The 1,136,222-nt window shown below is 49.8% G+C and overlaps 7 protein-coding genes, 6 long non-coding RNA genes, 2 other non-coding genes and 1 pseudogene across 26 annotated transcripts; 10 read left to right on the plus strand and 6 right to left on the minus strand.

The window, feature by feature from the left end:
• Positions 1 to 138,757: 138,757 nt before the first annotated feature.
• Positions 138,758 to 142,445, minus strand: LOC115522347. The gene is made up of 3 exons (XR_004343942.1): positions 142,237 to 142,445; positions 141,362 to 141,487; positions 138,758 to 139,835 (listed from the first exon to the last, which is right to left on the minus strand). It is a non-coding gene; the product is annotated as an uncharacterized LOC115522347 (long non-coding RNA).
• Positions 142,446 to 179,269: 36,824 nt separating this feature from the next.
• LOC115522343 (calmodulin-binding transcription activator 1) lies at positions 179,270 to 743,208 on the plus strand. 8 transcript variants are annotated; one of them, XM_030328136.1, is made up of 21 exons: positions 179,270 to 179,326; positions 314,349 to 314,484; positions 495,223 to 495,294; positions 635,807 to 635,960; positions 650,851 to 650,991; positions 652,501 to 654,347; positions 658,671 to 658,797; positions 664,157 to 664,291; positions 712,380 to 712,531; positions 714,870 to 715,066; positions 715,445 to 715,523; positions 715,706 to 716,021; positions 716,461 to 716,984; positions 721,964 to 722,151; positions 722,624 to 722,870; positions 723,701 to 723,772; positions 725,547 to 725,567; positions 727,042 to 727,235; positions 728,022 to 728,096; positions 730,668 to 730,698; positions 739,913 to 743,208. In XM_030328136.1, exons 2-21 carry the CDS (start codon positions 314,365 to 314,367, stop codon positions 739,943 to 739,945), a joined length of 4,725 nt encoding a protein of 1,574 aa, XP_030183996.1. In that variant the 5' UTR covers positions 179,270 to 179,326; positions 314,349 to 314,364; the 3' UTR covers positions 739,946 to 743,208. The 8 variants fall into 8 exon arrangements, with proteins under 8 accessions (XP_030183996.1, XP_030184002.1, XP_030183998.1 ...); XM_030328142.1 differs by having other exon boundaries at positions 716,800 to 716,984; XM_030328138.1 differs by lacking the exon at positions 725,547 to 725,567.
• Positions 307,969 to 308,075, plus strand: LOC115522515. Its single transcript, XR_003971421.1, has one exon. It is a non-coding gene; the product is annotated as a U6 spliceosomal RNA (small nuclear RNA).
• Positions 743,209 to 744,888: 1,680 nt separating the features above from the next.
• On the plus strand, positions 744,889 to 754,075 carry VAMP3 (vesicle associated membrane protein 3). 2 transcript variants are annotated; one of them, XR_003971350.1, is made up of 6 exons: positions 744,889 to 744,978; positions 747,167 to 747,248; positions 750,189 to 750,347; positions 751,134 to 751,185; positions 751,804 to 751,911; positions 752,241 to 754,075. XR_003971350.1 is itself a non-coding variant. In XM_030328146.1 (5 exons), coding segments are annotated over exons 1-5 (315 nt in total). In that variant the 5' UTR covers positions 744,892 to 744,976; the 3' UTR covers positions 752,261 to 754,075. The 2 variants fall into 2 exon arrangements, 1 of the variants encoding a protein (XP_030184006.1); XM_030328146.1 differs by lacking the exon at positions 751,804 to 751,911 and having other exon boundaries at positions 744,892 to 744,978.
• A 5,641-nt stretch (positions 754,076 to 759,716) lies between these two features.
• PER3 (period circadian regulator 3) lies at positions 759,717 to 819,253 on the plus strand. Its single transcript, XM_032594562.1, is given in 26 exon segments — positions 759,717 to 759,892; positions 760,099 to 760,188; positions 760,348 to 760,509; positions 760,934 to 760,988; positions 761,180 to 761,270; positions 762,855 to 762,970; positions 764,150 to 764,351; positions 769,889 to 769,937; positions 773,777 to 773,919; positions 775,721 to 775,799; positions 777,387 to 777,493; positions 777,747 to 777,903; positions 782,140 to 782,245; positions 783,435 to 783,608; positions 783,665 to 783,760; positions 784,002 to 784,128; positions 795,532 to 795,664; positions 796,117 to 796,236; positions 796,296 to 796,300; positions 796,408 to 796,620; positions 802,084 to 802,323; positions 802,735 to 803,390; positions 815,841 to 816,061; positions 816,848 to 816,979; positions 816,981 to 816,996; positions 818,379 to 819,253. Coding segments are annotated over 26 exon segments (3,750 nt in total). The 3' UTR covers positions 818,463 to 819,253.
• A 3,327-nt stretch (positions 819,254 to 822,580) lies between these two features.
• On the minus strand, positions 822,581 to 827,900 carry UTS2 (urotensin 2). Its single transcript, XM_030326030.1, has 4 exons — positions 827,788 to 827,900; positions 824,842 to 824,949; positions 823,582 to 823,625; positions 822,581 to 822,700 (listed from the first exon to the last, which is right to left on the minus strand). The coding sequence occupies exons 1-4, from the start codon at positions 827,885 to 827,887 to the stop codon at positions 822,581 to 822,583; spliced, it is 372 nt and encodes a 123-aa protein (XP_030181890.1). The 5' UTR covers positions 827,888 to 827,900.
• A 40,871-nt stretch (positions 827,901 to 868,771) lies between these two features.
• TNFRSF9 (TNF receptor superfamily member 9) lies at positions 868,772 to 892,240 on the minus strand. 3 transcript variants are annotated; one of them, XM_030326827.1, is made up of 8 exons: positions 891,564 to 892,240; positions 880,690 to 880,873; positions 879,846 to 879,953; positions 878,704 to 878,841; positions 878,172 to 878,238; positions 875,346 to 875,476; positions 874,677 to 874,811; positions 868,772 to 870,043 (listed from the first exon to the last, which is right to left on the minus strand). In XM_030326827.1, exons 2-8 carry the CDS (start codon positions 880,802 to 880,804, stop codon positions 869,946 to 869,948), a joined length of 792 nt encoding a protein of 263 aa, XP_030182687.1. In that variant the 5' UTR covers positions 880,805 to 880,873; positions 891,564 to 892,240; the 3' UTR covers positions 868,772 to 869,945. The 3 variants fall into 3 exon arrangements, with proteins under 3 accessions (XP_030182687.1, XP_032450081.1, XP_030182689.1); XM_032594190.1 differs by lacking the exon at positions 891,564 to 892,240 and adding an exon at positions 882,044 to 882,629; XM_030326829.1 differs by lacking the exon at positions 891,564 to 892,240 and adding an exon at positions 881,626 to 881,770.
• Positions 892,241 to 898,026: 5,786 nt separating this feature from the next.
• Positions 898,027 to 915,400, plus strand: PARK7 (Parkinsonism associated deglycase). Of its 2 annotated transcripts, none has more exons than XM_030325047.1 (7): positions 898,027 to 898,155; positions 899,062 to 899,174; positions 900,777 to 900,878; positions 902,979 to 903,038; positions 903,935 to 904,004; positions 907,490 to 907,576; positions 914,788 to 915,400. In XM_030325047.1, exons 2-7 carry the CDS (start codon positions 899,085 to 899,087, stop codon positions 914,946 to 914,948), a joined length of 570 nt encoding a protein of 189 aa, XP_030180907.1. In that variant the 5' UTR covers positions 898,027 to 898,155; positions 899,062 to 899,084; the 3' UTR covers positions 914,949 to 915,400. The 2 variants fall into 2 exon arrangements, with proteins under 2 accessions (XP_030180907.1, XP_030180908.1); XM_030325048.1 differs by having other exon boundaries at positions 898,027 to 898,149.
• A 6,848-nt stretch (positions 915,401 to 922,248) lies between these two features.
• Positions 922,249 to 922,347, plus strand: LOC115522586 (annotated as a pseudogene).
• A 17,309-nt stretch (positions 922,348 to 939,656) lies between these two features.
• ERRFI1 (ERBB receptor feedback inhibitor 1) lies at positions 939,657 to 951,898 on the minus strand. Its single transcript, XM_030325305.1, is given in 4 exon segments — positions 939,657 to 941,305; positions 942,196 to 942,249; positions 942,252 to 942,271; positions 942,386 to 951,898. Coding segments are annotated over 4 exon segments (1,380 nt in total). The 5' UTR covers positions 942,508 to 951,898; the 3' UTR covers positions 939,657 to 940,121.
• A 1,038-nt stretch (positions 951,899 to 952,936) lies between these two features.
• Positions 952,937 to 959,086, plus strand: LOC115521420. The gene is made up of 3 exons (XR_004343920.1): positions 952,937 to 953,336; positions 954,292 to 954,422; positions 959,034 to 959,086. It is a non-coding gene; the product is annotated as an uncharacterized LOC115521420 (long non-coding RNA).
• Positions 959,087 to 981,364: 22,278 nt separating this feature from the next.
• LOC116738244 lies at positions 981,365 to 983,763 on the plus strand. Its single transcript, XR_004343944.1, has 3 exons — positions 981,365 to 981,506; positions 982,858 to 982,970; positions 983,054 to 983,763. It is a non-coding gene; the product is annotated as an uncharacterized LOC116738244 (long non-coding RNA).
• Positions 983,764 to 1,050,277: 66,514 nt separating this feature from the next.
• TRNAL-UAA lies at positions 1,050,278 to 1,050,362 on the minus strand. Its single transcript has one exon. It is a non-coding gene; the product is annotated as a tRNA-Leu (tRNA).
• Positions 1,050,363 to 1,069,758: 19,396 nt separating this feature from the next.
• On the plus strand, positions 1,069,759 to 1,072,130 carry LOC115521811. The gene is made up of 2 exons (XR_003971183.1): positions 1,069,759 to 1,069,957; positions 1,071,853 to 1,072,130. It is a non-coding gene; the product is annotated as an uncharacterized LOC115521811 (long non-coding RNA).
• A 7,718-nt stretch (positions 1,072,131 to 1,079,848) lies between these two features.
• LOC115521810 lies at positions 1,079,849 to 1,080,636 on the minus strand. Its single transcript, XR_003971182.1, has 2 exons — positions 1,080,575 to 1,080,636; positions 1,079,849 to 1,079,981 (listed from the first exon to the last, which is right to left on the minus strand). It is a non-coding gene; the product is annotated as an uncharacterized LOC115521810 (long non-coding RNA).
• A 31,101-nt stretch (positions 1,080,637 to 1,111,737) lies between these two features.
• On the plus strand, positions 1,111,738 to 1,116,368 carry LOC115521484. The gene is made up of 3 exons (XR_003971079.1): positions 1,111,738 to 1,113,411; positions 1,115,909 to 1,116,083; positions 1,116,338 to 1,116,368. It is a non-coding gene; the product is annotated as an uncharacterized LOC115521484 (long non-coding RNA).
• Positions 1,116,369 to 1,136,222: the final 19,854 nt, after the last annotated feature.

A 1,136,222-nucleotide genomic window follows, 5' to 3' on the forward strand; every position in this document is an offset into this window, starting at 1 on the left:
GTTTCCTAGTTACTGGAACTCATAAGCCTGTCTTTACTGGGAGCCATTTTCCTCCAGAACAGACCCTGTGAGAGGCTACCGCGTACCCCTGAATTGTATCACTTTTCTGATTGGGCCCTTTTGGTCGATTGCTTTTGAAGTTAAGGTGCTGGCTTAGTCAGCTGAATATTCTAAACATACTCCCATACATCTCTGGCTGCTAGTGGCCAATGTTGCTGGTAAGTATTTGAAGAGTGATGACTTTCCCACGTGGATTATTAGAAATCTGTGTGTGCAGCCACATGACAGTGTGCGTGACACCCACTCGGTGTAGATGGTGGTCGTTATTTAATTGTTTGGGAATGAAACAGGGTGCCCCGGTCCAGCCCCGGGAAGCGAGGTTGCCCCTCTGGAAGGGCATCCTGGCTGTGCTTTACTGGCACCGCGTGTCAGCAAGGGAAAAGCACCCATTTACTATCGCTCCTGTCTCCTTTCCCAGCCTTAAGAAAGCAAGAAGGGCTTCCTGCCCACAAACTGCTTGGTTTTCTTTTTCTGGTCTTTCTTTCACGGCCAAGGTATTTGTAGAAACTTCTGGCCAACCGGCTGTCCATAACTTCCCTCTGCATTGCAGACCATCGCTAGTGGTACCTGAAGAGCCCCACAGATCCAGTTGTTGCCCTGGGAAAGTTGAGATTCCAGTGGTTCACCCGCTGAAGCGCAGTTTTAAATTCCTTGTCTGATGGTGTTGGACTCATCCAGTGTTTCGAGTTGGTTGAGAAACTTAAATATTTGTTAAATTTCATTGTGTCCTGACTTAGAGAAAACTAATTACTATGTATACTTTATAAGATTCACGTTTTTGCCCATTCTTTGGGTTGTAGTGATGGCAGGAGAGGCTTATACATTATGTCCTTTAGCAGACAAGTTAAAGCTTGTAGATGGTGAGAGAAGGCGCTAGGAGTTGGGAGTGGTCCCCCCCTGGGTGGCACTGGGCTTGCGAGCCAGCCTCTCAGGATGGTACCCACAGTCTCCAGGGAAGAGTGTGGGAAAGACACTGGAAAGGGATTTTCCTCACTCTCGTCTCAAGTGGAATCTCCTTTTTTGCTTCAGCTGGCCAAGCTTAGCTGGCTCAGCCGGCTTGATTCCCAGAAGGACTTCTAAGCCTCTCGTCACATAGCGGACCTCCAAACAGGCACCTGGTTGACATGGATCCCCTGGTTTGTTTGAACTGTCTCTTTATAACGGAGAAGCGGTTGACCTGGACCGGGCACCAAGGTTCTGCTGCCTTCCATCCCCTTCCTGTGCCTAGGTGCCCACAGTTTGCCCTCACCTGGATATGTAGGGCCAACCGGGTAGTCCTATAGGGCCTGAGAGGTCATCGGCACTGTGGGTGCTTCTCCAGGGTCGGGGAGCGTTTGATGTCACCACGGAAGGGTGCCCAGCGTGCATATCCGTCTGCGATGCACCCCGGATGATGAATAATAATCACAGCAATATGATGGCTGAGAGGCAGACTCCAGCCAGCCTGTGCTGGGTTCTAGTGTTTTCCTGATGGATGGAGCCTATTCTGGGAAGCAGCTTATTGTCTCACGTGAACAGGCTTTCGAAAATAAATGACTGCTTTCTTAATATTTTGAATCATTTTCTTCAGCACATGTTTTGTAGCTGTGGTTTGAAAGCTTGCCAAATATATGCCTTCGCACAACTCCCTGTAGGGCTGGATATACAACCAGACCAAACAGTGTGATTTAAGGTTGAACATAATTGGGAACTCAGCAATCACTTGCCTTGCATTTGATAGAATGGCAGCAGAGTGCTCTGGAGTTATTTCTCTGTTAAAAAATTATATATATAACACACACACACACACACACACACACACACACACACACACTCATATGTGGTTTCACCACCTCCTAATAAAGAAGTCGTGTCGGAAACCACTGGCCGGAAACAGTAGTGTGAAAATTATTACTTGGCTTTTGTGATGGAGGCAGGAACAAGCTTCAAACTGATCCTAGCAGTCGATCCCACAGATGTGCCTGCGGACCTTAGTCAAATTACAGAAAGTTACGGGACGGAGAAAAATCAGATGGTGGCAGAAGTACATTTTATTTTTTTATTTTTTATTTAAAAAAAATTTTTTTTTAACGTTTATTTATTTTTGAGACGGAGAGAGACAGAGCATGAACGGGGTGGGGGGGGGGGTCAGAGAGAGAGAGAGGGAGACACAGAATCTGAAACAGGCTCCAGGCTCTGAGCTGTCAGCACAGATCCCGACGCGGGGCTCGAACTCACGGACCGCGAGATCATGACCTGAGCCAAAGTCAGATGCTTAACCGACTGAGCCACTCAGGTGCTCCCAGAAGTACATTTTAAACGCAAGCCCCTGTCAAGACTTTCATCAGGTGATCTGTTCCTTGTTTCTGTGTACTTCAGTAATTGAGCCATGAACTTGGAGAACTTGGTGCTGCCTCCCCGTTAAACCAGGGGCTTTGGGTGTTGCATTGCAGGCCCTGTTTCGTGTTTGGTATTGTCAGACTGTCGGTGTCCTGCAATTGAGACCTTTTCGTGTGCCTCTTGTGCGCTGGGAAAAATGCTATTTGCAGCCCCACTTCCCGGAGCTCTTTCAAAGACGGAATCGAGTACCCTTTGAAAAGTCACAGGTGGAACCCCAAGTCTGCTTACCAGGCCGGGAGAGAGCGTACTGGCAGCGGGCTGCGGGGACTCTCCGGATGACAGAGGGCGGAGACGCACGGGAAGGCCACTTCCCTCCCTGGCCCACTGGCTCCTTCGGGCGAGCCGTCAGCCCTGGCGCCGCGCAGGAGGAGGTGTGTGGGGAGGGGAGCTGTGTCTGTCACCGCCACTGTGGTCCCCTGATGGGGACTCCGTCACCCCTTGTAAGAGGGTATGAGGTAAAATTGCTGTCCTCTGAACTTGTGCAGTTAAAGGGGATTTCTTGCAGGTTCCCCCCGACCCCCCCGAAAGTTTGGGCACTTTCTAATCATTGAAAGGTACCTATCTTCTAGAGTCTCAGTCAGGTTAACCTAACTCCAGAAGTTAACTTTCATTTGTAAACAGTATGATTATGAAAAAGATCCACCTATAAGAATATGTGAATTCAACAAGATACAAGATACAGAGTCAACTGTATTTCTGTATAGGAGCAAAAGGTGACATTAAAAAATTAGTATCATCGGCAGTAGCTTTAGAAACACCCAGTACAAAACACCAAGAATGCGTGTCCGACTTCTGCCCTGAAAGCCGGCACATGGGGCTGAGGGAAGCGAGAGATGCCCTGAGTGGATGGAGGCCGTCCTGTGGCTTGAAAGACTCGATATTGTTCAGATGCCTGCCTGTTTTCCCTAAGCTGAAGTAGGGATTCGGTGCCATCATAGTCAAAATGTAGACAAGGTGATTGTAAGGTTTACGTGGAAATGCAGAGGACCTAGAATAAGCCAAATCGGTGTTAAAAAAGAAAAATACTACAAGATTTCATTGTCTGGTTTTCTTGAAAGTCAGAAAAGCTTCTTATAAAGCTACAAGAATCAGTCCGTGGGGTATTGCAAAGAGATAGACACACAGAGCATGGGGCAGAAGAGAGAGGCCAGAAATAGACCCACACGTACAGGGGCAGTTGATTTTTGACAAGGGCACAAGGCAATTCATTGGAGAAAGGATGGTCTTTTAAACAAATGGCAATCGGAACCAACTGGACATCTATGTAAACAACATGAACCTTGGCCCGTACCTGGTCCCATGTACAAAAATTCACTCAAAATGGATGATAGATCTAAGTTTAGAGTCTAACACATTTATAAAACTTCTAGAAGAAAACACAGGAGAAAGTTTTTGTGATCCTGGAATAAGCAGAGATTACTTACATACTAAAAGCACAATCTATGAGAGAAAACATATTTTCGTACTTCATCAAAATTTTAAATGTTCTGTTCTTCTGGGGTGCCTGGGTGGCTCAGTCAGTTGAGCGTCCAACTTTGGCTCAGGTCATGATCTCTCGGCTGGTGAGTTTGAGCCCTGCGTCGGACTCTGTGCTGACAGCCTGGAGCCTGCTTCAGATTCTGTTTCTCCCTCTCTGTCTGCCCCTCCCCTGCTCATGTGCACTCTCTCTCCCTCAAATATAAATAAACATTAAAAAAAATATAAAAAACACACAAAAGTTCAGTTCTTCCAAAGACACTGATAAGAGAATGATACTGCAGGCCACAGACGGGGAGGATGTGTATGCATGGCATATGTCTAATAAAGAACTCGCATCCTGAATGTATGGAGAACATTTAAAACTCAGTACCGTGAGTCCTTAAAATGGCCAACCTAAAAACCTGCAAGAGATTTGAGTAGACACGTTAAGATACACAGATGGTAGCTGAGCATGTGAAATACATTTGGGGTCACAGCTACCAGGGAAATGAAGGTAAAAGCTGCGGTGAGATACTAGTCTACACCTATTAGAATGTTTTCCAAACAACAAAAACCTTGGTAATTCCAGCCCTCCTGCCTTGCCGGTGGGAGTGCAGAATGATGCAGACATTTTGGAAAGAAATTTGGTAGTTTTCTCTAAATCTGCACTTAGAAGTCTTCAATCCGTACTTCCAGTCTGACCCAGAAGTTTCACTTGGAGGCATTTACCTAAGAGAATGAGAGGCTATGTCCACACACAACCTTGTGTGTGAGCAGCGGCCTTATTCATGACATCCCAGAGTGGGAAACCCAGCGCCGCTCCACGGTCACAGTGCTCCGTGAGCTCGGAGCACTGCTCAGCAGCGGGAAGAAGCAAACTGATACAGGGTGGATGAATCCCGCTCGCCTAATGCTTAGTGGAAAGAAAGCGACTCCGAAGGCTGCATACCGCCTGATGCCGTTTATAGGACATTCTGGAAGAGGTACAAGTACGTGGAAAGAGAACCGTTCAGTGGTTGCTGGGGTCGGAAGTGGGGCTGAGTTGACTACGGACGGGCAAAGGGAACTTTCCTGTGTCTCGATGACGTGGTCGTGGTTGCACAACTGTACATGTTTGTCAGAATATATAGACCGGGACACTTAGAACGGGTCCTTCACGAGAGAAGGTCTGTGAATGGCCGGTTAACATGTGGAGAGGTGCTCAACACCCCCGCCCTCGGAAGGGAGGCACAAATTCACACCATTAGGTGCCACGTCGTACGTTGCTGGTGGGTGCATGACACGGCACAGCTTCTTTGGACACCCGTGTGGCATTTAGTATGAAATTGAACATCTGTGTTGTGAACTGGCAGTTCCGCCCTTGAGTATTTTTACCTTAGAGAAATGAAAATGCAGTAATCCTCCCTTACTCGAGGATTGCTTTCTGCAGTTTCAGTTACTGGGAACACATGACCCTCGTCATCTGACGCTTACATCGGAGGGTCAGTAGTAGCCTAACATGTTGTCCCCTGCCCACGCCATTCACCTCCTTCATCTCCCATCATCCCAGGAAGAAGGGGGAGTACAGTGAGAGGGAGACCACAGTCCCCTAACTTTTATTACAGTATATTGTTACAATCGTTCTATTTTCTTAGTTGTTGTTGTCAGTCTCTTACTGTGCCTGATGTACACACTTTATCACAGGTATGTATTTATAGGAAAAAACATAGTGTATGTCAGGTTCAGTACTGTCCATGGTTTCAGGCATCCACCGGGGATCTTGAATCTCCCGTGGATAAGAGGGTGCTTCCGGATATGTTCACAAAAGGACTTGTACAAGAATGTTTACATAAAGCCCCAAACTGGAAAGAGCCCCAGCGCCCGTCTTCTGAAAAACAGATGAACACATTGTTATCACGGTGGAGTACTCCTGAACAGTAAAAAGAGTGAAGTGCTGATAACAACCGTATGGTTGGATCTCGAGAACAAAAGAAGTACGTACTTTATGAAACCAATCTGTGGTGATGGACAGTGGTTCTTGAGCGCACAGCGTGGGGGAGGGAACTGGAGAGAAAGCAAGGAAACTTTGTAGGGTGACGGAAGAACCCTAACCCCCAACGTAGGGTGTGATTGTGTGGGCACATGTAATCGTTAAGACGTTAAACAGATTCAGATCCGTACATTTTATTGGATGTTAATTCTACTGAATAAAATTCTCTAAACTCTGTTTTATAGACATGTTATTGAATCCTTTTTTTTTTACACTACTGTTTCCGTTTGGTCGTCATTGCGTGCATTTTGCATAGCACACGTTTCTATGTGGTCCGTGTTATTGACACGATGCGGTATCCCGCTGGTGTGGGGGGAAAGGTTCAGCTTCCGACTGCATGGTTTGACAGGCTCAGAGCTTCAGAATGTCAAAGAGACAGGTAAGTAACCCCATGTTTTTTGGCTCTGTGTCCTGCAGGGTCTGCTTTTATTTACCAGCTCACCATTTATCGGCCCTCAGTGTGGAGGAGAACTTGAAGACTTCCCACGTGCCTTCCTCATAAGGAGCCCCATCTGGAAGCTAATGTGGCTGGAATCACAGCCCCGTGGGCTGAGCTGGATGCGTGGAACTAGGTGTTGGAAAAGAGCTCTAGCTCGCTTCAGACATCGGGGCTCTTGCTTTGGTCTTTGTTCTCTTGTTCCACTCTCCGTGGGCAGTGTCGTCTGTGGGCATGGTTTCTGCCATCTCCAGTCTGTTGATAATTCCAAGATGATCTGTGGCTTGTGCTCTTCTTCCGGGTCAGAAGTATCTGAATATCCCTTCTGTGTTCTCCTCTCTGCTCATAAATGTGCCGTTACTCACATTTTGTATAAAGTTTCTCTCAAGCCTTTCCTGCAACTCTTTCTGCGTTTCCCCTCCCACCTCTTGTCAACCACAGAAGTTGGGCACCCCCACCCCCATCCCGTTCAGTAGACTCTCATGTTGGGGTTCACGGAGGATGCTTATTACTAACTCCTGTGGCCAGGTTTCCATCCTCATCCTTCCTAGGATCAACATTCGTTGAAGTTGACTTTGTTTTTCTTCTTGGAAAAAAAGAAGCCTTTCTCTCCCTTGGCTGCGGACACATTTCTCTCCTGCTTTGCTGCCCAGCCCTTGCTGTCCTCCTGGCCATCTTTTGAGATTTCAGTGCTGCAGATTTGTGTCCTTGGCCCTCTTTTCCTCTGTAAAAGAACTCTGGCCTGTGTTGTGTTCCGATGGCTTAGATGTCCACTTCTACACCCATGGCAGGCACCACATCTGGGTCGTCAGGCCCTACCCCTCTCTTGAGTTTCATGTCGCATACCGAACACTTCAAAGTCCCTGCATCCCAAGCCAGATCTATCATTTTACCCCTACTGATCCTTTGTTTTGGGGTGTCCCCTGAGACCACTGGCTCAGGCTCATGGCTCTGGCATCTTCCTCGATGCCCGCTGGTGCTCCCTGGAATCTGAATGGCAGGTTCTGTCTGTCTTTTCTGTCTCTCCCAACCAACTACTGCCCCACGAGGTCGTGGCCCTCATAACCCCTGGACTATTCCTGGGTCTCCCTGCCTTGATCTCCCTTTCCCTGCAAACCACTTGTGCCTTCATCCGAAGGCAGTTACTGCTATTCTTCAGGATAAAGCCTCAGCTCCTTAGGATGACGTCCTTCCTGCACCGGGGCAGTGGGAACATCCATAAGTTAAATTATCCCTCCTCTCTGTATTGTCCCCGTACCTCAGCAGAATGACTCGTTCCCTCTTCTGGGTTTGTGTGGCGCCTCGCATATTTCTTTCTTAGTTTGTGAATGTGTCTGTCTCTCCACATTTTGGGGATCCTACCTGGATCTCTCACGTGTGTGCTCTGGTGCCAGACAGCCTTTCTATCCCTGCCCTGGACCTGTGCGCCCACACACTCTCCCTGCTCCTCCAGGTGCCCCAGGGGAGGCGGGGCTGAATGCCGACGCTCTGGCCACAGGAGCCCGTTCCCTGCTTGGGAGTGTGGGCCGAAATGGCCCACGGTTTCTTCAGACCAGCCAGGAGGGACCACTCTGTGATCTGGAAGCTGTCCAGTGCTGTGCCAAGAAGAGGGATTTCCTCTTCCATGTCCTGTCCAAATGGTTCTGGTGATCTGGCTCTCCCAGGGCTCTCCTGTTCCTGGGGAGGGGTGGGAGGAAGGGGGGGAGAAGCCTACGGCCTAGGGTCTTTCTACAGGAGACGGAGCTGCCAGGCGCCTAGTGGAGGACCGTGTCTGCCGTGCGGGATACGCGCGCTGTGTCTGGGCTGCTGGTGCTGATTGTAGATGCAAAAAGGCCGGTCCAGCCTCCTCACTCCCAGCAGGGCTGTGGGTGGGCGGCGATCCCTCTGCTGACCTTAAATCAAGTGGCATGTGGACCCAGAGCAGAGGCTTTATTCTGGACCGGCTCTACCCCACTGACACAGAAAAAAAGGGTGGCGGCAGGTGCCGCAGGCGGGGCGGGAGGCGTGCCAGGGACGGCGGCCATGGGGACGGCAGAGTTGGGCATCTTTAATTGATGCCTTTAATAATTACTGTTTAAGCAACAGAAGGCAAAGTGAGATTGCTTCAAAGGCAAATCACAGCAGCACGAGTTTTGGGAAGTTGGCTCAGAAATCCATGCATCCCATCGCTGCTCTGTGGCTGTTATTTAAATATATTTTTTATTTAATTTTCCCTCCCCCTCACTTTTGAGTGCAGCAGTCCTTTTCCCTAAAGGGAGTGAGAGAGGAAGGTGCTGTATGAAATACTCTCCTGCAGTTGTTATTTGCCTGGGGCCAGTGCAAGTTTCTTCGGCAAATCAAAATACTCTTTTTAGCGAAGTTGCAAACCTTGCTGCCTCAGCCGCTGCGGGCAGCTGAGGACCCACCTGGGAGGCAGTTGCTGGTGCCGTCTGTGCCTGTGACACGGCCTCGCTGTTGTCCAGCAGGGTCCCTTGGGTCTGAAGAGGAAATGGAGATCCAGGGTCAAGATAGACTTCAGTTTCGGGCCTCGATATTTAAATATTTGTGATTTGTCTGTTCTAATTGCTTTTCAGTTTGTTTGCTTTTTAAAAATCCGGTGTGTGGTTTCCACTGTGTCCTTGAATTGGTGAGACAGTAAGAGTTCTAGGGTGTCCTGGAGCTCGAGCAGCATCGTCAACAGTCACTATTTGCTGAGTCGCCAGACATCTGGGCTCTGGGACAGATACAGGGACGTGGTCCCTGGCCTGCAGGGACTCTTGCTGTCAGGGCACACGACGGGCTGGCCCTGCAGGCTCGGCGGCCCCCTCGTACCTTCCCACATCCCCATGTTTACGGGAGGGGTGCAGAGATTTCAAAGGACAAGAGTCCATCTGGGCAGCGTGGTTAAGGAGCTCTTCCTGAGCAAGGCGGGGCCGCAGAAGGGAACTGAGGGGGTCCTGGCTTCCTTCCAAAGAGCCGCGCCAGGACCCTCACGCCAGGGCACCTCCCAGGGCTCACGCCTCCTGCTGTACAGCGAGCTTGCACTGTCCCTGGGTTTGACAGTCCCTTCCTGGTGAGACACCGAAGGGTCTGTGAGGCCAGCCCAACAGGGCGGTGTGGGTGGCCACCCCAGGGGCTGGAGCCGTCCTTTTGTCTGGGCAGAGGGAGGTGGGCACGTGGGTCCTGGCTTGTCAGAGCTCTCCTGGGGACCGGCTGAGCGGCCAGCCCCTCTGCTCAGACCCCGTCACGCTTCCAGTAAAGTCCAGAGACCGCCGGTAACCTCCAGGCCTCAGGCGGTCTGGCTCACAGCTCCCCCGTACCCCGTACCTGTGTACTTCGTGTTCCTTCTCCCTGGAACCCCAGACTGTTCTCACCCGTTTCTCCCCTCAGCTGTGCTCAGATGCACCGTTCGCGTGGCTTCTGCCCCCACCCTCTCTGACGAGCACCCTCACTCTCCCTGCTGTTGCCGCCGTGTACCCTCTGTCTCCCCTGTGGCAGGAAGGAGGGGCTTTTGCCGTCTCCATTACTGTGGCCCCTGGCCCTCCAAGCCCGGTGCAGAGTGGGCACCCGTGCCCGCCGACGATGCCCCGCCACCCTGGTTGGCCTGCAGACCAATGGCCAGGCCTCTGTCTTACACTCCCCAGCCAGGCCTTCTACCCACAGCTTATCTGTTTCCTGGCACAGGAGACGCTGTTCACTGCTCATTGCAGATGCTAAGCTAGAATATTCAAGAAGCATATTTAAAGTAAAAGTTTAGGGGCGCCTGGGTGGCACAGTCGGTTAAGCGTCCGACTTCAGCCAGGTCACCATCTCACGGTCCGTGAGTTCGAGCCCCGCGTCGGGCTCTGGGCTGATGGCTCAGAGCCTGGAGCCTGTTTCCGATTCTGTCTCCCTTTCTCTCTGCCCCTCCCCCGTTCATGCTCTGTCTCTCTCTGTCCCAAAAATAAATAAACGTTGAAAAAAAAAATTAAAGTAAAAGTTTAGTGTGTTTTTCCCAAGAAAAGGTTTCTGTGTCAGCAATTTGGCAACTGGCTCACCTCCTGATTCTCCTCCGTAAATCCAGGCCTCTCAGGACAGTGGCCCTGTCCCCCTGCTCCAGATTTGGCATGGGGTTCATAATTGTGAACCATAGTCCTCAGTCATTTTATTTTCTTGGGGTGGAGAATCAGAAGGTGGACCTAAAATTTAAAAAAATACACTGATTCAACGTTGCCAAAATCCTGTTTATGAGGCGCTGGGGGTCCGGTATTGTGAGCGCAAACTGCACAGCTGGCTGGGGCCTGTGTGCCAAGGTGTCCCTTGCTTTGCAAGCCCCCCCCCCCACCCCCGCACTGCTCAGTGGGACAGTCTTCGCCCGGTTCCCGAGTGTGCAGTTTTTCACAGGAGTCGTTATTGACAGGTAAGTGTGCGATAGTAATTTAGCCAGATTCCGTCATTTTCAGAATCGCACATGAGCATTGAGAAATCATTACTGAAACTGCTCAATCAATTTAAATTTAATTAAAAGGCGTTGAATCAAAAAATAACATGGTAAAGTACAATCATAACCACAAGCATCCTGGTCATTTTAGATCATAATCCTTTTCCCATTTTTTCAATGGAGGCAGGTAGGATTAAGCAGGCTGACTCACCACATTCTTTTTTACTCTTCAGGAAAACAAAGATTGCCTTGCCTTAGGAGAAAACTCAATTTATTTGTCTGCTTTGGTCATCTGAAATGTTAGATGCAGACTGGAGAATTCTTGGGACTTTTAATAATTTAGAGGAAAGGGCACACGAAGTAAAGTCACCTAATATTCTGTATTTGGATAGAGTATTTCTGAATTAATTCAAAAAACACGTGAAAGGTCAGTTTCGCCTCCTGTTCTGGCTGCGTTTGGAAAAAAACCCTAGAGCTGTTCTTTCTAAGCAAAATCATAGTTGTTTCATTCCGGGGCACTCCCCAAAAAACAACACACAAGGAAATGCTCCTGGCCCCTTAGGGTGGGTTGGGAATAGGCATCATCTGGAAATTCGTAGCCAGAAAAAGGCCCATCTCCGGACCGCTGGGTCTCAAGGGATCTCCAGCGGCGGGGTGTGTGGGGGGCGGGTTGTCACGTGAATGGGGTCCCCACCCTGAGGTGAGCCCCAGAGCAGACCCTGGGGCTGGTTGACATGTCTAAGGGGTTGGGCTCTATGTGGCAGAGGCGTACATGTGTGGGAGAGGGAGAGAGCCCGTGGGGTGGAGAAGGTTCTAGTCTAAAAAGCTGGTGAGGCTGGAGTGATCTCTGAGTATGAGCAGGTAAGCTTAATCCGTGTGCACAAAAAGACTTGTGAAAACCACCCCTCAGTGAACTTTCCAGGTCCTATTTTCAGGCTCAGCTCTTGAGAGGATGGCACTAACCTAGCACCTTTCTCGTGCCAGCGGCCTAGACCAACCCCCAACCCATGGCCTCTCTCAGTGCGCCATGGTGGATTCTGCAGCGGTCCCATTTTGGCCTTTGGCCTTACCTGCACATTGATGAGATCGTGGGGTCCACAGGCCCTTGCCGCACACGTGGCTTGTGTTACCTGTTGGAGGGCCCAGGTGGTTGTGTAGTGGCTGAAGGGGTCACTTTGTTTATCTTCCCTATGTGGGGTCATAAGTAAGTTTACAGCCCAGATGGTTCCAAAGCTGCCAAGGCTTTCCAGAGGTGACCTCTGGGTAGGAAAGAAGAGCTTCGATCTCAGGACTCCAGGATGGCAACTTTCCCCCCCTGGCTGCCTTCCAGCTTCTGCATGGGTCATCGCCTGGGTGGCCCAAAGCCTGTGTGTGTCTCTCTTGAGCCAGGCCAGAGCATCACTCTGCAGGGTTAACCCTCTCTGCGAAATGTTTCTGCAACATGCGAGGTTTGCAAGAAAAAGCAAGCTTTTTTTTTTTTTTTTTTTTACAATGCTGGGCTTGTTTTTTTGAAGGGAAAATGCTAATATGACTTGATGTGTGCTTGAGCTGTTGAAAACAGCTCTCTGCATGCCTTGTGTGCCTCCGACATGTCCCGATTTGGGAAGGTCATCACGTCCTCACAGCCCATCTTGTGCCTTCTGTGTTTACAGAGCGCAGCAAACAGGGTCAGGAACCCCTGCTGAATGTCGAATGAGGAGATACTTAAAAGAGGGAGGTGGGTTCTCCTGTCACCTGCTAGGTCTCTGTGTGGGAAACTGTGGTTGCCGAATCTGAGGTGCTCCGGGCCTGGCCCCTGGGCTGCCGGCCTTTCCAGCGCTGGCTTCCGGCCGCTCGGAACCTTCTGCTGGGAGCACTTTGTAATTGCCCAACAGTGAGGAAATTGAAGTGGCGGGCGAGGCACGGACCTGAAGGGAGCTGTGTGTCCCCATTGCTGTCCTCCAGGATGTCATGCTAAATTGCTGTACATCTGCTAATGAGGAGACAAGGCGTTACCTTCCGTTTGGAGCAGCTGCATTAATTACATCCTCGCAGACATCCCCTGTGCCTACCACTCCTGGCCAGCTTCCTGTGCTTTAAATTAATAGACCAAATTAGAGGGAATTGGGGAGGGTGTCCCTGGAGGCCAGATGCCCTCTGCTCCCTGGATGTGGATGATGACTCCTGCTCAGGACCAGGACCTGCGGTCCAGCTCTGTGAGGCGGTCCTAGGAGGGAGTTGAGGAGCCCAGGAGGCCACTTTGTATGAAGGTGCCCCATTTGAGCTGGAGAGGACACTGCCTGTTGTCATTTCCTTTGACTTTTCATGCCAGTCGTCCTGCCCGTTGGCAATTCTTGTCCATCCGGAGAAGGAGACATGAGTAACAAGTCTAGAAGCCAGAGAACAAAGGCCCTCTGCTCGGTGTCTTCACAGGTGCCCTGTTGTCTCCGGGTACCACAGGGGCGGCCAGGCCCCTCCCTTTGCCGTGCCTGCCTCCAGCGGCCTGGAGAGGCAGGTGAGTCCGTGGTCCTGAGCTGCTGAAGGCAGTTAACTTCCCTGAGTGTTTTCGTCTGGAAAGTGGGCACAGTGGCCCTGCCTCTTGGGTCTGTCGTGAACATAAATTCACGGCTTCATTATTTCCCTCCCCTTCCTTGTTTGAGGTCTGCATGCTCCCTGCCCTGAGCCGGGCGTCGGGCTCGTTCCTGGCACACACTGGGAGCCTGGTACATATTTGTTGAGCAAATGAATGAGGCAACGATTTGCACAGTGATAGCTAAGGACATCCCATCCCCCCGTCTTCCTCATTTCCTGCCCCCCACCGCCGATGGCCCAGATTTCAGAATGCCCGGGTTGGTGGGGGGCTGCTGTACTGTGCCAGGCCTGGAGAGCCGAGCCGTATGAGCCTTGCTTAAGAAGAGTAAGGAGGGTTTTGCCTCCTTCAGCTCAACAGGTTGGCTCTCGATCCCAGATTAGCAGGTTTCGTAGGAGGCACCCAGAAGTCTTGCACTCTTGAGTTCATTGTGTCGGGTGGCGATAGCCCTGAAGGTCAAGTCCTTTCTGACTGGCTGCCTCAGGATACTTAGCAGGCCGGCAGGGTAAGCAGCAGTTGTGTCCCCGTTTGTTTCTGAATGAGACATGATTCCCAAGAAGTCACCAAGTGTGAAAACGTGTGTTGTCTTGCTAATGGGACACTAATGAAATATTAAAGCGTGTCTCTCTTCCTGTCTCCTGGGGGCCACTCTGGCCTCTTGACTTTAGTTATCTTTACATAAAGAGCCCCCGGGAATTAACATTTCTTAGTACTTTTCAGAATAACCTTGGTATTTCTGCTGTCATAGGAGAGAAACTTATAATGTACCTTCGATGAGTGGCTGCGCTGAGGCTCTCTCCCTCTGCATGGCGTGGGGGCTCGGGGGCGGGGAGTGCGGGGGGATATACCTGGGGAGGGTTCTTCTGGTGGTTCTACCCGGGGCTTGTCTCCCCCCACCCAGGCTGACCCCTTCTTTCACCTTCCATATATCCCACCTCTGCCTCCTTTCCTTTCCTTTCTTTTCTTTTTTCTTTTCTTTTCCTTTCTTTTCTTTTCTCTTTTCTTTTTCTTTTCTTTTCTTTTCTTTTCTTTTCTTTTCTTTTCTTTTCTTTTCTTTTCTTTTCTTTTCGTTTATTTGTTTATTTTGAGAGAGTGAGAGTGGGAGAGGGGCAGAGAGACAGAGAATGGGATTCTGCTTGGGAGTGCAGAGCCCAACGTGGGGCTTGAACTCAGGAGCCGAGGGATCATGACCTGAGCTGAGATCAAGAGTCTCTTAACTGACTGAGCCACCCAGGTGCTCCCTGCCTCCTTTTCAATAGAAGACTCAACCCCAGTTCACGGGGGATACTCTGTCCTAGCTGCTCTGGACTGAACCGGGCCCACTGCTGGTCATCACGCGTGTGTCACAGAATCCTCCCAACTACCCAGTTGGGCAGCTGGGGAGGTGTTTCTGTTCCCACTTTGCAGGGGAGGAAGTTTGGGTTCAGTGGGGTTGTGTGGTCTGTCTGTGGCACGGCCCTGGTAAATCACAGAGGCGGGATCTGAACCCAGCCCAAGTGCCATGAGTGCCGATGCCTGGGCTCAGAGCCACCTCCTGTCCCCAGCCACAGACCCGACCTCCCCGGGTGGCCATCAGTGCTGTGGCCTTGAGTGAGTCACCTTCAGATGCCCTCTATGAAGGGACCCAGGTGCGGTCCTTCCTCTCATGTATGTGAACACTCCTGAGGACAAAGCGCACTGAGGAAAAGGACTAGTTTCAGGGACTAGTTTCTCCCGTCGTGCTCTAGATCTGTGCCGTCATCTTTGCCGCGGCTGCCATTGCTTGGCCCCGCTCCCCCACCTACCCTGCCCCCGGCCTGGGTGCCGGGAGGGTCGAATTAGCCACCCCGTGTGGCTGCGAGCTCCCCTCTCACACCCGTACTCCTGTGACTTCCACATGCCGGTCACCGGCTCCGTCAGGTTGTTCAGTGCTCTGCTGAGGGGCCTGTGGAGTCCTGCTTCTATGGTTGCCCATCCCTCCAGCTGCATTGGGGTGCCCTCCCCAGAAGAGCACTGTCATAGCACGGGAGTCATCCTGCCCGGCCCCCGAGAGCTCTTGGCCAGGCCCTGACCCCTGCTTCGTGTACCTCGCTTCCCTCCCTCCCCCGACCTCAGCTTCCTCCACCCGAGACGCAGATGGGCTTCTTCCTGGAAGCTTTCTGGCAATCAGCTGGGTTTTTTTGCACCGAAGTTTGCACTCTTCTCTTCCTGAGTGTTTGTGCATGGCTGAGCATTTCTGTGCCGGGCCAGGCTGTGCACTCAGTGCCCGGGCCAGCAGAGGAGAGAGGTGGTGGGGAGAGGACCAGGGGGAGCTCACAAAGGAGCTGGTGTGGAGCCGGGCTCCAAAGGCGGAGTGGGCTGCTTGAGAGAGAGGGATGAGGGCCTCCCTGGTGGGAGAGGCAGTGCAAATGTGGGCATGGGAGCAGGCAAGGATGGATACGGAGGCACATGAATAGTCCCTTTTGCCCGAGGCATGGGGCTCGTCAGCATTCTGAGAAGGAGGCAGAGAGGCTGTAGGAGGGCGAGGGTCTCTGCTCACATGGTCTCATACTGCTTTGGGGTGCTAAGCATAATAACATTTCTGAGGGGTTCAGAACTGCCTCCCCCAGTTGAATGTAGGTTGCACAAAGGGTCCATGTCTGACCTTCTCACTGACCTTCTCTCTGATGTTAAGACAGCGCCTGATATATATGCAGGTGCTGCATGAAAGCTCGTGGATGAGTGGGTATGCGCGCGAGTGAAGGTGAAGTCGCACACAGAGCTACACAACGCCCCAGCTGGTGGCTGCCCATGGCCATTGTGGCCCCTGAGCGGTGGGCAGGCTGTCTGGCCACTGTCTACCCTTTCTCAGGTTCTGGTCCCAGACAGGCCCGTGGGGGGCGCTGGCACACGGGTGCCGTTGGGTCACGGACCTTTCCCTCTTTGAGACGCAGCCAGCTTAGACTCGGCTGGAAGAGTTGGGGCTTTTAGCTCATCAGGTCTGAGGAAATGGGGAGCCCGTGGTGTCAGCGGCCACAAAGTCTGGGGCACGGTTCCGCCCTCTCTCCTCTCCCCAGGAACACATTCTTGTCTCCATCTCACCAGCTTTTTATCTTAATTTACGAGCCTGCTGTAGCACCAATGAAGACATACTGTACTGCTGAAAAAAACACAGTGGAATTCTAATTCTGTACGATGCAGAAGCATGCCTTTGGCTGGCCCTGCTTCAGAAATAAGAGAAGCAGGAGACACGGCCTTGCTCCCACTTTCTGGGCTTGTCAGGGGCTTCATCCTGGCGGCCTCTCATTGGCCTGGGGCTTAATTAAGCCTTCTGATTTCGTTTTCAATTCATTATTTTTTGAAAAAAGAAAAGCTGCTTTAATGGAAGCTTTTAAAATCCCAGAGCTTTGGATTTCTCTACTTTGTCAGGCAAAAGTGGATTCATTTAAGTAGTTTTGTAAAAAAAAAAAAAAAAAAGAAAGAAAATGCATATATTTATGAAGATTTCAAAAATTAGATGTTTTACTCCTTTCACTCCAGGAACCTTAAAATCAAACTTGGAAAATAATTTTTGCAATGGGGTATGTGCATTCACTCAGCCAAGAAATACAGCAATTTTATAAGATCTCTGAATTTCTGTGTTTCATCATTCGGCCTGTCCAGTCCTCGTGGGGACTTGGCCTTGAACTCCTTCCCCACCCGGCCTCCTGACTGGGGCTCCCGTTTGAGAAGTTTCACAGAGAGGTGGAGAAGAACAACCCAGTGGGAAGAGTTTTGGTAGAGCCAAATAAACCTTAATTTTCCAGATGGGAGAGACCAGTGCAGCCTGCAAAGAAAGGGAGGGGTCGGTCAGAGAAGTGGTCTAAAAGGAGAGGCTTGCTGGAGGAGGGTCTGCAGGGTGGAGCAGGGCCAGGGTCAGGGTCAGGAGGAGGCGCCCAGGAGGTCCACATGGTGAATCACGAGAGAAGCAGCAGCTGGCCTCTGGCCACCAGCTTCAGCGGCCATGGCGACCTGGCATGGTTGGAGCCACGGGTTTGAGAAGGAAGATGGAGTCAGTGATGTTCACGGTCGCTAAGAGAGGGGGCATCCAGCCCTGCTGCTGACCAAGCCTGGGGTCTGGAGGCATGGATGGCCCCTGGCTACTCCCAGACCCTCTGCCCTACAACCGAAGGTCTGATCCCACCATCGGGCTGGCTCCAGACGCCGGCACCGGACCGGTCGCTGGTCTGTGCGTTCCGACTCTTCGGGTGTGGGTCCTTCACGCTGGACGTGGGCAGTGGAGCCCCGGGGTCTCCAGGGCACGCCCCGTGAACACCTCCTCTCCCCAGATCCAGATGCCTCGGAGAGGTCAGGAGGGGAGCCAGGGCACACAATGTCTGTGTTCTTCCTCCGAGCTTCTCCCTGCCCCGGGGGGAATCCTCCTGGCTGGACCGCATCCGGTTCCCCCAGCTGTCAGCACAGAGCCTGGGCCTTCCCCAGACCTCACAGAGCAAAGAGCCCATCCATTTTCCAAGCAAGGACGCTAAGAGAGGTGGCCAAATTGAGTTAGGAGTGCCAGGAATCCAGATCTGCGAGCAGCGCCGAGTTCCTGTAAGGCCCGCCCTGCCCCTGAATTACAGCTGCTTCGGAGCGTCTGCAGGGAAGCCGGGCAGCTCTCACCCTGCCTTTCACAATGGCTTGATTTACAGGCCTGCATGTTGGCTGCACACTTCACGTCAATTCTCTCTCCTTCTTTAAACTTTTAAGCCTTTGCCTTATGAACGAGGCCACTGGTTTTCTGGGTTCCCTGTGCTTTTATGAGGCTGTTTCCTTTCTTCTCTCCTAGTTTCTCCATAAACCTGTTCTGAACAGGTCTTGCTCTGCGCGAGACCATGGCAGGCTCCCCAGGGGTGCAGAGATAAAGTCGGGGAGGTTGTATTCTCAGGAGGGACGGGAAGAAGCCCAGTGGGCAGATACGTTCTCTGCTCGGTGCAGCCGCCGAGAAGCTGTGTGACAGAATCTTACTCTATGCCGACGCCGTGGGAGGTGCCGGGGCCGCCGTGGGGACCGAGGCCGGCGTGGACCCTGAGCTCACCCTGGGGGGAAGGGAGAGGTGTGTCAAGACGTAGGAGGGCAGAGTCACAGACTGCTCCCAGAGCCCACAGCAGAGAACCACAGGTGTGGTTCGGGTTGGGTGCATCAGGGAAGTTTCTCTGAGCGAGTGATATTTAGGCTGACACTTGGGGGACAGGTTAGCCAGCTGAAGGGGGCTGAGAGAGGGAAGATTGTTCGAGGCAGGGGGAGCTGCCCCGTGAAGCTGTGTCCAGGGAGCACGGCGTGTCCAACAACTGCAGGAAGGCCGGCGAGTGTGCGGCTTGGGGAGCGAGGGCGACGTCTGCCCGGGACGGGGCTGTGGCTGTCTGTAGGTGCCCGGTGGTGCGGAGCCCGGTCAGCTGTGGAGGAGCGTTTACGTGACACGCCTAGGAAAGCCCTGGAGGGCCCAGGGGCGGCTGACAAGAGCTCTCGGAGGGGAAGGCCAGGCTGGACGCGTGGAGAGCTGTTTAGAGACTGTGAACTTGCTGTGATCAGGTGACCGTTGGGCCGAAATGGGGCAGTAGAGCTGGAGTGACAGGTCCGGAGGTTGTTAAGGAAAGGAATCTGTGGGAGCTGGTCATCGATTGGAAATGGTGGATGAGGCCAGAGAGGAGTCAGTGGTGGCTCCAGGGCTTCTGTGCTGGCCAGCTGGGCCAGGGGAGACCAGATTGGGCCGTGCGGGGCCCAGGGGAGTACGGAAGACTGCATTCGGAGGCCCCCAGGAGACACCCGTGAACAGTGGGGTCTAAGAGCGTGAAGCTCAGATGGGTCTGGAGAACACGGGTTTGGGAGTCCTCAGCGGCTGAAGCCCTGGAGATGGATGGAAACCCCAAGGGGGAAATGGAGCGAGAGGGAAGACAGCCTTGCAGAGCCCCAGAAGGCACAGCACTTAAAGGCAGTTCAGAGGCAGGGCCACAAAGTAGGATCAGGCAGGTCTTCATCAAGGAGACATTTGCACCCCTTTGTGGTGTTGAACGGTGGCGGTTCCTAGCGGGTGGAGACCATGGGCGGCTGAAGCCTCTGTCTGCCTGGGACCTGGGCTACGTGGGGCCCCACGTGCCGAGGCCTTGGGCCTTGCTCTCTTGGCTCTAACTTCCCTGCCGTGGCTCCCAGTGCCGAAGGCCTTCTTGGCTTCTGTTTGCTAAGTTAGGTGATGATTCTCAGCAGCCCTGACGCTGAAGAGCAAAAACACGTTGAAGAAGGAGAAAGCTTTCACCCAATCCCGAGCTGCTACTGGAGAGTACTGCGGAAGAATAATATTTTTTTAATCTAAGAGAACTTTACATTTATGCCTGACTGAAGCTCAGACCACATTTGTCCTGGGAGCCAATGGGAAGGCCGGGTTTGGGTAATCTATGCAAAGGCCCCTCAGCTGCCCTGCATCCATCATCCCAAGTGACAGAATTTACATCATTAATCATCGGCGGTAATAGAAAAGTCATTGGAATAGAATGTTGTCACAGGATAAATGTCTCCCAATTGCATAGAAATGTCTGGGCTTTACTGTACTGTTTGTGCTCAAGAAATACTGTGGCTTCACAACGGTATTTATCTGGCATCGGGAAACGATCAGCGCTCACCGGCCGTGCCCCGCAGCCTCTGCCGGGGAGGCCCAGGGGCATTGCACACACCCCTGTGCCCACACGGGCTGGGCGGAGGGCGGGGGCCGGGCTCTTGGGTGCCCTTTGGCGGACAGTGGGGGAAGCCAGATAGGCTCAGGTTCAGGGACCCCCACCGTGTTACCCCACGAGGTTTCCCTGAGCTGCAGAGATCTGCACCCTCCTCCTCCGTGGCCTCGGACCGCTTGCTGCAGAGGAGACAAGGCCGAGACCGTGGCCCAGCCTCGCCCCGGAGCTGTGGTGGCTCCAGAAGACCGCAGGCCGCAGGGAGGCCAGGTGAGACCCCGCGAGCCAGAAGCCAATGAACGAAACATTTCAGGCCGCTTCACCATTTTAGAAATGAAGTCCACAGCATTTTTTGGCTGGCGTCTTTCTGTTCCGTGACCTGAAAACACTCCGTTTTTGGAAAGTGCAGATCTGCTGACACCTTTTTCCGGAGGTTTGTTGTGTTTCTGTGGCGAGCTGCCCTGCCTCGGACGGGCCAGATGCTGCTGGAAGAGGCACTCGGCTCATGAAGCCAGGCGCTCTGTGCTGGGGTCTGGAGGGGTTGTTTCTGCCCGAGCCTCAAGCTCTCCACCTGCTCGGTGGCCCCGGGGCCTGGTGGGGCCCAGCAGGAGGAGTGGGTGCCGGAAGTGGAAGCCGGGGCAGGCCGGCCGGAGGCTGGTGCCTTCGGGGGACTGGTTTGCGGCAGCCTGTGAAGGACCTGTCACATGACCCACGAGCTGGGTGAAAGCAGAGCCAGGTGTCTGAGCTGATAAGCCCTGGCAGGGCTTTGTAGAGTGTCTGGTGTGAGAAGAGGTAGCTCCCTCTTCCCTGTAGGGAATTTCATAAATCACGGCCTATCAGATGCGGAAGTGATCTGAGGCCGGCTAGCCAGGTGGGTTCCCTGACGTTGGCCGTCCCAGACTGGTTCATATTTTAAAAACCTATAATTCGACCAGTGAGGCCATGAAAAGCCAATCACCAGCGACTCGATCTTCATTTCGTAGAAGGAAGAATATTTTAACACCACTAACAGAAGAAGGATGTGATTTCAGGATAAAGAATATTTCTTTGGATGGGATGAATTTTTACCTTTAGGAAGAATTTGTTCCACTGTACTTGTTCTTGGTTTTTTCTTCTTTTTTCTCTCTTTCTTTTAAAGGCTGACAAAAATCGGTTCCTGGTCCCCAGTTCCCTCACTTCCGACGAGTAAGGCCCCACAGCCAGCGAGGTCTGTGTATTGTCCCAGCAGTCTGGTTTCATACCAGATCACAGATGAGGCAGAACCATCTCTTGGTATCACTTCCGCCGGTTGTGCAGGCTGGCTGGGCGTCACCAGGTGGCTCTCGTTTGGGGTCTCGTGCCATAGTGTCGTTGCAGCCAGAGGGCAGCCAGGCGCCTCATCCCGGGTCTGGGAAGATGCAAATTGCTAGGCACACTGGTGGGGGCTCCTTGGGCTCCCCTCCCCAACCATGGTCTCCATGGCAACTTCTAGACAATCAGATCACACGTGGGCACCGGAGGTGCGTGTCCTGAGAGAACTAGGTGGACCCTTGCAAGAGCCATTATTTCAAGCAGAGGGGACTTACACTCCTGATGGGAGGGATCCAGCGGCTTTGCAGACATGTTTTGAAAGCAGTGCATGGCTCCCCATCTCCCTGGAAAGCTGGGTTTTAATCTGGGGCCCTGGGATCTTGGGAGACCCCCTCCCCTTCTTAACGTGTTTCCGGAACAAGTCAGGTGGAGGATAAAGCAGGTGGCTCTCTGGTGATGGGTGAGCGAGCTCTGCCTGCTGGTCCCTTCTTGTCCTTCCCTGGAGTAATAAATTCCATAGGTAAGGTAGATGCCATCAAATGAGTATCAATTAAGCTCTTTTATGATCATAACCAAGATGATGAATTAAAGTCAATCTAGAGAAATAACCGGTAAAGGAGACTTCAGGAATCAGGCGTGACCCCAAGCACACACTCACTCTAAGAAGGCAGGCTTCAGCGCTGGTTGAGCACCTGCTGTGGGCAAAACACTGGACTAGTATGTGGGGGTCCAGTGGTGTGCCCAGGCGGGGCAAGTACAGTCCATGGTCAGATTGGGAATGTCCCTGCGTCACCCCATCAGCACCAGAGTGCAGGAGGGGCTCTGCTTGGTGTGGCTAGTGGGCTAGCTGGCTCACTCAGAGGTGCTCTGGAGTTTCCCCCTATTTCAGGAGGTTTAATGTAAGGGTCCTGAGAAGGGGAGGAGGGATAACAGGCCATCCCCACCAGCCACATGCCCCCGTGGGATGGCCCATGGCCCGGTCCTCAGCATGGCGCTGGGAGCCCTCACTGGTCTCTGTTACAAGGCCCGGACTGTTCAAGGTCGAAGGTGTGAAATGGGGCAGGGAAATAGGTTTCAACCAGCCTGGGAAGGGTCTCGTATGCCAGAAGTGGGCGACTACACGGTTGCTTCCTGTGGTGATGAGCTGGCCCCCTGGGGTGTGTGTAGGGTCAGCTGGGGCCGGAAGAAGAGTGGGAGCACATGCCAGTCATTGGCTTCCTGGTGACCGGAAACCAGGGGCCTCCCCGTGGGTCTGGCCCAGCATCCTGCCCCCATGGTGGTCCAGGCTTCCCTGCTGCCAGCTACCTTCTCTCCTCTCTGGCCGCCCAGCTTCTGTGTGAAGCCTCCTTGAGTGTCCCTCACCTCCGCCCCACTGGCTGTGTCTGCCCCACATGCCTCCCTCCCTGTGTGGCAGAACCCTGGAGACTTTGATGCTTTGAAATGTCTGAGGGAAACTTCTGGTTCCCGCAGGGTGACAAGCCCCATCCCTGCGGGGCCTCCAGAGCTGGCCCTTCTCTGTATTTCCTGTGGTTCTTTGGGAAAATCGAGCAGGGAGGCTTTGCATTTCTGCCTTGCCCACAGCCCCTCTGAGAACATTCTTCTGGAGCAGTGGGTCGGCTACAGACCCCCAGGACTCCCTGGCCAGACACCCACCAGTGGCTCTGCTGCGGGTGCCCATTCGTGGATAGTGATGGAGCACCTGTCATGTGCCAGGCACTCTTCTCTGTCCTAGGGACAGAGCAGTGGACAGCCACTCTTCCCTTCCCCATAGGACTGCCCAGAAGGACTGTTCCTTCTCTGAGTTGGCCAGATCTGCCGGGTTTGGTGGGTAATTGTTTTATGCCACAGCTGCTGCCAAAAGGAAGGGGGAAAATGAGTTCCCTAAAGTATAGAATTCATCAGAAACAGGGACTCCCTCCATTGTGACCAGACAGACTGGCCTGCAGCCTCTCAAATGAAGGGGTGACCTGCCCACCTGTAATCGGTAACAGTGCTTCGAACACAGGCTAAGTCAGGCCTGGCCACACAGGCACAAACCTGTGCATCTGATCAATGTTGATTTATCATGTGCCAGGCCCCGTTCTGGGGATTGGGTGTGAGTAGTGGGCCCAGAGGGAGCTTTGCTTCCAGCTGGGGAGCTGGGGAGATGTGTGAAAAAGCCAGCTGCTGGGGAGGGGAGTGGGTCGGGGAGAGCTAAGTGACACTTAGCTAGAGAGCCTGGAGTCGGGGCCTGTCCCCCTCCAGAGCTGGGACACAGGCTCGACGGCGGTCACCTGCCTGCCACCCTGGCCCTCTGAAGTGTGGGAAGGTAGCTGGGGACCGCCCCTCCCGGGCTGGCTTCTCCCTCCTTCAGCACCTGGGTGTCGACTCTGTTTTTCTGATGTGGGTGCCTGTGAGAAGGGGATATATATTTAGGCTCTTCTGTACTTTCCGTGGTAACAGGCGCTTTATTCCTGGTGAAGAATGAGGAAAATAGGTCGGCTGTATTTACTAAGAAGCGCGTTCCAGCTTCTTTTCCGAGGCTATTTATAAACTTTAAAAAATGTGAGCTAAGTTTTTACATCTTATTGGAAGCCAGAGCGCCTATGAATACCCTTTCTATTACTATACTGGGGAGTCTAGCCCTTCGGAACTGAAATGATTCGAGCAGGGCAGATAGAAATCTTGCAAATAGTGATTCTGATGAACTCTGGCAGCCTGGGTTTGCCTCTTAGTCCAACTTCTCTGGGTGTTTTCTTCATGTAACACAGTCTAGCGTGCTTGGGTGTGGTGGGGGCCCTGCACGGCACTGCAAATATCAGACCCAGGCCATGCTGGGCCCTTGGTGGCCACAGCCGGAGGGCAGGGTGGGCTCCCGAAGCCTGAGGACTTGGGGAAGCCATTTCGGAACCTGCTTCTTGTGTTCCTCTGTGGAACGGGGCCACTGGGCTGCTCCGAGGCAGGTCCTGCTGGCTCAGCCCACCGCTCCCTTTCTCCCTCATCCTTCACCTCTGATGCCTTGCCCGGTATGTCATGGGGTCACATGGTCACTCACATGTGCCTCTGTGCAGAGAACAGGTAGTTCTTTCTAAGTGGCCTGAGCTACCTTGTGAGAGAGGAGGGTAGGGTCCTGGATTTGGGGTTCACTCTGGTGAGTTTACTCAAATGGCTTGCCGCAGCCCCTTGCGTTACTGTCTCTGCCTGGCTGTGTTGGGTCCACGTTCATTCTTTCTGAGTGTCTCTCAGAGGCTCCCTCTGTACCCTGGGGTATGGGGAGCGGTGTGTCCTTGGTACCTGGTAGGAGCTGAGGGCGAAGGTCCCTTCTGCAGGGAGCTGCACTGTTGCGCCCCAGGAGCACTGACTTTGGAGGAGGACTCCTCATAGGTCTTAATCTTCTCCAAAGGGGCCTTTCCATCCTGACCATCAGAGGCCTCAGCCTTTCTGCATCCTCTCAACAAGGCATTCAGCTGCCCTTAGCCGATCTGTCCCCTCGGGGACGGTGCGTGGGGGAAGGGGCAGGCTGTGGACACTGCTCCCCTCACCAGCTGTATAGCCGTGGGGACCTTCCTTCCCCTCTGTGCCCCGCCTCCAACAGATGTCATGTTGACAATAAAAGTCATAAGAATATAATTGTGATGACAGTCGCCTCTGACTGACCACTCATTCTGTGGCAGGCCGTGGTCTGCACTTCTGCAGCCAGCCAGTCACTTAGTACAACACCTGATGTGTTCGGTGGCAATGACTACTCATTATTGTCCATCCACCTGCTCTGTGTTGGGCCAAGTCACTCCCCCCACTCCCCGGAGCAGAAGTTCCCAAACTTTCTTGGTTCTTGGCCCCCCAAGTGCCTCAGTGTTTCCCTGGGCCGCAAGAAATAGCTCACAGTTCTGCTTATTAAGTAGTTAGATCCAAAAACCGTAATAAATATTTGTGTCCTTAACAACTTAATAGCTGCTTGAAAATATAGTACTCATAATTTTTTTATTTCATTCTTAAATAACCATATTAGTTACTAATGGAGTACGTGCCCATCGGGTGCTGGACAACTTCAAATCCTCGAATTGGACTGGGTGCCACCACCCTTGTTCTATACGGATTTTGTGAGGCACTTGCCTCTTTTTTTTTTTTTTTTTTTTAAATTCATGCTAGTTAACATATAGGATAGTCTTGGCTTCAGGAGCAGGACCCAGTGATTTACCTCTTACATATGACACCCAGTGCTCATCCCAACAAGTGCCCTCCTTAATGCCCAGCACCCATTTAGCCCATCCCCCCACCACCTCCCCTCCAGCAACCCTCAGTTTGTTCTCTGTATTTAAGATTCTCTTATGGTTTGCCTCCCTCTCTGTTTTTATTGTATTTTTCCTTCCCTTCCCCTATGTTCATGTGTTGTGTTTCTTAAATTCCACATATGAGTGAAATCATATATTTGTCTTTCTCTGACTTATTTCGCTTAGCATAATACCCTCCAGTTCCATCCACATGGTTGCAAATGGCAAGGTTTCATTCTTCTTGATTGCCAAGTAGTCCATTATATCCATTGTGTATAAACCACAATTTCTTTATCCTTTCATCAGTCAGTGGACATCTGGGCTCTTTCCATACTTTGGCTATTGCTGATAGCATTGCTATAAACATTGGGGTGCATGTGCCCCTTCCAATCAGCATTTCTGTATCCTTTGGATATATACCTAGCAGAGCAATTGCTGGGTCGTAGGGTAGCTCTATTTTTAATTTTTTGAGGAACGTCCATACTGTTTTCCAGAGTGGCTGCCCCGGTTTGCATTCCCACCAGGCTGTTGTCTCTGCAAGCACTGGAAACCCAGGTCTGCAATGAAATCACTTGCTCAAAAGGGATGTAGGGTGATCTGTGGGGGAAAGTGGAAACCACCCCAAGCTATAGTTCCAACAGTTTCTGCCAGATACTTAGTATTGCCCAGTACCTGGAGATATCCTGTTGGCCTTCTGGGAGTTTACTGAGGCTCCCCAGGGTGCCTCGGTGCACACTTTGGGAACCACATTTCTAGAACCTGTGACTTTCTTCAGATCATTAGCCCTCAGGCTCTCAGAGTCCTACATACCTCTCTGGGGGTGGTGTGGAGAGAGGCTGAGGATGTCACGTCCCACCTTCTTCCTCTGCCTCTCCCCCCCCCGCCCCCCACCCCTCAGGACAGGCAGGGGTGGGTCCCACACTCTTGCTCCCTCTGCTCCTGTTCTCCTGCCTTGGGCAGCAGCTGTGGGGGGTAGGGGGGCATGGAAAGGCATCTTCTCCAAGCTCATGGAAGGACCTGATGATCTGCATCCTCCAGGATATGAATTCAGAAAACCCTCCCTCTCAACAAAATGCTTTCCAGTCTGTGGCCATGGTGCTGATACTAACAAAAACTACCCTTGCCATTCAGAGCCGACACTAGTTTTGGTGGGTACATGGTCTCGGCCTGAAATACTGAAATCTGTTGCTTCAGTGGGCAGGGAGCCCCCCAAACTGCTAGATTTACAAACAGGGAGTCTGAAAAGGTTTTTAAGTTGCTGTGCCCACTATACTAGTATCAGACCGGGAACCAGAGGTTATTCAGCAGGCACCTGTGTCTTAGGTACAGACCGATTATAAACCCAGGTGGGCAGGGCCATGTTGTGTTAAACAGGTGCTTCACCCGAAGGCCTTTGTTTCTTCTCTTCTGGTCCTCACACAGCCTTCTTTTCTACCTTTGCTCCCCTCTGAACCCTCCTGAGGGAAGAGTTCATTACCTCTGTCTGCCCTGGGAAGATGCCTCTGGCTGTCTTGTACCCAGACAGGCCTTTACCTGCGGTTCCAGCCGCGTGCCACTGCGCTGTCTCTTCCTCACTGGCCCTCTGTCTGTCTGGTCTAAGATCTTACCCCAGGACCTTTGCACTTGCCACCCCCCCTCCTCTCCCCACCCCTACCTGGGACCCTCTGTCTTTTGCCATTCCCATGGCTGGCCCCAGCTTATCTTCCAGGTCTCATTTCACACGTCACTTTTCAAAAAGGCCGTCCGTGAGGACCTTGTCTCAAGAAGACCCCCAGGCCAACTGTTTACTCCTACCAGCCTTTTGAACACGAGCTCTATGCAGGCATAGGCTCTGTCGGCACCTGTGTCTGTATTGTTCACTGTTGTTTTGTCCACACCACCTCTCGGGCCTGGCCCATCAGGGGCACCGAGCAGGCACATCTTGCTGAGTGAATGTTTTCACGTAGCCGTGTATTTGTTTTTTTTTAATGGGAGGGACTTACAGGATCACCCACTTTTAATTTTGCCAAGGAGGACCTAGAAAAAGTCTAGTGTGTATCATTAACATTTCCTGAAAGAAAAGTTGGAAGGATATATAGTCTCACAATAACGGACAGTTCTTTAACTGGAGTAAATTTAGCTTTTATTGACAGGGTGCTGCATTGTCCTTTTTCTCATCCCGTGGAGGATGGAATGAAAACCCTCATGAAAGATGGAAGTCCATCAGTGAGCACCTGGGGGATGCCACGTCCACCCCTTGTGGACCTCAGCGACCACTCCCACGCCCCTTTCATCTAGCTCTCATGGCGTGTGTATCTCCTTCACCAAGTTGTAAACTCCCTGCTGGGTGACACCACTTTTAGACTTAAGCTGACTTTGCACTTGCCTCAAATGCCCTCGTCGACCCCTGGAGACTTCCAGATTCTGCCCAGATGCTCTCTCCAGAAGCTTTGTGGGACAGGCCTCACTTTCTCTCGCTCCAGATATCCTGTGACATTGTCCTCCTCTGTCTGCACACCTGTCTCCTGGGTGGGGGGCGAGCTCCCCAGGACAAGGTGCAGGTCTCCCTCCTTCTTGTAGCTGGGGCCTGGTGGGCTGTGTTCCTCGCTGTGTGTGCACTGATTCAGTACGTGGAAGGAGGAACTGGCGGTGACCACGTACAAGTGTGTAGCAGGGACTGACCTCAGGCCACAGTCCAGGGGTCCGTGACACAGAGCTTTCTCCCTCTCCCTCTCCCTCCCCCCACCCTCTCTAACTGAATTTAATTGCTATTTCAATCCTTCATTCCACCAGGCCACAGGAACATAATCTCACTTAGTTCTGGGGGTTCTAAGTCAATTTAAAGCTTCCCTTAATCCATTACTGGGTCTGTCGGTATGAGAGGAGGGCATGCAGGCCACAGGGTCCTCAGTTGCCTCGGGTCCCTGGCTGGCACCCCACACGGATCGCTGCTGTGCCTCTGACCCCATGCAAGGCCTCTTTGGGGCCAGGTCCTTTTCAGCTTCTTCTGCACCCCTTTTGGGTGGGTGAGGAACCCTTGCCTGCCCTGTGCCTCCAGCAGCCATCTCTGTTCTTTGGGGCGCAGGGTGAATGCTGTCAGCTCCCCTTGAGGGAAGAGGCCCCTGCAGGGAGCGTGGGCCTCTGTGAGATTCTTGCTTCACCCCTCACCAGGGCGGGGAGGAGGTGGGATCTGTGCCCCACACGTCCAGCCCTCACTGTCCCTCCAGCTTGGCTTTGGGCAGGAAGAGATCCCCGCAGTGGGGGGGGGGGGGGGGGGGGGTACCCTGCCCCTCTTATGCATATGTCTAGGCCTTGGCTTCTGAAACCCAGAAGTTGTGGCTTTGATTCTTTGACTCTCCGTTCCACATAGCAGCCCTTTCCCCGGGCGTAGATGCCCTCAGTCTGGTCAGAGTAAAAGGCTGCAAGAAATGGGGATGAAGAGAAGCCTGTAGTCCCACCTCCGACTGCTGCAGGTGAAGGTTCTGATCTGGGCTCTTGCATGTGTGTGGGAAGGGCTTCTAGGAGGCCTGAGGAAGGGGAGAGGGTGGGGGCTCAGAACCCACGGGGAGCTTGCCATTAAAGCGTGCCCCAGTAAATACGGCTTTCCAGCTTACTTGTTCATTTGTGTATTTGTATTTACTCAAAACTTTCAGTTTTAGAGGGAATACAGGAGCAGTGAGGAAAAGTAAGGAAATAGAGAAAAGCAGATAGAGTCCGAGTCATTTATCTCAGCCCCCGGAGACCTCTTTATATCTTGGTGTATGTCTCTACAGATAGTGTAGTGATACAAGTAGAGATAATTCTAGCATGAAATGTGGCTCACGCTGACTGAGTGCTTACAATGTGCCAGGCAGCCTTCTAAGAATCGAAGAAGATGTAATTTTGTTAAATCATAACAACTCCTTGAAGTGGATGATACTATTATCCTTCTGTTACAGGTGAGGAAACCGAGGCACAGAGCACTCGTGTAATTTGCTCAGTCAGCTCAGTCAGCTGGGAGCCTGGCTGTGTGCTCACCTTGCACACCTGCACGGGTCTAGCTTATGGCTACGATAGAGAACAGCCAGTGTTCCCATCCTAATTTCCTTCAGGAGAGTAACCCTATCTCTCTGTGTGTCCTCAGGGCTCGGGACACCCGTTTACTGAATGAGTGAGTGAACGAATGAACGAATGAACGAATGAGACAGGATGTTTTGAATTCTAACGCAAGCTCTTTCACTAGTCAAGGGCAAATCACTGTTCCTTCTGTGGATGTGTTTTCTTTTCTCTCCTGGGCTCGTGGCACCTGCACATCCTGGGCCTCCTTGCACAGCCGCGGGGGCACCGTTCACATGCCAGTCTCTGTCTACAAGCAGTGTCATTGAGCCGTAATTGACATAGGCTACACTGTACATATTGAGGATGTTCAACTTGGTGGGTTTTGGCATCACCATCGCTAATTCAAGAGAGTCAGCGTGTCCGGCCCCGACTCTAGAAGTGTCTTCGAGCTCCTTCGTAATCCCTCCCTCTGGGCCCGCCCTGCCTCCCGCCCCCAGGCAGCCGCTGTTCTGCTTTCTGTCACTAGCGTTAGTTTGCATTTTCTGGAGTTTTACATAATTGGAATCGTACAGTCTGTACTCTTTTTTTGGTCTGCCTTCTTTCACTCTGCACGATTATTTTGTGACTCATCCGTGTTGCGTGTGTCAGTTCATTTCTTTTTATTGCTGAGTAGTGTTCCACTGTGTGGATATGACAAAATTCGTCCATTCACCTGTTGATGGACTTTTGGGTTGTTTCCAGATTTTGACTGTTAAAAAGCTGCTATGAACATTTGTGTACAGATCTTTGTAAGGACATATGCTTTCTTTTCTCTTGAGTGAATACCTAGGAGTGGAATGGCCAGATCCTATGAAAGCTGCTAACCTGCTTTTCAAAGTGGTTGCCCCATTTTACATTCCCGCCATCAGGGTCTGAGAGTTCCAGGTCCTCTGCGCTCTCCCCGGCCTTTTGCGTGGTCATTCATTTTAATTTTAGCCATTCTACTAGGTATGAGGTTGCACCTGGTTGTGGTTTCAATGTACATTTCCCTAATAACTAATGACCTCCATATACTTACTGGCCTCCTTTGTATCATCCTGGTGAAATGTCTGTTCAAACCCTTTGTCCATTTCAAAAAAAAAATTGGGTTATTTGTGTTCTGATTATTGAGTTTTGAGAGTGCTTTATATATGTTCCGGGTAGTCCTTTAGCAGACAAATGTTTCACAAAGATTTTCTTCCAGCCTGTGGCTTCTCTGCTCCTTCTCTTAGCACTACCTTTTGAAGACCCGGAGTGAATTTTGATGAAGTGCAATTTGTATATACTTTTGTTTTGAAAGATGGTACTTTTGGTGTCATGTCTTTGCCTAATAGAGGGCCGTAAGTATTTTCCCTTATGTTTTCTTCCAAAGTGTTACAGGCTTTACACTTGGGTCTTTACCCCATTTTTTGTATATGGTGTGAGGTAGGAGGTAAGGCCCACTTTAATTTTTGTTGCCTGTAGATGGCTAGTCATTCCAGCACTATTTGTTGAAAAGCCTCCCCCTTTCTTCACTGAATTGCCTTTTGCTGCTTCATAAAAATCATTTGTCCGTATACATGAGGGTCTGTTTCTGGACTCTGTTCTGTTTTGTGGTTCCGGTTGTCTATGTCTACGCCAGCACTGTGCTGTCTTGACTACTATAGCTTTATAACAAGTCTCGAAACCCTTTGAATCAAAGCAGAATCAGCTCTCCGACTTCATTCTTCTCTTTCAGATTGTTTTGGATACTCTGGGTCCTTGGCGTTCCCATATGGGTTTTAGAATTGGCTCTCCGATTTCTGAAACAAAGCCTGCTGGGATTGAGATTGGGATCCAGCCTCAGATTGTGTTCTCTGTGGGTCCTCTGTTCTGGAGTTGTCACCTGGCAGCACCCCACACCAGGCAGCTGCGGGGTCGAACGGGTGACTGGATGAGAAGGCGCTCGTAGTCAGTAAAAGGAGAGGATATTTGTATTTATAATTGGAGGCCCTTTGCATTGACCTTAGGGTGTTGGGATTTGGGTGGTTTTTTTTTGTTTGTTTTTTGTTTTTTTTGGCTGAGCCCAGGTCCCTGCTGAGGAAGGCAGAGCTGACAAATTCAAACATGCTTGTGGAAGTTTCCATTGCTCATGATCCTGGGTCAAGGCTTGGCAAGGAAGCTGCCCTTCCTTCAGGAAAGTGTGAGTGGAGCTCTTTTTCTTTATTCTACCCGAGTCATCTGCCTTTGGCCTTAGGGCTTGAGGTTCTATAGGTGTGAACGCATGTTGACCCTGTGTGGAGCCTCAGGTGACCCTGATAGTGGCCACTGGGCAACGCTTTCCTTTCCAGAACATTCCTTGGAGAAGGAAAGAGAAGAAGACTTGGCTACTTGTGGCCCTGCCTGGGCTGGTCATGTGTCTGTGTGTGCTCCTGACCGTTAATGTGTGCCGTGGAGTCCCTCACCTCCTTCCAGGGGTGCTTTGTGGCTGGCGGGAGCCGTCTGAGGCCCCACGGCAGGTGCCCTGGCTTCGCCCAGACCTGCTTTTCAGTGAAGGTATTTTGCAAGAGATATGTTGTCGGAGAGGAAGGAAAGGCTCTGAAGAAACTCTGATGTGCCTTTTCAGTGGGCTTTTCTGAGGACCGCTCACTGGAGGCCACCCCTGGGGAGAAGGGGCTGTTAAATTGTCAAAATAAAAAGTCAACCAAACTCCTTAGGCCAATTGAAAGCACTTAACTCAGACGATAGGCAACAAAGACTCCAGATTTCCCTTCAGTGGGTTACAGGGGTGGGGTGGGGTGAGGGGAGAAGGCTATTGAGGAATTTAAGGAACGGAGGAAAAGTTTTTAAAATATGGGAATATACCTAGTCAATAATACATTAAATTTGGGATTCATAAAAAGAAATAGTGGTGAAAATCTCCCCAAATAAGTTTTTATTCTAGAATTTGATGACAAATCTCCTGGAGCACTGGTTATCCCGTAGGTGTGGTATTCTGAAATACAACCCGAAGCATATATATTGTCAAATAATAAAGTATTATGAAACCAATCAGCTGTGAGCTCCCCACTTGGCAGTTTGGAAGTAAAACCCTTTCTCCTTTACAAGGCCAAGTGACTCTTAATTCCTCCCGGGAGATTTCACGTTCAAATGTGTTCACTGCCAGCTGACAAAAGAGGCGAGTCCAGATTTATTACCCTGGCACCTGCAGCAAAAAAATGACGGATGATGAAAATATATTTAATTATCATTCCATGCCACATCTCTGCCTGCTCCAGTCGCGGGGCTGCAGCTGTTGGCACACACTTTATTTTAAAGTCAATGTGCTTATCTGGAGCGAAGGCTGCTCTCCCTGAGTAAATTGACTTGTGGGAGGAAGGGAATGGCGATCTCCTCTAGACCCAGCTGAACAAATGCAGATTTGTATTCCGCGTGCCTGCTTTAATTGTCTAATCCGCCCCACATCATATTAGCTTTGGGATTTGGCTTTTGTAAAGAAAACATTTGCAAGAAGTAAACTTTTCCGTGGCCTTTCTGAGCTGAAATGAATAATTTTCCTTCCTGGATTGTGAAATGCCACCTGACGGTGGATGCTCACGTTTCTGCCGTGGCCGTGGAAATCACCGTTGGTTGCATCTCAGAGGGGAAGGGCCCTAGATAGCCCCTCGCTGGGCCTTCTCTGTCACCAGGTGGGGACCCCGCAGACCCTAGAGGGCGGGCTCGGGGCCTCAGCGGGTAGGAGGCCTGGTGTGGAAGCCGCTGTGTTTTTGTGACCTGGGGCTCTGGGCCTTCTGGCCGCTCGGGGTGATGACCGTCAGCCTGGAGGATGACCCCACAAAACTGCCCTCCTAGTTGTCTTGCATTAAAACCTTCCGGAAAGCAAAACCCTGGACAGAGCAGCGGCGCTCTGACTCGGCAGAGTGCATTGGATTTCGTGGAGTGAAGGCCGTGGGGAGTCTGCCCTGGCCGCTAGGAGTCTGTGCCGTTAGCTCGCGCCTAAGATGATGCAGTTTTCAACAAAAATAGCCCAGATAATAGGCAGTATCTAATGTGGCAATTTTCCTGCTGTATCTCTTCTTATCAGTAGAAGCCACTCGATGTTTTGTATACGGTGGGATTTAGTACAAAGTGATGGAATTTCCACTGCAAGTAAAATACAATAACCGGCTTAGCAGTTGGGATCCAGGGAGTGATGATGCTGAGTGTTTCTGAAGGTGCCGGGTGCTGCCGGTGGCCGGAGGCGGATGCCTGTGGATGGGGCGGAGGGGATGAGGTTTCTGTGAATGTGAGCTGGCACGGGGAGGGGCTCATTTCCTCTGACCTTCCCTTTGATGAATAAGGATGCACGATCGCATCTGCTGAGGCTGCAGGACCTGGGGCTTGGGGAAGGAAGGAGAGCTCTGGCTTACGGGTTGGGGCGGTGAGCAGAGCTCGCTGCAAGGTGTTGCCTGCAACCCAGAGAGAGGGGTCTGCCTCCATCACGGCCACCAGTGTCTCCGCGATGGCATCGCCACATTCGTCATCACACCGAGCCCTTGGCTGAGTCCGCTGAAGTCATCCTCTCCTTTAACCACCCCCTGCCCCGCCCTCCCCACGCCCGGGTAGATATTATTCTGTCTGTTTCGCAGATGAGGAGACCCGAGTTCAGCGAGTGGCGGAGCTGGGCCCCGGAGCTCGCCCTCTCAGTCACACCTAATACGTGTACACATACATTTAATTTTGTAGGGGTAAAGGAAGGAGCGAGAAAGCCAACTCTGTTCTTACCCAGGAAACAGTTTGAGGATGTCAGCAGTCTCGAGTTTGAAGACTAGTACTCAGGGATTCCTCTTCTCAAGTGGCTGACACCGTCTCAGCATCGGGGACCAGGGCCCCTGAGACGACCGAGAGCTTCGAGGGGTCCCAGACGATTTGCTGCGGGGTCCCGGCCGCGGGACCAGGGCAGAGTTGCAGCTGGCTGCGGGGTGCCTCCGGGGACGTGTGGCCTCTGCTCCGTCCTGGCAGCACTGGGGCCACTGCCACTGGGGTAGGATGGGGACGGGGCCTCGTAGGCTTCGCTGGCAGGCCTTGGGCACAGACACTCAGCCATGCCATCCTCCCAGGTCTCCTGAGAGGTCCCCCGCCACCCCTCACAAGCAGTGTGGTCCTGACCTTTGTATTTCTGGTCTTTCGTGCCCTCCTCTGGCACCCAGCGGCCCACTGGGGCCCTAGCTTTGATGCCTGACTGTGGTGCCGGCTGGCCAGGGTTGCATGCAGCCACACCCACTCCCCGCTCTGCCGCCACCGCCCCATACTCACGGCAGGATCTCGGGGCTTCCCCTGGCTCCCCGCGACCCCTGGGCCTGCCTGCTCTGAGTCTCTCAGTGCAGAGCTTTCAGCAAACAGTAACAAACAGAGTCTGCTGCATGCCAGGGAGCTGTGGTGGCGGCCGCCGTGTGCACGCGTGTCATTACCAGACCCGGGGGCCATCAGGACTTGAGGTCACTGCCAGAGGAGCAGGTGTCTCCCACGTGGGTCATATCAAAGGTCGAGGTGATGAGCCACGTCACCACTAGCTTATCAGGGAAACTATGGGCAAAGAAATTAATACCGATTTTATTTCCAAGTGAGGCTGATGACTCTCTTTCCGCATTAATTTTTATTAAGCGTTTTACGTATTATTCCAAAGCCACAGAGTGTGCACAGACAGTTTAGAACACATTATGGGCTGTGCGTTTTGTAATTATCATATGGCCTTAGTCCAGAATGTAGAAGAGAAAATAAACACGATTGTTTCCCGATGGAAGGGAATCACCATGGTGATGTATGTGTGGGTGTCGGAGCCAACAGCGCCGCCCGCAGGCTGGGCTCAGGACCCAGTGCCACCCCCCGCAGGGAATGTGGAGCTACCCCCCTCCTGGGGCAGTGCCTGCCCCCTCCCAGCCCCCCGCCCCCGCCCCCGCGGGAAGGCCCTCCCGCCTGGCCCTCTGCTGTCCACGACTCTGATTCTCTGTCACTGGACACACTGTACTGGCCGCTCAGGCCTCCCCTCAGGGAAGCCTTCCTACCTGCCCAAAGCAGGGTAATCCCGCTCACTCTGGATCACTTCACCAGGTTTCGTTTTCAAACCTTGGCCCTCACGTACTCTCCGAGGGTTTTTCTTCGTACTTGTCTCCTCACTCGCACGTGGGCTCCAGGGGATCACGAAGCTTACCTGCTCCTCCCAGGGTCTCTGACGAACAGTGTGCAGCGTGCAGCAGGCGTGCAACGAATATTTGTTGAGTGTGTGGGTGGATGGAGGAGTAAGTGTCTCCTCCCCTGAACCGTGAGCTCCTCAAGGGCAGGGAGCAGCCCCACATCGGCCATGTGGCCAGTGCCAACCATCCCGGTGGCTTCACCTACGTCTGTGTGGGGCCTTCGACATTCCAACCGGAAGGTGGGACGGAGGCCTGTTCGGGGCCTGTGCTGGCCTAGGGGCTGTGGTTGCTGAGTATAAAGAAGGGATGGGCTTTCTGGGGAGCCAAGGGTCCAGAACGAGTAACAATCCAAGGTCTCCAGAGGCAGTGGAAATCAGGGGTTTGGCAGTGGGCTGTGGATCATGGCAGGGAGGACAGAGAAGGCCACAGCAGGTGTCCACTCTGCAAGTGTCACTATCGGTTTTGTCTCCCTCGTCAGTCACCGTCATCACTCTTGCCTGCCAGGGGCATCTGTGGGACATCCTGACAAGTGGGAGTGGTTTGTCTCACTCTCCTGCTGTGGGGCCTACTGGGCCAGTGAGTGCAGGGCGGGGAGAATTCCAGAGCCTTCTCCTGCATCCGTCCCCTGCTGCCTCTCTGGGTGCATCCTTCCAGGGGGTGTCTCACAACTGTATGGGGGCTCCCAGGAGCCCCTCCCAAGCCGGCATACGTTGGTGTCCGTGGCCACTGGGCGCTGATGTGTGTGAAGCCACAGGATGCCTTTGGGAGACGGTGGTGTCCCCACGAGAAAGATGCCTGCCAGCCCCTAGGCCCTCCCGGATTGTACTCGTGCCCAGCTCTCCAGCAGCTCTTCCCTGACCCCCGTCCCTCAGGGATCAGATGCTGGTGTCTATTCCATACCTGGAGAGAGTACAGGGACTTGGTGCCTTCATGTGGCTCCCCTCGAAGCTGACCCTGAGGCACAGATTTGGTGCTTTTTGGAAGGTAAGCAGGTATCATTGAGCTCAGAGATGGTGGGAGTACAGCACAGAGCAGCTCCAGTGGGGGGATGACAAAGCCAGGGCATTGGTCCACCAGCTCATGTCTCTCCTAGGCTGAGAGTCACTCCTAGGGCGTTAGTGGCTCGGCACTTCGGGCAGGCCTGCAGGCTGACTGAGTCCAGTCTGAGAGTGGTGATCGGAGGCTCAGAGTGGTCTGTGGGTGACCCCCTGATGGGTGGAGGCAATCCTGGTGGGCCACATGGCTCTGTAACCTTGCCCAGCCAGGAGATGCCTGGGATGGGCCAGAAGCCAGGCGTGGCCATTCTGTACGTGGCCAGGGCTCTCTCCTGAGACTCCAGACGGAGAGCAGGGAGGCTAGCATCATGGTAAATTCATGCCACTAGAGAGCCTGAAGCGGCGGGAGGCATGTGAATGAGCGAGGGCAGAAGCCAGCCTCACGGCCACAGGGTGCAGATGGGGCCGTGCTGCCCTACTGGGGGCCTTATCCACGCGGTTCAGCGTGTGAATCCATGGCTGCACGAAAGTCTGCCTCTGTGCTCTGATTCTCTGTTCACCTGTGTATGTGTGTGTGTGTGTGTGTGTGTGTGTGTGTGTTTTAAAGAAATCTCATTTTACAAATGGTCTTCTGCATATTACAGTGCTGCTCACAGTGCTTACACCCTGTTTCATAATTGGCCCATACAATACACCCTGTTCAGAATTTTTAATCAATTCTGGCAAGTTGCCCCGGCAATTTAAATAAAAAGTATATAAATGAATTTAGTATTTTAATATTACAGTGACATTAGCCTTATATATGTACTTAGCAATTTCATGCAGTATTACAATTTTATAAAATATTCCTCCTCATTTGGCTGGTGGATAAACCTCAGAGTTAAAACCAGGGGCTCTTTGTGCAACCAGCAGAGAAGGGAGTGAGCTCAGAAGGCAGAGTGCAGTCTGTAGGCTGTACCGTCCCCAGAGGCCCAACCGCTGCCCCTTTCCCAGTGATGCCAGCCTGCCCACCTGGCGTGGGGCCGCAGGGGGCAGGTGCTGCGTGTGCTGGTAGGTGGACGACAACTGGGTGGTCTCGGGCCCATCCTGCCTCAGAGTCACGCCGACGGCCAGACTCCACCAGGGACGCTGCCAGGAAGCACGCAAGCGGCCTGCTCCGCGCCGGCCGGGCCCGAGATGCGCCCCGCGGCAGACCGAGAACGTTAATGCAGGGGGCCCAGCCCTCCCACCTTCCGGTAATTTCCGCGGAGGCCCTCCGTGTGCTGGGCAATGTGCTGACCACTCTGCAGGTGTTAGTCCTTGTCAAGGTCACGGCGACCTGTCCGTGGCCGATGCAGTGGCTCGTCCTCGTGTCACTTGACCCGCCAGAGCACTTGACACAGCTGATTCCTCCCTCCCCGCCGGAGCAGCAGCGGCCCTGCCTGGCCAGCAGGTTTCCTCTCGCCTTGCTGGCGGCCACTCCCTGGTCTCCTCTGGGGGCCTCGGGGCTCAGCTCTGGCCCCCTTCTCTCCCTGACTCCCTCTGGGCCGCCACACACTGAAACGTGGCTGCTCCCAAGGTGGAGGGGAAGAGGCCAGGGGACATCGAACGCAGGTGACACCTACCCGCGGAGGGCACCTCTTCAGACTCAGCCCGGCAGCCAGAGTGACTCTTTTGTTAACGTTGTGTTTAATTGTGGAAAAATACGTGTCATGTAAAAGTTACCATTTTAAGTGTGCAGCTCGGTGGCGTTGAGTACTTTCGCCTTGTTCTGCGGCCACCCCCGCCATCCGTCTTCAGAACTTTCCGTCTTGCAAAACCGGGGGGCTGCCGCCGTGGAACACTAAGTCCCCTCCCCTCCCCCAGCCTCCACACCCACTGTTCCACTTTCCGCCTCTGAATTTGACTCCTCTCTGTTCGTCATGTAAGTAGGATCTTTCGGTATTTGTCTTCTTGTGACTGGTTTATATCCCTGAGCGTAATGGTGTCCTCACTGTTCATCCATTTGTAGCAGGTGTCAGAACTTCCTCCCCTTTAAGGCCAAGGTCACAGCCCATTGCATGGATCTGCCACATCTGGCTTCTCTATCAACGGACGCTTGGGTTGTTTCCACCACTTGGCTGTTGTGAATAATGTTCTGTGAACACGGGTGTACAGATATGGAGTGATTCTTTTAAGACACGTCAGACCATTGGGGCGCCTGGGTGGCTCAGTTGGTTAAGCTTTGGACTCTTGGTTTCAGCTCAGGCCAGGATCTCACGGTGTCGTGAGTTTGAGCCCTGTGTCCGGCTCTGCACTGGCAGGGCGGAGCCTGCCTGGGATTCTCCGTCTCCCTCTCTTGGCCCCGCTTCTGCTCATACTATCTCTGTCTCTTTCAAAATAAATAAACTTAAAAAAAAACACACAACAAAACAAGTCAGACCGTGACAGTCCTCTGCTCAACTGTGGCCTTCTAATTCTTGCTGAGGAGCCCATGCCCCCATATATGAGGGCACGTGAGGACCCATCTGGCCTGCCTCTCTTACCCCATCCTCAGTCCACGGTGGCCTGCAGCCACAATGAGCTCTCCTTTCTTCCTGAAACACACGGGCTCACTCCTGCCTTGTGGCCCAGGCACGGGCTGTTCTCTCTGTGCCCTCTGCCTGGGGCACTCTTCCCTGAGAGCTTCTTGGCTTCCTCGGGCATCTCCCTCAAGTCTTTGTTCCAATGACACACGCGCCCTGATCACCCTGCTTCATGTTGTGTCATACACCCCTCCTCTGCACTTCAGATCCTCCTGGCCCACATAAAATAGCATTTATCACCTTCTACCGTACCACATGATTTACTTTATTATGTTAATTTTCTGTCTCCTACTCTCCGGGGAGAGGGATCTTTTCTGTTTTGTTCGCTGATGTTTCCTGAGCACCTAGAACAGTGCTTCGGACATCATAGGTACTCAATAAATACTTGTCGAATGAATACGTGCTTCCTTTTTTGGAAACAGCTTTATCGTGATAGAATTCATATAGCACATGGCTCACTCATTAGTCATGGTTCAGTAGGTTTAGCATAGTCACACAGTGGTGTAACCACCAGCACTGCCGGTGTTTGGACACTTCCATCCAAAAGAAACCTCCAAAGAAACCCTTTAGCTGTCGCTCCCCAATCTCCCTGGCCCCGTGTTCTACCTGTATAGATTATGCTATCCCGGACATGTCACAGAAATGGAGTCATGTAACGCATGGTCTTCTGTGACGGGCTTCTTTCCCTTAGCATACTGTTCTCAAGGCTCATCCTTGTTGTATTGTAGCCTGTTTCAATGCTTCATTCCTTCCTGTTGCTGGATATATCATATTTTGTTTATCATTCATCAGTTGTGGACGTTTGGGTTGTTTCCACTTTTTGACTATTATCAATAATGCTGCTGTGAGCATTCATGCAAATCTTGGTTTGTGTGGACATATGTTTTCATTTCTCTTGGGTATATAGCTAGGGGTGGAATTGCTGGTCATGGGCAACTCTATGTTTAACCATTTGAGGAGGTGCCAGATTGCTTTACGTTCCTGCCAGCTGTGTAAGAGAATTCCAGTTTCTCTACATCCTCACCAATGTTGTCTTTCTTTGTGATTATAGTCATCCTGTTGGGTGTGCGGTTTTGATTTACATTTCTCTGATGACTAATGATTTTGAACATCTTCCATTTGCATATTTGTATGTCTTACATTCGATTATCTTTTTTTTTAAAGAACCGGCTATTCAGATCCTTTGCTCATTTTTAAAAAATCCATTTATTTTGAGAGACAGAGAAAGAGAGAGAACACGAGCATGAGTGGGGGAGGGGCAGAGAGAGAGGGAGAGAGGGGATCCTAAACAGGCTCTGTGCTGTTAGCGTGGAGCCCAGCATGGGGCCAGAACTCACAAACCATGAGATCATGACCCGAGCTCAACTCAAGAGTTGGACACTTAACCGAGTGAGCCACCCAAGTGCCCCTCCTTTGCTCATTTTTAATTTTAAATTTTCATTAAAATTTTAAATTTTAAATTAACTTATTTGTCTTGTATTACATTTAGGCCTTTGATCCATTTTGAGTTATTTTTGTATATGGTGTGAGGTAGGAGTCCAACTTCATTCTTTTGTGGATATCTGGTTGCCCTAGCACTATTTGTTGAAAAGACTATTCTTTCCCCATTGAATGATCTTGGCACCCGTGTTGAAAGTCAATTGACCATAAATGGGAGGGTTTGTTTCTGCACTCTCTGTTCTATTCCATTGATCTATCGATCTGTCTTTCCACCAGTACCACACTGTCGTGCTTACTATAGCTTTGTAGTAAATTTCCAAATTGGAAAGTATGATACTTCCAACTTCGTTCTTCTTTTTCAAGATTGTCTTGGCTATTCTGAATTCCTCTATTTCCATATGAATTTTAGAATCAGGTTGTTAATTTCTGCAAAGAAGCCACTTGGTATTTTGATACAAATTGTGTTGAATTTGTAGATCAGTTTGGGGGAATATTGTCATCTTAACACTGTTGAGTCTTCTGCACCATGAGCATGGATGTCTGTTTATTTATATCTTTAATGCCTTTCAACAGTGTTCTGTAGTTTTCAGAGTATACATTTTGTACTACTTTTGTTGAATTTATTCGTAAGTATTTTATCCTTTTGATGCTATCACAAATGGAACTGTGTTTTTAATTTCATTTTTGGACTTGTTCATTGCAAGTGTATAGAAATGCAATTGATTTTTGTATGTTGATCTTGTATCCTGCAACCTTGCTGAACTTGTTTATTAGTTCTAATAGTTTTGTTTTTTTTTTCCTGTATGTTGATTCCTTAGGATTTCCTATATCTAAGAGCATCTCATCTGCAAATAGAGATAGTTTTACTTCTCACTTTCCAATCTGGATATCTTTTATTTTATTTTCTAGCCTAATTTCCCTGGCTAGAACCTCAAGTAAAACATTGAATGGAAGGAATAAATGAATATTAATTAATGCTCACATCACTCCAGTATAGTAATGATAATGCTTATTCCTATTTGACAGATAGGCAAACTGAGGCTTTAGAGAGATTAAGAAAATAGAGGTTACACAGCTGACAAGTGATAGAGCTGTGGGACTGGCCCAGAATTGCTCCCTATAGTTCACTTGTTAGAGTCCTTTCTCATCCAGTTGTGTCATCCCTGTATATGGTGGCCACTTGGAGACAGACCAGGGCCAACCTGGCTGATGACATTCAGATGATTCAATAACAAGCTTCCCTCACTAAGCTCCTCTCCTAAGTACCTAAGTGCTGGGTACTCCCCACAGGTACCGGTATAGGCCAGACAGCAAAATGGAAACTGTAATATTTATACATTCTACTGAAGGCTTCCTCTTCTAGTATCTCACTTCAGTTTCTAGCAGCCCTGGTGGATAGCAGGGATGAGTCTCAGTGTTCCCGTTTTACTGATGAGACCTGGTACACAGAAAGCTCGGGCGACTTGCCTGGGCCCTGGGAAATGTTGGTATGGTAGGGGTGGGGTGGGATGTCCTGTGGATCGAACATCTTCCATGTGCCAGACACTGTGCTGAACGCTTTACATACAATGTTCTATTTAATCCTCGCTCAATATCACTACTTGCTATTGCTCAGAAAATTGATGGTTACAGGGGCTAAGTGGCTCCGCGCACGCCTCTCATAAATAGCAGGATCTCCCCTCAAACCCAGGCGTTTGACCCCGGAAATTGTACCTGCTGTTTCTGCACCAGAAGACCTGAAATGATTAAGGAAATTCATTAAAGGGAAACAAACACGGAAAAAGCAGGATCCCCAGAAGGCCAGCCTTGCCAGGTTTCATCACTTCTGGAGACGCGGCCCCTTGCTGTGGCACCTTGTCTCCCCTCCCCCCTTTGGCCTAGCTGCCGTCAAGAGAGGCTGGATAATCTTGCAGGGAAAAGCAGAGACCTGTTCACACAAACTCCGGCCTTTTCTGAGAGAAGTCTGACTAATCCAGTCCCTGTGACTAATCCACTCCCCGACTTTATCTTTAGAACTGATGATTAACCGAAATGGGTTAAGTCCTTCCCGTTTCAGCCCCGCACCTGGGTGTTTCCTGCAGGGGGCGGGTCGGGGTGCGGTGGGGATCTGTGACCCGTTGGGGTCCCAACGGTTCCGGCGGGCAGGGCTGGGGCCGGGTCCCATGTGGCACCACAGCCTCTTCTGCTGGCGTCGCGGGTGACCCCTTCTGGATGCTCGGGGCAGTGCCAGCTACCATGGGGACAGGTGTATGGAGGGTGGTCCCCTCTGTAGAGACCTCGTGGATGGTGCTGTGGGTGGGAGTTCTGGGGAGAGGAGGCTGCCTCTTCGTGACTTCCCTTTCCCACTTTATTCCAAGAGGCAACCTTTTGCTCCCAGATCATAGAACTCCCTGAAGGCAGGGACAGAGTTGCCGAAGCCGGTAAGTGCTGTAGCGCAGTGAGGTGCCGCTGGCGGCCTATCCAGCCCGCCCTGCAGACCCTGCTGTCTGCAGCCCTAGATCGGGGCGGGCAGAGCCTGGATGTTGGAGTCCGAGCCCTGACAGCCTGCTCTCTGTATGACCTCTAGCACATGACTTAGTATTTTCCATCCACAATTTTCTCATTTTAGAGCTCACTTAGTCCAAGCTCATTTTTCAAAAGAGGGCACTGAATTTTGGAATTATCCCCGAGGCCACACAGAGGGAAGGGCAGCGACGCGTGCCGGTCGCATGTACATCAGGCGTCTGGTTCTCACCACCAGCCTCCGAAAGGCTGGTGCGACCCTTTTCCGCTTGACGGGCACAGTTCCTCTGCTGAGACCACACGGCAGAAACGTGGCAGAGCCGGACCGGAACCCATGTGTGCCTGACTCCAGGCCCCACAAAGCCAAAAAATGGATGAGTCCGTGGACCTTTCTGCCGGCTGGCTCTCAGCTTAGCCACGGGCCATTGCCTCTTGAATGCTGAGCCGGGGCCTCATCTGCGCAGGGGTGGAGGGACAGCGTAGGCTGTGGGAGCCTAGGGAGGAGGAAGTAAGGAAGGGGATGACCTTCTGCTCCCAGACTACCAGACTCCCTTTGCATATAAGCCTAATTGCTAAGAGGATTCTGGGGCCCGTGGAGGCTGTCAGCTCCTGTGACATCTTGGCAGCCTCCTATCTTGATGGGGTCTTATGTATTATATATTTAAGTTACAGGTAGCGGGGTATTTCCTTGGATTCCGAGGCTGAGAGCTTTGGGACTTTGAACAGTGAAAAAGGAACCCAGTGCCTCTCGAGCCAGGCTTTCTCCAAACTGCATATTGGAATAGACTGTGGGGACAGCGGCCCCCAAGTCTCAGTGACTTGAAACAGCAGCAGGTGACTTGGCACTTTTGCCTCCGGCTCGCTGCAGGTGGGCAGGGGCTGGGCTCATCGGGGCCACTCAGGGGGTGCCGGCTGATGGAGCATTCCCTCTCTCAAGCATGTTGGTCACTATGCGGGAGGGAAAGCAAGAGCCTTGGGGTCTTAACCTGGGTATTAAATGTTTCGGCCAGAAGTGATGTGCTACCTCGAAGCTCACTGGCCACACAGAACCAGTCCCAGGGCCTGCGCTGCCCCCCCCCCTCCCCCACCAGGGTAGAACAGAGGGGCAGTCCTGCCACATGCTGCCAGGGGGGAGAGTGGGTCCCAGCAGTGGTCACAGTGGAGGAGGGGAAGGTGGGGTCAGAGCTCTTCAAGGTGGAGGGAGGGGTTTCCTGCCGTGGGGTTGTCCAGCAAGCAGGGGCGTCTAGCGGTGCCCCCGAGGCCCGTGCTGACTCCTGCAGGCTCTGCACTGCCTCCGCCGGGGGAGGGCCTACAAACAGGGACCTGGCCTTTATCCTGGAGCAGAAGGAAGAGGCTACAGAGCCATCTTCATCTTGTTTTGCCTTATGGCTGTGGGCTGGGAGTTGCAGACACTTTTTCTGGAGCTGGTTTGGGGTCAGGAGTCCTGATAGGGCCCAAGGACAAGGCCCCAGAGGAGGGAGGTGTGTTTGTTCCCATGTTTCTGTGGGGCCAAACAGGCGACGGGCTTGGGAGTCAGAATGTAAACAGGAGTGTGACAGCTGCCTGTAGCGGAGGCTGCAGGGCCCGGACCTGGGTCAGATGGGCCCATCCGTCTGTCAGTCCATCCATCCATTACTGAATGTTAACTTTGCATCTTACTAACTGTGTGCCTTTAGGTCAGTCACTTAACCTCTCTGAGCCTTGGCTTTCTCATCTCTACATTCTGGGACCTATTCCCTACCTTGGAGGGGGATTGTGAGGATTCAGTGCGATATGCACAGCAATCCCCGATATAGACCTGGCACACACTGGATGCAGTGGATTCCAGTTGAAGGAACAAATATCAGTTTTCTGGCCTGTGAAATGGGTGTCATAAGAGGCATCTTTACCTCACGGGACTGTTAGGAAGACCGAAAGAGACAATCTCTGCAAAGCCCCAGCCTGGTGTAGGCACTTGGGGGACCTTAATCTCCTCCAGAGCCCTCGCTGGGCCTTCCTGGGCCCGTCCTTCCATACTGTGGCCCCGGCAGAGAGTCTAGCCCCGTCCTGGGAACCGCCTCTTCCCCTGTTGTGAGCCTGGGAGGGTCCAGGGTGAGGGTGTCTTGCAAACCGCGGAGTGCCAGTGGCGGTGGAGCGATGTCATTGCCCGTGTCCGGGCTGGCTTCTCCCCGCCACCCCCCTGCCCCTGTAGCACTCTGCTGCTCTCCTGAACCACCTGTCCAGCCTCTTTCCAGCGGACCCCCACTGCTGTGCGCACCCTCTGGTGCCTTCTGTCTGTGGGGACAGCTGTACAGAAAAGGAAAACCTGGGGCATCGGAGTGGAGTGGCTCACTCAGTTAAATGTCTGACTCCTGAGCTCAGCTCAGGTCTTAATCTCAGGGTCATGAGTTCAAGCCCAGCACCGGGCTCCACGCTGGGAGTGAAGCCTACTTAAAAAAAGAAAAAGAAAAGGAAAACGTAACATGGGGCTGTTTAGGTGTCTCTGGCATCAAATGGGATAAAATGGTGAGTTTTCTTTGGGAAGGAATATCATTTAAATATTTATTTTACCATAATCAAGCCCTATTAGAAAAATAATTATTCATGGCAGAGAATTTAGAAAATACAGAAAAGAATTTGGAGGAAAATGGGGGTCACCCCCAGATCTCCCCTCCCAGAGGCCACAACTGTTGACCTTAGGGTGTTTCCCTCTAGCCCCCTCCTGTCTAGACGTGCATTTATTTCATCTCATAAAACTGGGGTCACATTTTTGGTAGCTTACTTTTTAAAAAATTTTTTTTTTTCAACGTTTATTTATTTTTGGGACAGAGAGAGACAGAGCATGAACGGGGGAGGGGCAGAGAGAGAGGGAGACACAGAATCGGAAACAGGCTCCAGGCTCTGAGCCGTCAGCCCAGAGCCTGACGCGGGGCTCGAACTCACGGACCGCGAGATCGTGACCTGGCTGAAGTCGGACGCTTAACCGACTGCGCCACCCAGGCGCCCCGGTGGCTTACTTTTTAATTGAACAACCTATTGCGAGCTTGTCCCCTAGTCATTAAATGTTCTTTGCAAACACGACTTTTAATGTTTGCCTAATAGCCCATCCTGCGGCCGCCCCATTGTTTTCTCTCTACATCGCTGTTCTAGCTTCTAGGAATTCAGCATACGTTCCCTATTTGGAGTTGCGCCTGTCTGAGAGGGAGAAGGATTCTAGAAACTGTCAAGAATGGTCTCCCTTTGCCATGCTTGTGGCTGGCCCTTAGGGGCTGTGCAGAGACCCGGAGAATGTGGAGGGGCCGGGGTCCAGCCTTGGGAATTTGGTCAAGACCTCAGCGGTCCATGTCACGTGTCCTCAGTCCCTGGCCCTGCACAGCAGCCTCTTCCTCAGGCAAGCCACTCTCTGCCCTGGCAGGGGCACCGTCACCATCACACCCGGAGGCTGTGGCTTCACAGACCACATGCCTGGAGAACCAGATCCCTCCCAGCGACAAGTCCTTCCTGGCTCAGGGCCCACTGCCTCATGGGGGAGAGGCTCAGGACCTAAGCCTGTGCCCAACGGTGCCCACAGGGAGCCAGCTTGCTCTGGAATTTCCCATCTCCCTGACCTTGGAATCCACTTTTCTTACCTCCTTGTCACCTCCTTATGCCCAGAGTCTGCTTTGATTGAGGAACTCTCTAATACAAGATGGAAAAAACCCAAGGGTATGAAAGTCACTGCACTTTATAGCCTTTTAAGGGCCTTTTAAAAACAATGTTCATTCAATTTTTTTCTTTTTTTTTTTTTTATGAGCTTTTTGGTACACACAGTGCATAATCCCACATAAAATGGCTGAGCATTATACTGGCATAAAAACCCAGCGCTGATGTGAAAGTCCGTGAAGATACGGGCTGGCTTCTGAGGGAGAAGCTCCAGTCCTCCGGTTCTGAGGATGTTCTGGATTTCAGGGCCGAGGCTTGCCCTCACTGACCTCGGCGGTTGGGGCCTTGGGGTGGGAGGCCCAGGCCCTTTCCTGGGGAATGACGCCGATGCGGCTTGAACCCTGACCTGCAGAGTCAGCCACACACACTGTATTTATCGTACTTGTCTATTTTCTCATCATTTCGTGGAAAGTCAGCTAGCCAGGGAGAGCCAGTCTCATGTTGCAGCTTTTTGAATGTCAATTTGACGGCTGACCAGCGCATAGGCCGGAAAGGGGTGATGTCTGTCTGTAGAGGTGCTGGGTGCCATGTGGGTAGATGAGTACCGGCTTGGTTCCGGGCCCCAGATGGTCGTGGGGTTGGAGGGCATTTACTTGGTGCCCAGTGCAGGGGAGAAGGGGTCTCCCACTCATGTCCAAGGTGGGATGTGGGTGGGGGGAGCCCCAGTGTTATTTGTCCTCAGACCCCTGACTCTCTATGTATTCTCATAAACCACAGCTCTGTCTTACCTGTGCCAACATTTCGTTACCCAAAGTGGATCCCCCACATCACCTCTCGAACCCCCCAGTGAGTATTTTGTGACAGGTATGTTGTTGGATTCTGAGGTCTGAGTTTTGCTTTGCAGAATAGGAACGGGAGTTCTGTTCATGGCAGGGCCGCTGTGTGCCCGGCCTGTATCTGATACAGAGCAGCAGCCCGGCGGTGGGTACTCTACCAATGAGTCTGTGAGAAACAGAGACATTATGTCACTCGTCCAATGCCACACAGGTGACAGGCTCTGAGCTCGGCAGCCGAGCCCCTAAGGAACATGAGCCTCTTTCAAAGTCCAGCGGGGCCCCCAGGCAGCTGGGAGTTGGAATAGCACCAGCGGGCACCTGTTTCTGAGCACATGGGGCTGGGACTGTGCCACCTTCTGTCTCTTTGCCTGGAGCAGGGTGGTTCCTGGCTGGGGTGGGCTTCAGGGAGCAGGCTCCTGGGCTCCGACCCTGCCCTTTCTCCGTCTGCACCTGCTTTCCTGGTCGCTGTTTCGATGCCTCTTCACTTCATGGTCTTTATTTTCCTCCGCTACAAGGGCTTTGTGTTTATTGATTGTTGTCTCCAGACCTTCAATTTTTCTCTGCGGCTCCGGCAATCTGGAAATGAGTCTTCCAGCCTCGTTAGCCACCGGATTCTGCAGAGCATCCGACCTTTCCCTAATCAGCTCCCACTAATCATGGCCAGTGGCTTTGAGTGAGCTGGGGTGGGGGGGGCAGGGTGGACAGTGCCCACGGGACCTCCCCAGGGGGTAGATGACACCAGGCACCAGGTACTGCGCATCTTTCCACCTCTTCTGTCATCTCCATGCCTCCTCTGACCTGGGGTCCAAAGGCACCTGTGCCTTCACATGTTAGGGGGGGCTGCCCTGGTTCAGAGTCAGACACGGGGGTGGGGAGAGAAGCTGTCGCTCATTGGCAGCCCCGGGCCAGGTCCAGATGGCACACGGGATGGGGCCAGGGCTTCGGGGCCAGCTAGATCTGGGTGGGGGCCTGGCCTTGTGGCCCCAGATGAGCCACTTAGTTTCTCTAGACCCTGGGGAGAGTCAGAGCTCCCGGGGCTGCTGCTGCTGTGGGGGTGGCCTTCAGGATTACATTCTTGTCACTGTGGTCATGCAGTGGGAACTGGCTTCTCCAAGGGCCCTGCCTGGACCACGTGTGTGCCTCCAACCCTTGTTCCACGTCGGGATCGTGCTTCACTGAGCCCTTCCATGCTCTGATCGGGGCCTGAGGCTTCCTGTTTGGCTGCTTGTGGGGCAGAAGTGGTTTGGGCTGGGCGGAGCTTGGCTGCCAGGACTGTGGGCTCTCACCTCGGTGGCCAGTGGGAGAAGACCAGAGCACTCCGAGAGGTTTGCTCCGGGGGGGTCTTTCTGTGCAAATAATCTTGCGGGCAACATCCAGGAGGGAAGCCACGCATCAGAGGAAGGAAGGTTCAGTGCTGCTTCTGTCGTTTTCCCCCCCCCTCCCTGTGCAGCAGCATCTTCTGGTATTTTCTGTTTGAGAAGGTGCTGCAGCGGGGTCTCATTTGGGGACCCACAGCGCGTTGTGGCTTGAGCACCCACTCCGTTCCAGGCACTCTACCTGGAGCTCCCCACCCCCCAAGTCCAGAACCATTCAGGGTCTTGCCGAGTTCTGGCTCTCGCAGGCCTGCCAGCGCCCCAGACCTGGCAGGAATTTGGGAGGCAGGCGGGACTCCACCCCTCACCTCTGCCAGGTGCTCACTCAGGTGCACACCGCGGTCAACCTGAGGGCCTGCCGGGTCAGCGTGGGCTCTCCGGGGTCCCAGGTGACGTTCCTCCCTCTGCCTTGCCCGGTCCACAGTGTTTTAGCGCTCCCTTTGGCTGGCCCTCCTCCTGCTCTGTTTACCGTTCGCTGTTAACAGCAGTAATTACAGTACAGTTGTGAGATGAAAACATGACTAAATTATGACACTGCTTGTGTAACAATCTCTTAAAACTGACTCAGAAGGCAACAGCTGCACAATCAGGCCATAAATTCTCCTAAATGAACTTGTCGGTGGCAACGGTACCTGTGTGGCAGTGCTGTGCGCGAGATAACTAGGCTGTAATGGGCTTGGAGAGGGAGCACCCAGGATGGCCTCGTAAAGAAGGAAACTTTGTTCTTTGTCATGAACCACTTGTTCTCTTATAAAAACGAAGGGCCCAGTGTTGGCCCATTAACTCCCTCTGTCGTCGGGGACCTGACGGCAGAGCATCCGTGTGACAGGCTGACGTCAGGGATCCTGTCCTGCCCGAGGCGTGGCCTTCTATGAGTCCAGGCGGAGGCAGTGCGCCAGGGGTGGGGTGGGGATTAAGTCATTAGTAAGTAGCGTCCAGTGAGGGTGGCCTTGGAGGGGCCCAGGGGTCCTTCTGCCGTCCTCCAGGGCGGGCCAGCACGGTCTGCCACTCTTCAGCTCAACGCACGCAAAGACGAAATCCGAGGCAGGACGCGGTGGATGCGGGCCTGGGAAGCCTCGAAGCCACACGTGGCTGGGTGGAGTTGACGGAGGCTTGCTTCCAGCTCGCTCTCTGGAAGAAAACCAGAAGTGTACCAGAAGTCCCAGAAGAAGGACAGAGACTGGTAGGTAGGTTGTTAAATGTGTTTGCCACCTGCCCCGCTGTTGGCAGCCTGACGGGGTGACGCTTTCTCCGGGGGGCCCTGATGCCCATCTGCAGACCAGCACTCAGCACTGTACTTCCTGCCTGTTGCTGCCAAAACAGATGACCACAGACTTGCGGCTTAAAACAACACGGATGTATTATCTTACAGCTCCCAAGTCAGAAGTCTGACACCGGTCTCAGTGGGCTAACATCAAGGTGTGGGCAGGGCGGCTTCTAGGAAGGGCGTGGATTCCTTGCCTGCGGGCCCTTCTCCATGTTCAAGGCCAGCAATGGCGGGTGGAGTCCTTCTCACGTCACGTCACGGCTCTCTGACCCACTCTTCTGCCTTCTTTCTCTTCCATTCTTGAGGACTTGTGTGGATGACACTGGGCACATCCGGGTAGTCTTCCCGTCTCAGGATCAGCTGATCAGCAACCTTCGCTGCATCTGTAGTCTCGCTTCCCTTTTGCCACGTGACATGACACATTCGCAGGTTCTGAGGATTGGGACGTGGGCATCTTCAGATCTTCAGGGGTCGTTACTTGCCTGACCAGAGGCAGGTGAGGAGCAGGGTGGTGGGCAGGCCTGACCTTTGTCACCTCTGAGCGAGGCACAGGCGGGGCTCAGACTTGAGGAGGGATTGTTGAGCTGGTCCTACAGGAAGCGAGAAAGAGAAGGAGGCCTGGCTGGATCGATAGCACGGCCTGTCCGGGCAGGTGACAAGCCCTACCCCGATGATGGGGCTTGTGGTTTCTAGGAACTCCAGATCAGAGACAGTGTGGACTTGTGGGAACAGAACCCGGGAGCAGACTGTTGGAATCTTCCCGAACGCAAATCACAGATGGGGGTTGTCAGCGCTAACCTGTCCCTCCTAGACCACCTCCCCAGAGGAGGTGCAAATCAGGAAGCTAGCCTTAAAAGGCGAAGTTCAGTGCTAACAGTTTTCAAAGTAAATGAACAACACGCAAAACCCAGACATCGCACAGACCCTTAGGCAGGGGGCGCGATAACGTTCTCCATTTGGGGACTGCAAAGCCTTTCGCCCATAGCCCGGACCAACCGGCCGCCTCCACCCTTTGCCACTGCGGCCTGGATAGGAGGCAGCTGGAGTCCCTCTTCGACAGCTTTTTCGTGATGATTTGCAGGCATCTCCCTGGACCTGTCCGCACAACGGATTTCTGGAGCGCGTCCTCAGGGACCTCCAGCTCCAGGCCTATTACTGAAGTCCGTCACCCAGAAAATCTGTTGACGGAACCGTTCTCTCTGAACTGCAAGCAAATTGGGAAATTTGAATGTGATGCAATAAGCCTGCAATAAAACAGAGCCTCCAAGAAGTGCACGGAGTGTGTCCCCTCCCAGCCCCAGTCCACCGCGCCTCTGCCTCTTCCTGAGCTGTCATCCTCGAGGGTGGCCACATACAGTATTTATTTTTTTTAATTAAGCCGTGTTGCTGTGTGGCTCACCCTCCACAGATGCCTTATAAGTTGCTGGGAGTTTTTATTTTTTTTAAGCAGATAGTAAAATTAAGCAGTTATTAGTATTCACGAAAAATGCTCGTGGCAGGCTTTGCACACGTAATGAGAAGCCACCTGCAGTTCAAAGCAGTACTTGATAATGCTGTAATTAGATTTGAGATGCAAAAAAGCTCATTAAAATTAAATAACATATTTGTCACTGTTTTAAGAGGTACAGATTGCCTAGGACCATGCTGGTCTCTTGACCTTGAGTATTTTGGTGGAGTCCTTGCTGCCAACAATGGGAAAATAACATCAGCAATTCTGCAGAGAGTCCTGAAAACATGTTCATCCTCGGTTCGGTTTGTGCTGGAAAAAATTATATAGATATCCAGGGGAAATTACAGATTTGTACACAGTGTGTTCTGGGAGAAAAGGGTGACCAGAATCCCCTTCAAACAGGCATTTGAAGTAACGCTGAGGAGAGACGAGTGTGTGGGGCGGGTGGGGGGTCCCCACAGGACGTGGGGACGTTGTGACGGGGTCTGCAGGCAGTGGGGGGGGAAGGGGGGGGGCCATCGGGCACTGCTGCTCACCTGTCGGGCCCCCCAGGGCTCTGAGAGCCAGACTCTTGGCAGTACGTACCAGTGAGATGTGCCCTAGACTTCCAGCAGGTCACAGTCTGGTCTGGGAGACAAGGCGCAGAAAAGTCAGGTGCCAGGAAAGGGAGCATAGGTCATAAAAGAAGCTAATGCTTACCGAGAGCGTCTCGCATACCAGGTATGAAGTGCGGGTTGTGCATTATCTTAGTAATCCTCTCCATTGGGCCCACTGTCGCCTAGATGCTGTGGTGAAAACCTCACGTCTCTGGGTCATTTCATCCCCACAGCAACTCTGTCGTTCCATTTTATGGATGTGGCAACTGAGGCCTGAGAAATTAAATAACCAGCCCCAGGTCACCAGGTAGTTTGTGGCGGAGCTGGGATGAAGCTGTGGCCTTGACAGATACTCTGTGTTCCTTCTCTCTTGAAACCTGTAACGCACGCTACAAAAGTAGGATGTGATTTAAAAGCAATCGTGATTAATTTCGTTCTCGGAGGAAGGAATTGCAAGTTGCATTCAAGACGTGGCGACTGGGGGAGTTCGCCTGGACAGAGCTCTTCCCTGGAGGTGAGCGGACACCTGGACGTGGGAAAAGACGGCAGTTTATACACAGAGGCCTGGCCCCGCATCCAGGGAGAGTCTGGGCTCTCACAGCCTGGGGGAGCTGAGGCCCTGTCTGTCCTTGTCCTGGGGGCAGGGAGCCTGTGGGAAGTCAGCCTGTGGCCGACTGCCCTTCCCCCGGTGGCTGGATTGATTTCCGAGGCCGACTCTCTTGGCACCCGGTCCAGATTTAGTTCTGTGGAGAGCTCGTCTTTCAAAGTCCAGCTCAAATGTCACCTCCTCTGCAAAGACTCCCCCAGCCCCTGAAGCAAAATTAATCACCCCTCCTCTGTGTTCCCACAGCACTGTGTTGATACCTCCAGAATAGTCTTATCACATCGGACTCGGATTTATGTGTTTATGGGTCTCTCTCCCCAGCTGACAGGGACTTCTCGAGGGCAGGTTCCCTGCCTCTCTGCCTTCGTGTCCTTGCACCTGGGGCAACGGGTGCATGCAGTGGGTGCTCGATAAATGATGAATGAGTAAATGACGGACTGTTAGGGGATTGCGTTTGATTTAATTCAGCAGACACTTACAGAGCACTTATGACATGGAGGTCTTCCCTGGAGCCCTTCACATACCTAGATGAACTTACTTAGTCTCCGTGACGGCCCTCTGAGATCTGTTATTGCCTCCATTTTACAGGTGAGGAAACTGAGGCCCAGAGAAGTTTTGTAATTTCTCCATCTCATGCAGCTAGCAAGTGGTAGAGCCCGGATTTTAAATCCCGGGTAGTCAAGGGTGGACACAGCTGCTGAACGCAGCCTTACAGATAAGTCCATTCTGATTGTGAGTAGTGATTCTTACTAGGGGAATCTCTGGCATTAATTCTCTTTTCACTTTTTTTTTTTTTTAACTTGTCTGAGTTTAGGAAGGTTTGGAAAAAGTGTTTGGGCTGTGATGCAGTGAAGTTTCCTTCGTTGTAAGCCCCAGAACCCAACTCTAGCTACATGAAGCAAAAGTGGATTGTACTGTGGACCCACTGGCCGGAAGAGCTTTGGGGAGCGGGGACCCAGGCAGCAGGAGCCGAAGGGCGGGCTTGCCGGTGCGCCTACCCATCTTTAGTCTTCCTGTCACCCCACCCCCACCCCAGGTTCCTTGGCCCCGTGATCCATTGCCATCCTGACTGTGCAGTGAACAGGGCGAAGACCCACACAAAACCGGGGGGGGGGGCTGAGACTGTGACTGAGGGTGGGTGCTGGTGGGCAAGAAGGTCTTCCAGACTTTGCCAGAAGCTGCCCGTTTGCTTGCTGGGAGTCGCTGCTCTTCAGGCACTTTCGGTCGCCTGGCCACCTACCCTTCCTCCCCCCCACGGTGCCCACTCCCTATGGTCATGGCGGCTGAGGAGCACGAGGGCTCCAGGCTCACAGGCATGTGTCCTTGAGACCTATTTCTGGAGTTAGGGGTGGGGTGAGCAGGATGATTCTTCCTGAAAGGAATATTCACTGGCAGTGACCTTTCTCAGGTTTTTAACATTTTGAGGGGATTGATTGAATTGATCCAAGCCCATTCATCCTGGGCCTCCAAGGGACAGGAGTACCACAGGCCAGCCCAGCTTGGAGGTTTGGACACAGGCATGAACTGGGGTTAAGACTGTCCCTCTCACTGGGATGGCACCAGACTCTAGAACAGGGACGTGGGGGCTGGCTGGGTGTCCCCGGAGAGAGGGGCAGGCAGAGAGGACCTTTCTCAAGGTCATTGCGGGTTGTTGCCCTGGTACAAGGCAGGGTGGGGGCCCTTCTTACTTGGCGGGGGGTGGGAGAGCAGGTGGCTGGGCATGGCTCCCCAACAGCCAGTCCAGCGTCTTCCGGGATGGGAACCATCTTGCCTTTTTTTTTTGTTTTGTTTTGTTTTGTCAGATCCAAGCCCTCAGCCTCAGTTGGCCCTCTCCATTGTCCCACTGAGGCACCTCCCTCGGCCTGCCATGGGTCCCGGGGTGTTTCTCTGCGGTGTCTGCTATACTGAGCGTCCGCTATACGGAGCATCAGCGTCTCCTGGTCTGATGGCCTCCACGCCTCTCCCAGGCACTCTTATGTATTCAGTACACAAATACGCTCACACAGGCGTTTGTCTGCTCGGTGTTGGGCACACAGCACAGTGGGAACAGGGCACACAGGGTCTCTGCTGGGACACAGACGGGTGCCACCTTCTCCCCCATTGTCTGCCTGCCAGCCCCTCCCCAAACCCTCTTCTGAGGCCGCCTCACTTCGCTCGGCCAAGGTCAGCTCTCCCTGGCTGGTAGGTGGGCCTGGATGTGAGCGTCTTAGGTCCCAGGCCCAGGAGCCGGTACAGGGGCGCCTGCCCCTCCCCCCCGTGCGGTCCGCGCTTCTCCTCCCCTTCTGCCAGGTCCGTCCGGGCCCGGCCCCTCCCTCCCTCCCTCTTTGCCCCGCCCCTTCCGTGGGGTCCTGCCCTCCCCACCCTGCCCGGCCCCTCCCTCTCTCCGGCGCCGCTCCTCCCGCCCCCTCCCCTCCGCCGGCGCCCCCATCACGCCCGCAGGAGGCGGCGTGATTTATAAGGCAGCCTGAGCGGTGACCTATAAACCCTTTTCTTCAGAGGGTGCCTGTTCTCGGATTAAATGCCTCTGACAGAAGCCTCTGCCTCAGAAGTGTCATGTAGAATGTTTCCGCTGACGGAGAACATGACCTTTAAAACCCCCAGTAAAGGAATCAGAGCTGCCAGGAGGAGAAGAATGGGGCAAGGGGGCGCTGTACTGGGCTCCACCTGCCCGCGGGGTTGAGGAGCCCCCGACCGGGTTGGGCGGGGGGCCGCGGACCCCGGCCGGGTGTAGGGGCCGCGGGGCGCTGGCGGGCCCTTTGGGGATGGGACGCAGCGACTTGTACCCTGACGGTCACCAGTCCCGGGTGGGGGTGGGGGAATCGAGCGAGCGGAAACGTGCCCACCGCGATCTGGGCCCCTGATGGCTTTAGTAGGGAGAGAGGGTCGCCTGGGGGACGGGGCGATGCTTGCAAAGGCGTGGTGCGGGAGACTGCCCCGGGTAGGGCGCGATGTCCCGATTCCCCGGGCGGGGGCACTGCATCTGCCTGTGCGGTGTGTTCCTCCCGCACGTCGCGGAGCCTGGAGCATCACTGTACCCACGTTTCATCAGAGACTTCAGGTCTGTGTTGCTTGGGCAGAAAACGTGGTGGTCCTGACCGCTTTTCCTCCCCTGTTGGCATCCCTGTACTCTTGGCAGTGGCCGCTCGTGGGTCCACAAAGGCAGTTTACACTAAGGAGGCTGCATTTTCTCATCTTGCTGCTCCCATTGGCAAAAGGTCATAAATAGGAAGGTGACTGATTCGCCCACTCCTTTCTACATATTTGTAAGACACCGTTTTGCTTTAGTCCCTGTGCAGTGCATGGAGGGGTGGCTGGATTCTTCTCTCCAAGGGACCCCTTGGTGGAAGCAGCCAGTGTGTCTTGCTTGTGGGATGCCACCAGGAATTCTCTGGAAGGAGGATTAGAAGGCTTCTGCAGAGATAAGTCCATTGTAGGACTGCAGGCCTTTGTGGCTGAAAGCAGGGGACGGCCTTCCATCATGTCATCTTGTGTCAGGGCTCTGGGCGGGGAGGCCGGGTCAGCTGGGGGAAGGAGTTGTCTCCTATTGGAGAGGTTTGAGGCCTCTTCCAAGGATCTCAGAGTGGCAGGTGGAGATTTATTTGTGTTCTCACACAGGGAGAGTTTTGGAGACCTGCCCACTCCTCTCTGACCTGGGTGCACGGTGCTGGGCTGGAAGAGAGGCAGGCTTCATTCACCACCAAGGCACAGAAAGGCAGGGTCTAGCTGGGAGGGCCTGGCTGTGCCCTTTCCTGTGGGATGAATGTGACATTTGGTGCTTTGGGAAAAGCAGCGTGATGTGTGTGTGGTGTGTGTGTGTGTGTGTGTGTGTGTGTGTGTGTCTGTGTGCATGCATGCCTACGTGTGTTCGAGTGCCCTTGCGTGCGTGCCCCTGTGTACTTGTGTGTGTGTGTGTGTGTTCATATGTCCTTGCATGAGAGTGTGTGTGTGTGCGTGTGTGTATGGCACGGAGCCACGTCTAACCCGGGGAACAGAGGTGTTCTGTTGTTATAAATAAGGCTGATTTTTATATTCCCACTTGAGCAGGGAGTGCAACCAGCAGACCAAAGGTAATGCATTTCAGCAGCCCGTTGGGGAAGGTAAATGTGGTTTATAAGCCCCTTTAGCTCAGAGGGGGCTGGGCAGCGGAGGCAGCTGAAGCAAGGCGCGCTCCAGATGGAGGGAGGGGACAGGTTGGCGATTGTGTGCCCTGGTTTCTCTAAAGGAAAAAAAATGACGTGCCGCCTGTTAGCTAATCAACAGTGAGGAGAAAGTCCTGACAACAAGTAAAGAAAACTTAGCTGGCAGTAAAATAAGGGACTTTTTATGGTGGTTTTTATGGGAACATTTTCACTTTGGGAGTTATTAGAGTTAGTGCCGGTTGTGACAAAAGCCGCATTTGCATATCGCCCGTGATGGAGGCTGGATGGAGCCTGAATGCGGCATTAACTGCATATCAGAGACCCTTTCAGAAGCCAAACAGGATGACATTTATTGCAAGCTCGATGCCGCGTGTCTGGCATTAGTTACTGCTTGTTGTGTCCTGTGGAATGTAGATTTTCCGTCTTGGGATCTTCCTGGGACTTGTCGCGGCAGCTTCCTGTGTCAAGAGCAAGCTAGAACTTTTGGAGTTGGGGAGGGTCGGGGCGGGGAGTGGGGCAGCCCCCAGAGAGGCTCTGCGGGGTCACCCTCTGCCTAGGCGCCTGTTGGAAGCTGACCTGGGGAACACTGCCATTCCAAGATTCAGGCCCCATTCCAGGAGAAACAGGAATTTCTCCCAAATGCTTTTTTTTTTTTTTTTTTTTTAATTGAGATTTAATTCACATACCATACGATTCACTCCTTTAAAATGCACAACTCAAGGAGCACCTGGGTGGTTCAGTTGGTTGAGCCTCTGACTTCGGCTCAGGTCATGATTTCACAGTTTGTGGATTTGAGCCCCACGTGGGGCTCTGTGTTGACAGCTCAGGGCCTGGACCCTGCTTGAGTTCTGTGTCTCCCTCTCTCTCTGCCCCTCCCCTGCTCACACTCTGTCTCTATCTCTCAAAAATTAATAAACTTAAAAAAAAATTTTAAAAAAGCACAACCCAATGGTTTTTAGTGTATTCACAAAATTGTGCTGCCATCACCACAGTTAATTGTGGAAGGTTTTCATCATCCCCCAAAGAAACCCTTCATTCCTTGGCCATCACCCCAAACCCCTGACCCCTTCCAGCCCTAAAAGACTGCTAACCCACCTTCTGTCTCTATGGATTTGCCTACTCTGGACATTTCGTATCTATGGAGTCATACGCATGGCCTTTGTGTCTCGTTTCTGTCACTCGGCATCGTGTTCTCAAGGTGCATCCACACTGTAGCATGGCCGTGCATCTGTCACTCCTTCTTATGGCCAAGTAATATTCCACTGTATGGGTGGAGCACATTTTGTTGGTTTTCATTAGTAGATTTCCCCCACGTTTAAAATCTCTTTTGGATCTCTATTGGAACAACCTCTTGAGTTTTCCTGATGGAAAATGGAGTTCTAGATGGAGGAAGAAGTGGAGGTTGTGAGGAGACCCTGGGTGGCAGGTCCTGTTGAAAAGACAGAGGTGATCCTTTGCCTTCTGGCCTGTTGAGGGGCTCACTCAGCGCGAGGTCAGTTGCCTCTGACCGGAATTGATGTTGGGTCCCGGGGGCACTTTGCTGGTCTTCTTTCTGTATCCAAGGGGACCCTCGGCCTCTCGGAGGATTTTCTGAGGACCGTCAGTGTGGCGAGGGCTCTGGAGCAGCCTGGATTGGGGGCGTGGAATGATTATGTGTTCCTGCCTCCTCTCCACAGAGTCTAGCCATGCCGCACTGGGTAACCATCAAATGAAGGTCTAGGCTGAGTCTGCTAAGAAGAGGCAGCGATTATGCACTTCAGAGATGGTCTGTCTTCGGCTGATGGCAGAGGGTGATTCCAGGGGAGGCACAGTGGGCTTCTGCTGGCCCAGAGTTAGTGGGGTGTCTCCCCCCACTAATCTTACAGAGACGCAGCGTGTAAGGGGTGGGGTCTTTGGGCAGGGTGTAAAGACAGAACGTCCTATTTTTTCCTCTCCCAGAAAGTCAGTAGGATCCCTCCGTGACTCAGCTCTGAGTCTTAATTATGCTGCTATGTAAATATTTCTGAGGTCTCTTGGTTTTCTCAGTTGGCATTATATCACCGTTAATAACTAGAGGGCACATTATAAATATGCAAACTCATAATAATGCATTAACTCGAAGAACATCGACGAATTGCCAAACTGAGCCTGAAGCATTGGGCAGCTTTCTGTCTTCACTGCTGAGACCACCCCCATCGCCTGAATCATGGAGTCCAAGAATTCCCTTGGCTCACCCTGCCCCAGATGGCACCTTTAGGAGCGGCCCATTGCCTGCTTTGTGTGCTGAGCAAACTGCTTTCAGCCTGGCCCTGGACGTGTTCCCCCGGATCCCAAAGTCTCCTGAGAGTGTCCTGGCTTACACCCTGCTTCCGTCTGTGCTGGGACAAGATCAGCTGAGGGACTGCCCTTGCCCTTCTCCGAGACATCCTTGGCTAGGTTGGAAAGATCAAAGCCACTGCTTTGGTTCCCATCCCAGCTCCCCACTGGTGAACGTGGCCTTGGGAAGTCATGTCAGCTCCTTTGTCTGAAATTCATTAATTTGACAAGTATTTACTGCATGCCTACTTCATGCCAGATGATGTGCTGGGCAGTGCAGATGGTCCTTGCCGTCCTGCAGCTGATGGTCTGCTGGGGTAGAGAGACAGGCAAGGAGGCAGTGATAGGAATACGATCGACGTGTGGATTAGAAGCATAGGGGGTGACTACAGCACCTGTTTAGGATGTTCAATCTAGTCCTGGTGGGTCAGGGAAAAGCCTCATGTGAAGGGCTAAGTCGAGACCTGAGGATGAGTTGTGGAGACACCCTGGCAAGGGGAGGTGGTGGATAGAGAGTAGAGATGGAGAGTGGGGTACAGGGAAGAGTGTGCGAGGCAGAGGGAACAGAATGTGAAGTGGCTTCGAGGAGAGAATGCAGGGTGTGAGTGTGGCCGCAGGATGGAGCAGGTGGCAGAGAGGTGTGGGAAGGTGGGCTATAGAGGCAAGCCAAGGTCAGCCTTCAAGGGCCTTGTCCATCTGCCCAGGTTGGGGGTGGGGGGATACATAAAGGATTTATCCCGAATGAGAGAGGAGCCACTGCGGAGGGCCGCCCTCTTGCCTTAGAGAAGCTCCTGGCTGTGTGTCGGTGAGTGGGTCAAAGGGGACAAGAATGGGAGCTGAGATACGTGGGGGTGGGGACAGGGGTCCTTGCTTGACCACCCTGAGCATTCGCAGCGAGGGCTAAGCTAGTGGCTTCATCCACTGCCAAGTGCACCGTTCCCATTAACCTGCGCCACGCTAAATTAGGCAGCTTATGGACAGGATGCAGGTTACGGGCCGGAACTTGGAGTCTGGGCAGGAAGCAGGTGGTGTGTGTGGTCTTTGGAGGCAGCAGCCAGACGCATGTGACCTCGGGCTCGGCGCTGCAGAGGTGAGGTGGCCCGGTGGGGGGTGCGTCGGGCCTGGCAGGCAGAGTTCTGGATTCCGGGTGCTGTGTCGTGACTCCCCCCACCGCCTGGCTGGGCTCCTCACCTGAAAACAAGGGTAATCACACCTGCTTTGTGACTGTGCTGGGGGGCCACGTGATGTGCTGGGCAGAAGCGGCCCCCGCCTGGGACAAGCTTTGGAGGGCCGACTGCGGACAGATGGGCTTGTTCTAGCTCTGGGCGCCCGTTCCGCCTCAGCGTGCTCAGCCATCACACGGCCACTTGCCTTCTGCGTTTCTTCGGGGGCCGACGCAGCAGGAGAGTGTGCGCTCTTTTGGTCTTCCTGTTTATGAGGCAAAGGTGGGACGGGTGTTTATTGGCCTTAAAAACCACCCTAGGCCCACGGTTTCGGCTTCATCTGCATTTTTCCGCATTAGATGTGGACCATAGTTAGAGCTATTTTAAACTTTCTATTTTGAAATCATTATAAAATCACAGGAAGTTTTCAAGATGGCACAGAGAGGCCCCGTGTGCCTTTGGCCCAGCTGCCCCGGTGGCTGATGTCAGCCAGCTGTACCGCCAGGTCACAACGGTGGTACCGTGTGGGTATGTGGTCACTTTGTGGCGCGTGTATGGATCCGTGTGACCCCCACTGAAGTCAGGATCTGGACCTGGCTCCCCAACACAAAGCTCTCCCACCACCCTGCTCTGTCACTGCGCTCCCTCTCGTCTCCAACCCCAGGTGACCACTGGTTTGTGCTGCATCTCTGGAAGATTATTGTTATTATTTTTAAAAGTTTTTTCATTTATTTTGAGAGAGAGAGAGACAGAGAGAGAATTCCAAGCAGGGTCCAAGCTGTCAGCACAGAGCCCAATGTGGGGCTTGAACTCATGAACCATGAGATCATGACTTGAACTGAGATCAACAGTCGGATGCTTAACCGATGAGCCACTCAGGTGCCCCTAAGATCATTTTATTTTTTTTTTTTAAATTTTTTTTTTTCAATGTTTATTTATTTTTGGGACAGAGAGAGACAGAGCATGAACGGGGGAGGGGCAGAGTGAGAGGGAGACACAGAATCGGAAACAGGCTCCAGACTCCGAGCCATCAGCCCGGAGCCTGACGCGGGGCTCGAACTCACGGACCGCGAGATCGTGACCTGGCTGAAGTCGGACGCTTAACCGACTGCGCCACCCAGGCGCCCCAAGATCATTTTAAATTAAGTTATGAATTTATTTATTTGTGTTCTAGTGATATATAATAATCTTCCAGAAATTTAGGAACATGAACAGAAAAATAGTCCCATTATTCTGCCGTGCTCAGACAGCCACCATCTTCATTTCACTGTACGTCCTCTGTGCCTTTTTTCAAACATACACAAATATTTAATATGTTTGTAATCCTTTTCTGAAAGTTTATTTACTTATTTTGAGAGACAGAGAGAGAGAGAGAGAGCGCACATGTGCTGAAGCAGGGGAGGGGCAGAGAGAGAGAGAGAGAGAGAGAGGGAGAAGGAGAGAGAGAATCCCAAGCAGGCTGCGCACTGTCAGCTCAGAGCCCCATGAGGACCTTGAACCCATCCATGCGCTGTGAGATCATGACCTGAGCTGAGATCAAGAGTTGGACGCTTAACTGACTGAAGCACCCGGGGGCCCCGACATATGTAGGATCCTAACATACGTGGGGTTCCATACCCTGCTTTTCTGCCTGACCTACCACGCACGCCCTCCATACGCATTGGACGGAGTGAGGTTGAGCCATATCCCAGGGAGTGGAATGGGGCAAGGCTGGGCAGGGAACCGGGCGTCAGTGACGAGGCTGTGGGGGCCTCCGCAGCCCTCCCTGCTGTCCTCGTGAGGGCCACAAAGCCCCTTTGCTTTCTAGGGCAGTCCAGCTGCCCGTCATCCGGGGGCTGACTCGCCTGTTCTAGGACTGTCACCGAACATAGAGCAGAAACGGAGAAAACCTTGAAAGTCATTAACAGAGCGGGCACATGAAGTTCCCGAAGAAGAAAAGCATGTAATGGGTCCTCTGTCTTTCCTCATCCTCCTGACTCTGTGAGTAATTCCGTGTGGGTGTCTGGGGTGGGAGGATTTATAGCAACGCCTCTTTTGCCGGAGTGTTGCGATTCCTCCTTTGTGGCATCGTGCTTATGAAAAGGTAATCAAATAGCAGAATGTGCGATCGTATCCACATCCACTTCGTATCTTTCTGCTGCAACTTTAATTAGGATTGCAAGTAAACAGAAAACACAAAACTCGAAATCGTAACATCCCGAAGAGTTTGTACGCGTGTCGGCGGTGGGTGGGTGGCGGTTCTCTTCCTTCCACTCTTACTACAGATTTTACGCTGTTGTCTGCTACGCTGCACGGCGGCAGGAGCACCTTCTGGGTAGATCTGTAACTGAGGAAGAGATCCACAGGCAGGCCTGTTCTTAAAAAGGTGTTTGATAACTTTTACATCTTTGCTGCATTAGAGCTGATTTGGTGCGGGATAATGGTGTTTGTGGCCAGGATAAAAACACCCATGACCATCCTCTGTCATTATGAGGTGAATGAGGGGCACTGATCTCCTGCTCTCTGAAGAAGAAAGGAAGAAAGGAGAGGACAGGACAGGGCTGCCTTGGAGAAGCAGGTGGGCTTGTCCGCGCGGGCTCCAGGGTGTCCTGATGGCACCATCGCTGCCACCCAGGCGTGACTCAGCATGCTCTGCCATTAGTGCCGACTTGCCACCTGCTGCCCCCAGCTTCCTGGTGGAGCTGCTGGCTGCTCTTTCCAGGGGACACTTTTATATGTCCAGGATAGGCTGAGGGCAAGAGGCGGGTCCTCCTGGCGACGGGTGCAGAAGGGCAGGGCTCTGCAGAGACAGCTCTGATGCTGCCCCATTCCTGGCCTTGTGAAGAGGGAGAAAAGCAGGAGGAGCCCAGTGAGGGCTCCAGGATGTGTGCAGTGAGGACTCCACGAGGAGCATAGTGGGGGCTCCATGAGGAGTACAGTGAGGGCTCCAGGAGGAGTAGTCTGAGGGCTCCAGGAGATGCACAGTGAAGGCTCCAGGAGGAGCACAGTGGGGGCTCCGGGATGTGTGCAGTGAGGACACCACGAAGAGCATAGTGAGGGCTCCATGAGGAGTACAGTGAGGGCTCCAGGAGGGACACAGTGAGGGCTCCAGGAGGAACATAGTGAGGGCTTCCAGAGGAGCACAGTGAGGGCCTTAGGAGGTGCACAGTGAGGGCTCCAGGAGATGTGCAGTGAGGGTTCCAGGAGGAGCACAGTGAGGGCCTTAGGAAGAACATAGTGAGAGCTCCAGGAGGAGCACTGTGAGGGCTCCAGGAGGGGCACAGTGAGGGCTCCAGGAGGGGCACAGGGAGGGCTCCACAGGGCTCAAGGAAGAGCAGAGGGAGGGCTTCAGGAGGAGCACAGTGAGGGCTCCAGGAGGAGCGGGGTGAGGACTCAAGGAGGAACATGGTGAGGACTCCAGGAGATGCACGGTGAGGGCTCCAGGAGAAGCATAGTGAGGGCTACAGGAGGTGCACAGTGAGGGCTCCAGGAGGGGCACAGTGAGGGCTCCAGGAGGGGCACAGGGAGGGCTCCACAGGGCTCAAGGAAGAGCGGAGGGAGGGCTCCAGGAGGAGCACAGTGAGGGCTCCAGGAGGAGCGGGGTGAGGACTCAAGGAGGAACATGGTGAGGACTCCAGGAGATGCACGGTGAGGGCTCCAGGAGAAGCATAGTGAGGGCTCCATGAGGAGTACAGTGGGGGCTCCAGGAGGAGCAGAGTGAGGGCTCCAGGAGGAGCAGAGTGAGGGCTACAGGAGGTGCACAGTGAGGGCTCCAGGAGGGGCACAGTGAGGGCTCCAGGAGGTGTGCAGTGAGGGCTCCAGGAAGGGCAGAGTGAGGTCTCCAGGAGGGGTGCAGTGAAGGCTCCAGGAGGGGCACAGTGAGGGCTCCAGGAAGAGCAGGGTGAGGGCTCCATGAGGAGCGGGGTGAGGGCTCCAGGAGGAGCCGGGTCAGAGCTCCAGGAGGAACATGGTGAGGACTCCAGGAGATGCACGGTGAGGGCTCCAGGAGAAGCATAGTGAGGGCTCCATGAGGAGTACAGTGGGGGCTCCAGGAGGAGCAGAGTGAGGGCTCCAGGAGGAGCAGAGTGAGGGCTACAGGAGGTGCACAGTGAGGGCTCCAGGAGGGGCACAGTGAGGGCTCCAGGAGGGGCACAGTGAGGGCTTCAGGAGGGACTCAGTGAGGGCTCCAGGAGGGATGCAGTGAGGGCTTCAGGAGGGACGCAGTGAGGGCTTCAGGAGGGACTCAGTGAGGGCTCCAGGAGGAGCACAGTGAGGGCTTCAGGAGGTGCACAGTGAGGGCTACAGGAGGTGCACAGTGAGGGCTCCAGGAGGGGCACAGTGAGGGCTCCAGGAGGGGCACAGTGAGGGCTTCAGGAGGGACTCAGTGAGGGCTCCAGGAGGGATGCAGTGAGGGCTTCAGGAGGGACGCAGTGAGGGCTTCAGGAGGGACTCAGTGAGGGCTCCAGGAGGAGCACAGTGAGGGCTTCAGGAGGTGCACAGTGAGGGTCCAGGAGATGCACAGTGAGGGCTCTAATAGGTGTGCAGTGAGGGCTCCAGGAGGAGCAGAGTGAGGGCTCCAGGAGGAGCAGAGTGAGGGCTCCAGGAGGAGCATTTCGCTGGATATCTCCTGTGCCTCCTCCGTACCTCTCGACAAGGACCATCTGTGGGGGAGGACGTTTGCTAAGGTGGGGTCCTGTGCAGAGAAGGAGGTGACCGCTCCAGTGCTCTGATTTCTAGAATGTCTAAAGAGTGTAGGCTTCCATAGATTGCAGGGAAGAATAATAAGCAACTTGAAAGAAAATCCTACGTGCACTCTTAGTGACACACGTGGTCATTTGTCTTTAATAAGGATAAAAAAGCCTTGTTTAAGACATTTACTCATGCCCTTGAGTAAATTAATATTGATTTGACGTTCGACAAGGGTTTGAATTTTTACTTTTCCTGCATTTGGAGCAAGGATCCATGGTTAGTAAGCACTTTCTTGTGCCAGCGTCTGCAACGAGCCTTTATTCATCCCATCTGATTCCTCTGGGTGCCCGCTGTGTGCCTGACTGCTCTTGTTGGAATTAGGGTGGCTAACCAGGTGGCCCTGCCTTCATCAAGCTGATATTCTGAGGCAAATGCTGTCAGGGAGAAGAGGGGAGTCCTGCCCAGTTGTCTCATGGGCTGGCGATTGGCCAGCAAAATTTTGATTAAAGGGCCCGCCTTAGTGCATTTGGGTTACTATAACAAAGTACCGTTGACTGAGTGGCTTGTAAACAACAGATGTTTATTTCTCACTATTCTAAAAGCTGGGAAGTTGCTCTCTGGGGTCCCTTTATAAGGGCACTCATCCTGTTCATGAGGGCACTGCCCTCATGACCTAATCACTCCCAAAGCTCCCCCGCCCCCCCTGCAATACAGTCACACCAGGGGTTAGGATTTCAACATGTGAATTTTGGGGGGACACAAACATTCAGACTATCACAGGGGCTGAAATTGGAGGGCAGAAGCGGGCAGGCTAGACTTCAATCTCTGTATCCTCACACAATCTTGACATTGGGCACATTTCTTAGCCTGTCTGGTCTCCTCCCCTGCCGGACCACACCTAGCTTACAGCGTTGTGTTCTCAAATACTCAGTCACGTCTGGACCGTGGCAGTCACTTACGAGTGACGGCTGTTCCTGTGGCCGTTGGAGTGAATGAGGATTCACTTCCTTTTACTTCTCCTGTGGCCGGTGGGAAACCTGAGCGGGACATTCTGCCTGCCACACCTGGGACATCTGGCTGGGGAAGGAACTTCCCCTTTTCCAAAGCTCAGAGCCAAAATGAACTCCCCAGGTCTCGCTTGAAATCCGGTGATCCCCAAATCCAGCTTGCAGCTGTGGTTGCTTTTTGTGGGGTTCACATTATTAAAACCTGGCCTAGAAATGGCATTCTGGTCCGAAGAAAGAAGCTGGAGCTAATGGGGTCCCCAGCATAGTACACAGAGCGACTCAGGACCCTGCGGCTTGGTTTGGGCCCTTCTGATGGGGAGCTCGTCTGTAATATATATTGTTCTTCATGCCAGGAGCTGCAAGCATCTCAGGTGGGGGACCAGGAGAAGAGGGGTCGGGTAACAGGAGGGGAACACAGGAGCCAAGAATCCAATTTTTCATATGGTAACAAAACAATACAGTTGTGTATTCCCATAATATCCCTTCAGTTTCTTGGGGTCTGAGTTGCATCTATTTTTAAAAACCCTTGGACCAATAATTCTGCTTTATGCAGACCAACTGGAGGGTCTCTGGCTTGGAGATTTAACGTAAAATAAACCCTAAATGGGGTGGTACACAGCACAGCGGCCAGCAGTTGTAGGCAAGTAATTTTTTTTAAAACAAGCTGAGAGCACGATGGAAATAGTCGCCGTGTTGGGTTTTGTCCCAGAGCGAAGGCTTTCTGGGAGCTGGGAGTTGGTCGGTGGCTGGGGAGATGGAAAGGGGAAACTTGTCTGATGTCCTCCTGTCTGCACTCCGTGCCAGCAGACGTCTTGCTGGGTCTCTGGAAGGCAGGCGGCTCCCAGCGGGAAGACTTTGAGGAAGCTGGACTCCTTTCACGTGGCTGGATGTCTTGGAGAATACTCTAGGCATCAGAACTGTGGTTTCTTGGCACTTTGGAACTGGCCACAGAAGGCTGAAGTTTGGCAAAGAAGTGCTGTGTTTTGCAGATTTGTCTGAAGCAGGACTGGGGCTGATTGTGGAGCCACATCAGATTGGAATATTTTTCTGTGTCAATCTCTCATGAGTTTAGAGCCCCACATTTTGCTGTCCACAACCTATATGGTTCTGGAAAAGCTGCTTTCACGGAGATCCATAGCCATCTGCCTAAACCCTGGCAACTGAAATGATGTGTCCCTGGGACCCCTGCCTACAGGGCTCCCAGCCATAGTCTGTCCTCAGGATCGTCTTAATCTTCTAAGAGTTCAGTGTCATTAATCAGCAAGTCATTAGTGAGCGCCTTACCTTTTGTTCCAATAGCTCTGTTGAGAGTAGCAAGAATCTTGCTCATTCATTGATAATAGGGTATCCACTCTCTTCTGTTCCCAGCCTTTTTTCTTGAACATTCTATTAGAAGTTGGTCCCAAATCTGGAGTTCTCAGGGCTCCCCACTCTGGGGTGGTATGAGAGTCCAGAAGAGCCCCCTGTGCCTGGCTGCCATGGCTTGCCTAGGTCTGCCAAGGCCAGCAGAGGCCCCTGGGCGTTGGGTGGCCCCACACTTGGCCAAGACACGAGCCTTGTTTAGGCGTCTGGTCTTCACAGATATCTCCCCTCCGTCTGAAGTCCTGCTACCTCAGAGTTGCTGTGTCCCGTCAAGCTCAGGTCCCTGCACCCTGAGACCCTCCACCTGTGTCCTCTTCAGACCACGGAAGAGCCAATGTCCCCGGGGCCAGGCCTGCTCTGAACAGCCTCCAGCTCTCTCCCATCTCAGGAGTCAGCTTAGAGACTTTAGAAATACAAAGCTCTCTGTCCCGGGATATTCCTTCAGGGCAACTTCTCCAGCCAACTTCTCCCAGACCTGAAACATAAGAGAGTTATTAACTTCCCTGTGGGGGTAAGTAATAATTAAAAAAAAAAAATCATCCATCCATCCAACAAATACCGAGTATGTGTTGGAATAAATAAAAGGCTTACCATCTTCTTGGGAGAAGGGGAAAATACCTTTCTTTCACTTCTGAGGAGTCTACAAGATACAAGTTGATTTTTCAACAGATTATCCTGATATTAAATTCTCAATAAATCAGCCTGCTGCACACGGCTCTCCTTGTGAAGGAGGCGCCATCACTGTTTTCCAGGGGACACTGTGGGACAGAGGTGAAGTGTCACACGGTCAATGGAGCCGGAAGTGGTCCCGGGTCTTCCCAAGCCAACTCCAGCACTCACTGCACCCACCACCCATCGTGTGACCTTTGGAGAAGTACAGAACATTGTCCCTGCCCTTGGGGGGCTTGGGGTCTTCTCAAGAGGAGCAAGGCTAACACCCGAAGAGTTTAGTAAGAAAATTAAGGAGCAAGAGAGTGGTATGGTTTGCATCACTACACTGTGATCGTCCTTTTGCTTGCTTTTCTGTTTGTTTGTTTTTCATTAGACTGCGGGGGCCTCGGGAGCAGGGACTGTATCTTGTTTGCTCCCGGATGCCCGGTAGTGCAAAGTCGTTTGTTGGATACTTGCACGAATGAATGAATGCTGTAGGAATTTGAGGAGCTGGACCTTGAGGGTGGGTATTCGTAGTTAGGCTGAAGGGAGTGACGAACACTGGCTCAGGTTGGTGGGCAGTATGGTGGGTGAGAAGGGAGGGGTCCTGATTGAGCGTAAAAACAGCTTTATTGAGATAGAATTCATACACGATGTAGTTCACCCGTTTAGGGGGTACAACTCAGTGGTTTTCAATGTAGTCACAGAGTTGTGCAGTCTTCACTACCTTCAACCTTAGAACATATTCATCCCCCAAGAAGAAACCTACACACCTCACCTGTCATTCCAAAGCCCCCCATTTTCCCGCAGCCCCTGGCAATATGGAACATTTCACGTAAGCGGAATCCTACAACATGTGACCTTTCGTGCCTGGCTTCTTCCACTTAGCACAATGTTTCCAAGGTTGGTCCATGTTGTAGCGTGCATCAGGGTTTCCTAACTCTTGCTGAATGACACTCCCTGACGTGGATACAGACTGGAGCATCTGGAACGCAGCTCGCGTTAGGCTCCGGGATGTCTAAACTGAAGCTATTGGAGCAGGAGTTTGACCTAATCAAATGGGAGTTTTGAGAAGCTCAGTCGGACAGCAGAATCAGATGATACGGGGGTGTCTGGAGGCACAGATGAGCACGGAGCTTTTCTTGGGTTTCTTGGTAGGAGGTGAGGACAGTCAGGACCAGGGAACGAGAAAGAGAAGCATGTGTGGAAGGGACCTAGGAGGGAGATGTGCATTTTTGGCTGGGATGCTGGGGCCTGGGGCATGAACTGTGTGGTGTTGGATGAGAAAGGGAGAGGTGAGTCTCTACTTACACCCCACCTTTTGCAGGTGGCATGGTGTAGGGTTCAGTTAGCTGGAGGGCTGTGGGAGGACCTGAGAGACAAAGGCTCCTCTTTTAAGGAAAAGACCTTTGAGAGGACAGATGTGCCTGAAAGTCAGGTCCTTTGGCACAGGTAGCACATGTGCGAATCAGGAGCCAAGCTCTCCCCGCGGGATGGATGGATGAGCTGTATACAGGCAGAGAAGAAAGAATGGAATATCCAGATCCAAGCAGGCAAGTAGCAGGACAGGGGCACCGGATGGGAGAAAGGTAGTGCGGGTCTGGCCCTAGGTTGGCATCAGCAACCCGCAGAGAACATCGGAGAACAAGCCAGGCAGGCAGGTATCAACATGACAGAGGAGTACAGCCTATTCTATGCACCAAGCACTGGGCTGACTTTTTTATGTTACTCTTTACGACAACCCACAGACAGGTTTTATTCTTATTGCTACTTTACTAACATTTAGAAAAAATAAGAGTTTACCCTCAATCACACATCTGAAAAAGTTTTCATCTGGGCGGAAACAGAAGGAAGTAACAATTACAACATGTTTTAGACTGGACAGACGTATCGTAGCACTCGACTTACTTCTAGAAATGAGATTTCAGGTCAACAAACACTAATGGAGAGCTGGCTGTTTGGGATACAAAGTCACGTAGGACACACCCCTGACCCCAGGAGTGTCCCTGACAAGCAGAGCACGGACACACTTACACACGCATGTCTGCCCGTGTCTCTCCGTGGCTCCGTCTTTCTGGAGCCGCTCGTTGAACTGGTGTATTCAGTGCACTAGCAGGAGTTGACCTGGGACACACGTTCCCTCTCCCAGCTGGTGGGGTGGGTGTCTGAAAGCGTGGAGCGAGGCCCGGGACCCGGTGGTCCGGAGCGACTGGAGGAGGGTGTGCGGTAGGCAGGGTGGGGACAAGCAAGAAAAGAGCTAGAGTGTGATGGACTCACAACGTGGTAGGGCAGCATCTGTCTCCTCTGAGGAGGTTTCTGGAAAACTCCCTGTCTCCCCCCACCCCCGAGCCCCCAAAATGCTCCAGGCCACCTCCCCAGCTCCCAGCCTGCTTCTAGAGGGCAGGGCCATTCAATTCTGCGTAGAGGCGCTAAATGGGTTTCCAACAGCTCCAGAGAAAGAGATCCATTTAAACTGCGGGTCCTGGGGAGGAGGCTCAGGAAGAGGAGCCCTCATGGAGTTCCTGCATTTTGCAGCCTTCTGGAACAAGAGCAGCTTTTAGAATTTCAAGCCACAATTTGTATTCAAATGAAGGTCATTTGAAAGGTGTAACATAGTAAACAGCCATTATTTCATTTTGATGGTGGCACTAAAATTATAGTGTTGGTTGAATTATTTTAGTGTAGGACCATTACCATCTTCCTAAAACACTTAGAGGGGTTCTTAGAACGCTGCTCCAATCCTAAAATTAGAAGAAAATTAAAAATCACAAAGCTGTGGTGGTGGTGGTATAATTTGGGGGAGAGGACCCCTGGGGTGTGGGACACTTTCTCTGTCCTGCTCACACACCCACTGTGCGCTCCTGGCACAGCACAGCTGTGGGAAGGGTCCTCTAAGTGCCTGTGAAGAAGGGGGTGTTGTAGTGCTTTGAATTGTGGGCCATAAAGGAGCAGCCCTCCCCCCCCCCCCCCCCCAGTCACTCAAGTCCTCAAAATCCCACTCCTGGGACTTTACTCCCTTGGGCTTTTCTTCCAGAGGAACACCCTTGATGGGAGCCCCTTGGAGAGGCAGCTTTTGAACCCCTTCTGCTGTCTTTCTGCCAGGAGCACTCGCTGGAGAAGGGCAGTCCCTTGGCTCACCTGCAGTGGTGCTGAGGGCTTGCCCATCAGGTGCCTGCAAGTTCAGGGTGGGATGCAGGGCGGCCGCTCTCCTCTCCGCTGATGGGCAGTCGCCATAGGCTGAAGAGAGGGGTCCCCTTTTGGAACTCGTTGCAGTGGCACCAGAAATCGGGGGTGTGTAGAAAGGCCGACCCAGGAGAGGGCTCGGGGCTTCCTACTTCATGGAGCACATCTAGAAACAGAGGCCCCAGAGTGATGTGACTCCCCTAAGACCCTCAGCCTGGAATCTTGGGCTTCCTCTGCTGTCACTGGCTGTGTGTTCCGGATTTCCGCTCCTCTATGCGAAACCCTTCAAGTCACTCGTTTGCAGAAATCAGGATCCTTTGGGTTCCGGGTGAATAATACCGTGCATATGGGGTGCCACCTCAGTGGCTTTGGGACAGCACCTTTCAAACAAACACAGGGATAGTTCTGCAGCACAACATACGAATGTTCACGCTAAGTGGGGTGAATAAGGACTAGAAGCTGTGTCAGCTCAGGTTAAGTCTTGCCACTACATGGTGCCGAATTTAAGAAAAACCCTTGGGATTTCCTAAGTCTTTTGGATTTGAGGAATTTCCAAGAAAAGACAGGGCCACGTCTCCTAGCAATGCGTGCTCCTCGAGAAGAAGTGGAAAGGTTCAAAATAGGACCCGTAGAAGGAGATGGCGATTGCTCCCAATTTTACTGATTTGTAGACTTAAAAGAAGTTTATTTTATTAAGATAGAATTGATATGTAACATTATATTAGCTTCAGGTGTACAACATAATGATTCGATACTTGCATGTACTGCAAAATGATCACCACAGCTAAGTCTGGTTAACATCTGTCACTAGACAGAGTTGCAAAGCTTTTTTTCTTGTGATGAGGACTTTTAAGATCTCTTAGCAACTTTCAGGGCACCTGGGTGGCTCAGTCGCTTAAGTGTTTAACTCTTGACTTGGGCTCAGATCATGATCTCGTTGTTTGTGGGTGTGAGCCCCGCGTCGGGCTCTGCGTTGACAATGCGGAGACTGCTTGGGATTTCCTCTCTCTTCCTCTCTCCCTGCCTTTCTCTCTCTCTCTCCTTAAATCAATCAATCAATCAATCAATCAATCAATAAACGAGCTTTAAAAAATAAGATCTCTTGGGGTGCCTGGGTGGCTCAGTCGGTTAAGTGACTTTGGCTCAGGTCATGATCTCACAGCTCGTGAGTCTGAGCCCTACGTCGGTCAGCTGTCAGCTCAGAGCCCGGAGCCTGCTTCGGATTCTGTGTCTCCCTGTCTCTCTGCCCCTGCCCACTCATGCTCTGTCTATCTCTGTCCATCTCTGTCTGTCTCTGTCTTTCAAAAATAAATAAACATTTAAAAAATTTTTAAAAAGATCTCTTAGCAACTTTCAAATATGCACTACGGTATCATTAACTGGAGTCACCATACTGTACATGACATCCCTGTGACATTTATTTCATAGCTGGAAGTTTGTGCCCCGCGACCCCCCCCCCCCCTTTTGCCCCCCCCCCCCCCCCCCCCGTCAGGAACCAACCAGTCTGCTTTCTGTCTCTGTGAGCTTGGTTGGCTGGTTGTTTGTTTTTTTTAGATTCCACATGGAACCAAATTCTAGACTTTTGCCTGTGTATTTTCACATAGCTGGATTCTTCCTCTGTACAATTTAGTACTTTACTTTTCTCACTTCATGTTACATAAGAAACACTTTTCTATGTTTCTGAACACTGAAGCCTTTTTGATGGTTACACAGTTGCTAGAAGCCCGTGTCTCAACTCTCAGCCTGGCACTTTTCTCCCACCAGCACACACTGCCTCTCCACCAGTCAGACTGTAAGCCACCCCCAGGGCCCCCCAGCACCCGGGAGCCCCTGGGAATGGCTCCCGCCGAGACCTCCAGGAGCCTTGTGGGGCAGGGGGAGCAGTCTTCTGGGTAGAGCTGAGGGGCTGTTTCCAGGATGTTTCCTGTTCTGTGCGGGCCACAGGTCTCGGAGAGGTGGCTCTGCGTTTGTCCACACTGTGGAGGGCGGGAGGAGAGGCAGAGTGGGTGTCTGCATCAGAGTCCCCACGCGGGTGGGAGGCACAGCCCTTGAAGCAAGTATTTCCTGCCTGCACTTGACACTCAAGAGCCCCTTCTTTTGCTCCCTTAGTGTCCCGAGCTCCCATGACCCAGGGTCCCTGCTCAGAATTGCCACCAACATCACCCTGGCACCAGCTCCTTGTCCCCAGGAAGGTGGCAGAGAGTGGCCCAGGCTCTAGGTCCTTGAGGAGACCTCTGGCCACTCACCTTCACCCAAGGGACCTCCTTCAACTCTCTGGGCAGTGGCCCTGGGGCATGTGCTAGCCCTGGGATTGCCTGGGGTGGGGAGAGACAGGGGCGGCCCCTGCCTCAGTGGTGCTCTGCCTCCCTCTCCTGCACAGATTTGCCTTCTGACTCGGGGCTTGGTGGGAAGCAGGCCATTGGAGATGACCGATCCTGCTTTCAGGTTTCCTGTCACACTCCCACGAGATGGGGGCATGGGGTAGAGGTAGTGATTTTGGACTATGTGACCTTGAAGTCCTTTCTGGGTTGGGGGGCCTCTGAGCTGCCCTGTTTATACTTTTCTAGATGGCTCTTGGGGTTTGGGAACAGCCACTAGGGCTTACCGAATGTACTGGGTGTGGGTCCTGTTTGCTGTCTTTATCCCATGTTACTGTCCCCGAGGAAGGTTGTGCAAGTGTGAGTTCCAGGAAGAAACCCAGAGTGTGTGTGGGGAACCTGCATTCCCAGAAACTCTTCCCATTGATGCTGTGTTCTTAGAACAATAATTGTTATCATAAAGGGCTAGGTTTTGGGGCCTGTGTAACCCCTCAGCCTTGTCCCACCCTTCCCTCCACCACATTCCAGCTATGCCGGCTGCCTTTCAGTTCCAAGGCCTCGGGTACACACTTCCTCTGTTTTCCCTGCGTCACCTGCTTGCTAACTCTTGCTAAGTCTCAGCTTAAGTCCCAACCCTCCAAACCTACCAGGCACCTCTGTCACTATCTGTCATCACACTCATGCTTTTCCTTTGGAATATTTATCACAACTTGTCTTTATAGATTTATTTTAGTGTTTTGTTTTATTTCATATTTATTTTCTCTACAAAGCTTCATGGAGACAAGTTCCACAACTAATTTGTTCAGTACTATAGCCAAGTGCCTGGCATATGGTAGGCAGTCAATACATAGATCTGTTGGATGGGTGGATGAATGAATGGATGGGTGGATGGATGGATGAATAGGTGAATAGATGGGTGGAAGTGTGGATGGATGGATGGATGGATGGATGGATGGATGGATGGATGGGTAGATGGATGGATGAATAGGCGAATAGATGGGTGGAAGGGTGGATGGATGGATGGCTGGATATGGTTGGATTGATGGTATGTGATGATGATGTATAGCTGTATTGGTAGCTGGATGGCTGCCTAGGCGCCTCGCTTGGTGTCCGGGTGGCTGCCTGGCTGGCTGGTGTGGCTGGCTGGCTGGCTCGCTCGCTCGCTCGCTCGCTCGCTGGCTGGGTCGGTGGCTGGCTGGGTAGATGGGTGGTTGGGTGAATGGATGTGTAGATGGGCGAGTAGTTGGATGAGTAGTGGGGTGGGGGGAACTACTTTTGGGGCGTTCCATGAAAATTAAGCTAAGAATCTCAAAATGTCCCTAGGCTCACACTATATTAGCCAACTATATTCTGACTCTTTTGTCACAAGTATGGAAAAATTCAAGCCAGCTTGAGAAACGAGGGAAATTATTGTGAGGGTATAGGAATGTCTCATGGGGAAAACCAAGCTCAGGTAGCAACTGGAGCAGGGAATGGGAAGGCCATCCAGACTCTTTGTCCAGCTTGTGCCTCTCTGCCCATCGCACTGTTTTCTCTTGGCAGACTGGCTTGGTTCTGTCCTCCGTCGTGTGGTGGAACACTGGTGGCCTCAGTCCTGAGTTTACATGTTATCGGGTCAGCCACATGAAGAGGTGACTGGCAGGCCCTTCAATCCAATCCCAGGTTCCTAGGGAAGAGAGTCCGGAGTCATTACTCCTGGGGGGACCAGGGTCACACATTTGGACTGCTTGGGCATACCCTGGTGACGTGTAGGTGTCAGTTCCCAGAGGAAGGGATCGTGGTACCTAACACTCTGGTTTTACGTAGCCTATCCCGTGCATCTTGTTTCCAGTTTTGGCTAAAGGTCTCTTCCATCCATTTGACCGGCACCTGGTCCTATGCGTTAGGTCCTGGGCCTAGAATCCTGCACTGATTATAAGGCTCTCCCCTCAGCTGCCAGCTCAGGAAACTTGCCCATGTGGAGCTCTGAGCACAGGGGAGTGGGGCTCACCTGCAGAGCTGAGATCAGCTCTGCCAGGCCTTCCTGGTTTTGGGGAGAGGATGGTCGCCATAGCTGTAGTGGCCCCCCAGTACAAGTGTCATGGGTTTTCCCAAGTGAGATGCTCCTGGGGTCCATCAGACACCCACCACGAAACAGGAAGGAGCCAGCGTCTGAGCTCTTCAGATGAGTCCTGCTCTTCTCCCGCACTCCAGTTCTACAACAGGCAGCGTGCTGCCATTTCAGACTAGAAATTTTCTCCGTGAAAAGAAGGAAACCTCTTTATGCGCTTTTGCGATGCAGAGTCTAATTTAGGTTTCAATAAGGGAAGGGACCATTATATCACCCTACTTCAGTGCTTCTTGTCATTACGTTATATTTTTAAAAATACTTTCATCGGGGGCCCTATATACACTTACAATCTCTCTGCATTTATTTTCCTTTAAGAACACATATAATAAAACTCAAAGTTAATAGCATGAAAATAATTTCTACAATAACAGTTGTAGCAAATCTTAGAATTGCCAGGGTGAAGGTGGCTAGACAGAGTGAGGCAATTACGTCTATTATTAGCAGTGCACGGGAAGGATTGATGTACAGTGGGCTGCGTGTAAGCAGAAGCCTCCAGACGTGAACTACATTTTAATAGTGAAATTCTCATAGATTATAACTCCCTTCATTAACATTTTCACACATCGCTGACTAACAAATGAGGAGAGAGGCCTTCTGCATGCCCAGATTTATCACGCTCCGGATGCTGTCTGCACCTCTGTGTATGGGCAGGAGCTTCATCTTCTAACCTCTGACTACTGGAGGATTAACTCTTCCCGGGCTGACCTGTTTCCTTCAGGAATGGGAGAACATTCTGGAAACACAGGTTCTGCACTTTCGGACTTTGAAGAGGCTGGGCGTGGGTCCAGGCTTGCTGGGACTTTCTCTGCATCCCCTGGCAGCACCTGCAGGTGGCTGCTCGAGGGTGGAGGGTCTGAGGGGAACGGGCATCCTGCCGCGGACCACCTCTTAATAAACCAGCGCTGCTCAGGTTCTCGAGTCACCCCCCCTGGGGTGGGGTGTGCTCTCCGCATGAGGGAACGGCCGGTGGGGAGAGTCTAGATCTCCTCTTAGCAAGAGGGGTAAAGTGGCCTTCTGTCCCAGCCGAGGCGGAGCATGCAGTCCGAGATGTGACAGAGGGAGTTGAGGAGGGCTCACTGGGCAGAGCGGGTCCCAGAGAGGAAAGCGGACCCTTTGGGCACGGTCAGGGTGGACAGGCTGCCCGTGTGCACAGCCTTGCCCCGGGAGAGGCCGAATGTTTACAAAGGACTTGGACGCCACAGTGCCTCCTGATCTGAGAGAGACAATATGGAGGAAGGGACAGTGTTCTTGGGTTGCTCACCAACAGCCCTCCGCAGATGCGTACAAACCGAGGTGAGGGCTGGGGCATGCAGAGAAAGGCTGTGTGTGGTCACCCCGTGAACCGGGAGGCTTCCTGGAAGGGTCCGCAGGTACAGGGATCCCAGGAAGGTGGTCCCCTGCCTGGCACCAGGTAGGTTGGAAGAATGCCAAGGATGCAACTTCATGCACAGAGAACAGCTCCCCGCCGGCAGAGCAGTGGGGGTGAGTTTTCAGCCCAACTTCCGGTGGAAGTACCCCTGCCGCTTTCTTTTGGGACATGAGCTCTTGGTGTCTCTGGTGCCAATATTTATAAACTGGCTCTTGGGCCGATTTTGTGATTTGACTTGGCCCATAATGGCATCTGAGAGCCCTGGGGTCAGTTTGCTCCCGGTGTTCTTTTGTGTGTCTCTTGGGGTGAGTGTTTTGATGAACTTTTCAAAGATGATCTGACCCAGGCGTTCTTGGCCCTGTCTGCACATCGTCCTCACCTAGGGGAACTTTGGAAAACTACTGGTGCCAGGGCCCATCCTCAGAGACTTTATTTTAAACGATCTGGGGAGGGGCTCAGTCTCCCTAAATGATTCTAAGATGCATCCCAGATTGAGGACCCAGAGACCATTCAGGCAGGTCTCGAGACCTGGCCTCAGGTGATTTAGCTGGAAGAACACAGGTCCGATCAGAACAAACAAGTAAGCTGTGGACAAAAGGCCATCTGCCTGTAAAGGCCCTCACTCTTCCTTTCTCTCCTTTGACAACCTGCAGATATTCATGGCCGCTGACGCAGTGCGGGGTGCGCGGGACCAATTCCTCTAGGTCATTATGAAAAAGGCCCACCTGGCCCTTGGTGCCGGGAATCCAGGTTCCCCTCTTCCCGTCACTCCTTCCTTCCCGCTTGCGTTCTCAGCCTGTGCCACGTGGTGCCCACCCCAGCCTCACGGTCCCTGGACGAGCGCCCTGGGCAGCAGGAGCTGGCTTCTGTGAGCTTTGATCTCCCCCCTGCAACTGTGGGGCTCAGCCGCCCTGCTTGAGTCCAGTGCTGCACCATCAGCAGGGGCTGCTCTGTCTCCCATCCCTCCTCTCTGGGAACATTATCCCTTAACTGAAATCAATAGGCCCAGGACATGCTTGGAATCTGGAAGCTAATCGCTCACAAGCTCCATTTTCCTGTCAGGGTGCTCCTAGCGGCCATCCTGGGCGGGGTGGTGGGGGCTCGGAGACCCTGCTGGGACAAGGGCCGGGGTGCTCTGAAGGCCGGTGCTGGGCTTCCTTCCCTGAACAGGGCTCCATCCTGCATCCTGGCTCCCCATCAAGTGTTAAGGAGCACAGGAGCCAAACCTAATGAAAACCCAGCCTCATTTTGCATAATCAGGCGCTACTGAAATGATCCTTTCAGTGCTGCATGTTGCAAATTAACAATCTGACTTATATACAATAAAAACCCGAGTATTGTACCAAGCGATACTTCTTAGGTGGTGGAGACACAGATGGAAATTCATTTAATGAACTACAAGTCCCCAAATGGATCCTAAACTTCTTGTAATTACCCTGGAAAAAACCCCAGTAGAAACCGAAAAAAGCTTTTTGTGTTCCTCCACGCATGCTTCATGGCAGCCAGCATCCTCCAACTTTAAGGTGGCCTTGTAGGACACGAGTATCTTCGCGTGAAGAGTTCTCCGGGGCCTGGCCAGCAGTAGGGCTGGGCCGATGCGAGTTAGCCGATTCCATGCACCCCCCCCCCCCCCCCCCCTCCAGATTCTGAAAATAGCATGATTTTCGAAGACTGTGGCGCGGAGCAAAATGTGACTCAAATGGTATTGTGAAAAGTTTCACCCACAACCCTCACGTCAGCCCCCGAACGGTCTGGCTGGCTGCCCGTACGATCCGGGAGATCTGGTCTTTGAGGCAATGAGCTGAGAGGATCTGGCCATCCTAGGCGGGCGACCCAAACCTCGTGCTGGTAGTTTTCCTTGAAAGATGTTGTCTCAGCGTGGGAGGCCGTCAGGAGCTTTCACTAGGCCACCAGTTGAGCCGGGAGGGGCAGGGGGACAGAGGGTTGGAGCCAAGGACCAGCCCTGCGGTGAGCCCTCCCCCACCTCCTGCCGGCAGGGGCTTGGTGCAGGGGGAGCCACGCAGGATGAGGGGCTTCTTCTGGGGGGGGGGGGCGGAGGGGGGGGCTGGGAGCGGATGTGGCACCCACCAGGAGTGCCACACTCCATGAGTATCAGAACCTGTTCCATATTTATTATGGGCAATAATTTGACTAACGGAGAATTTAGATTAATAACATTCAGGCCGGAGAAGTAATTTCCTTTGAGAAAGCGATTTACATGCACTCTGCCAGAAAGAGCCGTCACTGCTCTCTTGTCGTGTCAGCTCAAATAATGAAGTTGAAAATAACACGGGAGGTTAATAGGTCCAGCTTATCTCCTTAGAACTGAAAAGGAAGATTTACAGTGTGGAGGCTGTTTTGCATATTTCCACTGGGAATTGAAAGGTTTTCTCCCCAAACAAGATTTATGAGAACCCGTGGTTCAAGGTATCTGCACTGTTACTGCTCCTAAGTGAGGCAGTAAACCTCTTCATTTCGGTGGGTGCCCTCCGGCTTTAAAAAGAGCATCACGCTGGCCGGGGCCCCGCGTGGCGAGCGGGTGCCGCTGCGGGGTTTACTCCGAAAGCAGAGCCATCTGCCTTGGACTCTGGACTGCCGCGTCATGTGTTTGCCAGGAGGTGGAAGCGTTGAAAAATGTATTTTGTCATCGTTTGGTGGCCTGCCCTGGTCTGGAAGAACATAGGGGCACAGAGCGACGCAGGGGCGAAGCAGAGCGCGGGAGTCAGAGCGCAGTAGGGCTGCAGGATTCAGGCAGGAAGTGAATGGAGGAGGGCCGGCCAGCTCTGTGCCAGCTTCCCAACTGGCTTTGCCGGGAGGCCCACCTGGCCGCTCCTGGTGACGTCTCTTTGGCCACCTCGCTCTGCAGGGAGCGAGCGCTGGAAGGGGCCATCTTTCACCCAGTACTTCCTTGCCCCTGGTAAAAACCCAGCCGTGCTGCTTAGGGAGAAAGGGAGAAGGGGTATGGGTCTGCCACCGTCAGTGTTTGGCACAAATGCTTGGTGCGTTTATTTTGAGTGCTTCGCGTGTTCATCGGTCCATCTTAGGTTTTGGTGACTTTCATGGCAAATTGCAGAGAAGAGTGTGTTACCTTAAATAGTGCAGACTGCATATTGCGAACTGTTTATTTACTTTTAAGGGAAAATTTATATATAGTGAAATGCATAATTTTAAGAGTACCACGTAATAAGTTTTGACAAATGTGTACACTTAATGTAATTCCTATTAAGTGTAATTCCTATTAAGATACATTTTTTTATTAAACATTTTTTCTTTAATGTTTATTTATTTTTGAGAGAGAGGGAGAGACAGAGCACAAGCAGGGGGAGGGCCAGAGAGAGAGGGGGACACAGAGTCCCCAGCAGACTCCAGGCTCTGAGCTGTCAACACAGAGCCCGATGTGGGACTTGAACCCATGAACTGTGAGATATGACCCGAGCCAAAGCTGGGCACTTAACTGACTGAGCCAGCCAGGCACCCCTAAGATACAGACATTTTAATCACCCCAGAAGGTTCCTTTTTGCCTCCTCCTCGTCAATGCACCCCTCCCACCGACCACCCTTGTTGGGATTTTTCTCACCATACATTATTTCTGCTGGTTCTAGAACTGCACATAAATGAATCCATATATAATGTGTACTCTTTTGGGCAAGGCTTCCTCCAGTTGGCATGTTTTTGAGATTCATCTGTTGTTGCAAGTATCAGTAGTTCCCCCCCCGCCCTTTCTATTGATGAGTAGTATTCTATTGTATGAATGTACCAGAATTTGTTTATGCATTTGTTAATGGACATCTGGTGTGTTTCCAGTTTTTGGCTGTTATGAATAAAATTCCTGTGAATATTTTGTACAAGTCTTTTTTGGGGAAGTGTGTTTTTATATCTCTGGAATAAATGCCTAGGAGAGGATTGTTGGGTGCTATTTTTGTCTTTTAAGGGAAACCGACAGATTTTTTTCCTAAAGCGATCACACTATTTCACATTTCTGCCAACAATGTATGATGATTCTAGCTGCTTCACATACTCACCAACATTTAACATTGTCAGTCTTCCTAATTTTAGCCATCCTAGTGGGCGTGTAGTGAATCTCCCTGTGGTTTTAATTTACATTTCCCTGATGACTAATGGTTTTTTTTCATGTGCTTATTGGCCATTCATGTATCTTCCTTGATGAAATGTCTGTTCCAGTCTTTTTCCCATTAAAAAATTTGGGTTTCCTTTGTATCATTGGCTTGTAGAAGTACTTCGTGTAGTCTGGATACAAGTCCTTTCTCAGCCATATGTTTTGAAAATATCTTCTCCTAGTTTGTGGCCTGGTTATTCATTTTTATAATGGCATCTTTTGGGGAGCAGAAGTTTTAAATTTTGCTGAAGTTTAATTTATCACTTTCCCTCCCCCCCCCCCCTCACACTTTTATGGCTATTGCTGTCCTCTCTAAAAAACCTTTGCTTATTACTACCTTGTTGTGAAGATATTCTCCCGTTTCCTTTTGGCAGCTATTTTATAATTTTAGCTTTTAAATGGTCTGCTTTCCGTATTGAATTAATTTTGTGTATGGTGTAAGGCAGGAGACAATACTTCTGAATGTCTACATTGCTGTCCGGTTGTGTCAGCACTGTTGAAAAGACTTTCCTTTCCTCATTGGATTGTTTTGGTACCTTTGCCCAACCAATATCGGTTGAGTCCGTAAGAGTGGGTCTAATCTGTCTCTACGTTAGCACCTCGCTGTCTTGACTGCTGTAGCTTTATAGTGAATCTTAAAGGCAGTCGTCCAGCTGAATTGTTCTTCACAGTAGCTTTGACTCTTCTGTTTTCTTTGCATCTCCCACTTGAACTGTACAATCAGCTTGTCAATCTCTACAAAAAAAATTCTGCAGGTATTTTCAATGGAAGAGTGTTAAAGATATAGATCAATTTGGAGACAATTGCCATCTTTAAAATATTGACTCTTCCGATCTATAAATATGGAATATCTCTTCATTTAGGTCTTTAATTTTTCCCTCAGCAATGTTTTATAGTTTTTAGCGCAGAGGTTTTGCACATCATTTGTTAACGTGTTCCTAGGTATTTTATGGTTTTTGGACGCTATTGTTAAAATCTCCAATTCAGGTAATAGCTTGCTTGCTTGCTTGCTTTCTTTCTTTCTTTCTTTCTTTCTTTCTTTCTTTCTTTTCTTCCTTTCTTTCAGTTTTTCTTCTTATTTTTAAAGTCCTGTTATCGAGCATATTCTTATTTATTTATTTATTCATTTATTTATTTATTATTTTATTTTTAGAGAGAAAGAGTGTGAGCAGGGAGGGGCAGAGGAAGAGAGAGAGAGAGAGAGAGAGAGAATTTTAAATAGGTCCCATGCTCAGTGCAGAGACTGACTCAGGGCTCAATCTCATGACCCTGGGATCATGACCTGAGCCGAAAATCAAGAGTTGGACGTTGAACCGGCTGTTCCCCCCGGGCTCCCCAGCATATTCCTATTTACGATTGTAATGTCTCCCAGATTAATTACCCCACTTATCATTATGGAATGTTCCAGTTTTGGTAACACTCTTTATCTTGAAGACAACTTTATATACCCACTTCAGCTTTTTTATGCTGAGAGTTTGCATGATATTTCTTTTCTCACGTATTACTTTCTTTGACTTTATATTTGAAGTATGCTTCACGTAGATAGCATATACGACTGTTTTATAGACAGTTAGGTCTTGGTTTTTTAAACTATTCTGACAACATCTGCTTTTTTTTTTTTTTCAACGTTTTTTATTTATTTTTGGGACAGAGAGAGACAGAGCATGAACGGGGGAGGGGCAGAGAGAGAGGGAGACACAGAATCGGAAACAGGCTCCAGGCTCTGAGCCATCAGCCCAGAGCCCGACGCGGGGCTCGAACTCACAGACCGCGAGATCGTGACCTGGCTGAAGTCGGACGCTTAACCGACTGCGCCACCCAGGCGCCCCCAACATCTGCTTTTTAATTGGAGTCTTTATTCTATTTACATTTAATGTAATTATGGATATGGTTGGATTTAGGTCTACCATGTTGATATTTGATTTCTGTTTTTTCATTTTTTTTTATTGCTCTTTGGGTTAATTAACTATTTTAAAAGAATTTCAATTTAATTTCCCTATTGGCTTTTTAGCTTTGCTCTTTGCATGTTTTGCATTTTTTGGTGGTTGCACTAGGGAATATAATACATATTTTGAACTTTTTATAGTCTACTTATAGTTAGTATTTGTACCACTTCATGTGAATTATAAAAATCTTACAGCTATGTACCTTCACTTCTTCATGCTATACTTGTTATATGTATTATATCTGTGTATGCTGCAAGCCCCATAATACTTTTTTTTTTTTTTTTTTTTTTTTTTGCTTTAAGCAGTCACATGTTACTTTGGAAAATGAGAGAATAAAATGATATCTTTTATAGTCATCCACATTCCTGAGGATCTTCATTCCTTTCTGAAATCAGAGTTCCCATTTATATCACTTCCCTTCAGCCTGAAGAATTTAATTTTTTTCATAGGGAATACTTTTCCGCTGGTGAGTTTTCTTATATTTTATTTTATGTTTTTAGAGTGAGAGAGAGCACAAGTGGGGGAGGAGGCAGGGAGAGAGAGAGAGAGAGAATGAATCTTAAGCAGGCCCCACACTCAGCATGGAGTCCCATGCAGGGCTCGATCCTATGACCCTGGATCATGACCTGAGCCGAACTCAAGAGTCAGATGCCCAACCCAGATGAGCCACCCTGGCACCCTGTATTTTATTTTTCTCAATGTGGCTTTATTTGCCTTCAGTATTGGTGGATCTTTTCATTGTGTATAGAATTCTTGGTTGACAGTATTTCTTTTTAGCACATGAAAGTTGATGTTTTCTCTTCTGGTTGATTGTTTCAATAAGAAGTTATTCAGCATTTATTATTTATCTACTTTATGTAATGTGTTGTTTGTATCTGGCTGTCTTCAGGATTTTCTCTTAATCTTTGGTGTTATTCACTTTGACCATGACGTGCCTAGGTAGTTTTGACTGTGTTTTGTTTATCTTGTTTGGTGTTTGCTGAACTTCTTGAATCCGAAAATCTATGCCTTTCAACATACTTGGGAAAATGTTGTCCGTTATTCCTTCAAATATTTTTTCTGCCCTATTTTTATTCTCTTCTTCTGGGGCTCCAATTATATGTATATTTGACCTTGCATTATTTTCCCACTTTTTGAAACCATTTTTGTTTTTCAGATAGAACAGGATTATCAATCTTGGCATGATTGACATTTGGGGCCAGATCGTTATTTGTTGCCTGTGGGAAAGGTTTCCTGTGCATGCAGGACATTAGCAGAGTATCCTTCACCTCTACCACTAGATGCCAGTGGCATAGCCTCCAATTTGTGACAATCCAAAGTGTCTGCAGACATTTCTAAATGTCCCTTGGGGGGATGAAATCACCTCCAGTTGAAAATTAGGGAGATAAATCAGCAGAAATTGTCCAGTCTTCGGGTTCACTAACTCTTTCTTCTGTTATCTCCAATTTAGTGAATATATTTTGATATTTTGTTTTTCAGTTATAGAAATTTCATTTGGCTCTTTTTTTGTGGTTTTACCTTTCTACTGAGATGACCCATCTGTTTATTCATTACAGAGGCATTTTCCTTTCCTCACTTGAGCACAGCTATAATAGCCCCTTTAAAATCTCTGTCTTCTAATTTCAACAGTGTCTTAAAATGTAGGCCTTACTATTATTCAGGTATGGTGAGACCAACAGGTTGGAAAATGGTAGCCATTGAAAATGTAATTTGTTACTCATAGTTCTCAAGAACATGGGGTACAGCATGTCAGAGTGGGCCAAACAGGGAGGCACAGTGCTGTTTTGGAGGCAGAAGGAATGAGGGGAAAATGTGGACAAGAGCCTTTACTGTGGTTTTTCAGGGAAGGACAAGGGAAGGCAGGGTAAGCAGGGATAAGATTGGCTAGTTTGGATAATTTCTGTGGGCTCTAGGGTGTAGGGACTGTCCCCAGGTGTCTGGTAGCTGGCCCTGGGGTGACTGGGGCATGGGGATCATAGTCTGTTTGTAAGAGGCTTGTGAGAGCCCAACAAAAGAGATGATTGGGGCTTGGGCTTCAGGTTGGTTGGCTTGAATATGAAAGGTGCACTCCTTGTTGAAGCTGTTGTCTCCATCTAGGAATGAGGTGTGTGTGTGTGTGGGGGGGGGGGCACAGTTTCTTCCAGTGTCACAAGGCCTCAAGATGTCAGAGCATCAGAATAAAAAGACTTGCTTTTTGTTTATCCAACATTTGTGTCATCTGAGAGTTAGTCCACACTGATTGCCTTTTCTCTTGAGTCTGGGCCCCATTTTCCTGCTCATATATTTTGTAATTTGGGATTGTATTCTGGATCTTGTGGATGATATGTTGGAGGGACTGGGATTCTGTTATGTTTTTCTTTTCTTTTTAAAAAATTTTTAAATCTTTATTTATTTTGGAGAGAGAGAGAGAGAGAGAGAGAGCGAGAGAGAGAGAGAGAGAGAGAGTGCGAGCAGGGGAGGAACAGAGAGAGAGGGAGACATAGAATCCAAGGCAGGCTCCAGGCTCAGAGCTGTCAGCACAGAGCCTGACGCGGGGCTCAAACTCACGAACCACGAGATCATGACCTGAGCCGAAGGCAGACGCCCAACCGACTGAACCACACAGGCGCCCCATGTTATGTTTTTCTAAACAACATTGAGCCTTTGTTTAGTACACTTTGCTGAATTCAAACTCCAAGCTGTCTCTGCTGTGTTGGGCAGCAGAGATCTCTGTCCAGGTCTTGCAGCATTAGTGGGGCTGCTGGGAATCAGCTCCGTGCACATGAAATTCAGGGGTCCGCTGGAGATTTGGGCAGAATTTATACACAGAATTTGGAATGCTTGCTTTGTAGTTCTCTCCTTTTTGGGATTTCCTCTTTCATTTTCTAGCTACTGTGGTCACCTGCACTCTGTCCTCTGATTCTCCAACCAATGAGACTGCAAGCTTCTCTCTGAATATTAGCTGCTCTATGACAGGGGTCTGCCTCAAGCAAAAAGCTATAAAAAACAGAAATGCTCAGAAACTCACCCAGTGGCATCATCTTCTTCCAGGTGCCCAAACTTCTCCACTTTCTGCCTGCTTTTTGTCTCTGTCCGGTGTCTTCAGATTAAAAATATATAGAGTTTAAACGTGGAGGGTTGATCCAACGTGAGCTACTCCACCATTACTGGAAGTGGAATTTCTTGTATCCCGTAAAATTTGACATATTGTGATTTTACTCAGTGTTCCAAGTATTTTAAATTTCGCCTACAATTTTTCCTTTAACAAGGAGCAACAGAATGTTTTTTTACTTCCCAGGTGTTTGGCTTTGCAATCAATCCTTTTATTAATAGTGGCGCAGTCGGTGAAGCGTCCGACTTCAGCCAGGTCACGATCTCGCGGTCCGTGAGTTCGAGCCCCGCGTCGGGCTCCGGGCTGATGGCTCGGAGCCTGGAGTCTGTTTCCGATTCTGTGTCTCCCTCTCTCTCTGCCCCTCCCCCGTTCATGCTCTGTCTCTCTCTGTCCCAAAAATAAATAAACATTGAAAAAAAAAATTAAAAAAAAAAAAATTTTTATTATGTTATGGTCTCAAACATAGTATGTATAACATCGATTGTTTGGCCCTTCCTGAATCTTCCTTTCCAGACTAGTGCCTGTTTAACTTTCCGGAAGGATTTTTGTGTGCTCAGGAAGGATGTGTATTCTCTGCTGGGTGAGTTCTGAGTACATTTATTAGTTCAACTTTAATAAATCTCTTTATTTTTGTATATTGCTTTCCGTGTGTCTGGGCCATCAATTTCCGAGAGGGGTGTGTTAAAGTCGCCAACCAAATCTCTTGCTTTATTTATTTCCCTTTGTAGCTCTGGTAGCTGTTACTCTGCATTTTTTTTTTGAGGCCACATTCTTAGGTGTGTATCTTCTCACGATCATTATATCATCTTGAGTTATTGTTCCTTTCCGAAGCAGCTACTATTCCTCTCTCTCTCTTATCTGTCCTTTGGCACTCTGCGCATGCTTCTAGTGTGAGGTGTTTACGTCTCTCTTTAATTCAGGGAGGTTCTTGGTTATTAGTTCTTCGTTAGTTTCCCCCCTCCGTTTATGTCTCTGCTCTTCTGGGGCTTTTACAATGTGGATGTTGGCAGGTCTGCTTCTGCTCCCCATGTTGCCTATCGCTTATCTACTCAAAAAATATTTACCGGGGCACCTGGGTGGCTCAGTCGGTTGAACATCCGACTCCTGATTTTGGCTCCGATCATGATCCCGGGGTCATGGGATTGAGCCCTGCATCGGGCTCTGTGCTGACAGCTCAGAGCCTGCTTGGGATTCTCTCTCTCTGCCCCTCTCCCCTGCGCTCTCTCTCTCTCAAGTAATAATAATAAAAATGTAGAACTGTCTTTATATAAAAAAACCATATTTCCCATTTTTTAATCTGTTTTTGGTGCTTTCCAGGGAAGTTTCCTGATGTGATCTTCCAGCTCACAAAGTGATTCTTTAGCTATTTGTTGAATGTTTTATTTTGGGAATAAATTACGGCAAGCCTGACACTCTGACCACTTTCAGCCCCTCATTTGGGTCCAGAGGTAGGGGTGGGGCTTTGAGTACTCTTGGCCCCACCCCCCGCTCACCTGTGCCCTGGCCACCACTCTCCACCCTTTGTCGTCAGTCGACATGAGGAGCCTGGACTCCCAGGGCCCCTTCCCACCTTCCCAGTGTCCTCACCATCTTGTTTGGGGTCCACTCCCATCCTCTTCCCCTGTCACCACTTACTAGAAACTGCATTTTATTTCTTTATCTAATTTTGTGTCTCCCCAGAGACACAGAACGTAAGGGCCAGGCAGGTAGTGCCTCCTGTTTGTTTTGTGCTCTTGTATTTCCCCAGCATCCAGCACAGTGTCTGACATGTAGTAGATGTTCAATAAACATTTGCTAAGTGAACCAATGATTACGCTGTATTCTTATTTCGCCTATTATTGGTATTGTCGTTACTTTGTAAGAGCTCCCTTTTATTGGACATCTTCTTTGTTCCAGAAACCGTGCTAGGATCTTTACATTCATGGTATTATTTAAATTCATTTATTTCTGTATGTTTTTATGGTGGTAAAATATACTTAATATAAAAGTTATTGTTTCAACCCCTCTAAAGTGGACAGTTCATTGACACAAAATACTTGCAGGTTACTGTGCAGCCATTCCTAACCTCCATCTCCAGACCTTTTTCATCTTCCCGAGAGGAAACTCTGTCCCCATTAAACTAAAGTTTTATGTGTTTCATACCCAGTGTTTCCAGTTGGTTCTTCTTTACAATTGCCTGTTCCTACTTTATATTCCCAATTATCTTCCCTTATCTCCTTGAAGATATTTTTTTGCTTAGTTTGGATTCTTGTTGTGTTTTATCTATTAATTCTGCTTTATGGACAGATATAGGGTGTCTGTTGTCTTTCTTCAGCAGGGTGGCTGCTCTCCTGAGAAGTCTTGCTATTTTTCCCTGGGAGCCACAGCTATTTTGACACTTGGGAGAAAGGTCATACCCAGACCCACACTTGGGCTCTTCCTGGGGAGTTTTGGAGAATGGGCAGGGGCAGGGGTGCTTACAGGGTAGACAACTTGGATGTTAGTCTGGGCTTGATCATATCCTGATTTTAGGTGCCCCTGGCTTCCCCACTGGCCAGCCTGACTCTGACAGCTCTTTTCTGAGAGCTGTTAGCCTTTGCTGCAACCCCCTTGCCCATGGGGTGGAGTGCTTGGGGGCCCCCCGTGGCCCGTTCCCATTGTCACAGACTTCCCACCTTCTCCAGGTCCTACCATCAAAGCTGGTACTGGGCGAGGGGCTGGTGCTTCTGCTCTTTGGCGGTTCTTACTCTAGTGACGGGGTGGGAAGGGACCATCCAGGGCAAGATGGGGTAGAGACACGGGCCACTGGAAAGTTCCCTTGCAGCCCTGCTTATTTTGGAGCTGGCTCCTCTCCCACTGCCCAGTCCTGCAGATCCCTGCGTGGGGCTCTGCGTCTCTCTTTTCCTAAGAACTTCGCAGTGTCTGCCTCTTGCTCAGGGACGTCTCCAAAGCATGGAGAGCCAGTACCTGTGTCAGCTCCCCTCTTATGAGCTTCCTGTCTCTGCAGGTGCTTTGCTCTGACAGTTGCTGGGCAGGAATGTTGGCTTCAAGTGGCTGTGCTTGGGGGGCAGTTGCAGAGGAGGGACAGCGATGAATTGAGGAGCACGTTTTGTGGGGGAGGGACCCAGAGCAGGCCGGGCCTAAGGGGTTCAGTCCTGCCAGAGAGCAGAGGGCTGGGCAGGTGCCTGGAGGCCCTTCCCTTGGGGCCTCTGCCCATGGGGACTTGAGGTTCTGGGTTATGTGGCTTCTCTTGGCTGTGACCTTGGGTGTGTCCGACCTGTTGACCACATGAGTTTACTTTCAAATTGGTTTCTTTTCTTTCGCACCCTTATCTGTTAACCTCCCCCATTCCTGCTCCTTCTGTTGCCTCGTGGGCTGCCAAAGACCCTGGTTCTCTGCTCGTGTTGTAAAGTGGTGAGGCTTGTTTCAGAAAGAGAGTGTGTGGGAAGCCACAGACATGTTTTTATAGAATTCCAGTGTCTTTGGGCAGGAAGGGACTTTGGAAGTGACGGGTCTCATTGATTTCAGATGACCTTACATTTGACTCACTAATGACCCATTTAAGGGACCCAGATCCCATGCCCATAGAAACCCCCACGCCCCCACTTTCTTTTAGCTGCACACTTAAATATTTAGTTATTTGTTGTTATATTTGTAGTTTCTTTTCGTTTTTTAACGTTAATTTATTTTTGAGAGAGAGAGAGTGTGAGCTGGGGAGGGGCGGAGAGAAAGGAGGACAGAGGATCTGAAGCAGGCTCTGCGTTGACAGCCGAGAGCCTAACGCAGGGCTGGAAGTCATGAACTGCAAGAATGTAACCTGAGTTGAAGTCGGATGCTTAACCGACTGAGCCACTGGGCACCCCACATTTGTAGTTTCTTTAAGTTAAGAAAATTTTTTTAATGTGTATTTAATTTTGAGAGAGAGAGAGAGAGAGAGAGAGAGAGAGAGACAGAGGGCAAGTGGGGGAGGGGCAGAGAGAGAGAGAGGGAGACACAGAATCTGAAGCAGGCTTTAGGCTCTGAACTGTCAGCACAGAGCCTGACGCGGGGCTTGAACACACGAACTGTGAGATCATGACCTGCGCCTAAGTTGGATGCTTAACCAACTGAGCCACCCAGGTGCCCCAGTTTCTTTAAGTTTTAAGGACCTGAATATCGGAGGAATAGTGCAGGCAAAAAATTTGGCTGGAAGTCCTTAGGTGTGAAAGCCTCGTGTCTCTGCGGCACTGCCCGCTGTCCCCTAATCGTGGACTCTCAACCCCACAAGTACGGGATTTTGTCTTTTGTTCACCGCTAGCTCCCCCAGCTCCTGGGACGGTGTTCTCGGTACGTATTTGCTGACTGAACAAATGACATAGTTAGTAACCCTACTCTGGACCCCTCCTCTGGGCTCCAACCTGAGCTTGAACACATTTGGAGCTGGAGAGCTCACCTCCGGGCAAGGTGACCTGCCTGCCATTTCTGAGCGGGATGCGTACTTAGGAAGTTCTTGTGTCTGTTGAGCTTAGATTATTCCCCCTGAATATACGTTCTTCTTGCTTCTGTCCTCTAGAGCCACAGCGAATACCATGCATTCCTCTTGTCCATGACAGTCCCTCTTCTGCCGTTGAAGACCGTCACGGTGGGCACCCTGGGGCGCCTCTCACAAGTGTTCCCTGTTCTTCCCATCTTCTTCATAGGGCTTGACGTCGATACTCTTCTCCATCTTAATTGTCCTCCACTGAGGGAGATCTTGTTTTCACGACTGCTTGTAAATGCGGTAGCCAGACCAGCACTAAACCACGAGTGGGGCGGCTGATCAGAGCAGAGTAATGGTGCTGCTGCCTTCCTTGCAAGAGTGAGGCCAAATTAATACCTTTAAGGTTTGCTTAACTAAACCCCTTTTCCAACGGACTCTCTCCCTGGTTCTGGACTCTCGCCAGGAGAGGCTTTGAACCTAAGTGCAGGCTCAACCCCTCAGCAAGGTAGGGCATAGAAAGGAGCTGGGCTGGGACTCAGGGGACCCGCCCACACTACGGACTGGCGATCCAATGGTCACGATCCAATGAAACAGCCCAGTGTGAAAGTGCTTTAAAAACCATAAAGATGTCTAAGGCCCCCTGTTATTGTGCTGTAGCTGGCTTATTCTATTGAAAACCCATTGAAGTCTGTTTGAATTGTGCTCAGCCCTCCGGAATATCAGCATCCTTCTCTAAGTTGTTATTCACAGGATGTCCTAGGACCTTTCTAAGACTTTGTGAAGCCATTGATAGAAATGTCGCACATGATAGGACTGAGGGCAAAGCCCGTCGCAAACCACCGGAGGCCTCTACCCACTGGATGGTAGTAGCACTCACCTTCAGCTGTGACGACCAAAAAATGTTTCTAGACATTGCCAAATGCTCCTTGGGTGGGTGGCCAGGGGGAGTGCTCTGCTGAAAAACCATTGGTCTGACTAAAGGAGAGAAGGGCAGAAATACCTAGAACAGTGATACCTACCATCACCACCGCCACCAGATTTTCTGAATTTAGCTTCAGTATGTGTTTGCTGTTCTGTTTGTATTTTGCAAAGATTTGTACTAGAATGAGTCCATATGCTTTGATTTTGCTCTGTCAGCATAGAGCGATGTGGTCTAAAAGCGTGTCTGGTGCCGGAGTGCGAGCAGGGGCTGGGGGGAAAGCAGGTTGGGAATAATCCCTGGGGCTTAGATAGCTGGTGAGGGGTGGTCCGTAACAGAACGTGCGGAATTAGACGTGTGTCCTGGGGAAGACGTCGATGGACTCCCAGAGCTAGTCCATGCGTGCCTGGAGCAGAGGTGCCTTGGGGCTTTATTACTGTGGTTGGGGCAGCAAAACCAAATAGAGGGGGTTTTCTAAGTTTCTTTGGTATTAAGTAACCACTCATACAGGTAGGTTGGCGGTCAGATGAGGCCACACAGGTACTTTGCTCAGAAGTTATTATTTCCATTTGAAAGGGTAATGATTTTCACACAGCAGTCAGAACAAACTCATGTTGCCACAGGTTGAGGAGAATAATGGAGAGCCTCTAGTTTTACCAGAGAACCTGGTTTATGCCCTGGGAGGTAATAGCAGTTGAGAGCAGTTGAGAGAGGTGAGTCAGAGCCCATCGTTTCCTGTCAAGCAAGAGATTATTCATCATTATTATTTTTATTTTGGAAATTAACTCCCCAAAGGGGCCAGGCTGTGCTATGCTTCTCTAAGGGATACTCCCACTTTAAAAGGTAAGCTGTTTTGAGATGATCAGAGCACGAGAACGCATCCGGTCACAGAGAATGATTTCCCTAGCTTTTCCTGAAATAAAAAATAGCCCAACGTGCTTAGGAAATGGGAATTATGGTGGACACTACATTATTTTCTAGATGGATCACCTTATAAACTAAAGCCCCGTCATCCAGTTAATGGTGACAAATTGTCTATTTGAAGAGAATAATTGCCAAAGAGCAGAGAGGCCGAGTCTGATCTCTTCTTCAACAAGAGGGGTCTGACATCAATTGTATTTGGACTCTGTATGAGGCAGCGGGACCTCAGCTGGAGAGCTCGGGTGGGGAATCCAAAACTGGGCTGGGAAGGAGAGGCAGCCGCCTTGCACGGACTTCTGGAATCGGACCTGAGGGCTTGGCCAGTCAGCTGGACAGAGCTCAGGTGGTCCCATCTTACGGCTAGGATGTGCTCATGAGCCTTCAGAGATGTTATTTGTGGGGCGCCTGAGTGGTTCGGTTGGTTAAGCGTCCGTCTCTTGATTTCGGCTCAGGTCACGATCTCACGGTTCATGAGTTTGAGCCCTGCGTCAGGCTCTGTGCTGACAGGGTGGAGCCTGCTTGGGATTCTGTCTCTCTTGCTCTCTGCTCCTCCCCCGCTTGCTCTCTCTCTCTCTCTCTCTCTCAAAATAAATAAAAATAGACTTAAGAAAAAAAAAGAAATGTTGTTTGCTTTAAAAACTTTTTTTTTATTAAATACAATTTATTGTCAAATTGGTTTCCATACAACATCCAGTGCTCATCCCAACAGGTGCCCTCTGCTTTTAAAAAATTTTTAAGTCTTTCTATTGTGATATGAAGCGCATCTACAAAAAAGTGACCTAAACAAAACATTGCAGGTCAGTGAAAGTGTGAAAGCCGTCTGTTTCAGGAATATAACGCGCCAACGCCCCAGAAGCCCATTCCTCCACCGTCCCATCCTCAAAGACAATCACTATCGTGACTTCCAGCACTGTAACTTAGCTTTGCCTGTTTTCTCAGTTTTTGACTTCGAGAAGTTTAAACCTATATAGAAATTGCAAGAAGAGTCGTGGTCACCTGTCCACCCTTCACCTACACGGACCGGTTGTGACCATTTTACCACGTCTCCCTTTTCTTACCTGAGAAATTGTTAGATAGCAACCTCAGAGCCAGGCTTTTGGGTCAGATTCAGACCGGTTTATATTCAGGCCAGTTTTCCAGATTACTCTATTACAGGTACCGCATTTGTCAAAACCTGACCAATGCGAAGTGCCCATTGGAAGGCTCCTGGCCGAAGGAAGAGGGTGGCGTCTCTTTGGAGCCTCTGGGGGGCCAGGTTCAGTTATCTGGGAAAATGACCAATCAAGCCATCCATGAGTTAATTCGTTAAACTCTTCCTCTCTTTCTTTTTCTCCTTTCTTCTCCCTTTGAACAAATATTTTCTGAACGCTATGATCATCTGTGCTAGGTGCTGGGGTACACTGATTGGCAAATGGGTCTCTGGTCTTTGCCTTCATGGATCGTATCTGCTGGGTGTGAGGGAAAGCCTGGTCGATACACAGATAATGACAAAAAGTGGTGTGTAGGAGGGACAGGATGGAGGGGAGGGCACAAACCCTGTCTCCGGGGGCCAGGGAAGCTTCCTACAGGCAGGGACCTCAAAACAGAAGGAGGAGACCCTGATGTGGACTGAATGGTGTCCCCCCAGTTCAGCGTTGAAGCTCTAATTGCCAGTATATCAGGGGGTGGGGCCTTTGGGAGGTGACCAGGGTTAGGTGGGGTCCTGAGGGTGGAGTCCTCACGAGGAGGACTTCTAAGAAGGGCAAGAGGGTGGAGTTTCCTCTTCTGCCACGTGAGGACACAGCGAGAGGGCAGCTGTCTGCAAGTCAGGAAGAGAGCTTCACCAGACCCTGAAACCTGCCGAACCTTGAGCTTGAATCTTCCAGTCTCCAGAACCGTGAGCAGTTTCTCTTGTTTGAGCTACTCAGTCTATGGTGTTTTGTTACAGCAGCCTGAGCAGTCTAAGCCTGACAGCATCATGCAGGAAAGAAAGGGGGGAAAGATGTTTCCAGCGAGGGCTACCAAGAGTCCTATGTACACAGGGTCCTGTTAGCCCACCGGGTGGGTTAAGCACACAACCATTCACAGAATCCATGCAACAGAGCACGGGGTCTGGAGGGGCGCAGCCCGGTGAGCAGCGGATGGTGCGGGACAGAGGGGGGCAGGGTGTGTGCTGCAGGAAGAGCTCAGGGGGACCCGGGGGACTGAGGGGGAACAGTGGCTGGTTGGCCGGCAGCATTTGGAAGGATGGGGAGTGGGGGTCATGCCCGGGCTGTGTTCTGGGCTTAGCTAGACTTGGAGAAGAACTGGGGACCGTTTCTTAGTCCAGGCCACGGTATTTGGGCTTGGAAACTCCCCAGATTTAAATCTAGTCTTGCCTCAGGCAGCGGGAGGTCTTCTGATTCTCCTGACTCTGTTCTTAAAACCTTGCATGGTGAGATCCAGTGAGCAAAGAGATCATTAAGAACAGGGTTTACTTTTTCTGGTTATAGGCTAACATATGCTTATTACAGAAAAGTCCAAGAGTTACAGAAAAGTAGAAAGGAGAAAGAAAATAAATGATGGTATTTTACCAGAGTGTAGTATTGGTTTTAGAAATTCTGTTGAATGGAAGGTGGCAGGCTTTATTACTTTTATTGTTTATCTGGTGAACTCAACAACAAAACCCTTTACTCCTTTCAGAATTATCCTGAGGTCCAGGCATAGAAAATTAGTTTAGTACATACCAGGAAAATGATGATGCAGCAGCTCACCCAACCCTGAGGCAAACTTGAGAACGTAGTCGAGGGGGATGAGAGAGTGGTGACCTTCTCCAAAGCTGGATGAGGCGTCCCTTGAGCCACCACTGGTGCTGGGCAGCTGCCCATCACCTGTCACAGAGAGGGTCTGCACCTGACACGTCCGGGCTCACCTCCACAGCCGAGGGCAGGACTCGGTCTCCATCTGGGTCACAAGACCTCTCTTTCCTTCGTCACCTGCACGCACATTCCGTAATTTCTCATTTAACCTCTTCGTGAAGTCAAACTGGAAACACTGTATAATTTTTAGGTTGTTTTCTTTTTCCTGGTTGGAGGACTTATCTATTTACAGATGGTCCCTGACTTCTGGTGGTTCCACTTTATGATGGTGTGAAAGTGATACGCATCCCCTAGAAACTGTACTTGGAAGTTTGAATCTTGAGCTTTTCCGGGGCTGGCGATACGCCTTACGATCCTCTCTCGTCATGCTGCCGGGTGGCAGCAGCGGGCTCCCAGTCAGCTGCACGGTCTGGAGGGTGAGCGGCCGATACACTGACAACCACCGCTTGTCAGTTTCAGTAGTGTGTCCGGTAAGTTACATGAGCGAGCCAACTCTGTATTATCAAATAGGCTTCGTGGTAGGTGATCTTGCCCGACTGTAGGCTGATGTAAGTGTTCGGAGCACCGTTGAGGGAGGCGAGGCTGAGCCCTGGTGTTCGCGAAGTTAGGTGTATTAAGTGCATTCTCAACTTACAGTATTTTCAACTTATGATGGGTTTATTAGGATGTAACCCCGTTGTAAGTCAAAGATCTGTACTTTGGTTTACACCCTGTTTGCTTCCGGGAAGGATTTGTGATGGCTTATAGTAAAATTCACTTTTGCGACCAGGCTGCCAGATAGAAGTAAGAAATTAAAAAAAAAAAAAAACCCTCATATTCATAACATTATTAAAATAGGCTTTATACATTTAGCTACAAGAGCCTGGTAGTCAGGGGCAGGACGGCAAGTGGCTGTTGGGGTGCATAAGTATTTGTTTGGAAGGAAAAGACCAACTCTGAGATGAGGACCACTCTTTCGCTAAATCCTTCAAGGAGCTAATCGCATAGGATCTTACTTGGACATGGGTTAGAGAAAGGGCCTCATTGTCCCATTGGCCTCGGGCCCCCGTACGTAGGGCAAGTGACAGCAGTTAAAAGGCTTAGACATGTGAGTGCTTCCGCTCTTAATCCAATCTGAGGCCCGACAGAAGAGGACTCGAGAAGTGAGGGTCTGACGTGGGGTCCCTGCTAGGGACACCAGTCTACTGAGTGGTCCGTGGCCAGTGGCCAAGCTGACGCAGCTTCCTGTCTAGTCGGGGAGATGGAACATCACTCGTGGCTCCTTTCCTTGCCTCAACCCTCCCAAGGCTATTCCCACTTCCCACAGGAAATAGTTGAAACTCCTTAGGACTCCTTTCACGGTCCTAAAGATCTGGTCTCAGTTTACCTTCCTGCATTTAGCTCCAACCCACCTCCTCCCGCCCCACCCTTTACAGCTTCCTTCAGGCCACCTGCTGCTTCCCGAATTCCTGCTGCCCCGGGATGCCTGGCTCTGCCTGGCGACAGGTGCTGCCTCTTCCGGGAAGGCCCCTTGGGGCTCCCAGCATCCTGCCTCTTAGAGCACTGATCTCACCTGCCTACAGTTCTCTGAGATCATCTGCGGACCCTCCTTACAGGGTAACCAGCTCTGTGAAGGGAGAGAGACCAGTGGCTCATTTCACGTGCACCCCACCCTCCAAGGCCTTTGCGCATAAGTACTTCATGCTTGTTGATTCAAGGAGCTTACAAAACACCTAGCGTTTGTAAGACCTGGCCAACAGCATCCTGCACGGTCAGTATACGTGGTCCTGCGTGCGGAAGGGCACCTGGAGCAGCAGAAGGCGGGCCCGGGGTGAGCACGCTTCCTCACTCGGGAGCAGGACAGGACAGCCGTGCAGGGAACGTGTGCAGCTTTGCCTCCATCTTGGCAGTGGATTCGGAGCGCAGGGGTGGTTGGGGGCTGACCTTGTGGTCACTGCTGCCTGGGGCACTCTGCCGGGCAGAGAGGGATGTGGAAAGGGAGCCAACGTCTGAAGAAACCTTAATTCCTGTCTGGGGCCTCAGATTTCTTCTGGCGAGATGCTCCTAGAACCACACCTGGGGGTACAAGTGTGGGGTAAGTGACTCAGAGGAACCGTATGTGGCTAGTGAGACAAGGCAGAGAACTCTGGGCAGCGGCTGTCAGCGGAGGTGTGAGTGGGCCCTGATGGTGGCAGGAGTGTGATGGGGACAGAGGCAGTCACGGCGCCCTGCACACGGCATGTGCCGCATCAAAGCCGCGTGGCTTGCTGGTTTCTTGGTCTCATCGACATGAACAGGCTACCAGGTGGGAGAATCCGGGAGAATCTGGACAGGCCAGCCGTGAGTTTGGCTTTGCCAGAAGCTTCCTGGAGAAGGGAGGAGTTGGGTCTGGGCAGCTAGTGAGCCCAGGTGGCTGGGCCTCCAGCACCTTCTGCAGAGGGCTCTTCCTGGGACCAGGGGAGCACTTCTCACCCCATGTCTATGCCAGATTGGTAGAACTTTTGCAAGTTGATGGCTTCATCTCGATCGTTAAATTTCATGAGACACCGGGACCCCTCACAAGCGGCTCTAAAGGAATTAGATTGCTAATAAATGCAAACTGTAAAATATTCATTTAAGATGATTATTTCATATCATTAGGTAGAATTAACTTTCTGCTCTCTTATGGTAGAATCCATAACTATCTGAGCTACTTAGTGAATGAAATATTTAACCTGATCTGTATGCTTTAAGTGACCTAAGGATAAATGTTATGTTTTTAGTGCTGGAGACAAAAACCAAGGGAAACAGATGCTTTAGGCCTCCTGCCAGCCTTCCTGGGTGAGGAGCCCTTGGGAGGCTCCGGCACTTTCCGCCCCTCCCCGTTGGGTCAGCAGGGGCTCTCATCCACTGGTCCTTGGCAAGGGAGCCCAGGGGCATGTCTCCTTCCTGTGTTTCTGCCTTTTCCCCAGTGGCAGCAGCTCCCGGGTGGCAGAGAATCGAGGGAGCCGGAAGGTTGCTTTTGAGCTGTGTGACCTTGCTTGAGGTCACATTCCTGACCAGGTCTCAGCCTCCCCATCCACAGTGGGGCCGTGGAGATCGCTGGGTACGGTGTAGCCTGTGGAGTGCAGCACAGGAGGGGCAGCCCTTGGAATTCTCTGCCCCAGGACAGGGTCACAGGGGCCATTCCCGCGGAATTCAGAGCTCCCTGGACTCTCTGGGCGGCTCAGTTTCTCCTGCCTTTTTCTGGGCTGGCTTCGCTCTTTCCCCTTCTTTTCCCCTTTTCTTCCTTCCGCCTGCCCCATCCCCTTCTGTCCCAGCTCTGCACCCAGCCCAAGGGAGGGGGCTTGGCCAGGACTGGCTGAGGGAACTCTCCTGTGTCCCCTCCTCACCCCTGAGCCCTCAGAACCCAGACAGCTCTGGGATAGAGCCAGGTTGGTGTCCCCAGGGCCTGGTGGGAAGGAAGCTGTGTGGGGGGGGGGGGGCTGGGGGACTGGCCATGAGGAGCAAGGAAGCTCTGTGGCCTTTTTGGGGCAGGCTGCTCTGTCTGCAGGGACAGGCCAGAGCTTTGGCATGTGCATGTGCACGTGCAGGGAGGGAGAGGGTGAGGGAGAAAGGAAATGAGAGAAGCAAGCTTGCAGGTGACAAACTGGTCAACGGAACCCACCCTTCCCTTTCCCTGGGGTCCGTGAGCTCCGCCTTTCCGGCCGTGGTACCAGCTGATTGTAGCAGAGTTACCTAGGTGGCTTGATGAAGCGGATTTGGGGGCCTTGCCCCTGGGGTTTGGATGCACAGCTCTAGTCGTAGGGCCTGGAGTTAGCACTGGCCCCAGCCCTCTGCCCCCAGGGGCTGGGGAGGGCACCTCTGTTTGCCTCTCAGTGTGCTGCAGGCTCGTACCGGGACCCCTGGGCTCGTTCAGCCTCAGTGTTCGGGCTGGGAGGTGTCTCCTTCGGGTCCGAGGGGCAGCAGTTAGGATGGCTGCCTTTCCTCGCCCGCTTCCCTCCTGTATGGACAGGTAGGAAACTTGGGACCCAAGTCCTCTTGGGGGCTATTTGGTTCCAAGACCGGGGTCCAGCCCGTGGCCTGAGGAAAGCCCCTGCCTGTCCCTTTCTGTGCTTCTGTGTCCCTGGCTGAGGGGCTCACTGACTGCTTCCCGCCTCTGCGTTTCGTTTTCTACACCGTCCGCATTGTCCAGGCTGCCAGGCACATTTTGCTGCCGGGCACCTGTCCCTGGAGGTGGCCGGCCGCAGCCTCAGGAAGGAGCAAGTTTCGCGCTGTGCTTGAGGCTCTGGACCCGCCCCTCCAGGAAGCTGGGGGTGAGCCTGTCGGCTACACCTGCCCCCCGCCGCGCTGCACGGAGCCGGGACCCCTGATCTGGGCTGAGCTCACCCACGAGCTTGCCTCGAGGCCAAGACAGGGGCCACCACTCAGCTGGTTGGCGCAGACCCTCTGAGCCACCTCTGACTGACGGGTCTGCCTTTCACCCAGGGCTGAAGGTGTAGGTGCTGGGTGAGCTCTGGGACTTCTGCTTTCTCTGGGTCTGTCCCGGGGCAGACGTCCTCGGGTATAACCGTGAACCGCTGGCCTGCCCCTGGGAGGCTCTCAGGATCTTGGGAAAGCTGAGGTGCAGGTAATGGAGAGGATCTGGCTGCAGAGGCCACCAGGGAGTGTGGGAATTAGGGCCCGCCTCTGGCTCCCTGGTGCGCAGGTCTTGCGTCCGAGCTCAGGCCCGTCAGCTCTTGCCTGCAGGTTGCCTGAGCTCCACTCTGCTTGGCAGATGTGGGCCCCGGGCACCACCTCCTCCAGGAGCCCCCTGGACACTCCCAGGCTGGGTGAGCCCTGAGGGTGCCAGGAGACCCTTTCTGGAAACAGCCTGCCTGCCTCCTGATTTTGTTAGCTTAGCTGTTTGACAAGTGGACCCTGGAGCGGGAAAGACCCAAGTTCAGATCTCGTCTCGCCTGCTTGCTACTGGGTGGCGTGAGTCCCTGTTCCGTTGTCTCTAAAATGGAAAGTGATACTGGGCCCAAGAGTCCACGAGACAGCGCATGGAAGGCACAGATGATCTGTGGGTGTTCCCGGACCCCATGCCCACCAGCCTCCTTTCTACACCTTTCTGAGTCGTTAGAATTGTTGCTAACGGCGTCTTGCACTTGGCCTCCCAATCAGCTTCTCTTCCATTTCAGCCAAACCCTCTGGGTGGAGTGAGCAGTGGACAGAGCTCAGGGGCACCTGTGACATGGTCAGTGGCTGGGCTTGGTCGTCATGTGGACGTCTGGGTCCAGGTGTAGGTGTTGTCCGATTCTGATTGTTGGGGCAAAAATTCTAACCCCAAACATCCCAACCGCTGTCCGTTTGGACACCTCCTGGTTTGGTACCACTGTCGTGCGTGGGAGCTCCTTCCTGATTTCTGCCTTGGCCCCGTCGCTTCAGAAGGAAGCCACCACAGACTTGGCGGCTGGTCTTACTAACGGTGTGGTTGCCTCGGGATTACATGTTCCAGTTTGGATTGGTTAGTTTGCCGTGAACTCTTCAGATGCCGCCATTATCTGTAGAAGAAGCTTCTGGAGCTCCCCTCATGGCCTGCAGACCCCTTCCCGCCTTCCCAGCATCATCGCTGACCACTCCCATTGCTCTCTGTTCTGCAGGTACCTGGGCCTTCTCTCAGTACCGTGCGCGTGCCTGGTCCCTTCCCATCACTCAGGTCTCCTCCTCAGGAGGTGACCCGGGCACTCACTTTTTTTTTTTTTAAGTAGGCTTTGTGCCGGCACGGAGCCCAATGCGGAACTCGAACTCACGACCCTGAGATCAAGACCGGGGCCAAGATCTACAGGCGGGCGCTTAACTGAGCCGCCCCAGCACCTCTACGCTCTTTACGGAAGCCCCTCCCCCAGCTCGGAGCTGGCTTCCGTCCTTTATGACATTTATTGCAATTCGTAGCTCTTTTATTTTTTTTGTTCCTTTCCTATCTGGTCCACGTCCCCCACTGGACTGTAAGCTCTTTGAGGTCCTGTCCCTCGGCGGCTGGCAGGTGGAGACACTCATTAATACACGTTGTCTGTGACTTTGTCCTCACCGGTAGCGACACACCTCCGAGCTCCCTGGTGGCCCTGGGACTGCAGACCACTGATGCCCAGGGGCCTGTTCCCGTCCTCGTCCTTCCTCGCTCCCTCCCTCCTGGACTGAGTGTCACCAGTCCCTCTCCCGACCCAGGCCCCATTCTCACTTCATCGCACTCCCTTGGTGAAATTGCAACCCCGGTTAAGTCAGCTCTCGGCTGTGGGGAGCTGCCGTGGGGCTGGAGAGGGAGCCGCCAGCGCCTGGGGCTCCACGGCCACGGTTCTGTGACCCCGCCCCACGGCCCCTGTGGTCCCCCGTCCGCTCTTCTCCCTCCTCGAGCCCCCAGCGCCGCCTGCCCTCCTCCCTTGGCTGACGACCTTGCTAGGCAGAGATCGTTAACAGAGAACTTCTCAGGCTCCTTCTGCCAAACGGTCCAGCCCCTGCACCTGTGCCCGTGAACGACCTTCTTTGCGGTTACCGGGAGGCCTTGGCTCTGTCCTCCGCGGCTGTTCCTGATCCCGGTCCCCCGCCTCCCCAGGCGTCTATTTCTCTCCCTTTCCCGGATCTTCCCGGCAGCATTCAGACACACCATCACTTCTTCCACCTTAAAAATATCCCTCTCGGTGTGGGGAATCGGAGCCCTCGTGCACCGTTGGTGGGGATGTAAAATGGTACAGCTGCTGTGGAAAACAGTGTGACTGCTCCTCGACAAATTAAAAATAGAATGACCATATGATCCCTCAGTTCCACTCCTGGGTTCACACCCGAGAGAGCTGAAAGCAACGTCTTGAAGAGATACTTGCACACGCGTGTTCACAGCGGCGCTGTTCACAATCGCCGGAGTCACTTGGGATGAACGGATAAGCCAAATATGGCCCAACCACACAGTGGAATATCATTCCACCTTAAAAAGGAAGGAGATCCCAACCCGGACGAGCCTGGAGGACGTTATGCTAAGTGAGATAAGCCAGTCACAGAAAGACAAGAGCTGCCTGGGTTGCAGAGGAGTCAAAATCATAGGGCAGAAAGTAGAACGGATGTTGTGGGGGCTGCCCAGGGGAAGGAGAGGGCATTAGTGTTTCTCGGGGACAGAGTTTCCGTTGGGGGACGATGCGAAAGTCCCGGAGACGGGTGGCGGCGATGGTCGCACAGCGTTGTGAACGTCCTTCGTGCCACTCAAAGGGTGAAGATGGTAGGTTGTGTTGTGCGTATTTTGCCACAATAAAAAAACGTGAAAAGTAGTATCCAGAAACTCGGGAAGTTTAGAATGGTGTGAAGGAGAAGTAAGAGCCACCCCTCCGGCCACCCGCCGGGAGAGCTGCCGAGACCGTCACCGTGCGCCCGGACGGTCACCCCGGCACCGGCCACCCACCGTCAGTCCTGACCTCCTGCCCCACCCGGGCGCCCGGCTCCCCCTCCCTGCCGCGCCGGCCCCGGCTTCCCTCCGCTACTGTTCTCGCGGTTTCCGCTGCCGGCTCTGCTCGCCCCCTGCTCCGAGTTTCATGGCCCCAGCTCTGTCCGTGGATTCCCTGTTTGCCACTCACGCTTCTAAATGGAACCCCTGCCTAGGGGCCCGTGGCCCGGGCTTCCCTCCAGAGCCCCAGACTCGCCTTTCCAGCCACTCCTCTGATGCCTGCACGGGTCAGCGGCCCAGAGCCGGCCAGCTGCTCTTGCCTCTCCCCAGACCCCAGCTTCTGACCCGCTTTCCTGCCACCTTCATCCTCCCGGCGTCTCAGGCCGGAAGCCTCGCGAGGATCTTTGAGCCGCCGCACTTCCGTCTCCACGTAGCCCGTCCGTGCACACACCCTGTCCGCTCTCCCTTCGAAACATGGGCATCCCGCTGCCTCTAACGTGCCCGCCTCCCCAGCGCCCTCACGCACCTGCCCCTGCGCCGCTGCCCTGGCCTTCACGCTTTCCCCACGCCTGCAGCCGGGGCGCTCCCGCCAAGATGAGGGCCACCCCGTGCTCAGACCCTCTGTGGCTCCCGCGGCACCAAGAGGGAGAGGACACCCCCTTCCAGGAACCGCCCGCTGCCTCTCTGGGCCTGCGGCCCTGTTGCTCTCCTCCCCGCCCTCTGCTCCACCGAGGCTGCCGAGCCCCCTCTTCCTGCATGGGGGCACCCCCACACCCAGCGTGGCTATTTGCTTCGGCCACCCTTCCTTTTCTGGCTTCTGGAAATGCTCTTCCCCAACTCTCGCTTTGCCAGCTCCCACTTTCCTTTAGTGGCTTAACAGGAGACCGTGTTTCGTTATCTGCAGGATGAGAAAATACAGTCCGGTTCCACGAGACGGCACGTGGAAAACTCATAGGACAGGACCTGACTGAGACTCGATGCTCTTCCCACGTGAGCTGGTCTCGATTGTTCCTCCCCATTGTCACCTCTTCAGGGAGCCGCCAGTGAGGGTTCCAGCCCCTCCCCTCACACACCTCCCATCCCCATCCCGCGTTCTCGGCACCATCACTGGGCACTGTCACTAAGAGACCACAGGTGGCAGGTGCTCACTTACCCCGCGTTATTTTCTTCCTCCCCATTAGAACGGAAGTTCCACGAGCACGGGGATCCTTGTCTTTTCTCGTCAGTGTGTGCCAGCACCTAGAACACTGGCTTCCATGCACCGGGAGCTTGATGAACACTCGAACGTATTTACTGGGCTGTGAGCATCTGAGCACAGGCATGGAAATAATATACAGTGTGGTTTAGGATCCAGCTGACGTTTTGGTGGTTCCTGGAGGGCCCAGTTTTGAGGGGGAGACTAGAAATGCCGCCTTCAATCAGGTTGTCTTTAAGTTCTATTGTTAAAAAAAATATTTTTAAAATTTATTTTGAAAGAGAGAGGGGGAGAGAGAGCGCGTGGAGGAGGGGCAGAGAGAGAGACAGAGAATCCCAAGCAGGCTCCGCACTGTCAGCACAGAGCCCGATGCGGAGCGCGGTCTCACGAACCCTGAGATCATGACCTGAGCCGAAATCAAGAGTCGGACCCTTAACCGACTGAGCCACCCAGGCGCCCCTTTTGTAAAAAAAAGTTGTGGTAAAATGTACATAACATTAGATCGCCCATCTTAACCATTTTAAAGTATACAGGTGGGTGGGATTAAGTACAGTCACCACCATCCTTCCTCAGAACTTTATTACCCCAAACTGAAACTCTGTCCACACTAAGCGCTACTTGCCAAGCCCCCCGCCCCCCCACTGCCAGGCCCCAGTAATCGCTATTCTGCTTTCTGTGTCTATGAATTTGTCTATTCTAGGTACCTTTATGAATGGAATCATAGAATAGTCGCCTTTTTTTTTGTCTGGTCTAGCCCGTTTCACTAAGTACAATGTCTTCAAGGTTCACCCACATTGTGGCTCGCGTCAGAATTTCCTTCCTTTTTAAGGCCCAATAACATTTCATCGTATGGATATGTCACTTTTTGTTTATCCATTTACATTCGTCTGTCCGTGGACCATTTGGGTTTTTCCACCTTTTGTCTGTTGTGAATAATGCTTCTCTGAACGTTGCCTACAGACGTCTGCTTGGGTCCCTGCTTTCAGTTCTCTTGGGTTTATACCCAGAAGTAGGATTGCTGGGTCCTACGGTAGTTCTGTTTAGTTTCTCAGGGAAGAGTTGTACTGTTTTCCAGAGTGGCTGCACCATTTTACGTTCCTTCAGGCAACGTGCAAGGGTTCCCATTGTTCCGCATCCTCACCAACACTTGTTATTTTCTGGGTTTTTTTGTTTGCTTATTTGTTTTGATAATAACCACCCTAATGCATGTGAAGTGGTGTCTCACCGTGGTCTTGATTTGCATTTCCCTAATGCCTAGTGATGCTGAGCGTCTTTTCCTGTGCTTGCTGGCCATCTGTATCACACTGTGGAAATGACGATTCAAGTCCTTTGCCCAGTTTTGAATGGAGTTGTTTGTTTCATCGTTGCTGAGTTGGAGGAAGTTTCGAATGAGCCTGGTCTGCCTGTGAGGCTAAGGAGCCGTGTTGTCTCCTGGGGAGCACGGAGAGATGTGGAAGGCTTCTGAGCAAGTGGGGCTTCTCGGGGTGGTAACATGGGGACGGAGTGGGCCAGGGAGAGACTCGAGGGAGAGACGGTGTTGGATGGTGGGCAGGAGGGCCTGGCTGAGGGCGACGATGAAGGGAGCACCCCAGCTAGGGCGGCATCCCAGACAGCTCCGCCAGCCCGGGTGTGGCGTGGAGGAGGAGGCCAAGGGGAGGGCTTCCTGGAGCCCCCGGGGTCTTCCCCACCATCCGATGATCCTCAGGGCATCCTGAGATGATAACAGAACTGCCTGCCCTCGAGTGAGTCGGTGTGGCCCAGAGGTGTTCCGCACCTGGCTGCAGATAACCCAGGTGCTCAGAGTTGGACTCTGGGCTCCCCGACTTGCCACCTCCTCTGCGTGGACAGGGCCTTTCACATTTTGCTAGTTCTTTGTACGTTCTTGGCGGGAAGGGAGAGGATGCCTTTGCAATTCTCGGCTTCCAAGACCTGGTAGAACTTTTGCCTCTACTCCTCCAGGCCCCAACCACCTCCTGATGCTGCTGTCCTCCTCCCTGAGACTCCTCTTATTTAAAGCCCAAACCGCAAACAGCCGGCTGAAAGCGACCTCCAAAGTCAGGCACAGGAGGCCTGGCAGGACGGCTGCTGCCGCCAGAGTCGAGGCCGTGACCTTGGAACATAGAAACCCAGCGCATTTGCTTGTCCTAAAAATACAGCTCTTAAAATAGACCCGTCCGCGTGGGAGCCGGGAGCCTGCCCAACATGCAGGTTCTGTGGGGCCGCCCTGCCCAGGGTACAGGGCCTGCCGGGCAGCTGCGCCCTCAGAAGGCTCCCGGGGCTGGCACCCTCGGCCCCGTCCCCACGGCGAGGCAGGCCCAGGTTTGGCTCCCAGATGCGCAAGTTCGGAGGTGCCCCCTCCGGCCCTTGTTCTTGAAACCCCAGCTGCTACCTGCTCTTAGGCGGCACAAGGAAATCTGAGTTGAAGTGGAGCCCGGGGCCGGGCCTGGGAAGAGCTGCAAACAACAGTTTGTGTTTTGGGTGTGAGGCTATAAATAGCCCAGGAGGCCTGAGGGGGTTGGAGATTGAGTCAACTGTGAACGAGCTGGAGACAGGCTCCTTTTCCCGGGAATCCCAACGCCCTCTAGAAATGTGAGCTCATCTTTGCTCCCTGCACCAGCTAGCCCCGCAGTGACAGAGCTGGTGGCTGTAGGGACCCGCCCTGCGGTAACTAAAGCCCGACAATGGCACCTAGAGATATCCCAGCTGCCCTTTTACTTATATCTATTTATTTATGTTTAATGTTTATTTATTTTTGAGAGAGACGGAGCGTGAGCGGAGGAGGGGTAGAGAGAGGGAGACACGGCATCCGAAGTGGGCTCCAGGCCCCGAGCTGTCAGCACAGAGCCCGATGCGGGGCTCGAACTTACGAACGGCGAGATCACGACCTGAGCCGAAGTCAGATGCTTAACCCCCAGGCACCCCCAGCTGCCATTTTAATGCAGCAAGACAGTGTGTGAGCTCTGTTCCTTGTCCCCCGGCCTTGAATTACTTCTAGTCACTCAACATTTGACTCAGTTCTCAAAAGGAACCATGTTCTGTTTGATGCCATTTCCAGGATCCTTGGAATAGGTGGGACCGGGCCAGGTTGGGTGGGCTGGAGGTCACACATTCTGTGTGAGACTCACGACCTGGGGAAGCCCGGGCCTTCGTGGTCGTGTCTGAGGATCTTCACTTGGCACTTGTGGACAGTCTGAGGGCCCGGTGTGCCCAGGGTGGGTGTCAGGGAGTTTAGGGATGTCTGACAATCATTTGCATGATTAGGTCTCTTTGTCTTCCGGAGAAAGCATATGGATGGAGCTTTCCCTCAGATTCTTGAAGGCTCCCTGACCGAGCAACTGCACACTAAATGTACATTTTGTTCCCATCTCTGACCGCCTCTGATCCTGTTATTCCAAGTGAAGACACTGTAAAAGTTACAGGATAGAATTCTGTCTCAGCACAGATGCCAGGAATTTGGAAGTTTCCATTCCTAGTGCCGCACTGGGTTTTGCTAGGTGGACCGGCACCTTGGAATGTGCAAGCCCGCAAAGAGGCTCTCATCTCCTATCCCTGTGAATGCGTTGTCCTCACGGCACGATAACTGTTTCTCTGGACGGAGTGGAGGTGGTCAGACTCCAGGCACTGGCTGGGTTTCTCACTGCATCTCCCCTGTCCCTCCCGCCACATTCCTCACCGCCCGCAGAACCAGCCCCTTCCCGTTGGTCTGCGACACAGCCCCACCCGGCACCTTTGCCTGGCTGGTTCTCTGCCTGAAAGGTTCCACTGGCCCCCCGGCCCCCGCCCCAATCCTGGCAGCCTTCAGGGTCTGATGAGATGTCCTCCCAGGGACCTGCAGCCTCTTGTCTGATGCACACGGTGTTCCTTGTTTTCAATTTAAAACATTTTTATATTATTTTTATTTTTTATTTGAGAGAGAGTGAGTAGGGGAAAGGGGCAGGGAGAGAGAGAATCGCCAGCAGTCTCCATGCTTAGCAGAGCCCGACGCCGGGCTCGATCTCAGAAACCGTGAGATCGTGACCTGAGCTGAAATAGATGTGCAACCGACTGAGCCACCCAGACAACACAAAACATTTTAGTTTTTTAAACGTTCATACCGTAAAATTGTGGGGGTTTTTTGGGGGGTATGCATTTCTATGAACTTTAGCAGATACATTAGGTACAGAACAGCTCCATCACCCAAAATACTCCCTGGTGTTGCCCCTTGGGCCCCTTCCTGCTCTCGCCTGACCCACACAGTCACTGAGCTGCTCTCCGACACTGTGATCTGTCCTTCTCGAGAATGTTCCTTGAGCCTGGCTTCTTCACTCTGCCTAGTGCCTCTGACACTCATCCAAGTTGTGCACATCAGTAGCTGGTTCCTTCTGTTGCTGGTATGGATCCATTCCCACAGCGCTTTCTTTGCGTCCTGTCTCGGTGAACTTTACCTTCTTTTGTCCTATGTCACTGGAGCAGGATGGCAGGGTCAGTGCCTGGTTTGTTTTTATAACCTTCCGAGCGTGATGCAAACAGTAGGCATTCGGCCGTCCAGTGGTGGAATGAGCTGCAGGGAGTGACATGAATGTGAAATTGATTCTACAGAACTTTGGCATTTCCTCTGTCCTAAATAAATCTCTACTAAACGTAACCGTCAGGTTCCTGAATTAAAGCAATTGATCCCCCCTGCTTCCTGTTAGTAGGGAGATGGGGGAAAAGAAATCAGGGTAACCTGTGACCGGGATTTCCTCCTAGCTGTGCACCCACTTTCCTATCTCTCCTCGATACATACCCCCTAGGCTGTGACCAGGGTCCCCGCGCATCCCTTAGCAGTTCACACGTCGAGGGAAAATGCTGTACTCTCGGAAGGTCCCGAACAGGCCTGAGACCCCGTGGTTGGCCCTCTGACCCTCCCCGGGGCAGGTAGGCACAGCGACGGAATGAAGTGGGCTCAGCCCGGAAACGGGGATGATGCGCTATGGTCTCACCCTGCCATTCCCAGCTCTGTGACCTCACGGAGGTTGCCCCCACCTCTGGTCTTTAGTTTCTTCGTTCTGAACGCATCTGCTAAATGATGAAGCTGAAACACATGTTTCAGCTCTTCAACAATGTGACTTTGTGACCGGGTGATCTCGGTGCCCACGTTTCTGTGGATATACCAACACAAGCAAGGGGGCTTTCGTTTACTGTAAAATAGAAGTTCCCTGCTTATTAAAGTGCATAGGCTCCCCTAGCAAGTATTTATTAGGTGCCCCCATGTGTCACTTTGAACTTGAGAGTTTTAATGTTTGCAAGATTTGAAAACACTGTCTGATGTCTTCGTGTTTGTTCTTTAAATGAAGAGAGGGCAGGAAACAGTAGGTCTGTGTTGTCGTGACCCCGTCTAATTTCTATGGGTCATTCTTTTTTCTTCTGCCTCCTTTTCTGGGGTCACCAGATTCAGGCTGGTGTCCTACAGATGAATGTCCAAGTGCCCCAGAAACGTGGGCTAGCGTGGATGGCGCCCGGGGCCACCCCTGCCCGCCCTCCGCGCACTGTTCACTTTGCCCCCCAGCAGAAGGGCTGAGGGAGGAATTGCTTTCCTCCAGAAGGGATCTGGTGCAGAAGTGGATGCAGCGAGGTCCCTCCTGGGAACCACTGGGCTTGCTCCTCCCGGCCTTGATCGCTGAGGCAGTCTCGGGACCACCCTCTGTTGAGGATTCCTACAATAGCCCCTCTTTGTTGCTCTGCCCTCAATGGTTCCTGAAGCCCCGCATTCATCACTCTCTGGTCCTCCTGCCCCCCTGAGGCCCTGTCAGCTCACACAGGTGGTGGGTGGAGCTGGGCTGTTCGCAGCCAACTCCCTGCTCCTAGATCAGAAAGCGCCTCCATTGAGCAAACTTTTTTAAGGCCTCAAGTGGGGTTAGCACAAACGACATCATGGAGGCAACGAATAAGACCCAACCGAAGCCAACAAGAGAGGCGTGGACCTGCCTCTGGTTAACGGTGCTTGTGGCATGGAGAGTACAGGCGTTTTTCTGTCCCCAGTGGGCTTGCCCTGAGGAGGGACAGCATTTTACCATTATCTTTATCCCAGAAAGAACAGGTAGGGATGAGATTCATGTAGGACTCTCTTTTCCCCATCTGGAAAACTCCATGGCAATTTTACAAACGTTCTCTATCCTTCTAACCCTCCCCTCCCCACCCAAATTTATACTGCCAATTATACGAGACTAGCAAAAGGAAACTCTCTGCGGAAAATGCTGGTTTTATAGATATCTTCTCAATAGCTAACATATGGTCTCAATAACAAACAGTAGACCCCACCCCCCTTCCAGCCCCAGAACCGTGGTCATCACAGAGCATGCACATGCGAGGGAAGATTTATTTCCTGTCTTTGGGGTCAATACCATTTTTGGAGCCGTTTCTTATTTTTAATGCCCATCCTTTTCCTGCCCAGTTCTTAAAGCTTCTAGTCTCTTCTGGCATCATTTTACCCTGAGAGAAGCCGGCTCTCTGTCTTGACCCCGTGCTCTGGCTCTGTTGTCTGTGCTCAGCATCAGAGAGGCAGTCTGGGGACCCAGAAGAGAGGGCACTGGGGACGCGGAAAGACTGTCCCTCCTGGGACCAGAGCGTCTGTTCCAATTCTGGCTCTGTGGGCCGCCGCCCTGGCATGAAGGCTGTGGCGGGCTGAGCGGATGCTGGCATGCCTCTGGTGCCCTGGCCGTGAGGTGGGCCTGGTCCGGGAGCGGTCCGGTAACGCTTCAGAGCCGCTGACGTCTCATGTGACTTCAGCGCAGTCCTGCTCCTGAGCCAGGGCCCAGTTGGGTTCTCAGGAGTCAGCCTGCCTCGAGACAGAGACAGGTTGGACAAACCTCCTGAAGGGTCTTTCTGGTCCAAGCCTTTGCTGTCAACTTGGACAGTTTCTGTAAAGCCAGCTGGTGACATTTGGGAACAGTTCCCTCTGAACAACGGCCTGCTTGTTGGCTAGCAAGGCCTTCCAAAGGAGTGAATTCGGCCTGGGGGTGGGATTAGGCTTTGTGTGTAAATTGTACAAGGTACCCTGTGTGTGAGGGGAGAGTGGGCCAGGGCAGCCAGGCGGGGCAGGGTGGGGGACAAAGCCCCAAACTGAGGAGTGAAGTTTAGAGGGGAGCCCCTCTTAGAAGAACTCTGGATCCGCACCAGAAGCCCCCTCAGCTCCCCAGAGGGGATACTGTCTCACGGTCAGGGATGCCGTAGGGCCCTCGGGGTACGAGACATCAGCCCCGTACATGGTAGACGGTAAGCCAGAGTCAGCTTGTTCTGCTACTATGTAAGCTCAGTAAAAATTTCCATCGAGATAGAACACGAGGGTGCAGAAGACTGTGGACCCTTTGCCTTCGGCCCTGAAACCAAGCTCTGTCTTGGAGAAACCCACTGATGTGTCCTTGCCCCTGCGGCCAGCCCCTTCTCTGCTGGCTCTGCTCCCCGGGACCCTCCCTACCTCCACTGTTTTGCAACAGTCTGAAAATCAACGGCTCCCTTTCCTCCGCTTTCCCAAGCATGGGGCTTGTGATTCCAGAAACAAATTAGGCCCAAACCCCAGAGTGGTGGGCGTTGATGGCTTCTCGTTCAGGGGACTCTTTGGGGGTTGGCGTGACTGGCTGCCAGCTATTTGAGGAGAGCCGTGATGGCAGGATCAGCTGCTGAATGACTTTCCGTCTTTCAGAGGAGGCAGTTCTGTTCTGAGTTCTGAAGGAGAGCGAGTTGGAGCCTGTTAGGGCTGGGAGTATATTCCAAAATGTATACGGGCAAAAACTAAGTAGATGAAGAAAAAATTTTCTATCACCGGTGCCCAAGGCTTAGGGGTTAGGGCCCTCTAAGGGCACTGGGGTGTGCGCCCTGCATCTGTCGCAGTGCTGGGGCTTGGTCTTGAGGGGTGTCCTGAGGCAGCATGACGGTCAGGGCCAGACGCGGTGCCGTCGACAGGTGGGGCCGACCCAAGCAGCGGGCAGTGGCGGGGGCGTCCTCCCCTGTCGGGGCCTGAGCTTGGAGCTTGCTTTCACAGGCTGTCACACAGAGCTGGGTGGATCTCCTCCTTTATGCCCAGCCCTCCCCTGTCCCTGCACCAGCTTCTTGGATTCTGGGCTCAGGCCATGGGTGTTGCATCCTGAGGAGGTGTGGGACGCCCGGGGCCTGGCCACCGTCCGCTCTTACCCCTTCCCTGTGCCTAGGGCTCAAGAGCAAGCCCACGGACCGCCCAGATGCCAGCCGTCTTGGCCGACGCAGACCAGACGGTGTCGGCAATCAAGCCCTTGCCAGGTGGAATCACTCCGTGTTTACGGGGGTAGTTTCCGAACGTGGCCGTGATGAATTGTGCTGTAGCAGGGCCTTGACAATGAAAAATGGGGCCACGCGATGGGGCGCGACGGCGCGGGGTCCCCGCTGAGCTGCAGCCCCGCACCTGAGTGGGGCATCTTGAGCCACTGGGGGCAGTGGGTGCCTCCCCCGGCTCCCAGAGAGGAAGTGGACAGATGTGCACTCCTGTCCTCAGCTCCTCTCTTGTCTCTGTTCCTTGCACACACACACGCTTTTTCTCGGTTTTTCCCTCTGTCTCTCCAGGCCATAACGTGGCCATCAAACACCTGCTCTCCTGCTCTCTTGCTTTCCCTGTGTGTGTGTGCTCTCTCCCCCTTCCTTTCCATTTCTCTTTCTGCTCCTTTCTTATTAGATTTTTGTGTTGTAATCCAACCCTACCCGTGGGACAGAGTGAGCAGGGACACGAGGGACCTTTTGGGGATGACGGATATGTTCTCTGTCTCGATTTGGTGACGGTTCCACAGGTGTAGACGTGCGTCAGAACTGATCAGTCGTGTATGCAGTTTACTGTATGTCAGTTCTACGTCAGTAAAGCTGTTTTTGAAAACCTCACTCATTTGCAGTGGGAGGGCAGTGAGGGTATGTTTTTGAATATTTGGCTTTTAGAAAAGCCTGTATTCTGTTTCCCTGTAAACTAGAAGGAAGCTAAAACCCAGCCTGGGGCAATTTATTTCTGCGGTTTGGGTGCTCTAACATCATTATTAGCAGCATCAACAACTGCTGTGTTTGGCAAATGGTTTAATTCTGCGTGACAAGGCTGAGAAATAGCTCTTGTGTTTGTCCCCAGAGACTCAGGGGAAGTGAAGTGACCCGCCCGGGGCCACAAGGTCAATCGCAAGGGCCTGCATCACGCCAGGTCTCCGGAGTGTGACCTCTCCTTCACCACCAGTCATGGGATGGGACAAAAGTGCAACTTAGAACAATTACCAGAGGGTGTTGGAAATTGCCTGGCACCTACCCTTGAGATTTTTTTAAATTATTTAAATTCAGGTTAGTTAACATACAGTGTAGTTAGTTTCAGGAGTGATTCATCCTTACCTATGACACCCAGTGCTCATCCCAACCAGTGCCCTCCTTAATGCCCATCACCCGTCTAGCCCCTCCCCCCACAACACCCCACCAGCAACCCTCAGTTCATTCTCTGTATTTAAGAGTCTCTTATGGTTTGCCTCCCTCTCTGTTTTTATCTAATTTTTCCTTCCCTTCCCCTAGGTTCATGTGTTGTGTTTCTTAAAGTCCTCATATGAGTGAAGTCATATATTTGTCTTTCTCTGACTAATTTCGCTTAGCATAATACCCTCCAGTTCCATCCACATGGTTGCAAATGGCAAGGTTTCATTCTTTTTCATCGCTGAATAGTATTCCATTGTGTGTGTGTGTGTGTGTGTGTGTGTGTGTGTGTGTGTATACATATATATATACACACCACATCTTCTTTATCCATTCATCAGTCGATGGACATTTGGGCTCTTTCCATACTTTGGCTATTGCTGATAGTGTTGCTATAAACATTGGGGTGCATGTGCCCCTTCGAATCAGCATTTTTGTATCCTTTGGGTAAATACCTAGCGGTGCAATTGCTGAGTTGTAGGGTAGTTCTATTTTTAATTTTTGAGGAACTTCCATACCATTTTCCAAACTGGCTGCACCAGTTTGCATTCCCACCAGCAGTGAAAGAGGGTTCCCCTTTCTCCACACCCTCGCCAACATCTGTCGTTGCCTGAGTTGTTAATGTGAGCCATTCTGACAGGTGTGAGGTGGTATCTCATTGTGGTTTTGATTTGTATTTCCCTGATGAGGAGTGACGTTGAGCATCTTTTCATGTGTTGGTTGGCCATCTGGATGTCTTCTTTGGAGAAGTGTCTATTCATGTCTTATGCCCATTTCTTCACTGGATTATTGGTTTTTTGGGTGTTGAGTTTGATAACTTCTTTATAGATTTTGGACACTAACCCTTGATCTGATGTCACCTACTCTTGAGATTTGGTTTGAGTTTAAAGAGAAGATGGTCCCCTTCTCTTGCTCGCAGGTATCACCTGTTTGCCTCTCCCTGCCACGTCCCCATTCCTATCAACGTGCCATCTGTGCTAGGGGGCAGACTCCTTATTATCCTTTCTGTCCACTGACTGGCTGGCTGTTGGGAGAGGCCTACAGAGAGGGCCTAGAATGGCCCTGACAAGCACTGGGGAGCCCCACTGTGTGGCTGGTTGTGGAACAAGGGGAGTGGGCCTCTTATCTTGATTTCACCTCCCTAATCTAGGTCTAGGGTGACACAAAACAGCCTCTCTTTAAAAAAGTCAGATCTGGTCAGATCTTGGTTTCCAGGTTTTTGGAACATCCAGGCAAAATTGTCTTGGCAGCTTCTGAAGTCCTAGGAATGTAAGTTGGCCCCAAATGCTGGGTGGCATTTTTTTTTTTTTTTTTTTTTTTTTTTGCCATTCTCTCTATCGGATTGGATGATACTTACTGGCCACATGCCTGAGGCATTTGAAGGAGGGCTAGCTAGGGTCTATGGTTTGGCATGTTCTTGGTGAATATTAGGCAAGAGTCTAGTCCCTCAGGGTGGGGGGGATGCAGGTGACTTACAGTCAAGACAGACTGCCTCTGTGGGACTCGCCCCTCCAACTCTGTTCTCAGATAAAGGTTGGGTTAGATACCATTATAGCACAACAGCCTAATTCCAAGGAGAGATGGGGCAGTTTGTGGGTGCCAGCGATGAAGAGGAGATTTGGGCTTGGAGCTGAGTTTTCGGGGTTCTCACAGGTCCCAGGAAGATGGGACTCCACCTCCTGCATGAAACTGGGAGCAAGAAGGGGCCGTCCTTTCTGTCAGTGAAAACTGGAAAGATTCTGCCCATAGGCCCAGGGGCATAGTGTGCCCCCACCCCCAAGCTACAGGTATTACCAGAGTCTCCTGCGAGATAGAGGGATACCAAGCCTACAGTGTATATAGATGTGAGAACAAATCGTGCACTGTCCGTGCAGGGCAGAAACGCTGAGCTGAGAACCTAACATAACGTTTGGTCCGGACCTAGTGAGACCCTTGGGCTTTGTCAGGTGTGAATGTAAAACTGCCCTGTGGGGATTATTCCTCAGCATAGGGCAGGCATGAGACTCCCATGGAAGGAAGAATGGTGAGCTCCCAGTGTAGATAAGCTCTTAGACAAGGGTTGTAAGGCAAAGAAGAAAATCTGCCGCCACAAGAGATAATCCACAGATGCCATGAAAGGAAAAGTCATGCGTCAGGAACCACAGATCACAGAGCAGTCCGAGAAGGATGTTAGACCACATATGTTTAAAATGTTTGAAGAAATGGAGTAAGAAATAAAATCCACAAGAACTTGAATATGAGATAACAGGGCAATTTTCAAAAAAGAATCAATTAGATGTTCTAGAAATAAAAATATCTAGACTGAAAAAAAAAAGCCCTCCCCCAAAGAAACCAATTCCTGATAGGTAGGGCGAACAGATAGACACATGGCTAAAGAGAGAGCAAAGCATATTGTCACATCCTGAGGAGGTCATCCAGACGCTGGCTCAGGAAGGTTCAGATAGTGGCTGTGGATGACAAGGTCCAGCTTGTATCTAATGGGGTCTCAGAAGGAGAAGACAGAATGAGAGGGAGGTGTGCTTGGGAGAAATATAGCTGGAGGAATAAAGAAAGACACAAACCCTCCTATTGAAAATGAACACGGGGTCCCCAGCGGAATAAATAAAAGCACAGATTCACATGTGGACAGATCATGGTGGAACGAGTGAACACCAGAGGTTAAGGAGGCATTTCAACCCCCCCCCCCCCAGGAAAACAGCCACAGTAAAATCTCACTAATTTGGATAAATATAAAACAGGGAAACCGGAGGACAGGGGCTGCTTTCTACATTTTAGTGTGTCTTACTAGGGAAATTACAGGGAAAAACGTGCTTCAGTCAGTCTTCACTAGCAATGCTGGCCTTTGGAAGCAGAAGGGTCCTCGTGTGTCTGCGCCTGGTGCTCTGTGAGGTATTGTTTTCCTGACGTGTTGCTGGTGTGGTGTCTGCCCCGTGAATACCTTTCGGGGAGAAACCTTCAAATATGGGCTGTGGGCCTGGGATCCCCTTGACAGGTGCTGCCGAGAACGAAAATGTGATCATTCCAGGGTGCTTACCTCCTATTAATAAAGGAAAAAAAAGCAAACTGAATTAATCTTGGGAAGTAAAGTGCCATATGAATCAGCTTTCCTCACTCTGAAAATAACTTGCAAAGAATTTATAGATCCCCTAAGTTCTGCTGATTTTTTATATTGTTTACTTTCCTCTCCAAAATATCAAATAACTCACAGGTGGTAGGTATGGTGGCTGCATGGATAATTTGCAATGAGAAATGGACAGCAAGAGAAATTTCCTTCTAGGGGGTCAGTGCTAGGGTGACTCCCTAAGACTAATGGCGTTGGATTAATAACCCGGGTCTGCTTCAATATTCATAGCCTGTTCCCTCTGAAGGCCGGGATATTTCCCACTTTTATGTCCTGCACAAAACTGTAAAGCAAAGATGGTTTCATTGCAGCTCTGTGCGTAATGAGATGCGCGAGAGCCGCTCCTGGCCATTAATCAGCGTTTGGGGGAGGCTTCTGGAAGCCTGACCTATTGCCGCGGCAGCTGATCTGAATGCAATGACTTTCCCCTGTGGGAGTCGATGCCGCAGGACCCGAGAGCTGGCTCCCGAGGCCCGGGGGTCCTGGCCGTGCTGTTGTGCTGACGTTCCAACCTTTAGCTGGCCCAGGCGAATAGCGGGGGTCTCTTAAACCGAGGGACCACGGGGTGTTGTGCTGATGTGCAGTTTGCGGTATAGCCGCCTGCTTCTGGGGTCACCTCGTCAGCCCCTCTGGCCGCGGTGGGGTGGGGGTGTTCGAGGAGGAGGGGCACAGCTGCGTTTGTCAGGAATTGTGCGGGGCTCTGGGCTAGGTGCTGGGGGGACACGTAAAGAATTAAGACATTGCCTCTGCCTTCAAGGTGCTCCCAGGGGAGTGGGAAGAGCAGACACCCAGACAGATGATTTCAGTGGAGCAGACTGGTGAAGTGATAGGGATCTGATCAAGGCCCAGATGACCACTGCTGACCCGCTGTGAAACTCGGGGGTGGCAGAGGGGGACTGGCTTTGGGAAGGCTTCCTGGAGAAGTAGCATTGGAGCCAAATGGAAGGAGTAAGTGGGATTTGACCGGGGACGGGTGAGGGGGGGACCACGGGGGCGAAGGCCCAGAAGGGAGACATGCCGTCACAGCAAGCACTTGGTTGGTGGGGGCATATTCGTGCTACTCTCGTGTTTAGGTAGGCGTGTGTGGCACCACCAATGCGTGATTCCGGGGAATGGATCTTGGGGGACAGGAAACTGGATGGAGCGGGGACAGCAGTTCCAGGTTTCTTGCTGCCCTGAGGCTCCTCTTGCCAGAGTTCGGGTATAAGCGAGAACCAGTTAATTAGTTTTGAAAGGTTTTAGGGACCTTCACGGGTGGTTTCCAATAACGGGGGAGGAGGGCATCTCTCCAACTTGTGACCCAGCCATTAAGGTTTGCTCGGGGTCCACCTTCTCTGCCACAGACCTTTCCCGGCCACCTCGATAGGTCTTATCCCTGTGCCGGTGGCTTTCTCTGAGAGCTGGCAGAACTGAGTTTGGGGTGGATCCTTGGTCTTGGGATTCCTTTGAGCTGCGGCTGGTGAAGGTTGGTGCTTTAGGAAGTTTCCAACTTCTGAAGCCTAGAAAAGGGGGTGGGGGGAAAACAGCCCAAGGGCAATGCTGCAGCATTTTCTTTCCCAGCGCTTGGGGATAAAGTAAAAATCAAACAAAACCCCCCCACCTCTCCTGTTTGTATGTGGACACACACACCTCACTCACTAGCTGCTGGGAGTCATGATAACATCGTGAATATCAGCATTAAGAGGCTGCTTTGAGGATCAATGGCAATACTCGTGCTGCATTTAAACACCAGCAATTAAGGCTGAAGACGGAAAGCACCACCCCAGGGAGCCCCACTGGACCTGGGGGAGGGGACGAGTTGAGCCTTTGTCATATATTTCAGTGGCCTGCAGATCCATATATGCCAGGTTACATTTTCTTGTCTGTGCTTTAAATCTCGGTGCCCGCATGGGCCCATGTTTTCAGTGCACTCAGTCAGCCTGGTGTTTTTGGTGGCAGATGTGGTGACTCTGTGGCTTTTCATTTGTTCCCTTTGGTGGTAAGGCCTGGATGTACATTTCCCGTCGACCAGAGATACTCTTTAGCCTTTCTCTTCCTGACACTTTTCTGGGTCCAGGTTTATGGCAGAAACGAAGCTGGAGAGAAGTGTGTAATGTGGGCCAGCAGCCAGGGACACGGCTGTCAGGCATTGCGGGGTCTTCCTTCTGGAATTGCCAGGATTGGTGCCCGCGGCGAGGTGGAGATGGGGGGTCCGGGTGGTGGGGCTGGTGGTCACAGCGAATCTTCGGCCGGAAATCGCGGCATGAGCCAGTGAGAGCCGCCAACCACACTGAGCCCTTTGCTCTTCCAACCTGAGACGCTGTCTGAGACACAACTGTCCCCTCCAGCCACGTCCCACCCCTCTTCATTCCGGCTCCTGTCCAGGAATCTGAGTCCCACTCTTCAGGCCGTCCTTCCTTCCAGCGTTTCTGTGGTCATCCTAACCCTTGGCCGTCATGCCTGGCTCCGGACAGCCTGGAGCACTTGTCCGTAGACATCCCCACGGGGCTCCAAGAGGCACTCAGGTACAGACATTCCTTGCTTTGTGTCCCCACCCATCCCCCCGCCCCCGGCTTGGAGGTCCATGGTCTTCTTCCCCTTTTGCGTCCAGGGCATCGCGCGCTAACTTTTGTGTGCTGAGTGAGTGTTTGGGCTGTTGGGGGTGAAGAAACGTGCACTAATGTTCCTTCTGGCTTGGCCCTCAAAGTCCTGAAGGTAGGAGTTTTAATAGCTTTAAAGAACCCCGAACAAATTAAAAGACTGAATGCCTAGCCCCCAATCTCTCCCCCTCCTAGGTCCGGCTGACAACGCACACTCCACCCACGTTTCCCCAAAACTTAAAGGCCTCTGTCCTAAGATCTGGGGACTGAACACTAGCTCAAAGCCAGGGGACTTCTCCTGGAGCCTCAAGACTTGGAGGAAACAGCTATCTGGAGCTTGATCTCTCCTTGCATAAAATGGCAGGGGGCAGGGGGCACATCCCTGCCCTTATCCACTGTATGCACACCTCAAGCCCCATAGAACTCTTTTATGTAAAAATTGATGAGGGTGACAACAATGTCAGGGTAACCGGAGCACTAAGCACCGTGGATTACAGGGTGGGTTATTACCACGGTCATTCATTCTTTCACCCATTCGGCAAATACTTACTGGCCGTCTGCCATGATGTCCCAAGGTCTGCTCTAGATTTTGGGGTATGGGAGGACAGACCTAAACCTCACAATCTAATGGGGCAGAAAGAGACAATACATGAATGCTATGAGCCGTGTTCTTAGGCAAGTGTGGAGAAGGACAGTAGAACAGAGGAAAAGGACAGCAGCAGATCATGGCCGTTTTCAGAGAAATTTGAATGTGGGAGGTGTTATTGGTTTGGAATCAGATCTAGATAAAAACCTGACTCCATCTTCTAGAGCAACTAATTTAACCCCCTGAAACCTCAGTCCCTGTGTCCATCACATGTGAAGGGTATTCATTTTCCAAGGCTGTTGTGTACCAAGAATTTCATTTTGAGGCAACGGCCCGCATGCAGTAGGACTTAATACACGGGAGCCTTCGTTGCTACTTTGATCATCATTACTGTTACTCTAAAATCAAGAGCTCTATTAGTTGTCTGTGTTGAACAGTCTGTGGCTTAGCTTAGACTCTCCTAGTGATTTTGCAAACATTTAGAAACATCTTTTTTTTCATAGCCCACGACTGAGCAATCAACTTCTCTAGAGCAATGGCTCTTGAACTTTTTGTTTTAGGAGCTCTTCACACTCTTAAAATATTACTGAGGACCTCCAAAGTTATCTTTTGTTCATGGATGAAATCTATAATATTTAATGCATTAGAAAGAAAAACAAGTTATTAAAATCTGTATTCATTAAAACAACAATAATAAACTCATTTCATGTTCACATAAATAGCATGTTATTTAATGAAAAGTAACTATATTTTCCAACACCAACAAAATTTAGTGAGAGGAATAACATTATTTTATAGTTTTGCAAATTTATTCCAGCTTCATGAAAGACTATTGAATTCTTATATCTTTTTCTGCGTTCAATCTGTTACATTTGAAATGTATGATGAGATTTAGCCTTATATAGATACGTAATTTAAAAGAGGAAGAAGTTTTTTAACTGCCTTTTCAGAGAATTGTGAATATTCTTCTTTGATACTATACCAAAACTTGACAAGTGGTACTTTTTAGATGTTAATTGCAGAGTGGAATCTGAAACTCTATCACTGAATGATTTTTGTACTCTGCTACATTAAAATCCATTGGCCTATACTTTTTCTGAGGGGGGCTATCTTTTAATTTTTTAAAAATGTTTATTTATTTTTTTGAGAGAGAGAGAGAGTGTGAACGAATGGGGGAGGGGCAGAGAGAGAGAGACACACACGCACAGAACCGGAAGCAGGCTCCAGGCTCTGAGCTGTCAGCACAGAACCCAATGCTGGGCTGGAACTCACAAACTGTAGATCATGACCTGAACTGAAGTCGGACGCTTAACCAGCTGAGCCACCCAGGCAGAGGTGGGCTATCTTTTAACATGGGTCTTTGAAAAGATCGACCCAGGCATGGTTTTGTAAAATTACAGTGGTCATTTTGAAAATATTGGTTCACTGAGCTATGCAGATCTTCCAGAAGTTGGCGTAATTCATTATACAGTACACAAAAGTTTACCTTTGTTGATATCATTACTGATGGGGGTCATTAGCAAAGTCTTTGTTTTGCAAGCTGTCAAGTTCACAGTGGTTCTTGAAAATTCCAGTTTTGTCTTTGGCAGCATATATAGTGAGTAGAAGTGAGTCTTACTATGTTCATTTAAAAAAGTATGTCAAATGCTTGTTTGTTGTTAATTTCTAATTTTTTCCCAATATGGTCAGAGAACATACTTGTAGGACTTAATTCCTTAAATACTTTTGAATTTATCGAGACCTGTTGCATGGCTCAGAATATGATCTACCCTGGTATGTTCTGTGTGCGCTTGAAAGCAATGTGCATCCTGCTGTTGTTAGTGGGGATGTTCCACAAATGTGAACTGAGTCAGGCTGGTTGATAGTGTTGTGCAAGTCTTCTACATACTTACTGTTTTTATGTCTACTTGTTTTCCCAACTAAGGGAGGAGTATAGAAATCCCCAACTAAAATTGTGGATTTGTCCATTTCTCCTTTCATTTCTATTAGTTTTTGCTTCATAGATATGTGTTAAATCTCTCTTGTTTGGTGCCTAAACTTTATTCATTTATTTATTTACTTATTTATTTATTTATTTATTGGCTACTGGATGTTTTAATTTTATTTATTTAAAAATTTTTATTTGAGTATAGTTGACACACAATGTTAGAAGATATTTGCAAATGATCTGTCTCATCGGGGTTAATATCCAAAATATATAAAGAACTTATACAACAACACCAAAAAAAACAAAACCGAAACAACTCAATTAAAAAATGGGTTAAGGACCCGAATAGACATTTTTCCAAAGAAGGCAGATAGATGCCCCTCAGACCCATGAAAAGGTGCCTAAACATTTATGACTATAATGTCCTTTTGATTAAATGATGCATTTATTATTGTGAAATGAGCCTTTATACCCCTGGTGGTATTTTTTGCTGTTGTTGTTCTGAAATACTTTGTGCGATAGTCAAACCAGATTTCTTTTGATTAGTGTTGGCGTGGTATGGCTCCTTCCATTCATTTGTTTTTAGTCTACTTTTCATCTTTATGTTTAAAGTGGGCACCTTGTAGACAGTACATAGTTGAATCTTGCTTTGAGACCCCAATCTTAAAATCTCTGTCTTTTATTGGAAGTATTTATACTATTTATATTTAATGTGATTATCACTATGTTTGGGTTTCCACTTGATTTCTATTTTTTCCATCTGCTGTTTGTTTCCCTTTTCTTTTTTTCCTACCTTCTGTTGAATTAACTGAGAGTGTTTTTTCATTATTGCATCTCATTTGCTTTGTTGGCTTGTTAGCTATAACTCTTTGTTATTTTGGTGGTTGTTTTAGTGTTCTTAGTACACATCTTTCACTTACCACAGTGCACTAAGCATGGCATATATAGTGTAAGGAGCATATGATAGTATAGTTCCATTTCTCCCTTCAATCCTTTTCCCATTCTTCTCATACATTTTCTTTAAATATCTTATAAACCTCCAAATTCATTGTTATTATTTTTGCTTTAAATAGTTGATTGTCTTTTAAAGAGATTTAAGCAATATAAAGGCATTTATATTTATCCACATATTTACTGTTTCTGGTGTTCTCATTTCCTTCTGTAGATATGGGTTTCTGTCTGGTATCATTTTCCTTCTGCCTGAATGACTGCCCTCAACATTTCATGTTTGTGCATGTCTGCCGGTCGTGGGTTCATTCAGCTTTTATAGCTCTGAAAAAAGTCTTTATTTTTTATTTAAAAAAAAAAAATTTTTTTTTTCAACGTTTATTTTTGGGACAGAGAGAGACAGAGCATGAACGGGGGAGGGGCAGAGAGAGAGGGAGACACAGAATCAGAAACAGGCTCCAGGCTCTGAGCCATCAGCCCAGAGCCTGACGCGGGGCTCGAACTCACCGACCGCGAGATCGTGACCTGGCTGAAGTCGGACGCTTAACCGACTGCGCCACCCAGGTGCCCCAAAAGTCTTTATTTTTGAACGACATTTTCATTGGGGGAAGAATTCTAGGTTGATAGTTTTTCCTTTCAGAACTTTACAGTGGGTGCTCTATGCCTTCTGGCTCATTTGCCTTGTTTCTGGTGAAAGATCTGCAGGTCCCCACGTCTTTGTTTCTCCGTGTACAATGTGTCCTTTTTCTGTGGCTGTTTTTAAGATTTTATCTTTGTCACTAGTTTTAAGCAAGTTGATTATAATGTGCCTTGGTGTAGTTTTCTTCTTTGGTGTGCGCGTGTGCTTGGGCTCATCAAGCTTCTTGGGTCTGTGGATTTATAATTTTTAGTAAATTTCGATATTTTTGGCCATTTTTTTTTCAAAATTCCTTCTGTCCCTTCTCCTTTGTGAACCTTATGCGTATTAAACTGCTTGGAGTTGTCACTGATGCTCTGTTCATTTTTTCTTCTCTCTCTCATTTTGGATAATTTTTATTGTCACATCTTTAAGTTCACTAATAACTTCTTTGGAGATGTCTAATTTTCTGTGAATCCTGTCCAGTGCATTTTTCATCTCATATTGCATCTTAGGTTTTCACTGTAGTTTTCTTCCTTAGAAGTTTTACTTGGGTCTGTTTAAAATCTCCATGCCTCTCCCTAATGTGTTCAATCTAATCTAATTTTTTCATTGTATAATTTTTGGTTTTGTTGTGGTTGATTTTTCTTTTCATTATGAGTAATGTTTTCTTGCTTCTTTACATGGTTGGAAAATTTCTGTTTGCTCCCAGACATATGAATTTCACCTTGTTGGGTAGTGCATACATTTTCATTTCTATAAATATTCTTGAGCTTTGCCTGGGAGCTTTGTTAGGCGATCCACAACAGCCTTGAGTCTAGGGCTAATTTTTCCCCATGCCTGAGGTAAAATTCTACTAAAGACTCTACTCCGTGCCCTAGATATTATGTTTTTCACTCTTGTTGGTGCGAATAGGCCTTTATCTAGGCCCAAGTGTGGATGATGGCAACTGTTATAATTCTTTTGGGTGCTTCATTACATGACCTCAGATAGTTTCCTCACATGTATGCACTGATCTATATTTATCTGAATACTTGGGGGGGGGGGCGTGGCGAGCCTCTGTATAATTCTGGAGTTCTCTGTGTGGCTTCCTCTGGTACTCTGTCCCGTGACCTTCTCCTGCCTTGGCCTCCTTGGATTCCTAGTCCTTCTCTCCAACTCAGGGAAGTTGCCGGGCTCTGCCTGGGTCCCCTTCACGTGCTATGGCCTGTCGACTTTCTAGTAAGCAGCGTGAGCAGCCATGGGTCTCCGTTTGCTTACTTCCCTTCTCTCAGGGATCGTTGTCCTTCATTGCCTGATGTCCAATGTCTAGAAAACTGGTGTCTCCTATATGTTGCCCAGCTTTGTCCCCGCAGGAGGGTATAGCCAACCCCTGCTATTCCATCTTGGCCAGAAGAAGTCTTGCCAAATACGCAAGTTTGAATAACCGTGGTTTGTCAGTCATTCCTTCAAGTAAAAATGGAGTTCCATGGGACAAGTAGCTAGTTTAGCTCAACAATCACACATATCTTTTCTCCAAGACAGTCATCTTACATACTGTAGTTGGCAGCAGAAATGCTTTAGGTATACTTCCATTTTGTCACACAGAATACTTAAAAGACATAAAACCAAAGACCGAGGTTTTGGAAGTAACCCAAGTGATTTTGGAAGTAACCCAAGTGCTCATCAGTAGATGAATAAAGAAGATATTTCATATACATATATACATATATATATATATATAAGATATATATATGAGATATATATATGAGATATATATATATATATATATCTCATATATATATGATGGAATACTACTCAGCAATAAAAAAGAGTGAGATCTTGTTATGGACAACAATATGGATGGATCTAGAGGGTATTAGGCTAAGTGAAGTAAGACAGACAGAGAAAGATAAATATCATACATATACCATATTCCACTCATGTGGAATTTAACAAACAAAACAAATGAACAAGCAAAGAAAAAAGAGGCATACAAAAAACGAGATTTTCAAATACAGAAAATAAACTGGCGGTTACCAGAGGGGAGGTGGGTAGGGGGATGAGTGAGATAGATAAAGGGAATTGAGAGGTACAAACTTCTAGTTACAAAATAAATAAGTCACAGACATGGAAAGCCCAGCATAGGGAATATAGTCAATAAGATGGTAATAACATTAGTTGGTGACAGATACTTATCGTGGTGAGCACTGAGTAATGTATAGAAGTGTCGAATTGTTATGTTGTACACCTGAAACTAATATAACACTGTATGTTAATTATACTTCAATAAAAAAAGAAAAAAGAAAGCCCATCATTTTTTACTGTTTCATTAAGGAATCCTTAAGTAAAGCTGGGGTGTGTTTCAGCAAGTGCACGCTGATGAGGAATAGGACTGCTGGTATAGTTCGTTGCTACTGCCTTTATCTGTACTGAGGCCCCAACAGTTTCACCCATTACTTTTGCAGATGTCAACACAGTGAAAAAAGGCAAGTAAAGTTCTTAGTATTTGACCTCACAGTCCCCTAGAAGGGTCTTGGGGGTGTCCCAAGGGTCCACAGACCGTACTTGGAGAACTGTTACCTCTGCAGACAGTCTTGTACCTGTGTATGGAGATATACGTACAAGAATGTTCTTTGTAGCCTTGTTGACACTAATACAAATTTGAAAACAGTTAAGTGGTCATGGGCGGTAGAATGGATAAATGGATTGTAGTATATTTACATCATGAAAACTATGTAGCAATTAGCATGAATAAACTGAATCTATATGTATCTATGTGTATAAAGATCAAAACAACTGAGTAGGAAAAGAAGACAGATTGCAGAAAGAGATGTCCTATGTGATACCATTTATATAAACTTAAAATGTAATGTGTTCAGGGATACCTACATATGGTTTATAGGAAATAAAAACGAAGTGGAAACTCGTGGCTGCCTCTTGGAGGGAGGAGAACAAGATGCGCTAGGTGGCCGGAACCCTAGTTATATCTCTAATTCTTAGTTTTCATTGCTAAGAAATATATCTGATGTCAGACAGAGGACATCAGCAGGGCAGGAAAACTTGAAAGCGTGGTTGGTTGGCAGGGAGGTTTTTGTGATATTCTCTAGTTTGGGGAAAGTTTGAAATTCTTCAGTCATCATCGTCATCCTCCTCATGGAGAAACACACAAACAGAAGATGTGTCAACACATCTTGTTCCGTGGGAACAAGGCCCAGTGAGCGCTAGCTGGCAAAGTCACCATGGGGTTATCTTGGTGCCAGCAGCTGTCATTCACCAGGGGCTGCAGGACCCGACCAAGCGTCACGTTCAGCTTCACGATCACCTATGAAATGGGATTATCGTCCTAATTCTGCAGCTGAGACCAGTGGCATTCTGAAATATGCAACTCACCCAAGGTCACGCAATTGGTCTGTTGTGAAGTCACGGTGGGAATCCAAGGTCTTCTGGGTTCCAGGTCTATGCTTTGCCCCGTCTACAGATGGCTGAGGGCATTGGCACTTCACGTGAAGTTATTCTGTTTCTATTTCCCCTTAGGCTCTTCTTCTTCCAACCCCCTCCCCCCACCCCACACACATTTTTTTTTTTTTTTTTTGTAGTTTGTTATGTTTCTACTAAGTGAACCAGCTCGATCAATTACATTGTGTTTGTTGCTATAGCAACAATAATGCGGCAGTGTTATTGGGTATTATTACTGTTTGGTTGCGTTGGGAGATTCAGCCGGCTGGTGCCCTGCTATTTGCAGAGGGCTCTTTCCAGTGGCTGCAGCTTTCTTGTCTTTGAAGCTGACTGCATCACAGCTGTGCTTTGCTTGGTGATGAGGCCTTGGAAGTTTGGGGCTGGTACTGCTGCTGCCTGCTCTAGAAGCTCGATCAGTTTTGTGATGGGATCATTTGTAGTGTTTTCGGTGACAAAACAAAAGAAACTTTGGAGGTTGTTGACAGTAATATCCCACCGACACATCAAGCGTTGTCTAAAGATTTATTTGAGTTAATTGAGTCGATGATGGAAAGAGATGATATACATACTCGTGTACTTTCTTCCACTTGCGGCTGTCTGATAAAGAAAAACGGAGGCAGTATCCTTGAGATTACGTTAATGCATCTGGGAAGACGGGTTGAGGATTTACAGAGTTTAAAAATACAAGTTTGAGAGTTTTGGAGGTGTGTTTACCTGCCAGCGTTTCTGCAGAAGCCGGAGAGGGTCTGTGCTGCAGAGAGGCGGTTACATTGGCGCGGAGAGAACCCCGCGTGGAGGCTCCGCGTGAAGGTGGATCGTTACACCTTCCCCGGTGCCGCTGCGCTAATTAACGAGGCATTCATTCCCTGCCGAAGCCATTGTGCTGCTTTCTCTGCGTGCTGGGTCTTCGCATCTGTCTTCATGTATCTGGAAATATGGACAGCGTTTTCTTTACGTTTTAGATGAATTTGAAAACAACAACACGGTGGCTCTCAAACACCGTTGGTGGGGATATATATTGGTTTGATCTTTTTGGCTATCACCTGTAAGCATGGTGGTGAAAAGTACCGGCTCTGGAATCAGACTGCCACTTTCTGGCTGTAGGTCCTTGGGCAAGTCATTTAATCTCTCTGTGCCTCAGTTTCCTCAACTGTAAAGTGAGGCTACATAATTGGTGATTAAGTACCTACTTAATTAGGTCGTCGGGAGTTGGAGAGACGGTGCATGGCAAGTGCTCACAAGGGTGTCTGCAGAGAAACCTGCAGAGGTGTTAGCTCTCGTTGTCACATGGCAGAAGTGAAAACGTGTGTTCTCTCTGACACAGCAAGTCCACGTTTAGGAATCTATCCTATGGAAAAGCTGTCATGAGCATTCAGAGACATATTTACATGGACGTTCTCTACAGCAGTGTCAGGTAACCTAAGTGTCCATCAGTGAGGGATCGGTTAGCCATAACGTGGACTCTCATGTAGCTGTTAAAAGGGATAAAGAGATTTGAAGGTATTTGCGTGGAAAGAGATTGAGGCCATCTTATTAAATTAAATTTCTTTTTGCCGCTTCAGTGTGAAAATCTTAAACATCCAATAAAGTTGAAAGAACTTTGCAGTGAAAGCCGTATCCTTACCAGCTAGCTTCCACCGCGAACGTTGTATCCTGCTTGGTCCATCACGTATCCACTCCCCCAGTCAGCCAGCCTGCTTGACATTTCGATTCAGAGAAAGTTGCAGACGTCAGGACACTGCCCTCCAAATACTTCAGCATGCATGTATTGATTAGAGTCCGTTATTTGTTTACAGTTCTTTTGAAAAATTAGTTTTGTAACGATGCAGGTAGTATATGAATGCGTTTATGCAGTCAACAAAGATGTTTCTATATGTGGGTCTACGTGGACTTAGCAAAGCACTTTTGGACTTAGCAAAGCACTTTTGCTGGTCATCTGTTAGCAGCAGCATTACTGAGCCGCGTACTCTGACTTACAGAGTTTGAACTCTACCATTTCACATAGCGCTGGAGCATGGCATTGTGGTTCCTCCTCCTCCTCCTCCTTCCTCCTCTGCTCCCCGCCCCCCATCATCATCCTCCTCATCAAACATAGTTATAGAAAGCTTCTCTTGTAAAGGTACAACATACTCAGGCAACCCCCGCATTTCCTGCAACACAAGGAACAAAAAGGGGAGACTTTCCTCATTGCAGACACTTGTGTTGTCCTTAATGAAGTCTGGGGTCCTTTCTGGTACCTTCGTATGAGGACCCCGAATCAAAACTCGTCGCACTTCTGTAAACATCTGCACTGTCATGTAAGAGCCTGATTTTAATGGAATATTGAAACACAAATGGAGATTTGTGGAAGATGTGTGGGTATGTGGGGTGATTTATCTCAAGGGGCGTTTTCTTCTGTGAAAGGCATGAAGCTAATTGGCATGTGTCACCTTGGCTAATGGGACTCGCTTTAAAGTCTGAAACCAAAGTTCTAAAAGGCAGAAAGATGAGGCTCTTAGTTAGATTTGTTGCAATTAGGTATCCAAGTGCTTAAACCCACTTGATAATTTTCTCTTCATGTCTGTGGGCTGTGGAGTGTGGGAGGAAAAATGGGGAACCATAGGGGAGTGGGGGGTGTGAATGCAGACCTATATATAATTTACTTTCCTGGAAAGATACATACATAGTCAAGTCATTTCAATCGCTTTTTTTCTGGGGGCGTGTATCCTAAAGATCCTGCTTGGATTTGGGTGGCGTCCATTAGAAGTGGCAAAAACATTTTTTTTTTTTTTTTTTGTGGAGGAATTCAGGAATTTTTAGAGCTTTGCACTGCATGTTTTTCAATATGTTAAGTGCTATCAGAGGGTTTGGATACTTCAATCTTCTTTAAATAAATGGATTTTACAATTGCAAAGTGGTGACTTACTCTTTTTTTGGGTTGCAACTCCCAATAGCTCTACCTTTTAAGTGAAATTTTAGACACGGTGGGTTCCAAAATGCTAACTGTGAATTTTTTTTTGGCTTTTAGCATTTTGGAATAGAGTTTAAAGTTTCAGAAGCAGCCAGCATATTTCAATTTAATCTACTGCTGCTGTATTGTCTCTTGTTGATAGCATAATGCCAGGGCCACAGAGATGTTTTCACGATGTAAATAATTTGTGTATTATAAGTTGTCTAAACACGGCGTGTGTGTGATAGGCTGCCATAAAATTGACTGGATATGGTTTTACATGACGGACTGTAATCGTTGCTTTAGACTCATTAGAGCCCGGTATGTAAATAATCTGCATTTAAAATTGTCTTCAATGTGCTTAGACAATGGATGTGACTCCCTCCTCCAGATTCGTTAATTCCATCACGAATTCACAGTTTACAGCTGCCGAAGCCGTCAGCCTGGTATGTCTCACACTGGTCTTCAGCAGTCCGCTTTGCCCATCTCGCAGATGTGTTTGTGAATAGGTATCGGGGTTCGCCCTGTTGGGTCGGGAACACAGCCAGGTAGAGCGCAGATTAAAATCTGGACCCTGTGACTTTCTGCCTCTCCCTTCCATCTCTCTCCGTGTTTTATAAAGACAGGGACAAGTGGGAGCAGGGACATGGAGGTCCCTAATGTGGCACCCCAGGGTTTGGAGGAGATGAGAGGAAGCTGAAAAAAGTATTCCTTACTTAAGAAGTTGCCCCTGACGCCTGGGTGGCTCAGTCGGTTACGCGCCGACTTCGGCTCAGGTCATGATCTCACGGTCCGTGAGTTCGAGCCCCGCGTCGGGCTCTGTGCTGACAGCTCGGAACCTGGAGCCTGCTTCGGATTCTGTGTCTCCCTCTCTCTCTCTGCCTCTCCCCCACTCATGCTCTGTCTCTGTCTCTCTCTCAAAAATAAATAAACATGAAAAAAAAAAAAAAAGAAAAGAGGTTGCCTCTGAGCCAGCACGGGCAATAGCATCTCAGATACTCTGCTCATTTTATGCACACACCCTGGCTGGATTGGGAGTTAGCTCTCTGACCACAGGCCGGCCTGTCTGCCTTCTTCTCTGCTTCCTTTCTGGATGAGTAGAGACTGTCTGGTTAGACTTGTGGAGGCCCCGGGGTGTGGGGGCTACCAGTCCGTGCCCATCTATTGTTTAGGAGGGCCGGTTGAGCTCTCTCTTTGCAACACACACACAACATAACATAAATCAGAGCCAGGATCTTTTAACATTTACAGTTTTAAATGAAATTCCTGTTGAGAGTCTCTTAAGCTAGATTTATATCTGATTTTGCATTGAACTGTGTCGTTATGCGGGGCTGAGAAACTCTTACGAAATTAAGCATAATGCGAAAACATGCTGAAAAGACAGTTCTGTAGAAATGTGAAGCATTATTATGTTATAGAATATTGGAGTGAAGAAATATGCATAAAGGCCCGATTACCATGGACATTTTCCTTTTAATGATCCTTGTACAATCCTTGGCAGAAAGGTTTGCTGACGTCTTCTTGCAGATAGAGGAAAATTGAGATAATATTGATATCCTACATCCCTTTTGAGTTCCAGAGAATACCAGGATAGCAGACCAGTCTGTTTTCGTGTTCCGAACAGAGGCCCAGCCTGTCCAAACTGATGCATGCAGGGAACTTGGGAGAATCTGTTGATTTGTGTTTGGGGATTTGGCTGAAACCTACACGCCATGGATGGACCAGGAGGTTGAAACAACATATGGCAAGGTGAACTTTTGGATGCTCTGACCTGGAAGCTTCTAGAGGCTACTAGATTGGATGACTCGGAGGTCGTTTGGTCCTCTTCTCTGAAGAGTTTTTAGGATTGCAAAGCGTCTGTCTGGGGTGGTTATGGGTGGTTAATAAGAGACTCTTAGCTTGGGCTAAGGTTCCCTGCTCTCTAGCCAGGGGCAGGGCTGTCTGTATTCCACATACCCACCATACTCCACCCACAGGGCGCCCTATTCAGCTTTGGTTCCGATGGAAGATTCCACCTGCCTCATCTCACCCCTCACCTGGGCTACCTTGGCCCCTTGGCAGAAGCCCAGTTCCCCATCTTTTTCCTGGCAGACCTTCTTTTGGCCGGTGACTCTGGTGGGGAAAGAGAGCACTGTTTCCCTTCCTCCCGGACCTAGTCCCCAGTCTCCGTCTGCTGGTAAGAGGCCCAGAGCAGCCGGAGCAGGGCTGGCTGGTGGCACTGAGGTCACAAGCCTTCTAGAAACCCTCCCTCCCTGTGGACCTGCTAGCAGGTCCCCTGGCAGGGTTGCAACTTTTCCAAAAATCCTTCCTGAGCCTGTGCCCTCTAAGCCTGGCGTTGAGATGCCACCTGCTGTGGGGGAGGGGAACAGAGGCTGAGCCGCGCCCGGGCTGGAGCTCAGGCGCCTCTCGCATTTGTGCTGGGTTAGACTCAGGTGACAGCTCACATCTTCGGCGGGGCTGGCGGCAGCTCTCAACCCTCACTCCTCTTTCTCCCGCTCTTCTTGGAAGCTCTGAAAGCACCTCAAGGCGTTTGTTACTTGAAATTAAGCAATTGAATTCTAATTTGGGCCTGCAATGCCCCATTCTTGGCCACCAGAGGTCACTGTAATAAGGTGGAAAGCAGGTGTTTTAGAGAGTCTTAAGTTAGTAGTTGGCTCAAAAAAAGAAAATGAGACCAAACCAAACAAAATCCCCCCAGTTTTCTAACTGGCCCGGGCGTGCAGTGTGCTCTGGGGTGTGGACCTACAGCCCTGCTTTCTTCTCACCTGGTCCGCCCCCCTGCGAAGCCTGGCAGGACCAGGGCAGGCGGCTGCTTGGGGCGTGCTCGGCTCTCCTCCCGCCCCATCCACCACACGTCCTGAGGTTCATCCTCCGAGTCCATTTCTTGCCGCAGTCTTGGGGTTAGGCTCCCTGAGGAGTGCGCGTGCGTGCACCTGCGCGTGTGCTTCCCCCTCTGTAACCTGGAGTCGGGAACAGCACTTCCTCCTAGGCTTGTTTGGCATCAAAAAGAGACGATGCAGAAAACTCAGCGCTCGGCTCACAGCTAGTGCTTGAAAAACGTCAGCCATAATAACACTCTTGTCGGGGCGGGGGACCACCCGTGGGAGCGTCTACACCCCAAAGCGCGGCTTCAACGGTTTGCCGGGGGGTCGTGGTTCTCCCCTCCCTGCCCTCTCTGGCCATCCTCTCTAGATGTTGATGTTGTCGGGCGAAAGTCAGAATCGCCTGCCTTTGTTGGCGGCAGGGTCTGAGTGTGCGTTCCAGGGTAGGTGTTTCGTGTCTGGTGGGCGGCTGGCAGGAGAACCTCAGAGCTTTCGGTGGGAGGTTGGGGGGCCCGCATTTGGCAGACACTTGGGTCCTCTGGCTGCAGGCTTTGTGAGGTTTCTCCTGCACTCATTGCTTTTCCAGCTCCGAATGCCCGAGTTGCCCGAACACAGTGAAATTAGAGATGCGTTGGATCCCTGCAAGTAGCGAGGCAGCACGGGGGGAGGGCGGTTTTGGATGCAGGTGCTCACATTCCTCACTGGGAACATTTGGAGGATATATGGGTCTTGGGGAAGGTGAATGCATTACCTGGGTCCTCTGGAGGGCCGTTTGGGCTGCCAGTGGAGGAGGTCAGGAGCAGTGATCTACAGGACATGCTGCTGCCATCCGCCTTCAGCAGTAATTTCCCCTGGATGTCTCTGCGGAGGTGCCACACGCACACACACACACACGCACACACACACACACCCACGGAAAATCACTAGGGCTGCAGAGCCTGCAAGCTGGCAGCACGGACTGTGGGGCTGCAGCTGCTGGGCCTGTGATCCCAAGCCCACGGACTGGCCACAGGGCCTTACCCTGCCTGGCCAGGAAGGCGGGGAGACCCAGAGAGACAGAGCAGTGCTGTTGGGGGACCCTGCTGTTGCAGCGTGTGCCTTCTGGTGTGACGGGTGGCACGAGCGTCGTGGGCTTCAGCCGGCCCAGAGAGATCTGAAGCTGGAAAGGCACAGGCGTGATTAGCCAGTGGTGATGGGCCTCCCGTGCACAGGTGCTGCAGCGGGTTCTGAGAGAGGAGGGCGCTCGCCGACCTAGAAGACGTGCCATTTAGAGCCCGAGAGAGCTGGAGGCGGGCAGTTCTTGGCCCTCCCTCGGCTCCCTGGGTGACCTTCTAACGCATCAGCCCTTTGCTCGCTTTGGGGAGGGCGCTTGACCCTGGGTGTCGTCCTCTTACATCCCGCCTGGTGCGTCTTTCCTCCCAGTTGCTCCTCGTCTCTTCCCCCCCTCGCCCTCCCCTCCTGTCCCCTGCATCTTCTTTCCTCTTCCTGTCTGCCAGCCATATCTCCTGTCCCTGTGTCATCCTGCCATTTGGACTTAACAACAAAAGCCTCAGGGGCACCCGGGTGGCCCAGTTGGTTAAGTGTCCGACTCTTGGTTTCAGCTCAGGTCGTGGTCTCATGGTTCGTGGATGTCAGCTCTGCTCAGGTCACCATCTCGCGGTTGGCGAGTTGGAGCCCCGCATTGGGCTCTGCACTGATGGCAGAGCCTGCTTGGGGTTCTCTGTCTGTCCCTCTCTCTCTGCCCCCCCCACCCCCTCTCAAAATGAATAAAAAGGCAAAGCAAAGCAAAGCAAAAGCCCCCAAACCATACATGTGAGGACTGCCTACACAGGTTCTGGAGCTTTCTGGAAGCAGCCCTCTTTGTAAGCCCAGTGAATAAATCTCTTCAATTGGTGATAACTCCTGCATGAGGAGACCTTGCAAAGTATAGCTCATGCCCCAAAACTCTGCACAGATGAGTCTATCCTGTTTTTAACTCTGTGCCAGACGCCGAGCAAATGTTTTATATGCTTATCTCTTTAATCCTCCTAAAACCCCAAGAAGCCAGTACTAATGCCATCCCCATTCTGTAGATGCAAAACAGAAGTTCAGAGCGTTTAAAAGATAACTTGTCTGAGGTCACCCAGCTGGAAGGTGGCTGAACAGCGAAGCCTGTGCTCTCCACCCACTCGGACACGTTACCTCTGGGGACAGTGGCCAGCCTCTCCTGGGAAGGTCCGCGGCTGTCACCAGCCACACCTGCCTGTCTGACTCCCGTCTGCTGTAGTTGGAAATGTCTTTCCCGCTCCTGCTGCCCTCTGCTGAAACAGAAACAGCTGGTCTCCATCTTGCATGAAATCCCTTTCCTGTATGTCTGACTAGTCATCACGTTACCTCCCCCTACCCACCCCCCCAGGCCAGCCTAGAACTCGTTAAACTTTTAAATGTATATCTACATCTGAAAGACTGTTTTTATTCCATTAGAACCACTCCATGCTTACTCCAGATGCCCTTGAGGGAAGAGGGTTTCTGGAAAGGGAACTAGAATGTGACTGTTATTACTGAGTCCTGGTTCTTTCAATCCGAGGTATGAAATTGGCTTTTTGAGCACACGGTGCCCGTGGAGCTGAATAAAACGACGTGAGCGGATTCCAGGAGTCTCCTCTTTCAAGATGTCCTCTAAGATCTGCTCTTGGATTGTGTGGCTGATAAGGGCTGGGGGTTACCACGGCCCTACCTACTACTAGTAATCTCTTTCCATCAGAACATGTACATCCAGAGGCCTCAAATATGCCTGACTGAGACTTTTCCATACAGAAGACAGTGTTAATCAGGGCGTGTGGCAGTGATATGCTGCTTTTAAACCTGAATAAGAGAAAAGACAAGATTAAATGAATGGCTTAGATGCTTCTGTTCCTTCCTAAACTGCCTTTCCAGGTGCTCAGAACCCAGCTTCTCTGAAAGGCCTGGGTTCTTCCAGTGGGGCGCCTTGTTGGGGAGGAGACCCCTCGGTGAGGATCTCTGACCTCTGACCTCTCTTGGCAGAAGTACACAGAAAGTCCAATTTCAGATATGCTTCTGCATGTAAATAGCAGTATTACTTTTAAATTGAAAATTTCATTTTTCCTGCCTTGTGTGTAAGCAAATAATTGAAACCTAATTTACTTTATTTAATAAGCCAGCAGCCAATGTGGAAAAGCCCACACTGATAAAATCTTGGGGGCATTGTTTACAGCCTCCCAGATTTTTCTGGCTGGCTTGGTAGGGTCTGGGCATGTCCTGTAGCGACAGGAGGCCAGGCCAGGAGAGCCCCCCTGCCCCCGCCCCCACCCAAGTCCCCTGAGAACTCCCAGGTGGCCTCCCAGGTGCACGAGGCATCACTTACAAGGTCAGTGACCACCACACGGGAACTGGCCTCGCGTGGTTCTCAGCGTGGGAGCTGGTGGGGCTCCAGGAGATCACGGGGAAGGGCCACAGAGTCCTGGAGCCGTATGGCTTTGCTCACGTGTCCCTGGCACGGAACTGTTGTCCTCATTCTGCAGACATTCTTGAGTGCCTACCTCTCTGCTGGCCAGATGGAGACGCACTGTTTTCTCCTTGAAGAGCTCATGGTCAAGTGGGAGAGACACTGGGAGACAGGAGAGAGTGACTGATTCCCTTTGAGAAGGAGTGTGGGATGGGGCAGGGCTGTGCATCTCGGACTCAAACAGGACTGGTTTTGGAACACTGCTCTTTTCACTTAGTAGACCTGTGTCACCTTGGTAAATAACTTCTTGGAGCCTTGGTCTCCTCATCTGTGAAGAATGCACATAGCGATGCTTTTCTCCCCGGGGTTGGCATATGGAGCGTCTGAAAAAGCAAACGCACAACCACCATGGGACGTTGCCCATCACAGCCCCTGGCCCGGGGTGGGAGTGCATGTCCCTCTCCCCTTTGAAGTTACGGGTGGCCTGGTTTTGGCGGGTGCCGGATGAGCAGAAGTGGCTTGTGTCTCTTCTGGGCAGAAGCTTTAAGAGCTAGTATGTGGTTTGCTACGTCCCCTTCCCCCTACTTGGCAACAAGTTCACGTAAGGAAGTCCACGTAAGGTGGCACCTCTGTCTGCCTGGGTCCCTGAGTGGCCACAAGGCACAGAGCACCCCCGCCCCCCGCCGCCCTCCCCCCGCTGTGCTTTGGATGTGTGATGTGAGTGAGAAGCAGATCCTGTGTTTCAAGCCACTGAAATTTTAAGGTTGATCATCACTGCAGGGTAACTTGGCACGGCCTGACTAAACGTTCGAGACGATCCATTTTCTCCCTTCAGTGAGAAGGTAAAGGTTACACTCAAGCCCGCTCTCTGGTCAGGACCCAGCACTTTCCAGGGGCACGAGGAGGAAAGGGAACTGCCCGTGGGGGACTCAGAACACCTGCAGGGTGGCGCCCCTGGCTCTGGAGAGCAGATGCCCATCTCCTCTGCATGTCCCTCCTCTTCTCTCTTCCTTTCTTTCCCCTCTCTCGTTCTCTGCGCTCCACCCCTGTCTCCTCCCCTCCAGCATCTGCCTCCATTCTCTTCTCTTGCCAGGTGTCCCGGGGCTCAGTGACCCTGGGTCCCCAGCACGGTTGCCTGCCTTGGGACGTTGCAGGCTCACCTCTCCTGTGCCCCGAGCCTCTCACCACCGCCCCTCTCTCAGAGGTGACCAGGCTTAGAGAGGGAAGCACGGTCTGTGTGGGGATGGCAGGGAGGTGGCAGCCCGCTGGGCAGGAGGCATGTTTGAGGGGTGTCCCCTCCGGGAACTGAGCTCTTGTGACCTGGGTAGATGCCGTATACACCCTGGAATTTGCACTCCTGGGTGACTTTTGGTGGTTTTCGGTGAAGAGGTTTTAGGCTCTCCCTCACCCCTGCCGTCCAGTTCGTCCCTGGCTAGCAAGTTGGGGAATCCCGGGCTACGGGAAGTGGGGAAGGTGGCCGGTCACGGCGGTACAGCTTGTCCGGGTCCGGGGACAGAGAGGGTTTTTGGGGAGGGAGGGAGTCTTCCCGGCCTAGTGAGGATAAAGACTTTGGCTGGATGGCACGCAGAGCTGTGCTTTATTAAGATAGTAATACGATCACTGTAGGAGCGGAGCCTATTAATTATCATGACAAGGAGAAATTTTTGAGTGTGGGGAAAAGGGAAGAGAGAGAGTCACTCCAAGGTAAAATAACACTGCACTTGGAAAGTCCAGGTAATTACGCGAGTGAGGCCAGCGCTAACTAGATAGTCACAGCGGGAGTCATTTGAAAAACAAAATACAATTAAAAGTTTAATATTTGATGGAATTAGTAAACTAAGACTTGCAGGAATGGGTCTTCTTGGGGGAGGGGAGAGTCTTCTGTGTGCTTCGGTGCAGCCTCGTGGCCAGGGCGTGGTGAGCCCTGCTCCTGCGTGGAGGGGCTCTTTCCAGGCCACCGGTGGGTTCTCACAGGCTTCGAGCTCTGTGAGGAAAGCAGTGATTCCCGCCCCCCACCCCCACCCCCCGGGCTCTCTGAGTGGCCCCCCAGCAAGTTCTTGCCTTCCTCTTGCCCTCTCAGCTGCTCCCGAGTCACAAGGCGGCCGGTTCGCTTGTCGCTGGGACGCTGGCTTGCCTCACACACGGGCATATGTCCCGTGGGTGCGTGCACTTGCCGTCCTCGAACGGGCCTGTGTCTTCCTAGGGGGTTTGGCCAGTTGAAGCTGAGCTTTGCGATAAGGCCTTCCCCAAATGCATTTGAAAGTGTTCACAGGACTTTTGAGACTTTGCGATGATCCATCAGCCTGTGTTGCAAATCTCCTCCAGCTTTAGGAATTAGCTTAAAATTAAAGTTACGGAGAGGCCAAATCTCCCTAGACCCGAGCTGACTCAGGAACGTGCAACGCGTGGCTTCATTTTAACCAGCGGCTCCCTGACATCGTACGCGAGGAGACTGTCCTCGAATGTCAGTTGGCTAATTTGACACCCCAAATCAGCCATCCCCCCGACTAGCAAGCACAGCACATTTGGAGTGTGTGTGGGGGGGGGGTGGGGGGGAGGGCGGTCACACGTGCCCTGAGTGTTGGTTTTAAGCTGAAGATCCAGACGGGCTCAACGTCAACAGTCCAGAGGAAGGCTGTCTGGTCAGAAGGGCCAGTGTGCCATGAACCTGATGCTGAGGAGGCTGATTTAGGAAGGCCCGGCCCTCTGCTGGGCGCCCCCCAGCACCTCCACACGGGTCTCCGGTTCTGGGCAGTGTGATGACGCATCCCACAGTCACCCTTACACTCCATCTTTATTTCGTGTCCCTGGTTTTCAAAGAAACAATTAACAGCCAATAAGATGCGATTGGCTTTTCAAAGTGTTTACTTATCTCATGAATGTTTATTAAGCACTTAGTGTGGGCCAGGTGCTGTCCTGGGTGCTGGGACACAGCCGTTAAAACAGTCACAGACCTTTGCCTTCCTGGAGTTTATATTCTAGCACGAGGAGGGGTTCAGGCAGTCGACAGGATGAGTAGGTGAGCTTGGGGATGTCTCAGAGGGTGGCCTGTGCCCTGAGAGGAGGTGAAGGGGTCGGGGGTACAGAGCATAGGAGAAGGGCAGCCGGGAAGGCTACATACTGTTTGGGGGGAGTCCCAGGAAGGGAGGGAGTGAGCCGGGCAGACATCTGGGGACTGACGGAGTAGCAGGTGCAGTGTCCCCGAGGGGGTCGTGCCTGGCAGCTTCGGAAGGGCAGCAGGGATTGGGAGGCTGGAGCTGGGTGAATGGGAGAGGGGAATGTGGAGGGACAACTGTGAGATCATAGAAGGAACAGGACGGGCCGTGTGGGACTCTGGCTCCCTGGCGGTGGAGGAATGGGGTAGGACCAGAGCCTCCCTGTCTCATCTTACAGGGGAGATAGGACAGGACTCTGTCCCCTGGATCCTGATTTGGAAGCACAACCCCACAGAGTTTGTCTTCAACTCAAAGGCATAGTGGCCATGCTGCCCATGATTTGGGGGCATGATTTGGTTCCCTGTGCTCAAGGGACCGGCCCTCAAGTCAACTCTTTCTGTTTTGGTTGGTGAGGTGCTGGCACGAGGTGCCCAGAGACACGGAGAACAATGCCAGCATCCAGTGTGGGGATGGGACGGTTGGGTGGGAGGCCGATACTGCACCTTGGCTCCAAAAGTTTTCCCTGGTTGCCTATGAGCGGAAAATCTCAGAACTCAGAAGGGCGACTCCCCGTTCGTTCCGAACGCCGTGGGCTGGCGGGGAGTAGGCCAGGTGCTCTTGGTGATGGCACTGATGCAGGCTCGAAGGTGACCCGGTGAACCTCCAGCCCCAGAGAGAAGGGAGATCGCCCACCGTCCCTCCTGTCTCAGGGGACGCTTCCAAACCGGTCCTTCTGCTCAATCCTGTCTGTGTGGGGCTGAAGGGCAGAGCTGGGGTTTGGCCCTCCTGCCCCGGGTCACTCCAAGCTGCAGGCTCACTTCAGGTGCCCAGCCTGGGGGTTCAAGGTGGTTGGTGATGAGCTTGGGGACTCAGTTGGTGTTTGCTCTTTGAGGGAATGTCCTTTCTGAGGACGACTCGCCTTGCCAGGACGGACTCAGAACATTCCTGAAACAGAGGCTGCTCCCTTTGGGTCCCTGTTCATTCTAATAGGTGGCCCCTTGGAGCTCCCAAATTGCCCTCTGTCCCCAGACTCTGATCCCCACACAGCTCGGTGCACCCCCTTTTCTGACCGCAAGTCCCCACTCCCGCACCTCCTGGAACTTTCTGCTGCGCTCTCGGGAACTTGCGAGCTCCCCACTGCTGGCGCCCCCTTCCCCCCTGTGGGGGCCTCTAGCTCTCTCTCGTCCTGCAGCAGCTGCACCTCCGTCCTCCATGCCTCTTCCGCATCACTGCCCCTCCCCCACTCCGTCCTCAGATGGTCCTGTTCCCCAGCACGCCTGGGGGTCATCCGGGGTCACTCTACCCCCCACTCGGCAGTGCCAGGCCTCTCCCGCCGTCGTGTGGTGTTTTCACGTCTACCGGTGATGATGTCCTCCCTCCCCAGGGCTGCTCCTCCTCCTCCCTGACTCACTCCCTGCGCGGGCATCTAGCATCCCTGACCGCCACCATCATGACCGCCATGTTCCGCACGCCCGTTCTCCTCGCCCCCACCGTGCTCTGCCACGCCAGCTCTCCCCACCCAGGGGTCCTGGTCACCCCTGTCATGGCCTCACACTCCTCCCGACTCTGCTCAGATGCCCCTCCATCTGGTCCCTCAGCCTGTCCCACTCCTCTGCCCCTAAGGGAACCTCAGGGCCTTTAGTTCCTCACCACCAACCTCAAGTGCATTCATGCTGTGGCCACCTCCTACGTGCTCCCCTCCCCCCTTCCTCCCCTCCCTTGCCCTTCCCACTCCTGCTCCCCCTCCCCTCCCCTCCCTTCCTCTTCCCACTCCTGCTCCCCCTCCCCTCCCTCCTCCTCTCCTCTCCTCCCCTCCCCTCTCCTCCAGCCTCCCTCCCTCCTGCCTGCCCCCTCACCAGGAAGGGAGGCATTCCTGGGTGGGGAACACTACCCACCCAGCTGCTCCCACTCCCAGAACTGAGGTGGTGGGGGTGTGGGGGGCAGTTAGGGGCAGAGGGGTAGGGTGGGCCCAGAGCAGGAGGGGATTAGGTGTAAGGAGGCCCGGACCTTGGCCAAGCATGTCTGATGAGGTGACAGGCCGAGGGACTGGATGGGGACGGCACAGAGTGATTTGCTGGGGCAGTTGGAAGGATGGGCTGGTCATGCTTTTCTCTGAGGACACCTTCACTGAACTCCATCCTGTTGTTCTGCCCTCGTCCTTCCTCCCTCCCACATGGCCGTGTCCTCTCCTGCCTTTCTTTTCCTTGCTTCCCCCTTCCCTGGTTCTTTGCCATCAGCACCCACATATGCTCCCGTCATTAAAAAACACCCTCTAGACTCGTTTCCGCCTCCAGCTCTGACTCCATTTGTGCTGTCCCCTTTACATCAAACCTTCCGAGGGACAAGTTCTATACTCACCGCCTCCAATTCTGCCGCCTCCTTGTGTTTACACACGAGAGCACGTGTCAGCAGCCTCCCACCAGCCTTTCTGTTGTGCGTCCGCCTGCTTGACCTCTGCTTTCCTCTAGTATGTTCTCAACACAGCTGTGCGAGGGATCTTGTTAGAACACATCCTTGCTCACAGCCTTCCCGTGGTCCCCTTCTCACTCGAGATGGCCCGGAGTCTACTACAACCAAGGCCTGATGGGACCTTCCCACACATGTCCCTCTGAGCTCACCGCTCCCCTCTCCACCTTGCTCACTCCACCTCAGAGATGCAGGCCTCTTTGCCACTTCTCACTGCGGGGCCTTTGCACGGGCTGTTCTTGCCTGCAATGGTCTCCCCCCCAACAATTATCTCTGTATAGCTCCCTCTCACTCCCGCAGAGAGGGATTTCTATCTGTTTTGCTGTATCCCCAGCACCTACAATAGGGCCTGACAGGTGGTTGGTGCTCAGTGCATATTTGTGGAATGAATGAATGAATGAATGAATGAATACTGCTGGCTCCTGATGGGATGGCTCTCAGCAATGCAGCATCTGGCACAGTCCGCTCCTGTGGGCCCTGCTAGCCTCTGTCCTCCCTGGCCTTGGAGATGTCTTCCCTGCTGGCCATGTGTTCCCACCGCCTTGGCTGTGTGGAGTCCCTGGGGGGTCCCTGTGCTTGCTGTGTCGCCAGCTGTCCACCCTCCCCACTGAGTGAGTGACTGCTGGTGCACGACCTGCTTCCTTTCCTGCTCTTCTCACCCCAAGCTTATGCGGTGAGCCGGGGGCTCTCCTGCCGATTCATGGATGGTGCCCACATGAGTCCTGTCCACCCCTCCGGGCAGAAGGGCGGGAGGGGAGGCCACTGACCTGCATCCCTTGGTTCCTACGGCAAAGAGTGCTCCTCCCCGGGTTTCTCTGAGTTTGAGGTCCATTGGCAAGACCGGTGGGCGATCTCGGGGCCAGATGACGTCACGTGCACATTCGTCTTCTACTTCTTCCTTTCCCCTGATTCGTCAGAAGCAACCAATGGGGCCACGTGGCGGCTTCTCTCCACTTGAAGACGGGCTGAGCTGGACCTGCGGTGGGGGGAGGGAGGGGTGGTGCCAGGCCTCTTGGAGAGCCCACCCCAGGCCCAGGCCCAGCTCCTGCGTGGGCCCCAGGTCAGGCCAACGTAGACTGCAGTCCCTACGCTACCGGTTCCTAGTTCTGTGAGGCGGGAAAAGGCAGCCTCTCTGGCCTCCGTGTTCTCATCTGTCGAATGGGGTAGTGACAGCACCTAGCCTGTTGGGTGGTGTGAGAGTGGATGGGAATGTGTGACTACATTACCTGGTAGCTCTTCTTACTTTAGGCAAAGCCCTAGACTTGAGAACCAGACACTTCCCCTTACAACGGCGTTAGAAACCTCAAAGCCCTGGGACGGTTCTGCTCTGCCCTTTCAGTGGCTCCGGCGGGACTCAGTGTCCCTGAACACCCCCTTCCTCGGGGATGAAATGAGACACGGATGAGAGAACAATCGAGAAGGGGCTCTGAACTCTAACACACCACACACACATTAGGCACTGTTGGTATCTATCATTACCTACCTGCACAGCACACATTCATCGCGCCCTTGTTTCGGATGCCGTGGGAGGTGGCGGCCACCCCACGTGGACACCTGCTGCGTGGTGGCCCACCGCCCCGTGACACCTGTATCCGGATGGCTCCCTCTTTGTCCAGGGGCTGCGGCGGCTTCACGGGGGAGGCCAGTGTCCCCCATTGGCAGACCCCAGGCCGCTCGCTTAGTCTGTTCCACCCTGGGCTTCACCTGCCTGGACCCGCTCAGGCACTCAGAGGCTGTGTGCTTTGGTCTCTGCCATCAGTCCTGATTGGAAGGATGTCGGGGCTCAACAACCCCAGTGGGGATCAACTTCTGGTCTGAGGTGCCTTCCTGGGGAGCCCTCCAACTCCGGTCATGTCCCTCCTCCTCACTCCGTATAAAGGGGATCGTTTTCCTTTGCCCCCATGGTTCCTGTCCCTCCGGCCAATGTCTGCATGATCCCACGTGGGTTCTGCACCTCCTACAAAGCTTCGGTGAGCGTCTGAGGTGAGTATTAACACACAAAGATGCAGAGCTGGTCCCTGGGGCCCAGAGGCTGCCCAGGGGTGTCAGCTCAGGGGCCTTTGGGTCACATATCTTCAGGATCATTCTTCACCTGGGGACAGCCAGGAAATGGCATTTCACAGACATGCAGGGTTTGGTGACCTCTTTTGATGTTACGGAGGTGCTTTTGAATATCTACATTTATGGTTTCGGTAATTTATTTCTAACCGCTCGAGTAACTGAACCTGCAATTAGAACGCACTGCCGCCAGGGGGGGAAGGGGAGTGTGATCTGACCTATTTGCTTGAGCTGTGTATGATTATCTGAAAGGCGTTGTGCAGGAATGTCTTTTCCAGCTTTTTTAATTTTTTAAAATAAAAAAAGTACTCTGTGAAAACAGCCAGCCACACACACGAAATACTGCAGAACACCAGACGTAAGCTCTCATGGGCGGCCGGACTGGGCCCACGTTTACTGAACGCCTTTCAAATGCAGGCCCTTCATCGGTGCTGGGGATGAAGCTGTGGGGTGGTGTGGCCTCTTTGCTGAGGGAGGAGCTCAGAGTCTGTGGACGGGGAGGCAGATCTCCGAGGAGCACCTGACAGGTGCTGGAAAGGAGGTGGGAGCAGGGGAGGGGCTTGGAGAAGGGCCTGCGGTGCCAGGAGAGGCCTGGGGAACCGGAGCCCTGTGATCTTTAGGGGAGTGGACCCCAGCAGGTGTGTGTCCTTCCCTCCCAAAGCTATAGGACCAGGAGAGCAAATCCTGCCCTTCTCGGAGGTTCCACGGCCGGGGGGTGGTGGGAGTCTCAGTGTCTCTGCTTTTGCCCACCAGGCCGGAGACAGGCTCTGCGCTCTGGGCTCCTGGCCCTCTTCTGCTGTTTGCAGTTCAAGGTCCTTCTGGAAGTTCGCCTGTTGGGAAGACGAAGGCAATCCCCATTTTCGCCCTTGAGTTTCTCGGCTGGGAAATGGAAATGTGTGCCCGGGGCTCCCTGCCCCAGTTCCCTAGCATCCTGCACTGCGTGTAAACCCTCTCACACACTGGCCGCTTTAGCAGGAGTGGTCCTGGGGATCGATCTTTGAAAGAGCTTATATCTCTGCCAGAACAAAGTGTTTAGAAAGGCCAACTTGACAGGTATTTAAACACAGATTTCAAGTGGATTTTACGATACCTCTATGCGGCAGGCTCGGCAGATCTCGGGTTGGCGGGATGGCTCTGGCTGCAGTCAGGCTGTGCTCTGCTTAGGCCACGTCTCCCCTCCTCCAGGAAACGGGGCCAGGAGTCCAGGGGCCGCCTTAGGTGCTTGGGAAGGTGTCCAGCTGCCACTGGACTAATCTGACCCGGGAGGGTGAAATCCCGTCCGGGTCAAGGGCAGGGCTGTGGTTTTGTTGACACTTGCATGAGGCTCTTCTTGAAGCCGTCTTGGCAGATTGTTTTGGTAACATCCCGACTGAAATACAGATGAGGGTTTAGTGTAGTGGGTCCCCCGACTCTGGTATAGTCACACTTGTCATTAGTCCTGCATTGAGGCCTCTACTCTGACCATAAAGCCTTCCCCTCTGAGCTGGAGCAGACCCAGTGACCTCTCAGAGCCGGGACTAGGTGGAGGGTTTCCTGCGGGAAGATATGCCTTCACTGGACCCCGGAGCCCGGAAGCCCAGCGAGGGCAGGCCGTTTGGTCGTGGCAGAAGTGGGAGGAACAAGGGCGGCTCTCCACTCCAGAGGCAGGGAGGGGACACTTCCAGCAAGATCAGGCTTTCTTGGAGGTGACCCCCTGCTGAGGTCGGCATCGTCCAGGGTATGATTCCACGAGCTTGGCTGATATTCCCTGTGGGGTGTCCCTGCAGGGGAGTGTCCCCCACCCCTTCCCCTCACACCGGGTGGAAACAGCCCTGCAGTCACCCAGCTCTGCCTGCCTGGGCCGCTTCCTCTGGGATTGCCCCGTGTTGTGATCCCTCTGGAGTGGCCCAGAAGAGATGTCCCCCGACCCCGATCTGCAGCCCCCTGCCCTCTTGTCTCTGCGGCTGGGAGAGAGAGTTTCTGGCCTTGCTGATTTACTTCACACTCAGCCTGTGCTCCTTGGCCAGGGGAGGCCGGGGTTTTCTCGTTTCTGTCCCAGGCCTGATCTTTTGCCGGGAAAAGGGGAGGAAGACACCCAGGCGTGGGCCCCTGGCCTGCCTGGACAGCCCCCCACCCGGAAGGCTTGCTTCTGGGCGGGCAGAAGCTAAACTTCATCGCCACAGAGATGGCCCTACTGCCTGGAGCGAGCTTGGAGATCACGTGATCATGCGGTCCTTCTGCTAGTGGTGATGCCCGGCAGAGGTTTGTGGAGTAAATGAATAAACGGAGGAGGAGTGAGCGATGTTGAGCGAGTAGAGAGGTGACAGGTGCATCTGTGGTTGTTGGGGTGCTGCCAGTGACGGGACCCCTGGAGCTGGGCTCTCCTTTTCAGATGTGACGTCTGGACAGATAGAATCACCCAAGTTCTAAGGGTCTGAATGTAGAGGCTAGGGCTTATGAAAATCCCCTCTTTTCCTTAACCTAGTGTAATTCAGATGTCATCGTGGCTCCCTGGAAGGCTAAGAAGTATTTCCGATAAATCAGACAGTTTCTAATGGCTAAAGCTGTTGTAGAGAATGGCACGTGCTCTCCACCTCTTTCCTGTTGGGTGCTCCAGGCCATGTCTGGAGGCTCTGTAAGCTGTGTTCTTCTAGACTCAGGGCATGAGTTCACGGGCCGGGGAGTTACACGCCTGGGTCCCCCCGGGCCTCCCTGGGCGTCCAGCATCGCCGCTCGGTTCCTGTGCTCTCGTCGTCAGCGCCTGGACCTCCCCGGGTGCCCCCAGCATCCTCTCTGTCTCACCTGTCCCACCCCTGGAGGTGGCTCTCTCTAGACAGACTTGGGAGGGGCCCCGGTGAGCTCCTTGCTTCCTTACTGACCCCAGAGACTCGAGTGTGGTTCTGTTTAAGATGCCATCAAGTAGGTGGTGGGGTGGAAGGGGCGATGTTGGCAGACCCGGAAGAATTTAAGAAATCTTCTGGGTTGGTTGGCACCCTGGCGCCCTGTGTTCACTCTTCCTCAAATGGCAGCTCGTTTCTTCCTGTTTTATTCTCAGGGGAACTTCTTCCCGGTCCTTATGCCCGATGCGATCCGAGTGGAATCGTGTGTGTTGAGGAGGACTGAAAACAGAATATAATGAGAGGACTTTATTGAGCTTTCCGTTGTTCTGGGCACTTATGCTTAGTGCTTTCAAAATGCGATTGGATCTAAATCTCTCAAAGACACTAAGAAGCAGATGCTATTATTACCCCTTTTAGACCAGCCGCCTGAGGCCCAGGTGACAGCAAATATGCTGAAGAACCAGGGTTTGAATCTGAGTCACGGGCCCTCAGCCTGCAGCTGCCCCCAGCCCAGGCTCCAGGGCCCCCCGGACTGTTCGCATACCTCCCATGGGCATAGTCTGTGGTGCCCGCGCATTTTCAGTGGAAAATTTGTGAGCCGGGAACCTTAAGATTGTGGATTCCCTTTCTAGGGGGCTGTGCTCGTCTGCTTGGACAGCCATAGCAAAGTACCCCAGACTGTGCGGCTTAACCCACAGAAGTTTATTTTCTGATAGACCCGGAGCCTGGAAAGCTAAGGTCAGGTGGGGGCAGGTTGGGTCTCTCCTGAGGCCTCTCTCCTTGGCTCGCAGATGGCCGCTACTTGCTGGGTCGTCACGTGGTCTTTCCTCCCCCCACACACCCCTGGTGTCTCTCTCGCCTGAGGACACCGGCCCAGTTGGATTAGGGCCCACGGATATGACCTTGTTTTACCTTAACCACCTGTTTGAAGGCCCCATCTCCAAACGCAGTTACACGCTGAGGTTCTGGGGGTCAAGACTTCAACACGTGAGTTTTGGGAGGACAGGGGCCTTCTGCTTCACATTGGCGGGGTCTCCTTGGGGCGCCCACCTTTCTACCTGGGGTGCCCACCTTTCTACCTGGGGTGCCCACCTTTCTACCTGGGGTGCGCGTGTCTCCAGACGCCAGGGGAAACCAGCGGGCTGCAGGCCATGGGCACGCTGGAGGTGGTTACGGCCCCAAGCCCTCACGCCCCTCGATTTTATGTTCCATCCAAAACAGCATACATGTGCTCCAGACTGTGGAAAGTTTTGTGGCCTCTTGTATAATACAAGACAAGCCTTCTGCATTGAAATTGTTCGAGAATTGGGTTCCAATTTCCCAGGAGCACGCAAAGTGTTGCCAGAAAAGCAGAATTGTTGGAGATTTATGTCGGTTTTTCTGACATAAGGAAGATTTCCTTTTGTTTCTTGGAACTGACTGGAGTATGCTTGCCAAAAGAGCGGCCTCACAAGGAGCAGATCATTTTCTCTTGTTCTTCCTTCTTCTTTTTTTATTCCCTCTCAATTTATTTTCAGGTCAGAGCTTCATGAGGTCGCTGAGGCTGTGAAATCTGACAGACTCGCCATCTGAGCAAACAGACTGTCCAGGAACAGGTTTTATTTGGCTCACCGAGGCGATGTGACAGTCTGGGAAAATCCCCAGTCTTTCCATTTTGTCTTTGCCTGGAAGAGTTTGGTTCAGTTCAGCAAATATTAATTGAGTGACTCCTTTGTGCCAGGTATGATGTCAGGTGCCAAGGCTGTAAAACTGGGTAAAATCCAGTCCTGTCCTGAGCAGGGCAGACGTGTAAACACTCACATATTCTCAAGGTGCCTCCCACACGGCCCAGAATGTACTTTTGGCTCACAGGCTAGGAACCTATCGAAACAATTTTGTAACTATCGATAAAGAAGGTGCCACTCGAGCTCCCTGAGGGCCCCTGCTGCCCTGGCCGGTGTCCGTTCTGAGTAGTGGTGTCTGTGCCAGACCATTTGGTAAATATTTTGAATGTCACCCTGTGGAGGGCACGTGGATAGGAGGGGTTGAGTGGAGTGCTAGGTGCTGGGAAAAGTGTTTTGGAGGAGGTGAAGGCTAGGTCAGATCTTGAGTAGAAGTGGAAAAGATAGGTTGGGGAGGGCAGGAGGAAGGCCATTCTAAGCAGGTGACACAGGCTGTGCAAAGGCTCTGAGGCAGTAAGTGGCATGGCGGGCTTTGCGCGGTGCTGACTGAGCAGGGGCGGGGCAGAGACAGAAGCACCGGTCTGGAGTGTGGGGATGGGGTGGGTGCAGCGCCGGGGCAGGGGGTGATAGTTGGGTAGAGGATAGCGCTGGGAGAAGGACCTGGAAAGGAGAGCCCCATCCAGATAACACAGGGGTTTGAATGTCATGCCACAGCACCAGGGGCCATGAGGATGAGTGAGGAAAGGGTTTATTGTGACGATTTATATGGTCCCATTATGTTTTCAGAAGTTTTTTTGTTTTTCTTTATGTTTACTTATTTTGGGGGGGGTGCAGAGAGAGGGAGACACAGAATTTGAAGCAGGTTCCAGGTTCTGAGCTGTCAGCGTCAGAGCCCGACGCGGGGCTCGAACCCACGAGTCGTGAGATCATGACCTGAGCTGAAGTTGACGCTTAACCGACTGAGCCACCCAGGTGCCCGTTGCATTTTTAAAATGGATATATTTTAATATTCCACCTTGTTCCAGAAAGGATTTAGGTTCCTGACACCTAGCTAATGTTCAATAAATAGTTGTGTAACAGATTATATATCTAAGGTAAATGACAAAGAAACGCATAATACAGTCAGTCAGTTAAACACTTTTGGTGCAGAAAGTGAGGAAAGGAAGAGAAGAGGCAGGACTAAATCGTGGAGTGCATGACACGGAACCGTCTATCAGATGCACTGATAAGGTCTGCACATCCAGGGACAGGGGAGATGCCATGGTTGAGAGTCAAGTGAGGGTGTGTGGAAAGGACCAGGGAAGGCCGCAGGAGGAGGCTCATGCCCAGGCTGTGTGGTGGGAGGCGTGTGGGCCCAGGTGTGAAGGGCAGGCTCTGGAAAGCCCGGCACCTGTGCCCTGAGGCTGGCAGGTGTGTGAGTTTCTCATGGCTGCTCTAACCAATCCCATAAGCTGGGCAGCTTAAAGCAACAGACGTTCGTTCCCTCACACTTCCAGAGGCCGGGGTCCACAAGCAAGGTGCCCGCAGGGCCAGCACATGGAGACTTGCTTCTTCCTCCTCCTCACTCTCGGGGAAGGCGGCCGATGCTTAGCGTTCCCTCCCTGCAGCTGCGTCCCTCCGGTCTCTGCCTCCGCGGCCTCCTCCCCGTGCATCTGTCTTTACATGGCCGGACGTGTTGGGACAGCTGTCCCATCTGGAGGGCCCACCTCACCCCATTACGACCTTGCCTTAACTTGATTACATCTGCAAAGACCCTGTTTCCAAATATGCTCATATTCGCAGGTACCAGGGCAGGACCTGAGCATATCTTTGGGGGGACATGATTCAAACCTCAACAGATCTGGTCTGGAAGTGCCGGCAGAAAGAAAGTTAAAAGGATATCTGTACAGCAAGGCCTCTCAGACACGTCCATGTGCTGAGGCACAGCCTCCCCAGGGGGGTATTATCTGGAGCATTTCACTAACTTGCTTGACCACAAGCACCTTTCCACCTGCCCGCACCCCCGCCCCATCCCCATCGCTCTCCCGTTATTTTGGGAGAACATCTGTGGAGAGAATGTTCTGGGGCGCGTACCTTAGAAGACTCTGGTTTAGCGCACGGCAGACCGGAGGCAGGGGCAGACAGAACCTTCCCACTCTTGCAGTGAAAGACTTCCTCTGAAGAAACATCGCTGCATGACCCCCTCCTCCCTTTTTGTGGCTTTGAAGCTATTTTGGATCTGAAATGCATCCTGGCTCTAATTTGCATTTGCGTTTGGATTTAAAGCAGTAGACGTTTTCTTCTCATAAAGGACAGCAAGTTGTAGACGCAAACTGGGAGCCAGTGCAGCAGTCAAAGCTTTTGGGCTCCCGTGGTGTGTCCGGCCTCCTGCTACCGAGGGGCAGCAAACACAATGGTGGATCCGCCGGAGACATTTTCTGCCTCTTGCGGTTGGTATTGTAGTGACGGAGGGAGGAAAGTAAACCCGCGCATCAATTAGCTCGGCTGCTGTAACAAATACCGTGAAACAGGCAGCTTAGACGAGACGTGTATTTCTCCCAGTTCTCAAGGCCGGGAAGCCCAGGTTCAAGGTGCCGGCCAGTTTGGGGTTTGACGAGAGCCTGTGTGCTGGCCTGCCTGCCTTCCCACTGTGTCCTCCCACGGCAGGGAGAGCTCTTATCAAGCCACGGATCCCATCATGAGGGAGACGCCTCAAGAGCTCACCTGACCCTCGTCACTTCCCAAACACCGTCACAGGGGGAGCTGGGACTTCAACATGAACTTGTCGGGGATGCAATTCAGCCCATAGCCATCAGTGAATAGAGAGAGTTAAGACCCTGTCATGGGAAAGGGCTCTTTGTGGTCCGGGGCCTAGGGAGGGCTGGCTTCTGGAACCCTGAGATCCCAGAGGGGAAGGCGGTGCCACCAGGGGCGGGGTGGGAGGGGGGGAGTAGCGGGGATCGCTGAGACGTGGCAGGATGTGCTCAGGGGCAAGCAGGTGTTGAGCAGATGAGACCAGAGGGGCCTGGCAGTGGCCATGAGGGGCAGGGCACAGCTCTGAGACACCCCTTAGAGCGAGAACCAAAGAATTTGTGGGCTTTCAACTTGAGTGACCAGGCGATGAGCAGTGCAGTGTGTCAAGAGGGTGAAGCAGAGGAGAAACAGGTTTAAGGAGGCAAAACAATTTTCGACGTGTGAAAAGTGAGATGTTTATTATACGTCCAAGGAGGCAGTTGGATACAGGAATCCAGAGCTCAGAAAGTAAGCTTCTCCATCAACAAGTAGCTGGCGTTCCCAGCCATGAGCCCGGCGAGGCTGCCCCGGGAGGGTGTGGGCATGGGAGCGAGGAGGGCAGGCAGTGTCCTGCAGGGCTCATCCCCCGGGTCAGGAGATGGGAGGAGATGGGGACAGCAGGGGTGAGGGGAAGGGCCGGCGGGCATGGGAACTTGGGTCAGCTCCGTGCAAGGCCACTGGGAAGCTGACATGGGAAAGAGGCCGCACTGGGTTTGGTGGTCTGCAGGTTGACCGTGGAGAAGTTTCGTGGTAATACGGAGGAGACAGAAGCAGTGGGAGTGGAATAAACCAGCCAAGAGGGTCGGAGGGAGGAGGGGAGGGGAATTTGGATTGATGGATGGTGCAGAAGGAAGAAAACTTGAGAATGTGAGAGGAGATGAGGTGCGGGGCAGACTTGGGGGCCCGACGTGCTTCGGGCACGGTGCTTCCCCGCGGCAACAAGAGGGAGGGCATCAGCTCATTGGGAGGGATCCAGGAGAGAGAGTGGGCTGGTGGTCACGTGGAAGTCCTAAGTCTGAATGTGGAAGGGACCAAGCAGGAAAATCTCTTCTCTTCCAACCTGGCGATGGCTTTTCCTCCTTTCAGAGAGCAGGTGGCCTCAGTCAGGCATGTTTATGTGGCCACCCCCTGCTACACTGGAAAGTGTGGCAGTACTGAGACTGAGTAAGAAGTAGAGAGGAACGTAGGATTTGCTTGACCTCGTCGAGGGTGTCTGCCCTGGCTGGAGCGACTCGGCGTCACGTGTCTTGGAGGAAGAAAGGAAGCCTGTGGCGCCCGTCACAGGACAGGCTGGCGTTTGTGGGAGAGGCCGAGGCCACTGACCTTGACTTCACTCTGGTTCGGGTTGTAACTGCTGGCTTCCTGTCCAGCCTGGGGTCCTCTCTCTCTCTCTGGCCTTTTGCTGCGCCCCAAATGCATCCTTCTTCCCAGCTGGTCCCTCTTCATCAACGTTGTCCTTGGCTCCACCCCCCGCGTCTTGTCTTGGGAGGGCTTCTGTGAGCCTCCCCGCGTGCTCCTGAACGTGGAAGGCAGATCCGTCTGTGTGTGCACACTCACTTTTTATTGAAAAACAGGGCATGTTACTGGAAATAGTTGGGACAGACTTTTCTGGTCTCTCAGCAACACTTTGACTCAGTTGCCTGTAGACCCGACCTTACTGCTTTCAAGGTAAACATGCGTACTTTTGGTACACGGCTCCAGTAACCTCTACAAATGCTTCCCACCGTCTGGTTGGTTGGGGTAGAATTAGCTTCAGACTGCATGTGCAGGAAGTTGACCCTAAAGTCCTAGTTTAAAAAAAAAAAAAAAAGAGCAAACGAGTTAAAGGTCCGTTTGTCCACTTGAATAAACGGTTGCGTTCTTTGGAAATCTTGATGCTGACGACATCTGGGGCCACATGGCAGTCACCTTCCCAAATGGCCACGTTAGCCCGGCGAGGTCTCCGGGTGAACATCCGGGACTGGGATGCGCCTGAATAATTGGTGAAATTAAGAGAAAGCAAGTTTTATCTCCTTGCTGGACTAAATTGTCATCTGGGAAGTGACATGGGTTCACAGTTTAGGGGGACACATCAGTGTCCTTTACCTTCGTGATCGTATTTGCTGCCTTGATTCCCTGAGACCTGACTGGGGGTTTGAGTGTTCTCTATTCTATTTCCAGACAGTACCTCGATTACTTCCAGCATTCTTTCATTCCTTTATCAAATATTTGAGTGTCTGCTGCATGCCGGGCCCTGTGCAACTCACAAAGGAAACGGGAAGAACAACGTGGACAAAGTCCCCTGCTTATGTGTGCATATATTTTAGCCGCTTAATGCCAAACGTCAATTTCACCAGGAGGGGCCACTTTTGATTGTTTGCTCACCAGCAGCCCCCTCTTCTTTCTTGCCAACAGGTGTCCGTGGCCAGATTCTTCCGGAGAGGCCAGGTCGGGAGTAAAACTGGGTCAGTCTAACCCATCAGGCCAAGTGGTTGGGTTAGGGGCATCGTGTGACTTAGTCATTGCCAGTGGGGTGTATAGGAGTGCCCGCAGAAATTTCCGACTCTTTCAGGGGGGAGTGAGAGTTCTCTCTTCTGGGGCACCTGGGTGTCTCAGTTGGTTGAGCGTCTGACTCTTGGTTTTGGCTCTGGTCATGATGTTACAGTTTGTGAGTTCTAGCCCCACATCAGACTCTATGCTGACAGCACAGAATCTGTTGGGATTTTCTCTCTCCCTCTCTCTTTGCCCCTCCCTTTCTCTCCCTCTCTCTCAAAAATTAATGAACAAACATCAAAAAAAAAAAATTCTCTCTTCTGGGTGTTGGGGATATCAGGATTGGAGAGAGCTGCTGTGACCCCGAGGTCAGGGTGTCCGAGCCAAAAGAACAAACACCGGGTCCTGACGATGTCGTTGATGTCACCTGTCCCTCTAACCTCTTGGGATGTGAGATAATACATTTTCCTTCTTGTTTAAGGCTTAGGTTCGATTTTCTGTAATCTTGCAGCCAGAAGTATCCTTGTTGATTCAGACCCTTCACTCCTCTCTCCACACACTGTCAACGTCAGCCGCGTTGTAACCCTTTCCAAGGTTCCCTGTGTGGTACTCAGTTTTGCGCACAAGCACTTTCTTCCCTAAACTGCCAGATGCTCGGGGAAATCTCTGCTTCTGTCTTCCATTTATTTGCTCTCTCCGGCATAGCACCCGCCTCGCCTAGTGTTCTGCACGGAGTAGGTTATCAGTAAGTGCTTATAGGGTTGAGTTGGAGGTTTGACGACAGGACTTTAAATTTAGTGAGTGCCCATGGGCTTCTGAGAAATGACGGAAAGCTGATCAGTGGCCTGAGGGGAGGATGGGCTGATCAAGGCAGGTACGACTGGGCCAGGCTGGTGGCAGTGGGGATGAAAGGGCCTCGAGGGACGTGCCGGCGAAAATCCATCATGCGTCCTCAGCTCTGTTTTTTATTGGAAAATCCATTTATAAATAATCTGGACAAATAAAGTAAAAGGCACTTTATTGGGATTCAGAGAAATTCATGGGTACGGAACATCGGCCCAGGGTGGCTCCCCAGCTCCTCTCCACCACAGGGGACCCTCCTGGCCGCCCCAGGCACTGCCCCGAGATGGAGTCTCTTATTTCGTAGCATGCTGGGCGTGACTGTCTTCTTCTTTTTACATACCTAGCATGTGTGGGGTGTTTTGGCTGAGTGGAATTATCGCCCTGTTTTCATGGAGATAACTCACGGCAAGGGAGGACAGACCCTCTGTGTTGTCCCTCATCGTTTTCTTGCCAGAGAACCCCTGGAGGTGTGGGCCTGGCCCCTGTACAGCTGTGAAGCAGGAAAGGTGGGTTTCAGACCCCCATGTCCTCCCGGGGCCCTGCTAGGCCCCCAGCGTCCTATGGGTATCTTCCCATTTCATGTAACGTCTTTATTTTATGAGTGTTCCCTTGACCCAAAGGCACCTGGGGAAGGCTGTCAACATGAGCCCCGAAGGAGTGGTCGTCGTTTGCCAAGCGCCTGCTCTGTGCCACGCGCCGTGCAGAGGGCCTCCACGCTTCGTCTCCCCTCGGCCTCACGGAGACCCTCTGAGGACAGGAAGGAGACTCTGCGATGTTCAGGGGCTGCCCAGGGTCACCTAGCTTGGGAGCCGTGGGGCCGGCATCAGAATCTGTGGTTTTCTTTTTTGGAGCCTCACTTCCTTCCACGGGGATCGCAGGGACCATATTTTCCCAACCAAAAATTGGATGCAGACTGCCTGGCACAGAGTAAGGGGGCAATAAATAGTTGTCGAAGGCGCAAACAAATGAACCGGCTCACGGGCCAGCCAGGAGGATGGATCGTGCACCGGTGGCCGGGGGGAGCAGCCAAGGAGAGCCTGGCCAGCAGTGTTGCTGGGGACGCGGGGAAAGGGGCTGGCGGCCAGGCACTCGCGCGCGGCTGCCGGACCAGGTGGATTTGCCAGGCCAGCCACGTCTGGAGCTGAGTGAGACTCCAGACTTACTCTGGGCCCAGCTTGGGAAGATATCACACGGTACAAAATAAAATTAAACAGTATTAACCACAGGCCCAAATTGCACCTATATTTTAAAAAGCATCGTGCAGCTGAGACTTATAAAGCCTCGCGCCAGCGTGAGGCCGTCTTGCTTAATGAGAGCCTCTGCCGCTTCCTGCTCGCTTCCCCGGCCTCCCCCGGTCTTGCTCGTTCATCCTCTTGTGACGCTCTTGCTCCTTGGGGCCGGAGCGCGGCTCCCTGGGAGGATGTGCCTTTTGCTGTCTGGAGGAAGAGGGCTGTGCTGCAGGCGGGGCCTGGAAGCGCCTGGAAGCGTCTGGAACCTCCAGCTCCGGGGTGTGACAGCTTCAGGGGCTGCAGGCGCACTGCTTCCTGTGTCAACAAAAAGGAAGAGCAGAATCAGTGCGGCTCACACGGGGGGATTCTCACGAAGGCTCCGCGGGCTCTCTGATGTCACGGCCAGGAAGCTTCTGGAAGGGAGATGTGTGTGTTGCGCCAGATTTTCTAGACTTTCGTGAAAGAGCACGGATATTAAGTAGCTACTCCTGGCCTTATTTCAGCTTCCTCTTTAAACCATGTTGGGTTCTGAAGTAAATAATTTTCATTCAGTGACGTGGTTTCCCTCACTTGAGACATGGGTGTGAGTCCGGTCACTGCTGGCTCCCTGTTGCTCTAGAGGGAGCCTCTGGGGTCCTTCATTTCCCTTTCCTTGGGCTTTGCACAGCAGATGCCTTTTGAGAACCTGGCTTTATCTCTGATGTTCAGATCACACCTAGTGAGCGCCAGGGGTGGCCACAAAAGCAGTGGTCAGCACAGACCCAGGCCTGGACCCAGACCCCTGTCTCTACGCTGGCCCCAGCGCATCCATCACTGGGCAGTGGCACTCTCTGTTGGTGGCAGGAGGGGGACAAGGAGAAGTGTCTTCCCCCCGTCGCCTCCACCCTCATGCCATTTTGTACCCCAAACACAGAAATCGTCTGTGTCTGTGTGTGTTTTAATTCCAGAAAAATCACTCAGGCACGGTAAAGACTTGGTAAGTAACTTGCTTTGGTGCAAGAGAATGGGGAGCAGATGTGCTTTCTTTGGCTCTGAGCACCCAGGTGAGACGCACCTCAGAAGGGGAGGACTGCCTGGTGTGTGTGTTTCTGGACAAGAGGAGGTTTAGAGAGGGACAGTCCGAGCTCCAGGCTCTGGCCAGAGTGACTCGTGCTCCCACACAGAGGCACCTGGGCTGGCTGAGCACGAGAAGGGAGGGCACGTCAGTCAGAGCCCACAGGCCCATGGCTCGTGCAGGAGTGTGGGGTGGGATGGTGCCCCCCTTCCTTTCCCCTCTTCGAGCAAGGTCACCAATGACAGATGAACAGGAGTTGGTGAAGGTGGATTGGGTAGGATTTGGACGTGTCTCTGCTGACCTTGATGGGGCCGTGTCCCTCCTATTTGTAATCTTGGGCTAGAACAACTGACAAATGGTCTGATAGGAAACAAAGCAAACAATAGACTCACTTGAAAGATACAGTGAATAGAATTTAATTGAATTTTTTTTTTTTTTTTGGTACAGACATTGATTTGACCCTGTAAGATGTAGAGAGTAAATCATTAGGAGAATTAGTATACATTAAAATGTGGTTTATTATCATGGAACTTTTATTGTGCTTGTAGTCGTGTTTTTAATTATTATTTTAATGACTTTCTGTATTTCAAATCGTGATGAATCTATTTTATTTTTTAAAAATAAACGGACTATAGTTTTACAAGGTGATGTGTAGTGTAGAGCTGTTGATGAGTCTTCCTCCTCCATTAATGAGAACGAACATATTACAAAGACTGAAAATGGACCGATTTACACACTTAAAAAAAAGCCAATTAATATGTAACCACTAAACACAAATGCTGTAGATTGGTCTCACTATCTTATCTGTTCTCTGGGCTCCTATTGGATTATGCAGAGATTGACTTTTTAAGCCCAATAAGTGACAGAAGCTCTAAAAGTGGAAGTGCCTAGGACCAATTAAAGCAAAGGATTTGGGACGTAATGTGGTGCAAATACCCTATACGTATCATCCTGCCTGGGGTCGTCATTAAATGAGCAGTGAGGTTGGAGGTGACGGTCAATGCAGTCTCTGGGGGATGAAACTGAGGCTTGTGGATCTGTTGGTAGGATCAGGGTTTTGGGCTGTTTCTCTGGTGGTAAAGATGGACTTGTGCTGGCCCATCTGCCTTGCACCTTCTGAGCTTTCTCGAGGTCGAGGGTAAATCCTTGTTACATACTTGCCGGGGCTTTGTATGCAGTCTGGTCTACCCGGGGATCAGCTCCCTGACCACTCTGTCAACACTGAACTCATCCACACTGCATTACACGTTGCACGGTATGAATGTCATGATCACGTGTCCTAAATTTTCTAGTACAAATCTCTTATTTCAAGTATTTGGTCCTATTAGCCACATGGGGGCTCACACCGACTTTCTCCCTGGCTGCATCCTGGTTGTATGTTTCTGACTTTGCAAGGTTGTCAGGCAACATGTCTCGGCAACCAGGGGCAGGAGAATGTAGATGGGATGTGTGTGGGCTCTGGAGACACAAGGTCAAGGTCTGAAACCTGCCACCAGAATTTATTAGCCAGATGGCTTTGAACAGGCTTATTTGTTTGTTTGCTTGTTCATTCAATAAATATTTATTGAATCTGGGTCAAGCGTGTTCTAGGAGCTGTGATCAAAATGGAGAAAATCTCTGCATTTGAGTGGGGGTGGTATTAAGGATCAGAGAGGGACAATGAAAAAGACAGTATAGTAGCATGCATGGTATATTGCAGAAGATCAGTTGGGAATATATACCATGGGAAGAAGTCACATGGGTGAGGAGGACAAGGAGTGCATAATGGGATGTTGCTATTTTATATAGTGATTAGGGAAGGCCTTACTGATGAGGGGACATTTGGGTTGAGACCCAGAGGAAATGAGGAAATGAACCCAGTGGAATTCTGAGAGAAGGGTCTCCTCTAGGTTCAGGGAAATGCAAATGCAAAGGCCCTGGGGCAGGAGCATGCTGATCTGTCCAGGAAGTAGTGAGGGAGCAGCATGGCTGCAGCAGAGTGGTAGGGAATAGATCAGAGAGGGAGTGGGGCCAGATCATGCAGGGCTGGTTGACTGATGTCAGGACCTTGGCTTTGTCTCTGAGTGAAGTGGGAGCCATCTTAAAGGAAGCCCTTCATTGGTATAAACCAAGAGACCAGCTAAGAGGCTATTGTTGTCCTCCGGTGGGAGGTGCTGGCAGCTGGAACCAAGGAAGGTGAGAGAAGTGTTGGTTTTTTGACATGTTTTGACAGTAGAATGAACATTTGCACGTGGATTTGTGAGCAGAAGTGACAAGGAGGGCTCTCAGGTGTTTTTTCTGGAGCTGCTGGAAGAGATGGGGAAACTATGAGAGAAGGAAGTTTTTGTGTGGGTGGGGAGGGGCGTTCAAGAGTTCACGTGTGAGGCATGTGAAGTTTAATACACCTAACAGGTATTCAGGTGGAGTTATTTAATAGGCAGCTGGATATATGAGTCTGGAGTTCAGGGTAGAAGTCCAGACTGAAAGTATAAATTTTGGGATAGATAGTCAATGTGGAAATGATGTTTGGAGCTGAGTGACATCACCATCAGGTGACAGGGGCAGGGGGAGGGGGGAGATGGATGAGAGGTCCAGGGACTGAACTGTGGAGCATTTCAGCGTTTAGAGGGCAGGATGAGGAGGAATGGGTGAACAATATTGAGACTAAGAGCCAGAGAAGCAGAAGAAAGACCAAGAGAGAGAGAGAGAGAGATGTGGTCTGAGAGACTGAGTGAAGAGAGTGTTTCCACAAGGAAGGAGCTGATTGGGCAAGTGAGAAGGCTCAGAATTACCACTGGCTTGGGCAGGGTGGAAGCCATTGATGATGAGTGCTGTCTTGGTAGAATGGTGGGCAGAAGCCGTGATGGGAGCGGGCCTAAGAAAGGGTGAGAGGAGAGAAGTGGGAAGCAGCTAGTCTGGACACTCTTTAAAGAGAGTCTGCCCTGAAGGGAAGCATAGGATGAAATGGTAATGCTGCTTTTTAAAAATTTCAGCTTCCTTGTCTGTAAGAAGGGACAATTGTAATACCTGCATCATAGAGCTGTTGGGAAAGATTAAAGGAGGTGTTGTTGGACTCCCAGTGCTTGGCACGTGGTGGGGCTCCTGGATGTTTGCAAGTGCCATTACCAGGCCTCCGTGGCTGAGGTGTGGGCAGGGGGACTCTAGCTGGTGTGTCTGCATCCGAGATTGTTTCAGATAATCTCTGTTACTTTGCCCTCTTGGGGTTGGGCGGAAATCAAAAGTTCAGGTAAATTCCCCATTTTCAGCAGTTGTGAAGTGTCACAGGAAGATCATAAAGTCAGGAGCACCTTAGTCTTGCGAAGTGGTTGGCTTACCTGCGTGAAATGGAACGTGTTGCTTTGCTCACTCCTATATTCTGTTTTATCGCCTGCTTTGCAGAATGGCACATTTTAAGATGAAAGCCATTTGGACTCTGAGCTAGAGTCTCTGAAGTATAGGTTTTTCTTTTCTGATTATAAAAAACACATACTAATTGTAGAAAAAAATGGAAAGTTGAAGGAAATGTACAAAAGAGAATTTTATCTAAGACCTTACACCCAAATCCAACCGCTGTTAACATTTTAGTAATTTTTCTTCCAATATTTTTATGAACTCTTTTAAAACATAATTGAGATTGTTATAGTGCTTAATGTGTAAAACACATCTGAAATTGTATACCGTTACATAGCTTTGTTCCTTGGTTTTTCTCCTCAGTATTGTATTTTAGGTATTAAATTCTCATGCATGTTTTTAATGGCTGTGTAGTATGAAATCTTTGAGTTTACAACCTTAAACATATATCAAAGTAAGTGATAATAATAGTTAACCCTTATATTGGATTCCAGGCTTGGTTTTAAGTATTTGGCGTAAATTAACTCATTCAATCCTCATCGCCACCTTCTGACACAGGTACAGCCATTGTTCCCAGTTTACAGTAAAGCCTTTAGTGCTGAGCTAAAGCCTTTTGTTGAGTGTAAGGGCCACAGATGAGGGAGCTGACAGTGAAACAGCCAGTGTTGCTGTGTTCGCCATGCAGCTGCCTTCTTTTTGAAACCCCTGAAGTGTAGAGGTGGGAGACATGCCTTCTACTTCAGCAATCCCAGCAATTTGGGTAACTCGTGTGAAAACATCACAAGTCTTTCCCCTTCCTTTCCCTTCAAATCTCTTAGTACTTGTGGTCTTCTATTTCTTTCTTTCTCTTGATTTGCATCCTGTGTTCTTTTCTAACACTGCTTCTTAGTTGCAGCTTCCATCAGAATTCCTGGGGACAGGAGCTTCATGTTCAAGAATGGAAAGAAACAACTGTACCCTAGAGCAGTGATTTCCCAAGTTTGTCCTTGACATCCAGAAATACATTTCATGTCATGACCCAGAACACACACACACACACACACACACACACACACACACACACACACATTCATTTGTGATGAAATGTCTGAACAGAAGTTTTAAGGAACAAAGCTACCTGTGGTGTACTCTGATATTTTTCATTCCATTCCCCTCTACTCCACTCCATCCATTCCATTCTGCTGTACTCCATAGGATTCTATTCTACTTCACTCCACTCCACTTTACTCCATTCCATTCCATTTCACTCCATTCCATCCATTCCACTCTACTTCACTCCATTCCATTCCATCCATTCCATTCCATTCCACTCTACTTCACTCCATTCTACTCTACTTTATTCCATTCCATTCCATTCCATTCCATTCCATTCCATTCCATTCCATTCCATTCCATTCCAAAGAAATATTTGTTCTGACCGTAGATTGATCTAGAACTCACTAATGGGTTAATGTTTTATGACATGCAATAAGACATTGCTGTCCTGAAACACAAGGTTGGTTCAGAACCAAGGACAGCAGCCCTTTGCTCTCCTTTCCCTGCCATCCCATCTTGGTTTTTTATTCTGACTCCTCCAGCTTGTGTTGACTTGCCTCTTTCTGGACTTCCCATAGCCCACTTTGGATCTTAGTGGTCTCAGAGTCCCACGCCACTTTCTGTGTAGGTTTCTAGACTTTCAAGATCATAAGCTTTGTTTGTTTGTTTGTTTTTTTAATGTTTTATTTATTTTTGAGAGAGAGAGAGAGAGAGAGAGAGAGAGAGAACGAACAAGCAGGGGAGGGGCAGAGAGAGAGGGAAACACAGAATCCATGAATCCACAAAGCAGGCTCCAGGCTCTGAGCTGTCAGCACAGAGCCTGACGTGGGACTCGAACCCACGAACCACGAGATCATGACCTGAACTGAAGTAAGACACTTAACTGACTAAGGCACCCAGGTGCCCCAAGATCATAAGCTTTTTGAAGAGAGGGCCTAGGTCTTCTCCATGGCTTCTACCCCCCATAATGACTGACCCAGATTTCCAAGGAATTAATGGAGCTCAACAAATGAAGATTAAAATATTGCATCAAGGCTAATCCCTTGGGGGTGCATCTGGCTTCAGACCCACTGGGAATGACTTTGTAGACCATTATCACGTTGGACAGTGAAGGCCTCCCTTTACTGGAATCCTTTTCCTTTTCATGTGACCACAAAAAACGGCGATTTCAGTCCTTTTCCTGATATTGCCATATTATGACCCTTTGAAAAGTAAGCTCCCTTTTAATAAAACTTTGACATTGTGTGCATCATCACATCACAAGCTCCTCAGAAAGATATATTTGATTGACCGTGTTTTCTGCCCTACGGCTCATACTGCTCTTCAAATGACACAATATGATGCTTTTGGACTCCTTATCGTTCGTCTTACTGCTTGATATTATCAAGAAACAAGAGAAGGGGAAGATCTCTTTTTTGCTTCTAAAGCAATCTGAGGTTCTGAAGGTAGGGCCCACTTGGTCAAAGGGAAGCCTGATCCAGACTTGTCAATGGTCAGTTTTTGGATTCCACTTCCATTTGTAGTTTTAATTAAGGCCTTATGTGGACCTATGCTAGTGCCTTTGGGAATAAAGTCTGCATGATTGATTGGTAATATCTGCAGGTCGGAGCCTGGTCCTGCTCTGCTTTCCCAAAGGGATTCCTGCTGAAGCAGCGTAGCAGTGGGCCTTTTGGGTTGAGTGTCAGCCAGGGAGGCTATGTTCATGCATGTATTAACGTCTTCCGAGACCAGACTCAACTGCTCTTCAAAGCAGAGTAGAACAATTACCTCTAGAAAATTCATGAATTCTCCTCCTGTTTACTCTTCAATTCCAAAAGCTCAAAGCTGGGGTGCTTGTTTGCCATGTGGGATTCATGATCACAGGTGTTAGCAAATGGAGGTGGTGACTAAGCTTAACTTCTTTTATGAAGGCGGGTTATGAAATCCAAACACTATTGAAATCCAAACACCTTTCATCTATTAATGGCCACCAGTGGCCTATAATCAAGTCACACTCTGTTAGCTACACAATTAACTTGTTTGTTTGAAGTGTGAATTAAGGATTTGAGGCATTTGCTAATTAATCTTACTTGCTCCCTCCTTTAGCTGAAATCCCTGTATTTTCCAAATTCAGGCGATTCTGGAGTTTAAGGACAGATATTTGTTGACTCAATTTGCTTCCTACATGAAATGAGCTTGTTTTGCTTTTGCACAGATGGAAAGAAGTAGGCTCTCAAGCCTTCCCTCCCCACTGGACTCTTCCTTAATTTCCTTCTCAGTTCTGTAACTTATGGCAAGTGCCTCCTCCTTGCTGCAGTTCTAATGGCTCTCTCAGCTTGAGTGTCATACCCCTCCTATGGGAGCAGAGGCGAGCGCTGGAGTCTCCCCCTTTGCCTGCCTCCTTTGATTCTCTCTTTGTTTGTGGCTCTCTTCTGGAACGAGTTTCCTTTGTAGATAATGGGATTCCATTATGGGGTGTTAGGGCTGCTCTGGAACTGTCGGCTGTGAGGGAAGATAGGAGGTTTTGATCAATGGTTTCTGCTTGTATCTTGGATGTGTTAATTTTAAGATGGCTTGCTTCTGTTTTTATTAGTTTTATTGGATTTGGGGTGGGGGAGGGGTTAGGATGAGTGTTAGTGTTTGTTCTGCAAGGAAATTTAGTGGTTCAGAGTTAAGTGGCTCTGCTTTGCTTGGAGGCAGAAAGGGCCAAGAGCAAGTCAAAATGCTCACCTCTACTCTGTCCCTATAGGCACTGGAACCATTGTCTGCTACCTTCACATCCTTTTCTGACTCTTTTGAATGATTTAAGACCCATTTCCAAAGGGCTCTATTGGTTAATGTTGGAGCAGAGGTAGATATTTTAGTGCTGTGAGTAGGGTTATTTATTGGTAGGAAGAGAACACACACACACACACGCATGCATGCACATACACATACCCTGATATAAATTCCTGATTTTCATAGCTAGGGATTCAGAATTTATCTTAAAGAGAGGTGGCTACACAGAGACCAGCAGATGCAGGATATTTTTACATAGCTTGTCCCTTGTCCCTAGTTCTTAATGGGAGTTGGCAGTGTGTGGCTGTCAGTGACACTTTCTGTGCAGATAGAATCCTGCCAAGGTTGAAAAAGAAGCCAAATTCTTGCAACACTGCTTCTGTTTTATATTCAGGTTTATATCACTATTCTGGAAGGACTTATAACAACAATCTGTGCTCTTTTAGGCTCTTCTGATTCTTGAACTGAATCTGTCAGATCAGCAAGTCTATATCTTCATCCAAGGGTAGAAGTGTAGGGTGGGTGCTGTTAAAACAGAATCAGGATTCAGTTGTTCCTGGACATTATCTTTCCCTCCCACTTTTTGATATTGGAGAAATCCCGGGTCCCCATAGCCTTTAGGGTAATGTCTCTCTGAGGCAACAATGGTACCCTTGAAGTTTGAACCCTGTCTATGTCCTTTATTCAAAGATTGCTGCTATCTCAAAGAATAAAGTGAAAATCTAAAAATCTAAAAATTCATGGCAAGACTTTTGCTGCTGTCCATGATGGAGTAACTGGGAGCAGACTTGTCCTCTTGCCATAAACAATATAAAACTGGACAAAATATATGGAATCATATTTTCAGATGTTATGCAATAGTCAGGGTAGGACTTTGGTTCCCAAGAGGATATTATTAGTCCTACAACCGCTTGGTATTTCTGCTTGGAGGCATTTCAAATGTGATTTGAGGGAGGTTATCCAAAGCAGGGTATATGCATCTTGCTGAGTTGAGGAGACACATATCAGAGTTTGGGGAGATTGAGATGGCCAGATATCAGAAGGTAGAATGTCACAGAGGAGAAAAACCTTATGGAGAAAGTGCTTCAGAAATCTGCATGGGTCTTCTGGAAGTTTCTACTGGATATTGAACTGTTGGAATTCCACAAGGTTGAGCTAATAGCACCTAAGGCTATAAGATGAAAAATTCCCAGAGCTCACACAGGACTGGGAGGTGTTCAAATTCTGACCAGCCAAATTGAGCAAATGGGACATGTAGTACAGAAGGGAAAAAAATAATAGTGGGGCTAAGACATTTCTAGAGTAAGAGGTGCTGTAGACCCACCTAAGATTAAGAGTAAGTCTTCAGAGGATCAGGTTGATGTACAAGTAACTCAAATGCCTGTCAGAGCAAAGCCTAACACTCTTTATTTAAAGATGTAACGGCTGACAGTTTTCCAAATTTGATGAAAATTATAAACCCAGTGATCCAAGAAGCTCAACACACCCCAAACAAGATAAATACAAAGAAAACCGCAGCAAGGCACACTGTAATCAAATTGCTTCAAATCAGTGATAAAGAGGAAATCTTAAAGTCAACCAGAGGCTGGGGGAAGACCCATTACAGTAGACAAAAATAAGAATTTATGCAGATTTCTCATCAGAAACCATGCAAACCAGAAGACAGTGGAGTAAAATCTCTTATGTGCTGAAAGAGAAAAAGACCTGTCAACCTGGAATGCTATATTCAGTGAAATTATCCTTAAAAAAAGAAAGTGAACTAAAGATGCTTTCCAGTAGACACACACACACACACACACACACGGATGCACACACACACACAGACTCAGACAAATACACACAGACACACGCACATCAGAGAATTCATTGCTTGCAGACCTGTAAGAAATGTTAAAAGAAGGTCATGTGAGGAAGGATGACAGCAGGTGAGCACTTGGAGCTATACAAAACAACATGGAGTGCTAAAAATGGTAAACCGTGTAGGTAAATATAAGATATTTTTCTTCACTATTAATTTCTTTAAAAGGTAATCAATTGTTTAAATCACTGCATTGGGGGTCTAGAACATATCTGGGTTTATGACAGCGGACAATACCAAGAATGAAAGAAGGGGCAAAGTGGAAGTACACTGTTTAGGTTTGCAATTTACATGAGTATATCTAGTGTTATTTGAAGGTAGATTCTGTTAAGTTAAAGATGCATAACGTAAATCATAGAGCAACCACAAATGAAACAGAGGCAAACCTAATAAGACAATATGGAGATAAAATAGAATACTAAAAAAAAAAAAAAAATCAGTTAATCCAACAGAAGGCAAAAAAAAAAAAAAAAAAAAAAAAAGGAAAAAGGAACAAAGAACAAACGAAACAAACAGGAAGCACATAGCATGGCTGTAAATTTAGCCCCAACCACATTGATAATTACACTAAATACAGTCTAAACATTCCCAAAAGAAAGCAGACAAGTTGGAGTAGATGCAGATTTCTTAAAGTGAGCAAGAAAAGAAAAAAATGATAAATTGAACTACCCAAGTTAAAAACTTCTGCTCTTTGAAATGAAAAAGTAGACCAGAGATGGGAAGAAAACACTCATAGTGTACAAACCTTATTATGAAGGACTCCTATCCAAAATACAAAATGAACCATTATAATTCAGCAATAAAAAGGCACACAACGCTATTAAAAATTGGGCGAAAATTAAAACAGACTTTCCAAAAGAAAATATACACAGGGTCAATAAGCACATGAAAAAAAAATGTTACATATCATTATTTATTGGGCAAAAGCAAGTTGAAACTGCACTGAGATAGCCATATATGCTCTCCAGTGGCTAAAACTGGAAACATGGAAGGTGCCAAGTGTTGACACAGAGGTGCAGCAGCTTTAATTTGCACACATTCCTGATGGAAATATAAAATAGAGCAACCCCTTCAGGAACCAGGTTGGCAGTTTCATACTTACCATATGACCAAGCAATTCCATGCCCTAAGTTTTTACCAAAGAGAAATGGAGACACATGCCCACACAAAGACTTGCAAACGAATGTTAATTCCTTATGAATTTTTATTCATAACAGCTCACAAATGGGTACAACACAAATGTCCATCAACATTTGAATGAATAGGCAAATTATGACAAATCTATACAGAGGAATAATATTTTGCAATAAAAAGGAATGGATTACTACTGATACGCACAACAGGAATCAATCTCAGAAACATTATCTCAAATGAAGGAAGCCAGACACAAAAAGAATACATACCGTATGATTTCATTTACATAGAATTCTAGAGCAGGCAAAACTAATCTCTAATGACAGAAGGCAGATCAATGGTTGCTTTGAGGCTGGAGGTATGATGGAGATGGACTGAAAAGGGGTAGGAAAGAAATTTCATGGTGCCGGAAACATTTTCTATCTTAAATGTGGTGGGAGATACATAATATATTTGTTAGCATTTATTGAACCATACATTTAAAATGAATTGAAACGGTCTGATCATGAAATGGATGGAGGTCACCCAAATAGACATTTTTTTTCAAAGAAAACATACCCATGACCAACAGTCACACGAAAAGATGCTCAACATCACTCATCATCAGGGAAATGCAAATCAAAACTGAATCGAGATGTTACCTCACACCGGTCAGAATGGCTAATATCAAGAAGAAAAGAAATAACGAATGTTGGCGAGGATGTGGACAAGAGAGGATCCTCACGCACCATTGGTGGGAATGAAAATTGGTGCAGCCGCTGTGGAAAATGCTATGGAACTTCCTCAAAAAGTTAAAAACAGAAGTACCCTATTACCCAGTCATTCCACTTTCGGGTATTGACCTGAGGAAAACAGAAAGACTGATAAGAAAAGATATATGCACCCCTACGTTTATCACAGTACTATTTATAATAGCCAGGATATGGAAACAATCCAATAGCCAGGATATGTCCATCCATAGATGAAAGGATAAGGAAGAGATGGTGAATATATATAGTGGAATATTACTCAGCCATAAAAAGAATGAAATACCACCATTTACAACCACATGGATGGACCTAGAGGTTACTATACTAAGTGAAATAAGTCAGAGAAAGACAAATACCATATGATTACACTTGTATATGTGTACATATACAAAGAGAAATTTACCAAAGAGATTGTATATGGAATCTAAGATTGTATATGGAATCTAAGAAATGAGTGGCAAGTACCAAAGTACCAAAGAGATTGTATATGGAATCTAAGAAACGAAACCAATGAACAAACAAACAAACAAACAGATACATACTCAAATCCAGAGAATAAACTCGTGGTTGCCAGAGGGGAGAGGTGTGGGGAGGATGGGCAAAGTGGATGAACGGGATTAAGAAGTAAGGACTTCCAGTTATGAAATAAATAAGTCACAGGGATGAAACGTTACAACATAGGGAGTATAGTCAATAATATTGTAATAACTTTAGATGGTAGGTGGTAACTATATAAACTTATCATGGTGAGCACTGCATAATGTATATAAATGTCGAATCGCTATACTCCATACCTGAAATTAATATAACATTGTATGTCAACTAAACTTCAATTAAAAAAATATATTGCCGTAGAAAAACATCAGAAGGAATTTCTACCAAAATGAATGAATGAATGAATAAATAAGTTGCATTTTACTGTATGTAAATTATACCTCAGTGGAGCCGATTAAAGACATTTTAGACCAGTGATCTACTGTGTACTTAGAGTCTGCATATATTACACCATGAAATGCGGTTGTGTTGTCCCATAGTTCAGGTGAGGAAATGTCAAGTCACTTGACCCAAATCACAAAGTCAGAGGGAGATGGAGAGCGACTTTTTCCCAGTCTGCAAGAAACTCTTATCTTCCGCAAAAGGCGGATGAGCTATTTTCACAACTTAAGGGCACACATCATTCCATTGCCTTTCAAACTACCATGTGGCTGGAGTCTGGGAGACTAGGTACAGAGTTCTCACCGGGACTTGAATATTTCCCCCAACACATGCTTCTTCTCCTTTAGGTGTCTTTTCATTTCCCTATGCTTTTTAGTATGTCTTCTGTGATGACACAGCAGTGAGGTTATCAGTATCCTCAGGGAGGTGGGTGATTCTTTTGTCAGTCAGGGTCCAGTCAGGACATAGAAACCACATTAGTTATTCGAGCAGGGGACATTTAATAGAAAGAATTGTTAACTAGGAAAGGGTCGTTGACTACCAACAGGGATAAAGACAATTCTGAGGATTGTGGAAGTGCCAGGTGCTTCTGGGACAACTACCTGTGCGTTGAGGAAGAGTAGACCATAAAAAATCTAAGGACTAGAAGAGTTCCTTCCACCCCATAGGCTGAAATTCAGACCTCTTCAGAGCACCCGGCCGACGCAGGAACATGCTGGCTGCTAACGGTGTAGGCTGTAGCTGGTCTGCAGAGGTGGCTCGGTGTTGCTTGAGGGCTTTGGGAGGACCAGAGCGGCAGGCTGCCGGCGAGGGAAGGCACTGTGGGGTGTCGCTGGGGCTCCTGCGCGTGGCTCCTGGGCTCCTGCTGTGAATAATAGTGATGCTGACAATCATAGTGATAGAGGGCAGAGACCGGAAGGGAGACATCTTGCCACCGTCATCTTGCACGGTGACTTCATGCTCTCTATTGACGAAGCTGAACATTTCGCTAGGCTGGCCCAGGAGAAATGTTTACAGGGCCCATTGTCAGTGTCATAAAGCAGGACAAATAAGGGTGCAGTTGGAGCCAAAGGATAATCAATTGACAACTGGCACAATATTGAAATAGAAGGTGGGGCAATCTCGGGTCCAGATTAATCAGCAAATATTGTATTGAGGGGCAATGACTGCTCTAGCCAGCCTATCTCTCTCCTAAAATCTATCGCTCGAAATGTATTTCTTTCTGGATAACCTAGATGATTTATGTCTCACAATCCACTTCGTTTTCGATGCCAGAAACCTCCGAGCAGGAGGCCCAAAGTCATGTGCCCGCAAGGTCCGAGCAGATGTTGTGAGCGGAGAGAGCCAGCCAGGTGGAGAAGGCGGCCGTCTGAGAGCTCTCGCCCTTCCAGAGGGGCAGCCGCTCCTCAGCTCCGACCAGCGATGCTGCAGGAACGTGGCCCGGAGCAGCCAGGTCTTATTTTTCAAGAGAAGCTGGCAACGGCCACCTCCCCATCCTGGAGTGTCGGCAAACATACCGCACGGGAACAAATTCCGTGGGCATCCGCCCCGGCGCTTCTCTCGGGGCTTCCTGTCCTTTGGAGACGCCCGCCCTGGCTTGTTTGCTCCAGCCAATTGGCTTTCAAGCCCACTTACTTCACTTCTGAAAACACTCAACTTCGCTCCACTTTTCCACTCCCGCATTGTAGTTCAGGGTCCCAGCCTGTCCTCTCTGCCACTGCACCGTCCGAGTGCTCTCCTTGTGCCTCCCCTGCACACGAAGGCTCTCGACGGCTCCCCTGGCTCTCGTGGAGCAAACTCCGTTCACTGGTCATCTTCGTTCCCGCCCGGTCTGGTGCCTCCTTACCCTTCCAGCTTTGGCTTCTGTCACTCCCTGCGCCCTGCAGATTCTCCCTACTTCCCGTTAATCCAAGTTCCCCAAACACATGTGCTTCTCCCAGCTCCCTGCTCTCGCACTTGTGGTTTCCTTTCCCTCACGCCTTTACCATGTCCGCCTGGCAGCCCCCTACTCATTCTTCAAGACCCAGTTTACATGTTAGCTCCTTGGCGAAACCTCCATTTCTCTTCTCAGCATGGACACATGATCTGTGCTGCTCGTGTGGCCTCACCGTCTTGTCTCGTGGGCACACAGTAGCCCTGGATCCTGCAGCCCCGCCTGTCTTCCCAGCTGTATTTCTCAGGATCATTACTCCTACGTCTGTATCATTAGGGCCTTGCATGGTGCCTGGTGTATAGTAGGTGCTCAATGATTCACCAAATGATTGAACCAATGAGTGGACAATGAAACTAATCAAACACTCGGTGGATTGCTTCTGCACCGAATCTTTCTCTGAATATTTTTATAATGGCTCATTGTCTCTGCTCAGATTGGCACTTTTTAAAAATGTTTACTCATTTTTTGAGAGAGAGAGAGAGAGAGAGAAGAGAGAGAGAGAGAGAGAGGCAGGGAGGGAGACACAGAATCTGAAGCAGGCTCCAGGCTCCGAGCTGTCAGCATAGAGCCCAATGCGGGGCTCAAACCCATGGACTGTGAGATCATGACCTAAGCTGAAGTCGGACACTTAACTGACTGAGTCACCCAGGTGCCTCTTGCATTGGCACTTTGATGGCCATAACCGTGCTTTACCACATCTAAATAAGGCAGCCAACTGGTCCGGGCTTTATTGCAGAAGTCTGGGATGTTAGGAATTTATCCTGAATTGCTACTTACCATTTTGTGGAAAGTCCTCCAGATGTCTTTGGATCCCTGAGATCTTAATCACCACCTTTCTCATAAAGTGTCAGTGTAGGGCTATGCTACCACTCATACATAAAATATATATATATATATATATATATATATATATATATATATATATATATATACACCATTATTCTATATGCTAGTTGTTTATAAGACCTGGTCATTTTCAAAGCATGATTCAGGGTGGTATTTTTGATTTGTGGGTAGGGACCCAGAGCATCCTGTAGAGGGAGTTGGCTTGGCCAGCTGGGTGCTTGGGAAGTACATCAGTGGATGGGGACAGGGATGTATGGAGAAAGGGCATTGCACTGTTGGACCCAGGGTCAGAATATTTGTCATGGAGAAGGAGACCCACCAGCTTTATGCATGGGGTGCCCTGCAGGTGAGAGATGCCCCTAGGAGGGGGTTACGGAATGGTTATTTATTTAAATTAAGGCCAATTATTTTTTGTGAAGTGCAGTGAGCAGTGGGTTCTGGGAAAATGTGCCTCCACTGTAAACATGTTGGTTAGAAGTCATTAATATGACATTCACACATCCCTAATAAAGTACATAACACAGAGATCTGGCACCATTGAAATACCCAGAGGACATTAAGTATGAGTCTTAAAACCAAGAGTATTGGACACAAGATATTTTTACTTCTCGTTTGGGAGTAATATAATTGCATTTTGTGGCTCCAGCAGATGCTGGGGCCAGCTGCTAGGAGAGTCCTGGCTTCCCCTCCCCCCACCCCCCCCAGCTTTGGTCCCTTACAGATAAAACCCTTGTGCAGAACTCTCATAAAAAACAAACTTTAAAAATTATCCCTTGGTTGAAGATTCATTTTTTTTTTGGTGTGCAAAATATCTGAGATTATGTAGACCACAGATATTTTTATTGCTTGGATTCGGGAGTATAAAAAAACCCACATCTCGATACAGTTTGTTGTTTTTGTCTATTCAATTTGTCCCAAGAGGCACCGAAGGCCCCTTGAGACTGACCCTACTCTCTCCCAGACACTGTACCCGGGTCTTGAAGACAGATCGAGGGCGGACTGTCCCCGGGAGATCTGAGGGCAGCTTCACACGACATTGTTGAAGGGGAGGCTGGTTCCTCTGGGCTAGATGGTTCTGTGGGGTCTCTGCAGCAGGAGGCTCCTTCTGGAGAGGGAATGGAAGTAACAGCCAGCTTGGGCCGAGAGAAGGAGTGAATTCAGCCTCTCAGAGAATCCCGCGTCGTCTCCCCAGCAGATGCGGCTTCCCCGCACGCCAGAGGCAGGACGCGGCTCCTCACCTCTGGGGTGGGCCTGTGGGGCCGAGCCCTGCTTCAGGGGAAGTGTTTGCTGTGGCTGCCTCCGCATTCACGCCCGGGTTCCAGGTCTGGCTTTAGGAGGCATATTGTTTTTTGCAGATTCCTCTGATATCCGTATCCGGGGGCAGCATGTCCAGTGTGGCAGCCGCACGTGGCCGTCGAGCGCTTGAAAGATGGTCGCTCCAAACTGAGCTGGGCCGTGGTGGAAAACGCACACCAGAGCTTGAGAACTCAGTATGAGAAAGAGTGCCAAGTAGCTCGTGACTACTTTCTCGAAATTGGCGAGATCATAATCATTTGGAGCTCCTGGGTTAAAATGGACAACGTGTTGACAAAATATATGATTAAAATTAATTTCTCCCGTTTGTTTCTGCTTTTTTGAAAACGTAGCCTCTGGGAATTTTGAAGTCGCGCCCGTGGCTCGCTCGCCTTTGTGGCTCGCGTTCTGTTTCCAGCGGACAGGGCTGTTGGGGTGCTGGCGGCCTGGCCGGGGGCTGCCTCTCGGGCTGTGGTGCTCTGCGCTGAGCGGAACGTTTCTGTAGCGCCTCTGCACACAGGGCCCCCGAGCCTCCGTGGCACCTGTGCCTTTGTCCCTTCACCTCCACAACCTCCACGGCTCTGACGTGGGCTCTTTCTGTCTGCGTCCTTTAGAAGAGACTGGGCGTTCTTTCATCCCACCGCCGCCAGGTCTGCAGTTGGCTCTGGATACAGAATTGTTTGGGACCCTGAGGTGTGGTCGGAGCTGAGACTCAGACCCTCCCCAGATGCTGCAAAGCCGGGAAGAGAGAACCACCAGGGGCAGACATGCGAGCAGCAGCAGGGACTGTGTGTTGGGAGGCCAGGAGTGGTGAGCCATTACTGAGAAGGTCACGGAAGCTGGAGTTCATTGGAGTGAAGCAGCAGGGAGGACTCCCTGGAGGAGGTGGGCTGTGAACAGGGTCAGGCAGGTGGCACGGGGGCTGAGGTGGGAAGGGCCAGAAGAGCCAGTCTCAGGGAAGCCGCTGTGGGTGACCGCAGCCTGCTGGCCACCGAGAGGGGCTTTGCGGTCCTCCATCAGACCCCATCAGCCCCGGGGGGCGGGCAGGCCTGGCCTTGCCTGGTGATCGGACGGTGAGTGGTCAGCATGCCTTCGGTGGTGGAGATTCACGACCCCACGGCGGGGACGAGGCAGCGTCGCCAAGTGCGGGGCTCTGCCACTCCTGGGCCCCGCCCTCGCTGCCCCCCTGGAAGGGGCTGGGTCAGTGCTCACGGGAGGGGCCCGCCCACCTTCCTGGTCTGCAGGGACGGGACCTGGTGCCGGGCAGACGCAGGGGCCCGTGGGACTCAATGGCAGCCTGTTCCCCGAGCCCCTGCCACACACGGACGCCACACCTTGGCGGCAGCTTTTGTTTGAACGTCCAAAGGACAAAGTGAACATTTAAAACCTGCAAGCTGGACAGTCTTTGCTTTGGAGCCTGCAGTGAGCTCCCTCATCTTGACAGCCGGCTCATTCTTCTCAGCGATGCTGCAGCACCGAGGCTCCAAGAGGAAGGTGACACCAAGGGAGCCAGGAGGCTGGAGAAAGCCTGTGGGTGCAAGTTCACCGCAGTGGTGCTGGCACCTTCTGCATTCCAGTGCCACACCTCGCTGGATGTCTGCCCCTTCTTCTTGATCTTTTCTTTTTTTCAATTTTTTTAATGTTTATTTTTGAGAGAGAGAGAGAGAGAGAGAGAGAGAGAACATGAGTGGGGGAGAGGCAGAGAGCAAGAGGGAGTCACAGAACCCGAAACAGCTTCCAAGCTCTGAGTGGTCAGCAGAGCCCGACACAGGGCTCGAATTCACAAACCTCGAGATCATGATCTGGGCCGATGTCGGACCGACTGAGCCACCAGGCACCCCTTGTTCTTTTTTTTTTTTTTAGCCCCTAGTGGCACTTAGTACATTCACAGTTTGGGGTAACCTTCACCACCATTTAGTTCTGGGCGACTTTGTCCCCGCAAAAGGAAACTGCATACCCGGTAGCAGTCACCCCTCATTCTTCTCTTCGTCCAGCCCCTGGCAGCTGCCAATCCTATGGATCTGTCTGTCCTGAACATTTAATACCAATGGAACCCTACAGTATGTGGCCTTTGCCCCTGGCTTCTTTCCCTCGGCGAGTTTTCCAGGTTCATCCGTGTATCAGACCTTTATTCCTTTTTATGACTGAACAGCCTTCTGCGGTGTGGACGTCTCACATTTTGTTTATCCATCCATATTGTGATGGACGTTGGGGTGCTCCCACCTTTTGGTGATCGTGCATAATGCTGCTTTGAACATTCACGTATACAATTTCGTTTGAGCTCCTGTTTTCACTTCTCTGGGGCAAGCTCTCTTCTGGGTGAGTGCTCCGTGAATTTCCTGGGCCAGATTTGAGTTTGAGAGCCAACGAGACCATGCACGCACCGTGAGTGAGGAGCCCTGGTTCCCAGCTTGGCTCAGCCACAGACGTTGACCTTGGGGAAGTCGCTTCCCTTCTCTGTGCCTTAGTTTCCTGCTCTGTAAAAATGAGGTAGACCGTATCTGTTTCCACTTGCCTAGGTTGATGGAGCTTTGGGGAAAGAGGGAAAGGCCAGATAGTTGGGCTGAAGATCTTTTTTTTTTTTTAAACCTCTTTCCTCAGCTTCGAATGTCTCTCTTCTTGCCTGTTGGCTTTCTCTGCATTGTAAGATATTTTAAGTCAATAGTGTCTGAATATAAGGGATTCTCACTGTCAATGAAGTATAGATGGTCCCATGAATCATACAAGGGTTTTTGGGTGGAAATGAACCTGATCGTGCTGGAAGGAGAGAATCCCACTGATGGATGTTCAGCCTGGCTTCCCCTGGTCCTCCGAAGGGTGGTGGGGCTGTGAAGTGCCTTCAGGTCATTGGAGAGCAGGAGGCTGTAAACCATGTCGGAGAAAATGTGACTCTCCACATGCAGGCTTCCTTTTTTCCTGAGCACATCGTAAGAAATTCAGAACAGCAGTGGAGACTGTAGGCTCTGGAACCATTCCACATTGGTTTGGGTTCTCGTTCCACAGAGACTAGCCATGTGACCTCGGGCAAGCCACTTAACTGCTCGGTGCCTCAGTTTTCTGACCTATAAAATGGGTATGGTTCCTGCTTCATGGTTTGTTATGAAGGTTAAGTGAGGTTCTCCCCCACAAAGTCCTAGAGCAGTACCTGGCCTCAGACATCATTCTACTAACGTTAGCCATTGTGATGATAGTAACGATGCTGCTGACGAGAAGCCTCTGTTTCCCCCCCAAACCATCCCCTGCCCTGGCTGAGCTGACTTTCCTTACTCTGAATTTTGATGGTTCTTTCTTTGCTCTACACTCTTTAGCACCTACTATTCTGTGCACTTCTTTGGCATATGCACATCCATTTCCCCAAGATGTTCTTAGCTTTGGGACAGTGAGTCTGCCCCCATGGTCTTCCCATTTGGTGATGAGGTGGACCAAGACCTGGGCCAGGGAAATGGGCTGTGCCACTAGGCAGCATGGGACTGGGAGTAGACAGGTGACTCAGACACGCCCAGTCCAGCTGGAAGCCAGACAGCAACACGGTGACATTCGTTGGTGGCTGAGTTCAGCTCCAGTGCCTGGCCACTTGAGCACCACAGAGGCAAGTACCTGGGTCTAGGCATTCAGTTTCCTTTGCTTAGAAAGGCTAACCTTAAGTGGGACGAATGCTCCACCAAGGGGCTCTGTGTGGGAGGTACTGTTGTCTTGGGGGTGGAGGAAGCAGTGGCCTGTGCTCAAAGGTAGTTCATAAATCACTGTGACTTCCTATGGCTTGGCTTGCTTGCACAGCAGCTCAGTAGACCTGAGATGGTCTACACGGAGCCCCCACTGGGTCTGGCTACAGACTTAACTGGACAGGTGACTCTGTAATGGTGCTGATGCTGCCCCATCATGTTGACTTATCTCTGTCATCTACCTGACCATGAGTTCTTCAAGAGTAGGCTTCAGGGGGCTCCTGGGTGGCTCAGTCAGTTAAGCGTCCGACTGTTGATTTTGGCTCAGGTCGTGATCTCCTGGTTCATAGGATCAAGCCCCAAGTTGGGTTCTGTGCTGATACTGCAGAGCCTACTTGGGATTCTCTCTCTCCCTCTCTCTCTGCCCCTCCTCAACTTGTGCTCTCTCTCTTTCAAAATAAATAAATAAATAAATAAATAAATAAATAAATAAATAAATATTTTTTAAAGAGCAGGGTTCAGAGTGGTCTTGTTCACTGACTGGTGCACAACAGATGCTCAGTAAATATTTGTAGAGTAAATGTTGAAGGCAATAAGTGGTCCAAGGAGTTTATTTCTTTGAAGGACAGTAGCAGTAGGGGCAGCTCTGCCGGATTGGGGTGAGTGTTGGCCAAGAGATGTTCACGAAGGTCTTCTTTGGGTGTCTGTGTCTGTGGAATAGTGTGGTAAGTCTCCAGGTGGTTGGGATGCACCGTGCCCCCATCCCTTCTGGGCCAGTAGGGGGCACTTAGCTCTCAGCATGATCCTGGGTAGGGGCTTGGATCCCAGGGGTATTCCAGTTGGCACAGGCTAGTTTTCTGGATGCCAAGTTTTCTGAAATTCAGGTAGTTGGGCTGATGCTCATAAGCGGTTCAATTTATCCATTCATTGACTCCGGCCACTGTCTGCTCTCCGTGTTTTGTGAAACCAAGTGGACACCCATAGATAAATGGAGGGGTCAGCTCCAACTAACGCTCAACAGTCCCTGTGATGCTATCATTCCTGCGGGCATAGGGGGTGGAGAAGGATGGAGGGTGTACATCGATGAAGGTAAGTCCAGCAGTGCTGGCAGCTTCCAAGCTGGACCATTTTGGTACCTGCTACCTCATCAGGGGCCTCTAGGTGGGCAGCTCACATCATGTCGATCTTATGATGATAATAATGGTAGCTGTGGTTCTCGGCATTGCTATATGCTAGTCAGCGTATTAAGAATTGTTGCTTCATGACGTGGTATTACCTCAGTTTCATAGAAAACTGCTTCTACAGGGTAAGCAACGTTCTCAAGATCAGACAGCTAACAAGTGTCAGAGCCAGCACCCAAAGCCAGGTCTGTGTGCTTCCGTAGCTTAACTACAGCACACCTTCCTCCTGTGGCTTGCAGCTAATTAAAGCCAGGTAAAGGTTCACTTAGGAACTGCTGCGTTTTGCTGTTTTTAAGCTATCGCTTCACCTAGTAATAAACCCATACAGACACACAACACACTCAGAAGTTGTGCACACAGACACACGTCCTCACTTCTACATGCACGTTTATTTCCATCATGCCCCCCCTCCTTCTTCCTTCCCTCCCATCTCCCCACCCGTCCATCCATCTGCCTAATAAACGTTTGTCAGGACACTGTTAGGTCCTGGGGATACATCAGTGATGACATATTCCTTGCCCTTGAGGAGCTCATGATCCAGTGGGGGATGCTATTCAAGTAAACAAGTAATTAGGATGCCAAGCGATAAATCATATGCAATGGAGGATGGTGTGGTGCCATGGGAGAGCACGGGATGGGCAACCGACCCTGCCATGAATAGTTAGGAGGGCCAAAGGGAGTGGTGTTTGCTCTGGTGAGGCCTCATAGGTGTTTTCTAAGGAGAGGAAATGGAGCATGGAACAGAGCAGGCTCAGAGATGAGAGAGAAGCACGTGCTGGTTGGTCAGCGTCTTTAGCTGCCCTCAATGACAGGAACACGGGCAATGAGGCAGCTCTCTTTTGTCCACGGGTTTCCACTTCCCAGGTGCTTGGTGAAAGGTCCAGTGTTCCAGAGCGAGGTGGTGTGGACTCTGGGTTACCAGTCACTGGCCACCTGGTGGTAGTGGCTGATGTCCATGATCTATGAGACCCTGATCTCCACCTGAGTCTGTGGCCTTCAAACCGCATGCCGTGGGTGGCGTTTTCTACTTTAACCTGCTCTGCTAACAGTTTTGTTGAGTCTTTTCTTTTTCTTCAAGGGTGGGTTTAGCATCTCTGGTCACAGGTGTCAGCCCCATTATATCCAGGCCCAGAGGAGGCTAACTACAGAGGAAGGGTGCGAGCCTCTGGCTGGCTGGGCTGTTGCATCATCACGAGCCCTCTGGGAACCCTGGCTGCAGAGAAATTCGAGATGAAGTCTCCCTCTCTGCATGTTTTCATTGTCGAGGGCCGCAGCTCCGTGCTGTCTCATCACCAAGATCAAGGGAAATGTGTACTAGTCCAGCCTTAATTTAACTTCCAATCCCTGCCAATTTCATGTTAGCAGATCTGTTTGGAGCTGGAAGTAATGGGCCATATCATGCCCCAGAGCCAGAGCAATGACTTATGTTGATGTCACCCACTGGCTTTTTATGGAAATTATTAATAAATCAGTAATTCTATCTGCAGTGATGTTGTTGTGTTTATAAATATTTAATTTACCTTTAGGTGCCCACATTTTCTCCATCTTTGCCTTAAACTCTGCTGACATAGCTCTTCTCTCTGAAGCGCCGCTCAATAGATTAAGTTATCAGTAGAGGGAAAGGTTAACCTCTCTCTCTCTTTCTCTGGCATATGGCTTTATCTTTTCTTTTTAATCTTTGTGTGATTTGGCTCGGGGCTGGGGGTGGGGGTGGGAATCAAGCTGAGAGAACCTGACGTCTCTCGTGACAATGATGAAAGATTAGTACGGCTTCGGAAGGAGGCAGACGAAACTTTCCAATGATGACCTTGTATGAGTGCAGACCTGTTGTTGGGCATGTGTTTGTCCCTCCTTCAAATTAATGACATTCAGTATCTGAAATGGTGTCTGATGTTTCGCTCCCACAGAGAAATATCTTTGTCCTTGTCACCGACTCATCTTTTGAAACCCAGTGCTTTGATTATTATTGTATGGCAGGTTGAATGGAAAGGGCTTAACGAAATCAAAATAGAAGCACCATCCAAGTCAAGTGTTTTCCAGCAGAGATGGTGGGGGGGGGGCAGCCTCACCAGGGAGGCAGCAGCTGGGAAGCAACAAGAACTTTCTTACCTCTCAGGAGCGGATGTGAGCTAATTGTTGTTATTATTTTTTTATTCTTCTGTTGCAGGAAATTGCAGCTTATTTAATAACATTTGAGAAACACGAAGAATGGCTAACCACATCCCCTAAGACAAGGTAACGTCCCAGATCTTGCAGTTTTTCGACTGTGTACAGTGAGTGGATTGATTTTCATTGATTGCCTGGTTTGGCCAGTCAGTTCATGGGCAAGTTGAACATACCCCGTTGCCTTTGGTAGCTTGTGACACCGAGGTCTCGTTAATTGACCTAAGATCGTGGCAGTGGACGCAATCCGCTAAAAGCACGGCTGCCGTCAGACAGAGTTGGAACTTTTAACCTGATGGCTGAACGCCGTGTCCCCCCAGCCGGCGGCTTTGAAGGCCTCGGCAGGCGGGAACATCAGGGGAAGTTTATTTTGGGAAAGTGCCCACCTGCCACCAGTGTTCTCTAGAAACTCGCTCTCTAAAAGGGAAACTACCTTAACTGTCCACTCTCATCTCAACGTGTCTTACAAACTGAGAGTCGAGCTATTCTTGGCGGTGGTAAGAAGACCTCCCAGATCAGAAGCAATGACTAGGTTTGCAGTGTGTTGCGTAGTAAATGTGCTTGAACCTACCGACTGCCACAGACGCCGAACTTCCTCGCCACTTGGGGACGGGGAATTGGTGGAGACTCAGCTGCTCTGTGTTCTGCAGCACAGGTGATAACTGCTTTGTGGAGAACAGTGAAGTTGGGGCGCCGGGTCTGTTTAAAAGGCAGGCTCTACTTTCCTGCTCTCTCAGTTTTTCTTTTTGGTACGTTACAGTGTAGAGCTTTGGGAATATGTGGCCACCAGCTGCCACCCCTGTTCCATCAGCGGTGACGGGGCCAGGCGTTTGTCAGAGTGATGAGTGTTAGCCAGAGTGTGGCTCACACGGTGGCTGGGCTCTGGGTTCGGCTGAAGAGGCAGAAGGCTCAGTCTGTTTCACTTTGGGCAGAAGCACCAGATTCTGCAGGAAAGTTAACAGACCAGGGAAAGGGGCAGAGGTGTGTCCTCTGTCCCCTCGGCCGGTTCCTTGATATTCTTGCTTCTGAGCCGTGGAGGAAAGAGGGTCTTATCCTCTAGAACGTTTACTCATTCTAGAAGGTACTTTAAGCTATTACTTTATTAGGATTAGGTTTTACCGCTTAGCATCATTTAGATGAGGACAAAAATGTCCATTTCGGAGGAGGTCAGAGGATGCAGAGGGGAGAGGTTAGTTCTGAGATTCGTGTCTCCACAGGTGGGGCTAGAAGTTGGCTCTGATTTTTTTTTTTTCTCACCTTTCAGCCTGAATCCCCCTGCAGGATGTCCTCAACTGCTCAGCTTTCTGGGGCTGTGATTTCCTTTGCTATAAAATTAAATGGTTTGCATCAGTCAGCTTTTGCTGGGATCATGCTATCTGAGAAATAATCTCCAAATTTAGTGACTTGGAACAACAGACTGTTTTTTTTTTTTTTTCCTGCTTATGGGTCTGTGGGTTGGCTGTGGCTTTGGTTGGGTTTAGGACAGCTCCATGTGTCCTTCTGTTCCAGGCCCCGGGCTGAGGAAGCATCCGCAGTCTGGGACGTATGGTCATGGGGTGTGGCAGAGCCTTGAAAGCCTAAGGCAATCCATGCGGGCAGACTGACGTTCTCTGTTGGGTGTGGTATCATACGTCACGGATCCCTGAGCCAAGGCCATTCCCATGGCCAGGCCCGATAAGAACAGGGCCAGGGAGGACATCCTTGCATGGAGCGTGGGTGGGGGCAGAGAGGAGACTGAACGGGGCACAGTCTACTGTTTGGTGAGCGTAGCCGTGTCCCCAGCTGTGGAAAGCTGGGAACGCTCATCTATCCTTTCTTCTGGGGGCATCTTTTGGGCAGACATTCCCAAACTTGAGAGGGCACCAGAATCAGCCAGAGAGCTTGCTAAAATCCATGCGCTAGGACCCAATCCCCAGAGTTTCTGACTCCATAGCCCTGGTGTGGGGCCTGGGGACCCGTTACTTGTAGCAGGCTGCCAGGTGATGGGATGCAGCCAGTCTGGGGCCCCACTTTGAGAAGCACTGCCCTAGTTTCTTTGGGGGGGAAGGAAGCCTGTCCGGTTTCTGTCTCTGCACCGTTTCCTGACCCCAGACAGTGCCCTCATCTCAAGCAGCCTGCAGCTTCCCTGCGCGCCCTTCATCCCTCAGCGAAACCCTCCTTGAACGTAAGTGGAAGGAAAGAAAGAGCTTCTCTTTAGCCAGAGAGTGAGATCCTCTGGAACGCGTCCCGGGCCAGACATCTGATTTCAGATCCGCAGACACGTGCTGTGCTTCAGAACACCCTGTGACGGCAGATCAGTAGAACATTTCAAGCAGGGAGTTTGCCTCGTGCTTCAGCCTTCGGAGTTTGGGTTTCAGTTGAGAAGTGACTGTCACTCACGGTCGTGCCTGACTCACTTGACTTTCTGGAGTATAAATAGAGCCAGGAGACTTCCCATCCCCAGGCACACGGGGCGTGCGTGCAGCAGGGAGGGAATGTGGGTTTCAAATATTGACAAATTTGGCTTTGAGTTCTGGCCCTGTCACTCAGTCAGTTGGTGACTTTTAGAAAGTCATTTTAGCCCCTCATTAAAAGCTCCACTTTCCTTCTTCATGTGCGAAATGGAGTCGATGGTGGTCCTGTCGTCACTGGGCCATCACGAGGATCTCATGGGCTCATGTTTGTGATCCCGCCTGCCGTGAGCCTCAGTGTCGATGCACAGGGACATCACTGTCCCTCTTGTCTGCGAGGGGCGCTCCCCGGGCCTGCTGGAGGCCACAACTTCAGGAGACATCTGCCAGCATTTCTCCGGGCTTTGGAAAGATGAATTTATTTCCTAAAGGCAGAGGGTGCAGACAGAACGTTTCCTATTAGTATTATAATCTCCACTCCGTGTTTACACTTGAAAGCTTCTCGTCCCAGGAGGAGGAAGAGTTGCTGTGGTTGTTCGAGGACTTTCCTAAATTAGTTGTTGAGTTGAGTTTGGATCCCCCCCTCCCATCTCCAGTATTGAAATTAATTGGTGCAGTTAACTGCTGAGTTCATACAAACCGGCCTCCTGGTACTGAGGAATTAATGACACCAATACTCCGCTGAATGAGAAGGCAATGCAACTTCTGTTTGCCACCGCGGCCGCCACTGCTAATTTCATTTTAGAAAATTAATAAAAATGAATTGCACCACTGACATTTATAGAGTTTCCTAATAAAATGATACATTGTTTGTGTGGAGGAATCCCTATTAAATTAATTGTTGTAATCAGTTCACATATAGATGTTGGTATAGGAGCTGCACGGGGACCCGCTCCCTGTCTCCGTGGCTTGCCGACGGCTGGGGGTTATAAATATAGCCCTTGCTTCGATCCTGCCCTAATTACAGAGAAGGTCCCAGGAGCCCCGCTCACCTGTTTCGTAATGAGGTGTGCTACAAGGAGGCTCCCAGGGTTGGGGGTCTCGGGGGTGGCAGCGGCACGACGACAGGGTTGAGCGTTGCATGTTTAAACAGCCCATATTGTATTATCAGCAACTGGGACCTTCTGGAAATGGCAGTTTGAAAAATCACCCTTCAGGACGTCTTTATTTGGCACTTGCTGTGTGCTCAGCACTATAATAATACCATTTGGAGGCCCCGGGGAACGCCGCACTCCCCACCCCACGAGGTGAATTCGGAGTCTTGGAGTTAAGAGCCTCCTCCCTCGGTCTAGAATGTTCTTCCAGCTCCTCCTTCTGGCCTTGATTTGGTGTCATTTTCTCTGTGAGGTCTCCCCTGAACACACTATTTAAAATCACACCCCTCCCATTCAGCCAGACCTCCTTTCCTTTCTTCTTGTTTTATGTCTCTCTAGAGCACTTACCACCATCTGACACACGATGTGTCTCACCTAGTTATTTGTTTAATTCATTTATCCACGAACTGACCTCCTCTCGCCCAAAATGAAAATACCGCGATGTGCTGGTGTGTTCATGGGGTAGCCCCAGGGCCTGGAACAGCGCCAGACACACGGCAGGAGCTCAGCGAACATTTGTGGCGTGAACGAGAGAGGCAGAAGACGCATCTGAGCGTGTGAAGGAAGAGATCTGGGTGTTCTCTGTTCTATTTTTGTCTTCTGTGTCTCCCCAGGACCAGCTAATTGACCTAGTGCTGTGCTTTTAAATCCTTTCGCAGCTCCGCCAGGCAGCGAGATGCAGAGAGGGTACGTGAGCTGTCCAAGATGGCACAGCAAATGTTAGACCTGGAACTTGAGCCCAGGGTTATCGTACTGCAAAGCTCGTGATCTTGGCTTCTCTGCAGTACCGCCGTGTGGGTGTGGGGTTTGAAGAAGGCCCAGTAAATAGCTGTGCTACATCCTCCCACCTCCCATCTCCAAGAATCCTGAGCCACCTGGGAGAACCGGGCACCGGGGCAAAGCCTTCTTTTGTTGGCGAGTGTGGCTAAGGTGGTTCAGCCAGGTGTGTTTCTGTATCGCCCTCCTGAGTCAGATTTTGACTCCCCCCCCCCCCCCGCATAGTGCAGAATGCAGAGTCGAGCAGGGCACAGGGAGGCAGGCTGCAAAATTTAGCAATCCCAAGAATTTATTGCTTTTCCCCCGGGAAGCATGCACCTTCCCTGGAAGCCGGGGACATGCAGATCTCAAGATGGAATTGGAAGAATTCCCTCCCAGGAATCCAGTGTACCCGGTTAGAAGGAGGCTGGAAGATGCTATTAATTACCTAATTAATTAATTAGATTTATATAGATAGCACCTAACACTGAGGCACTAAAGGTCTAGTAATAGAATTTTCCTATAATGAGCACTAAATGCCTCTTGGTCAATAAGCAGTAAAACAGCCAAGTACGGAGGGCGTCTGGAAGGAAAGGGGAAGAAAAGCGAGACCTGAGTTTCGAGAGCACCCAAGTGACTCCAAGTGAGTCACCCCCACCCTCCCTCTCTGTTCTCTCTGGACCCTGCCTGTCCGGTGCTTCTAGTGCTCCTGGTGAAGGCTGGGCAGGAGGGGGACACCAGGTCCTCGGGGCTCTGTTCTTTCTCACCGCGTCCTACCTCCCAGGGCTCTTGTTCCCCGGATGGAATTAGCCAGTGACTCTGCCAGGGTCCCAGACTGTAATCCGCATCCTCATTCGCCCACGTTCAGCCCTCACCTCACCCCCGGTGTCACGCTTGGATTAGGGAGCCACCCTCACTGCTCTTCCCTCTCTGGCTGGACCCCTTTCTCTGCACCAGCTGCCCTACAGTCACCTTTGTTGCATCACTGTGCCCCTCAAACGCCTCAGAGACTTCCTCTGAGGTGAGTCCCTCTCCAGTGTCCCATTTAAGGTCGTTCTTATACCTCAGCCCTTCTTCCTCAGTATTTCCCTTTGACTCCCACCTCGAAGAACCTACTACTGTTAGGGGGCTGCTTCCTGCTCTCCAAACACATCTTCCGTGTCCTCCTACTTTTGCCTTCAGTTCTCGAACCCTCCATATCCCGCCCAGTCTGCCTGTCCTTCGTGTGTTACCTTTTTCCAGGAGCCCTCCCCAAACACACCAGCCTGTGGTGAGCCCTCTTTGCCATCAGCCTCTGCGGCCCACATTCACTGTATCGTTGACTGTTGGACCATTTAACTGTCTCGCCTCTCCAGTGAGATGTGGGCTCCCCTGCCCTCGGGTCAGGCTGTCTTTTGTCTCTGAATGGCTGGTGTACCCAGGAGCTTCGGTGGGGTGCAGAGCGGTATGCAGACTCGGGGCAGAGCAGCCGGTTTGCACCGGCATAGGCCGGTAGAGCGGGGGCCCGTGTGGGCACAGGGTCCCCCCGGAAAGCCCACCTGATCAGGTCGCAGGCTGGTGCCTGTAAGTGGCACATGGGGGTGACCTGTTGGCCACAGGCAGGGCCTCTGCTCGCTGGGACAGCCCCTGTTCCTGGGGAGGCTGCTTGAGAGACCAGAATGGGATTGCAAAAATCACACGGCGATCCAGTTCAGGTCATTAAAAGATTCCCAGAACCAAAATGCAGTTCTGACAGATGCGGCAACGTGGCTGACGCTTGAGGACACCTGCTCGCTGGAAAGCGCCAGTCATAGGAGGACAATACGGTGGGGTCCACGCTGCGGGGTCCCCCGGGGAGTCAGACTCAGACACAGAGAGAAGCCCCCACCGGGGGCTGGGGGCCGGGGGGTGGGGACTTCGTGTTTCAGGGGGACAGAGTTTCAGTTTGGGAGGATGAACAAGTTCCTGAGATGACGGTGGTGATGGCTGCACGACACGGCGAGCGTACTTAATGCTACTGCACCGCACCCTTAAAAGTGGTAAAAACGGTAAACTTTGTGTTACTTGTATTTGACAACGATCAAACAAAAGATTCTCACGGCTACTTCTATAGCTCTTTCTGTGCCCAGTTGGGCAGAGCGGGGGTCAGGGATTGGCTCTGTGTGTGTGTGTGTGTGTGTGTGTGTGTGTAGGGAGTTCCACTGGAGGATGGAGTCTGAGAGGGCGGCCCTTCTACCAGCATCATTTCAAGGACTGTTCTCTGCAGCTGCAAAGAAAAAAATAAACCGGGTCAGCAGTCATTTCGATGTGGTGACCTTTGCATTCTGCTGAATTGGGGACCTGAAAGCAAATTAACATAATGATGTGTCATGTTACATCCATCGCAGTATTTGCCTAACGTATTGAGCAAATCCTTGACGAAGTGCAAACTCCCATCATTAACCAAAGAGCAAGTGTAGTGTGAGCGGGTTCGCAGGTGTGGCGTCTGCTGGCTGAGGACTGGTGAGCGGCCGCATCGCCCATGGACCTTCCCCGGAAGGCATCTGCCTCAGGGTCCTGTAGCGCTGACACCTTTCCCTACGAGGCAGGGAATTAGCCGTGACCTGGATCCCGACAAAGTGTCTGGTGTCTCGACGGTGGTGGGGAAATCCCTAGCCTCCGTGTCGAGGCGGGTCTGCCCCAGATTCCAGTTCATTATCAAGGATCACAGACGGCAGAGGAGACGGTGCAGGAGGGCCAGCCGACGCCACCTCTCTGGACCCGCCGTGTGTGTCCCCGTGCCCTCCCCTGGGAGCTTTCCAGCGCTGCCCTCTCTGGGGCCGGGCTGTGGGGGGGGGGGGGGCGTGTGTCCTCATCTGTGCTTAGCAGCTTGTTGAAATGGCACCAGCAGCCAAGCCGGCTTGCATCAAGTCTCTCCTCACTTCAGGAACCAGGGGAGCAAGTCCTGGGCCTCCTCCTGGAGGAGCCGAGAGAGGGAGTGGACGTTTATGTCTCCCCGTCTTCCTGGGCCGTGCAGCTGCCAGCTCCTGGTTCCCGCCTCCACTTTCTTTCCCTAGTTTTATTTTTATCAAAAATACCCGTGCGCATAGTTTAAGAAGTCAAACGGTCCTGAAGGGCTTGTGCGAAGGAACAGCAGACCTCCGCCCTGCAGCTCAATCCTGCGTCCCCGGAGTGACCACTTGAGATTCTTTCAGTTCTGAAATTTACCTCTGGACTTCCTGATGTGTTATTCTGCTGTTTCTTGCCTTGTCAGGTTTCGATGGTTATCTTTTGACTTCCTCGTATGCTCAACGAGGATTTAGTTCTCTCTCTGACGCTCTTGTTTTCCTTACCTGGAGGAAGGGCTTGGGCTGTGGGATTCTGAGACTCAGCGTCTCTGGATGCCGACGTCTGGAGGTAACAGCCGGGTTCTCCCGGATGCTGCCTGGTGGTCTGAGCTGGCCTGGCTGCCAGTGATCTGGGAACCAGGCAGGGAAGGGGCTTGGAATGTCACTGTTAATTAGTTAATTCTCCTGGCTTACATCTTGTTTCCTGCCTTTCCTCTGCAGCCTTCAAGTGTGGAGTCTTTCAGGGTCTCTTTCTCCAGAGAATAAATGTGTCTCCACTAGGGGCAGAGGCCAGGTGGTTGCCTGGTCACTCGGGGTAGACGGCGGGTCCTGAGAGGGGCTGACTGCTCCCTGCACAGACCTCTCCTTGCCTCCCACCTCATTTCAAACCTCTGTCATGTCTGGCACCTAATTCTTACAATGTACCAGTCTTTCTGGGCTCTGCAGACAAGTGGACTTGTTCCCAGGGTCCCTCTGGGGCACGTGGCTTCTACTCTGCTGGAACGCGTTGACATCTCTGTTCACTCCCATCTCTGCTCCTGTCACCCTGTCCTTGCGGGTCTGCCCCTGTTTGCCTTCCCCGCCGGTTGGCCCTGCATATCTACTGGCCCCATTTCTGCTGCTCTCGCTCACGCTGTCTTACGTGCTGTTTTTCTCTTTATCTCGTTTACAGGCAGAAAAGCCTTGCAATGCAGTTTTGAGGTTTCTAAACGCACAACCTGCTCAGGGCCCAGGAAATCCCATTGCCAAGATGCACACACCCCTTGTGTGCGAGGTTGCACCCCAAAGGCGTGCTGACACCACACCTCCAAGATTCACCTCCTCACCTTCTTCAACGTACCACCCTTGGTTTAGAGCCTTTCCTGGGCACAAGGGGTGTGGCATGGCCTCTCCCTGGGCAGAGTTTCGAGGGCTTCGGGGACTGCTGGGGGGCCATCTGGTATGCCGTGCATGTCACCTGGCCGTGTGTCTCAGTGCCTTCTACCTCTACATGGTTATGAAGGTGTCTTCCTTGGCTTGTGCAGAAGTCTTACATGGCAGGTGCTGTCATCAGGGCCCCCGCGGTGCAAGCTGAGGTGCCGGGCCACCTGTGGGGACTGCCAGGAGGCTCCTGCCGGCGTGTCTAGGCAGGACGGCCGGGCAGCGATGACGGTTTCAGTCTTGCTGGCATTGTGCTCACGCACACCGATGGCATCTCCGCTCCGTGCCAGTGCCCAGTCCCTGCGATCTTGTTTCGTTCCTGCTCCCGCCAGTTCTTTCTCACTGTCTTCATTCCCTTCCTGGATTTGGAAAATGAGGACTGTCTGGTATTTCTGTAATGGGCCCGGGCTGGTGTCTGTGGTATTTCCTCCAGATCAATTCTGATCTAATAAATCGTTGCTGGCTGCAGGGAAAGGGAGCTGCCCGCGCGCCTAGCGGCACTGCAAGGTGGGAAGGTATGTTCTCGGGAGAGGCCATTCTTTGCAATTCATGGTCTTTTGCACGATGAGTAATTCCCGAATTAGCCGGGTATTCTGGGCTGGAGATCCTTCCACTGTTCTCAGTCTGGTTAGGAGCTATTACTGTCTTTGCTGTTCTTAGATTCCCCACAGTCCTTTATTATGGGCTTAAAAAAAATTGAAAATAACCAAAAACAAAGGAAGAAAAGTTTCCCTGGTTCTCCAGCTCTACTGAACGTCCCACGTTCCATGTGAGCTTTTGCTTTGTGTGATGTGTGTGCTTATAGGCATGCACACGTGTACACGCACAGACATGGTACACACACGCACACCTGTAGGCACACGCACACGTATGCACATTCACAGGTGCAGGTACACACGCACGTACACACAATATACACATCTGTGGACATACATATACACAGACACACACAGACATGTGTATGTACAGACACACACGTTTACACGTGCACACCTACAGAAACACACACACGTACTTATGCGTGCAACATATACAAATACACAACCCCCACCTACACGCAGGTACGTGTACAGACACACACACGCACCCTGTCCTTCTCATTGTTCTCTTTTGTAAGAACAGTATTTCTGGGGAAAATTTCCTTCTTTTCATTCGATGATTTAATAAGATGGGACGAAATAAATAAAATTTCTCCTAAAAGAAGAAATAAATTTTTCTGTGGTGGCTGTCCTGACCTCGCCTGGTAGGGAACTTACCATTGATTGAGCTGCTCAGTTTCAGGGGACACCGGGTGTGAAAGGGACGCAGGCCCAGGGTGGGGGCAGTGGACAAGAGGTGGGGGCGGGGGTCCTGACTGAGCCGAGGGGGCGGCCCTCACCGCTTCCAGGCCATGTTGTGATTCCCATCAGCGGCCTAACGAGGTCTGCAGGAATTTGGGAGTAGGTGTTGGTGGGAATCCTTCAGGCACAGGAAACGTTTTGCCTGTGGCAGATCCGTGAGGATGGGTGTGTGTGTAAAAGGGCACGTGGCGCCTGGCTAGGGTGGAGGGAAGTCAGACCACTGCCAGGTTTTAGGGGAACGTTGTGGAGAAAGGCAGTGAAATTAGGGAAAAAACAAAACTATGTGCAGTGACGTAGGAGAGAAACCAAATGAGGCACGTCCGCTTCTGTCCAGGAGCGCAGCCCAGCCTGCCTGGAAATGTGCATTTCCATGTATTTCTCCACAGGCAGACCCGTGGCCCCCCTGCCCCCTTGTCACCGGCTCACTGTAATCAGTCCCGTCCACCAACTTTGGGGGGTGCTGCCCCCCGATCTGGGGCTTGAAGGGGCTCCACCGGAAGACACATGGTCTCCCGTGGAGCTACGAGTGAGCCCTTTTGCTCCTGAACCACACCACACCACACTACGTTGCCACCCCATGTCATTGTCGGTCTGCTTCTGTTCGTGTGTTTATTCGGTGAATACTTTTGGATCGCCCTCGGTGTGCCGGGCACTGGGCTGGGCTCTGGGGATGTGGCAGTGGATAAGACAGATAACGTGAAAGGGTGGCAGTTTGGAGGAGCTACGAGGGACGAGTGTGGTGAAGGCTGTCCCCCTACTGGGGGGTGGAGAGGTGATGGGTGGGCTGCCTTCTGGAAAGGCCAAACTTTGGGCAGAGACCGGACGGATGAGTGTGTGTGTGTGTGTGTGTGTGTGTGTGTGCATGTGCGCATGTGAGTGCACGTGTGTCAGTGTGTGCACGTGTGTGGGTGCATGTGTCCATATGAGTATCTGTATGCATGTGTGTGAGCACATGTGTGTGAGCATCTGTGCATGTGAGTGAGCGTGCAGGAGTGCCCATGAGTGTGCATGTGTGTGAGCGCATGCGTATGTGTGAGTGTCCATGTGCATGTGTGTGAATGAGTGTGTGTGCATGTTGGGGGTGGTGTTATGGGAGTGTGAGCCTGGACAGAAAGTCCTTGCCCCGGAGGTAGTGAGGGTGGGGAGAGCGGAGAGCCCAGTGGTGGTGCTGGAGGGGCAGGTGGGGCTGAGGTTGGGGAGGGCTGTGGAGACCAGGCAAAGATTTGGGGATAATGCGGGACCCTGCGGGAACTCTTGGGGGAGGGTTTTGAGCAGGGCAGGTAAATGAGCAGATACCATTAACAGCCTCACCCTGGTTGCCCTGGAAGTGGAGAATGAACGGGAAAGACAAGAAAGGAAGTGCAGAGAAACCCGGCAGCTCTCACTTGCCTCTGAAGGAACCCATTTTAGTGATGGAAAGACCGTCTATCGGAAGGTGCCAGATCCTGTTAGCCATATCCACTTGGAAAGAGCAGTATGATCTGGTCTGGCGAGTTTAGAGAGTCAGAAGGACCCTCAGCTGCTCTGAGTGAATTGGGGGCTCAGTAGCTCAGAGCCCAAAGCTTTGCTTCCCTTACAATGTCTGTAGCTCAGCACCGGCTGCTGTCACAAACCCCCTTGTCCCTCGGTCCCCCTGCCTTCTGCGTTCCTCCTTACCTTCCTCCCTCCTCTTCAGATTGGGGTCCTGACTGAGGCTCCAGGGGAGGCCATGGGCTCCAGGGGCTTTGCTGGGTGTGATAGCTTCACGTTAGAAAAATATTGATGACAACGTGATAGTGACGGATGACAGAGGGAGCACAGCCAAACTTGGAGCTCTTTTTTGGCTGTGGTAGAGAATTCCAAGCTGAGAAGAAGATCCACCCTTCAACTTTATGTGTAAGTGGTTTGGTTCTGCTCATTGTAGAAAACTTGCAGCCTTAACTCCTCTATCCTATTAGCTTATGTCTGGAATCATCCACAGTTCCCCCATTTCTCCAGTGCCACAGGGTCTGCAAGGGAACGTCAGAGTTTTGCAGTTTATTAATTTTGCATTAAATAATTAATAGTAAAGTTAATTGATGAATTATTCAATTTTCAGGTAAAATGGGATGATAAATATTCATAACTTATTTTATTAAGGGAATTTCCATTTCATATGCCATTAAATCTAGATTAACGAAGGCTGATTTCAAACAAAGATTGAAAACAATTGTGCTTTGGAATTAATTTACTAAGTTAAGGTCATTGCTTAGTGAGTTTACCCCCTGCCAGAAAGTTAGGGCTTCATCACCTGGATAAGTGTCCGAATTCACAGAAGTAACATTGCCATTAGTTTAGGAACATTCCGCGGGTCCGCTGGGGATTTCTCCTACAGCATTACCAGTTTCTGATGGGCACAGAGAGGAGCGCAGTGAAGTGTGGGTGCAGAGAGAGCAGATCTGAGGTCCCTTCCAGGCAGCATCTGGCTGTTGCTGTGAGCTGTTTGTTGTTTGTTCAGGAACTACAGCACAGTTTAATATGAGCCCAAAGCAAATGTGATGAAGGGTGTACATTCTGGTAAATGACTGGTAAATGCATGCATCTCGAAGTCGATTTTAGGAGAACTGGGTTTTCCCGTGGAGTCTTCAGAGGTTTGTGCTGTGACTTCTTATCTATTGATGCTCTCAACCAACGGTTGACTGCAGCTTCAGTTTTTATTTGTGTTTTCTAGAGATCTGATTTCTTGTAGACCTGGTTTGGGCCCACGCATGAAACTGCTTCGAGCATCGATTCACAGACCAGCACTGAAGGCTTCTCAGTACCTCATAGGCTCTCATAACTTCAAATTGGGGACCTCAAGCCTTGCGACAGCCCTGCAAAGTGGGGAGTGCCTGCAGGGTACAGATGGACAGAGCGAGGGAGAGAGGGACAGAAAAACAGAGAGAAAGGGAAGGAGGGAGTGGGAAAGAGAGAGCACAAGTCCTTCTCTCTTTTGCCTTGTCACCTCCCCTCTGCTCAAGGTTGAGGAAACAGAGTCTTAGTGATTGTGGTACCTGCCCGGGGTCACTCGGCGTAAAGGCGCAGATGTGGAGACCATGGCCCAGGTCCTTCTGACTCAGATTTGAGTGCTTTTTTTCAACCTCAGCACCTTAGTACTGTAAAGTAATTTTTTTAACCACCCTGAGTAGTGGAGCACTTGGGAGTATTTTTAACCCGATGGAACAGTTTTCTCTGCATCACCAAGTGTTCATTATAATTTTCCAGCAAAACTTGTTTGCTCTGAAGAAGTTGATCCTACAGTAAGCCTTCATTTCAGAGGAGAGCATTTGATGTTACATCTCATGAACCTGCTCTCCTAAAAATTATCCCTAATTGGCTTGGAAAGTGGCTTCCAACAGGCAGATGGCTTAATATCTCGACTTTCTGGTTGTGGCCCTGGGAGGCTCCAGGGTTCTTTCTGGTTCGGGATAGTGGTCTTGTTAACTTGGTGGGTAAGATCCTATCACTAACGTGCGGGTTGAAGTCCTGCCTCAGGGAGATGGTGTGGAAACCGCCAGGGGCAGCCTGTCTCATCAGGGATGTTGGATGGCAGGTGGAGCAGGGCAGGGGTTGTTGAAATGCAATTCTACAATGTCTAGCATTCATCAACAAGCCTTTATTGAGTGCCCGCTGTGTGCATAGGTTTGTACTGGGCACTGTGTGGTTACAAAGGCAGTGGAAAACATGGCCTCTAATCCAATTGGAGAGATAAGTCATGCATATCTGAGATAACTGGAGAGTAATTCCCAGACGGCACACACAGGAGAGCCTCGTGTACGTGTGTGCGCGTACGCATGCGCTCATGCACCCACAGAACTGTAGGAGGAATGCAAAATGGGGCCAAGATCAATTGGATTCAATTGATTTAATTGGGAAAAACAGCACAGCAACATTTGTAAGGGTGAATTTCAAGCAGAAAACCGTGAACTTTGGTGTGTGTGTGGGGGGGGGGGGATGGTGCACCCTGATGGCGGACAGGAGGACAGCACTTGGACTTTGCTCATCCTGAAACCACGGAGAGAGCAGATTAATTGGTGGCTTTGGCATAAGTGATTGGAAGGCTCTAGAGGCCATGGAACGCACTCCGATGGAAGGAAAGCCCTGGAAGAATAGCTTCATGGAGGGAAGGGATGCTACTGGGATGTCTTCATTTGTGTTCAGTCTGTGGGAAGCTTGGTGGAGGCCGAATATGGAGGTGACGCTGCCCACAAAACTGAGGAGTTGCTCTGGAGGACACAGCCACGCCCCCTTGATGGAGCATCTGTGTGGGCACCGGGAGGTTAGAAGGCCTTCCCAAGCTGGGATTCACACCCATCTAAGTCAGAAGCCTCTGTTTTTTCCCTCCGCTCCCGCACAACCCACAGGACTGTGAGCTGAACCATTTGCAAGGTGACCCTGGTGGGCCACCGGGATCCCACCGGCTTCTTCATATACTTGAGTGCCGTTCTTATCAACTGGGGATGGTTTTGGCGTTCCTATTCCCCTTCCCCCTGGGAGTTTTGACAATACCTGGAGGTGTAAATATGTTACATATCGGTGGGCACAACGGGAGGAGACTTTCTACTGGCATCTCCTGGTAGAGGCTGCTGACGCTGGTGGACATCCTGTAGTGTGCAGGGCAGCGCCTGCCAGCAGAGAATTATGTAGCCTCCACGTCAGCAGTGCTGAGGTTGAGAAACCCCGACATCAGTGAGGAGAAGGCATGCTGAAGCGCGTGGTGGTCATGAGGCAGACTGGATCTGGATCTCAGTTCTGCCGCTTATTAGCGGCAGGTCACCTACCCCCATGCCTCGGTTTTCTCATCCGTATGATGGGAATTATGACAGTACCTACTGTTGTGGGGAGTAACTGAGTGAAGCATGTAGGACACAGTGTTGGTGTCTTTAGTATGATTACCTTGCCAGGAATCTATTCACAACACAGTCCCATATGGCCCTGGGCTCTGTACACACACAGGCAAGTTGTTCCCTGCTTCTGTTTTTGTGCATGCACGGAATGATTGCCTGAAGACTCCTGTCCTTCTCAACTACCAATAACGATCCTTGGGATAGACAAGTTTCTGAGAGGAGAGAGTATTACTGGAGTTCATGTCACAACATTCAACAGAGAAGGGCATTTTAAATGGGAGGTGGTTGCCAGGAGAGTCAGAGTTACACAGGAGGCCAAACTCAGAGCCCCAAACTCATTGATTATCTGTGCAAAAGGTGTTTATTGAGCACTAAGGTAGTTACCTATTGCTGTGTAACAAATTACCTCAAACTTGGTGGCTGAAAATAATAAATATTTATCATTTCTGTGGGTCAGCAATGCAGGACAGCTTAGCTGTATGCCTCTGCCTCAGGGCCTCTCACAGGGCTGCAGCCGGGGTGTCAGTGGGGGCTGCAGACTCATCTGAAGACTCGAGTGTGGCAGGATTCACTTCCAAGCTCAGGCATATAGTTTTTGGAGGATTTGGTTTTTCATTGGCTTTGGGCCAAAGGCTCAGCTCCTCCTCGGCTGTCAGCCAAAGCCACCTGGTCCCTTGCGACATGGGCCTTTCCAAAATGGCAGCGTGCTTCATCAAGTAGAGCGGGTGAGCAAGACCAAAGCCAGAGTCTCTTTGGAATCTGATCTCATAAATGACATCCCATCACTTATGTTGAACTCTGCTTCTTAGAAGTGAGCTACTAGGTCCATTTCACTTGGGGGAAGGCATCACACAAGGGAACGAATTCCAGGAGGCAGGGATCACCAGGGACTAACTGAGACGCTGCCTACCACAATCACGTATCACATGGAGACCAATAAGAAAGGCGTAGTGTGACTAGGGAGCTAATCATGACCTTAACACTCAATTTCTGCGTGACCTTGGGAAAAGTGCTTTTGCCTCTCTGGGACCCAGTTTCCTTCTTCTTAAAATGGCTGAATTGGGTTCAGGGATGGCTAATATGTGTGATCCATCCTTGAATCTGATTCAGCTGTTTGAAGGAGCAGGGCGGGCGTTACTAATCATGACTCCATATTCTTGAGAGCTAGAGTTAGCCTCAGAAGCCTTCTTACCATGACCCTCGTTTCGGCAGGCCACTACTAGTGATGGTGACGTCCATTGCCATCACCCAGTGATACAAAAAGGATACTCTGTGGTAATGGCACTGCAGACCGCCCGTCAAGATGTCGCAGTATTTTAAGCAGGGAAGTGGGCTTTCCTCCCATTAGCCAGAGTGAGGATGCTGACTGCTTAGTGTTTGGGAACAATGGGAGGCCCGGCCCCTCTGCTGCCCGGTCCTCCCTTCTCATCTGACACCCGGACTCCAGGTAAGGGATGCGGAGAGGACACCAGCTGAGGTGCCTTGGGGTCTGAGACCCAGTGTGGGGTTGGCTGGGCCCAGCCTTTTCATTGGTGTGGTGGGCGTCTGTGGCTGCTCGTGGGGGCAGATCTGGCCTCAGTGACTTTCATGCCTATGGCAGCCTGGAAAGGGAGCACAGGTCATTCTGGAAATGAGCTCGAGGTGGCCTGCGGTGTTTCTCCATTCAATTTATCTGACTTCCAAGTGATTCATTCTGTTCCTTCCTGGAACATGCTCCTGGGCTCCAGGTGTTGGCTTTATTTCTCTCTGAGATCTTGCTACCACCCATTCATTGCTTCGGGCAGCTGCTGGGGCATTCTGTTAACAAGGAGCAGAGCACATTTTCTGGGCCATGTAACCCTTTATCCCAACCCATTAGAATTTTCAGCCCCCCCCCCCCCTTATTTTAAAGTTTCTTTTCCTGAAGGGCTGGAATGTTCAGAGGCGGTTTAATAGACATCGATTTGCAATGATTTTTAGGCACTGTGCTTCAGGAGAGCCGAGAAGCCAATAATTAATCCTTTCAACAGCTCATCCCTTTTGTTTTAAAATGACCTAATGGCGGCATTGCTTGAGCAGAGGCCGGGCCAGCCTGACCCAGTTCAGATCCGTGCCTTCTGCACCATTCAAATCAGCCCGCTATGAATTATTCAGCCCTTCTGCAGGGGCATGTGGGTCCTCTTGTTGTAATATTTAATCAGCAACCTGGAGACCAGTGCCGTTTTTACAGACAGCTGCTGCTCACTTGTAGCAGATGAATGGGTGTTCTTAGAAGGGCCGGATCCCCGCCTTTTCAAGGAGGTTGGTTTGTCCTCTGATCCCAGAGGGACAGTGCTGATGATCCTTGGGGCCTCTCTGTGCTCCCACTGGGGTGGTCTTCCTTCCGCGCCAGCATGCAGCGACTCTGGGCCCCTCCCAACCTAGGGACTCTTCGGTGACCGCTGTCCCCACGCACATCCCTTCTGTAGTAGTGACCTATCGCCTCCAGAACAAACCACCACGATCTTGTGGCTTAAAACAACACATTCATCATCCCACAGTTCTGTAGGTCAGATGTGCAACACGGTCTCCCTGGGCTAAAACCCAGGTGTCAGCAAGGCTGTGCTCCTTCTGGAGGCCGCCCCGAGGGGAGCCTGTTCCCCCGCTTGCCCCGGCTGCTGGAGGCATCTGTGGGTATCTGCCAGCGGCCCTTTCCTCCATCTTAAGAGCCAGCCTTGTGGCAGCGCTCCGACCCTGTCTCTGCTCTCCTCTCTGCCTCCCTCTTCCAGTTTTAAGGATCCCTGTGATTGCGTACGGTCCACCCAGATGATCCAGGCAACTCACCCCCATCAAGGTCAGCAGACCAAGGTCAGGTTCCACCTGCAACCTTAACTCCCCCTTGCCACATAGCCCCATGCACTGACAGGTTTCTGGGATGGGGACATGGTCGTCTTTGAGGAACAGTGTTCTGCCCCCCACACCTACGTTGCCCTGACTCTATTGTTCCTGGCTTGCAGGAAATTTCTATTGTGAAGAAAGCCTCGAAGAGCTCCCCTGAGTAGGCAGGCTAGTGTGATTTCAAGAGTGGGGGCTTGGGAGACAGAGCTGGGGCCCATTTTAACTTTCCCATCTGTGAGCTAGAGAACGGTGTTGGACACGCGATAGCTAATGACCAGTGGACAAGCTGCTTCAGCTCTCTGAGCCCAGTTGTTTGTCCTGTAAAATGGGTTTATTTATGAAGACCCATCTGCAGGGTTATTGCAAAGGCTGAATGAGATAATATGAAAGGTGATCCGGAGATGGGGCCATTGCTGCCATCATCACAGCTCTCTGTCTGTAGTCTGAGTGTGTGGGCACCTCTCTGCTGGGAGGTTTGTATCTTGTTAACGGCAGCCTGGACCCTGCATGGGGACGGCTGTGCGGGGTTGCTTGGGGGCGTCTGTATGACTCAGAGCGGGTGCGTCTACCGCGCAGAACTGCCGGTTGCTAGTTGCCTTTGTCTGGCTCTCGAGTCTGGCTTCTTTCAGACCTTGTCTTACTTTTAGGATCTGGGGCCGTGTGTCCCTCAGGGCACTGATAGACTGGCCTTTTCTTTGTCTCTCTCAAGGTACCTGTCGATCATCTCGACAATGGCCACCTTTGCGTTTAGTTCTGCCACATGCCTCATGGGCCTCTTGGTTGGTGCACTGACTTGGTCCCTCCTGCTTTTTCCACCGGACTCCCAGCTCACCCCAGGAAGGTGTAGCGTCAGCAAGAGAAGCCGCAACTTTCTGAAATGCAATGTGTGCAAATAAATTATTCAGTGAGCCTCAGTCTAACTTTATTAAGGCCGAGCCATCCTTTTCTGTCAGAAGCCACGGATGGGGGCAGGAGCCACGGGAGGCCCTGGGACTTGATGGCTCGGGGTGCCAGGGGGATGGCGCTGGCTGTGGGCTGAGCACCCGCGAGTGGGCTCCAGCTGGGGGTTCCTGGGGGGCCTCGTGCTCAAACGCTCCCCCGTGGCCCCTTTAACAAGCTGGGGCTGCCTGGGGGAGAGAGGAGCCGGACGAAGAGCAGTCCTGACCCGAACCCCTGGGTCTGGAGAAGAGAGGATCCGGGGCAGGGACGGCTTCAGGTCAGAGCATCAGGAGGACGGAGAGAGGAGGAGGGTTGCAGGCAGACGTCCAGCCCGGAGAGCACGGCAGCACTTGTGTGTTCGTGGTGTTTCGCGTCGTAATAAAGTTAGGGCGTCTGTGGCATTTTAAATGCTCTCCAGATTAATTCATATTCTAACATGGTAATGAGGAAGCAGCTTTTGTCCAAGAGGTGAGATATGCAAAAATAACCTTTAAGTTTCTCATAATTAACCTTTAATGATATTCTCTCTCTTTAGCAATATATTTTATGCTACAAAAATGTAATAGACAGAAAGAAGTGAGTGCTTCTTGCATCCAGATGCCTGGCAGAAGTGAAGTCACGTAGATGTAGGAGTTTCTACTTCTCAGTACTTTTGCTCACGCTAGCTGAGAGGGTGAAATGGTGACATAAACAGAGGAGCCCTTTGCCTTGTGGCCAGATGGGCCTGTCTTTTGCCCAGTCCACGACACTGCTTCCGCTCTTCGCTGCTGGTTCTTGCTCCTTACAGCCTCTCTCACCGTGGCCGTAACCAACCAACATGCCCAGTGCAGGGACCTTTCCTCCGTCCTCATTCGCCTTGACTTATGCAGTATTTGACCCCATGGACTGATTGACCGTCTGTCAAAATCCTCTCTAGTTAATTCTGGGGAGCATCTAACGCATGCCAAGTGCTATGAATAAGGCCCTTATCAACCCTCGGATCTCAGATCTAGCGGGGGCGGCACACCCCCAGACCACAGTGACTGAGGGGCAGGACAGTGTGGTGATGGAGGTGAGCGGGAGGTGGGTGGGGAGAGTCCCAGAGGGGGTGGTCACAGAAGGCTCCTCTGCTCAGTGCCAGTTGTTGTCTGTATCAGTCAGGGCTCTCCAGAGACACAGCCAGTAGGGTGTGTGTGTGTGTGTGTGTGTGTGTGTGTGTGTGTAAAGAGATTTATTATAAGGAATTGGCTCATGTAACTATGGAGGCTGACAAGTTCCAAGACCCGCAGTCGGTGAGCTGGGGAGAGCAATGTGTTTTACTCAGTCTGCTGTTTCAAATGTTAATTTCAGCCAAACACGTCCTTGCGGACACGCTCAAAATATTGTGTGGACAGCCATCTGGGAGTGCCATGGCGCAGGCAAGTTTCATGTGCAGTTAACCTCTGTAGACCCTCCTCTCAGAGCACTCTTTCCCATTACATTTGCTGCCCCTTCCCTCTGTATTTTGTTCCTTGTCTTCTGCTCCCACATCTTCAACCATCGTCTCTGGCGAGTGACTTCCAGGGCTTGGCTCCTGACCCAGCTGGGTTGAGTCATTAATCAGCTAATTCATAAAAATTACTTAAAGGGAGGTATTGACTTACCAATCTTTTGACTTGGGGTCAAGGTGTTTTTGGCTTTCCCTAGTGAGGAGCCTGCTGTTTGTGGGTGAGTTCAATCATCTTTGACAGATCACCTGCGATTTCCAGTTTAGATTTCTTCAGAGTGGAGGGGAGACTGAAGGACACATGTGAAGCAGTCTGGGTACAAAATCCTTCTAGAGTTTTCTGACCACCCCACCAATATCTTATAGCTGAATCGGTCCCCTCTAACTTGGCAGATTCTTCAAACAACTTACTTCTACTGAATCTTTCTAAGTTGACTTACTTTTCACAGAAAAAACCATCTTTCTTTTTATTCTCGTGTTTCGTTATTCTGCACGTGATGAAAAGTATAGTCAGCACGAACGGGCTTGGAAATAAACGTCGCTGACTCTCGGTACACATGCAGGGTCAACTGATGGGTCAGGAAATGCATGGCACCCCAGAGCATAGTTCCTTCCTGTGGGAAACGAGCCGACAGATGATCCGCGATTGGGGGCGGCGTGGGGTGGGGGGGTTGCTACCTTGTGACATCTGCCGATTTCCATTGGCGTAAACACTCCCACCATGCTGGTCTCAGTGTGCAGGTGGTTTCACCTGCTAGATCAGAGCCCCCTGAAAGGTAGCGACTGGCTCTCCTGAGTGGGCACAAAATGACTTCACACACCGTCCACTGCCCTTCAGTCCTGGGCAGGCGATGGGCTTTAGGCATCAGGCCAATCAAGGGAGCTTTCACTGTGCCTAAAAATCAGCATATCTCAGCCCTTATCATCTTCACTCAGTCACCAGCCCCCCCCTCATGTTTATGACCCCCGGTTGCCCCCTTCTTCATGGTGGGGTCTCCTCTAGGCTCTTTGTGCCGCTGTTCTGTTTTCCATCACCCCTACTGGGCCCGCCCTCCTCAGATGGCCCTTCGTGCTTTCCTGCCTCTTTACTCTTCTGACAAAACTCCTCTGTTCTGTGTCCCAGCCCCTGAGGGTCCTAGTAGGCAGTTGGCTGATTAATTTAACAGCATTTTCGGCCAAGGCGTTGGCTTAAAAAAGCTTGATGTACTTTCGGGCCTGGATGGCCGGCTGACTCACATAGGTGAGTCAGGCCCTGGGGCATCACTCAAATCTCCCTGTGCCAGCAAGTGTCTCCACTGATGGATACATCCATCTCTGATTGCTTGGAACCCATTTTCGGAATCTTTCCACTCTGCCTCCAGTCACCTGGAAGGTCCTAGGGCTTCCTAGTTCAGGAACAGGATAGAGTCAGAATTAGACCTCAAATTCTTGACATCCCACTTAGGGCTCTGACGCTTTTGATTCTAATCAAAAGGTGGTTTTTGGAATCAGAAATGTTGATGCCTGTGTATTCACACATTGTTTGACATTTTTCCTTGTGGGAAAAAATGCATGTTGCCATGTGTTAGGTAAATGGCCCTTTACTCGCTTTTGCAAACGTGCACTAAACATCAGAAGTGGGGGCTTTGGTTTGGTCGCACCAGAACCATCTGTATGTCAGGGACGGAGGCGGCGGGAGACCTTGACTGAAGAGCTAACGTGAGGGAGAACCTGCTATTCAGGCTTGCTGAATACAGGCCCATTTGTATAACAAGCTGTATTTGTTAGATGAGCTGACTTCAGAAGCTGATTTTTATGCTGAAGAGCAGAGAGTGGCATGTGTAATGAACAGAGTTTATCTTTGTGTGGAATGAGAAATAATTTGCTAAGCCAGTAACTTCTGTATTTCCCAGATACCCATGCAGTTCACACACAGCCTGGGGTCTGAAGTGCAGGAGATCACCTTACCTGACAGAGCTCTTAAAGGATCCCTGATGTCACTTCAAATTTCAGAAATTAAAGGGTTAAGTGCTTTCTGTTTTCTCTATGTCCCCCCACCCCCAAATCAGTCAAGAGCTGCCATGGCACTTCCCAGACCCCACCTTTAGGTCCAGCTGTTGTGTGGGACCCCAAGCTAGGACCCCGAGGAAGACCAGTGCGGTGGGTATTGGAGGTGCCGTTCAGAGACAAACATGTACAGACCCACAGCATTAAATATGAGAGACAAACCACCAGAGCTCTGACCTCTCCACTCCTGCTCTCCTTTCCAGACCTAATCCTTGGAAAAGCATGGCAATTGACGGAGGCACCATTATTTATGTCCTGCCATGTTTGGGTCCTGGAAAGTTAACATGGTGAACCCCTGAGCGCAAAACATAGGAGAACATGCTTGCTATTGGCAAGAAATGTTGCTGTCATTACATCACCCTGAGGTCTGTCTTCTGGACTAATCAGTGGCTACGGTAGACAGTGGTTTCTGCAGCAGGAAGAAGGGGGCTCCGGAGAGGCCCCTTGATTGCCAGAGCTGACATTGTGAAGCTCCACCTTTGGAGAATGAGGGCATCCGATGTCATACACAACAGTAATGAAAGATAAAGCTGCTGTTCACTGGGTCCTGGCAGCCTTTCTTACCCGGGGTTCCATGAGAGGCTTGAGCCATACAGAAAATGATGTGTGCGGCTTTTTCTCAATTCTTTCAAGGACTGTACTAGTTAGTACCATTCTGATGCACAGGGGGGAAGTAAATTTCTTATGCTCTGCAGGTGCCTGTGGGCACCAAGGCTTGACCCTTCAGGGAACCCTCATTGAGAATAGCTGACTTAAAGAATGCTAACCCCTTTTTATGCTCTGTCTCATTTCATCTTTATCGTCACCCGTTGAGATAGGTATGATTTTCATTACCATTTTACAGGTGAAAAACTGAGGCTTGGTGACAGAGAGTAATGTACTTATCTGAGATCACAGATAGTAAATGGCAGACCAGGAGTCAGAACCCAGATCTGTCTGACTCCGTGTTAGTTATCTGCTGCTGCGTCACGCATGACCACACACGTCGCGGCTCACCAAAGCACACGCTAGTTTCTGTGAGCAACTGGAGAAAGGCACTGCTTAGCTGAGTCCTCTGCGCTGGCGTCTCTTGTGGGGCCACAGTCTCATATGGTGGCTCAGCCGGGGCCGGTGTGCTTCCAAGCTCGTGCCGTCGTCAGGATTCAATTCCTCACAGGCTTGTGGGCAGACGCCCTCAGTTGCTTGACACTGGGCCACTCTGGGAGGGCTGCTGGCTTTGTCAGAGCATGACGGTTAGGAAAGAAAGACTCTTCTGGCAAGACAGGGGCTACGGCTTTAGGTGAGTGAACCATCACCCTTGCTGTGTTAGGAGTTAGAGGCGAAGCACACCTCCTCACACTCAAGGGGAGGGGGTCACACGAGGGTGACCCCCCCACGAGGCAGGGGTAACTGGGGACATTGGAGAGTCTGTCCACCACAGAGTCTAGAACCGTGCCCAGGCCCTGCCACCCGCTTTGTGGAGTGGAGAAGACCCGGCTGGAGATAGTTTGGAGATGCCCCATCTGGGTCCAGAGATTTAATTGAACTGTCTGCTCTCAGGTGATATGGTTTCCATTGTTTTCTATCAGGAACAGAATTAAAATCTCAGAGCCACGCTTTTGATTAATGTATGAGATGCAATATTGCACATTTCATAAAATTATCTTTCAAAGAAAGTGAATCTGCTTCCAGGAGAGATGTCAAGGGCATGGGTTGTTTTGCAGACACCCTCTTGCTTTTGGCAGCTGAGGAAAGCTGGCGATTCTGCCAGAAGTGTCAAGTTCCAGACGGCTCCTAAGGACCTCGTGTCCACAATTGGAGGGAAAAATCCTTCAAGAGAAGCCACATCCATCACAGTGCCCGGAGAATCGGGTGCAGCGGAAGCAAAGGTCTGTGTGCATTTCTGTGCCACTGAGTCACTCTGGCTTTGTTCCTGGGGCTGGCCCAGGCCTGAGTTTAAGCGGAAAAGAGCAGGCTGAGCTACGTTTGTAAAGAGACCCACTGGGGACTCAGTAGGACATCCTGGCAGATACTGTAGAGAGACATGAAAAATAAGCAATGATTTCCCACACGCAGTTGGTGAATAAGGTGGGTTAAATAAAGTTCCAGCAATGTTAGAAATTAGATGTTCCCATTAATGGAATATTCCAGTTACTAGAGATCAACCTTTTCCCCACAGAAACGGTCAGTGTTGAATGAATTCGAAAACTCTTAGAGTCACGAGCATATTTCATGGGAGAAAATGTGCATGAGGGCCAGGATAATCGACCATTAATTCACTTCTTTCTGATGATTCACTGGCACTGGTGGGTATGTCCTTATTGCTGGATGATTTTGGAGTCTCCCAAAGTACTCTGCTGGGTTACTGGATTGTTAGGTCCAGTAGGTCCTGCAGGGGCCACAAGATTGAAGAACAAGACACAATCCTTCTCTTCCACTCTGCTGGCTGGGGTGGGTCAGTGTTGACAAAGCACCGCAGCTGAGCAGCTGACACGATGGGAATTCATTGTCTCACAGTTTGGAGGCCAGAAGTCTGGCTCCCTCCAAGGCTTTAAGAGGAATCCATTCCCTGCTCCTCTCCTGGCCACTGGTGCCCTCAGGCATTCCTTGGCTTCTATCCATCCATCCATCCACCCATCCATCCATCCATTTTTCCATCTGATGCTGATTGAGCCTCTCTCTGTGTTCTAGATGCCCAGAATGGACAGGATCTGTCCCTGTGACAGGAAAGGTCAGAGTGATTGAGCGTCAGCCAGATGGGGTGGGTTTCCCAGTGGAGATGGGAGGGCTGGTGTGTTCATTCTGGAAGCCCTTCTCAGGCAGACTTCCTGTATCTGGTTGTTGGTCCTCAAACTTGGCGAACAATCCACAGTGGAGGGCGGGGTGGGTGTCAGCTCACTCTTTGGGAGTCACTCTGTGTCCCTGAGTCTTGGGGAGATTTGATGGGGTGAGAGGCTCCATCTAGGAGGTGCTGCATTTGTCCTTGGTATCCTGCATGATGTCCGCCTTCTCCTTGGGGACAAGGCTTGTCCTCTAGCTTGTCAGGCACTCACCTCGCTCCTCAGGATGGGTCTGGGGAAGGACCTGTGGGAATGCCAGCTGGCGGAGCAGGAAGCTGTGGGAGACCATTTCAGGAAAGGCTATGGAGAGCGTTCTCGTCTCCAGGGTGGCCAAGGGGGTGTGGAAGGGAGGGCCTTTCTCTTTCTTCCTCTCCACCTAGCTCTCCTTATGGAGACGTCCCTCCCTTCCCCATGAAGGGCGTAGAAAGTTCCTTCTTGTTTCTGTCCAAGACAGGTTTCAGGAGGATGTCCAAAGTGAACGGCTGGTAGAAGGTTTGGTTTCTTCTCTCAGAGGCTTTTGTTTGAGAATATCATTTAGAGCTTGATGCTGAAAAGAAGACCACCCAGGTTGCCCCTTCTTCAGCCCCACCACCTTCCCCTTTGTGAAGCCAGAGCTTGGCACCATTTGGAGTGCCCTCTCCACCCTCCATCACTCCTGCCTCAACCCTCGTCCCAGCTGGTCTCCCTTCCCCGCCCCCCCGCCCCATGCCAGCCACTGTCCCCAAGATGCCAGGGCGATTCTGTAAAAGTGCAAGTCTGACCATTGCACTTTTTTGTCAAGACCCAGTGTGGCTGCCAGCTCTTCCCAGAGCGGAACATGAGACCCCAGCAAGTCCCATACAGCTCAGTCCTAGCCTGTTCCCCACCCCCGGCACCGTGTGATGGTTAGAGGCTGTGTTAGTTTCGTAGGGCAGTGTTGACAAAGCACCGCAACTGAGCAGCTGACACGATGGGAATTCATTGTCTCACAGTTTGGAGGCCAGAAGTCTGGCTCCCTCCAAGGCTTTAAGAGGAATCCATTCCCTGCTCCTCTCCTGGCCACTGGTGCCCTCAGGCATTCCTTGGCTTCTATCCATCCATCCATCCATCCATCCATCCATCCATTTTTCCATCTGATGCTGATTGAGCCTCTCTCTGTGTTCTAGATGCCCAGAATGGACAGGATCTGTCCCTGTGACAGGAAAGGTCAGAGTGATTGAGCGTCAGCCAGATGGATACTGTATTCAAGGTTAGCATAGAGTCCCATGGTGGCACATATGGTGGCCACTTGCCCATCCCAGATGCCTTCCTAGAGCCGGTGACATCTAAGCTGAGATCCCAAGGAGGGGCAGGGAGTTGTCCAGGCTAGTGGGAAGGGGAGGAGGGTGAGGGGCATTTCAGGTGGGAAGTTGCATTGAAAGGTATAGGGGCTCGAGAGCCAGCCTGAGGTGACTGGGGGGCACGGGGTTCAGTAGGACCAGAAGATAGGGTTAGAGGGGGTAGAGGTTGAGAGAACAGGCCCTGGAAGGCCTCATATGTCACCCAAGCTAAGGAATTTCAGCTTCAGCCCAGAGCCAGGTCACGTGGGAGAAGTTCCAGGCAACCCTGCTCCCCTCCCTCCCTCCCAAATCCCGGCCAATCCACAGACGCTGGACAAATGCCTTCCTGTCTTGTGGCCAGCTGGTCTTGAGGCCAACTCAGCCTGGGAGCCCGGCACAGGTTTCCCCACCCGCTCCTCCAGACCCCCTCCCCAAGTTGATCTGCTATGGGCCTCTGTTCAGGCAGCTAATGACACAGAGTGGTGTTTAATTCTGAACTCTGCAAACTTAAAAGATTAAATAATGGATTTTGTGATCCGCTGAGCTCTTTCCCGGATAGAATGATAAGATGTCAATTGGAGAAATTTAAATATTGATGGGATTTAACTTTGTATTGATTGGGCAGTGACATATTTTGAATAATGATTCGCATTAAAAATACAAGGATTCATATTGATCATGCAGTATCTGGCTATATTAAAATAATTGAGTAATCCTTAGAACTTGGTATGCTTTAAAAAATTTGTTTCTTCTAATAGCTAAAGACCCAACCAATGCATAACTTTGCAACGAATATTTGAAATCCCCACCTCTCTCTTCTGTTGCCCTGTAGGGTTGCTATTTTCAAGGCTCTGGGCAGTCTGTGCTCTTGGAGGGCCCCATATGCAGGAATGTAGGAGCCAGTAGATGTGGGAACCCCAGGGGAATTCTCAGACTGGTCAGCTTTTCCTAGGCGTCTGCATCTCTGGGGGTGAAGGAAAGGCCAGAGGGAGTTTGGGGTTATTCTGTTTTTCTTTTTTGTTGAGCTTGAATCTGTTCCCTTGGGGTCTGAGATGGGTCTTCAACCGCTGGGCCCAGGGGCTTTGCTCATATTCCTTGAAATCACTCTCACCCTTCTTGTTGTGACTTTGGCCATGGCGTCTTAAAATTCCCGGCCTGTCTTTTGTCTTTGCTCGTGGCCCCTGATCCCCGCCCCCCCCCCCATGTTCAAAACATTGAACACATTATTTACACAAATAGTTTACGCATGACTCAATCAGTTTGAGAGGCTGTGAAGGAAACAGGCACAGAGACTCAGCCTAGTGTGGGGTGGTGCGCAGGAAAGAGCTAGCCTAGTGAGCCCGCTGGGCACCCTCAGACAGGCTTGCTTGCGGCGTTGGTTCTTGGCTGGTGTCTGGGAAGTGGATTGGGAAACAGTTCTCTACTCGGGCATAAACATTACCTTAAATGGCAAGAGGGGCTCACTGTGCCTGAACCGTTCGTACAAACAGTGTGGTTCATGCTGAGCACCTGGTTTCCTTCCTGGGTCTGGGATTTTGATGTGTGTGAGGCAGAGGACCGGCCTCCAATGAAGCCTGGGTGCTGAGACTGCGATGAGCTTCCCTGGAGGACGACACTTTGATGTGTGGTTACAACCTGCCGCTGGAGGAGCTAAGTGTGTCCTGAGTGTGGAATTGAGTGTGGGCTCCACTGGGAGCGCACCCTTGGAAGCTTGTCCCTAGTTTTCCCCAGACTTCACCCCCACACACCTTTCCCTTTGCTGGTTTTTCTTTGCATCTTTTTGTTGAAAGGAAGCTTAGCTACGAATATGTTGGATCCTCTGAGTCCACAACTCGGAGTGGTCTTAGAATCCCTGAACAGAGGGAGTCAGGGAAGGCCTCCTGAAGAGGTGACACTTAGCAAAGATCTTGAGGAACAGTAGGGGTGAGACGGTGTGTTGGAAAGCACCGTGGGCAAACTCGAGGGCTTGCGCAAAGGCCCTGAGGTAGGAACTGACACAGGTTAGTGTGGATACAGGTGTTCCCTGGAGGATACAATGCGACACGGGCCCAGAGACGGAGGTATAAAATCCTAGGTTATGGTGGGCCTTTTAGCCACATTACAGAATTTGGACTTTACCCTATTTCTGATTCTACAGCAACCCTACAGAATAGAAAAGATTAGCCCCATTTTTAAAAGTTTATTTATTTATTTTGAGAGAGAGAGACCAGGGGAGGTGCAGGGAAAGAGAATCCTTGGGGGCTCAATCCCACGACCATGAGATCATGACCTAGGCTGAAATCAAGAGTCAGAGGCTTAACTGACTGAGCCGCCCAGGCTCAGTCCCATTTTATTTATTTTATATTTATTTATTTATTTATTTATTTATTTATTTATTTATTTAGTTAGTTAGTTTATTGTCAAATTGGTTTCTATACAACACCCAGTGCTCATCCCAACAGGTGCCCTCTTCAATGCCCATCACCCTCTTTCCCCTCTCCCCCACCCCCCATCAACCCTCAGTTTGTTCACAGTATTTAAGAGTCTCTTATGGTTTGCCTCCCTCCCTCTCTGTAACTCCCCCCCCCTCCCCCATGGTCTTCTATTAAGTTTCTCGGGATCCACATATGAGTGAAAACATACGGTATCTGTCTTTCTCTGCCTGACTTATTTCACTTAGCATAATAAGTTCCATCCACATTGCTACAAAGGGCCAGATTTCATTCTTTCTCGTTGCCAAGTAGTATTCCATTGTATGTATAAACCACATCTTCTTTATCCATTCGTCAGTTGATGGACATTTAGGCTCTTTCCATAATTTGGCTATTGTTGAGAGTGCTGCTATAAACATTGGGGTACAAGTGCCCCTATGCGTCAGCACTCCTGTATCCCCTGGGTCAATTCCTAGCAGTGCTATTGCTGGGTCATAGGGTAGGTCTATTTTTAATTTTTTGAGGAACCTCCACACTGTTTTCCAGAGCGGCTGCACCAGTTTGCATTCCCACCAACAGTGCAAGAGGGTTCCCGTTTCTCCACATCCTCTCCAGCATCTATAGTCTCCTGATTTGTTCCTTTTAGCCACTCTGACCGGTGTGAGGTGGCATCTCAGTGTGGTTTTGATTTGTATTTCCCTGATGAGGAGTGACGTTGAGCATCTTTTCATGTGCCCGTTGGCCATCTGGATGTCTTCTTTGGAAAAGTGTCTATTCATGTATTTTGCCCATTTCTTCACTGGATTATTTGTTTTTCGGGTGTGGAGTTTGGTGAGTTCTTTATAGATTTTGGATACTAGCCCTTTATCCGATATGTCATTTGCAAATAACTTTTCCCATTCCACAGTCCCATTTTATAAAGATAAAGAAGATAAGATCACTTGCCTGGCCTCCCACAGCCAGTATATGACAGAGCATGCCATGAATTTAGGTCTGTCTGGCTTCTAGAAAGCTTGGGTTCTCTCTGTCTGATCTTGGTACAGACAAGGGCAGGCCTTGAGTCTTTCTGGGGAAAGTTACTGAGAACAGTTAAGCCAGATTTCTGTTTTCCCTCCTTTCCCTCTGGATCTACGGTATCTCTAGGGCTCGTTGCTTTGGAAGAGTACTGTGCAAAGTCACCTTTGGGGTGGGGAAGAGATTTGTGACCAAGAAAGTCCTGTCCCTGATGTGATAGGGTGTCTGTGCTGGAATGCCAACTGGGTAAGGCTTCTGCTTCATGTGATGTTCTTAATACCTTTGTGCCTCAGTTTCTGTATCTGCAAAATGGGGATAATAATAGTGCCTAATCAATAGGCTTGTTCATTTACAGTTCCACTGAAGTGTAATAGATGAACAATAAACTGTACATGTTTCAAGTACACAGTTGGATAAGTTTTGACATACGTATATACCATGTGAACATTACCACAGTCAATATAATGAAAATATCCACCACTCAGAAGGTTTCCTTGTGCCCTTTTATAATCAGTCTTTCCTGTCCCTTTCCTATCTCCAGACAAACATTTATATGTGTCACTAGATTAGTTTACATTTTCTAGAACTTTATATAAATTGTACTTTTTTAGATCTGGCTCCTTATGCTCAACAAAGTCGTTATTTTGGTATTCATTCATGTTGTTGCACGTATCAACATGCAGTATCATCGTTTCTATGCTGCACACCTGAAGCTAATATATTAACGCTGTATGTTAACTATACTGGAATTAAGATGAAAACTTAATAAAAAAGTTATTGAGCTGTATCCCGTTTTATAGATGTACCACAATATTCTTCCTATCTCTTCACCTGTTGCTGTGCAGGTTTGTTTCTAACTTTTGTCTATTACAAATAAAATTGCTATGAACATTCATGCACAGGTTTTTGTGTGGACATACACTTTTGTTTCTTTTGGGTAAATACCTAGAAGTGGGGTGGTTGGATGGCATAGTAGACATGTGTTTAATGTCATAAGAAACCACCAAACTGTTTTCCAAAGTAGTTGTATCATTTCACATTCCCACCAGCAGTGTGTGAGTTCCACTTGGTCTGCATCCTTGCCAACCCTTGGTATGGTCAGCTTATTTATTTACTTAAACTTTTTTTTTTCTTTTTATCTCTTCTACTGGTTGTGTCGTCGCATCCCTAATGATGATGTTGATCCTCTTTTCACGCGCCTAGTTGTCACCCAGACACTTTCTGTGTATATTCAGACGTTTTGCCCATTTACAATTAGATCATGCTCCTATTATTGTGTTGCTGGAGTTCTTTATATGTTGTAGATAACAAGTTATTTGTTGGATATACGTTTTTCAAATATTTTTCTCTTAGCCTGTGACTTGCCTTTTTATTTTCATCACAGGATCATTTGAAGATACGAAGTTTTAAATTTAGATGAAGTCAAATTTGTTGACCATTTTGTGGCTCTTGCTTTTGTGTTATATTTAAGAAATCTTCGTCAAATCCACGATCATTAAGATTTTCCTCTGTTTTCTTCTAGAAGTTTTATAGTTTACATCTTATGTTTATTTAGGTCTATCATCTTTTCCAGGTACTTTCGTATGTGGTGTGAGATGAGGGTAAACGTTCTTTTCTTTTTCCCCACTGTGGCCACCTGATTGTTTCAACACTACTTGTTGAAATGGTCATCCTTTTCTCTTTGAACTATGTTGGTCCCTTTGCTGAAAATCAGTTGACCATGTAGGGTCTTTTCCTAAACTTTCTATTCTGTTCCATTTTTTTCATATGTCTGTATTTGTGTCAATACCATACTTTATTAATACAGCTCTACATGTATCTTCAAATCAGGTGGTATGAGTATTCCAATTTTGTTTATTTCCTAAGTTATTCTGGCTTTTCTGAGTAATTTTCATTTCCATGTACATTTTAGAATAAGTTTATCAAATTCTACAGAGAGCCTGCTAGGATTTTGATTAGAATTGCACTGAATGCGTAAATTTAGAGAGAATCAGCGACTTAATAATACCCCGTTTTCCTTTCCGTGAACATATCTCTCTGTTTATGTTTTATTTGAGCAGTGTTTTATAGTTTTCACTGTACAGGTTTTGCACGTATTTTGGTCATATTTATCCCTGTATTTAATATTTGTTGATGCTATTGTAAATGGAATTAAAAAAATTTAACTTTCTGTTGTTGATGCTAGTATATAGGCATACAACTGATTTTTGCGCACTGCCCTTGTATCCTGAAAACTTACTAGCCTTGTCTTTTAGCTCTGTTCGTTCTATTTTTTAATTGATTCCATAGTATTTTCTCCCTAAACAATCATTGTCTTCAGGGAGTTAAAACAAGTTTTATTTTTTCTTAATCCAATCTGTATGCCCTCAATTCTTTCTCTTGCCTTATTGCAATGGCTAGAAAATAAATATTGAAGCAGAAATCCCTGTGTCATTCTCCATACTGGCCAGGAAATCATGCAGTCTTTTATTATCACGTATATGAACGTCAGGTTGAGGCAGTTCCCTTCTATTTTAGTTTTCTGAGAGTATTTTGGGAGAGTAGATTGACTTATAATTTTGTTTCCCCTGCTTCTCACTTTCGTTCCCAGACCACTGTCATCCTGTCTTCCTTGCAAACTCTCCTTCCGTGCTTCCAAGATCCTACCATCCCATATCCTTCCTTCTTGGCAATCTGTACAGATCCCCTGAGTTGCTCTCTCTCTCATTCCTTGGAGATTCTGAAGCACATGGCTCACTGTCTCTTTCCAACACCACAGGCATGATAATTCTTGGTGATTTTAATATCCATGTAGAGATCCTTTCAAAACCCAGGAGTATTAGCTATGGTAAGAAATGCTCTCTGCTCTTACAAACAAACCTCAACATCTCAGCGGCGTAATTTACCGGAAGACAATTTCTTGCTTATGCCACATCCTGCACACCTCCCTGATACCCACCTTGTAAATCCAGCTTTGTGCCTTCTGGAGGCTTGTATCTAAGCAGCCCAGCGTGGCTGGAGAAGAACACACACCAGGGCTAACTGGTTTCATTTTGTATCTACGGTCCCTCCCCAGGCCTTAGTGCTCCCCGGAGGTTCTGTACGTGACTCTGTTCGTACCTGTGCCCGACTGTGTCAGCTTCCTCCCCTCTCTCTCAGCACCTCTGCTTTCTCTTCAGTCTTTCCTCCTACTTCCCTGGAGAACAGAATGAATCAGACGTGCCCATCAGCCCATCCACCTGTGTCTGTGTCCAGCCTCCCTCCGGTCCCCTCGGACAACCCGTCTGTGCTCCTCCGGGGCGGGCTGGATCCCATTCCTTCCCCCTGCTCAAGGGCGCTGTTCCTGTACTTGTTCCCTCTCTGTTGTTCAACCTGAGTGTTTTCCTCTGTCAGATCATTCCTATCACCCTAAAACTGTCTGTAGTATCTCTTAACTATTTTCCCTTTTTTGTTTAAAGTTTATTTATTTATTTAAAGGGGGAGGGACAGAGAGAGAGGGAGAGAGGGAATCCCAAGCAAGGCTCCGCACTGTCAGCGCAGAGCCCGACGCGGGGCTCGAACCCACGGACCATGAGATCATGACCTGAGCTGAAACGAAGAGTCCAATGCTTAACCTAGAGCCCCATATAGTATCTTTTGTTAGAACACGTGCCTCCTTGCAGCCACTGTCTCTGGGCTCCCCCTGCAGCAGACGGCTTGCACTGCCTTCTCATTCGTTCCTTCCAGCTCCTCCCCTCTGCTTTCTTGTAAGCTCAGCCCGGCTTTTGTCTACTTGGCTCCACCCGAAAACCCCTTGTTAAGGACCCCATATCCAGGGGCACCTGGGGAACTCAGTCCATTGAGCATCCGACTTCAGCTCAGGTCAGGATGTCACGGTTCTTGAGTTCGAGCCCCGCATCGGGCTCTGTGCTGATGCCTCGGAGCCTGGAACCTACTTCGGATTCTGTGTCTCTCTCTCTCTCTCTCTGCCCCTCCCCCACTCACGCTCTCTCCCTGTCTCTCAAAAATAACAAATGTTACAAAAAAATTTGAAGAAAAGGACACATCCAGCGGCCATCCTCACCTTGCCGGCCTCTCAGTGGCACTGGATGTACCTGCTCAGCTCTTCCTCCAGAAACCACTGGCTCCGGGTGCCCCTGCGGCTCCTTTCCCATCTCCCTTGAGCGTCTCCGTGTCTCCCCAACCCCTGATGCCGGGGTGCCCAGTGCTCAGTTACCATATTCCCCGTTCCCTGCCCAAACGCTCCCCGGCGAGCCCCTCCAGGCCCTCAGCTTTACGTGCCATCCTCGTGCTGGTGACCCCAAATTTATCATTCCGGCCCCGACTCCACTCGTCACCTCCTAAAATGTTCACACCCTGAGACTTCCCACCTCCGGAAACGGCAACTCCAGCGTGCCTGGTGCGTGCGAGTCGCCCCGGACCCCTTTCTCTTCCTTTTCCCTCATCTAACCCATCAGCAGTCCTGCTGGCTCTGGATCCGAGCCCAAGACCTCTTCAGAGCCGTGACCCCTTTCCCTGTCGTCCACACCACCCTCACCTTCCTCCGGCACTACCACCGGAGCCCGCTTCCAGGGCATCCGCTGCTGCTCTGAAGCCCCCCGCCGCGCCGCTGCTACTCAAGGGTCGCCCAGTCCCGGCTGTCGCGGCCTCTGCGAACTCCTCTCCTTCGTGTCCTCTCTGCTGCCGCCTCGCTGCGTAAATGCCCCACGCGTGCCCCTGCCCCGGGGCTGCTGCTCGCTGTTTTCCCGGCTCGGGATGCTTTCCCCCCAGACGTCCTGGTAGCCCCCTCCCTCCCTTCCTCCACGTGTCTCCCCAGCATCACCTTCTCAGGGCAGTTGTCCTTGACCACGCTACCTAAAATAGCACCCTCGTCCCTCCTCTCCTCTTCCTTCCCCGCCTACCGCCTGGCTCTGGATTTGCGGTACCCCCTCCGCCCCTCGGAGAATCCCGGGGCAGGCGTTCTGACTCCTTGTTCAGTGCTCTGCCTCCTGGTGCCTCGAGAAGGGCCCACGCTGCCGTCGGGACCCCGCAGATCATTTCTAGAATGAATAAATTTCAACCCGTGTCCTCGATTAATAAACAAAAATTCCACGTCCTCCTTTAATATTAATTTAAATTTTGGAAATTAAATGCAATGACTGAAAGGGAATAAAATCACTCAAAATTTGAATCTGCATTTTTATCATTAATAACGATTATAAAAAATTTATGCAAATTTTAAAGATTCAAACTGTACAGAAATGCATAATAAAAAGTGAAAGAGGATCCCTTCCACGTTTTCTCCCATTACTGTTTCTTCCCATAACACCTTCCCCAGTTCTACGCCTCTGTCGACAGTTTTGTGTACATCGTGTGTCTGTGTGGATCACACGCACACACACACACACAAACTTTTTTTTGACGGTATCTTGTCCTTACCATATAGCTTTTTTTTTTTTCCCACCTAAAAATGTACCAAAGATATTTTCCTTTGCTGATACCTCTAGACCTTCTGTGACTGTCTGACGCCCAGGGCTCTGTTTTTCCCCTTCCCTCCCTCCGGGGGCATGAACCACTTGTTAAGATCTCTGCTTACTCTTTCTGATTGCCAGGTAGTATTCCGTTGCATATATAAACCACATCTTCTTTATGAAATCCTGCCATCTGCAGCAACGTGGATGGAGCTGGAGGGTATTATGCAAAATGAAATAAGTCGGTCAGAGCAAGACAGATATCGTATGTTTTCACTCATGTGTGGAACTTGAGAAACTTAACAGAAGACCGTGGGGGAGGGGAAGGAGAAAAAAATAGTTACAAACAGAGAGGGAGGGAGGGAGGCAAACCATAAGAGACTCTTAAATACAGAGAACGAACTGAGGGTTGAGTGGGTGGGGGTGTGGGGGGGGGAGGGAAAATGGGGGATGGGCATTGAGGAGGGCACCTGTTGGGATGAGCTCTGGGCGTTGTACGTAAGTGATGAATCATGGGAATCTACCCCCCAAACCAAGAGCACACTGTATACACTATATGTTAGCTAACTTGACAATAAACTATATTTAAAAAAAAAAATCACTGTTGAAAAGTCCCTCCCTGGAAAGCCTGGAATCTCTGAATCGAGTGTGACATTTCCCACTTCAGGACCTTCCTGGCACTTTTCCCCATTGGTCTTCTGCCTATAGCGTGGCTACTTACTTCCCTGAGTCATTAGAGTACAAGTTCCCCGGGGACCAGGCAGCGGGTATTTTCTGTATTTTTGTATCTTCTGTAGCTATGGGCTCAGTAGACCATTGGATGGATGAATGGGTGGGGAAGTGGAAAATGAAAAAAGTAGCTTCTCTTCCATTTTTTTTTTCCTGACTAAAATACACCTTGAAACGTTTCATAACACAAACCTTGCAGGTTTGCTGGCTGGGCCATGAGCTTCCTTACTTTAGTCCATCAGGCTGAGACTGCTGGCATGCTCAGCCATGTGTGTGTAGCATTTTTAGAAACATACAGCAGTAACAATAACGGTAACAATTACTTTTACCACTTAATCGCATGCTTACTCTGTATGAGCACTGCGCTTAAATACTTTATGCACATTGTCATCTTTAATTTTCCACAGTCTCTATGAATTAGATACCGTTATTATTTCCATTTTGTAGAATAGGCTCAGAAAGGTGAAGGCACCAGCTCAAGAATGCACAGCTCCCTGGTGACAGAGGCAGGATTCGAACCAGGGCTGTCTGAGCCACAGCCCAACCTTGCACCTCTCCGATGGAGAACCAGGTTTGCGTGGAATTGTTTCTTCCTGTTAGAGTGGATGGCCTCTCTGATTGCAGAGAACAACCCACCTGCGATTTCTAGGTTACTCTGGCCACTTTTTTCCCTGAGAAAGTAGTTCTTTGATGTGCACATAAAACTAATAGTGAAAAGGCTCCCCAGAAAAACCAACTCTACCCCTGCCTCCAAGAAAAAAATTCCCAGCGTGGCTCTAACAGTGTCAGCCTCAGCTCCCTGGCTACTTGATTTCCATGGCCACCTTTCTGCCTTAGCAAAGAGAAGATGAGCTGAGGAGTTAGACCCAGGAGAATAAACACTTAGGTCCCAAGTGGTTTGTTCTCTGAGCAGTAAACACTTTGGACAGCATCATCAACTGTTTGTCAAACTCTGGGTTCTACAAAACTGAGTTTAAAAGGAAAAAAAAAAAAGCTATCTGCAGAGATTTTGTTAAAGTTCCACTTGGTTAGCATGCTTGCAATTCACACTGTAACAAAGCTTTAATATAATTAAATTTTAAATTCCATGTAGAATCTAGTGGGTAGGCAGATGTACCGGTATGTTAAACTTTATGTCGCTTGAAAATGGTTTTCAAGTACATCAGAGGGAGACCATCCAGCTGTAAAATTATCTGCTTTATGATGCCACATCACAGCTCTGATCTTTTTCTTTTAATTAAAAATGCACCTTAAAGTTGAACCACCCCCACTCTCTGCTACCTTCTTGCCTCTTTCTTAAAATATAGCAACAGATGATGAAGTGGCATGAGCGTTCCGTGAACCTTTGGGGATGTTTCTGCAGGAAATCACTTTTCCATTAAATATTAATTTTGTGGCTCTTGAGCTGGGCTCGGGCCCTCTCCGGGCCAGAGGGTAGCCTTCAGGTACCTGCTGTTGTCCAGCTGTGAGGCCTTTGGCTGATCACGCCTTCCAACCTCTGGTAGCAGTTCCACGAATGGAGAGAGTAATAGACCTTCCCGAAGGTCCTGAGCTTGCCAACGTGTGGACAGCCTTAGAAGGCGTCTACCCTCAGAGTGGCCTGTCAGGGTCCCTCATAGGACCCTTTGCTCGTGCTCCGCCCCCACGCCCCCACCCCCCCAAAAAAAAGCCTTTCTGTGACTTTCTGATGTCTGATTTTTTTTCTGCGAAAAGTTATCCCTTTAATTTCAGAGATGTTAATTACATAGATGTTTCATTCTCTGTTAAAATACAGACCACCTACAGACAAGTGGTTGGTCATCAGCCATTGACCCCATGATATGGCTAAAGCTCCCAGATCCTTCACAGAAGACCATAAAGACGGTGGACATTGGTACGTAGGTAATGGCCTTTGCAGGGAGAAAAGGACACAGAAGGGCAGACTGGGGGCCGGAATCCTCCCCAAGCCTGGTTCTGGTGGTAGCTAATTAACAGCTGTAAATACACTCAGTGTTACTTTTTAAATGAGATCAGTCTGATAACACACCTATGATAGAGCCTTGTACACAGCAAGCCCTGAATAAATATTGGCTATTATTGAGATTATGAATATTTTATTCTTCTAATTATAATCAGATCCTGGTAGGCCCTCTTAAGGATCCTTCTGGAACCTACCAACAGGCAGAAAGAAAGGAAACAAGCAATGCCTTGCATGGCCCGGGAGAGCTGTCAGCCATCAGACAGGGCTGGTAACAGAGGGGTCATCTCGTTTCACATCCCAGGTTATCAGGACAGAGCACGGGGTCTCCTAGCCGAGAAGGCCCTCACGTAGATGCACAGTGAGCGGAGGTGGAGATGGTTTCCTGGACCCTCCACCCCGTTCTCTCTGATAGCCTGGCTGCTTCCCTTCATCCCAGCTCGCTCTGTGTCAGCAAGGGCCCGGCTAAGCCTCAGGAGGTGGCTGTTCCTTGCAGCCCCTGTTGATTGCTGGGGTGGCTGCCCCGGTGCCCTTGCTGTCTTAGCCCTGCTGACCGCCCTCCCAGACTGTAGGCAGAATGGCTGACCACACAGGGTCTCCTTGGATGTTAAAGAACCTTCTGGTTTGCAGGGGCCTCTCTGCTTTCTCACACCCCTACCGGGCATCTGTACCGTCCACACCCTGTTGCAAGATGTGTGCTTCCTTCCCTTGCGCTGGGATGTGGCTGTGACGATGCTCTCGGAGAGCAGTGGTCTGGGCGCCGCAGCCCTCTAGGCACGGGGGGTTTGTGGGAGGTTTGCTAAGAGGGGGTCGGACTTGGAAGAAAGGGATTCTGCTCAGAGCTCCGTGTGGAATGGCTTCCTCTGGGGGCACAGGAGAAGCCAGCTTCCCCTTCCTCCTGGGACTTTCAGTTGACTGGCCTGGGAAACAGCCCACATGCATATGAATCCGGGGTAGGTGGTGGGGGCATCATCCACAGCTTGGGCCAGACTGTCACAGATGCTTCCAGACGCAGCCAGGCTTCCGAGGAACCCGAGACTGGGGAGGAGGAGGCTGGTGAGGTCCAGGTGGGGAGCCTCGCTGACTCAGTGTTGTGGGCCAGCCTCATGCACGGTGCTGAGTTTGGGGCTGGGGCGGCCACCGCTGGAGGAGAGAGTCGACACAAGGCCAGCTGACGTTGGTGACAGGCTCGTGTCTCCCTTTGACTGACAATGGACAGGATGGGACGTGGTGACCAGGCTGCCTTGTAGCTCTTCTCACGCTTGCTGCCGTCTTGACCGAGGTGTCGTGCGGCTGCCCTTGTGAGGAGGTGGGTGACTTCAGGGTATAGTGACAGGAAGAGGGCCTGGCCCAGCGTGGCCTGCAGCTCTCTGATCACAGGCAAGTGACACCCCCTCCCTGGGCTTCAGGTTCCTTCCCTGGAAAATAAAGGGCTCAGACAGCTGTTTTCAAGGTCCCATCAGGCCACACATTGTGGATTCTGATTTTGGTGTTTTCATTTCTGCACCAGACTCGGTTTCCCTGGTGTAAGATCCACATGGGAGGTGTGGGTCTAGATCCCTCTCTCTCAGGTGGCCGGAAAAGAAGATCCCTCTCTCTCAGGTGGCCGGAAAAGAAGGCTGCTCATCTGACAGTGTGTTGGCCCCTCCAGGGGCTGTGGGGAAGAGCGCCAGGCCAGAGCTCGTGGAACCTCGGAGCTTCCCTGCAGAGAAGGGCCTGGGTGTGGGCTCTGAGGCCCACAGCCCCCCAGAAGGGGGTGTCAGTGGCAAGGTGATAGGGGCCGTGACCCAGATGCGTTCCAGGGAGGGATGCTGTTGAGAGCCACGCCCTTGGACTGTTGAGTAAGAGATGTCGGTCTCCACTCTAATCGTTATTACATAGTTTGAGTATCAGTCTCATCCTCGAGTGTTAGTCTCCACGAGAAGCAGAAACCTTCCTTGAGATGCTGCCAGATATTCCGCAGTTAGCATCGTTCGGAGCCCCTTCAGATGTGCGAAAGCAGAATCAATTACGCTCCGCTCACCTCATCCAGCTCCTGAGGGTCAACAGTTGGCTTCCTCCGACTGCTTCTCTGGACGGAACTGGCTTTTCTGGTCTGATTATTTCGTTGGTGTGGGATTTCCTCTTGGCTCCTTGGGGGGACCCTTTCCTGCGGCCACCTGTCAGCTCCCTTCCACCGCCACAGCCCCCATCGCCAGGCAACGGTGAGACTCTTTTTTTTTTTTTAAATTTTTTTTTTTCAACGTTTATTTATTTTTGGGACAGAGAGAGACAGAGCATGAACGGGGGAGGGGCAGAGAGAGAGGGAGACACAGAATCGGAAACAGGCTCCAGGCTCTGAGCCGTCAGCCCAGAGCCTGACGCGGGGCTCGAACTCACGGACCGCGAGATGGTGACCTGGCTGAAGTCGGACGCTTAACCGACTGCGCCACCCAGGCACCCCGAGACTCTTTTCCTAAAGGAAGCAAGATGCCCTGGGTGTCAACTCGCCCAGTGTCGTCACCCTCTCCCGAGAAGTCCCCACAGAGCAATGACTGCACAGGCCCGAAGAGGGGTAGCCCCAGCTGCGAGGCAGACACCCCCTTTCCCAAAGATAGGACAAAAGGGTGTTTTTGGTCACCCTGAAATACTGACTCTTAGAGATTTAGATAAAGCAACTCAGATGTTGACGTACGTTACTTCCACTAATTTAGTTGTGTGAATATGTAGAAAATTATACATATATGAACTAAGTTCTTTGTGGAAACGTGGCATTTCCGTTCTTCAGTTGTGCGAAATGGTTTTTATTCACACTCTGCATGTGCATGTTGCCTGATCTCCCTGAATGTGAGCCTTCTCATCTACACGGCAGATAGGACACGCTTCTGCTGTTTGAGGCACCCCATGTTTTGAATCTAGGCACGGTGCTATCCTGGACACGTTATCCCACCTGTCTGTGTCAGCTCAAGGCCATCACAACGTACCTCGGCCTGGGCATTGCCAACCACAGACACTTATTCCCTCACAGATCTGGGGGCTGGAAGTCCAAGATCAGGATGCTGGCAGGGTCAGGTGCCTCTCTTCCTGGCTTATAGATGGCTGCCTTCTTGCAACGTCCTTGGGAGAGAGATCTTGTGAGGCCACAGCCCCATTGGATTAGGACCCTACCCTGATGACCTCCCTTAACCTTACTTACCCCCTAAAAGCCCTACCTCCAAACACGGTCACGCTGGGGGCTTGGAGACTTTGACATGTGAATTTAGGGGGGGACACAGTTTAGTCCACAGCGCCAGGCCGTGAGGCCTGATAGATACAACATGAGGCGGGATTCTTACATTTGCCTTGTGGTTGCTGTGGTCTCCGTATTGTAAGGACTCACTCTTGTTGCAAGAGCTGTTCACAAGGCTCGTTTGTACAGACATTAGAGCTTGTAATTGTGAAGTCACATCACTCAGAGTAATTCCTAAAACTGTGATGCATTTGTTTGTTACCTTTTCCAGTTTCTACCAGTTCCATCTGATGACCTCTGTGAGCATCCCAAACTAGTATCGACTGAGGCCGTAGCAAACGTGTCTCCTCCAAATAGTACTTTCTTACTCAAAGCAGAGCAACCATGAATGTCCCCTGTCATTTGAACAACTGGAAGTTGTCAGCTAGAAGTTGGTCACTTGTACCTCATGACAAACCACGAGGTGACCCCTCGCTTATTTGTCCCATTTCACAAATGTAGAGTGAGACGTGGGACGGCTGGGCCCCTGGTTACAGCTGTGCGGCTAGACTTGAACCTGGATGGATTCTCTTTCTGCCAGAGCCGTGTCCTTTTTGTCACATCCCTGGGCTCTCGGGGGCAAGTGATGGGAGGAGAGAGGGGGGTCCATGACACGGCTGAGACCTTCCAGGGGCTGAGTTTCAAAGACAGCCCTTTGTCAGGGCCCTTCTTGCCAAATCTCCTAAGAATCCACGTTCGCCCCCAGAGGCAAGGATGCGTCCTCCCCGCTGGGGCCAGCCCTGGACCAGCCCTGGGCCCCCTGCCTTTCCCTTCCTGGGCTCCGGGCAGGGAGCGCCCCTTTCTCTGCTCCTCCGTGGCTTATGTGGGGCTCTAGGTCCTCCATCTTGCCTTAAGTAAGAATTTTAGTGGGCCGCCAGCTTTTTCCTCCACTGTGTTTATGGAAACCACTAAAAACTTCAAAAAAAGGTTTCATTCAATGTGAGGTTCTGTCTTTGAAGAAATTTGTTTAATAGCGCAGGGAAAATTGGGTTCTCAATACGGGAGGAGCAGGTTTTCCCTGTGACTCAGACAGGCAGCGCAGCTGGAGAAGGGAGTGCTGGTGAAGCTGGCGAGGTCGCAAGGAGGGTGATGGACACAGGGTGGGGCCAGGCCCAAGCGAGGGGCTCCCCAGGGAAGGCAGGGTGACAGGAAAGGACCGGCTCAGTGTCCGCTGAGCGTGGGGAGGAGGCCGGAGCCAGAGGCTGGGCCGCCAGGATGGGGTGGTAGTGATCCACGAGTTTGTGACCCCCAAGGGGTCAGGGATCTCAGTCACTGGGGCACCTGCAAGCCCTACACCTGCATGCGGCCAGCCATCTGACGGTGGCTTCCTGGCTGGGTGTGTGACGTGTCTGATTAAGTAGAAGGAGACGCGGCTGTTAGGGGAAACTGGCGTGTGGTCTGGTGCTTTGTGGTGTGGAGGAAAGAGCTCTGGATTAGCACAGTCCTGGGTTCAAATTCCCCTCTGCTGCTTCGGAGCTGTATGGCCTGTGCCAGTTGCCTGATTATCCTGACTGCCAGCCTCTGTCACGCAGCGGAGACAGTACCTACCCCTGGACTGATGCGTGCAGGGGTGTCGCTTCCATTTCCCGAGCTCATAGTGTGCGCGTGGCACGGCGCCATGTGCCTGAATCGGCTCCTTTTCTTTACATGAGATGTTTCTAAAGACCCTGCTGCTCAGTGAGGGCAGCCCCTTCTCCACCCCCAGGAGAACTGGCCGGCAGGTTATTCCAGAAGCAGCCCACGGGCCCGCCTCCCTCGTGGCTGCGCGGATCGCCCGGGGCCTGGGAATATTAGATGTTCACTTTCACAGCCGTGGCAGGGGAAGGCTCACGTGCAAAAGGCGTGGACAGATAAGGACGAGTGGGAGGGTTATCTTTCAATTAAGAAGGGCGGTAATTCTTCCCGCCAGGAGTCTCGTCCGGGAATATCCGTTTCACTGGTTTGGTGAGAAGCCGTGTGGACGCTGCCTGGCAGGTTGCTGGCCTCCATGGCCTTCCTTTCCCTCCAGGCTGGGCGCCCACAGCATTCTGAAGGTTCCTCCTGGAGCGAGCCCCAAGCAGGGCCCCGGGCATCTGTCCCTGGGTTCAGAGACCTGTCCTGCGTCGTGGGGCTGGATCCCCCCTGGACTGCTAGAAGGAGGGGTGGCTGAGGTGTCAGGTGCTGGGGGAAGGGTGGGCATCCCCTCTGCAACCCCAGCAGGGACCCAGGGGGCTTCTTTTTCTCCAGATGTCAGTCCTACTTCTTTTCCTTCCTTTTTAAAAATTAAAACTTTACTTCTTTAAAGCAGTTTTAGGTTCACAGTAAAAGTGAGGGAAGGTACAGGGAGTTTCCATATTCCGCCGCCCACCATACACAGCCTCCTGGGTTACCAACATCCCCACCAGAATGGGACTTTCCTTACAGCTGATGAACTTGTGTTGACACGGGGGCCACGCTTGGTGTTGGACCTCCTGTGGCTTTGGGCGAATGTACAATTGGCAGGGACCCATCACTGTCGTGTCATGCAGAGTATTTGCACTGCCTGGAAGTTCCTCTGTGCTTGGCCCGTTCATTCCTCTCCCCCTCCCCCAAACTCCTGGCAACCACTGATCCTTTTACTGTCTCCATAGTTGTGCTTTTTCCAGAATGTCACACGGTTGGAATCCTATACACTATGTGGCCTTTTCAGAGTGGCTCTTTTCACTTAGTAGTGAGCATATATGAGTTTCTTCCATGTCTTTTCATGGCTTGGTGGCTCATTTCTTGTTGGCCCTGGATCATATTCCATTGTCTGGATGGACCACCGTTTATCTGTCACCTGCCGAAGCACATCTTGGTTGCTTCCAAGTTGGGAGATTATGAATGAAGCTGCCATCAACATCCATGTGCCAGTTTTTGTGCGGACCCAGGGTTTCAACTCCTCGGAGTAAATACCAAGGAGTGTGATTGCCGGGTCGTATGGTAAGAGCATGTTTAGGCCTGAAAGAAACCACCTGTCTCCCACAGTGGCCGCACCATGGCGCATCCCACCAGCCATGAGTGAGGGTTCCTGCTGTTCTGCATCGTCCCAGTGTTTGCCGTTGTCGGTGTTCTGGGTTTCGGCCGTTCTAATAGGTGCGTAGTGCTGTCTCGTTGTTGTTTTAATTTGCATTTTCCTGATGACACGTGACATGGAGCGTTTTCTGATATGCTTACTTGCCATCTGCGTGTCTTCTTTGATGAGGCACGTTCCCCGCCTCTTCCGCTCACCCCCTGTAGGCCTGGCATCTGCACTCACTACCAGGCATCCTGGCCTGTCAGAGGCTGGAGTGGGTCTGATCCCAGCTCTGCCACCTTCCGGGTGTGCAGCCAGCCCACCTGTTCAGTCCTGGGACACCCAGAAGTCCAGCATGTCACCTGGTCACCAGGTTCTAGCTCCTACCCCTAGGCCTCTGAGTGTGGCTGTCCCTGAGGTGGTCCCTACATAGCACAGACCTGCAGACATGGCCGTACTTCTCTCTTGTCCAGCCCACTGTTGGGACATCTGGTCACTTGCTTCATTGCCCAGCTTGACAGTGGGTCCCCAAGGTCAGAGCCTGGCTTGCTGTGCCCAGGTCCCAGTGTCTGCTCAGGGCCAAGCACAGACAGGGACACAGAATTGTTTGTTGCCTTGTCCACAGATGTCAGAGGACATGTGTGCCCTGTGTGCACATCTCTGAGGAACAGGAGGGACGGAAGTGGCCGGTGCTCTTAAGCACTTCTCCTGATGGCCTGGTACCTCCACATGTCACCAGCCCTGCCAGCTGACCAGAGATTGGGATGGGGCAGGGGCTCCTCTGGGGACTTGGGGTGGGGCAAGGTGATGCATGGGTCCCTCCTTGCTGGTCCCCAGCCAAGCCACAGTTGGGCTGAGAGGGTCAGCTTTCCCTACAGGAAACTGGAGTCCCTGGTGCCTCTGGTCTGGGCTTGGAAGGGGCAGGGCCTCCTGGGGGAGGGAGTGTTTGCGTCTGAACACATTGGCCTTTGTTTCTGAGCAGCAGAAGGGCTCCCTGGCAGAGAGGACAGTGGCCAACAAGCTGGAACCTAGAAGCGTCTGACCCTGAAAACAGGCTCCTGGGGCAACATGGTCAGGGCCGGACACCTCCCACCGAGTGAATCTGTTCATTCTCTGCCTCCCTATTGCGATGAAATGTAGCAGGAGAAATGCTTTCCCCTCTGTAGCCCTTAGCTGTAGAAATACTTCAGCCCAGGGTGATAGTTTGGTCACTTCACCTCTGTGTGGTCTAGGGCCAGCTGCTTAACCTCTCTGGGCCTGGGATCATAACAGCTATCTCCTAGGTCTGTTTGGAATATCAAATGAGTTAATGTCCATGAAGGCAGAGTGTCAGTAACATGGGTTATTTCTTGTTTGGGTCTGAACCCCAGGCTAGATTTCCCAGCTGGTCTCAGACCCAGTGGGTGCTTAGTTCTCAAGGGATGGCTGTTCCTGAGCTTTGGGGGGAAGGGACGCATCCAGGCTAATTCCCAGAATAACTTGTGCCTGGGCAGGTGGCCAGCAGGTCACAGCCAGGCCAGAGGTGCTGACGGTGCCCATGTGAGAGGAGGCGGGGAGACGGAGACGGATAGCAGGCAGCCCTTCTGGGGCTAGAAATCTTGACAACAGTTCACCGGATAATGGTAGATCCTTCATTCCTTGGCTCTTCTCCAGGGCTTGTGATGCCAGGTGAGCTTCCGTATCGTTCATTTCGTTGTTGGGAGAGGGATCGCCCATGAGTCAAACGGGGAAACCGAGACTCGAGACATTCACTTGAACCAGGAGACGGTGGTGCCAGACTCTGGCAGCCAGACGGTTCTTACCCAGCAGTGCGGCAGCCTCTCCAGAGAAGTCCTCCTTTGATGCTGTCAGGCGGGGGAGGGGGCGACCGTGAACTCCGAGCGCTGTCCAAGGTCCGTGAGGAGGAAGGCAGATGTAGGCTGAGCGCTGGGGCCTCCCCCAGACCCCGGAAGCAGCCTGCCTCCCGCCTCCTTCACGGCTGACCGCAGTCTTGCCTGGGAGGCCCTGGCTGGCTTTGCAGGTTGGCCCAGACAGACAGATGGACACGGCGCCCATGGGGACTGGCTGGAAGTGGTTCACTGGGCAGGAACAGAGAGGCTTATCCAAGTGGAGGATGGCAGAGGGGAAGTCATGTAGCCATAGCGCATAACGAAGGAACGAACATCCCTGCTTCCTCCATTGTAGGGGACCGCGTCAGATCAGGCAGCGGAGATGTGTTCCTCGAGGGCATGAAAACCCTGCACCTGAGCTCCTCGACCTTGGTGCCATGGATGTCCTGGGTGGATAAGTCTTTGCGGTGGGGGCTTCCCTGTGCCCTGCAGGTATCTAGCAGCATCCTTGGTCCCTTCCCGCTAGATGCCAGTAGCACCCACCCTCATGCCTAGCTGGGACCCCCAAAAGTGTCCCAGACATTGCCCACTATCCCCTGCGGGGTGGGGGGAGGGGAGAAACACTGCCCTACACAGTGCAAAGATCCAGATTCCTAGCATTTGGGGCACTGAATATTGGCATGTGCAAAAGTGTCGGATGTGGAGCCCAGATGCTGGGGTCGGGGTCATTCCTTCTGGATGATCCGAGGGAAATGGCCTGGCTTGGGTCTTGGTGGGATGTGCAAGGGGGGAGTTTGTTTTCTTTCCGATATTGTCGCTGCTATCTGGTGCTGCAGACAGGCTTGGAAAGGGCTCTTTCGTTTCGCCCGAGCAAAGCAAGCAGGCATTGTGTGCTGTTCATATATTGATTGACTCATCAAATGATCTGCCTCAGCTGCCTGCATTTGTTTATAGGGTGAAAATTAATGCCACAGATGTTTACTGTATAATAGGATTTGAAATCTGTTGTGGGGAGCAACCGTTGAAACCATTGGGCCAAGAATGAGAAAAACGCTCCAGCATAAAGGAGGATTTGGTTCACTAAGTAACACACGGTTCTTGCTGTCAGATGCTAACGAGAAACACAGGCCTCCTCTCTCCCTTTTTGGCCAGCATTGGCTGCCACGTCAGTCTCCTTGGCTTTCTTCTGCACCGCGCTTTGATGTGGCCCCTTCTAACGTGTTTCCATTATTGAGAGAGCTTCTCCCACAAGGGAGCACCCCAGCCTCATCATTCATCGTTAGCACGGGTACAGGCCTGGGCCCACCTGTTCTCTTTCTGTTCCTCTCTTTCCAGTGGGTGGCGAGCAGCTCTTACTGCCTGACAGGGCTGTCTGGACCTTGGGTGTGTGGGGATCCCCCTGGTGATGCCCCCTCTGGGCTCCGGCCACATCCCTGCTCTCTGTTGTTTGAACCCAGATCTCTGGATATTACTGTCCTCTAAGACGTGAGCTCCTCTGTCTTACCAGAGCATCTAAACCGCAAAACAGAGAGAGCTATGGAGTTGCAGCCGATTTCAAGGGCTTTTGTCATGGATCAGGGCAGATGGGGACCCCAGTGCTTTCTTAGTGGACTTTCCCCCCTTCCTCCTCTGGCTTTGGGGAGAGTCTCCCAGCCCGGAACGTCGTGGGTCGCTGGTGCTGTGCGGGTGACCACTGGAGAAAGGGAACCTCCTTTCTGGAAAGGCTTCTTCACATGGGCTCAGGAGCACACACTTCATTTGTATTTTCCCTTATGTTTTTTCTCTTCAACTGGCTCTGATTGGATTCACTACAGATTAACATTTTCCATTATACGTTATAATGTGTTTTTTTAAAACCAAATCTCCCTGCACAGATTGCTGTCTTTATAATATAGGAATTATTTCTCAGTCACTTTAAAAGTCCTGCTTCATTAGCTTGGTGACTGTTTGGTAATTTGCAAAGTCACTTTCACAAGTTTTAATACTGCCCGGTTGAGAATCACAGTCATAAATGTATTAGATCTTAATAGTGTTATGATTCTGTCTGAAGTGAAAAAAAATTAGAATCAGTAATTAGCTCTGACCTCCACACGAGCCTATGCTGTGCAGGAGATGATGTCCATTATGCCATCAAAGCGGCCAGAATCTTCCGGTGAGGCCTTGGAGCCCTTGGTCTGGGCTCTTTGCAGCAACACAAATGTGCATCTCCCCCTTCCTCCTTCGAGTGGCTCAGAGCCCTTCCTTCCATGTAAAGCATCTTCTAGACTCAGCCCTCCAGGGGAGTACGCAGGGGAAGTGTGGCTTCTAGCCCCTGGCCAACAGTCACGTTGAAGCCCCCAAACTCAGGGTCCCGCTCCAGCTTTCATTTTTGACAGGTGGTGCTACCCACCGGGAGGATGGGTCCAGAGGCTTCCGTTTGGAATTTTGCTTTTGGTGTTGACACTTTTCTCCATCTTTCCATGTCGAGGCCACGCCTGAGTGGTGCCGAGAGAGGGGACAGTTGACGAGGGCGGTGATGTGGGTCCCTGCTCTGAGTTTCTGAGCCCCGGGCAGGGAGGCGGGGCGGGGTGCTCCGCGCCTGGGCAGGTCTTCTCTCTTCTTCGAGGTCAGCAGTGCCTCTGCCTACCTGGAGGTCTCTCGGGTCCCGGCTGGCTGCAAAGCCCGAGACCAGCTCCCGCTCAGGAGACAGGCTGGGTGGGTTGGGAGGAACTGAAGCCTCATGCTGCTTTGTCATGTTTCGTTTGCCCTGATTAATTTCTGTGCGAGCCAGAGGGAGTGGTGCTCACCCCCAGCCTCTCACAGATGTTGCAGGCCAAGGTTTTCTGGCCAAATCGATTTTGACATTTTGATAAGAACCCATTCGCCGCATTCTGTATTTTGAATCTTTGACTCTAAGCTGTTCTGAAAACCAGCTGTGAACCTAAATCTTGTTTGTAAAATCTGCATACTGCATCAGCAGCAGAAACTGCAAGAACCCCGAGGTCATTTCATAGACACTTGAAGCGAGTTAGGCAGGATGGGTGATATTGGATCGCGGTAGTTTATCAGACTTCTGCCGCGGGAGGCACCGCGAGAGATGCATAATGAATGTCTCGAACCCACTTGTGTCTCTTGCGGTGTTTGGAATGCAAAAAAAAAAAAAAAAAAAGAAGAAAAAGAAAAAAAAAGTAGAGCTTTAATGGAAATATTTTGTATTCATGAAAAAGACAAAGTCCCTGCTCTTAGGAAACTTGGTTGCAGAGTAAAACTGAACCTTTCTCGCCTGGTTGAAGGAATAAAATGAAAAATGGGATTAGAAGCATGTTAGGCCACTGTTTGAAAGGCACACACCTTCCGTCCAGCTTGAGCTTCTCCTTCACAAGCGATATTTGAGCGAGCGAGAGAGAGGAGTGATTGGATGCCATCCCTATCAGGGAGTGAGGCTCTGTCTCTCACTCCATCCTGGGTGACCCTTGGAGGAAATCACGTGACCTAAAGGAGGGAAGCAGTGTGCAAGGAGAAAGTCTTGGGCCGGGGTGGGGGGGCAGAGGTGATGATGGACCAGCGCTCCTGTCTTCTCTCCCTTCTGGTAGACATTCCACGTGATGCATTTGATGGGTGGGAGGGAGTGAAGCCCCCCAGCCTCTATCCCCAGCCGGCCTCTTGCACAAGGGCACTGCTACTTCTTGGTCTTGGGCTCTATGACTCTATGACCATCTTCCTCTTCTCTTGGTTTGAGGTCCGCCCGTGTGAGAGGGAAGGATTCTGGGTCTGAGGTGCATTTCATGATTGACAATGCATGTGCCACAGAAGGCTGGAGTTACATGAAGCACCCAAGAAAGTGGTGTTGTGACATGTGACATGGAACTGGGAGCCACTGGGCCTGAGCTTCTGTAATGGCCCCGCCACTGGCTTCCTATATGGCCCTGAGCACAACAGATCCCTCCTGGGGGCATCACATGTCCCAGATGTGCCTGGAGGTGTTGGGCTAGAAGATTAGCAAGGGCGCTGCAGATGGCATTCGCGAGCGAGTGAGCCCTTGCTTTCCCGCCACACGGACGGGCGTCGTCTTTATGTGGAGTGAGGTTGGGCTCATGGGAAGTCCTTTAAACCTCCTGTAGGAGAGAGCAGTGCAAAATGCAGGGACTGCAGGCATCCAGATCCACTTATGTAGTTTAGGGGCACCCTTTCCCGGAGTCAGAAGATGAACAGACCAAAGCCAGGAGTAACCCCCCACCTGGAACTCCTGTTGGCGGGTGTGGCGGTTCCACAGCCTGGCGCTGCCCAGCTCCAGGCTGCACGTCTCCCTGGTCCAGTTTCCATTCATTTCTCCATTCATTCAGTTCCACAGGCATTAAGCACCTCTTGTAGGTCTAGCTCTGTGCCAAAAAGGAGATGCAAAGATGAATAAGAGATTGTCTCTGTCTTTAAGGAGCTCGCGGTCGAGAGGAGGAGGCAGATGCATCACTGGTTCTTTGTAAGGTATTGTGGGAAGGAAGAAATATGTATGTGGGGATGGAGAGAAAGGTGCCCAGCTGGCTTGGGGCCAGCAAGGGCTTGTCCATAAGAAGGTGACAGCTGAGCCGAATTCCCTTTAGCCTGAGCATCCTTTGACCCACACTGAGCAGTAGCTGAACCACAGATAGCACAAGGCACCGGCCTTGTTTGTGAGAGGCCGAACCAGGCCCCACAGTGAATACAAAATAGCGTAAGCTGTTTTTCACAAGTTGCCCACAGCTTAGCCGAGCCCGATTGGGCTTTCTCGTCCCAAGACCAAGGCGATCCCAAAGTATCTGCACCAAACATAACTGCTGCCCTTTGGGTGGTTTTATGGCCAGTGTCTACTTTCATGGCAAGGGGAACATTCACAATCTTCAGATCATCTGGACCAAGTCATATTTTCAACGCCGTGAAGACAGCACTGCCTCTATTGTTTGCATTATTCTTTCTTGGTGAGACCATGACTGCCATTCACTAGTTTCTCTTACTATTGCCATTGGCTTATGAACCTGCAGGAACCATGAGAGAGGAGAGAGGCGTTTAAAGCAAAAATTCTCAATCATCTCCTTCGTTTTTGAGAGAACCATGAGTCAGAAAGAATTCCTACACAGCAAAAAAGTATTTGATAAAAATTAACACAAATTAATGATAAAAACTTTAAGCAAGTTAGAGGTAGAAAAGTCCCTTTCTCAGTGAGATGAAAGGTAAGTATAACTGTCAGAAATTTATAGTCCAGGGAATGCAAATGAAAACCACAGGTATACAATGCACCAACCACCTGGTTAGCCTTAAAGAAAAATGAAGTTATCAAAGCTTGGCGAGTTTGGGGAATAATAGGAAGGGTCATACATTGTTGGTGGGTATACAAAGTGGAATGGCCAACTCTAGAAGAAAATTGGCATGTTCTTACTAGCTAAACGAAATACATGTCTACCCTATAACTCAGCAACTCCTCTCTTGGATATTTACCAAAAGAAGTGAAGATATATGTTCACAAAAACACTTGCATAAGAATGTGCTTGGCAGTTTTGTTCATAATAACTCAAAACAGAAAGCAACTCAGGTGTCTACCAACACGTGAATGGATAAAGACAGGTGTATTCACACAGTGGAATGATACTTGGCAATAAAAAAGGACAAGTTACTGATATATAGCACATCATGGATGAATCTCAAAAACATCATGCTGAGTGAAAGAAGACAGACACAAAAGAGTGTGTATTTATGTGTCATTTACATGAAGGTGTAGATTGGGCAAAACTAACCTATGGTGAAAAAAAATTCACAGCAGTGGTTGCTTCTGTTGTGTGTGATGGTGTCTGCAGTTTTACTGGGAAGGGACATGAGAGAACTTTCTTGGGTTGTAATAGTGTCCTATACCTTGACAGATGTTTGGGTTACAAAGATATGTGCATTTGTCAAAATTCATCCTGTGATGCAATGGCGATCTGTGCATTTATTTTACTCTGTAAATGTTCCCTAAAACAAAAACACAAAGAACACCTGCAAACAAATATTGAACTCTAGTTAATGGCATACCTGAAGAAGGAGAGTAATGTCTGTAGTTTACTTTGAAATGCATCAGAAAATAAAATAGATCGGGGTATGCATAGAAGGATGGCCTGATGGACATAGTTAGAAGGTGGAAAAACTATAGGAAAATGTTCATTGTAGGAGACAAGTGGTGAGAAAGAGGGTTTTCTTTGTGAAATTCTTTCAGCTTTTCTGTATGACAGTTTTCATACTAAAATGGCAGAAGGAAACTAAGCAAAGTATTTTTCATGGATTCATACATATCTGGTTAAATCAGATAAAAAATGAAGGGAGTTTTAAGCACAAACATCGGGATAGTGGTTGCCTTTCTGGTTGGGCTTTTGAGAATGGGCTGAAGGAAAGGGCCACCATGGCTTTGTGTGGAATGTTCTAGTTTTTAAGTTGGGGGTAAGGTGGGGGTGGGTTAATGGGTCTTTTACTTAAGCTTTGTAATTTACACATACATAACATATCCTTTTATGTGTTAAGGATTACATAACAAAATTTTTAAAAAAATTTGTAAGGCTCTGAAAAAAGTTTTTTTTTTTTTAAGGAAATAGTGAAATCTTAGAGGCAGGTGAGTTCAGTTTTAAATTGGTTTTAAATAGTTTGGGTCCAAGAAGGGCTGCATTCACTTCCAGGGTGAGCGGGAGTTCAGGGGAAGGAAGTGTTTTATGACTATATAGCAGGAATCCCACATGGGGTACAAGGTGATGTTTCCACAATTTTAGAAAGTGGCTTTCAAATTTTGACTTTATTTGGTTGCAAAAATTCAAAGTGATGGGTATATTCAGTATGCTTATTATTTTTTAAAAATTTGAATCCTATGTTTGAATCCTATATTTGAATTCCTATGTTTAGTTAACATATAGTGTAATAATGATTTCAGGAATAGAAACCAGTGATTCATCATTTACTTATAACACCCAGTGCTCATCCCAACAAGTGTCCTCTTTAATACCCCTTGCCCGTTTAGCCCATCCCCCCCCACCTCCCCTCCACCAACCCTCAGTTTGATCTCTGTATTTAAGAGTCTCTTATTATTTGCCTCCCTCTCTGTTTTTATCTTATTTTTGCTTCCCTTCCCCTATGTTCATCTGTTTTGTTTCTTAAATTCCACATATGACTGAAATCATATGATATTTGTCTTTATCTGACTGACTTATTTTGCTTAGCATAATACACTCCAGTTCTATTCACGTTATTGCAAATGGCGAGATTTCACTTCTTTTGATTGCCAAGTAGTTTTCCATTGTGTATATATGTATATATATACACACATATGTATATATACATGTATACACACACCACATCTTCTTTATTCATTCATCAGTTGATGGAAATTTGGGCTCTTTCCATATTTTGGCTATTGTTGATAGTGTTTCTATAAACATTGGGGTGCCTGTGTCCTTTGAATCAGCACTCCTGTATCCTTTGGGTAAATACCTAGTAGTGCAATTGCTGGGTCGTAGCAATTTTTTGAGAAACCTCCATACTGTTTTACAGAGTGACTGCACCAGTTTGCATTCCCACCAACAGTGCAAGAGGGTTCCCATTTCTCTTCATCCTTGGCAACATCTATTGTTTCTGGAGTTGTTAATTTTAGTCATTCTGACAGGTGTGAGGTGGTATCTCATTGTGGTTTCATTTGTATTTCCCTGATGATGAGTAATGTTGAGCATCTTATCATGTGTCTGTTGGCCATCTGGATGTCTTCTTTGGAGAAGTGTCTATTCATGTCTTTTGCCTGTTTCTTCACTGGATTATTTGTTCTATGGGTGTTAAGTTTGATAAGTTCTTTTTAGATTTTGCGTACTAACCCTTTATCTGATAGGTCATATACAAATATCTTCTCCCATTCCATCGGTTGCCTTTTAGTTTTGCTGATTGTTTCCTTTGCTGTGCAGAAGATTTTTATCTTGATGAGGTCCCAGTAGTTCATTTTTGCTTTTGTTTCCCTTGCCTCTGGAGACATGTCAAGTAAGAAGTTGCTGTGGCTGAGGTCAAAGAGGTTGTTGCCTGCTCTCTCCTCTAGGATTTTGATGGCTTCTTGTCTTATATTTAGGTCTTTCATCCATTTGGAGTTTATTTTATGGATGGTGGAAGAAAGTGGTCCAGGTTCATTCTTCTGCATGTCGCTGTCCGGTTTTCCCAACACCATTTGCTGAAGAGGTTGTCTTTTTACCATTGGCTATTCTTTTCCTGCTTTGTCAAAGATTAGTTGGCCATATGTTTGTGGATCCATTTCTGGGTTCTCTATTCTGTTCCATTGATCTATGTGTCTGTTTTTGTTTCAGTACCATACTGTCTTGATGATTACAGTTTTGTAATACAGCTTGAAATCCAGGATTGTGATGCCTCCAAATTTGTTATTCTTTTTCAACATTACTTTGGCTATCTGAGGTCTTTTCTGGTTCCATACAAAGTTTAGAATTGTTTGTTCTAGCTCTGTGAAGAATGCTGGTGTTATTTTGAGAGGGATTGCAGTATGCTTATTTTTAAATGTTAGTGGAAAAATCTAGAAACCGATATAGCTGGGATTCAAACTCTGGTAAGTCAGACCTCAAATCCAATGCCCTTTCCTCCTCAGTCTCAGTAGGTGATCTCACTTCCTACTTCTCCAACCAAAACAGAAGACACGAATTAGTATTTTTATAATCTTTGGACAAATACCTAGGGGTGCAATTGCTGGGTGGTAGGGTCATTCTATTTTTGACTTTTTGAGGAAGCTCCATACTGATCTCCAGAGCAGCTGAACCAGTTTGCATCCCCACCAACAGTGCATGAGGGTTCCCCTTTGTCCGCATCCTCACCAACATCTGTTGTTTCCTGAGTTGTTAATTTTAGTCACTCTGACAGGTGTGCGGTTGTACCCCATCATGGGTTTGATTTGTGTTTCCCTGATAATCAATGATGTTGAGCATCTTTTCATGTGTCTGTTGGCCATCTGGATGTCTTCTTCTGGATAAATGTGGGGATGGCCTCGCCTCCCTGTGCCTCCTTCATGGTGTTGTTTCCTAAAGATGAAAAAGGTCAGTATTCCTATAGTGCTCAGAATGGTGCCTGGCACATGGCACAAATTGAGTAAATGTGAGCTATTAGTTTTATTTTGCTGACTTAACTCTACCCATTATGCCTCCTTTCTATATCGCCTATAAAATTTATATGTAATCTCACCCTCCGCTTCTGCCCCTCACCCAGGTGTCTTGAAGTCATTTCCCATTGGCTGTGTCTATCCTGTAGTCCCTGAAAGTGTTCCTACCAATGGCTTCCTGGTTTCTCAGTCCTCATATCTCGGGATACCTCTCTGAACCACATTTATTTCTTCAGATAGACGCCCTCTGGCTTCCCTCCTAACTCTCACTGCCTTCTCTCTTAATCTTATCTTATGCCTGCCTATCCCTTAAAGGTTGGTGGCCCTCAAGACTTGGCCACACTCTCTGTTTTCCTTATTCAAAAAACTTTACTTGGGGAATTTCATCTGCGTTTGTGGCTTTGATTCCAGCGATGACAGCCAAGTCCTCATGCACAGCCCAGTAGCTCTCCTGGCTGTCAGAACACTCACTGGTCAGTCTGTGGGACCGTGGACACTTCTGCCTGGATGCCCCATGCTCGTTCCCCTGCCTGGGGAGGTACACCCACCCGAGTTCTGTCACAGGGTATGGTGCCACCCTTGAGTTCTTGTTTCTCAGCTCCCACATCCATCAGTCACCACTGGTGTCAGCTCCACCTGCTGATGCCTGGGGTGAGAGCTTTCTCTCTGTCCTTGCTGCACTCCTCCTGGTTCGGGCGTCCACTGTCTCCCTCCTGGAGGTAGGGAGCCTTATTCTTCTTCTCCCTGTTCCTTCTCTTGTCCTCCTTCAATCCATTCTCTCTACCCCAACCAGAAGAACTTCCTGAACCTCAATTTTGGTGATGGCAACCCCTACTTAAAACATCATAGGACCTCCCTGCCACTCCTTAACAAGATCCACAAGGCAGTGCTTAGTCTGGTCCCAGGCTGCCATCCAGCCCCTTCTCCCACCGTCCCTTCTGTCGTTCAGGTCCTCGAACTGCCATGTACTCTTTCCCAGCAGACTTTCCATCTTGTTCTTTCTTCCTGAGACACTCCTTCTCTCCCTGTCCACTTGGATGCCTCCCCCATCCTCCAGTGCTCAGCTAAGCTGCCACTTCCCCTAGGAAGCCTCCTCTGATCTCTTGCCTTCATTCATGCAACAATACTCATTGAGTGCTTACTCCATCCAGGTGCTGAGGATGCAGTCCCAAGGAAGAGAGGCCCTCACAGAGCTGACCTCTCTTGGGGGGAAAGACAGTAAGTGAATACGTGATCAATATGGTAGGTTCCAGCGGTGATAATGGCATTGAAGAAGGTAGAACAGGTAATGCAATACAAGGTCAGAAACATCAAAGGATCTGCTCCTGGTGACATTTGGGATTTTACCTGAAGGAGTTGAAGAAAGCAGTCATGCGAAGGTCAGAGGGAAGGACAGCAGGCAGAAGAAACAAGTCAGGAGGCCCCAAGAGGGGGCTTCTCTATCTGTTGACCGGGGTTTCTGGGGCAGAGCGAGCCCCAGGGAGAGCGGGAAGATATCAGGCCCCCATGACTCACTGGGGGAAGACCACTCGTCTCTTGTAGGTCACAGGAAGGAGCTTGGATTTTATGTTTAGTGCAGTCGAAGCCATTGGAAGGTTTTAACCAAGGGAGTGATACAACCTGGTACAGTTTTTAAAGAAAGTAACAACCATATTGAGACAATTCGCATGCAATATAATCCACCCACTCGAAGTGCACAAGTCAACGATTTTTAGTGGCTCACAGAGTGGTACAGCTACCACTACAGTCAATTTTAGAACCATGATCAGTGTTCATTACCCTAAAAAGAAACCCTGTACCCATGAGCAGTCCCTCTCCATTTGCCCCCAACCCCTCCAGCCCAAGACAGTCAGGGATGTACTGTCTCTCTGTATAGACCTTTTCTGGGCATTTTATATAAATTAAACGATACAGCCTGTAGTCTCTCGCGACTGGCCTCTTGTTCTTAGCATAGTGTTTTCAAGGTTACTAACGTTGTAGCAGGTATCAGCATTTCATACCTTTTATGGCCAAATAATATTCCACCGTATGGATAGACCACACCGTGCTGGTCCATTGTCAGCTGATGGACGTTTGGGTTGTTTCCACTTTTGGCTTCTGTGAACGTTCAGTTCATGTACAGGCTTTTCCACGGACATATGTTTCCCGCTCTCTTGGGCACATACGTAGGAGTGAAATTGCTGGTTCGTGTGGCAAGTCTGCATCCAGTCTTTTGAGGAACTGTCGGACTGTTTTCTAGAGCGGCTGCACCATTTTCTTTCCACACCAGGGATTTAGTCTGAAAGGTTTAAAATGTTCAGTTCTGTCCCGCCATGGAGAATGGGTTAGGGGAAAAGAGTAGCCGCAGAAAGCCCTGTCGGGAGGTGGCTGCAGGACTCCGAGGGGGAAGAGCTGGTCCTCTGCTGTGGGGTTTTGTGCTGGAGACGCAGGCAGGTGGACAGGTCAGGGTGCATCTTGGAGGTGTTGCCGGGAGGGCCCCTGGGGCGATGTGTGCAGGGAGGGCGGGGTGGGTCAGGAGGGCTTTCCAAGGTAGGAGGGTGGGGGTGTGTGCCACCTGGCGAGGTCAGGGGGACTGGGATATAAGCCAGGTGCCCTCCTGAGCATAAATTAAGTTTCAAACGCCTGCTGGGCTTTCCCAGAAGAGGCAGGGAGAAGGTATGGATACAGGAGCACCCAGGTTAGGGCTGGAGAGTCACATTTGGGACCATCAGCTTAGAGATATATTTAAAGTCTGAGGATGTTACTTAACCTGCAGAGGGAGTGAAGGCAGAGAAGTGGGTCTAGGATTGAGCAGCAGAGTATTCCAGCATTTAGGGGTTAAGCAGAGAAGATTCCACTGCAGGAACCTGAAAATGACCTCCAGTGAATGAGGAGAAACCTCAGGAGACCATGGAAGGTTTCATGAAGCAGAAGGGGGGTATCGCATGCTCTTGGAAGTCACGGTTGTTTGAAGGCTGAGAAGTGACCATTATGTGTGGCCCATGTAATTTGAGTGGTGTGGAGGGTCTGTTGAGGTGGCCTGAGGGCATGAAGGAGAGAAAGGGGGGCGGTGAGTTGCGACTGTGAAACCTCTCCAGTCAGTTTTGACTAGACTCTGACAATTTGGAGGAGAGAGGATTATCGGAGGAGAAAAGTCCTTGTGGGCAAGAGGGGCTAGACCAAGCCCAGGAAGAAAGTGGCCCTTGGTGGGAGTGCTGGGCAGGAAGGAAGGGAGGGAGGACAGGTGGTGCTTAGGCAGGACAACAGATTGTGGAGGGAGAGTGGGCTTAGTTCATGACTGAGCATTCCTGTTTTCTCAGAGGAGTATAAAGAAAGTCATCATCTGGGCAGTGGGGGACAGGAGAGATGCTGGCTGTTTGAGGGGTGGGGACGGGTGACAGCCCTCTGAGTGTGGCTGAGTGGGCTTTCAGGGAAGGGAAGGATGGTGTGTGTTCATGAATTTCACCTGAGACTTGTCAGCTCAGTTGGCTGGGCCATTCCCAGAATGGAGTTCGATAGTTGTTTCCTTCCCTCCCTCCCTCCTTCCTCCTTCTCTTCTTCCTCCCCTCCCTCCTCTCCTCCCTCTTTCCCTTCCTTCCTTCTTCCTTCTTTCCTCTGCTCCTCCCCTTTCCCTCCTTCCTTCCCTCTCTCCCCCCTCCCTCCTTCCTTCTTTCCTTCCTTCTGTCCTTCCTCCCCTCTCTCCCTCCTCCCTCCTTCCCTCCTGCCTTCCCTCTCTTTCCTTCCCTCCCTCCTTCCTTCCTCTTCCTTCTTTTCCTTTCCTTTCCTTTCCTTTCCTTTCCTTTCCTTTCCTTTCCTTTCCTTTCCTTTCCTTTCCTTCCTTCCTTCCTTCCTTCCTTCCTTCCTTCCTTCCTTCCTTCCTTCCTCTCCTCCTCACTTTCTTCTTCTTCCTCTTCTCCTTCTTCCTCCTCTACTTCTTTTTCCAGTCCAGTGCAAGGAAAGGGGCCAGATGATCAGGGTGTCTAGGAGGGGATGTGACCACAGGCCCCACAACCCAGGTGAGGACAACGGTGAGGCTGGGAGGGAGCAATGGAGAATGACAAAGCAGGGTGACTGGAAGTCATCTTTAACCTGAGAACGATTGGGTGTCAGCCCTTGTCCGGGAGAACTGGAGGGTTAGGAGGTGCTCCTGGTCAGAGAAGGGACGTGTGCAATGGCAATTTCAGAGTGGAGGAGCAGGTGGCCAGAATTGGGGGTGAGGGGAGGATGTTGAGGAGCTGAGGGGCCAGGGGGAGGGGTAGGTCATCATGTAGATGTTGAGGTCACCTGGAATGATGGCAGAGGCCAGATTGGAGAGGAAGAGAACGATTGGGTGTCACAGAGCAACACGAGGGACGACCAGGAGGTCTGTGATGGCAGAGATGAGAAGGAAAGGCCAGGTGGCAGAAGGTGGTGGCATCAGCTTTAAAGGAACTGTGGTTTGAAGGAGGAAGCAGGAAAAATATTTGGAGTCTGGCAATAGGGAATGAGAAGGGCACTCTCATTCCCTAATGGGCAGCTTCCCCATTAGGCTCTGTGGTACTTGGAGTGTGAAAGAGTGGCATCTGGGGAGGTCTAAGGGAACACCCTCGGAGAGCACCCACAGTTTCATCTGGGGCCGGACCTGAAAACAGATCAGCGTCTTTGGCGTAACTGTGCCCCCTTTGGACTGTGCGCTCTGTTTTACAGTCTTCACCGTTCCCTGCTGTTTCTCCGGTTTCTGGCACAGGGCTTAGCACCTAGTAGGTGTGCAGGAATATTTCTTGACGGACTGAGAGACTGGTGGAGACTCTTCCTATCGTGCGGCTATAGTGCGGGCACAGCGGCCGGCTGAGGGCCCCGGAGGCGGGCCTGGGACATTGGAGGCTTTCCTGTCCCCATCCCTGGGGTTCGTCCACATTCTGCCCCTCGTGTTGAAGTCAAGTCTGCCCTACATCCCGTCGTGGATTTTTTTTTTTGGCAAATAACAAGGCATAAGATACTGACTTAGAGCTACAAGGATCCCACAGGCCCTAGCTGGCCCCATTACTAGCTATTTGGAAGTTGAGGCAGACAGATTGGATTGGGTTGTTGAAGGAGTTTGCCAGTTTGTGGTGGGAATCGAGTTGGATTTATTATCATTTTTGCCAGCGGTGCTTTGCCAAATATTTGTTTAATCTGAGGATTCTAGAGAAGTGCTAGGGGTTTGATGGGCAGGCGGCTGGCTGCCAGCGTGGCCCGCGTTTGAGCTGGCATCCCTCACTCTGCCTGGTGCTTTATTAATTCCGAAGCTATGGAGGCTGCACCAGGTAGCAGCCGGAGTCCCGGCTCCCGTGCCCAGGACTGGCTCCGCACTGCCATGTGCTGGGATGGGCTTGAGGTCAGACCCCACAGGAAGTGCTGAACTCATCCCATTTGCACCTTGGGAAGCCAGCGAGAAATGGAAATGGACAGATTGCTTGAAAATTAAAATGACTCCTTGCTTGTCTTTCCAGCATCTCCGCCAATGAGGTTTATTCCCCCTTTATAAAGGATAATTAATTGAGCTAAGAGAAGAGCTTTCCTCTGATGGGGTGTGAGCATACTTAGGGCGAAGGGCCCGGCAACGCCTGCGATTACTGAAATGCCAGGAGAGATGAGACAGACAAGTATTTGTGCCCTCTTGGACAATCCAGTGGCAGAAACCTCAATAGCGATGCTGTCCTTTTCGGGAGACAGTGGTTGTCCCTCCATCCCTTTTGGAACTGTCACTTTTTGAAAAAGTGTTGGAAGAGCTGCTTAAATATGAGACAGTTGAGACCACTGAAAGTATGATGTAATCACGTACACAGCACTGACTGAAAGGAAAACCTATTTTTAGAAGAGAAAGTGAAATGAAATTCTGTCAAATCAGTTAAAATTGGTTAAGATGACAAAATCACCCGAGAATGGACAAAAGTTGCCAATACGTAAACTAGTGGCTGGAGATCTCTGTTCGAAATGGACGATCAGCTGCTTCGTAATGTGATACCTACGGGCAAATAGAGAGAAATAATGCAATTACACCTGTTTATGTACCACCCAGCTTTAGCAAATCTTGACCTTTGCCCCCGTTCGTCTGCTATTTTTGAGAAGACATAAAGCATAACATCCACATCCTGAGCCTACTTCCCTCCCTCCTGCCTCAGGCATGGTGTGTTTTATTCTCGTGCACATTTCTTTTATACTTTTATCACATATTTACATCCTCATTAATAATACATAGCGTTGTTTTGTAGATTTTAAGACTTTATATAAATGAGACCATCTGATATCCTCTTACAAACATTGTCTTCAGTTTTATCCGTACTGATATACATATCTATCATTATATCATATATTTATGTATATATATATATTTATGTCATACATATACATATAGGATTCTAGTTCACTTATTTTAGCTGCTGTATAGAGTTTCATTGCGTTGGCATGTATGTGCTTGTGTTTCTCTAAGGTGCATGCGCGCATGTGTGTGTGTGTGTGTGTGTGTGTGTGTGTGTGCGTTTATTTAGATATTCTCATATTCCTAAAAGTGGGACGGCTTGCTGGTGGAGTATATACATCCCCAGCCTCACCAGATACTGTCATATTTCTCTCCAAAGTGACTGCACTGACTTAGGCTCCCAGCGACCAGTATGTGAAAGTTCCCATTTCTCCACATTCCCAGTCCAGACTTTAACAGTGTTACCACCTTGAAGACCATGAAGTATCCCATTATGTGCTTGCTAACAGTGAGGCTAAGCTTCATTTGTGTTATCTGATGTTTGGCAGAGAGAGGGAAAGAGAGAGGATCCCAAGCGGGTTCTGTGCTGACAGCACGGTGCCTGACGTGGGGCTCGAGCTCACGAACTGTGAGATCATGGCCTGAGCTGAAATCAAGAGTATGATGCTTAACTGACTGAGCCACTCAGGTGCCCCTATCGATCTTATTTTTTATGGTTCATGCCTTTTTATTCTTGTTTAATAAATCTTTCCCCATCCCAAATCATAAGTATTATCTTCTAAAGGTTTTATGTTTTTGGCTTTCGTGTTTCAGTTTTAATCCATCTGGAATTCACTTTGCATAGGAAAGTTCTTATTTTTTTCTGTGTTGGAAATCAGTTGTTCCCATACCATTTACTGAGCAGTTCACCCTATGCCAGGATCTGCCCATACTGAGGTCCTGCATATGACTTCTTTCTTACACCAAGTAGTCCTTATGTGGGTGGTTGTGTTTCTAGGCTCTGAGTTCCACTGTGGTGGCCAGTTATTCCTGTCCCGGTACTCACTGTCTTTTTTTTTTTTAACGTTTATTTATTATTGAGAGACAGAGAGACAGAGCATGAGCAGGGGAGGGGCAGAGAGAGAGAGGGAGACACAGAATCTGAAGCAGGCTCCAGGCTCCAAGCTGTCAGCACAGAGCCCGACATGGGACTCGAACTCACAAACTGTGAGATCATGACCTGAGCCGAAGTCGGACGCTCAACCGACTGAGCCACCCAGGTGCCCCCTCACTGTCTTAATTGTGGAAGTTCACTATAACTTCACAGTGAGTCTTGGTAAGTGGAGGTTGTCCCCACCCCCCAACCCCATGTTCTGTGGGTCCCTCGGATGTGTCTTGCCTATTCTTAGCCTTTGCTATCCCGTGAGCATTATGGAAGACAGTCTTCTCTAGATCATCAAATTCCTGTGGAGATTTGGATTGGAATCACAGTGAATCTTACTTATCAGTTTGGTAAGAATTGACCTTTTCATTGAGCCTTTTATCTTTGGACGTGGTGTACCTCTCTCCACATACGTAGTAGACCTTCTTTAATATATTTCTATAACGTTTTACATTTTATGCATCAGTTTATTCTTAAGAACTTTATATATTTTTTAATTGCAATTATAAATGGAATCTTTTAAATTATATTTTCTGTTTGTTGTTGTTGTAGAAAAGTGATTTTTTTGGTATGTTGACCTCATATCCAGCCACTCTGGTAAAATCTTTTATTAACTTAATACCTTGTCTGTAACATTCTTTTGGATTCTATGTAACATCATTTGAATGTTGAGTGTTCTTTTTTACTTTCCAAACCTTACAGCTTCTATTTCTTGTTCTTGCATCACTGTGCGGATGAGGACTTCTAGAACAGTGTTGAATGGAAATGGTAATGGTAGGAACACTCCTGCTTCCTGTCTGACACGAAAGGAAATTCTGCTACTGTTTCATGGTTAATAGTGATGTTTGCTGTAATTTACCTTTTATTTTATTTATTTTTTTATTAAGTTTTTTTTTCCAATTCCAATATAATTCAAATACAGTGTTATATTAGTTTCAGGTGTACAATATAGTGATTCAACAGTTCTATACATTACTCACTCAGTGCTCATCAGTATTTAAATAACTCTCATCACCTATTTCACTCATTCCCACCCCCCCCACCTCCGCTCCTCTGGTTACCATCAGTTGGTTCTCGGTATTTAAAAGTCTATTTTTTGTCTCTCTCTCTCTCTCTTTTCCTTTGTTCATTTGTTTTGTTTCTTAAATTCCACGTATGAGTGAAATCATATGGTATTTGTCTTTCTCTGACACCTATTTCACTTAGCATAATACCCTCCAGATCCATCCATGTTGTTGCAAATGCCCATTGTATATACACACCACATCTTCTATGTCCATTCATCTATCAGTGGACACTTGGGCTGCTTCCATAGTTTGGCTATTGTAAATAATACTGCAAAACTATTAGGTCAAGTAAGTTTTCTTCTAGTCCTAGTGTACAAAGAGTTTTGATCACAGGTAGATGTTAAATATTATTGGCTGCTTTTAATGCAGCTATTAAGAACAATTATATAATTCTTTCCTATAATCTGTTAATATGATGAGCTGTACTTATTTATCTTATAATGTAAGCTAATTCTGTAATCCTAGAATAAATCCAACGTGCTCATGACGTATTATCATTTTTATACATTGCTGGATTTGGCTTTTTAAGGTTTCATTTAGAAGTTTTGCATTTATGCCATGGTGATATCGGCCTCTACATTTCTTAAAATTTTTTTTTAATGTGTTATTTATTTTTGAGAGAGAGAGAGAGAGAGAGAGAGAGAGACATGAGTGTGAGTAGGGAAGGGTAGAGAGAGAGAGGAGAGAGAGAATTCCAAGCAGGCTCCATGCTGGTAGCACAGAGCCCGATGCGGGGCTCAAACTCACAAGCCAAAGTTGGATGTGTAAGATTGAAATTATTTGTTACCTGAATATTTAATGGAATGGGTTAAATGCTACAGCCATTGGGGCCTGGGGTTTTCCTCTACTGCTTGAAGTTTGCGTGTGTTTACAAGAATACTCACATTTATATCTTCTTGAGGCCGTTTTGATACTTTTTTTTTGGTCTTGTAGTTTGTCCATTTCATGTAAGTTTCCAATTTATCATCAGGAGAGCACCATATAGCCTCTCAATAATGTTTTGATCTTTGAAACTTCCTGGTTCTGTTCTTTTCTCCTGATCCCAGGGTCCTTATCCATCAGGATTTTGTTAATGGGGTTGTTCTTTTCAAAGAACCAACTTTTCACTTTGCTGTTCATATCTTTTTCATATATGTTTCCTACCTTATTAATTTTTCTTTTATATTTATTTCCTCCTTTCTACATTCTTTGAATGTATTCTACTTTCCAGTGTTAGGTTGGCTCATTAACTTTGAGCCTTCCGTCTCTTCTATATGAGCATTTGAATGCATAGATTCCCCTCTAACTGTGTTTTAGCCATGCCCTGTACATCTTAATATGTAGTATTTTATTTATCATTCAGTTGTAAATATTTTATAACTTTTATTATGTCTTACTTTTTGAGTTGTTTAGAGCTGGTTTACTAATTTCCAAACTTATAGGGATATTTCTAGCATCTTTTTGTTACTGATTTCTAATTGAATTTTCAGTGTCTACTAAAATTAATTGTTATTTGGAGAACATGATCTATATGATGCTAGTCCTTTTGAAATTTTTGAGACCCAGTATTGGTTCCAGTGAATGTGGAACATGCAATATGTATTTTCTCTTCAATGGGTGCAATGTTCCAAATATGTCTTTGGGTCAAGCTTGTTAATTGTGTCCTTCAAATTTTCTCTCTCCTTATGATTTTTGTTTTTATTTGATCTGCAAATAACTAAGAAAACTGTGCTTAAAAACTTATATTTATAATGGTGGATTTGTCAGTTTCTCCTTGTCTTTCTGTCAAAGCCTTCTTTTATTGACTACCTCACTTCTCGATAAATTTGTTTTCAACTCGTTCTCCTGGAACCAGAGGAAAATACAGCTTGTTCCTCATTCCATTTGTCCAGTGACCAGTTCGAGGAAGGTTGGAAGCACATCCATCATTTTCAGCAGCAGTGAGCTGTTACAAATACGTTCAATCGTGCTAATTTAGAAACATGGCCACATGCATTCATGACTCTGTGCCTTCACTTGTGCTGTTCCCTCTGCCCAGAATGCCTGTCACCATCCCTTTTCTCCACCCTTTGATCCAGGGCGAACTTTGTATCTCCCAAGCTATGGTCTGTTAGGCTCGCTTCCACTCCCATGTCCTCCATGGTCACCTATGTTAGACACAGGGCTGACAGTGAGTAAGTGGGCAACAGGTATTGATTGTACTGAAATAATTTCCACCCTTAGGATCTCTTTCCTCTGAATGATTCCCTCCTCCTCCAGTCAAATGCATCCCTTAAAATTTTTAATTGGGGTGAAATTCACATAACATAAAATTAACCATTTTATTTTATTTATTTATTTATTTATTTATTTATTTATTTATTTATTTATATTTATTTTTTTGGGACAGAGCGAGACAGAGCATGAACGGGGGAGGGGCAGAGAGAGAGGGAGACACAGAATCGCAAACAGGCTCCAGGTTCTGAGCCATCAGCCCAGAGCCCAACGCGGGGCTCGAACCCACGGACCGTGAGATCGTGACCTGGCTGAAGTCGGATGCTTAACCGACTGCGCCACCCAGGCACCCCAAAATTAACCATTTTAAATACAATTAAGTATAACTGATCACATTCACAATGTTGTACAACCATGTCTGTCTAGTTCTAACCATGTTTATCACTCCAAAGTAAAAACCCCAGGCCCATGAACCAGTCACTTCCCATTCCCTCTCTCCCCAGGCCCTGGAGACCCTCATCTGATTTCTGTCTCCACGGATTTGCCTACTTTGGACATTTCGTGGAAATGGAATCACAGAATGTGTGACTTTAGGTCTGTCTTCTTCTACTTGGCATAATGTTTCAAATCATCCAGGTTGTACCATGTGGCAGAATATCATTCTGCTGACTAATATTCCATTGTATGGATGTGCTACCTTTTATTTACCTGTCCATCCCGTTGACGGGTATTTGGATTGGTATTTTTTCCTTTTCTCTCACTCTGCCTGCTCACCCAACATTTTGTTTTTCACTGTCATGGGAGAGGTTCAGGTTGAAGCCAACGGAGGTGGATTTCTCTGTTGCATCTTAATCCAGACGAGCTTTTGGTGGGACAAGGGTATGGGGCATGTCAGCAGGCAGCATGACGGGTCTGTAGAAGGAGGAAGCCGCTGAACTCTGAATTATCCCAGAGCTCAGCATGGGAGGCCAGAGTACTGGGGGAGTTAATCAGCACACCAGACCCTGAATTTCTGTGTGTGTGCTTCAGGTGAGGGGGAACCAGCTTTGGGATTTCTCCTTGGTCTCTAAACAACTGTCTCACCAGGCTGCCACGCCTTTGTCAGCCCGTGGCTTCATTCTCTCCAGGCCTTCCCTGGGCGGTGGCCGGACACTTGTACTCAGCAGCAGGAAGGACATTTGTTCCCTGGGACAGCACCCATGAGTGGCTGACATCCCTGGGGCCCTGGGCAGTGAGGTGTGAGGGACGGTGGTGCAATCACGCCGACCCCTTACATCATGGGTCTTTGCAGACTCTCCGGCTGTGATCCCCTAGGTTGGGAACAGCCAAGTGTTTAATGATCTTCTTCTGCACTAGCAATTTCAGGCTCTGTGAGCTAAAATTAGATTCCTTCCCCAGTGCCTGGGGGAGGATGGGCCAGCTCTGTCCATCCATCCTGTGCCAAAGTGCGGCTGGTGACAGCTTGTGCGGGAGAGGACTCGGGCGAGACTCAGAATCACCAGCTTCAGGACGCTGCCCCTTCATTCCCTTCAGCTTCTGCTGTCCTTACAGGTGGCAGAAACAATACTTTCCTGCCCGGTGTCCTCCTGAGGGTCCGCGTCTGAATCCCAGTTACTCCCCTTCCCAGACCTGTGACCCTAGGCGCATTCGCCAAAACTGAAGAATTGAAATCCCTACATCGTGGAGTTGTGCAGATTAAATAAGATAAAAATTGCCTGGCAATATGTTCTCCATTAATGTCAGGCCCCTTTCATCTTCATGCCCGTGCAAGACAGCAGAGAATAAATTTTAAAATGTATTTGTCTCTGGACTTCTTTATGTGATCCTTCCTTTGGTAGGGAGGAAGGTAAGAGTAGACTTTCCTTTCTGCAAAACCCAGGAGGGCCCAGCAGAACCCAGCAGGACCCAGAGGGACCCAGCCTTACTGTGAGTCACCTTGGTCACTGAAGTTTCCTCACTCCCACTCTCCAGGGTGCATCTGGGCGCTCTGTTTGTCCCTAGGTCCCTTTCCTTGTGATTGTGACCATCAGACCCTCTAGTCAGTTGACAGGAGAGCCACTCTGCTGTTTTTCCTGGCTCCCCATCTCCTGCTACTGAGGATTCATGGGAAGGAGTCTGTCCAGGCCCTCGGTCCCCTGAAGGAGCTGTTCTGTACCGAGTAGTGAAAATGGTAGCACTATTATTCTTCTTCTGCAGAACTTCTTGGATTAGAAACTCAGTAGAAACAGCCCCAGCTGCAACCGCTGTACAAAGTTACTATCAACAAGGAAAATTTATGCCTTAAAAAAAAAAAAAGCTCAAGTGCATTAGTCAGTGTGGGGAAATGTTCACAAGAAGGGTTTGTTCTTCAAGAAAACAGCTACAGTGGGGGCGCCTGGGTGGCGCGGTCGGTTAAGCGTCCGACATCAGCCAGGTCACGATCTCGCGGTCCGTGAGTTCGAGCCCCGCGTCGGGCTCTGGGCTGATGGCTCAGAGCCTGGAGCCTGTTTCCGATTCTGTGTCTCCCTCTCTCTCTGCCCCTCCCCCGTTCATGCTCTGTCTCTCTCTGTCCCAAAAATAAATAAAAAACGTTGAAAAAAAAAATTAAAAAAAAAAAAAAGAAAACAGCTACAGTGGAATTATAATCAAATTTCTTAATTATTTCCATAAATCCTGGGTACATAAAAACACACAAGACCCTTTTTCAAAAAGTCCCCATTTACAAGCGCCCTGGGTGAGGGAGGAGGTAACCTGGAGAGCCCTGCATGTGACTGGAAGTTTCCAGAGGGAAAGCCACGAGCCGGTGCTGACGGCACACTGCCACCTCCCAGACCGGGAGCGTGAGGGGCACCTGGCCTGACGCTTGGGCCACCACTCCTGAGAGGACACCAAGAGAACTGGGGAAATGGGGAGCAGACCCGGGAGCCCGGTTCAGATGATTCTGGCTGCCCCTGCGGGGGCCAAGCGGAAGGAGGCTGGTTCTCTGTGGCTTTTTCAGCGGAGCGTCTCCCTGTGTGCGGGGAGCCGTGGGAGGGCATGAGTGGCTGGGAGTGCGGAGCCCGGGAGCGACCAATGTGGTGCTGGGGATGCTTTCCTCTGGCCCCCGGGGGGATCGGCGCACGGAGGGAGCCACGGGGGACATGCAAACAGCCTCGCGTCTGTGGCTCTCCGGCTCTCTCCAGAAAATCAGAAAGAATTTCACACATTGTACAGTAATTTGGAACAACTCCATCAATGATGCTGACGCTTCCTGGCGTGCATGTGTGCATGCGTGTGTGTGTCACAGGGAGGCAGGAGAGAGCGGGAAGGAGACCCACACTCTGGCCTGGGTGACGAAGCACATGCCTACATGTTGGCACCTGTCACGGGTCCAGGTGTTCCCTGTTATCCCTGTGGACACCCCGGGAAGACCAACAATAGGGTCGTTGACATCTGGCTGTGATGCTGGGAGTGGTTTTAGTGCCACAGAATGTGTGATGGGGACATTAGCTGCATGTCAGGAAAACAATGGCAGTGTTTTTCTCGGGGCATAAATGTCCTGTACCGGAATCACCAGTCCTCTGTTTTCTGTTCTCCCCCCCGCTGCTTGGCTCTCCAAGAAAGCCAGAGAGAGCGTCTTGTTTGAACAGTTGGCCACACATGTGCGTGATAATCCAATTCCATTAAAATGTTCATACATTCAGCAGAAAGGCACCACGCCAAATGGTCTATGTGTCGTATTAAGCCGTAATCAGAATTAAAATGCGGAATCCCAGCCTTTCCAAAATGTGCTTTCCTTTAGAAGGCGGAGTGAATGGGGTACCCTGGGGGGTTGCCTGCTCTTCTCTCAGGCCCACGAGGCTGCAGCAGAGCCTGGCTGCCAGGCTGGAGGACCCTGCCCCGGGGGCACCCGCTCCCAGGCTCAGTTTCCCTTTGTCCTCAGCACAGACCTGGGGGGAGGCACCGCTGTCTGGTCCAGGTGGAGGCTGAAGTCGCAGGGCTAGGATCCAGGTCTGGGCTGTGTGCACGTGCGTGTGTGTGTGTGTGCGCGCGCGTGCGCGTGCACGTGCACACTGCAGAGCCCTCCTCCGCTGTCCTAGATCTCCCTTCACTGGCCCCTGCTGCCCCTTGGTGCCCTGCCGTTCTGGGTTCCTACGGGCGTCTCGTCCCGCGTGTGGTGACATTTACTTGTCTGAGTTGTATTCAACTTAGTATTTTGGGAGCCCATCACGTAGTGGGTGCTTAATAAATGCTTGTCGATGGATGTATATTTGGAGGCACTGTGTCAGGGATATGACTATCTTAAATATGAAAACACCGAGGCCTGCCAAGGTAAAATGCGTTTCTCAAGCTCATGCTGCTACGTGGAAAAACGGGGCTTTGCCCAGACGTATCCTTGCCGCTAAATCCATGGATTTCAGTGGGCTCCGTGGCAGGACCCAAGCGCTGCTGGTGTTGCTCCGGGCAAGGGAGGGGTGGAGGGGTGACCCTGTACCTGCCTCAGTGTCACTCAGAGAGCCCCTCTTCTGTCTGGTGAGGTTTCCTTTGCAGAAGCAACTCTCTGCTGAGCCCAAAGCTGGAAGCCGCTGTGATGTGTCACGCAGCCACCCGTGTCCTGAGTCAGGCTCTGAGTTACGCCACGGTTGATGGGATGCCGCCTTAGTGCAAACCCTGTTTGCAAACCGAGTAGGGTCCTCCAGTGCAGCTGGAAGCCATTGTAGCCAGGGTAGCCAGCTGACGGGAGCAAACGGGGTCCCCCATTTACATGCTCTGGACTGGCAAGCTGTACTTAAATGCCGTCGTGGTTTCAGAAAGCTGGGCGTCAGGGAAAGCTTTTTCTCACCGACAAACACTATGATTCCTAAATATATTACTTTCCTTTTTATTGGTCTTGTCAGTCCTTCCCCAACACTTTGGTATCAGTTTCTCTGCTCCCTTCCTTGTGGGATTAATGATCTATGGGCAAACCCTGGGATGGACCCAGAGGGCCACTCCCTGAAGAGCTGCCCTTGGCCTGAGGGGACCTCGACCCTCCCTCCTGGGGCCATAGCTCCTGCCACCAGACCTTAGGTGTGCACACCCTCCTTTGTCTGTTCCAACTTCAGATTCCCTCTCTCTGGACACAGGGGTAGGGTGGGGATTATGGAAAATTATGGAATCCTTTTATAATGTCAGCCACCCCTGCTGCATTTTATTAGATGAGATTATTGCAGCAAGGATTCTCTTTTTTAAAAATTTCATCTTAAGCCTAGTATAGTTAACATGTGGTGTTATACAGTAAAACTTTGGATCGCGAGTAACTTGTTCTGCAAGTGTTCGGCAAGATGAGCCAACATTTCTCATTAATTTTAACTTGATAAACGAGCGATGTCTTGCAATACAAGTCGTACGTGATGCTGAATGTCACATGATCACAACCGAACCAGTGGTTCTTGAAATTCGCGTTGATAAACAAATGCTTTGGATTACAAGCATGTTTCTGGAATGAATTACGCTCGCAAACCAAGGTTTTACTGTATTAGTTTCAGGTGTACAATGTAGTGATTCAATGCTTCCGTACATCACCTGGTGCTCATCACAAGTGCCCTCCTGAACCCCCATCCCCTCTTTGACCCATCCCCCCTGCCGCCTTCTCCTCTGGGAACCATCAGCTTGTTCTCCGCAGTTAAGAGTCTGTTGGTTGGAGTGAGATGTGCCTGGCACGGGCGTTGTCTGCCACAGCAGGGGACAGGTGTGGGGGCAGAACCAAAGGGAAGAAAAACCCAAACCCAGGGGCATTTGGAGTTCTGTGGTAACAGAAGAATGCCCCTGGGGTCACCTAGAGGACCTTGGGAGCTGCAAAACCCCAGGGGGGTGCTGCTAACTCCTGCCCCTTGCTTGGAGTCTATGTGAGGGGCCTCTTTAGAGGGACTGGTGCTTTCGTGTTCTGGATGAGCCAAGGTGGCTTCAGGAGATGCTTGCTCTAGAGTGCCTCGGAGAGCCTGCATGGTCATGTAGAGGTGTCCTTGGGCCTCGGGTCAGGGTGCACATGTGGGAGCCCAAGTGCCCTTGGAGTCCAGCCACTGTGGGTGCCTGTTCCAGCTACTTTTTTTTTTAATGTTCTTTATTTATGTTAGAGAGAGAGAGAGAGAGAGAGAGAGAGAGAGAGAGAGAGGAGAGGGAGAGAGCGAGCAGGGGAGAAGCAGAGAGAGAGAGAGAGACAGACAGACAGACAGACAGACAGAGAGACAGAGAATCTGAAGCAGGCTCTGTGCTGGCAGCAGTGAGCCCGATGCGGGGCTCGAACCCACAAACCATGGGATCATGGCCTGAGCTGAAACCAAGAGTTGGACGGTTACCTGACTAAGCCACCCAGGTGCCCCTGTTCCAGCTACTTGAGTTGATAGCTTGTTTGCCCTTTTGCCTCATCGGCCTGGGTCAGGAGTGGGGACAAGCTGATCCTGAGGCTGACTATCCACAACCTGTCTCTGGGTGTCTGCTCTGGGCACTAGATCCTGGCATACATATTTAATAGAAAGATTTGGGAGGACGGATGAACCAAGAAGTAGCATAGTATGGTGATAAAAATGTGAACTGGGGGCACCTGAGTGGCTCAGTTGGTTGAGTGTCCAACTCTTGATTTTGGCTCAGGTCATGATCTCATGGTTTGTGGTTTTGAGCCCCACATCGGGTTTCACATTGAGCGTGGCGCCTGCTTGGGGTTCTCTCTCCCTCTGCCCTTCTCCCGCACTCATGCACTCATGCTGTCTCTCTCTCTTTCTCTCTCTCTCAAAAATAAGTTAAAAAAAAAAGAGTCTGTGAAAAAATAAGTGTGAACCATACCAACAGTCAGGTCACTTCGAGTCTCCCGTGAGGTACCCTGAACTCAGTTTCCTCACCTCTCAGGTGAAGATCATAAAAATCCCCACCTGAAATTGAAAACAGGAAATCCACAGAGACAATCAAAGAAATAAATGGTTCTTTGAGAAGATCAATAAAATTGATAAACCTTAGCTAGGCTAAGAAAGAAAGAAGATACCAATTACTAATACCGGAAAAGAAAGAGGGAACATCACTGCTGATCCCATGGAATTAAAAGGATAATAAAGGAATATTAGGAGCAGCTTTATGACCACAAATTTGATAATCTAGATGAAATGAACCAAATCCTTGAAGGACGCAATCTGATAAGACTCACACAAGAAGAAATAGGCACTCTGAATAGGCCTATTGCTATTAAAGAAATTGAATAAAAAATTAATAACCTTCCCAAACAGAAAACACCAGGCCCATATGGGTCCACTGGTGAATTCTACCAAACATTTAAGGAAGAAATTATACCAATTCGTTACACTCTTTGTCAAAAGATAGAAACAGAGGGACCACTTTCTAACTCATTTTATAAAAATATTCACCTTAGTGCTGCTGAGGATTGAGTGAAATGTGCATGTTACATATTGAGTGTGTGTCTGATGACGATTGAAGACATAGTGAAACTTTTTAAACATAAACTTTGTTTTTTAGATCAGTTTCAGGTTTATGGAAAAGCTGTTGGGCTCATACAGTGAGTCACCGAATACCACTCTGTTTCCCCTGTTGTTAACATCCTACAACAGAATGGTGAATTTGTTATAACTGATGGACTGATACTGACACATTATCATTAGCTCAAGTTCATACTTCATCCAGATTTCCTTAGTAAAAATGTCCTTTCCCGTCCTAAGGTCCCATTCAGGACACCACGTTGCATTCACTCGTCTTGTCTCCTTAGGCTCTTAGCTGTGACAGTTTCTCAGAGTTTCCTTGGTTTTGATGACCTGGACTGTTTTGAGGAGGACTAGTCAGGGATCTTGTGGAACATCCCTCAGTTGGGATTTGCCGGCTATTTTTCTCCTGGTTACTAGGTGGACCGGTTTGGGGAGGAACCACAGGTACGGTGCCCTTCTCACCACATCATAGCAAGGGTGCCTGCTATCAATGTGACTCACCACTGGTGATGTGACCTCGGTCACCTGGCTGAGGTGGTGTTTGCCAGGTGTCTGTGCCGTAAGTTCCTCTTTGTCACCTGCCCCCTCCATACTCTCCTCTTGGCGGCGGGGGAGTCACTCTGCAGCCTGGACTTAAGGCCCTGGGTCCTTTCTTCTGAAGGATTGGAGGCCCTACCCCTTCAGGCAGGAGTATTGACATAAATTATTTGGAATTCTTCTGCATGGGAGATTTGTCTCCTTATTTATGTATTTATTTGTTTATCCACTCAGTCTCTTATTTGTATCCATGTGAACTTACAGATTTCCGTGTTACGCTTTGGGTACGTGGCATTCATTGCCACTTATTTTGTTGCTCACGTTGTTCCGTCCCCGGGCCACCTTCCAGCTGTCTCCTGGGGCCACGCTGACGTATCCACGTCACTGAGGAATTTTCTTAGCACTTTCTTACTTAGTACTTCTTTTTTTTTTTTTTTTTAATTTTTTTTTTTCAACGTTTATTTATTTTTGGGACAGAGAGAGACAGAGCATGAACGGGGGAGGGGCAGAGAGAGAGGGAGACACAGAATCGGAAACAGGCTCCAGGCTCCGAGCCATCAGCCCAGAGCCTGACGCGGGGCTCGAACTCACGGACCGCGAGATCGTGACCTGGCTGAAGTCGGACGCTTAACCGACTGCGCCACCCAGGCGCCCCAGTCTTACTTAGTACTTCTTACTTCCGGGAGGCCCCAGCTCCTCTTGTGTCCTTGCTGCCCCCGCCCTAGAATCAGTCATTTCTCGGTGGGGCCCTGGTTCCTTTCACTGCAAAATGGTGTTAGGAACTCAGACCTGGTCACTCAGTCAGTTTCTACCATCATGGTGACTGGACTATCACCACAACCCCTCTTGGGTGGACTATTGCATATGTAACTGATTCAAGTGGTTTCTGCTCTGTCCAAGACTTTTTGTAAAGGGAACTTGTGTGAATAAGTAAATCCAGGTAGGTTAACTGTGGTAGCAACCCTCAAATCTCAGGGCCTTCATGTAATAAAACCTGTATTGTTTGTTCCTTAGTCCAGAGGCTAATACAGTTTTTCTGTAAGGGGCCAGGTAGTAAATATGTTCAGCTGTGTGGGCCGTAAGTTCTCTGCCTTTGTAGCGTGAAAGCGGCCATCGACAGTACATGGACAAATGCTGTGTTCCAGTAAAACATTGTTTATGAAACAGGTGGTGGGCCGGATCTGGCTTGCAGGCCGTGGTGTGCTGACCTCTGTCCTAGTCCAATGCAGTTGTTGGCGTGGGGGCTGCACCACGCAGTCACTGAGGCTCCTTCCCCCTTATGGTGCCATTAAGTTCGGGGCCGAGCTCAACTTCATTGCAGGAGGGCAAATGAAGGTGGACAATCCACCAGGGAGAAATTCTTACCGACGAGGCCTAGAAGTGGCATCCATCACTTAACAGCATGTTCTGTCGGCCAGAGGTCAGTCCGGTGAGTGCACAACTGCAAAGGGGTGGGAAGTACTGTTTGGCAGCCCAGGAAGAAGAGGGGGAAAACAGTGGTGAGCATCTGCACAATGGACACCTCGGACAGGCAAGGCAATAGGCTAGGCTCTACCCGCACACAGAGACCCCCGACCCGACAGAAGCTCCTCCCACACATAGAAGCTCCTCCCACACAGAGACTCCCTCCCCACAGAAGCTCCTCCTGCACACTGAAGCTCTCTCACACACAGAGGCCCCTCCCACATATGAAAGCTCCTCCCCCCACAGAAACTCCTCCCCTACACTGAGGCTCCTCCCCCACACTGACTCCCTTCTCTTCTTGTGAGGTCCCACCTGAGGAGTCTTGAACACTTCAAAAAACGAGAGTCTGTTCTCTCTCCAGTGGCTTTGCTCCTCTCTGTGCCCAGGCTTACTGAGCTGGTACAGAGTGTGGGTGGACAGGAAAGATCCTTCTCTCCACCCGTGCCCCTGGGTAGGCTGTATCTCCACTAACATTTGTAAAAGGCTCTTTCGAAAGGTTGTGGACAGGTATCCCCTGTTTGTGTCTCTGCCCTGATTTCTATTCTAGTGACTATTAATTGCCTACCAAATGAAAGCTCAGCATTTGTAATTAGGCTGGAAAATTCTACATAACATTTTTGACTGTGTGCTGGGGCAAGGAGGGAGCATGTGTTAATGGCTAAGCCACACCTCCTCCCCTAGCCTGCTGATTAACCCCAGGTTCACTTGGGGCTGTCTGGTACTCGGCTAATCAATGAAGTCGCTGGCTCTCTTTGCATTTACATCCTGACTTGACTCTTAGCCAAGGGCTGCTGGCTTTGGTGCCAAAATGCTTTCTGTGCTCAAAGAGGGTACCTCTCTGCTTTGCCACTTCTACAAAGAGAGATGGCTCCCTGAGTGGGCAGGGAGGGTGTTCCTTAAAGAGGCCAAGGGAAAGGGTCCTGCAGAGGAGCCAGGGTGCAGGGGGCTCCCCGCAGTTATTTTGGAGCACGCAGGAGGAAGCTCCTCTCGGTTTCCTCAGAAGAGGTCTTGCCACAATTCAGCTCCACGGGTCATGGTGCTGTGTCAAGAATCCTAACCTTGGAGGTTTCTTTGGTTCGTGTTGTAGTAATCTTTTAAAAACACAATTGGACTGCAAGCATCCATTTTCAGCCCCAGTAGGTTGCTTGGCTTTGGCTGTGGAAGTGCTCTCCAGCATGCTGGCTGAGTGGACAGGTGTGACTAGACGACCAACCTTGAGTTCTTTCTAGAACAGTTGAGGAAAGAGTAAAGGAAGGTGCCCTAAGTGAGGAACACCTGTGCTGTAGCCTCAGGGTATCTTCATGACCAAGGCCAGGCATTTCTGTGTCCCTCTGTGGCCACTGCTCCCAGGTACGTGGAAGAAAAAAATGACAGTATGGGTATTACCTTGTGCATTGCAGGTGCTTAATTCACCCATCCAGGAAAAAGGGGGCTCATAACAATTCAAAACAGAGATATAACGGTTGTGAATATGCACGAAGTAACATAGAAACCATCACTATAAAGCAGAAAGTACAAAGAAACAAGGATACTTAGATAGAAACATGCTAATAATGGGAGATTTTAACATAACCACACTCAGCACAGTACAGATCAAGTGAACAAAAACAATGTAATTAATGAAGCAGATCTTATGGAGGTGTGTATATATATGTGTGAGTTTATGCTATCGTGATATAGACTATACTTTTTTCTTAAGTGCATATGGAACATCTGCAAACAATGTGTCATATATTAGGTTGCAAAGAAAACTTCAGTGCATCCTATAAAGTAGAATATCACAATACTTTGATCACAATGCACTAAAACTGGACATTAACAAAAAGCAAAACCTAACGGCCCTTTCATCTGGAAGTTTTAAAAACTTTCTATTGAACAAGCAAGTGGGAAAACAATACATTGAAAATAAAAAAGAAATAATGATAATGAACAGACTACCTAGCAGAATTTATAGGATACGCTTAGATCAGATGAAAAGTCATATCCCCAAACACTTTTTTAATCAATAAAAAAGAGAAATGAACTGAATTCTCAGTTCAAAATCTAGGAAAAGAATCACAAAGTAAAGAAAAAGAAAGCACAAGAAAGAAAATAATAAAGCACAGAACAGAGAAATAGTAGAGGTAATTAATAACTCAAAAATATAGTTGGAAATATGCACAAAGTGGACAAAACAGTTGCCAACAATAAAAAATGGGGAGAAGGCACAAATGTACAAAATAAGAAACGAAAAGGGGGGCATAGCATTGAAATAGAAGCAACTGAGTCCATTATGAGACTTTTGCAGACCTCTATAAAAATAAATATGGAAACCTAGGTAAAGTACCAAAATTAGCTCTTTCTGTTCCATGAAGCTTAACTAAACCAATTTTCATAAAATATCCAGAGAGGATCACTCAAGAACTACTCCACCATAAAAATACCAGACCTATATGGTCTCATAGGGGAATTCTACCAAACTTCCAAAAACTAGATATTCTCCATTCTTTTTGAATTGTTTCGGAGTATTGAAAATAAAGGCATACATTCTAGGGATTTTTTTTTTGAAAGCAAGTATAACATTGATACTTAAATTTTTCAAAAGCAAGTAAAAAACATGAAATTACAGAACAGTATCACTTATGAATATAGAAGCAAAAGTGCTAGACAAAGTATTCATAAACTGAACCCCGTACAACATTAAGAAATCGATACACCATGAACAAATGGTATTTTATTTTCAGGAATGCAAGGTTGGTTCAACATGAGGAAATCTATTGATATAATAATACGCATAAGGGGAAAAATCATATGATTATCTCCATAGATGCTGAAAAACCTTTTATAGCATTCAACACCCGTTGCCTTATGTATCACTTAAGAAAACAAGGATAGATGGATACTTCTTAACAGGGTAAAATATTTTATAGACCTGAATTCGATAGTTGGCATCTTATTTGATGGGGAAACACTAGAAGCATTTCCACAAAGATCAGTATCAAGGCAAGGATGCCCATTATCTCCACTGCTATCACACAGTTGTACTGTAGGTATTAGAAATTGGATAAGAGGAACCAATTAGAGGCATGGGTTTTGGAAAGGAAGAATCAAAATTATTTTAGCTTGCACATAATATGATAATATACTGGGAAAGCCCTCTAGAGAGTCAGTAGTCAAAGTAAATCAAATGATAAAATCACTCAGGTAGCAGGATGAAAAGTTGACATATAGAAATCAATAGCTTTCTTATACGTAAATAAGAAGCAGTTAGAAGACACAATAGCAACAGAGAGGACAAAATACTTAGAAATAAACTTAGCAAGAAGGGGCAAAGCCTCCATCAGGAACACTTTAAAACACTTTGGAAAGACACAAAAGTAGCTTTGAGCAAACAGAAAGGCATCCTGTGGACTTGGGTGCGATGACTTCACATCGTAAAAAAGCCAGTTTTTTCAAAGTTAATTTATGACTTGACCCAATCCCAGTGAAAACACCAATAAGCTTTTTTTATAGAGCTAGACAGTTGATGCTCCAGTTCATATGAAAAAGCAAACATGCAATACCCATGAAAATCTTGAAAAATAAAAGCTACTAGGGGGAATAGCTCTGCCACACATTAAAATGAACTATAAAGCCTCTATAATTAAACTAGTGTGGTACTGTTGTGCGAGCAGGTGAAACAGTGGTAGAACTGAAAGCCAAGTCCAGAAGTAGAGCCCACAACACAGAGCAATTTAGTATTGGTAAAGGTGGCAACTCACATCATGGGAGCAGACAAAGTTCAGTGCATTGTGCTGGGACTACTGGCTAGCTCCTTGGAAAAAGAGAAGATTAGATGTCTGTCTCACACTGTACACAAGAACAAACTCCAAATGGGATCTGAGATCCAAATATAAAAAATGAAATTGTGAAAGTACTGCAGGAAAACCTGAGCAAATTTCCCAATAACACGGTTGGTAGGGAAAGGCTTTCTGACTACGGCTCAACTTCTAGATTTACTAGAAGAGATTGAAACATCTGATTATGTAAACCTGAATGCTTTTGACATGCCCAACCCCCAAATCAGACCACCATCAGCACAGTCAAAATGTAAATGACCAAGTGCGAGAAAACATTTACAACATACATCAGATTGTATAGGGTTAATATCTTGACTATAAAAAGAGCTGTTACAACTGGGGAAAGGGGAACGAACGTGAGAGAAAAATGGGCAGGAGATGTGAAAAGATAACTCGTAGATACAGAGAGCTGATTCGTGGTTGTCAGAGGCGGGCGTGGGCGGTGGGGAAATGGGCGAACTGAGTTTCTGTGCGTTTTGTTGTTGTTCTAGTTTAAATTGAATTTTAAGAAATTGGAAAAAGATAATTCACATAAAAGAATGCAGGTGGCCTTGAAACATATGACAAGATGTTCAACTTCACTTATAATTAGAGAAATACAAATTAAACGGACTCCGAGAAACCATTTTTCACCCGTCAATTTGGCAAACGAGAAAAAACTCAACCACACATCTATTGGCAAAGCTGTGGGGGAACGAGCCCTCACATGTATTGCTGTGGGGATGAAAATGGGTACAGCCCCGTCGAAGGGGAATTTGGCAGTATTTACACCACTACCCATGCATTTACATCTTGACCCAGACATCCTACTTCTTCTTTTAAATTATTATTATTTTTAATGTTTATTTATTTTTGAGAGAGAGAGAGAGCGCGAGAGACAGAGCGTAAGTGGGGGAGGGGCAGAAGGAGAGGGAGACACAGAATCAGAAGCAGGCTCCAGGCTCTGAGCTGTCAGCACAGAGCCCGACATGGGCCTCGAACTAACAAACTATGAGATCATGACTTGAGCCCAAGTCGCACGCTCAATCGACTGAGCCACCCAAGTGCTCCGCAGACATCCTACTTCTAAGAGTTAACCCTGAAGATATACCTCAAAAGAATGAAAATACTCATGCATAAGATTATTCATTCCAGAATTATTTGTAATTGCAAGATACTGGCAGCAGTCTGATGTCCAAACATGAAGGAGTGGTTGAATAATCATTGGTACGTACATACAATGGAGACTATGCACTTGTCAAAGGAAAGAGGAAGGTATCTGTCAACTGACTTGGGGGACTTCCAGGATATAGTGGTAAGTGATGAAACCAAGTGAGGAAGAGTGTCTTTATGAGGGGTGGGAGCAGGGATTGAATGCAGATGAACACAAGAGTACTTGTGTGGGGGGGTGATAGAGTGTTATGAAGCTGGATGGTGGTGATAGTTGCACGCTATATACTTTTGTTAAAACTCACCAGACTGTACAACTACAGCGAGTGAATTTTATGGTATAAAAAATATACCTAAACAAAGCCACTAAAAGAACACTCTACATATGCCACTACTGGGTAATGAAAGTCAAACAAGAAAATATATACATATCCATGTGCTTTGGCAAAAAATAATTCTAGGAAGGGTGAACAAGAATCTGATGAGATTGATTACCTAGGCAGGTGGTTGGCCCGGGGTTGTAATGATAGGTGGATGGCAGAGGGACAGAAGGGAGGAGAGATGAGATTCTCAGAGATATATTTTATCTACTTGTGACATTGATAAACATGTCAATATTTCACATGGATAATAAACCATACTGAAGGTGAGGAAACTCCCCAAGTGACTTTTGGATTCAGTATTTTGACCAAACGCCCTGAGGCTAATAACAAAAAATAAATGTAAATAAGTATATTGTTACTCTAATTGGGAGGTTTGTTTCTTAAGGTCATGTGGATTAGTAATTCTGAAATTATTTATATTTAAGATATAGGAACTATGTAAATGTATTGGGAGTAATGGGAGGCACTTTTCTCCAAGTCAGTGAAGGAGGTTACTCACATAGAATGGTGGATGGCTACATTAGTCCTGTGGTGTTGGACTGGAATAGGAGGGGTCCATATGAACATGTACATACATAGACAGAGCTACCTAACAATATAGATGGATGTAATGATGTAGCTGTCTGCTGAGAACCCCTAAAAGCAGTGACACCTCAGTAGCAAATCTAGCCCCCTGATCTGGTTTTCTAAATAACTTCTCTACTAAAAGATGCCAGAAATCTTTGGAAATATGGTTAATTCCAGTGCTGGGGCAGATAGTACACGATGAGCCTGAACAGTCTGGACCAGAAAGTAAGAAAGTGCTCAAAGAACGATGGAGATGTGGTAAAAGACATATGAGCCAGACTCTCAGGGGTCAAATCTGGGGCAAATGAGCAAATTATCATCAAATACATACAAGTAAAGAAGTGGAGAAGAAAGAAAAGTATTTCTTTATTGTAAATTGCTAGTGTAGAAGGAATTTATGAAGTCCCAACATATCCACAAAACTCTCATTAATTTCAAAGGGAAAATTCTAATTTTACAGTGGAGAAATACAGCAGACCCTACCTTAGTCAAGTGATCAAAGTTAACGTCACTAATAATGGGACAGTAGCCATCCTGTGGATGTCCTCTGGATATCATGCACTGAGGAGGACACAGCATCATTTCTGTGGTCTTTCTGCCAAAAAGGTACAACCTGGATCTTATGAGGAAATAGCAGGCAGACTGAAATCGAAGGACTTCTGCAGAATAATTGGACAATACTCTAAAATGTCAAGGTCACAAAAGAAAAAACTAGAGGAACTGATACAGATTAAAGAAGGACTAACAGAGATAAAAGTAGATGTTAGTGTGATACTGGACTGGATCCTGAACCAGATGAAGTTTTGTTCTTTTCTTTTGCTCTACAGGACATAGAGGACAGGTGACATTTGAAGGCCTGTAGATGAGATAATAGTTTTGTGCCAATGTTGATGTTCTGATTTCTAGGAAATACACAATAAAGTATTTAGAGGTAAAGGGGCATTGTGGCTTCATCTTACTCTCCCACAGTTCAGAAATTGTGTGTGTGTGTGTGTGTGTGTGTGTGTCTGTGTGTGTATGTCTACAAAGAGTGAGAGCGAGAGAGAGAGGGAAAGCAGATGAGGTATATGTTAACATTTTGGGTATCTGGGTAAAGGATAAACATGGATGTTCTATTTTTGCAAATTTTCTGTAGGTCTTAAAATGTTTCAAAGTAAACATCAATAAAAAGGTGTTCGAAATATGCCTTCCCTGCTAGTGATGGAGAATTAAATGAGATAATACATGTAAGTGCTTACTGCTGGGCCTCAGACACAGAATCACCAAGGACATGTTAGCTCTTACTATCACGATGGCAGTGCTGCTCAGAGGCTGACCTTTGTCACTGGCAGATGGCGGATAACAGCCTCACTTATGGCTCAATACCCACGGCTCACCTCTGATACCCACCCACCGTGTGACTACAAGTTGGTAGTACCTACTTAAGCCATCATTTTGGGGGAGCTATCTTCCTGATAGACCTACTTTAGAATAAGGCTAAGTCATTCATTATTTAATTTATTCACTATAAACATCAATCATTGAAAATGAGGTAGCAGGCACCATTCCTTGCAAGAAGCCAGCTCCTGGAGGGAATGAACACTGCAGTTTGAGAGAAAGAAATACACAAAAGAACACAGTGGAGAAACACACACAACTTGGTACATATTTCCTGGTGGCCATATTGAGAGTCTCCCTGTTGGGTATAATTTGGGATTATTCCTGGTGGGCGTATTCAGAGTTTCCTTGGTGGGTATACTCAGAAGTCTCCCTGGTGGGTATATTTAGAGACTCCTTGGTGAGTATATTGCAAGTCTCCCTAATGGGTGTATTCAGGAGTCTTCCTGGTGAGGGTATTGAGAATCTCCCTGGTGGGGGTATTCAGGCATCTCCCTGGTGGGGGTATTCAGGCGTCTCCCTGCTGGAGGTATTCAGTCGTCTCCCTGGTGGGGGTATTCAGGCATCTCCCTGGTGGGGGTATTCAGGCATCTCCCTGGTGGGGGTGTTCAGGTATCTCCCTTGTAGGGGTATTCACGAGTCTTCCTGGGGAGTTTATTCTAGTGGATCTGGGAGGAGGAATGGAGGTGCTCCCCTGGGAGAGAAGAATGTAGGACAGTGGGTAGAGCTCTGCTTGGGACAGTTTGGGAGAGAGGCTGGAGCACCAGGTAGGAGGAGTGCAGGGAGGGAGGAGCGCTTGGGGCATTGGAGCTGACTTTGGAGATGACTCTGGGTTTTCAGGTGAGGAACGTGGGCTAGGGTGGGGGTCCCAAATCTAGGAACCTGACAGTTGCCGGCCTCTGGAGAAGTTCACACTGGTCAATGGCAAAATGCAGGAAATTATGGCAACATGGTGTGTGACCAATGATATTGGGAATGGTTGCCAACTTCCCTTTCTTGGGAAGGACAGTCTTTTATGTTCAAGCTCATTTTTTTTTTTAACATAAAATATGCCTTCTTTTGTGAATAATACTGAAAGCAGATGGCAATTGTTTTAGTGTCCTTACTCGGCAAAATAAAAAGTTGTCAGTCCTCGATTTGTATCTGCATTACATTTTTAAAAACTGGATCATAAAATTGAAACATCTGGGAACCTGGGCACCTAGATTTCCTAAATAGGGTTTCCTGGCACTTTCCAGTTTAAAAAATGTATTTATTATTGTTGTCATAAGATATTTTAAACATATAGAAAATTACAGAGAATAAGAGGAACATTGGTTCACCTGCCCTCTGGATTTCAGGAAAGCCCACACTCCTTTGTATCAGCAGTGTTTTTGCCATTTTTATTGTCGTGGATGGTTTGTTTACCTGCTCCTTCCCTCCTACAATCCATTAATGTGATGCGCTCAGAGGCAGGGGTCTTCCAGATCTTATCCAGGCACATGCCATTCGGTGCAGCTCTTTTCACAGTTCTTTGGGAGCTATTTTTTTGAAGCGACCGTTTTGATGCAGGGATGTTTGGACCACACCTAAAATAAACCGTTACAGCTTTAAAACATTGTGGTAAAATCTGCATACCAAAACATTGCCGTCTTAACCATTTTCGCATGTACAATTCAGTGGCATTAAGTACATTCACATTACTGTGCAACCGTCACCAACATTTATCTACAGAATGGCCTCATCTTCCCCAGATGAAACTCTGTCCCCATTAAATGCTGCTGGGTCATTCCCCTGCCCCAGCCCCTGGCACTCACCCTCCTACTCTTCTTGTCTCTATGACTTTGGCTACTCTATGTGCCTCTCATAAGCAAGATCACACAGCATTTGTCATTTTGCGTCTGGCTTATTTCACTTAGCATAGTGTCTCCAAGTTTCGTCCATGTTGTAGCACGTGCCAGAATTTCCTTCCTTTTTAAAGGTTGATACTCCATTGTATGCACATAGCCCGTTTTGTTAACCCATTCATCTGTCTATGGAAATCTGGGTTGTTTCTACCTTTTGGCTATTTTGAATAATGCTGCTGTGCACATGGGTGTGCAAATACTTCTTCAAGTGCCTGCTTTTAGTTTTGGGGGGGAGGTATACGCCCAGAAGTGGAATTCCTAGATCATATGATAATTCTACATTTACTTTTTGGAGGAACCACCGTACTCTTTTCCACAACAGGTGCACCATTTTGCTTTCCCACCAACGGTGCCCAGGGGTTCCAAGTTTTCCACTTGTTATGTTCCTGTTTTAATAGTGATAGCCAACCTAGTGGGTGTAAAGTGGTATCGAGCCAGTACACCTTAAACTTTATATTTTTATTACTAAATAATATGCAAAGCAGATGTCCACCTTCTGTCCCTGACTCTCGTCCTCTCAGGACCATCATCCTCCCCACCATCGCTCATCGTGGTTGTCTTGTGCTCAAGTCTGTACGTGAAAGAGTAGTCTTTGCGGTATGCGTCTTAGCGAGGAAATGCTGGAGAAACCATAAATGCCCATTAGTAAAGGAAAGGTTAATATATGCCACAAGCAAATCATGAACACCTATGCAGCAATGAAAAAGAATGAGTTGTATCTGCGAGTCTGACATAGAATGAGGTCTATGATGTATTGTTAAGGGAAAAAAGCAAGCCAGAGGATAACATACGAAAAACGACACGTGTGAGTGGCTCTGTGTGGAAGTGTGTATGATTGTGTATATGTGTGTAAGATGCATTGTATGTAGTATAAATTATTCTTATATTTGTATCCATAAGTGACAGGTAATAGGAATATATATATGCCTTTTATATGCACACACTTAGAAAATTCTGGGGAGATATGTATGAGGTTGTTGACCATGATTACCTCTGGGAATTAGACTGAAGTTGGGGGGGAGGATTTCAGATTTCAGACGTTACTTGTCCTACTTCCAATTGTTTGAGTATCTTGCTTTCTTTTCTTTTTTTTTTTTATAAGAATGTATCACTTTTGTAATTTAAAATTAGGAAGAAAGGGAAAAAAAAAAAACAAATACAGTGACCCTGAGGTGCAATTCATGAAGCACAAACAGTCAATCATGGTACTGCATATATTTAGGTCCACATAACGGTGAAGGTCAATGTTATTCACGTGCTTACTGAGCCAGGTTCCGTTCTGTGCAGTTAGATGCACTCACTCGTTTATCCTCACTGAGTCCTAGGATGAAGGTTGTCCATGTTTTCCACATGTGCATAGAAGCTCAAAGAGGTGAAATCACTTACCTAAAGTTGCATAGGTAGTGAGTGGCACCTAATTCTTTGATGGCAAGACAATTTTCTCTAGATAGGTACACAGGTGATTTTTAAAAGTCTGGATTTTAACTTCTGACTTATTTTTTAAAGTAAGGAGATGCCACATATTGTCCTCGTAAGAGTCAAGAACCATTTGGGTCCACTTTTTGTTTGTTTGTTTTGTTTTGTTTGTTTTTGTTTTTGCTTTGGCTTCATTCAAACACAGCTCTGTTCTTAAGAGCCCTTGATCATTTTAAGTTCAGTATGTAAAAAGGGTATCAGAAACTTGTCAGCAGCCTCCATCAGAAACAAAAGGTTCTGTGTTTCTATTTTAAATAAGAAGAATACTAGGTAGGGCCACTCATACCTAACTGTGAGTAGATAGTTGACAGGTTATTGTAAGTTACTAGTGAATGGAGCGCCTGGGTGGCTCAGTCGGTTGAGCATCCAACTCTTGATTTCAGCTCAGGTCATGATCCCACAGTTATGGGATCGAGCCTCGAGTCGGGCTCCACACTGAGCATGATATTCTCTCTCTCTCTCTCTCTCTCTCTCTCTCTCTCTCTCTCTTTCTCTCTCTCTCTCTCTCTCCCTCTCTCTTTCTTCTTCTGCCCCTTTCCCACTGCCACCCTCTCTGTCTCTCTCTCTCTGTCTCTGTCTGTCTCTCTCTCATTACCAGTGAAGTCTCTAATTCTGGATAGAAGTGTCTCATTAGTTTACCTCTGCATAACCACCTTGTATAAACTGTTCCTATAGCCTAAGTGGCGGGTATAGCATCCCACCGTGCACCGTGTTATCAATAATTGTGCATTTTTGAGAAGCATTATTTTGCTATTTTAAAAATCATCCTTTTCTTTGAAGGAGGATTTCTTGGGTGGCATCATGCCTTCTGCACCTAAATGAGCAGCTTCCACAACAAAGATTTCCAAGTGCATCATTTTGTTAAACTCTTAAAACTGTTAAATTAATAAAATCAGCTTAACAGAACCCTGATTAGTTTAAAATTGCTTTAAATTTGGTCATTAAGTTTCAGGGAACATGTAATTTTCTCCACATCTGGTACAGCTGCAAGGCATGAGGGATGGGGACAGAAGTGGCAATAAGAAATGCAAAGGATGGCGAGAAACACTTTGTCATTGACGGTTTCTGCACCGCTAGTCTGCACCCCCCAGGAATATGCTTCCCGGTGAAACATTAGCCCCTGCATAATGTCTCCAGGAACATTCTCTTCCTGTGGTGAGGACGGCACAGAAAAGCTGGGCATCAAGGAGCTGGGCTCACTTCCTGAGAACCCTGGGAATGTGCTCTGTCACCCTGGATGTGTGTTCCTGCTTCTCTGTGACTCGACATCCTCACCTGTGAAATGGGCCGATGCCCGTGTTGTCCGGTCCCCTCAGCATGTTTCAAGATGGTGGCGTATTCGTGCCATTTTTTATTAGGAACTGTTAGAAAGATCTGAGGCTCATTAATTTGAATAATCACATGTCAATATGCATTTACTGTCGTCTGTGTTCAGGACCAGATACGTAAGACACGCACCGATGTTGGACTAGTGTTAGCGGCTAGCTCCGTCGTCTGCATTTTTTGCCACCTTGGGGCTAGGCTTTCACCAACCTGGGAGCTCACTTCGTGCTGTGTGGTGTCTAACCTGGCCCAGGGCTTTGGCACTTGGCCTTCAGCTAAGAAGGCATCACTTTATTCGCCGTTGGTGGCTGCAACCTCCAGAAGGTTTTATGTTTTCTCGAGGCACATGCGAGTCCTTTGGGGCAAATCCCAGTTTGAGAAGGGGCTGAAACCAGACAGCCTGATGGGGGAAATATAGTCATTATAGGATGGAGTGCCTGGGATATCACACATTTGGGGATTCTTGAGTTAGAGCTGGCACCCGAGGCCACGGGCCGCTCAGATGGAACGTCGGTGGGTGTGACTGATGCTCACCCTTGAGGTGAGCGCCCTTCCCTGGACCGGTGGTGTCTCTAGTAAAGACCTGGTCCTGAGTGCCTGCTCCCTGCCAGGCGTGGTGCGGGCGGCTCTCTGAGCATCGTGGCCCCTTCCCCACCTTCCAGCTGAGGCCCACGACTCCTCTTCTACAGGGAAGAAGCGAGACTCAGTGGGGTTATGTGACGCGCCAGAAGTTGCACCCTGGGTCTCTGGCGGGCCTAGGGTCTGAACCCGGCGGTGGATAGGTAGTAAGTGTGGACTTCCCCGCAGGAGCAAGAGCTGGGAATGTGAGCGCGATCTGCATTGGGCGAGCAAGAGAGTGAGGTCCTGAGTCACGCTCTGAGAGCTCCGTGCGAGCCACCCGATTTCATCACGCAGACAGAGCTTGGGTTCAGGCCACACCTGGGCAGGGCTCCGCTCGAGGCGCCAGACCCCTGAGTCCGGCATCTCCCGCTGGTCCTTTAAAAACGGTCGTTTGCTCTCTCAAGAGTGTGTCATTTTTCAAGTCACACATCGCCCATGAAAGCCAAGCGCCTTCTGGAATTTATGGTACTTAAGTAGGTTACTGCAGCCCAATTGCAGCTGTTTCTTGGAAACCGTTGACGTTTCTGATAATGGTAGATAAGATGCGTGGGACTCCAGCTGCCGCAGGAGGGGACGGTCTGGGAGGAGAGGTGAAGGGCACAGACGCTGGAGACATGAATTCCACCCGTGGGTGCCCGTCCGGGGGAGAGTGAGGCAGGAGCTTGGGCCAAGCGCGGAGAGCCGAGGCGGAGGCTCTTCTGAACGCGGTGCCACTTGATAGAATCGGAGCCCGGAATTCTGCAAGCATGCAGCAGCAGAGGAGTGCGGGGCCTGGAAAATCATTTTCTCTGGGTACTCCTGCAGGTTTTCAGACAGATTTTCTAGAAGAGGCTCCTGGCTTGAAGTTGTCACCAGCTGTCAGATTTCCATTAGCGATTTCCACAATCTCTGATGCTGAACTGACAGGGCCCTTGAAGATGGCAACAGAGCATAGTGGTAACCTATATTTTACTGAAACTCTCTCATGCCCTCAGCACCAAATCTCATCGATAGGTAGACAGATGCGCATGAACGGAAGCATCGTGTACATTTACATACGCATATGTGCGCCTCAAATGTGGAGGCTGCATTTTAAATACAGACTTGAACCTAACAATATGAAGTATTGTTAACTCCTGAAATGCGGTCTTTAGAAGTATGACATGAAAAAGAATAAAACAGTATTTTTACTAAGCTCTCTCCTTCTGCAGTTGCCTTCTCTCTTCAAAATCCAGTGAAAATACAGCCGCTTTTCTGGTCACGTCAGTTTTAAAAAACAGCCCTGTCTTCTAAACGCATGGCAAAGTTTTCTCGCCGATGTGTTTTGATACTTTCTAGTATTCTTGGAGTTGTCTAGCTTTGAATGCAGTTGGAAGAGATCTGTGCAGAGGATATATTTGGACAGGTATTGAATATAATAAACTATATTTAAATATTTATATATGGAATTATTTTTTTTATAGTGCTGTTCTTTAAATCATTAAATAAGACCCTATCATTTCTCCAAAAGATCTATGGGCCCTGTCTTTCAGCATATAGATCATCTTTGCCTTTGAACGCTATCTCAACTTAAAAATGATTTCTAACCGATGATCTTTTACATACATTTGTTATTGTGGTGAACGTTGCATCCTGCTGTGTTACAGCAATACTTGGAGGATTTCTTCTGAAAATAGCTCTTTTTTCGTGCAAAACCGGAAGGGGAGAGGGCAAGGAGGATAACTCACTGTGTTTCATCTACCTGGAGCCCCATAAGGAGAACTGGGGGTCTGAGCAGTGCGCCCCCACACCCCGAGCTCTTGTGAAAAGCGTCTCCGCGCTATGAGGAGGGTTTGGCTTTTGTGAAGAGTCTTAGGATCCTAGGATTTTTATTTTCCACTCACGCCTCCAAGACCTCCACCCCTCCCTCACTCCTTCTTCTTTGTCAATTTGAAGAGCTCTCTTTCTATTCCTAGTAGTTACCTAAATAACAACCATTTGTTTTTAAGATTGATTCTGATAAAGAGTGTGTTAGGCATCTCAAGGGCTACAGTGTGGCAAAGTGTCAGATTCTTCAGAGTAGAAAGATGCCTGCTGGCCAGGCAGAACATTCCTGGTTTTATGGTGAACACACACGCACACACGCGCCCATGCGCCCATGTGCACACATATGAGCGCGCGCACACACACACACACACACACACACACACACACACCAGCGATGGTCGCATCTAGCCCACACGAGGGAAGCGTCGGGTAGCATGGTCACCATCAGCCAGAAGCTGTCCACCTTCCGGGCATATATGATGGGCTTCCCCTTCCTCCGGGCTTTTGATGTCTGGGGTGACCATGTCACTTCTTTGGCCGGTGACATGTGAGTAGAAATGACATGTGTCACTTCAAAGCACCAATTTGAAGATGCAGGGATGAGCCTCCACCAGCTTAGTTCCCTGGGTGAGGACTGCATGCGACCGAGCCCGGAACTGAGCCAGAACGGCTGTGTGGTGTGAGCAGGAGATAAGCCCTCATCATTCTTCCAGCACAGTCTAACCTGCCCTGGCTGGCACAGGTGGGGCCGAGCACACAGCCTCCATTGCACACAGCGTGCTCACACTCGTCCACACGCTGTACCTCTTCCACAGCCAACTCTGATCCCGTGAGGAAGCTGGCTTGTCAACCTGCTGAAATGTAGCCAATCAGTGTCTGCAGACGAAGGTGAAGGAGCGTCTGATGGAGTGTGTGTGTGTGTGTGTGTGTGTGTGTGTGTGTGTGTAGAAAACCTAAGTTTCTTTACACACCCATCTGCCTCCTCCGTGGGGCTTTCCTGGGGGCGGAGGAGAGGAGGACGTGCCTGTCCCCGTCCCTGGGAGAGCGGGCAGGCTGATGCTAAGTGCCGCCGGAGGAAAGCACTCGGACCAGGCTTCAGTGTGCTAGCAGATTTTGGAGTGATTTATACGAAAACAGTTTAAAGCATTTACTAGCTGTAAGAACTAATTTCCAATAAATCAGACAGGATTCCCTTTGGAACCAGAAATAAATGAGGGCAAAAGAAATTGCCAGGGGTTGTTGAGCAATAAAGAGATGGGTTCTAGATATCTCGAAATGATATTTAAATGGACAAAGTTGATTTAACTGTCTTTTTTTCACGTCTAGGAGTAAGATTTAAGTCTATAGCGTGTCATTATAACCAGGAATTATTCACCAGGAGATTCTCAGCATTTCATGCACATTCCACTGAATGGCAATTTTAATATTCCAGTTTCAGTCCTAAATTGTAATGAAAAGGCATTAATTGCTTGGTTCCCTGCAAAGTCCATGAAAAAAGTGTTTCTAGAAGAAGTTCGAGTTTGGTCTATGAGGCAGAACTTTCATTATCAAATTCTAGTCATTTTTTCTAATTAAAAAATTTAAATGAATATATATTTTATTACCTTCAAGTCCATAAGTACCTATTATTCACATACTGGTAGTCTGGCACTGTGCCATGAGCCTTGGAAAATGCAGAAAAAATAGAATATGTATGTGGTTCTTGAACTCCAGAAGTATGAAATTCATGGGAAAGTTAACCAGGGAAACCATCTGAGAACCGGAAGCCGCTCGTGGACCCTTGCCAAAACACGGGGACACAAGGTTGACCGAGGCTGGTGGGCGCAAACACGGCCTCGGAAAAGATGTGAGATGTGGAGTCCAGAAGCGCTGGCTAGATTTGGCTGAGGCAAGTCGGGGTCCACTGTCTGGGATAGGGGTTAGCTGCATCCAGAACTGTGTGCAGGAAGGAATTTTCGGGGTCCCAAAGACAGGTAGAGGCTTCCCAGTGGTGCAGGCTGCATTCTGGAGATGTCTGATTCCACTGGGTGTGGGCATTTTCACGCCAAGATTTAGCATCATTTCCCAAGATACCATGGGCTCCCAGCTCCTTGAGACTTGAGAGGTAGCTGGTCTTTTTAGGAACTAGAGCGTGGGATGTCCTTGGGGGAGAAGAAAGTAGGAAGGGGCAGAGAACGCTTGTGATAACCGCCCCTCTGTAGCAGGCCCTGTATGTGCTTAAACAATTTTTTTTTTAATCTCTTTGACTTCTGTCAACAACCAGAGTATTTTTACTCCATTTTCATAGATGAGGAGACAGACTTCCAGAGGTTGGAAATCTTGCTTAAGGTCACTTAGCCAGAAGACTGACTGCAGGAGAGGTCTTTGACTCCTGGCCATGCCCCTTTTCAGGATACAGAAAGCGTTCCAAAGAATAGCAGGCCAAGGCCTAGCTTCTCAGTAAGTTCTAGAGTATCAAGGTGCCCCCCAGACCCAAGAATCCAGGCTCTTGTCTTGCATGAAAGGCAGATGTGTTCAAGTGTGTGGCTCTCCCCCCATGGGCCCTGCTCAGTGCTCTTAGCAGGGCCGAGACCCTCAGGTGCTGACCCTGTGTTCCAGGACCCCCAGAGGAGCACCTCCTGACAGTTTGCACCCTAGGTACCTCACCCCTGCACCCCCAGTCCCAACCCTGACTTCTTACAGGAAGCAACACGATGAGAGGCAAATGAGAAGCCCATTTGCGAGGTCAGGTGCTGACCCAGCATGCACCCTGGCGGCCCCCCTCGGACTGTGGTGGCTGCAAACACTTGACAAGTCTTCGGAAACCTGTCACTTTGCTCTGAAGCCTCTAGCACTCCTCACGTAGCCTTGAGCAAACTCACAGCCGACCAGGACCCCAGTGACCCAGCGGTCTCAACGTCATTCATGCTATTGGCCGTGTCGGCCACTGCTTCTGGGACCCAGCAAGAGGCAGAAGGCCGGCTTCTGCTTGGGGTCATGGTCTGGAACCTCCTTTCCCCTTACCCACTGACTTCCTACCTATTTCTCGTTCCTCATCTTTGCTCTGAGGTCCTCCAGGGAGGACAGAGGCTGCTATCTGTTTCCCCCACTTCTCTCTGAGAGCCTGGAGGACTGCATGGCTTGTGGTAGGTGCCCTCTCCATCTTGTTGGCTGGCTCTGCACTTGACATGTTGCTCAGAGGGCAGGTGGAGACCTGTCCCCAGCCCTGCTGTGGGTCTTGGGTTCCAGCTGGCACTCCCTCCTCTGCCGGTGCTGGCCTTCCTGCCCATACGGGCCTCCTCCAGCCCGACTGTCAGGGAAGCCAATGGAGGTCAGCAGCGTGCTCCCGGTCCAGAGGGCCATTTGTGATTCAGGCGGATGCCACTTCCTTTACCACCACAGTCCGGGCGTGGTGTGGTATTAGGGAGGACAGCGCCCTGCCGGCTCGGTATCTTTGGGAATGCCTACTTCTGCAGTCAGCAGTGGGACCCCAGACCGCTCCCCAGACCTTGGTGCACCTGCCAGGCTCCTCCCTGAGGCCAGGAAGCCATCTGCCCCTGCGGCTCCAAACACCCCCATTCCTGGTGCAGAGGCTTCCCCTCCCCTGTCCTGTGCAAAAGTTTCCAGCTGCTTGCCGTCTGGTAAGCCGTCTTCCTTTCTGCTGCGGCAAATGACGTGTGTGTGAAGCTCTCTGTCCCGGGTCTCTTTCTCTAGGGAATCCCTCCCCTGTGTGCAGTAAGAATTTCTCGGTGCTATTGCAATACATCTGGGAGCAAGAGGGAACCGGCTGTGCTACGAGGCCCCGCGTTGCTGGAGGCCGGAAGTGCTGGATGGGTGAAGGGAGAGGAGTGGAGTGTTTTTAATAAAAAAACTAGTATTCAATATTTTAGCTATACAAAAATATAAATAATAACTGCATGGTCCCACCCCACCGTTAGCTTGAGAAGCAAAACACAGCTATTCTGTACACCGCGCTCTTTCTTAGAGCCACTGTCGTGAATGTTTCTGTATTCCTGCTCTGCATGCATGTGTTCTTAATGAGTAACTTCCTTCCACGTTTTGAAACTTTATATAAATCGCTGCATGTACTGCAAACACTTTACAAATTAAATTTTTGTACTTGAAATGAGGTTGAAAAGTTGCAAAAAATAATACAAATGTCACTTGTGTATCATTCTCCAGATTCCACAGTTGTTAACATTTTAGTACATATGCGTAATCACTTCCCCTCTCTGGAAATGCACGCAGACCCAACCCTCCCACATGCGTGCGCGCGCGCACACACACACACACACACACACACACACAGATCTGAAATTGTGTATATAGGTAACATTTTACTTTTCTCCTGGAACACCTGAGGTAAGTTGGAGATGCTCCTTTACCTCTAAATACTTGAGGGCATGTGTCCTAGGACCAGGGGTGTTCTTTTATGGGAGCAGAAGTATCAAAATGAGGAAACTAGCATTGATTCTGTGCTGTCATCTGGCCCTCAGACGCTATAGAAATTTCAGCGGTTGTGCCACTGATGTTCTTTATGGCGGAAGCAAACCAAATGGGTTTTGGGTTTGGCCTGGGACCTGACGCGGGAGGGCTCCGTGTCATTGTCCTGACTCTTCCGTCTGTTCTCACCGGGAGCAGCTCCTCAGTCTGTTTTCTTTCGTTCTTGCATGTGGCAGGTTTTCAAAGGACAGGCCTGGTAGTTTGCTGCTGCCCCTTCAGTTCTGGTTTGTCTGATGTTTCCTCATCGTTAGACTAAGATGCACGGTTTTGTCCGAAGCACGACAGAAGTGATGCTATGGCCTCCTCCAGGCATCTTATGGGAGCCACACGATGCCCGTCTGTCTCATTGCCAGTGGTGTTACCTGATCATATGGTTCAGGTGGGCTCTGCCCCGTTTCTTTTACAGGAGCGTAAGCTATTTTCCTTTTGGTAATTGATGAGTGTTTCATGAGGTGGCCCTTGGGGACTGTGTGAAAATCTTGTTTCTCAACAAATTGAAAAAAATTTTTAGATGTCTAAAAACAGCTTTATTGAGATGCCTGGGTGGCTCAGTTGGTTAAGCATCCAGCTCTTGACATTGGCTCAGGTCATGGTCTCATGGTTCCTGAGTTTGAGCCCTGTGTCGGGCTCTCTGCTGTGTGCAGAGCCTGCTTCAGATCCTCTCTCTCTCTCTCCCTCTTTTTCTCTGGCTCTCAAAAATAAATAAACATTAAAAAAATAAAAATAAGTAAAAACAGATTTATTATGATATAACTCACATACTATACAATTTACCCATTTCAAGTGTATACTTCAATAGCTTTTAGTATGGTCACACATATGTGCCACCATTAATTTTAAGCATATTGATCACCTCAAAGAATCCGCATATCACTTAGCTATAAATCCGTTGTCTCCTTCTCTCCTGTCCCTGCCTCCTTGGCCCCATGCAACCCATGGATCCACTTTCACGGTCTACAGATTTCTTTCTTCTGGACTCTCATGTGAACGAAATCACATAATACACGGACTTTCATGCCTGGCTTCTTTCACACATTCTAGTGTTTTCAGTGTTGATTCAAGTTGTTCATTCAACTCAGTGCCTCATTCCTTTTGATGACCAGATAGTATTCCACCACACATTTTGTTTACCCATTTGTCTGTTGATGGACGTTTGGGTTGTTTCTATTTGTGGTTATTATGTTATAAGGTTATTACGAATAAAGATGCTATAAACATTTGTGTACCATTTTTTTGTGTAGACATAGTTTTCATTTCTTTTGGGTGTATACCTAGTAGTGGAAGTCCTGGGTCATATGGTCACTCTAATCATTTGAGAAACTGCCAGAAACAGCCCATTTCCCAAAGGGGCAGCAACTTTTTACCTTCCCACCAGCAGTGGATGAAGGTTCCAGTTCCTCTGTCAACACTTGTTGCCATCTGACTTTTTGATTCTAGACATCACAGTGGATGGGAAGTGGTATCTCACTGTAGTTTTGATGTACATATTCCTGATGACTAATGTGTATGTTTGAATGTCTTCCATTTGCTTGGCTTTTTATTATTAGGTTGTAAGAGTTCTTTACGTATTCTACATACAAGTCCCTTACCAGATATGTCGTTTGCAAATATTTCCTCCCATTCTGTGGGTTGTCTCTTCACTTTTTGATGGTGTCCTTTGAAGCACAAAAATGTTAAATTTTGATTAAGTCCAATTTATCTATTTTTTCTTTTGTTGCTCATGCTTTTGGTGTCCTATCCACATGCTTTGTGGACTTCTAGGTCATGAAGATGTACTTCTGTGTTTTATTCTAAGAATTTTATAGTTTTAGCACTTATGTTTAGTGCTCTGATTCACCAATTTTGGGTTAGTGTGTGTGTGTGTGTGTGTGTGTGTGTGTGTGTGTGTGGTATGAGGTAAGGGTCCATTTTCATCCCTTTGTATGTAGCTGTCCAGTTGTCCCAGCACCATTTGTTGAAAACACTTTTCTTTCCTGATTGAATGGTCCTGGCGCTTTTTTTGAACATCAACTGACAGTAGATGTATGGGTTTCTTTCTGACTCTCAATTCTATTCTCTTGAGCAATATGTCTGTCTTTATTCCAGTACCACACTGTCTTGATTGCCATTGCTCTGTAGTGAATTTTGAATATGGGAGGTGTGGGTCCTCCTACTTTGTTCTTTTTAAAGGATTATTTTGGTCTATTCTGTGTCTCTTGTAAATTCCATATGAATTTTAGAATCAAGTTGTCAATATCTACAAAGAAGTCAGGTAGAATTCTTGTGTTGAATCTGTAGATTCAGTTTGGGGAGTATTGCTCTTAACGTTAAGACTTTGAACCCATGAACATTGATTTTTTTCCATTAATTTAGGTCTGTTTCTTACTGTTTCTTCCAACAGTGTTTTGTAGGTTTCACAGCGTAGTTTTGTACTTCTCTTGTTAAATTTATGTCTAAGTTTTTATTCTTTTTGATGGCTTAGGGAATGGAATTGCTTTTTAAATTTTATTTTCAGATTGTTCATTGCCAAGTGTATACAAATACAATTGATTTTGTTTATTGACCTTGTATCCTGCAACTTTGTTGGACTTGTTCATTAGTTCTAATAGGTTTTCTTAGCGGATTCCTTAGGATTTTTTATATACAAGATCATCTCATCTGTGAACGGAGATATTTTTATTTCTTCCTTTCCAATCTGGATGTCTTATGTTTCTGTTTCTTGCCTAGCTAGCTTCCCTGTCTAGAACTTCCAGTGCAAATGTTGAATGGAAGTGGTGAGAGGTGACATCCTTATTTGTTCTTGATCTTAGGGGAAACGTCTAGTCTTTCACCATTAATTATGATAATGTGAATCTTCTGTAGATGCTCTTTATCAGGTTAAGGAAATTCCCTTCTAATTTGTTGAGTTGTTTTTGGTTTTTTTTTTTTTTATCATGAAAGGGTGTTGGATTTTATCAAAAGTTTGTTCTGTGTCTTTTGAGATGATCATGTGATTTTGTTTTTTGATCTATTTATATGATGTATTACTTTGTTGCTTTTCAGATGCTGAACAAATCTTAATTCCTGTTATAAATCTCACTTGGTCATAATGTACAATTCTTTTAATGTAGTAATCCTCACTTATCTATGGGGAATTTGTTCCAAGACCCCACTGGATACCTGAAACCATGAATAGTGTTGAATCCTATATATACTATGTTTTTCCATATGCACATACCTATTATAAGTTTACTTTATCAATTAGTCATGGTGAAAGATTAACAACAATAACTAATAGTAAAATAATCAATTGTACTATATATACTATATATGTGTGTGTGTGTATGTATATGTACTAAAAATACAACAATCTACTGTACTATAAGTTATGTGAGTATGGCCTTTCCCTCTCAAATACCTTATTGTGCTGTATTCATCTTTCTGGTGATGATGGGAGATGATAAAATGCCTATGTGATGAAATGAAGACGAAATGAGGTGAATGATGTGGGCATTGTAAGGTAGTTTTGGCTGCTTTTGACCTTCTGACGACATGTCAGGAGAAAGAACATCTGCTTCCATACCGTGGTTGGCCACGGGTAGCTGAAACCATGGAAAGCAGACCACAGATAAGGGAGGACTACTGTTATGTTGGTGGATTCAGTTTGCTAGTATTTTGCTGAAGATTAAAAAAAACTTTCTAATACTTATTTCAGAGAGAGAGAGGGAGAGAGAAACCGAAGCAGGCTCCAGGCTCTAAGCTGTCAGCACAGAGCCCAATGTGGGGCTCGAACTCCCTAGCTGTGGTATCATGACCCGAGTCGAAGTCAGATGCTTAACTGACTGAGCCACCCAGGGACCCCTATTTTGCTGAAGATATTTGCATGCATATTCCTAGAAGTTATTGGCGAGTAGTTGCTTTTCTTGTTATGTCCTGGTCTGGTTTTGGTATCAGGGTAATACTGGTTTTATAAAATGAATTGAACGGTGTTCTCTCTCCTCTTACAGTTTTTGGAAGGGTTTGTGAGGAAAGAATTGTAAAGGATTAATTATTCTTTAAATGTCTCGTAGAATTCAGTGGTGAAGCCAACTCAGTCTGGGATTTTCGTTGTGGGTAATTTTTTGATTACTAATTCAGTCTCTTTACTTGTTACAGGTATATTCAGATTGTCCATTTCTTCTTGTGTCTGTTTTAGTAGTTCCTGGCTTTCTAGAAATTTCCTTATCTTATATAAGTTATCTAATTTGTTGGTTTACAGTTGCTTATAGGATTCCTTCCTAATCCTTTTCCTTTCTATAGGGTCAGAGCAATGTCCTCTCTTTCATTTCTAGCTCTAGTAATTTGAATCTTCTCTTTTCTTCTTGGTCAATGTAGCTAAAGATTTGTCAATTTTGTTGTTCTTTTCAAAGAGCCTGCTTTTTGTTTTATTGATTTTCTCTGTGTTTTTCAGTTCTCTATTAGGTTCCACTGTAACGTTTATTCCTTCCTTCCTTCTTCTTGTTTTAGGGTTTACTCTGCCCTTTTTTTTTTAATTAATGTTTATTTATTTTTGAGAGAGAGAGTGAGAGAGCAAGCAGAGGAGGACAGAGAGAGAGGGAGACACAGAATCTGAAGCGGGCTCCAGGCTCTGAGCTGTCAGCCCAGAGACCAGCTGTAAGCACAGAGACCACGAGCTGTGAGATCATGACCCCAGCTGAAGTCGGATGCTTAACCAACTGAGCCACCCAGGTGACCCACTCTTCTTCCCTCCCCCCCCCCCACCAATCTTAAGGTGGAAGGTTAGGTTTTTGACTTGAGATTTTTTTCTTTTATATTTTTCTCTCTAAGCACTGCTCTTGCTGCTTCCCATGTTTTAGTATCTTGTGTTTCCATTTTCATTTATCTCAATGTATTTTCTGATGTACCATTGAAATTATTTAGCCAATTGGTTATTTAGGAGTGCCTTGTATAATTTACACATAGTTATGAGTTTCCCCCAAGTTTTTTGTGCTATTGATGATTTCTAATTTCATTTCAATGTAATTAGAGAACATGCTTTGTATCATTTCTATCCTTTTATGTGTACTGGGGTTTGTTTTATAGCCTAGCATGTGGTCTGTGTTAGAGAATGTGCCTGTGCCCTTGAGAGGAATGTACAGTCTATTGTTGGGTGGAGTGTTCTAAAGATGTCTGGTAGGTAAACAGGCTTATAGTCTTCCAGGTCTTCCATTTACTTGTTGATAGTCTACCTACTCATTCTATCCATTATTGGAAGTAGGATATTGAAGTCTTTAAATATTGTGAAAGAATTGTCTATTTCTACCTTCACCTGTCAGTGTTTCTTTGGTGCATCTGTGCTTGTAATTGTTACATTTCTTGATGCATTGAGACCTTCATCATCATGAAATGTTCCTCTTTATCTTTGTTTAAAGTCTATTTTGTCTGATATTCACATAGTCACTCCAACTTTCTTGTGGTTGTTTGCATGATACATTTTGCCCATAATTTTATTTCCAGCCTATTTGTATCTTTGAATCTAAAGTGTGTCTCGTGTGCAAAATGTTTTATTTTATGTAGTCAGATTTATCAGTCTTTTATTACGTCTGTATTGTTGAATCATAGTAATAAAATATCTCCCTATACTTGGCTCATAAAGGAATTTACCCACATTTTCTTCTAATAATTCTGTGGCTTCATTTTCTATATTTACATCTTTGATAATTTGGAACTTTTTCTTATGTTTGATGTGAGATGGGGATATAATTTTATCTTTTTCCAAATTGTTAGCCAGTTGTCCCAGCAACACTTATTAAAAAATCTTTTTTCCTTCAGTGATTTTAGAGGCCATCTTTAATTTTTTTGTAATGTTTGTTTATTTATTTATTTATTTATTTATTTATTTATTTATTTATTTAGAGAGGCAGCCTGCAAGTGGGGGAGGGGCAGAGAGAGAGGGAGAGACTGAATCTGAAGCAGGCTCCAGGCTCTGAGCTGTCAGCACAGAGCCCGACACAGGGCTCGAACCCACGAACTCTGAGGTCGTTACCTGAACCGAAGGTGGACGCTCAACAGACTGAGCCACCCAGGCACCCCAGAGGCCATCTTTAAAATATACAAAATTTCCAAATATAGCTGCATCTGTATCTGAACTTCCTCATCTACTTCATTTCTATATCTGTTCTGCACACCAGTGCTACATTGTTTTAATTGTGGATACTTCGTAGTATTTTTAATGTCTGGTAGGGTTTACTTCCCCTTCAGGCTTTTCTTTCTCAGTGTTTTCCTGGCTATTCTCAAAGGTTTATTTTTTTCATATGAACTTTAATATCAATTTGTCTAGCTCCATTAATATCATTAAACTTATAAATTAACTTAGGGAGAACTGATGTCTTTATAATATCAAATTGTCCTATCCGAGAAAAACTTGCATCTTCCCATTTGTTCAAGAAGGCTTTTGTGTTTTGTGTTAGTTTAAAAAGTTTCCTTATAGCAGTTTTGTATATCCCTTGCTAAGTTTATTCCTGCATATTTTATCTTGTTGCCATTTTGAATAGGATTTTCCCTCTGCTATTGATTTCTGAATGTCGATTTCATATTCTACTACTTTATTGAATCCTTTTTTTGATTTGGGTTATAAATGTGGGGGTTTTCCCCAGCATATTTCTTTTTTTGAGATTTATCTGTGTGGATGCCTGTCATTCTAGCTTATTTATTTTCACTGCTGTATTCTGTTCCATTGTGTGAATATACCATGGATAAATATTTATATGTTGGATGGACGTTTAGAATGTTTCCTATTTGTCAGAATTGCCAAGTGGTTTTCCAAAGTTGTTCTATCACTTCTCACTCTCATCTCTAGTGTGTGAGTTTGTTGCTTCATGGTTTTGCCAGCATTAGCCATGGTCAATCCTTAAATTTGGCCAATCTGATGGGTAGCAAATGGCAGAGAAATATGGTTTTTAATGACTGTTCTTAAGCTCTTGGTTCTAAATTCTGACCCAGATGATCCCTCCCGCAAGGACACAGACTGTGTGGGTTGCAGCCCTAATACCTCCTTCTCTCAGTGCCCTCCTCTCACTGAGAAGTGTTTAGCTCGATAAGAATTGGGAGCTATGATGACTCTTTCATACCTTTGAGGGAAAGGACTTCTATAAAATTAAATGTACAATTCATTAGATGAGGACAGCCTCAGGTCAGGCCTCCGAGTGGAATTTCTTTGCTGAGTTCATTGTATTTATTAGTGCTATAAGATTATCAACAACCGGCTGAGTAACAGCCTGAATCTGGCCCTTTGCTAGGCTCTGTACAGGATTTAGTGATGAATTAGGCCCACTTCCCACCTTTAGGGGGCTTACAACCTAATTGGAAGAGAAGACATGTTTACCTTAGAAGATACCATAGATAACACCAACGAGACCCCCTGAGGATATTATGGGCCAGGTTGCTGATGCAGACAGAAAGGTTTGCATACAATGAATGTAAAAAGAAAAGGGCATATTTCTTTCTTCGCGTCATATTACAAATTCAGTAGGAAAGGCTGTCATTGAATTTCTTTGTGCTTTAAACAGGCTAAATTCATCCTAGTAAAAATGCATACAACACCAAAGACACCTCCCCTGTCTTTCTAACCTGTACAATCATGGACAACTTAAATTTCACCTTAGAGGCCGGGTCACCTAGTGGAACTTCCATCTGAATTCCACCTACTTTTCCTGTCCAGCAGAATCAACCTTCCTCCTAAGCGGGCACATTTCAGGATCCTCTGTCGTGAGATGCGGTGGCCGGTCCAGTTGTGACCTAGCACCAGCTGCCTCGCCTTTGTTTCTTGTGACCAGACCACTGGCTCTGTGCTTCTCCCCATGCTGTAGTTTATGCTGAGCCCCTGGTGCCCTCAGGGTTGGAGCCCTGCTCCAGTCTTTTCGGCCTGAGAGTGGCACTCTTGCTTTCCTCTTGGTGTCTGGGCCCTGCTACCTCTCCCGGACTTCTCAAAGCTGAGTGCCTACATACCCAGGTTCAGGTGTTTCCTTAATTAGCAATTCCCTCATTCTGCTGCCAGCCAGAACCGGGTGTGTGACTAAGCTTTGGTCATACCATATGGGTAAGAAGTTTCCATGCTCAACAGAGTGCCACCTCATCCACTTTACGTAAGGGTTACATGTCCCTTCAGAGTTGGAAGCGTCTTTCACTCTTGCCTGGTCCTGCCATGGCCCACAGCGCACCCTTGAGGCAGCTGGGCGGCACTGCAGGTGTAGACAGTTCATGCCAAGCAGTGCTGGAGGGGGAAGCCAGCCGGTCTGTGTGGACATCTCGTCCACAGCCTTACGAGGCCCACTTGCTAAGGCTATCAAGCACACTGGCCCAGTTCATCCTAGTTGGCTTTATTCTTTCATTTCACTTATTCATTCATTGATTTGTTAAATACATACTGTGGGTTTCACTAAAAGTTCTATAATTATCCCGTCGGCTGAAATACCCATAGGTGCAAAGAACCCCCCCGACCCCCGCCTCCTTACCCCACAGAGCAGTGGGTGTGTGAGCATCTGAGAGCTTGTGGGGTTGTTGCCAGAACTTTTCTGTTTGTCTAGCCCGGTGCCTAGGTCAGGGGCATGACTTGTGAAACCGTGTGGTTCTTTGAGGGTGCAAATAGAGCCAGCCCACATGAAGTAATGGTGAACACGTGCCCCTCTGTGTTTTGCTGTCGTCATTTGGACGAAAGGGGCTTATAGTACTCAGTGTTCACTGAGGGCTGGGGTGGTTTAGGACTGCTTCCTAAAACTTGAAGCCCTAAAGAATGGGTAAACTACACAGATTCTGGGGAACGGCATCGTACTTGGGGAGAATAACCTGAGTGTGCTCAGAATGAGCATAGTGGGAGATATGGAAGAGACCAGCCTGATGATACGTGTTAGATGTTTCATGGGTCATCTCCTTGGGAACACTTACTCAATTCGATTAGCACTTGGGAGCTCTGTATAGGAAGCTGTGTCCTGGAGTGGCCAGTGCTGGGCAGAAGTGGCTGGCGTGGGGCTGCGGTTGACCATCTGCCCTGAGCAGGGCCACGGAGGTACCATAGCCTAGCCCTGGTATGGCCATGGCACAGAAATAGCCTTCTTCCATGAGTCAAGCCTCATCCTTCTCCTGTGTGACTGCTGTTTGAACACTTTTATTTTTTGTTGTTGTTCAAGCTGTAGGGTAATTACCCTTGTCCTTAATAATTGCATTAGTTTCCTTGATGAGCAGAGATGCTCTAGAGTGTGTGCTGTTAAAAAGAGGTTAGGATTAAGGTTTTCAACCTGCTGCTGGTGTGAGAAGGATATCTCCATGCCAATTACCGTCTCCTTGATAGGATTAGTCACTGTGTTAATTGCTACTCAGAAAAAATGCCAAGTTTGTTGTTTTAGACTTTGGCTTTTAAAATATTGCAGATGTCATCTTAAATGCAAATTGTATTTGGTATTAGAGATAACTGTTGATCTATTAACACTTTGGGGCTGATTGGTATCTGAGGCTGTGTGAGACAGAGGAGTCTTGCCCTTGGATTATTAATTGCATCTTTGATGGTGGTTCCAGAACCGGGAGGGGGAGGCAGCTGTCAAGCCTGTTCCTTGGCACTGTCTTTGAAAGAACTCAGGGCTCCGTCAGCCACAGTCTGATGGAAGCGGCCAGAACAATGTATAAAACGACCTCGCTCCTCAACCCAAGAGCATTGCCTGTCTACTCTGCAGGTCACCTTGGTTGGGTGGCTTCTGGTTTGTACCTTGAACGTTGTGTCTCTTCAGTGAGTGTCAAATGACCATAGCAGCTCAGTCTTTAGAAATTTCTGAAGAGGTGGCTTCATTTCTTCATGTTGGACCAGGAGAGACCAGTCAGAACCAGAGCAACCTCTGTTATATAGCATCTTCTTTTTAGTTTATATTTTAAAACTTTTCATTTTGAAATAATCTCAAAGTTTCAGAAAAGTTGTCAGAATAGTGCAAAGAAATCTATGCCCTGCACCCAGATTCCCCAACTGTTGACATTTTTATCATTTTTGCTTTATCATTCTCTACGGGTGTGCGTGTACATTTTTTTCTGAACCACTTGAAAGCAACCTTCAGACAAGATGCCCCATTAGTCCTAAACACTTTACTGCACATTTCCTAAGAACTAGGACATTCTCCTGCATAACTCAGTACTGTGATCAAAATCAGGAAAACAGCACTGATAGGATACGATTATCCAGTCTAGATTTCATTCCTGCAACCAGCTATGTTCCAGTAGTGTCCTTTAGAGCGAAATGTAATCACCACCACCACCACCACCATCATCATCGCCATCACCATCACCATCATCTGGTCTAAGATCCCATCTAAAATCTCATATTTATTCCCATGTCTTTAATCTCCAACAATCTGGAACAGTCCCTCCGTCCTTCTTTGTCTTTCATGACTCTGACATTTTTTGAAGAACACAGGCCAGGTAGTTATTTTGAACAGTGTCTTTCGACTTGGGTCTGTCTGATGTTTCTTCACTAGATTCAGGCCATGCATTTTTGGCAGGAAGACCAGAGATGTGATGTTGGGTCCTTCTCAGTGCATCATATTAAAAGGTACATGGTGGGGCGCCTGGGTGGCTCGGTCGGTTAAACGTCCGACTTCAGCTCAGGTCACGATCTCGCGGTCCGTGAGTTCGAGCCCCGTGTCGGGCTCTGGGCTGATGGCTCGGAGCCTGGAGCCTGCTTCCGATTCTGTGTCTCCCTCTCTCTCTGCCCCTCCCCCGTTCATGCTCTGTCTCTCTCTGTCTCAAAAATAAATAAACGTTAAAAAAAAAATTAAAAAAAAAAAAAAGGTACATGGTAATAGCTATCCCATTCCTGGAGCTGTTAACTCTGATCCTGGGTTAAGGTGCTATCTGCTACATTTCTCTGGTGTGAAGTTATTGTTTTTTCCTTTGTAATTAATTAGTGTTTGTGAGGAGATATTTTATGTATATGTAAATATCTTATTACTCATGGAACTTTTACCTACTTGTTTTAGCATCCACTGATGATGCTTGTCTGGATCAATTATTATTATAATCTTTGCCAGATGGTATTTTTTTCCTAAATTTATTTATTGCTTAGCACTTTCTACTGTATTCAAGAGCTTTTGCTTTCTTACATTTATTTACTTACTCATTTATTTATTTATAGCCATAACGTACTCATGTATTCCCATTTTAGTCAATGAGTTACATTGACCAGGTTACATTCAGTGGGTAATATATTTGCCCAATAGTTTATAATCTAGTTATTTTGATGGTTAAATTGTCACAGATTTGGTCACTGGGAGCCTCTTCAATTTGGCTGCTGTGTCCTTGTGACACATTCTCATCATATGTTTTACATTTTATTATGAAAAATTTCAGACACACAGAAAGTTAAAAGATTTTTTTTTTTTGGTGAACACCCATGTACTTATCACCTGCATTCTTTAATTAACATTTTACTGTGCTTGCTTTATTATATATCTAACCATTATCCATCCAGCAATCCTCCTTTTTACATTGCATTTCAAAGTAGTTGTAGCCATCACTACCCTTCATTCTTAAGCCTTTTGGCAGATGTGATATTGTCTAGAGTTCCAAATTTGTTTATAGTTCATTTTTTAGGTACTACTTACATACAGTGCAATGTACAAATATTAAGCAGACCACTTGATGAATTTTGATCAATACGTTCACCTAAGAGACTTAAACCCCTATCAAGACATAGAATACTGCCATCACCTCCCAAGAAGGTTTTTCAAGTATCTTTCCAGTCATTCCTTGAGCCCGTCTTCCTCAGGAGCTACCACTGTTCTAGCAACATAGATTAGATTCCATTCTAGAGTTTTATATAAATGGAGCATGTATGGTACATATTCTCTTGTGTGAGGATAATTCTCACCATAGTGACTTTTCAGATTCATCCATGCTGTTGATTATATTGGCCATTCATTTGTCCCTCTTTTTTTTTTCTTTTTAGCCCTTCCTTATTTTCTGGCACAACAAAATGTTCCTTCAAGGTTGCCTTATACTTTTCTTGCATAAGCCCTGGGATTAGCGCTCTCTTCAAGGATCCCTGGCTCCTTTTAGCAGAGAACAGTTTTTGAATTCCAGGTGCATTCATTGGTATTGATACTTTTATTCGCGCATGTGTCATTGCTTCCAGGTGCTCCCTCTCTTAATAGAAAAAGATAAGAAACATGTGTGAGTATACACTTATAAATACACAAACACATATATGTCTACATCTGTTTCATATGTGTTCGTGTGTGTGTATATGTATGTAAAACCACACGTTCATAATGATTCCAATTCCAGTCCAACACCATTGGGTATTGGATTCATTCATCTTTCCAAATATGGAACTTCCTTCTCCAATATGGGAGAAATTTTTCTGAATATATTTATTCATTTTATGAATCCTAAAATGATATATAAGGTAGTTAAATAAGAATTAACCTATACCATGGAAGAAAACAAATCTACTAAATAGGGTTCAATTTGTGCATAGCACTTTTTTGTCTTTAGTTTGAGGGCATGTGGTTGAAATACTATGTTCAAGAGTCTTGGATTAGTCTCCCTCTCCCTACTTCTGGGTTTATATTTACTTTGGCTTGTATAATTTTGGGTTTGTGTTTCATTTGTGTTTGATTTTAGGGATCTTCTCCATCCTTGTTGATTTTCTTTTAGTAGGTAAAACACTAGCATGTAGCAAAAGGTAAAACCATGCAAAAGAGCCAACCCCAGAGAAATGTCACTGTCTCCATGCCTCCCATCAGGTAGGTAACCAGTCTGTTTTCTCTTTATCTGTCCTGTGTTTCTTTTGCCACAATAAGCAAGTACAGGTATATTTTCTTATTTTCTCCCTTTTTCTTACACAAAAGGAAAGTGTTACTTTTTAAAAATTAAACCTTTTATTTTGAGATACTTGTTGATTCACATACAATTGTAAGAAATAATTGAGAGATCCACATCCATGTACCCTTTAAACAGTTTCCCTAATAGTAACATCTTGAAAACTGTAGTACATTATTAGGAGCAGGATATTGACACTGATACAGTCAAGGCAGAACGTTTCCATCACCACCCAGGATGCGGGGGTCCTGGCTGTTGCCCCTTTTAGCCACACCTATTTCCATCTCATTCCTACCCCTCTTTAATTCTTTCAACCACTCTCATCTCTTCTCCATGCCTATAATATTATCATTTCAAGAATGTTACCTAAATGGAATCACACAGTAAGTAGACTTTGGGAATTGGCTGTTTTCTCAGAAAATAATTCTCTGGGGAGTCCTGTAGTTGTTGTGTGTATCCGTCTTTCCTTCCTCCGTATTGCCGAGTGGTCCGTGGGGTGGCTGGACCACGTTTGTTTAGCCATTTACCAATCAAAGGACATCCGCGTGTTTCCAGGTTTTTGGCTATTACGTATAAAGTTGCAATAAACATTTGTGTACAGATTTTTGTATGACCGTAAGTTTCTGTTCCTCTGGGATAAAGGCCCAGGAGTCCAGCTTCTGGGTGGTATGGTAGTTAGATGTTTAGCTTTCAAAGAATCTGCCAAAGTGTTTTTCAGAGTAGCTGGACTTAGCCTTCCCAAAAGAAATGGACAAGTGATCCCATTTCTCCATATCCTTGTCAGCATTTGGTGTTGTCACTTATTTTTATCTTAACCACCCTGATAGATGTGTACTGATAATCTCCTTGGGATTTTAACATGTATTTCTGTAATGGCTAATGAGGCAGAACATCTTTTCATGTGTTTGTTTGCCATTGAATATGCTCTTTGGTGAAGCATGTTTCTACCTTTGTCCATTTGCTAACTGAATTATTTTATTATTATTTTTTTTACTGTTGAGTTTTGAGCGTTCTTTGTATATTTTAGATACTAGTCCCTTGTCTGACATGTGGTTTGCAAGATTTGCCCCTGATCTGTATCTTGTCTTTTTGCCCTCTTAGCAGCGTCTTTGAACAAAGATTTTTAATTTTGATGACGTCCACTTAGTCATTTTTTCCTTTTATGGATTGTGCTTTTGGTATTAATTTTAAGAATTCTTTGCCTAGCCTTAGATCCCCAAGTTTTCGCTATGCAAAGTCCATCATTTATTTTGAGTTAATTTTTATAGGTGTAGAATGAAGTTAGGTTGAGCAAAGTCCTCCCTCCTTCTCTCCCTCACTCCCTCTTTCCCTCTCTCCTATCCTCCCTCCCTCCCTCCTTTCCTTCCTTCCTTCCTTCCTTCCTTCCTTCCTTCCTTCCTTCCTTCCTTCCACCTATGGATGTCCAATTACTCTAACACCAGTTGTTCAAGGCTAGTCTGCTTTCTTCCACTGACTTAATTTTACACATTTGTCATAAATCAGTTTGGCATATTTGTGTGGGTCTATTTCTGGATTCTCTATTCCTTTCCACTGATCATGTGCTTCTCTTCCTCTGCTAACAGCAGACAGTTTTGATAACTGAAGCTGGATGAGTCTTCTTCTGTCCTGATACTTCTTGCCCCTTTGTCACTCTTATTTTGCATATTTGTGCTTTCTCATTCTTTGGTTAAGTTTAGTTACTAGTTACCCTATTTTGTTGATTTTTTTGGGGAAAAAAATCCAGAATTTTGACTTTATTGGTTTAATCTACCTCATTAATTTCTTTTTTTCCCTAATTTTTTAATGTTCATTTATTTTTGAGAGAGAGAGAGAGAGAGCAAGCAGGGGAGGGGCAGAGAGAGAGAGAGGGATACCCAGAATCTGAAGCAGGCCCCAGGTTCTGAGCTGTCAGCATAGAGCCCGATGTGGGGCTGGAACCTACAGACCCGGAGATCATGACCTGAGCTGAGATCAAGAGTTGGACGTTTAACCGACTGAGCCACCCAGGGGTCCCTACCTCATTATTTTCTACATGTAACTTACTTTTTCCTTCCTTGTGCTTTTGTTGTTGTTGTTCTTCTAGGTTTTTGAGTTTGGCATTAAGACTTTTTAATTCCTCCATTTTTACTGAAATAAGTGTTGAAGGCTATGAATATTTTTACCTAATCAGTGTTTTAAATATGTCCCATAAACACTGCTTTGAATATGTCCCATGTACTCTGATATGTTGTGTTTTAATCACATATATATATTTGGAATTTCTGTTATTTTAGTTTTAGGTTTTGAAAATTAATTTCTAGCTTTATCATACCATGATCAGAAACTATTCTTTGTCATCTTTCTACTTTATGAAACATTGATTAATTGTCACCTAATACATGATCAATTTTTGTGAATATTCTATGTATATTTAAGCACATTCTCCCATGTCAGATATGTAAATATCTCTGTATGGCCTGTCTCATTGATTATGGTGTTTAGGACACTGTGTGTGTTCTTACTTACTTTTTGTCTAACTGGTCTCTTTTGTGCTGAAAGTGGTATGTTATGGTGTCCTGTGTTAGTGTGTTTCCATCTGGATTTCTATCATTTTCTACAATTTCTACTTCAAATTGTAGTTGTAGTTTTGCTTGGTGCATTGACATTCATTACTATTTATTTTTATTGTGCAATGTGGGTTTTTTCCCGTTTTTTTAGCATTAGGAAGTGTCTGTCACAAAGCTCTTTCCTCGAAGTCCACTTACTCTACTTTGTCCGATATCAAGATTGTAATACTTATTTTGTTATTATTTCCATCTGCCTCATATAGCTTTGCTTATCTCTTTATTTTTAGCCTTCCTGAATCCCTTTTAAAAAGTGTGCCTCAAGTGTCCAACATATAGTTGGATCTTGTTTTTTTAAGCCAATAGAAAGTCAGTTTCTTTTCATAGGCGATTTAAGCCTGCTCACAGTTATTTATAGGTCCAATATTTATATGATTGTTATACTTGGTCTTAACATTTTCATAGTATTTTATATAATAAGTACTATGTATTATGTCCTATTGATTGTAATGATGACATTTTCTTTGATCATTTATTTAATTTATTTTGATATTTAATTTTCGTTTTCTTTTTTTTTTATTATGAATGTGATTTATTGTCAAATTGGCTTCCATACAACACCCAGTGCTCATCCCAACATGGTGCCCTCCTCAATGCCCATCATCCACTTTCCCCTCTCCCCTGCCACCCCCCCCCCACCCTTAGTTTATTCTCTATATTTAAGAGTCTCTTGTGGTTTGCCTCCCTCCCTCTTTGTTTGTAACTATTTTTTCCCCTTCCCTTCCCCCATGGTCTTAAGTTTCTCAAGATCCACAAAAGAGTGAAAACATATGGTATCTGTCTTTCTCTGCCTGATTTATTTCACTCAGCATAATACCCTCCAGTTCCATCCACATTGTTGCAAATGGCGGGATTTGATTCTTTCTCATCGCCAAGTACTATTCCGTTGTATATATAGACCACATAAGAAGTTTTCTTTTTCGTTTGAATGGTTACCTTTGTCCTCACTGCCTTTTAACAATTCCCTCGGTCCCCTGGAGACTTGTACTGTTTGGTTTGTCAGTTGCAGATGGATCCTTTGAGCTCCTTGCACAGCCATCATTATGTCCAGTGTCCTCCACAGCCAGCACGGAGCTTATCCTGGCCTCCTCTTGCCGTCTACCATTTCGTAGTGGCAGTATTTTCACTTTGACCTAACATGTAACATCTCCGTTATTCTTTTCCCTTACTGCCACATAACTTAGATCTGTTACCGAATATATTAAATGTTTCCCATATGTCCCTTTGCCAAAAAGAGTACCCCACTCCTCTCCTCAGTAGCTGAAGTGACTTCTCAGTAGATTCCTTAAGAATGGCTCATGGGTACATTCCTCCCTCAATTCTTACATGTTTAAGACTCTTTCCCTATAGCTCTGATTTTTGAAGGTTTTGCTTTGCTGGATCTACACCTTTCAGTTCACACCTTTGTTTCTTTGACTTTCGTGGAAATACGGCTCCATCAGTGCCCTGCCCTTCCAAAGCTGCTTTTGCAAAGTCCACTGAGGGTCTAAGTCTCTTGTCCTCATAACTTACCTGGTCTCTTGGTTTGCAGGCTGTGAGGATAGTTTCTCAAATGCTTCTTTGGGGTCTTTGATTACATTTGCAGTGCTCTGTTTCAGTTTCAGTGCTTTGTGCTTGTGTTTTTGGAGGAATTTTCATTGGCTGAGGTATTTGGGTGTTCTCGTTTTTATTTTCCTTCCTGTAGCAGGCGCCTTTATATGGACGAGGCTGTTCTCACCTCTGCGGTCCACCGGCTGGCTGGCTGGCTGCCTTGCGAGCCGTTGATGTGATTTCTGGTTCAACAGCCCCCTCTTCTGTCAGTGCAGCAGAGCACAGCCCCTTGAAAGGTTGGCTTTTGCGGCAGCGGCAGGTGGGCAGAGGCGTGTGCCCTGAGATTTATTTTATTACTATTTTTGCTTCGCGGATCCCCAAGTGTCCACCTCTTGCTGTCCCCCCTTCCCTGCGGCTTCCGGAGTGGTGCCCACCCCGTTTCTCGCCGTCTCCTTCCCTTCCCGAGTGGCCTCTGGGGGCCCGTGCCCACCGTTAAGCCCCTGGCCTCTGGTCAATGTTTTGGTCTCTCTGCACCCTTCCTCAGCGTTTTCGCACTTGGGGTGCACCTCCTCTCTCCTCGGGTGACTTTAGTTTACTCCTAAGTCCTAAGCCTTCTCTACCTGGGGGTTGTGTGTGGTTTTATTGCTTCTTCTTGTTGACCTGTGTCATTTTTGGAGCGGGTGTTGGGAGATTGGGATTTCTGTGGCCGTCATTACCTTGGCTGCCGGGAAGACCCCAATGTAGCATTTAAGAGGTTGTGCAGTTAACTCAATTCTGAGTGCAATGGTAGCCCAAGCCCGTTATTAACATAGTATTTTCATGTTAATGGTACACAAATGAATCCTGAAGACATGCTTGAAGAAGTATGCTCTCTTAAGAAGGTTAAGCATCTCCCCGCTAAGTGTCACCCCATCTGTTGAGCCAGCCTGTTCTCACAGATACTGTGGGTGAGTATCGGGGAGCTAGGGGTTTCTGGGCCAGGGGTCGGACTCAGGGGGACTTTTACTGCTGGCATGATGCATCGAAGGGGGCATTGCCATTCTGTTGCTGGAGGTGGGCGTGAGCCAGTGGCTGTGATGTGCACATGTGTGCAGGTCTCTATCAAGGAGAGACTGCTCACCATCCCACCGTGTTCTTACAGGGGTTTTGTGCAAGGCCCCAAAGCAGAGTGTGATTCTGCTCTGCGTGGCTGGGGGAAGAAGGGGGGACTTAGCATGTTTCTGGAAGGAGCAAATTGAGTTATCTTTGTTCTGAAAATAGGCCATTTCTGAGTTACTATAGTAGAAAAACCCAGGCCTGCTCACAGGAGAGGGAAAGCTGGTAGGGGGCCCTATTCCTGGGCCCCAGAGGAGTGGTGGAGAGAGCTGGGGTGTGCTGAAAGGCTCCATTCACAAACCCACTTCCGAAGGAAGCTTCGCTGCGCTGCAGGCCGGGTCACCGTCTCACCCTCCCATGGGCACGTGGGTGGGTCCCGGCCTGCCCGTTGTCTCTTTGGATCAGTACCCTTCTTCCTGGCACAGCGAATGCTCCCAGGAGCACCGAGATCGCTGGGAACAGTTTCTGCCTCCTCGGAGACCACTGATAGGTTTGGTCCTTTGAGGGCTCAGGATGCTACCCCATCTCTCCTCTTCTTCTTGCTGGGTTCCAGAAGAGGGGGCCACCTCAGCTCCATGCGGACCCCTCCCCAGGAGGCACTGGTACCTCAAGCAGCCTCTCTGAAAGCACACCCCTTAAGCCCGAGCAGCCTTTTCAAAATGGGAGGCGATGTGAAGCTGAGTTGGACAGGAAAGAAGGAGTTCTCCCTGAGGAGGGACCTGTGACTCCTGCCACCAGACGCTGGGTCGGGTAACGAATTTGTGTTCCAGTGTCCACATGGGCCCTTCCACCCCTCAGGCCTGACACCCCCGTTCCACCCCCAAACACCCAGGAGACGGGGGAACCAGTCAAGACTAGGAGGCCGTGTGATGGGGCAGGTCTCTGAGGAGGAGTTGTTTCTGTCCTTAAGGCCTCTGACTCAGCTTCCCCAGTCCTCCGACCGGACCAGCCCTCCTCTCTCATGTCTTGCCAGTTGGCACCACAGTGAGCCCTGGCCGGGTGGGAGAGCCAGAGGCGGGGGGCCCCGGGAGCCCTCATGGCGCAGCATGTGGTGATGGTACAGTTACTTGATGGTACGCCTTCCTCAGAATCCATCGTGTGGAACGTCGGAGGCAGCTGAGGAAGGTCTGTGCTCTCTGAGAAGCGGTAGGTGGTACAGCAGGGTGACGCTGTGGCTATTTCTCCCAGAGCCTTACTTTTAAAAAAATCTTTAGACGGAACTGTCATTCAGGGTTCTTATTGTTTGTTCACTCGCTCGCTCGCTCACTCGCTCATTCACTCGCTCACTCGCTCACACATTGACCGACCATCACATTCCCCTGCCTTGTGCCCAGCCCTGTGCTAGATACTGAGAATCCAAGACGGGCTCAGAGCCCTTGCCTTCAGGAGCTGTGACAGGAGTGTGACTGGCGTCACTTTGGGGGATCAAGTCTTGCTAGCTTTGGAAGGAGGAAGCTCATCCATAATCACACCTGTTCAGTTTTGCTAACTGAAAAAATTGCGAGTCTCTTCGGCTGTGGACTCTACGCTTCCATATGGTGGACCCGCCAGGGCCATGGACGTGCTGTGCACCACCACTCGGGGCCGTTGAGGGGGGCAACACCAGGGTCATGGTCAAGAGCATGGACTTGCATGTAGACAGATCTGGGTTCGAATTCGGCTCTGCTGCTCTTAGCCAAGGGTTTGGGATAACATGAACCTCACTAGACTTTGGTTTTCTCACAAGCAGTTTGGGGATAATGATTCTTGGCCCTGTGGGAGGGTTTACGTAAGGTAAAGGGATTGGTGAGGTTTACGCCATGGTCGGGAAGGATGGTTATGGCTTTGTGTCATCTGGTAGCCCCTGCCCCCCTCTCCAAGGCACACACATGCACACAACAGGTGCGCGCGCACACACACACACAACACAGGCTTTCCACAATCCTGGCCTGGGAGGCAGCAGGGACTTTGCCTTTTAGAAGTTGTCTGACCCGTCGGCCCCTCAGATGGGGGTCGCAGGAGTCTGACTCACTCCACTGGGTTACTAAACTGGTTTGTTGCCAGGCGCGACGTGCGGGGCTCTTATAATGGCGGTTAGATCTGGGAAATGGACCAAGCATGATTTCCAGCTAAATGGAACACTTCGGGGCCATCAGCTAAATAGACGATGCTTCTCAGAAAGTCCCTTGAGTGTTATGTCAGACAGGCGCTGGGACCCTAGGAGCCATGGTGCGTGGCCGGGCCAGCTCCTCGGGTGATGCTGGCTGTGAGGGCCTCCATATCCTGTCTCACGTGCGGCTTGCAGGGAGCAGAGATCTGACCCGTTTGGAACACCTGACCCTCTGCACTGCCCTCTCTTCCTCTCACTCTTGTCCCCTTTCTCCCTCCCTGTTGCCCGAGACTCTGGCAGCTACATAATATCATTTAGAGAAGTCATATTGCCTCCCTAGCCCATTCTACTCCCTCTGTGAAACAGGGACTGTGCCTGGAGGGAGAAGGAGCTCGGGCTTTTGTGGAAAGGGAGGGGGTCATGCATCCTGGGCCCTCCCTGGAGAGCCTCGACTCTTTGCTGTTTGCTGTGAGGGGCCTGGCCGCCATCTCTGTGCCCTCTGCAGAGAAACCTTACAGATAACTCTTCATAGCACAGTCTCACAATAGACCAGGAAATGCCCCTTAGCCTTCTTGCATCATGGAGGGAGCTTATGTTAGGCTAGCTACATGGTCTCTGATCCTGGCTCCACCATGTGCTGGCTCTGCAGTGCCCAGGGTCCTGCAGCTCAGTGTCCTGCTGAGCCCAGTTTCCTTCTGCATGGGGGAAAAATACCTTCCTCCAACGTGGTGTGAGGAGGCATTCTGATGCTTATGAGGTGTCCAGTATATGGCATGGCACAGAAGAAGGGATCAGAAAATATCGACTCACTTCCCGTGCCAAATCTTTTCTTTTCCTTAAGATCCAAGAGCCATTTCCTTCTAGATCTTCTTCCCTTACTGACCAACACCCTCACTCCTCCCTGCCCTTGCCGGTTGCCCACTCGGTACTTTTTATCATGGGCCACAGCTTAGGCTTTTCTATTGTTTTTTCTTACCTATTCATCCATCCACCCATCTATCTACCCATCCACCCATTCATCCATACAACTATCCATCTACTCATCCTTCCACTCATCCACCCATCCACCCATTCACTTATCCATCCATCCATCCATCCATCCATCCATCCATCCTTCCACCCACTCTTCCTTCTACCCACCTACCCATCCACCCATCCATCCATTCATTTATCTATCCATCCACCCATTCATACACTTATCTACCTACCCCATCCATCCATCCATCCATCCATCCACTCTTCCTTCTACCCACCCAACCTTCCCCCACCTACCCATTCATGTATGAATCCATCCATCCTCCCACCCACCCAACCACTTATCTGTGTACCCACCTACCCACCCATCTATCCATTATCCTCCCCCATCCATCCATCCATCCATCCATCCATCCATCCATCCATCTCTTCTACCCACACAGCCATCCATCCAGCTACCCCTTCATCCACCCATCCACCCACCCACCCACCCATCCACATGCCGTTTCTTCTATGTAGATGCCAGACTATAGGGAGTGAAGTGGATTAGCCTCTGCTTTCACTAAGCTTAAGTCCAGCAGAGGATAGGGACGTGAAATAGGTGTCTGTGCACGTATGAATATGTGTGTGCACGTGTGTGTGCATGTGGTGGGGCTGGGTACTAGGCAGGAAGAGTAAAGGCTGCTTGGGAAATGCATAGAAGGATCACCATACAGAGCCCAGCAGGGCCAGGAAGGCTTCATGGAGCAAGTGACTCTCCTTGACCATACATCAGCAACTTGGAGACAGGGGTTGTCCTAAGGTTGGACCTTAGAAAAGCAGTTGCGTCAATAGGTTGAGTGCATGTTATTTATATGAGGTACTGGGGTTACAAAGAGGGATGAAAATGCGAAATAAATAGTCATACAAAGTAATGGTTAATAAATTCTTGTTCAATGGATACATGGGTGAGTGTGCCTTTGCCAGCTTTATTTGCTAAGAAATGCTCCCAGCACAGGTTAAATCTGTGACTCCCTGCAAATAAGAAGCTTAAGAAGGGCTCATCTGAGTTTTCATCTGATTCATGAATATGTAAGCAAGCTTCCTTTTAATCTCAAATTTTATTTTATTAGATGTATTTTCATGTATTTATTAGACCTAAATTCTTCGTTTGGATATATGAGAAACTTAATGAAGGCACCATCCCATCTTCCATGAGATGAGTAGAGGGTAGATGATGAGGTGGTCAACCGAGTGATGTCCTGGCTTCAGCAAGATTCCCGAATACCTGATGCTCAGGAAGCTGAGTGCAGACTAGTCATAATTACAATCCCTACTGTGAATCATAAGTGTTTCTGCGGTACCTTGACTTGTGCTGCACCTTTCCATAAAGCCAGAGAGCTCAGACATTCTCGCTGCTCCCCGAGTGGGAGAGAAGCCGGCTCCCTGCCAGGTGGGGCCATAGGTCTTGCCGGCCTCATTTTCCAGCAGGAGAGACTGTGGGTTTGGTTGGAAATGTAATAGCTGCTCAAGGTCAGGCTGCAAGCCCGTGGCTGAGGCCCTTGATGAGTTTTCCGAGGGATGGCCTAAATTTGCATCAGTCTGCAGGCTCCCATCCCAGGGCCACCACCGGGGGGTGGCTCAGCTTCTACCTGGGGGGGAAGAAGGGAAACCAGCAGCTGGAGAATCCAGTGTGTTCACACTCCCAGTGAAGTCCATGATAGAAATGCTTCTTAAAGCGATTTCCCACTTGCTAAAATTGATTTTTTCAGGAAATCTGTTGTATACTGGTTTATCTTTAGACATCATCATCATTCTGGACAGAAGCACAAAACTCTCAAGGTCTACTGCCCTCCTCTTCTGCCGCTCGGGTGGGCTGCTAAAGCCCCGTCAGCAGGTTGGAGGCATGGAGGGAAGGGTCCTCTCCCCCACTGTCAGGAGATTGTCCGGGGCAAGGCTCCAGGGCCAGTGAGGCACTGGATGAGGCTCCCTTGGGGCTCTTGTGTGGGAGTGTTTGGTAGACACATGTCCCCTGCTAGCCCTGCTGCCCAAGGCCTACCTGCTACTCCGTGTCATCTGTACAGATGGATGGCACCCTGCCTGCCACATTGCAGGCTCATTTGCTGCCTGTCTACACAGGCTGCTGCTGCGATGAGTCCTGGTTTATACCACGTGCATTGCCATCAGCCTGTAGCCAGTGGAATGGCTAGAAGTGCCTTGACCTGCCACAGCCCACAGGGATGTTGGAGGAGAGTCTAGAAGTGTCAGGAAGGAGCCCAAGGGTGCCAGGCAGATGGGGCACCTCAGACTGGTGCAGTGCCCACCAACAGCCAAGTCTCTGATTCCTCCTCAAAGCCCCTGCTCTCCCACTATCCTCTCCCCTCCCCCACCAGCAATTTCCCAAGAACTTCTCTGACCAGGAGTGGGAATTCATTTTCTAAGGCTCTGGATTTCTGGAGCTTGGAACAACTCAGGAAGTTGGGTCATGCAGAGGAGTGGCGAGGTTGGCACCCGTGTGACATGACGGGTGGCTGATAACTACCCAGAGAAATTCAGAGGATTCTCAGGATATTCAGCCCCATTTCTGGGGTTCACTTCTCTGTCTGGGTCTCTGGAAAAGGTCACAGTCAGATGCTCAGATTTACAGTGGGCTCTTGAGTCCTCTCCAGTGGAGAAGTCTGAGGTCCACTCTCCCAGAGGAATGCTCTGTTCCCTGCTAGATGGTAGCAGACGAGCCCCCCCCACCCCCATTTTTGAGTGTTGCCTTGCCCCTCACCTCCTGATGGGCTTTTGGGAATCCACCCCTTTCATATGTGAGGTTGCTCAAATGTGGGACCAGTGTCCCTGGGAACTTTCTCAGCTTCCTAAATTGGGAATTATAATCGCCTGTGACAAGGGGCACCATGAGGTGGCCGAGAAAACTTAGGGGTTCTCTCTTGCTTCAACAAGACTGTATGCTGCGTGAGGACAGGAGCCACTGTTTGTGTCTAATCTGACCCTTGCCCCCTCCCCAGGAGTCCTTGCTCAGTGTCCGCACACAGTGGGCCGAGGGCCACCGCGGGCTGCCAGGGAAGAAGGGCCCAAGGTAGGAGCCCCAAGATAGAGCTCTGCCTTAAGGTCATCGCTGGGCTTTTTACCTCATGCTCTCAGCCACCTAGCTCCCTTGGCAGTGAAACATCGTTTTCTATTAAATGATGTGTCTGACATTTACCAAATTTTTATGTGACAATTTAGAAGGAACCAGTTGCATTAAACAGCCTTATTAATATTGCAGTAACATGATTAGGGGAACATCATGGCCGTTAGACCATAGGGCCAGATTTACGAGCTCTGGAGAGAGGAGGCAAAGAGGTCTCTATTGACCAAAACACCTTCAGCACAATCCACGTTATAATTAATGAAAGTCAGAGACGAATCCCCCTGATAACGCAGCCCTGCAATGTGAAGGAAGACGGGATGGTGCATTTCCATCTGGGGAGCGTGCATGTCTGACTTGCAGCATTTAGCACTGAGGGGTGTTTAGACTGCTCAGAGAGCTACTTCTGGTCGGGTCCAAGGTAGACTAAATAGACCCTTTCCGATCACTCTGCTGGTTTTGGTGGCATTCTGAGTCTCTGTGCACATTGTAACCATCTCCTGATGGCGGGGAGGGGGCAGCATAGGACAGGGGTCAAAACATGTGCCTGGAGTGAGACCCGCCCACACAGAATGCTGGTGTCACCCATAACTGCTGTGTGGGGCTTGGGCAAATTGTCTAGCCTCTCTGAACCTCGGTAGCCCCTTCTGAAAAGGAATGACCACATGACCTGCTGCACAGGATTACTGCGCATCAGATGGGCTCACACATGTAAGTCTCCAGCACGGTGCCAAACCCTTACTTCCTGCTCAGTACCTGTTGGCTCCTGCTGGCATTTGAGGAGCTCTTTATAGATCACCTCTGCTCCCGGTCCTAGGTAGGAACCCTGGACCTACCTATGGAGATATTTTGGGAGACCCACCATAGTTAAGACCCCCTACTGGGTCTATAGGAGACATTAAATAAAGGGATATGGCTCCTTTCCAAGGGTTTCCAGTCTTCTGGGGAAGCAGACCTGTGGAACTAACTGGAACCAGACAGGAATCGCTGCAGGGAGGGTCTAGATTGAGGGACCGGTGTTGTGCTATGGAAGGGTAGAGCAGGTGATATTTAATTTCATGGAGGGAGGTGGTAATGGTATCATTTGAGATAGGCCTTGAGGAACTCAACAGGATTTTGGCTTTGGCCAGGGGAGAAGGAAAGGGCTAAGGTGATACCCTGCACAGTGACACAGAGGCCCAAGGATACACGTCGTGCAGATGACCCACTGGGGCTGAGTCCCTGGTGCGTAAGGCTATGTGTGGAAAAGGGCAGCAAAGCAGGCTGAGCCCAGCTGGTGGAAGGCTCTGGTTGCCAGGCTAATTCACACTGCACTAATGGGACTTGTGTCCCTGTGCGTGGGGAAGGCCACCCTGGAGCAGGCGGGGCTAATGAGGTTCTGTCCCAGGGTGGGCAGCTCTGAGGTCTGGGGCAGAAAAGGGAGGGCATGTAGAGGCAGGAGGTGAGAGCAGTGGGGGGGGACTTGGGGGTGGTGATCAGTGATAGCACATCATCTCCCTGTTTATGCCTCGGTCACCTGCGGAAGCCCAATGCTCACAGAGTGGGGTTTTACGGAAGTCCACAGAGGTTGGTGACACATGGCCTCCATTCTCAAGGGCCCAAGAGGGCAAGACTAGGAGCACGAAACCCTTAAGTGCCAGAGGTTGGGGCAGGGTGAGGAGCAGGGGCCACGGGGGGGTCCAGTGGGTGGGTGAAGAAGGGGAGAGGAGGGAAAGGGGCAGGAGTGTGGACCTAGAGAGGTGCAGAGCCTATGCAAAGGTGGCAGGGAACAGCTTAAGCCTCCCCCCAAATTAAACTTTTCAATGACAAGAGTTTCCTTTTCTGTCTTACTGTAAAACAGTATACGTTTACTGTAGACGAATTGGAAATAGAGGTAGGTGAGAGGAAGAAAACAGGCCACCACTAAGTGCTGATAAAGATGGGGACACTGGTATTTGGCCTTGCTTTCATCCAAGTATTTCTCATGGGGCCTTTGAGCTGGTTGGGGCCCAAAGAATGACCCTCTGAGGCCCCAGTAGATAATGCCCAGGGGCCCTTCAATTTCAGGGACTGGACCTGTGCAGCCAGGCGGGAAGGCGCCCGAGGTGTGAGCCTATGGAAGATTCTGGAGCTGGGTGCCCAGAAGGAGGGTGCCCTCCCTCCAACCTGGGGAAAGCATCACCTGGTACTCTGGTGCCCCCAGAACTCTGGTTTGGAGGTAGCAGTTTCATGATTCATGAACTTTTGGGCTTTGGTTGCAGAGCCTTGGGAGACCACCCGGAGGGGCCCTGGCCAATTAAAGGGCGCTTCCGGGAAGCAGGAAAGAGGGTTAGGGGCAGGGATGCGGGGTGGCGGGGAGGAAGATATCTTTGAGGGAACCTAGCAGGTTCTACTCTGGCCCCAGACACTCGGGGATGCTTAGCATCCCTGTGTCCCCACTGACAGCTCCTCTGGGCCCACCCCGCTTCCCCGCAGCCCTCCCCGGGCTGGCGGTTGCTCATGGAAAAGCGCCTTCACTGCCTGTCTCCTGCCATCTGGAACATCCCCCTGAATCTCTCTGCCTCATCACCCCTCCATCTGCACCAAAGGTCATTTCCCTGATTCTGTTATTAATCCCAGCAGCGCTTACTGGGGTCTGTGGTCTTCTGTGTGGGAGAAAATCATCGTTTGTGTCGGGATGGAGGTGGCAGCCACAGGTCCTGGCCTTGGGTGGAGGTTATCACCCAGGCTTCTCTGCCTCGGAGCCTGAGCTGCAGAGACTGGGGAGAAAGTCATCATTTCTCAGCCCAGGTGAAGGGCAGCTGAGATGATTTTGGGAGGCACCCGCAGCCCCTGGGCTCCACGTCAGTTGGGCACAGAGAGCTGGTGCCCGTGACTTCTTTAAGAGCCCAGGGCTATGGCCATGAAGGCCTGTCCCATGGGCAGACAGCGTCTCTCCTTCTCGAAGTTTCCTCTCTGAGCTTAGAACGACTTGACTCCATGCCTACTTCTGGTGGGGCTTCAGCAACGGGACAGGAGGGACCTTTTAGTGCCTGTCATGTGGCAGGCCGAATAGGAGCCAGCCCTGTGTCCCTAGGCACCTGCACTCAAAATGAAGAGGCAGATTTGGTCATGTGGCAGGGAGGGGCTCCCAACTCAGGGTGCCCTAGAGTCTGCTGTCGAGTGAGAGCCTCCAAGGGCGCCCCCTCTGGGCGGGTCAGGCAGCCTCAGCTCAGGCCCTCTGGGGGATCTGAGCAGGCCACATCACCCTGTGAGGGTGGGTTTGAAGTCGGGAGGTAGCAAAAGCTGTCTGGGCTGGGTCTGGAGAGGGAGGGCAGGCAGGAGAGAGGAAGACAGGGGGCCAGCCGGCTGGGTGGGGAGGGTCTCAGGCCTCATGGGCCCCCGGTGGTCATCACGCATTCAGCTGACGCAAGGGCAGTGTGCAGTTTTCGGTCAGGGTCAGGGGTGTGACTGCTGAATGATGAGATGGGTCGGGGAGGCAGTGGTGGCTCCCCTCCGAATCGGACAGACCAGGGGCTGGCTAGGGTCTTCAGCTGGCAGCTCTGTGACCTGGAGGCTTTTGTCACCTCTCAGATGTGGTCTCTTCCTCTGCAAAATGGGAAGCTAATGGCAGCTACCCGACAGGGTTGTGTGGGTGAAAGGAGCTGCTTCTGTAGCTCAAACAGACCAGCAGGACCCCCACCCTCACAGAGGCTCCGGGAGCAGGGGCAGCTCAGCCTGCCAGGGGTCACAGTGGGTGACACACAGGGTGCTGGCAGAAGGTGTGTTCGGGCCGGCACCGTGAGGAGACAACTCCCCCGTGGTGGTTGGCCCCGCAGACAGAGCAGGGCCCGTTGAAGTCCTCTGGGTCTCAGTGCGGTTTCCCTTGGCCCCCGCCTGCCGGCCAAAGTTGACCTGCACCTGTAGGGATGGTCTCCTCAGTTCTATTTGTGGCGTCTGAGCCAGGGCGCCTGGGACCCCGGTCCCTGGTCGCACCGTGCTGGATGGTGCGGTTAGCCTGGGCAGGGCTGGCCCTGGGCTCCCCGGTTATTCCTGCCCGGCTCCCACTGGCGGGAGAAACCAGCCTTCACCCCGGCCATTCTGTTTGCTTTGGAGCCAGAAACATGATTTACTCTAGAGAGCATTTTTATGTTTTCCACCAAAGATTAAAAAAAAAAAAAGTTACTAGACAAAACAATTCTATTTTAATGCACAGCATTTCTATCTTGGGTTCTTTTCTGTAGAACACTTGTCTGTTATTAGTTTGTTTATTGATGGATTCCCTTGCTAGACTATAAGCTCCCTGAGGACCAGGACATGCCTGTCAGTGGATCCTGAGAGCTGACAGCAGTGCCTGGCAGGAGGGAGCCCCAGGAAGCGTGTGGAGAGCAGGAGAGACCAGTGTTTACAGTGACCTCTCTGGATGTCCCCTGGAAGGTGGCCCTGCCTGGTGTTTACACAGCTCCCCCTTGGCGGATCTTCTGTCTGCCCATCTTTCTCTTAATAGTTATGGATTATGGAAAAGAAGAACAAAGCCCATTAAGAGGTTCCCCTACATTTGATTTGAGGAAGTTTTCATCAGAACGGCTCCATTTATTGGCCTTTAGCGTACAGCCTTATTCCCTTCTCACAAAATGAATATTGCCTTGTCTCCTTGAGAAAAATTGATTTCACCCAGGAAGGAGAAGAGCAAACTCCCTCCTCCTGCTTTTCTTCTTTTTTTTTTCCTCCCACCAAGACAGAATTTATCTCCTAGGTAGGTGGGGGGAAAAACAGGAATAATTGGACCAGAAGCTAATTCCCAGAGATTCATTGTCTCGAACGCTCCCACCAGAATGTGGGACACTTGCCTTGAATTGCATGCTAATGATAAATGACAACTCTAACAGACCGTCACATTGAGATGTTTAGTCCTTCCTGCTAGGAGGTGACACATTAATTTTCTCTCAGATTTACATTGGATTATTAATAAAATATCGGTGTTGGAATGTGACAAGTGAGGGTCTGTAGAAGTGCCAGGCTCTATTTAGGGGCACGGATTTTAGCCAAATGAGATGTCAGTGGGGTCAAACATGACCCAGATGCCGGTGGCTTTTGAGCGATAGTCTTTTTGCTTCACTGGGCTCAGGCTCCCGTAACCTGGGCTGCACCGGGTAGCAGGGATGGAAGGTTCTCTTTCTTTCCAGCAGTGCTGAACCCAAAGAAAGGTGACTCCGTATGTTCTGTCTTCCCTTTATCTTCTGCTTCGTCACTGACCCAACACTTGAAATGTAAGTGGTGCTTTCTGTGTGTTTTCAAGACAAAGGAGAAGACTTCCTTTGTTCTAGCCACTGAGTTCCTTGATTAACTCACTCGTTTGATGGAGCATTTACAGAGCGTTCACTCTTTACATGTCGCTGTGGCAGGTGGAGAAGGTAGAGGCGGTCTGGGTGAGCCTGGCACACCAAGGCCAAGTGACCACCCTGCTTCTCTGCTCAGAGCCCTTTCGTCGCTTCCCGTCCCTGCGAAGGTGAAGTTCAGAATTCTCAGAGGGGGTGGGGGGTGGGGTTTGGGGCACCTCCCCGCCAACTGCCCCAACCTAGACGAAGCCTCCCTACGTGGGCCCTGTGCTGTTTCTTCGCTGTTTGCTGTGGCTGCGTTGATGGAGTTACTTTATGTTGTCTCATGCCTCGTGCCATGCTTGTGTGACCGTCCAGGCTCCTCATTTCTTCATTGCCATTGATGCCGTCCTACTATGTGCTTCATTTGTGTCTTTCATTCCCACTTAGAGCAAAATCCATGCTCCCTAGACCCAGGTCTGCCAGGCTCTTGGGCCTCACCCCCTGCCTGCACCCCCACCTACTCTCTGCCTGCCAGTATGCTTCTCGGGCCACTGACCTTGCTGCTGTTGCTTTCCTGGGAGCCTTCCTGGCTGAGCCCCGGCCTTCGCCTACGCTTCTGGGAAGAGAGGTCTCCGGGCTGGCCCGTCCCACATCACAGCCAGCTGTTACAGGACATGCTCCCATGTTGCCTCCTGTCCCCCCCACTGGAGCGTGGTCTTCTGAAGCCCCCAAGTGACTCCTTCTACCTCCCCGACCAGACAGCAGGCCTTACACAGGCAGCGCTTTGGACGCTTCTGTTCACAACAGCACCTACGGCGCCTTGCACCAATGCTTGGCCCGTAATAGCTGCTCAATAAATATTAATTGAATAAATCACTGAATGTCATAATGGAATTTCAAGCCGAGTGCCCTGGGAGCTCTAGGAAGGGAGCCATTAATGAGTCCCTGCAGACTTTCTGGGTAGTGATTCCTGGTCATATGGGCTGTAGCTTCTCGGTGACCGCCAGCCTCAGCTGATACGAACAAACCTATGGTTAGGAGGCTGCATTTAGTGAATTGGCTTCTGCCTCCGAGTTCTGGCAGCCTGAGCTGTCCCTCACCCTGCTTTCAGACCCCCACAGAGGCGTCCTGGCCTGTGGACATGACAGTCCGGTGCCCATCCCCCGAGGTTGCCCTGGCCTGGCCCGTCCTCGGGTTTAGGGGGGCCTGCCGGAGACGGGTGGCACCCAGTACTCACTGCTGGGCAGTGCTGGTGCTGTTTCCACCTTTATTCCGGAGAAGCACCCTCAAACGGAGGCCCTGGGGGTCTGCTCCTGTAGAACAGCACCAGCAGGTGCTGGCACTGATGCCCCGTGGTGGACGGGGGCTTCTGGGCACATGAATCTACCCAATCGTTTGTTTCTTGATAAGAAAGCCTCTTTTACGATTTTTCAATTTGCCCTTATTTTAATGAAAAGAAGCTGGGGTTGGACCGCCCAAGAAGGAGCTAATCAAATAAAGCAAATTGGTGTTACCTTCTCCCGGTCCCTATTATTTCTATGGCTCCAGCTGGAATTTATTATGAAAAGCAATTGGTTTTCATATCTGGCAGATAGCAGCCTGGGCCGGGCCTGACAGCCCTTTCTTCCCTATCATTCCATAAATGGCTTGCAGTGGCCAGGCTTGGGGGGGGGTACGGAGGAGGGGAGGACACGGAGTGCTCCCCACCAGCTTTCCTGCTCCTTGTCCCCCAAATCGTGCAGACCCTATAAACAAGTCAGAAGAAAACACCAGATTGAAAGTTAATAAAGCAGCTCCTGTCCATGAGATTTGGGCTGTCGCCGTGGCTTCTTGGGGTTCCGTTTGGCATCCTATCAACCTTGCTGTGCTCCAGCCATCAATTACCACTCTCGCTGGGTCTGTGTGCAAGGGAGATAAGCAGGGGAGACATTCCTTTTCCAGATTCCTTTCCTCTCCTTGCAACAAAAGGAAGGGCTAAAGGAACATTTTAAATCGGGCTCAAATGATCCTCCCTTTATATGAAATGTTCTGCTGTGAGAGGAAACGTGGGCTCTGAAAGTGCCCTGGGTTGCTGCTAGAGAAGGAGAGAGGGTACACTGGGGCATGTGCCAGGGATTTGTAGCAAAATGCCAGGAAGGGGGGACAGTGGGCTGGTTCACTGGTTCTGTCCTTACCAGCTGTGTGACCTTGGGAAAGTTAATTCCCTTCTCTGTGTACTTCTCATTTGTAAGATGACAACAACAGTATTCACCTACTATAGTTGTTGTGGGATTAAAATGAGAAGTGGGAGGGAAGGGCTTTGCCTGCATCTGACATTCAAAAATGCCAGAGAGGTGGCCACTCTTGTCATAGCAGTTGTTGTCATGCTTATTATGGGCATTTTGAACTAGGCCATGCACTTCTTTTTTTTTTTTAATAATTTTTTAAAACGTTTATTTATTTTTGAGACAGAGGGAGACAGAGCGCGAGTGGGGAAGGGACAGAGAGAGAGGGAGACACAGAATCCAAAACAGGCTCCAGGCTCTGAGCTGTCAGCACAGAGCCCAACGTGGGGCTCGAACCCATGAACCGTGGGATCATGACCCGAGCCGACGTTGGATACTCAACTGACTGAGCCACCCAGGGGCCCCTAGGCCACACAGTTCTAATGGTGCATTTCAATCAGGTCATTCTGTGTTGGAAAGATCAGAAGGAAAGTTGTGGGTATGCGTGTGTAAGCGGCAGTGAAGAGTGGTGTTTCTCTTTTCTTAACTGCCCACTGGAACAGAGATTCCACACTGGCCTCGGGAACAGCATTCCTGCTCTAGGACACTACACGTTGTGCCTTGTCACAGGAGCCCGTTTCACATTTGGGGTCAGGTTTGGAGGCCATTGGAACTGCAGGAATTGCATTTCCCTTCACCTGGGCCCTTCTCTGTGCCTCCTGGTGTGAGGGTTGGGACCAAGGGCAATGAATAGAAGGGGAGGAGAAAGGGGGAACCTACCCAGGTTTGGGTTCTAGCTGCAAAAAGGGACTCTCTGGAGATGCTCACTGTTTAGAAGCCATCCAGACACTGCTTATGGAGTCTTACTGGGAATGAGGACATCATCCATTCTCTTCTCCAAGGGAAGCCACAGGGACATATTGTATGACTTCAGTGGGACAGTAGACAGTCAGCCAGAACAGAGCTGACAGCACAAAGTCAGCTGCCACTAGGCCAGGCCAGAGAGGGGCTGACGAGAGACCTGAGGAAGCCCATGGATGCTGGCGTAGCGGGCTGGTTCTCAGTTGTCTGCATGGAATTTCAGGTGGCTGTCAAGGTCCTGGAAGTGATCTGTTAGTGATAGGGGAAGGGAGGGTTCTAGGAGGAAGGGCCATGGACCTGAGCTGTTTAGGGGACACTGATTTCTAAAGTTAGACTCAAGCACTGGAAAGAGTATCTAGACCATTCCTTTTGTAGGATTAACCTAGCGTTGGCTGCAGCCCCCTGTGGCTCCATAAATTCCTCTTTAATATCCACACATGAAACCTCTCAAGAACATATCCCCCCTCTGATCTTCATTTACTGATTGTCTTCAATGTACCTAATTTGAAAAATGTATTTTGCCTTAAAGTGGCGGACGAGGTGTGTGCCTCAGTGCTTACAGACAGACAGCCTCTCCCCTGGGTGAATTTTCCAGCTGCACCCTACAACGTGCCATTTCATTACACCCTAAATCCCTCCATCATTGTCCCTGGCAGAGGCCCCTACAAAAAGGGGCCACATTTCTTATCGTTATTAGTCATGAAGAACACATATTACGTGGTGGGTGGCATGCTGGGCACCTCTCATACATTATGTCTGCTACAACAGAGGGATCAAGTAATTTGTTCAAGGTCACACAGCTCATAAGGAGTTGAGCCAAGCTTTAAGATGTAACCTAGAGCTCACTTCAAATCCCATGATCATCTTTTTTTTTTTTTAACTTCCTATTATGGAAAATTTCAAACATCTACAAATATAGACAGGCTAGTGTAATAAACTCCTATATACTTATCATCCACTTTCAACTGTAGTCAACACATGGCCAGTCTTGTTTCATTCACGTTTCCTCCTCCCACCACACACATTGTCATGAAGCATATTGTAGACACTATACAATTTCATCAGTAAATGTTTTAGTATATATCTCTAAAATATAAGGTCTCTTTTTAAAAACATACTCCTGCACTACAATTATCACTTAAAAATTATAATTCTAGATATTGTTAAACATCCAATCACTGTTCCAGTTGTTTCACAACGCTGTAATTTTTTTTGTTTTTTGTCTCTTTTAATCTATATATTCCTACTCTAGCATTCTCTTACTCTCTTTTTCACTGAATTCATTGAAGAATCCAGGTCATCTATCTGCCCTGTGGTTTCCCACAGTCTGGATTTTGCTGACAGCATCCCCATGGTTCCCTTTACCATGTTCTTCTGTCCTCCGTGGACCTTATAAGTGGTAGATCAGGAGGTCTGAATAATTTTAAATTCCTTTTTAAAAAACTTTTTTTTTTCCCCTACACAAAGTATTCTTCTATCAGGGACACATTCTATCTGGTTGTTTCTCTTTGTGATGTCAGTCATTAATTGATGATTCATTAATTATTAGGGGTTGCAAAATGGTGATGTTTTAATTCTCTCACTTCTTCATTTATTGGCGGGAATACTTTTATAGAGAAAAGTCCTCTCTTTTGCAATTTGCTAACTCAAAGGAACAGTTTATACAGGAAAGGTAAGATAAATGCCTGATTCTTCCTCCTTATACTTCTTCAGTTTTCAAAATAATGTATTAGGTCAGGAGCCTCCTCTAACAATGATCAATTAGTTTTTTGTTTGTGTGCTTTAGGTTCATTATGAACTCATGGATTTAAACATATTTAACGTTTTTTAACTCAAAGCAGTTGCTATTCTTATTGATGCTTAAATTGGCCCATTTTTGGTCAGTAGGAGCTTCTTCAAGTTGATTCCCAAGTCTTTTTTTTTTTTTTTTTTTTTTAAGTAGGCTTCACACCTAGTGTGGAGCCCAACAGGGGGCTTGAACTCACAACTGTGAGATCAAGACCTGAGCTGAGATCAAGAGTCCGACACTTAACTGACTGAGCCACCCAGGCCCCCTGCCCCCACCTCCCATGTCCTTTTATATGATTTAAAATCTTTGACACAGCTCACATCATACTTCATGGTGAAACTGGTTGTTTTCCTCCTAAGATGAGGAGCAAGACAGGGTTGTTTATTCTCACCATTTCTATTCAACATTGTACTGGAGGTTCTAGCCAGTGCAATAAGGGAAGAAAAAGAAAACGCATCTAGAATGGAAAGGAGGAAGCAAAACTCTATTCATAGGTGACTTGATTATAAATGTAAAAGATCCTAAATAATCTGCAAAAAAATTTTACTAGAACTAATACACGAATTTATCAAGGTCACAGAATACAGGATCAGCGTACAAAAATCAACTGTGTATCTATATGTAAGTGGAAATGTGTAAATGAGCAATCTAAAAATGAAATTTAAAGTAAACAATTCCAGTGCTCACTTTGGCAGCACATATACTAAAATTGGAATGATACAGAGAAGATCAGCATGGCCCCTATGCAAGGATGACACACAAATTCGTGAAGCATTCCATATTTAAACAAACAAAAACATTAAACAGTTCCATTTACAGTAGCATCAAAAAGGATAAAGGACTTAGATAATTTAATTTATAAAGTGTGAAACCTGTACTATGAAGTCTTACTGAGAGAAATTAAAGATTTATATAAACGGAGAAGCACTCCATGTTCTGTGATTGGAAAGTGATTAGAAGACTTGATATTGTTAAGATGGCAGTTCTTTCCAAATATATTTTAGACTCACTGCAACATCTATCAAAATCCCAGCAGGCATTTTTATTGTTGTTCTTGTTGTTGGTATTGCAGAAATTGTCAAACTTACCTTAGAAGTTTTTATAGGAATACAAAGGACCTCGAATAGCCAAGACAGTTTTGGAAAATAAGGGCAAGGTTGGAAGACATATAGTTCCTGACTTCAGAATTTACTACAGAGCTGTAGCAATCAAGACAGTATAGTATTGGCATAAGGACAGAAAACAGAGAAAAATATGAAGTCCAGAAATAAAGTCTTATGTTTATGGTCAATTTATTTTAATCAAACATGCAAGCATACTTCAATGGGGAAAAGGATAGCCTTTTTTTTAAAGCAACAACAAAAACAAACAAAAATAGTGCTGGGACAATTGGATATCCATGTGCCAAAAATCAACTTAGGCCCTTACCTCACACCATACACAAAAGCTAACTTAAAATGCACCGTAGACTTAAATGTGAAAGCTAAGACTGTGAAGCTCAGAAGAAAACACAAGAAAAGATTTCTGTGACCTCAGGTTAGGTGAAAAATAATCCTAGATATGATACTGAAAGCATGATTCATAAAAGAAAAAAATTGATAAATTGGGACTTTACCAAAATTAAAACCTTTTGCTCTTTAAAAGAAACCCATAAAGAAAAGGAAAGCCATGGGCCAAGAGAAAACATTTGCAAATCCATTATCTGATAAAAGACTTCTATCCAGATTTTATCGAAATAGCTCTACAACTCAAAAAGAAGAACACAACTCAATTAAAAATGGGCAAAAGATTCAAATAGACATTTCACCAAAGAACTTATGTGAATGGCTAATGAGGACATGAAAAGATGCTCAATATCATTAATCATTAGGGAGATGCAAATTAAAACGCTGCCACACACCCAGTAGGATGGCCGTAATCCAAGAGATGAGACAATGCCAAATGCTGGAAAGGATGTGATGTTGGAACTCTCGTTCATTTCTAGTCAGAAAGCAAAATGGTGCTGCCACGTTGGAGAACATGCTGCCAGTTTTATGTTTATGTTCTCTGTTGTACCTGTCTTTCACCTGTTGTTGCTGCGTTTTTAATCATGCTTAGGAAGTTTTCTCCACTTTCAGGTTATAGAGAAATTCACCTATGTTTTCTCCTATAGTAGTGTGTGATTTTATTTACAACATTTAAATCTCAGGTCCATTTGGAATTCATTCTGCTCTACAGTGGGGGAATAGATCCAATTTATCTTTTTCCATATGCCAGTATCACTTATTAAAAAGTCAGTCCCTTTCCTCTACTGATTTGTGATGTCTCCTTTAGAGCATATTAATTTGCGGGGTGCCTGGGTGGCTCAGTTGGTTAAGTGTCCGACTTCGACTCAGGTCATGATCTCGCGGTTTTGTGTTCGAACCCCACGTCGGGCTCTGTGCTGACAGCTTGGAGCCTGGAGCCTGCTTCGGATTCTGTGTCTCCCTCTCTCTCTGCCCCTCCCCTGCTCATGCTCTGTGTCTCTCTGTTTCTCTCAATAATAAATAAACATTAAAAAAATTATAAAGTATATTAATTTGCATGTGGAAGTGGGAATATTTCTGGATTTTCTCTTCTGTTCCCTTGTATTCACATGTCAATTCCATACTTCTTTAAACATAGAGGTTTTATAGAATGTGTTAATAACCTATAGGGCTAGCCTCTACACTTTGGTTCTCTTTATTAAAGTTTTTCTGGCTATCACTGGTGTTTTTTCCTTCCTCATAAATTTTGTAATAAGATTCTCTAGATCCAGAAAAAAAAAACCCTAATGGGATTCTTGTTGTCATTACATTTTGTTTATAGATTAATTTTTGGAAGACTGACATTTTTATGATTTTTGCTTTTCCTAATCAAGAACATGTTATGTTTTTGCATTTGCTGAAACCTATTTTGTCCTTTAGATTTTTATAGTTTTTCCTCCTTGTGTTTTGGGAATGTCTTATTAAATTTATGCCTAAGTATTTAGTTTTCTTTTTTCTTGATAGCATTACTGTATGATGTAAGACATACAGTATATATATGAAGAAGTCACCCATCATTCCTTCTGTCTCATTTGTGTGTGTGTGTGGTGTGTGCAGTGTGTGTGTGTGTGTGTGTGTGTGTGTGTGGTGTATATCACTGCACACACACACACAAACTATTGATTATGTATCTTAACTTTATACCTGCTGGTTTACTTTTGTAATTTTCAGTAGCTTTTCCATTGATCCCATGATCTTTTCACCATATTGCATGAGTGTTACTGGTTTTGCCAGCCATTCGTGTCTCAGATAAAAAGGTTATTTGGCTAGAAGCCTCCCTCTAGAAGCATCCCTAATGCTCACGGTTTTTTTCTTGATATTTCTCTGGCTGCTGCCTTGGAGGTCTCGGATTGTTTCCCTGAGGATCTCTTAGATGGTCAGCTTCAGTCGGGTTCCCCCAGGGGACCCTGAGATAGACAGACTCCGGTACAGCTTATTTGAGAGGCAGTCCTGGGAAGCTCCAGTAGGGGGCATGAAGGTGAGAGAGGAAGGGGAGGAATACAAATAAAGGGCTCATGGGTGTGTCTGGGTGGCTCAGTTGGTTAAGCTTCAGACTCTTGGTTTCAGATCAGGTCAGGATCTCACTGTTCATGAGTTCGAGCCCCACGTCAGGCTGTATGCTGACAGCATGAGCCTGCTTGGGATTCTCTCTGCCCCCTCTCTGCCCCCTCTCCTGCTTGGTCACTCTCTCTCTCAAAATAAATAAATACATTTTTTAAAAATTAAAAAATCCCACAACAAATAGAGGGCTCTTGTCCAGCAGGTCTCCATCTGGGCAACTGGCACTTAGGCTCTAGAAGATCATATAGAACACCCAGAGTCATCCTGAGTGTGGGGTAAGGAGGCCTGGGATTGCCTCAGAGATATCCCAGTTGTGGAGTGAGGGGGCCAGGACTTCATCCACCAAATCCCCACCCCCTGGGTGAGGCGTGCTTTCAGGTGTTAAATCACCCAGTCAGGGGAGCAACCAGGACTGGCCCCACCCGCAATCTATGCTAAACCAGTAGACTTGGGGAGATACTGGAGTCACCCTGAGTCCGAGTGAATTCTGCTCAGACACTCTGTGGCTACAAGGGGCTTGGTTTTCTCATCTGTTGGGAGTGATGATCTTACCTCATCATGTTGTGGCGAGAATGCAAATAGCCTGGATAAAGGCACAGATACAGGTGTAGCTACGGATGTCGACGTAGGTGCCGATGTCAACATTGATACACACATGTGGTTGCAGATGTAGATAGAGATGCAGACAGACATAGACGCAGGTACAGGTGTAGACCTACAGACAGAGACACAGGTGTAGACACAGGTGCAGACACGCACGTGGCCTGCTCCTCCCACACCAGACACTGACTGGGACTTGGTGGGATCATTAAGTGGAAGGACTTCCATCCCTCTTACCTGACTCTCTGTTGCCACTGCCGTCTGTCCTCAGCTCCATTTCCTTTTCCCTGCTCTTCTCAGGGGGGTGCTGCCTTTATGCTGCCGTGAGATGTAGTAAAGCCCTCCCCTGGCTGGACCCCTCTTGTGGGGCCTAGTCCACCCATCCCTCCTTCCCTGGACCCCTTCCCACCAGCTGCGACTTGTTCTTGATTATATTCTGGGTTGGCAGCTCAGCCTCATTTTCTTCACGTTGTGGGGCCCCTCTGCGGTCTGTTTTCTCTTTGCCATTCTTAGGACCCGAGAACTATGGAGGGAGGGACCTACCCCCATCACACAGAGCAGAAGCAAGTTCTAATACAATCAGAGTGCTGGATTAAACACCATTAGGTTGCTCATTATTGCAAGTTAAAATGACGACTCCATTTATTAAGGCCATTTAAGTTGGCCACTTGGGCTCCCTGCGGGATTATGTCCAGCTCAAAGTGTCGGATGACAGGACCATTCTCACGTTCTCAGAATGCAGAGGGCAGGTCACCAGGGGAAAATGGGTTTCCTAAGGTGGGAACAGTTGTGGTTCTGACTGTGGACGTGACAGTATTCTGGGAAGTTCACTCTCTTTGGGTCGTACCAGTCACGATCTGAGGACAGTTGGCCTGAACGCTCTGCTGAGGTTTGCCGATCATGTCTAGAAAGAGTGGGGCTGTGGAGCAGCTCTGCGTGTAGCTGTCTTGGCTCACGAGAAGCTGGACTGGATTAATGTTGTGTCTTCCTCAGCAGATGGGGTTCCTTGCACGCTCCCGTGGATGTCTTCATTCCTGCGTGGAGGGGGTGGGACAAATGCAGAACCGTCTATTTGATCAGATGTGTTCCTTCGCTTATTCCCGAGGCACTGGCCCTGAGCATAGTAGTTGGACTTTGGGGCCCTTCCAATGGTTTGGGTACCATGAGCAGGGCTGGAGTGGAGAGAGGCAGGCCCAGGTGGCCCCGTATTCCAGCCTCCCTGCTATCTAGAAATGGATGAATACTGTAAGGTTTCAGGTGCAGACTTGTAAGTGTGAGACAAACGGTCAGGTGACAGCATTGTGACAAGCCTGTGAAGCTATTTCCCAATTGTTTTAGTCGGCCACACTCAGGGAGGAAACCAGCACTTGACATAAACCAATTGCACCATGATCGGCAAACAATGAAGTGTTGGGAGTCGCTGTTGAAAGTCTATAATTTCCAATAGAATTGCTGTTCAGTCAGCTCGCTGCTGAATGACACAGCCCGTCTGGGTGGGAACTACAGTTAGCCTCTGTCACCCTGGCGTGACTCCCACCCCCTGCCCCAGACAATGTAGTAAGACGTCACTAGCCAGTGTTCTGTGCTTGACTGTGAAATGGCCCCTTGTTGGGGGAGGAGGAAGGAAAGACTGGGATACAGGCTCCTGCCCCAGGCCACAAGGAACCACTGTCGCAAAGACACAGACGCCCACTTGCATTGGAAGAAACCACCTCCTTTGCCTTGTATGTGTAAGGAGCTCTCACGCCAAGGCTAGGAGTGAGATGTGCCTGTGCTGGTCTGCCGGACACATAGACTCATTTGTGACCTTCCTGTGCTGAGGTCTCAGCCGGGGGTAGCATGGCCATGGGGAGCGAGTGACGTAGTCTTTGCTTTCGGGGGGAGCCTCAGTCTTCCTTGAAGGTTGAATCTGCCCACACCTGCTGCTGCTTCACTCTGGAAGCGGCTTGCCACAGCACATGCTGCCAGAGGAATTTAGTTGTTTCTCTCCTTGGCGTTTCCAAACCAAAGTGTGTGCCCTCTGTAGCTGCGGAGGTGCGCGTGAACATCCTCTGCTCTCTTCGGTTGGTGCGTGACTTCTTTTAGAACAATTCACGCTTCTTTTCTGTTTGTTCTTTTGGAATGGCACAAGAGTGGCCATCCCCTCTCAGCGTTTAGCGAGCGGGAAGCCAATGATTTTCCTAAGGTACGGTGGGTCGTGTACCAAATAGACAAATTTACCTGACAGGGCTGAGCCTTCTGACAGCCGAAGCCCAAATGTGAAAGAATCAGGTACTTAGCTGGCTTGAGAAGAAGCGCTATAGATGTTCCTCTGAATCTTGCAGTGATCTAAACGCGCGCATGAATCAAGAGCGTTTGGCCTGGGCGACTAGTTTCTTCCATTGGTCTGTTCTTAACATAGTCCATCTAGCGTCTGCGTTAAACTTATTTATTTCCTAATGCTGGGTGATGGATTAAAAGATTGTAGAAAATCTTTCTACAAGAGATAAGATAGTGCAGTCTGCCACGACACCCCCGGCTCTTTTGCTTTCTCTTGCTGTTTTCTACTTTTCAGCACGGAGCTCAGGCCCCCACGTCGTATATCTTGATTAGATGGTGGATATTACTAAGGGGATGTTTTTTAAAGCCTATCATTGACACATTTAATTCATTAGGTACCAAATCCACAAGCAAATTTTGGCTGGCCATAAAACATGGTTAATCCAGGGAGCTGCAATAAAAGGTGAAAAATTATGTTCCGGCAAATGTGGAATATTGCTTTTCTGTAGAGACTTTTCCTGGTCCACGATATCTTTCTTCATAAATTTTTCTTCTGCTTGGTTCTCTTGGTAACTTAACCATTTGTTGTTTCCAGACCACAGAATGGCTCAATGATCCTCTACAACAGGAAGAAGGTGAAATACAGGAAGGATGGGTATTGCTGGAAAAAGAGGAAAGACGGGAAAACGACCAGAGAGGACCACATGAAACTCAAGGTCCAGGGAGTGGAGGTAAAGGGCAGAAAGGCTCTCTTGTTCCACAAATGTTGTTTCTGGGCTGCAATGACACGGGATCGCTTTGGAGTAATTTGCTGCCAGTCACCTCTGTCAAAAGCATTTCTGTTTGCCAAGCCCCCCCGTTTGCTGTTTTGTTTTTTTTTTCTTCCTTCTTACCCAATAGCCTCCGTTCAAGTTTTCCGTAAAGCCAGATTTAACTAAAGCAGTCCTGTTTCTTGGGAGTCCTTGGTGCATAGACTGGATTTGCAAGGTTCCTGCAGAACCCTGTGTTGTATCTATCACGGAGAAGGCTGCAGGTGCATTGAGAGTGTGCAGGGTGTGAGGGAAGAAGGAGCCGCATGAAGTGTCCCCCCCCGTCCAGGTGGCCATGGACCTGCCTTTGGCTGAGTGGGGTCCCTTGGGATCTGGTGATCTCCAACCAGAGCCTGGCTTTACTCCCTCTGCTGGCAGCCCCTTCCATTTCCTTCCGGGCATTTCAACCTCAAGAGCTCGGAGGTGTTGAAGATGAACAGCTGGGGTTCTTGTGGCTGGGGTGGGAGGTGGGCGCTGCAGGGCACATCTTGGGATCTGTGCACACTTCGGTTTGGATCCTGGGGGAAGCAAGGTGCAGCGTGGTGGTTTTGCTATTGTTCTGAACCACAGGCTCCGACTCTCGGGTGGCCATGGAGACTTTCTCCCGGGGTCCTTTCATTGTTGGAAGGCCTAAGCTGTGTGTCACAGCGGTAGAGGGAGAGGGTATGAATCGTGGTACATTCGTGGCTGCTAGTTAGCGAGCACACACTTCGTTGCATTGCTTGATCCTTGTAAAAGATCTTCCCCGCGAGGATGGTGCTGTCTTGGGTCAGGAGCCGAGAAGGTGGCTTGTGATCTACCTGGCAATTCGTGCGGGTCAAAGAGAGAGATCCTGGAGTCCGCTGGTGTGTTGGGTCCCCTAGCATGCCAGGATTGATCACCTGGACGATAAGCCCTCTTGAGTTCAACGGCTCACACTCCAGGCCGACATTCTCCGTGACACACTTTATCATTATGACTTTTTCTGTATTAATCATGTGCTTTTATGGCTGTTAAAAATAGCATCCGGTGGCTTTTATTATATTACCCCACAGAGAGAGATAACTTCTGTTTTATGTTTTTGTGGTTGTTTTTTTTAAACACCCAATAACAATGCTTTATGATGATGAGCAAAGAAAAGCCCCAATACGAGAAATCCCACTTTTCCTATGTTCTCCTGTGTTCAGTGTTTGCACAGTGTGGCTTAATCAACTCACGAGACATTAAAATGCGGATCGCCCTGAATGCACTCCTATGGACCCCGGTCTAGGACCGATTGGTGATGGGGCCAGCAGATCAGCCCTCGAGGGGCCTGAGGGCACGGGGGCTGGGCCGGGTGGGCAGAAAGCGAGAAGCGTGGTTGCAACCCGCACAGGACTCTTTCCAGGACGACCAGGGTCTGTGGGAACTCACACCAGCGCTGCAGCAGACGGCCCCTGGGCCTGCAGCTCTCTGGCACAGTTCGTCTTCAATAACACGTAAATCAGGAACTTTGGGTTGTAAGTAGCAGTGGGGTGGAATTCTTCCTCAGCAGCAGCTCAAAAGCCTGGGGCAAAACAAAACAAAACAAAACAAAACAAAACAAAAATCCACAGTGCTCATTTTCTTCCCATGTTATAAATTAGAATTGTCGCTGGATGGAATCAGAATGATTGGTGGTTATTTGTAGACCATATTTGTGTTTGGAGTTCTTTGTGGCTCATGCTTGCAGTCTCAGGTGCAGACACCTGTATGGGGGAGATCGGGACCCTCGGAACGCAAGGGCAGGGAATGGGCCAGACAGCGAGGGGTCTCCAAAACTTGCCGAGCATCAGTGGCGGTGGAGAGTGGGGATGGGAGACGGGCTTAGAGACCCTTGGTCAGCAACATGAGCTGTGTGCTCTCCGGCTCTTGGAGAGTGAAGCCACTCCAGGCAGGCACGTGGTGTGGTGGCCTCTTCCACTCAGCTCGCAGAGTTGTCCCATTGAGTCAGTCACTGAGCACTGACTGCGGGCCTACTCTGTGCAGGGCCCTGTAGTGCCCACAGGGAAAACAGAAGCCATGTTTTCTGCCTCAGAGACTCATGGTCAAATTAAAGAGGCGGACATACCTGAAAGTCACTGGCGGCTGAGAAGAACAGAAGCCTGAGCCTTTAGGACAAGTGTCCAGAGGATCCCAAATGGACTGGGATGACCAGAGAGGCTTCCTAGTGAGGTGGGCGATCAGCCAAGCTCTTGAAGTTGGGTAGGACTGTGTGCGTTACTTACATAGGTCTATCTGGACTCCCGCTTTTCACTTAGCGTGGTGGTCTGAGCTCCGTCTCTGTTGACACTCACCCCTCATCTCTTTTAACTGCTCTATAGTTTTCCACTGCAGGAGCATTCGAGCCACGCCCTAGTCAGTGCCTTTTTAGACTCTGTCCAGCTTTTCAGCATCAACAGTGCTTTCAGGAGACATGTTCATACAGGTCTGCTTGTACACGTGTGCAGCCCAGGCCTGCCGGAATTGGTGGTGTGAGGCCTTAGTGTCTTTCATTTTACGGGACAACTGTGAAATTGCTCCCAAGTGGCTGTGCCAGTTACATGCCCAGCAGCACTGAGAAATTCCCATCTCTTCTGTGCCCCCCCTGTACACGGATGGGAATGAAAGACGGTGCCCTGTTCAGGTCTGAACGGAGTCTGTCTTAATTGTTTGTGGGGATGAGCACATTCTCATACGAGCAGGTGTCCTTCGTGATGGATTGCTACCACAGGCATGGTTTTCAAACATCTCCAGAGAAAGACCTCTTTGGCAAGGACTGCCCTCACCTCACTGCACATTTCCTGCATTTGCCCTGGTCTGGACCAATGGCCAGGAAGCCCAGAGTCATGCGGGGACAGTGGGCAGGTGGTCCTTTCCAGCCAGGGAATTGCCATGCAGACACACATGAAGCTTTGCATCTCACGGATCTTGGAGCTGTGATTTTCTACCACCTCAGCTGGTTTCCTCAGTTCAAGGGCATGATAAAGATATTTGGATCTACCGTTTAACATATCAACTTGCTATAAGCCTTCCCTCAGGCCAGGAAAACTGCCAGCCCTGTCCACGGAACCGCTCAGCAGTCCGGCTTCTTTTGTTCTCGGAGGCTGGGGCCCTAGGAACACACGGCAACTCAAAAGCACATTGATTTTCTCAGCCAGGCACAGGATGGGGGCAGCCGCTTTTGAAGCTGACGAGCTGTTAAGTCCACGATTAGTTGTCTTGTCTGTAAGCCACGGAGAAGCCAGCTCGATAAGGTTTCCAGGGACGACAAAGGTTGGCAGGGAGGAAAAAGAAGGTGGTTGTGATGTGATGTCAGCGTTTCAGGAGATGAAATCTTAGCAGGCCTGAGGTTGGCTCTGCACCCCAGGGACATTCGTGCCTGCTTATCTGGAGCCTTGATGAAGGTGGGAGCTGTGGGGGTAGGAGACTCCCTGAGAGCAGAGGGGGAGATCTGACCTGTCCCCTGCCTCCAGTATTGCCACACCCCGGGTTAGGTGAGGTGGGTGGAGTCTTTGGGCCAAGCTGGAAGAGTACATGTACTTTTCAAGATCCCAGAGCTGTCCTCTGGTCCCAGAAGCTTATGGTGCTGTCTTCTGCCTGGTGTTCACACCTCTCTCCTGAGAGTGCCGGGTACAGAACCCAGGCCAGCGCTTGGCTGTCTACCCCCCAACTCCTTAGCTGCTAGGGTTCCACAGGAACAGACAGGAGCCACACACACTTAGTATAGCAATGGCCGCTGGCTTATGAATCTCCTCCATACACACCAGCTACACTATCCCATTTAACCCCCATCGAAACATCTGTCTAAAGTACGTATTATTATCCCCATATCATAGATGAAAAAATTGAGCCTCAGACAGAGTTGCTCCCTCGTCGTATCCTGCCACAAATCAGTGTGGAGGTAGGACTTGAGCCAAGGTTCCCCTGGTTCTGTGGCAAAAGTGCTTGCCCGGACATCAGTTGCTCCTGGGCATTCCTGGGGGGATTTGTGTTTTTTTCAGACCAAGTCAGCACAGACCGTCCATCTGTCAGCCAGCTGTCCGGTGCTTTCTCCCCCATTGTGACAGGTACTGAAGACACAGTGACGTGAACATGAACATTCCCTATCTCATGGCAGGACACAAAGTCAAGTGTGCTACTCTAACACCAGGTCACCAGGAGTGTGCTGGGAGTCCTTGCGTGGAACCTACGGGAAGGGCACCTGAGGCAGACTTGGTTGTAAAGAGGAGACATAAACATGGGGCACGAGGCACTGGTAGGAGCTAGATAGTAACAGGTTGGGGTGGGACATAGCAAGGGGCAGTGACAGGGTCTGTTGAAAAATAGCTAATGTGATTTAAAGCAACAGGTGGCCAGAATTGCGACATGTCAGAATCTCTCCAGCCCTGTGCAGACCAGATGTTCGCCTCCCGGAGACCAGGCCTTCTCTGCTCTGATCACGAGGCACGCCTCGCCACAGACGTCCTGCCTTTGGAACCAGTGGGTGGCACTGCACAGAGGCCGTTGGCTCAACTGTGGGTAGCATGGACAAAGGCATCCCTCCCCACTGAGCCGGTGCTGTGGTGGACAGGAACCCCCGGCCTGGACCATCTGCCTGGCATAAATGTCAGTCATCCCCTCTGATTGGAATTTTCGGCAGCGAACAGAAAGTTTAGTTTTGCTGACACGTTTGTACCGTGTCCAAGAAGGAAGAGTTGCTTTGACTTCCCGACGAACTGCCTGGAAGCCGGAAGCCTGTTGTGAGCACAGCAGAGGCGGTAACAAGGTTATGTTTTTGGACTCAGCCTCATTAGAAGTGATGTTCTTTATTTGGACACTTAGGCCACATATTAAAAAGAAAAAAAAAAGCACCTCTTTCAGAAGTAGGAATGATATTGTAGTTACCGCGTTAGGAATTAACAGGGCATGAGATAACGGGCTGCCTCATGGCGATGCCACATCGTTCCAGCCCTGCTGGCAGCCTTAAGATAAATAGATATCTCGCTTGCAGCCGATGGAGTATATTTAAAATAGCCAGCCGCAAACACGTATGGAGCCCAGATCAAGTTTGGAAAGCAGCAGCGCAGAGACAAGGAGGAGGTCAGCTGGCTCATGAAACGGCCGAGCAGCTGAAGCTCTCAGGGGGCCAGGCGAGTCGGTGTGTTGCCGCCTTGTGTTCTTGAATAGAATCAATGCTTCTTGCTTTTCGTGGATGATCGTGTGGCTCTGGTGCGTGGACGTGCTGCCTCACTCCGCTCCACCCCCAGACTTGCCATGCACCTTCCAGTCTCTACGGTGTGGCGTTCCTGGCTCAGAACCCACGTTCTCCCACGTCGACTTTGAGGTCGTGGTAGCCTTGTAACTTCGGAAACTTCCAGGAGCGTCTTCCCTGGCCTCCCCCAGTCGGCAGTAGTCATTCCCTCCCTTTAATTTCTGTACCTTCCTTCAGGAAGCGTTCTCTCTGACTTTCCACTAGCCCTGTCCGGTTCGATAAACACGTATTAAGTATCCAGTATCTTCTAGATGCGAGAAGGTCTGTATCTGGTATCCAGGCACTCGATGGCCTATTAAGGGCAGGATAGGGAGAGGCAGGTAGGACGCAGCATCGTACTTGAGAGACTTCCAGAAACACGTACCAGGTCATTTCAGTGAGGTGTGGTAACCGGTAACCACAGAGGCTTTGGAGGGTTGGCATGGGCTTGTTTCCCCTCCGAGGACAGGGTCTGCACCGGCCACGCAGAGGCTCATGCCATGAGTGGTGGATATGCTGCACGAGCAGCTCCTTTCATGGGTGTCCCCTCATCTGAGCCCCACCCAACCCTGTGGTTCAGTTGTGTGAGTCGGGTGTGTTTATCCCCACGGGGACTCGCCCTCGGCTCTTCGATTTCCAAACCCGCCACCCCCTCTCTTGTGTCCGGCATTGGTGGTTGAGGTATCCTGGTCTCATGATGCCTCCAGTGGAGTGAGCCAGCCTGTCCGGCGGCACCTTGGAGGATCTCCCGGAGCTCTCTTCTGACTTTTAATCATCTGAGTTTTTGTGCAGTGTTCTGCTGGCATGCTTGCACGTTAAAACTCAATTTCCTGTTACCTGGATGTGTTTTGGTAGAATCAATTCAGGAACTCAAATCCATAGTCTTTCTTTAATTTCTAATTACTTAGCATCCCTGGTGACATGTCCCTACCCAACTCGTATAATTAAATTTTAACTAATAAATAACATTAAACCAGCTACGCTTTGAAATGGCAATAGCCTCTGTTCACCTTCTGCTGAGCTCATGGAGGCCTGGCCACGGTGGCGGTTTTGCTTCCTTTTCTTAAGGCTCTGCCTTCCCTGACCAAAGGCAGTTAAACAGCAATGACAACTATGGCATCATTCATCGAACACCTACTGAATACCTGTTCCTGTCCCCATCGCTTTATGGGTGCCATCTTGTCCAATGACTTGGCAACATTCCCATTTAGCAGGCCATGCCATTTTCCTCATTCTTGCAGAAGATGTACTTAATTTTTAGAAGATTAAGAAATATATCTAAGGGGGGCGCCTGGGTGGCGCAGTCGGTTAAGCGTCCGACTTCAGCCAGGTCACGATCTCGCGGTCCGTGAGTTCGAGCCCCGCGTCGGGCTCTGGGCTGATGGCTCAGAGCCCGGAGCCTGTTTCTGATTCTGTGTCTCCCTCCCTCTCTGCCCCTCCCCCGTTCATGCTCTGTCTCTCTCTGTCCCAAAAATAAATAAACGTTGAAAAAAAAAATTAAAAAAAAAAATATATCTAAGGATGCCCAGCTGGTCTGTAACAGAGTCAACACACTATCCCAGGTCTGCCTGATTGCAAATCCCCAGTTTCCTCATCGCCATACCACATCGGCTTTCAGAACACCCGATACTCCGGAGATGTGTGCTTAGACCAGGGAGGTCTAGGAGCACGGGCTTCAAGATGCAGCACGGGGCACCCACGCACGAGTCTCAAGTGAGATGGGGGGATGAGGAAGGTCTTTCGGTACAAGTGGTGGTCCCCTTCCAATCACTGGGCCTCCCTTCTTTATAACCCCTGAGAGTCAAAAGAGCAAGAGCCCCTCCCTGACTATTCCCCAAGCCCAGGAGCCTGGTGCTCTCGGGTCCCCGGGGACTTCAGGAAGAAGACATGGGGGCCTTTTGCCATCTACTTCAGTGGGTGCGAGTTCGTCCTCCAACACTCTGAATACCTACAGGGCCTGTTGTCACTCCTTGGCTCTCATTTCACCCAGGTCCTGTAGGAGCTTTTTCTATCCCCATGTCAGCCTTAATTGAGAGACAACAAGTTGTGTTTATCCATCCCGCTATGAATTGCCAGTTTCTATCCATCCCAAAGCTACAGCTCTCAAGCTTCCAGGACACGTTGACTTTGGCACGCGGGGTCCGTGTGTTCACTCTCCCTATGCAGGGTTGCCAGATTTAGTGCACTCCCATGTAGGTACACACACACACACACACACACACACACACACACGTGCACATAATGTCCTGTGAAATTTGAATGTCAGATAAGCAATACATAACTTTTCAGTACAAGTATGGCCCATGTAATTATCTGGGACATACTTATGCTGAGGTCTTATTTGCTGCTTGTCTGAAACGCATATTAGGCTGGGTATCCCGTATTTTATCTGGCCACCCTCTGACCATCGGAGCAGTTTCCTTGGAGTCTTTGCAGACAGAGATTTGGCTGCTTGGGTATTGGTCTCGTTGAGGACTTGAGGAAGTGAGTTGGTTTATCTCCAGACACATAATCGATGCAGGAACCATAAAAACCAGGAAGGACGCTGGCCACCGCTGAGAAGAGACGGCACTCCTGGCAGTGTGACAGCAAACCCAAGGGCCGCCGGGCCCGGGGACCCTCTTATTCTCTCTGAAAAAAGACTCTGGGGGCCACTTGGACTGCTGGAAGCCCAGGCCTTGCCCTTCGAGGCTGCTCCCCCAAGGAAGCAGGACCCTGGCAGTGGTGAAGAGGTGCCAGGAAGATGTTGAAGGAAATGGGTTTGTAGTTTCTGCCTTCCTCACGTCTCTGGTAGATTACAGTCTGTAAAATATTTTGCGATTTCCTTTTTTAAACTTGATTTGAGCCTTATTGAGCTAGAAACTCCCTGTCGAAGGTAGAGCAGCAAGACATCAACTTGGTATGCTGAACTTGTACTTAATTATTATCATAACAGTCCCTTAACATGATTGCAGATTAGCCCACAAGGACATGAATGGGAATTTTAGCATATTCAATTACAATGGAAACTCTTGAACACCACTGTCAAAATTCACCCCAGGGCCTTTCTATTTGGGCCCCAACATAGAGCAGGCACAAAGTTAGATGTTACTCAGGACACATAACCTTGATTTTGTAAGCATAATTTACGGCCTCATCCAGAAGCTGGGGATGCCTTTTAAGAACATGATATATATTCCACCCACCTCGGTAAATGACCAGATACAGCTGCTTGGGTTGGGTAAAGAATATCTCTGGCCTTCACTTGACCGAATAGTAAATTATTGATCTTCTCCACATCTTTCAATGCCCTGACATTGCTGGGGAAATTTACTCCTGTCATCTGCAGCTGTGGCCTCTCTCCGTGTGGTGCTCTCCGTGCTCAGAGGGCACGAATCTCCAGCCCATCCTAGGACAGTCACGCCTGACCCCTGTAGTTGACACGGGTTAGTCACTGACACAGGGAAGGCGTATGATTTGCAAACTAATGAGGCCCAAGTTTCTGTGTCTGTTTCCCACAGACCAGCAAAAATCACGGGGAAGACAGAGGCGTGATGGAGGGCTTCTGCGCACCCAGTAGGAATGGCAGAGGAAGGCGTCGGTGCATAAAGACAAGAAGGGAACAGCTCTTCCCACAGCACTAGGGCAGAGACCGCTTTGGCGGTGGGCTGGCTCTGGTCTCCTTGTTTCTTCTGCACACGCGTTGGGGTTCTGGCTGCTAAGCTGCCCTCTGCTTGCCCTTCCTGGATGCAAACCCACACCATAGATGGAAAGCTGGTGATTTCCTGAAAGCACCTTTCTGGCTCTTGTTTTCCTCCAGGACAGGTGGAATGACCTTCCGTTTCCTCTTTGCGCATCTGAATTCCAACACCTTGTAATGCTTTCTGCTCTTCAGGACGTGCCTGTATGCTCGTATCTCACTCATGCAAAACCCAGGGGCCACGCGGGCACATACACAGCCATGTTGCCACTTGCTACCTGTAGTGTGGCCCACTGGTCAGCCCGGTCAACCTCACCTGGGAGCTCACGAGGACGGCACACTCTCAGAACCCAACCCGATCTCCTGAATCAAGATCCGCCTTTTAGGAAGATACTAAAAGTATCGTAGGCACTGGAAGGGATTGACCCTCGCCTTCTCTTTTCTTCCCTTGGTCACTCGGCCGTAGGCTCGTGGGTGTTGTGTTTTTTAATCTTATGTTAAGAAAAATATCCAAAGGAAAATTTCACAAGTTGGTCTGGTAATTTATTACTTGACTCCCAGCACCTTTTGAAAACTTGTAGGTGAAATCTCTGATCAGACGGTTTGAGCCTACCACTCTTTATTCTGCCCTTGGCCATGAAGGAGAGAGAAGAGTGGGTTTCTCTCCGACAGTGGAGCTCGCCAGCGGGCGCTGACTGAGCGGCTCCCTCGCCCTCTTCCCCGGGTGGATGAGCCCTGTTCCTGCTTTGTTTGTCTCCACCCAGCAGGGCACTTTCGTCCCCTGCCGAGCCCAGCACTTGGCATGGTACCTGGTGCATATTTGGTGCCCAATAAACATTTTTTGAGTGAATGGATAAGGTGATGGACTTCCACGAAGGGTCAGACAGTAAATAGTTTCAATTTTGCTGGCCAGATGGTCTTGTCACACTGCTGCAGTATGAAAGCAACCGTAGACAATAGTTAAAGAACGGATGTGACTGTGTTCCAGTAAAACTTTATTTACAAAAATAGACTGAGGGCCGGATTTGGACTGGTCGACTCCTGTTCTCGATTATGGCAGCAGGTTCTAGAAGGATCAGGGTGCAATGGGAACCAGTGAGAGATTGATGGGGGATGATTAGGGACTTGCCTCTCACACGTGAGCACTGCCATGTTTTTAGACTTACGTTTGCAGCCTGACAGTGTTCAGGCTAGGCTTATAATTCTGTAAGGAATCAACACTTAAAATTTTCTTTTTTTTATTTTAGAGAGAGAGAAAGGTAGCATGAGCAGGGGAGAAGGGCAGAGGGAGAGAGAGAGATTCTTAAGCAGGCTCCATGCTCAGCACTGGGCTCTATGCAGGGTTTGCTCCCCTGACCCTCGGGATCATGACCTGAGCCAAAATCTAGAGTTGGACGCTCAACTGACTGAGCCACCCAGGTGCCCCAGGAATTAACACTTCTGTTCATGACACACTGTCACATCAGACAGTGTTGTTCATCACAACGCTGTTCCGGTGGAGTTAGGATGTCTTCTTTCTCTTTCTTTGTAGTGGTAACATGTCCATGTGGCATGGGTTTATTTGTTCTCAGTCTGAAGAAGCTAGGAGACGTCCTTACAAGGGCAGTTGGGTCCCGTTTTCTCCCACAAGCCGAGGACATTGCTCCATAGTGCTGTGGATGAGGGCAGGGCAGGTCCCCAGGATGCACTCTGAGCTCCAGGGATCTGTTCAGGGACAGCAGAGCCAAAGGAATATGACCTTGGTGTGACTGGGTGGGTCAAAGGATCAGGCTTTCGTGGCAGGAGGGAAAGGCTGAACCCCATGCATCTTCGGGCCTGAAGTGCTTTGAAAGTAGCCTGGCCGCGTTTGATGTGACAACGTCCCCCTAGAATAGAGGCCGTAGGGAGGGTACAGATGTTATTCGTCCGTGTTTAAGTATTTACATGACAGCACGAGAAACCTGGGCACTTTCTCTTTCATCTTTGCTGCCACAATTTATGTACAGTTTTATGATGGATGCGAGAGGTAGACATTTATTACAAAAGTGTAAGAGATGTTGACTCTTCACGAATTGATTATTTAGAATTTATTTTATTAAATATTCTAGGTGGCGTGTGATAAACTGAACCTCTGCTGGTTTGCAGCTTAATGATTCATGTATCTGCGGCAGTGATAAGGAAATCAAGGACTGCGTTTGCCATTTCGGGGGAAGAATGTGGACTATTATTAAATCTGGAATGGGCCTCTCGAGAAGCCCTCCTTAAGGGAGCACACGTATCAATAATTTCTTCTCCATACGAGAATCCTAATGTTTCACTTATGGAAACATAAATTCTGAGCAAGTGGCTGTGGTTTTTCCCCTCCCTTTGGCTCCTAATATCCTGTACTCATGGCTGACCAGCTCCTATTCCTCGGTTACTGTCTAGTGTCCAGAGTCCTTCAGTCTGTGTCTTCATCCTCCGATTTCTAGTTTTTCATGCTCTTACAAAGCTCTGCTGAGGTCGATGCATTTCAGCAACTGAGATGCTGGCAGAGACCAGGAGAGTGTCCCTTTTGTTTGAAACGTCCTGAAAGATTTGTTGAAGTCTTGGAGGAGATGACGAGTGACTGGGACATCTCAGAAGTCTGATGGAAGTGTGGTCAGCCCATGTAGGATCTAGGCTGCTGCCCTGAACCCATTCATGCGGCAAAGCCTGTCTGGTGAGTTGCGTCTGTACCGAGGACAGCGGATGGGAACACCCTGGAGCTGTGCCCATTCTCAGGGGACACGGAGCCCGGGAAACTTAGCAGGTGTGGCTGTCCTGTCACCTCGGGACAGAGGGCAGGCAGAGCTCCTGGGGGACACCTAATGAGAATGACAAATCTGCGTGCCTCATGGTGACATTTTGAAGGTATCAGGGTTGTCTGGTAGCTTGAGTTGCAAAATATTCCCTGACTTCTTCCTCTTTCCAAAACATTGGACGGGTGGCTAAATGCTGTAGTCTTTACTGTAGGAGTCTGTGGGAAGCTAGGTTGGGGAACCCCAAGACTTCCTGTTTCTGCCCAGGTTCCTTACTCATCCACGCGTGGAGCAGCCCAGTCGCACGCTCAGTCTTTCCGTGGTGTGATGCCCCGACACCGATATTGTACTTGAATCCCTCGTTTTGTTGCGAACGTGGAATTAGACCTACTTGTCAGCATCGTGCCATTTTAGGTTCCGTTTCCCCGAAGAATGCACACGGAACTGTTCGCAGTTATTCCTCACAAGTGGAACCTGCTTGGCTCTTGTCAGGACAGGGAAGTCCAGGAGGAAGTGAGCTCGCTCCTGAGCTTTCGTTCTTTCGTGGCTCTGAGGTAGTTGTTAGAGTCTACACTGCAGTCCCCGCATACAGGTGGGCGTAAGAGCGGCTCCCTCGGCCGGTACAGGGTTGTGTTTGGTTGTTGTGCTCTCATGGAATTCATTGTCCCTTGACGGCCAGCTCTCAGAGCCCCCAGAACAGGCAGTGGGTTTGGACACGCTCCCGTTTTCTTGTTTGCTTGGTCCGCTTCTGTCTCACCAGCACTGAACACGGGAGGGACTCAGTTTCTGTTTGTGGGACGCCTGAACGAGTGTGTGGAGAGCTGGCCCATCAGGGTTTCGAGTGCCTGATGGCAGGCCGGGTCCCGGGACCCTGGAGCGGAGCCGTGCAAGGCGTGTGTACTCGGACACCTGCCGTGACTGGGGACAGCCCCCTCCTGTGTGCGGAGCCCCCTCGCTTGCCTTTTCCTGGGAGGCAGCTAAGTAAGCCTCATGGAAGCAGCTTCCTTTCCCAATTAATGAACACTCTCAGACATGATATGAAATGTTTGGAAACGAGATGCAGCACAGTATTTTGCCTGTATTTTTTTTTTTTTTTCGTTTCACAACACCTGGCAATAAAATTCCCGGGCTAAATACCAGATGAGTGTGCGCCTCATTATGTATAGTAACTTCGTCTATAACTTTTTTAAGCCCTCCAGATGGAAGCACGGTATAAATGTGGAGAGCTTGAGAGGGGAAATGAAAATAAATGCACTAAGAAATAAAGAATCTGTTTTTTATACTTTCTTTTGCAAATAGTGTTTGCAATGACATATTGTGAATGGACTGAATTATAACAAAAACGGAAATGAAACAGAGCTCGGGGGTAGAAAGAGCAATTGTTACACTCACTTTAACTGATATAATGCAGAGCAACGCTTTTTACACTCAATTAGTTTGTACATTGTGTTGGACACAAACCAGAATGTAGAACATTTTTGGGTTTTGTTTTACATGATTAAGGGAGATGAGATGAAATAAATTCAGTGAATTACCCTGCGTTCCTTTTCGGTCGGAGATACTTTTGTTTTGTTTTTCCTCACCCCTGGTATTGAATGAGCGAGGCTGGTTCCTCCAGCGGCGACCTCTGTTCCCAAACAAGGTACTCCTCCCAGAGATCAGTGGACCTTCGATAGAGTTCCTTTCTCTGCCTCAGGGCCATCTTTTGCTGCACAAACAAGGTTAGGAATCGGGGCTATTTACATTTGGTATTTGACCGTATCTTGTGCTTTGAATATCAGGAGAGGATAGCAAGTGTGATAGCAGCTCACAGATGTTTGCAAGCATTTAGGCAATGAAACTATTTCCAAGGCTGTGTATTTCAAGATCCTTATTTAATTTATTCTGCTTAATTATCCTTTCTTGCATTTTTAATGCTCCTAATATGATAATATTAAGAATTGCAGTGTGTGATTGCGTATTGCTCGTCTGAATACGTGCTAGATGTGAGAGGAAATGTGGGTTGACGCTGTGAGCCGGGACCCAGCCCCGTGCCCTCTCGTGTGCGGCTCTGTCTCCCGCAGGAGGGTCTGGGAAGGGACCGGGTCTTCACCATCCAGAGGATGGAGCATTTCTCAAACTTTACTGTGCGTGCAAAGCCCCCTGGGGATGCTGATTCAGGGGGTCTGAGTGGAGCCTGAGCTGCTGCCTTCAGAGCGAGTGGCCGGGAGCTGCCGACGCCGCTTTGAGTAGTGCAGTCACTTTGATGCACGCCCTGAAGAGTGAACACGGGAAACCACTAGCGAGTGGCAATGACATCAGCTGGATCCCCCGGGGCTGTGTCAACTAACTAGTACCCCTTACCAGCCAAAAAGAACCAACACCTGCTGACCAAGCCATGCCCGTGGTGCCTGGCATGTGCCCTTTCTTTCTGGAGCCGAGGTTGTGGTCAGGGGTCTGACGCTGGTCTGGTTGAAAACATCATCCTCGTTTTCCTACATGCAGAAGGCAAGCCACACCTGTGGTGCTCTCAGACGTCCTGTGTTTTCCGTTCAAAACCACAAATACTAATAAGAAAACCATGGGAGAAACCTGTTAGGTATAATGCCCAATTACAATTATTTTTTACTCCAAAAGGCACGTCAAATAAATAATGCAGTTTATGTTACTTCTAGAAAATGCAGCAGCATTAGTTAATTTACATAAATTATACAACTCATTATCTTTGTTTATAAAAAGCCTTAGCAATATTTTGGCTTATGTTCCGAAAATGGAAAAAACCCCAGATTTCACTTCAGTGTAATTTTCCTTTCCTGCAGTCACCTTTTTATTTATTTACAGAAAGAGCGTCTGTTTGACAGATCCCCTTAGGATTACTGCCCTTTCCTCATGATGAATGGAATGCATTAAGTCTGACTTTTGTTTATAAAAAGCCAAATAAATACAAGTGAAGGAATCCAAGCACCCGGAGCTCTGAGCTGCCATGGCGGCTTCCCCTGCCGGCTTTCCCTGCTGCCCGAGGTGGGCGCCAACGTGCGCAGGGTGGGGAAGAGGCTTCGGGGACCAGGAAACTGGTTTTCCCTCCCTTCCGTCTTCCATGCAAATCCGCAGGCAGCTCGGGTTAGGTGCTGTGTTGTCTCGTCCTGACGCACCACCTGTAAGCAGACCGACTGGTCCCATGCTGTCCAAAGACAGCGGCCGCGAGCCACGTGTCATTATGGAGCCCCGCATTGCACCCACTCTGATTTGCGAGGTGCCAGAAGTATAAAATACACACCACATTTCACAGCCCTACTAGGAAAAAGAAGCCCTGTTAAATAACCCGTTAATATTTGTACTGATTACATGTTGAGATATTTTAAATACATTCGCTAAATAAAATAGATCATTAAAATCAGTCTCACCTGTTTCTTTTTCCTTCTTTACTGTCGCTGCTAGGAATTTTAAAATGTGGCTTCGTGTTATGCTTACACTGAACAGCACTGGGACTGTACCATGCTAACCAAGAGGCTGAAGGCCTGGATTACTTTTAAGCGTGCCCATAATTTAGACTCTGATTCTAATTCCTCTACTGGCCCGGCATGAGGATCTGACTCGTAATCGGAAACTTACGATGCAGTGCACTTGCAAGGGCAGGTCCTGTCTGATGCTGTGGTTGGAGATTTGAAGGGCCCGTAGGAGAATAACATGGTATGAGAAAATGGAGCTCTTATCCCTCAATAGCGCTTGGCTGGTGCTTCCAGCTTGAATATTAAAGTCTGCCTATGAATGGCGAGACCCAACTCCCGGGTTATTTCAGAGTGGAAACTGGTGAATCCTAAATGCTCCTTCATCATGTACCCATTTGAATGGCACGAGAAAAGCGCTGCCCCGTGGCAGGTCTGCAGAGCTGAGGTGTGCTTATTAGAGCAGGGAATGGTGGACATGATTCCTTTTGTAGGGAAACCTGTGCTCTGCCACGTGCCAGGGTATCTGGGCTTTTGATATCAATGTGTTCAAAATGGAAGCTAATGCCAGCAGGTCTTCTGTCTGGGAGAGCATAGCCTGAGACCCCAAACTCCCTGGGGTGCACCCCGGAAGGGAACACGGCCTTTACTCGTCAGTTCTGCTGGGTCCAGGTGGAGCTCTTTGCCCTCATGGCACTTGGCACGTTAGAGACAGTGATTTCTGTCACTCTTTAGTTGTCGATTAGTCATTTCTTTACTTCTCCCATCCATCCGTCCATCCATCCATCCATCCATCCATCCATCCAAGAAACATTATGATGAGCTCACTGCATGCCAGGCACTTTGCTAGGCATTAGAGATACAGTGATGCACAAAGCAGATCCATTGTCTGCTCTCTTGAAACTCTCCACTGAGTGGGATGGGGACAGACAGGGATAAGCAGCAAGTGCCTGAGGACCTTTGAGAGAAGTGCTGAGGGTGATGAGCAAGGCACATGCCCAGACCGAGAACAATAGCCAGACATTGGGCTTTGGTGCTCTAGGAGAGCCTGAACGAGGCAGGAACATTCTACCTGAGACTCCAAGGATGAAGATCTGGGATAGGCCATTCTCAGTAAACAGGACAGAGTGAGTCTTTCAGGCAGCAAGGATCTTGGTTTCTGCTGATGGAATGGGCCTGGGAAGCAGGGACAAGGACAGGGTTGTGGGAGGTGTGGCTGGTAGGGCCTGGAGCCAGGTCATGTGGGGGCACAGATGGGGTAAGGATTTTGGATTCTCTTCTAAGGGATTTTAGGAAGGGTCTTAGGGATGGTGGAGAATGTTCTGGATGAGTAACTTGGCCCTGGGCCGATCATTACTGGGCATGTCACTTAATCCCTTGGGGTGTTGGCTTCCTCATCTGTGAAGTGGAATGGCTGGGGGAGAGAAGCTAGCCAGAACGTTCTTCAAGGTTTTTTTTTTTTCTATGATTCAGAGAGAGTTCAGTGTCTTCTCCTTTTGGATCAGGTAACTTTCATGTCCCCTGAGGCTGGTTCTGGGTGGCTTATAAGGCACTGGCATGTGAAGTCTTCAACCTTGATGTTTGTGAGTTCTTTGGCCTCATAAATTATGAGAAGACAGAGATCTTTGGCAGTGCATCAGAATCACTGTGAGCTGCTGGGGTTCTAAAGTGTATTCTGGGGTAGGACGTGGGCATCTGTAATTTTTTTAAAGAGCTCCCCAGGTGATTAATTCTGTGTATTGGCTAGGTTGGAGATCCCCTGGGGATTGTGCCTTTATGAGGGGACAAGGATGGTCCTTGTAGCCAGAGGTTTCTGTGTAATAGTATGTCAGATGCCTGAGGCACACAGGGTCCCCTGGGACCCTTCCAAGTCCAAATATGTAGGCCTCCCATTAGATCAAGGGTCTTCATTCAGAAATTATGATTACCTCACTTTGCACAAAGGGATCTAGTACAACCCACAGAATAAATCCATGGTAGACTGAGGGGCTTTCTGGTAGGTTTTTGTTATACTGACAAATTATTTGCTGTGAAGGCAAAGGGATTGGTTGTCATGAGTGCCGCTAATGATCTTGGGTTTTGGGGGTTATGACACGGCTGGTGAGGAGCATTTCTGATGCACCTTCCTACCATCCCCCAGCCACCCTCCACTGCCATGAGTAAGCCAGTTGAGTATCTGCAAAAATCTTAAGAACCCAAGGACAGGGGCGCCTGGGTGGCGCAGTCGGTTAAGCGTCCGACTTCAGCCAGGTCACGATCTCGCGGTCCGTGAGTTCGAGCCCCGCATCAGGCTCTGGGCTGATGGCTCGGAGCCTGGAGCCTGTTTCCGATTCTGTGTCTCCTTCTCTCTCTCTGCCCCTCCCCCGTTCATGCTCTGTCTCTCTCTGTCCCAAAAATAAATAAACGTTGAAAAATTAAAAAAAAAAAAAAAAAAAAAAAAAGAACCCAAGGACAGAGCGAAGTGCTAATCCCATTCCCTCTTGTACATCTCTAAAAATACCCAGAGACCTCTCATAGCAATGACAAAGTAATTGGTAGCAAACTTAGCATTCTACCAAAACCTACTAGAACTCTGGAAAAAAATATGTGAAATGACTGTTGTTAGTTGTTGGGCAACAGGCAGTGCAGGAATCTGATATCTGAGAAAAGTAAACAACAAGATGAGTTCTGGCTTTCAGGCTGGAGACTTCATTCCAGTAGCATGGAGACGGGTAAGCAAAGAGAACATGGCAGTCTAGCTGAGCTGAGGAGATCTAGATCAGAGTTTGGGATGGCCAAGGCAATTGGAATTTATAGTGAAGAATACTGGATAGAAGGGACATAAACAGAGGAAGAGATCCAGAAATCTGCATAGTAGGTCTCCTTGAGTCTTTGGCTAAATACTAAGCTGAGTGTGTATAAGGTGAAGCTCCATGAGGTTGGTCAAGGAAAACAACCACTGAGGGCTGTAACTAAAAATTCTCAGAACTCACACACAACTTGGAGATGTTCAAGTTTGGAAGCTAAGTTGTGTGAAGAGATATTACTGGACTCCGAGGGTATTTATTAGAGACCTCAGAAGGGCCATACCTTAAGAATAGGACTAAACTCAGAGCGCCTGGGTGGCACAGTCGTTTAGGCATCCCACTTCGGCTCAGATCATGATCTCATGGTTCATGAGTTCAAGCTCCGTATCGGGCTCTGTGCTACCTGCTGAGAGCCTTGAGCCTGCTTTGGATTCTGTGTCTCCCTCTCTCTCTGCCCCTCCCCTGCTTGCATTCTGTTTGTCTCTCTCTCAAAAATAAATAAATATTTTTAAAAAAGTTTCTTAAAAGAATAGGACTAAACTCTCCCTGGAGTAAAGACTAATCTAGACTCACCCTAGCAAAGCACAAAAACAAACCTCACAATGAGCAAGCTAATCTGAAAGTAATGCAAATGCCTGATATAACAAAATGCAACATTCTTTAAAGTAAGACAGCAAAAGTCTACACTCAACACTGTATCATGCACAGTACCCTGTATTCAATAAAAAATAATGATTCATGTAAAAAAAAAAAAGTGGAGAAGGAAATGTGACCTATATCCAGGATAAAAATCAGTTGGTAAAAATGGAGCCCCAGATAAAGTAGATATAAAATTAGAAGACAAAGACTTTAAAACAGCTATTATAAAATCTTCAGTGATTTAAAGGAAAAGATGAACAGTGCAAGGAGAGGATTATAAAAAAAATAACCAAATAAAACTTTTAGAATTTCAAAATATGATATCTAAAGCGAAGATTTCACCAGAAGAGTATATTAGTCATCGACTGATATGTACAAAATTACCACAAATTTAGAGCTCTAAACAACATTTATTTATTAGCTCACAACTTCTGAGAGTTGGGAATCCATATGTGGTTTAGCTGGATCCTCTGTTTCAGGGTCTATCACGAGGCTGGTTCAATCAACATGTCAGCCAGGACTGATGGCTCATCTGAAAGCTCACTTGAAGAGAATCTACTTCTAAGCTTTCTTAGTTGCTGCAGGAATTCAGCTCCTTGAAAGATGTTGGGCTGAGGGCTTCAAGTTCCTACCTGGCTTTTAGCCAGAGGCTGCCTTCAGTTTCTTACCATATGGACCTCTCCAACATGGGAGCTTAGTTCGTCAAAGTATATAAGCCAAAAAGACAATAAAGAGTTTGCTAGAAAAGCAGAAGTCACAATCTCTTGGAACCTAATCATAGGTGTGATACCCCAACATCTTTAATGTACCCTATTGATTAGAAGCAAGTCACCAATGTGCCCATGAAAAAAAGAAGTGGAGATGACACAAGGGTATGAATAATAGGAGGTCAAGGCCATTGGGGCCATCTTGGAGGCTAACTATCACAATGGGCATAATAGTGGGTTAGGCACTAGAAAAACAAGTCAATAAACTTGAAGATATAGCAATAGAAACAGCCCAAAATAAAGCACCCAGAGAAGGAAAGATGAAAAAAAAAATAACAGAAGAATAAAAGAGACTCAGTAAACTTGAAACAATATCAAATAATTTGACATACATATAATTGGAGGCCCAGACCACAGTCAGGTGAGGATAGGAGCAGCAGAAAAATACTGAAGAAGTAATGGTCAAGATTATTCCAAATCTGATGAAAACTATAGAATCATAGCTCTAAAACACTCAGCGAATGTAAACATGGGGCAGGATAAATACATAGACAAGAACACAAAGAATTATCATAATCAAATTGCTGAAAACCAGCAACAAGGAAGTAATCTTTTAATTAGACACAGGAAAAAAAAAAAGACAAATCACAAAGATAAGAATTACTACTGATTTCTCATCATTAACACTGAAAGCTAGAAGACAATGAAGCCCAACCTAGAATTCTTTATTAAAGGAACATATTCTTCAAAACATGAAGGTGAGCAATGCTTGGGTGGCTCAGTCAGGTGAGCGTCCGACTTCAGCTCAGGTCATGATCTCGCGGTCTGTGAGTTCGAGCCCCTCGTTGGGCTCTGTGCTGACAGCTCGGAGCCTGGAGGCTCCGATAATTGACCAAAACTTATAAACTTATAACTCTTAATGCCTACAACAAAAAAAAGAAGGAAGATGCAAAACAATAACCTAACCTTCCAGCTCAGAAAATTAAAGAAAAGCAAATGGCACTTGGAGTGTGTAGAAGGAAGGAAATAACTTAAACAATCCACTTAAATGAAACAGAATAGAAAACTAATGGAAAAAATTGATAATACCAAAATTGGTTCTTTCAAATGATCACCAAATATTTGTACCTGTAGCTAGACTGACAAAGATAGATGATAGATAGATAGATAGATAGATAGATAGATAAAGATAGATAGGTGGGTAGATGATATACAGATTGATAGAAGACCCAAGGGACTAAAATCAGGAATGGAGGGGACATCACTACTGAATTTATAGAAATAAAAACTATTATAAAAGAATACTATGAACACCTATATGCCAACAAATTAGATAATTTCAATTAAATGGGCAAATTCCTGGAAAGATATAATTACTGAAATTGACTCAAGAAGAAATTGAGAATCTGAATAGACCCTAAAACAAGTAGAGATATTAATTTAAAGATCTTCTGACAAAGGGGCCCCTGGGTGGCTCAGTCAGTTAAGCATCCAACTTTGGCTGAGGTCATGATCTCATGGTTTGTGAGTTTAAGCCCATATTGGGCTGTGTGCTGACAGCTCGGAGCCTAGAGCCTGCTTCGGATTCTGTGTCTCCCTCTCTCTCTACCCCTCCCCAGCCCATGCTCTATCTCGCTCTCTCTCAAGAAGAAATAAACATTAAAAAAATTTAAAAAATATCTTCGACAAAGAAAAGCCAAGGGTCAGATAGATTCGCTAGTGAACACTACCAAACATTTAAAGAATAGTTAACACAAGTCATTCACAAGATATTCCAGAATATAGAAGAGGAGAGAACACTTCCAAATACCAATTTTATCTCTATACACTAGCAATAAATAATTTGAAAATCAAATTAGGAAAAAATCAAATTAAGAAAACAATTCCAGTTTATAATAGCATCAAAAGAATAAAATACTTAGGAAAAAATTAAAAAAAATTTTTTTAATGTTTATTTATTTTTTGGAGATAGAGAGAGAGTGCCAATGGGGGAGGGGCAGGGAGAGAGAGACACAGAATTTGAAGCAGGCTCCAGGCTCTGAGCTGTCAGCACAGAGACCGACACAGGGCTCGAACCCACAAACACAAGATCATAACCTGAGCCGAAGTCAGACACTTAACCGACTGAGCCATTCAGGCGCCCCTTCGAAATAAATATTTTAAGAGAGGTACAAGACTTGTAAATTGAATAGTACAAACCATTTTAAACGAAATTAAAGAATACATAAATAAATGGAAAGACATTCCATGCTGATGCATCAGAAAACTTACTATTAAGGTGGCAACAATTCCCAAACTGATGTACAGAATCAATGCAATCCCTAACAAAACCTCAGCTAAGTGTTTTTTTTTTTTTTTTTCAGAAATTGATAAACTGAACCTAAACAGAAATGCAAGGGACCCAGAGTAGTCAAAACAATGCTGAGAGAGAAGAACAAAGTTGGAGGACTCAAAATTCTCAATTTAAACACTTATTATATGGGGCGCCTGGGTGGCTCAGTCGGTTGAGTGTCCAGCTTTGGCTCAGGTCATGATCTCATGGCTCGTGAGTTCGAGCTCCATGTGCTGACAGCTCTGTGCTGACAGCTCAGAGCCTGGAGCCTGCTTTGGTTTCTTTGTCTCCCTCTCTCTCTCTGCCCCTCCCCTGCTTGTGCTCTGACTCTCTCTCTCTCTCTCTCTCAAAATAAATACAAATTTTTAAAAAAATTTTAAAAAACCTTACGATAAAGCTACAGTAATCAAGTGTGGTTATGGCATAAGGATGGAATATAGATCAATGAAATAAAACTGAGAGTCCAGGGGCACCTGGGTGGCTCAGTTGGTCAGGTGTCCAACTTCAGCTCAGGTCATGATCTCACAGTTGGTGAGTTCAAGCCCTGTGTTGGGCTCTGTGCTGACAGCTCAGAGCCTGGAGCCTGCTTCAGATATGTTTCCCTCTCTCTCTGCCCCTCCCCTGCTTGTGCTTTGTCTCTCTCTCTCTCTCTCCTAAAAATAAAACTAAAAAAAAAAATTATAAAAATTGAGAGTCCAGAAATAAACCTTAACAGTTTTGATCAATTGATTTTCAACAAAGGGGCCAAGACTATTTAATCAAGATAGAACAGTCTTTTTAGTAAATGGTTATGGGACAACTGGATATACACAGCAAAAGGAGGAATATGGGCTCCATCCTTGTATTATACACAAAAACTAACTCAAAGTATAACATAGACCTAAATGTAAGAGCTAAAAATATCAAAGTCTTAGAAAAAAACATAGGAATAAATTATAGTAATTTTAGGTTGGAAAATGATTTCTTAGTTATAATAACAAAAGCATAGGTGATTAAAGAGAGGATTGATAGATTGGACTTCATTGAAATTAAAAGCTTTTGTGTTTCAAAAGTTTCTACTAAGAAGTCAAAAGGTATCCAACAGTATAGGAGAAAAATTTTTGCAAATTATAAAGCTGACTTGTATCTAGAATATGTGAAGAGTTCTTACAACTTAATAATGAAAAGAAAAATAACTCATTTAAAATGGGCAAAGAATTTGAATAGAAATTTTCTCCAAAAAATATATATGACTATCCAATAGGTCCATGAAAAGATGTTCAACAAGATCATTAATCATCAGGGAAATCAAAGCCATGATGAGATACCAGTTCACACCTACTAGGATAAATATAATAGAAAAGACAGATAATAACAAATGTTGACAAGGATGTGGAAAAATTAGAACCCTCATACATTGCTGATGGGGCTGTAAATGGTGCTGCTGCTGTGGAAAACAGTTTGTCAGCTCCTTAAATGTTGAACATAGAATTACCATATGACCTAGCAATTCCACTCCTAGGTATATACCCAAAAGAAAGGAAAACATATGTTTATGGAAAAACTTGTATACAAATGTTCATAGCAGCATTATTCATAATAGACAATAAGTGGAAACAACTAAATGTCAATCAATTGATGAATGAATAAACAGAATGTGGTATATCCATGCAATGAAATATTACTGGTAAAAATAAATGAGGTACCAATACATGATACAACATGGATGAACCACTAAATACTATTCTTAATGAAAGAGGCCAGTACCAAAGACCACATATTACATGATACTGTTTATATGAAATGCTCAGAATAGGGCAATCTATAGAGACAGAGAGTAGATTAGTAGTTGCCTAGGGCTAAAGGCATGTGTGTTGGCTAGAGATGGGGAGTGACAGCTAATGGGTATAAGGTTTCTTTCTGGGATGATGAAAATGTTCTGAAATAATATTATGATGATGATCACACAAGACTGTAAATATACTAAAACTGTTGAGTGACACCTTAAATGTGGGAACTTTATGGTGTGTAAATTACATATCAATAAAATGTTAAAAACAAGATGATTGTCTAAAGCAAAAATAATAGTATATAGAGGCAAAATGCATGACAATGATAATACAAAGGAAAGCAGTGGGAAATGGAAATGCATTGTTGAAAGGTTCTTACAGTACTGATGAAGTGCTATAATTATTTGAAGTTACAATACTGTGATTAAAGACACACATTGAAAATCCCAGAGCAACCACTGAAAGCTAAGAGAAATAGCCAGCAAGCCAATTGTGGAGATAAAGTGGAATCCTGAAAAAAAATGAAGCCAGGAAAAAAGGAAAATGAAACAGGACAAGTAGAAAACAAATAGCTAGCTGGTAGAGATAAACCCAACTATATACATTATTACATCAACTATAAATGGCTTAAACATTCCACCTAAAAGCTGGAGATTATCAGAGGGGACAAAAAAGCAACACCCAACTATATGCTCTCTACAAGAAATACAATTTAATAATAATGACACAGATAAGTCTGAAGTAAAAAGATGGATAAAAGATATAGTGTGCAAACCATATCTGTATGTCTATATCTAAGCTATAGTGTACAAACTAAGATACAGTGTGCAAACTATGAGAAAGCTAAAGTGACTATTATCAAGCAAAGTAGACTTCAGGACAAGGACTGCTAATAAAAATATAGATGTTTCACAATGATAAAAGGGTCAGTCCATCAAGAAGACAAAATTGTCCTAAATGTGTGCACACCTAATTACATGACTTCAAAATACAGGCCAAGTGACAGAACTGAAAGGAGGAGCAGAGAAATTCACAATTACAGTGGGACATGTCAACATTCCTTTCTCAGTAATGAATAAAATAGACAGGAATTCAGTAAGGACTTCAAACCTTGAATAATGCTATCGACCAACTTATCTAATTGACATTTTTGAAACAAAATAGAGGAAAATACATTTTTTACAACTGCACATAGAACATTTACTAGGCTAGGTGCTATGCTATAAAACAAGTCTCATTAAATTTAAAAGGATTACTATTTCTCTGGCAGTCACTGAATTAATTTAGAATTTCGGATGTAAGATATATATCTGAAGAATGTCCAAATATTTGGAAATTAAACAACACATCTCTAGGGATAAAAAGAAAAAATCATGAAGGAAACTAAAAGATATTTTTGAAATGAATAAAAATTAAAACACAACTTATAAAATTTGTGTTATGCACCTAAAGCAAATCTTAGAAGGACATTTATTCTTTTAAGTCTTATATTAAATGCTTATCTGGTATTTACATTTGAAACGAATAATTAACAAAGGTTTACAAGATGGTCTAAGCTTTCACATTAAGAGGCTAGAAAATGAAGAGCCAATAAAAACCAAAGTAGAAAAAAGGTAATAGTAAAGATTAAAGGGAAATCAATGAACCAGAAAATAAGACAATTTGTAAATAGACAAATAAAACAAAAACTGGCTCTTTGCAAAGATCAATAAAATGATAATCTATAGCTAGACTGATCAAGAAACAAATGAGAGAGAACACAAGTTATTAATATCATGAATGAAAAAGGATTCATTACTCCAGATGCTACACACATTAAAGGTAAAACCAAGGAATATCATGAACAACTTTATAGTGATAAATTTGGCAACTTAGATGAAATGTCTTTCAAAGACAAAAAGTATTAAAATTGACACAAAAAGAAATGGAAAATCTGAAGGGCTCTGTATTTGTTAAAAGAAATTGAACTTGTAATTAAAAATCTTCCCATGGAGAAAACTCCTTCAAACTGTATTCAATCAAATGTTTAAGTGAAATATAATGCTAATCTTACCAAACATTTTCAGAAAAGATAAGAGATTGGAACACTTTTCAGTTCATTTTATGATACCATAACTAGACAATGACATTACAAGGAAAGAAAACTGCAGACCATTATCTGTCATGAGCATAAATGCACAATGTAGAACATTTTAGCAAATTGAACACAGCTCTATGTAAAAAGGACAATATACCGTGATTAGTGGGGTTAATTGCTGGTATGCAAGGTTGGTTTAACATTTGAAAATCAATCCGTGTAATTCACCATATCAAAATAGCAAAGGATATTAACCATATAATCATGTAATTCTCTCAACAGATACAGAAAAAGTATTAGATATAATTCAATATTCACTCATGATTAAAAAAAAAAAAAAAACTCTCGGCAAGGTAGGAATAGAAGGGAATTTCCTCAGTCTGATAAAGGGCATCTATAAAAAGCCTACACCTGATATCATACATGATAGTATATTATTATACTTCCCCTTAAGATTGGAAAATGGCCAATATGTCCACTCTTACCACTTCTATGCTGGAGGTCTGAGACAGGACAATAAGGCAAGAAAAAGAAAGAAAAGGCATGCAGATGGGAAAGAAAGAAGTAAAACTTTTTTTATTTGCTGACAACATACATATATTTTACATATATGTATATAAAATTATAAGGAATTTATGGGAAAAAACTACAGGAAATAATAAATAAATTTAAGAAATCCACAGGGAACAAGATCAGTATATGAAAAACAAGTGTCTTTCCATATATTAGCCATGGACAATTGGAAAACAAATCGAAGTTAAAGAAATGCACAAGTTAGGATAGCATAAAAAACTTGAAATATTTTAAGCTAAAATTAGCAAAGTATGTGGAAACTGAAATGTATAAAACATTTCAGTGAGAAATTAAAGAATACTTAAGTAAATGGAGAGATATGGTTTATGCATGAATTAGAGGATTCAGTGTTGTTCATATGGCAATTTCCTCCAAATTGGTCTACAGCCCTAATGGAATCCCAATCAAAATCCCATCAGGCTTTTTTTTTTTTTTTTAAGAAATTGATAAGCTGATTCTAAAATTTATATAAAACACAAAATAGACCTCACATAGCTAAAAGAATTCATAAAAATAAAGCTTAAAAGTTGCACTACTTGATTTTAATACTTAATCTAAAGCTACGGTAAGCAAGACAGTGTGGGATTGGTATCATTGGGTAGATTGATGTCTCAGACAGGCAGATTTCAGGTCTCAGTTTCTGGACTTTCCTTGGAGACAAACTGGAGAACTAACTTAATCTTCCCTGGCAATGATGGTGTGTGTGTTTGTGTGTGAGAGAGAGAAAGAGAGGGAGAGAGAGACGGAGACAGAGAGATGGTGTTTTGTATTCTTTTATGTAATGGTCAGTCTGGGGCGTCCGCAAGAAGGGACACAGGAGAGGCTCAGGAAGAGAGAGTTGATTATACTCAGAGGTCCTAGGAACGGGGGATGTGACACACCACACAGGGTCACAAGAGGAGAAACCCGTGTGGTCACGTGACAGAAGAGGCCCTAATGAGGGGAGGAGAGATACCTAGGCCATGGCCTTTATTGGAATCTGCATAGGAAAGCAGGACTGGACAGGATAAACAGTTTAGGATTGGGTAGTTGGATAGTCCCTAGTGCCTGGCCCCAGGCCCTGGGATGATTAAGGCAGAGGAATATTGCCTCCTAGGATTAAGGGCCAGGCAGAGGTAAATCTCTGGGTTAGTTTGCATATCAAAGGCAAGCTCCTGGCTGAGCCCTTTGCTATCTCTGTAAATTGGCTAGCCCCAGAGGGCAGTCTCTCCCTAGTCAGAAAGGTTTTTGAGTTTCAGTAATGCAAGATAAGTAAATTCTGGAGATTTACAATAAAGCATCGTGCTTAGAGCCAACAATACTGTATTGTAGATTTAAAATTTGCTAAGAGGGTAGATTTTATGTTGTGTTCTTACTACACACACATAATGATGATGATGATGTTGATGACATAAATAGTACTAATACTGGGGGCGGGAGGAAGCCTTGAGAGGTGACGGATATGTGTATGGCTTTGATGGTGGTGATGGTTTCATGGGTATACGTTTATCTCCAAGCTCATTGAGTTGTGTTTATTAAATATGTACAGCTTTTTACACGTCAATCACACCTCAATAAAGTAGTCTGAAAGTACATGTCAGAACATCATAATATGCAGAAAATAAAAAATATATAAACAATACAGACTCCTTCCTGCACTGCCTCACAGACTGACGTCCTAAGAAGCCCCTCAAAGGCAGAGAGAATATGTCACTTTTTTCTTCTGTCTCCTCCTTCTCAAAATAAAACACCTTCTCCTTTTGTACAGTTTCAAAATGAATATATACCCACTGTAAAAATTAAAAAGAGTGAGGCAGTTTAGAAAAGCGGGTAAGAAGTTAGATTCACCCTAAATCCCATTGATAAAACTGCCCAAGATGTACATACACCCTTCTGAATGTTTTTCACACACATGCTTTTACCAAAATGGGGGATTATAGTATACACACTATTTTGCACTTGCTTTTTTCCACTTGATTCCACATTAAGTGATTTACATCATTTTTAACAGCTCTGTGTGGTACCGTTTATTTAACCTGTTCACTGCCATTGGACACTGAGAACATTACTACTGTTTGCCATTAGGAATCACACTGTGTCCTTGTGTTATTCGGGATTCCTTCCACAAATATTTGGGGACTTACTATGAGCCGGGCTTTTCACACGTTTCCAGTTGTTTTCTTGGGTATATTCCTAGAAATGGAATGTAATGCTAGGTCAAAGGGTATATCCGCCTAAACATTTGATGCATATAGCTAGATGGTCCTTTGGCAAGATCGCGTTAACTTAGGAATACAGTGGCAGTGACCTCCAGGCCCTGCCTCTTAAACAAATGGGCCTGCCTCCCCGGGCTTGGCACAGGGAGGGCACACATCCCGTGCCTGCTATTATTAACGGAGTTAGTAATTATCGACAGATGGGAGAACCTTTTGTTTTGCAAACACCCTTTGTAGCACATCATTACAGGTGTGTGCGTGCTGGCTTCTTGCAGCTTAGAGAGGAAGGAAAGAGTCCATCCCATCCATGTCGGTTCGGTGTGGACTCCACCTCTGCGGTGAGCTTTCCAACCCGCCATTCAGCCATGTGATAACAACGATGAACATAATGGGAGCTATCATGGATGATGCTGAGGGCTTTCCATACCTTGTCTTAAATCCACAACTCTGGATGTTTCACAGATGAGGAACCGAGGCTTGGTGAGGTTGAACAATGGCAGGGGCCCTCAGCTAGTGAGCCGCAGTGCCACTCAAGCTCAGACTTGAACTCCACTCATGGATGTTGGACTTGAACTTGTCTTTCTTTTCCTAATAGCTTTGGCTTTGGAGTTCATCCATTCCAGAAATATTTACTGAGCACCTTCCAAGGGCCAGGAGAGAATATAGTGGACAAGGTCTGGGCCCCCATGGAGCTTCCAGCCAGATAGAGGAGACATAATTTCATCACCTAATTGTGTGAAAGGCACTATGATCAGTGCCATGAAGGAAAAGCGAGGGACTTTCTAAGAGCTTCCGGAAGAGGCATCTGATCTACTCTGAAGATCCAGGAAGGCAGCTCTGAAGAAGTATGTTCCCCATACATTGTTAGTGAGTGGGGCTGAAGAGCACATCGATGCACTGAGGAGAAGCATTCCAGCAGAGTTGGAGCCTGTGCAAAGGCCCTGAGGCATGACGGAGGGTGGTGTGCTAGAGAAAAGGCATAAGGCCCGTTAGCGTACACAGAGCTCAGCGTCTGAAGGAGCAGCAGGGAGGAGAGTGGGAACCGAGCCTCGCAGAGTCTCCCGAGCTGTGTCAAGACGTTTAGAGTTTAGTATTGGATCAGTGGGAGCCACTGGAAGGTTAGAACCAGGGGAGTGGTGTCCTTTTACTGTCTTAAAAACACCGCGTAGGTGGTTATAATGGAGGGTTGACAGGGGCGGGGAGCAGGTTCAAACAGGAGGGACTTCTCTTTCCTCTGTTCTCAGCAGGAGGTCCAGCTGCTCTCTCTCTCTCTCTCTCTTTTTTTTTTCTTTCTCCTTCTTCTTTTTCTGTTTTGATTAGTTTCTTCTCCCTTTTCTGTTTTACCATTCTGGGCCTCAGGCTTCAGAAGTGAGAGGCTACAGATGGCTCGGGTCTTGGAGCAGTGGAGCCAGGGGACTGGCGGCCCCGAAAGCTGTCATATGTCACACAGGTCATCTTTCCAGAGCTGCAGCTACCTTCCCGGCAGAATGTCAAGCAGCTCGGTACGAGGAGCATCTGCTCTGAGCGGCTCTGAGCACTGTCGGAACACCATAAACAAAACGGTCAGGTTTCTGCAGATAGCCTCCTGGCCTCCACCACCACACTTCGCCGCGCTGTGGGCCGGCTTTCTCCGCCGGCATCTGTCTTCCGTACTTCCAAAGCCCACGGTGCAGGACTTTGGGACTGGGGCTTGGGGATGTTGTACAGTCTGCATGCTAAAATGCCAAGGCTGAGGCAGGAACAGGACTCTGAGAGCCGCCCTCAGTGCGTCTGATCTCTGGAACGAAAGGCAAGCTCAGTTACCACTGTGGGGCGGGGGGCGGGGGTCCCCCGGACCAGAGAGGAAGGATGTGCCCAGCAGGATCCTTATCCCAGAGTCCTCCAGGTAGGAAGGGAGAGCAGGCAGGCCCAGGGGGAGAAAGAGCACTGCGTCCGGGAAGGAGCCCTTGGTTGCCATAGAAACCTTGCAGCATCTGTAAAGGCCACTCAGCCCTCCTTAGACACCTTTATTCCTGTAAATGTCAGAAATACCTGGCCTCAAAACAACACAAAAAACAAAAACAAACAAAAAAACCCCCACGAAAACCAGCAACCATGGTCTTCCCAGCCTGATGCATATCCGTGTGTCTCTTGCCCACCCAGGTGCCTGGCCTCACTCAAATCTCCTCCACCCGCCTGGCTGGCCCGTCATCAGAAGGCCTCTGGTTTTCTGAATTGTGGTCACCAGCAAAGAACACTGAAGGAGTCATCTAGATAGCTTCACCTTGGCTCACGTGAGGGAGCATGGAATGGGTCCCAAGCGCCCCGCTTACTTGGTAAAACCCTCCCGCCAAGGATGAAAGTCCGTGACTCTCAGAAGGGCCTCCTGTGGAGACAGCCTCCTTGTGGATGCTTGGTGGCAGCCCACGAAGGGCAGGTTCTTGCTGCTCATGGGCGTCCAGGAGAGCGATCAAGGGCGGGCTCTTCTCGGGGAGGCAGCATTCTAGTTGCCGAGTGGCCCAGCTCTGCGGTAACTGTTCAGGTAGCTGCTTTGTAACTGACTGCGTCACCTTCTTCCTGGTTAATAAATAGCATGAATAAAACCAACCTGCATGTGGTGGGATTGTAATTCAAATTCCATTGACTATGGCTGCACATTTTTCATTTAGCATCTAAAGGCAGTTTCTATGTAAATTATTTCCCAAGGTTCTCCATGGACTAATGACATTAGCGTCTGGGTGGATTGAAATTGTCTGAGTAATTGACACTACAACTGCGTGGGGCATCTTGGAGAAAGGAATTGTACACTTTTCTTTTATTATTATTATTAGTAAAGCCAAATTAGGAGAGAACTGAGAAGCTAAAACAAGTATTTCGTCAACAAGAATCCAAAACGTGACACATTTGTCTTGACTTAACGAGCCAAATTCTTTACAAACAGAATTAATGGTTCTGTTGATAAACTTTCTGGCAAACACAGGGGATGCCCCCTTTCTCCTGAGCCTTTCAGCCAGTCCCCCTCCTAAGTTCAGGACCCATCTGCTTCCAGCCCCCCTACTGGCGGCAGAAATTCTATTGAAGACGCTCATTCACTTTCGAAAACACAGACTCGTAACTTTTTGTATTTATAACTAGGCGGAATATTAATCCTGCAAACTAATTCAGGAGTCTCTTTTAAAAATGGCCTTCCAGGCTTGAAGTTTGTACATAGATATTTCATAAATTGAAATGCTTTATGGCTAATTGTCAAAGGCCTGGTCTGCCACGTGGAGAAAATAATTGTTGTAGAAACAAGAGTAAAACCTTGTTGCCAGGTGGGTAAATGTCCTGAAAAATTGGATTCCATCCCGTTGAGTATGAATCCCTTGCGAATTAAACATTCCAGCAAGGAGCCGTCAAAGAAGCAAAGCAGAAAAGCAATCAAAAACTTGAAAACGAGTATGTTCTTAAAGGAAAGAATTAATCATGCTAAGTTAGAAAAAGATTTAAAATAGTTTTAGATTAATGCAGGCTGTGAATATCAATATAATTGCAGCAACTTAATTTGGCATAAAAACATCTAATGAAATATTTTAATATCACTGTCCATTCAATTTACCAGCTTGAATTTCACGGGGGTGTTAAGTGGTTCTTAAATTCTCATTGCAAAACCTTCCAAATCCATGTGGGGCTTTTGTTGTTGTTGTTGTTTATGGAAGGAGTGAGAAATACGTGTGTGTGTGTGTGTGTGTGTGTGTGTGTGTGTGTGTGGAGTCGAAACCCAAGTTCCTACTTTGTAGCATTGGTGAGAACCGGTCCCTCATTCTTGTCAACTGTGCCCGGAATCAGCATGTCTCCACGGTAGGAGCCTTTGTCCCTGCGGGGCCAGAGCTCTGTGTCATCCTGAGAAATGCCCAGTTCAGCCATCCACGTCAGCCCTTTATTTTGCAATCGAGGCCGATGATGGCCCCATGGTTACAGGTAAGGAGTTTTAAGGAGGCTCACTTCCTGTGGCTTCTCTGACTCACAGAGCGAGATGGAAACAGCCAGTCCACTGGAGAGAGACTCCAGCTGGTGATGGCCTAAGCATGCTGCGGTCCCCACCCCTGTGTCTCCTGGCCCAGTACTTCTCTGGCTTTCGGGGGCTTGGAGGCCGGTCTGCTCCACACATACCATAGGCTATTGCCCTTGTGCTCGAGTGTGGCCATGTCTGTCCCTGTAAACATCCATCTCAGTCTCTGTGGCTCTTGCCTCTCTGACACTGGCCCCAGGTCCGCACGAGCAAATCCTCTGGGGCAGCAGGTGCACAGCGTCCTTCACTCCACTCAACTAGAGGGTGTTCATCCCGCGTCTTGGGAATCCTTGGTAGCATTTGATAACGGCTCATGTCGGCCTCCATAAAACTCTTCTTTCTTGGCCTTCTTGGCCCAGAAATCCAGGCTTGGTGCCTCTCCGTCACTGCTCCTTCGTCATTCAGGCTTTGGTCTGGGGCTTGAAAGCAGCTTGCTTGAAGGCCGAGTAAAGAAGGACATGCAGGAAAGGAAGATCGGCTTGGCATTTAGATATCACAGGGGTGCAGAGAGATTTGGTTTGGTTGCCTCGGGCCGCAGGGAACGAGTGAAGTTTTGAGCAGGAGAAAAATATGACAAGTGTCCACAAGATTTATGCACAACGACGCTCATTACAGCAGCATCGATAAGTGTGGGAATTGGAAGAACCTAACTCTCCAACCATAAGGAACTCGTTAAATAAATCACGGTGCTCTGTAAATATTTGTTGAATAAATGATTATATAGAAGAGCGTAAAGAAGAACAAAGGCAAAAATAAATCATCTCTAAGCCTCTCCCCTGATATCACCACTGGCAGGGGTTCTGTGTGCGCCCCGCCCCCTGCCACCACACGAGACACATACATGTCATCCCACCTGCATGATAGGCCACGTGTGCTTCTCCTGCAGCTTCTCCGCTGAACGGTATGTCGTGAGCAGGGTCTCCTGTCCTCGCCCATCCCTTGTGGTCCCGACCTGGAACGGATATATATCGCTCGGGGCTGTGGCGCTCCCTCGAGTGTGGACGGACACATTCCCTCCCCACTCCCCACTTTCTCCTCCATGTCTGACGGCTCCATGAGCGCCCGCCCACAGGTGGCTGGAACTTCTCTGCTTCCCCTGCCCCCCAGACCTCTTCTCTGAGCTTGAGCCAGGACAGTGAGCAGCCCCCCTTTGGCCTCTTCTGTCAGACCCAGCATGTCTAAACCATACTCTTGACCTTTGTCTTCATGTGTCTCTGTTTTAGTGAAGGGAAACACCATCCAGGCAGCCCTCCAAGCCAAAAGGAGGAGTGATTCTCCACATACTCCTCTCTGCCAGTCCCTTCTCCAAATTAACTCGAATCCCTTTACCTCCTGAAGCTTACAAACCCATCCCTTTCTTGCCATCCCTTCAGCCATCGCACTGGCCCAAGATACCACCAGGTGGACTTAGCGTTATCCTTCCAAGTGGTCCTTCCGGGTGGGCTCTGACCCCCTGTGCATTCTCTGTGCCGCCGCTGAGGCTCTCTCCACCGTGATAACCCTCCTTTGCTCTCAGGAGGAGATTTGGAACTCCTGGTTGGAAACAGACTTTGGGTCTAGACTGCCCAGGTTGCCTCTCCGTCCTCCCTCCTGCTGCCTGTGGGCCTTTTGTGTTTTACGTACATTGTCCCATGCTCATTTTCTCATCTTCTGTAAGGATTCGGTGAGCCAGTCACGGTGTTCCTAGTTGAGCCCTGGCACGGAGAAAGGCTATTTCAGTATTTGCTGTTATTATTATTCTGCTGTTGTTGTCTGTAAAGAAGGACTGTAGTAAGAAAGTTGTGAGCTAACATGGACGTGCTGACCACGGAATAAGCCCTTGGTTAATGTTAGTGGCTGTTTTTGTGTCGCCAGCCTCCTCCTGTGCCGTATGCTTCTTCCGGCCCTGCACCCCACACGGCTCCCGCCTTCAGTTCTTCGTGCCCACTCACCACAGGGCCTTTGCACACGCCGTACTGCCCAGAACACTTCCCTCTCCTCTTCTCCTAATTAACGTATCCTCAGGTCTTAGCTTAACTGCTGCTTCCTGGACTCACTGACCAGACCATGTCTCCCTGATTTGGGGTACCCCTGCCTAGAGAATCCAGAGAATGTGTCTGAGGTGGGATGGCGTTGTGGACTAGAGCTCTCAGCAATCTAGTGTCCTGTGTGGGGGAAGATGCAACTCAAGCAGCCCTCTTGGGAGCCTGTTGCTCCCATGAGTCTCTCCCAGAGTGTTCCAGTGGCCTCTGGTGGTGACCCGCCATCCCAGGGCTCCATCTGGCCAGGTGGCCCCAGAGAGAGCAGCCGTCCAACCTGAGCTGGAGAGAGCCATGGGTGTGCCCAGCAGACAACAGCTCACTTCCCCATCACCCCTGCCCCCGTAGGCACAGCCGCTGGTGAGAAAATGGATCTTGAGCATCAACGGGAACTAATTTCCTGTTGTTTGCTTTCTCTTAATTTGAGAGAAGGCAGACGGAACCTCGTCAGGGAATTACATACATCCCAGAGGGAAAGTGTTGGAACAGCTTTCCAGCCGAGGTCGTGCCTCACACCGCGTCCCGTGCTGGATCATTCTGACACGTGTCCGGGTAGCTCTGTGACGTGCAGGCTGCCCCCGCCCGCCGTGTCACCTCTGGGAGTACCTGGCCTCTGGTGTCACTGACTTCTGACTCGAGGATCGTCCATGACTCTCTGCAGCCCTGAGACGGGAGTCACCAGTGCCTTGACCCTCTGAAGGCAGTTCTTCCAAATAGACACCAAAGGCTTCTTTTCTCTTTCTGAAAGACAGGCCACACATACGACGGCTTATGAACAGCTGAGCTATTTCAAGGATGTCGGTGCAACGGGACTGTCTCACCTAAACGCCATGTACAGGGAAACCAGGGCTCAGGTGACCAACTCCCGGACCTGCGCCCTCCTCACCCCCCCCCCACTTTAAAATCAGAGATTCACACGTGCTCCTTTTCGGGAGAAGGGAGGGTCCCCGGAAGGACCAGGCAGCCCCATCTGAAACTTGGTGACGAGCACCTGGCAGTGACTGTAATTAGGCCTCACTTGTTCCAAGCTGCCCTAATGGCTGAGATCCCTACGATGGAACGCTGGGGCCAGCAGGAGACTCGTGATGCAGGTGGCCATGGACATTTCTAAATCGTTGATAAATTCACGGGCCACGTGTGTCCTCTTCTCACAGTGGAAAGGCCAGGAAGGAGACCTGCTTCTTTCTCCAGCATGTGTTCTCCAAAGCAGCCCTTTCTGATGCTTCCACCATTGTGCTGAGGGAGCCCACCACGTACCAGGAGCTATGCCACATGGTCTCTGCCCTCAGGGTGCCCACAGCCTGAGTGCTAACTGGGTGGGTGGGTGGGGGGGTCTGGGACAGGGGCAGGGAAGGCCTCACAGGGAGATTGGTGTTGTTTGGAGCCCCAAAGGGTGAGGAGGAGCGAATCAGGTAGATCCCAGCATCAGGCAGGGGTAACAGTCTGGGTGTGGGGACAAACGTGCTGCAGCGTGCCACATGCTTTTAAAAGGGCGAGGGCAGTGATTCCACATCTGGGATCTCAGGCTGATCGCTGAAGATAGTCACGGGGGCTTCTGCTCTTTGTAACATTTCAAGAACCCAGAGATCTTCCACGATAAGGTGTGTCTGTGGCCGTCGTGTCCAGTCTCTTCTCTTTGGCTGGAATTACATCCATGCAGAGTGGTTAACACTGCCAGTGCCCCGAGAAGCACTGATGGGTAATAGAAGTGACCGCCACATCAGTCGGCCTTTTGGTAGCCAACGTTTTTGTACGTGGGGTGGAGACTTTGGGAACGACCAGGCTAGAGTGCTGGCTCTCAAATATCAAAGTATGTCAGGCTCACGTGGTGAAGGGTCTTACATGACTTCGGATATTCCTGTATGACCGGCGACAAGTATTGGGGGAGCTCTGGAGGCTGAGTGCAAAGAGAGTAGGCCTGAGTGAAAATCCCCGCTCCACACTGGCAAGCAGTGAGCCCTCAGGCACGTGAATTCACCTTTCTCAGCCTCAGTCTTCCCCTCTGAAAATGAGGACACAGGAGCTCCAAGGACTCCAGGTGGTGTGGCTGGTTTCACTCATTGTTACTACTCCTGCCCCTATTACTATCAGTGTCAGAAATTGCTGTGACTATCGCCGTGAGACACCCAAATCAGTATAAATTAACTCGACCTGATTCTTTCTAGCTGTGATCAGCCTGCCTGGGATTTTTGGGGGGAGATCAGAGAAGGATGGGAAGCAAAGTTATTTTTATCACGAAACATTTGGCAGGGAGAACGGGCTTGGGGGTGGAGGGAGGGAGCTGCTACAGGGGGGCTTTGGGCCGTCAGGAGCAGCTTGAGTGTGGTGAGCAACCAGTGAGAAGGAGTGGGCCCGGCATCCTGCTAAAGGTACCCGTGTCCGCTGAGTGCATGAATTGTGAGTAAGGCTGAACACAGTCATCACCATTCGTTTGTTTCAGAACTCACATTGGGTCTTATCTCATTGTGATGGTGCGGACACAGCCACTGCTGTCATCAGAGGATGTCTAGTCTCATGAGATTGTTAACTTGTCTGTACAGACTGCTTTTAGGACTCTGGGCTACTCTGACCAAGGGCCTCCACCTTCTTTACCACGATCATAGCTAGTATTTTTATATGGTATATTGGTCAGGATAGGCTAGGCCAAGCCCTGGTAACAAATAAACCCTACAATCCCAAGGGCTTAATAGGATACAGTTTACTTCTCACGTTATAACCCTGGCAGGGTCAGATACCTCTCCAGAGTAGCTCTCTGGGCAGTGACCCAGGCATCCCAGCTCCTTCCATTTTATGGCTCTACCGTCGTAGAGTCTCTACCTCACAGCTCTGAGGACAGAAAAGAGAGAGAAGGTGCTTTAGGAGCCAGGCCTGGGCTGGGAGCAGTATACATCACTTTTACCCTCACTTTATTGGCAAGAACTCTGTTACGTGATCAATCTAAGTGTAAGGAAGGCCCGGAAATGTAGTCTCTCTTTGCCTGGGAGGAAGATGAACACTGGCTAGTCTCTACGATGTGTATATTATCTCGCTTAATTTTCCAGAGACCCGCCAAGACTTTGTACCCCATTTATATGTGTGGAACCTAAAATACAGAGAATACCTGACTTACCTTGGTAAGTGGTGGAACCAGGATTCAGGAATAGGAATGTGGGACTCTAAAGCCTATACTCTTACAGGAACACTCAACACAGTTCAAGCCCACACGAAGAGCTTAACATTTAGAGTGCTTTCCTGACAGAAAGGGATTGCTTTTTGCCCTAAACCCCCAGAGCACCTTACCTCTATTTTACTTTGTACATATTCAAGTGTCTTCCCTACTAGGTTTTAAGTTTGGGGATCAATGTCAGATATGCATCTCGGCCTTGTCCATAGCCTAACAGAAACTTAGCAAGCACTAAATAGAGTCATTATCATGTGGGTCATTAAGTCAACAGAGAGTCTGGAGTCATGGGTATGGAAGGGAAGGGGCAGGACCAGAAGAATGTGGATAAAGACCCAGAGGAAGGGCAAGGTTCTGAATGCAGGAAGGCCAAGGGTGGATCAAGGGTTGAGAAGGAGGAGTTGACGCACTGTGTTCGGCAAAAGCAAGAAGGGGAAGACATTGGAAGAGAACAGTAACCAAGGCGTCACTGGTGCCCTTGGAAAGCACAACAAATGATGGGCAGAAGCCAGGATGCCAAGGACTGAGTGAGAGTGGGAAGTGGTGAAGGCGGTGAGTTAGTACAGGCTGCTCTTGTGAGATGTTTGGTGTGAACAGGACAGATGGGCAGTACAGTCAAAGTCGGGCTGAGGTTGGCAGTCTTCCCCGTGTATCTGGGTGAGGGAAAATGAGCAGGAGGGGCACGAGTGAAGGAGAGTCAAGGAAGAGTGTTGGTTTTGAGATCCAGTCCCAGAGGACAGAGGAAGGCAAGAGGCGAAGAGCTGACCTTGGAGAGGAAGGAACATTCTTTCCTCCGAGACAGGTGACAAAGAGGAACAAGGGTCCAGGTTCCTCACCTACAAAACGAGGGTGCTCTTCTCCCTGTACCTCTCGCCTTCTTAGTTATCAGGAGCATATTGGGTTAAATAGTGTCCCCCAAAAGTTATGTCCACTCAGAATCCCAGGATGTGATCTTATTTGGAAACAGGACTTTACAGATGTAATTAATCAAGTCAAGACGAGGTCATACTCGAATAGGGTGAGCCTCATCCAGTGATGGTTTTCCTTATAAGAGGGAAGCTTGGACACAGATACTCAGAGGAGAAGACCATGTGACACAGAGACGGAGACTGGGAGATGCGGCCACGAGCCAAGGACCGCCAAGGAATTCGGCAGCACCGAAGCAGGAGAGGCAAAGAAGCATCCTCCCCGGAGCCTTCAGAGGGAGCATGGCCCTGCCAACACCTTGACTTTGGACTTCTGGCCTCTGGGACAGAGGGGATAAATTTCTGTTGTTTTAGGACATGTGGGTGTAGTAATTTGTACAGGATCCCCGGGAAGCTGATACAGTGTGGAACATAGAGATGCATTCAAAAGTAGCAGGAGATGTACAATTGCCGTGAAATGTGCGGCATTTTCAGCAGAGTCATCATAAGAGGGAAGGTGGTGGACATGGCCTGGCAGAGGTGAGGGGGTGGATGGCAGAGAACTCAAAGTTTCCGCCTTGGAAAGTGCTTTCCCTTGGCTTGGAGGCTTTCTCCTGCATTATCCGCAGTCTCTCCGGATTTAGGTGATTAAAAAAACATGGTTTCTCCTTTTACTGGTTGCCTGCCATCTCACTAGAACAGTTCACCCGCTTCAGTTTTAGACCAGGAAAGAGCCGTAGGTGGGGTGCTCTTTGCCTCCCTTCTGATTTTGGGGGTGGGAGGGGAGTGTGATGTCTGGGAGAGTGTGCCACACCCCCCAGCTGCGTCTGGCCATTTTGCACCCATGTGCTTGCTGCTTTAATCTTCCAGCTTGTATTGAAATAAATCTTACATATTTTCTCCACATTAAAGAAGGCTGTCTTCAGCCTTCTTGTGTCAACAGAAACCCTTCTCATCCATTATATTATTGTCCCTGTCATCATCATTGCTGTTGTCGTCACCATCGGTATCATTTCGGAGAACGAGTGCGGCGTCTCCCGCCTGCCCCTGTCTGACGGAAGAGAGCGGAATGATTGCTCCCAGTCACTGGAAAGCCCCCAACCGCTTTCAGTTGGGTGCTTTTTTGCCGACACGTTCTTTGAGGTTCCTTTTGACTTCCCTGTTCTGGAATCTCCCTTGATTTAGGAGATAAGGAAGCAGACTCACACGTGGAGTGACTCCTCCAGGATCGCCCAGCTCTCAAAAGCAGGGTGGGAACCAGCCCCCGGCTCATGGGTGCTGAATGCACGATACAGGTCCCCACGTCCGCCTTCATGTTCTTCTGAGTCTGCGGGAACCCAAGGGGGTCGTGTGCCGGGGAATGGGGTGCTGAATGCAGGGTCTAGCCCCGTGTGGGTCATCACTTGAGAAGCAGTGACAGTGGCCCAGGGCTGGGGGAGGTGGAGATGAGAGCAGGCTGAGAAGTGTAGGGACAGGTGCACCGGGGCAGGACCATCCCTCGTGCTGGAGCAGGGATTCGTGCCCGACAGGGAGAGTGCTGTGCTGGTAGGGAGCACCTGGGCTGTGGAGCCAGTGTGGCCTCGTTCTGCCGTGGAGTCGTGACGCAACAACAGTGGACCTCTCTGAACCTCAGTTTCCTCATCTAAAATGGACTCAATGATGCAAGACCCCTGGGAGTTGTTGAGAGGAGGTGCGTGTGAAGGCCATTTCCCGGCGGGCCGACTGTTCCTCCGAGGGCACCCTCCCTACCACTCCTAGCAAATGGTCTGCTTGTCTTCCGGGCTCTGGGCATTTCCTAGCAATGAGTTAGCCGCTGCTGGAGGGACGCTCACTGGAGCTACTTCAGCTGCCTGGACAGCTCTGGCACACACTGGGCTTTGTGCATCACCCAAGCAGGCGTGACCAGCGTGGACGGGACGGCCAGCCTGGCTCCATTCCCCATGCGGCATTACCTTCAGACGTTTTTGCTCGTCACCCAAATTTGGCCTCTTAGTTGGAACTCTCGAGGTGCGTTCTTCTCCCCAACAACTGTCTGGAAGCAGAAAGCGGTGCAGGGAAGAGAGCCAGACGCCAGCCTCCCCCACTGTTTTGACTGGGCCCTGTGGCTGGAAACATCAGAGAACGCCGTCCAAGGGCACACGTGCCCGTCTCAAAGCTGGCGCGTGCGTCGTGGGGAGGATGTATGGTGCAAACACACTGTGGCGTTCGTATTGAATATTTTGGTCTGCCGAAATTCAAAATTAAATATACCTTCCACCTACACTAAGAGAAATCCATTTACGGAAACCAAATCAAATTGGAAATCTAAGGAGCGGTGGTCAGAAATGAAATATTTCAAAAACAAAATACATGGACATCGAATTGCTGACTGGTGGCTTGCTCTGGGGCTTCCCAGGATGTGAGCTGGGGGGAGGCTTGTTGGACAGAGCCTTCTCTGGGGATCAATTCCGAACTACTCTTACATCCTGGCAGTTTGAAAAGGAAAAAAAAAAAAAAAGTTCTTTGAAAGAACTTACTTAGCAGCCTAGCCAATATTCTGTGTTTTCTGGAAGCCACCTTGTATTTCAGCTCTGGCGAATGTGTGTGTATCTCTCGTGGATCTTTGTGGGAATTGTTTGAACACTCTGGAGAGGCTGGGGGCTGCGTTAACGCCCCCCACCCCCCATCCCCAGCCTCTGCCACCCCAGCCTTGCCGTTCATCCTGAGGACTTAATTATCCTCTGAAACAGGATACATACTGGTACTGCTGCTTTCTGCTGCAACCCCCTCTCCCGTCCTCTGGAGAGAGAAGCTCAAACTCAGCTCTGGCGTACATTTCTGAAGTGTTCCCCGATTGAATTCCTTCTGAAGAAACCTCTCCCCAGCCCTTTAAAACACTCGAGGGCTGCGGTCTCTGCCCCTCCTGCTAGGGGCTCCCGCGACCTGGCGCGTGTTTGTGTGCTACACTGCACCCATGGACGCATCTGAGCAAACTCAGCCACTTTGCCCGAGCGAGTTGATGTCGTTGCCCTTCATGTCCCCAGCTCCCTTCGAGAGGAAACTCCTAATTCCAAGCCAAGTTGTTTTCTGCAGGCTTGGGTTCGTCTTTAGGAAATAGGCAACGGAATTCCTGCAGAGCACTGCCCCCCCACCCCCGTCCCACCTCCCATCTCCCAACAGACAGACATCGGGAGGGATCTCTTGGAAAGCCAGTCCTCCCCCGTTCTCCTGGGGAGCCGGGGGAAGAACCACGCTCAGAAGCAGCAAGCGCTTGGCAGGCTGTCCAACTCCCTACTGGGCTGCCGGGACTTGTAAAGCCCCGATAATTTCCATGTCGTTTTTCTGCTGCATCCCACCCGTTTACTGCTTTCCAGCAGACAGGGAAGAGACTGGGCTGGGGAAGCTGTGGGGGCTGGCAAAGGATGGAGGGCTCATGCACAACTCGTCCCGGCGATGAGAGACCCCCATCTTCAGAAGCCGCAGCCTGAGGCCTGCGGTGCCGGGGATGACGTGTGCTGGCAGGCGGCCGGCCGCAGAGAATCATTCCCTCCTGCACCTGGAGGCCATTCCGGGGCTGGCGTTTCTCTGGCACTCGGTGCGAGCAGAGCCCATGTGGTCGTTTGTCAGCCAAGACAGAAGAGTCACGATGAGCCGATTTATAGAGCATACAGAGTGTTGTGGGGTGAAGGCCCAGATTGTTCTGTGATCCATGTGCGCACCTTCCTGTTTTGGTTGGTTTGTCATTTGCTTTCTTGCCATCCACCGGGAAACGTATTTATCACCCCTGCTTTCGGAATGCGGCGGTCTGGTTTCATCTGCTACGATGAAAATGCTCCTGTTTCAATGTGGTTGAAGCGGGGCGGCTGAAATGGACTGCGTCCCACTTAGGACTCTCCATGGGGGAGTCTAGACGTGAATTACCCCGGCTTAATGCCTCAGGGGACGCAGGTTCCCTTGTGGATGAGGACTGGGAGCGTCTTCCCCGCTTCTTGTAATACTGCTGCCACCCGATGGCTGCCCAGGGTCCCGAGCTCTGCCGTGCCCCCTACCTCCCTCCAAAAACTCAGAAGCACCCCATGGGGCCTCTCTGGAGCCTGTCGGAGTATTTGGCTCTTGTAATTCTTTTTTTTTTTTTTTTCTGCTCTATGCCAGCACTCTCCCACTTTCCACCTGTGAAAGCTTACACAGATATCGTGGGCAGGCATTTCCCCAGGGGGAACACAGCTGAGCCCCAGGTCCAGAGTAATCCAGGCTTTCCTCGTTTCTGTGCAGAGGCCATCGGGTAATCCTGGGTGCCCGTGGGAGGAGGTGCCAGAGAAGGTCACCCCAGAACAAGCTCTCCCAGACGTACAAATGCCTGCAGTGCTCAGGCGGAGGCAGGGAGAGGCAGGGAGAGGCAGGTGGAGGCCAGCTCCAGGTAACAGGAGGCTCCCTCGAGGCTTCGCGGATGGGGCTGTTCTCTTCAGCCAGGTCTGACCCTTCTAAGGATTATACTGTTCACCGCTTGCTGAGGGTCAGTATCTGGGGCTACCCTGAGCTTCTTCCAAGAGCAGGCAACATGGGAAACTCAACAGCTCTAAACAGTAATTATGCAACTGCAGAGACATGCAGCCACCTTAAAAAGACAGTGGCTCTGAGATCCCCAGGACTGGACTGTACCTGATGGACGGTGTCCGTGGGACAAGGAAGAGTCTCGGAGAAGCAGCATTCAGGGCACAGGCAGCCTCAACCAGCAGCCAGCTCATACCTGGTCTCTGGTGAGGCCAGCCTCGAGGAGAAAGGGCTGCCTTGGCCACGTTGCCCACAGCCTTGAACATGGAAACCACTCACCTATTCTCTTGGGGCTTCCCAGAGACAATGCTCTAACTCACACAACTTTCTGGTCCCTGGCACAGGGATTTCCTGCCAGACGCTAATAAATAGGCATTTTCATTTTATCCTTGTGCTTTATGAACTTGGTTGAAAGGAAGACGGTCAGTCTCAGACCCTGCAATCACACGAGGCCTCTGAACCTGCAGGTGAGGACCAGCCCTGCCCAGGGCACCATCACCGGGCAGCGACTCTTGCCAGAGTCCTTCCCCTGCTGGGCTGTGAGGCCATGGTCCTTGGTCACAGGTCTTCCCCACAGCTTCCTGCCACACTGGATCTTGTCTCCAAGGTCATTCTGGCGTGGACTTCCCTGCCCGCAGACCCTGCTGCGCTGTGGAAGGAGCACCGCCTCCTTCTTGCTGCCTGGCCAGTCGTCACCGGGTGGTCAGGGGCACCGGCTCACAGTCAGGTGTCAGGTGTTCAGATACCAGGTCTGGGCAGCAAGTGCGCCCTGACCGGGGTAGTGCCAGCGTGTCTGTGCTCAGCGTTGTCGGGACCCATTCCCGCCGCACCTCTCTGTGCGCCCGAGCAGTGTGGTCTTTCAGGCAGCGCCCCGGAAGGGGAACTACAGCACTCGACTGGCCTCCGAGAGCTGAGTCCTCCCTTCGACTGGACTGTAACTCCTGGAGGGGCGGGAGTGCTGTGTGTTTCCTCTCCGTCTGCACAGAGGCTCCTAGCAGAGTTCTGGGCACGTGGTGGGGACCCGGGGAATAGCCGTTGGCTGATTGAGTGGTTGATGATACAGTGAGTCTGGGAGTGTAGATTAAGAAGTCCGTCCCAAATTACTTCCAGGTGCTCATCATTTCAGCATCACACAGCCACGCGGGAGAAGGCCCACTATGTGATATTTATTCATCTATTCAACAAATATTTATTGAGTGCTTTCTGTGGAACAGCTCTAATTCCTGGGGACTCAGAAATGAATCAGACAGATAATATCCATGCCCTCGCGTAGCTTACCTGGCAGCAGGGGAGACTGACAAGGGACAGATACAACCCGGGAGGTGATGAGTGCCACAAAGAAGACAGGGTGGATTAGTTCTCTATCTCTGTGTAACAAATTACCCCCAAACGTGGCGCCTTACGGGAACACACCTTTATTATCTAGCCATTTGTGTGGGCTGGGGACCTGGGCAGAGCTTAGCTGGGCCCTCCAGCTCAGACCGTGTCACAAGACCAGTCGAGTGACAGCCAGGACTGTGGACGTCTCAAGGTTTGACCGGACCAAGACCCTCTCCCAAGCTCCCCCATGTGGAGGAGCCTTGCCACGGGGGCCTCTCCAGGTACCTCACAGCACAGCCGTTGGCTTCATCAGAGAGAAGAGAGGCAGCCTGCCGGGGCTCTCGACTCACACAGCCGTTTGTGCTAGTCTTCTGAGTGATGTGGGTGCTATTAGGAACCCCACTTTGCAGATGGGAGATGAGCCCAAGATTATGCAGCTGGCAAGTGGCAGAGCTAGCACCTGCTGTCCCACCTGCCACACGACACCACTGCTCTTTTTGTCTTCCAACGAGAGAAGATGGTGTCTCAGCTGCTTTTGCTGCAGTAGACGTGGTGAGATATGAGCTGACTTGGGATCCATGTTGGTAGGACTTCTCGACGAGTTGGAAGTGAGGATAAGGGGAGAAGAAAGACACGAAAGATGATTCCAAAGATGGGGCCTAAGAAGCCGGATGAAGGGTGGTGCCATTAGCTGGCTCAGAGAGTTACAGGAAGGAGTGGGTGTGGGGGAGAGCATCGAGAGTGATATTTTGACCATGGTAATGTGATGGCGGTATGGATGTCGAGGAGGCTACCGAGTATAGGAGTCCAGAGATCAAGGGAGTGGTCAGGTCAGAGATACAGACTTTTGTACGCATTGGCCCTGGGTCACTACCCGGGGAGAGAGAAGAGGAGAGAAAACGGCCGAGGATGGAGACTCCGTGGTACCTGAAACGTTTAGCAGTCTGGCAGGAAAGGGAGAGCCAGCAAAGGAGGTGGAGACAAAGGGACCCATGTGGCAGCAGGAAAGCCAGCAAAGTGTGGTGACCTGGAAGCCCAGTGGGGAGGGACTTGAAGAGGGAGGGAGTTGGGAGCTGTGCCAGATGCCTGGAGAGCGTTATTGGGGGGGGGATGGGAATGCTGCAAAACTGTATGTTCAGAAAGACCCTAATTTGGTAAAGACAGCTTCTCTTCCTTGTGGGAAAAGCTCCTTTTCATTATGATTGTTAAATCTCTAGACCACTTTTAATCCATGAACGTGGTATATTTAGATATTAGAGAAGATGGGTCTGGATTATTTTATTTTCAAACACCAGAAAAGGGTGTTGTGTTTTGTTCTGACAGGGAGTTAAATTGCTGGCAGCTTCTCTTGGTCTGGTCAGACTTGGTTTTAATCTTTGTTTGGGCTCATCTGTTTTGCTTTTGCCCTTTGAGGTAGGTGTTGGTCCTTACTCAAGGGCATGGTTATTACTCTTAACACCTGGACTCTCTAGAGTCTTAAATGAATGCACCAGGCACTCGGCAAGGCTTCTCCCCTCTGGCCGGGCCAGATCTCAGAGGTCCCCCAGCCCTGTATGACCTCCAGTGTCTCTGAGTAGCTGTCCCCACCACAGCAGCCATGGAGTCTTGCCTTTTAACCCAGTACTTCCAGGGAACCCCCAAGCAGAGTTCTGAGGCCTGCCTTCTGCACATCTCCCTTCTCTCAGGAATCCAGACCTGCACATTCTGGCTGTTCTCTGGTTTTTGCCTTCTCCAGCCAGGGAGGCAGCCGTGTCCAGCTTGGACCCCACCTTCCTGTCCAATGGTCCAGAAAGCCAGGCAGACATAGGGCTCATCCTGTGGCGTTTTTTTCCACAGGATCACAGCCCTGAACTGCCTGTTGTCCAGTGCCCAAAAAGAGTAGCCTCAGATATTTTTGTCTAGTTTTATGGCTGTTTGTAGCAGGAGGGCAGGGCCAGGGCTAGTCCCTTCTTTGTGGTTGGAAGCCAAGACTCCGATAGAAAGTTTATAGTTTCTTTCTATTCCCAGCACCAGACCATCACCCTTATTGGTGACAGTTTTATGTTTTATGTGATATGGAACAGTTCTTTTGGATGAAATAAAATCAAGTGAAACAATCTGTCATCTGAAATGAACAAAGACCATTGCAAAGACTGCAGTTACGCTTGTAGGGCTGGTGTCTGTAGGGAACTCCCAGGGAAGGGTTCCCTGGGAATGCTCAATAGGACATTCTTGGACAGAGAGCCATAGGACTGAGTATTGGGGTGGGCTTCCTGGGGGACGGGTGCAGGGCCAAGGACTACGGGAAACATGGCAGGGGGGCCGGGGGGTAGCAGTGGGGGCTGAATTCCTCTTCAACCTTCCCCAGAGATGCATGGTCCCCTCAGGGTATCCGGGTGTGGGACAACTCCCTTCTTCCTTCCATCAAAGATTCTTTTCTGCTCTAGAAAAGCCACTGACAGGTTCTGCCCAACCCCTGGGGTCCCCAGGAATGTATTTTCTGCTTGAAGGGACAGTGATTATCTTTTCTCTGACGGTGAATTGAAATGGGGCCCTGAGCTCTCTCTGACCTGATGTATCTGGCCCTCTCTCCTGGGAGTCTGTTCACATAGGTACATTCCCCCATCTGCAGGCTTGGAACTCCTGTCACGTGCTAGAGGGGAAATTCTATAGTTTTATGCCTTAATTGCCCTGGGTTACCAAAGTCTATTGTTTCACTTCTGTCTCGGGGATTATTTGTGTATTTATCTAATTCACTCTATAACGTATTTACTAAATTGTTTATGCAGCAAATTTTATTAAGCACCTAAGATATGCCAGGCATTGTGCTAGGTTCTGGAGCCTCTAAATTCCCAACCCAAGGCTTTGGAAATGCACTGAAGAACCATTTCCGAGAGATGGTGGCCACCAAAATGTTCAGGACTGAGCACTCGTAAGCAATCGGCCTTTTGGCCTCCCTTGCCCTCTCCTGCATTGCTAATCAGGCTCAGGGTTTCTGGATGCAAGGAGGTCACGGGCTTTAATGAATGGGGCTAATATAATAGGGTCGGATGTCTTGAGTTTGCACCTTGCCTCTCCACTGACTTGCTGTGTGACCTTTAGCAAGTGCCTTCCCCTTTCTGGGCCTGGTTCCTCCTCTTCAGAATATCTGAAAATTCTGATTTAAAATATAAGCAGGAGGTGCAGAGACCTGGCCTGGCGCCTTCTGTGTTGCAGATTGGTCATCGGGAAGACGAGTAGTACAACTGTTCTTCAAGGTTCAAGCATATGAAGCAGTGACTTGATCTCTTTATATTAAAGGCACTTCGTGAATCTAGAAATATTATTAAAATCATTTTGGTTCCTGGTCAAGAGCTTCAGTTTTGTTTCTGCAACAGCGTCGTCAGCAATCTCTCCCCTCGTGAGCACCCTGCGTGTGACTCGACAGGGCTGGGGGCGGTGGGGGGTGTCTGGCCCACCCACAAATCCACAGTTTCTCTGGAATTCTCCCACTTGTTTCCAGTCTGGGCAATTTGCCTCCTGCTGCCGCATGACTCAGAGAGCTTCCGACCTCACCCTGAGCTGGCCATTGTGTCTCATTCTCCTGGAACCTTCAGATAAAGTCCTCCGTCCCCGTCTCCTCTCCAGTCACCTTCAGGCAGCAGCGGCCCCAGGGCCACGTCCCTAGAGAGGCCTGGGACCTCAAGAGGTCACTGCCCCACGGTGGGGCAGGATTTCCAGCTCCTCTTCTGGGTTTGTTTTGTTTTGCTTTGAAATCTAAGTTTATTTCTGATCAGGGGCAGATCCCAACTTTATGGGCTGAAGCCGATACTGTGGGGGACCCCTGTATAGGAATAAACAACACAAAATAACGAACACAATATTAGGCCCGCATCTTAGAAGGGGTCCACACAACACAAGGGGTCCTAACGCCTAAACGCTGTTAGCCTCATGGTAAACCTGACCATTGTTCTGATTCACTTAAGATCCGGAATAACTGAGCCCTGCACCGTAAATAAATTTTAATTAGAATAAAAGAAGAGAATTGCTTGCTGCATATTTATTTTAGAATCCAGCCGCCACTGCGTAATTCGGATTTGAGATAACATTCTTAAAAAAAAAACATTTCCTTCACATTAAAGCAACAGATTGAATGTCCAATGAGTCACAAATGCCCTTCTGAAAACAGCTGCATTAGAGGGGCTCACCCAGAAAACATCATTTTCTTTCTTCCAAGGCCGCCTTCAGCCCTCCAGCATCTCCCTCAGACCCTGGCACAGAGTCACCTTACGCCTCCTCTTCTCTTCTTCCCCTCCTGCCCCATCCCTGTTCAAGCAGCCAGCTCACCAGACACCTTCCACATTTAGTTACGTCCCATCTAACACCAGTGTTTTTAACTACAGTAATTGTTTAGAAAATTGTATAGAAATCGATCGAACCAGAAAATGGAAAGATTGTAAGTAATTGGTGGGCAATAGGGGAAGCGAATTCAAATCCCGATGTCGGTCGGTGACATTTTCAGGCTCTCCTGGTTTAAAGTGATTCCAGAGCAACTTTATTTGAATAGTCTTTGTTGCACTCAAAGTAAATATTAATTCCATTATGCCATAAACTTGTATTTATCATGACAGCAAGTTATAAAGTTCTCTTACTAGAATACAGCTTCCAAATTGCGTATCATAGATGAGATACAGCGCGCACATTGGATGTTTGCGGCAATTACCAACATGCTTTATGCAAGTCGGTATTAAATGCACTTTCTAAATACGAATCGCCGCCTGAGCTTATGCGGAAAATCTTCCATGGCTATTATCCAGGAGCCCAGAAATATGAGGAGAGGGTGACAGAGAAGTCACGGTGGGCAAGGGCCAGTCACCAGGATCAAAGAGCACCACGTCACCAGGCCGTAATTCATTTGAAGTGTTCTTTGCATATTATGGGTCTGACTTTTTAAATTACATAAATTGCTCATTAGAAGCGTCGTGTAATTGCTTTACTCTGTGGTATTGCGAGAAGTGTAGGTTTTAATTATTCTTTTTTGATTTGTAGTGTGGTTTGACTTGTTCAGGGCGATGGTTGGAAAATATGGATCTGCTTTAATTGTTGCACTAAGTGAAAATAGATGACTCTGTTTATCAAATTCCTTGACTTTGCATTTGGGGAGCACAAGGGGGGTCTTATGGTTTCTCAGCCCTTGTTGGTAACCGTAGGGTGTTGGCCAGATGAGGTCTGGGGAGAATCCTTCTAAGCCTGTAGGTGGCACTTTGGGCTCTGCCTGACCCTTGGGTGACCTGAATGGAGCCTGGCAGAGCTTTGCCTGTGGATAGATTTCATGACATCTGCCCGCAAGTCCGCACGTCTCTTGCTCACAGTGTGGCCGGGATGGGACAAGCTCGCTTGTCGTCCTTGGCGAGCGGGGCGGGGACAACGGGTACTCCTGGGATGCCTGCTGCAAGGCCACCATTCTCTCCTGTCCCTTTTGCAAGGGCAGCCAGCACCATGGCGCCCAGCCAGCTCAACCTCCCGCAGCACCGAGGCCCCGGCCTTCCCAGCCCCACCCGCAGCTGAGCTGTTCTAGCTGCATAACAGGCTGCAGGCATTCCGGCCCCTGGGCCCGGCCCCTTGTCATCCAGCGCACGGAATTGATGAGTTGTGAGACCAGAGCCGTGGCTTCGGGGGTAAACTTCCAGGACCCGCTCTGGCTCATCTGCAGCCGCTGATGAATAAAAACTTGATTAGGACGCTGGTCTTTGAAAGGCAGCTATTTTAGGACTCACTTTTGGAAAGGCAGGGGATTTCTTTTTCCAAGATAAAATATGCATTTGTCAATACAGCAATAGCATCAACCGCTTCCTCTTGGGGGTCTCTCGCCTTAATTATTCTCCGTCAGAAAGCTTTTCTCTTTGAAGCCTGGCTGGCAGTGGGCTTCAATGTGTCTGGCTCATTGAGAGATGCCCACACGTCTCCTTTTTGGAGCAGCTCAGCTCTCAGAAACAACAGAGGGGACAGTCTTTGTGAGTCTAGTCACCAAGCCCCTGGCCCATTCCTCCTCTTGTGTCGCCTGCTTTATGCATGCGCCATTCCGTTCCAGGCCAGGTTCCTATGACATGAAAAATATACTAAATACGGGCTGCCACGGTAACTGTCATTAACCAACCACTAGTGGTGCCTTTATAAATTTTTACACACCGCTAAATTATAAATATGCAGTACTGAGAGCCATGTAACGTGTACCTATAACATCTGCAGTTTCGAGATCTGTAATTCTGTGTGCACACGCCACAAGTTGCGAGGGGTTGGGTGATCACCTGTTCCCTGGGTAGAGCCCACAGTGGGCTTCTCCCCCTGGGAGGCCCTCTGGAGGGTCGTTCCTCCCCAGGGGAGCCCCCGTGGAGAAGACCTCTCAGGTGTTGGGCTTCTCTGCTTGGTGCCTTTTCCTTTGTTTGACGTTAATGTGGGTTCGGTAAACAGGTTCGGTAGCGTCTGCCGTGTTTCAGAACTGTGCCAGACTCAAGATCCACATTTGAATTGGTCTTTGAAAACCTGCATCATCTGTCGGGGAGATGGACAGATTACCAAGTAATGACAGTCCTGGGTGAATGAGGTCCAGAGAGAGGGCTGGTTACCCAGGTGACTTGGGAGACTGGGATGACTTTGAACAAAGTCCGTGGCTCAGTTTCCTCCTGTGAGTGGAACATATCCCTGTTTCCCTCTTGTGTTGTTAGGGGCATCATACAGGTTACTGCGCATAAAAGCATTTATTTAGAGCAGTTCCTGGTGCAAATTAAGCAAATGTTAATATTATAACCACCTTTATTATTACTTGATTTCTTGCTATCTGATGCCCAAAATTAGTGGCTGAGATCATGGCAAGGGCACTTTCTTCCTTGTTAAAGAACATGGCCTTCAGCATTGCAAGGTTTGAATGAGGCATTGTATGTTCTCCAACACGGAAGTGTATTTATTATCTTTGTTTTGATATCAAAAGCAATCTGTTGTAAAAATGCAAACAGTAAAACTCTCCCCTAAATCCAGTGCAAACACACACACATTTTTGCACACACATACAAAAGTATAATTTTTATTCTATTTTCATTTTATTTTTTAAAGAGATTTTTTAAAGTTTATTTATTTTGAAAGAGAAAGAGAGAGGGGGGCAGAGAGAAAGGGAGAGAGAGAATCCCAAGTGGGATCCATGCTGCCAGTGCAGAGCCCAACGTGGGGCTTGAACACATGAACCACAAAAGCATGACCAGAATGGAAACCAAGAGCCAATCAACTGACTGAGCAACCCAGGCTCCCCCAAAAGTATCATTTTTAACCAGCACTCTACTCTGAGCTTTATTTAAATCAATACAAATTTTTAAAAATCAATACAAACAAATACCTTTTATGACCTGCACGGTAGTCCATTGCGGGGACCTACTCTATTGTTAAATAGGTTGTTTCTAGACTGTTTTCCTATCCATACTTCTAGAAATATCCTTGAACATGGTTTTGTATGCTTGTCTGCTTATTGCCTTATGATAAATTTCTAGATTGGTGTTGCGGATTAAAGGGCTTTCGTATTTTTAAAATTATGCATTTTTAAACTCTATGCAAACTTTGAGGGAATAATACATGATAAATAATTCAAAAGGTGGAAAAAGATATACAGTAAAAAGTAAGTCTACCTCCCATCTCTCCTCCTCCACCCCTTGTCCCCAGAGGCCACCATATTACCGTTTTCTCATTGATCCTTCTAGAGGTGGACACTTCTTTTCTTTACCTTTGTGCAAATGCAGGATACTTCACACATGTATTGCACCTTGCTTTTTAAACTTAACACTGTGACGTGTATATCGGCTTCTGTTAGTACATGTAGTGCTGCCTCATTCTTAGTAAGAAGTACCACTGAGCAGCTACTCTGTGTCCAGCATTTTTCTAGGTGTCAAAGACACAGGCGCCCTTGTTGACACACCTTGTAGAGAGGGGAGATGGGCAGTTAATAATGAAAAAATACATGGCAGTGGGCATCATTTAAGAAAAATAAAACAGAGAAAAGGCATGGGAAGCAGGTACAATTGTAAACTGGGAGGTCGGAGAAGACTCCATTGAGGAAGGGACGTGAGGGCCAAGAACTGAAGGGTCAGGGAGCCCCGGGGAAATCTGGGGGAGAAGCTTTCCTGTTATGATAGCAAGTGAAAGGGCTTGAGTTGGGAGTTGGTATTCAACAGAATGAATGTACCAAAGTTAATGGAATCGACACTCTGTTAATGGGTAGATGCTGAATTAAATTACATTCCAACCAACATTATATATCTGTTTCCTCACATCCTTGCCAAAACATCAAGTTATCATACTGTTTTGTGTGGCTCTTACATGTGTGAACAGTTATCTTGTGGTTGGACTTTGCACTTATCATACTGTTAAGAAGTTGAGCATTTTTTGTTATGAACTGCGTATTCACATATTTGTAAAATAGTGTATTAGATTATTGGTATTTTTCTTATTGGCTAGGAGAAGCTTTTTATGTATTACAGAAATTGGCCTTTCTTCCATAATATATATCATAAATAATTCCTAAGTTTTTTGATTAAAAATTTTTTTCTATGTGTTCAAAAAAAGTTTTAAGTAGTGCAATTTAACAGTTGTTTCTTTTACGGTTTCCAACACGTACGGCATAGTGAAAGAAGCCTTTTCTTCCTCCAAAATTATACAAAACCTCACCTTATCCTAGTACTTGAATGGTTTCATTCTGTTCTTAATTTAAATCTTTGACTGATCTGGAATTTATTAAAGTCAGTCTATACTTTCCCCCTCCCTCAGATAGCTATTCAAATGCCTCCAAACTATTTATTGAATTAATCTGTCTTTTTTTTTTTTATCTATTGATTGTCATGCACCTTCTCTATTGTATACTAAATTCCCAATTGTATTTTGATCTATTTTTGGCCATTCTATACTGTTTCCATGATTTGTCTGCTCACACTCTATTGCCACACTCTCTTTGTTATTGTATTTATAGAGAATACATTTCTGTACACGTGGAATGAGTCTCCTTTTATTACTCCTCTTTTCCAGAAAGTTCTTAGCTACTCTTGCTTGTTCATTTTTCGAATGAACTTTAGAACAAGTGCCCAGACCTAAAAGTAAGCCCTGGCTGGTATTTTTATTGTAGTCACACTCTTACCCCACCCTGAAACTGGCAGCCACTGATCTGATCTCCATCCCCATGGTTTTGTTCTTTCCACAGTGTCTTATAAATGGAATCATACAGTGTGCAACCTTTGAGACTGGCTTCTTTCATTCAGCTGAATGCCTCTGTGATTCATCCAAGTTGTTATGCTCAGTAGTATTCCACTGTGTGGATATACTACCATTCACCTACTCGTTCACTGAATAAACTCATTTTTGGTGATTATGAATAGAGCTGCTACAAACATTTGTGTATAGGTTTTGGTGTGAACATGAGTTTTTATTTCTCCATGGTAAATACTCAGGAGTGGGATTATTGTGTCATATGGTAAATATTTAATTAATCTTATTTTTTTTTACTTTATTTTTTGATGTTTTTGATGAACTATTCTGATAGATGTAGACTGGCATTTCATTGTGGTTTTAATTTGCATTTCTTTAATGGACAGTGATGTTTAACAACTTTTCATGTGCTTAGTTTCCATTCCTATATCCTCTTTAAGTGAAGTGTCTAGGGTTTTCTTTCCATTAAAAATTTTTTTTACTATTGAGTTGTAAATGTGATTTGCCAATATTTTTTCCCAGTCTATAGCTTGGCTTTTCATTATCTTAAGGGTGCCTTTCACAGAATGAAAATCCTTAAAATTTTGAGGCAGTCCAATTTATCAATTTGTAATGTTTATTTATATTTGAGAGAGAGAGAGAGTATGAGAGCAGGGAGGGGGCAGAAAGAGATGGAGACAGAATCCAAAGAAGGCTCCAGGCTCTGAGCTGTCAGCACAGAGCCTGACACAGGACTCAAACTCAATGAGCTGTGAGATCATGACCTGAGCCAAAGTTGGATGCTCCAATGACTGAGCCACCCAGGTGCCCCCAATTTATTAATTTTTAAAAAGGATCTTGCTTTTGGAGTTATGTCAAGGAAATCTTCTTAGCCCCAGGTCATGATTCTTTTCCCACTTCTTTCTAAAACTTGTATGATATTTTAAATTGCATTTAGATATATGATCTATTTTCAAGGTTTAGGTCAAGATTCTTTTCTTTTTCCTTTTGTGTATATGGATGCCCAATTGTTACACCACCACTTGTTGAAAAAAAACATGATCCTTTCTTTTTTAAATTGCCTTTGCACCTTTGTTGAATCATTGAGGGTCTATTTTTGGACTTTACATCCTGTCCATTGATCTATATGTCTATCACTTCACTAATACTACAGTGTCTTGATTACATGGTTTATAATAAGTCTTTGAATTATATAATGAAATTTCTCCAACTTGTTTTCTTTTTCAGAATCATTTTGGCTATCTTAGTTCCTTTGCCTTTTGATATGAATTTATGAATCAGCTTGTCTATACCTACAAAAATTCCTGCTAGATATTGACTGATATTGCATTAAATCTATATATCACTTTGGAGAAAACTTTACTATGCTGAGTCTTCTAATCCATGACTGTGAAAGATATCCCCATTTATTTAGGTCTGCTTTGATTTCTTTCACCAGTATTTTGTAGTTTTCAGTACACAGATCCCGTAAAAAAATGCTCAGATTTAGTCCTAAGTATTTCAAATTTTGGGATCTATTGTAAATGGTATTTAAACTTGTTTGTTTGTTTGCTTCTAATGGTTCATTGCTAGCATATAGGAATACAACTGATTTTTTGTGTGTGTTGACCTTGTACTTGTAACCTTGCTAAGCTCACCTGAGATCTAAGAGTGTTAATTTTGGGGGTAGATTTCTTGGAAATTTCTACATAGACGATCATGTCTGAAAACAGTGACCATTTTACTTCTTCTTTTCCAATTTACATGACTTTTATTTCTTTTTCTTGTCTTATTGCATTGGCTAAGACTTCCATATAATGCTGAATAGGAGTTTTGAGAGTTGTGAGAGTCCTTGACCTAAACCAGTCTTAGAGGGAAAGCTTTCAGTCTGTCAAAATTAAGGATAATGTTAGTTGTGGGTTTGTTTGTTTGTTTGTTTGTTTACAAGTGCCCTTCATTTGGAGAGGAAGTTTCCTTCTATTCCTATTTGGCTGAGACTTTTTTTATGAATGGATGAATAATTTTTTCAAATGTTCTTTCTTCATCAATTGATATAACCATATGGATTTGCTTCTTTAAACTGTTAATATGGTGGATTACATTGATTCATGGATATTGAACCAGCTTTACATTCCCAGAATAACATCCATTGGGTCATAGTATATTACTCGACTTATATATTGCTGAATTTCATTTCATAATATTCTGTTGAGGGTTTTTGCATCCATATTCCAGAGGAAAACTGATCTGTAGTTTTCTTTTGTTATACTATCTTTGTCTGGTTTTGGTATCAAAGTAATGCTGGTCTCATAAAATGAATCCAGAAGAATGTTCTTTTCTCTTCTGCTTTCTAGAAAAGATTGTGAAGAATCAGGTTTTTGTTTTTTGGTTTGTTTTTGTTTGTTTTGTTTTGTTTTGTTTTGTTTTAACATTTGGTAGAATTTGCCAGTGAAACCATCTAGGCCTACAGAATTATTTTTTCAGAAGGTTTTAAATTACAAGTTCAATTTATTTGATGGTTATAGAACTATTCAGGTTACCTATTTCTTTTTGAGTTAATTTTGGTAGTTTGTAATTTTCAAGAAATTGGGTCATTTCATCCAACTTATTGAATTTATGTATGCAGAGTTGCTAGTTGTTTCGTTTATTGCTTTTTTCATGTCTGTAGGGTCTGTAGTGATAACTCTTCTCTCATTCCTGTGTCTTTTTTCTTTTTTCTTTGTTAATCATTGACCTTTCTTTTATTTATTTTTCAGTTAACCAGCTTTTGCTTTCATTTAGTTTCTCTCTTGTTTTCATGCTTATATTTATTATCTTTTTCTTTTGGCCTACTTTGGGCTTAATTTGCTCTCATTTTGCTGGTTTCTTAAGGTAGAGGCTTACATTACTGATTTGAGACCTTTCTCTTTTTTTCCTACTATAAGCATTTAATGCTATGAATTTAATTTTAAGTACTGCTTTAGCTGCATCCTACAAGTTTTAATATGCTATATTTTAATTGTTTATGTAGTTTAATGTATTTTATATTATATTATGAGCCTTCTTGAGACTTTCTTATTCACCTATAGGTTATTTAAAAGAGTTGTCTTTTTAATTCCCAAGTATTTGCAGATGTTTCCATTATCTTTCTGTTATTGACTTCTGGTTGAAGTCCATTGTCCTCAGGGAACATACTTCATATTATTTCAGTTCTTTTACATTTTAAGATTTGTTTTATGACAAATTATAAGATCTTTGTTGTGAATGTTTCATGAACACTTAAAAAGAGTGCATTCTGCTGTTGGTGAGTGGAATGTTCTATAAATATCAATTAGATTTGGTTGGTTCATGGTGTAATTCAGTTTTGATGAATGTCCTTGCTGATTTTATGTCTACTTATTCTTTTATTACTGAGAGAAAAGTATTAAAGCCTCTAATGGAGTTGTGGGTTTTTGTGTTTTTCCCTTCATTTCTTTTGAGTTTTGCTTCATGTATTCTGAAGCTTTTTTGTTAGGTGCATACGCATTTAGGTTTGTCATGTCTTGGTTCTTCTTTATATTCTCTATTTATTTTCTGAGACTCTTTATGTTTACATTTTGAAAGAGTGTTTTACCTTTACTTCTTGGAATATCTTTTTATTTAAAAATTTTTTTAATCTTTATTTATTTTTAAATTATTATTTAAAAAAATTTTTTAACATTTATTTATTTTGAGGGAGAGAATGACAGAGTGTAAGGGAGGGAGTGGCAGAGAGAGAGACACACACACACAGAAGCCAAAGCAGGCTCCAGGCTCTGAACTGTCAGCACAGAGCCCGATGCAGGGCTCGAACTCATGAACTGCAAGATCATGACCTGAGCCAAAGTTGGATGCTTAACCAAGTGAGCCACCCAGGTGCCCCTAACCTTTATTTATTTTTGAGATAGAGAGATAAATAAAGAGAGAGGGAGACACAGAATCCAAAGCAAGCTCCTGGCTCTGAGCTGTCAGCATAGAGCCCGACACAGGGCTAGAACTCATAAACTGTGAGTTTGTGACCTGAGCTGAAGTTGGATGCTTAACCAACTGAGCCCCCCAGGTGCCCCTGGAATATTTTTATAATAATTGATTTTAAGTCTTGGTCAGGTAATTCCAACATTTATGTATCTTTTCCATGAAAGTTGAAATTTTTCTTGTTCTAGTCTCCCACATTCAGTTTTCTGGACCAGCCTGTGAGTCCTGACAGTTCCGTGCTATCTGTCTATGAATCCTGTTTCCATTTCCAAATACAAACTAGTAGGTTTTGTGCCTCAGGACATATGCTCTTTGCTGTAATGAGCTATGCTCTGCAGGCTTTGCCTGATATTCAGGTGTAGACATCCTCTTTGAGCATCTTCCCATACCCTGGTTAGATCTTACTGCATTCTTCAGACACTGTTGTATAAGAGCAGAGAGATTTTTCTGGCTATCAAGCCTAGAGTTTGTATTTGTCTTGTTCTCTTGAGTGTTTGGGAGTGATTTCCGAGAATAGGAGTGAGTGACATCATATTTACTCTACTGTATTACAACCAGAGCTTGGGTAGGTTTATTTTGATACATATTATCAAAATACGTATCAATTTTTGATACATACTGTCAGATTGCCTTCAAGAATCTTAGATGTCCTTAAAATTGTGTTTACAAATTTAACTTGATATATACTAGGGAAGAAGGGTGTGTGGGAGACAATATATGAAAAAGCAGGAGGACAGGCTAGGAGGGTGAGCCAGTTCATTGTAGCCATTCATCATCTTTGGGTAGGCAGTTAGAAAGCAGGGCAGAGGGTCATGTGAGGGCAGAAGGAGCTGTCAGAGGCACTACAGGGCCACTTAATTAAAGAATTCCATGTTTTGGGAGCTCCTGGGGGGCTCAGTCAATTAAGCGTCTGACTTTGGCTCAGGTTATGATCTTGCGGTTCGTGAGTTCGAGCCCCGTGTCGGGCTCTGTGCTGATGACTCAGAGCCTGGAGCCTGCTTCAGATTCTGTGTCTCCCTCTCTCTCTCTGCCACTCTTCTTCTCACACTCTGTCTCTCTTTCAAAAATAAAATAAAAACATAAAAAAAATTAAAAAAAAAGAGTTCCATGTTATGAAGGCATTTTTGATGTCAGGAATCTGAACTCCCACTCAGGGCAAGCCGAGCAGCCCACCCCATTTTTCCCAAGAGGTGGTTGTTTGCAGTGAGTGGAAGCCCATTCCATTGAGAAGATCCACTCAAGGGCTGAACAGCTCAGTTCCTGGCAAGTTCTTACAGAGACCTGAAGTCAGCCTTCCAGCTACTTGTATCCCTTGGTGCTATTCTTTAGCTGGGAGCCCCATGAATCTTCCTTCCCCCAGGTGTGGTAGCTGTTCCACTACCAGGAGGTGTATCCTTCAACAGAAGGTTTTCCCAACAGCAGCTCCCTGTGTGCCAGTTCTGGAGAGGACAGCAATCTCTGGGGCTGTTTGTACACAACCCTGCCTGGGTCAAAAACTGTAGCTCCCACTGCCAGACAGGGATGGAGTCCTGGGGAGCTGGTCTGTGCCCAGCAGAAGTGTGTCTGTGGTGCTGTCCGTGGTCCTCAACCACTATCTCCAGATGAGGCTTTGTTGCTTCTTTTAATTATGGAACCTCGGTGTCTTTTAAGTATTGGATCCCAATAATTCTCAAATGAATGTGTTAGTAGGCTGTGATAGGGGGAGAAAAGGAAAGCAGAGGAAGAGAGCTGTACTGTTACATCATCATATAACAAATGGAATTGTGACTTAGATTTCACAATTTAGGCAACTGATTCCATGTGCCATTGATGAATCTTTCATGTTTCTGACAGTTATAGATTTCTGCCTCTGGAATATAAGTCCCCTGCCCCCAATTCTATATTTATGTGGCTGAGCTTCAGGCAGAAAGCCTAAAGTACTTTGCTGTACATCTGAGATCTAATAGTAACAGCCTCTGACCCCCAGGGAACCTGCCCTCCTTCCAAGTCTCAGAGAGAATCCCCAAGTTTTAATCATCCTGAAACTCTCTGGCTGAAGGGCAGACACAACCCTGAGACATCCACAAGATGTATGATTAGATTCAGAGAAAGAGAGGCCAGGGGTGAGGATGTTGAAGGGGTTTTGGACCTGCAGGTCACTGATGGGTGTCAGCAAGCCCAGAGAGTGAATGAGAACATGCTCGAAGGTTCAATTTCATTGCTCCTTCTCCTGGAAAGCAATTGTCAGCTGTTGACTTTCAGAGCAGCGCTGGGGCTGAGGTTCATGTCGGATGTCTACCCACACACCTTAGGACTCTGAGCTTCCCAAGAGGGGGACATTCAGGGCTTGGAGCCACAGACACATTATCACTGTTGTCAGTTCAAGACATTTCTCTGTGTATGAAGTGTAGGGTTTGGCCTGGGCCCGTGTGTTGGGGAGGCAGAATTTGGGTCTGTTTTTCTTTTCTGTGTAAAGCACTTGAGACGTACAAAACAAGGAGGAGGACGGTTGCCTTTTCACTTCTTCCTGCCAGTGTAGATCAGTTCAACAGTTCAGAGTGGTTCTTGGGGAGCGGCCAGATCTGGCTTTGACCCTGGTTTGTCACTTACTAGCTGGGCAAACTTGGAAAACCTTTCTGAACTTTGAATGCCTTCCCTGCCAGATGTGGGCATTCTACCCCTTAGGATGTAGTATTTATTTCCGAGGACTGCCATAACAAATTACCATGAACTGGGGGTTTTAAAACAACAGAAACTTATTCTCTTGCAGCTCCGGAGGCCAGAAGTCCAAATCAAGGTTCAACAGGACCATGCTCTTTGAAGGTTCTAGTTCAGGACCCTTTCTTGCCTTTTCCAGGTTGGCTTATAGACACATCACTCTACTCTCTGCCTTTGGCTTCTCCCTGTGTATTTCTCTCATTACATTGTCTCCTCCTCTGTGTCCTCACATGGCCTTCTAATGACACTGGTCATTGGACTCTAGGCCCACCCTGCACTGACGAGACCTCAACTAATTACATCTACACGTACCCTATTTCCAAATAAGGTCACATTAGAAGTTCAGGGTGGACGTAAATTTGGGGGAGATGCTGTTCAACCCAGTACACACACTTTAGGGATTAAATGATATAACACATGTGAAGTTTTTAGCATAATGTCCGACACACAATAAGTGCTTCATAAATGGTATCTATTAATGTTGCTTATACCATTTATAGAGCACTTACTGAATGGCTTTACTATTACCTCATGTATCAGTAACAATTCTGTTCATTCATTTAGTCGCAGATCTTTATATAGCAGACATTTGCTTGTTTGGCTGAAGGATGCAGAAATGAAAGACGTGGCCTTCTGGCTGTTCAAAGAACAGGCCATGTTCCTCCCAACAAGGCAGGAAGCTCCCATTTCCAGAAGAGGTGCACACATGCCTATAGCAAGAACCGCAATGGATAAGGGTTTGCGCACCTGGAGGGCAGGGGAGAAGCCGCTCTCAGGCCCCCTCGGGGAATCGGGGAAATTCTCAGAGGCGGTGGCTTTTGAGATGAGACTTGGGGCGGAAGGGATTGTCCCAAAACAACTGAGGGAGCAGTAGTATGTGAAAGCTGGGAGAAGGGAAAGAGTCGTTTGTTCATTTGGCTACAGCATGGGGCTCCAAGCCCCGCAGATTCTGTCCTGTCGCTGGGAGTACAAGGGGTGGAAGAGAAACACATGACAGATATGTGGACCCCAGTCCTGGGAGAACCTGCACCTTCCATGGGGAGCGTGGTCCTTCTTCTCCTTCCACCTGGGACCGAGCCTGTGGGAAGGGAAGCAGCCCCTTGCTGGGGGCACAGGGGCAGGGAGGCCTCAGATTGGGAAGGGATAGGAACAGGCATGCAGGAGTGGAAAGGAGGTCCAGGTGGGCTCCTGAGGTGGTGCTTGGCCCAAGGAAGCTGAGCTCAGAGCGTCTGTTTACCCTGCTCACCCTGCCTCAGCCTGGAGCCCAGAACCTTGGAGCTGCCTAGGTCAGCTTGGAAGGATGCATGATCTCTGATGGATCTGTGTGACCTTTCAGAGGTTAGTTACCCTCTCTGTAGGAACCTGTCCGCATCTGCACAACGGGAATGACGTGAGTATCAGCATGAGGGTCATATACATGAAAACAGGTACGCCACTTAGGACAGTGCCTGGCACACACTGAACCTGTCCACAGCTTTGCTCATATTGCCTCTGGTAGACCGCCCAGTCAAAGGGGCCTTTAAGTGAGTTGAAAGAGCAGTTTGCCGGTGTCTCTTAACTGTGATTTCAAACCCAGGAGGTGGAGGAGACCTCAAAGGGCTGAAAGCAGTGGAGGTGAATGGCATCCATGTGGCAGGTGTCACATCTGAGCCTGCTCTCTTGCTCGATGACAAGTTAGCTGGGAACCTCTCCTGGGTGGTCAACCAGTATATCCCGAATGGAGCACACCATTGCACAACTTAACCATGAGGCAGAGGGCAGCAGGTTCACAACTCTTTCGGGGAACATTTATGAGAGACCCTGAACACAGGTTAAAGAAGAATGTCTTGTGACCAGAGCTAAGTTTTATTGGTCTTTCTCTGTTTCTGCCCAACCTTGGACAGATCTGTTTTAAAGCCCTGGGTAGAGGCAAATGCTTTTCCTCATGGAGGCCTTTCCTTCAGGAGGCCTTGCTGGCTGCTGCACCACCTGCCTGGCATAGGGTGGGAGGAAGCTCTGGCAGATGGGCAGGTGTGTGGAGCTCGCATGCTTGAAAGGGAAAGGAAGCATGTGCACGGCAATGTCAGAGCCCAGTGCTCCCGGGAAGTGCCAAGGGGCCCCTTCCCTGGCTTGGAACATACTGCTGTTCAAAGAACAGGCCATGTTCCTCCCAACAAGGCAGAAATTACATGGCAGTGATTCAGGGAAGCACAACACCTTCCTCACACTGAGTGGGTTGGTAGAGGCTTCACTGGGGGATGTGAACTTTGTCAGTGACATCCTGGCCAGGAGCCTCCCATGGGGGGTCATTGGTATACCCTGAATGAAACGCAACACTGGGCAAACTTATTGGGAGGAGGGCAGTGAGTTTCATGACAATTTTAGGGGGATATTTATGAGAGACACTTACTTTGGTTAAAGAAAAATGTAATGTGACCAGAGCTAAGTATTATTGATTTCTCTCCTCCATTTTGGTATTAAATGAATCACAGCTAGTGTGAGCTCTGACTGTATTAATGGGGTTTCCTTCGATGACTGCTCACCCGAGAGAGCTACCAAATTGGAATTCCGTGGGAGAGGATTATTGGACGTGACAAATAGGAGAGGAGGAATGTTTTTCCTCAGCTATTTTGGGGGTTGCATGAAGTGTGAAAAGGGAGAACCCTTCTCTTCCCTGCTGTTCTGCTGTGACCCCGCCTGCTACCGATGAAGACCAGCCCTTGGGTGCAGAGTGCCTTACTGCTGCATCCCTGGGTCCCAGCAAGCACCTGGCATAGGCAGGTGTCCCGGAATACATTGGCTGAGTGAGTGAGTGAATGAATGGTGACTGGTGAAGACTGGGAGGAAAACTGGGAGAGATGAGACAACACAAAGTCATGTGTGTTGTTGGATGGGTGGAAATGGGGGCTGAAGAGACTCAAGGGCGCTATTGAATCTCAGACAAGTTTGATTCATTAAATTAGTCAGTCAAAGAATATGGTGGGGGGCTCCTTGTACCCAGTACATTTCCTGTACTCTTGGGATCTACACTCCAGTGGGGAAGGCCGATGTTGAGTAGTTAACAGTTCATTACTTAAGTACCATTGTGGGGGGCACTTGGAAAGAGAAGTTACAAACACATGACAACCTAATGTGGTGCAGGTTGAGGGAAGGTTTATCCAAGGAAGTGACATGAAGATCTATTAGACAGTAAAGAGGGAAAATATAATGGGCGTCACATACACATATTCATTCAGCGCATAATTATCGAGCGCCCATTGTGTCTCAGGCGTGTTCCAAGTGCTGGGGACATTCACCAGTGAGCAAAATCAGATCCTTGTCTTAAATGAGATTAAAACAAACTGCAAAGTTTTGGGTATCTTTTGTCAGGCAGGTGATATTTTTGATGCTGCCCTGAATCTTATCTTTCAGAATTTTGTTTTGTGTGATTCTGTGGCTGCTGACACAGACAAATGCAATTCATTTTTGTATATTGACTTTATTTATATCCGGCTAAACTCTTTCATTCAATCTAATAGCTAAAATGTAGAATCTTTTGCATTCTTTCATATGTGTACATAATCATGTCATCTGCAAATAATAAACGTTTTATCCCTTCCTTTCTGATCTTTATACCTTTGATTTTTTTCCCCTGCCTTATTATGCTGGCTAGGACCTCCAGTATAATATCAAAGAGAAATGGTGATTGCAGACATCCTTGTCTTGCTGATATCAGAGGGAAATTTTTCAATAATTCATCTTTAATTATAATATTTGCTATAAAGTTTTGAAATACATTCTTTATCAGATTAAGGAAGTTCCCCAGTTTGCTGAGAGATTTTGTTTGTTGTAAATGAATACTGTTATCTATTCCATGTGAATGAAAACCTTTTCTGGTCTTTTCTGATTGAGATAGAAAAGAACACAGTCACAAATTCAGTCACCCTATGCCATGTCTCTGAGGCCACAATAATCTGTTCTAGGAAAGGCATCTGAAATGATAGCTGTGGATCAGCTGGGGCTGCCACTCAGTTGAGTTTGCAGTAGCCTATGGTCATAGTTCAGGATCCATCTGGTTTCTGCAGGAGGTACGCTACTGAATTAAGTAACGATATAAAGGTGGGGTGCCTGGGTGGTTCAGTCAGCTAAGTGTTCAACTTTGGTTCAGGTCATGATCTTGTGGTTCTTGAGTTTGAGCCCTGCATCGGGCTCAGGGTCTGGAGCCTGCTTCAGATTCTGTGTCTCCCTCTCCCTCTGCCCCTCCCCTGCTCATGCTCTGTATTTCTCTCTCTCTCTCTCTCTCTCTCTCTCTCTCTCTCTCTCTCAAGAATAAACATTAAAAATATATTTAAAAAAAAGTAACGACATAAAGGAGACAACCACCCCTGCTTCCTTTAGATCCTTAAGGATGATACTTGTCTCCGCCATCCCCCTAGGATGTAATACTGCTCTTAGTTTGCTGTCTTAGTTAGCACGAGGAGGGAGATAGTTTCAGAGACTTCCACTTGGCCTCCCCCCATTGTACCTCATAGACCAAGAGCCCACTGTGGGGCTACACCAACTTCCAAGTAGGTTAATCCTGATTACACATTTGAGGATGGGGGAAACAACCATCAGATAGATCACAGACCCAGCAGACCCACTTTGGGTGGACTTTGAGCAGGAGTCTAATGATGGGGGAACATAATGACACTTGGGGTCTCTGAGTCTCGACATTAACTCAGACTCTGTTTCCAGCAACAGTCCTCAAACTTCTGATTATACACAGTGGGTGCACAGATAACCTTAAAAATGGCAGGAGGAAGGACTGAGGAGGATCATCCCAGTGTATATTCTTGCTGTGGAATGGCAGAGTCTGTTTTCTTGGATACCTGGCCATCTCTTCTTCTAGGGGGTTCCAGGTATAAAAACTAGCTTAGATCTACAGACTGGGTAAGGGATTATGACTTTTTATAGGGGTAATTGCCCTGCCTTCAGCTCCCCAGGCATCCATCACTGAGTTCTTCTGTTGAATAGCCTTGCCAGCCTCCCATCTTTCTTGCTCTGTGTTTTAGTGACCTTCTCTGTAACGCTCTGCACATCTTCGGCTGTTCCTCTGATCTTCAATAATTGTGACCCCTGGCTTCTGGTGGTTGGGTGTTGCCACCTCTACTGCTTTGACATCCTATCACCCCATTGCTGTCAGCACGCCAAATTCTCTATCAGCCTGTCCTTCTTTCAGCGCTCCAGTCCTAGTCTGCAAAGGAGACATGGCCACTACTGAACTTTGTAGTGATGCTGGACACCCTTCACTGGCACATTCCTTACGACCTTAGAGGACAGTGTGTCCTCTGGTCCCTCCCATGGAGCAGCCTCATCGGCATATGTTCTGGCCACAGGTGGTGGGTCCATTCTAGTATGCCTGCTTCCTGGGCCCTTTTATTCCTTCCTCTGCCATTGACCGGGGCATTCCTGGCATTTAGACTTTTCTTTCTTTTTGCATATTTTTAGAAGCCATTCCAGTAGAGAGTTTACACCGTCTCCGAGGGTCTTTGCCAGTGTGTTAGATCTCAGAAGAGAGCCCCTAGGTCTGTATGCTCTTCATTATTCAACTTTATGGTCAGGCCTCTTTGAGCAAGCACCCTCATCAGAATCCACCCACCATGTCTTTCCTCCTTCCCTCCAGTACTTCTTGGCCAGGACTTGGAGTAAATTTGCGGTATAATCCCTGTCCTTCCTTATTCCCCTTGGCTTATGCCAGTCCTAACCCTAGTCGTAGGCCCAGGAGTAGGGAACATATCCTGAGTTGTGGGATTTGCATTGTTTTTCCAGCAATATGGGGGCACTGGCTCTACCTAGGGAAGGGTGGGCACTCCTACAGGCTTGGGAGATTCCGAGTTGTCTTGGAGAATCAAAATCTTTGATTTTGTGTCAGAATTCCCATGTGTCAGAATTCCCAATTTTCTCAGCTTGGCCCCTGACCCTGGCATAACAAACACGCGTTGGCTGGGCATCTAATCGGCTCTGTGGTTCAGTTACTTACTTATTAGATCCTAAGCTTGATCTGCCCTGCAGCCAGAAGACTGTCTGGCCTTCATACTTAGCTTTCAGTTGCCTATTACTTGCCCTCAGCTTTTCGTTGTCTTCCTCTAAATCAGGGGTCAGCAAATTTTTTCTTAAAAATTTTAGTAAATTTTAGGCCTCTAGTAAATTTTTTAGTAAAAAATATTCAGTAAATATTTTAGGCTTCTGGGCCACACAGTGGGTCTCTGCTGCAGCTACTCAATTCCACTTTTGTGAAAGCAGCCATAAATGAATGGGCATGGCTGTGTGCCAATAAAACTTTATTTACAAAAACAAGTGGCTGCCTACAGGCACTTGTCTGCCCACCTCTATTGCGGAGCACCTGTGGCAATAGCCATGCAATCCCTTGGTCCCGACTAGAACGCTTTGACCCTGCTGGGGGACATGTCACATGGTACAGCCACTTTGTGTTTCTTTCTGAGTCACACTCAGTTATTTGCATTTTTCTAGCCAATTCATCCATTTCACCCCAGTTTTCAAACTCGCTGGCATAAAGGTGTTTGCGGCATTCTCTGGTGTGCCTGTTTAGTTCCTAATATTGTTTAAATGTACTTTCCCTCTTTTCCTCTTGACAATTGCCAGAGGTTTGGCAAAGAATCACCTTTTGATTTCATCGATCCCCTCTATTGTATATTCATTTCCACATCATAAATCCTGGCTCTGCTTTGTAGTGTTTTCTTCTTTCTGCTTTCTTTGTGTTGATTTTTTTCCCTTTGTGTTCACTCTTTTCTCTCCTATTACTTAATACATTATTTTCACCCATTCTTCCTTTTTAAGAAAATAACCCTTAATGTATCTGGACTTTTTCCTCCAAGTGCTATTTTAGGTGTACCCACATGTTTTGATTAGTAAGTAACCTGTCTGCTGGCATTTAATTCAGTGTATTTTATAATTTTCACTTTTATTTCTTCCGTAAGACTCATGGCTTGTTTGGAGTATTTTAAAGTCCCCAGATACATGGGGAGGGTGAAGATTCCTGTGATATTCTACCTGGAAAGCTCTTCCTCCAGAGATCCACATGGTTTGCTCCCCATCCCCTTCAGAGCTTTGCTCCACATTCCTCTTCTCAGGAATTGGTGTATATCCCCTTGAATTGAATCCTTCATCAATATGTAGTGATTCTCTTTATTGCTAGTAATGATTTTGGCCTTAAAGTCTATTTTATCCATTTTGTTGATTAGTATTTGGTGGATATCTTTCTGTCTTTTTACTTTGAACAGTTCACTCCCTTATGTTTTAGCTATGCCAGGTTTAAATAGCATTTCGCAAGATTTTATTTTTAATCCAGGCTGGCAGTCTCTTCTTTTAACTTGAAAATTGAGTCTATTTATATTGGCTGTAATTATTGATCAGTTTGAACTCATATTTACCATCTAGTACATTCCATTTGTTCTGGGGGTTTGTGTGTGTGTGTGTGTATGCGCGCACGCTTCTTTTTATTCTCCTTTTTGCCATGTTTTCAATTGATTGAGCTTTGTGTTTTTCCCTTTTCCATCCTTAAAAATTTTTCATGGTTTGGAAGTCATATCCTCTATTTCTGTAATGGTTACCTTACAAATTTCACAGAGCTATTTGACCTACCTGAGTCTGAAGGTAATCAAGAGTTTGACCATCCTCTCAGACAACACAAGAAATGCAAGGAACTTGGCCATGACCAACCCCTACCCACACCCTCCTCATCCACCTGATATATTCTTGCTGTGAAGGTGGTGAGCATATCTCGATTATTTTATACCCTGCTAGATAGACATTATTATCATTATCATTTACACAGCTAACATTTTCATTCTTTGCTTTGACAGATGCGTATTGAACACTGTGTGCCAGGCACTGTTCTAGGCACTTGGGATACACAGTGGCTGGAGCAGAGGAAGGTTCCCACCCTGTGGGCTTTGCATTCCAGCCGGAGGGATGGCAGGTTGTAAACCGGGAACATAATCCATGTGATTTAATTATGTGAGAGGTTAGAAAGGAATAACTACCCTGGGAAAATGGAAGAACAGGACACGGGAGAGAGAAGGGCAAAGCACAGGTGTCTAGGGTTGGGGTGGTCAGCGTTGGCCTCTGGGAGGCCGAGAGATCTGAGTGAAGGCTGCAGGGCCGAGGGAGGGAGACGTGCCCACCGGAGGAGGAACACGGAAGTGGTGAGGTGGGAGCACCCGTGGCATGTTCATTGTCAGCAGGGAGACCACTGGGGCTGGGCAGAGTGAGTGAGGAAAGCAGAGCAGAGAGAGAGGTGGAGGGCCAGGCCCCAGAAGGCCTTGTGGGCTGTGCAGGGCAGGGGCTTTGGCTTCTACCCTGAGTGCGGAGCCACTGGACGGGTCTGAGCCTACTGACAGTGGGGTCTGCCTTATATTTGCCGCTATGTTGACCACAGACTGTGCGGGGAGAAAGAAGGATGGGAACAGGGTGTGTTAGTTTGGGCTGCTATAGCAAAGGACCATAGATGGGATGGATTCTAAATTTTAAATTCCTCTCAGCTGTGGCGGCTGGAGGTCCGTGATCAGTATTATCATCATGGTCTGGTGAGACCACGGTCATTCTTGCAGGTTGCAGACTGCTGACTTTTTAACGTATCCTCACATGGTGGGAATGGTGAGGGGGCTCTCTGAGGCCCCCTTGTAAGGACACTTGTCCCGTTTGTGAGGGCTTGGCTGTTATGACCTAATCATCCCCCAGAGGCCCCATCTCTGACTACCATCAGATCAGGGGTGAGGATCCCCAACATATGAACGGAGGGTACAAACATTCACTCCACTGCGTGGGGGCAGGGGCACTTAGGAGGTGAGTGTAATAATCCAGGCAAGAGACGGCAGTGACCAGGGCCAGGGTGTAGCCAGGGAGATGGCAAGAAGGGGTCCAATACTGGGTTCAATCTGCAGATGGCATAAATAGGTTTCTTCAAGGATCACGTGTGAGGGGAGTCAGGTATGTCTCAGAGGGTTTTGTCCTGAGCAGTTAGAAGATGGAATACCCATCCACTGAGATGGGTAAGCTATAGGAGGAGCAGGGGCAGGTGTGGGGGCAAGAATGGGAGTTTCATTTTATACATACTGAACTCGAGGCATCTTGAAATTCAGCTAGGCAGTTGGATACCCAAGTCTGGGGTTTCAAAGGCAAAATCCAGGCATTTGTTGTTGGCCTGAAGCTTATACAATTTTAAGGGCCTTATTTAAGAAGAAAATGCAAAAGTGTATCAAAAGCAGATACAAGACAGGCCCAGAAACTTCCGCTCTAATTAAGTCTACAGAGGACTGCCTTTTTGGAGGCTGGGGGGGGGGGGGGGGGAACAAGTCCATGCTGGAGTTTTAAATGTGTATGTCATCAGCACAGAGGTGGTATTTCTAGTTGTGAAGTGTTCAAGTCCTAACCCCTAGTACCTGTGAACATGACCTAATATGGAAATAAGGCCTTGTCCAATGTCGTCGAGTTAAGGTGAGGTCGTGGTGAAGTAAGATGGGCCCTGGAGCCAATATGACTGGTGTCCTTTCTAAGAAGAGGAAGGATGGACACACATGCAAAGAAGGGTGTGGGGTGATGAGAGGGAAGATTGGAGAGATGCCGTCAGGCCAGGGGGCCAGGCTTTCCCAGCAAACACCGGGCACGGGGAAGAACCAGGAAGGACCCTTCCCTGGAGCCTTCACAGAGAACCCGGGCCCGCCAGCACCTCAGCTCAGCCGTCCGGCCCCTGGAGTCGAGAGAGGATACCTGTCTGTTGGCATAAGTCGTCCCACTGTGTGGTGCTTTGTTACGGCAAACCCAGGAACCCAGTTCAGTGAGGGACAGGGCGGGGGTGGGGAGGTGTGAAAGAAGAACCCCAGGATCCGCCCTGAGGCTCGTCGGGGAAGGCCGAGGCCTCCTTGAGGAGGTGAGGAGCAAAGGAGCCTTCCTCCCCTCTCCGTGGCACCTCTGGGCCCTTCCTTCTGGGCTCGTTACCCCTCGGCCTGAAGCCCATCCTCGAGGAGCCTCCTTAATAGAGTCTTGCCGGGAGTGAACCAACTCGGGTTTGGTTTGGTGTTTGTTTTGCTGCCGAAAATGTCTTCATTTCATCCTCCTCCTTGAAAGACTTTTTTTGCCGGATGCACGATTTTACGTTGACAGCTATTCTCTCTCAGCACTTGAAAATATTGGGCCCGTGTCTCCTGGGACTTACTGTTGCAGTTGAGAGATCAGCCGTCAGGGTAACTGTAGTTTCTCCTCTTCTGCCACTGCTGCTGAGGCCCTCCCTTTCTGCGGTCCTTCTGAGTGTGCAAACGTCCTGGGGCGAGCTGGGCCCCCGCTGCCTCCTTTCCCTTCTCCCTCCTGAACTCAGACCCAGAGTCACGGTCCCCTCCCCACACCTCCACCTCTGTATCCCCTTTCCCGGTATCTTTGTGACATCTTCTCATTTATGTTTCAGTTCGCCACTTCTCTCTGTGACTGTCTGATATTTCCTTTACATTGACTTGTAAATGTTGATTATTGTGTTTTTGTTTCGAGACGTTCCGTTTCCCTTTTTCTTCAGATCTGCCTCGTCAGTTTTGAGTTTCTCTCCTTCCCTCCTCGTGCTTATATTTATTTCCCCCCCCCCCCCGTCTCTTTCTGTGAGCGGACTAAACAAAGATAGTTTTGTATTCTGCTTCTGATCGTCCCTGTGTCTGAGGCTTTGCAGTTTGGATTTTTAACTTGATTTTGTCCGCGCTGGGTTCTCGCTTGCAGAGGATTGTTTCTTGTTGTGTTCGGTGGTTTTCTTTTCTTAAAACCTCATGCTCCCGGAGTGGCACACCAGCAATAACATCGAAAGGCAGTGACACCACTTACCGTGTCCCCATCCTTCCTGCCTGTGCCCTTACGACCCCTAGCAGTGTGATGATCTTCCCTACACTCTGGGCTGCAGGGACATCAAATCAAAGAAGTTAAAGTAACGTTTTGAAAAAAAAGAAAAAAGAAAAAAAAAACTCACAACAAAACCCGGAGTGCTAAATTAATAATGTAATGTAATTTCTAATTATGTTGGGGTCTTAAAATCTCCTTCCCTAGATGAACATAAGCTGTGACTAAATATTTTCTAAATAATTAAATTTAATATTTTTAATAATTAGGACATTGCAGTTGAATTCATAATTAATCATTTTTTCCCTTCATGTGAGACCTTTTTCATTAATGGAAAGAGATTGCAGAATTTTAAACGAAACTTAGAGCCAAGCAATGCTTAGATTACCTTTGTAAAATGTTGCCACTTCCTGATGCCCAGTCGTCCTGCCTTTGACCAACACATTTGGTTCCCCAGACTTTCATTTTCTGACTTGGGAAACTCCTTTGATTTGGCCCCGTGTCTATTCTCTCTGGAATTGCAGACCTGAGAGCTGGAGGGGCTTTGGGGGTCCATCCCTACCTAAAGCCGAAGCATCCAGAAAAAGTATTTTCCAACAAACACCCTGTATGTTTGTGGTGGTAATGGGACGGGGAAAGAGTCCCTTTGACAACAGAAGCGATGCACTGTGCTTCTATGTGTGAGCCCAAATTCACTGCTACTGAGGTTATATAATGCCCAGTCTTGCAGAAATGTCACTTTAATAGACAATGAAACATATTCCCACTTAATGATGATTATCCCAATAGGAAGACAGGTTTTCCCTCTTTTATTATTATGAAAACGCTCATACAGCTGGTACAAATACATGCAGTACAGAAGGATATGCAATAAAAAGTCTCTCTCCCGGCGCCTCCTCCAGACCCGTGCTCAGAGGGAACGATGGTCACAAATGGCTTTCAGGCCGGTGGCGGGGAGTCCTCCCTCCCTCCCTCCCCACGCTTTCTCTGCTGGCGTCTAGGCAGGCAGCAGACACGGAGACAGGACTGGTGGTCGTGAGGTTCAGTGTTGGGCCATTTCTGCCGGAGGGAAGGGAGAATTCACACGAACTGAGCACCGACTGTTTCCCAGGCACGAGGCTGAGACTCTGCTCAAATCTCCTCTTCTCAGAGCTCCTCAGAGAGGGAGATCTATTATCTCTGTTTGACAGAGAAGGGACTGAGGATCCAAGACAGCAAATGGTCAGGCACAGCCACGTGGCAGGCAGTCATCAGAAGAGCCTCAGGCTCCGTGTCACGACCACTCCAGGAGGAGGGGCCTCGAGGTGCAGAGAGGTGGGTCCCTTCCCTGCCCCATGCTCCCTCAGTCGCTTAGCCCCTCCACCGTGGCTGGGAGACAGCGTGAGCTCTTCTGAGGATCCTTCAGGCCCAGAAGTGAGCTGGGACCAGAAGTGAAACCCGCAGTGCCTGCATGAGCCACGGGTGACCCCAGCAGGATCTGGGCGTTTGGGCCCATTAGATAGGCCTTTCACTGCATACCCAGTCTGATGTGCCTGAATTCTAGGGGAACACCTTAACCCAGGACAGTGGGTATGCAGTAGAAAATATAAATACAAATGTAAATGTAAATACAAATGTAAATATAAATATAAATGTAAATATAAATATAAATATAAATATAAATATAAATATAAATATGATCCAATCACACTTACTGGTACCAATTGGCTGTTGAGCTGTAAGAGGAAAGAGTAAATGCCAAGAGGCTCCCCTGCCCTTGTTCCCTCTTGGATGTGCTGGCTGTACAGACAAGGTTGGTCGCACAGGAGCTGCGTTCATCCCTCTGCCTGATGCTGGGGGAAGACGGTGGGGGGCGGCGCCTCTGGTGCCCACGAACACCCCCCGGGGGCCGGCTGAGCTTGTCACAGGGATTTTGGAGGTAGGGTTGTGTTTGGCTCATCAGGCTAAAGTTAAAACTCAGTGAGGTCCCCCACGCGGGGTTCCGGGGAAGCGTGAGCACATGGGCACAGGTCTTGGGACCTCTCGACACTCTTAAAATTCAATGAGGATCTCAAGGCGCTTTAGGTTGTGGGGTCACATCTCTTGATAGTCAACGTATTTGAGTTAAAACTGAAGGAATTTTGGAGGGCACTTGTCTTGATAAGGACCAGGCGATGTGTGGGAGTGTTGAATCACTCCCTGTGCACCTGAAACGAATACAACACTGTATGTTAACTATACTGGAATTAAATTAAAACTTAATTAAAAAAAACTGAAGGACTTTTGAAACCTAAAATACACAAGCATTGCACATTCCACGAGCTGTCATCATCACGTCACGGAGCCTCTGGAAAACACCGCTATCCCCCAGAGGCAAATCATGTCTTAGGGTCATTACGAGGGCAGGGTGGGTGCTCAGACCACACTTGGAGAACCTCAGCCCAAGGCACACCCTGGAGAGCTAACCAGAGGGAGCTCTGGTCCACACCACAAGCCCGGCACGACCAGAGGCCACCTCACGCTGTGGTCGGCAGTCTCTCTGGGTCTTCTGCCCCTTTGGCTGTCTTATTGGCAGTAAATTGGGACAAGGAGAAGGTTGGCCATCGATGGCTGCCAGCTTTATCTGAACAGCTTACCTGTCCCCAGTCTTCTCTTGTTCGGGCAGTTTTGCGGAACTCTCTGGTGACCTCCATAGTTTGGCAGCAAGGAGCACGTTGCAAGCTCTTTGGGATTCGCGACTTACAGGCCTCTCCCTGACTCATTTGTGCAGAAAGATTGGCTTTCCCCACATTGGAAATGTCCCTCCTGAAATGCTGTAACTCCGTCCTGATTACACGGTTCAAGAAAGACTCCGGAATTGTGTTTTGCGGTTGCTGTTCGGGGAGCAAATGGCAGTGCAGCGTGAGGGCCTGGAACGGGGGCTGCTGGGTTGGGGTCTTGGAGTGGGGGGCCCCGCTCTGTCATCCCTCGTTCACTGTCAGGAGACTCTCATAAAGAAGCCTTCCAAGGACTGAGAACACATGTTTATTTTATGAATGACTTCAGGGAAAGAGGAAAAAACATCATCCAGAATGTCATCCAGGAGGCTGTGTTCTTTTTATTATGTTTTGTCGGTAAACAAAAAAAATTGCCACATTTAATACTTACACCGGTCCTATGGGATTTCTCTGACTAATGTAAAATGACAGTTGTCGCAACATTCTATATAAATACAAGTCTGTTTGCAGGAGCCTGTTCTATTTTTAATGTAAACCACACCTAACTTGCTCTGAAGAATTGTACCCTTGGAATTTAGAGTCCTGTCTGTTGTCTATTCATGGTACTGCATTGTCCTAGGAGCCGCCTGGAAGAAACCAAAGGCATCCCAAACTTTTTAGTTTAATGTGAGAATTATTCACCTAATTTCCCTGCAGCGATTGTGTTACTTAATTTATTGTTGTGCGTAGCTGCGAGATGATGTGGCTAATGAGTGACACAGTGTACTTGGTGAGCCAATCTATAATTTAGGAGGCGGCTGATGATCTTTGTGCTGTCTGCAGTCTGAGCAAAGCAGGCAGTAAAAATAAAGAATACACTCACAGATTATATAAATATGCGCAAATCCACAGATTCACGCACACAATACCTATTAGTTGGCTTGTGGCCCCGTTGGTTGCACAAAACGTGGACTTAGCCTCCCATGATGAATGGGGAGCGCTGTGCTTTGTAAGTTTCCGACAGACTCTTTGGCCAGCCCCTTCAGGGACTGTGAGCTTCTGGAGGGCAGGAGGGACCGGGGCCAGCATGCTGACCTTGACTCTCTGTTCCCTCTCATTTCTCAACCGCTTCTTCCCGCACCGCTTTGAGGGACTCTGGCAGCAGGGTCCCCCTTGCTCTAGCAGTGGGGTTACTAGCTGGCATGGAGGAGCTGAACTTGAACCTGTAAGAAACTTGAAGATGCCCGCCCCCCCCTCGTGGTTTTCAGACAGAGCTGGCAGACGCATGCCAGATTTTGACCCTGGCGGTGATGGGCTTCCCCTCGCGAGGCTGGACTCTTGGCAGTTACTACCGAGCCATGGGAATTGGCACCGGTGGGATCTACCTGTCACTCTTGAGCCGGAGGAAGAGACCTGTGGACGGCCCTCTGATCCAACACTGGACCCCCAGCCGAGGGAGAGCAACCAAATCGGGGCACCTTCATCCAAGGTCACACCTGGAAAAAAGCATCCTGAATGGGTGCAGATAGAACACGCCATTCTTTCTGCTCTGAAACTCCCTTTTCATCGGGAGATTTCCGGGCAGAGGTCCCATATCTTGTCAGTGAGAAACGTCCTGGGGCTCCTGCCGCGCACAGCCATGGGCATCAGGATCTTTGTGTCTGATTCAGACGGCTCACAAAGGGAAAGGCCGCGCCTGCATCTCTGCAGGGTGGGCCCCCCAACACCACGTTGCAGATTTTCCAGTAAATACGTAGATTCTCCACAAACCCCTTAGAAACAGGGAGCCGGGCATATTTACATGCTATGTACTAGGTTTAAAAGTCAACTTTAGATTTGGTTTGCCTTTCGCAGTCCCTTGAATAAAGCATTTTTGTAGCCTACTCAAAATCCTCTCTCTGTGTTTACATTTTAATGGGCATTCCAGTGAAATGGAGGAATTTCTTTATTGCTTTTACATTTATCAGGGGAGGAGGTAGGGACGGAAGCAGCCAAATGGTGGGGCTGCCTCCCTTTAGACCGCTGGCTTCTCTCTTCGTCAGTGGGCTACAGTCTGATGTAGGCTAAGCGTGCAATTTAGCCGGGCAAGCAGCAAGGAGAGGAAAGGCTATTTTTATGTGGGTTTAAAATATCTATCCCTGAGAGTTTGTAGAATTTTAAAATAGTGCTTTAGATCTCAAACATCACTGAAAGAAATGAACATGTGTAAGGAGAATATTAAATCTCATTGACCTATGTGGAAAGTAAAATCTGTTTTATTTAAGAGAGGTACCATTCAAGAATTGTCCTTGCCGGAAAAGAGAAGGAGGGGAAAAAAAATCAACCTCCCTGGCAGGGCAGAGAAGCCATTGACTGGTTCCTTGTCGCAGATGCTCTTGGCAAAGGAGGCCTGAGGTGACCTCAAGTCCTTGGGGGGATTTCAGGGACAGATTTGGTTTCTGTGGCTGTGTAAGGGGAACCCCACTAGGGGTCTTGATGCACAAAAGCTACTTTCTGAAGGCAGTAGGTTCTTCAGAGTGTGGAAACAAATTTCTGCTTATGCCAGCATATAGCTGATGTTAAGACCCTCTTATGCAAAGAGCCCCCTTATCACCGTGGATCCTACAGTACAATAAAATTGGGCCAGGACAGCTTCCGGGACTTTGATTCAGTGGAACTGCCAATGTCTTAATAATCTTCCTCTGGGGAATGTCTCTCTCTTTCCTCCCCTGACATTCCCGGGAGATCCCTAATTAAAGCTACAGATATGGTTTAAAAGTACACTCACCAGATGTTAGTTTAAAATGACCTATAACTGGCAGCAGACATAGGAGAGGCTAACCGTGTCTGAGGCCTTCCGGTGTCTTTTCCTCCACTGTCATTCGGTATGCAAATGAAGCCCAGCAGAATCTCAAAGCCAGCCTTGCCAAGCCATAAAACCAACTGCTTTGAAAGCAATGCATCAGTAATTCTTATCACCTGGCATCTGGAGTGCAGGAGCGCTCAGTTCCTAAGTAGAACATGTCATAGTGTGACTTAGGAGGAAGCTCGGGTTTTGCACTCCGCAGACAGTTTAGACTGATGGATCTGCTTGCCGAAGCCCATGCCGTTCCCTTTAGGACGGACCAATTTTTTTCTAAAAACCGAATCCAGGCTCCGAGAGGCGCCTGCCTTGGTTTGCCTGTACACAAACGCCATGGAGGAGAAGGCTCGTCAGGTGCCCACAACACCAGAGACCAACACGGAGGCCTGGGCAGGTCGGACCCAGTGGCCACCCTTCTCGGGCTGTGCTTTGATTTTTCCATGAAAGTTCCTATTACGCTGTAAGTGAGTTAGGTCTCAGACTCTTAGTGGTCCTGGTTTGCCCTGCAAAGCCAAGGGTTGAGGAATGCAGTATTCGGGAATCGATATCGTGGGAACGAAGAGACTCTTTCCCGGAGGACTGAAATTTATAGGCAGCATTCTCCTATCGGCACATTTATCAGAGTAAACATATAGGTTAAATTACAGTTTACCCAGCAGCCACCTGTCGGTTCCTTGGGACACCTTCAGTCCCCGAGACGCCCATCCGAACAGCCAAACGCTCTCAGCTCCGATCATCGGCAGCTTCCCAGACTGATGCCCTTGAGCTGGGGCTCCAGCTAGAGGCTTCCTGGTGCTCGGGATAAAAAGAAAAGATGATCTTGCACCTGAGAGTCATATCCATCTCACTCTGGGGAGAAAACCAAGGTCAGGCCTTCACACGGAGGCCAGGATTTGGATTCAGGACAGGCAAAGAGCACCCACGTGCCTGCCCTCCTGGCTGAGCGTGCCAGATTGAGTCCAGGGCAGGAATGTTGCCAGTCAGCAGAAGCAGATGTGTTCATAGATAGTGTCGAAAACAAGACCTCTGCAACCTTGGTGGTTCAGACACAGACTCCAGTTTATGTAATAAGTAAAGTGTGATTAAATAACCTGTGGGTGGCAGAGAAGAGAGCCTGTAAGGCAGACTGGGGGCTTCAAAGGCATAATTATATTTATCAGCTAATTAAAATGTAACCACTGGCTCCCCAACCCCAACAACTGGGCTGTCTTGCCCAAGAAGTAGGCCTTTGGTGAGCACCTACAATTTTTTTCCCGTTCATTAGCCCACAGGGACACACAACAAAAGCCCAGACTGGTCATCTGGAGTGGCCACTCCCACCATCTGCATGGCTATTACCTCCCTGGACTGGGTTCTGGACTGGAATACTTGGAATGGCCATCAAATCGGGGACTGGGGAGGGTGTGGGGGGCCAGTTGACCTCCAATGAAACTGCATTGAGTTGAGTTGAGTTGAGTTGAGTTGAGTTGAGTTGAGTTGAGTTGCCTTGCTGGCTTGCAGCCCAGGGGTGGGTATGGAAGAGTGCACATGTGGTTGTCTGGGCTGGAGGTTGAGGCCATTCACACAGCCCACAGTTGAGCACCTGGCTTGGGAAGCCAGCCTTGTTAGGAGGGGCACGTGGACCCAAGAAAAGCTAACTGACTCTCAGGCACAGGCTTGTCTATTAAACTACTTGGGAATGTCAAAGAGGTTCAGAAAGCTCTTGTTGAAAAATGAAAGGCAGAGAGAGTAAGGTCGACGAGGCTAGGGCGACATACCACATACGTGGCCTTGGTTTATCACATTTCTTTTTTTAAATGTTTTTATTTATTTTTGAGACAGAGAGAGACAGAACATGAGCAGGGGAGGGGCAGAGAGAGAGGGAGACACAGAATCCGAAGCAGGCTTCAGGCTCGGAGCTGTCAGCACAGAGCCTGACACAGGGCTCAAACTCACAGACTGTGAGATCATGACCTGAGCTGAAGTCGGATACTTAACCGACTGAGCCACCCAGGCGCCCCGGTTTATCACATTTCTGTGCTTCACATCCTAAGGAATGCAGGATGGCTGAGAATATCCCTTCTAAGGCTTGGTGCCGGGCCTGGTTCACGAAGCTCCCAGAGCCAGCCCCGGGCCTAAGCCAGATCCTTGTCTCTTCCCATCCTCCTGAGTCCCCATGTGTGCCCCAAAGAACCTGAGGCCTCTATTCACATCTTGCTCCAAGTGATAGCTTCCATCCAGGAAGAAAGACGATGTTGGTAACAGGGCTCAGAAGCCAGTTTTCTGTTTGGCTTATGCTCCTGAGGCCACAGAGGCAACAACCAATGAATGACTAAGGATTTGACCTCTCTGGAGAGCGTCTTATGCAGATGGAGGCAGATCACTGAGCACAAAGCTGGTGAGTCCACAGTCACCCAGCTGTTCTGGGAGGCCTGGCCTGCAGCTAGTTGATCAGTGTCTGTTGCCTCATGACAGGGTGGGCACTGGGGGCCTATGTCCTCTCTACAGCCCTTACCAGGTGTCTGCTCTGTCTGGCCCTTTGCCCTCTTCCTTTGGAAGGGGGTGAAAAGGACTTGAAAAGTAGGGAAGGACATGTGCAGTTGGGAATTGTGATGGTGAATTTTATATGTCAACTTGACTGGGCTGTGGTGCCCAATTTTTGGTCAAACACTGGTTGCTGTGAAGGCATTTTGTAGACTTTGAGTGAAGTAGGTTAGCCTCCATCATGTGGGTGGGCCTCGTCCAGTCAGCTGAAGGCCTTCAGAGAAAAAGATGGAGGTTTCCCCGAAGAAGAAGGAATTCTGCCTGCCAGAGTTTCTGTCCTGCTGCCCTGTGGAATTCAGATGCAAGGCTGCAACTTTCACCTGAAGTGCCAGCCTCCATAATCAAGTGAGGCAATTCCTTAAAAGAAAGCTCTCTCTTCCTGTATGTGGTTCTGTTTCTCTGGAGAATCCTCACCAATACAAGGATGGCGGTGCCACTCTTCCTCCAGAATTTTGGAGGTTCTGCTCTTGATTCTGCCACTCACCCTCCTGCCTGGCCGCCCACCCAGCCCCCAGCCCTCTGTTAGGTCCCACAAGGAAGGACCAGGAGCAATTACAAGGGCACACCACCTGCTGTGGAAACAAGTGTATGCAAATGACCACTCTGCTTATAGATTTGTGCCAGGTGATGAGGGGTGAAGGACGCTCACAGGGGCCAGGGATGCCGCACAAAGGCATTGGTGCAATTCTGGTTGGTTTGGAACTGGCCGCCTTTATGTGGATACGGACTCTGCTCCTGGAACATCCCTGAGTCTTTACAGAAAGGATGCCCTGTACACAGTAATGGACTCAGCAGATTGACCAGCACTCAGTCATTGATTTGAATATTTATTGAGCACCTGCTGTGTCCCTAATGTTCTTTCAAGTGTTGGGGACAAGCAGTGAACAAGACTGAGTCCTGCCCTCATGGAGCTTACAAGGGAAAGACATCTAATAAATAATAAAACATAAGCAATGATGTATTTTCAGGTGGACATAAGGCCACGAGAAACAAAATGAAGCATGAGAAACAGACAGATCCATGGTGGCAATAATTAGAAACAGTGGGAATGACAGGGAGGCTGGTGGCTCAGGTGGTTAGGCATCCAACTTTGGCTCAGGTCATGATCTTACGGTTTGTGAGTTTGAGCCCCGCGTTGGGCTGTGTGCTGACAGCTCAGAGCCTGGAGCCTGCTTTGGATTCTGTGTCTCCCTCTCTCTCTCTGACCATTCCCCACTCACGCTCTCTCTCTCTGTCTGTCTCTCAAAAATAAATAAGTGTTGAAAAAAAAAAAAAGAAAACAGTGGGAATGTACTTAATGCCACTGAGCTGAACACTTAAAAATGGGCAAGATGGTACATTTGAGGTTAGGTGTAATTTCCCTCAATTTAAAAAATAGTTTTAAAGTGTTCTAAAATTTCTTGTGCTGATGATTGCACAAGTATATGAATAAACTACAAAGCTCTGAATTGTATGCTTTAAGTGGGTGAATTGTATGGCATATGAACTGTATCTCAGTAAAGCTATTTTTTAAAAAAGAAAGGTAGAGCCAGGTGAGGGCAGATCATTTCAGATATAGAGGTCAGGGAAGACCTCGCTGAAAAGGTGACATCTGGTGGGAACTTCTGTCATCATTTTTCAGAGGGGTCTGAAGGAGGCCTAGTGACTTGCCCAGAGTGGCAGGTCTATGTGGCAAGCACGGGCCTGCCTGCCTCCAGATCCTGTCCTGCTCTGCGTGTCCTTTGGGGTTCGGCCTGCTTTTCCCCTTCTCAGACCACTTGCCTACTCCCCAGGTAACTCTCCCCTCTTCTAGGCGTCCTTATTCTCTTTTTTTCCCCAGAAGACAGAAGCAGATGTTCAGGGTCTCACCGAGGGTCTCACAGCCAACGATAAGGCTCCAATACCCCGTCCTGGGAGTCAGCAGACTTGTAAGGGGCCAGTCAGTAAATACTACAGACTCTGCGGACCATATGGTCTCTGTCGCAACGCCTCAACTTTGCTGCGATAGCACAAAAGCAGCCATAGATGCGTAAACAAGTGGATGTGGCTGTGTTCCAATAAAGCTTTACAGAAACAGGCAGCAGGCTGGATCTGGCCCAGGGAGCATCGTTTGCCAGCTCTGGCTCTGGCTGTCATTTCCTCTTCTCTGGAAGGACTTCCTGAAGAAGATGAGATTGGAGGGAGGCCTGGTGTTCTCTGTCTCTCTCTTCCATTTGTGTCCAGGAAAAGGTATGTGAGGTGTTTCACCCAGCTGCATTCCCCCAGAGCAACAAGATGAAGCAGGAGCCCTGTCCAACACACAGACACGTCTCTGTGGAGAGGCCCAGGAAACTGTCCTCTCTGGATAGTTGCTTCCTCCCATGGGCCACTCATGAGGTGTCATCCTTTCATTGGTCTATCTGCCTGTATCTGCATACATTCTTCCTTCTATCTGTCCGTCCATCCATCCATCCATCCATCCATCCACTCATCTACCCACCCACCCAACCATCTATCCATCCATCCATCCATCCATCCATCCATCCATCCATGCACTCATCTATCCACCCATCCATCCACTCATCCATTCACTCATCCATCCATCCATCCATCCATGCTTCCATCCACTCATCTACCCACCCATGCATATATCCATCCATCCATCCATCCATCCATCCATCCATCCATCTATCTACTGATCTACCCACCCATCTATCCATCCATCCATCTACTCATCTATCTGTATCCATCCATCCATCCATGCATCCATCCACTCATATATCCATCCATCCACCCACCTATCCATCCATCCATCCACTCATCTATCTATATCCATCCATCCATCCATCCATCCATCCATCCATCTCTGCCTCCATCCATCTAACCATACACACACACACACACACACACACACATACATATCTACATTATTCCTTCTGTCTATCCATCCACCCATTCACTCCTCCCTCAACATATATACATACATACATACATACATGCATTCTTCCTTCCATCCATCCATCCATCCACCCATCCATCCATCCATCATATCCATGCAGCGCTTCATTCACAAACATGTCCTCAGATCCTACTTTGCACCAGGCCATGAATTAGGCCACAGGGCTTCCATGGGGAACAGGACACAGTTTCTGCTCTCAAGGAGCTCACTCCATAAACAAACTTGCATAGTCTGTAAACCAGTCAAGTGAATGCCATCATAAAGATATGGCAGGCAGTAGCCTGGGGGGTTGGCCAGAGCCCTTATCACCCTGGAAGCCCTTCCTTCTCAGGCCAAGCCAAGACTCACCCTTGTCTGTAGCCTGTCACACTTTCTCAGGACACCAGCTCTTTGACCCCAAAGGATCTCTGAGGTCAAACTTTTGCTCCAGGGCTCTGGGCCAGCCTGCACCCTGAGCTCTGGATCATGCAGAGGCCTGCCTTTCGGCTCTGCGGGTCCTCGGCTGCCCTGAGACTTGGAGTGGGAAGGAGAGCTAGTTCCCAAGGACACACAGACTGTGCCGAGGAGTGTCTGGCAGTTGGGGGGGGGGTGGTCATGAGGAAGAGAAGCAAAGTCACCTCTGTCCTCTCACCCATGGAAACAGGTGACCAGCAAATGTCTGCTGAGCAGAATGGGACACCCTCTAGGAAGTGGGGAGCAGCTGTCGTCGTGTCCAGTGAAATGAAAATATTCCCTTTCTCTTTGTTATCTAGGAGCAAACAAAGTAGGCTGGAGATTGTTTTCGGGAACAAAGAATAGGCCGAGCTCTCTTGTCAGGGGAGTCCATTTCTCCCTCTGAATTGAGCTGTCGCCCAGTGTGGCGCTGGCTCCCCGCAAAGGACGCTGAAAGCGGCCCCGGCTGGCATTTGCCAGCCTGGCTTTCCCGCGGCTGCCACCAGCCTAATGTCTGCGTGATTGTTCTGCTGTAAACATCATCTGTGTGTGCGTTATCTACAGACAGGCTGGGCTCGGCAGGCTGGCCAGGGTCCAGTGCTTTCTCTCCACAGAACTCAGATTCGTGACTGTCTCGTCCCCGTGGGATAAATGAGATGTGGTGTCTACACCCCGGGCGGGAAGCAGAATTAAAGGGGGAATTTGGGAAGGAGCACTGGGCTGGCCTCCTGGGGGTTGTGAGGGCGAGCAGGGCAGGCCAGCCCCCGTGTCCTCTGCTTCTGGCAACCCCAGCGCCCACCATGCTGGAGAGAGGGTAACAGGTACAACCGTTGTAGATATTGCCGGAAGCACATCCGTGATGGCGTGTTTGCGCCGTCCCAGGAGCTGTTTCACGCACAGTCCTCGTTTCTTCTTCACCCTAACCCTGTGAGCAAGGTGCCATGGGCAGCTCTGTTTTAAAATGAGGAAACTGAGGCATACGGCAGTTCCTCCCTCAGGAAAATGGGCCTGGGCTCCAAGTCTGCTCCCAGGTGCTATTGGAGCCACATTGGGGGCCTCTCTGGAGTGGCCACAGGCCTCACACGGCCTGGTGTGGGGGGCAGGGTGCTGCAGCCGGGTGACCTCAGAGGACCTCTAGGCCCCGTGACCTGTCCAGAGGCAGCGAGGTGGATGCAAAGCCGGGGGGTCCTCTGGGCTTCTTGGGGTGGGGGGCAGTCTACCTTCCCAGCACCGACCCAGCCAGCTACTCCCCCTGCAGGCTCTGGACTCGCCCTGGTGAGTCATCCCAGTGTCAGGACAACAGAATTAGAGTTCTGTCCCTGCAGAACTGTCACCTGCATGGCCCTGCCTTGTAACCTGCTCAGTGTGTGCTTGGAGGAGTGAGGCTTGGGCCACGGGGAAGAGGTGGGGCTCGAGAGCTCTGAGGGCCGGGATGGGAAGAAATGACTCACCACGCTCATGGCCCGGGTGCTCCTGGTGACCCTGGAAGAATGTTCCTCATTTCTTACACACCCACAACACTTAGAATCCCACAACATAGGGCTGGAGCCACATTAGGAAGCAGCTAATTCAGCCTCTGTGTTGGAAATAGGAGGATATCGGGGAAGAAGGACCTGGAGAGGACGGAAGACGCTGTCCGACTCACCCAGCAGGTCACTGGAGGGACTAGACGCTCAGGTCACTTGAAGACAGAGCCGTCCCGGGCCCGAGCACTCCTAGCCCTGCTTGGCCAGTGGGCAGACCGTCCACCTCCCTGGCTGTTTCCACAAGCCCGTGCCTGTCTTTCAAGAGGCATCTCCCACATTCGCCGGGACCATCCGTCAGACGCCGGTCCCCTCTCTCGGGTGAGGGTCTGGAGCGAGTGCCCTCCACGCTCTGTGGGCACCGGCTCCACGGCCCCACCTCACACGGCTCGGGTCCTCAGTTCCTTCTCCCTGACCCTGCGCGCCGCTAAAATATTGTCCTGTGGATAGGAAATGAAAAGGGTACAACCTTATTTCTTCAATGATCGCCCAATCTAGCCCAGAGGTATCATAAAACCCCAAACTTTCCTTTCAGGAATCATCTTTTATAAGTAATATCTTTCCACGTTAAGTGTAGGCACACAATTGTGAAATAAAACACAAGGCTCGGTGACTCCAGGTGGCTCCGGGGTGCATGCCGAAGGGCTGCCTTTCGCGGTGGTGAGTTTCCAGCGAGCCAGCCTTCCTGGATTGGGGTGCATGGCACCTGGGGGTGATTGGTAACTTAGGCTCTGTCACCCAAGGCTAGATCCCTGCCTGGGCCATCTTGGCCATCCCCCTGTGGTCATGTAGGACTGGAGCCTTGGTTGTCTGTCTTAGTGGAGGATTTGCTTTTAAAGCAGAAGTGAATTCGAGTAACTGGGTTATTATCTTATTTCACGACATTGTTATTGTTTACTTTAGAGCATTTGTTTAACTGCTATGACAACGGATGCGTCTGCTTTTGTGCTCGGTGGGGGACACACCGTCTCTCCCCCACCTCTCCATCTCCCACAGATAATCATGTTCCTGAATTGTGCTTCTCTTTCCTTACCTGTTGTTTTAGTCTTATCACTATGTGTATCCCTTCATAACATGTGCGATAGCTTTGCCTGTTCGTATTTTTTTTAGTTTTGCCCGTTTTTGAACTTGGTGTCACCCAAGACCCGCTTATGTTGGTGCATAGCTATGGCTCATACATTTTCGTAGCTGTATAATATTCTACCTGGAGTCTCTGCCTCAATTCGCTTCACTCTTCCCCTGCCCATGGGCATTAGTTGTTCTAGTTCAGCACTGCCCAGAGTGGCCATGTATGTGTCTGTGTGTCTCCTGGTATGCTTGGACAGGAGTTCTGGGCTGGGGGACCCCTCTCTACTGCTGAGGCACAAACCACCCCACTGTCCCACACAGCCACACTGTGCATGCTGCTCGCAGGGGTCAGAGGGGGTGGCTTGAGTGGTTGGGGCTGGCCTGCACCTCTGTCTCCCTGGAGTCCAGGACCTCTCCTCATGGGCTTCTCACCTTGCCGTCTCCCGGCAAAGGTTTTCCCCAGGTGCTGCTTATGGTCAGCCCCAGAGTCTCTGATGGGAATCCCACCATGTTGTATTGGGGGAGCAAGGCACTGGGTCAGCTGGGATACTCATCTTTGCAAATTAACCCAGGTTGTTTTCGGAAAGTGACTGTATCATCCACAGCCCCCCTAGCAATGCACAAGTGATTCCCAGGGTCTCCACCCTCTGCAGACCTTGTCAGATTCTTAGTTGGTGTCAGTTGAGTGGTTATAAGATGGGACCTGGCCATCACCTTATCTGCATTTCCCTGATCGTGAGCAAAGTGGGTCATCTCCTCATGCAATTATTGGCCATGTGTTTCTCCTCTTTCCTTTTCAAATCTTCTTCTCTTTTTTTCTATTCAGTTGCCCCTTTTTATTATAAGCATTAATTATATTTTCTTGATATGAATTCTGTTTCCTTACGTGTCGCAAATACCTTTTGTTTTCCGGTTTGTAGCTTTTTGGTTTCGTTAAGGTATCTTTTGATAAACAGAAGTCCTGACTTTTGATACAGACACATTTACCAATATTTTATTTTCTAGTTAACACTTTTTAATCTTCCTTAAGAAAGAAATCCTTTCCTATCTCAAAGTCAGAAAGACGTTCGCCACAATTTTCCTTGCACTTTTGAAGTTTGGACGTTGACAGTTAATTCCTGGCCGCCGCCATCTGTATGCTGACCTTCAAGCATTGGCAGCAGGCGCTCTGGCTGTGCCGTTGTAACGGACGCCCCTGTCTTCTGCGCCCAAGCACATGCAGACAAGCCCACTGCATGTGTGGAAAGTCGGGGGAGAGAGAATCATCAGGACTGCGGGGTCCTGAGCAGGCATGTAGGGCGTGCAGGGAGGTTCCCTGCTGGAGTCTTCCCCTCGTGGTCAGCCACGGCGAATGTGGGGCTGGCTTTTAGAGAGTTTAGCGGTCTTAGGGATTGAAAGCCTCTGTGGTGAGTCAGTCTGTCTTCTCCAAGCATCAGAACTGTTTCCCTGGAAGCCGGGAATTGAGAAAAGAGCACTGAAGCCCTGGATTCTGGTCCCAGGTCCACCTCTCCTTGCTGTGTGACCTTAGGCCATTCTCCCTCTCTGATATGCAAGTTACTTCCCTTTAGAATGGAGGGGGCCGTCCATGGCCTGGACGGTCTCCCGGGCCCTCCTCTTGCCGCCAGTCTCCAGATCTTTGCCAGAAGCTGGTGTTTGCTGATGCTGTCCTGCATCCCGCTGAGGACATGGAACCAGAGCAAGAAAAGCCCAAAAGTGGGCTTGACATGTTAGCAGCTCAAAGCTTTTCTTCTTCTTCTCCTCCTTCTTCTTCTTTTCTTTTTTCTTTTCTTTTTCTTTCATTTTTGGTATTTATTTATTTATTTATTCTGAAAGGTGGGGAGGGGCAAAAAGAGGGAGGGGGAGAATCCCAAGCAGGCTCTACACTGTCAGCACAGAGCCCGACTCGGGGTTCAGACTCACGAACCGTGAGACCGTGACCTGAGCCGAGATCAAGAGCCAGATGCTTAACCAGTGAGTGAGCCACCCAGGGGCCCCAACCCTGAAATCTTTTTTGAATGGGATGATGGAGGAAGACAGTGGCCAGTGAGGCGGGGGCCTGTGAGATGGAGGTGGGCTCACTCCGGGGAGACAGCTCCTCCTGCCCACTCCCTGCCTGGTGGGTGGCGGCTCTCTCAGAGCTCCCACTTCCCTCTGAGGACGCCCAGACCCACGCCTCTTAGGGACCCGGGGGTTTTCCTGGGTGCCGCTGGGAGCGGCGTCCTGGTTCCACTCCCGAGCTGTCACTCACGGAAGCACAGAGTGGATGGGGCAGGTGGCGCGGGCGTGTTCGCCCTCCACCTCCGCGGGGTGACCTGGCCTGTGCAGATCAGCCGCACGGGGACGGCCCCTGAGTGGCCGCACGCACCCCGCTCCAACTTGGAGCGATCTGGGTGAGGAGATTCGGAGCTACTTCTAGCAGGAAATAGTCACTTCATCCCCCTGCTGAGTCTGAGTAACGCTCCTCCAAGAGGAGAGTGGCAATTGGTGCTAAAAAATAGCTGGGAATTTTTGTCCCCTGCAGCATTGGCCTGTCCCCATTCAGCCTTTTCCGTAGAAATCTACGGTGAGGGCTGGACTGTTCTGCCAGGAAGGGGCTTCGAGGCTCATCCCCCATTTTCTAAGGCGGGAGCTGAGCCGCACTGAGGGCAAGACCGCAGGGGGCATAGCACGCAGGCAGATCTGGGGCCCGGTCGCCCCGGTCTCTGCTGTCACACCCACCCTCTGGGTGTCGGCCAGAAACTTATGTTTTGAAAAAAGCGTCCTTTTTGTTACGAGGAGCCACAACGTGCTCAGACCGCTTGTATTCATTTCTCCAGAAAATTACCACAAACTGGGTGATTTAAAACAACAGAAATTTTTTCTCTCTCAGTTTAAGGGGCCGGAAGTCCGCAATCAGGGTGCGGGAGGGGTTGGCTCCTTCCAGAAGCTCTGAGGAGAATCTGTTCCCTGCCTGTCTTCTGGCCTCTCTCCTCGCACCTGCCAGCAACATCTGGTGACCTGATGTCACCCGGTCTCTGCCTCCGTCTTCCCCTGACTTCTCTGTGTCTCTAAGTGTCCTTTTCTGTCCCTTATAAGGACGTGCTCCTTGTGTTGAGGAGCCATCCTAATCCAGCCTGTCATCTCAGTCCCTGCCTACGTCTGCAGAGACCCTCGTCCCAAGCAAGGTCACAGCCACAGAGTCTGAGAGTTAGGACACGGCCACCTTAGGAGGATCTCGCAGCCAGACAGCGGGACGGGGGCAGCATTGGCAGGGGCGGCCTCTCAGGGTCCCTGCGTCCACGGGGCAGGCCCGCTTCTCTGTCCTCTCACTGCCACCAGCCTCTGCGTTCCCTCCCAGTACTTCTCCTGCCTCCCGCTTCCTGCTCCTTGCGTGTCCTGGCCTCAGGCTGAGCAACTTCTCTGCCCCAGTTTCTCCTCCTAATTGCTTCCTCTTGTGCCTTTTCCCAGTCTGACCCTGAGGGAGGAAATCCTGCTGGGTGTGCCTGTCTTTCACATCAGCACAGGGCGCGGGCCAGGCCGGCCTGCTGGCTGTGTGTCCCAGCCCATGTTCCCACTCTCGGGCCAGCGGCAGGAGGGGCTGGGGTCCCGAGCAAGGCCACCGCGGGCTGCCCTCAGAAGGGGTAGAGGGCGGGATGCCCACAGGGTGCAGAGTGGCCGCACGCTCGTGCAGGAGAACCCCCGGGGTACTGGGATCCGCAAGGTGGGACTGTCAAACCGTCTGTTACCTGACACATTTTCAGTTTTACTCCCATCCGAGGGAGAGAGAAGTAGGTAACAGGAACCTGAAAAAAGCAAGCACAGGGAATGTTCTAGCACCAGCCAGGGTGTCGTTCATTCCTTAGATTCAGAACCGTGATTTCCAGGATTCCATGGTCCTCTAAGCATCCAAGAAAGGTGGAGCCGCATTCCCCGAGGGCAGGAAGGGGTGTCCGTGATTGAGGACAGACTCTCCAGCGACATCCCTGGGGCACCCATCAGTCGCCCACTCATTTCCTGCCTCTCGGGTCCTCTTTGGGCTTTCCCGGAGCCCCCTGTGCCGTCTCGGTGCCACGTGCAGCTGGGTGGCAGTGAGTCATTCGTCTTACCTCCAGTCCTACCGTTGTCTGCAAGAGACGCCGTCCCGGGGACTATCGTGTCCCTGTGCTGTGGGCTTAAGACGGCGAATCCGCACCGATATAAACGTAAAAGTCATTACCATTCTCCTCGAGTGTATGTTAATGACACCACGGAATAGTGATAATTAGATGAAGCATCATTTCACACCATCACCAGCGTGCTTTACATTTATTTATCACCATTTCTTTCTCCAAAGTCAGCAAAATGGAGGCTGGCACAGTATCCCAAAGCATCCGACGAGAGGAGATTCCTGCGACTGTTAATTACTGCCTTATGAGCCCATCATTCCTGGCATTCACCTCCAGCCTTCCTGGGGATCTAAGGAAAACTCACCGTCCTGCCTGTCTCCTCCGTCCCTTCCCATCCCAGGACCCATGCGACATTGGCGTGTGCCCTCGGAACAGCCGCTGAGAGTGGCTGTAGCAGCCTGCTCCGGCTGCCAGGGCACAGCACCACAGACCGTGGGGCTTAAACAGCGGAGATGGGTTTTCCCACCGTTCTGGAAGCCGGATGTCTGAGATCAAGGTGTGTGTGTCAGGTGGGGGGTGGGGCCTTCTGGGATCTCTGTCCCTGGCATTGCAGATGGCCGTCCTCTCCCAGTGCCTTCACACAGTCGTCCCTCTGTGTGTGCCTGTGTCCTGATCTCCTCTTCTAAAAGCACACCAGCCCTATTGGGTTAGGACTCACCCACAGGACCTCGTTTTACCCTAATCACCCCTTTAAACACTGTCTCCAGGGGCGCCTGGGTGGCTCAGTCGGTTAAGCGGCCGACTTTGGCTCAGGTCATGATTTCGCGGTCCGTGAGTTCGAGCCCCGCGTCGGGCTCTGTGCTGACAGCTCAGAGCCTGGAACCTGCTTCAGATTCTGTGTCTCCCTCTCTCTCTGACCCTCCCCCATTCATGCTCTGTCTCTCTCTGTCTCAAAAATAAATAAACGTTTAAACACTCTGTCTCCAAATCCAGTCACACCGTGTGGCACTGGGCTTTACGACTTCAACAGAGGAATTTGGGAGAACACAATTCAGCCCATCGCACACACCAAGTTCCCACGGGCCTGGTGGCAGCCTTTGCTGAGCAAGTGTGACTGTCTGTGAGCTGCTTTGTTCTGGGGGCTCTGAACTCTCCAGCGGAGTCTGCAGACCCCCACCTAATGGCTGATCACGCCCCCGTTCATCTCAAAAGTATTTTATTTAGGCAGGACATCACATGGTCCCTCTTCTTCTGGGTGGTGTTTGTTCTCCATAGTTAAGAGTCTTGTTCTTGGTTTGTCTCTCTCTATCTCTCTCTCTCTCTCTCTCTCTCTCTGCCTTTGCTTGTTTGTCTGTTGGCTCTTGCTTTAGTTTCCTGTGGCTGCCATAACAAAGCACCACAAACTCGGTGGCTTAAATGACGGGACTCTCTCGTCTCACCGTTGTGCAGGCCAGAGTCTGAAATCAAGGTCGTTAGGACGGTTCCTCTGGAGGCTGCAGGGGTGAATCTGTCCTAGGCTTCTCTCAGCTCCCGGTGGCCACGGGCTCTTCTGGGCTAGTAGATGGGCTTCTGTCTGTGTCTTCACATCATCTTTTTTCTGTACGTGTCTTCCTCTGTGTCTGGATTTCCCCTTTTTATAAGGACATCGATCGTATTGGAATACGGCCTAATGATCTGATCTTAACTAGATCATCTGCAGACTCTGTTTCTAAGTAAGGTCACGATCACCGGTACCGGGGGCTACAAATTCCGCATCTTTTGGGGAGCACGGTGGATCCCAGAGTAGCACCGGAACGAGAAGCACATTCACCTCCACTTTCAAGTCGGCAACGGTGAGCCGTGTGCCTTCTGGGCCTCTCAGCCGCGGTCCGGCAGGCCCGCTCCTGGGCAGGACCTTTGGATGCCAGTGTCTGTATGCGTTGACCCTTCTGTACAACCCCTCTGTATGACGCTTCGGGTCAGAGGGAAGCGGTGTGGCATTTCAGTGTGGGCTTGCCCTGGAGTCCGCCTCGGGGGTGGGGGACACCTTTCCAAGCGAATCCTTCAGAAGCTTGCCCTCCCCTTCGGCTGGTCCCGTGACCCTTGGCAAGGCCCCAGTGCAGCCTTCTGGGGAGGATGGGTGCTCTCTCCCACGTGCTCCCTGAGCCCCCACTGCCCGCTGCCCTAGCACCCTCCCTCCCCCCACCTGTCTCCCCACACGGCGTGCAACTCAGCGCCAGGAGCTGTGCGTTGCACACTCGGCCTGGAGCCCAGAGAGGGTGCCTGTGCTGGGTGTTAAATGCTGGTGCTGCTTTGCACACAGTCCCCCGACCGCCCGTTCCCCAGGCCCTGAGCCCCCGCGCTTCTCTGAGTCCCTATGAACGCAGTCACGCGATCGCTGACCTGGGAGAGACCTGGAATCTCGCCTTTTATTTGATTCGTCGTACCCTCCCTTGTGCCAGGAAAGATCTAAGGTGGGAAAAGTGTACTCTAATCGGCTCTGTGACGTCACCAATAGGACGCTGGCGTCCGGCCTTTGTCTGAAAACCTCCTGTGATTGCTGCTCGTTACTGTTCGCTGCAGCCCGTTCCCGCGCTGGGCAGCCCCAGCTGTCGGAAAATGTCCTTTCTCCTCTTTATACGGGGCTAAAAATCCATTTCCCAGGATGCCAGCCTTCGTAGCAAACCACTGATATGGAATTGGGGGTGGGGGTGGGGCCCTACAAAGGAAATCCCATTGATGTGTGTGCACGCGTGCGAACGTGTGGGCGTGGGTGTAAGCACAGCCCACGCGAGCGTTGCACAAGGCAGAGAACTTGTTGGAATCGCGTCTCTGTCCCACCAGGTTCTGCCAGAGCCCGTTCTCTCCCTTGGGCGGAGGTGGGAGCTGCTGCCGTGTAAAGACACCCGGCTGGGTCCTCCGGGCCCGTGTGGGAAGGGCCCCCGCAGCCCCGCGGACCGTCCTAGGACCCCCAGGGACTGGGGGGCCGGGCAGCGTGTCCTCTGGGACTCGACGCAGATGGGGCCACCTGCCAAAGGGAGCATTTTCTCAGGGAGAGAGTCCAAGTGGCCCGGTGCTTTTCCCGGGCACCGTCCTGATGTCTGAAGGATTGCTTTCATTTGGGGAATGTGCAGAGCTGGTGAAGCGTTCTGCCTTCTAATCTTAGCGCCGCGCCAGGCGCTCGGGGAGCTGGAAACAGCCAGGTAGGAACTTCTAGCAGAACGAAGGCCAGACGTGCCTCCAGGCTCCCGACCCAGCTGAAGCGCAGGCTGTGTGGACGAGGCTGCTCTGTTCAAAAGGGCCGTAGCACCTTCGAACTCAGAGGTCCCTCAGCAGAGAGGGAGCGAGTCCTGCCACCCAGGAAAGTTTCCTCCTGCAGAGACAGCCCGGGCGGCCTCTGCTTAGTCTGCGGTGGATGGGGATGCCCCGTGGCTGTGCCCTGAACCCACCTCCCAGGGCACGCAGGCTGATCGGGTCGTGGGGCTGGAAACTGACTGGGGGAGCGATCCATCCGGTCAGCACGTCACGCCCTTCTGCCCACCTGCCCGCTCAGGGTGGGTCTGCCAGGGGGCTTTGAAGGGGCAGTAGTCATTTGGGAAGTCTTGTAACTCTGCATCTGGAGCTGTGCATAAATCCCAGAGTTGCGGGATAAGACTCGATTGCGGTATATTATTTGGGCTTGACATTTATGGCAAGTATAAACAGAGCGTTATTACTACCAAATCATGAGCCTCCGACCAAGGGGAAGGCAGTGAGCTGAGAGCGCACGCAAGCGAGAGGGAAGTTTTTATACAAAAGAGAACAAAGTGACGTGCTCCCGCTTTTAATACTACTGCTATAAAACAGGGAAGCGAAGAACAGAAAATTGAAACCATCAGGAAAGTGTCAGGTCCGGGGCAGCCAAGACAGAGAAGTCTGCGACGCTGATGAAATTAGTGAGCTGGCTCGGCTTCCGAGGGGTCGCTGGGTGCCAGGAGAGGGGAAAGGAGGAAGGATGGAGCAGAGAAGGAAGAGGAGAGGAGGGGAGGGGAAGAAGAAAAGCGGGGAAGGGGAAAGAGAAGGATGGAGAAAGTCAGAAGAGGCAGGAGGCAGAGGGATCACCGCGGAGGGAGGAGAGGAAAGGGTTTCATGTGGTCACTGCATTGATGTTTTTTCTGTGGTCACTACCCGCCTGGGCTTACTAGTTCCTTCCAGGGGAAGGGGACATCCCTTTTGTCACCTAGGAGGCTTGCCCATGTGCGTGTCCTGACACCTCCTATAAAGGACCATTGAAATGATTCCTCAGGCTGTGGGCTTCAAGAACCAGGTGCACTGTGGACATCACCAAGTGTGCTTGACCTCTGCCTGCACACCCCCCTGGATGCTGACCTCTGTTGGGACATTACCGGGGGCAGAGTAGCCAAGGCGATGGCCATTCCCAGCTCCAGGGAGGTGGTGTTTGTTTCAGAAGCCGTCCTTGCTGACTCCCTCTCCGAGAAGATTCCTTGGTCATTGGCCAGTGGTCCCCTTCCCATGAAAGGAATTTTTAAATCAGGCATGATGACACATATCTTCAGGGGCTCTTGGCCTTGGTCCAGCAGGATTGCTCCTGGGCAGGCCCTTTGCGGGCAGGTAGACCTTCTGGTTGGAGGGATGCAGTATGGGGTCTCAGCGTGGGCTTGCCCTGAAGTCCAGCTCAGGGGTGGGGGGACACTTTTCCAAACGCCTCACTCATGGATCCTTGGGGGACTGTACTTCCTTTCTGGTGGAACCATGACCTGCGGCAAGGCCCCGATCTTGAGAGAGAAAGCCAGGAAGCTGGTGTAAAGGTCTCTTTCCCCTCTGAGCCAGCCGGCCTGTCCGAGGAAGAGAGAGGGGCGTCCAGGGCGACCCTGCCCCACCCCCCACCCCGGGTTAGCACAGTATGTCAAGCTGGCCACAGGTGTTTGTGGAGCCTCAGTAGGTTCTAGGCACCGATGAGACACTCAGGGCCACCACCTTGCCCACCTGGGGAAAGGGGTGGGCACAGGAAACTCAGTGGCCATGAACTAGGGGTCAGCCTGGGTCATGATATGACCTTAGTCCTTTTGAAGCTACGGTTTGTTACCCGTTCACCGTTGCTAGCACTGTGTCTGGCCCAATTTGCACCCAATGTCACCTGTGTGCTGCTACCCCCCAGTTTACTTCTCCAGCTCTGACCTCTCCTGAACCCCAGGCTCCAACACCCGGTGCGTTTCCTCCTGGGCATCTATCAGGCCCCTCAGACTTAATCCAACCAAACAGAACTCTTTCGAAATTTCCACCAAACTCATTTCTTCTGGACCTTCCCCCATCCATCCGCCCATCCATTTTCTCCAAAAACCAAGGAGGCATCCTGGATTTCGACCTTCCCTCCTCTTCCCTGAAAACTCTGTCTCCAGCCACCCCCTTCTTCCCACCGTGGCTGCCGTGTCTTCTGCCATCCATTCTCTACTCCGAGAGATCAGCTCATGACGCTTCCCTCCCAAAATGCACCAGTGGCTCATGTGGCTAGAATGAAATCCAGACCCCTTCCCGTGACCTTCCTCCCTTCGCCGGTCAGCCCTGCACTTCAGGCTCATCTCCCACCAGGCTGCCTCTTGCTCCCTTGGCCCCAGCCTTGCTGGTCCTCAGGGTTGACACGCTTAGCCGCCCCCCAGGGCCTTTCCCTCTGCCTGGAACACTCTTACTCCGGATTTTGTGCAATTGGCTGCACTCATCCAGGATGAGGTATGAATGTCTCCGTCCTTCCCCCCACTCCGGGAGGATCTGAGGTGGCCTCACTGTGCAGGGCCCAGGACAGAAAGGTTCCCTCACCGTCCAGAAGGCTGGAGAGAGCTCAAGCAGAGACCGCGAAATAATGGAGGCTCCATGTCAGGGCTGCTGTGGGAGGGATGGTTGGCCCCGTTTGGAAGCGATGGATGTCAAGGTCTGAGGGTGCCTGACTCCAGCAAGCTTCTTCCTCTTAGTTGGGTTTCCTGCATGACTAAGAGTCATGCCTAGAAGAAGTGGATGCACCTTCCAGGCAGTTCCTGGGGCCTCCATGGAGGCTGTGGGCCAGGGCCCATGTGCCCTTCGGGGCCAGGCACTATAGCGCACCACACCTGCGCACCCACTGTGGAATTTTCTGGTGTCATTTTGGCTCCATGCTGAGTTGATCTCGAGTGAGACCCGCTTCTGGAAGCAAGTTCTCCTAGAGCCTCAGGGCCTCTTCCTCCTCAAGATACGTGTGAAATCTACAGATGGTTTGAGGGAGCCTGCAAATGTGCATGAACACCTTCTACCATCTCCTCCTCAAAGCCCCAAAGTGAGGGCGAGCCCCAAACCTCTGGGCCACCAGGCAGGCTGCCTGTCCACAGGGGTCCCTCCAGCATGCCAGGGTTCAGCCCTGCAGGTCCCCAGGCTGCCCCGTCCCTGGTGGCTGCTTTTATGGGGAAATGGCAAAACATTGGCTAGGAACAGGGCCTTGGGAGTCATATAGCCCCAGGTTCAGATCCCGCCCTTTCGCTCACAAGATCAAGGACAAGTTAACCTCTCTGAGCCTTAGTCTCCACCTCCGTGACGGGGTTGAAGCAGTGCCTGCCTCCTGGGGTAGGACGGGCCCCAAGTTCACATCACCCGCTGCGTGGTCTTCCACGCTCTGCCCGTCTCCATCTTTGTGATGGCAATGCCCGCCAACATCCCCACCTCGGCCTCCAGCCAGCTGACAGTTGATGCAGGCTCCCTGGAGTCCATCTGTTCTGGCATCTTCCGGGCCCGGGTGAAGGATGTGGCTGTACACAGACCCTGTGTGCTTTGGTGGGTTTCTTGGCTCGTGGGGCATTTGGAGATAAAATGAAAGTCCCGTGATGTTGTCCAGGGTCACGGAGGAGAGAACACATCTGTGGATTCTCCTGCCTCCCTTTCTTTCCACCCCGAATGCTGCAGGGGGCAGCAGCTCCCAGGAGCCCGAGACCCCACCTCCTTTCCCAAGCTTTGTCCCTTTGGTTCATGAGGGGCCATCCAGGGCTCCTGGTGAGAAGGAGGGGGTGGTCTGGTGGAGGGGAGCAGCACGAGAGAGAGGAACTCAGTTGCCTAGATGCTCAGGCTTGGCATTGCCCCTCGCTGCTGGGTGACCTCGGGCAAGTCACTTAACCTCTCTGGGCCCCAGTTCCCTTGTTTGTAAAGGGGGGATAATGATTCCCACCCGGGGGATGTTCAGTCCTTTGGTTTCACACACGTGAGAGGGTGGTGGTGAGGCCCGGATGAGGGGGTCTAAGGGCCATCTCCACCGTCCTGAAGCTTTCACCCCTTATCCTGAGGCCTCGGGAAAGCCGGAGAGCTGTTTTGGTTGGTTTGTTTGTTTTCACTGTTTTTATGAATAGCGTCAGTCTGTGCTTCTGAGAGGCAGAATGAGACACATGCACAGCATTTAGCACAGGGCTCCTCCACACGCGGGAAGTGCTGGATGGTCCTAACTCCGACCATCGTGCTCATGGTAGTGCTTGTGGTGGCACGAGCGGCCGGTCTTCGTGACTGGAGCCGCGGGCCCCAGCTCAGCAACACTATTTCAGAGGTGATGTCTGTGTCTCTGGGGGCAGGCCCTTGGGCCACCTCTGCCCAGGGAACTGAGGTCCGAGGAGGTGCCTTGAATAGCGTTCAGTTGGGTCAGAGAGAGTGTGGGGGCTTCTCCGGGGCTGGGGGGTCCGGCATGCCTGGTGGAGGGAGGGCACGAGGGTCCCAGGGTGACTCAGGCTCACGTGCTGCACCACAGCCTGGGCCTGCCCCAGTGCGGGGACCCATCTCTGGGCTCAGAAAACACGACCGGTCCTTTGCACAGTCACTGCGTCTCAATGTGGCCAGGTTACCAGTTTCGTGTAATCAACCTGAGAGCAGTTGGCGCTCCAAGGAAGGGAATTGAAATTTTATTTATTCCTTAGCTCTGCTGTTGGATTTTTAACAAAGTCGTTTTTAGTTTGAGGCCACCATTCTTCTTCGGCGTCTCCTGTTGCCTCCTGTCTGTCCTCCACTCACACTTCTTGTCCTTCCGGCTCCTTCCGGCGGGAAGCGTGGCTGGGACACCTGCCCGCCTCTGTGGCCATAGTTATCGGCCACACCACCGACCTGGGTCTTCTGTTTCTTTCTTTTCCTTCTTCTCTTTTTAATTGCTCTGTCCTTCCTTCTTTCTCCTTTCCCTTCTTTGACTCTCCCTCTGGTCTGTGTCTCCCTTCCTCTCCCCTTCTCGCCCCCTGCTCCCTCGCTGGCAGGGGTTAAGCACAGGTTCGAGCCAAGGAGATGCGAACTTGAGTACCAACTCTGCAGCCTATTGGCTGGGCTGGGTGACCTTGGGCCGATGACCAAACCCCTCCACCCCTGGGCTCCCACAGCCCACAAATGGGAGCAAGTGTCAGAATTCTTGCCTGCTGGACTCAGCAAGAAGACTGAGTGGAAAACATCTGGTGCCATTGCTTGCTCAGTAAATAGAAATGTTATTGTTCAGAAGTAGCTTCATGAGGCCTCTGTGCACCACCTGCATTTGTGACCGCTCTTGGTGGTCAAACCGAGAGTTACACTTCGTTTTGGATGACAGTAGATTGGGCAGGACGTCCCGGCCAGGAGACAGGGATACTGGTGAAGCCGTGCAGAGAGCCTTGTTCCGGCCACAGGACACCTCACTTCCCTCCCTCCCCTCAAGAGTGGCTCTTACTTGAAATTCACGTGTCGCCTCCCAGGGTCTTGGGAGTTATGCTTCTGGACCTTTCTATGGACATGCTCCCTTTAATTTGGAGAAATCCCTGGGTAGGTTTTCATTCAGTGTCTAAGCGGGGTGCCTGCCCCTCAGGCTCCCGTCCCCACCCTGACACCAGCTGGGAGATCATCCATCATCTTCCCTGGAAGGCTGTTCTCATCTTGGTGCCTCTTTGGATGACCGCAAACAGGATCCACTATTTTCTGGGCTGTGCTGAGGCTGTTTGCGTGCTGGGGGTGATGAAGGAGTTTGGGGGCTCGTCTTCAGAGTGAAGGTCCAAGCCCAGATCTTTGGGGGGCTGATGGACACAGAAAACATCCCTCTTTCCAGGCTTCTCTGCAACCCTATGTTTTCCACTAAAGGTGTCGGTAACACCGACCGGGCTCTGGTCGGTGGTCACGGGGAACGAGACAGCCCTCGTCCTGGTGTTTCTGTTCTCTGGCGGAGGAGGTGGGATCTCCGGTTGCTTTTCTGAATCTGTAGCTAAAAACTTTGACTTGATAAATGAGATGTGACCTTGAAGTAAATTTGCCTATTATCTAGAAGTCATGGAAGCAGATATTAAAAATGGACTCCATTTATTTTACGAGGAGTTGGAGCATGTCAAGCCTCTCATAATTAGTAATAAACTCATCTCTGCTTGATGACTTTTTACACTGTTTGTGTTTTTTATTGATGTAGTCACGCTCAGGTGGCCATCACTTATGGCAGGCTGTGATGGGGCTGCTTACGGTGCAGAGTTTTATTTCCCCCCAGGGTACCCGGTGGTCCCTCCGCACCCAGAGCCACCCTTCCCCACTTTCCCTCGTCTGCTTCTTCTTCGCCGCGCTCAGACTCGCCTCTTCAGGCTTGGCTACCTCTGTGAGCTTGCAGAGAGAGAGATCCTAGGCGCTGGATAGAAATACATTCTCCTTCCTGTTGGCGTAGCTGGCCACCCTCCTGCGGCATGGTCGGCACATGGTCAGGGGAAATACTTCCGTCGCCAGACCACACGAGGCCTTGCCGCGGAACGTGCTGGTTACGGGCACGCGGGTCACCCTGGCTGTGTCTCTCCAGCCCCGTGGCGAGAGCGTGTCTCTGGCTGGAGTTAACAGCTGGGAAGGGGATAGAGTTGCTGTGAGCCCCGGGGACCTGTAGCCTGGCGGCTTTGGCCGTGAGATCTCACCCTTCAGCAACCTGAAAGGCACAGAGGGGAGCGGGGACCTGCCTGGAATGTTCTGGGAGGCATGCCCTGCCCTCGGAGCCCGGGTGGGCACGCTCACTTGTATGCCAGAGGGGTGGTGTCTCTGGGCTTCTCTGCCCCTGCTCCACCTCTACAGCCCCGTTCCCGGTGGCGGGGCCAGGCGATCCCTTTCCGGTGAGACTCTGGGGTCGGGAGGTGGCCAGCCTTGCCTCATCCCTGTGCCGTGTGCGGGGGCATGGAAGGCACACACAGTAGGGACCACGGTGAGTGCCAGGCTTCGGGGAGTTGCCGGCAGCTACATAGCCCCATTCCCAGGAGGAGGAGGTAGTTGCTGGCCTCACCGAACTGCGTTCTGGAAGAGGCTGGAGAGCCCTGCGTTTCTGGTGCCCCCTCGGTCTTCCTCATGGGGACCCAGCCAACCAGGATGAGCCGGACGCAGGCAGCCCAGCCTTGCAGACTGAGTCTCAGAACCGTCTTCATCCGTCTGCACGCGGCTCCCCCCTCCTTGCAGCCTTGGTCAAGTCCATTCACTCCTTCCCTCTCCTGCTCTCCTTCTGCAGTCGGCTTCCAGCTCTCTTCTGTGGCAAGAAACGTTCTTGACCGTTGTCATTTGCAGAGGCAAGGCATGTTGCAGATGGACCAGTGGGCCATGCCCAAAGGTAGTATTTTCTTTAGGGCTTCAGGGGACGTGGCCTGTTCTTGGAACGTAAGCCCCGGAAGGGAAGAGAGCAGGGTGTGTGCGTGACAAGCAGGGAAGAGAAAACACCCACTTTCAGAGGTGGGGTGTGGGTGGGTTTTCTCAGAGCAGGTGTCTCAGCTGGCCAGGGGTGCTGTGACAAAGCAGCACAGACGGAGGGGCTTAGACCCCACACATTTACCCTCTCCCAGCTCGGGAGGCTACAAGTCCACGATCAAGGTGTTGGCAGGACTGGGTCCTTCTAAGGCCATGAGGGAGACTCTGTCCCAGGCTTTGCCTCAGCTTCTGGTAGTTTCCTGGCATTTTGGCTCATAGAAGCATCGTCCTGATCTCTGCCTTCCTCTTCACACGGCATTGTCCCAGCGGGCATGTCTGTGTCCAAATTTCCCATTTTTATAAGGACATCAGTCATACGGGATTCAGGCCCATCCTAATGACCTCATCTTACCTTGATTACTTCTGTAAAGACCCTGTCTCCAATTAGGCGAGATTCCAAGAAGCTGGGGGTTAGGGATCTAACATAAGAATTTGGGAGGGGATATAATCGAATCCGTAACAGCCGAAAAAGAGAAAATGCACCCTGTTGACACGGAGGCTGGAATTCACCGAAGAGGCAGGCTCAGGAGGTGATTCCACTAAGGATGAGCCCAACAGGCCCCCTGTGCTCAGTCAGTGGAATATGTGGGGTGAAGGAGACAGGCTCGTGTAAACCACACTTCAAGCCTCAGGTCTACTGTTTACCAGCCTGTGACCTCCGTCAGGTGATATAACTCCTCCAAAGCTGTTTCTTGTTTGTAAATTGGGGATAACAACCCCCTTGCAGGGCTGACCTGGGGGCCAGCCGACATAACAGATAAAACATCTTTGTGCACCCACTCAGCCGGGGGCACGGCAGATGCTCACAGATTTTGTGCATGTTTCCCTCCCCCGACCCTGAGCGAATGGGCCTGGAGGGGCTTCCTTCTCTCCCTCCCATTCCCCCTTAGCCTCGTCCTCCCCGGGCCTGGCGACGTGGTCAGGCAGTGCTGGCCGGCGCAGGTTCAGAGATCTGCAGCGAGGGAGGACGTGTGAGCGAAAGCCAAGAGGCCACCCCCTCCTGCCACGCCAGCCACCTTCTCTCCGCCAGATCTGTCCACAGCCACTTGGCAGTCAGGGCACACCACGGCTTGGTTGAAGGGAGTTTACTGCTGAACTTAATAGGGTCGTTTTCTGCAGCACATAAATCTGTCTGTGCTCGGCTGAAGTTCCCTGGCGGCTGGTGCCCAGCCATTGTTAATGGGACTTACCCTGGAAAACGGGGCTGTGGGTGTTAGCGCATCACCCTGGAGGTTTCCTTCTCGGGAGGGGTTATAGCTAATGGGGAGATTTAGCAATAGGAGCTCAGTTTGACCCCTTGGCTGCTGCCTACCACTGGGCCAAGGGGTTGCCTTTATCAGGAAAAAGGAGGGACACTGTGTTTGTTAAAATTCATGGCCCCCCCCCCCCCCCCCGTGGTAAGAAATTGCCACCACCATTGGGTTGAACAGAAGGGGTGGTCGCATAGGCCTCTCTGAACATTCACTCATTCGTTTGTTCAACAAAACTCCTCTGAGCTCCTAGCTTGGGCCAGGCCTGTCCCCAGTGCTCGGGATACAAAGGTGAACAGGATAGATGTGGACTCCAGCTCCGCGGGACTAGAACAAAGCAGAGAACCTCCAGGGGGTGGGGTGGCGGTTGCCTCCCCAGGGGAGGAAAAGCTTCTGTGACGAAGTGCCTTTTGGCTGATGCCTGATGGGTGAACCAGAACTGGCCAGTCCGAGATGGAAGGCTGCAGGACCCGAGACCCCTGAGGAATGGTGTTCTCTTCCTTCAAGGACTTCTGTGATTCTCACTGTTTACTTCACAGAAGGAACTGGAACATACAGGTCCTATGTACCCAGTCACCCAAGTGACTTTTCCACGGCGCGCCTCTTTAAAAAGTCAAGGTGAATCTCATTTCATGCAATAAATATTAACCTGGAAGGTTGGGGGTACATTAAACTTTTATACATCACGATCAATTTCTTATGCAAGAGAGAACTTGCTACTAGTTAAAAGAACCTGGGGTGCAAATTCCCCTGGTAGGAGTCATCCCACCCCTCTCTCCTCCGTCTCTGATACTCCATTCCCTTTCCTTGCTTTCTGTGGTTCTGACCTGATTCCCAATGCCCTGGGGCTCCCTTGTACCTTGGCTGTTCTTTGAGGAAGAGTCCCCAGTATCCACTAACTAGGAGTTTAATATTCCTGAAACACATAGGCCATGATCCACCTGTCTCAGAAGATCAACCACAAAACTTTTCTCCATATTTGGGCAGGGCTCCGTGGCCCTTTGCAAATAGTCACATCTATTTCCAAATGGCCCAGTTTCCTCACAGGGTCATATACCTGTCCCCTATCTGCTTCATGCCCCAGTCACATAATGTTGTAGCTTCCACTCACTCTGTCTCATTAGCCTTCCTCTGATGGTTGGTGGGCATGAGTGGAGTTGGTGGGCATGGGTACTTGGGGCAGGTGGTTGGTGGAACATGACACGAGGAACGTGACTGTTTTTGCCAGCCTACCTAGACGAGGAAGGCTCTCCTAGAGGAGAACACGGGCAGCAACCTCTTTGGCCTTGGCTGCAGCAATTTCTTACTAGACATGTCTCTGGAGGCCGGGGAAACAAAAGCAAAAATGAACTACTGGGACCTCATCAAGATAAAAAGCTTCCGCACAGTGAAGGAAACAATCAACAAAACTAAAAGGCAACTAAAAGACGGAATGGGAGAAGATATTTGCAAATGACATATTGGATAAAGGGTTAGTATCCAAACTCTGTAAAGAACTTAACAAACTCAACACCCAAAAGACAAATAATCCAGTGAAGAAATGGACAGACGACATGAATAGACATTTTTCCAAAGAAGACATCCAGATGGCCAACAGACACGTGAAAAGATGCTCAGCATCACTCATCATCAGGGAAACACAAATCCAAACCACGATGAGATGCCACCTCACACCTGTCAGAATGGCTCACATGAACAACTCAGGAAACAACAGATGTTGGTGAGGATGTGGAGAAAGGGGAGCCCTCTTTCACTGCTGGTGGGAATGCAAACTGGTGCAGCCGCTCTGGAAAACGGTATGGAGGTTCCTCAAAAAATTAAAAATAGAACTACCCTATGACCCAGCAATTGCCCTACTATGATTTTATCCAAAGAATATAAAAAATGCTGATTTGAAGGGGCACATACACCCCAATATTTATAGCAGTGCTATCTATCAACAACAGCCCAATTATAGAAAGAGCCCAAATTTCCATCAAATGATGAATAAAGATATAGTATATACATATACAATGGAGTATTACTCGGCAATCAAAAAGAATGAAATCTTGCCGCTTGCAACAACATGGAGGGAGCCAGAGTGTATTATGCTAAGCTAAATAAGTCAGTGGGAGAAAAACAAATATCACATGATTTCACTCCTCTGTAGAATTGAAGAAACACAACAGATGAACATAGGAAAAATAAGATAAAAACAGAGAGGGAGGCAAACCATTAGAGACTCTTAAATACAGAGAACAAACTGAGGGTTGCTGGAGGGGGGGAGGGGGGAGGGGCTAAATGGGCGATGGGCATTAAGGAGGGCACCTGTTGGGATGAGCACTGGGTGTTGTATGTAATTAACGAGTCACTGGGTTCTACTCCTGACGCTAACTACACTGTATGTTAACTAACTTGAATTTAAATAAATTAATTTTAAAAAAGAAGGTGGAGCGTTTTTAGGAAATCTTTTAGTGCAGACATATGCCAAGTTGGAAACTTGTGGGATGTGTGTGGCGTGCCACACGTTGTCTGACCCAAGGGCTAAATCAACAGGGATGTGGCTCACTCATCGTTCTCCTCATGGACTTGGGCTGGGCTGTTTTCCTTACATTTCTTATGTCCGTTTCACTTGGTGATTAATATCTTTTTTAATGTTCAGCTGCAATGAATTCTTAATAAATTATTTTGTAACACATTGAAATCACTTTGTAAGCTTTTTGTTAACACCTTTAAGAGGTCTGTGGCTATAAAATATTACTTCATCATTCTCCTGTGCCGGACATTTGATGTAATGCTCATGTCCGGGAGGTTGTTAGTAAGTAATGAATGGAGGAATGATCTGGGGGGTGACCTTTTGTAGAACATCATCTGTCAGCCGAACTTCACTTAATCCTTCCTTTCTTTCACGCTGTCTTCTGGCTTTCAGGGTACGGCAGTTTGTAGGTTAGGTGGTTCGGTTCCTGCTGGTGAATGGTATTCCCACAGGGTGGGTGATGCAACACTGGACAGTTGCCTTGTCCCTGGGACCAGAACACAGTTCAGGCTCTGTGACAGCAGGTCTATTTGGGGCCAGCCAGTGTGAGAGGGAGGCAGTCTCGTGTCTGCCTACTCAAGGTGGGGACAAAGTCCCACCGACCCCAACAGGTGCTCTCTGTGTGGAGTATGGTGGCCCCACAGTCAGCCAGCCAGAGGTGAGTGTCTCTCGAATGAGCTTCCGTGAACAGGTGCTCTGCTCAATCTCTTATGCCTTGCTAGCCTTTCTCAAAGGCACAACAAGCCAGAACATCACAAGGACCAGGACACCTGGGGATAGAGCCCAGGGGAGAGTTGCAGAACTGTAAAGTCACTGAAGTTTAAAGCCAGAAAAATCCAAAATGTTCATGTAGTGCAGCCCCATCAGCTTAGAGCGGAGCTGTAGTTCAAAACAGCTGAGGGCCTTTCCCAAGGTCGTACGTGGGTCTAACTGATTTTCCACCTGAATCTTGAACTCTGGCTCCGTGACGAGATGGCTATAGATTTATTTCACTCGTTCGTGAATGGTTTTCAAGTGCCGACTCGATGTAGTTGCCTCCTATGTGGCATCCCGGCAACCTCGGAGAGTGGAAGCCAGACGGGGGAGGGGGGGGGTGCTGCCCTCCTGCTCTCCTGGAAGATAACTATTAAACCGGGAGCAAACGGTGAGCATCATAGCTCTGGTGTGTGCTGTTAAGAGGAGCGGAGGCTGGTCTGACAGCACACATTGGGGAAAGGGCGTGACGGAGGGGTTCCCTGAGCATGGGATATTGAAGGTGAGACCTGAGACGTGAGTAGGACATTCTGTGGGCTGTGGGAGAAGGGCCTCCTGCTGGCTTGTGCACTCAGGCTGCAGAGATGAGCTCACCCATCTGTGGTTCTTGGATTGCCCAGTGGAAACATCACTTCCAACATCTGCCAGAGTCCCTGGCACCAAGCAGAGGCTCTGTAGGGATCTGCGGAATGTATGAATGAGCGAATGAGCCTCCTACCAAACAGTGATTTCTCTGATCAGGCGGGCGCGGGGCGCTGGTGGTGGGGGTGTCTATTTGGACCACCTCTGGTCTGGGCGTAGAGGATGCAGGACTGAGTTGTGCCAGAGGGTGACCTTCTCCAGGGCTCCAAGCTGAGGGGGCAGTGGTGACATCCAGCTAGCCCACACTGGCTTTGAGGCAGAGCCCCACAAGGGCTGGCCCAGGGGAGGGGGCCGTGGTCCCCAGAGACCTCAGGGAAGGAGGCCTTTGGTGGACGCCACCTTCCCCACTCTCGGGAGGCTTGGCTTCGAGCACTTGGCTGCCCCCTCCTGTGGGGGAGTTTAATGGCCTGAACCTGTAACACCAATTCAGGCATCTGAAAATCACCCTAAAAATTATCTCTAGAGTTTTATTTCTTCAAATCCTGAATAGATCACATTTTATTGTTGAATACTGAAATCTCATTACTTTCGGAAGTGCTATTACGAGGCTATTACTTGAAAGGAATTCCTCTCTCCTGTTCTGATTAAAACCTCCCGTTCATATTTAAAAAATAATTTCAGGCCTTTCTATTTTTTTTTTTTATGCTTCTAGAAGTCTAAATGTGCAGAGAAGCTCCTCTCCCAGGGCCTGATGCCTGGGTACGGCCTCGTCTGGGTTAGGTGGGCAGGGGAAGCTCTACAGGGGCTGGGATGCCAGGCCTGCTGCTGATGCCCCTGCCTGGTGACGACGGTGCCCTGTTCTCCCTCTGCCTTGCTGGCTTCGCAAGACTGTAATCCTGTCCGGCAATTGGGCATAAGATTCTCATTGCAGTTCTGGCCCAAATGGCAGCCCCCCCCCCCACCCCAACCCCTTGTCACTGGTTTGAGCCAGCTCTGGAGTGATTTGCCAGGAAGACAATTCTGGGAAAGCTAGCCGTAGACTCTGGTATTTGGCCTTTCCGATGACTGATGAACCCAGGGCAGCTGGCTCAGCCCCCTCGAGGGAAGTCAGGCCCTAGGGCAAGGGGGAGCCTTGGAAAATGCTCATCTTCTTTCTTGCAGAATCAGCATCAGCACCCAGGAAGCAGAGTGGGTTTGGGGAGGGATTCTTCCGAGGGGTGGCCTTAGGACCTCTTTGGGGCAGAGGCGATGTTTCTGGCACACGTGGGTCTCCCAGGCCAAACACATCCAGCTTGGTAAATTCCAGCATACCTGCTATGCTCTGTTGTCTCCTTTTGTTCTTGGCTGGCTCCCCTGATCCCCCGGTCCAGACCTGGAGGTGTGCTTCCCAGCGGGTACAAATCCTAGGGATGCAGCCTGTGGTAGAGACCTCGTGGCCAAGTCGGCCTGGAGGGTTACGGGTGGGGGAAGGAAATGCCTGTCCGTGGCTCGTCCGAGCCTGGTGGGAAAGCCTCCCCCTCCCCTTCAGGGGCTGCTGGAAAGCTCAGAATAGCCCCGTGGCCCCCACGTAGGCACTGCTCGGATGCACATGCGGCTGGAATTCTTTTCTGGACTCTCGGCAGATGGAATTATTTACAGCCACCAGGGCCAAGATTTCCCTGCTCCGCAGATGAGCTGCGGCGGGGAAGTCAATGCTGTCTCCCTGCAGAGGGCTAAGGCGACGCTCCCGCCCCCCACCCCCACCCCCACCCCCACCCCCACCCCTCGTCCTCGGGGGTGTGGCCGTGGACACTTATTTCCCGGGCGGGTTGGCATCCGAGCATTGCAGCGAACGCGCTCAGACCACGAGAGGCAGAGGCAGAGGCACCGGCCTCTTGTGCTGACTGAGGCCCACCAGCCCGGCTGCCCGCGTGCCCTCGCAGCCTCCCTCCCTGCATCGGACTAGGGGCGGCACCCTATTTCTGATATGACCCATCCGTCTGGGTCACTGGTTCCAGAAGCTAGTTTTCCACGGAGCCCCACAGTCATCTCGCTTCTGGCTATGCAGAACCTGACCTCTGTCCTCATGTCTGGGTCCCTTCCCTTCTCCTCACCCACCACACTGCCTGCTTCATCTCTGGGCCATTCTTCCCTCTGAAAAAAAATCCTGCTGACAGGAGCTTTCTTGCTTGTCATTTTGGAGATCATCAACAAATTCTATAGAGAGGTGACCTCCATTATGAGAAAGAATCGGGGAGTTGGACGGGACCCAAGCCGAGGAGCTGGCACTCTCCTGACTGGCAAGGTGACATTGCGTGTCATATCAGCATTCATGGCCAGCGCTCTTCTCCTCGGAGAGTAATTATTTCTTTCAGAGCGAAAGGTCCAATTTGCTGTAAAGAACAGAGCCCCAGGTAAAACGGAAGAGCTTGCTCTAAGCTCCCTTGACATAAAGGGACCCGACTGCCCCCGTCCCAGACCCGCTTCAGACCCTACATCAGAATGACCATTCGGCCAGATTTATTATGTTTATTTGTACTTCCTTCCCGTCGTAGCACATTAGGGCAGCCGCACCGTCCTTTGGTGAGGCCAACCTGGCCGCTGGCACGGGCTCCTCAGGCCGCATGGCAGTGGGCAGGTGCCGAGATGGCACTTCGGGGGGATGCTGGGAGGCCCGTCTCGTGCTGCTCTGCCGCTGTCTCCCCGATCCCCGGCCAGTGCGGGGAGAATAGGCGGACCAAGTCTAGGGCCTCGGGCGCCAGCACCAAAGTGGACCCCATTCACTGAGCGCTCCGACCCAGCCCTCCGCACTCACTGTCACCTTGGGTCCAGACCACCGGCCCGTGAAGCAGCCTTCCAAGCCCGTTCTGTGGACGGCAACGTGAGGTGACAGCTGGCAAAGCCTGGCAGCCCCCCAGCCCCCACGAGGACGGGGCCTCCTGCTGCGTGCTCTCGCGCCACCTACCCCGGGGCAGCACTTGTCACGTGAAGCCTTCACCTTGGCGCCCGACACCGCACCCAGCCCACACAGGCGCTCCGCGCACTTCTGTTGAGCGATTGGTTGAACGTGAAGTAAGACGACTTCTGGCTCAGAGGGGCCCAGCCGGTGAAACACAGGCCTGGGTTTGGCCTGAGCTGTCACACTGTCGAGCCCATGCCACAACCACTCCTTTTTCTTGGTTTCCCATCACACCACAGCAGTCACGCTGCACCCGGACACGCCACCCCTCCGCCTCCTCTCGACTTGCCTCTGTTTTGGAGGTTCAGTCAAAGCTGACACGTTGCTCAAGACTACAGGTGCCCAAAGGGGCTCCACCAGGTCCCGGGTTGGGCGAGCTGCTTCCTGCCCCTCCTCCGCCCCATCACGGGGACCTAGAGGACGTTGGGTGGTGTCTTTGGTGAGCAGCCTGGGGCCCAGGAGCAGAGGGAGGACCCCCATTTGTCATGCTGGGTGAAGCCAGGATGGTGTCTAAGTGCAGCTGACCCGCACCACATGTAAGGCTGCCTGGCTAGCGAGGGTCAGAAAGACAGAGCTCGAACTTGGGACTCCTGATTGGTGCTCTTTCCACTGCACCCCAACACCCACGTGTGAGAAGTAGGGGGAACAGCCCAAGACCACCCTGACTGTGACACCACCCGCAAGTTCTCCTCACTCATACGTCGTCACCCCTCTCCCTCGGGGCTCCCAGCAGCGACAGCCCCCACCTAGTCCTCGGCTGGGGGTGGGGGGCAGCAGGGACTGGTCCACACAGGAACCACATCACGATCCTCACCTCTGGCTGCGGCAACAACTTTATTTGATTTGATGTATATGAAAGAAATAAAACTCAGAAGCCAATTGACTTAAACATGGAACAAAGGCAGCTTGGTTATTATGGTGTATGCTAAATTTTAATGGCATTTAGAAAGCGTTTTGTGGGGTAGAAAATAGAAGCAAACCCATCAAACCTCAACTATGCTCCATGTTTTATAGCGCAGAACATTTTTCTGCTACAATCCAAAGACTTTAAAATGTAATAAGGTACATTTGAACCCGAGGGTTTTAAAATATACGTAAGAAACACGCGTACCCAGAAATGGAGTAAAATAATCCATTATGATCCAGGTCGGATTCGAGGGAAGACACACATTACTGGAAACGCTTTTAACATTTCATGTCCCGCAGACTGTTGTTTATTGACACGTGTTACTGGGCGGGGATTAACCTATTGCCGAGCGAGAAGCAAAAGCGATGCCGGGGAGGGGCTTTCACACCCCACGTCGTTGGGCTTGCTGTGTATTAATGTGTTTGCTCATATATGTTTAAAATCACATGCCACATAAATTAATGTATCGGTCGAGAAATTATGCCAATTTTCCATTCTCACGTTTCATCAAAAATTTATTCCGATTCCCGCGTGGATCTTCAACGCGTGTGGTCCACACCCCGGCTCGGTTTTCCTTGCTCTGGGTGCTCTGTGTGTTTCACCACCCCATCTTGTCACGTCTCCTGGTCACCCTCACCAAACCCGCTCTAAAAGGACCCCGGGGAAATCTCCAGGAATAGGCCCTGCCTCTGTTGTCAGTAAAGCTGTTACCTGCAGAAATCTGTTCGCATCTGAAATAGGAATCTGTTTCCATGGTCTTCAAATCTGGGGGCTGAAGAAACCCTGGACATCCTCTGACTCAGCGGTTCCCCCCAGGGGAGTGATTTTGCCCCTAGGGACATCTGGCGATGTCGGAGACATTTTTGGCTGTCACGTCTGGAGTGAGGGCGGGGGTGGGGGGGGGTGGGGTGGCTCCTGGCACCTGGTGACATCCGAGGGGTGGGAAGCTTTTGTGTCTTCTTCGATCACACAACCAGCTAGTGGTCGAGACTGGCAAGAACACCCTGGAGTCCACCTGGTCCTTTCCACATCTTTGACCAGACCTCAGCTGCCAATCTGGGGAAGTCCCTGTCTCCTTTGTTGGGGCGGGGGGGGGGGCCCTGCTCTGGTCTGTCCCCAGAATGCCTGCTGGTGGTGGTGGTGTGGTTTGTTCCCATGGGATCAAGAAGGGCCCGGGTCCGCCAGGGCCAAGCCTGGGGTGGGGGGGCGCCACCGTCCTCTCTTAAGTCCCTCCCGGTCTCCCTGCATCTCTAACCACTGCCAGGGCCAATTGATGCCCTGGGCTGGCCTCTCCCCTGCTCCACCCCTGGTGCTGCCTCCCGGTGCCATCCTGGTGAGGCCACTGCAGACTCCTTCCTGGGCAGCAGGACCTGCTTGATCGCAGGCAAAAAAATCTGGATGAGACCAAACACTCGTTCTCACTCTAAAAATGTTGATGACTTTTTATGAACATTCCTGCTGGTGTGTTTATGTACTTTTTTTTTTTTTTTTATGTTATTAGCATGTGATTTCTTCTTCAAAAGACAGCAAATATCCAGGACCCTGCCTCCTAGCCCACCATCTAGTAACAGCAGGTGCCTATCTTTCCTGGTCGGGGTCTGTCACAGGCTCATTCCTGAGGAGTTAGAGATGTAACAGACCCACGATTTGGTGCCTCATTTTCTTACTTAGCCTTAAACACGAGCACGTCTCTGTGTCTCTCAGTCAACGCCATCATCGTCAGTGTTAATAATTATAACAGCCTACGGTTATTGAGCGCTGTTGTAAGTGCTTGCACGTAAGCCAATTCAGGGCCCACCAGCAGCCCTCTGCGGCAGATGCGTGCGGATCCCCCCCACCGTGTGGGAATGGAGCTCAGGGAGATTAAACACGCGGCTTCAGGTCACAGAGCCGGTCAGCAGCAGGGCCGGAATCTGTGCCCAGAGATGCTGCCCAGAGCCCGTCTTCTCTGCCCCCACCCTCCAAGGCTTCTCAGAGGCCGTGCCCTCACCCTGCCGTACGGGCCCTGCTGAAATGGCCCCGGGCTGCGTGGTGGTTCTTCTGTCTGCTGTTAAGGCTCCAGAGTTTCGTAACCAGCCCAGGGACCCAGGCGGACACTCCTCAGGCCCTTGCCGGCTTCTTGCAGCCCATGCTTAGCCGGCAGGGGAAAGGCAAGAGGGACGCGCTAATCCAGCCTTTCTCAACCTTGGCCCTAGCGTTTTGGACGGGATCGTCCTGTGCTGTGGGGCTGTCCTGCCCATCATGGGATCAGTACCTCTACCCAGTGGCAACTCGCCCACCCCAAACTATGACCACCAAGAACATCTCTCCGGGCCTTGCTGAATGGCCCCCGGGGGTACAAAACCGCTGGGGTTGGGGAGGCCTGCAGCATAAGGAAGACATTTGCCCAAGTGCCAGATTTGATGATCTGGGGGTGTCCGTTCCCCTCACTACTCCATGACCCCGAGTTGACTGCCGCTGGCTGCAGTGAGGCCCAGGCATGGAGGCTGCACACGGGCGGGCAGGTAGGAACGCTCTGCCTCCAGCCACCGCCCCTCCCCTGGGCTGTAACCCGCCCCTGTACAGGGAGGAGAGTGTTACATCCAGACCCCACCAGAGCCCAGGAGAACAGAGGAGCCAAGAGATGGCAGGAAACCCCAAAAGACGATCACCCGCTTCCAGACAACTTTGCTTTTTTGCCTTGTGGGGAAACTTATAAATTATTTGGAGAGCAATATTAGTCTTTTTGCTTCTGGAAAAGGTTCTGCATCTTTAATAGAGCCTGGTTTTGAAACATAACTCACAGAGTTGTACAAATACCCCATCAATAGTGCAGTGGCTCATTTCATTGTCCTCGGCGCATGGAATCTTCATTATTTGCACTGTTGATAAAAGGCAGCATTTTCAGCAGATCTGCACTACTCCATTTAACTGAGAACAATGATTTATTCCTCCCTCACTATTGGACATCCTCAATTTCCTTGGGTAATAAAGAACGCTCCCACGGATGGGATGAACGGGGACAGCCGGCTGCTCTGAGCTGAGCAAAGTCAAGAGGAGCTGGAAGGGGTCCTGACCGGTGACACTGCGGAGGGAGAAGTCCCCAGCGTCCGCCTCCAGGCCCGCGCCGGCCACGGCAGCCTCTGGCAGAAGCCCAGAGTTAGCGCGTGTCATTGACAAATTGCTGGGAAGCAGCCGGGTCCCTGATGGAAAACCGCCCATCTCAGCACAGACAGCCGGCGAGCGCCCTGCCCGAACCTCTCCTTCCTCCGCAGAGACGAACGAACGTCTCCTAGAGCCTTGATGCAATCCCACAACCCAGGGACACGCAAAGTTGTGAATACGTGTGCATTCGCCTGTGCGTTGTCGTCTCCGTGTTAGAAAATTCACGGACTGCTGAGAGGGGAGATCAGAGTAATGGCCTCAAACCGGAAATGGAGGAACCTTCATACTGCACACAAAGGGGACGGTTGCGATGCTAGGACCCGCAGGGAGAGAGCTGGCTGCTCAGCAGGGGTGAAGGTGTGGAGAGAGAAGTTGGGGGGCCGCGGACACGGACGACGACAAAACAGTCCTGAAGAGCCACTTCTCCTGAACACAGATGATGCAATTTGCTGTATCTCAGCGTCGCTTGGGTGGAGGGGAAGAAGTTCCGAGGAGTCTTTCGGCAATCCCTGGGACGCAGAATAGCTCTAGAACACCACGCCAATTACTGGCAGGCCAGCTTTAGAAGTAGCTGGATGGCAGGGGAGGGGGTGGTGGGTTCCCATGCTCACCAGACGCCAGGGCGATCGAGGGTCCTAGGAGGGAAGGGGAGGGCTCTGGCCCCAGGCACTCGGCCACTGTTCATGCTAAAAGAGCTGGCAGGTTGGGGCACCTGGGTGGCTCAGTCGGTTAAGCATCCGACTTCAGCTCAGGTCATGATCTCACGGTTCGTGGGTTTGAGCCCCGAGTCGGGCTCTGTGCTGACAGCTCTGAGCCTGGAGCCTGCTTTGGATTCCAGGTCTCCCTGGCTCTGCGCCCCTCCCCTGCTCACGCTCTGTCTCTCTCCCTCTCAAAAATAAACGAACATCAAAAAAAATTTTTTGAAGTACCTGGCAGGTAGCTGTAGCCCAGCCAGTGGGCTAGAGATGGAACAATGCTTGGCAGAACTGTGTATTAGTGGAAGGTTCTGGAAGCAGACAACTAAGGAGTCTGTGGCCTGAGTCCTTTTCACTGGGCACTGAGAAAGCCAAGATGACCTTCTGTGAGAAAGGACACCTTGGGGCCCATTTAGAGGAGACACCAGTGCTGGCATGGCCATGATCCTCAGTCTCCAGTAGACTACGAAGGGGTCACTCAGCCTGGTCCCGGGCAGCCCCGCGGCCTCCCCCCGCCATCGACCCCACCATGTGGACCTCAGCCGGACACTCGGGCCGCCTTGCCCAGAGGAGGAAGCAAAATCCTGTTTCCAAGAGTACTTGCTGCTGGGGCAGCCTGACTCTGACTTGCCCGTTGCTGCTGGGGGTCTGAGGCAGACGCACGTGATCGGCATGTTGGCGAAGGAAGGAAGCGGGCCCGCGGGGACAGGCGAGGCGTTGAGCCCCGTGCCACGTCTTCCCCCTGGGCGGCGGTGGGCAGGGTCTTTCCCCTCTGCAGGCCTGGCTTTGTGTCACCCTCCTAAACACTGGGGACCCGGTCCAGGCCAGAGACACGAAATCAGGTTTGTGTGTGAATTTGAGAATCAGGTGCTTCCCACCGTAACGGCCTGTCCCTTGATTAAGGCAAATATAAAAGCTTTATGGAGTCGGCTCCACGTGCCCCTTTGTGGGCCAAGACAGGGGAGTGCCAGCAAAGACAGGAACCGCCTTCTGCCATCCCATGTGGGCCCTCCCTGTGGGGGGCAGCCCTACCGAGGGGCCTCCCGGCTGCCTCACCCCCTTGCCGGCCTTGGATTAGCAGCCCGTGTGAGTCCTCAGCTTTGAGGAGGTCGGGGAGATATCTCAAGGTCACCCAAGGTGTCCCTCGGGTCTTGTTTACTTCCAGCATCCCGGCCACCTCAGTCTAGAAATGCGTCAGATTGCAGAAGTATGCATAGTAAGAACGCAACCCTTTATTAATTTATTTGATTACGAACGTGCATATTTTTGCTGCCTCCGCCACCTGGCCGGGTCTGGGCGTAAGTGGGCAGCGAGGGGCTCCGCTCTGGCTGGTCCTGTGCTTGTCTGGTGTCGACAGCTGCCCGCCTGCTTGGGGAGCAGCTAAGTGGAAACCGTGCATTGCTTTCAGTGCTCGACGTGGAGAAGGAAGCCAGCTCGGTCCAGGGGACTCGGGAGGACGACGCACTACCGCCGTATCTGAGCATGGGCCAAGCTGCGCTGTTGTCTGGGTGACCCTGGCCCAGAACCTGGGACTAGTCCGCAAAAACAGTGCCCAATAGGGGCAGGCAGCATGCCCGAGTGACCTGGTCCTTCTGCAGCAGGGAGCTCGCGGGGGCCCTTCCTCCTAGATGCCGCTGCCCTCCTACAACGTAGGAGTTAGTATACCTGTTTTGTAGTCCAGGCCAGAGGAGGACAAAGTCGTAGCCCCAGGGCAGGTACCTGGGGGACCGTGGGAGTAGGGCTCGACTCCAGGTCCCCCTGACTGTAAACACCCCCGGCAGCCTCAACCTGGGACTGGTTTTGTCCTGGACGTGGGGGCCGATACCCTGTGTGCCCAACACCGGTTACCGTTTGTCCCTTCCCCTGCCCACGTGTGCAAAACCACCTCTCAGACGGGTGCTGCCCCCCCCCCCCAGGGCTGCTTTGCCCCCGAGCCCATGTCGGAAGGCTCTCGTGAATGAGATCGCAGACTGGATCACAGATCTGGATCGATCTGGGGGTGCTGGCCCCCGCCGCATGGCCATTCTGAAGAGGACTGCTGTGACAGAGCAGCACTTCCAGCAAGCCCCCAACCCCAATCCCAGCACATGGAGAGCACCGGGCTGGCGGGTTCACAAGGGAGCCTGAGCTGTTCTGTCTCCTTCATCTGTCCTTTCTGTACCCGCTACCCCAGGAGAGAGCTGAAAAACTCAAGAGTTCATTCATTTGGCAAATTTTTAAGGACCTAAAAAGTGCTAGGCATTAGGAATACGGCAGTTAACACAACCCTCGTGATGGGGAGACAGACAAGTAATAAATGTGTAAGGGCAATACATAGGTTAGGCAGTGAAACCCCAGATAAAGAGGGACTTCAGGCATGGCCTGATCAAGATTCTGGCCCTCGCTCTGTGATGCTTTTCGTGCTTCCCTCCTCCTTGGGGCTTTCTTATCCTCAGCTGGCTTCCCTCGTGTTAACAAAATGAGCGTAGGTGTTTCAGACCTTACAGACACAGAGTCCGCTTGCCAAAAGAAGAGAGAACCTCTCATTTCCCGACCATTGAGCAAAACGCCGTGGGCCGCGCTCTGATTGGCTCAGTGTGGGTCATCTGACCACGTGGAACTAAACACCGTGGCTGGGAGGATGCAGGTAGTTTTGACTAAGGGTGGACAAACCCTGGCCTATGGACCAAACCCAGCCTGCTTCTGCTTTTGTAAATAAAGTTTTATCGAAACACGGCCTTACCCATGTGTTTACGTATCGTGCACGACTGCAGGATCAAGAAGGCGAACAGACAGACTTCAAACAGACAGACTTTACTGCCTACAAAGCCAAAACACATGTGCTGTCTGAGCTTTTACGGAAAAGGTTTGCCAACCTTTGGCTTACACACACCTGAGTCCATGCTGGAAGTTGGTGGTACAGTAAATTCCCTCCACTTCTGCGAGTGTGACGTAATGGGGTTGGGGGGGGGGGAAACAAATGCGGGGAGGCATCCACGTTCGTGCCTCTTGTTCATTTATTCATTCTGCAGATGAAGCGTGGCCAGCTCAGGTGGGACTAACCCCCTCTGCCCTGCAGGAAGAGCCCGATTCAGAGGAAGAGAGCAAAGCCACGTTACATAATTAGAACAGCCAAAAGGTGGAAGCCAGTCAAATGTCCCTCCACTGAAGAATGGATAAACAGAAGTGGTGTATCCAGAGAGCGGAACGTTACTCATTCGTAAAAGGAAACGAGCTACTGACGTGAGCTACAGCGGAGATGAGCCTCAAGAGCATGAGTGAAAGAGGCCGGGCACTAAGGTCATGCTGCGTGATCCCGTATCCACGAAATATCCGGAACAGATAAATCCCCGGAGACAGAATGCAGACCGGAGGCTGCCAGGGGCTGGCGGGAAGGGGACACGGGGACCAACCTCTTCATACCTAGGCTCGGGGTTTCCTCTTGGGGCGACGGACGGACGTGCCTAGTGGTGACGGTGTGCTGATGCCACGGAACTGTACCCTTTAAAACGGTGGGTTTTAGGTGACATGAATTGTATCTCGATTTAAAAAGATCAGAGCCTGAGTCAGCATTTAAACTGCACGGGAAGGCTTGTGGGCTCCGTAGGTGTTCAGAGGGGGACCCACAGGGCCAAGGCCTGGTTTCCTGGCACAACTTTATTCTCGCTTTTCCTGAGCTCGTGTCTCACACAGGCTCCCCGCCGGCACCCCGTGTGCCCACGCAGCCCCTGCTCTCAGACCCGCAGAGGCGCTCCGAGAGAGGCCTGCATGCCTTGGGGGGCACCACGGGCGCCCCCCTCGCCCGGCTCTCTTTAGCACCCTGAAGGTGACGTGCCACATCGCATGACAGGGTTTATAAATTTGCCTGCAGGTTTGGCATTTATGTTTGCCACCTTTGTAAAAATATTATTTCCCATTGCTACCCGGTTTTTATAATGTCAGTATACTAAGATCTACCTCTCGGTATTATTACATTTTATACACAATGCCGCTTTCTTTATACCCTAGAGCACATGTGTTTTTCTAACTTGGCTTTCAAAAATAGTTGGTTTTCAAAGAGGTGTCACCGGAGACTTGCTCTTGGCAGAGTGAAGTAAGTTTTGTGGGTTTTTGTTTTTGTTTTTGTTTTTGTTTTATTGTGGTCTGGAGCAAAATGCGTGATGGAACCCTTCGTTGAAATTCACCTTTCACATTCAAGTTATATTTTTATTACGATTTGAAATCTGTTGTGAGGGACCGTTATCTGCAGGGATTCGTTTCCTTTGGGATGTCTCGTCCTTGGTGGTGTAATTTAAATCCAGGGAGCCAGGAACAAACACCGATGTCAGAAAAGGCTGCTGGTGTGGGTGCCCAGGAAGCATAAAACAAAGCAGCATCTCTGTGGGTCTTCTGGTTGGGGTCTCTTCAGGGCATTCCGGGACGCTTCTGTGCTCTTCCACTGGCAGAATTCCCCAGAAGGCAAGGGCAGTGGCCGCCTGGAAGCAGCAGGCGGGATTGAAAGGGGATTGAACTTCTTTCTCTGCATCTGACTCCTCACTTTGATCTTTCGGTCTGCCCAACTGCCTCTCCACACCTCCGTCTTCCTAAGGAAACGTTTCCTTGTGTTTTCATTTTTCAAGCCCTACACCTTCGGGGGCGGGACAAAGCCCGTCCGCACCTGTGCGCCTGCATTCTCTAGCACAGACTCGGTGAGGCCAGGCTGAAATAGGACTGCCACAGTGACGGGGTGGGAAAGGCAATTCTTAATCAGCAGTCACCACTTTGGGAAATGTGATGGCAATTTAATTAATTGCCCAATGCCAGTGCTCAGGACAGTCTGCAAGAGCTTCTCTAGAATTTGAGGAAATTATTACCAATTGTGCATTCAACTCTTAGGATGAATACCAAAATCTAGACATCATATGTTTCGACATGTCTATTATTTATATGCAAATATGGCTCTTGCAAAAGGATTTCCCAAGAGACCCGTCGGGTTAGTTTTCCTGCAAGGCTCAGAAAGCAACTGTCCATCAGCCTGGAGTGTCCCTCTCCTTGGGTGTCCTCAAAACGGTTGTCTGGTTAGATCAGATCTCACCGCTTCTGGCCACTCTTCTGCCGGGGCTGCTGAGCTGAAAAATGTCTCCCTCTTTGTAGCATCATTCCATCATGCCGACGTCAGACTCTGGCATAAATAGGTGATTGGTGCAAATAGTTTGAAGACTCTTTCTGGAGACGAAATAACAGTCCTCCCTTCCTGCCAGGCAGGGGTGGGCACTCTGGGCTTTATGAAAACAGCCCTGCCCGCCCACCTAGTTGATCAGGTCATTTTGAATTCTAAGCAAAGCTGTCAGGGTGGCACATGTTTGCAAATAGCAGTGGCAGTAGCCACAGAGCGATGAAAACAGTGGCTAGTTAGCATTTATTGAGCATTCATCTGGACCAGGCGCCGTGCCAAGGGCTCTGTCGTAATGTCCTAAGGTCTTGGAAGGTTGATGAAGATAAGCTGCTTTCTGAAGAAAGCGGTTAAGAAAATGTGCTCTGGAGATAGATAGACTGTATCAGTTCGAATAGAATGCAAGTGACCAAAACCCCAAAACAGCAGGGGCTTAAACAGGATAGTTTGATTTCTCTGCCGTAGAAAAGATTGCTTAGGGGATCCAGAGCCAGCATGGCAGCTGGCGGCTGATCAGAGTCCCAGCTTGCCATCACACAGGATCACTATTCTCAATTTATAGCTTCTACCTCATGGCACAAGATGGCTGCTTGCGCTCAAACCATAGTGCCTGCATTCTAGCAAGAAGAAGGGGGGGGGGGGCGGACAACATTTCTGCCTATATCCCATATCCCATATCCCATTGGCCACATCAGCTATAGCCACATCTAACTGCAGAAGATGCTGGGAAACATAGTCTTTCTTTTGGGTGGCCACATACCCAACTAGTACTCAAAGAAGAAGAGATTGGGTTAAGGGGTTCAGAAGCTATCTCTGCCATGGACACCTAGGTATAAGCTACTTGTTTGCCTCAGCTGAATTAGGATCTGCCTTCAGAATATCATGTCTTTTTCTGTAAAATCTATAAAACCAGGTACTCGACAGGACTGTTGTAGAGACTACACAAGACAGTCACTCTACAATGTGTAGTGTAGTGCCTGGAAAACAGGGGGGCCTGGAAGACAGTGAGAGTTACCAACACTCCCCAGGACAGGCACAACCCTTGGTTCCTCAGTCTGAGGCCAGGCTCCATCGCTAGGGGAATTGGAAAGTTCCTGTGGGGAACTGGTAAACTAGATCATTTGTTTTACACCGTGTAGGTTACACAACACGTCTTTACACTTTGCCACATGCGCATTCCGTATTATCCCAGTGTGTAGGTGTCCTCACCCCCACGGTAGTGAGGCCGGTCCAAGAACTCAGACCCATCGCTCAAGATGTCAAATCCAGTGCTCTTTTCATTTCTGCATACATTTATGCACCTTTCTGCACGTGGGAAAAATAACAGGAGACATTTGACATAAAGCATTAAGGGTATGCCACTTTGTTGCAGCGGTTTATTAGCTAAAACACACACGGGCGCATGCACACACACACACACACAGACCTATGGGTAAACAGACAGGACACACAGACATAGGAATTTATACACATAAATATAAATAAATATATACATAAATGGCTCAGATAGGAATATACGTTATACATGTTATGTAATGGTGGCGTCTAAGAAATCGGAGGGGAACTGCGTCCCTTTCTGCTGTTAGTTCATTTATTTGCACAACCGGTAGCTATTTCCTAAGCAGCTTCTCCATGCCAGCTACTGTGCTAAGCACTGGGAATATTGTGATGAACGAACAGACCACGTCTGTGCTTTGTGGAGCTCAGGGTTCTGTGCGGGTCAGAAACGAGATGATCATATCATCCCAAACCAAGGACACGCTTACTTATAAATGGCACGGCAGAAACAGCGTGGTGCCCGGAGAGTGTGGGTCCCAACCCCAATTCATCGACCAACTGAGATCTTTGCCACAGTAAATGAAGGAGGAGGGCCAAGATGGGTATTGTTGCCTAATGTAAATAGTGGGGAAAAGCCTCCTTTATTCCCTGGGGCTCCTTGACGGTCACTGAACATTCACCCGTGTGCGCATTCAACAAACACAGTGTGGTATAGTGATCTAGAACATGGACTCTGGAGATCGATTCAAACCGGTTAAAATCCTGGCTGTGTCTCTTACTAGCCTAGTAACTAACCTCTATGTGCCTCAGTCTCCTAATCTGTGAAATGAGGGTAAATGATCGTAGGCCTACTTCATGGGGTTGTTGGGAGCAAGTTATTACATCCCAAGCACTTAGAACAACCTATGGCACAGGGCGAGCCCTATGTAAACGCTGGCTCAGGGGGACGGGGGTGTTAGTGATGCTGCTGCCGATGGCGTGGAGGAGGAGGAGGAGGGGAGGATAGTGGTGATGATGAAGATGATGACATTGATAATGAGGAGGATGGTGATGACGATGACAGTGATGGTGGGGAGGACAGTGATGAAGAGGAAGAGGACGGCGACTTGAATGATGAGGAGGCTGGTGATCAGGAGGAGGAGGAGGAGGACGTTGGTGATGCTGGCCACTGCAGGGGATCGGTAAGTCCCCGCCCTGTGCCGGCCACTCCCCTGGTTCTGGGTGTGCAGAGAGGAGCGCGGAGAGCCTCTGCCTCCAGAGCAGGGGTCGCGCAGGCCCAGAGCCGGCCGCCGGGCAGCACGAGTGCAGCAGAGCCTGCGGGGCAGAGGAAGGCACGGCACTCTCTCCAGAGCTGCCCCTCACTCCCACTCGAGGCCACTCTGGGAAGGCAGAGGAGTCGTGGGGGAGGCAGTAGCTTCCCTTTCAGGAAAGCTCCATGGGGAGGCTTCGACGCAGGGTGTGGGCACTCGGGACAACAGATAGAATGGAGGCCACAGCTCCGTTCGGCCGGCTGGAAATGCCACCTGCAACACAGTTTGCACTCATTGCTTCTCACGGGGCTTTGGAAGTGGCCCGGGCCCTCGAGGGCCACGAACCTCCCCTGGGGCTAATCCCACATGCCCGGGGCCAGTTCCCCACCCCCCTACGGTGCCGCCCAGCCCCTGCAGACACCAGCACTGTATGTGATGACCCACACATGGACGTTCTGGCCTCCGAGAGCCTCCTCTGAATCCACTGCTAAATTTTGGGCAAAGGAGTAGCTCCAATGCCCGATATTTCCTTTTATTTCACTCAGAGTTAAAGGGAGTTTGTGCCCATCTAAGCAGCAAGGGCACACGTTAGATAAATCAGTAAATCTTTGCCATTTTGTCGCTCTTAATTTTTTGTTAATTTAATTAGGATAGAGATGGTCAAGTCTAGGTGTGCTAAATCACAGACCGTAAAAGTCTGTAAATCACTTCAGCCTGTCACTGGGTGTGCTTGTTAATCAGCAGGGGCGGGGCGGTGACTGTTCTGGTAGGGACCGCACGTCGGCTTGTCCTCCAGTTCAGTTGGCTTGTTCTCCGGTTCCGGGAGGCACCCCCGGCCCCAGACACCCACCTCCCTCCCCAGACTGCAGCGTCCCTTAGAGCTGTTTGCCGCAGGGAGGTCTAGCGCCCCCTACTGCTTAGTGGGGGGATGCCCCCTTCTCAAGGCCATTCTGAAGACTTGAGCAGACCTGAGGCCAAGCTGCCTTTGTGTTGGGGGGGGGGGGGGGCTTCCTTCCCAGTGGGGGCCACACTTAACAGTACCCCTGCCTGACTCTTCCCTTGGAGGCTGCAGCCTTAATTTCCAACTTGAGGCCCCATGGGACCCCGGGGGCCTGGGTGTGAGGCAGGCCACCCAGAAGGCTATTACGAGACTGTCAGGACCGGGCAGCCCCTGGACATCGGCTGCTCGCTTGGTCCCAGGAGAGGTGGTTGGTGCTGGATCACACCCACAGGTGTCCTGTGCGTGTGTCCCACTGACGCCCTCAGCCTCACGAATCATGGCCATCATGCAGCTGAGCTGCTCAGCACGGAGAGGGACCCGGTGTCTGAAGGCCCCAGTGCGAGCCCTGCCTCCTGGGAGGCTGCAGGCTCTGAGTCACCCCCGATGACGAGGCAGTGGCCATTCCAATAGTGCCGAGGGTCCCACAGCCCCGATGTGTGGTTTCCAGCTGTGGCCGGATCCTCAGCTCTGCTCCCGGAGCCTCTCCTCCTCTCCGATGGCTGCATCCAGTTCCCAGCCCCCTCGCCTCTCCCGAAGACCCGAGAGGCCCCCTCCTGCTCAGTGACACCCCCTCCTCCCCTTCTGCCTGACAGGAACACGCTCTTTGACACAGGACACCCATGCAACCTGCAGTAAGTAGCTTAATGCTAGCTGACCTCACCCCTGCCTCACGGGAGGGGAACAGCCACGTTCCCTGAGGCACAGCGTTCAGGGGTCGAGATAATTCGTGGAAAACACCGTGCTCACTCCTGTGGCCCCTTCCTGCCGCTCGGACACTCACGCGGGCCACCGAAAGGGCTCTGAGAAAGCCCCGATGCCAGGTCTGCTGGCTTCTCAGTCCTGCTGGTGTCTCTTTCCTGTGATGCCCGGTGATGCCACCTGCTCTCGTTGCCATGGTTTCTGTGATGCTATGTCTCAGGCCCCTCTGATCTTACTAAACTTTTGGTTCCCAGGCTCCTTAGCTGGCTTCTGCTGCAGGTCACAACCCCCCAGAATCCCGCCCTCGGCCTCCTTGCTTCCCAGAGTGCCAGCTTTCTACCCTGGGTGGACCTCATCCCTTCTTACGAGTGCAGCCTCCCCTCCCCGCACCCACGCCTCCCCCGTGCGTGCCTTTGGCCTCGCTCATCGAACTTGCTCAGGCCAGAGCCTCCCTGCCACCAGCCCCACCAGCACTGCCAAACGTCCAGCTTCTCTCCCTCCTGCAGTCACAGCGACATCGGCGTCCACACAGTCCCCGCATCGGGAGGCCCCACAATCCGAATTTCTGCTTGCCCTCCGCATCCCCAGGCCCACCCCCTACTAAGCTCCATTCTCTTCTCCCAGCTGCTCTGTTTCTGCCCGAGTCAGGCCATGGGGTCTCTGAGCCCCGCGGCTGCAGCCACCTTTGCGGCAGTCAGGGTCCCCACTCCTCTGGCCCAGCCCGGGGGCTTCCTCCTTCCCTGCGAGCCTGAGGCCTCACGTGCATCTCTGCTCGTCTTAAAGCTAGAGGTGGCATCCTCAACTAATGCATGTAGAGAGAAAGCTGCAAAATAGATTTTAAATTGTGCATGGTATAAAAATGATAGCGGGAGATTGGACACAGATGGGTAGGAGGTTATGATGGAAAAGAATTTTGCTTAATCTTGGAATGAAAAATACTCTGATCCTGGCAGAGTCCAGTCAGAAGGAATTTCCAGCAAGATCTGTCTTCCTGCCACATTGTCTTCAACACAATTGATCTTTGCTTTTATTGCTTTTCTCCTCCCTTCCCCTCTCTTGGCTTTTCTTTTTTTTTCTTTTTTTTTTTCTTTTTTTTTTTTTTCTTTTTTTTTTTCTTTTTTTTTTTTTTGGTGCAGATGATGCACAGAGAGCCCTTTCTGTTGTTGGAACCACTCCCCAGGCGTCCCCTGTCCCCTCGCCTGGTGCTGCCTCCTCCAACCCCCTGGGCTCGGGAGAGGAGCCTGTCAGTCTGTGACCTGCTGACTCGGGGTTCAACCCCAGCCTCGGGCAAACTGCCATTCTAAGGATCATTAACTCACCGGAAATGGGGCCGTAGTGCTGCTCTCACAGGGCTGCTTGGAAAACACTCAGCATCAGGGGGCGCTTCCGTGGGCTCTTCCGTGGGCACTTCCGTGGGCACTGGCTCTCCTGTTGGTCCTGTCGCCCCCACCACCATGGCCACGACCGAGGGCAGAGCCGAGTACATGCCTCTGCCGCCTCCGCCCACTGGCCCCGTCACTAGGCTGCTGCAGGGAGAGGAGGCAGAGACATCCTGTACCTGGGGAGCCAGTCAAAGGGAGTGTCCCCTTGCGTTTGTCCGAGCTGCCTTCTGACCACCAGCCGTCGGGTGCTGTCGGATGCGCCCGGAAGGCGTGGCTAGGTGCACACCTCCAAGTCGCCTTCCTCACTAATTTTGAGCCTCCCTGCAATCACATGGGGAGTGCTTAACACCCTCTCTTCCTGGAGGGGGCAGCCGGAGGGCTGCCGTCAGAAGGCGGAAGGGGAGGCGGCCCGGCCTTGGAGCCCGGCCGTGGCTGGGGACACTGTTCTCGGGCCGTGGGCTTCTGAATCGAGGGGTTTGGGCCAACAGCCTGCCTCTCCCTGCCTCTCCCTGCCCAGCGCTGGGGGAGCCGCTCCCACTGAGGATGTGCCTCCTGGGAACGTCTTTCCCTTCCGAGGCTGGGAGTCAGGTGAGCCTGTAGCTGCCATTGCCAACCCACAGAGCCCTGTGCTTTAGTCGGCCCAGATGTGAGACCCAGGCCGGGGGCCTCGGGCCTCAGCACCACCCTCCAACCAGAGCAGGGCTTTGGCCGCCTCTCCCTGGGTCGGGGTGGCCCTCTGCCTGTGCCGGCCGCTCTTTCTGCCTGGGCCTGTCTCCCTGCTGGATGGGCGCCACCAGGGCAGGGCCCCGACTGTCTCCTACTGTATACCCAGGATCATGCACAGGGCCTCGCAGGGCTAAGGAGGTGTGAAGCGAAAGGAGGGGAAGGAGAGAGGAAGGCAGGAAGGACCGAAGGAGGGGAGGGGCTCCGAGTGGCTGCTCGCCCTTGGTCCTCGGCTGTACCTGGCAGGAAGTTTCTCTGGTCTTCTCTGAGATGTGCTGGCCCCCAGCCCCACGCCCTCTCCCCTTGGCCTGTGGCTCCCAGCTCTATCCTTTCTAGCGCGTCCCACTGGGACTGTTCATTGGTCCTGGGCTCTGCCACTGCTCGCTCCTGCAGCCCCTGCCAGGGCTCTTTGAGCGCCAGACCTCTCACACATGCCCAGCGGGTTCCCTCAGCAGACCCGGATACAAGCTGAAAGGAGGGAGGGGCCTCCAGACCCGCCCCGTCCCAGGCTGAGCAGGAAGGCAGGTTCCATCAAAGGGCCTCTGGCCCAGCAGGCCCAGCTTCTCTGCTCATTTGCCTTGACCCGCTCCTTAAAAAGATCCTGGCAGCCACGAGGCCAAATGAGCCTCCAGTGTGATGCTGGTGAGCGGACTGGGGGTGGGTAGTTGATCTTAGCGCTGGGGGTGTGAGAGCTGGGGTGGGAAAGCCCTGTCTCTGGGACAAGAGCCCCTCGTGCTGCTCTAGGTGGGAAAGGATGGAGTCTCCAGGGGGACAGGTGAGGCCGGGGGAGGGGGAGACACAGGCGGGGGAACCTCGTGGGCCTCTGAAGCATTGGCGAAGACAGAGTCAGCCCGGATGGCGGTGGGGGTGGTCGGGACGGGCTCAGTCGAGGCTGCAGTTGGGGGTCTAAGGGCTGCAGGGAGGCTTGCTCTCCAAGTCCAGGAACTAAGTTAGCACATGGGCACTTTTATCACTAGCCACTAGTTTAGCATCTGCAGTGTAACTTTTTATTTTAAGTTTATTTATTTATTTTGAGAGAGAGAGAGAGAGAGAGAGAGGGTGCACGAGCAGGGGAGGGGCAGAGGGAGAGGGAGAGAGAAGCCTAAGCAGGCCCCATGCTCAGCATGGAGCCTGATGTGGGGCTTGATCCCATGACCCTGGGATCATGACCTGAGCTGAAATTAAGAGTTGAATGGACCCTTAACTGACGGAGTCCCACAGGCGCCCCTGCACAGGAACTTCTGTAAACTTACCTGCTGCCCAGCCTGCGGTCCTGAATCAGTGACTAACCTTTACCCATTGGTTCCTGCGGTGCAGATCTGGGTGCAGGAGAGGAGGCTGAGCAGAGCCAGGAGCCCGAGCAGGTTGAGGGCTGACCCGCTCCACTCCTGTCCTGGCACCCTGAGAACCCCGGAGAAACCCAGCTGAGGTCTGAGCCTCTGGGAGCTACTGGACTCCCACGTCTAAAGTCAGGGTTCACTGGGTAGGGCAGGAGGGTGACATAGGCTAACCCAGGTGCCTGCTTTCTCCAAGCATCCAGCACGATGCAGGGACCTTCTGTGCTGGGGCTCATTCCAGGGGGGCACCCTAGCTCCGTGCTCCAGGCGAGCCTTCCCCGGAGCTCCACCTGGACCTGGGTGGTGGGGGCCATTGCCTGTGTGACACCCCACATCTGTCCATGGGGCCGGCTGCAAGCACCAATACCAGCTTTGGGAGGCAGACAGACCGCTGCTCCAAGAATGTCCCCGTGACTTACTAGCCCTGGGAGCCTGCATCTGATTTCTCCTCTCTGGGCCTGTTTCACCTGCATAAAGTGGGGATGATAAGAGTCTCCATGCAGACACCATTTTAAAATGTGCCCAGGACCTTTCTTTCAGGGCGCCTGGGTGGCTCAGTCACTCAAGTGTCTGATTCTTGACTTCGGCTCAGGTCATGATCGCGCGGTTCGTGAGTTCAAGCCCTGCGTCAGGCTCTGCACTGCCAGCGTGGAGCCTGCTTGGGATTCTCTGTCTCCTCTCTCTCTACCCCTCCCCGATTCGTGTTCTCTGTCTCCTCGTTCTCTCTCAAAAATAAATAAACTTTAAAAAATAAAATAAAAACACAAAATGTACCCAGGACCTCTTTCAACCGGGTATGGTAAGTCACCAGACCTGCCAATGACTGTCATAGAGAAGCTTATGCGTGTGGATCCCTAGAATCAGGATGCCACGCAGGGCCACATGGGGAAGGAAGCAGGAGTCATGCAGGGGGTAGAGAGAGCCAGACGAAAATGTGGGCAAGAGCCTTTATTGTGGTTTCCGTCGGAAGGAGTGGGCAAGGCAGGGTAAATGGGCTTAGGACTGGGCAGTTTCAATAATTTCATTGGACTCTGGGGGGTAGGGACTGTTCCATGCTGTTTATGCTGTCTAGTGCCGGGCCCTGGGATGATTAGGGCCAGGGGAGTATTGCTTCCTGGGGTATAAGAGAGATGGAGTAGTGCTTCTGTGTGCGGGCTCTGGATTGGTTGGTTTGCGTACGAAAGGGATGCTCTCCGGTGAGTCGTTCGCCATCTCTAGGAACTAGCTAGCTAGAGGAGGGGGCAGAGGCTCCCAGGGCAGGTCAGCAAGACCTCAGATGCCAGGGCATCAAAAATACCAAAGATAACAAAATACACTTAATACAGACACCCCATGTATGAGAAGCTCCTGGCCCCTATGGTAAGCACTCCATTCCACAGGAGGAACAAGGGATATGCCCCTGACGTCAACACGCCGCCTCTGAGAGCGTCTGCCTGGGCTTGGGGCAGCCATCTCCACGCTGCCCGTTGTGTCTCTCGAGCTGGTCATTTTTGCACTCACTCCTGGGAAGGAGGTCACCTCTCTGTCAAAGGGGCTGGGTGGCATGTCCAGCCGGGTCCCTGGTACTGGGACAGTTTCCTGTGTCCAAATATCTGGGTGCCTCGTGTGACCCTTTACATAGAGCCCAGAGGCATGCCTTCAGCTGATTCTCTGTAGTCTGTACAGTTTTTGTTATCCCCTTTGTACAGATCAAGGAACTGCTGCTCAGAGAGACTCAGAGAGACTTGAGTCACCTGCCCCAGGTCACATGGCTAGTAGCTTCTTGGTCTCCAGCACTACTCGAGGTGCAATTAACACACAGTAAAACGCCCCCTTGTGCGTCTGGTTCTGAGAGCCTTGGCAAAAGCATGGAGTCATGTGATCACCACCAGACTCAAGATACAGAACATTTTGGGGGTCAAAAGGTACAATCTTTCAGTTATAAAATAAATGAGTCATGGGGGTGTCATGTGCACCATGGCGACTGTACTTAATAATACTCTATTGCATATGTGAAAGTTGCTAGGAGAGTAGATCCTAAATGTCCTCATCACAGGAAAAAAAAAAGGTTTTTTTTTGTAACTGTGTACGGTGACAGATGTTAACTAGGGTTTAAAAAAAGCTAAAGAACATTTCCATCAGCTCAAAACATTTCCCTGTATTCCTTTGTCATCAGGTCCTCCCCACACCCCAATCCCTGGCAACCCTGATCTGCTTCCAGTCCTTATAGCTTTGCCCTTTCCAGAATGTCATATAAGCGGGTCATACGGTATGGAACCTTTTGAGTCTGCCTTCTTTCACTGAGCACAGTGATAGCGAGGTTCACCCACATTGTCCCATACAGCGAACATGCCTTCCTTTGTATCGGTGAATAGTATTCTGCTGTGCAGATATACTGCAGCTTGTATAACCATCCACCTGCTGGAGGACATCTGGGCCGTTACCAGTTTGGGGCTGCCACGAGTAAAGGACTATAAACATTCACGTACAGGTTTTTGTGTACGTGTGAGTTTTTATTTCTCTGGAAGAAGTTCCTAGGAGCGAAATTGCTGGGTTACCTGGTAAATTTGTTTATAAGAAACAGCCAAAGCGGTTTCCGAAGAGACGGCGCCATTTTCCGCTTCCATCGACAACGTGCAGGAGTTCCGATTGCTCCACATCATTGCCAGCGTTTGATATCGTCACTTTTAGGTCATCCTAATAGGTGTTCAGCAGCGTTCATGGCATTTTTCATTTGCATTTCCCTAGTGACTAAGGCTGTTGAGCATCTTTTTTATGTGCTTATATACCATCTGTATATCTGCTTCGGGGGAATGTCTGTTCAAATTGGTATTGCCCCTTTTCCATTGGCTGTTTGTTTTCTTGTTATTTCCTATTGTTGAGTTTTGAGAGTTCTTTATATATTCTAGCTACAAGCCCTTGTGACTTCCAAATATTTTCTCCAAATGTGTAGCCTCTCGTTTTATTCCCTTAATAGCCTCTTTCAGAGAACAGATGTTCTGATTTTGATGAAATCGGATTTCTCATTTGTTCTTTCACGAACATGCTTTTGACGTTGTCCCTAAGCAGTCTTTGCCTGACTCAAGATCACAAAGACTTGCTATGCTTTTTCTAGATTTAGATTTTACATTTATGCCTGTGACCTGTTTTGTGTGAATATTTGTATGTGGCATGAGGCATGGATCGAAGCTCTTTTTTTTTACATGTGGATGTCCAATTTTTCCGGCACCGTTTATTGGAACGACTATCCTTTCCCCGTTGATTTGCCGTTGCTCTCTTGTTGAATATCGATTGGCCATGTACATATGGTTCCATTTCTGGACTCTGTTTTATTGACATCCCCTCCTTTGCCAGCTCCATGCTGTCTCGGTTGCTGCAGTTTGGTGCTAAGTCTCAAAATCTGTTAGTGCAAGTCTTCCAACTTTGTCTTTCTCTTTCAAAATTGTTTGGGCAATTCTACTTCTTTGCCCTTCCTTCTCAATTTTTTTTTTAAGTTTATTTACTTACGGTGTGTGTGAGAGACAGAAAAAGAATCCCAAGCAGCCAGATGTGGGGCTTGATCCTGCGAACCATGAGACCGTGACCTAAGCCGACATCAAAAGTCAGAGGCTTAACGGACTGAGCCCCCCAGGCTCCCTTCCATATCAATTTTAGAATTAGTTTGTTGATTTCTCCAAAATAAAAATCCCGCTGGGATTTTGATTGGAATTGCATTGAATCTATAGCTCAGTTCGGGAGAATTAACAGCTTACCACTCCTGAGCTCATCGACGTGGCACATGCCTGTATTTAGGTCTTCCTTGATTTCTTTCATCAGTGTTTTATAGTTTCTAGCATACAGATCTTACACGTATTTTGTTAGATTTATTCCTAACATTTTTTGTAGTTTTTTGCTGCTATCACAAATGACACTTTTTTTTTTTTTTTTTCCATTTCCCATTGTGCACTGCAGTTACGGAGAAATACGATTGATTTCTCTTGTGTATTGAGTGGAGTTCCGGGTCTTTCGCGCTCCACATCCAGCACCCCCTGTCCCGCCCTGCCCCCGGGCTGTCTCTCTGGCACCAGGAGCAGGGTCTTGGAACTGGGTTACCGGGTTATGGCCCCAGCACCTGACTCTGAGTCGCCAGCCTCTGGCTGTAGATTTTCTCTCTAACACAAGGATTGAGCCACCTCTCCTCCGTGGCTCCCAGGAATGTTAAAGATGGGCAACGGGGGCAGCAAGGGCCTCAGCGCTCTGACATGAGTAGTTTGACATGGTTGAGCTCCAGTCTTTTTTTTTTTTCCAATCCAGGGGTTCTCATTGGCATCTCGGGGAAAGTGGACGTGGGAGGATGGATGACTCAGGAGACAGGTGCTCGCGCTCCGCAGGTCTCAGCTGCCGCCCACCACTTTCTCGCGCTGGCTCAGCAGACCCGGGGGGCTTCCCTTGCGTGAGCCCACCCCTGACCCGAGAGCACCTTCTCCTCTCACCTTTTCTTCCCACCCCTCGGGGAGACCCAGGTGAGGCTCCCATCCTCGCCCTCTGCTGCAGCACGCCATTGCTGTGCACCTGCCGTTACCCCCAAGGCAGTGACCGCTGGTACCTTGTCCTCCCTGGGGTTGGTTTTCCGAACCCATGCCCCATGCCGTGGGCATCAAATTCATTTCTGTGGCCCATCGCTGCCCCAGTCACGGTGGGGGCTCAGTGATACTGAGCGATGCCCGGCCTCTCTCGGGGGTTCCAGCTTCTTCCTCTCTTCTTGTCATGCTTTGCAGTCGCCTTGGGGGACACTTCCGTTGGGTTGGCAGCAAGCACCAGCAAGCAAAGCTAGCAGGGACCCTGGCAGGAGGAGGTGGCCAGCAGAAACTGGGGGAGGTGCGGAAGGGAAGTCCGGAGCTCAGCACATCAGCCTCAGGCGTGGCCCCCACTCAGACAGCACTCTCGCCCGGACCCTGCCGGCTGGAAGTGTCCTCGTCCACCGTGGGGACGCAACAGGCCCACTGCCACCCATTCATTATTCTTTCATTCACAGAACAGTGCCAGTCCCGAGTCAGTGCTCGCAGAATATATGATGAATGAGTGAATGAATGAATGAATGAATGACCACGTTTATGTAGCAGGCTAGGTATCTGGCATACTGATGGGTGGGAAAGAGCGTTGACCCTCAACAAGCGCACGGCCTCGTGAGGGAAGCAGTCAGTGTGGGTAAGTCGAATGACAGAGATCTCTCCAGGTGTATGTAGGGAGCAGAGAGAGGAAGCTCCCAGGTGGCTTTCTGGAGGAGGGGGCACCAGGCCGTCAGTGACGCGTAGGAGCTGGTCAGGTGTTGGGGGAGGGGGAGGGGAGGAGGGAAGGGTAGAGCTCCAGCCCGGGCACGGGAGCGGCGTGGAGCTTTGGCCGAGCTACAGGCGGGTGGGCGAGGTCTGTCGGTGCCCGTCCCCTCGGTGGCCAAGGCCACCCACCAGCCACGTGACTGCGGGTCGGCACTGCAGACTGGGGCGGTCAGTGGGACCTCCTTGGTTGTCCACGGAAGGGGCTATCGAGAGTCACCGTGTCCAGCCTCTTTGTGGGGTGCCTGGGGTGCTCCTCACTGAATCCTCCCCACACCCCCTGGGGCAGACACTGGCGTTATTCCACCGTACAGAGGTGGGGTGACTTCCCCAAGGTCTCTGGCTTCTCAGCGCTGACCCACTGTGGGGTCCTGTTTACTGGCTGTGCATTGTGTTGTGTGGGATCTCTGATCTCATTCGTCCTCCCAAACCTGCTGGTGGCTGGTGCATCTGCATTGCACAGATGAAAACACTGAAGCTCAAAAGGTTACCTGCTGTCCTCAAGGTCGCAAGGCGGGATTTGTCCTCTGGGCCGTGACCCCAGAGCTCCCGTCCTCACGTCATCTGGCCAGCCCTTTATGCTATCAGAGAGAAAGGCCTCTGGGGGCCGGTGACTGCCTGTGGTCACGCGTGGCCTTGTGGCGACAGCAGGGCCAGGGGTCCGCACCGTCCAGGGGCTTCCACCAGGGCTGCTGCCCGGGCTGTGCCTCAGCTCTCACGGTAACTGAAACGTCGCACCCACATCCACGACGCTCTTCCTTCCCCATTCATGATGGCCCGGGCCCTCTGGGTCCCTCCTCAGCCCTGGGCCATTCCACCACTGACCCCTTCGCCTGGGCCGTGGCCGCCCTGCTCCATCCACAGACCTGAGCAGCCCAGACCCGACTCTAGACGCTGCTTTCACCAGGGCTCCCTCCAGCCACGCCCACTGGGCTCCCAACCTCCCCAGAGAGCTGGCCACATTCAGCGGCCCCTCCCACTGCAGTTCCGTGAGCCATACTGGCGTTTCTAAAGAGGGTCTGGGAAGGACCACCCCATGGGCACCTTCCAGGCTGGGCCAGACTGTGAGTCACTCGGTATTGTCCCTAGCTGTCAGCAGGCCCTCCAGGCAGCCTTTCAAAAGCTGTATGGCTGAATGAAGTGCCATTTATAACTGCAGTCCACAAACTCACTTCTGGATTAACTCTGGCCCCACGTGCCAAGTGGCCTTGGGGTTTGAGAGCTGTTAATAGGACAAGATTGTTTCTGAGGACCAGTCTCCACCCAGGGGAGCTCTTAGCTAGGGTATCCAGACTCCTTGCTCTTGACCTGGATGGTGAGGCTAGGGCATGCCAGCAAGCTGGGTACCTGGTCAACTTTGACCCCAGGATCTCTCACCGTCAGTGATGTCCCAAGTCAGACCAGTGGGACTAGCCAAAAAATGTCTTCCTGATGTTTTCAGTGCAATTTTTTAAAATTAGTAATCGTATTAGTTTCTTACTGCTGCCCTAACAGATTACCCAAAACCTAGTGGCTTAATACAACACACATTTGTTACCTTACAGACATCTGACATGGGTCTCACTGCGCTGAAATCGAGGTGTGGGTAGGGCCGCGTCCCCTCTGCCGGCTCTAGGGGAGAATCCACTGCCTTACGTTCCCCAGCTTCTAGAGGCGCCTGTGTTCCTTGGCTTGTGGCCCGTCTTCCATCTTCAAAGCCAGCAATGTGGCATCTCTGACCTTCCTTCTACCGTCATATCTCCCTCTGACCACGGTCAAGGAAGGGCTTCTGCTTCTAGAGATGCATGTGCTTACATTGGGCCCACCTGGACTGTCTAGAACAACCTTCCCACCTCAAGGCATGTGACCTAATCACGTCTGCAAAACCTCTTTGCTGGGAAAGACCACATAGTCACAGGCCACGATTCTGCCTAACACACTAATATGTTCTTTGAACACGGTTCAAAGAACAAGGTGAAATTTTTAAGAGGTATATTCACATTAAGTTCTTTTGCGTTTTTCCAGTGTTGGTTCAAATGCCCGTACACGTTCACACTTTCCCCACTTTTCATACTTATCTACTTCTTTACTCATGATTATGAACTTTTGCCTTTGTCATTCAGGGATGTGTCCCAGAAAGTGTTTACCATGGTATCTCAAGAATTTCCTTGTGCTTCTTTTCCCTTTCATTCCTTCTAATAGGCGTGATATTCCGCTGGGTAGTCGTACCGTAATTTATTATGGTTTCCAGTATTTTGCTCTGATGTCCATTCTCGTGGGAGATAATTCTGTGTCGTCATTTAGTGCCTGTGAAAGTGTGTCTGCGGGATAAATTCCAGCAGTGAGCTCGCTGGGGCAGAGGGTAATTAGGCATTTGTCATTTCTCTACTCAATGATGACGACTTATCTCGGTTAGGTCTTCTGCATCCTTCCGTAATTCTGTCCACTTTATCTGGGACAGAGAAAGGGAATGAAAAGCGCCGATCGTTGGCCCGCTTCTATTTTTCCATCCATCCTCTTTTAACTTCTGCTTTATGAAGGCTGCTGTTAGTTATCCGGTCCCTGACAGTTTCCTGCACACTTTAGCATCATAAAGTGTCCTTTTGGACTCATTGCTTTGCTTATTGACCCCAAGTCTACCTTATCTGATGTTGCAGTTATGACCCCATCCCCAATGCCCCCAGTGCTCTTGTCCTACCTACGGCATCCCTGGCCCCATTTCCGAGCCCACCCTCGTGCGGTTCCCTACTCCCAGAAATCCCTTCCACCCTCGGTTTTCCCATGTGGGTCTCACTCTTCTACATGTGCCCCTCCCAACTCCCCTGCAATGGCTCCCACTGTACTTTGAACAGTTTCCACCTGTATTTAGAGACCGGCTCTCGATATGCCCTGGTGTTGATCACTCTCTGGTTTCCCCGGGAAAATGGTGGGTGCCCTAAGGTGGAGGCTGCCCTTCTGCACCACTGACCCGTGAGGTTAGCCTGTTACCAAGCACGAGGCTGATGAAAAACATAGGCTCCTGGGTCGGAGACCCGTGTCCTCAGTGTGGTCTGGTCAGTGGAGACCTCTGTGCCCCAGGACTCTCAGGGATCCCAACCTTAGCTTGAGCTGCAGGCTCGATGTCACCCCCTGGGCCCTGACTCCCCACGGGCTCTCCCAGGAGTCTTATTAAGGGGGGGGGGGCTGCCAAAAGGTAGGTTCAGAGACACGTAGGGAGCCCTCAGCTGCCAGACCCCTCCTGCAAGAGAGAGCAGGCCTCCCTTCCTTTGACTGAAAAACAATTTAAAACACATTTTGAAAAAGTCAGCCCCTGCAGAACAAGGAGATTGATATAAGCAATTTCAGGTCTCTCTATAACCAAACTGGAGTATGAAGCCTCCCTAGTTAATGATCAGCATAAAATAAAGGTCTTTTTAGTATAACAATAAGTTCACCGTTAATTTTACAGTTGAGCGGAGGTGAAAATGTCACGAATGTGGGGGCCACGTGAAACTTTACACCTATCGTGAGAGGTGATGGTTGCTCCTGGGGGCTGGTCTCCAGGGGAGAAGGAGTTCTGGGGTCCTCCTTCTCACTCACCCGCCGCAGGTCAGTACAATGTGCCCTCCAGGAAGCTTCTACGTCAGCTGGCACCACCTCCTGACCCGACGGTGGACTCGGGTGTCCCTGGAAGGGTCCCAGACTTGGGGCCCACGGACGGGTCTCAAAGCCTGGTGCCTCACTTACAATAAGCTTTGATGCTGCACATGTGAGTGATTTTTGTGGAGCCTCAGTTTCCTGATCTATAAATGGGGACAACACCACACTCTGCATGCGTGGCTTCCGTGAACAGTAGGACGATACTTAGTAGCCCGGGGAGGGCCGTGGAGCCTAACGCGTGTGGCTCCACGTTGAATGAGAAGCGGTGCTGACTGGGACAGCCCGCCCCACTGTGGGGGGCCAGAGGGAGCTCCATTCGCACATGGCCGCCCTGTTGTTGCTCTTGGGAGGTTTTGCCCTTGACGGTGATCTCTCTCGTTCCACTCCTGGTCCAGACCTGCGGTGGGTGGTTAGGAGAGCCGTCGGGCAGGTGCTCCCCTGTAAGGACGGAGGGTCCTGCCTGAGTGCGGAACTGGGGCTTCTGCAGCTGCACAGGCTTGGTGGGGTCTGTTCTTCCCGTGAGAAATAAATCCCGTCCAATCTCCAGGTTCCTTTGGACCAGGAGAACGGAAGGGGAACCCCAGGAGGGGTCCACACAGAGCCCCTGGGTGTGGCGGGGAGAGGGGTAAGGTGACCCAGGGAGCATGGACCAGCATCTGCAGCACCTGAGCGTTAGAGGTCCCAAGCCCCAGACTCAGGCAAGGAAGGAGGAGGCAGTCTGCTAACTGGCAGTGAGGGTTCCTGAAAGACGGTACATGAGGCCAGGTGCCATGATGCAGGGCGATTCTCAAAGTCAGACACGCAGCCAGGAACGGGGAGAGTTTTGAAAAGGCTCTTTCTACAATGGGCGCCGGGAGGACGTCCTTGACTTGCCAGAAGTGCCCTTGGCTTGGCCTTTTCCCTCCATCTTAGTGCTCACGTGCACGTGCACACGGTCACACGCATGCAGAGGCACGCACACACAGGGGACACATCCTGGCCTCCTGTGCCCGGGGCAGTGGCGGCTCTGCCCTGAAGGGACCGTGCCCTCGTGCCCCCGGCAGCCCTACTGCCCAAGCACTGGACGTAGTTATGTGGGCTTTTCAGGAAACCTCGCTGAGTTTCTATCCGTTTTAGTTCTTACTTGTGCAGAAACTGCTCCCTTGGCAGGTGCGCCCCACCGAGATGGGGAAGTTTGGGCTGGATTAAATCAGAGGGAGGCCCTTGTCAGCTCCATATCTGCCCCCGACTAGCCCGGCTTCAGTAACACTTTAAACCCAGTGCCCCCAGCCCAGCTGGGCAAGCCTTTGCACTTGGCGAGACGGCTACTATATGGTTGGCTGAGCAAACCTGCTAAAGTGGGTTTTGGTGACACTTCTGCACAGTCCCATGCATGGGTTTTCAATACTCGCCCCTACCTAATTACCTTATGAACACCTGTCAGCGGGTAGGGTTGCTGGAGAGGCTGACTCGGGGGGCTTTGGGCTGCCAAGTAGTAACCCGGGGAGAGGTGAACGGATGCTGTCAGAGCTGGGCTTGGCCATGGGGGGTCTGATACGCGGGCTGAGGCCCAGGTGCGTATCTGGACAGGACACTGGGGCCAGGGAAAGGGAGGGAGCCAAGACCGTCTTGATCAAAGTCCCATTTTTGCCTTGGGTCACCCCTGCATTCGGGACAGATGGTCGTACCTCGCAAGGAAGGACTTACCTTCATCTGTAGAGAACCCTGGACTTCCTGACACAGTGACGCCCGCAAGGAGCCGGCCAAAGCCCCTGGCCCTTAACGAAGGTCAGCAGGCCTGGTGCCCAGGCTGTGGGGCAGCTCCTCATAGAGACCACCCCACAGCCTGCTCCGAGGGGTGCTGCCCTGTCCAGGAGGCCAGCTGAGTGAGGGGTACAGCTCACACTCTCCTCTGGCCCATCTCGGGTCCCATTAAACCAGGCCGTAGCCAGCCGCCCACCATCCTGCTTTAGTTCTCTCTTGCCCTGGCCGCTGCCCACATCGGCAGTCCTCATGCTGTGTGCACCCCAGGGCCCCGCATGGGAGCCTCACAGGAGGGCACGCGGGGGTAGGGGAGGAGGAAGCTGCCTAGGCAGCACCCAGCTGGCATCTCCCCCGTGAGACAGCTCCACAGTCAGCTTTCCCCTTCAGTGAGGGACCCGGGCGCGTATGTGAGGCCACAGCCTTCTGGGCGTTAATGTCTGAAGAGCGTCCTAGGGGACCGGCGGCCTTCCTGGCTCCCAGCCCTCTGTGACTGCCCCGTGTCAGAGCCGGGAGCACTTAGTGACCGTCTAGTCTGCCTCTGGGGGTTGGCAGATGGGGAAACTGAGGCCCGGAGCTGCCCGCCCCTCCCCAGCTGCGCCTCTGCCGCAGCTCCTAGCCCCAGTGCCTGGAGTCCAGCTGCCTCCTTGCTCCTCCCAGCCCACGGAGGCAACGCGGGCCAGAGCCTGCCCTGGGATCATCCGTCTGGCTATTTCCCTGGCTCTCAGCAGAGAGTCATTAGGAACTCCTTTAAGGACTTGCCCGTGGCCTTTGCTCCAAGGCATTGTGACGGCGGCCTGAGCCCAGTGAGCTGGCCCTTGCAGCGATGAGCCTCCTGGAGCAGCGGATCTGCTACCCGGAAGGAAGACGGGCCCGTCTACTGATGGGCCGCAGCCTGGGTTCGGCTCTGCACGCGCTGAGCATCCCCTGGCGGAGAGACAGATGACAGAGGGGACCACGGAGAGCTCGGAGGGAAAGACACGGCAGCTTGTTGTCTGGAGGCTTCCTTCTGTCTGGGGCCTGCCATCGATCTGAGACATCTGGAGATGCCTGGCCTCGCTGTGCTTCTCTGGGAAAGGCTGCCAGCCCCCGCCTCGCGGCCACCAACCACTAGTCCCTTCGCCCCACAGGCTGGTAGAGGACCCAGCCAGGCTGCCCTTGAGTGAAAGAAAGGAGCAAGAGGGCCTCACCTGCTGAGGTCCAGGCGCCTCCCCGGCCATAGCAACGCTAAGGGCTGACACCTGGTGACCGTGCCTCATGCCAGGCACTGTGCTTGGCACTTCTGCACAAGGACACCGACCCCTCCCAGCAAGCCCACTAGGGAGGGTGATGGCCGTCTCCTTGGGAAGAAACAGGCTCAGGGAGGCCACCTCAGCACCCAAGGTCATGTGCTAGTGCATGAGGTTGGAAGTTAAGCCTTTTGACCAGGACCAGAGACAAATACCTCATTTAGCTTTCAAATGAAAATAAGCTGTTTTTGTTTTAAGAGGGGAAACACCCAAGTTCCCCCACCCCTCTTTCTCTCCAGGGTGCCTCGGGAAGGGGGAGTGACACCCAAGCTCTTTTAGTGTCAGAGAAATCTGCACACAGCGTTTTGAGCTCAGAGAAATTTCCCCGTCAGTCCAAGGACCCAGGCCTGGCCCTGGCCATGAATGAGGGGTCAGGTGAGCCACCAAGCAGGAAGGAGCCCCTGCCCTGTGATTGTGGGCTCAGCCGCTGCCTTGGGACAAGGAGCTTTGAAGGGACGGTGACTAGAAGCTTTGTGCGTCAGCAAAGGGCGGAGGACGCGGAAGTTCTGGCTGGAGCTCAGCATCTCTCTGCTCTGTCCTCGAAGGAGAGCAGAAAGCATCCGTTACCGTTGATGATTTTCAGGAAACAGGAAACACAGTAAACTTCCTCTGCCTGGCAGGACTGGATAAGGCCAGGACTGGGGTTTCGTTCCATACAGACCGGACCAAGGCAGCAGAGACAGCGTGGAGAAGGAAGAGCTGAGGTCCCCAGATGCGGCCCCTGGAAAACCTCTTGCCCGTGTGGCTGAACAGGGCTGCAGCAGATGTGGTCACCGACAGCGGCTGAGTGAGGGTCTCGACCACCACAGCCCCCTGGCTCCAGCCTCTGGATGGTCAGGAGCCCACGGAGGCTGCAAAGTGACACTCAGAGTCAGGCACATGGCTTGGTGTTAGAGCAGACTAAGCCACGGACCCTGACTCCACAACATCTTCAGAGATCTGCTAACCCTCAAAACCGTAACTCCCTAGGAAAACAACAACAGTGGCAACAACAACGTCACCCACGGAGGACGAGGAAGTCCTAGCAAATATGTGTGATCAGGGACCACGGGCTTCTGAACGTGCTTGCTTTGGCTCAGGTTGAGGAATTGACTGACCACCTGAGCATCCTGCCATGGGGACCACTTGAGGACATCCCCACTGCCCACACGGCAGGGCTGGGACACCCAGCCCTCAGATTGCAGGCTATGCAACGTGTCAGAAAATAGATGCCGGGTCAAACCTGGGGTGTTCCAGACCCAGACAAAGTGATCTGCTGAGAGATACTTGCTGGCTGTGTCACACGCTTGATTCAAACGAGGATTTCTCTAGGGCCCCGCAGGAGTTTCAGATCGCAGTGGGCACGGAGGGTGGGCGTGTGCGTGCGTGCGTGTGTGTGTCTTGGCGACTTTCGGGAAAATCAAGCAGATTGTCATATTCCCACCACTGCAAGCCTGGTTCCCCAGGAGGCAAAGCTCGTCCTCTTCCTCAGGACGAGGGCCCAGCTGGTTTGGAACACAGCTGTCCACACCCTGCTCCTTGTGACCAATCAGTGTTGGGGAGGGGCTGTGTTGGGTCCTGGGACAGCAGTTTCAGCCACTTCAAAGCCACCCTGACCCTCATTGCTCTGGCACACAAATGTGGGTTTCCTCCATGACACAGGGGCTTGAGTGGGTCTGAGAATTGGTGCAGGGATGGGTCTGGGCCTTCTCAGCCCTGACCCCATCTGTTCTGCACTCAGGAGGTCCACTCGAGCTCCGTTCCTTGGGCGACACGTCTCCACTGTGTTGTCGTCCGTGCCCTGGCCAACCCAGGCAGCTCACCGACTCTGTGGGAATCACTGACCTTTAAAGAATTAGAATCAGATTAAATTAAAGACCTGAAGCAACACCACCTGGAAGGGGACCTTTCTTTGGATGGTGATTCGGAAGGCTGAGGCCATCCTTGACAGTAGCTGATCTCACTGGTCTTTGATTAGTTAAGAGCGTCTTGGCCCATTTGGGGACTCAACGAGTGTCGTTGAATGAGTGAACAATTGGCACAGAGTCAAGCCAGCTTTTTGCCATGCAAGACCTAGGCCCTTCCTCCTGTCCCAACCCCCAACCCCCTCGTCCCTTTTGTGGTTCCTCGGCCAGTCCTGGGAGCCTTGGCCCACGGACTTCTCTTGACCCTCTGTTGAGACGTGGTCTTCAGAACACCATCTTCCTGACCTTCCCCCCACCCCGCGGGCTGCTCTTTCTCAAGATCCCCCCTCCCCAGTCTGAACCGTGTGTTCCCCTGGTCTTCTTCCTGCCCCGTTGACACTTACTTCCTGCTGGTCTTCTGCCCCACGACCCAGAATGCCGTCTCTCTGCCTCCCAGACTTTTATGCCCCACTCGGACCTGTCTCCCACATGTCACATACGGTCATCCAGCTGTTCGCCTCACGTCTGCCCTTGGCTGTGTAATAAATGTCTTGCACGTTGTACGTCCTGACTTCCCCCTCCCCAAACCAACCTGCTCAGCCTTCGCCTTCCCAGCTCACTCGGTGGCAGCCCATCATTCCGGGAACCAGCCCAAGCACCTTGGAGCCATCCCTGGCGCCCCCGCCTTGTGCTCCCCTCTGCCCCCCAAGTCAGTAGGTCCTGTCGGCTTCTCACTTCCATCGGTGCCTGGCTCTGAGCCGCCATTTTCCTTTCTTGGACCCCCGCGGCAGCCCCCCAGCTGGTACAGGCGCCCCCACCCTTGCACCTCACATCAGTTCTCAGCCCGCAGCCAGACTGATCTTCAGACGGGTCAGATGGGGTCACAGCTCCGCTCGAAGCCCTGCAGCGGCTCCCATCTGTGGGTCACCGGCGGCCTCTGTATCTCCGAACTCAGAGCTCCGACTCCTTCTGATCTCTCACTGTCTGCAGGCCTCCACCCAGCTCGCACGGTCCTCACGCTTCAAACGCCTCCTTCATCTGGTTCCTGAGACTCCACGATCTCTTGTCTGTCCTCCTGCCTTGCTGGCCGCCCCTTCCCAGTCTCCTTGACTTGTTTCACCAAACTATTCCTGCCTTGTAAATATTCGAGTCCCCGAGGCTCCCTTCCTGGACCTCCTCTCTGTCTATGCACGCTTCCTCAGTGAGCTCACTCTGTTTTGTGGTTCTAAACATCATATGTAAGCTGGGGACCCCCAAGCCCACACTGAGGGCCTGGACTTCACCCCTGAAATCTAGACTCAGAAACCTACGTGGGTGCTCAGTCTCCCCACTGGACGTTTACAAATCTGGCTCACAGGGCGAACACTGAGTCCCGGCCTCCGCCCTGCCCCCCCCCCCCCCCACCTATTATGTTCTCTCCCTCACAGCCTACAGAGTAGAGTCGGGAAATGGAGACTCTAGCCATTCGGTCACTGGGCCAGAAATGTGGGCATCGGCCCTGACCCCACCCATCACCCCCAGGCCCTCAGTGCACCTGCCGGCCCTGTTTCACGGGGCTTCACCCTTCCCTCTGCCATGTGACCTGTGTCACTCTGGGTCACCGTGCTGCCATGTTTCTCTGGACTACCCTCCCGGCTCTGGCGCCCCTCGCCTATTTGTGACCCGGCAGCCATCAGCTCATGTCACTTCTCTGCTCAGAAGTCACCAGATGGCAGCTCAGGACAAGGGCCCTCCCCACGGTGGGGGACTCCACCGTCTTCTCCATGACCTCTCCCGGCACGCCCGCCCTTAGGGCCTTCACACTGGCCGCCCTGTCTACCTGGAACACCCGTCCCGTTCTTCCCCTTCCCCTTCCTTCCTGTGTCTGCTCGGACGTCCCCGGCGGAGAGGCTTTCCCTGCTTCTGCACCAAATGAGCGACCGTCGCGGCCCAGCCACCCAGCACGTCCCACCCCCTTGCCCATCTTACGCGTCTCTGGAATACCCTGTCTAGTCGTTTGTCTGTGTCTGCCTGTCCACAAGATCGGAGCTTCATGGGGCGTAGATACGTTTGTCACTGTAACCCCAGGGCTACAGCAGCACCTGGCACTGAGGAAACAACGTCTCGCGAGCCAACGAGCGAGGACATGGGCCGGGGAGGGCTTCCCCTGCACTTGTGCCTGGCTTGCATGGACCCCAGAGCCCCCAGCCCGGCCTGCTTCTCCATGGACGCCGCGTTTGCTCTGTCAACAAGTCTCCTCTCCATGCTCAGTCTCCTGGAAACCCATGCACATGACCTCACAGATCAAATATTAGCAGTGTCCTGAGCCAGATCAGCGTATTCTTTGAGCCTCCGAGTCGGTGGCGAAGCGGTCAGAACATTCAAGTACAAATCTGTCTGCAGGGCCTCTGAGAAGAGCACCCGGCCAGACGGGCAGCCAGCTCCCGAGGGCGGCCATCCTGGCCACAGGTCCAAGCATCCCCCTGGCCTGGGCCAAAAGTTCTCCAGGGCCCCCGGGGGGAACTTCGCAGGGGAAGTCAGGACACGCGTTCAAATGTGCCTCCCCGGGGACCAAGTCGCAACTGCCTTGTGCCCTCACCTGCGAAAACCAGCTTGTTCTTGTTCGTCCCTGCTTTCTGGCCTTCATCCAAGGGACTCTCAGTATCTCTCCCTTGGGATCGGGGCCGGGTGCCCAGATGTCGTGTGCGTGTTGGCTGAGTGTGTTTCGGCAGAGGGCGTGCAGCAGAGTGGCTGAGCAGGAGCGCTAGGGCTGTGCCTCACAGGTAGGGTCACTGGGCAAGTGACTTGGTGTCTCTGGGCCTCGGTTTCCCCATCATGAACTGGAGATAATAGCACCCGCTGGTCTGCGGTGATGGAACACGGCAGGGCCCCAGGCGCCGGAGCCTTTTGTTGTCACTGTGCTGGTGGCACCAGGAAGTGGCATCTTGGGGTGGAGGATGGGAAGGTGAGGACCGACGAGGCAGGAGGCTGCCCTCGCAGGGCTGGGCGTCCGTGGTCACCTGGCACAGTGGGCCCTACGCTCATGACCGAACAGGCCTCGCTCAGCACAGGACGCCTCCTCCTGTGACTTTGTTTACCATCCCACCTCCGCGCTTAGAGATGGCGAGTCACAGCGCTCCCTCAGTGAGGGATGACTACATCAGCGGACGGGCGCCCGGGTCTCCAGAGTGTTCCCGGCACCCTCCTCAAGGCCCCCAGATATGTGGAGTCAGCCTAGGGGAGACGCATATTGTGTGTCACAAGCCACAGCGGCGCAAAGTTGCCAAAATCCAGGTGCCAGCTGGCGGGGGAGTGAAGTACGGGGTGGGGCAGACAGCCATGGGTCCTACACGCAGGTGGGGGCCCCGCCTTCAACACACTCAGTTCCAAAGGGCAGCCACAGATAGGCGGGCACATAATTGGGGCTCAAGGGGGACAGAGAGCCACACAGGAAGAGAGGGTCAAGGGAGGGTCAGGGGTTCCAAAGAGCGCCCGATCTTTGCTCCTGGTGGTGACAGGCAAGAGGGTCTCAGGACTGCTGCCCTAGAGGAAACATTGCATCTGGGCCTCTGTCTCTGCTCAGGCTGCACGACAGATGCCACCAACTGGGCGGCTTAACACGCACTTATTTTCTCATAGTTCTGGAGACTGGAAGTCCAAGATCAGGGTGCCGGCAGGGGTTCCGGTGAGGGCTCTCCTCGCAGACATCTGCCTTCTCACTGGGTCCTCACGTTGCGGCACAGGGGGCGGGGAGAGAGACAGAGAGACAGAGAGAGAGAGGGAGGTTGAGAGAGATAGGGAGAGAGAGATATAGAGAGAGGTGGTTGAGAGAGAGATTGAGAGGGGAGAGAGAGAGGGAGATTGAAAGAGGGAGAGGGAGAGGGAGAGATAGGGAGAGGGAGACAGAGAGACTGAGAGACAGGGAGAGAGAACGCGCATGCTCTCCAGGGTCTCTTCTGTCAGGGCACTGACCCCAACCTGGGGACCCCACCTCGTGACCTCTTCTAAACCTCTCTCCTGAAGGCCACGCCTCCAAGCACCATGCATTGAGGCTTAGAGCTTCGACATACAAATTTTTTGCTTTGAATTTTTTAAATACTGCTGGAAATGTTTGTCACCTTGACTGTGGTGATGGTAAAAGGAGATGTACAACGTGTCCAAAGTCACCAAATTTTGCCCACTAATTATACTTCAGCAATAAAGCTGGGGGGGCGGGGAGAAGGGCCCCCTCCAGTCCCTCCTTCCAGCTCTCGGGGATGCAGACATCACGGCAGCAGCTCAAATGAACTCTCACTTGGGGAATCTTCTGTCGCGTGCAGTTGAGTCTAATAGTAGCTGCTGAAATAGCGACTTCGGAATTTGCCGACAGCTTCGTGTGGTTCTTTCTGGTGCCAACGTGGGTTCTCCTAACACAACAACTCCCCACCTCTGAAATACAGGAATTCTGGAGGGATGCAGGCGTTCAGTCCATAATGGCCTCTGAGCTGGGACGGAAGGAGGACCAGCCAGCCGACCTCCTCTGCCCCCAGGCCGTGCCGCTGTCCCAGCAGCCCGGCAGGGCACAGGGCGCCACAGAGAAGATGCACCTTTTAGACGATGGACTAAAAATATAAGAGTGAGAAAAACAAGTGTTTTAACGTCCCTCTTTTACAGATAAGGAAAGTGGGGGCTGGAGAGGGTAAGACCACAGCCGGGCCGGGCCCGGGGCCTGCCTCATCCCAAAGCACCAAGCTGAAGACAGACGTTCCCTCTGGCTCTCGGGGGCCAGCGGGCAGGCATGGGCGCCCCTCTGCAAGCCTTCCATGGACTGTGCCCGAAGGGCAATAAGCACTTTTCGCAGGTTGCCCTCCAAGACTCATTTCCAGAACACAGATTAATGGAAGTGCATGTTTAAGTGCCTTGAAAATATTTTCTCTCTCCATCTCGATGGGAAGCCGATTACTACCAATAAGGCTAATGAAGATACAGCACGAGGGAGGCAGCGTCCCGGAGTCTCAGCCCCAGCCGGGGCCTGACCCGAGCAGTTCAGAAGCCGGGCACCGACAGCGCCCGCTGCACCCTCTCCTGGCTGGGCTCACTTTGCTGAAAACCACCTGGAAGTGTGGCTACAGGAGTGGGAGCAAGCCACACGCCCCCTCGCGGAGCACCCCGGCCATGAACACCCTGGGGGATCCCCTCAGCCCGTTCCTGTGGTTCTTAGACAATAGGACACTGCCCATTGCACTTTCTTCCCTGTGTTTGCCGATGACCATGAATTCCGTGGTGGTCAAACCGTTTACTCTGCCTGCCTTAGTTTCCTTATCAATGAAATGGGCTGCTGCCCTCCTTGCCAGCCTCTTAGGGCTATTATTTGAGTCAGTTGTCATAATAGGGGTGAAGGCTTTATGAAGCCAGGTGTTGTATGCTTCCAGAATTTTGTGGGGGCTTCTTCAAATTCATTCATTTATTCATTGGGCAAATTGCTCTAACACATCAGGTAGAGGAAGTGCTCTGGAGAAAAAAATAGAGTCGGGTATGGGAGGAGAGAGTCACAGGGGTAGGAAGGGAAGGGACTCTGAACACTTTTCATCTTTACCCACCAGGCGAACTTTTTTATTCATCCTTCAAGATTTTGCCCCAAACCACCTCCTCCTCAAGGCTTCAGGGAGCACCGTGTTTGGTAACACTCACTGTCCCCCCCCAGCACCAGGCAGTGACTTTTTGGGCTGAGCACCCCGCCCTCCTCACCTCCACACTCTTAGCGGAGTGGGGGAGCTGTGTCGGGGCGTTGAAACAGCTGAGGCTTGAAAGCACAAGAGGGCAGGTCCCCCCACACTCTCCTCTAGGCTTGGGAACCCCCCCCCAGGGGGCCGGGGACCTCCCGTGGGGCAGGGCCCTGCACACTTCGCTCAGCTGGGAGCACAAGCAGCAGGCAGGGCTCATGTAACTGGCCCACGTCCCAGGTGAGGACACGAGGGCCCACCTGGCCTCCGGGTCCCCCCTTGCACTCTGGACTCGGGCCTCGCCGCAGAGTGAGAGGCACACAGTGTGGCTCCAGCCTCCCCATCTCTGCCCCAGGCAGCTGTTGGTGGCCACAGTTCAGGCCTCCGTTCATTGAATATGCCATTTATTTACTGAGTGCCTATTCTGGCCGGGCCTGATGCCCGGGAGGAGGCCACAGTGACTATTAAGCCCTTCCTAACCTCAAGAACGGGTGAGCTCTGGGCCTGGGAAAACATGGCAAGGTCAGGGGGCTCTCAGCATCTGTGCGGTGCCTCCCACCTTCCCCCGGCCCCAGCATCCACACCCACCGCAAGCACTCATGAGGGGGTTACCTTTCTAGCGTGACATCTAAAAACTGGGGCGCCCGGATGGCTCAGTCGGTTGAGCGTCCGACTTCGGCTCAGGTCATGATCTCGAGGTTTGTGAGTTCAAGCCCCGCATTGGGCTCTGTGCTGACAGCTCAGAGCCTGGAACCTGCTTCGGATTCTGGGTCTCCCTCTCTCTCTGCCCCTCCCCCACTCATGCTCTGTCTCTCTGTCTCTGAAAAATGAATAAACCTTAAGAAAAAAAATTTTTTAAGCTGAATGAGGTAAAGGGCACCTCCTACAGGCCTTGCATTTTAGCTACGTAGCCAGGCACCCAGCACGGAGCTCCGGCATCCTCCGTAGCATCTCTCCATTCCTCAGTTTCCCTGGGTACCTGCCTTTGGCGGGGGCTGGGGCCAGGAAGGGGCAGGCAGGCTGGGGGCAGCGTCGACTCCCGTCTTGATGCTAATAGAAGGCCGGCAAAAGCCATCTCCCCCAAGAACTGCCGACCTGGGGTTTCCAGCTTGCAGCCCATTATCTGCTAAATAACTGCATCGATTCGATTGATACTATTTGTTAGATAAAGCAGAGGGTCCTGGATGGGGCCAGGAAGGCCCGATCTGCATGGAGATCATTTAAAAGATTAACTTTAGTGAAAGCCTCAAGGTTTGGCAAATCCATAATTAATCAGCATGGCTCAGAGCTTCTGTAATTGGGGGCTGGAGACAACTCTGCAAAAAAAGAGCAGGGCTGGAAAAATGGGTAGAGAAAACTCCTTCGCTGGCCACATTCGGGGAGGAGGAGCCTGAGAGGTGGGGAAGTGCGGGTTCTGAATTGGATCATTTTGTGCTTCCATTCAGCATATTCCCTGCCTGTGACTTATAAATAAGGGCCATCGTAAAAGTTGCAAAGCCAGAGTTAGAAAGACCTGCACAGTTGTCCTCCTGGGAGACAGGGTGAGATTAAATTTGGTCCTTAAATCTGGCCTGTGTTTTTGGTACTTTGTCAGGGCACCACTAAGGCCTTTTTCCTTAGCGATGATGGCCTTTAGAATCGCATTTTCCTTACTCAACATCCCCGGGCGTCGTCCCTCTTAAGCTGTCCCGGATGAGTGTCCAGAGCAGCGACTCAGAGGTTTGAAGCGGTGGTGTCCCCGTCCCCGGGCAACAGTGAGGATGCCGGCAGGTGGGGGACAGGAGGTGTCCGAGTCAAGAAGGGCTGCTTATTGCTGTCCTGAAAATGAGCTGGGCCATCTTTGGTAAAAAATTCATACCGAGACAACGTCAACCTTTTGACTGCTTCCTGAGTGGCCCGTGAATGTCAGAAAAACTCCGTTCCTGTCTGCGTTCTGAATTCCAGCACACCGAGTCACCAGTCTGAAGGGATTAATGCTCAGCTGTTTGGGTGTGGGGAACACAAATGATGCAATATTTATAGGTTGACTGTGGGCGATTCCCCCTCGGTATTTCTACAGCAGTGGGTCTAGAAAGGCCTTCTCAAGCACTGGCCGATTGGCATGCTTGCCAGTGGCTTGGCCAACCTCCAGGAAGGTCTGCAGAGTCTAAATCAGCATGTGAAGATTTAGTACTGGCCTACACAATAATTTGCTTTAAGCTGTATAAATAGTATTTTATTTGGGAATTCATCGAAAGGAAGTTTTGAAGGTCAAACCCTTCCCTGCATTGAGTGCATGTGTATTTAATGTTCAATCTCTGGTCTCTTTTATAATCCTGAGTGGCTTGGCTTCAGATATATTTTTAGCGATGGGAAATTGAATGTCAATTTGAGAAAGACTTCCCCAGGATGGCCCCTCAGCCCTCTGCACACATCCCTCGGCCTCGAGAAGGGTTCTAATCCCAGAAGTTCCTCTGGGAGGGAGCTGGGTACTGCTGGCCAGTGGTCCTCCCCGGCATGCTCCAGGATCAGCCCAGAGGTAGAACTAGCTCTGGGTTCCAGTGTGTTCTCCAGGGTCTTGCCACTCCTCCTTTCTTTGAAGGCTACTCTCCTCGGGTGCTACAGAGATGAGCTAGGAGCTAGAGAAAGGACCCAAGGCAGAGGGAGGGAGGGCGCCGTGACTTGTCATAGCCCACCCCCCACTCACTCAGCACGGCCTCCCCTTCCAACTCGCATGGACCCGAAACAAGTCAACATTGGAGTTGGTGTCTATGGAAAACATGACGTCTGTAAAAGGTTACGTCTAGCACACAGGTGTGCTGTCTGGGGAAAAGGTGAGGACAGTGAGGCCACTAGGCACCTGTCAGACCCTGGGCAGTTGTGGCGACATCCGTGCTGCTGGGAAGGATGGACTGGAGCAGGGCCTTGGTCAGGTGGTCTGTGCGTGGCAAGGTGGATCGCTAGAGAGCAGACCTTGAATGGCTTCTTCACCCTTCAACCCCAGCGCCTGGAGCAGTGTCCAGGGTGGATTAGGGAGGACTTGTTAATGGGTGCTTTAAGGTGGAGTTCAGGAAGAGGGGAGGAGACAGAAGCCCGTTTGAGGCATAGTTAGCTGCCTCTAGGACTTTGCCAAGGGCCTGTCACAATTCAAGGACTGGGACCCTCATCACCTTGCCCTGCTTAGTTGCCTTGGTTGTTTTTACATTCCTTGAAAGAGTCAGGTCCCCAGCCCCTCCCCCTCGCACCCCTACCATGTAGCACAGGTCAGGGCTCTGCTGTGGAGCCACCAGGACCTCCCCACACATCCTCCTGAGAATCCTATTCTGAAGTCATCCGGAACTCTTGGCTATTCCTCTACTTTCCCACACTGCCTTCTCCACTGAGATGACTTCTTCCTGGCGCATATCCACCTGGGGAAATTGTATCTGTCCTTCAAAGTCAAGTTCAAGTGCCTCCTTTTTCATAAACACTGCCTCCCTCTCTGCCTCTACGCCAAATTAGAAGGATCCCCTTCATCCCGTGTCTTGTGTTGCATGGCCTTTGCATACTGGATTTAGATGCTGGTTGTCCCTACACCTGATTCCTTCGGCTAGCCCCAGTGCCTGGCACACCGCAGAGACTGAGTGGGTGTTTATCAAGTGGACTTTCCTCTGGTCAGGTAACGGTGATGGCATAAGTCATCTCTGCCCTGAGTTTATATACACTCAGCTCAAAGAAGATTCCTCGCCATCCTTAGATTATTTGGAGTGCTTTCAGGTTTCATGAAAACATTTCCATTTGAGACAAGTGTTGTCAGAACTTAGAGCCAGAAGGATCCGGGTTCCATTTTAAGCTCCACACAGGGTGTGTCCTTGAGTGAGCTCTAAGTCTCTTTGAACATCAGTGTCCATATGTGGTAAATTTAAGAGTAGCTCACACGAGGGGCGCCTGGGTGGCTCCGTAGGTTGAGCGTCCGACTTCGGCTCAGGTCATGATCTCGCGGCCTGTGAGTTCGAACCCCGCGTCGGGCTCTGTGCTGACAGCGCGGAGCCTGGAGCCTGCTTCCGATTCTGTGTCTCCCTCTCGCTCTGCCTCTCCCCCGCTCATGCTCTGTCTCTCTCTCTGTGCCAAAAGTAAATAAACGTTAAAAAATTTTAAAAAACAAGAGTAGTTCACATGACTATCGTGAGGTTGAAATGTAGCAATTTATGCAAATCCCATAGCGTAGTGCATGGCACGTTGTAAGTGCTCAACAAATGGAAACTGTTGGCGTGGTGGTGATGGTGGTGACGGTGATGATGGTGGTGACGGTGATAGTGATGATGATGATGGTGATGATTGTGTTGATGTCAATGGTGACGACAGGGATGGCGGAGGTGGCGACGATGACAGATGATGACGGTGACGATGACAGTGGTGGTGAAGATGATAATGACGAGGATGGGGCTGAAGATGAGGAGGAGGAGGGTGGGGATGGGGAAGGTGATAATGGGAATAATGGAAACGACGGGCATGGAGACAGCGGTGACGGGCGTAATGAAGATGACGCTGGGGATGGTGGTGATGTTTCTGCTGGTTTGGGGCTCAGCGAACCTCCGTGGCCTTCAGGGCTTTGTAAACCTGTCTGATACGTGACATGCCAGGCCCCGATCAGGCACGCAGACCGCCCTGCCCTCACCCCTCCCCTCCTCTGTGTGTTTACCCACAGGAAAGGCTGCTTTCGAGGCCTCTCTTTCTGTCCTGTGGGCTAGTAAAGGCACCAAGTCAAGCCTTTGCTAAATCCCTGCTCTTCCCGGGCCCATGAGCTGTTTCCTATTAGAGTTTCATGCATCCCTTTGACATATTTTTATTGTCAGGTTAGAAGAAAATATTCCACTTGTTTGCAACATTCTCATTATATTCCCTTTATAACAATTTCTAAAAGAGAATAAATATAAAATATTTCTCTGTATTGTGGCAATATTTCAGCCTGACTTTAATATGCTGCATGGTTTTCCAACTCACAATTCTCCTAACCTTGTGATGACAGTTAAGAAATCTTCAGGCCTGGGAAAACACGTGGATCAATGAGTTAGTGGGAGCTCAGGACACTTTACGGGGATTCGGGGAGAGCAGCTTTCTGCCGACTCAGAGGTACCGTCTCAGCCTCGTGAGAATACACCTCCCTGCACCCGAGGTCTCCTTCCCCTGGGCCGTTTCTGAGAACTCAGAGACGTCTCCTTCGGGACCAATCAGCAGCCAGGCACCTTAGGAGCCCGGCTGGGAAGCTTGGTCTGGAGTAGGGACACGGGGAGCCCTTGACCATGGCCTCTGACTGAGCCTGGCTACCTCCAGGTGGCCGTCACGGCCTGCCCCAGAGGATAGTCACTTGGGCATGCAGATTTCCAGTTTCCACCTAGAGCAAACCTCCTACTGTACCTTCAGTCTCAGACGCCTGGTGGGCCTCGATCCCGCCTGTCCCTGAAGTGGACTCAGTGCCACGCTGGGCAGCCCTCTGGGTAGATGGAGGAAGAGTTACTTGGACAGCTGGACAGACAGCCACGTTGGGGTGAAGGCTTTACTTCAGCCTGCCTCCGTATCTCTCGAGTGGCCCCAGCCCATCTGCAGACCGGGACTTCTTGGGTGAATTCCTGCCCCTGCACCCTTGTTCAGGGTTCCCCCGTGCCCAGAATGCCCATCCCTCTCGTTCAGACTGCGCCTGTCCCTCCTGATCTTTGAGACCCAGCTCTGTAAAGTCTTTTCTGACACCTGAGCTCCTGGAGACACCCTCTCCTCCCCGACCCCCCATGATGACTCCCCAGAGCCCTTCTGTCCGGGGGCTCTCCTCACATGCAGCCTCAGATGCGGTTCACCCCCCAGACTCTGGGACTCCAGAGGGCAGCCACTCTGTGTGTATGCTGGTTGCCCACCTCCCTCCAATGGCGAGATGGTGGAGGGCGCCCAGCGTGTAGCAGGCACTCAGGCAATCTGTGGATTTTGGTGCTAGGGGAACACCTGAGCCCTCAACCGGGCAAAGGTAGCCCGGGTCTTCGTGAAGCCTGCAGTCAGTTCTGGAGAACAAGGCCTAAACGTGGGGGAAGTGACAGAACAGTCCTTATAAAGCAGCCTAGAGCGAGGCTGAGCAGTGGGGGAGCTGAGAGGACTCCAGACAGAGCTGGGGCCACCAGAACCATCGTTTGTTGAGCATGGGCTAGGTTATCTGTCTTTAGCCTCACGTCTACCTTGTGGACTAGGCATAACATCCCCGTTGAACAGAGGAGACGTAGGTCCAGAGAGGGAGAGTGACCTCCCCAAGGTCACACAGCCAGCAAGTGTGGAAGCCACGATTTGGACCCGACTGCAAATTAGGGTCCAGGTCTGGGGGTGTTCTGTGTGTAATGCGGAGGACGAGCAAAGGCTCTCACCTGGGGGAGGAGGCCTCCTGGCAGGGTCCGTGGCTGGGCTAGGATGGCGGGAGCTGGTGGCATCATTCTGCCTCCATCTGGGCAAGGATGCCGGGCCAAGAACAGGGCTAGGCCTTGGGCACAGTGATAGCCCCCACCAAACACGGTCCTGGAAAAGGCAGCTGGCTCCTTCCCGTTAGTAGCCGACTTCTGTTGTCTGAGTTCCACACAGTCGAGCAAAATTTGCTGTCCCCCTTGTGGCCCTGCACCTCCTGTTATCTCTATCCAGGGCCTCTCTGTCTTCCAGCTTCACCAGGAGGGAAGTATTTATGGCCTTGTTTACTTCTCTCTCAGCTGGAAATGCCTGGGCCGAGCCCCACCGGGAGACAGGTAGCAGTGAGTCTGGTGACCCAAACGGGGGCCAGGCCCAGGAGGGTCTCCAGACCCAATAGCCCCCTAAAAGGAAACAGGAACCTTTCTCCAGTGGTTGGGCCATGTGCTGGCCCCCAGGCCCCATGGTCCCTTAGACCACAGGCTGCCTGCCTCCTGGCTTCTGGGTCATGGGCTAGCCTCAGGCCCTAACAGGCTGGTGGTGGCTATCACAAAAGGAAGCGGAGTGGGGGGGGGGGGGGGCGGGTGGAGGAAAGGCTGTTCTGCCCACCTCCACCATCCACCTCTGTCTAAGCCTCCCTCCCAGCAACCGGGGCCAGATCCTCTTTCCTCCTGGGTGGGCTCTGTGACACCTCATTCCCTTTTCCTGGAGGCTCTTCAGAGGGGACATTTGCATCCAGGGGTTTCTGAAAGCTACTTGGCCTGTGCAGTTGCCTACTCGAGAGCCCAGGTCCACCCCTGCACCTGTGAGGTCTCCGAAAGGACCACGCAGCAGCTTCCTGATGTAAGGTCCCTCCAGGTGCCTCCTTCGCAGGGAAGGGCAGTCCCAGCACAGCCAGTGGCAAGCAGGGGCCAGTGGTAGGTAACTCACTGATAGGAGGGGGAAAAGGGACAAACACCAGCATCTCCAGAGGAAGTCGCTGAGTGCAAAAGGCCAGCTCCAAGGGCTGCATGCTCTACGATTCCATTTCCATAACACTGTTGAAATGACACAATTATAGAAATGGAGAACAAATGAGTGGTTTCCAGTAGGTAGGAAGGGGGTAGGGCAGGAGGCAGGGAGGTGTGGCCTGAAAGGGCAGCAGTAGGGGCCCCTGTGGGCACAGAAAAGTTCTGTCTTGACTGTGTCCATGTCAACACTCGGTTGTGAAGGAAGGGAGACATGCTAGTCCCAGGACAGCGGCGGCCCTGCTCTCAGCCCCAAAGATAGGGGTGTGGGCTCAGCCCTCCTCCTGCAGGGAGCACGGGCCCTGGTGGAAGGGAAGCGGGGCAGCTGTGGGCCAGCCTTGAGCTCCACGCCTCGTGTGATCTCTTCCCTTTAGGGTCCCCGGGTGCCCTTGCCCTCAGCTCTCTCTCTCTCTCCTTTCCTTTCCAAGCTCGCTCTCAGAAAAGAGGAGGCCCGTCCTCCACAGCTCTGAGCATCTACAGTGCTTTCGGCTCTTTCTCAAGGGATCAGCTCCCTGTGCCAGCCATGACCTTGTCCCCTTCAAGGTCTGTGGGAGTGCAGAAGCCACAGGAGCAGGGCTAAGCCCAGACGCACGGCAGGGACATCGGCCTTCTCCACCTCAGCCAGGGGCAGAGTTGGGAGGAATGAACCATTCATTCATTCATTCATTCGGCAAATATCCCCAGATTCCCAATATGTTCTAGGACCTTCCTTGGGTACCAAGTGTTCTGAAATGAGTCTGACATCAGCTTGCCTGCCCCATAAGCTCAGCCTTGTGCAGACAGCAGGCCCCAGGACTCCACTGGCAGGGGCTAGCCGAGGCCAAGATTCTATAATGCTAAGACATGGTCCCTATTTGGGACCACAGTGTGTTTCATACGGGATCCTGGCCCTGCTGCCATTCGTATTTTAAAGCAGAACCTTACTGTTTTCCAGGAAGGCAGTCCTCGTGCCCAGGGAAAGCAGCCAACAATAGACCCTAGGCCTGCAGCATGCCCTGCCTGGCAGAGTGTGGAGGCCACAGAGTGCACCCTGTGCCCTGGGGGTGCACCGTCACACTGGTGCGAAGGCTGACCTGTGTGGCGTGGGGGTGGTCCGGGCAGGAGACCCTCCCAGATGACGTCTCCCAGGGGGATAGCACCCCTCCTCCTTCACTCTTGGCTTCCGATGGGGCCTGGAAGGAACAGGGCTAACAGCATTCAACCCGGGGTCCCCGCCATGCTGCACCCAGCAGAAGCTTCTTCCTCAGCCAGCAGAGGCTCCCAGGGAGCAGGAGAGGGAGCTGGGAAGCACCCCACCGTCCCCCACCACAGGAGACCTGCGGATTTGCAAGCAGGAGAGGGAAGCCCTGGCCTTCTTCGCCCAATATTTATTGAGTAGATTCTCAGCTTCCCAGCAGCTCAGCCCTCAGTCTGGCGTGAATACTGATTGGAGATGTGCCCTCCCCTTGTCCCTGAGGCCTGGGGCTGCCAGGGAGCTCTCTGAGCAGGGAAGGCAAGAGAGGAGCCAGGCAGGGGGAGACGATGCCCCAGCAGGAGAGCGCTTGAAGCCGGCAAGTCTCCCCGCACTGCTGTCCTCAGGACCAGATGGCATGCTGGCCTGGAGACTGGTTTCCTATGTGCATTGGTGAGGCGCCCCCCACCCACCCCGGGGCCCACCGGGAGGAATCCCCCAGGATTCCTCGGTGCCTTTGATGAATTCCGAAGTTGTGTCTCACGGGCCCAGCAAAGGGTTGGGCTGCAGACACTTCTTGTCAAGCCACAAGCTGGCATGCTCCTGGCCTCCCTCGCCTGCAGATCACAGGGCCTTCCTGGCCAGGCCTGGCCCTTTATCTCCTGCTTCCCACCCTGGACGGCCAGGCAGTTGATGGGATTCCTGGAACCTGTCCTTTCTGCCCACAGGCCTGCGGCATCAGAGTTGACTCCAGGGCAGTTGATTCTTATGAACTTGCAAGCCCCGACTTTAGACCCTCGAAAGCTTTGGGGCTGGGTCCCTGTGGGCAGACAGTGGGGGTGGGGTGTGGAATGTGGCAGGCAGCTGAGGAACCTGCTGTCCCACTGGGGGACCTAGAGAGGCTGGAGGCCTCCGTGCCAGGCACAGGGGAAGGATGTGTGCAAACCTGGTCCCTGTCAGGGAAGTGATAGGACAGATCTCATTCTAGAACCATCTGTCCAATCCCCAGTCTCAGCCTGTCTGGGCACAGGTGGAAGGCTTGGCAGGTGGAGTCAAGAAGAGAAAAGGGAAGCAGGCAGTTGTAGGCAGAGGGGGCTGCCCAGCAGAGGCCCGTCCACACCCCAGTCCACCCCCTCACAGGCCCCCGGTCTGAGGCCCATCTCTGGCAGGTCAGCCACTGGCCCGGCCCCTCCTTGGCCTGCAGCCTCTGGATGTCATGGCATCCCCGTAAGGATGCATTCGCTCAGGCCGCCTGACAGAGCACCGTGGGCTGGGGGCTTCAACCAATGTTCTCAAGGGACCTCTCCCAGCTCTGGAGGCTGGAAGTCCAAGATCAAGGTGTTGGCAGGCCTGGTTCCTCCTGAGGCCGTGAGGGAGAATCTGTTGTTGCTTCGCCCCAGCTTCTGGTATTTTGCTGGCGGTCGTTGGCGTTCCTTGGCTTACAGGTACACCACCCCAACCCCTGCCTTTGTCTTCACACGGTATTCTCCCTGTGTGCGTCTGTGTCTAATTTTCCCTTTCCCTAAGAGACCTCAGTCTCTGCATCTCAAGAGAGGACTATGGCTGTGGGCTGGCTGGAGGGCCCTGACAGGGCTCTCTGTATCCCCAGAGGGCCCCTGTAGGTAAGTCTGGGGCCAGCAGGATTTATTCATTCATTCATTCATTCAACAAGCATTTACTGGCACCTGCTCCTTGGGGGCACTGTCCTTAGACTTGGGGTATAATAGGGAGAAAAATGGGCAAGATTCTGCCACCTGGGCCTTACTTTCTAGGTGGAGTTAGACCAAAAAAAGAAAAAGTCAACAAATATAAAAAAATCATCCCAAGTGGGCATAAGAGCTACTAGGCATGAAATAAAATAGTAACATGAGAGAAGATAACAAAAGAACAGAGGGACTTGCTGAGATACCGGTGTTTGAGCTGAAATCTGAATGAAGATTTAAAGAACCATGGGAAAAGTCACAGGTTTCGGACCGATAGATTCAAAGGCCAGAGGCAGAAGGGAGGATGAGGACTGGGGGAACAGGTGCCAGCTCTCGTGGATCATGGCCCTCGTGGCTCATCACCCCAGGCAGGCGGGCAGGGTCCGGGCCAGAGGCCTCCGGCCTTGTGTAAGGGGCAGCTGGACACTTCATGGCAGTGAGGCACTTTCCAAGGGGCATGTTTGCATGATGGAATCTCGGTGGAGAAAGACTTTGTTCCAGGGAAAGCCCTGCTAGAGCTTTATGTGCAGTCTTTCAGAACCTTCTGGAAAGAAGCGGAAGCAATGAATAAGCCAGGTGGCCAGGGAATAAGGAGCTGGGAGGGATGTGACAGGGAGATTGTCTCAGTCACTCTTGGCAACCATCTTTGCGGAGGCAGAAGGCTCCCCCCCAGGCACGGGCTCGGTTATGAGCCCCCAACCTCACTCCAAGGACTGAAGCCTGGCCCCTGGGTCCCGGGGGTGGGGGGGGGGGCAGGGGAGGCGGCCAGGGCCCCCTCACACAGGACCTGTCTTCTCACTGGGCGCTTCAGCTGCAACCACAGCCCCACCTGCAAAGGGGCCAGAGACAGGCAGAGGCGGGGGAGAGGGCTCCGTCCTGGCACATGATGCCACCCTGAATCAGATGGACTTTAGAATGGAGAGGGCTGCAGATGTCCTGGCGGGCGGAAGGAACATGGACTTTGGAGGCAGGAAGGCCTGGCCGAGTATGACAGACCAGGGTCTGATGCGAGACAACTGACGGCCTGTCCTCCGCCTCAGCTTTCTGATCTGTGAGCCGCACAGCCGCCTCGGTTTCCATAAGGGCCGGACGGGGACACTTAGCTCAGGGCCTGCAGGTGACAAGTGTCTGAGAAGCCCCTCTGCCTCACCGGGGCTGTTCAGTCTATCGGGTGCTGGCGAGGAGGCCTTGGTGCTGGGATCTGCAGAGCTTGGCAAGCCGTCCCGCAGAGCCTCCCGACTCCAGAGCCCATTCCTGGACGTCTAGAGCGGGGAGGCCCCCGGGGGTGCAGGTGTGGGTGGGAGAGGAAGGGAGAGGGCTGAGTGCCACCCTGACAGGAGGGAACCCTGGGGGCCGGGGCTTTCAGGCCGCAGGGCGTGGAGCACCTGGCCCACGCGCACTCTGTGATACACATGGGCAAAGCTGCTTGGCCCTTTGGCCTTGGCTTCCCCATTTGCGAAACAAGGAGGCCTGAGTTCCCTTCGTGGGAAACCTCTGGAATTCCGTGAGGCTGTGTGGAGGGAGGCCCAGTGGGCCCGTCTCGGTGGCACAGGAGGGAGGCTGCTCCTGGGAAAACGGGCAGACCCCACAGACACCTGCCCCAGACATCGCACCTGCCCCACGTACCCAGTGCCTCAGCCCATGGCATAGACGTCATTGTTCCCATTGCACCGGAGGAAACAGGGGCTCCGGACCCCTCACACAGGCACTCAGGCTCTCTGTGCCCACCACCTGGCGGGGAGAGGTTTCCAGTTCAAGGCCCAAGGCACGCGCAGCCCTGAGTGCTCTAAGGAGTGGGGAGCAGGGAGCCAACGTGGCTGCAATTCTGACTTTGCAGCCGCTCCCGATGAGTAAGCAAACGGGAAGCAGCCTCCCAGTCCTCAGGGGCGCCTGGAGAGGCCAAAGCACAAGTCTCCAGGGGGCAGAGCCACGACAGCCCCAGGGGAAAGGAGGCCTGGGCAGGGCTGGACTGCGACCCGGGAAGGAGCTGGCATGTTGCCAGGAGAGCCCAGAGCGCGGGGTGCATCTGCATCTGGAGGGCCTGATTGATCGTGCCGCTCAGAGTGGATATATTTTTTAATAATCTGTTTCCAAAATTAGCCTTCCTCTGTATAGCAGCGATCATAAACAGCATGAGACGCATTTTTTTTTTAACCTGTCCGTGGTAGATATTTGCTTGCCTTCAAGAGAGAAGCAGATGAAGGTGCTGGTCCCCAGACCCCCGCAGCCTGGGGGCTGGGGAGCGCCTGGCCCCCCTCGAGTCCAGAGCTCATGAACCAGAGGAGATGCAGGGAGGCCACGCCCACCTGACTCAGGGCTCCTCCCTCCCTCTCCCCCGTCTGCCATCAGCTCTTTGCACCTTGGTGTCCTTGGCCACGAGATGGCGGTGGTTGTGGGTTTTTTATGTGGGGTTAAAATAAATGTGGAGTTAAACATAGTAGATGCTCGTTAAACATTCAGGGAACACTAGCTTCATCCCCCCGTCTTTGTCCTCCTGGTGGCTTTGGAGCACTGATTCCTTCGTGGTTTTACAGGCCCTGCTGGTGCCAGATTGTAAATGCTCATTTTTAACCCAGGCCCCCTTTGGATGCAGGTGACCAGTGGGCCCCCTTCTGCTCTTGCTGGTGCCTTCTTCGGGGAGCTCCCGGCTCTCTCTACCAGTCAGGGTGTTCCGCTGCTGGGTGTTCCGTTTCCGCTTTTCTTAATTCAAAACAGTAGCTTCTCCCTGCGTTCCCTGGATAGAAACGGTGTCGGGGCCGATACGCTCGCCTTGATCTGCTCCTCCAAGGGCACGTATCCTTGACCCCTACTGGAAGACTGCCAGTGAGCGCCCGTGTCTCGATGGCTCGCGTGTAAAAGCTGCTGGTGTTACACTAAGTGCCTGCTGCGTGCCCTGCCCCGTGCTGGGCTGGGCGAGAACAGTGTCAGGGCGGCCCCGGTCCCCCGCCACCTGCCCCAAGAGCCCCTCTCTGGAGGAGGAAGGGAGTGAGGGGAAAACACAGGCCATAGTGCAATGGCCGCTGGTGTGGGGCGGGCTGCGGGCAGGGGCCGTAGGAGCTTGGGAAAGGAAAGACGTAGTTAGTGTCGGCTCTCTGGAAGACAGGGTCCCGAGCTGAGCCTCAAAAGATGACAGAGTTGGGACTGGCTGAGAGGAAGGGACAGGAGTCAGCACCTGAAGCGAGGCCTCCAGATGGGGCTGAGCTGGGCAGCCAGCGGCAAACGGCTCCGAGCCTTTGCTTGCCTGGTTCGGGAATCAGGCATCAAGTCCCTGGGGTGCTGCGGTGTGGCTGGCGGGACCCCCCTGGCTGAGGCGCGGCGGCCGGTCACCCCTGCTTCTCCCTGCTCCTGGGCCAAGGCGGGCTCCGCCTGAGCCCGCCTGCTCCCTTCGGGGTAGCCCTGGCCTCTGTGCAGAACCGGGGCCAGGAGGCCTTGATTCCGGAAGTTTCAGAGGACCGCTCCGTGACTGCGCCAGCCAGCAGCCCTCTCTCAAGAGCCCCCGCCGCCGGCTTCCGGGGACCCCCCAGGACTTTCCCAGCACGGCCCTCATCCCTCGTGTTTCCGGGGAGTAGTGCTGACTGCTTGGTTTCCCCTCTCATTTCTTTCTGGAATTCATCTACATCAAAGCGAGATCCCTTATGCTCAGCGCTCAACAAGGCTGTGGTGATTAAGCACTTAAATTGATTAATCAAATTTCCTGTGATGAGAAGTACTGTCATTCATTAATCTGAGCGGGATTATAAATAAGAGATGGCAGATACAGGAGACGAACGTGTTGACAGATGGAGGCGACGGCCTGAATCACAAGCAGGCGCCTGCTTCCCGAGGGCTCGAGCTGCAGGCAGCCCGGGGACAGAGCTTCCCTAAAGACAAAATTAGACCGAGATTAAAGTATCCCCATTTTAATAAAGAAATATGCATAGATGAGCGGGCGGCCGGGGAGGGGAGGGTGCAGGTTTGCATACCAATGGCCAGACTGTGTTCAGGGACGCGGTGACAGGGCTGCTGGAGGGACGCGGCTCGGCCCGGAGCGGACCCCACAGCCTTGCACACCAGTTGAGAACATGGGTTTTGGAGTCAGACCAGGCCGGGTTCAAATCCCGCCTCCACGGCTCAGTCGCCGCGTGACTCGGCTGAGGTTCTTACTCTCTCTTGAGCCTCTGTCCCCCGCTGGTGAGATGCAGGTGACATGTACCCTCCTCAGGGCGTCGTTAGGATTAGATGAGGCGGTGTCTGTGAGGCACTGTTTACGCATACCACAAATATTGATTGAGCGCCGACTGGATGCCCGTACCGTGCCGCCATTTAGAGATGTACAAGGAAAAGGATGGACATGGTCCCCGCCCCTCTTAGGGCTGGCGTTCCTGCAGAGAACAGATATGACACACGGGCCCCGCTTCACGGCTCCATTCCGGTGGCGGCGAGGGCCACGGAGGAGCGCAGGGTCGGGGAGGGCGGGTAGTAACGGGGGAGCCTGACCTCTCTCGGGGCACGGCGACCACCTTGAGGAAGGAGCAACAGGGCTGAGCTCTGAGCAGGGCCTAGGGCTGCGGTGTGAAGAGGTGGGGCGTGGAGAGAGGCCACAGAACCGCTCCACGGGGAGAGAAGAGTGTGAGAGGGGGCCCTGGCAACAGGAAGGGGCAGGCCCAGAGGGGCGCCGTCCAGGGCCCAGGGGGGGCAGACGCACAGCAAGCCAGGAGGGCGGCAGCCGCGGGTAAGGCTGGACACGGGCAACCAGTACCCAGAGCTTCGGGCCGTGTTGAGGATTCGGGTTTTAGCATCAGTAACCCCAGGTGGAGGCTTTGTGAGGGGCTTGGGGGAGGCGGCGGGGTCTCCCCACCAAGGTGCAGAAGGGAGCGGCCAGCCACCACCCTGGACTCCCCAGGTGCCGCGTTCTCGGTCGACCTCGTGGACACACACGTCCCCTGGTCTACCCACGTGTGGTTCCTGCCCCCCGGGGACACTGTCCCTGACTCATGGCCACACTGATGCTAATGGAACTTCAGTTCCCAGCTCAAGTATGTGGCTTTCCCAAGAGGTCAAAGCCCCAGGGACAGCGCTCCCACCCCGAGCGTTGAGGCCTCTTGTTGGTGACCCAGTCTCAGATTTGACCCACCCCTCATATGTGCCTGACGCCTATGGCCCGGCTCACGCCATCAGTCGGCACCAGGACGCAAGGACCACAGCGGCTCTGGTCCCCAGCGCATCATCAGAACGTGTGGGGGCCTGCCACATCAGCATATGCGCGTGGAGTTCACAGATGCTGAGTCGGGGTGGCCTTGGAAGCATCACAGAGACGGTGGTGGCCGTGCCAGGGAGAGCAGGCAGGGTAGAGAACCGCCCAGCCCTGACATGCACATCAGCATCTTCTGGGTATCGGGGCCCGGACCACGTCAGCACAATGACATTTACTGAGCTCCTGCTTGGGGTATGGCCCTGCTGAGGCACTGGGAACCCGTTCTTGCCTTCCAGGAACATTGAGTAGGACAGGGGAGGTGGGCCAGTGAAGAGATAATCGCGATGCACTGAGGTTAGGGTCCCACAGAGGGAAGCCCAGGACAGGGGAAGGGGACTTTCTAGGATGGGCGGATGCCAGGGCTAGGATTCGTCAGAGATGTAGGAGGTGGGAGAAGAAGTGCAAATGGGGGTTCGAGGCAGAGGGGTGGACACTCCCGGCACCCTTTTCTGTCTGTTTTTGCCTCCTGACCTCCCGGTCAGAGTCTCCAGGCAGCCTCTGCAGGGGCCCTGGCTCCTCAGGCCCCAGGGGCCCCGGCCTCACCTGCTCCTCTGCCCCGACACAAGGACCCGGAAAGGTCATTCTCAGGCTGCTGGGCTCACGCACTGCGATCAACCAGCAAGCCCTGTGAGCCCTCCCTGGGGCCCCTGGGAAGAATCCGCAAGAGTTTGAAGGGGTGGGGAGACGGGAGAAGCAGAACTCCCTCGCTTGTAGGAAACCCACTGGTGCTCAGTGAGATGAAAACTATCACTCCTGGCTGAATTGGCCCCTTCCACTGTTTCGCTAAATAATTAAAGACTCCTTATTAAAAGAGTTACCGTCTTAAAGATGTCAGCCCTTCATCTCTCATGTCCCGCCTCTGGAGTGTGGCCTCGGGGCCGTGTGCAAGCACCCCTGCCGAGGATAACCTTTGCCCCGGAACCCAAGAGCATCTCAAGTAGCTTTTGAAGACCCACTGTGTGCCTGGCACCGTGAGGTGCGTAGACGTCTGTCAGCTCAGCCTGGGCCTCTCCTGCCACAGTGGCTTCTACAGTATAACTTAGGGCTGGCACAGGCCTTAACGGGTCTCAGAATACAAGGGGACGACGGCAGGGTGGGCTCCCATCCATCTTCCATGACGGACTTCCTTTGTGCAGCCCACGCCTACGTGCTGCTTCCCTCCTCCCCGGGCACCAGGCTGGCGGGGGCAGGCAAGCTACGGAGGGCCCCGTTTCTGCCACTGAGGTGTGCCCACCGGGGGAGGGAGGGGGCTGGGAAGCAGAGGAAGGACCACCCAGCGCTGCCGGGGAGAGTCAGAGCCTGGATCAGAGGGGCAGTGAGTGTTCGCACGGCACCCTGAGGGACAAATGCAAGTTCACGGAGCCCGGAAACAGGGCTTTCCCTAACACTTCAAAAACAAAGCACGGCAGATGAAAGATAGAGAGAGGTCTGAAAGTGTGTGGCACGCTCAGGGATTCATTCCACAAACAAACGAGCGCCTACTGTCTGCCAGAAACGACGCCAGGTGCTGAGAATACAGAACTGAGTGTGACAGGAACCCACCCCACATACGGTTTGCAGGCTGGCAGGGGGGGCGGGCTAGAAGCAGCCTCTGATGCTTCGTGAAATGTGCTCCAATGAAAGCATCCTCCAGCCACCTCTGTAGCACCAAGGAAGGAGTGATTACCTCGATGGCTTCCAGGAGGAGGTGTGTCCAGGCAGGTTGGGAGGGAGACTCAGAATTCGCTCAGATGCAGGTGGCCTGAACAGATGGGGCACGGAGGGAGGTGTCGACGGATGAGACCAAGGAAGGACTGAGGAGCAGAGGGGAGAGGCGGGGGTCTCCCGTGTGGGAGATCCGGAGTGCTGGGAAGGGGGAGGAGGAGAGATTGCAGAAAATCTCACAGAAAGGAGGTGGTGGCAGAGTCGGAAAGAGCGGCGAGCCCACCGGAGCCGTGGTTTGAGCAGAGTCTAAACGGATGGTCAGCAGAGTGGCCCGCAAGGAGCTGGGAAGCGGGGCTGGGGGTCCTGCAAGGTGTGAGCGCCCAGCCACAGCAGAAGTGCCTTCCCGGGGTGACCCTGGACCCGGGCGAGTCTCCCCCGGGGGTTGTCTCAAGACCCCTCACAAGCTGGAAGGACTCTGTTGACCTCAGAACTGGAAGGCCCAGGCTACCTGATGCCGGAGGAATCCGGGGGCAGGACAAGGACTTGACCTCCATCGGGGGCTCCACCTTCATCACATCTACCCTCACGTTAGTAGCGTCTTGGCGCTTGGTTGGAATTTTTCTTCTGAGAAGATCTGTGGTCACCTCCTAAGTGGTGAAAATCTCAATTTGCTGCAATTAGTAATGGCCGGAGGTGACAGGACCCAGGCTTGGAAGTGTCACCTGATGTGAGTCCCACTGGGTGGAGGCTGGACCTTGACTTGGGCATTCAGGAGTCCAGATGGTGTCATGGATGGACCTGGGCTGCCGACGCCCGGCCCCACCTAGGAGCGACCTGACTTTCTTCATTTCCATTTCCTAGAAAATGAGGGACTGGGGCTGGTGTGCAGATGATCCCTTTCAGCTCCAAACAGTTTCCAACTCGATGCGTCTCCCACCCACCCGCTCACCTTGCTGTCGGCAAGAGTTAAGTTTTAATGAGAAAAGAATTTCTCTCCGGAATATTGAGTATAATTAAAACTCTGCTGTGAAAAAAAAAAAAAATTAAAAATTAAAAAAAAAAAAGTCCAGCAAACACAGAGAGTACTAGAGGAAGTGAAAATGTTAAAACACAACCCCCATTTCCCTCTCCCTACGACATGGATTATTAAGTCAGGTTTGAAAAAGTTCCTATTAAATATTTAAATATTGCATTAAATATTCATCATCTCAAAAATTGCTTCCTAACCGATCCTTAGGTAAATATAACAATATTTGATCACAAAAGCTGCACAGCCTGACAGGCTCAGAGAGGGTGAGAATCTGTCTGCGGCTGGGTTCCCACGGGCGCGGGGAATCCCGCTCAGGGCGGGGAGGCCGGGAGGGCAGGACGGAGGAGAGCCTCAGGGCTGCGGAGGTGCCGCTGAGACCTGAGCCCGCTGGCGGGGCTCCCCTCCAGGGCTGCCTCCCACCTAGGGCCGGGTGAGGGGTGTTTCTCCAGGGTCCCCCCCACCCCAGACCGTGCACATGGCTCTGCCCTTCCTTGTGTGGGCATCTGGTCTACCGAAGACCAGTATAACCAGCCGTCTGCGGGCAGCACCGGTAGAGGGCCCCCCACTGCAGCCTCCCAGGTGTAGGGGTTCAGTCGGCAGAGGCCCTACAGCAGCACTCCCCCACCTCAGTGTTGTTGACTGGATCACCATTTCTGGCACTGCAGGTGCACCGCCCAGCCTCCACTGCAGCGGCCACGCCCGTGTGACATGGCCCCCTACGCCTCGCAGTGTCCTCTGGGTGCAAAACCACCCCCTGTTGAGAACTCCGCTCTCAGGAAAGGCAGTAAATACCTGCCGGGTGCTGGCTGGAGGGAGGGGAAGTCAAGCCAGGCGTAGTACGGGACCAGTTTCGCACGGGCGTGGGTGCGGCGGCTGGGGACTGCTGAGCCCCGGCCACGAGCGGCCACGGGGCCAGCTCGCGGTTCCCACGTGGCACCTTCCCCGAAGGCCTCAGAGCTGGTGGCCTCCATCCATCTGCTGCCCCATTCCGGACCTCCCCCACTGGGGCCCCAACCTCATCGCCACAGAGACCCTCCCGCATCCAGCCGCAAGACAGCCTCATCCCTCGAGGCCCACCCTGGGCCTCCTTCTGCACCCAGGCTCCCCGGCCTCCTGTAGCCCCTTCCCAGCCCTGCCCCCTCCGGGCCCCCTCGGCTGCCTTCCCACACTCGAGGGGCAATGAGGTGACCAGCCCACCGATTGCCCGGATCACTGTCGCCGGTAGGTGAGCAGACCCCCACCTCTGCCACCAGCTCTCCTTGCCCCCCTCGCGCCAGTCCTGGGTGTTGGCAGAGCAGAAAGTCCGGTGCCACAGCCTCCCCCACCTCCATCCTCCTTCCCTGGGCAGGTCCCGGTGTGGGGAGGAGGCCACAAGTGTTGAGGGGCTCCCCCCACCAGCAGCCGGCATGGGCATGGGGGCGAGGGCTCTCCTGGGCAGAGTTCCGATGACTGACTGTCAGCGCTAGCTCCCTGGGTTGGCAGACAGGAGGGTGTGAAACCCCACGCTTCAGTGCATCTGGAATGTTCTTGGAGGGAGGACTGTGTGCCAGGAGAGAGTCTGCTGTCCCGTTGGACGGGCACCTCCCCACCCCATTTGGTCTGCCGCAGAGGCTCAGGCTGTTTTGCACACAAAGATAGAAGGGCGTTCCAAGGTGGAGAAGTGGAACATTTCCCACAATGATCAGTAATCTCCTGTGAGTAGTGATCCCAACATGGCCTGTCTGGGCACTTTGGGGTGAGAGGTGGCAGGGAGAGTGAGCCAGAGGCTCAGAGCGGCTAGGAGCCACTGCTGAGTAGGAAAGGTGGCCGGCTGACACATCTTTAATGAAGACAGCAGAGGCCGACGCCGGGAGTATGGGGCATGCCCTGGACGGGCCACAGAGCTGCTGAGCCAGTGGGACACCGGCCTGGACCCCTCTGCAGGGTGGGTCCGGGGTTTCCTAACCCGCAGCTGTCCCCGGGGTAGGACGCAGGGGCCCCCTGGCATTTTCCTGAGATGAGGCCCCCGAGGACAGGCGTGGCCACCCCCTCCCCCCACCCCCCCAGTCTGAGGTCCTGAGCCCACCTTCATGGCCACGGCCTTAGCGTCTTCTCCTAGAAGACAGGCCAACGTAAATGCTGGCTCTTCTCTCTTCTCAAAGCAGCATCCCAGCGAGAAAGCCTTGGCTCAACAGAACAGTGGGTCCGGGTTCGAGTTCTGACCCTGCCATCACATTACCCTGACGGCTCAGTGTCCCGTGTGGGGAGGTGGGACAAAGGGTGAGGTCCTGAGGACAGAGGGAGGATGCGTGCCAAGCAGCCAGGGTGCGGCCCCACGTCCGTAGACAACTTTGGCCAGACGCACGGAAAAGCCCGGGGAGGTGACCCAGGTAGCCGAGCTTCCTGCAGAACACGGGATGTGTGGTGTCACACAGGAGGTCTCTGTTAGCAGCCGCGGCCAGGGGCAAAGCAGGGCCCTCAAGGCCGCGGCCCACCTCTGGTGAGCAGGTGCAAGGGGGGGAGGGATGGAACCGCGGCGCGCGCTGGCCTCGTAAGCGGCACAGACGCAGACCCCGAGACAGGTGGGACCGAGTTTTCCACAGCCGCCCGGGGCCGTGAGCTGCCACTTCGCCGCGCCGCCTGCAAGATCCGATACTGCGTCTTGCAGGTTAGCAGCGTATTGGATTCCGACGACTCGTGTTTTAAGGCTGCCGAATAGTTGCAGGCGACAGAAAACCTGTTTCTTTCCCCTTTTATACATCCAGGAGATTTGTACCACATGCAGCCGGCGTGTCATTACACACTTCAAAATGCTGCATTCTCTCTTTCCAGAACCTGTGGATCTACCGCGAGGCGGATAGAATGCAGGGCTGAGGGTGAGGGCCCTTCCGCCGGGGCCCGAGAAAGCAGCTAAGTCGAGGGTGCCTGCCTCTTGGCATTAAGAATCCAGCCCACCGCCTCCACCCCCGGGGAGGTGCATCTCCTGGCGGCTGCAGGACAATCTGTTATTTCCCCAGGGAGGCTGGGGAACGTGCTCGCGGGGGAGAAGCGGGTGTAATTACAGAGGCCCAGGCAGGGCACTGCTTTAATGCATGTAGGGTCCGCTGCTTGACTTAAGTACACCTTGCTGAGCCCCGAGACTGCGCCCTGCACTGTCACTGTGCCCAAGCTCCTGGTCCGGGGAGACCGCCCCCCACCTCGTCCCCCCCAACCTGCCTCCCCCACCTGCCCCCCCCCAACCTGGCCCTGTTAGTGTGGAACCAGCCCCTTCTCCAGTTGAGAGCCATTTGTGTTATGATCTCCTTTGCAGATGGCACGTCTCAGGACCTATGGGGGTGGGTTTTGGAAAGTGGGTTTCCAGAACTTCAGATCTCAGAATGCAGAGCGGCTACAGTTGCCTAGATGGCAGTGAGCGGCTCAGGCTCTGGTCCCCGCCCTGCACGGGGCCTCCCTTCCTGCCTGCTCTGGGGATACAGAGCCCAGTAAACTGGAAACTCAGGCTCCGTCTCTCCTGTGCTAACTTTCCTCCTTTGGCCCAACTAGCTTTTCCAGAACGTTCAGTGCCAGGGGAGACACAGAGGAACATGGGTCCAAACCTCCTTGAGAAGCTTTTCAATGGGGAGGGAGGCCCTCTTTCCTTTCTTCCTCCTCAGTGTAGGCTCCTTGCAAGGCCTGGGGTAGACCATTGAGTGTAGGCAGAGCATCTGCCCACGAAGCTCTAACAGCACAAGTCATTGCCAGCTCACTCAGATGGCCCTTCGGCCCGCTGCCCTTGGCAATCCCGCCTTCTTCTACTGGGTCCCAACACCATGCCATTCCCAAATACCTCCTCTGGGCTGGGCCTTGTGCAGACCTGGGGTTGAGGGGGGGATGTCAGCAGAGGGAAAGGGTCAAGCCCATGCCCATGGGGAGTGGACAGGCTCACTGAGAAGATAAGACCCTCAGAAAAGTGCACGGAGCGGGGTTGCCAAGAGTCAGGGCAGCTCCTCCTTAAGGGCTGAGATTTAGACAGCAGGTGCACTAGGCGGGAAGCCCGGCAAGGAGGGTGGGTCAGCCCTGCCCTGAGATGTGAGCCCCCGAGGCCAGGGTCAGCTTTGTCTGGTTCCCTATCAAAGTGCCAGCATCTTGAAAGGGCCTACCCCATGATAGGTGCTCAGCAGGCGTACCTCAGCTGAATAGGTGGGCTTGTAGATGGGCGTCTGTCTCCTGGGTCCTTTCGAGTTCGTGGAGCTGAGGTAGCTTCTCCAGGGACAGGGGGCAGCGGGACCCCTGTCCCTGGTTTGTGCCTGGGCCACAGTTTTGTTTTGTTTTTAGTTGAGGTGAAGTTCACATAACATAAAATTAACCCTTTTAAAGCAAGCAATTCAGCGGTTTCTGGAACATTCACAAGGTTGTGCAACCATCACTTTATCTCCTTCCAAAACCTTTCCGTCCCCCACAAAAGAAACCCTGTTCTACTACACAGCTCCTCCCTTCCCGCCCCCGCCCCGAGTAAATCTGCTTTCTGACTCTGTGCATTTGCTTACTCTGGACACTTCATATACAGGAATCACACAATACAAGGCCTTTCGGGTCCGGCTTCTTTCACTCCGTGGAGTGTTTTCAAGGTTCACACACGTTGGAGTGTGTGTCGTGTCTCATTCCTTCTTCTGGCCCAACAATGTCCCATTGTGTGGCTGTGGCTCATTCTGTTTACCCATCCGGCCGTTGACGGCCGTGTGGGCCGCTTCTGTCTTTTGTGAAGAGCTGAGCGCGTGCGGGTGTGCGAGCCGCTTTGAGGGGCTGTTTTTCATTCTTTGGGAGTTGCTAGGTCATATGGTAATTCTGTGTTTAACTTTCGGAGGGATGGGCCAACAGCTTCTCCAAAGGTTCAAAAGAGATTTTTGAACAGGCTTCCAGGCTCTGAGGAAGCAGAGGCCCCCACCATTCAGGGGAGGGAGGTTGGAGGGGGCACTGCATGTGTTGGGGAGCAGGAGAGGGAGTGGGGCAGAGAGCTCGCACCCCAGCCCTGGGGACGGGATCCATGGTAGAGAAGGGGTGTCCTCACTGGAGGGTGGGGAGCACCATCTTCCTACGCTGGGAGCAGGGTGTATCTGGGGAAACTGAGGAAGCACGTGTTAATGGAAGACCGCCTGTGCTCTGGTCATAGAAAACATGTGGGCGTTTCATCTTCCTTCGATCTAACAAACCTGCAAGGTCTAGGGCATCAGCTCCCCGCCCTCTGCTAATAAGGACATTGAGGTTCAAGGAGACCAAGCTCCCCCGCATACATGACCTTCCTAGTCCTTAGTGCTTTAAAGTGCCCGTGAGTTTCCAGCTCAGGCCTGGCTCCAGTGCCCACATGCTGGCCGCAGGGGCAGATCAGGAAGGGCAGGGAGGGGCTCTGCCCCCCAACTCAGTTCTCTTCCAGAGGTGCCCGGGACTGGACACAAACGCTCTGTCTGAGGGCCTGGCTCCTTGGGGACATTCTCGCCTCCCCCTGCTCTCCCACGGGGCCAGCATCCCTCACGCCCTATATTCAAAGGAAGGGAGGCCTCTCGTTCAAGGTCATGGAGACCTCCGAGTGCCAGCCCTTCCTCCTGCAAACCCCTGGTGCCTCCTTGGGTGGCCATTACTGTTCAAGCCTCACTCCTGTTACTATCATCACTATTTCCATTCTACAGATGAAGACGTAAGACATCAAAGCTCAGGGCCCTGAGTGACTTCGGTTCATGTCCCTAAGTGTCAGCAGGCTCACGGGGGCATCCGATGTGCTCAGGCACTTGGAGGCACCGAGAGCAGGGCCTGGTGAGGGTGGGACGTCCCCACGTGTTTCCAGCACACTTGTTTCTAGGGGAAGGGGTGCAGCTCAGTACTTCCTGAGGTTCCCAAGACAGCCAGACTTGCCACCCACCGGCATCTCTCTGTGGCCGGAGCCGGCCAGCGGCATGATCCCATTTGGGTGTGTTTCTGACACAGGCCCCCAGATCGATCGCCTGCCGCCGGGGACGCTCCCTTCACCGGAGGGCTCTTCCCTGCCGCCCTCTCTCTTTGTGGTGATGTTTTTGTGAACTTGAGAAAAAATCAGGAAAAGGCCGATTCCCTCTGTCCAGCCCATTAATTCTGCATGCTCAGGCCCAAATTAACCTTGGCAAGGCTTCGAGAGGAGAGAGTAATTCTAACCTTAAAAATCTGCTGATTAAAGCTGGTTTCAGGAATTCGATTCCACTTAATGTCTTGGCAGGGAGCCCAGCCTCACATTAACACGGCCACAGACTCGGGTCCTGGCATTTCCCTCCACCTTCTTAATACACAAAACCCCGTTGCCTGTTTGAAGCGAGAATTCCTTTCCCGGACTCCCTTGCTGCACGAAGCTGTGTGTGTGCCTTGCAGAGCCCCGTGGGCACCTGGGTGGTGTCACAGGTGCCCGGGAGGGGCGGCGCTGAGAGCTGGGGGCAGGCGTCAGAGCAGGGGCTCCTTTCTGGGCAGCCCCCTGCCTTCCGTGCCACCTACAATGGCCTCTGGGGACTTTAGGAGCCCGAGTGCCAGTGTTTGCACATCTCCCAAGCCCCTGCACCTTCTGGGAACAGGGACCAAGGGATGGGTCATGAATGAAGACAAGGGCCAGCTACCTGGAACATACACATACACCGAAAACCCTCAGCGCCAAAAGACACGGCCGCTGGCCTCCTACAGAGACTCCATGTTCCCCACTAGCAGTCACTGTGGCTAAAATGTGCAAAGCGTTGCTAAGGCGTGTCAGCCTCAACAGGCCACCTGGCAAGGGGAGCACCAGAGCAAGAGCTACTCGTGGGAGTCCACTATCCCCCTCAGAGTCCACAGGACAGGGCTGTCTGGTACACAGCAGAGGGCTGAGCGGCTGTTGGTGGAAGGAGGGGAGGAGGGGAGGAGGGGAGGCCATGACCGGCAGAAGCCACTTTCTAGATCAGTTCCAGCCCCTTGGCAGGGCACCAAGAAACAGGTCTCAGCAATACACTTTGAAGAGAGGAAGGAAATTTCACTTTACTTGTTTATTATTTGTGCCCGGTACTTTTAGGAAGTATTTGAGATAGAAACAGCCCAGATATGTTGCAGTAGGCTCAAAGAACAAGAATGCGAGTGTGGGGAGAGAGCTGAGTCAGGGGATGTGGGTATGTATATAGAGGGACAGAGATAGAGAGACGGAGGGAGGGAGAGACAGAAGGAGAGAGGATAGTTTCCCTGCCCAGCACACCCGGCGAGGAGGGGCAGGGTGGGATGGACCCCCTCCGAGGGCCCTGGGGGACCAAGTGCCCCAAGGGATTTCCGAGATGTGGAAATGCCCCCGGAGGCCTGGCTTCTGCAGCTGTTTGGCAAGCGTGGGGGGTGGGCAGGAGCCCACACCCGCCTGGCTGAGGGTGGCAAGGGTGGGAAGGCGGGCAGGTATGGGCCACCAGGTGCCTGGACTGGACCCCTGGCAGGAGCCCAGAACAGGGCCCTCAGGCCAACCAGGATGCCTGCAGAGTTGAGCCCGAGGCCCCAACTCCTGCCCCGCCTGCTCTGCGGGAGAGCCAGGGCTCGGATCCCCTCCTTCCCTAAATCTAAATTTACCTCATTATCAATTTTTAGCTATTACTCCATTTTATACCCACTAATTTATTAATCCTGGAACCCCCCAAAAACAATAAAACTGAAGCTCCAGGAATTTTATTTATATCTTTAAACATGATTTTTATGCCTTTTTATCTAGAAATTCATTTAATCTTTATTGCTGTCCTCACTCATGTCACGGTTAGGCTGAGGCAGCTCTGCTCGGATGTGCTGTCCTGGGGACGCTGTCCCTTGGCGGGGGGGGGGGGGGGCCCAGGTGAGCAGAGGCGGGGGGAGGGACACAGGGGGGCCAGCGCGAGGCCATACCTGGCGGGGCCTGATGTTCTACAGTGGCCCTGGGGCAGGACGTCACCTCCCTGGTCCCTGGAAAAGGCTGGCGGTGAGAGGCATCTCATTGCTCATGCTGTCCCCTGATCTCTGCCCTTTAGTTCCCCTTCGGGTCCTTTTTCCAGAGACCTAAAGGGCCCATGTGCTATAAAGATGGTCTAGAATTTTCTATGGAGATGTTGGGGAGCCTCCAGCATGAGGCCCCCTCTCTTGACCCACCCATAGCACCTCTTAGCGCTTCTCCCCACTCCTCATCCAGACCCAGAGGCACTGAAGGCCTCCCAGGGACACCAGAAACCCCTCCTGGAGAGTCTCTTTGGCTCTCTCTGCTTGCCCAAGGTGCCGCTACCCCTGCGCACCCCCTCCCCCAAGCTCCTGCCGATGCCGGTCCCCAGGGTCTGGGGGTGCACAGGACTGTCTGCAGGGCAGTGGGGTGGGGTGCACATGTGTCCTAGGCCTGCCGGGCTCTGCCCCATTCTGGCTCTGTCCCTTGCACACCGCTGGTCTGTGGGGACAGGGCAGAGAGCTGCCAGCCTTCCATAGTTTGCTGCCCCATCCGTTTCTCTCTGCCCCTCAATTCCTCCGGCTCTGGGGACCTGACCTCCACAGCCAAGCTAGGCCACCTGGTCCCCAGTGTCCCTTTGGTGTGTGCACCACAACTTCTGCCCATAAGCTGGGGGTGAATTCCCAGAGCTCAGATTCCAGCTTTAACACGTCCCTGTGACCTTGGGTTAGACACTACTCTCTCTGAGCCCCAGCTCCCACATCTGCAGAGAGGGCATCATACCACCCTCTGCCGGGATAACGGAGAGGACCCCGGTCTCTTCCCCATCTCCTGGGTCACCTGTGGCACCAAGCACAGGGGAGACACTCGATTAATTGGCAGAAAGACCAGTTATTTTAATGTCCTGGAAAAGCAGGCCACCAGGATGCCAGGCCTGGAGGTAGCCAGTCTCAGGGAGGGCGAGTTCCTTGAGGTTCTGGAGAATGAATCTTTGGGAGCCTGCCCACCCCAGCCCAGAGAGGCCCCCCCCAAGAAAATACAGGCCCAGGCCAGCCCCCTTGCCCTCTAGCCTCAGTCCCCCACTGTGGCAAGCCTGGGCTGCGCTGGGAGATGCCTTTGCTGATTGTCTTAGGAGACAGGCCAGGATGGAGACCCGGTCAATGATGATCTAATATTCCAGATCTCTCCTGTCACCCAACCCAGAGGCCAGATCAGACTGCAATCCATTTAGCTCAAACTAATTTTAAAGCAATTCACTATTTAACAAGTTCTGAGGCCCAGTGCTTTTGCAGGCAGCATGCGAATTGAATCATTTGGTCTAATCTTAGATTAATACGAACCAAATCGTTCAGTGAGGACGGTCCTGGGAGCAGCCTGGGACTTCACCCCTTTGTCTTTGCCGCAGGCAGTCCCTGCAGAAAGCCTGACCCTCAGCCACTGGCCTGGACGCCTGAGTGATGCTGCCAGGGGCTGGCCCACTGGGCAGGGTCAGACGGGGTAGGTCTGAGTTCCCCTCTGCCTCTTCCTAGCCCAGGTGGCCTTGGACAAACTGCTAGCCTGTCCAGCCTCAGCCTTCCCCAGGATGTCTCTGTGCGGGGCAACATAGAGCTAGAGACAAGAGAAAGTCCACGTCACCCCACCAGTGCCCCTACACGAGACCTTCTAGTGCCTCTGGGGATGTGCTCCGGCTTCCGGGGGGCCCCAGGGAGCATCAGGCTGTGTACCATGCGGCAGCAGCTGCTGGTCTGGGGAGATCTGGAAGGTGCTTGTGGGTTTTCCCTTCACTTGCTCCTTGGAGAGCACCTGCTTCTCCCAGGGTGTCAAAGCTTTGGCAGCAAAGGAACCGTGTTTACCCCCTTCCGCAAGCCCTGCAGCTCTGTCTGCCCAGGTGTCTTCCTGCCCCCCCAGGAGTCCCAGGGCCGGCTCACAGCTCAGGCAGGCGAGACGCTTTGGTGCCTCTGGGGTCACCCTGGAAGGATGGGGCTCCATGGGAGAGAAGAAAGCACCAGGAAGACATACGGCAACGAGAGGCGGAGACGGCGGCTGGGAGGGAAAGCTGGGAGGATCAGATCCAAAGTTCTGATTCTGCACCTGCACTTGTTCCTCAAATCCCCAGAGCCCCCCAGTCCTTCCAGGAAACCTGCTTCAACAAGCAGGGTCTGGACCAGTGCCGCAGGGCAGAGCCATAAGAACCACAGGGCCTTTGCTTCCATGCAAGGCCGTCCGCCGACTGCTCATCACTGGTCTCATGGGGGTTCAGCAGAACGGTCTGTGGGTTCACAGACTCGGCCACCCAACATCAGGACCAATCCTCTGTGGTCCCTTGCAGAGGATTCAGATGGGAAAGCTGGGAAGAAGGCGACATCCTTGCCCACGCCCATCCTTCTGCCTAGAAACTTCTCTCGTCCACCTGACCTGATCTTTTCCACCTGTTGTCCCCTGGCCCGCTGCTCCTCATCACAAATGTCACTTCCTCTTCAGCATGGCATACTCTTCCCTCCCCCCGGAATCCATCACACCCTGTCCTGGGGCACCTCGCACTTAGCATCAGCCCTGTTTCGATCTGGTTTTGTTGGTTTGCTTGTCTCTTTCTCCCACAGGGGAGACTGGGGGATCACAGAGGACTGGGGCTAGGGACAGGCACGGAGTCGACAACAGTGAGAACTTGTTTACGACAGAGTCAGGGCCCAGCCCGGCCCAGGTGCCCTTTTTCAGAGGGGGTGGCTGTCACTCCATCCACTAGGGGAAGTGTCTCTCACCTGCCCCTGCCCAGGATCTTCTGAACAAGTGGCCCCTTACCCCTTCATCACTTCAGGGCAGGATTAAATTGTTATCTTCTGGGTGGATTCTCCCTTCCCTTCTATTATCTCTTTGTCTTCTGTCTCCTTTATACCAGAACGCATTTTTTAAACTATTCATCTTTGTCATGTAAACATCAGATTCAAGTGTGTGAGAGAAACTAGGCCCCTAAAAATCTGCTTTCACTCTGATTGCCGCTGTGTGGATGGTCACTTTCCCGATGGGAGGGTGGTGAGGCCGGGCCACAGGGGGAGCACAGGGGCCGCCGCCAGAGGCCTAACCCAGCTCTCAGGGTCCTAAGCGGAGATGTGCCATAAACACCCTAGTCTGAGGACACAGCAGGTATCGTCCCTGCATTGGAGAAGGCTTTGGGCGTGGGGAGAGGCAGGGAGCGGGCTTTCTGTCACAGCACAGGGGGCTCTGGGAGACACTGGCTGACTGATTCAAGATGTGGAATGACACTTACCAACCTGCAGGCATACCAGCTTCCCAGAGTGGAGCCAACGTCCAAAAGTCCAACCTCCGTGTTCTGTCTTGCCCCAAACCCTGGTTCCCCCAAATCCCAGCTATTGGGGTTTTAGGCTCCAAGAGTCTCAGCCAAACATCTCTACCCTGGGTGTCCACTCTCGTTGTCTAGAGCCACAGTGTCCAATTGGAGCTTTCTGTGATGATGGAATGTTCCATCCCATCAAACCCAGGAGCCACCAACTACCAGCTGTTGAATGCTGGAAGTGAGGCTAGTAGACTGGGGAACCGAAGTTTCGATTTGATTTCATTCTACTAAATTTGAATTTGAACAGCCACACGTGGCTGGTAGCTGCCATGTTGGAAACCGCCACTCTGGAGAGGCCTGGGCAATGCACCTTCCAGCAATCCATGGAGTAAGAGGCCGGGCTCACGCTTTCCCAGAGATGAAGGTCAACAGCAAACCTTGGCTTTGCAGGTTGTGGGAGGTGGCCCCAGGAAACAGAATGAAATGTTTGCTCCAGAGAAGCGATTTCGCTGGCAGCCGAGGCCGTAGAGGTGTTTTGTTCCTCTAAAGGAAAGGGCCAAAGCACCTATACATCCCCAATAGCACACTGGCTACTTTCAGCTTTCTGTGCCTTACATCACTGAATGCTGCTCAGTTAATAAATAAGGTGCTTGACCGGTAGAGGAAGCCATGTGTTCACTGAGTACCTACTGCATGCCAAGAAGCCCTCTGGTCCAAGTACCGGGCTTGAGTGTTGGCGAATCTCGCGAGAGGCATCGAGGGTGACGTGCAACGTACTCAGGCCCAGGAAACAAACACCCGGAATTAGGTCCAATTGGAAAGACGTCAGAGCCCTGTGAAAGCTTCCATGGACAGGATGGAGGCTGTGATCTGTTCGATACTGTCCTGTGTCACGCGCATTTGTTAAATGAGCAAACTGTCGCTCCCACGCGTTTAGGCCTGCGCTGCTCCCGCTTTGGCCTGCTTAGATACTCACAGCACGTGGAAGTCAAGCACAGTTTCCTGAGCACCTGCTCTGTGGAAAGCACCGTGGGGAATTTTACAAAGGACAGTACAATTCGCGTTCTTGCCAATCTGATGAGACTTGTGCCCATAAACTGGGGTTGAATTCCCAGAGCTCGGATTCCAGCTTTAACGCGTCCCTGTGACCTTGGGTTAGACACTACTCTCTCTGAGCCCCAGCTCCCACATCTGCAGAGAGGGCATCCTCTTCCGGGATAACGGAGAGGACCCCGGTCTCTTCCCCATCTCCTGGGTCACCTGTGGCACCAAGCACAGGGGAGACACTCGATTAGCCAGGACTGTGGGCAAACTATGCCCACAGGCTGGATGTGGCCCACCACCTAGTTTTGCACAAGCTGAGCTCGGATGGTGTTTACATTTTTTAATGGTTGGTTGGGGGGAAAAAATCAATAGAAGAAGAATGTTCATGACACGTGAAATTCTGCCCAATTCAAGCGACAAAATCCACGAATGAGGTTTTGTTGGGACACGGCCACACCCATTTGTTTACCTATGGTCCAAAGCTACTTCTGCCCTATAAAGTCAGGGTTGAGCAGTTGTAACAGTGACCGTCTGACCCACAGGCTGAGAATATTTACTCTCTGGCCCTTTACAGAAAGTGCCAGCCCCTGTGAGACAGGAGGCAGTAGTGCAGATGTGCGAAGCCTACATGATGGTGGTGGTGAATAGCATGCCTGAGGCAGAATCCACACCCTCGTGGCTGCCCTTGACCCTGGGAGGCCCTTTCCGGGGACCGCTTCCACTGGCCGGGTCAGGAAGGGCTTCCTGGGAGACGGAGGCCCTGGATGGACTCAGGCTGAGTGGGGTTTGCACTGGCAGTGGGACCCCGCGAGGGGAATTGTAGAAACAGGAGCCACAAGGCCTGCCTGGGGACAATGAGCCGGCCGTGTTCTGTAGCCCTAGCTGAAAGGGGAAAACAGAGGGCTGGGCTTTTGGTGGGGGGCAGGGAAGGGAAGGAAAGTGGGGAAGGGACACAGAGGCAGGGAAGGAGGGAGGAAGGGAGGAAGAGGGGGAAAGAGACGAGGGAGGTAGGGAGGGAGAGGTGGAGAGAGAGGTGGAGAATCAGCTGGTCACAGAAGCCATCGAGGGCTGGACAGAAGGGAGAGGCACCTGGTGATGTCCCAATATCACAACCAGTAAACTTGGCTCATCACACAGAGATGTCCCCCTCTTTCATCCACTGAAGCCATCGGGTGTTGAGCCTTGGCAGACGGTCTGGCAGGTGGGGGACCTCTCTCCCCCGGCGGCTGAGTCTGTGGGGAGAAATCCACTGGAGGAGATTTGCAGCCAAGGTGCCCTCTCTTTGTAGGAAGAGTTTATCTTGACTTGAAGGCAGCTCCCGTTTACTATTGGTTTCCCTGTAAATTTATCTTTCCTTTTTATTTAAGAAGGGGGAGAAAAGCCCCATAGTGTCACATAAGCAATTTTGAGTATTTAAGAAAAACTCCTTCCCTGCTCAGCTGTCATGTTCACAGGAAGCAGTTAGGCCTTAATTCCGCAAATATAACGATTTTGAAAGTTGCTTCCAGCTAGGGGTGAGGTTCTCCCGAATTTCCTATAAATAGCTAGTTGCTTTCTCTTTTTCCTTCTTTGTACACACACATCAACCAGGGACTCACGGCACGCTTTCCCCCACACACCCCCACACGCGTGTGCACGTGCACCTCACGCTTACGTGCACACGCCCACAGCTGCGTCCACCAGCTCTGGAACACGACTCTTCCCCCAACCGCATGATGGCTCCTAGACGAAAAACTCAACCCACGGAGCCCCCAGGGGAGCCCCAAGCCTGATCAAAAGGCACCAGGAGTTTGTAAAACACAGATCGCCACCGACAGACTTGATTGCTTTTTTGATTAGTGAAAGAATGGATTTGATACACTGCCTCGTCCGATAACGTGCAGTTAATCCCCAGTTGTCATATGGGCCAGAAGTGGGCCAAGAGCTGCCAGGTGATGACGTGGCGACAAAGGCACCCGGGAGGAGAGGGTGGCACCGGGGCTGTGGGCTGGCTGGGGGTGCCCTGTGAACGGAAGGGGAGAGGACCGGGGCGTGGAGCGCGTGGCGAGGCAGGCCGGTCACATGCTGAGCCTCATCAGGTTCACGCCTCCCCTGCTCCATCCGCCTGCAGGCTGGGCTGCGTGTTGCAAAAGCCAGCCTGAGGGGACACTCGCTCCCGGGCATCTCTGCTTCCTTCCCGCGCCGTCCCTGTGCCCAGATTGCGGTTTCCACCATTCTGTGCATTCTGTGTCTCTACTGGCTTGCCTTCCAAACTCCTTGAACTCGCCAGGTAGGAATCTGAAACCAGCCTCTCCCCCAGCAGGCCGCTGCACCCCCAGGGTTTTCTGTCCCGGTGCCTGGGACCCCTTGTCCCCCCACGCTTGTCTGAACAGGTGCACGGGCGTCATCCTCGCACCTGGCGAGCGTGGCCACTTCTCCACACCCGCACGGCCGCCGCCATCCAGTGCCAGGGCGGCTCCCGACTCACAGGGCTGGCCCCAGTGCCCCCACCTCCCTCGGCTGTCTTCCCTGGCCACGCTGTGCCGCGGCGAGCTTCCGAAAGGCAGACCTGGTCATGACATCCGAGGGCAGAGTCAAGCTCCTGGCTGTGGCCCCCATGGCTTGTTGTCACCTGACCTACTTCGTCTCCCCCACCTGGACCCTCGTCATGCTTGGCCTTGCATCCAGGGTGCTATGGTTCCTCAAGCCAGCCTCTGCCTCACCTCCTGTCCCCACCTGCTTTTCCTGCTGCTGGGATGATGATCCGCGCCCCCCTCCCCCCGCCACTCTTCCCTCAGCCGCGCAGTCCCTCCAATGCCCTCTCCCACTGTCCTCTGGGACTGTTCTGGGCATCAGCTCTTGACCCTCACAGCCACCCAGGAGACAGGAGGAGGAAGGTGCCCACATCACAGCCTAGAAGGACAAGGACCCTCCTAGCAGGTCTCGTACCCCAAGCGGGACCCGTCTCTCCAGAAGCCCCTCTTTGCTGACTCCAGCTCACCAAGGGTGGATTCTGGGAAGCCTCTTCCCCCACAGGGACAGTAAACCAGCTACTCAACATGAGTCAGATTTCCCTGAAACTGAAGCTGAGCGCTTTAAGCATTCAATGTGGAGCCATTTTCCAGGATGGTTTTCTTGTATGTAGTTTAAAGTCCCGAGCCTTTGGAATACCACAAGCAAAAATGAACCATTTATTGCCTTCAGGTCCTGTACCCTGTACTGGGCTGTGGAGACCGGTGGGACACTTATTGGCCACCGTCATTCAGAGGGTCTGAGGCTCCCTGCCTCACCCTGGAGCTTCCAGTCCCGGGAGTACAGATGGGCAGTGAGCCATGGGAGGGACCCAGCGTGCTGGGCAAGGCAACACGGGGAGGGGGGCATGCCCTTGGGCTCCTTGAGTCCTTGGGGTTCTAGAGGGGGCTTCCCTTCCTCCCTCGATGCTACTTGACATGGTTCGCTCTCGTCAGGGGTCCGCTGTCCCTCTCTCCAGCCTTCATCGATGATGCCTCTCATCTGTGGAGACCAGAGACATCAGATCACCAGGGTGGTTAGAGTAATATCTAAAAATAGAGTAACTAGGTTCTGAGTGAGGCCCTGAGGGTTCCTCTGATTAAAATGCATGAGCCTTGATGTAGAAACGGCGATTTTTCTTTTTAACACCATCCTGCTCATTGGATGGTTCTGGACACTTCTGGGCAGGTGAGGTTGCCCACAGGTGCTAGGGAGGCCCAGGGGAGGGGGGGGGCACGCTTTCTACTTCCTGTGGACTCTCAGAAGGGACACACAGTAGGTGTTGGAGTCCCAGGGAGTCCTCGTGTGTAGTTCAAAGATGCTGCAGCCCGGCCCACACAGATCAGCAGTGAACTTGAGGGGGGGCGGGGAATGGAGGTGCAAATCAACCACATTCTTTTCAAGTTCGAGAGAAAGCAGTGGAAGGAGAAGGAGACGGGTGAAGGGGGGAAGTCTGCAAACCCTCAAGAGGAATGAACAGTGAGAAAAAGCGGATGCGTGGCCTTTTATTTCAAAGAGACAGGAGAGAGTTCTTTTCTCAACAATTTATGTCTCTCTCCATTTGGCTCATTACGTGAGCCAAAGTAATGAAACTTCCCACGAGAATATGCAAACTCCAAAGGAAAAGAAGTGATAAAAGTCGCAGGGTGGGCTGCTCGTTCGTGGCAAACGAGAGCTCACAGGAAATGTCCAAACAGGCGCCTCTCTCGGCAAGAAGGAGTGAGTTATCAAAAATAACAGTAAAAAAAGAAACACGGCGTATTAAAAAACAGAAGAGTCAGGAAAGTATATTGCCTTCTTAATAATAAATACGTTTCGTGGGCAAGAATTGCAAGGGAATCGTTTAAATTAATTTCCGCTTTGTTTGGTTGGTTTATACAGGGTTTGGTCCCAGCTGACAGCAATCTGTAAAAGTTCTAACATATTGGAAATCTGATTTTCTTACAGCCAGAGTCCCGTAGTCCAAACTGATTTCTCTTTCAACTCTGCTAATCAGACAGGGCTCAAATGGATTCCTGGTAGAACCGAATCGCACTTGGTCTTTTGGGGGCATATTAAAAAATTTCTGGTATGAGCTTTAAATGCAGAGAGAGCTGCTGGCCAGTTGTCACTGCAGTGTGGTGTGAGGGGCAGTGGGGGGGCGGGGGTGGCAACGGCCGTGGCTCGGATGAGCAACGAGGGGCCCAGGGAAGACCTTGCCCATCCCCGGCCTGCAAGGCTCTGGTGCCCTGCCTTCTCTTTCTGCCCCACCGATTGTGGAGCAGGTGTTTGGGAAGCCAGGGAAACACGGCAGGAGAGGGAAGGAGAGAGTCCTGGTTTGAAGGCAAAACCCTGGCCACCCCGAGACTCGCATAATTGGGTTCTGAGAGGACCCTAGAGGACTGTCCTCCTCACCGGGCCCCGCTCTCCCCCTCTGCCTGCAAGCCCGTCCCCACTGCTGGCCGTGACTGTCCCCTGTCTCCGGGTCCTAGCGTCCCTCCTCGCTGTCCGCCCCCCAAACCAAATCCGTCTGCGAAAGATGCAGGCTTCACCTTAGAACAAACACAAATGTGATTGAACAGACTAAATAGAAGCCAGCAAGTGGGGTATGCACGAGGGGCCTCTCGGTTTCTGGAGGTCAGTCCTACGAAGTGCCACCCCCAGCCTCAGAGGTCCTGCCATCCAGGGCTGCCCTGCTCACCCGGTGTGATACCCTTGACCAGGAAAGGTCTGGAGTGTGTGTGTGTGTGTGTGTCTGAATCAATCCCACACACGTTCAGCCCCTCCCCGTACACCAAGGGGTCTTAACCTAGGCTCTGTGAATGAACTTTAGGGTAACCCCCAGCCCCTACAATTATGGGTAAAATGCACACGAATGTGCATTCCCGCATCCCCACCTCTTCTGGGTTCTCACATGCCTCCATGGCCCCTAAAAGGGAAAGCACCCAGCTGTCCACCCGGGTTTGCCTGCTGCCTTGCCCACTGTGCTTCTTAGATTCCGACCCGGACCTCGGTCCCGGCCCCGGAGCCAGGCGCACGGGCACCGGCCCTCAGCCTCCCAGGGTGCCGGTGGCGTCCGCGGCCCTTTCTCGCTCCTTCTCTGTTGCGCCGTCTCTCTCTCTCCCTTCCTTCCCTCTTTCCAACTGAATTCTCGTTTTTCCTCTCTCCCTAGTGCTTGTACGGCTGCTATGTCCATTCCTCCATCATCCCCACCTTCCACCGGAGGTGCTACTGGCTCCTTCAGGTAGGTGGCTGGGACTGGATTCTTCTTCCGTCTCCGGTGCTGCGGAAGGTCTGTGGAGGGAGCTGCGTGGGCGTGGGGTCCGGCGTGCGGCAGCTTCGGGCGGGGGTGCCCCGGCCAGAGCTCCTAGGGGCATTGGCGCGTGGTGCTGAGGCCAGGTGTGTGGCCGGCCTGGTGTGCTGTGCGATGCCAGGAAGGGGAGAGGCCTGGGGTGGGGGGTGGGGGGGCCGTCCTTCCACCCCATGAGAGTAAAGCCCCACCGGGTGCTTCCAGGGTGGCTCGGTTTCCTCTTGATGAGGACGGAGAGAAGGCTGAGCGTCTGCCCCACTGCAGAATGCCCGTTGGCCGAAAGCTGTGCGTTCACATTCTCTTGTGGGTTAGTCAGTCGTTGGCACTCGTGGAAAATCGGCTCTCAGAGGCATGCCAGCGGCAGCCGGATTGATCGGAAGGGTTGTTGGGAGAGCGGGGGCCCACGGCTCAGCGGGAAGGAGCCCAGGAATCGATCTGTGATGTCTGCCATGCAGGGGGACGGAGAAAGGGGCGGAGGAGCCCCCCGGCCACCCTCGCTCCACAAGGGTGACCTGGCTCCCAGCTCTGTGTCCATGGTGCCCGTGCACAGCCTCACGGAGTCGGGCCTGGCTCGGGGCCGCGGCCGCCCAGCCTCTTGCCTGTTGGTGGTCAGTGGCGGGCAGAGAGCCCGGCAGAGGGTGCCGCCGTGTGAGTGGGAGGGTCCGAGGGACCCATCAGCGAGGCTCGACCTGGTCCTTTGCAAAGCTTGTCCCCGATCGGCAGCCGCTCTCTGTGGGCCCAGGCATTGCTGCCTCTGACCTTTCCCACTGTGGTTCTAACCACCTGCACCCACAGCAGTTCAAGTGAGCCCGCCCCTGGCCCCGGCGGCCGGAGGAGCTCCCTGGCTTGGGGAGTACGGTCAGGAGGGGTCTGGCAGATTAGAAAGCAAGCCCCTGACACCATGGTGTGTATTCAGAGAGCTGAGGCCTCACGTGCCAGAGCGCAGAGGGGCCACTGGTCCCAGGGAAGGTGGCCTGGAAAGCATCTGCAGGGCCCAGAGCCATCTTGGTGTGGACGCCGAGGCTCTGCCTGGACAAGGCTCTCGGTCTGTCGGCTCTGCCCAGCCCCTGCCTCCTTGCCCTTCTTCCTCAGTTCCAGAAATAATTGTCTGCGGTTCAGCAAGTTCATTAGCAGATGACGCCTGAGACTGTCCAAGGATGTGCCGATTTGCAAAGACACGGCTTCCCTGACATCTTGCCCTGTTGTCATTTTTCGGGTTCCTCTCCCTGGGAGGCTGGGCTGGTGGCAGCGGGGGTTTCTAACTGCTCGGCCCTGCTTCCTTGTGAAAGGGGCCTCCAGCGTGGTCATGGGATGATACTTCTCGTCTTGTTAACGCAAAAGGTCCTCTTTTCCGCCTGGCGGAGGAGCCGAGTGTGGGACCCCCACCTCGAGAGCAGGGATCTGGTACAGCGGGGGCCGTGTCCTTGTGCCCCAGGGTCACGCTCTGGCTGCTGAGAAGTATTTTCACCTTGAGCAGCCTGTGGCCCTGTGAACTCTGGCCTCTGAAGGCCCCGGGGCCTGTTTTGGCTTTTTTCCTTTTCAGTTTCATGCCCCATCCAAACGCCTCTTGAGCACGCTCTCCCGATTCCAGGCCTGACCACTGGCCTGTTGGAGCAGCGCCCCGGAAGTCGGCTTCCTGCCAGCCAGGCGCTCCTGCACCCACGCCATCGCCCGTCTCCTCTTGTCCCATCACGTGCTTGCGGCTCTTTGATTCCACTAAGTTTACTTTCCTAGACTCAGACACCATCGGGCAGCCACGGCGGGGGGGTGGGGGAGGGGGTGAGCTTATCAGCCCCCCAGACTGGATTCTGCTCGCTCAGATTTGGCTCCTCCTGCCTTGTTCCAGGCGAGAAGTGGGAGGGCTCCGCTGTCCCAGCCCTCCCCACCCCCGAGCTTCTGTCCTGGCCACGGTGGGCCGGAAACATGTGTGGAGTGATTCGTGTCTGCCTGGGATGGTCACTTCTAGCTGGCGGGGGAGCCCATCCCCCCCCCCAAGGTCCAGTGTCACAGGAACTGGTTTCTTAAGGGCAGATCTGGGCCCCTTTATCTTCTCCTCCCAGCCCCACAGTCTTCCCTCCACCCGCTATCCACTGCATCCTGGAGCATCACCGTTTTTTCCGTGAGCAGGTGACGGGGGGGACGCATGCAGGGGCAGGGGTTCCCGCTCCCCAGTGTGTGCTGGGCAGGGGCAGGTTAAGGAGCCAAGGCCAAAGCAATTAGTGCGGTGCACGTCCCGCATGAGCCCGAGAGCCACCGCGGCAGCCGGCACCGCTCAGGGCAATTTGTTCCGGTGCTAATTACAACACCAGGATAATGACGGTGTGGCCAGGCTTAATTTCTCTGATATTAAATAGGAAAGAAGCCATGAGACACCGGCCCAGATGGAAATTGGCCCAGGTCTGTCTCTGACACCAATTATCAGGAAAAAGGATTGGGTGGGAGAGAAGGTGTCAGGGTGGTGACCGAGGCAAGAGCCGAGGAAGGAGGAAGCTCCCACGGCCACCAGTCACCACCGGCTCCCCGGGGAAGCCAGCCTGGTGGTCCCTGGAAGTCCGCAGTGGCTGTTGGCCACGCCCCTTACAGCAGAGAGGTGCCAGGGGCTGGGGGACAAGGGGAGCCTTGCTGAAAGGCAAGGGGCAGGGAGGAAAGGAGGGCTTCTGGATACAGGAGAGTTCATTCCAGCAGTGGCCCCACCGCCCCCACCCACTGCAGAGCGTGGCCGGCCGTGGTGGCCACTGGGGTCCCAAACTGATGCCACTTGCCCCAAGGCCACTTAGCACAGCAGGAACCTCTGCCCGCACAGGCCTGATTTTCCCAAGCGCCCAGACTGTAAGGTCCCTGAGGTGGGGGGGAGCTGCGCCCCTCTGTCTCTCCCAGCACAGAGCCTCAGCTGGACAAGGAGGGGCCGGCCTGCCCTGAAGTCCTCAGCTCTGCTCAGAGGGCCTGCCGCCCCAGAACAGGGAGGGAGAGAGGGTGTCAGACCTGGGGGAGGAGGTCAGCACCCCTTCCAGAAGCAGAGGATCAGGGAGAGGAGGGGGACCGGAACTGACACAGCACTTAAAAGTTCCCTAGTGACCTGATTTTCAGGGGAGGGAGCGACCCTGCCCCCTGTCTGTTGCTACTAAATGTTTTATTAGGATGTGAGCAGGGAGATAAGTGAGGAACCAGAGCCTTTCCCGGGAGTGGAGGGGACTGAAGCCCCAAGTGCATAAGGGCATTGTCATGACCGGTGTGCACCCCATGAAGCCATCTGCCCAGCTGGGTCAGGGCCTTCGGGGGATCTGTCCTGGGACTTGAGAAGCCACCACCACCGGCTGGCACACGTACTCCTCCGTCACATCATCTGTACGTCGGGGCCTCCATGTGTCACAGGTGGCAGGGCCCTTAGGCTCCACAGAACTCAGCTGCTGCATTTCCTAGATAGACGCTGGAGCCCAGAGGGGACAGGGCCAGACCCAGGGTCACCCAGCCAGTCAGCGATGGCACCCTTGCCTCTGCCTCCCAGGGCCCGAGCGTGGTTGTCACTGCAGCCACCTTGGCCCTGAGCCTTGCCGGGGGCGGGAGGGGGTGTGGCCAGTCCTGCCGCTGGGATGCTCCACGGGTGACCCAGACCCCAGGGGCCTCACCCTCCGTCCTGCGGCCACGGCCTCTCCTGCTTGGGATTTTCTGGTGCTCAGGCTCAGGGCCTCCCTGCTGCCCTCTGCATCCCCGTCCCGGGCCCCCACATTCCATCCTGTGGGGCCCTTCTCCCAATAAGCCCAAAGAGAACAGGCCCCCATTTCAGGCCAGACTTTCCAGCAGCTTCTGTATGGCTCATTTGGAAACTATTTCTGCTTCTAATGAGTGTTTTTCTTTGTGCCCTTGTCCTCTAAAATGCTTAATGAATGTTTTCTGTGCTCGAGCGAAGCGGGGGGGGGGGGGGTCCCTGTGTGTCTGCCACCGCCATGCGGGGGGCTGTTAGGCTGCTGGGGCGGAGACAGCCAGGAGCTCCTTCCCGACCCACAGAGGCCCGTGGGCTCGCAAGCACTGCCGAGCAGACACGGGGACCCCGCGGCTTTGGGGGTTCCCGGGGCTGGGGGCTCCTGACGGCTGGAGGATGGCAGGTGTTTGGGCTCCACGGAGGAGCCAGGTTCTAGCCCTTCCCTGGCAACCCTGAGCATCGGAAGCTGTGACCGTACAGCCAGGCACCACGAGCAGTGAGTCTTGGCCACACGGTGCCCCGGACCCTCACCACGGGCCCCGTGTCCCCCAAGAGAAGGCCAGGCTCTCAGGAGGCCCATGGTCACCCGGCCAGTGGAGGGCACCCCTTGCGGCCCCATCTGCCTCCCGGAGGCACCAGTGTCATCTGCTCTTATAGGGAGGGGCTACCTGGTCCCAGATCTTAGGGCACAGAGGGGGCACTCCAGGCCTTTCACCCCACACTCTCTCCTTCCTGCCTGCCCCTGAGCTCAGCTGGTCCCGCCCCCCCCCCCAGAAGTAGGGTGCTTTCTGCACCAAGTACCACGGCAAAGAGACCTTCACAGAGCCAGCCCAGAGGAGGGCAGGGCGTCGGGGGCTAGTTCTAGGCTGCCCCGGCCCGACTAAAGCCCCCAGCCCAGGAGCAGAGGGAGGCCTCAACCACACGTCTCCCTGCCTTGTAGGAAAGGAGGGAGACCCCCGTCTTTGCTTGGGCAGAGCTCCAGTCTCCCCTCGCAAGTGCTCCTGGGAACCATGTTTGCCCACCCGGTTGGTGAGGCCTGGGGTGGAGCCGAAGCCTTACATCCCTCCGTCGGGTTGTGGGCTCACAGCTGGCGTCACATCCTCAAGAGAGTGTCTCTCCTGCCAGGAGGAGCCGCCGAGGAGAGGGGGGAGCCAGCAGCCAGCGTCCCCACGCTGACCCAGGGCTCTGCAGCCTTGCAGACGGGGCCCCAGAGAGGCACCTGTGCTCACATTCTGGGGACATCCCAGTGAACAACTCCATTTCAGCTTCTACACCAGACACAGGCCTCGACCCCAGTGTGTCCTGAGGGAGCCTGGCCTCCTTCCTCCGGGGCCTCTTTACTCAGAGCAAGCGGCGGGGGGGGGGGGGGGGGGGGGGGGGGCTGTACAGAGTCCCAGGCCTCCCCCGCCGGCCAGGGAGGGAGCAGGCCGTGGGGGGGGGGGGGACAGGCCTCCTCACCCGGCACTCAGACTGTGGCACCCCTGGGGGCATCTCTCTGCGCTGCCTCTGGCTCTCCAGGAAGGGTCCTCGGAGCTCACCGCTACCCTGAAGTGGCAAAGTCGGGCACGGTTGGGTCAGGTGGAGGCATCCTGCAGGCTCGTGGACCGCTTGTTCCCGGCATATCGCCCGGAAGGCTGCCCTTTGGGGCACCCACTTGGCCCAGAGTGGGTGAGTGAGCACCGCGGGCCCTCTGGGATGGTGTTTATTTCAACCCCTTAAAATAGTAAGGTTGGGTCACCCAGGGGAGCACCTTTTAGCGGTTCGCCTCTGGGCAGTTTACCGAATTTCTCGGAGCCTCGGTGTCTTCATCAATAAATGGTGACAATAATAGGGTCACTGCACAGGGCTGCCTTTGGGAATGAATCTAAACGCGACATAGTGCGTGCACAAACGGCAGATGTGCTCCTGGCACACGGCAAGCACTCACTGCCGCGAGCATCAGGTTGGACCCGCAAGGTGGTCTCCCGCTGCCCCTGAGAAAGCTCCGGTGAGCCCCCGGGCCGCATCGCCCCTTTTTCCTGCACCGCAAGGCTGCAGGGGGCTGGGGCGGCCCCTCAACGTGTGAGCTGGTCAGGACAGGCTGGCCAGGGCGTCTCTCCTCCTTCACGCCGCCCTCCTCTGCAGCGGGACACAGCGGTGGCACTGTCTTCACTATAGACACCCTCCCCGCCCTCCCCCCACAAGAGACTTGAAATGATCACTTCTTTTGCAATTTGCGACCCAAGTGCCCCCCTACCTGACATCCACTCACTCTTTCTGGAAGCAAGGACCCACCTGGGACCATGCCCCCAGCCCTCAGGGTCGCCCTGTAGGTGAGCTAGGTCACAGAAGGGACCAGAAGCCCCAGCGTGGCTACAGGAGCACCTCCACACTCACCCCTCCGTCCTCAGGCTCGTCCTAGTGGTGGGGACATCTCTACTCGGAGTGAGCCGGATCCCCCCAGATCCCAAGAGGCAGGAGACAGTCCACCACTGCCAGGCCTCCCTCCCTCCCTCCCTCCCCCCTTTCCTTCCCTCTTTCCTTCCTTCCCTTTCCTCCCTGTCTTCCCTCCTTCCTTCTCTCCTTCCCTCTTTCCTTCTTTCCCTCCCTCCTTCCTTTTTCCTTCCTTCCTTCCTCCCTCCCTCTCTCCCTCCCTCCCTTCCCCCTTTCCTTCCCTCTTTCCTCCCTTTCTTCCCTCCCTCTTCCTTCCTTCTCTCCTCCCCTTTCCTTCTTTCCTTCCCTCCTTCCTTTTTCCTTCCTCCCTTCCTTCCTCCCTCCCTCCCTCCCTTCCATCGTTCCCTCCCTCCCTTCCTTCCCCCTTTCCTTCCCTCTTTCCCTCCTTCCTCCTTTCCTCCCTCCCTTCCTCCCCTCTTTCCTCCCTTTCTTCCCTCCCTCTTCCTTCCTTTTCTCCTTCCCTCTTTCCTTCTTTCCCTCCCTCCTTCCTTTTTCCTTCCTTCCCCTCTCCCTTCCTTCCTTCCTACCTTCCTTCCTTCCTTCCTTCCTTCCTTCCTTCCTTCCCTCTTTCCACCTCCTCTCTCTTTCATCTTTTTTAAGTGGAAGATATTATAGCTTCATAAAAAATACTCCAGGCTTCTTGCTCAATAACCGTTTTTATGTTTCACTGGGGTGAAATAGAAGCGGCTGGGAAATAAAGCGTTGAGGAGCCTGCTCTGTATGTGGGCCCTTGAACAGTGTCCTGCATTACTCAGACGGAGATGTCATGGGGCTTGCCGTGAAAGGAGGCTTTGATGGGGCTTAGAGCAACAGGAGGCATTGTCATCAGGCTGACTCTCTCCCAAAGGGGGCATTTTTTAAAGTTTATTTATTTTGAGAGAAGCGGGGGGGGGGGGAGGAGCGCAGAGAGAGAGAGAGAGAGAGAGAGAGAGAGAATCCCAAGCAGCTTCGTGATGTCAGCACAGAGCCTGACATAGGGCTTGAACCCACAAACTGAGATTATGACTTGAGCCCAAGTCAAGAGTCAGATGCTTATAACCAACTGAGCCATGCAGGCGTCCCCCAAAAGGGACATTTTGACCCACATGCTTCAAGGAAGAGAAATGAGTTGGTGCCTCAGGATCCCTGTTCCCCCAGGCCTGGGTTGGCGGGGAGCCGAGGGTGCCTCAGGGAAGCCGGACCCTCTGGGCACATCCCACGGGCACTAGGCCGTGAAAGCCAGGAGCTCAGCCCAGCCCTGGTGTCCCACCCTCAGCCACAGGGAGTGGAGGATGGGCCAGGTACCAGGTACGGGCTGAGTGGGGCAGAGGGACCTCTGACAGTGCACGTGGCTCACAGATGCCACAGCCCCAGTGCCAGGTGGCCCCCAGCACTTGGTGGGGACCAGTGTCTTTGGCTCTCACAGCTGTCCTTGCAGGGAGCCAGGGCTGGGTGAATTCTCCCTGATTTTCACAGACAAAGAAACTGAAGGTCCAGGGGAATAAGGGGGCCCCAGAGACCGAGCAGACAGGGATGAGTCCAGGCTCCTGAGGCCAGGAGCAACACGGGGACAAGAACAGCTGGGCCCCAAGTGTTCGGAGAGGGCTCCCGTGTGAAGAGACAGGTGAAGGACCCCACGGCATCACAGTCACTTTTCCAACCCTGAATTTCCACGCCCAGGGCACCTTGCTGGCCTAGTGGGTGCACCTGAAGCCGGTCGATGAGATAAATCCAGAGAAGGGGCCATAGAGTGGGCTGGGTGGTCAGGGGAAGCTTCCTGGAGGAGGAGGCGAGCTCAGGATGGAAGGCAGTAGGATGTTCTTCCCTGCCCTTTCTGACATGTGGCAGGCGTGGGCCACGGAGCACAGAGACAGGAAGGACCAACAAGGCCACGTGGGGTCCGAGCTCCACCGGCTTCAGTCTCACAGACCAGGCACCCACAGTCTGGGGAGCCCTCAGGACAAGTGTCCCAGGCCCTGGTGTCAGTCAAGTGACTTGGAGGGAGTGTGTGGGAGGCTCCCCCCACCCATGTGGGCTTGGGGCCGGGAGAGGAGAGCAGGAGAGACGGGGCCTGCCCACCAGAGGTTACAGGTTCGATGCCGCCGTGGGGTCTCCTCCAGGCTGTCAAAGGTGGTTATCGTCATCGGTATCGGTAAGAGTAACAGTAGCCATCATAGGTTGTGGGCTCCCGTGCCCCAGGTGCTACGAAGCCCCGTGCGTGCCCGTGAGGCCGGTACTTTGTCACCCCCAGGTAGAAATGCGGCTGGGGCACCCGGGGAACATGCTTCAGGGAGGCCCGTCAGGAAAGAGGAGCTCCCGGCAAATGGCCCTGTTGGTAGCTCATTGCAGCGGCCAACAGAGTCTGGAAAGAAGCACCAGGTCTGTGGGGAATAGGACAGGGCTGCGGAAGGTGTCGGCGCTGAAGGAGAAGTGAGTGGAGGGAGCCGCGCGAAGCAGGGGTGGCGTAGGGGAGGAGAGGAGAGGGCAGCGGCCTCCCGGGCGCCCGGGGGGTGGGGGGGGGGCGTGGGGAGAGGCTGCGGGTCAGGGTACTAGAACAAAGCCCCGTCTTACAAGCTCCCCGGGTGGGCGGGCGGGCGGGCGTTTCCTCTGCGGGAGCACAGCAGAGACCAGCGAGCTGGAAGGAGCAGGTGCAGAAAAGGCAGCTAAGGCTGAACCGTGGGATCAGAGGGATCACTCCCGAGCCGCCTCCTCGTGCCGGTTCTATCCCGACCAGCAGCTTCCACTTCGTCCTCCATTAATGTGCCTTGAATAACATGATGCGAAGATAAGGTAGACACTAGGAATTTACGGTGCTATGCAAAAAATTGCTCAATTCCATTAAGATTTCAGGATCTTTGCCAGGCTGCACAGCAGCCCCGGTATTATTTCCTTCTTAGACATCTTTGCTTGATTGCAATTTATGATGCCGAGGCCCCTGCTGCACCCACCTAAAGCCTCCAGAAAAATATGGCCATCCCCCCAACGCAGCCATTATTCCCTCTGAGGAAAGTCACTGGGTATTTTCCAGAAGATTCCCTCATCCTGATCTCCTTCTCTGGGGGCAGCGGGGAGCAACCTGTAATCGGGTCTCTGCTGCTGGACCTTCACCTTGCCAATTTCAGCGGCCAGGGCAGCCGGAGTCCTCGGGGGAGGCGGGACCCTCTGCCCCCACCTTGTGGACGAGGAGGGTGTTGAGCTGAGTGGGGAGACCCCCTCCCCGGGCCCACGGTTTAAATTCAGCTCCGCACTTTCCGAGCCACAGACTCTGGCCAAGTGAATGACCCTCTTTGAATCTCATCCCTTCCTCTGTGAAATAGGCACGCGGGACGTCTCTCACGAGGTCACTGGGAGGAAGAACTGAGCTAAGGCCCACAAAGGTGTTCGTGTCCTGCTTGGCCATGGTGGCTCTGTTCATCACCTCCCATGACAACGTGCGGCAGCTCCTGCTGTACGGGATTGTGTGTGTGGCTGTCGTCGGGGAGGGGGCCTCTGAGAGGGTCTCATCCGGACCACCTTTCATGTGGCAAAATGCTGTCCCTCCCATGTGCCTGTGTGGCAACGGGCCCCGTTTGCTAATTCACCTGCAGCGTGGCCCTCGCTTCATGAGATGGAACTTTCACATCCCAGCCACCAGTAGGCTGCTCGCTCCCCCGCCGCCGTGTCCCCTCAGCCCCCTGCCCTGCTGCGACCGGCCAGCGCCTACCCTGGCCTGTCCTGCAAAGCCTCCTGTGTCCTTCCGCCCTCAGAGGGCTGAACTGCATGGACCAGACTGGAAGGCAGAGCAGGAAGGAGGCTGCCGCTCCTTGGAGATGGAAATTATTAATTAGCCTTATTATCCAGGACTTGTCAGTCTCTTAATCCTTCCGTCTGCAGAGGGTTTATGCCTCCGCGGTGTGTGTTGTCAGCTTGGCTAAGCAATTGCTTTTAATAGAAAGGCAGAACAATGGACGATACAGTTTGGTTACTATCTTTATTTATCGAGCCAAACAATCCCTGCTCCCCTTCCACAGAACATCCTTCAAAGACGGGAAGGAGGCAAAAGCTGCTTAATTTCCCCTCTAGATGGCTTCTAATGTGGGGGCCTCTGTTTAATTAGCCTTCTCATGTAATCTTCAGTGGACACTCTGTCCTCAATATCCTAATCTCCTCTGGAGCAAAGGGGAAAAGGGGGTTTCCAAAGCGAAAGACAAAAGTTTGCCTGAAGGCAACACTTTTCCATCTTGCTTCTGAAGAAGACTCAAAGGGCCAAGAGTGAAACGCAGACGTCATTTGATAGAGTCGATGGGCAAGTCTTCGGTGACGAGTTCCATGTGTGAAGGTCAGGGGCTCGCTCGGGGCCCCAGGCGGGACCCCAGCTGGCGAAGCTGGCCAGCCCCGGCATGGGACACACTCTGGTCCACGACAGGCCATCGTGGCTGCTTTTATCACCGTTAAGAGTGCAGTGGCCCTCAGGAGAGAGCAATTCCCACACAAGACAGTACACACTCCAGACTCAGGGGGGTGCACAGGCGAACACACGCCTCCCTGCTCCTCACTCCTCCCTTCCCGGCTCTCCTGCTCTCCTCCCTGTAAAGGGCTCTGGGAAGCCTGAAGGAGACTTCTCGCCATCCCCACCACCACTCCCACACTGGGCAGGACATCCTGGGGGCTTTCCGCTCCCCTGTTCCAGAGTCCTCCCTGGTGACGGGGAGTATTAGCGCGGACCGTACCTTCCCGGCCACATGGCTACTGGGGGATGACGGCCGTGCGCCTGCTCCTGCCTAATGCAGGTCCTCGTCGGTCCCGAAGCGAGGGGCACAGCGTGGCAGGGCGGCCCCTGTGGAAGTCTCTGGCACCGGCTAGCCTCACGCAGTCCTTGTCCTCAGCAGTCCCGTCTGTGTCTTTCTTTGCTCGTCCTGCGGCCTCGCCCCCTTGCTTCTCCCTCGCCCCTGTCTGCCCCATTGGGTCATCCCCGTCAACTGCTGGCACAAAATGCTGCGGGAGTCCTCAGATACGCGCCCCGCCCGCTCTCCCCTCGCCCTGCCCCTCCTGCTCTTCCTCCCTCCCGTGCCACGTGCCACACCGAGGCCAGCGGGGGCTCACCCACGGCCTCCGAAACGTGAAATCCAAAGGTCGTGTCGCCGCATCCTCTTTCCTGACCCCCCAACGGCAACTACCACGTTGGCCGCTCACTCCTTCCGGAATGTTCCCCCCTCCTGCCGCAGAGGCCCTCCCTGGCCGTCTCCCCCGCTGCCTGTTCTCCGCAGACTCCTCCCCTCTGCTTCCACCCCTCGATGTTAGCAGGCCCCCGATCCATCCACACTGCCTGCCTGAGTCTTCTCACCCACTCTCACGGCCTCACACGCCAGCTCCAGGCTGAAGACGCCCACACTTGCACCTGCACCCTGACCTCACCGCGAAGCACCGGACTTTCACATCCAGCCGTCCGCTCGGCATCCCGCCCAAATGCGGAATCGGCATCTCAGCCTTCCCGCAGCCAAAGCGGGATCTGATCTCTTGCGCTCACCTTCCTGCTGCAGCACTGCTCCCCGGGACTCGAGCCCACCATTCTCGACCCCACTTTTCCCCGCTGCCCTCCTCCCGTCAAAAATATGTCTCAGCTGTATCCCCGCCTCCCTCTCTGCTGCTGCTACCGAGTTAGAGCCACAACTTTATTCTGCACCAGTGTGAATCACTCCTGCACTTGTGGTCCATTCTCCACAAAGGAACACAAAGGGCCACTCCCATCCCAAACCTCACCAAGGCTCATGCTTTCAACCAGCTTAGTAAGCCGCATGGCACTTAAAGTAACGGCCAAACCCTTACCAGGCCACCGAGGGCCTGCACCCCTGACCTTTACCCTCCTCTCCCACAGCGCTCTCCGGCCTTGCCGACTTCTTCCTGCCCCTCACCTGAGCCAAGCTTGCTGGCCCCAGGACCTTTGCACCTGCACTTCCTGCTGCCTGGAGGCCACCCTGGGCTTCCACAGTTGACTCTAAGATTCAGGTCTCCGCTCAACCGTCAGCTCCCGAGTGGGGTCCTCCTGACACATCATCTAACTTTCCCTGGCTCTCTGGCAAACCGCTCTGTTCCCATCACCAGCATCATATCATGAAATATTAAGATATACAGAAAAGTTGAGGGAATTTTACAAGCACCCTAGACCTACCACCCAGATTCTACCGTTAACATGTTATGTTGTTTTATCAGTTCAAGTCCTTCCATCCATCTGATGCATTTTCCATGCATTTCAAACTAAGCTGCAGACAACGGTAACACAAGCATGTCAGCACAGGTATCGTTATCATTCGCCCGAGTTCGGTGTACCTACAGTTCTCCTCTTATTTTTGAGGTAAAATTCACACACAACGAAACAACTGAATGCACAAATGTCGAAGTCCTAGTTGAGGAGTTGTGATCGATGCGTGAACAGAACCCAAGCCTGCAGCAAGCTTTAGAATGTTACCGTCACCCCAGGAACTCCCCCCATGTGCCTTCCCAGCCGGCTCCCACAACGTGGGCTAGGGTCACCACTGTCCCGACGACCGTCTCCCAGGGACTCGTCTTTCCTGCTCGAGAACTTCATATAAATGGACTCCTACCGCACGTCCTCTTAGGCGAGGTTTCTTTCACCCAGCAAAATCTCTTGTTATTCACGCACGTTGTTACAACCCCAGCGTTAGTCATTTCTTGTGTCTCCTCCGCCCCCGCCCCCCCACCCCCCGGCCCCATCCTTCGGAAGCGAGCGCCGTAAGAGCAGGGACACCGAATTGTGTCTGTCGCTAACTCTTCGGCATCTAGAACCGTGCCTGGCACGTGGGTCTGTATCTGTTGGGTGGGTGTGAAGGGTGTGGATCCCCAGCCAGAAGGCAGGCTTCCTGGGGATGTTCCCCCGCTCTCCCACAGCCGTGCTGGGGCCCAGCTGCGCCCCGCAGGAACAGGCATCAGCACTGGGTAAAGACAGTGGGATGGACTCGCTCTTCAACGGCCGCCCCTCCTCCCTTCCCGCCTTCCTCCGTCCTCCCCGCCGAAGAGGGAGCACGTTTGCTCTTCAGAAATGCAATTCAACTGGCCATGATATGGGGAGAGGATGTGAGCCCCTGACTCACCCAGGAGAGGTGATTCTGGGGACGTGAGGCTCGATGGGGACGTGAGGCTTGAGACTTCTCCGTGAGGTTAGCTTGGAGGATTGAGAAGGAAATCCAGAGTAGAAAGGTTTGGTGATCCCGACCTGCTAAAAGATTTCTTAATTTGGAGACAAAGTTCTCAGAATGACGCTGTCAGTTCCAAAGATGTGGGGCCCCATGGGTCTCAGCTTGCTCTCTTTCTCTCCGCTCTCCCATTTCTCTGCTGGAAGGGGAGGGGGCTCAGGAAGCTCTTGTGCAAAGTCCCCAGCCCAGGTTCAAATCCAAGGACAGGTAGCAGGACACAGGTGCTCCGGGAGCCCACGTCCCCCTGTCATGTGGGGAGATCTACACTATAAATGGGCACTTGCAGTCACCCTGGGGCAACTTTGGGCACAGATGGAGCCCTCACTGGCCTTGGGGGGCCCACCTGACAGCCTGACGGGGCCTCATCGCTCTGAGACAGGAGATAGAACCATGCCCATGGCAGCTACAGGCGGCCATCGCACACAGTCACTCTGATGCAAAAGCTAGGCTCCACTCGGTGTGGTCTGGCACCTTGTATGTAGTGAGTATTCAGTTGGGGGCTGAAATCCCAGACCCCAGCCCTTTCTGCAGTGTGACCGAGCGGAAGAGATAATAAAGCCCAGTCACTCGCGGACCCTGGCCTCAGTGTACCAGGGCCATCGCCAGCTCCCCTGTCCATGCTGCCCCCACGTCCCCAGTCCTGGGCCAGGTCGTGTGGGTGAGCACCAGGCATCGTGGGTGCCGGCCTCAGGGCCCATCCCTCTGCCCCGTCAAGGGGACCTGGAGAGGCCCTTCACTCAGGAAAGGGTCACCAGGCTCGCTCAAACCGGCCCACAGTCCCAGGAGGCAGAGAGGCAGAGAGCCTCTGCCCCAGGGAGGCCTGGAAAGGGCCGGGAACATCCCACGGTAAGCATGAGCCCGGGTTCTGCCAGCGTCCTCAGCTGGGGGAGCCAGAAGCAGAGGCTACGCCCAGGCTGTGCAGGAGACTCTGGGGATGGTCCCAGGTGGGAAGGACCCAGGACCAGGGCCTGTGGGGCCCAGCCCTGGGTTTGTGACAGCACGGCAGTCATGATAACGATTGTCATGACACAATTCCCTGAGCGCGTGCCTGGGTCAGACCCGATGCAAAACACTTTAAAATCTCCTTGAATGCTTGCGACAGCACTGCACCACTTTATGACTGAGGAAACTGAGCCCCAGGTATGGGTTCATTAGCCCAGGGTGACAAGCTGCTTTAGAAATTAGAACCCAGACTAGGGGCGCCTGGGTGGCTCAGTCTGTTAAGCATCCGACTTCAGCTCAGGTCATGATCTCACGGCTCATGAGTTCAAGCCCCACGTCGGGCTCTGTGCTGACAGCTCAGAGCCTGGAGCCTGCTTCGGATTCTGTGTCTCCCTCTCGCTCTCTCCCTCTCCTCCGCTCATGCTCTGTCTCTCTCTGTCTCAAAAATAAATAAACATTAAAAAAATTTAAAAAAAAAAAGGGGAAACAGGATTAGAACCCAGATCAGTAGAACCACTCAGACCCCAACAGCACCACCCACTCCCAGCTGGGCCCTGCAGAGCCCCGGTCATGGGTCCTTCCCCCCAGCCCCCAGCCCCCAGCCATCCCCAGAGTCTCCTGCTGTGCCTCGGCCAAGCCTCTGCTTCTGACAGTCACAGCCGAAGAGGCTGGCCAGGCCTGGGTGCATGCCTACCGGAGGACACGCCTGGCCCCGCTGACCCCAGCAAAGTCCCCAGGGCTACCCAGACTCGAACAGGCTCTTTCTGTTGCCTCCAACAAGCTAGCGTTTAGAAATTCTGCCCCAAGTTCTCACCCACCTGTTCCCTGAGCTCAAGGCCACCCCACGGCCCCACCCTCTCCTGACCCGTGCCCTTCTGCACTGCTGACCTCTCACCAAAAGCGCCACCCCTGTGGGCACGCGTCAGGCAACTGCAGCCTGTGTGTCACCCGTGTCTCCGTCACACCCCTCCCTCCAGGGTGTCGAGCAGTCAGCTCCACTGCCCCAGGGGAGAGGGGGAAGGAGGCCTGTCTCCGCCAGCCCTCCTGGCAGGCATCACCGTGCTGACAGCCGCCGTGATGCTCCCTGACGCACGGCTGTTCTCTGCTTCCCGGGAGCAGCTGGGGAGGAGATGGGCGAGCCGGGCCCACGAATGGCACGGCTCCTCTTCAGACCCCTAAGCCTATAAGGTTCAGTTGTTCGGGCAGAGAGCTGCTGTCGAGGGAAGGTCCCCGGGGGCTGTGGGGCTGGCCAGGTTCTGCTGTCTCTGGTCCGTGTCACTGGCAGGCTCCTCGTTGCTGGGACCCTCCGAGGCTCTGGGTTGAGAGAGGTCCAGAGGAGTCCCCCTGCTGAGTCCGGGATCCCCCACCCCCCACCCCGACCAGCCCCAGCCCCAGCCCTGCTTGATTGGGCAGATTCAGCTTCATTGGCAACAGAGCCCGAAGGGACCCTGGCCCAACCCCCTGTTTGCACAGGGAAGCTGTCACCCAGGGAGTTAAGTGGCTTTCCTGGGGTCCCTGAGTTACAGGAAGAGCTGGCCTGAATCCTTCTTCCTGACGGCCAGGCGGCCTTGCGGGACCCCCTTGACGGTGGAACCCGTGGGCGGTGGAGCCTCCCCGGCCTCCCAGCGCGCAGCTCAGCACAGCCTTGGTGTGCGATCAGAGTGCAGGCTCACATCAGCCCGGGTCGGGCTTAATTAGATCAAAGACGACTCTGCCGCCAGAGACAGAGCGTGTGTTCAGCCCCAGAAACATCGCTGGAATTTAGCCGCTGCCGGGGTGCCGATTGCCTCTTTGTGGAAGAGCCACGCCATCGCCCGTCCACTGCTGTGGCCGCTTGAGACGTGGCCAGGCTTTTGTAGGTGTGAAGACATTGTCTGCGACAGGGCGGCGTGCTGGTAAATGCTTAGCATCTAGGAAAAGCCAAACCACCTGGTGGGTAGCGGCCGCCAGTTTCCGTGGTGTAAATAATTCCCACCTTAGCTGGTTTCAAGTGGCTGATTTGACGTCGGTTGGCTCTGCCGCATTCCCGAATAGTTAACGAGCAGCCCTCACGAGCCAGGACAAGCCGGCTCCCGCGCACCCCTGCTTTATAGTTTCGGCGGAGCACAGACATGGTAGCTGAAGTTGCAGGACTTGTCTGGGCCTTTCCACTCCTTGCCCAAGACTGAGGCTCCTGCAGGGAGTAAGCTGCCACCATGGAGCTTTCTAAGACCAACTGGGGCCTGCTTTGGGCATCTGAGACCTGACCTCCAAGGCAGTCTCTGTCCCCTTTATGAGTCTGTCACCCAGCTGTCCTACAGCAGCTGATGAGCTCAGCACCCCCAGACTTTTCAGGGTCATGCCAAATGAACCCAGTCCTCCCCGCCGTCTCCCCCCGCCCAGGGCAGCACCTTCCCAAGGCAAGGTCCTGCCCCTGAAAATCCTATCACTGGTCTCACCTGAGCGGGGAGCTGGGCCTTCCAGGCCCGCCTTCCCAGCACACCCAAGCTGGGGCTGTGGATCCCAGCTCTGTCCTCACTCCCTTGGGGAGTAACTTAACCTCTCCCTCAGGGCATTGTTGAGAGGAACAAAGACCCTAAGACTTGGGAGACACTCAGCACATTGTGTGGCACCTAGTAAGTGCTCAATAAACGGGAGCTCGTAGAAAAGGCTGTATCGCGACCCACAGCCACTGTACCTCTGGTGTTCCTCACTTCCTGTAGCGCGTGCGTGTGTGCCGAGGCTCCTCAGCAATTATTGGCTGTTCGTCAGCTCCAGGCCACGCCAAGCCACAGCAGAGCCTTCAGGCAAAAGGAGAAATCGGTGATACCGCTCTTGTCTTTCTTTAAAATTCTGATATTTGGTTCATCATGGGTTTTTGCCTTAATTGTGGCTTTTTTTCAAAGTTGGCATTACAATAGCGTTTGTCTTGTTGGCGGAGAGTCTGGGTGCCCCTTTCCATTGCCACCCGAGGTGAGTGCCCGTGGTCTCACCTTCGTCCCAGTCCTGTCTGGGACGTGCACTGAGGGCCAGCCTGTGCTCACAAGCATCCCTAACAGGATGATTCAAGAAAACTCAGGAGAAGAAACCGAATTCAGATACTGGAGCTCGAGTGGCCCGGAGGACGCATGAGGACGGGATCTTCCAGGCACAGGGCCCGGCCCAGAGTGGGTCTCCACCCCGTGAGTAAGGAGCTCTGGGGCGCTCATAGCTACGCCCCAGAGGAGGGGCCCAGGCCCTGGCCTGTCCCTGGTCCTGACGCTGGCCTCCTGCGTGCCGCCCGTCCCTGCTCTCTGCTCCGTCTCAGCCAGAATCTTCGCAGTGGCCTGCACGTCCCATTTCACACCCAGACCCGGCTCAGGGGTCTCAAAGCCATTTCCTCGAGCTGTGATCACTTCCCGTTACCTCCCACACCTCCCCCAGGGAAAGAAAACCCCGACAGCCTATGAAAAGAGAGTTTTCCCTTTTCTCTGGGACTCCCCCATCCACCATCTGACTCTCGATGCTCATCGTTCAGCCCGGGGGCCCACTCAGGTGACCAGGGGCTTCCCACAGTCAGATCTGGAGGTCAGCCGCTCCCAGCAGGCTGGGCCCACGTGCTGGCTGTGACCTGGCAGGATGGGGCGGGGGGCCTGCAGAGGCCGAGGGGGGACCTGGTCCAGCTCTTCACCCTCCAAAGAACCTACATCACCCTACGCTTCCTTCCTCAAGCCTCCAGGACCAAAGGGACGTGAGGCGAGGTTTGAACCAGGGCCTGCACCTTGGCCTTGTCCACTCAGCCTTTTCCTTCTGCCCATTTCATCACACACACACACACAGACACACACACACACACACACACACAGACATATACAGACACACACACAGACACACATGCATATATGGACACATAGACAGACACGCACATATACAGACAGTCACATACAGGTACAGACACATGCACATACAGAGACACAAACACAGACACATACAGACACACCCTGCCCCCCAGCGGAGCCTGACACCCCTGCAGAAGGCCCCAGCCACAGGACACTGCGTCTCATCTCCACGGAGATGGGGGAAGGGAAGAGGCCCAGGGAAGTCCCGCCTCAGAGACGAAAACACCCCACGGAACGAGTGCCTCCTCTCTGAGATTTGCATGCATTATTTATCAACACCTAGGCTGCGCGTTTCTCAGAAACTAGCAAGAAAGGCCAACACGAGTGGAGAGGTTGCCGGTTCTGAAGGGAGAGCTGCCGCTAAGTGGTTCCCGAAAGCCCGGCTCCATCCCCGCCCCCCCTCCGCCGGCTCTCCCCGGTTCCACACCACCCACGCCCGGGTTTTTGGTCCCGACCGACAACCCACCGCCTGCTGCGGGGAGGAGGCCGGCCGTGAACACGAGCGAACCGGACGGAGCGAACGGGCTGCTGCTTCGGTACTCTGACCACCAGCAAGACACAATCCCTCCTAGGGCGGAAAACACGCTTCTGAAGGCTCAAAATCAGGCCCGGCTCCTCAAAGTCAAGCGGAAGGTTTGAGTATCTAGAGCAGACAACATTCACGGGGGACTGGGGGCCGGGCAGCCCCAGAGAGGAAGCTGGTCCCATCTGAGAGCGCCGAGGTCCCCACTCAGCTCTCGGGCTCCGTGGCTGGCACGAAGGACGAGGTCAATGGGAGGTGTGGGGCCTGCAGGGAAGCCTCCGGCTTGCTCGCCCCCAGGAGCACCCGTGGAAATCTCCGGCAGGAGTCACAAGCTTTGCAGAGGTGGTGAGAGGCGACCGGGAAGACGCAAGAAAACCCCTCTCCTCCCGCGGCCCCCGGAGCACAGGGATGCCCTTCTGTGGTGGACGATGGAGCCCCGAGGGGCTGGGCCCGCCGGGAGCGCACAGCCTCTCCTCCACGGCCGGGCAGAGCCTGGGCCGCGTGCCTGCTTCCCCGTGCAGCGCCCCATCCTGAAGGCCAGCCACCTTTGCCGGGTCCTGTTTGCTCCCCAGCGTCCTGTGAAGTCCTCGGCCTCCTCTCCAGAAGAAGCAGGGAAACGGAAAGGCTGCCAGGACTCTGCCCTCGGCCTGGCCTGGGCCTCCCTGATTGCCTTTGTTTTCCTAGGCAGCCTCCTCCTCTCCATCCTGCCACGAACGGCTCCCAACCTGCTCCTGCCGAGGCCTTTACAGAAACCAGAAAATGGTTCCCAGTCGAACACGAGTTCCCAGTCCGCAAACCCGAGAGCTCCCGTGTGCACGTCAGGGCTAGTTTCCCCTGAGTAGCGGCTCTCAACCGCCACATTTACAGCCCGGGGTGGGGGCCTCCCCGGTGGCCATATGATACTGCTGTCCCCTCCGTGACACTCACCCAGCCTCAGAAGGAATGTGTCCAGGTGACTAAAGGGACCCCGGGAAGGCTTGGTCCTGGAGAGTTGATCACGCACGTGACCAGCTCTCCTGTCTGACCGTTGCTGGAAATCAGGCCCAGGTGGACCCTGGAGACCTCTTAGTGGGTGTGGGGATTCCCTGTATTCAAAGCTCTGGGCTTGAGGAATAAAGTCACGCCAGCAGAAGGGCCAGAACGGGCTCCAGCTTTCCTGAGGCTCCGGGCTGGTGGTCTTCTGTCCTCGCTCATTCATTCGTCTGTTCATTCGCTCGTTCATCGGGAGTACCTGTTACCTTGCGTTCCTGCAGTCAGCTCACCTTGCGCCTGCCTGCGTTCTGGCCACCCACGCTGTAGATGTGTTCCGCGCGGGCCCCGGGGGGTGCACACGGTGCTGGCCTCCCCACTGTGTGCAGGCTGGGGGATCGAGTGAAGGAGCTGCTGTCCATCTCCTGGGGGCCGGGAAGGGAGGGTGCGGCAGTGTGCAGTTTGGACCACCGGCTGCTTCCTGACCGTTTTCCACCATCGACCTCCTTCCTTTGTCACCCAAGCCATGTGGCTTTGGGCATGTTTCTTAATCTCTTGGATCTTTGGCTTCCCTGTCTACAAATGCGTGACGCAGGGACCTTAGAATTCATGAACTCGCTCCCGTAGAGCTCGGCACACAGTGAATGTTGGTTCCTTTTTCCTCTGTCTGCCTGACCTTGGGGAAGCCTCTCCCCTTCTCTGAGCCTCAGTTTCCTCACCTGAGAAAAAAAGATATGGATCCAAAGCAGTGTAAGCGTGGGGCACCTGGGTGGCTCAGTCGGTTGAGCGTCCATTTGGGCTCAGGTCATGATCTCACATTTCGTGAGTTCGAGCCCCACGTCGGGCTCTGTGCTGACAGCTCAGAGCCTGGAGCCTGCTTCAGATTCAGAATCTTCAGATTCAAGGAGCCTGCTCCTTGTCTCTGTCTTCCCCTCCCTGCTCACACTCTGTCTCTCTCTCCTTCAAAAATAAATAAACATTAAAAGCAGCGTAAGCCTGACCCCCCCTCAGTTCTGAAGTCTGAAGGCCTGCCTCCCTCCTCTTCCTCTTCTGTGCCAAGTTCTGCCCCCACCTCCCCAAGCTGCCAAATCTGCCATCTCTGTCCTTGCAGGAACAGCCCATGGGCTCCCGTGCACACAGGAGAAGCCTATTGGCTGGGCCCCCTCAGTGATGGGGCCGGCCTGGGGGTGGGCGGTGACACCCTGCTGTCCCCAAGGCATGCTCCTGTTTGTTCTGTTCAGCTCTTCAGATGGCATGTTATACAGCGCTTTCCAGAAGGGTTCAGATAGACTCACAGGTCTTTCATGGGGGCTTTGTGGGGGAGGAAAGAGCCGGTGGGCCTGGTGGGACTGGTTTGAGGCAGCTCTCCAGCACAAAGCTGCAGCTAGAGGATGCACAGGCCAGTCCCTCGCATGGTGGTGAGGCGCCCCGGGGGCTCTGAGATCCTGTGTGAAATGTACTAGAGAACCCCACCTTTGGCATCAGCATTGGTGCAAATACAAGGGGTCAGGCCCTGGGCCAGGTGCTGGGGATGCAGAGAGGGACCAGGCAGGTGGTGGCCCTGCCCTGGGGGGGTGCTTACAGCACACACACTCATGGGGGCCCAGAACGGAGCGCTTTGCAGAAACAATTGCCCTGGAGTTTTCCATTTTACGCATGTAGACTGTCGTGTAGAGAGACTCTGAATCAGCACACGGCTTCCGAAGGCTATTGTGGCAGAGGGCGACCCCCCGCCCTGCCAGTCCAGCCGTGCACATCCCACGGGGCTGGAGCCCCTGCCGGGCAGGGCGGCTCCCAAGCCTGTGCCCCTCAGCTGACATCCCGTGACCTAGAAGAGGTGGGGACCCATCCCCGCACACAGCCCAAGCCTGATCCCCTGAGTGGGAGGGACGTCAGGCACTGGCGTCATCAGCTTGCTCCCGGCTGCTCAGCACACGGGGGGCTGTCAGTGGGTACAGGAGGGCACGCGGGTCCCCGTGAAAAGTCCACACCGGCGGGTGCCAAACCTCACAGGCCAGCCCCGCTGTGCATCTGAAGGTGACGCCCGCCCCAGGTGACTGTTCGCATCTAGAGGTGCCCCGGGCTTTCTGGGAAATGTCAGAGTGTGCCGGAAGCACATCGCTCTTCCCCCCAGACCCCGAAACACACTGTCCTCATAGAAGATCTGAGGCCACGCTTCCCTCACCGCATTTCCTCGCCTCATATCCACTCTTGGGGCAGTTTTCGGGGCTTGGTTTTGTGCGTGCTAAGAGTGGGCAGTCACTGTCTCGGGTGGTCCTCCAGGAAGCACATCAGTTAGCCCCCAGTGACACCAGGACCGAAGGTTCCGTGCCAAAGTGGATCCATTTCCTGCTGGGGTCGTACAGGAAGCCACTGCCCTTAGGTGCTGCCGATCTAGTCCTGAGCACCAAGTACCCGCTTCCCGAGCCGGGTCCTCAGACGTGGAGGTGGCCTCCTTGGACACTGCAGGCTGGACAAGCCGCCCTCCCTGGGTGAGACGCTCACCCCGGGGAGACCCTGAGCTCTCTGGGCAGCGCCGTGACCCGAGAGCAAGTCAGGCCTTCTTGGTTTTAGTAGCAAAGACACTTTGTTCCCTCTGCACACGTGCCTCTGACCTGACCGAGCAAGAACCCATCCATTCAGCCTCATTCAACCAACCCAGGCTTCCCTTCTGGGAAGTCATTTATTTTGGGGTTTTTTTGTTTGTTTGCAAATAACCTAATGAAAACTCCTTTTTTTCTTCTTTCCGAAACAAAAAAGGAGACTGTAACACAGGTCCCACCTACACATCTGAAATCCTCCAAGCATTTCTTTTACATACAGCGCTTCTGTCTGCACGGCACCCTGAGAGATTGCCCTGGCCACCCCCGCCTTTGCCTGCACCGCTCTGCACTTGACCGGCCCCAGGAAGAGGCAGACTCACTCTGTCCGCCATCTTTCCTGTTCATAAAGACATTTCGAGGAGGGTCTCCCAGTGCCTGTTCATCTTAAGGGCAAAGGTGAGCTCCCAAGCGAGCTCGGGACTTTCACAGACACAAAGCAATAGAGGTGAAGGACATCTCCTGCCCTTGCTGGGAACTGCCGAAAATAGGCCTCGATCTCCCATGTTTGGGCTTGGAGTGGACGCGGGGAGAAAACGGCCCCTGGCGTGTGCTCTACTGAACGTTCCATTCCGCTGTTTGAAATAGGACCTGCATGTGCATTGTTTTGGTCATTAGTTAACGTATCTGGGTGTGGAGAAAGCGAGAGAGCTAAATAATTACAAACACTTCAGAGATGTGTTTTTTTTTTTTTTTTTTTTTTCCCACTGACTAAGGTTAAAATGAATAGTGTTGATCCGTTGCCCAGGCAGTAGGCTTGTTAAAGGAAATGGTATTTAAAATGATTTTTGAGCCAAAGCAATTTGGCTGCTCCGAGGCGTCCTTTATCTTTTGCTTTCAAGAGGATAATAATGTTTAAAAACGAAGTCACTCATACCATTTCCTGTCGGGAAGCCAGCTCAGTGATGGGCAGCTCTTCCTCGGGTTTGTTTACTTGCTCCATGATGGAAAATGCAAACTTAATGGGCTTCCTTCTGGAGAGCCCTCGGTGTTCCGACAAAACAGAGACCGATGCTGTGGTTGAATCCGTGTCTTCCGCTGAAGTCTCTTTCCTACATTGTTGCTGTGGGACTTCCCCCCAGCTTGGTTTGAGCCTGCGAGCTAGAGGCTCATGGCCACTAGCTGGTTCCAGGGATTGAGTGGAGGGCTCTGTCTGGATGGAGCACTCTCCCATTTGGCTATGGGGCTCCCTCCCCAAAGAGAACATGGTGGGTCACCCCCATTGAAAGGTGCTAAGCAAGTCTTCTTGGGTAGGGGTATTTCCTGTGTATCACTGGATTGGGTACAGCTGGAGCATAGGCACAGATAAGCTGACTTCGCCATGAGCTTGGGTAAAGGGAAGGAGATGTTCCAGTAGACCCGCTCTGCCCTGGGCTGGGCTGGGCAGGGCTTAAGTGGGTAGTGTGGCTTCTGAAGTCCCAGGATTCTCTGCTCAGGTGTGCACATGACCAAGTGCAGTCTGCCCGCCTGCCTCTGGCTCACAGAAGCCTAAGGCAGCTCGGGAGGCAGGAAATGGGATGGAAAGAACTTTCCACGGCAGTAAAATGGGGAGGAAAACACCTGCTCCTCGGTGTTGCCCAGCGCCTGGCACACGACAGCGGATCTATTGTTCGAAGTCTTTCTCTGACCTTTGTTTTATTACTGGAAAGCATAGCCTCCATTCTCCAAGGAATGGCTGGGGAAGAGTTTATCCTCTTGGCCACTTCCTGATCTAAGTCTGGCTACAGAAGGAGCCCGTAAAATGTAAAATGTATGTGATGTGAGGATGTTGTGGGGAGTCTGCGGTCTTGCTGTGTGTGCTCTTTGCTCGGCTTTGGGGTCACGTGGCACCTGAATGGGGGCAGGGTTGCTGCTGAGGCCACGGCCGTGGCAGGTGGGCCAGTGGAGACATGTGGCTTCGCCCCTGTGGCTTTGCACAGCACCTACCGGCCTCTCCTTCTCTGTCTCATAGGGATCCTGGCAACCTCTAGCATCCTGAGGCTGAGTGGGGTAATTTAGGACGGCCGCTGCTCCCTTGGTGCATTTTAAACACACTTCCAAACTCTGTTCATTTTGCCTTTGATGGGGAGGTGGCCTTCTGGGTTTTTCTTTCAAGAGATGCAGATTTAATGGACTGTGATTTTTCTCCAGATCTGCTGTTTAAAAAAAAAAAAAAAAGGCAGCATTAAAAAAGCAACTCAGAATTTCTATTTACTCAGGGAAAAAAAAAAAACCTGCTTGCTATTCAGGCCCTAGATTTTCCTGGGAGATTAGTGTACTTGCCTGCCAAGATGTTAGCTAAAGGAAAACACATTTGCTATAGATCAGAAATATTTATCCTTTTCTGGGCAGGAGATCCGAAGAAGAACTTCATCTGAATGTATAGCACCTGGAAATATGAATGAATTCAATCTCCTGAGCTGTGGGCATCCTCCAGAAAGGCCAGTCACTGAGCAGGGGTGTGCAGGGGGAACAGGCAGTCTGTGGGAAGTTGAAGCCATGAGAGGGGTCGAGCAAAGCTGCTGGGCTGGGGGAGGGGTGAGGTCAAGGGTCAAGAGGCCCCAGTCCCAGATGAGAGCTGGGGGACTCAGCTAGAAGGACAGCGGTGAGGATCCCAGAGCCTGGCAGCCTTGACTGGCCAGCTTGCTTCGTCCTGGGACAGAGGGCGTTGAGCCTGCCCTGCTTTGTATGTTCTTGGAGGGGGGTTGGGGGCCAAGGTTGGCAGGTGACTTGGGCCAATCCCACTCTTGCTTCTTGACAAGAGAGAAGGAACCCCAGCTTCTGTTGAGCTCCGTGCTGTCTCCCCAAAAAGGAAAGCCCCCATCCTTCAAAGTCTTCTAAACTTACCAGATTCTTCTTTGGTTGCTGCGGAAGAGTGAGAGACATGAGCTCATCAATGATAAAAAATCAAATCATTATTTCCACCCAGACGGCAAGCCTCCTGGTGAGAGACGGGGGACAGAAGTGCGCCCACAGACTGTCAGTTAGCAAGTTTTCACCTCTGGCTCTCTCGCTCGTTGGTCTTTATGATTAGGATTCATTTGACTCCTGCAGCTGTGCTCTGGGTTCTTTGAGGGGAGGGTCAAGTTCAGGGTGTGGGGGCAGGGAGGAGCAACAAATTCCCTGTGATGTCAGAGTCCCTTCTAAGATCTTTGGTGTTTGGGACCCCGTTTTCCATTCCTAGAAGTGATTTGCCCTGACCACCAGCCAGTATCCACCCTGCTTGAGCAGAGCAGGGCTTGAGTCCAAGGCTGTAGGGCCCTGGACACGTGGCCTGTCACTCCGAGGGCCGGCAAGGTCTGGCGGCAGGGCAGGGGTGGATCGTTGGCTCCTTCCAGGCAGAGAAGGATCCTCTCTGGTCTCCAGGGGCCCCTGGCCAGGTGGGGAGTAAAGACTCGAGGATCTGCGCTGGGGGGTTTCTGCTAACAAGCGTTCTGTTAACCAGAAGCCCATACCCTTTCACACGGAGCCCCTAGATCTCTTTCAAACAGAATTACTCCCAGAGCTTCTCAAGGATAAAGCAGTCCAGGAAAGACTGCAAATCCTGGGAATTTACAGTAGGGCTGCATGTTTTCAGTTATCTAGTTTGGTCCTGTTCAGAGGTGCCTCCTGGCTATAATTTAATCTCAGGTAGATGAAAGCTCTTTTCCTCTCCCTCCAAACGAGGAGCGACTTCCTCCCTCTCTCGTGGGCCGGGGCCAGCTCTCTGAGACTCCCCAGGAGCCAGCGGGGCGTGGCCCGAGCAGAGCTGGCCATCCGGACCCGCGGGGACGACTCAGAGCAAACGCGTGGTCCTCGTCTTTGTTCAAGGTCGGCCTCAGACAGCTTGCCTGAATAGTCTGGGGCGTCTTTGTACTTGAAAAGCAGCCCCACGTATGGAAAGGTCCACCGGAGAGAGAAAGAGGTGTGTGTGAGCCGGTATCGGGCTCCCTGTAGAACAGGGCCGTATGCGGGACACGAGAGCTTGTGTGCGTGACTTTCTGGGTGTGGAGCAGCCTACAGACGGGAGCTCTGAGTGTGAGGGCACGGGTGTGAGTGTGTCAGCCCCAAAGAGTGCACGGAAGGAAGGTGTGGCGTACGTCAACTGGGACCGTGAGCCCAGCACAGCCTGCACCGGCTGCTGCATTTGGTTCCACGTGGGTTGACACACGTGTCCGGTCTCCCTGCAGCAGACAGGGCGGACGTGGGCGCAGTGATGCAACACCCACTTGATACCGCAGTGATGGCCACCCGGCTGAGTGTCACAGCCGCCGCGACATTTCCCTGGAGACCGGCCACCAGCGTCTCATTCGTCTAGTATCAGCCGTAATTAAAAAGCAGTGGCTCGGGGCGCCTGGCTGGCTCAGTCGATTATGCGTCCGACTCTTGGTTACAGTTCAGGTCATGATCTCACGGTTCGTGGGATCGAGCCCCGCGTCAGGCTCCACGCTAAGCACAGACCTGCTTGGGATTCTCTCTCTCCGCCCCTCCCCTACTCGCTCTATCTCGCTCTCCGTCAAAATAGAGAAATAAACACTAAAAAAAAAAAAAAAAAAAAGTAGGTGGCTCCGAAAATAAAGGTGGAGAGAGAGAGTGGCATCCTCTCCCCAACCTGTCGTCTCCTTTAGAGGAAGATGCTGGGGGCGGGAGGCGGGGCGGTGGTCATGCCATCCATCCTTCGGCCTCCCAGAGCCTGTGGTCCAGCTTTCCCACGAGCTTGCTGACCCCGGCCCCACCTCCCAAGGCTGCTGGTCGCCTACATGGCCAGGTTGGTGCCCTCGATGTGGATGCAGCCCAGGACTCTCCATGCTGGGGATCTGCAGAAACAGTCTCTTCCTGGGTACGGCCTGAGGAGAGAAGTCATACTGGGCACCACCCCCGGGGCATCTAGGGCCAGGACACATAGCCAAGCCCACCAAGGCCACTCTCCTTCATTGCACTGAACAGTAAATGCGTTGCCTAAGATATTCATAAAGAAGAGTGCGGCAGGCTTGCCCGAGGCAACTCACCTGAAGGGCTCCCCGTAGGGCTTATCTGGCCGCAGTAGCTGCTGGGGACCCTGCCCCCTGGAGGATGGAGCCCCTTCAGGCTGCACTCCCCACCCCATCAGCCCTGATGCTGGCCATGGGCGCTGTCCTGTCGTTGAGCGACGTCTGGAGCTGGGGGCCACCACCCCACTGCTTGTCAACAGTGCGCCCAGGGACAAGAGCCCAGCCCCGTCCGCCCCGATTCTGAACCATTACTCTGCCCCTCACTCATCGGGGAAGCTCAGACGGTCATAGCCCATCCCTCAGAGTGAGAAGGACAGCCCTGTCCCTCCACGACCGTCCACGGTGCCGTGCCCACCGATAACCTTCTGCGGGTTCACCCCGGCACGTTGCTGGTATGATGCTGGAGCCGTCACCTCCCACCTCGTGCAGGCCTGCCATTCACACTTCTATTTCGTGAACATCATCACGTGCGTTTTCTCACTGCGCCTTATCTCAAGGGGCTTATCTCTCTGGGGGGGATCCAACCACGCAAAGTCAGAGCCCAGAAGGGAAATATGCTCCGCTCATTATTGGGGGTATACTTACACTGAACGTGGAATTTCTATCTGAGACTCCGCCTTCGCTGGTGTCATGGTCTTGTCTGGGAAGCTCTCTGCTGGGGGCTCTGCTTTTGTACCTCTTCTTGCCTTTCCATCTGTTTCGGCCCTGAGTACGAGTTTGGCGATTATGTGATGGGTGAACACCCAGTAGGACCCAAATGCCTCAGCTGCCCGTAGCTCCGTGGGGGTCCCCGTGTCCTGCAGAATCTTCCCCGAGCCCCTCGGGCCTCCAGCTCAGGGCCTCCTGTGCTGGCAGCCAGCCTGTGCCTCTGGAGGCTGCAGAGGGGGCTGGGAGGAAGCCAAGCGATCCCAAGCCCCTGGGGAGGAGACTGCCAGCGAGGCGGCCCGGTGGGTTTCAGCTCTGAGTGAGGACACGGGGAGCCACACTGCAGAGACTGCAGGTTACTAGGACAAGTCCAAGGTCAATAGAAGCCTCAGAGGGAGGCTGCTAGGATTCACACAGCAGTCTCCATCCTCCCCATTGCCAGATGGAAGGAAAAAGCCTGGCCCCCTAGAGCCCTAGCTCTCGGCTTCCCTCTGGCCCCCAGCCAAGGACAAGCCCAAGCCCGCCTCTGTGCAGAGAAGTGGCCTTTGAGAAAGTGTGTCCTCTGCCCTGGGAAGGAACATTTGCAGTCAAGTCTGTGCATGGAATTTTTATTCCTCTAATACAGCCTGGGCAGGATTTAGTACACAAGTTCTCCAGAGGAAATGCATTCAATAAAAATTTGATGGGCTCCGGCAGCTCAGCAGAATCTCCTTACGAATTCCAAGTGTTTGTTTGGTCCCTGGCTTAGGCAAGAGCCCCGCTACGGCCTGCAAATGGCCTCTTTAGATGGGGGCCCTTGGAGCAGGACATGCCCCCAGTGCCTTGCTTCCTCAGGTTGGAGAGTGGGGAGCCTCTCGGAGAAGGAGCTAAGCCCCCAGGGCTCTGGGAGCTCAGGGAATTGCTCACCAGGAGATGAGGGCTTGGACACTCGCTGGGGGCCTGATGCAGATGGGAGCCTCAAGTCGGTTAAGGAATAGAAATGAATTGCTGCGAATAGTTGGGGGAGTGTAGTAACTGTTCATTTATTGTCTTCTGACACTTCTCATGGCTCAGCTGAAGGCTAAAGGGCTGAAGACAGGTGCGTGTGGTCCCTGCCCGGGTGTCCCGTGGGAAATGTGTGCTGGAAGCCAAGCTTGCTGAGGGCGACATGGGGTTCGACCCACCTCTGTATTCTCGGCTCTTAGCCCAGGGCCTGGCACAGAGGGTGAGGCCAGCGAGTGCCAGGTGGCGTTGGAGAGAGGTCGGCCGCACCGTGGGCCCTCAGAGATGGGGGAGCCTGCTGGTCACCCTCTAGAAAACTCCAGCCACAACCCCGTACACCTTCGTCCTGGCGAAACGGGGCCGGGTCACTGGAAAAGTGCCCCCAGGCTCAGCAGCCACTGCAGGGACCAGAGCAAACGCCCACGGCGCAGAGGGCCTTCCTGCCTGGGCCTCTGCTGCAGAAAATGTAGCTGGAGACGGGGAAATAGCAAGCCAGAGAGTGTGCTTGCAAAGCGGCTCTCAGGCCTCGGTGCAGAGTGATTCCCCTGCAGTGCCCAGCGTCGCGTCCTGGAGAATACAACCAGCCCAGGTAGCGGCCAGGAGGGTTGGCCTTCGTGTGCCCTTGGCCCAGCCCCGGCCGCCGCCCTCACCCACGGCTCCCAGAGGGCGGACCCTGGGGGCAGCTCATGGCAAGGACACAGAAGTAGGGTCTAATCTCAGATCCGGCATTTACAGGGCAGCTCCCGGCAAAGAACTTGACTCCCCTTAGCCCATCTACACATCTGTGCACATCCCAGGGGACCACATTTGCCAAGACTTAGCTCGGAGACCTGTTTTTAAGCCATACTGGGTGGTAAGCAGAACCCAAATCCATAGGCCATCCCTGGCTTTCCTTCTGGTTCTGGGGAGCCATGCCAGCTTTTCTTCTCGTGGTGGTTTCCCCTCTCTCCCAGGGTCCCATGTGGCTCCCGGTCACTTAGGCATGCAGCCATCAGAAGGCGGGGGAGGCTCGCCCTCCCGTCTGCAGTTTGAATCACCCCGGCAACACCTTCGTCCTCATGCCCTGCAGATGTGACACATCCAGGCCTTTTCAGGCTCCATCCCCAAAGCCGCCTCCGTCTGCTCCTCTTTGTGTCTGGGGCGCAGAGCCGTGCAGGGGGCAGTCGTGTTAGCTGTGGCAGGAAGGGCTGAGAGGAGGCCGGAGCCCGGGGGCCCATGAAGGAAAACACCAGGTGACGTGATGGTGACGTGGGAGGGAGCTGCCTGACCCCAGAGGGCTTGAGGATTTCCAGGCACAGCCAGAGGGGGTCTCCTGGGCGGAAGAGGACTGTCCCCACTGCCCACGTCAGTCATGACCGTTTAACCTGAACCCGGAGGAAGGAGCCCGTGTCCCCACCCAGACTTCGGGTAGCAACATGCACTGCTGTCGGGGCCCCACGCACGGGGACACCAGCGCGGGTGGAGTGAGGGGGTCCGCTTCCCGGGGTCCGCAGGGCTCTGCTGCCCAGGAGGCCTCAGCTGGAGTAGGATCCTGTGGCCACAGCTTCTCTGGCCCGAGGAACCCCCAGGTGTAGCTCCTGGACACCCAAGTGCAGGGGTGCACCGCTTCCAGCCCTCCCGCCCCCTGTTACCCGGGCTTGACCTCCACCTTCACTGCTGCACGGGGCTCTGGCTTCCCTCTGGCGTCCAGGTAACGAGATGAGCCGGGCAGACCTGGGTCAGGGAGGAAGGGGACCCAGATCGGACCGCTCAGCCTCCGTCAGACAGTACGGGCCCCACAGGCCCCTGCGTGCAGTTTCCTTCCGAAATTTACCTGGTCTCTCTGCTAACTCCAGCATCCACACCCTCGGGCTCCCAGAAGTGTTGGCAAGACAACCTGGGAATGTCCTTGGGGCCACAGAGGGGGGATCCCACAGCTTGCCAAGGTGCTCCCTGCCCTTCCCAGCCTGGGGCCAGTTCCGTCCACCAGGCCCCTACCTACATCCATTCCTGGGGGTCCAAATAGACCGGAGGCACGTCCCAGTCCCTCTGCCATGGTGCTCGGGGTCCCCTGGGTCGGCAGGAGGCAGGGTACGTGTAAGGTGGTGACGGGCATGTGAAGGGCAGCAGTGAGTGCTGGCTGAGGTCCTGCCAGGCACACCAGGCCCTGTGGGCACTTCCCCTGCATGACCCCCTCTGACCCTCCCCACCCGGTGAGGATTCTCAGGTGACAGGATCTGCCAGCCGCCTGCCTAGCCTCCATGCTCCAGAGTAGAGGAGGGGCGGGCGGGCAGGGCCAGGTCGGGTCATGTCGGGGGAGGGGGGAAGGAGGAAAACCACAGAAGAGAAAACTCCATTAGACGCCTGTGGCCTCCCTGGCCTTCATGGTCAGGATTTGGGGCAGGAATGGAATGAACGTTCCCGAAACCAAAGACAATACTCCCAGGGCTTTGAGGGAGGGTGGGGGTGGGGGCCGAGTCCCTGGTGAATAGGGTCCTGAGCCAGCGTCAGCCTGGCCTGAGTGCCCGGCTCCCCACTGGGGTCCCCGAGACACACACTCACACCGGCTCACCCTACGCACGCACACGCGCACAGACACGCGCACGCCCACCCCCGCGGTCACATGCTACTCCCACACCTGCACGCATTGCCTTTCACACTCGCTCTTGTGTGTGCACACACAGTCTCACACTTACACACGCGCGTTTTAGTTGCCTTCGCACTCACATCCACACACCCATTGCCTTCCACATGCCCGTGCACACGCTCACACGCGCCCCCAAGCCCTCAGGCCCCTGCTCTCCTGAGCAGCTCCTGCACAGTGCCCGAGGGCCCAGCTCTGGGTCTGGCGAAGCCAGTGGCTCCTCTAAGCAGCACTTAGCTCTACTTCCTTTTTCTCTCTCCTTTGGCGCCTGGAAAACCCCAAACATTCCCACGAGGGAAAACAGGCGCTTTATTACCTCGCGGGCTCAGAACACCGCATCGCAGTAATTGAAAGTGGCTTGACTCAAATTGCATTTTCTGAGGAGCCGTGAGAGACAGGCATGCGGGAGGGAGGGAGGTGGGGGTGGTGGGCTGCTTGGAAGGCTGGCACCGAGCGGGCACGGAGTTCTGCGCCCGGGGCCCCAAAGGCCTCCCCCGGGCCGCCACCCCCACACCAGGCCAGAGTGCACCCCACAAATGGGATCCAAGCTCTGGGAGGGCAGACACGCCTGCCGCCTGCACCGGCCTCCAAACAAGCCTCGCCCTGGGAAGGGGCCTCGTGATCTCCCTGCAGGTCACCCGATGGCACCCAGCAGCCATTCGGCAAGAGTTTGTTGACCGAGTGGCCCCCTGGACCCCCGCGGACCCCTGTCCTGGCCATGGTAGACCCTGGTGGGTGCCAGCAGCGGGGAGAGGGCCCTCCTTCTCTGTGAGTCCTCTGGAAGCGGGGATGGGGGCTGCTGTGGTCTGAAAAAGCGTCCTCAAGGCGTCCGTGACTTTGACTTGCTGTTCGTCGTTACGGTGACTTCAAAATTGCACGTGGCATTTAAGAAGAATAGGCCAAAGGGGCTTAACATGGGTGGGAAATGCTGCTTCAATGCCTCTGTTCATCCACAAGCATGACTCCCCACAAAACCTACACTCCCTGAGTCATCCGCGTGTCCCCGGCAGCCAGCACTGAGCCCAGCTCGTGGCAGATGCTTGCCGAATGGAATTGATGAATGAGGAAGGAAGGAAGGAAGGAAGGTTGGGAGGTTGGGAGGGAGAGTCCCAGGACCCGAGGGAGTAGGAATGTCAGAGAACATCCATCCCCAGCCCTTGAGGAAGGGAGGAGGCTGCCACAGTGTGGTGATCCCCAGGGCCCCTGTCTCTGTCCTGATTTCTGCACCGCGCTCAGCCAATGAGTAAGAAAGCGAGGGCCCTTCCAAAGGATCAGCAGAGTCCTGGAAAACATGTGGATAGACGGCCTTGGCCTGAGACAGGAGCCAAGTGCTGGCTGGGATGGGGGGGGGGGGGGGGAGCAAGCAGGACTGTCCTTTACTCGGCCACATCACGGGCTCCTGGATGCCCTGCTGCGGGGCCCTCCCAGGCAGGACAGAGGGGAGAGGCCTGCGAGTGAGGCTTGTCCAGGGGCTGCTGAGCCCAGCTGAACGGGTGACCCCACAACCATTTAGTGATAAACTCGTGCCTCTGGTGAGCAAGCAGTTTACTCCCCGTGGCACTATTTCAGTTTACATGGGAGTGCGTTGGAACCTTCTTACACACACGTCTGTTCCATCAAACCAAATGGGGGGCACTTTCTTCCCCCCGTTCGGCTCTATCCAGGCCTCACGCTAAAACTCGGCCGGGAGACAAACAGAGTGGCATCCGGCCAGAGGACAGGGCCACACGCCTCCTCCGGGGCTGGGTGTCACTCGGGGTGGGGGTGGGGGGGGCACCAGGATTCAGGGTAGAGACCAAACATTGTGACAGCGATTTGATTTCTGAACCGCTGGCCTCAACTGACTTTATAGTCTGCGGACACTTGTACCATTTTTTCTCCTCCTGGTTTACTCTGTTTCTGGATTATTGTCTGTAGGTTTCAAAATGGCCCAGGATCCCTGAGTGGTTTATAAATTAGGGCCGTATCCTGGGAGCACCCAGTAGTGCTGATATATTTTAGGTGGTGTCAGAGTTTCTATTATAAACCCCATTTCTCAGAGGTTTACAACTTGGCCATAAAAATGCACAGAGGCCGGAGGCTGATGCCGCTGCCTGAGTCCCTCCCAGGTCCCCAGCAGGGACATCCAGCAGGTGGGCCACAGAACAAAGGCTGGGGTGGGAGGGCTCCACACCCGCACCCCACCCGCAGCATGAAGGGATGTGAAGACGGGGCCTCCCTCCTGCTGGCCCACAAGCTGTGAGCTCCATCCAAACAGCCTCACAGAAAGGAATGTCACAAGCTAGCAAGTCCAGTCCTGAGGGCAGGAGGGCCACCGATGGGGAAAAACGTGTGTCTGCCGGTGAGTCTCTCTTACAGTCTCTGACTGTCCTTCTTAGGTCGCTCTGCCCCTCTGGGGCCATTGGCTTCCCTTTCTGCAAGCCCACTGACCCAGAGACCTGATACATAACCTTTCCGACCAATTTCCACACTAGGAAGCGTCTCCACGCTCCGTACCTTAGGGCTTGATGTGACGCTCCCGTTTTCAATAAAGCGCTGGTGATCGGGTCGCCCGTTTTGGAGAGCGGAGGAATAAAGACCGGCAGTTCTTAGGCCCAGGGAGCTTGTGAAAGAATGCCAGCGCCTGCTCCCCACCCCAGGAATTGATTGGCTGGGTATGGGGCTGCCCAAACAGTCAACAGTCCTCAGGCCAAGTCCCAGGCTGGTGTCAGGGAAAGGCCCAGCCCTGGAGTCAGACCCCGAAAGTCTGATGATGTTTCCACAAGCCTCTATCCCCAGAACCTGGCCAGGCCCCTTCTTGTCACTGGGGCCCTGGGCACCTGGGACGTATACTGAGACTAGGAGCCCGGCGGCTGTCCCAGTCCCAGAGCGCAGCTTCACAGAGGGAGCCCCTTCTAAACCTTCTCCCCGGAGCCGCAGGGACAGAGCCCAGGCTGCAGGGAGCCCCTCTTGTTTTCTCCAATTTCTTCTGAGGCTCTGGGATTTCTGGCCCAGACTTGGGAGTCACAGGCTTGCCTGGGTAAGCAGAACCACATCCCAGGGTTGCCCAGCTCTGGGCCCAGCTGCTACGCAGAGACTCCTGCCTGCAAAGAGCCAAGGTCTTTCCTTGGTGGAATGCCAGCTGTCCACCCATGAGCACGCTTTTCATTCATTCATTCACTCAAAAATGCTCACTGAGCACCTGTTGCCTGTGATTGCTGTCCTGGGGCATCTGGAATGTGCTGGAGACCACAGCAGACCAAGGGCCCTGCCCTCCTGGGCTTAACCTCCAAGCAAGGGAGAGGACACAAAACAATAGACATGATAAGTGAATTAAATTATGTAGATAGCCAGTGCTGTGGGAAAGAAACAGCAACGTGGAATAAGGAAGCGATGAGGGGTGTCCGGAAGGAAGACACGTTGTGAGGTCCTGTGGGTGGCAAGGACAGAGAGTCAGTCAGCTTTGCTGAAGTGCTACTGTGTGACAAACATCCCGGGAGTCTCTGGGGCTGGCAGGAACAGATGCTCATTCCTCACTTCGATCAGAGTGGCTGTGGTGGCTCCGCCCGGGCTGAGGGGCGTGTTCTGTGGCCCTTCCTCTGGGCCCTGGCCCAAGTGGTGGCTTACTGGGGAGTCACGTCTGCCCCTGCTGCACTGGCCAGAACAAGTCCCACGGCGGGGACGGCAGCAGTGGAGGGGGAAGTGGAGAGGGGAGAGGGGGATTTTTACTGAACGAAAGTGCAATCTCCCATCGCAACATGACAACGAGCCACTCAGGGGAGGCTTCTCCACGTGAACAAAGCCTGGGAGGCCAGGAGGGAGGGGCCAGCGGACACGGGAAGAGCACGCAGGAAAAGGGAACAGACTGTGCCAAGGCCTCAAGGGTGCCTGGCCTCTTCATGGCAGTGAGCAGCACCCCAGGGTGGGAGGAAGGTTCTAGAAGGGAAGATGGTGGCAGCCCCGTGAGCCCCATTGCTGAGAGAGATGGGACTACTGTGGGCTTTGAGTGACTTACACTCTAACACCACCCACTGGTCTCTTCATCAGAGGGAGACTGGGGGACAAGGATGTGGACACAGGAGGCCAGGTCAGGGGCACTTTCAATGACCCAAGCGTGAGAAAATGACGGGTCTGAGGTGGAGCTGTGGGGTAGAGAGAAGGGGCCAGATTCCAGACGGATTCCGAGGCGGAGCCGTGGGGCCCACTGGCCAACCAGACATGGGGTTAGAGATGGAGAAGCTTCCAGCTGCGTGTCGGGGTCTTGCCAGCCATGATGGAGGCTGTGAGGGCCAGGGGTGCCGCTAGGACGCAAGGTGCAGAAGCCCGTAGTCGTGTGTATTAGCTCCCTGGGCCTGCTGTCACAGAACCACAGACTGGTCGGCCGGAACAATGGGGAGTTGTGCCCTCACAGTGCTGGAAGCTGGCCACCAAGATGGAGGTGACCGTGGGGCTGGTTCCACCTGCGGGCTGTGAGGGAGAGACTGCTCCGGGCGTCTCCCTAGCTTCTGGTGCTTCGCTGACCATCTCTGGTGTCCCTCGGCTTGTGAAAGATCACCTCGACCTCCGTCCCCATCTTCCCTGGCCTTCTCCTTGTGTGCATCCGTGCCCAGATTTCTCCTTTTATGAAGACACATCGGGGCAGGGGCCCATCCTAGTCTAGTATGACTTCATCTTCACTCAATCGGTGACCTCTGCAGTGACCCTATTTCCTAATAAAGTCATGCCACGGATTGAATGATGGGGTCTCCCCCAAATTCCTATATTGAAGCCCTAATGTGATGGTATTTGGAGGTGGGGCCGCCGGGGGGGGGGGGGTAATTAGGGTTCGATGATGTCAGGAGGGTGGGCCCCCATGATGGGATTAGTGCCCTTAGAAGAAGAGGAAGAGCCACAAGATCTCTCTCCACCGTGTGGGGTCCTCACCAGGAACCCGATTTTGCCAGCCCGCATCTCGGACACCCAGCTTCCAGAACTGTGAGAAATGCACGTCTGCTCCTTAGGCCCCCAGCCTGCGGTATGTTGTTACGGCAGCCTGAGCTACCAAGTGAGTCCCATCCTGAGATGCTGGTGACTTTGACGTATGGTTTGGGGGGTGGGGCACATCCAAATGAGTCACATCTGGCTCCCCTCCCCAGGCCTGGGGGCCCTCTTCCCAGCTCCCTGGGCAAGGGAGGGGGCTTGGGAATCTCCTTGGACTGGACGCTCACTCTTCAAGCCAGCCCCCAGCCCCCAGCCCCCGGAAGGAGCACCACAGGCAGGCGGGCGGCTCTGGAAAGGACGTGCACCGGGTAGAGGCCGCTATTCTCCTGTTGTTTCGTTCGGCACTGAACACCTGCTGTGTGCCTTGCACCCCGGAGAATTTGAGGGTGCATCAGAGAGAGCCCTAGGGTCTAGGAAAAGGCTGGAGGGTGGCCGCTGGAAAGACTTTGAAGGACAGACGGATTGTGGGGCAGGGCAAAGGGGAAAAGAGGATGGGGGTAAAAAAGGGCCCTTTGCTTAGAAACAAGGGTTTGGGGAGCACAAGTGGGCAGAGCCCTGGTGCACAAGCTGCATGGTGCAGCCCCCAGGGGGCAAAGAGCTGTCACCAGAGACGGGGCTGCAAAGGGACACTAGGTAGAAGGCAGCCGTTGTCCCACAGGGGCACCCACGTGCAGATCCAACAGGGTCTGGGGCCGAGTCCTGGGGCTTCTGGAGCTGTTCCACGCGGGACTCTGGGGTTCACCAGTTGAGGTGCATGACTGAGATCCAAGACAATCTTGGAGGAAACGCCAAAAGACATGACGTCTGTTGCTTTCTGCTTGACTTGGAGAGCCCAGACGGGTCCTCTCGGGGTCCCTGCGCCAGAGACCGCGTCTCCTATGGCATCACTCACGGGTGTTTTGTATCTAGCTCTGCGGTTCCTTGCTCTTGTGAGGAGGGATTCCTTACGACATTGGAGAAAGCAGGCCATGAGAAAGAGCAGCATCTAAAGCACAGACTGTGACACCAGGAGGCCCAAGCTTCAGCTGGGCACTGCTGCTTTCCTGCTGCGTGACTTTGGGCGAGACACTTAACCTCTCTGTGCCGCCGTGTCCTCCTGGGTTACATATGTGAGCACAGAGCACAGAACCGGGCACCTATCTCCAGGGCTCCGACGGGGCTCTGCGCTCCAGGGCCCTTGCCGGCAGGTCATACTGCCCCTTAGCAAGGGTGACTTCTGTGTGCCCAGTTCCACCCCAACCAACTCATCTTTTTTTTCTTTTTTCTTTATCTTGAGAGAGTGCACAAGTCGGGGAGGGGCAGAGAGAGAGGGAGAGAGAATCCCAAGAAGGCTCCGTGCTGCTCTCACAGAGCCCGATGCGGGACTCGATCTCACGAACCGTGAGATCATGACGTGACCTGAGCCAAAACCAAGAGTCAGACACTTAACCGACTTGAGCCACCCAGGCACGCCCCGCCCCTCAGCCAGCTCATTCTGAAGTGAGGGGCACGAGTGGGTGACAAGGAACTGCCAAGTGACTCCTCCTTCGCCCCCTGCCCAGCTGCCCCTCGTGGGAACCTCAGACAGGCCTCGCTTCACTTTTGCCCGGGATCTGCAGGTCTGCTAAGTGACCCCAGGCTCTATTCCTTGAGACTTAACGGGCCCAGAGAGCAGCAGGTCGGAGGAGCACAGGCCCCAGCTCACTGTCTGCCTGATCCCAGCCTCTGGGCCAGAACAGCCCGCGTGGAGAGATGGCGAGGCCCGGAGGCTCAGACCCAGGGGCTCAGCCTCCCCATGGGAGCCCCTGCCTCTAGAGGCCTGGAAAACCCCCTCGCTCTGCCTCCCGGTACACGGGGAGTGTGTCTGCCACTTAACACAGAGTTGCCGTCGTCCCCACAGAGGGGTTTTGTTTGGATCTTAAAACACTTGCTCAAATTAATGACCAAAAATGTCAGATGTGTCCACAGCTAATTATTCATTAGATGCTTAATTAGTGTGGGATGATCATGACATTTTAATGTTATTAATTTTTATACTGTAATAGGATTTAAATTGTTCTGCTGTCCTGAAACCTCCTGTTAGCGTCACCCTGGAATTGGGGGCTGGGAGGCGGTAGGGGCCGTGAGGGCAGCCAGTGGTGGCCAGTGGTGCCCTGGGCGGCATCCAGAGCCCGCATACACCTCTTCGGGCCTTGGAGAAGCTTCCTCCGGTCTGCAGCGCAGCCTCTCCAGAGCTGGATCCTTCTGACGGTCGGGCTGGCAGTGGAAGCTGCTGGAATGGGGAGAAAGGGTAAACCAGATGGCTCCCCAATGCTCCTTCCTGCTCACATGTTTCCAGAGCCTGTGTTCCCCCTTCCGTCACCCTGAGACAGAAGGGGATCCAGGGAGAGGGAAAGGGACCAAGGCTGTCTCACCCCCAGGGGCAGCAGAGGACCCGTCGGTCCTCAGTCGGTCACAGACCTGCTGCCATCCTCCACGGTCCAGAGAATGGGGCCCACTTGAAGGAGATGTTGTGTGTTTCAGACAAATTAAAAGAGGCCCTCTCTGCCGCTGAAGGGCGTCCCTGTGCGGGACACTCAGTGGTCTCTTCTCGGTAGCGGGGACACGGCTCTACTATTAGCTTTTAATTACGAAAATTATCTGTGCCCGTGCTTTAAAACCCAACAATGGGAGGGCCGCCTGGGTGGCTCAGTCAGTTGAGTCTCTGACTTTTTTTTTTTTAATTTTTTAACATTTTATTTATTTTTGAGACAGGGAGAGACAGAGCATGAACAGGGGAGGGTCAGAGAGAGGGAGACGCAGAATCTGAAACAGGCTCCAGGCTCTGAGCTGTCAGCACAGAGCCCGACGCGGGGCTCGAACTCACAGACCCTGAGATCATGACCTGAGCCGAAGCCGGCCACTTAACCGACTGAGCCACCCAGGTGCCCCGAGTCTTTGACTTTTGATTTTGGCTCAGGTCATGATCCCAGGGTTGTGGGATCGAGCCCCATGTCAGGCTCCATACTGAGCATGGAACTGCTTAAGATTCTCTCTCTCCCTTTGCACAACACCCCCCACACATGCGCGCTCTCTCTCTCTAAAAGAAAAAGTAAATTAATTACTTTTTAAAAATCCAACAAAGTTAAAGTAAAAAACTAATAGAAATCATATGAAATCCCACCATGTGGGATGGTGGTATCATAACGCATAATATTTTTCGCACATGAACTTGCAAGCTCTTTTCAGGCACATAACTGTGTGGACTTTTACAAGAAATATACTCGTATTATATCGTGCTGTCTTGTCATCTGCTCTGTCCCCCCACTAAACATCTCGTGAGCATCTTGTCAGGCTAATAATAGATACAGATCTGCATGAAACTTTTTAGTGGCCATGTTATATACCAATCCACAAATACGCCATGATTTCTTTAACGGGTCTCTGGTAGTGGGCCATTTCATTATATGCAATTATTTGTAATTTTTCAAATTTAACTACCAGGGCTCCTATGAGAATGCTTTCTCTGTTGGTCTGGCTGTACCCTCGGGACAGATTCCTAGAGGTAAAATCAATGGGTCCCACTGGTACTTCTAGATGGTAGGAAAAGCTTTGAGTTCATGTCTTCCTGTGACCTGACCAAGTGTTTTCATTTCCCCGAAGCTGTTCTCCCACCTGTAGAATGGGTACAATAGTACTGTTCTTCTGAGTTGTGGTGAAGGACCCAGCACAGGGCCTGGTGCTTACTAGGTGCTGCTGAAGATTAGCTTCTATTCTGCAGTCCTTAATGCACCGACTCTCGGTTTACAAAACACCGAAGTGTATATTACCTCTTCGAATCAAATTATCTGAAGGGAAGAATAAGGCGGGCTTGGCTAAGTTTGGGCTGGTAGGGAGAACAGGTGATGTCTGGGGTTTGCCCTTAAGTTTTCAAGGTCAGAGGTGCCTAGGGGGACTGGTGCATGTTCCCATCTGCCAGATCTATCCCGCCCCCAGTCAGAGAGGGATACGGTATCCATTCGCTCCTGAGTCCCGCTTTATATCGATGAGACCCATCATGAAATGGATAGGAGAGTCCAAGCAGAGGCTTGAGCCAAGATCCTATGAAAAGACATCGGCCGTGGAAGGTTGTGGTCCCCCAAGGTGGCCTGGAAGACCTTCCTGCACCCCGCTCTGAGTGCCCCCGTGGCTCTGGTCTGACACCGGGGCCATTCTGTGGTTGAGCCCCTTCGAGATACTCTCGATGTCTGGCCCAGAGCAGAGGGCTGGGGTGCAGAGAAGCTTCTCTGGGGGCAGGAGAAGGCATCGGGCGGCCACAGGGAGTCAGGCGATACTTAGAAAGATCGTGTCAGCCATGGGGGACCATCAGCAATTCCCAGGGCCGGGTGTAGACTCTTATGCAATTTGAAAAAAAAAATACGTGGCAAAATGAAGCTGGCAGTAAGACCCCCCCCCACCCCAGGCCTCCAGGAGCCCCCTCCAGAGGTGTGGCTGGACCGCCTAGAGGCTGAGTCATCCCCCTGCCTCAAATGCTTCGTCCCTCTTTTCCATGGGCCTCTCTATTCTGGGCCTGAACTTCGCCCGTGTCAGCCTGGATTAGGAGCCCAAATGACCACCCCAGTGTCGGCGATGAGGTACAAGGACGGAGAGATCCACGTAGGTAAAGTCCCCTCAGGGCAGCTGCCTATGAGAGAGGCACCCCTGGCCCACCCCGTAGAAGTCAGCCCAATAAATGGAGCATGAGGTCGGGCATCCTGGTGGGTAGGGAGCCGGGTCCCTCTCACCCGCCCTCAGGGAGACGGGCCTTCGCCCAGCGAGAGCTGATTCTGCAGAAGGGGCCAGGCTGACGGAGCTTAGTGAGGACGGCCTGCCTGACAGCTCCCTTTAGTTGACTCTTCCGGAAATGGAGAGGACCTCCATGGGCACAGGGAGCCTGGTGAATACTAATCTCCCTTCTGAGGTTGAATACCCCGATTAAGTACTCCAACATAACAGCCCGTGATGCCCGCATGCCTGCCAGCCTGTGTGCGTGGGGGATGCCCAGGTGCTGGGGGGAGGGGCCCTGGCCCGGTGCCAGGAATGAAGTGCCCCCCCCCACCCCAGAGAGGAAGGAGGTCCCCGAGGAGATCTCTCGGCTTTCCTCCCACCCACCACTGCAGACAGCCCATTGCAGAAGAAGGGAAAGACCGAAGAAGAAATGTTAATATGCAGTTGAAGCTAAGATAATAAACAGATGCTCTAATTAGAAGTCTTCTCAAATCATCAAAAGCTCATTTACAAGGGGAGATGGCAGAGGGATTCTGGTGCCAGGGTGGAGCTCCGTTCTGGTGAGGCGTCTGCAGGGGTTCCTCACCTGTCATCTGGTGACGTTGGCAGGTGGGCAGGGGGCAGGAGAGGCGGGAGGGGTGGGAGCCATCCTCAGGGAGGGCAGCCCCTGCTCATGGCGCTCCACAGGTGGCTCTCCTGCACAGCCACCACCCGGGGCTTCTTGGCAGAGAAATCTCTCCACACCTGGAGCCCTCGTGTGCAGGTGGCAGCCCAGAACCTCCCCTTCCAGAATACTTGGAGCCAGAGACAGGGTTTCTGCCTGCTTCGTGAGTCCCCCTCCCACATTCCTCAGCCAGAACCTTCCCCGTCCCCCCCCCCACCGCACCCCCATTCACCAGTCTGAGCCTGCTGTACCACTTCCGGAACCTGGGCCCCTGATGCCCGGGCCTTTGTCTCCAGCCTCGAGCCACCCCTGGGCTGCAGAACTACGTATCTGCAGACATTCGCTAGGGCACCCACAGACCTTGGCCAGCCCTCTGGTCCCACCTTGCTCCCCGTCGGCCCCCTCTCTCACCCCACCACGGACACCTCAGATCTGTCAGTTCTATCCCAAACCTTTCCCCAGTCTGCCCCTGCCTCTCTACCTGCAGGGCCAGGCCCTCCCCAGCTTTTTCACCTCCGCCCTTGACTTTGGCACCATCTTTGCTCATCTTGGGGACATCAGCTGTCATTTGCTACTCCGTGGGCCACAGCGCCATGGGTGGTAATCTCATTCCCCATCCAGAAGTCTTCAAAGGCCCTTGTTCGGGAGGATAAAACGCACCCCACACACAGAGCTCCCTCTGCCCTTCGTGGACTCCAGCACCCGGCTCTGTCTCTAGGAGCAATGGACTTTGCTCCTTCTCCTTCTCCCATTCCTCCTTTGTCAAGAAACACCTCAAAACCAAAACACAGCCCACTGTGGGCAGGCACCCTGAACCTGCTCCCCCCGGGCTCCTGTGGGGTCCACGCACCACTGTATCAGAAGCACTTGGGGGCTCATTAAAAAGACTGAGGCCCGGGCCCACCAAGGTCATATGGGATCAGAGCCTCTGCAGGGAGTGGCCAGAATCAGCCCTTCCTATAGCTATCCCCGCTGCGTTCAGAAATCCCCATCCTACACAATCATTGGGTGTTAATGAACTATAAGTTTATTCAGGGCCAGGAAGGTGGTCTTTGTCCTCCGTGTCTTAGCATTGAATGCAGGTTGTGTTCATTGTGTTTAACCTTCTTTAAGGGCTTACGGTCTCCTACACCGTGTTAACCTCTTTGACCCAATGAAATCATGTCATTTTCAAGACCCTAGGAGGCAGTGCTGTTGGCATCTTGATTTCACAGATAAGGAAACAAGGCCCTGAGAGGTTGAGTGACTTCCTCAATTCACAGCCAGGAATCCGGTGTGGATCTGGGATTCCAACCCAGTGCTGTTCACCACTCTGAGGGATTCCCTTCCGGTGCCTGGGACGTAGTGGATGCTGAGGGGTGGAGGGGTGAATTCACAGGGGGCCACTTGCCCGGATGAAGGAGCACTGTGCTTAGGAAATGCGCTCAGCTCTAGCTTCTGAGCCAAAGTGCGGTCACCCCTGCAAGATGGCTGCTTTGTTTGGGAACCCGGGCAGCAGGCACCTTGCTGGCCGAGGACACCTCGGTCCCGTTCACCGTCATCGTGCCTGCCCATCAATCCACCTGAGGACAGTGAGTGCGGGGCCTTGGCCACACAACAGTCCCCTCAAGGAAAGTCCCGGTGAAGGCATGCCCTGTATTCAGGGTGGGCTGGAGTCTGTCAGCATACCTCCAGCAGACACAGGCTGACGGTGGCCTTCACCAGGGACCCTCCTCTATAAAGCTCTGCTAACATAGTTCCTGGAGCTGGCTGGGCGTCATCTGATTCCTGGCCAAAGGGGATAACCTAGAGCTGAAAGTTAGTCAGTCAGTGGCCAGGCACTGGGAAGTGCTGAGTGCGAGCTTCCTGGCAGGGAGGTGGGGCAAGCCGGGCACAGCACGGGTTCCAGTCTCAGGAGTCATCAGTCACTGGTGTCACAGGGCAGACGTGGATCCACCCCAGGGAAGGGCCAGCTGGAAGGGATCCCACTCCCCGCAGCTAGAGAGAAGCACATGGGGACAGGTGTCCTGCCTGCCGGCCTTGCTGGGGCCAGCACTCAAGAGGACTACAGGGCATGTCACCGGGCACCATGCTGGGCAGCACTCCACCCCTGCCATCCGGGCTCCCAGGCTGGGAACCCAAAGAGCCACATAACCTTCTGCATCTTTCTGCAGACCGTGGCAAGACGGCGCTGCCGCAGGTGGGCGCACACACTCGCACCACCTTCCAAATAGTATCTGACGAGCCGATACTTAGTATCAGTGGTTCCCCAATGCTAGTCTTCAGTATTTTGTAGCTTAGGATGAAGTTCTTATCGGTCCATAAGAATGAGACAAATACGAAAAATGTGGCGAGCTTCTCATAAGCTAAATGTTCATTCGGAAAGGACTATCTTTTATTCTGAGGCTGTGGCCTTCCTGCTTTTTTTTATGCTTAAAACGTCCTTTCTCTTAGGATGGTGACAGTAAAAGAGGTGGTTGTTTTTTAAGGACTTATCTGGCAACATCCCTGTGGGTTCCCCCATCTTTAAAATTTTTACAAAGATGATTATAGATTCATATGCGTTTGTCAAGAAATGACACAGAGAGGTCTCATACCCTTTACCTAGTTTCCTCCGATGGTAACATTTTGCAAAGTGCTGGTACAATACCATGGGAGAATAGTGACATTGTTACAATCCACCAATCTTAGTTTTCTGCAGTTTTACTTTTTCTTATTTGCATGCGTGTGTGAGCGCGAGCGCTTGCGCATGCATATAGTTCTGTACAATTTCATCACGTGTGTACATTAGTAGACCTACCACCACAATCAGGGTATTGACTGGAAATTCATCCACGTTGTGGTAATAGCAACAGTTCACTCCTGTTCATTGCCGAGTAGCATTCTCTGGTACCCAGGTAACAAACACGGCTTGCTCAACCATGCGCCACTGAAGGGCATCTGGGTGTTTCCAGCTTGGGGCTACATACAAGAGTTGCTGTGAACATCACGTGCAGGTGTTTATGTGAATGTAAGTATTTCTTTGGGATGAATGCCCAAGAGTGTGATTGCTGGTCCACATGGTAACTCGTGGTCAGCTTCACAAGCAACTGCCAAACTTTTCCAGAGGGGCTGTTGACTCTTGCGAGTTTCCACCGGAAGCGTCGGAGAGATCCTCTGTCTCCACTTCCTCACCAGCTTTCGATGTTGTCGATACTTTTTACGTGAGCCACTCGGATGGGTATGTAGTAATGTCTCATTACAGTTTTAATTTACATTTCTTTGGAACTAATGATGGTGCACATCTTTTTATGGGCGTACTTGCCGTCTGTATATCATCGTCAGTGAAATGTCGACTCACGTCTTTTGCCTGTTTTCTATCTAGATTACTGGATGGCTTTTACTGCTGAATTTTGAGAGTGTCTTTACACGTTCCGGATAGTATTCCCATGTGGGACGTGTGGTTTGCAAATACCGTCTCCCAGCCCGGAGTGTCTTTTCAAGTAGGCTTTTCAAGCCTCTTCAAGTAGGCTTTTGCAGAATAAAAGTTTTTAATTTAGAAGAGGTCCGCTTCATTCATTTTTCCTTTTTTGAGCCATGCTTTTAGTATCAACTTGAAGAACTGTTTGCCTAGCTGTCAATCCCAAATATTTTCTCTTGTGTATGTGTGTGGGTGTTTTTCTAAAAGTTTTATAGTTGTACATTTTACGGTGAAGCCCATGTTCCACTATTGGTGAAAGTCTGTATAAAGTGTGAGACTTCATTCAAGGTTTTTGTTTGTTTGTTGTGGCCTATGGGATGTCTGACTGCTCCAGCATCATGTGTTGGAAAGATTATCCTTCCTCTGTTTGGTCGCTTTTATGCCATTGTCAAAGAACAATTACATATATTTGCATGGGGCTTTTTCTGGGTTCTGTGTTATGTTCTATTGACCTGCGTGTCTATCCTTCCTTCAACATTATACGGTCTTGATTTTTTAAGTGTATTTATAGTGTACGTATAGTATATATGTGTGGGTGTGGGTGTGTCTACATATATATAGTTGACCCTCAGTATCGGGTAGAGTGATTCCTCCTACTTTATCCTTTGTCAAGATTGTGTTAGCTATTCTAGGACCCATGCCTTTCCATATAAATCATAGAATGCATTTGTCTATGACAATAAAAATATTGCAGGGCACTGGGTGGCTCAGTCAGTTCCTGATTTCCGCTCGGGTCATGATCTCACAGTTCATGGGATCGAGCCCCGCACTGGGCTCTGTGCCGACAGCAAGGAGCCTGCTTGGGATTCTCTCTCTCCCTCTCTCTCTGCCCCTCCCCTGTGTGCGCTCGCTCTCTCAAAACAAATAAACAGGGGCGCCTGGGTGGCGCAGTCGGTTAAGCGTCCGACTTCAGCCAGGTCACGATCTCGCGGTCCGTGAGTTCGAGCCCCGCGTCAGGCTCCGGGCTGATGGCTCGGAGCCTGGAGCCTGTTTCCGATTCTGTGTCTCCCTCTCACTCTGCCCCTCCCCCATTCATGCTCTGTCTCTCTCTGTCCCAAAAATAAATAAACATTGAAAAAAAAATTAAAAAAAAAAAAACAAAAACAAATAAACAACACTAAAATATTGCTACAATTTTAGTAGGGATTGTATTAAACCTATAGATAAATTTTGAGAGAATAGGCATGTTCACGATGGTGAGTCTTCCAACCTGTGAGCAAGGTGTGCGTCTTCATTCCTTAGATCTTTGATTTTGTTTCTCAGCGTTTTGTAATTTTCAACATCTAGATCTTGTACATGTTTTGTGAAACACATGCTTAAGAATTTTTCTTGGAGCTATTGTAAATGGTATTGTGTTTTTAATTTCGGTTTCCACAGGTTCATTATTAGTTTGTAGAAATGTGATTGCTTTTTCTGCATTGATCTTGTATCCCATGACTTTAGTGCACTCACTTATTAGTTCTAGGAGCTTTTTTTTTTTCCTTTGGTAGATTTTAAAGATTCCTATATAGGAATTATATTTTCTTTACAGACACTCATGTCATCTGCAAACAGAGACCATTTTATTTCCTTCTGGCCAATCTATATGCCTTTTATTTCTCTTTCTGGCCTTATTGCCATAGAATCTCCTGTACTATGTTAGGGAAGTTCCTCTTCAGGATTGTTCATAATCTAGGGGCAAAGCGTTCAGTCTAACCATTAAATATCATGCAGGCTGTGGGCTCTCTGTAGATGCATTTTACCAAGCTGAGATCATTTCCTTGTATTCCCAGTTCACCAAGAGCGTTCCTCCGCTTGTTAAACTCTGCTGTCCTTCAAATCGGAAACCTTGGGAACCCCCAGTCTGTACCAAGCACGTGCTGTACCTCCCAGCCGGTCTCTCCTTCCACTTCAGGGGCTCACGGTGGCAGGTGAGGGTCCAGGGCTCTCGCTCAGCTTTTGACTCTAAATCCTATGTTTTACCCCATCTGTTCCTGTCTCCTCTGCCAAGGCCCCTCTTCTGGTGCCGTGTTCCCAGCCAGAGGGGGGCCACCCACTCACTTCATCTCCTCACCCCTCATTCATTCAGCAAGCCCCGACCCCCCAGACCCCAGACCCTGGGGTACAGGAATGAAGGGGTGCATACTGGGCCCTTGAGAAACTCAGTCTAATACATGACGTCCATTTCCTCCACTTGGCTCCTAACACTCTCTGTGTGATTAGCCATCCCCTTGCTCCCCTGGGGTTGGCCAAGGCTGTGGCTCCACTGGTTTCCCTCTGCCATTTTCTTTTTCCGGGAAGCACATAACCCAAGCAGCCCCGCGAAGCCTGACTCCCCAGCTGCCCTGCCCCTGACTGGAAGCAGCAGCTGGACATTGCCCCCCCCCCCCCGCTTTGCCACCCACTCCTGCACAACCAGAGCCTCCAGACCCCAGCAGGCCGAAGACAGACCAGCCTTCTGGTGCCCTCCCAGCCGCTGACACTGGAAACTTCTGCAGAGACATGGGCTGCCTTACTCCCCATAGTCAGTGGATGATGTACAATTGATGCTGTTGGTTGTTTTTTTTTTTTTTTAATCAAGGGAACAATTTCTCTATATGCAAATCTCTTCAATAATAATAATAATGTTATTATCAGTGTGGCCTCAGGCAGAGTCTGGCTGAATTGGAGAGTAGCTGAGTTTATGGTTTTTAGCATTATCATGCTGGCTCCTGGGAGCAGAAGGAGGCTCGTTTCCCCTTGAACAGTCCCAGCCAGGAAGATATCAAGTATCAAGAGATACCTGGCTATTACGTTCTCATTTGAATATCTGAGAAATCGCCCTTCCCTGCTCTCCACACTGCCCCTCCTCTGCCTCAGGCCATGGCCAAGGTTAGGGCAGCCCAGAGCCTGGCCCTCCCTCCCTGAGCATTTACTGAGCACCCACTAACCATAAGCCAATTGCTGCCCAGGCCAGGTGGGCAGAGGTGGGGATGATGGCAGCTCACAGTCTGAAAGGGGAGGCTGGCGGGACAGTCCCACAGCCCCACACGCCCAGCGCCTGTGGGAGCCCCCCAACCCAGACTTGGGAGGCCCGGCAAGGCCAGGACAATGGTGAGAGAGGGAGGCGCTCCCCTTGGGCACAAAATTCAATAGTTCTAAAAATCAAAATGAATGCAAAAAATCCACGATAGACAAAATATCAAAATTGTAAAATAAAGACAGAAAACCCACTGGAAGGCTCTCCAGAGAGGGGATGTCTTCACTGCATGCGGAAGAAATACAAACAGGACAAGAGAAACACGGGGAAAGGGAGCAGTGGGAGGAGCCTGGGGCCGGCCACCCGCACCCCACGCTGGCATGACCAGAGCTGACCCCCGCCATGTGCCCTGAGCCCGTCCTGCTGAGGAGCCCCCCGCCCACTTCCGCCGTGTCCACTCACGAGCTGTCCATACACGAACCTCCCTCAGCCTGGGCTTCCTCCTCCGTTCAATGGGGTGAACAACATCTGCTTCCCAAGGTCATAGAGAGGTGACATGAGATTCTTTTTTTTTAATGTTTATTTATTTAGAGAGAGAGAGTTGAGAGCACGAGTGTTGGGGGGGGGGGAAGGGGTGTGCAGAGAGAGAGGGAAAGAGAGACTATCCTAAGCAGGTTCTGAGCTGTCAGTGCGGATCCCAATGCGGGGCTGGATCCCACAAACTGTGCGATCATGACCTGAGCCGAAATCGGGAGTCCGAGGCTTAACCGACTGAGCCACCCAGTGGCCCTCTCTCAGTGACATGAGATTCTGCACACGATGGGGCCCAGCAGAGGGCCTGGCACACAGTAGGCGTGTTTAGCCAACAGTAATGAGCGTGAGGATGATATTCTGACACACTGTGAGCCGCCTTCCCTGTCCCAGCTCCATCCCTGGGTCACCCGAGATGGGGTGTTAGCCTCCGATGCCACCAGCGTTGCTGTGACAAAGTCACTGGCTCATTGGTAGTGGCCAATACCGCCATCGGAACAGCCCAGGGTCAAAGTGGCTAATGCCGCTAGGTCCCTCGGCTCCGACGAGGCGATGCCTATCGGGAAACAGCCTGCGTGAGCTTCCCGCGGCTGCTCTAACACATCACCACAAGTTGTGTGGCTTAGAACAACACAGACTTATTATCTTGCAGCTCTGGAGGTCAGACGTCCAAAACGGGTCTCTGCAAGCTAAAATCAAGGTGTGAGCAGGGCCTCAGTCCTTCTGGAGGCTCTAGGGAAGAATCTGTTCCCTCGCCTTTCCAGCTTCTAGAAACTGCTTTCATTCCTTGTCTTGGGGCCTCACATCATTCCGGCCTCACTGCCAAATCACCTTCTCCAACTCTGACCCTCCGGCCTCCCTCTTACAGGGACCCCTGTGGTTCCATTGAGCCCCCAGGATAATCCAGAATAACCTCCCCATCTCAAGGTCCTTAACCACATCTGTGATGTCTCTTTTACCATGTGAGGTCACAGTCAGAGATACGAGAGATTAGGACGGGGACTTCTGGAGGGGGAGCATTATACGGTCTATCACTCTACCCCACCTTCCACGTGGTCACCTCCCTGACACCTCCAGCTCCCGGGTCGGGTGCTCTGGGAGCCCCAGCTAGTTGAGGCAGGGAGGGGAGGGTGCTCTGAAATAAAGAGCCTTCTCCCTTTAATTGATTGGGGCATAAAGCTACAGCTGGAGCCTCAGCAGCCTGGCTCCGGGGAAAGACGCCTTCTTCTAGTGACTTCTAAGAGGAAGTGTACCAGACGAGATAAGATGAGGCGGGACAAGCCGGCAAGTAACCACTGGGGTGTGGGGTCGGGGGCGGGGGGAGGCAGTTTCCACCTGGGCTGGCTGTCCGGGCACGATTCGCAGCAGCGAGGACCCCCGTACTTCCCGGCAAGGCAGGATAGGATCTGCCCCTCGCTTGGAGAATTCCAGCCTGGTTCTGGAAGTAAGCCATCTGGCCATCTTCAGGGCCTCCCAGGGCCGGGCCAGGGCTGCCCAGAAGGCCCAGCTGAAACGGGGGCGGGGGGCATGTCCGTCCCATCCTCGAGCTCCAGCCGCATGATGGAGCTGGACCCTAGCCCCTGCCGAGCCTGGCCACCTCCAGGAGCTCTGGATAATCAACCCTGTTTGCATCACTGGGCATCAAACCACTTTCCTCCTTGCTCAGCTGCTGGGGCCTGTGTTTCCCAGAAACCAGCCTTTCAAAAAGGGGCTTCGAGTGCCAGGAATGTCTGCCCACCCCCAGGGCTGTCATCAGGCTCTGGCAGGCCTGCCTTCTCCTGCCTCCGGCCAGCTGGCTGTCACCCCTGCTAGGAGCAATGTCCCAGGCCTGCCGACTCCACATCACCGACCCCGGCCCCCGCGTCAGCCTGGCAGATGATGATCTTTGTGAGTCTCACGATGTCCCCCTGAAGGAGATGTGACTGTTTTCAGAGGGGGAAACTGAGGCTCAGAACGTCATTGGCCTAACTTGCCTGTTAGGGAGGGGTCAGGATCTGAATGGAGTCATGCTCTCAAGCCATGAGCCATCATCCCCTGTCGGTGCACGAGACTCTTCCTCAAGCAGGAAGATGGGCGACGCTGGGTCAACCTCTGGCCTCAAAACACAGAGAAGCTTCCTGAGTTAGTTCACTGGAACACTGAGACACCTGAACTCACTCCTAGAATAGGAGAGCTTTACAGCCTGCTGGGACCAGAGCCAAGGGCATGGCACAGAGCCTGGGGCCTGACCTTGAAGAGGTGTTCTGGACGGAGAAGGTGAAAGGAGGTAGCAGGGAAAAATAACACCATTTTGTGGTGAGGCCCTCTTTTGGGGTATGAAAAAAGGCCAAAACTCTGATCTGGGACAGCCCAGGCACTTCCTTTTGGAAGTCACTAGAAGGTGCTGCACCCAGAACCAGAGCTCTGACTGTCCAGCCCTGAGCTTCATGCCCCAATCAGTTAAGGGGCATGAAGCTTGGCCCCAATCTGCTTGACTGTCCCACGCAGATCCCTCTCCTCCAAACCCCTCTCTTTCTGAAAATGGCCAGAGATTAGGGCAAACAGCAACACCAGTACTGTAGATATGGCTCGCACAGGATGGGGAAGCTTTGCAGGGCACAGACAGCAGGGGCCCTGGAGGGAAGGGTGCCCACATCCCCTGCCCCCTGCCGCACGGGCCCATGCATCCCACACCCTGGACAAACAGCCCACACCTGCACCCTCCTTCAGCAACACCACCACGGAGCTGCCCCGGGGACTGTGCACCCTGTCCGCTGCAGGGCAGAAAGCAAGTCTGCTCACCTTCCTGGAGCAAAGCAAGTCTGCTCACCTTCCTGGAGCCAAGGACTCCCCACCTGCTCCGGGAAAACCTGACCTGAGTCTCTCCACGCCCTCCCTAGGCCTCACCATGGAAGGTGTGGAACTTAACGGCTACGGGCAGCGCCCAAACCTCCCAGCTGCAGATCCTGGCCAGGCAGGAGAGCTGGAAGACCAGCCCTCCCGGGATTTCCTGCTGGAGACTATCTGGGTCATTAGCATTTCCACCTGCTCCCTCTTCCTTTTTCAGCAACAGGAGGGGGGAAAAAAACCAAGTCAGGACTCGAGACTTAGCCCTCAAGGAAAATGGCCTGGGGGCGTTCAGTTTCAGTCCCTTGATTATCTTTTTTTTTTTTTTTTTTTTTTTTTAATGACACTGGAAATCCTTGTTCCTTGATGAAATTTTAGCAACTACAGATAGACAGACAGGACTGGGGGTGCCTGGGGGGACTCAGTTGGTTAAGCGTCCAAGTTCGGCTCAGGTTATGATCTCAGCTTGTGAGTTCGAGCCCCGCGTCGGGCTCTGTGCTGACAGCTCAGAGCCTGGAACCTGCTTCCAATTCTGTGTCCCCCTCTCTCTCTGCCCCTCCCCTGCTTGTGCTGTCTCTGTCTCTGTCTTTCAAAACTAAATAAACATTAAAAAAAAATTTTTTTTTAAACCAGACAGGACTAATTTTAAACTAGCTTCGAAGCCTGACGCTCAAAGATAAACGCAGTTATATTTTTGTAAAAGTTGTTTCCTTGTAAAGAAAAGTATAACTAGGGATCTCCTTTATGGCCCCAGCGAGCTAGCCTCCTTTCCAAGAGCTCAGGTCACTCTCCTCGGAGTCAGATTTGTATTTGACATCTTGCCATCAAGTGCCTGCCTGGATCCAGGCAAGGAGCTTACCTATGGGGCATGGCCTGTGCCCTCACAGTGGTCCTGGAAGGGGTGGTGCCATACCCCTTCTAGGTCGAAGTGGAACATGTTACAGGGATCCCGGGTAATTCTTGGGGTGCGGAGGACCCGGGGCAGCATGAATCAGTGGGCCGGTGGGTATTGCCCCATGCTGGGGAGGCACTGGGGCAGAGACAGGCAGAGACAGGTTTGCCCCAGGTCACCATGACTTTGGATGTGCCTACACCTGCCTCCCAGTGTGAGGTGGGCTCCATCTGGATCCCTCTTCCTCCTTCTACGTGAGCTGGGGCCCAACAGCCCCCCCCCTCCCTGTGTGGAGATGTGGAGTGATAAGGTAGAGAAAGTGTGCAGACAGATGGGACTCTGGGCAGGACTGTAATGGCTCACCCTGACCTCATGCCAACCTTGTTTAGACACTGTCAACCTAGTCCACATAGCACCCTTCGAGGCAGGTGCCATTATTGCCGCTCCCATTTTACAGATGAGGGACTTGGGGCACAGAGTGCTTTAATAACTCACCTGAGGTCACACGGCGAGTACGTAAAAAGGCTGGGATTTGAACGGTGCAGTCAGGCCTGGAGTCCGTGCTGCTCACTGCTCTGAGATACTTCCTCTGTGTAAACAGATGTTCACTTATGGGTCCTACTGGCCTGGATGTAAGCCCCAGATCTCTAGGTATGACCTGTTAGCCTTGCATAAGCTACCTCAATTTCTGTATCTGTAAATTGGGGAAAACAGTCCCTTCATAAAGACGCTGTTGGGTTTTTTTAATGGAACGGCAAAGCATAATGCCCAGCACGCGGTAGACGTTCAATAAATGGCAGCCTTGGTTAGGATGGACCCCGGAAGTGAGCTGTCCTGGGGCCACGTGCTGGGAATGTGTCCAGAACGGGCTGGGCGTGAAGTCTGAAGCACAGAGGGCATCCGCCAGGGGGAACCCTCCTGCCTGCGGCCACTGCCCACGGAACGGTCCTGGCTTGCCCTGCTCTGCCCATGCACAGCCTGGGCATGCCGATGCCCTGGCCTCTCGGGGCTCAGCTCATCCCTCTCCCTCCCTGTTCCACACTGAACCATAGCTTCATGAAAGGAACCGGGGCTAATAATTTAAGAAGTAATTTGTTATTAGCGTGGCACTGATGGATTGAGCTGACCGAAGTGCCTTTCAGCGGATTATTATTAAATATTAAGTCTATTGATTCGGTGCGGAGGGGCGCTCTGGTTGGTCCCTAGCAGCCAGGGACATGCGTTTGTTTCCGTGATTTATGGAAACCAAGCCCCCTCCAGGGAGCTCTGCAGTCTCACAAATGGTACCAACCTAAGTCCCCTCCCAGCAGCACTCGGAGGTGCGTTCCAGATGTATTCCCTGTGTGGGTGCCATTAGGCAGATGAGGATGTGGAGTTGGAGAAATTAAGAAACTTGCCCAACGCCACAAGGCTAGTAGGTGGGAAAACCAGAATTTAAACTTGCGTCTGAGTCTAGTGTCTGCCACTTCGAAGCTGAGTATCAGGCGCACGGTAGGGACTGATTAAATGTGCATTACTATTTCCTCCCACATGTAAGCTGTGTATCCATGAGAACACGACATGGATTTTTTAAAAAATGTTTATTTTTGAGAGAGAGATCGCGAGCAGGGGAGGGGCAGAGAGAGAGGGAAACAGAATCCCAAGCAGGCTCCACATTGTTAGTTAGCATAGAGCCCAAAATCAAGAGTCAGCTACTTGAATGACTGAACCATCGATGGGGCACCCATCGAGGTGCCCCAGGACATGGATTTTTTATTATTATTATTATTATTCCCTAAAGTATCTCCAGCAGAGTCTGAATTCTTAACACGTTCAATAAATGCTGAGATGAAAGGATGGATGAGTGGAAGGAAGGAAGGACGGAAGGAAGGAAGGAAGGAAGGAAGGAAGGAAGGAAGGAAGGAAGGGTGAGTGGGTGGGTGGATGGATGGGTGGGTGGAAGGAAGGAAGGAAGGATGGAAGGACAGAAGGACGGAAGGAAGGAAGGACGGAAGGAAGGAGGGAAGGAAGGAAGGAAGGAAGGAAAGAAGGAAGGATGGAAGGAAGGATGGAAGGAAGGAAGGACAGAAGGAAAGAAGGAAGGAAGGAAGGACGGAAGGAAGGAAGGAAAGGAGGTCCTGGTCAAAGTACCCAGCAGAGTGGTAGTTTTGATGCATAGTAGCATCAAGTTATCTATAAATTATCTACAAAATGGGGTGAGAAATCATAGCACTCACCTCATAGGGTCTCTGGAAAGACTAAATGAGCTAATGCATGTAAGATACACCTAGTGCAGCCACAGAATGGCCATTGGTATTATGCCGCAAGTCCACACAGAGGTTTGAGGTTCCGGGGGCCCCAGGAGAGGAACCACAGGTCTAGCAGGAGGTGAACCCTGGCCCGCCAGAGCTCCAGACCAGAAGCAGGCCCGGGAGAGGTGTGCCCAGGTCCCCTGAGCTAGGGGGAAGGGAGAAGAGGGGCTCCCTCTGGCCTGGCCCCAGGACGCAGACTGATCAGGGCTTGTCTGCCTCTTTGCTCCTGACAGTTTTGAGGCTGAGCTGCCTCAGAGCAAAGGATTTCTTAGAACAGCACCCCAGGACAAGCAAGGACTTCCGTGCTGTTCCTGCAGGCAGCGGGGCCCCAAGATTCAGGGGACTCTGACGGGTGGGTCACCCTGTGAGCTGAGCGTCTATCTGGAGCCACAGAAACTTTGAGCAGGACGCTGACTTCAGAGTGGACGCAAAGGTTTTTGTGGTCCACCTACAAAATGCCCCCAAACTCCTGGCACTTCTGTGGCTTCTAATGACGCTAGTGTCTTTGGTGTCTGATGTCAGCGGAGACATGGGAGCACTGGAAGGGAAGAAGGGGCATGAAGGGAGCAGAGGAAGAGGGGTCAGGTGCCCACCAGAAATGGAAGCTCTGAGGGGGGGGCCCTCTGAGGCTCTGGGGAGCCGGCTGGTGGGGAGCCTTCAGCCCTAGGCAGCGTCCCGAGGGGCCAGCAAGGGCGGCTCCCTCCTTTTCGTGCCGCTCCAGAATCTCAGTGGGGAGGCCTGCTTGCACACTCCCCCCAACGAGACTGCCCGAGACACCCCATTCCGGCCCACCTTCTCAGCGTCTTTCTCAGACCATTGCTCAGTTGGCACGGCTCAGCCAGTGCCAAAAACTGCCAACTCGCATGAGGCTCGGTAATTTCACCTTCTTGCTGGGGTTCTGGAAGGCAGCACCTCCCCCTCCCCTCCCCAGCTGCCCAGCTAGCCTAGCACGGACTGGGGATAGTGGGCGCCATCGACACCTGGAGAGTGAGCGAGGAACGAACAGACGTGTGATACATGTTGGAGAAGAAAGGACAGAATGACGGAAAGAAAAAGTAGCCTGCAGCATGGAGGGAACAGGGTAAAGCTGACTCAGACCCCAGGAATCCTACGGGGCCAGGATGGGCGGCTCTTTAGGACAGGAGGGAGTGCGTCTGGAACTCCCATGGGAGGCTGGGGATAACCAGCCCCCGTTCTCCCCTCTGAACCCCTTGGTTGAAACAAAAAAAATAAGGCAGGTAGTGATGCCCACCTGGCTTTATTCCTGACAGAGCTGTTGTGCCCAGGTGTGGGGCAGCAGTAGGCGGGTGGGGGTACCCTTCATGCACCTGCACTGCCCTCACACGCCTGAGTCCGGAGACTCCCTCCTAGGCTGTGAGTGAGCCAAGGACCTCGAGGGGGCTAGAGGTCTCTCTCATCCCCTATAGCTTCCTCCTCAAGGAAGGAGAGCAGGAGGGGAGCCAGGGCCCCCAAAAGGCATGCACAGGTGGCAGGAACCCCTGAGTCCAGCCCTGTCCCAGTCGGTGAGGCCAGGTTGGGGTGTGTGTGAACAGACGGGGACAGAGGGTCCCTGGACCTTACCAGCTGTCTGAGGCGTTAGGAACGTCCACACCACACTCCCCTGAAGCGGGAGGGCCTTTCCAGAGGCCTGGTGGCCAAGCCTAGGGGAGCCTAACTGCACTGGGCCTCCAGCTTCGTGCTGACCTGGTGCCCCCGCCCCTCTCACCCCCTCCCTGCCCTCCCTTGGCTGGAGCCCCAGGAGCCCCCTGGACCCCTCAGCCACACAGAGGCCCTGAGGACCCCGCCCCACTGACCGTCCCCCGCCTCACCCCGCCCTCCACGGCCTCATATCTGCCAATACAAAGCCATACATCTTGGTGTGTGACAAATCACTTTTTAATTGCCTCAAGGAAGAAACCCATTAGTCTTTCCTTTACGTGAGAGTCATCATAATATTGGGCAAAGCCCTGCTGGCTGGAGGCCGAGGCTGGGGGCCGCGGGGCTATTTTTGGTTTGCACCGACATCCTACTCCAACATTCATTCTAGAGAGGGAGGAATTAAATCTTCCCTGACACCCCAGTGCCTCTCTGCCCACACCAGGAGAGCTCGCTACCCACCCAAGAGGGGGAGGCCAGCAAGCAAGAGCAGCAGCTTAAAATGGTGTGTTATTTGTCCAAATAAATTTTTGTCACGTTTCATGCAAAATCCATTTCCCCTTAAACAAGTTCCAGTCACCAGCCTCCCAAGCACTGAACAGACCTGAGGCAAGACCCTGTGGGGTGCTGCCCGCCCCGCCCCTACCACCCACGCCCGCCATCTTCTTTCTGGGCGGCCCAGTGGCCACAGCCCCAGCGGGGCCTCCTCCCTCCCTCCCTTCCTCCCCCCACCCCCCTCCCAGACCCCAGAATGCCACAGGTGGCTGAGCCAGGGCCTGGGAGGCCTATCTGGGGCTCCAGCAGCCCTCAGCTTTGGAGAGAGGTCAGCAGAAAGCATTATTTATGGCTCATCCTGGGGGTTGCCTCAGGGACATATAAAGCAGGCCTGACTTTGCCCGTTACAGACTACTCCGCCTTCGTTTCGGAAGAGATAAAGAAAGAAAAGCAAGGAGGAGAGAGACAGAGAGAGAGAGAGAAAGGGAAGGAAGTGGAGGTGGCTGCTGGAGCTACAGGCCAGCCCCCCGCCCCCTCTAAGGGCCAACTACCCACAGGCCTTTGACACAACCAAAGCCGCCAGTCCATGCCAGCGACTGGGGCTGGGGCCAAAGGGGGCGCTCCGTGAATTTTAATGCATCAATTAACTAATGAGTGTGGTACACTGGGCTCTGGTTGGCTGGCACAAGGCACCCCAGCCCCTTGTAAGATGACGCCTGCTGAGGGGTCCCTCTGAGGGCTGGGGTCACAGGAAGGGTGCCCCTGGTTCTCACAGGCCAGTCTTGTCTCCACAGAAGCTTGCTGCTTTGCAACAGCAGCTGACTTTTGAGTCGGGGATGGCTCAGTCACCCAGTAGAGGTGAGCAAAGCCTCCAAGGTACAGGACTGGAGAGGACTCACCATGTGCAAGTTGAAGAAGTCCTCGGGATGTATTCCTGATGTGAACAAACTCAGTGCCTGGGGAAGCCGACCCTGCAGGTTAGACAAACAGCCACCTCCCTCTGGCCACAGCCCCGGAGCCCAGGAGGTGACGCCCCAGCCAGCCAGCCACTGGTTCTTTGAGACCCAGGGGCATCATGCAAAGAGGCGCTACCCCACGAGAGAACCCAGTCACTGGCAGGTGTGGAAATGCCAGGTCTCGGCAAGGCGGTTCTCATGTGCTCTGGGCGCCAGTTTTTTTAATCAGAACAAAGAGCGCTTGACGCTCATTTCTGTGCATGCGGGGCAAGGTTCCCGAGTGTAGGTTACACCTGATGCTAATAACCTTAATTGTAAATCCTTTATTTATAGACTTGGCCTATAACAACCTCCGCCTGGCTTTAAACTGAACGCTGACTAAGGGAGAGGTGGGCTGAACATCCCTGGCGGCCCCAGAGCTCAGATTCCAGCCCCCAACGACTCTGTGTATTAAGTGACAGGGCTCATAAAACCCCATGGCTCCCTCCCCACCGCTGTCTGGCTCCCAGGGGGCAGATAGTTGGAGATTCTCATGCAAAATAAATTGCACTGCATTTTCATTAAAAAACAACTGCACCTGACTCAGCACTTCGGGGGTGGACAGTGAGGAGGGGCTTTGCGGCAGGATCCAAGGACAAGAGGAGGCGTCAAGGCCCCTGCGTGCACTCTGACCCCCCCCCCCCCACACACACACACACACAGCTGGCTGGCTCCTGGCCTCTGCTCCGGCCCTGGCTCCCGGGCTCTATAGCTCACACTCTGTCAGAGGCCATCGGGTGTCCTGAGAGAGGCAGCTGGAGGTCACAGAATTAGGATCTGGTTTTACTGGAGCTGGGCAGTCCTTGGGAGGGGGATCCCAGCCTTCCCGGAGGGCAGGGTTGTTAGGGGCAGGGCCAGTGCTGGGATGTAGCTCCTGGCCCCTCCAGCCTCGCTCTTCTGCGGCCAAGCATTTAAAGGGCTGTCTCTGTGGGACACGAGGGCAGGTTCGTGTCTGGATCTCCGGGCACATGCTCACAGGGGCACAGATTTCTGGGCATCGGCTGAATGCTCTTTCTAAATAGCAGGTCCGCTCAAGGCCTAGACTAGTCCCCCAGGGGCTGCCCGTCAACCCACAGCTTGAAACCCTAACCCCTAAAGGGCCCTGAGCTCAGGTCAGAGCCTCGCTCACTCCTAGGTCTCAGCTCCTCAATGCTCTCCTCCCCCCTCCTCTGTTGAGTCCCTCCCGGTCCCTCTTGGACACACTGCCCCCTGCTCCTTGGCATCCAGCCGGTGGCCCTCAGCCCCAGCCTCCCTCCCTGCGGCCTCACAGCGTGGGCGCAAGCTCCTGGTCCAGCCGCTCGCGGTGGCGTAGCTGGGGCCCGGGAACACGCAGGGGTGACATTCCGCAGCAGCGGCAGGCTGCACGCCTCCTCCCCTCCCCCCTCCCCCCTTCCCCCTCAGCCAACAAACGCAGCCACCGCAGAGCCGAGGCATATGGCCTGACCAGGAGGGACGCGTTGCCCCACGGTTTATGGGGCGAAGCGTGATTAAGTGGATGGGACGTCAGAGCTGTCTTTGAAGAGCACGCTCTTCCCGTGACCCTTTGCCTGTTGGGTAGCAGGTCCCAACCAGCTGAGCCCCAGCGCCAGCGGTGAGCAGAGCGCCGTCCACCCTCCCCTGAAGGATGCTTTGAGCCCTAAACCCCTGGGCTCCCACCACCTCAGAGAGTAGCCAGCAGACACGTGGAGCCCGGCTTCCGAGGGGCCCCGGCGAGCACAGAGAGGCCCCGCCCCGGCGGTGCACAGCACAGCCCTGGCTAAGGACAGAAATCCCGACAGCCCTTTTCCTAAAGGCGCCTGCGTGCGCCAGGGTGGCATTTCTGCTCTCCATCCCAAGCTCGGCTTCCGCCATCCCGAATGGGTCAGGGCTGAGCCCGGGAGGCTGTCGCCAAGCCCAGGGACACATCCGCGTGCGCTGGCACCCGGCCCAGCTTCCCGGGCGGTGCCCCCCCCCCCCCGCCCCGCTCCGCTGAAAGCCATCGGGACACGGGGAGCCCCAGCAACGCTTTCCCCAGGAGCTTCTCAGCCTGTCCCAGCAGATGAATCTCTTCCCTGAAGATGAATTTCACTCCTTTAGTCCCAGACAAATAGACACACTCTCCAGCCCCTTGAAAGAAATGAGATTTTAATTTGGGATGATTTTATTCAGCAAATGCCCCCAAACCATGCGCTTTTCAAAGGGAAACTCCGGGTTCCATGGAGCCTTTTGGGAATCAAAGGAGGACTTTTCTCTCTCACTCTGTCTCCCGCCCCCACCCCCCCCCCCAGCTCAAACAGAGAAGGGAAAACCTTTTCTTCTCAGAAGGATCTTTTCCTATTTTCTTCTATTGTAGGGGGGAAAAAATCTTCCTCTTTTTTTGATAGCATCGCCCTGGTGTTTTTTTTTCCCCTTCATCCTTCAGTGGATTCCTGCCTAATAAATATCTATGGTCAGAGGCAGATTTACCATCATGCGTACCAGCCTTAAGCCCCTCATTTGGACTTGGTGGGCTGGCAAATGTTGACCACTATGGCTCGCTGTGGGGGGAGGCCTGCCTTGTACCACTGGCCGGTTTTCATGGAGTAAATACTCCCACCATGGCCCATTTCAAGCCAGCAACCTCATGTCTCTGAGTACAGTTAGGAAGAAGTACGTATAATTGGCTCTCATGAGTAGGTACAAGCCACGTCCAGCACCACCGTACGGACTCTCTCTCTCTCTCTCGCCTGCATCATGTGCTCTCTGTCCTAACAAAGGCCTCACAGGTTGTGTAAACCTCAGACCCCAACGCTCGGAGTCTGCCCCTCATGATGATGGAGAGGAGCGGTCTCTCGAAAACGTAGTGCGAGAGCCCAGAGGGTCCCCCAGGGATGGGTGTGTGCCAGGCTGTGCTCACACCACACATCACGGAGCTGGCAGGTGAGGGTTCTACTCTGACGCTGGGGATGACGGGGTTCCCAGGCCACCAGTCTTTTGAGCCTCCCGAAGATGTACCGACCGAAGCCCTGAAAAGCCACACTTCTTAGCAAGTCCCACTTAGAAGGGTCTGAACCCTGGGTCCCCAGCCTGCTTTATACCCTGCCAGCCTCCTCACTGCTCATGCATAAGCCTGTATCCTCCAGGGCCGGGGTTGCAAACCTGGAGCCCTCCGGCCTCCCACTGTGTTTGGCTTACCCGATGTTTTATAAAGGTTTGAGCCAGCATTTGCAAATCTGGGGATTTCACACAAAAACTTTCTGACTTTTCTTGAACCCCCCAGAAGACCTAGCCTTGTTGGCCCAGATTCCCTAAGGGCTGAGCAGCCTGAGAGACAGGATGGGGACAGGCCACACCCTCCACGCTGTCCCCTTCCCAGCCCCCCACGCCTGGGCCGACAAGCAGCTGCCATTTCTCAGGGCACCCGCCCTGTGGTTTTCCTTAGAGAAATATTTCCCTCTACCCAGGTTTCTTTCAAAAGTGGGAAATGAAAGATAGAACAAACTGTCCTTGCATTTCAAGAGAAATGTGTATGGCATATTTCTTTGTGGGAGAGAAGAATATTCCTCTTGGGGCCTTTGCACTGCACCATCCAGGGGACACAGTCACGTCGAAACTTGGGGGAATGGCGCCCCCTGGTTGTGCACCACGCAGCCTACACAGCCTGTAATTAACGTGCAAAGTGGAATGGTGTTGAAATTATTCTGCTTCTGATGCCGTTGTTCTTGCACGTAGTTGGCCTACTTCACTCATGCGTGTGTCTTCATGGCAGAGCGGGCCCTCCGAGTTCTCATGGAAATTCTGGCAAGGCACAGTGAGAGCAGGCATGGGAGAGCAGGGACCAGAGACCGGTAGCCCCAGTGTGGAAGTTCCCTGCCCCAGCGACCTGAGAAGGGCCTGGAAGGCAAGAGAGAGCCGAGGTTCCGGGAAGGGGGCCAAGCAGCCCCCTCCGCAAGGTGCATCCTTGCCCAGCAGTCTTCTGTGCCTCCTGTGGAAGCCAGCGAGGATGTTGCCTTCTCTGGGAAGCATGACCTTCCAATCATGCCCTCCTTGGGGCTGCCTCTGAATCCTGTATATGCCCAACAAACACTGCATGCTCCTCTGTGTGCTTCAATTCCGTTGACATGATCTGGCTCACTGGGTTGTTCATGTGCCTGGTCCAGGATTATGTCCCCAGTGCCTAGGACATAGGCTGGTACATAGTTGGGATTCAGTGAATAATTGTTAATCGGATGGATGGGTGAGTGGATGGATGGATGGATGGAAGGAAGGATGGATGGGATGGATGGATAGAGAACACATAGGAACTCCAGGCCTGGAGGCTCAGGCCAGGGCCTGGCATTGGAACTGGAGTATAAGCGGGGCTTAGGGTAGGTTCATTTCTGGAACAAGATTTTACCAGAAGGGTGACTAACTCTGAGTCTTGCCACTAACTCTATGAGTTCTTAGCCGAGAGTTCTTGTATGCTAACCCCCCCCCACCCACCCACCCAAAACAGTGGCGCCAGCTTGGAGGAGCAGGGCTGGAAGGTAGCGGTCCTGCTTCCCAGACATCTGCTCTGCTCTCTGGCCATGTGTTCAGATGATTTCTATTCTCAGGGACACGTATAATTGGTGCGGGCAGTACGATGTGGCTTCATCTTTGCAAGACAGCTGCATTGGGCCATTCCCTCCCGCCTCTGTTTCTCACACACGCCAACCTAGACACTCGGGTCTAATTGCGGGGCCTTCCTAGTGTGCAGGTGGGAACTCGCAGGCCAGCTGAAGATGAAAAAAAAAATGCAGGAAGTTAAAGGCTTCTGAGGGATAGTTACACAGTCAAAGAAAGGTCAAGAAAACTATTGCTAAGATCCAAACACCAAGTGAAACTCTGGTCCTTGATTAATTGACTAAATCATAGAGGCTTTGACCTACCTCTCTGAAGTTTAATGAATTAGTTGATGAGTTGCACAAAGTTGCTTCGCCGCCCGGAGGAGGGACTAGGTCACTGGTCTTCGGCTAATGGCATGCCCCATTGAGTTGCTCCCAACCGCCCTGCAGCATTGACCCGGAGACCTGCAGGTGCCGGGCCCTCCCGCACTCCGCTGCTCACCAGCAAAGATGCAGGGGCTGTGCCGCGCAGGACAAGGTGACCTGCCTTTGCTGCCCTAGTTGTTTGCGGCCCAGATTTCCTGCTCTTCTTCCTCCCCCCTTCTTCCCTCCTTCTGCTTGTCCCATCACTTGCCTCCTCCCTCCCTCCCTTTCTTGCCTCTTCCCTGTGCAGCTCTGTTCGGAACCTGCTTCCCGACCCCCTGCCTCCCCCTCCCCAGCTCCCCGAAGGGAGAAGGGAAACTGATACCCCCCAGATAGATCTCATCATCGGTGCCTGTCGGGCTCAGGGGAAAGAATCACCACCTTTGTCATGATTATTGATGTGGACTGGATTCGCTGAGTTAGAGGATGGGAGAAAGGTTGGTATTATGGGCACAGGACTTGCTTTGGTCAATAAAGCAAATTGGTTTAGGTGAAAATAAAGCAGCGTGCGCAAGTGTATTAAAAGAATAAAGTAATTACTGTCCAAGGTGCACAGAATATAAATCTGTGTGCTTGAAATTATTACAATGTGGTATTGATTACCTAGAGCCTGCCATTGCTTTTTAAGTTATAGCTTATTAAAGGGCGATATGCCTAACAAATAACTTCCCCAGCGTGTACTCTTGAAGCACACAGGAGTCCCATGGGCTCCTTGTCCCCTAGCCCGCCGGTGACCGCAGGCTCGCCCCTCCAGGCTCAGTGTGCCAGCACCTACGCCTGCCTGCCAGGGCTCCTCTCCACTCTGGGATCTCCCTGGACCCCGGGCAGAGGTCCGTGGAAAGCCTCAGAGTGCATTTTGCCTCACCAATGAGATGATAATCCCATGGAGTCAGATATCGTCTGTCCTTCTAAACGCTTCCTCTGCGTTCTTCCAGAACCAAGCATCACGCCGGGACAGAGTTCGCATTCCATTAATACCGGTTGGATGGGAATGAATGGCCTTGTTTTAAACTTTACTCTTTATTAAGTTTTTTTAATTACAAAAGCAAACAGGCTCGCTAAAACAAATGAATAAATTATTTTTAAATATTTACAAATATTTTTCTAATTATAAAAATTAGATAGGCTCCTGGTAGAACATTTATAAGATATGGAAAGGTATTAAAAAGATAATAAACATCACCTATAATCCCGTCACCTAGAGATAACCTTTGTCCACATGTTGGTAGCATTCTTGTCAGTCTTTATATACTTTATATGTATAGTCTGTATATACTCACATATATCAATTGTTATAAAATTTGTAATATGATATATGTGCAGTTTCACATTTTATACTTTCCCATTTGTGATTATATCAACAGGATCTTCCCGTCATGCAATATTCCTTAAAACATTGTTTTCTTTTTTCTAATTTTTTTAATGCTCATTTATTTTTGAGAGAGAGAGACAGGGTACCAGTGGGGGAGGGGCAGAGAGAGAGTGGGAGACACAAAATCCGAAGCAGGCTCCAGGCTCTGAGCTGTCAGCACAGAGCCCGACGCGGGGCTTGAACCCACGAACCGCGAGATCACGACCCGAGCCGAAGTTGGATGCTTAACCAACCGAGTCACCCAGGCGCCCCCTTAAAACAATGCTTTTAATGGTTGCGTAATATTCCATCTTACGGACATACTGTAATCTGTTAGTCATTGTCTTTGGCTGGACATTCATGATGCTTCCAGTGTTGAGCGTTATAAATAATACTCTGATGCACATTCTTATTTATAAGAATTTTATATATAAATAAGAAACATAATATAAATAAGAAATATAATATAAATAAGAAATTTATATCTTTCATCTCATGCCTGAGTTTTACAAAAGGTCAAGCTCTTAATGCAACAGCCAGTGGTGAATGTTCCTGAAAGAGCCGGTTGGGACGTGTGCCCCACACTTGGTTTGTTGAATGCTCTGCTGTCACATCTTTGAAATTCTCAACAATTTTTCAGCAAGGGACCCCACGTTTTCATTTTGCACCGGGCTCCACAAATGATGGAGCCAATCCTGGTTATGGAACATTGTTTCCCGCTGAGGTCAAGGAGTCAGGGCCATCTCTAACCATCCAGGGCCTTTGTGCAGTCTCGCCTTTCGTTTCAGTGAAAGCCAAAGGTCAGTGTGCGATCTCCTCGTGGGCCCAGCTTTACCCGAGACTGACAACTGCTGCATCAGAACTTTCCATAGAGCCGACATTTACCCTTCAAACACCAAAATGTACATGTCACTGTGGTCGTTTGTGTCTCGTTGTATCTTGCTTTTTATTTGAACCATAAGTTGCCCATGCGGTATTTTGTTTGTGCTCTACGAGATTTCTACTTGTCCTTTCTTAAATTGTCTCGAAACCATCACAAACCGACTAAAAAGTTGAAAGGACCATTCAAAGAATTTTTTTCTGAGCTAGTTGAAGGTTGTCAACCGGATGCCCCGTCACCTGAGAACACTCCTGTGTATGTTCCTCCCCTGCCCAAATAAGAACATTCTCCTACATAACCATAGCAGAGCTCTCAAAATCAGAAATGAACATATATCACACTACTGCCTAATCCTCAGTAATCTTACCAGTTGTCCCGACGATGTCAGCATCACAGGTCTTAGCACATTAGTGGTCATGTCCTGCAGTCCGGAGCAGTCCTTCCTTCTGTCCCTGACTTCCATGATCTTGCCACTATGGGAGAATACAGACCAGTTCTTTGTAGACCGACTCTCAGTCTGGGTTTGTCTGATGTTTCCTCGTGAGTAGATTCAGGTTGTGCATCTTTGGCAGGAATCTCCCGGAAGGGATACTGCGATCTGTCAGGTGGTCCAGGATTTCTGTTTGCCTAGTCCTCATGCTCACTCAGATCACTTGAGTAAAGTGGTTTCTGCAAGGCTTCCCCACTGCAAAGCTACTTTTTTCCCCTTTGTAATTAATAAGTATTTTGTGGGGAGGTACATCAAGCCTACCGCAGATACACTATTCCTCTTCAAACTTTTAGTTTATTCGTTTATTTATCTACAATTTCATACACTCATAATTTCATTATTCCATGGGTTCTATCATTATTTATTTCGATGGTTGGTGGATGCCCAGTCAGGCTGGCTTTGGTGTCATTTCACATAAGGATGGCATCCTCTGAGCACTTCCTTGCGTTCTGAACAAGACGTTTCAGGCACATCTTGATATCTCCTGGAATCAGCATCTCTCCAAAGAAGGCTGGTTCCTTCTAGTGGGAGATGGTATTTAGAAGCCACGATCTGGGTCTAAGTGTGCTCATTGTTATTGGGATGTCACTGCTCCCAAGCCCTCTAAGTGGATAGTGCCGGGGAATATATGTTATCATGTGAATATATGCACACATTTACATCTGTATTTCTACATAGGGAGGTAGATAGTTTGAAAACTATTAGTTTACTCTGGCATAGCAATTCCAGTATACCACCAGGGAATTCATTCTTACTTTCTCCCTTTTGACATATTTAGCTATCTCCTCCAATAGTAAGATACCTGTCTCCTATTATCCTTAAATATGCTTGCACATTTGGTCCATCTCCCTGAATACAACCAGTCTCACATCTCTGCCACCATCTCCTCCCCAACATGGACACTCTCCTCTCCCATCGATATGCCCTTAATGCTGTTGTAAGAAGGATTCTGAAGCTTCCAGGGAAGTTTGTAGGCTCAGGGGAAAGAGTGATGTCATTGATGATATTGATCAGGTGATCATATGATTTTGAGAGAGAAGTAATAATAATCGCAGTTAATAAAAATTGATAATGACACTGGGCAGCAGGCATCAGCCAGGTCGTCCGGTCATCCTATGTATTGGATGTACTAGGAAAGCACAGTTCTGAGTCTGCTCTTGTGATCTTTGACCTTCTTTGTCAGGGTCACACTTAAACTCTATAGGTCACACTATGGCGCCCTCACTGGTTTCTTTCCAGCTCTCTGCCCCTCTTGTGTAGACTGAGAAGGTCCCTAACAAGGCTTGTTAAGAGCGAAGGTGACCCTGCCAGGTTGCTGTATCTTCTACCCTCTCTCATCCGGACCCTTCCTTCCCAGGCCCATCAACTGCAGGTGGAGCTCTTGTCTCACCCAGAAGGAACCGGACCCTTTCTGCTCCCCTCCCTGTGACGAATCTTCTTTGGCTTCCTTCACAGAGTCTGAAGGAAGGAAAACATCTTCCCGCTAAAGGAGCCCACAGGGCGGAGCACTGTCAGTTCATTTAGTGGGTTCTTATCAAATCACTGATTGGAACAGGTGCAAGCCCTGTCTGTGCCTGGGTGTTTCACTGAACATTCTGGACAAGAGCAGACTGACCTGGCAAGGCCAGATGTGACTTTCACCCTCTCACAGAGAGACACGTCTGGGTTCCCTCCCCTTCTCTCTACCCAGGCCGTCCTGCCTCCCTCGCCGGATACCCCCACCCCGACAGAAGGGGAAAAGGCGGAAGGGGAAAAGGTGGTCATCACATTCTGAAGCCAAGCTGGGACAGAGGCTGCAGGGCGTGTGCACCCGTGTGTGTGAGTGTGTACGTGTGCATGTGTTGTGTTTGTGTGTGGTGTGTGTGTGTGTATGTGAGTATGTGCATGCATGTGTGTGCATGTGTCTGCCTATGTGGTATGTGTGGGGTGTGCATGTGTGCATGTGTGGGTGTGTACCCATGTGCACGTGCACGTTGGTGGGGGAGGGACAGGCGCCCAGGCCCTGAGTAGCCCTCCGTTCACCACAGGACGTGCCGAAGCAGTGCCCAGCACCTTCCCCGTAACTGTTGGGTGGGCCCTCAGCCCAGGCTCCCAGTGGCCCCTCCCCTACTTGGAGGCCTCAAGCTCTGGAAGCCTCCTGACCCTCTAGAGGGGGAGTTACAGCAGCCCGAACAGCGTCCCAGGGCCTCCTCCCTCACAGCCTCGGCCACATCCCCAGCACAGGCCCTGCTTCCAGCCCAGCTCCCAGACCGGCTGACTGCAGCCAGCTGGTCTCTTCTCAGGGGGTGGGACCACCTCTTAGGCTTCTGGGTAGGCCCGGGAGCCCATGCATGGAACCGAGCTCGGGAAAAACCCTGAGGAAGGAGAGTCACACAGGCCTGGGACTCCGATGTAGACCCTGGCAGTCCTCATCCCAATCCTGGAAGTAGGACCGTCTTCCATGCGTGGGGTAGGAATAGCTCAGAGAGGTTCGAAGACTAGCCAGGGGTCACCCAGCCAGGAGATGATGCAGCTTAGATTTAAACCCTGACCCCAGCGCATGCCCTTCCACAGAGCAGGGCTGATGGCCAGAAGCACGGCCCTGACTCTTAGCACGGAGCCTTCCCAAGGCTATCACGGGGCCCTGGGGCCTCCAGCCTAGCTTTGGAGCCGAGGGAATGATGCTTTTGCCACCTGAGACAACATCTCTGGACTCCTGACCCCTGACCTCACTCAACCTTCTTCGAAGTTTGGCCAAACATGCAGAGCACCGGGCAAAGGGCCAGGCAAATGGCAGCTCCATATCTCGATCCTCTGAAGTTCAGTTGCTAGTGTTGTGTACTTGGAACAGTGGCCACACAAGCCCTGGCCAGACCCCAGGAGGGAAGCGGTGTTGGATGACCATCCTATGTGCACTGGACACTTGGGACAGGGCCGCAGCCGAGCATTGGCCTGCAGGAGGGGCCACGGGAGGAGGTTCAATAGCCGGCCACCCCCCTGGCCCAGTCCTCTGAGTCCCATCCGCCCTGGGTTATCATCCACACAGTCCAGTGGGTTTCTCATTTAAACAGAGCAGGTCAGGTCTGGCCCTCCTGCTTCTGTTCAAAGTCTCTGCGTTCTGGAAAAGGCTGTTGGCTCCCCAACGATGCAATGCACAAAACGGGAGTGGGGTGACCGAGGAAGGACCGGCGAGGCCCCCATGATAGGCCTCCAACGTGGAACCACACAGCCAAAGAGGAGCCAGGAGGTGGCGGTCCAGTGAATGCAGAGGGCGCCAGGGCCTCTGGGCCGTCATAGGACGGAGGGGCCACGTGGGCTGGGGGGGACCGGCCAGTCTAGCCCTTATCAGAGCGGCGAGCTGCTCAGGAGCAGGGCCAGCACACGGGAAGGGCTTGCAGAAAGGCGCAGGTGAATGAGTGGATGTGTGAAGTCCAGGTCCCATGGTGGATGAGAAGAGCATGGTGGCAGGGAGGGACAGAGACCAAAGCCATCCGTTTAGGACAGCCGTCCATCCTGAGTGCCGCTGTGCCCAGCGCTGACCACCCAGGGGCTCTCGCACCAGCAGGGGCTTGCAGCTGGTCCACAGAAGAGTGAGGGTGGGAGAGGGCCAAAGCTCTATGCCCCGGCTCTGTCCGCTGCCCTCTGAGCCCCTTCGTGTCCCCCATCCCTGCAAAAAGCCTGGCTCAGGGCTGGCTCTCCAGGAGCTTCTTGGAAGCCCAGAAGCTGGGAGAAACTTCTTCCCTGGTTTAAGCCTCAGGAAAAGGAAAGGCAGCTCCCAGGAGAATCCAGGGAAAGTGCCAGGACCCTGGAGAGAAAGAGATTCTGCAATAAGGAGCTTGGTGTGAGTTCCGAGGAGAAGGGAAGGCCCTTTCTGCAGTGAGTGGGAGTAGGTCTGAGCCAGCGCCTCAGCAGTGGGGGCAGAAGTGACAAAGGACAGAAGTAGGCCTGTGCCTGCCGAGCTCTGGGACTGGGGAGCGTGTCCTCGGGTCCTCCAGTCTGGCACACGGTGACCAGTTCTGTGCTCTGAATCCCCGGGACATGTCCTCTGTTTCAGGAGTCTGCAAGGAGAGAGAGGGACGTGAGCTTCGAGGATGCGTGCCCTGGGTGGTGGTACCCCAAAAACACTCAACAAAAAGGAAGGGCCAGGAGGCCTTCCTGGGTGCCCTTCGCTCTGACAGGACCGTGTCCCCCATGCTGGCCTGGAGCTTAGGAACCCCCCAGATGTGGTCTGTCCCCTCGGGCTCTGCCCTGTGGCACTCAGTCGGTCATTGGTGGATGTCTGCAGAGACCTGCAATTCACCAGCGCTGCTCTAGCTGTAAGGCAGACAGGTCTGCCCCAGTGAGCTTCCAGCGAGCCCAGCATTTCCTTTGGGTAGCTTCTGCCACTTGAGCCCCACATTCCAGGGGCCACCTAAAAGGACATGCTGGAAGGCAGCACCACTGCCTCCTGTCCCCATTCTGAACCACTTGCCTTAAAGCCAGAGACAACAAATCTGCCGGCCGTCGCCTTCCCCTCCCGTGCCCTGGGCAGACATTACTAATGGATCCCAGCACTGTTTCCCCGTTCAGCCTGCGTGCAGTCTCAGAATCCCTCTCAACCTGGCCCTGCGGCGGTTGCTAGAAGATGGGAATGAGATGGAAGCCATTGGCTTTCCCTGCTCCCACGCCCTCCTGTCACTGTCACCAGCCCTCTGGTCTCTGGCCCCTTGCTCTGTCTCCCGCCTCCAGCCTCACTGGAGCTGTCCCTCCCAAGTCTCCCTGGCAGCCCCCTTTCACCACCACTTGGGGCTGGGGGCAGTGGGGGGTGGGGGGAGAGAGAGAGAGAGAGAGTGTGTGTGTGTGTGTGTGTGTGTGTGTGTGTGTCCTCCTCCTCCCCTGGGACTTCAGCTTCCATGACCTCTGGACTCACCCCAGCTCCCAGGACCCCTTTCCTTGTCTCGCTCCCACCCCAAGAACAGGAGCCACGCCTCTTTTGGGACAGAAACAGAACCCAGCCGATTTCCCAAGGCAGATGGTGGGGACTCACATCTGAGAGCTGAATTTTTCAGATTTTTTTGTTCAAGCAATCTGCTAATGGAGGCGAGAACAAGGCTCGCAGAGTCCTCAGATGCCTCTGTCAACATTGGGTAATGATGTGCGAAAGCTGGCACCCCACAGTAAACTGTGAACCTCCAGATATTCCCAAGCACGTGCAGCCGGGTCGCCCTCCGGCGAAGGGGGCCGAGCCCCGGCCGCGCCCCGAGAGCCCTGCAGCGGGGCGGGGCTGCTCCGAGAGCGGGATGGGACCGCAGCTTTGGAAATCTATTTATGGGCCCCGCAAAGCTCTCCCTTATTTAGAACCGCAGAAAACTGACAGCTTCGACTGACAGAAAGCACCACAAAAAGCAAGGAAGCGTTTGTTTCCATTTTTAAAGCAGTGACGCTTTTCGGGGAGTGCACGTGGGCAGGACCCTGGAGGGCAGCTGGGACCAGAGCCTCTCCGGGCCTCTCTGTCCCTCCTCCTTCCCCGGGGGCCAGCGCAGTCTCTCAGACCACCACCCAGCTGTGACCCCCTGCAGGCGGACGCTGCCATTTCCCCCCCCCCCCGACATGTTGGCCAAGCCCCAGTACATGTCCCCCCAAACCTGGCCTGAACCCCCGAAGTCTGCCATTCCCCTTTCACTCTCTGCACCAGCTCACCACCAGGTCGGTCCATCTACCGCCGCCACCCCCCCCTTAAGCTCCAATCGAGCCGCTTTCGGCAGCGCCCTGCCAGCCCCAATCCAAGCTGCCATGACCCTTCTGTTTTCCAATGTAGATTTTATTAATATTCGGGTGTGGTGAGGCATGTGGAGACGCTTGCCATTGAAAAGAGTTTGTTACCCACAGTTCCCAAGGGGGTCAGGACACGCGGGGGCCGAGGGAGGATGTACCGGGGTGGGTCAGGAGGCAGAGGGAGTGAGGGGAATGTGGGCCAGTCTTTAGTGTGGTTTTTGTGGGAAGAACAGGCGAGGCAGGGTAGGAATTGGCTGATCTGAAAATTGTCAGTGGGTTCTGGGGCATAGAGGCTCCTTTGTTGTCTGTATCTGGTGCTGGACCATATCTGGCAGCTGGCAAGGTCGCTGGCCCTAACTAGGACAGGGGAATGGCGGCCCAGAGTGTGAGAGCTGATAGAGGAGGTGCTGGGGGTGTGGGCTCTCCACTGGCTGGTTTCATATGACACATGGGCCCCAAGTTAGTCATCTGCCACCTGTAGGATTGGCTGACCCTGGGAGGAATGGTCTCTCCAGGGTCGGCAAGGCCCCCGATGTCAGAGCATCAGAAACACAGAAAGTAAACAGGCCTGACAGGAACACCTTCACCCGGGCCCTCGCCAAGATCTGACCCTTCCAAACTTCTCTACACAATAACCAACAACGGAAGAAACACTAACCCAAGCATTTCGGGCACACACACACATACACGTGCACATACCCCCTTGCTGATTAAGAACCTTCCCTTTGTTCTAAGGTTAAAGACCATCGTAACTCTTCCTGCTTTCTAGCCTCGTCTCCGGCCACGCACCCCCTCCCCCCTCCCCAAACAGCCCAGCCTCTCACAGGGTCTCCAGTGTGCTCCGTGGGGATGTGCACATGCACGTGCTCCCTGGACAAATGCTCCATCGGCCCGGGCCCCGCCCCCACCCGTCAGCCTGCTCACACCTGCTCAGCCTTCTCTTCTGATCCCTGCAGAATGATGCTTAGAGACCCAGGCTCCCTGTGCCTTGGTGTGGGCCTACATCCCAGGTCCTCACCAGACTGTGCACCCCCAGAGCAGCCCCCAGCATCTATCACAGGGCACGGCTCACAGCAGATACGTGCAAAAGGGCTTTCTTTTTTTTATTTTTTTTTTTTAATTTTTTTTTTCAACGTTTATTTATTTTTGGGACAGAGAGAGACAGAGCATGAACGGGGGAGGGGCAGAGAGAGAGGGAGACACAGAATCGGAAACAGGCTCCAGGCTCTGAGCCATCAGCCCAGAGCCTGACGCGGGGCTCGAACTCACGGACCGCGAGATCGTGACCTGGCTGAAGTCGGACGTTTAACCGACTGCGCCACCCAGGCGCCCCGCAAAAGGGCTTTCTAAACCTGTTGTCAACCCTAAGAGATAGGTTTTCCTGCTTCTCCCCATTCTTCAGATGAGCAGTTGAGTCCTGGAAGATTCAATGGTCTCCAGGTCATGTGGTTAGAAGGGGATAGAGTCTGGGTTCCAGGTGAGGCTGCTGGTACTTCAAAGCCCCTGACCTTTCTATGTGCCCCCTCACTGCTCTCACCCCCAGGAGTTATCCTTTTGGGGGACAATCAAGGCCCATCCCCCCGGGGAGACCAGGCGGTGCCCTGAACCCACCTGCTAGGCTCCTGTATTCTGTTTTGGGCAATGGAAAAACCAGCATCGGCAGGTGGGGATGGCAGGATCTGACGGACTGGCTTTTTCCCTGCCAAATGTTGGTAGCAAGTATATTAGTGACCTTAGGCTGCTGTAGTGAAGTTCCACAAACTAGGAGGCTTAAAACAATGGGAACATCTCCTCACAGTTCTGGGGGCTGCAAGTTCGAGCTCGAGGCCCCAGCAGCGGCCACGCTCTCTCTTGAAGGCTCTAGGGAAGGTCCTTCCTTCCTTCTTCCAGCTCCTGGTGGCTGTAGGAGGTCCTTGCTTTGTAGACACGTCTCTGCCTCCCTCATCAGGCCTTTTCCCTGTGTGTCTCAGGGCCCACCCTAGTCCGGTATCGCCTCATCTTAATTTGCTGATTAGATCCGCGAAGACCCTATAACCAAGTCAGTTCATGTTCTGAGGTTCTGAGTGGACATGAATTTGGGGGTGGACACAGTCCACCCCAGGCCAGGGGGATTTTCTTGTTTTCCTGTCCTGTCTTCTGAATGCGCCCCCAGGACCTGGGGGAGCAAATGGCCTTGACCTAAGCCCCATCAGATCCCGCCATGCCCCAAACGGGCAGGTAATAGCACATAAAGGCCTTCGCTGGGGGTCTGGGGCCCTGCCAAGCAGCAGAACCAGCCCCACCCACCTCCACCGCCCCCCTGGCAGACAGTGAAGATTGAACCAGGCATCGTCCCCAGCTGTGATGTTCTAGGGTCCAGAATGATCCATAGCCTCTTTCTTCATAAGTCTTTTTAGAAAAGCAAATGAAAGATAGAGTTGCCATTGCTTTTAAAAATCCCTAGGTGCCTGGGTGGCTCAGTAGGTTGAGCATCTGACTCGATTTTGGCTCAGGTCGTGATCCCAGGGTTGTGGGATGGAGCCCCGCGTCAGGCTCTGAGTGTGGAGCCTGCTTGAGATTCTCTCTCTCTCCCTCTCTGTCTGTCTAAGATATTTTTTTTTTTTTAACAAATCCCCAGTGCAGTGATACACATTCAGGGTCAAGATGGTAGGAGCCAAGTGGGAAGGCCCATTTCTCACCATGGCTCCTTCCGATCACTTATTCGGTCGCCACGTATTTCTCGAGCACCTGCGTGCCGGCTTCTGGCCTAGACACAGGAGGAGGGGTGAATGAGACAGATGCTGTCCCTACCCTCAGGGCGCTTGCAGCCACAGCTCCTCACGTTCTTGTGGGCGGAAGCCATAGCAAGGCACTGCCGGCTCGGGGAGGGCCTCCTCTGTGAGCATCTGGAGAGGGAACAGGCCAGGAGAGCTGCCCGGGGCGCAGGGGTGGGCGGCTGGGAGGAGGGGGTGCATGAGCCTGAAGAGCTGCTCTGTGAGTGTTTCTCCCCTGGAGTCACCGCGTCACTGGGGGCCTCCAGGCCTCAGATACTCTCTGCCTGTCTTTCTGGGGAGTCCTGAGGCTAAGTGATAACCGGGACTCCTGCATGCTTGGCTCCCCCGGCCGCCCTCCTGAGACTCAGATCTCCAGGCCCACAGCTGCCTCTTATCTCCTGCTTCCCAGAGCCCCGCTCCCCCCACCCCCACCCCCACCAACCTGCCTCTCCCTCTGCCTCGGCCCAGGCCTGCAGCCTCTGTTCCGGGAACGGCTGGCACTTCCGACTGGCCTCGGCAGGAAGAGTGGGATCAAAGCCCCAGGGGCTGAAGAGGGGGACCGGCAGGAGCCCCTCTGTACAGGGCTCTCCACATGGAGGCCCTGGGGGCCCAGGAGGGAGCACTCAAGCCCCCTCCGTCCACCCAGAGCAGGAGAGCCTGCAGGGTCTAGGCCTCCGCACCCCTGGCCCGGAGCAGAGAGGAGGGAACTCTTTCCCTCGGTGGAAAATTATGTAAACACATTTAGGTACCCACCGTTGTCCCTTCCAAAGTTGCCTCACAGCCAGCAGGGCTGACAGGCAATGACTATGGTCCCCGAGATGGAAGGGGAAGGGGCGCCCCAGCTCCAGGACACGCGGGGCTCAGCTCCTGTGTGGAGGCTGGGGGGCAGGGGAAAGCAGGGGCTCCCGGGTTAGCCCCCCGCCCACCCTGTGTCTGCAGGCCATTCGGCCCCCTCTCCAGAGAGGCCCCATCCTACGGCTGTGGCAGGAGGCCACCCGAATTAGAGAAGGATTTCGGCAGCTGTAGTCATTAAGATAAAAGTCGTGCTAATGACTCGAGTGTTATTCAGTTCTGATATCTTAATTTAATTGGATTTTTTTAATTAAGAAAAAGACCCATAATCCTGCCAGCACCGGGCTGGTGCTGCCTTTTCACAAGTTAACCTTGGGGGCTGGGCCCCAGAACCTCCGTCCCTCCTGGCTGAGGCCAGGGTCACTTTGGGGAGAGGGACCAGGGCCTGAGGGTCTGGGCCAGGAAGGAAGCGAGAGGTGGCTCAGAGACAAAGGCTGGCGTTTACTCCGATGTGTGCAGCTCAGAAAAGAGGCGGTAGCTGACGTTGATGGCACTTTCGCCCGCGAGGCCGGACACGAGCATTGCCGTCACCCTGCTGACACGGGCCCTGAGAGGTGGCTCTCGGGAGCCGTGGGCCAGCCTCCACCCCCAGACAAGGGCTTTCTGCCTTCCATCTGTCCCCCAGCAGCTCTGTCCTTCTCAAGGTCATACCAGCCATCAGGAGCCCAGGGCTCTGCCCTGGGGAGGGGGCTTGTAGCCCTGGCCCCCTGCCCTCCCTGCTACCCTCCGCCGCTGGGCTGCCAAAGCCAGAGGCTGCTTGGTGACGGTGATTGATGGTTTACCAATAGGAGTGGAATGAAGTTTTAATAGTCTCAGATTAAAGGATCAGGGAGCAGGGAGCCTGGCTGCGTGCGGCATTCCTATCTTCTGAGCAGAGCCTAGAGCTGAGCAGAGGGCCTGTTAAAGCCACAGGCCGGTCCAGCAGGCGGGGGCTCTGCGTTGGAGGGTTCCTGAGCCGTCTCTGGCACACGGGAGGTGTGGGGGGCGCCCCGGCCCCCTGGGGGTCCAGGGGCAGAGCCCCATGAGCTTGGCGCCCTCCCTGAAGCACGAGCACCTGCACATGGGTCTAGGCTGAACATCCAGCCTTTGGGAGGACACAGAGACTCGGAAGAGAGTTCCAGAAGGAAGCACAGGTAGACTCCAGTGAGTTTCAGAACATGTCTGGGTTCTTGGATGAGAGCTTAGTTCTCTGCTCTTCATAGGAAAATGCAGTTTTTCTGTCATTCGGAGGATTTTTTGTAAAATAAATGCACATTCCCTCCGAAATCATCCGTGACTGTGGGAGCCGAGGCCCAGGCTGACAGTGGATCTCAATGGGACCTGACGTCCAGCTGCACCGGGTACTTTCTCTCTTCTGCCTTCTGTGGGGCTATCATTCACACCCTGGTCCCTGAGCCCCAGGGAGAGGGTAGGGAGCAGGGCCTGGGTCCCTGCATGGGGACCTGCCACCATGCCCTTGCACCCCCACTGCCCCTTATGTCCCTTCACGTCCCCTGACAGAGGGGCACTGGGGACACGTGTGCAGACACCCTGCAGCCCGGGCCCCCAGCGCTGAGCCCACAGGGGTGAGAGGCCCGGCAGAGCCTTACAGTGACCTGTGGCTCACCCACGTGGTGTGGCAGGGAGCCAGGGTCCAGGACACGAGGTATCCTTGTCCCCTCTGACTTTCAGCCCCCTCTTCTGTGAATGAGCCGGTGCACGAGACGGAGTTGGCCGTGTCTCCAACAGGCCCCAAGGAGACCCTGCCATCTGGGCTACAAGAGAGGCCCGGACTCCCAAGAGCAGCCATTAAGGTCGGATGGGGCTGGCTGGTCGAGCGGCGTGAGCCAGAGCGTGATCCGATGATTAGTTTTAAGGTCACCAAGCGGATATGCATTTCAGCTGGTTTAAGACAGTGTCACCCACCATCAGCTCGCTAATGGAACCGCTGGGGTTGCTCCGGCCGGCCGGCCCGGCAGTGCCCTCGGCAGAGAGCGGCCGGAGCCTGGGGCCCGGGCTGGGTGGGGGCGGGCAGGGCCAGAGGTTGCCAGAAGGAGAGGTGGGGTGCTGACCTCACTACAGCCGCCCAAGAGGCCCCGGGTCAGGAGTAGCAACTATGGCCAATGCAAGCCGTGAAGGACAGGGTGTGCACCGAAAATCCCTACCCTCCGCTCTCGGGGCCGAGCAAGGCATTTCCTACCTGCTAAGGTTCCTCTTCTTTGTGCACATGCCAGGCGCAGCCAGGTGCTGGCTGAGGGGGACAGGTGGGCGGGCAAAGGGCTCCCCTCCCCACCACCCCCAGCAGCACCTGAAGGTTGCCCTCCTCAGGCCCCTCTGCCATCTATGCAGCCACTGGGGCTGGGGTCAGCCCTCCTAGAGGAGGCTCCAGAGGCCGTGGAGGTGATGGGCGAACAGAGGGACAGGCGTTGGCGGGGGGGAGGGGAGGGGCGCTCCTCTTACGGCTCCCAGACCCCACGGGGCACACACCGCCTGCAGGAACCCACTGCATCTTGCAAGATGAGCAGAACCTTCCCTGAGAGGTCACCCCAGGCCCGGGGAGGGAGGGACTGGGGAGAGGAGAGGAGACAGTGGGGGGGGGGGGCTCCCTCCCCCGCACAGAGCACTGGAAGGCAGAGCTGGCTCCCTGCATGGGACCCCTCATATGCCGCTGCCCATCAGAGACCACCCACCCCCTTCGCAGGACCCCGAGGCCGCAGTCCTAGAATGACTCCTCCCTAGTTGCCAGAGGCAGAAGTGGCTTGTGGATCAGGGAGACTGAGCCTAAGCCCTGCTCGCGCCCTGGCCTGACAAGGGAAGCCGGCATCAGTGCGGCCGTCACAAGCATGGGTCACCAGCCACCCAGCTTCTGAGGTTCCATCGCTTCTGTGGTCTGCCTGGGGCTGTGTCCTGGCTCAGAAGGGCAGGCCAAGTCTCTGGAGAGAGCGCTAGGGGAGGGTTATTCAGATTTTCCCCCATCCAAGCCTGCGTCCCGGATGGTGGCTCAGAGACGGGACTCAGATGAAGCTCTCGTGCCCGAGGAGTGGGTGCCCGAGGCCCCCCTGCCGGCCCCTGTTTGTGCCGAGAGGCCGGGCCGCAGCTGTCCCCACACACCCAGGGCTTTGGCCCCTCCAGAACCTGCTACTGTAGCCACAGAAATAAACTTTCAGGAATGTGCGTTAGACAACTGTTACTCAGCATATTTTATGGTGTTTGCCTCGGCTTGAATATGTAAAGGCACTAAGCTGTTTAATTCAGCATTTTCCTGCAGAGTTTAGAGGCATAACTCAGTTTGATGTCAGCGGCTTGGAGCCGCAGACGGGGAAGGCCAGGCACTTCGGGTAATTTAAGCTTTGTTTGCCCCGGCGCTGGAACTTCTGCTCCCCCTCTGCGTCCTTCCCAGTTGGCCGAACCGCTGTGCGGGGAGCCCCTCCCGCGCCCCCTCACAGCTGCCTGGACCCCCTGACAGGTTGTCGTAACTCTGCTGTCACGCTACCTGCACTTCCCAGAGATGTTATCTCCTCTTTTTCGGAGATGTCACCCACTGCCGTTTGAAAAGACGCCTGAGTTGTTGCAGTCTGTTGCTCTGATGGTTCACCCAACTCAGGCTGGCTCCTGCAGAAGGTCTGGTTTCCTGCACCTCGTGTTAACCCTCGCAAAGCCGGCCAGTTGGCCGCCCGGCCCTGTTTTCTGCTCCCTGTGACCACGTCCAAGGGAGGCCACGGCCGGCCCTTTAAGCCCCGGCACACCTGCCTGCAGACCCACAGTCACCCGCTTCCCCAGATCCCCTGCGTGCCTCCTGCTCCAGATTTAGCCAGGTCTCACGGGCCACCCACTCAGCTGGGCTTTATTCTATATATATATAATTTATTATCAAATTGGGTTCCATACAACACCCAGCGCTCATCCCAACAGGTGCCCTCCTCAATATTCATCAGCCACTCTCCCCTCCCCCCCACCCCCCATCAACCCTCAGTTTGTTCTCAGTATTTAAGAGTCTCTTATGGTTTGCCTCCTTCCCTCTCTGTAACTTTTTTTCCCCCTTCCCCTCCCCCATGGTCTTCTGTGAAGTTTCTCAGGATCCACATAGGAGTGAAAACATATGGTATCTTTCTCTGTAGGACTTATTTCACTTAGCATAACCCTCTCCAGTTCCATCCATGTTGCTACAAAAGGCCAGATTTCATTCTTTCTCATTGCCACGTAGTATTCCATTGTGTATATAAACCACAATTTCTTTACCCGTTCATCAGTTGATGGACATTTAGGCTCTGTCCATAATTTGGCTATTGTTGAAAGTGCTGCTATAAGCTTTGGGGCACAAGTGCCCCTCTGCCTCAGCACTCCTGTATCCCTTGGGTAAATTCCTAGCAGTGCTGTTGCTGGGTCATAGGGTAGGTCTATTTTTAATTTTTTGAGGAACCTCCACACTGTTTTCCAGAGCGGCTGCACCAGTTTGCATTCCCACCAACAGTGCAAGAGGGTTCCCGTTTCTCCACATCCTCTCCAACATCTATCGTCTCCTGATTTGTTCATTTTAGCCACTCTGACCGGCGTGAGGTGGTATCTCAGTGTGGTTTTGATTTTTATTTCCCTGATGAGGAGTGACGTTGAGCATCTTTTCATGTGCCTGTTGGCCATCTGGATGTCTTCTTTGGAAAAGTGTCTATTCATGTCTTCTGCCCATTTCTTCACTGGATTATTTGTTTTTCGGGTGTGGAGTCTGGTGAGTTCTTTATAGATTTTGGATACTAACCCTTCGTCCGATATGTCATTTGCAAATATCTTTTCCCATTCCATCGGCTGCCTTTTAGTTTTGTTGATTGTTTCCTTTGCAGTGCAGAAGCTTTTTATCTTGATGAGGTCCCAATAGTTCATTTTTGCTTTTAATTCCCTTGCCTTTGGGGATGTGTTAAATAAGAAATTTCTGAGGCTGAGGTCAGAGAGTTTTTTTCCTGCTTTCTCCTCCAGGGTTTTGATGGTTTCCTGTCTCACATTCAGGTCCTTCATCCATTTTGAGTTTATTTTTGTGAATGGTGTAAGAAAGTGGTCTAGTTTCATTCTTTTGCATGTTGCTGTCCAGTTTTCCCAGCACCATTTGCTGAAGAGACTGTCTTCTTTCCATTGGATATTCTTGCCTGCTTTGTCAAAGATTAGTTGGCCATACATTTGTGGGTCTAATTCTGGAGTCTCTAACCTATTCCATTGGTCTGTGTCTGTTTTTGTGCCAAGACCATACCGTCTTGATGATTACAACTTTGTAGTAGAGGCTAAAGTCTGGGATTGTGATGCCTCCTGCTTTGATTTTCTTCTTCAGTATTACTTTGGCTATTCGGGGTCTTTTGTGGTTCCATACAAATTTTAGGATTGCTTGTTCTAGCTTCAAGAAGAACGCTGGTGCGATTTTGATTGGGATTGCATTGAATGTGTAGATTGCTTTGGGTAGTATTGACATTTTAACAATATTTATTCTTCCAATCCATGAACATGGAATGTTTTTCCATTTCTTTGTATCTTCTTCCATTTCCTTCATAAGCTGTCTATAGTTTTCAGCATACAGATCTTTTACCTCTTTGGTTAGGTTTATTCCTAGGTATTTTATGATTCTTGGTGCAATTGTGAATGGGATCACCCAACAAACTCCACCAAAAGTCTCCTAGAACTAACACAAGAATTCAGCAAAGTTGCAAGATACAAAATTAATGTGCAGAAATCAGTTGCATTGTTATACACCAATAACGAAGCAACAGAAAGAGAAATAAAGAAACTGATCCCATTTATAGTTGCATCAGCTGGGCTTTAAATCCTGATAAGGTCTGGGGTTACCAGGCCTACTACAGAAACGTTTTCGGTGCCCCCTCCCTGCCTTCCAGAAAGACCTCTCTCGACTGTCCTGCTGAGGCCCCTGAAAACATCCTGTCCCACCCCCACACTCCAGTGTGACCTCAGCCCCAAACTGGTGTGTCCCGATCACCTCTCCAAGGACATCGTCACCCCAGGCCACCGTCCCCATTCCCTCCTGGACGGTGGCCAGAATCAGCATGGACCCTCGACCCAGCCAAACCAGCAGCTCCTAAGTCCACGTGAGGGTCTCTTGCAGGGCCCCGCTGCCCAGTGAACCCGTTCTCAGCCCGGCCCAACTCTCCACCAAGGCACAGGGGTCAGAGGCTACATCTTGGAACCAGGCTGCATTTACAGGTGGCTGTTTCAGGGGACAGGCAAGACTGAGGCCTGCACGGTGGCCGACCTGACTCTCCTTGGGCCCCCCGCCCCCACCCAGACCCAGCTACAGTGTCATGTCCAGGCCCACGCTCAGTCCCCCCACGTGGGGAGGAGCTTTGCTCCTGTGCCCGTAGCGAGTTTTGTCTTCAGCAAAGTGGGTCAGGGTATCAGAAGCCCTTGGTTTGGGTTTGGGTCAAAACGCCATCCTGAGACTGGACGGCAGATAGTGAGCCACACGTGGTTCACAAGGTCCAAGTTGAAGGGCTGGCCGCGATGCTCATACGTTTGGAGTGACCACAGCATCCTGGGACCAAATCTATTTTTATTATGCCCGTCAGGGAAACCAAGACCTTGGGAGATTCAGGGACTTGCTGAGCGAGAAGAGGCCTCATTCACTCGCTCGACAAACAGTTATTTTGTGCCTACTGTGTGCCGGCAGTTAGAGCAAAGCAGACCCTGCCCCACAGAGCTGACGTCCTAGAGAAAGATGCTTGAGGAAGCAGAGAAGTGGGCAGAAAGTGCCCGATAATAGTGAGAGCCCGTAAAGTAAGGTGGAGGACAGGTCGGCAGTGTCTGAGGGTGGAGGCTGGGCTTTCAGATGGAGGAGGTGGGCTACATAATTTTCCATTCTGAGAATTCAGATGAGGAGAACCAAACCTAAGTTAATCCTGCCCTACAGAAATGCCGTTCTGTCTGATGGGCCTGTGGGGCAGCTGGATCCCGCAGCTTGTCAGGGTGGCCAGGACCCACTGCCCCATGGGCACCCCAGCCTGCCCTTAGGTCATCCGGGGCCTTCCTGGCGAGGAACCGCTGCTTGAGGCCGGGGAGGGGGAGGTGGGGGGGGGGGGGACTAGCCCTTGTCACTCCCTATGGGGCGGGCCTGCCTCTGAGGCAAAGGCCCTCCCTGGAAGGAGAGGCTGGCTCGGCTCTAATGGGCCCGTCCCGGAGATGGCACCCTGCGAGGACTATGGCCGCTGATGTGCGAGGACAGCAGAGGCCGTGGCGGGACAGCCGCCCCAGTCTGGGCTTACGGCAGGCTCTGCGCGAGAGCATCCCCCCTCGCCTTCCGTTTCCCAGGATGGCCGGTGCACCAAGTACAAGGTGGAACAGATTCGCGAGTCGTGGGTATGCGTGCATGCACGTGTGCGTGTGGTCTCCCCAGGCCAGAATGCCCTCCCGACCCTCCGCCCCCCATGTCTCATGTGGGGAGAAGAGCTCAAGGACAAATCTTGGCAGGTCTGCAGGGGGTGGGGGGGGGGGGCGAAGGGGAACAGTGCACAAAGAAAACCGGTGTGAACGAAACACAGAGGTGGGGGAGAGAGAGAAAGGAGCCGAGCTGGAGATAGAGTGATGATCAGAAGTGGCAGAGAGGGGGGAGGCAGAGGGAAGGGAGGAGAGGAAAGGAAGCAGGGGAAGGAGGGGCTGGTGGGCACCAGCAGGAAGACAGGGAGCCAAGGCCCCCAGGTAGCGTGAGTCCCCGAAGCAGGAAGCAGCCGCTGCTCCAGTCAGGTGACCCTGTGCTTCCTGGGCCCGCCCCTGACCCTTCACTTATAGGGAGACCCTGGGGCAAAAGGTGGGGACATCTTGTTATTTGTCTTGGTTCCCCCACAGAACCCAGAGTGAGGCCCTGGGCCAGGGTGCAGGTCTGGGGACGCACAAGGGGGCCCTGTCTTAGACAACCTGGCCCCCAGACCACCTTACAGAGTCAAGAGGCCAGAGCAGAGGGCTGGGCTGGGCATCCACATCAGGAGCTGGATCTGCCCCAGCGGATGCCCAGCTGGGCACAGAAATGCCATCGTGCCAGGGACAGGGCAGGCCGGCAGAGCCTGGGACCCACCTTCTCCCTCTGTCGCTGTTTGGATGCACCTGGCAGAGACCCCAGCGGCCCCGGAGGCTGCCGGGACCTTAGCCATTCTGTGAAGCTCCTCCAGTAAAAGAATTCCTGGGTGTTTTCTGTGGGCTGTTTTGCCCTTGAGGCCACTTTTAAAGAAAGACGGAGGCTTTCTGCATTCCCTCAAGACTGGAGACAGGGGCTCTGGGCCAAGCTGGTCTGGGCCCCTGTGTGACCGTGGGCACTCTCTGCCCCTCTCTGGGCCTTCCCCTCCATTTATAAACCACAAGGAGTCCACCCTACCTCCAGAGGATACTGCAAGAGATAATTAAGGTTCTCTCTAAGTATGTAAACTGGTCTTTAGAGACAGGCCTGGTATAAACAAGGTTGGTTTTGTCAACAGTAAACATTTGTTAAGCACCCACCAAGTTCCAGGCATGGCACAATATAGCAAAGAAACGCTGGCCCAGCTCCTGCCAAATTTCCCGTCTGCCCCCTTCTTGCCTCCCTGCCTCCCTGTAGCTGAGACCAGGGCCTCAGCAACAAACAGGCAGGCACAGCTCCAAGATCCCATGGCCACGGCTCTGCACACCTGGTTGGAACAGATGTGCCACCCAGACCTCAGCCCAGCCAGGCCATGGAGCCTTCCACGGGGCCGGAGACCTGCCTCCTCTTGGACCGAGTCACACTTGGTCTCTTCCCTCTCAGCCTCGGTCCCTCGCAGACAGGAGGGAAGGGTTGTTAATGCTCACCTGCCCTTCCATGTCCAGGAGGCCCTGTTCTGGGTGGGAACAGGGACGGGTAAGACCAGTCCAAGCCTCAAATCTGCAGAGTTGGTACAGGGAGGGCTTCATATGCTCTGTCATTCCCCAGACAGACTTCCCCAGGGCCCCTCTGAGGCCCCACAAGGCTTCCGCTGCAGATACAAAAGTGGCCGTGTCTTCATGAGCCTTACATGAGTGGGAAAGACCAAAAACAAGCAAGTGATAGCAGACCCATGCAAACGGGCTCCGTGTGGCTCCCTGCATGTCCCAGCACCTGTGATGGAGGACGCATTGAGCACAGAGCTGCCTATAGGTAAATGAGGCCAGCCTAGTGGCCATGTGTGATGGGGACCACGAGGGGAAAGAATAAGTTAGGGGACAGGAGCTTGCTCGCAATAGGGTGGTCCAGGAAGGCCCCTTGTGACATTTCAGGTGACCTGATGGAGAAGGAACGAGCCAGTGTCAACTGGGGAAGGGCATTCACACTGGGAGCATCAGGGCCACACTGTGAGGTCAGGAAGGCTGACGGCTTTCCAGAAACCAGACAGTCACAGCCACATGGAAAGTGGCTGTGGTGTGGATGGAGGGTGGGCAGGGCCAGTGATGGGGAGCCTGCAGGCTTGTGGACAGCAAGAGGCTGGGGGTAGAGGTCACCTACAGAAGGATTACTTAACCAGACGTGCAGGTTCAGAAACTCACTCTGGCTACTGAGTGGCAGGCAGAGGCTGTGACAGGGGACCAGATCCTAGGATTCAGGAGCTCCCGGCAAAGCTACTGCAGCGGGACAAAAGGATAGGGTCAACACAGATGGTGACTGGCGAGAGGGGAAAGCATGGATGGACGGGAGGTATGCCTTGGAGATAGACCAATAGGCTCCCAGTCCTCCGTGCGAACATGACTTCCTGGCAGTCGTTGGCACTGGTGCTTCCCCACCAAGGTCCTGGGTTGGCTGCATCGGAATCACCTAAGGAGCTTCTGAAGAATGCACATCCCCAGGTTCCAGTGCAGAGAGACTGGCAGGAGCTCTGGAGTCTGTATTCTCACCAGCTACTTGGGGGATTACCATGGGCATCTGGGTCTGTGAGCCTCGAGACTGTGTATGCATTTACCCTGGCCTCCATCGTCATCCACCGAAAGGTGAAAAGGAGCAATCCGGTCCCACACAAAGTGTCTAGGATCACAGCTGAACTCTGCCACCGTTACCTAGGTGGCCTCGGGTATGGTGCCTAACCTCTCAACTAAATTGGAGATAATACTATTACCTTCCTAATAGGGTTGTTGCAAGGATGAAGTGAGTTAATATATGAAACCTTCTTCAAATATCGCCTGACAGATCTAAAGTGGTCAGTAAATGTTGATGATTCGCACTGCCACCATCATCACCATCACCATCACCATCGTCATCATGGCACCATCTAGGTGCAGACAACGTGCCCCAGATCCCAGACCCCGGAGCCATAATGCCCAGGTCCCCTCAGTCAGGAAACACTCCCGGGATGAGCTTGCCACTCAGCTAACTACCCTGCTTCATCCTTTTAACTCAGTGGAAAAGTTTCTAAAATCATATGTCCGTTGCTCTACTTTGATTAAAGGCAATATATTGATTAAAGATGACTTTTACTTTGATAATTGGGCATCCTGGGAGACACCAGAGCCACCTTGTTTAATCCCACTGAGAACTCTGATGGGAGAACAGAGCTCTCCAGGTGGGCACGGTGTGGATTCTGAGGCTCTCTGCAGGACCCAGTGCCCCTCACTCTACCTCCTTCCTCTGACCCAGTTCTGAAATTCATCCAGGAGAGCTTCTTTGCCCCAGCTTCTGGCTGTGGTTTTAGATGAGATATAACCCTCCTTGACAGGATTCCCACTTTCTACTGTGGATCATTTGCACTGTGGTATCAGTTAGGGCCCTTTTGCAGAGATCTGGGAGAGCTTAGTATTTAGGGAATGTGGAGGTGGAGAGAGGAAGCACAGGGGTGGGGGTGGGGAAAGCTGGGGGCTCACTCTTGCCCATCTGTGCCAAGTGTCCAGGGCTAGCCTGAGACATCAGCCGTCAACGGCAGGGTGGGAGTTTGGCTGCACGTGACCTCCGCCAGGGACCTGGACACTGTTCTGATATTAGTGTTTAATTAAGGAGATTTGTTTAGCACCATTAAGCTTTGTCCTGAGAGTGGGAGTAGGGAGGCACCTTGATGATGGGCTAATCAGGTCTGTGCTCTGAGCCTGGCTCTGCCCTATTCACCAAGGCCAAGTACGGGTGGGGTCTGCTGGGTCAGCACAGCCCCTGCCCGGGAAGCCCACTTCCCCAGGCCCAGGCCCTGGCAGGTTTGATGGGCCATGCCGCTGCTTTCCACCCCTCCCAGTCTGAGAGAGAAAATAATGTTGTCGGGGTCCACAGAGTGCAGAGAGCCTGGGAGTCCCAAGGGAGGATTCAACCCAGCTCCCCCATGAAGTGGGTGGGTGAGGTCAGGAGACCCCTTTACCTGTCTGAGCCTCAGTTGCCTCACCTGCAGAACAGGGGTGGTCTTCCTGGCCTCACTAGTGGTGTGCCTTAATCCGCTCGGGGTGCCGTAACCAAATACCATCGACTGGGGGACTTCAGCCACAGATATGTATTTCTTCCGGCTCTGGAGTCGGGGGAGGTGGGGGACACAAACGTCCAGCTCACGGCGTGTCGTGAGAACTCAGTGAGATGGAAGACGTGCAGTGTCCCTCCCAGAGCCAGGCCTGTGGCTCACCCCCTCCACCATCTCCCCGCCTCACCCCTTCCACCATCTCCAAAGGGAAGGGAGTTTACCAAAGACAGAAGGGAAAGGAAAGACAAAATCAAAGGCCATGGGGGGCCAAGGGCTCAGTCTGATGAGAAAGCAAGTCTGTGCTCCAGCTATCTGTGCAGATGCCTCCCTCCCAGCCCCAGCTCTTCCGGCGAACAAGGCAGCTGGTGCCTGAACTCATCACTGCCTGACTCCTGGCCCATGTTCTGCTAGGAAGCAACGTCTTCATTTTAAGGCGTATTCGTGTTTCTGTTTCTGAGGGTCCCTCCCTGGGCCAGGCCTCAAGTCCTGGCATCAGAGAAGAGCCTAGTGGAGTAGCGTGCAGGAACGGGGGTTGGTGCCCTGCAGGCAGATGGAAACTGAACAGGAAAGTCGGCCAGGCACCCCGCTGACCCCTCAGAGTTTGGGCCCACCCCCCCACCCCCCCTTCCCACTGCCAGTGCCCTTCAAGTTGGGCTGCACAGCAGACTTGACCAAGCACTTTCACTGGGACAGGCAAGGCCCTCCAGGAGAACAGATTATTGTTCCCATTTTAGGGTCAGGGAAACCGAGGCTTTGAGAGTAAACCGTCTCATCAGCTGCAGCTTGGGACGGGGCCGGGGCGGGGGGCGGTTCTGCCTTTGCTCCAGGGCCATGATGGCTTCCCTGCCATCCTGGCATGGGCTTTGGGGAGTTTCCAGGAGGGGGACTTTGACCCCCAGCTGCCATAACAAAGTACCACGGATGGGGCAGAGGGTGGGGATTGAAAACAGCAGAAACGTATTGCCTCCCAGGGGAGGAGGCCAGAGGTGTGGAGTCAAGGTATTGGCCGGTGGTTTCCTTCTGGAGGCTCTGAGAGAGAATGCTTCCCAGCCCCGCTCCGTCTTCCGGTGGCTCTGGCAATCCCTGGCGCCCCCTGGCTTCTCACTGCACCTCTACGCCTTGCCTCTGTCTTCAAAAGGCCTTCTCCTTGTCTGTCTCTGCTCTTCTAAGGACACCGGCCACTGGATCTAAGCCTCACCCTAATCGAGTATGACTTCACCTTAACTAATTACTTCAGCAAAGACCCTACTCCCAAATGAGGTCACATTCTGAGGTTCCGGGTAGACGTGAATTTTGTGGGGACGCCGTTCAACCCCACACACCATCTGCATCGCTGTCGGGGAGGGCCCCAAGGGAAGACGAAAGCCGAAGGAACTCGGCTTGGATTTTCTGCACCTGCCAGGGAGGTGCTGCACGAACACGGGAACCCGGGTTGTGCCCAGTGTCCTCAGGAGATGAGCCACTGGTGTGGTCTTCACCCCTATCCCCACGGCCTGGGAGCCCACCCGGGGCCAGAGGCCGGGTCTGACCACTGTCAGGACCCAGAGAGGACTCAGGGCACACAGGCAGGTGCCCACCCAACACCAGGAGCAGGGCCACCTAGGTAATGACGGGAGGGGACACAATGTCGCATGCTGAGCTCTGAGCCTTGGGCTGGGGCCTGCGAGCTGGTCTCGTAAACCTATGAAACAGGCCTTCAAAGCAGGCTTTTCCCAGAGTTAGTAATTACCAGGGGACCCGGTGCGGTATCTGAACAGGACAGAACGGCAGCCCCCACCCACTCCCAGGGTTCAGGCACCTGGTGAGTGAGCCACAGTGTTGGGGACACGCAGGCCTCATTTGCACAGCCCTGGATGTGCCGGGGATGCTCCCCGGCCAGCTGAGTGGAAAAATAAATTACCTGAGGGGCTGACTCAAGCCAGTCATTTTGCCAATGAAGCTCTGATAAGTCGCGCTGGACACGGCCCCCGATCGATAACGCCTCTATTTTTAACTCTGGGATCAGCAGGGTCATTTTCCAGAGAGGGAGGGCTGTTTACTCAGCTCCCTGTCCATGCGACGGAGGCTCCCTGGCCAGCTCTGGCCCTCACCCCAGCCACCCCCCTGCCTCGACCCTCTCCACCTTCCTGGGAAAGGTTGCTGGATTTCAGGGCTCAGCAGAAAGGGGCCAGGGATGAGACTGGCAGAGATGGGGCGTGGTTTCCAGCTTCCCCAGCTCTGCTTTGCCAAATACAGTCAACTTGGTGTCCAGCTGCCAGCGTCATTTCTGTCTCCAGATCCCCAGCTCTTGGCTTACTCTGAGGCCAGTGCTTAGGGGCCCCTGGGAAGGACCTAAGAACAGACCCAACTCTTAGTACTGATCTCAGCAGCACTCACATGTTTGCTCTCTGGGCTGCTGCTTCATGCACATTCCCTGCTTCTCCATGCACGTATTCTCTGACCCATCAAATTCTGTGCCTCTGCGGTCTCGTCTGTAAAATGGGTTCATACTATCGCCTCAGAGGGCAGGGGGAAGCACATGAAACACCTCACGTGGAGGGTTCGGCTCTCTGTTCCTGGCCGGTGGTGGGCGCTTAATAAATGTCAGCTGACATCTTTTGAGTATTCGTTGCTAAGCCTTACAACCCCGGGAGCTGGGCTTCAAGCCCAAGGTGGGATGTAAGCCTGACTCGGTAGCCGGGCTGTGGTTCTGTCTGCACTTCACTCCTCCATCCCATGCTGCCCCAGTGAGCCCCTCCACAGAGATGCCTCCTTATTTTTAGTGCATTAGAATCATACCCACCAAGCAGACAAGTAGGTGGGTTGGGCCTCATCCCACGAGCACGGACTCCTTACAGGGCTAAGTCCCTCCCACTTGTTTGAGGCAGGATCCTATTGACAGAACATAGATCCAGAGTTTGCAGACGGCCTGTGGTGTGCAGAGCGCTGGGCCAGGAGGAGGGAAAAGAGAGATCTAAGCCTGGCTCTGCCTCAAGTGGCCATGTGATCTTGGGCCAGTCACTTCCCCTCCCCAGGCCTCAGTTTGCACCCCAGCGAAACAACGGCAAATCGGGTTTTAATATCGCTTTTAATAACATTTGTCCAAGAGAGTCTGAGTTCTGGCTCAGGCAGAAAGAGTGCTGTGATCAACTAGCAATGTCTGGCACAGGCATAGGCAGGGGAAGACGAGCGTACTTACCGCATAATTGTCATGACCATTCTCCACGGTTGCTAAGGGCCCTGCTGGTTCCTGCCTCCCCGGGTGCATCAGGGAGGGAGGTGACAGAGGAGAGTGATCAAGGCGGCGGTGGAGCAGGCAGATGGGCCTGACTGCAGGGAGGCTCCGCACTGGGGGACGGGGCAATATGAAGCACCTTAATGTGCAGAATGGGGCCGTGTTATTTATGGAGAGCGGTTTAGAGGAGCAGCACTGGGGAGCCAGCGACAATCCCTGAGAAGGGGCGTGACACTAAAAGTCATATTTTAGAGATTAGTCTAGCAGGGGTGTATAGAGACCACCAGAGCAGGGAGGTGGGAGGATGAGGGACCGTCAGTTGCGAATATTGGGCACATGCTGACAAGGGTCTGACTCAGAGCCCTGAAAGCAGAGAGTGGGGCCAAATGTAAGGGTAGTAAGAATGTACCAGTCCCGGGACTGACCAACGTGAAGACTCAACGAGGCCAGCTCCCGGTGCCCTCTACTGGGAGATTAGAGGCCTGGTGGGGATGGTCCTCAGAGCCCTGTCACCTCCCGCCGTCTAGGACCGTGGCCTCCCCAGGTGCTCCAGAAGCACATCTGGTGTGTAGAGCGTGGCGTGTCCAAGGGCTCAGAAGTCCCCCACCCCCGGTGGTGTTTATTATTTATTTTAAGATTAACGAGCTTGGAGGAGAAACCCCAGCCTCTCCCAGCTGGGGCTTATGCTTCACCAGCCTGCCTCACCCAGAGGGAAACAGGGCCTTGGCACCACAGCTCCTTGTCACCAACACAAGCCAGGGCGCCCCCTAATGCCTGGCTGTGACAAGGCAGGGATTTCGCCGGCTCTGGCCATTCTATCGGCCCACTGGACACCTGAGCCCAGACACAAGCTCGGGAATACAAGATGCATTGTTTTTAGCATCAGATTTCCTTCCTCGCTGGAAATGCTTCTGGCGGTATAAAAGTGGATTGATAGTCTTTATACCCACACAGCCTGCATTTCTTTAAAACGGTCTCCTAAGGCCTTGGTCTAAAGCAAAGGTCAGCAAACTTCTTAAAAGGTGAAACAGTCAGTCTCTTCTGCTTCACGATCTCTATCACCACTACCCTGCTCTGCTTTGTATCAGGAAAGCTGCTGCAAACCGTACAAGCGGGAATGAATGGGCTGGCTGTGTTGCGATAAAACTTTATATACCAAAGCAGGTGCTGGGCTGGATTTGGCCTCTGGGCTACCGTTTGCCAGCCCCTGGGCTAGAGCATCATTTCCAAAGCTGTACTGCAAGGTCACTCTTATTTGCTGTTCCATAAAGACAGGGCTCCCTGATCAGGTAACTTTGGGAAACATTGGATAGAACGAAGTTTGTCAGGTTTTCCCAGAAATCTGTTAACATCACACTGAGAATCCCCAAGTGGGGTAAGAGACATGCTCCCCACACTCATCTGACTGTGGATCTTTGTTTCTTCTTTTCTGACACACATCTGGTAACATCTGTCTTGACACAGTTTAGGGAAGATGGGTACAGGAGTGGAAGGTCCCACCACACCCGACACGCCCGGCTCTGGGGACAAGGGAACGTGACCTGCTGCAGAGCTCTTTCTCACAAGGAGAAAGCTAAGGCCCTGGGTCCTCCAAGGACCCGGGAGCACCAAGGACTGAACTGAGTGTGCCTGTCCCGCCCCGTGTCCCCAGCCCCAAGCTCTCCCAGTGAGCTGTGTCAGGAAGGCTCCTCGCCCCGCAACCTGGGTCTCCCGGCCACTGCTGGGGAAAGGCCGGCCCACCCGCCCTCATCCATCGCTGACAAGGTGCCCAGCACACAGACGCGTGGACACCAGTTGCTCCCGTTTCCATGGCAACAGATGGCCATGCCCCCACGAAGGAGGGCCCCTGTGGTAGGGGCTTTTCCACCACCCACCCTGCCCCCCAGGAGTGCAGCCAGCAGGTTTTGCCCAAGCTTCTGACTACGGTGAGCACAGAGCCTCAGCTCAACGAAGCGTGGCAGGAAAAGGGAGGGAGGGGACCGCGGTGGCTGAGGTGGGAATCGTGAAGGCCCTTGCCCAGGGGTAACTGGACCTATTCTGGGGGCACCTGAGCTGGCACAGGACAGGGAAAGGGCAGCCGGCCCTGAATGCGGACCCTCAGACCCGACCGGTACATGGCTGATAATCCCTCACCTGGCCTGGAGAAACCCTAACAGCTTCCAGAAAGCAAGCGGAGCCAGGCCACCCCAACACAAAAGTCTTCAGGCAGTGGGGTCAATGGGGCCTGGACTTCACAGAGTGCTCTGGCACAGCCTCTCAACAGCCCTGGAGGAGGTGCAATTATTTCCTGCCATTGTATACCAGGAAAGCCAGGGTGGAGTCTCAGGAATCTTCCAAGCTCCCGGCACTCAGAGGCAGCAGAGCAAAGATCCCCATTTTGGTCGGTTTGACTCCAGAGCCCTTTTTTTGAACAATTTCTGGACAGAGCCCTGGAAAAATACAGACTTCTTTGTCATCACTGGCCTTGGTGCAGTTGTTGGGGCCTGGGACGTGGCACCCAGGCAGTGCCATTCACCGTGAGAGGCGGCGACACCATAGATTCTGGGCTGCTTGGCCACCTCTCCCCGTGCCCGGCTAGCTCGCAGGCTGACCTCTGAGCCAGGCACTGGCCGGGAACTGGGGCTTCCTGGGCCAGAAGAGTCTGTCCCTGCCCTGGGGAGTGGGATGGGGGTGGGGCTGGAAATCCAAGAGAGGAGACAGGGGTGCAAGCTCAGGCAGCAGAAGTTTCTGGAAGAAGGATGTCTGTTCCGACCGGATGGGCTGCCCGAGTGGTGTCAGCCTGGAGGTGACATCTGGGCTTTGGGAGCTTTACGGGGGGCGAGTGGAGAAGAGGGAAGAGCCTTCCAGACAGGGAGCCTTGTGGAGGTGGGGGAGTCTGGGGAAAGGAGGTGCGGCAAGGCAGCAAAGGGGCTCGTAGGGGCCGAACTCCAGGCGAGGGGGGCCATGGTGAGGTCACAGAGGCAGCAGACACCATGGGGGCCACAGAGACACAGGGGCCAGGGGGACACCCACACATGGAGCCACCGCTGGCAAGTGCGGACCCCGTGTGGGTCACACAGGTGGCCGGCGAGGGACACCTTTGGGAATCACACGGGCTCCCCTTGGACTGCAGAAATCCCCGGGTGCGGAGATATGCGGGGAACAGACAGCGTGACCAAAAGTGGGAACGAGGAGAGGAAGGGTTCGGGGGAAGGAGGCGGCAGGGCGGAGGTGGGGGGCCCCGGAGTGCCAGGCGAGGGAGCTGGGATTTGTGTCTTGACCCTGCTTTGGGCCTCATTCATCATGGACCCAACAGCCTCCAAAGTGCCTTCCTTACAGGCACTTTGTCCAGGCAGGGCAGGACACAGGCTCACGCCAGCTCTAGGGTGGTCTTGTCAGAGATCCATAATATCACTTATTCTTGGTGACGCCAAAGGCTACCACGCCTACGGGTCAAATATCCCCAGCACCTCGGCCTGAGGACTGACTCTGGACCAGGCACAGAACCCCTCACACGCTTCGTCTCCCTCAGTTAGGCTGCCGGTTGGAGGTAAACGTGGGATTTGGTTCTTTGCCTTGGGACAGTCTGGACAACCCCTCCCCAACCAAGATCCGCCCCAACCCCGTGCTTCCGGCAAGACTTCTACACAGAGACCCTAAAATACCATGTTCTGACCATGTGACCTTGGAAAGCCACAAATCCTTGCCAGGCCTCAGTCTCCTCATCCATAAAATGGGGATAATAATAGAAACTACCTCGAAAGGTTATTGAGGAAAGGGGATGTGCGACGCTTATAAAATGCAGTGATACAGAATGTAATTCTCGGTGCCTCAGTGCCCAGGGTGCTAGGGAGACATGGGAGGTGTGGGAGCAGAAGTCAGGGGCCTGAAGCGGTTCACTGTGTTTCCATACGCAGGACTGAGGGTGCGGGCACCCTGGCAGGGCAGGGCGGGGCTGGGGTTTCTAGGCCCATGGAAAGCAGGCACCCGCTTTTTCTATAAGGGCATCAGGCAGCCCAAGAAGGTCACAGGGGCCTCCCCTGAGCGTCATCGGTGCCGATGTGGGGACTCAGCACTGCCCTGCCTGTCTGTCCAAGGGGGCTCCCGCTCCACCTTGCTGGGTGCCGTGAGGCAAGGTGATGGGTCTGCAGGGATTTCTCCTGGAAACAGCCCTCCTTCCTTGGCTCCGGTTGCTGGGCCGGGAGAATGTAAGTTGGGTTGTCATTCTAATATGGCTCAAACCGCGGCAACTTTTGTAGCCTTTATGGCTGCCTCCAAGAGCCTGCAGTAATGTTCTTTGAATTGCTAAGCAACGCAGCCCTTTCTCTCACATGGAGAAAATTGAAACATTGATTTATCTATTTGTTTTGCAACTAGCACTAGCAGCTTCATTACTCCGTTCCCCGGGGACACCCTCCCACACACTCGAATTGAAAATTAACTCTTTTTACCTAGGAAGGGGCAGCAATGGGTTTTTAATTTGGAGAAAGTACAGGAACAATGGCTGGGCCAGGCGCCAGAAAACAGGAGGCAGGGCCGACCCGAGGCGGGTGCCCGGGAGAGACGCGGAAAGGGCCACTCGCCCTCTGCCAGCCCCCGGGGAGAGGGGACAGTCTGAGAGCAGCCAGGGCCTCCTCTGGACGAGCCCCCCGCGGGCCACGCCCCGTCTGTGGGCCTCTGCCTCCGTCGCGGCTCCGCCACTAGGAGCATATCGGCATCCTCTTGCTGATTTTGTCTCAGGCCTGATTCCCAACTCAGTACTGGGGTTTGGAGCAGCTCCTTTAAGCCGTGCCTCGGTTTCCTCCTCTGCCGCAAGAGGACAGGAATCCCCGCCCCCTGCCCCCCTGAGCTTCTCACAGTGTTGCCGGGCCTGAGCAAAGCCACAGAGCCCAGGACGGCAGTTTGGCACGTAGAACGGTCCAGCGAGCTTCCTGCCAGTCTTGGACTTTGTGTTACGGCTGGCTTTCTGGGGATGCTCTCTCCCGGAGGGCCGAAGGCTACATTTGTTGCTTCTGTGACTCTCAGCAACAGGGTGGAGCTGGCTCTGGTCCCCAAAAGTAGGGGTCTGCACTGGGGAAAGCAGAGAACTCTGCTAGGAAGTGGCCAGTCCCATAAAGGACCGACCACGCTCCCGTCTGTTTGCCGTGGGCTCTCTGTCCTTCCGATAATGCAGAGTTTGAACTGGTGTGAGTTCTTAATTCCCCTCCCCCTGGAGCCCCTAAGGGCCTCACCTCCCTGACCTTCACCAGCCTCCTGCCTGGCACCCTTGGGCGATTGATTATCTCCAGCAGAAAGTTCTGTTCAGGCTCTGGATTTGTTGGGTTCCATTCAGCTGCTGAGTGGCAGAAAATGTAGGCTAACAGAGGCTCAGATGCTAAAGGTTCATTTCTCTTTAAACAAGAGTCAGTCAAGGTCTCGTATGGTAGCCACAATTTCCAAGCGACCCAGGCTCCTTCTATCTTGTTGCTCTGCTCTCCATTCCAGAGGCTTCTGGTCCAACAAGGCTGCTCTAACTCCAGCCACCGCGTCTGTATCCCAGCCGTCAGGAAGAATACTTCCTGGGACTTGCACACACCCCTTTCACTTACACCCCCTCGGCTAGAGCTTAGTCACGTGATCATGCCTAGCTGCACAGGAAGCTGGGAAAAGTCATTTGAGTCCAGGAGGCTGTGCACTGAGAGGAAGTAGGAAATGGACACTGGGGACAACCATGGCCTCTGTCATGGACTCCTCATCTATGTCCCAGACAGAGCCACCTTTACCCCCACCCACCCCTATGCACCCAGTATCATCTGCTTGTGGGCCCCCATCTGCTGGATGTTAAAAAGCCCCACCCAGGCTTTGAGCTCACACTCTCCAGAACCTTCCAGTGGAAATCAGCTAAGAAGGAATCTGAAGGTGAGGCCAAGGATCGAGCACCTACTTGGTGGAGAGTGGCTGGGCTTTGTCTTTAGCAAGAGGTCTGGTCTCTTCTGAAGTGGGTCTCCTCCCACACCCACCCAAGGCCCTGGGGGAACAGGGATCAACTCCGTATTGTGGGGGGAGTGTGGGGGCTAAATAGAAGCCTCAGATGAAAGAAAGGTAACCTCCCCTGGAGAGTGAAAGGAGTCCTGTTAATGCAGAGACTAAAACTGGGACCCTCCTGGGAAGGAAAAGCAAAAATATCGGTGGCCCCGTATGGGTGTGAAATGAGGGAGCCTGAGAACGCCAGAAACATTGTTGTGGGCAGGGAGCATTGGTCTGGGTGCCCCAGGAGGGGATGAGCTCCCCATCACCGGGGGTAAGTCAGCAGAGGCTGAACTATCACTGGACAGAGATGCCGGTAGGACTCAGTAACCTTTCGCACCTGAGCACTTTTTATCGGGACGAAAACCAGAGACCACAGCTTGCCAAGGACCCCTATCCCTGACCCTCACTCCCTCCTCAACCTGTCCGTGATCACACTGGTGACCTGCCGGCTCTGGCTCCTCGCAAGTCAGCAAGGCCTGACCCACAAGGCCTTTCCATAGCCCAAACCTGTTCCAGGTGCACAAGAAGATAAAGGGAAGTCGACTCTGTACAGTAAATGGGTATAGAGCTCTTTAAAGGCACTGTCTCTCAAGATGTGGGCAAGGGTCATTGTCCCCACTCTAGAGATCAATGGCTTGAGGCCAGCAATGTCCAGACTTCTCAGGGGCGGTGGGGTCAAGTGCAGGAGCTGGGCACCCCCCGGGGGGCCCAACCCTTAGGGGTACTACTGCACCCCTGGTGACGAGCCAGGGTGGAAGGTGGGTTGTCCACTGCACCTGCTGGGGGGTGGGGGTGGGGGTGCACATCTGAAAGGCATTCGGATAAACCCGTGAGATGGACCCCAGAAGGACCACAGAATCCTTTCTTCCTTTATGCGACAATTATTTATTAAGCGCCAACCCTGCAACAGACACCCCTCTAGGTACTGGGAATACTTCAGAGCACAGAACGAATCTAATTTCTGTCCCCATGGTATTCACATCCCATAAAAGTAAGCACATAGGACAGGGGTCCACCCCTCACCCGAAAGCCCTAAGGCCAGACACACTGCAGCCGACAGTCCTCAACTGGGGCAGTTCGGCAATGTCCAGAGAGATTTCTGTTTGTCACAGCTGGAGGGACAGCTACTGGCACGCAGAGGGTAGAGGCCAGCGTTGCTGCCCAGAACCCTCCAGTGTACAGGACCATCCTCTGGAGCAAAGAATTGCCAAGCCCCCACAGCCAGCAGTGCTGAGGTTTAGGAACCTGGTCTTGGCATTCAGACTTTGCATTTTCGAAACGTAATACGGTGCACAGACCGTATATTATGTAACGTCCCCAGCGGGGTGTGGAGTAACACCCCGTAATCAAACGCATTAATATTTCTGCAGCAAAATGTATGAATATTCACACTAAGAGGGATGAACCAAGACTATAAATAGCCTCACGTCAGTTCGGATCACGTTTTGCCACCAAATGAGTTATGAACAAGCTTTTGGTTTTCAGAGCTTTATGGATTTTGGAATTGGATTGTGGGCCTGTAATATAATTTCAGATCGTGATAAATGCTATAACAAAAACAAAGGAGAAGCAAGGGAAAGGGTAACGCAGGGCTTTAGATAGAGCAGCCGAGAAGAGACTCTGTGGAGGTGACATTTGAGCAGAGGCTTGAGGAAATGGACCGTGAGTGCGTCCGGGGGAAACGCGCTCCCAGCAGAGAGGCTCTCACGTGTTGGGGAGCTTGGACGGTCTGAGGACCAGCCAGGAGGCCAGCGCACCCCCAGTGGATGAGCAGGGAGGAGACGAGTGGGCAGCGAGGCTGCAGGGGTGACCACAGAGCGAGCTCAGCTCGCTGCCTTGGAAGGAGTCGGGGTTTCGCTGTAAGTGAGGAGGGAAGCCTGGGAGAGAGTGAATGTGGGGCCATGCAGGCTGCAGGGTGGATGATGGGCTGCAGGAGGATGGGAGCAGACCTCACGGGACAAACAGGATGGCCAGGACCCGGAGCACCCCAGCTCGTGCATCCTGGGTGGGGAGCACGCTTCAGATCGATACTCTGGACCTGAGACAGGCCAGCAGACACAGCTCATCAGTCCCGAACCCACCGGGACTTTACTCAAGTCAGCCCCCGACTAGCCCACCCTGTCAGCTCAGCCTTACAGCCAGCCCAGCCCATGTGTCCCATCTGGGGATGTACGTGTGTCTGGTTCTGCAGCCGGGCCCCACGGCCTGGAGGGCCAGGCCGAGCCTTCAACGTCTGTGTCTCCCAGTACTCTAGGCACAGAGCTCCCGAAAGAGCTCACGGAGACAGGGAACCGAGTTCACACCAGATATCCCTAAAGACATTTAGAAAAGGCAAGGTGGTCAGAGAAGTTCCAGGAAAAGGCAGTGGGGACCAGGGAGAAGGAGCCAGAACGAGGACAGAAGATGTTTGCAAAAGTAAAGGGGAAGTTTAGGAAGGGTCTCCTATCTCCAGCCTGGGCCCTCTTCTGCCATAGGCATGTGTTGTGTCCTTCCCTCAGACCCCGGACCCCCAGCAGCGTGGACAGTGCCTTCCTGCAGCTGCACCTCAGGGCCAGGTCATGGGTTCCAGCGGCTTGCAGTAGGGCACGTGATGACGGTGGACACACTCTGAAGATGAGCCCCCAGAAATTAGCGAAGTGTCCTTGGTTCAAACCCAAGTCCTCCCCTTTATTGGAAAAAGATCTTTATCTGGACTCCCCTGGGCCCGAGACAGAGCCCGTGCAGCCCCGAGGGCCACCCAGGGCCCTGTGTAGCCTCCAGGCTGCAGTTCTAAACCCTGGGTCCATGTTAAAGCCACCTGGGAGCTTTCAAACGTTACCAGCACCACCTGAGAACCCAGGAGAGGCCCGGGCACAGACTGAGTATTTCTGAAAGCCCCAGACAGATCAGGCAGCGGCTCCGAACCCCTGCCCCAAGCCCCGGCCCTAACTGGCCCCTCGCCAGTACCTGTTGGCCCCGAAGCCTGCCTCCCATGTCGCCGCTCTGTCCTGGGCTTCTCAGGCCGAAACACCCGAGAAGGAGAGAAGGCTGCCCCCTCCCGGTCACGCTGGCCGGCACTGTCTCCTTGGGGGAACGTCCCACTCAATCCTCACATCACTGAGGGATCTCAGCGCCCCCAGCGTTACAGAGAAGGCCGCACCCGCTCAGAGGGGCTCAGTGCTGTGGCCAGCAGGTGGCTGAGCCAGGAATAAGTATTCTGCCGCCTGGGCTCCCTGGTGGGTGGAGAAGAACAAGACTGATGCAGGCTGGGGTTTCCTCCCATCCTGCCTGCCGTTGGGGGAGGGGGACGCATCGCTCCAGGAGGTGGCCCAGATATTTCAGGTAGGGACCTGTGATGTCCCTGAGATAATACCCCCATTGTAGTTCACCTTGTGTCGCTACCCACACACCCAGCTCCGCGAAGAGCCCCACGCAGCCACCACCAGCTCCCGGGAGAGGGGAGCTGTCCCCGGGCCACTCTGCCTGCACGCCTCCCTCCTCCCAGCCCCCCAGATCCAGGTGAGAAAGAAGAGGCTTCCGCAGCAGGACCAGGGGAGAGGAGCCCGGGGCGGGGCCGGGAGGGGGGTTCAGAGCCTGCAGCCGGCACAGGCCAAGCCTGTCCAGCACCTAGTCCAGCACCCCTCCGGGTCCCCCTTCTGGCACGGGTGAGCCTCTCCTCCCTGGAGCGCCCCCCCCCCCCCCGAGGATGCATCTGAATCCGATTACTGCACGGGAGTGTGCGTCTGCAGGGGGCTTTGCCGAACACCCTGAGCTCTAACCGCCTGTGATCTCAGAGCTGAATATCTTTCAGAGTTATTTAAGAGGTTCTTCCCTTTTTTCCCATTTTGATGATATGTTTCTAAATTATACATTAAACTTATCAGGGTGAGTAATACCTCACAGCTTCCCCGTGTCAGGCCTAATGTTACTTACTCGTCTGCCGCTCCGTGTTTACATGGTTGAGGGGGAAATGCTCCTTTCGGATCCATTTATCTTCACATTAAGTGTTTAGAGATGAGAACCTCAGACAGGTTCGAGACACCTGGCTCCCCAGGCGCTTGGCTTCCGCGCAAACCTCTCCAGCTTCAGCGTGCTGGGGCCAGGGTCCCGTTGCCAGGCAGGCCGGGACCTGGAGGCGCCCCCTCCCCAGGGAAGGGTCCCAGGGGGCAGAGAAGCCCCCAGAGGGAGCAGTGATGGGAGTGAGGCTCAGAGGTTGTCCTGGAAGGGAAGGGCCACCAGGGAACTTAATAGGCACCAGCACCTCTAGGCTCCTCCCTTGTCCCAGGCACCTGCAGCTTCTGGGGGGACAGACCCTCAATCCTCTGTTCATGCCTGTCTCTCGATTCATTCATTCATTCATTCATTCATTCATGCACACGTGCATGTGTTCAAGTAGCTGTGGCAGCCTCCGCCGTGCTGAGTAGGCACTGGGCTACGGGTCACTACCCTGGGTCCCCCGGGTATTGGGAGGCCCCTTGAGGCTGGGGCCCAGTGGAAAGGCACAGCCTCAGCCCATTCAGGGGTCTGCTGGCAAGAGACCTTCTTGTCCTCCCAGCCAGGAGAAACCCTATTCCTAGGACCAGCCCCAAATCAGCCACAGGCCAGGAGGCCGGGCAGGGAGGGCAGCCCCCATCCCAGTCCTGCCAACCCCTAACACACATAGCTGCCACCAGCCTGCGGTGGGACTCAGGCCCTGCCAGGCTCGGGGGCAGGGGCCTCCGCCGTCTGGAGCACGCAGCTCTCTGCACAGAAGGTCTGGGCTGAGGACTGGAAGGGGGAGATGGTTCCCCGGGGCCAGGGGGAGCTGAAGCCTCTGTAGTCTTCATGGCTCTCCGGGGATTGAGTGCCTCAGCCACACTAACGGCTCTGCAGGGTCGTTTTATGTAACCCTCACGACCACCTTCACTACCTGGCGTGTCCACGATCGCCTAGGAGAGCGAGGGGTGGGGCAGGGGTTTGAACCCAGGCCCCGGGAGACCCAGGCCGTGGAGTCTCAAACCCCACGCAGCACAGACGGGGAGATCTGAGCACACCCTGGCCAAAACGACCCTGTAGTTCGTTCCCTGCGAGGTAACCCAGGGCCTGAACCCAGGGCTCAGATGGGCCACTGGGTGCCCCCCCCCCCCAGCCCCCAGAGCCAGGCCAACAGCCTCCGGGCAGGAGATTCACCCAAAGGGAAGTGTCGGGACCATTTATCATATCAATAAACTTGCTTAAGGCGCTCTCTGTCTTCCCATAATGAAATGGGGATGCGATCCCAACATGTTATTGGGCACCAGGGCAAGTCCGCATCAGACGCTTATTATTTTCTGCCACTATCAGGGAAGACTGATCGTGCTTGGGGAAGTGCAGCTTAAAATTGAAAACCAAGCAATTTACCTTCAATCGCTTCTCAGAATTTTGTGCAGCCAGAGACAGTTAAGGAGAAATAGACTCCCTTTCCATTTTAAGTGTTTGCCATTAACATTTGTTTCCTCCCTGAGATTGGGTTTGGTGGGGGGAGGGGGTGGCATCTCCCTCCTGCCTCCTCCAGGAGATTGCCTTCGGGCGCCTCTTTTTGGGTTAAGGGTGTTGGGGTCACCTCCCTCCCTCCTGGCAAGGCTGTCTTCTGCGTTAATTCTGCCCGTCCTCGCGTCACCGGGTCGCTCACTCAGCCGGGCACTGGGCAGAGCACGTGTGTGCCTGCAGAGGTGAAGCCCTCAGGTGTGGCAGAGAGAGGGTGCCCACACAGGGGAGGGCCGTGCCCTCTTCCTGGGGGCTCTGCACCCCTCTGCCCTCCAGGCCGGGCTCCCTGCGTTCCTCCCCCCACATTCGTTCAGGCTTTCAGGCACAGGTGTTCTCAAGCCAACCTCCTAGGGTATTTATGTCTCCTTCCCAACTGAGGAAGAGAGGTTGACTTTGGGACGTGTGGCCTATGAGAAGGCAGAGCCCCTTGGTGAGTGCAGAGTCCGGGCTTGAGGCGTTGACGGTGGAGAGCTGTCTGTGACAGCGGTGACAGCGGTGACAGCTGTTTGTGTGTCCTTGTGCAGGCCACGTGCAGGCCGCTGACTCCTGGCTGGTGATGGGTCTCTGCACCCAGCTCCCAAGCCCTTCCCGCCCACTCCCTACCCCCTCCCCTCACCCCAGGGCCTCTGCCACACAGCTTCTGCAGGGAGAGTCCTTGGAGGCTTTGCTCAAAATTCCAGGAAAGAAACCTTGCTCTGGTGGTGTTGACAATGGGACGGCAGAGCAAGGCCTTGGGACGGACCCCCCAAAGCCCTTGCCTGCCTTCTTTTATTCCAGGGATAATAAGAGGGGCTTTTGTTGAGATGTAAATGGCTCCCTGCTTGTAAATTTAAGTTACCTCCCGAGGCCCCTCCATCAATGTGGCAAGACAAACTATTGTGATAGTCTCAAACCCCAGCTGCCCTCCTGGCTGTGTGGCTTCAGCCCCGGCCTCGTCTTGTTTGATCATCCTCCCCGGTTGCTGACTGCATAAGCCCGGCTGTGTGCAAATGGGATTTGCCAGCCCTGTGCACACCTCGGGCTTGGCACGATCACGCTGAGCGCGCTCTGGAAACAGGAACTTGTAGGCCAAGCCCTGAGTTAGACGCTGGTCCTGGACGTCTCCACCCTGAACCCTGAGGTCCCTGGTGGCCCCTTGCAGACCATCCACCTCCCAGGGGTGTGAGCAAGGGGTGGGGGGTGGGGGGTCACTGGAACAGAAGCCACCATCACCGCCCTGAAAACTAAAACGCTGCTGGCAGGATTTGCACACGTCCCAGGGTCACACAGCCTTGCTGGGTGCCAGGCCGGGGCTGCCTTGGGCCACTCACGTGGGAGTGCTGAGCTGAGAAGGAAAGTTCCAGGCACCCAGAGCAGCACATTCCACAGGGGCAGGGCAGGGGTTTAGGCACAAGCTGAGGCCACTTGGATGGATGCTGAGGCCACTTGGATGGATGCTGGGGCTCCCACCTCCCACCCCCAGTATTGCCAGAGAAGTCTGGTTCTCGAGAACTAAGGTCAAGGGTGGCCAGGACCCTGCAGGAGCCCCCCTACTCTGGCTTCTCTGCACGCAGGCCCATGATTTGGGGCAGTCTGGCCTCGACACTCACATCTTGGAGGTGGCTCATGAGGGCTTCATGAGGAGGTGTCCTCCCACAGCTCCCCCAACAGCCCCCACACTCTCTCCCCCTCTACCAGTCAGGACTAATTTTGGAGGGGACCCAAAGGAGTCCCAAGCACGGCTCCAGTTACTTGATGGTCCTGCTTTCAAAGTGACCAGCACTTCTGCCCACCCCCCAGGGCATGACCCAATGTCACATTGGGTGTCAGGTTCTAGAGGCATCAGGGAGGAGGGCTGCCTCTATCCAGACCACTTAGCACACATTCTGGGGCTCCCTCAGGAAGCAGTCTGAGAATCAAGGTCACGAGACGCAGACTCTCTAAGCTTTTTACATAGTTTTATTTTTCTTTTTTCTTGTCATACGTACTGGAGATACAGGAAAACGTACATATGAGGAGCTGGAAAAATCATCGTAAGGCATGTGACCACAAGGCGGGACAAGAAAAAGAACACTATTCACGTAGGTTGGTTCTCTGAGGCTTCCCCTTCCCCGTAACGGAGAGAGTAACCTGGAACCAGGACCCCCCCCCCCAAAATGCAATGTTTCCGGGCTCTTCTGGGGCCATGCAGCAAACCTTGTGCTCACCATGGATTCTGTCCCCTGCCTGGCCCCCGAGAGAAAGGGCTGCTCCAAAGATGACAGGATTCAAGAGAGATTAATTTGTTATTTTAGACTTTTAGAAAGTGCACTTGCGCAGAAACGGAGTCCCTGGGTCGTAAGGAAGTTCAGATCAATTAAAACAATTTACTTTGCTGCTAATGATTTCAGACCATTGTAATTTATTGGTAAGTAAATGACTTCAAAAGCACATTCCTTTGGTGGCTGCACAGAGGGAATTTTAACAAGTTCTTGGATAAATTAAGTCTGGAATTTGTTAACAGACCATTATTGTAAAACATTGAAAGTAGGCCTTTCACACCGCTCCAAGGCCTTAAAGTTTCCAGAAACAATTAAAACTTCTAATCAGTTCTTCACTGTTTAAGCAAGTCAAACGGCAAGAAAGGGCTCCTGATAACAGGTGGGAAACCCAGGCCCCACCACGACATCCAAGGGCCCCCCGACCCCACCACTAGAGTCCCTTCAGTGACGCCTGCTCTCAGAGATAAATCCAAATTCCCAGTCTGCCCAAGATACGCCCTGCACTGTGGGGTTTCCACCTGCCCCTCCAGCCACGTCTCCTTCTTCTCTGCCTTCAGTCCGCCCCAGCCGTAGCTGCAGCTGTGGTCTCCTGAGTTGACCTCTCTTGCATAACCCCCGGCCAGCACAGCCCCCGGGCTCAGCGTCTGTATTCACCAGCACCTTGCAGCAGAGGGCCCTGCTTCTAATGGGAATATGTGTGATTGCGCTGTGACCACTCCAGGCATGTGATGTGGGTTGTGTCCCCCCTGGAATGAAAGGGATGTCCAGAGCAGGGACTCAAGGGCACAGGGTTATGTGGGAGGCCTGGCGGTCCTTTGAGCTGCCCGCCAGTGCAGGACGAGGTGGTGGGCGTCCAGGCATCGCCGTGCAGACTGCCTCTGGGGGCTTTGGATCAGGTCAGAAGGACGCTCAGGGGCGCCTGCATAGCTCAGTCAGCTAGCTGAGCATCCGACTTTGTCTCAGGTCATGATCTCACAGTTGGTGGGTTCAAGCCCCACATCAGGCTCTGTGCCAACAGCTCGGAGCCTGGAGCCTGCTTTGGACTCTGTGTCTCCTTCTCTCTCTGCCCCTACCCCACTCACACGCTGTCTCACTTCGTCTCTCAAAGATAAATAAATGTAAAAAAAAAAAAATTAAAAAAAAAAAAAGAAGCATGCTTGTCTGTGCCCAGATCCCTAGAGGCCAGCATGGATCTCCTATGGCCTTGTCCTTGGAAAATGAGGATTCTCCATGACTTCTTCCCGACCCCCAAGTCCCTGGGCTCTTGTCAATGGGAGCAGTAAGAATGACAGCTGCAGCTATTTGTGAAGCATGTGGGCAGGAAGAGGCTCCGCCCACCAGAGAAACAAGGCCGTGAGGTAGGGATTGCCCTGCCGAGGGCCAGACCAATGCTTGGAAGTTAAGGAACCTGGACTTCAGATGCCTGTGTTCTAAAATCCATCCGTGCCTTGTCACGATGCTTAATGCCACTCTCCCTGTAGGGCCAGCGACTCCTCAGCCAGGCCCACTATCATGAGCGAGCCGCCAGGCAGGTCCTGTCAGGATCCCACTAGGTGGACCAGGCGGTGACCAGCCGCTCACTGCCTGGTCCATTGCAGGCAGGTGGGGGATAGCCTGGGACCCTTCCTACTTTCTATTTTTTCATTGATCAGGATATATTTATTCAAGGGTGTGTGTTGGGCCCAGGTACTCGGTCGGAGTCCTGGGGTCCCCGCTCCCACAGAGGGGGCGGGGGGTCCTATGGGAGGAAGAGACAGCGAGCAAATGAACAAGAGAATGTTGAATGTGTAGAAGGTCTAGGGTCTTACTGATCTGGAGTCAGCAAGGAAGGGACACTTGAGCTCTGACAGAGTAATACAGAAGAATGTTCCGGGCAAAGGGACCTGCCGGCGCAAAGGCACTAAGGCTGAGAAGACAGAGAAAGACAGAAAGCATGGGCGGTAGTGAGGAGGACAGAACAGGAGGGCTGCCACAGGTGGCCAGGACGACCTCCAGGCCCTGGACAAAGGGTAGAGTGTGGATCTCACTCAGGACAGGGGCAGGGGCAGGTTTGGGGCATTTTAGGCAGGGCACTGACATGATCTGATTGATGCGTTTTAAGAGCTTCCTGTGGTTGCTAAAGGCAAAATGGATGTTTGTAAAGAGGCGAGAGTGGAGCTTCCAGACGAGCCAGAAGGCTCTGGCGGGGGCCCCATGAGGGGAAGGTGGCCTAAACCAAAGCGGAAGGGTGAGGAGGGAGAGAAGGACAGAGGTCTGGGATCCACCTTGAGGTGAGGCTGACAACACTGGCTAGTGGTTCGGATGCGAGGTCGAGGCACAGACAGGAAGCAGGGTGATGGATGGATTCAGAGCTGGAAAACCTGTATGGGTGGCCGTGCCATGTACTCAGAAGAGAAGACCCCTCTGGGAGCACTCTGCTTCTCTGACCATTTCGCGATCAAGGTGCCTATGGACGCCCCGATAGGTTTGTTGTCTTGGTCAGCCGGGGCTGCCATCACAAGGTACCACAGACCGGGGGACTTGAACAAGGGACATATGTTTCTCACAGCTCTGGAGGCTGGACGTCCCTGATCAAGGTGCTGGCAGATCTGGTGTCTGGTGAGGCCCTGCATCCCGGTTCATAGAAAGCTTTCCCCTGCCTGTGTCTTCACATGGCAGAGAGAGAGAGACCTCTGGTTTCATCATGTTCATAGAAGGACACCAATCCCATCGTGGAGGCCCCACCCTCATGACCTCATCGAACCCTAATTACCTCCCAAAGGCCCCACCTCCTAATACCATCACACTGGGGTCAGAGCTTCCTCACGTGGATTCTGGGGGAGACAGACATCCAGTCCAAAGCACGTGCCAATCGGCAGCAGGTGCCGTTGGTTTGGAACTGGGTGGAGAAGTCATGACCCTAGTCAGGAATTAGGAACCAGAGTGGGAGGCTGGAGGTCGAGCCCAGAGACACCCAACACTTACAGGTCATGGGAGGGGGCAGAGCAGAGGGTGCCGGGAGAGAACTGTCCTGGGTGGGTCCCATCCTCTAAGAAGAGAGTCTTTCAGGAAGGAGCCCATGGGGGCCAAGGCAGGTCTGCAAACAAAGACGCCCTTCCATGAGGTTCTAGATCATCTCACTGGGCAAAATGAGCGCCTGTGTTTCAGATCCAATGTGATCCGTTTTTAGATGATTGGAGGCAAGTTGGCAAACCCTTTCGGAGCCAATGTAGACTACATGTTCATAATTTTCATAGTATTTTTGGCAGCCGCAGAAACTCCAAGGCATGGCAGAGAACCTTTCAATGGAGCATTGAAACGCAGTTTTTAAAAATACCTTTCAGAAAGCTATTTAAATTCTCCTGTCTGCAGCAAAGCTAATGTATAAACTTAGCGCTTTAATTTGGCTCTTCTTTAAACAAAAGAGGTGGGAAGCTGTTTCCTCCCCCGGTTCTGCTGAATCTGGAGACTGGTTCTCACTGTCTCTGAGCCCGGACACTTCCCCAGCCGCCCTGGCAGAGGCAGGCCCAGCCTGTGCCTTAATCACTAATTCTTCACAACAGTGTTGGGAGGGGAGACCGGTGAGATGAATTCTCCCATTTTAGAAGTGGGGAGGCCGAGGCCCAAACTGGCTAAGAAGCTGAGGAGGTTTGGCCTTGTTTTAGAGGTGAGGCAATGAAGGAAGCTTGCCCAAGATGTCAGGGCTCAGGGGCACCAGGCGAGGCCCTAATGGGCTGCACGCTGAAAGCTCGGCTGGTCATCTCCTTGGAGCTTCCCCACCTGCTGGGCACCACAGGCACCTGGCGCCTCCCCAGGTCGGTGGGAGGGGGTGCAGCCTGGGTTGGAGCCACCGCAAGAGCCTGGCTACAGTGATTCTCCCCATCAGCCCCCCCTCGGAGTGCCCAGTAAGTGCGAGAGCTCCCCAAGTTACTGGGGGTTCATGGTGCTTCCAGGGTGATTCTGACACTCAGCAAAGTTTGAGGCACCCTGCCCCTAGCTCTCCTGCCCCCCAAAATGTGCCATCCCATGTCCAAAGAATCTGGGGGAAGCCATCACCCGTCTCTCCGCAGATGAGGAATCTGACACCGAGAGGAGGAACTTCCCCACTCACAGTTCTGCAGAACCCAGGCTCCTGAACTCCCCTGGCAGGGTCTTCTCCTCACAGACACCCCTCCCTGGCCCTGGCCAGCCTCCAGTTGGCCTTCCAGAGAGGCAAACTGCCCCAAAAAGGTGTCGTTTGCAGAGAAAAAGAGGAGATTGGTGTCCTGGTGAACCGTGGCTGAAGGCCTGGCTGCCCTCTGGTGGTGTTCTCCCTGTCTTCCCAGGTCCCCAGCCCAGCAGTTTCACCTGAACTCTCCCAGCACCTCCCTGTATCCTTGTGGGCCACTGTGGGCCACTGAAGAAGTGACAAGACCTGGAGGCCTGGAGGTGGGGTGAAGGGGACAGAGCTCAGTGGTCTGTGCAGGTGGGCTGACAGCATTTAGGAGCCACCTGGGCGGGGAAGCAGGAGGGCTCTCTGGGTCCACGGAGGCTGGTGGCCTGCTGTCTTAGAACAAACCTCATCAGGGCTCTTGGGTCCTCAGCCCAGAATTTTCCTCGCCTCTCCCCAAGCCCCATGCTTGGTCATACATACCCACACGTGTGTCATGAGCTGACCACACGCACCCACCTCTCATCCGTAAGATTCGTGTCCACCTGTAGCTATATGCCATGGCCTGTCCTCCCCTGGGGCCATGGCTGGGGCCCGCTCCCGCACAGACCTACAAGGGCCCATTCTTCAGATGAGCAGTGAGGCCAGGTTTCTCAGGGTCACTCTCTTCCTGGCCACTTGACTGCAACTTCTATTTTACTCTGTGGTTGAATTGGCCGTCACCTGCCAGGGACAGCCAGATCTGTCAAGCCCCACACCACTTGCTTTTATAGGTTCTCCTGGCTTTATTGCCTTTCTTGGAGCAGCGAGGGGCAGTCAGCTGCTAAAGAATCATTCAGGATGACATAGCTTTTTAGATTTCATTTCCCCGCTGCCCGCCCCCACCCATGTCTCCATCTGTGGGAGAGAGTGACAAGGTGATGGCACTTAGAACTCCCGACATGAGCCAAAGTAATGCTCCCCGGGCTCCCCAATAAATACCAGGACCAGAACCCATCTCACGGGCAAGGGCCCTAGACGAAGCTAGATTCGAGTCTGGGCTCCACCAACTACTGGCTGCGCTTGACCTTGGGCAAGATGCTGGACCTCTCTGACCATCCATTTCCTCTGCTTCCAGATGGGAGTGATGATAGTACTTACCTCCCAGGGTTGGGGTACAGACGCAGGTTAATGTTTGGCATAGAACAAATGCTCAATAAGGAGCAGGAAGCACTGTGATTTTCTCTTATCGTGGACTGGTTGATCGATTGTTAACTCTGGCCCCAAGACCTGCACAGGAAGGAAGAGCTAGACTGGCCTGAGCTGGGCAGCCTCTGAGAATCTGATGGGGTTGATGGAGTAGAGCATGAGCTTCCTAGGTGGGGGGGGGGGGGGGGGCCAGAGAAACATTACCAATAGGAGTGTGTGTGTGTGTGTGTGTGTGTGTGTACATACATCCAAAGAGAGAGAGACACACACACAGAGATTGATTTTAAGGAATTGGCTCACAATTGTGGAGCTGGCAAGTCCAAATTCTACAGGGCAGACTAGCAGCCTGGAGATCAGGGAAGAGTTGATGTTGCAGTCCTGAGTCCAAAGTCAGTCTCTAGGCAGAATTTCTTCTTCCTTTCCTTGGATAACCTGGGTTTTCCTCTTAAGACCTTCAACTGGTTGGATGAGGCCCATTAACATTATGCAGGGTACTCTGTTTACCCAAAATCTACTGACTTAAATGTTAACTTTATCTTAAAAAAATACCTTCACAGCCACATCTAGACTGGTCTTTGTCCTCATATCTGGGTACACATGAGATTAACCTGGTCAAGTTGACACATGAGATTCACCATCACAGGGAGGAACAACCAAGTGCCCTCGGCCATCCTCTGCCAACACCATTGGTCCCTTGGACGTGGTGGCCCTACCCCTGCCTGGTCTGCATCTCTCCCACCCCTGACCTCACACTTTTGGGAGGTAGCTTGTGGGAGGGCTTCAGCAAAAGACAGGTTCCACACCAGAAGGCCAGTGCCCTCTGAATCATGTGGCCCAGGCAAGGTCCCTTGGCAGAGAATAAGGAGGTTGCCCTGGTTGGTTTGGGAGGAGAGAAGCCAGTTGGCAATGGGACAGGCCCCCGAGTGGTGGTTCTAAATTAAGATCTCACTCAGGTCCAGAGCCCCAGGCCCCTGCAACCAGGCTGAGGCTGACCAGTTCCTCTGTGAGACCCTTAGGAAGCAGAAAAAGGATGCCAGGCAACCACAACCTCTCCAGACCCTCCTCTCCAGAGGAGTGTTGGGGGAAGAGCCTGAGACCCAACAGCTGCCTTCCAGAACACAATCCAGGCCAGGAAATGGCTCCTTTAAGACCGAACTTGGATGCCAGCAAAACACGGCACTTCCACAATAGAGACTCAGATCAATTCTCTTTTATCTTTTCTGGAGGCTCAGCATGATGAAAAGTGGCCTATATCTATGGCTGATAAATAACTAGAAACTTGCTGTATCTGCTTTCATTTGATTTTCTTGAACAATTACCGCTAGCGTGCCTTACCTTCAGAGGCTGAAATTTTAAGTGGCCAAAAGAACTTCCCAACTGAGCCCGCCAGGGACTCATTTGAAATGTTCTTTGGTGCATCGAAAAGCGACCAGACAATGATCTATGAAGGAGCTTGGAAGAGTGTTTCAGGTTAATGGCACAAACATTTCCTCCTCTCCAGGGGATGAAACGTGAGAAGACATTCCCACCCCCAGTTCCAGGAGAGACTGCCCTGACAGACCCTCTGAACTGAAGGACCACCCACAGGCTCAGGCCTAGTCTGTTCACACAGAGTCTAGAGCAGACAGCTCCCAGCACAGTTGTAGGCACTGAGCTTGAACAGGATGGTGTCTAGGCTGGGAGTCATCTAGAGAAGGTTGATAAGGATGAGGAGGGCTCTGGAGTCCTCAGGATTATCAGAGGAGGAAAGTGGGCATGCTGGGCTACAGACATCTTCCATGCTAGTTTCATTGCTCTCATCTAGCACTCATGTCATAGTGTGATTCTGGTTACATGTCTGCCTCAGCACCAGGAGAATAAGCTCCAGGAGGCCAGAAACTGTCTCTCTCAATACCCAGAGTGGTGTCAGTATTTAACAGGTCCTCAGTACATGTTAAATAGAAGGGTGGATGGGTAGATGGTTAGATGAATCGGTGACTAGATGGACGGAAGATGGGTAGATTAGTAGCTGGTTGTGAATGGATAGTTGAGTGGATGGATGGATGGATGGATGGATGAGTGAATGGATGGATGGAAGGAAGGAAGGATGGATGGATGGATGGATGAGTGAATGGGTGGGTAGAAGGAAGGAAGGATAGAAGGATGGAAGGATGGAAGGATGGATGGATGGATGGATGGGCAGATGGATGAGTGAATGGGTGGGTGGATGGATGGATGGATGGATGGCATGAATCTGTCTTCACATCTTTGAAGGACTATCACAGTCCTGAAGAGTAGAGTCCTGTTTTCTATGGATCCAGAAGATAAAATCATAGCAGATTCTTTAGGGTAGCAGATTTGGCTTCAGGTTAAGAAAGAAAGACTCAAATTGCTTTTGGTGGCATAGAGGGTTGGGGAGGGAGCAAGCCCCCATCCTTGGAAGTGTTTAAGAGGAGGGACTGGTCAGTATAGTAGAAGGTGTTCTTGTGCCAGTGGGAGACAGGGCTGGATGACCTCAGAGGGTCTTTCCAGCTCTGAGCTGTGTGAGTCCTCTTGAGCCCATGCCCTCAGCTGGGTCAGGGACCTAATTTCTCTGGGTCAGGCCTTGGCCTCTGTGGTGGCCCTGTACTCTGCCTTTGCTGCTGCTGGCCCATGGCTGGGCACTGTCTCCTGGCTGCAGACCCTCCCATGCCTCAGACACTGCACTGGAGCTTGCCCCAGCAGGTCTGGTTGAAAGTGATCTGCAGAGAGAACAGAAAGCATGTGGTGACCATGCAGGCTGGCCTCTGATAGACAGGGGTATGGGAGACAGGGGGGGAGCTGCTGGAAAGGTCCCCGCAGCGATGGGGGAAACGGACCCAGGACCAAGGCAAGTCTTAGTGTCTGGAGGTCCCTCTTCTGGGGGCAGGCATGTGTCTCTATCACCTCGTTAATAAGAATCAGTGGGAGAAGACCTAGTGGGACCCACGAATGAGGACTCGTCCCTTCAGGGATGGGCAGCAGGGCTCCATGAGAGGCTGGTGGCAGGGAAGAGGGCCAGCACCCCACCCCCAGCAGCACATCCCCTTTGGCCTGTGTCCATCCCCTCAGCCTCCCTTTCTCTTTAGAAAATCTAATTGCTTGTAGCTTCCACTCTGGCCGTCAGTTTGATCTGCACTCAAGGGTGCAGCCGAGGTTCACCTTGTTCTGCTTAAATAATGCAGGTAGTGAGGCTATTGACAAGCTGTCATCGGCTAGAAAGCGGCTGCGACATGGCCAGGCGTGTGGGGGGCCCGGGGCCTTGGCCAGCCACAGGTCCAGCCAGGGGGGCGGGAGGGAGGCATGGTCCAGGGTGGACAGACAGGAGCTGGAGGCCTCCGTGGCCTTTTCCAGAAGGCCGACCTGTTGGGAAATTCTATGAGAAAACAAGGGCAGGAGCTCTTTGGCTGAGAGGAGGTTCACGGTGCAGCGTGGGCCCGTGCAGGGCTGGGGGCAATGCTGAGTCACTTCCTGCCAGAGAACTGTCCTGCTTCCCCGCCTCCTGGCCCCGCCGCCCGATGAGGGTTTGCGATGAGTCTGCTGCTCTCCCTGAGCCTGGGTTGGTTTTTTTTTTTTTTTTTTTCTAATGTTTAAAAATTCCCAGCAGCTTGGCAGGTGCCCGGCTGCTGGGTCACCCCATCGGCTGTGGTGCCATCAGACATCATGTTTACCCGTCAGACACTGTTTCCCTGACACCCAACACTCAAAATAATGATCTAGTTGGAGTACCTTCATGAATGATTCATGAGACTCCGCTCAACTTTGGGTGTTAACAGCAAATCAAAGCCCCTCTGAGTGAGAGCCTGGCAGCAGCAGGAAGGGAGCCCTGACCCTGGCCTCCAGCCCCCACAGGATCCCCAGGGGTCCCCGGCCCACCCTCAAACCTCCTTTCCCCCAGCCCCAGCCCAGCCCTGCAGAAGGCCACGTGCAAATGGGGAGAGGAGTAGGGTTCTAGGAGCAGAGCACGGGGTGGGTCCCCATGGTCACCTGGTGGCCCCATAACCCTGCTGAGAATGTCAGAGCTCAAGGCCCAGCTGGATGGCTACCACGGATAGGCCATGTGACCTTGAGCAGGTCACTTGGCTTCTCCAAGCTTCCCATTCCTGCCTGTGAAGCCAGGGGAGGGCTGTCTCTCCCACAGGGCAGCAGGGAACAGGAGTGAGCTCCTGGGTGCTGTTCCCAGCGTGTGGGAACAGTCAAAACCACGGTAACTGTGATTATTCACTACTTCGGCCTTGCCTCCCCCAGCCTTTCCTTTGTCATCTTCCCATCTGTAAAACGAGAGGGTTGAGCTCGGTGCCCCCAAGCCTCCTCACCCGGAGCACAGCACGGCTCTCTACAGTTCTGAGAGTGAGCTGCAGGAAGGAGCCGAGTGCCCTCTGCCTGGCAAGCAGGTTCTTGGGGGGCATTTCTTTTTTTTTTTAATTTTTTTTTAACGTTTTTATTTATTTTTGAGACAGAGACAGAGCATGAACAGGGGAGGGGCAGAAAGAGAGGGAGACACAGAATCGGAAGCAGGCTCCAGGCTCTGAGCCATCAGCCCAGAGCCCGATGCAGGGCTCGAACTCACGGACCACGAGATCGTGACCTGAGCCGAAGTCGGACGCTTAACCGACTGAGCCACCCAGGCGCCCCTTTCTTTTTTTTTTTTTTTTAATTTTTTTTTCTTGGGGGGCATTTCTTAACAAAACACTGGGATGGGGAACCTCAGGGACACTGACCCAGCCCCACCTTCCCAGAGTGCACAGTCCAGCAAGGGATTGTATACGCACACACAGACACGCTCACATGCACACATACACGTGCACATGCACGTGCACACACAGGGGCACATGCACACATACACATGTGGGCATGCACATACACAGAAGCATATGCACACACGTGTGCACATGCATACATACACAGGCACATACACACATGCACATGCACACACAGAGGCACATGCACACACACAGAGGCACATCACACACATGTGCACTGTACACATACACATGTGCACATGCACACAGGCAAATACACACACGTGCATATGCACACACAGAGGCACATGCACACGTACACACATGCACACGCACATATACATGCATGCACATGGACATACACAGAGGCACATGCACACATACACACGTGGGCGTGCACACAGGCACACACATGTGCATATGCACACACAGAGGCACATGCACATGTACATGCACACATATGTGCACATGCACACATACACACATGCGCACACAGAGGCACACGCTCACAGATGCACGCACATGCACACACACGGAGGCACATGCACATGCACGCACGCACACATACACAAACAGCAGCAACAGACAGGCATGAGCACTTCTTGAATACCCACATAGCTAGTTCAGCACAGTGACTCCAAGGGAGGAGAGGACGTATCTGGGTTCTGTTCCTTCCCCACTCGGCCCATCTTCCCTTCCCCACAGTCAGCTCTCTGTGGGAAGAGCAGGGTCCGCCTCGATCACCACTCCCTCCACGTCCTACTCATGTACACACAGTGCCACACACCAAATTTATGGTTAATAAATATTGGTCAAATGAAGGGAATTTATAGATGTATATTGAGTACTGGGGACCCAGCGGTGAACAAGATCGATTTGGTACAATTAGCCATGACCTTCCACCCAGCCCTAGTTTCTCCTGTAGAACGAAGGCAGTAGACCAGAGAGTTATATCTCCGACACTCCAAGTGGTCTGTTTTCTGTCATTCGAAGCGATGGAGAGTGACCCCTCCCGCAAAGAGCCCATGCATCACTCTGACCTGGAGGAAGGAAGGTACTGGAGCCACACCTAGACCCTGCATGAACCAGAGCTGATCTCTGCCCCTCCTCAGAAGCAAGATTCAGTCCCGGCTGGGAAAGCCTGCAGTGTCAATGCCTACGAGCAGAATGCCAGAAAGGTGCATAGTCTCACTGCTGACCCGAGTCTCCAGGAGAAGAGGAAGGTTCCCCAGCCCAGGGCCTTCAGCCCGGGGACGGTGCTATAATAGAGCATGAGGCCAGCTGTGCCCCACATTGGAACAAGACAGAAGGCCCCGGGGTGGCCTGGCCGCAGCAGAGCCCAATTCACTAATGAGAGTCTGACAAGAGCTGCATGTGGCTGAAGGCTCCTCCCGTCCCCACTTGCCAGATGCCCTTTCCCAGCTGCACTGGTGTTCAGGGGCAGGGCGAGGACTGCTGTTGCCTCAGGCTTCCCCCCGCCCCTGCCTCGCCCCTGTGGCCTGCCCTGGTATGGCCATTGGTCCTCACGACCCTGTGCCTTGCCTGGGCCCTGCCTGGGCCTGTGACCGTGATAGCCCCACCTGCTCAGAGCTCACCGGGGGCGTATGGAGGGATGCCTGCCAGGCAGAGCCATTCTGACATTTTGGGAGACCGTGGACTGTGTGGAGGCCAGACTCGAAGCACGGCCAGTGCTCAAAGGGCTGGAGCTGCCCTGCAGGGGCCCGTGGAGGACGTGACTGCCCTTTGCAAGTTAATAAGGCATTTATTAAGAGGGAGCATGCGCATTGGGCAGTTATGTCCGATCCATGGGCAACCCGGGGCTGGACACGAAATGGGGGTCTGGCCACATAGTCATTTTCACCTTAGAAGTGTGAGGCAGAGCCAAGCCCCAAGTCCCAGCAGATCCCCCGCCAAGTGCTACCATGCATCTGCTCATTTCTCCAGGACCCACTGTGTGCCCCATGCTGTGCCAGGACGAGCGGACAAGGAGGGAGGAGGGTCCTGAGAAGTGGGTGCAACGATGTTTGGCCCAGGCTGGTCCCAGAGCACACGGGAGGGGCCCCAGCCTGGCCAGGGTGGTTCCTGGGAGGCGGTCAGCCGTTGCTGAGGCGTGGGGAACAGGCAGTGGTTTGCCCTGCTGGAAGGAAGGGAGAGGATGCATGGGGGAAAAGGAACAGCAGCGGCCAGCCTTTTGGGGAACTGCAGAAGCAAATATGATATGGTCCTTGCCCACGAGGAGGTGGTGACAAATTGGGGACAAGCTAAATAGAACAAGATTTAAGCCCCGTTGCCAAGTGGGGATGGGAGAGCGGTGGCAGGGGAAAGCACGTGATTAAGTGCCAGATGAATCACACCCACCGCACTGGCTCTGGGTCAGAGCAGAGTGATGGGTGGCAGTGGCAGGCTGGGCTCTGAGGGGTGGACAGGCAGGGAGGGGACTTTAGCAGGAGAAATGGCTGTGTGAGCAAAAGCCTGGGGCCCAAAGCTGCAAACTGCATCCAGGGAACAGTCTGAGGAGCAGATGAATTGGGGTCAAAGGTGTGTGAAGGGGTGCCTCTCTGGTCCTGAGTGGCCCATCTATCCCCCTTCCCTCCATGAGGGCTCATCCCACATCCCTCTCTGCCTTTGTAGCTCTGACGTGGAATGTCCCGTTCCAGCCTGAGCCCCCTATTTACGTCCATCTTCTGCTCACACAAAACCAGACCCCAGAGACAAACAGGGAGACATAAAACGGAGAGAAGATGAAGATTCATTGACGCCAGAACCGACTCCATTCTGGAAAATTGAAATATTTTGTACATAATGACAATCGAGTCACCGGGCGACCTTCCCAGAATAACTTCCCAGATATATGACAGCGACAACAGCAGCCCCATTGGCACTGACACGCTGAAGGCTCCCCAAAGCCACCATTTAAAAAATGCCTCCTGTGTTATTAACATTCCTCACTTGGAGATATTTATGGCTCGTCACTGTTATCAACAGTAACAAATTTCAAGAACCTATAAATGACACCACCCCCAGAGACAGAGCCTGGAACAACCCGCCGTCAGTTTGCCCGGCCCCAGCTAGACTGTGCACGTAAAATCAGGCTTATCTGACGGACCCCCGTGCCACCTTCCCCCGGAGTTTTCCACTGCCCTCACTCACCTTGAACCCTGGAAGCTCTGGGCCCAGCTGCCTGCGCTTCACCTTGGCCATCAGGGGCTGTCAGCACTGCAGAAGGGATGCTGCAAGGGGGGTGAGCCAGGGCAGGTGTTACATTTCAGGGCCGCTGCTGTCCTTCTGCTGCATTGCCCCCCTCTGCACACCTGCAGAGTCAGGACTCTTCCTCATCCATTCATTTATGCATCCATTCATGCAACAGCATGTTGCGTCAATGACTGGGCCATGTGTGGGGTACAGCACGGTGACTTCCCATCCTGAAGGGCATCATGCCAGGCAGGGGGGCAGCCTCAGGACCTGGTCCCACTCCAGGAGCTGCCCGAGGGAGGGAAAGAGCCTGGCCGGTCACAGGAAGGGCAAAGCAGGCTGCCTAAGCCACCCAAGTCCCCCCACCACGACCGATGCTAAAAACTGCCCTCAAAGAGAAACAGGAAGTGCGTGGCGTGGCGATGGGGGAGCTCAGGCTTTGGAGCAGGCTGCCCAAGTGTGGATATTGCCTTAACACTGACTAGCTATAATCTTGTGAACATCAGTTTTCTTAGCTATAAAAGGGAACTAAAACCATTCTCAGAGTTGTTAAGAAGGTCAGACGAAACAGTGCACATCAGGGATCTAGCACACTTCTTGGCACAAAGTAAATGTTCCATAGATGAAGACTTGCTAATTTTAAGGATTTTCTCCCTTTGCTTTGGGTTGCAATTCCCCTAAACAGGCAGAAGCCCCAGTGAGGAGTTCAAGTGGCACCTCCATGTACAGAAACCCTCTGGTGGTTGCTGGCAGACATGGAAGGGGCACAAGTCAGGACGCAGCCTGCTAGAAAACGTGGCTGGAGTGGCTACCTCCCGGCCTTGGCCCACCTTGCACAGCTCTGCCACCTTGGAGTGACCTTGGGCCAGTCACTTACACACCCTCAGCCTCAGTTTCTCCATGGGTCAAGCAGGCTTCCTCAGCCTCGCCATTCATATCCAGCACCTACAATAGCTATTTGTGGAACATTCTGTGCAGGATTGCTGTGAAAATCTAACAAGATAATGAATGTGAGCGGGCTTTGAAAATACCCAGTGTTTTGTAAATGTAAGAGATTATTATTCCCATTTACCACCCTTTTAAAAGGATGTTTTCCCTCAATTCAGCCAAATTTAACTTGGATGATGAAGAACCAAGCCCGGGAGTCCCCAGCTATAATTTTCCTGCTTCCTTGTGCCTCTGAATATTAAAACACAAAGACTCCCATCGCCGAGGGAAACCAAAACAGGAGCACATTAGAGGCGCGACTGCACAAACAGAATTCAAAGTGATATTTCAAGCGGGGTGTTCTGTTTATATAAACCTGGAGAGCCCTCGAATGTCAGCAGAACTTTGAAATTAAAATAGCTTCTTTCTTCATGCACTTGCCAGTCTGTAATGGAGCCTGTGTCTTGGGGTTGCAGAAGGTCAGAAACCACTTGGGGTTTACTTTGTAGTGTTGAAATGCTAAGAGATGAGGCACGGAGGCAGCTAAGGCGGCTCCATAGAAGTCAGCCCAGCCCAAGCCTGTCAAGGGGACAATGCCGGGTGCTGTCCGGGGTGCTGAAAAAGAGAGCCAGGCCCTGGGAAGTGACTGGAGGGTGTTTGGTTGAGGGGTCCTTCCCCACTGGCACATTCCTGTTGCTCCCTAGAATCCTAGAGGAAGGGAGGAGGACTCTGGGGAGACCAAGCCCCTTAGCTAGTGGGGGTGGGGCACTAGAAGGCAGAAGGAAAAGCATGAAAGGGAGGGGAGACAGGGCCCACCAGAGTGACAGCTGCAGTGGAAATGAGAAGAGAGAGGTGAGCACAGAAGCGAGAGGAACTGGAAAATAAAGTAATAAAATAGAGAGATATACCAGGTGACAGCGGGGAGATAAATGGCACAAGTTATATGAAGGGCTCATTTTTGTGCAAATATTTGGGGCTCTATAAAATAAGGCTGTTTATTATAAATCTGTCGCCTGAATAAGTCTTGCCATCCCACAGGTGTCCCCTGCAGTGGAATTTTCTCTCTCAGACATGGAGGGTTGAGCTCTTGGGGTGAAGTATGGCCAAAACTGCTCCTTCTGTTTTATAAATAGCCCTTCCCACAGGGGAAGTGTGGCTGCTAGGAGTCAAGAGAAGGAGCTGGGCATGAGGCCAGGGCCTCCTCTGGTCTCAGCTGTGGGCTGCTGTTGTGGCCTTGAGCTTCGTCTCCAGCCAACAGACTACTGGGGCTCTTTGGCCTGCATCCAGGTGACTGAGATACCTGGGTCATGGAAGGTCCACCCTTGGCTGGGAGTCACTCGGTTCTGTCTTTAAATATCAGGAGAACATGCCTGCTGGGCCTCTCCCCACCTCCAGTGGGGGAGAAGGTACCAGAGCACAAAAACATAGCAGCAATCAGGCGAGACATGAGGAAAACTTCAGGGGCTTATCAACCACCCCCTCCTCCCCGTACAGACTTTTGAAACTGTGAACATTCGTCTGCCTGAAGTGACTCATGTCAATCCTGCCTAGGACCAAGGGAAGGATTGGAAGACTTTGGGACCTTGGGGAAATTCCCAGCAGGACCTGAGTCCTCTACCCTCAGGTTGTCAGGCCAGCATATCAGCAGAGCAAATATGGGCTCCAAGCTGATTGGTACTCAGATCTTGGAGTGGCCTCTTGCTCTGCTAATCAGACACCCAGATACCCAGAAAGACACAGGCAGGAATGGTGAATGTCCCACTTGGAGAATTCACCTTGAAGATGTTGGTCAGCATACACACGCACACATACACACACACACACACACACACACACACACACAATTAATGTCTAAGGTACTATTTCCCCAGGACGAGGATTTATTTCCTCAAAGAAATTTGTTCTCATATGTCAATTTTTTCAATGGTGAAACAATCCAACAAATAAAGAACCAAGAATCTCAACCGTTCATACAGCCAGTGTTGGAGCCAGGCTGGTCAGAATGAAATGAGATTGCTCAGGGTTCTAGTGCAGGAAACTCTAACAGGAAACTGTGACCAGAAACAGGTTCTCTCACTGCTCGGAGCCCATTTCCTCAGCTCTAAAGTGGAATTAATCCTAATAATAGTGCCTGATAAGATTCTTGGGAAGATTCAATGCAGGAAGTCACATAAAGCCTGCAGCCAGGGACCATCTAGCACAGATAAACACTAGCTTTCATTTACCATTGACTGGGCAGGAACTCAGCCCTGCTGCAAGCACAGAGTAGGTGCTCCCAAATTGCTCAGATGGACTTAAGTCTGCTTCTGAGATGTGGTGCTCCCCTAGCAGCCCAGGTATTACTCCATTGTGGCCATCACCACTATCATTCCTTATTGTCATCTCGGCTGACCTTGATTCCATCAGACTGTATGGTTAACACATCACCTGTCTGTCCCACTGGGATGCCGTGGACAGGGACTTGCTCTCCCATCGCCATACCTCCAGTGCCTGGCACATAGGAACTCAAGAAAGTGTTCACTGAGTGGTAAATGGAAAGAGTGCGTCTCTGCCCAAGTTGCCTCTTAAGTCAGTACCAAGCCTGAGCACATCCCCACAGGAGAGGAACACTTTCTAGGAGGGGGGCAGCCCTCCCCATTCTGCAGCCTCCTGCCATCTTGCTTTGTGTGTGGCTCCAGAATTGCTGCTCTGCACCTTTAGAAGCAACATCCTGCTTTCTCCCCTGGCCAGGGAGCCTCCACCCCTGGAACTGGCTTAATGCTGTTTATGTCTCCCTCATTTTCAAGGCTTTTGGCTAGAAATTTGGCTTCTTGTGGTTGATCCCAGTCGGTTTTGATGATATTTTACAGCGCCTTCCTAATTTACTGCCCTTTTATGACTATAGTAAAAGGCCACACGTCAGGGAACGCCATCAAACAGGAAGGAGCGTCTCCTCTCCTTGTCAACTCAAGTTGAGCGTTGTAATTTACAGGGAAACCTTGTGGCTCAGGGTGTTTACCTCCCACAGAACCAGTTTCTTCTTCCATTATGAGAACGAGATAATTAAAATACTTCCCTGTTCCTTTGATATTGAATTAGGTTCGCTCAGCCCAATTGCAAATGCCAGTTTGAAAGCTGTTATGTTATTTGGGTTTCAATTTAGAGCCATCCGTTTCTTCCAGAAAGGGCTTTTTTTTCCTCTCTCTCTCTCTCCCCCCCTCTCTTCACCTGATCTTGGATTAGACATCAGGAAGGGAAATAAGGGACTTATTCAAATGTAGTTAGGAAATTTGCATCTCAAACTGATGCATATCTTGGCTGCAGATTTTAGGGAGGCTGGGGTGGAGGGAGACACTGAAGCTATGCAGCCTCCCCTCAACACAGCAGACCTCACAGCTTGGCCAACAGGAGAGAGCATGAAGAGGTGGACCAAGAGATCTGGTTTTTTAGGAGGAAAGTCACAATCTAGCTTCTCTCCCCCACAAAAACCTTTTCCATCTTTAACAAATGATTCCATGGCCAGATATTCCTGTCCCAGGGAACTATGAGGAAAGTTGAAGGGAGCGCAGGCTGAGGCTAGAGAGTTCAGAGGCTTGGCCATGTCACCAAGGACCTAGGTTCTTTCCAACTCTTTGCTCAGCCATCTTCAACGGTGGCTTCATGTTCTTGCTGAGAGTAAGATGGCAGCAGCAAGTCCAAGGTCACACCCACACAAACCATGTTAGGAGGAAGATGAAGGTCTTACCAATGGGAAACCCTCTTGTGGAAGCTCACACTTCTCTTGCCTCATTAGCCAGAACTGGGTCATAGATTCATTCTTGAGTAATCCTCATAGAAGGGGATGGGAGAACACTTGGCCAGTCGGGGCCCCCCTTACCCACCCATCCCCACCCAAGCTCCTGGCTGCATGGGGGTGGAGGGAGGGATTATGATGGGGATCAAATGCTAGTAGAAAATCCAACAACATCCACCATAAAGCTATGTAACATTCTCAGTAAACGGTGAACCCAAAGGAATGTATATGTAAGAAACCAAAGTAATGATAAAATGAACCCCAGAATCGACCAGAACTAGCCTCGGCACCTTTAAGCTCCCTCCAAGAACAGTCTTACTCTCCTCATCCCTTTTGAAATCTCAAAAGTTGAACAGCATGGTACCTGGAGAGTAAGTGGAACCTGGGGTCATTGTGTAGCCCAGTGGTTCTCAACTGAGCCATATTTGGCTTCCCAGGGGACATTTGACAATGTCTAGAGACATTTTTGGTTGTCATCATTCTAAGATGCTACTGGCATTTAATATTAGAGACCACGGATGCTTCTAAATATTCCACAATGCACAGGGCAGCCTCCATAACAAAGAAATACCCAACCCCAAATGTTTGCAGTTGTGAGGTTGAGAAGCTTTGTTTAAGCTTGGCTTGAATCCAGGATATTCCCATGGTGCTTTGCTCCCAGGGGGGAGGGGAGAGAGGAGGATGGCTTCCCAACTAGATGTGACTGGAAGCTGGAAAACACAGGACCAGGCATTGCCTCTTCTTCCCTTCTCCCACAGAACCTTCCTCTGTCTTTGTGGAAGAATAAATATTTCACTCTGCCATGTTCCACATGTGTGCTCCCAGGAGACTGTAAGCATTTAGGGAGCAGACTCCTGTATATCTGTCCCTATCTCCATGCCAGCACTCACATAGTAGGTACTCCACAAACATGGGCTGGAAGGAGGGAGGAAAAGGAGAGACAGGTGGGAGGGAATGTCTGGGACTGAGTAGAGAGGAGAGGATTTAGAAGCCAAGGTCCTCGAAGCAAACCTTGGCTGGTGCCGAGATCAGCCGGTTCTTCACTAGGGTACAAAGACATTCGAGAGCTGGTCAGAGAGATTCAAAGGTTTTGCTGGAGAAATTGAACCTGACTGTTCTGACTAAGCCAAAGGGTCCCCTGACGAGAGAAGGTGGGAAGGAGAGATGAGCAGGTGAGAAGGTCAGAGGAGGCGGCTCCAAGGACAGGGGCAAGATGAACGGGGCTGGAGCAGTTGGAGCGAGGGGGAGAGGGAAAGAACCAAAGAAGGTCACAGAGTCAGAAATGGGGCCTGTCAAAGTTTCATCTCGCGATGGAAGGAACAGGGCCAGGAGTGGAGAGAGGCAGAAGCCCAGGGGAGGCAACAGAGCCCTGACTGGAGGCTGGAGAATGGAGGGAGCAGGGCAGGGACCAACTGGAGGAAAGCGGGCCTCTCATGGGGGCAGCCAGAGGGAGGTGGCCACAAGGAGAGGGGCCGCAGGTCTGAGGGCAGAGCCCACCATGACAGGTGCAGGAGAGCCCCAGGACCCCTCCATTTCATGGCATCAGAACACAGCAGGAATGTCTTGTCACTGCCACCTGTCAGCACCAGCAGAATTGTCACTGGGGGCCATGGTCTCAGATGCCGAGATTTTCTTTTCCCTCCTGAGACATTTGCTAAGCCGGGGACCAGCATGAGAAGGTGGCAAGAGAGGCTGTGCGTCATGCTTTGCTGCCAATCTCCAATATTAAAATTGCTGGGAGCCCTGGTCAAGCCTGTCCTGGCGGCGTTGCTCAATAGAGATACTCCACGCAAAGTTAATAAGAAGCTAAGAAATTAATTTCCTGTCAGGTGCCTCCGCCCGGCAGTGACAGCTCAACGCTCTCCATCATCTGGGGCGTATTTAAGTAGCAAGGAGAGTGGGATGGGGGGTTGCTGAGTGCTATGCTGGCCCTTCTGGAAGTTTACTGGGTAAGGGATGGAAAAGTCTGTGCAATCCTGAGCAGGGCAGGGGAGCCCTGCAACACAGCCTGGCCTGTGGGACCGTCGCTTCCGGGAAGGTCACATTGATTTTTCACCTGGCCTTGGCTTGTTGCAAAATTCCAGGCACCAGCTCAGGTCCACCACATCTTGGCTCCCCTACGCCTCTTGAGAGACTGCTGCAAACAAAGGGAGGCAACTTCTTAGGGGTGACCTTGACATTGAAGTCAAACTTTTGGTTTTGGAGAAACAACAGTCAAATCGGGAGTTACTTGCCTCCAAAGGCAAGAACTGACCTGTTTCCGTTCATGACCCTGGAGGCATGAAGGGCAGAGGGCACAGAGATTTGGATTTGTTTGTGAGTTCACTAACCAATGGCTGCGTGCCTACTTGCCGGGAACTGCATTGGGGGCCCGTTGCTGTTTTCTCACTTGACCCCCACAGTAGCCCTGTCAGGTGGGCGTGATGACCCTCGTTTTAGAGGTGAGGGGATAAGAGGCCAAGAGGGGTTAAGTACCTTGGCCAAGATCACGCAGCCTTTGAAGCGGCCCAGGTGGGGCCTGAGCCAAGGTGCGATTCCACGTCCAAGTTCTTCCATCATCTGGCTGCAGGCACGATGACAGATTGGTGCACTTTTTCTGTCTCCTTTTAGTTCCAAAGTTAGTACCCGCTACTGAACACAGCTGACGTAATTATAACCCATCTTTCATGCCTTCGTTCAACAAATGGCCAACAAAACAGATTGTTTTTTCAGAACAAACCTTAAACAAGTTAAACTTTGCTAACTTTCTCACGGATGGGTAAAACTGTGTATTTCATCTTGTGCTGTATCTTGGCTGCCAGTAGAGCCTTCCCCAGTGATCTCGTCTTACAAAGGAAGGGCGGGTTTCCTTCCACGGAGAGATTGAGTCTTGGGTTCAAGGCTGAGGTTCGTTTAACACGGACGCATTCCTGGGCCGTTTTGCGTGTTTATCAGATACTGACCCAGCCCGGCTCTGGGCCAGGCACTGGGCTGATGCTGGACCAACAGACGGATGCAGAACCCCTGCCATGGAAGTTGGCCCTCATCAGCCCCGGTGTTCTCTCAGGCGGAACCTCCATTCCTTCAGCTCATGGCTTTTTTCCGGAAAGTTCCCTGGGGGGCCCAAGGCTGCCCTAAGCGCTTCCTTCACATCTGCCTGTGCCTGAACCCTTCCTTCCCCCAGATCTTCCCCGGCCTGGATTCTTACTTCAGACTCACCTGAAGGTCCCCTCCTCAGGGATTTTCCCCGGCTTCCCTGGCTAAACTCCCTCTCACCCCACCCTCGGTCACCTGTCACCTATCTCTCTATGCTCATAACACCTAGCCCTTCCAAAATCACCTTTTACTTGCTGCAAATATGCCCCGTTTGTCTTTTCTGTGCTCTTTGAGAACAACTTCGTCTTGCTCACTGTAGACTCTGAACCCAGACCAGTCCCTGGCACGTCATGGCTATGGGTAGATAGCTGGTGAATGAATGAGTGAGTGAGTGAGTGAGTGAATGAATGAGCACCCTGTGAAGTGAGTACTACAGTTATCCCCACGTTGTAGAGGGAAAACCGTTCCTCCGAGAGGCTGGGCATTTTACCGAGGAACACCCAGCTAGGGAGCAGGTGAGCTGGGACCCCCCCACACCCCTCTCTCAGGTCAACTAAGAGAAAAGAAAGCCTTGAGCACATCCAGCCTTTCTCCTAGACAGCGAGGGAAGCATAAGGATAGAGCTAAGAAAGTCACCTTGCTCCCGTGTGTCTAAAACCCTCAATCAGAAGAGGTATTTTTTCAACTTTTACCTTTCAGCGTCCCCGTTCCCATCGGCTTCGTCCAAAAGGAGCTGCCTGCTCATTTTACCAGCAGCCACTAGAATTAATTGCCGACCCTGGGTAGCTAACTTCTCTTAACAGCTCCATGGCAACAGTGGTTCGCAAATGCCAGCAAGTGTCTTTCTGAAGGGACTCTGCCCCTTACACAAAATAGAACATTTTGAGCGAAATTTAAACACAGTTTTTGAACGGCGCTGTTCTGATTTCTTCACACTTCACAAATGCTTTCTTTGCAAACATGGGCGTCCCAGTTACCCTGGGCTGGTGCCAAGGCCCTCGGCCCAGCGTCTGTCTTCTCAGTTTGAAGGCAGCCGTGGTGGGACCTGAAAACAAACAAGGAGAGAGAGAGCTTCGAGCCTCACAGCTGAGGGGTGTGTGTGTGTGTGTGTGTGTGCATGTGCGTGCGCACAAGCTCACGCGCACGGAAAGTCCAATCAGCTCAGATGCAGAAGCACCCAGAAAGGCCCATGCAACTTCATTCATTCTACCTTGGCGATGGCAGGAGAGAGGAAAGGAGAGGGTGCCGGGCAGATGGAGGTTACATGAGCCACCAACTGGCCGGCAAGCTCGCTTTCCTCCGAAGGCATAGCCCAGCCCCCAGCGACCAGTCCAGGCTGGGTGTCCCACTTCACCACCACCCCAAAGGCAGATGTGGTCAACCAGCCGTTGATTCGACCAGTACTTGTTGGCTGCCTACCGGGGAATGAATTTCCTTCTGATGTAGACTCTGCTGTCGGGAAGCCTGGGGTCTAAAGGAGGAATGTAGACCTGAGCCCAAAGATCAGTGAAAGAAGACAGGACCGGCCAAGTGGTGCAAGGGAGTTCAGGAGGCTGCCCAGGGATGTGAGGAGGGTACGTGGAGGTGTCGTCGGCAGGGATCTGGCCCATCGTGGAAGACTTTGGTATCAGGAGCAGGTTGCATTCATGGGAAGTGAGGACTTGTGGAAGGTCGGCAGCAGGTGGCGCATTGGGTGCTGGGACCTGGGAGTATGGGCCTGAGAGTCAGATGGGACCCGTCAGAAGGCCGATGCCAGGTTGCATGTGTGAGACGGTGGGGACCAGACTGGGGCAGTGGCCTCGAGGACGGAGAGAAAGCCTCACGGATGCCACGTTTCGACCCTCCTTCCGCTCTGTGGCACTAGCCATGCCTTAGATTTGAGTGCCACGAGAGCCGCGGCCACACGAGCCCTCTGGAATTTCCCAGGCCTGTGGCTCAGTTCTGCTCCCACTGGCAGGTGTGGGTCTTGCTGTCCAAGCATGAGGCTTGGAGATTCCGCCCCGGGGCGGGGGGGCCCTGGAGGAGGCCCCGTCTCTCTGTCACACCACCCGAAGAGGAGTGGGGTCATCCGTTCCTGGCGGCCACAGCACCCCCACGCACCCCCACTGGGGCCTTTGGCATCTGCCAGGAGAGGGGGACCTTTCCAGGAGGCATCAGGGTCGGCGAGCTCACCCTCCTCTGCCATTCGCACGCGCCCGGCGCTCAGCTCCAGGCCGTGGTTCAGTACGAAGCGGCAGAGACCAGGCCTTGACCGGTGTTGGTATTCAGGATGTCGAGCGCCGGTTTTGGGGACAAGTCGGCACTGCCTGCAAGGGCACGGGCTCTGGGGAAGGGGTGGGCCTGCCGCAGCAGCTCTGCAGAGGAGGCGGCCCCCGGATTTGCCTGTGTCATTAGTACGGCCGGTTCCCTTATTACCCGAGGAGGCTTACAGGTTATCAGCTGGCTCCAGGAGCCACTGGAGAAAGGAGGAAGATAAAGAGGGATTTAAAAAGAAAATAACAAAAAGAAAAACTGTAATTTCTAATCCAAACCTCGCCCTGCAGTGGCTTTGTTAACCCCCAGTCACTCTTTCAAGACATAAACTGTTGAGTGCCACAATTACTTCAGTGATTACGCTTTATCTTGTCCTACCAAGGTATTAAAGAGGAACTGGGGAACACATTAAAAAAACATACAGCCCAATTTAATCATGATTCCCTCTAAAACAATTGCTAGAATCTCACCGTTACAGTTGCCAGAGCATAAAAATCCTATAGATGCTTCGTGGGCCGGGCACAATTCATCCTCCGCCGCCTCCACCGTCGGCCCGTTTGTCAGTCAGGGGAGAGCCTCGGGGTTTATGTCTTTCACAGGATTGAGTCGCGGGGCTCCCCAGATGCTCCCCCAGAGCAGAGGGAGGGTGGCCCAGGCTCCAGCCACCCAGACTTCCCTGCTCAGAACACCTGCCCCACCAGGAAGAGGCTGAACGGAAAACATGATCTCTGAGAGCTAAGCACAGCGCCCCCCGTCCGGCCCACTGGGGATCTTGGGAGCCTATTCACAGTCAAGGTTGCAACATAGAGCATTGGCCTGGAAGCCGGCCTCACGGTGAATGCCACACCGGGTGAACGTCACCCAGCTCTGCCCTTCGGCAGCTTCTCCCTGCAAAGCAAGGGAAATGTAATCACTGCTTTGGGGTGGTTCTGAACCCCAGGAGGGGGCAAAACTAGGAAGCCAGCAGGGGGTGGGAAGTTGGGTTTGGCTCCCTGACCTCGCTCTCTCCCTGTCCGCTGGGTGACATTAGAAGTCACAGCCTCTCTTGGTTCAGTGTTCCCACCTGGAAGTGGAAGGCGATGGCTAAGTTGGCCTGGACAACCCCTAAGTTTCTTCCCACCTCAAGCATCTCTGTTCCGAGAGAAATACACAGAAGAGTCCAGGAGGCCCTTAAGGATCTTTCGTGCACAAATGAAAGTGTATAAAGCATCCAGATGAAGAGTTGAGCAATAATTATCAGAGAAGAGTTTGAAAGACCTGAGGTCATCTGGCATGGGTTTTATCCGGCTGAGGTCTAGAGATGACCCCCGTGGCCAAGGAGAATCCCATAGATTCCGACCGTGTGACAGGATGTGGGTGGGGTGGGTATCTCTTTGAATTCATGGGCACTTAAATCACAGGATGTTTTTTGAGAAATGTAGATTTATTTTCTTCCAGCACTTGGAAGATAGTCATGACTGGACAAGAATGACCCGGGTTTAGCTCATCAAAACCCCTCCGGAGGCTTGAGTGCCCCCTGGAGCTTGCTGATGCCTCCTCAGGGTCTGAGAAGAATTTCCTAACTTTGCCTCGATGGGCTCCTATCTTAGAGGATTACACCTCCCAAATAAGAAACGTCAGAGTCCATTTGGTCCTGCTCCCCCTGCAAGTTCTGTGAGATCTTGGGGAAAGTTTGTCTGTAGCCATACCGAGAGACCAAGTCATGCTGGCTTAAGAGGTCATCATGACCATACCTGGCAGTTTGGACCAGCCAGCTGTTATTCAAATGCCTTATCTCTTTCACTCTGTGCAGCAACCTCATGGGGCGGGTGCATTACCGCCTTCCCCCCTTTTATAGGTGAGAAAACTGAGGCACAGAGATGGGCTTGCCCAAGGTCCACAGCTAGGAAGTAGCTGAGCCCAGACTTAAACCCAGGCAGGCACGATCAGAGCACACCTCTGGGTCGCCCTGCCTCACCATCGCCTTCAGCATCAGATGGACCTGGGTTCAAGGCGGCGCTTTGGCGGGAAACCTAATTATTTTCAGTTCATGTTCCTTGTGTGTAGAGATGGTGACAACTAGTCCTTGCCTCGGGGGGTTGTGGGGAGGATCAAGTGAGTTAAGGCTAAGTTTTGAAGCACTTAGCACCCGGCGCCTGAACATACACAGTGCTGAATAAATGGTAGCTCTTGGCAATCATAGTGATGGCTGTTGCTATAGTAACCAGAGGACAGTCTGAACTGTATAATGCAGAGAGGCGTGGCTTAGCAAAAGGAAGGCGTATCTGTCTAGGAGTTAAGGTTCTTGGTTGATGCAATGGAAAATTCAGTTTGAACTGGCTTCAGGATGAAAGAAAATTTGGGGGTTTGAGTTACTGAAAAGTCTTGAGGTGCGCTGGCTTCAGGCATGACTTGATCAAGGAGCCCAGTCAATAACATGGAGGTTTGGTGCCTCCTTCCCTCAGCTCTGCCCCCACATCAGCTTTCTTCTTGGCCTCCACGCGCTGGCAGCAAGCGATGGCTTCCAGGAGCGCGAGGCTTCATTATCCCAGGCTCGGGTCCAGCAGGAAAGAGCAGCCCTGCCCCCTAGAGGCTCCAGCCAAGTCCAGGGATCAGCTTGATCGCCTCTTGTTGGGACTCCTGGACAGTCCTCATGACCCAGAGAGTGCAGGGCTCCAGCTGGCCAGCCCCCGTCACATGTTCCATCCCTGGACTGAGTCAGAGCGAGGTGGTTTGTTCCCTAAAGAACATTTGGATACTTTTATCGCAAGAACACCAAGGCAGTAGAGTTCTATTCGGCTCTGCCTCCCATTAGCCGTGTAGCTCTGATCAGATCATGTGGCACCTCAGAAGGGGCTCATGTGGCCAGTGGGGATGGTGTCACATGCCCAGCGTCCTCCAGAGCCATTGTGGAGAGCAGATGGACAGGAAAGGCTCCAGAGCACGTCACATGCCTGGATGATTGTTTGGTGCCATTGTCATCTGATGGGGTTGACTCACTGCCTAATGGGGCACGGTTCCGAGCGGACACACCAGCGCTGGGAGCAAGACTGAGGCACGTGTCCTTGGAGAGGAAGGGACAGAGAGGGGAGGGCAGCGGGTTTGGCTTCCAAGTCTTCCAGGAGCTCATGGCCAAGTCTCAGCCAGAGGCTGGTGAGAAGGGGATCGTGTGGCTCCAGTGAACAGGAAGCTGTGTGGCCCGTGGATATGGCTTCTGGGAGGGGAGAAGTGTGAGGGGTGGGGACGGCAGCCCTCGAGACCTGAGCACCAGGCATCCATGCCACCAGCCCCCCTGCTTCCCCCGCGGGCCCCATGGAACCAGGGCCACAAACCCCGAGCAGGACCCCTGCCCTAGAGTTCTGTGTCCCAGCAAAAGGTCCCAGGCATCTTACCTCAGGGCCGGCTAGAGGGATTCTTGCTGTGACTTTCAATAAATCAAAAAGGAGTTCAAGGTGAGAGCAAGAGAAAAACCAGCGATCTCATTCAAGCTCGGGCCTTGCCAACGGCAGTGTGACAGCTGCCTGCATCCCTGGCAAGTGTGAACTGACCGGCACATTGAGCACTCCACTGACACGCTCAGCCCTGGACACACCTGGTGGGTGCCCCCTGGGTCTGGGTCCCAGAGAGATGACCCCCAATGTTCGGGTCTCCTGCCATAACCCACCCAGGAGCTAATATCGCCCGTTTAAAAAAAATCTATTTCTACTTTTCAGCCCATGTCCCCCTTGGGATAATGAGTCTCATCCGTTAACTGCCCGCTGTGCGGAGTTTGTGCTAAAATTACCTTCCTGAGCTCCAGGGGGAACCCTTATTCTTAGCATTTGGGGATCTGGTGAAAAAAAACACACAATCCACACATTTACCTTCTCCCCTTTCTGACCTAAAAGATTGAAACCGCATTTCCTCTTGGCTCTCGTCTTTCTGGCCAGAAAAATCCTCACCTTTGTTTTCCTGTGGCCACTGCTCTTCCTCCCTCGCCCCTGCACCCACTGTTCTAGATCATGAAGAGCCTTTGCTGTCCCTGCTCTTGCTCCGCGGTGCGTCCAGCTCACCAGGCTTGGTCATTTTGTCCCAGCAATGACTTTGGACATTGGCGTCCGCGAGCCCCAGGGGTCTCCCTGGGTTTGCCGAGGGCACTCGGGCCCGCCAGCCGCCACGGCCGATTTGTTTTACTCTTCCCGAGCTCATGGCTTTGCACTTCACCCACAGTGGGCTCCATCTGTCACTCTGCACCCACTGATACAACCTCGCAAGATCCTCTCAGGACCGATCACAAACTTGGGGTACTTTATGGGCACTCGGTCACCCATAAAAGCTTAGTGTCATCTGCCGATGAGATTTTGTTGAGCGCTCCTTCCCTCAAGTCATTTGTAACGACTTTAAATAAGGCAAGGCCGGGCCCCGAGCTAGTGTGAATCTCGTGGCTTCTACGCGTCCAGAAACCTGCCCACACACCCCACCGCACGGGTACAGTCAGCAGCCGGGTCTTGCTGCACAATAGAATGTTCTCCACGGCAGCAGCCAGCCAGGATGGCTGGACCTTCTAGGGGCTTGTGGGGCGAACCTTCTCAGAAGCTTCCGGAAAGTCAGGGCAGGTGGCATCCCTGGCGCCTCTCGAAGCACACACACACACACACACACACACACACACATCTTGATCTGCCCCCGGGGAGAATGGGAAGTCGTCTCCCTGTCCGAGTCCCCCAGGTGTTCAGGATGTGGCCAGGACCGTGCCAGGCCCGAGTTCCCACCCACGGTGTGTTTCCTCTACGTCACCTGCAGACTGAAGGGGGCAGCACAGGCCGGCCCCTCAGCCAGCGCGGTTCCAGGAACTGCGCACCAGGTGGAAATTGTTTAAGTCTATTCCCACGACTGGAAAATTCTGGTAATTGTGTAATAACAACAGCAGCAGCAGCAGCACTCAGCAATTACCCAGGGTTTTTCATCTTCAGATCACTTTACCCACATTAACTAATTAAGTCTCCCAGCCTCCCTCCGAAGCAGGGAAGGGCTGCGGCCGCAGACTCCCCCCGGTGCGCGCGCTGGCTTAATGAGGGCAGCCTAGCTGAAGGGGCGCGGGGCTCCCCCAGGGCCGCCGGCCTCTGCCCCCACTTGGAGCAGGATCGGAGGCCCCACGTGGGCCCTCCTCGCTGGGCATCACCCCAGGTCCCCCCGCCCTGCCGAGCCCTAGCAAGGAAGCAGAGAGCTCGGCTGTGTCCACCCCCCCCTCCCCCGCCGACGCAGCGCTGATGCGGGGCCTGGCCCCCCCGGAAGTGCAGCCGACAGTTGGTTTCACCTGTTCCTGGGCACCAAGGCCCCTCTTTCTGTTCCTACTCCCCCAACTTTCTCTGTTTTTGTGTCTCCAGCCACCCCCAACTTTGGGGACCTGCGTCTTCCCCCAGTCACCAAGTGCTCAGCTCCTTACCGTCCCCCTGCCCCACCTCTCACCTCTGCCTGAATACAGTGCGTGTGCTGCGGAGGCTCTTGATGTGCAGACAGGGACTCTGCTGCCTTGGCCCTGCCCTGAGGAGCTCACAGACCAGCTCAGGAGCTAGGACTTCCAGCCTCACCCCTGTTCCCACCAGCTCCCGGCACCCTGCATGACCCAGTCAGGCTCCCTGGACTCGTGTGTGCTATGTCGTGGACAATAAGCGGGCAGCTCCCGCCCGGGGCACTGAGGCTGTATGCACAGCCCTCCACACACACACACACACACACACACACCCCGCCTCTGGCCAGTCCCCTTGGAGCCCAGGGGCCAGGCTGAGAGGAGGCGTAGGACTCAGGGCTCGGTTGAGCTACAGCGTCCTGAGCAGTGACCGTCTGCACCCGTGGGTTGTTGAAGGATCAACCCAACCGTGGGGCGTGAAGGTGGGGTCCCACACACAGCTGACGCTCCGAAAGCCATCTTTACAAACAGAGGTGCCCACTGGGCGGTGTGTGCTTGGGGGTACGGGCACGTTCCCGCCTCCCGAGGAGCAGAGATGATGTAAAGTGTAGCAGTTCTGCACACGAGGGTTCTCTGCAGCAGGGAGGAGAGAACCGGAAGGGAGGGAGCAGCCGGCAGGAGACCCGGGCAGCCAGGGCCCGCCCACCCTGGCCCTTTCTTGGGGAGCACACTTAGTGCACGTCTTCCAGACGGCATGGCCCTCACCCCGCATGCTGGCAGCCCTCGGCGGGGAACGGAGAGGGTAGGACGGGAGCCCGCCCAGGGCCCCATGACTGGCCTCCCTTCTGATGGGGACTCGGCTTTATCCAGAGCAGAGGACAGGTGCCAGGCTGCCCAGGGCCGCCGGAGCACGGGCGAGAGAGGATTTTTCTCTGCCTTGCGGTGTGGTGACACCCCCAGCCCTGAGCTGCCTGGCGTCATCATTTATTCATTCCCTGATAAATCCTGCCCTTCTTTCTGCCGGCTTTGCACTCCTGTTTTATGGGCATCTACCCTCGTTCACTAAGCACCCAGGTACAGGGAAGGCTCTGCCTCTTAAGAGCAGGCTCGTGGGGCTCTCCGGACCCGCCTAAACGGTGCTAACAGGACAGACGCAGCCCTAGAATGGGCTTGTGGCGCGCACAGTGCTGATTTACTCTCTGCCCCCGCCCCGGGGCTGGCAGCGCGCGGGTCCACCCCCCAAGCACCAGCGGCAAGTGGGGAGGTGTGTGGCACTATTACATGCTATTATGACTTTCTGGGTAATGTACACATTTTCACTATCACACAGCCTCTCTCCTTCATTTTTCATGAGAACTGGCACGAGATTAATGACTGAGCCACAGAAGAAACGGAATGCCATGCCACTCTGATTTATCGACCACTTAGCGTTGATGAAGCTGCAAACAAGAGTCAAACAGATGTTGCGGCTGCATTTTTCCTTATCAAAACCAACAGCTTTTTGCATTTTTAACCACTTCTTGCGCTGCTGTCCTGCTTACTCCACAGAAGGGGGTGCTGGCTCCGGGCCTCCCCCTTCCCATGGAGGTGGAGGAGCCCGGGCGGGAGCTGGGGGGGGGCCTCCTGGCACCCGACAGTGGATAGAGTCCAGCGGTGGCCGAGAGGAGGACAGGAGACGCCCCTGGGGCTCTGGCTCTGGGCAGCGTGGGGCCCCGAGGTGGGCCTCTGGCAGAAAGCTCATCGCTGCCCCTTCAGCCCACTCCAGGGCCTGTCATACAAATGGGGGGCTCTGCGTGCAGCAGAGGCAGCCCAGCTTCCCCCTGCAGACGGGACCCCACCTCCATCCTGAGCCCGGAGCAGATTACTGAACCCCCTCACCACCCGCCCCCTTCAAATCGGCAATGTCGGTGTCCTTGCATGTGAACACTGGCTGTGGGTCAGGCCCATCCTGAGCTCCTTAGGGCCTCTCCTCTCTTGACCAACAAGGTCAAGTCCAGTCACACTCCTCCCCCATCCTAAAGGGGAGACACAGAGGTTGAGCCAGGTCAAGTGCTGGCCCATGCTGGACACCCATCCCTGTACCCTACCTTGTACCTCTCAGAAGCCAGAAGCCACGCAGCCGTGGTGGGTGTGGGAGCTCTCTGAGGACTGGGAGAAAGTTTGGCACCCCTCCCCAGTCACTGCACCACCCCACCCACCCGTGGCTGCCACCAGCTTGGGCCTCCCACGTGTCTGCTGTGCCTCCTGGTCTGTTTTTCTCTTTCCCTCTTCCTCCCCTCCTCTGCCTCTCCCTCCTGCCTCCAGCCCTGGCCTGAGGTCCAGTCCTCCACGGCGGGGAAGTCGGCTTCTCCCTGGCAGAGTCTCCACTAGGGAAGCCTGTGGGTGTCATCAATGAGGCATGGCCCACCTCCACCTGCTCGCCCCGGGGAATGAGGGTCCAGAAAGCTGTAGTTGCCGCAGGGGCTGCTGCAGATTAATCTGGATCACAAGGGTCACTGCTGCCACCCTGCTGAATAGCGGCCACCCGCACAGGGGGAGCGGGGACGCTTTCTTGTCCAAAGCGGTCTTCCTCTCTCAAATCCCATCACCAGGCATTAAGAAGATTAAACGGGCGGTCATGCTTTCTCCCCACTGCCCGTCCAGCATCTCCCCCGCCTGCCTCTCCCCCCAGGACGCCAGTGGCCCAGTGACCCAGGTCAGGAGGGATCGAGCCCACGTTTGAAGGGGACACACAATCTCCCACCCTGGCCCCCCTTCTGCCCCAGTCTTTCCAAAAGGAGGCCCCACCCCGGGTTGAGAGAAGAACTTTGGCCATGGTGACTGGGCGTGGGGAGAGCCACACACACAGGGTGCCAAATCGGGGCAGGGATTCGTCAGTAACTCGGATGTCAGGTGAAAGCAGTTCAAATACCAGATGGGCCTAGGGCCAGGCCAGGGATGGCACCCAGGGGGAAGGGGGCAGTTCTTGGCCATCTGAAGCCCCAATGCCCCAGAGACTCAAGCAACTGGGGGCTGGGGGACTGTCTTCAGTAGCTGCTGACAGTCATTGCCTCTGGGTTTGAACTCTATCAGTGGCTCCCCAACTCCGTTCCTGAGAGCACTAGGATCCCGAGAGGGGCCCAGGCCTATGCTCAAATGAGCTTGGAAAGCCTGTTTACTGCAAAACCTATGAGGCTCTTCTACTCAGGGTGCCGTAAAGACTCTGACAAGTCCTGCAGTAAAGAAACCTGTGTGACTTTGGCAAAGCTTTCCCTTTCCAGAACATGTTCAGATAAAAACAGGAGTGGCACTGGGTCCAGAGGCCAAGGGCTCCTGGGCCCCCTCAGGTGCTGCCATCCCACTTCCAAGAGGGCGGACTCCTCCTCCTCCTCATCCCCAAACTCCTCCTCCTCCTCCTCCTCCTCCTCCTCCTCCTCCTCCTCCCCCTCCTCCCCCTCCATCTGTGTGTCCCTCAGGAAGACACGCATGGGGATCTCCTGGGTAGGTCCCAAATGCTGAGTCACCAAGGAAGAGACAGCTGCCCTCTGAGCCCCGGGGGCAGTTCAGCTGCCCCGCACCCTCCGCACACGGCAGGTAGTGCCAGAGCACCTGCTGATTGCCAGCCCCACTCCGGGCTCGTTCATGCCAGCCACGAACGAGGGAGCCCGGCCAGCAGAGCTCACCCATCAGGCCAAGCCATCGTTGCTCAGAGATGAGACATGGGGGTGGGCACTGAGCAAGAAGTGGAAGTGGTGAGGCGTGCCGAGACAGTGGGGGTGGGGCACTCGTTTGATGGGGTCGCAGAGTAAGGTGTCCGCGAGGAGGTGGCGTTGAGACTTCCAGGACGTGAGGCACGGACCGGAGGGAGAAGAGCCGGGGCGAGAACAGGCCATCTGGGGAGTGTGCGGCCGGGACTCATGCTGTAACCATGTCAGGGACATGGGCTTCCTTCACTGGGCCAGGGAGCTGCCTGGATTACAGGAGCACGGCCGCTGGCGTCAGAGAGCGGGTGGGGAGGGAGGCCAGAGGGGGAGTGAGGAGGCCTGGGAGGGCCCACGTGGCCGGGGGAGCAGGGTGGGTGGGAGAAGTGACAGAGCTGGCTGACCCGCCAGCTGTGGAGGGGGGAGGAGGTAAGGAGAAAGAATGATCCCCCGGGGTTTCCACCTGCACCACTGCGGGAGGGCAGGGCCCGAGTGGGCCAGGTGTGGTCCGTGGACGTGGGGCTCTGCCACGTGAGCCGGGGGTGTTTTGGAAGCCCCGACAGGGCAGTCGGACAGGTGGGCCCGGAACCAAGCAGAGAGGCGGGGCTGGGGAGAGAAATCCAGAATCCTCGCAATACGACGCTTGTGGGGCCGTGAAGCAGGAAGAGGTCACTAAGAAGGGAGGGGACAAGGCCCGTGGAGGAGGGGGAGTCCCCAGGCACCAAGAGGAAAATGAGGACAGAGGGGGCTGCCACAGAGGAGACGTGCGTTTTAAGTGGACAGATGCCTGCAGCGGCACTCTGGTCAACTCTGCCGGGAGATGTCACAGTTTGGTTCGGTGCGGGGTCTGCTCCGGCGGCCCTTGGTAGTTAGCAGGGCAGGACTTCCGTCCGTCCAAATGGGACTTCAAACCTCTCCGAGGCCCCTGTGGGGGCTCGGCAGCAGCCTGGCCGGCAGGGCAGGGGCACCGTTTCCACGTGCAGGTGAGGAGCTCGAGGCATCCCCAGGAAGGGATGGGCTCACCTAGCCCACTGCGCTTTCCGAAAGCTTCTGGAACTTCTCTGACACTCTTATCCTCAGCTTTCCCCTCCACAGCCACAGACCACACCCATAGGGCTGCCTTCCCCAGGCCTCTGACATTTGGGAAGGGAAGTCATCTTCAGGGTCATGCTCTCTCTGGGGGGGACCGGCCTCAAGCACCCTCATGGGAGTTCTGTAGCCCAGGGAGGAGCCTCTGGACAGGACCCCCGACCCACACGACCTGACCTGGGTGGTAAACCCCAAGGAAACATGCATGCAGCCCAGTAAGACGAAGGAAGGCTGGCTCCACGTCGGTCCAGAACCCAGAGTCCTGCGGGGGGGGGGGGGGGGTCCCAGAGCCAGGGTGTGTCCTCGGTGGGCCCCCCACCCCGAGCCGGGCATGGCTGAGCGCTTCTCCAGCCTACCCTGCGTGGCCAGCGAGCCGCTCTCGGCCAGGATGTGACACTGCTATGAGCACTCCATGAAGCTGATGCATTGGGACTCTATGGCTAATATATTTTTCTGCCAAAACCGCCCAATAAAATGTACAACTAATGAATAAAATCGCAATGTTGCCAAGAAGCGATGTGTGCCCCAAATTTCCAAAAATACTTCAATCACTCTCTGTCTTAAAACCAGCCCACGCCAGGAAGTCGTCACTTAGAATTCAGGGCAGCAGATTCAGCAGCAGGAACCCCAGGCCCTAGGATAGAATCTGTGCTGAAGACACAGACGGTAATGCTGCCTGCTTCCCGTCCCCTACTCCCAAACCCAGACGCCTTGAACCTTCAGGGGCTGGTACTTTCTCCCCAGCTGTATCAGGGCCACTGAGAAGCACAGGCCCAGAGCAAAGGCTCCCAGGAAGGGGACCTACACATTGGGCATATTCCTTGGTCCAACGGGAGCCATGGTGGATCTAGAATCCCTAAGCCGGTAGTTACAGATGTGGGGTGCAAGGACCACTGGATCTGCGAACCCCTGAGATGCAGGGCTGATGTGCCTTGGGCAGTGTCTGAAGCTGGAAGTGGAATGTCCACAGCCTTCATCAAATTCTCAAAGAGGTCGGGGCGCCTGGGGGCTCAGTCGGCCGAGAGTCCGACTTCGGCTCAGGTCATGATCTCACGGTTCATGGGTTTGAGCCCCGCGTCGGGCTCTGTGCTGACAGCTCGGAGTCTGAAGCCTGCTTCATATTCTGTATCTCCTTCTCTCCCTGCCCCTCCCCTGCCAGCGCTCTGCCTCTCTCTCTCTCTCTCAAAAATAAACTTTGGGGAAAACAATTTTTCTTTTTTGTAATTCTCAAAGAGGCCTCAGACCCAGGAACAGGGAAGGACCAGTCTTGCCTCTTAGCCTCCTCGGAATGCATTTTGGGAAAGACTTCTCTGCCCTTTGTAGACCCAGAAAACTGGAGCCAGATGTCGATGGGACACAAGTCTGGGAAGACTGTCCCAAGACAGCCTGATTCAATTCTACAAATGATAAATGAACACCAGTCATTGCCGGATATTATCTGTGCGGTTGGGGAGATGAAGGAGGGGGCAGGGGCACACAGACCATGAAGGCACAAACCTCTATCTGTAGAGGTACAGAGGGCAAGGTATCAGGGGGTGCTTCCTGGAGGAGGAGGTGATCCTCGTGCCTGTCCTCAGAGAACAGATGGAAGCTGGTTTTGCAGAAAGGCAGCTGGGGCCTGAAGAAGAGACAGAGATTCCTGAAAGTGGAGAGTCCCAGGCAGTCTAGCACCCAAGCTGGGGCTTTGGATGCAGGGTGAGAGCCGCCCTTTGTTCCCCAAGCCCCTGCCTGCCTGCCCTCCCGCCGCCTTGCCCCCGCCACAGCCTCCCCCAGGCACCCAGGCCGAGCTCAGCGGGGCTGTGGGGCGGGAAGCCGCGGCCCTTTCATCTCGCAGGTGGCTGGCATCCTGGCTCCCTCCCGCGGGGACCAGCTCCTGTTCCAGGGCTGGGATCAGAGGAGGCCCCGGGTGGCCTGCCGACCCCTGCAGACTTTTGATCCTTCCCCTTTTGCTCAGTGGCGGGAGCTGCCACCTGGCCAGGCACAGGCTCAGGCAGCAGCCCCTCGTCCAGACACGACCGTGGGGAGCCAGTGTGTCGATAGGAAGAACACAGGGCAGGGACTTGAGTGTATCACCCCATTTCTCCTTGGCTACCCCATTCCGGTGATAAGCATAACATATCTACCCAACCCACCCACCTTGTGGGCGTATGGCAAGCAGAAAGTGAAATATGAAATGGGAAAGCACTTAGCCCAGGCAAAAAAGAGGCCACCAGATGTCTCGGCAGGACCTGATTTTTGGAGTCAGAGCCCTGGCTTCCAGCCCGGGCTCTGTCCCTCGCCAAGCACAGGGCTTTGGGCAAGTCACAACTTTGCTCCAGTCTGCTCATTGTAGACGGAGGGCGCCCTGCCCAGCCTTGCCCAGCCCAGCCCGGCGGGCCAGCCTCCCCGGCTAGCACGGGCACCAAATGAGATAATGGCTGGAAAGTGCTCTGAAAAGAATAAAGTGCCGTGCCGATGTCAGGGATTATCATTATTATTAAGGAGCATGATTACCGCAATCCAGAAAAGCTGCCATTAACGAGAAGGCTCCTGTTCGTGTTGATTTAATTTCCTGGTTAACTGAGCGTTGGCAAGAAAAAAACTCTATGTTTCAACCCTTATTGAAAATCTTTTTAAATTATGCCAGTCTATTCTGTTGCCCTGGTCATGGTGCAGTCTTGGGTCTTTATTTATGAATGCATTGATTGAGTCACACATTTATTACTCTCTCTGACCATATCCAAAAAGGCAGCCACAGACCGAGCCTCCTCCGTGCCTGGGGTCCCAGGACTTGTGGTCGGGTGTCCCTCGGAAAAGAGCAGAGGAGACAGGTCTGGGGAAAAGCATGGGATGGAACCTTCCACGTGGCTTTTTCCCTGGTTCCCTGGGGCATCTTAATATATTGTCATAGATTTCCTTACGGTTTAAGCGATACTTTCTGATTGGGGTAGAAGGAGTTTCTGGATTTATCCAGATGCATTACCAAGTGATATGATTGGGTTGTTCTTTTCTTTCTTTTCTTTTCTTTTCTTTTCTTTTCTTTTCTTTTCTTTTCGCTTCTTTTCAACAAACCTGTCAGGCCTGATGTGCCCAAATAAATGGCCTTGCCTTCTGGAAGGCCACAGAAAGCCATGGAAGGCACATGCTCTTTGCAGAGAAGTTGCTGTCCCCACCAAGTCTCCTCAGTGTGTCACTATCAGAGCCGGTGGTGGGCAGAAAGGGACCGAGGGCGTTTTGAATAGACTCTCATGGGAAGAGGCTGACCCATTTCCATAGAACCATCTGGGGACGAAGTGAGCCCTTCACACGCAGAGTTCTTTCTGTTCTTAAGGCTTCGCAGGAGGAGTTTCCAGAGGCTCTCCTGGTGCCCAGAAGTAATGTGTTGAGGGGGCTTCTCATCCAGGGAGAAGCCCACAGGCTGAAGGGCACAGGGGCGTCTGGGAACTCTGTTTCCCCCGGGGAGGAAGGGGGTAATGATGCCTGTTGGGGTGGACGTCCAGCACGCTGTGATGAGGAGATGCGTGTAAAGCACAGAACAGGGGTCAGTGCTCCTGGGCAGCTGTTGGCATAAAGTCCCAGATGTCAGACGAGAGATACGTGTGGCCTTGTGTGTGGTCCTTGGTTACACACAAATCAGCCCATGTGGTTCTCATTGGGGGTGGTTTTGTCCCTCAGGGGGCAATGGGTCATGTCTGGAGGCACTTGTAGTTGTCACAACTGGAGAGGGGGCAGGGTTTAAAAGCATCCAGTGGGTGGAAGCCAGTGCATAGGACAGCCCCACCCCAGAGAATGATCCGGTTCCAAATGTCAGCAGTGCCCAGGTTGAGAAAGCCTGGTGTCGGGACGCTCAGCCTGTCTGCACCTGCTGGGGGGCACCCTTGGATGGGCTCCATGCCTCCTTCATGCTGCCAGTCTCTGTGCTCTCCCCGCAGAACCCCGACATCGTCCTGGTGCACTATCTGAACGTCCCAGCCATCGAGGACTGCGGGAAGCCGTGTGGCCCCATCCTCTGCTCCATCAACACCGACAAGAAGGAGTGGGCGAAATGGACGAAAGAGGAGCTCATTGGGCAGCTGAAACCCATGTGTGAGTAGCTGTGGCCCACCTGGCCCAGGGCCCTGCGCTGGAGGCCAGGCCAGCACCCAGCAGGCGGGGCAGAGGTCCCCGGGGGCCGTCCTGCTCGGGCGACAGCGAACGTAGCTTTTCATAAGCGTCACCCCCACCCTACTCTCGCTTGATCCTCTAAGCCCCCTACACGGTGGCCAGGGCACAGAAGGTCAGCCCCACGTTGCAGATGACAAAAGCGAGGTTCAGAGGCACAAGGCCCCGTAAGCAAGGAACAGGGCCACGAGAGCCCTGCACTGCGGCCTCCTGGGCCACAGACGGGGGAGCAGTGGCTGTCCGGGGACAGACAGAGGAGGGGCTGGCCAGAGCTGGCCTGCCTCCAGCCCCCAGCGCATCTGCTCCTGGACACGGCGAGGCTCCGGCCCCAGCTCCCAGACTCGGTGGCATGCAGATGACCGGAATTAGCTGGGTTTCATTTTGTCAGCAAAGTGATGTTCTCTGAAGCATCTGTCAGGTGCAGATCACTGAATGCGGAACACCAAGTGAGTCTGGAGAGCTGGGCAGTGGCCGCTGTCTCGTTTCCATGGGCAGCCGCTGGGGGCTCTCGCTGGCCTCTCCTGCCGCCTGGACTCAGGAAGCACAGACACAGGTCTGCCAGACCCGTGAAGGCCCGTCCAGAGCACGGGGCCCAGGGCTCTGGGACACCAACCTCTGAGGCTCAACGCAAAGATGTGTCATCATATGGGACCTCAGAGAAGGGGTCACCGGGTCCCTCAGAAACTGTGCTACCCTTGGAAGGGGGGCTGCAGGGAAGAAGCTGATGGACAGAGAGCAACTGAGGTGTCCTTTGCTGGGGGGCCGTGAGTGTCCCATCACTAGGAGTATCCGAGCCGAGGCACGATAGCGTCCGCAGTGACCAGCTAACCCTGAGAGTCCCTCAGCGCTCAGATTGGGGGGTCACCCCCCATTCTCAAAGTGGGCCGGAGACAGGAGATAAAGGGAAGGGAGACCCCCAACAGGCCGACGGCCCAGCCGCCCAGGCCCTGCTCCCTGCTGCCAGGAATCTAGAACTAGGAGGCCCAGGGGCTTCCAGGGCTCAGGCTGCATCCCATGGAACCCTCCGGAACCGCAGGTGTAACACACCCGTCTTGTTTAAACCTCCCGGTGTCCCCAGGGTGGGGGGCTCTCCCCACCTTCCTCTGCTCACCCCACCTTATCCACATGCAGTCAGCATACACGTCGCCTCTACCGCAGGCCCTGCCCCCCACCACTACTGGCCCGGCCTCACACCCCACCCCCACCACCCAGCTTCCTCGGGACCTCCCAGAAGACATCAGACTGAAGTCAGCCTCCCACGCTTAACCAGAAGGGGCCGCTCTAGCCCCTTCAGTATTCTGCACAACACCCAGAAACTTGAAGGACGTAGAAGCTAATCCCCAGGAATCGTTCCTGTTCTCACCATCCCTCGGGGCCCTGCACAGCACTGGGCACATGAAAGGCCCCCTGTAAATATTTGTGGGATGGTTGAGTGGAAAGCGTCTGGGCCCAGCTTTGGGCCACTCCCCACAGGGACCTGAGCAATGGACAGAGGCCCCCCAGTGTCCAGGCCTGGGGAGCCAGAGCTGTTCCCAGATGCCCTCCAAGGCCAGCCTGGGGGTCCGGGGAGTCAGGGCAACGGCACCAGGGGTCCTCGCCTCAGACCGGCCTGTCCACCCCTTCCAATTCAATACTGAGGCGATGTCTACATGTGTTTGTACTTGACATTGGGTTTCCTCTCCCAGGGCCCATTCACGCCTCCTCTTTGACAGAGAATCGGCGGGGCCTGAGCAAAGGCTCCGGTAACAGTGGGCACCAGTGCCACCTGGGCAGGGCAGTGCGGTCCTAGCCGGGGAACCGGGAGGTGGACACGTCCTGGTTCTGTGACGGCTTCACTATGGGACCTCAGGCCCGTCACCCTCCGCACCCCAGTCCCTTCTATAAAGTGGGAGAAAAAATCCAGAGTCTCTGCACCAAGATCCACAGTACCCAGCCCGCTCCGCCGGGCCCAGCTCAGCTCCCGGGCCTCTGCAGGCTGGGGCCACTGTTTCCTACCGGTTCCCGGGAGGTTCCGGAGACCACCTTAGCCAGAGGGCAGCCAAGGGCACATTCCCGGGGAAACAGATGCCATTCAAGGTGGCCAGCACAGTCAGAACCTCTGGCCTGGGTTCTCCCAAATGCCTCTTAGCACACGCAGACGGTCCTTCTCCTGGAAGCCACCCCACTGCCACTGTCCCCCTTCTCCTATTCCGTCTGCTCCCTTTTTCTCTCCTCATTGCCTCGACCTGCCCCGCAACACCCCCCATACAGGAGCCTGCCCGTGTCAGACAGGAACACCACGTCCCTAGGGGCAAAGGGATTAAGCTCCATGAACTCCAGGGGGTGCAAAGCAGACCCGAGTCAGCCTCTGATGCTTAACTGGAGGGAGCCATGGATGCCTGCTTGGAAGTCTGCAGTGCATCGAGAAAATTATGTACAACTACAACAAACTCCCCATAAATCTAATAACACTTGGCTCGCTGGTGTGTCTGGGGGCGGGGAGCAGAGCCGCGCGCAATTACCAAGCGTGCATGTGTGTGCGTGGCTGTGGTTACAGATGCACACGGCCTGGAAACACAGCCCTGGAAGTCAGGCTCCAGCCGAAGCCTTGCACGCGATGAGTCTTGGAACACACGTAGGGCACCGCGTTCGGGGGGAGCAGTGGTGCGTGGGGAGCCAAGAAGGCATCAGATTCGGCTCCAAAATCAGGCGTGCCACCCAACGCTGGAGCCAAACACATTAGCTTCATCACATTTTCACATAAATCACATTCCTTCAAAGACTTCACAGTTTGATTTCCTGATGTTTCCAAATTTCTCTGCCCTGCGGCAGAACTGTCAGTGGTTTAATCAAAATGTTGTGCTTCTCGGTGCTGAAGGGAAACTCTGATCCGCAGCCTTCGCCCCACCTGTTGCGAGACGGGGGGCTCATTGTTCCCAGACCCCGGGAACCTCACAAATGCTGGCCTCTAAGCCAGACTGATGCTGGGAACCCTACCTGGATTCTCGCAATTGTGCCGTTTGGTCTCATGGGGGCTTTTCCCATCCATCTGCCAGATGAGGGATGCCTCTTACAGAGTTAAAGAAAAAGGAAAAAAAAAGAAGAAGAAGAAGACAGGGGTGGGGGCGAAAATTAAGGTATCCGATAGGAATTCCCAGTATGTTTCCCATCTTTTGCAATCCCTCCTGTGGCAATTAGAATATGGGTGCCGCCATGACAAAGACCAAAAGAACGGTGGCGTAAACAAAAGAGAAGGCTATTTCACGTGCACATAGCAGTTCAAGGTAGGTATGGCAACGATGCAGCGTTGGGGATCAGCCACCTGGGCTCCCTACGGCCGGTTGCTCTGCCAACCAGGTGTTGCCCTCTTTTTCATGGTCCAAGATGGCTGCTCCAGCTCCTGCCATTGCAACTGCGTCCCGACCAGTGGGAAGCAGAGAAGACAAAGTCGAGGGCAAGCTTCTTCCTTTCAAGAACAGGGCCCAGGGGTTGCACACAATACTCCCACTCATATGTCATGGGTCAGAATTCGGTCATACGGTTACCCTTGGTTGCAAAGGAGTCTGGGAAGTGTAGTCTCTTGCTAAGCGCTACCATCCCAACATACTTTGGGGAACAGGGTTCTGCGTGTGAGTCATTCGGAGCTGAGTGGAGCTGAGCTCAGCCTGAGGTGTCCCTGCAGGGCCTCAACCGAGAATCGCTCATCTTAGGTCAAGGCCTGGGAGTGATTGCCTCGGGTCCCGTCTGAGGGTTGGCGTTTATAGAAGTCTAGTGAACATGACCTAAAGCCCAGCATGCCTCCTCCTGGAAATTCTGGGGTCTGTTCCAGTGCAGCTGGTCTGAGGGAGCACCAGCTTGGGACCGGCAATCTGCCACAGTGTGAGCAAAGGGCCGGGCAGGTGGAAGTCTGTCCTCCCGGATCAACTTGGAGTGGAGAAGAACGGGCACTCTGTGCCACAGTCCCGCCAACCCAGTGGGGAGCCTGCTCGGTGATCCTTGGCCGCCCAGAACCACAGTGGTTCTGAACCGCTGTGCCCTGGACCTTCCACTCTCGGCTCTACTTGAGCTGCAGGGAGTCAGATTGGGGCCCTTGGAGGGATCCTCTCCTCGGAGCATCGGTGGCTCTCTGCCTGGTCCCACTCCTTGGCAGCCTGGGAGGGGACAGGCCCGCCGGCCACTTCCCAGCTAGCAGTAGATGAGGTTATGCCATCCAGAGTGAGGGATGAGGGCATGAGTTTTAAGCCACACTCACAGCCCTACCCTAAGAGGGATCGTGCCCCAGCTGTCCCGTTCAGGCGAGCACCCTGGCCGGCCAGGTGGCCCTGCATCACCAAGCAAGGCTCGGGCCTTCCTGCAGACCTCCATGGCCTCAGGGATCATCAGGTGGCTCCACCAGCCACCTCTGGGTCTGGCTCTACTCGGACTGCCTTCCCAGGGTCCCAAGACCTCTGGGTGGGCAAGAGGAGGGCTAGCTGGGGAGCCTGCATAGCCCCAGGGCCTGCACCCACACGACGTGTGCGGCAAGTCCCCAGGACCCAGCGAAGGCAAGAGTGGCTGGAGACAAGGAACCCCATACCGCTGAGGAGTAGCTGATCCGGAAGAGAGGCTGGAGGACAGTGGGCTCATTAGCAGGCACCCACCTCTCCCAGGGACTCCTCACCCCCACCCCCACTTGAAGCCGACAGAACCCTCAATGTCCAGACCCCCCCCCACCACCCCTTTCCCCACCTGTCCGAGTGGCTCTGCTGTTTCAACACCCAAGCCTTGGTTGTAGAATCAGTGCATCTGTCGTTTTCTCATAATTTTCCAGACAAAGACCAAAGATCCAGTAAGAGGGGCGGTGTTTATTTGTTTTGCTTTTTTGCTTAGATTGTAATCCTGGTGATTATAGAATATCAAGAAGTAAAATCAACAAAGGCTTTCCTTTCCTGGCCCTGCACGGATCCCCTTTCCTGGTCGATTAGCGCCACCTGGTGGCCCATGGTAGCAGAGCGGCTCAGAGACGTGAGTCCTCTGCAGTAGCCAGACCCACCCACCCCCCTCCCCTCGCGCAGCAGGTGTCAGGCGCCTGGGGACGTGGGGGCACTGTGCCGCCCTGCCTCTGGACCCAGTGTCTGGGATGTGACGGGAGGCCATCTGGGGCCTGCTCCGGGACCCAGGAGCGCTGGGCTCTGGATGAGGCTGGAGCGAGCAGAAGGGGCCCCAGGGAGAAGCACATCGACTGCCTTTCCTCTCTGACTCAGTCTATCCTGATGAGACATCACCAGCTGGAGCAAGACCAAAGGACTGGAAGCTTCTCCCTGACAAGGGAAGCATCCCCCAAGTCTTGGCCAGAGTCTGTGGGTGTTGAGTCAGTTAGCAAAGTAAGTCACATAGGTGCTGCCCCCAGGTAGCTGCAGGCAGGGGCACCGAGATGGGAGGGGGGCAGGGGAACAGCCAGGGGAAGGGGGGTCTGTTGCAAGAAAGGGTTGGAGGATTTCTTTCTGGTGAGAAATGTTCACTTGGAAGCACTTTTGTCCCTGCTCTAAAGTTACGCTCTCAGGATAGGAGCGAGGGACCAGGAGTCCGGAATGAGCTTGGGCACGGCCAGGCTGACCGCCGCTGGGGCTCAGGGGAGCCAGAGCTCCCTGGCTCCCCACTCTCCCATGGCTCCCCACTCTCCCATGGCTCCCCACTCTCCCATGGCTCCCCACACGATGCTCCAAGGCCCGCAAAGCCTGCGCAGAGATGTTGGCTCGGTGCCGGGAGCAGCGGTCGACATCGAGACTACCTGGGCAGATTGATCAAAGGCAGGCTCCTGTCCTACCCCCCACCCCAGCCCCTCGGACTTTCTGACTCCACAGGTCTGGATAAGATTCTCATGCTTTTTGAGAGATCCTAAAGCAGGCTCCAGCGAGAGGCCCACCGAGGATCCTTGTCGTGGAGATCAGGGTCAGACCCTCTTTGAGCATTAGTTGGTTCTCCAGTCCTTGTGGGAGGGAAGCGGGCGCTGGAGACAGTGCCTGTCTTGAACTTGCACAAAGGATTGGGTGTATAAGTAGTCCTGTGGAGTCTTCCCATAGACTCTTGGTTGAGATATGCTACCCTAGAAGTTTCCCTGGGTTGAATTTCATGTTGGAGCCAGGTACATAATGGGGTCTTGCCAGACGTTCGTGGACTTGAACTCATGAGACACGTGGGGATGCCATGAATGGAAGCACATCTGTGTCCCCATGGCAGGCCCAGGGCCTAGGATGGCAGTTCTGTCCCTAAGAGCAGGGACGCTCATCGGTGGATGGAACTGTGAGATCTGGAAGGTTCTGCCCTGCTCCCTGCCTGTGTCCACAGGATTTGGAGTCACTGGGGGAGGTGAAGACAGTACAGAAAGGCCTGGAAAAGATTTTCCTGCCCATTTTGCTATCCCTTTGGTTAGCAGCCACTGGCACGGGGAGTGGGCAGAGCGGGTCCCCTTATGTCCCCAGCTCCTGCCAGCGCGCCTTCCTGGCACCTCCCACCCCGAGGCAGAGGAGAGCAGACAGGGGGCATCAAAGGCAAGCGGGTTTGGGTTTGCTTCCCTTCCTTGCTCTGCTCAGAGGATCCGGGCTTGTTTTGCAAATGTGCCTCTCTCCCTCAGGCTAAATTGTGTTTAGCTGATCTGGCCCCCAAGTAGGAAAACTGAAAGAGAAATACTTCTTTTGATTTCCTGTCTCTCCCTGGCTGCTTGGGCGCCTCACACCCCCTGCTGCTGCAGAATCCTGGCTCTGTCCTCACCAGCCCCTAATTCCGTGAGCGCGGATGGAGTGTATCCTGTGCCCGTGTTGAGGACACGGCAGCCCCACCCACATCCCGCGCCTGGCTGCCACCCTGCGCTGACAGAGCCTTGCTCAGGGCCGGGGGCTGGTTTTGTGAAACTTAGAATTCACTGCCAATATTAAAATCTCCAGATTTTCAGCTTCTCTTTGAATCTCGAAGGTTCTGGTCCACCCAGTCAGGAGCCAAGAGGCAGCTACCCTTTTAGCGGCACCTGCCGTCCTGCGAGCAGGTACCACCTCCGGACGTGAGGAGGAGGCATGTGATTCCAGGATTCCTACAAGCCCAGGGTCTCGAAAGCCTCGAGACGGAAGCTGTCTGGAATCCCACGTGGTGTCCGCCCCCGCCGCCAGTGGCCTGGAGGAGGCGCCGCGGGGGCGGTCACTCCTACCATCTCTGCCACTGAGCGGGGCCTTGGGAGATGGTCTGCTGTTACCCCTGAACGGGGGGAGAGAAGGTTCCAGAGCCCACTTGGCTCCCTGGATGTGGGACAACAGCTGGAGCTTCTCTCCTGGCCAGCTGGGCTTCGACATCGCAACACAACCAGGGCAGCGGGCACGTTCACCTCTTAGCGGGGCGCAGACTTCCCTGCCTCGGCAACAATGGCACTTAGCAAATCGGGAGTCTGAGAGCCTCCCGCCAGCTCCTCAATGCCACCTCCTGGACCCGCTTAGCAAGGAAACACTCGGCCCGGGCTGCTTTTTGGGACACGGGGGGCCCCCAGGAGATCAGAGGTCGCCCGGGAGGCTAAGGGCTCAGGAGCCCGTCCCTATGTGGCCTGGACAGCTCAGACCGGCTCCCGGTCCCTCCCACCCAGAAGAAGCGGTACGTTCTCAGGCCCCCTGCCCTTCTCCACGGCGTGTCTACGGTCGGAACAAGGTGCCCCCCGCCATAGAAGATGAAAGGGGAGGGGTCTTGAAGCCCCACGTCCCCAGACTTCCAGAACCAGGAATTACAAGCTCCCTGGGGACTCAGCACTTGCGTCCCTGCGTGTGCACGCCGTCCTGCCCCCGCGCAGCCCCTGCACTCCTCCCAGTGAGATCCTGGAAATGTCCTCAGGCCCAGTAGGAGAAGACAGTTGAGGGTGAAATGGGGCAAGGGAACAGCACGTGTGTGTCTGGATATGAGACGTCAAATCTAATGAAGATTTTATCCAGTTGAACCCGGGAATCGGAAGGAGGGCCTTTATTCCCGTCAATAAGAACACAGTCAAGACGAAACTCTCAGAGCCTGCTAGTTCCCATTGACCTTGTTGCCATGGAAACAGCCTTAGTGTCAACAACTCGCAGGAATCCAAACGGGCTCATTCACGCAAGAGGCACGTGGCCGTGGCCAGCTCCCTCCCGCCCCGGCCTCGATCACGTGGTTCCTAAGTATGGTGACCATACGTCCAGGGTTGCCTGGGAACAGGCCGGTTTATACCATTGTGCACCAGATGATCCCAGCACCCCGTCAAGCCTCCAAGGTGACGGGTCTGGACAGCAGGCTAAATGGCCACCCTATTTATGGGTCTTTACTGAGTGTTGAGTACCTGGGCAGGAGTAGGGGATGAGCCCAGGCTGATGGGGAAGGAGGAAGGAACAAGCCCCCCCAACACCACCACCAGGCCTCTGTTTGGTGAGGGGGGGGGCAGGTGTGGTTATCTTTGTCACCAACATTCCATTTGTCACCTGTATGCCATATACCAAGAAATCTCCTCCCGTGCAGAGAAGGCCAAATGTTGGCTCCAGCAGGCACTGTCTGTGGAGTTGCTGTAGTGACCCAAGCTCCAGCCAGAGTGCCCTGTCACCCCTGTAGAAGTTTCTGCCCCACAGAGCAAACAGGGACAGGCGGCTAGCTCTCACCAGCTCCCGGAGTCACTATGGGATTAAGGGGGGAAGGGGGGCGGGGCTTTCCACGTTCTCGTTTCTGACTCCGTCCAGCTCCTCTCCGAAGTGTTCCAGGCTTGATGTTTCAGAGCAGAAAGGAGGTCTCAGAGCCCTCCGCCCTGGCCCGCCTCAGAGCTTCTAATGACACCGTCGAATCAGAATCCTGGGTGTGGGTCTCGCGTATCTGTCTCTGAAGTCCCTTGGGGACAGCGACGGGCAGTCAGGTAAAGCATACCTCTTACACGTGAGGAGACTGAGGCCATGAGAAATCAAAGATCCTCCCAAGGCCACACGTATGTGAGGAAAGCAGCTGGAGCCCCTGTCCCCAGGCCAGCATGTCCCAGCCTGTCCCCACAGGCTCGTCTTTCTATACAGCTAGCTGGGACATTGAGCTCAATGGTTCGCTCTGCCCTTCCCGAAGTTTCACGGCTGCTTAGGGTAGCCATGTCAGGAATGGACGTTTGTGGTTTCTGCGGGTACCCCCGGGACCCCCGGTCAGTGAGTCCCCTCCCACCCCACCCCCAGTGACTGGAAATCCAGGTGAGGAACCTCTGTCTCAGACCCAATCACTGTCCTCACAAATACCTCATTCTCCGGGAGGAGTGTTTCTTTGAATTCCTGTCTTTTGTAGAAACGTCCCCTAAGCGCACCCCAGTGTGCCAAGAGAACCCAGGCCAAGCAAGCTTCTGGGGACCCTGGCAGCCCAGGTGTAGATGCAGGGATGGGCTCCTCACACAGGACCCCCTCCCTCTCTTGCTGACATCCATTCCAAGAGCAGGTCCATGGCAAGTCCCACCTCCCACTTCCTGCCCCGGGTTGATGGCCCTGCCCGGGTGCCCACCTGGCCCCCTCCACGGTCAGGGTGGGCAGCGGGCTGGGGGACCACACCTGGCCCAGCCACAGGTCCCAGGGTCTCCTGCATGGTCACCACCTGGGGAATTGGACACCCTGTCCCTCAGAAATGAGTCCAGCTGTGATTGGAAGGGAAGTTCAGTTTCCTAAGGAGTAGCTCTCTCTCCTCCAGCCACTAATTAACCTTCCTGCCGTTCTTTGGTCCCCAGAGGGTTGCGGGCTCGGGAGGCCCTGGGAGGCAGGTGGCTTAATGGGAAGAGCTAGACACTGCAGCCGCTCCCCACCCCCACTTATCTGCTGTGTGACCTTGGACAAGTCATGTGACTTTCCTGTCTTGGTCTTCATGTTAATGAAATGGGACGAGAATTCTGCCTCAAAGGATTGTTGAGGGATTAGAGACATAACCTCTAGACCAGTGGGTCTCAAACTTGAGCCACCGTCGAATCCCTGGGGGGCTCGTTAAGACCCAGACCTAAGTCCCATCAGCAGAATTTCTTATTCGATAGGTCTGGGTAGGGCCTGGGGATGAGCATTTCTAACAGGATCCCAGGTGGTCAGACTGCTTCTGGGACCACAGCCTGAGACCCGCTGCCCAATGCCCTGTCCACATTAATGCCCCGGAGGGGACGGATAATATTGTTACTCGTGTCCTTTTGCAACGTAGTCAACATAAAGAGCCTAGCGCAGTGCCAGGTTCTGGAAAGTCCCTGATCTCAGGGCCTCTTGAACGTGCACACACATATACACACACTAAGTGTGCAGTGTGCACAAGGCAGGATTGGGTCTCTCCTGGGGCTTCTAAGGCTCCCGCCAGTAAGCTCTTGGGGCTTCCACAACAGAACACCACAGACTGGGGAATTTGGGCCATGGAAATTAATTTCCTCACAGTTTGGAAGCTAAAGTCCAAGATCAAGGTGTCAGTGGGGTTGATTTGTGGTGAGGCCTCTCTTCCTGGCTTGCAGACGGCTGTCCCTCACCGTGCCCTCACATGGCCTCCGCGGTGTGCACACACATTCCTGGCGTCTCTCTTCTTCTTACAAGGACATGAGTCCCATCAGGTCAGGTCCCCACCCTTATGACCTCATTTCACCTCAGTGACCTCCTGAAAGGCCCTATCTCCAAACACAGTCGGATTGTGGTTAGGGCTTCAACTTAAGAATTTGGGGGCACGCGATTCTGTCCTTACAGGGCGTGACAGGCCTAGCCTGCCTCGCCAAAGCTCCGCCCCACCCCCCACCCCCAAGGCCGGACCGGAGCAACCGTAACCCACGAGGCCATGGCTAGCCGCCAGCACCACGTGGCCGTGAGCCCCCTCCCCGTCCCCAGCCCCCTCTCCTAGATCCCAATGACTCTCTTCCCAGTGGTTGGCCGCCTCTTGGGTAAATTGTTCATCAGAAGATACTCTCCAAAGCATGGCCACATGCTGCTGTCATTGATTTCATTTTGATTATTCATATTAGTGGGATTGTAGCTGCCTAGCCATGGGTGGTAATTAGGGTAAGTGTTAAATACAGGCCAGGTCGGCACCAGAGTGGGCTGGGGGTTCCTGTGACAGCCACCCCGGCCCCTGTTCTGCAGGCCAGTCTTCGTGCAGGATATGCTGCGGGCAGCCCGGCCAGAGCCATGGCTGGTCCCAGGGCAGCAGCGGGACCCCTGCGGGGGGAGGGGGGTGGCACAGGAGTACCCCGAATACCCCAGTTTCCAGTGGAAAGTGGGGCCCTCCTGGCCACTCCAGGCTTGGCCCAGCCATACCTGCCTTCTCCCCCAGTGGTACCCTCCCCTGCCCAGCCTTCCAGGGGCCACCCCCCAGGGTTGTGCATGGGAGACCCCCCTCCCTGGGATTCCGTACAAGCTGCACTCCTCCCACTTGAGGTGGCCGCAGATGGATGGGGGGCTGATGGCTGGGGAACTGGGAGCCCGGTGCCCTCCACCAAGACTTAGCAAACAGAGGGGACAAACGTGACCCAGAGCCACCAGGAGGTTATTTTGCTGGGAATTCCCTTTTCTCCCCTGCCCGCCTCCCTCCCCACCCCCCCAGGTCATGACCTTACATTTAATCAAGTGTATTTTTAATGCAGTTTCCATTTTGCTGCTTTTGCAAAGAGGGAAGGGCTGGAGACAGAAGGCCAGCGCACGTGTTCATTAACCTTCCCTCCATAAAACGCTCTTTTCCCATAGAAATCTCCTTTCCCACTGATTCATTACGTGTCGGGAAGCAGAGCATATGACATGTTAAAAGCCGCCTTGATAGTATTTGATATTCAGTACTAACAACTCACCAGCTCCGAGGAGGGGGCTTCTCTCCCAGCCCCCACTGGAGGGGGAGGGACGCAATCTGCATATTGAATGTGCCAAGACAGTAGGCAATTTGCATTAAGCATCCAGAAATTCTCCGCTTGCAATCTGTCACCCTTCACTGGGTTTTCATTTTATAACCTTAACAACAGAAGGAGGAGAGCAAGAGGTAGAAAGAACGCTGTAAGTGCGCCCGCATGGCAGGGCTGGAGAGGAAGCCTGGGACAAGCCGGCCGCTGTCAGCGCAGAGCGGGGCTCACTCACTCGAGGGACAAAACAGCCCACCCCACCCCACCCCCCCCAGACCCACAACTGGGCTGCCTGTAGGATGCCCTACAGTTCCTCTCTCCAGAGAGCCAAGCTCAGACCCAGGTGGGGTTTTTCCTGAGAACACCTTGGTCTGCCTTTGCAGTGAGCATCTGCTCTGAGTCCTTCCCAGAGGTAGGAGAGGCCATGCTGTTTCTGGAAGGTCTTCTGCTCTCTCCCAGACTTGCAGGTAAAAATTCAGGCTGAGGACAGAGCTGTGTGTTCACCACCCTGACTGCCCGTGAGGAACTCCTGGGAGCTTTAAAAAAACAAAACAAAACAAAAACCTGGCAGGGCACCTGGGTGGCTCAATTAGTTAAGGGTCCAACTTCGGCTCAGGTCATGACCTCAAGGTCCGTGGGTTCGAGTTCTGCGTCGGGCTCTATGCTGACAGCTCGGAGCCTGGAGCTTGCTTCGGATGCTGTGTCTCCCTTCCTCTGCCCCTCCCCTGCTTGCACTCTGTCTCTCTCTCTCTCTCAAAAATAAATTTTAAAATGTTAAAAAAAACTTTTTAATTAAAAAAAAAAAAAGCCTGGCACACACCCCAAGGATATCATAATCTCTGGGCTGGGGCAGGGGTCGGGACATGCTCTGCCCACCCCCCACCCCAGCCTCTGCTTTCCTCTCTATAAAATGAGGAGTCTAGAAAAGATCCTCAGCCAAGAGGTCCCGGGCACGAGGCCAGGCCAGTGGACCCTGGCCTTCACTCCTGCCTTGACCAGGCTCCTTCTGCTGTTATCTGTCTTCCATATTGGATTTCCAGGCAGAGGTTTATTTGAGAAAAGGGTCCCACAGCTGTAATGAGGTCTGCAAAGCCCTGGCCTGGGCCTTCCCTTTCGGCTGCCGGGGGACAAGCTGGGGCCTGAGCCAGCAGGATCACAGACCTCCTGGGGCTGCCGAAGAGCTCCCCAAGGGATCCCAAGGCAGCGAAAAGTAGGCCGGAAACCCCAGCACTGCCCCCGGCTGCACATGCCCATCACGCAGCACTCTGAACAGGCACCCAGGACCGCAACTCCAGGCAGCTCAGCTGGCTCAGGGACAGAAGCCACTCAGCAAGCCCCCATCCCCTCGTGATGACCCACCAGAATCCAGGGCCCTCTGGGAGCAGGGCCACGGGCCTCATCAGAACCAGACAAATACCTGGGGCAGGTGCACGGACAAGGAAAGCAGCACCTGGCGGGATTCCCAGCACATCAGAACCCACACACGAGGGGTTTTCTCTGAAAAACGACTGGAGCCCCACATACAGGTGCCGACAAGGAACGGCAGCCATGGAGCTCTCTGCAGGGTGTTCCAAGGCAGAGCCACCGGCGGCTGTCACAGCAAGCAGCTTCCTCCCCCAAGCCCAGTTCCCACGGGCATCAGCCAGGCCGTGGAACGAGGCCGGCATTATCATCGTCATTAACGGTCAGCACAACAGTACCGGGCAGGAGGATCCTGGCCGCCCCATGAGGCACACGCTAGCCTATTCCCATTTTACAGGTGAGGAAACTGAGGATCAGAGAGGTTTAGAGACTTGCCCCAATTCACACAGCAAGACTGCAACCTGACTCAAATCCAGATCTGAATCTGACACAGCTCCTACTCTCTGTGTAGACCCTCTGCCTCCTGGAGCCTCACAGAGCCAGGGCAGACACTGGGCATTGTGACCGTTCTTCCCCTGGACTCCGTGTGAGAGGAGCTCCGCCAGGGGAGAAAGGAAGTTGTCTTTGCGTTGGCAAAGCCACTGGCCTCTGCCTAGCATGACCCTGCCCTGCTCCTCTTCCCGGACCACCCGCTCCCACTCGCCCCATTTCACAGCGAGCCGGGTCCCTCTGAGAGCCCTGGGCACTGGCTCCAACCCCAGGGCTATGGATTCCCTGCCTCTGGAACCTGGCCCACCAGCAGCCACCAGAGAGAGCCGGGCTGTGCCCTGTACCCGACACACCACCTCACGGCCGGGTCTGCTCCTGCTGAGACCACGGAGCAGTGGGTGTGAAATCCATCAGTCCGCAGGCCCAGCTCGCAAGTCAGTTTATTTTAGACTGTCGGCCCCTATCCTGCCAGGCAGGCGTGCTCAGGGTGGGCTCTACCCTCAGTCATCCTGTGGACCCACCCCGATGGCAGGCACAACAGAGTTCCAGGGCTGGCCATCCAGGTGGCTGGTCGTCGGTGGGCATCCGCTGTCCGGGTCATGGGGGCCCTTCAGTCCTGCCCCCGGTGCCCCCCACAGCCTGGCCTGCAGCCCCTGAGGCCGAGAAGTCCTGTGAGAAGAATCAGAAGCACCCCTCCGGGGGGGGGGGGGGGGGTGGGGTATCCAGCCCAGCACGTAGCCTCCATATCCTCCGCAAATCTCCACTACCTGCAGCTGGGGGTGGGGGAGGGCCCTCAGAGGCCCAGCCCTCCCTCCCTTGAAGAAACGCTTTGGTGCACTTGGACTTCGGGAAAACAGAAGCAAATCTCTAGGTCGTCCGCTCCCCAGGGTGCGCCGTAGGGAAGGGAGGAGGGGAGGCAGAGGAAGAGCACAGAGCTCCCAGTGGGAGTAGGGGTCTCATGGGACAGCCTGGCCCTCCCTCCTCCGTCCTCCCTCCTCCCCCCCCCCCCCCATGTGTATCACTTCACCCCTAGAGCCAGCCTCCCAGCAGAGAGGGGGCTATGCTCTGGGAGGGCCCAGGTCCCACCCCTCCCAGGCCCTGCCCCTGCACCCCGTGACCTCTGACCGCCCCCCTGCCCCTCTCTGTCCACAGTCCACGGCATCAAGTGGACCTGCAGCAACGGAAACAGCAGCTCAGGCTTCTCCGTGGAGCAGCTGGTGCAGCAGATTCTCGACAGTCACCAGACCAAGCCGCAGCCTCGGACCCACAACTGCCTCTGCACCGGCAGCTTGGGTGAGCGGGGCTCCCAGGGGCGGGGGGGGCGCGGCGGGGGCAGCTGGGCAGGGGGGGGGGGGCTCTGCAGGCAGAGGGTGAGGCTCTCCTCCTCAGGGGTGGCCTGGATGCCCAGTGGGTGGGGCGGGGTCAGCCCGGAGCCAGGGGACAGCGCAGGACGGCACCCAGGACTGACTCACCCTCGTCCTGCCCGCTTGGGGCAGGAGAGAGCAGTTTCCAGAGAGGCAGGTCCCTCTAGGAATGGGGGCAGCAGAGTTGGGGAGTGCAAGGCTTTGGGGCTCCAGGCCTCATGGACACACAGCAGGTACCCTCCGGGCCCCACCATCTTGGGTATCGTCGTCAGGAAGCCCAGGGGCCCGGGCACAGGGCTGAGACGGGCTCTTCCGGCAGGTCAGCCCTGAGTCAGTGGGACCACTCGAGCTGAACCTCTTTCCTTAACCTCTGTCCCCTCCGAGGATATAAAGCGTCCCGCACTCCCTGTCCTAATGTGCCTGTTTTTCTGATAATGATATTTGCTCTTAGGAATGTGCATTCTCCATTTCCTTCTCTGCCTTAATTAGATATTTCCATTAGAGGGTCATGTCACTTCCCTGAGAAGTCTTTGCGCACTTAGGAATAATGGTGGTGAGGCTGTAATAGGCGCAGGGGAGAAGTCACCCTTTCATCAAAAGCGAGGTGACCCTTATCAGCTGGAATGAAAATAATGGCAGAGGGGAGAGAAGAGAGAAGAGCCGACCTGGCCACTGCGTGCAGAGCCCTGGGGAGACTGGCCAGAGTCCAGAGACCCTCGGCCTAGAGCTTCTCCCTCTCTGCCACTGAGCTGGGGTGGGGGGGGAGGGGTTAAGGCATTGCCTTTGCTTGGGTCTTAGAGGGATTTTGACCCACGAAGAGCTGAGGACACAACCCAGGCTGGCCAAATGGGGCAGGGGGGCAGATACCTTTCTGCCTCTGGAGCAAAGTCCAGAACCCTCTTTGGTCCTGGGGCCCGAGAGCGAATGCAGAGAGAGTGCATTTGCTCTCTGCAAAGAAACACTGCGCAGCCTGAACAGGCATGCCCGGTTTGGGGCAGGGGAGAGGGACGCGGCCTCCGTTCTGGGCTGAACCGCCCACCCTGGCCGGCAAGAGCTGTTTCGGTAAATGGTGTCTGTCTCTGAAGGCGGCAAGGGTTTTCCTGGAGGATGACAGACTCTCCCCCTTGTCCTTCCCAACCGCCTATGTCCTGAGGCGCTATCACTAGCATTGGAAAAGCGCATCAAGGAAAAAGCCCCGCCCCCCCCGCCCCGCCCCCCCCATCTGGAGGGCGGTTCCATAGGGCGCGTGCGAGACCCCGCGACCCTGCGCGTGGGTGACGCGCCAGCCCCAGGGGTCAGTGGCCTGCCTGGGCCCCCGGCCGCTCAGGGGCACGATCGACGGGGGCCCCGGCTCTGACTCTCTGTTTGCACGTGCGTGCGTGGACGTGTGTGTGCGTGTGCGCGCGCATGCGTGTGTCGTGTGCCTCTCGTTCCGCAGGAGCGGGCAGCAGCGCTCACCACAAGTGCAACAGTGCCAAACACCGGATCATCTCGCCGAAGGTAGAGCCGCGGACAGGGGGGTACGGGAGCCACTCGGAGGTGCAGCACAATGACGTGTCCGAGGGCAAGCACGAGCACAGCCACAGCAAGGGCCCGAGCCGCGAGAAGAGGAACGGCAAGGTGGCCAAGCCCGTGCTGCTGCACCAAAACAGCACGGAGGTCTCGTCCACCAACCAGGTGGAGGTCCCCGACACCACCCAGAGCTCCCCCGTGTCCATCAGCAGTGGGCTCAACAGCGACCCGGACATGGTGGACAGCCCTGCGGTCACGGGCGTGTCCAGCATGGCCGTGGCCTCCGTGATGGGGAGCTTGTCCCAGAGCGCCACGGTGTTCATGTCCGAGGTCACCAACGAGGCCGTGTACACCATGTCCCCCACCACCGGCCCCAACCACCACCTCCTCTCGCCCGACGCCTCTCAGGGCCTCGTCCTGGCCGTGAGCTCCGACGGCCACAAGTTCGCCTTCCCCACCACGGGCGGCTCGGAAAGCCTGTCGATGCTGCCCACCAACGTGTCCGAAGAGCTGGTCCTCTCCACCACCCTCGACGGTGGCCGGAAGATCCCAGAAACCACCATGAACTTCGACCCTGACTGCTTCCTCAATAACCCAAAGCAGGGCCAGACGTACGGGGGCGGAGGCCTGAAAGCGGAGATGGTCAGCACCAACGTGCGGCACTCGCCACCAGTGGAGAGGGGCTTCAGCTTCACCACCGTCCTCGCCAAGGAGATTAAGACCGAGGACACGTCCTTCGAGCAGCAGATGGCCAAAGAAGCGTACTCCTCCTCGGCGGCAGCCGCGGCCTCCAGCTCCCTCACCCTGAGCGCCGGCTCCAGCCTCCTGCCGTCGGGCGGCGGCCTGAGTCCCAGCACCACCCTGGAGCAGATGGATTTCAGTGCAATAGACTCCAACAAGGACTACGCGTCCGGCTTCAGCCAGACGGGCCGCAGCCCCCACGTCCACCAGACCCCTTCCCCGAGCTTCTTCCTGCAGGACGCCAGCAAGCCCCTCCCCATCGAGCAGAACGCCCACAGCAGCCTGAGCGAGTCCGGGGGCACTTTTGTGATGCCCACGGTGAAAACGGAGGCCTCGTCACAAACCAGCTCCTGCAGCGGCCACGTGGAGACACGGATAGAGTCTGCTTCCTCCCTCCACCTCATGCAGTTCCAGGCCAACTTCCAGGCCATGGCTGCGGAAGGGGAGGTCACCATGGAGACCTCGCAGGTGGCCGAAGGGGGCGAGGGCCTCATCAAGTCTGGGGAGCTGCAGGCCTGTAGCTCCGAACACTACCTGCAGCCCGAGACCACCGGGGTGATCCGCAGCGCCGGCGGGGTCCCCATGCTCCCGGGCGGCGTGGTGCAGGGACTCTACCCGGTGGCGCAGCCGGGCCTCGCCAACGCCTCCAGCATGGAGCTCAGCCTGGACCACTTTGACATCTCCTTCAGCGGCCAGTTCTCCGACCTGATCAACGACTTCATCTCCGTGGAGGGGGGCGGCGGCACCATCTATGGGCACCAGCTGGTGTCGGGGGACGGCGCGGCGCTCTCCCAGTCGGAAGACGGGGCCCGCGCCCCCTTCGCCCAGGCGGAGATGTGCATGCCCTGCTGTAGCCCCCAGCAGGGGAGCCTGCAGCTGACCAGTGCCGAGGGCGGGGCTGGCACCATGGCCTACATGCACGTGGCTGAGGTGGTCTCCACCACCCCAGCGCAGGGCACCCTGGGGATGCTGCAGCACAGCGGACGGGTGTTCATGGTGACCGACTACTCCCCGGAGTGGTCTTACCCAGAGGTAAGCTGGGGCCGCCCGTGGCCTCCCCCACCCGCCCACCGGCGCCCTCGCTCGGCTCAGGGAGGCTCATTTGCATGCGGCTGCCCTTTGGAGGAAGCTGTGGACCATACAAAGCTGTCCCCTTCCTCTGTCCCCGTGGCCTTTGTCCAGCACCGGCTCTCAGACTCCACTTGAAGGCCAAGGGTCTCCTGGGGGCCAGGTGGCCCTCCCGCTCCCGCCAGAATGAGAGTCTGCTGTGAACCTGGCTTGCGGATTAGGATTCCACGGACAGCTTTGCTTTGCTTTATGCCTGTTTTGAAAAAACGTCCTAAATTCAGAAAGCACCACCATAGATCATCCATGTCCATTACTCCCGATTTGCTTCGCTAAACAAAACAAAACATAAACAAATCCCCATCAAATTGAGGAGAAGGGTATAGTCCCGTAAAGCCAGCCGTGAAACGTTCTCGGGTAAATCGGGCCTCTACGACATCAAAGGCATGTTACATGACCCGGGACCTCCCACCACCTGTGGCCTCCCCCTCCCAGCCCCGGCCTACTGCCCCCCCCCCCCACCTCAGTTCCTTCAGGCTGACCTCTGACATTGAGCATCACTGCTCCAAAGCCCAGGACCGCCGGAAACCCGCCCCCCCCCCCCCAGAAAACCCAGGTCTGCCACAGTGGCACAGTGTTTAAGGAAGAAACCTTGGCTTTCTCTCTGAGATAGAATGGCATAGGAAGGGGACAGAGAGTGGCCTGAGCTTTCCCGAATGCCCTGTTGCACACTGGGGCACACTCCCTGACTCCTCCCAGCCCGCCTGACAGGTGCTTGGGGAGCAGCCCAGTCACCACGGGGCCCAGGTCGGCACTTTCTCCCAGGAAGGTGGCTGCCCACAGCTCCTTGGTCCCACTGCCACATCCCCTGGGCACCAGGGTCAGGGGCTGCTGTCCACTACACCGAGAGAAGGGCGCTCCTGAAAGACTGTGACTCTCATGGGGCGTCAAGGCAGGAATGCAGATGCCACAGAAGGTTCTCCAGGTTTGAGCGGTGCAGGGACGCTGGCCAGAACCTGTGCACGTTACAGACCCACGTGCTTGAGGGGCTCCCCGGGGTGATGCCTGAGTCAGGACCAGACTAAGGGGTTCCTGGGTCCGGGTCCAGATGGCATGTGCCCCACGCTTGCTAGCCAGTGGCCTTGGGCAAGGTGGCTGCCTTTCTTGTCTCTAAACCGGGCCATGGCGGCTCTTACCTCACTGGGTTGTTGTTAAGGACCGAGTAAAAGACTCAGGCAGCACCTGCCTCTTCCGTCCACCTCCATTTGCCCCTCCCCCAAGAAGGAGAATCCGGAAGATTCTGACCAGGCCTCCTCTTGGTTTGGCTCAGTTTGACCCTGTCAGCGATGCTGAGCTCAGTGGCACCACGTGTCACCCCCACCCCGGGTGACAGATCAGCTCTGCCCAGCAGCCTGCCCCCCACAGGGCTTAAGAAAGCGACTCGGGGGACAGGGAGGGGATGTCACAAGGGGTCAGCTGGGCGACCTGGCTGCCTGGGCCTCAGTTTCCTCTTCTGCAAACGGCCGAGAGGGGTAGCCTGGAGGCCCTGCAGGTCAGTCTTAGGCCTGGGAGGTTTGGCCCTCAGGACCCTGAAAGGCTGCCTGGAGCCCGAGTCCTACAGGGACCTGTCGGGAGGGGAGAGGAACCCTCTTTGCCCAGCCTCGACCTGTGCACGCCGGCCCCCAGCATGTGTGCAGGCCCGCAGTCCGGCCTCCATGGACCTGGGGGCACTAGTGAGGGGCTATTAGCAGACCTGGTCCCCTGTTCTGCACCCCAGTACCAGCAGGTGCCCACATTGTACCTCAGGGAAAATCAGTTCAGCAGCCTGCCACGCGAGGGCAGCACGGGAGCGGGAAAGAATGTGGGTCCGGTCACCTCCGAGAAGGAGCGTCCAGCCCTGGTTTTCCAGAAGCCCTCGAGGCTTCCAGGAAACAAAAGCAACTCAAATTCAATTTGATTTGGAAAATGCACAGATGCCCCCCCCCTCCCCCCGCTGGTCCCTTTGGAACCCAGTGGCCGCACAGCGAGGCCTCTGCAGAGGCCCCAGTGGCTGTCGGCTCGGGCGCGCTTCCTAGGCTGTGTGAGCTTGAGCTCAACAGCCTCTGGGCACCCTGGCCCAGCTCTAAAATCCACTCTGCAGGAAGGCTAAGGCCAGGCCACCTTGCCGTCTCTTCCGGGAGTGCTCCTCCCTCCCACCTCCTAGATCCACCTCTTCCCCTGCAGCCACAGCTGGTCACCAACACACACACACACACACACACACACACACACACACACACACAGAGACTGGAGGTGCCCCTCGGCCCCAGGATCTGCCCTGGGTGCATCTGAAGTCTGGGTCCTTTATCTCAGGACTCCCAGGGCACAGAGACCTCAGATGGCATTTGCTGCCCGCCCCTCCCCCAAGCCCTCTGCGTCACGTTCCTCCATTGGCTGCACCAGCAGAGGAAGCTGCAATTAGAGCCGTCAGGTGCCTGCGTCACGGCAGATCAAGCGCAGCCAGGCGAGCGTTGCCATGGGAACCACCCCCTGAACTGATGGACGCAGAGCCCATCCTACAGCGGTTTCCATGGAGAAGGTCCCGATGTTCTCCAGTAATTTCGACAGTTCTTTGTTCCTCACAGCGGCCCTAGCTTCACGCCAGGAGCTATTGATTGGGGTTATTTTTTTTTTTCCCTTTTTTCTCACATGGTAACTGTCTGTGGCTTTTTGAAGCCACTGCTCTTCCGCTTCCTAGGATCCAAGGAGGATCCTGCCCTGGGCTGGCCCGCAGTTCTACCTGTGCCGTGTGGCACACCTCCCAGCCGGCACCCAGCCCCCAGCCCGTGAGCCCGAGAATGCCACCTGACAGCTCCAGATCTCCCTATGGAGCCATATATCAGAACCGAGGAATGTTAAGGCCAGAGGGCCACCAGAGAGGTTGGGCCACTTGGCTGAGGACACACAGCTACTGAGGGGCAGGGGCAGGCCTCCTGCTTTTGGGCTCCGGGCCTGAGCTATCTCCACTGCCCCCAGCCTTTGGTGGCCCAGCATTAATGTGACTTCTCCAAAACCATCCCAGCCCATCCCAGAGCACAGGTGGAATGCCTGCCCATCCAGGACAGCCCCTTCTGTGCTGGGCTGAGGGAGAGACACCCTCACCTCATCCCTGGAAACACCCCCTCCTGCTGCTGATGCCCAAGGCCAGCCCTGGGCCAGGTCTGGGTTCCAGGAGCATTGTGGGTAGCCCACGGGGAAGCCTTGTGTTGATGCTGGGGGTCCCTCCGGGGCAGGGATGGGCCAGTGCCCAGGAGAGTCCACGCAAGAATTGGTGACTGCGTGGCAGAGTGTCTCATTGGCAGGGGCCAGAAGTGGGAGAGCTGGGATCTGGCCTCTTTGACCTGGAGAGGTGGGGGAAATGGGGGCCTCAGGCCTGCACCCAGCAGCCCCTCCACTGCCAGTCTCAAGGAGGTATGCTGCTCAGTCTTCTGCAGCCTGGACACCAGGTGGCGCTCTCAACCCTGTCCTGCCACGTTCCCGGCCCCCTGCTGGGAAAAGTGGCCAAAGCCTGGGGCGGCCCACCCAGGGAGAGCCAGAGAGGCCAGCATCCCCAGCCTCCAGCGCTAAGCCCCTCTCTGGCTCAGGACAGTCTCTGAGCTCCTCCAACTCTGAGCCCTCCTCCCCCATTTTTCTATCTCTGCAGCCATTCTCATTCATGTCCCCGACCTCCCATCCCTGCCCCACCGCCCCATCCCTGGGGATCCTGAGATTTCCTTGTTTCCCCACCAGAACTCCCTGTCCCTGGGGTGACACTAACATGCTCAGGCCTGGTTTCGAAACTCGGGGCTCCAGAAACCTGTCCACAAGTAAATGACAGAAAAAGCCCTCCCTCCGCTGCCCTCCGGGGCTCCCCTCCTGCCTGGCCACTTCTCAGGTGCATCCTACACTGAAAATGTTTGACAAACTCTGTGCTCCCTTCTGCCTAGAACAGAAAGTCACATGGGAGAGGGTCAGGGGTCAGAACTGCTGGCCCCCATGCTGGATGCCAGCTGAGGAAGGCAAGGAACATCCGGGGGTCCCCTCCACCCCCGCCCCGAGAGGCTTCCTCCTCCCGCTGCCATCCTGACACAGTGGTTCCCAAAAGCCGGGCATGCCGGAATCCAGAATCTGCATGTTCACCAAACACGTGGGGCAGGGGCGCAGACCACCCTCTGCCCCCAGGAGCAGTGCAGCCTGGAAGGCCTGCGTCCCGTCCCGTCCCCGTCCCTTCCTCCGGCTGACGTTCCTTTCTGCTCCTCTCTGTTCCCTCAGGGAGGAGTGAAGGTTCTCATCACAGGCCCATGGCAAGAAGCCAGCAATAACTACAGCTGCCTGTTTGACCAGATCTCAGTGCCTGCGTCCTTGATTCAGCCCGGGGTCCTACGCTGCTACTGCCCAGGTGAGGAGGCGGTGCCCCTACCGAGGGGGTGGGCCCCCCCCGCCCCGAGTGCCGGGTGCAGGGGCAGCCTGGGAGCGACGCTGGACAAGTCACGTCACTACTCTGGGCCTCGCTTTCCTCTGCCGTGATGAAGGGGTCCCGGATCCACTAGTCTAATGTCATCGGTTGAGGATCAAAGGGGTATGAAGCCTGCTCAGCTGGGATTTTGAAGTTCATGAACATGATGGGGGTTGTTGGGACAACCAATGACTGGGTTGACACACCCAGGACTGGGCACAGCAGGAGACCAGAGCCACCCTCAGCCTGAAAGTTTCCAGGAGCTGGTGGTAAGAGCCGGGCAGGTGGAGGGGCCTGACGGGGGCCACACCCGAGGTCAGAGCAGCCAGGCAGCTCTCTCTCCTCTGGCCCGTGCCTCTCGCAGCTCCCGCCAACCAGAAGCCACAAGAATGAGAGAGCCCAAGCTGTGTGGTCCACACAGCCAGTCTCGCAGGGCACTGAGCAGATCAGAGAGGGATGGAGAAGGCCTGGCGGGCAGCAGGGGAGGACCTGTCAAACTGATAATAATCTGCACGGACTCCCTTGAGAAAGTGAAGCCATCTGCCCTGCCCCCGGAAAAAGGTGCAGGCACAGAATTTTCTTCCGGTTTCAGGGGCAGGAGCGCCTCTGCCCTCCCTGTGGCTCTGACCTTCTCCGTCCTCACTCAGGGCTTCATCGTCATCTACTGGGCTTGACGTCCCTGTCTGGTCAACTTCTTGACCTCTGGCCATTGCCGTCTCCCCGCTGGCCCGCCAGCTCCATTTGTCAGGGTCTGTGTCTTTTCCTGGTCACCTTGTGGCCCCAGGGCCTACAAGTGTCTGACATGTCACAAGAAGGAGATCAGTATTTGTGAAGGAATCCGTTTCCAGAGCTCCTGTTTTCTGACCTCTGTGCTGGTTCTGGGAAGACCCGTTGGCTGACGTGAGCTCGGGGATGGCCTGTCCAGGTTGCCCAGGCAGTGAATGGAGAGAGAGACCATGTTATCTGAAGCCAAGGGATCTACAGAAGGACAGAGTGCTCCCTGTGGAGGCCCAAGGTTAGAGAGAGAAGTGAGGACAGGGGCCTTGGGCCACCCCAGCTGTCTGTCTCCCCCCACACCATCCCCCCAGCCTGGAGCTTCTGAGTCCACATGGAAAATTCTTTCTTCTCTCTCTCCATTCCCTGTGCAGCCAGCCAGGCCAGAATGCTCCAGGACTGGGTTCACATGCTCGGCCCTCCCCTACCCCACTCCCTGAACCCAGCACCGCCTTCACCACAAATATCCCAGGGAGCCAGGGATGCTGCCCAAGTTGGCCTCCCCCTGTTGGCCCTGCTCCAGGGGACCCATTCAGCCCCCTTTGCTCCCAGCAGCCTCGCTTGTTCTGGAGCACAGCCGTCAGGATGCCAGCCCAGACTGGGTCAGCCTATCACAGCTCAGTGCCGCACGGCTAATGCAGCCATCACTCCCCGCCCCCCCCCCAACCTCTACCCCGGGGTGGGGGTGGGTAGGGGGACAGGGCAGCGTGTTATTACACTGTCCACTTACCACGTGCTGCTGGAACAGGACTTGCCCGGCCTCTAAATAGAAGCCACTTCCTGTACCTGGCCCTTGCCTGGCTGAGTACCCAGACCTTGCCTGTCCTAGGTTATCTGACCCCTCCACAGAAAAGGCTGGCCTTTGCACGCCCTCTGGCTACTGTCCCAGGCCACGACCTGGCGAATCCCGGGTGCTGGATCCGTCACACCACAGCACATCCCGGATCAGCCAGTTACCACTTGGTGACTTTAGCTCTCAGTCCTTGACCTCTCTGGGCCTCGGCTTCTACATCTGAAAAACCAGCTGCCAGATGGGTAAGAGCAGAGTTGAAGGACGGTCCATAAAGCACTCGGTTCACAGGCTCAATTCGTGAAGGGGCTCCACTAGCGAAGCCTTAGCTCTTTCTGCTTCGAGGGGAAGAGGGGATCCACTCTGTTCCATCTCTCAGCAGGCGGCTGTCCTGGTCCCTGAGCATTCCTGGGTCCCGAAAGCTGGCAGCCACCGTGTCTCCCAGTGGTTCAGGATCCTCTAACATAGCACATCTTGGACCCAGGGGTGAGAAGCCACAGGTTCTGGCAGAGACTGGGAGCCAAGGCCTCGCTGCTAGAGCACCGACTTGTTCTGCAGCTGACCGCAAAGAGAGGGTCCCCTTTGGACATGTCTGCTTTAAGGCCCAAATTAAAACCCGTCACCTGTAAGACGGTGCTGGATGTACGCATGCATTCCTTCACGCACCGAATCGTTCACCAGGCGCTGGTACACATCTAGAATGGAGCAAAACTCAAGACTCAGCCCCTTGGCCCAACTCCGTCCCCAAGGGGCAATCAGTCCAGGGAGGAGTCAGTCACACAAACAAGCCACTGCCCTGGGGGGTGATACTGGCTGCTCGGAGACCTCTTCCCTGCGTCTTCAAGGGAGCAGGGAAATGAGCTGATCTGGAAGAAGGAACACCTAAAGGCAGAGCCAAGCTGGCCTCGCCCAAAACAAGGGCCCAGAGGCCTGTGAGCACAAGCCAAGCGTTACCTCAGGAGCTGGGAATGACATGGGAAGAAGGGACACAGGGAGTGCATGTGGCCACTAGTCACCAGCCTGACACCCGACGAGGAGACTGGACCCTGGCCAGGAGCACGGTCCCCCACTGTCACTGGCCACAGATGACACACAGCACGGAGTCTGTCTCCTACAAGATGGCAGTCGTGCTCCAAGAGCAGGAGAGAGACAACCAAGTCAGGGCACTGAGCCCAGGGTGAAGGGGTGGTGAAGGGGACTTCAGGAAAGCTCCTCCCCCCCCCCACCTTGGGCTCAGGAGGAGACAGCAGTAGCCACCAACCAGAAGACTTGTTTTGGCCACAGCCCCACCCCGGGTTCCTGGGCAGTCACCAAAGGCAAAGGGTGAAATTCAAAATGAGGTGGGCAAGGGCACTGAGATTTGAAGCAATTCATTCAACAGACGGTTGAGTGGCCACCCCATGCATGCCAGGTACTGACCTTGGCCCCGGGCATGAAGACGTGATCAGGACAGACCTGTGCCCCACTCTCACGGAGCTTACATTTTACTGCCGGAGACAGAAAGAAACAAGGAGGCAAAGAAATAGCGGGGCAAGTTGGGGGGGATATGGGTGGGGGTGGGAGAATTGAACACGGCAGGGTTGGAGAAGATGGCAGGGACCAACCATGTCCGTCCTTCTGAGTCATGGGAAGGAGTTTGATTTGGTTTTATTTGCAATAGGAAGCCATTAGTTTTAAGGAGGGAAGCGAAGTGATCTAAATTATGTCTTTCAAAGATGATTCTGGGTGTGGGAGAACAGATTGTAGGAAGGAAGAACAGAAACAGGGAAACCGGAGGAAGCGGGCAGAGGGGTGATCTTTCCTGACTTAAGGAGGAGAGCTCCCTGGGCAACATATTCCCGTCAGTTTCACGTAGGAGCTCTGGAATGTGGCCCCCCAACCCCATCCCAGCAGGAAACAGGTAGGTCTCCAGTATACTGTGCTTGCCCTCAGCAGGTGGCTAATGCAGGAGTCTAGGCAAGAGATGATGGCAGCTTGGACCACAGTGGTGGCAGTGGAGACAGAGAAGTGGAGGGACCGGGACTCGCCGATGGACTCAAGGAGGGGGAGGGAGAAGGCCAAGGAAGTGTCCCTGTGTGCACCACGCTGCTGGTCTGGGACCCAGGAGACTATGCAAGGTCCTCTCTGTCTGTCTCTCTGGGGAAGGATGGGATGCTTTCAATCAGCCACATTCCAGCATCACTGCAGGCTGTACAAGTGCTGGGAGGTGCTGGACAAGAGGGGCACCCTCGGCCCAGAACACGTGTCACAGAGCAGCCTTGGGCTCCCCAGCGCCAGCCGAGGCCAGGTGGCTTGCTACCGAGCGCAGAGCTGAGCGGGCTCAGATGGGGTGTGTGCTGTCCTTTCTTCCTGTTGGTAAACCAGGCAAATCTCTAGGGAAGATGAGTGACCATGAATTTGGAAGTCGGCCTGGGGACACTATCAAGGCCTCAGGAGGTTCTGGACTTGGCTGGGAACCCCTTGTCCAGAGAGACACCACAGGAGGTCCCCTGGAACCCCCACCCTCCATGGAGCCAGTTGGCTCAGCTTGTAGTCTGGAGCTGAGAGACCACCCCAGGGTGTAAGCAGAGGGGAAAAACCCACTTGTCACCCTTGGGCAGTGACTTCCTGAAGACCCTCGCTCTGGGGACAGTGGCATAATACAAACCTGGGATGAACAGAGGCCACAGGTCAATGACTTGCTTTTCCCCTGGGAAGTAAGGTCTGCATTTACTCTGCCCTGGGGAGCAGCTGACTTGGACAGCTTTCTCGAGTCTGTAAGCTTCTGAAAGCCAAGAGCCCAAACAGTAACATGATCCCTATGTGCGTCCTCCCTGGAAATCTGTCCCGGGGAGGCCCTGGGCACTGGTATCTGGTGTTCCAAAAAAGCAGGGCAGGGAGCACACAACCCTGATGTCTACCGGGGGACGAGACCTGGCGGGGTAGAGCAGACTGCATACCTACTGTGACCCCCGGGGCCATCTCGGTGGGCCACAGCCCCACATATTTCAACAAGAGCCACACAAAGCCTTAACCCCAGACATGAAGCAGGTTTCTGCCGGGGGTGGGCTCTCTTCTTGCTGACGGTACAAATGTCCCAGTCGTTATACATCCAATAAATACATTGAGCCCTGTGTTGGGGACAGAGCAGTGAATGAGCCCCACAGGGGCCTGTCTTCCCAAAGGCCACTGTCTAGGCATTGGAGGGGAGGTGCAGGCTTCAGGCTGGCACTCCCAGCTTGGCACCCGTGGGCCCAAGAGTCACAGGCACAGATGAACCTCCTGCTCTCCTCAGGGAGGCAGAGGAAGTTCTGAAAATACTTGGAAGGCCATGATAAGTGCCTCAGGACAAGCTTGTAGAATAAGATGAAAGGGGGAAATAAAAACACAAAGACTCCAAAGCAAATGCTTTCCCAGGATCCCATCTAGGATGGATGAGATGGGGGAGAAGTCAGGCAGCCATGGGACAGGGTTGGGGACCATTCATCCATTCACTCAGCAAATCTGCACTGAGTTCCCGGTACCTGCCCTCGCCGGGTGCAGGAGTGATCGCGGGGCTCCTGGCTGAGTCTGGGGTCTAGAGAAGGTTCCCGGAAGAAGAAGCACTACATCTAGGCCTTGAGGAATGAGCAGGCGGAGGCTGGGGTTACCCCGTGAAGGGGAGTGGGGAGGGGGCACTCCAGGTTCTTGTGTGGTACGTCAAGTTGAAGGGCGCCCATCCCCGCCCCTCGCCCTGACCTCTCTTTCTTTTGCTTTCAGCCCATGACACTGGTCTTGTGACCCTACAAGTTGCCTTCAACAACCAGATCATCTCCAACTCAGTGGTGTTTGAGTACAAAGCCCGGGCCCTGCCCACGCTCCCTTCCTCCCAGCATGACTGGCTGTCATTGGACGGTAAGAACAGCGCTCGGGTCACCTTGCCAGGTGCTGAGGAAGAGGGGCACTTGGGGACCCTGTGCACAGGGTGTGAAAAAGAAGGAAACATTTGGATTCCCTTACTTTTGCTTGGAGTGAAAGTCTCCACCACGGAAGGACCCACTGAGTCCCTGCCCTTAACCTTGATCTCTCCCCTGGCACAGAATGAAGTTTGTGAGTTTGGGCCTTCGGCTGTCACTCCTGCCAGGGGATCTGAGTGGCCAGACAAGCCCCCGAGTTGCTAAGAGGTTCCTCTCTGGACAGACCTCGAGCAGCGGGGTCTGTCCATCCTCTGCCACTGCCCCCCGCCAAGCCAATTTCTAGGATGTCTTTGAAGAGAGAGCCCCCAGAGGCCGTCACCAGGCCCCGAGCCTCTAAGAGATGAAAGCAATGTGGGAAGCTGGGTGGAGGGAGCTCTGGCTTGGCTCCTTTCATGATCTAAGGCCTGGACAGGACGGCTTTGCGGGGGCGGGGGCGGGGGAGGGGGCGGGAGAGGGTGCTGTGTATTAAGTGCTTTTGCTTTTTATGGGTAACAAACCAAACCTCATGGAAAGCCCTCAAACACCTGTCACCCCCTGCTTCTAGGCTGTTTTTACTTTAGCCTGTGCCCTGTAGAGCATCTGAAACAAGCCCAGGATCATCCTCATGGCTGAGGGTGGAGGGCCAGAGAGCCCCAAAAGGCTCAAATGGAGGAGACAGGACCTGCTGTCCAAGCACGGCTCTCTGAGAGCCACCGGCCTTGAACATGAGTGAGTGTTGGTACCAGAGCCTCTGCAGAGAAGAGCTGCCAAAGACAGGTGGGGGGTGCTAAGGTCAGAGGCTGCCCTTCCCAGCCTGGGCATGGCCAGCAGAAGCCCCGGAAGTGGCGTGGGGAGCCGAACTGGCAGTCTGCTCTCTGCCCCCAGACGGAGTGGGAGGAATGGCTGCACACGCATCAGTATCAGGGCGGCTGGCGGAAGGACCTGTCCGTGGGGTGCTGGCCAAAGACCTCCGTCAGCCTGCGGTGTGGGCCTTGCCCAAGCTGATCCTGGGCCCTCTGTAAGCACCTCTCTCCTGTGCACAGCAGCCCTTGGCCTTCTCACCTCCCAGACTTCCCCTTGCTGCTGGCTGCCGGGGGATTTCTGGGCTTGGGCACATGCCCTGGGCAGCTTTCCTGAACCCGGTGTGCAAATATCAGCCTCATCCCAGCCCGGCTCCAGCAATGACAGGGTGCCTGGTGGCCACCCTGGCCGCCGAACCCTCTGAGCTGTTCCCAGAGGTGGCCTTGGGTCAGCAGGCATCTGCACCCTGGCAGTAGCCGTGTGGGAGCACCAGGCTGGCCTTGGCCGCCACCCTGGGCAAGACTGGAGCCAGCCAGAGCTGTGACGATGTCCTGCAGGATGTAACAGAGAAGGGCAGGGTGACCAGGGGCTCCCGTTCAGGAAATCCGGTTTCAGCCTTGCAGAACAAATGGGAAATGGAACAGGCTAGTCTGCAGAGTCCTGGCTCTCCCTGAGTGACCAGGTCACCTCGCCAGGACAGGCCGAAGGATACTGGGACCAGCACAGGACCTGCCTGGGAGCTGGAGCCCTTCAGAGAGCCAAGTCTCAGCCAGGCGGTACCTCGGACCGCAGGAAACATCAGCCAGCCCCCCGGAAGCCAGAGAGCAAGCTGTAGCAGGGAGGCTGCGAGGCAGACCATGGGCAAGGAGAATCATCGTTATCTCATTACAGACACACTTCTGAGCCCTCCGCCACACCAGGTCCCTTGGGCGATGAGCCTGCTACCAAGCTGGACACCTGCTCCCCAGCAGCCCCCTCCAGAGGGGACCTGGAGCTCTGACCTCCACAGGCCTCCAGTTGAGCTAAGCATCCTTCAGGCCCTGGAGAGATGACAGGAGTTGGGGGAAGGACGTGGCAGGCCCACCCCGGCCCAGAGAACAGATCAGGGCCCCCGCAAGACCTCAGGAATCCCTCTCCCTTTGGTCTCGACCAGGTGTCCTTTCAAGTAATAGGAAGGGAGGGGTGGCCACTGCAGAGGAACCGTAAGACCCCTTCCCTAAACGAGTACAAGTGCCTTATCCACGGAAGGAAAATTTTCCCAGCATTTCGCCAGCCTGATAAATAATAACCGTGCGGGGAGGTTGGGGGGCGGGGGGAGCAGAACCGCAGCCGCAGCGCGAGGGCTTAATCTGCCCAGTGCAAAGGGGACAGCTGGGACAGCCCCGAGGGTAGCGGTCTGCGGAGAACCCCGCGGCCTGGCAGAGAACTTGGTGTGGGGGAAGATGCTGCAGGGGCCAGGCTGGCGGAAGCCTTCCCCTCCGCGCCCCTCCCCTCCCGCCCCCGCGGTTACCGGGCAGATTCGCCCCGGGAGCTGCTGGGAGGTGGGGACGCGCGCGCCGCGGCGGCGAGGGGGAGGAGAGGCGGTGCAAAGGGGAGGGGGCGAAGGACCGCAGCGCCGAGCAAACTGGGGCGCGGCGGCCGGGCGGCGCGCGTGCACACACACGCGCGCACGCCCACGCACGCACACGCGCGCACGCCTGTCCGCCCGCCGGCCCTCCGCAATGCAGGGGCGCTTCGCCGGCCGGCCGCCCTCGCCTCCCCTCGCGCCCGCCGGGACTGCGGCAAGGCCCCGCGCCTCTCCCCAGCCCTGCGGGACCCGCGAGGTGCGGGGAGCCCCGCGGCTGCGCCCGCGCGCGGTTGTTTTCCCCGCACCCGTCGCCCTGCTCCCGATCGTGGGGGCGCGCTTTGCCCCCTCCCCCATCCCAGTGGGGGAGAAATGTTTGGGAAGAGGATTTGTGCCTTCATTTCATTTTTAAAATGGATTTGTTTTGCCAGACGAAAGGCCGCGTGGGGGCCCGAGCGTGGAGCGCAGCGAACCCGCACGCGCGGGCGGCGGCGGTGGCGCAGCCTTTGTCTGAGCCGCCCGGCCCGGGTCGGGGGCGATCGTCTCCGACGAGGTGCTTGGGCACCTAGTCCCCAAAATCCCAGCTGAGCGCAGCCCTCACCCGACGCGGAGATCGCGGAAGGAGGGAGAAGGGCGGGGGGGGGGGGGGCGGGGGTTCGCGCTGTCGCCGCCACTTAGCTGGCTCGGGGCAGACTTTAGGAAGCGCATCACGTGGGTCCCAGGAGCTGCAGCTCCTCCCCCAGATCTAGGGGGTTCTCCTCCCTTACCCACCCCCCCAGCCGGGTCTGCCTGGACCCGCACTGCCTAGCGCGGGCTGGCAGATTGCAGGCCGCAGTATGTAATTGTGCTATAAACTCATGTGTGAGTAAATGAGTGCCCACCGGACACATCAAGAGTTTAATCCAGCCCAGTGGTCAGGAAGTCTTCCCAGACCTAAGACATCAAATCTGAGCAGGCATCCGCTAAGCCGAGAGGGATGAAAAGGAGTATCTTGGGGCGGGGCGCAGCGAGCGCTGAGGGGATGAATGACACCGTGGCTGCCTCCGGCCAGGCTACTCTGGGAGCTACCATTTTCACCATTTCACGCCAAAGGTGCAAATCCAGAACAGGTTTCCCCATGCCTGACCCCAGGCCGTTTGCCAGGAGACCCCAGAATGGTCTGGGGCAAGCCGCCAGCTGTGTATTTGGGAAGACAATGGCTCGTCTTCCAGGCTAGAGACAGTGAGGCAGTGAGTTTACCCTGGAGACATTTTGGGAGGGGCTCTGGGAAATGTCTCTCCTGCCCGCTGCGGGTCCTGGAGATACACACAGCCAGGGCTCTGCCGTGCACGGGGAGGATGTGCAGTCCGTTTAGATGGTCTGGCCTGTGCCTGTGTTTGCGAAGAGAATAAACCCAGGCCACTTGACACTGCGGCTCTGGAGCTGGGGGGGGTGGGGCTCACATCTAACCAAGGGCACTGGGACACCTTTAAGTGACTCCTGTCCCTGGAAGAGGAAATGAGGAGAACTTCTGGGTGCCCTGTTGTTTCTCTTGCCCTGTTCTTCCTCCCCAAGGCCAGGTAGAGAAGCCCCCGCGGTCCCTCCGGCCCCACGGCAACCCCAGCGGCCCCCTTCTTGGAAGCCCACTAAGCCGCTTATACGTAGACTCTATTTTCAGTTGCTCCTCAGGCAGCTGAGCCTCTGCCCGGGCAAGAGGATTGGGGGGAGGCCCGGATGCAGCTTTCTGGGGCTCATCAGCTGGCCATCTGGGCAGGCCTCCCGCTGACCCTCGGGGGCAGGAGAGGGACCCTGTCCTCTCCAGCAGGGTGGGGAGCAGGGGCTACAGCTGTCTTTATCATCTTCCTGCATAGGAAGACTCGGGGCAAGGTGGACACTCCCCAGGGCCCAGGGGGCCATCCAGGAGGCCGACCCCCAGGGCAGCCTGCCTCGGGTCAGATGTCTGGGACGACTGAGAGCAGTAGGGAGAGGTCCTCCCTACTGAGGAGGTGGAGAGAAGGAAAAGTGAGATTTGGTCTCGGGGTTTGGCTTTCTGCTCTGACCAAACCCTCTATGCTAACAGAAGACTCGTGGCTGGGGTGGTCCCAAGCCCCGCCTCCCACCTCTAGGCTGCCTGTGGCCGTGGTCCTGCCAGCCTTTCCCCTGAGAGCCGGTTTCTAAAGGCAGCCTCCCCCCACCAGGAGCCAGAGGCCATACGCTGACCTAGAGACCACGGGCGGGGGGGGGGAGGGGGGGGTAGCCCAGTGGCAACAGGCCGGCCATTCCAGCTGCGAGACTGCCCCCCCCTCAAGCCTCTGGATGTTTTTTTCCCTCCCCTAGTGATACTCCAGGGTGTCAGCTGCTCCTGGCCCCACTCCCTCCCTCCTGGAGACTCACAGCCCACCTCCCAGTCACCCTCTCCTGTGCCTATTGTGTGACGCTGAACTGTCCACATGAGAGAACATGCCCAGAGCCAAACCATTATTTAAATAAGTAATTTGGGTGTAAATAATTGAAAATGTCACAGTTTTACTAAAAGTAAGTTTTACTAAAAATTTTATGGAGTAGGATACAAAACTCACGTGCGTTTTTAAGCTATGACATAGAGCGAGAGTGAATTGTCTTAAGCTGGGAGAGCTGCCCTGAATTCCATCCATAGCCAGCGCCCGAGGGCCCACCCGCACCTGCCTCTGGGAGGACCTGGGAGGAGAAGCTGGAGGAGCTCGGACATAGGGGTCCCCCCCACAAGTAACAGTGGGTGCTACCAGGAGACTCCGGCATTCCTCTGGCATGGGTTAGCTCATGGTTCTCTGGTGCTTCTTTGCCGGAGCTAACCTGCTTCGTGTGCCCCAGGCTGCACTCCAGAGACAAGGTGACTGTAGACAAAGCTGGTTTGACCCAGTCTTCTACTTGGGACTTGAAGCTGAGTGGCAGGGATACCCCCTTCTCTGAGCTGCAGCCTGCCCAGCCAGTGCCTTACATCAAAGCATGAGGGCCCTTCCCATAATCGCTCTCTGCGGGGTCCGTGTCATTACAGAGTGGGGATGGGTGTCCGTCCTTAGCCCTCCTTATTCAGGGGCCAAGGGGCCTGGTCCTCAGATGCCTCCTGGAGAAGTGATCTCCTGGCGTTAGCAGCTGGGGCCACACCGTGTCACCATATAGATGAGTGTAGAGCTCCTCTGTGTGGCAGGGAATGGGTCACCTTGGAGCTGGGCCTCACCACCTCCGCGCGGCAGTGACAAATGGGGCCCTGCAGAGAAATGGCACTGAGGAGCCCGGCCTCTGCCGAGGCCAAGGAGGCAGCCTCGGCAAGTTCATCCTGGCTGTTGGGGTAGGAAACAAAGTTAAATCCATGGTGGGGGGGCGGGGAGGCTCCAGGGCTTGGGCAGACGTGGGTGTTTTTGAAGCATCAGCTTCCCAGGCCGTCCGGTGGTCAGTATCAACCCGGTCGTCCTTGACCATTGCATTAGTTTCCTTGGCCCAACGTAACAAATGACGTAGACGCAGAGGCTTAGAACAGAAATGTATTCTTGGGATGCCTGGGTGGCTCAGTCGGTTAGGCGTCTGACTTCAGCTCAGGTCATGATCTTGCGTTTCGTGAGTTCGGGCCCCACGTCGGGCTCTGTGCTGACGGCTCAGAGCCTGGAGCCTGCTTCCGATTCTGTGTCTCCCTCTCTGTCTTTCTCTCTCTCTCTCAAAAATAAATGGATATTCAAAAACTTTCTTTAAAAAACAGAAATGTATTCTCTTGCAGTTCTAGAGGCGGGAAGTTCAAAATCAAAGCGTCAGCAGGGCCGTTCTTTGAAAGCAATAGAGGAGCATCCTCTTTTAACTTCTAGTGGCTGCTGACAACCCTTGACGTTCCTTGGCTAGTGGTAACGTGACTCCAATCTCTGCCTCCGTTGTCACATGGCACTTTGTCTCTGTGTGTATCTCTGTGTCCCCATTTTCTCTTCTTAGAAGGGTGCTATTCATTGGATTAGGGCCCGCTCATCCAGTATAAATTCGTTATAACTGCTTATCTCTTTAATTAACGAATTACAAAGACTTTATTTCCAAATAAGGTCATATTCTGAGACAGAGGGAGAAGAGAGTGCCCCAGGATAAAGCAGGCTACACGGACCTTAACAGAAGGTTCCAGAAGGAGCCCATGATAGAGACTGAGAAGGAGCAGTCAGGGGAGCTGGCGGAACCAGGAGAGGATGGAGTCTTAGAGCCTAGAGTCTAGAGGGCTTCACAGGAGGGTGGGGCAGTCAATGGGGTCAGAGTTGCCAAGGGCCCACAAGTTGAATGACAGTGAGCAGACGATGGGGTGCTCTTTCCTGGGCCACTCTCTTCTCCCTGAGGGTTTGTCCTTACCCAGGGCGCCCTTTATGGTATATAAAGGTAAAGGTGCAGTGTCTCCTCCTTTGTGCCCCTTCTCAGATCCAGAACCATCCATTAACTGCCCCACCCCCATCCCTGGACAGCTCTGCTCAGATTTCTCTTGGGCAAAGTCAACACGTCGCAAAAGTTACTCACTACTGTTCTTTTGTTGCCCCACCCGCACCTCCATCTCCTATAACATCCCCATCCTAGTGGGCAGTCCAACCACAGGAAGCCAGGAGTCACCCCGAGACCTCCCACTCACCCCTCCCCGCACCCCATCACCAAAAACCTAGTGCTTTTCTCCCCCTGGTTTCTCTCGCTTCCCCACATCCCCTGTCCGCCACCTTCATGCGGCCCAGCATGACCTCACACGTGGAAAGCAGTCTTCCCGCCTCTCCTCTTGCCTCCTTCCCCCAGGACCGTTGGTTCTTCATCTGCTGGGCACCAGATACTGCTCTAGGCTCGTGGAGTTTATATTCCAGTGGGAGAGAAAGACAACGAACAGATCACAAAGGGACACATCAGGGCACTTAAAAGGGGTGGCCTGGTAGAGGGTGCCAGGGTGGCTACTGTAGGCTGGGGGGTCAGAGGAGGCCTCTATGGGAAGACAGTATGACAGGAAAGGAGCCAGCCACAGTAAGCGCAGGGGAAGAACCTTCCACACTGAGGGAATATCAAGAACAAGATCCTCAGAGAAAGAACAAACGAGCCTGGCATGTCAGGGGAGCCGAGGAGATTTCTGTGGTTGAGCAGAGTAAGGGAAGGTGCAAGGGAACGAGATGGGTCCAGGGAGGTCAGGAGGGGCCAGGCCACGTGCAGCCCGTCAGCCAAGGCAGAGAGCTGGAGTTTTATCCTGAGGACAGTGGGGGCCACGGGAGGGTTTTATGCAGGTGAGTCGACGCCCTCGGGTTTATGTTTTGAGACGCTCCCAGCTGCCGCATGGAGACTGGACCGTGTCTCCACTTGCAAGGACACCACCTGACACTTGCATCAGTGCAGTCAAGAGATGATGGGGGCCCAGACAGGGCTGGTAACGATGCAGCCCAGGAGACACAGGTTGGGGTTTGGAGTAGAGTCAAGGCTTCTGCGGATGATTTGAACGTGAGGATGAGAGAGAATGACGGGTCGTCCCCAGGCTTGGGGCTTGAACAACCGGGGTACCGTGCATTGTTCCCGGAGATGGAAGGGTTTGAAGAAGAAGCAGCAGGTGTGGGAGATGGGGAGTGAGAGTTTGGCCTCGGTCACGTTATGACTTGTTACTGCCTTGTTAGAGTTGCCCAGTGTGCACTTGAAAGTCTGCAGGCCAAGGAGAGACCCAGAACGGAGGTAACATTTAGGCATCATGGGCTCATAGATGGAATTGAAAGTCATGGGTCTAAATGCCACTGTTCCATGAAAAAGTGTAGATAAGGGAGGGGGGGGGCGCAGGGTCCACCATAGGCTCCCCCAGACATCCGGATGTCAAACAGAAAGGAGCTGGCAAAGAGGCTGGGAGGAAGCAGCCAGGGAGTCAGGAAGAAGTTGAGAGGAGGTGATCCTCTCAAGGAAAAGGACATGGGCCACCGTGTCACCTGCCAGGTGAAAGGTGGGGCAGAGCATTCCGGGCAGAGGAAGCCTCAGGTACGAAGACCCTCAGGCGAGGGGGAACAGCGTGAGTTTAAAGAACCCAGACAAGGGCTGAAAGTTCTGGATAAGATGCTGTCAAACCTGTCTCTGAGCTCAGAGCCATGGCCTTCCCCCGTCCAGGGCAAAAGAGGAAGGCCCAGGAGCCTCTCAGACTCCTACCTGGCCTAGGAGATCTTGCGCTTTCCATACCTCCCACAGCTCCCACACCTCCACCCACAGGCCTACGGGCCCTCAGGAACTCAGCTTCACTGACCCTGGGCCCAGGGAGACATCCTGAACCCGCTCTGAGTCCCTGGGACAAACTCTCTCCCGCTTGTTCCCCATTGGGATGCAGGGGCTGGGGGCAAGCCTCAATGCACGAACTGTGACTTACCATCAAAAGGCACGTGGAAGTGGGTTTCTCAGCCCTGACCCCTGGTTGTTGCCAGAATGCAGGAATCCTCTAGATTCCAAAGACTGCCTGGCAGGCCCGCTCGGGCAACTGTACCCCCAGCTCCTCAGTTGATTGTATTGGGCTCCCATTATCCTACCACATCATTAGAGTGTGGGTCAGCTGTGCTCCAGAAGCCGTAGCCTCAAAGAAAGCCCCCTTGGCAAACCTGGGACCCCAAAGAGACCGGCAAGCCTGGGGATACAGATGGTCAAGGCAGCATTTTGCGGCTTCCTCGGCCTTTCCTAGCAACTGGCTTCCAGAATCCATCTCCCTGGAAAAGAACGAAGATGTGGATCTATTTAGCCAGCAGTGGGGAGCAGTGATCCTAAGACTTTGACACTCAGAGCGTCATCAGCAAGGAGAAAGAGGGCAAGGGCAGCACAGGAGCTGCTGTGGCCTCCTGGAGGAACTGAGTCCTGCAGGTCCCAGAGCAGGGTGAGGGGAGACACCTCCCTCCACTCCAGTCCCCCGCACAAGACTGAGAAGGCAAAACAGCCTCTGGCTGGGGCTGAGAGCAAGGCCTCTCCTTTGAAAAGCTCCTAAAAATACACATATTTCTGATCCGTCTGAGCAGCCCGGCTGACCTTGTCCCCCGCCTGTGACAACAAGCCATTGACAACAGTCTGACAGGCCGAAGACCAGCTTCCTCCCCTGCAGTAACCTGCTGACGCTCCACACTTGTGAACCCGAAGTCCTTTGTTTGAGAACAAAAAGTGACAGGCAAGGATGTGTCTGATGTTCTGTCCTTAATAAGAATCACAGGAGACGTTTTAAAAATCAGTGGCAGAGCGGAGAAACAAACTTAGAATCTTCGGGAGTTAGAACCTGAAGGAAGCCCGGCCAACCATGTGGTCCAACCTGCTCGTCTTTCTGGAAGGAATCTGGGCCCAGAGAAGAGCTGTGATTTGCCCCAAACCCTTGCTGAAGCAGGACCGGACCCTGCACAGCCAGACCCACCCAGGCTCTGGGAGCCAGGACGCGAGGTCGGAGGGGAAATGAGCTGGCCGGAAGCCATGGGTGGCGTGGCGGATTGCGGTATCTTTGCCTTGGTCGGTGTTTGCTCAGGTGTCCCGGCTGAACGGGCTGGTGCTCTTTCCCATGATTCGCACCGACAAGAGAGAGGGACTAGCCCCCTGCACCCACCGTCTGCTCCAAGCCCCTCCTGCTGAGGGACTGCTTCTGACATCAGCACACGAGGGGGGTCCCCCAAGTGTCCTTTCTCCCGCCCAAGTCCGAGATGCGCTGGAGACGGGAGCAGAGAACTCGCCCCCACCCCTGCCGCCCCATTCAGCAGCACCCGTGTTTAGAAGAGCTGGTGACAACTTGTGTCACTTCAGTGACATTAAGCTGCATCCATTGGTCCGGACACACCTGGGAGAGCCGGCTCTTTCTGCAAAACCTGCCTTTCGGCACAGAGCTGCCCACCCAGGGGTTACAGCAGTGACATCTGAGTGGCCACCACCTGCCAGGCCTGCCCAGGAGGGGCTTACATGTTACTCACCGAACTTGCGCGCAGCCTCGGAGACACAGACACAGCAGCAGGCCAGTGATGCAGAGAGAATCACCCACAGGTGATCTGACTCCACCCACCCGCTCTTGACTTCCCTACAGCGACAGCCTTCCTCTGAGTCTCTTCCTACTCCAGTCCTGCTGCTTCTGACCTGGCGTCCAGAGCTAGAAGTATCCCTTGTCCCTGCTCCTCCCTTCCCACAATCCTCTCCCCCGCCAGCCAAGCCGTTGACAACTTAGGACCTTCAAACCCACAGGGCTTCCTCCCCCTGGATCTATCACTCTCCGATCTTAGGTTTTTCCCGTCCCATAGGTAGGGCAGGGCCTCCCAGCAGCCCTCCACTTCTTTCCCTTCCCATCCATGCCACGTGCCACCATTACATTCAGAAGGGACGGACGGAGCACCCGCTGTGCGCCTGGCACCGTGCGAGGTGCTGTCCCCTGGGAGACAGACAAGAAAACCGGCAAACATAGCCCCACGTAGTGAGATCTGTTAGGGAGACAGGCACGGGGCTGGGGGCGGGGGGCACCTGTTGGGAGGGTGTGGTCATCTGCTCCTTAGGAAGGTCTGGATAAACTCACTCTCCAGCGCGGGACACAAACCCTTTGTGAGCTGACCCCAGCCTGGCTTCTCAGCTCATCAGCCCTCCCTCTCCCCTGCGTCATGCTTCACCCCTGCACGGCTCTACTGCAACACTCAGATTTCCACACACATGGTGTGCTATTTCCCGCCTCTGGATCCTCCCGCGTGCTTTCTGTCTGATCTCGCGGGTCTTTCCCTGTGGTCAGCGTGGAGAATGCCCGCTCTATTGAAAACTTCTATTCTAACCCCCTTCTGCTATAAAAGCCAATTCCGCACCCCGTCCCTTTACCCCCCCCCCCATGCTGGACGCCTTTTTACTTCACCTTCCCGTCGCACTTACAAATTCCTCCATTGGCCACTCTTTGGAATCATTTATTCACTAACTGTTCGGCGCCAGGCACTGGGCCGAGTGCTGGAATCCAAACAACTGGACAAAACCAGATGAGGTTCCTGCGCTCACTCAGCTTACCATCGAGTGCAGGAAAAATCAGACCCGACCACCATGCCTTCCCACAAACAAGAGCTTGGGGAACTTGTAAGAGGGGTGGGGGACACCTCCTCATCAGGTCTGGGAGGGATTTCTGCTCCAAGAAATGAGCCTTGAGTTGAGATTGGAAGAAGGAGAGGTTAACTCCATGAAGAGGGGAGGCAAGAATATTCCAGGCAGAGGGGACAGCATGTATAGAGAGCTGTGCAGTGGGAAGGAGCCTCGTGGTGTAAGGGAGCATGTGAAGGCTGATGAGGTGGAAAGGGAAGCAAGGATCAGGCCAGAAAGGCCAGCGAGGTACTCAAGTACAGGGCTGTGTGGGCCAGGCTGAGGAGAGCTTACTTTATCCCCAAGGAGAGGGCAGGCACTGAGGGTTTGAGAGGCAGTGACATGAGCAGGTGTGCATTTCAAGAAGGGCTCTTGGCTGCTGTTTGGAGTACGATGGAAGGAGGGTCAGAGCTGGTGAGGGTAGACTAGTTACTCCTCCAGTCTGGAGACCATGCTGGACTTGGTGGTTCTGGAGAGAAGGGATACAGTCAAGAGACATTCGGGAGGTGGCATCAGTATGAACTGCAGGTGGCTTGGATATGAGGACTCTGTGTCATTTAGCCTGGAGAGGACCAGTCACAAGTTGGGCTGAGTTTGAAGGGCCTTTGGGACATCGTGTGAAAAATCAATCGCGAGCGAGTGGATGTTGGCTCCAGAGCTCAAAGAAGCAGATGGGCAGGAGAGAGAAGTCTGTGACATGTCTGCATGGAGGTGGGCCAAGGGGTTTGGATGACATTGACAAAGGTGAGAATAGCCAAGGGCTTTTTGTCTTAATTATCATCATGCCCCAAGAGGCTGGGAACACAGTAGGTGCTCAATAAATGTTTCTTCGAAGGAACGGACAGATGGACGGGTGCATGGTTGGATGAGCAGATACACGGACAGATGGACAGCCAGTGGTGTTTTGTGGGCATCATCCTCACTGCTGATTAACCTTAGCTCTAGGCTGTAGCGTCCCTGATGTCCTCCCTGATGTCAGAGCCAGGCTGGGGAGGGGGTACAGGACTGACCAGGCGCCATCGCCTCCTGAGAGGCACTCTGCTGGACGCAGGGTTTTACAAGTCAATTGTGCATGCGCCTGCCTCTGGGGGCTCATGGCCCAAGACAAGGCAAACCGGAGAACACAGTCGGTGTGATGAGTGCTCCATAGAGGCAGGTTCTGAGTGTTATGGGAGCATACGACAGAGCCAGGGGTATCCCTCTGTGCCCCCATCAGGAAGGGAATGTGTTTGACAGAGGCTGATCCTGTATGAAAACCGTAATATTTGTCTGCAGCAGTCTTCTTCATACGCAGAAAGAATGGGAGAGCATTAACCAACCATGAGGTCAGAGGGCGCACAATCCATACAAGACCACCCTCAGCTCTGATACTAACTGCAAGTTCGGGGGTTCCCAAGTCCATGCTCAGGTTCGCTAATGCACTGAAAGGATTCACAGAACCCACAAAAGCCGTTATACTCAGCTACAGCTTATTACGTCAAAAGGATACAGATGAATGGGGCTCCTGGGTGGCTCAGCATGTTAAGCATCTGACTCTTGATCTCAGCTCAGGTCTTGATCTCGGGGTCATGGGTCCACACCAGCATGGAGCCCACTTAAAAAAAAGAAAAAAAGGATACATATTAAAACCAGCCAAGAGAAGAAATGCAAAGGACAGAGACGAGGAGGCCACCAAACAACCGGCTTCTGTTGTCTTCTCCCTGTAGACTTGTGGACAGTGCTACTCGCCCGGCATCAATGTGTGACCGTACTCATGGAGTATCACCAACCAGGGATGCTCACTGGAGCCTTGGTGCCCAGAGCTTTTATTCGGGCTCCATCACGTGGACATGAGCAGTTGCCCACCCAGCTGACCTGTCCCCTGCCTCTCTAGAGTTGGCTGATACTGTGTGACCACAAGCCTCCATCCTAAATCACACCGTTGGTCCCTTTAGTGTTCAGTGTGGCCAACCCCACCCTACAAACGTCCCATGACCCACACTCGCCTTAAATCATATTTTTAGTCTATCCAATGACAAAGACACTCCCACGAGGCATAACATCCCAAGGGCTTACAGACCACCTTTCAAAGGCGAGGATGAAGGCCAGACTTCTTTTTGACCAAGGTTAGATTATGTTACTGAGCAGAACAACACCTCCTCCTCCTCTGTTCCCACCTGCCCTCCCCTGCCTCCCCTGCGCCTCCCCCCAGTTTCTTTGTGTCTTTGCTGAGAGAGGAAACGGTGAGCGTCCAGTGTGTTTTCGGTAGTTTTTGCTGCTGTTGTTTGTAAAGCGGTGCCCCCACACAGATCCTGGGGAGTCCTCAGCCATCCTTTGGGACTGAAGAACGCATTTTATTAGGACAAAATGGTTTGGGTGGAGACTTTGTCTTCTGCAGAGAGGGTTGCCCAAGGTTCCAGGTTGCCTGGGCAGAAGATGCGGAAGTAAGTAGATCGCAGATCAGTCCACCTACTTGTGGATTAAGTGAGAAATTCTAGGAGCCTCTGATGGCTAAGCTTATTATTCTAACATATTATTTCAGTTACCTCTTTAAATTACTCACTTGTGCCACAACCTGTGCTGCTCTGTAAATGAACCCGCAGCCCATTTCCATCCTGCAGACGGCAGCCCGGCCCTAGCCGTGTTCTCTTCTCGCTCAAGTGTTCTCCAGATGGCTCCATTTGTTGCTGCAGGGTTATGAGCAGCTCCATTTGGAGCCGCCTGACCTCCCCTCCCCCCCCCCCCCCCCCGCTGCCTTGATGGGACCTGGGAGCCACAGAACCAGCACCCCTCTTCCCACACTGCTCCTTTTCCTTCTGCCAACACTGATGGGAATAGATCTGACCTTGCACATGGGGACCCGTGGGTGCAGATGGGGACTCCAGAGCCAGGGTGGGGACCTAGGCAAGAGCATTCCTGTTCAGTAATACACCTCTGAGAGAAAGGGAAGACACAGGTTCAGCCTTCGGCCACCCGCTAGGATATTAACAATTCAGTGTGATTCTTAGGGCATAAGAAATGCATCGATGCTCTAATTTTATAAGCTCAGTGATTATGACACGGGAAGGCCTGGCCTGGGTCATTGGGGAGCAGTAAATGCCCGTGGAGCTCCCTCAAGTAGTCCCAACACGGGAGGTCCCGCACGGAGGCGCTATGGGGCCAACCCAGAACCATTGCAAGCACAGCCCCATGAGGCTGGGCCCCATGCATTCGAAGCCCCCTGTTCTCTGGAACGTGGAAATGGCTAACGCATTCATCACGAGTCTTTGGGCTCCTCACTTGAAAAGCAGCAGGAGAGAACAAGCTGTGAGCAGAAAGCAGATGTGCGGCAGGAAGTCTGACTCCAGGGCCTGACTGCACCTAAAGACATCATTCCTCCCCCTGACATTCCTGTGTTTGACACCCAGTAAGAAAGTGAGTGGGTGCACGTTGTACATGTCCTACATTACTTAAAAGTGAGTTAAAGCCAGGACGATCACTGAGTGGGGCTGCAGGCATTCAGGGCATTTCTCTTCGGAAACGGGTAGACGGCGCTCCTCAGGCCCGTGGGTAGCAGGGCCAAGCAAGGGACTGACCCAACTTGCTGATCCTGAAGGAGCTGGTGAGCGGCCGGACTGTGTGGGGTGGTGGCCGCACCACGAGGAGCCACAGCAGAAATGTGACCCGGGGTGTCAAAGAGAGATGGGCTAGGGGTGGGGGTACACATGTGTGCGTGGGGGTACACCTCTGTGCTTGTCCCCGGTCACCTTTTTGTTTTTGTTTCTCTCGCTTTAATACCTAAGGGATCTAAAACTCTCCCCGAATCAATGTGTCAGTTCCACTTCCCTGAGATGCACCAGATTTAAAACGCACTTGCCTCTAATCGTGCCTTCCCTTTTGACTGCCTTTTTTCTTCTTTTGGTAACTCAGAACACGACGTGACGCGACAGCATCACCTGTGCCATCCTGACCTCAGTAATTAGTATTCCCAGGCAGTAACTAGTTGCTTCCTTAAAAGGAGAACTTTCTAGCTCTTGTCTTCACTGGTGCATGAGCTTCGGGTTTGGGTAGGCAGCAACCGTCAGGATGCCGATGTCAAAGTGGTTTTCACCATAAATACACTGTATGGGTCTTCTGACTCAATTGCTGCCTGTAAGAGAATATTCTTTTCTCTTTAATCAGATTTCCACGTTAAAAAAGCACAGTGTTGACTTCGGGAGAAAGCACACTGTGGCAGTTTTAATAAGTGCATTCTGAGTGTAGCTTTAGGGGAAACAGCGCCTTTCACACACATGACGCCACTGGACGGTGGGTACCCGGAAGCCTCTCCCGGAGGGTCTCTAGTTCTCCTGCCTCGAGGAGAGGCCAGCGGCAGCAGCCCAGGGGGGCACCTGTGGAGCTGTCTCAGACTCTGAGGACCCGAGCTTCCTGAGCTCCTCTCCACAAGGATCCTGGGGGCTTGGGCCCCGATTTGGCAAGAGCGGCCTTGAAGGGGACCACGAACTCTGCACATGAGGGTCTGTAAGCCCTCAGGCAGGCAAAGAGATACAGGGAGGGGCGGAGGACTGTGCGAGAAGAGAGAGCTTGTATCAGCTCAGGCAGCCATAACATAATACCACAGACTGGGCGGCTTAAAGCACAGAAATGTATTTTCTCACAGCTCTGGAGGCTGGAAGTCTGAGCTCAGGCTGTCGGCGGGTTTGGTCTCTGCTGAGGGCTCTCTCCTTGGCTTGCGGATGGCCGCCTTCTGGCTGCGTCCTCACAGGCTCTTTCCTGTACATGTTTGCATCACTGGTATCTTTCTGTATCCTAATTTCCCCTGTTAAGGAAAGGACTCCGGATGGATTAGATGAGAGCCTACCCTAACAGCCTCATCTTAACTTAACCACCTCTTTAAAGGCTCTGTCTCCAAATGCAGTCACGTTCTGAGGCATCGGGGGTCAGGGCGTCAACAAGTGAATTTGAGGGTGACACGATTCAGCCCCTTACAGAGTTATTCTCCAAAATGGGAAGTTCTGCCTGAAGGGGATTTCATCACTGCCATGAGGGCTCTTCTAAGGCCCCAGACCCACCCTCTGAGACCTCACAGGGGGCCAGTGACTCAGACCCCAGGGCTCATGCTGGAGTTTTCTATGTTGGCCAGAGCATGGACTGGTTACCTTGCTCTATTGTTTAGCTAAGACAAAATGACAACACCTTTTGGGCACCAGGCTATGAGCTTCACAAATATCTCACTGAGTCCTTACGATGACCCTGTGACCCACTATTATCATCCCCATTTTATAGATGAGCACACTGAGGCCTAGAGAACAGACCCTTTCCAAGGTGTCAGAGCTGGCAAATAGGCGTGCCCAGGCCCTTCTGACTCCTGAACGAAGCACTCACTGCTTGGAAGCTCTGCCTTCTAGGGGTTTTAGGCTTCTGGTTCAAATAAAGCCCAGGCCCAGACTGGCCTGACTGGCCCAGCTTAGAGGGCTCACAGCTCAGATGTGACCCTGCCTCTCTGAGCATCCCACCCCACCACCAGCACCAAAAGGTGGCCGTTGAGTTGACTGGCATGGCTTCAGGAAGGGTGCTCGGGGGTTGGGGGTGCAGCAGCTCTGTCAGCCAAGCGCCCAAGGCTGTCTTTTGATCAAGGAGGGGCCGTCACTCCCTGTCCTTGCCTCCTTGTTCCACCTGGTTGTACCTGTCCCTATTGCTGTCCCTCTGGCTCCCTGTGAGGCCCAACAGAGAAGCAGCTAAGAGCTCCAGCTCCAGAGTGTGGGATTTCAGGGGGCTCTGCTCCTCACTAGTGCACAGTCTGGGGCAGTTTATATAACCCTGCTGTGCCTCAGTTTCCTCCTGTGTAAGCTGTGATAATAGTAGCACCTATTTCCCAGGCTTGGTATAAACATGGGAAGAATGAATGTGGGTAAGGAGTGCAGTTGGGGTCAGTGACTGTCATCCTGATGATGACGACGACAATGATGATGATGAAGACGATGACGATGATGAAGACGACGATGATGAAGACGATGACGGTGACAATGATGACGATGATGACGAAGACGATGATGATGATGAAGACGATGACGGTGACACTGATGAAGACAATAACGATGACGAAGATGATGAAGAGGATGATGAAGACGATGACGATGATGACCATGACAATGATGATGGTGACAATAATAACAATGATGATCATGATGATGTTGATGATGATGTCGATGATGACAACGACAATGACTGTGACCATGAAGACCATGATGATGACTATGACGATGATGGTGATGGTGACAATGGCAGCTTCCGCCCCAAGAGGAAGAGTAAGCCTCTCCACCCCCCGGGTGGCATCTGCTCACTGGGCTCCCATCACCCTTCAGACTCACAGCGCTGTGCCGCTTTTCCATAAGGACCATGTTGCCCAGAGACCTAGAACAGATGGGACTCTGCTGAAGCGAGAGGAGGTGCATACTCAGGATGGCCTGGGAAGGACACTCCAGCTACGCTGGCATGTGCTAAGGGGTCTGGATCATCTTGTCTTAGTTCCTCCTGAATGACTACGAAATAGGACTGGGCGAGAATGTCTCTTCTCCCTCTGTGTGTGACTACTGGCCATGCCTAAGGCATCCAGGCCAGCTCCCTCACCCAGCTACCGTGTGCTTAGGAAGGCAAGCTCATTTTAACAGCAGAGGGAGTAAATCACAGTGGGAAAGAACCCACCATTTCAAAAGATCCTACAATGTATCACGAAGACAGTCCTAGTCCCCGAGCTCTCCTTGGGTGCCCACCAGGCTCCAGGTTATCCACTTTCCATTAATTATCCAATTTCATCCTCTCCGTGCTTTCAGGAGGTGTTCCTATCCCCATTGTACTGAAGAGGAACCTGAATCTCAGAGGGGTCAGGTGACTTCTCCCATGGCACACAGCTAGGGATTCAGACTCTGGGCTGTCAGACACTAAAGCATGTTGAGTGCTCTATCACCACACACTCCCACTTCCTGAATGCATGTTGGATTATCCACCTTTTTGACACTCTGTGCCCCTTAGAGCAAAACAGGTCTCTGCTGTGCCCCACCCTCACGGAGAGACTAGCCATGTATTTCATTATCTGGCATGCGTATAGTATACAGGGGGGGAAGGGAGGGAACAGATGGGCCTGTATAAGCCTCTAGGGAGAAGGAGCTGGTGTTTTCACCCAGATTCTTTGGATTCTCTTTCTGGATTATGTCCTTTAAGAGAAATCCCCAAGTTCTCAGGCTGATGGTTAATGCGTCTCCTCCACTTTCCGGATTAGATCTGACAGACTTCCCAGGCTGATTTAAATCGTGGTAGCATGGTTTACCCTAGCAGAAAACACCTTTTCTCCCCACCGTCCCCTACAGTTATCTACTACTGCATAGCAAACCACCCCAAAGCTTAGTGGCTGAAAACAACCGGCGTGAATTAGTTCTCATGATGCTGTGGGTTGCCTGGGCTCATGCGTGCAGCCGCATTCATAGGACTGGTGGTTTCAAATCCAGAATCCCTCCAGCTGGAGCACGGGAGATTTCTGTGTCGGGTCAGGTCAAGCTGGGCATACACCAGCACCACATCTACATGGTCTTTGACCTCATTTTGCAAAATAGGAAATCAAGGCACAGGAAGAGAAAAGAGTTTGCCACACAAGAAGTTAGTGGTGCAGGTGGAACCAGAGCCCAGGCTGCTGACCCCAGGCCTGAGCCCTTCCCCCTACCCTCAGCATTTCCCTCATATGGAAGGCTCAGGGGCCCTGACAAGGACACTTATAGTTCAGCTGGAGATGTTTGAGGCTCTCTGCAAAGCTTACCTTCACCCCTGAATCAGCCAACCATTGTGATGGAGAACCCCAACACACCAGGGAGTTCTTCAAAGGGAACCCCAAGTTCAGGACACTGTTCTCTCCAGGATCCTGAGCTGGTAAGGAGGCAACCACAGCAGGCAAGAATTTGACAGACTCAGCCCTGGCTCTTTTACAGCCCTTCAGAAGCACAATTAGAAACGGTCCCTCTTCGGACCTCCTTTTGCTCCTGGGTGTCACCATCACTGATTCAGTGCCTCCCCTTTGTCTGTCTTGTCTCCTCACTGAGCAGTCACCTGGCAGGGCCTCTCTGTGTGGATTCCCTACCTACATGTGTCCCACACTGGGCTGGACACAGAAGGCTTGGTGAGCAAGGGTGGACGGACTGTCTCTGAGGATAGGCCATCAGGCCCCCTGACCTTGGTCTTCCCCTTCGTATCTGTTAACTTCTTTTCCAAAGCTAATCCACTGATCCTTTTCTATATTTCATTCTTTTTCTCCTCTTATTGCGGGTGTTTTACAACTATGATTAACACACCATACAATTCATCTACTTGAAGTGTACAATTCAAAAGTGTCTTAGTAGACTCACAGCGTTGTGCAGACATCACTACAGTCTAATTTTTGAACATGTTCATTCCTCCAAAAAAGAAAGCCCATACCCATTAGCAGTCATGCCCCATTCTCTCCACCAAGCTCAAGGCAACTCTTCATCTCCTTCCAATCTCTATCATTTTGCCTATTCTGGACGTTTCATATAAATGGAATCGTATAATATGTGGTCTTTCGGGGCTGGCTTCTTTCATTTAGCATGTCTTCAAGATCCATCCATGGTATAACATGTGTCAGTGCTCCATTCTGTTCTTATTGCCAAATGAATGTCCATGTGTACAGACATGTTTTCATTTCTCATGGACATACCTAGGACTGGAACTGTGGGGTCATGTAGTAACTCTATGATTAACCTTTTGAAGAATTGCCAGACTGTTTACTAAAGCAGCTGTATGTTCCATGCCCGTCAACAGGGGATGAGGGTTTCAAGTGCTTCACATCTTCACCAGCACTTGTTATTATCCATCCTGCTTATTATATCCGTCCCAGTGGGTGTGAGGTAGTGTTTCACTGGGGTTTTGATTTTCATTTGCCCAGTGCCTAATGATGTTGAGCGTCCTTTCATATGCTATTGGCTATTTGTTTATCTTCTTGGGAGAACTATCTATTCAGATCCTTTGCCCACTTCTTAAAAAGTAGGCTATTTTTTTTTATTATTCTTTTAACATTTATTTATTTTTGAGAGAGCATGAGAGGAGCAGAGGCAGAGGGAGAAGGAGACGGAGGATCCAAGGCGGGCTCTGCACTGACAGCAGAAAGCCCAACGCGGGGCTTAAACCCACAAACCGCAAGATCATGAACTGAGCCAAAGTTGGATGCTTAACTGAGCCACCCAGGCACCACAAAAGTAGGCTATTAAAAAATATATATTTGTAATTATTCTTTTTATGCTCTAGATACAAGTCCCTTATGACATACACGAGTTGCATTCAGTGAACTATATTTTTCACTTTCTTGATGGTGTCCTTTGAAGCACAGAAATTTTAAATCTGATGAAGCCCAATTTATCTATCACCACCCACCTTGTGTCACACACACACACACACACACACACACACACACACACACCTTGGTTGCTTCTGCTTCTGATGTCAGATCTAAGAAACCATTGCCAAATCCAAGGACATGAAGATTCACCTCTATGTTTTCTTCTATGCATTTTGTAGTTTTAGCTCTTACATTCAGATCTTCGATCCATTTCGAGTTAATGTTTATATATGGTGTGAGGTAGGGGTCCAACTTCATTCTTTTGCATGGGGATATCCAGTTGTCCTAGCCTTATTTGTTGAAAAGACTCTTCTTTCTCCATCATGTCTTAGTGCCTTAAAGATACACTGAATATGCGTCTTACACTTATTTTTAAATTGTCATCTAGTTTGAGAAGACTCCCATTTGGCTATTTTTTATTGGAAATAAATACATCTGCTATATTTAGAAACAGATTTTATGTCTTATGAGATAGTCGAGACACAGTTATGCTGCACTAACAAACTACCCAATCTTAGTGCTTTATTTCTCACTTGTGCCCAAGTCCAATGTCAGTTGGTAGGGCAAGGTCTCGTCATCACAGATACTCAGGGACCTGGCTGGGTAGAGTCTACATCTCTACATAAACAGGCTTTCACAGTTGCCAGGGCTGGGGAGAAGAATGTGGTGGTTCTTAGAAATCTCCCAGGCTGCTTCTTAAACAAATGGTACCTAAATGGCAGCAAGAGATTTTAGGGATGTGGAGAACTATCAGAGAGAAGCAAAATGAATACAGGCTCAGAACCTAAAACCCTGATCTGCCGCTTACCATCTGTATGCCTTTAAGCAATTTATCGGACTTCTTAAGGCCTTTATTTTTACCTCTATACAATAGCCAACTTGCAGGAGAAAAAATGGCAGTGCATGTGAGTGGCCAGCATAATGGCAGGCTGATAACAGGGATCCAACAAACTGTAGTTCCTTTCTTCCTCATCTGCACCCGGATGCACCCCCTTGGTGCATCATGAGATCCTCCGCAGAGGTTAGGGCTGAGATCCCTGCTTCAAGGGGCAATGATTGCATTTGGTCTCTGCCAAGGGACCACATCACTGAGAAAAGTTTTCTTTTTCCCTATTTTCAAAGACAACCCAGATGTACTCAAAGCCCCATAAAAATCTAGTGTAATATTTTGCCTTAAGCACACGCATGCCTTACCCTGTCATTTCCTAACCTGCTAGAAAGGAACATGAATACCCACAAGGGAAGACAGCCTGTGGGTACTTGGTTCTAGCATGCTATCAGAGGTCTGGACTTGTTTCAGAAGCATACCCCACCCAGCGCCGCCTGACTTTCCACGAATGGTCCAAAGAGGGCACTTGCTCTTGTGGCCTCCATCCTGAGACAGAAGTGCTGTGAGGAGTCAGAGTGACAGATCTTCCAGGAGAGTAATGGGCCCAGCAGAGGAACAGGGAAGGGACTTTGCTACTGCAGAAATGTCACTTCGGGAGCTCTCCTGAAAGGAGAGCTCCAGGCTGCTGACCCCAGCTGTATCACCAGGGCACAGCCAATGTGCTGACGCATCGATGACTACGGCAGGTAGTCAGGACTCGGGGCTCCTGGAGGAAGGGTGAAGGGTCATGGGTTCCACCGAGGCCCCTCCTCAGGCAGCTGGGATGTCTAGGGTCGAACCTCTGCCTTTTGGAAACAAACCCAAGAAAAAAATACCCCTGCCTGAAAGACAGAGAAGACTGGAGGCATCTTCTCTTTAGCAGGGTCCAAGTGCCTGAGCCTGGATCCTGATTACCCTGGGGTCACCGGGCAGTGTAGAGTTGAAGGGCAGGCATTGCCCCTCGTGGTCCCACCTCCCTATTCTCTTGCTCACAGTCCATTCAGAGCAATTCAGCGACTATCACCTGACTACTTACAGTGTGCCCGGCATTGCATAAGGTGCCAGGATAAGCTTAAGACTTTGTTCCTGGTCTCCAGGAGATTAGAACTGTCTCGGTCTCAGCCAGTAACAACCAGCTTTTTAAAGCACTTCTTATTAACGTATAATATATGGGGTGCCTGGGTGGCTCAGTCTGTTAGGTGGAGGACTTTTGGTTTCAGCTCAGGTCATGATTTCACGGCTCGTGGTCTGGAGCCCCGCGTCGGGCTCCTTGCCGACAGTACTGACAGCCGGAGAGTCTCTCTCCCTCTCTCTGCCCCTCCCCTGCTCGTATTCTCCGTCTCTCTCTCTCTCAAAAATAAATAAGCTTATTCATGTATAATATACATATGGAAAAGTGCACATTATCCTAAGTATGTGAAACTCAGCTCATCCAGTTTTCAAACCAAAACTAGTGCCCACGTCAAGAATAGAACGTTATCAGAAGCCCAGAAGCCCTCCCCTCCCCTTTCCAGTCACTCACTACTCACCACCCTAAGATAACCTGACTTCTAGTAGCAGCCAAATAGTATTGAGTGTGCCTTACACACCAGGCGCTGGCATAAGCACATCGACTGGCTCATTTAACTCTCACCCATAGATACGAAGGGACCACAAGTGGAGCACACAGCTAGCAGTTGGGAGAGTCTAACTTTGAACCCAGATGGTTTGTCTCCAGAGCCCTCTTCCTTGACTACTGGCCCTGACATTGCCTCTCCTGGAAGCAAGTAGATCCCACCCAGGAAGCGCTGTGATAGCAATGCTGGGGATGAGGGGGCTGGAGCCAGGCCTTAAGGAATGCATAGGGGTGCCCCTAGCAGATAAAGGGAGTAGGGAAGCAGAGTCAGGAAGTGCAGGGGTCCTGTGCGGTGAAAGCAGGGTGAATGGAGGCAGGTGAGGGCGGGCACACGAAAGGCTTGTTGGAGCAGGATTCTGAACAGCATCGGGTGTTGTGACTTTGCCAGGGCAGGGAGGGACTTGCTGCAGACAGGGTCAGCCCCCAGGAGTCAGGCTGCACACGACCTGCTTGCTTCCCTGGCTCAGAAGCGTGGCGCAGAATAGGACCCAGACTCACCAGGAGCGTCCTGGGCTTGGCCTCTAGCCAGTTATGCATTTTTGATTGTAGAAGCTTAAGGGCTATGCATAATATTGTGGTTGTTTTCGCGCGTGTTTGGATAGGATTAAAAAAAAAGAAAAAAGTCCGTTCCCACGTTTTGAGATTCTTTTTAACCCAGATGTCAGGAAAGGGAAATAATCAATCTCAAAGATAATTGACAACATGGAGGATAAAAAGAGAAGATAGCCTCACGGAAAGTCTGCGTGGGTCAAGCGCTTTCTATGTGCAAGACCGTAGGTGGGTGCGGGGGCGGCAGCACTCGAATAGCAGCAGCAGGGCGACGAATGTAGGGAAAGGAGAAGGGGTGGTGGTGTCCACTTGGGATGCCTGGGAAGGCTGCTAGGAGACGGTGAGCCTTGATGGAGAGGTGTGACTCGGACATGGGGCAGGAGGCGAGGCGAGAGGTCGTCAGGCAGAAGTATCCAAGTGAGAAAGCCAAGCCGCAGCCAGAACTTTTGGACACCAGGGTTAGACCCCGAGGGGTGGGCGGAGGCCCTGGAACTCCAGCTAAGGAGGTGGGGCCCTGCGCCGCCGGCAAGGGAGTCCCGGACGCTCCCGAACTCCCAGGGGACCCGCCAGCCACCGTCCCTAGCAGACATCCTCGGCCGCGCCCTGGCCGACGCCCGTGCACCTCTGCACTGCCGCCCGAGGACTTGCCCCGCGCCCTCGCGGCCTGGGCGGGCTCGCCGCGCCCCGCGCCCCTCCTTCCCGCCCAGCCTTCCGCGCTCCCCCGCTCGCCGCTCAGCGCAGCGCCGGCTCCTCCCGCGGCTGCATTGCAGACGCCGCCGCCGCCGCCGCAGGGCGCGCCGGGGCCGCGCCGGGAGCCGAGCCCAGGTAAGCTGGGCCCCTGGGCGCGGGTCCCGCGCGCGGACCCGACGGCGCCGCGCGGCCGGGAGTCGGCGGGCCGGCCGCGCGGCGGCTCCGCCGGGCCTTGCAAGCGCGGCCCGATCGCCCCCGCCGCGCGGGTCCCGGAGGAAGCCTCTCGGGGCCGTGGGCCCGGGGGAGCGGGCGCGGCCGTCGGGCTCGGGGCCGTCCCTGCCTTCGAGGGGACCGCGGCCCACCCCCTAGCGGACCTCCCCGACTCAGGGCGCGGGGCAGGCGGCGGCGTCGCGAGGGGCCGTGGCCCGCCAGGGCCCCGAGTGCGGGCGCCCGGGGCCGCGGGGCCCGCGCTCCGCCCGCACCCTCCGGGCCCGGCCGCCCGCCGTCCAGCGCGGCGCCGCGCGGCTCCGGCGCAGTTCCGGCGCAGTCCCCGCGCCGAGCGGCTCCGCGCCCCACACCTGCCTCTGCCCGGCTCCGGGTGACGTGGCGCCCTCCGATTGGCGCGCGCGGCCTGGAGGGCGGGGCCGCGGCCGGTGAGCTCACCGCCGCGCCCCGCCATTGGCCCGGGTGGCGCACTCGGGCTGTGGCGGGGAGACAGCGGTACCCGGAGCCCGAGTCGTTCCAGCTGCGGCGTGTGGAGCTGAGCGGGTCGGGGCCGGGCTAGGCTGTCGGGCCGGGCCGGGCGGGGCCGCGCGGGAGAGGAGGAGGAACGCAGAGGCGGCTCGGCGCCAGCGCGACCGAGCGGTGGCCGTGCTCTCCAAGTCCGAGTGAGTGTGCGTGCGGCCGAGGGGAGAGTCGGCCGGGCGCGTGCGGGGCGAGGGCGGCGGCCGGCGGGGGCGCGCGGGGCGGCGGGGGCGCGCGGGGGGCGGGGCCGGGGGCGGGCGCGCGCGGCGGCCGGGGCGTGGGGGGCGCGCGTGTTCGCGTGAGGGGGCGCGGGGCGTGTGCGGGCAGCGGGTGCGAGGACACGCGCGGCGGCGGAGGGGGAGGGAGCGCGAGGGGCGCGCGAGCTCACGCGAGCGGGCAGTGTTTTGGCGCGTGAGTGTGCGTGGGTCCCGCGTGTGTTTACGGCGCGGGTGCGAGGGCGGGGGTGTTTGGCGGAGCGTGAGCGGCGCGTGTTGATGGAGCGGGTGTGCGAACACGCGCGTCTGCGGAGCGAGTGGGGAGGAAGCGCTCGTGGGGATGGAGAGGCGCGAGGGGACAGGGCGTGTTTGGGACGCGTGATGTGCGCGGGGCCGGCGTGGAGCGAGCGTGTCGTGAGGAGGTGGGTTGGGGGTGTGGGCGTGAGATCACGCGTGTTCCTGGGGCGCGTGGGGGTGTGGGGGAACGTGAGGAGCGAGGCCGAGCGCGCGCGTGTCGATGCGAGGCAGCGAGGGCGGGAGCGGGTGTGAGGACACGCGTGTGTGCGCGAGGGTGTGGAGTGTTTGGGTGAGTGGCGGTCTGGGGGCGCGCGTGCGGGGAGTGGCCGCGGAGGGCGGGGGCGGCGGGGCGCGAGCCGCGCGGGCGCCCACGGGGCCGCCGACTGGTTTTTGTCTGCGAGGCGCAGCTCGGCGGCGGGCTTTTCGGATCCAGAGCCCTCTCCCGCGGCTGGGCGCGGGGAGAGGGCGGGGGATAGGGGCCCCTCGGCGGGAAGTTGGGGGGGGCAGACAGGTGCCCCTCGGCGGGGAGAGGGCGGGGGACAGGTGCCCCTTGGCGGCGGGGGAGGGCAGGTGCCCCCCACTGCGAGTAGCGGGGACAGGTTGCTCTGCCCCTCGGCGGGGAGGAGGGGAGACAGGTGCCCACTCAGCGGGGCGCGGGGAGAAGGCGGAGAACAGGTGCTCCTTGGCGGGGACTGTGGGGCACTGGTACCCCTCGGCGGGGAGAGTTGGGGCAGGTGCCCCCTCCGCAGGGAGAGAGACGGGGAAAGGGGACACGGGATAGGTTCCGTTTCTGCGGGGGGGGGGGGTGTGGGAAGGGAGAGGGCCCAAGACTGGTGTCCCCTCCGTGGGAAGAGAAGATCCAGAAAGGAGCCCCTTTCGCGGGGAGAGGAGAGAAGGGTCGGGACGTGTGCCCCCTCCGCGGGGCGCTGGGAAAGCGGCCGGGACAGCACCGAGCTCGGCCCCAGGCGCCTCTGCGGGACTAGGCGGTTGGAGGCTGCCTTTCCTAAGTAAGCCAATGGAGTGAATGAACGTTTTATTAATCTGTGCGTAGAACCGGCGGGGGGAAAGTTGGTTGAGTTCAGAGACTAAGAGGTTTGGAAGAACTCGCGAGTTTGGCTTAACCTGCAGACCAGGACAGGAGAGGCACAGTGACCCTTGCTTCCACCAGCCACTCTCAGATGGGCTGGAATACAGACCCCGTGTGGCCTTCTTGCACTTAGAGGATCTCCCGTGGTTTGATTTAGGTAGTGCACAACTTTAAGAGGTGGTTGTGATGGCATTCAAATGTTGAGACTTTTTCAATCTCCATAGGTCTCTGTAGGCATCAAAACAAATTTCCGAAACTGCAGTGCTCTTGCAAAGCGTCTTCTGAAATCTACTCGTTCACCAGGGAATGATGACAATTTTAGTCTATTTTATATTTTGTCCACTATTGCCTGGTATGATTTCTGCTGATTAACCTGAAGTGTCTAATTAGCAAAGCAGATTCAGTGAACGTGAGAAGTGCTCTTAAATATCACAGAAGAGCCTCACGTATTTGTTTGGTTGTGTGCATTCTGTTTCTTTCACCAGTGAAGCCAAACCCTGAAGTTTTAAAATTGTGCTCCCCCCCAAATTTTGTCATATGTGGTCGGGTGGCTCGCTGTGTGTAAAGGAGTTCTTTTTTCTTTCTGCATGAAGGAATTTTACAGAGTTTTCCTAGAGAAACTGTGTTGTATGGAGAAACTACTGCCTGGGAACGTGATAGAAATACATTAAGCGGTAGCATTTTTCATGGTGTGTGTTTATGGGAAATATTATTTTAAGACCAACATTAGACAATAGCAAATAAGCTTATGTGTATTCTTTTCCTTGTATAGATTTAGGGAGTAATAATGTTTAATGTTCCAGAAAATAACACTCATTTACAGGATATGTGTTTCCCAAATAAATTTAGCCGAGGAGTGAAAAAGGGAAGGAGCACTGGTGTGAATATCTAAGGGGCCTCTGTTCGGTCATCCTGATTAATTACTAATTCCCTTGCAAACAATCAAAGTGGAAACACAGTATTTAATGCAGTGGTGAATAACAACAGTGTACTATTTAAAGAGTTGTTTAAATCAACTTTTCTGTTTCTGCCAGGCACACACATAGATACATGGCTGTTTTCTCTAGGACTCTGCTGGGCCATCTTGTCCATATTAGCAGCTGTCGCTGCTGCAGTGTATTCATGTTGGACTGTTCTAGAGAGCATAGGCATAGAGAGCAGGTGGAACTGAGGATTTTTTTTACTTCGTGTCAGATAGTGATGTTAAAGAATCCGTTGACGTTGAGCACCTCCCCCTGCCCTCCACCCCAGTGAAAGATGTGAAGCCCATAGTGATGGCTAGGGTTCGGGTGCTCTCTGAAAGCCTCATCTGGCAGTGCAGGGAATGTGCCTTGGGGGATCTAGAGTTAACTCTGGGCACCATCATAATTTTGCTGCTGTCTTAATCATTGCTGTGGGAACTTCTGAAGCTGCAGAAATGTGCTGTAGGCCGCTGTTTTTAAACGTTTAAGGCAGAACGGTTAGTACATTTATTTAAACACAATTTTAGGAATCACCCAGAAAGGTCAGTAAAGACCATTTTGTTAAACTTGGCACAGTGCTCTAGCTGGTGCGGTGGTTTCTGGAAGTCCTTTATTCTTATTTCCCGCCCCTCTTCCAACTGTTCATTGTGTATCTGTCATGTCTTCTCACATTTAAAGAGCATTGCTTTCTCTGGCTTCCAGTGGCTTAATATTTGTATACCATCGATCTTTTCAAAAAGACTCTCTTAGTGGTGCCAAGTTTTCATTGTTAAATACCAACCACGGTATCCTGTCGCGGTATATAAGCCGACGATTTGGGAACTTATTTCAGTTATATATCGCTTTGCCAACATGTGATGCAGTTTGTGTAAACCTCACCTGGTTTTTTTTTTTTTTTTCTTTTAAGTGATTTAAGGGAGCTTACAGAGACGCAGGCATACCTCGCTCTGTTGTGCTGCTCTGTGTTACACATCACTGATCAGGCACGTTTTACAAAGTGAAGGTTTGCGGCCACCCTGCTCAGGAAGGAGGGAGTCGTCAGCACCATTTTCCCAACAGCATTTGGTCCCTTCATGTCTCTGTCACGTTTTGGTAATTCCTGCAATTAAAACTTTTTTTTTTATCATTATTCTATTTGTTAATGGTGGCCTGTGATCAGTGATTATGACTGGCTGAACGCTTAACCGATGGTTACCATTTTTTAGCAGCGATTTTTAATTAAGGTATGTAGTTTTTTTAGACGTAATGCTATTGCACCTTAATAGACTATAGTGTGAAAATAACTTCCATGTGCAGTGAGTTTATCTGACTCGTTTGATGGCGATATTCACTTTATTGTGATGATCTAGAACCAGACCCACAATACCTCCAAGGTATGGCTGTCTATATTACACAGTGAAGCAAGATAAAAATGGATGAAATAAAGAAGGATGAGGCAAAAAGAAAGCGAGGCTTCAGGAAAGCGAAATGTGAAATGGGGGTTCTAATGAGGTTAGTAACATTCATTGCATCAAATCTCATGTACTTTCTGGAGGCAGGCCGTAAAGTGCATTCTGGGCTTTCTGGCAAGCACAGACATGATGTAGGGCTCACTTTGTCTTTCTCACACCTGACATGGGTTTTCTTAAATTCCATGTAAGATCTGACAGCCCACCAAGACTTTCTGTGGTGACGGGAGAAGCCCAGACGGGATGCACTGAATGACATTGAAGGCCGCGTGTCCCTATTAGTCACATTTAACAAGTGCCGGGGAGCCTGCTGTGGGTGTCAGCACCTAATAGCATGAAGATTGGAGATCGCTCATGATCGTGAAGACATCACAGACGGTCTTGTCCCCATCCTGCGTGGATTGCCCTGAAGTCAAAGTCAAATGACGATCTTCCTTTGCTTTTCTCTGACACTGTCTGGGCAGGGGTTAACGCACAGCAGGCAGGCAAGGAGATGCCTTTACCGTCAGGAAATAGTTACACTCCCCCCCCCGCCCCCGCCCCAAGCAGTGTAGCACAGAGGCTTGTTATAACCATGGCACCATACTTTGTAAATAGTGACTTTGCCCTTTTTATTTTTTTTTAAACCATTGGGAGTGAGTGCGTTAACAATGCCTATATGATTTTCCTTGATGCTTTATTTCAGGAAAGCGCCTTTCGTGTGCTAACACGTTTTACTTTTGAAAATACCATGGTTCCTATAAATGGTTTAATTTACATTGTCTTGCAAGCCCCGAACGTAGAACATAGCTTTAGACGTATGACATATAGGAAGATCGATCAGTGAACACATTTTTTTAAAGTACCAGTTGTATGTCAACTGTTAAGCAAATTATACCATTATCGTTACTTTGAAGAAGGTAAAGTATGGAAGGAATTTAATCAGAGTAAATGTTCATAGGAGTTAAGCTAGTGATGCTAAACTTCTGTAACATTTTTGTAATATTGAAAGTAATGGGAAATAACCTAAGTTCTTCCAAATACATGAAATTAACATTCATCAGCTGCCAGGACTAACTGGCCTCTCCATATCTGTCCCCTTTCTTCTGCCTGCCATTGACCAGCCTCCGAATCTGGTCCCACTCTCTTAGCCAGCCTTCCCGTGTGCCCTGACAACAACTCAATATTCTAAATTCTCTGAGCCTAACTCAAGTCTTATCTCATCAGGCGCCTTTTCCCTCACCTCCCAGCCCAGATTATCGGCTCCTTGTGGGGGCAGGGAGGCACGTCAACTCTTCCCTTCCCTGCCCCACCTAGCATAACGAAGCCTGGGAGCTGGAGTTTCGTAACCACTGCCCGCTGACAAGCTGACACGTGTAGTGTGACTTATTGGATACGGCAGGGGGGATGTGATGAGGGTGTGTTTCCTCAGGCCGAGAGCAAACCTGACTGTCACCCTGCTTCTCGCACCAGTTTAGTCTTGTCTGCTAGTCATTTGGACACAGGTGCCACAGGATCTCCCGTGCAGAGCCGTTCAGAGTCCCTAGGGGATTGGGGTTTTCATGTAAGGGGTCTTGGAGAGTCCTGGCCTGTACCCGTGTAGAATAGCTAGGTCTGACACCTGCATCATCTTTCCGGCTTTCTTACGATTGGCCAGAAGCTTGCCATCTAGGAATGGGTACCGGTTACAGCTGTTTGCTTTAATATAATACAGTAGGATGAGTACCAGGGTGTTTTGTTTTGTTTTGTTTTTTCCAGCTCTACCACTCAGTAAGTGAGAAATCTCAGGGAAGTCACCTTGGATCTCTGCATCAGGGCCTTACCTGTTTTCTAAACGTATGAGGAGTGATTCAGGAAATCAATGTAGTGGTCAGCATCCTCACTTTTTAAAATCAGAGTACCTGGTATGGGATTTGGGAAGTTTTTGTTTCAGGGGCACATGCACACATGCGTGTATGGGTGTGTGTGTGTGTGTGTGTGTGTGTGTGTACTGGGTTCTGATTCTTTCTCTGGGACACAGTCAAAAACTGCTGAAAGCCCCTGGACCAGAGAATTCCTGAGTTCTCTTTAAATCTTAGTGTTCTACAGCGATTCTCTTCCACGGGATGTGTCTGTTACAACAGTTGATTTGGCAGTAACCTAGGGCTGCACGAGCGCAGATAACCGCCGTGGGTACAGAATTCAACGGCAGATGGTCTCCAGCGAGACTGGAGTGCAGAATTGTCTTTTTCTGATTTCTTCAGGTAATCAAAATGTTTCAAATAAGCATGACAGCTTATTTCCATCACAACTTTCCCCATGTTTTACAGAGAGATTCCAATGATACTTTTGCACTACTGAGGTCCAGGTGATTAATATTGGACTATTTTTTGTTTGTAAATGGGAGCAGACTTTCCCAGTATTCATTTAGTGAAAGGATCCACATTTCAGTTAGTAGAGTCACCTTACAGTCCTCTGTTAGCTGCAAGTAACAGAACTCCAGCTCAGACGGGCTAAAGTATAAAAGGGAATTGATTGACTTTTATGAGATCTGGTTTTGGAGTTATCTTCAGGTACAACTGGTTCCAGATGCTCAAGTGATATCATCAGGGACCCATCTCCCCCTCTGTTGACTCTACTCTCTTCTATGTTGATTTGACTCTCATTGCCACAGCGTAGCGGGATGGACTCCTCAAAGCTCCAGGTTTATATTTTGCCAATTTAGCAAATGTATCCGGGAAAAACAGCGCATCTCTGTCAGTTGTTCCAGGAAATGTCTGTTCTCCGGCTCGCTGGACTCATGTGTCCAATCACCGGAATAAGAGGAGGCCCGTACTCCTCGTTAGCAAGGCCTGACTCTCCCTCCCTGGGAACAAGCGTTGGGGTCAGCACCACCTGAAACTCTGCAGAGGACAGGAGCATCTCCCAAAGGAGAAACAAGGGAGGCTAGCCAGGCATCTGGGAGGAAGCCGTGCTTTCTGATGTTCAGCCTTGATGGTCACGTTCCTAAAGAAAGCACCATCAGCCTGAAAACCACAGAACTCGTCATCAGGCGGAGTCCGTGATTTATCCTCATGTCTCCTCTTAAAGGAGAAGACAACCAGAACCCTCACCTTTTATTAGGTGCTGACTAACAGTTCTAGGACCATTTTCAGAAAATGTGATTCAAGTCCTTAATATACTATACACTGTGGTTTGGATTAATCCACAAAGAATTCATTTAAATATCCTTTTGTTTTTTCTTTTTTTTTTTTAATTTTTTCAAACGTTTTTATTTATTTTGGGACAGAGAGAGACAGAGCATGAACGGGAGAGGGGCAGAGAGAGAGGGAGACACAGAATCGGAAACAGGCTCCAGGCTCTGAGCCATCAGCCCAGAGCCTGACGCGGGGCTCGAACTCCCGGACTGCGAGATCGTGACCTGGCTGAAGTCGGACGCTTAACCGACTGCGCCACCCAGGCGCCCCTCCTTTTGTTTTTTCTAATGAAAGAAACCATTCATTCTACTCCAGCCAGAATCCATCCCCTGGCGTGTGTGTGTGTGAGTGTGTGTGTGTGTGAAAGATGTTTTATCTAATAGTGTAAAAAAATAGGAAGTGCCCAGCCTGAAACTGATGGTGTTCTAAAAACTTACAAGTCAATTGAATAATATTTCCCGGATAAACAGTACAACAAATGGTAAGTATGTTCCCAGGCTTGCCTGAGAAGGGAAACCTTTTGAACCCATGATAGATACTCAGCATTTATAGGAGAAAAATATTAAAATAATACACATGCATGTATGTATCACATTATATACTGTAAAACACTGAACTGTATAATCTACATAATATATAGCCTACACTTACATGTTCCAAAATAGATGAGTGAACTTGATATTTTCATATTAAATGATGTCACTCAAATATACATGTAAAATAACTTCAGTAAATAGAACTTTTTTGCGAAGTTTTTTTTCTTAATTTTTCAAGTTTATGTACGTATTTTGAGAGAGCGTGTGAACAGGGAGGGGGCAGAGAGAGAGGGAGAGAGGGAATCCCAAGCAGGCTCCACTCTGTCAGCACAGAGCCTGACATAGGGCTTGAACTCACAAACCGTGAGATCATGACCTGAGCCGAAATCAAGAATCGATGCTTAACCGACTGAGCCACCCAGGCTCCCCTTTGGTGAAGATTCTTAATTTTTTTTAAATATTTATTATTTGAGAAAGAAACAGAGAGCAAGCAGGGAAGGAGCGAGAGGGAGGGAGACACAGAATCCGAAGCAGGCTCCAGGCTCCGAGCTGCCAGCACAGAGCCCGATGCAGGGCTCGAACCCACAGACTGCGAGATCATGACCTGAGCCGAAGTCGGCCGCCCAGCTGACTCAGCCACCCAGCGCCTCCCAATGAAGATTCTTAATTCATAGGGTAGGACTCAGAATGGTCCTCTGAAATTACAAAGACTAGGTCTCCAACTTTTTGGAAGAAAGAAATGTAAGTTTCTTGATAACATAACCCTAACGTTATTCTTATTATCAATTGTAATTGAAATTTATTGTACTCTCAAATGGCACAAAGAGAAGAGAGAGTTGAGAGAAGCCCTTCTGAGGTATCTTGAAGGCTGGAACAGCGGGAGGGACGGACGGTGTGGGTTGGGGAGGTGGTTGTGTGTGACAGAACGAACCGTCAGAGGAACCATCAGACCAGTTCCTGGGTGACGCTCACCCTTGACCCACATAACTTTATCCAGGTCCGTGGCCGGTTGGCGTGGCGCCTGTGCCCTGCCTGGTGAGTGAAGAAGGAAGATGAAGAGTGTGGTCCAGGGACTTCCTCAGCAGGGACCGACTGTATCGGGGTGCTCTTTAGGACTAGTGTCAGTCCCTAACCTCTTCTGTGGGAACATGAGTTACAGGAAATGCTTATAACAAGCTCTCCTCGCCCCATGCCGGAAGGTCAGATACGTTAGGAAGCATGCCTACTGGCTCTCCGCCAGCAATTTCTAGCTCCTGTAAGCATGTTAGGGTTCAGAAAAAGTCCTACATTAACGAAATGCACATGTATTTAGTTGTGTTGAACCTAGGAATCCCAAAACATCCCGACACGGCATTTTGTCGCTGTGGTCTCCTGAGTGACCTCTCGTGGAAAACGTTCCACAGCACGCAGTTTGGGAAACGCTTCAGTGGACCATCTCCCCAGCACCGTCCTGAGCCTGGAACCCACGCCCCCGCCCCGTGGGTCTGGGAGTCCCCTGATACTGAATGTACACTTTTGTGCATGTGTACTTTTCTAGGAAAGGGTTTGTAGCTTTCATCACTGAGAGCCCGTGAACAAGAAGGGTAGGAACCATTGTTTCGGGTTCTTTTCTAACAAGGGAGGTCCAGCTTCTGTACATTTCGTGTCAGCCTAGGGACGTTACTCAGCAGGCACGGTGGGCACTCAGAGGTGGCTCAGGGACGCCGAGGGTGTCGACTGGTAAGCAGGCGGCTGACTAGTCAATTATTAGGCTTATTGTCGAGTAGGTTTAAACACTGGCAGCTACTCCCTTTCCAACGGGAATTGTGGAAAGAAATTACTTTTGCAGAGCACAGCCTTATCGTTACACTCCGGATTATTCCCAAACGAGACGACGTATTATTTCATTAGAGTAAAAAGGTTTTTTTTGTTTTGTTTTGTTTTTTGTTTTTTAAGTTAAGAGCCACTGACCTGTAGAAGAGAAATCCGTTTAGAGCTCCTTAATGATAAACTACTAAAAACCAAATAAATGCAGAAAGCTTTTCCTTCAGGAAATTGAAAACCATCAACTCACCTACTTTTAGATGTAAAAATCGGGATCATAAAATACTGTTCAGGAAGAGTGAGCAGTAAGTAAGAGACATGCACGGAATAGTTGATGGAATTTCCCCTTGACTTAAATCATCAGAGAGCTGTGCAGTCAGACCACATTGGATCTTTGCAGAAGTGCTTCTGTGAAATAGTGTTTCGGGTGTCTGTTAATACTAAATGGCAATAACAATCCTGTCAAACCCAGTTGACTTTATTACAAGGATGTTGAAGTCTGTCCCATCACCTGCTATCCAAAACGACTGACGGGGATCTCGAAACTGCCTCCTGTCTTGTTTCATTTGCCGCATTCAGCCAAATTTGGGGCTCACAATTAAAGCATTTTGGAGAATCGCATAGTGTTTTTCTGTACAATAGCTTTGGTGTGAGTTGTTACTTTTTGTGAACCTTGGTCTTAATCTGTTATTAATCGTAAGTATTTTTGTCAGCCACCTCAAACAGGCATTACTTGGATCCAGGATTGATAGCAGTTAGGGGAGACAGGGGAGGAAATAAAGACGTTGAGGAGATGGACTGAGACGGAAGGGGAGATCGGGAAAAGAAGGAAGAGGGAGACCAGGAGATTGTAGGGATGTGTTAGGGGTTTTGTGAGGGATGTTCCCCACGTTTAGCACCTGCTGTCCTTCGGGTTGGTTATTAACCTTTCTTCCATATTTAACTGCTCCCTGAATCTTTCGACCAACTATGCTCTGAGTGGGGTGATTGAAGAAGCCTGCTTTGGGGCTTCCGTGAGGACAGTCGGGCAAGGCAACCCCCTCAGCTCTGTGAAATCATGTTGCATCCCCATTTCGTGGAAAGCACCATACCTCGTTAGCCTTCCCACCTAATCCAAGGGGTTGTTGGATACTGGCCTCAATAATACATTCATTTAGGGCCTCACTTGATTGGGAATTTGCAGAAATTTGAAGGTTCCTCTGGTCCCAGGGGTAGAGTGTTAACAGGAGTGTAGCGCACAGGTTACCACCTCCCAAACTCAAAACGTCACGAGTGAGTGACATAATACATGAACACGGGAGAGCAGACGGTGGCACATCCTCGTGGTGACGTGTAGCCAGACGACCCTGCAGGGATCGTGACGCTTCCAAAGAGGAGCTTACTGGTTAAAATTTTTCCAACCCTTAGGTTTCCTCCCTCAGAGAAATACTTTTATTTCTGAATAGATGTTTGAATATTGTAACTTGAATTTTTTAATGTTTTATTCTCTATTGTCAGGCCTATGATAAATTGCAAAACAGTATTCTTAAATCATTTTGTCTATCAAGACCTACTTGTAATGTGTCCAGTATTTTAAAGTAATACGGCTATTTCCTTTAAAATATATACATTTCCTTTAAATTTTACAATACATACATACTTAAAATATATGCATAAAATAAATACATTTCCTTTAAAATATATACACTTCCGTCTAGTAATCTGGAAAGGATGTCTTCACCTGTATTTGTTCCAGATTTTTACAAATCTCACGGCATTATGAAAAAGTGTTATCGGAGTTAATAAACTTTCAACTTCTAGAACTGAAGTCTCTATGGGGAATCCAGTGTTTACAAAAAAATACGTATGTTTGGAACATCTTGGGCTTGAACTCTCACGAGTAGGCAAGACAGTTGGAACGTCTGTGCAGATGGCATTCCTGCAGTTCTGAGAGCAAAGCATCGCCAGCAGCAGACGTCTAAATAATGTATGGAGGAGTTGGAAACAGAGAAGGACTCTTCCAGCTAGAATCCCAAATTCATGGCTTTTTCAGATATTGAAAACCACCAGGAACTCAGGGCAAATAACATCTATTATGATTAGTAGTATTAGCTAGAAACAGCCAGGATTGTTTTTCTTCTTTTCTCTAGGTACCAGGTAGCACATCTTACTAGCAAAATTTTTCTTTTCTTTTCTTTTCTTTTTTTTTTTTTTTTTAGGATTTTAATTTTTTTTAAGTCATCTCTACACCCCCAGTGTGGGGCTCGAACTCATGATCCCAAGATCAAGAGTTACATGCTCTACCAACTGAGCCAGCCAGGTGTGCCCCCCAAAGTTTTCTTTTTTATGGAGTTTTCAATTCCCCTCCTTTCCCCCTTCTCCCCCCTCCCCCGCCCTGCATCCCACCCCCGCCGCCAACAATGTCTCCACCTGACCTCGTTCTGGGATGCTACTTCTGAGGTGAAAACCGCCAAATGTAAGAGTTACTGCTGTATACCGGTCTCAATTAGATATTTTGCCTGTTTTCGATTGCCTGGTCCCTGATACATTTGATGGGATTGATTAGGTAAAAGGTAGCCCCGTGAGAAGGGAAAGGAGCACTTTCAATAACTTGGCTGGAGAAAAGTGCATCATAGAAATGACTAATGGAAACATATTTTGTTTTGCATGCTGCCCTTCGCCTTGTCCTTCTTAAAACTCACTTTCCATATTTCTAACAGATGAAATTAAGTCACTTATTCAGTAAATCCACGTTGAGAACCTCCTGTGTGCCGGCCATCCCGCTAGGCCTCGGGAGTATCGCAGTGAACAGAACGAGTGTAGCTTCATAGAGCTCACACGATTTCTCCTTACTTTTCTATCCGACTGAGCTTCTGGAGGTAGAGGCTCACACCTTACTGGTTTCTGTGTCCCCGGCGGCCGCCACAACGTCTTGAGTTTTCTTGTTCGCTGTTACCTCTGCAGAACCGTAGCAGACCAGTGCCATAGTGGAGCCTTGGCGAGTAGACCTTTGCGAACGACTCTGCTGTTCCGTAGCTCTTCCCAAAGGATTTTAGGTGTTGGGGAGTTTTTGTCGCTAAAGCCGAGCACCACAGATCAACCTGCTGGTGGCTAATTAAAGTATTCTTGCCTCCTGACGCTTCCTGTGCATTTTCTGCGCTGTCAGCCCTTAGGTGTTAGGGTTGTCATTTCCCATTTTCCCGTATGCACTTAAATGCCATTCCACTGTCGCAACTTTTTCACGTCCAGGTGAGGGACATTGTCGCTTGTCCCCGAGTCTCATTACGGCACTTTTTCTTTAAAAACCTCCTTAGTCTTAGTGGTGATATGCTCCCCAGGTCTCCATCCACTCTCCTCTTACTGCTTTAGAACATCTCCGTCTGTGCTTGCGAGATTTCTTCTTTCCGCTGTGTGCTGAAACTGTTGAGGCGGTGTCCTCCAAATTTGTGGCTTTTTGAAGTCCGCAAGCCTAAAATGTTCTTCTCTTTCGGAGGCTGTGAAGGTAGGTATAGAATCTGTGTCAGAGGTCCTGATTTCCTTTGCTCTGGCACAGATCAGCTACAATTTTGCTACGTCGGACTCCAGCTGGATTTGCTGCTTTACTGACCACACAGTCGGCTCCTGCATGATTTGGGGTGCTCTTGCGTGCTTCCCGCGTGTTGTGATATAGCTGAGCTCCTGGGGGATTCCGCTCAGCCTTAGTGTCCTTGGAGAATGGGTTTGACATCTCTGCCCTCCTGCGCCTCAAGCTCTGGCATCGAAAGAGTTCAAGGGAGAAATCATGATGGGTTTGCTATGCCCCCCTTGTAACATTCCGTTTCCTAATCGCTGTTGTTGTAGCAGCATCCTAAACCATTTTCCTTGGTGCTTCCACGACTGAATAGCGTGAAACACAGACCGTGGAGAGGAACGACGAATCCAAAGTCAGTGCAAATGAAGAAAGTCTAAGAAGAATTGCTAATTTCCCTTTGTCTTGGCATATAGAGTTGGGGAGTTTTTAAAAAGTGGAGTACGCAGGGTGGTGTTTTTTTTCCCCTAAGGCTAAATTTAGCCATTGCTTTGGAAAATCAGAGTGGTACAGCCTGTGCCTTATCTCTGTCCGGCCCTTACCCTTCCCTCTGCACTTGGACATCTTAAATGGCTTGCTGGAGAGGACAGCTTAATGTGCTCTGGTGGCCCCATTTATTCTGGGAAGGAATTAAGTGACTTCATTTTCCCTGCCTTTCCAAGCTTCCTGAAAAATTTAGGAGACTTCCTAAGCAGCAGTCCCTACAGAAATAGTTCAAGTCATACCTCCTTTTGCTTCATGAGCTTCTCCTGCCAGCGTGGCCAAGAGCTGCAAATGGAATGAGAGACAGTCTCTCGTTCCCAATCCAAATAGCAACAGGAGGGCACATGTGCACTTGAGCTACAAATAACGCGTTTTAAAATAGCAGGTGGTATTTGATGATTGCTCCTTCATTCATTTACCTGCCAAGGCAAAACTTTCTCTTGTACTCTGGCAACAAGGCCCTGGGTGACTCCGATCGAGCAATTGTGGCAACAGGTTCTCGCGTTTGCAGGTATTATTTGTTAGCTGATTTTCAGGTGTTCGGGTCCACGCATACCTCACGAGGCTGTTCTAGAAAGTGTTTTTTTTTTTTTTTTTTAAGACGCTAAAAATGTCCTGTTTATACAACAACCCAACCTGACAAACTTGGGAAGCGCTTTTGTAACAAACTACAGGCACTCCTTCCACAAGATGCGCGCCCAGCCCTTTGTGTCCCCGAGATCCCATTTGGCCAGGGGAAGGTAGGCACATATGAAAGAAGGGGGGGAGGGTCTGTATTTTTAACGTGAAGCTCAGTGGATAACGAGTGACGTTGCTATGAAATCCCGGTTTGTGTCTGTAAAGAAGTCAGCTGTGTCTCAGCTCTTCTGCCAGAGTCTCGCACCAACACGCTGCAGTGACGTCACTTCCTCACCTGCGCCGAAAGGGAGCGGCAGCCAGCCAAGGAGACTCCTAGAACTTTCTCGCGTGCCTTCAAGTCAGTTCCGTTGGGTTGTGACCATTCTGACCAGTCTGTCCACCGGACCAAGTGGTAGACTACTGATGGGTCCACAGCCACCTGGAGTCCACTGGGGCTGACAGAGGTGGCTCAGAGCCCTTGCCCCAGAGTTTGGATGACGTCGTCAGTAAGTCAGCTTCCAGAAGAAGCTTGCGTTAGAAAATAACAATTCTTTTCCACTGACGGGGCACCCACTCTATATCTGGTGCCAGGGACCCAAGCAAGCTCCCTGCTTTCAGAAAGCTCCCTCTGGTAGAAACGGCCCATACAGGAAAACAACTCGGCATTCGTTTGCTAAGTACCATTAGGACCCAGGGCAAGAGAGGAAGGTTCACCGGGCACAGTGGAAAGAGCATGGATCTGGAGTCCTGCCTGTGTTCAAATCCCTGCCCTGATACTTACAAGCAACATGACCTTGGGCAAGCAACACATGGCCGAGCTTCAGCTTCTTCGTCTGTAGAATGAAGAGGAAAAGATTTCTTTCATTTTTTTTTTTTTTTGAGGACTAGAAACAATACATGTGCAACGGCCCACTGTGGATATTCAGTAATAATACTGAAGTGATGTGTAAGCCACACTCTGAAGAACAGACAACTCACCAGGTGGACACGGGAAGAAGTCGGCATGCCCAAAGGTCCAAAGGTACATCAAACTCACGGTGGACTGAAGAAGAGTGAGTGATGAGAGAGTCCCTGAAAAGTAACCGGAGACAGTCGGTAAAGAGTATTCTTTGCCATACCAAAGATCTCCGATCTTATTCTGTAGGCCGAAGGGGCGGGATTTAAGTTTTTAAAACTAGATCATCGACATCATGTCAGAAACTTGCCCTAGGGCGTATTGCTCAGTGCGGCCCAGAAAACTTGTTAGCTTCCAAGACTTACAGAGAGGTCATCTAGAGGAAACAGTAGGTACAGCTGAGTGCTAAGAGCCTGGGAAGTCTGGCCAGTAGCTGCTTTCCTGAAGTAGACACTTTCTTACATCAGATCCTCAAATACTTGGGATCCTCCACTTTTACAGAAGCAAGTGCCAAACTTTCTAAACTTAGAACACACTGTGGGAAGTCTGACTTCATCAAAGTTTCTCTGTCTTTAAAATTTCGGTATTGTTTCGGAACGTTTCATTCTTAGGGAAATATTAATTTGGGACATTTTAAAACGGGTCCCTTTGAGGGTTGGGAATCCCTGTCAAAGAAAGATGAAAAGATGACCCGTGACTGCTGCTGTGCCGTGTGACACATTGCTTAACTGCCCCTAAGGGGAGGCTGGGACACGGTGAACCCAGCATAGGAAAAGGGGATATGAAGCCTCAGCAAACCATTCAGTGACCCTCGGGCCAGTGACTGGCTGGAAATGTTCCTTCATCTTGACCTTTGTAATACTCAGAGCTGTTCTGGGATTATGAGTATTTTTTCTGTATGTTTTGTAATATTGTTGGGAAGCTCTAAGAACTGCAGTATAACAGCAGTCATTGAATAAACTACTGTGATAGGTTCTGAACCTGTATTTTTGAGTTGCAGAAATCAGGCCTACAGGTTTCTTTTTTGTAGTTTAATACATCCGTAAAGATTTCAGTATTTAATACACGGGTTTATTATATCTAAGTAACCCCTAGTTATCTTACCTACGTTTAAAGTACCCACCAGAAGGCTAGAATGGGCACCGCAGTGCTCCGTTAGAGGTAGGGATGTCCGTATGGACTCACATTTATTTTATTCCAGCGTATGATAGATTCAGAACAATTGTAGATGTGTGTGCATACGTGGATTGTACTTACGTGTGTTTCCTTGCTCTTTCCGCTGGGAGGGCCTAGCAGCGGTGAGACGCCCCAGGAGCAGCGAGCACACCCAGCAGCCAGACCTTGGCCTCTAAATGCCATCCTCCAATAAAAGAAACCAGGGCTCCTTAGAGAGATTGCTGATTCTAGGGCTGGGACAGGGACAATAAAAGAGGAGTCCGGGCGTCTCATAATGCCAGAAAGTAAGGAAGTGCTCGAGAAAGAAGGGAAGAGGCTGGGGGTATGTCAGAGGGACACAGAAGCCAGCCTGAAAGATCTCCCAGCGGCCAAAGCCGGGACAGTTTGAGCAATAAGCTAACCTAGTATTGGATTGTGACCAAAGTGTAAAGTGTTTGTGGATATAAATAAATGGCTTATATGGATACAAACAAACTCAGGAAGACAGATCTTCCTTATAGGAGCACTCCAAATAACGTATGTGGATACTCCCACATCCGCAAGGTGGAGCTTTATTCCCTTTTCCTTGAGTGTGGGCTGGACTCACTGACGTACTTCCAAACGATAGAGTATGGAAACAGAAGAATTGTGACTTTATCAGAGCAAACCTGGCAGACCCTACCTTCCCCAAAGATCAGGGTCCGCATCAGCAGGACGTCAGACACTACCCGTGTCATATGATGAGCCCTTGCCTCTGTGATATTCTTCCTGAAAACTCAGGACTCCCGTCCGATCAGTAGAAAACACATCAGACTACCTGAAAAGAGGGACACCTACAAAGCACGTGTCCGGTGTTCCTCAAAACCATGGACGCTGTGAAAATAAGGGCCGTGGAGAAGATCGCCACACCCGAGGAGAGGAAGGGCGTGGCGCCTGCAGCTGGATCCCAGAGCTGAAAAGGGACGTTAACTGTCGCGGCGAGTCTGTTTCGAGTCTGTAGCTGAGTTAGTCGTGACGTACCAGCGAGTGTCTGAGTTTTGACGGGTGCACTGTGGATCCGTGAGATGTCGGTGTTAAGGGAAACCAGACAAAGGGTTTATGGGAGGCCTACTACTGCAACTCGTCTGTGAATCTAAAAGTATCCAAAATTTTCAAAAATGCATTTTTTAGGGGCTCCTGGCAGGCTTGGCCAGTGGAGCATGCAACTCTTGATCTTGGGGGTGTGATTTCAAGTCCCACGTTGGGTGTGAAGGTTACTTAAAAATCTTTAAGATGCCTTTTAAAAAAAGGGGGGGGTCCCGTTGGTATAACTGGGTAAAGAAAGCCTTACCACTTTAAAAAATGTCCTATAGTAGTTTATCCCATCCCCACGAGGAACAAAGGGATGGTGATATCTCCTCTTTCCACGAGAGAAAATTGAGGTGCAGAGTGGTCATTATTTGAAAGTCACGCGGCCACAGGACTAACCCTGCAGCTCTCGGCTCTGTCCCGTGTTCCTTGCAGCCTGTCACAGCTGCCCGGTCTAAAAATGCCGCTTCTGCTAAAAGGGGTGCGGGACGGGCTCGTGAAGAGGCTGAATGAATCACGAGCCAGACTGTCGCTGCAGAGCCATCGGAACTCTTTACTTCCTGTCTGGAGTGCAGGCATGCGTGTGCGTGTGTCTTGAATGTCGTGGGAAGGACCTGCGTGGCGCCGCAGAGTCCTCGTTCCCCGAAACCATGCAGGTAAACAGGCCGCTTTAGAGACCCGCAGGGCGCAGAGGCAGACCCGTGGGAAGACACCCCAGCTTGTCAGCCGGGAGAAGAAGAAAGCAGCGAGGAGGTAAGATTCGACAGGCGCGACAAAGTGGTGTCTGATTCGTTGCAGAGAGCGGCGCAGGTGGGCAGATTTTGAATAGTTTTCAAGTTCAGCCGGGTCGGACTCGGCTGTGCGCGTGAGAAGGGAGCGTGCGGCCCGGGGTTGCCGACACAGCTCGTGTGGCCAGGCCTGGCGTCGTTCGCAGGAGCTAATGTCTCGTGTGGCCGGGCACGCGGGTGCACGGAGGGCTCGTTCTCGAGGAAGGAGGTGGGGGCTCAGAGCGGCGGCTCCCGAGGGTGGCCCTGGACCAGAAGCCTCAGCGTCACCTGGGAACATGCTAGACGCACAGCCCGGCCTTCGAAGTAAAACAGACTCTGGGAACAGGGCCCACCCTTCTGTTTGAAGAAGCCCTCCTGGGGATTCTGATGGCACTTCGGGTGTGGGAACCGCTGGATGGGCGGAAGCCTCCTGTGGGGCGGCATCCGCAGCGAGGGACGAGCACCGTGGGCAGCGCACACACCCTCCCCCACGGAGGGGACGCCCGCGCCACCCGGAGCTTCTCCCCCCGGGGAGGAGGGAGCTGCTGTGCGGACCTCGCCTTGCCCCAGTCTTCAGAGCCACGGGTTGTAACGTGACTTGTCCACACGTCTCCAAGGGGTAGGGGGAAGAGTGGGAGAGCCTTCTGTGTAAGCAGCAGCTTGTTCTTTGGGCGAAGCAGACAGACACTTCTGACACTTCTAGACAAGAACTCAGCCGGGGGGCCGACCAGGCGGGAGCTCGCGGAACAGCCGGCTTTCCTCACCGGGACCCCCAGAGTCCACGGTGCTCGGGAAACAGGTGCTCTTGGCGTGCTGTCCCCGCAGCCTTGGGCTCACAGAGGACTAGTGGGGTCGCTTCGCTCAAACTGTCCCAAGGACGAGGGGCTTGGAATCCCTCAAAGCTGAGTCACTGCTGGCTTTGTTCGAAACTTCATGGGAGAGAGCTGAGGCCAGCTTCATCAGCCCGCTAGAGCTACACATTTTTTGTTTTCTCTCTTCTCACCTCTCCCTCCCACACATTCGTTTAAAAATCCAGTCTATTCAGATTGCGGAAATTACTCGTTAGCCAACAAACGAGGGCAGGGATGTGTTCACTAATGTTCACGTCACCCCCAGTGCTTGGTACGTGGTAGGTGCTCAGTAAATGTTCGTGCGCGTAAGTGAATCCCAAATCTACTTTTTTACTCTAACGTAATCAGAACTTTTTTATTGTTTGTTTGGCCTCTAAGTAATTCTATTCCCCTTCTGCTGTGATCAATCATGATATACACTCCAGGCCATATGTATAGCTCTGCATTTGCCAAGTATCTTACAATACGGTTTCCACACCACCCCAAAACTGTGACACCAAAGCAAGCACAAAGTCGTTGCTTTTGACTTGCCAGTAATGGACCCGCGAAGGCCATCACTTCATCCACCGGGTAAGCTCTGTGGATGGAGCTGGGCGCTGGCCCTGCTCAGAGGAAAGGAAGTGTGATCAGAAGGTCTCTTCTGAGTCTCGGTCAACACAGTACAATCACGTCTGTGCTCTACGGGCTGCCGGCTCAATCAGTCATTTCCACTCGAGGCTGTTTCTTATTATTAATTATCACTACCTTCCCCCTTTGGAGTTGAGAGGCTCAGAGATGCCATTATGTATGATATAATTTTGTTAAGAGGCAAATAATTGCTTCTGAGTATCTTCACCAAGTGCTTCTTGGAGCAGCTTAATAACGTGAACGAGCTAACTGCACGGGGATGGCGCTGAACACAGCCCAGGACAAAAGCACACAGGAACCTTGGTGGCGGTCACAGAGTCACGGTGACTATTAGTGTTTTGATCTGGAGACGCCGTGGTCTGTGTTCCGTGACCTCAGGGAGGGTCTGTCTCTGCAGGCTCCGTGCTGGGCAGGAGACAGGCGGGCCTGAGAGGCTGACCTCACTGCGGCCACCACAACGGAGCCGCCTCCATGGGGCCAGGTGGCCGGGCGAGCACCCCGCCAGGGCGGCCCGCAGCTGGGCGCTGCTCCCTGTGCCCTTCTGCCCCTCTGCGTGACATGGCAGGTTGTTGTTGGCCACCAGGCTCCAAACAAGTGCTCGAAACAAGTGAAATGGATTCTGAACACGCCTTTAACAGGTGCAAGTTATGTGGGCTTGCAGAAGAAACTGTCGGGAGGCGGCTGTAGACGCTTCCCCCGTTTCGGCGGGACGCCGAAGGATCTGCAGGTGGTTGAATGGACGGCACGGCGGGGAATGCGCAGGGAGAGTTGATGCGAGCTCCCCAAGGAAAATGCGCTGTTCTCCTTGGAGTCCAGCTAATTGAAGGGGAAGATTCCTCATCCCCTTCATTTGGAAGGGCTCCAAATAAGAGAGTCCCTCATTCTGCAAAGTGTCCCTCTTCTAACGGAGAGGGCAGGCTGTTAGGACTCAGTCCCACCCCTGAAGGCATCTCGTGTCTTCCGTTAGGGTCACAGGATGGCAACGACTGTGCAAGCGCATGCCGTGCCCACTTGGGGTCCCTGCCTGTTGGTGACTGGGCCACCGAGATGCTCAGCAGCAGGGGCCTGGGTGTTCGTGGATCGTGTGTGTGTGCGCGCACACTTGGCACAAAGACGTCTGTCACTTTTAAAGGGGAAGGATTTTTCCTTTAGTGTTGTTCCTGGAAATGGCTTTATTAAAAAATAATGTCACGATTTTTTGAAAAGCGGTCTTCCCCTTCTAGCTTTGTGGTTTAGTAAAGTGGAACCAGGTTGACACCCGGTCCTGGAAATTTTCCCGTGAAACACGTATTTACTGCCTTGTTACTGCAAGAAAATGTTCTCTTCCCAGGGGTGAACCTGACTCCTGTGTATCTTCTCTTCCCACAAGGTCTCATACTCACGTCATATAGCGGTTAAGCTCCAGGCCCCTGAGCCGGAGACCCCCCTCCCCGCCGCCTCAGTTTTCCCCTCTGTGAAAAGAGGGTAAGAACAGTACCGACCTCACGATTACTGTGGAGAGTAAATGGGTTAATATTTGTAGAGTGATGGAAACGGAGGCTGGCACTCTGTAAGTGTTAGCCCGCCCGCTGTTTTATTTCTTGTAGGATCAGTAAGCATCATTCACTGGCGTCGGGTTGTATAATGAGGACGGCCAGGCACGCTGACCGAACACTTCTGGATTCTTCCTTTTCACGATTCGGATGGTTGTATTTTGGAAAACGGTTATGCCTTTAACAATTTGGGGGACAAATAGGTTGTCACAGATGCTCAGTCAATTCCTAGAGAATTCATTTGCCCGAAGATGATGATGATGATGATGATGGCTAACACATGTATCTGGAACTTACATGTTCTGAGCATTGGCAAATATTCATTTCATCCTCACGACAAGCCTTCAGGTAAGTACAGTCACCATCCCCAGTTGAGAGGTGAGGAAACTGAGGCACTCAAGGTCTTGCTCAAAGTTGTACACTTCCTCTGTCAGGGCTCTTAAGTACATACTGTCTGGTCCTGGCCCCCCTCTTTGACTTCACCTTCTGCTCTCCTCTCTGTGGTGGTCCAGCCACTGGCTTCGGTTCCTTGAATGCCCTGCCTCGGGGCCTTTGCATTTGCTGGTAACTCACTCCAATTCTTGCAGACCTGGCTCCTTCTGTTCTGGTGAAACTCAAGTGTCCCCTTTCCCGACTCATATAAATTGTAGTCCCGCCCTATGGTTCCTCTTCACGTTATCCTGTTTGCTTCCCCTGCTAGAGCAGGAAGAGGCCTTTTTCTGACCGGTTTACTACTATCTGGCACAGCATTATTTAAAATTTGTTGAATAAATTTCGGTGCTAATGACTTTCATAATGGTCTTAGCTCCTTCTCGCGTGTTTGCATGCAGCCCAAATCGTGTGTCTGCGTGTGTGCACACAGGTGGGTATAAATGCGTGAATGGGGAGGGAGAGAGAGATTCGACTCTCAGTACTGTGGTACAGAATCACCGGCCTCTCTGAGTTACAGTCCTAGCTCCGACGGTGACGGCCTGATGTTTTTCTTAGGGGTGAAGCACCTAGTTGCGCTGGGCTCTGAAAACTGTCACGTGTTAAAGGACATGTGTAAGGGTCTCAGCCAGCGAGTGATCAACAGATGAAGTCTTTTTTTTTTTTTTTAATTTGGGTAAAACAGATACTACTCTAAAAAGTATATATTTTTTTGGGGCGCCTGGGTGGCGCAGTCGGTTAAGCGTCCGACTTCAGCCAGGTCACGATCTCGCGGTCCGTGAGTTCGAGCCCCGCATCAGGCTCTGGGCTGATGGCTCGGAGCCTGGAGCCTGTTTCCGATTCTGTGTCTCCCTCTCTCTCTGCCCCTCCCCCGTTCATGCTCTGTCTCTCTCTGTCCCAAAAATAAATAAAAAACGTTGAAAAAAAATTTTTTTAAAAAGTATATATTTTTACGTACATGTATCTTTTATACACACACATCTCCCTCTCTTCCACTGATTTAAATCGTATTCATTTCATTTATTTGTTCTAGGGGCCTCCCTATCAGATCTCTCCAAGGCTTCCGTTGGGGAATTTGGCAAAGAGATGGGGTGCCAGGAACCGGAAACCAGGACTTTGACAAAAAAGGGATTTTCTGTTCCTTTAGCTGAGAGCTTTGGGCTACCGTAGATGCCACAGGTCTTGGGTGAGGTGTGAGATTCACTGCCAGGTTGGAGAAATCTGGCCTGGACGGACCTGTGTGGTTTGGTTAGGCTGATGATGGTGTTTCGGATGCCGGTCCTGTAGCTTGACGAGGCCACGTGTTAACTGCTCTTCTGGAACACGACCTCACTATCACCTGTTCTGCCCTAGATAACCAGTTCAGGATGTCCATCCTAGAACGTCTGGAGCAGATGGAGAGGAGGATGGCGGAGATGACGGGGTCCCAGCAGCACAAACAGGGGAGCGGAGGAGGCAGCAGCGGAGGGGGAAACGGGAGCGGGAACGGAGGAAGCCAGGCTCAGGTACGGGCGTGCACTGACCATCACCTTTCACTCTGTGCTTTATTGATCACAAGTGCCTTGTCTGGTGCTGGTGTCATTCCTGGATTAGTCCCGGGGAGTGCTTTATAATCCCGTGCCCCTAAATTTTGAAATCTGTGTAATTACAGAAGCCTTGAACGGTGGGGCTTCTCAGTTGTTGACCTCCCTGAGCCTTATTAAATCATTGCTGCCGATCCCAGAATTCAGTGCTGCTGCCTGGCGGTGTGGCTCAAGGACATCCACTTAGAAAACAGGCCCAGTGGCGACTCAGAGTTCAGTTGGACTCTATTTTGTATTGTGGATTCCATATCTATTTTAAATATAAATATAAAGCATGATCCAACTCGGCCATTCATAAAGCCTTTTATAAAGTCAAGAAGATCAATATCAGAAGCTCCCAGAGAAGCTGTTTCTGGAATTACTTGGTGTCGGACAACATTAGCCCTGCTATCCTGTTTCACATCTGCTTTCTCATAAATTCCAGGAAGAATTGGCCAAATGCAGGGACGTCACTAAATATTTTTTTAGAGTCCCATTAGTCTTGAAGGCTTTACATAAGTTTTATTTACAGGTCTCATTTTGAGAAATGGCCTGGGCAGTAATTATTTTTCAGGAGACCCTAGAGACAAATTTTCAAAGGATGGATAGCATTCCTCCCTCTCTCTCTCCTACTGAGTTATTATTCCCTGCAAACCCCGAGCACTTTCCCCTCTTTCTTCAAGATTAATGATGATTTCCTGTGAACAATTACATTTTTAAGTGAAACGTTTGAGTTTTATGTTCCTTGTAAATATCAAGTGTTAATAATGTTTTAATACCAAATTTTAATATTTTGAAACCGAAGCATTTTATGGACCACACCCCAAAACTAAACAACCCCTTCTTCCCCGAATGTTCTTATTTCTTACCTGCCTTCAGAAGTCCAAGGGAAGACTTGGTGCACAGTAAAATATTATTAAGGCCACAACAGGCTTCTTTTTCACCTAGACTCCTACATTTTAGAAAAGAAGTAATCGTTGTTTGTTGTATCTCATGGCTCAAATCAGGGATTCCCACGAAAACCTTCTGTCACCAGAGTTTGCATCAAGGGAATGGAATATACTGTCATTTTACAGCTCAACCATTCGGTAACTGGCCTACTACAACCTGATCCCATGTTAACTGCTATTGAAGACTCTTCTGTCAATTTAAGGTGGCCTCGATACATATCTGGGTCCACCTTTCGTGATAAAAATGCAGCTCTTTTTGTGAATGCAAAAAAATTTCCCTCCCTGCTCACTAACCCGTAACTTTCACGTGCTCGTGAATGTGTCTGTCTGATGCGTCGGGAGCAGCTCTTGCCTGTCCTTCCCAAGTCAAGGTCGTCCTTCCGCACGTTGGGATCACCCACCTTTAAGATGTTTTGACAGTTCTAGCGAGGATGACATTGTATCGGTCACCCACCTTTTTATTTTAGCAAGGTGTTTTTCCAGACTTAAAAGAAGGAACAATAGTACTTCCATAGTAATTGAATTTTGTGGACTTTATTGCTGGAAAAAAAGACTTTTTAAATAATACCAGAAATAAGAATCAGGCTAGAAGTATCCTTTATTTGGGGAGGATGTTAAACATAGAACTGCTGTCACAGAGACTCAGATAACTGTTGAGGTTACTACATTCGATTTTATGTTTCTTGCCTTACAACTGAATCGAGAGAAGAAAGCCATAGTTAAAATTAGTGAATTTCTCTTCCCCGTGTGCCTCTATTGTTATTAATATCACTTAGATTTGAAGATCCCTAAAGCTTTCCCCAAAGGATGGGATCGTCACTAGACTTTTTAAAGTGCTTCTTTGCGGGGGGGGGGGGGGGGGGGGGAGAAAAGATCCCTTCTAAGTGACTTAATTCTCCTTCGGGAGGAGCAGGGAGGCAGAGGTCTGGGTGTGTCCCCAGATGCAAGAATTGGGACAGCCACCCTGCTTTTCTCTCCTAGTAGTCTACAGTCCACAACATGTACTTCAGCTGGAGGCTAGTGGCACTTCTTTAGCGGTGTATGCTTTCCCCGAAACGGATCAGCGTGATGTTCATAATCCGCGTGTCAGCTGTAGTGGACTCCAGTGTTCTCAGCATTACGGAAGGTCACCCCTTGCCACACGCGTGGATGCGTGCCGCCGAGCTGAACCTCGCGCATTCTAGTCTGTTTCGCGATGCCCCTTTGTGCACAGTTTTGTGTTTCCTGTTCTGAGCGGCTAATCGTAAAGCATTTTGTTTCTCCTACATGAAAAGGTTGACTTGGCGGAGGGCCCTGGGTCCGCGGTGGTAACACACACTTCCTCCTCCTAGTGTGCCTCTGGCCCCGGGACGCTGGGCAGCTGCTTCGAGAGCCGTGTGGTTGTCGTGTGTGAGAAGATGATGAGCCGCGCCTGCTGGGCCAAGTCCAAGCACTTGATCCACTCAAAGACTTTCCGGGGAATGACCCTCTTGCACCTGGCTGCTGCCCAGGGCTACGCCACCCTCATCCAGACCCTCATCAAATGGCGGTAAGGCCGGGGTGCGGACGGCTGGTGGGCACCCTTGCCCGTCAGCTCGCACCTTCCTCTTGGGCGATTCCACTGGTGGAGAGGAATCTGGCCATTCAGTGAGCTTGACAGCCTGTGAGCAAAGGGCTTTCTCGGAGGACAGTTCCCAAGGGAATCTTACACGAACTTCTGCCCAAGGAATGGCGAGCGAGACGTTGCACTCTCTGCTTTCCTCGGGGCTCATAATCCGAACCGCCCTGTGAAATTAGGGACTCTGTCTTCTTCACATCAGGGATGTTGGATGCCCACTTTGGTTTCATCTTTGTGGGTTTGATAACATTCTAGTATTTCTTGGACGTTGATTAATTGTGCGGTAATTTCTGGTGCCATCCCTTACAGCACAAAGCACGCAGATAGCATCGATTTGGAGCTGGAAGTTGACCCCTTGAATGTGGACCACTTCTCCTGTACTCCTCTGGTAAGGCATGGGTTCATTTAATCCCTGAGCCGTTTTTCTAAACTGGCATGGGGATGTGGTAAGGTCTTATGGCCCCACGGAGATCGTCAGCAAGGACCAACTTGTCCATTGGCGGGAATAGCAAAAGCGGAGGATGTTTTTTTAACTTGTACTGAGACAGCTTGCTGTTTTCCTTGTTTTAGATGTGGGCGTGTGCTCTCGGGCACTTAGAGGCTGCTGTCGTGCTGTACAAGTGGGACCGTCGGGCCATCTCCATTCCGGACTCTCTAGGAAGGCTGCCTTTGGGGATCGCCAGGTCGAGGGGTCATGTGAAATTAGCAGAGTGTCTGGAGCACTTGCAGAGAGATGAGCAGGCTCAGCTTGGACAGAACCCCAGAATCCACTGTCCTCCGAGCGAAGAGCCCAATACAGATAGCTGGATGACCCAGTGGCACAGTGAAGCCATCCACTCACCGGAAGTACCCAAAGGAGTCACCGTCATTGCAAGTACCAATCCAGGTAAAAATGCAAAATGATTACATCTCGGAACTTGGCACATTTCCCATTTGCTTTCGTGCAGCAACCCTCAGAAAAGTCCACAGGATATTCACATACGTTTAAGGGTTTGGTTTTTGGGGTTTTTTGGTTGTTTTTTTTTTTTTATGTTTCCGATTTTTCTTTTAGCTGTAAGAATGCCTACTGCTTCCCCCCTACCCCTCCCAGAAATAAATGCAGAAAGTAGAAAAAAAAATATCTGTGTCCATTTAAGAAAGAAACACAGATTTTGGAGGACTGACTGAATACAGTATATGCTGCTGGGGAATATTTAAATGTTAGGGACGCATCTTGAGTTCCCGCTTTGCACTTTGTGTCTCTCAGGCAATAGAGAAAGTGTTAATTCTTTAGGGTTCCTAACTTTATCGCCTGTCCTGACTGTCCTTTCTACTGTACTTTTCAGAGCTGAGAAGACCTCGTTCTGAACCCTCTAATTACTACAGCAGTGAGAGCCACAAAGATTATCCAGCTCCCAAAAAGCATAAATTGAACCCTGAGTCCTTCCAGGCAAGGCAGCAGAAACTGCTCTCCACTGCACTGAGTCTGGAACAGCCAAATATCAGGAAGCAGAGCCCTAGTTCTAAGCAGTGTGTCCCTGAGACAATCAGCCCCAGTGAAGGAGTGAGGGACCGCGTCCGGGAAACCTCCCCTCCCGTTCCAGAGACTGCACGACTCCAAGCCTCTGGATCTCAGCCCGTAGTAAAGTGGAGTCCCAAAGATCTTTACATTGGTGTGTCTACAGTACAGGTGACTGGAAATCCGAAGGGGACCAGTGTAGGAAAGGATGCCGCACCTTCACAGGTGCGTCCACGGGAACCAATGAGTGTCCTGATGATGGCTAACAGAGAGGTGGTGAATACAGACATGGGGCCCTACCGTGATAGTGCAGAGAGCGAGGAGTGCACACAGCCCATGGATGACATCCAGGTAAGCACGGACCAGGTAAGCCCGCAGAGGCCGGGGTGGCCGTCAGAGCGCCCCCCACGTCTTTACAGCCGGTTCCCACAGGTCGTGTGATTTGCTCACCAGCAGACGTTTGGAAGTGTGTTCTGACTCGTGAGAGTGTTGGGGTGTCTCCTCTGCTCGGGCCACGTTTTCATTCAGAGGATCCAACGTCGTAAATGGGGCCTGAACGCCAGGGACCTGGCTCTCAGCAGAGCCCTCCCCTCCTCCCACCAGCTCCTCAGAGCTCACCCGGGGCCCTCCGGTCATCTTCCGCTTCCCTCTGCATCCGGGGAGACTGGTTTCCTATTTAAGTACCGGTTTAATAGAGTCACAGCCCAGGAACGTCTAGAACAGGAGGCCTGTGGATAGGATTTTTAAATGACCTACGTGACATGAGCACAGTTGTCATCTGGCTGTGGTGAAAGCATATGTGGCGTGAGGTGCAGCAAAATAGCCCGAGAGCCGATAATTGGCCGTCCTTGTGATAAGCCTAGAAACGCCAGGATCCCTGGGGCGCCTGGGCGGCTCAGTCGGTTAAGCGCCCGACTTCGGCTCCTGTCGTGATCTCACGGTTCGTGAGTTCAAGCCCCACGTCGGGCTCTCTGCCATCAGCACAGAGCCCGCTTCGGATCCTCTGTTTCCCGCTCTCTCTGCCCACCGCCCCCTCAAAAATAAATAAACAAACAAACAAAAAAAACCAACACCTCCAGAATCCTCTTGGGGCATTAAGCTTGCAATAGATTAAGAGAATATTTAGTGAAATAAACTTGAGGTTAAGCTATTAAGCAAGCTAATGCCCCTAAATAAAGTATTGCTTCTGTATTTTAGGGGAGGACCAAATGAGCAGCCTGAGTGGGAGTTTGGCTTCCCTCTCTTTCCAAGTTCCTCTAGAACCCGAAACAGATGTCACAGGGAAAAACCCCCACGAGAAATTCAATAGGGCACCAGGCCTGTTGAAATGCCACAGGAGGGAGGGGCCTGGAGGTCCCCCATCCTGGCCAGCGTTCCTGGGGAGACGTCCGGCTGCTGAGCAGCTCCCCTCTGTCCCGCTGTGAGCACAGTGAAGAGCCCGTGTGTTCCCGTTCCTCATGGGTGGGCCGGGGGTTCCACCACCAACCTGCTGACCCCTGCAGGCGTGGGAGGCTGCCTGAGAAATCAAAGAATTTTTTAGGTAAGGGGTTGGCAGAGTTTTCCCGTAAGGGGCCAAATGGTAAATATTCTAGGCTTCGTGGACCCTCTAGACTGTCGTGACTATTTAATCTGCTTTTAGAGCACAAAGGCAGCCTTAGATAATATCAGAGTGTTGGGCACCTGGGTGGCTTAGTCAGTTGAGCGTCCGACTCTTCTGCTCAGGTCATGATCTCACGGCTCCTGAGTTCTAGGCCCGCCTTGGGCTCTGTGCTGACGGTGCAGAGCCTGCTTGGGATTCTCTCGCTCTCTCCCTCTGGTTCTGCCCCCTTTCCTCCACCCCCTCAAAGTAAATAAATAAACTTTAAATAAATAAATAAGAGTCAGTGTGGCTCTGTGCCAATAAAACTTTATTTACACAACCAGCTGCTGGCTTTCGCTATACCGCGTATCAGTACTAAGCAGTCTAGGATAGTATTTATAAACATAAATGTAAACATAATAATAAATCAGCAGACAGTGAAAATTGGCAGCTCAACCGTGTTGAGCGTCTAGAACAGTGCTGTTCACTGGAACTTTCTGCGGTACTGAAACGTTCTGTGTCTGTATGCCCCGTTACGGTAGCCCCTGGCCGGTTTGGTATCTAGTGCTGAAAATGTAGCTGGTGTGACTCAGGAACTGGATTTCTGATTTTACATCATTTTAATGAACTTAAGTTTAATAGCCTTTGGGTACCAGAGCTCCTTGTGGCAGCTGGCCTTTGCTAAAGCAGAATTGATGCAGGAAATACAAAATAACCCGAGAAATTCTACTTTACATTTTCACTGAGTCTTGAGAGAATAATATTCTGCTAAATCAAGAGCATGTATCTACGAAAAAGCAACAGCCTCAAGAAGTATTCCGAGCAAATGAAAAAATACCATTGAAAAAGAATGAAGTAATTCAAGAAATGGCAAGGCGGAGTTCACGGAGGACTGAAAAATAAACCCAGTTAAAACTGATCCGTCTGAGTACTTAGCGATAACGTGACTGTGTGTACAAGGTACTTGTTAAGAAGGGATTCTTTACATAGAGGAGGAGTCATATTTTAAAACTAACCTATAACTAATACTCTGATTATTTTAACAACACCAGAGAGGTGGGGTGAAGGGTGTTGTGGCAGCTGTCTTGTTTAGGGAGGATCACAGATTTCGTTCCACTCGTGTTATTGATAGGTAAGTGGAGGCTGAAATACGCTTGTTAGGAACGTCAGCTTACTAGACTGCATAAAAACAAGTGACAGAATTTCTAAGTTATTGAAGGGGGAAAAAAGGAAATTGTGACCCACTTGGGGAAAAGTTCAGGAAAAACTGCAACAACAGAAATAAGCAGAAAACATAAAATTACAGTAGTATTTTCAAACGCGATTCATTCCCCACTTTGCCAACTGACAATTCTATTAAAAGATTCTCAGTTTGGGTTAAAAAAAAAAGAAGAAGGCGGCAGAATATACTCTACTGTATGCTGTTTGTAAAAGACAGAACTACAATGAAATCACACAGGAAGATCATGAAAACAAAGCCATAAAGCCCAGAAGCCACTGACAAAGATATAAAAGACAAATGAGTATAAAAGGAAAAAAGACACAAAGCACAATTCAAGGTCCATAGTATGGAGGTACCTTTTGTTGGAGAAGATAAAACCCTGATGGTAGTGGACTGCTGTGTAACTAAGCACACAGCTTCTGGATGTTAAAGCAAAAACCAATAAATACAAAGAAATGTGGAAGCCTAGCCATAATCATAAGGTGCCACTGACCTTTGCCTCAGAATGTGTCAGATTAAGTAGATAGAGAAATGATGTAAAAACATGGAACTACACAATTAGAAAGCTGGCTTTCATATATAGATTTAATATATATGATAGATTTCATGCAGGCTATGCTTGCATGCAATTATGCAGATGTATGTAATTAATAAACATAGCAAACATATATATATATAAATTGTTCTTTTTACATATCCCGGACACATTTGTGAAAATGGCTCATACGCTAGACCACAGCGAGAATTTGAGCAAAAACCCAAAGCTGCACATTTAAAGGCTGTCTTTGACCACAGTACGAGAAATGTGGAATTGGATGACATGACTTTTTGGGTCCCGCTGCTTAGAACGTTATTATTTTGCTTAAAGTTATTTAAGTTTCCTTGCTTTTTGCAGCCCTCACGATAAAAAAAAAACGTGTCATGTGGCATCCCAGAGCGTGGCAGTCGTGGTGATGCTAAGATGTTCTTACACTGATATGTGTTTATAAAATGAAGGATTGTTGGGGGCGGTGACTACATGTAAAGTTATAACTTTCAGTCTCCAGAAATTCCACTTTGCTCGTAATAAAATACTCAAATACTTTCATGGAAAACGAATCAAGGTAGGACTTCTGCTGCTCAAGTCACAAATGAAAGGCCAACATGGAAGGAAAGGAAAGGCAGTGATAGTTTTTCATTTTTATTCCTATCACAAGAATTATTCTTGTTTATTGAAAACTTGGGAAATTACCCACATGTCTTTAACTCAACATCCCATAAAATCCGCCCCCTCCAAGTGCCCCGTGTGGCGAATCCGGCCCCATGTAGAGTACCTCCGTCACACCCAGAAAGTTTGCCGTGCCCATTGGCGGTCACCTCTGCTCCCCTCCCAGCCCCAAGCAACCACTGATCTGATTTCTATCCCCAGAGCTTTGCTTTTTCTGGAAATCTCATGTCAATGGCATCATAAAATACGCAGGCTTCTGTGTGTGGCTTCTTGCACTTAGCGTACTGATTTTGAGGTTCATTCAGGTTGTCAGATAAGCATTTTATCACCTTTGTATGGGTCCCTGGAGAACACCTTAAAATCGCTTAAAACCTTAAACGGCTGTCTTCAATTTCCATTTTCAAGAGACATGCAAGGAAATTTTTCAAAACAAGGCCATATCTCCGAGTCTGATCAGATACGTGGCAGCGCAGACTCTCACTGAGGAGGCCTAATTGTATCTATTAGGAATGTATTTGGGGTGCGAGTATCAGCAGCCTAATGATTTATTTTTCTCACATGACAAGAAATGCACAGGTTCATTTGCTCGGTGACGCCATCAGGGACCGAGATTTTCCCCTGAGCGCTCTGTCCTTTTTGGCGAAATTCCCCCTGGCGCATGTTGTTTCACGGTTACGACGTGGGTGCTGGAGCTTGTCTGTAGTCAAGGCAGGAAGAGGAGGGGACGCCCAGGGCGTTGATACTGTTCATCAGGAAAGCAGAAGCTTTGCCCCAAACCCCGCAGCAGATGTCTGGAGAGGCTCGTTGTCCAGAAGCGGGTCCCATGTCCTCCCTTCCGTTCACAGGAAGGTGGGAAATCAAGAAGAGGATCATCTAACTGGCTTAGGTCAACCATGAACTGTCCCCTCGGGTTGGCTCGGCGCTGCCCTCTAGAGGACTGGGGGTCTCTAGACAAGGCCTTGGGGGGGGGCGGGGGGGCATCCCTTAGGTTACCCATAGAGTCACCAGATAACACGTACCCAGGGACAGTTCCATTAAGTGGTTGATCCTAGACGCGAGCCGAGAGTAGGCACAAGGCAGAAGTCCCCTAAGATTTGACTAAAGGTTTCAGGCCAGACTATGATTTGGAGAGAGTCAGGCGTCCGCACACTCGGGTGAGTTGTGTAAAACCTTACAGTGATACCGGGGTCCAGCGGATGGAGGTGGAGGGCCGCCCTCCCTTCGTTTCTCTTCCCGTGGGTGGGCAGGGTCGGGGCGGGGGGGCTGGATAACATCTGCGGTTCCCTTTTAACATGAGTGTTTCTGTGACTTCCGGCTTCCAGGTGAACATGATGACCTTGGCAGAGCACATCATCGAAGCCACGCCTGATCGAATCAAGCAGGAGAGTTTTGTGCCCACGGAGCCCTCGGCTTTGGAAAGAACAGACACTGCCACCATCAGCAGTACCATGAGCTGGCTGGCCAGTTACCTGGCCGATGTCGATCGTCTGCCAAGCGCTGCCCAGATCAGGTCCGTGGAAGTCCGTGGGCCACTGACCAGCGTGAACTCGCGGGCTCAGAGAAGGGCACGGGAGGCTCATTCAGTCTGATGAATGCTGTGTGATACGAGACCTCCCGATGGAAGGAAGGAAACTTTCAGGTCCCTCTTCCCCACCTCTTCCATGACTTCTCTCCCCTCGTGCGTGTGAGATCGTGTCCCACGATGTTTGTCTCCCCCCAGTTCAATTGAAGTTTCGTCAAGGGCAGGAAAATGTCTTTAGTGGGCTTAGTATTTAGCATCGTGCTAAACTCGTAGCAGGTACTCAGTAGGAACTCACTCACTGAAGGACAGTTACCAGTACAGAGGTTGTTTAGCAACTCACTGCACTGAAGGAAGGCATATTCTTGCTGGTGCGCAGTGGCTCTTGTCTCTTTACTCGGTATGTAATGGGTCGTGCAGATCAGTCACCAGTCTCTCTCCCTTGTGTCTCCTCTTGTTTCAGAAGTGCATATAACGAGCCTCTAACCCCTTCTTCTAATACCAGCTTGAGCCCTGTCGGCTCCCCAGTCAGTGAAATAGCTTTCGAGAAACCCAGCCTTCCCTCAGCAGCAGATTGGTCTGAATTCCTGAGCGCGTCTACCAGTGAGAAGGTAGAGAACGAATTTGCTCAGCTGACTCTGTCTGATCACGAGCAGAGAGAACTCTATGAAGCTGCCAGGCTCGTCCAGACCGCTTTCCGGAAATACAAGGTAGAGTAGAAGAGAGCTCTGATGTCGTGACGTTTCGTAAGATGGGGGAGAATAGACGAAAGTCAGAATCATCCAAACTAAAACCTGATGCCATTTTGTTCTCCCACTGTATATTCTATAGAATCGTTATTTGGACTTATTATGTCACAGGAAATTATTAATAATTTTCAGAAGCCTCAGTGAAATAAAACCGATCAGTAGTGCGATGTCAGCATCTCAGTTTATTCTTGGCAGTGATGATGGATATTTATCCTTTAGTTAACATTGAGTAAGTTGACACCTCCACCGCAAGGAATCTGTGACCCAAAGCAGGGATTTCTAACTGGATGGAGGCCTGGGACTGACCGTAGGTGGCCCGTGAACTCCTAAAATTTTATGGTGAAGCTTGTGTGCGTGCATTTTTGGTGGGACAGGGTCCGTGGCCTTCCATATTCTCAAAGGAGCCTTTGACCACCCTGAATAGGTGTTAAAAGCCAATCATCATTGATCCCACAGCAGAGCAGCCGGGGTTAGGTTAGGAACGACGATGGAGATCTGGCAGAGCGCGTAAGGACAAATAGTGCCATACCTGACTCGTGAAATGCCTGGCAAATGAAGACTTCTAGGCCTCCTAACATCCAACTATTATAGTTCTATTTAGAAGCAGGAAGGGGAGATCTATTCTGTAAATTCATTTTTTTCCTGATTTCTGCTTATAACTGATTATCACTGTATTTTGGTAAACCTGGGGTCTCGGAGGAAGTTATGTGTGAGTAACAGTTCTGTGTAAGTCTTAAAAAAGTTGAAATTTCTTACACTAAATCGTGGTTTTGCTTCACTTTACCCTTAAGGGCCGACCCTTGCGAGAACAGCAAGAAGTGGCTGCTGCCGTCATTCAGCGTTGTTACAGGAAATACAAACAGGTAAACCACGGCTCTGGGTCACAGTAGGAAGTGCACCTTGTCCAAACAACAGGCCCCTGAGGATGTTAGCATGTGGTTTGGCCTAAGAGTACTATGTCCAGTGCCCGATTCAAAGACCAACTTTGAATTATGTTGACCAAAAAAACAAAACAAAACAAAAAACAAAGGACAATATTCCAGAGGGGGAAGGAAAAAACTACCCCAAGAAAACATTTGCAGTTAAACTTATCCCACAGGGTAATTTTTGTTCAGATGGTTGGCCTTCCGGTATGATCACCCAGCTGAGACGTTGATCTGGCACAAAGGAAGTTATCTGCGTCTGAAGGGAGGATCTGTGTTCTAGTAATTTTGCCTACAGCCTCCGTAGCCATTAACTCCACTAGGGAGTTTGATGTGGTGGTCAGAGAAGGTGAACGGTGGCAGTTATCTTTGACCTTGAGTTGTATAAATTATATACTGTCCAGCCACTTTTCTTTTCCACTTCCTCCCATCCGTTTTCACACGAAGACTTGTAAAATTCTGAAGAAGCTCAGAACATCTTTAAACTGCTTTCGCATTCCTCAGTTAAGACGTGCAGGAAGAATTTCTAAGTGTTCTTTACACAGGGTTGCTGTTTCCAGAACAACCTGTAAGCTTACCTAACTGCCATCCCTTGGGAAAGGGAACTAACTAATGTGTATGGGGCCCCTAGGATATACGAGATCTTTTGGGCACATCATCCCATCACGTGTGCTCTCTACAATGATTGGAAGTAAATAACTTTATTTCTGTTTTTCAACAAAGAAGCTGAGGCTCAGAGAAACGAAGTAAATATCAGACTTCCCTAACCACCTGGGTGGTTGGAAACCATACAAACTTGCCTAATTCAGTTTTGACTGGTCCATAGGATAAAGTTCAGGCCTGTCAGTAGATTCTAGAACCTTCTATGAGACTATGCCATACGGAGGTTTTAAATGCTTATGTAAGGAATAGTGAATGCTGAGAAGTGGAAGTGTGGTACTATGTTCTCTTGCTCCGATCCAGGGTTCACTTTGATTTCTGATATGGGTTGCCATTTTCTTGAGTTTCTCTAGGATTAGTGAAAGGGGGTGGGCTGGGAGGAGTCCTCGACTTATAGCCAATTGAGTTCATGATCCCAGAAAATGAAGGTTTATTGTGTAAACGCTGACACCACAGTCCCTGGAGCTCTGCAGCAGGGAGCCACGCTCACATTAGAACAGATGCCACACAGAATCCACGTGTCAGGTCTGTGATTAAAACAGGGGTTTATTCCAAAACATGAGTTCTGTTTTTGTTTTTTAAAACGCCGTCCCAGGGGCGCCTGGGTGGCTCAGTCGGTTGGGCATCCGACTTCGGCTCAGGTCACGATCTCACGGTTCGTGGGCTCGAGCCCTGCGTCGGGCTCTGTGCTGACAGCTCGGAGCCTGGAGCCCGCTTCAGATTCTGTGTCTTCCTCTCTCTCTGCCCCTCCCCTGCTCACGCCCTCTCTTTTTCAAAAATAAGTTAAAAACAAAACAAAAACCAAACCAAACAAACAAAAAACCCTCCCAAAGAAGTATTGTCTACAACCAGGAAGACAGAAGGCAATATTTTTTGAAATACTGGCAAGTAGAAGACAAATATTTTGGAAGACAGAAGGCATTAAGATAGCCAGATTGCCTTTTTCTTTTTTCTTTTTTTTTTTTTTCGGTTGGGAGTTTTATTGGTTCTGGTTTTTAATTTCATTCTATTCAGCAGTCTAACATTAATCTTGTATTTTCTGTTTCTCCCCAAGCTGACATGGATAGCCTTGAAGGTAATGACACCCAAGTCCCTCTCACAAACCATTTCACCAGAGTCACAAACGCCACACCCATCACCAGCGATAAGAAGGGGCCATTAAGACGGCAGGGTCTTGAAATAGGCATACTCCCCTTGCCAGGCCGCCGAAGTACGGTGCATCTCTGGGGACCATGTGGCTATTCCGTTGCAGTGGGTTTTGGCATTAACAGTCACTGGACACTTTCTTGGCCATGTCCGTCTAGAGAATCCATCCGAGCCAATTACCGTGAGCCCCGCGAGCCCCGAAATGCACCACCCTGCTGCCCAGCGTGCTTCCCTGGGTTCCAGTAATTTCTGCATGTGCGGTATGCACAGGCCGAGTGGACGAAAGCCACGGGAGCCCTGCAGCGTGGAGCGTTCTTGTCTTAGGAGATTTTGGGGCAAATGAAAACGGAAGGCAGGTCAGACAAGACCTGAGAGGATTCTTGCACAAGGGTCCTGTGTCTTGAACATTCTTGAGAGGTCAGTCTGTTCCCTGCCCTCAGTCCAGCTCATACAGGCAGGGATGTCCTCAGGCACAGGGATTTTTCTCAGGAGTATTTTCCCCCAGGATGGTAAGTTGCCTTCTTGTAAGCAAAGTGCTTCCTTGTGACTTCTTGACCCCAGAGCCCTCCTCTTCTATGTCTCATTAGAAGCTCGAACATCGCATTTTTGAAGTATGGAGAGCTCTGGGTTTTTAGTGCCTAGAGACCGAAATGGAAGAGAACTCCTTCTCCTGTGTGTAGTTCTGCAGCCGGCTGGGCGGAGGGTCACCGCTCCTGGCTTCTGGGGAAGTCCCTGGTTCCGTGACACTTTTCCAGGTTCCATGGCATCACCCCTGTGTCGGTCCTATGAGTGTTAATCTCTTGCAGGTTAAATGTCTTAAAGGTGTCAGCGTTTCATGATAAGCCTTGTATTTGGGACCTTGCAACTCAGACATGTGTCGTATGGAACGATAGTCAGGAATCGGAGGCTGACCGCTCCAAGTGGGCGTGTGTATGGTGGTGATTGGGATGCGTAAAAAAGGTTCTTTTAAAATGGGACAGTAAATATTAATCTTAAGCATGTAAATTATACCTTCTAAATGTGTTCTCATTATTCCTGAATGTCTAAGTGTATTGCTATCAAATGTGTTTCCAAGTAGGGCAAAATATTTGATACTGGGGGGGAAAAGCACATTTGAAGCAATACGTTGTCTGAAGGCAACCCTTAAACTAATATTTTGCATTTGGGAAAGGTAGGTGAAGAGGTTCCTAGTTTGCGTCCTTCATAATTGAACCCAAACCAGAGAATAGTAATAACAACAACAACAACAACAATAATAATAATAATAACAACAGTAATAGTAATAGTAATAGTCATAATAAAGGGTCAAAGCCTTTTCCTGCTCTCCCTTCCCCAGCAAACCCAAAGGACACATAGGCCCGGTGGCTACTGTTACTCTTCTGCTTATTCTTGTCTCCCTGCAGTATGCACTTTATAAAAAGATGACACAGGCTGCCATCCTAATCCAGAGTAAATTCCGAAGTTACTACGAACAAAAAAAGTTTCAGCAGAGCCGGCGTGCCGCTGTGCTGATCCAGAAGTATTACCGGAGTTATAAGAAATGTGGCAAAAGACGGCAGGCTCGCCGAACAGCTGTAATTGTACAACAGAAACTCAGGTGGGTTGAGATTTCGTGGAGGCGAAGCTGTCTGGGGAAGAGAAGCTTCCGGCGTCGCCCAAAGAACGGCCCTGCCTGGACGTCGGGGCCGAACGCGCGCGTTGCAGTGACTTTCTTTAGGGGCCATTCTAGATGCTGTGACTCTATGTAGCGATACCGGAGCCGTTCACCGACCTTTATATCTCTTTAGCCCCTCTCTCCACCCCGCCCCCACCCCCACCCCCACCCAGTTATCGTGATGCTTGGGTGAGAATTTGGCAGGACCGAAGTTTCCTACTCAGGAGAGGGGCGCCCCCCCCCACCCAAAGTGTGGCGTCGCTCTAGGGGAGACCTGGGGAGGCTAGCTAGAGGTGAGCTATAGTCCGTCTTAGAGTAATGAAGACGGAGCACAGTAAAATCTGCCGATGGAAGTTCAGAACCCAACAGCCCAGAAGAGTAGCAGACTCGGGCAAACCAGCCTCTAAACTAAGCCTGTCTAGTGCCGGAAGGTCTTCTTCCGCAAAATGAGCTCATGAAGACTCGTGAAAGAACAGCCCGCTGTCACCGTATTTTCCATCTCGGCCCTGCTCCCCGCCCCCCCCACCCCCACCCTTTGCGGCCGGCCGGAGCGCCATCCGTGGCCTCCCCCCTTCTCTGCCGGCGACGCCCACACCCCGTGTGCCGAAGGCCGTACTGCGGGTGCGGTCGGGTTCGCCACGTCCTCTGTCCCCGCTCACCCGTTTTCAGCTTTTGCGCCTTAAGCGTGGCGGTACCCTTCCCGTGACAGTGATGTTCCGGCTTTTTCAGGAGCAGTTTGCTAACCAAAAAGCAGGACCAAGCTGCTCGAAAAATAATGAGGTTTCTACGCCGCTGCCGCCACAGGTAACATTAAGCCTCATCTAGACGGTTTACTCATCGAGAGCGATGAAACGACCCTGACCCTCCTAACCACTCATGAACTCCTGCGTAAAGCCAGTTCCCAGAAATTCATCAGAGCAAACGTCCCAAGTTGCAGTAGGAGAGCCGATCTCTAACTAGGGACCGAGTTGCTGCACTGGGAGCACCGGGAACTGCCTCACGGCACGTTGTAATGTTGAGCAGCAGAGATTCCTGCCGGGTCTCCTGTCTCAGTTTGGGTGTGAGGACAGCCTAGTGGGACTGGCTGTTGCTGCCTGTTTTCTCTTCAACCTCTTACTTGCACGCCACCCTACAGCGTGCTTTCCACTCCGAGCCCCTCCTGTGCCAGCTTGTGTCCAGAGAACGAACAGAGTTCCTGTTCTCAGGGAAGAGGTAGAAAACCACCGACTCCGGGCAGGGTTTCCCACGGAGACTTTCTGCCACGTCGCGGGTGCCCCCTGCTGGACGTGTGCAGCCGAGGGAAGCCATCTGCGCGGAGACGTGCGTTTTCCATCGGGAGAAAACGGGCCCCCGGAGACAAGGGCAGCTTCCCACCAGGCCAGCTAGAGGCGTTCCTCTTTGTTCCTTCAAATCTGAGGTTCCTTTGTGGACAGCAGGCTCTTTCCTTAGATTTGGGGACAGCCGGGGAGATTGTTTTGTTTTCCTGATGAGGTTAGGGTTCTGGGCTGACATCTGTGACGGTGGCCTTCGGGGCTGCGTTTTGGTGACCCTGTGTGGTTTTGTTGCTTCCCTGTGCATCGGGAGCTGTGATCTCCAGCCAGAAACTAGCTCTCTAGTGTCTTCTTGCCTCTTCTGCTTTCACTGCACCAAAACCCCAAGCGTCTAGGTTCAGTTCGATTCCTCAGACGGTTCCTTTCACTTCAGTTTTTCTTACTCCTGAAACTTGGCAACTTCAAGAATGTTTGTGACTTGGAGACTTGATAGGGGTCAACGGCCATCTGCGCTTTTCCTTCTGCTAACAAAAGAATTCTTTTCTAGCATGTTGAGAGGAAGTGTGCTCAGAGCCGCACGTTCATTGTAATAAAAATTTTAAAGAGAACATCCTTTAGGCTGTATTTGGCATTCTCTAGCTGCGATGCTATTGGAAAGAGGCTGGTGCACACTTACTAGACCTCCGCAGCCCATCTGCCCTCTACCCTGCAGCAACTGGGGTCTCCTTCCCCGTGACCAGCTGGCCAATGAGATACCCGTATCGATACTCAAATGGGAAGTCTTGTTAGGAAATGCATATCAAAACATGAAGCGCCTGTGACATAATTACGTTAGTTCTAGAATCCCTGCTGAGGTCAGTGTCTCTTCTCTCCCCCCGGGCCGTACCTTTGGCAACGTGAGATTCTCTTTGTTCGGTCCACATGATCAGGGACTTCCCTCCGCCCTTTTCTGGACGTGCTCACCTGTGCTCGCACTCCCTCCTTCCTTTCTCCCCTCCAGTTTGTCTCCCAGTTTGTCTCCCAGCTGAGACTGTGGTTAACACTCTCACAACAGATTTTCTTTTCAAGGAAATTAGCTTTACGGGGCTCTTCTTTGGAGCCAGAATGTTTGGAAGTTGAATTTTCCTTGTTTCTCCTAGTCTTCACCTCAAACTTTGAAAATACGTGCGGGTAATGCGACCTTGGTCATTATGAGCAAACTCACATCAAGTCCCCTGCTCCTTCTTTGTTTTTCTCGTCCAAAGCCATGCCCTACGTCTGCGTTGGGTGAGTTGAGAGGTTACGAAGACAGTTAGGCAAAACATCCGTGCCTAAAAGGCCGGCTCCCAGAGTAAGCTGAACAAAGGAACACTCTCATTCTTGTTTTCAAAGCTCTCTCTTTATAAGCTAGTTGAGAAGAATTTCATGAGGATTTCACCTTTCTTAAGTTCGTGTTTTAACAAGTAATAACCTCCTGAGGGTGGCAAGAAGGTTTGTTGTGAGGAGAACATCGGATTATGGACTTGGAATTCCTATTCATTCTTTGGGATAAAATAAAGACTCCTAGTGGCTCTTTTCCTGACTTGCCCCATAATGGTTTAGACGTTAGAAAAAAATGAGCAGGCAAATTTTAATAACTTTTGCATACCGACTGTATTCTCTTCCCATCCCTGTATCCTGAAAATCGGTAGAACTGAAAGCTCATGTTTTCCCTCGGATGAACGTAACCCTCTTTCCACGCTGGGGTATTGAGTCTTATTTTAAGAGAAACTGTCATGTGTCTTGTCCCTGCGAAGTATTAAAATAGAAAACTTCATATAACACCCTCTCAGAAAAGGTAGGTAGGTAATGGCTTCAGGAATCAATAAGGGTCCTGTCTCTTAAGAATTTTGCCAAGTCATGTGACGCCAACATTTTTAGACCTCACGATGAATTGGTGAATTTTCTACCTGCTCATTTCACATACCCCATCACCACTCTCCTTTTCTTTGTTTCCAAAAAAAAAAAAAAGGGGGGGGAAACCACTTTTTACTCTTTTTTTGTTGTTGAAATAAAGCTGTGTATAAGGTTTCTGTTGTGACCCTCACGTGCTAATAGCTCTTTGGTGTTGTTTTACTGTCTAAAGCCCCCTGGTGGACCATAGGCTGTACAAAAGGGTGAGTTTAGCTGCCTGCTAGCCAGTGTTTACCTTTATCTTCCATTTTCAATATTTTGCTTTTTGCTTGCTTGCATGGGGCTGCAGCCTAGGTATGCCAGTAAGTTTCACATCCATTTTGAATGAAATAAGACAAAATGAAAACTAACCCTAATTACTAACACTGCTACTTTATACAACATGAAACACAGTCACATACAGCAGATGTACAAATGCATGAGTAAGCGAAAGGGAGGCCCTTCTGAAGCCGCCACAGGGCATGCTTAGAACTCGGTGGAGTTGGAACAAGGCTGCACTGGAAGAAAACGTCAAGCAGGTGGCTATTTGTGACTCAGATCATTGGCCACAATGCAATTCTCTCAACTACCGCTGTGTCCAAATTTCTAAAGCAAAAAAGCTCCCCAGGTGATACTGGCTTTTTTTTTTTTTTTTTTTTTTTAACGAATCGATTTCTTGTTTAGAGTTACTATTTCCCCCATCACCCTGTTCCTGTAGTTTCGTTTTGTAAATCTCCCTTTCCCTGGTGCCATGAGGTAAGTCAGCACATGAAGCTGCCCTTTCAGAACCAATGCAGCGCATTCATTATTAAAGAGCGAGCAAACCCGACTTCCAGAATTTAATGGCAATGCTGAATAAAGACGGTGGGGTGGAAGGTGTGTTAAATCTGCATATTCTATATAGCAGTTAAGAGTGGACATTCCAATAGAATTTGTATTTTAAAGAAATGATGATGAAGAGGTAGGGTAGCCGATGGACACTGTTGGTGTCCTTGAGGTTTTAGACTATGATGCTGGTTTGTAGGTATACACAAGGGGCAGAAGTCTCTGCCAGAGGCGACTGCCACATGCGTGAAGGTAGAGGAAAGGATTTAGTGTCAGGAAATTGATTTAAAAGACAGGGATATAATTCACCCAAAGCAGATCCGAATGTAGATTAATTTGACACCTTTTGTCCGGACTTAAGATGCCCTTAAGCAAGTAACAGGGGAGCAGGGGAGCCCCCACCCGTCAACTCCACTCCATTCGACACCCTCCCTTCTTAACCCCGACTTGAGTCATTTGTAAGATTTCTGAGAAGAGATTGTAATTCAAAAATTCTGAAACTTCTAATGTTTCTGAAGCTAGTATTTTTCATCTAAGTGCCTTTATGTCGATGCTGGTATTTATTCATTGTATTTTAAGTCAGAGATCGTCTAACTTCTTCTTAAAAGGCTTTCCAAAGAAAGTAAATATCTTAGGCTTTGTGGGCCACACAGTGTCTGTCACACCCATTCAGCTCTGCCATTGCAGCCTGCGAACAACAGTAGGTGATATGTAAATGAATGGTTATGGCTGTGTTCCAATAAAACTTTATTTACACAGATATTCATTGGGCTAGATGTGGCCCCTGGACTGCAGTTTGCTGACTTACGATGATAGGAGAATTGAGTTTTTATAAGTTCTTCCTAAAATAAGACCCAGCCCCTATATAAGATTTAAAGTCTCACGTGGTTAAAACCATGGGTGGTCACTGAAAGAAAATGTATGTAAAACAGAATAAAGCAGTTCCGCTGGTCTGTACATTTACTAGCTAGTCCTCTTGAGAATTAAGCAGTTGTTCACAGTTGTCCCATGTGGTGGAACTGGCTCAGAGATGTCTGTGTTTGACATTCAAAAAAGGGGACAAAAATCTCCACTTCTTTCTCTTTCCATTCCCTTTCACTCTCTGCATACATAAACAATATTTGTTTCCACTTAAAAAAAAAAAAAAAACAAAACCCTGCAAAAGAGCAAATGCAGGCCCCAAGACTCAGTTTAACAAAACAGTTGTAGTATCTTGCATGTGACGTGCAATTAACACGATCCCTGCGAGGAGCCAACATTTAGTAAAAGTGGTTGCCTACGCACTTCGGAAGCTTGCTAGCTTCTGGTACGTCAGTGATCGTTTTTAAGAGAACATTTTCCAAAGGTGCTTTTCCATGTGAGAGTCCCTACCATAACTTCTTTAGCACCTGCTGCATCCATCATCACAGGCTCCTAAAACTCCTCCTCGGGCACGGAAAGTTGGAATTTCCTGACACCCCTGGGCCTCCCGGGCTTCAGGGACTTGGAGAGAGAGCAGCTGAGAAGCTCAGATTCCTTCTAGTATGGTCCTGTCTCTCTCCCTGTGTGGATGGAGGGCTAGCTTATCTGTGGCTTCGTCTAGTTACCGGTAAGATCTCACCCCCTCTTGGTTCGGTCAAGAGACCAGAGCAGAGACGTCAGTCACAGTGGCACTTCCTCCAACAGTCCCCAAGCTGAAATGACTCGTGGGGAGGGAGGGCATTCTCTGAGGAGAGTTCTTACTGGTGGAATTTGTGTCAAACGACTTAGCATACTTTTTTTTTTATTAATGTACATACCATACTTAAGACATTTAAGCTTTCTGCATCAAAAGATGATATTTGATAACTTAAGGAACTCAGTTTTGTGGCGCAGTTTGTCAAACACCATTCAGCCGCACGTCCTCGATGGGTGAAGCGGAAGGGTATGGAGAAAGGCAGACGAGGTCAGTCATCGGAATTAAGGCACAGTACGCCAGTCTTCACTTGGGGTTGGCTAAGAAAAAGCCCCCCGGTGCTCTCGGCCGAGAGTCCTCGTGTCTTCATGCAGCCTTCCCTCCAGGCTTAGCCCCTAATTCATCCAGGCTCTTAACGTGGAGTTTCCAAATCCTCCAGCTTCTCCTAGGGATTTGATTTGTCTTGGGCACAACTACTGCCCTTTTAGGAGAAAGCTTTTGTCGTGCACAGAGAGATATTTAAATCGGCAATCTTAATTATTTCTCTGAGTTAACTTAGGTGTTATACTACTTTCCAAACAGTGAGGATTGCTGAGGTTGAAGAGGTTTTTGAAGGGCACATACTGAAAACGTGACTCTCCGGCTGGGTTCCGATTAAATTGACCAGGATGTAACGTAGTGTCCTAGCAGAAACCCAAGATACCTCATACGTAAAGAAATAACAACTGAATTACGTGACAGATTCATCCTCCGGGTATTGAGACTAAAGAGGACAATGCCTCTTTCTCCAGTTAGAAAATGGTTTTTCCATTTCCCTCTTCAAGATATTTGGGGTTTTGTGGGTATCAGGAAGCGTTCTCATAGATTGGAGAGACTATTCTCTGAAGAGTGATTCCTGGACAAATCCTTTTTTCCCCTGAGATGTTATTTCTGTGACGGGGCATTATGACCTGTAACAGTCACTACAGGTATTATCAGAAACAGTGGGAATTCTGGTTTTCAAATAACCTATTTTTGGAAGTTGTTGGCCTAGTCCCCGTGTTCAGTAAAGGTGGGTGAAGCTATCCTCCTGGCATAAAAGAACCCTAACTGGGGGGGGAAAGAAGAGGTAACTCTTTCTGGTGACAAATGTTTAAGCAACAGATTTTCTCTCTGACTGACAACTGGGTTTCTAAACACTGAACTTTACCAGATGCTGCCAGTTTTCTTGGTAAGTAGCGATTTCAGCACTGACTCTGGACAGCAGTCCTGTGAGACACCTTCAGGGGGTCGTTGTCAAGTTCTGCGGGTTCCGTTCATACTTTGTGTTCTGTTGTATATACTTTAATCCGAGGGACAGTTCTCTAACGATGCCCGAAAGTATGTTGCTTGATTGAGAAGAGTGGACGGTGCTCTAGGTCAACAACGGTGCCATCACACTTTAGTTAAATTTGACACGAGGTGTAATTCCCAGGTGGCCTGATACACTTGGTGAGGAGTAGGAAATGAATGTGTGGGATGTGTCATCATGGCTGTAATTCAAATATCCAAAGTAATTTTGTCTTACTTGCCTCTTTTAGGAAATGAATATTTTTGGCACACAGTGGTGTGTGTTAAATTGCAGACAACATGCTCTGTGTCATTCTTATTGGGCCTCTCTGTCTTTTTTGTTTTGCAATCCAAATGAGATTTCTGGAAAATGGCAAGATCTCTCTTTTCCTAAATTCCCCACAAGCTATTGCAGCTCTCAGAGCAACAGGTAACTAATCAGAAAGCCGCATCTGGCTGCCCTGTATATTTTTGACGTCCAGCATTGCAAGAATATATCTGCTGAAATCCACTGACTCATGAAACATTTCTCTGGCTGAGCGTTACCAAGTAGATGTAATGAAGCGGCTTTGCCTTATGCTTTACCCATGGAGCCATTGTTTGCTACAAGTTTCGGAAGCAGGCCAACCTCATTTATTCGTGAATTCTCATTGGACGTCTGATGGAAATAAACCCTGTGTGGGCTTCTGCTGGCTTTCAGTGCTGTTGCTTTCCTACATCACTTCAGTACATTAGAATGCAACATTCGTTTTTATGTTTCCTCGTTTCTTTTTTTTCTTTCCTTCTTTCTTTCTTTTTTTTTTTTTTTTTTGTTGTTGTTGTTGTCGTTGAGACCGCAGCAATACCCCAAAGTGGGGATTATCTTCAGCCTAGAACGCTTGGGCAAATCCCGGGGTTGTCTTCCATTTTCATAGCGGAATGGCTGCAGGGGAAAGTCGTGCTGCCCTGATTGCCTCCCCTCCCAGCCAGTCCCTGGAGGGCCCTTTCCCGAGGTACCGACTGGACTGACGCGCGCAGCTCAGAAACGTGCTCCCGGCGGCTCTCCTTGCGGCCACGACAGCCTCGTAGCCACAGAAGCTGTGGTTTCTGCCCCGGGTCAATGGTCTTCAGAGCCCCAAGGAAGACTGCTTTGCCTGTCTTCTGTGCAGTGGAATTCAGAAGCAAGCATACACACTGTATACGGGGTTTGTTTTTAGGTGACCAGGACATCCTCAGGTTAGGCTGTTTCTTGGCCCTGAATGAATCCAGCAGGTGTAATCCCTTTAGAGAACCAAAGCCTCAGTAACCAGTAGCTGAGTTGGGACAGCACGTACAACGCAACAAGAGTTGATGGAACGCCTGTCTGTATTCTAAGTTCCGCAAATACCACCACTGGATTTTCCAACGTAATTCCAACTTCAAACAAACCCGGCCCACATTTACCAAGTTCGTGTGCCGAAAAAATAGGCTTAAAACACAGGTAATGCCAGTGACACCAGTTCAAACAGTTGATGTTGGTTTTGGACTATAGAATCAGTTTCTTTCTTTCTCCACTGAATTTTTCACTTGGTTTTTTTGTGTCATGCGAATACAATATTGCTAGCCATAACGGATGGTGGGATGTAGTCATAACGGATGGATAGGAAAACATAAACTTTTTTTTCAACCTGGAGAATGATGAGCAGAAATAATTATTATGAAAGAAGTACACTCCTTGTAGCACATTTTGGAAATACAAATAAACAAGGAGAAAAACCCAGAGGTAATAACGACTAAACTTTCATTGTGACCCCTCTCGTGCTAGATGTGTGTTGACATGTGCCTGTTAGTGGCTGTTCATGTCCTAAGACAAGGCAACAACAAATTTCTGTAACTGTTGAAACTCTGATCTGAAACGTCTGGTTTTTTAGAATTGGCTAACAAAAATTCTAGTGTCAAATGCTCGAAAACTACTTTGGTGATACAGTGAATTGTTTTGCGTTTCTCTAGAGGCAGTATAACATTCAAACGTTACTTTTTGTCCAATTGACGTTTGGCGTAAAACAAAAAGAAAATTAGGTACCCCTAGCCCATCCTAATAATCTGCCCTCAAGTGACTTAGAACTCGATTTACGGCTTCAGTAGGGCAGATTGTGAAAGTCTCTCAATTTCATCTCAACTTTGAGAGGTTAATTAACATCCACACATTCTGCCAGTTGGAAATTGGAGGAGGCTAAAAATCTTCCACTTCCTTGATTCTTTCACTTCTCAGATCTATTTTATAAAGTTGGTACATTTTATACGGAGGAAATTTTGTTCTGCAGAACACTGTAACGAAAGCAACACAAGGTCTTATAAGGGACAGCGTCTCAGAGCTGAGGAAATACAGTTGTTAGAAATACAGTTGTTAATTGTTACCAGGTTTCAACAATACACTCGTCTCACACCATGGAGATGTTTCCAGAGGCCTTTGGAGAAACCAATACAGTATTTGTTGTTTTTTTTGTTGATTTATTTATTTTGAGAGAGAGCACCAGCAGGGGAGGAGGAGGAAAGAGAGAGAGAGAGAGAGAGACAGAGAGAGAATCCCAAGCAGGCTCTACACTGTCAGCATGGAACCCGGCAAGAAGCTCGATCCCATGAACCGAACCTTGAGATCATGACCTGAGCCAAAACCGAGTCGGACGCTTAACCGACTGAGCCACCCAGGCGCCCCCAATAATTGTTTTTTTAATTGTTTTTTTAATTGTTCTGTTGTCCTGAGGTATATCGGAGGCAGCAGGGTGGAGAGGTGAAAGGCAGACAGGCCTGGGCCCAAATCCCCGCTTGTTACCTGTATTGTTTGGGGCAGGTCGCTTCATTGATGTAAATCTCAGGTTCTGCATTTACAAACTGGAGATGATGGTGAAGTGTCTGGAGGCCTAAACAAGGTAACAAATACTAAGTCGCCTGTACAGCTGTTGAAACAGAAGGCCTCTCTTCCTCTTTCCCTAAATCCTCCTTGAGCAACTTTCTGTAAAAAAAAAAAAAAAAAAAAAAAAAAGCCTATGCCGTTGAAGCCATTCTGGTATCATTTATAATGCTAACGTTCTGTAAAACCTTCATCACGGAACTAAGAACTAAGCTCTCCACTGTAGCTCAGAAGCGATGCAAGCCTAGAAGACGTATCTTGAGATTGGGGCGTCTCATTTTTCCAGTACAGATGATCATCGTCACCTCTGTGTGTATGGACGTGTATCTCTCCTTCACCCAGAGCCGCGCGAGGCTACCGCCACTTCATAGCAGAGCATTTACATGGTGACCTTAAAACCTTATGGCAATTTAGTAGACTCTTTCATTAATTTCAAGAGAAATTGCAAAAAAAAAAAAAAAATCCTACAAAAACAAGCGTGACCGTTACAATGAAAAGAAAAACGTTTAAGGTACAGGCCCCATGACCAGCTGATTACAGCTTCTTCAGTATGAGACTGTAGAAAACGTTTCTGGTTTATAGTTCACCCTCCTTTTTCTCTCAGTGATGAACGTGATATTTTTATAGCATTCCTCTTCACTCTAGAAGAACTGTGGATGGATATCTGTGTTTATGCTGTCAGATTTTGAGTTCGGAATTCTTCAGATTCTAGAAAGCTCATCAGTGATGGAGTCACTGTTGCATATTTGTGAATGAGTTCTGTACTAGTGCAGAAACAAGATGTCGCATGTGAAGCAGCACGCACACTTTGCGGTGACTCAGCCACTAGGTCTGCACAAGTACAGACACTTTGCATGCCCGGAGCAAAGGGGGCATCAGTGCATGCCTGGCATTTTTCCAGCCAAAGGGCTGTTAGTATAGATACTGCATGTTTAAAAATTGAACACACGATACGGCATGTTTCAATTTTTAAAAAGCCATTTCTTTATCAAGTATGCATGCCCAAAATTAGGGACCTATGATGATGCACAATTCTGTACTGTGATATGATCCAAATTACCCTAAAATTTAATAATCCATGGTATATTTCATTATAAAATTGAAAACTGATACCGAGATCCAGTTAGGAACACAGCAATGCGTTCTAAACGTGCCTGTTAAGAAAGAAAGTTAACCGTTCCGAAGAGACCGTTTGATCAAGCTGGGCCTGGCGTAGTTAGTAAATATATCAGACAAATCAGCAGGTTTCCGAACATGGTAATTCTTTTCAGTATTAATGATGATGGTAATAAAGCTTTTTCTTCTGAGAGAGAGCAACTTCTCTCTGAAGAGATTGCATCAACTTGGCAGAATATTCAGAAATGATTCTGCTTGGAGGTGGTAAATATCCTGTTTTCTTAAATTGCTGTAAGAGCGTGCGTGCAGGCCACTGAATCCTGGCCTGTGTGATACAGCAGTAACTCACTACTGGTTTTCAAAATGTTTTCTTCCCCCTGAGTGTTAACAAGAATCTATTTAGAAAGTAAACTGGCATTCGTTTTAAAATAGAACATAAACACACTGGTATCACTTAATAGGAGACGCTTTATTCTTAGAGAACCAGAAAAGTGCGTTTGGGAATTCCCTCTGTAGATAGAGGCCCATATGAGAAAAAGCCAATCAGACTTTTTTCCTTGTCGTGCTGCTGAGACATAGGGCATACTGCTCCTGAGAAACGGCCGCTTCTGTTCGGCTAAACTCCTTCTCCCGCCCCCATTTTTGGGAAACACAGGTCATGATGTGGTACGTAGAGCTGCAAACTGGGTGCCATATACAGCACATGCTGACTTTACTAGTAGACCCTGAAGTCACACTTGGCGTTGGATCTTTTTGCTCTTAAGGCAAGATCTGAATTCTTTTTCAATAAAACAAATAACCTTCCAACTTACAACCTGCTCCCCGGCACCCCATCCACATCGGGGGGTCGTATTCAAACCCCACGGCAAACAAATAATCCGATGCGGACTTTCCATGACTGTTGATAACCATTTCATTGAAATTTGTTGACTGCAACACGTTTGATAAATAGAACAGAGTACCTTACTGGTATGCATCTGGGAGCTGTTGCTGTCCATCTGGGAGCACTGGGGGAAGTGACCTGAGCATCTTTTAAAGTTACAGTGTGGAATGGGAGGAAGGTAAGGAATTAACGAAAATCAGAAAGACTCCACGATACGTGAGCACAGTAGCCCGGCTGTGCAGGTGCAAGGTCGGCTTCAAGATATCCAACAATCTGGAGTCTGTGAGCACAGCAGTTCAGTCCCTGGGTGTATCCGAAGCTAAGTAGAGGCGTGTGCAGTTTCCCTAACTTGCCTCATGTGGAATTAATTGCAGGGCGTCACTGATGGTCCCAACAGGCTTCGAAGAAAGCTATGTGAAGAGCCAACCCTTTCTAGGATTGAGCACGTTCCTGTCACACGGGACTGAATGCAGCCGACTTCGGTTTTGCTTTGTGTTGAGAGCACTTGATACTGAGCAGTTTCAGGAAGGGCCGTGTCTTCCTCCTTGAATATCTCCCCCAGCAGTTTAGCAGGAGTTTCTTTTGCCATCAGTCCTCCAAAGGGTTTTTGTCTTGGTTTTTTGTTGTTGTTGTTTTTTGTTTTGTTTTTTTGGGGTTTTTTTTGTTTTTGTTTTTTTGTTTTTTTGTTTTTGCTTCAGAGGGATCGGTAATGCCCTTCCCTCCGTTTGGCCACAGTTTCACTAAACAGCTATCACCTGGTGTTCTGTTCTGTTTCTCTTCCAGAGTGAAAGAGTTGAGAAAGGCCAAGGAACTTGAAGACATACAGCAGCATCCCTTAGCAATGTGACATTGCTTTTCAGACTGTTTTCATTTCTGTTTTTAGCAGAGACATGCAAAACTACGACACACACACGCACGCACACACGCACACACACGCACACGATCCCTCTGCAGTTTTGGGGAGATCAGCTGCAGGATTTTAACAGGAATGTGTTGGTCATTGCATTTGCACTTTCATGGACAACTTTTAATTTGATCAGCAAGACATCTTGGAACTCAATCTTCTGTTGGATCATGGGAAAAACAAGACACCACGAGGAATCGAAAGAGGCTTCCTTTCCTTAGGAAGCAGCCGGTTTCCTTCTCATATAGGGCTGTATTCAAACATCGTGTGGAACTGTACAAATATTTATACCAAAAATATAGATAAGCAAAGGTGGGGATGCGCTAGCAACAAAAGAGAATGCTGCTCCTGCACCTGCCAGTTACTTCCAAGAAGCTGAATCTTTGGGATTGACTCTCAGTGGAGGGCTTAGACCATACAAATCTTCATTGGGTCCGTGTGTTCGCATTTCCTTCACTGGTTTTATTTTCTTTGAATTCGTGTTTGTTTTAATCTCTACAGCACACTTAATGCAACTTTTAAAATCTGCAGGTTTTTAATGTCTTGTGGAAATTTGCAGAGGGGCGGGTGTGTGGTAAACGGGGAATGCATGGGAATTAATGAGAAACAGCTCACAGAGTTTAACTTTATTTTCTTGTCCCCACCACCTCCCAGGAACCTGCGAGTGTAGTGACCATCTCGTCCCTTTTGTCATGCTCAGCACTTTCATTTGTGGGCCTTACTTTCATGTGCAATGAGATTTACTTAGAGAATTGGTACAGCATGTAGCTTTTCTTAGTAACCTTGGAAACTGTAGTCATTCTAAGGAATCATAAACCTTGCCTGGACATTTGCCACCTAAAAGATCAGTGTGGTGCTGCGTTCTGGCCAGTAAATTCCATATTTTTGGCTATAATCTCATCCAAACTGAGCAGTTTCTGTGTATATATAGAAGGTAGAAACGGAAAGCGAGAAAATATTTGAAAGGGATTATATTAATTGCTAAATATTTTATTCACAAAGGTCGATAACATGGCGAGATAAAATTATTTGTATAGTTTTGTCTGAATGAGCGAGAAAAATGTGGATGTATTGTTTGTATATATTGTATATATTAAAACAAAGAGATATGTGCATGAAATCAAGAAAAAAGAAATGAACAAAAGCAAAGCATTAGTGGCTATGGTCTGTAAAATGAAACAAAAAAAAACTTTATTTCACTATAAGAGTACTTTATTTTAAATGTTCTTTAGAAGAACATTTTGCTAAAGCATGACTAAACTGGAAAAAAAAAGAGCTACTGTATTTAGACTTAGGATAAAAGGCAGAGTAACATTACTTAAAAAAAAAAAAAAAAGGATATGTTTACATTTAATTTTGGCTACCAGGAGTTTATTTTATTTAATTTAAAATTCTTTTGCCAATGGTGCCAAGTAATGTGAATGCTAATATTGCTTAAGAAAATTAAGTTACTTTCGCTAAACAGATAATCATAAGATGAATCCGTATATAGCTTAACACCATCCACTCACTCCAACAAAGAACACTTAGAACGATCAAAACCTGACAAAAGAAATAGTACGAGAGGTTGAAAAATGTCTCACGTTTTCATATCTCCTGCTGGAAATCAGAAAATGTAACAAAAATTGCACAAAAAAATGACTAAAAATTTAAAAGAGGCAAACTGGTCTTGCAAGGTTGTCATGGTCTATTACTCTTTCTACATAATGAGGAGCCAAAGAAATCTGATGCTTTTAAAAATTAAACTACTAACGTTAAATCGAGAGAATAAAGTTCGCATTTGCTGATGCCAGTTTAAAACTCCCAGGTTAAGTTTCAGGATCAGTTGGTGTAAAGCTGAGATTAACTAGTTTTGTTTGTTTTCTTCTTCTTCTTGGTTCTGGCTGCCAACTGTACGTTAAAACTCAAGGCTTGTTGTGAAGCCTAAAAATATTCACAAATAAGCTTTTAAACTGGCGTCTCTAGAAGGAAGATAGATACAAACAGATTGTGGTAAAAACTGGGGTCAGTGCTCTTGGTGCCTTTTCTATAATTGTACTTGTTTTTTAATTACTTCCTTTCACTGCCAACCTCGGATTACTGTAAAGTATATGTCTTACCGCTTGTGATCAGCTTTGACAACAGTTTCAGCCCCACAACTAGTAGCCACCTGTACATTTGTAAACTGACCTGGCTCCATTTTGTTTTTAAATGTGTGGGTTATGTTGCAGCTGTTGCACACACGCCCCCCCCCCAACCCCCAGATACCTATTATTTTACACGATTTGATCTACAGGAGGACACTGAGTAATTTACAAACACAATTGTATTCATAAATGGGAACAGAAGGTGAAAGCCGGCTCTTTCAGAATATCGTATGTTAGTACTGAATTGAGATCGGTTTCTTCCATTTCTTATGGTACAAATAAGTGATCTTTTGACAAGAGTAATGACCTCAGTGGATTTGCTTTAATCCTCACATTTATGTATTCATTTATTTATTTTTTTTAATGTCTCCCATGCTACATTATTAGCTGAGTAAGTTAGAAACTTCTGGAAGATAAGGACTTACATAGAATTAGGAGGGTTCTTCTGGAGGGGATAGGAAGTAGGTTCAAAGCCTACCAGTGTAGCCTACCAGTACAACTGTGAATCCTGGGTGAGGTACAAATGCACTTCCACTGAAACGAAGCATTTCTGACCGCTTTTTCTTGGTTGTGAATCTTAATTTTGACTCTAAGATGATAGGTAAGCGCAGCTTTCTTGGATAATCTGAATTCCCAAGTGCCAGGAGTAGGATTTCATTATAAAATTAATAGCTAATCTTATTCTGTCTCCTGAAGATTTAATTGCTATTCTCGTTACCCATTTGAAATCAGCTGTACTGTGTGAACGAAATAAAGACAATAACTCGAACCCCTCTCTGGCTGCACGGGTCGCTTATGGCAGTTCCACACAGTAGTTGGCGCCCAATGGGGGGTCCCTGAGACTTGCATGTAAAACTAGTCTAGATGTCTTCTTTTTTGTAAGTTTTATTTTTGTAATTGTGCATGTAAAGCATCATTGAATCAATGGATCTGTTGAAGAACTCAGCTGCTGGAAACCATGCAAAATGTTTTGAATTGCCCTTAAAATATGGAAAATGTTTTCTGAATGCTTTATATTCTTTCTGCTGTAAATTAAAAATGAAGAAAATTTCCCCATACTATGTGTGTGCTTTGCTTTAACTTTACCTGCTATTGAGATCCAGGGTGACCCAGGATGTTTCAAACCATACGTTTCACGTGTGTCCTTAGATCCAGAGACAGTGTTGTGGCATCGACTATTACATAGTTTGGGACATGTCCGTGAAAAAGAAAACAAAAATTAATATTTATTTATTTATTTATTTAGAGAGGGAGAGCACGAGTGGGGTAAGGGCAGAGAGAGGGAGACAAAGAATCCCAAGCAGGCTCCACACTGTCAGCATAGAGCCCGATGTGGGGCTCGAACTCCCGAGCCATGAGATCCTGACCTGAGCTGAACTCGAGTAGGACGTTTAACCGACTGAGCCACCCAGGTGTCCCTGAAAGAAAAATTTCACTGTAAGCCACCGTCCCTAGAACCCTTGCTTTCCAACTGTTTTCTCAGGTGCCTCTCAACTGGCATACCGGTTACCTGAAACATAAAGACACCAATTTAAATTCACCTCTGCAGCCAAAATCCTCTGCGGTTTTCAAAAGGCATTTTCCAACTGCCTACTACTATCTGTCTTCTTTTCTGAGAATTCTGTCATCCTCTCCTTCCCTTTCAGTGCAGAGTGTCACCTCGTCTCCCTGGTAGTCCCTCTCCCACGGAGTCCATTGCGGTGCCCCTGCCAGACCACGTCTGCAGGGTTATCTCCCAGCTCCCCCAGGCCCCGGTGGTTTCTAGAGCCAACTGCATTTAAACATTTTCCTTTCTTGTTTATCCTCTTTTATTGTCTTATTTCACCTGTGACCCAACCTGCCCCTTCTGGTTGGTCGGTGCAAACCTGTGCAAACCATTTCCATTTCCACGTTGTCTTTGTTCATGTTTGTTCATCCCTTGCCTGGGAATTCTCTTCTTAGCTACTTACCCAACTCAAATCGCACGTCCTCTGGGACACTCTTCTTTATCCTAATACACACTAGCATTTCCCTTTTCAAATTATTACACTGACAGAAAAGACAGTTCAGTATTTCAGTGTTTTATTTTTCCTTTCTCATCTGATCTCCAGGCGACCTGGCAGTGTTTTTCAGACTTTTGTTTGTTTAAGGGAGGCGTCGTCTACGTTGGTAGGAATATTTTCAATAACCGCTTTAAGTTCATCGCAGAGTAACTCTCCACCTGCAGCCTATCAAAAGCTGAGGACCTTCTCTGCCAGGGCCCGGGGAATACAGAAACGTAGACACTAAACAGTGCCTGATGCCCAGGCTCCCGTCATGGTCTGTGCGGTGACAAATATTTGAGTCACAAATGAACACGGAGAAAGGAGTCTAACCCAATCAACGCTCATGATAAATACCCCAAACGGACTCCCTGTCTCATGTTAACAAATCTTCGGGGGGAAGCGTGGTGTCTCCAGGACCACTGGGTTAACGTGAGACGTCACGCAGGACTGTCAAGGCCGAAGAATAACGTACCCGGGCCCAAAATAACGTACCACGCCACGGCTCTTATTCACCTACACAGTCCCTTTCAGCGTCCTGCGGCGTCACAAGGTTGGCGGCGGGCAGAGAGCTTGCAGCGCGACAGAGCCCAGCGCATCACGCCGCGTGGTCACCGCGCGCCGGCCGCCCAGCCCTTTCGGGTGGCCCCGCCCCCGTGACGCCCCGCCCCCTTCCGGCGCGCCCCTTCGCGGCCGCGGCCGGTGACGTCATCGGCCCCGCGCCTCCGCCCCGCCCGGCTCCCCGGCCTCCCGTCCCGCTGCGCCGCTCTGCCGACCGTCGCCCGCCGCCGCCAAAATGTGAGTGACGCGGCGGGACGCGGGGCGGCCTCGGGTCCCGGAGGGCGGCGGCCCGCGGCTGGGACCCTCCCCCGGCACGGTTCCCGCCGGCCGCCCCTCGGGCGTGAGCTCGCGCGGAAGCTCCCGAGGCCTAGGGGTGGGCGGCGGCCCCTGGGGTGCTGGCTGCGGGCGGGCCGACAGCCTCGCGGCCGTCGGGCGATCGCGGAAGGGACAGGGCGGGGTGGGGAAGCCAGGGGCTTCCCGGAGCTAGGAAACGCCCCCACCCCCGCCCCTACCGCAACCCCACCCCTTCTCCTCTTGCCTCACCCCCCCGGCCCGAGGTCCCAGAGGGGATCGGTGGCCACTGCCTTACACCTGGAGCGCCTGCTCGCTGCCTGGTGCTGGGCTGGGCTCCGGAAGTTGCAAGGGAAGAGACCTCGGCCCTGTCTAGAGGCACCTATGATCAGAATGGACTCAGGGGCAGACCTGTGGACCTTCTCTGTTTAAGCAGAAGCTGTCTTGTTGTAGTGGCCCTTGAAAACGTGGAGTTTACCGTGGTTAACATTGAGAGAAAACCGTCAAGAGTCACGAGGACCCTCTGTCCCCCTCCAACCTGTACATTGCTCACCTACAGAGGAGCAAGGAATGGGTGCTTTCCCTGGGTTCCTTGTAGGAACTGAGGATCGCCACAGGAGTGTACCTGGCTGAGGCTGCTGGGCCAGTAAATTACAGTGGTGAAGATCTAGATCCAAAGAATTCTGTGGAACCTGGTCTAAAGACAGACTCCACCGCAGCCAGCTGCGTTGACTTTCGTAACCCCGCTTTATGCATCTGTAAAATGGGGTTAATAGTAGGTAGTACCTCCCTCAAAGAGTCGTGAGAATTAAATGAGAAAACTCTTGGAGAAAATGTACCAGTACATGGCCCTTTGCGATTATCTATCAGACGAAACGATAAATAAATAAACTGTAAGGGCAGGCACGGCATCTACTGCATCCCTGGTCTTTGACACCTGGTAGGTATAAATAACTTGAATCAATGGATGCATCAGTAGCTCTTGTATGCGAGACATGTGCCAGGTGCTGTCTTGGACACAGGGACGAGACCTCTAAGGCACAGGAGTCCGTGATCTATTAGGAGAGCAAGACATTACTGATCACCTTTGAACAACATGGGTTTGAACTACACAGGTCCACTTACGGGTAGATTTTTCTCTGATAAATACAGTACGGGCTGTAAATGTATTTTCTCTTATGAGTTTCTTAACATTTTTTCTCTAGCTGACTTTATTATAAGAATACAGTATATGAGACACCTAACAAACAAAATATGTATTAATCAACCGTTTATGTTTTTGGTAAGGCCCCTGGTCAACAGCAGGCTGTTAGTAGTTAAACGTTTGGAGGAGTCAAAAGTTGCATGCAGATTTTCAACTGTGGAGGGGGCAGAAGAGGTCGGCGTCCCTTACCCCCACCTTGTTCAAGGGTCAACCGTGTGTGTGTGCGTGTGTGTGTGTGTGTATGTGTGTGTGTGTGTGTGAGAGAGAGAAATCAAAGTGTGACCAACCTAATAACGGAAGCAATGAGGAACTTCAAAGCCACAGTGGTCAAGAAAGATCTGGCTGGGGAGAAGTAAGGCATTCAGCAAGGATTTTAAGAGAGGAGTACCTTTTAAGAGAGGAAGCACCACTTCACTTCATCTTTCCCACTCGCACCACCCCTCCTACCTGCATCTCGCTGTTCCTGACCCTGTTTGTGTAAATACATTTCTCTGTACTGGAAAAGTGGCATTCTATAACTGTTTATAACTTTGAAAACCATTCTTACCACAGTGAGAGAGCAGACGAGTACTGGCTGCATTTAAGTGGATGTGTGCCTTTAAACAATTATAAAAAAAAAAAAAAAATTGGAAGGTTGAGTTTCCCTATTGTAGGATCCCTGATCTTAAGATCAGGTGCTTCAGTGATGCAGAGTAGATCTTATTAAACCTGCACTTTAGACCCCGGTCACTTTTAATATATGGATGAATCTTGAAGTTTATAGGGGAATCAGAAGATATGTCATTTAAACCTTTGTTTATTACTGTAGGAAGGATTTCTCTTTCTGCTTTAGTTCTACCAGTGAGGGTCTTGGAGTAATGTCTTCATACGTACAACGGTGTAATATTTGGAATAATAATTTACTCACGCTTGTGCCTTTACACATTTCAGGTCTACAGGTGCACCTGCAGGTTCGAGTGCTGCCTCTGGCAGTAACCGAAGACTTCAGCAGACACAAAATCAAGTGGATGAGGTATTGTTCTAAAATGTTGCCCACAGTGACTTTTAAACCAGCATGGGAACACTGGAAATAATTCTGTTTAGAAAAAGTATCAGAAAAGCATGAATGGAAAGGAAACTTCGACCGTTTCATAAATGTAACAAAAATGTTGTCCCCTCCTATTCTGAAAGCTCTGAGCTAAGCTTCTGAGAAGTTAAGTCTCCAGATGTCATGCTGGTTTCCCTGTGACCGAACCACATATCTAAACCACAAACACTCCTCCTGAGAACATTCCTCCAGGAACCACCTTAAAGATATATTTTGCTGCAATTAAAAAAAAAAAAAAAAGGAAAAAAAAGAACTACTTTATAAAATAAGGTAATAGAGTTTTAGATTGTTCAAGCCAAGACCAATCCCTCTTAGCAGATTTTTCATCAAAATGCTTCTTTCGGTAGCCTGACTAACTCGTCCCCAAGCTTGAGCAAGCCTCAAATTCAGTTCTGGTTGTCACCCATTCGTGTACAGAAGGCAGGTGCTAGCAACCTGCTCTAGCCCGACAAATCTGTATTTGTGGGCTTCTCAAGTCAGAGGACCCTCAGAGCATCTTTTGTTCTGCTCTGCGTTTGCAGACCCACAATGGAAGACTGTGTGAGATTCAGACTAGTGTTTATGTGGCAATTCTGTATTTAGCTTTTTTTAAAAAAAAATTTGTTTTAACGTTTATTTATTTTTGAGACAGAGAGAGACAGAGCATGAACGGGGGAGGGTCAGAGAGAGGGAGACACAGAATCTGAAACAGGCTCCAGGCTCTGAGCTGTCAGCACAGAGCCCGACGCGGGGCTCGAACTCACGGACCACGAGATCATGACCTGAGCCGAAGTCGGACACTTTACCGACTGAGCCACCCAGGCGCCCCTGTATTTAGCTTTTTGAGGAACTACCAAACTTTCCACAGTGGCTGTACCATTTTGCATTCTCAACAGTGACGTCCAGGGGTTCCTGCTTCTCCACATCCTCACCAACACTTGTTGTTTTCTGTTTTCTTGGAGTGTAGCTGTGCTAGTTAGTGAATATGGAGGTATCGCATTGTGATTTTGGTTTTCATTTCCTTAATGACCAATGATGTTGAATATCTTTTTATGTGCTCGTTGGCCATTTGTACACATTCTTTATAGAAATGTCTATTCAAGTCTATTGGCCTGTTTTTTGATTGGGTAGTTTCTCGTTTTGTTGCTGGGTGGTAAGCGCTCTTCATATATTCTGGATATTATACCCTCTTTAGGTTAAAAATCATTTTAGGGTTAAATGATTCGCAAATATTTTTTTCCATTCTGTAGATTGTCTTTTCACAGCCTTGATAATGTCTTTTGATACATAAAAGGTTTTAATTTTTATTAAGTTCAATTTATTTATTTTTGTTGTCGTTCTTGACTAGGTGTAAAATCTATAGCTAAATCTAAGGTTATGACGGGGGCGCCTGGGTGGCTCAGTCGGTTGAGCGTCTGACTTCGTCTCAGGTCATGATCTCGCGGTCTGTGAGTTCGAGCCCCGCATCGGGCTCTGCTGACAGCTCAGAGCCTGGGGCCTCCTTCAGGTGTATCTCCTTCTCTGTCTGCCCCCACCCCTCCACTCTTTGTCTCTGTCTCTCTCTCTCAAAAATAAATAAACATTTTTAAAAAATAATAAAGTTATGACGATTTGCTCTTAGGTTTTCTTCTAAAAGTTTTATAGTTTTTAGCTCTCATATGTAGGTCATTCATCCATTTTGAGTTAATTTTTACATATAGGGTGAGGTATAGGGGTCCAACCTCATTGTTTTGCCTGTGGCTGTCCCATTGTCCTAGTACCATTTGCTGGAGAGACTGTCCTTTTCCTCACTGAATGCTCTTGACAGCCTTGTCAAAAATCAGTCAGCTGTAGATGTTTGGGTTGATTTCTGGATTCTCAGTTCTGTCCCATTGGTGTGCATGTCTGTCTTTTTGCCAGAGGCACACACTTTGATTACTGTAACTCTGTTGTAAGGTTTTGAAATTGGAAAGTCGGAGTCCTCCAGCATTTTCTTTTTCAGTATTGTTTTCAGCTATTTCGGTCCCTTGCAATTCCATAAAAATTTAAGGATCGGCTTTTCCATTTCTGGGAGGAGGTTGTAGGGGGGAGAAGGACAGTGGAATTTTCATACAGATTGTGTTGAATCTGTATGCCTGTACATTGCTTTGAGGCATCTTGCCATCTTAACAATATTAAATGTTCCCGTCTACGAACATGGAATGTCTTCCCTTATAATTAGGTCTTTAATTTCTTTCAGCAGCATCATAGTTTTCATTGTGCAGATCTTTTGCCTCCTCGGTTTGATTTATCCCCTAGGTATTTTATTCTTTTGGATGCTGCTGTTTATGGAATTATTTTTTTTAATTTCCTTTTTCTTTCTAGTATATGGACACATTCTGATTTCTGGGTGTTGATCTTGTAACCTGAACACTTACCGAATGTGTTTATTAACTCTAGCAGTGTGTGGATATGCTTTGGGATTTTCTGTATGTGGAGTCGTCTGCAAATACAGATTGTATTTATTTCTTTCCAATTTGGATGCCTTTTTTTCCTCTTCTTGCCTAATTACTCTGGCCAGAACTTCCAGTACAGTGTCGAACAGCATTAGTGGAAGTGGGCATCCTTATCTTGTTTCGATCTTAGGGACAAACTCTGTCTTTCACTTTCATGTTAAGCATGGATATTCGTTGTGGGTTTTTCCATAAATGCCCTTTCTCTTGTTAGGGAAGTTCCCTTCTATTCCTAGTTTGCTGAGTGTTTTTGTCATGAAAGAGTGAGCACCGCCCCCCTCCCGTTTATAAATGGAAGTTTGGCCCAAAGTAATAAAGTGCTGACCTGAAAGAAAACGTGCTGTTTACTTCACTGAGCCTTGTGTTTGTTCTTCCCTTCCTCTGTGTGTAACTCGGTGTGATCACGTTCGTTCAGGTGGTGGACATCATGAGAGTCAACGTGGATAAGGTGTTGGAAAGAGATCAGAAGCTCTCGGAATTAGATGATCGTGCAGACGCACTGCAGGCTGGAGCTTCCCAATTTGAAACAAGTGCCGCCAAGCTGAAGAGAAAATACTGGTGGAAGAATTGCAAGGTAACTTTCTTTTCACTGGTTTTTGCATTAAGTCACCCTCTGCAGTCTCAGAGGGGCAACTAAGGCCCCAAGTATGGGACTTCTGTGAATGTTGGAGGTGAGTTGGACGTCCCGTACGTGGAAATTTGGATTGACTCTGAGTCTAAGGCACTGACTGCCTGCCCTTTCCCTAGCCCCTCAGCTAGGAATTCTTCAGGTTCTGTGGCTGACCTTAAGAAGCACACAGAACAGGAATGTCCAAAACCAATCATAAACAGAAGCCGCTTTCAACCCCCCACCCCCGCATCGCCCTGAACACAGACTGGCCAGAGAGGGCTGGGGTCGGTGGTCAGTTGGCATGTGGTTGAGTGCATGGCTCCAGCGTGACGAGAAAGGGCAGCTGGCGAGCCAGTGTGCCCCGCAGGAGCGCGGAGAGCAGCCCTGCAAGGAGCCTAGCCCAGAGCAGATGTTCTGCAGCTACCAGGGCCCGGGTGGACCCCGCCCCCTTCCTGGGACAAAAGCGACGCTTCCGGACACACAGGACAAGTTAGCAGCCCTTCCTTACGTGAAGAACTTGTGTGCACAAAATAGATGCCTTTCTGGGGACCGCAGGCCATCTGACCGTCTTACAAAAAGCAGATAAATACCTTCATGCCCCGAGTGAGGACAGGAAGTTTAGGCTTTAAAAATTGTGAATTATTTCAAATTGTAGTGCACCTTAATTCCTCTGCCAGTGACTAGAATGCGATGCTCCTCAGTGAGCACGTTGGCCTCTGTGTTTGAAATGTGAAATGGTCTGTTTCACAGATGTGGGCGATAGGGATTGTCGTCGTGGTCGTCATCATCATCATCATCATAGGTGAGTTCTCTGGCCTCAACTCCTCGTTCGGGTCTTCTCTGTATGTTCACAGCTGACCTCACGTACAAGAACTCAGAGTAAAAGTTCCCTCAGAGCTGGTAGTTTACTCCAGAGATTTTCGTTTTCTTCAGTAAACGTTTTAAATACTTGAGTGTTGTTTCGTCAAAGTCCAAGATTTTTTATATAAACATTGATCCTTTGAAGTTAGGGAAAATGCATTCATTGTCACTGACCCACCCTGTAGGTCAGTGGTATCCTGTACCTCTGAGTACATTTTCTTTTTTTAATGTTTTTTTTATTTTTGAGAGAGAGCGCGCACGCGCACGCATGAGCAGGGGAGGGACCGAGAGAGGGGGGACAGGATCCCAAGCGGGTCCCGCGCTGACAGCAGCGAGCTGAGATGGTGACCTGAGCTGAAGTCGAACGCTCGGCCGCCTGAGCCCCCCGAGGGGCCCTCACCGAGCACCTTTTCGTCTGATCCTTCCTTTTACAAGAAACAGTGTGGTCTGCTGATGAAAAGCATGACTGCCTGTTCCCCGCCATGGCTCCACCACCATCAGCTGTGCGGCCTTAGACAGATCTCTGAACGTCTCTGAACCGCCGTCTCCTCATTTGTAGAGTGGGGATGGTAATAGTACCTACCCCATATGTCTGTTACGAGGACACAACTGGCTGATCCGTAACAAGCGAGTAGCATGGCGTCTGGCGTTTAGTGGTGCCAGTTGTGTAAGTAAATAAATCCGTAGACACACCCACGCGCCCACAGAAGTATTACTAATTGGCATTGCTGTCGCTACTGTTGTATCTCATCCCGGAACAAGCCGTCGGGGTTTTTAGCCCCATCCGTGGGAACCATTTGCAAAAGCAATTCCTCCCCTCCTTTCTTTTCACAGTGGCCTCGGGCCCTCGGCACAGTTGTGGAGGAGCCCCCAGTGCGAAATCGGCCAGATTGATTTTCGCGTTTAGACCGCGACATGCAGGGTCAGTTCTGGGTTCGCCCCGAAACACTAAACTGCTGTTTCCTCTGCTCTTTTTCCGTCTCCCCTGCTTGTTAGTGTGGAACGTGTCCCCGTGAAGAAACAGTGAAGCTCTGGCCTGCTGTTCGAGAAACCTCTTCAAGACGTTTGACTTAGAACCTGCTATACTCTCGAGCTCGCCTACTGTTCTGTCTAAAGTGAATATTTTCTGTTTGTTACTGTCAAGTTTAATTTCTGGGAAACGTGCCTTTGTTATCGTAAGCACTCCAAACTTGAAGTGCGGCCACCCGGCCCACACTTGGCCCGGCGCCTTCAGACTGCCGCGTGGCTGAGGAAGCGGACTTGAGTCCCAGCGTGTCGTAACCTGGAAGTCCCGCTGTGTGATTAATTGCCATTAATTTCAGTTAAGGGGATTCGTTCCCAGAGGCTCCCCCTGTCACACGGCATCTTCAGAACCACATTTTAAACCTTTAGGTAATCAGAATTCCAGTTTGTGCCTTCCAGAAAGAACACTACTGCCTAACACAAATCTGTAACCGTAACAGGTTGTGCCTTACTTTGCTATTTTTCTGATCCCCTGTAAGAGAACTCTGTACTGTTTATAAGCACTACTGACCCTTGCACCGTATTTAAAAATAAGATTCTGACCAAGAGTTTTTGCTCTTACCGTAGATACGAAGATGTTTACTTTCCTGTTACTGTTTTGTATCACTTGCTGAAAATGTTATTTTCATCAGAAATAATCGCCTCTCGAAAACATTTTTACGGAGCTGAGGCCATGACCAAAGTTTCTATTTTGCCAAAAAGTTAAATGCCAGTACAGCGTCCTCAAGTCGGTTCCCGACAGATAAATTCAGAAAAGTGACAAATGGAACTTAAGGTGCCCTTCAGAATTAAAATGATAACATTACAGTGAACCTTCTACATCCTATCAGGCCTTTCTTGCCTTTGAGATGCTGTTTGTGGTGCAGCTCCCGCCTGCACCCCACGCCCCCGCCCTGATTGAGCATTTCTCCCAGGGGTTAGAGAAGGTCTAAGCTAGACTCCAACCATCTCCTACCCAGACGCCGATCTCTGTCTACCCAGAGGTTTGCAGATGGTCGGCTCTGGACTCCAGTAGGTTTCTAATAATTACGTGAGCAGCAACTTTATAGCCTTCGAGTGAGACCCATCTGTGAACTGGTCATTAGGTGGCCCCGTCCCCATAGACGATGGCTTTTTGGAGTTTGTTTCCTATTTTTATCCCTATTCCACTTCCTAAATCTGTCTTCTAAATTATGCTTTCAGTGAGGCATCGGTCAAGGGTGGATGACTCTTCTCACAGAGAATAGCTAACCAGAGACACTTTCTTTTTTCGATGTCATAGACTGTCTGCACAAGATGCTGCTTTGGAAATAGCGTTGTCATCTGAGAGACTTGTGTATGTGAGACTCTCGTCATCAGGGTGTGTGGCTTAAGGATGGGAATTTAGGTAGGAATGACAACAGGCAAGGAGGCGCTGAGGGAGAAATACAGAGGGATCAACACTCTGGCCCGCTGTTACGGAGGATTCTAAAATTCCTGTTCACGTGCTAGCGTGTGACTTACAAAGCAACAACAGTTGAGGTGTGCAGGAACACGGGCTCCATTTCTTTAAGATCTGTTCCCCTGACATCAATGAAGTGATGCAGTGTTGAGGACACCCCGGCTGGGAGAAGGAAGCAGCGGTCAGCGTCGGGACATTGGCTCGCCCTCGGCTCAGGGTCCCTGGCCGTGTCTGACTCTGAAACCTTGGTGCTCCCTCCTTGCCTGATGCCCAGTCCCATGTAACCCGCCGGCTCCTGCATTAACCCAGGGGCGCCTCGCTTGTATCTGTGCATTTGGCTGGGAACTTGCCCACTATTATGAGCTGAATAAACTGTTTATAAACTTGATTCTGGTACCTGTGTGCTTGTAAGATAGCTGCGCCCTGGTCCAGGTCTTCCCAGCGGCGTTCCTTGCTGCCGCCCCCACCTCTCACCTCCTGGTCCCCAGCCCTTCCCAGTCCCCTAGTGCACAGAAGCGAACCCCTCCCCTCGTGAGCAGCATAGGACGTGAGTGAGGAACTGACTTTTCCACGGTTACCGAAATGGTCAGGATCCGGCTTTAGAGTTTCTTAAATCTGTCATCTTTAAAGAGTGATGTGCAGGGCACCTGGGTGGGGCTCGGTCGGTTAAGCATCTGACTCTTGATTTCAGCTCAGGTCACGATCTCACGGTTCGTGAGTTTGAGCCCCGAGTCAGCCTCCACACTGGCAGCTCAGAGCCTGCTTGGGATTCTGTCTCTCCCACTCTCTCTATCCTTCCTGCATGCATGCTCTCTCTCTTTCAAAGATAAATAAATAAACTTAAAAAAAAATAGTGATATCCAGGCTGGCCGTGTATATGGGAGAATAGATAGCCACCTATAGGGCACAGGGGTAGCTAGTACACAGATGGGTGACAGGCTTCTCCAAACACATGGCTCGTTTTGACTCTGCATATCCTTCCCCTTGAAAACACTTTCACTCTTAATCTACAATCCCTAGGGAACAATATAAAATGGGTGGAAGTAGCCTTTGCTTATGTTTACAATAAAATGCCAGTTTCCGATGAAATCCTATTGAGAGAGAAGACATTGACTTCTTCCCAATGCCTTGGATAGATGGTCACTGCTTTTCTTGTCTGACCTACTATTATGTCCCAGGAAAGCACTAACAATAGAATTGTGCTGTTTGCTCAGGACCTTTATATGATGAAATCTGTATGAATTTGGGTGCCATTTTCAAGATTTTGAAGGAAAACCTACCATCAATGGGCCCTTCTCTACCCCTCCCTTAATGTCAGGATTCCTTAGCCAGCTGGATCCCCCTCAGCCAACTTCTCTCTCCATCCTACTTCTCTCCCTGGGCAATCTTACCTATTCCCACATCTCTATCCATTAGTGTCCTGATGATTCCTGGCCTGGTACACACAGGCCTCTCAAACTCAAGGTGGACCAGACAGAATCAAGCATTCCCCTGCCTCACGCCTCTCTTCTTGCCATTAACAGTGTCTGTTCCAGAGAATGGCACCACCGTCCTTCCAGGGTCCACACTAGACAAGTCCATATATTTGAGAGAGAGAGCGTGAGCAGGGGAAGAGCAGAGAGAATGGGGGACAGAGGATCCCAAGCAAGCTCCGTGCTGACAGCTTAAAGCCCAACGCGGGGCCTCGAACTCACGAACTGGGAGATCATGACATGAGCCGAAGTCAGGCGCTCAACTGACTGAGCCACCCAGGTGCCCCCGGACTTGCTGATATTTTCGATCACCACACAGGTCACTCAGAATGTGCTGCAGGTGTGCTGTATAACAAACACTACAGATAAAAATCTCAACGGCTTAGAGTTCTTTCCTCACTCAGGGTACACATCCAATGCCAGGCAGCAGGAAGCCCCTATCATCAGTGGCTCGGGGAGGGGCTTCCTGTAAACATTCGTTTCTGGTTCACTGTGTATCGCTGTGGCAGGAAGGGAACATCAGGGATCGCGCACTGGCTCTCCAAGCCTCTGTCTGGAAGTGGGGCTGACAGCTCTGCTCACATTTTACTGGCCGGAGCAGGTCACATGACCATGCCTAACCTCAGAGGGGGCAGAGAACACGTGTCGCCGGAAGGATAAATGCAACCTGTTTATCAACATTTGCCTTCCTGGTGGCAATTGATTTCAGTCAAAGAATGGAGCAAACTCCTCTTGTCTCATAACTATTTTCTAATGAGTGATGAATCCTACGTGATAAAGTCGGTATTTGCATCACTAACAAAATGTTTCTTAAAGTATGGTGATTTTTTTTTTAATTGGTTTTGAGTGAGGATTGTTGCTTTAAAATTAACCAAACTGTTTTTGTGCATTTAAAAATAGCATCCTTGGGGCGCCTGGCTGGCTCATTCGGTGGAGCGTGTGACTTGATCTCGGGGTTGTGAAGTCAAGCCCCACAATGGGTGTAGAGATTACTTTAAAAAAAAATTAAAAATGAAAAAATAGCATCCTTATTTGCAACTGAGCTGCTTCTCAGGCAAGCAGAAAATTCAATCTGTTAAACTACAATGCACTAGATAAACCAATTATGGCATAGTTATTGGGAAATAACTGATTTTTTTCTCATCCTTTTTTTAAAATATAATTTATTGAGGGGCGCCCGGGTGGCACAGTCGGTTGAGCGTCCGACTTCAGCTCAGGTCACGATCTCGCGGTCCGGGAGTTCGAGCCCCGCGTCAGGCTCTGGGCTGATGGCTCAGAGCCTGGAACATGTTTCCGATTCTGTGTCTCCCTCTCTCTCTGCCCCTCCCCCGTTCATGCTCTGTCTCTCTCTGTCCCAAAAAATAAATAAACGTTGAAAAAAAAAATTTAAAAAAAAATAAAAAAATATATATAATTTATTGACAAATTGGTTTCCACACAATACCCAGTGCTCATCCCAACAGGTGCCCTCCTCAGTGCCCATCGCCCACTTTCCCCTCTCCACCACCCTCCCTCAACCCTCAGTTTGTTCTCATCCTTTAAATAGCAAGCTAAGTGCATTTCAAAATCTACTTGTCTTTAATTTTTTTTAAGTTTATTTATTTTTGAGACAGAGAGAGACAGAGCATGAATGGGGGAGGGTCAGAGAGAGGGACACACAGAATCGGAAACAGGCTCCAGGCTCTGAGCCGTCAGCCCAGAGCCCGACGCGGGGCTCGAACTCACGGACCGCGAGATCATGACCTGAGCCAAAGTCGGACGCTTAACCGACTGAGCCACCCAGGCGCCCCAGAATCTACTTGTCTTTATGCCCACAAGACCATGGACAATCCCGTTAACGCAGGTGCCTGCTTGTGGATTCCGAGCCTAAAGGAAGCCTCCCCTCCAGCAACTTCCTGTTGTCTGCAGCTTTCTCCCGCTTCTTCCCTTCTCGCTCCTAACCGAATAGCCCCGTCAGCCCCTAATCGTGATCCCCACATCCCTCCCTCCGAACAACACTTGTCTATAGCCCCACACAGCAAAATCCCTCCCCACGGCTCCCTGTTGTCACTGCCTCACGCTGTCCTTTTCCTCCAGCCAACACTACTGAGACATCTTTAACCAAGGTCACCGACTTGGTGAAACACAACAGGAAATCCTCAGCCCTTGTCTTACTGAGTCACGAGCATTTGATACAGTTGATAGCTCTCTCCCTGAAATAGTTTATCTAGTGTCCACGACCCAACATTCTTCTGCTTTTCTTCCAACCCCATCTATGGCTCCTTGTTCTTCGCTTGGCTCTCTCTCTCTCTCTTTTTTTTTTTTAACTTTGTTTATTTTCGAGAGAGAGAGACACACAGAGAGAATCCCAAGCAGGCTTTGCACTGTCAGCGCAGAGCCTGACACGGGGCTCCAACTCACAAACCATGAGATCATGACCTGAGCCGAAATCAAGAGTCAGGAGCCAGACGCTCAACCGACTGAGCCACCCAGATGTCCCTTCACTTGGTGTTCTGCTCGGCCTCTGAATCTCCATGTGCCCCCGGTCTTGGCCATTGGCCCTTTTCTTTCTGTCTGCTCTCTAATGTCAACACCATTTCCCACATGACTGTAAACACCATAGGGCTCTTGCCTCTCCCAAATCTCCATCCTCGCTTTTCCCTTAAGTTCCAGGCTGGGAGATCCACTCGCCCATCTGACAATCCCACCTGCCTGTGTCATGTACATCTCAGACATAACATGTGGGAAACGGGTCTCCATTCTCCCTTCATCAAAACTTGCCATCCCCAGACTCGTCCATCTAATTTGATGACCCACGAAACACAGCACTGTTTAAACCAAAGACCCAGGAGTCACCCTGGATCACGCTCTCTTCTCACAACATACATTCAACTCCTTGGCAAGTTTCCGTGCCCTAAACGCACCCCACGTCCAATGGCTCCTGTCACCATCCCTCCTGGTGCCACCCTAGTCTGAGCCGTCCTCAGCCGCTTCTCGTAATTAACAGCTTCCTGTTACCTGCTTCCTGTGTGGCATTCTGGTTGATACAGATCACTGTTTTGCTTAAAATCCTCCCCTTCCCACTACCATTAGAAGAAAATCCAAGTTGTGTTCCCGAACTATAATCCGGCTCTTCCTAACTTGCTGACCTCCCCTCACACCACTCCTCCTCCGTCTATTCTCCAGGCAAACTACATTGCCTTTCTGTTCCTTAACAGCACGCCTGCTGTCAGGGCTTCAGCAGGTGCATTCTGCTCCCTCCCCTCCCCCATACACAAACTCAGGTTTCAGTTCACCTTCGCAGAGAGGCTTCCCTAGTCACCAGGATAATGTGTCTCTTGCCTCCTTCACCCTCCATCCCTGTCCCAGCCATAGTTCATCCCATTAGCTTGTTTCCTGTTCTACACAGTACTTTCCACTTTCTGACCTCCATGGACTTGCTCCTGTTTTACGCCTTCATAAAATGTAGGCACCCTGAATGGCAGGGACTTGTGCCACCAGGCGTTCTCAGGGACCGGAATCATCCCCGCCTAAATAATCCACTCAATAAATGTGCTTTCGAAAGCAGTCTGACAAAAACACAAGAGGACAGTGAGATCTGCCATCATCTGGGAAAATGAGGTGGATTATCCAATACATGATATAAACAATTGCCACACTTCACTCCCCGCCCCCGTTTCTATACAATTCCTTTCATTCATCCAATAAACACTGAAGATTTTTGATGTGCCAGGCACTGGAGAGGGGCGGAGCTCTGCCCTTGGGCTGAGTTAACACACATTCTAAAAAAACCATCAGACTGGTATTTTTAAAAAGGGTTTCTCTGCACCTTCCTGTTCTGACAGTGTTTTTTACATACACTTGTCCTCCCCCAGTTGCCAAATCAACCTGTCACCTAAAGCAGACCGGGGCAACGTGTGAAGTCCGTCGTCAAAATTCCGTTTCTGAAAAACGGCTTTGATCTTCCGGAGGGCTGCTTTACCGCCCGGGTCCTCCAAGCCTCAAGAGTTGAAGGGCGAGAAAGCAGGAAGGCTGAGTAAAACGCAAATAAGGGAACCCGAGAAGGCGCGAAAAAGGCTCTGACGACGAGAGCCTTCTACCCGCGCCCGGGTGGGGGTGGGGGTGGGGCCCGGGGGTGGGGCCCGCCCCGCCCCCCAGGACTGTCCCCGACCCGGGACCGCACCGCCTCGGCCACCTGCGCGCCCGACCGCCTGCCTGAACACCCGCCCCTCACGTGGAGGCCGGCCCACCCCGCCCGGGTCCCGCCCTCTCGTGATTGGCGGCTCGAGCGCCCTATCCCTGCCGCGCTGGCTCCAGCCGCCCCGCTGTTCTTTCCCTCCCACCCCACCTCCCCGCCCCGGTGCTGTGAAAGGGGCGGAGCGCTCGACTCTCCCGGCCCGGGCTCCACCCTCTGAGGGCCCCTCCCCCGCTGCCTACGCGCCCGCCTTCCGGATTGGCCGCGCACCGCCCACCACCCGAACACCGGCGTTACGTAAAGGGCGACGGCGCCTTTTCCCCGCCCACTCGCTTCGGGTTATGTAACCGGGGCGCCCCGGCCGAGGCCCCGCCCCCGGGCCAATGGAGGCCCGCACAGCTGGCCGCGGCGGCCAATCGCGCGGCTGGGGGGCGGGGCCGCGTCACGTGGCGCGCAGGGGGCGCGGCGCCGGCGGCCACCCGGCACGCGGCGGGCCTCGGGACGGTTCGCGGCCCGGCCCCGCGCCGGGGAGCGGTGGCGGCAGTGGCTGCGGCAGCAGGTGAGTGCTCTGCCGGGGCCGGGAGGTCTCCCCCGAGGCCGCCCTGTGCCGTTGGGCCGGCGGCCGGGCGGTGCCGGGCCGGGAACCTGGGGGTCCGCAACTTTGCGCGGGAAGTTTCCCTGCCCGGGTCCGGTTTCTGCGGAGCCGTCGGCGCCGAGGGGCCGGCTCGCAGTCCGGCTCCCGCAGCAGGCCGCCCGTTTCCCTAGACACTCGTGCCCTGTGTCGCCCCCAGGCTGCCTCCTGGAGCGGGGCCGTCGGAGACTGCATGGAGACCCCGCAGAGAAGACTTCCTCCAGGTGAGCGGGGGTCGGTGGCCGTCGGCTCCCGGTGACTTGGAGCTTTCCCTGCGGCGACCGCACGCGCCGAGATGGGGAATCCAGGTCTGCCGCTGCCCGCAGAGTGAGCGGCAGGCAACGGACTGAGGGCTGCCCCGCAAAAGATGGACCCCTGTGAAGATCTGGAAAGGTCCAGCCTAAGTCTCTGGACTCCAGGGAGCCCGGGCCTCCGGAACTTGAAGGACCACGGGCCTGCGACCCTGAGGCCCTGGGGAAAGGACACGAGGAGATGTGGAGCCAGAAGTACCACCTGCAGAGCCCACGCGCGAAGAGCAGCAACAGGTGACACACCGTGATTCTTGCGTCGTTGTTCCTCGGGGAAGGAGGGCTGAAACCCTTGTATTCCTTTGTTTGTGAGCCTAGGAGAAGGTTTAGGGGGATACTGGACGACTCCGGATGAAATACGTAGGGAAACTGAAGAATTCCCGAAGAGAACCACACGTACGGAAGGAGTGGTTAAGGATTTAGCTGGAGTGGGGGCTCAAGTGGGAATGAGAAAGAACAGAGAATGTTTGATGACCACCCCTTGTTTCTTGGGCTGGGATCCCACACCTGTCAAACCAGAAACAGACCCATGAGCTAAATGAGTTGATCCGTGGTGAGCACTTAGAAAGTTGCTGGGCACCTCGCATGCCCTGCAGTGGACCAACTTTGGCTGTTCTTGTCATCCAAAGCGTGAGTTGAGTTTTGTTTTTTAATCTTCCAGTGAACGGCAAGATCGAAGCAGAGTTTCCGAAGAGCTTATAATGGTTGTCCAAGAAATGAAAAAATATTCCGTGAGTTCGAGCCCCGCGTCGGGCTCTGGGCTGATGGCTCGGAGCCTGGAGCCTGTTTCCGATTCTGTGTCTCCCTCTCTCTCTGCCCCTCCCCCGTTCATGCTCTGTCTCTCTCTGTCCCAAAAAAAATAAACGTTGAAAAAAAAAAAATTAAAAAAAAAAAAAAAAAAAAAGAAATGAAAAAATATTTCCCATCAGAGAGACCCAATAAGCCGAGCACTCTAGACGCCCTCAACTATGCCCTTCGTTGGGTACACAGTGTGCAAGGTAAAACGAGCCGGAGGGAAAGTCCAGTGGTGCAAGTACATCATTTTGCTCATAAACCTCAGCCGAGCAGGAAGAGTTGTCAGTGTGGTTCTAGTCCCTGAAACGTTTTGAGCTTTTTATGGTGCTGGATGGGTGAGGAGGAAGTCTACACTGATTCTAGTAGCGTGGTAGGTGTACAAATTAGGAACATCAGGAGAAGGAACCTTTTTTGTGTAATGGTTTAGGAACTGCTGTTTAGTGCCCGTGCCATATTTTGTGATTTGCTGCAGGAGAGTACACTTGGGCACATTTTAAAGACTCACTTTAAAAAAGATGTTTTTTAATGTTAATTAATTTATTTTTTTTTTTAATTTTTTTTTTTCAACGTTTATTTATTTTTTGGGGACAGAGAGAGACAGAGCATGAACGGGGGAGGGGCAGAGAGAGAGGGAGACACAGAATCGGAAACAGGCTCCAGGCCCTGAGCCATCAGCCCAGAGCCTGACGCGGGGCTCGAACTCACGGACCGCGAGATCGTGACCTGGCTGAAGTCGGACGCTTAACCGACTGCGCCACCCAGGCGCCCCTAATGTTAATTTATTTTTGAGAGAATGAGAGAGACAGAGCATGAGCAGGGGAGGGGCAGAGAGGGAGACACACAGAATCGGAAGCCAGCTCCAGCCTCCGAGCTGTCAGCACAGAGCCTGATGTGGGGCTCGAACCCTCAAACCGTGAAACCATGACTTGAGCCGAAGTCGGACGCTGAACTGACTGAGCCACCCAGGCGCCCCTGAAGACTCACTTTTTAAAGAATCATTGTCTTCTGGGGTGTCTGGGTGGCTCCGTCGGTCCAGCATCTGACTTCGGCTCAGATCATGCTCTCGCGGTTTGTGGGTTTGAGCCCCGCATCAGGCTCTGTCTGTGCTGATAGCTCGGAGCCTGGAGCCTGCTTCAGATTCTGTGTCTCCTCCCCTTTCTGCCCCTCCCATGCTCATGCTCTCTTTCTGTCTCTCAATAATAAATAAAAGTTAAAACTACTTTCTGTGAAACATTTAAAAAAAAATCATTGTCTTCTAAGGTTATTGGGGAAAAAATACATTTGAGAAAATGCAATTCCCCATTCGCTGTCATCCACATACTGTTCCGGTGCCTTCACGATATATCAGGAATCTACCAAATTAAAAATGAACAATCACAAACACCTTTTCCTTTTTATCTCTGACTTTTCGTTTGCAGGGATTTCATAAAGTACACATTTTCATTAGCATAAATCTCTGCGACTTTGTGTAGGACACACAGTTCTTGAGTACTGAAGTAATGTTTCTGCCATAAACACGTCACATGTATGTGTTCGAAATTTTTGGTTTTAGTACCTTCAGTGGGTCCTGCTCCTCGCAATGTGGAACATCAAAAAAATCCTGAAACTCCAAGGCTTAGGTTTGTACAACTGTCAGTATTTTAGGTGCAGATGATGCTGTGGTTTTGAGGAAAACATGCTGAGGTGTCCTCATCCTGAAAAACGAGCCAACTTGAACGGTAGTGAAACTTCCTTCCTGAAGATACTGTTGTCACTGGACTGCCTCTTTATTTTCTTGTGTTTCTTAGCAAACAGTGAGTTTTTCCAGATTCTCCGTCCAGATGGAGCACCTCGAGCAGATGTGACCACGTACAGTCTTGAGGAACTGAGCACGGTTGCTTCAGAACACGCTTCCAAAAACACACTAAGGATTCTCAAGTTTTGCCGTATCAACCAGGGTGATTTTTCCTAACGACTTTATCTAGATGTAGATTTTTAAACCTAATAATTTGGAGTTGCAGAAACCACAATTTGAGGGTAGAAAGCAGATTACCATGGAGGTGTTGTGTAGTATATGGCCCTCGCCAGAGCATGGACCTAAAACCAGGAGGCAGCACGCGAGCGGTGGTTCTCTGTGCTTTGGTTCTCAGGTGCCCCAACATCCTGAGCTTCCCTGAGTTTTCTGGAATTAAGAGGAAAAAAATAAACTGCAGAGCGGTTGCCCTCATTTTATTCTAAGCCCCGAATTGTTAATTTGTATTTATAACATTCTTAGTTCCAATACCTACTACGTTAAGTTGTAACAGCTGGATTTTATAGAACAGGTCAGTTGAGATGCTGTCATTTTTTGGGTAACGTTTGGAAGAGACATTTAGTGTATCTGTTTTGAATCTCTTCATGTTGACTGAGTAATTCAACCGCATTCTTTACTGACGCGATGGAGATTACTTAATTTTTAATTCAAGTCATGTTTAGACTTCAGCGCGATTGTAACGTAACGATTTTGTCCTGTCAGAACATGAGCTGTGCTAAAACCACAGTAGCTTTTGTTTCACTGACCGAGGTGTTTATGGTACTGCTGCGGGTGTGGCCGAGATGTGAGACACACTGAAAAGTTTAAGAAAACATTTCCCCTTTAAGATCTCCAAAATAAAGCCAGACAGGAAGGCATGCTGGTGCTAGAATTGCAGACACAAACCGTGGCCCGTTATAAATGTTCCAGATGTCCGATGGGACAAATCAGAGAAGTTACTCTTCTCTACTGACGGTGTCTCGAGGGAGGGGAATCTCGAGCCTGGTCCTAAAGCCTAGAGTCCCCCTGGTTTGCAAACGAGAAGGAGTCAGAAGCAGACGCGCCACATGCACGCTTAGTAGATATAGGAGGAGCTGGTGTATCCTTTGGTATAGAAATCAGACCTTCAGGAGGTAAAATGCAGGTTCTACGGTGATGGCTAAGCTGTATATTGGAGAATTACATGGCCATTGTGGGACATGTGTGCGTGTTTTAAGCTTTTGATCACGTTAGAAGTCTAGAAGTTTAGCTTTCAGGGAATATTGCTGTAAGGATCTCAGTGTTGGCATTCATCTCCAATGTTTTTTATAGGATACCTTTGTGGCGGTGTTTTCATTTCTGTCTGGAAGGTTAGTGCACGTTTCTGAACAGGCCACTTCGATCCTGAACTGTAAGAAGGATTTCTTGGAGTCCTCGCACTTTGTTGAACTGCTCGCCCCTCAAGATGTGAGGGTGTTCTGTGCACACACTGTCCACGCTCAGCTTCCCTTCTGGAACAGCTGGACCCAAAGAGGTAACGGGACCGATGCTCAGATATTTATCTTGCCTCGTAAAGATCAGTTTCATTCTTTGAGAGATAGGACCAAAATTGACACATTATTTTGAATCTGCAAACTGTATGGTTTTTCTTACCTCTTTATTTTAAAAAGTCAGAATGTGGAGTGCCTGGCTGACTCTGTCAGAGGAGCACACAACTCTTAATCTCAGGGTCGTGAGTTCAAGGCCCACGTTAAGCATAGGGATTACTAAAAATAAGTAAAACTTAAAAAAAAATTAAAAAGTAAATAAAAAGTCAATGTGACGAAAACAGCACTTTAAATGCTTCTCGTGACAAAAAGTTCCAATCAATACGCTGTCATTTCGTCAAGTTGATTAACTACGTAGGTTATATATCATACACATGGTGTGATAGCCTGTGTAACTCAATAGCAGGTTAATTGTTATGAAGACTCTGTTCCCTCTAAGTTAATAAAATTAAATGTTTTTTTCTCTTAAATTGACTTCATTATTTCTTTGCTTTGTTTGGAGATAAACTTCTCATGGTCGGCTCCCATTCTAGTTTTGCTTCCCCCTAAAAGTTCACAAATCTCATTGCTTTGTTTTCCTTCTGAAATGCTTATTTGCCTGAACCTGGGATGCCTGTTCACAGTTTCCTCTGTGGCATTCAGTCCTGTGTGCTTTTTAAAATAAGTCGTTACTTCTTTTTACAGCCACCCGTTATTACTTATTTCATATCCTTTGTTAGTGTATCTCAAAGAGCGTGGTATATAGATCAACTTTTTCCTCTTGATTCCAAGCCTTTTTCTCCATTTTTTTTATTTAAATCTGATTTATCATGGTAAAAAAAAATAGCAAAATTTACCATCTTACCATTTTTAAGTGTGCAGTTTCATAGCATTAGGTACGTTGGCATGGTTGTGAAACACACGTCCAGAACGTTCTCATCTTGCAAATCTAGGACTCTGTGCCCATTCCGATTTTTTAGTGCATACGTGGTCTAGTGGAGAACAGTCTTGCACTTACAGGCTCCTTTTTCCAGTGACAGACCTTTGCCCCATCTTTTGTGTACAGTTTGTATAAGCTTCAGGACGCACACCTGTCTTCCTCATTTCCTGTCACTCGAAAATGTGGACTTCATTTCTGTTCCTCTTTCGTGAACACGTATTTTCAACCTTTAATTGTCCACCTTTGTTTCTCTGCTTTTAGTGGTCATTCACCCACTCCGCGAACATGTATTCAACAAACACTGTGGGCCTGGAGGATGCAGGGTGTTGACACACAGCTGTGAACAGAGCAGGTGTAGGGCACTGTGTGCCAGTCCTCCCACTTACCCGATGCCGCTCCTCCAACTGGCCTCTCCAGTCTCTGTGCTTTTCAACCATGTTATCTTTGCATAATACTTGCTGCTGTGATATTTCCCCTCCGTGTGAAAACGTAAATATGCCCTGAAATCGTCTTTTGGATCTAAAAGTTGGCTTCCTCCATGGAGAGACGGTGCCCATCTCAGTGACTAGCCACACGGTGCTTTGCCTCACACGCCCAAGCGATTCCAACCCTTCTTGAGCCATTTCTGGGCTGGGCCTGTGTTGCCGCCTCCTGTCCCCTCTGATCTCCTGGAACGTTAAGGGGACAGAGGAAGCTATCAACTCAGCCGTCGTCCGCTTTTGGCCTGGCCTCTGAGCACATACCCACTTTGGTTTGTCGCGCGGCCCTCACAGAAGGCTCTGACCGCTGTCCCTTCAGCGCACGCTTCCAAGAGCAAGAATTCACCGTGACAGCCGAGGTGTGGAAGTGATAACGGGCTCACATCTACTACCTGAGATCCTACAGTGGAGCTCTGTGTCCTACGTGACCCCTAGAGAATGCAGTTACGTTCAGGTGCCTGGTGTTCCATATACGTAGTGCAAACAAATCTGCCCTCTGGTAGAGTTCCAGTATTTCCCGTGTGTAAAGAATTTTAAGCAAAGAATTAGAGGTCTGAGCTTTAAATTGAGTCCTGTCCCTTTGTGAACTGTGGTGGCCGGCTAGCTTCTCCCCGTGAAATGCTAGTTTCCTGGCAGCCTGTTAACTGACACAGGGCTGCCGGGAGACACGAGCTCGCCCATGGTGGGGAAGGCAGCAGGTATTTGGAATGTTCCCCAGCATGAGGGGATCATCCTCATTGCTACCATCTATGGAAAGGGACTCTTCTTCATGTTTCAGTGGGTTAACTAATTTAATCTCCACAAAAACCTTATGAGGTGTAGACACGGTCACTGTCCTCATTGACAGGTAAGCTAACCGTGTTAGTTTGGGTCTGCTGGAAAGCAAACGTCAGGGCGGGGTCAGCTGTGTAAGAGACTCGCTGGGGGAGGGCGTGGGAGGAGGGGAGCGCTGCCCTCAGCCCACAGCGCTCCTCTGACACCCGTGGAAAGAGCGGGAACAAGGACTGGGGAGGAGGAGGCTTGGCCAGGCAGTCAAAGGCAAGTCCAGGCCACAGGCACACGCCGGAGGAGCCGTGCGTCTCCGTGGACTGGTCCTGCCTCGGTCTCGCTCTGTGTGCAGGTGCTGGCTGGGAGCGGACATTGGATACAGGACCCCGGGGACAGCAGCTGTGGCCTGCGGTCAGTTCTATCCCCTGACGCCGGGAGCTGTTCCCCTTCTTGGCCACTATGGTCATTGAGGCACAGAGCTAAGTGACTCACCTGAGGTCACCCTGCCAGTAAGCATGGGGCCACGTTTCTCCTTGGCGGTGTGAATCCAGAGTCCGTGCTCTGAACCACTGCCCCTCCTGACTGCCGAGTCCCTGTGGCTGTAACTTTATTTATTTATTTATTTATTTATTTATTTATTTATTTATTTATTTAAAAAAAGTTTTTTTTAACGTTTATTTATTTTTGAGACAGAGAGAGACAGAGCATGAACCAGGGAGGGGCAGAGAGAGAGGGAGACACAGAATCCGAAGCAGGCTCCAGGCTCTGAGCCGTCAGCCCAGAGCCTGACGCGTGGCTTGAACTCACGGACCGCGAGATCGTGACCTGAGCTGAAGTCGGACGCTTAACCGACTGAGCCACCCAGGTGCCCCATGTAACTTTAAAACAGGAGTTCTGGGGGTGTGCCTAGGTGGCTCAGTCAAGTGTCCCAACTCCTGATTTTGGTCCAGGTCATGGTCGTAAGATTGAGCCCCCACATCAGGCTCCAGGCTGACAGTGTGGAGTCTGCTTGGGCTTCTCTCTCTCTCTCTCTCTCTCTCTCTCTCTCTCCACCCCCCCCTCTCTCTGCCCCCCCACCCGCTTGCACTCCATCTCTGTCAAATAAATAAAACATTAAAAATAAAATGAGATCTGTAATCACACAAAAATGGGCATTCGAAAGTGGCATTAAGGAATGAGTCCTGTTCATAGAAATCATCTCAAAAAAATTGAGGATACTTTTGAAACATGCTTATCTTGCTGTAATTTCTCCATAAGTTCACCCGAGCCTTTGCTGAGGTAGTTTCTGTGGTAGGACCGTTAACATGTCTCAGAGGAATTAATTCAGTAAGCCTACCCGGTCAGCTCCCCCTCTCGTTCTTTCTCACAGATGTGCTGTGAGAACAGTGTTCTGGTTTCAGAATTCTGGGACTGGAACTTTCATAGTTTTCTGAATTCTAATACTTTGATCATCCGTGCCTTTTTATTTTTTTATTTTTTAATTTTTTTTAATGTTTATTTATTTTTGAAAGAGAGACAGAGTGAGAGGCAGAGGGGCAGAGAGAGGAGTCACAGAATCCGAAGCAGGCTCCAGGCTCCGAGCTGTCAGCACAGAGCCCGACACGGGGCTTGAACGCACAGAGTGTAAGATCATGACCTGAGCTGAAGTCGGACACTTAACCGACTGAGCCACCCAGGCGCCCCTCATCTGTGCCTTTTTATTTATTTTTAAAAATTTTTTTTCAACGTTTTTTATTTATTTTTGAGACAGAGAGAGAGCATGAACGGGGGAGGGGCAGAGAGAGAGGGAGACACAGAATCGGAAACAGGCTCCAGGCTTCGAGCCATCAGCCCACAGCCCGACGCGGGGCTCGAACTCACGGACCGCGAGATCGTGACCTGGCTGAAGTCAGACGCTTAACCGGCTGCGCCACCCAGGCGCCCCTCATCTGTGCCTTTTTAAAAGGAGTTTGTGTGTGTGTGTGTGTGTGTGTGTGTGTATTTTTAATCAAGTACATTTTCATTGATCATTCAAAAGCCCATTTTCTGACTCTTTCTATATTCTTCTGCTCAGAAGTGCAAAGATCTGGACCATTTTCAGTATTTTGGTTTCCTCTCCCTCTCTTTTTTAGAGAAGAGAGAAGGAGCACAAGGGGAGAAGAGGAAGAGGGAAAGAGAGAGAATCCTAAGCAGGCTCTACACTCAGCACGGAGCCCAGCGCAGGGCTCGAACCCGCGACCCCGGGATCACAACCTGAGCCTAAATCAAGAGTCGAATGCTCAACCGACGGAGCCACCCAGGAGTCCCAGTATTTTGGTTCTTTAGAGCTCTCACTGTGTGTGCTCCTTCAGTGTATCTTTTTAAAACATCTTGGTTTTAAGCATTTCCTCTGTTCCTCTGAGTAAGGACTTTTCACCCCAGTGAGCGAATGTCCAAAAGATAAATTCAAGGAGCTGTAAGCAGAGGAGACGTAGTCAGCAAACACCGGGGAGAAGGTTCAGCCCCTCGATCGAGGCAAACTTAGACGCTGCTGCACTACCACTTCACAAACCAATAAAATTCATGCAGAGAGCAATAAAATTGGTGTGATCATTGGCAGGCGTGAGGATTGTGAGAAAATGCCCTTAGAGACACTGGACCAACTTGTGTAGATCAGTGGGACAGTACACAGTGAGAGGCAGATGATCGTACCACTTGGCCCAGGGCCCCGACTTTGGGGACTTTATTCCAGGCAAGAAACAAGTGAAAGACATGTATGTGTCATACACCTAATTGCCGTAAGTTGTCGACGTCGACAATCCGTGAGGTGTGTCCAGACTATTACAGTGAAATAGAGTTTTATCACCAAAGTAAATGTGTCACCGGATTATTGCAGTGATATCGGAGAGATGAGCACGGGCAGTTTCAGCGATAGAGGATGCACCACGGGAAGCAGTAAGGGACAGACCTCAGTCCAGTGCCCTCAGTCTGAGAGCCACTGCTAGAATAGGAAAGCCCCTGGAAGATCCTGGATGTGACTACATCTCAAGAGTATCTCCTCCTTTGTTTTTTTTTATAATGTTTATTTATTTTTGAGAGAGGGAAAGAGCGTGCGTGAACATGGGAGGGGCAGAGGGAGAGGGGGACAGAGGATCCAAAGCAGGCTCTGCACTGAGAGCAGTGAGCCGGATGCGGGGCTCGAACTCACAAACTCTGAAATCACAACCTCAGCCGAAGTCGGACACTCAATCAACCGAGCCACCAGGAGCCCCAAGAGTATCTCCTTTGAAAGAATTGTTTATTGTCTGGGGATAGTTCAAGTTTGTCTCACCGAGGAGGGGCTGCTCTACCCTGTTGCTCTGGGAGGGGGTGAGTAACACTTTGTCTTTATTTCCCGCAGCATCTCAGTACGAATTCGCTCCAGTGAAATCCTTTTTCTGCAGGATCCGGTAAGTCTTGGGGCTTGTGGGGGCCGGGAATGGTGGGCTATGTTCTGATTTTATTTGGTACTTTTTAGATTCTTCCGGATTCATCTAGGACTCCGATCTTGCCATCAGAAGTTTGTATATTGTTTATTTTTTTAGTGTGAGAGAGAGAGAGCAAGTGGAGGAGAGGGAGAGAGAGAATCCTAACTCAGCAGGCTCCATGCCGAGCACAGAACTCAACACGGGGCTCGATCTCACAACCCTGAGATCATGACCGGAGCCAAAATCAAGAGTCAGATGCTTAACCAGCTGAGCTATCCAGGCACCCCAAGAAGTTTGTATTTTGATTGGGAAGAGACATACATTCACAAAATGCCTACCTACATAAAAATGCAATCAGGAAAAAGGGCAAAGAGATTCTTGTTAGCCAGTAATGCAGGGAGGGGCATTGTCTCTCTCTCTCTCTCTCTCTCTCTCTCTCACTCTCTCTCTCTCAACCACTGGATGGTAAGTTAACTGTCAAATGGCCATTGTTTTAGGTTCTTTTGTTTTTTGGTTTTGGTTTTTTTTTTTTTTTTTTTTTTTTTTTTTGCTTTTTGTCCTTTGGTCACATTTAAAATTAATTTTTGAAATTTCTATGCCTCATGTGGGGCTTGAACTCACAACCCTGGGATCAGGAGTCACATGCTCTACCGACTGAGCCAGTCAGCGCCCCGAATTTTTGAAATTTTCAATAACTTTAAAGGAAGTAAGATAGATCTGTTCAAGGGAAGGATTTAAAAGGTCCAGACATAGTGAACCAGAAGAAAACGGACCAAAATTTTAATAGTAGTTGATTTCTGGTAGGAGTCATTGGTGACTTTTACTATAATTTGTTCCTGTTACTTTGTCAATAAAAAGAAAACGTGTTTCAAAATGTTATGATTCCCAGTATTAGTACTAAAGTTCCTAAATGCTCCAGACGTGTGGAAAACTAAAGAGAACACGCCTTGTAATGGATTAGTCGGCCGCTCCGTGGGGTTGGGGGAACTTGAGCTAATGGTATTCCGGTGCTTGGGGGAGCGATACCCTGGGGAAGGTGTGCAGGAGGGAGGGCTGTGTTGGTTCATTCAGTCCTTTACAGGAGTTCTTATGAAGAGCTTAGAACAGTGCTTACCACGTAGTAAGTGCTGTTTGTGTTTGTTTTGTTAGTAAACATACCCGTGTGCCTTCTCTGAGCCAGGCGAGGCTACAGGTACAAAGTTCTTGCCCTCATGGACCTTACGTTCTGTGTGTAGGGGGACCAATAATGAACAGGTGCCTGTGTATGTGTCAGCTGGCGGTAAGTTTCGTGTAGAACAGTGCAAGAGAGTAAGGGAATTCTGGGCAGTGCAGAGATTACTAGTGTTCTCAGGGGGGTCAAGGAACCTTCTCTAACAAGAAGCCTGATTGGAGCCAGAGCCTGAAGGAGGTGAGAGAGTGAGCCACACCTCTCTGAGAGAAGAGTGTTCCAGATAAGTGCAAAGGCCCTGGGGCGGAGCATGCTTGGCCTGTGGGCGGAGTGACAAGGAAGCTAATGCTGCTGGAGCACAGGAGGGGGTGAACAGGAAGGACAGGAAGAAACAGGGAGCTTTGACTTCTGAAGGAAACGTTTTGTTCAGGTCTATCATTTATTTGAAAACTTTAGTTTTGGAATTTGCAAAATAAAGGGAAGTAGAGGAGAAAGGACAGTGGACTGGTACGCACTTACCATTCCGCCTCGATAACTTTAACCCACGGCCAGTGGTCTGTCATCTCTGCCACCACCTGCTCCTCAGCCCGCCCTCCCCATGATTCTGTAGCAGAATCTCAGGTCGTGCATCATTTCCTCCATTGGCATCTCAGAATGGGATCTAAAAGATAAGGTTCCCATTAATGTCTGTGGTGCTCAAATTGTCCCGTCTGTGGCCAGCCGGAGCCCCTTCGCGTTAGCTCTGGGGCCGTGTGAGGGCGCCCCTGTGGTCGGTGACAGCCTCCTTGGCTTCAGGGATGATGTCCCACCCAGCCTCTTCCCAGACATTTCCTGCCTCAGACACGGAGTCAGTTGTTTCTCCAAGGATCCTTCACTCCTCGTGCTGGGAAGTGGCATCACCATCCGGAGATCAACTCTGCATGGTGGGGGGTGGGGAGGTTGCTAGGCTTGTCATGGCTTCTAGGTATTCTCAGTTTCATCTTCCAGAAGGATGGTAATTGGTAATTGGTGTTAAAAAAGGACCGCGTTGGGCGCTGTGGTGGGGATGGCGTGGGTGCGACAGGCAGCAGGTGCACGGGGGGAGGGGATGCGGAAGTGTCTTGGATATCATGGATAGATTTGTATGGGAGAGTTACTGGAGTTTATCCACGGACGAGGTTGGGGTGTGAAATAGAGGCTGAGTCGAGGTGGCGCAAGAGTCTTTGGCTCCAGTCACCGTGTGCAGGGGCAAAGGAGACCAGGAAGGCAGCTTCCTGGAGCAGAGGGCAAGAGTACAAGTTAGGTTCGCCTTACCTGTTGGGAATCTACCCATGGTGTTGAGCAGGCGTGGGTCCGTGAGTCTGGAGTTGCGGGAGAATTCCGGGCTAGAGACAGGGACTCGGGTCGCCTGCGCACACAGGGCATCGCAAACCCCATGGCGGGGTGGGCCTGGGAGACGCACCCACAGAAGTCGGAGGGAGCGGGAGACACAGGCTCAGCTCGTGGCTCAGGGTCCGGGGAAGGCCACCCTCTTCTCAGTGGCGGAAGCAGGCTCGTGGTGGAGAGTGGGGGCACTGGTGGAGGTGCCGGAGTCTGCAGAGAGGCGAATGAGCCAGGTGGGGGTGGGAGTGCGTGTGCACGTGGCCACGGACGGACGTGGAGCTTCTAGGCCACTACAGACTGTTTGACACCTATGTAAACGACGGTGGGAGAGGGGATGTGACTGGTAGAAACAAGGGAGTATGAATTCAGTTGTGGGCACATGGACAGTAAGGGGACCGTCGTATCCAAGGAGAAGTGTCCTCTGGGCAGCTGGAGCTGTGAAACAGGGTGACAGTGTTGGAGTCGAGCCGCCCCGACCCAGGGAGGTGCCCCGCAGCGGGGGTTGGGGCTTGGCCAGCAGGTTGCAGCCCTGCTTTCCGGCTCAGGCAGGCACGTAAGGAGTGTTCAACCGCACACAGGGCCCTGCGCCCATCAGGTGTGGCTAAAGCAGTAAGACTGAGTCAGTCCCCTGAGAGATAGAGGAAGGGACGGTGAAGAACTGGCTTTGGGGGCACGATCACAAGGAGCCCCGTTTTCTGTCATGTGGTACTTGGTTTAGACACATGAGGTAAGATAGGTAGTTACACCTGTCCCTCTTGGAAGAAGCGAGAAGTCACAGTGGGAAGTTAGGGTTTGGCGGTCAGAAGGAAAGTCGCAGGATGGCTGGTTCCAGTTTTAACTCACTAAGCTGGTTCTCCATAAAGCCTCTTTTTTTTTTATATAAGTTTATTTTATTTTGAGAGAAAGAGAGCTGGGGAGGGGCAGAGAGAGAAGAGAGAGACAGAGGTGCCACACTGTCAGCGCAGAACCTGATGTGGCGCTCGAACTCAACAAACCACGAGATCATGACCTGAGCTAAAACCAAAAGTCAGATGCTTAACCCACTGAGCCACCCAGGCGGGCAGCTTTCCATAAGACCTCTTTATCTCTGAATAATGAATAAGTATAATTGCCTTTGGGTATTGAAAATATAAACTAATGTTTCTCTTCTCTTTCAAATAAACACGTTTAAACATTTTAGACTTGATCTGTCTGTCTCAGAAATTACCAATAAGACATTTCTCCTGCCTGGTTTCACGTTGGGCTAATTGAATGCGTGAGGACAGGCACTCATCATTTTTATTCTTTTCAGTGGAGGCAAAGTCAGAGAGCAAGAGAAGCGTTACTACCCATTCCGGATTATTCCCTATTTGATGCGCGTACATGTCTCTACCCAGCGGGAACCTGAGTCGTGCTGTCTCATCCTGGTGGAGAAAGTTCGCTCTGGTTATGAAGGTGAGTCCGGAGTGTCTGCTTTTAGATCAGACATAACCTGTCAGCACATCAGGTGGGAACACGTGAAAGCCTGTTTACTGAGCCGTGGAACCAGAAAAGAGCTCTCAAGGCTTCAGCTTGGCCCCGAACTCTGTGGGCATCTGTAGCATATAGCAGATCTTCCCTGATGTGTATTTACTACCCTTGACTTCTTGCGTGCTTGTCTCCTTCAAGGCAGCAGCACGGCCCAAGGGTCTAAGCACAGACTTGGCCACAGATATGTGATCCTCTGACCCTTTCTGTACTGGGGACTGTCCTATGGCCTTTTGCTTCTGCCCTGTGTGAAATAGCATAGAAAGTGTGGCACAGAAACATCACAAAAACGAATTTGTGTTTTTTAAGTGTTTTGAAATCCCTTGAGTAAAAACTATAGTTTATATCTTCTGATGGCAGAACTACATTTCTAAATTCATGCATTAGTACGGAAGTAGCTTACATTTATTATTTGCAATTATAGTCCATTCTGCTGTAACCTGACATCTGCTTCCTTAAAAATTACTGTCCTGTGCAAAATAAACCCCAAACACACACGCACAAAACCACAGGGCTTATGGGAAAAATGGGTTTTAGGGGCACAACACTCAAAACACTAAACTGCACATTAAAAATAAGACATGAATCTAATAAAAACAGTAACGGTTTTACACATTAAATGGTTAAGAAATACACAGTCGCTGCAGTAAATACGGCACCTCACCTTGAAAAAGCCCTGCGGTGGCTTGTGGCTGTGGGTGTTGGCACCTGCCGCGGCTCCTGAGTTACTGTGGAAGGAGGAGGGTGGAAGGAAGGTTGTCTGAAGTCAGACGTGGACGGGCATGGCTCGTAACACGCAGCGCACAGAGGTAGCCATAGGTGTTTGAGGGGTGTGCGTGTGTTTGTGTATTCGTGGGTGACTCCGTTCACCTCTCGTGTCTTGCAAATGAAATTGTGCGTGATTTCAAATCACTCCACTTGCAAAATGAATGACAGCAGAATTGGCCACACCAATTATATTACACAGATTTGAAATCTCCGAATCACGCCGACACCGAATCCAGGGTGCTCAGTTACACACAACCACCAAATACAGCCACGCTTTCTAGTCCTGACCTTTAATTTCCCCTTGCTTTGACTGTTGGATTCTTTGTGGTGAGTAAGCTTTTCTTGTACACAAATTACTTGGAATTAACTTTAGGAGGGTGCCTGGGTGGCTCAGTCAGTTGAGCATTCAACTTGGGCTCAGATCCTGGTCTCACGGTTTGTGCGTTTAAGCCCCGAGTCGGGTCTGGGCTGACAGCTCAGAGCCTGGAGCCTGCTTCGGATTCTGTGTCTCCCTCGCTCTCTGCCCCTCCCCCACTCATGCTCTGTCTCTCAAAAATGAATAAACATTAAAAAAAAATAAAAAATTAAATTAACTTTAGGGGCACCTGAGTGGCTCAGTCAGTTAAGCTTCTGATTCTTGATCTCAGCTCAGGTTTTGATCTCAGGGTCGTGAGTTTGAGCCCTGCATTGGGCTCTGCACTGGGTTGGGAAGCCTTAAAAAAAAAAAAAAAAGAAAGAAAATGAAATTAACTTTATTAGGCATTGCATTTTGACTTAATTAAAATGGGGTTAATGAAAATTATAATTTAACCATAGCTTTGGCTACTTGAAAGCCAGGCGCCCTAAGTGACATTTCTATCATTTCATATAGAGATATTGTTTCCTTTTTAATGTAAATGATTAGTTAAGTAAATGACTAATTAGATATTTGCCTTTAGGTGAGTCTTTCTGTTTTTCATAGCTCCTCGAATCCCGATGGATAAAAGAATTTTTACCACAACACACACCCCAGGGTGTGTTTTTCTTGAAATAGACGAAAGGTAAGTACGAAAGGTAAGCCTGAAAGGTAAGACGAAAGGTAAGCCTGAAAGACATTTGTTTCGGAAAATAGAGAAAAATGTGAGAATGTTTACATTATGTTTACATACTTCTACATTATGTAACAGACATCTATCCATTTGCCCATTTGATTTCTGTTAGTTTGCAGTTTATTTTTAATATAAGTAGTTTGCATATTCTACTTCTCAGATTTAAATTTGATTTCAGATTTATGTTTGATTTCACAATAGTCTGCTTTAGGTAAGTCAGGACTTAATTATTGTTCTATTTCACACAAGAGGACAATGAACCTGGCCACATAGTATGTGATGTGTTTGAAATGGGACCAAAACTCTGGCCTCCTACTTCCTGTGCCAAAGTGATTTCCACCAGACAAGGGCTTCCCCAACCAGGCTTTGATGAAATGTTTATTAGTCTGAAGTGAGGGGGGAAACAAAGGAAAAATAAGAATAGGTTTTGTTTGTTTTTTTTTTGGTAAAGGTAAGTTTATTTAATTTAAAACATTATTACTTATTTTGAACTTACGTCCTTTCTACTTTTTTGGTATTAAAAGAGTCTTAAAGAAGAGTGATAGTAGATAGTAGTTGTTCCTTATTATTGTTTTTTAAATAAATTGATTTGGAAAAAGAAGCATTGTTATCCCCTGATGAGTACCCTCTGTTTTCCCCCACATTTATTTTTAAATTTTACTTATTCACGAAATGTGAAAATCTAGGGATCGGTGCACCACGGCACACGTAAGTGTAGAGCAAAAGAGTCAGAAAAGCTGGCACGGTTATGATAGTTATTCGTTTTGATTTTTAAAAAATCTTAACATCTGAAAATAGGCTTATTTAATAGTAGACAGCCTGAAACTAAACAATAACAGTGAAATACTCCGTATAACGTCATCTATAGAAAGTAAGAACATTTAGCTGGAGATATTTAACGGTTTACATTTATTGCATGAGAAAGTATTTGTGCATTTGTACACACAGAAAACATTTATGGGGTCGGGTCTTCCTAAGTCATCCTGAAGACTTTGAATTCACAGCTTTCCCATGAACCTGCATCCCGCCCACGTTTCTGCGTGCCGGTTGTCTGTCTGTCATCACCTTCTAGGCGACATTGCTTATGTACAGTCTTAACCATGCTGTGTAAATTTGTAGCCCCCCCCATTCATTTGACATCATAAACATTTTTCTGCATTATGGTGTGATCTTTGTAAGCTTTTTTTAAGTAGGGGGGCATCAGAGACCCCCGAGGAACTTGCTAAAAATGCGGATTCCTGGTCTTACCCCAGCAGCCCTGACTTAGCCTGTGGTGAGCCTGTGAATCGTCTTGTAGCAAGTTCCGCGGGTGATTTTGATGCACTCTGTCCGATGACCAGCATTTCTTAGATTGTGTAACCATTTCCCCAATGTGGGCACTCGGGTGGTTTGCTCTTATAAATGCGGTAATGACATCTTCCGCGTACCTGTTTTTTCTTTCGTATTTAGAATTAAGTAAAAAAGTATTTTTAAAAGTGTATAAAGTATGAAAATTGCTTGCTGTGTGTAACATGCTGCCCGTGCTGTGTGTGTCTCCAGAGCGGTGTCTCTGCTGGGTTACCTACCTCAGGATCTGCTGGGGACATCCATCTTGGCGTACGTGCACCCCGAAGACCGTTCTCTCATGGTTGCCATACACCAAAAAGGTGAGGGCCTGCTTCTTTACAGGAGCAACCGCTCATCTGCTCCGACTCTCCATTTCGTTTCATGTTAGAGCTCCTCTTAAGGTCTAATCACTACAGCTCACCCTTCAACAGGTAAGCAGTGTGTTGAAGCTCCCAAAACAGTTTCTTCTCTATTTGGACATTTCTGAAAACCTTACTAAATGCCTGGGAACAGCCATTTGCAATAAATACCTGCATTAAATAAATTCTAATCTCGTCGTATTCTCTTATTTAGTCTTGAAGTATGCAGGCCACCCTCCCTTTGAACACTCACCCATTCGATTCCGTACCCAAAATGGAGATTACGTCATATTGGACTCCAGCTGGTCCAGCTTCGTGAACCCGTGGAGCCAGAAGGTTTCTTTCATCATCGGTCGGCATAAAGTTTGAACGTAAGTCCATCAGTGCTGGTGTTTTATAGAAGGACTTTTTTTTACCAAATAATATTCTTCCACCCACTGACACCCTTTGAATCAATTGACACATAAACCGAATAAAGCACAGAATGTTTTTAAAGTGCTTTTGGAATACAGTGTGGCAGTACGCGTCAAGAGCCTTAAAAGATTTCTACCACTTTGACCTCATGATTCCCTTATGGGAACAGTCTAAGGGAACATGCCTAAATACAGAAAAGCTTTACAAAGAAAAGACATCTTTTGCACCATTGTTCAATCATAATGACAGACTTAGAGCAGCTTATATGCCCATCATTAAGAAAGTTCTGGAATATTTGACATGTTGTATTATTGGTCAATACAAATTTTTGCAAAGATTATATAACATGAGAAATTGATAATAGATTAGACTTAAAAAGCAGCATACAAAATTGCTGATGCCATATGGTCATAACATGTTCAAAAGACACACAAACATTGTAAAACAGGAAAAAGAAGAAGAAAGGTAATACGTTAAAATACAGATTTTGGCTATGTGTAAGGTAATGGGGAGATAAGGGTTTTTTTTTTTTTTTTCTCTTCTGAATTTTAAAGTTCTCTTTACTGAGTGTGTAAAACTTTTTGTATCAGCTTCTGCTGTCAAATTCCACTTATTTGTGTCCATTTTATCAAATCTTTTTTTTTTAAGTTTATTTATTTTGAGAGAGAGTATGTGTGTGGGAGGGGCAGAGAGAGAGAGGGAGACAGAGGATCCCAAGCAGACTCTGCACTGTCAGCACAGAGCCTGATGTGGGGCTTGAACTCATGAACCGCGAGATCATGACTTGAGCCTAAATCAAGAGTCAGACGCTTAACCCACTGAGCCACCCTGGTGCCCCTCAAATCTTTATTTTTTTAAAAATTCGATGCTTTTTAGTTTTTATTTTCCTGCCCAGCACGGCTGACTCAAGCCTCTTTGATGGCTGCCACTCGTCCATGTGACAGGACCTTGTGAAATGGACCTGAAACAACCTGGCCCGCCATTCCTGTCCCCTAAAATACTCCGAGCCTCTTGACTTTTTGGTTTAAAATTTAAAACTGACCTGCAAGTTTCTCAGCTGGGCCGTAGGCTCTTCACAAAGACCGTGAAGTCTTTGTTTTTGAAGCACGGAAATTATACTTAACTCTTCAGGATCCTGCTGAGATTGAGAAATTAATTCTGTCTTCTGTGTTTTGTTGTACAGCTTTGTGCACATGAGCGCAAAACTGGGAGCAGTAGGTCTGCCGGTAAGACTTACTTTGGCATGTCTTCATACTGTAATAGAGGGCACCTAGCCGTGGCAGGAAGAGGTCCCAAGGTCCTCCTGCATCGGTGTATGTCTGGGTTTGGCCCTCAGCGGAGCAGATCTGGAAACCTAAGCAGAGAAGTGGGCTCCATGCCGCCCTAACTCATGAGACCAAATTTGTGCTAGGGAGCTAGTGTAATAATTAGGATAAGAAATATGACTGCCCAGTAAGTGTTATTCACGTTGGTCAGAAAGGACATTTTTTTTCCGGTAGGAAAACCTGTGGGGAAATGAAAATAAGCAGGTGGTTGTTTAGTATGACTGTGAGATACCCCAGGGCAGGTATGATTGCTTTCATGAGACATCTGTCTGTCTACTGGTCTGCGTACCCTCCCTGTCAGTGCCAGAGCCACGTCCCAGATGCCCCAAGTGTCCTTTCAGTTTTTTTTATCATTAACTGATACCCAAGTGCTCCCCACGTCTGCAGATTAAAAAAAAAATTATACCTGTGTCTGCATCTCAGTTTTCAGAATTATGTAAGGGAAGTATTCAGAGTCTAGTATTAATCTTGTAATATAATTGTAAGGTAATTGTCCATAGTGTTTATAAAATGATTTTAACAAGTGCTTAGGGATCCCTGGCTGTGTCAGACATCATGCTAGACCCTGAGAACGAGATGGTAAACCAGACAGACGTCCCCTCTACCATCACAGGGCCCCTAGTGTAGCAGGAGAGCCAGGATATGGAGGTGGCACGGTCACCTACCTGTGAGCAGAGCTTTGGAGAGTGTGGCAGTTGAAGCAGGAAGTAGATAGTTAGCAGGGACCCTAACTGTCTGTGGGCAGGCAGGTTATGTGCTGTTTCCTCTCATTCTACACTTAAAATCCGCGTTCGGCAAAAGAGTAACCCTGGCAGAGGTCACTGAGGGGAGGAAGTTGCAAAGTACAGACGAGAACCAGGTTTTCTCCCTGACTCCTCGTGCACCTTCCTTCCGTCCCTGGTGCTGCCCGGCATTTGCCGCTGCCCACAAAGGCCCTGTCTCTGCAGCCTCCACATTAATCGTCTTGAGTTATATGATTAGTGATTGAACATACAACTTCCCTTTGTAGAAAGTTTCACCAACAGGAATACGTAAAGCTCATAATACAAAGCAGTCTGCCCTATTTCCATTTTGGAATTTCACTTGAAAAATAAAACCCAAACATTTTTGGAAGGTATTCAAGCTCATAGTGGACGGATGCGTTGATCACAAATCAGATGTACTTTATTCAACCAGCCTGCCCCTTCACTGACATATTCCTGCTTGTACGTGCCAGGCACTGTTGGAGGCACTGGAGAGGTGAACAAAATCGACCAGAGAGCCTCACCCCACAGTGCTCGTGTGGCAGTGGGAGGCACAGGCAACAGACCAATGGAGTGTCGCATACAGTGCACCAGGCTGTGCGTTCCAGTACGGTTTGCCATTTACGTACCACATGCGTGATGCTGTGCTGATAGGCATTGGTTGGCACCATCCACGGTCTGTGCACCGAGGGAGTCAACGTTGCCGGGGGCGGGGGGGGGGGGGGGTCTAGACAAAGAGGGAGGTGGTCTCCGGAGGCAGAGCTCTTCCTGACTGACGCTGCCGACATCCTGTGGTTTGTGGATAATTACTTCTGTCTTTGGGACAGCGTCTCAGTTTTTAGGGAATTGGGCTGTGTGTTTAAGTTGCGAGAAACAGTGGCTATGGCAGAATGGAAAAAGGAACGCGTTGACTTTGGAGTCAGGCATGCCGACTGGAACCCTGACTACTGCTTCTGCGTCAGGTGACTCGGCAAGGGTCCAGACCTCTCTGGAGTCATGATGATTCCTGCTTTGTAGGGTTTGGAGGACTCAGGAGATACATGCCTGACTCAGTAGATCGTATCAGTGGTACCTTAGTTACTCAGGTACCAAGAAGCAGTACGCCACCGTAGCAAACGTGCACTATGGAGCCCAAGCTCTGGTCCCTTTGTGAATACCTGCTTAGACTTCACCAGCTAGGTGACCTCGGGCAAGTTTTCAACTCTGGTGAAGGACGTAATACTTGCTAGAGCATCTGGAACGGTGCCTGGTGCGTCAGAAGGGCTTAGAAAATGTTATTCTTGCTGTGTGTTATAAAAGATACATAGAAGTCAGTTCCTGCATAGAAGTCAGTTCCTTCCCTTCTTCGCGATGATTTCTGCTGGCATTTCTGTCCCTGGCTGTGTTAAGGTAGTAGTTTTAAAAGGCTCTAGTATAAGCAAGACTAAGGGTACCATGACAGCCACGTTTTCACCAATAGGTGGGTGGCAGAACCACCTTTATAACATAACTGAAGTGCTTGGGTACGTTAAACATTAAATGTTGTTTGGCAGACCTAGGGTCTTAAAATTCCTAGCATAGGTTATTCAGTTAATGTTGAATTTTGAAACCAGTAGCTGGTGAAGATACTTTGGTAGGTAGAGAGGTTACTCGTCACTGATTTTAGGTTTCTACAAATTCAGTGCTGACACAATTGTGGAAAGAAAGATTAGAGCTCTAGACAAGCCAGAGAAGCCTCTTAATGTCTCATTTGTTTCTTAGTATTTTCTCTGTCTCCATAAATGGAATTTTAGCTTTATATTTTCTGTTTGAAGTCAGAGAGTTGCTTTGTGTAAGTATAGATTTATTATTTGAACATTCTGTTTAAAGGTCACCTTAGACATGGGGTTCCTGGGTAGCTTAGTTGGTTGAGTATCCAGCTTCTGCTCAGGTCATGATCTCACGGTTCATGGGTTCGAGCCCCACATCGGGCTCTGCTGACAGCTCGGAGCCTGGAGCCTGCTTCCATTCTGTCTCCCTCTCCCTCTGCCCCTGAAAACGTTAAAAATTTTTTCTTAATTTTAAAAATTAAAAAAAAATCACCTTAGACTTTATTGTAAATTCATTTTGAATTGCTTGACTCCATCTTTCACTTGGCACCTTGTAGGAGTCCGCTGAATGAGGATGTTTTCGCGACCCGAATAAAAAAGACGAACCATAATGACAAAGTTGTAACAGAATTGCAAGAACAAATTCACAAACTTCTCTTACAGGTAAAGTGAGATTTTAAAAAGCAAACACAAAATTTCCATAGTCGTGTTTTATTTTAACATTTGCTCATAGTGAAGTCACTTCACAAAGGTACACCGCAAGGAGAGAAAAATCTTTACCGTCTGCGTTCCAGGAGTTTTTGTTTTCCTGATTGTTTTTTAAATTCAGTTTTATTAATCTTGTTCCTGACTGAAACGCACAGAACATTCTTTTAAGATCCCATTCTAAGCAAATCGAGTCATAGTAGGCAGGTAAGACAAGGAAGCTATTTCTAAATGAGAACATCCTTCTTGTATTTCCAACACTAGCCATGTGCTCAACTTCTGGGATCTGCCGTATTTTTTTAAACAATAATTCTAATTGTAAAGGATGGGGGCACAGGGATGGCAGGTCTCAGCATCTCTGGTTACTCCAAAACAAACATGGCAAAAATTACTTCTTTTTTTTTTTTTTTTAACATTTTTATTTATTTTTGGGACAGAGAGAGACAGAGCATGAACGGGGGAGGGGCAGAGAGAGAGGGAGACACAGAATCGGAAACAGGCTCCAGGCTCCGAGCCATCCGCCCAGAGCCTGATGCGGGGCTCGAACTCCCGGACCGCGAGATCGTGACCTGGCTGAAGTCGGACGCTTAACCGACTGCACCACCCAGGCGCCCCAAAAATTACTTCTTGAAAGCAGATGCCAAAAATGATTTCTACTGGAGACCCAACTAATAAGCTTGTGAAGCGTTTACTGATGGTATCACACAGCAAACCGTGCGCCCCGTAGCTTCCAAACCGTCTTTTGTAAAGTCTCTAGGGTTCGTGAAGGAAGTTCGTGGAAAAAAGTATGGTATTTAATTTGTTCCATCTGTTCAAAACTCAGCATAAAGAACTGCTAGAGTTCACTGTCCTATTTTGTGACCTCTCTTATAACCATGTGGCTTTGTAAAGACCTGTTGTTCTAGAAATGTCCACCGGGCTAGAGAACTAGACTTTGCCCTTGAGAATTACCGAACGAGAGAGGAATGTCTTTTTTGTCAGCCTCGGGCCGGAAGCATGGAGCTTCACACACCGCACGTAGGATTTTGGAAGCGTTCACCTTCGCGTTCGGTGATCTCAGACACACTCTCGGGTGCCAGCCGCTGTGCCTGTCTCCTGGCGGCCCCGCACCCCGTGACGCTGACACCCGGCCCCCTTTTCCCTTCAGCCGGTTCACACGAGCGCCTCCGGCAGCTACGGGAGCCCGGGCGGCAGCGCCTCGCGGGAGCAGCGCGTCAGGAACGCGTCGTCTAGGGAGGCCGGCGGGCCCCGCGCCGCGCACGCGCACGGGGAGCTGGTACGTGAGCCACGTCGCGTCTGCGCAGGCGCGTCCTCCACCCTCTGAGTCCTCGGAGCCGCGTGCGCGCCGCTCCTGCGCCTCAGCGCCTGTGACTTCCTGTTAGAGATTCTGGATCTTACTGGATCGCAGACGCCCTGTTTACCCCATTTTGGTTTGAAACAATGGCTGTTAAAAGAAAATACCAGCTTTGGAAGGTGATATTTGGGTTTATTGTACGATTTCTTAAGATTACCGTTTTGCGAATAGACGTGTGTAAAGTCTCATTTGTACTGGCCGTGCCGAGGCTCGGGGAGGAAAGTGAGTTAACGTGGTCTCTGTGTTGTTCTCAGCCGCCATGTCCTCAGAGAACTGGAAGTTACGTGTGTTTTGTTCGTGTATCTTTTAATGTACATGTTTATAATTTCTGAAGCACCTTCTCTCATTCTTTTCCCTCAGCTGACTTTGCAGCAGGTCTCTGCCAGTCTAAACAAAATTAAGAATCTCGGTCAGCAGCTCTACATTGACTCAATGGCCAAGTCACCAAATAAGCAAGTGACGGCGATGCGCACAGGACGGCTTGGCGGTGAGTCAGCGGGGCAGCGCCCAGACCTCCTCCCACGGCTCTGCCCTCTCCTGGGGTGACGTGGGCGTGTGAGCAGAAAGCCACAGGCCGGTGCTGTCACCTTTCACCTTTCCTTGCCCGGGTGACAAGAGCAATAATGATAATGGCAGCAGCAAATACTGCTCGGGAAGCTAAATGGTATTAGAGTGTATTTCCGTGTATTTCCACTAAAGAATTAATGTTTTTGGTAACACCAGCAGATTCATAGATTCTTCCGAATAAGGTATCTGTAAATCAAAAAAGTTAATTAAAATTTTTTTAATTTTTTTTTTGATGGGGGGAGAGAGAAACAGCGCAAGTGGAGGAGGGGCAGAGAAAGGGAGACCAAGAATCTGGGAAGCAAGCTTTGGGATCTGAGCTGTCAGCACAGAGCCGGAAGCAGGGCTCCAACTCACGAACTGTGAGATCATGACCTGAGCCGAAGTCCCACCTTAACAGACTGAGCCACCCTGATGCCCCCAAAGAGTTAATTTTAGAGTACGTTTCAGATTTTAGAAAGTACATTAACATAATAATTCTGTCGTTTAGAACAAATGAAGAATATTTATGATCTCAACTGAATGTAAAATTGGGGATTTTTTTTTAAATACATGTTTATGAGGTAAGGAATGTTCCTAAGGAATTGGATCAATCATGATGATTGACACTGTTTAGAAAAGTTAACCTACTGGCATTACATAGCAGAGGAAGGATCTGTGATATAACGTAGAGACCAAGTTTTATTAACTTTTTTAGTTTAGTTAGCTTTCCCTTCACTTGTCTTCCTGAATGTTAATATAACTTTGGAAGTCGTCATAGGTTTGGTCACCAGAATATTATTAATGGTCTCTATCCTTGTCAGATGTGGGTATTTACACAGTAGGGGTGAAATTTCTTCTCTAAAGTCAATAAGAATAAAAAATAATTACAGCTATATCCTTCAGTACTTACCATGATTTACACAACAAAAACATCCAACCACTGCTCTTTCAGGTGGTATCACAGGGAGCCCTGAGGCTGCCCTCCCGATACAGCATGCCCAGTCCGTGGGTTTTTCTTGTTGCCTTGGTAGGAGGTTTAGCACTCTGCTTGTTTCTTTTGCTGTAGCTGTAAGGGCACGAGACAGAAACAACTTTTTTTGTCCCTTGAAACCATCAGATTTCCTACCTTAAGTATCTGACTTGCTGTATGTTATTATCCCATGTCCTAGCTGGGACTTCTTTAGGGAGATTTGACGGCTAAAATTTGTACATTTTTTCTTTATTTAAAGAAAGTGGTCCACTTTGTGCTGCTCACTGCTGCTTAGGCCTAGGACCTCATGTTAGGGCCACAGTTTTTTGTCCTGACCTCTGTATTTCTTGTCAGAGTGGAAATCCTTTCTTACCTTCTGCTTTGTTCAGTTTTGTATCACCCACCATTGGCCTGGAAGTGCCATCACTATCATGGTTTAAAGGCTGCATTCAAGTTGTAGCTAATTCTGTGCATTTATGATGCTATTCTAGAAACTGACGTTATCCTACTACTTAGCTATATGCTGTATTTGACTCATACAGCTATATGCTGTATTTGTCTTTTGGGTGAGAGGGAAGATCTGCCATTTGGTAGAGCTTCGGAGAACTAATGTTACTTGGGCATCTTGATTTTATTAACATCTCAAGACCTACAAGTTTAAAGAGCTAGTAAAAAATCTTTATTACAACTTACTCAAAAGAAACAAGTATGCAGCTTCAAGATAATCTTATAATTTAAATATTAGAAATTGAGTAGAAATAAGTCCAATCAAAAGGAAAATAGTAAGTAGTCATTGTGTACATAGCTTGTGTACAGGGTGCCAGAGCCAACAAGAAGATAAGGTTTTAAGTTTATATTTTTATTTTTCTTATGAGGGCAGATTAGGCTTTGAAATAGAGGAAGATGGGAAATTTTCAAAAGTTAATATGGAAAGCCAAGGACTAGCAAAGATATAAAGCCCTTTCATCAGCTTTATACACTGATGCCAGTTGCTAGAAGCAGCTAGAGAAATTGGGGAAAATGTTCCGGTTCTGGGGTGGTAGTGCTTGAGGGAGAGATATTGATCGATGAACTGAACTCATTCAGGGTGAGCGTGCTTTGGTTTCTGCTCAGGGAGAGATGGAAAGAGCATCATTCCAAACTGAGAAGGAAAAAAGCCATATGGCAGCAAATTCATGAGCTTTCTTGAACATGTCAGAGTACTGAGGCTACGTGGCAACCAACAGGCCTAAAATCTAAGGGAGAAATGTGCTTGCAGGAAGAAGTGAGATCAAGCCCTGGATACTGATGCACTAGCTGACGGAACTGGTAACTTGCAAGAGACAGGCCTCCAAGGCATAGTACCAGGGGAAGACCACAGGCTGCAAGTGGAGCAGATATAGGAAAAAACCCAAAGCTCTCTTGCGCACCAGCCACCACGTAAGTACAAAATGTCACTAGAGGAATTGGAAAGCTATAACGACGTTGAATGGACCCATAGCAACAGCAGACCTTAGGCCTGGCCAACAAATTAGGTTAACTCAAACACAGACCCAGCAGAAGGAAAGGCATGCTAGTCTCCACTGTCCTACACAAGATACTCAGTTTTCAACATATGAAAAGGCAAGGAAAAAAAACTCCCAAGAGATAAAGCAGCCATCTGAACAAGAGACGGATATGACACAGATGTTGGAACTACCCGACAGGGAATTTAATACATTAAAATCTATGGGACAGTGAGCAGCATGCAAAACCACATGGGTATCATAGCATAGAGATGGGACATAAAATAAAGGATCAAAAAGAAATACTAGAGTTGTAAATATGTCTTGGATGGGCACTCAACACACCCAAAAAAGGAATCCATAAACTTGAAGATCGATACATACAGGTTATGTCAACTGAAACACAAAGAGAAAGAAACATGTAGAATAGAGCGTCTAAGAACCTTGAGGCACTATCAAATGATCTAACATAAGAGTAATGGAATCCCAGAAGAAATACTGGAAATAACGACCAAGAATTTTCCACAGATAAGAAGAACATCGGGGCGTCTGGGTGGCGCAGTCGGTTAAGCGTCCGACTTCAGCCAGGTCACGATCTCGCGGTCTGTGAGTTCGAGCCCCGCGTCGGGCTCTGGGCTGATGGCTCAGAGCCTGGAGCCTGTTTCCGATTCTGTGTCTCCCTCTCTCTCTGCCCCTCCCCCGTTCATGCTCTGTCTCTCTCTGTCCCAAAATAAATAAACGTTGAAAAAAAAAATTTTTTAAAAAGAAGAACACCAAGTAGCATAGATATAAAAAATAACCAAATAAAAACCAATCACAAGATAAAAACACCACATACTTGGGAAAAAAATACACCACGTACTTGGAAATATCATATTCCAATTGCCAGAAACAAAAGCAAAGAGGATATCTTGAAGGTAGCCAGAGGAACATAGACTACATACAGAAAAACAAGGATAAGAATTACAATAGGCATTTTTTTTAGATGCTGGGGACACTAGAAAACAAAATGTCTTAAGACAAAAAAATTGTTAGTACAGAATTCCCTACGTGGTGGAAAGTATCTTTCAGAAATGAAGGAAATTGAAAGATTTCTTAAACAAAAACTAGGTGGGGAGTGTATTGCCAGCAGATCTAGTCTATAAGAAACGCTAAGGGAATTTCTAAAGGGGGAAGGAATATGGTACCGGACATAAAACTTGGATCTACACAAAGAAATGACAAGCACTGGAAATGGAGTTAATGAAGAAGTTTTATTTTTTACATATTTTTAATTGCCCTGGAAGGTAACCGACTAACGCAAAAATACTCTTCTGCTTTTGTGGTCTATGTTAAAATACTGCAAAGGATTGGGGGAGGCACTGGAAATGTGCTGCTGTGGAGGCCTTACATCAGAAGCAATATATTATTTGGAGGTAGAAACTGATTTGTAAAAGATGTATGTTGTGAAATTTAGAACAGCTATCAGAACTAGTTTCTAAAGAAGCAATAAATGTCATTTGACGAGATAAAGTGGAACTTAAAACATTTAAAGCAAAACGAGGCAGAAAAGAAACAAAAACCCAGATGGAACAAGTGGAAAACAGCTAGCAAAGTGGTACACTTTAATTCAGCTATATCCATAATCACATGAAATGTGAATGGTCTCAATATACCAGCTAGAAGACTGACATTGTCAGTGGGTGAAAAAACGAGAGGCATCTGCATAGTATCTACAAGAACTCATTTTGCAAATAAAAATATAGGTTACGAGCAAAAGGTTACAAAAGATTCACATGCTAACAGGGATAAAAAGAAAGCCGGAAAGCTATATTAATATCAACTAATGTAGACTTTAGGATCATGAACTTTATCAGGGAGGGTTTCAGAGGGATATTGCATGACAACAAAGTGGTTGATTCTCTGAGAGCATGTAACAGTCCTAAAAGGTTATGCACCTAACATCAGAGCTTCAAAATACACGAAGCAAAAACTGATAAAAACTTTGAGAAATAAACAAATCCTCAGTGGTAGAGACTGTAACAAACCTCTCTCTAATTGATAAAACAAGTGGACAGAAATTTGGCAAAAGTATAGAAGATCTGAACAACACCATCAACAAGATTGGCTTGAACATGTATGGAACATTCCAACCAACAACAACATACTTATTTTTCTGAAGGGCACATGGACCATTCATCAAGATAGACCTTATTCTAGGCCATAATACAAACCTTAACAATTTAAAAAATATATAAATCATACCAAGCATATTCTCTGACTTGATTAAACTAGAAATCAGTAACTGAAAGGTTTGTCTAGAAAATTCCCAAATGTTTGAAAATTAGAGAACACATATCTGAGTAACCTACAGGTCAAGGTCTTAAAGGGAAGTAAAATCATTTTGAAAGGAATTAATTGAAAAGACAACAAAAAAAATTGTGGAATGAAGCTAAAGCAGCGCTTAAAGGGAAATTGATATAGCATTGATTGTATAAGAAAAAGAAGAAAGGTCTCCATCAGTAATCTAAGCTTTCTCCTAAGAAACGAGAGCAAGAAGAGCAAATTAAATCCAAGGTAGGCAGAAAGAAGGAAATCTTTAAAACCAGGTATCGATGGAATTGAAAATAGAAATAAGAGAAAATGAAATAAAAAGCTGATAAATATAAAATTAACAATCTTTTGGCCATACTTAATCAGAAAAGAAGACAGAAATGGCCAATATTGGGAATGAAAGATCACACAGATGTTAAAGTGACTACAAACAACTGTATCCCCCCAACTTTGGTCTGTTATTTGAAAGAAACAAGCTATCAGAACTCAGTGAAAATGGGGCACCTCGGTGGCTCAGTTGGTTAAGCATTCGACTTCAGCTCAAGTCATGATCTCACGGTTCATGGGTTTGAGCTCCGCATCTGCTCTGTGCAGACAGCTCAGAGCCTGGAGCCTGCTTTGGATTCTGTGTGTGTCTCTCTCCTCCCTCCCTGACTCATGCTCTCTGGCTCTCTCTCAAAAATAAATAAACATTAAAAAAAAAAAAAAAAGAACTCAGTGTAAAAGTAGTAGGTAACTAGAATAGACTTCTGTCTACTACAGGTACTGAATTTGAAATTGAAAACCTTACAAAAAGAAAACTAGGCCCAGATACTTTCACTGGAGAGTTCTGTCAAACATTCAAGGAAATAATAATTCCAGTCTCTACATAATCTTTTTGTCAGAAAATTGAAGACAGAAAAAAAATAGAAGAAGGAAGTTTGGAAAGGAAACTCCCAAACTCATTTTATGAGCCCATTAGTACCGTAATACTGAAACAAGATAAAGACAATTCAAGAAAAGAAGATTATAGACCAGGATCCCTCATTAACATATTTGCAAAATCATCAAATCAAACTCAGCAAAGTATAAAAAAGGCAAATACATCACAATCAAATATGACTTATTCTAGGAATGCAAGGTTGGTTCAATATGTGAAAGTCAAGCACTTTAATTCTTCGTGTTAACAATAAAAAAGACAAACCATCAGATTAATTTAGTAAATGGAGAAAAAGCATGTGACAAAATTCAACATGTACATATGATAAATATTCAAAAATGAGAACTAGAAAAAGAATTTCATTAACCTGACAAAAAGGCATCTACAAACACCTACAGCTAATGTTATGCTTGATGGGAAGAGAATGCTTTTACCCTAACCTAGAGAACAAGCCAAGGGTATCCACTTACCATGTCTTAATATTAGACTGGAAGTCCTGTCCAATGTAGTAGGCAAGAGAAAGAAATAAAAGACATACAGATTGGAAAGGAAGAAATAAAACACTTTCCATTCACAGATGACATGACTATCTACATAGAAAAATTCTAAAGGATCTACAAAAAAAAAAAACTACTGATTTTAGCAAGGTTACAAGATACACAGTCCATGTGGAAGATCAGTTAAATTTCTGTGTACTGACAAGGAACAATTGGAAACAAATTTTTAAAAACTATGCAAAACTGAAATACTTAAATACAAAATCAAACAGAAGATATGAAATAATCCATATACAGAAAACTGTAAAACATTGATGAAAGAAAAACTTAAAAGTACTAGGTGAATGAAAAGATATGTCAAATTCATGATTTAGAATACTCAATATTGTTAAGATGTCAGTTCTCTCCAGGTTAGTCTGTACATTCAATGTAATTCCAATTAAACTCTCAGCAGGATTTTTTTTTATAGATATCAAGAGGATCCCCAAACTTATACGAAAAAATAAACTAAAATAGCCGAAACAATTTTGAAAAAGAAAAGCAATGTTGGAGGACTTACTCTACGTGATTTCAAAACTTACTAATTAAGGGGTGCCTGGGTGGCTCAGTCGGTTGGGCGTCCAACTTTGGCTCAGGTCATGATCTCGCGGTCTGTGAGTTCGAGCCCCGCGTCGGGCTCTGTGCTGAGAGCTCAGACCCTGGAGCCTGTTTCAGATTCTGTGTCTCCCTCTCTCTCTGACCTTCCCCCGTTCATGCTCTGTGTCTCTCTGTCTCAAAAATGAATAAATGTTAAAAAAACAAATTAAAAAAAAACTTACTAATTAAGACAGTGTGATATTGGTGAAAAGATCAGTGGGACAGATTAGAGACAAAACAGACTTACACAAATGCAGTTTTTGACAGAGGTGCAAGGTCAAGTCAGTGGACAAAGGATAGTCTTTGCAACAGATGGTACTGAATGATTAGACATCCACATGTATTAAAAAACTGAACCTCAACACATAGCTCACATGCTATACAAAAGCTAATTCAAACTTGATTATAGACCTAAATGTAAAACTTAAAACTATAAACTTCTAGAAGAAATCTTAGGAGAAAATCTTTGTGATCTTGGGTTTGGCAAAGAGGTTTTAGATACAATATCAAAAGCATGACCCATGAAAGAAAAAATGGATGAGACAGGCTGTATCAAAATTAAAAACTTCTCCTTGAAGGACATTAGTAAGACAATGAAAAGACAATATTTGCAAATTATAGGTACAATAAAAAAATTCCTATCCACAACACATAAAAAACTGTCAAAATTCGACAATAGGAAGATAAACAATCCAATCAGAAAATGGTCAGTGGGTGCCTGGGTGGCTCAGTTGGTTGAGCCTCTGACTCTTGATTTCGGCTCAGGTCATGATTTCATGACTCATGGTTCGTGAGATTGAACCCTGTGTTGGGCTCTGCACTGATGGCACAGAGCCTGCTTGGGATTCTCTCTCCCTCTCTCTCTGTCCTTCACCTGTGCACATGGCACGCACACTCTCACTCTCTCTCAAAATAAATAAATAAACTTTTTTTTTAGTGGTCAAGAGATCTGACACTTCCGCAGTGAAGTACACCCAGATGGCAAATAGCATAGGAAACCATGCTCAATCTCAGTCATAAGGAAATGAAAACCACATGAGATACCATCACACACCAATTAGAATGGCTAAAAAGTAAAAGACAAAGTACTGACTATACCGAGTTGTGGCAAGAACTGTGAGCACTGGAGCTCTCAGTGCTGAAGGTAATGTCAAATTGTACAGCACTTTTGAGAAGTTTGGCAGTTTCTTACAAACTAAACATTCTCTCTTTTGCTATATGACCCAGCAATTCCATTGTTATTTACTCAAACAAAAGAAAAACTCGAGTTCACACGTAAACTTGTCTATGTGTTTATCACACTTCATTCACGCTCATCAAAAATTGGAAACAGGGGCGCCTGGGTGGCGCAGTCGGTTAGGCGTCCGACTTCAGCCAGGTCACGATCTCGCGGTCCGGGAGTTCGAGCCCCGCGTCGGGCTCTGGGCTGACGGCTCAGAGCCTGGAGCCTGCTTCCGATTCTGTGTCTCCCTCTCTCTCTGCGCCTCCCCCGTTCATGCTCTGTTTCTCTCTGTCCCAAAAATAAATAAACGTTGAAAAAAAAATTAAAAAAAAAAATTGGAAACAACATAAGATGTCATTCACCATTTAGGTAAATGGTTAAACCGGTCCATCCACACAATGGAGTATTGCTCAGCAGTAAAAGGGAAGGGACTTGATTCCTACAGCAACATATATGGATCTAAAATGCATTTTACCAAGTGGAAGAAGTCAAAATCAAAAGGTTACATATTCTACAATTCCATTCTAGAAAAGCATTCTTTCTGCATTGACCACAAAGGAACAGCTGAAGGGAAATTTCTGAGTGATGGAAACATTCTGTTTGTTACTCTGGTGGTAGAAACACAACTTTGTGTGCATTTGCTAAAAGTCATGGATCTGCATACCTCATCCCACCCAGAATGTAGAGGAAACCCAAAGTGATAGGAAGCCTGTGACAAATGAATCTAACTGCATCACAAATAAATGGCATTAAAATACTGAGGGTGTAAGGAAGAAAGGAGCTAAGTAACTTTGGAAATCAGTGTGTTAACTGGATACCCAAGGACTAAATACAAAATGCAAATGAACACGAACACTGTAATCAAGTTGATAAACTTGTTTCTTATCCGAGTATGGCTTAGCAATTCCAAAGGTAATTTAGATGTAGGGTAGGTTGAACAAACAGGTGTGTATGTTATAGATAACAATAGATTCCTCACTATGAGAGAAGGAACTTACAGATCAGCAAAGAGGGAATGTTAGAATTGACTCTTGGTGCTGGGTTGGAGTTGAAGGTGTCAGCATGAACTCGTGCCTTTCTATTTAATGGATGCATGGACAGATGGATAGACAAGGGTTAGCATACATGAATTATATTTACTGGTTTTCCCCATTGAAAGGATTTACAAGGAAGTCCTTGTAGAAATAGGAAATTGCTATCAGTGGTCATTATGCTGTACACCTTAAACTTACACATTGCTGTATGTCAGCTATATCTCAATAAATCTGAAAGGGGAAAAAACATTCACAGTAATAACTGCTGTGGGGAATATCCTCCAGTGAAAGCTGAAATTAATTGAAATATTTTTTAATTGTGGTGTATATATACGTATGTACATGTATACACATATATACATGTGTGTATATATTTTTTCACCATTTTAAAATTTTTGGGCGGGGTCCTGGGTGGCTCAGTCGGCTAAGCATCCGACTTCAGCTCAGGTTGTGATCTCACAGTTCGTGGGTTCGAGCCCCGCATCGGGCTCTGTGCTGACAGCTTAGAGCTTGGAGCCTGCTTTGGATTCTGTGTCTCCCTCTCTCTCTGCCCCTCTCCTGCTCACGGGCTCCCTCTGTCTCTCAAAAATAAATAAAAATGTTAAAAAAATTTTTTTAACATTTTTATTTATTTATTTTTTAAGTGATTTGGGGGGAGAGAGAAAGAGAGAGCAGGTAAGGGGCAGCGATGGAGAGAGAGAGAATCCCAAGCAGGCTCTGCGCCATCAGCACAGAGCCCGATGTGGGGCTCAAACTCATGAACCGTGAGATCATGACCTGAGCCAAAATCAAGAGTTGGAAGCTTAACCACCTGAGCCACCCAGGTGCCCCTTAACCATTTTTGAATGTGCAGTTTGGTGGCAGTAAGTCCATTCAAGGACTTTTCCAGGGAGAACTCTGGCAGACAGCAGCTTAACCAGTGATGAAGGCTGACAACACCCACAACAAAATATGTCAAGGTCATGTACCCCTGTGGTGTGGGGCACGGGGAAGGGCACAGCACCTCTGCAGGAACCCTCCCCAAGATGCATAACCTCAGCCTCATCATAGAGAACATCAGGGAAACTCACATCAAGGGGCAGATCAGGAGAGACCAGGAGAGACTGAGACATTGACACTTGATATCACTGTGAATCTCAGGTTGGATCCTGGAGCAGAAAATGACAGTTCATGGCACAGCAGGTGAAATCCAAATAGGCTGTGGTTGATTGGCAGTGTGCCACTGTGAATTCCTTAGTTTTGTTCATCCTGTTACAGTTCTGCAAGATGTTACATTAGTGGGTGCTGGGTAGAGGGTATTTGGGAACTCTACTTTTTTGTAGCCCTCTTCGAGTTTAAAATTATTAAAGAATTAAAAGTATAAAGGTTCATAAATGAAAGTTAACGAGTCATCTTTCAGTTATTCCCTCTAGAAATTGAGTGGTCTCTTCCAACGCAGCTCAGATGACCTTCATTAATAACAACAACAACCGTGGCTAACCCAGCCCCTCAGCAGTACTGAACATAGTTACTCGTTCCTTGAACCAGTTTACCTTCTGGGTCTCTGTGACGCCATATTTGGCGGGCTCTCTCTTACCTGTCTCCATGCTCTTCTCCATCTCCATTATTAGCTCATTGCTCTCTACACAAGGTTGAAGTTCTTCAGTGTTCCAGCCTGAGGCCATGTGTCTTCCCTGTGTACCTCTGCTATCCAGTACGGCAGCTACTAGCCACATTGGCAATCTAAATTCAAATTCTTTACAAATAAATAAAACTTAAAATTTAGTTCCTCTGTTGCTGTGGCCGCATTTCAAGTGCTTAATTGTCACATGAGGTGTTAGTGGCTACCATATTGGACAGTACAGATGAGGAACAGTTCTGTCATTGCAGGAAGTTCTGTTGGACACAGCATCTGCCTGGCAGCCCCTTACACTTCACGTTGTGTCTGGTTGCCCCCGTCCCGGTGAGGCCAGGATCAACCAGTTGGCAGGTAGTGTCAGCTCAGTATTGTAGAGTCTCCATCAGCCTTTTATCTAATAGTCTTATTCCTCGATAGTCTATGCTGAAACATTTGCTTCACCCCTTTTTTGTAAAAAACAAAAGACAAATGTGATCATTTTGTGTGGATGCCTTTCTGTATCAGTGCATTTTTTTTTTTTAGATCTGACCTTGTTTTTAATAGCTACAGAATGTTCTACTGAATGTACACATGCTAAAGGACCTGATCTAATTTTGTGGGGTAAGTTCATAGGTATATAATATTTTTAATTACACATCCTTTCCGTTTCAGATGAGCAGAAGGTCTCTTCTGCCTTCCAGACGTTGAAAGACGATAGCATGCATGTGGAGTCTAGTGAAGATTGGAGAAAAGACCAGCATAGCCTATCTTATCAGCAAATAAACTGCATTGACAGTGTTATCAGGTGTGAGACAGAAGTTTTGAGAACATGCCAGTTTTTCCAAAAGCATACGTTGTCTCTGTAAGCACACACCTTCCATCGTACTTAATGTCTATTGTCTTGATTGTTCACTATAAGTCAGTAAGTATTTATGGAGTACCTACCTACAGTTTATAATAAATTGAACATTTCAAGGGATGCCAAACAGGAAGATTGGTCCCTTCTTTGAGGGCACAGTTGAGAAGACAAGACCTTGATGATAAAAATTAAACGAGCCAAGGTTTGGAGATCAATTCCAGGCCACAGTAAAAGAGATGTGACACTCCAGTGATTCAGGCTGGAACAGTCAGGGAAGACCTCATCAAAGGAAAGTGTAGGGCATACCCACGCAAAAGTGCCGTGAGAAGAGCAGAAATGTGGGAAGTGGCAAAATTAGGGGCCAGGGAGGCACACGTGACCTAGTTACGTTGTTGCAGATACAGATACAGGAGGAGCTGCGACGTTCCGGCTTTGAAAAGGAAGAGCGCGTCCTCTTCATCCTCGGAAGACAGAACCACAAGGCAAATGATGCCCAGACCTTGCACGGTAACGCGAGTGCCCTCCTAGCCAGCCAGAGGATGGGTACAGAGCCATCCCTTTCTGGTTTTCCTTCAAGGTTTGGTCTCTACTTATTTCGTGAATCACCAACAATCCTGGTTTCCTATTGCTCCTTAATGGCCAGTTATAAACACCTGCAAACTTGGTCTTTAACATAAATTTCCTTTGAGGATTTTTCTTTTCACTGTCGGTTTCTCTCATGCCCCCAGCTGCGCCTCAGACCCCAGCCACAGCTCACTTGGAGATGTCTACTGCCAGGGGGTCTGCAGACGCTACAGGACGCGCCCCCCAGAGCCTGTCCCCGGCGGCGCTGAGCCTGGGCTCTGGCACAAGCCAGTGTAGCTACGGCAGCACCGTTGTCCACGCCCCGCCACCAGAGTCAGGTGCCACCTTTACCTCCTGCTCTGAAGAACACTCCTATGAAATTCGGGGTCGTGAGAAAACACGTCATTAATACCAGTTACTTAAGAATGACTTCTGGGTTATAATTACGTCGTCCTTTCTTTATTTTTTTTTTTCAACGTTTATTTATTTTTGGGACAGAGAGAGACAGAGCATGAACGGGGGAGGGGCAGAGAGAGAGGGAGACACAGAATCGGAAACAGGCTCCAGGCTCTGAGCCATCAGCCCAGAGCCCGACGCGGGGCTCGAACTCCCGGACCGCGAGATCGTGACCTGGCTGAAGTCGGACGCTTAACCGACTGCGCCACCCAGGCGCCCCAACGTCGTCCTTTCTTTAAATCAGTCCGTAGTTTTGGAAATACCACCTTTGTATCGGTTACATAGTTTGGACTGTATTTCTAAATCATTGTCACTTGTTGATCACATCAGCTGACACGTGGAAGGCACTTAGAACTAACAGAACCCAGTGACGTAGTGGTAAGTCCTCAGCAAGTGTTAACTATCACTAATGAGGTTGTTTATGAGGCTGCCTTAGGTCACTTTGTTGTTGCCCTTGAGAGAAGGTGTCCTTGTCAGACTGACATTGGCCGTGACCAGATGGACCGTATACACATCCAGATTTTTATATTGGCCTGATAACAATGAGGAGAGTGTGTTCAAAACTCTCTTCCTTTTGGGCGCCTGTGAGGAGTTGGGGATGCCTGTCCCTTCTCCTTCAGACTCCACTGCCCACCCCCCAGGCTGGATGCCACGCCATGCCACAGTTCTTGTGGACGTTGGAAGGGGGCTACCCAGCGGCCATCGGGCGAGGTGTGCATGTGTGCATATGAGTGTGCCCCACGTTCTCAGTGGGGGGCGGGGCAGGTGGGAAACCCCTGAGGGCCTGTGGGGTGTTAAAAAGGGTTTTTAAGAAAACAAAGGAAAAAAATATCTCTTCCTTTTAACAACATAATGACTTGGCAAATTCTTCTGATGTCTACTTTTTGTTCCTTTTTACTGTCTCCTGCCCTTTGACTTTGTCCTTAAAACAATTTGGTGGATGAAGTAGTGGTGACAGAGGTGTTAAATCAGGTTTTTGGGTTATCTGACTTCTTGTTGCTGGTCTTCAGGGGCCCCTCAGGAAACGTGTTGAGCTCTTACGGTGTGCAGCCATCTGTCCTTAGTCTTTCACAGGAATTAACTCATCTAATCTTGACACTGACCCTTGGGGACGGAGAGTACAGTATTGACAGGCGGGCTGGGGGTCGGTGGGAAGAGACCAGAGACACAACCGTTGGAGCTTAGATTATGTTTCTAATGAACTGAAAATAGAGTTTTATTGGAGCTGAGCCAGTCCCCCGGGAAAGAGCAGCCGCACAATTTTTTAGTATACCTTTTCTTAATACTTTGGATTCCAGTGTGGACATAATAGCTGCCGGTGACTCAGCCCATACAAGGTGGGGTCTCATCCAATGGGGAAAGATTTTGTGGTCATGCCACTATACTTTTTATAATCTGGTGTGTATTACCATTTTGAAAGATTGATAGTAAAGCCTGTAAGCTCTCACTGAAGGGAATTTATTGATAATTGTTCTGATCTTAAACCAATCTCAGCATCTGTGGGACCACATCTTTCTTCCAAGGAGAAGAAACAGAAGCACGGTCTCTGTAAAGTATCTGTATGTCTTTTGCTCTCTGAAAAGCCTGATTCGTGCAGTTTACACCCTGACTCTAATTAAACGATCGGGTCTGAGGACCATGACTCCAAATGCATTTCCCTGCAAGCTGTGGCCTCCATTTCGTATACACAACAGTTAAGGCACAAAGGAGTTAAGTGACTTGGGCAAAGTTATGTAGCAAATGAGTGGCAGAGAAGGGAATCAGACATTAATAAGCAGTCTCCAGAAACCATTGCCGTTAACATATTTTTTAATCCATAACAGGGTCAAGATGGCCTGTGAAGTAAAGCCAGGAGATAAGTTACGGTGTAATTTTAAGAAACACACAAATGATCCAAAAGAAGGGCAGAAAGGAGGAATAGAGCAACAACCACCATCACCAGAGGGAACATGTCAAACCCATAATAATAGCTCTAAATCTAACTGTATCCCCTCCACTTAAAAGGCAGAAATTGTCAGAACAGATTAAAAAAAAAATCAAGACCCAGCTATATACTGGCTGGAAAGTACAGTTTAAATATAATCCACCAAGGGATTGAGGATAAATGAATGAGAAAAGAGGCCCAATGTAGATGACGAGCACAGGAGGACTGGCGTGCCAGTGGTGATAAACTAGAGTTCAAGACAGAGTCTTCCTAGAGATGGTTCATAGTGGTGAGCAGTTCACCAGGGAGACACAACAATCATAATACATTATGTATATTCGCTAATAGCAGAGTTTCCAAGGTAGGAAGCAAAAATGGAAAGAGTTAGAAAAAAATAGACTTTCCATAACCATTGAAGAATGTAACACTGCTTCTGTGCAGTTAATAAAACATCTAGTTAAAAAAAAACGAGTAAAGCAGTAGATGATCTGAGCAATGCTGTCATTTACATTCAGAGAACATAGCACCCAGTATGTGCACAATACGAGTTCTTTTCAAGCCTACACCATGCATTCATTGAGGTATAAAATATGTTGGGCTGTACTACGTCTCAAAGTTAAAATAATGTTGTACATACTATGCTCTCTGGCTAGAGCTAATTCAGTTAGAAATGAGTGAAGCCATCTGGGGTTAGAGTTTTCTTGGCAAAGTTTTTAACTACGGATTCAGGGCTGTTCAGGTTTTCTACTTGTTGAGTGAACTTTGTTATTGCCTGCCTTTCAAAGACTTGGTCTGTTTTGTCTACATTGTCAAATATATTGGAATAAACATGTGCATAATGTTCTCTTATTCTTCTTTTGACACCAGTAAGATCTCTAATGATGTTCCATCTGTCATTTCGGAGGTTGTCACCTTCATGTCTTCTCCTTTTTCTCTGATCAGTCTGGCTGGAGTTGATCGATTAGATTGGCCTTCTCAAAGCACCAGCTTACAGTTGCACTGGCTTGGTTCATTGTTTTCATATTTTCTATGTCACTGATTTCTCCTCTGATTTTTACTGTTTCCTTTCTTCCACTTTCGTTTTATCTTGCTCTTCTCTTTCCAGTCTCTCAACGTGGAAGCTGAATTGATTTTGGACATATTTCTTTCCTAATTGATTAAAAAAAGTTTTTTTAAAGTTTATTTATCTTGAGAAAGAGAACGAGGAGGGGAGGGGCAGAGAGAGAGGGAGAGAGAGAGAGAATCTCAAGTAGGCTCCACACTATCAGAGCAGAACTTGATGTTGGAGCCCAAACTCATGAATCGTGAGACCATGACCTGAGCCAAAACCAAGAGTCGGATGCTTAACCAGCTGAGCCACCCAGGTGCCCCTCCTAATGGATTTTAATACAAATTTTCTTTTTTACCTCTAGCTGCGTTACACACATTTGGCTGTATTGTGTCATTTTCGTTGTGTTCAAATACCGACTACTATCCCCTAACCATCTCCTTTGAAATCACTTATGTCATCATGTATCTATATTTGCTATCATATATTACTTCAGTACCACATATTTGGGGGCTTTCCACAGTTCTTTCTGTTACTGATTTCTAATTTAATCCCCTTGTGGTCCAAGAAAATACGAAACTCAAATTCTTCTGTATTTGTTGAGGCTTGTTTTATGGTCTGTGATGTGTTCTACCTTGATGGCTGTTCTTTGTGCACTGGGAAAGAAGGTTTATTCTGCTGCTGTTGGTTGAATATTTTCTCAGTGGAAACCAGGTCAGGTTGGTTGATACTGTTGTTCAGGTCTTGTCTGTCCTAACTAGTCCTCTCAGTATTTGTTCTGCTTCGCAAGGAGTCCTGAAATCTCTGACCGTAATTATGCATTTGTCCATTTCTCCTTGTAGTAAAACTGGTTTTTGCTTCACGTGTTTTGAAAGAACTTTTTATTTTGTGCATAAATGTTTAGCCTTCTTCTGAATTGGCCCTTTTTTCATTGTGAAATGACCTTCTTTATCCCTTGTATAGTCTTGACTCTAAAATACACTCTGTCTCATATTAATATATTCACTCTAGCATTTTTTTAAATCAGTATTAGCATGTTCTATCTTTTCTGCCTTTTTGCTTTTAACCCAGGTATGTTTATGTTCGGAGTGAGCTTTACTTTCATGGCTGCTTAGGGACTTAGGGTATACATGTTCAATTGTTCACTGTCTACCTTCTGGAAATACTGTATCACTTCAGGTATAGCATAAAAATCCAAGAATAGTGTACTTCTGCTTCCCCCTTCTGGCCTTTGTCTGTTGGCATATGTCTTACTTCCACATATGTTATAAATCCCACCCCACGCTGCTGTTGCTCACGTGTAGGTACTGGTTATCTCTTCAACTATTTACCCATGTGGTTACCTCTTCCAGTGCTCGTGGGGCTCAAACTCATAACTCCAAGATCAAGAGTCACATGCTCCTCTGCCTGAGCCAGCCAGGTGCCCCAGTACTATCAATTTTAAATCTAAAAAGACAACTCCAAGTCTGTCTACAGGTGTTTACTATAATAAGTCGTGGTATACACGTAAAATGGAAGACTGTGATATGTAGACAATGTACAATGGCTGTCTTCGTGCCGGTAAAAGGGATGCTCCTGGGGCGCCTGGGTGGCTCAGTCAGTTAAGCGTCCGACTCTTGATTTCAGCTCAGGCCATGATCTCACGGTCATGATTTCAAGCCGTGCATCGGGCTCTGTGCTAGGCACGGAGCCTGCTTGGGATTCTTTCTCTCCCTCTGCCTCTGCCTTTCCCCTGTGTGTACACATTCTCTCTTTCTCTCAAAAAAAAAAAAAAAAAAGTGGGGAGGGGATGTTGTTAAGTGAAAAAAACTGTAGAGAGTGTACATATTATATGCCTTTTGAGTAAAAATTGGGGTGGGGAATATGAATCTGTATTCATGCTTATTTATAGGTGCATGAAGAATCTGGACTAATATAGAAGGAAATAAAAGAAATGGAGTTTCTGTGGGGGAAATAAATGAGAACTAGATACATAGTAGACAGGAATGGGGAGCATTTACTAACTTCCTGTTTAATGCTTCTTGATTTTTGAACCACATGAATATACTACAGATTTTTAAAATTAATTCAAAGATAAAACATATTTGAAGAATTTAAGAAGATAAAATACTTACAATAAGACATTAGTAAATGTGTATATGCACATTGAGTGTTACAACTCTGCAAAATGTATATGTGAGTGTACAAAGAGTTTAAAGAAAGGTAGAAAAAAAATAAAACTACTTATTTGCTAGGTTAATGAAGTTTCTTATATTCCAGCTATTGTAGTAATGGTTGTAAAAATTTATTGAAAAGCAATTAGATAAGTGAAAATAAATGCAAATGATTGATAGCAATTAAAATTAAATCTGTCCCCTTCCACCTCAGCAGAAGTGACTCTGGCAGAGGATGCTGTCCCAGCGTGTGAGCCCTGGACCCCGTGCTCACACCCAGGTCCGCGGACCTCAGAAGAATTTCAACATGTAGGGCTCACAAAAGCCGTGCTGTCAGCCCACGCACAGAAGGAGGAACAGAATTATGTTGATAAATTCCGAGAAAAGATCCTGTCATTGCCCTACGGAGCCTGTCTTCCGCAAGAAAGCAGAAGCAAACCTAAACATTTGTACGTTCAAGGTAGTTACGTTTTAAAAACCGTGCCTCGTTTATCAATTCCATAAATATGTGTGAGTACTGGGAGAGAGGAAGTGAAGAATTGGAGGGTTGTTTTTAAGAAACAGATGGGAGAGATGCTGAACTAAATTCCTGCCGACAGTTTGTTGTCTGGGATAACGATTTCTTAGATGCTGGATCTGAGAAGCTGATTTGATAAGAAAGTGATTGAGAGATTCTGAAGTAAGTTTATTTTCTGGCAGCGGCTTTTATCTGGGCTCTTGCTCCTCTTTTTAGTAGCCGTGGTAGTGGACGCGGTTCCTGTTGGCAGGTGTCGTGTCTTCTTCATCTGCTTACAATTACCTGTGAATGAATGGCGTTCTTCTCTTTTTTGGTTCTAGTCTCCATAATATGCCCCCCCCTTCATCCTTTCAGGAGGCTCCGCTTCCAAGCAGAGCAGCGCGGCCGGCGGCAAGAAGGGGAAGCACAGGGGGAAGAAGCTGCCACAGCTGCCGGGCAGCAGTGGCACTAAGGACGCCTTCCGTCCCCACTTGCGAGGGGACGTCCAGGACACACAGCCCTGGGGCCCCTCCCCCGCCTCCTCTCCGTGGGCCTCCGGCCTGTCGTTCCCGGCTCCTTCCCCCGTCCCGGCCCTGCCCCGTGCGGGAGGAGGCCACGTGGCAGCAGTGGCTCCGTTTGAATGTCTGTCTGAGCCACGTTTGCCCAACTGCTTGCAGTCTTTTCCTGCCCCCCCCCCCCACTTAGATACTTTGATGACCATTTTCCTGCACGAACCCCCTGTCTGTCCCCTTTTGTCACCATCCTTCCCTCCATATCCATTCTTGGGAGCACCAGACTCTTCCAAAATTCCACCCTCAGCATCAGCAGTGGCTGCCAGCCTGGAACCCCCGTGGTCGGTCCTCAGCCGAAGGCGAGCTGAGGGGAAATGGGAGATGCCGCGTGAAGAGCACGCACTCACTACCTCGAGGAGCAGCTCACCACTGTGGCTCAACTTACTGCAGGAAGACACGCTCAGATCCCGCGAATCTTCAGATCAGATGAGAGGGGTATTTGCCCAGAAGCCGAGGATGTAAGTGACACTAACTTCTAGCATGTGAGTGAGAACATAAATGTGCGTCCTCTTATTAAAATTAAGGCACTCGCACCGGGGCCGACACTGAAGGCCGAGCAGGTAATCAGCATCATAGCTGTGGCTGAGACTGTGCGCTATGATTTGCACTGTATCCCCCTGACTCCATGTAACAAGCAAGAACTAAAGAGCCTGCTGAGTCCTGGTTCCTTAGATACTTGGTAGTATTTCCCAAAGTGCTGTCTTCCACATTTTCTATGTGAACCGGGCTCCCCGCCTTTAAATTTTTTTTTTTTAACATCTGTTTATTTTTGAGAGACAGAGCGAGACAGAGCATGAGTGAGAGAGGGGCAGAGAGGTGGGTACACAGAATCCAAAGCAGGCTCCAGGCTCCGAGCTGTCAGACAGAGCCCGATGCGGGGCTTTAACCCATGAACCGTGAGATCATGATGTGAGCCGATGTCAGATGCTCAACCGACTGAGCCACCCAGGTGCCCCTCCCCCGCCTTTAAAATGTGATATCCAGTCATTTAACTTGACATAGTCATTGCCTACAAAATGTATTTTCTTCTTTACAACTGGGGTTGTGTTCTGGTAAGTTGGGAGTAAACCATACTGACAAGACCTGAACTGAGTGAGTGTGCCCTTGCAGGCGTGGTTGAGGGACCGAGGTGAGGTGTGTATGGAGAAGGGAGGGGCTGCTGTTTGTCATTGACTTATCACTAGAGTAGGCAGTTTCTAGTTGGATACTTACATCGTTTTCAAAACCAAAAATTGTGTGGGTCATTTTCCCTTAACTTTTTTATCTCTTTACCTAAAAAGCCGTTCTCAGATATATTTATCTGGCTAAACTTTGGAATCTGATGTTCCTATACTTAGGTGTAGGAATCAGGTGTCAATATTTACAATTTTCTTTGGTCTTCCCTTCAAGATATGATACCATTGTTGGACAAATGCTCAAAATATGATGATCCAGATAGAGAAAATATGCTCAACTTTGAAAGCCTGATATTAGTGCACTTGCTAGAATCTCATGCAAGGCAGTGTATCCTAGTGAGCAGAGCCGGGCTGTGGAATAAGACGCGGAGTCAGACCCTCTGTCACTTGATCAGCCGGTTCGCTGAACCAAGTCAGTCAGCCTTCCTTTGCCTTTGTTCCTGACTTGAGAAACGAAGAGACGGAACCTTGATAGCTTATTCTGAGGATTAAGTGAAGTAATATTTACGTAGTCCTTCTTCCCATGCCATATAAGCTCAGGGTAGCTGCAACTTTGTTTCATTCGCTGTAATACTCGTTTTGGGAATAGTGCTAAGAACTGACAAAACGGTCGGGACATCCAGGATGACAAAACAGCAGAATTAAAGTGTACGACCGTATGGCGCCTCCCGTGCAGCAGGTGCAAACCCAGCCATATGTGTAATGTTCCGTGCAAAGGGACTTCGACCAGTGTTGGGGACAGGCTGAACTGTTTGCTTGCCAGTTATGTATGTGCTTCATTCTGTTTAACGTGCGAACTTCAAGATCTGCCAGTTATTTTGTAGTATGATGCCTGAGATGTTAAAAATCTCTTCTTGTGGCCTTCCCTTCTGCAGCGTGTCGTAGGCAACAGCGGGAATAAGAACAGTTACACGGCATTACTTCACGAGGAGTCTCCTTCCAGAACAGGTTCTGCAGCATCGGGTAGTGGAGCAAAATGATGAATTCCCCACACTCTGTTGCCAGGAGATCACTGTGTAATGGGCCATCTGGTTTGGGCCCTGGTTCGGGAGTAATTTGTCTTTGTTTATAAGGTTTATTGGGGTGCGTTTACATACGATAGAATTCACCGGTTCTGACAAATGTATGCATTTGTGGAACCGGCACCACAGTGACCGTACAGAGCATTTCCATCGCCTGGAAAAGTTCTTCTGTGACCCTTTATAGTCAGTCTCTGCCCTGATATTCCAGCTCCTGGCAACCGCTGATCTGTTCTCTGTCACTGTAGTTCTGATTTTTTATCATTTTATGCGAATTGAATCATCCAGTATACAGTCTTTTGTGTAGGGATTCTTTCAGGTAAGCCAGTGCTGCTGAGATTGATCCTTACTGGTGTTCCTTCCCGTTACCAAGTACAATTAAATTGTGCGGACATCCGTTCACCAGTTGATGGTTATTCAGTTGCATTATGAATAATGCTGCTATGAACATTGAGTGTGAGTCTTTGTACACATGTGTTTTCATTTCTCTTTGGTAAATACATAGGAATGAAATTGCTAGATCATGCGGTAAATGAATGATTAGCTTTATTTATTTATTTTTATTATTAAAGTATTATTGATATACAATGTTATATTAGTTTCCAGTGTACAACATAGTGATTCAGCAATTATACATTATGTGCTGCTCACCATGAAGTGTAGTTACCATCTCTCACCGTATGTTATGACAGTATTATTGATTGTATTCCCTGTGTGGTGCTTTTCATCTCCATTAACTTATTTGTCTATACCTGGAAGTTTGTACCTCTTAAGCCCTTCACCCATTTTGCCTAAACCCATCCCCTCCCCTCTGGCAACCAACCATCAGCATGTTCTTCATATTTATGAGTCTGTTTCTGGTTCATTTGTTCTTTTGTTTTTTAGATTCTCCTTGTAAGCAAAATCATATGGTGTTTGTCTTTTTCTGTCTGACGTATTTCACTTAACAAAATACCCTCTAGGTTTATCCATGTTGTTGCAGATGACAAGGTCTCATTCTTTTTTAAGACTGAGTAGTAGTCCGGTGTGTGTCTGTGTGTGTGTGTGTGTGTGTGTATCACATCTTTTTTTTAGGTTTTTTATCTTAATTCTAGTGTAGTTAACAGACAGTTTTATATTTGTTTCCTGTACAATACGGTGATTCAGCAATTCTGTACATCGTTCAGTACTCATTATAAGTGTACTCTTTAATCCCCACCCCCTATTTCCCCTATCCTCCTATTCTCCTCCCCTCTGGTAACCATTAGTTCTCTGGAGTTAAGGGTCTGTTTCTTGGTTTGTCTTTCTCTCTTTTTTCTCCCCTTTGTTCATTTGTTTTGTTTCTTAAATTCCACATATGTGTGAAATCATATGGTGTTTGTCTTTCACTGTTTCACTTAGCATGCACTCTAACTCCAGCCATGCTATCACAAATGGCGAGATTTCATTCCTTTTTATGGCTGAGTGATATTCCAGTGTGTGTGTGTGTGTGTGTGTGTGTGTGTGTGTGTATACACGCACATATATACGTATATATGTAAATATATATATATGTGTGTATATATATCTGTATATGTATATATACATACCACATTTTCTTTATCCATCCATCCGTCTATTTATGGACACAGGTTACTTCCATGTTTTGGCTATTGTAAATAATTGTGCTGTAACCATAGGGATGCATATATCTTTTCGTATTTGTATTTTTGTTTTCTTTGTATAAATATCCAGTAGTAGAATTATTGGATCACATGGAATTTTATTTTTAATTTTTTTTAGGGAGGTGCATATTTTTTTTCACAGTGGTTGCACTAGTTTACGTTTCCACCAACAGTGCACAAGGATTCCCTTTTCTCCACATCCTCGCCAATACCTGTTGTTTCTTGTGTCATTGATTTTAGCCATTCTGACAGGTGTTAGGTGGTATCTCATTGTGGTTTTGATTTTAATTTCCCTGATGATGAGTGATGTTGAGCATCTTCTCATGTGTCTGTTGGTCATCTCTGTGTCTTCCGTGGAAAAATGTCTGTTCAGGTGCTCTGCCCATTTTTTTCATCAGATTGGTTTTTTTGGTGTTGAGTTGTATGAGTTCTGTATGTATTTTGTGTACTAGCCCTTTATCAGATACATCCTTTGCAAATATTTTCTCACGTTCAGTAATTTGTCTTTTATTTTTTTTAATGTTTATTTTTGAAAGAGAGAGAATCCCAAGCGGGCTCCGCACTGTCAGTGTAAAGCCTGACATAGGGCTCCATCTCACAAACTGCAGGATCATGACCTGCGCCGAAATCAAGTTGGACACTTAACCGATTGAGTCATCCAGGCACCCCTGCCTTTTCTTTTTTTGATGGCTTCCATTATTGTACACAAACTTTTTATTTTGGTGTAGTCCCAGTAGTTTGTTTTTGCTTTTGTTTCTCTTGCTTGAGTGGACATATCCTTAAATATGTTGTTAAGGCCAATGTCAAAAAAGATGACTACCTTTTCTTCTAGAAGTTTTATGAATTCACATCTCAAATTTAGGTCTTTAATCCATTTTGAGTTTATTTTAGTGGCATCAGAAAGTGGTCCAGTTTTTCATCCTTTTGCATGTTGCTGTCCAATTTTTCTAATCCCATTTATTGAGGATCCTGTCTTTTCCTCCTTTTACATTCTTCATCATAGATTAATTGACTATACGAGCATGGGTTTCTTTCTGGACTCTGTTCTGTTCCATTGATCTATGTGTTGGTTTTTGTACCAGTACCATACCATTTGGATTACTGTAGCCTTGTAGTATATATTAAAATCTGGGATTATGATACCTCCAGCTTTGTTCTTCATTTTCCAATTTGCTTTGGGTATTCAGAGTCTTTTGTAGTTCATACAGATTTTAGGATTATTTGTTCCACTCCTGTGAAAAATACTTTTGGTATTTTGCTAGGTATTACATTGAATCTTTAGATTGCATTGGGTAGTATGGACATTTTAATGATTAATTCTTCCCATTCATGAGCACTAAATATCTTTCTATTTGTTTGTGTCTTCAGTTTTTTTCATCAGTGTCCTACAGTTTTCGGAATATAGGTCTTTTATCCCTTCGGTTAAGTTTATTCCTAAGTACTTTTTTTCCCTCATCAAAATTATTTATTAATATGTGCTGATAACACTTAGAAAAATATATGGAGTTTGGGTGACAAAATGGAATTATAGATCATAATTTTGACTATAGACAAGACAGTGAGAAGTAACATGACTAACATGCATTGTTTAACTTGTTTTTTTTTTTAATATTCAAGTTAGTTAACATATAGCGTAATCTTGGCTTCAGGAGCAGAACCCAGTGATTCATCTCTTACATATGACACCCAGTGCTCATCCCAACAAGTGCCCTCCTTAATGCCCAGCACCCATTTAGCCCATCCCCCCACCACCTCCCCTCCAGCAACCCTCAGTTTGTTCTCTGTATTTAAGAGTCTCTTATGGTTTACCTCCCTGTTTTATCTTATTTTCCCTTCCCTTCCCCTGTGTTCATCAGTTGAGTTTCTCAAATTCTATATATGAGTGAAATCATATGATATCTGTCTTTCTCTGTATGACTTATTTCGCTTAGCATAATACGCTCTAGTTTCATCCACGTTGTTGCAAATGGCAAGATTTCATTCTTTTTCATCACCGAGTAGTGTTCCATTGTATATATACCACATCTTCTTTATCCATTCATCAGTCAGTGGACATTTGGGCTCTTTTCATAATTTGGCTATTGTTGATAGTGCTACTGTAAACATCAGGGTACATATGCCCCTTCAAATCAGCACTCCTGTATCCTTCGGATAAATTCCTAGTAGTGCAATTTCTGGGTGGTAGGGTAGTTCTATTTTTAATTTTTTGAGGAACCTCCAAACTGTTTTCCAGAGTGGCTGCACTAGTTTGCATTCCCACCGACAGTGCAAAAGTGTTCCCTTTTCTCCACATCCTCACCAACATCTATTGTTTCCTGAGTTGTTAATTTTAGCCATTCTGACCGGTGTGAGGTAGTATTTCGTTGTGGTCTTGATTTGTATTTCCCTGATGATGAGTGACATTGAGCATCTTTTCATGTATCTGTTTGCCACCTGGTTGTCTTCTATGGAAAGTGTCTATTCATGTCTTCTGCCCATTTCTTCACTGTGTTATTTGCTTTTTCGATGTTAGTTTGGTAAGTTCCTTATTGATTTTGGATACTAGCCCTTTATCCGATATGTCATTTGCAAATATCTTCTGCCATTCTGTCGGTTGCCTTTTAGTTTTGTTGTTTCTTTTGCTGTGCAGAAGCTTTTATCTTGATGAAGTCCTAATAGTTCATTTTTTGCTTTCATTTCCTTTGCCCTGGAGACATGTCTACTAATAAGTTGTTGTAGCCGAGGTCAAAGAGGTTGCTTTGTGTTTTCCTCTGTAAGATTTTGATGGTTTCCTGTCTCACATTTAGATCTTTTATCCATTTTGAATTTATTTTTGTGAATGGTATTAGAAAGTGGTCCAGGTTCATTCTGGATGTTGCTGTCCAGTTCTCTCAGCACCATTTGCTAAAGAGACTGTATTTTTTCCATTGGATACTCTTTCCTGCTTTGTCAAAGATTAGTCGGCCATATATTTGTGGGTCCATTTCTGGGTTTTCTATTCTTTCCATTGATCTGTGTGTCTGTTTTTGTGCCAGTACCATACTGTCTTGATGATTACAGCTTGTAATACAGGTTGAAGTCTGGGATTGTGATGCCTCCAGCTTTGGTTTTCTTCTTCAACATTACTTTGGCTATTGGGGATCTTTTGTGGTTCCATACAAATTTTAGGATTGTTTGTTCTAGCTCTGTGAAGAGTGCTGGTGTTATTTAGATAGGGATTGCATTGGATGTGTAGATTGATTTGGGTAGTATCAACCTTGTAAAAATATTTGTTTTTCTAATCCATGAACATGGAATATTTTTCCATTTCTTTGTGTCTTCTTCAATTTCTTCCATAAGCTTTCTATAGTTTTCAGTGTAGAGATCTTTTACCTCTTTGGTTGGGTTTATTCCTAGGTATTTTGTGGGTTTTGGTGCCATTTTAAGTGGGATCGATTCCTTGATATCTTTTTCTGTTGCTTCATCATTGGTGTATAGAAATGCAACTGACTTCTGTACATTGATTTTATATCCTGCAACTTTGCTGAATTCATGTATTTGCTTTAGCAGTTTTTTTGGTGGAGTCTTTCCGGTTTTCCATGTAGAGTATCATGTAATCTGCAAAGAGTGAAAGTTTGACTTCTTTGCCAATTTGGATGCCTTTTATTTCATTTTGTTGTCTGATTGCTGAGGCTAGGACTTCAAGCACTATGTTGAATAACAGTGGTGAGAATGGACGTCCTGTGGCATTCTGATCATAGTGGGAGAGCTCTCGGTTTTTCCCCATTGAGGATGATATTAGCTGTGGGCCTTTCATATATGGCTTTTATGGTGTTAAGGCGTGTTCCATCTGTCCCAACTTTCTTGAGGGTTTTTATCAAAAGATGCTGTATTTTGTCAAATGCTTTTTCTGCATCTATTGACAGGATCATATGGTTCTTATCCTTCCTTCTACTAATGTGGTATATAATGTTGATTGATTTGTGAATATTGAACCAGCCCTGCAGCCAAGGAATGAATCCCACTTGATCGTGATGGGTAATTCTTTTAAGGTACTGTTGAATTCAATTTGCTTGTGGTTTGTTGAGAATTTTGGCATCTGTGTTCATTAGGGATATTGGCCGGTAATTCTCCTTCTTAGTGGGTTCTTTGTCTGGTTTTGAATCAAGGTAATGCTGGCTTCATAGAATGAATTTGGAAGCTTTCCTTCCATTTCTATTTTTTGGAACTGTTTGAGAAGAATAGGTATTAACGTTGCTTTAAATGTCTGGTAGAATTCCCCTGGGAAGCCATTGGCCCAGGACTCTTATTTGTTTGGGAGATTTTTGATAACCCATTCAATTTTTTTGCTGTTTGTGAGTCTGTTCAAATTTTCTGTTTCTTCCATTTGAGTTTTGGTAGTCTGTGAGTGTCTAGGAATTTGTCCATTTCTTTCAGATTGTCCAGTTTGTTGGCATATTATTTCTCATAGTATATTCTCTTACAATTGTTTGTATTTTTGTGGTGTTAGTTATGATCTCTCCTCTTTGGTTTTTTATTTTATCTATTTGGGTCCTCTTTTTGGGAAGTCTGGCTAGGGGGTTATTAATTTGTTTATTCTTTCAAAAAACCAGCTCTTAGTTTCATTGATCTGTTCTGGGTTGTTGTTTTTTTTTTTTTAATTCTATATTGTTTATTTCTGTTCTCATCTTTATTATTTCCCTTCTGCTGGCTTTGGGCTTTATTTGCTGCTGCTTTCCCAGCTCCTTTATGTGTAAGGTATGGTTGTGTATTTGGGACCTTTCTCGCTTCTTGAGATAGCCCTGAATTGCAATGTATTTTCCTCTTAGGACTGCCTTTGCTGCATCCCAAAGGGTTTGGACTGTCGTGCTTTCATTTTCATTTGCTTCCATATATTTTTAAATTTTTTCTTTAATTTCCTGGTTAACCCATTCATTCTTTCGTAGGATGTTCTTTAACCTCCATGTATTTGGGGGCTTTCCACATTTTTTCTTGGAGTTGGTTTCAAGTTTCATAGTGTTGTGATGTGAAAATATGCATGGTATATCAGTCTTTTTGTACCTGTTGAGTACTGTTTTGTGACCCAAAATGTGATCTGTTTTGGAGAATGTTCCATGTGCACCCGAGAAGAATGTGTATTCTGCTGCTTTAGGATGAAATGTTCTGAGTATATCTGTTAAGTCCATCTGGTCCAGAGTGTCATTCCGAACTGTTGTTTCCTTATTGATTTTCTCCTTGGATGATCTGTCCATGCTGTAAGTGGAGTATTTTATTAAAGACTACTACAGTTATGGTATAATTATCAATAAGTTTGCTTATGTTTGTGATGAATTGATTTATATATTTGGGTGCTTTCATGTTGGGGGCATCAGTATTTATAAGTGTTGGCTCTTCTTGATGGATAGACCCCTTAATTATGATATAATGCCCTTCTTCATCTCTTGTTTCAGTATTTGTTTTAAAATCTAATTTGTCTTATATATAAGTGTGGCTACTCCAGCTTTCTTTTGATGTCCATTAGCATGATAGATGGTTCTCCATCCCCTCACTTACAGTCTGCAGGTAGCATCTGGTCTAAAATGAGTCTCTTGTAGGCAGCATATAGATGGATCTTGTTTTTTTATCCATTCTGATACCCTATGTCTTTTGATTGGGGCATTTAGCCCATTTATATTCAGAGTGATTATTGAAAGATACGAATTTAAAATGTGTCATTGTGTTATCTGTAGATTTCATGTTTGTTGTGATGTCTCTGGTCCTTTGTAGTTTTTGCTGCTTTCCACTCACAGAATCCCACTTAGGATCTCTTGCAGGGCTGGTTTAGTGGTTACAGACTCCTTTAGTTTTTGTTTGTCTGGGAAAGTCTTTATCTCTCCTTCTATTCTGAATGACAGCATTACTGGATAAAGTATTCTTGGCTGCGTATTTTTCCTATTCATCACATTGAATATTTCCTGCCACTCCCTTCTGGCCTGCCAAGTTTCAGGTCTGCTACTAACCTTATGTGTCTACCCTTGTAGGTTAAGGACCTTTTGTCCCTAGCTGCTTTCAAAACTCTATCTTTATCTTTGTATTTTGCCGGTTTTGCTATAATATGTGATGGTGTTGACCTGTTTTTGTTGATTTAGAAGGGAGATCTCTGTGCCTCTTGGACTTGGATGCCTGTTTCTTTCCCCAGATTAGGGAAGTTCTCAGCTGTAATTTGTTCAAGTAAGTCCTCTGCCCCTTTCTGTCTTCTTCTGGAACTCCTATGGTACGGATATTTTGTTTCATTGAATCACTTAGGTCTCTCGTTCTTCCCTCGTGGTCTAGTAATTTCCTTTCCCTCTTTTTTTCCACTTCATCATTTTACATAATCATAATTTTATCTTCTATTTCAGCTATTCTCTTCTCTGCTTTTTCCATCCTTGCTGTCACTGTATCTGGTTTATTTTGTATCTGAGTTATAGCATTTTTTAATTCATTGTGACTAATTCTTAGGTCTTTGATCTCTGCAGCAAGAGATTCTCTGGTGTCTTATGTGCTTTTCTCAAGCCCAGCCATTAGTCTTATGACTGTTACTCTAAATTCTTCTTCAGACATACTGTTTGTACCTGTTGTGAGCAATTAATCTGGCTGTGATTTCTTCCTGAACTTTCTTTTGGGGATAATTCCTCCGTTTTGTCATTTTGGCTAAGTTTCTGTCTTTTGCGTGTTTTAAAAGCTTGTTATAGGTCCTGCATCTGCAAGAGCTACTATAGTAAAAAGGGGTCATGCACTGTCCAGGGCCTGGCACTTCAGGAAGTATTTCTGGTGTCTGCTGTGTGCATGCTGTTCTTGTGTTTTGGCCGCTGTGTCCCACTGGTCAGCCCTCTGCAGAGCTCCTTCTTGCTTGTAGTGGTGGAGTGTTTGGACCTTCAACCAGGTGTGCTTTGATTTGTTTACTGAAGTGACCCTGGGGGAAAAAAAAGGAAAGGGGGGTGGGGAAGCCTGGTCCCATAAAAGAGAAAAATGAAAGAAGAGAAGACCAGAGAATCAAAAACTATAAGGCTAAATCCAGAGAAAGAGGAAGGAAGATAAAGAAGAAGAAACAGAAAAGGTATAAAAAGAATAGAATGAAAATGCCTAATCAAACATAAATACACACACACACACACACACACACACACACACACACACACACACATATATACAAATCAGAAACTATGAGCCCAATTCCAAAAGAAAAAAAGAAGAGGGTAGAAAGAAAAAAAAAAAAAAAAAAAGAAAAGAAAAAAAAGTTGCCTGTTGGTGCCTGGGACCAGCGGCTGTGCTGGTTTGGGGGAGGGGCCGTCTGGTTTGCTCAGTGTCAGTCCCACTCCTGTAGATAAGCAGTTACCAGTCATGGAGGGGTGGGGTTTGGTGTAAGCAGGTCCCACTTCCACTGGGGGCCACTGTGCTGCTTCCTGAACCCCCACCCTGTTGATGATGGAGAAAAAAATGGCAACACCCCAGTCTCTGCTCCCCGGACCAGGTGTCTCAAACCATGCTATTCAAGCGGCCCTCACAGAGTAGCGTGGGCGGCAGGCTTGTCCTGCTCCACAGTCTCCCGTGCCTTCTAGGCTCTCTAATGTCTTCAAGGATCCTGCGCTGCCCAGACCCTGTTCTGGAATAGCGCCACTCCGCCCTGTTGATAAAAGGCCTTTGGCTGGTACCTTCGGGGTCTTTTGTCCTTGGGGAGGCAATAATCCCTTTTCTCCAAGTATTCCAGGAAGGGGACTGTTCTCTTCCAGTGCGCCCCTGAGATCGCTACACCGCACTCTGCACTCCGGCCGGCTTCCTACCTCCTGGGAGCATGGTCCATGGCTCCCAGCTTTGCTCCAGCTTTGCTCCAGAGAAAGTCACATACTTCCAAACCTCCAAGTTTCAGCGCCTAAGGCTGTTTGCAAAACAGAAAATTGGCACTCTCCGTATTTCTCGTTCCCCATTCCGTGATCCAGAGACTTTTTCCTCTTGTGGTAACTTGAGGCCGACTTTTACAACTCCTCTTTCTCTCCCTTTTGTCTCTGCACAGAAGGGGTTCCCTCCCCTCTGTGCCTATGCCGTTTTGCCTCCCCCAATTCACGTACACACACCTCAGTCCTGCCAAACTGTCCCCCTCCAACTGTGGAGATCCTTCTGCCACTCTGCAGCTCGATTTCCTGGGTGTTCCAAGTGCTCTGACCTCAATACAGTTGTGTTTGAGGGATGAGGAAAATCCCGGTCCTCCCACTTCTCCACCATCTTCGCCCATGTACTTACTCTTTAAAAAATTAGGTAAAAAAAAAAAAAAAAAAAATTAGAGAGGTACTTTTGTTTGCTTTGTTTTTGTTTTTTGGGGGGTCTTCTGGGTTTTTGTTTCAAAGTTGACGAGAAGGATCTAGAAGAGTCGATGCGAGTTAGGAAAGGAATGATTTGCAAGGCTCCATAGCAGCCATAAAGGAATGGGCCTTGGGATGGGTGGATACCTCTCTGTTGTAACAGGAGGAGGTGAGGAGAGAGTGCAGATATGAGTAAGCTTGTGTTTAGTGTCAGTAATGACATTTTCAATAGGTGAGAGTCAGGGAACAGAGACGTGGAGAACAGTCATTGCCAGGATGGGCTGGCCAGAGACTGTAGCAGGATTACCCAGCTTTGTAAGATCCTTTTGGTGATAATGGGTCGGTGTACCCAATGATAAATGACTTTATCCCTATCTTTGGTTACTTGGGTTTACATAAGAACAGAACTGACTGTTGGTTTTATGAGAATTGACATTTTGATAGTGTGAAAAATGAGAGGGAAAAAGAAATCTCAGGTGTTATAAAGAGTGTGACTGAATGATGGACTGTGGGCTGAAGGGCCGGGGCACTTTGTAGTTGGCGCACTTGAACAAGCAGACGAGCAAGCAAAGCTGAGATGTTAGTGATTTTGGAGCTGACCTGGAGCATTTCCAGGTGATGAGAAGGAGTGAGGTGTGGCCTTGAGCATGGACAGCTCAGGAGGAGTGAGAGGGACATCTAGGGAAGGCGGAGGAACCAAGGGGGGGTCACCTGGGACCACTGCTGGGTGAGGGCGAAGACTGTCCGCTGGTTGCCACAGTGGGAAGAATGAGTTTGGCAAATCTGCCCCTAACAGTGTCTCCTAATCTGTAATTGTTGTTGGTCTTTGATAGGAAGCAGTGACCACAGTATATACTCCACTAGTGGTGATTATTCTTCTGAAATCACCTCAGAGGGACAGCAGTCTCAGGATGTACAGAAGAAAGAAACATTTCCCGGTTTTGCTGAAGAGTCCATGTGGAGAATGATAAAACAGACACCTGAGTGCATTCTAATGACATATCAGGTACCTGAGAGGTAAGAAAGCACTTTAAAAGACCCACTTTTATTTAAAGTTTATTTAGAGAGAGAGAGAGAGACAGAGCATGAGCAGGGGAGGGGCAGACAGAGGGGCACAGAGAATCCCAAGCAGGCTCTGCGCTTACAGGAACTCAGTCTCACGATCTGTGAGATTATGACCTGAACCAGAGCCAACAGTCGGACGCTTAACCGACTGAGCCCCCCCAGGTGCCCTCAAGGACCCCCCTTTTAAATGGGGTTTTTTAAAGAAACTTTTATGGTTTTTTAAGTGTATTGTTTAATACCAAGTGATTTTTAACTTCTGTTTTTATAGATGTTCCTACAGAAATGTATTTTCACATTCATTCATTTGAAGTTAAATGATGAATGATCCCGGAACAGTGGCTGTAGTGGCAATGCCGTGCACACTCAGATCCAGACCGCACCAACGTGTGCATCATGAGACCAGAAAACAAAGACAGCACCGCTTCCCCAGATGGCACACACAGACAAGAACTTTTCTCTTTAGACGCTGAATTTTTCGCATTCTGAGAGAAGAGAGGAGCTGAGGGAAAGCTGTGTCTTGCGTCTGCCCCATTCAGGTGCTGGTACAGATGCTTTCTCCGAGAGAAAGAGCTCTCGCTTCACCAGCTTGACAAAGAGCTGATTCAGTTCTTTGTTTAATGGGCACGTTGTATATTAGCAAGAGATAGAAAGTATATCACAGACCCAAACAGAGCTGTTCATGGATCACACGAGAACCCTGTGCCTTATTCAGGACTGAGGTCGCTTGTCTGTCCACAGGGTGAAAGAGACCGTGCTGAAAGGGGACCTGGAGAGGCTGGTGGGCATGCGGCCGCAGCAACCCCAGTTTTCACGCACGCAGAGGGAGGAGCTGGCCAAGGTGCACTCTTGGATTCAGAGTCAGGCTGTCCCTCGAGATAGACATCCAGGTAAGCACAGTGACAACAGCTGTCATTCCTGGATGTGCCAGGTAGTGCTCGAGGCACTTAATACTTATTGCACGATCCCACCAAAAATTACAACCCTCACAGCTACTTTTGCAGTAGCTTTACTATCCCTGCTTTACCGACAAACAACACAGTCATGTATACAGATGTTGGACACTTTATATATGGCTGGACAGTCCCTCTGATTTTGAATACAGGTCTCTTTGACTGCAAGTGTTTTTACCAGTTGGAATGTTCTGGGACACCTGCTTTGATACATGATTGGCAAGGGAGGAGAGGACCAAGGGACATGCACTTCACATATGCAGGTGTGTTTGAACAGAGTTAAAACTCAATTTGTAAGATTCACACCAGAGGTAGTATTCATACCTGGCAGGAATTTCCGTGAGCCCCAGGTGCTCTTTTGTTGTTCTGAGATCTTCTCAGTGAGATCATATGTGAGCGGCCTAGACAGTGGAGTTTTGACTTGCTCGTGGTCCTGATGGTGGCTCCGTGGAATGATTGTGACAGTTGTAATGAGCTCTGTATTCCCACAAGTGTTGAGATGCAGGAGATGATAATGTGTGAAGTTAAAAATTATGGTAAGATAAAAAAAAAAATTTTTTTTAAAGGGCTCTGCACTAATAGCGTGGATCCTACTTGGGATTTTCTCTGTCTCTCTCTCTCTCTCTGCCCTTCCCCCACTCATTCATTTTCTCTCTTTCTCTCTCTCTCAAAATAAATAAACATCAGAAAAACTTAATTTAAAAACTATGATAAGAGGAGAAAGCTAAGCACTCAAAACACTGTGGTATTAGGGCTTCTGAAGTAAACAAGTGCCGGAACCTCCCCCCCCCCCCGCCCGTTTTTAAAGAAAGGAATGAGTGCCCGCAAAGTAAGAAAGGTTAGATACAGTAGTGCCAACAGCAGGAGCTGAGCTGGGCACTCCACATGTCTTTGTTCGTAAGACAATTTGTGGGTTCGAGCCCCGTGTTGGGCTCTGCGCTGACAGTGTGGAAGCCTGCTTGAGACTTTCTCTCTCTCTCTCTGTCTCCCTCTTTCTCTTTCTCTTTCTCTCTGCCCCTCCCCTGCTCATGTGTGCATGCGCTCTCTCTCTCTCTCTCTCAAATAAACTTTAAAAACTAAAATACTATTTGTGTGCTTTTGAGTAGAGTATACGAATGAGCTTCAAAATAAGCAAAAGTAGGTAAACAATTGTCATTTACCTTTTAATAATAAGAAACAACCTGTAATACAGACGATTCTTAGGCATGAATTGAATAAATTGGGGAATGAGATATAGGGTGCTTGGCCAGCATTTTACTGATTGTTAGACTTTCCAGACGACATCATGTCCTCTTGCCTGCTCTTGTTCTCTCTTGGAGGGCTGTGTCACCTGCGAAAGCAAAGATTCCCTTGGTGACGCCGCAGAGTCCTGTGGTCAAGCTCCAGCAGCAAACGGCAGTTGAGTGGCCACGGAGATGGCACCTGCCGGACAAGCAGACCTCTTGGTGTGTCTCTTTAACCCCTGACTCCTACATGGCCATGAAGCTATCAGTGAATGTGAAGGTTTTCCCTTCTGGACTTTTTAACAGGCATCATTTTGCTGAAACAGACGTTGTATATACCGTCTTTCATTCCTGTGTTCCTGGTGTATTAAAGCTGTCAGTCAGCTTCTCTTTCTGGTTGGCCGTCCTCTGAGCAGATTGGATGGCCTCTAGAGAGGTGTGTGCACAGCGAAACTTGACTTCGGGTGTCACCCAAAATGGATGGTAGTTAGAAGTATGGCTAGAAGTAGCCCCGAACGTTAGCCTCGTTTATTTCGTTCTGTTGTTACGTGGATCATTTTCCTGTGGGAGGACGTAGGACGTCCACCTGCAGGCCATATACTGTTCGGAATGGTTTCCATAAGTTGCGTACTTTCATGCGGCCTGTGCACAACTTGGTGCTTCCCCTCGAGATTAAGAGGAGACGTTCCGCTTCCTCACGACGCCAAGTCACTTCAGTATTTACCAGTGTTAGAAAATATCACCCATCAGTACACTGGGAATAGCTGGCTTTTAGGTTTGGATTCTGAGCTTTATTCCTATAGATGCCTTTCCTTTTAATATTCCACCTTCCACTGAAATTCCCAAAGTCTTATCTTAAAAACCAGTCTACTTACAATGAGCTTATTCCTTGGAGTTAAGTTAGCTTTTGCATCTGTAACATTAAAACAGAAAGAGCTCTGGGGCGCCTGGGTGGCTCAGTCGGTTGAGCGTCCGACTTCAGCTCCGGTCACGATCTTGCGGTCCGTGAGTTCGAGCCCCGCGTTGGGCTCTGGGCTGGTGGCTCAGAGCCTGGAGCCTGCTTCTGATTCTGTGTCTCCCTCTCTCTCTGCCCCTCCCCCGTTCATGCTCTGTCTCTCTCTCTCTTTCAAAAATAAATAAACGTAAAAAAAAAAAAATTAAAAAAAAAAACAAAACAGAAAGAGCTCTTCACTCAACCAGTGGCATTCTCCTTTTTAAGGTTCTGGTTTTTATTTTTATTTTATTTTTTTTTTTTTAATTTTTTTTTTTCAACGTTTATTTATTTTTGGGACAACGTTTATTTATTTTTGAGAGACAGAGCATGAACGGGCGAGGGGCAGAGAGAGAGGGAGACACAGAATCGGAAACAGGCTCCAGGCTCTGAGCCATCAGCCCAGAGCCCGACGCGGGGCTCGAACTCACAGACCGCGAGATCGTGACCTGGCTGAAGTCGGACGCTTAACCGACTGCGCCACCCAGGCGCCCCTAGGTTCTGGTTTTTAAAATAATGATTGTAAAGAGTTTCAGAAGTCACGTAAGAAATAATACTCTTCCTTTATGCCTATGTGTTTGAACGTTGTCTCACCAAAACTAACACTTAACTCTTTCTTTCCAACCAATTTACACACAAGAGGTCTGTCCGTCTTTGCCAGAGGTCTGTAAGTGCCGTGGTGGCTTCCCCGTGACAGCTGCGGTTCGCGGGAGCTCCGTGGTCCTCACGGGGGTGCAGTGTGGCCACGGATCAGTGCTTCCTACTCCGGCCCTGATGGTGTTTGTGAAGAAGTGAGTGGGTTGTTTACTTGCTAAGTCAGCTCCCTGTTCTTTTTTTTTTTTTTTTTTTTTTTTAAATGTTTATTTTATTTTTGAGACAGAGAGAGACAGAGCATGAACAGGGGAGGGGCAGAGAGAGAGGGAGACACAGAATCGGAAGCAGGCTCCAGGCTCTGAGCCATCAGCCCAGAGCCCGACGCGGGGCTCGAACTCACGGACCGCGAGATTGTGACCTGGCTGAAGTCGGACGCCTAACCGACTGCGCCACCCAGGCGCCCCTCAGCTCCCTGTTCTTGAGAGAAATCCATGATTCCTGCCCAGACTTGGGGGGACTCATGCGGTTCACACCCACACAGATCAGAAAGGAGCAGGACCTTCTATCTTCTATATAACAGACTGACTGATCTTTCGTGTTTTGTTGTTTTGTTTCAAGCAAACTCTCTTCCTCCCTCCAAGTTTGATACCTTTTGTAAAGTACATATAACTGATGATAATTAGGAGACTCGACCTCTTCATCCATGAGGACTGTGGAGCCCTGATTCTCAATTCCTATAGCTCACGTGTCCTTTCTAAAGTAGAGTTTTCTGGAGGGTGAGTCCATCTTAAGGTGTCAGAACCATTTTCAAATGCTAAGCAGTTCCATGCAAATATGGAACTGTCATTTTCTACTCCATCCTGATCATTCAGTGATTTCTGAAGTCCTCGTCATCTTGGTCAAGTTGTGTGGCATTTTTACCCTTGGTGAAAAATCAACTTTAGAAAAACTAACCAGCCTGGATACTGTCCATCAGTGTAGTCATTGCGACCTTCTGTAGGGATAAAAGTTTTAATTTGTACAAATCAAAACTGATGTGTGGCTCTCAGGGGCCACTCTGCTTCACGCAGCCCGTTTGAAACCTTGCGTTCTCTAATAATGGAAGCGCCTTTGTCTGGATGTTCGTTTTACCTGAGTTTGCTGATTTCTTTACCTTCGTACACGTCTTACAGCACAAATATTATGCCAGATTTGATATGAAACCGGTGCTTGTTGTGGGCAGATCTGTAGTAGCGCTGTGTTTATAATTTTCATATGTTGACAAGTAGACTAGTTGGCGTGTTCAGAGATTGCACCGCGATGCTCGCACTGCTGGAGGGGAGAGGGGACGCTCAGCAGTGACACTGCTGCCCCCCAGGGGGGCTCTGCCAACCTTTATACTTCATTGTTCGGGTTTATTAACTTTTTGTATGAATAACTACAGAAATTGGTAATACATGTCTATACTGTAGGCTTCGATGTTTACATAAATGTTACCCAGAAGGTGATTATTTTCTTGGATATGAGGTCAAGATTTTTGAAAAACACAATGCTGTGGGAATGGAGTCATTTTGCAATTAAGTAAAAACTTCGTTATAACTCACAAGGTAAATTTAATCCAAATTGGAATTTTGTTTCAAGTGAACTTACAATTAATTGTGTGAATTTACTTGTTTTTAATGGTTATTAATATTTCAATCAGGTATTTTTTTTAAGGAAAAACATAAACTGTACATGCAGAACTGGAGACATTTTTTTGCACTGTGTCAATAAACCTTTGTACACACGCATTCACAGAGTTAAGTTGGTGTGGGCACACACACATTAGCGGGTTTTAAAAATTAACAAATGGGCTCTTCCTTCCATTCTGTGATCCTAAACCCTCCTCAGCCTTCTTCCCTGTATAGGAGACGATCCCCGAGTCAGCGAGCTGCACATCTGCAGCTCACAGGAACCGAGAGCAAGCATGTGTCTCTGTTAAGAGTTTAAAGCTCAGGGACAGGGGATTTGAGCACGTGAACCTACCCCATCAGAAACTGAGGAGAATTCAGACCGCTCCCAGCCCGCATCTACACATCCTTCACTGTAGAGACTTTTCCACATCAAGATGCTGATTTTTTTTAAGTGATGATACCATATGTCATTTTTAAGGGTTGAGGGGACACGCAGGAAAGGTAATGTTTAAGTGAGTTGTAGTTTAACTGTTTCAACTAAATTGCATTTTTGGGACTTTTCTGCTTAGTATTTGCTTCTGTTAATTTTATTAGCTTTACTTTTCAGTTTTCAGAGAGTTCTTTATAAATTCACGAAGGGGTGCTGGGGTGGCTTAGTTGGTTAAGCGTCTAACTCTTGATTTCGACTCCAGTTATGATCTCACAGTTTGTGGGATTGAGCCCCATGTTGGACTCTGGGCTGACAGTGTGGAGCCTGCTTTCTCTCTCTCCTTCTTTCTCTGCCCCTCCACTATTCATGCACACTCTCTTTCTCAAAAATGAATAAATATTTTTAAAAAATAAATCGATGGAAAGAAAAATTATAAATGTTCAGGGCCTGTTTATAAATAAAATGACCACCCATGATATTTGCAAAACATAGAGGATTTATTTTTCCAAATAGTAATGAACGGGGTATAGTTTGCTTAGTTTTTTTCTATGCTGTTTTCAAGTCATACATTTTTATTTTTAACTTTCTAAGGTGGTTGTTTTTGAGTTGACTAATAGATGTTCGTTTTACTTCAGACACAGTATTTCCAGAAGCATTCAGAGGGAGATCCACGTTTCTTATATTGTTTCCTGATTCTGGCCAAAAGCTGACTCAGGAAAATGTTAGGATCTTGTCCAAAGAAAGCTTGAAACTAAAACAATACACAAAAACAAACAAAAAACATAGGTTTTCAATGAATTAAGACCGCTGCAAGAAAAAGGAACTATAGTTAAGACATAGGACCTTTGAAATTGTTTGCCGTTGTAATTGCTGTATGAACCCAGAGTATGGCTCTGGAAGGTCTCCCTGTGCCCAGCCAGGGGTCCACCAAGTCTGTGTAGCCCTCTGATGGCCATGAAGTTTCCTAAGCCCTCACTGACCTCTTTCTGTTTAAATAATGTCAGTAACATGTTCTGTACAGTTACCATCTTCTGTGTAAAATAGGGCTTGTATTGCCCCTGAAATTTACCTATTTAAGCATGGACCCTTCGGTTTGTTTTTATTGTAGAATTTCATGAGCAAATCCTCCTAATTACCTTTGTGGTTTTAGAGTCTTTAACCATAGTCCTTCCAGTCATAAACATCTGAATGACAACTTTTAGTTAGTCACATGCAGAAGCTACACCATCCCCTTCTGGGGGGGTTCATCCCTGTTGGGACCTCGGGTGGTGAACACCATCTCCAGGATCGAGTGTTTCCAGTGTATTTTTATAAGGATGTTACTGGGCACTAAGCCAAAAAAACAAAACAAAACAACAACAACAACAACAACAACAACAACAACAACAACAAAAATGGTCTCTGGTCAAATGTTTGGGGAGAGCTTGGTTAAAGTTGAGCACTGGATAAGGTCTGGTAGGCACATTTTATACACATCAAAATTTAGAAAAACATGCTCCAAGATAACATTGATTGGCCAGTTACTTGAAGGCATGATTTCTACCCCGAACACTACCCAGTTCAAGAATGTAGGATCCTCTAAAGTCAAGGTGTAAAATGCCTCACCCAGCTCTCATAAATATGGTCACTTACCTGTCTCATACCTCCTTGCGGGTTAGCAGTGCCAGTACCGAGACCTGGAAAACAGTATTTGAAAACCATTCATCATCAAATCTGTGGTTTCTATTTTATGCTTGTTTTATTTAAAACACACAAAATAGAGTATTACTGAGTCGTGCCTAGTTTCTGATCTCCCTGTTTTCACTCTGCAGCAATATTTACCTGAAGGCTGCTGGGCAAGTATCCTTGTCCTTGTCTCTGATGGAGTTCACAGAGGGCGCTGTGTTCTCCCCAGTAGTCCACTCAAAACATTTTACATGAATGAACTTCTATTAAACAGTGTCTATTAAAGTCTCCATTTTGTTTCCAAAATGTTTTGAGCCTTGGTGTCATTGCTTAGTGGAATACAGTCGGAGAAACTAGTAAGAGCTAACATTTTGTCGGTAACTGCGTGTGATTGTGGTGAGCCACTTGCATTTTCTCATTGACTTCACAAGAACCCCATAAGGTGGATATTTGTATGAATCTTGTTTACTGCTGATGAAACTGAGGTACCAGAAGATTAAGTAATTTGCATAAGATTTTAACAAGTAGGAACCCAGAATTTAAATTTGCACTTATTGGGCCCCACATCGGCTCTGCGCTGACAGCACGGAGTCTGGTTAGGATTCTCTTGTCCTCCCCTTCGCTCTGTCCCTCCCTTGTGTGCACATGCGTTCTCTCTCTCTCTCTCTCTCTCTCAAAATAAATAAACATTTTTAACAAAATAAATAGGGGCACCTGGGTGGCTCAGTCAGTTAAGCATCCGACTTCGGCTCAGGTCATGATGTCACAGTCTGTGAGTTCGAGCCCCACGTTGGGCTCTGTGCTGACAGCTCAGAGCCTGGAGCCTGTTTCAGATTCTGTGTCTCCCTCTCTCTCTGCCCCTCCCCTGCTCATGCTCTGTCTCAAAAATAAATAAACATTAAAAAAATTAAAAATAAAATTGCACTTATTGGGAATGGATAACATCCTCCTTCCTCTCCAAAATAAATGTGTACAGAAAAAAAATGTAGATATGCTGAGGTACCAAGGAGAGCATGATGCTTACAAGGAGTTGGTGAGAAAGAGAAAACACCAAATTGCAGAGGAGTCTTTACACCAGAAGTGGAGAATGTTGGGCAGTTTATTAGCATGTTTTATGGAACACCTTTCTATTCCAAAACAGGTTTTTACCTCACATAGTGGATGAGAATAGGGAGTAATTCAGTGGCAATAAAATCAGACAGCCTGTACACGCATGAATTATTTTACCTGCTTTCCTAAGACTGTCGCCTCTCTCTGCCCCTAACATCTCCAGCATTTGCAGGAGGTACACTCTTTCCAGTTCATCCAAGGTTGATCTTGCGTCTCCATCAGGTGCTACACAGAGTAATAGAAGAGGTTAGTAGCTTGGTTCATCAATTATTTCTGTTCCCTGTTGTCTTTTGGGGGCTCGAGGACAGAGAGAGAACACTAGAAATTCCCCAAATGCTAAGTTCGTGATTTGTCAGTGGTGTTTTAACGAAGAGGTGGAAATGCTGTGATCCGATTCGCAAGCTGGCAGGCCAGACAATCAAGAGGAGTGGATCTAATTCCGACTCTCTTCTGCCTTGTGTGACTTTGCCAAGCCGCTCGGCTGCCTTGAATAGGAGAGTGGAGCTGAGCCACAGGACCAGTTAACATTTCCACCGGGGTGCCAGGGTGGCTCAGTTGGTTAAGCGTCCGACTTGGGCTCAGGTCATGATCTTGCAGTTCATGGGATCAAGCCCTGCGTTGGGCATTGTGCTGACAGCTCAGAGCCTGGAGCCTGCTTTGGATTTTGTGTCTCCCTCTCTGCCCCCACCCCCCACTTGTGCTCTATCTTAAAAGTAAATAAACATTAAGAAAAATTTTTTTAATTTGAAGAATTTGTTGAAAAAGAGTTTCCACTTGAAAAAGTAGTTCTTTTTTGTTCCTATTTATCTACTGCCTATTGCCGCAATTATTGAATTATTATTATTATTGAATATAATAAGAAAGAACCTTAAAATACTCTTTAAATACTTGGATAGTAATAACATTTTTTTTTAATTTTTTTTTTTTAACGTTTATTTACTTTTGAGACAGAGAGAGACAGAGCATGAAGGGGGGAGGGGCAGAGAGAGAAGGAGACACAGAATCGGAAGCAGCCTCCAGGCTCTGAGCCATCAGCCCAGAGCCTGACGTGGGGCTCGAACTCACGGACCGCAAGATCGTGACCTGAGCTGAAGTCGGACGCTTAGCCGACTGCGCCACCCAGGCGCCCAGTAATAACATTTTTAATGTGAAATGTGGTCAGTTTAATGGCATGTAAGAGGTGCGGTATGTGTGTATAAGATGTGTAGGAATGTGCGTGCACGGCATGTGGAATGAGCGTGGAAGGTGGGAGGTGTACTAAGCGGGCACTTGGCTCCCGGAAGGCTCTCTTGGCCGGCAGCCGCACTCTGAGATCAGAGGCTCCGGGAGTCCTGGAATACCCGCCTGCTGGCCACTTCCAGATGCTCAGCTACAACCTTGACTGGAAGACAAGGCACTGAAACCATTATGATGGCATCTGAGCACATTCACAGCATTTCTGAAGATTATTCATGAAAATCTATAAAATTTGACCACGTGTAGCTGTGTGTGTGAGGAAGGCTCATTTATGTTGAAACAAATACATCAGAAGAGTTTAGGCAAGAACTTGAAGGCAGGCTGCCACCTGTTTAGAATTTGAATACGATGCTACACTGATCTACATTTTAAAAAATCAGAATAGGGGCTCCTGGATGGCTCAGTCGGTTAAGCGTCTGACTTCTGCTCAGGTCATGATCTCACATTTCATGGGTTCGAGCCCCGCATCGGGCTCTGTGTGGACAGCTCAGAGCCTGGAGCCTCTGTCAGATACTGTGTTTCCCTCTCTGTCCCTGCCCCTCCCCATACTGTGTCTCTCTCTGTCTCTCAAAAATAAATGTTAAACTTGTTTTTAAAAAATCATAATACATTTTTTAAATGTATGATTTTAAAAAATCTTAATACATAGTACATTTTTGAAGGGGACAGAACTCTCTGAATAGTCAATCGTGATTTCATCCTGTGCTTGCTTTCCACTGTTCTTTTTAAATAGCAGAGATTCAGTAAAGTCAACGCCTGTTTTTTATTTTTATTTTTATTTATTTTTTTTAGAACGTGAGCAGGGCAGAGGGGCGGAAGGAGAGAGAGAATCTCTAGGCAGGCTCCACACTCAGCACAGAGCCCAACACGGGGCCTGATCCCACGACCCTGAGATCAAGACCTGAGCCGAAATCAAGAGTCAGACCCTCAACCAACTAAGCCTCCCAGGTGCCTCTCAATGCCTGTTTTTGACCATCGATGTGACTGACAGGAGGTCATGGGCTGCGCCAAATCATGGACACAGATGACTGACCAACAAGGCTTTTGCTGATTGTCAAAAAGCCTCTTGGGAGAAACCTTAGAGACAAGAAATTATAAAATCAATGGTCCAGAAAGGTTTTCCTCTTCACTTAAAATTTTAAGTCTAAAAGTACCCCAAATGAAAGGCAAGATAAAATCCAGTTAAAGTTTTAGTGGCAACTAATAACCAAGCATCAGCCTTTTCATTTCTGAAACTAAATTAAGAGGAAATAGCAAAATAAGTATCTGCTTGACTGATTTTTTTAAAAACTTCGACTTACACTCGATCTGAATGGAACATAAATCAAAAGGACAAGATACTTGTACCTGGAAATCGGTGTCATCCCGAGCTCTAGATTCTCATTTTTGTATTTTTTAATAAATATTTTTGCTTCATATAACACATGTCAGGTGATTACTTTTTAACTTAATATAAAATAGTTTTCATCTACAATTGGAACACCAAATTCTACACCCAACCAGTTCGTTTAAAATAGAAACTAAGAGTAATGATGTTTTCAATGTAGTACAGTTTTTAAAATTGGGAAAAAAAACAACCAAAACAACATTTTCGGGTTACAGAAGTGACATGAATTAAGCAAAGCCACCCTTTCGACCCCTATGTTTTAGAAAGAAAGTAAAAAACCTACAGTGTGCCGTAAGGATCCTCTAGTATTCTATCCATAGCTAAGACTTAATTTAGCAAGACTCCTTCAAGAAAGAATTCCCGTCCTTATCTCCAACTTTGCATATGAGACCCTCAAAGACTCTTCCAAGACTAACATAAAGGGGACAAATCCATCTTACCTGAGAGCTTCAGAGCCTCTTCCCTGGAGTCAGGGACGGGCAGAGAGAAGAGAGGTTGTAAGCATCCTATGAAAAGCAGACAAGAAACCAGCTTGTGCATGCTTGGCAAGAGACAGAAGTCTTCCTTCTTGGCTTCTGTTGCTCAGAACTTTCAACTTGCTCCTCATTCTGTGATCGGCGATTATATATATGATCCTATGACTCATATCACCCCCCTCCAAAAAATTAAATTTATTGGCTATGGAGGCTAAAAGGCAATCACTTTGCATTGATGTAATTTTTCAAGGTTAACAACTCATAGACAATAAATTTGCTGTCATTGCCTAGTGTACAAAGTAGGCATTATATAAAGACAGAACAGTTAGGTTTATAAATCTGGCCAAAAGAGTAACTGAGAGCAGTAAATCATAAATTCAAGGAAGGGTAGCACCGGGGTTGAAGTGGCCAAGGTGAAGACATGGGTTGGTGAGTCCCAGCAGGCATGATGCAGGCGTGACCTGGAGTATGTTGCTTTCCCTTTTTGTAACCTCCCTCTCAAGAATGATAGATGAACTGTCTTGTTGTGTTGGGGGCTTCCGTGCCCAAAGAATGACAATGTCCAGATTGAAACTTAAAATCAGTTCTTTACTTTAGTGAAGGTAAGTTAAAATGCACAGCAAACATTTGGGCCCAAAGCAGCCTTAAATTACAATATTATCCATCAAGGAGGGATAGAGCACAAACCTGAAACCCTCTCTGATCAATATTCCCCGCGTCTGACTGTTGCCTTGCACTCCCACTCTGCCCCACCGGCATCCACACAGCACAGGGGTGCCTCTGACACACAAGTGTGATCATGTCAGGTCCTTGCTCAAAACCCTCGATGGACCTGAAATAAAAGCTAAAACTACAGAATGAGTAGGGGAAAAAAAAAAAAAACAAAAACAAAACACAACCCATGAGCCCCTCCACAACCTTGGGGTAGACAGACATTTCTTAGCCGAGACACCAACCACATAAGCAAGAAATGGATAGATCCGACTGCACCGGGATTAGAAACATCTGCTCTTTGCCAGATGCTGGTAAGAAAATGAAACGACCAGCCACTGCTGCAAGAAAATAGTCACAAAACGGGTCCCTGATGCAAGACTTCTCTGTAGATACAAAATGTGTGTAAAGAATTGCAACTCAATAAGCCAATAACCCAAGTAAAGGAGTGAACACGTACTCCACAGCTGTACGTAGTATAAGAAGGTGTATAAGGACATGAGGAAATGCCCAGCATTGATTCCATCAGAGAAATGCAAATGGAGATCACAGTGAGGGGCTACCATGCACCCACCGCAGCAGCTGCAGCCGAGAAGACCGACAATCCCAGGTGTTGGCGAAGGCACAGGGCCCGTGGGGAAACAAAACAGCACAACCGGCAGGCTTGGGTGGTTCAGTCAGTTGAGCATCCATCCGGCTCTTGATTTTGGCTCAGGTCACGATCTCCCAGCTTGTGAGTTCCAGCCCCGTGCTGGGCTCTGCACTGGAAGTGTGGAACTTGTGTGGGATTATTTCTCTTTCTCTCTCTCTCTCTCTCTCTCTTTCTGTTCCTCCCCTGCTAGTGCTCGCTCTCTCCTTCTCAAAATAAATAAACTTAAAAAAAAAAAAAAACAACGGCACAACCTCCCTGTTTGTAACTTTCTTGTAAAGTTAAACATACATTGAAGTGTGCAACCCAGAAAGCCCGCCGCTAGACTATGCTAGGTCCACAGATGCTCAAGTGAAATGAATACATAGACCCGAGGAACGCTTGTATGCAAACACTCACAGCAGCTTTGTTCGTGATAGCAGAAAACTGCACGCAACACAGTGTCCATCCACAGACACATGGACGAATAAACCGTGCTGAATCCTATGAGGAGGATTCTGCTTAACAACACAAGGGAAGTGCTGATAAACACGACGTGATGATAAAATGACAAAAATTTTATGCTGAGCAAACTAAGCCAGACCTCGGAGAGCACGTGCGGCATGATTCCACGTAAATGAAGTTCTAGAACTTGCAGCACACTCCAGTGGGAGGCGGAGGGTTGACTGTGCAGAGACTAGGGCACCCACTGGGGTAATGAAAACGTTCTGTATCTTGACCAAGGCAACAGTTACATAGTTATATATACATTGACCAAAACTCAGACTATATACTTAACATGGGTGCATCTGATTGTATGTAAATGATACCTGAATAAGGGTGACTGCGTTTGAAATCTCCCTTGGCTCCAGGTTCATGTTTCACGTCTTCCAATACCACTCTCCCCTACAGCTAAACTCTACTGCTTCCTGAACACATTCCTGCCACAGGACCTTTGCAATGACTGCTGCCGACCTGAAACGGTCTTTGTTCCGACATGTGCCTGGTTCTCTTCCTCACCTCCTTCACGTGTTTGCTAGAACGCTACCTCCTACGTGAGTCCCTCCCTGACCCTGCTGCTTAAAAATTGCAACAAAGCTGCCCACAACCTTAACCGTCTCCCGCCTTGCTCTATTTGTCCCATTGCACTAAGCGCCTTCCAGCACGGTTACATGTTTTAGGTCGTTATTTGTACGTGGTAGGCACTCAGTAAATACCTGTGAAATCAACGTGTGGGGCGCCAAAGTGTCAGGCCTTGTTTCAGGGGAAGGATGGTAAGTTTCTACTCTTGTGAACTTTCTAACTGGAGGCAACAGACAACAAAATGAATATTTGCCATGATAGTTTTTTGTTGCTATGATGAGGAGTAAAGCATAGTGGTGGCACCTGGGTGGCTCAGTTGGTTAAGCGTCTGACTCTTGATTTCGGTTCAGGTCATGATCACACGGTTCGTGAGTTCAAGCCCCACATTGGGCTCTGTGCTGGCAGTGTAGAGCCTGCTTGGGATTCTGTCTCTCCCTCCCTCCCTCTCTCCCTCCCTCTCTCTCTGCCCCTTTCCAGCTCATGCTGTCTCTGTCTCTCTGAAAATAAATAAAAACTTAAAAAAAAAAAAAGAATAAACCATAGCAGGGAGACCATGCAGTGAGACAGGCAGTCAGGGAAGATGTTAGTTCAGACAGGACAGTCGGGTGGCCTCCGGGAAGGGGACATTTGAGCAGAGACCCAGACGGCATCAGGGAGCCATACATTTGGAGGACCTCCCAGCGGGCGCAGAGGAGCACCTGGGGAAGGCGGTGGGGCACTAACAGAAGAGGCCCAGCACCGGCCAGGTAGGGGAGCATGGGGGTCATCAGTGCCTCAACAGGGACAGGGACAGTTGGGGCAATTTCACACGCTCCCAGGTCTGGTAGAGTGGAGGGTGGTCATCTTACTACAGATTCATCTACGTATTCAGACATCTCAGCAACTACAATGTGCCTGCACTGCCAGGTGGGGGACACAGCCGTGGACCGAGAAGACAGAAAGCGGCTCCCAAGAACCTGATGGCCAAGTTGGCGCCCACAGAAACCACTGAGCTCCAGCTTAAGAAAACAAGTGTATTGGAACGACACAGGATAGCTTCTAGAATACAAGGGGCTATGCAGTAAGTAGCAGAACCAGAAACCCACCAGGACCTAGAGTGACAGGAATTCCTGCTCCTTTGACCTCTGCCCTTTAGTGACTTGACTCACACTTAGTCCCTTCTTCCTTCTCTCTCTGTGTCTCTCTGTCTCTGTCTCTGTCTCTCTGCTCTCTCTCTCTCTCTCTCTGGTTCTACATTTCCTTGCTTTGACATCTTTCTGTCCATTTTATCTCCTTCTTTCTCTTTGCAGAACTGGTTTCTTTTCCTTTCCACGTGTGTTTGACCAAACATAAAGCCCACTGCCCAAAACATGCCTTTCTTCAGTTTAAGATCAACCCAGGGGCACCTGGGTGGCTCAGTCTGTTGAGCTTCCGGGTTCAGCTCGGGCCATGATCTCACAGTTCATGAGTTCAAGCCCCAAAACGGGGTGTCATTAAAGAGCCTGTTGGGATCCTCAGTTCCCCTCTCTCTACCCCTCTCCCACTTACACTCTCTCAAAAATAAATAAACATTAAAAAAAAAAAAAGATCAGCTCAGACACATTATCTTTACATCCAATTTGCAAATTCCTAGGAGAGAGGGTTTGGCCCGGTGCAGCAGGGCTTTTGCTGAACAGCCCCGCGTGAGGGTGCCTGGGGCAGCTATTGCGCGAGAGAGGACATCCCAAATGGAATACAGTATGGCAGGAGCCAAAATATACTTACACCCGATAAACCTGCTTTCAGAAATCTACCCTACAGAAATAAAACAACAGAAGCAAAACATTGCCTGCAGTCATCTGCATCCTTGTCTGTGGAGGCAAAGGCATTAAATGAAAGGTTGCAGACTGCACTGCCTACAGAAATCAAGGAGTGATCGTGTAAATGAGCGAGGCTGGCTTGGCGAAGGCGATAGGGAGTGGTGGGGACTGTGGCAAAGTGGAGAGCTTATGTTCTTTCTAGAGGTAGACTCCTGCTGCTAGTTGCCAACTCTCAATGTTAGAAATCTGAATTTTAAGGGCTATCCACGATTTGGCAACTAATTCAAATTAGAAAACAAGAATGATTGGGGAGCCTGGGTAGCTCAGTCAGAGTCAATCCAGCTCTTGATTTCTGCTCAGGTCATGATCCCAGGATCCTGGGATTGAGCCCCGAGCCGGGCTCCGAGCTGAGCATAGAATCTGCTTAAGATTCTCTCTCTCCCTCTGCCCCTTTCCTGCTCATGTGCACGCACATGCTCTCTCTCTCTAAAAAAAAATAAATAAAAAACAAGAATGACAAAAAATGCACTGTAAGACCACTCTTTGTCAAATAGTATACACCCACAAAGAGCTGTAATTCAACCTATAGGCACCAGGTTCTGACCTAAATGCCCAAAATAAGTGTGTAAGTTAGAAGATCATAGAGCGTAGCAACACATAATTTTAGTAATCATTCAAATGATAAATAAAAGATTACAGAAACTTGGAAAATAAAATAACGTTAAGGAATTAGGATACAAGGTGATTGACACCATGTAATAAAAGGGGAGTACGTGGACAAGAACTGGTATGTAATACTGCGAAATTGAAAAGACTGTGTAGGGTGAAGGGTTGTTTTTAAGTGCTATTTTATTTAAAAATATTTTTAACATTCAGTTTTGAGAGACAGAGCACAAGTAGGGGAGGGGCAGAGAGAGAGGGAGACACAGAATCCGAAGCAGGCTCCAGGCTCTGAGCTGTCAGCATAGAGCCTCATGCGGGGCTCGAACTCACAAACCACAAGATCATGACCTGAGCCAAAGTCGGATGCTTAACCAACTGATACACCCGGGTGCCCTTATTTTATTATATATCGCATACCTATGTGCTACATATATATATTACACGTGTATATGTAAAGCACTCCTGAAGGAAAGTCCTGCCGTGAGGTCCGGAAGCAGGCAGGCTGAGACTGGGGGACTGTTGGTGCCCCTTGAGGACATTTCTGAGAGGTGGGGTGAACTTTAGATGCTCCTCTCTATGGAAGAGGCTGTCTGCCAAGCTTTGTCATCCTCTGGTGACTCAGGGGCACTTCTGACAGTTATTAGTGATGATTTTACAGCATGGCCTAATTAAGTTACTACTACAGGCTTAAGCTTAAAAGAAAATTAGCTTCTTTCCTTCAACAGACCCTCAATGACAATGTCACCTTGTCCCAGAAATGTACTGACACATCATTCAATCCTCACGGTCCTTGGTAGGCAGAGCAGCTTCGTGTCTATGGCAGAACAGGTGTGAATGAGGACCACCTTTCCTAAGAGGTGGGGGTCCCTTTCGTTAGTTGCAAATTACCTTCTTAAACCAGAGGGGCGTTTTTTGTGTGTCTTGAAGAAGCAAAGAGTTAATATGACGTATTTGGGGTGACTCGTGCCCATGGAGCACCAGCATCCATTGGCTAAATAGAAAAGTCACAAATCTCTTTTTGGTCTGTTCTGAAACAACTGTCGTCTCTACTCTTGTGTCATATGGGCAGAGTCCTCAGTTGGGAGGGCTCCCTAAGGAGAAGTTGATAGGGGTGACTTTGCCCAGTGTCTCAAGGCTGTTTAGGACTTTCTGAGGACTAATTGTTATAACCCAGGACGACCTATCAGGAGTGCGTTTGTGCTCCTCAGACACTGTCTCAGAAATGCAGTGTCTACACCATTTCTGAGACAGACCCGGGTCCCTGAAACCAGCACAGCTCACATTCAGATGACATCTCAGACATCATAGGGGTCCACTCTTATTTCTATTAGTGTAAAATCACAGGTTATAGACTCTCAGATATAGAGTTAATGTAGAATAATGAAAAACTTAATCTGTATCTGTTATAGGTTTAGTTTAGATTAATTTATATCTCAGATAACCATTTCGTGTAAATGGCCAGTGAATGCCGTCCTTGTCAACTGCACGATGGCAATAACTCTTGGGCATCGTAGCCCCACCTCGCCCCCCAGGAGAATCGGGGGGCTTCTCGGGAGAGGTGAATGGGGACCAGGTGAGAAAACAGCCTGAACCAAAGCCCAGAGGATGCGCTCAGTGTGTTTGCGAGAGGCTGGGCACAGCTTGCTAAGACCAGAGAGGTATGTGGGACTAGATCATATCACCAAGGTAAGGAATTTGGATTTGTGTCCTTTAATGGCAAAGAGGAGAGGCAATGAAGGGGTTTAAACAAGGGTTTTTAATGTGTCATTCACATCTGGGTATCAGGTGGCGATAAATGCCATGAAGAACTAGACTTAGGAGGGTGATGGGATGGAGAGGCTCTTTTAGGTAGGAGATCAGTATAGAAGGAAAGGAGGAGAGTGTTGTGTGGCTCTCTGTGAAAAAAAGCATTCCAGGCAAAGGGGATAGAACTGCCAAGCCCCTGGGGTAGGACTGGGTCTTGCCTGCTTTCAGCAACACCCTGGGGGTCAGCATGGCTCCAGGAGAGTTGATCAAGGGGGAGGACAGTGCAGGTTGCAGACAGAGAGACGGTAGAGAGACAGATCTAGGTTCTTGATGGCTATTTTAGGGACCTGGAGTTTTAAAGTGAGTAGGTTAGGAAGCCTGTGTGGAGCACAGGCATGGCAGAATGTGAATGGTGTTTTTAAAGGCTCACTCTGGCCACTTTGTGGGGAGGAGACTGCAAGGGGTGGGGCGTGGACAAGGCAGAAGAGGAGAGACCGCCCTCTAAAGGCTGGAACTGGGGGTGGTGATAATGGCTGCATATTGCGCTTATTGTGGGTTTTTTGAAGTTTATTTATTTTGAGAGAGTGAAAGAAAGGGAGTGAGCATGGGCGGGGAGGGGCAGAGAGAGAGGATCCCAAGCAGGCTCCACACTGTCAGCGCAGAGCCCAATGTGGGGCTCGATCTCACAGTTCATGACCTGAGCTGAAATCAAGAGTCGGATGCTCAACTGACTGAGCCACCCAGGCACCCCTGCAGCTATCTTGAAGGACAAACCACTAGGATTTTCTGGTGAATTGCCTCAAGAGAATGGCATTCAAGAGAATTGCCCAACGTTCCTGACCTGAGAACCTGGAAGGGCTCCATCACCTGTAAGAAAATGCGGATATCCGTGGGTAGAGCAGGTTTGCAGGGGGATTGTCGAGAGTGGTTTGGACATGTTGGTTGGAGACCTGCCAGGCAGAGGTCAAGAAGGAGCTGGAGGCACTCGAGATCAGGCAGAAGACCTGGGCTATCGATTAAACCTGAAGTCAGCAGATGGTGTGCAAAGGCATAGGGCTGCGTGGGTCACCAAGGACTTGGGGATGGACAGGAAAGGAGAGCAGAGGAGATGAGGGCCCAGGAGGCCCACGGAGTCTTTGGCAAGAGCGGTTTGGGGGCATCGAGGGTTGAGAGGCTGATTAGAATGAGCTCTAGAAAGAATGGAGGAAAGCCTACGAGGCCGGGCGCTTCCTCTATCAGTGGAATAATAACGATGATGTCCATGCAGGTGTCCCAGGCTCGGCATGTTGTGGGCACACGTACCGGAGTGTCCAGGGGGAGGGACGGAGCTAGGGCAACATCCCTGCTTTTCAGATGCTGGAAGGGAGGCTGCACGAAGTCCAGAAGCCTGCCAAGTTCCTGCAGCTTGTGAGCGCTGGGCCTGCTACAGGGACACATACCTGGCTGGGCTGATGGTTTCCCCGTCCTTGATATCCTTCGTGTGACCTGGCAGTGTTGGAAGGTGGGAGCCCTGCCACCAGCCGCGGGTGCTTAGGGGCCCTTCCACAGCAGGGGTACCTGAGAGGAGCCGCGTTGTGGAACTGGATGAGTATGGCCCTGTCCACAACTCCCCGGAAGGGAGGTGACCACCTGAGAAAATGACAACGTGCCTAGTGATAACAGCCTTACTCAATGGGCCGAGATTTTTATAAAATACTTTTAAAAAGAGGTCTATCCATTGGCCCTAAAAATGCTGCCTTTCAGTGGAACCTTGTGGGCAGCCACAGGTGGGCCAGATCTTCACTGCCAGGCATTATTTTTCCAGCAGAGACGTCCATCCCCACCCCGGTGACCCAGAAGGCCACTTCTCAAAGAAGGATGAGCTGCCAAAAAATGACACTCCAGGTCTGGACTTCATGCATCGGGGGATGCGTCACGCCTTGTGGATGACGAGGAGGGGGGCGGGGAGGGGGGATGCCGGGTAAACATCCACTCTCTTTATTGATCTGATTCATCCAATTACACGGGAGCCTCATCTAGGCAACGTTCAAGGGATGACTCAAATGTCACCTGAATGATGCCCGAATGGCTTCGGCCAGGACTTTTCATCTTTCTGATGTCACAGAAGGCTTTTAGTTACAGAGAATATTGATTGCAACCGAGGGCTGGGCACAGAGTTAAACGGAAATGAAAAGTCCCAACGTGGCTATGCCACCACGATGTATTTACCAGGAGGACGGGCACTGGGCCAAGCTGAGCCAGCTGGGTGACTTTATCGTGATTGTCATTTCTATGTCTCTTCCTTAACTCGTACGTGATGGAAGGCAGCCTGTATCCTTGATACTTCTTTGCCAATTCAGATCTAATCATCAAAACTCAATTCTACACAGTGCGTCGGAGTCCCTGACTCACAGAGGTATTTGATATTTCAAGTGAGAAGACCCAGTTGTCCCCTGAAACAGTATCTAAGCTTTGATTTCCAAAGTTCCCCTGTATTTCTTGCAGGCCCTTTTTAAGATCAGAACTTAGCTTACCTGAATCCTCCAGTGTAAAGATGGAGAGGGTCTCGCAGGTTTCTAAACATAGAGAATATCAAACTATTGTTTCTGTTAAAATCATTTCACTTTTGGGGCGCCTGGGTGGCTCAGTCGGTTAAGCGGCCAACTTCGGCTCAGGTCACGATCTTGTGGCTCGCGAGTTCGAGCCCCGCGTCGGGCTCTGTGCTGACAGCTTGGAGCCTGGGGCCTGCTTCCGGTTCTGTGTCTCCCTCTCTCTCTGACCCTCCCCCCATTCATGCTCTGTCTCTCTCTGTCTCAAAAATAAATAAACGTTAAAAAAAATTAAAAAAAATCATTTCACTTTTATTACTTCTTTTTTGTAATGTCTGCTAGCCAAAAAAAAAGACACATCCAGAGCGAAACAAAATTGGGTTTTTTGATGCGTTTCATAAAAACATGCATCATGGGGGACCATGTGGCGTCCCAGGAAGGAGGTACTGTAAAGGACCTTAAGGAGTTGGGGTGGGTGATATGGTGGAGTGGGGGCTCCAAGAAGCAGGGCCGTGCTCTGGCTTGACTGCTGTCAGGAAGCAGAGATGATTCCACTCCTGGATCTCAGTAATTGTTATCCAGGAAGCAGGACAAACCATATGAGGTTAAAGTAGTGACTGGAAGAGAAGACGCCGTCTCTCGTGTTAGCCAGGTAGGGGATGTTGGATCGTTTTTGTGGTTCGAATGCACTCCTGTTTTTGTCTGAGCAGACCTGATTACCAGCGCCGTTGTTTTTGTCTTGGTCCAGCACAGACACAAGGTGACCTGGCCTGATGGTTCAGTGAAATCAGTGTCCAGTAGGGCCAGCTGCGAGGGCCAGGCCAGCCCCACCTGCCAGGGGCTGCTCTCTTCTCACCATTCATCCATGTGCTTATCTCTCAAACACATAATACAGTGTGCTGTCTCTGTGACGGACACTCAGTGATTTACAAGCCCAAGTTCATTTAATCAGATGCCACCCTAGAACCCTCCCTCACCTCAGGTGCCGTGTCACCCTTGTCCTGGCTTCTCTCCGCAGCCTCCTACGGGCTGGTATCTGTGTGCTCCTTGAGGACGGGGCCTTCTGGTTTTTTTTGGCTGCGGTATCCTCATTGCCTGGAACCTAGCAGGTGCTCAAAAACTTTGTTGATGATGCTGACGTTTAATTAAAGAATGTGTTGTCTGTATGATACATACATGCCCGGCCAAATCGCACCTGGTCTCTTCCAGTAGAAATTTTCCAAAGCTCTGATTCCCAGGGCCACTGTTCTAGAAGACAATTCGCGGTACTCCCATCCGCCCCACCCCCCATTATCCATCCATCCATCCACTCATCCATCCTTTCATCCACTTGCACATCCATCCACCTGAGCACACATCCATCCACCCACCCACCTGACCATCCATCCATCCATCCATCCATCCATCCATCCACTTGCCCATCCATCCACCTCACCACCCACGCATCCATCCATCCATCCATCTATCCATCCATCCATCCATCCACCATCTATCCACCCATCCACCTGCACGAGTTTTTATTGGTTTGTACATAACTTATTCGAAAGTGAATATCTTTAGAAAGTTTCCCCCAAATAAGTTTTCCTTTCTTGTTTTTCCTTCTCCGTGTGTTTACTGGGCTGCTATGTCAGGTGCTTTGCTAACTAACACCTGGCTGGGCCCGTGGGTCCGGGAGGCAACACTGGCGTCCTGGGCGCGAGGTCCCTCCGCCCAGGAAGTGCAGGAGACAGCCCGGCATAGGATGACCTGGGGCGGGGGGCTGTAGGGAGGGGAAGAGGACTTGGGATCCGCACAGGGGTACCGCGAGCCGCACCAGCCACCGCCGCGACTACAGGGCAGAGAGGGGGCGGTACCTGGGGGGAGTGATGGGGCGGGGCTGGGGCTGGGCAGGGCCTGGCAAGGTGTGACGTGACTGACGTGGCGCAGCGAGAGGGCACAGGCGGAAGGGGCGTGGCCAATGCGTGTGAGGGGCGGGGTTAGGCGGCCTGTAGTTTAGACTGGGCGAGGCCTCCAAGGATAGCGCGGGTGGAGCCAGGTGAGTGAGGTGGAAGTCGGGAGGGACGTGACCTGGAAGGACAAAGAGGGGCTTGTAGGACCGAGCCACGGAAGGTGGGAGGGATTCGGAGCCCGGGGCTGAGGGTGGGGACGGAACCCGAAGCGGGTAGTAGTTTTTGGCACTTGGATTGTTGTACTTGATCCCTATAAGCATTCCTATAATCAAGCCATCTGGTCTCGCGGGCCCTTCGGGAGTCACCTGTCCGCACCTGTTCCGAGTTATAAGGCATCCGAGGTGTCCACGTGTAAATTTCTGTACCGACCTGCGCGCTACCCGCGCTCCCGGACGACGACATGGGGAAGGTCTGACACAAACTGTCCGGCCGTCGCCGAGACTGCGGGGCCTCAGGGGCTCCCAGGCCTCTGGCCCTTTCCTGCCTTCTGGATTGCTGGCTCCAAACCCATCTCCGCCCAGGCTGCGGGAACAGATGACGATTTGCCCCCAGTGACCCAAGTGATTAATATTTATCTACTGACACAAAGAAAGTACCACTTCCAGATAGCCCTATTCAGCTCACACAGGGATGCTTAAGATAGTGATCAAGCTAGTGTTAATTTGAAATACATATAAAAGAAATTATTTTTAATGTTAATTCATAGGATTCAAACCCATGCTAGATCTGCCGGGGTATATCAGATTTAAGGCTGTGAACTGCCCTGTCACTTATTGGGATACCCAAAACAAAAGGAATTGGTTTTATAGGGTATCCCTATATCAGATGTTAAGCTCCACACTTTTATCATAAACTTTTTAAAGAAATTAAATCAGTATTATTTAGCAAATTCTGAGGCCCATTTCTGGATTTTATAATAGAAGATAAGTGTTGTCATAATTGTACTCTATGGCTCATAATCAAAAGTAAATGAAAATGGATGAATTTCACAGAACTACAGGGGGATATATTTTTGCCTTATTAAGGATTTTTATACTTGATATTTAGTTGTATTTTTGCACATTATTAATGTTTTTGAGTCATCACCTGGGAATAAAAAATTATTTTGAGAAATTGCTACAAAAATTTGTCTGGTTTTGCTTTTTGGTAAAGGGCACTGTTGTACTGTATTGTAGGAATACATAACTTACAGAACATTCCCACTTACAAAATGCTGAAAAATATTTGTTCTTAATGTTCTGTACCATTCGATGGACTTTTGGCCACAGCTGCAAGTCAGTTAATGTTCATCCCTGTTGGGAAGACTTACATACACAATATTTCCCTGAACAAATGCACATCGATCTAACCTACAGCTTCTGGATAAAAAAAAAAAAAAAAAAAAAAAAAAAATGACAGTCTAACAATAGTGTGGCAATCAAAGAACAAAACTCAAATACACTTTGATGTGATTGTCATTGTGATTGTGCTGAAGATAGAGTTGTCTGACGCTGTAGAAATCACTGCTGCACTGGACCTACACTTTACTCTATGTTTTTATTTCAAGCACAGGGAAGGAATGCAGGGATTTCAGTAGCTCTCTTGGAATAAAAGGAAACCAAGGGGAAGAACCCAAAGATGGGTGCGTTCTGGAGAAAGAAATCGATTATGTACACGATTATATACAAGGAAGACGGATATTGCCTTATTGAGCTTTCCAATATTTTTCTTCTGAAGAGAAATATTCTCTGACTTAAAAAAAAAAAAACCTATTGACTGTTGTTGGCCATATCGTCGTTTTTATAACATGATACAACACATTTATTTCCCTTCTTTATTCTATTTTATCAGACTAAAACAACAATGACAGAAGCGAATTTCCTCCAGTGTCCTTGATGTCGAAGTCTGCAATTCTACCATGTTTTGAACTGGACTGGTAGCTCAGATTGGACTCAGATGAGGACTGTGGATTCCATTGTTTTGTTTTGTTTTTTAACATTTTTAATTTAATTTGAACTTAATCATGCAGGGCAATGTACACTTTTTGCTAAACAGTGATAATCATATAACCACCACCATGATCAAGATGCAGAATAATTCCGTTCACCCCCCAAAATTCCCTCATGCTGACCCTTTGTGGTCTGTGCCTCCCCCTACACCCCTACACACATCCCTGACAATGCCCCCTCCATCCCTAAAGTTTTGTCTTTGCATGAATATCATATAAATGGAATCATCATACAGTATGTAACCTTTTGAGGCTGGCTTCTTTCATTTAGCATAATGCATTTGAAATTTACCTGAATCAATATTTCAGTTCTTTTTATTCTTTATAGTCCATTTAGTGGTGTGTCACAATTTATCCATTCACCATTTGAAGGGCAGTCTCTGGCAATTATGAGTAATGCTGCGATACATGCCAGCATACAGATTCTGTATCACTTAAAAATTTTTTTCATTTGGTGGCACAAGAACAGACACTCAGATCGGTGGAACAGAATAGAGAACCCAGAAATGAACCCACAAACGTATGATCAACTCATCTTTGACGAAGCAGGAAAGAATATCCAGTGGAATAAAGACAGTCTCTTCAGCAAGTGGTGCTGAGAAAACTGGACAGCGACATGCAGAAAAATGAACCTGGACCACTTTCTTACACCAGACACAAAAATAAACTCAAAATGGATAAAAAAAAGTTTCACTTGGGAGTAGGATTATGGGTTTTGGTGCTATTAGAAATGGTCCTGTCTGTGTAATTCCTTTTTTTTTTTAATTTATTTATTAATTTTGAGAGACAGAGCAGGAGGGGCAGAAAGAGAGGGAGAGACAGACAGTCCCAAGCAGGTTCCACACTGTCAGCACGAGCCCAATGCGGGCTTGATCTCATGAACCGTGAGACTGTGACCTGAGCCAAAATCAAGAGTCAGATGCCCAATTGACTGAGCCACCCAGGTGCACCTGCAATTCCTATTTTTAATTGTTCACTGCTAGTACATAAAAATACACTTAATTTTTGTATACTACTTCACATTCTGTGACCTAGCTAAATTTACTTCTTAGTTATAGAAACTATCTTGTAGATTCCTTCTAAGCACTGCTTTACCTGGAATCCACAAACTTTAATGTGTTCTATATTTTATCATTCAGTTCAAAATATTTTCTGATTTTACTCATGACTTCTTTGACTCATAGGTTATTTAGAAGTGTCCTTTCTTATTTCACAATGTTTTGGTATATTCCAGATACCTTACTGTAATTGATTATTAGTTTCATTTCATTATAATTAGGAAATGTACTTTGCAAAATTTTAGTTATTTCAAGTTTGCTGATGTTTGTTTTATGACCCCCCAAAATGACCTATTTTGATGAATGTCCCATGTGCACCTAAAAAGATTGTGTATTCTATTGTTTTGGATGGAATGTTTTCCAAATCTCAATTAGATGAAGTTGATTTATAATGTTCAGGTTTTGTATATTTTGCTGATTTTCTGCACTAGAAATTATTGATTATTGAGAGAAGACTGCTGACATCGCCAGGAATAATTGTGAATTTTCTTCTTAATTCCATCATGATTTGCTCCATGGATTTTGAAGCTCTTTTGTTTTGCATGCACATTCAGGAATTGTATATCTTCTTGGTAAATTGATTCTTTTATTATAATGTCCTTTTGGATCCCCTTTTTATTGTTTCTTTTTCTGAAATCTACTTTATCTATATTAATATAGCCCCTCCAGTTTCTTTTGACTAGTATTTTCATAGTATATCTCTTTTTATCTTTTTGCTCTTAACCTAAGTCATTATATTTGTTTAAATATAGAATATATTTGGGTCTTGTGTTTTTAATCTAATCTGACAGTCTCTCTTTTCATCAGTGTGTTTAGACCATTTACATTTAGTGTAGTTATTGATATGGTTGACTTTAGGCCTCCCATTTTATATATATTTTTTTTTCTGTTCTCACTGGTTTTTTTTTGTTCCTCTGTTCCCCCTTTCGTACATTCTTTTAAAATATTTTAATGTTTTTAGTATTTCATTTAAATTTATCTATTGGTGTGTTTTCTGTCCATTTCTCTTTGTATTATCTTATAGTGGTTGCTCTAGGGATCATGATATACATACCTAACTTCTCATGGTCTACTTAGATTAATATTTTACCAATTCAAGTAAAATATACACACCTTGTAAGCATCTATGTCCTTTTACACCCTTTCTTATATTGTAGTTGTCCTATGTATTATACCTATATTCACTTAAAATTCTACCAGACAATGCTCTATTTTTTTCCTTTCAGCAGTATACGTATTTTAGAGACCTTAAGAAAATAGTCTATTATATTTAGTCAGATACATACCATTTCTATTGTTCTTTCTTCATTCCTAAAGGAACTCCTGAAGTACCAAGTTTCCTTGTGGCATCACTTGTCTTCAGCCTACAGAACCTCATTTTAGTATTTGTTTGTAAGCAGTTGTGCTGGCAACAAATTCTCTTAGTCTTCCTTCATCTGAGAATGTCTTTGTTTTGCTGTCATTCCTAAAGAATATCTGCACTGAGTGTAGAATGTTGATCTGCTGTCTTTTGTCTTCCATAGGTTCTGATGAAGAATTCACGGTAATTCTGATTGTTCTCTGTACAAGGTGTCACTTTTCTCTGGCTGCTGTCAAGATCTTTCATTTAACTTTGGTTTTCACCAGTTTATTAGTGTAATGTTCCTTAAGTATACCCTGTTTGATGGCTCTTGAATCTGTAGATTTATGTCTTTCACCAAACTTGTGAAGTTTTTGGTCATTATTTCTTCAAATATTTTTCCATACCAATGTCTTTCTCTTCTCTTTCTGGACTTCCAATGGCACAAATATTAGATGTTTTGATGTTTGATGTTTCCAGAGGCTCTGTTCAATTGTTTTTAATTATCTTTCTGTTTTTCAAGTTAAATAATTTCCTTTAATTTATCTTCAAGTTTACTTCTTCCTCTGTCATCCACATTCTGTTTCCTTTCAGACATTGTAGTTTTCAATTCTAAAGTTTCCATTTCTGTTATATAGTGTATTTTTTCTTTTTTTTTTAAGTTTATTCATTTATTTTGAGAGAGAGAGAGATAGCAAACAGGGAAGGGGCAGAGAGAGGGAGAGAGAGAAACCCAAGCAGGCTCTGCTCTGTCAGCACAGAGCCCGATGCAGGGCTCAAACTCAGAAATGGCAAGATCATGACCTGAGCTGAAACCAAGAGTCAGACACTCAACCGACTGAGCTACCCAGGCACCCCTCTATAGTTTTTTTTTATTTTATTTTTCTGCTGAGAGCTTCTATCTTTCCATTCATTTGAAGTGTATTTACCTTTACCCTATGGAGCATAGTTATAATACATTAAAGCCTTCGTTAAATCCAATATCAGGGTCAACTCAGGATTTGTATCTGTTGATTTCTTTTCTCTTGAGAGTTGTTTAAATTTTCCTGGATCTTCATATGCCGAACAGTGTTTGATTTTGATGCTTTTGTTGTGAGACTCTGTGTCCTGCTGAAATCCTCTGGAGAACACTGACTTGTTTAGCATACAGTTACCTGGCTAGGTTCCTACCACAAGTTCTATTTTGCCTTCTGTGAATGGTGGTTCCAATGTCACTTAAGTTTTTAAAACCTTTGCTGTGTTCCTTAGTGTCTGTTTCATGCATGTAGCACGCAGAGATTAGCCTGGGGTGCAGGCAGCTGTTTATGTTTGTAGTTCAATTCTCAAAGTCTTTGCTATGTCGCTCTGAGTCTCTCCTGCACATGCACAGCCCAAGGGCAAGCTGCGGACCTGTGCCCATTCATATGTAGAATTAAGGGATCTCCTTTACCAGCTCCCTCCTCTCTGTAATTCCCAGAACACTCTCTGGCTCCCAGGGGCTCCTTTCTCAGTCCTATGGCCAGAAATCCAGACTTTCTCTCTGACTTTGTTATGCTCTCTGCCACCTTGTAGATATGAGACTGGGGTTGCTTTCAGGGTAAGGCCTGGAAAGAGAAAAGAGAGAGAGAGAAAACAGATTCTCCCACACTCTTTGGTTTGTGAGGATTGCTTTTCCTGGTTCTCTGACCCAAAATAACAGAGCTGCAGAGTTTTATGACCAGGGCTGCCCTCAGGGCAAGGCAGGAAAGAAAAGAGGAAAAACAATGAGAAACTTACCACTCCCCCCTCCATTTTCAAGTTTGATTTCCTTACCAGTCCACCTCCTTGTTTGCTCTTCACATTTCTCAAGTAGTCGCTATTTGTACTTTGATTTCCTCCCTTCAAGATGGGTCATTTGTTAGGAGGACTTAATAGTCACGGGAGTGGAGGCTCTATCTGAATAATCGTGTTGGGCTGGAAATTGCTTTTTCTTCCCCTTTTCTTCATGATGTCTCCATGCCACATTTTGTGCAGATTCTCAAATGATAGCTTTTGCATTCAGAACACAAATGAGTAAACCACACGTATACTCACCTCTTTTGCCCAGTTTGTAGACCAGATTAAGCTTCCTAGGAGGGGGTGCTCAAGAAGACACGTCCTCTGCACAAAAATTCATCTGTCGTGTACTTACCTTTACCCCACGGAGCATAGTTATAATACCCACATTAAAGCCTCTGGAGAAAGCATCTGTTGTTCTTTTTACCTTTGTGAGGTCAATCTCATGTTTGTTTTGCATTCTGCACCTCCCTGTCTTGCTCGCCTACATAGACAGAGCAGGATAACTTAATCGGTGAACATCAAAATGCATTTTAGAAAACAATATTTGTCTGCATTAGAATATAATTACATTACAACAGGAGATCCCTTTCCAGCAAATACAACTCCTGAGTTTACGCGAGGTCTGTATTAGTCTTTGTAGTGGCTTAGGGTTGGAGGGTCATTCCTGAGTTCTTCCTGTATGCAGGCCAGTTGTGTTAATTGTTTTTTAGAAGGTAAAATAGAGTCACTGTTTTGAAAATAAGAAATGTCGGGATATAGCTGAAGGATTCAGTGGTTTCTTTCCTGGTCATTGAGCCTGTACGTTTCTAAGTATGAGTAGGTCTTACAGACCAATCAAAGAATGTCCCCCACCTTTACCTATGTCAGCATTTTTGTGCACACCTTTTATTTAAGATGCGCTAAAATTGACTCTGTTGTGCCTTATTCTCTTTCATCTCTTCTTTCCCACTTAATAATATGGCACCTATTAATAAAATATCATTATAACTAACCTAAGAAACATTATGTATTTAAATGTTACTTCTCTCTAAGAATCCTGATGTTGGTTTTGTTTGGATTGAGAATATAGAATTCAATATAGAATCACAGGACAAGTGCAGACTCTGAGGTCTGATGACTCTTGTAAATGGGTGGGCGGTCCCACTCACCCACTAGGCAACACGGACAATTTCTTAGTCTCTCTGTGCCACAGCCTGCTCATTTGCCAAAGGGGAATTGTAGTCATCCTTCTCACTGCAAGGATTAAGAGAGATGGTGTGAAAATGTGCTTGGCATGGTGCACGGTGTCGGCTCTTACTGTTGTCCTGTAGGTATGGAGACCGTCGCCATCACCACTGTTGACTGACAGGCAGTGCTCTGGACGTGCTGGATGCTGGCGCCAACGTGCAGAATAAGACACACTCCCCACAGCGCTCCTGATGGGGAAGACAGACACACAAACAGGTCTTCACCATGCAGGGTAGCGAGTACAATAAGAGAGAGATCCTCCCGGGAGTCCCAGGCAGCAGTGGGTTCATAGCCTTTGCTCGCTGGGTGTATTTTTGGGTATCGTGGATTCCTGGCCTAGGACATAAAGTCTGAATAGAGTTAGTTCCCTACTAAGGGGAAATTGGAGAAGAGGGTAGGGACCAGCATGGGAATGGCATGATCAAAGATGAGATCAAGCACAATATGTTCAGTGAAGCTACTTGAGAGAAACTCTGGGGAAAGAGATCATATTATTAATAAAGTAAATGGTGGCCAGTTTCATCAAGAACTCTCTTTTCTTTGACCAAGTAGAGACCCATGATTCTTCACACATGCTACTGTTTTGACATTAAGAAGAACAAATAATGAGGGGCACCTGGGTGGCTCAGTTGGTTAAGCATCTGACTCTTGATTTCAGCTCAGATCATTATCTCACAGTTGTGGGACTGAGCCCCGTGTCAGGCTCTGCACTGAATGTGGAGCCTGTTTGGGCCTCTCTCTCCCTCTCTCTGTGCCCCTCTCCCCCGTTCTCTCTCTCTCTCTCTCAAAGAAAAAAAAAAAGAACAAATAATGAAAGCAGGCTTTGCTGTAAAGCCTCCACAGAGCACTTAGTTTTTTTATGGGGTCTGTGGGGAGCAAAATAATTCTTTATTGTTCCCTTAAGAATTAGGACAGTTTTAAAACATGTCCACAAATTCTTTTATACTTTCCCATTGATAAATGGAGTATATGTGGCCTTCCCTCAAATCTGGCCTGGCCCTGTGTATTTATCATCTGTGGCTGAGTAGCAAGTTATCCTAACACTTAGCAGCTTAAAACTGCAGACATTTATTATCTCAGTCTCTGATCATCAGGATTCTGGGAATGGCCTAAGTGGGGAGATCTGGCTCAGGGTCTCAGGTTACAGTCATCAGCTGCAGCCTTGATCTCTGCTATATAGGCTGAATGTTTGTGTCTCCCCAAAATTCATGCACTGAAATCTAATCCCCAGAGTGATGGTATTTGGAGGTAGAGCCTGGAGGTGATTAGGTTGTGAGGATGAAACCCCCATGAATGGGATTAGAGACAAATCAAGAGACCTCTCTTGCCCTTCTGCCAGGTGAGGACACAGCAAGAAGATGGCCATCTCTGAAGAAACCAGACCCCAAATCCACCAACACCTTGATCTTGGACTTCCTAGCCTTCAGAACTCTGACAAATAAATGTTTGTTGTTCAAGCCACCCACTGTGTGGTCTTTTTGTTTTAGCAGCCCAAACAAACCAAGACAAGCCATGTCCAAGATAGCTGGCTCACGTGGCTATTGGCAGGTGACCTCAGTTTCTTACCGTGTGGATCTGTCCATAGGGCTGTCAAAGGGTCATCATGACATGGCAGCTGGCTTCAAGAATGGGGGTCGGTGGGTGTGGAAGGAGCTGCAGTGCCTCTTATTACCTAGTTTGGAGGTCACATATCTTCACTTCTGCCATGTTCTATTCATGTGTCATATGATAGTGATATATGTAACACGTGTGTCACTAAGTGCAGAGGAGGAGAATTGGGTTCCACCCTTGGAAGGGAGAATCAAAGAATTTGTAGGCATTTTTAAAAACCCCTACACCCTGTGACTTGCAACAAATATAATGCAAGGAATGGTACCGTGTGATATCTGAGGTTAGGTCATAAAAGGTGATGCAGCTTCTTAATTGTTCATCGGGACACTCACCTTTGGAGATGTGAGTCACCATGCTGGAAGTTGACCACCCTGAAGTCACCATGTTATGAGGAATCCCGGGGCACTTGGGAGGCCATGTGGAGGTGTTCTGGCTGACAGCCCAGCTGGGTCTCCACTAACTGCCAGCATCAATTGCCAGACATGTGAGTGAAGAAGCCTCCAGATGAGCCCAGCTCCCAGATAGCATATTAACTTCCAGCCATGGAATCTCCCAGGTAAAGGGCCAGGCTTGGTGGGGCAGAGACAAATCATCCCCGTCTGAGTTTTTGATCCACAGAATCCCATCCATAATCATATTAAAATGACTGTCTTGGGGCGCCTGGGTGGCGCAGTCGGTTAAGCGTCCGACTTCAGCCAGGTCACGATCTCGCAGTCCGTGGGTTCGAGCCCCGCGTCGGGCTCTGGGCTGATGATGGCCCAGAGCCTGGAGCCTGCTTCCGATTCTGTGTCTCCCTCTCTCTCTGCCCCTCCCCCGTTCATGCTCTGTCTCTCTCTGTCCCAAAAATAAATAAAAACGTTGAAAAAAAAAATTTAAAAAAAAATAAATAAATAAAATAAAATGACTGTCTTATGCCATGACATTTTGGGGTTGTTACACAACATTTGTAACCGTAACATGGGTTAGTTTTCAATCCATACAGACTCACCCTCTGATGCGTGCCTAGAGGTTCCCTTTCCTATAGATTCTCTCCAGCTCTTTATCTGGTCCTTATTTCTTTGTCCTCTTGGATATCTCTAGAAAAGCATCTAAAATGATGACTGCAATAACTTCTACAATCCCTAAAAAGGAAATCTCACAAAAGCTGAGTTGTTGTTCTACGTATAACAGGCTCAGAATGAATATTGCTGTCAGGCTCAAGTTTTATTAGATTCAGAAGTGGTTAAAAACTACACTCATCATCAGGGAAATGCAAATCAAAACCACAATGAGATGACACCTCACACCTGTCAAAATGGCTAAAATAAAAAACACAAACAAGTGTTGGCAAGGATGCGGAGAAAAAGGAACCCTTGCACACAATTGATGGGGATGCACACTGGTGCAGCCGCTGTGGAAGACAGTATGGAGGTTCTTCAAAAAATTAAAAATAGATGGGGCGCCTGGGTGGCTCAGTCGGTTAAGTGTCCGACTTCAGCTCAGGTCATGATCTCACAGTTCGTGGGTTCGAGCCTCGTGTTGGGCTCTGTGCTGACAGCTCAGAGCCTGGAGCCTGCTTCGGATTCTGTGTCTCCCTCTCTCTCTGCCTCTCTCCCATTCACGCTCTGTCTCTGTCTCTCAAAAATAAATAAATGTAATTTAAAAAATTAAAAAAAATACGGGTGCCTGGGTGGCTCAGTCCGTTGAGCATCCAACTTCGGCTCAGGTCATAATCTCGTGGTTCGTGAGTTCGAGCCCCACATCAGGCTCACTGCTATCAGCGCAGAGCCTGCTTCAGATCCTCTGTCTCCCTCTTTCTTTCTGCCCCTCCCCACTCGTGCTCTTTCTCTCAAAAATAAACGTTTAAAAAAAATGAGAAGTACCTTATGATCCTGTAATCACACTGCTGGGTATTTACCCAAAGAATATACAAACACTAATTTGAAAGGATACATGCACCCCTATGTTTATTGCAGAATTATTTTCCTAACCATAGGGAACAAACTGATGGTTCCTGGAGGGCCATCCGTGGGTGGGTGAGGGGGTGGGTGAGATAGGTAAAGGGGATTGAGTGCACCTGTTATGATGGGCACTGAGTAGTATACGGAAGTGTTGAATCACTATATTGTACACTTGAAACTTAACACTGTATGTTAATTAACTACACTGGAATAAAATTAAGAAGATAAGATCATAAGAACCAGTAGATAACCAGTAGAAAACTTAAGAAAACTTTAACCAGTAGATAAAACTAACCAGAACAGTTTCATTTCTTTCCATTAGCAAACCCACACACCACCCCCAGGAGTCCCAAAACCCACCTATAACTATCATGTAGGTGAGAACTTAAGGAAAACAATTTGTAGCCACGGTGGGCTGCTCCCACCCTGAACACAGTTCTAACACAGCTGTTGAACATTCTACCTCCCAAGAAGAAGCTTCTTGGTTTGCTTTCCTAAAGATATGGAACGATCAATAGCCATCGTAGAGTTACGTGTTCTCATTAAAAGACGGGGCTCACTGACAAGCTGAGGGGAGCAGGTCCTGCCAGGTGGCAGAAGAAACCGATGGCTCACAAAAGAGCTATTAGTAGTTGCCAGATAATCAATGAAGTGTTGGCATTAACCCTGAAGCAGAATTTCTCTTCCCCTTCAGTCCTGTTCTCCCTTCAGCTTCAGTTCTTAAGTCCATGCAGCCATTACATTACGCACTGACTCTTTTGTGACGTTTTTTTAATTGTCAGGAAAAAAAATGGCAAAAATAAGTTCTCATTTGGCCGTTCTTGTAGGCTGTCAGCCTTTCTCTCTAGGTTGTCCCCTTTACTGCCAAGTAGCATGTGGTAGGATTTTGTCAGCATGACGTAAATCACTTGGCTCTTTTTCCCAGTTCTTAAGAGGCTCCATTATGGCATGAAGTGCCTGGACTTTTCCATTTGGGCCTCTCCCTGCAGACAGCACCCCTCAGTGAGCCTCTCTCCCACATAGCAGGGTGTTGGGATCCAGACAAACTCCTACGTTACCTTCGGACTCGGGCACATTTGTGTGATCCGCAGGCGAAGGCAGACATCAAGGAAGCAGAAGGATGAGTTCTTCTTTCTAATACTGGAGGCGATCACACACAGATCAAGTTTAAATCTTTATCTGCAATAATGAATCCATTATTAAAAAAAAAAAAAACGAAAATGTAAAAACAGATTAGAAGTGAATTGAGATACTCATGAGTGATTGTTCTTTAAAAATGAAGTCAGCCGGGTTGATATTGTATGGCATTGACTTTCAGCTAAGCTCAGAGGGCAAAAACGACCTACCACAGGAGCAGTTGGCTTCTCTTTCCAAAGCCCAAAACGCATCTGCGGAAGATGTTAAGAATTCTGGTCCCGACTCTGGCAGAAGTAGGCTAAGGTTCTGGGGAATCGTGCTAGGACACGAGCGCATTAAAGGAATTCAAGGGCACCTGGCTGGCCCAGGCGGTGGAGCGTGTGACTCTTGATCTCGGGGTTGTAAGTGCAAGCCCCATGTTGGGTGAAGAGATTACTTAAAATCTTATTTAAAAAAAAATGAATTCAAAGGTTCACCCCTTGGGTTCCCCCATCAACTGAAGACGCTGAACACCCCCACCTCCTGCATCCAGGCAGTGCTTTGTCCAGCCCTGCTTACAGTTGATCTTGAACCTTTATATCTGTGTTAATGATCCACATCTGTCTCTCTGACCCCCTTTTCCATTCTGGGGAATGGAAAACTGTGTCCCAGCCACGCGACTCATTTTCACATACGTGGCACTTGGCCCTGAAGTGCAACAATTCTAAAAGAGCACTTAGCAGCCTCAGCCTTCTCGGCCCAATCCGGCAGTCCGCCTCTGCCCGGCGGCCCTCACCCCCACACCAGCCTCAACCCCTCTGATGCATCATCTGTGAGTCACTGTTCTCCTTTATGGCCACTGTTCCTTCAATGACAAGGTCCGGGTAGCTTTTCCCACAAAGCGTCTGCACCCTTCTCATCATCCCTTCTTCATTTTCAGTGCCGTGTCCGCTTCAGGGTCTCCGTTGTCTGCAGAAGCCAACGCAGGGATCTGGCTGCTGAAAATCCTCTGGGCATCTCATCCAAGGCAGTGTCTAAGGTGAAGGAGGTGAGAGTGCTGTGCTCCTGCCTCCTCGGACCACATGTCATGTTTGAGATTTCCACCTAACTTATTTTTTTTAATGTTTATCTTTGAGAGAGAGAGAGAAGGAGCAGGGGAGAGGCAGAGAGAGAAGGAGACAGAGAGAATCCCAAGCAGGCTCCGTGCTGTCAGCACAGAGCCCGACGTGGGTCTCCATCTCACAAACCTCGAGATCATGACCTGAGCCCAAACCAAGAGTCGGACACTTAACCGACTGAGCCACCCAGGCTCCCTCCACTTAACTTCTGATAAACCGAATTGTGTGCCGGCGGTGACTAGGTGTCTGGAAACCATCTCGCCGAGGCAACTGTGAAGGTTGGAGGGACATAGGGGCTGTCTGCTAACATTCTGGGGGTTGTCCTATGGATACGGGCTAGGTCCATGAAGCTCTGGGGAGACTTCTGGAGTGGGAACCCCGCCCTCCCTCTGGCCAGCTGTGGGACCTTGGCCAAATTCTTTCTGCTTCTCAGTTCCCTTGTCGGCAGACTGGGGATAATGACAGCACTCAACTGCACGTGGGGATCAAAGGTGTTAGTAAGGTGAGGCATTCAACAAGTGTTAGTTATGATAATGGTGGGGGCAATGGGGTTTTAGATGGTGGGGATGATGGTGGGGGCCATGGGTCCAGTTCGTGAAATGTATAGGACGAGAGACTCCAACTCAGTGTAAGATGATCCTTTCAACACAGCCTTTAAAAATAGAGCCCATCTCCCCCACCTCCCCACCATTTAAGAGTTCAATGAAAATACCAACAAAAACCAACCACAAGACCACCTCTTTTAGGAAGCACCCTGAAAATCTGCCCCACATCTTTTTGGATCTCAGCTTCTTCACATACCTAGCCCTTTCACTCTCCCACCTTGCCTGACTCCGGCCAACTGGAACTGGGTTTTCTTTTCAAGTAGACATCTGAATGTCCACCCTTGTCCCAAGGGCCATGCGGGCAGAGCAGCACCAATACCAGGCCAGAAGCTCTTCTGTCCTCATGATAAAATCTGGGAATATGGCTTCAAACTAGATCACGTTTCATGTGGTAATACCACCTCAAAGAATACATCCCAAGGAGATAATCAGAAAATATGCAAATATGTAGTTGCAACGATGATTCTGGAAGCATTCAAATGATGAGGTATATTATTGACAGAGAAAGATACAACATATTGTCAAAAGAGTAGATGCTGCTTAAAAAACACATGTATACCTTAAAAAGTTACACGTACACCTGCCCTGTGATCCAGCCATTCTGTTTGTAGGTGTTTACTCAAAAGAAAACATATGTCCACAGAAGGACTTGTACACAAATGTTCACAGTATCTTTATTTGTAATAACCAAAGGCCGGGAAACACCCCAATGTCCGTTAACAGGAGGACAGAGAAATGGCGGTATATTGATACAATGGGGTACTGTCCAGCCAGATAGAGGAAGGAACTATTGATAGATGTGGGAACATGGATGAAGCTCCAAATCTTCGCGCTGAGTGGAAGAAGGTGGGCAAAAAAAAAAAAAAAAAAAAAAAAAAAATACATACTATATTGTTCTGTTTATATAAATTCTAGAAAATTCAGACTACTCTAAGTGACAGCGAGTAGGTCAGTGGTTGCCCGGGGATGGGGTGGTGGTGGAGGAGGGTGAACTACAGAGGGATTCAGGGAACCCTCTGGAGTGATGGATGATATGTCCGTGGACCAGGTTACGATGGTGGCTCCACGTGCACGTACCCTGCCAGCTCTCTGCCTGGCGAACATTCACTCATCCTTTGCTTCGTCTAGGAGACCTTCCCAAAAGCCTTCCTCGAGCCCTTACCTCACTGTGAAATAGGTGCACATCTGCTCACCTGTCACACTCTGTCGTCATTGTCAGTGTATGAGTTTCCTGTTGTTGCTGTAATAACTACCACAAACTTAGTGGCTTAACACGGACTTACAATCTTAGGGCTCTGGAGGGCAGATGTCTGAAATGGTTCTCACCCGGGGTAACATCAACGTGTCAGTGGGGCTACATTCCTTCTGGAGTCTCTAGGGGAGGATCTGTTTGCTGCCCTTTGCAGTTTCCAAGGGCCACCTGCACTCCGTAGGCCCTGGTCAACTTCCTCCATGTCGATGGGGTTTCCGGATCTCTTCCTCACTCTGACATTGGCTGTCCCACATCTTTTTTTCACTTATAAAGACCCCACAATTACATCGGGCTACCCCAACCCAAGATAACTCCCCATCTCAAGATCCTTAACTTAGCAAAGTTAACTTGGCAAAGTCTCTTTTGTCATGCAAAGTCACGTGGCCACCAGTTCTGGGGAACAGAATATGGGCATCTTCACGGGCCACTTTTCAGCCCACCGTATTCAGCTTGTCTTGTGAAATCTCAGAGCAGAGACCTTACCTGTCTTCACATTCCTTAGGTCCCAACACTATGAGTTGAGCACATTTTTTCAGGGCTGAACAAATTGATAAACGCATGAGATTTGAATGCCGATACTGTGGCCACTTAATTACTCTTCCTCTCTTGTGACTACTTTGTCAGGGTTTTGCAATCCTTGAAGACAGAGCACTGGCTCATAGCAGAAACCAAACAGTGAGAGCTGGGAGTTAAACACTTCCAGAAATACCATTTTTGCAAGCACAGGTGGTAGGTGACATAGCGGGGACCCCAAGAGCATCACCGAGTGTGAACACAAACGTCTCGTGAGGGGTCTAAGGCCATGAGCTGCTTGGAACGAAAGAAAAAAACCCCACAATTATTCACCCCCATGCTGCAGTTGGAAAATTAGTATTTCTTGTCTGAAGCCCATAGGAGTGAGTCAGAGGCAGGGGTAGAGAGAAAACTTGGGTACGGCCACTGAGACACATCGTGGACTCTTTCCTCCACTGACTGTTGCTTGGTCACTCCGTGGCCACCGTAACAAATGGAGGTCTTTGAACCCTCCACATTGGTCGTGCTGGGGGTGCACCTCTTCTCAGATTTCTCAGGGCAAAGGCTGGGGGAGGAGGACAGGGTGTCCTGCCAGAGCGGTAGGGGACAGGCAGCATGCAGTTCAAAGGCACAGGTGCCTCTGAAACCATTAACCAAGGAAAGACTAGTGGAGTGCCTGGGTGGCTCGTCAGTTAAGCGTCTGACTTCAGCTCAGGTCATGATCTCACAGTTGGTGGGTTCGAGCCCCACGTTGGGCTCTGTGCTGACAGCTCGGAGCCCGGAGCCTGCTTCAGATTCTGTGTCTCTTCCCGTGCCCCTCCCCTGCCTGTGCCCTGTCTCTTTCTCTCTCTCAAAAATTAATTAATTTTTAAAAAGTTTTTTTAAAAAAGGAAAGACTAGAGCATGCAGAGATTCCTCAGGACCACAAGAACATTCTCCAAGAGTGGATTTGAATTGTGTAGCTCGTATCCCTTTATTTTCACCTTTTGGGAATGTTAAAATTATGTGTTTGGTTCATGAATATTGAACCCAGCTCTCACTGTGCCCTGAACCCCTTACAAACATTAACTCATGCATCCTCGTGACAGCCCCTGAGCCCCTCTGGGTGAGGCCATGGCCACAGTGAGGTGAAGGGACGGGCCTGGTTCTCCCAGGAAGGACAGAGCAGTCGAAGAACTCCTTGTCCAGAAGAACAAGGACAGAAACTTGTTCTTGACCCGCTGCTCTGCTGGCCCCTGAAATGCCAATTCTAGGAACCATAATGACCAGACCCATGGGAAACAACTCATTCAGAGACTACCACTGAGCGCCAACGTGGAAAATTGGGTGTTTGGTGCCATTTTGCTGAATCTTCCTGTGCGAGTCCAGAGATGGATGTCCAGGAACCATGTAGCTGATTTTGCTCTGTTGAGATGTTCAGTGAACAGAGCCCCCCGTTGTTTCCTTCCTGGACGGCCCATGGTACCTGCAAAGCCCTACCTACCTGTCAGGCGAGAATGTCCGTGGGAGAACCCCCAAATCGGGGAGCTGGGCGTGGGAGCAGGATGCTGACCCCGTGGGAGAAGTGGCCATCGAAGCAATAGAATCGGCCATAATTCAGGTGAGGTCCTATTTCACTGGACACTAGCAGCTTGTCTAAGTTCTTCTGTTCTTACAAACTTGATTTTATCAGAAAGTGGGGCTGTGGCCGAGATTTATGAATCTTTATTTTCTGTTTAAACTTCTTCATGGCAGTGTGCTGTTGTACAAGATCTGACCTGCAGCAAATTAATTTTTAAAAAAGCTAACATTTGGGACACCGGGATAGCTCAGTCGATTAAGTGTCCAACTCTGGCTCAGGTCATGATCTCATGGTTTGTGAGTTCGAGCCTCGCATCGGGCTCTGTGCTGACAGCTTGGAGCCTGGAGCCTGGAGCCTGCTTCAGATTCTGTGTCTCCTTCTCTCTCTGCCCCTCCCCGACTTGTGCTCTGTCTCTACCAAAAATAAATAAATGTAAAAAAAAAATTAAATAAAAAAAGCTAACATTTGCTTGGGGCGTCTGGGTGGCGCAGTCGGTTAAGCGTCCGACTTCAGCCAGGTCACGATCTCGCGGTCCCGTGGTCCGTGAGTTCGAGCCCCGCGTCGGGCTCTGGGCTGATGGCTCAGAGCCTGGAGCCTGTTTCCGATTCTGTGTCTCCCTCTCTCTCTGCCCCTCCCCTGGTCATGCTCTGTCTCTCTCTGTCCCAAAAATAAATAAACGTTGAAAAAAAAATTAAAAAAAAAAAAAAAGCTAACATTTGCAATTGAAAAATTTCTGTGGCTAAGGTGCCTGAGTGGCTCAGTTAAGCGTCCAACTCTGGATTTCGGCTCAGGTCGTGATCTCACAGTTCGTGAGATCGAGCCCCACATCAGGCTCTGAGCTGACAGTGTGGATCCTGCTTGGAATTCTCTGCCTCCCTCTCTCTCTTTCCCTCCAGAGTGCTCTCTCTCTCTCCTTCTCTCTCTCTCTCAAAAAATAAATCAACTTAAAAAAAAATTCTGGGGCGCCTGGGTGGCGCAGTCGGTTAAGCGTCCGACTTCAGCCAGGTCACGATCTCACGGTCCATGCGTTCGAGCCCCGCGTCAGGCTCTGGGCTGATGGCTCGGAGCCTGGAGCCTGTTTCCGATTCTGTGTCTCCCTCTCTCTCTGCCCCTCCCCCGTTCATGCTCTGTCTCTCTCTGTCCCAAAAATAAATAAACGTTGGAAAAAAAATTTTTTTAAATAAAAAAGTAAATAAATAAGTAAAATAAAATAAAATAAAATTCTGTGGGCATTGCAGAGCAAATAGGTTTCAAAGCAAAAAGGGAAGATGTGACTTACAGATTAACAATTATCCTAGTTCGGACAACCTTTCCAAAACCTTTTAATAATTCTGAAATTGTTTAGAAGGATATTCAAATGTCTGGGGAGCTGAAAGAAACAAAAATGCAGGAAAGAAACGTTTTTAAGTTCCACCTTCAACAACGAACGTATGAAGAAACCTTAATCACTTTCCCCAAACCTTAATCACATCTACAAAATATATCCTCACTTTTATTCCTTCCTCATTCCAAAAAGGGTGTATGTTTGAATGCAAATTTTCTTCTCTTGGTGACTAATGTCCCACTCTGCCGCATTCTTTAGGGTAGGGTAAGTAATGAAGCTCACTGACCCTTCTGTAGGTTTACTTTTCTGGAACATACTAACAACTAGTCCTGGGGCACCTGCTGTGTACCCAGGTGCTGTGCTGGGTACAGGGCTCTCTCAGCCACGAGCAGGACGGCCGTTCAGAGGGCTTGGAGGTGCAGAAGGAATCCAGCCAGTCTAGATGAGAAGTACATGGACCGGCATCAGGGGACCCTTCCGGAGGGGCGTTAGGCTTTACAAAACCAGAGAAAGAGACTGATAGTCGTGAGGTTTAAGGAGATCCTTCCGTGAAAAGAAAAGAAAGAGAAGGGAAGGAAGACGTGGATTATGCTTGTTTGATCACTAGCTGACTCAGGAGAGAATGGAATGAAAGAGAAACATTCTCTTGAAAATGAGTAACACGGCCCCAATGCCCAGAAGAGCTCAGCTGATGCGTGTTGTAGCTGGAAGCCACCTGGCTAGGGGCACCCTCCCTTCTTGGTCCTGAGACACACCTGGGAGAGCGCGGACAGTGATCCAGACACCTGCTCCCGGACTCTCAGGGGTCAAGCCCTCCGGGGCCAACCTTCCCTTGCTCTTGGCAGCACAAGGTAAGAAAGACGACCCTCCCCCTTGGCTTCTCTATCATGATTTGCTCCTCGCCCTGTGCCTTTCAGCCCCAGGAAGTTGTCTGGGACAATGACCTCGTTGCCCTTGAATCCATGGCACACACAGGTTGCAATCCAGCGGTGGAACTTACAGTAACAGGTCTAGACGCTCCTATGGGGTCTTTGCCACATTCAGTGGGGGTGGCGGAGGGGAAATCACAGAGAACGGAAAGTCAATAGGGGCGCCTGGGTGGCTCAGTCGGTTAAGTGTCTGACTTTGGCTCAGGTCGTTATCTCACAGTTCATGAGTTTGAGCCCGCATCAGGCTTCCAGAGCCTGCTTTGGAATCTCTCTCTCCCTCTCTCTCTCTGCCCTTCCCCCACTTGCATTCTCTCTCTCTCAAAAATCAATAAGTAAACATTAAAAAAAAAGAGAAACAAAGTCAATAGAATATGTGGAAAGTTTACAGGAAGAAGTTTTTCAGATCACTGAGAAATAGAAGGAAAGAAAATATGCCACTCTTCAGACCTGGAAATTGTTTTTAATCTTTTATTGATTTTTTTTTTGCCTCCTCTTTGTTTTATATCATTATAAATGGCCAGATATTTAACCTCTGTTTTCATCATCAGCTTTGTGCAGAAAGAAAATGCACCATTCAGGGCATCAGTTAAAACTGGCCCTACCTCGGATGTCTGAAGCAGCTATTCTCTTCTTAAGGCCATCCCCTTTGCCCCCAGTGACAGTGCCTTGGAGCTGGGTGTTCCGTGCAGGAAATTCACAGGATAGACACCGGTGGCTGAGGGAAGGTGAGGAAAAACACGGTGCTGTTTTAGAATCAATAACCTGTCAATTATTAATTTAAAGGTAACTATCATTTGAAAAATAGTCTTTCATCATCAGAGCCAAATAAAGGCCGCATTGCTCAGTCTTCATTTCTTAATCAAGAATTGTTAAGAGTTCATTAAAGAATTTCATGTTATAACTGGAATAAAGGAGGCAAACCTACATCACGGGGGCTCTCTCCATTTTTCAAATCAGTGTTTGATATGCTAAATTTCAGAAGCAACATTGCGGTTGTTTTTTAAGTCAGCACTTGAGTTAAATAAGCATCAGTGTTTCTGTCATCCAGACAAGAGAGTGGGTGTGGGGGAGCAAATGCCACTTTCCCTATTTCAGTTCATTATGGAAACGTTTTCCAAGGGAAGTATCACAAATGCACTGAATTGAATTTTTTTCTAGGCTTTATGTGGACTTAGAGTGTTAAAGCCCAAAACCTGTGTTTTCACCTCATCTGTAATTAGATACTTGAGTTTTGGATTTTTTTTTGAGCAGGGGGGGAGAGAGAGGGGGGTTGGGGGGGGGGAGAGAGAGAGAATCCCAAGCAGGCTCCATGCTCAGCAGAACCCAACTTGGAGCTCAATCCCATGACCCTGGGATCATGACCTGAGCCAACATCAAGAGTCGGACATTCAACCAATGAGCCACCCAGGGGCCTTGATACTTGAGTTTTCAAGAGTGACATTGCAGATAAGGTTGGTTATCCAGGCAGAAGAAATGGAGTGGAATCCCTACCTCACCCCATACATTTACAAAAATCACTTCTAGATGGATTTATTAAAACAGAGGGAAAAAGGTCATCAAATTAAGCCCTAAACCCAGATGACTTTACTGTTCACAGTAGTCTCTTATGACATGGCCAAGCTCCATCCTGCATAGATTACTTGCTGTGTGGAACCTGGGTGGGAGGCAGGCTGCTGGAAGGCAGCTGCAATGGTCCAGGCAAAAAGTGCTGAAGGCATGAATTAGGATAGTGGCAGTGGCAGCTGGGATCAAAAGGTGGGACTGGATTCTGGAAATATACACTGAGATGTATGGGTTAGTTAAATGCAGATGGTGAAAAAGACAATCTAAGGATACTAATCTGTTTTCTGCCGTGGGAGAAGAAATGAGAAGGGCTTGTTTATGGAGGAAGGTGATATTTACTAAAAAAGCTGCCATTCATCGAGGTGTTCTACGGATCAGGTACTGTGCCGCATGATATATACAATCTGAGTGAATATATAAACTCACTAAAGCCTCAGGAAATGTGGCTAAGGCAGATGTTCTTGTCTTCATTTTATAAATGAGGAAACAGACCTGGAGAGGTTAATCCAGTGCCGTCAAACCCCAAGCAAGGAGTGTCGATCGTTTTGGAATATCTCGAGTTTGAGATGTCTGTGAGAATCCATGCGGACTCGTCCAGCAGACAATTGAGCGCATGAGGCTGAGCCCTGGGTTAGGTCGGGGAAAGGATTCCAGGCAGAAGGAAGAGCAAATTCAAATGCCCTAAAGCAGGAAAGAGTTTCTTATTTCCTGTCCATGAGCAAATATTTTCTTTCTTGTGGTGAGTCATGCATAGTCATCGGACTACTGGGTTACTAGGGAACAGCATCCCTAATTAGGTACCTTTTACTTCATCCTCTTTAATTTGGAGGCATGTTACTCTTTGAGGATAACAGACTCTGGCAACTAGCTCCACGATCTCAGACAAGGTGCCGAACTTCTTAGGCCATCCTTCTTCCCATCCACGGAAGGAGAGGCTGAAATTTTACAGCCTCTTGGTTCCTTTCCCGCCCAGCTCTTTTCTCTCTCTGATCCCTGGCCAGCCGCCTGCACCGAGTGGTGTTTACTGCCCTCTTGTGGCAGAGGGGTCTTGTTCTTTGCAGTGTATTGTATGACGTAAAGACTTCTAATGAAATCTAAAAGATCGAATTTTGCAAGAGTAAAGGCCTGCACATATGAAGAATTATGGATCACGAGAATAGACTTAAGGGAACTTGGTGACTCCATCAAACATAATAACATTTGTTTCATAGGAGTCCCAGAAGAAGAGAGGGAATAGGGGGCAGAAAATTTACTTGAAGAAATAATAGCTGAAAACTGTCCTAATCTGGGGAAGGAAACAGACATCCAGATCCAAGAGGCACAGAGAACTCCTGTCAGAATCACCAAAAGCTAACCCACACCAAGACATATTGTAATTAGACTGGCAATATAGTGATAAAAAGAACACAGGTTAGAACTGCACAGGTCAGGGGCACCTGGGTGGCTCAGTCGATTGAAGGTCTGACTTTGGCTCAGGTCATGATCTTGCAGTTCTTGAATTCGAGCCCTACATTGGGCTCTCTGCTGTCAGTGCGGAGCCTGCTTCTGAGTCTTTGTCTCCCTCTCTCTCTGCACCTCCCCCATTCATACTTGCTCTCTCTCAAAAGTAAATAAAACATAAAAAAAGAACCGCACAGGTCCACTTCCAGGCAGATTTTTTTCCCCAATAAATACAATACAGTACTGTACATGTGTTGGTTTCTTATCATTTTCTTAACATTTTCTTTCTTTGCCTTACTTTATTGTACATGTCACATACACAATATGTGTTAATCAACTGTTTCTGTTGTTCTTAAGGCTTCTGGACAACAGTAGGCTGTTAGTAGTTAAGTTTGGGGGGGACTCAAAAGTTACAGGCAGATTTTTGCCATGGGGGTGGAGGGATGGGTGCCCCTAATCCCCCCCACATTGTTCAAGAATCGACGGTACTCCCCACTCCACTAGGTTTGCCAAACTCAGCAAATAAAAAAATACAGGATTCCCAGGTAAATTTGAATTCCAGATAAGCAACAGATAATTTTTAGTAAAAGCATGTCCCAAACCTTGTCTGGGGCACATTTATACTGAGAAATTAATATCATTTATCTGAACTTCAGATTTAAGAGGGCATCCGTGTTTATGTGACGCCTGACCCGCAGGCAACCCCCACGTCTCACACCATCTCCTTTCTTCCACCGTCTGACTCTTGAAAAGTGTGGGTACATTTGCTGTCACTCCCCATGCCTTCCTCCATCCCACGGCTTGACTTTTAGGGTCACCACGCCCCTGAAAGGCCTTCCAGTAAGGTGACTGCTTTGTTGCCAAACCTAAGGTATGTTCTATTGTCACCTCCTGGCCTCTTGGTGACTTTGGCCCTCCTGACTCTGTTTTCATCCGCCGGTTCTGGGCACCCTGCCCTGGTTCTCTGTGAGGCCACTTTTCCCTGTCCCTCTCTCCCACCACCAACGTGGCCCTCTGCGGGGCACCCCCAGGGTCTGCACTGACACTGGACCAGCTCCTTCCTCCCTCATCTCTTGCAGGGCCTCGGCTCTGCCTGTGCATCATTCCCCACAGCTGCCCTGGCCGGAAACCAGGCCTCGTGCCCCACCCCGACAGGCACCCCGACTCCTGTAGGAGCCCCCTCATCTGGCTTGGAGATAAAGGACCCACTGGCCACCTGAGGGCTTTGAGTCTTGACTCTCATTAATCCATTTTCCTTACTGTAATCAGGGAGATCTTTCCCAAGTGCGTATCTGCTCAGATCCCTAACCTGGCTCTGCAATCATTATCCACAGTTTAAAATCCAAGCTTCTTGGGGCGCCTGGGTGGCTCAGTCAGTTAAGTGTCTGACTTCAGCTCAGGTCATGATCTCACGGTTTGTGAGTTCGAGCCCCACATCAGGCTCTGTGCTGACAGTTCAGACTGGCGCCTGCTTCGGATTCTGTCTCCCTCTGCCCCTCCCCTGCTCACGCTCTCTGTCTTTCAATAATAAATAAACATTAAAAAAAAATAAATAAAATCCAAGTTTCTTCACGTAGCCTATGAAATCTGGGTTTCTGGTCCCTGCTGGCCCTATAGCTTCCTTCATCTGCCCTTGGTCCCCAGCCCCGGCCCTCCCTCCCATTTGCCTGGGGTCTTTGCTCCTTCTGGGAAACACAGTGGAAGTAGATGGCTCCTCCTCCTTCTCCGGGAAGCCCTCCCTCCACCCCTTCTCAAGTGGGCTTCCCACTGGCACAGAGTCCCCCCACCCCCCAACGACAGCTGTCTCCCTACCAGGCTGGGAGTACTAGGCAGGCAGCGCTCCTTCCAGCTACTTGCACAGTGGTATTCCTGGCACAGAGCAGGTCCTGGTGACATTGCGTCCTTCTCGGGTTGTACTGGTCAGTCCCCTGGACTCAAAGCCCTCAGGCGGGCAGTGGGTCCTTTGTCTCTGTGCCCTCACATGGCCCCAGGTGCAGGGCACTGGAAGGACGCTAGTTCAGCGAACGGGTCGTTTATATTTCAGAGTCAGTCCCTTCGATGGGTTCATCAGAATCAGCCTGTTCACGGGGAGCCTGGGTGGCTCAGTCGGTTAAGCATCCAGTGTCGGCTCAGGTCATGAACTTGCAGTACCCGAGTTCGAGCCCTGTGTTGGGCTCTGTGCTGACATCCTGGAACCTGGAGCCTGGATTCTGTGTCTCCCTCTCTCTCTGCCCCTTCCCCACTCACTCGAATTTGTAAAGGACATATTTGACAGGCTTCAATGACAATTAATTCTAAAGACGGCTATCAGAATCAATACTGGTATAAAAAGCAGCATTCGTTTTCATGTGACTAAAATGTCAGTCGCTGGGAGCAAGAAATCCCAAACTCTAAATCCTTCACATACCTTGGCACTAAAGTCTGCCTGCATGGTTCCCAAAGAACGACATGTTATTTCATTATTAGCCTTTACAATTCAATGTTGCAAGAGTAACGTGAACTTTTTAAAAGATAAGCTTTAAAAGAAAATAAGATACAAGATAAGCGTTTTTCTTAGATATTCTTTTTTTTTTCTGTGAAAATGGTAACTTTGTGTTTTATTATAGAATCCCTTTTTTAAAAACATCAATAATGACCGATATTCCCACCACTCCACCCCCACCCCGCAGACCGCATATAACGCACCAGAGCTGACGCCCATTCGTACATCCCACCCACAGATGGAAATGTCTGCTCTCCACAGAAGGAAGACACTCACTTTAGCAGTTGTATGCCCTTCATGTCAAAAGTTTCCATCAGAATGACACCTTCCACCAGAGAAAAAAAAATAAAAATTTGTTCAGAAGTAACCTAAGCTTGTTTTTAAGTATTTAGAAAACCGTTTCCAACTTGTTCCTCCCTAAATATGCTCATCTATTTTTGTAAAAATGTACACTCATTTCTATTAAACTGAACTCTTGGGTTCCTAAATTAACTCTTAAAGGGGATCCTATTATTCTGTTTTGATTTCCTTCCTTTGTTAACTGCCACTTAAGGAAAAAATGACTCATTCTCCAAGTTGCCGTGGTTTTCATTTTTAAATTTTACACATTTTACCAAAATCTACTATGTTAAAAGTATCATACAATCTGTGTCATAAACACAGCCTCTGTCAGCGAGGCATAATAAATGGTGGCTTTTCCGTGTTTCTCATCTGGGACAGATGAATTTAGTTGAGTTAGCGAGGGTGACCCATGATGGTAGGCCACTACCAATCCCTTTGAGGATAATGGCCAAGGGAAAATTAAACATTGGGCGTCGGAAGCGGAGAAAGGAAGCTACATCAGAATTTATTCCCGAGCCTTGTTCCTGAAGTGGCCTTTGTTACCCACAAGATTCAAAGGCAGATAAAGGTATTCCATCTACTTAAATTAACACATTTTTGATGGGGCCACCTGAGTGGCTCAGTTGGCTAAGCATCCGACTTCAGCTCAGGTCATGATCTCACGGCTCCTTAAGTTTAAGCCCCTTGTCGTGCTCTGTGCTGACAGCTCAGAGCCTGGAGCCTGCTTCAGATTCTGTGTCTCCCTCTCTCTCTGCTCCTCCCCCGTTCACACCTCTCTCTTTCTCAAAAATAAACATTAAAAAAATTTTAAATAACACATTTTTTTCTGAACGCATATAATTTTATCATCCACCAAAGTACTTTTAAAAATACATCCTTTGGGGCGCCTGGGTGGCGCAGTCGGTTAAGCGTCCGACTTCAGCCAGGTCACGATCTCACGGTCCCGGAGTTCGAGCCCCGCGTCAGGCTCTGGGCTGATGGCTCGGAGCCTGGAGCCTGTTTCCGATTCTGTGTCTCCCTCTCTCTCTGCCCCTCCCCCGTTCATGCTCTGTCTCTCTCTGTCCCAAAAATAAATAAAAAAACGTTGAAAAAAAAATAAAAAAAAATACATCCTTTAAAGAAGAGAGGAAAACAGGAATACCTATTATGACATTCAATTTCCTTCAGACAGTAATTTTCTTGGAATGTGGCTGAAGTTCAGATCCAAATCAAAGATGATAGAACCTCTGGCTGAGTCATCGGCAATCAAATTATTTTTTCTCCCCCAAGAAAAGTCATTTGGTAAAATTTGACATGCATTCATGATTTAAAATTAAAAACTTAATGTCTGCACAAACCAGGAGCAGAAGGGAACTTAACCTGACTGATTACATTTATCAAAAAATCCCCTGAAAATATCCCCTATAGATAAGATGGAAAAGACTATTACTTTGTACTGTAGGACCAGCACTAAGTCAATCAGAAAAGACATAAAAGACAAAGGACTAGAAAGGAAGAAACTATTATTATAGTAAATAACACAATTATCTGTACAGAAAACCCCCCAAAATCTACATACGTACTACCGGAAGTAAAGGTTTAAGGGGCACCTGGGTGCTTCAGTGGGTTGAGCATCCAACTCTTGATTTCAGCTCAGGTCATGATCTCAGTCGTGAGACTGAGCCCTGTGTCAGGCTCCACGCTCAGAGTGGACTCTCTCTCTCCCCCCCTCTCTGTCTCTCTCTCTCTCTCCCTGCTCCTCTCCTGCTCGAGGTCTCTCTCTCAAAATAAATAAATAAACATTAAAAAAAGAGAAGGTTTAGCAAGGAGGCTGGCTATAAACTAATAGAAACAAATCAATTATATCTTTATACTCCCACAATAAACACAATCATCTAAAAAGCAAACACAAGGGCCACCTGGCCGGCTCCGTCGGTAAAGCACGCAACTCTTGATCTCCAGGTGGTGAGTTTGAGCCCCGTGTTGGGGTGGAGACTATTTAAAAATAATAACAAATAAAAATATAACTATGGGGGCACCTGGGTGGCTCAGTCAGTTAAGCGTCCGACTCTTGGTTCCAGCTCAGGTCGTGATTTCACAGTTCATGAGTTCGAGCCCCGCATCGGGCCCTGTGCCGACAGTGTGGAGCCTGCTTGGGATTCTTTCTCTCTCCCTCTCCCTCTGCCCCTCCCCTGCTCTTGCTCTCTCACTCTCCCAAAATAAATAAACTTAATAGAAAAATAAATAAAACAAAATTATAAAATAAGAAGGTGCCTAGAAATAAATCTAATAAAAGATGTACGAGCAAAGCTTCTGGAGAAACTTTATAAAACTCTGTGGGACATTGAATTAAATACTCGTATTACCGAGGATCAAGAGTTTTTATAAAGCTACTGTAACCAAGACAGTGTGGTACTGGCACAGGGACAGACTCGTTGACCAGTGGAACAGAACAGAGAGCTCAGGAACAGACCCCACGGATATGGAGAACTTGGAGAAGGACAGAGGCAGTAGTGTAGATCCATGGGGAAACGATGGACCGTGGAATAAATGACACCAGGTCTGGCGGTTATCGGCATACAGGGCTCAAAATTGGACCATCACCTCCCAGCACACACAGTAATCAGTTCTTGAGAGATGACACTTAAAACTTTCAGAATAAAAGGTGTGGAAGTATCTTTATGATACTGAGGCGTCGAAGGGTTTCTTTCATCAAGAAACAAAAATGTGTTGACGATATAAGAAACGAGTTGTAAACTTAACCAGAGTCAGAACTTTTTTGCCGATTACTGGAAAGATGGAGAAGGCCATAATGAAAAAGAGAAAAAAATTACAAACAAAGCAGATATTCATGATACGTACAGGCGACCAAAGATTATTATCGCGAATATATAAAGAATGACGAACCAATAAGAAGAAGACAACCAAGTGTTTAAAAACGAGCAAATAGGGGCGCCTGGGTGGCGCAGTCGGTTGGGCGTCCGACTTCAGCCAGGTCACGATCTCGCGGTCCGTGAGTTCGAGCCCCGCGTCGGGCTCTGGGCTGATGGCTCAGAGCCTGGAGCCTGTTTCCGATTCTGTGTCTCCCTCTCTCTCTGCCCCTCCCCCGTTCATGCTCTGTCTCTCTCTGTCCCAAAAATAAATAAACGTTGAAAAAAAATTAAAAAAAAAAAGAGCAAACAACATGAGCAAGCGTGTCACAAAAAGAAACACCAGTGATATAAAAACACGGGATGAGATGCTCATCAGTAATTCAGGAAATACAAAATAAGACCACAGTGAAACCGCCCTCTAAAACCCACTAGATAGGCAAAATCGAGAGTCTGCCAATCCCAGATGGTAGCAACGATGGGATTTGGTGAGGCTGACAAGACCATGAGTTAGAACTACTGCTCTGAGAAGCGTTGAGCACAGTAGCAGAGTTATATTGTTCAAACCATATTTTCTGGTCCTCCCTGTGCAAAGATTACGCTCTCTGCCCTGTTCGATGCCAGCCTCACCACATGACTCGCTCTAAAGGTTAGACTCTAACCAACCAGCTCTGAGCAAAGTGGCACGTATGCCTTTGCCCTGAGACGGCCAGTGTTCCAAGTAGAAGCTCCCCCTCCCCCTAAATCCGAGTGAAGTCACGTGGGACGGAGCCACTCTCAGCCTGCCGTGGCCATGTAATGATAGCAAGAAATGCTTGTTTTGTCCAAGTCCATGAAGATTGTGGGGGGGGGGGGCAGGGAGGGACATTTGTTATTTCTGCATAACTTAGTTTATAAAGTTGAACATTCATATGCCCAAAGGTCCAGAAATTTCACTCGGAGGAAGTTTCCCTAGAGACACTCTTCCACAAGACACACATGAAAAAAAACATTCATACCGGGGCGCTTGGGTGGCTCAGTCGGTTAAGCGTCCGACTTCGGCTCAGGTCATGATCTTGTGCATGAGTCTGAGCCCCGCATCGGGCTCTGTGCTGACAGCTCAGAGCCTGGAGCCTGTTTCAGATTCTGTGTCTCCCTCTCTCTCTGACCCTCCCCTGTACATGCTCTGTCTCTCCCTGTCTCAAAAATAAATAAATGTTAAAAAAAAATTCATACCAACATTGCCTATAATTGCAAAAAAAAAAAAAAACAACAACTGCAAATGACTCACATATCTTTTGATTCAGAACGCATTGATAAATTATGGTATATTTGCAAAATTATACAATCGTTAAAATGAATGCATTCTAGTTACACACAATTATATGAATGAATCTTATAAATAGAATTTTGAGTGATTAAACCAAGTCACATACAGTGTAATATCATTGTCATAAGGCTAAAAAACAAGCAAAACTAAATAACGTAGTTTTGGAGTACATAAATATGTGAGCAATGATTTTTTTTAAAGCAAGAGAATCGATCGAATTGATGTTCCTGAGAGACGGTGTCTGGGGGTGAGGTGGAGAGGTAGGCAGAAGATGAGGGAGGAAAAGCAACACGGAGAGGATGCTCTGACCTTGACCCTGACCCTATAAAGGGTCAGATGTTACATATTTTAGGCTTTGTAGAGACCATACAGTCTCTTGCACAACTACTCAACTCTGCTGTTGTGATCCAAAAGCCACCTGAGTGTGGCTGAGTGTTCCCATAAAATTTTATTTATGGACTCTGAAATTTTAATTTTACATATATACATACATACATACATGTCATGAGATATTAGTCTTATTTTGATTTGTTTTTCACAATTTAAACATGTAAAAATCACGTTTAGCTCAGAAGCCATACAAAGCCTCAGATTTGGTCCTTCGGGGTCTGGCAACTTCTGCTCTCGGACCCTGGTTGGGCTACGGGCTCACGGGTGTTCATTCTAGAATTGTTCATTCCTACCCGTTTCCTCGATTAGTATATCAAATATTATGTTTAATGGTTTTAAGAATTAATAACACATAAGCCAATTCTTTTTAATGGGCAAAACAGATGAAGGGGCTCAAGAGACACAAACTTCCAGTTGTAAAATAAATAAGGCACAGGGATGACGAGTATAGCACAGGGAGTACAGTCAATGACACTGTAATGACATCCTATGGTGACAGATTGGGACTACACTTATAATTGTGGTCAGCTTGAGTAATGTACAGAATTGAGCCACTATGTTCTACACTGGAAACGAATATAACATTGCTTGTCAATTACACTTCACTAGTAAATTAAAAAAAAAAACATTAAACAACAACAACAACAACAAAACATAAACCCTGTCTCAGAGAGGAGAGTCACAAAGCAGAAGACACAAGGGTGGAGGGGACCACAAGATGTGCAAAGACATCCGAACTCTTTCCAAAACTCTTCCTGAAGGTCTGAGATATTTTGCCCTTGACCTCAAATTTGGGCCCTGTCATAATTTCCCTCCTCACATTAGTAGAGCTCATTGTGTCGAATGTCTGAACCAAAGGAAGATTTGGTTGGGGGTATTTCCTGCATCTTATGGCTTTTTGTCCTATTAGCGCACACACACACACACACACACACAAAACGGAATTAAATTTGATTATCATTTTAGCTGGACCATTGGCCCACATGATTTCATTTGAAGTATAAGTCTCTTTAGAATTCAAAAAAAAAAAAAAAAAAGAAAGAAAGAAAGAAAACAAAAGAAAGCATCTCAAGGCTATTAAACATTATCTAGAAAATGCCCCGGTCCCACACATCCACTTAAAAGGGATACATTTTTTAAAGGCCAACCTGTTAGCATTCTGAGAAAACTTGGGGGGTAATCCTGAGTCTTATCTAGGATGGTCTTTTCGATTTAGAAAGCTACGATAGAGGGATCACTCATGTTTCTGTGCTGATTCTTCTCAAGACAGTCTCAGCGGCTGCTTCACAGAACAGTGTGAACACATTCTCCTTCTTCTTCTTCTGGAAATCGGCAGCTACAGCCATCTTCCTCTTGGGCGGTTTGTACTGGTCTCATAAACGCTGAAAAGTAATTTAAAAGTGAGTCATCTTTTGTTGTTGGCCTTAACCATTTAACAGCCCGGTTCCATAAATCACAGTCACAGGATATCTTCTAGCAACTGCGCTCAACTTTGATTTGAACAAGTTCATCGACAAGAAAAGCGATAGCACGCACGGAAGAGCTTTTTCTCAGGATCGTTTGCCATTTCTTTTTGCCAGTTACTCTTATTGGCCCTGAACAATGATTGTCTTTATTTGCTGCAAGGGCTTAAAAACTCGAGCGTGAATCACTGGAGCATAAAATTAGTCATATCCCGAACGTAAGCATAGTTTCAATTCAGCGGTGCTTATTTGAGTCTTGAGGTGCTTCGATTACACCCTAGACACTTTCTTTTGAAGAAAATGCTTATGGCACCAAGATATTAGATACTCCCACCACTTCCAACTCTGCAATGAAAGAACTGATTTGCGCATTCGCTCCCAGGTTTCCTTTGACGCGTTGGTGTGAAGTAATTTGTGTTACTACGAGCAGCTCGGCATCTTAAACTGAGTTTTTTTTTGAGTAGCGTGACGAAGCAAAAGCACCTGCCTCGATATCACATGCTCCTTACTGTAAAAAATCACCGAAGGGAGTGACCTCACCCAGACGGCAACCGCGTGTGCTCCTGACTTTGCTTCCCCTTCACAAGAAGAACGACTAAAGACTATTCAAGGGTTGGGGCGCCTGGGTGGCTCAGTCGGTTAAGCGGCCGACTTCGGCTCGGGTCATGATCTCACGGTCCGTGAGTTCGAGCCCCACATCGGGCTCTGTGCTGACAGCTCAGAGCCTGGAGCCTGTTTCAGATTCTGTGTCTCCCTCTCTCTGACCCTCCCCCGTTCACGCTCTGTCTCTCCCTGTCTCAAAAATAAATAAATGTTAAAAAAAAAATTAAAAAAAAAAAGACTATTCAAGGGCAAGACACCACTGGCAGAACCCTAGGATGCAGGGGTGAGGCCGAAGCATGCCCCACCTCGACACTACAGAGGTCAAGACAGACTGTATTAGAAGAGTGAGAGAAGCAGCCACTGTTGACCTCAATGCCCCTCCATCAGGCCAGCACAGCACCACACAGAAAGGTTCTTCCTGAGCCTCCGGCCCCTCCAGTGCCAAAGAAAAGAGAGCCCCCAGGGGACCACAAGCCTCTCCCAGCACTAGGGCCGCTTTGCGGGAGCCCCTGTTCTGATCTCACGCCACTGGGATGGCAGAGGAAGCTTCAGGGTCCAACCACTGGGAATCTGACGGCAGCGGAGAAGGGGGAGGCGCTTACGGCCACCAGCGCACAGATCCTGGCCTACGGAGTACGTACTTGAGAAGCCCGAGTAGCAAACACGACCAGTAGCTTTGTTCTTCTGCAGAGCCAAGTTGAGGGCTCACCCTGAACAGGGAAGCTGACAGGGTGCAAATCTGCCTGATTCAGACCCTCGAGCAAGGGGGTTTGGCCTCCCGAGAGCCTGGTTTGCCCAGGCCCAGGCAAGGAGCTGAACCACAGCTCCACCTGCTGTGGGGAATGTCTTCCAGCCCCATGTGACCTGAAGGGCCGGCGACAACCCCTGCAAGCCCAAATTCAATAGCCGGCGAAAGTATCTTTCAGGAATGAAGGAGAAACCAAGACACTCTCGGCTGAAAAACTAAGAGAATTTGACACCAGAAGTTCTAGCCAGCACATGGGGCTCCTGGGTAGCTCAGTCGGTTGAGCATCTGACTTTGGCTCAGGTCACGATCTTACGGCTCATGAGTTCGAGCCCCGCGTCAGGCTCTGTGCTGACAGCTCAGAGCCTGGAGCCTGCTTCAGATTCTGTGTCTCCCTCCCTCTCTGCCCCTCCCCTGCTCACGCTCTCTCTCTCTCTCTCTCTCTCTCAAAACTAAGTAAATATTTAAAAAATTGAAAAGAAAAAGAAGTTCTAGTCAGCACAATAAGGCAAGAAAAAAAAAGACATACAGTTTGGAAAGGAAAAAATAAAACCGTCTCTATTTGCAGATGACATTATGGTCCATGTAAAATCCCCGGGAATTCACAAAATCCTCCCATGACAAACAAGTGAGTTCAACAAAATCAGAATACTAGATCAAGTTACAAAAATCAACTGCATTCCGATAATAGTAGCAATGAAGAGGTGGAAACCAAAATTTAAGATACAAGACCACTTGCAGTTGTTAAGAAACTTTAAATGCTAAGGCCTAAAGTTATCCAAATATGTACAGGACTTCTGTGCTGAAAACCACACAATGCTGATAAAAAATAAAAGAAAATATACATAAATTGGAGAGACATATTTTGTTGCACTGGAACACTTTACCTAGTAAAGACATCAGTTCTCACCAAATTAATATACAGGCTGAACACAACTGCTTTCAGAATCCCAGCTGACTTTTTTGTAGGTACAGATAAGATTGTCCTAAAATTTATATGGCAATGAGAAGGAACTAGGACAGCCGAAACAATTTTTAAAAAGGAGACTAAAGTGGCAAGAATCCACCGACCCTCTACCTAAACTCAAAACTTGTTTTATAGCTGCTGTCATCAAGACTGTGTGGTATGGGCAGGGAATAAACACACAGATCAGTGGAACGAAAGAGAGAAACCAGAAATAGCACCCACGCAAGTACCGCCAACTGATTTTTTGACCAAGTCACAAAAGCAATTCAGTGAAGAAGGATGGATGCTTTCAACAAATGATACCGGAACAAGTGGACGTCCCCAGGCAAAGTAAGTAGATAAATAAATGAATAGGTAACACTGAAAAAACTCTTGATGTAAACCTTTCACACCTTATATAGCACTTAGCTAAAATTAAACCATGGATTTCAATGTAGAACATTTAGAAGATGACACAGGAGAAAATAAAAATTTTTGCGATCCAGAACTTGAAGAGTTCTCAGACGTGACTCCATAAATTAAAACAAAACAAAACAAAAAACTGGCAAGTTGGATTTTTCGAAATTAAAACCTTTCTCTCTAGGGGCACCTGGCTGGCTCAGTCGGTGGAGCACGTGACTCTTGACCTCAGGGTTGTGAGGTGGGGTCCCATGTTGGGTGTCGCGATGACTTAAAAATAAAATCTTTAAAAAAATAAAAGTAAAGTAAAACCTTTTTCTCTGCAGAAGACCCTGGGAAGAGGAAGAAAAGGCGAGCTGCAGAGTGGGGCCAAACAATGAAACCACACACCTGACGAAGGACTCATCTAGAAGATATGAAGAACTCTCAAATGTCAACAGTAAAGACAGGCAAACAAAAGTCCAATCGGAAAACAGACCGAAGGCATGAAGGAACCTTTCACGGAGGAAAACGCACAGATGGAAAGTCAGTACATGAAAAGATGTTTGTTCGCTCCTGAGGGCAAGGCAACTGAAGACCAAAGTAATCCACCACCGTAGGCCTCTTCGAAAAGCTGCGTAAGACACCGTGGCTGCACAAAATGCTGGTAAGGATGAGGAGACGTGATCACTCACACCGCTGGTGCAATGTCAAAGGGCACGACTCCTCTGGAAAATAGTTCAGCAGTTTCTTCAAACAACAAACATACGCCTACCATATGACCCAGAAATTGCCCTCCTGGGCATTTATGCCAGAGATACGAAAATGTAAGTCCACGCGAAACTTGTGCGCGATTACTCACAAAGACTTTACGTGCAATAGTGAGAAACTGGAACAACCAAAATGTCTCTCGGTAGGTGAATGGTCAAACAAACCGAGGTTCAATGATGCCACGGAATGCTGGTCGATGGTAAAGGAAAAACAAAAAAAAGGCCACTGTGGAAGCACATTAGACCTCGGGATCTCAGGGACATCGACCTGAGTGAAAAAAATCCATTCTTAAAAGGTCACACGCTTATAATCCACTTATTATATTGCATGCTTCTATCTATATCACCTTCTTAGAGTGTCAGGTGTAGGAAATAGACTCGTGACTGCCAGGAGTTGGGGCAGGGGGAGGAAGCGGATGTGACCACAGGGGACCTGCAGGATGGGGATCCTTGCGGGGAGGGGACAGTTCTGTATTGATTGTGCCAGAGTTTATGCAGTGCACGCGTGTGATCAGGTGACAGACAGCTGTGCACACACGACACGCCAATGTCAACTGCCCGGTTCAGATATTGTGCTACGGTTACGGAGGATGCAACCCCATGAGTGGCACGCGAGACTTTTCTGTACTGTCTTTACAACGTCCCGTACACCTATAGTTATTTCAAAACAGAAAGTTTGTGTAAACGACCTAAAACCTTAAAAAATGGATTACAGTTCATCGCATCTCACTAATTGCCCATCACTACTCTCCCGAAGCATTTTTATAAAGAACTCCATTGTAATCGGGGCTGAAGGTGGGAAGGATAATTCTTTAAATCAGAGGTTTTGGTAAGAGCTGAGGGGGGATAACTCTGTTTTCCCGTGCATTGTGGGATTTTAGCAGCCTCCCTGACTCCTTTCACCAGGTGCCCTCCACCCCCTCAAGGTTGTGACCACTCAAACTGTCTCCAGACATTGCCAAATTGCCAAATTGCCCCTGCTCGAAACCATTGTGCTGTACTAACCCCCAAAAAAGAAACTTTTCCTTTCTGCTGTAAATACTCTTGCCTCAAAAGAGCTCATAACAAATACAATTGTATTGGTCTTACGTCGTTTGAATAAATACAGGAGTTTCTTTCTGCTGTGTTTAACAATAGAGAAACGGAGTGCCAGAAAGAACACCAGGAACAGCACGGCAGCTGACATCAGCGCAAGGAAGACGACGAGGATCTGGGAGGTAGGACCTTCAAAAAAGAGCAAAAGGAAAAATGCAAAATGCATGCAGATACACAGTTTTGCACATATGCTCATATCTACATGGGTATAAGTTACATTGGTAAACCCCCATTCGCAAAGACAAGTGGTACCTTGGACATCTCGAACCAGCTAACCTGATCAACTTGCCTGCGTATAAGAGACCTCTTTTTAAAAACCTAAGTAATTTTCCTAGAGGCCCACACACATTAAGTGCTTTGGCTTCTCTAGAATATAGAAAATATGGGACTCCCTAGCCGCCTTTATTTCGCATTATCAAAGGTGAGGTGTTTGTCTGGGTCAAGTCTCACCTTGCTCTGCTTACTAAGGTGTGTGTCAAACTGCATGACAAACACTTGAAGAAAACTGGTGGGCTTCTAGATGCCAGGATACAAGAAGGGAGGCACGGAGGAGGTGCCTGTTGTAGGCAGAGATGTGAGACATCACGGCACTGGGGCGACTTCGATTCCAATCGGAAGAGCCATAATACATTCCCTCCGATTTAATAGCAAGGAGTCAGCTACCTGGATCTCTTGCAGGGGCGGGTATGGTGGCAGAGGTTGTACGTGGAAAGAAGTTGGACGAAGCTGGTCCACAGAGCACATCACGTTCCTTCGTCCCGTTCACAAGTACAGAGTTGCCATCCAACGAACAGCTTAGACGGTCCAATGAAAAGAGTTCAGAGAACTAATTTAGGTACAGATCATTCTCTTTAAAAATACTGACATTTCCCATCCAATAAAGCAGCCTAGTGACGAAGCCGTGTGGGTCTGGGTTCATAAAGATATTGTGGAAAATGCCCATTTGACTGGCTGGCTTCCTCCAGCTTTTACGGCTCTCCGTAGTTCATCCTATTCTACCCACCTAACTGGATTCTTCTTTCTTCCCAGGCTGCGGAGCCTTGTCCCATGACAGCTTGGTTCACTGTTGGGACTGGTTAGTCTCTCACCCTCCATTTCCTTTTTTTTTTTTTTTTTTTTAGTTTTTTAATCTTTATTTATTTTTGAGAGAGACAGAGCATGAGTGGGGGAGGGTCAGAGAGAGAGGGAGACACAGAATCTGAAGTATGTTCCAGGCTCCGAGCTGTCAGCACAGAGCCTCACATGGGGCTTGGACCCAAGGACCGCGAGATCATGACCTGAGCTGAAGTCGGGTACTTGACCGACTGAGCCACCCAGGTGCCCCAGATCACCCTTAATTTCTTAAACGTATTTGACCATGTCTGGCATATATGAAGGACAGACAACCTGGCATAAGCGTTAGGAGTTCTTAACCCTAGGACCTGTTGGCATCAGACAGACTAGGGTTTGAACCCAGGGTCTGTCCCTTTGCAGAATGACCATGGGCAAGTTAGAAAATCTCTCTGGGCCTCAGTTTTCTCATCTGCCAAATAAGGAATACATGCCCCCCTGGATTTTGTGAAGAGCAAATGAATGGCCCCAAGGACACACTTTTATGGGCTGGACTCTATGAACCCAGACCCACACATCCCAATAAATGGAAGCTATCATCATCACCGTCACCATCACCATCATCATCATTGTCCTTATTTCTTTTCCCCTGTCCCTTTACCTAATGTAAACCCACTCATTCTCCAAAGCCCAGTTCAATCCCACTTTCCACGCAGACTCGCTGACTTCTCTGAACTACTTGTGTCATAAGACGTTAAAAACAACAACAACACTTTTCCAATCTGTATGAACCAATATTTTTGTAAAACCTAAGAATGTAAATGTAAAATAATAATTAAAATGATTTTCCAGTAAGGATGGCTAGTCTGGGTGGCTCAGTTGGTGAAGCGTCCAACTCGATCTCAGCTCAGGTCTTGATCTGGGGGTTGTGAGTTCAAGCCCCGTGCTGGGCTCTGCACCAGGTGTGAAACCTACTTATAAAATAAAAAAATAAAAAAATAAATAAAGATTTTCTAGCCAGAAAATCAAATGAAGAAAGAACAAAGGCACACAAAATACGAGACCTGAATTTTTATTAGGTGACTCTGCTGATTACCTCAAAAGTTTCTACATGTTTATTCTTTAAAAAAAAATTTTTTTTAATGTTTATTTATTTTTGAGACAGAGAGAGACAGAGCATGAACAGGGAGGGTCAGAAAGAGGAAGACACAGAATCTGAAACAGGCTCCAGGCTCTGAGCTGTCAGCACAGAGCCCGACGCGGGGCTTGAACTCATGGACCTCGAGATCATGACCCGAGCTGAAGTCGGCCGCTTAACCAACTGAGCCACCCAGGCGCCCCAGCATGAATGGGGGGAGGGCCAGAGAGAGAGGGAGACACAGAATCCGAAGCAGGCTCCAGGCTCTGAGCTGTCAGCACAGAGCCCGATGCGGGGCTTGAACTCACGGAGTACGAGATCATGACCTGAGCCGAAGTCAGACGGTCAACCGACTGAGCCACCCAGGCGCCCCTCTACATGCTTATTCTTAATGTGTGCAGTGTTCTTGCCACGGACAGACAACCAACTGTCTGTAGGTCAGCACCCGTCCACGGACCACAATTTGAGTAGCTCTGGTCCTGATCACACAAGGCAACAAGCATATTCTCATGTATGCTGTTGGCTGTTTTACTTCTGTGATGGTCGTGTCTGTCCAGGTAGATGTTATGTTTCTGGGGGTAATAATACACTTTACCCTTCCTGTACAATTCTCAGTGCTGGCATTGTACTTGAAGATGGGCTGATCGATGAGGAAAGTTAAGAGGCAGCAAAGAGATTGGAAGGCAACAGAACAGAACAGCTGGGGCTGAGGGGCTGATAGTAACAAAGTTCCAGCAAATCTGAGCTAAATGCTCTGGGCGTTGCTTCTGGAGAAAATGCCCACTTTGTGCATCAAATCACTATTACCTCATACTGCTCCCATGCTGTCTATTCGTATGTCCTTCTATACCTATACTTGATAGATTTTTTAAGTAGGCTCCAAGGCCACGTAAAGGCTTGAACTCACAACACTGAGATCAGGAGTCACGCGCTCCACCAACTGAGCTAGTCAGGCGCCCCTGTATACTGGATAGATTATTAAAAGCTTCAGTGAAAACATTCTTTTTCTTTAGAAAGGTTAACCCAGAGGGGCGCCTGGGTGGCTCAGTTGGTTAAGCGTCCAACTTCGGCTCAGGTCATGATCTTGCGGTCCATGAGTTCGAGACCCACGTCGGGCTCTGTGCTGATGGCTCAGAGCCTGGAGCCTGCTTCGGATTCTGTGTGTGTGTGTCTCTCTCTCTGTCCCTCCCCCGCTCACACTCTGGCTCTCTCTCTCTCAAAAATGAATAAACATTAAAAAAAAAAAACAAAAAGGTTAACCCAGATTTTTTATTTTGAAAGCAAAAGGAAATTATACATACTTTGTCCAGGGTCGACAGGTCCCATGTTTCTGATCATTAAATGTCCCAAAGCAGCAGTCTTTACAACCTTGCATAAAAATTAAAGCAACAATAAGAAAGGGAATATTTTCATGATTTTATAGCTCTCTCTGAGATGAACATAATCACATAATAATAAAGGCATTAACTTAGTACAATCTACACAGATTGTTCAACAATGCTCCTGGAAACGAACCCCCAAGATGATTAAAATTTTCATTCTAATTGTACATAGAGGATTTTATATATATGTAGAGAATGTATGAAAATACATAATCCAGTTTTTTAATCCAGTTTTTTAATTTGTGAATAACAAATGTTGAAATTTCAAGTTTTTTCCATTGATTGCAAAATAATTTTGTAAACATCATAGACTTGACTCAGTGGTTCATTGTGTGTTACTTTAAGGTTCTACTAATCTATGTTCTACTTTATATTCAAAGGACCAAGACCTAAATCAATGGCATACATCTAGAGAACAGACTTGCACTAGATTGAGGAAGAGTGAACTTACCTTCTTTGGTTAATTCTTGACCTTGTTTACAATCCTGCTCACACATGGTACATCTTTCCCCCAAGCAGTGGAATCCTGAGATGCACTCACACTCTGCATTGCTGGTGGGGGAACACATTTTCTTGGTCCTGAAAACACCTACAAAGTTTCCCAGTGTTACATTACACTTGACCTCTGAACCCAGGAAGAAAATTTATGTTCTGTGATTTATTTTATTTTTATTTTTATTTTTTCAACGTTTATTTATTTTTTGGGACAGAGAGAGACAGAGCATGAACGGGGGAGGAGCAGAGAGAGAGGGAGACACAGAATCGGAAACAGGCTCCAGGCTCTGAGCCATCAGCCCAGAGCCTGACGCGGGGCTCGAACTCCCGGACCGCGAGATCGTGACCTGGCTGAAGTCGGACGCTTCACCGACTGTGCCACCCAGGCGCCCCTGTTCTGTGATTTAAAAAAACAAACAAACAAAAAACCGTGCTCAAAAACAAACAAACCCAAAAAACAAAACAAAACAAAAAAAACAAAACAAAACCAAAAATAAAACAAAACAAGGCAAAAAAAAAAACAAAACTAAAAACAAAAAAAAGCCACATGCTCACTCTATTTACAATGTTCCTAATGACCTTCAAGTATAAAGTTTCTTTTTAAATCTCTACAGAAGACATTTTTACATCTTCCCAATTAAAAGCTTCTCTCTTGTCAGATATGTGTTTCCTCTAATATTTAAAAGCTCAATCCACAAATTACTGCTTTTACAGTGAATTATTTTACTGGACTTGCCTTTTGACAAAGGAACCAGCCTATTTAACACTTAACACTTTCCATCTAAATCAATACACTAGGGAATAAGAACCTGTCCTCCCAACACAGGTCCGGGTAAACAATACATCTTTTTTTTTTTTTTTTTTTTTTTTTTGTTTTTATTTCTGAGACAGAGAGAGACAGAGCATGAGTGGGGGAGGGGCAGAGAGAGAGAGAGGGAGGCACAGAATCCGAAGCAGGCTCCAGGCTCTGAGCCATCAGCACAGAGCCCGACGCGGGGCTCGAACTCACAGACCGCGAGATCATGACCTGAGCCGAAGTCGGACTCTCAACCGACTGAGTCATCCAGGCGCCCCAACAATACATCTTTTGAATCTTACCTTCACACTGCCTGCATATGTCACAGGCCCTCTGTCCACTGGTGCTGGAGAAACTATTTGAAGGGCAAGCAATGCAGATGTGATCCTTGTTTTTCTCACAGAAAGTACCTAGGAAGGTAGATAATGGCTGTACGTGTTTGGCAATGGACAGGCATCGCCCGAAGTATCGTGACGTTGACAGGAAAACTAGAATACGAACCAATGATTCTCGTCTCTGGCTGGTGCAGCCCTACACTTTCTTTTGGTGGACTTTCTAGAACTGCAATATTGCCCTTAGCATAGCCACAGAGCTACAACTAAACGAAGTGTAGATGTCGCAACAGAGAAACCAACAGAAAGAGCACAGTTTCCTTCCTCTGCTGAACAAAAAACAATGGTATCTCTTGATGGACCCAGGAGACCAATACGACCGATTCAGGGGATCAGTATACTAACAACGTTCGTGTGTCTGCTCTTCCCTACTCTGTGAACCCTCCTGCCACGGCTTATGCCCTGCTGTGCCCCCTGCTGAGCACAGATCCTTACAGATAAGGCTGACACTTACCAAGGTCTTGCCATGTGCCATGCGCGGTTCACAACAGTGAACAGTTGATCGTATGTTCTTCCCAGCAAAGCTGAGAGATAGGATCTTTTATTATCCCCAGAGGACAAAGCTGGGGCACAAGAGAGTAAGTGACATGGCTGGTATGTCCTCCACCCAGCTAAAATGCAGCATCCAAGAAATATGTGTAAATGAATTAATACAACATCATTGAAACAGAGCTCATTAGCCCTGACTACTAGACTAACCGAACCACGGTGTTCAACAGGATAGATCAAACACACATGCTAATTTGGTTCTTACCTGCTGGGCATTTGCTACAAGAATCCTGCATTGGTCTCGTCCTCTCAAAATTCATGACCAGCAACACGGTAGCCAATATGTTGTAATAGCCACTGCCCATGATGAAATCTTGCATAGATGGGATACGAGCAAGGCAGATTCCAGAAGGATTTTAGTCAAAGTAGCTGGTTTCGCAAATACCACTCTGCAAAAGGTAAAACATTTCAAGAATGAGATGGTTCCTCCTTTTTAGAATTACCTGCATTTGGACCATTACCATTGCAATTCCATAAGACCGTAACTTGGGGCTTTTCTGAAACAATCGCTGATGGAATGTTATGGAGAAGGTGGCGAATTCATAGACGTGTCTACGATCAGACAGGCCTGACTACACACACAGCCTTGTGCAGGCTGGCCAAAGTCTAAGAGCACGCTTTCCAACATATTTTGCCAAAATGCAGAAATAGCAATAGCAAGAACTTTTGGGGACTTTCATGGACACTTAGCACTGACGTCCAGATTTCAACAATGCCAGCTGCTTGCTGCCTCTGAGACAGAGTTCTTAAAATGACAATCTGTCAGTCGACAATCTGCAGTCATATCTGACAGTTCAGCTCAGTGGGAAGGCATCTCATTATTACTCTTCCCCCCTTGTCAGAACAATACGTGAAAATCTCAACACCGAATCGCTAAAATGTTGAAGCACCTCTCTGCTCAGCTGATTATCATATTTTCTTAATAGACATGTATTTGCCCATTTTGAGGTCTGAAGCTCATATAGTAACAAAGCTCAGAAGAATGAAATCTCCTGAGGCCAGGTTCTTGGTCCTTATGTAATAGGCTATGGATCAACAGTTATTAGAAGTTGGAAGGAAAAAAGTCTAGACCTGGAGAAACAGAATAAAGCCTCTATCCCCACCCTGACTCCATTCCCCCGACTGCCCCAAACTGACAAACCTTGAGATCTCAGGGCTGGTGAAGAACTTTCCACTCCTTGATCTTCAGAGCTGTGAGGTTCTGACTCTTGAGGAGAGCTGCCAGGTCAAACCCAAGAGTTTGGTGACTCAGCCGGGGGCGGGGCCTTGTGGGAAATCCCCGCCACAACTCTGTGAGGTTGCTCACTTGATATCTGCTGACCCCAAAATCCCCTAGAGCCCCCGTCCCCACTTGATAATGGCACTTCAAACCATTTCTTGGAAGCAGCTCTCCACTGTTAGGACATCTCTCTGATGACTTTGGGAAAAGGGTTTTGTCATTTTTTAAAAGAATCTTCCATGTCAAAACCTTTAATGGGTCCCGAACATCTTTGAGGTGTTAGGGATGAAGCCCACCTCTGAGATAAATACCAGCACTTTCGCCATACCCTGCCTCTTACCTGTATAATCATGATGATTCTATAGCTGTAACTCATTGAGTGCACTGATGTACCAGGCATCGCATAAGCCCTTTAATGAATACGGTCCTCAGAAGACCCCCAGGAGTTGATATCATCATCATTATCAGAACGGCACTATGCAAATGAGAACATTGAGCCTATGAGTCTAGCCAGACCATCAGCAGGACGGGGAGCCAGGATTAGAACCCAGGTCAACCTGATTCCTTTCTACTGGGCTCCTTGCTGTGTGGGTGAGATGCGGGAAGGAGGAGGGAGAAATAGCATAGAACTTATATGGCGGATGACTTTAGGTAAAGTTGAGAGCTACGAGGGTTTTTCAGAAAACCATTATTTCCGTTTTTGTTTTCCAAACGGAAGAAGAGGAAGGGGAGAGCAGGGGAAGGAGAGGTGGAGGAGGTGGTCAGGCAGGAGGAAGAGGAGGAGGGTGTTCCAGAGATACTAAGAAGAACCTGTCCAGTATCGAGAGGCTAGGGGCCCTCAGGAAGACAACCAAGGGAACTGTAGAGCAAGAGTGGTTTCAACGAAAACAGATGGCTTTCTGTTAGGATCCAAACAGAAAAGAACTATTTCCCCCCAGGAGACATGGGGGCTTGGGGTCTCCCCCCAGGAGAGATGGGGTACGAAGAGAGGGGAGGAGGGAGCTAATGCTTAGTAAACACTTGCTATGTGCTAAGCACTTTACATGTTTCCACGACTCCCATCATGCCACCGTGCTCCTTAGAAACTTTCAGTGGCTCCCTGTTGTCCACAAAACAAAACAAAGTGGAAAGAAAAGCTGGATCCCATGGTCCAGAGGGCCCAATATTCAAGGACCTCTGAGACCTGATCTGAAGTCTCCGTTTAAAAAAATTAACGGGGCGCCTGGGGGGGCTCAGCTGGTTGAGTGTCCGCCTTCTGCTCAGATCATGATCTCACAGTTCGTGAGTTCGGGCCCCGCATCGGGCTCTGCGCTGACAGCTCGGAGCCTGGAGCGTGCTTCGGATTCTGTGTCTCTCTCTCTCTCTCTCTCTCTCTCTCTCTGCCCCTCCGCCACTCACGCTCTGTTTCTGTCTCTTTCTCTCAAAAATAAATAAACATTAAAAAGTAAATTAATTAAGATATACCTCAAATAACATAAATTTCACTATTTTGCTTTATTATTATTTTTTATTTACTTTGAGAGAGAGACAGTACAAGCAGGGGAGGGGCAGAGAGAGAGGGAGAGAGAATCCCAAGCAGGCTCCATGCCGTCAGCGCAGAGCCCGTCACGGTGCTTGTCTCATGAAGCGTGAGATCATGACCTGAGCCAAAACCAAGAGTTGGCCACTCAACCGACCGAGCCATGCAGGTGCCCCAAATTTCACTAAAGTGTACATTTCAGTGCATTTTGGTACATTCACTAGATTTTGCAACTATCATCAGTATATAAATGCAGAACATTTTCATCCCTCCAAAAAGATACACATGAGCAGTCAGTCACTCCCCAGCGTACCCTGGTAACCGCCAATCTGTTTTCTGTCTCTTTGAATCTGCCCGTTCTAGATGCTCCCTGTTCACAGAATCATACAGTGTCTTGTCTTTTGCATCAGGCTTCTCTCGCTTAGCACGTTTACTCTACGTCCCTGCGTGTATCAGAACTTCATTCTCTTTCACAGCTGCGTAATATTCCACCGCACCGAGGTCCGCACGTTGTCTAGCCATTCATCAGTCGATGGACATTTGAATTGTTCCACTTTTGACTACTATGAATAATGTCGCCATGAATATTTGCGTACACGTTTTTGTTCGAGCAGGTTTTCAGTTCCCGGGTGCATACCTAGGCGTGAAATTGCTGCATTGTATGGTAATTCTGTTTCACTTTTTGAGGAATTGCCAGACTCTTTTCTCCGGCAGCTGCACCATTATATATCCCCCACCAGCAGTGCGTAGGATTCCAATTTCCCCACAGCCTTGCTAGCGCTTGCTATTTTTCCGTTCTTTAAATTTTTTTTATTTCTTATTTTAGAGAGAGAGAGGGTAAGAACATGCTCGAGTGGTGGGGGAAGCGGGGAGGGCAGAGGGAGAGAGAGAGAATCTTAAGTTCAGTGTGGAGCCTGACACAGGGCTCAATCCCACCACCCTGGGATCATGACCTGAGCTGAAATCAAGAGTCGGATGCTCAACCGACTGAGCCACCCATGCGCCCTCCGTTTGTTTTTTTTAAGCGTATTTAAAAAAAAAAAATTTTAGGGGCGCCTGGGTGGCTCAGTCAGTTGAGCATCCGACTTCGGCTCAGGTCACGATCTCACGGTCCGTGAGTTCTAGCCTCGCGTCGGGCTCTGTGCTGACAGCTCGGGGCCTGGAGCCTGCTTCGGATTCTGTGTCTCCCTCTCTCTCTGCCCCTCCCCCACTCATGCTCTCTCTGTCAAAAATTCATAAACATTAAAAAAATTTAAAAAAAATTTTTAATGTTTATTTATTCTTTGAGAGAGACAGAGACAAGAGTGCAAGCAGGGGAGGGGCAGGGAGAGAGAGGGAGACACAGGATCTGAAGCAGGCTCCAGGCTCCGAGCTGTCAGCACAGAACCCGACGTGGGGCTCACACCCACAAACTATGAGATCATGAATGACCTGAGCCAAAGTCAGACGCTTAACCGACTAAGCCACACAGGCGCCCCTATTTTTAGTTAAAATTTTTTTGTTATAGTCATCCTGGTAGGTGGCCTTTCATTGTGGTTTTCATTTGCTACCCTTAGTCCAATTTTATTATGTACCCCCCCCCACACACACACACACACACACTGTCCTCCACATAATGGGACCAGTAGAGTATGGCAGCTGCTTAAGAGCCCAAGCTTTGCCGTCAGACTGGCTTGGATTGAATCGAGGCTCTGCAATTAATGGTCATAAGACCTTGGGCAAATTTCTTAACCTCCGTGAGTCAATTTTTCCAATCACGTCCTACAGATACAATAACACTGTACTTCATCCTTATCTAGTGAGGACTAAATGAGACATTGAACGTGAAGTACCTAGCTCAGTGCCTGGCACATAGTTCTCAAGAAGAAAGGAGCTGTTATTATGTGACTTATGACTTTAAAATTTCCCTCCCCCAGTTTCCCATGCTGATCATCTGTAAAGCTACCAGGGCAAGTAGCAAAAGAGAAGGAAAATGCACGGGCTGTCTACAGAATTTATTCCCAGAGTCTGAGAGTCCTCCAAAAGCCACTTTACCTGTGGTCATTGTGGGATCCCCGGCAGCGACTTCATCAGAGTTCGCCCCGTGGGAGTTTCATACCGCATAAAAATGACACTGCTGATCACCTAACACTTTCAAAGTCACGATCTAACCAGGTGACCTCCTCATTTACATGTGGTGCTCTGGGTTTAACACTGCAGCGTGACATTTAACTGGACTGTATTTTCATTTAACTCAGTGCTGCTCACGGAGCTACGTTCTGGATAGCCTGTGGGCAGACACACTGCCTCCTCTGAAAGTGACGTCTGTCATTTCCCAGCACAGCAGTTAGCTCCCTGTTTCAAGCGGCGCTAGTGACACAGAAGTCTTTACCTAGAGAAAAGATTCTCAAGGCTAGCTTGACCAGCTCATGTTACACAAAATCCACCATTTTCAGAATTAATCCACCGAAGGCTCCGCACAGCTTGATTCCGGTGTTTAAGGAACGGTCCGCCGTTCGTGTCACCACATTCTTCTTTTTTTTTTTAATTTTTTTTTCAACGTTTTTTATTTATTTTTGGGACAGAGAGAGACAGAGCATGAACGGGGGAGGGGCAGAGAGAGAGGGAGACACAGAATCGGAAACAGGCTCCAGGCTCCGAGCCATCGGCCCAGAGCCCGACGCGGGGCTCGAACTCACGGACCGCGAGATCGTGACCTGGCTGAAGTCGGACGCTCAACCGACTGCGCCACCCAGGCGCCCCCCCACATTCTTCTTTGATAAAAACCATCATGGGCAGATTCTGTAGTTCACCTGATGCACACTATCTGAGCTCATCAAGATAACCGCTTCCCCACCACTCTCGGTCTAGGGCCTGGAATCACATGGTGACAGCATCCCCGTGCTGGGCGACTAGCCTCAGAGCGCAGACACAGCGAGCCCCAGCGTGCTGCGACCGGCAAAGCCAAATCCAACTCGAATACCTGGCACGTAACCGATTCCCACATAATCTATTATTTTGCAAGAATATTGTGGCCAGTGTAGTTTCCAGAAGTCCCAAGTGTCCATCTTCTTGGTCCTATTTATGTTCCTGTAGTTCTGAAAGTCCTTGTGAATCAGCACAGGATTTGTAACAGTCGCACACGAAGTCTGAGGAAGCCTTTGCAACATTAATTCATGTTATTTTTTTTTTATGTTTGATTTATTTTTGAGAGAGAGAGAGAGACAGCGCGAGCAGGGGAGGGACAGAGAAAGAGGGAGACAGAGCATCCGAAGCAGGCTCCAGGCTCCGAGCTGTCGGCACAGAGCCCGACGCGGGGCTCAAACCTACGAACCGTGAGATTGTGACCTGAGCCGAAGTCAGGCCCCCATGTGGGGCACAGAGCTTACTTAAATAAATAAATAAACATTTTTAAGAAAAGAATTTTAATATTGGTTCTTTACTAAAATCAACAAGAAGGACATTGAACCTCAGAATTGCAGAGGTTTAAATTTCTGTGAAAAATATTTAATGGAATTTAATTACATTTCAAAAATAAAAAGCCTCAGATATATTTAAATAATTTTAGATATTTGACATGTATCAATTATAATTTTATCTTAATAACTTTAAAGCTTTTAGTAGAATAACTTTTCGAAAACAAAAAATAATGTGAATTGAAAAATTCTGCATATTCACATTTACAATTTACATCACACGCATATAAAGTCTGTATTCTTTGAGTACAATTATATTTTATTCTTTTACTCCTTCAAGTCAGTACTGTCAGCAAAGCACGGATTATGTGAAGTTCTCAACAAGTGAAATGAAGGCAAGAGAAAGAAATTGCATGGAGCAAACAGATAGTAATTGACGAGTTATGTGTCTTCACCACCCATTTAAACATTTCCAGACCATCAGAGTACATTCAGGCATCTGCAATAATTAAATTCAGTCATCATTGATATTTTCCCAACTTGGTCACATAGAAACAATACTATTTTTATTTTGTTCTTTTGAAGACTTCTCTGTTGGAGTAGAAAAACAGAACACATTTAACACGTCTTCAGCTTGATTTGCCACTCTTACGTATGATACGGTATGCGAGTGCCATTTCTACACCTGCTCTAGGCCCCGCAGACGTCGGTGACAATATTGAGAGGCACGAAGCAGGCATTCAAGAAACCTTTGCCGAATGCATGAATGAATGAATGAATGGGTAAATGAACAAACGAGTTTGTTAACTCCAGTCTCACAGTCTGCCTCCCTCTTCATGACCTAACGTTTTCCTCCCTTCTCCCTTGTGAGATCATGCTGGTGGGTGTACCCCAGCCTAAGTTTTACAAGTTTCCCTTCCGTGGGGCTCACATAAGATGCTTTTGTGCTGGTCGCTAACATTTGCTGCGGGCTTACTCCTGCAAGGCTCTATTGTATGCGTTTACATAGATCATGCCAATCATACCTTCCAACAGCCTCTGTCCCTACTTTACAGATGACAGAACCGGAGCACGGAGAACCCGGGTAGGCTGCCCAATGTCACCTGGCCGGGAAGGAGCAGAGAAAGGGTTCAGACCTGGCTGGCTGGCTGGCTCTGGAGCCCTTGCTCTTAACAAGGACTCTTAACCGTTCTGTGCTCAGTACCCTTCAATCCTGTGGACTCTATGCTTGTGGACCCCTCATGGAATTCGCTTCTTAAGTTTGTAAAATATAATACAAAGGACGACAGAGGAAACCAGTCGTTTGGAAATCTACCCACCAAATATTTAAAAAGCCAACTTGTCTGGATGGCTCAGTCGATGGAGCCTCCGACTTCGGCTCAGGTCATGATCTCGCGTGCGTGGGTTCGGGCCCCGCATGGGGCTCTGTGCCGACAGCTCAAGAGCCTGGAGCCGGCTTCGGATTCTCCCTCTCTCTCTGCCCCTCTCCTGCTTGCTCTCTGTCTCTGTCTCTCAAAAAATAAAATAAAACGTTAAAAAAAAATTTTAAGTCAACTTGCAATGTATGGTAATAGATGGATTCCTGTCCTAATTACAGATTAATCAGGAGTGTAAATGGTATTTTTGGGTATCTGCAATAACCGTAACGTGATATGAAAATAACTGATTTCTACTGGTGCAATATCATAGGTTCTGCTCCCTTGGCTATGCTCCGAGGATTTTTAAATTCAAAAAACATTTTTTTTATGTTTATTCATTTTTGAAAGACAGAGAGAGACAGAGCACAAGCAGGGGTGGGGCGGGGGGGGGGGGCGGTGACGCAGAATCCGAAGCCGGCTCCAGGCTCCGAGCTATCAGCACAGAGCCCGACCCGGGGCTCAAACTCACGAACTGTGAGATCATGACCTGAGCCGAAGTCGGATGCTCAACCGACTGAGCCACCCAGGCGCCCCTTTTTTTTTTTAAAAGAAATTTTTTTTCTTTATGAGGATTTTTAAATTCAAGATTGAGGGAAATACTAGATTTCTGCTAGAGGTTAGTGAAAATAAAAGATGTGATTTTCCCTGTCCAGCTTCATAGACCCCTGAATGTTATCTGTGCCCCCCGGGGCATCTGAGGACCCCAGGATCACAACCTCTATGCACAAGGCCTCCTTGCTGCCTTTCATGTCTTGTGTTGAGACAGACACTCAATGCTTGCTTTTAGCTCTGGGAATTTGCTCTTCCTTTCTTCTTTCGAATCTTTATACAGATCCTATGACTGCACCTTAAGGCAAAAGGTCCCTCTGTACAATTTCTATCCCTCACCATCCCCATCAAGATGGCACATTTTTATGGTCTATCACTTCCCGTGTTCCTCTCCTATGGGCCCTTCGCCAATGAATTTAGACAGGTTGCAACAGTGACGAATCAATGTCTTCTAATACTTAATAATAGCCAGTACTTGTCGGTTGCTGCCTGCGTCGCTGATGTTCTACTCGGCACACTAAATACGGAGCCTCTTAACGAGGCTACAAGGCAAGAGCTGCTGTTACTCTTCTAATGTGAAAGAAACAGAAGTTGAGAGAACTCAAGTGACTGAGCCAAGCGTTAACGGCGGCACCAGAGTGTCCACTACGGACCAACGTTCCAGCGTCATCTCTGTGACCTCCTTTGATCCTAACTCTATGAAGTGAGGGCCCCAACTCCTATGGGGATCCTGAGGCATGAGGGTCGGGGAACTCGTTCAGGATCATCCAGCTAGCACGGAGGGAGCTGGGCTTAAACGCAGACAGGCTGGAATTCGAGCACATGCATTTTCTCAGCACACCAGACAGCCACCTTTAGAGCAAGGAGACGCCAAGGCCTGAGCCCAGGTGTTCTCATTCCCAGGCTCCCTTAGCATTCGGCCAAGGGCTCTGACTAACCCGGGAGCTACTCGTTCCCGTGAATGAACACAAAGATATTTGACTCAGCCAAGGAGCCTGAGACTGCCGACGTAGTGGTTTGCGAGCTGAGTCGGAAACCACATCTGATCTGATCTCATCGATGTGAAGGATTGCCAATAAACTGACAGTCAATTTCAACCTCGAGAAATGTGATGAAGGCTGGAACCAATAGCAGCCACGTTTTGGAGGAAGCTAGGTTAACTTTTCAAAATTTAAGAGCGTGGAACCAAAGCTTCTTAAGTAAGCAAGTGGCCTGCATTTGAAAATTCTACTGGAGAGAGATAGCTGCCACAGGTCACTTAGAGGGAAATGTTTTGTGGCCTGCAGCTGGTAACTATGATGAAAGAAAAGTCACCCCAACAAGCAAGGTTATCCTGAAGCTTATGACTTTCTGCTGAAAGCCAGCTTCTGCCTGTGGAGTACTGGCCTCCTCTCCCTAGCGTTCCCCTTAGCCCTGGGGAAGGAGAGTGCTTCTATAATTAACAAATACACAGACACATCCAACTATTTCCTAAGCTCGACTCCTGTCAACTCATATACAAGTATATCTGTCAACTGATACACAAGTATTTTTCCTCCAAATCAAAAGCAAGACAGCATCAGAGGATGGATTTGGTTTCCTTTTGAACTTTTTAATGGTGATCAGAATTGTCTCCCAAATGATTCCACTCACACGTCAACCCGTATCTTCCTTCACAAAACCTGCCTCCTTTTCTTCCGGAATTTCCATTATCATGGAGGGCCACTTCATAAACCATTGATTTTCACTAAGATTTTCGGGGGTGCCTGGGTGGCTGTCGTTAAGCATCTGACTTGGGCTCAGGTCATGATCTTACGTTTGTGAGTTCAACTCCCACTTTGGGTGAACGTGAGCCCTGCTTCTCTCTCTCCCCGCCCCTCTTGGGGTTCTCCCTCTCTCCCTCTCTCTCTCTCTCTCTCTGCTCCTCACTCACTTGCTCCCTCTCTCGAAAAAAAAAAGAAAAAAAAAGATTTTTTGTCCATTCGATAACGCTGCACTAAATGAGAGCTCCAACATACCTGCGCGTAAGTTGTGGGTACTTAGGTACGCCTACTAGGTCTATACCACTCAAACAATTTCCAAGTTTCATTGTTACTGTCATTAAATTATTCTCTATCCCTTATCAATTCAATAAATTCAACTCACAAGCATCTACTGAATGTCTGATGCAAGTGTGCCCAGGACCTGATCTGTCACTTCTCCTGCTTTGTGTCCTGCCCCTCCCTCAAGCCGGCCTTCCCTGCCCCTCTCAGACGGATGGACCACACTCCCACTCCGGGGCCTTCGCTGCTCTCTCGTCTCAGATCCTGCCCTCTCACTTTCTAGGTGACTTGTCCCCTCATCTTACCCAGGTCTCCTCCTCTCTAAAAGAGCGCCACCCTGTGATTCTCCATCTCCTCTCCCTTGTACTTGCCTTCCTAGCACATATCACCACCTGGCTCCCACAGTCATCCATGCAATTGCTGACTATCTGTCTTCTTGCACTCTCATGGACATCAGCTCTATCATAGGGGAGGTGTTTTTTTCACGGCTGCGTCCCGGACACCCAGAGCAGTGCTGGGCACAGGACAGGCACTCAATAGATGCTTCGTGAGTGAATTCTGCTGCCTTGCGAGGCATATCTAGATAGGACACCATCCCAACAGCCTTCACAGCCTAGAGAGGAAGGAAGGCGTTTATACCCATAACCAAGATAAGGCCGTGTATAGCCTTACAGATTCTGTAATAGGAGGACAAGGTGCTGTGGGAATATACCTTCTCCTGGAGCGCTTGACAAGGGAACGGGGTTTTGCAGGATGGAGAAAGGCTTGAAAGGCTGGTGTGGGAAGCAGATGGCATTCCAGTTAGAGGGGACTGCTTTATGCCAAAGCATGGAGGAGGTAAAGTACAGCGCACGTTCAACGAACAGAAAAAATGAATGAGGGAGAGTAAGGTAAGAACGTGAAAGGTTTGGAAGATGTTTGAACCCCAGTGTGGAGGGATTTGAACGCATGAGCATACCTTCTATTGACTGTCATCTCCTACGTAGGCGCGCACGGCCGAAGCCAGCGGATCCACAGCACTACGAGGCGTGCCAAAGCTTGCCAAAATGTTTTCACCGTGGGTGCCCCCACGTGCACTAAGTGGGCTAGAGAAAAGAAAGGGATACAGGATGCAGTCAAAGGGCAGGAGCAAGGAGTCAGAAGGTTCTGCTAGAGTCACACGTGTACTGCTGGGAGGAGTAGCTGATCACTTTGACCAGTGAGAGAAACGTCGGCGTGGCTCCCGGATCCCCGTGATCCCAAGATCACTGGAATCTGCAAACACTGCAGCAGAACAGGACTAAAGCACCGCCGCAGGGACCAGCCACGTTTCAATTCCTCTGAGCTCTTTCTTTACGTAAGACCTCACTAGGTCCTCACCAAACTAAGGGCGGGCATTCCTATTCACGTCTTACAAACGGGGGGTGTTTGAACGCTTTTGATAACCCAGTACCGAAGCCCCAATCAGACCCTACTGTCTCTTCCAGCAGCAAGATGCCAGTTAAGAGCAGAGCAGTGTTTCCCACCAAGACCCGGCGAGACGTGAGAGCAAACGAGGCGAGCGCGGCACAGCCTCGATTCCGACGCCGGGCTCCGCAGATCCTCCCCCAAAGCCACCGTGGAGCCCTCTGTGACCCCGCGCGCCCGCTGGCGTCCGCCACCGGAACCAATCTGAGCTGAGGAGGCGGGAAGGGTGAACTTCCTGCCTCGCCTACGCGGGCCGCAACCTTCCCCGGAAGTTCGCGGTGGCGCAAGGGTGCGACGGTGACCCCACCGTGTCCGGCGGGTCGCTGAGACACTTCCGCCCGCCCACAGGGAACGGGACGCGCGACCTGGACCTCGGACACGGCCGGCCGCCCCGCCCCCTCGCGCAGCGCCCCGCCCACTGCGGCGCGGCCCGACCAATCCCGGGCGCCGGCCGCGGGCCTGACGTCACTGCGGGCGGGCTGCTGACCTCCGGCGCCTGGCGGGCAGTGGGATGGGTGCCGGGTGGCCCACGCTCGGGGGGCTTTCACACCGGGGGGGAGCAGAGGCGAAGCCACCCCCCGGGCCCCTCGCAGGCCTCGGTGTCAGAATTTCCCCCTTGCGCCAGCGCTGCCTCAAATGTCAGGACTCGCCCACTCTTCTCCTGTTTCGCCGACCTAACCTTTCGGGGGCTCGGAGGGGAAATTCGCCGTCTCTGCCGGACGTCTCCGGAGCTTGCCCCGAACCATCCTTCAGTGGATGTTGAAAAATACGTTCGTTGAATTCCGCAAATGGCTTCCTTCCACCCAGTAACTCCAGTTTAGCGCCCTCGCCCTTTTTAGTGAACCCAGGAAACGGATGGAAAGAAAGTTACCTTATCCACTGTGCATAAAAGTTCCTGTTCGCTGTGCGGTGAAATGAAGTAGACGTGGAGACGAAGATTAAAATAGGGATCAGAAATTGGTTGGAGCCACGTTGTTAACTGTAGTGTTGTATTACAAAGTGTTAGCCTACAGCGATAGTCAAAGCAAGGAACATCTAGGTGAAGTTAAGATAATGCTTAGCAAGTATTGAGCACCGGCTGTGTGCCAGGGACTGTGATAGATGCTATGGATTCAGATGCTATGGATGCCAGGAACTGTGATAGATGCTATGGACCGAGACAGGAAGGTCCTACTGAGTTCACAGGATTAGAGGAAGACTGATAATAAGTCAACAAAAGACAAAATGCTAAATAGGTACGATCAGTGACATAAAAGATACATTCACGTTAATAGAAAATGAGTCTTTTACTGAGATGAGATGCGAAATATAAGTGAGGCATGAAAAAATAACCTGGCAGCAGTTTCTTTGCTATTTATGGTGATGAGGCTAATTTGGGAGAGTTGTTTTTTGGAATTAGGATCAGAATGGCCACTGGTGGCCTGTTAACGTTGGGCAGGCGAAAGTTTTGCCTCCTTAGGCCCTCTGGCAGAGGCTGAGACCTAAATTCACAAAAAAAAGGTTAACAGGACAAAAGTACACAGACTTATTTGGTGTGTTACATGACCCAGGGGCCTTCGTGAGAAAATGACACAAAGAAGGGACAAGAGCTAAATGTTTACATACGGGGTTGAACGATTGTGGCTATTGTGGCAAAGCAACTAAAATAAAACAGGGAAGGCTCAAGGAAGTTATTTTAAGGTCTCTGTGTGAAAATTCTTCCGGACTCAAGTTCCTCTCTGATGAGGTTTCTTTCCTCCTGGTGCTGGGATTTCACCTTCTGCTTTCAGGAAGAAAAAATGGGAAGCTGAGCACCTTTCTTGCACCTGTTGTTTACAAAAATGCCTGTAACTCGGGGTGCCTGGGTGGCTCAGTCAGTTAAGCGTCCGACTCTTGACTTTGGCTCATGTCACGGTCCCACAGTCTGTGGGCTTAAACTGACACTGTGGAGCCTGCTTGGAATTCTCTCTCCCACTCTCTGCCCCTCCCCGACCTGTGCTCAAATGCTTTCTCCCCGTCTCAAAAGAAATAAAGTTAAAAAAAAACAAAAAAACAAAAAATGCCTTTAAGTCAAAATAATGTGCCAACGTGACATATTTGGAGATAGCATGTCCTGAACTCCATCACTAACATTATCAACATCATTTCTCCATCGTTGGATTTTGAGCTCAGCAAGGCGGAACAGGATCTTTTAATTAAATGTTGCAACTGCTATAAGTTGAAACTGATTTTAAGCTCCTTGAAAACAGCCAGTCCTTTAGTTGGTATTTGTGCATAAAGACTTGTCAAATATTGAATAAAAGGAGTGAATAGAATGAGGTTTTTCTGCCCGGAAATAAAGGACTTCATTAGGAGGCCTCTTCGCTACCAGTAATAGAGCAATTATTTTTTTGTGAATGGTTTAATTTTTTTTTGTTTTATTCTGCAAATGTGTGATGAGAAATAGGTATGAACTAGAAAGTTAAGAGAGTGTCATGAGTGTTGTGGACCTACTAATACTGATATAGAGTTTATGGTGGCAGAGTGTGAAATTTGGTATGAGAATTTAACCAAGGTTCTGCAGGACCTTTTACAGTCATTTCACCCCTCCGGACCCTCAACCTCTGCATCTGTGAAATGGAAAGTATGTTTTCCAGGAAGTCAATATACAATGTCTAAAACCAAGAAGGAGAAACAACAGTATTAGAGTATTATTTAAAAATACAGTTGGCTCTCGGAAAAATACAAGGGTTAGGGGCACTGACACCCCCTGTCCCCTTAGGCAGTCAGAAACGCACATGTAACTTTTGACTCTGGGGAAGACTTAACTGTTTGTTTTTTTTTTTTAACAATTCCTTTTTAAAAAAAATTTTTTTAACGTTTATTTATTTTTGAGACAGAGAGAGACAGAGCATGAACAGGGGAGGGTCAGAGAGAGGGAGACACAGAATCTGAAACAGGCTCCAGGCTCTGAGCTGGCAGCACAGAGCCCGACGCGGGGCTCGACTCCACGGACCGTGAGATCATGACCTGAGCCGAAGTCAGATGCTTAACCCACTGAGCCACCCGGGTGCCCCAAGACTAACTGTTAATAGTCTACAGTTGATGGGGGAAACCTGATAACAGTTAACATATTTTGTTTGTTACATTTTATATATACTGTAGCCTTGTAATAAACCTAGAGAATACAAAATGTTAAATCATTAGAGAAAATATTTAGAGTACTGAACTGCGTCCATTGAAAAAAATCCGAGCACAAGCAGACGCACGCAGTTCAAGTGTATGTTGTTCGAGGGTCAACTGTATTCACAGAACTACAGGAAATAATTTAAGGAGTTGAAAATATTTGCCTCTGGAAAGCAGGGCTGAGGGGTAGGAAGGCCTGAGTCAGAAGACTGCTGTTTTTCATTATGAATCTTTTAAAGTTGAATCACTGAGCTGAGGTGTAACAAAATCTGAGCTATTGGGCACCATTTGGCTACGGTGACTCCTTCAGGTGCAGGTGCGGGTTGGCCGAGGCAGCTCTGTTCCACCTGTGTTCATTCTGAAACCCGGGTTGAAGGGGCAGCAGCAGCCCTGGAGGAAAGCTCTTCCTACGGCAGCGGAAAACTACTAGAGAGCACGCCTGATCAGCAGGTCAGTGCTTTTCAGAACTTTCATCGGGCCTCGTCTGTTAACATTCTATTAGCGAAAACAAGGGCAAACGCAAAGTCAACGGGCAGGGAGTATCCCCCACTCATGCAGGTGAAAGAGGAGAGAGTGAACATTTCTAAAAGATAATCCAATCTACCAAAAGTAATACTTTAGTTGTGAACGCTGTGTGTGACGTATTCATTGGATAAACACTGATACTGACCCAGGTCGATTTCAGATCTTGTTGGTGATGCAGACGTCTCAGGAGTGCTCAGTCAGGTTCATTCCCTCTTTCCCTTTAACTAAAACCATCTGCCTTTCCCTTTTTCTGTCCTACCTCGCACGGCAGCAGGCCACCGGCATGGATGTCTCCTTACTGTCTCCCCATGCTATGGGGACTGGAACCCAACAGCCCGTCTTCTCTCGGGTCTTCCTCCAACTACCTAAAATCCCACCTTTTTGAAACACATCTGACCACTTGCCTCTCTTTCCCCACCATACTCAAAACTAAAAGCGGGTGGCTTTTGCCTGCTTCCTTGGCAAATAGTCAAAGATGAAGTCATTCCAGAACTCCCCAAATGTCTTTTTCAAATGCCAAAAGATTAAAGACAGTCAAAAATTTTTGCACAACGCAGTGGTGCATGAAGAAATCTACTCACAATTCTTAAAATTAAACAAAAACCGTGCTCACCACCATTGTAAGGATCTCATGAAATCTATTCAAGTGCTTCGTAAACGAACAAAGGAATGTAAGTTATTTCTTGAAAATAATCATGTTTTTAACATCTAAACTGAAATGTCAAGAACCTGACATACTTAGAATGAGCTCACACATTACTGGTGACAGTGCTAAGTGACTCACTCAACTTGCATGGAGTTGCTCCAGTGTATTTACACTTCTGAGAATTTCCTCTCCAGTTTCACCTACACAAGTAGGACATATAAATAAGGTTATTCAGTGCAGTGCTGTCTGTACAAAAAACAGCTGGAAATAACCTAAGTCTTATCAGTAGGGCATCGGTAAATAAACTCTGGGACATTCCACAATGGCTATCTGGAAAAAAAGAGAGGAAGTTCTTTTTGATAAGGAAAAATCTCCACCACATTCGTTTAATAAGCTGGTGGCAGTGCGAGGTGAAGGACACAACAATGTGGATAATCTGCTACATTTCCATGAGAAAGAAGTAAAAGTGTATTTGCTTATGCTTGCATAAGGAAACACTGGAAAGATGGCCAGGAAACGAATACAAGGTTACCGGTAGGCAGCAGCAGGGATGGAACCACATGGGGACAAGGCTGGGAGTCCATCTGTTCAATGTAACTTTGATCAACTTGGTTTTTGAAATGGGTTAAACCATCAGCATTCAGGGGCGCCTGGGCGGCTCTGTCGGTTAAGCATCTGGCTTTTGGTTCTGGCTCTGGTCATGATCCCATGGTTTAGGAGTTCGAGGCCCGCATCAGGCTCAGGCTCTGCCTGACAGTGCAGAGCCTCCTTGGGATTCTCTCAAAATAAATAAAAACTTTGGGAAAAGCGTCAGTATTCAATTCATATTTGTAAAAACGAAATCTGAGATTATAACTTAAACAGATGTCATTAAAGGGACTGTCAGATCACTGTGCTCAGCAGGGCTCCACACCCTGGGATCTTTAGAAAAAAAGAACTTTCGAGAAACTAGCACACGTGAAATTACCGCATGCAAATAATGCTAAGAGTCGCCCAGAGGACCGAGGGACCTGCAGCCGCCCTGGGCGACGACGTCGGGAACAGGTGGGGGGTGCGGGGGGAGGGGGACACGGGCAGGCCCTCCAAAAAAGGAAGCCAAGTGCACAGAAGCGTGAAGGCACAACTCCACTCCAGGGAAAACGCACGTTTAAAGCAAAACCGCCACAGCTCCCGAAGGGTTCCCGCAGGGCGCCTCCGGCCCGTGGGGAAAGCGAGTTAACTCGAGCGGCGCCGAGGGCAGGCCAGACCGCGCCACTCGGGGCGGGGGAGATTCCGTGAGTACGCGCGAGCCCACGGACTCTCCTCGCGTTGGTGCTCCAACTGAAGGCGTCCCCTAGACGCAGAGTCAGGGCGCGGAAAGGCGAGCCGTACCCCGCAGCCGTCCAAGGTGGGCTCGGCCGGATGTGACGTAAGCGAGCGAGCCCCTCGAGTCGGTGCAGCTCAGAGCTGAGGAGGAAGTGGGGACCTGGGCGGCGGGCGTCTGCGCAATACCGGGGGGGGGGGGGGGGGGGGGCAGAACAAGAAGCTGGGCGTCGTGCGCCTGCGCATTATAGGGCTGTGAGGCGGGCGGGGGGCGGGGGGGGAAGACGGGAAGTCTGCGCGGCGGGCGTCTGCGCGGTACCGGGGAGGCGGGGCAGGACGTGAAGCCGGGGGGCGCGCGTCTGCGCAGTGCGGGGCTGAGGGCGTGAACCCTGGCGACGCGCGTACGTGCGTGCCTGCGACCCGTTTAGTCCGGTTCTGGTTCCGTTCGGTCGTCCCCGACGCGGGATTGGGCAGAGTCGAGGTTCAGGTCGGGGTCTGGGGAGCGCTGAGGGTGGCGAGGGGGCCGCGGGCATCCCGGCGCGGGCTTCGGAAGGGGGCGCCGAGGGACGAGGCCCCGCCGCGTCTGCGGAACGGGCGGCCTTCGGCCAGGAGCGCACGGGGCGACCTCGGACCCTCCAGGATTGTGTGCAGGGTGTCCGGCAGTTTGGAACTGGCCAGTGCTGTGTTTGTGGGAGTGCATTTATCAGCTTCTGATTTGCATGGACAACAAGCTGCAGAAAAAGAACAGGCTAAGAACTATCCAGACCCTTGCTTAGCAGCTGCCGTTTGCAACGAGAGGGCAAAGTGCAGAGAGAGAATCCAGTTGGGTTGAATGTAGTGGGGGATTCCCATCCTTCTGCGTCATCAAAGAGTGTGATAAAATATTTAACACCGTTAACTTTCCAGAATTTTTCGTACAGTTATTGGAACTTAAAAAAAAAAAATCCCCTCCAAAAATCTCACCGGCTAATTGCCAAAGACTGTGTGCAGCTTTTCCCCGTGAAATTTAAGTTTAGTCGTTTCTCTGAAATAGTGCTAACAAAAAGAAAACTATCTCCCTACTTTGTGTGAAATGCAAGGCCTGTGTGTTACTGTATACTGGGTTTTTAAAAAATATGGTCGAAGGAAATCCAAGTGGTACTATCACGTATTAGCAACCTTACTGTGTTCTCTCAGAAATCCAGCCGTTGAAATTCTGTGTAAACCAATATTAACCTAAGGTCCTTTTTTTTTTTTTTTTTTTTTTAAATGTTTGTCTCTCCGAACTTTTCCCCTAAGAGGCACCTAGTTACCCTGCTTAAAAATGTTACTAAGCTTAAAGGTTTTGGCTGCTTTAGGGTTGCAATGGAAGTTTTTTTTTTAATTCTTTTTTTTTTTTTTTTTTTTAATTAAGTCTTTAAAAAGTACAACACAAAAATGGCTTCCAAAAGAGCTCTGGTCATCCTGGCCAAAGGAGCAGAGGAGATGGAGACAGTCATTCCTGTAGATGTCATGAGGCGAGCCGGAGTAAGTCCCCTGATGTCTTCTACCTTTTTCAAAATTTTTGGGTTTTGAAGTCATTTTGAATAAAATAATATTCAGCGTACTTTATAAAATATTTCAAACACCCACAAATACAGAAGACTGTATAATAATAATTACCTGTTTATTCACTGCCCACGTTTAGTATGTGTTAGTATTTTGCCATGTTTCTTTTAGACCCACTTCCAGAGGAATAGATGCTTTAAAACATTTTTTTTTGTTGTTTATTTATTTATTTTGAGAGAGAGAGCACGTGCATATGTGAGCAGGTAGAGAGGGAGGAGAGAGAGAATTCCAAGCAGGCTCCGTGTGCTATCCGCGCAAAGCCCAGTGTGGGACTTGAGCCCATGAACCGAGAGATCATGACCTGAGCTGAAATCAAAAGTCGGATGGTCGGCTGACTGAGCCACCCAGGTGCCCCTTTAGGAACAGGTGCTTAAAACAAAGCATTACACAGCCCTCTTTGTAAATTTCCCCAATACTATTCCCCTTCTTGCCCCAGAGATAGCTCTGTCCCCTCACTGGTGTGTGTCCATCCCATGCATGTCTTCAAAGTAGCATTAAACTGCAGCTGCATTTTGCACGTGTCTCTGTGTGTGTGCGTGTGTGTGTGCGTGTGTGCGCGTGCATATATGCACCCATGGTGAGCACTTAAATAGCATTTACTGATGCTAGGTGTCATTCTAAGTACTTAACGTAAACTTGTTTAACTCTTCCAACAGCCCTGTGAGTTATTGCCATTCTCATTGTACAACTGAAGAAACTGAGGCACAACGACACTAGATGAAGTGTCGACATTGTAGACTTAGGAGAAGAGCCGGTACTCAGACCCTAGCAGTCTGGCCCCAGGGTCTATTACCTTCATTTCTCTGGTTCCCATAAGTGAAGACACACAGATGCACTTCGTTTATTTAAAATTGCTGCTTAGTATTATGCTGTACGAATATGCTGCAGTCTGCTCTGTTCCGGTTTTGTGCCATTTCAGTTCTGTAATATTCTCCTACGGGTTTCTTTATGCAAATGTGTGGAAGTTTTTCCAGGTTTTGTGACTGAGAGTGGAATTGCTAGGCCAAAGGACAGCCCATAGTTGGCCTTACCAGATTTTGTCAACTCCCCAAAGTACCAACATGTGGACCCACCAGCAGTGTAGGAAAATTCCCATATTTCCAGTACCAGCTCTTGCTTATGTCAACTTTGTACATTTTTGCAAACTAAAGTAGGATTTCATTGTTTTAACTTGTCTTTGTATCTTCAGAAAATTCCATGACACTTAAATGACAACAGTAACTTTGTAAGATGGATTATTAACAGGATGATCATGTAATTGTCGCCCAAACCAGAAAGGACACTTGTGGGAGAAAGGACACTCACCAGACAGGGTCCCGGGACAGCATCTGTAAATCAGGACTGTCTCGGGCAAACCGGGACAGACCTGGTTATTAAATATATTTAGCTAACTTACTGGCTGCAAGGCAGCATGGTTTTGTCACAGTATTTCCTGCCAAGTTATTTTAAAACACAGCAGCTGTGAAAATGTTACTCTAGATTTATGTTTCAGTGTTAAATGTGATGATGTCTTTCTCCTAGATTAAAGTCACCGTTGCGGGTCTGGCTGGGAAAGACCCGGTACAGTGTAGCCGAGATGTTCTCATTTGTCCGGATGCCAGTCTGGAAGATGCAAAAAAAGAGGTTTGTTCTCCATGCCTGGAATTACTCCTTCCTGTGCCTTCTTTGTCAGTTTCTTGAAATGTCTTTTGACTACATCTAAGGCTGTGAGCACAGACTTATTTTAAGAAAGTTACTTTGCTTGGATGTCTTCCCCACTATAATAAGCCCTGGGAAGTCGGGGACTCTCCCTTTTTTGTATCCATGGAATCTGGCAGTTCCCTACTGCCTGTGCTGGCTGGGGGGTGGGGGGGGGGTGAGGGGGGGGGGGCGTTTTCATCAGGATTCTTCTGGCCTCGCAGGCAGCTTAGCCTCCTGTTACGACGTACCTGATAGAAGGAATCACCTGCCACGTTTCCTGTTCATTTCTTCTTTTTTTTTAAATGTTTATTTACTTTTGAGAGAGAGAGAGAGACAGAATGTGAGCAGGGGAGGGGCAGAGAGAGAGGGAGTCACAGCATCCGAAGCAGGTGAGATCATGACCTGAGCCGAAGTCGGACGCATAACCGACTGAGCCACCCAGGCGCCCCTCATTTCTTATTCTTTATGCAAAAGTTCCTTTTTGCCTTCCTTTTTCAGTGTCCCAGGACATAGTTATGTGATTCATTTTATGTGAACAGCTCGTAGTTGATTAGTGGTGGGATTAAGGGAGCATTAAGAATTGTTGTTAAATAGTGTCACTTTATGTTGACAGTTACCCTTGGTGGCAGCTAACACCGGGGAATCTGTCAAGAGCTGAGGGCCCTGTCCTCAGACGCAAGCTCACCCACATGTGCACAGATGCTTTTGCACACCCTTTCATGTAGTTCATTGCTTAATGGCCAGTGTGATAGGGGTGTGGGCTCTGTGCTCTCAGGGCATAGATGTGGCAGAAAAGAAAGTGGAGGCAGCTCATGGACGGCCACTTGTGCCCTGCTGAGCAACTCGGAGCATGATTCCCGTGCTCAGCTGGCCTCAGATGCATAGAGAAAAGTTTATTCCTTTCTAATAAATTCACCTATTTCAGTGCCAGATTGTGGGGTACAGGAATGTTGGTATTTACATAAAAATTGCTGAAAACATTCTAAATAGCATGTTTCGAGTGGCCGAGTAGAAGTAAACGCTCTTCTCTGGTCTTTTTCATCTTGTGGTGTCTGGGTATTTTAGAACCGTGGTTACCTTTTGTGTCTGTTTATCAGATTCTAAAAGGAGTGAAAGAAATTCTGTACTTCACACACTTTGTTTAGTTGGTAGTTTTGCTTGGTTTGAAAACGGAATGTTCATAGTCTTGAGTAATTCTGAGTAGTATATGTTGCACTAAGTATGTACTAAATTTTTAAAATGCTAATGACTAAACTTTTGAAAATTTTTTTTAACATCTTAAAGTATTGTTACGTCAAATTCCATTTCATGAATTGAATCAAGTTTGGAATCAGCAGATTTGTAGGATGTTAGGTGTTTGGGATACTAAAATACTGTATCATTATTCTCCCCTAAGTTCCATTTTTCATAGAGGTAAAAAAACTTTTTCTGTGCATTTTACTTGAAATTGTTCTTTTAATTATGTTTATTACTGTGCACATTATCGTTGAAAAAATAATGCGTGTAGACCGTGTATACCTACAGAGTGAAAATGTTAAATGTCCCCGTTCTCATTGTCCTCGCCCCACCAACCCACACCACATCTCATTAGCAGCTGAGCTCTCTTCCGTGTGTGGGTACCTGTAGACCCCGTGTGTGTCAGGGACATACACACACATCTGCGTTTTTTTTTTTTTTAAGTGAGCTCTACGCTCAACATGGGGCCCGAACTCACAACCCCGAGATCCAACAGAGTCTCGTGCTCCACCGACTGAGCCAGCCAAGCGCCCCCTTTTTTTCCTCCCTTTTTACAAGAATGAGATCATGCTACCCCTGCCTGCAACACGGGCATCCTTTCCTGTTACCATATTCAGATTTTTTGCTAGTTACAACAACAATCCATCATAGAGATATATACCTTAATTTGTTTAGCTGTGCTTCCATGAACAGTTTTTTGCTATGACCCACGTTTAAAACGTGAAAGTATTATCGGACCATCACTTTGGTGCACATCTCAGATGAAAAGTGTTTGTTCACTTTTTTTGTTTTGTCTTGAAACTGCAGGGACCTTACGACGTAGTGGTTCTGCCGGGAGGTAACCTGGGTGCACAGAATTTATCTGAGGTAAAAACCGTGTAAAGGAAGTACTTCAGCATCTGCCCATGTTCTGTTGGTCTTGTTGTTACTAAAATATTTCAGGAAGGAGGCTGGGAGTAAACTAGAAACAGGTGAAGTGAACAAAATGGTGTTGCAGCTTATTTAGGAAAAACATCCCTAATGACATTTACTATATGAGTGAGTAAGCAGAATTGGTGGAACAGTTAATTTGGGAACAGATTCTGTGAATACAGTCCGAATGTAAGACTTCTTTTTTCCTCCCCCACAGTAGAAAAATGAACCTACTTTTGTGTCTTATGAAGGTTTAAGCATAGAAAGATAAGAGACTGGCTGTCTGCTCAACACTAGGGCTGCGGGGGGGGGGGGGGGGGCTGCAGAGGCTGGAAATGCCAGCTTGCGTGAAAATGGCATCGGAATAGGCCCCGGCTTCTTCATCGAAGTCTTCGTCGAGTCCACCTGTGGGAAGAGAGAGGGGAGGGAGGGGCAAGAGACAGCAGCGCGCAAGGCAGGTGGAATCAGACGTTTGGGACTCTGCTGGGCCCTGTTCCTGGCTCTGCCTTCTGAAAACGCTCCAGACACCACGTGTCCCCCCCCCTTCTGCTTTCTCCGCGGAGCACAAAGTGGCAGGGGTCAGCGTGCCCAAGGGGAATTGCTTTTCTCGTCTCATCTTTAAACACCTTTAAGAAAAGAATGCCCTTCTCCTGTAACAAACACCTTGATTAGGTTTAAAAATGTAGAAACTATGAATTTGAGAATTTTTCTCTTGATGATTTAGAAATATTATTAGAAAATAGATTGAAGATCTTGCATTTTAAACTAAAAGCAGATTCTCTCCCAGTTTCCAGCTGGCCGTTGGCTGTGGCTTAATGATAACTTGATGTGTTTGGGTTTTCTTTCAATAGTCTGCTGCTGTGAAAGAGATACTGAAGGAACAAGAAAAAAGGAAGGGCCTTATTGCCGCTATCTGTGCAGGTAACGTGTGGAACCATCCTGTGTTAAAATGTGTTGTTGGGTTTCTCCCAAAAATACGTGATGGGGTAGCCTTTTATTGTGAGACTTTGTTCCAGATACTTCTTTCCCTTCACAGAGCGTGCAGGGCATCTGTATGGGCATATTTAGTTTGGGTGGCATGAACTCAGTGTCATTTCAGAAATGAGTACAGCTCTCTTTTCTGCTTCTCTGCGCTTTTTGGTCTGCGTTCTGTGAAACTACATGTTTTCCGTCTTTGGTTGACCTCTGAGGAAAATAACGCCCTCTGGAATTCAGTAAACAGCTTGTTACAGCAAATCTCTATGCCAGAAACTAGGTCTGCCAGCACCAGTCAGCAAGAATCAGTCAGACGTGAACGTAACAGCTCTGTCCTGTGCCTGCCCTGCGGGTTCCGAGGCCTCGGGTGCTTTCCGCCTGGTCCTCAGCGTGGAATGTTTGGTTTCGGGCACTGTACTGTCTGTCACGTAAGTCAGAAGAAGAAGGTTGTTCGTGCTTCCCGGATGTCCCCCACATCTTTGGAAGTCAGTAATACTTTCTTTTCTGGAACCACCATGAAATCCATTCTTAATGCTCCAGTATCATGATGTCCCGCCATCTTGCATCTTTCCAGAGTGCAATTCTTTGTTATAGGTCTTTCTGGGACATTTGTCAAAAGAGCAAGTAAATCAGTGACTAGATGGATGGTTTGATAAGATGACACAGTGTTTTGTTCAGTACAGTGGATCTGTTAAAGAAGTTATAAGTCGGGGACCCTGGGGACTTTGCGTTACAGCAGACGTTCTCAGAGCTCTTTCAAAGGCGTCATAAGGTGAAGCAGATACTGATGTTATTTGTCCTTTTCCTTCTTATGGAGAGTGTGATGATGCCACCATTGGGGTGTGGCACGCGTGCTCCCACATTCTTGTGTCGTAAAAATGTCCCAGTTGTAATTTCTGACTTCTAATGCGGCAGTTATAGGTAGATGTAACTCACGTAAAAGCTCAGGGGGGGTTCCTAAAGACCCGGATGTTCGAGGACCCCGGCATTGGAGCCTGGGAGGGACCACAGAGGTGACCACCCTGGCGGGCCCTGTCCTTGGGTTCCAGGCAGCACCAGCCTCTTGACCTGCCCTGGGGGCCCAGGTCTGTCCTCGCTGGAGGACCCTGCGGTCCCTACCGCCCGCGCAGGTGCCTCTCTCTGGGTGGGGGTCCCAGGTCCTCTTCGATGTACGAGGACTTGGTCCAGTCACTCTCAGCCCCTGGCCACGGCCTCATTCTTAGGTTCTCTAACCTAAGGAAGGGTTTGGTCTGGATTTGTTCCCTTATGAGTCGGCTGAAAGGGAAAACCACACGTGGGTTTGTCCTTTTGTATCACTGAGGTGGCTGGATGATTGGCCATATCTGGTTCACTGTTTTGTGCTCAGGCAGCTCGAATGCCGTGCTAGGGAGCTTAGACTTTAGAATCCTTTAAATCGCTGTTGACATAAACAGCGCTCTAATACGGTGTCTGTATCGTTGAATATCCTGTACTGCCTGGCCTTCTGGTGCTGCAGAAAGTAGGAAGTGTGGAGAAAAATAAGGTGGTTCTTCAGTGTCGCAGTTAGGAACCGGGGGCTGCTTACTGAACTGAAAGACTGTTGGCTTAGCCCCGAGTATTGAGTGCTTGAGACAGAAACTGGAGGGCAGACTATCTGGATAAGAAAGTAAAATGAGATTCACTCTGGGTCTGGAGGGAAAGGAGCCTGGGGACTGGGTCTAGGTACAACCTCCAAGGGCTTGGAGGAGCTGGGGTGACCGAGGTGTTGTCTGCGTGAGTCACCACACGGTGGTGCTGTTGGCCGTAGTGTCTTGGCTGCCCAGGGGCTCCCGCTGCGGTGCCCTCTGCTCAGAGCCGGATCCCCGCATACACGCAGCAGTATTTTCATCTGCCAGAATCTCAAGTAATGGGAGTTAAATATTTCTTCTCGAGTTCTCCAAATAGGAATCTTAAGCTCCAGAAAGCAGAAATTATGGGCTTATCAGGGTGAATAAGCCATCACTAAAGTCCTACGTTTGGCCGAAATGTAAATTTATTAACATTACCGTAGGCAGCAGTTTCATCAGCTGAAGGGAACAGCCTAAAAATTTCTAACTTACGTACGAGCGATTGTTCTCCTCACTGTACGGTCACCTCTGGAGGTTTGCTTTCATAAAATACAAGATCATGTAGGTAGTTACTTACTTCTTAACATCTCACAGTGTAAGAATTAAGGGAAACTGATGAGTCCATTCACATAAATATTGAGTGGTAATTATTCAGTCTCTACAGACTTAAAATTTGCCACCATACGTAGCTGTCTCGTACACAGGGTAAAAATAAGGTGAGAGGGACATCAGATCTATCTGAGGACTTTGATTTAGGAGATATAAATCGGGATTGGCCTGTCAGGTGGAAAGCTTCTGTAATTAAGCAGTAGTTGTTGATCTTCCTGTGTGCAGCTGCTGTGATCTAGCCGGCAGGTGTAGTCTGTGGCTCCCTTTTCCTTGGAACCGGGTTGAAAAATGAAAGGTCAGAGCAGGTGGGCGGGGTGGCTGAAGCCGAAGCGTGCGGGCTCTGTCCTCGGGTCCCGGCCACGGCGTTGCGTCCTGACCTGCTTTGAGGGTCGCGTTGCTGTTCTGAAGCATGTTTTTCTAGGTGTGACTTGAGGCTTAGAGAAAAAAGGTAGAATTTTTTTTTTATACTTTCGAGGTAACATGACAAAGTCATAAAATGTCTTTGTCGTAGTCCTTATCTGAGAAACATTACATACAAGATATGGTTGTGATTCTCCATGAAATTGACCATTTTCAGTGAATACATTTGGATCAAAATCTCCTGTTAGCAACTGCGTATTTTAGAGGATCAGAAGCGGACATCTGTGCGTGGTCTTTAGTGGTTATTAATAAAGAAACGCTGGTGCCTTTATGTCCCCAGATTTCTGGGCATCTCACAGGTGTATCTTCTTCAGGGCTGGACAGTGTCCTAGTCACCTGGGATGTACAGATGGATGGATGAGTGAGTGCTCATTTTTAAGTAGAAAACCAAAATGAGTCTGTGAGGTAGCAGTCAAGTCCAGAAGTTTGGAGAGTGCCAGCCGCCTTTAGTGTGTGACTAAATCTCCCATTTGCTGAGAGTAAGGCCTTGGCGGTCTCCCCTCCGGGGATCCCCGGCAGGCTTGCCTGCAGTTCCTTGAGGGACCACACGCTGTTCATCTGACGCTGCTCCGTATCATTTGGTGAGATGGCTGGTGAAGGATTTTGAGTTTGTACACTTTTGCCAGATGTGCTCAGCAGATGGTTTATTAGGAACAAACCGTGCCTCTCATACTGAAAGGTGTTTAATTTCAGACTCATCAGGATATGTTAGGTGAGAGCCTCCTGGTTTTGAAAAATTCTTCCGTTGCAATTTTTAAACCATTAGTTTTTTTATATCCACACTTAATTAAGTCTTTTTATTAATCTTCTTCTTAGGTCCTACGGCTCTCTTGGCTCATGAAATAGGTTTTGGAAGCAAAGTTACGACACACCCGCTTGCTAAAGACAAAATGATGAATGGGAGTAAGTATATGCTTATATTTTATGTATTTAAAGCATCCTTTTAAAGTTTTTCTTGAGAGAGGTAGAGTGAGTGGTGGAGGGGCAGGGAGAGAGGGAGAGACAGAATCCCCACAGGCGCCACACCAGCAGTGCGGAGCCCGACACGGGGCTCGAACCCATGGCCTGAGCCGAAACCAAGAGTCAGACGCTTAACCTGCCGAGCCGCCCAGGCACCCCCGTGCTTCTGTTTTCATGTACGGAAAGACCTTCTCAGAAAGCTGTGATTCAGCTTTGTGTCCCGCCCGGTCGCCTTACGCAGAGGGACTCTCCGCGGGTTGAGGCATGGCGTGTTCCTCACCTGCTTCGCCGGTGTCGCAGCCGGAGAGGGAGCGAGCGGTGGGGGGAGGTGGTGCGCATGCCCGTGTGTGCGCCCTGACGGGGCGCAAGGGCTGACGAGCAGAAGCCAGCCGGAGCCCCGGTCGTCCTGGATGGGCGTGGTTATGAAATGCCAGGCTGACTCGGGTTTTTACCACCTTGCCAGACACTTGAGGGTAAACTTCAGACCTCGACAGCAATTTCAGAAGATGCCCTTTTGCCCACAGTCCAAAGTAAAGTGAATGTTGCTCTCTCCCTGGGTGGCAGGTCTGTTCCTTAGGTGACATGTTTCTTTCATAAATACCAGCTAGACTGTTAAGTTTCATTTATTTTTATGAAAACAATTTCTATTCATGGTAAAAAGTGCAAACAGTGCAAAAGGGGGGTGAAGTAAAAACATAAATTTGCGTTTTCTCTTTCTTCCTCACCCCCTTTCTGCTTTTCAGAGGTAATTTCTGTTAGAAAGTTTCTTGTGTAACTCTAGAATTTTCTCCACATACACTCATTATCCTTTGTAGTTTAATAATTTTACTCAAATGAAGTCTGTTAAATATATTGCTCTGCAACTTTTTTTTTTTTTTGAGAGAGGGGGAAAGAGAGAGAGTGCAAACGGGGAAGCGGCAGAGCGGGGCAGAGAGAATCTTAAGCAGGCTCCACTCCCAGCATGGGGCCTGACACTGGTTCGTTCCCGCGACCCTGGGATCACAACCTGAACAGAGATCAAAAGTTGGATGCTCAACTGACTGAGCCCCCCAGGCACCCCTGCAGCTTGCTTTTTAAACCTAAGATTGTATCCTTTTCTGGGGGCAGGAGAGTAGTCTATCAGGTATTTCTTTAATTCTTTGCGTGACCGGTTACTTACTCAGAGGCTGTAAAAGAAGCACGCCATTGGGGCGCCTGGGTGGCTCAGTCTGTTCAATGTAGGACTCTTGATCTCAACTCAGGTCCTGAGCTCACGGTTCAGGAGTTCGAGGCCTGGACCGGTCTCTGCGCTCACAGTGCAGAGCCTGCCATGGTCTCTGTCCTCCGGGAGGGAACAGCTTACAGACACAGGACACACACGTCGAATTTAAAACCAGAAGGCAGCGTGCAATTTACGACAGCGCAGTGTAACCAGCCACGTAAACGTACAACTGTGTGACGACGCTCCCTCAGTAACAGCCACGGCTTCTCAGTGTGACACTCGGAACACCAGCCAGGTAGTGTCTTTTGTCAGACAGGTGGCTTCTCCCTCTGCCATCTGTCCCTGGAGTGCACGCACCAGAGAGAGACTCTGGAACTTGCAGAGAGAAAGAAAACTTCACGCTGTTGTGGATGATTGCAAGAGCGTCTGAAATTTCCAGTTAGAAGCCAGAAGTGGTTCGGCTGGCATGGAGCCAGCAAGGAAACCGGGAGGCTGGCCGTGTGTGAAACATCGCCAGCCAAACACCAGCGAATGGACCGGAAGAGGAAACGACAATGGCGGCAGCTGATGGGGAAACAGGCGGCGGTAGATTTTGTCCCCGGTCTCAGCCCCACTCGAGGCTCATTCTGACCTCACGCAAAGTAGGCGGGTAACATCTCTTCGTCATCTTCTCACGGCCGGGCCGGGTGGCGCATTTGCACGGTGTTGCTTTGTCTTTTTTTTTAATGTTTATTTATTTTTGAGACAACGCGAGAGACGGAGCGCAGGCGGCGGAGGGGCAGACGGAGGGAGACGCAGAATCCGAGGCCGGCTCCGGGCTCCGAGCCGTCGGCCCAGAGCCCGACGTGGGGCTCGAACTAATGAGCCGTGAGATCCTGACCCGCTCAACCGACTGAGCCACTCAGGCGCCCCTGTTGCTCTGTCTTTAACGAAGAGGTGCTGCTTTTTAGAGCAGTGTTAGGCTCGCCGCAAAATGGAGCCGAAAGTGCAGGCCTCCCGCACGCCCTGCCCGCACACGCGGTCTCCCTCGCCTTCCTCTCCCTCACCAGAGGGGTACCTTTGTCACAGTCGATGAATCTGCACGGACACGGCATCACCACCTCAAATCCGTCATTTACGTCCGGGTTTGCTCTTGGTGTTGGATGTTCAGAATATTTTCAAACATGATCCAAGGTGGTATTTTCTTAAGTACCTATCACTTTTTTGGAGCTGCTAGATCCTCAGTTGTCGATAAAACCATCTGTGTGAAAAGTGGGGTTTTTTTTACAGAGGGCTCTGGCTGCCGGGCGTTTCTAACGTGGGCTAACGGACGGGTTTTAGAGAGTCGGAAAGATCGGAATCAGGCTTCCTTTAGTGGTTACGACATGTTGCGGGGGGGGACGCGTCCAGTCGGCCACGTTCCTCCTTTATCCGAATGTGGATCTGTTGTGTCTGTTTTCCTGCCTCAAGAACACGGAGGTGGGTTGGGAACAGGAGAGCTTAGGTCGTTAACTCTCGGCGCTGGTCAGGTGCACTCGCGGGCGTGATCTCCACGAAGCCGCCCGGGCCCCGGTGCCCAGCGAGGCAGCTGTTGGCTTCCCGGAAGAGGACACCGGCTCCCGGAGGCCGGGCCACTTGCCCGGAGTCGGGCTGGAGCTCGGGCCCACCTCTGTCCCGGTGTGGCTCCCGCGCACGTTAAGTTACGAGGTGCTGGGTTCAGCCGGTGAGTCCTTCTGTGGGGAAAGACCCGTTGAGTATCTGCCCTCGCAGGGCGCCTGAGGAGCGAGGCCGTCATCACTCCTGGGGGCCCTGGTCCTCCTCACGTACCTGGCAGAGCGGCGTGAAACTTTTACTCACATAAGCAATCCGGTCTGAAGGGCGCAGTCCTCCCGTGTCTCAGTTTTTAAATGAAGACATTGTTACTTTAATAGTCTTTTCGCTTCCTATGTGTCTGTTCTCGAAAGCACCCGAAGCCCCCCGTCACGAAGGTGAGCAGTGAAGGGCTGTGCCCCTGGGCCAGGCAGTGTGGGGCCGGCCGTGGGCGGGCTCCTTCCCCCTCCCGGCCCCGGTTTCCATCCTGACACCTAAGGATATCAGTAGCCCTCGCCTCCCAGGGTCGTTGACAGGCCCCGTGAGTCAGTGTGTGTGACGCACCCAGAACGTGGCCTGGCGCGAGCCCGCGCAGGGGGCGGAGGGCCGTGGGTCCCGGCTCCGGGCCGAGCGCTGGGAACGCGGCGGTGAACGGCCGTCCTCCCCCGGCTGCTGCCTGCTGAGTAACACCACCGCCCTGTCCGGGCCTTCCACTTGATCGGACTCCCGTGGCGGCCCCGGGGGGTTGGTGTCACCCCCATTTTACAGAAGAGAAAGGCAAGGCTTAGCGAGATGGGACAGCTACTAAATGGCAGACCTGGAATTGGAACCCAGGGCTGCCATTCCCAGAGGTCGGTGACTTTTCTTAACGGGCAAGATAGTGAATGTCTCGGGCTCTCGGGGACTTCGGGTCTGTCCAGCAACTACTCTCTTGAGGAGCCACTGACCAATAAAAAGCAGCCATTAGGTGCCGACCCCTCGTGTCTAGGCTCCCTTGGCTGCTGCTGCTCTGAAGAGCCTTCCTTCCTGGCTCTGGAGTGTTTGGTTAAAATTAAAAAGAAGTCGGCAACTAATGCTTTGTGCCAGCGGACTGTGGGGTGTGGATTTGCAGAGTTCGTGAATCCAAGTCGGCTGAGGCGTGCCCACCTGCCTCGCAGCCCTGGGGCGCGCGGTGTCCTTGTCCGGCGTCGCCGCTAGGTGGAGGTAGCCGGCGAGCGTAGACCTGCTCTTCGGGCTGGAATTGTGAAAAGAGTCCTGGAACCTTGAATTGTCTGTAACTGGTGCAAGCCGTGGTTGTAATACTTTACCCACGAAGAGAGCGTTCAGCGAGCCGTTCAGAAATGGCCTCACCCAGCCCCAGTCCAGGCCGTGCATCTCGCCGCCCTGGAAGACGAGACCCAGTGGGTTTCCTGGTTGGGCATCTGAAGATGTCTCGGCCTGGTTCAGCCGTCAGTAAATGAGGTTAGACGTCAACCCAGAGATGCTCTTCCTCTGCGGCAGGGTAACTAGGAAATCTGTCTTTCAGTGTCTGTTTATTTTTGAGAGAGAGAGAGAGCAGGCGAGGGGCAGGGAGGGAGACACAGGATCCAAAACCGGCTCCGCGCTGTCAGCCTAGAGCCTGAGGCGGGGCTCGAACCCACAGACCAGGAGATCATGATCTGAGCCGGAGTCCGATGCTTAACTGGCTGACCACTAGGAAGATGTTCATGTGCGGTATTTCGTTGTTTCAGTGGGTGACTCGATTTTTGTTTTTAATGTTTAATTTCGAAAGAGAGAGCAAGCAAGGGAGGGACAGAGATGGAGGGGGACAGAGGATCCGAAGCAGGCTCTGCCCGGTCAGCACGAACGGTGAGGTCGTAACCTGAGCCAGAGTCAGATGTTCAACTGACTGAGTCGCCTGGGTGCCCCTCGGGTGACTGGATTTGTAACGAGGACAGGAAGACCTAATCTACTGAAGGTCTCCACCACTTGGAAAGGACGTGAACATCATCGCGTGGTTTCTAAAGCTCGTGAATACGGCAGAAGCAGATCACTTCTGCTTTAAGGGGGCTCCTTAGATCAGGTGACCATTTTCTGTCTGTAGACATCGAACAAGCATTTCCTGGGCTCCTCCGTGGCTCTGAGAACAGGAAAAGGAACAAGCCCAAGCTATCTGATGGGAGAGCCCGGTGGTGCGGGCACTGAATCTGGCAGTAGGGGGAGACTAGTCTCAGGGGCGGCGGCGCGACAGGGGGACCTTGTGGGCTTCGGCCCCTCCCCTCAGTCTGTTCTTTGTGTCCTTGGTCTCTGTGTGGTGCCACCATCCACCCAGTTGTAGGACAGACAGCTGGGAGTTCTCTTCGCCACCTCCCCGTGTTCAGTCCTGCTCGGACTTGTGGGCATTTTGTTTTCTACGTGATTTCTCACACCTTCATTTCCCTGTCACCCCTGGCCCCACCCAGGTCACCATGAGCTCCCGCCTGGATGGCAAGTTCTTTTCGGTCTCCCCTTTGGTTCCTTCTGGTCCAGTCTTTGTGCAGGCCAGACCCAGAGGGCGTGCCTGCCGGGATGTGGAACAGAGTCGCCTTTAGGTGCTGGAGAAAGTAGGCAAAGGCCTCTCCTGGGAGCAGAACTGGCTGGATAAGCTCCGACGTGCACTTTGGAAAGGTGACCTTTTTTGTGGCGCTGAGCAGAGAGTGGAGGGAAGGACGGGGTGGAAGGCAGGGCCGGAACACGGAGATCCTGCGTGAAGGCCGCAGATGCAGAGAGGAGGCCACGAGGGATGTTCATTCGTTCACCTGATGCTTGGGGGCACCTCCGTGGGTCCGTTAGTGTCCTAGGCCACGTGGGGTGGCTGAGGGCCCGGCCTTTCAAAGGGCAGGCGGTAAAGCAGGAGACACACTATTTTCACGTCCCGTCGGTGCCGGGGGCCCCGGTGGTGCGATCCAGGGGCCTGATCCGGGGAGCGGTCACAGATGCCGCCTCCGAGGGGCGCTGGAGGAGGTGAGAGCTTTCTGGGCAGTGGGAGCTGGGGGGCCGGGTCGTGGGGGCGCGGCTGCTCCCGAGGACTTAGGGCCGGGTGGCCTGTGCATTAGGAGGGTTTGGTGACCATGTGTGTGGAAGGGGAGGCCTTGGGGAGCTGACGCTGAAGGTTCCCAGCTTTGTGGCTGTGATCTGCCCAGATGTCCCGTCATCCACTGAATTTGGACATAGGAGAAGCATATGCTGGTTTTACTGTATTTCCCCCCAAAAGCCAATCGGGGGACACGGAAGGAAAGTGCTTCCTGAGAAATGAGTGGCGTTTCTCACTTCCACACACCTCCTCCTCCCTGTGTGTTCTGTGTTGTTTTTGCTAGTTGTTTTTTTTTTAATATTTTTTTAAATGTTATATTAGAGAGGGAGAGACAGAGGGTGCGCTGGGGAGGGACAGAGAGAGGGGGAGACACAGAATCCGAAGCAGGCTCCAGGCTCCGAGCTGTCCCTACAGAGCCCGACGTGGGGCTCGAACCCACGAATCGCGAGATCATGACCTGAGCCGAAGTCGGATGCCCAACCGACTGAGCCACCAGGCGCCCCTTATTTTTGCTAGTTTGTTTTTGAGATAGAGTCTGTGCGTGATGCAGGCAGTCCGTGTGACAGGGAGTCCGTGTGACAGGAGTCTGTGTGACAGGCAGTCTGTAGGGAAGGGGGAGCAGGGATGTAGGCCTTTCAGGAGACCTGAATGAGTTTCAGGAAAGATGAAGGGGCCCTTGGGAGACGAGATGGGAGGTGGGATGGTTTGTGACAGAGTCTGTCTGGTGTCCACGTCTGGTCTCCTGTCTCCTGGGACAAGAGTCCATCCTCCCCGGCTGATGGGCTCCCGGAAGGGACACGACGGCCGAGTCCCTTAGGACCTGTCTTCAGGCAGGGCGGGGGCGAGGGGGGCTCAGAGAAAGCCTCTTGCTGCAGTTGCCGTTTGTCCGGTGCCTTCAGCCCAGAGTAGTCGCTGTACCAAAGCGGCACGTTTCGGGGGGCCCCTTCTGCTTCCCCTTCAGTGCACAGGGCGGACCCTTGAGCGTTGGTTGGTGACAGAAATGTGAACGCTCGGCCTCCCTCCCGCTGCCCCGCCCACTTACAAGGTCTTCTGCAACCGCACTTGACCTCCGTGTGTTCGTGTCATTCCGCCGCGGCCGTCAGTTCCTCTCCCTCCGCTGCACACGCCGCCGTAGCATCTCCGCGCGGGGCCGGGCCGCCACCGCCGCCGCCTCGTCCAGCTGCCCTTGTCGTGGGGTTTGGTTTTGGGGTTTTTGGAAATTTCTGTGAGACCCATCTTGTGCGGTAACGGGGATTTGGATTGCAGGGCGGAGTGATAGTGTTCCCAGCGGAGCCCGTTCGGAGGTAACCCTCTCTTGTGCTTCCTCCGAAGGTCATTACAGCTACTCCGAGAACCGCGTGGAGAAGGACGGCCTGATCCTCACGAGCCGCGGGCCTGGAACCAGCTTCGAGTTTGCTCTTGCGATTGTTGAAGCGCTGAGCGGGAAGGACGTGGCTGACCAAGTGAAGGCCCCGCTCGTGCTTAAGGATTAGAGCGGAAACCTTCGAGAAGGAGTTAGAGAAACGGGCCGTCCGCAGTCATTGTCCCCGTGTTCACTTTAAGCGAAAGGAGCCGTCACCGTGCGGAGGATCGTGGTCACTGCCCCCAGCGGTGTGGGCCGGTGGCGGCAGCCGCACGGGCCTTCCCCGCCTGCCTCGTGTCCCCCCCGACGGTCCTGAACCTGGATTGCACCATAGATGGCATTTAGCGAGCTCCTGATGGTTTTCATTTATCTCTGGTTTCCCCTTTTTTGTTTGCGAAATCAAGTTCATGATCAGCCTCACTTGCAGCTGTTAGCTGTTGATACGGCTGCTGAGGTGAACGAATAGTGAACACATTTGTCGCAGAAGAAGGAAAGGCATAAAAGCAAGGATTTAAGAGGCCGTGATGTTCTCTCATTTGTTAATTGCGTATCATTAACGTGCTATTAAAAAATACCAACCAAGTTGGCTGTAATGGTGAATTTTTGTAGACCAGTTCCTTTTGACGTCACAGAAGGAGTCTTCAGGCGGAAGTGAAAACCTTCCGAGGCTGGCCCGGCCTCCGTTTTCCCTTCCTCTGGTGACCGGCACCAGGGGCCCGGGCCCACCAGCCAGCGCGGCTCCACCCGGGGGCCTCGGCCGAGCCTGCTGGCGGCGTTCTCTCCGCCGAGTGGTCAGGAGGACGGGCAGGGCGCCTGGAGCCACCGGCAGCCACCCTGTCCCCGAGGAGAGCCCGCCCAGGAAGGCAGATCCATCTGTAGCTGAGCCAGAGCGACTCCTGGGTTGTTCACAGGACCCAGCAGGTTCCCCTGGCTTTTCTGTCTCCCCGTGGCCGGCGTGTACTGCCCGGCCGAGGGGCGGAACGGAGTTCGGCTTCCGCACAGGGAGCTGAGCTGCTCCGCACAACTGACGTAGAGCCAGCACCTAGGCAGCCAGCCTCATCGCGCGGTACCTTTTCTTCCTCCTGTTCCTCTCCCCCTCTCCGTCCTCTGGCAAACAACAGCTGTCAGCAAACTCTGGAAAGGCCAGCTGGTAACCATTTTAAACGTGGGTCACAAAGCCTCGTCGCGGTTACCCAGCTGGCCTCGTGGCACCAAAACAGACAAAAGACACACGTGAGGCGGGGATGATGGTTGTGTCCAACAAAACTCATAAATCCAGGGAGCGGTGGGGATTTGGCCCTCGGGCTGCAGCTTGCTGACCCCTGGGCTAGGTAGGAGGCAAGGCAGATCATTTTTTTAATGCAGATATGTAACTACATTTTGGGAAACGATGAAGCTGTAAAGAGACGGCGAGGAGAGAGACAGCAGCAGGAGAGACTTTGTGTTCTGAGAAGAAAAGTGGGGTAAGGAGGCAGCGGTGGGGTTTTTTTCTGCAGCCGTGTTAGAGAAGTCCTCTCTGGAAGGGGACCTCAGAAAACGTGGAGTCTTGGGTGTGCACGAGGCAAGTCTGTTAGCATTTGAGGAAGGAGAAGCCGGACATGCAAAGGGCCTGAGGCAGGAGGAGTGTGGGGTGTGGAGGGACAGCAAGAGGGCCGGTTGAGGGGGAACTCGGAGGTGAGGCTGGGGAGGCAAGGCCTGGAACTGACTCTGAGCCGTGGAGGAGGGACCCAACCCTACTTGGCTCAAAGGCCTGCTGAGAAGGCCTGCTGCAGGCCCCGGATGGGAAGCTCCAGGCACCGGAGGGGGAGGCAGTGGGGCCTCTGGGACAATTGTCCCGTCTTGAACACAAGGTCAAATGGAGATTCTGTGTGGGGAGCCAGAGAGCGATTGGGGTTGAGTGGGGTGAATTTAGAGATCAGCTGGACGAAGCTGACAGGTCTAGAAGATACACTTTGACTAAGGAAAGAAAACCCAGAGACCTGGTACTTTGAAAGTCCCAAATTACCGACCTGAAAATGTTACTAGTGAGCAGTTGTAAACTCTCCCAAGTTACGGGGGTTTTACCAGCCAGCCCCTAGCTCCGAATAAACTCCCTGGAATTTTGGAGGGATCTAAAGGAAGGGAAACGTTTTTTTTTTTTTTGTTTTTTTTTGTTTTTTTGCATTTTTTGCCCTCAGGGCAGCCAGAAAAGGTGGTTCTAGAATGGCCGACGAGGAAAAGAGCACTTCTACGGGGAGCCTTTATCAGAGCTCAGGTGTTGTAGTGAAGGGTTTTTCCGGACAGGGTTTGGGGCAGGGACCGCCGGGCGCCTTATCTAAGGCTCGGGCCTTTCCTGGCTTGGTCAAGAATTATGGCTTTAGGCACAGTGATAGCAGGTGAAGCCTCCACCCTCTCTAGCTGCTGCTCTGTGCTGAGCACACCTGCTCTCCTTCCAGGAAGTTGGGGGGTGGGAGGCTGGGGGGGAGGCACACCAAACCTGGGCACTGAAGTTTGGCGGTGGGGGGGAGGCTGGCTACATTTGGAAGTACCTGGAGTTGAGGAGCGTGGCCCCTCCAGCCCGACCGGATGGCGCCTCCCAGGCCTGGGGTCACCGGAGGTCAAACTCGGAGGGACTTTGGTACCACTCCGCCCACACAACCTCAGCGACAGTAGCTGCAGTTTCGAGAGCTCCTGGGGTCTGCCCAGCTCTCCGGGACGGCTAGGGAGGCCAGGGGCTCCAGATATGAAGCTTTACCCCGGAGCTCAGTCCCCTTGGGAAAGAAAATTCCCTGGCAGGACGCAGCCCAGCGCGGGGCAGGAGGCGGCCGGGCTCCGTTCCTGGGGCCCGTCTGGGGCAGCGGCCGCCAGCCTGCCCTTCCGAAGGGGGAGTCGGTACCCGTCTTTCCGTATGATTTGGGAAAGGCTTCCGTCCGTTCCCCGGGTGCTGAATAGTAGGGCCGGGAAGGGGCCACAGGGCTTATCGAGCGCCTACTGTGCGCCGATCACTGAGCTAGGTGGGTCGGGTCTTTCACACTTTATACAAAAGGGATTGTGCGGTTTGTTCCACTTTTCCGCCCCTCGTTTTGACGCACTGTCGTCTGGAGACCTTGCTCCCCGTCAGCGCGGAGAAACTCGTGTGCCGCGTCGGTCGGCCGGATCCTCGAGGCCAGCAGCCCGTCACAAGGGGCTGAGGTCGTCACCCATCGTAAAAAGGAGGAAACCCTCGTCTCTTTAGAGGTCAAGAACCTGTCTGTGCTGCGCTGTGGGATTGTCGGAAGGATCAAAGCCCACAGTGAAAGGCAAGTACGTTTCTTAAGCTGGGAAACATTCAATGTGAAGTCTTAGTTTTAGCGTAGCCGACGGTCTCCTCCCAGAGTCTGGTGATGTGCTCTCTATTCGAGGGTCTTGGTTCCTAGAGGGATGCGAACATTATACTCACCTGAAGAATAATCTCAGCGTTTTGTTTGCGTTTTTTTTTTTTTTTTTTTTTTTGGTCTGTTTTGTTTTGTTTTTAGGGAATTCCCTGTCTCTGCCCTTAGTAAGGGGACCGAAGTCACACCAGTGAGTCACCAGCCTGAGCGCGTGTCCCCCGCGCGCGGGGCCGACGGTGAGGTGAGCAGGAAGGGGCCACAGGGAATCCTGTTTGCAGCCGGCCTGGACACGCGCTGTTCGCTCCTAGCGCGGGGTCCTTCTGGAGCTGGCCCGTCTCCCCGGATCCCAGCTCTAGCCTGAGGCCCCCAGGCCCGGGGCTCCCGTGACACCTGGAGGAAGCCTTCACTGTGCCCACCATACGCCTCCACCGCCACCGTCCTCTCTGCTTCCCGCAGCCCGAAGGGGCTGTCTCACGTTCCCAAGCCAGCCCAGGGCCGGCGGCGATGATCCTCAAACCAGATGAGACCGCCCCACCGGCCTCACAACCCTACTGCTTTATTTTTGCCTTTTCACTTCTGCGCGTGACCGTGTCCGCGGGTCTTCTCTTTTTAAAGACGTATGCTGTTTTTGAGTTCAGCCCGCTCTTGGAAGTTTTTACTTGGCTTAAAAAGAACGTGGGAGGGGCGCCTGGCTGGCTCAGTCGGCGGAGGGTGCGACCCTTGATCTTGGGGTCGTGAGTTCGGGCCCCACGTTTGGGGGTAGAGATTACTTTAAAAAAAATAAAATAAAAATGAAAGTCTTTTTCAAAAAAACGTTAGCATTAGAATGAAAAGTTCATTGTCGTAGAAAACAAAGACAAGAACAAAAGCGTGGGTAACGGAGGAGGCATCTACGGACACGGCCCTTGCAGCCAGGGTCAGGGCTCTGGGCCTCACTGGACCCACATCTTTCTCTGAATGGCTTCTTTTAAAAACATTTTTATTTATTTTTGAGAGACAGAGAGACACAGAGCATGAACAGGAGAGGGGCAGAGAGAGAGGGAAACACAGAATCCGAAGCGGGCTCCAGGCTCCCAGCTGTCAGCACAGAGCCCCATGTGGGGCTCAAACCCTTGAACTGTGAGATCATGACCTGAGCCCAAGTCGAACACTTAACTGATTGAGCCACCCAGGCACCCCATGACTACCCAAATTTTGAAGCCGTGATGAGCATAAATGATATTTTGAGATATCAGCAATAATTCTAATGTGATAATCTGTACTTATTTGGTGGAAGTCACAGGCATGACTAATACTACTTTGGTTTGGTTCCTTATAGAGGAAAATACCAAGCTGTAGTTAGAAATCAGGGAAAACACATAAGGTTTTCTTCCCCCATTGAAGTTTCCCAGGCCCCGAGTTCCATCTGTGTTCCCCAGGATAAGAACCCTCACCCCCAGAAATGCCACACCGTCTCCCAAGATTATGGCGCTTACACTCCTTGCCCAGTGAGTGACCGCTGTCTCCTCTCCTGGGAGCACTAGCCATTGGCCAGCTTTTCAATTAGTGCCGACACGGGGCACCTGGCTGACTTAGGTGGAGCGTGTGACTCTCGATCTTGGGTTTGTAAGTTCCAGTGGCATGTTGGGTAGAGAGGTCACTTTCGAATAAAATCTTAAGGGGCACCTGGGTGGCTCAGTCGGTTGAGCGTCCGACTTCGGCTCAGGTCATGATCTCGCGGTCCGTGAGTTCGAGCCCCGCGTCGGGCCCTGTGCTGCCAGCTCAGAGCCTGGAGCCTGCTTCGGATTCTGTGTCTCCCTCTCTTTCTGCCCCTCCCCTGCTCGTACTCTGTCTCTGTCTCTCTCACAAAAATAAACATAAAAAAATAATAAAAATAAAATCTTAAAACAAATAAATAAATTAGTGACAATTTGGTGGGTATGAAATGGAATCTCCTGGAAATTTTCATTTGCACTTTTCTGATTATTCATGAAGCGTCTTTTCATACAGTTTTTTCTTCTGTGTAATGATTACCTTTTGTTCGTTTCTCTGTTGGGTTTTTGCTTTTATCTCTTTGACTTGTAGGAATCCTTTATATGAGAAGAAATGGGGAGAGATGAGTGAACTGCTTGTGTTTTTGTTCAAATAAATAATAAAGAAAGACAAAAAAAAACCCTATTATTCATATATGTTACAAGTATCCTCTTCTGGATTGTGGCTTGCCTTTTTTATTCTTTATGGTATCTGCAATAGGCAGAAATTCTCAATTTTCATTTTTAATTAATTAAATAATTAATTAATTACAGTAGGCTCCATGCCCAGCGTGGAACCCAAAAGGGCCTTGAACTCAGGACCTTGAAGTCAAGACCTGAGCTGGGATCCAGTGTCGGTCCCTTAACTGACTGAGCCACCCAGGCGCCCCCCAGAAATTCTTAATTTTAATAGAGTAGAATCTGTCAGCTTTTGTCTTTATAGTTTGTGCAAACTTCTTTTCTATCGGAAGATCATAAAGACGTCCATTTACATGGTGTTCTAAATTATTTACGGTTTTGTATTTCACATGTACGTCTTCAATCCACCGGGAATTAATTTTGTGTATGTCGAGATAGGGATCCGATTTCATTTTCCCCCCATGTGGTTAATTAGTTGTCCCGGCACCAGTTGGTGAATCCATTTATCCCCCACTAGTCTGCAGTTTCCCCTTCTGTCCGAAATCAAATTTCCATGAGCGCTTATCTTTGGTTCTGGTCTCCATCCTGATCCAACACTATTGTTCCGTGCCCGCGTCAATACCACACCTTCGAATTTCCTTACCAGGTGGAGGCAAGTCTCCCACTTTCTTCAGGAGTACCTTGGCTATTTGCAGCCTCAGCTTTTCCAGAGAAATGTCAGAATCAGCCTGCCAAAGCTCACACAAAATACTCTCGGAATTCTTACTGGGATGGCGTTGAATTTATAAAGCAATTTGTGGACAGCTGACATCTTTCAGTTACTGTCTTTTTATCCAAGAATATAGTCCGCTGTCCATTCATTTAGATCTTCTTTAATCTCTGACGTCTTTTCAATAAAGTTCTGTAATGTTTCCAGCAAAGGGCTTGCACATCTTTTGTTAGATTTGTTATTAACTCTTCCTTCTTTCCCGCCTTCTTGCATTTTTCTTAATTTCTGATATTGTAAAGACCTTTTAAAAAATTGTTGCTGTATATAGAAATGCAGATATATACTTTTATATATTGATCGTGTATCCAGGCTTAAAAAAAAACTCTTATTCTAATATAATGTAGCTATAAGTTATTTTAAGATTCTCATATATTCATATCATCAGCAAAGACTGGCAATTATTTCTCTCTTCCCAATCCTCCAATGTTTTATTTCTTTCTTCTTGCCATTCTACCCTGGTTAGGATCTTCAGCGCAATGCTAACTTACAGGCAACTTACGTCCAGTTGGATTTTAAAGGGAATTAAATATAACATTGGTTGTCCAGTTGTCGTTTTGGGTATATATAGTATTCGGTCTTTATTTTGTTGTTAAAAACACCACAATTTTAGAGGTTTAGCAAGAAAAATATATTATCTTACAGTTCTGGAGGCCAAACATCTGACTCTGTCTCTCACGGGACTAAAATCAAGGTGTGGACAGGGTTGTGCTTCCTTCTGGAGTCACTAGAGAAGAATCCATTTCCTTGACTTTTCCAGCTTCTAGAGGTGCCCGTGTCCCTTGGCTGTGGCTCTGTCCTCCATCTTCAAAGCCGGTAATGTTGCATCTCTGACCCTTCCAGAGCGACGTCTCCCTGACCAACTTCAGCCAGAAAATGTTCTCCACGTTAAAGGGTTGAACGATCAGACTGGTACACCTGGATAACCCAAGATCATGTCCTGAAACCTAATCATGTCTTCAGAGTCCCTTTTGCCATGAATGGTAATGTACAGGTTCTGGAGTGACATCTTTGGGGGGCAGGCTGTGGGGGACGTTATTCCAACCGATGTAGGCTGGCTGGGCCTGAGCACCCAGAGGGAGTCCTACAAAGACCAGCCCAAAAGGGTCCCTGGTCTCATACAGGATGAAAACCAAAATGCAGGCGAGAGGAGGTAAGAGCAGAGTTTATTGAAGACGGAGAGAGACTGGAATGATACAGAGAAGACCAGCACGGCCTCTGCACAAGGATGATGTGCAAATTCATGAAGCGTTCCATATTAAAAAAAAAAAAAAATTCTTTCCAGGTAATATAGGACTATTCAGGTTCTAGGGGTGCCTGGGTGGTTCAGTCGGTTCGGCGTCTGACTCTTGATTTCGGCTCAGGTCACGATCTTACTGTTGGTGGGATCGAGCTCCACATCAGGGTCCGTGCTGACAGTATGGAGCCTGCTTGAGATTCTCTGTCTCCCTCTCTCTGCTCCTCCCCCACTCACGCTGTCTCTCTCTCTCTCTCTCAAAATAAATAAAATAAACTTAAGAAAAAAAGGATTACTCACATTCTTTATTTCTCCCTAAGACGGTTTTGGTAAACTGTGTTTTTGTTTTTTTTTCTAGGATGTTACCTACTACTTTATCTAAGTTTTCAAACTTATTGGCATAAACATTGATATTGACTTTGATAATACTTTCTGTTTTATGTTTTCCCTGCTTTTCAGAAGTTTCTACTCTTATTCTTTCCTTTCCAGACTTCTAAAATTCTAAAGTTGAGTGTTTGGTTCATTCATTTTGAGATTTTCTTCTTTTCTAACAGAAATGTTAGAATGTATCTAATGTATCAGACATGATACATTATTTCTGTATATGGATATCAGTTTGTGTCCACATTCAGTTCTGATGACTTCCAAGTATATGCACTTTTCCCCAATATATGTAGCTGTAGTTACTGATTTCTTTTTTTTTTAACGTTCATTTATTTTTGAGACAGAGAGAGACAGAGCATGAATGGGGGGGGGGTCAGAGAGAGGGAGACACAGAATCTGAAACAGGCTCCAGGCTCTGAGCTGTCAGCACAGAGCCCGACGCGGGGCTCAAACTCACGGACCGTGAGATCACGACCTGAGCCGAAGTCGGCCGCCCAACCGACTGAGCCACCCAGGCGCCCTTTGTTACTGATTTCTAACTTAATTGCAGTGTGGTCAGAGACCCCCGTCTGTATGGCACCAATCCTGTGAAATATGTGGAACCTAACAGTTGGTCAATCTTTGTGACTATTTCACGTGTGATCCAATAGAATGGGTCTTGGGGCGCCTGGGTGGCTCAGTTGGTTAAGCGTCTGACTTCTGATCTTGGCTCAGGTCATGATCTCGGGGTTTGTGAGTTTGAGCCCCATGTCAGGCTCTGCACTAAGAGTGCAGAGCCTGCTTGGGATTCTGGCTTTCCCTCTCTCTGCCATTTCCACACTTGCAATCTCTCTCTCTCTCTCTCTCTCTCTTTCTCTCTCAAAATAAATAAATAAACTTAAAAATAGAATGGGTCTTCTCACATCCATCAGAATGGCTCAAATGAAAAGACAGAATACTGCTAAGCGTTGATGAGGAGGGGGGGCCCTGGAGCTTTGACGTAGGACTGGCGGGAATACAAATTGCTACAACCATTTGGAAACCTTTCGGGCAGTCTGCAAAGGCTAAACATAAGCTAAACATACCCAACAGAAATACGTACACGTGATCATCAGGTGACACCTACAAGACTGTTCATCCGGGGATGCCTGCCTGGCTCAGTCTGTAGAGCGTGTGACTCTTTTTTTTTTTTTTTTTTTAAGTTTATTTATTTATTTTTAAGAGAGAGAGTATGTGAGTGGGAGAGGGGCAGACAGAAAAGAATTCCAAGCAGGCTCTGCACTGTCAGTGCAGAACCCAACGTGGGGCTCAAACTCATGAACCGTGAGACCATGACCTGAGCCGAAATCAAGAGTCAGACACTTAACTTACTGAGCCACCCAGTGTGGCCCAAAGCATGCAACCCGTGGTCTCGGAGTCGTGAGTTCAAGCCCCACGTTGGGTGTAGAAGATACTGAAAGATAATAATAATAGAGGTTAAAAAAGTGTTTATCCCAGCCCCATTTATGCTGCTTGCAAGGAGGCAACAATCTAAATATCCATCCACAGAAGAATGGGTACGTGTGGCTTATTCATATAATGGAATGAGAATACAAAGACATTTCTACACACATAAATCTCTCAAACATAACATTGAGCAAAAGAGTACTACTGTATGATTTCATCGATATTCAGTCAATATGGGCAAAATTAATCTACAGTGTTAGAAGTCAGAAGGTGGTTTCCTTTAGCATGGATTGTGACTGGGGTTGGTGCGGTGGCAGAAAGAGGGGTCTGAGGGTGCCATAAAGACCCATTTCCTGATCTAATCCAAGTACTAGGTCTGTAGTGTGTCGACTCCATGAGAATTCATTTGATTCGAGAAACACAACAGATGAACACAGGGGAAGGGAGGGGAAGGGAAGGGGAAGGGAGGGGAGGGGAGGGGAGGGAAGGGAAAATATGATAAAAACCGAGAGGCAAACCACAGGAGACTCTCAAAGACAGAGAACAAACTGAGGGTTGCTGGAGGGGGGATGGGCTCATTGAGTGATGGGCATTAAGGATGGCACTTTTGGGGATGAACACTGGGTGTCATATGTAAGACATGAATCATTGGGTTCTGCTCTTGAGGCCAAGACTACACTGTATGTTAACTAACTTGAATTTAAATAAAAAAGACTGGATTCCTTTGAGTTATATTTTTGATTTGTGTACTCTTCTCTATATATCTTCTTGTTCAAGAAAAAGTTCAGTGGAAAACAAACAAATGGAAGCACCTGGGTGGCTCAATCAGCTCAGGTCTTGATCTCAGGGTTGTGAGTTCAAGCCCCACGTTGGGCTCTGTGCTGGGTGTAAAGCCTACTTAAAAAAAAAAAAAAGTTTGTTCCTTAATTGCTAGGTGCGATGTTTATATATTCATTGAATCAAACTTGTTAGGGGCTCCCGGCTGGCTCAGTTGGTGGAGGGTGGGGACCCCTGATCACAGGGTTGTGGGTTCAAGCCCCGCTTTGGGTGTAGAGATTACTTAAAAATAAAATCTTAAAAAAAAAACTCTTTAAATCAAGCTTGTCGATGTTCCTGTCAAATCTCTATCCTTACTTACTTCTTACACACTTGATCTGTCAGGTATAAGAGAGGTCGCGTTCAACTTTCCCGCCTTAACAGTGCATTTGGCAGCTTCTTCTCATAAACCTGTAAATATTTGTTTTACATCTCTTGAGGCTGTATTAGTGGATGCTTACAAGTTTAGAATCATTATCTCTTCCTGATGAATTGGAAGTTTGTATCATTATATAGTCCTCTTTATCATGGGTAATGATTTTTGCTTTCTTCTCTGTTTTGTCTGATGTTTCATAGCGGTTCCAGCTTTCTCTCGGCTACTGTTTTCCAGTTTATCTTTTTCTACGTTTTCAATTTTTTATGATCCTTATGTTTTGGAACCACCTCTTGTGACTAACACGTAGAGGAATTATTATTTTTAAAAAGTTTTTAATGTTTATTTGGTTTTTTGAGAGAGACAAACAGATAGACATACAGAGCATGAGTTGGGGAGGGGCAGAGAGAGAGGGAGACACAGGCTCCAGGCTCTGAGCTGTCAGCACAGAGCCCCAGAGGGGCTCGAACGCACAAACCATGAGATCATGACCCGAGCCGAAGTCGGACACTCAACCGACTGAGCCACCCAGGTGGCCCTGTATCCAATAATTCTAAAATCGGGTCTTTGTAGTTCTGTGTCGCTGTCTGGTTCCTGCTGTTCTTATTTATGGTGCTTTGCCTCCTTGTGTGTCCTGTGGTTTTTGCTTGGGAAGTGTTCATTTTCCTCTCTTTTTTATTGTTCATTCTGTAGGAATTCTTTGAGGTTTGGGCTGAGGTTGAGTTCTTCCAGGGAGGGTTCACATTTGCTTCTGAAAGTCACCTGAGGGCCCTATTCTCCCAAGATGGTGGGTGTGTGTGTGTGTGTGTGTGTGTGTGTGTGTTTCATATGCACACACTTTGTATCAGTTTTGGAGTCCAGTGCAGAAAACAGAAGCCAGTCAGTGTACACTGAGCAGAAAGAAGTTGAAAACAGGACATCAGGCGCTCGTAAAATCCTTGGAAAGACGGAGGAGTGGTCATCAGCAGGCCTCCCCGGAACTGTTGAATTGATTCAGGCATAAGGAAGCGAGGGTGATGTGGCCACTAAGGCTATCGAAGCTGTTGCTAGAACAACCGTATCTGCCCACAAAGCTGCTGATAAAACCTTGAAATACCTAGTCCTGCCACTGCCATGGCTGCCTTTCACACTCGTTTCCATGACCTTAGTTGCAGAAAGACCCGCCCCTGTCTCGCTTCCGTCTACCAAATCTGATGCAGGTCTGGGCAACCGGCCAGACCTAATTCACGTCTAGAACCTAGCTGCAAAAGAGCCTCAGAAACGAAGCGTGTACTTTCTAGCTTCTGCCGGGTCCTTTGGTCCTATTCAGCTCAGAACCACCAGACAGCTCAGTTCTTGCTAGCCTTTGGTCAACTTTCCCTAGTGTATCTTCCCCCCCCCCCTTATTTTGACTGGGGGAGACACTCTTCACTGGCTACTGAACACTCACTCGTGATTTCCTTCTCTCTTGTATACTTTTACCACCTGGGCTGGGGGAGCGGGGCGGGGGGAAGACTAGCTTCTTTTGTCAGGTGACAACAGTTTTGATTAATGAAACACAAGCCGAAGTCTGTTGAGATTCTGGGAGGGTGTTTGCTTTTCCCGAAAAAGGAAGCAATGTGACTAGTTTTTAGCTTTTCCTTTCCTGCTTTGAGTGTGGATGTACAGGCTGGAGTCTTGGCAGCCTTTCTGTGACCACGAAGAAAAGGTAAAGAGAAATGCTGAGACACCATCCCTATACTACTGAACAAAGACCAGCAGCCACATACTCCCAGACGTCTAGAAGAAAAATAAACCCACTTTGTTAGCTATTGTTAGGTGGTGTTTCTGTTTTTTGTACTCAAAAGTAGCCCTAACCAATACAGAGCTTTCTTTTTATGTGTGTCTTCTGTGAATAACATAGAGATTTTGTTGTTGTTAACTAAATCTGAAAGTCTCTGTATTCTGAGATGGGGATTCAATCCATTCTCCTTTTGTTTTGCTGATATGTTTTGACTTATTCCTGCAATGTCATTTGGTTTACTTTTTACCATGATTTTTTTTTTTTTTTTTGAGATTTTAAGTCATCTCCTCACCCAACCTGGGGCTCGAACTCACAACCTTGAGATCAAGGGTAGCATGCCCACTGACCGAGCCAGCCAGGTGTCCCTACCATGATTTCTTTGATGTTGAAATGTCTCCCTTTTTCTTTCCATTTGTTGGATTGATTTTTTTTTTAAGTTTGTTTATTTATTTTGAGAGAGAAAGAGCATGAGTCGGGTGGGGGGGGGGGGGGCGGCAGACAGAGAGGGAAAGAGAATCATCCCAGGCAGGTCCCACGCTCAGCACGGAGCCCGACACGGGGCTCGATCCCACGAGCCATGAGATCATGACCTGAGCCAAGACACTTAACCGACTGAGCCACCGAGGCGCCCCAGGATTGATCATTTTTTAAAGTTTCACTTTCTTCTTCTTCAAATGGTTTAGAAGTTGGACATCCAATTTCTAGTATTCCCAACTAGGGAATTTTCTGACTGCTTTTCTTTTTGTGTGCTGTAGGTCCAAGACTTTCTACTCATCTGCCTTTATGTTCATGTTATGATCCTTTCTTTTATCCTCTGCTGTCAATCCTCTGAAACAAAAAACATATTTTTTTTTAGATATGGCATTTTTCAGGCCTAAGATTTCCATTTGGTTCTTTTTTATATTTTCTGTACTACTCCTAAAAACTCCCTATATCTTCATCCATTCTACCCATCATTGCCTATAAAGTCTTTATTTATTTATTTTTTTAAAAATTTTTAACGTTTATTTATTTATTTTTGAGACAGAGAGAGACACACCATGAACGGGGGAGGGGCAGAGAGAGAGGGAAACACAGAACCGGAAGCAGACTCCAGGCTCTGAGCCATCAGCCCAGAGCCCGACGCGGGGCTCGAACTCACGGACCGCGAGATCGTGACCTGAGCCAAAGTCGGACGCTTAACCGACTGAGCCACCCAGGCGCCCCAAGTCTTTATTTTTACGATAATTATTTTATTATCTATATTAATTTAGCATCGGGTTATCTACGGGTCTGCTTCTATGGCTTCTTCCTCCTGATTACGACATGCATTCTCCTGCTTCTTTTCATGTCTCGTAAATTTGTATCATACACCGAACACTATGGATGATAGACAGTTTCTGTGACCTTCCTCTGGAAAGTGGTAAGTTTGGTTTTAGAAGACAATTAAATTCCCAGCAGATAACCCTGATCTTGTGGTGGTTTGACTACAGGCTTTTTTAGGGTATTTATCTCAGTTTTGCCCTCAGTCTGGGATATGGTGCTCACTTCTAAACCATGGCCTTTCTGGGCTTTATCAGAAAGCCCAATGGGTTTACCAAGTACCTTGAAGTTGGCTGGACTCGATATCCAAACTGCTCAAGTTCCTGCTCAGTTCCTTTGGCCTTCTGGTTGCTTTCCACCGGATTCCTTGGAGATGCACATGTGTGCGCATGCACAGTTCAGAGTTCAGCCAAGGGTTCAGGGGATGCTTGTACACAGATTTGGGGGCTTCCCCCTTTCCACGATCTGCCCTCCCTCTATTCCTATCTACTGGGGAAGGAAACCCTGAAACGGAACCTCTGTCTTTTCAGTCCAATAAGACTGCTACTTGCTGTTTGAATTCTATTTCTTAAAAAAAAAAAAAAAAAAAGTTTTAGTTTATTTATTTGAGAGAGAGTGGGGGGGCGGGGAGCACAAGTTGGGGAGGGGCAGAGAGAAGGAGAGACAGAATCCCAAGCAGGCTTTGCACCGTCAGCGCGGAGCCCGATGCGGGGCTTGAACTCATGAACTTGTGAGATCATGACCTGAGCCGAAAGTCGGACGGTTAACCAACGTCGCCACCCAGGCACCCCCTGAACTCTGTTTCTTGTAGGCTGAGAGAGTTAAGGAACTGTCCGGGGGAAAGCTGGTTACACATGGATCTGCATTAGTTTGATTCCTTTTTTTCCCAGGGCACTGGTTGCTCTCCACGACCTTCACATGGCTGGTTTTGTGTTTGTTTTTATCCTGGGTTTATCATTGTCATAGGCAGGATGGTTAATCCGATGCAAGTTTTTCTATTACCTGAAGTGGAACGTATCTCCCCAATTTTTTATGTACATTTAATAGTTATTCAATTATTTCCGGAGTTAATCAATTCTGTCCTCTTCTCTCGAGAGACCAAAGCATTAATCTGTCTTCAGTTTCTTCCTCATTCCCTTCCTGCTGGGATTAACCTGGGATCTTGGTTCTCTATTGTTCTCGATTCCTTAGCGATGCACAAAACATTATTTAAACTCCACTGTAGGTTATGATGTCTTCTCTTCTCTCCATTGCCCATCGGACACATCTTCCTCCTCCTTGGATTCTTTTCGTCTTGCTGTGTTGCAACCCTTGAGAAATTCTTTCAAAAAGCCAATCTGAGAGTGACAGACTTTCTGAGGTTTGTATGCCCCAAATAGTTCACTCCGACCTTTCACTTGAACGCTATTTTGGCCGAGTACAAGACTGTGGGTTCAGAATCACTTTTTCTTAGACTCTTGATAATATGGCTCAAGCCATATTTTCTCATTTTCTTATTTTCTTCCAGCATATCCTGTGTTGCTGGGACTCCTAGAATTCTTGCTCTGTTGTGGGTAACTTCCTGCTCATTTTTCCCTTTGGAAGGTGTTTTGTTTTGTTTTGTTTTGTTTTGTGTTTTCCAACCTCGGTATCCTGCAGTTTTGGGAAATGTGTCTGGGTGTGTCTTACTTTCAGGTAAATCATTTGACCTCAGAGAGTCCTTTCCATACGAAGACCCATGTCTTTCTTCAGATCTGGTGAATTTTTTCCTATTATTATTATTTTTTAACTTAAAAAACGTTTAATGTTTATTTATTTTTGAGAGAGAGAGAGAGAGAGAGAGAGAGAGAGAGAAACAGAGTGCAAGTGGGCGAGGGGCAGAGAGAGAGGGAGACACAGAATCCGGAGCAGGTTCCAGGCTCTGAGCTGTCAGCACAGAGCCCGACGCTTGGCCTGAACCCATGACCTGAGCCGAAGTTGGATGCCCAATGGACTGAGCCATCAGGCCCCCCCCCCCCGATTATTATTTTTTAAATCTTTAATTGAAGTATAGTTGACGTGTAACATTCTATGAGTTTCAGGTGTACAACATAGTAATCCAACAATTATATACATTACAATATAGTATGCTTTATTTACGTGATGCTGCTCTCTATTCTTGTCTTCTCAGATACGAAATGCATCTTAACTCTTCCTCTGATTTTCTGTTCCTTGGCTCTTTTTTACAATAGCCTGTTTTCGTGGATGTACTATGCTGTCTAATGTCGGAGGATTATTTTAACATCTTGTTGGCTTTGTGAAGTGTTCGTATGGGTGCTGGTCTCTGTTTATTGAATTTTGTTCTTTTCTTGACACTAATTTTCCTCAAGTGCTCGGTGATGTTCGATTTTATGCTCATATTTATGTTCGAAAACCCCCTCTCTCCTATCTGCGGATCCAAGTTCTGATCACATGGGCTTGGAAAGCGGAAGGGCCGAGCTTCCAGACAGAGTGTGCGGTCGGAATGAGCGCTCTCCAGCAGATGGGTTTCCAGTCCCACCTGGACATTCCTTGTTTTTATTTTTGTTGTTTTTTTTAATGTTTATTCATTTTGAGAGAGAGAGCTAGCGAGTGCATGAGCGGGGGAAGGGCAGGGCGAGAGAATCCCAAGCAGGCTCTGAGCTGTCAGCACAGAGCTCCACACCGGGCTTAAACTCACCAACCATGAGATCATGACCTGAGCTGAGGACATTTCTTGCTACCTGGGACCTTGATAGGTTTCTGTCACCAATGCTCCAGCTTATGGAGACTCACACTCACTAACACAGCTTCGTACAGGGGGACAGGGGAAGAACTTGGCTGGGGGATACCCTAGAAGGGGCTCCCTAGATAATCACCCTGACGACCGCCCCAGGGCTCCTTCCTGTTCTGTGTCCGTAAAGGCACAGTTTTTCCAGAACTCTCGGAGCTGCTTTCACAAAAGTCGTGTCCTATGACGACTTCCTTGATCCTACTTCTCCATTGTATCACACCTGTCTGCTCTGTATCTTTCATGAACCCCTGCAACAGTCAGGCATGCCAATAGAGAGGTTTTTGGGTTTTTTAAGTTTATTTATTTATTCTGCGAGAGACAGAGACAGCATGAGTGGGGGAGGGGCAGAAAGAGAGGAAGAGAGAGAGAGGATCCTAAGCAGGTTTCTGCGCAGAGCCCAACGTGGCTCACAAAACTGTGAGATCGTGACCTGAGCTGAAACCAAGAGTCAGACACTTAACCGACAGAGCCAGCCGGGCGCCCCGAGAGTTTTGTTCTGTACTTACAGACTGAGCCTTCATTTCAGGAGTTTTCAGGCGATGCTTAGCGGGGCGGCAGGGGCCCCCCTGCGTCCGGCGAGGGACTGATTCTCGGTCACCCTACTGCAGTGCATTCCTGGCTGTGAGCCGCACGACAGGATGCCGCACCACTCTGAGTAATTAGCAGCTTGCCTCGGATGAGGTTCAGACTTAGAGGAAAGAGGCCTGCCAACATCAGGATTTACAGCCAGAAAAGCAGTTGAAAATATATCCTCAACGTCAGGCTACCAAATTTTAGAAGAAAATCTTTCGGGGGCGGGGGGGGGGGGGGGGGGAGAAGTCCCACCTGGAACCAGTTATGGAGGAGTGAGGTGATAATTCCAGAAACATGGAAGGTGACTTCTAAGTCAGCCACAGCTGTGGCACTACATACTGGCATTTAAGTAATATGGCCGAGTTTTATGTGCAACTCAGGGTGTGGCACTTAGGTATGATTCAGAAAGAATAATATGAGATTGTATAGCTGGAAATGGGCATTCGGGTGGGGATTAAGCAAGGACAGAATTATAATGCATATGCCAGCGGGTGGTAACACCTCTTTTTGCCTGTACTAAGGCTGTTCAGAGGAGACTCTGTATCTAGAAAACTTTTTTTTAAATGTTTATTTATTTTTGAGAGACAGAGAGAGACAGAGTTCGAGCGGGGGAGGGGCAGAGCGAGAGGGAGACACAGAATCCGAAGCAGCACCAGGCTCCGAGCTGGCAGCACAGAGCCCGACGCGGGGCTCGAACCCACGAACCGTGAGATCGTGACCTGAGCCGAAGTCGGACGCTTAACCGACTGAGCCACCCAGGCGCCCCAGAAAACTTTTTGTAATTAATGGATACGTGGAATCCTTAGGAATATGATTTAAGAGAAAAAAAAAAAAAGCCCCGACATGAATAGACGTTGCGTAAAGACGGATAGAGAAGGTTTTAGAGAAAAACGTTTTCAACAAGCCTTTCAGTTTGGTAAATCAATTCCTTAATGAGATCCTCATCAATGCCCAGACGACAAATGACAATCTATTCCCACCATTAAAATTTGTGGATTCTTGTGTAAGGAACATTTGGACCGATTCAGCATCCACGAAACTCTGAGGAAAAGAAATGTGGCTTCGGAAACAAAAAACCAAAACAGATTTCTGGCTGTGGTCCTCCAGATCCTCCCACACGCTGATTAACTACAGGATCAACATCAACAACTGTTTTGTTACACCACTCCCACAGCACAGCCTTCCTCAGCCAGCCACCGACCGGCCCCGGTGACAGTGGGCTCTGGACAGGTGTGTTTTCTTTCGGACCAAGTCCCTTGGTTCTAAGGCTGATTCTGGGGATGTCACCAAACCACACTCAGTGCGCCCAGCACGGTACCTGGCGCGTGACAAGTGTCTGACAACCGGGGGCCGTTCACGGGGTGAAGGACCCCCCACGGGCAAGTTCGATCAGCCCAAATCCCGTCACGCGGAGGGAACCGCGGCGGTGCGGGGACCCGATGCTGTGCGCTTTCGCACGCCCGTTCAGGCGTGGTGCTCGGGGGTTTTCTGCGGGACCAGGTAAGGGGGCAGGAGGAAAGTGCAGATACAACAACCAAAAAGGCAGATGGGAAGATAAGACTGTGGCAACGCTTTGGGAGGAGGGGCCTGCGCGGTTAAACGCACTCTTGTTGTCTTTGGAACGCAGTTATTATAATTTGTATCGAAATGACGCACGGGGCTCGGGGGTGCCTCCCCCACCTGGGTGCGCAGGCAGTGAGAACCCGGCCCGCGCTATCTTCACAGTTCTGGGATCATGTGAGCCCGGCCACCTGGGCTCCTGCAAGCCCCAGACGTGTAATTAGAGGCTCCCGGGCCGGGATGATGCGCAGACAAGTCTTATCATGCGTCTGGGCTGCCGTGGGTGCGTGAGTTCCCTCTGCAGCCTGGAGCTGGTGAGCCGGCGCCTGGGCCTCCCTGAACCACCAACCGTCCAGGCTTCTGCTCAGCCAGGAACGTCGATCGGTCAGAACATAGAAACAGCGTACAAAGACACGAGTTCATGCGAGAACACTAGGGCAGCGGGGGGCGGATCACGCACACCCGAAATACAGCCTCCTGGGAGCTGTGGTGCCGGAGGCCACTCAGGGTTCGGGCCAGAGAGACTCATCCCGCCTTACACAAGAGGGGAGTGTATAAAAGTCACGCAGTCCCGGGGAGGTGGGGGGGGGGGGCGGGGAGGCACGGGGCTAAGCCCTCACGACTGTAAAATGAAGAAATATGCACAAAGCATGTGCTTAAGATGTTTATTTGACGCAGATCCAAAGTTATTTCCAAGGAACGAAGTTGCTGCCTTTCTCCATAAGGGCACAAAGTCAAGTGGACGGACAAAGAATACTCCCAAAGACTGGTCCCAAACAAATTGCCTCGTCCCCCTGGCCTTTTTACTTCGTGTGTGTGTGGCGGGGGGGGGGGGGGGGGGGGGGGGGGGGGGGGGGGGGCAATTTTATGCGTGGTCACGGATGCTGTTTTAGTGAACTTGCCACAGGCCCACCTGCTGAGGGTTCCTGGCAGTTTTCTGGAATCACCAGGTGAGGGCTGACAGCACTGGGGAGGCACACGTAAGCCCAACAGCCTGATGGCAGCTCTTTCTCTCGTTCTCAGAAGAGCCCTGTCCCACCGTCCCCGGCTCCCTTGCCATCCCGAAGCCCTTCCGCTGCCCAGTGGCGGTGGATGTCGAGGGACGGTTTACAGGGCTGCTCTGATGTGAAGGGTCTCCTCAGACACACCAGGTATGTTTGCCATTGAATTCTGGGCAGGTACCATGCAAGCAGGGGTGAGCGTGTTTAGACACGCTCCCCTGACAGATTCTCAGCAGCTTAGGCAGAAGGTTCTTGAAGTTCAATACATTCAAGTGAAAAGCAAGCATGAAAATTCACACCCTCAAATTGCATTAGACATGCCTAGATCGTGTTATTTCACTCAGTTGCGAGGGATAAAAGGGAAGGCTAACCAAGTTCAGGCACATCTGAACCTTCTTCCCCGTTCTCCTCACCTTTCCCCCCTCTCTGCTTTCCCCAAATAAGACACAGAGAGATTTCTCTTGAAAGTTGTAGGTGTGTGTGGGGGGGGGGTGGGGGTGCCTGGGTGACTCAGTTGGTTGAGCGTCCGACTTCAGCTCAGGTCGTGATCTCACAGTTTGTGAGTTTGAGCCCCGTGCTGGGCTCTGTGCTGACAGCTCAGAGCCTGAAGCCTGCTTCGAATTCTGTGTCTCCCTCTCTCTCTCTCTCTCTCTCTCTCTCTCAAAAATAAATAAACATTAAAAAATTTAAAAAAATCTTTTAAAAAAAGTTGTAGGATTCAGGGGAGCCTGGGTAGCTCGGTTAAGTGTCCGACGTCAGCTCAGGTCACGATCTCTTGGTTTGTGGGTTTGAGCCCCGTGGCAGGCTCTGTGCTGACAGCTCGGAGCCTGGAGCCTGCTTCGGATTCTGTGTCTCCCTCTCTCTCTGCCCCTCCGCTTCTCATGCTCTGTCTCTCGAAAATAAAAATAAACATTAAAAAAAAAGTTGTATGATTCACACGTGGAGAGGAAAAGGAGAACATCTGCCAAATGATCTAGTCTGCAAAGAAACATGTCTCTGAGTGGATCCTACTTTGAACCAGACTTACTTTCTAAAGACAAGGATACCTCAGAGCTTTGGTACTGGTTTGTTGCACATTTCAAAGCTGGGGTGCCTCAAGGCTCTGGGAAACTATTCCTGAATCCTCGAGGTCTGAAGTACTGGCTTTACTAGAGCTCATGCAAATTCATCTTGCAGAAAATCTTGGCCCATCAAAGTTAACATGCATCAGTTTTATCTCAGTTACTATCTGCATAATGAATATTGACACAGCAACATACTTTTAAAGCTTGATTAGCTTTTCACAAAATGCCTAACAGAATGTGCCAGGATCAATTTATAAATTAATTTTAAAAAGTGGGACCTAAGTCCATTTTGATAGGAACTCTTTCTAAATAAAATACCGTCTGGGAATATTGTGACAAGGTCTATTTCCTGGTTTTGATAATGGACTATAATTTTGTAAGATGTTATCTTTGGGGGAACCTGGGTAATGGGTACAGGGCATCTTTCTGTACAAGTTTGAAACTTCCTGTGCGTCTATAATTACTACAGAACAAAACGTGAACAAACTATGTATGAAATAACCACGCTAAGAGCTTATTTTTTAAGAAAAAGTCTCCATTACCTCAAAAGTACAAATTAGGTGATGAAATTAAGAACTGAAATAGAGTATAGCTTAATATGTATTTTGATACTCGAGCCAGTGGACAAAGGGATACTGCTCTCTTTTCTCCAACCATGAGATGGTCTAGAAGAATCTGTCGGCCTCTTTTTTTGGAACAGGGCCCCTGGCAGTGAAGAGACATCCTCTTACAGACAGTTCTTTTCCTAACATGGTTAAGATATCCCTAGAGACGTAGGGAGAACTAAGCAACATATAAACAAGATGAAACCTTTCATTAGTATGTACGTGGCATTTAATAACAGATGGACAACACACGATCGATTCTTGCGGCCTGGGAACACTTCACAGTTAGTTTCCCCCACACTTTGAATTGACTTACAAATGAGTCCTCTTGACCTTAGCGTCTGCCTTCTGCCGCGAGACAGTCCCTAATCATAAATCCCTGTGGTTTGTGTGGTATTGTGTCTGCTGGGGCACAGTCTCAGGTTGAGGGGACAGCAAGGCTCGGGGACGTGAAGGGGAGCCTTGGCGTCGGACGTGGGGGGGCGTTGACCAGAGCCTACATTTCCTGACTTTCGGACAGCACTTTGTTACTAGGTAGTACCTGCCCGATAACCGTGTATCCGGCAGCAGCTAACAGCCGTTTCCCCTGGTGCGGGGGGCTCAGCAGCAGCTGAGAGCGCAGGCCCTGCCGGCCTGTGCCCGGAGAACCCCCCCTTCCCGAGTTCACTGGCTCCCTGCGTCTGTTGAGGATTGAGCTGGCACTCCAGACAGCGTTTAGTTGTGTAGCATATAGACTTAGCTCCATGGCGAGGTGCACTTGGTTGGCCATGAAAAGACAGGGAGAAAGTATATTCTTGCAAAATCAAGGAAAAACATGAAAGTTCAGAGGGAAGCAAATAATGGAACTAAAGACCGTCTTAACCACAAGGAAAGGGGATGGGGGGGGGGTGGAGAAAAGAGGCAAAAACAACAAATGAAGCACAGGGAAAGGTTAATGGGAGTGCTCTGTTCACATCTCCCCTGACTCCCTGCAACCCTGGGGGCTGGAGGGTGGGGCACTGGAGCCGGGCACCCCCTGGCTCCTCCCACTGCTGTCCTACCGGCTGCCTCTACCTTGAAGGATCTCTCAAAGCCAGTTTTCTTCTTCTCCCATCCTGACACCCCCCTACCGACGCCCCCCACCCCGCCACCGACACCTTTGTGTTTCTCTTGGCTTCTTTCCACACAACAGCCCCTGTCATCTTAAGACAAGTCAGATCCCGTCACTCCCCTGCCTAGACCTTTGCACAGTTACCACCCTGCCCAGCGTCCATCTTCCTGCTGCTACTTCTGGCTTCTGGAAAATGCCAGACTTTTTCCCAGCCTTGGGGTCTCACACAGGACTTCTTTCCTGGGCTCTTCCTCCCTGTTCGCTCCACCTCCTGAGGTTTAGCTTCCCTTCTTATCACCTTGGAGAAGAGGGCCCTTTGTGACGGTCACTGTCACTGTCACTGCAAATTGTTATTAGGTACTGCTTTAAATCCAAGCAGGCAGGGAGTATGCCTCTCTCCCAGGGTCTAGCAGGGGGTGGTATTCCCCAACATGTGTCTGTTGAACCAACTCCCTGAGCCCATTTCTTCATCTGTAAAAGGTCAGAAGTAACACCTTTCAGGGCAATTGCGAGCAACCGATGACCACAGAATCCATCCCTGTATTGGGCCTTCACTGCGTGCCAGCTGCCACGGTTTACAGGCAGTTAGTTGTCACAGATAATTCCACGTAGTGGGTATCATGGCCCCCCCCAACCCTCCCCCCCCAACAAGTTTTACCCAAGGACTGAGATTTTAAAGAATATGCCCAGCACTGGGGCACCTGGGTGGCTCAGCTGGTTAAGCGTCTAACTTCGGCTCAGATCATGATCTGGTTTGTGAATCCGAGCCCCACATGGGGCTATTGTCAGCGCAGAGCTCGCTTTGGATCCTCTGTCCACGCCGACCCCATCCCTCCCCTGCTCGCGCTCTCAAAAATAAACATTAGAAAAATAATGAAAAGAATCTGCCCAACACAGATGGAGGTGGAGGTGGCCTTCCAGCCCAGCTCACTGACCTCCGAGTCCTCACTCCCGACTGTGGAGGATACCAAGTTCAGTGAAGGTCATGGAGAGCTTCACCATATTGCCCAGCAGCCTGGGGAGTGGGAGGAGCAGCTGGGCTTTGGCTACAGGGCCCAGGAGAGGGGGCAGTCGGGCGCAGAGCCCCACGGCACTGGGGAGGGGCGCCCTCAGGCACAGAGGCCCAGCTTCCTCCTGCACCTAGAAGCTGCGAGAAGCAGGTCCGTCCTCTTTGTGAGAGGCCAGGACGGGCTGGGGTTCCTTTGGTGGCCTCACATCAAGCAAGAAGCAGAGCCTCCCAAGGGCCCCCAACAACCCGGACCTAGTCCTGAAACTCAAAGTCGCGTCCAGTTTGTACCTACGCTCGTTTCTTCCGTACGTTCCCCTTGACGGGGGAGCCCCTTCCCAGGCAGGACCTGCTTTGTCAGGGACACCCCAGCATCTGCCCCTTGCTCCCTTTCTGAACTGTTAAAGGGAAATACGGACAGCCCAGCCGTCTTCACTGTGCATTCGTATAATATTAAACATTAATTGCTCAAGTTACTTTCATTTTAGGGACCAACCATAAATTTCAAGCATTTATGAGGCTGCAAAAAAACTTTCCCTTGTGCTTAAAGACCGTAACGGTTGTGAACGTACTGGAGACATCAACTTTTATAGAAGAGCTTAGGCAAGAAACGCGGTTAACGGTGTCATAAATAGTATTATAACTTTATTAAAATGGAAAGACAATATTCAAAATAATGCAACAAAAATGAATAAAATCCTTTGTCCAACACTGTACACATAATGCAGAAATCAGTGCATTTTTCTAAAGCATGTCTCAACCTTCATGTAGTTCATACTAAAATACAAGCTTTAAATAGCTCAAATATTCAGCAGTTTGAATTGTAAACAGCTTGTTTAACTGTTAAGAGAACATTGCAGTAATGTACCTCCGTTAGTGAGCACCTTCTCTTTCGTGCTTGTCTACACAAGATACATGCATCGAAGCACGCGGGTGTCTGAGCGCAGGCTGCGGGTCTCACCGAATCCAAGGGAAGCGGCAGCCGGGAGGGTCTCCAAAGCGGAGCGACGCGGACGCGGCCTGTGGCATTAAAACACACTGCGCTACTGGGCAAAAGCGTTTTACGTGGAAGGCACACCACCCCCAGGAAATACTGAACGGGAACCAGCAACACAAGGCCAGCTTGCGTTGTCCATGTTCATTCACACAGTCTACGGAAACCGACACGGAACACAACACGGGCCCCCCCAGGGACTCTGTCACGTGGCCGGTGGTTTCACGATCGCTTCAACGGGACGCCCGGAGCCCTGGCGACCCTGGGGCTGCGAGGCGCATGCCAGACCGGGCCACCGTGGCGGGCAGAACAGAGCAGGGACCGTAAGGAGAACGGACGTGCGAATTCTGTTAGCTTCGCATCTTTCGAGAAGCAGGGCACGTGTGGCTGCCAGATACGCTGCTGTCCTCCCTGGAATGAAACGGAAGGAGAAGGAGCCGGGTCTCGGGGTGACTTTTAGGCTGGGCAGGCAGAGCCTCGGCAGGGACTGCGCCCTGCCCTGGGGGACAAAGGCTGCTTGCAAAGTTTAAAGGAGAACATCACAGGGCCCAGGAGCCTGAATGCTTCAAAGTTACTAAACTAAAAAAAAAAAAAAAAAAAAAAAAAAAAATTTTTTTTTTTTTTTTTTTAATGATTCTGATCTAAACAATACTGTGTTTTCTTCCATTCGCTCAATTTTCAGTCAGGAGTTGCCCCCCAGCTTTTACCATCTTGAATATATATTACTCTAAGGTAGCAACTAATTGGTTACCCTGCAGCTACGGTCTATGGTTACAGCACGAGTTTCTACACAGGCCTATAACGTATGCACATGTCCAAGGTTCCCCAGCCTTCCCTGCCTGCCCGCCCACTTTTAAATTACGGACCGGAACAGACTTTTTTCTCCAACGCCGGCACGATCGGGGATTCTCGGCCCGAGATCGCCCCGCGACCGCCCCTACCCTTTCTAAGACGGAGGGTTCAGCCGTTCTGTTCTGCAATCCGAGACCTCTTCCTGCGAACCTCAACCGGCCTGGAGGGCGGCTGGGGAGCCACTCGCTCCCACGGAACCCCCGCTGACCCGCGACGCCGAAGCCTAAGGAGAAACCACGTAGGACGAGTGTTTACGCCTCACGTGGCCCCCCAGGTCCAGTCTTGTCTTGGAGTCCAGCTTTTCTGCGGCCGAGGCTGTACCGCGGTCAGCAGACAGCGGCTGGGTGTGGGTGCTTGAGTTTGTTTCCTCTGCTTCCCGGAAAAACTTTTCAAACTTGTCCAGGTACGGCGGTCTCTCAGGTAGTAGGTAATAGTGTGTCGAGCTCACCTTCTTCCCGTTTTCGATGACGGGCAGGATGCAGGGAGCCTTACTGGCGGACCCTTCGCTGTTCTGTCTCTGCAGAGCTTTGCTGCTCACGTACTTGGGGTCAGGGGCAAAGCTCTGCGTGGGGGGCATGACCCCATTGAGGTAAGACGGAAGGCTTTTGGGGCTTGGCGTGCGGGAGTTACTCCGTGATAACGGTTCTCTCGGTGGTACTTTGGGAGGCCGGTCTTCGTCGCTGTAGGTGCTGGAAGTGACTTCCGCCGACCACCTTCTGTAATCTGGCTTCACGGGCCGAGGAGGAATGGGGACCCTGGGGGGCACCTCGGGTTTGTCTTCGTCGGAGTTCGGAGAAGCTCTGTGGATGTAGCTGGATATCCTGATGGCCGGCTTGTTGAAGGATCCAGCTGGTCCCGAATGAGACCTTCTTAATCTCCGGTGGGTCTGAGGCAGAGGAGGATTTGAATTTTGCACACCTCCATTCTGCTCAGGCGCCTGGCTGAGATCTGCCGCGGAGACAGCTGGGGTATCAAAATACGCGTAGTTGATCTGTCCACACCCACGGAAGCTTCGCCTGCCAGGAACATCGTATTTGAAGCCAGAAAGCGTACAGTCTTCCAAGAGGAAGTCCGTGTCCGAGCTGGTCAGGAACTCGACCTCGCAGTCTGTCTCGTCCAGAGAGAGGTCTTCGGAGATGGGCAGTGGCGGGAGGGGCCGGGAACCGCGTTCACAGAGGGCCGTGCAGGGGAAGGGGGAAGGGGGGCTCTTTATGGGTGTGAGCGGAGGGGGAGAAGCACACACGCCGTTCACCGAGAGTTTCCTAAAACCACACGCGACTCGCTCCTCTTCCCGCGGTCCCGGGTGCTCGCCCGGGGGAATGATGAGAGGGGCCAAGCTGGGCTTCTGGGAGGGGCCGTGCTCTGCAAAGTGGCTGCCGCTCCTTGGCGCGGACGTCGCAGCGCGCCCTGGAATGCACGAGACAGAGGTTAGCCAAAGAGCCGCCGTGCCCTCCCCAGCCGCCCGGGCTCCGGCAGCTTTCTGCTGGGGTATCCGACGCTCGGTCGCGGCAATCCCGAGGACACCCAGGCGACGGCCACAGGTGTAATTAGAGGCCAGAAGATTGCTAATACACACGATCTGGTTCAAAGAACAAATTATCTCTTCTATCTTCCTTGGCCGTGTGCACGGTGCACACCCACACATCTCGGGCAGGTCTGGTGACGTGCGCAAAATTCGCAGAAGGGGGCAGCATATAATTTACGTGAATACCACACCACACCGGCCTAGCCATTTAAGAGACGCGACAATACGAGGCACGCAGGCTGTGAGGGAGATAAGACCGGGTCCTCACGGTTGGAGCCGTCACGGCATTAGGAGAGTGTGGACCTGCCTGCGATGCGCTACGCGCTCTTGACAAAAATCTAAGGACCACAGCGGTCACGTCACAAGCACCAGACAGCAGAGAACACCCTCGCAAGTGTTCATCCACACGTACACTCCCTGATTTCCCTCACACGGGGATCCAACACCAGTAAGAAAGGGGAGGGATCTGGCCCAAGGTCTCCACAAGTTAAACATGGAACAGAGCCGGGCTTAGAACCCGCGGACTGTGAACGACGGCGCTTCTGCACCCAGGTCGTCAGGGCATCAGTGAGTCAGGGTGAAGGCGGGGAGGCTGAGGGCCCAATGCGTTCTCTTCAGAACCTGCCGCCACTAGGGGTCAGGCTACTGCTGGAAATAGTTCAGGTGGCTTCCTCGCTTAAAAGTCACCCCGGAGGACGCACCAGCACCATCCCCACTGTCAACTTCCCCTTGAAGCACCAGCTCCCTCCCCGTGGAGTTTCAGGACACGTACCAAGAGATGTGAGGTGCTCCTGGGCCGAAGAGTTGAGGCTGTAGGCCATGGTATCGGGTCGATGTTCAAAAAGTGACTGAAAGGGAAGGAAAAAACACCTTGATCGTGAGGTGAGTAGCCACCATATTCTCGGTCTTGTTTTAAAATCACGGGCTGGGAGATTCCAGGGGACGTTCCGTCCCGCACTCACTTTTCAAACTCGCTGCGGCCGCCCCAGCAGGCCCTCACGGTCCTCAAGGCTTGGCCATCGTGCAGGAATCCGGTTTTCAACGGGACTCGAATCTCCTGGGCAGCAACTCCTGCTGTGGACATTGTGCCTTACTCTGGAGGTCTCCTCACTGGGGACGCCTAGGGATCTGTCACCAACCAGCAGCTCGAGGTCCCTAGGGGTGGGGATGACAAAAAGACGAGAGAATAAACAATTCCGAAATACCCACGCTAGCTAGTACCAGAGAACTTCAGGGGATGCCGGGCAGAAAAACGTAGTGACAGGCGTTCATTCAATTCCGACATCTTCGCATGAGCGAATTCTCACTTTTCACGATGGTACTTAAATGGAGACATTAAGAACAATTTTGGGGGGAAATACTAATCAAAGCTTTGAAACGTTTTCAGCAAAGTGAGCTATAATGTACGATGGGCAACAGCGGACTCCCACTGCGGCCAGACAGCTACACAGCACATCGCGCTCACTTGTCCCCAGCACGCAGTTCTCTAACTTCCCATCCGACCTTCCAGGGTGCGGAGGTCACGGCCATGGGGCTCGCCGTCCCCCCAGCCAACAAAGCGATCTCAGAAATTACTGCGTTCAGTACTGCGGCTCGAACGTTCACTAAACCCAGAGCTTCGACAGAACGAGAGATCCTACTGCGGCCCCAGGTTACCCCCCTGCCTGGCAGCTGTCTGCAGGCTGCATTTCAGGCTTGGCCCAGGAGGACAGATTCTCCAGGTACTGCCTGTTTGAGAATAAAGAAAGAGTTCCAGGTGAAGATACTAATTTCCATTATCCTGTAAAAATCAAGTTCTGCAAGGCCACTAGCTTTGTCGGAGGACTGGACAGCTTCCTCCTCCCTCTAGAAAGACAAACTTAAAGGCACATTCTTCACATTCTTCTGTACGAAGTGCCTGGGGATCCGAGTCTTGCCTCGCTGCAAGGCAAGGATTACAGAGGTGAAGCAGGCGCCTTTTCCTCAATCTAGTAGTGCCTCAGTGTGAGGGCCCTCGCCCTTGTCAGATGGCCAGTGTCTGCGGTCCCCCAGGCCCCACACCCTCTTTCTAGAAGGGCTCGTTAGCATCCATCTCTGCTTTCTTCAGATATTCATGTTTGCTTATAGCCAGTCGAGACTTTTTCTTGTAGACACTAGGACGCAATGTGTCAACTCTCCGTGCAACACTGACCCCCTCTGGGATGTGCACAGCCACCTGGCGAGGCTTTCCCATTCTCTCACCAAGCATGTGTGCGCCCCCCGAGAGCCGGGTGGTGTGCCAAGGACCCGGGGTGACTCAGATGAGCGACACATCCGCGGTGGAGGGCGGAGGGGGTACACGGGCCATTTTGTTGTTGTTGTATGGACAAATCTGTCACCCGCTAGACTGCAAGTCCAGAAAAGAGGCTGGGTCCCGATCATCACTACCTGGAACACCGGAAGTGCTCAAGAGGTGAATGCTCGCTGGACGATTACTACCCGACCCCATCTGACTTTTACCATCATCAGCATCCAATGTCTACAATGAATAAAGCACAGTCTTTTTTTTTTTTTTTTTTTTTTTTTTTTTTTAGCTACAGAGCTAAAACATAGTCTGCGAGTGTTTACCGTTTGGTTTTCACGCAAAAGGAAATGGAGAGCCAGCAGCAAAGTTTCAGGGACAAAGTGCAGATGGGTCCTGGTCACTGGTCCTCACCTTTTTACCCTCCTAAAGCCAGCTGCCTCGATACGTTAGGCAGAGACTTAAATAGGTTTCAAACATTATTTCAAAGAGTCAAGCATCCTTTTTCTGTGATCCGTTGCTCAAAGATACAGGATGAAGAACAGGGGGGAAAAAAACAACCACCCGCCATTTAAGAAATCTAAGTTAGTGGCAGGTCGTCTTTTGATTTGTCATTTTTGGTCTTTAGAGGATTGAAATCAAACACGTTGTGTTCTTACCTCACCTGGATTAAGGAAATCTACAAAAAAATTTTTTTTGAAAACCCATTTTTAGAAAACACTGCTTGGGGCTCCCTCCAGGCACCTGGCCTGTAGGTATGTGGCGCTTTCCCCCAGCGCCCCGCAAGCTGGGGCAAGACCACGGGGCAAGCATCCAGGGTGATGTAAAAACGAAAGGCCAGATAGGAAGAAGAATATGGTATTTAAGTAGTTTGAAAGCACACGTTTGGAGATCACTCATCCAGATTACAGGAAAATGCTGCGGGGGATTCTGGAGGCCCAACCCCCACCTGTCTGCAGGCCAGCAAGTGCTCGCGTAATTACTGTGTGTCAGCCTCCTAATGCCATCTAAATCTTAGCTTTCAACAGAATGATTGTGTAACTATCGCCTCTGCTGGAATGGCCTCGGAATTCTAAACTCACATTTCAGTGGCCCCTTAAAATTTCGTATACGTTCTCGAAAGTTATTTTTTATTCATTGTTCCCATCACCGACTTGTTAGCTTTCTTAAGCAAAAAATTTTTTTAGTATAAAAAGAATTGTGTTCACTAAGCCAGCTCACTTCTGACCACAATAGTGTCTTTGTGTATTCATAGAAGGTGACCCTGCCTCCACATTTCAATGGGGAATTGTGAATGGGCCATGTTATGAAACTGTCCGGACTTCCTACTTGCTGCTCGGAGAAGCGAGCTTCGTGTTCTCTTTTGGAAATAACTTCCAACTGCAGACTCGGGAAGGGGGACGTGCCGTAGGTTTGGGAGCAAGCGTTTCCTGCGCGTTCCTGGGGAAGCCAGCGGAGGCAGGAAGCCACCTCTTCCCCGCCTCCCTCCGAACTCCGAACTCCGAACTCCCCAAGCCTTCCATATGCACTCCTCCTAGGGAAGATCAGCCAGGTCAACGTCAAGTCAAAAGAAACACCACTGAGCCAGTGTTTCGAATCTTGTTCCAGTGTGACTGTCAAACTAAGTCTACCTGACAATTCATTAGGCAGCAACGGCAGAAAACACGCGTACGCGCGCAGATCAGAGTCTCTAAGTACAAGATGGCATTCTTGGACGAAACACAAAGTAGGAAGGAGAATGTGCACGCAGCAGCGCGGTGTAGGACGGGACCTAAATGACCCTGGGTGTAAGAACTTTCCTAAAATCCATCACTAGTCAGTTAAATAGCAATCCCAGATATGAACGACTTTTTCTTATTAACATCACTTTTTTAAAAAAACTTCAAGACAAAATATAATATCCCCTAAAACCATCTGTTTCCTGCGGCAGCCCTCCCTCTATTTTCTCTCCTCGCAACCCTCGCCCCCCCCCACCCCAGTTTTGGTCCACTGCGATGGCTCCAGCTCTGCCAGACAGCTCCTCCCTCTCCTGAACCTCCACCCCCGCCCCGGCTCAAGCTTCCACTTTGCATTTCCTATTGTCTGGTGATTATCTTTCCACTTGGACGGTCCTCTGGCATCTGCAGCTCTACAGACCGAACTCATGTCACTTACTTCACACCCCATCCCCCTTCCCAAACCAGTTCGGGGTCTGCGAGGATCGGAGGATCAAGCTTCCGCAGGCACCACTCTTAACCTGAGTTACAGGTATACATTCAACGACCAAGTTCCATAGCCTATTTCTACGCAGCTTCTCAAACCCGTCTTCCTTCCGTTCACTGGAACCACACTGCCCTGCGTGTGAAAATACCTAATCCAGCCTACCACACCAGGACCAGATCAATATTCCTGAACTGGAGCTCAAATTCAGATCTTCCACTGCTCAAAAATCTTCAAGGGCTTCTAAATCAAAGCCCTTCGGGTTATAGCCTTGAAAACAAGGCAGACCCTGACCCACCTTTTTCAAACTCCGGCTTCTGTCTTCCCCAAATCTGTTAGAATCCACCTTGTCCTTGGAGGCCACCTGTCACACCACCTTCTCCACTCACCACTTCCCTTCTGAAAAGCCACAGCGGGGTCTCCACTCTTGCGCTGTTTTGTGCCATGCCCTGACTCCTTACTCATCCTCCAAATCTTTTGGGACCCTCCCCCCACCTCCACTCCCGGGTAGATCCTGGTGTCATTCATTCTAGTAAATATTTACTAAATCGATACTGAGAAAATACTAATCTCATTTTTAAAAAAGTAATGACAGGACAGATTCACGTTTACTGTAAATCAGCAAACTAAGGGATAACCTCCTGATAATAATGTAACAAGTTCAGGGAAGCAGCAGGCAAGGCATTTGCATTAAATTCATTTCCAAAACCTAAAATGGACCATTTGCAGACTGGTTTCTGTTACTGTATATTTACTTAAGCAACCAGGGAAGAGCTTTCTGAAATAACGAATTTCACCTTCTCTTCCACACTCTTCCTTTTTGTACCTACTGTTTTTTGTTGCTAAATTTAAGGTCACTTTCCTTAAAGAAACAAAAAAGGCTACCACCACAGAGCATACACACATGCTTTATTAAGGTGAAATCACATGCCTTTAGCTTGAGGGGAAGTCACTTCGAAAACGTTTTCTTTTTTAAACGAGGCTACCTTCAGAGGGTAACCTAGATGTGTTTACCTTGCCACCAGATCTCATTAATAAATCTCAGAAGCAATCCACAAGAGGGGGAGGGGCACATTTTTGTCATACAACTCACCCAGTTCTGCCCAGTGCTTCCTTATTTAAAGTGTGATGTAATTTCCTTCTCTCAATCTGGTTTGAGAACCTGATTTCTGTTTATTCAGGGTGATAAATGGGTCTTTTCAACCTTATTTAACAACTACCTACACGACTATTTCCTTACCAAGGGAGATAAAAGATAATCCTACTTAGAGCCAAAATTTGTAAAAAGAAACTGATTTTGGAGCATGACAAATCCCATGATTCGGATAAGCCAACCAAATAAACCAACATCTGCGTGTTTATCTTCAGTCTGAAAATGCCTAAAATAATCACCTTTCAGAACATTAAAAACAAAACAAAATCCATGACTTTATTGTGATCAGTGTCTAAAGCACTAGCACCCAAGCTATTTGACACACTGAACATTTAGTTTAGCGTTTCACAGAATTGTAACTTTTATTAATAATACGAGAAAACTTACTGATTCAATATTCATCGAACACATTCAGTGTTTACGACAGTTAGGGTGCTGCGTGATCTGAGTTTACTACTAGCAAAGGACTCTTCACAATCAAAGGCCCTAACTCGGGCCTTTTCTCAGATTTCCCTTTAACAGACTGCAATTTGGACGAAGGGAGTGAAGGGGGAGGTTCAGAAATTTCCTTTGTGGTCCCCTGCTGTCACAGAAAGCATAAATGGCCTTCATAGCAAAAGCATAGAGAAGTTAATGTCTTTTATATTAAGTTAATAAATAAAATGTAATTAGAATTCTCCTGCATGAATTCCAGGTAAGCGTGCTGGTTTCAGCAGCGATGGAGACGGTTCTACATGGTGAGAGGAACATTCTGTCCCCTGAAGCTCCAGTCCTCACCTCTCTCCAGCGTGGGAGCACAGACGACCCACTTGTAGGTGGTAAAACTGAGGCAACAAGGAAAATAATTATCTTCAGACTGCTGAAATCAAAGCTAAGTGACCTAATTTCTGGAATAATCCAGAGTATTTTCTAGCTGAGTATTTTAAGAAACGGCAAACTAACAAAAACCTATTCGTTCCACTGCCATAGTCATCAATAGCCTTTTGATTCACTTAGTGTCCCACACAATCTTCGCGCAATGGCAGAAATGTACGAGAGCGGGGATAGTCTCTTGTCCTTTGTAACTCTTCCTACAGAGTGCCCGACCAGCAGCAATACACACACACACACACCACACACACACACACACACACACACACACAGGATGGGAAAATATTATTCCTTTTAGACACACACATAATAGATTTCCCAATGGAAAAGATACGTGGGTTCTATTCTAATCTTAATGACAACGAGCACAATAGTCTAATGATGGGAAAGGAGTCTTTAAAACTTTAAATTTACTTAATGAGCACTGGAGTCACCCAATGGGTAACTCCAGATTGTTACAATGAACATAAAGCCAGTAAGAATAATAAACTCATCTGACAGGCATTGTTCTGGGTGATTTATATGTATAACTATTTAATCTTCTCAACAACCGTGTGGGGCGGGTTACTACCATTACCTTCATTTACAGATGCGGGGCTGGAGGCACTCGGAGGTGAGTAACTTGCTCCAGGGTCATAGCTGGTGAGCTGTGGGGCTGACAGCTAAGCCAGGCTCTCACCACCACCACACCGCTGGGCCTCCACGCCCCTCGGGCTCTTCAGACTGGGAATAAGGTCTGACCCACTACAAGGCTCATGTTAAGGGTGGCTCAGGCAGACTGTCCTGGGATTTGCTGCCTGGTACTAGTTTTTCTTGGGTAACCCGTGGACTGTGAAATTTCCTGTTTTACTTCACCTCCCTCAATTCTCCTGTGAAAGTTATGAACTGCGCATCTGGCCTATGTATCCTCTAGAAGGGTGGGTGAAGGTATGACTCTTATATTCTGTGACCACTGCAAGCAGTTCTTTTGAAGCCCTCAATCTTTAATTGATACACTGATGCCCCACCATTACATAACCCGTTACAACATGATATCTGGGATCACACGGATCTGTCTTTACCCATAAAAGGGGATATTACAATATACCCAATGGGCCTCCTTTTTATATACTCTCCCAGCACAGATCCCAGCGATGGCATTATAATCAGGCTCTATTTTCAAGTCTGGAACTTAGTAACAGAATATCTTGTATTTGTAAAGCGTGCTACAAATTACAAAGCACTTTCTGACACATTAGCTCACCTGATCCCCACAACATCCCTGGAAGGAGGCAGGGATGACACTGTCCATTTTGCGGATGAGGAAGTGAAAACATCTTCCCGTTCGCAGAAGGGCCATCGGGGCTCTTCTGCCCTATGACCCAGCACTTCCTGAGATCCTTTCCAGGCCTCCTCTCCTCTCCAAAGCATCTTCATTTTATGGCAACAACCTCCCTTCTCTTGCCAATGTTCTTGGGAAACTGATGCAGGAATGGCCGAGTGAAATGTGAAATGTACGAGACCTCATCACAAGTCAATCACAGAGATCAGAACTCCACTCACAGGGTTTCACTCACAAATTCTTAGGAAGCAAGGATGAATTATTTTCACAAGTCGTTATCAGATGCTTATTCTGGAGTAGATGCTATGCTAGTGAAGGAGACAGGGCGCTGCTGAGGAAGTCTCAACCTAATGAGGAGACAACCAGCAAGCAAGCAATTTCCGATTGTGATAACTTCCAAGGGAGGATCAGGAAGGGAGACTGGATGTACGCAAGCGGTTAGGGAAGACCTCTCTGAGGTGACTTTCTAAACTGAAATTTAAGGATGAAAAAGAGGCAGCCATGCGAGGAGTCAGAAGAGCATTCCAGGCACAGGAAATGGTATTGTAAATAATCTCTAGCTGGTCAATTCATGTTCTGTGGATCTTCAATAAAAGCTCTGGACAATGTCTTCTCATCCTTACCATCCTCCTGCTTCCTCTGTAATGCTGAACCATGGACCACTCTGCAGTGGACAAGGGCTAAAACTCACACAGCAGAGGCCCGGGTTTGACAAATACACTCACTTAGGCCTGGAACGTTGGTCTTTTAGTAATGCTACCCAATTTGTCAGTATATGGAATTGGACTGAAGTCTCAACAATGACTCCAAATTGCAGAATCCTTTTCCCTTCTGAAAACCTGAAGGCCACACTACCTTTTCCCTACCTTAAAGCAAATTCCTCTGTTTCCGCTGGCAACTAACATTCAGAACTCTGAAACTCACCAGTTTTATCCACCTTTCCAAGTATGCATTTATGCTGTGTGGATAACGCCAGAAAAGCCACAAGTGGATCTCGTTTATCTAGTGATCTAGTGAGTTATTCATTAGCTTGTACAAGCATGGCCAAACACCAGCACCAAAAGATGCGAAAGGAATCCTGATGATGAGGTTCAATTCAGATTTATTTAGATTAAAAGCAGAGCTGTTTCTCTGGCAGAGGGAGCTGATGACATTCAAATTCCTGGAATTACCCTTGGCACCACCTTCCCCTCCTCTGCTCACCTTCTAAAGCAACCTGATGGTATGTAGACATTCAGGTCAGTTTCAAGCATGTTAGATTGTACCTGTAATTTAGGCAACTTGCTTTAAAAGCTACCATTAGTATTAGCTGAAAGGGAGTATTATCTGGTTCAACTTCTGAGAAGCAGCAGTTAGGAGTTGTTTCACACAAAAACTCAAGTCTACAGTATAATTAAACCTCACGGTAAGAGGGACCAGGATCTATGTGAACTGAAAGGAGGAAAAACAATTCTCTCAAACAGTAATTTTACCTATCTGTTGAAAATATGAATAATTCAGACATTTCATAATAGCCATAAAGAGATCTGCTTTCCACCCTTATCAGTGACTGGTCAATCCTGCTGAGCTTTAAGACGTAAAATGTGCTTTCATGCAATAGTATCAACCATCAACTATGCGCAAGGCTGCGTGAGATAGAAGCCGTACAAGGAAGAGTTCCTGCCCTGAAGGAGTTTACAGTCTAATATATGTTAGGTTATAAATGCTTAGTCCAGGACCTTAGCACCTATCAGCCAGTACCCACGAAACACACAGGTGAAAACAAGCCTGTGTGAAATGAGGAGAATGACAAAAGAGTGTCTGACAGTTCAGGCTAAAACCTGTATGTATTTCTCTCCAGATCTGCTAATATCTGGAGGAGATGGGAATATGCTATTTGATAACATACTGGTAACCAATCATAGCACCATTAACAAGAAACCAATTTTATTGTCTCAGCAAAATTTGTGGTCATTTAGTGAAATGGGTACCCGGCCTCCTCCTGTCTGGTCTGTTTAGGCAAAACCTCGCTTAAAACTCTAATTATGGTGGGGGGGGGGGGTGGGGGGAGGCAAGACTTGGTATGGTGAACTTGGATATTTCAGTATTCTCAGCAACATACACCCTTTGCATTCTTACACATTTATAAAAGTTGAAAACCGTGCAGAACACTGTCTTCAGAAAAGAAGAAGAAAGGCATTTTAACCTCACCTTTCTTCACCTCTGACAGTTGCTTAGAAAACCAGTCCGGCCCTACCTGTGTTGCAGGGTACCTCAAGTCACCAACACATCTCTTTTAAAGCTACAATCTATTCTGACTGCACTTGAGTTTATGACTAACAATCTATTCATATTTTTTATCAGGGAAGAGACTGGTTTCTTCAAGCAGTGACGAAATCCTAATAAAGACCTAGCAAGCACCAATACAGCACCAATCATGGTAAGAAGTCATTTCATTTGTACGAGGCTGTGATACACACACACACACACACGCACCACGCACACACGCACGCGCGCGCAGGAACAACCCACCGAGCACTCACGTTCCGAACCAGAACCCTGCGCTCCCCGTCCTTCGGAAGCAGAATGAGAGCAAAGGACCCACGATTCCGAGGACAGGCGGAGGGGGACTCGGAACTACTCCGCGGGGTTCAAGGACCCCGGCGGGGACGACAGCCACCGTCTCCGAAGAGCGCGAGTAGGGGGACACGCGGGGCCGGCCATCCCCCAGCACAGCGTCCGGGACGCGACGGACGGGCACACGGCGCGCGCAGGGGGAGCGCAGCCCCATTGTGGAAGGAGGACGCCGAGGCCGCGCTCCCGCAGCCCGGCCCCCACGCAGCGCCCCAGGGCCGGCCCCTCCCCCCGGCCGGCCGTCGGTCCCCGGGGAGACTCCGCGTCGCGGCGACCCACTCGGCGCCCCGGGACCCGCCAGAGTCCGGAGCCGCCCGCAGCCCCGCGCAGGGGCCCGGCGGGGCGGGGGCGTGGGGCGGCACCGCCCTCCCTTCCCCTCCCCTCCACACCCCAGCCCGCAGGCCCCTTACCCCCGCGGAGCCGCCGCTGCCCCACGGCGCCCTCCCGCGCATGTCCGTCCCGGCTGGCTCAGCGCCGCGGGATCAGGGGCCCGGACACCGCGCAGGCGCCTCGCCGCTCTCTGGCCGCCGCTCCCCGCTCGCGCTCCCCGCTCGCACTCGGCCCGCCGTCGGCGCGGCTGCCGACGCCGCATTATATAGCAAGTGGCGGGGCCGTGACGTCGACGCTCGGCGCCCCACCTCCCCTCGCGCGGCCAATCGGGGCCCGTGCGCCGCTTAAAGGGGCGATTGCCGCGGCTCAGGCGCTGGCGCGGGGTCCACCGGCGTCGCGCGGCCGGCGGGGCCGCCGCCTTTGTCTCCGAGGGGGAAGATTCTGGGCCTCGGAGGCCTCCGCGCCTTTGCTCTGCCCAGTCAGAGCGGCAGCTGCCGAGCCTCCCCGGAGTCCTGACATCGAACTTTTCTGTGAGGTGTGCGGGCAGCTTGGCCTCGTTACGCCCCAAACCGCAGGCGGCGCCGCGCCTCGAGCGGGGTTTCCCGTCGTTTCCTGCCCGGGGAGGGTTTGGCGGGTGTCCCCTGTCCGCGTGGCGGCCGCCGCGGGGTGACCGGCGTGGCCGCAGACTCTCGGCCATGGCGAGTGGAGCCTCTGCGAGCAGGAGGCCCGCGCGCACCGTAGGCCTGCGGGCCGAGGCGGTGGGAGGGGACCGAAAGGGACTGGTGTGGACACAGTGGGGCAGCACGGGACATTAAGAGACGTGTGGGGCGTCGAGGGACAGAGTCTCACACCGCGGGGCAGAGCGGCACAGCACGGGACAAGGTGGCCATCCTGTGTGAGGGCCTTTCATGAGCCCTCCTAACGCGGGTCTGCCCGGCCACCTCTCCTCCGACACGTGTTTGAAAGTCAAGGCCAGGCCCTGTGGCCGTTGACCCGTGGCTTCCAGGAGGAGCCCCCCCAGCCCCAACCGGGCCTCGCCTTCGGTCTCCGATCTCGAGTTACTTATTAGACCCACGCTGCTCTCCGCATCTCCGGGCATGCGGGTAGCCGGCGATGCCCAAGGACAAACACCAGCTAGCCTGCAGGAGGAGGCTTCTCCCCTGGAAGGTGATGCAACTTAGGCTTCTATCGTTAACCGAAAAATAAATAATACAAATGATAACAAACCAAGAGTAACTAAAGTAAGAAAAAAGCAAACAGACAGAAACCCTTCCAGTTTTAACCGGAACAGTCACCTGAATGGTACTCTCTCTTAAGTAGAGGCCACAGGACCTCCGGCTGACCTCCTTCGCCTTGGAGAGCCCCTTCTTGGTTTCAGCAATTGCGCCCGAGAGTTTACACAGTTAGCACTACCTAATTGGGGGAGTTTAACACATAGAATGAGATTCTGACCTCATTATCAGGTTACACTATTAACTTACGCACTCCATGAACGATTTGCCTTTTTCTCCCCTGTTATTCACTTACATTCCTTTTAAATTCGATTCAAGGCCCAGTTTTGAATTCAAGGGCTTCACGCACACACACGCGCGCACGCACAAATCTGAAGTATCCCTTTGACCCTCTCTCAGTTGCAAGACAAACCCATGTTTAGCAGACGAGCTCTCCTCTCCTTTCTGATGGGCTGTTTCTGGTCTATGGGGGCTCTGGGGTCATAGGTCCTGAGTCGGGTCAACCAACTTATGGTCTTATTGCCATTGATTTAGTTATTATTTTAGGATGATGGAATCGTTTACAAATACTCTCTGGCTTTCTTCACCAAATTAGGCTCTTTGCCTGTGCGGGAACTCCAGATCGTTCTCCCCCATTTTGGTGTCATTTATGTTGAAGACTTAGCCATATGTGTTATCAGTGTATAAAAAGAACTAGCCTGAGAACTTGCCAGAGAACATCTTTTCAGACCCTCACAGTGCAGAGCGTTTACTGAATGGGGACCTGGATGAAACTCAAGTTTCATCCGAAAAGGAACCTCGTTACGCTAATTCAAGCCACTACAATACAGTTGTAATTTGTGCTTTTGGCTCTTATTGGCATGCTTTTCCATTCCCCTATTCATTAACAGCGATAATTGCCAGAGCAACCAATCCAAACACACCCCTTCTTTAGAGAAAGAAGATCCACGGGATACTCGCTCTACGGTTGTCAGCCGTATGGTGTCCCGTTTTGGGAAGCTGTCAAAAATCATAAAATCACGTGAGTATAATATATGATTAATCCATTCTTTTCTTCCGATCTATTTTATTTTTTTGTTTATTTATTTTGAGAGAGAGAGAGACAGAAAGAAAGCACGGGGGGGGGGGGAGGGGCAGAGAGAAGGAGAGACAGAATCCCCAGCAGGCTCCACACCATCAGCCCAGAGCCTGATGTGGGGCTCGAACTCAGCACTGTGAGATCACGACCTGAGCTGAGATCAAGAATCAGGTGCTGAACTGACAGAGCCACCTAGGCGCCCCTCTTCTATCTGTGTTAAACGAGCAAAATAAACAGCTATGTCTGTTTGTCTTGGGGGGAGAAACCCAGTTATAGTGATAGCTACTGGATTGGCTTCTAGTATGTTCATGTAACATAGCTCCCGCGGCTGTGGCTGAATTACATGAGGAGACTCCTACCCCACAAATCTTTTATCTAATAGTCTATGGTGATCTTTTGTAATAATACTGGTCCTGTCAATGATATTGTATTTAGGGAAGAGTTTAAAAGGAAGGTGCTAAGCAGCTTGCATAATATTAGCATCTTGTGTGTATCAGGCGATCATTCACCTGATTTTTAACAGATTAGAACACTAGACTAGAGGTTTGGGGGAAAATATCCTCTTTGTACTGAACCTAACTTGTTTTTAAATTGTCTCCAGGAAGAGAGAAGCTTAAAGTCAGACTTTTTTTTTTTTTTCCATCTCTCACAGTCCATTAATTTTGAAGCACTTCCCAAGGAATTTATATAGCTGATTATTTTTTTAATATGAAAAACTAACCATAACATCTAAATGTTAGACTTACTCACATTGACACCAAATTGTCCCCTTTGCACTTGGCCATTTCTCAGTGTAGAAGAAGCTGTCCTTGGAGTGAGAACAAGGGGACGTTCTGGCTCAGAAACCGTAGAATCACAGATACTCCTTTTCTAAAGATTTTGTTCCTTTTTCTCTGGTCTAGCATACCAATGCTGGACAGGGGCCTCTTTCAACCCATCCAAGTTTATGTTTGAATGTATTGAATCCTGCAGAAGATGCACATTTTGGTGTTTTTCTCTTGATTATAGATGGTTTTGTCTTAACCGTAGAAACAGTCAAATGTTTTTAAAGTGAGACACTTTCTGGATTACCCTCTTAGTTCTAGAGCGTTACTTTTGTCTATTCATGATATAAATGTGACCATGCACTTTCCCTTTTTTACTAATTTATGGCTGAGTGTGCAGTAAAACATGACAATGGAAAAATTCCATTTCTTATAGGTCATTTATTAGTATGCCACTTTATGGCTTGGAGACATCTGGGCACAGATATATCCAATAAACTTTGTGGGTTACTATAAAACATCCATGTTGATAAGAGCTGAGATTCAGTCACGAAGAGGTCCCACAGCACAGTGGACGTCTCCTCTGAGCTTTCAACTGTAGCAGCCATTGGAAAATTGCACGGGAAAAGATTTCTTTACAACGTCCATTTTTTCCTTTCTGTAGTTAGGGATACTCCTCCCCCTTCTTAGATTTTACCCTAAAAGAAAAAAAAAAAGTATATGTGCTATATACTGCAGATATGCAGACCATGAAGAATGAGCAGGTTTTTTTTTTTAATGTTTATTTTTGGGGTGGTGGGCAGAGAGAGAGAGAGAGGGAGGGAGTCTCAAGTAAGCTCTGCGTGTCAGCGCAGAACCCCATGTGGGGCTCGAACTCAGGAACTGTGAGATCATGACCTGTGCCGAAATCAGGAGTCGGATGCTTATCTGACGGAGCCACCCAGGTGCCCATGAACAGACTGGTTTTAACTGATCATTTTCTTGTTTCAGTGTCAGGGCCATGGCTTAACTTGCCTTCATAGCACGTATAGTTGTTTATATTTAAATTGAACCACTTTTCATTTACCTAATTCTCCCTTAACAAACATTTGATGTGATTGGTGATCATTGTATTTCTTGTTCTAGTCCACTTCTGGAACTACGACTATCAGAAACTTTTCAGTGTCCCGTACGTACGTTAATTGAATATTGGATGTTTGCAAGACGATGCTTTTCGGGTTTCTTTTGAACATGAACCTGACTTTATCTTCAAATTTTAACATTTCGTTTCCCCCCCCAAGCAAATGCTGTATTTCCCATCAGCTGGCCAGTAGGGTGTGCTCTAGTCCCTTGCCAGATAAATAAATAAATTAATAAATAAATTGATTAAAAAGAAATTAATTAAAAATATGAATGTCACCTCTTCACCAAGAGATTACAGAAATATACCTCACTCTTTCGTTGCCACCCACAGAGATGAAGTATTCTGCCCACAGACACAGTGAATCGTTCAGCAAACACAGTACCTGTGGGGAGCAAAACTGTCGCATTGAAAAAAGAAACTTTGGAGAGGTGGACCCCTTAGGAGTTAGTTCTGAAACAACTTGCTATAATTTTACCAAATGGATCCCTTGGTCACAGATAGTTTCTTTTATGCTGTGTAAAATGAGAATAAGAAAATCTGGCGCAGTGATGAAGAACGCAGACCCTGGGGTTTACATCCTGACTGTCTCCACCAGTGACTCAAGTACTCACTTGGCCTTTTGTAAGATGGTGATAATAGTGGTCCTACTCTGCAGGGTTCCTGGCCAGATAAATGAGATCGTATTTGGGAAGTGCTTAGAACGTGGTCTGAGGCCCCAGTCGGGGTTCAGTAACAGTAACTGTCCTTTTTTTTTTTTTTTTTTTTAAATCATTGCTATTCCTCACTGTTATTGCTGTAAATTCGTTGAGGGATTTTCTGACACCTTTCTTTGCAAGATTCCCAAATTCTCTATCGCTTATTAGCAGACATGATTTGATTTGTCTGGGAGGTGCTTTCATTTGTTAAATTTCAGGAGCAATAAACGATTTCTAAGATAAACTGTCCTCACTTTAACTGTAGTATTTCCACTTAAGAGGCTATAAAGCCTTAAGCCAAAGACGAGGGTCTGCCATAGGGAAATATCAAGCACCAGCAATCCTTGGGGAGATACCCGACGGATGGGAGACTCTCAGCATCTCTGAAGGGAAGATAACAAGCGGCCACAAATCTATGAGCACCTTCCTGTAAACTCATATTCAGAAACACCCACAGCATTTGTCCTTTTAAGAAATAGGCTTAGTTTGTACATAAAGTACCTGCAGAACTTTTAATACAGGCAACATTACCATTTTCTCTGCAAGGCAAGGGCAAGGAGATATTACTCAGTGACTAGGTACAGTAGCATTGTAAGAAGTCAATGAATCCCAACACTTCTTGGGGCTAACCTTTATTCATTCATACATGTATTCATTCATTAATAAATATCTATTGAACTCCTACTATGTGCCAGTCCATACCAGGTTCGGGGTAGTGAGCAAGAGAAACATTCAGAGAACGTTCAGTGGTAGGATTATAGACAAACATATGGGAAACTTAATTTATATAAAGTGCAAAAAAGTCTTCATAACAAGACTAGATTCTGTCTCCTTAAATCTTTGAGAATCAAAGACTCTTTGAACCAGTATTTTTTTTAAAGTTTATTATTTTGAGAGAGAGAGAGAAAACAAGGGGGAGGGGCAGAGAGAGAGGGAGACAGAAATCTGAAGCGAGCACTGTGCTGACCGCAGAGGGCCCAATGTGGGGCTCAAACTCAGGAACAATGAGACCATAACCTGAGCTGAAGTTGGAGGCACCTTAACCACTGAAGCACCCAGGCGCCCCTGAGCCAGTATTTTCACTAGTGACACATTGAGGAAATAATCATAATAGAGAAAGCTTTCTGCTCAAAGTTGCTCAATGCAGTGTTGTTCTAATAGTGAAAACCTGGCCTGTTAGTAGGACAGTTGGCATGTAAAATATCGAATATCTATTCAGCTATTAAAATGATCCTTATGAAGATTTGTAATTAGGAATAATACTAATAATAGCTAACACTTTTATAGCATTTGCTAGGAACTGGCGCTCCGTTCTAGGGCTTACCTATAAGAATTAATTAAACGTTCACACAATCCTGTGAAGTCCATGTTGTTACATGCCTGGTTTATGAACAAGGTGAAGTAATACGCCCAAGGTTACAAAGCTGGTAACTGTGGGTTTAAACCGAGGCGGTTGCTTTCAACCACTGCAAATTCTTCCATTATAATGCTTGGTGTAAAAAGTAGAATGTGAAATCGAATATGTAGAATATCTATCCTCATGTTATCAGCACCTTTTACTGTGCTAGACAGAAAAAAATCCAACTCGGCTCCTGGGTGGCTCAGTCGGTTAACGTTGGACTTCGGCACAGGTCATGATCTCATGATTTGTGAGTTCAAGCCCCGCATTGGGCTGTGTGCTGACAGCTCAGAGCCTGGAGCCTGCTTCAGATTCTGTTTCCCTCTCTCTCTGCCCCTCCCCCGCTCTCTCAGTCTCCCTCTCTCTCTCTCTCTCTCTCTCTCTCTCTCAAAAAGAAACATTGAAAAAAGAAAGAAAGAAAAATCCAACTCAAGTTCATTAAAATAAAAAGGAATTCACTGCTTCAGTTCTGGACAAGTCTCAGTGGCTGCATGCACTGCTTTATTTAGGTGCTCAAATAACGTCACCCACGTCTGGGCTTTCCCTAACTTTTGGTTTTGTCCTATTTTGTAGTGACTTCATCTTGAGGTTCTTCAGTGGCATGATGGCTGCCCGCAGCTCTGAGGTAAGATGGCTGCCAGCAAACCCTGGGGCCATTAATTAAAAAAAAAAAAAAGCTTATTTAATGGTTTGAACAAAAACCAAACCTGGGCCTGCTTCTCACTAGTTCAAATGGAGAGACAGGGAACGAATGCTCTGATTGGCCAAGCCTGGGTGCAAGGCCACCCTTGGAACCATGGGTAGAATTAGCTCCACCTGAAGCACATCAACTAAATGCAGAGAAGGGGTGGTGATCTCCTACAGTCAAATTGGACAATGGACTAGGAGAAAAGGGAAATGGTGTTTTTGGTATACATCAAGTATCCACAACAATTTCATTATCTATAGGATAAGCATTTGACCCCGTAACTTGCACCTTGAAGCTTTCTGTTCTTTGACCTTGATGACACTACGCTATCATACCTTTTTGGTGTCTCTTCTGAGTCCTCCTTAGTCTTCTAGTCTTCTTTTTCTAAGATGCTTAGCTGTAGGCATCCTCTGGAGCTATTTTTATCTGTTTCTAAGCCATCACATTCAATTCCTAAACTTTTATTATCACCTCTATATGAATTGTGCCCAAATCTAATTATAGCCATATCTTCTTTCCTGACTTTTATTCCATGCTTCAGTTTTCTACCAGTACTCCCCCACCCCCCTTGGATATTTGTTGCAGATTGGCTTCCCTTGGGCAACAGGCTTTGGGATGAAGGATAATTTATTAGAGTATACTCTTGGAATCTATTGAAGGGAAGAGGAAGGAGCAGATTTGGGCAGAAAGAGAAGCTGAGCTGTGGTACAGATCCAAGATAGGCCTTAGCTGATCCTATGGAAAGATTTGGAGCTGGATTGGTCCTCTAGAGTTGTCCCAACTTAGGCAAGGGAGCTGGATCTTTATTCCTTCCACCCCCACTGGCCAGTCATTGGATGTGGGTTGCCCTTGGGAGGAAGAGCATATTGGGCAAAGCCATTTATTAGCTGAGACACTCTTTAAAGAGGTTGACAGGTAAGGACTATTTTCTGGCAGCAATCATAGAAGTATGGGGTTTAATCCCAGAAGTAAGACTCAGCCCTCCAGGGGGATCTGGGTAGCTCATCATCGTAGCTTCCATTTATTTTATTTATTCTCCCTGGCTGTTGGTCTACTCTCCCTCACTCTATTCTGGTAATATTGTTGACATTTTTACTTAGATATTTTGAGGCTATGTTATTAGGTGCATGACAAGTTTAGAATTGTTAAACCTGTGTGGTAATTGAACATTCTGTTAATGTATAATGAGCTTCTACTAGTAATAAGTTTTGCTTTAAAGTTTGTTTGTTTGGTATGCTATAGTCACACTGGATTTCATTTAGTTTGTATTTTGGTGAATCTTTTTCCAAATGTTCTTTTTAATCTTTGAGTTTCCTTAAGTGTTAGCTGTGTCTTATAAAAAGCACAGAGGTTTTTTTTTTTTTTTTAATTTGTCTTCTAAGTAGAGAGTTATTTCACTTGGATTCTATTTGTGATTACTGATATACTTACTGACAATTATAACTTATTTTTATCATGTAAGTTTGTACCTTCTATTGTCTCGCTGTAAGAAGTTTCTTTTTCTTCTTTCTTGCTTTTTGGATAGTCATTACATTTTTTTTTGTCATCCCATCCCTCAATTCAAAAATTATACTCTCTAGTTCTCTTTTTAAATGGCTATCTGGAAATTGCAAGATGCATGCTTAACATAGTTAAAGTCTAAAGCTAATATCTTTACCTTTCTGAAAATACAAGGAATGATTAAGAACATGTTACCTCACGTCACTGCCTTCCAATTTTTTATTTTCTTATTTGGAATTCTAATCTCTCTTTCTTTAGCACCACTAATTGGAAGTTGTTATTATTATTACTATTATTATATAGTCTAATATAGTGACCCTTGAAAAACACAGTTTTGAAATATGAAGCATGCAGTTCATGGATTTTTTTGGATGAATACAGTACAGTACTATAAATGTATTTCTCTTCCTTATGATTTTCTTAATAGCATTTGCTTTTCTCTAGCTTTCTTTATTGTAAGAATATAGTGGTGCCCTGGGCAGCTCAGTCAGTTAAGCATCTGACTCTTGACTTTGGCTCGGGTCATGATCTCGTGGTTGTGAGACGGAACCCCGCATCAAGCTCTGCACTGTCAGTGCGTGGGGTTCTCTCTCTCTCCCTCTCCTTCTGCCCCTCCCCCACTTGTGCTCCCTCTCTCAAAATAAATAATAAACATTAAAAGAAAGAATACAGCACATAATGCCTATAACTACAAGACATTTGTTAATCGACTATTTCCATTGTGGGTAAGGCTTCCAGTCAACAGCAGGCTATTAGTAGTACAGATTATTACAAATTATTACATTTGTTTTACCTCTTTTACATTATTTACATTTTTATTTGAACCACTTACAGATAAGTGGCAGACATGAGGCTATGGCATTAAATTTTTTTTTTCACGTTATTTATTTTGAGAGAAAGAGAGACAGAGGGTGAGTGGGGAAGGGGCAGAGACAGAGGGAGACAAGAATCCAAAGCAGGCTCCAGGCTCTGATCTATTAGCACTGAGCCCGACGTGTGGGCCTCGATCCCACGAACCTTGAGATCATGACCTGAGCCAAAGTGGGATACTTAACTGACTGAGCCACCCAGGTGCTCCAAAGCTATGACATTTTAAACAAAAGCATAACATTTTTAAATAGACTTTATTTTTTTAGGGCAGTTTTAGATTTACAGGAAAATTGAGAAGGCAGTCCAGAGTTCCCATATACTCAGCACCCAGTTTCTCCCCTGGTTAACATTACTTACAATTAATGACCCATAGTGACACATTATAAATATTTTAAAATTTTTTAAATTTATTTTTGAGTCAGAGAAAACAGAGCATGAATGGGGGAGGGTCAGAGAGCGGGACGACCAGAATCTGAAGCAGGCTCCAGGCTCCAGTTGTCAGCACAGAGCCCGATGCGGGACTTGAACTCACGGACTGTGAGATCATGACCTGAGCTGAGCTTAACCAAATGAGCCACCCAGGCGCACCCCATAGTGACACATTATAATCAGCTGAACTCCATTGTTCATTTGGATTTATTTAGTTTTTACCCACAGCACCATATAACATTTAGTTGTTATGTCTCTTTGGCTCCTCTTGGCGGTGACAATTTCATACTTTCCTTGTTTTGATCATCTTGACAGTTCTCGAGGAGGACTAGTCAGGTATTTTGTCAATGTCCCTCTATTGGAATTTTATGTAATGTTTTTCTCGTACCGCTTTTGGTTTAAAAGAGGACGATCATAGAAGTAAAGTGCCTTTTTTATCACATCATATCAAGGGTACGTGCTATTAACATGATTTGTCACTGTTGATGTTGACGTTGACCTGAGGAATACTGAGCTATTTAAGGCTTCTGTAAACATTATCAGTGGCTTTCAGGTCAGGTCAACTATTCTGAAAAAAATTTGGAAGTTCAATTATTTTTGAATCATCATGAGACTTGTACAATAGCTGGAAAATTCATTGCAATTCATGGAGCTGCCTATGTTGGTGGGAATTCCTAACTGTAAGGTTAATTTTTTAAATATATTTTTAAAAATGTTTATTTCTTTTAAGAGAGAGAGAGCATGGGGGAAGGGCAGAGGGAGACAGAGAGAGAGAGAGAGAGAGAGAGAGAGAATCTCAAGCAGGTTCTGTGTTGTGGGCGCAGAGCCCCATGCGGGGCTTGATCCTACAAACCATGAGATCATGACCTGAACCAAAACAAAGAGTCAGATGCTTAACTGACTGAGCCACCCAGGTGTCCCTATACTATAGGGTTAATTTATACAGTGTGTTTTTGGTGATGCTATGAACTAGGAATTAATGTTAGAATGGAATGTCTTAACATCAATTCTTTTTTTTTTTAATGTTTTTTTTTGAGAGAGGGAGAGAGACAGAGCATGAGTGGGGGAGGGACAGAGAGAGAGAGAGAGAGGGAGACACAGAATCTGAAGCAGGCTCCAGGCTCCTAGCTGTCAGCACAGAGCCCGATGTGGGGCTCGAACCCACAGACCGCGAGATCATGACCTGAGCCGAAGCTGGACACTCAACTGACTGAGCCACCCAGGCGCCCCTTAAGATCAATTGTTTAAAACATTTAGCGTATTTGAACAGAGATTTTTGCATACATCCACTTGAAGCTAAGAGCATCTGTATCCATCTGTACCCCAGATGTAGCTTTTGATTTTCTAGAATTGTTTTGCAAAGGAACACATCTTATCTAAAAAATGATTTAGCTGTCTTGTTTCCACTATTCTTGTTTCCATTCACTGAATAAACCTTTTGGATGTGTGAGCAGTTACATTTCCCACATCCTACATTTGATCATTTCTAGGAGCCAAAGAGAGTTCAGTGAAGTGAATTTGAATGATTTATTTGTACAGAAAGAATGAATTTCCTCTTAGCTGTACATCCGACACCCACACGATACCTCATCTCTGATGCTGGGAAGGAACATTTTCGGGAGAAATTTGATGCCCAATTAGTGTGTTTTAATTTGGTCAGTGGAATTTCCATCTGGCTCTGATGTGTATTCTGGAGGACAGACTAGCATGTAGTTATACAGCTTATTAGTTTGTGAGATGGGGTCATAGGTACAGAGGACATTTCACCGAAGCAGGATTTTAAAGATTCTGAGTCCCCCCCTCTGTTTTTGTTAGCTACGGGATGCATGGGGACAGAGAAAGCACGTGATACTTATTTTGTGGTTAAACACCTTATTATCAACAGCTTAAAATAAGAAAGAACATCGCAAATATAGACTGCAGATAGAGGTCTTCTCTCCTGAAGAAACGAGACATTTACAGATACAATGATATCTCACAGATAGGTGCTTCCTTGCTGTAGAATTACTGGTCACAAAACTTGAGATAAATGTGTTTAGCAAAAATTACAAGTATGCTTTTAAAGTTTTATTGTTCCATATATGTAGAGGCAGGAGGAGGAGAAGGAAAGGAGAGAGAGAGAGAGAGAGAGAATAAACATACTCATCCCTCACAACTTCCGTACGTTGGGAGTATGCACGCGCTAATACTGAAAAGTCTAAGATAAAACATGCCTGTTTTAAAAGTGAAGTTTTCACTGCAGGGTTTGATTCCTGTTATGCTGAAAAAAAACAGGAGATTCCAGATGTAAGGGATCCTGGCCAAAAACCTCTACTTTCTATTTTTTGCAATGTATCTTTTTAGTCCCTTTCAAGGAGGCACATTCTCTGTTTTCTGGCCTTTGCTGTTCCATTTTTACACACGGGAGCACGATCTTAGCTGATGCTGTCCATGTCCCTTCTTCCTCTAAGAATTACACTCCCTTCCTGGGTCCTGTCAGCTCTACAGCTTTGTCACACTGTGGAGTAAGGTCCACGCTTGCTTGTCTCTTAATGTTGTCCCTGTCCTTTCTTTAGGCACCAAGTTCGCACGTATTGTTTTGATTTTCTGTCTTTCACTAAAGTGTAGTAATAACAATCTCAAATGGTTGTGGGATGTCGGGTTTGAATGGGAAGGTCTCAGTGTGTTTCTGATGCCAGTTCTTAATTTCAGGTGATTAGCAGTTCATTATTTTTCGGAGAGAGAGGTGACTGTGTATCCATAAAACTGAAATCTTGACTTTTGCTCATGCACAATTCCAACTGTACTGAATCACGACTTCTAAGATACGAGCGAACAAAGCCCCAGGCAAAGAGGTTTACTGTGAAAACATTCAGTCCTTCCAGGAACAGGACCAGTAATTTCTCCATCTGTCTGTAGAGTCTGAACCTCAGGATGTCTGTGAACGTTTTATTGTGTTCCACTGTACCCTCGAGTCTGTTTCCCAGCCCGGAAAATGCCCATGAGAAAGGGTTGTGCAACGCTAACTGTTAGTCACTTTATATTTCCTGAATATTCCCTATTTATTCCCCTGGTAGCTGGCAATAACATCTAGGATTAAATTGCTGAAGGGAATTCGGGAAAACCCACATAATGTCCTAAGCTGGGGTTTGGCAGGCTCTGTGTTTTGGTGACATAACAATGCCATAACGAGAGATTTCATCTCCCAGAAGAGGCAAGAAATCCCTACCACGCCAGACACCCACCGACACTCATCTGAGTCTGAGGATCATCGTTGTTATAAATGGATTGGACATAGTTTTTCATCTGATTCCCGGGCTGCTGGAATAAAAATTTGGCCCTGGAGTTTAAATGCAACGAGATTTCCTTTAGAAATGGGCACCTCGAAGGGTTAGGGACTTTTAGAAAGACAAAAGAAAATGTAGTACGTTTTCTGTAAGAGTGGGCAACAGCTTCTCCGTGAAGAGCCCACCCCCACTCCCTCCGGATGGAGTCTGAGCTCTGCGGAGGGACAGGCTGGGCCTGACCTAACCACCAAGCCAACCCCAGCAATCAGATGGGTGATGCTGTTCCCAGGCAGACTTTTCTCACACCCTAGACGGCTAATGGACGCGATTTTTTTTTTTTAATTTTTTTTTTTCAACGTTTATTTATTTTTGGGACAGAGAGAGACACAGCATGAACGGGGAGGGGCAGAGAGAGAGGGAGACACAGAATTGGAAACAGGCTCCAGGCTCTGAGCCATCAGCCCAGAGCCTGACGCGGGGCTCGAACTCACGGACCGCGAGATCGTGACCTGGCTGAAGTCGGAACGCTTACCGACTGCGCCACCCAGGCGCCCCACGGACGCGATTTTTAATTAAGACAGCCTTTTACAACTTGAGGTATTATATTTACCCTTATCACTGCGAAAATGGTCTGACACGTCTTGAATTCAATTCCACCCTCCATGTTGTTTGATGGCTTTATAAGTTTTGATTGCTTCAAGGTACCTTTTCTCTTTGTTCATTTTTTGTTATTATTGTGGTTTGGACGTAAGAATATGACCGTGTGCTCTAGAATTTCATGGCTTTTTTTAAAAGGTTTATTTATTTATTTTGAGAGAGAGAGAGCAGAAGAGGGGCAGAGAGAAAGGGAGAGAGAGGGAATCCCAAGCAGGATCCACACTGTCAGCACAGAGCCCCAAGTGGGGCTCGAACCCACGAACCATGAGATCATTACCTGAGCCAAAATCAAGATTCGGACGCTTAAGCGACTGAGCCACCCAGGCGCCCCTGGAATTTGATGACTTTTTATTGGGAGACTTGTATACTCGCAAAGGAAGTTCATTGTCCCCCTCCTTACTGTTCTCCATTTATACCTGCTAATTCTGTTGTAGTTACTGAGTCATCCGGGCTACTGCTCTGTCTAGTTCTCTCATATTTAATTCTGTCACTTGAGAATGTTGAGTCACCAGTTACCATTATATATACTACTGGCTGCATTCGCCACGTAAGACATTTTTATTATATTTACTGGATCACGAATAGTATGTTGTGTTTTTTACCATTCATGGTCTACTATTACATGGTGATTTCGTCTGCCCATGGTTCTTGCTGTAGCCTTGACTTAATCCGACACTGTGGCGGTCCGCTCAGCTCTTCTGAAATTTGTGCAGGTGTCTTAGAGCGTAAGCCATCTCGTTCCTTCAAAGGTTGTCATCGGCTCCTGTTCACGTGACTCCTGTGGACAGGAGACTGTTGGGCTTTGCTGAAGGGTGAGTCTAGTCTCTTTGCTCATTGTGTTGCAATGATATCTCCTCATTTACATCTGTAGCTCTAACTCCAGAAGTTGGACGTCTAGAAGGCATCTGTATTCATTTCCCAAGGCTGCCATCAAATGTACCGTAAGCCGGAAGGCTTAAAACGAGAGAAATCTGGGGTGCCTGGGTGGCGCAGTCGGTTAAGCGTCCGACTTCAGCCGAGGTCACGATCTCGCGGTCCCGTGAGTTCGAGCCCCGCGTCAGGCTCTGGGCTGATGGCTCGGAGCCTGGAGCCTGTTTCCGATTCTGTGTCTCCCTCTCTCTCTGCCCCTCCCCGTTCAGCTCTGTCTCTCTCTGTCCCAAAAAAAAAAAAAAAAAAAAAAACAAAAAAAAAACGTTGGAAAAAAAAAAACGAGAGAAATCTGTTGTCACGCAGCTTTGGAGGCCTCAAGTCCAGAATCGAGGGTCAGCAGGGCCACGCTCCTTCCGAGATCCTAGGAAGAATCCTTCCTGAAGCCCCCGATGGTGGCATTCCTTGACATCCTCAGTGCTCCTTGATGTGGAGCCGCCTCTCTCCAATCTCTGCTTCATCTTCAAAATGACCTCCTGGCAGAGAACGTTAGTCATATTGGACTCTGGGCCCACCTTGCTGCAGTATGATCTCGTCGTAAGGAATTACACCTGTAAGACCCTTTCCCCCGATAAGATCACATTGTAAAGTACTGGGGGCTGGGACTTTAACATATCTTTTGGGGAAGGGGGACACAAAAATTTAATATAGTTTCCATGTCATTTTTTAACGGCTTTGTTGAGATACCTTCCTGTGTTTTTTTTTGAGATAGTTCCTGCCTTATGACCTTTCCGTTTGCAGTGTCTTTGCCCCAGTCTTCTCATGGCCTCCTTAGATCCTTCAGCCCTCTGCTCGAAACTTCTTCAGAGAGGCCTCTTCCGACCACTCTATTTAAAATAGAAACTCTCATCCACTTACACATATCACTGTCTGACGTTTTGTTTGTTTGATGACTGCACATTTCCCCAGGTACATTGTAGGCCCTGGGAGAGCAAGAAATTCACCTTGCCATTGACCAGATGTCCCCAGGGACTAGAACGGTGCCTGGCACACAGTAGGCGTTCAGTTAATACGTGCTGAATTAACGTGAGAATGAATATAGTCGTAGCATCATCCATTGCCCTATCACTTTATTGAGCAGAGTTCTGAATCAGAGTGAATAAGGAGGAGATATATGGGAATGTTTCAGTGGAGCATAGGACAACAGTATGTGCAAAGGGCCTGAGGCAAGAGTGTGCTTGGCATGTCCAGGTAACAACAGGGTTGGCCAGTGAGTGTAAGTGAGCAGTAGAGATGTGATTGGAGAAAGGGACCATATCAAGCCCCTCTCCCCCTTCCCACAATCTTTGGGCCACCTGACGTTCTTCCCCCGGCTGTTCTAATAGCTGTCTTCCCATTCTTGGGTGGTGGCTTAAATACCACCTCCCTCTCATATTCCACTGCCACAGCATCCCATAGCATTTATCACCAGCAGTGAATCCACTCACTTCTTTATTGTCTTGCCCTCCCACTGCCCCAACCGACACCGAAGTGCTGTGTGAGTCAAGATCACGTTTGTTTGATAACTGTTGTGTTCCTGGCATCCAAAAAGGTGCACACTCCCGCAAGTGTTGGTTTGTTGGTCGAGTGAGTGAATGGGGACGAACTTCTATCAGTAAACGAGTTCCCCTGAGTTGCTTAATTCAGTTTATAAAAACACAGTTTATAAAAGTTTCTCTTTTCCGGGGAGGAAAGGAAGGGGAGAAGAGAGAGAAAGGACAGCCATATCTAAATATGCTTCCATCTCCCATATTATTACCAAATAATACAGTTATATTCTGGCATTCTCCTGTGTGACATTTTTCTATTCCCATGACCTTAAGGCATATCCCTTATGAATTCTGAGGCTCTGTTTTCCTCTCTTGCCACACGTATCGAGTTTTCACCCAACATATTTTCCCAGTGTTTTTTGATTCCTTTTCACATAGTCTTCATAACGTTAACCTATAAGGCACATAAATATTTCTAATCTGAGTTTAAACAAGAAAAAAGTGAAGTTAATTGTCTACAGTTAGTAAGTTCATCGATGAACTTTTATTAAGTGGTCTGCTTACCAACTCCCCATATATTTATTGTGTACATACTGGATACGAGGCACTGGTCTAGGCTCTGGGGGGTCCTGGAGTAAGCTGGGCAGGCGAGATGTGGTTCTTGCCTTCCCAAAGCTTCTGTTCTGGTATGAGGCAGACACTAAAAATTATTTTCATGAGAAGTTATTGAATTAAATCTGCATGTAATTGATACACAAAAAAGGAGTATGTGATGCCATGAAAGCATCTTACGGTAGGACCTGAGCTAGTCTTAGGGGTCAAGGACACCTTCTCTGCTAGTTTCTTCTTCATTAAACATTCTTCTCTTTTCTGTTACGAACAGAACTCTGATTTCGTTTGAATGGGCAGAGTATCCATTTTTGTACTTCCCTCGCAACGAGGGATGGCCACTGGACATTGCACTGACTAGTCACGTGGTGGAAGTGGACCGGATGGTGCCGGCTGAGTTTCGCTTTCCTGGAGTAGATTCCGCCTCTTCGTCCTCAGTCTTCTTTCCACTTCCTCCTTGATAGGGGTGTCCATGGAGTGATACGAAGACCGAAGTCACAAAGGCATTGACGATATCTGGGACCTGGTGCCCCTGCCCTTGGGTTTCTATCCCCCAACCTCTTACGAGGTGCTAACAATGAGCCCCTATTTGATGAAGCCACAGATGAGGGGTTTCTGTATTACGCAGCTGGGTGCAGTTCCTAGTTAATACAAGCTTACTTGAGGAAATGGCATGTGAACTGGGCTTTGAAGGATGTGAGTAGCAACTAACTGAGTCCCCACGTGCTCTGCATAGACCTAGGGCTTTTGAAACGCCGGGGGTCTCATCATCTGAGTTGAAGGGTATCGGAGCACAATTTCTTAAATCCCTCTACAGTCGGACTTGACGATGAACCTGCCGGAGGAGAAAAGGCTAAAAGCAGCAGCTGGCCCTTGCCATGTGCGAGGCACTGTTCTAAGGGGTTTACACCCGTGACCTCTTTCGGTTCTTACGACAACCCTTCGAGAGAGGTGCCATTGTTGCCCCCTCTTAGTTGAGGAAGCCAAAGCAAGACAGATCAAGCCAGTGGCTCAAGATTGCATAGCTACTAAACGGAAGAGCCAGGATTTGAAGCCCCGTAGTGTGGCTTGAGAGCCTGAGCTCATTAACTCGTGACGAGTGGGCTTGACCCAAACTTTGGACTCATTCCTGTCTTTGATGCCTAAGAGGCCTCCTGAGATGTGGTGCCCAAACAGGAGACGTTGACTGTTCTTACCAAGGAGTGCACTTCTGGACTCTGTTCCTCGCTAGCTGATAAGCCAGTTAGGCGATGGTTTTGGAATACCTTCATGTCGGTCCTCTCCTTTTGTTATTTCTGGGAACCCTACCGAACCAACTGTTCCCTCAAGTCATGAGACAGAGAAGTTCTTGATAGTCTTTTTTTAGACCCTGACCCAAAGTCTATCAATTTGTTCCAAGTTGCGATAAAAATATTTATCGCAAGCACACGCATGTTGTTTTATTTTTTCCCTAGCTTCTGGACCGTTGCTTTGTCTGTCTTTTATTGCTGCTTCTGGGATGCCCCTGGAAACACGGAAGCTTCCCCCATTAGGTCCAGCTCAGGGTGCGACTCAGAAAGCAGTCCATGGATTACTAGTTCAAAACCAGTTCGAAAACTGTTACTGGTCTGCGGCAAGATGAGTAGGGAAATGAAGAGGCTTCGGGCAATTTGGCATGGCCACAGTGTCCAAGGATGTGGTCCCTGAGCTAGTCTTGTTGATGGGGCACGGGCCACTCCAGGTGCTGGCGCACTCACCCAATGAGCTGGTTGTCACAGGAGCTGTGTTACAGGCATGGGCAACAGGACCACTTGGTTCACGATGGATTGGAAATGAGAACAAAAGTGCTTCTTCACGACACATAGTTTGAGAATCCCACCTGTGACTCGCGGTGGCAATTCAGCGTGTGTCATGTAATCTGGCCCTCGACCTTATTTTGGTAAGCTTTATTCTAGTCATTTCATCTGTGGAGCCTCCTTGCCTGTGATGCCACAGCCTGTCCTTTCTTTCCTTCACATCTACCGTAGCACTTAGCAAGGTGCTGGCCACATACAGGAGACAAACCTCAAATGCTTTGGGGCACCTGGGTGGCTCAGTCGGTTGAGTGTCTGACTCTTGATTTCAGCTCAGGTCACGATCCCAGGGTTGTGGGATCGAGATGGCAGTTCGAGTCTGCTTAGAATTCTCTCCCTCTCTCCCTCTCTCTGCCCCTCCCCTGCTCGCACTCTCCTCTCTCTCTCTTAAAAACAAAACAGGGTTTTGTTGTGTTTTTGCCGTGACTCAAATCATGAGATGAGGGGGGTTGGGCAGGCAGGAGAAGAGTCAACTTTGCCTCCTTGGTGCAAAAAAGGGAAAACAATCCCTCATAACTTAGATTTTAGAAATACAATGTCAAGGAAGAAGCTTCACGAGTACTATTCTAATGACCATTTATGGGAGCCTGTCGCACACCAGGCATTATGCTAGAGGCTGTATTTGTTTCCATATGTTGCTTCACTTAATCTTTGTACCATCTCGTGAAGGTAGGTATACTTACCGCCATTTTGCCAATGAAGGAGATGACGTATCAGAGAGGCTGAGTGACTTATATGAGGTCACACAGCTACTGAGTGGTGGTGGTCTGTCTGACTTCAAAGCCTGTGTGCTTTTTCTTCTTCCCGTTATTACTTAGTGACAGCATGTATTGCTAAAAGGGAAGGTTACCGGATTTAGAAAACGACTTCAAATGTATTTGAAATATCATTTTTCTAAAATAGCTTTTTTGGTAATTGTTGCTATGTCTTAGATTTCCATTAAAGCCCTGTCTGTTCTATACTTTGCTTTTACTTCAGACGATGGGGCACGATCTTCCTCGGCCCAGGCCGTCCAGCAAATTACAATTCCAGATTCACCTTTGCACCTCTTGGGAGAAGACAGACAGAGCCTTCTTTTTGGGGTCTAATTAGGCCGCGATTTAGCCTCGTGGCCCCGGAGATCGGGACATGCAGCTTTAGCAGAGACGTGCATCCCGTCTCTGGGGACAGCAGGGTTGTCACATGTCTCCGTGGTGTATCATATGCAAACTGTGTCTAGGATGGGCTTTTCAGATGCCGCTTTCTGGCTCCTGGGGGAGAATTGTTTTCTAATGTTTTTAGTAGTTTCCAAAGGCTTTTATTCCCTAATTTAAATGTATAATTACCTGCTCCTAATTAAGTCCCGTCTCTGAAAACTGCGTCAACAACTTGCTGTCCGGAGTTAAGGTTGAACTGCAGTTTAGACCAGACAAGGGCACATTTACTGAGGACCAAGAGATACTCAGCCTGGTTGTCTAATTATCCCCCCGAACACAGATTTATAATTGTATTCCGTTAGATGTATTTTAGAAAACTGAACTGACTGCCTTAGGGATGAAGCAGGTAAAATGGAGATTTTTATGGTAGTTTAATTTCTTTTTTTTTTTTTTAAACGTTTTGTTTTATTTTTGAGACAGAGAGAGACAGAGCATGAACGGGGGAGGGTCAGAGAGAGGGAGACACAGAATCTGAAACAGGCTCCAGGCTCTGAGCTGTCAGCACAGAACCCGACGCGGGGCTCGAACTCACGGACCGCGAGATCATGACCTGAGCCGAAGTTGGCTGCTTAACCGACTGAGCCACCCAGGCACCCCTCTTTTTTTTTAAGCTTATTTCTTTTGCGAGAGAGGGGTGGAGAGAGCATGAGAGGGGGAGGGGGGAGGGGGAGAGAGAGGGGAGAGAGAGAGAGAGTGAGGGGGGGCAGAGAGAGAGAGAGAGAGAGAGAGAGAGAATCCCAAGCAGGCTCCACTGCCATCGCAGAGCCCAATTCAGGGCTCGAACTCACAAACTGTGAGATCATGACCTGAGCCAAGACCAAGAGTTAGATGCATAACGGCCTGAGCCACGCAGATGTCCCCCCTCCACTTTTTTGTTGTTTTTTTTTTTCTTGTAAGTAGGCTCCACACCCAATGTGGGGCTTGAACTCACAACCATGAAATCAAGAGGCGCATGCTCTTAACTACTGAACCAGCCAGGCGCCCCAGTATTTGAATTTCTAAAGCAGAATCAGGTCTGTACTTTACGAACTATTTTATGTTTAAAAAAAAAAAAACACAAGGTTACTAGAAGTGTCTATCCTCAGTGTGAGTTCGTCGGTCCCTAACACATTCCAAGGAAATTTGATTGTGGAAAGGTGTTTGAGAAACTACGTCTTTTATATTTTGTTTATGTTGCGGTGATCCAGTAATTAAATGAGAAAGCAGACTAATAGTGACTCAGGATTCTAATATGAAGAGGAGAGACATAAGGAAGGAAGAAAGTAAATTGCCCTCTTCAGAACGTAAGCAGTCTGCTGAAAAGTAGTTTACCTAGCATAGCATCTCGCAAATAGATGTGTGTGTACTTAAGTAATTTTTCTTTAGCCAATTATCTCTGTCACATCACTGTTTCTTTAATCCCTCACATCTAATTGCTGATCAAAGCCTAATTCCAACTGCTCAATGAAGCTCTTAATCTGTCCCTCCTCTCCAATCCTGCCGCCCTATAGCTACTTTACCTCTTGTTCCTGAACTGGTCTCCCTTGACCCCAGGATCTTCCACTCCCTGATCCGACTTTTGTCCTGGTACCATGGTGGTGGCTTATTCGAAAACATGTACTTGATCATGTCACTCTACCACTGGAAAGCCTTCATTTCTCACAGGAAGAAGGAGGAGGAGGAGGAGGAGGAAGAGGAGAGGAAAGGAGGAGGAGGGAGGAGGAGGAGGAAGAGGAGAGGAAAGGAGAAGGAGGAGGAGGAGGAGGGAGGAGGAGGAGGAAGAGGAGAGGAAAGGAGAAGGAGGAAGAGGAGGAGAAAGGAGGAGGACGAGAAAGGAGGAGGAGGGAGGAGGAGGAGGAGGAGGGAGGAGGAGGAGGAAGAAGAGGAGAAAGGAGGAGGAGGGAGGAGGAGGAGGAAGAGAAGAAGGAGGAGGAAGAGGAGGAGAAAGGAGGGAGGGGGAAAAGGAGGAGGGAGTAGGAGGAGAAAGGAGGAGAAGGAGGAAGAAAGCAGAGGAGGAGGAAGAGAAGGAGAAAGGAGGAGGAGGAGGAGGGAGGAGGAAGAGAAGAAGAAAGAAGAGAAAGAGGAGGAGGAGGGGGAGGGGGAGAAGGGGGGGGAAGGAGGGAGGGGAGGAGGAGGAGGGAGGAGGAGGAGGAAGAAGAGGAGAAAGGAGGAGGAGGGAGGAGGAGGAGGAAGAGAAGAAGGAGGAGGAAGAGGAGGAGAAGGGGGAGGAAGAGTGGGAGGAAGGGGGGAGGGGGAAAAGGAGGAGGGAGTAGGAGGAGAAAGGAGGAGGACGAGAAAGGAGGAGGAGGGAGGAGGAGGAGGGAGAGGGAGGAGGAGGAGAAGGAGGGGGAGGAAAGAGAAGGAGAAAGGAGGAAGGAGGAGGGAGGAGGAGGAGGAAGAGTGGGAGGAAAGGGGGCAGGGGAGAAGGAGGAGAAGAGAAAGACAAGGTAGAACCCAGACACGAAAGAAAGATAAAGACACGATGGAGCACAGAGCCCTGCTTCGTGATGCTTGTCCACCTTTCCTCTAGCATCCCTGCTATTCCAGCCTCAGGGCCGAACCGGTGGCTCCTAGGTCTCTCCTTCGGTCAAACTGCTCTTGGCCGAGGACGCTCTTCACCAGCCTGCCTCCGATCCCAGGTTTTGGCACCGGCTCCTCCTCGGTCAGCCCTCCCTGACAGTCTCTTCCTGCTCCCTCTGCTTCTACTTAACAACAATCCCAGCGTGTTTTCATATCAGTCTAGGAGCCATCGATTTTAATTATTATGTTTTATCTAATTATTTTGTTTTATTATTTTTAAAGGTTTATTTATTTATTTTGAGAGGGACAGAGACAGCGTGAGCAGGGGAGGGGCAGAAGGAGAAGAGAGAGAGAATCCCGGGCAGGCCCTGCCATGTCAGCACAGATTCTCGATGTGGGGGCTCGAACTCATGAACTGTGAGATCATGACTGGATCTGAAAACCGAGAGTCAGACGCTTAACCGACTGAGCCACCCAGGTGCCCCTAATCCTTGTATTTTAATGACAGTGTGCTGACCACCTAGATTGGATTCTAGCTTTGCATTTCCTAGCTGGGTTAAGTTGACAAATGGCTTAAGTTCTCTGTACTTGGGTTTACCTCGTTTGTAAGGTGGGGATATTAATAGTGCCCACTTCTTGGGGACTGTAGTGGAGATTCAGTGAATTAATGTGTGCAAAGCTTTTGGAACCCTGGCTGGGACAAGCTGGGTGCTTCACTGATTCCACGGAAAAGCCATTATGTGAGTTGCATAGATCTTATTTGAGAAAATACTTTAAAGGCATTTTATTTCTGCTCTTGTGCTTACTTGTGAGATAAATAATTGGATAATATTAAATTCTGTAGCAACAACTTGCTATTTGTCTGTAAGTTCTTAGAAAAACGAGAAACTTTTCAAATAAAGGACTGTTATACTCCTGGGCAGAGAAGTTACTGCAGTTTGAATATTAGTAATTTAGTCAGAGCCTTGACTGATCGGTAGCTTATCTGCAATTTACCCAACTCGTTTGCTCGGTTTCTGAGTTACCTTAACCACACAGCAGAACCATAGGTAAGAAGCAAAGATTTCTGGTGTTGGTTCCTGGACCATGCGATTCAGGGAACGGCCGTGAGGTTCCTCGTTTTCTGTGGGTGATTCTGTTTTTCACCATTATAAATGTTGCTGAAGTGAACATCCTTTACCCAAAACTCTTGTGCACCTTTAATTATGTCCTTAGAGCAAGTTGATCAAAGTAGAATGATTGAGTCAAAGGAAATAAATGGATATAGTTATTAGCGTACCTTCCAAACAAGGTTTTATTCATTTATTACTCCTACCCATAGCACTTGGAAGTGTCCCGTCTCCTCCACACTTCTGCTATCACTGAGTATTCATCTCGTTTTCTTTTTTTAATATTTATTTATTTTGAGAGAGAGAGAGACAGAGACAAAGTGTGAGCGGGGAAGGGGCAGAGAGAGACAGACACTGAATCCAAAGCGGGCTCCAGGCTCCGAGCTGTCAGCACAGAGCCTGATGCGGGGCTCGAACTCACAGGCTGTGAGATGATGACCTGAGCCGAAGTCAGACGCTCAAACCGACTGAGCCACCCAGGCACCGCTTTATTCTTGGTTGTTGTTGTTGTTGTTGTTGTTTTAATTATTTCCTTCCTTCATAAGCCAGAGGAAAGAAAAGACATATGAAGAAGGTGTTTTGCTCATACAGGGGAGGAGATATTCACCCTCATTTCTCTTCCTTATTCATCTGTAATAAAAGATTCATTTTTAATAAGAGACTTATGCTTTAGACTCCACTCTTTTTCTGATCGCAGACTTCTAATATTCAAAAACTTTTCATACGCAGTACATTTCTTTTAAATCTTCATAAATGAGGTGCAAGAACAGAAACCTGCTAATACTGCCACTGTGTGCAGTAAGTGTGGATAAGAAGAATCGCAAAGACTTTAAACTCCAGAATCCCAAGACTTCGCTTTCAAAAAGGGACGTGAGGAATACCAGAAACAGTGGGAATCAAAGAAGGTCAGCCTGGAGCTCAATATTTTCACTTATTGGATAGGACTGCGTAGAGTTTAATGAGCGATAGCCTTTAATTTCTTTAAAGCTTTTATTTATTTTGAGAGAGAGAGCGAGAGAGAACACAAGCAGGGGAGGGTCAGAGAGAAGGAGCGAGAGAGAGAATCCCAAGCAGGCTCCACACCGTCAGCGTGGAACCTCATGGGGGGCTCGAACCCACGAACTGTGAGATCGTGACCCGAACTGAAATCAAGAGTCAGACGCTCGACTGACGGAGCCACCCAGCTGCCCCCAGAGACCTCTGACATGCATGGTTTGTGGAGCGACTCAAGATCTCTTGGTGACATTGTTTGAAAAATGATCAGAACAGTTAATTTTATTCTCTTTTTATGCAAAAAGGTATGAATTAGAAAGATTAATACATAACTTTGTGATGATTGGTGGTACTATTTATTACTTCCTACAGTTTTCTTATTAGGTACTCTCTGGAATGATTATGTATGTATAAAGGAACGTTAATGCATATTTATAGCTAAAAAGTAGTTAGACATAGGGATTTTCACTCTACTGTATATGTATATATATTTTTTTTCACTATGTATATGTATGTATACATACACGTATATATACATATATATTTTTTGAAAGAAAGGCCTTCATGATGTTCGAAAGTAAAAATCTGGGGACCTGCGGGAGGGAAGGAAGGGGTTAAACATGGCAGGAGGGTGCCAGGACAAGGCCTCTGGGCTGACTTCTCATTAGGAAATCTGGTATTCAGGTTGGACTGGGCCTTGGGGATGGCTGCTCCTTTGTTCAAGAGAAAAAGTGCGTTAGATCTGCCTGCACTTTCAGACCTGACTTGTAGAAAATGAATTCTAGAACTTTCTAGGGTCAGAAAGGGAGGCGGCCCTGCAGTACCTTGAACAGAGGTAACCCCTTGAATCGGAGATGGTGTCCCTGATCCTCAGGTTACGCACACTGACAGCCTGGACACCCATGGTGGTGATTAACCCTACGGATCCCTCCATTCCCCTCACATTTATTTTGAGATTCGCTCTTTAAAAAGCGACCTTGACGCTGGCGGGTTTTTTTTTTTTTTTTCCTTCAGATTTTATTTATTTATTTATTTATTTATTTATTTATATTACGAAATTTATTGCCAAATTGGTTTCCATACGACACCCGGTGCTCATCCCAACAGGTGCCCTCCTCCATGCCCCTCTCCACTTTCCCCTCCCTCCCACTCCCCATCAACCCTCGTTTATTTATTTCAAGTGCTTTTGTTTTCCTGCTTTTCATAGCTCGGGATACATTATTTATATTTCTCTGATGACCAGCCTCTGTGATGCGTGGACTCCTTCTTGCGCCGTTTTTCAAAAATTTGCTTCGTTTAACCTGTGACTAATTGGTTAGATAAAACCAGCATATGTACTCCTAGAACCTAGGAGTACATTTCGTCCCAGGCCTGGGAAGGAGGAGTAAATTGCACTTCATTCCTGTCATTCTTTCTCTTTCCCTTTCCTGCAAAATTATCATCAAAAGTCGTGTTGGAAATTCTTCATTTGTCTATCAGCAGCTCTTTCATTCATTCGTGTATTATTCCGTAAATCTCCCCCCCCCAGCCAGCTCCTGGACTCCAAGTGTCCTCCCACCCACACACAGCACAGGAAGGGAAGCTTCTCTAGGAGAAGAAACCGGTCAGGAAAGAAAGAGTAAGGACTATGGAATGTCAACTAAGTGAAAAATTTGTGATTTGGTGGAAAGAACAGCAGACCAGAGTCTAACACGTGGGTTCTAGGCTTAGCTTCCTACTGATGGGTTGTGTGAAATTGTCCAATTGCATCTAATGTCTTGAGTCCCCACCTCCTTCGCTTGTAAAATGGGGTGGCCTGCTTCCCTAGGATGGTTGTGGGAATCCGATGAGACACTGCACGCCAAGTCGCTCTGTAAATGCTCAGGCTCTTTCTGAGAGCACGGTGCCATCATTATTCCGGAAGGAAAACATGAGACAGGCAGGACAGGGCGTCCGTGTTGGGAATTCGTTCTGGAGCGAGGTCGCAGCAGTCATTGGGAAGAGTCTTCCTTGGGCAATTTCATATTTACTTATTTAAGTAATCTCTACACCCAACGTGGGGCTCGAACTCATGACCCCGAGATCAAGACTCGCTTGCTCTTCTGACTGAGCCAGCCAGGTGCCCCATTCCATGGGTAACTTAAATGACAATGCCTCAAGGAATTTTCCCCGGCTCTACCCCTCCCCAAGTCCAGGTTGTGCCCCTGGCATGTGCCCCTAACACTGTATACTTTTGTCCCCGAGCATTTTGCAGGTAGCGGTACCTGTGTCCATCTACAAGACCATAAGCCCGTCGAAGTCAGGGCCTGCTCTCATCCATCACGATGCCCACAGATCCTGGCGCTGTGTCCATAGGGACAGTAAGTAGACAAGTGGAAGTATTTCTCACGAGCGAAGACCCCGGATGAGGCATTCGGTCAGACAGCATGACACGTCAAAGGATTCTGCTGGGCACTTACGCTGTGTGGGAAAGTCAGCAGATTGAAACCAGGTTTGGGGTCCAGAAGGCCAGTCTTAAGTCCTAGTAGTCTCACTGCTTAGCTATATTATCACCAAGACATCCCTGTGCTATCGGGAAGCGTGCTCCTCCGCTTCTCAGCTTCGGAGAGTGACAACCTCTACTGTGCTTCAACATCCTCACTTGAAAAATGGAGCAAAAAAACACCTTCAAATGCCTTATCTTCTTCAGCCACGTTAAGCCGCGTTTGGGTTTTTGTTCACGGCGCCATAAGCAAATGCTCTAAAGCGTTTTGTTTGGTATTCTTTTCCTGAAAAAATGACAACATTCAGATATTTGCAGCATTTCTCAAATGATGGGTAACATTGTAACAAGAGCCTTGTCCTTTTTCTCTTGGCTCATCTGTAACTCCAGACTTCCTGTTTGTTCGGGTTTGTCCGGATGGCTTGGAATCCTGGAGTTTGAGGAAGCTGAGTACCTGAATAAGGCTAATGACTTTGTAAAGCCCATACTTCTTGCCTGTGCTCACCTCCCGCTACCACTAGCCTCGCACAAGCCGCTGTCATCTCTGGCCTCCTGACGTAACTTCCCCTTGTTGCCCTCCAACCCACTTTTCACAACACAGAGCAGACGTCCCCGAATGCACATCTGATCGTACTCCTACTGACCGAGAGCCCTTCGGGAGGCCCCCCCCTGGCTGGCCAGGGCTCTTCTCAGGATCCTTCTCTTCTATGTCAGTCTGTCTGTCTCTCTCTCTCTGTCTGTCGCACTCTCTCTGTCGCTTTCAGTTCCTCCAGCCAGCTGGACTCAGTTCTCTCCACCCCAGACCTAGTTCTGCTCTTCCTTCTGCATGGAATATTCTCTTCTGTCTTTGCCTGGCCAACTGTACTATCGTTCGGGTCTCAGTTTTAAATGGCACTTCTTGGTGGTGGGCCTTTACCTGACCCCCTAGACCAGACTGAGCATCCTTGTGATGTGATCCTGACTCTTCCTCTGGCCTGCCTCGTCCGTAGAGCTGTCTGTAAACTCCATGAAGGCAGGAGCAAGCTTCTCCTGTTCACCTCTGCACCTCCAGAACCTGCCGAGTGCCGTGTGCCTCGCGTAGATGGCGTGCCTCAGGTAGGAGTGTGCCTGTAATGGGTTCATTTTAATAGAAAGGGTAGTTCCAGGGTGCCTGGGTGGTTCAGTCAGTTGAGCGTCTGACTACGGCTCAGATCATGATTTCACGGTTTGTGAGTTCGAGCTTCGCATCGGGCTCGCTGCTGTCAACGCAGAGCCTGCTTCCTATCAAATCCTCTGTCCCCCCTCTCTGCCCCTCCCCTCTCGTGTTCTCTCAAATAAGACATTTTTTTTTTTTTTTTCAACGTTTATTTATTTTGGGACAGAGAGAGACAGAGCATGAACGGGGGAGGGGCAGAGAGAGAGGGAGACACAGAACCGAAACAGGCTCCAGGCTCTGAGCCATCAGCCCAGAGCCCGACGCGGGGCTCGAACTCACGGACCGCGAGATCGTGACCTGGCTGAAGTCGGACGCTTAACCGACTGCGCCACCCAGGCGCCCCAGACATTTTTTTTTTAAAGAAAGGATAGTGCCACCTAGCCAAAGCTATATCATTTACTCTTCCACTATGGTGCTCATTCATTCAGTTGTTAATCCTCTACTCTGCCCGGCACTGTTCTGGGGGCGGGGCATACAGCACTGAACAACACAGCTATAGATTGAGCTGGAAGGACATTTCAGGCAGAAGGGAAGCCTGCAAAGCAGGTGGTTTCAAGGAACAGCTCGAAGGGCGGGCGGGAGGCTGGGAGAACCATGGGCCAGAGAAGGAGGAAGGAGTGAGGACTTTGAACTTTACTCTGCCGGGGGTCTGAGCAGAGGAGGTAGGGGGAAATCCACTGACTTGCGTTTTAAAAGGATCCCTCTGACCTATGTATAGACTACTGACTCAAGGGAGATAAGGCAGAAAGCCAGGACGCTAGTTAAGGAAGCTTTTCGAAAATCCAGGCGGAAGGATGGCAATGACTTGACCCAGCAGCTAGCAGTGGGGGTGGTGAGAAACAGTTAGCTTCTAGATCTGTTTTGAAGGACGGGCCAAGAGGATTTGCTGATGGGCTGGATGTGGGATGTGGGGAAAGCGGGTGGCAAGGATGACACCCAGGGGCTTTGGCCTGGGTGACCAGAAGGATGGAGCTGCCGGTAAGGTGACGGGCAGGTGGGCCGGTAGAGCAGGTTTCGGGGGACAGATGAGGAGCTCAGCTTCCACATACTTAAGATGCCTATTAGTTACCGGCATGTTTTTGCGTCCTAAAGTAATGCATCTAAGACGGCAATTTTCTTTAATCTATATATGGAAATAATGAAATACCATACATTCTTCTCCCCCCCCCACCCCCCCACCCCCGAAATGGAAACACAAGATTGCCCTTTTCTGTAAAATTCTATGCCTGGCCATTTCCTGTGCGGGTGCACTAGGATTCCATTGTTTCTTAGAGGAGACGTCAGCCCGGATCCCGTTTTAGAACCAGTAGAATTGTGCACCGCTGATGTTTGCTTCACTGTATAAGGTATTATTTTACTTTTTTTTTAAGTTTATTTATTTTGAGAGAGAAGGTGTGAGCAGGGGAGGGGCAGAGAGAGAGGGAGAAAGAAAGAATCCCCAGCAGGCTCCGAGCTGTCATCGTGACCTGAGCCGAAATCAAGACTCGGATGCTTGAGGCACCCCTAAGAAACTTATTTTTATAGTAAGCCTGTTGGGGAAAAAAAACAGGTAACTTACTCTATTTCCATACCTGAGTAAAATGATGCTAAGTACAATTTATCCAATGACTGAGGTCTTGGGTCACCACTTAGAATAAGCAGCTGCCCGCTGGGCACGCTGAGGGCCTCCTATGTGCTGGTAGCTCTCCTCACTGTCACCGCGACAGGTATGTGAGGTCCCTTGGGTGAGTTGGAGTTTTTGCCATGGTGTTCGCATCATTCTATCCTTCCCGCTTTTTTTCCTTGTGTCCCCCCCCCCCCCCACACGCACATACACACAGATGATATTTTTAGCACACTTGCTTTCCATTTCTGTTCTGACTGTTGAAATACCTTTTTCTTTTCCTTTCTCTTCCCCTTGCCTTCCCGGCGAGTTCCAATGAGCTGAGGTTGCCATATGTGATTCTTAGATAAGTGGGCTGTTACTAGTTTGCATTTTCCCTTCTGCAACTTTAACTTTTTGCCTGAGCTGCTGGGGGCCATACTTACAGGCCAAGGGCCGGGTTGATGCTGAAAAGCTACTAGTGGATGACATCTGACAAGATACAGATATCAAGAGTATAGTCATGACTGTGTCTATGCAGAACTGGTCTGTATCCTTTTCCTTGGCTAGATAAGTTTTATATACTCCCCCCCAAGATAGCATTCTTTTTTTAAAACATTTTTAAAAGTTTATTTATTTTGAGAGAGAGAAAGTACACACAAGCTGAGGAGGGGCATAGAGAGAGAGGGAGAGAGAGAATCCCAAGCAGGTTCCATGCCGTCAGCACAGAGCCCAACGCAGGGCTCGATCCCACAAACCATGAGATCGTGACCTGAGCCGAGATCAAGAGTCAGATGCTTACCCAACTGAGCCATCCCGGTTCCCCCACCCCCCAGGAATAGTATTTTTTACAGAAGATGCCCCAATTCGTGTTGTTGATAACTAACACTGAGCAGAAGAGCATTTCAGAGGAAGAGTTTTCGAAACTGGAAGACTGTGTATGCCGTGAAAAATTATGTTAATAAAGTCAGATATGTTGCTAGATATTCGTATCCAGAAAATGGATTTATCACTGAATTAACTTAAAAAATTTTGCCTGGTCCAAAAATTACTTTTAATTCTAAACTACCGAATGATGAAATCATAGTTCCTAGAATGATGCATTCTTCCAACAGCTGGTTTACTCGGAATATTCGGGATTTTTGCTGGAATCCAAGTGGTCTTTCAGAGAAACCGATGATTTTTCTGATGAAGCTGTTCACACGCTTTTGAAGCCAGTGAGAATGGGGTGAGTATTAATTTGCATTCTCTTCGGCTATAGAATTCTCTCTCAGGCCAGCAGTGTTGATGAAGTCTGAATTCCCATTTCAGTTGTATAGACACCAAGACTGTATGAAGGTATGAAATTGTCTTGGTAAGACGAAGTTAAAATTGGGGCCACCACACAAGCAAACATGGACATCACCTGTATCTGGAGTCTCAAAGTCATGAAATACGCAGTGTTTGAAAGGATACGAGAAATACATTGATTTGATTTGATTTTTTTCTTTTGGCCATCCTTCGTGTTACAAAACAGTTGAAGCTAGTATCATTCAAGCACGGAGTGTAAGTGATCGGTGAGGCTGGATGGAGGAAAGGCAAAAGAAATGAATTTGAAGGACAAAAAAACAAAAAACAAAAACAAAACAAAAACACATATCCTTCGAAGACCTCCCTGTCTCGAGGACAGAAAATGCCTTGGCAGTCGCGATTTTGTGCAGTCAGAAGGGAGCTGATTTCCCAGCTGTTCTGGTGTATTTTCCTTATTAGTCTTTGCTCCCACGGTCTAAAAGCAAATACCGGATCTAAGCGCCTACAGTACTGGTCAAGGACTGCAGCTTCCTCGTGTGTGACTCACAGGCGCGAGCAAACCACCTACTGTAACAGCTGGCCCCAGACCCTGGCCCGGCCACAGCACAGCAGCTGCTTTGCTGGACCCCTGCTTGCTTGGCTATTAACTGTCTTAACTGTTGCTCTTACCTTTATGGGCTGTGGTAAAGGCAGGCTTTATTTATTTATGTTTGTTTGTTTTTGAGAGAGAGTGCGCGCGCGCGAACATGTGAGGGAGGGACAGAGAGAGAGGGAGACACAGAGTCCAAAGCAGGCTCCAGACTCCGAGCTGTCAGCACAGAGCCCGACATGGGGCTCAAAGTCACAAACCGTGAGATCATGACCTGAGCCAAAGTCGGACGCTTAACCAACTGAGCCACCCAGGTGCGCCAAAGGTGGGCTTTAGATACATAGACCCTTGGGTCCATTTTTTCCCCAATTGTATTTCTCGGTTCTTACTAAAAGATCTCAGCGGTCACCTGGAAGCGTAATTTCGATTTAGGATGCTAGAAGGCCGCTCATCATTTACAACGGCCCTTCATGTGCTTTTCTGCATGCGTGATTACTTTCTTGATGAACAAAGGTTATGCTTAGTTTCAGGCTTGGTTATTATTTGTTACTATTACGATCAGTATGAGGTGAACCACCTTTATAAGAACTTGTTTCCTTTTTTTTTAATGTTTATTTTTGAGAGAGAGACAGAGGGCAGGCGGGGAGGGGCAGAGAGAGAAGGAGACACAGAATCCGAAAGAGGCACCACGCTCCGAGCTGTCAGCGCAGATCCTGACGGGGGGCTGGAACTTACAAACTGTGAGATCGTGACCTGGGCCGAAGTCGGACGCTTAACCGACTGCGCCACCCAGGTGCCCCTTAAGAACTAGTTTCTTAAAACGGGATGGCATCTTGCTGCGTTTCTTTGACTCTCCACCATACCTCTCCTCTGCCCAGAGGACATTCTCAAGGCTTCACTAGAGAAAGGGAGAGCACAGCACCTGGCCTCAGAAAGCCCCCAAACCAGTTGTGGCTACAGATTACATGTGAGAATCAAAGATTCCCAAAGGAAGGCAAATCAGATGCAGTTTCAGAGAAAGGAGAGATTTTTTTTTGCGGGGCAGGTCAGTCTGTGCCCCAGTGCTTGTGTCTTGCAGCCTTGTGTTTTACTGGGTATTAGTATTGTTTCGCAAAAGTTTGTTCTGGAGTCACACGCCATGCTATTTCATCTTTCGATCTCCGTATTCTAGTACATTCCGGCCCCTGCACGGGACACGACACTTTACACATAACACGTGCCAGGTAACATTGCTGACATAATTGAATGGGAGAAGGCTTTGTGGAAAAGGCAGAGCTTGGGCCCGGCTTTAGATAGAGAGGGGAGGTTGGCCAGTGACATACTCTGCCTGTATATGAGTCATTCGTTCTGTGCCTTGAGGAAGAACTTGCAAAGTCAAAACAGAGCGGAGACACATGCCAGGTCGAAAGAGTAACTACGGCAGAGCAGAGGGTTAGTGTATGAAATATGGGGTCAAGGAGGAGGCCTGGCAAGACGTTCTGGAGAATAACTGGGACGGTAGGGTAGCCAGATACAACATCAGGGCCCCTTGGAGGTGCTGTGGGTGGATGGACACCAAAGTAATAGTCTTTCTCTCCCTATCTCATGCTGAGGACACACTTTTCATTTGTACCTTAGCGCATTTATTGTAGTCTTCAGGTGTGGGCAGGACCTGTCAACGTGATGTCATATTTCCCTTCTTTACATGCGAATGTTTTATTTGTTAATTAGTTTGTTCTGGAATTGGTTTGTTTCAGGAAAGAGGTGGAATGCATTTTGAAACAACCATTTGAAAATTGGATTGAGAACATTAAAGTTTCTTTTTTTCTTCTTTTCTGTTTTTCCTGGGACCCTGGATGACTTTATAGAGATGCCATGGGTGAAGAAAAGGAATTCTTGAAAACTAGAAAGCTACCTAGCTTGGGGCAAAGCAGGAAAAAAACAGCAGGTTTGGGGACATGAGTGTTTCTGCACTGGCAGTATTGTGGGCCATCGAAGAAGAGACAGAAATTGCCATTTGAAATCAGGGCTCAAGTGTGAGAGAAGTCAGGGCTGGAAAGAGATTTAACAGTGGAAGTGGTAGTTAGAAATGGGGACAGTGCCTGGGGAGAGCAGGTGGAATGGAGTTCTTTTTTTTTAATTTTTTTTAAGTTTTACTTTTGAGAGAGAGAAAGAGAGAGACAGAGTGTGAGTGGGGGAGGAGCAGAGAGAGGGAGACACAGAATCCAAAGCAGACTCCAGGCTCCGAGCTGTCAGCACAGAGCCTGACGTGGGGCTCGAACTCACAAACCCCGAACCGCAAGATCATTACCTGAGCCAAAGTCGGACGCTTAAACCGACTGAGCCACCCACGCACCCCTGGAATGGGGTCCTTAACTGGGATCCAGAGTGGCTCTGGTGATTGAAGGTCAGGGCTCTATAGCCACCGGAAGTTATGAGCAATATTTTCTTTGAGTTTCCACTTGGCATGTTGGGATGGAGTGTGTTTGTAAGTTTGGTCAGGTTCTTAGAGGTATCCAAAGGTTAAGAAATCGCTGATGTAGAATGGAAGAGGAGAGCAAGAAGGTCAGAACTCTGAGGGAAATCAACATTTAAGGAGTTCTCAGAGAAGAGCCATGGAAAAAGGCCAAAGAGATTGGGAAGGCAGAAATCTATCTGGGAAGTCAGGCGGATGCGGAAGGCAATGGAATGCGTGGGCGCAGGGCAACAAGGTTAAATGGTATCTTAAGGTCGGGTAGGGCTAAAAGAATGGTGTTCGATTGACCATTAGGAAGTCATTGGTGACTTTCAGGAGAGCAGTGTAAATGGAGGCACATTGTGATAAGTGGAGGATGGGACTCAGGGAGCCGGGAAGTTAGTCCAGCTTTCTCTTTCTGGAAGGTTAACATTTGACAAGAGTGAATATTTACTGAGTTCCTGAGAAGGCTGGAACTTGGCCATTCACTGCAGACACAAATGTGAGCAAGGTACATAGGCTTTGCTCTCACGGATCTTAGGGTCTCGTGGGAGAGATAGGCATTTAATCAAATAATGACACAGAGTAGCATGTCATCACAAACTGGGAAGAAATGTGGTGCCCGGCACTGAGCATGACCCAATGTGGGGTCAAAGAAGGACCCTGAAGAAGTGAGCTTTGTGCTCAGACCTGAAGGGTGAATAGGAGTGAGATAGTGAAGAGAACGGGGGCAGAGAGCAGAACATCCTAGGCAATGAGGGAAGCAAGAATGAGTGTACAGAGAGCGAGGGAAGCCCAGCGACAGGAGTCATGCTGGGTCTTTTAAACGAGCATAAAGATCTGCGTCTAAGAACATTCAGGAAACTGCTAATCTGTGGATGGTTGCGCACGGTTTTGCATTTTCAAAACCAAATGGGAGAGTCCAGGTGAGGAACAATGGTACCGCCTTGAATCAGCATCCTGGCAAAGAGATGGGGAGGAGCAGAGGTTTCAGGAATCATGCAGGAGCTGAAATAGGTAGGAGAGAGAGCGCTACCTTCTCTCTTAAAGAGTGCTTTAGAGGTCCCTGCGAAAAGTAAAGTTCTCCTTCAGGTGCTGAATACCGAAGCTCATTTGTAGGCAAAGGGAAAGAGCAGTGGAGGAGAGCGAGCTTGAAGACATACAAACCCGGAGGGGACACACGGCTACTAGAATCGGAAACGCTGTTTCTCCAAATCGCGAAGACGGGGCTGGTGAATATACAGGTGTGGTACAGGTAGAAAGGAGGCAACTGATACATGAAGACGTGGTTCATGAGGGGGGCTCGTGTCTGCTTTGGGGTGACGCTGTGACCCCCCGCCCCCAAATAATAGGCTAGCATCAGGCTCTGGAGGATGAACAGCAAGAAACTCTAAGACAGTTCATGGAAGGGACACATTTACCATTTGTGTACGTGCACAAACACTGCCTGACCCTCAGAGTACCTCTTGGAGCCCATGTTTCAGTTTTATGATTAAAAACAGGCAGGAGCTTTAAATGTGCAAATGTCCAACAGCTGTCTCGAGCTGTGTTCAGAAATCTCCTTTTCCCCCAAATCCATGAGGTGGTTTGCCCAACATTGGGTGGTGGGGTGTCGTACAATAAGGAAAAGCACAAATCTCAGACACTCGAGTTGTTACTCAGGAGAACCGGATCATTGTCTTACAGACAGGCACCCACACAAGTCTGAATTTCCAATGACATGTTAACTTGCATTTCATGCTAACAATTAAGTCCTCCCATAGGGACACCAGTGAGGTCAATCAATCTTTAAAACTCAACACTGATTTTGGGGCACCTGGGTGGTTCAGTCGGTTAAGTGTTGACTTCGACTCAGGTCACGATCTCACGGTTCGTGAGTTCGAGCCCCACGTCGGGCTCTGCGCTGACAGCTCAGAGCCTGCTTGGGATTCTCTACCTTCCTCTCTCTCTCTCTCTCTCTCTGCCCCTCCCCTGCTTGTTCTCTTTCTCTAAATAAATAAATAAACTTAAAAAAAATCAACACTGATTTTAAGTTTAGTAAGAAAGATGCAGTGAGAAATCATATGTCAGATCTCTCAAGTCGAATGTGTCTATTTAATGTCCTAGCTCAGAAAAGAGATCGGGTTTTTAGTTGACCTTTAAAAAAATGATCTGAGGGATTCATGTTCATCCCTCCCCTTTCTGATACAGTTTGTGGGAAACTTGGACTCTTTCAACACGTCAGATCCAACTGCAGAATCTCCGAGTGAATCTACGTGTTTGTGACGACTCATGCTGCAGGGGTTATGGCTTTGTCACAAAATGGCTTTTCTCTCTTCGAGAAAAATGTGTATCCTCTGAGCGTGGTAGGAACGCGCCATGGTTGAATTAGAAAATGAGCAGTGCGGTACCGGCTGGAGGAATAGCTCTGCTTTGGCAATCTTGAAATAAATGCAGCTGGGATAATTTCGATTCAACCCTTGGCAAACCTTCAGTGTGTACAAGAAAAAAAAAAGCTGTGGAGGAGGCTTAAATGCTGTAGGCGCTCAGCAGCCATCACTCTATCTCGCGAAGTTTCCAGTAAACGGTAGGTCAGCTCTGCATCCTGCTGAGGTCGGTGAGCACTCTGGAAGAAATGATTCTTATTAAGTGAGTTCATACGTCTAATTGCTGAGCACAGGGCCTGGCACATTGAAGTGCTTAATGAATATTAGCTTTTATTTTTAAAAAGTATTATTACTTTAGGATTATTAACTTCCTAGGGCTCAATGTGTACCCTGAGGGTCACGATTATGGACCCATTTCCTCCTCTACCCGTATGGTCTCTCAGTTCTAGACTGACATACCCAGGTTTTATACCCCATGTCTTCAAAGGAGACCATTTACTGCTGGGAAAGTGGCTTTCAGTTCCATAGCAGCTCTGAAACTGATTTCTGTATTACAAGGTTCAGGGTGATCACGGTTCACTGGTAGAATCAGGGAAGTTCAGCAGCCGACAGAATCTCCCCCTTCTGGGCCGATTCCTTTCTGAGTTCCCAGGAGAGCTAGGTTTTGGAATTTTCCCCTAAATGTCTATCCTCCTAGGGCTGAATCGAACCTTTGGCGTTTCCTGTTCTACACTGGGAACCGGGAGCTTTCTGAATTATCTCATAGGACATTTCCTGATCTGTGAATCTTTTAGAGCCTGAAGATCATGTTTTTCCCCTCATCATCTCCTGACTCTCAGTCTCCAAGGAACATGTGCGTATTTCATTACAACTCCACCGTTTCCCGCGTTCGGTGATAATATAGTGAGCTACAAGAGTGTACATTCATAACACAACACCAAAGGTTGGCAGTACAGATTTATGGCTCATTACATCATTTTAGTGTGGGGCTGATTCACCCAATCAGTTTATTTAGCAATAAGAGAATATTAAAGAAGGCAACTGTACCAACCTACACCAGCCCCTGTCTCGGCTGGGTCCATTACTTCTGCCCTCTCCTATCAGTGGCTTGATAAGGTCGATCTGCGCTCGCAGAGATAGGCCTTGTCAGGGAGGCAGAGCGGGAGCTTCCCAACAGGCCTGACTGTACTCAGGGACTTCAAGAGGCAGAGGACGCTGTGAATCTAAAAACATAGCATTCCTCTCATAAGGATTACATTTTCACTTTTGAGGTTTTGAGTGTTCCTCTCTCTTTTTTATTTTAATTTTTTTAAATGTTTATTTATTTTTGAGAGAGAGGGAGAAGAGTGTGAGTGGGAGAAGGGCAGAGAGAGAGAGGGAGACACAGCATCCGAAGCAAGCTCCAGGCCCTGAGCTGTCAGCACAGAGCCTGATGCAGGCCTCGAACCCATGAACCGTTGAGATCGGTGACCTGAGCCTAAGTCAGACGTTAAACCAGCTGAGCCGCCAGGTGCCCCTCGAGTGTTTCTTCTCTTGCTATTGTTTACTCCATCCTTTGTTGTTCAGATAAGCTCATTCTGCCTGCTACCCTCCAGAATGAGGCTCTCTTTCCTGGGACATCCTGGTCAGCCAGTCATTTTATCCCACCCTGCCGGTGTCACTGGTCACAAAGCTCTTGACGTTCAATTAGGAATAAATAAGTTACCACCAGAATCAAAGTCAAGTTGAGTTTATCAAACGTCGGGTGTTTCGCAGGGGAGGGGAAGGATGGTGGAATTAGGTGGTGGGGATGAAAAGGACACTTCCGTGATGAGCAGTAGGTAATGTACAGGATTGTTGAATCGCTATACTGTACCCCCCAAACTGGTATCACACTGTATGTTATCTGTGCTGGAATTAAAATTAAAAAGCTTAATTTAAAAAGGGATGTTTCCAACATTTTATTTTTAAAAGCTTCAACTATACAGACATGTTGAAAGAACTGTGCAGCGAGCACCCCTCTACCTGTCGCCCAGAGTCCACAGTTAGTATTTTATTTATTATATACCATCTATCCACCCATCAATCCATCTTATCATGTTAGCTTTTGTTTTGAAGTAATTTTAGATTTACAGAAGAGTTGCAAGAATAGTGCATAGGGTTCCCAATACCTTTCATCAGCTTCCCCCGATGTTAGCATCTTACAGAACCATAACACAATGATCAATGTCAACATTAGAATGATCTGACACAACACTGCCAGTAATATAACCTTATTTTTAAGAACCCTTTCTAACAGTGAGGTTCTATTTTTTATTAAAAAGATTTTTTTTCCAGCTGGACTTTAAATAAAACTTGGGAAACGATACTGCCACACTATTAATGAATCTACACATCTTACTTGAATTTCATCAAATTTCCCACTAAGGTTCTTTTCCTGGTGGAGGATGCAATCCAGGCTCCTGCCCTGCATGTAGTTGTAGTATGTTCTTTGTCTCCGGCCTATGACAGCTCCTCTGTTTCACATACTCGTGACCCTTTTGATGTATACTAGCCATTTATTTTTGAATGTCCTTCAATTTGGGGTTGTCTGAAGTTTTCTCATGATTACACCAAGACGCATTTTTTTTACAAGAATACCACAGAAATGAGATTATGCCTTTCTCTGTTCATCACATGGGGGGGGTGGGCATCATATCACCCCGTAAAATTGCTACTGATGTATCTTTTATCAATTGGTTAAGGAGTTGTCTGCCGGGCTTTTCCACTGTAATTTATTATTTTTCAGTTTGTAAAAAATAAGTGTTTTGGAGGAGATCCTTTGAGACCATGCAAATATCTGGCTTCTCCTTAAATCTCGCCTACTAATTTTAGCAGGCATTGGGGGGTTTTGCCTGGAGCAGTTGTTTCTGTGGCTCTCTAATGGTGCTTTCCCATGACCCCCATTCTTTCTACATTGATTAGCTAGGGTTCTACCTTAAGGAAGAGGTGTCCCCTCTTCCCCATTTATTTATCTGTTCAATTATTTATTTATGTCAAGACGGAGTCAGGGATCTTTCTTTCCTTCTTTGGGTTCCAATCCAGTATTATCATAATTTATTTTGTTGCTCTGTCTGTTGGATCATTGGAAACTCCCTTCAGATCAGCTCGTGCATCCTTTTGACCTGCCCTGGCATTTCCTGAGCACTTCTTTACTTTCTGGCAACACAAGATGTTGCAGACTTATTTTGTATTTTCCCTATTTTCTCTAAGGAGCTCTGGGTTCTTTTTATGAGAGATTGGTGTTTAGAAACCAAGATCTGGGCATTAAGTGTGCTTACTGCTGTGGGAGTACCATTGTCTTCCCAGTGGATGGAGCTAGAAAGTGTATGTGTGTTATTGATATGTAACATCTATATTTCTGTATTTATCCATCTGTGTGTGTGAGTAGATATGTGCGCATATATATTTACATATACATATTCCTCTAAATATTAAATCATGAGCTCATGCAGATGCCCTTGAGTCCAACTGAACACGATGGTTTTATTCAGGACTTCCCCTTTTCTTAATTGCCAGCTTCTAGCTCTGCAGGGGAAAACCTGGCTGTCTTATCCATAGTATATTACTTATTTGTCCAATCCTTGTACACACATAAAGTAGTTTCAGAGTTGCTAATCCATACCTCCTTGGAGGGACGAATTTACTAATTAGAGTCCAATATTAGTACATGATTCTTTTTGTCCTTAGCATTATAGTTTGTGGCCAAAAGTTGCTTAGATTAGTTCCTTTCTTCCCCACCCTCTTCAGGGTGGTTGAGTTATTGGTTTGTAATAATACAGTTAGGTTCATTTGTTACTGCTTGTATTCTATTTTGGATTCCCTCCATATCTTGATTGATTTAAAAAATTTATACTTTCTTGGTATATATGTGGGCAATATGTGAAACACTGCTGTGATTATTTTTTAATATTTTATTAAAATTTTTAATGTTTATTTGAGAGTGAGCGACAGAGAGAGAGAGAGATTGGCGGAGGGGCAGAGAGAGGGAGACACAGCATCCGAAGCAGGCTCCAGGCTCTGAGCTGTCAGCACAGAGCCCGACATGGGGCTCAAACCCACGAATTGTGAGATCATGACCTGAGCCGAAGTTGGATGCTTAACCCACTGAGCCACCTAGGTGCCCCAACACTGCCATGATTCTAAAGTAGGAGTAATAAAGAAATGTTCACCCAGAGAAGTGCTGCCCTTTCCCTATTCTTTCCACCACATTCTCACTCTTTGCAGGTGACTAATCTCATTTGTTTCTGGCTTATCCTTCTTATATTTCTTTTGCACATGTTAGCAGCTTCATGAACACCTCTATGTTTCCCTTTCTTTCTTCCATGAATCCACCTTATTTTTGATGCGTTTCACAGAAAGTTGCAGTTCTCAGTACATTTTTACCCTAAACACTTTGGCATGCCTGTTATTAACTAGGTTTCAATTTTGGTCTATTTTTTTTTCACTTTTATTTCTTTCAAGGTAAAATTCACACGCAATAAAACTCAAGAATCTTAAGTGTACTGTCGAATACGTTTTGACAAATGCATATACTTGTGTAATGCAAACCCCTAACAAAACGTAGAGCATTCCCATAACCTCGTAAGTTTCCTGCTCCAGCTCTGAGACAACTGGTATTCTAAGTTTTTTCTACCATCGTTTGGTTTGGCCTGTTCTAGGCTTCCTAAAAGCGAATTATACAATGTGTACTCTTCTGCATGAAGCTTCTTCCACTCTAGCCTGTCTTTGAAATACATCCATGTTGTGTGTATCTCTAGCTCATTCCTTTTATTGTGTTAGCGTTCTGCGGTGTAAACATACCAGTGTATGCAGGATGAACAGTGTAGATTTTCTGTTGATGTGGAGTTAGCTTATTTTCATCTGATGCTTCAGATTCTTCTGGTGTTACAGTGCCGTGCTACACATCTTTTAAATTATTTTAAGTAATTCCGCTTTATATGTTTTGCCTTGTGCACACATACATGGTGCTTTCCTTTCAGAAAGCTCAGTGTTAAAACACGATTAGATTCTCTCTGTAGAGACAGATAAATGTACTTTAAGACATTTAATACTGAAAAATTCATACAACAAAAACCTAAGTCAGTGACTATTCTATTTGAGAGAGAGGTGTGGGGGAGGAGGGGCAGAAAGAGAGAGGGAGAGAGAGAATCCCAAGCAGTCTCCACGCTCAACAAGGAGCCCAGTGCGCGGCTCAGTCCCAGACCCTGAGGTCATGACCTGCGCTGAAATAGAGTCGGAGACGCTGAACCTACTGAGCCACCCAGGTGCCCCTCAGTAACTATTTCTTGAACATTGATTATACGCAATTACTGCGTTAGATCTTTGGGAATACAGGCACGAGGAAGACAGAGGGCTGTTTATGGATGTTTTAGGGCATTCAAGGTACATTCGGACGCCACCAGAGACAGGATTTCCCGAGAAGAACCCCAATCATCATCTCAGTTGTGTGCTCCAAGTCGTGTGAGCAATGCGGTGCTCCTCCAAACAAGTAGTCCTTGTTGAGAAGCTGCGTCCTGGCTTTTGCAGCTGTCGCGTGGGCTCAGGGTGGTGGAGAGGGATCGGCCGGAGAGGGGAAGACAGGGGAACACAACGGAGGCTAACACGAGCCCGGAGCTGTGCCGCCAAAGGGGGATGGCATCAGGAAGGAAGCATTTCCGGAGCATGTGGGGCCGGCATTTCCGGTGCATGCAGTACGGCCATTTCCGGAGTATTAGGTGCCGGCATTTCCGGCGCACGCGGTGCCGGCTCTCACCTGTGGCGGCCGCCGCTGGCACCAAGGTGGGAGCCGGGCCCAGTGCTGACCGAGCCACCAGCCACCGCTCAGGCCTCCGATGGCACGGCGGGGAGGAGGCATCTGCAAAAGGCCACAGGCCCCGTCACCCCTTAGCGTGCACGAAATGAGGCAAAAGGGTGGCTCAATAATTTGGCCCAGGACACACCATGGAAGGCGCTCAGTGAATGCTAATTTAATTGTCTAGGTGGGTCCATTTAAAATGTCTCTCTCGCTCTCTTTTTGAAATCTTAGCAACCTGGAAGAAACTTTTTGGTATAAATTCAGTAACTTCTAGACTTGGAAATGATAAATGCTTTTTTATGTTTTATTTTTTAATAAAAACATGAACTGGAATGGAATGACTTCCTTCCAAAACACTTTAAAGAAACAAATTGTCATGTGGAATCTCATTTTGCATGAATCAGAGTACAGTAAATCTCAAAATATCCACTGAACTGCCTGTTGTGGTTTACTAAACAGGAAAATGATTTCAGCAGGATGGTCTTTTCCCCTAGATCCACAGCAGGCAGCCTTTTGTGCTGTTCTGAAAACATCTTAATTCTTCCCCAAGTACCATGTTTCTTGGAATTATTCACCGGAAATTAATAGTATTCTGAGTTTTAAAGTAATTCAAACCACAAGTGACTTTGTAATCATGCTTAGCAGTAGTATAAAGAGCCATCGAGCAAGCAGAGGTTATGACAGTATTAGTCACAATTGCACATAGTATCCCCCACACAAAGATGTATGTTTCTGTCCCGACCGTGTTCACTGGGCTGCCGAACTGGGTAGTGACAACAAACAAATGAGTAAAATGTGTTGGATAATGTCAAATGCTACAGGGAAAAAATTGGGCAAAGGCGGCTCTTAAACATGCTGGGATAGAGACAGAGAGCTGTTGAAATTACAGATAAGGTGGCCGGGGAAAGGCGTCACTGGGGAAACGATATTTGCATAAAGACCTCAACAGTATGTGAGTCACATGGACATCTGAGGAAGAACATTCCAGGCACAGGAAGAGCATGTGCAAAGGCCCTGAGGCAGGAGTGTGCCTGAGGAACACAAGAGCATAGGTGGAATGTAGTGAATGAGGGCGAGGGCCACATTCATGGCCACATCATGATAGGCCTCACAGTAAGGACTTTAGTTTTTACTCTGAAGGATGGCAGAAGTGCTAGAAGGTTTTAGGGGAGAAGTGACCTGACCTGAATTGCATCTTAGCACCCAAAGCAGAAAGAATGGTTGAGGGGCTCTGCTGAACCCGAGACTGCAGCACAGAAGCTCTTGTGAAAAAGGGAAAGACCATTTCCAATGTTTACAGACAGGCCAGGTCTCTCCAGACAAGGAAGAAGAAGAACACAGAACACTTGTTCAGATAACTGAGCAGTTGGGGATTCAATGTGTGATGTTATTTTTAGAAGATAGCATTTTTTTAATACCCTGCTACTGGTTTCTTGTATCTTTTAGAGCACACCACGAGGAGAAGATAAGGAAGCATGACCTTCCAAGTGCAACACCGAATTAGGAGGCCTTGTTTCCAGTTTGGGTCCCGATTTTGACCTTGTCACATCCTAGGGCTGGTTACATAAGTCTTTCCGAGCTTTAGTTTCCCCAGTGGAGAGCATAATTGTTAATTACTTTATGGAATTATTTTGTCAATTACTAACATGTTAATAATCTCTGAGTCTTTGAAATGGACATGACACAGAACCGCAGTGGTGGCCAATTAGTGTCACTGTTATCGGAAATACGTGGCGTTTTAGCACTTCAAAAAGGTTCATGTACAGGAAAAGCTGTGGGCGATGGGGAGTGACTAGGGTGAAACTGGAAAAAGATGAGAGGTGAGGAGAAGGACATTTAATTTCAGGACCTTTTGATGTATTCGGGCATGCTGCTGGAAAGGGGTGGACACTTGGCAGGATGCAGGACAGAGACAGTGCATGGTAAGGTGATCACCTCCTAGACCCGGGATCTGGCCCTCACTCCATGTATCACCCCTCCACCTTATTCATACTCAGTTGTTGTCCTATTTGGGTAATTTGTATTTTGGAGCAGTGTATTCAAAAGGCTGGCAGGGTTGACCTCTAACAGACGGGCTATGGATACTTGTGGGTATATTGAGATATGTGATGTTTATTTTGCTTATTACACACAAATGTATCCAACAAAACTGTGAAATATCAAATAATGTGGCAGCACTTTTGATGAAGAACAAGGTAGATCATGATGGATCTTCCCTAAAGACACAGGATGATCAGTATGACGTTGCCTGAAGTAGTGAACTAAATAGAGGCCCTTTATCAATTAGGGTCAAGAAGTCTGTTGCTCTGGTCGGGCCCTTTAAATACTTTCTTTATTCATTCAACAGATATTTTTTGACAATATACTGCATTGGGTGCTGCAGGGCATAAAAGAATGAGTAAGACACAGTGCCTATTGCCAATAAGCTTATTTAATCTAACAGGGAAATAACTCTAAAGTCAGGCAGTTTGTGATATGTGTCACGAGCAGTCATGAGGGTGCAACAAAGGTGGCAGTGAGGAGAATCCTTCCGGCTCGGAGATCGGGAATGCTTTGTGGAGGACGTGATGACTGGGGGTCGGAGGTGGGAAGGAGGGCAGTGGTGCTTTCAAGTAGAGGAAATGAAGAAGTCAAGTGGTGGCTGGGTGAGGCCTCCCAGAGGGCGTGCGCCTGCCAGGAGCACCTCACGGGCATAGAGGACACTAGAGGAGGACGGTATCATGGGCCTGAAACCCACTGGGTGTGTTACAGAAGGGGGCCTCGGTTAGACAGGAACAAGGGAACCCTGGGAGAAAAACCTGGTGAAGCAGATTTGGGCAGAGTTTATATTTGAAAGTCAAGCTGAGAAGCTTGCAGACAGTGGAGGGGTGATCTCTGAGCTCAGCTGTGACATTTGCAAGGGGCATGTTAGGGACACGAATCTGGCAGTGACGTATAGGAGAAGCTGAAGGGTGAAGGAAAGCAGCAACGAGGAGGCTATCAAAACAGTGCAAGTTAGAGAAGAGGGGAGAGAATCGATGAGATATAAAATAATCAGAGAGATGGGCGAGGATGAGATCCGAAGGGAAAAAGGCTAACACGACTTGGGGACCATGAACCGTGACAAGGAACCCAAGCATCGGGGATCATTGAAGGGAAGGAAGAGGCAAAGGTTTCTCTAAAGGGTTGAATGTGCACGAAGCTGGAAGGAAAGTTCAGAGACGCAGTGTCAGTCTGGTGAACGAATATCAGCTCAAACCAGCAGAGTCATGGAGACCAGCCTGCCGTCAGACAGGCACCTTGACCTCTTGAGGTGTCTGATTAATGCACACGTGGTGTTTCTCAACGCCTCATCTGCTCAGTGCCATCTAATCTCCTAGAACGTGATCAGATGTCGGGCTCCTGCTGTTTGAATTTCTCTCCACTGGTTGTCTGTGTCAGCATGGTAGCGGACGTTTGTGCAGCTTTGGTGGAGAATAGAATAAAGGTCATGTACATACGTGCTTATTTCTAAATGAGCTGTAATTATATGCACAACTCAGGACTCCATGAGTCACCTCTGCCCTCATTAACTCCACCCAATGAACTGCCTCTTTCATTCAAACATGAAGTCACTTCATTGACTTCACTTTTGAAATCCTGGCAGAGGCTTAATTTTTTAAAGGAACCCAAAAGTTTGGTTACCCCACTCTCATGAGAGCCACCAAGGACTCATAGGGGGACACATCCATTCTCCAAGAGCAAGTGGGCTCTGTATTTCTCACTGAGATGTGGTGGCCTCCTCCATAGCCTCCACTGGAGACGGGGCTGGTGGGGTGTGTGTGTGTGTGTGTGTGTGTGTCTGTGTGTGTGTGTGTGTGTAGGGAGTGAGCTTGCTGCACCCGTGACACTTCCACCAAAGATCAAAAAGCATGGTGGACATTTTGGTTTTTAAATCCGAGTTGATGTAAGTGCCTGGTGAGAGGCAAGAAGTAAAACAAGTATGAACGTGACATTCTGCTTCTAGCTCTGAGAGAAGCGGTTCACAGGAAAAGGCTATAAATCAGGAGAGGCTGGCGGCCGGTCCTCTGGTCCAGCCCCAGGGACGCTTTCCACATGGCAATGAACTGAAGGGCAAAAGGCAAGAAAACACTGAAATCCCTCACAATTCCTGTATACACTCATTTCAACACGCGTTTGTTGAGTATTCACTACGGTTAGAAGGTTGTTTGCAGCACAGAGGAGACGGTTTCTGTTCTTTACTGTAATATTTATTTATTTACATAGAATCGTTTCTAAGGTAATTAGAGGGATTTGCAGGAGAGAATTTAGAATCCTTTGTTGCTATGCGATGCAGCCTTCACAAATACAGTCTTTGAAACCAGTGTCCTTGGTTGGTAATGACCCTGGGAATATTTTTTCCCCTGAATAATTATGATTTTTTTTTTTAAATTTTTTTTTTCAACGTTTATTTATTTTTGGGACAGAGAGAGACAGAGCATGAATGGGGGAGGGGCAGAGAGAGAGGGAGACACAGAATCGGAAACAGGCTCCAGGCTCTGAGCCATCAGCCCAGAGCCCGACGCGGGGCTCGAACTCACGGACCGCGAGATCGTGACCTGGCTGAAGTCGGACGCTTAACCAACTGCGCCACCCAGGCGCCCCAATTATGATTTTTTTAAAGTTTATTTATTTATTCTGAGAGAGAGAGAGGGGGGGGAGGGGCAGAGAGAGGGAGAAACAGAATCCTAAGCAGGCTCAAAACTGTTAAGCGAGGAGCCGGACACGGGGCTCGAATTCATGAACCGTGAGATCATGACCTGTGCTGAGATCGAGAGTCGGACGCTTGACCGACTGAATCACTGAGGCGCCCCTATTTTTAAAATACTTTTATTTATTTTATTTTATTTTAATTTTTTAAAATGTTTTTATTTATTTTTGAGACAGAGACAGAGTGTGAGCAGGGGAGGGGCAGAGAGAGAGGGAGACACAGAATCGGAAGCAGGCTCCAGGCTCCGAGCTGTCGGCACAGAGCCCGACGCGGGGCTCGAACCCACAGACCGTGAGATCATGACCTGGGCCGAAGTCGGGCGCTCAACCGACTGAGTCACCCAGGTGCCCCTAAAATACTTTTAACCAGGAAATACATCACACATAAAAACAATGATTCCCGTTGGCTTTAAGATTTACCCTGGCTGAACATTCATGGGGTGCCCACATCATGCTCTCACCTATCCTACATAATGCAGTGACCGCGACAACCTTGTGAGGCGGGAACTGAGGCTCTGACAGGTTGAATAACCAACCTCCCAACCTCCTACTAGTAAGTGGCAGAACAGGGATGAAAACCTAGGTGCCCAGGTTGTAAATTCTTTGCTTTTCCGCTCTCTCAAGGCTGCCCCGTGACATCAAAACTCCGGAAACAGACTCATCTCTGGATCTATGGAAACAAATTGCCCACACTCTGGCGTAAAGGGAATTAAAACTTCTCTTGACAAACAGACTTTGGAGTTGAGGGCCGTTTGGTTTCAGAATCCCTTGCCACTGGCCTCCCGTCCTCATTTTGGGGTTTAATGTTCAGCAAGGTTATCGCATGGAAATCCAGCAAGCAAATCTTAGGAGATTTTCAGGCCAAATTGTAAAGCCCATGATGTTTACATGGTCTAGATAAATTTTTATTGTCTATATTTCAATTTCCTACATGCTGATAGTAAAACTGCCCTTATATAAACATGAGAAAAAAATTCCCAACACTCAAATATTATTTTTATCTACCTTCACTATCTTGAAGCTTCCAGTCAGTTGGAAACGATGTCATCTTTCTGGCTACCGTCCTTCCTCACTTGCTCCTGAACCTGGACATACGTGTCCAAGGTTGCTCTGAAGTTAATGATTAAAGTCTTCGAGTGGACATTATTCACCATTTCTTGGGTAATCCATTAGTTTGCAGTTCTGAAACAGCATAATGTAGGTTCTTAAATGGCACAGTATGGATTCTGACCTCTAGAGATTTCCACCTGTTGTGAATGGTTTTTTATATAAAGAACCACCTGTAGATCTCCACTTTTGAACATTTCCCCTCTTGACCGGTGGTCATGATTGTCAAGGCCACGTCTTCCCTTTCCAGGTTGTTATTTAACCAGAATCTTATTTCAAGAGAACCACCTTCTGAAGAAGGGCTCAGAAACACACAGATTTCTACCAAAAGAAGTTTCTGTATTTTTATCCAATGCCTGTTTCTAATATATTTTTTTAAACATAATTCTTTCTATCATCCAGACTCTTATGATTCATTCAGAAGAAATCCAGAGCCCAATCAAGGTTTTCAAACAAGAATTTCTAAGGAGTGTGTTGTACAGGTTGACCTATATTAGCATCACCATAAGGTTATTTCAGGTCGGTGAATAAGAATATGTTCATGCACAGCAGAGGGTCTATTTGTTGATTCTGAAAAGAAAACTCCAATTTGGTGAGATTTGAAGTTTTTCTTTGGTGATTCATAATCAGTTTTGCAACTTGAAAGCAGTTGATGAGTCACGCAGTTTACGAATCACTTCCTTAGAGAGAAGGGCTCCCCTTCCTTATGGCTTCCTAAAGTTCGATTCAGTTGTCTGAAAGCTGTCATGTTAGCCTTGTGTTTCCTTTTAAAGAAAGAAGATGTTATATGCCAGTCTTACCTTTGCTATCACGTGGGAGGCTGGGGACTCATGGAGGGAAGTTGTATCAGACATCACTGCTCTGAACTTCCGAATCACTGCAGAATGGAAAGTGGTCCTGAAAACAAAAAACCAAAACCCTATGGAAATACCAGCCCCGGTTTTCCAAGTTTGAAATGTGAGTTCTCTTTTCACATTACCTTGTTTCTGTTTCCTAGAGCAGGGAACTCAAGCCGCCTGAGGACTGATGGACGATATGTCCTTCCACTAGGATGAAATCATGGCTCTACCTGTAATTCTTCAAAACAAAAACAAAACACCCTCCACTAGTCAAGAAAGAAATGTGGCAGGACGCCTAGGTGGCTCATTGGGTTCAGCGTCCGACTCTTGATTTCGGCTCAGGTCATGGTTTCACGGTTCGTGGGATCGAGCGCCACATAGGACTCCGCACCAATAGCACAAAACCTGCTTAGGATTCTCTCTCTCTCTTCCTCCCTCTTTCTCTGCCCTTCCCCCACTCATTCTCTCTCCCCCCCGCCCCTCCCCCACTCATTCTCTCTCCCTCTCTCTCTCCCTCTCTCTCAAAATAAATAAAATAAACTTTAAAGAATTAAATGAAAGTAATGTGGTACGCTTATATTGCCAAGGCCTTTGGGAAGAGAAAATAAGCCTGCTTTCAGGCCCAGACAGATCACTTACGGTGTTTCTGGATTCCTTTTTTTTGATCAGGAAATCAGATCAATATCCTTATAGGGAAAGGTTCATTTGGGTCACAGGTGGGGCCCTTTAGTTAAAGTGTCTACTTCTTGGTCCATATTAGGCAACAGGAACTGCCTGAAAGTCATTTATTTTTCATTCTGTGTCATTCAACCATAAATGACTCAGTTCTGATATTATTTACCAAGCTCCGCTGGACGCCTAGGAGAGGCAGCTATACGACACATGTAATGCTAATCTTATACACTCAGCAGGGAAGGCAGTGAGTGAGTAGTAAAAGGGGTGCTTTTTCCTTAAGATCATAATTAATTTAATAGCTGACTCACATCCCAGGGACTTGATGGAGTGCTCAAAATCCTTCATTTCTAAAATAATACAGGCTTCATCTAAGTTATTTTACTGTCAACTGGTTGAGCTTATTAAAGTTTAAGGCGGATTTTTCAAAGTCACCCTTGAAACCATATGGGAGTCGAGAAACTAATTTAGTGGCAGTAATGAATGTGGAACTATTACAAAACATTAATCTAACACTCAGAGTGTCACAAGACCTTATGACCACTTTAGAAAAATAGACTTTATTTTTTTATTTTAGGACGGTTTGAGGTTCACAGCCACACTGAGTAGAAAGTACAGAATTTCCACATGCCCCCTGCCCCCACACAGACACAGCCTCCTCCACTATCAATGTCTGGCACCAGAGTGGTGCCTTTGTCACAATCGGTGAACCCACACTGACACATCACGATCACCCAAAGTCCATAGTTTACGTTAAAGTTCACTCTTGGCATTGTGCTCGCCACTGGTTTTGACAAATGAATAGAGACACGTATGCACCATTATAGTAACATCCAGGGTCATTTCACTGCCCTAAAAACTTCTGGGCTCTGCCTCCTCAGACATCTTATTTTTTTAGTTTCAAATTAAATGATCTAAATATGAGTGAAAATCCAGAAGTTGACAAAAACACAAGAACCTAAGTGTTTAACTTAAAGTTAGTGGTTGTTTAAAATCATTAATATTTTTTGCTTAAAGTATACAATGTCACATATTAAATGTCAACATTAATACTAAGATTTGATTAATTCAGCACGCGTGTCTGAGATTTACCTTTGCAGGGGCCATGGAAAAAAATTGGCGGTACAGTAAATTCAATAGTTTAAATGTCTGAGAAGCTTTCAGCCAAGGGATGGCACCAACTATTAACCCCTGCCACCAGGCACTCAGCGAAAATTAAGGAACTAAACAACAAAGGACAGAAAAATCTCTGAAAACTCTCCAAATAATTGGGAAAATAAATAACACATGTCTAAAGAACTCATGAGTCTAAAAAGAAATCACAATGGAAATTAGAAAATATTAAAACATTTTTAAATGTTTATTTATTTTTGAGAGATAGAGAGACAGAGAGAGACAGAGCACGAGTGGGGGAGGGACAGAGAGAGGGGGGAGACCCAGAATCCGTAGCAGGCTCCAGACCCTGAGCTGTCAGCACAGAGCCCGACGTGGGGCTCGAACCCACAAATCGCGAAATCATGACCTCAGCTGAAGTCAGATGCTTAACTGAGTGAGCCACCCAGGCGCCCCGAAAATATTTTGAAGGAAAGTGAAAACACAATATATAAAAATTTGGGATATTCAGCTAAAGCAGTGCTCAGAGGGAAGTTTATAGAATTAAATACACATATTAAGGGGAAAAAACATCTAAAATAAATGATCTAAGTTTCCAAGTAGAGAAACTAAAAAAAACAAAACAAAACATGGATAAGTAAAGGTAAAAATGGCAACTAATGAAATCAAGCAGCAGAGAAGTATCAATGGAAGCTTTGAAAAGATTGGTAAAAGGGGTAAAACTCTAGCCGGAATGATAAAAGAAAAAAGAGGTAAAGCACAAATTATCAATATCAGGACATCAGGAGTGAAAGAAGGACAACACTGTAAATTCCACAGATGTTAAAAAGATTACGAGGGAATATTTTGAACAATTAATGCCAACAAATTTGACAACTTAAATAAGAAACGACAAATTCAGGGGCCCCTGGGTGGCTCAGTCGGTTAAGCGTCTGACGTCGGCTCAGGTCATGATCTCACAGTTCATGGGTTCAAGCCCCGCATCGGGCTCTGCGCTGACAGCTCCGAGCCTGGAGCCTGCTTGGGATTCTGTGTCTACCTCTCTCTCTGCCCCTCCCCCACTTGTGCTCTGTCTCTCTCTCAAAAATAAACATTAAAAGAAAAATTTAAAGAAACAGACAAATTCTTTGAAAGATTCAAATCCTGAAACTGATTCAAGAAGAAATAGAAAATCTTAAAAGGCTTATGTCTACTAAAGATGTTAAATTTGTGGGGCGCCTGGGTAGCTCAGTTGGTTAAGCATCTGACTTCGGCTCAGGTCATGATCTCACAGCTCGTGAGTTTGAACCCCACATTGGGCTCTGTGCTGACAGCTCAGAGCCTAGAGCCTGCCTTGGATTCTGTGTCTCCCTCTCTCGCTGCCCCTCCCCCGCTCATTCTCTCTCTCTCTCTCTCTCTCTCTCTCCCTCTCCTTCAAAAAATAAATAAACATAAACAAAAAGATGTTAAATTTGTAATTTTAAAACATCTAACAGAGAAGACACCAGGCTCAGATGGCCCCATTGGAGAATTCTATCACATACTTAAGAAAGAAATAATACTAATCCCACATAAACTTTCAGAAACTAGGAGGGGTAACACTTCCCAACTCATTTTGTGAGTCTCATTTACCCTGATACTTAAGTCAGATAAAATTATTATAAATAAAGTAAATTATAGGCCAATATCCCTTATTAGTAAGTGGCAAATTCCTTAACAACATATTAGCAAATCAAATCTAATTTTATACCCAGGAATTCAAGATTGGTTTAATTTTCAAAATCAATTAATACTACTCACAGAATAAAAGAGAAAAAGAATATGGCATTTGTGTACCTGATCCCCAAGCCACGTCCAAATTCTGTGATTCTTGAGGAGTCACAGGATTCAGCATATAGTCACACTCATGGCTGAGGTTTATCACAGCGACAGGATAATAAAGCAAAATCAGCAACAAAGTGAAGCCTGGAAGAGAATAGACTTAGCCTTCCAGGGGTCCTCTCTCTGTGCGTAATCCCCCTGCAACACATTGTGAGTTGCCACCACCCCCCCCTCCCCGGGGAAGCTCATTAGAGACTCTGCTCAGGTTTTTATTGGGGGCAGCTTGCATAGGCATCCTCTGCGTGGCATATACCAAGATTCCAGATTCCAAGAAAGAAAGCAGGTGCTTACTGCTGGTGCAAACAGTTCAGGCACAGTGAACCCCCCTTACCAGCCCTGGGAATGGTGGGAACCCTCCCGAAATCTAAGTCCCTAGATGGCAGCTAAAGGACAACCTTGCAAACAGGTCTTTTAAAGTGTAATAGGCTCAGCCCTGCTATGTTAACTCTTCTGTGCGGTATCTCCACAGATGCACCCCCTTCCCACGTAAACAAAACAAAACAAAACAAAACACAAAAGACTTTTGGCAAAAATACCTATTTATAAATTGCTGACAAGCTGGGGATAGTAAAGAACTATCTCAACCTGATAAAGGACATCAACAACCCTAGCACTGACAATGTCCTTAATGGTAAAACACTGAATACTTTTTCCCCAAGACTGGGAACCAAACAAGGATGTCCACTCCCACTTTTCCTATTCAACATTGTACTAGAGGTCCTAGCCTGTGCTACATCAAGAAAAATAAATAAAAGGTGTACATATTGGAAAGACATAAAATTGTTTTTTCTCAATGTTTATTTATTTTTGAAAAAGCACAAGCAGGGGAGGGGCAGAGAGAGGGGAGCAGAGGATCAGAAGTGGGCTCTTGGGGCACCTGGGTGGCTCAATTGGTTAAGCGGCCATCTTCGGCTCAGGTCATGATCTCACAGTCTGTGAGTTCAAGCCCTGCATTGGGCTCTGTGCTGACAGCTCAGAGCCTGGAGCCTGTTTCAGATTCTGTGTCTCCCTCTCTCTCTGACCCTCCCCCGTTCATGCTCTGTCTCTCTCTGTCTCAAAAATAAATAAACGTTAGAAAAAAAATTAAAAAAAAAAAAAGAAGTGGGCTCTTTTATGCAGCAATGAGCCCAGTGTGGGGCTTGAACTCATGAACCACAAGATCATGACCTGAGCAGAAGTCAGATGCTCAACCAACTGAGTCACTCGGGTGCTCCAAGATGTAAAACTATTTTTATTCATGGACAACATGATCTTGTATGTACAAAATTCTAAGGATTTACAAAAAAATGTAATTAGGTATATTCGAGTCTAGCAAGGTTGCAAGATACAAGGTCAACATACAAAAATCAGTTGAATTTCCATATATTAGAAATGAACAATTGAAAATTCAAATAAAAAATGCCAGTTATGATAGCTTCTAAAATTACAAAGTACTCAGGGATAAACTTAACAAAGTATGTACGAAACCTGTACACAGAAAATTCCAAAATATTGCTGAGAGAAGTTTTAAAAGCTAAAAAGTAATAGATAGATAGACCATATTCATGGATGGGAAGACTCAATTAAAAAAAATGTCAATCATCTCCACATTGATTTGTAGGTTCAGTACAGTTCCAAGTAAAATTCCAGCGGTCTTTTTGCAGAAATTGGCAAACTGATCTTAAAATTTAAATGGAAATGGAAAGAGCCTACAAAAAGCAAACATGATTTTGAAAGTGAGGAACAAAATTGGAAGATTCACATTATCTGATTTCAGGATGTAATATTCAGCTACAGTAATCAATGTGGTATTGGTATAAAGATAGACATATATATCAGTGAAACGGTTTAGAAGCTACTGAAAATAGACCCATGTATATATAGTCAATTGACTTTTGACAAAGTGGCCAGGATAATTCAGTTGAGGGAAGGGAGAATCTCTTCAACAAATTTGTAGTAAAAACTGGACATCCACGTGGAAAATAGGAACCTTGATATTCACCTTACACCCTAAACAAAATTGACTTGAAATGGATCATATTCTATAATATAAACTAAATACACAAAAAATATGAACCATAAAAAATTGAACAACGGACTTGATCAAAGTTAAAAACTTCCGCTGTTGGCAAGGACATGGTGAAGAAAATAAAAACACAAGTCACAGATCAGGAGACTGTATTTGTAATACAATTAGCACACGAACATCAACATCATTGGGCATCAGTGAAATACAAGCTAAAACCACACATACCCACCAGAATGGCTAACATTTAAGAACATGATGATACTAAGTGTTGATAAGAATATGAAACAATTGGAATTCTCATACATTACTGTTAGTAATACAACATGGAATAACCACTTTGAAAAACAGCTTGGCAGTTTTTTTTTAAAGTTATACACATGATTCAATTCCACTGCTAGGTATTTATCCAAGATAAATGAAAACATAGGTCTACATAAAAACTTGTGTGCAAGTGTTCACCTTTATTCGTAATTACCAAAGAACTAGAAACAACCGAAACATCCATCCACAGGTGAATGGATAAATAAATCATGATACATCTATGCAATGAAATATAATTTTGCAATGCAAAGAAACAAATTGATGATTCATACGGATAAATTTTAGAAACATGCTGAGTGACAGAAGCCAGATACAAAAAGAGTATGTATGAGTTCAACTCTCCAGAACTCTCTTCATCTTGCCAAACTGAAACTCAATACCCATTAAACATCTTCCCATTCTCCCCTCCCCTGGCCCCTGGAAAGCACCATTCTACTTTCTGTCTCGATGAATTTGACTATTCTAGGTATCTAATGGAAGTGGAATCATACAACATTTCTCTTTTTATGACTGGCTCATTTCACTTAGCATAACATCCTCAAGGTTTATCCATTCAAATATAATTTTTGAGGAGCCATTAGAGTGATTTCCCATAGTGCACAGCAGCCTTCCTCCTTGCCCCATCGCCCTGTCTCTCACCCCACGTCCCAGTTTCTGCATTGACATTGCTCTTCGTGGTACCTGCTGTCACTTGTGTTATCTCTTGGTTGTCACCATCAGAACTCTACCAATGCCATCTCGCAGGAGGACATTTTCTCACCACCCCTCATCCCCTACCCCAGTGGGTTTAAAACTGGTGGCAGAATAATGACATGCATGGGCAGGGAAGAAAGAGCACATTAGGTAAAAAGAATTTCTGTTAGACAGAAAAAGGGAAGTGAAAGTCAAAGGGAATGAGACTAGGGTCAGGGCATTGCCTGAGGCCCCAGGGACACTTACTTCCTAGTTCTGCTTTTACAGACATACCTTGATGTGTCTGAAATCACAGCCTGACATGCAGCTAAGACACATGTTCCACATCATATAATTTCATATTGTCACTGGCAGATAGATTTCATAGCAGCAAGGAATTACAGTTTGTACTGAATGTAGTGAGGTACAAAGGCAACTGCCCAATTTTTTGAAGTCAGTGGTTATCGAGGATGGAATCTATTATTATTTCAATGATTATTGAGCACCCTAAGGTGCGAAACCTTTATTGTGCAGGCAGACAATGTGGCCACAGCTACCTAAGACTTCAAGGTAATGGATCCCAGCTGCATGGGCAGCGTGCGTGACCAGACAAATAGTAGATGAGCGTCGTGTGGATAAGTATATAGCAAAGCACTTAAGGAAATATCATCTAAACTATATTTAAGAGGAACATGCAGTCTGAGGAGTTGATTATGACCCAGGAAGGAGTTATCAAGTCAAACACAATGCTGGGGGACATTTGTAGGCATGTTGGAAACAAGCAAATTATATTACTGTGCCATTAAGCGAACACATGGTGAACGGATGAATGAGTGAATGAACAAATCTAGTGAATTACTTGCCTTCCTGGCCCTCAGGACAAACCCAAAAATAGCTTTTCTATTTAAAATGGATACCCTTTCTTTTTCCTTGAACCAGGCTTCTTGGGTGTGTAGAGTCTATCTTATTAATTTTGTTTTCCAATGGGAGGCCTCTTGATTGGAAGGCCACAATTAAATAGTAAATGAATCATTTAGTCCAGCTGTGACAACCTATTCTGTGTGAGGGCACAGCAGGAAAAAGAAAAATGGGGTTTTTAGGGGGATTTCCCCCCCCCATTTGAAACCAAAAGAGGGGCGCCTGGGTGGCTCAGTCGGTTGAGTGTCCAACTTCAGCTCAGGTCATGATCTCACAGTTCATGAGTTCAAACCCTGTGAGAGGTTCTGTGCTGACAGCTCAGTGGCTGCTTGGGATTCTCTCTCTTTCTCTCTCTCTCTGCCCCTCCCCTGCTCATGCTCTCTCTCTCAAAGATGAACCAACATTTGGAAAAAAAATAGATTTGAGATCCGTAGAATGTCCGTAGACTCTTAAAATTTGGATTATCTCGTTAGTATTTAGTCATACTTAGTATCACTTACTAATACTTGTATTTAGTAATACATTTATTTAGTGATTGTAAGTAAATGGAATTGTATCGCTAAGATCCAGTCAGAGTTGGTATGTAGTAAAATGAAAGATTTTTCTAGTCTTTTATCCAGAAATTAGATCTTGGCCCGTGTGGCAACAAGAATTGGTCTGCAGGCTCTATATCACTGATACGGTCCTTTGTAGCCTTGGTCACTGGCTCTGACCATCACCAGGAGGACCTGCTCATCCTACCCACCCCCCCACCTTCTGCCTGAACAGCAGCATAGCTTAATTACTGGCACAAGATATAATAATACATTATGCATTATCCATAATGTATATGGCATGCTGTCATAAGAGAATCATTCATTATTTGCTCCAAGCACTGTGCATGCCCCGTGCTAAGTACACACCCCCATAAAATTGATGTGGGCAAATAAACAGTACCAAGACTGAATTGGGACACACCAATACAGACGGGGCAGAGGATATTATGAACATCTTCAGGACTACAAATTGACATATTCCTAGAAAGATATAACTTTTTAACAGTGCCTCAGGAAGAAATAGTAAACCTGACTGGTTCTAAACCTATTAGAGAAAAACACAAGATAAAATCTTCCTTTGAGGAAACGTCAAGGCCAGGTGATGCTGCAGCTAAGTTCTACCGTACATCCAAGGAAGAAATCATTCCACCATTGCACACACTCTTCCAAGTAATAGGGATGAAAAGAACCCACCTTAACTCATTGATTGAAACTCAAATCAATTTGTGTAACCATGACACCAACACCAGCAAGAATGGTACAAGAAAGGAGAATTCCTGACAAGCTTCACTCACGAATTATAGTTGAAAGAACCCTAAACAAAATATTTTTTATTTTAAAAATTTTTAATGTTTATTTTTGAAAGGGGGGGGTGGGGGGGGAAGGCAGAGAAAGAGGGAGACACAGAATCCAAAGCAGCTCCAGGCTCTGAGCTGTCAGCACAGAGCCCGACGCGGGGCTCGAACTCACGAACTGTGAGATAGTGACCTGAGCCGAAGTGGGATGCCTAACTGACTGAGCTGCCCAGGCACCCCTAAGCAAAATATTAACAAACAAAATCAAGGAAGGTACAAGGAAGATAAAATAGGAAAATCTATTGTAATCTGCCCTCTCGAACAATTAAAGGTGAACAACTATGTCATTGTGTCAATCAATGCAGAAAAACAGATTATAAAATTTGACATTCATCCATGACCACCCCCCCAAATATCTTAGACTACAAAGTAGGAGAGAATATCCTTAACATAATAAAGACAATTTGTTTAAGCAAACAACACTACAGCAAACCTCAAGCTTAATGGTGAAACACCAAAAACATTTTCTTTAAGATTCAGAACAACCCATGGGCGCCTGGGTGGCTCAGTCGGTTAAGTGTCCAACTCAGTTCAGGTCATGATCTTGCTGTTTGTGAGTTCGAGCCCTGCTGGGCTCTGTGCTGACAGCTTGGAGCCTGCTTCAGATTCTGTGTCTCTCTTTGCCCCTCCCACTCTCTCCCTCCCTCTCTCTCTCTCTCTCTCTCTCTCAAAAATAAATAAATGTTAAAAAAATTTTTTTTTAATTTGGAACAACCCAAAGACACCAAGTTCTATGTCTTCTAGTCAACACAGCAGAATAACAGACCAAAGAAAAGTTACAGAATTGAAAAGGAAAACGTAAAATAGAAACCATTCAACATGTATTTGGCTCCTTAGGAAATCCTAAAGAATACACACATACATTAATAGAGGGTTTTAGAAAGGTTGCTGCCAAATCAAAACACAAAAATCAATTCCATTTCTATGGTGTCGCTAAACCAATACCAGTGAAAAACAGGTAATAAAAACGATAAAATAAACGATAAAATAAAAATGAGCAAGACTCTTCTCGAGAAGATTCTAAAATTTGCCCAACAGACATCAAAGACCTAAATAAATGGAGACTTCCATCATGTGTGTGAAGACGTAACCTCTTTTGCTCCCTGCCAGCTTTGTTGAGATACGACGTTGTGTAACGTTCAAGTGGGCAAGGTGTTGATTTGCTACACTTGCGTGTTGCGATATGATTGCCACCTTAGTGTTAGCTAACACCTTCATCACATCACACAATTACCATTTATTCTGTGTGGTGAGAACATTTAAGATCTCCTCTCTTAGCAACTTACCAGTCTGTCCAGCGCAGTGTTATCTGCAATAACAGTGCTGGGCATTAGATCCCCAGAACTTGCTCACTTGCTAACTGGAAGTGTGTGTCTTTGGCCAACATCTCCCCATCTCCCCCCCACCCCCTGGCAGCCCCCCATTTCCTGTTTCTATGAATTCGGCTTTCGCAGATTGCACGCAGAAGTGATACCGCACAGTATTTGTCTTTCTCTGTTTGACTTGTTTCCGTAACTTCCCAAACTTGTCAATCGCCTTCTACCTGATTTATTGATTCACTGTTATTCCAACGAAAATTTCAACAACTGGTTCATATTTTGTTTGGTTTTGGTGAAGTCTGGCAAACTGAATCTTTAGGTTGCTGGTTATAAAACAGTATATACCATGAGATTTCATTTTGTGAAAGGTGAAAATGCATGCATAAATGCACTGCATGCATAAATGGTCTGGGAAAAAATTTGGATGGAGGGATTATTTTCTATTGCTATGCAACATATTAGCACAGATTTAGCAGTTTAAGACACCTGTTTGTTAGCTCACAGTTCTGAAGGTCAAAAGTCCGGCATGGTGCAGCTGAGTTTTTTGTTCGGAATATCACACGGCTGAAATCAACATAGAGACTGGGTTTAGTTCTTCTTTGGAGGTTCAGCAGGAAAATCTGCTTCTAAGTTCATTCTTGGTGAGATTCAGCTCTTTGGGGGTTGGAGGACTGAGGTCCTGTTTCCTTGCTCGCTGTCAGCTGGGGGCTGTTCTCAGCACATGGAAGGTGCCCACGTTCCCTGTGGTGCAACCCATTTCGTCTCACGGCCAGCAATTGAGTGCTGAATCCCCTTCATGCTTGGACTCTCTGCCTTCCTTTTCTTTTTTATTAATTTGTTTGTTTTATTATTATTTTATGTTTACTTTAGAGAGAAAGAGCACAAGTGGGGGGAGAGAGGCAGAGAGAGAGAGAGAGAGAGAGAGAGAGAATCTTAAGCAAACTCCATGCTCAGTGTGGAGCCCCACTTGGGGTTTGATCATGACCTGAGCCAAAATCAAGAATCAGACGCTCAACCCACTGAACCACCCAGGAGCTCCTCTGACTTCCTTTTCTGTGACCAGTCAGAGAAAACTCTGTTTTTACTTTATTTATTTATTTATTTATTTATTTATTTTTAGAGAGAGAGTGCGCCAGTGGGGGAGAGGGGCAGAGGGAAAGATAGAGATAGATAGAGGTAGACAGAGATAGAGATAGGTATATATATAGAGAGAGAGAGAGGAGAGAGAGAGAGAGAGAGAGAGAGAGAGAGAGAGATTATCTTAAGTAGGCCCCATGCTCAGTGCAGAACCCAACCTGGGACTTGGACTTGATCTTATGACCATCAGATCATGACCTGAGCCGAAATCAAGAATCAATCACTTAACCCACTGAGCCACCCAGGTGCCTCAAAACTCTGTTTTAAAGGGCTCACATGTGGGGGCCCCTGGCTGGCTCAGTGGGTAGAGCATGTGACTCTTGATCTCACGGCTGGGAGTTTGAGCTCCATGTTGGGTGAAGAGAATACTTTAAAAAGGGGGTGGGTGGGGCTTGTGTGATTACATCAGGCCCAACTTCATATTTTCCCTATTTCAGTTTAGACTTATTTGGCCCCTCAGTTAATCTGCAAATCCTCTGCAGGGCAGTACCTATATTAATGCTCAACTGAATAAGAGGAAGAAGGTGTTTCCACTCCAGGGAGCTGGAATTTCGGTGGGGAGATTGCATCACAGAATTCTGCCAACCACAGTAAGATTATGAATTTGTGTATGTGTGTGTGTGCACATGTGTGTGCTTTTATTTTTTACAATCGTTCTCACAAATGACTTTTTGTATCGAAAATTTATTAAGCAAAATATATGTTTGATATTTTTGGTGTATGTACAGCCTTACTAAATGTTGACTTTTATTGAATGTTTTCTCTGTATCTATTAAAGTAATATTCTTTTGCTCTATTAAATCGTCAATATAGTGAATTGCCTTTGTGGGTTTTCTGATGTTAATCCATCCTTGCATTTATGGAACACAGTGTTTTATTATGTAACTATTATTAAAATTATTTAAAATTAAATGAAATTTAAATATTCTCTTAGTGTATCTGACTGCTAGTGAGTCTGAGTAAAGTTTCATTTACTTTTAAACTAGTCAAGCCTCTCCTATAATTCACATATGCATTTCCACTGCCAAATTTTTCATCTCTGTTTTAGAAGTGAAATGGCCTACTGTTTTTTTCCCTTTAATGTTCTCATCCAGTCTTCAGTTTGGGAATCAGAGTTATATTATTCTCATTAAACCAGTTGAGCAGTTTTTTCCCTCAAATTTTTCTTGTTCCTTTCTTTCTTTCTTTTCTTTATTTTTAGAGATAGAGAGAGAATCTCAAGCAGCTTCCATGCTGTCAGCACAGAGCCTGACACAGGGCTCGATCCCATAACCCTGGGATCATGACCTGCTTAACTGACTGAGCCACTCAGGCGCCTTCCTTCCTTCCTTTCTTCTTTCTTTCTTTCTTTCTTTCTTTCTTTCTTTCTTTCTTTCTTTCTTCTTCCTACTGAAACAATTTGCATAAGATGGATTTTTTTTTTTTTTTTAGAAGAGGAAACTTCTGTCAATGGATGTTTATTAAAAACTCATTTGTGGTACTGTCTGGAATAGAAGCTTGGGTTGGAGGTAAGAGGAGGCACGTTGACTTTGGTGGGGGGAGGGAGATTTTAAAAATATTAAAAAGAAGTTATCAAGGAGAGATATGTAGACCACTCTTGAGGACTTGTCTATGAAAGGCGGCAGAAGGAAAGGTAAAGAAGGAGGGCGTAGACCCATCTTGTCAGGTTATTTGCCCCTCATTTTCTTGTCAGAGGATGGGAGACCATGGAGAAGGTTGGAGTGCTGACAAGCATGATCCCACAGAGAGGAAGGGTTTGAAGAAAAGACAGAAGAGAGATGGAATAATCGAAGACCAGGAGAAGACCACATCTAGGTAGATGCATAGGAGGAGAGGTCCTGCGGGCAGGAGAGAGAAACATGATGGAGGCAGGTCTGTCGTTCTGCTGGTACCAGGGAGGAGATCCCCCCAAAGGCCCTGCCCCTGAAACGTGAGACGAGCTCCGACGGACAAGAGAATGGATTGGTCCATACGGATGATGAGTTAGAGGGAATGTCGTGAAATTCCATGAAATTCTACGCAATGATTAAAGTTTTGAAGGAAGACGGTCTGTTCCCTATCTGAGAATACAAAAATAAGCAAACCCCAGAAAATGGTAGATATTTGTAGGTTTTATAAATCCAAAAGCTATTATGGCTTAAAAATGCACAGAAAGAATGCAAAATGATACAGCCACTTTGGATGACAGTTGGCAGCCTTTTCCTAAACGGGACATAGTCTTCGCACGTGATCAGCCATTGCATTCCTTGGCATTTGAATGAATCAAATGCCTTGACCCAAATGAGTCAAAAACTCATGTCCACACAACGTCCGGGCATGAAGGCTTACAGCAGCTCTATCATAAATGCCCAAACTTGGAAGCAACCAAGATGTTCCTCAGTGGGCAAATGACAAGCAAACTGGTGTATCTGTATTATGGAATGTTCTTCAGTGATAAAAAGAATTGAGCCATCAACCCCAAAAGACATGGAAGAAACTTAAATGCATATTATTAAGTGAAAGAGGCCGATCCAAAGACTGTACATACCAGGTGATTTCTAACTCTATGACCTTCTGGCAAAGGCAAAACTACAAAGACAATGCAAAGTTCAATTGTTACCAGGGACCTGAGGGTGGGAGGGGTGAGTATGAGGATTTGGAGGCACAGAAACTACTTTGTATGACCCCAGAACAGTGGATACACATCACCATACATTGTCAAAACCCACAGCGTGTGACCCCTGATGTAGATGGACTTCGGTTAAAAACAATGTGTCTCCATTGACTCATCAGTTGTAAGAAATATACCACACTAACGAAGCTGTTAATAATGGGGGAAATTGGAAGGACCAAGGGGATATATGGGAACTCTAGACTTTTCACTTGATTTCTTCTGTAAACCCAAAGCTGCTCAAAAAAAAAAAAAAAAAAAAAAAGGTCGATTGATTTAAAAACAAGTTAAGTATAAAAGTAAAAATATCCCCCCCCCCGAAATAGTAAATAATGTATACATTTTAGACCACTATTGGGCACTGAGGATATTCAAGGTTGCATTCTTGATTCCTCAGCATGTATAAAGTATCTCAGAGCTTGACCGAAAACAGCAAGGTCCCAGCAGGTGAGACAAGGCTGGGAAGGAAAAGGAATACAGGAGGGGCAGACAGGGAACAGGACGGCTGTGTGTCTTCATGTTTTTCATGTAACCCGCCTGTTTGGAGTTTGCTGTCCTGTGACGTCACACTTTCTTTAATGATGGAGCTAGAGTCATCCTTGTTTTTACCTCCCTGACTGCAAGAAGTTTTGTTTGTTATCAGGCCCCCCAAAGCTACTTGTCTACAAAACCACTTGAGCGAGCTCTTGTCCTATGATTCCAGACTCCACCTGCTAGAGGCGGAAGAGAGGGGGAATAATCAAAGATCAGGGGAAGACCACGTCTAGGTGGACACCTCAGCTCTGGTTGGATGTCTATGCTGGGTGTCCATAGCTAGACATCTATGCAGGGCGCATCTGTGACTTTCTAGGGTGAGCAAAGACTAGGCTATTACTTCCAGAAAAGCTTTGCTGAAAGTTTTGGTATGACAGAAATTGACCCTAGCAGCTTCAGACTGGATGCCAGATGCACTGACTTGTAAAGCCCGAGGCCCAAGCCTGGAGATCCGGGTGCTGTGGAGTGGTCTCCAATACCGACCAATTCTCTGATTCTCCGACACCAGCTGGGTCTCCAACAATTCAATTCAATCCAGACACTGATTGCCTTGAGTGAGTACGGTTCCCACAGGTAAGGACTCAGTCCTACAAGTCTGTCCCCACTTCAGACCCCAGTTGCAAGTCCTGGGCCACCTTCTCACGCACTGGCTATAGATCAGGGGTTCCCATGACCCACCGCTAGGTTTCCATTATTTGCCAAAACGGCCCACAGGACTCAGGGAGGCACTTATGTTTACCATCATTATAAGAGACACGAGTCAGGAACAGCCAGACAGAAGAGACACATAGGGCAAAGTCTAGGGGAGCAGCGGGCTGCTGGGAGCTTCCGTGCCCTCTCTCGATACACTATTCCCCTGACTCCTCCAAGTGGTCACCAACTTGAAAGCACATCAAATCTTGTTCAAGGGTTTTAATAGGGTTTAGTCTGCAGCTCCTCCTTCTTCCCAGAGGTGGGTGGGTGGGGCTAAAAGCTCCATCCCTCTAATCTCTCGGTCTTTCTGGGGACCAGCCCATCTGAGGCTATCTAGGAGCCCCAGCCCGTCACCCCATGTGCATACACTCAGGTGTGATCACAAGGGGCTCATTAGGAATAATGAGACACTCCCATCACTCAGGAAATACCAAGGGTTTTAGGAGCTCCGTGCCAGGCACCGAGGACAAAGAACAACTATTTCCACATTAGACCACAGGTGCCCTTCTGCTGCCTCTGCTCATTCTACGGCCGGCCCCATGGGGATGATGTGGGTGACACCCAGGTTGGGTACCGAAGCATCCTTCGAAGCAATTTTATGTTTGAAATCTTGGGAAAAGTCATGAAGAAGGCATCATGGGAAGATCAGAACTTCGTTGGATGTCTTCATGGTTTTTCAGTGTTGGCTCACAGCCAAACAATTTTAGTTGGCAATACAAAAAACTCGGAGATCTGATTTCTCTTTAAAAATCAGAAGGGACTGCCGGAATGAAACATTGCCATGGATTGTCTGGAGGTGAGCAGGGTTGTCTTTTGGGGCAGATGTGTCCTCCGCAGCTCACCAAGGTCCCCTCCACACGCACAGCCTTATTGACACTAGGAGGCTGATGTCATTTACACACAGTCTCTACGACTCGAGGTTCATCGAAAGTTCCCTAAACTGGGGAGGGTTGGAGGCAAAGGTGAGGTCAAGTTCCCGCCTTTTGCTGCACAAGGAAGTAGTTGCTAGTCCCCAAATGTCTCGGGCTTCCCTTACCCCATAATGATCCGTGTAAGGACCCTTGCACGTGCACGGCAAAGGGACCAGCGGAAGTCGTAGGAATCTCTTTTTCAGCACAGGCCACAGCTTCTCCCGGATATTTGTGCCAGCGACAAACTGGCCAGTTTACATGCTTTTAATGCATCACATTGTGCCTTCTTGCCATCTTAGTTTTCCATTTACTAAGACCCATTTTCAGAGTATTGGGCGTTCCCAATGGAGCAGACCACGAGAGTGGCCAGAAATACTTCTCAATCATGTAGAGTGCCCCTGAGCTCTGCCCATGCCGATGGCTGGGTAAAAGCAACCCCTATAGTCTGATTATTTAGACTTTTCTCTTGTGCCCTTCCTGCCAGACGGTCTTGGAATGTGAAACTCTTTTGTTAATCGCCCTAAAAATACAACGTTTAAACTTTCAACATCAACAGTGCGCACATAGCGATAAAAACAACAACAAAAAAAAAAGGTGCCTTTTCTCCAGATGTTTCAGGCTTCACACAAAAAAATACAAATTCTAATTCCTTAGAGAATTGGCTGTGTTGAAATATTTACAGAAGGGTCAAGGAGTTCCTCCTCCTGCCTGGAACGGAGAAGTAAAGCTGTGGGCAGTGGTTAAGCAAGGCCAGCCTTTCAAGCCTTGTTTATTCTGGAAATAACTCTGGAAACTGCCTCATATGGTTCCCCAGAGGCCTGGAGGTGGGCCTGTGTCAGTACATGACGAATGAAAACAAACCCTTCCTTTGCAGCACCGAGCAAAATCCATAAAAAAGGTCTTTCTTAGAACTTCCAGACAGACCTGAGGGACCAAAAAAATGAACTTGAAGGTGTAAGGAAGTCAGAGTGCAGAGCTAGACCCAAAAAATATTTCACCCAACTTTATAACCCATTTAGAGAGTGGAAATTACATAAACACGAAGCCCACGGAACTCCGGCGGATTCAGGGAATTGGAAACGCTGGTTTGTTTCTTTCATCTATCCCCAGCTTAGTAATGAAGTCATTCCCTGAGGATTGGGTGAGTGGCTCCCTGTCTCTTCAGACTCACCCCCAGAGAGGGCAGGACGTGGTCCTGGTTCCTTCTGCCCTGTGCCTGTCCGGGGCCTGGTGGCCGGGAAGCAGCCCGTTGTTGAATGGACAAAACGTTACGTCCTGCGGGCATCTCGGTGGATTTCGAACGGGTGGACAATCGTGAAAGATTGTGTCCCCGGGACTGCGATTTCCCGCGGGGATGTCCGTTTATTCCACAGGCCCTCTGGTTCATAAGGCGCTTATAAAGGGGAGCCCGGTTTCCTCTAGATTCCGGAGACGTCGTGATGAACATCCGACAGCCGTGTCTGCCTCCCTCTCTGCCATTATTCTGATAGATTCCCCCTCGTCTGCCCGCCTACCTCTCCCCACCCAGGGACCAGTTCTGGGACCTGGTGTAGGTTCCAGGTGACCCAAAGTACCCCAATCAGAGTTCTTCCTCAAGATATTTCAAACTGGACCAGAGAGAGAGAGGAAATCCACTTTCCTCCATGCTCTCGGACTCAGGGTGTGGCTCTGGGTGCTGCCGGTGGCCAGGGCTCCCACGCGTGGGGGGTAGTGTCTGCAGAAGGATGACATTTCAGCGGCTTCAAACCCAGCCAGTCTGATGGATACTGGTTGCATTGTCTCAGTAGATGAGAGTGACGAGGCATTCAGGGGACACGAGTCCCATCCAGCTCTTGACTCAAATTCTATCCTTGCCTTTTCTGCAATGCATTTCTCCGGGCTCGCCCACACTGTACCTCTTCTTGCCTAAGCTAGTGTGAATTCAGTCTGTACCACTTACAATAAGAGGAGACTTAAAAGTACAATATGAACAGCCCTCGGAAAGCACTAGTGTATTCCCCTTTGTGGTCTGAAAAACCAGAACTTCAGTGTTGGTAAGAAATTATTTGAAATTTGAAAGTGCAGATCTTCACTCTGTGTGCAGATCTGTTCATTTCGGTTTTGTTCTGTTTTCCATATTCACGTTCTTTCTCACACAGAAAATTCTTAAAGCGTCATAGCCATACAATAAGTGATTAAGGTCAGCATTTATTGGGTGTTCGCGATGTGCCAGGAATTAACACATGTTTATGTTTTCATCTTCACAGAAACCTATGAAACTCATATTGTCATTTCTCCCCACTTTATAGATGTGGAAACTGGGGTACAGAGAGGTTAAGCAGCTTCCCCTGGCTTACACACCCAGTAAGTGGGAGAGACAAGATCTGAACCCAAACCTTCCAGGCTCAGAGACTGGGATTTTATTTTATTTTATTTTATTTTATTTTATTTTATTTTATTTTAAGAGAGAGAGCCTGAGCAAGGAAGGGGCAGAGAGAGACTCCTAAGCAGGCTCTGTGCTGGTAGCACAGAGCCTGATGTGACGCTTGAACCCACAAGCTGTGAGTTCACGACCTGAGCTGAAACCCAGAGTCGGATGATTAACCGACGGAGCCACCCAGGCGCCCCACAGAGACTGGGACTTTAATCTAGAAATATATCAAAGTATTGCAAACCAGTGATTTTTAGTTATGACGATCTCGTTTAAGACTAAAGTACGAATTTTTAATTTTTTGAAATAAAATTTTGTTATTTTGCAAGGCAATCGTAAAGTTGGAAATGCCCTAAGAGGTATTCTGCTGTATGACCTGAACCTGCGTGTTAGGAGAGGTTAGCCCAGAGAGGTTTCACTTCTGCTTTCCGGTGCCCCCCGTTCCTATCTCTGGTGTCCATTCTGGCTGGACCGTTCTGTGGATGCATCTGGAAACCGACATTGAGTCTCCCAGAAGCCAGCACGGGGTGGTGATCTGCCCTTGAGGAATGCACGTGCAGCAGAGGGCATAGCACGGGGAAGCCCTGAGAGCCCAGCCTCTGCCCAGCTTTATATCTTGACCGCTGACGGCGTTCAATAGACCGACGGTTAAAATGCTCAGCTCCACTCGCTCCACGTCCCCAAGGCACATGGAAAGCAGGAGACGGTTGACTTAGGCTCGTTTCTATGCCCTTCCTGGGAAGCTGGAGAATTTGGTTGAAACTCAAACGTGTGACCCAGAGTCTTTGGCCAAGTGCTAATTTCCTACCTGTTATTGTTTCCCTTTTGAGCATCTAGAGAAACAACCCACGTCCTTTATCCTTGACCAGAGGGGAATCTGGGAATCAGAAATCCTGGGCCCCTCACTTCCTGTGGGGTTGTAAAACAAAAAGGTAAACACTTCACGGGTCGGGTCGGGCGGTGACAGCTCCGAACAGGGCCACGCCCCTATTGTGGAGTGACTACTGGCTTCTTCTGGTCTTTACACAAACTCTTTCTGGGGGACAGGCCAGGCAGAAGAAAATGTCAGCCCTGCCTCCGTGGGCCGGCCAGGCCGCCCAGCTTTGCAGCGAGAAAATGCAGGGAGATTTGCTCTGTGGGCGGTCTGAAGACATTATTTCCAAAGTTTAGGCAGAAATGTCCGTCCCCGGGTTTCTCAGCAGAGTTTTCTTTACAGGGATTTGTTCTAAATGCTTCAGAATTGCCCGCCATGATGCTTCAGTTTGGGGAGGGAAGGAGAGTCTGCAGCCTCGATAATTTATGAAGAGTCTGGAGCTTTGGTGTCTGGCCTGTAGCCCTTGACTCTGCTCAGGAGCCTCGGTGGAACTCGGATTTTCTTCCTTTTTAGGTTTCCCCACGGTAAGCCCTTCAGAGAACAAGGTCATGTTGATCTATGGCAGTGACTCACGCCAGGCCTTGTCATGCCCTCCACTGCAAAGACTCAAGAGCCGATAATAAAACCTTATAATAGTCCCCGAGGGAAGCCAAAGACCCCATCAGCATTGAGGAACACGCTAATCATCGAGCTGTCTCTCTTGGTCTTTACCTTTTCATTATCTGATTAAACAGATTCTAAAACTACAGGGAAGACTTCTTTGGGGTCAGTGGGAACTATTCTTTTTTTTTTGTTCAGCAAATGTTTGTTCAGGAACTGTTGTGTACCTGTGTGAAATAATAAGTATATATGTGTGTCTCTGCCCTTGGCTCCAATATTGGGTCTTTGACTCTAGCTCCGGACACAGAGCTCCTGAAACCCATGTAATTTCCTGGGTGATAATAGTGTTTCTCAGAAGCCCAGGGTACCACCTGGACGTCCGATTGGCCTCTGGAGTGGACAGTCCTGGGGGGACTGAGCCCTTCACCTGTGGGATCAGATGCTCCCTCCAGGTAGAGCGGGTCAGAATTGAGTTAAATGGTAGGATGCCCATTGGGTGCCTGCAGGAGGGTGGCAGAACTATTTGGTGTGGGGACTTCCCCTTGCCCCACATCTGGAGTCAGAAGTGAAGTATTAAGAGGAGGAAAAAAGTAATTTTTCCTGGACAACCTCTAAATTGTGTTGATCATAAGGAATACAGTGGTGGGCAGGTCAGTGTTCCTAATCTCATGGAATTTGTGGGCAAACGGGCAGTTACAATGATCGTAGAGTAAACGCTGTGATGGGCAAAGTCGAGGGTCATGCAAAAACTTCTAAGGAGGGCTCCTGGCTAGACTCTGAATCAGAAAAGGCAAAATGGAGGGAATGATTCACCCAGACCAGGGAAGGCCCCCCTCTTCCAGTCCGTCTCCTGAAAGGCTGACTGACTTCTTTGAGGTGGTGAATAATCCCCTTTAAGCTATGCACCTAAAAGAAAAGAACACGATCCCTTATTTATTTAATTTTTTTCTTCTATTTTTACTAACCGCCACAAACCTACAGAAAAGCTGCAATTACAGTCCGAAAGCCTCTTCCCTGCTTCCGCCCCCCACCCCCACCCCCACCCCCAGCCAACCTGGTGCCCATCAAACCCAACGCTTCCTGGAAACAAGGACATTCCCCTACGTAACTGACAAAGATCGTCAGCATCAGAGGACCAGCAGTCATTCACATGCCCCTAATCGTCAAGTTTCTCACCAGTTGTCCCAGGAACGGTCTCTACGGAGAAAAGATCCAGGTCACGGTCAACATTGCCTTTCCTTGACCTTGGTGCTCACGCGACTCTTGTAGAGAATAGGACAGTGTCTTATTCTGCGTGGACTGTCCCACCGTTGTCATTTGTATGACGGTTCCTCATGATTAGATTTAAGCGCACATCGGTAGAGCAGAAATTGCTCAGAGGCGGTGGTGCGCCTCCCCCCGCACCCTCGGGTTGGTGCAGGATTCTGACCTGTCTCATTACCAATCACCTGATTAGGCTGCATCTGCTAGACTTCTTCACCGCGAAGCTTCTCTCCTGCGCTCTGTAATTAATGTGTATTTTGAGGGAGGTACTGAAAAACATCCCCCTCCGCATCAGACTCTCGATTTAGGATCGACTGATGAGTTCCTACTTTATCCACCGCGTAAAAAATCTCTCACCGTCTTTTCTTGGATGCCCAAGTTGTCCCACAGTTGGTAGCCCCTCCGGGTTGATTTCTGTGTCCTTTCCACACGTTCCCATCACCCTCTGAGCATCCCCATTTTTTCTGACGCAGATGGACGTGCCAGGTGTAACTTCTACGTTCACGTTCCCGGCGTTCACGTTCCCTGTGCTGGCCTCGGCATCAGCGACTTCTCCCGGGAGCTTCTGGTGGCAAATGGTATTTAGAAGCCAAGATCTGGGCACCAGATGTGCTCACTGCTATTGAGCTCCTGCTGCTCTGGGGGCCTCCTCACAGACAGACATTTGTTTTGGTATCTATTTTTATTGAAATCTTAGAGTGTATACCAATTCCCTCAAGCTCCAACCCCAAACCACAGGCCTCACTCTGGTGTCCTCCCTTTCCACGCGTGTAACTCCTTTCTCCAACAGCGAGAGGCCCGGCTGCTGTCATTCCAAGGGTACTCACTTCTTTGACCGAGTCCCTGTGTGGGGTCTATTTTGGCCACGCCCTCCCCACGTGGACTCCCTCCCCACCCTGCCCGGCTCTGCGCCCTAGCTGGGTCTGCCACACGCACGGAGGCTCGACTGCCCCATCTGGGCTCCGAGTCCCCACAGACACCTACCTTGCCCCACTACCCTTCGTGACTTCAGGGCAGGATTGCCCAGGAAAGGAACAGGAAGAGAAAGAAAGGGGAAGGGGAGGAGGAGGGGAAAAAGGAGAGGAAGTGCCTGAGGCACGGGAAGGAGGTCAGGAAGGGCCAATCACATTTCTTTAGCTTCTGTTTTCTCACCTTTGGAGCCCTGTATTAAACACCACCATTTCGGAACTTAGGTTTCCATCACACAAACGCCCCCAGTGGAGCCACCTCTGCACCCCTCCCTCCACCTCTCTGCACCCCTCCCTCCACCTCTCTTTCTGTATCGGACGATCCATCTATCCTGGTCTCCGCTCTACGGTGTGCAGTTCCGGACCAGCCAGTTTGTCAGCTTTACTGAGGCGCCTTTCATGTCAGAAAAGCATGAGGAATTTTCACGTCTCTCCAGAGGCGCGCAAAAGATAGAGGCACAGGACATCTGATATCTCAGATGCAATTTCATGCAATTATGAGATCCTATCTCTGAGAGGGAAAAATACAGATAAATGTATCTTTTTAAACGCTTGGTCCGTTTTTAAAAATGGAATTAGCACCATTATTTATCTTTTATGCAGGTAGTTTGGTCATTTAAATAAGAACAGGTATTTATTCCCTCAGTATCATATCAATTTAACTCTTTTAAAGCTAATTAAGAACGTCAGAAAGATGCTGAAGTTCGTATCAAAAATTATGAGAGGCTTTAAGTGTAAGCGTACCCCCTACATGTAAGTGCGACGTTTCAAAAGGAAGTTTGGACCCATATTGTCTGGTTCCATTAAAATGAATTGATAAACAAACAGAAACAAAAAACCCTCAGAGGAATCGGAGCCACAACACATTCCGGTTGAAAGTTTAATTTTAATTTTATCCGCTTCCCAAATACACCATTTTTGAAGTGTCACATTTCAGGGATTTTTGAAATAGAAGCAAGATCAGGACAGCCACAGAAAGTTCTACTATAAACATCCAGATCCTTGGGTAGATTAAAATGTGGCATCCCCAGATTTTTTTATTCTGGGCTAACTGCACGAGCACCTCAGAGATCAAAGCTACCTAATTCGGGTCATCTGGTGGCATAGTCCCATGAGATGCCCTTTTGCCCGTATCACATTGAAATGATGGTACCGATATTGTAGTGTTTTTCCCAGGTAATATCAAAATGCCGTTTTTAATAACATCAGTATTCTATTTAAAACTTTTCAAGTTCGTGTAATGGTGGACTGGATCAAACTTAGCCTCCATAAAGACAGGACATCTCCCAGTGTCTGGTGTCCTGACTTAGCTGTGGGATGGGGGCAAGAGGGTTTGGTGGGAGGTTCAGGAGGTAAGTGGTGATGACAGCTGGGAGGTCTTGGGGTGAGGGTGTCAGGCTCGGGAGGGGGTTGGGAGGGGTATACAGGGAAAAGGGACTGAAGAGAAAACCAGAAATCTAAGCAAATTGACCATTAAAACCCAACATAATGGTTTTATACCCACAAACATACGGCTACTTTGGTACCTAAAAAAACTGTGATAGCAAAAGGGCATGAGAAAACTTCTGGGGAGTGACCGGTACGTTCGCTATCCTGATTGTGGTGATAGTTTCATGGGTGTACGTGTATGTCAAAACTTTTCTAATCGTGCACTTTTAAAATGTGCAGTATATCTTATGTTTGTTTTACTTTATGTCTCAATAAGGCTGTTTTCAAAAAAAAATTATGGCGTACAATAATGCTAAAACCAGTTCTGTAGTTGGTAGCTGTGTCAACCTGGTGTTGGATTTTTTGTTTGGACTTGGAAATGGCTTGGGCCGGTCATTTATTTCCACCTGCTCTCGCTAGGACATGGGTGGCCTCAAGGATTTTAACCGCCTTAGATGAATTGTTTTTGTGGGGGCTGGTAATTAACCCACAGGGCTCCGTAGTGTGTGTTTAAATAGTCCTCGCATGCATTTGTCAGGGAAGAAAAACTTTTCCTCTACCCTCTTTTGTTCGGTCCCGAGGGCCTGCAAATTAAACTGAAAAAAAATTTTCAAGACGGTTTTCTGCAAACCTGTTTTGGTGTCGCTGTCTGGTGATAAGGGCTCTCTCGTCTTCCTGGTACGGGGGTAGAGGAGGGATGGGATTTGGCAAGAGTTTGGGGTGGGGGGCAGGAGACGCCTTCACAAAGGGAAATTTATGCCCTGCTTTTAGACAGTGGACCGGAGAGGAGAGATCTCTCCCTGCACTTGTTGAGTCTCGGTTGCTTTCTACTCAGAATAATACTTATGCCAACGAAGCGTATGTGGGGGTGGTGTCTTCTGATCCCCTTCCCAGGGAAAACCAGCAGCGATTGAACATTTTAGAAGATGTTGTGCCTTTGCTCCCCACCCAACTGCCCAACCGTTTTACTGTCAATTTCTTGTGGGACAAAGAGGTATGAGGACCTGGGGTCAGTCTGCCTGGAGGACTGAGCTGACTCTCCTCTAGGGGCTGGTGTTTTGCAGTCTGAATACCTCCTCATTATGTCTGCCAGCCCGCACGCACCTCCCTCTCTCTTGCCTTGGGCACCCCTCAGGTCAGCTGACTCTCCCACTTCCTCCCTCCCTGCTCTCTTATCCTGAGAGAGGGCACTCAGAATACCTTTTATCTCTTTTAAAACATCATGCAGTATTTTTCTTCTTTGACTTTGTTTCTGTTGGGTTTACGTGTTGTCTGGATTTGCTGACCTTAACACAGTTCGTGAACACTGATCCTTTATTTTTCCAATACGAAATATTCCCTTCTGCTTACTATTGGCCATACAACGTTCCTCTACGTAAATAATCCCCCTTTAGAAAACAATTCCCATTTTAAGTAATCCTCACTGTCTTAAAAGACAGAGTTTGGCTCAAAAGCCTGAAGAAGCTGTGTGGCCACCAGCTGAAATCCTAAACTGACCCCAAAAGTGGAGCTGGGTGGGGAGTAGTATAAAATAAATCCTTTTCCAAGAAGCTTAGTCTCGGAGGAGAGCATCGGCCGCACAGAAGCACGGGCCCCGCCCCCTGCCACCTTCCCCGCCGTTGTACTGGCCGCACTCGGTCCTGCACCATCATCTTCTGTCCTGGCCAAAACAATGCCTGAGAGTACGAGGATTTGTTTTAAGTTTATTTATTTATTTTGAGAGAGTGAGAGAGTGCACACAAGGATCGGAAGAGGGGTAGAGAGAGAGGGAGAGAGAGAACCCCAAGCAGGTTCCAAACTGCCATCAAGGAGCCCGATGTGGGGCTCGAACTCACAAACTGTGAGATCATGACCTGAGCCGAAGTCGGACGCTTAACCCACCGAGCCACCCAGGCGCCCCAAGAATGAGGATTTTTACAGTTTTCCTATAAAAAAAAGTTCTATGTCTCAATTATATAGTTTAAAATGTCAATTTTGAAGGCACCTTTTAAAAAGTGCATATGTATGTCTGAAACCCTGTCCTCCAAACATCATTTTAAAAAGACCCAACAGCCTCTCAAATATAAACAAACATTAAAAAATTAAAAAAAAAAAAAAAAAACAACAACAACCAACAGCTCCCACACAACTCAGGATCCCAAGGTCGCGGATTCTCTCCCCTTGTGGGTAAGCACACCAGGACCTGCTCACACACGTTAAAATGTCTCACTCTGGGCTAAAAGTAATAGTCAGACTTCATTGGTTCTCTTTCTTCTTCTGGGTGTGAGCGTGTTAATCGGGCTCCTGTCACCTCTAGACCTTCCTCCCTGTTTTTAGCCCACATGCTCTGGGAGCATTGAAGGATTGTCCTGTCTTCCTTCCTTCCCCTTATCTCACCTTGGGGCAGTTGTGTAATTTTGCCTGGTGCTCAGTGGGGGCGGGGGTTTCTTGAGGGAGTCCTGAGGATCTTTGCATTTCCTCAACTGGCTCTTGCCTCCCCCTTTGCTTCTCGAACACACACAAATGTGGCATCGCAGACACGTAGGGCATCTAGGGCAGTGGCCCTCCCTGTGCCCCCCTCCCAGCCTTCCCAACCCTTCCCATGCCCCATGCTGTTCATGCATATCCTACAAAACCCAACCTTTGTTTGTTTTTAAGCACTCCTTTACAGCCAGTCCTAGAACATTATTTTACCCATAAGTACTTCACTTTGTACCTATAACAGATGGAGACTTTCTCCCTTTTCTTTCTTTAAAAAAATTTTTTTTTTCATTTTATTTATCTTACAGAGCATGTGCATGTGTGATCAGAGGAAGGGCAGAGAGAGAGGGAGAGAAAAATCCCAAGCAGGCTCCACACTCAGAGCAGAGCCCGACGCAGGGCTCGATCCCACAACTCTGGATCATGTCCCGGGCTGAAATCAAGAGTTGGATGCTCAACCCGCTGAGCCACCCAGGTGCCCTGGGACTTTCTCTTTTTTCTAAGGGCAACGCCATTATCAACCTAACACAGTTCACAAAAATCCTTCCATAATGACTGCTTGGGTCACCATGGACTTGGGCCAAGCATCTGGGGATTGGCTCAGGGCCGCAGCTGGTCAGCAGAGCTGGTGGTCAGGGAGAAGGGCTGGGTGGGGACACACGGGAAGGAGGACAAGCTGGAACTCATCAACCCCTCTGTGTCTGTCTGTCCTACCATAACAGTCTTGGGAGAGTAACTGCTGTCTGCCCCCATCCCAATTCCTACGGGTATTCCTCTCCTGGCTGCTGCTAGCTTAGAGTGACCCCGGGAAAGGGGTTTCGGGGAATCTAGCTCCAGCTTAGCCAAGACGACAAGATCACCATGATCATGTGATTCCAGCGCACGCTCAAATATCCCCCCAGTGCCTTGATGATGGGTTTGTACAGCTGGTTCGTTCAAACCGGGGTCCTGAAAAGATCCACATGCTACATTTGACTGTTACTTCTCTTGAATCTCTTTTAATTTTTAAGTGTCCCTTCCTTCTCTCTCTTTCTCTTTTTAATGACATTTATTTACTTCCATGACAAATAAACCCGGTTGTTGGTGGGTAGAAATTCCCCACATTCTGCATCTGGCCCTTTCTATCTTCCTGGTGTAATGGAAATTCCCTCCAGAGACTGGAGACGATTCCCGGCTTTGCTGTTGTTGCTTGTTTGTTTCGTTTTGGCAAGAACACCTGAGGGTCCTTAGCTCTTAACTCCCTCCCAGCTGCTGCTGAACCGAGGTCCCCACTTCTTAGGCTGATGGGGTTGGGAGGGAGTCAGAGAACAGCCTTTGGGCTAAGCCACCCTCACCTCACCTTTCTTAATCACCGACGTGAATGTTTCAGGCAGGAAAACTGGATGAATTCCACTGCTGCAACTCCTTCCACCCCCTGGCCTCACGCCAAGGGCTAGTCTGTGTCTCTCTCAGCAATATTTAGTTTGCTGTTTCTTCTTTCAGCTTACCGAGTATTGTAAGCACGGTAACACCAATCTCACGTTTGACAACAGCTGTAGTATGTCAGTTGGATAAACGACTAATCGGAAGAAGCCATACACCCCCCTCGCTGTAAGATTAAATTCCCTATTTATTTAGGCAAGGGTACTGAAACTCATAGCAGTAGGAAGAGGCCTATAGGAAACAGATGCAACGCATCTCAGTGCAGCTCCCCCTGGACCAGCGCTGGCCACGCCCCTGGCTTCCCCACCAGGGCTGATCATCACCATCCACGAGTATTGCTATGCCCTTGAACTTTTATATTCTGCATTTACGATCACAATTCAACAAGAGGAATTTGCTCGAGCAATCAATGGCTTTCGTTCAAGAGAACGTTTACCAGCATTGGGTTCTCCTGTTTCTTGAACCAAACTCAGCTTCAGCAAGGGCAGTTCCTTAGGGGGGAGAGAAATGGAAAATCTGGGCTATCCCTACTATTCTGGAAGGTCAATGTCCCTGCAATTGTCCCTCCAACTCTGCGTCAGTATCCATTAATATGAATGTTTTACCTAGAGTGCTGTGAACACCATCATCCCCCCGGAAGATGATTGTGTTAATCCTTTGAAGTTTTTCATCGAAAAGAAAACCTGTAAAACACTGTTGTAAAGAACTCGTGGATCCTTGAGAATGCATCTGTGGGCCAGAGTTCCACCAAGTCTGAGAAACTAGTCTGCACCTAACTCATGTGTTTTGACCAGAGAACATACATTTGAGATACAACAAGGTCCTGCCCAGGAGGCTGGTTTGGAGCAGATGGGGTGAGCTCCTGTGACAGACACGAGGATTCTCAGGTAGAGTCTAGGTTAAGCAAAAGGGACTATATTGGAAGGGTTTCGGGAGCTCCTAGAAGGGATGTGAGGTTGAGGCACTCATGGGGTTTGGAAGTGGAAATAATCTGGCTCCGGAGAGCCTCTTCCACACCCCCCCAGTGGGAGGAGCATGCTGGGATTTTCATTCCATCAGATTTGCCCAAAGGGGAGGAGCTAATCCCATAAAAGGAAATTCAGGTGCTATCAGCCTGGGAGAATGGTCACAGGACAGCTGAAACCCAACACCCACCCCCAGTCTCTTTATGTAAAGGAAGAGGAACTTCCTCCCGCTAACGAATTTACAGTTTCTCATTTAGAAAGTAAATAGGCCCAAAACCTCAAACCTAGAGGAATCCGTTTCGTAAAATCTAGCTCCATGAACAATACTGTGGAAAGCCAGAAGGAAAGTTATCGGCCTGGGGTATTTGTGTTACGTTTCTCAATTTACCACATTCCAAGAGCAGGATTGATAGTCATTTGTAGGGAATGTTTGGGAGAACACCCCGGGTCAGGGAAATGTGGTCATTTGCGTTTTGAAACACAGAGCCGAATGTTTCTACAGCTGCCGACTTACCAGCTCCCCGGGGACGACGGCAGGCTTAGCTCATCTTGACCGAGGGCCAGCATGGCTGAATGCTTCTCTCTGGTCAGAAGTGACCGCTTTCCTTGCTCCGGACGTCTGACCCAGAGTCCAGCTGGGGAAGAGTCAGTCAGCTGGAAAGGATGGCCCCTCGACTTGGGGATCTGAGGGATTAGTCAACAAAGACTTGGGGCAGAACGAAGTTTGTCAAAGTGGACCAAAGAGTTCGTATCATCGAAGGCAGAGAAGTGCTCCTGATTCCATTTTGTTTAAAGTAAAACAACTCTTAGGGGCGCCTGGGTGGCGCAGTCGGTTAAGCGGCCGACTTCAGCCAGGTCACGATCTCGCAGTCCGTGAGTTCGAGCCCCGTGTCGGGCTCTGGGCTGATGGCTCAGAGCCTGGAGCCTGTTTCTGATTCTGTGTCTCCCTCTCTCTGCCCCTCGCCCGTTCATGCTCTGTCTCTCTCTGTCCCAAAAATAAATAAACGTTGAAAAAAAAAATTTAAAGTAAAACAACTCTTGGGGCGCCTGGGTGGCGCAGTCGGTTAAGCGTCCGACTTCAGCCAGGTCACGATCTCGCGGTCCGTGAGTTCGAGCCCCGCGTCGGGCTCTGGGCTGATGGCTCAGAGCCTGGAGCCTGTTTCCGGTTCTGTGTCTCCCTCTCTCTCTGCCCCTCCCCCATTCATGCTCTGTCTCTTTCTGTCCCCAAAATAAATAAACGTTGAAAAAAAAAATTAAAAAAAAAAATAAAGTAAAACAACTCTTAAAGTCTCTTAACCTTGAAGGTGGAGCGGTTAGTGGTGCTGACCCCTCGGGCCCTCAAGCTGGATCTTCCGACCGCCCCTAGAGCAGCTAAGATACGCTGTGAAGCCATTTCCAGTTTAAAATTCATACCCATGATGCATCTCAGATTAAAGGCAAACTTAAGGAACATGATTATGAAAATAAGGACTAGAGTGCCTGGGTGGCTCAGTCAGTTAAGTGTCTGACTGCAGCTCAGGTCATGATCTCACGGTTCATGAGTTCAAGCCCCGAGTCAGGCTCTGTGCTGACAGCTCGGAGCCTGGAACCTGCTTCTTCTGTGTCTCCCTCTCTCTCTCTCTCTCTGCCCCTCCCCCACTCATTCTCTGTCTCTCTCTCTCCCTGTCTCTCAAAAATAAAACGTTAAACAAATTTTTTTAATAAAAAAAAAAAAAAGAAAAAGGAAGGGACTAACGAAGAGAACAGAATGATAAAATTTCTACAAATTGGCCATAACATGAATTTTCCCAGCTTTCTTAGTCTTTTTCATTGGATCAACATTAAATTTGTCCAATATGAGAAGCTAAAAATGTAATGACTATGACGTCTAGTTTTGCTTGTCATTTGTTAGGAATAAAGATTACTCATGCCCACGTATATTTTGCTGAGGCGCTCTTACCACAAGCAGTCTGGAACCTTCTGTCTTAACCTTCTACCTTTCCTTCTACTTTTCACGTAGAAGCAAAATATGAGATCTATGTGTATAAAAAACCTCAGTTATTAAAACTCATTTTTTTAAGTTTATTCATTTATTTCGAGAGAAGGAGAGAAAGAGAGAGACAGACAGACAGAGTTGGGAGGGAAGGGTAGAGAGAGAGAGAATTCCAAGCAGACTCCACAGTCAGATCGAGTCGGATGTGGGGCTCAAACTCAGGAACCGTAAGATCATGACCTGAGCTTAAGTCAGATGCTTAGCCGACTGAGTCACTCAGGCACCCCCAAAACTGATTTTTCAAAATGTAAAAATTCCAAGCAGTTCCTAGAATCAGGTTTTTTTAAATGTCGTATTACGTGCGTGATTTCTAATCCACATTTGAGCCCACATTTATCACAAAATATATCGCGTTAAAATTTGTTGGTAAGTCATACTCTTCCTAATGTGATTAATTTTAAGTAAAACGGTATATGTCTCCCCTTAGATATGATAAAGTTGAAATAAATACTGTTACATAAGTTGGGTTTGGGGGCTGCCGTAGAGATTGGCCAATCACAGCAGTAATGGACGGAGTGGGAATAGGACTTTGGTTCCTGACCCACACTCACCCTCGGACGACTCAAATAATCCGTAATCTGAAAATGCCAGCACCTTGCTGTGCAAATCCTGCCGGAATACTGCCCCTTGGGCCCGTGGTGTGGAAAATTCGTGGCTGCCACTAAAACCAGTGATGGCCGAGGAAAGAACAAAAGACCGTGTCAGGTGATCCTGAGGGACGGAAGAAGCCCAGTCACAGGTCTCAGCACAGCTCTGGCGATCTGGGAACTCAAAAGTTGCCAAACTACCTCCTAGAACAACTTCGGGAGCTTTGTGTTTTGGTCCATTTGCCTCTTCCTTCTGTGGCTGCTCTAAGCAGGCTCTCCAATGATCTCTTCTTGGCGGTCCGAGCCTTATCCCAGTTTCCACATATGGGTTGATCAGAACTTTGACCTTCTGGTAGCTTCTGGTGTGGACATAGTCACCCGGGCATGATTAATGGGCCATTCTGTCTCTTGTGTGACCCATTAGGCCTGAGACCAAGCCTTCCTAGGAGTCACTGCTCTTGACGTTTGTGTGTGGGAGGCACTGTTACTTGCCTACTTGAGAAACATTTTCCCCCTTTCCCTATTATTAGAAGTCCAATTTTGTTCAGGGTAGCACCAGTGCCCACAAAAATGCCCACATTTCCCAAGGCCTCTGCAGCTAGGGCTGGCCAGGTGACATAGCTCTGAGTTGTGTGGGGAATGTGCCAGAAATTTCTGGAAATTTCTTTGCTCTCATAAGCACCACCTTATCTTCCTTCCCTTTGTCTTCCTCTTCCTGTTTGGAATATGGACCTAAGGATGAGTCTGGAGCTGGAGCAGCCATCTTGAGGCCATGAGGTAAAAAACATGAGCTAAAAGTCTTATGCTCAGAGTAATGGAGCAGAAAGACAGAAAAAGCCTGAAATTTCATGTTGTAGTGGGTAGGCCTGCCCTGACCTTTGTGGGGCTTAGGTGAGAGTACAGGTGGAGGCCTCCACGTCGTGTCCAAGTTCAAAAAATTAACCACGCTAATGACCTTGTACCTTGACAACACACTCCACAATGATGAAATTTAAAAAGTATACATAAAGCCATTGTTTTTATATGACTTAAAGTTAGCAAACTATCAACGACAGCTAAATATTTTAGTGTATTTTTTCTGTATTCTACTGCGCAGTAGTCAATCGTGAATTATGATTCAGGATTTTACTGTGCCTTGGAATCAGCGTTAGTTTTGAGCATTAATTATCACCGTTGGGGGGGGGGTGTCGACAGAAAGAGGTTGGACGAGGCCTACTGAAGGAATAACCCAACTAACAGCAGGACATGATCTGGATGTTTTGGTTGAAAGTCGATCTCAAATGAGCATGTTTCATTATGATTTATGTCCTTTTCAAGAAAAAAAAAATTACAGAACCCTTTTATTCTTGTGGGTTTGGAAGATATTTTTGGCCTGATCCTAGAGGATTACGAGTTTCCTCCGTTCGTACATCTTGTATACTGTTCCGGAAACCGAGCTCAGCTAAATAATTACGAACACAGTTTCACAACATAAAGGTTAAAGAAGTTCTTTACGAAGACACACGATGGATGATAGCTTTCTCTTTCTTAAACGGCAGTCCCACAGGTCAGGCGGAAGGCAGACTTAATAGGTAGCTATCATGTCAAACCGCAGAGAACTCTGAATTCTGTGGTGGCAGATTCTCTGACCTCACCACCAACACACAGAGCCTTCAGTCCTCATGTGGTTTCAGAGTCAGAAAAGCGGTCTTTCCGTAGCCCTTTCTGACAGGCTTTCAAAGGGAAATGCTTCCAGAATCCTCGAATGAGGACAGCTATGCTGTAGGATCGCGGTTGAGAGTTTACGAGGGTTCAAACTCTACCCGAGAGCATTCATGTGCGGACAGCAGAGAGTGGGGCTCTTAGGAGACAGTGCTTACTGATGATGCCCCAGAGTCTAGAAAGCTCTCCAAGCCTGTGAGACCAGCCTGGCCTCAATCCATAGTCTTAATTATGCGAATTCCCGTTCATTTCGACTTCTGGTTTAGACTAGGCTTTTGTCTTAGCCCCAGAACATTATGATCTTCTAGCACTGCTCATCCAGGGAGACGGAACTGATGTGTGGAAGGAGGCTGACTGCTGTGGCCCGAATTGTGTACCGCCCCCCCCCACAGCCCCCAAATTCCTTTGCTGAAGCCCTAACCCCCGGTGTGACTGTATGTGGAGACAGCCCTTTTAAGGAGGTGAAATGAGGTCATGAGGGTGGGGACCTGATCTGATAGGACTGGTGTCCTTGTAAGAAGAGAAAGGGACACCACAGCTCACCTCTCTCCATCATGCGAGCACAGCCAGAAGGTGGCCTTCCACAAGCCAGGAAGAGAGATCGCACCAGAGCCTGACCACGCTTGATCTTGGACCTTCAGCTTCCAGAACGGAGATAATAAGTCTCTGCTGTTGTGTGTGGTATTTCATTATGGCGGTCCCGGGCAGACTACCGCACAGTGGTTTACCCCCAGTTCATGTCTCACTGAAATCTAGTCCGTGCTTCCCCAAACTCTTCCTTCCCGAAATAGGTGTAAGAATTTAGCTGCACGACTGGTTTAAATATACAGGGTATTTCATGTTTCATTTTTACGTTTTGTTTTCTCCTTACCCTGATGATTGTATTTGAATGTGAAAGTAGAGAAGACCCTCTCCCCCTCCTCTCCCCCTCCTCTGTCCCTCCTCCCCCTCCTCTCCCTCCTCCTTTCCCTCCACCCTCTCTCTCCTCCTCCCCTCCCCCTCCCCCTTCCTCATTTGGTCATGCAGAAGCATACACTCTGTGGGGAAACTGGCAGAGAGTTGAGATGACCTGTTTGGCCTGAAGGAAAAAATATTGGGCGGATTTTTCTAATGGCAACACCTCTGATGAACGCCTCCCAGTCCACAAACACCCATTCATGTGTGATCACCTTGGTGCCTCTGGTCAGATGCCTCAGCCCAGGGGAGTGTCAGAGTCAGGACTCCCCTGCTCACATGGGGAATGGGAGGATGGTCATGCTGTGCGGTGCTGTGAAAAGGGGATATTTTTGGAAATTGCTGTAATAAACGGAATTATATCAAACGATTTAAAGAGGAGAGTGTCTGTTGGTGCCCCCCACTGCCAACGCACCCACCCCATGTCTGCATGGGCAGGTCTGGGTCCCCCGGGGTCGCGTGTGGGCTGAAGGCCATCTACACTTTGCCCTGGACTCCCATGACCCTTTATCTGTAACTCCTTTTTTCAAACAACAAATGTTTCCATAGAAAGAGACCCACTTGTTATCTCTCTGGGCCATTTCTCAAATGTTTAAGCAAAACGCTTGGTAAAAGAGACCATTCAGTTTGGCTTTGCTCGGTAGTTTGCTTCCGAGATGACAGAGGACACCTTTTTGCCACCAACTCTTGGAAATCCCTCTCACAACAAGAACAAGAGACGGAAACACAAGCTCAGTCCTGGATGAAACTGGACAGAATCACACAACTGAACTGTCGCTGATGAGGAAGCAGGGCAGTGGGGGCAGGGAAGCATCCTACAGCCTGTGGAGCCGAGTGAGCGGGGCGAGGGGAGGGCTGACGACTGAGGGGATCTCATAAGCAGCCCTAGACCCTGCCTTCTCGTTTCTCTCGCTTCCGCCCGATTCGCGGCCAGCTTCTTGCCCCAGCTGCATCGAATCCCCTGAGCACCTTGAAAAATGCTGATGTTCAGACCAGCCCAAACCCCTCCATGCTGTGACTTGGGTGACCGGGGACGTCGAGAAGGACCTGGGCTCCACCTCTGTGCCCTTCCTCCTCTGCTCTTTGGGCTCTGCTGGCCTGCAGAGAGCAGGTGTCCCGCCACTTGTGCCCATCGGGGAGGCTGCCATGTTCCGGCACAGCTGAGTGGGTGCATTTAATTCTAGGGTGCAGTGGGAGGACACTTCCTTGGCCAGCGGACAAGAAGCCGCCTTCTCCAAACAGCCTCAGTGGTGAGAAAGCTGGTGTTTTGATCCCCATCTCTCTGGCTCCAACACCCATCTTTCGGCTAGCTCTGCATACTTTCTTAGGAAGCTACTGGAAGATGTGGTCCATCGGGATGGCGGGGGAACCGACAATAGCCAAGAACAAGGAAGACAGGAAATCCCAGAAAGGAGGGATTCAAGGCGCCCAGGGAATTTCCAGGGTGGTGGTGATGGAAAGTCCAAGGGCTAATTTATACAGCCGCAAAGAGTACAGACTAGCTGGGATGCGGGAGCCCAGCGCCCAAGAAAGAGTCTCTTGGAAACGAAAATGGAACCGACTGATTATCAGATAGGTTTAGCCCTGTAGCATGGGAAGGTGTTAAGGGGTGTGGGGAGACAGCACAGGTGCAAATAAAACAAAGTAAGTCCAACTATAAGGCAACTATTAACTTTGGGACAAAAAAATGTTGTAAAAGAAAGGAAATATAATCATGGTTTATCGCTTGATTCGGCAACGGAGAGCATTTACATGCCTCTAATAGCATAAATCCTGAACACCGATCCAACCAAAAGTAGCGCTGTGACTATGTTCAGAGGCAAGAGCACTAAATCCTGCGCTATCGTAATAGATGATTCTGAAATGGATTCATCGAGACAGAGTGGTATAGCTGTGCTTAAACATACAGAAGTAACAATCAGAAGAAAGTGCGGAGCGTTAAAGGTACCCAAAGAAATTGAGCCGGGCAATCGACGGCTCTTTTGTTCCGTTTCTGCTTTGTAAGAAGCCTGTTAATACTACTTGATGAAACAAGCATACAAAACCCCCCAAAGAACCAGGCACTCACGCTTTGCCTCGATAAAAATTAAAATGATAAAACCAGTTTGGGCTTGTACTCGACTCCCAACTGGGGCTCCGCTCTTGCAGAGGCGAGCCTAACCCAATGTATGCCCCAAGAAGATGTTCCGCCCTTTCTGTTTCTGGCATATTACCCAGGCTGTGCACACGCTAAGTGCCTAGTGCGGACATTTTGCTATTAAATGAAGATAATTAGTTACAGGCTAAGAATCTTGTAGTGTCGTTAATAGCAGGAAGTACCGTTTTATCTGCTTGTTTCTGATAAACAACAATTTCAGTGATAGTCTAGCAAGGTAGCGAGAGAGAGTTCTGGCGTCGGAAATTTTCAGACGTCTTGAGGTCCCCCCCGAGGTCTTTTGTGCTCGGTCCACATCAGACTCAGCACAAGGGACGCCACGGTCTTCACACATGGTCAGTTCTCTTAGCCACGTCCGTGGGGAACTTGATTCAAATTAGCTGGCTTTCAAGAGGTATGATTTTAATAGATACATACATGTGAATGTGAATACATAGAAATATATCATGTGAACCGCCTTTGAAGCACGTCGCGGTCCTAATTTACACTCCCATCTACATCCATAAGGGCTTTGAGGTGGCTTACAATAAAATAATAGCAATGAAAATCAGTTGGTGCATAATTGCCAATAATTAGAAGCAATCGAGATGTTCTTTGGTGGGGGAATAGACAAACATACCATGGCACATCTGTACAACACAATTATTCTGTGATAAAACGAAGCGAGGGGGCACCTGGGTGGCTCAGCCGGTTAAGCATCCGACTTCGGCTCAGGTCATGATCTCGTGGTGCGTGGGTTCGAACCCCACGTCGGGCTCTGTGCTGACAGCTCGGAGCCTGGAGCCCTCTTCGGATTCTGTGTTTCCCTCTCTCTGCCCCTCCCCTACTCACACTCTGTCTCTCTCCCAAAAATAAAATAAAAACATAAAAACATAAAAAAAAGAAGTGAGCTAGCAAGTCACTAAAACGACACAGAGGACACGCAGACGCATATCGGTCAGTGAAAGAGGCCAGGCTGAAAAGGCTACAAACATCCTGTATGATTCCAGCTCCGTGACATTCTGGAAAAGGCAAGAACTATGCAGGCAGCAGACAGATCAGGGGTGCCTGGAGTTATGGGGGAGGGAGGGGAGATTTTTAGGGCACGGTCACTATTCTGGAGGATACTGAAATGGTGGGCACGTGGCACTATGTTTGTTAAAACACAACACCAAGAGTGAACCTGATGTAAACCATGGGCTTTCGTTAATAATAACGCGTCAATGCTGGCTCATAACTAATCAGTGCACCTCACTAGTGCAAGATGTTAATAACCAGGGACACAATATACAAGAAGAAGGGAAATAGGGGAAGTCTCTGTACTTCCTGTTCCATTTTTCTGTAAGCCTGCTTGATTGAATGACTGAAAGAAATAAATCATTTGAAACAATTCAGGGCCTCAGTAAAACCCAAAACCATGAAATCAAGAATGAAGTGTCAGGTACAATTACCGTGGAGAGAGCTCAAGGTAAGAAAAGGTACTCAGCGAAACCAGATCTTTGTTCTGAAATTCTCCGACAGGCAGGCCCGGGGAGGGATGGGTTACACAGAGCACATTGCGAAAGGAAACAGATCAGTTTTCGCCAGGAGACACAGGCCAACTCAGAGATGAACTTGTCCCAAACTTTTCATTGAGAAGGGACAAACAGCATAATGGGTGATGGCCGGATTGGACTTCCACTAGACATTCTAGGATTACCATTTCTTTTCTGTTTTTTCTTTATTTTTTGAGAGAGAGAGAGAGAGAGAGAGAGCCCAAGTGGGGGAGGGGCAGAGAAAGGGGGTACAGAGCATCCGAAGCTGGCTCCATGACGACAGGCCGACAGCAGCGAGCCCAAAGTGGGGCTTGAACCCACCAATCACGAGATCATGACCTGAGCTGACATCGGATGTTCAACTGACTGAGCCACCCAGGCGCCCCTAGGTATCGCCATTTCTTAGCAATCCCCTGACTTAAAAAATCTGGGAAGGACGGACGGTACTTTGTGGTTAATAAAGACAGACCTGTGGGGGTAGAGAGGATGACGGAGACATCCCTTCTCTGGATGAGTGCTTGCCGTGATCAGATTTTATGGATTTTGCTTTGTCCTTCAGCTTCCAAGCTGAACCAAGGTTGGGCCAGATGTGTCTTGTATGTTTCTTTATCTCCTTATCTGTTGCATTTTTTTTAAAGGGGTGCTTTATGGGGCACCTGGGTGGCTCAGTCGGTTAAGCGTCCTCGTCTTGATTTTGGCTCAGGTCACGATTTCACTGTTTGTGAGATGGAGCCCCATGTCAGGCTCTGTGCTGACAGCTCGGCGCCTGCTTGGGCTTCTCTCTCTCTCCCTCTCTCTCTGCACCTCTCTCTCAAATTAAATAACTAAAACTTAAAAAATAAAAAAAATGAAAAGGGCTGCTTTAGAAGTCAAAGCACAGTGTTCTTATTATGACCGATTCCGAGTTTTAGAGTATAATCTTCTCGCTCCTTTCTTTGCATCAGCAAAGGAAATCACAATACCATAGATGTGGGTGGGAATCGAAGGGACTTTGCAGGTCAGGGGCCCAGACAGATGTGCAGGGTTTGCTTGTGGGCATACGGCTTGTTAACACCAGAGCTGGTTTTAGGACTCGGGGTGGTATCGGTTAGGTGCCTGACCCTTACGCCAGCATAAAATTACTGCCTTGGGTCGGGCCCGCCAGCGGGTCGGGTCAGGGGCGGCACCCAGAAGGCTGTGCCGTCCTGCCCGCCACGGATCCTGCCCGGCTCCCAGGAGGACATGTCCTATCTGGGCCCACAGGGTTTCAAGCAGCCCCTAGGAAGAGTTTTTGCACGAGGCCAACAGAACTGCACGTGGACCGACCGGTGCGGGGCCACAGACGGCTCAGTGAAAAGGACCGGGAAATTCTGGTCTCCTGATGACCTTGATGCCCTTGACCTCCCAGCCAACACAGCCACGGCAGCTTTCTGTAAGGCAGCCTAAAAGGAGAATCTAGTCACGCTTCCGGCCGGTGTGAGTGCTGAGGGTCATGAGTGTGCGTTGAGGACCCGCCATGGCTTTGTCAGCAGAATCCTGGATGCCGAGGGCAGCTCTCGGGTAAACGAACACCCGGGCTTTCTTCATCCCTCGAGGACAAAGAACTTGTTCATGAGCATCCCCCCCCCCCCCTCGGCTGCTGGCGGGCCGAGCTGCCCGAACGACAGGTGACTGGTGGCCCTGCGACAACTCACACACCATCTCTGCCACCGCCTCCCTGTGGACTCAGTGGTCGGGGATCACTGCTGGGGGCTTGCCCGCCCTCCGGACAGAGGGCCCGGGGTGAAGCAAACCTCACATCAACACAAATGTCATCGTGAAAAGTAAATCCATATTAGGTGCGAAGTAATCCCGTTGCCAGAAGTCAGAAATGCAAATTGTATTTTAAAGGTATTTATTTACTTACTTACTTACTTGTTTACTTACTTAGAGCGAAAGTCGGGGAGGGGCAGAGAGAGAGAGAGAGAGAGAGAGAGAAGCCCAAGCAGGCTCCTCACTGTCAGCTCAGAGCTCGACACAGAGCTCGATCCCACCACCCTGGGATCATGACCCGAGCTGAAATCAAGAGTGAGACGCTCAACCAGCTGAGCCACCCAGGTGCCCCTAGATCTCCCACTTCTTTAGAGGAGGAAGGAAAACATTTCTTTGTGCTACATCTTGGAAAAAGATAAGTCTTCTTTTTTTTTTTTTTTTTAATTTTTTTTCAACGTTTTTTATTTATTTTTGGGACAGAGAGAGACAGAGCACGAACGGGGGAGGGGCCGAGAGAGAGAGAGAGACACAGAATCGGAAACAGGCTCCAGGCTCTGAGCCATCAGCCCAGAGCCCGACGCGGGGCTCGAACCCACGGACCGCGAGATCGTGACCTGGCTGAAGTCGGACGCTTAACCGACTGCGCCACCCAGGCGCCCCAAGATAAGTCTTCTTAAAAGAGAAGATGTAGGCTATATGCAAAGGGTTTCCCCCCCCAAATTATAGATTTATGGAAAAATAGAAATGTTTTTGAAATAATAGTAAGTAAAAGAAAAAAAGGAACATAGAGTAAAAAGGGAAAAAGTAATGAAATGACATAATCCTTGGTTTTTAGAAAGAGGGAAACCATATCCTCTGACCCTGATCCCAGGACAACAAGGGTAAGAGAAATCTGCCGCCCAGGCACTGACGAGGATCAAAGGGTCCTCCATGCAATTCAACGTATCATGTATGTATGTACTCATTCTCATTCCAATGATCTTAAAGAGCCCACCCAGGCATCCCCCAGTGGAACTTATTATGTTCAGGTGGTTTAAAAAAAAAAAAAATGTGAAAGTAATGTGGTTTCTGCAATGAGATTTACGAGTAATTAACTCATGAGTCGCTTCTTTTGTGTTCTGCTCTGCCTCTGCTCTGTTCACCCAGCCAGGCCTTTGTGGTTTCTGGAAGACCCTGAAGAACCAGAAGCTGGAGGCCAAGACCCTACTTTGCCCAGTCCCGGCAGGAAAAATTGGTTTCAGTCTCCGCCTCCCTGGGAACGCGGTTTGTGGAGGAGGAGGGGGGAGGCGGGCGGGCTCTGAAGCACCACACGGAAGTGCAGTCTGGTTCTCCAGGAGCTGGAGGGCCTGAGGCCTGGGCTGCCCCCACACGTCCCTCCTGGCTGGCCCTACCGCGGCCCTGATCCCTTACGCCCAGGCCTGCAACCACGACCACTGATGTTGATTTATTTTGCTCTAAACACGTCAACTACATTGTGAAAAAACTCTCAGGGGTGGGGTGGGGGGGCGGTTAATACTTGAGGAATCTTCTCAGGAGGTTGGGTTCATCTCGTCTCTAGTGAAAGGGGGCTCCCTCTCTTATTCCACCCCCATGATGCTCTCCCATGGGTCCCATACCTACATCCAGTTGGATGACTGGGTTAGATTTTGCTGTTGGCCAAGGAGGTGTTGACCGCTTAACACAAATATGGAGTATTATATACTTGGTGTGGTACCGCGGGAAGTAAATCTTCGGCCTTTGTCCCTTCCTGGTGCACAGCTCCCACAACCCTTGGAATCTCTGGAGTGATGAAGGTCTTTTATATGTTAATGAGAGGCCGGATGGCTGGGGAGCCCAAACAGCTCTCAGAATTGAGGCTGGTCACCAAGAAGACCCGAGGTGGGATTAGAGGGCTGGGGATCGAGCTAATCGCCATCGGCCGAAGATGTCATCCATCACCCCTGTGTACTGAAACCTCCATAAAACCCCCCAGATCAAGGGGCTGGGGGAGCTTTGGGGGTTGACGGCCATATCCCGGTGCCAGAAGGTGACGTGAGAAGGCACAGAAGCTCCATGCCCTCTCAACCTACTTTGCCCAAACCATCTCTTCCGTTTCGCTGTTCCTGAGTCGGTCCCCTTTATAGGGAGCCAGTAATAGCTGTAAGTGAAGGTCTTTCTTCGGTTCTGTGAGCTGCAAGTTGTCCAACCTGAGGACGGGGGTGTGGGAACCCCTGATTCATGGCCGGTGATCCAGGCATCTGAAGTGAGGATGGTCACGCGCACTGAGCCCTTCACCTGTGGGCTTGGCTCTAACCCGGGGTAAGGTCAGAACCGAACTGAACTCGTGGACGCCCAGCTGGTGTCGGTGTGGGGTAACAAACTCACGCACCTGATGTCGGAGGGGGTGTGAATAAAAACAGTTCACGTTGGGGCGCCTGGGTGGCTCAGTCGGTTAAGCGTCCGACTTCGGCTCAGGTCACGATCTCGCGGTTTGTGAGTTCGAGCCCCGCGTCGGGCTCTGGGCTGATGGCTCAGAGCCTGGAGCCTGCTTCCGATTCTGTGTCTCCCTCTCTCTCTGCCCCTCCCCCGTTCATGCTCTGTCTCTCTCTGTCTCAAAAATAAATAAAAAACAATAAAAAAAATTAAAAAAAAAAACAGTTCACGTGACAGCATCAGTATAGTCATTCTGGTTTGGTAATTTGTATTTTGTTTTCTGTGAGTGATATTCATGGGAATCTAGAAAAGGACTTTCTGAGCGCACGGGGGCCTCATCCCGGGACCCTTGAGCTCTCCCCAGGGGACGCCAGATGATGCCCACCCTGCAACAGCTGACGGCTCCCCCCTATCCATCTCCCTGTTACGTTGGGGTGGAAATCAAGACACAAGACAATTAAGGAATTTGCCCCAAATCATGTAGGGTAATGGTACCGCTGAGATGAACACCCATGTCCCTGATTTGTTAATTCTATGCTGTTTGCCCGCGTTGTTTCTCAAAAGAAAGCTCTCGGGAGAGGCCAGAAAGGACAGAAGGTCAAGGACGTCTCTGTCTGTGACATTCAGGTGCCGGGTAAAACTCCCCTGAATCCAGGTGCCACCCAGGATAAGGACAGAAGAAGGGGGTGAGGGTGGGGAACAGCCCAAACTGACCAGAGTAGCTGCTTATGAACTTAAACTAGGAACCCAACTGATTTTGAATTGCAATGTTAGATTTTGGGGGGTTACCAAAGTGCTAAAAGGTTTAGTTCACCTGTAAACTAGACAACGTTATTGGGACGGTCGGGGTTCTCCCGAAGCAATCGCATAGATACAGGAAGAAATGCATTTCCAGGCACTGGCTCACGTGATCGTGGGGGCTGGCAAGTCCGAGATCCAGAGGGCAGGCCGGTAGGATGGAAACATTTAAAAAATGGAGATGTAATTCACATCCATAGAATTCACACTCCGAGTGTACAACTCAGTGCGTTTTAGCGTATTTACATGGAGCTGTGCAACCGTCCTAACTATCTAATTTGGGAACATTTTTATCGCCCCAGAAAGAAACTCTGTACCCACTACCAGTCACTCCCCATTTTCTCCCCCAACCACTGATCTATTTTCTGTCTCAGTGGATTTGCCTGTTTGGGACATTTCGTATCAACGGAGCCCGACAGCAGGGGGTTTCCCGCATCGGGTTTCTTTAACTTTGCGTGTTTTCAAAGTCTTCCGCATTGTAGTGTGTCAACCCTTCATCCCTTTGCGTTGCCGGGTAATATCCCATCGTGCAGACGGAACACGTCTCACCCACCCGTTCACCAGTTGATGGACATTGGGCTGTTTCTGCTCTTAGGCTGTCACGAATAATGTGGCGTGAACATTCGGGTACAAGTTGGCTGTGGACATAGGTTTTCAGTTTTTCGGGTCTTTTCCTTGGAGTGGAATCACTGAGTCACGCGGTGGGTGACTCTGTGTCTAACCTGGTTTTTTTCTAAAGTTTATTTAATTATTTAGAGAGAGAGAAACAGAGAGATGGGCAGAGACACACAGAAAGAGAGAGAGAGAGAGAGAGAGAGAGAGAGAGAGAGACTCTCAAGCAGGCTTCTCAAATGCAGTCAGCACACAGAGCCCAACGTGGGGCTCGAACCCACGAACCGTGAGATCATGACCTGAGCTGAAGTCGGACGCTCAACCGACTGAGCCACCCGGGCGCCCTTGTGTTTAACCTTTTGAGGAAGTGCCACCCTGTTTTCCATGGTGGCCACGCCACTGTGTGCCCTGACCAGCGCTGTATGAGGCTCCCATTTCTCCACATCCTCGTCGATACTTGTCATTATCTGTCTTTTCGATTACAAGCCTTCTATCTTAGTGGGTGTGCCCTGGCCTGTTTGTGTTTGTGTACAAGCTGCAAGCTAAGAATAGCTTTTATATTTTTAAAGCGTTATAAAACACACACACACACACACACACACACACACACACAGAAAATGTGGCTCACAAAGCCTAGAACATTCACTCTCCGCCCTTGGAGTTTGGCTGGCCACCCCGGCGGCCATCCCTAACCCTTCCGATGGGGAGAAAAAGCACTTCTGGCTCTCTGTGTTCTTCCTCACTGGTCTCTCGGGAGAAGACAGAACCCTGTCCTGGCCCCTTCCTGCTCCCACGTGCGCCTGCCCGGGCCCCGTGAAGACGTCTGTGGTGTGGGATCGCCGCATTCAGCGCGTCGATCACGTGTTTCACAGTAGGGTCTGTCTGAGACCCTCGAAGACAGAGATCGGGCTTTGTTTCCTCTTCCTATTCTGAGTCTAGTGCCCAGCACATGCTACCGAATCAACGAAGGCACAGAGGGTAAGACAAGCCCCTGTCCTCAGGAAGCCGAAGGCGTAAGAGGGGTGGCACGTCTTGTATCCCAGGACCGTGCTGAGCCCAGAGGCACCGGTTACCGTGCTGGGTCGGCAGAGCAGCCCCCGGCACGGGCCCTGGGCAGGCAGCTGGGGCCCAACCACCCCGAGAACGAGGCCTTTGTTCTCGTGCAGAACTGGACACTGTGTGTGGATCCGATAGCCCGGGCTGGCCAAATGGGCCTCCCCTGCCTCCGGCCTGGGGCTCTTTGCTATGACATTTGCATAGACGTGGACCCCTGTGCCAAGCTGGCACCTCATGTGGTGATCTGGGCCCCGTGGAAGTCACTAGAGTTCTTTACCAGACCTTCGTGGCTCTTCCTTTCCGGGCTCTTGTACGAGGGCACTGCCCATCCACTCTGTGGCCATTTGACTCAGTGGAACCTCGAAAGGTCAGTGTGCATTTTGCCCTGTTTCCTTCTGCACGTGCCCTGACCTCAGGCACACGTGACCGACGGAGCCCACGTCCGTTTGGGTGACTCTGACGACCAGAGCCTTATAGGCCAGGTAGGACGTGCCATGTAGGATTTGAGGTCGTACAGGGCCGTGGCCTGACCTAGATTGTCCTAACCTATACATCCCACGTCCCGTGGGAGTTCACCCAAGGGAGGGGCTGGGGTGGCCGCTGTAGGAGGCAGGGTTGACCCAGGCCCTCAAGGATGGGAACGGCAGTGGTGGGCAGAGGGCCAGGGGAGCGAGAATTCTGGAAAAGACCCACGTGGGGGGTGTGCTGCCCCCCGACACATTTCAATGACCCTTTGCAAAGGCCACGTTCCTGCTCTGATTTTCTTCCAGGGCTGAAGCTGCTTCCGGATATACCTTCTGAGGAAGAGTTTCCGTGATTGAGCATCGTACTGTAGGTAGTCCCCGGGTGAACGCATCTTGATCGCTCATTCTGCGGCTTATCTTACTCTGCAGTGGATCCAGCAATAAATAGGTTCTGCTTTCTTTGGATTATAAAATTATCCAGCCCGGCTATGCAGAGAGGGGAAAAGGAAAACAGCGCAGCCCCAGGGCAGCAGTGGTCGGGGGGCCTCGCAAAGTGAATCACGCTCTTGCCCAAAGAGCCACCCCCGGGCCGGGGTGAGAGCAGTGCACGCTCTGTTCTGTGCATGAAGCCAAGGGCTCCCTGGGGAAGCCGCGGCTGGAATTCTCACCCCAAGCTTAAAGGGGTATTTCATGTTCCTTTCCTGGTACAGGTCACAGGCCACCGTTTTCTCTTTTATTAGCTTGATCCTTTAGAAATAATGACAGGGGCGCCTGGGTGGCTCAGTTTGTTGAGCGTCTGTCTCTTGGTTTCAGCTCAGGTCACGATCTCAGGGTCTGTGAGTTTGAGCCCCACGTCAGTGCAGAGCCTGCTTGGGATTCTCTGTCTCCGTCTCTCTCTCTCTCTCTCTCTCTCTGCCCACTAGTGCTCTCTTTTCTCTCTCAAAAATAAATATATAACTAAACTTTAAAGAAAAAAAAGAAAGAAGGACACAAATTATTTTGGTGCCGGTATGGGTCCATCTACCAAAACTGAGATTGCACAGAGGCGTTGATGGATTTCAGGAAAAGCCCGTGGTCAGCATCACTCACTGCTTGTCCAGCCTGACACATTCGGCAGAGGAGCACGTGTCCCCTCAGGGTCCCCTGCCGCTGTCCGCTCCTGGAGTGGGGTTGCTTTCCTTCAACGACAAAGGGACAGGAGGAACAATGGTTGCACTTGACTCACGAAGTGACTAACGACCTTCTGGGCCAAGAAGTGCAGGTGCACATGTTTTCTCGGCAGGGAGTATGCGAGCTGGGTTTTATGGGCTGCAAACTCCTATCAGAAGTTGATAAGAGAGGTTCTGGGTTATTGGTTCTCGGCCGATTGGAAAAGTATTTCATAAGCCCCAAGTGTGAAACACCTAAGGATGAATCATCCACATGGGCCACGTTCCCCACAAAAAAATCTATCTGTTGGCATAAACACACACGCACACACGCACGCACATGAATATAAACACATGCACACAAACCTTAAACCTTATCATCTGGGCCCCTGAGGAAGTGGTGAAATCAGACAGCGCGTCGCACCCCTCCCCCCCAATTACAGCCAGAAAGTGAAATCTGCTCCAAGAGCAGGGAAAGAGCGGCCCCGAGGGAGTTGTTGTCATAAGGAAGAAGCCAAGAGACCCAGGGATCTGTGCACAAGGAGTCATTGTTGACAGGTGCATCGTTGGGATTCCATGCCTGTGAGCATCCCAGGCTTTTAAATGCCAGTGGGTTGGGCCATCTCCTGGTATCTTCTCCACAGACTCCCCGGTGCTCTGGGCACCTGGTCCCTTCGGAAGGGCACTCCCGGAGCTTGTCACCTTATCGCACAGTGTCACACAGCGACTGAAGCAGAGTTGCTCAGGGCAGACAGACCAACGCTTTGGAGTGTCCAAGTTCTGAATGTTTTACGGATAATATTTTGTGGCCGTACAACCGTCACACAAATCCCAGGTTCCTCGAGGTCAGTGGTGGGGTCTCAGTCAGGGCTGCATTCCCTACGCCTACACCTGCGTGTGGGAAGCGACATGCGGAGCAACCTGGCCCCTCTCTCTCTCTCTCTCTCTGGGTTCAAGAGCCATGGAGCTTCCCATAAGAGGGTCAAAAAGCTGTGCTTCTGTTACTTTTTCCCTTTTTAAAGTTTATTTATTTATTTTGAGAGAGAGAGAGAGAGACCATGCACAGGAGAGGCAGAGATAAAGCATGAGAGCAGGGGAGGGGCAGAGGGAGGGAGAGAGAGAGAATCCCAAGCAGGCTCCGCACTGTCAGTGCAGAGCCCGCTGCGGGGTTCGAACTCACAAACCCGTGAGATCACAACCTGAGCCGAAATCAAGAGACGGACGCCTAACCGACTGAGCCGCCCAGGCGCCCCTGCTTTTTCTCCTTGAGGGCCAGTCTTCGTTGAAAGGAATAAAGCTCTTAAAAACTACCCCACTGCAGCCTCCTCAGGGATCGAATCCAACTGTCGTGTAAGAAGAGCTTATCGTCCTGAGTGTTGTAGGTAAAGATGAGTCGGCGACGCTCCGTGGTGAGGGCAGAGGGCAGCTGCAGCCTCTGCTGCCCCAGGGTTGTAAGCGGATTTCTCTGCAGCCTGGGTGGGCAGCACGGCCCTCCAGTGTCCGCCGTGGGCTCTCCCCCTGTTGTCCGAGCTTGTCTGCACCTCATCTGTCTGCGCTGGCACCTATCAGAGGTCAGGCCCGAAAACTGCAACAGAAAAGGGGCAGGTGGGTGGCTGGGGTGATAACACAAATTCTGCCCACCAATCTGGGGTCAACAGCTGATCTTAAAATGGGTGAGATAGAGGGGGAAGGTGGGGAAGAAGGAGGAAGGGAGGAGAGAGAAGGAAGGAAGGGAGGGAGGGAGGGAGCGAGAGGAAGAAAGAAAGAAGGGAAAAGAAAAAGAAGAGTAAAAGAAAGAAGGAAGGAAGTAAGGAAGAGGAAGAGAAAGAAAAGAAAAAAAGAAAAAGAAAAGAAAAAAAGGAGAGGGGAGGGAGGGAAGGGAGGAGGGAGGCGAGGCGGAGAGACTTTCTGGCACTTGTCCCAAGCATTTCACCCACAAACTGGTTTAGGCCAGTGAGACAGGATGTTCTGCAGAGCAAAGATCATGTGATCGCACAGTGTGAACAAACAGATGGTGTATCATTAACAAAATGCAAGGCTGCGTTTCAGAGTCTCTGCAGGGTGTCGGTGACCCAAGCGATTTAATTAAAAACATTAAAAAAAAAAAAAAAAGTGGCTGAGGCCAAAGTTTCATCCGGTTCAGCCTCTGTTCAGGCTCGGAGGGGCTGCCCCTGAGTGCAGGTCACGTATCTGCCCCTAGGTGAAGTGTGACCAATTGGTGGCCCTCCGTATCATCCCATCTGGGGTCGTGCGGCCCACGGCGGGCGGGGGGTGGGGAGCTCCAGGAGGGAGACCATCCCCCCTCCCTTCCTCACGAGGAAAAAGCACAGGGAGTTTAGGGGCCGTGAGGACCAGGCCCGTGCACAGTGAGTCCTGAGTGTGCACCAACAGGTGGCCGGTGTCGCCTTGGTCCTAAGGAGGCCCCTGCCGGGGCTGTGGGGAGCCCCGGTGGGAGCGAGAGCTCCAATGACACAGGGGCCACCAGGAGCCCCGCTCTGCCATCAGCAGCATAAGGCGATGGTCAGGGCTGTGCGCTTGGGCCTCAAAGGCCTTTATCCGAACCCCTGTCTCCCCATCCCCCGGGGCGTAGACACCTACTGAAGTCGGCCTTGGTGTCCCCGCCCGGAGGCTCATGACATGACAGCGCTTCCCTCTTGGGAGGAAGCCATGGTGAGGGGAGGTAAAGGCAGCGACCACCGACGGGGCCTGTAATGCAGGTGACCGCCCTTGCTGCCCTGAACCGGGCTCCTTCCCCAGGACACCCCGGCCTCACTGGAGGGGCTGCTGGGCCACAGATCACAGCAGAAAAGGAAGGAAAGGGACCAGCGCAGGGTGGGGGGGGGGAGGGTTTGCACCAGGCAAGACGGACCCTGGGGAGCGAGGGTGGGGAGGTTGAAGGGAGTTGGGGATAGTGCAAGGATCTGTGAAGAAGCATACAGAGGACGCTGGGTTTTGCCTGCTTATTCTATTTAGGAATTTATAGACTCATGGGCGTTTGAGCCCAGAGCGGAGAGGACCCTCGTTAACCCTAAGCACCACGCGTGAGAATCGAGAGGACTTTTTTGCACTCCAACGTCCGTGGACAGCGGCAGCTTCCTTGACTCCGGAAATCCTAAATAAAGTGCACCTCGGCGAGCGATGCGTCTAACAGACGCACAAATCCGGCGTCGCAGGCTTTCGAGAGACGTGTGCATCCCGGACCCGGAAGGCTTTTTTGATCAGCTGGGAAAGAGAGCGGCGCGTCTATGTGTTGCTCCAGCGACAGGAGCGGCGACCGGCCCCTCTAAGGCGGCTTTCCTGTCGACGCGTGTTCATCATTGGCTAGTGGTACTTGAGGCCCCACTGCGTGCTGCGCTCCCGAGGCAGGGAGGATGGAAAGGACCCTGTGGCCCCTGCCCCGTGAGGTTCTAGTGGGGGGAGGCAGACAGAAAAGCTCATAGCTACATTGTGTCGGGTCTAGTTACGTTATTTATTAAAAAAAAATTTTTTTAATGTTTATTTTTGACAGAGAAAGAGAGAGAGAGAGAGAGAGACAGAGCATGAGCAGGGGAGGGGCAGAGAGAGAGGGAGACACAGAATTAGAAGCAGGCTCCAGGCTCCAAGCTGTCAGCACAGAGCCCGACGCGGGGCTCGAACCCACAGACCGCGAGATCGTGACCTGAGCTTAAGTCAGACGCTCAACCGACTGAGCCACCCAGGCGCCCCCCTCGTTACTTTAGATTAGACTGGCAGAAGGTTCTCTGTGTTGTTTCAACTGTGATCGGAATGACAAAAGAATCCAGCTCCGCAGAGTTGAGGAGAGCCTTCTAGGCAGGCGGGAACAGCTTGTGCAAAGGGCCTGAGGTGGAAACAAACCTTGGTGTATTTCGGGGAAGAAGGTCAACGTGGCCGAGTGTGGGGAGCAGCCGTTCTGGGAACCATGTGATGAGTGGCGAGGGAGGTTGAAAGGAGCCGGGTCGGACAGGGCTTTTAACCCTGCGTAGAGGGTCTGACTTTTCCTCCAGGTTCATGAGGGGTTGGAGCAGGGAAGCAGTGGAATCCGATTTGTGCTTGAAGAGAGCGCCCTGGGTACTGGGGGAGAGTGGCCTGTGGCTGTGGGTGGAGGCAGTGAGACCAGGGAGGGGGCTACTGTGGAATCCGGTCATGAGACCCTGGGGACTCCGACTGGGGCGTGGTCAAGGAGATGGACAGCAGTGGCTGGCCTCGGTCACACTCCGGGGACAGGACTCGATATCAAGGAGGGAGAGGAATCAGGGACGATTTCCAGGCGGGTGGCACATTGGAGCAGAAAGAAGGCTGAGTGTGCCTGGGAGTGATTCCGGGCGCGGCAAGGAAGGTTCACTTCTGGTTTTGTTTTTTGTTTTTTTCAGCGAAGTAAGAGGAACTGAAAGGGACAGAGAGTTCGGAGCGGAGAACAGTGGTTCTCAAACGCGAGCATGCGTCAGGATCATGAGGAGATTGTGTTAAATTACACAGCTGGGCCCCACCTCCTTCTGAATCAGCAGGTCTGGGGTGCGGCCTGAGGATGTGTGTTTCTAGAACGGTCGCAGGTGATGCTGGGCTGCTTTCCAGGGCTCCCGTGTGGAGAGGCCCGGGTGTTCACGACTAAGGAGAGGGTGGGAAGGAAAGCAAACATGTGATAACCAGGTGACGCGACTTTCCAGACACGCTGAGTGCCACTGGAGATGTATGGCTGTCGTGGACCCCTGTGGACGACGTGGCCTTGGGGACCCGCGCAAAACCCAGCTCCCCTCCAGTCAGCAGACCTGTGTGCGAAAGCACTCGGTTTACGTGGTAATAACACGTGTAGGGGTCTCTGTTTCACTTTTCTTTTCTTTCTTTCTTTTTTTTTAATAGTTTTTTTCTTTTAGTGTTTGTTTATTTTTGAGAGAGAGAGAGAGAGAGACAGAGCATGAGTGGGGGAGGGGCAGAGAGAGAGGGAGACGCAGCATCCGAAGCGGGCTCCAGGCTCCGAGCTGTCAGCACAGAGCCCGACGCGGGGCTCGAACTCACGAACCGCGGGATCGTGACCTGAGCCGAAGTCCGACGCTTAATTGACTGAGCCACCAGGCGCCCCGGTCCATTTCACTTTCCATGATCACTTGCTTTGACCCAAATTTTCAATGAGCCAACCAATCGAAGGTCCTACTCACTTTAGATTCTGGGATTTCTACTGTTCTTGACTATTTTGTAGCAAATCACAACAGTTCCAGTAATTCCACGTGCTCATCAAAAGAAGCAGTATTCTTTGAGCCAATACCGTGTGCACGACACGCGAGCATACGCACGTGCGCACAAACATCACTGAAAACGTTACCTCATCAACTTGGCAAAGTAAGTTTAATTCACTAATAACCCGAGGGGCGCCTGGGTGGCTCAGTTGGCTAAGCATCTGACTCATTCTTGATTCCGGCTCGTCATTATCTCATGGTTGGTAGGATCGAGCCCCACGTGGGGCTCTGTGCTGACAATTCAGAGCCTGCTTGGGATCCTCTCTCTTACTCTTTCTCTGTCCCTCCCCTGCTCACACACACTCTCTCTCCAAAAATAAATAAATAAACTTAAAACAAAAAACGGGGAAAGAAAGTACCTAAATTTTTAGCATTTTGTTAACCGATTGCAGACTCTGGTCAGATACCACACACATTTATTAACCAACTACTTACTATGTAAATGTCTGACTCTTTGAGAGATGCTAAAAAATAATATATTACCTGGTCCATATGCTCAATGAAGTTCTTCTTGTTGGTGACATAAGACCTCTGTTCTAGAAGCTAGAACAATGTAAAATAGGCTATAATCAAGTGCTCTAGTCATTCGAAAAGAACTTGCTCTGTATTACCTCTGTGAGCTTCCCAATTCAAAACTTGGCATTCTAGGGGTGCCTGGGTGGCTCAGTTGGTTAAGTGTCTGACTTTGACTCAGGTCATGATCTTGTGGTTCGTGAGTTCGAGCCCCGCGTCTGGCTCTGTGCTGACAGCTCGGAGACTGGAGCCTGCTTCGGATTCTGTGCCTCCCTCTCTCTGCCTCTCCCCTGCTCATGCTCTGTCTCTGTCTCCCAATAATAAATAAACATTAAAAAAATTAAGGGAATATCTCAAACATTTTTGTATTTATACTGTTTGTTTGTAGTCTTTGTCAGGTTAAGGAAATTTTATTCTAATCCTAGTTTACTAACAGTTTCTTTTTTTAATCGAAACGAAGAGGAATTTTGTCAGTTTTTTTTTTGCACCCATTGAAATTATCAAGTTTTTTCTCACTCAGTCTGTTACTGTGGAGGATGGTAACCCAGAGTTGTCCAAACTCAAGGTGAAGGGCACAGTCCTCCAGACTGTCAAGTCTGCCCAAGACTTATGATGCCAGGTGCAAGTTCAGGAGTCCTCGCGTCCCTGTCTCCCAGACCAGCTGGCTACACAGTTGGGGGTCTGGATTCCCTTGGTTCACTACAATGATTCACACACTCAAGAAAGTGCTATACTTATTACTACAGTCTTATCTTAGCAAAAAGATACAAAACAGAGCCCGCCAAGGGAAGAGTTACCTAAGGCAGAATTTGTAACTGGGAGAGTTTCAGACACAAAGCTTTTGTGTCCTCAGGGAGGCATTACCTTCCCAGCATCAAAGTGTGGCAATAAGCAAAGTTTGCCAACCCAGGAAGCTTTGGTGTCCAGACTTGTGCTCAAGATTTCATTACATAGGTATGATTGACTGAATTATTTTCAATCAATGTGGATTTGACTTCCGTTTCCAGCAACACCCCTGCTCCCCACCCCACCCAAGACAGGCTGATTTTAAGTGGCCCAAAGCCCCAGCTCTCTAATCACATAACTGGTCTTTCTGGCATGGGCAGTCCCCACCCTGAGTCATCTTATCAGGATAAACTCTTAACGGTGGTCCAGGGGGCCCATCATGAATAACAAAAACGCTCCTCTTACTCAGGAAATTTCAAGAATTTAGAGGATACCTCCCAGGAGCTGGAACAAAGGCCAGATCTCTCTTTGGATAAAGTGAATTCTTCATGAGGCAATGCCACTCATAGGTCTCCTGAGGTCAACCCAACCTTGCACTCCTGGAGAAATATAACATGATCTTTTAAGAACATGAATACATCTGGGGCACCTGGTGGCCCAGGTGGTTGAGCATCCGAGTCTTGATTTCAGCTCAGATCGGGATCCCAGGTCATGGTATGGGATCAAGCCCTGTGTTGGACTCTGTGCTGAGTGTGGAGTCTGCTTGGGATTCTCTCTCTCTCTCCCTCTAACCCTCTCCCCCACTGATGCTCTCTCTCTCTCTCTCTCTCTCTCTGTCTCTCTCTCTCTCTCTCAAAAAAAAATGACTATTTTACTAATTTTTAAAAGAATTCTGCACCAATATTTATATAATTATAATTTTCACTCTCTTCCTGACCTACTCTGCTTTTGTAAATTAAGATTACACTGAGCTCCTAGAATGAGTTAGAGAGCGTTGTCTTTGTTTGTGAATCCAAGAAGAATCTTCGTTGGATTGGAATGATAGGTTCCATGAAAATGTGGGGGCACTTACCTGTGAAACTATCCGAACCTGGTATTTTACTTTGGCAGGTCTTTTAAGACTGTTTCAATTATTAAAATAATTATAGGACTATTCAAGCTTTCTATTTCTTCTTGAGTCAGCATTGAGAAATTGCACTTTTCTTTAAAACATTTTTTAATGTTTATTTATTAAACAAAAATTTGATTAATGTTTATTCATTTTTTGAGAGAGAGAGAGAGTGGGGGAGGGGCAGAGAGGGAGGGAGACACAGTATCTGAAGCAGGCTCCAGGCCCTGAGCTGTCAGCACAGAGCCTGACTTGGGGCTCAAACCCACAAACCGGGAGATCATGACCTGAGCCTAAGTTAGATGGTTAACCAACTGAGTCACCCAGGCACCCCAATGTTTATTTATTTTTAAGAGAGAGAGAGAGAGAGGGAGGGAGGCACAGAACGTGCATGGGGGAGGGGCAGAGAGGGAAGGAGACACAGAATCCGAAGCAGGCCCCAGGCTCCAAGTTGTCAGCACAGAGCCTGATGTGGGGCTTGAACTCCCGAACCGTGAGATCATGACCTGAGCCAAAGTCAATGCTTAACTGATTGAGCCACCCAGGCGCCCCTCGAGTCTCTATTCTTTGCAAATGCAGTAAAACCTTGGATTGCGAGTAACTTGTTCTGAGAGTGTCCTGCAAGACGAGCAAACATTTCTAATAGATTTTAACTTGATAAACGAGCGATGTCTTGTAGGATGAGTCGTACGTGATGCGGAATGTCACATGATCACAACTGAGCCAACGGTTCTTGAAATTTGCTTTGATATACAAGTGCTCTGGATTACAGGCATGTTTCTGGAATGAATTATGCTCACAAACTAAGGTTTTACCGTGTAAGTATTTAGGACCACGCATTTGCCTCTGAGCAGCGCTTTTGCCATGACACACAAGTGTGTGTTTTTCATTATTGTTCTAAGTATTTCTAAATTTTCGTAATAATTTCTTTTTGGAGTCATCAATTACCTAGAATTCTATTTTTTAAATTCCAATGTATGAAAACTTCCTATCTTTTTGTTATTGACTTCTATTTAATTATATTGTGTTTAAAGAATGTGATGGATGTGATACTTATTTTTTGAAATTTGTTGGGATGGACTCATGATCTAGTATGTGACTCATTTCTATAACCCTTCCGTGTATGTTTAAGGAAAATGGATATTCTCCAATGGTTACATTTAGGATGTTACATATGGCCATTAGATCAAAATTGTCCAGATATATTTGTTGAGCATTTTTTGCTGCTTGACTTAGCAATAATCACGAGAGAACTGTTGGTAGATATGTTAATTTCTCCCTATATTTCTATCAATTTTTTATTTATATGGAGTGAGACTCTTTTATTGGGTACATATACACCTGGAATTCTTACGTCTTCCTGGTGAGCTGAAAATTACATCATGACATAGTAACATTTTCTGTCTTAGAGTGTATTTTTTTGTGATAGTGATACAGTTATGCTGATTCTCCTCTGATTAATATTTTCCTGGTACATCTTTTTCCATGTGTTTTTGCTTAGGTGTATCCCAAACAGGATTTCTCCCCATATGGTAATGTCTGCCTTTTAACAGATAGATTCAATCCATTTATATTTGGGAGGATCATGAATATTGTGATATAGCTTTCCACAATCTTAATGAGGCAACACTGGAGAATATGAGTCCCAAGATGACATATCTTTGCCAGTAATGAAAGCCAGTGATCTGAAACTCAGGCATGTTGACTGTCTTTGGCTTTTCCTCCATGGTGCTTCCATTAAGTTGTGCATCTTAAGAAAATGTCATTTTCTGCTTAGGTGTAGGGTTGAAACCAAATCTTTGGGAAATGAATGAAGCCACATAATGTCTCAAAGTTTCTCTCAGGAAACTCTAAGGGGCAGCAGAATGCTTATGCGAATGCATGGGCTTTAGCGCTGGGCAGAACCGTCCCCTAACCTTTGCTCTGCCACTTTCTAGCTGTGGGATCTGGGGTGCATTCCTTAATCTCTCTGAGTCTGTTTCTTCATCTAGAAATCAAGAATAACCACACCTGCCTCCCCACGATATTTACCAGGCAAATGGAACAGCCTGGCTTACGGCAGGTGCTCGGTGAATGTTCGCACTTTTTCTTCCTCCCTCCCCTCTTCCGGGCCCACGGCCTTGACGATGTCAAGAACGTTTTGTAAATATTACAAATATGATGCGTCACTGTGATTATTACTTATTAAAATCACTTTGTTTCCTGATTTGGGTGATTCATCTCAACCAAAAGAAAGATTTGTGCCGTTCTGGCTAACAAAAACTTTGCAAAACAACGAGCGCTTCATTTCTGCAGCCTATTCTGTGCCGGTCACGATGTCTGTCTGCACTGGCATCAATTTCAGGTAATCACTGAGCTTTCTGAAACGTTTTTGTTTGCGTATTTGTTTTAGGGCAGATCGAGTGTGACTTAGGTAATATGATTGCATTCTCAGGAATTCACAGAGATGAAAACACAGATCTGAGATCGTGCCAGAACGAATAAGAAGTTCCCAATGCATAAGAGTAGAGCACGAGAACGCTAAAACGTTCAGAGTCTGCATCTTGTGTCGATGAGGAACTCAGAAGTGTTCTCCTTTCTGGGCTTTTTGACCCATCCAAGACGATAAAGCAGGTTCTCAATCATCTCTCCCCGATCTTATCTTGCTTCTTTTGCCTCCTTTTTATCATCACCAAATACTTTGAGCAGCTGTAGGTGTTACGGGTTAAATAGTTTCTGGGTGGTTGGCCATTTGGCCAGAGGGCATCTGAGCATCACTTGTGGTCAGCACTTTTTGGCTCATGCGCGTTAGCAGTTTGGGACATCATATGGAATCTCCGAGGACAGATGAGGTGGGGGAAGAGGCCATACATTTGGGCTTTCGTGCATGTCATGGTGGGGCTAAGTTGGAAACGTGGTAACGAGGGAAGATTTCCTAGAGAGACCGATAGTGCCCAGGATCCTGTGCCGGCAATGGCTGCCACTTTCTGGCTGTGTGATCATGGGTAAGTGGCTTCAGCTCTCTGTGCTTCAGTGTTTTTGACTGTGAATAGAGGATGATGGTGCCTTCTTTGCAGGGGAATTGTAAGGATTAAGTAAGTCAGTATATATCAAGCACTAACTACAGCAAACAGCTTCCCAACCGTCATGCAAGGCACCCAGGCTTCCCATGGCTGATAGACCTGTTGACTCCGGGCACCTGGCTGCCAGCATCCCCACCTGCTCACCCTTAAATGTGCCTAAAACATTTTCTAAGGAGGCCGGGATATGACCAAGCCTGAAGGGCGCTATGGGGACCGGTTCTCTAGGCCGGAGGGTGTGGGTGACTTGGCAGATGAATGCATTGATGCAGCCAGATGAGGCCACCATTAAGAGTCTGTGTTTGGTCCATTGACATCGGAGTGTTTTGAGCGTTTGTTTGATCTGGGGGCCGCAGAAGTATTTGACACTTGTGAGCACACCTAAGACCAAAATCAGCTGAAGTGATTTGAGCCTCTTCTATTATCAAGAGTTGGAACAGAATGTGAATCAACAGTGTGAAAAATGATTCTTTAGCGTAAACACTTGGACCAGGGGCTAAATTCCTACTCCCTCCTTCCTTCCATCTCTCAGATAAGTTAAAAGCCATCACACCTTAGACGGTGTGATTTTGTGGAACAGCTGGCTCCGCGCCGCCCTGTCTGGCACGCGACCAGTGATGCTAAGGATTTGGGGACTCTGATCAAATGCGCCCAGTGAAACAGGAAGCCGGGGGGTCGTTCATCGTGGAAGTTGGGGGTGGGCACATGTGGTTCCTTACACTGATCTATCTTCGCGTAGGTTGGACAGTTCCCATAATTAAGTTATTAAACATTTGTTCAGCTAACTAAAAACCCTTATATAGGGTAAAGGATGAGAGAGAATTGTGATGAACTCTGTTATTTATACTCTTACAAAATTTTCTAAATGACACGGAAGGTCTCTGTGCTCCAGTCACTTGTTTCTTGTTGCCTGATTTCTCTCTTTTCTTTCCTTTTGAGAATAGTTTACCAGAGGCAACAAATCATGAGTTAAGGTTCACTGATACCAGTTAGTAATAAGAACGGCAGCAGCGAATACTTATACGCTTACACTAACTATATGACAGGCACTCTTTCAAGCACCACAACCTATTATTCCCGTTTTATGGACGGGGAGACAGAGGAACTCATCCAAGTCCACACTGCCGGTAAGTGGCAGAATCAGGAGGCAAACCCAGGCCATCTGTTTCCACAGTCCACGCTCTTTGACGATATAGGGTTGCACCAAAATTTAGCATTGGCTCTAGTATTTGCCCCAAATCTGCACTGTGGCTTTGACTTTGACAGAGGAGCCACACACCTGCCCTTCACACATCATTTCTGACATCCCTGACCTTGTGTGTAATCACAAAGGTGGCCACCGTAACCCATGAGCTTAATGTCAGGAATATAAGCAAGACAATTAGAATGCTGTGTTAGTATTGATACACTCCCTTTCAAAATATGCGTATTTTTTTAAATTTTTTTTAACGTTTTTTATTTATTTTTGAGACAGGGAGAGACAGAGCATGAACAGGAGAGGGTCAGAGAGAGGGAGACACAGAATCCAAAACAGGCTCCAGGCTCTGAGCTGTCAGCACAGAGCCCAACGCGGGGCTCGAACTCACGGAGTGTGAGATCATGACCTGAACCGAAGTCGGATGCTTAACCGACTGAGCCACCCAGGTGCCCCAAAATATGTGTATTTTAGATGCTCCTTGGGGAAAATATCTTCTAGGTGCTCTTTATCTTAAAATTCTGTCAGCTGAACCATCAATGCATAATGGTTATTGCAAGAAAAAGATGCTGTAGTAATTGATGACGTGAGATGTTAATTTTATGTGCAAAAATGATGACACTCGAAAAATAAAAAAATAGGGAGGTAGGTCGACACTGAACGTGAACAGGGGACGTGTGTTGGCTAGATAACTTTAAAAAGAGCGTTGTGGCAACAAGGTCTATAAAAACGTAAATAACTGTACAAAACAGAGCAAGAGAGATTAGATTGTTTTGCGATTCTCATCGTGGGATCGCTTTGGCGACTTGCACTCATAACATTAAGCAAAATATTTAAGGACCATAATTTACAGTAAAATCCATCTAGGTGATGAGCCTTTCAAGAGAAGCCCCACTTGGGAAGTCTCCACGTCTTGTAGAGTGAATTACCAGCATAACAGCCAAGTTTCACCAGGAGAAAAAGTCTCTAAACTCATGTATAATATATTAATGATAACTTATCTTCTCTCCAGGCATAGCTGAGAATATAAAAAGTGTGAATAAATGAACACAGTGTTGGAGAGAAGAGAAACATTATGTGCTATTCCATCGGCAACGGGAGGTGAGCACTTTATTTATTTATTTATTTATTTATTTATTTATATTTGACAGAGAGAGAGAGAGAGAGAACACACATGAGCAGGGGAGAATTGCAGAAGGAGAAAGAGAGAATCCCAACCAGGCTCCACGTCCAATGCAGAGCTCAGTGTGGGGCTTGATCCCGTGAACCCGGGACCATGACGTGAGCTGAAACCAAAAGTCAGAGGCTCAACCGACTGAGCCACCCAGGCACCCGTGGGCACCTTTTTTTAATATTGTAACTGTGCCTGTGAGAGAGATACCGTTGGCATCCCTGAGAGACTTTTCCACACTGTAATGTTAAACCTTTAAAATACGGCTATCAAATTTTAAAAGTTCTCATTCTTGAATGTTTGAAGTAAAGTTTCAGATATTCTGTTATATCCTCGAAGTTTATTTTATGGAAGTTATTTATGCCAGGTCAAATATTGGTTTTAATGACCGGACCCTCAAGATCTGGCCAAATTGTATTCACTGAACCTTTAGGAGCAAACATTTCTGTAAAACAGGAATGAGATTTAACATTATCTTAAAAATTACAAAACTTAGTGGAGAACTGTAAGACAAAAGTTATAGAAGAAAATGTACTCATTAGAATAGCGAATAGGGAATAACTAAATCCAAGGTAAGAAGGTAAAGAGCATGGGCCCACGGATGACCACAACATGAGTAACAGTTGACATTACAAACAATAACAACCAGTATGATTTGGAGAGTAATCGTATTACCCGTGTATTGCGTCAGTCAAACACTTATGAAATGTGATACCCAGTGAGAGTTGACAATGACATATAGACACTGGACAGGGTGTAGATTGACCATAGATTTTTTTTCTTTTTTCTTTCTTTTTTTTTTTTTTTTTTTGTGAGTAGTTAAGCAAACCAGAGTTGTTTCATTAATAAAACAGTTGACTAAGAGGCATCTTGATTACTTTATCAAGAATGTGAAGGGTTTTTAATGGAAGAAGGCAAACATATGACCTCCATATCTATGGAGGTCTGAAAAAGAAGAAAGACTTTTGAATAAAATTATGCTTCTTGGGGCGCCTGGGTGGCTCAGTCAGTTAAGCATTCCAACCTTGATTTTGGCTCAGGTCATTATCTCATGGTTCGTGAGTTCGAGCCCCACATCAGGCTTCATGCTGGCTCACTCCCTCTCTCTCTGCTGCTACCCCTGCTCTCTCTCTCTCAAAATAAATAAATTAATTAATAAAAGTATGCCTCTTAAGGAAGTTTTGAAGGTTCAAAGCCTCCAGAAATCGATTAATCTGAAGATAGTGAGTTTAGATTATTTGTCAGACACTGTGTTAGGGACTGGGGGCACATGGGCAAGTGGACATAACACTTGGTGAGAACACAAAGAAGATTCTTGTCCTCACCATCAGCGCAAAGCCCGATGCAAGGATTGAACCCACAAGCCATGAGATCATGACCTGAGCCAAAATCAGGAGTTAGACCCGAAGAGCCACCCAGTTGCCCCCCTCTCTTTCTAAGATCTTTGATAAATATTGTCAAGTATCTTTCCAGAAATATCCTGCCAGTGTGTTTCCTCCCATATCCTTATCCACAAGAGCTCTTATATTTAAACATTGTAAATATGATTGTCCAAAAAAAATCTTATTTTAATTTGAATATCTTTGATCATTAATGTGATGAAACACATCTTGGTAACCTATCAGTCATTTTTAGAAAGCTACCTAGCCACAGTCTTTGTCTGTTTTTCTATTGGAGAATTCATCTTTTTTTTATTGATTTATAAGGCCTCTTTATATAATTTAACCTGTAACTTTTTTTTTAATGTTTGCAGAAAATATGCTTGTTATCAGTCTTTTAACTTTGATTATGGCATTCTTGCATTCAGAAGTATAAATACTTACATATGCAAGCCTCAGGATGTTTAAATTTTATTTATTTTTTTCAAATCTCAAGATTTTAAAAATTATGGTTCTTGCTATGCTATAGAAAGCTCTTTCTCTAGGGATGGCTGGGTGGCTCAGTCGGTTGAGCACCCGACTTCAGCTCAGGTCATGATCTCACACTCCATGAGTTCGAGCCCCGCGTCGGGTTCTGTGCTGACAGCTCGGAACGTGGAACCTGCTTCAGATTCTGTGCCTCCCCCCTCTCTCTGCCCCTCCCCTGCTCATGCTCTGTCTCTCTCTGTCTCAAAAATAAATAAAAACATTAAAAAATTTAAAAAAATCTCTTTCTCATGCTGATATGATGACAATATTTACTTATGCATTCATCAAATATTATATTTTTAAACATTAACTCTTTTATCCTTTTACTGTGTGTGTGTGTGTGTGTGTGTGTGTGTGTGTGTAAAATATGAGGTAGGGATCTAGCTTTTTTTTTCCTCTCCTCTTTTTCTGAATCATGAACAAGGCGTCTCAAAACTATTGATTGAATAATATTTTTAAGCAGATTTAGCATGCTATCTTTTCTCGTCTACTCACTTCCCATGTTTACTTGGGTCTGCTTCTGAGCCTTCTCTTCTGTGTTACCTGTTATTTACTGTGGCTTAACCCCAGGTTTTAAAACCCCAAGCTTTAAAAATTAAGAGGACAAATTCCCTCTTAATATTACTTTCCATAAGATAAAAATTAAAAAAGTTTTGGCTATTCTTCCTACTTTTGCTCCAAACAAGTTTTATAATCGTTTCATCAATTTTTAAAAACAAAACAAAACAAGAAATCCTAATGGGACTTTGGGTTACTTGTGTCGTGTTTGTAGGCTAATTTGCGCAAGAAACGACAGCTGTTATTAGTGTAGTCCGGTTCTGTGCAGGAAGTGGGTCCCTCAACTAAAGCGGGAAATTTCAGCAGGATTTGTTTGCCTTGGGGACGTGCACCGGGGCTAGGTGCTGAAGCAGGGTGGTGGGAGGGGAGGGCTGGCTGAGGCCACCGCAGGCTCTAAAGAGACAATAGCTGTGCGGAGAAGCCAGAAGCCCCCAGGCAGGAGCTGTAACCTTTGGTCACTCGTCTCCTGCACATACTGCCCTCTGGCCAAACCCAACAGAAGCCAGAGGGCAAAGGATCAGCAGGATGGGGAACCGGGGAGACGGAGCCTTAGAGGCAAAGGACACAGGACCAGTCTTGCAATGTCAGGCCATTTGCACATATTTATTTATTTATTTATTTATTTTTTAAATTTTTTTTTTCAACGTTTTTATTTATTTTTGGGACAGACAGAGACAGAGCATGAACGGGGGAGGGGCAGAGAGAGAGGGAGACACAGAATCGGAAACAGGCTCCAGGCTCCGAGCCATCAGCCCAGAGCCCGACGCGGGGCTCGAACTCACAGACCGTGAGATCGTGACCTGGCTGAAGTCGGACGCTTAACCGACTGCGCCACCCAGGCGCCCCACATTTGCACATATTTAAAAGTGAGGGGAGAATGTTAAAAACAAAAGATTGTTAAAAGAATGTTAAAAACAAAAAGATTTACCCATTGTAAGGGAGACTGCTTTCCCAGGATCCCACAACTTAGCCTTGGGCTGGGGGCTCTCCTCCGGGCTTTTCTCTCCCCCTAATCGTGTCTACCTTCCCTGCTTAGGGTGGCCAAATTTAACACATGGAAAAGCAGGACACCCAGTTAAATGTGGATCTCAGATAAACTCTGGATAATTCCTTAGTAGAAGAATATTCTTTGCAGTATTTTATCTGGCAGTCCGGTCCCTCCTGGACTGGGCTCATGAGAGCAGGTACCTTGTCCCTACTCCCAGGACAGAGCCCAGGACATACTGGGCCCTCAAGTGAATGGAATCTTGAACAAAGTTTCAAAGCCACAAGGTTGGGTTACTGGGCATTTAATTTAGATCCAGTCAAAAATGGGGGCAGGGGATATTTTAAAGCTGCATTGTCATTTTTCTTTAGCAGTCCAAGGGGATGATGGGAGAGGGGGTGCGAGGGGTGGAAGCAATCTCTCCAGGAAGACTGAAGCCACCTGGGACCCGACCCTGCTTCCCGCAGCCACAGTGGATGCCCCTTCTGCTGAGCCCGTCTGACTCCCCGAAAGGCCCCGAGTGGCCCTTCTCTGCTAGTCACCTGCATCCTGGACAGCTTCCGTGCCAGGGGACTCCAGGGCTGCGTGGGGGTTTAGAGGGGTCTAGCATCGCCCCAGAAACATTTGTTGGATTATTTCAGCAGAAAGTCAGGAGGAGGGGGAGTCATAGGTGGGTAATTCTGGATGTGCCTCTCACCTGTGTCCTTAAAAACCATCACTGTGGATGACTAGGGCCTCCACGGAAGCCCACGCAGCGGATGGCTGGACCTGAGAATCCCTGAGGTTTCTTCCTCCTGTGATTACTATCTTGGAAGAGAGGCAGCACGGGGTTCACCCCGCCGGTTGTTTTGAATATAGCATCTGACGGGCCTAAATCACAGTTCGAACACCCTTCTATGGCCAAGGCACGGCTCTTCCCTCTGGATCTGTGAATAGCCAGGATGTGTTCTAATTTCAAAAGAAAACAGAGAACTTGGTTGGGAATTAGGGAGAAAAACGCATCACACCTCGACAAACAACTCAGAGCAGATGGTCCACGGAGAGCCAAGACCCATCACGCTATGCTCATATGGAAAAGCCAAAACGTTGTGCAGAGAATTATGACGAACCGGTAGCCCGGCTCCCCTGAGAACTGGACGAGAGGAAATTAGTGAAAATCGCAACAGGAAGTTTACATTATAGTCAAAAAAAAAAAAAAAACAATCCATTCACAGGAAGTGGTCCTTGATATCATTGGCCCTGGGAGGACGTACATGTTTTGGTACCTGTTCCCCCAGTGACATAGACATCCTAGCGAGCCCATCTTGTGTGGGGTCAAACCACCAGGCTTTGAAGTCCAGATAGATCAAAACCTCTTCGAACCCTGTTTGTGAAGCCGCCTCTCCGATGAAACATGACGACAGATACCTGAACCCTTGCCTGAACAAACTTGGCTTAGGCACCCTGCCTGGTGTCGCTTCTCGAAAAGGTTACTCTGGCATTTATTAGGCATGACATCATGGTCTCTTTTAGGAGCTGAAATTATGAAATATCAAGAAACAAGGAATTAAATATATGGACTGGGGTTGGTGAGACATTTAGCTAGTGACTTGACTTCCGATGATGACAGAAGCGGGCTTACCCCCCCGGCCCCTTCCTTGTTTGGACAGTGACTGGGCCATTAGAGTTGTTTTTGAAGCAAACCAGAAACAGAATCCATTGCTGTTTGTGGCCATACCAAAAAACATAGGTCTTGGGCTGGGAAACGAGGCGTCTCAGAGGCAGCACCCGATTTGGGAGTGTGTTTTAAGTTGGGGTAAGCTTTGGAACAGTCACAAAAATAAATGTATATTCTAAAAGCCACACCGTAAGTTTTTCGACCCTTTCCATCAGGAACATGGAAATACAGAGCTGTTCAGAACCGGACTCTAGTTCCCCAGAGGGGCAGGTTTTTAGCAGAGCCTTAGGAGAGATCCTGAGGGCCTTTGCCTCTGACATTGGGGCACCCGGAGGAGGGACCCCAAACTGCCCTAGGGTCCCGATCATGTCCTTTCTCGTCTTCTGCTGTTATTCCAAATACGGGAGACGAGCATCAGAATGTCTTTTGGAATAACTGAATTACTCAGAAATGAGGAAAAACCCATTAATGGACTAGGTGTCTATTATATTCCCCTGCCAGGCATCCAGTCACACGCGAGGCACCACAAGGGGGAAAATCGATGTCCAGGTAGGACAGGCGCCTGCTTCCAAGGACTTTTGATAAAGCTGGAGGTTGAGACAAGTACTTGTGAACACATCAGAGACGGGAGAGAGTGGATTGAGGTAGAGTGTATTCTTGGATTACATGCGGGAGAGTGGCCATGTTACAGGGACGCGGGGCGGGCCGCAAATGTCTCTGAACAGCAGGGGCACAGACTGGGGGTGGGGGGCTGAGCCCAGGCAGGAGGCCACCCGGTGAGGTTCTGAGCGCTGGAACAGAAGAGGAGATGGAGAGGAACAGGTCAAAGGAAGACAGACGGAGACCTGGCTGCAGCTTGGATGAAGGGAAGAAGAGAGGGAGCTGAAGCCTGGGGGAGCCATGCTGCCCACCCCCCCCCCCCGGGGAAGTAGGGCCACTGGGAAGGAGGGGGAGGGGCGACTGGGGCTGGGCATCGTAGTTAACAGTGGGAGTGTCCTGTGCCAAGCAATTCTGCCTGCAGCACTGGCATGCTTGACCTGGGCAGAGAGGAGGACTTGGGAGCCATCCTCTGGAGACGAAAAGAGGAAGTCTGGAGAAGGAAGGAGCTCCAAGGACCCAGGCTTTCCCCTTCTTCTCTCTGATTCTCCTTCCCTTCCTCCTTCCTTCTTCTTTCCTTCCTTCCTCCCTTCCTCCCTTCATCCCTCCCTTCCCTCCTTCCCTGCTTCCTTCCTTCCTTCCTTCCTTCCTTCCTTCCTTCCTTCCTTCTTTCCATCCTTCCTTCCTCCCTTCCCTCCTTCCTCCTTTCCGTCCTTCCTTCCTCTCTCCCTCTCTCCCTCTTCCCTCCATCCCTACCTCGATCCTCTGCCTCCTTTCTTCCTTTCCTCTGTCCTTCCCTCTCTCTCCCTCCTTCCTTGCTCCCTTCTTTTCCTTCCTTCCTTCCTTCCCTCCCTCCCTCCCTCCCCCTTCTTCCCTCTCTCCCTTCCTCCCTCCTCCTCTTTTCTTCCTTTCCTCTGTCCTTCCCCCTCTCTCTCCCTCCATCCCTCTCTCTACTCCTTTCTTTCATTTGGTGCCCTCCATTCTCATCCTTTTTCCCCCTGCACCCCCTCCTTCCTGCAGGCAATCCCTCTAACGTATTTGATGGGGATTGTTTGGTTTTTATAGTTTGCTGTACTGCTGTTTACGTTCATATGTTCTTGGTAACTTTGAATTTTTGAATAATTTCAAATTTGCTGAAAAGTTACAAGAAGAGTACAAGGAACTCTCATATACCCTTTACCCAGATTCACTCGTTCACACTTTGCCTGTTTGCCGTACCATCGTCTGTCTCTCTTTCCAGCTCTCTCCACTCACACAGCCACACATACACGCGTATATACTCACACACAGGCGCACAGGTGCATATTGTCTCTGAACCCTTTGAGAGTCGGTGGGAGGCACTGTGCCCCGTATACTTGAGTGTGTGTTTCCTAATAACTAAAGCATTCTCGCACACAACCACAGCACGATGATCAAAATCAAGAAACTTGACATACACAGAAAGCTAGTATCCAATCCACAGTCCGTATTCGAATTTCATCCATTGTCCCCATATCGTCCCTTGTAGCTTCCTGTGTCCGGGACCGAACCGAGGACGGAGGACAGCCCTGGGTCCTCTCGCTCACGGCTCTTGCACACCTTGCTCGCCTGGCCTACTTCTGTCCGGCGGTCACCTCCCCACCGCCCCTCCTGCGCTGGGCCGGGGGCCCTTCTCACACGCTTCCTTCTGTAACCCCATAGGGCCACCTGTTTGTCCACAACCCCCTTCACCGCCCTGCCCTCTGCTAGACGTGCTCTGCAGGGACACGGGCTGGAGGCTGGCGACCTCGGGCACTTCTGTTCATCTGTTCATCTGGGAAACCCGATGATGCAGGCACCCATTTCACGGGGTTTTCTGAGGACCAGCCGGGTCTGTGTTGAGGATCAGATGAGTCCAAATCTGCACGCTGCGTGGCACCCAAGGGGGAGCTCGGTGACCTCCGTCCCCTTTCTATTTCAGCGCCACCAGGGTGACCGCCGTCTAGCCCGGCACCCGGCACATAGCAGGTGGTCAATAAAATACTTGCTGGAGACTGAGTCCAGGCTGGGGAAACAACGCCGGGTAGTGGCCCAGGTGGTGGAAGCACCCAGAGAAAAGGGAAGGCTCCCCAGAGAGCGTTTGGAGGTGACCTGGCACCAAGCCAAGCCCCTGGGTTCTGCAGTCCCACAGTTAGGGGTGCGCGGCACCCTCGAGGGGAGTCCCCCCGTGGGTTCGACTTCCCTGCCAGTGTTTTCTGACAGCAGGTGGGGAGAGGCGCTGGGGGCCCGCGTAAAAGGCTCTGGTCGTGGGAGCTGCAGGTTTCTCGCGCAAGAAAGTGACAGGTGGGTAAAAGAATGACTTGGAGGGGCAGACAGCCCTGCGTCCCCCTGGGGCTCCCGTGACTTAGGAGCCGGGAGCTGGGTGAGTGAGGAGGGGACCCCGGGGCCAACACGGGCAGCGAGATGGCGGAGCCAGGGCTCCGGGTGGAGGGAGGGTCCGGGACGGCCGTCTGGACGCTGAGTCAGTCAGTGTCCCTTGGTGATTCAGGAAGGAGTTCGTGCCCTTGTTAAACTAGCAGCTGTGACCCTGGAAGGGCAGAGCACAGAGGTTCAAGGCCAGAACCTTTGGCCCCTCCGCCAGGTGCAGGGAGGAAGGCAGCAGCAGGTGAGCCGGACGCTGCTGTCCTCCAGAAGCCTCGGGAGGTCGGCTCTAGAGGCAGTGGCCCCCGGAGCCATGTCAGGAGGCCTCAGGGACCCCGCTTTTTGGGTTGCCTGATTGCAAGGGATGTAGGACCCACCTAGAGGGAGGCATCGGGGCCGGCTCACATTGAAAACACACGGTTGTCTGAAAACACAAGGTTTTCTTTCTGAGCCCTGAAGAATCCAGGCGGGGGGCGGGGGGCCCTGCCCGCCAGGCCCGGGCCCGACTCCCACCCCAGGCCTGACTCCGTGGGGCACCGCTGGGAGCCGGCCTGCCCGGGAGGCGTACTCTGGGCCGTCCCTGGAGACCCGGAGAGGGAGTGAGCACGTGGCCTCCTGAGCCCTGAGGGTCTTAGCTGCTGTGACCTGGTGAGGATTCAGTCCAGACCCACCGCCTGGGTGTTTGCCTACCCGGGCTCCATCCTGGCGGCACCGCAGAGAAAGGCCGACCGTTTCCTTCCCAAACTCCTGGTTGATCTTGAGAGGTCTGAGCCTCATCCAGCCTCCACCCTGGGGAGGGTGGGGCTAAGAAGCTTTTTTGTTTTAGGCTCGAGGAGGGAGACGAATTGGATGGTCCCACGGTGAGGGAAGGGGGCTCAGCCCAAGGGACAGCGCGAGGTGGCAGGAGGCTCCCACATGCACGGGGACCTGGCGGGCTCTGGGAGTGGTACTCCCACTGACACCTGCCCGGCCAGATGACGTTTGGTTTCGAGACAGAATGTGACGGTTCTACCAAGAGCTGTGGACCCAAGTCACCCACGGGGAGTCCCAGCCCGTGCCCTGAGTTTTCACTGATTTATGCTTGAAACGCTCAAGTCATTTTTTTCTAGCATTTTAAATGTTCTGTGCGTTTCTTTCTTTCTTTCTTTCTATGAAAAACTACAAACACACAGGCATAGACCCGGTGCCCACCCAACTTCTGCAGGTGCCAGCCTATGGATGAACTTGTTCCCACTATGGCCCCTTTGCATCCTTCTCCTCTGTTATTATTTCTTGTATGGACGCTTTTCCAAGTTTTTCAATGTTTGTTTATTTTTAAGACACACACACACACACACACACAGAATCCGAAGCAGGCTCCAGGCTCTGAGCTGTCAGCGCAGAGCCCGACGCGGGGCTCGAACTCACGAACCGCGACATCATGACCTGAGCCGAAGTCAGACGCTCCACCGACTGAGCCCCCCAGGGGCCCCGTGTACGTACACTTTCCAACGAGGTCTAATGTTACAGAAAAGTGCACAAGTCGTACATCTACAGCGTGATGAACTTTTGCCTCCTCTGGTACCGTTTTGAAGCCACCTTGTCATATGATTTCATCTGTATATTTCACCCTGAATACACCTTTTTCTTGTGGTGGAAAGCACGTAGCCTTGGACTTACCATCTGAGTCATTCCTAAGTCTGTGGTTCGGTAAGCGTTCGGTGTACTCACGGGCTTGTGCAACAGGTCTCCGGAACATTCGCATCCTGCAATACTAAAAAGCTCTATTTCAAATCATTTGAAATGGTTTGAATCATTCAGTCGCTGGAGAGCTGAGCTGTCAAATCTGCAGAGGAAAAGATGTCTGCGTTCGTCTGCCCTCCTGGCACATGCCACGAAGGCAGGAAAGGGACACGCGGGTCGTGATCGTACAACTGACGCCAGAAAGGCTCTGCAAACAGGAGGTCTGCCACGAGTCACCTGCTCCTGGGGCACACCCCCTTGGACGCACAGTGATTACGGGGTGGACGGCACGTATTAAGTGAGGTCAGGTCACGTCTCCGCAGCAGCCCTTGTGATTATCATCTTTGCACATTCGGTCTCACGGCAGTCTGACAGCACATTCTGGGTCTGAAAAAAAAAAATGGAGGAGGAGGTTGTTTTCGTGCATTTCTAAAGGAAGCACAGAGGAGCGAGGCACTTTTTGCCGGTTTTCAAATTCAACTGGAAGGTCTGACTCCCCCGACCCCCCCACCCCCCGTCTGTGCTTAGCTGTGGGAATGGCTGGGGGAGGGGGGGGCGGTGGCTGTAATGCCCAACCCGATTCTTCCATTATTATTTACATTCTATGTCCTCTCTTTCAAGAATATTTTTTTGACATTTGCCTTCTGGCACAGCCGGGACCAGTGAGTGGGAGTTGCAGGGAGGTGGGCGGGGCTGAACATAAGGAAGAATGTTCTTAGTCAGAGCAGTCCAAAAATGGAATGGCCTGACTCAGAAGGCAGCGTGTCCTCAGCCTGGATGAGGTCCTGGTGAGGTCCCTTCAGGGGAGCGCCGCCCGGGGCTGGGAGGGATGTGTGCAGGAGCCAGTGACAACCACCCGCTGTGGGCACCTGAGCACCTACTATGCGCCAGCTCTGTGCCAGGTGCTTCCATGTGGACGGACTCGTTTCATCTGCAAATGGCCCGATGGGACGGGTACAGCTATCACCTAGTACTTCCTCCACTTACAGACGAGGAAAATGAGACACCCAGAGGCTCCGGGACCTGCCCAAGTGGATGTGGCTGGGAAGTGAGGGAGGCGGCCTCAGAGCCAGGCGGGCACGAGTCTTTCAGATGTCCAGGGGGTTACGTGCCCCGGCTCAGTGACCAGCTGTTGTGTGCTAAAAGGAGCTTGCGAGGCGGTTGAGTCAGCCTAAAACATTCTGGTAGAAGTCAGGAGGGCCGCTAGATCGCAGAGTCAAGGCCCCATCAGTCAACAAGTAACGGGCGCTGGGTTTGCTCAGGACAGAGGGCCAGGGGAACGTGTCGCTCCGGCGCCCAGGTTCCCAGCCTTGGCCTCCACTTGGATCTGCCTCCCTTGGGCCCGCCCCCGTCTCCGAACTGGCTCCTTGCTTGTTCCTTCTAGCCTACCCTCCAGTTTCAGGAGTCCATTCCAGACTCTCAAGGCTTTGCCTTGGTCACCAGCCCAGGACAATGCCTTAGGGACAGCGGCAAGAAGGCGAGCCTTGGAACCCGGGGTTGGGAGAATCTTGGGGAATGGCCACCCTTGGGAGAAGTTGTTTGCATTTTCTGCATTTTCTGTAGATGCCTGTTTCATGAGATTGCGGTGCAGGTCACAAAATGCTAACTCGGGAAATCACAGACGACGGTTGGCCGACTTTCTCACCCGCAGACCGAGGGTCCCACCCCGCGCGTGGCCCTCTGGCATTCCGCCGGTACGGGTGCCTTCTGCAAAAAGACACATCGCAGCCAAGTCCGAAGAAGAATGTTCTTTCATTTGCCCCGTGGTGGGAATAGTGACCAGGGCTGACGCACCGGGTTGTAGATGGGTCGAGCTAAGCGGTTCCTATGAACAGTGCTCCGAGTCGGAAAACGTGGCACCGCTCAGCTCGGGGACCCGCTGTTTGTAAAACGAGGAACACCTAGAACATCCCCGAAACTTCTTCTAGCTGTAAAACATTCTGATCCATGATCGAGGGAAAGAGGAAAGCCTCTGGGTGTCTCATTTTCCTCATCTGTAAGGTGGAGGAAATACTAGGTGATAACTGTACCCGGCCCATCGGGCCATTTGCAGATGAAATGTGTCTGTAAAAAACCAAAAAGACTTGATAATGGGCCAAGGAAGCACACAGAAGTACTTGCTTCCTTATTCAGCCCCAAATTGCGGAAAGTTCAGTCTCTAGCAATCACAGTGCACGTTCTAGTTCGCATATACTTTTATGTCTCGAAGGCTCCCACAAGGGACATTTGCTAATGCCCGACAAGAGATTCCAAACAGGTGAACTGGCCTAGAGGCTGCAACTTTGCCCCAGGGGCCTGGCAGTCTTAGGCATTTACGTAACAATTAGCTACGAGTGAAATCTTTCTCGAATGATACCCACGGTTGTGCTTTCCTTGCAATAGTTCTATGAAACAGGTCGAGATCTTTTCTTCTGACTTTGCGCCTGGGAAAACTCGTGGACCAGAAGGTTTAGTTGCTTTTCCAGAATGTGTCAATAGGGAGAGCAGCTTGGGCCTGGAACTGGCTAGATCCTGGCTAAGTAGACCTTGGGGTCTCTACCACTCGCACCTTTGAGGAGAAGAGAGTCGCCTCTTGCTTTCCGTCAAGTATTTGCCCCAGACTGCTGTACCTGCTATGAGATTACAGGTTAATGAAGGCCAGACGGGAAGCCTCTGTCTTCTTTTCTTTCAAGACAGCCTGGACCTGTATCCCAGCTTTGTTCGGAGTCAAGGAGGAAATTCCTTCATCGCTAACTTCACTGTCTGAGCCCGAACCAGAAGGAATAACAACATGTGCGATTTTAACTGTTTTCAGCATCTGTTATGACACAATCCGTGAAGCCTTTTGTTAATTTTCCTGACGATTACCTCCCGCTCATATACTTTCCCCACAGCTGTCTGGCCCTTTTCCTGGGCCAGCCCGACACCCTAAAGTAACAGGATTTCTGAAATCCCAACTGCGCTCCGTCGCCAAAGACGACTTTGCTCACTGGGGCCCGGCGAGTTGTTTTAAAACACCGGCCCGTGCCAGGTAACAAGGCGAAGAGCTACGACTCTCTCACAGCCGAGGGTAATTCATCAACTTGGAGGGCGCCAGATAGAAACGGCGAGATCCTCAACTTCCTCAAAACCCCTTTCTAGCCCTCCAAACGAAAAGTCTCAAGTGCAGAAACATATTTGTCACAACGTGGAAATCTCGCGAGCCAACACCGCGGATCCCCGTGTGGACACTAACTTTCTGTCCCAAACTGTAAAATGTATCGGCACGTGCAGTAAGGCGATACCACGGTTTCTTAGAACCCGCGTCCCGCTTTAGGGAGAAGTAAAAGTAAGGCAGGGAATTTTGAGTATGAGTCTCCTTCTTATGGGTGGAAAACTGTCTGCCACAGATTTGGGTAGAGGGAAAAGGTCCCTGACGTTTGGACGGACCGAGTTCCTCATCTGCAGCCCGGAAGAGGTTTTGCCCGGACGGCGGTGGGGATGTAGTTAGTGTTCCCAAGAACTCCTTGGTGGAGATTTTTACGTCTGGGACACGCCTCTCCCAGGTGACTGTGTATTTACGTGCTGATCTGGAGGAGGACACGTCAGCCACCGATCCAGAACCTCCTTATGCCCTTTCTAGACGTACTTCTGTGGTATTTTGGAGAACGGTAACTATGTAGGCTCCGCCGTGCACCCCTGGTGTAGCTGTGCATCAGCAGCCCACGGTAGGCTCTGGGGTCAACACGATGTTGGCTCATTTGGGATACGATGGCACGTGAAGCTTTATGTTTCGATCCACCTCTCCACGAGAAAGCTTTCTAAAGAGAGCAACAGTTATGGCACGTTGTCACAGAGAGGGTCTCAGTAATTTTTATGTTTTTTTTTTTAATTTTTTAAAAATATTTATTTATTTTTGAGACAGGGAGAGACAGAGCATGAACGGAGGAGGGTCAGAGAGAGGGAGACACAGAATCTGAAACAGGCTCCAGGCTCTGAGCTGTCAGCACAGAGCCCGACGCGGGGCTCGAACTCACGAACCGTGAGATCATGACCTGAGCCGAAGTCGGATACTTAACCGACTGAGCCACCCAGGCGCCCCTAATTTTTATGTTTCTGATTTGACTTTGCCTTCACCGCCCACCAAGCCCAGGATCCGAGATGCCGTGAAATTTCTCACACGGTAAAGCTGAATCATGGAATGGCACGTCAAACCTAAGTCCTTTTCCATTGTTTTTCCACCACCGAGAATTATTTAAAAAGATCTCCGTGGCCAGGACAGTAGGGATCCTGCATTATCTATCGCAAGGTCAGGAAGAAAATTATTAAGAAGTTCAAGCCCAGGGGCGCCTGGGTGGCTCCGTTGGTTAAGCGCCCAACTCTCGGTTTCCACTCGGGTCATGATCTCGAGGTTCGTGAGTTCAAGCACCATGTCGGGCTCCCTGCTGACAGTGCAGAGCCTGCTTGGGATTCTCTCTCTCTCTCTCTCTCTCTCCCCCCCCCCCCGCCTTTCCCCCGCTTGCTTTCTCTCTCTTTCTCTCAAAATAAATAAATAAACTTAAAAAAAAGTTCAAGATCATGATCACGGAGCAGTAAACCCCATCACAGGTCCCCTCTGAGCACAGGGCCCTGTGTGTTTCACTGCCACATGACCAGGAAGCAGGACGTGGCCAGACGTGCAATGGCCCTGGGGGGTGACAGGCTCAGGTCAGGTGGGGATGCCTTGAGTGTCTGCCTTTCTTCCCGAAAGCCTTTGGCTACAGCTTTTCCTGGAGGACCTCCAGCTCCTGTCCATCACAACCTGGGCCATGACAGATTTGGGGTGGACTCTGTCTCAGCCATCCTTGGTCTGTCTAGCCCCAAGCCCTTGGCCTCTGGCCTCCACGCCACTGCCTCGTATTCATATCCAAGGGGCTTTAAGGCCCCCACCACGAGGGTGGGTGATCCAGAAGGGCCGCGTGGGCAAGAATCGTGGCGTCCCGGAGCAGGGAGAGTTTCTGTGATCGTCAGCTTAGGAGACGTTGGGATACGCTGGGGGCACAGGGTGGCACCCACCTGCCCCCTCCCCGGATCCGCATCACTAACCAGGTTTTGTTCGGTGGAATCTTAAGGATTCTTTGGAGCCAGTGCTGCCTTGGTGGGTGTGAGGTTCTTATCTGCAACCTTGGGAAATCCGAGTTTTCTCTCTTCCAGGTGAGTAAATATATGTTTGGACATATAAGTTTGCAAAGCGAAATACCGTGGGAGGTGTCCACGGCTCAGCATTGCTTTTGGCTATTGGCCTCGGACCAGTGACTACCGACGGGCTGGCAGGATGCGGGTGGGGCGCCTGTGGACTGCGGGTCAGAGGAGGCCCCTGAAAAACTCAGAGCCTGTGCAGGAAAGGCTGGCAACTGGTCCCGTCTCATGGCTCATTAGCCCCGTAGCCAGGCGCCCGGAGGTGGGTGGGAAGGAACAGGTGGCTGCCCTTCTGGAAGGTCATAAAACCCCTGCAAAGCATGTGCTTCGTTTTCAGGGACAGTTGCCAAATTCTTGCCCTTGAAATAATTTTCTAGGTCTCTCTGCTAGAAAAAGGCTTAATCTGGAGAATGAAGGAGGGAGGAACCAAGTGAGAATAAACCTTCACGTTTTCCAAAAAAAAAAAAAAAAAAAAAAAGGAGAGGGATCATTTACAGGAACCCGTTCTAAGGACAGACTCCCCCCCGCCCCCCCACACACACACATACCCAAACCCCCAGTTCTGCAAAGCAAATAATCAGAACCATGACCGAATTCACGGGGGTTTGGTCAGGCACATCCAGAGAGCTCAGAGCTCACAGGAACGCGATGTGGACCCAGGGCCCCCCATTCCGGCTTTGAGAAAACTATACGGTGTTTACTGGGTTCGTCCCCACACAGCCGGGGGCCACAGCAGCCCCCCCCCCCCCCCACCCCCATGCAGGGACGCGTCCTCTCGGCAATCACTTCCCACCAGCCCGTCCCCAGGAGCACCACTCGGGCTCGGCGGTTAATCTGTCGACAGCCAGGGGAACGAACACGCTGAGTCATCTGCCTCCTTTTCAACCAAGACGGATTTCTGGGAATGTGAAGAACACTGAAGCGACGTGACATTCCTTAGCTTGTAGCAGGAAGGCAACTCCCCGCTTCCTTTCTAGACGGGTTGCCTCATCTTTCCGAACAGGACGAAACAGAGTTCCTTGAAACTTACATGCCTCTGGGAAAGAAAGGCAGGAGAGCCCGGCCCGGCCCCACCCCTCCCTTTGTGGGGCCGCTCGGTTACCCTGCCCCAGAGGAAGGGTGGGCAAGCACTGTCGCCTCCGCCGTCCCGCCTTCGCCTGGGTGAGAAAGACGCACACGATGTGCACCCCGTGCCCACCGCGCGCACGGTCACAGGCACTGGTCACAGCACAGTCGCTACACGTGTGCGGAGCATCTAGGGACACATCAGCCCTGGTGAGGGGCATGGCAGCCGGTTCCAGGCTCCGTCCTTTTCAGAATAAGTCACAGGACAGGTAAATGATCACCTTTGGCCCGTGGGTGAACTTGTGTACATCCAAATCCCAGAGGAATGTTATTTATGAACAGTGCCGTTAACAAACAAATATTGCGGGTTTGTGGCGGGAGCCGGGCGGGGGGGGGACAGGGGTGGGGGGCCCAGAGGTGAGCAGAGAAGGGCATCTGTTGTCCCAAAGGGCCCAGCGTTGGGGTGGACTGCACCGTCCACGTCATGAAGTGGAGGGCACACCACGTGTGGGGCTCAGGGGAGGGGAGTAGAATGTTCCAGGAGTGGGTCAGAGGAGACTGATTCCAGGAGGCACGTTTGAGCCAGGCTGGGGACGCTGGGGACCAGTGTCTGTCCCAGCGGTGGGGCCACCGCAGAGAAGTGGGCAAGGGAGAGGACAGACAGACGGAAGGTGGACCCAGAGGCGGGCGCTGGAAGCCAGGCTGGGGTGGGGTGCAGGCAGGGTTTGCCCAGGCTGCAAACAGACACGGGACAGTGGAAACCGGCTTAGAACAATTCAGGATTTAGTGGGCGGAGGAACTTGTGACTAGTTTGGTTGGGACCCAATGAAAACCCGACACTGGGGTTGCCTGGGTGGCTCCATCGGTGAAGCATCCGACTCTCGATTTTGCCTCAGGTCACGACCTCGCGGTTTCTGAGTTCGAGGTTGGCATCGGATTCTGCACTGACTGTGTCGAACCTGCTTGGAATTCTCTCTCTCTCTGTCTCTCTCTCAAAATAAATAACCTTAAAAATTTTTTTAAAAAGACCATCAAAGAAGCAGGCAGAGACTTATATATAAAGATGTCGAAAGCAGGAGATTAGAGAAAAACTGGAAATACTTCAACTGTCCCATAACAAGGGATTGAGATAAATTTGGGCTCAGCCATACAGCTAAATTCAACACCAGGTAGCAGCAAAAGGGCTCTTGCAGATTGACAGGAACCTGCGAAGACTATTCATGACGCATCCGTGCACATGGAAAATACACTGCACAACATTACCTACCAACTGATCTCCTTTCGGTAAAAACGCGTTTATGTGAGTACATTCATTAACTACTCAGCTTTTTAGAGAAGGGACAATCCAAAGAATTATTCCATTTTAATTGTGATGAGCGATCACTGGAAGAGTGTGTGCTCAGTGTGTGTGATGGGGAAGAGACCCGACCAATTAGCACTTGCGGGGTAAGTAAGAATACACAGCAAAATGCTTTGTGATTTTAATTTTTCTTTTTTTAAATTTTTTTAACATGTATTTATTTATGAGAGACCAAGAGTGCGAGCAGGGTAGGGGCAAACAGAGAGAGAGACACAAAATTGAAGCAGGCTCCAGGCTCCGAGCTGTCAGCACAGAGCCCGACGTGGGGCTCGAACTCACAGACTGTGAGATCGTGACCTGAGCTGAAGTCGGACGCCCAGCCGACTGAGCCCCCCAGGCGCCCCTAATTTTTCTTTTTAATTAGCTGTGCGTCCTAGGTTACTTGGGGGAGAAATATTTACTTTTCAATAATTTTTAAAATGAAAAGGAAAGAAGCAAGTGTGAAAGTAAGAAAAAGGAAGGAATGTGTGTGTTCAAGGACTCACGGAAGAGAGACCTTCCAGAAGACAGTCAACTGCATCGGCTACTCTGAAAGACCCAACAGGATGAAGACCAAGAGAAAGAAAGGAGGAAGCCACCGATGACCTCGCCTTTCTTTGGGGAAACGTTTATTTATCACCGTTTATCTCCAGCCACCCTTGTCTCTCAGCCCAGACCCACATTTTCCATGGCCTCCTCCTGAACATCATTGCCTTGCTATTCCTTGGCTAGTTCAAGCTTAGCATACCCCAAACAGAGCTCCACCCCTTCACTCCAGCCCCCCCAGCCCCTGATCAGACAGACAGACACCAGACCCATTCACCTGTTTTCTCCATCCTCCTTGGTTACGTCACCATCCACCCTCATCCACTGAGTAGCATTCCAGAATCTTCCCTTCCTCTCTCGGTGCACATTTAGATGACCCTTTAAATATCTCTTTGGCTAATCTCTCCTCTCTAACCTCGAGGCTACAGCCTTAGGCCTTCCTCATCTCTTATCTAGACCAGCTCACCACCACCTTACCCCTGGTCCTCCCACTCTTAACCCGCCCTCCACACCTTCACAGACTCTGAATGCCTTTGGACCATTTGACTGACACATAACACCCCATTCCCATTCTCCCCAGAAAAAAAGTCTTCCTTCTTTAAAATATCGCAAATAATAAGACAGTGAACATCTGTGTCGATACGACTCACTTTAATCATTCAGATTATTTCCTAGAGATAAATTCCCAGGGTTGAAGGCTATGGGATATTGGTATCTATCAACACTTTCACACATCTGAAACTGAACACGAACACACCTCCCACCTGCCCGCCCCCCCTTTTGGTCTCCATCTTACGTGTCTTTTTTAAAAAAAACTTAATTTTTGTGCCATGACTCTGCTTGGATTTTTTCTTCTCTTTTAAATCGGGTCCCAGTGATCTTTTTATCGAGACAAATTATTTTGGTTTTAAAGCAGTATGTGTCGAGGCCCCTTCCTCCCCCCTTTCTTTGTTTGTGTTTTGGTTTTGCTTTTACACACACACTGCTTCGGGTTATAAGAACTTTTTTCTAACTGGCAGGCATCTCACGACTTCTGTCATGTGGCAACTTCTCCCCAGGGAGCTCTTTTAAAAAGCAGGGCAGGAGTGGGTGGGAAGTTGGGCCTGCTTTCTTCCAGGTGCTCCAAGGTGATAGTAAAAGAAAAAAAAAATGAAGAGAAGGCCATCTGTGTTGTGGTGGGCACTTCATTCTCGTCAGTCCTAATGAGCTATTTTCTTTCTTTCTTTCTTTCTTTCTTTCTTTCTTTCTTTCTTTTTTAAGGTTTATTTATTCTTGAGAGAGAGACAGAGACAGAGACAATGCAAGCGGGGGAGGGACAGAAAGAGAGAGAGAGAGAGGAGTCACAGAATCCAAAGCAGGCTCCAGGCTCCGAGCTGTCAGCACAGAGCCTGACAAGGGGCTGGAACTCACAACCGCAGGATCATGACGTGAGCTGAAGTCAGACGCTTAACCGACTGAGCCACGCAGGCGCCCCATCCATTTTTTCTTTCTTTCTTTCTTTCTTTCTTTCTTTCTTTCTTTCTTTTTTTCATAAAGAAAAATTTAGTAGGCAAGGTCTCTGGATCTGGAGATACGGAAGTTCTCCCTTGAATAGTTTGGGGCAGCCTTTGGACTGCCCTGGAATTTGCACAAGGATAAAACAATCGCTGAATAACTGGTTTCCTCTCCTTTTGTGGGATTGATTAGCATTACTCAGGAATCTTATCCAAGGATGTCAGTGCCATGGGTGCTTATAAATGCTAGACTGATCCTATATGCTCTCTTAATTTTGGGCTAGCGGAGAGATTCCAAAAGAACTTGGGTCATTCGTATAAACCACTGGCTTCTAATAGGACTCACCATCTCTAAGTTAAATAGGCATTTTTAGCAATACAAGTTGCCCTCAAATCAGGAATAGTCTGGGAATGTTGCTCGAACGCCTTTGTCAACTCCTTTCTGTTTTCCAAGTCTCTGACCCGCTTCCTCATCCGCACAGATGACCCAGAGATGGTAAAGGAATGTCTCCGACTTCGGATACAAACACTCTTGTCCCCTCCTACTTGCCTTGTCATCTGCTCAGTAAAGGTTCTTGGAAGGAACTCTGACCCTCATGCCCCAGAGCTTTTGCACATGCTACTGACTCTGTCCATGTGCTCTCCACCCCCACCCCTTCCTTCCTTCCAGTTTCAGTTCCTGTAGTCCCTTCCTCAAAGCCTTCCTTTACTGCTCCCGGTGGGTCAAAGCCCCCCTTGTGGGTCTTCCTGGTACTGTGTACCTCTCCACATACGTGCCATGTCAGACTTGTGTATTTACTTGTTCACTGTCGGTCTCTCCAATGGGACTGGGTGTGAAGGAAGCAGGGCCAGTGTCCATGATTCTCTCCGGGAATTATTATTACCCAAAGAGTGATGAAGGCCAACGTGATGAGCCCCACCATGAGCGTTATCTGCAAAGCCAAAGACAAGACGTAGCTTTAGAGCACCTGGGAGGTAGGAGGTCACACTGATCACCAGACAGGTCTTGTGTTGTGATTCCTCTATTCCAGGGGTGTAACGACTGAGTATTGATACGTAAGAGAAAAGGAGAGGGCAGCTACCCACAGAGAAGCACTCTCAGCAAGGCCTGTGGGCCACCCACGAAACACAGACCCACCACTTCTGGCTCCGTGACCATCACCCCGCTCGAGGCCCCTGTCAGCTCTCCGGAGGAAGACCGTTCAAAGATCTTCTCATCATGTGCCTCGTTTCCACTCTGGCTCTACCAAACCCACCTCCTATGCAGCGGCTGGAACAATCGTCTCACAATCTAAGTAGAATTGCATCACTGCCCCACTCATAGCAGAGTGAGACCTATCTATCTGCCCGTTGGAATGGGCCCCAGCCCCTGGCTATGTCGCCTGCCTTGACTTGCCTTCCTCCCTCTCTCCAGCCCCAGCCGCTCCGCCTCCCTGGCTGCTTTTGGGAACCTCAGACACTCCAGCCCTGGGCTCGGTCTTCCGGGCTGCCCCTTCCCTTGTAGAGGTCTCCACTGAATGGTCACCTGCTCAGAGAGGCTTTCCCTGGTCCTCAGGCATGCGCTCGTCCTATTTATTTCATGCCGTTCCTAGCTTTCGTCTCGGTCTGCGCTGTTGTTGACTTGCGTGTTGATGTGTTTCCTACCCGTCTCTTCCTCCCAGGACGCACGTTGCAAGAGCCCTCTTAGGACATGCCGATGTGCTCGGTACCTGAACAAGGGAACAGGTTTGCCGCCTGGAAACACAAACACACTCTGAATTATCGGGATTGAGTGGCAGAGAAATACAGCATGTTAGGGTTGCCAGGGTTTCAGGACTCATCTGATCCCATGTAATCTTCCTGAGGTGGGCATCCAAACTCTGCCTGACCTCTTACAGGGCGTGAGAGCTACTTATCACACAGTGGACCCAGGGGGATAACCGAGCACTGCCAATGAGGTGACATTATGTCATTTTCACGAGCTCCCTTAAAACTCCCACTCTGCCTGACCACTTAGCGTAACACTGATCAAGCCCGTACTTGGGAGATCGCGGAGGGGAGGGACAGACACGCAAAGAAAATAATCTAAGTCCGGGCCCCAAGTGTGAGGACTTTGGTAGAACATTCCTTAGAAGGTCTCCATTCTACCTAAGCCCCTTCCTAGCCGTCTCCATGTTGCTGAGACACCTGTGCAGATTAAAAGGATTGATGTTGGGACAATGGCCATCATAGAGCCTGGCACACACTAAGTGCCCAATAAATGTTTGCCTCGGGTCTCTCACAGAGCAGGTGACTATGGGGGAGGAGGGCACGGGCCTACCTGGCTCAAAACTACATTTCCCAGCCTGCCCGGCAGCCGGTGGGGCTGTCTGACCAAGCTCCTGCCAGTGTCAGCTGGGGTCAGATATGCACTTACTGGTAGGGCCTTAAAACACCGGCGTGGCCCCTCACCTCCCCTTCCCCTTCTCTGGGCCGACAAGCTTGTCAGGGACCCAGCTGCAACCAGTGATGAGTCCAATGTCCTGGAACGGGACAGGAAGGCAAAGAGTGAGACAGGGGAGCTGAGCTTCCTTGCCAGCCACTCGGCCTGGCTGTTGGAGGAAAGGCTGAGAGATCCGTCTGTCAGTTAAGCCCGTGCATCGGAGGCCTGTTTGTTACAACAGCCTTGTCCACATCGGTGCTGAGACAATGGGTAGGTGAGGGGCGCTGGGAAGTGGAGTCTGCGGGAAGGGAGGAGGGAGGGGGTGGGGGGAGGCCACAGAATGCAAAGGTGAGGGGGATTCTGTTGGAGCGCCCAGCGGAGGGAGGTGGGAGAGGGCGTGGGACAGAGGCCATGACTCCGGTTTCATGACTTGTCTAGTGCACAGCAGTGAGTGGGAGAACGGTATTCGGGCATCACTTCCTGGAAAGCCGTGGACATTCTGGTAGAAGGGGGACCCAGGCTGAAGATTCGGTGACAGCTGACTTCCTGGGAGCCCATGGCCTCCTCCAGAGGTAGTCTGCAAAATGACACAGAGAGCTGGACCCTGGAGAGACCCACCTCTGAGAAGTGAGAGACAGAGAGACAGAGGCAGAGACCAAGAGGCAGAAAGGTCAAGCCCAATGAACCCTGCCAGGCCACCGGACTGGGCATCTCCTGTGAGGTCACTGGGCATCCCCCAAAAGTCTTTCTTTTGTTAGCTCTGCCTTTAATGTCTTTGGCCTTGGTGAAAACACAGCCAAGTATTTAGGGAGAGGGAGACACGATGTCTGCAATTTACTTGCAAATGGTTTGGAAAAAAACATCTATAGAGACAGATGAAGGAAATGCTACCACATGGTCAGGAGAGGGGAATCTGGTCGAAGGGCTGGGGGGGTTCTTTGTAATATTCTTGAGGCTTCTTTAAGTTTAAAATGATATAAAGATCTCCTTGTTTTAAAAAGAACACGTTGAGGAGAGAGCAGGGCGCAAGCGGACCGAGCTTCAGAGAGTGTACCCAGGAGGGGGAGGAAAAGGGGGGCGGCCCACCCCTGGAGGGTGGGACTTTGCGAAAGATGGGGAGGGGGAGAAGGAGTAGGTGTTTGAGCATATTTTATGGCTGAAACAACTGTCTGGACACAGAAGGCGAGGGCTGGGATGGAAGGGAGGGGGACGACAGGGGGAGGGGCAGAGTGGGGGCAGGGAGGGGAAGGGGAGAGGGGAGGAGGGGGAGGGGTGGATGAAGAAGGAGGGAAGGGGGAGAGGGGCCAAAGGGGGCAGGGGCCCAAACCCCGTGAAAATTTGGATCAGGCCTGGAGGTCAGCCTTGGGGTGGAGTGGGGCCACTCTTGGGAGAGAGTCTGCCCCCTTGACCGTGCCCTCCCCACTCCCGGAAGAAGCCAGGGCCCTTTTAAGTCGCAGCCCCGCGGTGAGTCATGCCCCCCCCCAAGTCCCCCTTCCCCCCCTCCGCTCCACCCCCGCACCACTTCCCCGGCTGCACCCCATTGAGCGCCCCCCCATCGGCCCATCCACCCCCCCTCCCCCAGCAGCGCCCCCCTCCCCTGCCCCGCCTCTCCCCTCCCTGCAGCGCACGGCTGGGGGCCCGCGGCGGGCCCATTCCTTTCCCCTGAGCCAGGCGTCTTCGCGCGGTTATCAAAGTTATTTTTACGCGTTGAGAATTTTTCAAGTGAGCACTTGTGCCGTGGCACCTTCTCCTCGTCGCGCTTGGGCCTTGAAGAAATTCAGCGGCTTATTTATAGCGGGTGTTTATTTTCACTCCGCGCCCGAACTTGAGCCTCCTGTGAAGTGCTCGCAGATCGGGAGTGAACCCTGGCTTTCTTGCCACCTGACCCGGTGACAGGGTTTGGTTGACCTTCCAGCAGTGTCTGTGACCTGGGGAAGGGGGGGGCGGGGGGGGGTGTCCCTGGGGGCCCGGAAAGAAACACCGACCCGAGTTCAATCCTGGGCTTGGTGGAGGGGGGCGGGCGACGAGCGATGTCGTGGCTGGCACTTAATTTCTACAAGGCGTCCTCCCCCTGGGCCCCCACTCGGGTGCGGAGCACGCCCACCTTCATCCGCCCTTAGGTGATGTACCCCCGTGAGGTCACAGCAATATTCGACTCCGGGAAAGATTTCGCTTTTGAGTCACCCTCAGGCTCAGACTTTCGCATCCACTAAACTTGTCCTGTTTTGGGGGGGCTCAGGGCGACGACAGGGATCCCCACTTGACAGAGACAGAGTCGAGCCGTTTGCTAAGTGGCACCCAGGTAACCCCCAGTAAGGTGGGATGCTGGGACGGGGCCCCACAAGGAGCTGCTCCTTCTGCCCCTGACGTTGGAGGGGCCTCGCTGTCCGCCCCGGAAGAAGCCACTTTAGAAACAGAAAAAAACAAACAAACCAAGGTGTGACATAAGAATGGGTTTCAGAGCCACCACTGGCTGGCCCTCTCCGTGTAGTCATCACAGTGACTTACAGAAATTTTCCTGGGGGGGGGGGGGGAGTTGCCCAGAGAGGGCCTGGAGTCCCGGAAGACGGTTCTGGCAAAAAAAAAAAAAAAAAACAAAAAACACCTCTGGACTCGAATCTGAGCGCTCAGATGCCTCCAACCATGTAACCGGCCTGCTTGGGCCTGATGGACACTTTCATGGTAATTTTTGGAGCTCTGGGGCTTGAGGCACAACTCAGAGCTGAATAAATCCCATCTTGGTTCTCTTACGTTTGCCCGGAGCGGCTAGCCGGTCCATTATCTCTGAGCCAGGGTCATTTGAATTTATTTTACATTTATTCCGAAACAAGCCGGATTTGGCTGAAGTCACCCTCATTCAGCTCTAAGCTGTAAAACCCCCATTTGCCTAGCAGTTGAGTTCAAAAAGAAAGGATCAGAGTATGATGTCCTTTTGTTTGATTTTGCTCTTACTCTCCAGAAAATGGGTCTGTGGTGGGAGTGGAGGGTTTACAGGCTCATGGTCCCAGGCGGAGATTCTGCGGCTCCTGGGGACGGCTGGGACCCCTGTTTCTGGCTGAGCAGTCGCAGGGGAGGGGGGCAGGGAGGGCGCCCTCTGTGTGTTCTATTTTCGGGGAGAGGGATGATTGGCAAAGGGCAAGAATCTTAAAAGAGAGACTTGAGGCAGAAAAGACTGTCTACACTGCAGGGGTCAAGAGGGCTCCCACTAGGACCACCCTCAGGCTGAACATCTTCAACACCTTCTGATTCTAGACCTTCCCAGCGTCCTCCTGGGCGACCCCTGGAGCTCGCAGATTGCTAGCTTTGGGGGTTTACTCTTCCCTTCTTAATTTCTACCCTGAAGGAGAATGGCTGCCTCAGTCAGCTGGTTACTTACTAGAAGCTTCCTCTCTGGGGGCTCCTGGTCACGATCAGAGATAGCGACCCATCCTCAAGAGCGTAGGCAACACCCATTCTAAAATCTGACTTGAACGTTGGGTTATTTAAAACAATGCTTTCTTCTCTTGGTGTCGCTCCTTGATGCTTTCTTAATTTAAAGAGTTATTTATTGGGGCGCCTGGGTGGCTCAGTCAGTGAAGCGTCCGACTCTTGGTTTCGGCTCAGCTCGTGATCTCACAGTTTGTGAGTTCGAGCCCCGCATCGGGCTCCACGCTGACCCTGCGGAGTCTGCTTGGAATTCTCTCTCTTCCCTTCTCTCTCTGCCCCTCTCTCGCTTGCTCTCTCTGTCTCTGTCTCAAAATAAAGACATAAACTTAAAAAACATTTAAGCGTTATTTACTGGTTAGGAAAATTATAAAGCTTCTAAGAGCAAAAAATTACTTTTGATGTTATCGTAAATGTAACTCTTGACTTTAACTCTACGGTCTTCTGTGATGTTGCCCATGTATAACGAAATTGATTCCATTTTCTTAGCTTTATACTTCAGGAGATGGGAAGAGTATGTTTAAAATGTAATTTGGGGCGCGCCTGGGTGGCTCAGTCGGTAAAGCATCCGACTCTTGATTTCAGCTCAGGTTATGATCTCATAGTCGTGAGATCAAGTCCCCAGTTGGGCTCCGAGTTGGGCATGGACCCTGCTTAAGTTTCTCTCTCTCCCTCTCCCTCTGCCCCTCCTTTTCTCGCTCTCTCTCAAATAAGTAAAATAAAACAAAATGTAATTTTGTGGAACAGTGGGCTTTTGGGAGGAAACATTCTAAATAGGATGGCTCCCCCTGATCCTGGATGGGGACGAGTGTCAGTCTTAGCTTCCACTGAAATTTATGAACGACTGCAGAAAGTGGCCAGATCCAAAGTTCATCCTCTCTGCCCAAAGCACTAACTGCCTTCAGTGTTATGCACAATTCAAGAGAGAAAGGCAGGCCTGGGCATTCGGGCTCAAGCTGGCGAGAGCCCAGGCGTCCTACCCTGGGGCAGAGCAGAGGCACGTTGTGGTGCGGGCGCCTGGGGGCTTCGGGAACCGTCCTCTCCATTCACAGGTGTCCGAAGACCAAGCTTTTTAGGAAAACTACAAATAAGATACTCTTCCTCTTGAATGATTTACCCTCTTCTAAATAATGAGTGACATCAACCATAATCTATTTCAACCTCACTAGTTTAAAGACTATAATCATTTACATGGATGTAAAAAAAAAAATGTTTTGCTGAACAAGAAGAATCAGAGGGAAAACATTTTTTTAAGTTTACTTATTTATTTTGGGAGAGAGAAAGAGAGCAGATGGAGGAGGGGCAGAGAGAGAAGGGGAGAGAGAGAGAGAGAGGGAGAGAGAGAGACTCCCAAGCAGGCTCCACACAAACTCACAAACCATGAGGTCATGACCTGAGCTGAAGTGGGACGCTTAACCGACTGAGCCACCCAGGCGCCCCCCAGAGAGAAAACATTTAATTTATGTAAGAGAAAAACATACCTGTAGTGATTTTAGCAGCCCTCCTTTGTCTGTGAGTACCTTAATGCTGATTGAAATGATCCTTCTCTGTTCCCTAAATAAATCTTCTGTGTCTCCAGGGGGCAAGATTCTATTTTCCTTTCTTTTGGGTTTCTAAGAAGTTTTGAGGGTGACATAACTAAATTTCTTTTAAAATATTGAAGGGGATTATGGGGCTCTTGGGCGGCTCAGTCGGTTAAGCGTCCGACTTTGGCTCAGGTCACCGTTTCGGGGTCCGTGAGTTTGGGCCCCGCGTCAGGCTCTGTGCTGACAGTTCAGAACTTGGGACCTGCTTCAGATTCTGTGTCTCCCCCTCTCTCTCTGCCCCTCCCCCATTTGCACTCTCTCTCTCTTTCTTTCTCTCAAAAAATGAGTGAACATTAAAAGCAATGCATACTTTGGCATGAGGGTTATTTTGAGCTGAAGGCAAACGAGAAAAAAACGGACTCAGGAAATGCATTCTGTGCTATTATCTAGCCTCAAGTAGAGCCTATGTTTTCCTTTGAAGATGTTTCCCCCTCCTTCATACCAGGAAGGGAAGAAGGCAAATCGCCAGAGATGCGGAGGGTGCGATTGAGTCTGCGTAAACAACACTTTACTCAGTACCCCTTGTCTTCATTAGCTTCCCCCATACATTTATCTTCCCACATCCCTTTTCCTTTGTCTTGTCAGTTCTCCATAATTTATCCTCTTTGTTAAAATGGTATCTAAGCTCCCCAAGTTGAACTGCTCCTCTGGGTCTTTCTTTCTTTTCTATGAAGACCTCTGCTCACATGAAAATTAAAATATCGATGGCAAGTAAAATTTGTATGCCTATTTCCTGTTGATCTGGCTTTTGTCGGCTTAGTTCAGGCATAGAACCTAAGAGGGAAGAGGAAAGTGTTTTCCTCGCCTACCGTATTTTCTATTGAGATTAATTAAAATGGGTGGTTCTATCATTTAATCGGATCCATAAGATTTTATTACATGATCGGGGCACCTGGGTGGCTCCGTCAGTTAAGCGTCCGACTTCAGCTCGGGTCATGATTTCACAGTTCCCACATCGGGCTCTGTGTAGACAGCTCAGAGCCTGAAGCCTGCTTTAGATTCTGCGTCTCCTCCGTCTGCCCTTCCCCCACTCGTGCTCCGGCTCTCTTTTCTTTCTCTCAAAAAATGAATAAGCATTAAACATTTTTGTTTTAAAAAGATTTTATTATATGATAAATAATTTTGGAAAAGAAACATGCAATGGATCACCGTTGCATGGAACTCTTTGAAGATTCTCTCCAGACCTATTTGCATCCATCCCAGAATCCCAAGAATATCCACTTCCTGAGTTTGGAGACAAACAAGATAAGAGCTCCCGGGGACTGCAGAGATTTGCAAATTTGAAACAAAAGAAATGTGAATTTTTTTTTTTTTTTTTTCCCTGGAGGGTTTTCCTCCCATTTGCCAGGTGATTCACTGCCCGCCTGCTCTCCTGGCTGTGCTGATGGGTCATCATTTGCTGAGAGTCGCCAAGCCTTTATTCCTGATCCTGGGTGGGAGAAAATATATGTGTGCGAAGGAAGTGGCTTAAAGCTTCCTCAGGATGGGGTGGGGATGAACTACAGCCTGGGGAAGAGACGTGGTTCAGTTCCGTAGTCAGCCAGGGAGGATCCTCATCACCACCTTGGTCATCACTGATGCCTTTGTCCTCTTCCTCCTCCTCCTCCTCCTCCTCCTCCTCCTCCTCCCCACTGTGTAGTCATGGTACCTGCCTGTATTTGCCATGCCCAGCGCCGAAACGGAGGCTTAACACACATCATCTCACAGCCACGGGCGATCACAGCCATGGTGGGGATTCCGTTCCCATCCGAGACACAGAGACGGCAGTCCCAGGGACGCGCGGTGAGCCGTGTGCACCTTTCTGGGTGACAGCAGCAGCAGGTGCAAGCTGGTTAGCAGGTCTAGAGGAAAACAACGCTGTTCAGGAGGAGTCTGGTGTCCCCGGCAAGATGAAGGGCTCCCGGATGTAGTCTCTTCCTTCCTTCAAAAAGATCAGAGCGCCCGCACTGCGTGGGGAGTATGCCTGGGGCTTGGGGTTAGGAAGGCGCATGGGGCAGAGGTGGTCCCGACCTCAAGCTTTGGCTTCTAAGTGGAACCTGCAGTCCAGTAGGAACCGAGGAAGCAAGCAGTCGATCCCTGTAAAACCCAGGCCAAGATCAAAGAAAGCAGGAGATTGCAGCACGGAAGACGGAAGAAAGCCTAGCTGTGCTGCCTGGGGCTCCGCGGAGAGCCGGCCAAGAGCCGGCCCGGTGTGGCGAGCCTGGGCCTTCCGCGGGGAGCAGCGGTGGCCCACACGTGCTCACGGAACCACAGGGCCGTTCAAGGAGTCAACACCCAAGTCAAGGGTGCGGGTGGGAAAGCCCCATAGAGGAAGGAGATCAGGAGGCCCCGGGGAGAAACCATGTCTTCCGGAGAAGCAGGCAAGTTCTCTGGGAGAGCGGGATGAGTCACCGGGGTGGGGTACTCTCAGCGAAGGGGAGTGGTGGGGTCCACCGGACCTGACGTGGCCACGGGAGATGCGTGGTCGAGTGTTACCCAGCGTGGCTCCCTCAGGAGACTGGGGTCCCTGGCCCCCCACTAAAGGAAGCAGAAGAGAGGTTTCCCAGCCTCTGCCGTGGAATGGTTGAAGAAGAAACTGAGGCAGGTGAATGGTTGGCTGCTTGAATTTTGACTTCCTGGGACTTGCATATATATGTCTTAAGATCCCAGAACACAGAGGCTCCCAGCTAGAAGCGGAAGGCACGGGCCGGGGGCAGAAGGTGTTTGCCCGAAGACGGGCTGCACGCCAAGCAAGCTTTACGCTGAATATTGCGGAGGCGAGGGAAAAACTCCCAAGAATCTGTGATTTGGGTTGCTGTGGAGGACAGCGGGGTGATGGAGAAAGAACAGGAGACAGGAAGTGCCTGGGGAACCGTGAGGACGGCAGAAATGATACTCGTGGCCCAGAAGGAGGCAGGGTCTCGCGGAATGAAGTAAGGAGTGCCCCATCCACAACAGAGAGACCTGGCTGTAAGTCCGAGGGTCGTGGGATGAAGAGGAACTCCCTGTAAAGATCAGAGGGAGACAGACATTAGCTGCTGTCACGGCATGCCGCGGGCCACCTGGACCCAGGGGAAATTCCATCCGGTTTCCAACAGACCTCTGCAAATGGGCAGAGAGCCGAATCTAGGAGTGAGACATCTACGGGAAGCCACTTGACAAAAATCAGATCCTTTCACCGTTGGCAACCCCGCCCCCCAAAGTTTACTGAGCATTAGCCATTGGCCAGGCACTGGGATAGAGGTGCTGGGGACACAATGGTGAATGAGACAGGACGTCATAGTACCTGCCCTCCTAAACCTGGCCTTCCAATGGCAGTAAGCAAGCAAAAACCAACACCCAACAAATATAAATATATAAATATAAGTATAAATATAAATATAAATATAAATATAAATATAATGCAAGTTAACCTAGGCACTCAATACAAGGCACTCAATACAAGGGGCTGAGATGGAAAATAACTGAGAGGGACCTAAGGAGGGAAGGGTAATCAGAGAAAACCTCCTGGAGCATGTGAAATCACCCTGAGACGTGAAGGAAGAGAAGGAGCTAGTTAAGCAAAGGAGAGCAGACACCGCAGGTGCAAAGGTCCTGGGTCAGGAAAGTCTTGGGGATATTCAAAGAGTGGGAAGAATACAGTAGGAGTGGTACAGGTTGGGTCTGGTGAGGAGGGCAGGGGCTTCCGGGGGTTCAACAAGGGTGGGGGGTGACATGATCCGCTTCGTGGTTCAAGAAAGTCATTTTTGCTGCTATGTGGAAACTAGATCGTGAGGCTTCTGACAAATTCCCGACTTAACAATTTCACGTCTCAAAGGAACTACTCCCAGGAATGGCCCACCATATGGAGGGACTGTTGGCCAGGTAGACAGGCTAGAAATCTGGAAGTAGCCAACTGTGGAGCCTTAGCATTTACGGTATCTGAGAAGGACAACAGAGTCAGGCGTAGTTTCTAATCTTCAGCATGGGAGATTTCAAAAGGTGTCGAAGAGGCTCGTGATTCTAAGACGTGCATCTCAAAAGGGGAGATGGGCTCAGAGTCGCAGACGGCTTCGGGCGGGGAGGGAGCTGAGGTTTTTAGGAGCAGGTACCTAAAAAGAAAAGACAGTGACGAGCCGTGGACAAATCCAAGGCTGGTAGGGACCTCTCAGAGCAATCGCAGGGATGGTCCTCCCTGAGAAAAGGAAAGGCAAGATGAAAAATGGTGAGGGCAGGACTGGGGGGGGGGGCGGATTCGTGCCTGCACCTTGCTGGCTGCGGTACCCCCCCCCCATCTGGCCCCAGGGAGGCGCTCGTTAATGTTTGTTGAATGAATGATTACACAGGTGTCATAGGGCCGCTGTGATAAAGATATGCAAACGATCCAGGCTTGGGGCTTGGGGGCCCGAAGACTTTCCCTGACGAGGACTTTGCCCTTCTCCGCTGCCCAGTTCGGAGCCTGGGTGGGGAGGTGGGGAACAGACCTCACTTGCCTAGACAGAAGCGTGAGGGGAGGGGACTCTCTCCTCCCCGGTGGCCAGGGATCTGACACCTGGATGTGGCCCATGGGATGCTCTTGAATGGCTCGCGTGGAAGCAGGGACCGTTGAGAGATTTTGCCAGGTTTGCCCAGGCAGCAGCAACAGCGTCCTTACCCTGCCCTGCCCTGTCCCTGCCCGGCTTGTCTTTCTTTCTTTAAAACTTTTTGCTTCGAAATACGTATAGAGCCACAGCTAGTCACAGGGACTGTAGAGAGGTCCCGGGTCCCCTTCCCCCGCTGTGGTCGGGTCTCACGCGACCACAGCATGACCCCGGGACCGGGAAAATGGCACAGTGTGTGTGGGCCTCTTCCTGGCTGTTCGCAGGTCTGGTTCTGAGCCTTCTTACTGGCCGCTGCTCAGTTCAATACCCTTCCAAAATTGTCCTTCTGCCTAAATAACCCCGGGTCCGTTTTGCCGTTTCTAACTAAGAATGTGGACCGGTCCTTTGAAAGGGTGATAGGACAGTAGAAGTCTGGCGAGGGCACAGCCAGAAAGAAGGCTCGTGTGTCCCCCCCACCCCCGCCCCCCTCGTGCTTGGGGGGGCTCAAGGGAGGCAGAGAAGAGGCTGCCCCGGAGCTGGGGAGGGATGTATGGACTTCGTCCTGTGAGCAGTGGAAGCTGTCAGGGGTTTCCAAGTTGGGGATGACGACAGCAAGGAGGCCTCTGGCTGCGAGTGGGGGAGGGGCGGCTGGGAGCCCTGGGACTGGGGGCTGGTAATAAATCGTCCAGAGACCTACGGGCAGGAGCAGTGGGTGGAGGGGACAGTTGAGGAAACATTCAGAGGCAGACCTGGCAGGTCTGGCATTTGGTTGGGAGGAGGGGGGAGAAAGAAGGACGAGCAGGGGAAGGTAGGGGGAGAAGATGAGGGGAGGGGGAGAGGAGGAGTGGGGAGAAGGTGGAAGAGGAAGAAGACGAAGGGAAGGGTGGAGGAGGGGGAGAGGAGGAGGAAGAAGAGAAAGGGAGGAGGGGAAGGGGGACAGGGGGAAGGAGGAGGAGGAAGGAGAAGAAAGGAGGAGGAGGGGGAGGAGGAGGAAAGAGAATGAGAAGAAAGGAGGAGGTGGGGAGGGGAAGGAAGGAGAAGAAAGGAGGGGGGAGGAGGAGGGGGAAGGAGAAGAAAAGAGGAGGAGGGGGAGGGGGGAGGGGAAGGAAGGAGAAGAAAGGAGGGGGGAGGAGGAGGGGAAGGAGAAGAAAAGAGGAGGAGGGGGGAGGAGGGGGGAGGAGGGGGAAGGGGAGGAAGGAGAAGTTAATCGGAAGATGACGGGGCTTTGAGTCACAGCCCCAGCAAGCGAGCTTTGGCCCTCAGTGCAGATTAAGTGGGTTGCAGGGTGCAGGAAAGGAAAACAGCCCACGCAGAGCCTGGGCACCGGGTCCTCAGCAGCGCCCCTCTGGTTGGAGGGATCTGGTCTGGGGCTTGCTCATGGAGACCCGCTCTCTCCCTCCCAGGCGTGCGGGGGGGGGGGGGGGGCGCAGCTTTGCTTTGGATGAGCGCCTCCCCCAGCTTGGGGGTGGCGGGGGCTGACGACAATCCCCTTCCCCATCAAGTTAATGTTTCGTAGCGTTTCTGAAGCACTTCTGTGCCAGACGCTTTCCGAAGTGCTTCTCACTTAACGTTCACCGTTGGGGGGGGGGGGGTAGACGCTAGGAAGGGGTGCTTGGGACAGGAGTGGGCAGGTGGAGACCAAAGCGTCATTTTTATCCCCGAACGAAGAACGAACACAGCGTGTGGCCTTGCTGATTTCCCAGCCAAGCGGACCTGCCAATTCTCCCCGAAGCGAGAAAGCCGAGGCACCAAGGAGCAGGGCGTCGCCGGCTTGGAGGGGGGCTTGGTCCCTTCTCCCCAACACACTGGTGGGGGGGGAGGGGTGAATGGGGCAGTCAGATGGCGCTCCCACCAGCGGCAAAGAAAGGAGCGACGCTGTCACGGGGAAGTTAGGAAGGGTGCTTTGCTGGCACTGCTGGAAGGGGGACGCGCGGAGGATCAGAGGCTACAAAGGCAACTGGGTGTGAGGCCTGAGGGTTGAACAAAACCTTCAGAGTCATAAGGGCAGGAAGTTCGGCGCAGAAATGCGAGTTATTAAGGAGACGGAATGGACGAGACTTGGCCGGACTCTTTGGATATGGGGGTGATGGCGGCCCCCAGGGTCGTGGGGCTGCTCGCTGAGACCCAGGTTACACAAGGAGAAACAGATTGCGGAGAGAGACAATGAGGTGTGGGTTTTGAATAGTTAGAGCTGCCTGGCCCCATGGGCCACCAGGGGAGAGATTGGCGGGAAATGTGCCCTTGAATCATCAGCGTGGTCACCGAGCAGATACTCACCAACCACCTCCTACGTGCCAAGAGCTTTCTTGGTGTCAGGAACGACATGGGAGAAAGATAACCGACCAGACCCCTGCCTGCATGGACTTGAGACTCTAGTCGTGGGGACAGGCATACCACAAAAATACGTATACGTAAATACTCATATATACATATACATATACATGTAAATTTCTCATTAGATAAATTATTCTAGGTGCTGTGAGAAAGCACCAGGGGGCTCGGGGAAGCAGGAGACAACCATGCCGAGAGGAGGGGACCCAGACAGCATATGCCAAGGCCCTGTGGTAGAAAGAGGTTGCTTTTCCCAGGGAGCCCAAATAAGCCCAGAGTGGCAGACAGTCGGGATCACAGAGTAGAGAATAAAGATGGAGAGTCAGGGATCGTGGCTCATATTTTGATATTATTCTGGGTCCCATGGGAACTCATCAATGAGTTTTTCAAAAGGAGTGAGGGGAGGCTCCCGTAACCGCGCTGTGGGGGTGGAGAGTGGGAGGGATCTCACAAGCCTTGGAGATACCGTCAATAAGCCTTGTGATTCACTGGAGTTGAGGCAAGGCGGGAGCAGGAAGAAAGCAGCAGGACTCCCAGGTTTGTGTCTGAGCGGCTGGCCGAGGGGGTGCTGCCCACTGAGAGAGGGTCCAGGTGGGAGCAGGTGCAGGGGGAGGTGGTGGGACATCCGAGGGAGGGCCCAAACAGCTGACTGGGGATGCGGGTCTGGCATGGGGGACCGGGCGTCAGGGCCGCAGGTATAAATCTGGAAAACATGAGCTGACTGAAGGTGCTTCAAGTCCTGGGCATGAGTGACACTGGAGAGCCCTTAGAGCGGTCCACGAAGTATGGCCAGGACCCAGCCCTGGGGACCCCAGTTTTGGAGAATAGATGGAGGGGTCTTGGGCGAAGGGGCCAGAGTGGTAGTTAAAACAGTCAGTGGGGGTGAGGTTTTTTTAGGCTACAAGCTGGGGGGAGGGGGGGGGATGAAGGTCGGGGTCCCAGAGAAAAGGACAGAATGTCTCCACGTATTTGGGGAGTGACCACGTGGGAGAGTGTAGACTCGTTTTGTCTACACTTGCAATAGGGTCTTTGGCTTAACATAAGGAAAAACTTCCCAAATCCAGAGAGGTACAGAAATAGCCAACAGGATCTAGAGGGGATTTCATCATCAGAGGGGTGCTTGCCGGAGATAATCTTCCAGATCCAGATTCCATCCGTCCGGTTTATGTCTGAAACAAGGGAAAAAGAAGAATTTGCTTTAGCAACGTAAGCCTTTTAACAAGAGGTCAGTAACTAGGGGCGCCTGGGTGGCTCAGGTGTTTAAGCCTCTGACTCTTGATTTTGGCTCAGGCCGCGACCTCACCGTTCGTGAGATAGAGCCCCGTGTTGCGATTCTCTCTCTCCTTCTCTCTGCCCTTCCCCTGCTCTCTCTCTCTCTCTCTTTCTCTCAAAATCAATAAATTTATTTTTAAATTAAAAAAATTGTTTTAAACATCAGAAACTAGGTCCAGCCACGGGGCACATATTTATTGAGCTCCTGCAGCATACCAGGCACTGGGACTTGGTGGCCCTCACAGGGTCTGGGGACAGACATCTTCATTTCCTGTGGATGCACCTGTGTCCCTCCTGCCGGGCAAGTGAGGGTCTTTGGTCACTTCCTGTTGGTCACTGGAGTGCAGCAAAGCATCAGTTTAACAACGCATGAGGTCAAGTCTCAGCATTTAGAAAGTCATCAGAAAGTTGAATAGATGTGTTGCTCTTACGCTCCCTGGAGTACCTTCCCTCTCATCAAAAGACAACACCATCCCATATTTTTGCCACTGGTGTCCCCCTCCGTGGTGAAGGTGGCCAGGCGGGGTGTTTCAGCGCCGAGGAATTCACGGTACGGAGTTTCACTCGTCCCTCCCAGCCTCTCCCGGAAGCCACATGTCTATGCCCAAGGAGGCAGCACAAACAAAGCCAAAAGTATATGATGCACTTACTAATTATGCTGTTTGTGCCTTTCTCGAGAGACCTCACTCCTGTTGCTTGCAGGGTGTCCCCCCCCCCGCCTTGGAAAGTGCCACACATTCATTATTAGCCTTTGTTAGTCGTTCATCAAATATTTATATTGAGCACTGGATAAATGGGAGGAGGAGGGGGCCCGGAGGAGAAGGGTGGTGGAGAGTCTCAGGCGGGTTCTTTGAGCGCAAAGAACAGGGACTGATGAGGAGGGGAGGCTGGGGGAGGGAAGGGAAAACTCTCCAAATAGAAGGAGTAGGAGGGGGTGTAAAGAAAGGAGGGAGATGGGCAGAACAAGGGGAGAGAGCAGCGGGGGGGAAAGACTGTCAGAAGGACGACAGCTAAGGGGCGTTCTCTTTTGAGATAAATCTGTTCCAACTGTTTTGCTGTTGTTGAAAATTCAAATGCCCAACTGTCAGGGATCAAATTCCAGAGGGAGCGTCCGGATTGGCCGGGTTTTTGCCACATCCTTTGGGAAGGTGGGGCATGTTGCTTGACACCATAGAATGGGGGACGGTAATTCTTCCAAGGAAAATCAGCTTCCTTCCGGTGGGGGAAACATGGTGAGTTGCAATGGAAGACAGGAGCTGCTGTGATCAAGAATGATCCCTGCTTGTAGCGGGGAGGAAGCTGACCCTTGCAAAGAGATGGTGGTGGACGCGTCCAGCAGAGAGAGCAGCGCACCCAAAGCGCAGAAGTGAGGAAGGGCCAAGAACTGAGGAAGGGGGCACCTTGTGGTCCCTGCGGCTGCAGGGGTTGTAAGGGGGAGTGAGAGGCAGGTCATTAAGTGGTGGTTGGGTTTTCTCTAATTGCGTTGAGATGCTGAAAAAAAAGATCCTAAAAGAGAAAGTGAGGCGATATGGTGTTCATTTGGAAAGATCACCTGGCTGGAGGGTAGTCAGTATGTGACAGAGGGCACTCGGTGGAGTGAGCACTCCTTGGGGGCCCTTGGTCAGCATAGGGTTGTGGCTGAGAATGGAGTATGGATCACGCAGGGGAGGACAGACTTCCTCAACACTCTTAGGTGTGTGACTGGGATGTGCAAATTAAGCTGACAAAAGACGGACTAATAAGAGAAAAAGCATACAGATTTTTTTTTATGGTTTATTTATTTATTTTGAGAGAGAGAGCTAGTGTGTACATGCACAGGGGAGAGGCAGGGAGAGAGGGAGAGAGAAAGAATCCCAAGCAGGCTCCGCACTGCCAGCACAGAGCCCAGTGCAGGGCTGGAACTCACAAACCGTGAGATCATGACCTGAGCAGAAACCAAGAGTCAGACGCTTAACCAGCTGAGCCACCTCGGTGCCCCTAAATGTTATTTTTGATTTTACATGCAGGGGACTTCCCCAGAAAAGAAGCAAAAACCCAAAAAAAGTGGCTAGGCTTGGCAGTTTATGCACCATTTTAACAAAAGGCTTTATATCATAAAGAAGGGCTTAGACAAAGAAAAGGGGGCTTCTAGGGGGCAGTAAATTGCGGGAAGGTAGATATGCGGGGGAACTAAGGGCAGATAGGGTGATTTAGAGATTTGCTTATGCGGAGTCACCTTGGTACGTAAAGAGTCACCTTGGTACACCTTGCAGAGTCTCTATCTCTGATGATAAGGGTTGTTCTCCCCATCGTGGTACAGGAGAAGCCTGGGACACCTTCACAAGGGGAGGCCATGCCCTGGTTTCAGGCAGATAACAGGAGAGCAGAGAGGCCTTCCTGTGTTCGCGTTCTCTCAGTTGCCTTCAGCCCAACATAGTCCCCCTGCCACAGGAGCATATTTTGGGATGGCGTATCTGGCCCCCTTTGAAGGCATGGGACCCAGACAGGCAAGGGGTTGGCGTGGCAAGTGCGTTTCTCCAAGAGGGACAAAGCAAATGCCACAGACGCAGGAGTCGTGTCAAGAAGAACAAGCAGACAGCACGCAGCCACAGGGTGCTCCTGAGAGGGGGGCGGAGCCCGCAGGTACCAGGCACCCGGGTAGGCAGGGCATGGGCGAGGAAGGAGCGGGAGACACTGTGAGTCTAAATAAACAATCAGGTCCAAAGTCTGCAGCGGCAGCAGGCGTTGGCAGCGTCGTGGCGAGCGGACCTACCTTCCAAAGTCTGCAGTGGCTGAGACAAGCCAAGAGGAACCGATGGGTCCCTGGGAACAGCAGAGGAAGGCGGGCTGCCTGCCCTCTGTGTCCCTGGCCTGACTTCTTGTCAGGGAGAGAAGACCCGTGTGTTTTGGGAGGGTCTTGACTGAGGCAAGCAAAGTCCTCCTGGGTCTCCTTTAGTGAGGAGCAGGGTGATTCAGGGAAAGGGGGTTGGGAGTCACACAATGAGATTCACAACTAGGAACTTTCCCTCTTCATCCTGCACATGTACCCACACAAGGGCACAAAGATTATGCCCAAGCATGTGCATTAAGGCATTATGTGTAACAGCCAGCAAACAGACTAGTAAACAAATACGGATACAGCCTAAATGTACATTGGAAGGGAATTGGTTAAACCGCCATGGGCATCCATACGGTGGAGTATGGTGCCGCCATTACAAAGAATGACGTAGGGGCGCCTGGGTGGCTCAGTCGGTTGAGCGTCCGACTTCAGCTCAGGTCGTGATCTCGCAGTTTGTGGGTTCAAGCCCCACATCGGGCTTTGTGCTGTCAGCTCAGAGCCTGGAACCTTCTTCGGATTCTGCGTCTCCCTCTCTTTCTGCCCCTCCCCTGCTCATGCTCTGTCTCTCTCTGCCTCAAAAATAAATAAAAACATTAAAAAATTAAAAAAAAATAAAAATAAAAAGAATGACGTAGACCCACGTGTCCCAACGTAGAGTAATGCCCAAGATGCTTTATCGAAAAAAATAAAATTATAGAACAGGACTGCAATGTAATCTTTTTGTGTGGAAAAATAGGGGCATACCAGTATATGCTTGCGTGTGCATTGAAAATTTTTAGAAGGAATGACAAAATGTTAACAGCGGTTTTGTCTGAAGAGAAGGGCTGGGGCTGGGATGGAGTGTTTCTACTTTCATCCTATTTGATTTCTGTTTCTATGAGCATATGTTACTTCTCTAACGCAAATATGAATTAATAACAACCATTTTTAAAACCAGAGGAAGGATTCATGAGTCACTAGAAACAGAAGGGATCTTCTAGAACTGGATAGAGGACATTTGGCAAAACCTACAGCAAACATCACCCTTAAAGATTAAATGAGAAACATTCCTTTAATGTCAGGTATGAGGAGCAGTGACCACTGTCTCCACTTCCACTCAGCCGAATGAAGGATTCGGGTCCTAACCTGTGCATGAAGAACAAAAAAGTTAATAAAAGGTGTAAGTTCGAACGGAAAAAAACAAAACTGTCATAGGTCACAGATAATGTGATCATCTGCATAAAAACTCAATACATTTTTGGGAACTCCGAGAATTTATCATGGCTGCTGAATCTCAGATTAATATTTAATCTCATGTGTATTCCTAGATGCTGGCAACAATATAGTTTGTAAACCGCCATTTACAATAGCAAGAAAAATTATATAACCAAGGAATAAATGTAACAAAAGATGTGTATGATTTCTGTAAATTGGAAAACTATGATGGTAAAATTTATAACATAAATCATACAATTTATAAAATTGTTTAAAATCTATGTATTGAAACATTTAAAAAAGGAGAGCTATATACCATCTTCATGGATAGGAATAGTCAATGTCTCATAAAGACGTTAGTACACTTCATATTAACATGTAAATTCAATGCAATACCAATCAAAGCCCCAAAAGGAGTTTTGAGGAATGGGCAAGCTTATCTTGGAGCTTAGATGGAAAAGCAAACAAGTTAAGACAAAAAGTTAAGACTATTTTAGGGGCATCTGGGTGGCTTAGTCAGTTGCGTGTCTGACTCTTGGTTTTGGCTCAGGTCATGATCTCATGGCTCTGAGCTGACAGTAAGGAGCCTGCTTGGAATTTTCTTTTTCCCTCCTTCTCTCTCTGCCCCTCCCCTGCTCACACGCACATGCACACACACTCCTTCTCCCTCTCCTCTCTCTCTCTCTCTCTCAAGTCAAATAAACAAACTTAAAACAAAGGTTATTTTGAAGAAAGAGGGCAAGGTGAGAGTTGGTGGGGCTCGTGCTTGCCCTTCTAAATATTAGGACTTATTATGAGCTTATGGGAATTGAGACATACGGTATTGGCACAGAAGTAGACAAAAAGACTAAAGGAACAGAGCCCCCAAATTAAACCCACAGGTATATGGGTATGATTTATGTGGTAAAGGAAGCACTGTCTTGACAGGGTGGGAGACACGCTCCCCCCAAATATGACACTTTGGCATGTTGACTGACCTACGTGGAAGGAATCTGAGCAGCAGTAGTTGCCGGAAGGAGTCTCTGACCTTCTCCTGAAGTAGATCATAGACCCTCATGCGACAGGTGCTCTCTCTATACCTGGAGGAAAGGAATATCCTCATCTCCAAAGATGAGGGGGATGCCAAGAGAAATCTGAATGAATAGACCTCACTAAGTTTCCTTCAATTTACTCTTCTTGGCTCCTACCCCAATGTCCTATCATGCTTTCCCATGACTTTCTACTCCTCATCGAACCCAGTATAAAAGCATTCAGATTAAAAAAAAAAAAAAGCACTCAGCTTTAACTACTCTTCGAGTCTTCATTTCCTTGTGAAGGCTCCTGTGTCATGTAGAATTTATCAGAAATAAAAGTGTATGCGTTTGGGTGGGCCTGGGTGGCTCAGTGGGTTAAGCACCCGACTTTGGCTCAGGTCATGATCTCGCAGCTTGTGAGTTCGAGCCCCACGTCAGACTATGCTGACAGCTCAGAGCCTGGAGCCTGCTTTGGATTCTATGTCTCCCTCTCTCTGCCCCTCCCTCACTGTGTGCGCTCTCTCTCTTTAAAATTCATAAACATTAAGAAAAAAAGGGTGTTTTTGTTAATCTGTCTTTGCTACAGAGCCTCTGCCAAGAACCTAGAAAGAAAGTACATTCCAGATGAATTAAATGTGAAAAGCAAAATTTGAAAACATTTAGAGGAAAAGCTGGGAGAATACTAACAATGGATTTCTCTTTTTTTAATTTTTAAAAAAATTTTTATTTAGAGACAGAGAAAGAGCACACGAATGGGGGAGGGAGCAGAGGGAGAAGGAGAGAGAGAGAGAAAGGGGGCAGGTGGGGAATCTTAAGCAGGCTCCACACTTAGGGCAGAGCCTGACACGGGATTTGATCCCAGAACGCTGCATCATGACCTGGGCCAATATCAAGAATCAGATGCTTTGGGCACCTGAGTGGCTCAGTTGGTTAAGTGTCTGACTTCGACTCAGGTCACGATCTCACAGTTCATGGGTTCCAGCCCTGTGTTGGGCTCTGTGCTGACAGCTCAGAGCCTGGAGCCTGCTTCAGATTCTGTGTCTCCCTCTCTCTCTGCCCCTCCTCTGCTCATGCTCTCTCTCTCTCTCTCTCAAAAATAAAATAAACATTAAATACACACACACACACACACACACACACACACACATATATGAGTCAGATGATAAACCAACTGAGCCACCCAGGCTCCCCTAACAAAGGATTTCTTAACCGAGACTCAGAAGGCACAAACCATAAATAACAAGACAGACAATTCACTAAAATTAGAAAGTTCTGTCCACCAAACCTCATCAACACCAGAAACCAAAGGACAATACAAGCCACAGACTGGGAAAAGCTGGGTACGGTTTGTAAACAACAAATGATTTGCCTTTAGAATTTACTAAGAACTCCTACAAGTAATTAAAGAAAAGGAAACCCCGAAGAGAAATGGGTAAAGGCTGTGAACAGAGAAAGAGAGTTCACTGTATTTTTTTCTAACTTTCCAGTAAGCATGAAATATTTCATGATTTATAAGGCCAAAGCTCCAGTCAGTATCAGGTCTCCCAGGCTGGCTGTGCCACCCTGGATAAGTCACTTCCCCTCTCTGTGCCTCCTTTTTCTCCTTTGTGAAATTGAGGGCTGCATTGGAGGACCTGCCATGTCCCTTCCAGCACCAAAGGTCAATAACTTTTCAATCCATGAATGGATGAAGTGACACACCCACACTGAGGGCTATTGTTTGGCAATAAAAACGCAGACACCTGCAGAAAAGCTATGATGGGGATAAACCTTGAAAACACCATGCTGCGTGAAAGCCAGACACAGAGGACCACATGTGGTAGGCTTCCACTTAGATGAGACGTGTGGAAGAAGCCAATCCACAGAGACAGAAAGTAGATCCGTGGTTGCCAGGAGCTGGGGGAAAGGGAGGACCGGAGGGGTGATGGCTAATCGGTGTCGGTTTCTCTCTGGGGTGACGAAGATGTTCTAGAATTGCAGGGTTAAGTGCACGGGTCTGTGAACGCGCTAAAAGCCCCAGCGTCGTGCACCTCAAGTGGGTGAACTGGAGGGGACGCGAGCTGCGTCTCCATAAAGCCGTGAAAAGTAAAAGGCTCCGTTTTCCAAAAAGAGAAATGTTCGGTGACCCTCTATTCATCCTGAGAGTATTCACCCCACAGCAGCAGTGAACCACAAACCGGGGTCCCAGCTGACCCGAATCCCCAAGCTCGGTTGGCTCTTTAGAGAAGTTGGGGAGAGCTTATTAGTAAAACTGGAGGCTGGCGACCAACTTCTGCCTCTCCCCAGACGGCCTCTCCCATCACACAGATTGCCGATGTTGGAGAGAGGAAAAGGGATCCCGGGGTCCCGCAGGCAGTGTAATAAAGGGGGCCAGGGAGTGAAGGTCCCATTAGTCAAAGTGCACGAAAGTCCTCCTCTACAAACCGCAGGTAGAGAAAATCAAATCCCGCCCCTCGTGGCTGTCACGGCCACCCGAAAATGAACTAAAATGAAAATGCTGCTGGCAAGAGGGATGCTGGGACGTTTCGTGACTGAGTCGTAGTCCTGGGATGAAAATACAGGAGCTTTGGTTGTCTCCAGCTGTAAAAGTCATTTGGGGCCTAATATCGGTCTTATGGCCTTTTCCCGGGGTGTAATAACTGGAAAGTGCCCGAGGCAGGTCTCTGTGGGAAATCTAGGAGTGCTCCACATAGATCCTCCTGCCTCAACCAGTGAGAGCCGGCTAGCAGCTAGGAAACAATTACATTATTTCTGCGGTACAGCTCGATACGTCCCCAATAAAAGTTAATGATTATGCGCAGACTTGCAGACGTCCAAGAGTCTAGACCCAAGACGCTGGGAGAAATCTTTGCACGTTCACTCCCCGGCCTTCCGCGCGAGTAGAACCTTAACGTCACTTCCACACCAGCCTCAAGCCGTTCGCCGATCTGCCCCTTTGGGTCACCCGCACTGTCCTGCATTAGAAGGTCACTCTGATAACTTCCTTATTCACCCAGGATGTGTTTATTGAGCACCTGCTGTGCGCCAGGCATGCTGTCCTGGAGCTGACCTCTGGCGGGAAGGTTAGGGGCACGGGCGGCAAGCAGGCAAGTGTGCAAAAGAGCCTCTCAGGGCTGTGACAGGGCCGGAGGGGCTCGGGAAGGCGCCTCCGAGGAGAGGACATCTGAGCTGAGACCTGGAAGACATGGGAGCAGCCAGGAGAACCGGACAGAAAGTACTCATGCCGGAAGGAGAAGCCAGGGCCAGAGGCCAGTGAGTGAGGCTCATTTGGGACAGGGCTGGGGTGTTGGACAGGAGGCCCCGAGGGCTTGTGAGGGACGGAGTGACAGATGAGCAGAATGGATGGGGGAGGGGAGAGGGTCGGAGGAGACGTGGACCGGGAAACCAGGGAGGAGGCCCCTGCAGGTGTCTGGGCGAGTCAACAGCGGTTCCGAGGGTGATCGTGGTGGAGGATGGAGAGCGGGACAAGGGTTCTGGCCTCGTCGCAGGCGCAGGTTAGAGCCGCCTGGTGCAGGTGGTCTCGGGGGTCTGTGGACACAGGGCCTCCCTGCGTCTCTCTCCACCGAAGGGGCCATGGGCACGCCCACCTGTGTGTCCTACCTGCTTTGTCAAACTCTCCGGGCCGAGACGCACAGGAGGAGATGCGTTTGACATTAAGCCCAGACTACATAACAGAAACCAATATTTTACCAAAATACTTATATATGCCTGCTGTATTTTCTATCTTGCTCTATTAAAAAATTTTTTTTTAATGTTTATTTATTTTTGAGAGAGAGAGACAGAGCACGAGCAGGGGAGGGACAGAGAGAGAGGGAGACACAGAATCCGAAGCAGGCTCCAGGCTGCGAGCTGTCAGCACAGAGCCCGACGCGGGGCTCGAACTCACGGACCGCGAGATCATGACCTGAGCCGAAGTCGGATGCTCAACCGACTGAGCCCCCCAGGCGCCCCTGCTGTGTTTTTTAAACATTTTTAAAGTTTATTTATTCATTCTGAGAGAGAGAGAGAGAGAGAGAGAGCGCCAGCAGGGGAGAGGTAGAGAGAGAGGGAGACAGAATCCCAAGCAGGCTCCAAGCTGTCAGTACAAAGCCCAATGTGGGACTCAAACTCATGAACCATGAGATCATGACCCGAGCAGAAATCAAGAGTCGGATGCTTAAGCAACTGAGCCACCCAGGCCCCCCACCTATTTTGTTTTTCTTTTTAATGCAGGTTGCAGTGGTACAGTGGCCTGCGATTGGGCACAGCGGTCACGAGAGTATGGCCCTGGATGAGGCCTGTTGTCCCTCCCCTGGCCTTCTTGCCTAGAGGGACACACACCATAGCCTGGCCCGCTGACAGAAGGGCAGACCCTACAAGTTGGCTGGGGACCCTTGGGGCAGGGGATCCCGGGGTCCCAGAAAACCAGAGTACAGCCTGGAAGTGGGGACGGGACTCCTGAGGGAATGTGCGGCAGGACCAAAGTGGGGCCCCTGAAAGCGTGACACCAGCACAGGGCCCCGCCTGGGCTGTGGGGGAAGCAGACATCACCGCTGGGGTACCACCCTCATACCTGCCCGCCTCCTCTGCAGGTGTCTGGCTTCTTTTATGATTTGGACTGTGTAGACACTTTCTTGAAAGTTTCAAATAGCTTGGTTCATAACATTCAGAAGTAAAAGCCCAGTTCTGGTAACAAAGAGGAAGGCCGGGTACCCGGGAGTGGTGATCAGTCCTTTATCAGACGCCCAAACAGCTAAAACCCCTGAGCCCCCTAGGACGGCAAGTGACCTCCACAGCATCACATCTAAGACCCGCCGCTGAAGGGACACCTGTGGCCTTTGAAGTTGTTGTTCCCGCGTCTTCTAGAAGACCATCCAGATACAATTAGAAGTGCAATTGCAGGGGTGCTTGAGTGGCTCAGTTGGTTAAGCAACTGACCTTTGATTTGGGCTTGGATCATGACCTCATAGTTCCTGGGTCCGAACCCCACGTCGGGCTTTGCACTGACAGTGAGGAGCCTGCTTGGGATCCTCTCTCTTCCTGCTCTCTCTCTGCCCCTTGCCCACTTGAGCAGGCATATCGTGTTAGGTAAGAGTCCAGTTTTGTTCTTGTGCATGCGGATGTCCAGTTTTCCCAGCACCGTTGGGAAAAGACCGTCCTTTCCTCCATGGAATGGTCTTGGGACCCTTGTTGAAAATCATTTGAGGGGCGCCTGGGTGGCGCAGTTGGTGAAGCGTCCGACTTCAGCCAGGTCACGATCTCGCGGTCCGTGAGTTCGAGCCCCGCGTCGGGCTCTGGGCTGATGGCTCGGAGCCTGGAGCCTGTTTCCGATTCTGTGTCTCCCTCTCTCTCTGCCCCTCCCCCGTTCATGCTCTGTCTCTCTCTGTCCCAAAAATAAATAAACGTTGAAAAAAAAATTAAAAAAAAAAGAAAATCATTTGACCAGTTAGGTGAGGATTTCTTTCTGGGATATCTATTTCACTTTCCTGTTCTAGATTATTCTATTGGTCTAGAAGTCTTGTCTGTGTGGCAGGACCACCCCGTTTTGATTACTGTAGCTTTGTAGGAAGTTTTGAAATCAGGCAGCGTGAGATTTCCTACTTTGTTTTTGTCCAGCATGGTTCCGGCTGTTCACAGTCCCTTGCAACTGCATGTGAATTTTTGGGAGGGATTTTCTATTTCTGCAAAAACAGATTGTTAGGATTTTGATAGAGATTGCGTCGGACGTGCAGATGTTACGGTTGCTTTTCGGAGAGTTTGCCACTTATCATGTCGAAGCGATCTTTTGTTATGTTCTAACGTGCGTTTCCCTCATTGCTACTAAGGTTGCTGGACCGTTTGTATCGTTTGGATTGCTTGCTACTTCCTTTGCCCACTCGTTCTCCTGGAGTCTGAGGGTCACATACGTAAAGCATATTAGAGTATCAACACTCCCCGTGCTTCCTTAACAATCACCAAATATTAGTTGGGCACCGCTTTAGACAAGCTGCTGTGTTGGATGGAGGTCTGCCTGAAGAGGTGAGGAACACCCCACAATCCCCGCCTTCACGGGGCAAGAAGGTAGATGGTAGCGAGAGTTACCCAAACCCGTAATTGCAAAATGGGTCGATTGGTGTTTGGGCAAGGACTGACATGCTGTGAGGGGATCTGATCTGGCCTAGGGCTCCGGAAGGTTCCTCTCAGGAAGTGACATCGGAGTTGCAGTTCGATGAAGGAGTAGGAAATAACCACTTGCGGTGGGAGGGGGAGGGGCTGGAGAGATAGTAGCAGGTGCAAGGCCCTGAGGCCCAAAGGAGCGGGCAGGCGGGCGTGTCCAGCGACGTGAAGGAATGTGTTTTGAGCTGGAATGTGAAGGAAGACCAGTGCCGGGGACTGGGGGGTGGGCACAGAGATTAGAGAGCGCCAGATCAAGGTGAGGCGGTCAGACAGTCGGCCAGCAACTGTTCATTTTCCTTTCTAGACTCTTTGTCCACAGCTCTGGATAAGATGGCCACCCAGGGCCTGGACTCCTAGCATATGGTCTTCTTTAAGGTCTGCCATTTTCTCGGATGCATTCACCGTTTATCACCCTGGGACGGAGGTTTCCTTGGTTGGTTCTTTCATCCATTCATTTGTTCCACAGATATGCACTGAGCACCCGTGATGTGCAGGCGAGTAAGTAAGGTGATCTCAGACGCGGATGAGTTTTTGGAAGTGAATGAACGAGCGAAAAGGGAGGAAGTCCCCTGGGCTCGGTGCTGGGAGCTGGCGTGGCTGAGCAGCCCACCCTGGGGGTGGCACTAGGGTGGTGACACAGCCCCTGAAAGTGGGATGGGAGCTTTGTCTTCATCCTCAGGGCGGAGGGAAGTCCGAACCGGTTTTCAGCCCAGAAGTGGCCTCATCAGGCTTGTGGTTGGGAAAGGTCCCTCTGGCTTTGCTGGGGACGTTGAGGCCGGAGCTGCTGAATGGGCCCCAGAGGTCATGGAGGTCATTTCTGCCGTCCAAGTGGGACGTGAGGGCCCACGTGAGAAAGGGTAGAGGCGGTGAACCTCCAGTGATGTGGGTGGATGGCTCCAAGGGGTTCCAGAAGGCCGATCCACAAGACCTGGCAGAGGGTGGGTCACGGGAGGGGGACCCAAGATGCAGAACCGGAGAACGTGCCGGTTAATGAGAAACGGAAGCGCAGAGGGCACTGCTGTGAGTTAGTGCCCGGGGACACCTGTGCAAAGGGTAAGTTGGAAGAGGCAGAGAATTGGCAAAGTGTGATGGGGGCAGTGTGTGCATTTGAGGTATTTCAGGGGTGGAACAAGGTCTTCAGATGCGCTGAACACAGGGGCGAGAGAGAGGGGTGCGGACGGACCCTGGTTTCCAGCTTGGGCCACGGGATGGTGCTGTTTCGTGGCAGGTATCTTTCCTCATCCATCATCGGCCTTTTACGTTTTGGGGGACGGGGTCAGTTCAGCTCACCGTGAAATAGTGGTCTGCCTGTACATTTTATTAACGTTAAAGTGAAGTACATCCCGGTCACAGAAACTTGGGTCCATGCTAAAGCCATTTGCTAAAAATAAAGCCCTCGGCATGCTCCGAACATTAGTGCAAGGCCGTGCCTGAACACAGGGTCGAGTTCATCACCTCCTCTAACATCCGGAGAACCTGAGTTTGTTTGTGATAAGCTCCCTACACCACCGTCTTCCTAAGATCCTTGAATTCCAGGTGTGACTAAGAAATCTGCCGACCGTGTGCTGATACTGTTACCCGAACGCTGTGCGCAGCCTGCCGAATCCCTCTTAAACAATCACCAAAACAACCATTTCTCTCGTTCCCAGTACGGCTTGGAGCCACAAAAATTAATTACATCACCTGTAAAATTAGCCCTGTGTTCTGCATCGAAAGGTCAATGTTCAGACTGAGGGATGGTTTAGTGCTTTCAAACACAGGGCTCAGCATATAAATATTTATCACAGGAGGACAGGAACTCATTGTACACGGTGTGTTTACCTTATCAGGCAGTTACCTAGGGCAAAGAGTCCGCTGTCTGCTTCCTGTCCCAATTTCTCTTGCCCAAGACCTTGGGCAATTGTTTATTTGACAGAGTGTTCTGTCCCATTCCCTTTCTTCTGGGAATAAAGGCACAGGATATGCTGAACAAATACATCACCTGGTCCACAGATACCTGGTTTGCAGAGAGGGGAGAGTTCTAGGCGTTTGCTTGAGAGATCCGACGTCGGTTATGAAAGCGACAACTTCGGTGACACCCACAAGAGAACAGGGAACCTTAGTTTCTCCATCCCTGACTTTTGCTTTGTTTTGGTTGGTGTTTCGAAAGCTCCCAGTGGACTCTCTGGAATGCTCAAGCTTTTGACAGCGAAGACGGCGTAACAGAGACAGACAAACAAGGATCACAAATATGATTTGTGGCAAAAACACAACCTTCTCTTTTCTTACTGTTTTCTATGTTTATAAAGCAGGAATGTTAGAGAAACATTGGCCAAGCTGGCTTTAATCTGGCCACATATTTGTTTTGGCCACTCTTAGCTTTTATTTCAAAAGTTCTCATACTAACTAGCTCAGGCGATTGTTACATAAGAAAGCCCGGCTGGGCCGCGTGCCAAAAATTCAACTCAGCGTTTTTCCGCCTCCCCATGGTGGTCCCCAGGAATGGGTCCGTGAGCCTGCAGAACAGAAATCTCGGGTTAAACTCAACGAGCTATGCTAGGAGCCTCTGACAACAAACTATTGTTCAAGTGTCGGTTTTCATATCCCCCAATGTCTAGTTCTCACTAATCAATCATTATACACCTTGTGTGGATTTATTAGAATCTGTTAGCCTTTTCTACCTGCGTAGCTACTAACTCTTGAAGTTTCTAGCGACTTGCACTGTTACGTTTTAATTTGCCTTTAATTTTGCGTGTGTTCTAATTTGCATTTAAATTTGCATGCATTCTCATTTGCATTTGATTTTGCACATATTCGAATTTGCATTTAATTCGATTGGCCATTTCTCTTCTTTCTGAATTGCCTGCTGTCCTTCGCCTACTTTTTCTGGAGTTTTCTTGGAGTTTTAATGTCGCAAAGATAAAGGATATTAAGAACAACAGCACTTCTGTTAGATAAAATCACCAATTATCCACAGGGCACTGCTCTAGTTCTGGGCATTGTGCAGGGGTTCTTATGCTTGGTTCAAATATACCCCTTTCAGGCTTCATAAGATAATCTTTCTACCTAATTTTCCAAAATTTGGAAAAAACAAATTTATATTAATATCCAGTGACCCCCCTCACCCCCCCCCCCCACACACACAAGGACAAGGATTGGTCTGTCTTGTGTGTTGGTGAATTCTAGCACCTAAATGTGCCTGGAGCAAGTAGGCATTTGGTAAATTTGTCCAATAAACAGAAAATCCGTGAAGAAATTATTCTCTGGGGCGTCTGGGTGGCTCAGTCGGTTGAGCTGTCGACTTCAGCTCAGGTCATGATCTCGCGGTCCGTGAGTTCGAGCCCCGCGTCGGGCTCTGTGCTGACAGCTCAGAGCCTGGAGCCTGTTTCAGATTCTGTGTCTCCCTCTCTCTGACCCTCCCCCATTCATGCTCTGTCTCTCTCTGTCTCAAAAATAAATAAAAGTTAAAAAAAAAAGAAATTATTCTCTATTTTTCCTCAGAGCCATTGTCTTTCTAGGCAAAAAAAAAAAAAAAAAAATCCTAACCTTCTTATTCTAACCGCAATATCAGCCTCTCTCTCCTTCTCCTGATTATTTTTTAATGGTTCTTCCTCAAGATATTTTCTTGACATGCTGTAATTAAAGATGTCTCTGGTACCCTCGCTTCTGAGAACGGTGGGAACATATTCTCAGCTTTGCGGAAATCCTTGATGTATTTTATGGGCTTTTGGCCACAGCAACCTATTAGCCAGTGTCTTCGTTGAAATGGTTCACTCTAACTCCCCGAAAACTGATATAATAGAGCTTATTACCTTATCATTATAATTTTGCCAGATTTCCCTAATTCATTAGCTTATACTTGCCCATCCCAAAGTAAGTTTTCGGGGCCACAAAAACCTCGGGGAATAGGGAACGTGTCACGTCTGTAGGATGAACTGAGGAATTTCAGCACGGTCCCTCTTGCTCCAGAACCTCCACACTCAAGTTCAACTACGCCTGAGTTCCATTATTTATGGAGTGCTGACTCTGTGTCAGGTATTAGGCGAGGCACCAGCAGCGGAGATTGGTGCCTGGGGGCTAAAGATTTCCAGGCATTCTCTTTCAAAAAGTAGGTTCGACTGGGATAGACATCACATTAATCATGGATGCCTGGGTGTGAATCAATTTATGAGGTCCCTCAAGTTTACTGAGTCCCAAAGGGGCTGAACCAGGGTTCCCACCCAGGCAGTCTGGTGCCGGAGACCCCAGATGAGTGTTGCCGTCCTGCGTCATTGTGGGGAGGACGCACATGTATTCGCTGCGGTGATCCTGCCGTTCGCTGACGTGTTTGGAATCACCCTCTTGGAATTTGATTAGAAACTGAAGAACTTGGAATCTAACGTTGGCTCTCCTAGCAAGCAGCTAAGATGTGGCAGATGAATCACTTCACTTCTCCAGCCCCTGTTTTCTCACTCGTAAAGTGAACTCAGGCTCGATATCTGACCAGATTCCCTCCAGTTCTAATGATCAGCTGTCCCGTCTGGATCACGGCATTTCCTTCCCTTATAAGCTTGGTTTTTGCGCCCTTTTCTGTAAAATAGGGATATTGGGACTTGCCTGGCCCATCTTTCTGGGTGGCCGGATGCGAATTACATGAACTAATAGCTTTGAAATCACCGAAGAAAACAGTAGGGTACCGTCTTGTTACCTTAGGTCGTCCATTGCCGGCCCACTGCTACTTCCTCTGGCTTGCAGCTCATTTTGAAGTTCAATTAATAATTTTTTAAATGTTTTATTTATTTTGAGAGAGAGTGAGAGAGAGAGAGAGAGAGAGTGGGGGAGGGACGCCCATGTGTGCGTCGAACTCAAGAAACATATCATGACCTGAGCTGAAGTCGGATGCTCAACCGACTGAGCCACCCAGGCACCCCTAGAATTTTTTTGAACACGTTCTCTGTGCCTGTGTTTTACCGGAACGGAATGTTCTGGAATGTGTGTTAGAGAAAACACAAAACTGACTAAGGAGGGGTGAATTATAATTTAAATTATAAACAAATGCTCTAATGAAGTTGTTTTTCAGGCTGGTGGATGGCAATGCCCTTCGTGAGTGGGTGAGAATAGGGGAGGGGGAGGCCCGAACGGGGGAGGGGATACCGCAAGTTTGCTGATCTGTTATTACTTGGCTCAGTCTTTCCTCTTATTCATCACACTTGGCTCCCAACGACTTGGCTGATCCTAAAAGTCAAGCCCCCTCATCTTCCTCCAAAGAGATGGCTTGAGCCCCTGAGGCAGGTATTTAGGAGAGAGTCTTGCCCCCCAAAAGCATTTCAATCGTGTCCTCTCAAAGGGCGTAATCGCTTGACTAAATCTCCCGCTTCGAAGAGGAAAACACCTTTTGAGTAGTTCTGGTGTGGTTGTAAAAAAGAGCCCACCCCCTTCTCTATAGCCTTCCCCGATGAGCCCAGATTCGAAAAGATCCTGTCGGTACATGTCGTCAAAGTGCTCAGGTTCATTATCAAAGGCTGTTTGCTAATAAATAAATAATAAACGTATTTTCCCACTCTCATTTAATTAGGAACTTTATGAGCTACCCGTGAGCTAAGAGTCTCACGACTAAAACAACGTGCAGCCAGGAAGGCAACTCACAGCAGCGCATGTGGCCCTTGTAGCTTGTGACGCGGTTTTTCTAGTATTCAGGATAATAGAGGCAGTGGTTCATTTTTATATGAAATGCTCTGTAAGGTAAGGCTGGGGGAAACGATTATAAATTCACGTCGAGGATGGCAACAAAAAGACAGAGGCAGGGGTGCCTGGGGGGCTCAGTCGGTTAGGCGTCCGGCTTCAGCTCAGGTCACCATCTCACGGTTTGTGAGTTCGAGCCCCACGTCGGGCTCTGTGCTGACAGCTCGGAGCCTGGAGCCTGCTTCGGATTCTGTGCCTCCCTCTCTCTCTGCCCCTCCTCTGCTCATGCTCTGTCTCTCTCTCCCTGTCTCTCTCTCTCTCTCAAAAAGAAACATTAACAAAAATTAAAAAAAAAAAAAAAAGGTAGAGGCAGCCAGGTCACAATGGAACTTGATTGTATCTTGAAACTATGCAATAGCCATTCCTGTCCCAGACCCTCTCTCCTTCTCCGCCTTCTCGCCCTCCCTGGGTGATGTCATCACCCCTGTATCTTTACTTAAACTAAGTGACACTTAAACTGAATGACTGGTCCCCGGTCCTGCTCGTGAGCTTCTGACGAGGTCCTCACTTCCTGTTAGGTCCCCAGGCTGCCAAATGGAACGGGCCCTGACAGAACCCTCGCCTTCACACCCACCCACCCACACCCGCTCTTCCTGGGCTCCTCAGGGCCTGTCGCTGCCTTCCCAGCCCCTCCCACCAGAGCAGCATCAGGGCCCCCGGGGTCATGTTTCTGGTCACAGCCATTGTGACCACCTAGTGTCACCTGCATCATTGCCTGCCAAGTCTCCCCTGCTCACTCCAGTCTCCTGACCCCTGATCCATTGTCTACACTGCAGGCAGGATCATCTTTCACAAATGCAGATTTATTCCTCTCTTTGATATTCCTCCATTTATTATTCCAAAGAGAAACCCAATTTCCTTAACACTTGACGCTCTGGTCTGATTCCTCCTCTCCCTTGAGGGACACTCCCCCCCTCCAAGGTCCCCCGACCTTGGGACTGAGCTGAGTGCCCATGCGGTGCCCACGCACGCCGTTGCCCTGTAGAGCCACGTGTTTCACGATGCATCGAGATGGCCTGTTTACCGCGTGGCTTACCCACACACGCAGGTGCAATGGAGCATCTGTCTCCCTCTTCCTCCTCAATCAAATTGGACTCCAAGCCTCCATCGTACCCAGGGAAGCAGGAAAGTTCATGACTTTCATTCTCAGGCCTCCTGATGCTTCCCGTCCTGGTCCAGTGCCCTAACCAGAGTGAAATATTACAGGCAGTCCCATCAGAGGGACACCGTAACTCCGGACGCCCTTGCCCCACCCACTCCACTCTTGGCCGTACCCGGACACTGGCATCCCAGCCCAGACTGGAGCCCTGGTGCCCAAGCCGCCCCCAGGAGGAGTCTCTCCATCCCCGGAGCAGTCTCAGGGACTGTTCCCAACCAAGGACCTCCAAGATCTATCTTCCCAGTGAATTCAGAACACAAGGAGGGGATGGCTTCCGGGGAATTTCTGCCCCATACACCTGCCCTGGGGAAGACTCTTGGAACCAGAGAGGGGAACATATAAAGAGCCCAACACGGGTCGGTGTCCCTGAAAGTTATTCTGGACTTGCTCCCCTTCACTCAGCAGGGACCTCTAAGACAGGACCATGTCCCTCTCTGGCGGCCTGGCACAGTGCCTGGTAATCAGAAGAAGACCAGTGAGGAAGCAAGCATCACTCCAGACCTACCAGATGTGCAAAGATGAAGAGGTCTGATGGGGCCGAGTGTCTTCAAGGACGTGGAGAATCAGGGGCGCGGAGACACTGTGGTGGGGTCGTAAGTCAGGTCATCCACTTTGGGGAGCAGATGAAAATACCAAGTAAAGTTAAAAAATGCCCATTTCTTTCACCCTGAAATCCTACTTACAGCATAAATCTGGAGAAACGTCTGCTCAGGGGATTGTGAACACACAGATGTTCATTGCATCATTGTTTATGACAGCAAAGAACCTGGACACCCATCGACAGGTAAAAAGGTAAATAAATTATAAAATATCCTTACGTAGAATAGTGTACTACTGTGGGCTTCCACACGTTTGCTCGTGTTCTCCTTAATGGGATTTTGTAAAACTATGTCCCCCCTACCATATGTTTATTTCTTTATTGTTTATTTTTTCGCCCTTATTATTTTTTTAAATGTTTATTTTTGAGAGAGAGAGAGAGAGAGAGAGAGAGAATGAGTGAGGGAGGGGCAGAGAGGGAGGGGGGACAGAGGATTTGAAGCGGGCTCCGTGCTGACAGCAGAGAGCCCAACACAGGGCTCAAACTCATGAACCGTGAGATCATGACCTGAGCCGAAGTTGGACACTCAACCTACTGAGCCACGCAGGCACCCCTACAATCCATTTTTAAACACACAAAGTGGGATGCCTGGGTGGCTCAGTTGGTTAAGCATCTGGCCCTTGATTTTGGCTCAGGTCGAGCCCCACATTGGGGTCTGTGCTGACAGCACGGAGCCTGCTTGGGATTCTCCCTCTCCCTCTCTCTCTCTGCCCTTCCCCCGTCTCTCACTCTCAAAATAAACAAATAAACATGAAAAAAAGTTAAAAAAAATTTTAAACACACAAAGAAACTCTTGTGTCATAGATGTCGTTCAATTATTTGGGGTCAATGTAATGAAAGATTCATAGCAAGTAACTTTAAATATTTTCTACCATGTATTGACTGACTATCAAAGAAAATCAAATAATGTGTCTGAAAAGGAAGGAACCGAAAAAATGAAAACTGGAAGAATATTTGGATCTACTAGACCTCCAAGAGCCAGCTGGAGATCATAGCCAGCCTTGAATGGTAATAAACTGTGAAATGGAAATAAACAGTATGGAAAACAAAACATCATGCAGATATGTGACCTTGATAAATGATGTCATAAAAAGAACTCAGTGCTTTTCTTAGCTTTATAAGAAAGACGTGTTCCTGGTGCTTGGCTGGCTCAGTTGGTGGAACATACAACTCTTGATCTCAGGGTTGTAAGTTCGAGCCCCACATTGGGTGTAAAGATTGCTTAAAAAGAAAGAAAGGTTTCAGCTATTAAAGCCAACATGAATGCAGTGAATGATAAAGTGCTTGAACTTGTAGATAAATCTGCAAAAATGAAGAAAAAGACGTGACAGAAATAAGAAAATGATCTACAACAATTTGGGAAGACTGTATCAATTTCAAGATTGAATATATTAGCCTGTTTACAAAATTGTATGTGAATGTATTTAAGAGCAACATATGAAAAATTTTGAAAACTTTTGAGTTATTCCAATTTACCGAATCCTGAAACTTGGCCAACAAGGTTTACAGAACTTCTGGATTGCAGATGAAGAAAAAACATAACAAATTAAGGCAATTAATTAAAATGACATTTCAAGACATTGTCTGTGACTTATTTGATAATAAAGATGTTAAATTTTTAAAAAGTATCAGGCAGTATAAAAGCAGTTAGAAAAGATTGTAATGTTATTGCTGTTAGGTCAATAGAAGTTAAGAGAGGGTTCAGCATCTTGACCGATGTCATTGGCGTTAAGAGAAAATCTCTAGTTATGGGGATCTTGGATAACCTAATAACTACCCACTTAATAGATGATCTTTGGAAACATTTGATGTTGTTAAAAATAATTTTTAAATGGTAAAATCAGCTTAACTCGGACAACTATTAGATGAATGTGTGTCAAAGATATAACTCATTAACTGATGAAGAAGCCGGTAGGATGTTACAATCCACGCAAAGGAGAATTCAGAGAATACACTATAGAGAAAATCAAGAATGCTGAAATAAATATGCAAGTTGATCCAAAACAGGTCCATATCCCCAGGGGGATAGTCTATCATATCTCCAGTGGATAATATTAATTTGCATTTCTGTGGACAAAGATCAATTATACCACTGCCAGTTTCTGTAACACCCAGAGCTGTGAAGTAGCTCAAAACCAAGGGTGCATACAATGTCCATCGACAGATGAATGGATAAAGAAGAGGTGGTATATCTATACGATGGAGTACTACTCAGCAATCAAAAAGAGTGACACCTTGCCATTTGCAACTACGTGGATGGAACTAGAGGGTATTATGCTAAGCGACATTAGTCAGAGAAAGACAAACATCAGATGACTTCACTCATATGAGGACTTTAAGATTCAAAACAGATGAACATAAGGGAAGGAAAGCAAAAATAATATAAAAACAGGGAGGGGGACAAAACAGAAGAGACTCTTAAATACAGAGAACAAACTGGAGGGGTTGTGGGTAGGAGGATGGGCTAAATGGGCAAAGGGCATTAAGGAAGACACTTGTGGGGAGGAGCACTGGGTGTTATATGTGGGGGATGAATCACTGGAATCTACTCCTGAAATCATTATTGCACTACATGATAAGTAACTTGGATGTAAATTTAAAAACAAAAAATTAAAAAATTAAAAAAAACCCAAAGTGCATATAAGCCAGAAGGACTGGAGATACCCAGTGTTCTCTTCTTCCCCTTTTCAGATTTCTCACCACTTTTCCTGACAATGCCATCCCCATGTCTGATGACAGCTCAGACCTGCTGGTGGTGTCATATGGCTAGTGACAGCCACACCTAAGAAACAAACAAAAATTACATCTACAATTTCCAAATGTCAACCAATGCTTTAGAGATTACTGGACCGAATGGATGAATGATGTATGTTACAACTTATCACTTTGTGATCATTCTATAAAAATATATATATTTGAGATTTAAAAGGCACATTTTAAATGTTACTATATATCCATCAGGTGTTATATATAATATATATACTATAATATATGAGTTTTATATTGTGATTTGTGTACTTATGTATTTCTATTATTATTTGTATATATATTATTAACATGTTATTTATTATACGTTTCTTTTTTTAAATTTTTTTTAACGTTTATTTATTTTTGAGACAGGGAGAGACAGAGCATGAACAGGGGAGGGACAGAGAGAGAGAGGGAGACACAGAATCTGAAACAGGCTCCAGGCTCTGAGCTGTCAGCACAGAGCCCAACGTGGGGCTCGAACTCACGGACCGCGAGATTGTGACCTGATCGTGACCGCTTAACCGGCTGAGCCACCCAGGCGCCCCTGTTATTATACGTTTCTATTACTATGACATTGCCAAATCTTTTGATATGCCTCCTGCATCAACACACACAGATACACACATTCATGGATGTGAGAACCAGAGACAACGCAGAGAGAAACGCCAGAGATCGGGAAGGCTTCCACATTCCGGCAGATTGTCATGAAACGTGGCTCTCACTTCTGAGCACAGAGGTGTGTGTTGAGATGAAATCTATAAATCACAGACAACGTGGTCAGTCTCCATGGAGACTTGTTCCACCCCCAGCCTCCCCTCCACCACCCTGTCAGGGGCACCTCCATTTTACCCAGTGGTTCAAGTCCGAAACCCAAGTGTCATCTTGGATTCTTGTCTTTCTCACACTCCACAACCAATCTGTCGAAAACCTCTGTCATTTCTACTTCCAAAATATATTCCCCTCCCTTCCCTTCTTCGGAATATGACACTTCTCTCCATCTCCGTCCCACTGCCCACATCCGGCCTCCCTCCTGGGCAGCTGACAGCCTCTGCTCCCTTGCTCTCCCCACCATCACCCCCTCCCTGCCCTGCAGCCAAGGCGATCCTTAAAACAGCAAATCGGAAGTCATCATTCCCCTGCTCATACCCGTCAGTGGTTCCCCCTCCACCGAGAATATGCTAACTGCCCTCCCTTCACCAATAAAACTAAAAAATCTGGACCACTTCTGTTTCATATCCATTTAAAATGATAAACCTTCTCCCCTACCCCAGCCCAGCCCTTCCTTGATCTATCTTTCCATGTTATTTATCACATTATGCACTATATGATGCTATATAATATTAGACTTTGTATCTTTCTATATATTATATTCTTTAGGTAGTTTATTGTTGGTCTTCCCTTGCAATAAAGTATAAGCTTCATAGGACCGGAATATTTGAGGGGTTTATTCTATGCAAGTACTTAAAAAAGTGCCTGGTAAGTGGCAGGAGTGCAATAAATACACGTGAATGAATGAATGAATGAATGGGTCTCCTCACTTACCAGATTTTTCCCTGGGCTAACAGGTTAGCCCGCCACATCTCATGGATGCCGGCAGAAGACGTGGGCCTCTCTGGGCCAGAGACCAGGACGTTAGTGCCCCCAGCACAGCCCGCAGCCCAGGCTTCACATTTGCATGGGTTTCCATTGCTCCCCAAACCGCAAGTCGGTGGCACCCAGCCATCCAGGCAGATGCTGCCCCCTCGGTGGGCGTGCGTCACAGGTGAGGAAACCTGAGTTCAGGGAGCCCGGATCTGTTCTAACGGACACACGGGCACCTGGTGTCCTCCTTCTGCCCCGAATGGGACATCATCTTTCTTTGCTGGACAGTCAGCTGCCCTGCCCTTTGCTCCGGAGGGAGGCTCTGCCTCTATCCTCTGAGACTGTTGACTAAACAAACATCTTTGAAAAGAGAATCCAAGGCACAGGCCGCCAGTGCCCCCCCACCCCCGCCCGTTCCCAAGGTGCGCAGAAATGCAAGACATCGTGGGAACGGTCTCCCAGCTTCCCCTGCCGCTCTATCCCACCATCCAGATTCTTTCGGCCTCTGTAGCACGCACGAATCGCCTGACAATGACCTTCCTCATTTCCGTGTTTGTAAATGAGCACCCACGCCCATGTCCTGCCTCCCCTAGAGAATACCTTCTTCACGAGCAGGGAACTTCTCTGTATCACCTGGACCCCTCGCCTGCAGAGAGCTCTCAGGCAGCTGAGACACAGCACGTGCGTGCACGTCAGTATTTCAAGGGGGAAACACAAACCGGACAAGATACTCTCAGATCAGGAAGGTAGGAGCCATGACAGAGGGACCGGTGCGGATGAGGACAGGGCACCGATGGAGAGAATGGCCACAAAGAGGAAGGGGCACCTGCTGAGGGAAAGATTGGAGGCAGGGGAGCAGCTGGGAGGCCGCTGTGTGGACAAAGCCAAGAGGAGGAAGAGGGGAACGGAAGGTAACCTAGATTATGGAGTGTTGACATCTGATAGGGGAGGATGATCAGGTTTAGAGGAAAAGCAGGAGCTTGGTAAGTTTCCAGAAAGTAAGCGGGTGTGCTGCCAGCAGCAGGCAGGGGGTGGGGGACCAGGCCACACCTGGGCAGGTGACGAGCTGGTTTCAACACCAGCCACTTCTGTCCAATGAGTAACCAGTCACTTCAGCTGCACCAGCTCGTTCGGTCCTCCCCTGGTCAAGTGCGTGGAGACCAAGGGCATGCAGGAGATTGTCTCTTCTCCTGCCCGTTCGGGAGTCTAAGGTCATTGACTGCTTCTGGGGCCATCGCTCCAGGACAAGGTTCTGAGGACCATGCCTGGCAAGGAGAACTGGGCTGGCCAGCGAGGCAGGGACAAGACATTTGTGGCCTTTGGCATACAGTGATCATGCCGGTTCACTGCCGTGAGTGGCACCCTCGTTCTAGGCGGGTTCCCCATCATCCCTGGGAAGAAGTGTCACTAGGCAACAAGATAAGCAGGTGTCATGCTGCTCCCTGAAAGGTGGCAGGGCACAGGGCATCGCGGCGTGCTGGTGTATCTGATCCACGTTCCGGAAGGAGGGTCATCGTCTCTGTCCTTGCCCCAAAGGTGGCTGCCAGTAGCCAGTATTCACCACTATTCCATTTCGGCCAGGGGAGACCTGGGACCCTAGCAATTCAGCTAAAGCCACCTTCCCTGAGCCCACGAGCATGTAACCTCTGACCCATTCACCCAAGAATCTATGCAGAGACCCAAGCCCTTGCAATAATGTGTCATCGTGCCCGCGTAGAGTGTTTCGTACAAGCAACCTCAACCCACTCCCAAAAAGCTTGCTGATTTTTAAGAGATCAATTGCAGTGTATGGATCTTATTTTGAGAAACCTGCTTTGGGCACCTGGATGGCTCAGTCAGTTAAAGCATCCAACGTTGACTCGGGTCATGATCTCACGGTTCGTGGGTTCAGGACCCACGTCGGGCTCTGTGCTGACAGCTCGGAGCCCGGAGCCTGCTTCGGATTCTGCGTCTCCCTCTCTCTCTGCCCCTCCCGCATTCATGCTCTGTCTCTCTCTTTCTCTCTCAAAAGTAAATAATCATTAAGAATCAAAAAGAAAGAAAGACCCCGTTTCAAAGGAACCAATGGTAAAATTTGAGCCCTGATAATCAGGGATTCTGGTTAATTATTTGGTGTGATAATGCAGTAATTTTCTTCTAAAAAAAAAAAAAGGTCTTTATCCTTTAGACGTACACCCTGAAAAATTCACTGTTGACATAACACCCAGGGGTTGCATCACACAAAGGCAGGGAAAGGATTGAGCATTGTTGAGGTTGCATGATGGGCACGTGGGGATCCTGACGCTTATTTTTATATGTGCTTGAAAATTTTCATAATAAAACATTTCCCAACTGTTTCCACAGATCTTACAACAAATGGGCACTGTGCTTTCTCTACGTTCACGTTTAGTTCCCATCGGCCGATCTCACTGAATCGTGGTCAGAGTGTTTCTGTTCTGTGCCCTCCCCCCAAGGATGCTTTTTGGGGGTTCCGTTGCTACGCGCTGGCTTTGCCCACCTCTTTAATCTGCCAGTAACTTTTCTTCTCTAGTGAGAATATTCTTCTCGAATTGCCCCCAGCTAATCAGAGAAAAGACATCAATTTTCCTTTCTATCCTTTCTGGACTTCCTTAACTCTTTTTTTCAACATGAGGAAGAAGAGAAAAATGGGAAGAATTATAGTGTGTCGCCACACAAAACGGGGAAGGTCTATGTGCTGGCTTTTCTAGTCACAAGGGAGGGATTTTCCACTTTATTCTTTAAAAAAAAAAAGGCAGCCTGTCTCTCTTTGAACAAACATTATCCGCTGCTCAGTACTGCTCAAGATTTACATCCACTGGGTCCTCTGATGTGTTCCCCGGAAACTTTATCTATTGTCTCAGATGGAAGCTATTTTAGAAGCCAGAGCCCTTCGGACTCCTAAAGGAGCTTGGATGCTTCTAGGACAACCCTCTTTAAAAAGATACAAGCAGGAAATTTAACAGATTGATTGGTCCTTATGACAATCTCTAAAAATATACTTATCACCAAAATTAACATTTTAAAACTCTTCCCAGGAATCAAACAAGACAGTTACTACTTGCCCTGGGCAAGTGCAGATTGAAGGTACCCGTGATGATATATGTGTTTCTCTGGGGACGGCTGGGCAGGTGACAGTCGTGTGGTGTCGGTACAATGACATCAACACAGAGCCTGCATTTGAAATTTTGATTCCCACTCTCCCTTGAGAACATTTTTTGTTTTTTTCACAGGGTCTGAAGAGCGGCGATTGGAAAACGTTTGACATACGATCGTTCACAAATACTTGGCTTATTTCAAGGAAGAGGGGGAATATTCAGAGATCAAACATTAGAAATGTTACAAATGCAGGTGTAGGGACTGTCAGAATCACAAAACAGGAGCCAATGTTCCCAGACTCCTAACCTCAAAACCCAGACAAAATATTCAGTGCAGTAGAAACGTCTCCCCTGGGACTATTATTACCCTTTGCATTCTGGAGGGCAAGTGGGACAGGAATAAATCTATCCCTTTTCCTTTTCAGCGACTGAATGTTGCTTCTGTTGGACGCGGCTGCTTTCACTGCGCTCCCCGGGCTCCTCACAGAGAGGGGGTGTGTGGGGCTTCACGAGCGAGGATCGAGGGGCACCATGGAGACGTTCCGCCATAAAAGTGTCTTCTCGCATTTTCAAGGTAAACAAATGTCAGTGCCACCAGGAAATAGACCACATGAAAAGAAACGTGGGGAATCTGGAAGAGCTGCCCAGGCAGTAATTCTTTTCATTTCCCAAGTTCATTACCCTCATTAACTCAAGTCAATGGGACAGAACAAAAGCCTTCTCAAAAGCCCCATAAACGTGAGGCATACATATTTTAAATCTACAGCTATAAAAGAATGCAGCTGATTTTTCTTCTTGTTCACAGCGCGTTTCCAGTTTTCCTCTTATGATAAGTGTGCCTTGTAATACAGTCCTCGGATCCTATGTTACAAAGTACTATTTATCTTGAACTCATTGATGGGGTGGGGGGGGTCGGAAGGCAAACAGCTGTAACCCCAACTTTCCCAGTTTAGACCGTAGGAGGTAGCAGGTGTCACAGGTAACCTGCTGAGAAGCGTGGGTGTCTGTAGGTAGAAGGTTAAACCCCATGAAAGTGCGAGGGTCCCCACCTCTTTGAAATTTCTGGGCGTCTGGTGGTCTGGGTGGGGTATGCCGCCCCCCCTTCCACAAAGTGAAGGGACAGCTGTTGCACTTTGGGTCCCCTGCTATCCGGTATAAAAGAGGCACATGCGTGGGTTTTAATTTTTTTTTTTTTTTTTTTTACCGTTTATTCGGTTTTGAGAGAGAGAGAGCGTGAGCAGGGGAGGGGCAGAGAGAGAGAGGGAGACACAGAATCCGAAGCAGGATCCAGGCTCTGAGCTGTCAGAACAGAGCCCGGCGCGGGGCTCGAACCCACAAACTGTGAGGTCGTGACCTGAGCCAAAGTCGGACGCTTAACAGACTGAGCCACCTAGGCGCCCCACATGCTTGGGTTTTAGAAGTCACCTGTGGCACATTTGGATGACCTGTTCTTGCTGATTTACTGAGTGATTCAAAAAGCCACCAGCTTGGGGAACGAGAGAAGGCAGTTCAGCAGGGACAGGCTATAGACAGTTCAGTGGCTCTGACCCTCAGAGCTCATGGCCTAGCCTCATACCATTGGAAGTCTCTGGTCTTACCATGCACACCAGTCCCAGGAAGCACTCGCTTCTAGGATGCTGTGACGGCTAATTTTATGTGTCAACTTGAATGGGCCATGGTGTGCCTAGATATTTGGTGAAACATTATTCTGGGTGTGTCCGGATGAGACTAGCACCGAAATCAGCAGACTGAGTGAAGAAGAGTGCCCTCCCCGGCATGGGTGGGTCCTGTCTAATCACTTGAAGGTCTGAAGGGAACAGAAAGGCTGAGTCTCATGAGTAAGAAGGGGACGCTTCTCCTGCCTGACGACCTTGACCGAAGACATAGGTCTTTTTCCTGCCTTTGCACCCAAGCTGACGCATTGGCTTTTCCTGGGTCTCTTGCTTGCCAGCTGACATCTTGGGACTTCGCAGCCTCCATAGTCACATGAGCCAACGCCTTGTAATCAGATGAGATGGATGGGGGAGGGGGGCAGAGGCTATACATGTATTGGTTCTGTCTCTGGAGGTTGTGACTAATACAGGTGCAAGAATGATCCTGTGAAGCTGAGGCTTGGTGAGGTGAGGGTCAAGGGCTTACGAAGGGGGGGCTCTCTGTCCTTCAGCGGGCAAGGCGTCCAACCCTCATCCAGATGTTCACGCCTGATGCTTTTCTCCTTGTGGCTGAAATATGCATGTCCAGGGACCCGAGGTGGATGGTGGGAAGTCGTGCCTCGTCTGATGGCACCCAGAGTTTTCTTCCTGTCCCCTCTGGAGCCGTGGCTCTGCTGATTCAGGGGTTTTAGCTTCCAGACACAGTAACGGTTCTCCCCTGAGACTCTGCCACGTTATTTTTGGTATCTTTTTTTTTTAATGTTGATTCATTTTTCAGAGAGCGTGCAAGCCCCGGAGGGGCAGAGAGAGAGAGGGAGACACCGAATCCCAAGCAGGCTCCAGGCTCCGAGCCATCAGCACAGAGCCCGATGCGGGGCTCGAACTCACGAACCGTGGGATCGTGACCTGAGCGGAAATCAGACGCTCAACCAACTGAGCCACCCAGGCGCCCCCAGGTTATATCTGACATCCGATGAACAGATTTCCCCCGTCCCGAGGGGGACAGGTCCTAATATTGGCTGAAATGATCGATCCTCCTGAGGGGAAACAGGTTGCTGTTGCATGGTGGGACATGTGGCCCTGAGTCTGCCAAAGCTGAGGGGCCTCCTAGTCCTGCCCTGCCAGAGGCAAAGGCTGATGGGGGGGCGGGGGGCGCCCGCAGCCCTGCAGAGGACAGCCCCCACACTCCTGCCACCGGAGGCCCCGCTGCCTCCCACCATCACATCACATCAACAGGCACCCATCCCGCATCACGTATACTCACTATTACGTTTCTGAAGAGCGTTTCACCATGTCGTTTTTGGCATCATCATTCATTTGATGTCCCGCCGCCTCTGTCTCTTTTTGTGACCAATATTCCTTTCGAATCTCAATCACGTCCAAAGACGCTTGGAAGGTTTGTAGGCTCAAAGCGTTGTGTGCCTGGAGGGCCTAGTGGAAGAAATACCTTGGTCCATCTAGAAGGACGACATGACCGCAGGATCAGATCTGCCACCGGGAAGGTCTGAGTCACCTCACCCGTCTCGGACCGGGGATCCAGCGAAAGGTGCCCGTGAAAGGAAGAACAGGAGTGTAGATGTGCACATATGTGAGCGTGTGCTGGTCTGTAATTAGCTGACCTCTTTTTCTCTCTGCTTCACGATTACATGCGGTATGTGTTTTAGTGGCCTTTTACAGTTTGCATTATACCCACGTGAGATCGTTGTAGAACCAGAGGAAGAGCAGGACTTCCCTCCAGACCCTGAGTCTGAAGCTGGAGGCGTTTGTGTTTGAGTTATTGGGTGCTGTGGATGCTTTCCATTTGCGTATCTGGTAGCTGTGTTCTATTCCAGGCGCGTCTGGAATTATTTGTACATAAAGCAGAATGTTTGGGTGTTGAGCAGTCAGGGAGGGGACTGGAAGGCTTATCTGTCATCGCTGCTGTCCTGACCTCCATTCCTCCCCCTGCCGAAACAGCACGCCAGTATTGGTTGGGAACTTAGCCCTCTCCTATCGGATACATTCTTGAAAAGAACCGTCAAGTGAAATGTTCCTCCTTCCCCTGCCAAGGGCTGGGTGCATGACATAAGTCAGATCAGTCAAATGATCTCTCCCTGAAACTGGAATCCTTAGCAGAATTACGCCAAAGCTACAAATGGCCAGAGCTGTGTTATCCCAGAGGGAACAGCCCGATGAAATGGTCACTTTGTTCCTCTCTTGTTCTGAGTCTGTTCTGCGCCTCTCATTTTGATCCTGTGAGCTCCTCCGTATCCTTCTAATAAATCCCGTCGTAACGTAAACTGGCCAGAGCCATTGTCTCTGCAGTAGCACTCGCTCCCTGGGAGGATGTGCGGTGAGGACAGGAGAGAAGCAGGGGAGACAGGAACAGGGAGCGGCGAGGGACAGCCCGGAGGCTGGAAGAAGATGCGGAGGGTCCAGGATGGAGCCAAGGGAGGGACGACGGCCAGTGGGAGACTCTGGGCGACGGGGTCAGAACCCGCTGGAAGGCCAAGGACTGATATGTGCCCACTGCCTTTACTGATGGTTTCAGTAGATGACAGCGGGCAACGCTTGCTTGCCATGGGCTGAGAGGTCCGGAAGTGAGGGTAGACAATATCTTAGTCAAGATATAGGTTGGGCTTTTGCATATGGATCGCAGTGGCTCTAAGCAGACAGGAGGTGTAATTCTCCCCCGTGGGAAGCCTAGTGCGGGTTAGGTGGGTGACTCTTTTCCACGAGGCCATCCTCTGACCAAGCTCCTCTTACAAGTTGCTCTGCCGTCCCCGGGGTATTGTTTATGTCCATCTAACCAAAGTCAGGTCATACCCTCATATCCTACTTCCAGTCTTCAAGAAGGAGAGAGGGGAGGCCCAGGCCAAGCCACTTCCTTGAGAGGCACACCCTGGGAGCTGCCTACACCCCCCCCCTTCAGACCCACAGGCTGGAACTCAGTGGCGTGGCCACCTCTGCTAGAGGGAGAGACTGGCCATAGGGTCACCAGCCTGCGGCCAGTCCAGCCTGGGAGGGGAGGCTTATTTCCAAAAGAAAACCTGGAAATTGACAATAAGGAGCCAGTAGAAATCACTGCTGTATAGACAGCTGTGGCAGGCAGTCAGGCTGTGAAGGAAAGAGATTGGGATGTAGCTGGGGGGGGGGGGGTACTGAGTCCCACCCAGTCCCACAGGGGCAGTAGAGAGAGATGTTGATGGTACAAGGAAAGGGGATGATAAGAGAGGGAGAGCTCGAAGAAGGAGGGGACACAGGTCAGTGCACAGATGGAGAAATCGGCCTTGGATAGGACCATGGAAAGGGTAAATGGTAAAAAGAAAAAAAAAAAAAAAAGAAAGGAGGGAAGGATAAGAGAAAACACAAAGGGGTTTGCGGGATTGATGGCTGGTGCAGAGAGCATGCTGGCTGCCATTTTCTGTGTAAAATAGGAAACCAAGTCTCCTGCTACAATTGAGTGGGAAGGAGGGCGGCTGGGTGTTTGAGAGACAGGGAGACAGAAATAGTCCTTGCTGGGAGGGCCGACCAGGTGAACTTGGTGCGATCGCTTGGCAGAACAGAGAGTGTAGGTGAAATTGATGAGTGGAACCCCAATCTTGGTGGCTGGGGGATTTCTCCGACAGGGGTGCTAGGCAAATCAGGTACAGGTTTCCAGAAAGCAGATAATGGGGCTTCTCCGGTCCAAGTTCACATGGAGGAAAGAAATGAGGACGCCTTCATTCAAATGATCGCATACTCATTTTAATGAGTCTTCTAGAACGCAGCACAGAAAAGCACGCTGTTTTTGCAATCCTAGACCTAGGCAACAGGACCAGTGAGAATCAACACTTCCAGAAAGTTAACCTTCCGTTTGTTATTACTCAGACCCTTGAAACGGATGCACACATCTTCCGAACGACAGGCATCATCCGTTAGTGTGACAAAAAGAGACAGTCTTCGTTGCGTTCAGAAAGTTGTTGAGAGATGAGCAATACACACAGGAAGGATGTGACTGCCTGTCCTGGGTCACCGGTAATTGGTGAGCGTCACGGGGAAAGAGTTTTATGGGCCCTAATAGTTTTCTGTAAATGAAAACTGCTCCTCCTCGCCAGGCAATTGAGTTATAACTGAGTTAATCCAGGAAAATCTTATTCGTATGAACTATGACACACATGAGTCAATGAGCAAGTGTCACCCAGAGACTTAATGAGGCACTGGTGCCCTTTCTGTTCTAGGATGGTCACTTCCAGGGGTGTTTTGAGGTTGGTTGTGCTGTTTTGACCATCTCCGGATGAAGGTAACTGCTTAAGGAAGGGGGAGGCAACGGGTTCTTCCATAGGTTGCTCTCCTCTCTGACCTCACCAAGTCCAAAAGCTGCAGGCTCAATGCAGCCCGAAGATTTTCACTTTCCCCTGTGAGCATCTCATTTACTCATCCGGTTTCCATGAGAGACTGAGTTCTTGAGAAGTGATCATTACAATAATAATAACAGTGATGACATTTTTCCTCCAAGTGATGTTCCCAGTCGGGGCTTCTGTGATTTTCCACGGGGACACTAGTCAGGGAGAAGGAAAATTCCCACCTGCTATTAAATGTATTCCGGAGTCCACGTATGCTCCTGAATTCAAGCCCGTGCTGTGTAGGTGGGAGTTCTTCCTCGAAAGGCTCAGAACAGCAAGAACGTTGTCTTGTGCAATATGGTAGGACGCAAACCGTCAAAGTGTCAGCCAAGAGGGACAATGATCCTCTGCGAGCCCCAGAGAAGCTGGTACACCGGGGGCCCCTGGGCGGGTAACCCACGGGTCTTACCAAGCTCCCAGCTTCCCCTTATTCTCCGTGGGCCATTTGCTGACGAGCACATATAGTAGCAGCATCTCAACATTGAGAGCACCGGAGAGAGAGAGCTGGGTCAGGGGGAAAAAAATAACTTTCCCCATTTTACTATGGATTAAATGACCCCTAGGTGTTTATTTCTTGGGAAGAACCAGGCAGATTGCATCAAGTCTCCGAGGAGAGAACGGAAAATGTGTGTCAATGGAGTGTGGATTAAGCTATTTGCCGGACATTATTTATTTCCTTGCCTGCATTGACAGTACAAATGAGTCATAAATACCGCAGAGATATGGGTAGATTTTTAAACATTAACTTAGAATTTGAAAGTTGGAGTAATTAGCCTTTGGATAAATGTATAGAATAAGAGATTCTGTTTTAGACGTAGATGTCGCTGAGTCTGCTGTTTAGGGGAGTCTTTACATGTGGTTAACAGGATAAAGTAGTTTAGGGGAAATGAGCATGTTTATAGAAACAGTGATGGCTTAGCTCCTACTTTTCAAGACGGGCACCACCAAGATGGATTGTATTCCTTTCATTGTATCGAGTCTTCATTTATGATCAAGTCTTTGCCGGTAGTCCGAACTGCTCACCCCTGAGAGACACACACTCAGAAGCCAAAACAAAACTTAGTTCAACATGACATATTCCCCGGTCGTAAGGCATTCTAAGCTCCCCGTATCCATTATGACAATGGTCATTCCTTTCAAAATAGGGATCTGTACTTTCCACTAGGTGGACAATTTTGAAGATTTGCATCAAAGTATGTTTTTTTTTTTAAGGGTCTACTTGTATCAGGCCCTTCTGGCTTCATTTCAGATCCTCTCCACCTCCCCTCCTACTCTAGCTGTTTGGTTCTGAGCTGAGTCCTATCAGCTTTGTGGGTCGGGGGCCGGGCAGCCCGGTCTTAAGCCCACGTGGGGTGTCTGGTAGCAGGTGAGGCAGGGGGGGAGGCTATTAGCACTGACCCCCGTCCAGCCCAGAGGTGTGGGGAGACAGAGCTGTGGTCTACCCCTGACTAACGGTGGGCAGGAACTGGTGGGTGCCTTCCTCCCCCATGTTTCCCCAGGAGGGAAGTTCCGAGACTGGTCTCATAAGTCTCCCCAGAGGGTCCCACCAAATGGAACCACCTGACCAACTCAGTAACACATCCTTGAATTGGCTTCCCTCCCTTTTATGTCTGCTTCCCTGACCCTCACCTCTGCTTCCTGGGCTTACACTCCCAAGTAAACATTTCTCGGGCTTTGCTTTTGAGGGAACCCGGATCAAGAGTATCTTGAGTTTATATCAAGAAAAAAACCCCACACACATTGAATTATTACTGCTGACAGCATTTTAATTTCCTGCCCACAGACATTAAACTGTAATAGTCCATTACAGCCTTATCAATTAAGCTTCACTGTCTCATAATGACACCTGCTGGAGTTGTACTGGTAATGATTAAATAGCATATCTACCCGTGAGCCATAGGGGCAGGGAAGGGCAGTGGAGGAGAGATGGACTTTGAGCTTCCATTCCAGCCCCACCTTTTACTAACTATGTGACCTTGGGCAAGTCACTTAACCTCTCGGAGCCTCATTTGTGAAATGACCTGAACACAATAAAAGTAGAAATTAATGGCCAATAAAAAAATGAAAGGACCTCTCACCTGGAAATGTAAACACTTCTAATAACTCAAGTCAATGAAGAAGCATGAAATGAAATCACAGGATGTCTTGAAAATAACTACGGAGAAAACTCAACATATCAAAGTGTCTGTGACAGAGAGCTAAAACTCAGAGTAAAGTTATAACAACTAACACCTGTCACAGTAAATATGAAAAGATGAAAAAGAATGAGTGAAATGCCCACTGAAAAATAAGAGACAGACATACAAGACAGGACAAAAGTTTGCCTTTTGAAAATTCAAAGAAAATCAACAACCCACCCACTGGAAAGTTTGCTCACAGGGAAAAAAAAAAGATAAAGGAAAAAGTAAACAACATGAAGGATGGAAAAAAATAACAGATCAGCAGAAATGTAAAACAGGGGCACCTGGGTGGCTCAGTTGGTTAAGCGTCTGACTCGATTTCAGCTCAGGTGATCTCACGGTTCATGAGTTCGAGCCCCAAGGCAGGCTGGACATTGATAGCATGGAGTTTGCTTGGGATTCTCTCTCTCTGTGCCTCTCTCTCTCTCTCTCTCTCTCAAAATAAATAAATAAACTGAAAAAATAAAAGTAAACTATGGAAAGAAAGTATTATAAAAACTTCATGCCATTGAAGAAGAATATTGAGATTAAATGGGCAAATTCCTGGAAAAGTATATAACTTGTCAAAACTGACTAGAGGGGAAATAGAATATGTAATTCTCTGTAAGTTGATTTGTGGCACAATCCCAGTGAGAATATCATCATGTTGGTTTCTGGAGCTGTTGATTATAATGTCGTGAAAAGGAATAAACAAGCAAAGAAAAGCCAGGAAAAGAAATGCAATGTTGGCAGTTTGACCAGCATATCCACATATGAAAGCACATTACAGAGCCTCTGTGATGAAAACAATATGGTGTCAGTATGAGCATATATATATAGAAAAACTGAATAGAAAATCTAGAAATAGACCCAATAGAATATAGACATGTAGCATGGATTAAGATGGCATCTCAAACCAGTGGAAGAATTTAATGTGTGTTGTTGAGATACCAGAAGAACATGGAAAAAATATATAATTGAGCCTGGTCTTGCACCATACACCAAAATATATTCCAAATGGATCACAGATTTACATATAAAATGAAGGGCGCTGGGGTGGCTCAGTCGGTTGAGCGACCGACTTCTGCTCAGGTCATCTCACGCTTCGCTTCGTGGGTTCAAGCCCCACATCGGGCTCTGTGCTGACAGCTCGGAGCCCGGAGCCTGCTTCGGATGCTGTGTCTCCCTCCCTCTCTGCCCCTCCCCTGCTTGTGCTCTCTCTTCCTCTCTCCAAAATAAATAAACATTAAGAATTTTTTTCAATTTAGATGTAAAATGAAGAAAACATGGGGAAGTTTCTTTATAAACTAGGAGCTATAACCAAGAAACTTTCCTAACTGACTCAAATCCCAGAAGCAATAAGGAAAAACATTGATTAATGTGTTTACACAAAAGTTATAAAATTTGCATGGCCAAAAGCACCATCAGCCAAGTAAAAACACAAACAAAGTGGAGGAAACATTTACAATTTTTACTGCAGACAACTGGATGAATACATTAGGTTAAGCCATCTGAAATCACTGGTATTTAACCATTTTGACCTAACAACATAGCAATTTCATATAGTTCAATTCAATACCTAATATGTAAAAAACTTCTATAAAGAAAATGGGCAACTATCCACATAGAAGAGCCACTAGAGATATGGACACACAATTGACAAACTAAAATGCACGTGGCTTTTAGCCACAGGAAAAGACACTCAGGCCCACTGTATCCCTGCAGAGATAACACTGCCAAGATGCCGAAATGATAGATGTGGGACCAATTCAATACAGTACTCCGTGTAATAGCAAAAGACTGGAAAAACTCAAGGACTGGAAAAACTCAAGTATCTCAATATGGGATAAAGTCCTCCAACTTTTTTGTTCCGGAATTATGTCGAAGATTCTTAGATCTTCGCATTTTTATACCCATTTTTTAACCAATGTTTATTTGTGTATTTATTTTGAGAGAAGAGAGAGAGCTCAAGCAGGATAGGGGCAGAAAGAGAGAGGGAATCCTGAGCCGGCTCTGAGCCACTACCACAGAGCCTGATGCAGGGCTCCCCCCACGAGCTGTGAGATCATGACCTCAGCCGAAATCAAGAGTTGGACCCTTAGCTAAGAAAACCACCCAGGCACGCCTATATACATCTTTTAACCTGTTTTTCAGTTTGCACAAGTGTGTGTGTGTGTGTGTGTGTGTGTATGCGCACGCTGAGATTTGCATTGGGATGACACTGAATCTGCAGATCAATTTGGGCAGAACTGACATCTTTACAAAATTGTGTCCCTCATCCATGAACATTTATTTAGTTAGGTCTTCTTTCATTAATCTTGATAACATTCTGTAGTTTTCTGTATGGAGATCATGAACTTCTTTTATCAGATTTTCTCCTGTATTTTTGATGTTCTTTGAAACCTCGTAAATGCGATCTTATTTTTAAATTTCACTTTCTAGTTGTGAGGGGCTTAAGAGAAATATGACTTTTTACCCTGATCTTGCATTCAGTGCCCTGGCTAAATCCAGTTTATTGGTGTATTTAAAATTTTTTTTTCTAGGGCGCCTGGGTGGCTCAGTCGGTTAAGCCACCGACTTTGGCTCAGATCATGATCTAGCGGTTCATGGGTTTGAGCTCCGCATCAGGCTCTGTGCGGACAGCTTGGAGACTGGAGCCTGCTTCCGATTCTGTGTCTCCCTCGCTCTCTGCCCCTCCCCTGCTTGCACTCTGTCTCTCTCTCTCTCCCTCAAAACTAAATAGAAATTAAAAAAAAAAAGAAATTAAAAAATTTTTCCTACCCAACCAATCATGAGGTCTGTGAATAATGAATGACACTCTATTTTCTGCTTTTGAATCTTCGTATCTCTTATTCCTTGGCTAGGATCTATAACATTTACTGTAGAGTTTTTGTATTAAGTATTATACAAAATATTTGTATTTGTATTAAGTATATACCATTTATAATATTAAGTAAGTTTCCCTTCTGTTACTAATTTGCTGAAAACGTTCATCATGAGTGGGCATTAAATTTTATCAAATGATTTTCCTGCATATATTGAGATGATCCTATGATTTTTCCTATTCTGATAAGGCAGTGAATTTGAATAGCAAACTAACACCGAATTCCTGAAACAAGTCCAGTTTGGTCATGGTATAATTTTGTTTGTTTGTTTTTATTTATTTTTCAGAGAGAGAGAGACAGAGTGTGAGCGGGAAAGGGGCAGAAAGGGAGGGAGACACAGAATCCTAAGCAAGCTCCAGGCTCTGAGCTGGCTCAGCACAGAACTCAATGTGGGGCTCAAACTCACGGACCCTGAGATCATGACCTGAGCCGGAGTCAGACACTTAAGTGACTGAGCCACCCAGGCACCCCAGATCATAGTATATTAACCTTTACGTATAATCACTGAAATTGGTTTTGGTTTAGGATCATTGTTTAGGACTTTATAAACAATAATCACAAGAGATATTTTTCTTTCTTTTAACACCCTTGTCAGGCTGTAGCATTGAGTTGATGCTGGAAAAATGAGTTGGGCAATGTTCTTTCTTTTTCTGTTGGTGTTTCGCCTTCCCCAAATGTTCAGAAGTATTTACTGATGAAGCCATCTGGGCCTGAAGTTTTTCTGTGGGAAGATTTAAAATGATGGGCTCACTTTCTTTGAGAGCTGTAGACTACCTTTATTTGGGGTATTTTCTTTCCCTAGGAATTTTTATCTTAATTTTCAAGTTTTTGGCACAAAGTTATATATTTTTATCTTTCCGACATCTGTAGAAACTATAGTGATGGCCTCTGTTTCCTTCCAGATGTTGGTTACTTGGTCATTCTCTCTTTTCCTCTCGATAATTCCTCCCACGTGAATCTTTTCAAGAATCAGCTTGAGATTTGCTGATTCTATTTCATTAATGTTTGTCCTTACATTTATTATTTACGTCTTTTGGGGGGGTAATATTTTATTCTTTTTCTAACTTTTTCTAGTTAGATTCTCTCTCTCTCTGCCCCTCCCCCCTCAAAATAAATAAACATTTGAAAGTAAATAAATAAATTCAACGTATATACAGTAAATTCGCTTTACTGCATTTAATATTATCTACTTTTATTTTATTTTTATTTATTTATTTATTTATTTTTAATGTTTATTTATTATTTTTGAGAGAGACAGAGACAGAATGTGAGTGGGTTAGGGGCAGAGAGAGAAGGAGACAAAGAATCCGAAGCAGGCTCCAGGCTCTGAGCTGTCAGCACAGAGCTGGACGCGGGGCTCGAACTCACGGACCGTGAGATCATGACCTGAGCTGAAGTCAGACGCTCAACTGACTGAGCCACCCAGGTGCCCCTAATATTATCTACTTTTAAAATGAATGAGTTAATTAACGAATAGGACTTATGGCTCTGAAAATCAGATTTTTTTCTTCCCTGCAAGCAGTGGAGCTCTGAGAATCTCTGGTTTCGCATCTCTCGAGGATTATTGTTCAAGACGAGGAAGGCCTTAATGCCTCCTTGAACACATAGCCCGTCTTCCATACTTCAGCAAATACCAACCAGCAGAATAATTACTGTCCCTGTTTACTGTCATTAGTAATGTTACTGGTATTATTACTGTTACTTTTTTTTTTAACACTTATTTATTTTTGAGAGGCAGAAAGAGAGCACAAGCAGGGGAGGGGCAGAGAGAGGGGGAGACACAGAATCTGAAACAGGCTCCAGGCTCCGAGCTGGCAGCACAGAGCCCGACGCGGGGCTCGAACCCACGAACTGCGAGATCGTGACCTGAGCAGAATTTGGATGCTCAACCGACTGAGCCACCCAGGTGCCCCAAGGATGGCTATAATTTTTAAAACAGAAAACACCTCCGAAGGATCGATGAGAATGTGGAGAAATTGGGACCCTCACACACCGCTGGTGGGAATGTTAAATGGCGCACAGCCCCTTTAGAAGGGAGTCTGCTCCATTTAGGAGTCAAAAGTTAAGAGTTGCCACACGGCCCATCGATTCCACCCTTGAGTGCACAGCCAAGAGAACTGAGAACGTACGTCCGCACAAAAACTCGTACACAAATGTTCACAGCAGCATTATTGTAGCAGCCACAGAGCAGAAATGTGGACCACACGTGGATGAGTTTTGGAAACATTACACTAAGTGAAAAAAGCCAGCCACATGCTATGATTACACTGATACAAAATGTTCAGACTAGGCAAGTCCTTGGAGACAAAGGGCAGATTAGTGGTCGCCAGGGGGGTGAGGGGAACGAAGAAGGAGGAGGGACTGCTAATGGGGATGGGATTTCTTTGGGGGACGATGAAAATGTTTTGGGGGCGCCTGGGAGGCTCAGTCAGTGAAGCATCTGACTTCAGCTCGGGTCATGATCTCACGGTTCGTGAGCTGGAGCCCCGCATCTGGCTCTCTGCTGTCAGCACTGAGTCTGCTTCAGATCCTCTGTCCCCTTCCCTCTCTGCCCCTCCCCCATGCTCCCTCTCTTTCTCTCTCAAAAATAAACATTTAAAAAATGCATTAAAAAAAGAACGTTTTCTGTAATTAGATAGTGGTTGTGGATTGCACAACCTTGCAAATACACTAAAACCACTGAATTATACACTTTATTGTGTTTCTTTTTCATTTTAGAGAGAAAGAGCATGAGCGGGGGGGGGGAGGAACAGAGTTGGGGGGGAGAGAAAGAGAATCTTTTTTTCTTTTTTAATTTTTAAAAAAAATGTACACCCAAATTAGTTAGCATATAGTGCAACAATGATTTCAGGAGTAGATTCCTTAATGCCCCTTACCCATTTAGCCCATCCCCCTCTCCCACAACCCCTCCAGTAACGAGAGAGAGAGAGAGAGAGAGAGAGAGAGAGAGAGAGAATCTTAAGCAGGCTCCATGATTAGCACAGAGCCCAACACGGGGCTCGATCCCATGATCCAAGGATCATGACCTGAGCCGAAACCAAGAGTCAGACACTCAATCAACTGAGCCACCCATAGGTGACTTTTGTGGTCTGTGAATTACATCTCAACTGAAAATTTTGAAGAGAAAAACCCTTACATTCCTTGGATATTTTCAATACATTATTGTGTTAGTTGATTTTATTTAGGGTTTCTGTATATTCATTAATATGTGAGACGGGCCTCTAATTTTCTTTTATAAAATCGGTTGTCTTGTGTGTGTGTGTGCGCGTGCGTGTGCGTGTAAATCCCACATGTAGGTAATGTAGGGGAGAAACGACCCTCCCACTCCCCTCCAAAGCTCCAGAGCTGGGATCTGTGAAATAAACAGACGACAGGCAGATTAACAGGAGAAAAGGCATACAAATTTATTAATGTTTAATATTATGCACACAGGGCATCACAGAAAAAAAAGTAAATACCCAAATAGGAGGTAAGATGCAAAAGTGTGTACAGCATCTTAGTAGGGAAAGGGGAGCAGGGACGTAGGCCTCTCAGGAGGGAATAAATGATTTTCAGGAAAGATGACGGGGCCCTTGGGAGACTAGATGGGAGGTGGGATGGTTTGTGACAGGGTCTGTCTGGTGTCCACGTCAGGTCTCCTCTCTCCTGGGACAAGAGTCCATCCTCCCCGGCTGATGGGCTCCCGGAGGGGACGCGACGGCCGAGTCCCTTAGGAGGACCTGTCTTCAGGCAGGGTGGGGGTGAGGGGGGCTCAGAGAAAGCCTCTCCCTGCGGTTGCTGCTTGTCAAGTGCCTACAGCCCCAAATAGTCACTGTGCCAACGTGGCACATTTCGGGGGTGTGTGTCCTGAATGCCTTCTAACAATATACAAGATGGAATGGAAATAGAAATGACCCGTTTGCATCCGCTTTCTTGATTGTTCCCGGTGTGTGGACAGCAGAGGGGAGTAGGGCGATGGCGTGCTGAGTTCTCCCCCTTTAATCGTTTGGAGGCTCTGCTCTTTCGTGCCCCAGAGCATCCTCTCCTGTGTCCACGTGTGTCCCCAGCCTTGTCCTGCCGTCGTCCCAGCCGAGCCTTTTCCTGTCACATCAGCCCACGCAGGGCTGGCAGCTTGGCCACGGTAGGCCTGAGGTGCTGCTCTGTTTGGAATTTTTATGAACTTATTTTGTTCATGGCTTCCGACTCACCACATGTTCCATCCTCCTCCACAGGGCACATGGAAATGAAGCCTTTCATCATGCCCCCTCTTTTTAAGCTGGAAAATTGGCAGCGATGAGGCTTAGAAGGGAGTCGGAAAGTCTGTGTCAGGCTGGCAACAGGGCCCTTCTGAAGACGAGGGGTGTTTACAAGTTTGTTTATAGAGAGTGACAGGGCCGGAGCGGGGTTTGGTTGGCTCCACACTGGAATTCTGACCGTAGTAACAGATAAAATCTCGTCACAGAGGTTCTCCCCGGTCCTTCCTACAGGGAATAACAGTGCTCTCAGCTGGCAAGACATGAAGTTCGATGAGAGGAGCCA

Source organism: Lynx canadensis, chromosome C1 (assembly GCF_007474595.2).
Source record: "Lynx canadensis isolate LIC74 chromosome C1, mLynCan4.pri.v2, whole genome shotgun sequence".
NCBI lineage: Eukaryota > Metazoa > Chordata > Mammalia > Carnivora > Felidae > Lynx > Lynx canadensis.

What these genes read in the sequence shown, in the direction of transcription:
- LOC115522343 (XM_030328136.1), top strand. Translation starts at nt 314,365, where the DNA reads ATGATCCTCTACAACAGGAAGAAGGTGAAATACAGGAAGGATGGGTAT. An exon ending in TCAAGGTCCAGGGAGTGGAG is followed by an intron (nt 314,485 to 495,222) that starts GTAAAGGGCAGA and finishes CTCTCTCCCTAG; the next exon opens with TGCTTGTACGGCTGCTATGT. An exon ending in ACCATAGGCTGTACAAAAGG is followed by an intron (nt 730,699 to 739,912) that starts GTGAGTTTAGCT and finishes TTTCTCTTCCAG; the next exon opens with AGTGAAAGAGTTGAGAAAGG.
- VAMP3 (XM_030328146.1), top strand. An exon ending in CACAAAATCAAGTGGATGAG is followed by an intron (nt 747,249 to 750,188) that starts GTATTGTTCTAA and finishes ACGTTCGTTCAG; the next exon opens with GTGGTGGACATCATGAGAGT. An exon ending in ACTGGTGGAAGAATTGCAAG is followed by an intron (nt 750,348 to 751,133) that starts GTAACTTTCTTT and finishes TCTGTTTCACAG; the next exon opens with ATGTGGGCGATAGGGATTGT.
- UTS2 (XM_030326030.1), bottom strand. Translation starts at nt 827,887, where the DNA reads ATGCACAAGCTGGTTTCTTGTCTGCTTTTCATAGGATGCTTACAACCT. An exon ending in AGAGGCTCTGAAGCTCTCAG is followed by an intron (nt 824,950 to 827,787) that starts GTAAGATGGATT and finishes TACTCTGTGTAG; the next exon opens with CACCTGATGGAGACGCAAGA. An exon ending in CGCAAGGAGGTATGAGACAG is followed by an intron (nt 822,701 to 823,581) that starts GTAAGTGACCAT and finishes GTATTGTTTTAG; the next exon opens with TTTCAAGCTTTCTTTGGACA.
- TNFRSF9 (XM_030326827.1), bottom strand. Translation starts at nt 880,804, where the DNA reads ATGCAAGATTTCATCATGGGCAGTGGCTATTACAACATATTGGCTACC. An exon ending in TTGTAGCAAATGCCCAGCAG is followed by an intron (nt 879,954 to 880,689) that starts GTAAGAACCAAA and finishes CTACCTTCCTAG; the next exon opens with GTACTTTCTGTGAGAAAAAC. An exon ending in CCTGTATTTATTCAAACGAC is followed by an intron (nt 870,044 to 874,676) that starts GTAAGACCAATA and finishes ATTACTTTTCAG; the next exon opens with CGTTTATGAGACCAGTACAA.
- PARK7 (XM_030325047.1), top strand. Translation starts at nt 899,085, where the DNA reads ATGGCTTCCAAAAGAGCTCTGGTCATCCTGGCCAAAGGAGCAGAGGAG. An exon ending in GTGCACAGAATTTATCTGAG is followed by an intron (nt 903,039 to 903,934) that starts GTAAAAACCGTG and finishes TTCTTTCAATAG; the next exon opens with TCTGCTGCTGTGAAAGAGAT. An exon ending in AGACAAAATGATGAATGGGA is followed by an intron (nt 907,577 to 914,787) that starts GTAAGTATATGC and finishes CTTCCTCCGAAG; the next exon opens with GTCATTACAGCTACTCCGAG.